Source organism: Canis lupus, chromosome 9 (genome assembly GCF_048164855.1).
Source record: "Canis lupus baileyi chromosome 9, mCanLup2.hap1, whole genome shotgun sequence".
NCBI lineage: Eukaryota > Metazoa > Chordata > Mammalia > Carnivora > Canidae > Canis > Canis lupus.
The window spans coordinates 42,002,638-43,048,181 of record NC_132846.1 but is presented as its reverse complement, the minus strand read 5'-3'; the positions used below and the strand labels follow the sequence as shown (position 1 = coordinate 43,048,181).

General features: G+C 37.7%; 11 protein-coding genes, 3 long non-coding RNA genes and 5 pseudogenes across 88 annotated transcripts; 12 read left to right on the top strand and 7 right to left on the bottom strand.

The window, feature by feature from the left end:
* The first annotated feature begins 14,722 nt into the window (after positions 1-14,722).
* Positions 14,723-22,260, top strand: PIGH (phosphatidylinositol glycan anchor biosynthesis class H). 3 transcript variants are annotated; one of them, XM_072839027.1, is made up of 4 exons: positions 14,723-15,004; positions 19,277-19,486; positions 20,222-20,269; positions 21,611-22,260. In XM_072839027.1, the coding sequence occupies exons 1-4, from the start codon at positions 14,825-14,827 to the stop codon at positions 21,701-21,703; spliced, it is 531 nt and encodes a 176-aa protein (XP_072695128.1). In that variant the 5' UTR covers positions 14,723-14,824; the 3' UTR covers positions 21,704-22,260. The 3 variants fall into 3 exon arrangements, with proteins under 3 accessions (XP_072695128.1, XP_072695127.1, XP_072695126.1); XM_072839026.1 differs by having other exon boundaries at positions 14,724-15,004; positions 20,189-20,269; XM_072839025.1 differs by having other exon boundaries at positions 14,726-15,004; positions 20,186-20,269.
* Positions 19,981-71,451, bottom strand: PLEKHH1 (pleckstrin homology, MyTH4 and FERM domain containing H1). Of its 4 annotated transcripts, none has more exons than XM_072839022.1 (29): positions 71,041-71,169; positions 63,700-63,859; positions 51,994-52,056; positions 50,973-51,122; positions 48,803-48,886; positions 47,031-47,112; positions 46,168-46,922; positions 42,241-42,319; positions 41,520-41,611; positions 39,463-39,613; positions 39,118-39,260; positions 38,046-38,156; positions 37,026-37,112; positions 36,530-36,691; positions 35,527-35,607; positions 34,980-35,162; positions 34,487-34,595; positions 33,608-33,720; positions 32,826-33,002; positions 32,397-32,494; positions 31,729-31,906; positions 31,040-31,195; positions 29,855-29,955; positions 28,973-29,114; positions 27,718-27,860; positions 27,458-27,587; positions 25,864-25,950; positions 25,421-25,567; positions 19,981-20,119 (listed from the first exon to the last, which is right to left on the bottom strand). In XM_072839022.1, exons 2-29 carry the CDS (start codon positions 63,823-63,825, stop codon positions 20,099-20,101), a joined length of 3,951 nt encoding a protein of 1,316 aa, XP_072695123.1. In that variant the 5' UTR covers positions 63,826-63,859; positions 71,041-71,169; the 3' UTR covers positions 19,981-20,098. The 4 variants fall into 4 exon arrangements, with proteins under 4 accessions (XP_072695123.1, XP_072695122.1, XP_072695125.1 ...); XM_072839021.1 differs by lacking the exons at positions 19,981-20,119; positions 71,041-71,169 and adding exons at positions 23,092-24,456; positions 71,382-71,451; XM_072839024.1 differs by lacking the exon at positions 19,981-20,119 and adding an exon at positions 23,092-24,456 and having other exon boundaries at positions 71,041-71,188.
* Positions 71,452-94,478: 23,027 nt separating this feature from the next.
* Positions 94,479-130,865, top strand: TMEM229B (transmembrane protein 229B). Of its 5 annotated transcripts, XM_072839020.1 has the most exons (5): positions 94,479-95,124; positions 96,198-96,277; positions 106,504-106,677; positions 116,340-116,521; positions 127,185-130,865. In XM_072839020.1, the coding sequence occupies exons 4-5, from the start codon at positions 116,395-116,397 to the stop codon at positions 127,703-127,705; spliced, it is 648 nt and encodes a 215-aa protein (XP_072695121.1). In that variant the 5' UTR covers positions 94,479-95,124; positions 96,198-96,277; positions 106,504-106,677; positions 116,340-116,394; the 3' UTR covers positions 127,706-130,865. The 5 variants fall into 5 exon arrangements, with proteins under 5 accessions (XP_072695121.1, XP_072695120.1, XP_072695118.1 ...); XM_072839016.1 differs by lacking the exons at positions 94,479-95,124; positions 96,198-96,277; positions 106,504-106,677; positions 116,340-116,521 and adding exons at positions 121,039-121,092; positions 121,367-121,454 and having other exon boundaries at positions 127,181-130,865; XM_072839018.1 differs by lacking the exons at positions 94,479-95,124; positions 96,198-96,277; positions 106,504-106,677; positions 116,340-116,521 and adding exons at positions 121,039-121,092; positions 121,367-121,454 and having other exon boundaries at positions 127,178-130,865.
* Positions 130,866-187,627: 56,762 nt separating this feature from the next.
* PLEK2 (pleckstrin 2) lies at positions 187,628-207,688 on the top strand. Its single transcript, XM_072839004.1, has 9 exons — positions 187,628-187,767; positions 197,352-197,516; positions 201,283-201,464; positions 202,417-202,508; positions 202,785-202,972; positions 203,205-203,306; positions 204,748-204,831; positions 205,769-205,847; positions 207,148-207,688. The coding sequence occupies exons 1-9, from the start codon at positions 187,726-187,728 to the stop codon at positions 207,273-207,275; spliced, it is 1,062 nt and encodes a 353-aa protein (XP_072695105.1). The 5' UTR covers positions 187,628-187,725; the 3' UTR covers positions 207,276-207,688.
* A 2,719-nt stretch (positions 207,689-210,407) lies between these two features.
* On the bottom strand, positions 210,408-227,405 carry EIF2S1 (eukaryotic translation initiation factor 2 subunit alpha). Of its 2 annotated transcripts, none has more exons than XM_072839005.1 (8): positions 226,903-227,405; positions 222,496-222,737; positions 220,128-220,207; positions 218,024-218,175; positions 214,260-214,366; positions 212,634-212,731; positions 211,804-211,947; positions 210,408-210,954 (listed from the first exon to the last, which is right to left on the bottom strand). In XM_072839005.1, exons 2-8 carry the CDS (start codon positions 222,734-222,736, stop codon positions 210,829-210,831), a joined length of 948 nt encoding a protein of 315 aa, XP_072695106.1. In that variant the 5' UTR covers position 222,737; positions 226,903-227,405; the 3' UTR covers positions 210,408-210,828. The 2 variants fall into 2 exon arrangements, with proteins under 2 accessions (XP_072695106.1, XP_072695107.1); XM_072839006.1 differs by lacking the exon at positions 226,903-227,405 and adding an exon at positions 226,658-226,682.
* On the top strand, positions 227,394-248,973 carry ATP6V1D (ATPase H+ transporting V1 subunit D). The gene is made up of 9 exons (XM_072839015.1): positions 227,394-227,720; positions 232,040-232,157; positions 241,760-241,839; positions 243,171-243,238; positions 243,921-243,965; positions 245,586-245,689; positions 246,279-246,345; positions 247,645-247,723; positions 248,298-248,973. The coding sequence occupies exons 1-9, from the start codon at positions 227,680-227,682 to the stop codon at positions 248,437-248,439; spliced, it is 744 nt and encodes a 247-aa protein (XP_072695116.1). The 5' UTR covers positions 227,394-227,679; the 3' UTR covers positions 248,440-248,973.
* Positions 248,974-251,534: 2,561 nt separating this feature from the next.
* Positions 251,535-326,789, bottom strand: PALS1 (protein associated with LIN7 1, MAGUK p55 family member). Of its 8 annotated transcripts, none has more exons than XM_072838982.1 (15): positions 326,590-326,789; positions 305,474-305,559; positions 298,833-299,359; positions 287,614-287,822; positions 279,596-279,673; positions 278,859-279,005; positions 277,196-277,357; positions 275,713-275,790; positions 268,573-268,756; positions 266,685-266,756; positions 266,018-266,089; positions 263,175-263,342; positions 262,116-262,318; positions 260,989-261,099; positions 251,535-254,425 (listed from the first exon to the last, which is right to left on the bottom strand). In XM_072838982.1, the coding sequence occupies exons 3-15, from the start codon at positions 299,197-299,199 to the stop codon at positions 254,249-254,251; spliced, it is 2,028 nt and encodes a 675-aa protein (XP_072695083.1). In that variant the 5' UTR covers positions 299,200-299,359; positions 305,474-305,559; positions 326,590-326,789; the 3' UTR covers positions 251,535-254,248. The 8 variants fall into 8 exon arrangements, with proteins under 8 accessions (XP_072695083.1, XP_072695089.1, XP_072695086.1 ...); XM_072838988.1 differs by having other exon boundaries at positions 298,833-299,120; positions 326,590-326,772; XM_072838985.1 differs by lacking the exon at positions 326,590-326,789 and adding an exon at positions 326,029-326,191.
* Positions 326,790-337,542: 10,753 nt separating this feature from the next.
* GARIN2 (golgi associated RAB2 interactor family member 2) lies at positions 337,543-369,660 on the bottom strand. Of its 15 annotated transcripts, none has more exons than XM_072838999.1 (11): positions 369,294-369,645; positions 368,818-369,160; positions 364,644-364,756; positions 363,716-363,844; positions 361,758-361,845; positions 358,272-358,434; positions 355,575-355,774; positions 354,332-354,863; positions 351,136-351,383; positions 341,524-341,552; positions 337,543-338,714 (listed from the first exon to the last, which is right to left on the bottom strand). In XM_072838999.1, the coding sequence occupies exons 6-11, from the start codon at positions 358,428-358,430 to the stop codon at positions 338,650-338,652; spliced, it is 1,233 nt and encodes a 410-aa protein (XP_072695100.1). In that variant the 5' UTR covers positions 358,431-358,434; positions 361,758-361,845; positions 363,716-363,844; positions 364,644-364,756; positions 368,818-369,160; positions 369,294-369,645; the 3' UTR covers positions 337,543-338,649. The 15 variants fall into 15 exon arrangements, 12 of the variants coding, with proteins under 12 accessions (XP_072695100.1, XP_072695097.1, XP_072695095.1 ...); XM_072838996.1 differs by having other exon boundaries at positions 363,716-363,791; XR_012036781.1 differs by lacking the exons at positions 363,716-363,844; positions 368,818-369,160 and adding an exon at positions 343,830-343,999 and having other exon boundaries at positions 337,543-337,618; positions 369,294-369,644.
* On the top strand, positions 369,506-512,489 carry LOC140640129 (uncharacterized). Of its 22 annotated transcripts, none has more exons than XR_012036788.1 (9): positions 369,506-369,630; positions 378,231-378,563; positions 380,843-381,011; positions 404,283-404,380; positions 404,668-404,761; positions 405,454-405,544; positions 405,643-405,672; positions 477,511-477,663; positions 512,292-512,489. It is a non-coding gene; the product is annotated as an uncharacterized lncRNA (long non-coding RNA). The 22 variants fall into 22 exon arrangements; XR_012036786.1 differs by lacking the exon at positions 512,292-512,489 and adding an exon at positions 478,360-478,411; XR_012036784.1 differs by lacking the exons at positions 477,511-477,663; positions 512,292-512,489 and adding exons at positions 406,506-406,613; positions 433,570-433,715.
* On the bottom strand, positions 377,423-1,003,051 carry GPHN (gephyrin). Of its 16 annotated transcripts, none has more exons than XM_072838965.1 (25): positions 1,002,772-1,003,051; positions 842,215-842,293; positions 728,034-728,091; positions 698,952-699,044; positions 685,984-686,022; positions 659,213-659,307; positions 612,992-613,058; positions 606,793-607,065; positions 605,170-605,277; positions 584,463-584,597; positions 567,705-567,761; positions 527,618-527,660; positions 491,465-491,602; positions 472,316-472,408; positions 462,201-462,256; positions 456,984-457,118; positions 455,350-455,408; positions 454,100-454,253; positions 430,951-431,072; positions 412,337-412,424; positions 399,523-399,596; positions 393,714-393,778; positions 389,560-389,663; positions 379,698-379,794; positions 377,423-378,418 (listed from the first exon to the last, which is right to left on the bottom strand). In XM_072838965.1, the coding sequence occupies exons 1-25, from the start codon at positions 1,002,833-1,002,835 to the stop codon at positions 378,285-378,287; spliced, it is 2,430 nt and encodes an 809-aa protein (XP_072695066.1). In that variant the 5' UTR covers positions 1,002,836-1,003,051; the 3' UTR covers positions 377,423-378,284. The 16 variants fall into 16 exon arrangements, with proteins under 16 accessions (XP_072695066.1, XP_072695067.1, XP_072695070.1 ...); XM_072838966.1 differs by having other exon boundaries at positions 456,999-457,118; XM_072838969.1 differs by lacking the exon at positions 567,705-567,761.
* Positions 449,113-449,883, top strand: LOC140639427 (calmodulin-like; annotated as a pseudogene).
* Positions 632,353-674,695, top strand: LOC140640130 (uncharacterized). Its single transcript, XR_012036804.1, has 3 exons — positions 632,353-632,523; positions 657,540-657,709; positions 674,511-674,695. It is a non-coding gene; the product is annotated as an uncharacterized lncRNA (long non-coding RNA).
* Positions 635,082-639,139, bottom strand: LOC140640128 (nascent polypeptide-associated complex subunit alpha pseudogene; annotated as a pseudogene).
* LOC140640131 (uncharacterized) lies at positions 637,439-638,342 on the top strand. Its single transcript, XR_012036805.1, has 3 exons — positions 637,439-637,614; positions 637,845-637,908; positions 638,017-638,342. It is a non-coding gene; the product is annotated as an uncharacterized lncRNA (long non-coding RNA).
* LOC140640126 (proteasome subunit alpha type-1 pseudogene) lies at positions 788,225-818,007 on the top strand (annotated as a pseudogene).
* On the top strand, positions 861,091-861,219 carry LOC140640811 (U4 spliceosomal RNA; annotated as a pseudogene).
* Positions 880,668-881,047, top strand: LOC140639425 (small ribosomal subunit protein eS24 pseudogene; annotated as a pseudogene).
* LOC140640116 (small ribosomal subunit protein uS2-like) lies at positions 948,073-958,008 on the top strand. Its single transcript, XM_072838964.1, has one exon. The coding sequence runs from the start codon at positions 957,038-957,040 to the stop codon at positions 957,974-957,976; it is 939 nt and encodes a 312-aa protein (XP_072695065.1). The 5' UTR covers positions 948,073-957,037; the 3' UTR covers positions 957,977-958,008.
* Positions 1,003,052-1,012,949: 9,898 nt separating the features above from the next.
* CCDC196 (coiled-coil domain containing 196) lies at positions 1,012,950-1,028,606 on the bottom strand. 8 transcript variants are annotated; one of them, XM_072839008.1, is made up of 11 exons: positions 1,028,513-1,028,606; positions 1,026,554-1,026,758; positions 1,026,302-1,026,472; positions 1,024,694-1,024,790; positions 1,023,772-1,023,822; positions 1,022,059-1,022,136; positions 1,021,779-1,021,859; positions 1,021,185-1,021,244; positions 1,020,464-1,020,605; positions 1,014,688-1,014,753; positions 1,012,950-1,013,323 (listed from the first exon to the last, which is right to left on the bottom strand). In XM_072839008.1, the coding sequence occupies exons 2-11, from the start codon at positions 1,026,601-1,026,603 to the stop codon at positions 1,013,313-1,013,315; spliced, it is 807 nt and encodes a 268-aa protein (XP_072695109.1). In that variant the 5' UTR covers positions 1,026,604-1,026,758; positions 1,028,513-1,028,606; the 3' UTR covers positions 1,012,950-1,013,312. The 8 variants fall into 8 exon arrangements, with proteins under 8 accessions (XP_072695109.1, XP_072695114.1, XP_072695108.1 ...); XM_072839013.1 differs by having other exon boundaries at positions 1,020,464-1,020,512; XM_072839007.1 differs by lacking the exon at positions 1,012,950-1,013,323 and adding an exon at positions 1,013,867-1,014,067.
* Positions 1,028,607-1,045,544: the final 16,938 nt, after the last annotated feature.

The following is a 1,045,544-nucleotide window of genomic DNA, read 5'->3' as shown; positions in this document are numbered from 1 at the left end:
AACCACTGAGCCACTCAGGTTCCCCCCCAAGTAACCAAGTTCTTAAGAACTCTTCAGATGTTCCTAAGAGGTCAGGGTAGAGAATCCAGTATTAAGTGTTATATCTTTCAAATTTTCAGTGTGTCTCAAGTTTTAATGTACAAGCAAATCACCTGAAGTTTTTGTTAAAACTCAGATTCTGATGCTGTAGGTCTGGGGTGAGACCCAAGAATCCGCATTTCGAATGAGCTCCTAGGTGATGCCAATGCTGCTGGTCTTCCTACCACACTTTGAATAGCAAGGTTTTTTTCAACCAAGGTCTGTTCACCTTTCAAGTTTTCAGAAACATTTTTACCTAAGGGTAACTTATTACCAAGGCCTCACAGTTGTGGCTTAATCAAAATCACTTAAGTTGTGGCTATTGGCCACATGAAATTGAGCTGAGTGTAATGATCTAATTGAACCTGTTTGTCAAACCTACGTCCAATAAGCTAGATCACTGTTTTAATTTATTTTAAACAAGTTTGGTTTATTCCACTTAAAAAACTTTTAGTGTACAATGGCATAAGGTATCTTGATATTACAAGGGGAGAGAAACCTTCTATATAAAAGCCAGGTGTGTTCCTTGACTTAAATTGAAAGTATTAAGCTTTGGGACACCTGGGTGGCTCAGTGGTTGAGCATCTGCCTTTGGCCCAGGGCATGATTCTGGGATCCATGATCGAGTCCCACATCCAGCTCCTTGCAGGGAGCCTGCTTCTCCCTCTGCCTATGTCTCTGCCTCTCTCTCTCTCTGTGTCTCTCATGAGTAAATAAATAAAATCTTTTAAAAAAAGAGAAAATATTAAGCTTTACATCCTAGAATGCTACAAGATGGGGATATGACTCTATGAAAAATAAAACAAATTCTACTTTCTGCTGTGACTGTTTTAATAGGTTTCTTTCTATTTCTATGTGTCTATTTTCCTTTCTTTCCTACTTGTCTATTTTTTCCACTGAAATAATTCTTCCTTATTTGAAATAATTACTAGCCATTTTCACCAGAAAGGAAAACAACAGCATAATACTAAATAAGTAATAGTAGGTTAACATGATGGAATACTATGTAACTATTTTAAATGGTATTTATTTTAAAAATCTGTAGAAATATGGAAAATGTTTGGCGCACCCGGGTGTCCTAGTCACTTAAAGCACTAGACTCTAGGTTTCTTTTTTTTTCTTTTTTTTTTTTTTGACTCTAGGTTTCTGCTCAGGTCATGATCTCAGGGTCATAGAACCCTTGTTGGGTTCTCCATTCAGCGTGGAGTTTGCTTGTCCCTCTCCCTCTGTCCTCCTCCTACTCGCTCTCTCTCTCAAATAAATAATTAATAATAAAAATCCTTAAAAAAACGAAATATGGAAAATGTTTGCCAAACATTAATTTTTAATTACTGTTGAATTACTTAAACAAGGAGGCCATTAGAGTATTTCTAATAGTTTAGCTGCCCACATAAGCAAACCAAAACCTAAGCCTGTAAATGTCACAAGATTAAGAAATCTAAATCTAAGCACAGCCAATCATAGTCAACAAAGCTTTCCCAAATCAGGCAATCTTAAATTGTAGGCAATCACATAATTTCCTTGTTTTGCTTCCACCTCTTCTCTATAAAAGTCTTTCCCGGGATCTCTGGGTGGCGCAGCGGTTTAGCGCCTGCCTTTGGCCCAGGGAGCGATCCTGGAGACCCAGGATCAAATCCCACGTCAGGCTCCCGGTGCATGGAGCCTGCTTCTCCCTCTGCCTGTGTCTCTGCCTCTCTCTCTCACTGTGTGCCTATCATAAATAAATAAAAAATTAAAAAAAAAAAAAAAAAAAAAAAAGTCTTTCCCCTACCTCCCATCAGGGGGAGAGTTCTTAACTACTTCTGGTTTGGCATTGCCCTATTCAAATAGATTTTTGCTCAAACTTAAAAAAAAAAAATTTTTTTTTAACATGGGTCTTAAACTCACAACCCTGAGATTAAGACCTGAGCTAAGACTCATGCTTCACTAACAAAGCTACCCAAGGGCTCCAACCTTAACATGCTTAATATATCTTAGTTTAGATTTTATTTTTATTTTTTAAATTTTTTTTAAGATTTATTTTTATTTATTTATGATAGACACACACACAGAGAGAGAGAGGCAGAGACACAGGCAGAGGGATAAGCAGGCTCCATGCCGGGAGCCCGACGCGGGTATCGATCCCGGGACTCCAGGATCGCGCCCTGGGCCAAAGGCAGGCGTGAAACCGCTGAGCCACCCAGGGATCCCCTTAGTTTAGATTTTTAAAAAAATTTTTTTTAGTTTTGATTTTAATTTTACAAAATGGTGCATACACTATGACTGCAATAATTTTTAAAAGTGTAATAACCAAAAGATGGGATGAGAGAGTGACATGTAACACTGAAAGGTTTTTAGGATTGTCTGTAATATTTTTCTCTCATTCAAAAGTTTTCTTTATTACATCATCTTCAATAAAAACATTAAAACAAGAGGACTTAAATGCTTGGGAAGTGAAGATTTATTTGTTTAAGTGGCAGGATTATGGATGTATTTTCTTTTATATAATTTCAGTTTGATTTTGGGAAAATAAAGAACATATTGAAAATGGACAGATAATAAAATTTTAAAAATACATGTTACTTACAAGAGTATCAAAAATATTAAACACATAAGTGTACAAATAAGTGTAATGGAAGATGTATAAGACAACCACAATAATTGCTGAGAAAAATTAGAGAAGAACTAAATAAATGGAGAAACATACCAGGTCTATGCGCTGGAAGACTCAACATAGTTAAGATGTCAATTCTCCCTAAATTGATTGATAGATTCAATGCAACCCAAGGAGAATTTTTGGTGAAAATACAAAGAACCTAGACCAGCCAACACAATATTGAAGGAAAAGATCGAAATTAAAAGACAACATTATGAGAAATCAGAATCTACTATAAAGCTATAGTAATTGAGACAGGTTGATGTTGACACAAAGAAAGACAAAATAGAAAAACAGACCATGATAGAATTTGGAAACAGATTGACACAAATGCAGTCACTTGATTTACAACAAAGGTACCATTGCCATCAGTGGGGAAAGATGGTCTTTTCGACAAATCTATTGGGGAAGAAAAAAGAACCTTGACCCTTACCTCCTATCAAACAAAAATTAATTCAAAATGGATCAGAAGCCTAAGTGTGAAAGGTAAAACAATAAATCTTTTAGGAAAAAAAGGAATAGAATATTTTCATAACTCAAGGCAGGCAAACTGTCTTTTTTTTTTTTTTTTTTTTTTTTTTAGGCAAACTGTCTTGAACAGGATCTAAAACAGCATTACCCATAAAAGATTGAAAATTAGACTTCATTAAAATTAAAACCTCTCCTCACCAAAGACACCATTAAGAGTATGAAAAAATATGGCATAGAGTGCATTTTACTGCACAGATGATAACACCTCAATAAAAAATTGTTTTAAATGGACAGATAAGGAAAATTCCACTTCTAGAAGACAGGTTAGACATATCTTTCCCAACCCTTCCAACTGAGAACAGCTAATCCATGAACATTTTATAAGAAACAAACAAAAGAAGACTATGAAAGGTGGAAAGAAGGAGGCAGACTGACTAGAGATCTCTCTATGACACAGCAGTGTGTTCCTTGGGTTTTCTTTTTGCCTCATATATCACATACTGGGTGCTGGAGAAAATGGCAACCAGGAAATGCTTTATGGAAACCTGCCTTCTCTAGCCAAAGAACTAAGTAAGGAACAAACTAGTGAGACAAGAAACTTTTAGAGATTAACTAGTCTACTCCAGCCAAACACTACCCCCCCCCAAAAAAAAGTGCTCCCTCCCACTCCTGCCAGTTGAGGAACCTAGACTTACATCTTGCCAAGCTATAAAGGGGAGCTCCACCCAGCCACTGGGATGGTATCAGAGAAGGCTGAGTAAGAAGTGGGGACTTTATCCCTTTTGAGTGGTAACAGCTGCCCTCAGTGTCATCCCCCATGGTGTGAATGGAGTACATGAAGGGGAGCTTGGACTTCTTATCCAGAAATTATCCACTCTTATCTAAATATTACAAGGAATACCTCCCCATTAGGAGTCAGTGAAGGCCAAGTGGAGAACTTGGACTTCCACCTCTGCCTAGCAGTAATGTGTTAGTGTCCCTCTTCCTCCACTGGAAAAGTGTCAGTGGAGGCCTGTTATAAGAGAAGATTAAATAAAATCCAAAATCCCACAATATTCAAAATGCCCAGGTTTCAGTTGAAAATCACTCATCATGGGACACCTGGGTGGCTCAGCAGTTGAGCATCTCCCTTTGGCTCAGGGCCCAATCCCGGATTCCTGGGATCAAGTCCCACATCAGGCTCCTTGCATGGAGCCTGCTTCTTCTCTCTCTGCCTGTGTCTCTGCCTCTCTTTCTGTGTCTCTCATGAATAAATAAATAAAATCTTAAAAAAAAAAGAAAAAAATCACTCATCATATTACGAACCAGAAAAACCTCAACTTTAATGACAATAAACAATCAACAGATGCCAATAGTGAGATGACATAGATGTTAGAATTTTCTTTTTTTTTTAATATTTTATTTATTTATTTATTCATGAGAGACACAGAGAGAGAGACAGAGACATAGGCAGAGGGATAAGCAGGCTCCCTGTGGAGAGCCCAATGCGGGACTTGATCCCAGGACCCTGAGCCACTGAGCCACCCAGGCATCCTGATGTTAGAATTTTCTAATAAGGATTTTAAAGCAGCCATCATAAAAATGTTTCTACAAACAGATACAAACACACTACAAACAAATGATGAAGTTGAAAGTCTCAGTAAGGAATAAAAAAATATCAAGAAGAACCAAAATGGAAATTCTAGAACTGAAATATATAACTAAAATAAAAAAACCTCAGGGTATGGGCTTAACAACAGAATGGTGAAAACACAAGAAATTATCAGTGAACTATAAGACAGAATAACAGAAATTACCCATTCTGACCAACAGTGAGAAAACAGACTGAAAGGAAAAAAAAAAAAAAAAGAACTGAGTGTTAGGGACTCAGACTATAACAAAAAATATAACAATCATATCATCTGAGTCTTACAAGGAGAGAAGAGAGAGGGTGAAGCTGAATAAGATACATGAAAAAATAATGGCTGAAAATTTCCCAAATTTGGCAAGACATAAAACTTACAGATTCAGAAAGCTGAGCAAATCCAAATAGGATAAACCCAAAGAAATGCATGCCATTATATATCATAGTCAAATTTCTGAAAGATAAAGACAAAGAAAAATCTTGAAAGCAGAATGGAGAAACACCTTACGTATAGGAGAAAAATAATTCAAATGACAGAGATTTACCATCTGAAACCATGGAGACCAGAAGAAAGTGGAACAATATTTTCCAAGTGCTGAAAAAAACCTGTCAACCAATAATTCTATATCCAGGCAAGATGTCTTCCACAAATGAAGGGGGAAATCAAGACAACCTCAGATGAGAGAAAACTAAGAGAATTTGTCACCAGCAGACCTACCTTGAAAAGAATGGATAAAGGAAGCAAGTTCTCTGAGCAGAAAGCAAATGACAAAAGAAGGAATCTTGGAATATTAAAAAGGAAGAAAAAAAAAAACAATGAAAAGAGCAAAAATATGAGTAAATACAATAGGTTTTCTTTCTCTTTTGAGTTTTCTAAATTATGTTGGTGGTTGAAATGAAAATTAGGCCACTGTCTGATGGGGTTCTCGATGAGTCTGAGGAAATATTAGGTAATTATAAACAGGGAAGGGAAAGCAGAAGTAAGGTTTCTACACTTCACCTGAACTGGTAAATCACTGATTTCAGTAGACTGTGGTAAGTAGTGAGATCATAGAAAATAGGTATATTGGTCTTTGCTCCCAGTTCCTGGCACAGAGCTCCTCAAACCCTTGTAATATCCTAAGTGATAAGAGCACTAGGAGCATCTTTTGTTTTAATGTTTAGTTTTTGGTTCTTGACACAGAGTTCCTAAATCCCTTGGAATTTTCTGGATGACAGCAAGATCTTTTGCTCTAATGAGGTGACTCTTGGTGGTCTCCTGGGTGGGGGCTCCTTACCAGAAAGACCAAGCCATGATTAGGAGCTTGGGATTTTCAGCCGCATCCCCTATTCTCTAGAGGGGAGAAAGGGATTAGAAAGGGGGTTAATAATCCATCGTGCCTACATGGTGAAACCTCCATGAAAATTCCCCTTGCATGAATTCTGGAGAGCTTCCAGGTTGGCGAACACTTCCACATACCAGGAGGATGATATACCCCAAATAGAAGGATGAAATATTTTTTAATGCAAAGGAAAGAAATAAATTTTATTTATTAATTCGAGAGAGAGAGAGAGAGAGAGAGAGAGAGAGGCAGAGACACAGGCAGAGGGAGAAGTAGGCTCCATGCAGGGAGTCGTTTGTGGGACTCGATCCCGGGTCTCCAGGATTACGCCCTGGGTGGGAGGTGCCGCTAAACCACTGAACCACCCGGGCTGCCCTTATTTATTTATTTTAGAGAGAAAGAGAGCATGAGCATGACAGGCAGAAGCAGAGGGAAAGGGAGAGAGAATCTCAAGCAGACTCTATTGAGCGTGGAATCCAATGTGGGTCTTGATCCCAGAACCCCACAATCATGACCTGAATTGAAATCAAGAGTTGGCCACTTAACTGAGCCCCCAGGTGCTCTGATCAGATTTATTTCTTAAAATTCATGTTCATAGATACTCAGATTCCAAGAAGAACTTCACTAATAGAAATAACTACCCATCTTATTAAGTCAGGTTAGTTCTGTGAACGGCCACCACAATGGTCAAGTCACTCAAGTATATTTTGTTTCTTGTAGCAGTACTCTTTGGAAAGTGTAGCAAAGACTGGCTAGTTGTTCTTATCAAATTGTTTCTCTCTCCCCTCTGGGCATACTGATAAACCATGCTTCCCAGCATCCTTTGAAGTTAGTTATAGACAAGTTAATAAATTCTGGCCAGTGGAATGTAGGTGGAAGACCATAAAACCCTCCCATGCATGATACTCCATTCTTGCGCCTCCTCTGTTGGCCATACAGAAGATCCAATGGCGAAACGCATGAGAAGGTCCCAAGGGATCACGAAGCCACTAGCTAGAAGAAGCCCGAGTCTCCAAATTACCACTTGGCAGAAATTCTAAGTCATCTGACCACAAGCATCCAAGTGGAACAGAGTGGTAATAAACATTTGTGTTCACCCTCCGAAATTGTGTTTTTGTTTTGTTTTTAAAATAACAGCCTATCTTGGGCAGCCCAGGTGGCTCAGCGGTTTAGCGCCACCTGCAGCCCAGGGTGTGATCCTGGAGTCCCGGGATCGAGTCCCATATCGGGCTCCCTCCATGGAGCCTGCTTCTCCCTCTGCCTGTGTTTCTGCCTCTCTCTCTCTCTCTCTCTCTCTCTCTCTCTCTGTGGGTCTCATGAATAAATAAATAAGATCTTTATTAAAAAAATAACAGCCTATCTTGACTATACGTTTCTCAAGCTTCCTTTCTCTGCTTCTCCACAACGGAATTCATCAAGGTATTAGTTGTGACCCCACAAAAAACATAGTAAACTTATTTGGAGAAACTTGCTAACTCTTAAGTTCTTTTCATCAGCTTCCCTTCCTTGCTGATAGATTCCACTGAGCTTTTTTTTTTTTTTTAAGATTTTATTTATTCATGAGAGAGAAAGAGAGAGAGAGGGGCAGAGACACAGGCAGAGGGAGAAGCAGGCTCCATGCAGGAAGCCCAACGACGACGTGGGACTCCAAGATCACTCCCTGGGCCAAAGGCAGGCGCTAAACTGCTGAGCCACCCAGGGATCCCCTCCACTGGACTTCTGAGGCTTATCAATACTTTGAACTCCAACATTTAGAGCTAAAACAACCACTCTTGCTGTTCTCATTTTGAAGCTTATTTATTTATAATCTCTACACTTAATATGGGGGTTAAACTCACAACCCTGAGATCAAGAGGCACATGGCTCTTCCAACTGAGCCAGCCCAGCACCCCTCCCTCCTTGCTCTTTTTATTCAGTCATGTCATGGGAACTTATCACTTCATGTCCCAGCTGGCATCTAGATAAATGGCAAACACATAAGTTCCAATTTCTACTGAGGTGTCAAACACCAAACAGAGCTAGGATGACACTGTATCTGACAAAGCAATGGAGTTATAAGGATTTTGGAATTACATTACCATACTATCCCTAATCATTTAATATTAAAAAAAATTAAGTACATTAGGTGCTTTTTTTCCCTATCACCTATAGATGTGAATCTTATGAACCTGCACAGGTTCTTAACCTTTTTTTGTGCCATATACCCTTTGTAAGTCTAGCAAGTCTGGTAAACTTAACCTTTTTTTTTAACCTTTTTTGTGCCATATACCCTTTGTAAGTCTAGCAAGTCTGGTAAACTTAATGGGCCCTTTACCACAATAATTTTTTTAAAAAGATTTTATGTATTTATTATTTATTTATTTATTCATTCATTCATGAGAGACACAGAGAGAGAGAGAGGCAGAGACACAGGCAGAAGGAGAAGCAGGCTCCGTACAAGGATCCTGATGCAGGACTTGATCCTTGATCCTGGGATCAGGCCCTCAAGCAGACAGACGCTCAACCAGTGAGCCACCCAGGCGTCCCACCACAATAATGTTTTAGAATGAATACAATACATAGGATTTAAAAATCGACTGAATTAAAATACAGTTACCAAAATATTTTTAATATGTGTTTGTGTCTCTATTGACAGATTAAATAATAAGATATAGAAGAAGGTCTAGTAATTACTGCAATTTTGAAGTAGTGATGAGTGGAAATGACATTTTGAGATGACAACTGTTGTGAAATGAAAATATTCAAGGTTTCTATCAGAGTGACAAAGAGCACAAATATTGCTGATACTAATTGGTTTGTTGCCTGCATTCATAGCACCCCTCCAAAAAAGTTAAATTTTAATTAGAAGTTAATGAAACTAAAGATGAGCTTCTGATTTTATCCATGGAGTTCAGGTTAAGAACTCCAGGACTGAAGGCTTCCTCCGAACCATCGACAGTGTTTCTCTGAGTGCTGGAAATATAAGTGGCGTAAAATGTTCTTCTTTTGTATATTTTTCAAATTTTCCACAATAAGAGACATCACATGATATTTACAGTATTGCTTGGTAAGATTCAGGGTATAGAAATAAAACTGCAGAAACAAAGCAACACTTGAAGAATATCATTTGTGTTGTGCCCAAGATTGCGAATCCGAGAAACCACCAAGGAGCCGACACCGATGCAAGCGCACAAGGGTTTATTAGCAAGCTCGAGCTTGGGTCCAAGTATACCCAACTCAGCAGAGCAGGGACTTGGACCCAAGCTCGAGCTTGCTAATAAACCCTTGTGCGCTTGCATCGGTGTTGGCTCCTTGGTGGTTTCTCGGATTCGTAATCTTGGGCACAACATTCGGGGGCTCATCCGGGATCCGAGAGACCCCCAGGACCCTATCCGGAGGGTTTCACGCGTGGTGAGTGCACTCAACTTTTTCCACCTTTTGTGCGCATATTCTCTGAGAGCTCTAACCTGTAGGAATTCCAATCTGTATTAGGTCGGCATTGGCTTAGGCGGACGCGCTGGCGGGCCGCCAACCGAGGGGTCTTGAGGAGACGTCCCTTGCCCCTGCCTGGAGGACGGGGTCCTCATCTGTATGGAGGACGGGCGGTCCTCATCTGTAAGGAGGACAGGAGTCCTCGTCTGTAAGGAGGGCCGGCTGCCAGCCCTTCGGATTACTTTCTGTCTTGTCTCTGCGGCCGCACTGGAACGTTTGTCTGTTACTGTGTTCTTGTTACCTGTTTGCGCGCTGGTCTGTGTTACCGTGTTCTTGTTAACTGTGCGCTTGACTGTGTTATTTGTTAACTGTCATAACTGTCTGTGCCTTGGTGTGGATGGGGGACATAATGGGGCAGATGACACCCTTGTCTCTTCTGCTCTCCCATTTCTAGGATGTTAGGGAAAGAGCTCGTATTCTGAGCATAGACATACAGAGAGAGAGATTCCAAATTTATTGCATATCAGAATGGCCAACCTTTGGCGTGTGATGGCCCCGAGAAGGAACTCTTTCACCTACCTATTATCTCACAGGTTAAGGCCATGATCTTCAGGGACAAACTGGACGGCCACCCTGACCAGGTGCCCTACATCCTGGTCTGGCAGGACATGAACAAGAATTCCCCTCCTTGGCTAAAACCATTTTTACTCCCCAAAGCACACAACTCGGCTGAAGGTAAGGAGAGACTCTGGGTCCACTGCCAGACTCTAGGGGCAGGTCTCCAGGCTGCCAAGCACAAGCCGACCAATCTGGCCGAGGTATGGTTATGTAAGACAGGGTAAGGACGAGAGTCCTGCAGCCTTCTTAGAGAGAATACTAGGAGAGAAGAGCTTGCAGGACTTATAGTAGCAGAAAGAGTCTATAATAATAAAGTCCAGAAGAACAACAAACCAAACTAAGTGACCGGCAGACCTGAAACCTAGCCAGGATCCTGCTGGCCACAACTATGGACGACCCACAGGAAAGACAGAGGTACCTCAAGAAGCTGGCTTCAGGCACAGGTAAGGAGGATGGACCTGGTCATTGGGAGTGCCCTAAACTGAACAAAAACCAATGTGCTTACTACAAAGAAGAGGGCCACTGGGTGAAAGACTGTCTTAACAAAAGACCTAAGGTCCCTGCCAAGATCTTGGAGATGGAGGACCTGGACGACTAGGGTAGCTGGGGTTCAGCACCCCTCCCCGAGCCCAGGGTAACCCTCAGAGTGGAGGGGCAACCTATTGAATTCCTAGTGGACACTGGGGCACATTTTGTTTTATTACAACCCCAAGGGAAATTGGCAAACAAGACTTCATGGGTGCAAGGGGCCACGGGCACCAAACGGACTACCCGAAGAACTGTGGATCTCAGCATGGGCTGGGTATCCCATTCCTTCATAGTCAGGTCGGGATTTGCTCACCAAGATGGAGGCACAAATTTGTTTCCACCCCAAAGAGACAAAAATCCTAAACAAGGAGGGGCACCCTATTCAGGTGCTTCTCCTGAGTTTAGAAGAGGGATATTGTCTCCACCAAATGCCCTCAGCCCCAATGACTGACATTGACCGTTGGCTGCGGGAATTTCCCCAAGCGTGGGCAGAAACTGGGGGAATTGGGCTGGCCTGGCACCGACCGCCATATACATTGAACTAAAGCTGGGGGCAGACCCCAGGGTCCGCCGATACCCCATGCCTCTCATAGCGTGTAGGGGAATCACACCCCACATATGGTGACTACTGGACTCGGGCATATTGAGGCCTTGCCAATCGGCATGGAACACTCCCTTGCTGTCGGTTCGGAAACTGCACTCTAACGATTACTTGGGTGAGTTCTGTTCCGAGCACCCTCATTTGATATCCTGTTGGAGGCGGAGGAACAGGACAGACACATGCCTGCGAAGCACCAGGGACTTACTACAAACCATAGCGGCTCTAGGATACCAGGCCTCAGCTAAAAAAGCCCAGATCTGCAGAGCAGAGGACAGCACAGACCGTGACCAAGAAACTGCTGGAAGACATCTCACCGAAGTATGGTTTTCTTGTTAAGATTGGATCAGACAATGGCCCAGGATTCGTCTCTAAGGTAACACGGGGAGTGGCACTTGTACTTGGGGCAGATTGGAAATTACATTGTGCACATAGGCCCCAGAGCTCAGGACAGGTAGAGACGATGAACAGAACATTAAAGGAGACCTTAACTAAATTAGCCCTGGAGACCTGCGGGGACTGGGTGACTCTCCTCCCCTTCGCCCTATATAGGGTGAGGAACTCCCCATATAAGATGGGACTGACTCCCTACGAGGCCATGTTCGGTATTCCTCCACCTATTATCCCCAATTTAGCAGCAGGTCTCCAAGGTGAAGAGCCTCTGGCATGTTGGAACGTGGAGAAGGGTTCCATGTGAACAGCAGTTGAACATGGGTCAGTCGGTCCTGAGAGATGGGCGAGCGCCGTTCCGAAGGGACGGGCGTTGGCCTCCTTGCCCTCAGCTGACCGGAAGGGAGTCCGGTTCAGATCCCCGAATCTGGAGGGCAGAGATGGGCGCCGAGGCGTCCAGTGCGGTAAGGCAACCGATCCCGGAGAAGCCAGCGGGAGCCCCGGGGAGAGTTCTCTTTCCTTTGTGAAGGGCAGGGCGCCCTTGAATGGGCTTGCCCCGAGAGAGGGGCCTGTGCCTTGGAAAGCATCGCGGTTCCGGCGGCGTCCGGTGAGCTCTCGCTGGCCCTTGAAAATCTGGGGGAGAGGGTGTAAATCTCCCGCCGGGCGGTACAAACCTGAGGTGCTTGCTGAGTTTGATCACCAACTCCTTTTCTCCCTCCAAATGTTACAACGAACCCACGAGCAGCTGTGGCCTAAGCTGAGGGCCCTCTACGAGACTGGGCCACCCCTGGGCCCCCATCGATACCGGCCAGGTGACTGGGTGTATGTGCGGAGATACCAACACCAGAGACTTCAACCTCGCTGGAAGGGACCCTACATCGTGATCCTGACCACTCCCACCGCTCTCAAGGTCGCGGGATTACTCCCTGGGTCCACTACACCCACGTGGGGCCAGCTGCAAGGACTTTGTTAAGACTGCGCAGTTCTCACTTACCCCACTAATGTTGCTTCCCTGTTAGCCATTTAAAAATGTGCATGCAATTCAGCCTTGTTTTTAAAGTTTTTTAAGAGTTAAAAAGATGGGAGCATCTTAACTGTAGAGAGGCTTTTGCAAGCAAGGGGGGTGGTTTATGTGCTGCCCCAAATGAGGAGTGTTACTTCTTTACTGACCACTCAGGAATAGTCCGGGAATCTATGGCAAAAGTCAGAAAAGGTTTGGCTAGACGTAAACGGGAACAAAAACAGCAACAAGGTTGGTTTCAATCCTGGTTTAATCATTCCCCCTGGCTCACTCTTGGAGAGCAACCTGGACCCATGATTGAGTCCTTCCTTAGGTTCCTCTGAGAGGGGGAAATGTGGAGGCCGAGAAAAATCAAGGCCATTCCACCTAAAGTTTAGCATTAGCACAAATACAGCCATCTTAGGTCCCTGTGAATAAGAGCTGAACTTTAAGGGGAAAAACTGCAGAATGTCCTCAATGTCCTCGGCAGGTAATCCCATATCAGAAAGACAACAGAGCCCACGCCCATGGTAGAAAGTCCCATCTTAGAATTCTTCCATCCCTTCTGGAAATCCCCTAGACCAGCCTATAAAAAACCAGCTGTAACCCACTTCGGGGTCAAGTCCCTGCTCCGCTGTGTCGGGTACACTTGGACCCAAGCTCGAGCTTGCTAATAAACCCTCGTGCACTTGCATCGGTGTCGGCTCCTTGGTGGTTTCTCGGATTCGCAATCTTGGGCACAACAGTTTAGGGGAAAAAAGGAAACAAAATCTTGGATGAAGATGGAAAGACGGAACCTAACTTTCATCAGAGAGACTCAAAGCTGGTGAGACTGTTAATGCCATTTGTCTTTATAGACAAAGGGATCAATTCTTTAATTCATGATGCTGCCTCAGGGCTGAAGCACCATAACTCCAACAGGCCACAAGCCACTCTTGAGCCAAAAGTAAAAAAAAAAAAAAAAAAAAAAAAAAAAAAAAGACAAAAACAAACAAAACAAAACAAAACCCACAGGCGCTATTACTCATGGGTTTAGTGATTTTTATTATCCACACCTTCTGCATCTTCCTCTCTTGCTAACTTCCCAGCCAGGACTCCTTTGTCTACTCAATGTTCCACGCAGTGGTTGGGAAGAGACAACTCCCAAGCCAGTGAAAGCCAAACTTCTTACCAGGCCCTATAAGACCCTCTTGGATCTGAGGTCTGCACCTCTCTCCCCAACTTCATTGATTTTAATTTTATTTATTTATTCATGAGAGACAGAGGCAGAGGCATAGGCATAGGCAGAAGCAGGCTCCCTGCGGGGAGAGCCTGATGTGGGACTCGATCCCAGGACCTCGGGATCATGGCCTGAGCCCAAAGCAGATGCTCAACCACTGAGCCACCCAGGCGCCCCTACCTTCCCAACTTCCAAATGCCTCCTCCTTGTGTCAGTCTCTTGATTCCTCCAATACATCAACCTTGTTCCAGCCTCGGGGACTTTGCCTTTCCTGGTCCTCCAAACTGTCATATTCCTCCTCCAGAGCTCTCCCGGACCAGTCTGGCTCCCCACGCGCGCAGCTCCAGGGTCCTCAGAGATTTTCCTGATTGCCCTGTGGCAAGTGTCCCCAAGCCACTCCTGCGGTCATGTTATTGCCAGCAGCACTCCCTGAAATCGTTTTGACACCCTTCCATATTGCAGTTGCTCTTACTGGAGCGGACGCTCCTTGAAGGCACGAATCTCCAGCACGGGCGGGCCAGCCCTGGATCTTCAGCAACTACCTGGCGCGGGAATGAAATGAATGAGTAAGTGACTGTAACGAGTGTGTATCTGCGGACTGTCTCCTGGCCTGGACCTAGAAATCGTCTGCCAAGCGAGAGCGCGTGAACAGGCCAGCTGCGTCGGCCTCCCGCGAGTCTCCGGAGTAGCCACGCCGCCCGCAGAAGCCCTGCGGGGCCGGGAAGCGCGAAACCCGAGCCGGCGGAGCCTCGCCGCAGCTCTGGGCGCCGACTGCGGCTGCGCGGAGCGTGAGGCGGGGGCGGGGCGGGGCGGGGCGGGGCGGGGCCTGCGCCGCTCTCCGGAAGTGGGTTGGAGCTGCTGAGAGGGCGCCGGCGGGCGAGAGGGCGCGACGGGGCGCGAGAGGGCGCCGGCGGGAGGGGCCCGCCGACCATGGAGGACGAGCGGAGCTTCTCGGATATCTGCGGCGGCCGCCTGGCCCTGCAGCGCCGCTACTACTCCCCGTCCTGCCGGGAGTTCTGCCTCAGCTGCCCCCGGCTCTCGCTGCGCTCGCTCACCGCGGTCACCTGCGCCGTGTGGCTCGCGGCCTACGGACTCTTCACCCTCTGCGAGGTAAAGGCCGCTCGGCCCCTCCCCGCAGTCGGAGTCGGGGGCGGCGTTCCCGGGTCGAGGCCGGGTCTCTCGTCGGGCCTTCCCGTCGGTGTAGGGTCGGAGGGCGGGAACTGGCTGGCTCTGCTGCCGGGACAGCTGTTTTCTTGACGTTTAGTGACGTTTTGACACCTGTGCTCTGTGCCTCCTGTGGGCGTCCACTTAGACCTTGCGCGATAGCCTCAGACTCTAACTTCCAGGTGACCTACGTAGCACGTGCTCACAGGAATTCAGTTCCAGGGGTTCGGAGAACTGTTAAGTGGATCGACCTCATCCGTCGCTCCGAATCTTCAGAGGAGTCGCTGCCAACAGAACCTTTATAGAGTCTTAAGGAGAAACCGTCTTTGCCTCCACAACATGAGCTTCATGAGTTCTAACCTGTTTTTCAAGGCAGTCTACCCCCCCACCCCCACCCCTTCCCCAACCTCAAGTGATTTCTAATGAATTAGGAAGTTTTGGTGATGCGTTGTTTCTGGGCTCACCATTCGGACTCATTCCTATTTTCTGAGCCTCAGCTTTAACATGTTTAAAAGGGAATTGCTGCCTGCCATGCCAGCTTCACAGTATTGAGGGTCACATGTAGTGGCTTTGTGGCAGCCCTCAAATAAAACGAGTCACCCTAAATGCTTTTCAAGATGAATTTTTTTTAAGACTTTATTTATTCATGAGAGACACAGAGAGAGAGAGAGAGAGAGGCAGAGACACAGGCAGAGGGAGAAGGAGGCTCCATGCAGGGAGATGGACGTGGGAATCGATCCCGGGTCTCCAGGATCACGCCCTGGGCTGAAGGCAGGGCTAAACCGCCGAGCCACCCGGGCTGCCCCAAGATGAATTTAGTTTCAGATGTAGTGTCCTGAACTGAATATATTATTCTAGGAGTGATCTGACCAGGTCGAGGGCTTTTTCTATATTTTGGGTCTTGTTTCCATTAATGCATTCATTGGCTCTTTTACCATCAATGTATGGTAATTTGGCATAGATATGTGCAGAATTAAGACTGCCCTAAGTTATGCCAAACTGTATCTAGAAGTTTGTTCAAAAGCCAGTTAATATGGTTAAACTGCCAGGACAGTCCTTCTCCCCCCTCGAAAAAGATTTAATTTATAATGTAGTTGAATTTTAATACTAGCCTGAGTTCTGGCCGTGTTGTCATGTGAGGAGGAGGAGCGAACAGATTATTATATGTCCACTAACTGCCAGCTGCTTTCCTGAATGTCTCATTTTAACCTTAGAAGAAAGCCAAGGCTTAGAGTAATAATTTACCCAAGGTCACAAAGCTAGTAAATGGCATACTTGGGCTTCAAACTCAGGACTGACTCTGAAACCCTTTCTTTTCCACTATACTGTCTCCTCCTTGGGGAGGGCTTACTTAGGTAAAATTTTTAAATAGAAGTTTGTTTTTATGCCAGCTCCTTTTTGTACCCTCTTATCCTGGTATGTCCCACCTGCCTCCATGAAGGGCCCACAACTCAGTAACCTTATCTTCCTTCAAACTCCACTGCAGGGGATCCTGGCTCAGCGGTTTAGCGCCGCCTTCAGTCCAGGGCGTAATCCTGGAGACCCGGATGGAGTCCCACATCCGGCTGGCTCCCTGCATGGAGCCTGCTTCTCCCTCGGCCTGTGTGTCTTTGCTTCTCTCTCTGTGTGTGTCTCTCATGAATAAATAAATAAAATCTTAAGAAAAAAAAACCTCCACTATATTTCTTAAGGGGTCTGTGTATCAGAGTTTATCTTTGGGTTCAAAACTATTTGTCAGAGTAATGACTCTCAGGAGGGAGAAGAAATGAAGGAATTCACAGAAACATGTGGCTTAATTTCAGCCCAAATAAATATTGAATTGTTAGAATTTCAGACAGAAAAATGAAGTATAGGGATCCCTGGGTGGCGCAGCGGTTTAGCGCCTGCCTTTGGCCCAGGGCACGATCCTGGAGACCCTGGATCGAATCCCATGTCGGGCTCCCGGTGCATGGAGCCTGCTTCTCCCTCTGCCTATGTCTCTGCCCTTCTCTCTCTCTCTCTGTGTGACTATCATAAATAAATAAAAATTAAAAAAAAAAAGAAAAATGAAGTATAAAGAATGTAGGTAGTAATGAAGTTTTGGGCAAGGATTACCTTATTAAAAAGCTGATAGGGATTAAATCCCCTTACATTTTTTGTACTTCATCCCTTCTTTCCTGCTGGTTTTGAATTCACAATTCTATTAAAAGTGTAGGTTATTACCTGATTTATTGCAATCTGGAATGCTTTACCCCCTTCCTTTTCTCAACTAAGCATATCTATCAATAACCACCAGCTCTTATATACCAGTGAAATTCTTCTTCCTTGGAAGTCTTCATGGGGTATCCTGTGTGCTTTGAGGTCTCTTTCTTGCTTTCTCTCATTCTGTTTTAATACTTAGGCACTAATAGTTCCATAGTAGTCTCCAAAAATTTTAATTTTTGTATTAATTTTGCCTCTAATACACCTGTAAGGGCTGGGGCCGAATTTTCTATTCTTCCATGTTTATTCAGTTCAGACTATGAACCAGACACTGTACTAGATACTAGGCATTTAATTAACTTAAAGTAGACATTTTTGGATCATCAGAGACCTAGCACATAGATTTTTCCATTCTCCATTCATTAATCAGTAAGTAATTACCAAGTACAGAGGTCAGCAAACTTTAAAAGGCCAAATAGTAAATATTTTGGGCTTTACAGGTCTCTCACAGTCCTGTTTCTTTTTCTTTCTTTTACAACTCTTTTAAAAGTGTAAAAACGGATGCCTGGGTGGCTCAGTCAGTTGGGCATTTGCTTTTGGCTCAGGTCATGATCCTGGAGTCCCAGGATCAAGCCTTGTGTCAGGCTCCCTGCTCATTTGGGAGTCTGCTTCTCCTCCCTCTGCACCCCTTCCCCTGCTTGTGTTCTCTCTCTCTTGCTCTCTTTCTTTCTCTCAAATAAATAAAATCTTTTTTTTTTTTTTTTTTTTTTAAGTGTAAAAACCATTCTTAGCTCAGGGTCGACCAGACAAAAACAGATCACAGGCCCAAATAGAGTCCTGATCCAACACTTACTGTATGTTACATAGAATGAAGTAGAAAAGTATTTTCAAAGAAAACCAGAGGCAGTTGGTAGTTTAAAACAGTAAAAACAGATTAAAAAAAAAGATTTTACTTATTTATTTATTCATGAGAGACACATAGAGGCAGAGACATAGGCGGAGGGAGAAGTAGGCTCCTTGTGGTGAGCCTGATGTGGGACTTGATCCCAGGACCCCAGGATCATGCCCTGAGTCGAAGGCAGATGCTCAATCACTAAGCCACCCAGATGTCCCAGTAAAAACAGATTTTATTCAGCAACTACTGCAGTAGGAAAAAAGAGACCTCACTGCAGAATTGGGCTCAATTCTGAATATAGCACGGACAAGTTGGAATTCATAGCCAAGGAGCACAGTGGGGATCAGTGGATGGAAAATGACTAAAAGAAAACATCAGTAGTAGTTCCAGGCATCAAAACCTCAAGAGGATCTAGGATCTCTTTCTTCCTAGATCTCTTTTTAAATTTTTTTTTCTTTTTTTTTTTTTTTTTTCAGGCAGAGGGAGAAGCAGGCTCCATGCACCGGGAGCCCGATGTGGGATTCGATCTTGGGTCTCCAGGATCATGCCCTGGGCCAAAGGCAGGCACTAAACCGCTGCACCACCCAGGGATCCCCCTAGATCTCTTTTTAAGATGCACTTCATTTTCCAGAAGCCCCTCCAGGAGACCCTCACACTCATTGACCAGAGTTGTATCATGTAATCATTTCTAAACCAGTCATTGGCAGGAGTGGGAACCAATCATGATTCATTCCGAGTTTTATTAGCAAGAGTGGCTGTTGAGTACCGTCTGCTACATTGTGCTAAGCATTTTATTATTGTACTGTCTGATTTTGCACTGTATATTCTGCTGGTGGAGCAGGAGAGGAAAAGGTCTGAGTCGTTATGAAAGACCTCTGAGAGTGGTGTGATGATAGATACTGTTTTGGTGATTAAAGTTCTCCTGTCCATTTGTTGTCTGGATGCTTTCATTATGCTTTCATAGCACTACAGAGTTGAAATAAAAGTGATTTCCTCTTCCATGCATGTTCTTCCCATCTTGTCAACTCATAGTAGAACACAAGCTTTTTTCTGCATTGCCTAGAGTAGACTGGTTAAACAGCGGACATCTGTGCGGAGGACCACCTGGTAATCTTACTGCCTATGTCTGGCTCTCTCTTCAGAACAGCATGATCCTCTCTGCTGCCATCTTCATCACCCTCTTAGGCCTGCTTGGTTATCTCCATTTTGTCAAGATTGATCAGGAGACATTATTAATCATTGATTCCCTTGGCATCCAGATGACTTCATCCTATGCCTCAGGCAAAGAAAGCACTACCTTCATAGAGATGAGCAAGGTGAAGGATGTGGTTATCAATGAGGCTATTTACATGGTAAGTAGTTAAGTAGTAAGTATTACAGGTTTCTCGAGAAGACGAAGCCCAGTGGCCTTTGCCTGGATCTAAACTGAGTCTTAATAACTTGATGTCTGTTCACAGAATTAAACTTGAAGACTCTGTTCCAGTATTGTAATGTTTCCTTTTTGGCTAGCATGTCTATAGACCATGAAAATGAAACTTGTATTGGAAAAATAGATTCCTGTATTTTTATAGAGATATAGCAGGATTTCACAGATACTAAGTCAGCATTTCAACTTTATTTTTTAGCTCAGCTTCAAAATCATCTCGTGGTGGTGGTTGTTGCTGCTGACATTTTGTCGTTTTTTGCATTTAAAGAATTCTCACTTCAAAAGCAATCAGGTGTTCTACTACTTGATAGTTAGAGATAACCATTTACTTTTTTTTTTTTTTTTTAAGATTTTATTTACTTATTCATAGAGACACACACAGAGAGAGAGGCAGAGGCAGAGACACAGGCAGAGGGAGAAGCAGGCTCCACGCAGGGAACCCGACGTGGGACTCGATCCCAGGTCTCCAGGATCACACCCCGGGCTGCAGGTGGTGCCAAACTGCTGTGCCACTGGGGCTGCCCGAGATAACCATTTATTAAAAGGTCTTTAGCCTTCCCTTGAAGAAAAAGAAAACAAAACAAGTCTCACTTAGATCTCTGCTATTTGGTTTATTTTCTTACAGCAGAAGGTGATTTACTACCTCTGCATTTTATTGAAGGATCCAGTGGAACCACATGGGATATCCCAAGTAGTACCCGTCTTCCAGGTGAGCATAGAACACTTGTCTAGAGCTTCTTCTCCAGAAAACCCGGTACCTTTCTCCATTCTCTGCATATCTACTGCTACTTATATTCAATAGGAATGTAAACTCCTGTTGTTAAGCGTATTTGAGGACACCTGACAGCTATTTTTATTGAGAGTTTTGGATTTTAGTTATTTCAAGTTTCTTTCTAAAGCAAATACAGGCTTTCAGAAATATTATAAATTTATACAGATTTTAAAGAAAAAATAAATAGCAGTTTCTGCCTAGAAGTTACCATTCATCTGCTTTGTTAGTCTGCCAATACAGGGTTTTACATAAATGTCACTGATCTACACATGCAGTTATACCTAATTTATGTCTTGCTTTTTAAATCTAATATACATATTTTCATGCATCTTCAGAGGCCATTATACTATTTTAAATAGTTCTATTATCATGTTGAGTTTATTTAGCCACTCTACTGCTAGCTTTTGAAATCATCTCCAGGTTAGTTTTTGTCTCGCTCTTACAAAAAATACACAAACACAACTATAAGTATATATTTATGTACATAGTTAACTCTGCCTTACTGCCCTTCCTTTTTTCACAAAGGATTTAAGGCCGCTAAGCTAAAATTCCTTTGCATTATAGTTCAAAGTTATTTTAGTAAAGCTTATGAACAGTGTAATAGATTTTTACAGTTTGAGATTTGGCTCCAGAGATTAGACAACTTTACTGTACTTTTGGGAATTTGTACTTGTTTTTTCTACAGTCTTGGCTAGCTGTGGGTTTAGTTCTTTGTTTCCTTTAGTATGTAGGTAAAGGAATCTAAAGTTATTGAATTGCTCTTTAAATGACAAAGATTTTTCATGTTTCTTTGAATTATCTATCCCTGTTTCCTCTTGTTCTAAACTATCCATCTCCTTTATTAGTCAAGTAGAATCTAGATATTAATTATGCATTTATAACAACTTACATATTTTGGGTAACAAACTTTTATTAAATATGTTTTCCACATATTTTTTCCCCATTCGGTGACTTTTCTTTTAATTTTGGTTGTATCACATTTCATTGTACAAAATACCTTTCAATATTTACATATTAAATTGCACTTCTCGTCCTTGAGGGCGGTTTCACAGCTTGTGACATTTACGAGGGAGTGTGTCCTTGTTATTCCTCTTGCTTTCTTAGCCAGTAAGGTGCTGTTTGGCCTGAACTTCTGCCTCTTCGAGCTCACACCTGAGCCATTTAGACCCCCTGATGTGGTGAGATTGAGGTTACCCATAGAGGCAGCACCATTAAGTGCTCTCTTATGTTCTCTTCTGCTCTCTTATCCTGACTGCATTTCTTGCCTTTGGAATTCAGAGTGCCAAGCCCCGCCTGGACTGCTTGATTGAAGTGTACAGGAGCTGCCAGGAGATCCTGGCGCACCAGAAAGCCACACCAGCAAGTCCTTGAGTCCCAGCATTTCAGAGGCCAGTATTATCTTCCATGGGAGATGACTCCTAAGCCATAGTGGCTGGTTTATTTTCTGTATTCTAAACCATCAGGCAGACACAGTCCTAGGAACCAGTATGGATGCAGTGGATCTCAGAGCCATACAGCAGGTGCCTGGAAACCTAACTCATTGTGTGATGTTGAGCAAAGTATTTATGTATATTTTAGCGATCTCTTTGTAAGGTTTCGCCTACTTTATCAATTGAGGGAAGATCTTAAGAAACGATATGTCAAAAGTAATGTTGACGAAGAGCACTTTGTGAAATTCCTCAGCATGTTCAGGTTTACTTTTTTGTAGAGATTTGTGGAGCAAGACAATGGGAAACTGACATCAGATCTCTTACAAAACATGATTTCCAACTGCACGGACCCCTGTATAAAAGTCAACCCCTTCACGTACCAGTGAGTAGGAAGACATGTCCTACAAAAGACTAGCCTCTGTCCACCTAGCTCCTGTGTTCTGTAGAGGGTGAATTTATGACAACTCTCGTAATAAACCGATCTCTTTCCAAAACACACAGTAATTGCCTGGTTCACACACAGCTGCTTTTTATTGACAACATGAACATGGCATTTCAGTCATGGGTGTCAGGCACATTAATACTCTACTGTTACTCAGCATTGTCTGTGATTTCAAAACCTTATTTTGCCAAGAGGGGTGACACCAAAGGCCAGACAGATATTCAGCTTTGGTTTCCAGACATGTTAGAGGAGAATAAACACACAAACAGTAGAAGCTTTTGATTATAAGGCAGTTTTCTTCTGTGTAAAACTAATAAACTGTGGGAGGACCCCTGAGGGGCCAGGAGGGAGCGAGGCAGGGTGGGGGAAGTAGCCTGAGCTCAAGTTCATTGTGAACACAGCTCCGTTCTTGCTTGTTTTGGCCGTGGGATCCTAATTTTTTTTAACTCCCAAGTCGATATTATTCTCATGGCCATAGAGACACTCAGGACATTAGAAAACTAGAGTTGTAATTGCTGCCTTTTCCATCATCCCAGGAGTAGTTATTTGGAGCCTAATGGTACATGTGATGTTTGACTTGTTTGAGGTAGAAATGTCTCTGCTAGATCCCAAGGGCCTGGGCAGCAATAGAAATGGGAGATGGCTGTAAAATTTCCAGCCTCGCAAAGCCAAGGTCATTTAAAAGAGGCATTCTCATGTGCTGCTTTTTTTTTTTTTTTTAAATCATGCTTGTCAGTTTAAAGAGTGAGGGAGGGGAAGCCTATAGCAGCTGAGGTGTTCAGATAAACTAGTTCCAGCCTTGAAGTTTTTGCAGTGTGCAACACACATACATACACACATTGTTGAAGTCAGAGGCTTGGTTCTTGGATGCTACTGCTAAACCCATACAGTTTTCAGCACTTTATTGAATGCTAAGACTGCCTTAGAACTTTGAAATAAAACTCGGTTTCTCCAATGCCAGAAAATCAGAGTATGAATGAACTCTTTCGTCTTTTTGTTTTCTGTTAGAGGAGGGTAGAGACAAAGTTCATCCCCTCTGCATTCAATACAAGGTCTCAGTTGGGGATGGGGGGTTATAGTTGTATCACCTGGATATTCTTAGAGTGGGACAGAGATCTCCTATGTGCCTTCTCCCCTCTGACTAATTCCCAGCAGAAGTTTGCCAGAAGTCTTGAGGAACAAATCCAGGCCCTGGATTCTGTTTCTGACTCATCTTTGGTGGCCTCACAAAGCAGCAAAAAAACAGTGCATTTGCTTGGTCTTTCAAAGAGCAAGGAAACAAGTGACGACCACCCCATCCTACAGTAGGAAGCACAGCCTTCACTGAGCCCTGTCCAGTCACTAAAATGAGACAGGGAGAAGTCAGGTTGGACTTACCCCCTGCCCTTGCTTGTACCCAGTTGGGCTGACAGTCCAGTGTGAGGGAGAACAGCTTCAGTCTCAGCAGGAATAGTGCCTTTTCCTTGTCCTGCAAAGATAGGAGCTGCTGCTCCAGAGGGGGACTGCAAATGCCTACTCATTTGCAGTGGGGAAGGAAAACATGAGTCTCTTCCTTTTTCTCCAGCCCTACCGATACCTTTCCCACCTGGGAATGGAAGTCCAGTTTTAGTGAGTTCTAGGCTTTTGTCACAGTTCAGATGAATTGGAAATTTTAGTCCTATCTTGTTCAGGGATGTTGGGAAAACTTCAAGTATAAATCCCCACGTAAGGACCATATACAGTATAAAAGATACCAGCCTTCCCAAGAGTATCAGTGCAGAAAGCCTTGACTTACAGCACTGATGCCCTCAGTAACCAGTAACAGTGGACATTCCCAGTCTGTGTCTAGAATCGGGCAGCATCCAGAACTCAGCATTCTTGTGAAAAAAAGTGGTTTCTATACCAGGTCTGGATTTTTGAAAGTTGGGCCCTGAAACATAAGGCACCTAGAGAGTAAAGGCTTCGTGGACACTGAAATACACATTTCATAGAACAAACAGGGCTGGGTTGGGGGAGGGCTGTCAGGCCCATCACAGTAGTATCATACCCCAGGATACAGATCGCTAACCCCAGAGGTACCAGGTGGTTGGCAGGGAAAGGGGTAGAAGTTTTCACAGCAGCGTTGGCCCTCTGGCAGCACATGGGACAGAAGCAAAGAACTGCTGTCCGTCCAGTTCCCATAGCTGGTGGGCGGCAGGTGGGTTAGGGGGGGTGTTCACAGTTGTTGAGCAATGGTTCATGTAGCTGGCCATGATGAAGGTAGCCTCTGCAATCTTAAGACAACAGAAACAAAGGAACTGAACTGGCCTTGGCTTGAATCCTGGCTTTCTCACATACTAGCTGCTATACGGGGTACATAACCTTCCTGGGCTTCAGTTTCTTAAAGTATCTGGGAGAAAATGTCCAAAGGGAACCATTCTATGAGGCTCAAAGGCCCAGTGAAATGGATGCCTGTTGGTCTGCAGCACCACTGTCACACAGTACCCTCCTGAGAACAGGAGGGGTGATACTCGGCTCTGCTGGTCTCCAAGTCAGGGAAGTGGATGTCCCTGGAAGAAGTGTCTGTATAGCCTCTCCTTTAGCAGGAGCAGTATTAAAAGGAAGAGGTTGGGGAAACTCCAATTTTAGGATTAAAACAAAAGGGTTTCTACTTACTCTCAGAATGGAGTCAGGAACTATAAATCAGAATTTAAGCTTTGGAGTCTACTTTGTAACTGTTATTTTTGCTAGTCCGTATTTCCCGCACTGAGCATGATACAAAGCTTTTAAAGTAGAAGAGGTCTCTGGATGGACTTTAAGACCATAGAAAAGGGGGAGCATGTGCAGACGTCTTACTTTGGGACTGGCAGAAGCCAGGAGAAGGTGAGAGCACACTGAGGAGAAAGCTGGCTGCCCTGGCTCTGGGTCTGCTGCAAGAAGAGCAAGTAGACACCTGCCTCCAGCCTATGTGATGCTGGGCTGCAAGGGCTGAAAGCACTATGTGGACCAGAGTGCATGCCCTCCTGGCCAGCCCCTCATCCACCAGCTCAGCAGTGACTCCTGAGCTGCAACCCTACCTGAACCCTTTGGAGGATTGATTGTAGACAAGGCCAAAGTTTCACCTGGGGAAGGCCCTTCTAGAGGATGGTCATAACCCAGCTTCCGTTTTTTTCCCCCCAGCTTCCGTTCTTAACTTCAAGCCCACCTCCTCATACTAGATAAATCCAAGTAACATGTTTTAGCAGCTTTCAGACCCACCTTGGGAGCAGCCATCTGGAAGAGCAACTTCTCAATGTGACCTTTCCCAGAGCCCTGGTCTGGAATGGATCTAATTACAAGCATGAAGTCATCCCGGCAGCCACCGAAGGTCATTACTGAAGAGTAGGGGTATGTGACGTGCACTTGCTGTGAGAAGAAGCCAGTTAGTTCTGGGGAAACTTCCCACCTGCCTCCTGAGCTGCACCCCGTTTCTTCCAGGCACAATTAGGCTTAACCAGAAAGGGAGAACTTGGAAGTGGTCCTAATTTGGAGGTCTACATCTTGAATGTCTACAAACTGTGTCTAGACTAGAGGACAGCAAGGCTTGGGGAGGGCGGGTAGGGAAACTGTGGTCACTTAGCTCGGGACTTTCAGTCCAGAGAGTAAGAGAAAAAGGCACTATTCAGAAGGAGGGGTCAGAGCCAGCCCTCGTTGTTTTGTACCATAGTATTGTGGTCCAGGATGCTGACACCATCCTCATTCACAGCAATCCACACCAGAGTGCTCTCTTTGGAAGACAGCTGTGCAGGCTAGGGAAACAGGAAATCCCATCAGACACAACCACAGCTAGGGATGCTCAACCATAAGAGCTTTCTGAGGAAGAAGGCACATTCAGGGATCTGCTAAGCAGTGGTTTGTGACCTTTTCTCATTGTGGAAAACTTGAAAGATGGTATTTGTACAGCATGCCGAAGTAAACACACAGAGACATCTGGCCTTGGAGCTCTGGCCACCTAATTACCATCTCAAGGGTGGAGGGGTACCTATAGCCCATCCTGCCACAGTACACTGTAGGGGCTCTGTGCTGCAGAACAAAGGCCAGCCCTGACTGCTCTGTCATGGGCATGGAGAATGGGCTGTTTTCTCCTAGTGCTGGCAAACTGACAGCATTCCACCCACAGCCTCTCCTGGCTGAAGTGCATCTTGCTTCAGCCAATTTCCTAGGAGCTGCAAAAGAAACAGGAAAGAATGCAATCTTATGGGCTTTATGCTCCACTACTGAGAAAAGGGACTATCTGGTGGACAATTCCTGGAATGACTGATTTTCACTGTCATAGCTACAGTAGAGCAATCCAGATTTCCTAGCTCTCCTACCCAAAAGGCTGAGGAGAAGGATGGACATGTCCTCATTTTCAGAAGCTTCTCCCAAACTCCCAAGACTAAGAGGTTCCCAGGATCCCTCTGTCATATGCCCTTATAACATCCCTATACTTCTCCTTCCATATTGTAACAGTTTGTAAAATAACTTACATGTATATTTAGATAGAGAATATATATAATTATTTGATTAATGTATGTCTCCCCCACTAGATGGGAAGCTCCATGAAGGCCAGGACAGTATCTGATTCACTCATCTCTTGCAATCTCATACAGTGCCTGAGTCCTAGTAGGAGCTCAGCAATTCTTTATTGAATAAATGAATGTTCACTGGTCTAATCTCTACCATCAGTGAATAGGATCATGATCCAGCTTTGAGGACATGATTGATTATGAATAAAGTTTATGCACATCAGACACCTGGCCAAGAAAAGTTCCAGCTAAAATTACTACTGGCCACCTGGGCTTCACTCAGGTGAAATTAACTGTTGCCTGAGTAGTTAAGAGTCCCCTGTGGCCATGCTAAGTCAGCAGAGATGCATTCGTTTAGATTACATAGTTACATATTGTTCTTTTGCACCTTTTAAAAAATGAAAGCATTTTTGAGATGGTAATGTCAAGTTTGAATCCTTGTGTGTGAATTAGTTGGCCGTATATTTTTTCTTTAGGGGTAGCACTGAGAAGTCTGAAAGGAAACATGAATGTTACCCAGAAATAATCCTGGCTGGAAGTCAGTGATCACAACTGTGCTCTGGACCAGAAATGGTGGAGAAACGGCGCCCTCTGGTGGTTGCCAGCGTGCAGGCGGGCCCTGCAGACTGGACTGGCTCCAATTGGACCAGATGTGGACAGCAGCTTGAGGAGAAATCTAGGGCATGTTCCTGAGGGGGGTGTGGGGGGTGGTAATCACTCCTTCCCCCTGGAAACCACCAGCACTTACCCGAGCAGCAAAGAGCTTAGCACCAAAGAAAGGCCATTTCCGGGCCACTGTCAGGTAGATGCGGATGCACTCGGGAGGGGAACAGCCTTGCAGTGCTGCCCACTTTGTGGTCAGCAGATCTGCCAGGTGCCTAGTTTGAATGAATGGAGACAAGTGGGCCACTGAAGTGCCAACATGTTTTCACTGCAGCTCTGAGGCCTTCCCCAGCCCGACAGCCCCTGCCTCCCCACTGCAACTCCCTCCAAGACCTTGCAGCCTACCTCAACTGTTCAGAGGGTGCCCCGTGTCTGTAGCGCCTTGGGTAGAACCTGTCTAAGACGTGCTGGAGGTGATGTTGAACCTTGGCAGGGAGTGGGCTCCCAGGGCCTGGTGGGCTGGGCCTCTCTAAGTCCCCATATTCTACCTGTGTTGGAAGCACATGAAGGGGGCAGTCAAGAGTCTGGAGGTGGGTGAGGTGGGGCTGGGGCTGCTGGAGAGGTGAAATAAACCATTACACTTCACTGCGTCATTGATGGGGTGAGGGTGGATGCGAAAACACTTCTTTGAATGACCCTTTATCTCAAATTTCATAGACCCTAGAGAGATCACCTTATAGTCCTAGATGGTTATTTACATCAACCTCCCTGTTGCAGTGGAGGTTAGTGCCTTATCCAAAGACAGTTAATCAGTGGCAGACAAGGGCAAACTGGATATTCTGGCTTCCAATCCAAAAATATGAGATACAGTACTGAAGATGCTATAGATCCTAGAGTATTTCAGTGTTCCAGAGGTGGCCTTTGGAATCAGACACTGGGCTCAGATAGATACCAGCTCTGCCATCTGCTGGCTCTGTAACCCTGAGCAAGTTACTTAAACTCTCTGGGCTTCAATTTCCTCATCAATTAAGTGAGGATAAGAACTAACTGGGATAAAACAAAATGTTTTAGCAGAGGCTTCTTTATAGGGTATTCGGTAAATGTTTACTACTAAAAAGTCCAACTATTATTTCCCCTCCCCCCCAGCATGTACATTCAGATGCTTTCTCATGGGAACCACAAGGGCATCCCAGATACTTCCAGCAAGACAGCCTCGTAAAGGTAACGGAGAAGAGTCGAAGTCTGAGTGCATTCAGATTCTAAATGTTATACAGTTGTAAGTACAAATTTTAGTACATCCATTCTGTGATACACATTCTTTTGGTAGCATACTTAGTACAACCCCGTGGGGGCGGGCAGGGAGGCATTTTTGTTTTCTGTATACAGAGAAGGAAACTAAAGCACAGACCACTGCAGTGACCTGGCCACGATCTTGCAGCAGGAAGGTCGCTGGCACTCAAAGGCAGGACTCTGGCTTCCACCACCAGAGTTCTGCCCATAATCTGTATCTGCAGAGAAGGGCTCTGCTGGTAAGGAGCCAGCTTCCCTCCACAGCAGGGCCACCCTCCTCTCGGGCACCACAGGGTCTGTGGTCTCCTGTTTCAGGCTGCATGCTATGTGCTCCCTGTGAGTCTGATCCAACTCCTGAACAGAACCTTACCTGAGCCATCAGGGCAGCCATCTCAAGAGCCAGCTCCTTGTTGACAGGAAACCTCCCTGCCACTATCTCCCCACTAGTCTGGGAGGCGAGCAGCAGCCGCTCCCGCTCCGTCTCCCCTTTGACTTGACTCCGAAAGTACAGCCTACAGGGAAGACAGAAGAAGCCAAGACTCAGCTGGGATCCTAAATGGATGAGGTCATCCTGGCATCTGTTCATCTTCATTTCCAAAGAAAGAAACTACTCTTTTTATACCATCTGTGAGCCTATTTTTTATTGCCTCCAGAAAAATTTAACTAAGCACAACACAGGGCAGATAGAGTGCCATCATATCTCAAGCAACAGCGGCACAAGGTACACCTGAATATACTACTACCTTACTGGATTTGGTGAGGGGAATCTGCTCCCTGGAATCATAGCTTATTAGGGAGCTGGATGAATTAAAGATTCCAAGAGACTAATGGAAGTTATTTGCCTGGAGACAGATCTAGGATGGGATTTTCTTATTTGAATGGACAAAAAATCATGGTATCTACTTCTATATTTGCTGGAATTGTTACAGGAGCTATTTATTCTTTGGCCTTAAATATCTAGTGCTCATACAAAATTTCACTTTCCTAATGTAACGTGCAGCCATCGCACACCAGGTTGTTCTGATTTTTTTTGGCAGGGTAGGGGTGTGTGTGTGTGTGTGCAGTTCAGGAACCAAGAGCCTGAGCTACCCAGGGCCAGCCTGGGCCACCAACTACTGTCCACAACACAGTGTTGTCTGTGGATCCACTGTCTGTCCAGCACAGGCCAGCCTGTTGGAGTGATGAGTGCCCCCCCCCCGCCCCCGGTGGCAAGCTCTCATGCTTGGCCCCACCCTAGGGCGGCACTCAGGACCTGTTCTTGTACATCAGCTTCACAACACGCGTGCCACCCTCAGCCTTGCCAGAGTGCAGCTCCTTCAGGGCTTGTTCCCACTTGGAGATGGCATCACAGATCTTAAAGAGGCAAGAGAGGAAAGTCAGGAAAGGCCCTGGGGCAGGACTCAGGAAGAGCAGCAAGGCAGGGTTGAGTGACTGTCCTCCATCAGGAGGCTGACTTGCAGGCCTCATGCGCCTGGGACCTAGAGGTGCCTTACAACCATCTCACAGACAGGAAGAGCCCTGGGCAGGGCATGAGCAGCAAAGCATGGAATGCTGCTCCCATTGGCCTTAACACCTGAGAAGTCTCCCAGAGGCTAGGCAGGCCTCAATCAAAAACTGTGGCCCCGTATTACCAGCTCCATTTCCATTCCACTGACCACTATTCTCTTCCAACAAGTGTACTCAGAGGCCTACTGTGTAACCAAGCCTTACAGACACGCAGACATTTACAAAGAGAATATATAGTGCAGTATTTCAAGGCAACTTTGGTAAAAGACTATAGAAGCCTTTGCCCCGTTGCCATAAAAAGAGCAGACATGACCAGCACTCAAACTCATCAATGCAACAGCGCATTCCCATAAACACTTAACATCCCCCATGGGGGCTAATCACAAACCACAAGACAAGATAGGTCTTAAATCCCATTCAAGGGCCTTTGACTTGATATATATATATATACATATATACACACACACACACATATATATATATATACAATTTGAGATCCTTTCTACTGGCGCTAACTGCTTAAAATGTGCTTGAACCTGTAAGCACAGCATGGGCCCTGGCAGACAGGGAGAGAATGAGGTGCCAGGATACAACGCCACAGGTGTATAGCTGCCATCCTCTGCATGTGTACAAGGACAAATGCCTCCCTGTCCTTCCCCCACCAAGAGGAGAAGCAGCTTTTCCCCTGGATACTGCATAGCCCTTCAAGGGTAGGGGAAATATGTAGGGAAAAACAACTTTTCTCTGCCTGTATGGGTATGTTTTAGGATGCCACAGAATGCTGGCCCACAGGAGCACCTTGGGTTCCAAAGCCAACAGGCTGTGAAATAGTAAGACACCAGCCAGAGGGGCTCTTTCCCCACCACCCAAACCCCAAAGCCTTGGGAGTGTCCCAGGAGGCACTCAGTGGGATTTGTGGGCAGGCCATCACCTTGACACCCCCTGGCAGGCAGTGTTCCAGGTCCCTGCCGGAAGGATCGTCTGTGAAGAGGGCAAAGCCAGAGTGGGAGGACTTTCTCATGCCTGTCTCTTGGTTCAGACGCTGGAGGAACTCATCAACTGTGGAGGAGCCATCAAAACCGACCACCTACATGGGAGAAGTGTTAGTCCCAGAGGAAACTTCCTGAGAGGAGCTCAATAGGGCTAGTGGAGCAGTGTGGGTCTGGAAGGAGGAAAGCTCGGCTGAAAGGAGCAAGGGCACATGGCAAATGCTGAAGGAAGCTGGCTTCCGTGGTCACATGCAGAGGGGGAGTGCTTCAGGGATAAGCCTGCCTGCTGTAAGCTGGAGTCAGAAGCTCTGCTGCTCCTTTCTGGCCACTCTTTTGGAGGCCTTTGTCATGCCACTTGTTTGGTCAATGTGTCAGCTTCCCCATTCAGGCAGTGGCTTCAAAAGATCTACTTCCCAGGTGCCAAACAGCAAGGCACTTTTGCAATTCGAGATCCTTTCTACTGGCACTAATCTCCCCACCCCTACCTGCAAATTGCAGGCTCTTCCTTCTGCTTGTTTGCCTATTAAGAATCTGCCAAGCCTGAGGAGGTTTAGTACCCACCTGGCCTAAGGTGTTCTCTGGGGTCGGGATATGAGAGGGCTCAGGAGAGGGAGCCGCGCTGCCTCCTCACCTGGTAAGTCCCATTGGTGAAGTGCACAGGGATGCTGAAGGGCAAGGAGTGGTGGAAGGGGTTGCGTAGCAAGATGGACACCACTTCCATGCGTGATGGCCTGGCCTCCCGCTCCCCGGCCTGCAGGGTCCGCTCCACCGCACGCTGGCAGTAGGTGGCATACTGGCCGGTTTCATTTCTAGAGACAGGTGACAGGTGAAAAAAGAAAAGAATTCCAGGGGATCCACTCATCCCTGCTACCCTGGCACCATGGCTGCCACCCTGACCCAGCCAAGATCAAATCTGCAGTGGGGCCGGTGGTGAGTAAAGCCCTGAACACTCTGGTGTGTGGTGTTACTCTGTCATTCAGGGTCTATCAGCAGCAGGTGGCTGGCACAGATATTTTCTCCAGAAGAACAGGGCAACAGATAATGAAAATGTGGGAATGATCTGGGGACACTGTAGCTTCACGTCAGCACAGCCACTAAGCATGCATATGGACACAGACTGGTGTGCAGAGTAGCCCTGGCAAGCCCAGACCTCCACATGCCCATCTGTGGACATGGCAATGAGGGACGTCTCTGTGACCGATGTGCAAACCTCCAGGGGCAGGGTGATCTGATCCATCCTGGTCCCCCATGGCCCACTTCACCACACCACAGTCAGCAGTGCTGGAGTGGCTCACTCACCTGGGATCTGCATGGCGCTGGAACTGCTGTTTCACGTACCAGAGGAAGTGGTGCTGGGGCAGGAAAAGTGGGGTGCACAGAGCCAGGAGCTGCCAGCACTGCCGGGAGAACAAGCAGCATGGGGTGGGTGCCAGCTGTGCAGTACCACCAGCCCTCACGGCCCTGAGCGACCGGGCCTTCAGCACTCTCCAAACCAGGGCCCCCAGCCTTCTGTGGCCTCCAGATTGGCCATCTGGTCAGGCTTTGTCCAGAACAGCAATCACACAACCTGATTATGCACAGACACCTAGGAGAGGCACAGCCGTACGGAGGCAGCCACTGGTACCACATGTAGAGGGGACCTGCCCAGAACCCTCCTTCCACCTTCCAGCCTCCTGGGCAGCCCCGGCCAATGGCTGCTGTCAGCAGCTTCGCCCTGGGGATGCCCACCTGTACGAGCGAGTATTTCTGAGGTGGGCGGCAGCTGGTCTGCTTCATGAGTTGGCAGTAGATCTCGCTCTGCAGCTCGGGGTGAACGAGGCAGACCTGCAGGGCCGTCTGGGCCAGAGACACGTGGTAGTCCACGGAGGCAGCCTCCACAGGCACGTTGATGAAGAGCTGGCAGGACTGGCAGGAAAAGGACAGGGGCCCAGGCAGACCAACGGCCCCTTGATTAGTACCCGTAGTGGCAGTGGGCAGACTGGGCGGCCCCCCATGGCTCCCGGGAGGTCCGGGTTGCCACAGGCAGCCCTTTCTAAGAGGGAGCGCGCCATTCACTGCCTGAGAGCAGCTCTGCCTGCTGAGAAGGCTGCTTTGGGATAGGATCTTTCTTCCTTTAAATGTGTCCATTACATAAGCAAGACATTTTTAAAGAGAATATTCAGATGGACACAGAGAACATTCTAAAATAGGTCAGAATCTCTCAGGTTGAGAAGCAACCTAAACCTGGCCTTTCCTGCTGCTTGCTACATGAGGAGGGGAGTTCCTCAAGGGGGAGTTTTACTGGCACCTTCCAAGGGAGCCGCGAATGTCTCCCCGCCATAATGGACAGTGGTGAGGACCCTCTGGGACTCCTTCCTTTCCATTCACAGCCCTCTATGAGTTCCCCCTAACTACAAGGTTCCATGGGTTCCACCTGACTATCACCACAGTGGGCAAACTGCTCTGGGGTAAGCCTGGCCTCATGGGGAGGGGGCCACTTGTGGGTGGGCTGGGCTTCCTCCCTATTTTACCTTGAAGAGCTTGAGAGCCTCGGTCTGCAGAGCCTCTGAGGGCAGGGTGGTGAGGGAGGTGTACAGCCCATCTTTGCTGTAACACAGCATGGGGTGTCTCCAGAGAGGGGAATCTGCCCAAAGCAAGCACCGAGAGCCACGCAGTTAGCACCAGTGAGGGACCTGGCCTCCCACCACCTCTTTGATTTGTGGGGAAAACAAGGATTGACCATCTGAGCACATGCGATGTACTGTGTTTATACCCACGGAGTGTGAGGTATGCAGCCGTGCACCGCATCTAGCGCACAAGGACGGCTTACAGAAAGGGAGCTACTGCTCTGCTCTTGGGGCTGAAGTAAGTGAGGTTGGGGTATCTGAGCACAAGCATGTGTGTGCAGGGGAGGCCGCTCCCTGCAGCATCAGGTCTCGATGGGGAACCCACATCAGCCTGAAATAAGCCTCGGAGGAGCAGTGAAGGGGTGTGTGGTATGTGTCATTTGCTTCTTGGGGTCCTGAGAATCACTAGCAAAATAAAGATCCAGTAACGCCCCAGGCTTAGGTTAGTCCAATCCCAATTTAGGCTTCATTAATTAACAAACTCTAACTCTTAATCAGCTACCTTTTTTCCTCAACCCTCTGCCCAGCCAGCAAAGCTGCAGTGAACAAAGTAAAACATTGACTGAGGTCACTGGAAAATCGGCTTCCCAAAGAAACTCCCCCAGATACAGAGTGGTCATCTTCATTGAAACAGGGCTCTGGAGCTTGGATGAGAAAGGCCCTCTGTGGCTTAGATGCTTTTAAAACAGCTTCAGGTACAGAAATGCTTTCTTTGGGTTTCTGACCAACCACTACCCAGACACCACCCCCCCACCCAAGCAGTGATGGCCACCCTTGCTTTACCTGGGTCTCCCTCCCCATCCATCAGTTTTCCAATGAGCTGCTCATAGGCAGTGCCAACCCTGGCACTGCTGCCGCCTGCAGCCACTGTGAGGTGGTAAAGCCACGTGTCCTAGAAGGGGATGGAAGCCATCTGGTGAGACTGGAGTAGGAAGAATGGAGGTAAGCGCTCCAGAGAAGCTTCCTTGAAGGGGCCAAGCCCAGGGTGATATGAGGCTAGTCTGGTTGGCACAAGTCAAGGCCATCAGTCTCTAGGAGGAAAGACCTGGGATCAGTGAACATGAACCCAAGTTTCTAAGCTTGAGGTGCTATCTCATAGTCCCAGTGGAGAGAAGCTGGTCACTGGGAGGGAATTCACTATAAGAAATCATCCCAGAGAATATGAGCCACCAAAATGTCCAGAAGGGACTTGAATCTGGGGAGGCTGGGAAAGAAAGATGGAAGATGAGAATCACAGGACTGAGCATGGCCATGGGGGCCCAGCCCCCTCCCTTACCTTTTCATGCTTAGTGCCAATGAGGAGGTAGGTGGGGCTATGCTCTGGGGGGTGGATCACCAGGGTGCAGTGGGAGGACAGCAACCGCCTGCTCCCTCCAGCCTCATAGTCCTCGTCCGAGTCACAGGATCGATCTACTTCCTCTATGCGCGCGTCCCGCACAGGCAGATGGCCCAGGGGTCGCTGCGGACAGGAGGAGCCTTCCATGAATGGGAGAGCCAGCAGAGTACAAGGCAGTCTCCTCTCTCTGAACCCTTGGGCCCTGTTGGGCTAGGAATCATGGGCATGGCCAGGTCACAGATTGAGGGGGTTAACTACAGCTCCCCGGCTGAGGCTTGCCTTGAGAAGCACAGTTAGACCACACAGGTGGAATCTGTGGGCCACGCACATTGGCCCTTTAGGCTAGTGGGATCCAGCCAGCTTTGTACTTGTGGTGGCATTGGGTGCGGTAGGGGGGAAAGCTGGGGCCTGCCATCAGGACATGGAGAAACAGGAATGTGGTCTGGGGAGAGCAGAGAGTAGGTGCTGTCAGGAAGCCATGAAGTACCTTGTCCTCATGACTTCGATAGTAGTAGAAGGTTTTCCCAACAAGAGCACACCAGACCAGCTTGGAATGGCCATGTTTTACCTATAAAACAGAAATTAAGACCACATTATTAGAACCAGGTAATCCCACAAGTAAATCCAGGACTGCCAAAGAGAGGCCACAGAAAGGCAGATCTCCAAAGACCTGGTCAAACTCAGGTCCTTAAGTGGAGATGTCACCCAGACTCCCTACTAACAGAACCAGCCCTTTCACATCGAGGGTCTGTGGTGTGTACCCTGTGATACCTCATCCATTCTTGTGCCACATGCCATTAAAAGATTAACCAGGCCAATCAGGGGTCCTGTCCCAGGACTGTGTTCATCAGCTATAAGGATGCTGAGAGGGAGGCAGGGCCATCCACGGTAGCCTGAAGCCCCCAGGCCGACATAAATCACAAGGGCATTGCAAGTGCACAGAGGGCAGAGGAGGCCAGCACGAGCCACAGCCTGAATGGGGAAGCAGAGGCAGAGAGAGCCAAGAGTACGGAGCTTGCTCACACAAGTAGCTCTGCTTCCTGCTGGCCTGCTGGCCTAGTTCATGTGCTTCCTTGTTAACTTCCGTCTTCTTGAGGTTAACAAGCACTTCTCTGCTCCTTAGGCCACAAGAGTCCTAACTCAAACACCTTTAGGGCAGGTCTGGGATCCCATGTCTTGGAGTGGGCACACCTGCCTCGCCTATGTCATGGCTTCCCACTCCTCACAGAGGCAGGTGCAGGTGGGGTGGGTGGCAACTCCCAATAACCTCAGAACAGGTACAAAACATTCCTTTCCTTCCTGTCCTGGTGACAGCTTGGTGCTAACAACCCTCATCTCTGTTTTCATTCTCTGACACTAGGAGTGGTCAGGCTGTGTTTGAGGCTAATCTCCAAGAGCCAATTCCTGCAGACAGGGGCTGTAAGGGGGTCGGCACTCAAGAGGCCCATATTCAGGAGGTCCACATTCCTCCCCACCGGCCCCTCCAATACCTTGGTCAGCCAGCCCTTCACAGTGGGCTTGGTGCCGCCCCGAGGCAGGGCTGGAGGCCCCACGGCCTGGACCCTCAGCAGGCTCTGCAGCACCCGGATCCACTCCTCCAGCAGGCCAGGTGAGTCTGCTGTCAGGTAATAGGTTTTCTTCTCAGAGATAAGCTGTAGAGGAGGGATTGGGGGCCAGGGGAGATGGCATGATGGAATGCCAGGGACCTGGCTCTGAGGCGGTGCAAATCCCTGAATCCACCGGGACTTCTTTCTTGCCACCTGGGACTCAATCCCTTCTTTCCTTTGTTCTTTTCCCCATCTCTGCTGCCTTCACTCTGGCTCACCCATTCAGTCTCTTCTTCCTCCCCAGTACTAGAGGCACATCCAGACGGGGATGTGAGGTTTCTCCCACACACTCATTCTTCCCCAGCTTTGTTTCAATCAGAATCCTATCCAAACCCAATAGCTCCTCATCTAAACCCCTGGCTGCTAGGAGCACACCCACCTGGAATGTCTGTGCACCCTCCCCACGAACAATCTGGCAATGGGAATTCAGTTCCACTACTCCCTGAGGTTTCCGGATGACATCACTCTGTAAAGACAGGAATGGGGAGGAAAACAGTCAGAGCCTTCCCAGAACACATCGTTCTCCCTCAAATGTGACTCTAGGCCTCAGACAAAGGAGAAAGCGATCCCCAAGCTTTCCTGCACTGTGATATGAAGGGTAACTTGTTCTGGATCCTGGTTCTAGCTAAATGGGGCAATAATTAGAAACAGGTTCATCTGACCCAGGCCTTGAAAAGTATAGATTGAACCTTTAAAACTGGGTCAGAAGCCAGCAGGTTATTACTGAGCTATAAAGCCTTTACAGTCTTTCTACATCTTTATACCAAGTATGGCAAATAAGTGTCATACATACATATCACCATTCCCCTCTCCGGTGTGCCCGCACACCTTACTAACCACTCAGAGCATGCCTACTTGCTGAGTGATACAGGCCCAGAATCCTCAACAGCCACTGACAATCGGCTGGAGTTGCATGAGCGACACAGCCTTTTCACTTTCTTTAAAACATTAATGTTGGTTCCCCAAGGAGGTCCTGTCAAACTAGATCTCAACATCCAAGGCTCCCTAGTTCCAAACTACAGGAAGGAGGTGGAGGAGGTCATGGGCTCTCTGTTAGAACAACCCAGATGACGTGAGGGCAGCCAGGGAAAAATTCTTTTATAGGACCAGGCATTAAAAGAAATCAGCTTCTGAAGTATGAAGGAATCACCAAGCCAACTCATCTAGAACGGCCTCTGACGCCTCTGTACCTGATTTCACTCCAAGAACCAGTGACCAGCCTCGTGGTTCCATGTGAGGCTCAGAGCCTCGGGTATCCAGACAGGCCACCTCTCCCCACCTGCCAGACCTCTGGCCTCTGGCCGTGGGCCATACCAGCCCTTCCTCTAGCCTCTGTCGCACAATTCTGAGTTTGGACTGGGGCCCTTGTGACTACTGTCCTTGGGGAGGAGGGTCTCACCGGAGACTTGTAGTACATAATCTGTCCCTGTCTCAGGACAAACCAGCGCCTCTTCCACGTCTTCACCCGGCTCCCCATTTTTAGCAGGTAGCCTGACTTCTCCAGTGACTCCTGCAGGGGTGAGAGGGCACAGAGGGGAAGAGGAGTGGACAGAAAGAGGGAGTCACTTGGGGTTTGTAGATGTCACCCAGGCCAAAACGTCCCAGTTGAGTTACTGCTTTGCCCTCAATTACAAAGTCTTGAGTACCTACTCTGTATTTTCAGGGCACCAGGCCCTACTAAAGGTTCAGAGAGAACTAGCATAAAGCAAGGTGATCCCGCCATGGAAGGGTCCTGCTGGCTAGGGAAGATAACACCCACCCCATGAGAAGGCAGCAGGCCAGGGGCTGCACAAGGGAGCAGCTAGCCAGGGAGGGCTTCACAAAGACCCAGATCTGAACTGGCCTGGGAAAGAAAAGTCAGCTTCCCTTCAAAGACGCACCAAGGGGAGGAAAAGGCCCTCGTGGGCAGCAGGAAAGGAGAGTGAGATTTGGGAAACAAGGGGCACATCAGCCAGGCTGGGGCAGGGGGCTGATGGAGGCGGGGAGACAAGGCCCATCGGCACAGTGGTGTGGCCCAAGGACCGGGGGATGAGGGATGTGAGTTTGCAGCACGGCTCTGAGCCTCAGGCTTCTTATCCATAAAATGGGGCCCTAGTCCTGAGAAGATGGTGAGGACACATGAACCAAGGACTGAGGACAGTGTGTGGCACAGTGTAAGAACCCCGTAAAGGTCAGCTCTCGGCATTCCGGGGTCAAAACACATGTAATCTCCTGGGGCCGCCGGGGGAAAGCCCACTGGCTACTCCTAGCTCCATGAGGAGCTCACTAGGTCCCCTCTCCTTCCTTGCAGGGTCTGTGTATACCTGCCTGCCCCCCAGCACACTCCTTGGCACTTCACACCTATCACTACCCCCTGCCACTGCCTTCACTGTTCCCCAGGATGCCTATCTCCAGGCAGGCAGCATCTGCTGGAGGCCTGCTCCCATCCTGCCTGCCTCAACCCGGCTGAGGGCGCTGTGCTCCCAGCTCACCCCGCCCAGGCCTGGCCCCTCAATGGAGTAGGAGGAGGTGCGCTGGAGTTTGTGCTCCGGCTCCGAATAGTCGCTGTCCAGTGAGCAGGCATCTGGGGGGATGGCGTAGTCGCCCTCGGAGCTCAGCGAGGACATGGAGACACCTGCCAAGGGAGGAGGAGTCCAGGCCTGGGTCCCCATACCCCTCCCGGGGCTGCAGGGACTGCAGGGACCTTCCTCACCGACCCAGGATCTCTGAGTCTGGAGCTGAGGGTCACAGGCAGAGATGAAGCAGGGAGCCCTGGAGAAGCCCACCCGTAGGAAGAGGGCTTGCTGCCCCACACCCTGCTGCTCCCTCCTCTGTACCTCTCTTGATGGCCCTGGGGCTGCCCAGTCCACTGGTCTTCCTGGACTCTGAGCAGGGGACCGAAGATCGGAAACTCGCCTGAGAGCTGCAGTCATCATCGGACCCGGAGGACTCATCCATAAAAGGCATGCTGCTGATCTGCGTGGCTCTCTGCAAGACAGGTGCCCTCCCCCACTGCAGCTCACCTTGCCAAACAAGACCCTTCCCCTCGGCACTTGTGTTCCTGCCCACGTGCCCGGGGTGCAGCCAACACAGCCTCCCCAGGCACTCGACAGACAACTGTTGCATCTGTGTCCTCACCTCCAAGCTTCTCCTTTGGCCTCCCACCCCCACATGGAGTCCTCCATCCTCCGTGGTCCCCAAAGGAGCTGCCCCATCTGAGCTAACTGGCTGCTATGACCCTTGCTCCTGCCACTAGGGGGCCAGGATGCCACGTGGCGCAAGCAAGAGACAGGAGCTTTATTTATTTATTTTTAAGATTTTATTTATTTATGAGAGACACAGAGCGAGAGAGAGAAAGAGAGAGAGAGAGAGAGACAAAGAGAGAGAGAGGCAGAGAGAGAAGCAGGCTCCATGCAGGGAGCCCGACGTGGGACTCGATCCCCGGTCTCCAGGATCACACCCTGGGCTGAAGGTGGCGCTAAACTACTAAGCCACCAGGGCTGCCCGAGACAGGAGCTTTAAACCGTGTGTGGGGATAAGGAAACAAGAGGCCATCTCGGTGGGCAACATTTAGAAAGACAGTGTCAATGTTGGTGAAAGCGTGGGAAAAAAGATACTCTATAGTGTGATAAAGCCTTTTAGGAGGTAATTTGGCACTACCTGCCAAAATTTAAAATATGGATATCATTTGCCCATAAATTTCACCTCTGGAAATACATTATACTAAGTCCACAGAGATATATTTGCACAATGATATTCATTACAGCATTGATTTTAGAGAAAAACATAGATATGACCTAAATTGTTAATCAGTGTGGGCAGCCTGGGTGGTTCAGCGGTTTAGCGCCACCTTCAGTCCAGGGCATTATCCTGGAGACCCAGAATCGAGTCCCATGTCGGGCTCCCTGCATGGAGCCTGCTTCTCCCTCTGCCTGTGTGTCTGCCTCTCTCTCTCTCTGTATGTGTCTCTCATGAATAAATAAATAAAATCTTAAAAAAAAATTGTCAATCAGTGGAGGGCAGGTTAAGTAAGGTAGTTATGGGGGAATCTATACCAAGGGGTACTGGACAGCCCTAAGGGGAAGCAGAGCTGTGCACAGAGGTACGGCAGGAAGATGTGACACACGGTCACATAAACATACAAGGAGTAGAAGGATGTGTATAATGTGATCCTCGCTGCGTGCATGTGTGTGTTTGAGAGAGAGAAAGAGAGGGACAGACAGGGACACAGACAATATTTGTCGATATACCGGTAAATTTGTCAGAGAGCCTCACAGGATAAACACCAAACCATTAATGATAGTGGCCTCTGGGGTCAGAAATTAGGGAAAAGCAATGTGAAAGAAAATTTAACTTTTGGATTTTTGGTTCTTCTATAAAATGTTTTATAAAGCATTACTGTTTTGAGCTCAAAAACCACTAATAAAATGAAAAATGTGTATGACGTTATCTCAGTTGTATCTGACCTTTGTTAAAAAATATGTAGAGATATGAAACTAACATGACACTGCGTGCCAACTACATTAAAAAAAAACCACGCAGAGATATTATGAGAGTATACACAGGAATATTTGTTTGAGTATGTATGAAAAGTTCTGGAAGGAGTCTTCTTGGGAACAGACATGTGAAAAGATGGTGAGGACAGGTGAAGCAGGCATAGGTCTAACATTTAACTTTTCACTTTGCCCACAATTGTATTGATTCAAATTTTTGTAAACATACAATTTTTATAATAAAAATCTAATAAAAATAAAATGACACATACATGGGAGCTGAGCTCCCTGCCCAGACTCATGTGTGTGCTGAAGCCTGACCCTAGAGGCCCACTAGAGCCACTACATGGAGAAGGGGCCTCCTGGATGGAACACCCCCACCTCGGACAGCAGCTTCTTACCCCCTTCAGGGCTGTGTAGACAGGCACGGTGACATTCTTGTAGACAAGGCCAGAGAAAGGCCCAGGGGACGCAAGGGCAGGAGGGCTTGAAGCTGGAGGGGGTGGGGAAGAGGGATGAGATTAATTCAGGTGCCATAACTCACTCAGGGGCCTGTGGGAAGTAGAGACGTGGGCCAGCGGAAGATATCCAGGCAGAGAGTGTTCCCTGAACAAGCACTCCAGGAAGACAGGTGGGGTGGCAGTCCTTAGGATGGGGGCTGTGGACTTCAGCCCCACTTTTGCCACTATGGAGCTCACATCATGGGGGATTCAGTGGCTGGCCAACTGACTCAGGAGCCAGAGGGTTAGGGATGTGGTTCCTTCGTGGGGATGGGGGAGGCGGCATCTAAATTGGGGCACTGAGGAGCTCCCCCCACCCCCCAGTACTGGGCATTACTGAAGAGAAGCCAATGCAGATGGGGGAGGCTGGGCTGGAGGGTCTCACCTCTAAAGTCCCTTCCAGCTCTGTAATTGGCTACAATCCTGTTCAAGGCCCCGCCCACCCTATAAGTGAATAGTTGACCCCACACAGCTTCCTTTTCCCTCAAGGTGGCCCTGGCTGTGTGATTTCAGTGAACCTCACCGGCTGGGGGAGGGAACGGGGTGACAGGTGACACTGGCCCTGGGTGTTGCTAAGAGTCTTCTCCCTGCATGCCCACCCTGTCCACCACGTGGGACTCACCACAGCAGGTGACATTAGTTCTGGAAGATGCATCTGAGAGCCGCATGCCAGCCATGGCCACAGCATAGATCCGGCTCTCCTGTAATGGAAGGCCCCATCGGGTCAGAGCCCAGTGTGGAGCCCCGCCCAGCCCCTCCTGAGTGTGGAGAGAAAAGGACGCTGTGGACACAGGCCTCCATGGAGGCTTGGCCAACTACCGGTGGGGGAATCCTAGGCAAGTTACATCTGAGCCTCCTCCTCCTCAGCTCTGAAGTGGGGTAATGCTCACCTGTCAGGCTGTTATGAACATCATTAATGTAAACATTTGATAGCATCCAACAGATATTCACTTCTTCTCTTGCCTCCACCCTTCCCTTGGGGCAAGGAAGTTCAAGAGGAGGAGGTCAGTGACCCGACCCATTTTAGAGGATCTTACCCATTTTAGAGGCCCTGGGTCCCAGGCTCTCACCCCTCAAAGCTGGGGTGTTGATAAGGAAGTGGGTGGCCCGTGGCAAGGGCATGCCCTTTTGCAAGCCTGTTGTTTGGAAGCTGGGACACAGTTTTTTCCTACAGTAACAACGTTATGTTCACAGTTAGGCCCAACCTGCAAAGCCTGCCTGAGCTCCCCCAGGACCCTGAACTCTGCTGTAGATGACACAGGGATGGGAACCTCCACCCTTAACTCCTCTTTTACTCCTCAGGATTCCTGTGTCTGAAGCAGGGCCCTGGGCCTAGGGAGCTTTACTAATAGTTTTGATGAACAACCCAGAGGCCCTACTGCTGCTCTTTCTTAACTCTTCTCCATTCAAGGGAAAGGGAAACAAAGGCCCCGTCAGGGGGCAGGGGAGTCACAAGGACTAGGGGAGGTGGGCCCGGCCTGGGGCTGGAAGGGCCATGGGGTGCTACTGGGTGTCCCCCAGAGGGGAGCAGCGGCTCTGGAGGGCTGGGTGAGACCCCCTCCCTGAGCTGGGTGGAGGGATAGGAAGGTAAGAGACAGAGAGGCAGGGGGAGGGGGTCCCAGGAGGGGATTATTCCTGCTAGTAGTGATCATGGAGCTCAACCAGGACAGGCCTCTAACATTATAGAGGAAATGCAAAAGAAGCTTGAGGGATTTGGGTAAAACAGACAAGAGAGCGTTTTTACAAAAGTTACCCACTGTCCAACTCATGAGGCTGCTCTGGGGATCAACCAAAACAGGGCTTGGCATGCTCTCAACTGGCAGATCAGTCTACCTCCTCCCTCCGACTGAGGAATGTCCTCCTCTCAGTTCCCAGTCTAGATTTCCCCTCAGGTGGCCGCTGCCCAGTTGGTCCCATCTAAGAAGAGAGGGTGGGCACCTGTCTGGTTTTTTTTTAAGATTTTTAAAAATATATTTTATTTATTTATTCATGAGAGACACACAGAGAGAGGCAGAGACACAGGCAGAGGGAGAAGCAGGCTCCATGCAGGGAGCCCGACGTGGGACTCGATCCTGGGTCTCCAGGATCACGCCCTGAGCCAAAGGCAGACGCTCATCTACTGAGCCACCCAGATGCCCCTATAATCTTTAGGAGCAAGATACAACAAGGATCATGAACAGGAGACAACTCCTCCTTAGCTGGTAAGGCCACTGCGGGGTCCCGGGGCTTGCCAAGAGCAGGGAGGGCCTGTGGGAAGACCCAGATCCCACCATCACCCCCAGAGCTTAGCTAATGTCACATGGGGAAAGTGTTGTCCGAAGCACCTTCTATATTTATTCACTCCCTTCTTCTCTGGCTGTCCCTCTCCTTCCCCTTAACACACACTCATCACGTACAGGCAGAGCACAGGAACTCCTCTGTCCATACAGGTGGACAGCTCTATTTTGGCAAAATGGCAAAAGTGAGCAGCGCTTTCCTCTGGTAACACCTGCTGAGGTCTCTTGTCACACCCCTTGCCAGAATGCTCCCTCACTGCCTGCCTCTGCTTTCAGATTCTAGATCGTTTGTAGTTACAAGACAGCAATGAAAAAAAGGAGGGATGGTTCTGACGGAGATCCAGCCTGGCCGGGCCCTTGCCTCCTTTCCGACATCCTCTCCCTGTGCCCCGCCTGCCCCTTTGCTCCTTCTCTGCCCCCTGTCCCTCCACCTCACCCTTCCAACCTGGGAGGCAGCGCCCTGTGCGGTGCTCCCACGACCTCAGAGCTTCAGGGACAGGGCAGCATCACAAGGCCTGGAGACTGGCCCTGGGTAGACCTCCCAGAGCTCCCGCCAGGCCTCGCTCCCAGGCGTGGCTGTGTCTCCGGCCATCAGGCCCCCTCACAGTGATCAGTGTTGGTCAGCAAGCACTGCTAAGGACCTGGCCTGTGTGCCTGCAGCACTGAGGCTCCCAGACCGCCAGGATTTCCAAAGGAACCCCTGGAGGGGCATCTGGGTGGCTCAGTCAGTTAAGCCTCTGCCTTTGGCTCAGGTTATGATCCCAAGGTCCTGGGATCAAGCCCCACATGGGGCTCCCTACTCAGCTGAGAGCCTGCTTCTCCCTCTCCCTCTGCCCCTCCCTCCTGCTCATGCATGCACTCCCTCTCTCAAATAAAGAAATAAAACCTTAAAAAAAAAAGAGCCCCTGGAAGGTGCTACTGAAAAGGCAGGTCTCCTGGGCAGTGGTGAAAGGTGGTGTCTCCCTGAAGTACGCCTCTCAGTACCCTATTCCTTATGCTGCCAGGAGCCTGACACTCAAGACGTCTCCTACCTCGGACCCTCATACCACAGCAGCATCCAGGGGTCTGAGCTCAAGTAAGAGGCTGACATCTGCTCTCTGATGTCCCCTAAGAAGCAGCGTAGCTGGAAGGCTAGAGCTGAGCTCTGGAGGCAGCAGGGCCACATTTAAAGCCTGGCTCCTGGGCAGCCCAGGTGGCTCAGTGATTTAGCGCTGCCTTCAGCCCAGGGCCTGATCCTGGGGTCCTGGGATCGAGTCCCGAGTCCCATGTTGGGCTCCCTGCATGGAGCCTGCTTCTCCCTCTGCCTGTGTCTCTGTCTCTGTCTCTCTCTCTCTCTCTGTCTCTCATGAATAAATCAATAAAATCTTAAAAAAAAAAAAAAAAGCCTGGCTCCTCACTAACTACTGCATGACCTTGAGTAAGTAACCACGTCTGTGGGGACAGCAGTTTCCCATCTGTGACACAGGACAGTACTAAGTTGTTCACACTTCCGCCGGGCCGTGAGCTACATGCTCTCATGTAGCTCTCATGAGAGCTCTCATCCCACCTTCCACACTGACCTGCTCAACCTCATCCATGTCCATCCACCCCGTTTTCATTTTAACTGTTTATCATGGAAAATGCCAAACAGGCAGAAAGGTGAAATAAAGAGACTAAAGAATGACCTCACGTAGCCACCTCCCAGTTCTCCGAAGACTGACACATGGCTGGTCTTGTTTCACTGGTGCTCCCAACCCCAGATCACTGATTCTGAGGCAGTGCCACCAGACATCACGTCCTTTATCCAATATTACAATATGGGAGCTAAGGCTCACAGACAACAGTAGCCAGCTGTGAACCACTACCATGGGTACTTACTGCCAGCTAGTAGACTATCAATCCTCACAAACAACCCAATAAAGGAAGTACTATTATCCCCATGTTACAGATGGGAAACCGAGGCATGCAGGTTTAGTAACTTGCTCAGGGCGCACAGTTAGCAGTTGACCCCTAGTGGTTTGATCCGGGGATCTGTGCTCTTTACCACCACACTGCACCACCCCGAAGAGTCAAGAAGATTAAATGAGAACGTTGTGCACAAAGCTCCCAGCTTGGCGTGTGGCACATGCTCATGAAACAAGAGCCAACCACCATCTGCTCACCCAAATCCTGGCTCTACCCCTTGCTAACTGGTCATGAGGACGAGAGCCTCATCTCAGGCTCCACGTGAGGCTGTGTTCGGTGAGCCACTCTGCCCCCCTGCCCCTCTGCCCTGCAAACCAACTGCCTCTTACCCAGGATGGAAACCGGTGCAGTGGGGGTGTGGGGGGTTTGTTGCCCAAATCCACTTCCTCCAGCTCAGCTCTGGGGGCCTTCGGGCTTTCTCTTTCCTTTTCCTTCGCCATTGGGGGTTGCTCCTCCATCTCCACATTCTCTGGTTCCTCCCGGAGCTCAGCTCGGGCCTCCACCTCAGGAAGGCTGGAGGGGTGGAGGGCTGAGAGGGTCCCAATCTCAATGCTCACCACGTGGTTGAAGTGCCCAGGGCCCACCTGGGGCTGGCTGTGGTGCCGCTTGGCCAGCTGGATGCTGTCCCGCGGGGTGCTGGGGACCCGCACCTTTGGTAGGGTCAGGCTGCAGCCCGGGCTGCCTTCCCTGGCAGAATTCTTTGTCCCAGGGAGTGTCCCTCCCTGAGCAATGACCAGGCCCTCACCCCAGGAGGCCGAACCATGTCTGTGGGTGCGAGGCTTCATGCACAGCCGGTGGGGAGAGCCCTCTCCCAGATGCAAGGGAAGGGCCTTGGAGTCTGATATTTCCCCAGGATGGACCACGATGGGACTAGAATCCTCCAGGGAAATTCCTGGAGAAACAGAGTCCTTGCTCTGCAGGGCATCTGGGGAAGGTGCAGCCATAGTTGCCTTCAGGGCACCCTGGGCCTGAGGACCACTGTCCTGCCCTATCGGCTGGGTTCCTGGACCTGAAGGACCAGAATCCTGCTCTGGTATTTCCTGGGTGGCCACCAGCAGCTTCCCTGAAGGTGCCATCTGAAGAGCTGTGGTTGGGGTGAAAAACAGGCATATTAAGAGCTTCCTCAATTCAATGTATGCCCTGGCACACGCGCGTGCGCACACACACACACACAAAGGCCTGTCCTGCTTACCTTCTAGAGCATCTTGGAGGACTCCCACCTGCTCCGCCAGGTGCTGATTACTGCTCTTCAGGTGCTGGTTCTCCATCTCAAGCTGGGCAAAAAGAAAAATAAAGATTTAGAATATTTAGCCTACAGGTTCAGGCATATAATTCAAAATAAGATTAAAATCCTTTTTAAAGATCAAATCTTTGAAAAAGAACAGTTGGTGCCCCAGCAATCCAGGGCTGGCCCTCCCAGGAGCTCTGACCTACCCCTTTCCTTTGTGCTAACCAGTTTTGGTTGGGATAGAATTCCATTTAGCAGCCCCTGCACCTTTTCTAGGTATTTTAACTTTTTAAAAAAATTGTGAACTATAATACATACACAGGAAATTGCATAGCATATCAACGAAGAGCTGAACAAATGACTCTGAAGTGAACACTCATATGACTTCTGCCAAGGTCAAGAAATAGGAATTTGCCAGCATTGTTAACAAACCGGGATGTACCCCCTGCCATTCACACGCTTCTCTCTCCCCATGAAGGCAACCACTCTTCTAAGTGTACAAGACTCACCCCCTTGCTTTCTGGGTTTTATCATCTAAGTATGCACCCCGACACACATTGGCCCAGTTGTGCCCATTCTGGTATAAATGGAATTATATGGTGTGTGCTTCTAGGTCAGGCTTCTTTTACTCAACACACTATCTGTAAGACTCATGTTTGTGGTTGCCCCATTTTCTTTGGAATGAAATCCAACCTACTTTTTCGAGCACCTTTTAGCAAATATGGAGGCATCCTAGGTATCAGCTCTGCACTCCAAGAATTTATAGTCTAGCAGGTGACATGAGATATGCACCCACAGCAGGAGAGGAGAGGCAAAAAGAGCTGGTCCCCCCTGCAGGTATGAACTATGGTGCCAGGGTGGAGGAAGAAAAGTTGGCATTTGTCCTTTTCCAAAATTCGATTCCTTTCCTTTCTTTTTTTAACATTTTACTTATTTATTTATGTGAGACAGAGAGAGAGAGAGGCAAAGACACAGGCAGAGGGAGAAGCAGGCTCCATGCAGGCAGCCCGACGTGGGACTGGATCCTGGGACCCCAGGAGCACATCCTGAGCCAAAGGCAGACACTTAACCTCTGAGCCACCCAGGTGACCCTCGATTCCTTTTCCTCTTGTTTCGAGAAAGAGGTTGCAGTTTGTTTTTCATTGCTAGTAGCACTGCAGCTTCTAGCCTCAAGTCTTCCTAAATCAAGCTGTAGCAACCCATGAGCTACGGAAATGAATGGCTAGAGGTGGAAAGCTGGGGGGATAGGGGGTTTGGGGGGCAAGAGGTCAGGGACTTGGTGTCTACTAGGTACAGAGCTGCTGTTTGGGGTGATGCAGTTTTGGAAACAGACAGTGGTGGTGGTCTTACAACATTTTGAGCGTACTTAATGCCACTGAACTGGGGCAAATGGGAAATGGCATGTATATTTTGCCAATACCACAAAGAAGAAAGGAGAGGACAGAGGGGAAGTGGGGAGGGCAGCAGTAGGGTGTATGTTCTCACACCTCAGATGGGAGATTCACTCCTCCCCAAACGCATGCAAAGCTGATCAGGAGCCCTAGGGAGACCCAACGGTGACAGGAGGAAGGGAAACGTGAAGTGATGAGTCTGAGTGTTCAAGCTGAATGAAGGACAAATGGTTAACACAATGAAGGTCTGTCAAGGCCCCACAAACAGGAGACTTTGTGCTGGAGGATGGAGGGACCCCTGCCATATGGCCACTCCAGGTTTCTGGAGAGGAGTTTTTAGCTCACCTCTGCTAACTTCAGGGTCACCCATTCTTTGATCTTTGCAGCTTTCTCTTGGACAACTTTTGCTTCTTCAGCTCTCATCTGCTTCTGCAAGAAATCGAAGGTCTTTAGTTAATCATAGCAGCCTCCAGTAGAGTGAATGACAGGGGTAGGAGGGGGTGGGGGGCCCAGAAGCTCTGAGAAGGAATATCAAGCAACTGGGGTGGGGGGGAGTGGCCCAGTGGAAAAAAATTCATTTATGAATTTAAAAAATATTCTTAAGGTGGGTGGGAAAAGCCTTCCTAAGCATGATACCTATCCTAAAGCCATGAAAGAAAAGACTAATGAATCTATACTGTCATTATAAATTACTATCTGACAAACAAAAGTTCCCTTAAAATCAAAAGCAAACTGGGGGGATGATTTACAACACAAATGACTTACATAAAGAGGGCCAATTTGAAATAAACAAACCAATAAATACATGCACAAAGAATATGAACAGGAAATCAACAGAAAGAAATAAAGGGAAAGAAACTCATGAAAAGTTGTTCAACCCAACCATAACTTTAAAAATGCCCATAAAAGTCAGACCTCGTTTTTCTTCCATCAGACTAACACAATTTAAAAGTCTGATATCATCCCAAATTGTCAAGGATGTTGGGAAACAATCCCTCTTATGGAAACTGGCAAAGCCTTTTTGGGCAGCAATTTGATAATATCTGCCCGTGTTTTAAATGGCTGACCTAGCAAACTCACTGCTTAGGGATCATGAGTTGCAATATTATTTGATAAAGCAAAAAACCCCAAACCGGACATAACTAAGTGTCCACAAATCGGGGCTTGGCTAAATAAACAAAATGAAAATGGAATGCTGTCCTTTGATACACAAGAAACGTTCACAATGAACCCTGGAATGATCTTAAGGTTATCCAGTTTAAGGGGTTTGCACACTGGCCACAATCCAGCCTTCCACCTGGTTCCCAACCCTCCCTCCGCCCCACCTATTTTTATAAATAAAGTTGTCCTGGAACACAGCCATGCCTATTCATTTATGGTATTGTCTAGGGCTACTTTCACGACACCATGGCACAGCCGAAGAGTTGCAACAGAGACCACGTGGCCCACAAAGCCAAAAGTATTTACTATCTGGCCCTTGAGAGAACAAGCTGGCCAACCCCTTGCCTAGTCCGATACCCTCCTTATGTGGCTGCAGAAACTGAGGCCCAGAGGGTGAAGTGATTTGCTTCTATCAGTTTGGGCAGCACAGCTGGAACTAAAGCCAGGTGTACCTACTTGTAGAACAGCATTCTTTCTTTTCTGACCTTTCATTATTGTAAAATGTTTCTTTTTTCTAAGTTTTAGCAGGAATCATTGTGCCCACTCATCCCCAGTTGCTGCCACTTCTATGAACCACACAAAAAAGCGGTAAGGTATCTCTGGCCACACCGTGAGGTTGCTTGTTGGAAATGATGGTGTCCTGGCACCAGGGGATAACTGGGTAGGTGAGGCCGAGGGCAGAGGGAAGGCACACCATTCGGAAGGAGTTAATGGGACTATAGAGGGCAGGAGGCCGGGAACTGGCAGAGGGATGTTCCAGATACCCTCTCTGGAGCAAAGGGGCTAGCTGAAGCTGGAAGGTTGGGCGGTGGCCTCTCAGCCTCCCGTGTCTCTGCCCCCTCAGGTTCACTGAGAAACTTTGGCCTACCAGCTGATCGAGGCTCACTGTCCAGCTCTGTGCTGCTCTGCCACTAAAGGTGTCGTGTCCCACATGTCAACAGGACACAAGGCCAGGGTGGAGGAGGACAAGCTCTCCTTGCCATGTCTGATATTACACAGGGATTACCTGAATTTACTCTCTGGAGAGCCCTAGGGTATATTATGACCCCTACCTTACAGATGCGTAAAATGCGAATCGGTGACTTATTTGCCTACAGAGAGCAGCGGGTGCTGGGGATGGGGTGGGGAATCAGACCAGAAGAAGTCTTGCCTCCAAGGTCCTTTCCCCACTATATCCCCTGCCTAGCTCCTCCTAATGGACCTAACAGTTAAATCTCCATGTGAAAGAATAGTCTCATGAGGGAAGGGAGTGAGCTCCCCTCCACAAGCAGAGGGGCTCCATTCAAGAAGCCTGTGGCCAACAGGTGTGGAGGCTGCAGAGGGCAATGGTGCTGCGCTGCACATCAGACCTTACCTGCTTCTCCAGCTGTGCTTCCAGCTGGCTGATGAGCTCATCTTTGCTCTGCATGGCTTTCAGCAATTCTTGGTACTTCTGGTGCAGGCTGCCTCCTAAGTCCACATTCTTCAGATTGGACAGTTTCACCTTCTCCTCCATCACACCCACCTTAAAAGTACCATCATTACATAGGGTTGGCATAGGTGTGTGACATGGCCACTAACCTGCCCTGGGACACTTCCCAATGCCCCAGCCCACGATCCCCAGGCAGAGCTCTCACCCAGAACAGTTGGAGCCAGTTAACTCAATAATCATTTATTAAGCCTCATCTGGGCAAAATAAGGATGTGACAAGGAAGAAACGGTTAGGTACTGGGCCATCTAGCTCGGGGGGGCCCCAACAGGGTCGAGTTGGGCAGGACAAACAGCCCAGAGAGAAACTGCTTCGGCCTCATGGTGGCAGAGACATCTGCTGCTCACTGAAGGTTCCCTGTGCTTCTCACTCTTCCCCAGCCTCTTGTAGTTAGATGGCCATGGTATTCACTCCAGCCCATGAGTCTGAGTGGAGTGACTCATCATTTCTGGACTGACATATTTAAGAGCTCTCTCCTTTCCATGGCAACCAAGGAGGCTGCATGTTCTAGAATGTCCAGGTAGAAGATGAAGAATTCCATCAGCCTCGATTCCCAAGTCCCTGTAGGAAGTAGAACCCCAGCTAAGCCTCGATGGAGAGATACCAGGACAGAGAACTGAACGGGATAACCTGTTGAGACCTGTTACCTCAGCGTAACTTGGCCTATTTGAACTAATCCAGCCATCTGCTCATGTACTAACCCTTACCCAAAGACTCGTTCATGCTCAAAGAGAGCTCCATACACCTGAATTAATTTGTTCAGAAGAATGAGACATGACTGCTGGTTTTTCTTGTCCCCATGAGGAGTTGGTGAGGGTGATGAGTATGTCTGGGCGTGTTCCTCGGAAGGATCAGGGAAGGCCAATGGCCGTTTCTGCACAGTCCTGCCCATCCGCTGGCCCGTTACCTGGGTCTCTGCGTTCTCTGCTCTCTGCTCTGCCTCCAGCAGCCTCTGCTCCAGCTCCTGCATCTGCTCAACCAGAGAGGAAGGACAAATGTAGGTGGGGTGTCCCTACCACAACCATGGTTCCAGAGCAACATGAGCAAATTGTGCAGACACTCCACACAGCCAGACTTAAACTGCTCATCTCCAGTGGCTCAAGGGTGTCAGGGCAAAGATTTTCATGGCAACCCTCTGCTCCCTTATCCTGAGTTTATGCGGCAGGTGAAGAGCCTAGAGCTGCTGTCCTCTCTGCTGAGTGAGTAAAAGCCTAGTTCTTTCCCCTATGTGTGGGGTGCCTCGGCAGGCAGCAGAAACATTCTTCATGAGGCAGTGCTGCCCTGAGCCCTCAGTCTCCTCGGCACCAGGTCCCAGGCAGTGCTTGCCACTGCTCACCACATGCCTGCCATGGAACATGCTCCCACGTGAGCCCCCACCACGTCAGCAGCAAGAGAATGTTCCTTTCCACCCAGGAACAGCTCACTGGCTGGGGACAAATATTTATCCCTTATCAAGGACATCTCTGACTATAAAGGGCATTAACAGGCATCACCTTATTTGATTTATTTAATCTTCAACAGAGAGGCTCAAGACACATTCTTAAAAATTCTATCTTGCTACCAGTAGAGATGTGTCATTTAAGTCTGAGGAGCTGCATAATTCTGGAATCTTATGCCAACTGGCCCAAGCAAAGGGACCAACGTTCTTACACACGGAGACTCATCGGGGACCAGCTCTAAGCTAAAAGCTAAAGAGATGCTCACGAGCCCACACGGCAGCTTCGCAAGCTCATGGTGAGAGTGCGGGCTGGATTGCAGTTCCCATCCTCCCCTGGTGGGCGCTGGGCTGCCTGCACGGTGTACGTCATCACACAGAGGCTCTGTGGAAGCCAATCTCTCCTGCCAGGAGCCCCTTGCTTCCATGTGCCATGTGCCATGTGCCATGTGCCACAGCCCAGTCAGTTACCTGCTTCCCTCCCTACCCTGCCTTACACCAAGGCAACATGTATGCATTAAACATACACTAGAGGCAGAACAGCCCAGCCTCGTCCTCCATGAGGCTGGACAGGCCTCACCTTCTCAGTTCCAGTCCAGCCTCACCCACTTCATCTCTGCACGTCTGGCCTTTGCTCCAGCTACTCAACCTTCTCTCTTTGGCCTGGACCTGGTTTGATATTTATCAGCGAACCAAGCAATCAATCCCTCCTCTTTTTTCCCAATCTATCATCGGCTCAACTGAAATTTTGCCTTCCCTTCTCGATTAAAGGATGCAGGAGAAGGAGCTCCCCAGTCCGGTGCTGGGCAGTGTGAAAGGAGAGTTCTCTGGAAGGAGTTCATGTTTGAGGACCTGGGGCATGTCTTTGCCTCAGGCCAGCCTTTTCTCATCTACTTTTTCTCTTCTCCTTGGGGCTGGGGAGATACAGATGCTTTCAGCACACATTCCCTATGAAAGGATCTGAGGATCTCAAGTAAAACTCATGATTTACAACTCATGCGACAAAAACGCCTCCTGGGCTCCCAGTGGACAGGACCACGGCTGATGGGCATTCATGCCCTCAGGCCAAGGGTGCCTACAGCTCTTCTTTCCTTCCTTTCCCGGGTTTCATAATCATGATCAAACCTCTCGACTCAAGTCTGAGAGGGTGGGTTGGTGCTGGCCAGACAGAGGCATCAGTTAGAGCCAGATGGCCTTTCCAAAATCAAATAGTTCTGGAGTCTGGGTTACAGGAATCCCCTGACCTTCAAACAGCTACAGGTAAGGTAAGAGCATAGCATAAGCTGATATTATGATTAAAGAGGTGGCTGCCCAGAGCAACAAGAATTCTACTTAGTTGGAGGGAGGTGTAGGTTGACACACAGCAGTGGCTCCCAACGACCAAGTTAGTACTATATAACCTGTCCTCCTTTGGCACTGGACCTGACTGGGCCAATCAAGTTCTCTGTCCCCAGGAATCTGACATCTGGGATCAAGAGACCAGAGACAAGAATCAGGGGGCTGCATGGGAGATTGTGCACAAACTTCATCAAGTCATGTTAGGTAATTCTTTCATTTCTGTGAGCTGTCCCAGGATCCTCCAAATTAATTCCATTTGCTTAAGCTAGCCAGATTTGTAGTTTTAGCTCCCCTTAGAAATAACTCTAATACAGTTGCTGGGAGCATCTAAATTTTTTTAATAAGATTTATTTATTTATTTGAAAGAGAGAGCATGTGCACACGCAGGAGGGATAGACCAAGAGGGAGAGAGAGAAGCTCAAGCAGACTCTGGGCTCAGCGCAGAACCGAATGTGGGCTCCATTTCCCAACCTGTAGATCATGACCACAGACCCAAAACAAAGAGTTGTATGCCTAACCGACTGTGCCACCCAGGTGCCCTGGAAGCATTTAATTTTTTAAGGAAATACAGCACACAATGAAATGAAATGAAATGAAATGAATACAACGAAATACTGAATAAGAAGGCTTTGAATTCCTGACAAGTTTCCTAGATTAACCTTCAGCTGGACCATTCAGATCTAACATCTGTTCTATAGCTCAGAAGACATAGGATTTCCATAGGAAATGATCATTCATATTCAAAACCTTCTGTAACAACTGTCTGGTATTTTCAAACTTCTGATAGAAAAACTTGTCTTCTAGTTTATGGATGGAGAAACCAAGGTCGAGTGAAGAATAGAATTGTATTTGAGTCCTACTGCTCAGCTGGGCATACCCACTGGGTGAACAGTGGTCAAGGCTGGAAATCACTCTGTTATTGACAACACAGTGAGCATTTTTTTTCCCTCAAGAATTTTGCTACTAGACATCCCTTTAAAGTATGCTGTCACTGAAGCAAATGGAAAGGAACGTACTTTCCATCGCCTGGGGTCTCCACCCAGTCTGGGCTGGCTGCCACAGGGTCCCCATACTCCTGCCAATCCTCCAGCTGTACTTATCTTCCCAGCAGGGACACTCAAAACTCAAAGCATTTTGTATTCGCCTTTATTCTGGAGTATTTTTTCCCCTCTAAAACTAATTTTGAGCACTAAAAACATTCTGGACATCTGGGACGTTTTTAAGAGAAGAGTGTAATGACCATCCATGTATCCATCACTATTCTCCAAAAATTACCAGCATCCTGTCATCCTTGTTTGAAAAGAATTATTTTTAATATTAGTTTTCCCTTTCTTTTTATAAAAACACATTTTCTCCACTGCCCTGGGAGTACTCCAGGTATGTCTATGCTGGAATGTCATTTTTAGAGTTTTCAGACTTCATTTAATGCCACCTTTTCAAGATGGCAGACTGTTCTTTACACTTGTATATGGGGCCACCCCTTCTTTGGGTTCTATTTCTCCTCTGAGTGGGTTCCCTAGTACCATGTCCTCAGCTGTCCTTTGAGTCTGTGGGCCTTGGGTGATGCACTAGCCAAGGAGGTGTCAGGTTCGGGCAGATGGCTTTGAGGAGGATCCACTCTCACCAGCTGTGATCGGCACAGGAGACTCATAAATAAGCGGCCCTGGCACTGGCCGCAGCGACCTGATGACATGCGCTTGGTGCCAACCTGGTGTTTAATCTCCGTGTCCACAGCTCCTCGTTACACTCACAATGCTGTGAAATGGCAGCACCATGGCAGCAACTGTGGTGGACACTCTCTTGCACTCCCAGCACAGTCCCGTGTGTTGAGCTGTGGCCTGAACCAAGCACCACACTTGCTGGGGCTCAGCTGTCCTTTGAAAAAGGGATTCAACATTCTTACTACTGCTTTGCACTCACCCCAGAGACCGGTACAGGGAAGCACTAAGTGTTCAACCTGACTGGCTCTGCCACAGTGTGGCTTTAGGGTAAGTTCCTTAACTGCTCTGTGCCTCAGTTTCCTCACCAGGAGAAAAAAGAGTAATGAGTCTTCACCTCTGACGGTTGCTGGGAACATTACATGAAGTGGCTCATGTTGTTTTGTTTTGTTTTAAGATTTTATTTATTTATTCATGATAGACAGAGAGACAGAGAGAGGCAGAGACACAGGCAGAGGGAGAAGCAGGCTCCATGCCGGGGGCCCGATGTGGGACTCGATCCCGGGACTCCAGGATCGTGCCCTGGGCCAAAGGCAGGCGCCAAACCGCTGAGCCACCCAGGGATCCCCCCATGAAGTGGCTCATGTAAAGCTCACGTGTACTGTGTGGCCCTTACTGAGCCATTTACAGTAAGCTACTTGTTGGTTTCTCATATACAGAGATGATGCTTTTGCCTGGGACAGTCTGGTGTTCACCTGTTGTCCCACAATAATTACTAACAGAGCTTTCTTTTCTCCCTCTAGAGTGTCTTGGGTTAGATGGGAAATCATATGGTTATCTGACTTATGATCCACCTACAGCAAGAATGGCTTCAAGCCAGAGGCTGCCAACTATCGTCTATAGGGTGTCTTGTAGGATAGGCAGCCTTAGGGGTATTTAGGTGACAGATAGAACAAGGCCACTCACTGCATGTCTGGCACTGGCTTAAACACTTACACGTATTGACTCATTTAATCTTCATCCCAATAGGAGGGAGCAAGTACTACCATTAGCCCTGTTGTGTATATAAGGAAATTGATGCAGAGGGGTTGGGTAACTTAGCTAACAAGTCACATGGCTGAGAGGCAGAACTCAGGAGGGCTGGCTACAGAGTCTAACTATACTGGTAGCCACTGCGCCTCTCATACGCAAATCTCAGTAAAAACTGAGATTCCACACACAATCCTTGGCTCCTAGCTTCCCTTGAAAATTCAGACCTGGACATGCTAGGGTTACATTTTCTTATGGCTATAAGTGGACTTCTTGTCTAGCTCTAGCACATTCCCAAAACCCACCTGTCTCACCTCTGTAAGTTAACCTGCAAGCATCTGAGTAGCAGCCTCCAGTTTCAGCTATTAAATGGTTATCTCTGTTATAAAGACAGTGGCTTTCAAACTTATTTTTTTTTTACTAGATCTTTTGTTTAATTAAAATCCTATGTTTAGTCCCAAATATATAAAATACAGCACCATGAGGTGCCCTAGTGTCTGACTACAGATAATACAGGAGAGAAAGGGCTCTGAGTCTTATCTGTGAGTTACCCTGCTCCTCTGGCGCACATGGGGCTCAAGATGTCCACTAGAAAGACAGCTGAATGAGGCTGAGGCAAGGCCATGGCAAGAGCTTGTGGCTATAGATCTCACTGTCAGGGGTGTAATGACCCATGCAGAGCTTACTCAAGGCTGATTCTTGGGTCTTACCCACAGAGGGTTTTAATTAGCAAGCCTGAAGCTGAGACCCAGGAACGAGCTTGGGAAGAAAATCTCAGGTGATCCTGAGGCAGGTGACCCACAGACCATACTCTGAAAAACACTAAACTGGCCCCAGAATGCTAAGCATAGCCAACTTCTGGGATACATTCTAGGGCCAAGCCCACATCATCACAGGGCTTCTCAAATGGCTTTAGTGATACAGAGCTCTATCAATACTATGGTTCCAGAAAAACACTATAGTGGACCCTATTAAAAATAGGTAGGAGAATAAAAAGCCTCTCTCTCTCTCTCTCTCTCTCCACACACACACACACACATGCCCATACACAGTGAATAAAGTTCTAGAAGGTATCTGCTCCCAAAGCAAATTGGATCTGTCAGCTAAGGTCAATTCTGTGATGACTTTATGCAGACTTCAACATAGTTCCAGCTAGTCCTGACAGCCCTAGTACTCTCCTTTCATAGTACCTGGCCTTTTCATAAATTGAGGTATTTAAATATATGTTTTTCTGGCCTCTGTGTTCTATCCATACATTGAGAAACTGATGCCTACAGAGAATCACTGCCTCTGTATAATCTATAGACTGAGAGGGGAGGAGTGACAGTAATTGTTCCTTTGTTTAAGGGGACTGAACTGAACCATTCATTGTTCAAGAAATAAAAGTCTTAAACTACAAATTTTTGGTTTATAAATGTAAAACTGAGTTATTGCATTTTAAAATCTTGGTGGAGCGAGTAAGAAATTCTAGAAAAGAGGAAGTGTACACCTTCCTATTGGAATGGGTCTGGGAAAAGTTGCTTCGGTTAAAAATATTCAAGCTTGGGACTCCTGGGTGGCTCAGCGGCTGAGTGTCTGCCTTTGGCTCAGGGCATGATCCCGGAGTCCTGGGATCGAATCCTGCATCGGGCTTCCTGCATGGAGCCTGCTTCTCCCTCTGCCTATGTTTCTGCCTCTGTGTCTGTGTCTTTCATGAATAAATAAATAACATCTTTTTAAAAAATTAAATAAATAAAAATATTCAAGCTAAAAAATGAGGGATGTTTTATTATATTACTACTTCCTCCTATAAGTCCACTCAAATCTCTTTTGGAAATAGGGAGTAAATAAATAAAAAATTTAAAACTTGTGTTAGTTCTAATTATTGATGCCATGTGTTCATCATTGTAATTTCTACTGTGGATAGCCCATCTGTGGATAGTTACTACACTCCCACTTTTCGGATGGCATAACTAAAGCACAAGTTTAGCAAGAATGAAAAAAAATCCAAGGGACTTTCAGATCCATCTATACAGCCTCCAAGAACAGTATCAAGTTTCAAATTGATCTGAACAGCCTTTGTGACTTCTTCAGTACACGAAGGAAGAGAGCCAGCGGTGGGGGAGTGGAGGTAGCAGGGACGGGACTGGTGCCAGGGAGCAGAGCAAGATGTGAACTCCAAGACGTCAGCCATTCCCTCGACTCCTGTACTGGATAGGAAGTGAACCCACAATTCACCTGGCTACAGAATTACGTGGTCCTGGCAGTCTGCATGTCCATGGCAACGGCACACCAGGCCTGGCAAGGTATAACAGCAGAAATAAGGTCTAATACTGTTTCCCCTCACCCTTAGGTGAGGGATTATGTGGTAACCTTGACATCTTTTCTTTAAAAAAATGTTTGCTTTTTAGCACAGATCATTCCATGTCCAGAATGGCAATTCTGCAAAGAGGGAGGCGAGTATGAGTAGGCTGTGGGATGGGGATGAAGGCAGGTTTCTAAGCCTTAGCAGCCAGTGGGCAGTATCTGATCCCAGGAAGGGCTGGTCCCCTGGGAAGCACCCAGGCTTGGCCTGCCCTGCACAACAGCCAGCAATGAGTGAGCACAGTCATCCAGGCAGTGCAATCCCCACCGGCTGGCGGGTGAGAGGGCTGGTCAGAGGGACCCAGCTGACCTGGCTCACCGGGTGTAGGTGGGTACTGGTGATAATTAACTAGTAAGTTCTAGGAGCAGCTACAAAGACAGGACCCGGGCTTGGCCCCAGCACGAGCTCTCCTGAGAAACCTGGGTCATCTCTTCCTATTGACGTATTGGGGAAAATCTCAAAGTGAACTGTTGAACCTGTCCTGTTGGTTTGGGGATGATTGCAGGTGATAGGCACAGGCATGACATTGAGCAACATGGTATTTATGGCTTTAAGGTTTCCTGCCAAGAGGTCTGGTGTTGGGCTAATGTCTTGGTACTCTTCCTTAATTCTTCCAGCCTGTGATTCCTAGTCAAGATTTCTTTCTCCTTTATCCCACACCCCAGTCTCTTCTGCCCCATGTCCACATGCTTCCCCTTTCTTTACCCAAGTCATATTCTGAGCCCCCAACTTTTAATGGCATTCCAGCTATATGACAATCAAAGGCAGCCTGGAAGAGAAGATAGGGCCAATCTTCTAAAAGTTCAAACTATTTAGACCCAAGGGGCTGCAAAGAAAGAAGGTGCTTATTGATGTGTTTAAGGACCCTAGGGTATAGGGGAGGAAGGCACTTTAAGATAGTTTTTATTATGAAATATTTCAGGAAACACAGAGAATAATATTTTTTTTTATAACATTCTTTTTTTTTATAATTTTTTTTAAAAGATTTTATTTATTTATTCATGATAGTCACACAGAGAGAGAGAGAGAGGCAGAGACATAGGCAGAGGGAGAAGCAGGCTCCATGCAGGGAGCCCGATGTGGGATTCGATCCCGGGTCTCCAGGATCGCGCCCTGGGCCAAAGGCAGGCGCCAAACCGCTGCGCCACCCAGGGATCCCGAGAATAATATTTTAAAACACGTATCCACTACTCAGCTTTATCAAATCTTAATTTCTGCATATCTGCTTCTAGACATCTTTAAGAAATTGGCCACTACAAAATAAATAAATAAATAAATAAAATAAAAAAAAAGAAATTGGCCACTACAGAGAAGCGAAATCCCCAGGATACTCTTAAATTTCACTTCTAGCATCTACCCCACACTTCATTGTGTTTACATTTTACCTCATTTGCATATATCCCTAAACAACAGCTAGACCATCTTGTAGGTTTTAAAACTTTATATAAACCATATTGTTCTCTATGAGTCCTCCCATCTTTTTTGTTCAGTGGTGGTGTTTGAGTTTTATACATTTAGCTCACCTGCTTCGTTTTTACCTGCAAGGTAGTATTACATTGTACAAATACACTCAGTATGTTTACCCACTTCCCTGTTGATTGACATGTAGGCTATTTCCAATTTTTCATACAGCAATGCTACATCCTTGTATGTGACAAGACATTCTTTTTTTAAATATTTTATTTATTTATTCATGAGACACAGAGAAAGAGAGGCAGAGACACAGGCAGAGGGAGAAGCAGGCTCTATGCAGGGAGGCTGATGTGGGACTCGATCCGGGGTCTCCAGGATCAGGGCCTGGGCTGAAGGCGGCGCTAAACCGCTGAGCCACCCAGGCTGCCCGAGGCTTTTATTTGTATGAGAGAGAAGGGGAGAACAGATACTGGGGAACAAGTAGCAGTCTTTAAGCCTGGAATTTAAGTCTAGAATAATGTTAATAAATGGAGTGTAGAACTTTCAAAGCAGTAGAGTTGAGAATGGAATAAAGTCTATTAAGTCTAGACCAGAAAGAAAAAGAGTATTTAAAAAAAAAAAAAAAAGGAGTAAATAGAAGACACAGAATGCAATGGTAGAAATAAATCCAAATATATCAGTCAAAAGAGACATATATAAGAATGTCTTGTCAGGACAGATTATTCTCTCAAGCATTCAGTTGTTCTGGATCATATATTTATCTTTACTATAGGTTCTGTTTTCCTGGGAGAATCCTGTGTGATCTGCTGAGGTCTTGTTTCTCTAGAGAGGTTCTGTATCTATTCCTACGAGGTCTCCTAGGGTCATCACTGGCCTAGGATTTAGCATTCCTAATCCACACAAATAGTATAAATTCTAATGCTAAGCCAGTACGATCATCAGGTTCTCAAGGAGGACTTTTATTTTGCTTTCTTTTGTTTTTTTTTGTGTGTCCAGAGCCTTGGCTAAGCATGAAATGCTGTTCTGTTATCTCCCTGTATTGGTAGATGATTTTTTTCCTTGTCTACCTTTTTATTTATGGTAAAGTACTTTGATAGTCCTGACTTTACATGAAAGTTTCAGTTTCAGCTCCAGCTTCCAACGGGCCAGACCTCATCTCTGTCTCCACAGATTAAACCTCACACTGCTCACTGCTACAGGAAGGCCAGTCACACAGCCTGTCCTACTGAGCTGCCAGAGTTGAGTACCACTTGGGTTTTCCTCTTCATTTTGCCCACTATTTTCTTCAGTTCGTGGCTCTAAATAATATTAATTTAAATATTTAATCCAATATTTCTAGGTGTTTCACAGCAGTCTTTTTTTAAAGGTTATTTTGAGGTCCACATTACTAGGAACAGAAGTCTCTTTCCTCTGACATCTTTCAAACCAGCCGGGAGACCCTTACTTATCCTCCACTCACATATCCTAAGGCAAAGTTCTCAAACTCTACAGTGTACAAATTTAATTTCTGGGAGCTCCTTAAACATGCAGACTATGAGCGGCACCCCCAGGAGCCCTGGATCAGAAGGACTGGGGTGGGGCCCAGGAATGTACGTGCTTAGTAAGTTCTCCAGGTTTCTGGCATGGGTGACAAGGACCATCCTTTGAGAACCACTATCTAAGGCCTGCTTCCCTCTTGCTGAGGTGGCTGAATTTCACCCTTTCTTAGTACCTGAATCACAGCCACAGGAACCCTGCTGGTTTCTGTTTTGCAAAGCCTGAACTAGGAGACAGCAATGACAACAGACCCAAAGTTCACAAGTTCTACTTCAGGCTAGTCCAGGGCCACTATACCTCAGCAGTGGAAATGCAGAATAATGCCAATAACTTGTCTTCCTAGACTTCAGGGAGGGGGGGTTATCAATAAAACAGGCTATTTCCTCAGGCTTTACAAACCAGACTTTGACATTACTTAGAGAGGACTGGACTGAATTTCACTTTTGTACTACGAAAGAAAGGTTGGCTAAGCAGATGGATAATGTAAACAAAATTAGAAAGAAGATAGTTGATTCGGTTAATATATATACATATATACGTGTGTGTGTGTGTGTGTGTGAGACTGTGTGTATGTATTACTGCAGGTCTCTACTCCCCATATAGGTTATGCTCCAAAATGCTTCTGAAAGTTAGCTGTTTAGAATGCACTTTCCTAGAGAAACATTACAAATGATGGTCAGTGTCCCAGACCAGCCCACCTTAGCCTAGAAAGCCAATAATTGTTCCCATTTAAGGCCTATTGCATGCCCAAACCTTTATATGTGACCTGACATAATTCTCAAAATAACTGAAAGACAGACATTTGTGTCCCTCCCTTACCAGTGAAGGGACTTGCCAGGGTCACACAGCTAGTAAGTGGCAGAGCCAGGTGGGTCTGGCTTCAAAACCTGTGTCCTTATCACCAGGAAACCAGGCTGCCTTCCATAGCTCTTAGGCTTAATAGAAGGTAACAGTAGGATGAGGATTTCCATTTTTCTCCCCTAAAACATTTTCTTTCCTCACACTGAAAAAGAAATAAAGGAATAATAGAACCTCCACTGCAGCCACAGTTGACGCAAGAGGTAATAGAGGACCAAGAAGATTTCTATCATTTCTCTGAAGCGGGAAAGAATGCAAGATGCAGCTTAGTAACCTGCTTTGATTTTTGACTTAAAAAAAAACAAAACAAAACAAAAAAACCCCTGGATTCCATTTTGCATGTGTGGAAAGTATCTTATTACAAGTTCACCTTCTGGGCAGCCCCGGTGGCTCAGCGGTTTACCACCGCCTTCAGCCCAGGGCGTGATCCTGGAGATCCGGGATCGAGTCCCACATCAGGCTCCCTGCATGGAGCCTGCTTCTCCCTCTGCCTGTGTCTCTGCCTCTCTCTCTCTCTCTCTCTCTCTGTGTATGTGTGTCTCTCATGAATAAATAAATAAAATCTTTAAATAAAGAAATAAATAAAAAGCTCACCTTCCTGCAATGAGTAGTAAACAAGCTTAGGGATCTAATGCACACTATAGTGAATATAGACAATAGTGCTGCATTATAATCATCAAACTTGCTAGGAAACTGAAACTTAATTATTCCAACCACTGAAAAGAAATGACAATTATGTAATGGGATAGAAGTGCCAATTAACACTACAAAGGCAACCATATTATAATATATAAATGTATCAGATTAACATGTAGTGTACCTTAAATTATATAATGTTATATGCCAAATATACTTCAATTAAAAATTGGGTAATAACTCAAAAAGAAGAAGGAGAAGTGGAAGAAGGAGAAAGTTCACCTTTTCCAACTCCAACTCTGTCTCTCTGTCTCTGGCTCTGGTAGAGACCTGTGTGGCGACACCAGTTAGCTCTCCAGGACTCACCTTGTCCGCCAGCAACTCCCGGATCTTGCTGGCCTGCAGGCGGAACCGGAAGAGCTGGGTTTCCAGGGCCAGGCAGCGCTTCTGCCAGTCCACGCTGGCCCGGGTCTCCACCTTGAGTTCTGCCATGACGGGAGCAACTTCCAGCTTGTTCCAGGGAGCCCTGGGAGCCAGCACACAGCGAGGGGAGAGGATCAGTAAGGATGTGAAGAGGAGGGCTGAGAAAACAGGGCTAGGGGATGCCAGTCACTACTCTCCCTCTGTTCCACCTCCCTTAGCTCAGTGTGTCCCGTTCAGTCATAAGTTAGCTGAGCAAACTCAGGAACTCATTGTGACAGCCATAAAAAAAAAAAAAAAAAAGGGGCCTCGTTTGTTTTTCATTTGATTACCTATTTAACAAATATGTATCCATTCAACAAACATTTATATGCTAGACACTGTTCTAGGCACTGGAAATGCAAAGGTAAATAAAAGAGGTCCCCTTATCTTTGAGTTTTCCAAGGAACTCTTAGGAAAGTAATAGCAAAATTACCATGTACTCAAATTGCTTCAATACGCAGATAAATGGGAGCAGGGAAATGGGGTAGACTGTGGGGGAAGGAATGATGAGGGGGACGATGTTTAGGGGAGACTTAAAGTGAGGGACAGATTCATTTGAGATCACATAGTTAACTGGAGGAAGAACCCTGGTTTCCAGTTTAGTAATGATTCTACTACACCTATATAGATTTATCTATTTAACAATTAGTCTTTCTCTCTTTCTTTCTTTCCTCTTCTCTCCCTCCCTTCTTTCTTTCCTTCAAGTAGGCTCCATGCCCAATGTGGGACTTGAACTCACGACCCTGAGATCAAGAGTCCTATGCTCCACCAACTAAGCCAGCCAGGTGCTCCCATCTATATAGATTTTTATTTTTTTTATTTTTATTTTAAAGAGTTTATTCATTTATTCATGAGAGACACATGGGGGTGGAGGGGCACAGACACAGGCAGAGGGAAAAGCAGGCTCCATGCAGGGAGCCTGATGTGGGACTCAATCCCGAGCCTCCAGGATCACACTCTGGGCTGAAGGCGGCGCTAAACCGCTGAGCCACCGGGGCTGCCCCTATATAGATTTTTAGAGAAAAAGGTGTTCTCTTTTGGAACAGATTCTCACCCTAAGTTCGAAAATGCAAACCAAAAGATTGGTAGACATTTTGCTGTAGACTGTAGGTAGACTACAGAGGTAGACTCCGGGGAATGCCACAAGTCTTTGCATCAATTATACAAATTCAGAGCAAATCAAGTAGACACCTATAATATTCCCAGTTGGGGGAATATACTCAGATGTCTCCTGGACAAATTTTAGAGAAGATAAATTAGGTTGGGGATGAGAAAATACAGAAGCAGAGACAGAGGACACAGAAGACTGAACACAAAGGAGCAATGAGCTGGAAGACACATCTGTCATCAGGACTTTAAAATGCCCCTCCCCCCCAGTAATAATGATGCTTGGCAACAAGCATAAATTTGGTCTGCCCCAAACCATGACATATGATTACTCGAGCATCAGGTGATTGTTAAGGAATGACTTTTAGTTTTTTAGGTTGATAATATTTTTACAATGTGATCAGTCAGAGATACATATGACTTACAAGAGAAATGATATAATCTGGGATATATGCCTTAAAACACTTTATGGTAGGAATGCTGGATGGCTTTGTCCTTTAGGCGTCTGCCCTTGCAGGACATGGGATCAAGCGGAGTCCAGCTCCCTGTTCACTAGGGAGTCTGCATCTTCCTCTCCCCTACCCCTGCATGTGCTCTCTCTCTGTCAGATAAATAAATAAAATCTTTTAAAAATAAAACAAAATAAAAAATAAAATACTTCATGGTTAGGGGGTTAGCAGTAGTGTGGGGAGGAGATATATGAAATAAGATTTATCAAATTGCTGATATTTTGAAGCTAGTTGATGGGCACCTGGGAGTTCTTTATATTTGTTTCTCTATTTGAATACATGCCTAGAGAGTTCTGTACTAAAAATTTGTTTTTTAAATCCCTTTTCACTTCTTCAGGAGCCACATGGCCTCAGAAAACCCAGAACCTGCTGTACTGTTGCCGGATACTACCTTGGTAACCAATGAGCTTATCTTCAATGGGTTAATCACCTCACATTTGACTTTTACAAGTATCTGTCTCCCATACCACAAATAGCTATGATTTATTGTGTTCTTATTGTATGCCAGGCCTGTGTGGCCTCTTTAATCCTCATGAAGATACGTAAGGCAAGACACTCTCACAATGAGGACAGGGAGGAACTGAGAGGCTATACAGAGTTCTAGAGCCAGTAAGTAGTGGGAATGGTATACTTGTTCCAAAATTCCTACTCTTAGCAACTGTGCTCTTTACCTATCCAGAAACTGAAAAGAATTCTGATTTCACAAAGAGTGAGCTGGATTGTTAAGAATGAGAGAACTATTTTATGGGATCTTTCAGGATCCTTGGCACTAAGGTGAACCCATATTCAAGATTTTCCAGGGCATCCTGGTCTCAAACATTCTGACACCACAACCTCTATAAGCACAGACATTTATCATGAGTCTCGACTTTCCATTTAGAACGCAGGGTCAGTAGACCTGTAGAGAAAGGCCCAACAATTAAACACTGATGGGTCTAGTATCTAAGTCTTTGGGTTCTGGGCAGCTCAGAACACTGGACATGTGACCTCAGCCCTGCTCTCCCGGGACTGTCATACTGAACAATCCCAACATTGTGACCTCCCAGCAATCCCCACCTCAAAAGACTGGGACCGACTGGAACGGCGCAGGAAGACAAAAGACAAAAACAAAACATGACCTTCTCTGAGCTAAGATCACAGCTGAAAAGACAAAACAGAACCTTGTGGAGCCTCTGGAGAAGAGAAGGCTGGGAGGCTTCATCGTGTTTGATTTGCTTTGTCCTTTAAAGGGATTTTGCTTTTTCTCATATGAATAAAAAAAGCGGCAGATCTGAAAGTAGGACCTGGGAGTCTTGCAATCTAGCTGAGGGCTAAGAATTAGCAGTAAAAACACCCAAATAACACCAAGGGGCAAGAGAAACTTAATCCTTTCGTGGCATTGAAAGAGTTTGGTGTATTTTAATTCCCTGTTATTGACTGTCAAAGCTGCAGCTCAGATTTCATGAGGACAGTGGAAAACCAAATCATCAAAATCTCCAGGAGCTTTGGAAGTAAAACACATCACTGGCCTCTGCCTAGCCCTGATATCTGAAATTATACCTAGACTGCAGGGAGTCCTTTCCCAATCAAGCATCTTATGACATCACATTTTTGAACAGATCAAGTGCTCTGCTGAAGCCTCTCCCTGCCCTGGAAATGCTAGTGTGGGGGCTGGACTTGTGCTAGGCTTGTCTCAGCATGTGAGGAGAGCTATAAGCTTTCAAAAGGGAACTGGAGCAAGGTGCCTACTGCCAAGCACATGGCCCAGAGGCTCTTCCGACAGAAGCAGGTGGTTGCCGCAGCAGCTATAAAACATGAGATGTTAAGGCAAACTACCAGCAAATTGAACTTCATCTGCTAAATCACCTCGCACTTGTCTCTCCCATAAAGATGTGCAAAGATGAGCAGAAGAGAATTTACAGAATGGTTTTTAACTTTCCAAAGTATTGTGACAGGTGTGATTTCTCTCCTGCTCCTCTCAATATCCCTGAGATGTAGGACAAGAGATATTATTCACAATGAACAGATAAGAAAACCCATCACATCCATGACTTGAGATACAGACCTAAGTAGTATCAGAACTGGGCCAAAAATCCCAATCTCCCAACATACAGAACATCCTCTTTCTGTGCAGATGCTTCAATAATGGTGGCGGAGTCTCATGCTATCTGACTAGCCTAACACAGAACATTAATGGCAAAACAGATGGGGAGATGAGAGAAGGGACAAAACCTAGTACAACTGTTCATTTTTTATTCTGGAAAGCTTAAAATATATACAAGTAGGGAGAATAGTACAGTAAGTCCCCATATACCCTCCCCCCAGCTACAAAAATCAACTCATGGCCGCTCTTGTGAAACCCACTTCTCTTGATTCCTACTAGCGCCCAGCATGCTAAACTGCTCAGTCAGTCTAACCTACTCAGACAGTCAAATGACTGCACCACCTGGAGCCCTGCTTTGGAACTCCCTCAGTACCCCGGCATCCTGGACTGACACAGCCCAGAGGTTGGTGGAGTATACCTCTGAGGCAGGGGCTGGGGCTGCGTGCAGGGTGGGTGATGAAAAGAGCCCACAGGGATCATCAGGTAACCTCAGACTCTAGGCCTATTATCAGAGAAAACACAGACTTGACCTGGGATGGCTTTGGCAAGTTTAGGGATTTGACCAGAAATTGACAAGATGCTGAGATTAAATTTAATTCAACCAAAAAATAAAAAAATAAAAAATAAATAAATAAATAAATTTAATTCAACCAACTTTTGTGAAGTGATTCCTATGTACAAGGTTGGGGACATAAAGATGAGTAAAGATCCCATGGCTTGCGAGCCTCAGGTCTATAGTCTGCATATCCTGGAACTTCCCTGCAAAGAGGACCAGCCAATACAAGACCCTAAAAGAAAGAGGTCAGAGGTCACCGCAGGTGGCTTCACAAGGTATCAGCGACTCTGTTCTGGGTACAGTTTCCACTGGGTTCTCCCATGTCACCTCACTATGGTTCACTCCCTGAGTGTGAGCACCTTTTGTCATTTCCGCTTGCTAGTGATGGGCTACCACTATCTTCTAAAAGTGCTCGACTTTGTTGGCCACCCGTCCAACTGTGGGAAAGAAGAGCTTTGTGCCCTCTTTCTGGGGATAGAGCTGCGGGAGGATGAGTAGACACAAGTGCATAACTCCTTCTGCCCGCACCTTGTCATCTGATCAAGCCAACAATATGCATTTTACTCTTGGGTGCTAAGCAGCACATTTCACAATGTTGGAAGAGACAGGAAAAGGCGAGCATGTTCCAGCCTCCCGGGATTTAAATACCAAAAGGGACAATCAGAAGTAGCATCGTTTGAGAACATAACCAGTAAAGAGAAACAGCAGAGTGTAGTACTTACGGTCCTCCCCTCCCTTCTGGCATCAAATAAGCCTGGGTTTGAGTCCTGGCTCTGGCACTAATTAATCTTGTGACCTTAAACCATTTGCTTAACCTCTTGAGCCTCAGCGCCATTTTGAAATTGAAAGTAATAATATTTCAAAAGGAGGGCAATAATATTAGGCTGAATCGTATGAAATTATCAGCATTTAATGATTTTTTGACCTTCAAAAATGGCAACTTCAGGGATGCCTGGGTGGCTTAGTCCGCTAGGTGTCTGACTCTTGGTTTCAGCTCAGATCATGATCTCATGGATCGTGAGATTGAGCCCTGCACCTGTGCGGGCTCTGCTCTTACCTGAGAGTTCTCTTGAAGATTCTCTTCCTCTGTCCCTCCCCCCACTTGTCCTGTCTGTCAAATAAATAAATAAATCTTTTTTAAAAATGACAATTTTATAGACCACACTATGTCATTTCTTTTGAGAATTAAAGGTGATATTACAGAAGCCTGGCATACAGTAAGCACTCAATAATGACAGCTACAATCGACAGTGAAAAGGCAAACCACCAGTGCCTGGGTATACTAGGGGATGGGGTCCATAGATGTGTTCACTACCAGATCCATTTCAGCAAGAACGGGATTTTTAAAAATTATTTTATCTCATTATTTTTGAATACTGAACAAAGGAGTATATGGTATAAAGTAAGGCTTCTTCCCACCCCTCTACATCAGCCACAGTTCTCCCCAGAGGCAGCTGTGCTATGGGGCTTTATGTCTTTCAGAGATATCCAGTGCAGACACAAGCATTCACATATATGTTGCATGCACAACACAAACACAAATGGTGACACACAATACACACTGTACTTAACCTATAACTGAGAGTTCTTCCTATATCAACATACACACCTGACCTGTCCTCCCTCCATGCTTTTTAACAGCTGTATTGTATAAGGGTCCCTTATTGACAGACATTTGGGCTGTTTGAAACCTTTAGCTAAAACAAAGCTGCAACAAATATATGTCATTCCATAGGCATCAGAGTATATCTGAAGGATAAAGTTCAGAAATGGAATATCTGAAGGATAAAGTCCCAGAAATGGAAATGCAGGATATACATTTTTAAATGGCCAAATAGTCCAAATTGCCTTCCCCAAGACTATTCGAATTCATATTCCAGCCAGCAATAAGTGCCTGCTTCCCGACGGAGGAGATCAGTTTTGAATTCATTCTTGACAGAATGGAGAGAAGGCTCAGCTGGGCTATCCAGAGAATGCAGGATGGTGGCTCAAGAGCCAGCCTGCTGTGAACTCGCCCAGATCAGGAGTGAGGGAATCCTCACACCTTAACATCAGCATGTATCAAGCACTCTGCAAACCACAAGGAGCACAGAGTTCCCTATATGGTTACACAGCCTCATAGAGAAAAGGGACTAGTGAAGACGAGGGCAGGATGAGGGAGCAGAGTAGGAGGTACATGCTTCTTCCCTAGAGCTGGTGACTTCTGAAAAGGGCAGAGCGGCACCACATTTTCTCAACTCAGTTGTTAGTCTCAATGAGTTGAGACCACAGGGTATCCCCACCCCCACCACCATAACTAGCTCTAAGCAGGTCCTCTCAGCAGCCTACTGGAGGAAAGTGGGCAACGGTGAACCACATCCCACATGTGGAATACAGGAGGCTCGGGTCTGAGTTTTGCCTCTTCCGCTTTTTTAGCTATATGACCTTGGGCAAATCACAATTTCTCTGAGTCTGCTTTCTCCTTTGCAAAATGGGGATAATAACACGCAGAAACTCTATCAAGTGTTAGATGACATTACCATACAGAAGTGTTCGGTGTTCGGTGACATTACCATACAGAAAGTCTGGCAGGTAGAAGACAGTCCAAAAAGCCTGGCGAAAGAACTCACGACTTTTCCAATGCCATTGTTATTAAGATGATCTTTCAAAGTAGAAAAAGTTTTACCTGGAACTGAGGCTCTGCACAAAAGAGTTTTATGAGATGGGCTCACAGTAAAAGTTCTAGAGATGACCTGGAAGGGACAGATCCAACAGGGAGCGGATTCTACTTCCAAGTGAGGGTCTTCACTGCCTCTGCCCCCCTGCACCCCCGCCCCAGGAGGGTTCCCAGGTGACAGGGTCCTCTCTAAGGCTCCCGGGACACAAAGCTCCTGCCTGTCACTCAGTGCCCAACTTGTTTTCTTTTCTGCTTGGCTGACCTGCTTGTAGGAGTCGAGCCTGACCCAACAGAGTCCATAAAGGGGCCGCCGAGAAATCACAGAAGAGATTACCTGAGACGAGGCCGAGGCCGGCAGGAGAGCCGAGGGGGGACGCGAGCGGGAGGCCGGGCGGCGCGGCGCCAAGCCTGCAGCGCGCCCGAGGCCCTTCCCGGGGCGGCGGGCCCCAGCCGGTCCCGCAGTCCCGCTCCTCCCGAGGGGGCGGCTCCTCCCGAGGGGCGTCCGCAAGCCCAGCCGCGCTGCCAGCGCCGCGAGCGCCGGGTGGGGAGGCACCTGCTCCGAGTCGCCGCACGGCCGGGGGCGGCCGGTCCTCCGCGCCCCGCCGGTGCCCCCGGGCCGCGCACGCCCCGCGCCGCGCCTCCCGCCCACCCGGGACCCGGGCGCCCTCCGCTGACCTCGCGTCCTTCTGGGCCGGCTCGGCGGCGGCCGCCCGGCCTCGGCTCGGCGGCGGCAGGGGGCGCGGGGCGGGGCGCGGGCGGGCGCGCGGCGGGGCGGCGGGGCGGGGGCGCGGCGGGGCGGGGGTGCCGGCGGGCGGGCCGCACAAAGCCGAGCCGGGCCTCGCGGCGCCCCATGCAGCGCGGCGCCGCGCCCCCTCCTTCAAGGCCGAGGCCGCCGCGGCTCCTCGGGCGGCTCGCGGGCAGGCACAGGAAATGACCTCAGCGGGCTCCAGCCTCCCCGCTCTCCGCGCCGCCGGGCCGTCCCCGGGGCGGCGGGGTCTCCGGGCGCCCAGCTCCCCGCGGCGGGGGGCGGCCGGGAGCCCCGAGACCCGCTCAGCGCCCGGCCAGCGCGGGAGCCCCGCAGGCTGGGGCGCGAGACCAGACCGTGCCCCCCCCCACCACCACCACCACCAAGGAGGTTCCAGCATGTGCTGGCGACCTGTGAAAACTGTGCCGCCCGGATACTTGCAGCAGAAGTCCTGTTTCCAACAGTCTGTCCCAATCCCACACCCATGTTCTGGTTTGTAATTTGGGGGGGGGGGGGGAAGTCCTCACAACCCTGAAAGTAACTTGCTTATGTATGTATGTATGTATGTATGTATGTGCATTATTTATGTTGAAGGAGCCGGCCAAGAAGCCAGAAGGCCAACAGGACGCTGCTTGCTGGGCAGCTTGCAGAGAAGTCTTCATACTCTCGTTCTTCAAGGCCTTGCAGTCCCTTGGCTCACCAGTACAAGCCTGCACCCACAGGGGATTGGAACCCCCAACTTTTGGTAAAGAAGATGAATATGGAGAACACTGCAAGGAAGGATCCACATTTCAAAGCCGCTTTCTTCCCCAACCCTGTAGGCTCTGTCTAGGCCTGAACAGAGACGACCACCACCAGGGCCATTTCACCAAAGGGGCTTTGGAAGACTATCTCCAGGCCGTGATGAGGGATCCCTCTGGCTCCACCTCTAGTTTGAATTAGAATCTCTGGAGGTGAAACTGCTAGATTACCCAGCTAACAAGCTCCCCAGGCAATTCTCATGCACAACTTTGAGAGCCCAGATGATATAGAAAGCTGGTCCCAATTGTTCAGGAGGCCAAGGCAAAAGTTCAGCTGGGCCAATGGGACTCCAGGGGCTAAACTTGCAAATGGACTAGAGCTCCTGGGGATAGAGATAGATCAACCCCAGACTGTGGGACAACTGGCCTCTGCTATCCCTTCAACACTCAGGAAGATGCCTAAGGTAGCCCAAAAGCAAGTCTTATGGGATTTATTAAGAGTCATTCATTCATTCATTCATGCCTTCATTCACCTTTTTTTTTTTTTTAAGATTTTATTTATTTATTCATGATAGACGTAGAGAGAAAGAGAGAGACACAGGCAGAGGGAGAAGCAGGCTCCATGCCAGGAGCCCGACGCAGGGCTCGATCCCAGGACTCCAGGATCACACCCTGGGCCAAAGGCAGGCGCTAAACTGCTGAGCCACCCAAGGATCCCCCTTCATTCACCTTGAATAGCTAATCATGCACATACATTTCAAATAATATGGAAGAGCTAATGCTGAAAAATGTCTACCTCCCTTATGCTCCAGATCACTCCTCCCCAAACACAAAATTTCCTTTCAACATATTTTATGCATAAAGTATTCATAAATCCATATTCATTTATACACACACACACACACATATTTGACCCTTGAACAGCATGCATTTGAACTGTGCAGATTCACTTATACATGGATCTTTTCCTTTTCCTTTTTTTAAAAGATTTATTTATTTATTCATGAGAGACACAGAGAGAGACAGGCAAAGACAGAGGCAGAGGGAGAAGCAGGCTCCTTGCAGGGAGCTTGATGTGGGACTGGATCCCGGGACCACGGGATCATGCCCTGAGCCGAAGGCAGCCGCTCAACCACTGAGCCACCCAGGCGTCCCTCTGTTCCTTTTTTTAAAAAAAGATTTATTTATTTACTTTAGAGGCGGGGGTGGGGGTGAGGGTGGGTGGGGAGGGACAGAGGGAGAGAGAGAGGATCTCAAGCAGACTCCCAACTGAGCAGAGTCCAATGTGGAGCTCTATCTCATGACCCTGAGATCATGACCAAAATCAAGAATCAGAGGCTTGGGTGGCCCCGATGGCCCAGTGGTTTAGCGCCTCCTTCAGCCCAGGGTGTGGTCCTGGAGACCCGGGATCGAGTCCCACGTCCGGCTCCCTGCATGGAGCCTGCTTCTCCTTCTGCCTGTGTCTCTGCCTCTCTCTCTCTCTGTCTGTCATGAGTAAATAAATAAAATCTTAAAAAAAGAAAAAAAAAGGATCAGAGGCTTGACTGACTGAGCTCCTACATGGATCTTTTTCAATAAAAAATGTATTGGAATATTTTTTGGAGACTTGTGACAATTTAAAAAAACTTGCCCATGAACCACATACCTAGAAATACAAAAAAAAATTTAAGAAAAATTCAGTATTATTGTAAGAATACAGTATTTAATATATAACATACAAACTATGTACTAATCAACTGTGTTATCAGTAAGGTTTCTGGTCAACAGTAGACTACTAGTTACATTTCTGGGGAGTCATAAGTTATACTCAGATTTTTGACTACATGGAAGTTGGTGCCCCTAACCCCTGGCATTGTTCAAGGGTCAACTAGATAGAGAGATAGAGTAATAGATAGATTCATGTATATCTATTTATAGCCCCTTTTCAGCACTAAGAAAGCATCTCTTGCCTTTTTTTCCCTTAACATTACCATTTGTTGACTCTGTGTGACATATCAGCACACTTAGAGATGCCTTACGTTTTTTAGGGGTTCCCTAGTGTTCCTAATGATGGATATTTAGGATATTTCCAATCTTTGGCTATTACGTACCTTGCTACAGTGAATATCTCTGTACATACTTCTTGGCCCACATTAATGACTATCTTTATGGTTTAATATTTAGAAGTGGAATTTCTGGCTCTAAACACATTATGAATTTTCAATTTCAATAGATGCAACCGAATCACCCTCAGAGGAGACTGCACCAATCTACACTTCTATCAGTGTATTGAGTGCCTCTTCAGTCCCTCCCACCACACCAATTAAGTGATTTATCACAAAGTTCAAAGCTTTTAGAAAGGGAGGATTAAGTGAGTTCATATGCATGGATGATTTTCAAACACTGCTAGCAGGCAGAAAGGCTCAGGGAAACATTAGCCTTTAGTCTCCCAACTGCACTCCTCCCTATGACTCTCCCTTCCTTTGGGCTCTGTCTCAATACCAGCTCTGGAAACTCCAGCAAGCTCCTTGGCCTCTCTGGGACTCTGTTTCCTTTTCTCTAATGTGCAAATCATAATGTCTCTCTCTGGAGTTGGTTTGAGGAATCAGATAATAGAGTCACATAAATTTTGGGATCCAATCATTGTTTAATAAGTGATAGCTATTCTTCCCTCAAACTTCCCCTCTAGCTTTAATTTTGAAAATTTCAAACTGACAGAAGTTGCAAAAATAGTGCTTTAACCACCCATATACTCTTTGCCTAGATTTACCACATTTGCTCTCTCTCTAGGTCTTTACACATATATATTATATTACATTATACTATATATTTATGTCACCTATTTATATTATGTATTTTATATATTTTGATATATCACATATAATATGATATAATATATAATTTTTGTCCTCGGCCATTTGAGAGTTGTACATATCATGACCTTTTACCCCTGAATACTTCAATATGTACCTTCCTAAAACAAGAGTATTCTTCTAACACTATCATACTTAGGAAACTTATCATTTTTTTTAAGGATTTTATTCATTTATTCATGAGAGACACGGAGAAAAAGACAGAAACACAGACAGAGGGAGAAGCAGGCTCTTTGCAGGAAGCCCGATGTGGGGACTCAATGTGGGACTCGATCCCCCACCCCAGACGCCCAACCACTGAGCCACCCAGGCGTCCCAAGGAAACTTATCATTGATATTACTATCGTTTACCATACAAATCATATTAAAATTTCTCCAATTGTCCCAATAATGTCCTTTATAGCTGAATTTTATAGCTCTTTGATTTTTATTATTAGTTTCTACCTAATACTCACCAGTGTGAATGGATGCCTAGAGGAGAATGGGCTCATCCCCTCCTCTGCTCCAGGGAGAAGAGTGCCTCCCACAACTCTAGAGCCTAGTATTCCTCAGGGCTGCAGGTAATCAATAACCAGGCTAGCAGGGAAGATCACAGGCAGGGCAGAGTGTTCCATCTAATGCTAGGGATTGTCCCACCAGCCCTCTTTGCTGATGTTGCCTCCTCTGTCTGACCCCAGCCACCCCATGCTGGCTGCCTGGATAGGTTCTGCCCCCCTACGCAACTCTGGTTGGGTTTCTGGTATCTCCTGTCCCCATGGTCCTAGTCAGCAGAGGCAGCTGTGTGGGCTTCAGTGAGGGAAGCTTGGCCCCTCTGTCACCCTCAACCACACCCTCCCCATGCCACCTCGTCCCAGGGATGAATTGCTATGGCCCCCCTACACACACTACTTAACCCTGGAATTAAGGGTTGAGCTGTCGAGACACTTCTTTTTCTCCACAATCTTTCTATCTTAAGCAGCCTTCTCTGTAGCCTTCCATGGCTCTGAGCCTGCGAGTCAAACTGGCTACTGACTGTATTCAGACAGTAACATCAGCTGATACTCTTATGCTTCTCTTCTCCCCTCTGATTCTTCTTCCCATTCATTTGTTCATTCATTCATTTATGATAGCTGACTTTTAAGTTGTTCTAGGTACTCCATTAGACGCCCAGTGATAAACTCGGATAAACCATCTCCTTGCTTCCAGCCTCAGTTTGTCCTGGTAAAGCAGGGAAATTATTACCTCAGCACAGCTACCTTTCAGGCCAGAATACTTGAGAGTTGGAGGGAAAGGCAGGATTATGAGAGAATTGCTGTAGCAGAGGGCGAAACTGAAGTAAGGAAATGGCCATCTTGGGCACCATCTTTGACGGTGCTGTAGTGGGAGAGAGAGGAGAGAGCAGGAAGGCTGGAGGTAGCCTGCTGGAAAGGCTCTAAGCCCCCAGACTCCTCTATTGGTCCATGCAGAAATGGTACTCATCACACTTAAAATTCATTCCTGTTTCATGTTAACTTATTATTACAGTGGCCTGACAACCACTGTAGAGGGAAAAAGCCATTGTGTGCTCTGAGTTGAAATCTCAGTTGGGTCACTGAAGCTGAGAGTCCGCTTTTGCTTTTCTGAGAGGGCTTTGTGGCCATTCACTGTGACCAGGTCTGAACCAATTTGGTCCTTTGGTGATAATCAAGTTCTTACTCTCATAGCCGGTGAAGATAAAAATGGAGACCATTCATCTTCTCCATATAACCTGCTACAGGTGGGATAGTAAAAATGGCCAAAATTCTGCGGATTACACAGACATTTATTAGCAAGCAGGCACAAAAATTCCTACAACCTGCTTCAAAGGCGTCAGGAAGTTGGACTGGTCTGATTCCTACACATTATTTGTGTGAGGACCCAGATCGTCTTTCTGGCTAACTCCTTATTTTGAAAACCTCGAGCATACCTCAAGCATGTTCAGCCTGCTGGTGTACGCTTTGATGCCATTTGAAGTGCTTATGTAACCACCCTCTAGAGTGTGGATTCCTGATTAGAATACTTCAGATGCTAACTAACCCCTCCAGGGGTTAGAGGAGAGTCAGTTTACACATACACACACCACGTGTTTTAGACTGAAGTAATTTAAAAAATAAATTCCTACAGAGTAAATATAACAGCATCCTACTCTGTGCTTAGTTTCCTGGGCAATACCGTGGAAAGAATGGGAGCCATGGAACTGGCCAAACATCAGATCAAGTCCCATATTTACCATATCTATGCTGATGTAACCTTGGAGCAAGTGCTTAATTAATTCCTCATTTGTCAAATGATGATAATAACAATTCTTGCCTCTTAGTGTTGTTGAAAGGATTAAATGAGACAGAATTGTGTCTGGCATGTAACAAGTGCTGTATAAATGGTAGTTTTTGTTATTCATTCTTTGAACAAATATTTGCTGGAGGTCTAATGTTTATCAGATACTCTTCCAGGTCCCTAGTATCTACTCTACTAGGTCAAGAGATGGTGGTACCTCAAGGAGCTGGCTTTGTGGCAAGATTGCAATAGATAAGAAAGATGTCTTGAGAGTCAGGAATAACTCTAGGAGAACTGGTGAAATGTTTGATAATTCATCTTACCATAAGTCCTGGGCTTTCCAGAAACCCCATTTCCCAACACCATTTGTTTTCTCTGAGCGGGGCTCCGGGTTCCAGAGAAACCTCTCTTGCTTCACTGAAACCCTCCCAAATTAAGCACCCCTTCTTCTGCCCCCAGGGCCTTGTTCTCAGTTGTCGTTGGATGGAAACTAAAGGGAAAAGGGAGGGAGAGGAGATGGAGGAGGGGCCTCAGAATCCCAGGAGTCCGGGGGTTGGGGGTGGGGCAGTCCTGGTCCAGCCTTCTATCTCAGGAGTCAGGGTCAGAACTTGGCAGCTCTTGGGTTACAGAGAATTCAGGACACTATTTCTACTTCTGAATCTCTGGGAGCAGCTAGGGCAACCATGGACTGAGGTAGAGAGGCTCAGAGTCATTGCCCAATTCAGGTGGGAAGGCAATGATTAGACATGTAGAGAGATGCAGGGTGGGAAGGAAATGAAATGGTACAGAGCAGAATTCTGTGTGTGTGTGTGTGTGTGCGTGCATGTGCATGTGCATGTGTGTGTGTGTGTGTGTTGGGCAGGGGTGGGGGTGTCTTAACTTTGGGCATGGACTCTTCTTACATTTATTTATTCAGTTATTCAGGAACAAGTATTTATGGAGTAGTTACCATTTGCCAGGTACTGTGTGAGGAAACAAAGTGTGGCAAGTGTGATGATGACCTCAGGACACAGACTTCAAAACCAGGCATACCTGCCATTGAATCCTGGGTCTTCCCAGTGGGGAGCATGGCTAATGATCTATCCAGTCCAGCTCTGGGATCTGGAGCCAGACAGAGCCAGACAGAGCCAGGCAGAGAGCAGGGAAGGGAGAGATTTGTTTGTAAAACAGGGATCTGTACTTTTTCCTTAGAGGGTAGTTGTAAAGATGGAGATAAAGGGTCTGCCCCCATGTCTGGCATATCATATGCACCTAGTAAGTGTTTCTAAATGGGGGTATAAAAGACTAGCAAGGTGCCCAAAGGCTAGAGACTTGGAAGCTAACAAAGAGCAATGGGTGGAAGGAAGGGGCTGGTCAAGAAGGATCCTAATGAGAAGGAAAGCAGTGATTTCCCCATCTAACCTTATATCATGAAGCCCTGGGGCCACTGACTAAAAATATGGATTGAGGCCCTGCACATTGAGATCAGCAGGCCCAGGGGTCTATATTTTCATGATCCTTAGACCAATAGGAAGCCTGGTATTGACTGGTTTGTCATACATAATATTCCAACATTTCCAGTGATCTTCTCAGGGAGGAACAATAGCCCCAGAGGGCAACACAGGGTAGAACTGATGTAATTACAACATATATCAATGCAAAATGATCTGTTCAGTGCAGCTGCAAGCTCCCCAGGCAAGAAAGAGCCAGGCAGAGGGGGTGGGGGGAAACAAGAAGAAGAGGTGGTAGGGAGAGCTCAGGGAATGAGAATGGGGTAAATCCAGCCATCTGAGTGGGGTTCTTGTTCATTTAGAACTTACAACATTAAGCCAGCTGTCTTATTTTTCCAACAGCTTTCATCACAGATGAAAACAATGGTGATTCGCATTAAGGGACAGGAGGGGCTGGGAAGGGACCAGCTTCAAGTCAGAGGCAGGTTCTCCAGGAGTCTATAGCGCCCATGTGGGAACAGACTTTGGGGTTCTAAGAAGCCAAAGGAACTCAGGCCAGTCAGGGAGCTGATCATGGCACCTTGGCCTCCTTTTTGCAGCTTCAGACACTTGAAGTGTCTCAGCGCAACAGTGAGTTGCCTCTGGGATTCTATTTCCAGAGTTCAGATTCCAGTTCTGGCACTTAGCTCAGTACTGGCATATAGCAAGTGCTGAGTAGATGCTGGCCTTTATTATTACTTTTTCAGCTGATGACAGACCATGGGAGAGGTCTGGTGGGCTAGGGTTCTAATTTCATAGGTTCAGTACATGCTTGGTGAGTGTCTACTATGGACTGGAAGGAGGAGAGGGAGAACAGTGAGGAACATGTGGCTCAGTCCTGGGCAAACTGGACTGTGGAGGGCCTCCTTGTGCCCCTAAGCCTCCCTTCCTCTGAGAGGCTGCTTCACCTGATTGGTGGAGATCTACATGCAAGGGTGTGAGTAGGAGTCCCTCTGTTTCAGGGACACAGGCATTCCCCTGCAGGGGACCTTGCAGGCTGAGTGATTGCTATAAGAGCGCACCAAAGGGCGCCCCAGAATTCACAGGGATGACAAGACATGAAATACCTGGACAGAATGAGAGGACCTAACCATTGAGGCTCTTCCTCTCTCCTTTCCCCAATGGTTTATCATGGAACCAATCGCTCTGTTATCAGTTTTGATGAACGAAGCCTTCATCTGGCATGCTTATGATCGTTGTGCTCAGACTCAGGGGCTTTACGAGTGTCAGGTCTCATGCCCTATTGGAAGCCCTCTTTGCCAGCTCCTTTTTATAAAAGGGGTTTAGTCCAGGTTCACATAATCTTCTTCCCCTCTCAAAGTCCCCAAGGTGACCAGCAATTAGGACAGGGGAGGCTATCTCTTAGCGCCATCTAGTGGTCAGGATGGCTTGTTTTCTTTTCTTTTTTTTTCTTTTTAAGATTTATTTATTTAGGTGAGAGAGAGCAAGCAGGGCCTGGAGGGGCAGAGGGAGAAGGAGAGAGAACCTCAAGTAGACTCCTAGCTTAGTGCGGAGCCCGACATGGGGCTGGATCCTACAACCTTGAGATCACGACCTGAGTAGGAACCAAGAGTGAAACCAAGAGTCCACTGGTCGCTCTACTGACTGCCACCCAGGTGCCCCAGGATGGCTTATTTTCTTAAAGAACCCTGAGCTCCAGCATTCCTACTCTCAGCCATACCTAGGGCCAGCTCTCTTCCCTTTGATCTGATCAGTGCATACTTTGGTCCCCTGGGAGGAGGTGGTTAATGGGGCTCTAACGCCTGTCTAAAGTGGAGACTTTAAACCTTAAATTCTGCATTCTTTGTTCCTGTTCAACGTTGCATAGTTTCCGGGAAGGGGACTGGAAAACTTAGTGGTACTAAAAGATGAAGGTAAAGTAGAGATTGATGGAAAGAACATTCTCCCATTCTCCCCTTCCCAGCTTTGAACACTCGGCTGCAGCAGTGCACAGACCATCACCTTGGCACTTATTCCAGGTGTCTCTCACCTAGTCATGTCACAAGAGCAGGGAACAGGAAGAGTCTCTTCTGCAAAAGTCCAAGCTGCAGGTTAAGGATCATCTTTGCTCTGTCACAGATAAAGTGATAAGAGATGGAACCAGAGTGTTCAACTCAGAGCACGAAGGAATCCACATATTGGGAGATTTGCTCAAGTAAAAGTGAGCTTTGGAAATTTCAGAGAGTTGGTACAGACAGCCCACCTTTCCAAAATGCAATTTCCTCATTTTTTGGTTCTGAACTTCTGGTTAAAATCCAGAAGAGGGGGCAGCCCCAGTGGTGCAGCAGTTTAGCACCGCCTGCGGCCCAGGGCATGATCCTGGAGACCCGGGATCAAGTCCCACTTCGGGCTCCCAGCATGGAGCCTGCTTCTCCCTCTGCCTGTGTGTGTCTGTGCCTCTCTCTCTGTGTCTCTATGAATAAATAAATAAAAATCTTTTAAAAAATAAATAAAATAAAATCCAGAAGAGGGAATACTGGTCTTTTTCCAATTACAGCGTGGAGATTATCCACAGGAATGAGGTAGAGCCAACAGGTCTCATGCATAAGAAGGGAGGTTGGTGATGGAGCAGAACACACAGATTCCTAGGATCAGAAGCAACAAGCATTGCTCTAGGGGTAACACATGACTGTTGCTCCTTCCAAACACTACATGTTGTTCCACTGGTCACTGGAGAAACTCTCAGATGGCTTTGGAATGGTCTGATCCTGGAAGCAGGAATTTCCCTACAGGGCATAGGGGACTGTTCTTATGTGGACTTAGGATCTTTCAGGAAAAAATGCTTTTGAGAAGACCACGGCTTTTTGGGAAGCAAAAAAAATTTTTTTTTAGATTTTTTTTTTTAATTCATGACAGACACAAAGAGAGAGAGAGAGGGAGAGAGAGAGAGAGAGAGAGAGAGAGGCAGAGACACAGGCAGAGGGAGAAGCAGGCTCCCTGCAGTGAGCCTGACGTGGGACTCAATCCCCGGTCCCCAGGATCACACCCTGGGCTGAAGGTGGCGCTAAACCGCTGAGCCACCAGGGCTGCCCGGGAAGCAAAATTTTAATGTTGAAATAAATCCATTGGAATATTCAGAATAAGAAATTTCCTTAAATATCTTCGTCATTCAAGGTAATGTCAGTGGAAGGTAATGTACATATATATAGTAACGACATAGGATTAGGAGCTATTTATAGAAGTAAAGATCACTAAAATTTTTCCAGAATCATGTCTTCCACTCAAAATCCCTGCTTTTCCTGACATAGTTTTATGATTTTTTTTTGTTTTTTTTTTTAGAGAAGGAGAGAGAAGGAGATGGGGAGAGGGAGAGAGAATCTTGAGCAAGCTCCACATCCAGCACAGACCCTATGTGTGCTCAATCTCACTCACAACCCTGAGATCATGCATGACCTGAGAAGAAATCAAAAGTCCAACTGAGCCACTCAGGTGCCCCAAAAGGCATTCATTTCTTAATGTCAAATGAAAAAAATTCTAGAAAAGTGTATATAATACAAATTATTTTATGTAAAACTGTATGTATACATTTTTCCCCCAAACGTTAACAGTGATTATTTTGGGGTGTAGAAGTTTGGTGTAATGTTTTTAGTTTCTGCTTTGTTCTTTTCTATATTATGTGGATGTTTTACAAGGAGTATGAATCATTTTTCTAATACAGCTATTAAAATGTTTTTAAAGTATTGATCTCATCAGTAATGTAGAAAGCTGAGATTCAGGGAAGTTGACAACAAACTCAATATAGCCACAGTCTGCCAGTCAAAGAGCCAGATTTGCCCTCATCACTTCCCATCCCTCAAGTTTAATGCCAAGCCCTTGGAGTCATTGCCTCGAATTGGTGAAGGTTCCGGGGAAGGATATAGCAAGTGGACACCTGGGAGAATTGGGGGTCCATGTTCAGATCAGAGGGGATTCACGTGCTGGATCCCTGTTACCTCTTCAGAGCAATTGAGCTACACAACAAGAGCATTACTGGATTCCTGTTATACACTATGGTCCTGTGGTCTGGCAGTTGTCCAGGTGTTGAAGGAGTAGACACGAGTCTGGGGACAGAGTTAACTTGGGCCTAGTTCTGACCCAAGCCCATTTATACCCCGCAAGGGAAATGATGTATTCAGCTATGTTCTCTACTTGAGGAAAGAAGGAACATGTGGCTAGTTGGATGTAGTCCAAAGGACCGACTTCATGGGGCTCTAGTAGGGAGCAATATGGTGAATGATTTCAAGGAGAAACTCCAGAGTCCCTCTTCCTTTCCTCCACCACTTCTCACTCTTCCACACTCACCCATGTTCATCCACACTCCTTAACTGTAGTACTAGAGACCCACAGATCCTTTCCTTGACATTCTTGGATTTCTGAGACATCATTCAACTCAGCCTGCTTGTCAAGTGACAGGACAGGGAGTGGGACCCACTGAGCACAGGGTCTTCCTAGAATAAGAACTTGGATTTAAATAGTAAAAGCACAGGGATGCTCGGGTGACTCAAGGGTTGAGCATCTACCTTTGGCTCAGGTCGTGATTCCAGGGTCCTGGGATCAAGTCCCGCATCAGGCTCCCCACAGGGAGCCTGCTTCTCCCTCTGCCTATGTCCCTGCCTGTCTGTCTGTCTCTCATGAATAAAAAAATTTTTTTTTAAATAGTAAAAGCTCAGAGAAAGACTATAGTATTAATTTCCCATTATACTAACACCAAAAAGGGTGCTTACTGGGTCAAGATGAGGTCTCTGAGCAACCAGTTCCATCTCAGCCTATGCATTCTGAACATAGACATGCAGTTCCAGACAAAGCACTCACCAGTGCCGTGTTCTTTTTTTGTGTCATTGGAAATCTCATTCTTCTTCCCTCCCTTCCTTCCCTCCCCAGACCCCTCTACTCTATTCTCTGGGGGAGGTCACAGTCCTATATACCTGGGGGAGGTCACAGTCCTATATACATGACATAACTACCCACAGATAGGAAAGAAAATCCACCAAAGTTGGCAGTGCTTCCTTCCCAGGTAGGTATCTTGCTGAGGACATAAGAGAAAGCAAACCTTGACCTAAGCTGTGGGTAAGAAAGAAAGGCAAACAGTCTTATGACAGCAAAAGTGTGTAAATTTGCATATACTAGTCAATTGTGAGCCAAAGTGGAGAGGTTTTTTTTGCAGAATGTGGTGGAGATAAAGCCAGGCCATGGAAACAGCTTCATCATAGAACACAAATAATCACAGACCTTGCACAGCATGGGGGTACAGAACTTAAAGCCAGGAACATGGGGAAATTCTTTCTCATTATTGACTGTTATGGATTGGTGTCATATTCAGGTGCATAGGTCTCAATCTTTTTACCTGTGTGACCCCAATCCTTAGCACAGTGCATGGTACATTAATGGTTGTTGAATTGAGTAACAAGTACTTTGAAGTCAGATTCAGTCCTCATAATAGCACAGTGCTTGGGAAGAGAAACACTAAATACATGCTCATTAATTAATTAGCATCTGAAACTAATAGGATGCCTGACTGAACTAATTCCCTAGACAACTTAGAGTCCCAGGGATCAGCAACCTCTCAGGCTTATGCTGCCTTTCCTGAAGATGGTAGAGTTCTCCTTGAAGGGCCACCACAAGGAGGGGAAAATAATTGAAACAGGTTTTCTCCTACCCTCGGTGATGCCATCTGCACACCCCACCCCCACCCCACCTCCAAGCTGGGCTGCCTTACAGCCAGCTCCCTAGGCAGAGACTGTTTGCTTCAGATCTACAAAAAGGAAGATTTTCCCACTGTAACCCATCCCAGGACCTGGTGGGGCCCAGAATTGGGACTTGGATGAGATGCTGTGATAGAAATTCTTAGCCTATTAGTGTTGCCAAGTCCCAAGATATCCTTCTGCAATCACTGTGTCTGGCTGAAGTTTCTCTTTGAACTGATACAGTGAAGTCGGGACAGGCACACAGTGTCCCCCCAGGCAGAATGGCTTAGATAGCAGCATAAAAGCTTTTAGTTGCAAAGCCTTCTCATAAGCAGGCTCGCCTTAACAATATCCCTTTGTCCCATCTCAGACGACTAAGCTCCTTGTATCCTGGCAAAGGGAGGCACGGAGGGGAGGTCACCAGCTTGGAGTTTGGTTTCTAATCTCCAGGGCAGAAATTCTTTCCAATTTGCCCAGCACCTGGGCTAACTGCTGAGTCGGAAATGAGAGCAGCTGGGCAGTGGGGGTGGCTCTCTCCATGATTCCGAAGCCTTATAATGAACTCTATCTCACACCCCACCACCACCAAATTTACAACCTTCACAGTTAAACTCGACACTTAGAAATATGAAGTAGTGTAGTTTCAATGTATGTTTTCATATTTTCACTTCGATTTCTTTTAGCATTAGCCTTTCCCCTCTAATTTACTGCTAATCTCATGAAACTGCACTAATTTCCAGGGCTGTCTTAATGCACACACATTAATGTCTTAATGCTTTATGGATGAATCTACACTCACACAGAATGGTAAATTCTTCATTTTCAAGCTTGAGATGTTCATGAATATTGCATAGTCCTTATCTGTTGCATTTTCTTTCTGATGACTGAAAAAAAAGAGGGAGGACGTGACTTTTAAATATCCCCTGAGTAGGAACACACAGATTATTTTGAGAGCTCCATGACAGTTAATACCCCTTTCCCACATAGACATACAGTTAGCAAAACTTCTAATAAACGTGCAGTCAACTGACCACTTCCCTGGGTTTAATGCCTCTTCCTCCTCTACTGGTACCCCTTTCTGTCCTTCAAAGAGGCATTTTGTAAACATTCGAGGACATTGGTAACAACCTTTTGCACTCTCTTCCCCTTATCATAATTCACCATTCCTGAGCACAGCTCAGAGTTGGAAGAGTCCATAAAACATCTGCCTTTTTCCACCTCTATACCAACCCCAGCACAAGCAGGGATTTTATTCAGCAAACTATGTCTTCCTGCCCTGGCACGTTTCAGAGCTTCCTGCTACTTTCTTGAGGCTTATGTATTCCTCCCTTCATCTTTGTAGCTAAGAACTCAACAGGGGCACTGAGTCAGGTGTGAAGTCCCTGCACTGCCTGCTTTCCCTGTGGCATGGGTATTTGCTGTATGGGGTTGCACGGCTGCCTCTGTCCTCCTTTGGAAAACAGCTCTTTGATGTCTCTTTCAATGCTTACCTCTCAATCATGATGTGGGGTGCCAGTAGAGCCAGTGTCAGAGTATCCTGCTGATCCTCCCTTGTCCAAAAGGTGGATGTATGACTGAACATAGGTGAGTTTGACTCTAACACAAACAGAAATGATAAAAAGATTGAAGTCTAGTTGTTCAGCAGCAGAGCCCTGACAAGACTCTCAATCACTTCCCATTACCCTGGCTCCCAAAGTGGTTCTGGTTCTAGCCTCTGTTTTGCCAGCATTCCCTTCAAATCTGTCAGTCATCTGATCATACGCTTCCAAGAAATTCCTTTTAGACATAGATAGCTAAAGTCAGTTTCTGTTACTTGCAACCAAAGAATCCTAAATGATGCAGGTTCACACTCTAGTCTCTTTATGATCCTTTCCTTCCTATTTCCAGAAGGGACTGTTACAAAGAGACTCCCCCATTTTCAAACTCTGGATGATTGCCCTGACCTCCTCTCAAACTGCCAAGACTATGCCCATGTTTTCTGAAAGGCAAGAGTTTTTCTGCCCTTCTACTAAGTGAACCATCCATAAAGGGGTTGCTCTTGTCCGCCACGAGCAATTTTCTTGCTGGCTTACAAGAGAAACAGAAAGACTTCTGTATGCTTGCTAGAGAGGGTCGGTGGCCCGAGGTTTCTCCAGTTGTCTCTCTCCTAGCTGGTTTTCCGGTAAAGCTGGTCCACTTAGTTCCAAACTTGGGATTGCCTTTGGCTTCAATGCTTCCTCTGCTCCCACCTCACTTATTGCTTTCTTGTCCCAGCGTCTGGGACAGACTGTGCAAATACACGTACAATACAAGAGACAGGTCTCTCCTGGCCTCCAATTTCCATGCTTGTGCTCTTTCCCAGGTCCTTCCTGATCTGGCTGTGGGCCCAGTCCCCCCACTGAAATCACCCTCTTGAGCCACATCTCTCCTGACTTGTGGTCAGAGGGCAATCCCCAGGGAACTGATCCTCTCTAACAAGCATACAGAAGTCTTTCTGTTTCTCTTGAAAGTCATCAGGAAAATGACTTATGGCAGACAAGAGCAATCCCTTTATGGATGGTTTGCTTAGTAAAAGGGCAGAAAAGTTCCTGTCTTTCAGAAAATATGACTGAGAACCTAACTTATTTGAGGCACTTTAGGGAGTACAAAGACACTTGAACAACTCTCATTTTCCTAACCTGATGGTAGAAGAGAGATGTGGCGAGAATTACCATTAACTGCCTACTATGGCAGGGACTTTTAACTACGTATATGTGTCTGACAAAATGCTAGCTATCTAAAATTATCTCATTTATGCTTATGATAGCCATGGGATGGGGGATTATTGCCATTCTATTTGTAGATAAGGATAATAGCCTCAGAAAAGTTAAATAAATAGCCTTAAGACATCTGGCTAGGATGTGGACTCTGGACTCAAATCCAGGTTGCTTTGATAAGACAGGAAGGCAAAGGAGGGGTTGGCATCCTCTGGGGGGTGTTGGCGTAGCAGGGCTTGCTCTGTCCCATGCCCTCCACCTTGAATCTGTACTTGAATCATTAGCAATTACTATTACGGTGCCTACCTTCCCTCAGGGTTACCCTCTCCACCCATTCCGACAACTCTGTACCTTTGCCTCAGCATTCTTAGGGTAAAAAGCCAGGGACCCACCACTGCCACAGATGCTATTTTTAGGTCTGCTTCTGGAGTTGACTGCTCTGCCCTGTACATATCTAATCTTATTTGAAATTTTCTAGGTGCAGGCAGACAGAAAAGACCTTGGATGGAGGGTCAGAAGACCTGAATTTCACCTGCATTCTGCCTTTACTAGCAGTATAACCTTGATCAAACCATGCAATCTCTCTGAGCCTTGATTTCCTCATTTACATAACGGGGGTTAAAATAGCTGCCTTACCCAAAGAGAAAAAGATACGTTACTTGTAAGGCATTGTATGAGTTTTTGTTAGGGAGCAGTGATTCTTAATTTAGGAATAAGGAAAACCCAGATCAAGCAGTGAAGTCCGTGGGAGAGACTGGCGGATGCCAAGCCTTGCACCTTGGTTCCTTACCTTTCCTTCTTGATTCTATTACTGGCACCTTGGCTTCTATACTAAAGATGAAAATATTAGTATTATATATGAAAGCATTTTCTTTGATCTCAAAGTTTATTTTTTGTCCCTGATTTTAAAAGAAAGTTAAATATTTTTGGGGCCCTAAAATATCATGGGCAGTGGGCACTGCACATATTGTCCATTTGGAGAAATCACCCGGAATTCAGATCTGCCTTAATAGTCCGTTTTGCTTTCTTCTGTGCAATGCTGCCTCCCAGAGCCTGTACTGGGCACAGATAGAGAAGCAGAGTGGGAGCTCTGGGCCTAGGAGACAAGAGGGCATGGAGGGTAAGAGAAAAGAGGGCACAAAGGAGGTCTCTCTTCAGCTGGGCTTTGCTGCCATGGAAGCCACTTCTTGCCAAGGTGTTCCCAACAAGGGACTGTCTCCTGCCTCTCTGATAGTGTTCTTGGGACAGCCTGCCAGCCTCACTGGAGCCCTGATCCCTTCTCCTCACTCCCTGCCTTATCTTCAGCAGAAAACACTCCCCCACTCCTTTTTTAAAGATTTTATGTATTTATTTGAGAGAGGGAGAGAGAGAGAGAGAGAGAGAGAGAGAGAGAGAGAGAGAGAGGAAGAGAGCATAGAGGGAGAGGGAGAAGCAGACTCCCCGCTGAGCAGAGAGCCTGACTTGGGGCTCCATCCCAGGACTCTGGGATCTGGTCTCAGTTGAAGGTAGATGCTTAACTGACTGAGCCCCCCAGGCCTCCCCAGAAAACACTTTTCTGTTATCAGAGGCCCACCCCATAATGAGGACTGTATATGCATTATGTTGTTAGGTATACTTATGAAGGAAGATACTAACTCAGGAAAGCCAAGAGCTCTTACCACTGGTAGCACATAGCTGTGTATCCCTATACTGGTTTGAGAAATCCAACATAACTCCTGCCTTCATCAAACCCTAGCGCTTTCCTTCTGGAAAGAACAACTCAGCCAGCCTAAGAACTAGGTGTAGATGGGATGGCTGTAGAACTCCTTGTCCACACTGCCCATCCCTAGTTGGATACACCTTTGTTGGTCTTTGAATATCCTGGCTGGGGACAGAAGGCTGATGGAGGACTCATGGCTCCATTAAGCAATTAGAAGACATAGGATCAGATTAGGTTCAGATAGTTGGAAAGCAGCCCAGCTTCTCATCCAGACTGGGGCAAGACCAGCTGGATCTTTGGGTTTCCTTTCTTTGAAGACTCAGTGCTGCCCTGGACCTGTGAGAACTCTTTGTTACTGTGGCATGTGGGAAAAGTCAGCTAGAGGGCTAGGAGACATCAGGCCTAGGCACACCTAAGGTCTGTGTGAGAATTAGAAAAGGATGCCTGCCCCCTCAGGATGGACTGTTTACCAAAGGGCAACTTTAGGGGTCATTACCTGTAAATTAAATAAACAAAAAAGTGCTTTCTTCTTGGCTGCCATGCCCAGTGCCAGAACTGAGCCTTGGAGTGGGAATAGGAGTTGGATCACATTTCCACTCCCTGCTCAGTGGTTCTGCAGGACCTTAGACCTGTCTGACCGGCCTGACATCGATGAGGGTCCTCTCACCCATTTCCCAAGATCCATATTCCAGAATATCCAAGCTTTCTAGATGGCATCCATTATCTTCCTTCTAATAGAAGAATCTAGACCAACCTCAGAAAAAACATCCTGTGTTTAATCTTTTCAGTATAAACCAAATTGTGCACCTCGTAGCTTCAGGCCTCGCCTTAGTTTCCACAGGCCTCAGTTTCTCCGTCTTGACAACAGGGACAATAAAAATGACCTTGCGGGACTGACTCAGTGAATGGCCACAATGCTGGCACATAGTGGGTCCTCAGCACCACGTGGTCCGTGGCCCTCGGAGGCGCGAGACCTGCAGGATGCCGCCTGTCCCCACAACCCCTCAGATGCAGGCGGGCAGGCCGGGTGGGGAGGGCCGAGCAGCTCTGCACCGCAGCCACCTGCGCCACGGCCCGGGCGGAGGGCGCGCGCTCCCGGGCGCGGGGGGAGCGGCCGGCTGCCGGCGGCGGGAGGCGGCGGGGTCGGCGGGGCACGCACCCAGCGGGCGAGCGGGCGAGCAAGGAGTTAAGCCGGGCCGGAGGCAGCGCGCCTGTCAGACGCGAGCATGTGCAGTTTGCACCGCATCCGTACTATGGGTGAGTGCCGCCGCCGCCGCCGCCGCCGGGGGCTCGGTTCGGCCCGGGCTGCGGCGGCTGCAGCCCCCGGGCCCGCGCCGCGGCGGGGGCGCCCACACCGGCTGCGGGACTAGGCGCGGCGCGGGGGCGCGGGCGGCGGGGGAGGCACGGCCGGCAACTCGACGCGGGGGGAGCCGGAGCCCCGGGCGTGGGGGCGGGGAGCAGGCGGCGCAGGAGGGCGCCCCGAGTCCTGGCGCGGGAGGAGGAGCGGCAGCGAGCCCGGGAGACGGCGCTCCCGGCCGCACCTGCACCCGGCGGCCGGCCGGCCCTGCCCGGCCCTGCCCTGCCCTTGCCCGCAGCCTCGGCCCCGCACCGGTAGGTGCCCCCGAGGCCGGCGGAGAGGCCTTTTCGCCGCCCGTGGAGGTGGCCGCGCGGGGCGGGCAGCCGAGTGCGGCGGGGCCCGAGGATGGTGCGGTGATGGGGACCGCCGGGCTGCCGGGCTGGGGGTGCTGCTGGGTCCCTCTTCCTCTTTGCTTTCGGTTTCGAAGCGGCTGCCCCGGCTGGAGAGCGAGCCGCAGATTAGAAGGTGCGCCCGGGCTTGGATTCCCTGCGGGGGATGGGCGCACAAGGGGGCGTGTTGGGGAAGGGGTGCACATTGGCAACTTTCCCCGCCTGAAACAAAGGGGAGTCGGGGAGATGCGGGGTCGGGGGGAAGGGGCCAGCGGGGATCTCCCATCCGGAAGGTTGATGTCCCCCTTCCTCCGGGTGGAGAGCACCTCTGAGGCCGCCTTGGGAGCGCCGAGGGGGGCGCCAGTTTAAGTGGGAGCTAGGGAGCCAGGACCTGGGAGTGAGAAACACAGACCGACCCTCCTGAGTTTGAGGCCCAGGACTTTTCCTGAAGGGGATGGAACCATGCCAAGATGACCCTGCCACCTTGCATGGAAAAACTGGGTGATGGTAGACTGCACATCTGGGGTGTGTACTCTCTTCTCCAGCTCAGTGCCGTGGGGCCCGGCGGAGCCCCCCCCCCCCCTCCCGCCGCCACCAGCTCTCCATTTGCCCTCTCCCGTTCACCATCCTCGGTGGGAGATGCAGGGTTGAGATGGGCACCATTATAGCCCTGTTCATGGCAAGGGCAGGGAGACATTGGCCTCTTTCCCGGTGTCTTCTTTTCCCTCTTTCAATGCCTGGTCAGAAGCTGACCCCCTTTCCTTTCTTCCTGGGACTTTCTCCAAGGTTTCCTCGTGGATATGTTTGGTTGCCTCAGGTACAGAGCTTCCGGTAGTAGGTTGTACTGATGCCACTTCAGATTGTCTCTGGAGAAAGATCAGGACCCCAGGGAGCTTTGCCAGTGTAACCTTGGGGGCTCTGCTCGCAGATTCTCATGTGTTCTCAGCACCTGGTAACAAATGACCTGTTACTCTGACCTTTAGACTGGTTTAGACCACCTGGGTTTCTATCTCTGCTGTAACAGGAAGAAGGGTAAAGGTTAGGGCTGAAGGGCTTGCCCTGAGGGTAGTATACTGTTTTTCTTTATAGAGAACAAATGGGCCAGGATGCAGGTCGCTGGTGTCTCCAACCCCCAGCTGGCTTGCATGTGACCTCTGGCTTCCATTCTGTGGCAGGACTTCCCATTGCCGTCCTTCCTCTTAAAAAGGACAGCCCTTTGAGAGTTAGGTTTTCCCCTGGTTGCAAGGCAGAACTTCATCTGCTTGCCTGTGGAGACAGAAGGCGCTGAAGGTAGGGGGGAGCTGGACTGTTGGGTGACTCGCCTGCCTGCTCCTATGAATGGGCTGCTGATACAGCGGTCGGGCCATGTTGCTCTGGAGACATGAAGGGGTGGGCTGGGAGGCCGTTTGGCCTTCTACCCCAAGGCTTTTACTTGGGGGTCAGAGATGGGTAACTGGGAGACAACAGGTCCTTGGAGGCCAGATAACAAGCTGATGTAATATTCACTTTGGCTACTCAAAGGCATCGGAGTTAAGGGAGGTTCCAGGACCAGTAAGGGGTAACAGGAGAAAATGAAGTCCCCTGAGCCCTAGATCTGTGACCCTGGAACTTGTGGCTGAAGTCAGGTGCAGGTGCTAGACCAGAGAACACCACCAGCTCACTCGTAGAGTACCTTTCCCCCTCTAAATGGGTAGAGTTGATGATTGCTCAGCAGCCACACTGGGTTTATCCCAAGCTATTTACCCAGAGCTGAGAGTAAGGGTCTGGAGGCCTGAGCTCTCCACCCCCAGTGGTGAGAGAAGGGCTTTTCTGTGGACTGTTCCTCAGATGTACTGAGAGTAAGATGGGAAAAGGATACTCTCCCAACTCCCTCTCTTAAAGCAATGAGGCATGAAGTTTTACATTTGTAAAGTGATTTAAGAGCCTTGGGTCCTTGAAGGATGTTAAATGAGTTAGGGAAACTTATACTATGTGTATTTCACTTGTATCAGATTTATATATTGTTTCTAAAGGGAAAGGTGTCATTTTGCAGGAAAGGGCTAGATTACAGCTTTTGTGATAGGGAAAGCTCAGTGTTGGTTTTTAAAAGTGTAGTGTTTAATCAGAAGGCACTTGCTGCGGCACACAGGCTGCAAGTGTTTTTCTGTCTGCCTCAGCTCTACAGATATCTTAGAGCTCCTTCCAAGTAGGGTTTTTTCCCGGTAGACAGTTTGCAGCCTGGACATCAGTGACAGTCACCTTCCAAGCTCTGAGAAGGGTCTCTGATGATGCTGGGGACTCTGATGTTACGAGACCTGGGTACAGGCAGTAAAGCGAAGCCGTTTGGTCTTATCAGAGGCCCTATCAGATCTGGCTGTCCTTGAGGGAAGGGAAATCTAACCCCACCCCTCCCCTCACAGCCTGGTCATTTTCAAATTTGTATCCCTTTACTTTCCTCCTACCTCTTCCCCTCACCCCCAATTTATAGACAAGAAGACTTAGGTTTTCTTTTTCTTTTCTCTCTCTCCTCTCTCTCTCCCTTTTTTTCTTTTATTGCAGGAACATTCCTTTTAAGGTGTGGATGATGTCTGACTTGGCAAACTCTCAGCTCCCTTTGTGGCAACACCTGGCTAAGGAGGGAATGTCAGAAGGGATGTCAGGAAGAAATACAGCCTTTCTGGCCAGGTCTTCCGCTTGCTATACCACCACCTCGCAGAAATCAGAGGCTTTTTATTTGAAAAGTAAAATGTAAAAAAAAAAAAGAAAAAGAAAAGTAAAATGTAAGCGGATTGCTGGGGAAAGGCTAGGAGGCAGCATTTTTGGTTATGGTTTCCCTTGAGGTAAACCGAGCCACAGTGAGAGTTATAACAGTGGATGTAGCATGTGTGAATGTCTGCATGCAGCAGGTGTTCCTTTCCTGAGATTTAACAGTGATTGAGACTCAAATACTAGAGAGTCCCTAATAAAATGAAGATGCACCCATGGAGTTCAGCTACCCCCGTGTTTGGTTTCAGATGCATATGTGCCTCAGGCTTTGCACTGTGGGATGCTCCATGCTGTGGTGATTTAAGGAAAAGGAAGTGGCTTTCACCGCTGCAACTCACATCCCTGGATAGAGTGAAAGCTAAATATGTCTGGTCTTGTTCCCAGATAAAAAGAAGGGCTTGAAAAAAAAATTAAATTAAAAAAAAAAAAAGAAGGGCTTGCTCCCTTCCCTGTGCTCACACCCATCCTGCAGGTGCAGGCGCCCATTCTCCTCCTCCTAAGGGTCCTCAATATTCACTTTAACATCAATTCTCCTATGTATAAGTTTAGTGGGGTTGAAGCAGAGTCGTATTGGTCCTCTGCTCTTTGAAAGGATGGTTCTGCAAGGTAACTTTCTACCCTCCTCTGATGTTGGTGCTTCTGTCTTTGGGGTTGGTCACAGTCCTGTCTGGCAGTGTGAGGAGTAACAAAAGTCATTGCCAGTTTCTGTTTCTGAAGAGCCAGCTGCCCATTATCCTTCACTCTGCTGACTCCCCAACAGAGAGCTTGATATCCTTTCAGGGCTCTTGGCTCTAATGTGACTGGTATTGTAGAAGGGACAGCATCCTTGAAATTAGGGCCAACAGTATACAGACAGGACTTGGGTCTCACATTGCTCCTTCTTGCTGCTCCATCCTTAAGAAGCATACGGTTAAAAAAAAAAAAAAAGGGACTAGCATTGTCAAATCCCAAACTCATGTAGGGAGATCTAATAGATTGGTGTGTGTGAGGGGGAGCATAATCTGAGAGCATTTTCTGCCATTCCTTTCTATTTCGGAAGCCCCACGTTCAGAATACACTGGATTAGCCATTTCTGACCGCTTCCGCAGTTGGGCTTGAATGATAAATGCTTTCTAGCTGGTTCATTCATTTACTGTTTCCTTTCAGTTTTTAAGAGGCACCCCATCACATGAGTTTCTGGAATGGTCCGTTTCCATCAGAAAGGTCACTCACCCTGAGTTTTCGTTAAGGCCTCGATACCAGCCCTGAGGATCTAGGGATGCCAGCCAAGAAGGAGATTGAAGAGCCACAAAGAGAGGATTCTTTTCTGGACCTCTGAGGGGTGATTCATGCTTCGAGATAAAATGTGCTTCCTGGGCTCCATGGTTTCAGTGCTGGCATGGTCGGTGGAAGGGCAGGCCCTGGTGCAGCCAGAAGCCCACCTTATAGACAATAATCACTGTACTTTGGAGCAATGGTAGGGACCTATTTTTAGCCTACTGCCGAACCCTACGTTGTTTTTTTTTTTTTTTTATAGCCATCCTTGGCCAGATCCCATTGTAGTCTGTAGGTTCCCCCTCCTTCTCATTCCCAGTCCAAGAAGCCTTTGGAAAGCCATGAATAAGGCAGCCAGGGCACTGGTCTTACTTTCAGCTTCTTCTTAAAACAAAAGTGGATGAGAAATATTGTCAGCACTGGGTGACACAAGGAGCAGCTCCAGATTTTTGTTTCATGACTGTGTTTTTGCCTGCGATGAACAAGGGGATGACTTTCTTACACTGACTTATTGGGTGCCTTAGAGCTTTCATACAGCCTGCACAGTTTCTAGCACATGGTGAGTACTCGTTAAATCATCAGCTGTGGTACTTGGATGTGATCAGATACTCAGATTTCTAGGTCATTGGGCATCATTTCTGCAGGAGCCGATGGTTGGCAAAGGCCTCCAGAATCAGGAAATCTTGGATCCTCCCTGATTCACTTGTGTGACCTTGGACAGCTGATTTCAGCCCTCGGAGCCTTAATTCCACAAATGGAGCTTTGGCTGGCTTCAGTGATCATAACAATGATAACAGTGACAGCCATCATTTATTAAAGACTTCCTGTATGCCAGGCATTGGGCTAAGCACTTGACATATGTTCTCTTTCTCTCCCAGCAATGAGATAGCTGCTATTAATTATCCCCATTTTAAAGCTGGAAAAACTGAGGTTCTGAAAGATAAGGTGATTGCATATGTCGCATGGCTAGCAAGTGTCCAACCTGAGATTTGAACTGAGATCTGTCTGATTCGGCTGTGTTCTATAACCTTGGGCCAGGGGATGGAACAGATGTTGAGGAGAAGGTAAACGTGGAGAGAGTGTTAGTAAGATATAAGAAAGAGAAAGAGAGCTGATGTGGATGAAACACAGCTAGTTAAGAGGAGATGGAAGTACAGATTCTTATTTGGAAAACAACATCCCAATGAAGAGAGAGAGGTTGGTACCCTGCACTGAGGAAGTAGACCAGATGGCCTGGGAGTTACTATAAGGGGAACAGACTTTCTGCTTGGCATAGGAATGTATCTCATAAACCCCATTTCATTTTGACGCCAAAATTTTTCTCTCACTGAACAGACTCTCTGGGCAGCACTTTTCTTTCTGTCACTCTACTGCCACTAGTCATAATGGCTTATCTTTGCAGATTCTTGACTCTACACCTTATCCTCCAACCTAGTTTCTGCTCATTATTATAGTCCAGGTGTAGAGACCTGATTCTGACTCTGGGGTCCCAGGAACGCTCTGCAAAGGGTACCAAGCATTGGACTATCCTTTTCTTCTGAGAAAGTATTTGTGGCCACTGAATACTGCCTTCAAAGTGACCAGCTAGTTCATTGAGATGATTCTCATAATTTTCATCCTTATTTTTTCCAGGCAAGTTAACTCTAAGGCACTTCTGCCATTTTGAGGTGTTTGTGGAAGATGAATGAAGGTTGAGGTGGTGGCCTGGGGAGGTAAGCCGACCCTGCTTTGAGAGTTAGTGTGATGGGTATAATGGAGCATCATTCTAGGGGAGCAGCAAGATTTGGGTTCCCTCAGCTCAGTGACTCTGGCCATGTGACATGAGTGCTTTGGCCTTTCATTTCCTTATATGTAAGATGAGAACATTGAAAGAGAGGTTCTGTAATATCTCCTCCAGCAATAATGCTGGCTGACCTAGCAGAGTCTGGATGATTTTGTCCTTTCTCAGGGAATAATTGAGCTGGTCTAGAATTATAGGAAGTCACAGCTGGGAGGACAGAGGTGGGGTTGAAGGGGAAAGAAGCCAAACTGGGAATTAAGGACAAAGTCAGAGTGGCAGTAAGTCCCTTCTTGTGAAGGGGAACGGGATCAGGCCATTCCTCCTTTGTTTAAGTGAGGCAGCTGAGAGGTGGCATCTGTTTACCTTGTAAGCACCATCTCCTAACTGGCGAGGAGCATCCCTTGTACCTTGTCTTAAAACTTAAACTTCACTTCCTTCATCCTCCAGCTGTCCCCAACTGAAGGCAGCAGGGAAGTTGTTTATTGGTTTATGTTTTACATTCTGCACTTGGATTTAGCAGACTCCAGGGCTTGGTTTAACCCAGTTTTCAGCCCCACCCCCCACCCCGCCCACCCAGGGCTCCAGGACCTGGGGACTTTGGCGGATACTTTCCTGGAGACCAGTGTTAATGAGAACATGCCTCCTCTTGCTGCCCTCACTCTCCCGGGGAGGCTCAGCCTAGGAACTCAGGGAGGTACAGCTTTTCTGTTCATGGGATTGGGTCATCTCAGTTTCTCTTCAAACAAAGCGATTTGCCCAAGGACCCTTGGATTCTGCTGTCTGTCGGTACATCATTGATTTTCATTCCATTGTATTCAAGGTTGAGGAGCAAGTGAATTCCCACTGAATCCACCAAACCAATCTTTTCTGGCGCTGCCTGCCTTACTTTTCCTTTTAGTCCTTCTTGCCCTTAAACCAGTGATTTCCAGGGGTGGTTACCAAACCACTGGGAGTATGAGAGATGATTTTAGTTAGCATGGGGACAAAACATTTCATTGTAGTAGCTACATTTCTAATAAGTATAAAGAAACAAGACTCATTGGGTTGCACTCATAAAGTGATTTAATTTTGTCTTCCACTATCTCCTTATACTTATTCAGTGGATGAAAAGCAGGCCCCATAACTGTTTGGGTGATTCTTAGGTAGTAGAAGGTCCTGTAGTCTCTTTAAGTCACAAAACATAGTCTCAATTCAGTACTTAATCTGTCCTTTGTCACTGGACTGGGAGGGACAGGAAACGGCTTCCTTGGCCAGCGCTGTTGTCTGCAGGTTTCCAGCTTCCTGGGCCTAGCAGGTATTTGATGCTGATTCTCTCTTGTGGCCATGTTCATGGCTTTCTCAGAGACTCCTCCCCTACCAGTTGCTTGGGATCATTCACTTCCAATTGTCTTGAGAAGAGCAAATTATCCTCTACTTTAGATCATTGTTCTTTCATCAGCCCCTAAAACCCAGTGATTTACCTCCAGTCTCTTCCAGCTAAGGCCCTGCAGTCTGTCTGAGTGGCCCTCTTGGACAAGACCTGTTCTGGTCTCCTGCCAGCCTTCTCTTGCATGTGGCTCCATTAGCCAGAGGAAACAATCATGCGTCCTTTGGTGCAGTGAACCTGGGAACGCAGGCTGACCAAGGCAACTCAGCCGTCTGCCTTGGCTCCTTTGATAGCAGATGGCCAGTCTGTGTCTCCCACCTTGGGTGCCTCAGGTGGGGGGCAGATGCTGGTCCTGTGCCAGTCAGATGCCAGTCAGATGTCCTCCCAGCTGCAGGGTCAGACATCAAGTTTCCAGAGCCATTCCGTTGAAGCCCCTCTCACCGGCTTGGCAGTGTCAGACCTGTTATCCTCAGTGCCTTAGTTAGGACTTTTGATTTAACCTCCAGATAAATGTTTATCAAAACCATAACTGTCACAAGAAGCTCCTGATGTCATGAATACTATTGCTCAGGATAAAGCTACAGTATATATTTAACTAAAAACTTCAGTGTAAAGGTTAACAATGGCTAACACTTAGCTGAGTACTCATAATGCCAGGTACTGTTTTCAATCCCATAAACATGCTCTTCCATTTAACCCTCATGGAGGAGATACTTTTATGACTTCCATCCTACAAAGGAGTAAACTGAGCAAAAAGAGTTTGAGCAGCTTGTTCAAGGTCATACAGTTGGCATCAGAGCCCGGATTCTGATGGAAAGAATCTGAGCCCAGAGCATGCTCTTTTAACCCACTCCACATTGTCTCTGTCCACAAGGGTGGTGGGTGGCTGTAAGTCATCAGGTGGAAAGTAGGTGGTTGGCAAATGCTGCCTTAAGGACGTAACTGTAGGATCTTCAGGCTGGCGTTCAAGCTCTCCATGCATTGGCTTTCTGTGGTTCCTTCTGTGCCCTTTACAGGAGCCTCACCCCATTGTCTGATGATCCTGCAAGGCACACGCCCTGCCCCATATATTGTTTCTCTTCCCAGAGGGCCCTCCTCTGCTTTTCTGCCTCCCCAGTTCAAAGTCCTTTTTCAATGTCAGACCTCATCTTTGCTGTAAAGGTGTTTTTGACCAAAACCTCTTGGGCTGGGATCTCCTACTCCTCCTAGAATTTCGTTACTATGTTCGTGATTATTATGTGCTTTTCTGCAGAGAGCAGTGAAGGGCGGTTAGCAAACCCAGATTTTGATCTATGCGATTAACTGCCTGTTTGCTAATTTACGCAAGATCGCAGACCCCTCCAAACCTTAGTTTCAATATTTTTTTTCTCCAAGTTTTTACTTAAATGCCCATTAGTGAACATACAGTGTAATATTAGTTTCAGGTGTAGAATTTAGTGACTTATCACTTACATGCGACACCCAGCACTCATCACCCATTTACCCTTCCCCCTGCCTCTCCTCCAGTAACGATTTCAACATTTATTTCAATGATTTCAACATTTATTTCAATGTTTAGAAAGCGTGAGTGAGGATTAGCTCCCTTCAGTTTTCAGTATACCAGGATTTATGTTTATCTTCTTGTCTCCACTAATGTCTAAGCTCTTGAGGGCTGGAACTTGTGTCTTGCCTATCTTCTGCCTCCCAGGACTCTGCACAAGGTTTTTACAAACAAGATGGATTGACTGTTAGTTGGTTGACTGTTCGGAAATGCCGCTGTAAGTCTGCCCTGAACTTGACTAACTTTTACAAATCACTTTTTTCTGGGTGATCACTAGTGAGGGCTTTGCAGTTTTCCTTTCCACATAAGTTTTTTTTTTAAGATTATATTTATTTATTCATGAGACACACACACACACACACACAGAGAGAGAGAGAGAGAGAGAGAGGGAGAGAGAGAGAGAGAGGAGGCAGGTACGTAGTTCAGAGGGAAAGCAGGAGCCTCACAGGGAGCCCGATGTGGGACTCCATCCCCAGACACTAGGATCATGCCCTGAGCTGCCGAAGGCAGAGGCTCAACTGCTGAGCCACCCAGGTGTCCCAAGTTTTAACAAAAGTTTAGGTCCAATCTGCTAGCCTTATTATCTTTGAGAGATCTAATGTAATGCTGTTAAGGCCCACACACCTTTATCTGCAATTTCAAAATCCAAAACATTCTACAACCGAAAACTTTTCTTTAACTCACGTAATGACAAAACCTAATCCAGACTTAGCTGCTATGCAGAGTGTGACTATTCATAGGTCTGACTACAGAAATGTTAATGTGTTAAATTGAGTGTGCTGCCTCAGACCCTGCTGGGGGGGGGGATTATGTAATCTACGGGATGTGTTCTGCATCACCTCTTAAAAAAATCTAAGAAATTCTGAATTTGGGAAAGGGATTTTGGTGTTGGGTGGTATTTGTCTACAGAGGTGCCATTGGCATTGCGAGTGGGACTAGCCTTTGTTAAGCAGGATGCATCTAATATCAGAGAACCTCACATTGCCCTTGCCTCATTGGCCTTGCCCTAATCCCAGCTCTGATTGCAACATGACAGCTCATGCCTTCGTGTACCAATTTGATTTTTTAGAAATATTGCATTACGAGATTGTTTATCTTGATTTGTGGCGCCTCCTTAAAGTTTGTGCCGCTCCTGCCTCACCTTCCTTACCTAGCCCCAGCCTTGCATGACTCCTGAACCAATAAGGCTTTCTTCTTCCCACTTCCCTGTTTCTGGGATGAACTGGTGTGTCCTCAGAGTGGGAGCTACCTGCTGGATATTCTGCAGTTCAGTTCAACGTGTGGGGCCCTGTTGGCTCCTTGGCTGAATCAGTTCTGCATCTTGTAAATAATGCCTGGAGGCATTTCCTACATCTGGGTGTTTCTTTGGAGCCCAAGGGAGCCTGGTTCGTTTACTTCCTTCTAGGAAGTGATGTAGCTACTCATGTGAGAGTCAATCTGCTTGATAACCCCACAGCTGCTTTGATCTGACATTTTATTTTATTTAAGATTTTTTCTTTTTTTTATTTAAGATTTTATTTATATATTCATGAGAGACAGAGAGAGAGAGAGACAGAGACAGAGACAGAGACACAGGCAGAGGGAGAAGCAGGCTCCATGCAGGGACATGGGACTTGATCCCTGGACCCCAGGATCACACCCTGAGTTGAAGGAGGCGCTAAACTGCTGAGCCACCTGGGCTGCCCTGCCTGACATTTTAAAATTAAAAAAATATATATGTATGTACAGATGCTCCTGGGGAAACATGAAAACAATAGAAAAATGTATGATAATGGAATCTAAAGTGTTCTATTGTGTGTTTTTTAAAAAAGTAATCTCTATGCCCAATGTGGAACTTGAACTCATGACCCTGAGATCAAGAGTTGTGTGCTTTACCAACTGAGCCAGCCAGGCACCCCTCCATTGTGTTTTATTCATCCTTTGATGAGGAAACAGAGGTTGCAAGTGTTTGTAGAAGAACCAGGCTCCGAAGTCTTGTTCTGAACCTTCCACTGGCACTCCAAGCTGGCAGGCTTCTCTCTTCCTTTCTTTCCAGGCCCTTCCCTCCCAGACTGAAGAGAACTCATGAATCAGTTGGCTATCCTGTCTTGACTGAAAGATACCTTTAAAAAAATGTTTTTTTTCAGCCCTTTGTCCTTATTTGGCAGTAATGGGCATGCTCATGGAAATTCAGGGCACCTTTCTCCCGCCATTAAGTAACTATCCTCTCAGAATCTGAGCCCTAAGTATTCTGGCCTGCCTTTTAACCTAGTGGAGGTCCTCTGAGATCATTTCTCTATCCCTATTCCTGTCTGTGATTCCTCACGATATAGCATTTTCCATAAATATCCGTAAGCATCCTCTTACATACTGTTTACTCATCTTCTCATCCACTAAGAAGATATTCCCCAGACCTAGCTTGGCACCTATTTCTTTGACTTCTTCTAAACACATCTTTGCCTCCAGACATTGGACCGTTTATCATTTCCCTGATCCCTATGGATGACATGAGGTCTTCTACCTATCATCATTATGCTGGAAAACGCTGAGATATAGTATAATTTAAATTAATCTTGGAGATGAAATTTCCCAAAGGTGTCCAATTTAATAGTTTTCTTACACCTCATAGGTTGAACCACATTGTCTGTACACCCATCATTCAGGAGCCTCATGCTGATATCCATAACAGACCACTGAATTTCTTCCGTGGGATTGATCTTTGGAAGCCCTCCTAATCCTGTTCACCCCTTGATTCCCCTTGACACTGCAATTTCTCTTGATTCTAGGGGCACATGATCTGGAATGGTGCCCCCTTTTTACCTAACTATTTGTAATGCCTCCTGATTATGCTACATAAAATTCCTAAGTAATATGACCTACATATGTACATGTTTCAAAAAATCAATATAATGCCCTAACTGTAACATAAAATAGAAAGGAAAGGTTACTTATAATACAATATCGTGTGTTCTAGTATGTAATTGCTTGGGCATGACTACACAGAAAACAGAAGGAAGAAGTCAGATGCTTGAACCTGTACATAGAATCACTGAGAACATGAAAGTCACAAATACCCACAGGATACAGGTGTGTGTGTGGGTGACTCTGATACCAGAGAGCACTGCTGAGGTTGACGTGATTATCCCAGATGATCAACCACTCTTGGTAAAGTTCCAAAGGATATGAAATATAGTATCCCCTCGAATTACACTATGAAGGTATTCCCAGACAATTCACTATATGTTAAAACCATGCAAAATGTTCTGTGATTATTTCAGAAAGGGAGTTTGGTTCTAGATGTAGATGATTATAAATGGGCTTTTCACTTCTGTGAATATCCAGTGGGATGTTCTAACATCATGTGGGAGAATTTGTTTGTGGACCATGGTGGGAATTCCAGGTCCTCACCTCTGAGTACCTATAAGCACTCCCATCCACCATGGTGCCGACAGAGGGTCCCTCCAACCCTAGGGTGGCCCCATTGAGAACTACTAGTCTGGAATCCTGGAAGTAGGACCAGCACCAGGACCAGGAACCGGAGACCTATCTGTGTTCCAGGTCTGGGCTATAGTACCTCACTACTTGCATGACCTTAACTTCAGATGCCTGGCTCTCTGTGAAGGGGGTTATGATGCTGCATGTGTCCTGCTGGCATTTGGGATTGTGGCTCACTGTGCTCTCCACCACAGCCAGAGCATCCATGTGTACCCCACAACATATTTCCTATCTATAAGTGTTCCCTTGCTGTGGCTTTTTTCTTAGCATTTAAACCTCCTTAGGTCTCTATCTAGGAAAGAGGGAAGATGGCAGGGAGAAAGGACACCCCCTCATTGCTGCTTCTCCAGCAGCTTTTCTATCTCCATCCCTTCACAGGCAAACTTCTCAAAAGAGTTATCCTCAAGGGTCATCAGGACACACTGTCTCAGTCACCTCTTGTGGGGGCTCCTCCTTACTGAATGGCCCCCAGTGACCTCTGTGCTGCTAAGTCTCTCCAGCCCCTATCTTTTTTTTTTTTTTTAAAGATTTTATTTATTTTAGAGAGAGAGAACAGAGAGCACAAGCAGGGAGTTGGAGGGAAGAGAGGCAGAGGGAGAAGCAGACTCCCCACCAAGTGGGGAGCCCGATGCAGGACTAGATCCCAGGACCCTAAGATCGTGACCTGAGCCGAGGGCAGATGCTTAACTGATTGAGCCACCCAGGTGCCCCCTCCAGCCCCTATTTGACTTGCCTCTGCAGTTGACCATGACCCCTGACACTCCCTAGCCCCCTCCTTGCTGGGGGTCCTCCTGCCTTTTTGGCCCTTTCTCAATGCCCTGTCCTCAGCCAGCCCCGATACCACCCCCCTCCCCTTCTCCCCAGCAGGTTCCCCTCTTTATTGCTTTATCCACCTGGTGGCCCAGACCTCCCTCCGGCCAGAGTCTGTGAGCAGCTCAGACTTGGAGCATCTGAAAGGCAGCTTGTAGTGGGTTGTCTCTTCCCCTGTCCCTGTATCCTCTTCTCTCAGAGAATGACATGCTGTTGCCCAAGTCAGAAGTCTGGGTGTCACCCTTGAATCCTCCCTCCCTCTGACCCCCTCCCCAGAAAGCCCTGCCAAGTCCCGTCAGTCCTGCTTGCTTTATTTATTTTTGTGAGAGACAGAATGCAAGGTGGGCGAGGAGTGGGAGAGGGAGAAAGAAGCTTAAGTAGGCTGGTTGCATGCTCAGTGAGGAGCCCGATGCAGGGCTCTATCTCATCACCCTGAGGTCATGACCTGAGCCAAAGAAATCAAAAGTTGGACGTTTAACCACCTGAACCACCCAGGAGCCCCTAGTCCTGCTTTCTTAATAGCTCTTGAGTCTTAATTTGAGTTGCCTGCTTGACTCTTGTCAGCATTCAGGACTGCAACCTATACTTACTGTTTGGGCTGGTTTAAGATCTTTAGAGGCCGTCAGAACTGATGGGTTTATGGTCCTATAAATAATTAAACATAAATTAATGTAATTCTAAGTTACAAGATAGAGTCATGTTTTCAGAAACAGCAAAATTTATTGGTTCCCTGAAGCCACAAGAGCTTCTTTCTGACTCTAATTTTCTCTCCTTTTAAATAATTTTCTTTGGTGCCCCATCATGGCCAGAACCCTAAGCATCTATGTACAGGCTGGTTGGGCAATCCAGGGCCACAGAGAATGGCAGCTTCCTGTGGTCCAGGTGGAGCCTTTGCCTCAATGGGCTTTGCATGTTCCTGGTGGCACAACACAGATTATGAGTAATTGGCTATTGAAGATGGGAATGAATTCATGAATAATGAGATGAACTTAAAAAGGCTCATTTGAGTGAAAAGCACTGTGAGAGGGTACGTTACTATTGCTACTCATTTTCTGGTGTTTGATGTTACAGTAGAATTTTCAAAATTTTATATTTCCAGTGTTTTAAAAACAACCGCCCCACTCTTGTGCTTAAGCTTTCATACTCTAGCCTCCTTAGCACTGAGTAGTCTGCACATAAAAGATGCATATGAGGACTTCTGAATTAATAAATGAATTTGTACAATGTGATGGTTTGCTTGATTCCCTTTAGCCCACAGGGAGGCTGCTTAAAGAGATTGTGTCAACTGTGTGTTGTGACCACACCCAATGGCAACAGGCAGGGCACCTGGGGAGGGAGGCTGTACCCAGGGTGTTTGTGGTAGGAGTGAAGTTTACTTCATAGTCAGGTGGTGGTGAGGGAAGTGGGGGGTGGGAAATGGGGTGCACACCCTAGGAAGTCTGCATATCTCCAAAGGGAGGAATAGGGCCTAAAGGCCTGAAGTCAAGCTGTATGAATAGGACTAGCTACAAAATTTGGCGGGGGGGGGGGGGGGGGGCGGGGGGATATATCATATAACACCTAGGAGACTTGGCTTAACAAATATAACCGACTAGTTCTGATGGCCTTGTGGACAAAAGAGATCTCAAAATATCTCCAGAAAATATTAACTACATATAATAAGAATACACCCAAAAGGTTAATCAGTCTTATTCTCTGGTATTAATAGGGAGGCCTCCTAGAAGATTGCTGATCATGGGGAGAGGAAAGAGTAACCTGATGGAGACCTAAGAACAGGGGAAGTCAAAACTGGGAAAGGAAATATGTCCACGTGTATTATTTTGGCAAAGCTAGAATTTTTTGTGCTCAATACAGATGTGTGATGACCAGTGTCCTCCCTGGATTCACCCTCTATGTCTGCTGCACCCCTGCCCCACACCCTGCCTGGTGGAAGGGGCCCCTCTGGTTGTTGTTTTTTCCTCCAAACTTTTTATTTGGAAGTCATTTCAAACTTACAGAAAAGCTGCAGAATACTATTACAGAATAGTACAAAACACCCATATACTCTATCCAGATTCAGTCTTTTTGACATTTGGTCCCATTTATGTTCCCTCTCTCTCTCTCAAGTTTTTTCTGGACTGTTTAAGAGAAAGTTGCCTACATCATGGCCCTTTATTTGTAAACCCTTCAGTGAGGATTTTCTAAGGATAAGAATGTCGTTTTATATAACTTTCAGCAAATTGAACGTTGAGACGATACTTTAACCTGCTAGCAGTATTCCAGTTTTGTTAACTGACTTAATAATGTCCTTTATGGCTCCACCCTCTGACCTCCCCATGATCCCTGCCAGTACACCATCTGGTCTGGAATCCCATACTGCATTTAGTTGTCGTGTCCCTTTCGTCCCCTTGCCATCTAGAATGATTCCTGAGCCTGCCTGTCTTTGTCTTTTAGGACATTGACATTTTTGAAGAATATAGCCTTCTCCTCCCCCTTTAAAAAAAAAGGAATATTTTTCCCTTTGGATTTGGTCTGACGTTGCCTCATGTTCAGACTCTGGGTTACATGATCCTGACTGGGATTTCCGTGAGTGGTGTTGTGTCCTTTTCAGCATATTACAACCTGAGGCGCTGGGTGGCCATTCGCCCCTTACATGTGATGTTACATTTGAGCTGTTGGCCAAGGTGTTATCCAATTCCTTCACTGTGTGTTTATTCGTTTTTCCTTGCTACTAGTAAGCACTCTGTGGGGAGACATCCTAAGACCTCATGAATATCCTGCTCATCAACATTTTGCTTCTAGATTTACCAGCCAGACCCTCTGGGTTTTCAGGTATTTCTGGATCCTATGCAAGTAGTAGGAGTTTAAAGGTGTCTGGGACCAGACCAAGTGACCCAATTACGGCCTCGCCCAGGTGTCCAGGTGCCTGGGGTCCAGCCCGGTGAGTAACTGCATTTCCATAATAATCTGCCTCTTTTACTCCCACCAGGAGGAGCAGCTCCTTCCTCATTCACTTAACTGATACATAAGCAAGCGGATTCTTGCAAAAACTTCTCTGCTTTACTTGGACACAGTGGGGCATAAAAAAGAAGGCTCGTGCCCTCTTGGTATCGTTAAGGAGCCTACGATAGAGTCGGGATACCAAACTTGGACCCACTGAAAGGTAAAGGGCAGATAAGTTGTCAACGCTGTGACCCCACTGGGCAGTTCAACCAGAGCTGTTCCATGTCCCTGGAGAATCAGGTGCCCTTAGAAGTTTGGAGAAGAGGGATGAGTGAGTTAAGGGGAATGCAGCGACCTTTCTTTGATGAAGGTCGTCTTTGGGCACCCAAGAACAGGCAAATATGGGTAAACGGAGGAGGGATGAGGGCACTCCAGGAGGGGAGCTGTGTGCACAGAAGTGGGGGGATGGGGTGTGGGTGGTGTGATTCTGGTGTGATGAATTACCAGCCGGCCTGGGTAGGGCTAAGAGTTGACGCAGTAGGCAGGACCTACTCTGTAACCAAATCTTACTGAGCTCCTACCTCATGCCAGGCATTTTAAAAGGGAGCTTTTCCAGCTCTCAAAATAATACATATTCAGTATAGGAAGTTTAGAAAAACAGACATATAAAAAGAAAAATTCTAATGAGATTATTCTTTCATCCAGAGATAACTGGTTCACTGTGGTGTATTTCCTTCACTTGTTAGGTCTTTAACATTCCTCTGATATCAGACTTGTTTTGGTTCATGGATCCAGTAGCCCTTCTGATCCTTCAGAGGATAGTAATTGTACTTTTAAAAATGTTTCATTCTGTCGACTTTATTTTGTTTTCTACCTATATAACTTCTGTTCTCAAATTTAGTGCTGCTTTGGTGGTTTTGGTTTTTGTCAAATATTTAGTGAGTCTTGGTCATGTGTTCCTCTCTTTGTATTGTGAGGTTTTTTTCTTTTAAAGATTTTATTTATTTATTCATGAGAGAGGCAGAGACACAGGCAGAGGGGGAGCCTGATGTAGGACTCGATCCCGGGTCTCCAGGACCAGGCCCTGGGCTGAAGGCAGCGCTAAACCGCTGAACCACCCAGGCTGCCCTGTATTGTGAGGTTTTTCAATCACGGCTCTGTGAACTCCAATTCTGTGCCAATCTCCGGTTGTGGACAGGGAAGTGGGATGTGCCTACTAGGGACTGCTGTCTAGATGTCACCTTTGCCTCCCTGCCCCAGTGTCCAGGGTACAGCATGGGTGGGAGGGTGAGTAGGGGCCCACTTGCCCGGCTGCTCCAGATCCAATCACTAACCACTCCAGGCTTCTTGTGGCTGCACCCCCACCCCAGCCCAACATCCTGGCATAGAACCCTCAGCCACACTTGCTTGGGTTCAGATGCTAACCCGGCACTTATTAGTACTATGACTTTGGGAAAGCTGTGTAACTCTGGGTCTTATAAAGTGAGGCTAATAGTCTGTATGTCAAGGATTTTTGTGAAGGTTACATGAAATCATACATGTAAAGTTCTTAGACTAGTGTCTGTCATGGATATGTGCTGTATGAGTGCCAGTTACTGTTATTATTGTTATTACTTATTTTCATGGTTTTACTTTGGGCGGGTTGTGATTTCTCTATCAGTTTCTTCCCTTTTACTTTCCATCTGCAGGGATCCCATATCATTCCTTCTTGTTTTCTGGTGCTGTAATGGATTTATTCTTCCTAGAAAATGTCTCTTTCATCATGTTCTTGGGCCTTGGGGGAGACAGGCACATGCCCCGGCCTTGCTGTCTTGATACAGTCATGCATTTACTTCAAGTGCTTTTTCTCTGAGGATATGCGATTGTGTTATTGTTACCCATAATACATACTTCGGGGCATCCGGGCCAGGGCAGGACTCGCCACCAGGTCTGGGTTACCGGATGCTGACTCTGGCCTGTGCAGGACCAGGAGGGGATGACTTCTCAGCCTTCCTCAAGCTAGTTTGAGGCTGTTCTAATGAACGTAATGGTTCCTCTGTTTCCTTTGTCAAAAGGAATGTTAATTATTTTCAGCAGTCTAATTACGTGGCTAATGAGAGACTGACTGCGATAACATCCCTTTAATTACTCTTGCCTAACTGCTGTTTGGAGCCATTATTTTGAAAGTGTTGCAAGAGTTGGTGCTTTCACAGTAGATGGAGCTGTCCAGCGAGAGCCTGAGTGAGGGGCTGGGGCTGCTGAGCTCAAGCTCAAGGTGGAAGTGCCTGGCTGCCTTCAGTGCCCAGCCCGGTGGTTGAGGGCCTTCCCTCTGGGCCATTATTTAAGTGAAAGGGGCATTCGGATTGGGTCCTATGTTGAGCAGACCAGATGGAGACCGTCACAGCTCCTTCAGAGCACCTCATTCCCTCACCTTTCAGGCTCTGCTTGGCCAGGCCGCCTCACTCAGGGAGGACCTGCACCTTGCCGCTTCGCCTGTTCAGCACTTGGATATTGAGTCCCTACTGTATGTTTTATCCAGGACATGGGGATGCGAAGATAAGGAACTCATGGTTTGTATAGCCTTCTAGAACAAAATTTTATCATGCCCTTCCCTTCTTTGCCCAGGAGAAATGCCTTATGTCTGTGTTCTGACCCCTACCACCTTCTCAGATTTGTCTTCTGTATTTGGCTTTCCTGTGGTTTTGCTGTGATGTCTTTCAGTAATGGTGCCTTCATGGGCAGACCCTTGGAGGCAGCTCTTCCAAGCCCCTGGGTGGACTTGAGTAGGCTGGGAGGGGAGGCTCACATAAGACTTCCACCATGAGAACCCATTGCCAACTGTAGGTGGCTCATTGCCCTGGGTAAATGAAGGTCCCTACATCTCCATCTCTCATGACTGGTGTAAGAGAAAAAAGTGCTGGTGAAAACTCTTGGCCCTCCCATTTTCTAGTTGTCATTTAACTTCTTTTGAGCTTTGCTTGCCTCCTGAGGAAATCCAAGTTAATGTCTGCCTCACTGACTTGTGGAGGGGGATCGAGGTGATGGCCTGTGTGGAAGCTGCCTGGCTTACAAGAGGTATCTAATAAATGGTCTGGACTTTTTAAACAACTCCAGGCAGCACCCCTAAACTGAGTTATGGCCAAAGACCCAGTGCTGACCTCATTCACCATGAGCCCTATCTTGGCTCTTGGATAAAAGTCACTGTTCAGGCACTGGACAGAGACTTTCATGGAACAAGGGTTCATGGTTCCCCTGGGCTCCATCTCACCATGGTTAACTAGGCCTGAGCCTGAGGAAGAGAGGAAGGGCAGGGGGTGTCCATTCAGAAGAAAAGGATTTTCAAGAGCAAGAAAATGTAGCTGAATTTTAGGTCTGTGTATTTGGCAGCCTTCTGGTTACCCTGGGTAAGCTCTAAAGTAGTGCAATTCAATAGAATTTTATTTGATGATGGAAATGCTTTATATCTGCACTGTCCAGTATGGTAGACACTAGCCACATGTCGCTACTGAACACTTGAAATGTGGCTAGTATACAATGAGGGATGGAATTTTTTGAATTTTAGTTTTATTTAAATTTAGCATGGAGCACAGCATGACCCAACACAGGGTCCAGCATGGAGCCCAACACATGGCCAAAACTCATGACCCTGAGATCAAGACCTGAGCTGAGATCAAGTTGGATGCTTAGCTAAGTCACCAGGCACCCCTAAAATTGAAATTTAAATAGCCACATGTAGCTAGTGTCTATCAAACTGGACAGTGCTGTTCTGTAATTTGTAGAAAAACAAGGTAGGTGTGTACTAGTTCTTGGCTTAGACTTTTCCTCCAGGGTTTTCTAGTTTTCACATGTCCTCTTCCTAGAAGATTGTCAAGGTTGTTAGGTTGCTGGCAAGGGTCACATGAATCAAGGAGAAATAACAAAGTCTGAACAGTGTCCGGAAGGGAGACTTGGAGCCTCCAAAGACTTGGAGCCTCCAAAGTGTCCTGCTGAGGTGGACACACCTTGCAAGGCATCCGACTTCTCTTATTCTCAGCTCTGACCCTCACTGTCTGCAAGAGCAGAGCCACTGGTGTGCATGGCAACAGTGGTGGGCAGGTGGTGCTCAGGTATGTGATTCTTATGCCAAAGAGGTATGGTCCAAATGGGGGGCAATCACATGTGTTAGGATTTTCTTGATTCCAAATGACAGAAGCCTTAACAAGCTAGCTGGAGTTAAAAAGGAATAGTGACTTCCTTGTTAAAGTGAAGCACTCAGGCCAGAGAAGGCCTAGTAAAGTTACTTAAATTCTTTGGATGAGAAGCAGATGGAAATGTCAGGCCATCAGTCAAAAGATTTCACTTTCCCTTTATTTGTAGATAAGTGCATTGCCAAATGACTGACTAGGACCTGCCATTTCCAAGCCCTTCCCACAGGGGGAGCCTTCAGTTGTGCTGGGCATGTTTCCCTGGGAATCGGGAATTGGGGCTTTGTTCTGGCCCAGCTGACATCGTAGGGACCACCAAGTGACTTTGCAATCAGGGGCAGGCAATGTTTGACCCCCTCATTACACTAACTTTAGATGCTCTGGCCAGGCTATTTCTCAAACTTGTTTTTTTTTTAATATTTTATTTATTTATTCATGAGTGACAGAGAGAGAGAGAGAGAGAGAGGCAGAGACACAGGCAGAGGGAGAAGCAGGCTCCATGCAGGGAGCCTGATGTGGGACTCAATCTCTGGTCTCCAAGATTAGACCCTGGGCTGAAGGCGGCTCTAAACCACTGAGCCATCCGGGCTGCCCTGTTTGTTTTTAAGTAAGCTCCATACCCAGCATGGAGCCCAATGTGGGGCTTGAACTAGAGCCCGAGATTAAGGCCTGAGCTGAGATCAAGAGTTGGGCACCTAACTGAATGAGCCACTCAGGCGCCCCTCAAACTTGCTTTTTTAGCTTGTTCCTCCCTCAGGGTCTTTTCAGTTACAGTTCTCTCTTCCTGGAATGCTTTTCCCAAAGCTCTTTGAAAGGCTTCTTTGCATCATCCTGATCTATTCCCAAGTGCCACTGTTAGGTTTTCTTTTAATGATTGGCGGAGAAAATTAAAGACAGCAGAGCCAGGGGGTAGGTTCGAGAGTGCTTTAATGGGGAGTACTCCCGGGCAAGGTTCAGTGACTTGGAGAGGAGGCCCAAGTCAGGGAAGTCGCCCCCAGGCAAACCGCAGGGGCAGGATGGGGGCAGGGCGGCATTCCGATTAGGGCCAGGGTTACAGGTCTTTGTAAACTGAGTTAGGTAGGGCGGCAAGGCGGCGTTATTGGGAGGCTGCTGGCCTCCGATGGGCCATTCTGAGGTCCCCAGTCTCACCAGCCCAACAGCCACCTCCTTAGAGAAGCTTAAGGCTTGCCCTCCAGCATCCAGTTTCTCTGTCCTCACCAGGCCTTTCTCCTTCTTTGTGGCCAACTGTCAGACATTACAGTGTGTCAACTAGCTTCTTTATTTTCTGTCTCCCCACAGAGCTGCAGGCTCCAAGGGGGCAGGAACACTGTCTGGTTCACACTCAGTTCAGCGTGTGGCCTTCAGCAGGTGCTCCATAAATATTTGTTGACCACTGGAATGGAACACCTTGAATAAACAAATTAGCCTCAACAGGACTTCTTGGACTAGGTCTCTGGTTGTTTAGAAATCTCTGGGGTGGCTTGGCTGTAGAAAGCTGTGAAAAGCAGGGCACTGGTTGTCATTTGGGGGGCCCAGGCTTATCCTCCAAAAGTCCCAGTGGACTTCTTTCTGCTTCCACTGGTGAGGCTACAAAGAGGCAGGGGTTCCCGGGGCTCCAAAGGTGTGGGGTGGTGAGGGAACCTGTGAGACATCCTAAGGACATGGGCAGTAATAGGGAGAGCCTGGATAAATACATTTCTGGTCACTTAGTCCGTGAGGCTGCAAGGCTGCTGTCTGTCCCTTTCTAGCTAGCTGACAGGAGGAGCCTTGCTGGTCTCATGTGACCAGGATTCCAGGGCCCCTCAGCTGCTGCCTGATGGGATCTGCATAAGGGATTATTGATGAAGGGGAGGTGAGGCGGCTCTTTACTGTAACACATGCCTTGCTCTGGGACGGCAGCCAGGCAGCTAATTAGAGAGCCCAGCAGCTGTCCAGCCTTTCAGGCAGCGAGCAGCAGCTACCCTGTGCCAGGGGGTGGGATGGGGGGGTAAGGGAAGGGGTTGGGGTCAGAGACCACCCTCCAAGGTGTAGGGGACGGGTGGTATGGGTTTGTTAAGAAGAGGACATTGAGAAAAGCACATAAAGTAAGAGGGGCTGGATGGGGAGAAGGAAGGAAGGAGAGGAAGGTGACAGGACAGAGAGTGGTCTGCAGGTGAGACAGAAAACAGAGTGCTGAGATGTCTGGCTGGCAGAGAAACCCAGATTCCAAGGAACCCAGATCCCCAAATGAGGGGACATGGTGTGGAAGGACAGGGTCAAATGGAGTGTGTGGACACTCTGTCTCCTGTCTCCAGCAACCTTACCTCTGCCAGTCAGGCCCGAGGCCCTGGGTCTCCTTGCTTCCCAAGGGAGCTGAGCAGACACAGCCTTTCCCCTGGGGCATTTGGAATTCCTGTTGCATGTGTACTTTAGCATGGGAAGTTACTGAACCCACTTGCATTTCAGGACTGGTCTTACTACAGGACAAGTGAAAGCCGTGGTTCATGGTTCGGGGGCATGTGGGAAGAACCAGGGCCCTTTGAGCTCCCCCAGTGGGTTTTTGGGGCATTTTCTCTTTACTCTGTGGGCACCTGGGGTGGGGAAGGTTTGGGGAAGAGGAGAGAGGGAGAGGGAAGAAGGGATGGTGTTTTCCTGCCTTTTCCTGCCTCCAGTCTCATAGATTCTGAGCCATGGAGACAGAGACGGAGACCAGACAGACAGGACGGACAGGGTGGAGAGGGGGTAGGTTTGGTTGTTAGGTCCTGGCCAGAGAAGTAGAGATTGAATCCCGCAAGCCCAGCTTACCCTAAATAGTTATAGGGGAGGGGAGAGAATGATGCAGGAGCTGCTGGTTAAACCTCTTTGGATATGAATGCTATGCACATGAAAACTGGATGTGCCTTTGGAGAGTGCCAGCACATTGTAAAAATAACAGAATAGGCATTGTTATTCTCTGACCTGAGCCTGAACTTGGCCCCTTGCCCACGTAGGAGCCTGCACTTTCTCCCAGGATGCGTGGGACGCTTGGTTCCTGCCCCCAGCCTTCTTCGTGTGACATGTCTTCTGTATTGCCCAGACCCAAGGCACCCACTCGTCTGTCCTCACCTCTTGGTCTAGGTGATAGCTCTTGGAGGTGGGAGAAAGAGAGTGAGCATCCTCCTTTCTTCCCTCATTTGCAGAGACAGCCCTGCCACTGTAAACCAACATTTATGGTGCTTTGTGGGAGACTGGCCTTTCATGACAGTGGCCTTGAAATTAGAGAAGAATACGAGATGTCGCTGTTTAGTTAATAACACTGGATAGTGCAATCACCCAAGAATTAAGCTGGGCCCTTCTGGAGCTTGCTTGTCCATCCATCCAAAAGAAATTCCTTGGTCTTGAGGAATTCACCATGTGAAGGGGGAAACAGAGAATAATAACTTTTTTTTTTTTGACAATAATAACTTTGAGATGGGACATTATGTTTCAGGATAAGGATGTTCAAAGTCCTGTGGCCACATTAGTGATGCAATAGCTGAGGGCTTAGGAGGATGGCATCACAAAGGAATGAGGAGGGAGCTGGGTCTCACAGGAGCACCTGGGCATGTTGATGAAGCTGGATGGACAGACTCAGGGCTGTATGTTTACAAATAAGCAGCTTACAGAAAGGACTAAGTAGATTATAGTGAATGAAAAGTGCATGCAGAGGCACGGGAAGCAGCTCGAAGGCACGCTGTATGGAGAGAGGGCTGACTCTGGAGCCCAAGGACCAGGGTTTGAGTCAAATATGTAGATTTGGCCTAATCTCTTAATGTCCCAAGATTCAGAGTTTTCATCTCTAAAATGGGGCTGGGGGGTGGGGTGGGCGGTGATGATTCCTGCCCTCCCTGCAGGAGTCTTGAGAGAATCGTGAGAGATGATATACTCAAAAAAGTCTTAAGTTCTGCCCACGTTAGTTGCTATAAGGGCTCTTCACACATTCACGTTCTCCAGAAACTTAGAGCTCAGGCCCTGCACTCCACAAAGGAGCCTCATGCCATCTACACCAGGGACTTCCTCTAGGGGACCAGGGAGTGTCAGAGGGGGTTGGGGACAGCTCGTGCACATAGAGACAGAGGTGGGACTCCTGCTAGACTATCGCCTCCTCATCCAGCCCCCACCAGCTCCCTGGCGGAAAGAGCCTGCAGACCAGGAAGCAGGACGCGTCCTGTGCCAGGCCCATCTCGGAAGGGAGCCTGTTCGGACCGCAGCGGCTTCATCTGCCAGGGGGGCACTTCAGCCAGCAGCAGGCTCCTGGGCTGACTGCAGCAACCAGCAGGCTGTGCTATGAGGATGTGGACGTTGGTTTCTCTTTCTCTTTTGTCTTGTGCTTGCTGATGCAGCCTGCTTAGGGCTCAGGGAAGGGGAAGTGCCGTGGGTGGGATTGAACTCCCCAGGCACAGGTCATGGTGGTGCTGGGGGTAGAGGGGATGTCGGACATGCCCCATCAAAGCCCTTTCCTCCAGGTAATGGGTATATGCCAGGCAGGCTGGGAGAAGGGGGAGGATGGACAGGTGGGGCAGGTGGAGGCTCCTGTGTGCGGAGGAGCCTGAGAGGGCTGAGCCGAGCAGGGCAGCCTACTGCACTCTGCTCTTGTCCTTGTCTCAGTGCGTCCTTGTCTCAGTGCGGAGGCCTCTGGAGCGGGGGTGGCGGGTGTGGGTGCACACCCTCCCGGGCCACAAGCATATATGGATACAGTGAATTTTGGTCCCAACTCCTACCCTTTCACTTCTCCTCCAACTCCCCTGCTGCCTCCAAAGGGCAGAGGCAGAGTCACCCCAGCTCAGAGAGCCTGGGAGGTAAGGTGAGGGGGGAAGCCGGCTGTGGGCACCAGCTCAGGTGGCACCTCCACGGATGACCCTGCTTGGCCATCCACATAGCAGGGGGCGGGGGGATGGTGCCAGCTTCCACCTCATCCTGCTGTAGGGGTGCACTGGACCTGAGCTCTGTCCTCAGGCTCATGCAGATGGGGCTGCATCCAAGGGGTTTTCAGAGAAGCTGCAGGACCTTCACATTAAAATCAGGATCTTTATCAAATGGTCGACTCTTAGGGATATATTAAAAATGTGTATGTGGCCAGGGGCATCCTAACATCAGGTTTGTATCAGCTTGTAGCCGGTTATTGATGCTCATAGGAAGGGCCTTAACAAGAAGAGTGGTAAAATAAAGTGGGATATAAGGGTGGTGGGATTGTGGGGAGGGGGTCTTGCATACATTTTGTTGGGGTGCTCGTTTTCCTGTGTATGGTTGTGCTGGACTCCCCAAATGCTACAACAAATGTCCTGTGCTGTCTGCATTCTATGAGGTTCTTGACCGCCCTTGAGAACAGATGTAGGCACTGCAGGGCGAAGGTGCAAGTGTAATTTGAAGCTAAATGAGAAAGGCACTGGAGTCTAAAATTATACCCCCTCTCAGATTTACAAATGTGTACACATTTACTCACAGGGCAAGAAGCCCTAAGTCCTAGCCCCATGTGTGAATCGCCTGGGACCCATCCCAGGCTGTCATTGCTGGATTAACCAGACCTGAGCAAACAGGACAGCATAAAGGAGGTAGTAGGTTCCAAGAGAGGAGCCCAGTGGGCACGGTGGGATGACTGCCCGGTGCTGAGCCCGGAGCCTAGGCAATTGTAGTGTTTGCCTTGATGCTGCCTCTCCCACTGGCCTGGTGGCTCAGAGCTGGGGCAGTATAAAGTAATGAACACCTCCTCTTTTATTCCCAGGGACACATGGAAGCCTCCAGCCTACCAGCCAAGGATCAGCTGAGCCCTGGGGCTGATGCTTGCCTACACTGCTGAGAATGGCACCAAGGCCCAGCCAGGCACCAGGACAAAGGTTAACCCGGGACACTCCTGGACAGTGATCCTGATGTCTGTTCTGAGCCGTGCACTTAAAGGTCTGACAAGTGAGTATGTTATAGGCCTTTGTCTATGCTGGTGAGACAGGGAAGGCCGGTGATCCCTGGGGTTTCCAGTTCTGAGCCTGTGTTCTGTCCGAGGGCCTGTCACAGGGCTGTAGTTCTGGATAGGAACAGAGTGCCCAGCAGTGTCAGGTCATGCCACATGCTGGAGCCATCTTATAGCCACATGGCCTCTAAAATATGGGCCAGACCCAGATTGGCTGACGTGAGTGATGTCAGACACCCAGCACATGGGAGAAGACGTCTTCCTAAATTCTCTTTCTTATCTGTAGGCTCATGGATGCTTTGGGCCTCAGGCTTTACCCTTGTGTAGTGAGAACTACCTCATCTGGGATTCCAGAACCATTGAGTGGCTCACATTGGCCTTGGGTAGAGCATCCAGGGCACTGGGAGGCACAGGATTTGTGGTGCTTTAGCCTCTATGAAAGTGGCCACCAAGAAAGAGGACAAAGTCTTCCGCTGCTTTTGGCCTGTTGAGGGTCTCCTCCTAAGTCCAGACAAGCTGTGTGTAGAGCGAGAACCCCCTGACCTTTCTTTCTGGTCTTGACCTCTGGCTTTTCCTTGATGGTGCTTTAAAAAATGATGATTGGCCACTTTCCCAAGCTCCAGAGGCCTGTCTAGTCTAAAGGCTGTTGTCGGTCTCATGCAAACAGTCCCACTGTGGGTCAGGGAGAGAACTCCCCTGAAACACAGGGCAGGGAGAGCTGGTGCTCTTGCAGTCCTGACAGGACAGGCTGTTCGGGAGCTGCTGGGCTGGTCCATGGGAGCCCGGAGCCTTAGATTCCATGCAGGAGCTTGCAGGGAAAGAAAAGGGGAACTAGGAATTTCTCAGCTTTAGGTAGATCTTGCCATTTGACAGATTTTTGTTTTGTCTTGTTTAAGATTTTATTTATTTACTTAACACAGAGAGAGAGAGAGAGAAAGCACACAAGCAGAGGGAGAAGCAGGCTCCCCGCTGAACAGAGAGCTCAATGTGGGGCTTCATCCCAGGACCTGAGCTGAAGGCTGAGACATTCACCCAACTGAGCTCCCCAGGGGACCCAGTCAGTTGACAATTAAAAACTCAGGGCTGGCATGTATTTCTTCTCTCAGCCTAGGCTTGCAAAATCAGTTTGTGGTTGGAGGGCCTTGCAGGAAGCATGTGTTTGAGTTGGTTTGTAGCCAGGGTGGTGTGTACCTGAACTGCGGGAGTCAGGGGGAGGAACAGAGATGACCACAGAGGCCACGGCAGCAACACGGTGACTCAGACCAGAGACTACTCTCCACATAATGCAGAATTCCCCAGGGCAGCCAACAATATCAGTCTTAAGACTGCTGTACCCTTTGGCCCAGTGATCCCACTTCTAGAGATACTCGTTAAGAAATCTTTCTTTAAGAAATAGTCCTCCCCCCCCAAAAAAAAAAAAAAGAAATAGTCCCAGAAATCCCTGGGTGGCGCAGCGGTTTGGCGCCTGCCTTTGGCCCAGGGCGCAATCCTGGAGACCCGGGATCGAATCCCATGTCGGGCTCCTGATGCATGGAGCCTGCTTCTCCCTCTGCCTATGTCTCTGCCTCTCTCTCTCTCTCTCTCTGACTATCATAAATAAATAAAAATTAAAAAAAAAAAGAAAGAAATAGTCCCAGAGAAGAAAAGGACTGAATACTTTTGTTACAGGCATAAAAAAGATATTTCTTGTGGTGTCATGGTAATATTGGGAATGGGAAACAATTGCCCTCTCTCTACTGAATACCTGGTTAAGGAAATTATAGTTTTCCACCTGGTGGAATATCACAGCACCATTGTAATAGTGAGAATATAGGCAATATAGCAACTTGGAAAAATTATTATGATATACTAAGTGAAAATGTCAGGTTAGAGAATAAGTACATAAAGGTAACTTGTAAAATAAGCACATGAGAGAGATTGCCAGGGAAAAATGATAGTGGTGGCTAGCCTGGTGGGATTATGAATTCCTTTTCTATGATACATGGATTTGCTTCCTGTAAAACTGAATGTAATCTGAATGAATACACAACATACCATTAATAGTGACTTTCTCTAAGACGTAGGGTGATGCGGGACTTTTGCTCTCTAGGCCATTCCTTTCTGTGATATTTAAATTTTAGGTATGAACACATGTGACTTTTACAATTGGGGAAAAAATAATAAGGATGTTTAAAAATGTTAGAACTGAAATTTTAAAAAGACTGTATTTCCCAAGAAAGAGAAGAGAGGAAGGCTGAGGCAGCTAGTTGTTTATCCCTGCCCTCATCAGTGTTTATACTTGCCCTGTGTGGGCCCATCCATGCATTCATTTGTTCATTCATTCATGACACAGATAATAGTTAAGTTTTATTGCCAGGCACTGTTGTAGGCACTGGGCATCCAGTACTGAACGAGACAGAGCCTGGTGGAGCATTTGTTCTAACTGGGGGAGGTAGACAACAAAGGAGTAGGAAAATAGCAGAAAGTGAAAGCGGTATGAGAACTGAAACAGGATGATGTCAGTGCTGGGGAGGCTATTTTGGATTGGAGACTAGAGAAGGTTTCAGGGGTGACAGTTGAGCTGAAATCTGAATAACAAGAGAGAGGCAGCTGCATGAGGTCTGGGAAGAGCCTTGTGGACAACACACAGGATGCCCAGCCTGAGGCCCCCATCCACCACAGGGTGCCCATCCCTGCCTGAGCCCTCGTGAACTTCTGTGCCAAGCTGACTCTGTTCTCCAAGTCCGATTGCCCCATCATGCCTGCCAGCTAGGATTTGCTTAGCATCTGAGGCCTTCTAAAATCCTCCCCAGGCTGCTGCCTTGTGTGGAGTGGTCTGCTGCTGCTCCAGGCACTGGGTTTTTCTGGGCTGTGTGATGCTGGTCACTGCTCTTGGCTGGTATTTGCATGGCTGGGTTGGGCCATCTGAGATGTCCAGCCACACGGGGGTGGGCTGGCAGTCAGGGAAACTTTGTGTCCTCGTAAAAGGTCTTTGAATGGCACGTGCCTTGAGGCCCTCAGAGGTGGCTGCCACTGTGGTCCTCTGAGGGTCAGCTATGACTCTGGAGGATCGTCAGTTGGATCTTACCAGAACTTGGCCTTAGACCAGAACTTGGCCTCTCAGAATGTGCTGGAAGCCTTCAATTGCTCTGACACCAGTTCTGAGCTTCACTAATGATCTATCTAGATGCTCACATCCTTCTTGCTTCCTATTGCCTCTCCATATACCATTCTAGCCTTCCAGAAGTAGAAACTCAGAAAATGGTGTCACCCACCGAGGAGCCTGTAGTCAGCTTCAAGGGCAATGCAGTGTGCTGAGAAGGATCTGGAGCCAGACTTGCTGGCTTTGAATCTGAGTTCTGCCTTTTATAGCTGTAATTATTTAGCTTTCTCTTTCTCAATTGCCCTATCTATAAAATAGGCTTGAGTATTATGTGAGTTAATACATGGTAAGTGTAGAGAAGAGTGCCTGATTATTCCTGTGACATGGGAGGTGGAGGGAGGACCATCCCAGGGGAATTTCCTGGGGGATGCCCATAGCAAGGAGGGGTGGAACTCTATGGCATCTGGGTTAGCCAGTGACCACAGGTATTTAGCTCCACTTGCTTCCCTTTTGGCCCTAGAGCAAGCCCATGTGTTCTTCCCACCCCACCCCACCCTCAACTTGATAACCACAGAGGATGCTCAGGATGGTTTCAGACCTTGCATCTTTCACCCAGATGTTAGGGCAGCTGCCCACTCCTCTTTGATTCCACTCACTCTGAGCACAGAGCCTGCCAGGGAACTGGACTCAGCGTCCCCCACTGCCTTGTTCTCAGGGGCCCCCCAGGGGAGCTATGTAGCTCCCCAGTACACAGAACTGTAGCAATGGTGGCACCTGGGAATGAAGAAGTAAATGAGATGAAAGAGGAAGTCCTGCCTAGTCTAATTGCATGGAAGAGGAATCCCAATTTTCTAGCAAGATCCTCCTCTGGACAGAAATTCCCAGAGTCATTGTGTTGTGGCACCTTAGCTCCCTGGAATAAGATGGGAGTTTGGGGTAAAACCAAAGGCAGTCATCTCCTTTGGTTTTGCCTCCAGCCTATCTTGGACTTTTATGGCATTCTCTTTGTCCCTCTCAACTTGCTCTGCTCTCTTTCTCAGGAATAGCTCAGCAGGTTCCAGGAGCTGGGGAGATACTCTTAGGGAGTAAGACTCTGAACTCCTCCCCTGCAAAGCACCTATAAGCTGTCCCCTTAGTGGGGCAGTGCCCTGCTCTGTCAAGTTACCTTGAGTTCTGGCCCTTTACTGGTTCACAGGCCCTTTTATCAACAAGTAGACTCTTATACTTGGGTGCTGTTTGTTCCCCAGTATCCTGCTTGCAAAACCATCCTCAGCTCTCCAAATTCTTTTCTCCTGTTTCTATCCTTGCCCATGCTCTCCCCTTTACTTCACTTTGAGTTTTGTTTCCCCGGCTGTCCTGTCTCTGTGCCACGGTCCTCAGGATGGTTGTGTCTGTCACCAGGAGAAAGAGAGGCCAACGTCCAGTGAGCTGCTGGTTCTTCCTGATGCAGGCCTTCGCAGGGCTTTGGTCCCAGTGCTGAGCCAGGAGGTACTGGGAGAGTCTGGGGCAAAGGAGTTTAGGTGGGGGGAGGATGGGGGTCTGTTGGGCCAGCACAGGGTGGGGGATCTTGTCCTAACTCAACGTTTAAGCACTCTTGCAAGTATTAACAATGGGTTCAGGGAGTGGAGTTTTGAAAATCCAGTCAAACCAACGCTGCCCCGAATGTTAGTGCCTGTGCCACCACAGTGTGAGTGGCCATCCCAGCTGATGACACTGTCTCATATCCCTTTTCTCTGTCTTCACCCCCATCTCCTGGCCCCAGTCAGGACTTCCAGCTTCCCTGTTTGTCTCGTGTGGAGTAGGCGTGTTCTTCTGGCACAATCCCTCGGACGTGGCCTGACCTTGCCTAGGTATGCTTCCCCTCCGCCTACCCCTGTTCTTCGAAGTATGGAAGATTCCAGAAATGGAATCTCGTCCTCGGGCTCACCCTGTTCTTTTGCCCCCATCTTCTCTTCTGTTCAACGGCTTGCCCTCTTTCACCCTTTAACAGCTGCTCCTTCCATCTTACTTCTGCTCGAAGGGTTTGGAAGTCCACCTCTTCCAAATCATCTGCTCTGGGGGACGGGGGAGAGGGAGGCGTGACCGGAGCCCCTGAGTTGTTACTGGCTGGGACATCCTTGACCATGTCTAAAGATGAGTTCATGAGGCAAGGAGAGCAGGGTTTTAAAGTCAGCATTAAGGTGGGGGCAGACCTGAGAAATCCACTAGTTTTGTTAGGCTGCTGCGTCTGATGAACAGGGAGCCCTTTCCCCTGGCTGCTGTGGGCCAGAGGAGTCAGAGCTGGGCGGCAGGTAGAGTGGTCTCCAGGCCACCACAGCCCCACCTACCTCCAGTCATGGTTCTTCTTCATTCTCAGTGAGTTTCCCTGGAGCCTGGGTCTGTTCTCTCCCACTCTGGAAGGCTAACAACCTATTGGAGTTGCAGGATAAAATGATGGTGTGAGAAGGTGTGCAAGGAACACTAGCCCTTTCATTTCACCCTTCTTGTCAAGCCTGGACCTCAGAGAGTTAGTTCTGAGACCCCTTCCCACCCCCTCAGTAAAACTCCTGAGCTGCACAGAAGCTGGAAGCTCACCTTGCCTCTCCTCAGCTCAGTCTTTGTTCTCCCATGGGCTGTGTAGGCGATTATTGGTTTCACAAGGTTGCTTGGCTGCTGGGTTGTGCTCTGGGTGGAGGTGAAGACCTGACCTGCTTGGCAAGGAAGGTTGCCCAACAGCTACTAAAAGCAGGGGCAGAATGACCCTGCCTCAGGTAGGAAGTGGCACTCAGAGCTGGAGAAGCTGACCAGGAAGCCTAGCTCTGTGGCAGAAGTGACAGCCACCTTTTCCTGAGCATTTGCTGTAATCTTAGTAGTGTCTATCTATTAGCTCATTCATCCTTACAATACCCCCAAAAGTAGTTACTCCTATTATTCTCTCTTTCCCTGTAAGAAAACCGAGGCACAGAAATGTCAGGGAACATGCCCTACATCCCACAGGTGAAGGGTACCAGGAAATTGGAAAGGAAAGGGCAAGAGGGAGACCAGGAAGTTAGGATCTGGGACCCCCAGGCTTAACCACTTCATGCTATTTAAACCATGAATCATGGTTTATTGTTGGTGATGGCTCAGGAGGGAGGAACCCACATGAACTTTATAGGACATCAAGTTTCCTGAGGTTCATTTGCTTGGCAAATTTGTTGAACATCTTCTATATACAAGGCACAAAGACAATTAATACGTGGTCATACAACAAATGTTTCTAAGATAAAATTTTATTTTTATAAAAATGCATACCTATTTGTTAGACATTTTAGATTACACAGAGAGAAGCTTAAAGAAGGAAATAAAAATCACTTATGATGTCACCATTCAGAGATGATTATGATTAGTTTTTTTGTACATTTACATGAATGTATGCTTTTGGAAAATCAAAATCATGTTAGTTATTCAGTTTTGAATGCTGCTTTTTTTTCCTCTTAACATTATATTAGATATCCATCAAGCAGCCATTAGTGCAAAGCGCAGTGCTAACTGTTGTCACAGAAGTGAACTGGGTCCAGAGGTAGACGAATGAGGCAGTGGAGGAGGAGCTGAGCCTTGAAGGAAGATTATGGGTCATGGGCCAAGGGTTGGGGGGTGGTGGTGGCAGTAGCAGCTCAGAAGGGCACCTCAGGTAGCAAAAGCAGTAAGATCTGAGGCCGAAGTGTCTCACAAAGGGCTTTGCCAGCCATCCCTAGGGGCTCAAGCCTCACTGTGTAGGTGGATAAAGATACACTAATGGGCCTTACTTGGGGAGAAGCATCAGATTTGTGTTTTAGAAAGACAGCTATTTCCATATATTCTTTCTTAGTGATAGCTGAATTGGAAAGGAAAAGGCAAGAGGGGAGACCAGCTGGCAGATGATTGGGGGCATCCAGGTGAGTGATGGTGACAGCTTGAAGCAGAGCAGCAGCAGTGAGAAAGGGGAGTCAAGAAGAAAAGATGATTTCAAAGATATTTAAGTGGTAGTAAGGACAGGAGGTAATGGCTGACTTGGCAGCTTTGCCATGTGACTTGCTTTGACAAATAAGATGTGGGCATAACTTAACCAGAGTTATGAAAAGTGTGGTGCAGTAGGGCTTGCTTGTCCCTGTGCCTCTGTGCTTGCCATGAGAAAGCATGCCAGGGATGAGAGACAAGTGAATCAGAGCCACCCCAGGTAAGGATAGGACACAGGCCCCAGATGACCAGCAGTCTCATGATTGAGGCCAGCCAAGATCTACCAACCCAGAGACGTGCAAGCTGTAATAATAAATGAGAGTTGATTTAAGAGTTGAGTTTTGAAATGCTTTGCTATGTAGCAATTACGAACTGATTGAGAAAGGTCTTTTTTAGTTGAATGCTGTGTGCCAGGCACTGTTCTAGGCACTGGGGATGTGGTGCTGAACCAGACAAAGTCCTTATTCTCAGGGAGCTCATGTTCGGGTAAGGATGTAGCAGAGAAAGCTGGAATGACCCCAGGGCCTCTGGCTGCTAGCTAAGTACAGAGTGGGGTCGCAGGAGGAAGACAAGTTTTGGGGGAAAGATGAGTTTGATTTAGGAAAGGAGTTGGAAATGTCTATAGGATGCTTAGGGGGAGGTGTTCAGGAAGGAGTGGGATACATAGGTGCAGAACATGGGAAAGATGTCTGGATGGGGACTGGAAGTTACCAACATAATAAAAAATAAGGAAATCATCTGGACCGGAAAGAGACAGAGTAAGTGCTGTGGCTATTCAGGGGAGGAAGAGAGGCCTGTGGCAGTGGGGATGAAGACAATTTTATTCTGAAGGTCACCTGGAAGTTGGGTTTGTACTTGTGGATGGTGAGAGGAGAAAGGCATAGGAAACACTCAGATAGGATCTGCAGAGGCAGGAGGGAAGCCCAGGAGAGCCAACCTGTGAGAATAAGGCTGAAAAAGGAAGCTGGAGTGAGATCCTAGAGAGTCTTGGGTCCCAGGCCAAGGGTACTGTGGTGTTTCATTGGGAAATGGGGGGGTCCACTAAATGTTCCGGGGGAGGGGAGTGACACTAGGCACACATGTTTAGGAGATGATCAGTAGTGTGTAGTGGGATGAGTACTAAAGTAGAAATCAGGAGATGTGGATTCTCATCCCAGCCTTTCCATTCACTGGCCCTGGGATATGGGACAAACGACCTCTCTGAGCCCCAACTGTCTCTCTTTAAAAAATGGGAGTTAAACTACTTGCCCTTCTCATGATCTTAATTTTGTAAGAAACAACAACAAAAATGTGAATGAAAGTGCTTGGAAGAACACAAAGCAATGCCCAGGGCAGGGCTGGGGTGCGCTAGGTATTACTGTGACTAGGTCTGCTTTAGCTGAAAAATGAGGCTGGGATTCCCAGACAACCAGGCAGATTGCAGATGTGTCTTGTTAACCTCTGTCCCCTCTCCCACCTTGGCAGAGGTGTCAAGCCTGGGGTCCACTGGCAGCTGGCAGAGCTGGGATTCCCGTTTTCATGCTCTGCCTTCCTATTCCTGATGCAGCCCTGAATTCTCCCCCCATTGCCCCCTCCCTGCCCCCACATAAGCCTGCATTATTTAGACAGTGCCTGCCCCCAAGAGGCCTGTGCCAAGGCCTGTGCACAAGAGCCATTGCCCTCGGGGAGTATGCAGGCTAGCGAGTTGGATCAAGACAGCAAATGCCTTCTAACAGGAAGCAGGGTAGCATGAGATAAAGGGCCAAGTGAGTCACCCAGACAGTCATTGATGGAGGGCAAGGGAAAGCAGAGAGGTCTGTGGGCCAGGCCAATCTTCATGGAAACAGGATGGGGCCTTAAAGCCTGATGGGGCTTATTAAAAGAGAGGAGGGGAAGGGAATAAGAAGTAGAGAGGAGGACTCTCTCCTGTCAGCCCACTGGTTTCCTCTCAACATGGAAACTAAACACCAAAACCCACTTAATGGAGCAGTTAAAGACAAATGTGACCACAAGGAGCTGCTGCTTTACACCCATCAGGATGGTCATCATCAAAAATACAGAAAATAATAAGCGCTGGCAAGGATGTGGAGAAATTGGAAGCCTTGTGCATTGCTGGTGGGAATGTAAAATGGTACGGCTGCTGTGGAAAACAGCAAGCCGTTCCTTAGAAAATAAACATAGATCCAGTAATTCTACTCCTGGATATAAATCCAAAAGACTTGAAAGCAGAGACTAGAACAGGTATTTGTATACCCATGTTCATAGCAGCAGTGTTCACAATAGCCAAAAGGTGGAAGCAAACCATTAATGCATGGACAGACGGATAGTACAATGTGATGTATCTAGATAGATAGATCACAAAGGAATGAATATTATTCAGCCTTTAAAAGTGAAGGATATTCTGACACATGCTACAGCATGGATGAGCCTTGCAGACACTATGCTAAGTGAAATAAGCCAGTCACAAACAGACAAATGGTGTATGGTCCCACTTAAAAGAAGTAACTAGAGTAATCAAATTCACAGAGCTAGAAAGTAGAATGGTGGTTGCCATGGGCTGGGGAGGGGTTGGGGAGTTAGGGTTTAATGGGTATGGAATTTCAGTTTGGGATGATGAAGTTTTAGAGATGGATGGTGGTGACAGTTGCACAATAGTGTGAATGTACTTAATGCCACTGGAACTATCTACTTTAAAAATGGCTGACATGGTAAGTGTTGTGTACATGTTAACACACACACATACACAAAAGACATGTGATAGGTTGCTTAGAAAGATCTCAGAAAGGGATGCCTGGGTGGTTCAGTGGTTGAGCCTTTGGCTCAGGGCATGATCCTGGAGTCCCAGGATCGAGTGCCTCATTGCACTTCCCACAGGGAGCCTGCTTCTCCTTTTTTTTTTTTTTTTTAATTTTATTAATTCATTCATGAGAGACACACACAAAAAGAGAGAGAGAGGCAGAGACACAGGCAGAGGGAGAAGCAGGCTCCATGCAGGGAGCCTGATGTGGGACTTGATCCCAGGTGTCCAGGATCAGGCCCTGGGCTGAAGGCAGCGCTAAACCGCTGAGCCACCTGGGCTGCCCCCCTGCTTCTCCTTCTGCCTATGTCTCTGCCTCTCTCTGTGTGTCTCTTATGAATAAATAAGTAAAATCTTAAAAAAAAAAAAACTCAGAAATATGAGTGATGTGGAGTTGTTTGAGAAGAAGTGGAGGAAGAAATGGTGATCTCAGTGGATGGGCCTGATGAGAAATCAGCTAGCAGTGGAGGTAACTGGTGGGCCTGGACAGCCAGGTCTTCCACTGACCACAGATAATCCAAGAAAAAAAAAAAGCCTAGGGAGTGTAGCAGACACCTCCTTCCGAGTATCATTTGAATAGAGTTGGTCAGAGGAAACCAGTGGGACTTTTAAGTGTCTTCCCTTCCTTTCTCATGCCCACCTGGCCAAGGTAAGGAATGGGGAACGAAGTAAGGGACATGAAATAGGGCCAAGAATCTGGTAACCAAAGAGAAAGTAGAGGCAGGTTTGGAATCCCTTCCAGCCTGGTCATGCCAAGACTTGGGCTGGGCATGGGAGGGCGGGAGGAGGGGTTTCCTCCTTCCCTCCCTGCCCCCCTCACCTGTCACCTCTGTGTCCCAGCAGCCAGCCCCCCTCGGCAGCATGGCATCCTCGGCCGAGCCTCTGACGGCGCTGTCCCGCTGGTACCTGTATGCCATCCACGGCTACTTCTGTGAGGTGATGTTCACGGCGGCCTGGGAGTTCGTGGTGAACTTTAACTGGAAGTTCCCGGGGGTCACGAGCGTGTGGGCGCTCTTCATCTACGGCACCTCCATCCTCATCGTGGAGCGCATGTACCTGCGCCTGCGCGGCCGCTGCCCGCTGCTGCTGCGCTGCCTCATCTACACGCTCTGGACCTACCTGTGGGAGTTCACCACCGGCTTCATCCTGCGCCAGTTCAACGCCTGCCCCTGGGACTATTCCCAGTTCGACTTTGACTTCATGGGCCTCATCACCCTGGAGTACGCCGTGCCCTGGTTCTGCGGGGCCCTCATCGTGGAGCAGTTCATCATCCGCAACACCCTCCGCCTCCGCTTTGACAAGGACGCCGAGCCCGGGGAGCCCGGGGGCGCCCTGGCCCTGGCCAACGGCCACGTCAAGACAGACTGAATGGGGCTGGTGTTGGGGGGCGGGGGGCGCTCACGGACCGGGTGGACGGAGGTTCCCAGCCGGCGGGGTTACATCTCCCGAGCAGCACAAGCCCTGGCCCGGGCCCGGCCCCAGCCCCGCGGCGCCCTCCGCTGGGGGCGGGGCCAGCGGCGGGGGCGGGGCCAGGGGCGGGGCGGAGGTAGAGCGACTCTGGGAGGCCCCGCCCAGCTCAGAGGCTGGCGGCCTCAGGCCTGTGGCTGAGCAGCGACTGGACGCCCCCGCCACCCCCCCCCCCCCGGGTGACTTTGGAAGCAGCAGGCCCTGTCCTGGCTAAGAGGCTCTGAGAACTGGGCAGAAGGTGGGAGGCAAGGCCCGAGGAGGCTTTGGGCTGCTGCGTGGCCTCCTCCCTCTCACCTGGTTTCGTTGGGCTTTGGCTGGTTCCATTAGGCAATATTCAGGTGCTTGCTTGCAACCAATACCTCCCCCGGGGGCCTGCTGAGCTGCAGCCTAAGGAGAGACTGGGCAGCCAGGAGGCTGCTTGGCAGCAGTGCTGGTGTGCAAGGGCTGGAGGCCTTCCCTTGGCTCCCCTCCCCTCCCCCAGGGCGCCGCTGCTCCCTTGGCCTTCTGGGGGCCCCCCCTGGTGCTGGATTCCCACCAACCTTGGGCTTTTGGAGGTCTCAATCCCTGTGTGTTCGGTGGCGTTTCCCCCTTTCCTCTCTTATTCTCAAGGCCTTTACCACTAGCAGCCCTTTTTCCGTGTCAGTCACCACGCCGGCTCTGTTCCCCAGCTCCCTGGCCAACACAGCAGCTGCCAGAGATAGATCCCTGAGAGGGACCCTGCCCACCCTCTTGCCGTCTTCCCTCCAATGACTGGGAAGTTCGCTTTTACACCTCCCCACCTGTCTGGTGGGCTGTGGCAGCGCCCCCTGCTCCCTGCACCCCCTTCCGGCAGTGGCCCAGCTAAAACTGAAGAATACCCTTCCCAACACACAGGCCAAGATGGGCCTCCCCAGACCCACAGTGGGACCTAGAGACAAATCAGTTTAGGGGAGCTGGGGGGTGGGAGGGAAGAAAGCATATGGTTTCTTTTCAAGCCAGTTGGAGTCAACAGAGCTTTCTAGAGGAGGAAGAAGCGGGTATCCAGTGTTGGAGACCCATGGAGAATAAGGGAAGGAGAAAAGAAGACAGCCTTTGAGCTTTGGGAAGGTCTTTGGAGCATCGTTAGTGGGAAGGAGTCAACTAGTTGTGCCGTAGTCCCAGCCCTGCAGCAAAACCTCTTCAGGGCGACCCCTGTCCCACCCCTCCCAGCAAGGCTGACCCTTTGAGCTTACTCCTTAAACAGTATTGACCCTGCCATGCTCATGGGCATTGTAACCTTGGTTGCCCCCACCTGTCCTCTGGGACAGGTCCATTGCTGGCAGTGGACAGGTGAAATCCTCACTCCAGCCCACTTCTGGCTCTGTCCCCACTCCCTGAGGGAGAGGTCCATCAGAATGCAACCTATGCCATGGTACATGGTCTCTTCTTGACCACACTAGGACTCTTAGAATTAGCCTTTCCCTTTTTATAGATCATTAAAAAAATGATAATACCACCTGTGGAGAGAATCTCCTCTTCCTTGCTCTCCTGCTTCGCCTAGACTGTGTACATAGCACCAGCCAGGGTGTGAGCCAGGGCTGGTGGGCTGGGGATGGGCAGGAGTGGTATCCTGGGATTGGGAGAGAGGCTGGGAGACTCTGCCTTTGACATGGTTGTGTTGTGCAGCTGGCCTGTCTGGGACAGGGTGAAGGGCATTTCCCAGCCTCTGTTTCCTGGCCAGGCTCTTTAAATCCAGGCATGAACTACATTCTGCAGGGCCCAGACCTACCTTCGAATTTACTGTGGTCCCAATTCCAGGGCTTTGGGGCATCCAGGGATTCAGGTTTCCATCTACAGGTGGAAGGGATTCCAGAGGAAAAAATATTGTCTGGATTCCCTGTCCCCTCTAGGAAATTATTTCCTTGGATTTGTCCCCTAACTCTGTGGTATCTCAGTCATCTGGACTCCCAACACCCTTCCAGGCCCCTCATGGGGACCCCCAGACCACACTACCCACCTTTGCCCTCCTCTACCATGACCGAATCTGTGGTCAGCTTGTTTGATGTCTGCCAGCACAGGGCCTCCGTGATCTCAGACAGAGCAAGCCCTCATATGGCCCATCAGGTCTGGCTACTCCAGATGTTGCCCAGTGGGCATTACCTGGCACCATCTTTTCTCTGGGCCCTACAAACTCTCAAGTACAGGAGGTTCCAAAGTAAACCTGACTGCCTGATAGGTGCAGAGCATTGTCTATCTGCTTCATCCACGTACCCCATGGCTCTTGCTGTCCCTCATAGGGCACAGAGTCCCTAGCAGAGGGAGGCAACCATCCAGGTCTTGAGCTCAGGGTCTGCAAGCTCATAATCCACCAGAGGTAGCCCAGACTTCAACTCTAGCTTTTCGGGGTATCTTCAGGGCCCTCATCCCCTAGTGCTCAGGCACCCCAGCTCTGCCAAGCGGTGGGGGTGCTGGCGGGAAGAGTCTGCTTACTGTTTGTGAACTTCCAGTGTCCTGGGTCTCTCTCCACTGGACATGGCAGCATTTCTGAGTGACAGATTGCCACGTGCTGCCCTGCATGGTTGAAATGCTTCTGATGTCTGCTAGGCATCCTGTACCTTGTGCCCTGTCCCCTCTGTTGCCAGTAAGTCACAATGGCCTATGCTTATCTACAGCAATAATACATAGAGAGTGCCCATGAAATCCCCTTGTCTTAGTCCCTCACTCTCTGCATGGGTCTCCTTGGGGAGGTAGTGTCGAGTGGGTCAGTTCCTGAGAACCTGCATATATGAAGCTCTGGGCTGTGTAGACTTCATCAGGGGCGGCGGGGATGCAGAAAGCAGAGAGGCCTGGCCCACCAGCTATGGCTAAGGCGGGGATAGTACCTTCCACCTTGAGGCTACCACAGACCCAGAGCTGCTGCAAGTCCCGGCTCTCCCACTTTAAAGTGGTGGTGGGGGGCGGGGGGGACTGTCTCCCAACTTCAGCAGCTCTTCAGGACACAGGACTGGTTTGTGCCCATTGCCTGCTCTGTCTCCATTGGTCTCTTTGTCTCTTCCTTTTCGCCTTCATGCACATCAAATATACTGGTGTTTGTGTTCCAGGACTGGCTCTGATCCATCTCTATTTTTTTCTATTTTGGAGTCCCTTTTCTAGGGGCTGCTGGAGGCCAAGCCCCTTACACCGAGTCATGCTGCTGTCCTAAACCAAGAGGGCTGCTGGGGAGGGCAAGTGGCACTTCCTGACTGTCTTTTTCCCTATCTCTGCTCTGATCCTCCTGGTAACCAGAATTCTCCACCTAACCCCCCTACTCCTCACCAGTAGCATAAACCTGGCCCATAATCTTACTTTGGTCCTAGGCTGCCCAGGGAGGCCTAGGCAGATATCCAGGTTGGCTGCATCGGCTCTGGAGATGAGCTCCTCTTGAAACATTCCAGCCATGACCTGGGGTATCTCACAAGCCAAGAGGGGCCAAGGGAGGAGGCTGAGGGTACTCCAAAGGGCTAAGCCACCTTAGCCCCCTACTTTTCATTACATCAGAAGTGATGCTTTGAAGTAACAGAGCTCTGCATTCCTCCCTGGCAACTCTTCATTCCCTGAGAGGTGCATTTAGAGGGAGCAATCCCTTCCTACTCTGGGTACTTCTGCTCTGTCTAGTGTCCCTCGTCCTCCTTTCCTCCCACCATGCTCCTGCCTACTTTCCTACTTCCAGATAGAACGTTGGGTTCAGAAATTGTTCAGTCAATTCAACTAAACCCAAATGGTTTGTCTCTCCCTAGCCCCCCCACCCCCCCGCCACCCCACCACAGCCACTGATTTTCTGGATAGAACAGGCAAGTGTGCTCTCTGAGTCATTGTGAAGGCCCTCTGCCTCCCCCCACTCACTTGAAAGTATTCATTTCTTCGACTGAAACCTTCTTCCCTTACACAAACAAGCAAGCAGGACACCTGGGTGGCTCAGTGCTTGAGCATCTGCCTTTGGCATGATCTAGGGGTCCTGAAATCGAGTCCTATATCGGGCTTCCCACAGGGAGCCTGCTTCTCCCTCTGCCTATGTCTCTGCCTCTCTCTCTCTGTGTCTCTCATGAATAAATAAATAAAATCTTAAGAAAAAAAACAAGGAAGCATAAAGCCCCAATAGCCATTTACATGTTAGTATAAACAAATATATAAGGCTTTGCCTTAGAGCAGGTCTTTAGAGAAAGAGTCAAGTGTCATGAAACAGGGCATACTTTATGGAGCTTCAGAGAAAAAGCAAGAGGTAGGGCTCAGAACAAGAAGTCTGAGGAGACCCAAGGCCCTTCTTAATTGGCCAGTTCCTTCTGTACTCTACTCAGTGGATGCCTTCCTTTATTGATACTTTCCTTTTTCATCTCCTCTGCCCCACCTCATTCAATCAAAGGGACCATCTGATGATGCTACATTGAGAGAAATGCCCCGGAAAAGCAAATGCCAAGGACATTGGCTGATCTTCTGACATCTGCCCACCCTTCACAAGAGCCTAATCTTTCATTAATAACAAGGAATGAATGTCCATAACCTTGCCTTTCCTTCTGAGGTGCCCATCTCAGTAGGGTAGCTTGGTCCACACCCCTGCTGCAGCTGGGGATGGCTGGGCTGTCTGTGTTTGATGAGGGAAACAGGTACGGAAAAAGGTAGCAACTGACTGATCACACCACAAGTTAGAGGGACTGGTCGTAATAATTTTAATAACAGCCGCGGTTCTTACCACTGTTAACATCAAGACTTGTACTGACCATGGGGACTGCAACTGGGCACAGTGCTGAGTGTGCATGCATGATCTCAAGTGTTCTCCCACTCAAGATGGGTACTGTTCTCTTGATCGTTAATAGAGGAAATCTGGTGGCAACCAGTCTGCAACACGGATTTACCACATTTCTCTGCAAGTCCCTTTTTGTTTCAGTGTAAGCAGAAGACTCTTTCAGGAGAATTTGTGATGAGATTACTTTGATGAGATTCTGGATGTCATTAGAGTCCAGCCCATCTGAATTCTATTCACAAAGAGAAATTAATCTTTAGGAGGGGAAGAGTTGGGAGTGGGGGGTTTGGGTTATAAGGAAGAAGGTATAGGATGCCATCTTAGCCAAGACCTAAAAAAATGGGCACAAGGATCACAAGGATCCCTCCTGTGGAGAGAGGGCTGTAAAATTTTTGGCTTCTGGCAGCCCTGGGTTTGGGACTGAAATCTTCTTACCCTCCCACATGTGGCTTTATTTTTGCCCTTGGCCTTTCCCTTTGCTTCTCCATCTCTTAAGATTAAGCCTGAGCCCCTAGCTTTTGGCACTCTCTGAGGGTTTGAAACAACTGGATGAAATCTTTCTCGAGTGTACATGAGAATTGGCCTGTTTTGTTCAATTTCTCATGGGACACCTACAGTGAGCCAGGGGGAGTCATGGGGGCGCTTACAGCTAGCCAGGGAGAAAGACGCTGGATGGATACTCACATAGATAAGTTACATCACTGCAATGTTGACTAGTCCTCCAAAAGAGAAACTTCTAACAGAGGAAGCTGACTCATCTACAGGAGTAGTTGAGGATTCCCCAGGGAAGGAGGGAGGAGACAAACACACAAACAAACTCACACACACTCACACACGCAGGGCAGACCCTCAGGTTGAATACTGGTGTTTCCACTGGTGGGCTCTCTGCTCACTGCAAATGCAGACATTGACTGTGCTGTGGGAGGTGCCTAGATGGGTACAGTGGAGAAGAAAGCCAGTACACAGTGGATATTTTAAGGAACCTTTGATGAATGAAGTCTGACAGTGTGTTGGCCCTAATAAGCCCACCCTGAAGACCAGGCTGAACATTCCAGGGCCCCACAGTCCCTTTTGGGAACTTGAAGCTATGTATCCTCTTTGAACAATGACCATTCCTACCATATCTGTGCCTACCACCATTGAGCAACCCGCTGTTCTACCCTCTTTTTCCAAACCATTAGTCCCCACAGAGCCCTGCCAGTTTCACTCTCAGAGTCTTTGGAGCTTGGCCCAAGACCCAGCTCCACTAATTTGCCCATTGCTTCATTCTGCGGATACATTTCTTGATGTGGGCAGAGATGTCTTTCAGTGCCAAGAGCTACAGAGGAGGGTCCATTGAAAGGCTGGACTGGCTCCATGCTTCTGTCACAATCATATCTTCCAAACAGAAAAGAAGCTTCCTGATTTATAAGAGTCCACCAGTGGTGAAGGGTTCTGAGGCTGAATCTTCTTAGTTTGAGTACAGAACTGTGTTAGTTTCCTAGGGCTGCCATAACAGATTGTCATAAACTAGGTGTGTTGTTTAAAACAGCACAGATTTACTCTCTCATAGTTCAGAAGTCAGAAATCTAAAATTAAGGTATTAACTGGGCTTTCCCTCTGGAGACTCTAGGGGAGACTCTTTCTTTGCCTCTTCTAGCTTCTGGTGGCTTTTGGCATGTCTTGGCTTCCTCAGCTTGTGGCGGCAGCACTCCACTTTCTGGCCTCACGGCCTGCTCCTCTTCTGTCTGGGTCTTCTCCTTTTCTGCCTCTTTCAAGGTCACTTTTCAATGGGTTTAGAGCCCATCACACCGATCCAGGATCTCATCTCAAGGCCCTTAGTTACATTTGCAAAGACCCTTTTTCCAAATAAAGTCACGTTCACATGGTTCCAAAATGTGACTAAACCTTTTTGAGGTGGGGGGTTGGGGGCACTGTTCAACCTACTATAGGGATTGAGGGGAGATTTCTACTGAAGCCCTTGCCTCCTATACCGATTAAGAGCGAGTGCTAGAAGTATCGTGTGGAGTAATCTGTGAGAGAATTCAAGGATTTAGGTTGGGGATGGAGCTCCCCCTCCCAAAACACATCCACCTGCTGTGGTTTTTCTGTTTAGATGCAGATCTGACCATTTCACTACCTACTCCAGACTCTTTAATGATCTCCCATTATCTTTAGTATCAAGCTCTCTGCCTCCTCCAGGTTTATACAGCTCTCTTGTGGTTTGGCCTCATCCCTCATCTCCTCATCAGTCCCATGCAATCTGGAGAGAACAGCATGTAACTTCCCCGCAGCCCCTGCCCCCTGCCCCTGCCTCTCACTGGATCACTCTTACTCCTCTGGCAGCAGGCAGCATGGTCTCCATCTACCGCAGCTCAGGGTGGGAGCTGTCTCCCTGGAAACGCTCCGTATGACAGCCTGCCAGTGGCAGTGGATTTCATTCGTCCACCCACCCTGCTGCGCACCAGGTCCTGTGCTTGGCCCACGGCACAGCAGTGAGCAAGGCGGACTCATCTCTCCCCGCCCTGCGTGATGGCTTCACCTGAATTATAGGGTGCTGAGAACCCTGATGGGTTGATGGAGGGGAAAAGGAATGAACTCGATGTAGGGGTTGGCAACTATTTCTATGTCTGATATAACCAGGGGAGGGGGTGAAGTGGGAGGTGGAGTGAAGAGCAGGCTCCAGGTAGAAAGGAAGCCATGCGCAGAGGCTGGGAACTCAGAGAGAGCAGGGTCTCTGATGGTCTGCATTAGCTCCCAGGGGTGAACAGTGGCATTTGCAGGAAGCCGGGCCTAGATCATGAAATGGTCTTATAAACCAAGGCAGGGAGAGATGGATGATAAACAAGAAAATTACAGGTTGTAATACATTAAAACAGAGGGGTAGGCCAATGAACAAGCAGCTCCTTTAGACTGGGCAGCCCTGAGAGGTCTTTGGGGAGAGATGATACCTAGCCTGAATTCTGGATAATGAGGAGGGTCAGCCTGTGAAGATGGGGAAGATATTGTGCAGAGGAGACAGCTAGTATGAAGGCCCGAAGCTGGGAATGAGTTCAGATAGTCCGTGAAACGGATAAAAGGCCCCTGTGGCTGGTGCTGGAGAGGATGGGGGTAAGGAGGAGTGCAGGACAGGTATGGAGGTCAGAGTGTGGAGGCCCTCGGAGGCCTTGTCAGGGGGAGGGGATGGGAAAGAGAGAAGGAATTTTTAAGGATGGAGAATTGTGAGACCTGGCCCAGTCCCCCAGGGAGCCCCTCCTGAAGAGGAGGACAGCAGGCAGAGGCTGGGGTCCCTCATACCCTCAGCATGTGTTCTGTCCTCCTAGAGGCTGGGTCATGGGTTGAGTTAGCATAACTGAAAGGGGGGTCTGTTTGGTTTCTGCAAACCCTTCTCTCTACCTGTTACATAAACATTCTTGCCCTGGGGAAGATTGCACCAGGCTGGGTCCTGCAGGGCTCTACAAACTAAAGCTGTCTCTGTCTCTGTCTCTCTCTGTCTCCCTCTCTCTCACACACTCACCTCACCTCACCTCACCTCACCTCACCTCACCTCACCTCACATGCTCTAACCTTTGTGAGATGGGCCTGCAGAGGCCCTCCTGAAGCTACCTGGAAGCTCAAGTCCCCATCCTACCCACAGACCTGGGAGTCTCTAGGGTCTGGCAGTATTAGGACACCCTGGAGTAGGACAATGGTGGGGAAACAACACAGCTATTGAATCAGACAGACTAAAGTCTAACCTTGGCTCTGCCACTTTTTATCTGTACAGCTTTTGACGAGACACTGAGCCCCTCTGAGATTTAGCTCAGTGGATGCAGTTCAAATATAGTCAGTTTAGTTTAACTCACTGGGAGCACATTCTAGCTTCCTCTTTAAGACTGAGTGTAAAAGCAACTTTGGGGGTGCCTGGTGGCTCAGTTGGCTAAGTATCTGTCTGCCTTCAGCTCAGGTCACTATCCTGGGGTCCAGGGATCTGGGATCCAGCCCTGCATCAGGCTCCCTGCTCATCGGGAAGTCTGTTTCTCCTTCTCCCTCTGCCTGCTGCTACCCCCCCCCCCACCCCCCCGGCTTATGCTCTCTCTCTCTCATTCTATCAAATGAATAAATAAAAATTTAAAATATAAAATAAAAGCAACTGCATTGAAGGCTTAGAACAACCAGAGGGGGCATTAGATTCCAGTGCAGCGCAGCAAACATTTTTTTGTTGTTGTTGTGGCAAATATTTTTAAATGGAATATTAGACATTCCTGTTTTTAAGTTTTTTTGGGGGGGATGGGGGTGTACCTGGGTGGCTCAGTGGGTTAAGCACTTGACTCTTGATTTCAGCTCAGGTCATGATCTCAGGGTCCTGAGATTGAGCCCCAAGTTGTCGGGCTCAGCAGGGAGTCAGCTTTGGATTCTCCCTCTGCCCCTCCCCCTGCTTGCTCACGCTCTCTCTCTCCCTAAAATTAATAAATATATATTTAAAAATTAAAAAAAATTAAAATAAATGTTTTGGGGCATTGCCCCTAGGGGATTTTTCACTGGTCAACTCTGGCCCACCACCCTGCTGGTCGTAGGGTGACCACCCATCCTGATTTGTCTGGGACTACAGGGTTTCCTAGGATATGGGGCTTTCTGTACCAAAACTGGGAAAGTCTCATGCAACCAGGGCAAATTGGTAACCCTAGCTGGTAGGATTTTAAAACATCCTACCATTTAGGTTTCTTTTGTTTTCTTAGCATGTTCTTTGGCCTTTGCTTTAACTCCTTGGGGTGCTCCTCACAGTTCTCCAATTAATTCCTTTTTGGTTTATTTAGTTGGTTGATTCTGTTGCTTATAACCAACCCCTCCCCTACTCTCTGCACAGTAGTGAGAATCTTGTGCAGGTTGACAATACAGATCCCTGCTATACACTTGACTTCTTTTAAACATTTGTCACCTGTGATCAGATCTTTAGCCCTCACACTCCCTCTCCCTAACCTTCACAAGATGCCGCTCATGCCTTGAACTAACACCTCCTGTCTCATTCCCACTCCACCTCCAGGAGATCTTGCCTGTTACAGTCTAGGCTTGACACTCCTGCACTTGTCATTGAGTCTTAGGTTGACTGCTGAAACCTGGAGGAAGTTCTGACATGGGAGCACCCCAACCCAAGCTCTTCTCTCATAAATGGTAAAGCACCCAGAAGTGCAGATCATGACCTTTCAAGTTTTGTATATACCCCAGGATTCAGTTCTAATCCAGTTGAGATTAATCTGATTTAGGAGCTGCCCTTCTCTGCAGTAGGGTCCTTAGGAGTCCTTCAGAGGTAGGTAGCCTGCCAACCACCTCTGGGTGGACAGTCAAGATCATCTAGTGCTCACTTCTTCCTTGGTTTGCTCACAGACCCTCCTTTTTGCTGAACAAAAGCTGAGGGTCAAGACGGGGCAGAATCTTGTCTGGACCTCTTCAATACCAAAAAAAGCCAAGACTCCTCCTTGGATTGCTTTAGAAATGAACTCGAAATGACATTAGGTGTTATTTTGCTGACTTTCACTCAATCTGTTCCCCCAGGGTTTAGGCCTGCTGACCAGCAGGACCAGATGGCGCCTTTTGCAGGACTATCTCATCATTTCCACCTTTGTATAGGCCCTGAACATCCTAAGAAACAACTCGTTTCCTTCTTTGGATTGACGTATCTGTATATCAGATATATTTTTCATATATTTTTCCTTTTTATAACCTGGCCAAAGACACTTGGCACTCAATCCTAACTTACACTTCAAGTCCTTGAGATGATGGCTGACCTTATTGCACAGAAGGATAAGGGCAAGGGGAAGGGAGAGGAAGGAAAGGGGAAGGACCAGGAAATGGAAGGAGCCAGATTGCTCTCCATTCATGATTCTCTTTTGCCACCAGCCCCTTTCTCAGTCTTTCTGGAACATGGCCTTCTACACTCTGAGTTGCCCTGAGAACTTCCTGATTGCCTAATGAAAAATGCAACATCCCAGGCCTTGAAATCGTTATACCTGAGATTGGATCCCAGGTCCCTGACTTTCTTGGGAGTTATGTAACCTAAGCCTCAGTTTCTTCATCTAAAAATGGGGCTAATACTAGTCCAAACCCCTCAGAGTTGGAAATCAGATGAGACAATGTTCAATAAGTACTTGGCATGCACTCAGTGTCAGATATTAGGAGAAATATTCTCCTTCGTTAGTCTCACAAGTCAAATACAAGCAGCTGTCACTCCAGTAAGCATTTCTGGACTCCTCTGGATGTGGTCATGGTGGCCAAAATCACTGGCTTTGAATGCTTCTGATCTGAACTGGTCTACTTGTTTTTAATAGGGAAACAAATTACTTCATCTCCAGACCACAAGTTTTCTCATCTGTAAAATGGGAATGAGAAAGCTTATTCTGTGGGATTATTGTGAAGGTTAAGTTAAATAAAATAATATGTCTAACATGCTCAGTACAGGTCCACAATTCCTTATTGAAAACCTATGGGATTTTGACCCTGAATAGCCAAGGGAATATTGAAAAAGAAAACCAATGCCGGGGGCATCACAATGCCAGATTTCATGCTGTATTACAAAGCTGTGATCATCAAGACAGTGTGGTACTAGCACAAAAACAGACACATAGGTCAATGGGACAGAATAGAGAACCCAGAAATGTGCCCTCAACTAATATTCAGCAAAGCAGGAAAGAACATCCACTGGAAAAAGGACAGTCTCTTCAATAAATGGTGTTGGGAAAATTGGACAGCCACATGCAGAAGAGTGAAACTAGACCATTCTCTTACACCATAAGATAAACTCAAAATGGATGAAAGATCTAAATGTGAGACAAGAATCCATCAAAATCCTAGAGCAGAACACAGGCAACACCTTTTTTGAACTTGGCCACAGTAACTTCTTACAAGATACATCCATGAAGGCAAAGGAAACAAAAGCAAAAATGAACTATTGGGACTTAAACAGGATAAAAAGCTTCTGCACAGCAAAAGAAACAGTCAACAAAACTAAAAGATGATGTACAGAATGGGAGAAGATATTTGCAAATGACATATCAGATAAAGGGCTAATATCCAAGATCTATAAAGAACTTATTAAACTTAACACCCGAGAAACAAAAAACCCAATCATGAAATGGGCAGAAGACATGAAGAGAAATTTCACCAAAGAAGACACGCATAGCCAACAAGTGTATGAAAAAATGCTCCGCATCACTGGCCATCAGGGAAATACAAATCAAAACCACAATGAGATACCACCTCACACCAGTGAGAATGGTGAAAATGAACAAGATAGGAAACAACAAATGTCGGAGAGGATGTGGAGAAAGGGGAATCCTCTTGCACTGTTGGTGGGAATGTGAACTGGTACAGCCATTCTGGAAAATTGTGTGGAGGTTCCTCAAAGAGTTTTTTTTTTTTTTTTAAGATTTTATTTATTTATTCATGAGAGACAGAGAGAGAGAGGCAGAGACACAGGCAGAGGGAGAAGCAGGCTCCACGCAGGAAGCCCGACGTGGGACTCAATCCTGGGTCTCCAGGATCACACCCTGGGCTGCAGGCGGCGCTAAACCACTGCACCACTGAGGCTGCCCTCCTCAAAGAGTTAAAAATAGAGCTACCCTACAACCCAACAATTGCACTGCTGGGGATTTACCCCAAATATACAGATGTAGTGAAACCCCGGGACACCTGCACCCCGATGTTTATAGCAGCAATATCCACAATAGCCAAACTGTGGAAGGAGCCTCAGTGTCCATAGAAAGATGAACGGATGAAGAAGATGTGGTCTATACATACAATGGAATATTACTCAGCCATCAGAAAGGACGAAGACCCACCATTTGCTTTGACGTGGATGGAACTGGAGGGTATTATGCTGAGTAAAGTAAGTCAGTCAGAGAAGGACAATCATCATATGGCTTCACTCATATGGGGAATATACGAAATAGTGAAAGGGATTATAAGGGAAAGGAGGGAAACTGAGTGGGAAGAATTAGAGAGGGAGACAAACCAACTAACTCTGGGAAACGAACAAAGGGTTGCAGGAGGGGAGGTGGGCGGGGGTTTGGGGTAACTGGGTGACGGGCACCAAGGAGGGGACTTGATGGAATGAGCACTGGATGTTATACTATATGTTGGCAAATCGAACTTCAATTTAAAAAAATAATAAAATTTTGGGCAGCCTGGGTGGCCCAGCAGTTTAGCACCACCTTGGGCCCAGGGCCTGATCCTGAAGACCCAGGATCGAGTCCCGAGTCGGGCTCCCTGCATGGAGCCTGCTTCTCCCTCTGATGTTCTTTTTCTCTGTGTGTCTCTCATTAATAAATAAATAAGATATTAAACAATAATAATAAAAATAAAAAATTTAAAAACCCATGGGATTTTGCAAAGCTTTTTGGATTTCATAAAAATAATATATTTATATGCTGTATATTTTGTAGCTTCTGGGCCAGGTGTGAGTCAGTACCTCATAGTCCAACACATTACTTCCACATGGAAATCTAGAATAAAAAAAAAAAAAGGAAATCTAGAATATCATATCAAGTGGGGGTAAATAGAAAACTCTAAATGGCCATACAATCCTTACCTTGTGAAACAGACAGGGCGAGTATAAAATGACAGATAACAAACTAAAGATCACAATAGTGGACTGTTCAAGATCACACGGTCCAGAATTGACAGCATGAGGATCCTTGGGTCATCTGAGTCCCAGGGACTCTCTCCATTACACCACACAGTGTGACAGACTCGACCCTACAACCATTCTCTTTGCTTAATGAACTTAATCCATACACATAAACACACAAAGGGCCTACTAAGTTTTCTTCTCATCTTTCTACATGTATGTATATATATTTCAACACTCTTTTCATATTCTGCTTTTTTTCACTTTGGTACCTGGTACATATTTCTCTGTGTGGCATCATATTGTCACTTTTAAAAACTATAGAGTCTTCCAGAATATTAATATAACCCAGATAGTTTAGCTATTCCCCTATCATTGAGAATTTGCATGTTTCCAGTTTTACGCTGTTCTAAAATAATGCACACTCACTTTAAACTTTGCCTTGGGGATGAACAAACACGTGGATCTGAAAACACCTATCTCCCGAGCCCCTGGCTGACTGGCAGCCTTTGGGAGATTGTATTTCCAGACACTTCAGCTATATATTTGTTGTTCCCAATCAACTAATCAATTAGGGTTTATTGAGTGCCTGTGTGGGGAACAGGGTGCTCTCTGGTGCTGGAGGAAGCGAAGAAGCATAAGCATAGAAGCACGATATTCTCTGAATCTTAGGAAGTGTACATGTAACCAAGCAGGCATTACAACTTCAAACCAAGTTGGGTTTGAGTTCAGCCAGTAAGGTCTTCTAAGCAGAACTGGTCGAGATGGGACCAGAATGTGACGGTAGTGGTGAATAGCAAGAACTTTAAATAGATCTCTGATTTATTCTTTTGCCTGTCAAGGGTGTTAGTTCTATTCAGGAAGAAGATGCTAAAAATGATAGAGTGAGTAGGAAAAACAAGGTCAGGGTTCCATGAAGCCTTCCCTAATTTGTCACATTTTACTTTCAGACTCTAATGGTGAGGGTCAACATTAAAAATCAATATAAAGTACCACTTCCCTGACTCCCCTTGGTGGGGCTCGGCAAAAGGATAAACAGGACCTGGTTGCTAGGTTTATTTTACTTCCCCTTAAACAAATTACTTAACCTCTCTCTGCCTCTCTTGCCCATCTTATCAAATGGGAACAACAGTAATAGTCTCATGGGACTCACAAGACTATAACAAGGATTGCTTGAGATCCTGACAAGTGCTTTAGAAAGAACAAAATGTTGCGTAGATGGTCTGAAGGAGGGAGGCTGGGACCACATCTCATTCAAGCACCCAGGACAGCGCGGGTCTGGCACACGGTAGGAGCTCAATAAATATTTGCTGAGTGTACAAGGGAAATGGCACATATTACCATGAGTCCTTAAAGGGCAGAGAACCCCACATCATTCCATCAACTCAGAGCCTTGAGGGGGTGGCTCCCTCCACTCCAGCTGCACCTCCATATCCATCCTCCCTAGTGCAGTCCCCAACCTATCACCCCTGTATCTACTACAAGAAGTTCTACATTCAGGGCAGCAGAGATTCAAAGCCTAAAGTTTATCCCCAGTGGAGGAGCAGAGGCAAGCACCGACCACAGGCCAATCTCCTCAGGTTTCAAGGGCTGCAGGACTCACTGCCACAAGGGACTGGCCAGCTCAGCCCTCATTTCCCGCTCCTGGCTGCTGAAGCAGGGGAATGCGAGGCCATTGTGTCAGCAGCCAACAGCAGCCCTTGGGCCAGTGGAGGACACCTGGTACCAGACAACAGCTGTGCCCTGATCTACCTCCAGCTGGGACCTCAGGTGCTCTATCATCTCCTAGACCAGCCAGGCTGCTGCTCCTGAGCATTCGGTACCAACAGCAGAGACCATCCCCCTGGCTGGCCTGAACTAGGGAGCCAGTTCAAAGTGACTCAAACCTGGCCCACTGGCTGGACTTTCCCAAGGAGCTTTCCTGCATTTCTTGAGTCAATGCCATCTTTCTCATTGTGATATCTGAGAGGACAGGATGAGCTGTGAAGATCTACAGCTGTGGGATTGTGACAACTAGTCACTTTCCAAAGCCTGATTTCTTTCCTCATGCCTTTGTCTCTGTATTTGCTCTCCACCCAAAACAAGATCCAGAGGGCAAGGCACATGGCTAACTCTCTCACGGCTTTCTCATTCCAGGGCTAGGAACTGTGTCTGCCCCAAAGCAGGTGCTTCATTAATATTTGTGAGTGAACAAATGGACTTTTTGCAATGTTTATTATAATAAATGATAGTTATTATAAATATGTGATTATTATAAATAACTTTAAAAAAGAAGCGGTAATTTACATAGTCTTTCAGGATTAACATATACACTGTCCTGCCTTACTCATTGATTATGTAGTCATTCAGCTATTCATATAACCTTGTGTTTGATCTGTAGGAGCTAAGAATTAAATAGTCGTATAATGTAGTCAGGGCTATCAGACAGGGGCATAAACTTCTATGAGTGTCTCTGCTGGGGAGATTTGACCTAATCAGGGAGGTCAGCAGAAGCTACTTGGAGGAAGTTCATTTGAGCCAAGATCCAAACAAAGAAAGTCATTAACTGGGAGCCACAGAATACTGGAGAAAGAGGAGATGCCATGTGAAAGGCCCAGTGGCAGAAGGGAATGTGCAAGGAGGAGAAACTGAGGGTCAGCTGGGGAGTAAGGAGTAAGGGAATAAGACTGAGTCAGCCACCTTGGAGGGGACAGAGAAGCAGCAGATATTCAGTAGCATCCAGATGTGCTCGATAGGTGCCGTGGGCCAGGGCAGGGTGCCCTTTAGGAGGTATCATCTGCTCCAGGAGACTGTTTCCAACCCCCCAGTCTACGTTAGGGCCCTCCTTTGTATTCCAGTGGGATTGAGGGCTTCCCATAATTATTTAACTTATCAAAGTTTACTTCAATGATCTGTTTTCTTACTTTTTGGCTTCCTCATCTCTTGGCTATTCATCTTATGCATGCATACCTGACACAATGCCAAGGACATGATGGTGTCTCCATTAGCGTTTGACGAATGAATGCATGGAGAGCCCTCAGATCACAGAGCACATTGGATATGTCTTTGAATCTCTGCCTTCTCAGGAAGCCCCCCGCTGAGTCCTGTGCTGCAAACAGGAAAGAGGGGATAGTGGTCTATGCTGATTTTTGGAGGAGAATGGAACCAGAAGGCTGGAACAGGGAAAGGTTGGGGGATGCTATGCAGTTAGTGTTACATGAAGGAAAGAAGGATTTATAAAACGATCCTTAATAGAAAGGAGGGCAGACAGTATCAAGGAGGATTTGTTTACCAGATGCTGAAAAGAAATTTCAACAGGTAAAGTTGCATGAGATTATAAGGATGAAAGAGAATATCAACTGATATTTAACAGATTCTCACGTATTATGTGCCGAGCACTGTTCTAAGTGTTTTTGTAAGTTATTATGCCATTTAAATCCTCATAATGATTGCATGGAGCAAGTAACTGACTCTATTTTATTTTTTATTTTTTTAAAGTTTTTATTTATTTATTCATGAGACACACACACACACACACACACAGGCAGAGACACAGGCAGAAGGAGAAGCAGGCTCCATGCAGGGTGCCTGACATAGGACTCGATCCTGGGTTTCCACCTTCACCCTGGGCGTGAAGGTGGCACTAAACCGCTGAGCCACCCAAGGATCCCCTATGACTCTATTTTATAGGTGGAACAAAGAGTACTCCTCCTTACCCTCCACCCTACCTCTGGAGCCAAGCAACCAGGAAGTGATAGAGCCAAGCTCTGAACCCAAGCACTTTGACCTGGAAGCCAGGCTCTTAACTCCCATCCCATGCTGCTCTGAAGCCAGCCCTCGCTCTGCTGCTGGTATACCTGATGATTTGGTATCTTTTCAGAGATCCTCCTGAGAAGGAGGTATCCTTCCCCATTTTGCAGATAAGAAAACTGAGGCTCAAAGACATTAATTTGCCAAAAATCAGCCAGCTGGTAAGTGACAGAGCCAGGATCTATGATGACGTCCTCACTGCCTCTCTTATTTCCTCAGTGCTCTCGGCTGAGCTCTACACCTGAGTCATCTCCGGTGCTACTCTCTTGGCAACTTGGGAACCTCAGCCAAAGCCCGGCAGGTGGCCGTACCCCATGCACATTGCTGACTCGGCAGCCCCTTCTCTACTCCCTGGCTGCTCACCCTAACTCCGAGCCTCTAACCTGCCACAACAGAGATGCCAACCTGGCACGGGATTAGGAACAGCTAAATCCATCAGCAACTTTTTGGGGAAAAAATAAGTGCAGATGAAATCTAACTCTGATGGGAAGACAACAGCCTAGGGAAGTTGGTTAAGGATTCAGCAAGTCAGCATCGAAGGGACCTGCAAAGCTGATATGAAACATTCCAGGCAGGGCTTGGAGCCCCAAGGAGACTTGCTGTCTTACCAGTTGGCTGCCAGAGTGCTTGTCCTAGGCTGCCCTACCCCTGCTTTCCTGCTCCATCCCTCAGGGGCTCCCTTTGCAGGCAGGCTCATGGTGTACCTGAATCGGGGCAAAAGGACAGGTGGACCCAATCCAGGCTCTTTGATACAGTCCTGGGGCCAAGTTGATAGCTCAGGCCTATTATTCTGCATGGTGTGGTTGCTTTTCACCTCAATAATCTGATTCAAAAAACATCTGATGCAGGCTTCACTATTCAGTTCACCTTCCTAAGGTGACATGTTGCTGTGACAGTCTGTGCCTTGGTTTCCCCATGTATGAGAACAGAAACTTCTCAAGCTTCTAGCACATACAAGCTTGACCAAGGGAGCCCTCCCTGAGACCAGAACTGAAAAGACTTCCTTTTGTGGGCCAAGGGAGGCAGCCTGGTGAGGGTAGGGGTCAGGAGACACTTGGTTTTCAGGACCAGGTAGATCTGGGTTCAAATCCTGGATCTGCCTCTTCCTGTCTATGTGTTCTCCGAGCCTTGGAAATCATAACCAATCCAATCCTCAAGAAAATCCTCTGAGGTAAGTGCTATCTCTAGTTACACCTTTTTTTTTTTTTTTTTTTTTAAGTAGGCTCCACACCCAGAATGGGGCTCAGTGTGGGGCTTGAACTCATGACCCTGAGATCAGCACCTGAGCTGTGATCAGGAGTCAGATGTTTAACCAACTGAACCACCCAGGCACCCTTCTAGTATTATCTTATAATTGAGAAACGGGGCTACGAAGAGGTAAGTTAACTTGCCCAAAGTCACAGAGCTGGTAGGTCAGAGTCAGGTGACCTACCTCTGGTCTGTGCTCCTAACCACCACCTGATACTGCCCTGCTTCCGGTAAGACCTAAAGAGTAGAATTTTGATCCTGGCCCTACCAGTAACTTAAGTCACATGTCACTTGGGCCTCATCTGTAAAATGAGGGGAGAAGACCTCTGATTCTACACAGTGTAGCCTCTAAATTGTTTCTGAGAGTGTGTTGTCTCTGCTCATCAGAGACACCCACAAGGTGCTGGGATGGTTGTCCGGAGATCTCTCCTCACTGCCCCCTACGTTGCCATACCCTGCCTCTTAGCCTTGGCTTCAGGGATCAGCAACCAGGGCAGTGAAATAGCATCTTCCCCAGGGTCTCCTGGGTGTCCATAGCAGCCCTCTTACAGAGCTCCCGGGTGCTGCGAGGAAAGAGGTGGGCTTCTGGACAGTGTGGACCATGCCCATAAGTTGCATCTCCCCCCTACACACACATCAAAGTTTGCTGGGCTCCTTAGTCACACTGCATGACCAATTTAATGTAATTCTGAGAATCTCAGTATTGGAGGGGAATGGGCAGCTAGGTCAGGAATGCAGGAGTGTCATCTTCAGCAGCTCTAACCCCACTGACTGGCATGCCCTTGTAATGGCCAGCTCAGCCTAACATGGGCCTCAAGCTAGGGCTAGGGGAGTCTCCTAGTTGGCCCAAACAGAAGTTCTTCCTGAAGTTGGGCTACAGTGTGACTTTTCTGTCATGCCCATCTTCTGGAGCTAGTGTGGCCCTTTGGAAGATTGCAGGGTCTCTCTCATGGGACAGTCCTCCATCAACTTAAAGAGAGTCCTTGTGTCCTTGCCAACTCTTCTATTTTCTAGATTAAACATCCCCATTTCCTTTCATTCTACCTCTTAGGTCAGAGTTCTTTGAGGCTTTTTCCTCACCACACTATTCCCTCTCTTCCCGATCTGTCCTAATGGGTTTTCCAGGAATCCCAATTCAAGATCCCTTTCAAAATACTATTCTCAGAGCACAACACTCCAGTGCTTGGTAGGCTGAGACTATGTCTATTGTCTCTCTTTGCCATGTCTTCTCTCCACCCCCTCCAACTCTCCAGCCTTTCTTCTGGAAACTGCACACCACAAAACTCCATGCATGTGGTCCTAATAGGAGATGTCATGTTCAGCTATGATTCTGCCCCTAAGGCCAGTTGATTGGCCAAGAGGTTGGCACTATATCTAAGCTGCTCCAATCAATTAATTTCTTGGGATCTGGGGATGAGTGCTTCTCTGGTGGCTAAAACTGTGAGATATAAAACTCAGCAGCTATTGGCAGCTATATTGATTGGACAGAGTAGGCTATGCTATGGAAAAGAATCAATCCTGAGATATTTAGTGCCTTAATCCAATGAAAATATATTTCCTTTCCATGCAAAGTTTGATGGGGGTTGGATACTTCTCCTGAGACGCTCTTCTCCAAGTGATGATTCAGGGATCCAAAATCCTTCTATCTTGAAATTCTATCCTCTTAAAAGTCTTTCACTTCCAGCTGCAAAGATGGGTGGGGGTGAAGGGAATAGAAGTGTAGGGGGAGGACATCTTCCACCCACATTACCCAGTGAGGTTTCAGTCTAAAGTCTCACTTAACTAACCTCAGAGGAGACTGGGAGATATCATTTTTCTATGCACTGAGGGAGAAGAGAAAAAACAAAGATTGGTGAAAACTATCAAACTTGTGATAGGAAACTTGCTGTTGCCATGCTTCTTTGCCATGTGCAGAAAGCTGGTCTGTACTGAGAGAAGCAATCACAGGCAGGAGGGGGAGAGATGGGGAAAGTTCCAGATTAAACTGCTCCTGATACTCATCACCTTCTCTAGGGCTTGTTTTCTGCTCAATACCACAACCACAGTGTCCCTCCAGGACGTTTCTCCTGTGCTGAGCTAATTCTGTATTACTTTTGGTCACATACATCTAAAGGAGACTAATTATCTAATACATTCCTTGTCTTCACATTTAATGCTATTAATGCAGACTAAATGATCACACACTCTTTTTTTTTTTAACCTTTTCCCTTGAGCTGTCATAAATTCAAATCTCTCCAACTGGACTTCCTTATCTAATTCCAGTAACCTCTGATAGCAAATATTTTAGACATTGTAGACCATACGATCCCTGTACAACTACTCAACTCTGCTGCTGTAGCGTGAAAGCAGCCACAGATAGTATATAAACAAATGAACGTGGCTGTGTTCCAATAAATCTAATTTTACAAAAACGGCTGCAGGCTGGATTTGGCATGCAGGCCATGGTTTGCCAACCCCTGATCTAGCTGTTTTTTTTTAGATCTGAGCTTGGGATTCTCATTTCTCCCTATTAAACATAATCTTGTTAGCTTCAACCCATCTTTCACTCAGCAGACATATTTTTGGATCCTAACTCTACCATCAGCATAGAAGCTCTCCCTCCCTCCTTTGTGTCATGTGCATATCAAATGGGTTTTCAATGTCTTAATGGTTCATCAGACTAGCAGGCCTTTGAAAATGTAATGAATGGTGATCTTGGTGCCCCTCCTGAGAAAGGTCACACTGGGAAGCCAAGATCCAAAGGATAAGATGCTTGATGGCACCCCCTTCTAATCACTCAGTGCACAGCTTCTGCTGACCTGGGGGCAGAACCCTATCTGTTTCTCTTTATTTCATGGAAGGCATATGGCTCAGGACAGGGGTGGGAATAATTTGGGGTTGTGTTCTTCTCTGAAGAATTCTTTTATTCAACACTCATTGCAATTCAATGTGATAAATCCCATGTCCTTTCCTTCCCGGTGTCCTCCAGCAATCTCTGGGTATCCTCCATAGGTTAGAGCCATGGATCCCAATCTTAGTGCTGGGGGGAATTTAGCAAATCATCAAGTCCAGTACTCTTCATTTTACAGATGAGAAAACACGAAGGCCAAGATGGAAACAACTTGCTCAAAGGCAAGGAGGGCATCTGTGGAAAAGAAGTCTGGAGCCTGGGGTCCTTCATCCTCCTTCCACATCTTTCCACAAGGAACTGCCTTCAGTGAGCTTCCAGGCCATGAAGCCCTAGGAGCCCTCCTCTGATACCAGCCCAGTGGACAAAGAGGATAGGAATTGGGGGACATTGTGTACTGCAGTGCCTCTATCTGAGCCTCCCAGCTTGCCATAAAATGAAGAGAAGATAGAGTTTTTCCTGGGATGCCCAGGTTTTGTGGACTGTTTGTCTCATAGGTTGGGTCTAAAGCCAAAAAGTCTTTGCATTAGTCATAAGCAAAGTGAAGTTCATGAACTGCTTTATAAATTGTCTTCTTTAAACCAAGCTGATGATGTTTCCTTATGAATCGCAATTTCTATATGCATGTTTCTTTTCCTGACTCCCATGTGTTTTTTTCCAACACCAATATGTGTTGTTTTTCCACATTAATTCTCCAATTCTCTATCACCACCTACATGTCCAACAATTCAATTCAATTCAGTTCTAACACTATCTACCTGGAGTTAACATCAGATCTCATAAGCTAAAGGACTTGGTCCCATATACTGTCCCTACTTTAAATACCAGTGTTGTGGGCAGCCCCAGTGGCACAGCGGTTTGGCGCCGCCTGCAGCCCAGGGCGTGATCCTGGAGACCCTGGATCGAGTCCCATGTCGGGCTCTCTGCATGGAGCCTGCTTCTCCCTCTGCCTGTGTCTCTGCCTCTCTCTTTCTCTGTCTCTATGAATAAATAAATAAAATCTTAAAAAAAAAAAATACCAGTGTTGTGCCCAAGATTGTGAATCCAAGAAACCACCGAGGAGCTGACACCGATGCAAACACACGAGGGTTTATTTACAAGCTCCAGCTTGGGTCCAAGTGTACCCGACACAGCGGAGCAGGGACTTGGACCCCAAGGTGGGTTTCAGCTTAGTTTTAAGGGCTGGTCTAGGGGCAGCCCCGGTAGCGCAGCGGTTTAGCGCCGCCTGCAGCCCAGGGTGTGATCCTGGAGACCCAGGATCCTGGAGATTGAGTCCCACATCGGGGTCCTTGCATGGAGCCTGCTTCTCCCTCTGCCTGTGTCTCTGCCTCTCTGTGTGTGTGTCTCTCATGAATAAATAAATAAAATATTTTAAAAAAAAAGGGCTGGTCTAGGGGACCTCCAGAAGGAGTGGAGCAATTCCTCAAGTTCTGTTTATTTTGATATGGGGCCTTCAAGGGCATTGAGCTCTGTTCTTATTCTAATATGGGGCTTCCTGGCCTTGGCTTGGGCTCTGTTTTTATTCTAATATGGGGCTTTCTAGGACATTAAGCTGTAAACTGTTTTCTTTCTGTAACTGAAGTAAGGTAAAGTTCAGCTCTTATTCACAGGGGCCTGGGATGGCTGTACTTGTGCTAACCCTGAACTTAAAGTGGAATGGCCTTAATTTTCTCAGCCTCCACATTTCCCCTTCTCAGAGGAACCTAAGGAAGGACCCAATCATGGGTCCAGGGTGCTCTCAGAGTGAGCCAGGGGGAATGATTAAACCAAGATTCTAACCAACCTTGTTGCTGTTCTCGCTCCCATTTACATTCCAGTGAAGAAGCAACATCCTACGTTTAAGGCAGCACATAACCCCCAACACACACCTTTTGTTGTAAGAAGACTAAGTCTAATCCCCTTTTATTTTGAAGGACAACCTCAGACTAGGGAGTCTTGGAGGTGGGAAGTAAGTGAGAACGGCCCAGTCTTAGCTTTAGGGGATTGTCCTTGTCTGGTTGGCTTTTCCATTCTGGAACAAAGTCCTTGAGAACGGCGTGTGGGTCAGCTGGCCGGACGTGGGTGTAGTGGACCCAGGGAGTAATCCCATCGACCTTGAGAGCGGTGGGAGTGGTCAGGATCACGATGTAAGGTCCCTTCCAACGAGGTTGAAGTGTCTGGTGTTGGTATCTCCGCACGTACACCCAGTCACCTGGTCGATATCGATGGGGGTCCGGGGGTGGCCCAGTCTCATAAAGGGCCCTCAGCTTAGGCCACACCTGCTCATGGGTTCGTTGTAACATTTGGAGGGAGAAAAGGAGTTAGTGATCATCAAATTCAGCAAGTACCTCAGGTTTTAAATTGGGGATAATAGGTAGAGGACGATCGAACATGATCTTGTACGGAGTCAGTCCCCTCTTATATGGGGAGTTCCTCACCCTATATAGGGCGAAGGGGAAGAGTCACCCAGTCCCCGCCAGTCTCCAGGGCTAATTTAGTTAAGGTCTAATGTTCTGTTCATCGTCTCTACCTGTCCTGAGCTCTGGGGCCTATGTGCACAATGTAATTTCCAATCTGCCCCAAGTACTAGTGCCACTCCCCGTGTTACCTTAGAGACGAATCCTGGGCCGTTGTCTGATCCAATTTTAACAGGAAAACCATACCTCGGCAAGAGGTCTTCTAGCAGTTTCTTGGTCACGGTCTGTGCTGTTTCATGTTTGGTGGGAAATGCCTCTGTCCATCCTGAAAAAGTATCTACAAACACTAGTAAATACCTGTATCCGTATTTTCCAGGTTTTACCTCAGTGAAGTCCACTTCCCAGTAGGCTCCTGGGCGGTCACCTCGGAGCAGGGTTAGATCCATGGGTGGTGGCATTAGTTAACTGGCATGGGTGGCAGCTCGCCACAATCTGCTCCATCTTTGCTCCAGAGTCTTTAATAGTGATCTTTGCATGTCGTATGAGGTCTTTCATCTTCCTTGTTCCCATGTGAGTACTTCAATGCATTCTGGATAGGACTCGCCATCCTACTTCCTCTGGCAGGATGATGCTGGAGTCTGCGGCCCTCCACCAGCCACGCAAGCACTGGGTCATGGGCAAGCATTTGATCCAGTGTAAATCAGCATCAGTATAGTTGGGGGTGTCCGGCAGGGTCGGTGCCCCCCGATCGGGTCTCCGTTTCCATGGTTACAGCCCCCGCATCCGATTCCTTCTCAGATGGAACGCTGCCTTCTGTGTACCAGGTGGTGTCCGCATTCTACAGTGGCTGGTCCTGGAGATCAGCTCTGATTCCATGCACCTGTGCCAAAATTTCTTGACAGTCATGCAGAGGGGGGTCCCAGTCTGGGTTAGGGAGATGAGAGGCATGGGGTATTGGCGCACCCTGACATGGTCGGCCCCCGGCTTTAGTTATGGCCGGTGGGTGCCGGGCCAGCCCAATTCCCTCAGGTTCTGCCCACGCTTCGGGAAATTCCCGCAGCCAACAGTCCATGTCAGTCATTGGGACTGAGGGCGTTTAGAGGAGACAATATTTGTCTTCTGAACTCAGGAAAAGCACCTGAATCGGGTGTCCCTCCTTGTTTAGGATTTTTGCCCCTTCGGGGTGGAAACAAATTTGTGCCCCCATCTTGGTGAGCAAATCCCGACCTAACAACGGGTAGGGACACTCAGCGATGACCATGAAGGAGTGGGATACCTGGCCCATGCCGAGATTCCCAGTTCTTCGGGTAGTCCATGAGTACTGTTTGGTGCCCGTGGCCCCTTGCACCCATGAAGTCTTGTTTGCCAATTTCCCTTGGGGTTGTAATAAAACCGAATGTTGTGCCCCAGTGTCCACTAGGAATTCAACAGGCTGCCCCTCCACTTTAAGAGTTACCCTGGGCTCGGGGAGGGGTGCCGAACCCCAACTGACTCCCCTAGTCGTCCAGGTCCTCCATTTTCAAGATCTTGGCAGGGGCCTTAGATCTTTTGTTAGGGCAGCTTTTTACCCAGTGGCCCTCTTTGCAATAAGCACATTGGTTTTTGTTCAGCTTAGGGCGCTCCTGAGGGGGACCAGGGCCATCCTCCTTACCTGTCCCTGAAGTCAGCTTCTTGAGGTGCCACGGTCTTTCCCGTGGGTTGTCCATGGTTGTGGCCAGCAGGACCATGGCCAGGTTTCGGGTCTGCCGGTCACTTAGTTTGGTTTGTTGTTCTTCCGGACTTTCTTTATTATATTATTATAGACTCGTTCTGCTACTATCACTACGTCCTGCAAGCTCTTCTCTCCCAGTGTCTCTATTCTTTGCAATTTCTTTTTAATGTCCGGAGCAGCCTGGTTAACAAAAGCCATGATAATTGCGGTCTTTGTTTCCGGGGCTTCTGGGTTCATAGGGGTGTACTGCCTAAAAGCCCCTATGACTCTCTCTAAGAAGGCTGCTGAACTCTCGTCCTTACCCTGTCTCACATCATATACCTCGGCCAGATTGGTCGGCTGCGCGCGGCAGCCTGGAGACCTGCCCTAGAGTCCGGCGGTGGACCCAGGGTCTCTCCTTACCTTCAGCCGAGTTGTGCGCTTTCGGGGGTAAAAAAGAGTTTTAGCCAAGGAGGGGAATTTCCGGTCATGTCCTGCCAGACCAGGATGTTGGGCACCTGGTCAGGGTGGCCGTCTGGTTTGTCCCTGAAGATCACGGCCTTAACCTGTAAGATAGTAGGTAGATGGAAAAGTTCCTTCTCGGGGCCATCCCACGCCAAAGGTTGGCCATTCTGATATGCAATAAATTTGAAATCTCCATCTCCTTATGTAAACAGTTATGACAGTTAACCAAGACACAGTAACACAGACAAATGCACAAACAGTTAACAAGGACATAGTAACACAGACCAGCACGCAAAACGGGTAACAAGAACACGGTAACAAACGTTCCAATAAGGCGGCAGAGACAAAACAGAAAGCAACCCGAAGGGCTGGCAGCCGGCCCTCCTTACAGGTGAGGACCCCGTCCTCCCGGTGGGGGCAAGGGACGTCTCCTCAAGATCCCGGGTCGACAGCCCGCCAGCGCGTCCGCCTAAGCCAATGCCGACCTAATACAGATTGGAATTCCTACGGGTTAGAGCTCTCAGAGAATATGCGCGCAAAAGGTGGAAAAAGTTGAGTGCACTCACCACGCGTGAAACCCTCCGGATAGGGTCCTGGGGTCTCTCGGATCCCGGACGAGCCCCCAAATGTTGTGCCCAAGATTGCGAATCCGAGAAACCACCAAGGAGCCGACACCGATGCAAACACACAAGGGTTTATTTACAAGCTCCAGCTTGGGTCCAAGTGTACCTGACACAGCGGAGGAGGGACTTGGACCCCAAGGTGGGTTTCAGCTTAGTTTTAAGGGCTGGTCTAGGGGACCTCCAGAAGGGGTGGAGCAATTCCTCAAGTTCTGTTTATTTTGATATGGGGCCTTCAAGGGCATTGAACTCTGTTCTTATTCTAATAGGGGGTTCCTGCCCTTGGCTTAGGCTCTGTTTTTATTCTAATATGGGGCTTCCTAGGACATTAAGCTGTAAGCTGTTTTCTTCCTGTAACTGAAGTAAGGTAAAGTTCAGCTCTTATTCACAGGGGCCTGGGATGGCTGTACTTGTGCTAACGCTGAACTTAAAGTGGAATGGCCTTAATTTTTTCAGCCTCCACAACCAGCTGCAAGTGGAGTCCCCAATTGACCCTTATTTCTGCCTGACCAATTATAAATTCAGAGGTTTCCATGACTCCCCCCAAGTTTGATAATTCACTGAAATGACTCACAGAACTAAAGACAGTGCTTTACTTATGACTACCACTTTTTATTATAAAGGATACATCTCAGGAACAGCCAAATGTAGAGGTACATAGAGTAAAGGATGAGGGGAGAGAGGAGGATGGAGCTTTCAGGCCCTTTCAGGGCACATCACTCACTGAACACATTGATGTGTTCACCAACCTGGAAGTTCTCAGAATTTCATTGTTCCAGAGTTTTTATTACTCAATCTCCAGCCCCTCTTCTATCCTTAAGAGTTTGGGAGGTGGGGAAAAATTCCCACCCTATAATCATGTGTTTGGTCTTCCTGGCAATCCGCCCCCATCCTAAAGCTAGCTGGAGACTCTGCCCTGAGTCACCTCATTAGCATAAACTCCAGCGTGTTCAAAGGGCTCATTATGAATAGCAAAAGACATTCCTATCAGGGAATTACAAGGGTTTTAGGAGCTTTGTGCCAGGAACCCAGAAGAAAGACCAAAAAAAATTTTTTTTTATTATACTATATTATACCATATAGTTCATAAATCAGCTAGGATGTTTATAGCTACAGCCCTAGAAACATCTGTATACACAGTTTATCACACTTAATCACTAAGAGGCCACCCTCCTCCCACAAAAGGCAAGGATACTCCTTGTCTTAGCACCTGTTTCCTTATTTGGGATAAGAGGCTTGACTGGGGCCATGTAATTGTTATGCTCCCATTTCTGACTTGACAGGACTACCTGCCATTCCCAGAACCTGGCCTTCTGCCCCTTTGCTGGCACCGAGCCATCTGCTTAGAATGCTCTTCTTTCCCTTCTTTTCCTGTCAAGTTGCAGGTGAGCTAAAAGGTCTCAGGGCACAGAATATTTTGTGGTGATGGTAGGTCTTCTATGACAGGGTGCTCCTAATTTACATTTATTTCAGGGGTTTTTGTTTGTTTTTTGCTTTTTGGCTAGAAGAAATCATTTTACACTGTCACAGAACAAACAGTTGTACTTTTTGGCTCACAACTTACAGAGCTCATTTAATGCAACTTTTGTTGGCTCTACACATTTCTGACCATCCCAAACAAATTCATTCCTACAGAAGGATACATGCCCATACCCTCCCCTTTTCCCTGAGGCTACATCTGTGGTCAAAATCATATTTATCCTTCCAAGCTCTGCTCAAGAGCTTCCCCCTCTGTGAAGCCTTCATGGTTCAACCAAGTAGAATTAAAATAGACCTTTGCATAGCACTCTGTACTCTGTGCTCTCACAGCTTGTTTATGAGGCTTTTTGCCTGCAAAGGCTGTAAGCATCTAGTCGTTTATCTTCGCCCTGAGGAGTATCTGACACACAATGTGGGCTTACTAAATATTTAGTTCTGATCTATAGGAGAGAGTAGTCAACCTAATTAGATGGGAACCGGGACAGGACACAGAGGAAAACTGGTGGTGGGGGTAGGGAAGGTGCTCCTTGATAGTCATCGTCTTTTCAAAGGAGAATCTATTACTATCCTCCGCCTCATTCTGGTTTACTCAGCTTTCTGGCCTGGTAGGCCCACCTCCCACTAGAAACACACATAGTTCTATTAATAGATACAACTCAAAGACACCAGCTCCAAAAATAACCTTTTCTTCAGGATCCGTGCAAGGTCACAGAAACACCATCCTGGTCAATCTACTGAACCAATGGTAGATGTTGTGTCCCAGGTAAAAAGACAGTGCCCCATTCATCCAATCCTCATAGATGGGGCACTGTGGAGTGTTAGCAGAGTCATATTATGGTTTTCATGGGACTTAGGCACTTGTGCCTTTGTGGGTTCATTCCTTCATAAAAATACACTTAAAATTATATTTTACAACTACATTGGCATGAAGGCAAATATAATCCAGCCTTGACTCATATTTACATATTCATTATTATTATATTCATCTCCTGATTTAAAAAGAAATTAAAACATTTTCATGGGTCCCTAAAAGTATTGTGGGACTACATTAGTCTGGGTTCTTCAGAGAAACAGAACCAGTAGTATACAGATATTTAAAGAGATTTATTGGGGGCATCTGGGTGGCTCAGTCAGTTATGCATCTGCCTTCGGCTCAGGTCATGGTCCCAGGGTCCTGGGATCAAGCACTGGCATCAGAGTCCTGCTCAGAAAAAAAAAGTCCCTGCTCAGCAAGGAGACTGCTCCTCCCTTTCCCTCTGCCCCTCCCCACAACTTGTGTTCTCCTATGCTCTGCTCTCTCTGTCTCAAATACATAAGTAATCTTTAAAAAAATAAAATAGAGATGTATTATAAGGAGTTGACTCATGTGGTATTGGAGGCTGAGGAGTCCCACAGTCTGCAGTCAGCAAGCTAAAGACCCAGGAGAGCCAATGGATAAGTTCCAGTCCAAGTCTACAATTAAAGGCAGGAGAAAATCAATGTGCCAACTCAAAGGCAATCAGGCAGGGAGAGTGAATTCTCCCTTACTCTGACTTTTTTGTTTTATTCAGGCTTCCAATAGATTGGATATGGCCTACCGACATTGGGGAGGACAATCTTCTTTACCCAGATCTATGGATTCCAATGTTAACCTCATCCAGAAGCACCCTCACAGACGTTCCCAGAATAATGTTTAGGCAAATACCTGGGCACTCAGTAGCCCAGTCATGTTGACCCATAAAATTAACCATCAAAAGTCCACCCCTCATCAACTTGGCATCCATGTGCATCTCCTCAAACCATACTTGTTCTCCAAAATAAAGACAATAAAAAGGCTATAATTCTGCCTAACATGATACAAGAATCTTACATACTACCAAAAATGCACTAACTCCTTCCCCAGAAGAGGAGGTAAACTCCTTTAAAGATGTTTCTTCTTGATATAACATGATTACTAGGATATAAAACTAACAAATATTAAAAACTACTATACAAAGACAACAGATGTGTCCTCATTTCTGTAACTGGTCATGTGGTCATAGCTGGTACTTATAACGATTTTTTTCCACTAGCCATTCTGTATTCCTTTTACCTTCAGCAAGTACCTCAGTTAGGTTCTTTACCTGGTGGGGTGATCCAAACCTTCATTCCTGTAGGGTCTGGGCCATTGAAAGTCCTACATGGATTGAGCTGTTGTAGTTTTATGCTAGCCTTACTCACGGGGCACGGTAATAGCAAGGGACACCCTTAGAGATCTCCTAAATTCCAGACATACTCTTCTTTACCTCCATTGTGCATTCGCAGCCCAATTTCTCCTTGTTAGCAAAGACCAATCACCCAGTAGGCACAGTAACTCTCTTCTTTGTTGATTTGGGGACAGAAGGGGTCTAAAGTGGGGGCGGGGCTGTAATCTTAACTTCCAGTTCAATGGAATCATTGTCATGTGTCCTGGTGAAAACATTCCTTCCTTTGGAACTAAGACTTCTAGGCCAGTAGAGCATAAGGTCATGGGAACAGGAAGCAAAAATTTTTCTAGTGAGTAACTAGGGGTGATAGTGAGAGACACCCCTCCCATTTCCATCTCTTGATTCCTGGACCTATGAATCCTGGCTATGGAGGGAAAGAGCTCCATATATTGACCCTAATTCAGAGTTGATATAGCTTTCTGGAGAACTTCACCCCAGCCCTGCAGATTATTGCCACCTCACTGGCATTATAACTGAGTGTTCAAAAGATCATTCTACCATTCTATCATACCATATGCTTCAGAATGGTGGGGAACATGGTAAGACTAGTGAATTCCACGATCACAGACCTACTGTGGCACTTCTTTTGCTGTGAAGTGAATTCCTTGATCAGAAGCAATGCTGGGTGGAATACCATGATGGCATATCAGGCATTCTGTAAGTCCATGGGTGGCAGTTTTAGCAGAAGCATTATTATACAGGCACATTTGTATTCAGAGTGTCTATTCTAGTAAGAACAAAGTGCTGCCTCTTCCATGATGGAAGAGGTTCAGTGTGATCAACCTACCTGCAGGTAAGTGGGAAGATCACCCTGGAAAGTGGTGCCATATCAGGGGCTCGGTATGTGTGTCTGTTGTCAGCAGTTTAGGCACTCGTCAGTGGCCATAGCTGGACTGGCCTCGGTGAGTAGAAGTCTATGCTGCTGATCCCTAGATAACCACCATCCCTGCCACCATGGCCATTTTGTTCATGGGCCAGATGAGTGACAATGGGGTGGCTGAGGAAAGAGGCTGACTGGTATCCACAGGACAGGTCATTCTATTCATTTGAATATTAAATTTCTCCTCTGCTGAGGTCACCCTTTGATGAGAATTCACACAGGAAACAAATATCTTCATGTCCCCCCCAACTCCCACAATTCAAAGAAGTTAATCCACATAATTCTGCCTCACATTTCTTTGTCACTAATTTTCTAATCATGTCTGTCCCAAATCCCTGACCATCCAGCCGAACCATCGGCCACAGCCCATGAATTGTGTAGTGTGGTATGGGTGTCTGGTATTTCTCCTTTCAAACAAAATGAAAAATCAGATGCACTGCCCAAAGTTCTCCCCCTGGTAGGATTTCCCCTCACTGTTGCCTTCAAGGATGTCCCAGAGAGGGGCTGCAGTGCTACAGCTGACCACATCCAGGTGTGCCTGCATATCATGCAGAGTCATCTGTAAACCAGGCCTGAGACTTCTCTTCCCCTGTCAACTAATCACAGGGAACTCCCTGTGAGGCTACGTGTGTAGACTGGAAGAGAGAAAGCAGTGAGGCAGGAGTGGGGACCATAAGCATTTGGGTCACTTGTCTGTGTAACTTATTCTGTCTTCAGGTCAGAGTCTGCTTAAGTGGCTCATGTATATATGATTTCTGTTTGATGATGGAGTACATGCTGAGTTTCCCCGTTTGGTGGGTCAGATAGCCGTCTGGTTCATGATGGGGAGCTCGGGTCGCCTGGTAACTTGGTGCCCCGTGGTTAAGTGTTCTGTCTTTGCTGAGGTCCAGGAGCAGACAAAGAGCTGTTTCTCAAAAGGAGAATAGTTAACTTTGGAGGATGGCAGGGCTTTGCTGCAAAATCCTAAGGGCCTAGTGCTGTGATTCACCACTAATGGCCTGCCAAGGACTCCAAACAGCATATTTGCTGCTGACACTTCAAGCACCATTGGATCTCCTGGATCATAAGGCCCTTTGTTGCAGAACAGCTTGGACAGCAGCCTAGACCTTCTCCTTTGCTGAGCCCACTGAAAACTGGCAGTTTTTTGGGTCCCTTAGTAAATGGGTTGGAGTAACACACCCAATGAGGAGTATATTGACTCCAAAATCTAGAGGCCCACAAAACACTGTGTCTCTTTCTTGGTTGTTGGAGGAACCAGATGCAACTTATCCTTCATCTTACCAGGGATATCTTGACATGTTTCACACCACTGAACATCTAGAAATTTTACTGAGGTAAAAGGCCCCTGGATTTTTATGGGATTTGTTCTGTACCCTCTGACATGCAAATGTCTGACCAATAACTCTAGAGTCTGCTACTTCTTATTCACTAGGTCAGCTAATGTCATCAACGTAATGGACCAGTGTGACATCTTGTGGAAGAAAAAAATGATCAAGGTCCCTGTGAACTAACACCTATATATTCAAATCATAAACTACAGTTTATGCATCTAAGGCCCATATCATATAGCTTTCCATCCACATCAAGGAAGTTCAATCTTTGAGAAAATAAACATTGACCAAGCTTCAAACAAGTCAGACCTCCTGTTCATTTTTAGTTCTGTGGATGTGTGCAGATCATCACTGATGCAATGAAGAAAATGCAGATGCTTCCCATAATTACCCAGCTAATAAATCAGGGCTGAAAGGCTGCTGGGGATGGTGTGTTCTGTTGACCTTGGCTGAGGAGGTAGCTTGGTCTCTGAGGAATATGTGAGATGAGTGGGATGGGGGATGGATTAGACACTCCTGGCTGGTGCATCCTGACAGAAGACTTGAGTGAGGATATAATGTGTCAAAAAATGGATCTTAAGAGGCCTACATAGAAAGAGGAGTGTGGTATATGCGTGCGCGCATGTGTGTGTGTGTAGTATGTATGGTATGTGTGATGTAGTGTGTGTGTGTGTGTGGTGTGTGTATATGCATGTGGTGTGTGTATGTATGGTGTGGTATGTATTTGGGGTGTGTGTGTGTGTGGTATGGTGTGTATGTGTGTGTGTGTGTGTGTGATGTATATGGTGTGGTATCTATATGGCGTATGTTTGTATGTGGGGTGTGGGTATATGTGTGGTGTGGGTGGGTATGTGGTGTATGTGTGGTGTGTATGTGTGTGTGTAGTGTATGTGGTGTGTGTGCATGTGTAGTGTGTGCTTATGTGGTATGTATGTATGGTGTCATGTGTGGTGTGGTGTGTGTATAGTGTATAGTTTGTATGATTTTGTATATATGTATAATATTGTGATATGTGCATATTGTGTGGAATGTGTATTCTGTGGTGTGTGGTGTGCATATGTGGGGTGTGTGTGTGTGGTGTGTGCGGTATGTGGTGTCATATGTGTGCTATGGTGTGTGCATTTGTGTTGTGTGTGTGGTATGTATGGTATGATGTGGGCATGTGTGTTGTGTGTGTATATAGTGTGATGTATATGTATGTGTGTGGTATATATATGTGATGTGTGGTGTGTGTGGTGTGGTGTGTGTGGTGTATGTTTATGTGGTATGTGTATTGTATGTATATGTGTGTTGTGTGTGTGTGTGTTGTATGTAAGGTATGTGTGGTATGGTATGTGTGTGTATGTATGATGTGTGTTTGGTATGACATGTATATCTGTGTAGTATTGTAGTATGTATGTATGTGTGATGTGTATGTTTGTGGTATGTGTAGTATACATTTGTATGTTGAATGTCTATTATGTGTATGTGTGTATGTGTGGTATATGTGTATATAAGTGTGGTATGGCATGTGTATATGTTGATGTGTGTGCACATGTGTGGCATGTGTGGTGTGTTTGTGGTATGGTGTGTATGTATAGTATGTATGGTGTTATGTCTGTGATGTGTGTGGCGTATGTTTGTATGTGATATGTGTGTGCATGAGTGGTGTATTTGTGGTATATATGTGGTGTGTGTGGCATGGAGTGCATGTGCATGTAGTGTGTGTATGGTGTGTGTGGTGTGGTATGTATGTGCATGTAGTATGTGTGCAGTATGTACATGCATATCGGGTGTGTGTGGTGTGCTGTGTATGAGTGTGATGGGTGTGTGGTATATATGAACATGTGTTGTATATGTGGTATGAATGTGATGTCTGGGTGGTGTGGCACATGTATGTGCACGCAGTGTGTGTTTGTGTGGTGTGTGTTTATGTGTGTGATTTTAAGGGATAAGGATGGGAAATGAGGAAAAGACTGGGGGAGCCTGCTCATGGGTTTTGAACCACAGAGGGGGACTGATGGTGATGGCATCTATTCCCAGGTGTTTCATGAGCATCCAATGTTTTTTCCTGCCAAGATTCTATTTCTCTTTTTTCCTGTTTGAAATTCTTCTCCAATTCTTCCCTTTTGTCAAAGACAGTTTGAGTTTAGTTTCTGTCGCTGGCAAGCAAAGGAGCCTAAACAGGCCATGGAAGAGTCCTGTGAAAGCTAAAAGGAAGACTAAAAGTCAGCAGCAGGGACTGTCACAAACTGGGCTTGTGACCTAGGCAAGTCACTCCTCATCTGGGGACTTAGTTTCTCCATTTGTAAAAAAAATGTGTGGTTTTCAGATTTTGAATTTCATGGACCAGTTAAAATCATCACAAATAACCATGTTGCCCACAACTATCACTAACATGTTATAAAGAAAGAATATATTTTTTTAAAGATTTCATTTATTTATTTATTCATGACAGACACACAGAGAGAGGCAGAGACACAAGCAGAGGGAGAAACAGGCTCCCTGCAGGGAACCCAATGTGAGACTCGATCCCCAGACACTGGGATCACGCCCTGAGTGGAAGGCAGACACTCAACCACTGAGCCACCCAAGCATCCCAAAGAAAGAATTTTTTTTTAAAGATTTAATTTATTTATTCATGAGAGACACAGAGAGAGAGAGAGAGAAGCAGAGACACAGGCAGAGGGAGAAGCAGCCCCCCCACCCCCCACAAGGAGCCCGATGTCAGACTCGATCCAGGATCCTGGATCATGCCCTGAGCCAAAGGCAGACACCCAACCACTGAGCCACCCGGCTGTCCCAAAGAAAGAATATTTTAATATCAAAAGTGTAAAGGATAAAATCTCAAAATTGAAAAACAGAATCCAGTTAGACTTCAGAAAAATCCACGACATCACTTATATTTTTTTCCCCATATTGCCTGAGATTGAAGAAAACATCATTGCAGACAGGTTCTGCTCCCGTGTCTGGGGTCTGGGGACTATGAGATATCAGGAATTCTTGGGTCCTCCTTCAAGCTCGAATATAGCAGGCTCAATCTTTAACCTCTGCCCCTGCTTTCAGAAGGCCAGTCTGTGACCTGTCAGTAGCCTAGTCCTTAGCTATTCTTTCCTCCTCCGGTGTCTACTCTAATAAGGAGACATTTCCCTCTAGAGCACACATGCTGATGAAAACCTCCTCCTCCTGCTGCTGCTGCTGCTGCTGCTGCTGCTGCTAAAATATGACCAAGAGTCTATCCTTGACACTGTGCTAAACGCTTTCCTTGTTTAGTGTTTACAAAGCTAACTCACTTAAGTTTCACAACAACATGACTATTCTCTCCATTTTGCAGATAAGGACACCAGCACAGTGACCCCAGGACAGTCCTGGAAAAGGCTGAGAAAAGGAGGAAGGCTCGAGGGGGGATGGGGGACAGGACAAGATATCTTAGGGCCAGAGCAGCCAGTCCTGGGTACTTGGCCAAGATGGCTCAAAGTGGCCTTGGTAAGATATCTGGGAGGGGGTTTCAGACCTGGGCTGGGAAAGAAGGTGCTAGACTGGATGCAGAAGAGCCCACATGGCAAACGGACTCTTTGGTATTATCTCTCAGCTCTGACCCTTGACTTCAGCAGCTCAACGTGGTTTTCTCAGTCTGTAAAGTTGGGTTACCAAGCCTTACTTGTGAGGCTGGGAAAGAACGTGAGATAATAACTTCCTTGACTTTGGAGTCAGGACAAGACCTTGTCCTATTCCCACTTGCCACCCCCACCGCCATGTCTTCCTGGCTCCCACCAGGCCTCCTCATGTTAGCAATTGGCACCTTCCAGCACTGGGGCTGCTCCAGCTGGAAGTCTGACACTCAGCCTGACTTCTCCCCACTCCCCATCCCAGCTCATCAGGAAGTTGTCCGGGTCCAACCTTCCACTGAGCCACTCAGGTGCTCCCCCCCACCCCCACCCGATGCCTTTTTAAAGATTTTATTTATGTATTCATGAGAGACACACAGAAATAGGCAGAGACACAGGCAGAGGGAGAAGCAGGCTCCCTTGCAGGAGAGCCTGATGGGAGCTTCGACCCCAGGACCCCGGGGTCATGACCTGATAGGGTCCAACCTTCCAAATATGTCTCCAAATCCCTACCTCTCTCTCAACTCCCCCAGCAACTCCAAGCCCCGTCCCTTCACCTGGACATGGCAGGGGTTCCTAAATGCCCTTCTTTCTCCCATTCCTGCCCCTAAAGCCTGTTCCCAGACCTGCAGCCACAGTGATGCTTGAAAATGTAAGCCACATAGTGTCATTGGCTTAAGCCCTTCAACAATTTGCCATTCTATTCGGACAAAAATCAAAATACCTGAACTTGGCTTGACTGGTCTTGTCCCTGCCTACCCCTCCAACCATCTCAGGCCACAGGCCTTAGCCTTCACTCATCGTACCCCAACCCCAATGAACCTGCAGTTCCTAGAATACACCAAGCTCTTTTCCATGGTAGGGCCTTTGCACCTGCTGGGCCCTCAGCCTGGAGCTATTTCCTATCTACTGCTCCCTGTCACCCAGACTCAGAGGGGCCTTCCCTGACCATTGTAACCAAAGCAGAATTCCATTTTATTTTCTTTCCTTTTTTTTTTCTATTTTATTTTCTATCATGGTATCTGTTTATTTCCTCTGAGCATTCATTACAATATGAATAGATCATCGTATGATTTTGCTGGCTTATTTTTTGCTTGTTCACTGGACTGTAATGTCTGCGAGGGCAGGGTTGTGTCCGTCTATTCATGGCTATAGCTTCATAGCAGAGCGTTTGACACATAGTGGGCACTCAAGAAAAACTTTTGGGGGATCCCTGGGTGGCGCAGCGGTTTGGCGCCTGCCTTTGGCCCAGGGCGCGATCCTGGAGACCCGGGATCGAATCCCACATCGGGCTCCCGGTGCATGGAGCCTGCTTCTCCCTCTGCCTGTGTCTCTGCCTCTCTCTCTTTCTCTCTGTGTGACTATCATAAAAAAAAAAAAAAAAAAAAAAAAAAAAAAAAAAAAAGAAAAACTTTTGGGTAAAAGAGGAAGGGTCTATTCTGCAAGTCACAACAGGATCGCAGCCCACTATGTCTCCTTGCCCCCCTCCCTGGGCCCACCCACTCCGCCCCTGCTTCTGCTCCTCTACCCTCTTCCTCCAGAGGCTGGGAAAGTGCCGCATCTGTTCTTGGATGGTTTCTGAGCACCCCACCCCGGCTGTTTCTGTGGGAAGGGCTCCCACAAAGTCTGAAGGGGGCAGTGAGATAATGGGGTGGCAGGTGGAGGCTGGTTCTGAGAGAACTCTTTCCCCAGCCTGGTCTCCCTTAAGGAAAAGGGATCCCCTCTGCTGGACCTTTAGCGAGGCTGCTAAAGACTCTTACAAGGCAGAGGGGGAACTGTGAGATAGCCAAGAAGAGGTGAAATTTGGTATTTTAGGACCAGGGAGCTGATGCGCTAGTTTAAGAGTTTAGACTCTCTCTCAGGGCTGCCAAGCATCAAGAATGAAATCTTGGGCATGTTGTTGCCTGGCTACCCCACTTTTCCCCAGCTACTCTGTGGTACAGGGTGGACTCTTCCCTTCCTACACAGATGCACACTGGCCTGGCATCCTGGGCATTTGCCCAGCCTTCGTGGGGGAGGCTGGCCAACCCTGACTGGAAAGTAGTATCCTGTGACATCCACAGATCCTGGCAAGAGGCCCCAAGGCTTCGGGCAAGAATGCATCTGTAGGTTCCAGGAAAGACGCCTCTGTGGGAAGCAGAGCCACAGTGGCATTTCTGCACCTCGGGGATCAGACCACAGGAAAGTAAGCCCTCTGGGAGCCAGAGAAATTCAGAATCAACATTAGCAGCACACCCTATCAGACCGACCTCCTCTCTTCATCCTGAAAATGAAATACTTAACAGTCTCCGGCATGCTGCCTGCTAAATTCTCCCGCTGCTCTCAATTTGCTGCAAAAATGTCTTGATGGGCTCATCCCCCACAGCAGCTCCAATGCTAGACATTATCGGGGATATAGTGGGGGTGACGCCTAGGGGATACCAGGCCTTGGATCAAATAACAGGCGATCTCCTGTTATCACCAGAGATCTGGGGGGTCCAAGGGAGGAAATGGGCAGGGAGTGACATCCAGGCAAGAACGGCTGGAGGCGGGAATCCTAAAGATCTGGTGATCTGGTTAACTCTTCAAGTGACCCTCCTAGGAGTTTGATAAGAAAAGAATCTTCCTACGACCAAAGGGGATTCTAATTACAGAGTCCTGAGAACCCCCTTTAAAAATACTGATGTAGAAGTCACTGTGCAAGTGGTTGGTTTCTGATGTTTTTCTATTTAAATAAAGCTTTTCTATTTCAATCCAATGAAGAAATTGTAGGAAAAAAAAGATTTTTTCTTTTATATTATTTTCTTTAGATGTTTTCTTGTAAGTAGGATTATGGAATCAAAGGACAGGAATTGTTTTGTAGTTTTTGCCAAATTAGTCTCAAAGGGAATTTGAATAATTAAACATTAAGTTTTAGCATTTAAATTGATTTTTGTAACAATATACAAGTTGCTCAAATTGCAAGTTCAAGATTTATAGTGGGGCTAATCCTTTTTCTATGCGAAGCTTTGTGTGTAAACTATCTGCTCACTTCCTTTGGCTGTTTATCAAAAAAAGGAACAGGATACTGGCCTTTTATAGTGATATCAATTTCTTAGCTATTTTGGATAGAAAGCTTTATTTGCCACATATATTTCTCCCCCTTCTGTCGCTTTTGTTTTTGCTTTATTACATTTGGTGGCACAAAAGGCTTTTAGAAACACATTTGGACCCATCCATCCTGTCCCTGGTATCTCTTTCATCAATAGTCAAAATGGTTTCTCCTCCTCACGGTTGAGACACATTTGCTTTACCATTTCCTCCTCTGGCTATTTATGACCATTTGAAATGTATTGGAGTGTATGGGGTGAAAAATATGGATATAAGCTAATTCTGATTCATGCTTATGTCTTGCCATTTAGATGATATTTGTTCAATAGTGACTCTTTCTTATAGCATTATGTTGATGCTTATTCATTTTACTTCAAGTCCTTAAATAACTTCAATCTGTTTTTTGCAGTCTATTTCCCTGGTCAATTTTTCTTGTCTTTACCCTGACAAATTATACTGATGGCTGTCTGGTTATTTTAACTTCCACAAGACTTTTTTTTTTTAATTTTTATTTATTTATGATAGTCACAGAGAGAGAGAGAGAGGCCAGAGACACAGGCAGAGGGAGAAGCAGGCTCCATGCACCGGGAGCCCGATGTGGGATTCGATCCCGGGTCTCCAGGATCGTGCCCTGGGCCAAAGGCAGGCGCCAAACCGCTGCGCCACCCAGGGATCCCTCCACAAGACTTTTTTTTTTGGTATTTTGCCCATCCATACTCCAGATGAGTTTTACTACTTATACGTAAAACACTGCAATGCATCTCACTGTGTCTTTAATTTATCTTCTATTGTAATCTTTATTTAGATTTCACATTCAAGATCAAGGTATAGATAGCTCTTCATTTGTTCATATTTTCCTTTATTCTTCCCACTTTAAAATTTTCTGATTTTTTAAAAAGATTTTATTTATTTATTCATGAGAGACACAGAGAGGCAGAGACACAGGCAGAGGGAGAAGCAGGCTCCCCGCAGGGAGCATCCCAACCACTTTAAAATTTTCTTTGAGGGGCACCTGGGTGGCTCAGCTGATGAACGTCTGCCTTCAGCTCAGGGCATGATCCTGGGGTCCTAGGATCCAGTCCCGCATCAGGTTCCCCGCAGGGAACTCCACCTTCCTGTGTTAGGATATAGCTGGTTAAGGAGCACTCTGCGTATTCTAGTTGTACCATCTCTATTTATTGAATAAAACAGGAAGATACAGGAACACCTGATGGTCGCGGGATCAAGTCCCGCATCGGGCTCCCTGCATGGAGCCTGCTGCTCCTTCTGCCTATGTCTGCCTCTCTCTGTGTCTCTCATGAATAAATAAATAAATAAATTTAAAAGCCAGGAAGATACAGTGCACTAAGTTGAATAAGCATCCTCTCAAAACTCATGCCCACCTAGGACCTCAGAATGTGAATTTGCTTGGAAATATGGTTTTTATGGATACTGTTAGTTAAGATGAGGTCATGCCTGGATTGGAGAGGGCCTTAAATCCAATGACTGGTGTCTTTATAAAAGGGAGAACAGAGACACAGGCAAAGACACACACACACACACACACACGCGCGTGCGCGCGCGCGCACGCACGCACACAGATGGGAGAAGGCCATACCATAAGATTATAGGGTCAGAGATTGGAGTGATACATCAATGAATTGATGAATGCCAAGGACAGTTGACAACCACCAGAAACCAGGAGAGACCTGAAACAGACTCTCCTTCTGGGCCTCCAGAAAGAACCAACACAATCAATACCTCGATTTCAGACTTCTGGCCTTCAGAATTGAGAGAATAAGTTTCTGTTGACTTAAGCCACCCAGTTTGTGGGACTTTGTTATGGCAGCCCTAGGAAACCAATCCACATAGGATCCTTGCTCTCACCTGAAAGCTGTTCCCAATGCTTTTAATTGTAGGATTATTTAAAACACAGAGAAGTGTCTTTGTAAACCTGCCCCAAAGCAGAGAATGAACAGTCCACTCTGGAATGTAAATACTTAAGAAATGATGGGGTTTTTCCTGTTTCCTAACCAACTACAAGTCTCTCTGTAGAAAGTAAACTATTTATGGCATATTCCAAGTTCTAAAAACCCAGGACCTTTTTGCCAAGGGAGGAAGCATGGTGTGATTCAGAGCGTTCAGAAGGTGGGCTCAGACCACCAGGGTCTTAATGTTGGCTCTGCCAACATTACTCTGAGCAAGTCATAAGCTCTTTGAGCTGGATTCCCAATCTGTAAAAGGAGACAAGAAACACTTATGTCTAACATATTTTAGGAAGCTGTTCCTGGGATCTGATGAGATAATTTCTGGGAAATTATTGTTTAAATGGTAAAGCGTTGGGCGGATGTTACCAATCAATAGTGGCTGCCTGTGAGGTGGGAGGAATAGGCTGAGAGGGTGGGAGGGAAACTTACTCCTCACTCTATCTCCTTTTGTTCCATGTAGTATTGAAAATAACATATTAAAGAAAAATTAATGTGCAAGGATGGTGAAGAAGTAAATAAAGCTGCGTGCTTGGGTCCCACCTCACCCAAAGAGGACATCTAGAGTGTGGGCACTGATGACCTGTGAGGGAGAATCTGTCTCTCCTGAGCTTCTAGTGTGGGAACTTCTGGGACATGATCCAGCTCATACCTCCTGAACTATTTTTGCCTTGTTCCTGTTAACTCAGAGTTTGCAAACTATAGTTGGGTGTTCAGCCCTGCCATGGGTTTCACATTGTCTGATTTATCTTTCTGAAATCTAGAGAGAATAAGGAACCCTACTGCTAAGTGGTTAGGGCAACCCATAGGCTTGTATGTAAAGCAAAGGCATATTTGGAGAGACATTTTCCCAAAGCTTTTTGAGGTCTTATGCTCATCAAGAGGCACAGCAAGAAGTAACAGCTTGGATTGGAGTCCCCAGGGGATTGAAATGGGAAGCTAAGCCTTATGACCTACTCAATGAACCTCTCTGCCTCACCTCCTACAAGTGATGATCAGGCCTTCCAAGGTCCTGAGGTCTTATCTGGGTCCTTCTCCTTGCCATGTCTGATACTTGCACCAGCCACTCACAGCCAAAACTCCATTCTGCCAATTGTCACCACTGGGCTCCAGATTTCTACCCCCTTAACACTATCAACACTAACTGGTCAACAAGATATCCTACTTGGGTCTCCTCTTTGTCAACACCACTTCTGTGAGGGTGGAAGGCATATAGAAAAGTCACCTGAGCCCCTCAATGGGAAGGCTCTCTCAATTTTGCCATGCAGCTCTCTCCTTCAGAGTATTAAAACATTCCAGGGCTGGCCACCAGGCATGGGCACAGTGTAGGCTTTGACCAGAACCAGGGCCACCTGGCCAGGATCCTTCCTCACATATAGTCATTTTCCTCTCCCTGTGTCCTGATTTATTCTCCATTACCTACCTTTCTTCAGCCCCAACTTTCATATAGATGAATCCAAATAGTACACAGGATTTATGTTCTGTCCCAGGCAGCCCTGGGTTTGGTCCCTGTCATCCAACATATGTGGTTTTGTGGAGCACAGGAGGGGATTGAAATGTAGGATTGTAGCCTGCCTCCATGTGCCATTGTATCTGAGCCTGGGCTCCAAGCAAGACATAACCAGGTTTGCTCTCCTCTTGCAAGAGTTTAATAAGGATGCTTGTGATTCCCTGACAGACGGTGATAGTTCAGAGCAGCAACTTAAGTGTCAAAGACAGACCTGTGTTCAATCCCAGCCCTATAGCTTATGAACCATGTGATTTTGAGCAAGTTACTTAGTCTCTTGGAATCAGTTTCTCATTTGTAAAATATGGAACAGAGATAGGTTATAAGAACATTGAGTTAAATGAAATAATGCATATAAAGGTTCGGTACCTGATATGTTGTAAGTAGTTAATAAATGTTAGATGCTGTTGTTATTAACAGAATAATCTGGTTTCTAGTCATGGCTTCAGCCCACTTAAGCTTTGTGAATTTGAGTGAGGTATTTCACATCTGCAGGCTCTTATTTTATATAAAATGAGAGGCTGGATCTCGAGCTTTAATATTCCTTCTGATTCTAAGATTCTATGATCCCTTTGGCCCTGAAAGAGTAATTCGACTTGCCATGAGAACCAACATTAGGATAATCAGATGAGGTGGCTACCCATAGGGCAAGATAAGAGAAGCTGCTAAAAATTCACCTGGCTTCTGCAGACCAAAGCCTGTCTCTCTCTCTTGGCCTAGATCCTAGAGCAGCAGTAGGGAGGAGCTGTGGGGAGCTCATCTGTGGAGCAGCCTGGTAGATAACTAATACTGAAGGAAGGAAGGAATGCCAGGCCCTTCAGCCTACCTGAAAAACAGAATCAGAGGTCCGAAGGAAGGGGAAGCACTGAGCAGGGCAAGAGTCTATCACAGATTGAGTCCCAGTGAGAAAGGAGGCTATGAAGAGGCTATGTGAATACGCAGTTTCTGGAGCTCTTTGGAGAGGCGTGGGCACTGGTTAAAAACCTAGCTGCAGAGCCAGATTGCCTGGGATTGAATCTTGGCTCTTTCACTTACCATCTAGCTGTGTGATCTTGGTCAAAGTACTTAACCTTTCTGGGCCTCAAATTCCCCATTTGTGAGGCAGGGTAAGAATAACAGTTCCCTCCTACTGGGTTCTTGTGGAGAATAAATGTATATATGTAAGGACTTAGGAAAGTGACAGGCACATGATAAGTGCTATGCAAGTGCTGACTATGAGTATTTTTATTTTATTTTAATTTTTTTATTTCATTTTTAATTTTTTTATGAGTATTTTTATGATATTGGGGAAAAAAGATATCAGTTGGGCCTTGGTACACTGGGGGCAACTTCGCGTGTAGGTGGGTGGTGGTTGTGGGGAAGCATCCCCATGCTGACTGTGGAGGTCTGGGGCATGAGTGGAACTTCTATAAGATACCCTCTGGAGACTCCTAGAAATATGGGATCATTCAAAAAGTCTCTTGCACACGACAGTGGCAGGATATGCCAGAAATATATAGAGCCTTACAGTTACTATAGCTCCTCCACGCAGGCACTTGAGGAAATGAAGTTTACACCATCATTGTTAAGGTTCAAATCCCCTCAAGTAGGAGTAGCCTTGGAAGGGCTAAATAATAAATTGTGTTCAGCCATGCAGTGCAAATGCGTTTCTCAGAGGAGCCAGTATTTTAATAGAATTTGCAGGAATAAGAACTGAAGTTGGATGGGGCAGGTCAGTCCTACCACGAGCTGTGTGGAGGCTGGTAGAAGGTGGGTGGGGCCCTGGGTGGCAGACATGAAGTTCTCAGTGTGCTTTGGGTGTCATCTGAGGATTACAGAGAGGAAAGAGGCGCTCGACAAAGGGGCCTGCTTCAGTGGGTCCGTGGGTTGGTAAAATTTGCGAGGCCACAGCCTGGGAAGGCTGCCCCTCCCACCCTCCACCCTCCTCCCCGACGGGCCTTACCTGCCAGGGATCTCTCAACTGCATGGGACTTGGCTGCCTCCTAGTGGCCACGAGGCAGAAGTTCTCTTAAAATGGGCAGAGACAACAGGAAGATTTTACAAAAGCATTTGGAAAGCGCTTTACAGTTATAAGGCACTGCTACAAATAAGAGGGTGTAGCTTTTCTCCTGGAGTATGTCCCCCACCACCCCCAGAGTCTTCAGCCACCTCAAGCGTATATGCCCAAGCCCTCCCCAGCCACCTCCAACACCGCATCTTTCAGTTTCCCTCGACTCATCTAGTTTCTCCCTTTAGAAAGGATCCTGGAGCCTAAAGTAAGGGGGAAACGGGTGAACTCTGACTCCTCCAGGGCCTTGGGTCCTTTCTCTGGCCAGAGGACTAGAGCATGAAGCTGGAAAAATGAGGGCCCCTTGCACCTGGCTTATGCACACTCTCCCCTCTTCACCTGGTGGTCCTGGCTCCCTTGACATGCCTCAGGCCTGGGTTGCCTTTGCTTCCGAGCTACAAGCCCAAGATCTTTAGGCTTTCAGTTCCTCTTAAAACCAGACTACTGACCACCACTCCCTTCCCCAAACCAGCCCAGTCTGTCCTTTCTCTGCACAGAAACTAGTCACACTTGGCCATTTGAGCGGTTTAGCAATTGTTCCTATAGCAAAGGGGGGCAGTGGGTAATGAAACCTCAAATGGAGCAAGTTACAAAGGATCCCACACTTTCAAAGGTCTCACAGTCACGGTCCCCAGTCTTTGTTCCTAACTCTGCTGAGATCGTCGCAAACCCTAAGGATGAGGCTGACATCCTCTTCCCTCCTCCATAGTTTGGCCCAGATGCTATAGACCCAATAATATTCTCCCTTGTGTGCAGAATATCCTAGCGACTGTTGTTCTGATTATCTTTCCACAGGAAAAGGTAATCTGAGAGTCATACTGAATATTTTAAATGTTTGATGTGGAGTGTGTTTTGGTTTTTGATGCATTATTTTGAGAAACCACTTAGAGATGGTTTATTTAGGGCAGCATGAGCCAGCCATTAAAATGGTTTCGTTTTCAGTATTAAACTTTGTTTCCCCCGGCAAGAAAAAGTAGTTGAGCCTGCTGGGATGTCCTTCCTTTCCAAATGGGGCTTGGGAAGAATTAAGGATGCAGTGGAGGGGGGTGGCCTTTCTCTGATGGACAAGAGCTGAGCCAGGACCATGGGAAATCGACTTCCAGGAACAAAGTGGAATCACAGCAGAGCACACCTCCTTTCTGATCCCATGGTACCCCAAGAACAAACCCAACCTTGTCAGCTTTACCCCTCATGGAAGCCTCAGCAGGGACCCTGCTCCAGCAGGTTCTGACCCAAGAAAGAGAATCCCAGATACTGAAGGGACATGAGGGGAAGTGGGGAATTGGTTCTACTTCCTTCTCTCTTAACTACCCCCAAAATTTTAGCTTCTCTCCCCTGCCTGCTATCAGTTTTCAATTCCATAGGGCCATAATAGGTAAGAATAGAGAGGAGGATTTAAAAGCCTTTAATTCCTCTAACTACTGCAGGAGTCATCAGAAATGCCCACTAAGGATTCATCTGCACTTGGTTGCTTCTGAGGGGAGTGACAGCCATACACTTGCCCTCTCTGGAAGGAAACAACACCCCTAGATGGAAGAAAACTTTGGGACCTACAGGAAGCTGTGTTGGCCAAACCTCTGGGTTTACACCCTTCCCTTTTTAACAGCTCCTTACCAACTGTGCCAATATTTGCCACAACTCTCTCCCTTCTCTTCTCAGACTTCCCACTTCCTGTTTCCTGTGCTCTGAGCACTGTGATATCCACTTTCCCTCTGAGTTCCCCAGTTCTGGCAATGGACACAGCCACCTTGGCCTTTCCCTTCCTCTCACTCTTGGCCACCTTAAGGGCTGCCCCTTCAGCAAGCACCGTGGGTGCCTGGACAGTGCTAGGGGCTGGTGGAGGATATTCCCAGAATAACCTCTGTTAGGAAAAAGCCAGTTGGGGAAGCTACTGGGGAGGGGTAATCCCAGATGAAGAGTCAACTGCAAGACCGTGTTGTAAGTACCACCCTAGAGGCTGGTACAGATGGCCACTTTATTGTTTAAATTCAATCTTGCAAACAAATACCCTCACAATCCCTTTCCTTCCTGCTTGGGACACTGTTTTGAGAGAATGTGATGTTCGTTGCGGTAGCAACAAATGCACAGATGATGACAGGGCAGAAAGATGGGGGAAGCCTGGTTTTGGACAGCAGCATTGAACCATTGAGTGAACTCTAGAATTGCCTACCTCCAGACTTCTTGTTAAATAGATTAAAATATCTCCCTAGAGTTTAAGCCACTATTAGTTGACTTTTGGGTTACTTCCAGCCCAACGCATCGTAACTGATCTTCTTCCATATATGAGAGAAGGAGTTAAGGATGACATAGAGATGGATTCATCATGTCCTGGTGAAAAGACTCGACTTCTTTATGGAAAGGGGCAAGAAAGCGGCACCTGGGTGGTTCAGTGGTTAAGCGTCTGCCTTTGGCTCAGGTTGTGATCCCAGGATCCTGGGACCAAATCCCAAATCGGACTCCCAGCGAGGAGCCTGCTTCTCCCTCTGCCTATGTCTCTGCCTCTCTCTGTGTGTCTCTCATGAATAAATAAATAAAATCTTAAAAAAAAAAAAAAAGGAGGAGGCAAGAAAGCCCCATTGTGGATGGACCCACTTTACCTTCATTCATTGACCTGATTCAACCCATATTTATGGAGTGGCATCTATGTGTCAGGCATTATAGTGAGTTGCTGTGGCTAAAATCAAAAGCAAAACCACACATAGTCCCAGTTCTCCTGAAGCTTAGAATCCAGTAAGGGAGTAAGACATTAATCAAATAGTAATCCTAACAAATAAATAATCAGAAGCTGAGCAAAGCACATGGAGGAGAGGAGAAGATGTAGTGAGAACACGCAACACAATATACACAATATAAAGCCTAGGAGGCAGAAAGACATTCTTGAGAAGGTGATCTTTAAACTGAGAGCTGAAGGAGGAAGAGGAGGGATGAATGAGGCAGAAGCTAGTGAGGGTTGGTGTACAGGGAACTGTGTGTGCAAAGGCCCTGGAACATGAGGCAACCAGGCTGGCTTGAGAGCCCTGAGAGAACAGACAGAGTTTAAGTGGGTTGAAAGTGTGCCTCAGTGCCTCCCCAAAGTCTGGCCTACTAACGGTTCTTGCCCTGTCCCCTGCTTCTTCACTCATCCCACACTGCCCCCCTGGAACCCTGTGTCTTCAAGGCTCTTTGACTAGCATTTGTCCACCCAGTTCTGCCTTTCCCTCTACTGTACCTTGCAAAGGACTCTCCCCTCTATCAAAACCTCCTTTTCCTCCCCATTAAACCAAACTATTAAAGAACCTCTCCCATATTTTGTTCAGAAATAGAGAGAATCTTTGGTGGAATTCAGATGGCAAGCAAAAAATTTCAGGCAGAAGGAAGGCCCTGGACATCATATGTCCCACCCAGCAGTCTCCTGGCCTCCTCCATAAGACACCTGTGAGCTGGAGTGCAGGTGGGGCTCTGTGTGTAGTCCGGCCCCTCCTCTGCTTTCCTGGATACACCAGTAGCTTCACCTCACCAGCTGAACTCAGAAGTCTGCCTAGCCCAGTTTCTCACGGTGGTGCAGCACAGCAGTGCCCAGGGCTTGGTGAGAGGGCTGGGCCACCTTCTGGTGAATGGGATGCCAAGGCCCTAAAGAAAGGTGGTGGGCCAAGCCTGGCTTTGGAGCCAGACAGCTCTATAGGAGAGGCTGAGCCCCAGCGTGCCACATGACCTCCGGCTATCACTTAGCTCTCTGGGCCTCAGTTGCCTCATCTGTAAAAATTGAGTAAGATGATCTTTACAAAGTTGCTGTTATGGGACACCAGAGATGGGATGCCTGGGTGGCTCAGCTGTTGAGCATCTATCTGCCTTTGGCTCAGGGTGTGATCTTAGGGTCCTGGGATCGAATCCCACATTGGGCTCCTTGTGGGGAGCCTGATTCTCCCTCTGCCTATGTCTCTGTCTCTCTGTGTGTGTCTCTCATGAATAAATAAATACAATCTTTAAAAAAAGTTGCTGAGGCTTATAAATAAAAATGTATAAAAAGGGGACAGAGATGAGGTTTTAAATCTAAGCTCAAGTACAGATGTAACATAGGGATTAACAGTCCAGATCCAATTCCAAATAGTTTGCCCTACATATCCACTCCCACCTACCAGGCCCTGGTAGCTGAGATTTTATTGGTCCTGTACGTCTAGATCTATGTTGTCCAATTTGCTAGCCACTGGTCACATGTGGCTATATAAATTCTAATTAAAATGAAATAAAATTTAAACTTCAGTTCCTCACACTAGCCACATTTTAAGCATTCAATAGCCTTTCATGGTATTGGACAGAGCAAATACAGAACATTTCCATCAGAGCTGCCTGGGTGGCTCAGTTGGTTAAGCGTCTGCTTTCAGCTTGGTTCATAATCCCAGGGTCCTGGGACTGAGCCCCTCACTGGGCTCAGAGAGTCTGCTTCTCCCTCTCCTTCTGTGTGCTTGCTCTATCTTTCTCTCTCAAATAATTTTTTTTAAAGGAACATTTCCATCAGCAAAGAAAGTTCCATTGGATAATGCTGGCTTAGAGAAAGGAGCCACATGTAATTAGGAGGTCTGTTTATTTTACTTGTCATCTCACTCCTGGACCAAGACACCAATTGGAACAAACCGGCAGTTAGAGAGTCAATGGAGGGTTGGCACACACGAGTGTGTGTATGTGTTGCATGTATGTGTGTGGGTAGTGGATAGACCACGGCTCCAGCTTTTAGGCTTTCTAGATGATCTCAACACTCACCACTTGTAGGGCTGGATGTGGTAGGGAAAGTCACAGAATGAAAGCCCACAGTAGAGGACTTGACCTTGCCCTACCTCTGAGACACAAGGCTGGGGGCAAGGAGGAAACCCACTAGCCTGGAATCCAGTCCTGACCCAGGACCCCAGGAGATTGCTGGTGTTGCTTCTAAAGCAGGAGGGGAAGAAGACATAGAGCTACAAGGCACAAGGGTGCAGCCCATGGGGCAGAGGGATGTGCAACTCTGATTGCTACCTCAGTTCAAGGACAAAGACAAGGACATGGTAGGTAAAACAAATGGGCTCCTCAGGGAGTTTGCTGTACAAAAGATACATAAGAAGAGGATTGGGTCTTTCCAGAGCCTGGGCCAGGGCTGCCTCATACCAGTCACTACACTAGGTCTGCCCTCCCCTGAGTGCCTCCAGGTTTCTCACTCACAAGTGTGGCATTCTCTTAGGTTATTCCTGGTCAGGAGAGACACACGCATGGTTTTCCACCAGCCCTACTTCCCAGAGACCTTGGCATCAGAGATGACAGACTGCCTAGCCGACTCCACTTCCAGGAGCCAGAAATGTCCTGAGCAGGCCATAGCCACAGAGGAACACCCAGGGCACTGTCAACCATTTCAACTCTGGAAACGAGCTGCAGAGATGCCTGCCCTCATTCATTCATTCACTCATTCATTTCATTCAGAAGTTACCGAGCCCCGAGCCTCTGGTCAACTTCTTGGAGGATCATCTCCATAGTATATGATACACTATTCAGTAAACCTCTGAAGTTAAGAGCCCCAAATGTGGAGTCAGCCTGTACAATTTTGGCATGTTACTTCTATTTCATCACTTGCAAATGCAAATAACAGCACCTACCTTGAAAGGCCTTTGGGATTAATGGATGACTTAGCGCAGCGCCCCAAATATGGCAACTATTACTACTATTACTTCTATTAAGCTGTGGTAACACACAGGGCTGAGCCCCAGCTCCAGGGGTAGCTGAAGGGAGCTTCAGAAGAGGGGCCACAGAGGTGGGTTTGAGAGATAAGCAGGATCCTGCTGGAGAGAGAAGTGGGGAGGACTATTCTGGGAGGACAGTGGTCTTGCTCAGTCCTTGGGCCTCCCTGAATGGGTAGACACCCTGAGGCCTCCTCCATTGCTTCCTTCCTAAGCCAATCATGAGACACCTGGGGTGGTAAGAAGGGAGAAGGAAAGAAGAGGTAGCCATGATCTGTGCCCCGGTTTGGGGTAATCACAAATCTTCTCACTACCCCACCTTCACATCTCTGGCCACAGTGCACCCCAGTGTCTGGAAGTGCTGTTCTCAATATAAACTGCCTGACAGTGGCCTCTAGAAAGAGAAGGCACAACTGTTACCGTGGCATGGCTTACCCTGGCATAATAGGAAGTGAAGAGCTGGTCTGGTTCTCAGAACAGCCTCAGAAATTCATTGTCAATCTTCTTGTCCTAATAGTGTCAAATAAAATAGTAATAATTGCAATAATTCTTAAAACCTGCAATCTTTCTTTTATCAATTTCCTTATTGTTACAGTGATAACTCGTTCATCCAGCATTCAGTATCTGGCAACCTCACTCATGCAAAACAAAACACAGAATCAGAAACCAGGTGAAAAAGCAAAAGCCTGGAGAAGCTTTGGAGAAGCACAGGTCATGTGACAAGAGTACTCAGACACCATTTATCCTTATTTTAAGCACAGTTGTGATATCTTGGGTTATTATTATTATTTTTTAAGTAGGAGTTGAACATGGGGCTTGAACTCAAGACCCTGGAATCAAGACTGAGATCAAGACTGAGACACTTAACCAACTGAGCCACCTGCGCACCCCACCCTGGGTTATTTTGTTAAGTATAATCAGATTGTAAGCAATTTATAGAGTAGCTGCTGGAGACAGGCACCCTGACAGCAATAAGTGGCAATAAGGGAGGAGATAGAGAAACTGGAGGGCAGACCAAGAACCACAAAGCACAGCAACCGGATCTGTTTCAGAGGCAGTGGCTGAGTGCACCTGTACTCCTTCCACATAATTCTAGGCTCCTACAAATGGGCTCAGAACACACATCCCGGAACATGTGAGTGATCCAATGGTCTGGACTGTGTTCATGCAGAGCCAACCTGCACCCAACCAGTCTCGACCTCCTCTCCGCATCTCTGAGATGCAATGTTACCTCCCTGCCATCTACTCCTCCACCCTATCATACACACACTGAGTACACAGCCCTGAAGGAAAAGCCCTGGCCTAGATATCTGGAGGCCTGAGTGTGATCTCAGTAAATTGTCCCACTGGGCCATCATTTATCCTTTGAGCTCTTCCTATGAAGCTCAATCTCCTCCCCATAAAATGAAGGTTGGACTACATAAGGTCTGACAGTCCATGTGTTCAGCGAGAGGCTGTCTGGGGCTGAGCAATAGGGATCACTAACGTTATCAAGGATTTACCACCTGGGTGATAGCTAAGTGATTTACAAACTGACCTTTAATCCTCTCTAAAGCCTGGCGGGCGAGGCTCAGGCAGTGGCACAGGGCCCCACAATTGTTCTTACGGTGTGCTGTTGATGCCTTGGAATTCTTCATTTTTGAAGCAGAAGCCTACCTTTTCATTTTGTATTGGACCCTGCAAGCTGTGTAGCCAGTCTTGAGTTCAAGGTCTCCCCTTTACGGGAGTAACTCCTGTGGTTCCTAACCAAGGGCACCTGAGAGCTGTGGGGAAAGCAGAGTCAGAGTTGTCCCCGCACAGCCCTCCAGAGTCAGAGTTGTCCTTTAACAAGGTCAGGTGCAGAGTCTGCAACCTCCCTCATGTCTGCTGTTTTCTTCCCTGTCTGCACTCGCTGCAAACCCAGCCTTCACTGAACAGGAAAGCTCCCCACTTCGGATCTCCAAGTGCGAGGAGAGTCACCGTGCTCGGGGAACGCGGGCTTCTGAGGGCCCCTGACTCTTTGAACGGCGTGGGCGAGCAACCCCACGACTGTCAGGACAGCCAGCTGATCCAGAAGCAGCGCGGCCCGGGCGGGACCGGCAGGAGGCGGCCCCACAGAAGGTAAGGAAGCACGCGCCTTCAGGCGTGCACCCTACTCCTCCAGGACTCCGAGAGCCTCCTTCAACCCTGCACGCGGGGCCCCTCCGCGCGCCCGCCCTCGCCTTCCGCGCCGGGAGTTCGCGGCTCAGGCTGGAGCGCGCCCCGGGCCGGGACCGCCCACGGGGGCGAGCGTGGTTGCGCGGACCCGGAGCTCCGCCCTAACACCCGCTGCCTGCTAACCCCAGGGGGCCCGCAGCAGCCCCCCACTCCTGTTGCCCCTAAGCTCACAGCTCTGCGTTGGGGGGTGTTGGGGCAGGTTTCGCGCTCTTTCAATCTCCGCAGCGGAAGGCTGCACCTAAGCGGCCGGGAGCCTCTCCCATGCGCGGAGCTGGGTGCGTGAGGGCTGCGGACGCTGTTATGCCAGCCAGCCTGAGGGCAGGTGGAGACCCGGCTGGAGATAGACTTGCTCACCTGAACTCTGCTCAAGCCATCCCATCACCTGGGAGAGGCACAGGATTTCCGCCCACCCCCACCCCCCTCGTCCCCCGCCGCTCTCTTCCTCAACAGCCACGGAGCTGATCTTCAGCGGGCACCCACAATTGGGTTCAGAGGGCCCTTCCCCCAGGAGGGCTGAGACGCTCAGAGGTTTTCCAGGACTAAGGTTCCCAGAGCTGAACCACCTTCAGAGAGTCACTCCTTACCAGGGCAGATTTCTAAAATGAGGCTTCTCCCACCCACAAATCAGAATCTTCTGGGGGGCGGGGGGGGCATGGCCCCTGATACTTTTTTTTTTTAAAGATTTTATTTATTTATTCATGAGAGACACAGGCAGAGGGAGAAGCAGGCTCCATGCAGGGAGCCCGATGTGGGACTGGACCCTGAGATTATGCCCTGAGCCAAAGGCAGAAGTTCAACCGCTGAGCCACCCAGACGTCCCACCCCTGATATTTTTGTATGAAATAGAAGAAGGTGCCTGCTGTGGGCAGAGGCAGCCTTGCTGGGATGTGGCCTCGGCAAGTGGACAGAGGCTTTAGGTGAAGAAAAATCCACCTCCCTTTGGGGGAATGCAGCAGGGAGTTGGGAGCATGTGTGGACTGTGGAGCATGGCCTGCATTTTGGCTCCCATTTGCCCTTTTTATGCAATACACAACCTGCCTTGTTAGGTAGGAGTGGAGGCCCTGAGTGGGGCTGGTAAAAGCACTGCAGGTGATTCTGATGATTGGGCAGGTGGGTGCCTCTGAGGCCTGAGCAAACATAACCAGATGTGACACACAGTGGCCAGCACATGGCACCATGGCCACCCCCTTCCTGCTGGGGTTCCTCAGACTTTCACAGGCTGAGGTTCTACAGCTCCCTACCTTCCCTCCTTTTTTTGCACAAAATAAGCAAAAAGAAAGCCTAACCTCCAGGCATAACATTTAGAGAAGGGAGGGAAGGGGGAAGAGAAGGGGAGGGGGTCCTTATCTATATGGAACAGGTCCACTTCTACCTACACAGACAGCTGAGTCATGAGATGCATCCTGCTCCACCCCCTGCCCCTCCTGTCCACGAGACAGCTGCCACGAGACAGCTTCAGAAATGAAGGCATTTCTCCTTCAAGGCTGGGTTCTGGGCGGCTAGGCTGGGTTGATGGCACTGATGGGGAAGCAGGGGGTCTGGGCTGTCCCAGGACCACAGGCTGGCTGAGCATCCTGGACAGAGTGACAGCCCTCTCAGGGTGTTGCAGCTCTGTCAGTGGAACAGGGAGGTGGGTTGCTTGGGTGTTCGTGAGAGGGCACTCTACCTGCCCATGTCAGGGAGGTGCTCCAGGCGGTGCAGTCCCGATATTGCCCTGCAGCATCCTTCACCATCGGAAAGGCAGCTGAAATGGAGAGGTGGACATATCAATGAGTTTTACTGGTTACACTGTGGTAGCAAACAACCCTCCCACAACCTCAGTATCTACAACAAAGCCTTCCTTCTCACTCACTTTGGCTGTAGTTATCCTCCCAAGTTGTCTACATTCCTGGACTCAACTTGTAGAAGCAGTCCCTATTTGGACCAGGCCAGGTTTGTGGAAAGAGCAAAGGTGGAACCAGGTGATGGTGCTTAAATCTTCCACTGGGTTATGTAGCAGATGTTCTATTGGTAAAAGAAATTCACATGGCCCATCCTGAGTCAAAGGGTCAGGGACATATGTTTCTACTGCAGAGAGAGGGCAGTGAATAATTGGGAACAAGAATGCAATCTACCACAGTAAGGTAGGCCAAGGGGATTCCTTCTAGGGAAGAGAGAATATCCTTTGGCCAAAGGAAACAGTGTGAAGTCACGGCAAGAACAAGACTTACAATCAGACGGGTCTAGATTTTAAGCTGGGCTGAGCCATGTACTAGCTGTGTGATGTCGGCCAAGTTATTTAGCTTCTCTGAATCTTCATTTCCATCTACAGAATGGGTGTAATACTTAATTCACAGGGAATTTTTGAGGATTAGATGAGATAATATACACTAAGTCTTTGGCACATTACAAGAACACAGTAAATATATACTCTCCACTCTGCTACCTGCTGCCCAGCTTTTGTATTTTATCTAAAAGTAACTTGCCAAAATTCAGGCAGTGGCTGAAATAAGACTTGAAGATTCAGAACTCACACTTGAAAGCAATGCTTTTCAAGAGTGATCTGTCTGGTACAGCTCTATGACAAGAGCAGTTTTGTTTTTGTTTTGTTGTGGTTAGTAGAATCTTTTTTATTCAGAAAAAAAAAAAAAACCAAACCCAAAACCAAAACAGTTGGGCAGCCTGGGTGGCTCAGCGGTTTAGCGCCCTTCAGCCCGGGATGTGATCCTGGGGACCCAGGATGGAGTCCCATGTCGGGCTCCTTGTAGGGAGCCTGCTTCTCCCTCTGTCTGTGTCTCTGCCTCTCTCTCTCTGTGTCTTCCATGAATAAATAAATAAAAATCTTAAAAAAAAAAAAAGTTTTCTAACCACACACAGGAGGAGTTTGAGTAGGGGGGAGGTGTCTGTCCATCCAGCCCCAGCCCCCAGCCCATGTGGTTTTGGCAGTAATAAGGGGTGTGGGGTTATGACCCCCAAAATAAAAATGGTGTACGTGTGTGTATGGGGGTATGGAGAGGAGAGGGGTGCAAAAGCGGTTGGGAGTGGTGGGGGGCGGGGACGGAAATTGAGAGTGTTAAGAAACTTTTATGATGGCTGACATTGCCACGACATTCAAGTGCATGATCGATGGTCTCATTTCACTGAACGGAGTATAGACGAGTTTGGTTGATGCAGAAATCTCTGGTAAGCCTGTGGTGGAGGCTACCTTCCAGTCATGCAGAGTAGAACCATGCAATAGTCCATGACTCATGGGAAATCATAAACACTGGTCTTCACTACAGATGGGTGTGAGCAGCGCTGCTCCGAAACACGGCATTTTGTGTTGGTGGGTGTGCCCTGTCTGCCATGAAGGGGGGGGGAGGATATCCATGGTTAATTAAAATGGTACTTTGTTTCCACTGATGTGTAAGACCTGGTGGCAGGTCTGTGTATTGCTCATGGCACCTGGCTTGTGCTTTGTACACAGGGCATACTCAATATGAGTCTCCAGCTGGGTGAATGAATGAATGAATGAATGAAATGATGTATGAGCGAATACGTTTCTGGTTGTAAGTGGGCAACTTGATGGCTGGTTTTGGGCAAAGCCAGGAATTGAGTAAAATTTCTCTTCCAGCTTTTTCTGTTGCCTGCACTTCTAGCTCCCCTCTCCTTCCTCTTGTCTCTGTCCATGCTTTTAAGCATCTTCAAGGTGCTTTCTTGGCTGCCCAAGACCCCACATGCCCTCCTTTTCCTGTGAGTGGTTCCCTACTCTGAGCCTTTCACTGTTATCCTTTCTGGCCTCTTCCCAGGTCTGAGTCCGTTCCAGGGGGGAACTCCTCCAGCATGCTGTCCTCAGATGAAGATAACACAGAGCCCACACATCTGGGAACGGCTCTGCTTCTTCTGATAAAATCAGCAAAGTTTTCTAAAAATACTTCAGGAAATGCTGGTGTAGACCCCTGAGACTGTCATTATCATATGCTGCTGGTGAAGGCATCTTGTAGTACACTTCTAGAAAGTTTGGTGATGTATATCAAGAATTTTTTTTTAAGACTTATTGATTTATTTGAGAGAAAATTTGCAAGGGTGGGGGGAAGGAGAGGCAGAGGAAGAAGGAGAGAGAGAATCCTCAAGCAGACTCCCCAAATGAGCACAGACCCCAGGCATCAGTCAGTCCCAGGACCCTGAGATCATGACCTGAGCCAAAATCAAGAATTGGACATTTAGCCAATTAAGCCACTCAGGTGCCCCTGGATAAATGTTTAAAGCATGCTTTTAGGTTAAAGGGTATAAAGTTTAAAAATTCTTGATACAATGAACACCTGGGTGGCTCAGCAGTTGAGCATCTGCCTTCAGCTCAGGGTGTGATCCTGGGTCCTGGGATGGAGTCCTGCATTGGGTTCCTTGCAAGGAACCCACTTCTCCCTCTGTCTGTATCTCTGCCTCTGTCTGTGTGTCTCTCATGAATAAATAAAATCTTAAAAAAAAAAGTTCTTGAAACATATGGGGGCCTGGGTGGCTTAGTCGGTTAAGCAGCCAGCTCTTGATTTCAGCTCAGGTCATGATCTCAGGGTCATGGGATGGAGCCCAGAGGTATTGGACTCCTCCCTCCGCGGGCAGTCTCCTGGAGATTCTCTCCCTCTCCCTTTGCCCCTCCCCCTGCTCGAGCTCTCGCGCTCTCTCTCTTAAAATAAATAAATAAAATCTTTTTTTAAAAACCCCATTTATCCAAAGTAATAAGGAATGTGGTAGAATGTTTATGTGTTAAGATATTTATCATAGCATCATTTACCCAGGAACAGAAAATTCAACCTAAATGGAAATGATGAAATACATTATGATACAGGTATGATGAAATGCTATTCAACCATTAAAATTACGTTTTTGAACTATTTTTAATGATCTGCTAAGATGCTTATTAGCTATTATAAATGATAAATGAAAAAAGACAAAGTTCAAGAATTTTTAAGTAAAAATATATATGTATGTAAAAATACTTATCTGCCTGGATAATGGGATTTGGGTGGTCTTATTCTTTTTTAGTATTTTCTAAATTTTCTATAATGAGCACAAAAATTATCTATGGTCAGAAAGAAAACATAGAAAACATTGCTTAAAGTCTTTTCTGGCTTCACAGATAGAACTCTTTCAGCCTGTGTAGTTACTAGCTCATGGCAATGCTGCTCTGGTGCAGGATACTGCTGAAGGAAGTGCCCCTGCATTTGCCTTGAAGTATTCACACTGTTAGCCTGTTTTCTGGTCCTAGCATTGCCATGAAATGGCTGTGGGACCTCGGACAAGTCATTTTATTTTTCTGGACTTCAGGAGTTTTCATTTGTAAAATGAAGTGTCTAGATGGGATGATTTAAGGATTAGACTCTGATTCTATGATTTTGATACACTCATTAAGTCAATGTATTCATTGTAAGACTCCATGATTCACCTTTCTCCAAGTATCTTAAACAGTGGATTCTTATCCATAGCTAAATAAATGACTCTCTAATGGTGGAATTTCACATTGGGCTTTATGAATCACCTACACCCAAACACTGATCATATAGCTCTCTACAACCCACACATTCTAGATATTATCTGACCTTCTGAGAGAGTCAGGGATCCTTCCACATCAGCCTAACTCTTGAGAGGGAAGAGAGGGGTGTCTGCTTGGAAAGCAAGATAAACTCTTGTGTTCTGAGCTTCTTTCCTTTTCCTTCTCCCTTCCCTAAGACTCAGTTGTTCACCACTATCTGCTTCCTCTGTCTTCATCCTCTTCCCTATGGTTGAATCAGGCTTATGTCAGTGTGGTTCCCGGGTGGGCTGGTAGCTCATCTGGGTGAGGAAGGAGTGTGACTCATGCCCTGAGTCCAGTGAGTCCGACTGAGGGTGGGCTGGACCACGGGCCTCTCCAGGATAGGAACCAGGTTCTATGTATGCCGAGACCTTAGCTTCCTCCTCCTGGTAAGGGCACTGCTAGGTAAGTGCCAGGTAAGTAACTTCCACCTCCTGGTAAGTGCCACTGCACTCTTCCTCCTCTTCCATTTTTGTAAACTCACTTAAAAGCCCCTCTCATAAAATGTAATGCCACCTCTCTAAGCCTTAGAAAGTTGTGTCAATCTGTGACAATGCCTGCTTTCCTGGCATTTGGGAAGAAGAAGCAGATCAACAGACTATACTTGGAGCCAAAGAGGATAAGAATCTCCCATTCTATCCTCTCATGTCCTAGGTTTGAGCCCAGCAAGATTTCAGAGTTCATATTCTTTCCTCCTCTTTCCAGCCCAAGCACTGAGCATCACACTGCCCTGGAGTTGATGAAAATCCTACTTTGTGTGACCTTGGGCAAGTTATTTAACTGCTTTGAGTTTCAGTTTCCTTTGCTGGGGAAGAAAAAAAGGGATAATAAACTAACCTAATGGAGTTGCTGTGCGTTAAATAAAACCTAGCATGCACTACAGACCTGGCTTCAGAAGGTGAGTCTCTGTTTATTCTGAAATGGAGTGGTTGCCCCATTGCTTTTGGACTCACTGGGAGATCTGAAGTCAGTCAGTGAGAAGGCTGAAGGGGGGCCATTTCCCAGTGGGAGTATCCATCGTGGTTTGGGAATTCGCCCCAGGTTGCCTCTGAAAAGCAGCCTGGAGTACTTTGTTCCAACAGAAACTATTCTCCCCTCCTGGGCATCTGGGGCCTTTCCCCTTCCCGGTGAACGATCCGAAGGGGGCAGGCCTTTCACACTCAGTACAAACAACGAACAAGCTGATTGTGTCCTAAGGGTTACTGGACAGAATCAGTATCACTTTTGTTTCCTTTTGTTTCAGGCTCCAATTGGTTGTCCTCATTTACAATTTTGATTACTTTGTTCATCCTGGATTTTCTGCATTATTGGTGATTTTCAAAAATATTGTGTTAAAATAGAATGTATCTAGATAGAGTTGCTTGCATTTCCTTCAAGTTTGCCCCTAATGATGTAATCTCCAGCTCTAGCTTTTTTTTGGGGGGGGGGGATGTGGGAGGGGTGAGAGGGTGTATTTTGGAGGCAGAGGGCTCCGGCAATCCGTGCCTGCTTCTTTAAACCTGTGACTTTTTTTTTTTTTTTGCGAATGGGAACTTTGCTCTGTCCCCACCAGAGGCCCGGGATAAAGTTCCTAGCCTGGTTCCAGTCCATGCAGTCTGCCCACTCGCATTTCCCCTGAGCTCGGGGATGACTCCGGATTCTTGGCGATCCTGCGCTCCCTTTAGCTCCGTATCGCTCGGGGGGCCACGCGGTAAGTGCCGGGCAGGCGGCTGGTTGAGGCCGGGGGCCCGGGGGCCCGGGGGGCCGGGATGGGGCGCCCTGCGGGGCGGGGAGCGCGGGCAGCTGGCGACTGGGCCCCGGGCGGCCGCCGCAGACCCCCGGGCACCTCCGCGGGGCGAGCGCGCCGGCGGCCCCGAGCGGGCGTGACTTCCTGCCCGGGAGGCCCCGCGGCCGCGGGCCCTGGACGCGGGCCAGGAGGCGTCGCCCGGGCGGGCTCGGGGCGCTCCCTGGGCGCAGCGGGCGCGGGAGCAGCGGGCGCGGGGGCCGCGCACCTGGAGGCCGGCGGGCGCGCGCGGACATGGAGGACGGCGTGCTCAAGGAGGGCTTCCTGGTCAAGAGGGTGAGCGCGCCGGGGCCCCTGGGCACCCCCGGGACCCTCGGGACCCCCGGGCCCGGCTCCCCCGCCGCGCGGCCGGGCGGGGTGGCTGTCGGAGGGGCGCCCTGCTCGGGTGCAACAGAGCGGCCGGGGCGCCGGCGAGGGCAGCCCGTAGGCCGGTGATGTGGGGTGCGGGGCGCTCCCGAGGCGGGCGCCGGGGCTGCGGCAGCTAATTCGGGGGACGCCGCGTTGAAATACGCGCTGTTAACGCACCGGCAGCGCGCTCTGTGGCTCGCAGCGCCCGTCTGGGGAGCGTCGCCCGCGGTCCCCCTGCCCACCCCGGCAAGGGGGCAGCCCGGCTGCTGCACCCGCCCCGCGCCCGGCCGGCCCCTGTGCTCTCCCGCGCGCCCGCAGCGCGCACGTGGGCACCGCGTTCTTCCCTCTCCCCCAAGGAGAAGCAGTTCAGGACGCTGGTGGGTGCTGGAGCAGGCGCAGACCCACCAAGGTTGAGCCCACACCTTGTTCTGTCCGCCGCAGGGTGGGTGTCGTTATCACTGAATTCCAGGTGAGGAGACGGAGGGGGCAGAAGGATGAGACTTGCCCCAGAGCCCCAGGACTCTCTGGGACTGCACCCTCGGTCCTCGGTCCCTGCCCACGCCCGCAAGGCCTTCCCCTCAGCTAGCAAGAGCCCAGACAGACGCAGGACTCACAGAGCAAGGTGGAACATGAGCCAAAGAGTAGCAACAAGAGGAAGTTCGAGATTTTAGAGTTCTTTGAACATAGTTGTTCACACTAAGGGTTTATACGGGCATAGAGGCAGAGCCTAGAATCTGGGGATGATCCTTTTGGCTCTTCTACTGAGATTATAGCTTTGGGAGGGAGATGGATGAAGAGGGATGGATGAAGAGGCTCCCCCTTGCTTTGCCTCCTCTGGTGGCCAGAGCGCCCCGAAGTCTCAAATGGCTTTCAGGTCAGTGGGTGATATAGCCATGTAATGTCACACATTATTTGATATAGGAGGGCGGGTGTGTTGTTTGCTCAAAACTGTAAGCAGGAGCAGTAGTAGGCTAATGCCTACTTGATCAAGGGTCAAGCTGGACACAGCAGGTACCAAATTCCAAGCCACTGTAATTAGAGCGATAGGCTGGTCCCTCTGGGTTTGTGGAGGCAGCTGCACCCAGAGAGACAACCTGTGGCAGGGCTTCTGCAGTCTCCCACTTTCCTGCAGCTCATGAGGTGAGAGGAAGAGCGTGACTTGGGCAAGGGTCTTGGAGGGTGTTGTTGACTGTCCAGATAGCTCGCCCCGGTAGGGGCGTAGGGGCCTCCCTCTGTTCCTGGGGTTACCTCCCACCGTTCCCTACCACCACCACCATACAGACTCAGGAAAGCTAAAGAGGGAAGGAAGGACGTGAGTTCTCTTCGGGATGGCCGCCCAGACCTGGGTGGCTGGCTCAGGGAGTCCAAGGTGCAGGAAGATGAGGACAGTCAACAGATTTAGCCCCAAAAGCCCACGGAAGGGGGTTGGCTGAAATGCGGGAAGCTTATTCCAGCCAAACCCAAACACAGGAGTGTGGAGGCTGGCCCTGAGGCAAACGAAAGCCACACCCTTTCCTGAAAGGTGAGGGACCTGGCCTAGGGGGCGGAGGCACAGCTCACAGTTCCCGCCCACCCACGGATCTATCTCAGCTTTTCCTCTTCCCCCTTAATGTCTTTTCCTCCTGGTGGCAACAGCAGCTTCTGTGCCTGCTGGAGAATTTGCAGAGCTATGGCCTCGGGATTCCAGAGATTTAGGAGGGTTTACAATGGGAGACATGGCCTGAGCTGGAAGCCCAGAGTACTGAACAGTCCTCACTGGTGAGGGTGAAGCCGGAGACGGGCAGGGGCATGATGGATTTGGCTCTTACTCCCGCCCAGACACGAAAGAAGCAAAGCTCCAGGCAAAATGCAGGGCACTCACTTGGCCTAGCTTTAAAGGAGGGCCAGGGGGAAGGAAGTGGGATCAGCACGGGCAAGATTGCTTTTCCTTTACAAAGACGCTGAGGCACTTCAGGCCTTGCTGCCCGGCATGACACTCTTAGAAAAAGACATGGCAATGTTAACACGCTTTGGCCTAAAAATTTCCTTTGTGGGATTTTATCTCAAGGAAATACCATTAAAACTTGATGAACAAAGTTATTTTTGTAGTGAAAAACCTGGAAGCTACCTGTATATCCCCACATACACAAATGACTAGGTATATTATAGTTTTGCAAAAAATGCTTATAATATTATAACCCAAAGAGTAAGAATATACAAGGTATTAATAAGGAAAAAATAGGCATAGAATATAAAAGTCTAGAAGGAGTTCGGCTTCAGGCTAGAGGTCTGAAATCAAAGTGTTGGCAGGGCCATACTTCCTCTGAAACCCGTAGGGGACAGTCCTCCCTTGCCTCTTTTGCTTTGGTATTTGGAGGCTGTAAAAGAAAAACCCAGGTTTTTCTATCCGATGTAGGGAAAAACCTTGTTCTTCCCTATTTATGCCTTTATATTTTGAATCTGCTTTCTTTTATACAGAATACTTCCTTTCTGACAGGGCTGGTCACCAAATGTATGGAGGTTTCCCCCACACCAAACAATTCTCTGTGACACCAGCTCATTGCCTGCCGTTTAACTCAATTCTGACACTACGTGGAGACAGTATCATATCCCACAAGTTAAGGGCTCAGTCCTACAAGATTGCCCTCCACCACCTCCACCCTACTCTACCCATACTTTAGACAGTGGTCACAAGCCCGGGTTATCACTTGTGTTTCTGACCAGTGGGGTGTCCTGTGCATGTTCCAATGACTTCCTTTTCCATTTCAATTAATTTGCTACAGTGGCTCATAGAACTTAGGGAAACGCTTACATTTGCCAGTTTATTAAAGGATATGATAATTGCCACAGATGAACAGCCAGTTGGAAAAACTGTGTAGGGCAAGGTATGTGGGAAGGGGCTTGGAGCTTCTATGTCCTCTCCGGGCATGCCAGTAGTCTCAGTACCTCCATGTATTCACTAACCCAGAAGCTCTCTGAACCCCATACTTTGGTATTTTATGGTGACTTCATCACATAGGCATGATTGATCATTAACTTCATATTCAGCCCTTCTCCCTTCTCAAGAGAATGAGGGTGGCACTGAAAATTCCAAGCTACTAAATGTGGCTTTTTCTTAAGGATGACCAGCCTTCATCCAGAAGGCCACCGGAGTCAGTTCATGAGAATAGAGAGTGCTCCTATCACCAGGGCAATTACAAGAGTTTCAGGATCTCTGTGCCAGGAATGAGAGGCGGATATATATGTATGTATATAATACATATATATATATATATATATATATATATATATATATATATATGTTAACCATCACCTTGCACAGGAAATCCTTAGCATTCCTTGGCTTGTGGATACATTACTCCAATCTCTGCCTTCATCATCACATGGCCATCTTCTCCCTGTGTACCTCAGTATCCAAATTCTCTTTGTATAAGGACACCACTTAATATTAGGGCCACCCTAATCCAGTATGATGTCATCTTATCCTGATTACATCTGCAAAGACCCTATTTCCAAATAAGATCACATTCATAGGTGCCAGGGCTTAAGAATTCAACATATCTTTTAGGGGGACATAATTCAGTCCATAGCAAGTACCATCTCTGCTTCTTTGGGGATTAGGGTCTTGGGCAAGAACTTTCTGGGCCTTAATTTCCTCACCATTAAAGTTAGGGAGTTGTATGGACTTTTACAAAGAGTCCCTCCTGCTGTAACATTCTATGCCTCTTAAGCCCAGCTGTGGATTGCTATCCCAGTTTATGGACTCCCCTCCTTCCTCCACAGGGGTCCTAGGGACCCTAAATCACTTGTGGTCTAGCAGGCCTCTGGCCTCAGCCAGTTACTTGCAGATAAGGAGCCCAGAGAGGGAGGAAACTGCCTGGGTAGAGTGAGGCCTAGGATATTTTTTCAGCTATACTACTGTGGTTTTGGCCTCTGACTCCCTTTACCTGGTGGCTTTGAACCAGTTCCTTGTTTCCTCTGAGCATGGCGTGTTTATCTGTAGACCAGGGATAATGGTGTTCTCCTTCCATTCTGTGGATTATTACCGCAGCCTCCAAGTGAGCTGCCTGCTGTAGTCTGGCCTGCTTCATTCAGCTGTTCTGGCACAGTGTGGTCAGGGTGATATTTTAAACATGAGAAGCTAAGCTTTTTGTCATCTTTCTAGTTAAAAGTCTTCAAGGACTCCTCTCTGGCCGCAGTATAAAGATCAACTTTACAACATGGAACCTGTTGGTTAACTGGACCGGCATCACTTCCTCTGGGCTTTGCCCACAGGCCTCTGAGCCTAATCCATATAGAACCACTTGGAGTTTCTCAAAAGTGGAAGTGACTCAAGCTCTCCCTTCCCTGCCTTCCTGACATAGCTAACTCCACATAACTTCCCAGATTCAGCCCTAGCATCAGCCCTTCGGAGAGCCTATGTCACCCCACTCATGCTCTTTTGAGTTTCCTCCTCCATTGAGCTGCTTCTTGGGGTTTGCATTGTGATATATATTATTTATCTGTTCTGTAATCATCATCCCAAAGTTTAACATCTTAAAACAACAAACATTTATCTCACACAGTTTCCAAGGGGCAGGTTGTTCAGGAACATCTTAGCTGCAAGATTCAAATCTCCCATGAGGTTCTAGCCAAAATGTTGCCCAGTGTGGCAGTCTTCTGAGGGCTTGACTGGCTATAGAATCCAATTGCAACTCGTCTGGCTGCTGTCTGGAAGCCTTGGGTTCCTTACCTCTGTGTAGGGGCTGGTCATGATGTGGCAGCTAGCTTTCCCGGAATACATGGGGGAGAGAGAGAGAAAGAGAGAGAGAGAGAGAGAGAGAGAGAGAGAGAGAGAGAGAGAGAGAGAATATGACCCCAAGACTGAAGCTACAGGGTCTTTTTTAACCTAAGGTCAGAACCAACAAATAATCACTCTGCCATAGTCTCTTGGTCACATGGACCAACCTTTATACCATGTGGGAAGAAGCTATATAAGGGTGTGAATATCAGAAGGTGGGGTCCCGGAGAACCCCACCAATCATCTGTCCTAGAACTTATCACACTAGCTGGCACCATTGTCTGTCTCCTCCACTGTCTTAGGTCAGAATCTTACTCATCCTTGTCTCCCTGCTGCCAGCACAGTGCTTGGTGCAGTAGTCGTTAGTCATTGATTGTTGAATGAATAGATAAATGAATGAACGATTTCCCTAGTCGTCTCATCAGGATTTTAGTTTATTTGACTTTCAATTCATTTTCCATTGTAAAAATAGTAATGCTTATGAATTTTTTTAAAAGCTAGAAAAGTATTCAAGGCTGTAAATTGAAAAATAAGTTTTTATTCTTTTTTTCTAAGGTTTTATTTATTCATTAGAGAGAGAGTGCGTGTATACAGAGTGAGAGGCAGAAGCAGGCTCGCTCAGCAGGGAGCCTGACACAGGGCTCAGTCCCCGGACGCTGGGATCCTGACCAGAGCTGAAGGCAGACACTTAACTGACTGATCCAGGTGCCCCATATGTTTTCATTCCTGTTGCCCTGTATCCAGTCTTAGTCCTTAGAGATGATAATTATTAACTCTCTTGAGGTATCCCTTCAGGAATTTTCCAAAATAACTACTAGAGTTATATTTAGGTATCACATGAAAAAACATAAGTAAAAGTGCTTTGCCTGGGTCAAAGACTATGGGCGCTCTGCTTCTTGGTGGCTCAGAGTGCTGGGTTTGACTTTGAGGGCTCCACCAGTGACCTTTCCTGCCATCTGTTGGGATTGGAATCCCTCTGCTGCAGCCACAGTGGGCATGGTATTGTTACACAGAGTATTTTGTATTATTTTATTATAAGCAATGATCCAAAGTGTCTCAATACATAAAACCTTTTCCATATCCTGGATGATTTACTCAGCACACATCCCTGGAAGTGGAATTATTGGGTCAAAGAATTTGAACATTTTTTATGAGGGTCACCAGCTTCTTCAGGGTTTCTACCTACACAGTAAATCCTTGCTTATTAGCCTTTCTCCTCAGACCTCTCTCCTTCGCTGGCAGGATTCGTAGTTGCTCTTAAACACATTCCACTGTAGTGAGTTTGAACAGAAAGGGATTTCATGGAGGAATATTAATTACTAAGTACCTCAGGAATACTTGGGAGGGCCAGAGAACCTAGCTAGGATGCTATACAGCCAGGGACAATGTAGCCAGGCAAAAATACCCAACAGCACCACCAGCCATTTCTAGTGGAAACATCACTGCTGACATTATTTGCCATTTGTCCCTGATAGCTCTGGGGACTGGGTGTCAAAAGAATCTGTTCTACCAACACTGTTCTTGCCAGAAATCCCCATTTCCCTCTGTTTGGTGACTGCCAAATACGCATCAGTTCCCCATGCCTGGAAGTGGCAGCAACTTAGTCACCTACCTGTTACCTTTGTGGCAGGGATTCTGGAAAATGTAGTGTTTTGTCCAGAAAAGAACAGATTCTCCATATTGGTTTGTTCTGTTCAACATCTGTTTGTGACACTTTTCTCTCTAACATCTCCAAGCCCCCGTTTCTCCTCTCCTTGTTGTTTTAGTTTGCTAGAGCTACTGGAACAAAAGTACTGCAGACAAGATGGCTTAAACAGAGATTTATTTTCTTGCAGTTCTGGAGGTAGGGTACAAGGTCAAGTTGTCAGCAGATTTGGTTTCTCCTGAGGCCTCTCTTCACAGCTTGCAGATGGGCACCTTCTTGCTGTGTGCTCAGGTGGTCTTTCCTCTGTGCATATGCCTCCCCGATGTCTCTCTGTATGTCTGAGTGTCCTTTCTTTTTATTTCTTTTTTTTTTTTTAAGATTTTATTTATTTATTCATGAGAGACACACAGAGAGAAAGAGAGGCAGAGGGAGGGATCCCTGGGTGGTGCAGCGGTTTGGCGCCTGCCTTTGGCCCAGGGCGCGATCCTGGAGACCCGGGATCGAATCCCACGTCGGGCTCCCGGTGCATGGAGCCTGCTTCTCCCTCTGCCTGTGTGTCTGCCTCTCTCTCTCTCTCTGTGACTATCATAAATAAATAAAAATTAAAAAAAAAAAAAAAAAAGAGAGGCAGAGGGACTAGATCCCTGGTCTCCAGGATCATGCCCTGGGCCAAAGGCAGCACTAAACCGCTGAGCCACCCAGGCTGCCCTGAGTGTCCTTTTCTTTTAAGGACCCCTGTCAGATTAGGTTAGGGCCCACTTCATGACCTCATTTTAACCTAAACACTTCTTTAAAGCCCTAACTTCACATACAGCCAACATTAGGAGTTAGGGCTTTATTTTTTTTTCAAAATATTTTATTTAAATTCAGTTTGCCAACATATAACACCCAGAGTTCATCCCATCAAGTGGGAGTTAGGGCTTTAATATATGAATGTGTGTGTGCCAAGGGGGACATAATTTAGTCCATAACACTTGTGTCCTAAGGTTTAAGATTATTTTGCCCTCATCAGCCAGGATTGCATTCTTCCTGTACACAATCTTTTTTTTTTTTTAAGATTTTATTTATTTATTCATGAGAGACACACAGAGAGAGAGAGAGAGAGGCAGAGACACAGACAGGAGAAGCAGGCTCCATGTAGGAAGCCTCATGTGGGACTCGATCCCAGGTCCCCAGCATCACAACCTGGGCCGAAGGCAGGCACCAAACCGCTGAGCCACCCAGGAATCCCCTGTACACAATCTTTTGAGCCAGCAATTGACTGCTAATGCTGGTCCAGGAGCCCCTCAGTACAAGGTCATCGAGAAAGAGGACCTGAGCTTGGGCCACGTGGAGAGCAGTAGAGAACCCCTGTTGCTGAGGAGTCAGAGACCAATCTTTTTTGTTTCTTTAAATACATCTGCCCACGTCAAGAAAACCTATCAACCGTCGTGTTACACGCCGATCCTAAGTATGGGACAGAGTGGAAAGAGCAAAAAATGTAAAATTCAACTTGACTACGAAAGTCATCTCACATGAACAGCTTGATCACCAGGCAGTGTGATAGCACTTAGACATGTTAATAAACTCTTGTCAGATTAACGTGGTTAGAAGTTCTATTTAGCTGCCGTAGTAAATTCTGTTTGGGCACAGCCCAGTGCTTGCTCAGTCAACTCCTACAACTTTTGGTTCCCTAACAGCACTTAGAATCACTGAGCAATCACAATACCACAGATAGGTGAATTCAAGGAGCCTTTGAAATTAATAAATGCTAGGAAATGTAAGGAAATGAGGGAATTGGGGGAATGGTCTCTGATTCAGATAAAGCGCATCTCTCTTAGTTAGAATCTAATCCTTATTGGGCTTTGCTCTGAGAAATATGCCAGGAAAGTTGTTTTAATAAGTGTATACTAACCCCGTTCTTTTCTGATTCCTCAGTAGACATTCCCTTATCTGTTGATCTATCTCTTTGCCTTTACCTGACTATCCTGTCCATTGGCTCTGTGGCTCACCCGAGAACACCCCCCAAAATACCCTGCCTTTTAGGCTTGCCCCTTAGCAAGATTATTAGGGTCCTTAGCACTGTTAGACTGTGGCTTCAACTTTATAAATTGTTCACGTCCTTTGACTAGTAATATTCTTTCTAGGAATATATCCTAAGGGAAAAAAAATCTGAGATGCAGATAAGAATTTATGTGCAAGGATATTTACTGCAGAATTGTTTATAACAGTGAAAAAAACAACCTCAGTTACAAACAGCAGATTGACAACTAAATGTTGCATCTACCTTGTGCTTATTAAAAAACATATTTCAAAGAAATATATTGGCGTGAGAAGATGCTCTGCAAAGCTCAACGAAACAAAAACTAGATAATAAAACTATATGTAACATGGTCTTGATTTTTTTAAAAACCAGAAAATAAAAACTAAGAGGAAAAAAAGACTTTAGGAAAATACAGTGTTAGCAATGGCTGTCTCCCAGTGATAGGACTTTCTTTTCTGCGTTACTTTGCAGTTTCTTTCAAGGTTTATAATCACAGAAAAGGTCAACTGGGAACTGGAAGGTCAATGCCAAGGATGTTTGTTACATACTCAAAAGAGTTGATAAGGAGATCCAGACAAATAATGCTTTTTTCATGAAAATGAAAATAAAAGGTATGATTTTGAACTGGATCCTTTGGCTATTAAGGACACTATTGGGCCAGTTGGCGAGACTTGGATGGGGGTTGTGGAATCGATGAAAATAACATTATTGGAAATTTCCTGATGTTTATGGTTGCGTGGTGGTTATGTTGGAAATATTCCCCTCAACCCTTTTTTTGTAGCAGACACACATGAAATACTCAGAAGTGATGGAACATCATGTTAAAAATTTACTCTTACACGATTCTGTAAAAAAAAAAAAAGTTCTTTATTACTATTCTTCAGCTTTACTCTGAATTGAAATTATTTTAAAATTAAAAAAAAAAATAAAATGAGGTTTTTAAAAAAGATAATGCTGTCTCCCTTTTTGAACAGTAGATGGCATGGCACAGTCTGGATACCTGTGCCGTAGGACAGACACCTCTCCCCGAACTCAGTGTTGTCCCCTCAGCTGCCTCACTGCAGGGCTCTCCTGTCCGTCCTCAGGGTCACATTGTCCACAACTGGAAGGCGCGATGGTTCATCCTTCGGCAAAACACACTGCTGTACTACAAGCTTGATGGGGGTCGGAAGGTGACCCCTCCCAAGGGCCGGATCCTTCTGGATGGCTGCACCATCACCTGCCCCTGCCTGGAGTATGAAAACCGACCGGTAAGTGAAGGCCCTTGTTCCCCTGCCTTGGACTCTCCCACCTCTGGCCTCTTTGGTGAGGGTGGTGTGGGTGAAGAGCTGAGTTATCATTGAGAAACCTAAATTGAAGTCCCGCTGCATTACGTACCAGATGTGTGATGTTGGGCAAGTAATTGAACCTCTCTGAGCCTTAGTTCCTCATCTATAAAATGGGGTAAGTTCATGACACCTTGATAGCTCCCATGATTGTGCCGAGGATCATGAGAGGCTAATGGTCTGTCAAAGCACTTTGTGGGCTAGGAGCACTACACAAATGGGAGCAATTAGTGCTTCCTTGGAATTTAATATGGTGGCTTTCATCCCCTTGAGGGGGGTATGTGTTCCTAAAGTCAGGTGCAGTTTCAACCCTATCGTCAAAAAAATATCTGAATTAGTCATTTTTGGAGGGCCCATCAGGTGCCGAGAAATCTGCTAGGCTTGCAGGAGTCAAGGGAGAAAGTGGTAAGAGCGTTTTTCCTTGAGTTATTAATCTTATTATGAAAGCAAGTGGTTAACTAAAAAACATTCCGAATTCCAAATGTTGGCACAAACATAATTAGCTGTAGAGAACACTGTATTCCCGAAGAGGAGGAAGATGTAATTATGGGCTCTGAGTCAGGTACAGCATTGGAAGGAATAGAGATTTGGCAAAGATCTGAAAGAGGAGAGAGGCAGACGTTCTGGGCAGGTGGAAAGTCTTGAGTAAATGTGAGGGGAGACAGGGATAGATTTGGAGATAACAATGGCCCCTGTGGCCAAAGGGGAATGTTCACAGAGGGAGCAATGGGAGGTTGGCTGGCGCCAGACGGAGGAAATGCGGAGTTGTTGAAGGTCCTGAGTGAGAGAATGGATGGGTGAAAACGCTCTTAGAAGGACTAAAATGAGGAACTACGCTCTGTTCCTAATAAGTTATTAGATCCATAAAGAAGGGTCTTACACGTTCTTCTTTCCTTTTTTTCTTTTTTTAAGTATTCTTTGTATGGGGCTCGAATTCACAACCCTGAGATCAAGAGTCACACGCTCTATTGACTGAGCCAGCCAGGCGACCCACCTTTTTCTTCTTTCTTTTTTCTTTTTCTTCTTTCTTATCATGTTTTTCTTCTTTGACTCTTCTAGACCAATTGACAAGCCTGATTACAAGAAAATATTCACACAGTCTACTCTGGGTGGTGGGTTTCCCGGTATTTGTTTTGTTAACCTCTGTACTCTTCTGTAGTTTTGAATCTTTCTCAAGAAAACAAAAGGAGCTATTAAAATAACGAGGCATGAAATAGGGCAAGAAGTAGGGGGAGCACAAGAAAACATTATGATATGTCCACAGGACATGACTGGAATTTGAGGACAAAGGAGAGGTAGATATTGAGTGTCATTCCAGCCTAGGAGGCTGCAAATATGAAATGTCCGTCTACAATTTCCACTGCCAACCTATAGGTGCTGCTGATTAAGAGGGAAAAGTCAGGCCGGGTAGTGTTCTGTTGGGTACCGGCAAGGCTGCTGGAGAATGCCCAGGCTGGGCAGACTGGGGCTACATCTTCCTCTTTGTAGCATCACAAGACCAAACACTATGGACACATGGCAGACGATTAGCAAATGTTTGCTGGATTCATGTTTAAGAAGGAAGACAAATTTACAGATAAGTGAGATGATTTTAAGAGGAAAAACACCTACTTTTCTAAGTGAATTTAAGACTCTAGTTCTCAACAACACCCCAGAATTTATAGGTTAACTTCTTGACCCGATGCCCCTTAATAATTATTAAGGAACAGTAGACAGGGGAAGTGCTGGTAGAATGGGCTGGAGATACAAAAACTTTCAAAAAAGGAAACAAGTTGGGGATCCCTGGGTGGCTCAGCGGTTTAGCACCACCTTTGGCCCAGGCCGTGATCCTGGGGACCTGGGATCAAGTCCCATATCAGGCTCCCTGCATGGAGCCTGCTTCTCCCTCTGCTTGTGTCTCTGCCTCTCTCTCTGTCTCTGTGTCTGTCATGAATAAATAAATAAAATCTTAAAAAAAGGAAACAAGTTAAATTTGCTAATTGGAGTTGTGAGCTTCCTGTTAATTCTCAGATTGTCTGTCATCTGCCTGGTTCACGAGTCCTTGAGCTGGAAGAGGTCATGAGGAGCCCATAGGTTCACTAAGAACAAGTTATAAAGTATATGTGTGTGTATATATTTAAATTAAGGAAGCTATATAAGAGTATGTGTGGATTTCACATGGAATTTTATAGTCTTTCCTAAAATTCTTTCATTAAAATATTGACTGCCAACAGAAAGTTGATTTTGTTCTCCCACAATGCTAATGAGTGAGTCAGTGTTAACTTGGAGGAACAGCCTCATGGTATTCTTTGAGACTGTGAGCCTGCCTTGTCTTTATCACTATTTAAAAAAAAGTTTATTTATTTGACAGAGAGAGAGAGAGAGAGCGCACAAGCAGGAGGAACAGCAGGCAGAGGGAGAGGGAGAAGGGTTTAGCAGGGAGCCTGACATGGGGCTCAATCCCAGGACCCTGGGATCATGACCTGAGCCAAAGACAGACACTTAACTGACTAAGCCACCCAGGTGCCCTGTCTTATCATCATTTTTGTTGTTAGTTGAGAGGAGGGATGTTAAGTTTACAAGCAAAGGAAGTTGGGAACTAATATATTAGAAAACAGAACGGTAATGAAACAATGCACCTGTTTTCCAACAGAAGCGGCAGGTCCAGTTTACTTGGATGAAATTTAATAGGGTCAACATCCAAATCCTACAAAGGTAAAAAAAAAAAAAAAAAAACCCTCTGTGCACATTTAAAGAATGGAGGAGATGCAGCCTATATCAAAAAGACTCTCAGCTGGGCACCTGGGTGGCTCAGTGGTTGAGTGTCTGCCTTTGGCTCAGGTTGTGATCCTGGGATCCCAGGATCGAGTCCTACATCGGGCTCCCTGCATGGAGCCTGCTTCTCCCTCTCCCTCTGTCTCTGCCTCTTTCTCTCTGTGTCTCTAATGAATAAATAAATAAAATCTTTTTTAAAAAAGACTCTCAGCTGACTGCACAGAGTGTGAGTCTACTGAGTCAGATCCTGCCACCCTGTATCCCTCAAAGCTTTCCTGGGGCAGCAGGTTCCATTCCCGGGGTCCTAGCTTATGAGAATGTCGACCAACTGCAGAACATGTAGCAGAGCATGAACCAGTTAAGAGATGAAACCATATCCTATGAGAAGTGTGTGAGATACTGGAGATGCTGAGACTAAAGAAAAGAGCGCTGAAGGGAGCTTAGCGAACAGTGCCTCTGAGGTAGCTATTCGTACCCCCACATGACAGATGAAGAAAGTAAGGCCCGACGGCGTTGCTTCCTGTGCCCAAGCGTCTGTAGCTAAGTGGCAGAGCTGGGACTTGCATTCCCATCAGCCTGACTTGAAAGCCAGTGCATCTCCCACTTCAGCACAGCCGCCGTCATGGGAGGTCAGGTTAGTCTCTGTGGTTCTAGAAGGCGAATTGGAAGCAGGGAGGCAGAGTGCCCAGAAGCAGTCCCTGTGCTCAATAGTCTGTGCCAGAGGGAAAGCTTACCTTTTGAGGCGGAGGGAGAGCTCCCTGCTGCTTGAGGTATGCCAGGGGAATCTTTGAAGACCACTCCCTGGGACGCGGTGGAGGGATTGAGCTTTTGGCAGCCGCTGGGCCTCGGTGTCCCGGGTTTGCTGTGGCCCTGTCATCTTTGCTGCCTTGCCTGCGGGTCTCTCTGTGCTGGTGTGACCGGCCATCTCTTCCTGCAGCTCCTCATTAAGCTGAAGACTCAAACATCCACTGAGTACTTCCTGGAGGCCTGTTCTCGAGAAGAGAGGGACGCCTGGGCCTTTGAGATCACGGGGGCTATCCACGCAGGGCAACCGGGGAAAGTCCAGCAACTCCACGTTTTGAGAAACTCCTTCAAGTTGCCCCCTCACATCAGCCTACAGTGAGTGCCCAGCCCCGCCACCCCTCATCCTGCCTGGCTTTGCTGCGACCTCTTCTGTCTGTGGGACGCAGGGAGTAGGGCTCTGATGTTGCTCCACGGGCCTGTCCGGTACACCATTGTGCTGCAGGGCCTTCCGGCCTGCCTGGCTGCCCCGCTCCCAGTAACCTCTCAGGGCCTCTGCTGCTTTTGCCCACTTCGGTGTCCTGAAACCCTCCCTCCAGTTTCAGCCAAGGTGCCCCAGGCTATGTCATAGCCCCCCAGGAATCTCCACTTGCCAAATCATTGGTCTGATTTGCAGCCTGGGTGGCAAGAAGGATGTGTTTAGGCAGCAGCTGCATTCTTGCTTGGTGAGGTTCCTCATCCATCCATTCGGACAGCAGTTACTGAGTGCCTACTGCATTCCCTATATGCCCTGGCTGTTCAGGAGACACAAATGTGAATAAAGAAGATCTCATCTCAAGTGCTTTCCAACTCAAGAACATAGATAGAAAATGAGAAAAGATTTTCCACTGGTGGCCAGAATCATCTCACAGAACAGAAAACAGGTCATTGGTAGAGGCAGTACACTAAAGTAGGGATGAAGGAGTTCATCTGCAGGAAACCCCCCCTAACCTCCAAGATAGCAGAACTGTCAAAGACACAGGACGAGTCCACTTCTGGGCTCCCAGAGAGCTCCGTGCCAGGCCCTGAAGTCTTTTATTGTACATTCATTTGCTTTAAAATGAAAAGTCACACAGCTCTTTAATTGTACTACAAAAGGAATACCTGTCTCACATAGAAACGAAATCCTACCTCTCAAATTCTGATGCATCCCCAAATACTCCTCTTGCTTTGTAACATATATCACACCGGTTGCCCCTTGCTTTATACCTTTATACCTTGCTCCTTGGCCCCTCCCTCATATGCATTGGTGAGATGAGGGTTCCCTCTCCTTTGCCTTCCTTTTGTGTAGTCGCATTGTGGACAAGATGCATGACAGCAGCAGTGGAATCCGGCCAAGCCCCAACATGGAGCAGGGAAGCACCTACAAAAAGACCTTCATAGGTGAACCTCCCCTCTTGGGGGCTGGGGCGGGCAGTGGAAACCAAAGCATGGTGACCTGGGACTCGGCCATGTTTGACCTCCTATGTTGAGGCCAGAGCTGCCTCCGGCCAACTGGTTGGTCTGAGATGGCCACATGTGGGTGGGCCTTCAGTTGGCTTTTGAGTCCAGCCCAAGGCTGCCCAGGAGGTTAAAGTCAATGAGGTCACAGTCAAGCACCCCCAGGGAGGCTAATCTGTAGCCTGTCATCTGACTTGTGCTGCCCTTGCCCCAATGCAGGCTCCTCTCTGGTAGACTGGCTCATCTCCAACAACTTTTCTGCCAACCGTCTGGAGGCCGTGACCCTGGCCTCCATGCTCATGGAAGAGAACTTTCTTAGGCCGGTAGGTGTCCGAAGCATGGGAGCCATTCGCTCTGGAGATCTGGCCGAGCAGTTCCTGGATGACTCCACAGCCCTGTACACCTTTGTAAGTTAGGGAGGGAGTTCCTCTTGTCATTGGGTCAGGGAAGGAGGATGCAACAGAGTGAGGGCTGGGAGTCCACATTTTTGGGCGAAGGTCTAGGGCTTGGGCACCCCTTCACCTCCAGGTGGAGTGAGCTTTCTGTATTGAGAATTTTCGTTTTCCCCTGCGGTCGCCCCCAGAGTCTAGAACTGGGACTTTTTGGTAACAAAGTCCCTGTTTTTTCCTTTCTCACTAGGCTGAGAGTTATAAGAAGAAGATAAGCTCCAAGGAAGAAATGAGTCTCAGCACCATGGAGTTAAGTGGCACAGTGGTCAAACAAGGCTATCTGGCCAAGCAGGTATGCCTGCCTTGGAGAGGCAGGAGATGGACAGGATGTCCCCAAAGGGTGGGAAGGGCGAGAGGGCAGACGCTACTTACCAGCAGAATCTGCTACAGCAGGAGCTGGTGGCAGCTGCAGGGAGCAAATCAGGAGGCATGAGCATGCTGGTTCTCTCTCTCTCTCTATCTCTTTCTCTCTCTCACACACACACACCCAGACACAGAGACATTCAGAATAAAAGTACACACAAGTTGTTATCACAATACTAGGAAACGTCTGCAGCCCTGCCCAGGGCATGCACTCTTCTGGAAGGGCATTGCTTACGGGTTGGTGTTTTGCATTTGCTGGCCTTCAGCTCCCTGACGCTTCCTGGGGTCTCTGCCTTCCTCTGTGGGATGCTGTACACCTTCCTGATGCACTTTTTGAACAAAAAAAATAATACTTTTCTCCACCTACTTCAGTAGATTGAAGATGAAATCCTGTAGTGTGAAGTCAGTGTTTAAAAATGGACTGTGGCCCCTACTCCTAACCGTGTCTGGGGGAGTATCCCTGTTCCAGGCACATCTGACACACAGGCTGTTCTGTGAACAAAGTACCACGTCCAAGCCCATGAAGTGTGAGCAGACCTTCTGCACATGCCTCGTGTTTGTGCGTATCCTACACACCGTGTGAATGTGCACGACTGTACAATGGACACATGGTGCTCAGTGCCATTCCCATTGTTACTTGTGGCACGCATTGCTCTTGTCACCTGGTTCTTGCGTATTGGGATCCCCATCTACTCTTAGATTATTTACCATGCGTGTGGCTGCCTATCTGCCCCAAAGGGCCCGCCTCCGAGGCCTGATGCGAGCCTAGTGAGGGGAAGTAGCAAGTACCTGGAAGGCCACCATCAGGGTTCGGGAGGGACTCTGGATGTTCCAGGCTGGAGGGCTAAGGAAGCTTTGGGATCTTGGGGGCGAATCCAGAGAGTCATACACATCAATATCTTATACATTTGGACTTTAACATGTAATTGATCATTTCTTACTTTTTCTGGTGCAGAATTTCTATGTGTGCGCATAAATACATGCAACTGGGTCTGATTTTGTCACTTGAAAGTTGGTGCCCTTGGGTTTAGGTTTGCCTGTGAGTTCTTAGTCCAGTTGACACCTGCTGCCTCCCATCCTCCCTACACCCTGACTGCCGGTCTGGGTAATGCTCCCCTTTTCCTTCCATGCTGACCCTCTTTGCTTCTGTCAATTCAACGAACGGTGACAGTATTTTTGCTAAAATGTCTCTGAGCAGGGACATTCACGGCAACGGACATTGCCATTGCAGTGGCAATCCTTGGGTCTCTGGCGGACTCGTTCCAGAAAGTAGTCCCCTGTAGCAAGCTGTCTGGGGCATTAGATGCAGGGACATGGGAGGAAACAGCAGAGCTGTCACAGGTGAACCTTGAACCCTTTCTTTGCCTCAGGGGCACAAGAGGAAAAACTGGAAGGTGCGGCGCTTTGTGCTGAGGAAGGATCCGGCTTTCCTGCATTACTATGACCCTTCCAAAGTGAGTGCCACATGTTCACTTGGTGGCTGGGTGTAAGGCTTCAGTCCCTTCTCTCCCGAGCTCAACCAGCAGCTGGTTGTACTTCCTGCCTCTCTCCTGGCATCCGTCCCCTCGCTTCCACAATACAAGCTCTACTCAATGGTCTGGTCGTTTCTCTCTTTCAGCACGTTGTTGCCCGCCCAGAGGGTTATCATTATTTTGAGAGCAAAGCATTTTTTAGTTTCTGCAAAGCTTTCTGTGTGGCTGGAAGGGTGGGGTGGGCTGATAAGGAGACTCCTAACTGGTGCTCCCCAGCCGCTTTGCCCCTTTCTGTGCGGAAATCCCATGAATTCTGCCCCCAACATTTATTTTTTTTTGTCCCCACCGATGTTGTGGAAAGTTTCTTTTACCATGTACTGTTTAAGCCATAATTTACGGATTTTCTTGTTTTCCAATCAATCGAAGAATTGCTACTCTGAGTTTTGGATAATAAGTATGTATTATTGTATGAGGAGTTGATCTAATAACAGTCAAAAGCAAAGATAAAGGGCCTTTTAGCTGGCCTGTTCGGCCTTGTCTTGGTAGATGTATGATTTTCATTCAGTTTTTTTTTTTTTTTTTTTCATTCCAAGTTTCAGTCAGGAATCCCAGCCCTAGGGGAGAGCACTGCAAGGAGTGAGAAGGAGCCCTCGGGGACCTTGCTGGCCAACAGAGGCCAGTGGGCCAGGGCGGGGTGTGGCCTTGCCCTGCCGCTGCTAGCAGTGAGACAGAGCCCAGACTTGTTACTGGTGCATGTAACACAACCACATGATGTCCTAATTCAGCTTCATCTTCTATTACAGAGGACTCTCACTGACTTCTTTAGCGGGCCCAAGGGTGGTTACAGGGCAAGAGTGCAACTCCTTTTTCCTTTTTGTGCATTCACACTTTGCCTAATCAGGAATTCTTTCTGCTGCAGGAGGAGAACCGGCCAGTGGGTGGATTTTCTCTTCGTGGTTCACTTGTGTCTGCTCTGGAGGATAATGGAGTTCCCACTGGTAAGGTGCAACTGGCCTTGGGCTCCTCCCAGCCTCACTCTCAGCGATCTGCTGGTGGACTGAGCTGTGGGGGCTGAGTAGATCTCAGGAGACGATGAATAGTGTGGGTTTTGGAGCCAATTTCAGAATTAGGGAAAAGGGCATATGGGGTGTTCTTAGTGGTTTTTTTTTTTTTTTTTTTAAGATTTTATTTATTTATTCATGAGAGGCAGATAGAGGGAGGCAGAGACACAGGCAGAGGGAGAAGCAGGCTCCATGCAGAGAGCTTGACACGGAACTCGATTCCGGGTCCCCAGGATCAGGCCCCGGGCCGAAGGCTGCACCAAACCGTCGAGCCACCTGGGCTGCCCTGTTCTTAATGTTTTAACAACACAACTAAATAAATCCTTGTCTCTCTTATGCTTTCCCGTTTCTGTGCTTACTGGCAAATAAACATTCACCTTAGAATAGTAGCCTACACAGTGTTTAAAGGTTAGCAACACACTTTAGTATCTATTAGCACACTAACCTCACAACAGGCAGCTAAGAAAAACAGTGTATTATTCCCATTTTATGGATGTGGAAATTGAGGTTCAAAAAGTTAAAGTCAGGGATCCCTGGGTGGCGCAGCGGTTTGGCGCCTGCCTTTGGCCCAGGGCGCGATCCTGGAGATCCGGGATCGAATCCCACATCGGGCTCCCGGTGCATGGAGCCTGCTTCTTTCTCTGCCTCTCTCTCTCTCTCTGTGACTATCATAAATGAATAAAAAAAAAATTAAAAAAAAAAAAAAAAAAAAAAAAAAACAAACAAAAAGTTAAAGTCAAATCCCAAATCTGTCTACTTTTAACATAAACGTGTTGGATTATTTTTTTAAAGATTTTTTATTTACTTATTCATGAGAGACAGGAGAGAGAGAGAGAGAGAGAGGAAGAGAGAGGGGCACAGACACAGGCAGAGGGAGAAGCACACTCCACTCAGGGAGCCTAATGCGGGACTCGATCCCAGGTCTCCAGGATCACGCCCTGGGCCGAGGGCAGTGCTAAACTGCTTGAGCCACTGGGGCTGCCCCACGTATCAGATTCTTGGATGTGAATGGGACTGTAGATCTGTGGTTAGTGCAGGGAGCAGGCCAGGAGGGCACAGGTGAGGGATGGGGAATGAAAAGGACGAAATGAGGAAAGTGGGCATCTGGTGGGATTTCCTAACCACATGCATTGGTATTTAAGAAATACTTCATTATGTGTATTTTTGTTTGTGGTTCAGATGACTTCTAGCTGAAAGCAGACATGGATATCTACTCACTGATTTTTCTTCTGCCTAGGGGTTAAAGGAAATGTCCAGGGGAATCTCTTCAAAGTGATTACCAAGGATGACACACACTATTACATCCAGGCCAGCAGCAAGGCTGAGCGAGCTGAGTGGATTGAAGCTATCAAAAAGTTAACGTGACGAGGGAACATGTTCCGGAAGGAACAGAACCAGGATTCCTCCCTCCTACTGGATGGTACAGACAAGACTTCCTGGAGAATGGGATTGTGTTAAGACTTTTAGCTTCTTTGTAATATTTTGTATGGCTTTCTCTGAGACTGGAGTTCCTTAGATCACAATTGGCAGTGGTGCTATTTCCTTCCTCACCTTCAACAGCCTGGAAACGCTAGAACAGCTGTAAGACGTCAGTGTCTTGACTTTCATCCATTTTCACAGCTAGCCATCCCTTTGGCACCAAAGTAGGTTTTCCTGTCGTAACACTAACTAGCCAATATTGTAATACTAAATAAAACACTAGTCTCATGTTGGCTCTGAAATGCTGTCAAAAACTAACTTCTCTGGAATTAATAAAAACTGACATGTTTCTATTAAAATTGCTGTATAGTTTTATAGTTTTCATAGGTTTTTCATGCTTGAGGCTATACAAATTATTATGCAAGATTATGAAAACATCCCAAGTGATCTGTCACTAATGCTTCATCCTAAAATGGGGATGATGGCAAAATTTTGAACGTTGTTTTGCTTTGAAAAATAAGCCTATATAAGCATATTCACTGCAGAAATCATGGACTCAGTTGAGATAAGTCACCTATACAACAGAGTAAAATTACAGCATTTCTATGAAAAACAGCAACTCAGAAAAGAGGTGCAGAGCAGAAGCTGCTAAAGGACAGAGAAAGATGTAAACGGTGAAAGAATTAAGGAATGAAATGTTGGTTTAAAAGTGAACATTGAGACATAGATACGAAGAAGCTTCACCAGTTTGGGAGGTTAATCTGAAGTAGTGAAAAGTCTGTATCATACAGTATCTTTAAAAACATTTTTATTACTTTCAAGTTTATACAGTAATCTGGCACAAGCTACTGTCAGCATTCTTGCCAAGTACAAGTGCTTAGACTTCCTTTAATGAATAGATATGTAACTTACATTTAAGGGGAGTAGGTACTTCCAAAGTGCTTAAGGAAAAAATTTTCCTTTTAAATAGTTTGAACTGCCTCCTCTTAGTCTTGTCTAGAATACCCAACCTGAATGATCAGGAATTCCAAGCTAATGAGGTTTTATTTTATTCCTTACATTGTAAGAGACTGCCTTTTAAAGCACCATTTTCCGTTTGGCATTTCACCAAGGTCTAATGTCCCTGGAATGTTTTATTGCTCTTTGAATATCAACAGGTGTTTATCTAAATTAAACTGCATTTGGTTTGATGGCTTGACTCCAAATTGGCACAACTGCACCCTGTTCTGTATAGGGGTATCAGAATCTTCAGGTTGGAAAAGTAGATGGCCATCACCTTGAGGCGAATGAGGGGAAATTCTTGCCGAGGTACTATAGTACTTGAATTTTTAAAAATCCCAAACCATTTTAATATAATGATTCTTCACATAAAAGTAGCTAGGTCAAAGGGTTTGAAAGGATGGCCGCTGAATAACCGTGATGCCTACCATGTCTCTGTAGGTTCCCACTAAATGAGCATTAACCACATACATACTGGTTTGTCTTGTTTTGCTCTAAAATACAGAAAATGAAATGTTCCCATTTTTTCTCAGCTACTTTTCAATTTCACTTATTAAATGAGACCCAAACTATTGCTAATTTTCAGTTGTAGGAGTTGATAACCGCTTTACCTCACAAGCAGAATGGGAGATGACATTTTAAGGAAAAGGCTTGGCTTTGTGTGGAGATCCAAGATTTGGATAAACTGAGCAATTGTTTTTGTTGATCTGTTCCTCAGGTCATTTAGAGCTGGGTATGTAGCTTTTCCTCATATTTGAAAGTGATATTGTTAGGTCAGCAGGGTATATGTTTAATTAGTTCTCTCCTTCATGGTATCAGTGAGGTATTAATTAATCTTTTCTCTGGGAAAGATCGTAAATTTTGCAAAATTCTTGTGGAACTAAGCCAAAGGCTTGCATGGGATAAAATCACTCACCATGGAAGTCACCAGTATTTCTGAGTGGTTCTGCCTTTGAAGTGTAAAAATTCAGTAAACAAAGTGGAAATTCAATTCCCCTGCCTACAACAAACATTTAATGAGTACCTCATATATTCCGAGGACATTCTTCACGCCACAAGCTTTATCGACTTGTTTTTTAACACCTCAAAAAGACCAAAGTGAAAATCATGTGCCAATTTTGAGTACACCTAGATCCTCCTCTAAATATTCCCAATATGGCATATACTAGTGATCATACTTTTGGATTTAAAAAGCTAGTAGAGGCTGCTAAATTAAACTGGGACAAACCTTCAAAAATGGCATAAACTCTTTATCAACACACTCTATGTTCTAGTCCCTTTAATATTGAATTAAGTCTAGTATTCAATCAATTAAGGTGAGTTAGGTTTAATCTTTGAAGTATTTAAATAGCTATTCTTAGGAATAATTAATAAATCTAGTACCGCCAGTATCCTAAGAGATTAAATCTATGAAACAGAAACAGACTTGTTACACCTTGGCTACTGTAACTTCAAACCATGTGTTATCTATGAAGTTTATTTACCTTTATTATTTATTTACCTTTAGATTCATATACCTTTTAAACAATTAGCTCTCAAACATAAAAATGATGGAAATGTAGAAAGATCACTGTAACTGTGTTCAATCAGATCCCTACTCATTATAAAGAGTTGAAGCTCTAGGTGGCACCTAGTGAATATGTTAATGGGGAAAAAAAATCAAAAGTTGGGCAATGATACTCAAAATAACTAAAGCAGCATCATCTTTAAAACAAAACAAGAAACTTTACTACCCTGATTTACAAACTTAGGGCAAGCAGCTTAGTACACCAACAAGGACCAGTGTGATAAATTCCCCCTCATACCATATATTGTCCTCAGTTTCAAATTGGTAAAAGGCACACATCCTATGTAATCTTTAAATTGCATTTAAGGCTTTTTTCCCCTAACAGTCAACTTTAACTGTGGTTAAAATCAAAATTATTTTCTCTAAACCCTCCTTTTGAAAGGATCTGTTATATAGATCCTTTGGTCACCTGCCCTTATAGTTCTACATCTAGACTAAAATGAAAGTAATAGAATTAGGGTCTTAGTAATCATTAAGCTTTTAACTGGTGACAAGAAGGAAGAAGCCTATAGTTAAATATCCCAGAAATTTATTTAATGTTTGCTTGATACATTTTATATAGAAAGATTGAGGCTATTTGCTTTGGGTGCCCCTGGTAAATCTCATAGAGGCACTGAACTACAAAGGGGTGCCAATCTGGAGACATCAGAAATGGAAACCACAAGCCCAATTTTATGACTGTTCTTAAAGATTTGTCTCTAGTGAAATTAGGCCCACTCCCTTAAAAACTGCTGAATGTTGGAGCTCTTGTGAGAAAACAGCTGACTTTTAGGAAGGCATATCACGTTTTGGTCTGTTGGAACATTTAAATACTTGGAAATAAAAAATATTCAGCTTTGAAGTTTTCAATACTGGAAAACTTTCAAGTCTAGGGTTTACAGCCAGGAAGGGCTGCTCTGTGTTCCTTAAACTGGACTCTTGTTTCCCACAAAGTTAATCTTCGGCTTTGGCTTCCATTTCTTCTGCATCATCATCTCCATCCACTTCTGCATTCTCTCTCTCAAGCCTCTCAAGCTGCCTTGCAAGTTCGGTCTCATCTGTATCTGTGACCACTTTAGGCTGTGGAAGCAGAGGTATAATTTCAAAGTGAGGTAGTTCAACAGTATACAAATTCCATTTCAACACCATGACTGCCTAGTATTTTAACTCTTAAACACTTGTCTAACAACTCTGCCATATCTGTTCATTTTTGAGTGTTACTGTATCATTAATAAATTCCATTAGAAAAAAAAAAAAAAAAAAAATAAATTCCATTAGATAAATGATGGAAGAAATACATAAGAGTAAGACAATATAGGAAAAAGAAATATGTTCGTAGTAAAACAAAATATTCCCTTTGGTCATTTCTATAAGCCAAAACTGGCTGTATCTTTCAAACCCACAAGATATCTTATAAAAATGCATCTTCTGGATTCAAAATAAATTCTAATTAGGTTTCATTTTTGCTGAGATGAGGAAAATACAGACTAATGTTTCTAATCCTGAGATCAAATTTTAAGCCTTCCACATTAAATTCTGATAACAAGCACTCATTTTTGTTGCCTAATTTTTTCCTGTTGCAGGGGAATAAACCTAACCCCATCAGTGACCTTAGTCTTGAGTGTCATCATATGACACTTCTTGTTTACTTATAAAAAGCCCTTTTAGGACCCTCTGAGTCTATGATTATTTTAGGGTTAGCAGAGTTATAATCCTAAATGTATCTCATATTTTAAAAAGCAATGATTAAGTATTTTAGATGATTTAAATTTTCTATCTAATCTGATCCCTAACCCCAAAATGGGGTTTGAACTCAAGACCCTGAGATCAAGAGTCTCATGCTCTACCAGATGAACGAAGTCAGAGCCCCTAATTTTTTTCTAATTTCTTATATAATTTAAGAAAAAGCAGAAACACTACAGAGCTTACCTCCATTTGAACATTGAAGACACCCCTCTTTTCCTCAATCTTTTCTTTTATAACAGCCATAGCTTGATTGAGAACAGAGAGGCCTTCTGTTCTCTCCAGGGTTGTTGTAGTCATCACATACCGAGGAGGAGCTATTAGATTAATCTAAGGAAGAAGACAAAAATTCAATTATGAACACATCTGTCCAATACCAAACTATTAGGATGTTTAAGAACTCTTTTGCTAATCTGCTACCTTAACAAAAATCACTCCAAATTTTATTTCCAATCCTGTAAATCAGCAATTTGGGGGTGGTTTGTTAATGTAGCAAAAGCTAGTTGATTCAGTGATATAATACAGCATAAACAGTCCATTGTAATATCAATTATGTAGAATTATGACTTCTGGATGTCTGGTGGCTAAAATAACTACAGTCATTATCAGTATAATGGATAATTTGTCTCCAAAACAAAAATTCTTATTTGGTTTTAAATTAAACTGACAGAAGAAAATCTAAGAGATTCTGAATAACCATCTGGATAACTGTATTGATTAAAAGATTCAGACCAAAAGTCCTAAAGATATGCATGAATACAAGAGAATACATTACCCATTTCAAGGTCTTAGGAGCATCATGGACACACCAACTCTATATTATAAAGAAAGTTTAGCACAGCTGGCCCTCTGGCACTAAATACCATAGAAATCTTTATCCACTGTGATAGTAGCAGTAGCATCCCTTAGACAACATCACTGAGAACCACTTTTCCTAACTCTTGTTATGAAACATGATCATAAAAAGAATCTTGACTTGGTTTAGGTTGGTATTTTAGAGAGAGAAAACTGCTCACCTTGATGGGCATGGTTTCTGTAGAACAATTCAAACCCGCTCTCAGGGCTTCTTTTACGGCATCAATGCCTTCATAACCGTAACAAGCCACTTCGATATCTAAAATTATAGAAATTCAAGAACTTATACCAAAAAATGCAAAGAAGTATTTAAAGGCTTAAAAGAAATCAGACGTGTGGCAGATATACTAGCATTCATATACTTATAAAAGCTTCCCTACCCTTTCAATTATAAATCAACCCCAACTATTAACTTTCTTTTAAGATTTCATTTTTTATTTTTTCATTTTTATTTTTTTTAAAGATTTATTTATTTATTTATGATAGACATAGAGAGAGAGAGAGAGAGGCAGAGACACAGGAGGAGGGAGAAGCAGGCTCTATGCCGGGAGCCCGACGCGGGACTTAATCCCGGGACTCCAGGATTGCGCCCTGGGCCCAAGGCAGGCGCTAAACCGCTGAGCCACCCAGGAATCCCCAGATTTCATTTTTTATTTGAGAGAGCGAAGGAGGGCACGTGAGCATCAGCGGAGGAGAAGCAGAGGGAGGAGACTCCCCGCTGAGCAGGGGGCCCAATGTGGGACTCATTCCTAGGACCCCAGGATCATGACCTGAACTAAAGGAAGATGCTTAACTGACTGAGCCACCCAGGAGCCCTTTAACTTTCATAATTATAAATATCTGAGTAAACAGTGAGGGGCTTTCCATACAAGCCCCTAAATGACAAAAACTATAAAAGACAGAAATTCAACAAACACCTTGATTTCTGGCTATGCCTTGATTAAAACTATGATTCCAACCTCTCCGTGCCTCAGTTCCTTATTTGCACAGTGGAGAGGAGTGTGATAAAGACTGAGTGAAACAATCACTGCAAATTGTTTAGAACAGTTTAGAAATTACACAGTCTCTGCGCCAGTGGTTCCACTTTTAGGAGCCTCCCTGACAGAGCACTAATACAACTGGGTAAGTGTCTGTGATAAGGCTGCTAATTTGTAGTGTTTTTGTAGTAGTGAAAAATTGGTAGAACCTAAATGTTCACCAAGAGAAGACTGGTTTATTGTTCTATGAAATATTACACCTTGCCATTAAAAAGAATGAGAAAAAGTCCCATGTTCTGTATGGAAGGGCCACCATGATACAAGTGGAAAAAGCTAGCTGAGGATAATTTTGCATAGTTTGATCCCATTTTTGTAAAAACAAAACAATTTACGTCTCAATGTAAACCGTATATATTCCTATATAGTGTATGTACCTAAGAAAAATGGTTGAAAGACTATACTCCGAACTATGTAACAGTGGTTAATCCAGAGGCAGAGAAGGACATTTCTGTACTTTTAAAATATTTTAAAAGTATTTACTAAAACAAAACCACCCCCCTCAAAAGAAAAAGGGCTAACTTAAGGTTAGCTGAATGCATACATGACAGTTTTGACTTACATCAATATACACATTTTATGATGGTTCAATAGAAGCAAAATAATTTCTTAAACTTTTCTTGTTATAAGAAATAGACATTTAGAAAAATTTACGGATTATGATGTAGCAATATATTCTTTGGTAAGGCTCATTATTTAACAGCTTTCTGGTTCATGCAAAATATTTTAAACATCATTTAAAAAATCACTTACCTGCTCGAATTTTGACAGCTTGTGGTGTCAAACGCCTATTAATATTGTTAATAAGTACTTCCCGTTCATCTTCATTCAGATCTAAACTATCCAAAATAGATGGGTCTCTAATTAAAGCAAAACAAAACAAAACACACACATATAAACACAAAAGGCCAAGGTTACTTTATAGATAACTGACACCAAATGCAATACCACAGAATAATCTTCAAGAGAACAGGCTTTAGTGTCAGAATGGAGTTCAAATCCTAGCTTTACGCTTTATGAACTCTGTGTTTTGGGGCCTTTCCAGGCCTCAGTTTCTAACCTTGTAAAATGAGGATGAAAACAGTATGCCTCACTGGCTGTGGTATTAAATTAGATAATGCAAGTAAAGCACTTAGCACTACTATGACAGATAGAAAACACCTAGCTATTATTTTAAGAAAAATTTTAGAGATCTGGCTAACGTAAGGAATTTAAAAGTGTCTAATATAACAGATATCCCGCTATAATTAAACATTTCCACGTAATTAGCAGTCCTGCTTCAAGGAGCTTGAAAAGAACAAAAACATACAAGCAAATTTAAAAATAAAAGTGTATCCTTTGAAGTTAGAGGAGGAAAAGTATTACTTTCGGTTAGTGGGCTCAGGAAGGGCTGCATGGACTGAAGTGGCATTTTATCTGACCCCTGAGTGCCACAAGAGAGGGATCAGGGTTAGTTGCTGGCATGTTTGTGGAACATGAACAGATGAAAAAACTGAAATACTGACTAAAAGGATGGTAGAACTTTAAAAAGCAAAAGTAGAACTGTTTTAATAAAGTTATAAAATATTAAATTAGAAATGGCCTAAGCAAGCATCAAACCTAAAAAGCAGGGATTAAGGAATGAAAGGCAAAAGAATTTGGGTACAGGGAAGTTTCACTCAGCTAATATTGCTTACAAAATGTATCAAGAAGACAAACCACCAGACAATGAACAAATGAGGTGAACAGATGTTTCAAAGAAGAAATAGTAAGTATATGAAAAGCTGTTAACTTCACCAACCAATAAAATGCAAACCAAAGAAGATATTATTATATACCCATCAGTTTGGCAAAAGGGAAAATAATCTGAGATATAGACCAAATGTTGGTAAAGATGAAGAGAAACAGGAATGCTCATACAACTGCTCAAGGAAATATAAATTGTAGAACCAATATGAAGAGTATTTTTGCAAAACTGAGTAAATTTAAAGATATATATAAATGAATCCTGTGACCCAACAACTCTATTGCTACGTATATACCTTAGAAACTCTCAAATGCACACAGAGACAATGTACATGGATATTAATAGCACGGTTTAAAAAAAATGAGGGGAAGAAGGGGGGGTAACCTAATTTCTCTTAATAGAGAAATAAATAAAGCATATATTCTTAAAATGAAACCCTACACAGAAATTAGTATGAAGTGGGTACACATCTATCAATTTGGAGAATCTTGCTATTCCATAACAGCCTTGTAAGTAAAACTGTAAGATACAGAAAGCTATGACAAAATTTCTTTTTAGTTTAAATAATAAAAAACTTTTAAAATACAAAAATGATTCTACATATGTAAAAATACATGTGTATCTATTCACAGATACATATGTGTAATAAAACCATAAATATGTAGATAATGATACATACTAATTATAGAACGGTAGTTACCACTGATGTCAGAGGGGAGTGGGTTGGGGGGTGCAAAACATTATTTCCAACTATTTCAGAAATTTTATTTAATTAAAAGAAAAAAATATGAAATACATATGGCAAAGAATTATCATTAAACATGGACAGTTCACTACATGGCTGATAGAGCAAAAGAATGTCAAGGAAAAGGGAAAAAAACGTATGCCAATGTTGAGCAGTTATAGAGGGGGAGTTGGAAGTGAGAGAGCTAAGCCAGGGCTGGAGGAGGACAGCACATCAAGGTATGAAAGACATGTAGGACTGCAGTCAGAGCAGACAGAAATATAAAGCAATGCTTAATGGTTGAGAGCACAAACTCCAGACGGGAGCCAATGACTAGGTTTGCATCGGGGCTCTTCTGTTTGGTAACTCTGTGCACATGGACAAATTCTTTAATCTCTGCCTCAATTTCCTCAACTGTAAGACAAGGATAATAACAGCGGGTAGTTGTGAGAAATCTATAAATGTTAGCTATTAGAATTATTGTTAAGGTCTTACCTTCCCCACAATTGCTATGAAAAAAAAGTCACATGGTGGTGGTGGTGGTGGGGACTGCAAGGGATTTGGAGTCTCAGATGAGCCAGTTTGCCAGAGGCTCTATCAGTCCTAGGTCCACTTGGCCATTCTGAGAGCCAAGACGACCAGTATCCTTTGGCAGCACCAAGTAACCTCCATGTAGTGATGAGGCTGCTTGTGGAGCATTAATACTTGGGAAAGAGTATGATGTGCAGAAGGAGAGACAGTAAATACAAAGAACTGAGGAGTCTGGCTATTAAAGAGAGGATATAGTGCTTGCAACAGGACAAAGTAGAGGGAAGGTAAAGAAGTTTGCTTTTAGTATAAATTATAAAATCATTAGAGAAATTAGAGAAAAAATAGAGAAATTCGAGTGTTATTTTTATGCCAATGGAGCAAAACCAACAAAGAGAAAGGCTGAAGACACAAAAGAGGGAATAACGGATAAAAAGATCCTTGAGCAATAGCTGCACACAGGAAGATTAGTCTGAGAACAGGGAAGATACGGATTCCAGCATGACTGGAGTGCAGGAGGTAATAAGGTTGATTATTGAAGAGAAGAGATGGGAGAGAAGGTTGCTGGGGCAGTGGAAAGAGGGGATCCTGTGCCATGGCTTCTATTCTCTTTACAAAACAGGAAGTGAGCACACTGGTTGAGAGTAAGGGGGGCATGGGTATCCGACGGGAGTGTGTAAAAGCTCTAAAATAGCCACTCTAAGAATGGGAGGCAGTGACAAAGAGCAGAGAAAATGGGAGGCAGTAGTGAAGGTGCAGCTGAGGTTGGAGACCGTGAATATGCAGTGGCACCAACCTGCAAGATTGTGGTTTTTCCTAGCCGCACCCAGCATTCTACAAGTGCAGAGAAGGCAGGAACATCGCTCCAAGGCTGGATGTAACAGAAGGAAAAACAGGGCAAAGGCTCATGATATTGGCAAGAAAGTTATTGAAATGATGGATCATGGTATGTCTATGCTGAATAAGAAAGAAGGCAGGAGAGGGTGAAAAGACAGGGAGAAGAAAAAGGTTTGGAATCATAGTCTAGAGTAAGAATTAAGATGACAGAGAGTAGAACTAACTATGGGGGAGCTGGAAGGACAGGAAGCTGTCTGTGGTAAGAGAAGAGAACGTATGAATTAAAGGTTTTGGATGCACACTAAATTGTGGTGATAAGACCCAGGGTGAAGCTGTATGGAAACTGGCTAAAGCAGCATGGGCTGAAGGTCTAAGGAACTGAAGTAAAGCAAACAAGGTTGCAGTTGTACATGAGACATCTACACTGACCCTATAGGTAGCTATAATACAAAATAATAACAAAACCAGGAGGGGAAAATGTGAGATGAAACCATACGGCTTATGGAAACTATGGTATATACCCAATTATATATGCTTGGCTACACAGAATTGGCCCGTATTATAGGCCTCTTACACGGAACTATTTTTGTCTAAATTTGGCAAAGACTGTGCTTTTTAATTACACGTCAGGCTCTCAACCTGTGTGCTAGACCCAGTAACTGTGATATCAGGGTAGAATCAGAGCCAAGAAGGTGTTCTTACGAGACTGCATGCTTAAATGCATCATAGGCACCGTATCCAGGTCTCTTGTATTTGTCATCAAAGACCCAGGCAGTCCTCTGGAACAGGCTCTCCAGCTGCTCATCCTTGGTGTACTCTAACACCTCAGCAACATGACGAAGAATGCTGTAAACCTAGAAACAAAATGAAGGGTTCAAGAATTCAAAGATAAGAAATCTATAGAAAAAAATGTATTTTTAACATTTCAGTAGACAGCATATAAAACAAATCTTTGATTAGACTACAATAATTCCTCAGCAACAAACAATTAACATACAAGTTCTTTTTTCAGAGAGTAATACTTGCTTTCCTAGAACAGTTAACTCAAATGGGTATAACAGTATAAACAATACAGAATTTAGTGTAATAAGACCCAGATTAACTTGACTTTGGGACCATTTAACCTCTTTAAACTTGTTTTCTCTTCTGTAAAAGGGCAATACTGGTATCTCTCCTTTTTACTGCAGATAGATCAAATCTATCCAAATGCAGCACACTATAACTGGAAAACATGACACAAATATATAAAATTTGTAAATTACACAAAGCTTATTATACAACAATAAACTATCACTACTACTACTCTATATGACAGCATGCAATCAGGATTGAGATTTTATTTTTATTTATTTATTTTTAAAGATTTTATGTATTCATGAGAAACAGAGAGAGAGAGAGAGAGGCAAGCAGAGACACAGGCAGAGGGAGAAGCAGGCTTCACGCAGGGAGCCACAGGGAGCTCGACGCAGGACTCAATCCTGGGTCTCCAGGATCACCCCCTGGGCCAAAGGCAAGTGCCAAACCGCTGAGCCACCCAGGTTTTCACATTACATGTAAAAGTTGAGTAAGGTAAGGTACTAACATTGGCTATTTCATTCTACCATATTATCATCCAGATAAGATCTAATATACTCATTTTACAATTATCCTAAGGGGACAAAACAAAGTGAGTTTCCTAGAGTGGAGCTTCTCAAACTTGGTAGGACTTGAGATCCTGTATTAAGCAGTCAAGTGGTGCCAATGCTATTGGTCCAGAGACTATGTTGAGTGGCAAGGTCCTCAGTTCACTAAGAAGGGATTTCACTGATAGTGTTTTCTAATGTTTTATATATATATATATAAAATGTTCATATATATATATATATACATATATATATATAGTAGTAAACACACCAGTTTACCAGAGATATACACACACACACACACACACACACACTACTATATATATATAGTAGTAAACACACTAGTAAAACAAAGGGAAAGATTTGGGTAATGGTCTTTTTGCTTTTAGATTTTTATTCTCTTATTTACTGGGGTTAATTAAGCAAAATTTCAAAAATCTCTTCATTTAAACACTGTTTTCTTGGCATTTTATCTTGAGGACAGAAACATACATGAGAACAAAAGACAAAAAACAGAAACAATGGAAACATTGCCATTAAAAACCAAGGACCTAGAGAATGAAGGATAATCTAAATAGGACCAAAGAAAAAACTATAGATGGAAAATGGAAGAATGAAGAAGCAGGTGTTCTTGCTTCATTAATACCTACTGTACGTAAGTAAAAGATTACAGCAAAAATAAGAAAATGAAACAGAAAGAACCCTAACAAACTGGGGGAGGAAGGAGGTGGAGACTAATAATAGGCCTCTGCTTTGCTTTCCTGTATTCACATTTTACAAACCCTTGCTTATTCTTAACATACAATGGCTGGTTGCCTCTGTTATCCCAGAATGGGGTATAAAGTCAAGAACTACGTACTACAAGAAGTCGAATCAAGTGAAATCACCCATAGTTAATTTAACCTAAAATAACTTAAAAAACACTAATGTCCAGTTAATCATTTTAGAATATTAGGTGATAAGCAATGCCTTAAGGTAGTACCACCATGAGGCAAAAATACTGAACTCATAACTTTTGAAATTAAGTTCTCAAATTACTCTTCTATGTAACTCATAATTGTAAATGGAAATACAGTTATAGAAAATCCAGATTTTCTTTTAAATTTTATGCCAAGAATAGCACATGCTGATTATTCATTAAATTACTAAATGGTAGACTAATCTCACTCAAAACTCATACTTACAGTTTTGGATTTGGTGAATTTATCTTCACATTTGATTGCTTCCTCTGGAGAAACCCTTCTTTTTGACAAATCAATATATCCTGTATGAGAAATTTTTGGGAAAAAAAAATATCATCTCTGCCCAGGTACTACTAGCTTACCACTGCGATAAATTTTTACACCAGATTGTTTGGTGGCATACTTAGACTTATTCCTCACTAAAATCATATCAATTAAACACTGTATAAGATGAGAGATTTTTGTTTTCAGAAACTCACTTGTATTATGTAATTGTAGATTCTTTAACACTTCAGTGAAGGGAACTAGGGCTCTCAATTACTCAAATGAAAGCTAGTCAAAAGATTCTATACTTGTCTTTTTGGTATCCATTCATCAAAGGCTCAATTGTGTTATATTTTCTGTATTCTTTTTTTTTTTTTTTTTTTAATATTTTACTTATTTATTCATGAGAGACACAGAGAGAGGCAGAGACACAGGCAGAGGGAGAAGCAGGCTCCATGCAGGGAGCCTGACGTGGGACTCGATCCTGGGTCTCCAGGATCACACCCAGGGCCAAAGGAGGCGCTAAACCACTGAGCCACTCCGGCTGCCCCATTTTCTGTATTCTTTTTTTTTTTTTCTGTATTCTTGATGCTCCTTCTGCCTCCTGACCGAAACTGGTGCTTCCTCCTCATGGTGGCCCTGTGTGGGCATGGTGAGGCCATTGCATTCATTGCCATGGCCTTACTATGTTGTCAGTCACTTCCATAAATTAAAATCCCATGAGTACAAAATGAGACAAGCACTTACATGTATTTTAAAGAATTTAAGAGGGAAAAATGGTCTTTTATACATTTAACCTATATATTTCCCATGTCAGGTATCACACCTCATGGGCTCGCATAACATCCTTTAACCATTTCCTCTAACAGAAATCAAGTAATAAATCCTCTTAGTTTCTATTCACCTGAAAAAGTCATTTTGGATTTTCATCATTGAATATTTTAAATATCCTAGAATCCTGGGCTGACAATTTTTCTCTTTTAGTGCTTTAAAGATGTCATTCAATGCTCAGTGTCAGTCAGCCATTATTTTCAGTAAGAGTACCATACTAATTTGTATTACTGTTTCCCTGTAAATCATGAATCATTTTCCTTTGATTACTTTCAAGATTTTCTCGATCTGTTTTCCAATAGTGTAATGTGCCTAGATGTGGTCTTACTAGTATTTATCCTGCTTGAAGTTTGTTAATAAGCTTCTTGTTTATAAATCTGTTTTTTTTCGGCAAATCCTGGGAACTCTGGTCAGGATTTCCTCAAATATGTTTTCTGCCCTTTCTCTTCCTTTGGAATACAGCTTTTAATATTTGACAGGTTGTTTTTCCTCTGCTTTGTTCTTCAGATTGGTTCTTTAAACGAACTATGTGCAAGTCTGACTTGGGCCTTCTGCCATCTTTACCCTGCTCTTAGCCCATTTGGTGAGTTTTTTAGAGATTATACTTTAAATTTTAAAATTTATATTTAGTTCTGAGAGTTTCTAATTTCTCTTTTTTTTAATTTATTTATTTATTTATTTTTTTGAGTTTCTAATTTCTCTACTGAGATTTCATTTTGTTCATTCATTACAAGTTTATTTTCCTAAAATCCTTGAGCAGTTATAACATCTGTTCTAAAATCCTTATCTGCTAACTCCAATATTGTCACCTCTAGGTCAGTCTCCATTTGCTTTTTCTCTTGTTTGGGTAATACTTTCCCATTTCCTCAACTGTTTAGCAATTTTGGACATTATGAATGAATATTCATAGAACACCCACTAATAATCAAAGATATACAGAATACTGTGTTTTGGGTGTTTGTGGTATATTCCTTTTCCAGAATTTATATAAGATATTCTTAAAATCCATTTACCTTTACTCTATTTCCATGTTCCTCCAATAATCTGATTACAAATTTAGCTTCAATTGAATTCACAACCTTAAGACCAAGACCTGAGCTGAGATCAAGGGTCAGATGCTTACCCCACTGAGCCACCCAGGCATCTCAATAAAAAGGAATCTTACAAATATATGAAAACTCTGATTTATGGATCTGTCCCTTCTGAGTTTAGCCACAATGAGTCAACTATCAATATCCTGGTAACCTCTGGGAATAAAAGTCAAGTTATTTGACTCACAAACATTAGCCACGGGAACGTGCTAATTAAACCACCACTAACTTAAGAGGTCTTGCTTAGATGGGTAATTGGCATCTTTCTCTAACAACTTTGTATGTAAAAAAATTTAAGTATAAAAGATTTTTTTTTGGTTTTTACAGCATCAGCAATTTACAAAAAAATTAAAATAAATCATGTTAAATCTGAAATTTATATTTTGCATATTTTTATCACTTACCTTTTTCTTTGTCCACTCTAATGACAACCACACATTCATTCCTGCCAATTCTGATGAGTTTGTTTATAGAACGGATACGCCTTCTGGACAACTCACTAAGAAGAATCATGCCTTCAATATTGTTGTATTCCAGCAAGCTGACATAAGCCCCCATTTCAGCAATGGACCTTACATTCACCATCACTACATCTTCCACTTCAGGAAATTTGTGTTGATAAAATCTACAACTTAGACCCGGCATTCTGCATTTTAAACAAAAGAATCAAGTGAGTGTTCAGTTAACATCAAAATAAAGAAATGTCAATTTTCCATATCTTGCCACTGGAAGAACTATTTGTCTTTTCACCTCTTTAAACTTCTTAAATGGACCAGAAAACGGATGTTCAGGAATCAAACTTTAATTTTTACTTTGCTCCACATTTTTTAAGGCTTGAGTGATTCTCTGCCATCAGTTTTAGAGGAATCATAAAAAATAATGACCACCTATAAAGTACTTTGAGACCTAAGGATTAAAGGTATATCTCAAGAGTAAATTACTATTTTAATATCATCACTTTAAGAAATAACAAATGATGGGAAGCATCACTACTACTATAAACCTATCAGCCAAACTAAAGCTACTCGTTCTCCAAGTCAGCTAAGTCGTTGTATACTACCACCAATATATAAAGGGAAGACTCTTCCAACTACTAAAACCATGGTCCTAATCATATATCAAATAATATACCCTATCATTTTAGCCAAAATTACAGTATGTGTTAAGATACAACCTAAAAATTTACTAATCACAAAATATTAAATATAACTAAACACAACTAAATTCTTTTATTGAACAAGTATACCTACTCTCGTATAACTACTCTTGAGAATAGCTTTACAGAACTCCATTACTATAAAGTTCAAGTGTCTCTTAAACTCTATTTCCTTTGATCTATCCAACCTACTTTCAGCACCACTCCTTTTATGACCTACAAGACTTAAATTATACCATGCACAGAGGTGTATTTTTAAAAGAGGACTATAAAACTAATCATAGCTGATGATTTTCATGTTTTTCTACTAATCTTAACCAATTTACTATTCTCAAAGTTCACAAAATAGGCAGTGATAGGACCTAAAAGCCTAAGAAAAGTATGTGAGAATTTGTTTACTTCTTTTATTTTTTTTAGAGAAAGATAGAGAGCAAGTAGGGCAGAGGGCAAGGGAGAGAGAATCTTAAATAGGCTCCACGTCCAGCGTAAGCCTGACGTGGGGCTTGATCTTACGATCCTGATCTTGGCCAAAAATCAAGAGCCAGACGCTTAACTAAGCCACCCAGGCATGCCAATTTTTTCCCTATAATTGGAAAATAAGGCTGCCATTACTTGATCTTAAAGACAAAACATCCAGATCATAGAACACCAGACTTCTGGGGCAGTACAGTTTGAGATGCCAACTGCACCCACACGTATCTTCACAGTGGCCTCCCACTGACTTTTACATCTTTACACTACCTACAGGATCCTCTATGATCTGGCCACTGCCTCTCTCCCATGTTCTCTCCATTTTACAGTTGAAGAAATGGAAACACAGATTAAGTAACTAGTTCTGTTATATACTGTGAACAAGTGATAGAATATGAACCTATGAAGTTTGGATCCATAGTCTGTGCTATTATGCATCAGGCTGTATTTTCACTGTTTTGATAAATATATAAGTTACAAACAGCTTTTAAAAAAGGTAACATTAATATACATACTCAGTGCTAAAATATGTACTTTAGCAAGATTAATGCAAGCTTTTATTTCCTTTTAAAAAGATTTTATTTATTTATTCATGAGAAAGGGGGGGGGGGCAGAGACACAAGCAGAGGGAGAAGCAGGCCCCATGCAGGGAGCCCGATGCAGGACTCTATCCTGGGACCCTAGGATCACACACTGAGCCAAAGGCAGAAGCCCAACCGTTGAGCAACCTAGGCACCACAATGCAAGCTTTTAATACTAATCTATCCTGTTTAATAAAAATAAAGCAAAATTTAATAATAGCAGCAGAAATGCATTTCTTTTATACCTTGACAAAATAGGGATTTAGCAAATAAAGGGCAGTAGACATTTCAATGGCCAGAATTACCCACCAAGAAACAGCTGAGCTGGTTGTTTCATTCTTAAACAGGGCTTTTTTCCCCCCTCTCTCTTTTGGAGAACTGTTGTCAAATATCTGTATGTAAAGCACTAAAGTTCGAGAGCTAAAAGTTTTAAACTGAATATCAAAGTAAATGATGTCACAGAAATGTGTTTAACAGTTTTAAAAGATTTAACAGGGACTAACTAACCACATTTACTTACCAGGTTTATTCAAACAGTAAAGCTGATTAATTTTGGGGAAGTAAGACTTAATTTGATGATTAAAGAACACAGGCACTTTTGTAAAGGAATCCTGATGAGAGATATGAATGTTACTGCTTTAAGAGGTACCAATCTCTTTACAATACATAGCGTACAAAAAGAACACAAGTGATGGTATGTTATTTGACATAGAAAGTAGCTAAGAATTACAAAACACTCTAGACATGGATTCCAAGCCTTGCTCTCCTACTTACTAGCTGTAGTTGCTCGGGAAACGCATTCCCATTAAACTGTAATTTCTAGTCTGTGTCATGGACCTCTCAGACCTCTCCTCTCTTTGGAGAGTAACAAATGAGATTAAGAAATATGGAAAAAATTTGAAAAGTGTAATGTGCTATACACATATGACATTAAAAAGCAAAGTGGGTATCATTGCCATTTTGTAGCTTCATTGGTTAAACAATTATTTTTGCAGTATTTATGTACTAAGCACTACTGACACTTAAAGAGTCTTACTTAAGAAAGTATAGAGCGGGAAACAAACTAGTAAGCAAATACAAGCAATATAAAGTACTCTGAAAGGAGTAAGTGAAGCAATCAATTAAAAGGGAACCAAGGAACAGAAATATTAAATGACTTTCTCAAGGATAAATACTTAGTAAGTACCAGAACAGGAACTAAAACCAAGTCTTCTGATATTAATTGCAGAATACCTTTAACCCAGAAGGCGTCCGTATGTGAGAGTACTAAAATACAGTATGTGTTCTTCCACACAAAATATCTATATTTCAATAATATATTAACTGAACTCCAAGCTAATTTCAAATACCCTGCATTGTCAGTAATTTTGCCTGGTCAAAGGGTAGGTTGGACTTCTTTCTTAAACCAGTGCATGGTCAAGTAACCCCAACAGATCCGGGGAGTCCCCATCACTTTACAAAGTTAAGTGTGTTATGTGATAGAGGTAACTCGTGAGAATTCCCACTTGGCTCAAATGTTTCTGGGGAACGTTCTCTGCATGCTAGTTTTTAGTAGAGCAGTGCTACGCAAATAGGCTCTCAAACTGTTTCACCGTAGTTGAAATAGAAAGCACCCATCTACAAATATCACTCTTCTTGAGATCTTAGGAGAATAATTAACTGTCACTTGGCATCAGACCAACTCAGAAGAGGCAGTAAAGCTCTATATAATTCACGAACTGCTGAAAAGACACAGAATCACAAATTTTTTTCCTTGATAACTTCAACTGGGAGAAAAACCAACACTGCCTTGTTACAGCTTTGCTCCAAGAAAACAATGTTTCTTGTTTAATGAAACAGCCTAAGTTCGACGAGTAATAAAAAAGGCCTCAGGCTGAATACGTATTTAACCCCCAAATTCCCTTATCTTTTTAGTTATGCTTAACCGTTGGGGCCACAGCTTGTCTTTTCTCATTGGTGCTGAGATACGGCAAATTGACACTAAGAATAGTAAACTCTTCAACGGTATGTTTTAGTTTCGATGCAAGGGATGACTCGTTCTATAAAAATGCACAAGTCAAGCGACACGGTAGTAAGCATCAATTTAAAAAAAAAATCAATTATCGGACAGATAAACTATTCTTGGATCCTTTTAACCCAGATCTCACCAACACTGCGGCCCACCCCAAATGGCCCTTCAAGCGCCTGGTCTGGTTTCCACTGAGAAGCAGTAGTTGCTTGGGCGGAGAAGGGGAAAAAAAGAAAAAAAAAAAAAGGCGAGCGGTGGTATTCTGAGGCCCCGAGCAAAGCGCTGAGCGTCCCGGGGCGGGGGTGTCACAGCGTTTCCCCGAAGCCGCCCCCCTCTCCAAGCAGCCTCACTTTGAGCATATCGCAGAGGCTGCAGCGTCTCTTGGCTCACTTGGCTTCACCAGACTCCTCGGCTGGTGCACGGACACCCTGAACACCGCGGACCCAGCCGGCGCCGGCGGGGGGGGGTCGGACACTTCCCGCGCAGGAACGGGAAAGGGAGGGGTGTGAGCCCGGGGCCTACCCTCCCCCGCACACCCGTCACTGCACACAACCAAAGCGAGTTCTTAAAGAATCTGATCTGGGGAACCAGTCACCTGAGGTATGTGTGTGAATCCTGCGCCGGGATCCCGCGCCGTGCTCTTTAATCGCAGAGATCGGACAGTCCACCCGCAGCAGCGGCCGATCCTCAGCGTGCGCTCGGCTCTACCCCACCGCGCATGCGGAACCGCCTCACATCACGCAAGCGCCCACAGCATAGAGGTCCCTCTTCCTCACTGACCATAGAGTCTAGGTCCTCCGGAAAAAAAAAAAAAGGAAGGATGACGATCATAGGAGGACCTGAAAAGTACGCTTTGTCGAACTCTGTCGTTTTCACTAAGTAACTTTCAAGGCGCAGGAGGAGTAGGACTGATCCCTTGTCCTTGAAGAATTAACCCTCGCTCGAAGCTTCAGGCAACCATGAGGTGGCGCTGTGACCAAGATGAAAAGGGGAGGAAGAGAAGGCGTGTACTCTCCTCTCCTGTTCTTTCACCTCGCGCGTGCAGAGTCCTGCGCAGCCTCCTGGGAGCTGAAGGGGCGGGGCTTGGGGGAGAACCGGAAGTGAGGGGAAGTTCAGTGCGGGGTGCGAGCGAGGCCTCAACATCCGGGCATCGCCTCATTCTTGTCCTTCCCCCCCCGCTCCCCGCCCTCCCCACGTGCCAACAGGAAGCGGAAGTGAAGGATGCGTATATACGTATCCCAGCTGCCACTTAGCAACGCGGAGAGGTCAGGTGGCACAATCAGCTGACTCCCGTGGAGGAAGACCCTGTGGCTGGGGCTGTTGCAGCCACAATTGCCCGGCTAGGGATCCGAACCGAACTATCACCGTCAGAATGTCGGGCAAAGACCGAATTGAAATCTTTCCCTCGCGCATGTAAGTAAAAGAACGGGTCGAGCAGCATCCGTAGGTTCACGAACGCCTGTCCCGAGCTGCGATCCCTGCATACCCCGGACCGGCAGCGAGGTTCCTTATTTGCTGGGCGGATCCTGAATTTCGTGAGTTTGGGGCGATGCACCCTTACGGCCCCCTCACACGTCCCTCTGAGGAAACCATACGGAACAGAGCGATTCCAATCCGTAGGGACAGGCTGCCCGGCCTGCTTGTTTTTATGGAGGTGCGCTGACTTGGTAATGAAGCCATTCATCCCATATTCCCTTATGTAGCTGGGCAGTGGATTTATAGAACTATGAATCGTCGCCAGTTTTGCCTAAGGGAGTTCGCAGTTTAACGGAGAGATGGACCAGCCAGCGAGGTTTGATAAATACTCTGAGAAGGGAAGTTTACAATGGTGAGAAGCACATAAGAGAGGCGTCCAGGCCAAATTGGGGGTTGAGTCGAATTGCCCTAGCGTGGACATCAGATTCAATCTTGGATCCTTTTCCTCATTTTCCCAGATCCCACGAAATGTCACCTGCAGTGGGAAGATATCCCTGAGTTTCTGAGGCATTCCGTTTGCTCCATCACCATTGCACCTCGTTCAGACCTCTGTTATACCACCCATCAGATTATATAAAGTGAATATTTGTTTACACACCTTTCCCCCTGATTGTGAGCTGTCTCCAGGAGGAGAGAGCGTCTTGATAATTAACCCATAGAAAATCTACAAAAAAATTTCTTTGGATGAACCCATGTCTTCTTGGGATCTGCTCACTTGTGGCCTGCCCTTCTCTTGGGCCTGAATTCTTTCGCGGGAGAAAAAGCATTAGAGCCCCAAGTGGCCAGTTTTTAAAGACAGTTTTGCAGTTTTCTCAGATGTGCCTAACAATGCGTAGAAAGTAAAGATTATTATTTGCCTTCTCTTCTACTACTTTTTTTTTTTTCTTCTTCAGTGAGAAGTAGAAAATCAGTTAGGCTTTGATATTTAGATCTTTTGATTGTGGTCCTATTTCTTTGGGAGTGTTCTGGGTTTTTTTTCTTCATCTTGATTTTTTTTTTTTTCTCAGAGAATCTGGGAATGCTTAAAGTAAAAGAGTTACATTCAAATCCCAGACTTAGATTTGTTTCTGCCAGGGTAGCTCTAGCTGTTAATGAAATGAAAGAGTTCTTGGATTTTGTTTGCTTATTTTTTACTTTCACCTACTGGTTTTCTAATAGGTGTTTGTACTAGGTAGGAAGCAAGTCAGTTGTGGAGAAAAGTAGTGCCTGTAAAATAGATAAGGACCAAGGCTACCCTGGGATGGTAAGATCTGCAGAACTCCCAGTACTTGACTGACTAAAAGTCTTCCCTGAGACACCACCAAACTAGCATGGCCTAAGGCTCTGTTCTTAGAATGACTCAAGCAACCATTAAAATGCCTGCCTGAGAAAGCCCAGTGCTACCAGGAGAATTTTTTTTGTTTGTCCTGTCCAATACCTAGGATAGCCCTTGACCTCCCTTTCTTAAGGCATTTATTAAAAATAAGCTTATAATTAGGAGTCTTTTCTTTTCCATTTGAGATATGTATGTCTCTCCTACAACTCAGAAGTGTCGTTCTCAACGATCTGAAAGCCATTTCTTTGAAATGTAGTCATTGGGAAGGATGAGGCCTCTGTCTCCCAGTCTCATGGGAAGATAGAATCCTAACTTCCATGACTACCAGCTAGCAGGCACAACTAGCCAAGTGTCATTTTCAGTGATCAACCCTTTGTAATTTTTCACTTCTGTGACTCTTCTTGAGTCCACTCTAGCTCCTTTCCCTTATTCTTCCTTTAAAATGCCTAACCACTTCTGTACAAGTCAGAATGTAGTTCACCTCTTTCTCCTACTTTCAGTGATTACTAAACAAAATTTCTTTTCACCACTTTAATGTCTGGCTGTGTTTATTTTTGATGGTACTCAGAATGTTAACATATTTTTGTTTGTACTTTGAGTCTAAGAAGTGAAAATGGCCTTCTTTGGGTTCAGACAAGAAGACTAATAGGTTTATAAAAGTGAAAATTGCTACTTGAGAGCACTCAGCTTGGTGATTGAGAGGAAAATAAGGTGCAGGAAGTTACTGCTTCTCTAAATATTTTCCTCAAGACTTAACAGCAGGTATTTTGTCATGCAGTCAGATGTCTTTGATTCAGCTGAAAACAAAGTCATCATTCTAGCTGAAGGTCGAACATTTTTCCTAGAGCTGAGCAGCTCTGTTTTTTTAAAGAGCTAGGATAGAAAATACTATAGTGACCTCTGTGTCAGACAGTTCCACCATACAGTGTTACCCTGTGAAGTGGGGCTATCTCCCACTTAGGCACCAGAAAGAGCAAAACAAGGTTAGAGTGAAAGCGAAAGAGGCATGAAGGATTTGCAGTCAACAGAGGTCCCTCAGATCCAGATTCTACAACATACTAGCTGTAAACTCTTGGGCAAATCACTCTTCAAGACTCAAGAAATTTGTCTATTTCACAGAGGTGCCATTAGCTAGGAGTAAATTAAAATTAGCATGATTAATTTTATCAATTGGCTTACCTTTTTTACTGTATTGAATCTGCAGCTAGGATTTGACTTAAATTTGATCCTCCAACTCTTTGAGCCCAAATTCTGGTCATTAGTGTCAACAACATAATATGTTAAATGTACACATTGGGCTGGATAGTTCCAGCTCAGGCTAGAAGCTGAACCGGCTTCACTTAGACCTCCAGTGAGGCCAGTCAGTGCAAATTCAGCTACTGACAGTAGTTTTCAAAGAGGGAACTGTTCATCTGATGCTATTTATAAATAGGCAGTGTGGCATGTGGTTGGGATACAGTGGGCCTGGGTTTGAGCTTTAGTTTGAGTCTTGGGCAAGAAACTGGAGTCGGAAATCTGTTTCAGTCTAGTCATCATCATTGTCCCCATCCCGTGCCCCCTGTGACGGAAGAAAGTGTTTCATTTTTCTAAGCCTCATTTTCAAGATAATATTTGAAGCTTCTTTCAGCTATAGAATTGTCTGTGTAACCTTTTCCCTATGGAAAAAGATTTCAGTAAAATCTAGGAATTTACCCAAAGGTCCATTAATAAAATCTAGGAATTTACCCAAAGGTCCATTAATACATTAATACATGCTGTTTTGCGACAGATTATGGTACCAGTCATATGAAATTATATCCCCTTATACAAATACCTTAAGTATCTACATTATACAATTGATCGTTAAATCATCTTACCTACTTTTTTTTATTACTATGTTTTATCTGGCATATGGTAGTAAGAACAGAAATGTCAATTTCTGCTGTTACTTTCTTGACTTTGGTATTGGGGTTTCTGATGGGAAAAGTTTGGAATAAGGAGGTAAGGAGATTTCTGTAGTTTGTCACTACTCAAATATGTGTCATTGGTTCCTAGAGTCATTTACAAAGTAATAAAATTATTGGTGATAGGATATTGACTGGTGAGATGAAAACACTTTAAATGCCATACTTTTAATAGAAAAAGTAATTAATGGTTGTGGTATCTAATACAAAAGGTTCAAAAGATAATAAATATAGTAAAAAGTAAATAACATATTTTCACTCAATCCCATTTCTTAAAGGCAGCTGTTACCAGTTTCTGTGAATCTTTTCTAGAACTGTTCTTCGTATTTGTATAAGCATATTCATCCCTTTCTTTGCATAAGAGAATATAATATAGATTATATTGCTCTTTTAGCTTTCTCTTTTTTTTATGACTGCATATTATTTCATTGTATGATGAACCATGATTTATGGAACATTTAGCTTGTTGCCACCTTTTTGCAATTACAAGGGTGGAGTACTCATTCTTAACATTGTATATATTTTTGTGTACATATGAGAGTAGATCTGTAGGATAAATTTCGCATAGTGGAATTGTTAGTCCCGAAGGTAAGAGCATTTCAATTTTTGATATTAGTGGACAGATTTAAAAAAAAATGCTTAATACAGCTGCAATGGAAATACAGATATAAAAAAAAAAGGAAATACAGATATAATTTGAACTTGCAAATCAAATATTTTAGCTATGGTGGTATAAAATAGGACCCCTAAGAAATTGTATTATGATTTAATGTTTTTCCAGATATTGATTAAAGAATTATTTCTGTTTTAAGTAAATGAACTTATTTATGGAGCACTGAAGATGGAAATTTGCAGTGAGAAACTAATTTTGTCAGCACAAATGCTATATATTCTTATTTTCATGACATCAAAAAGTAAAGCATAACTTTAATACTTTATTGGGGAAGTATTTTTATGTTTTCTAAACAGTGGGAATAAATATTTTTAACTTTGTATAGGGCACAGACCATCATGAAGGCTCGATTAAAAGGAGCGCAAACGGGTCGAAACCTCCTGAAGAAAAAATCTGATGCCTTAACTCTTCGATTTCGACAGATCCTAAAGAAGATAATAGAGGTAGAATAAACTGTGTTTACAACAGTTGCTTATTTTAAAGATACCTAAGGAAAATCCAGCATGGCTTTTGGCATTTTAATTTTTCTTTAAGTTATTTTAATTAAAATTTTTTCCTCCAAAAGTAAAAATACCATTATGACTAACAAGCTTCAGATCATTTAATAAAATATGGACTCATTACCCTTGCCTGCAAAGCCCTACTTGATCAGATCTGGCCCCTGCCTGCCACTCTGATCTCATTTGGAGCGTTCTCCCTACCATTTTCTTTCCGAACCTTTTCATTAGTTATTTCTCCTGCCTGAAATGTTCTTTTCCAGGACTTCTTTTGACTTGCTCCTCTTGTCATTCTGGTCTCTTCAGAGAGGCCATTCCTGATCGCCCAACCTGAAGTGACCACTGTATTTACTTCTGTCACATATCTTTCTTTTTTTTTTTGTCACCTTTCTTTCTTTCTTTCTTTCTTTCTTTCTTTCTTTCTTTCTTTCTTTCTTTCTTTCTTTCTTTCTTTCTTCCTTCCTTCCTTCCTTCCTTCCTTCCTTCCTTCCTTCCTTCCTTCCTTCCTTCCTTCTTTTTCTTTTTCTTTTTCTTTTGATTTATTTATTTGTGAATGAGCGAGAAAGAGCAGGAGCATGCGCGGGGGTGGGGGTGGGGTCAGAGGCAGAAAGAGTCTTAAGCAGATTGCACTCAGCCCAGAGCTGGATGCAGGGTTCAGTCTCATGACCCTAGGTGAAACCAGTAGTCCAGTAGTCAGACACTTAACCAGTTGTGCCACCCAGGCTTCCCACATTTCCTTAGTTTTGTCATAGCACATACTACTGCATGTTTTCTTGTTTGATTGGTTGCCTCCACTAGAAAGTGTTAGTTCCATGAGAGCAGGGACTTAATCCTTTCAGCACTTAGTTCCTGTTCCCAGAACAGTGTTGGCACATAGTATGTTTCAACTCAGTACTTTTTTTTTTTTTTAAGATTTTTTATTTATTTATTCATGAGAGACACAGAGAGAGAGAGAGAGAGAGGCAGAGACACAGGCAGAAGCAGGCTCCATGCAAGGAGCCTCATGTGGGACTCAATCCCGGGTCTCCAGGATCACACCCTGGGCTGCAGGTGGCACCAAACCGCTGCGCCACCGGGCTGCCCTCAACTCAGTACTTTTTAAATAAATGATCGGTGAATACAGAAATACATTTAAAAAGTGAAGATCCCTTCTCACCCCCTACCCTTCTCTCATTTCCTAGAGATGTTCTCTGGAACACTTACAGTCTTTTTTTCATCATGGATGTTTTCAGTAACACACAGCTGTTATACATTATATAGTTCAGTTCTGCCTCTTCCCCCTGGCAGAGTATGGGTAGCTTTCTGCATCAGTACGTAGATCTGCCTCTTTCTTTATGATAGCTGCATGGAACACCATTGAATGGATAATGGGATTTAACCATTTTTCTGTTGATGGATGTTTGGTTTTACTATTTAGTGGGTGAGGGTACTTTTAATCTTCATGTATAGGTGAGTACTGACGACACGGACTCCATCTTTGGCCCTCCATCTTGTTCATGGCTGCGCTGTGACCTTCCTCAGGGCTCTGTGTTATAGGCTCCATGGAGGTTTAATGTGTGCCCTGACCAGAATGTAGGGAGGCATTGTTCTGATCCTCTCTAGAGTGGTGCGCAAGTAACTCAGGTGGGTGGCTGGCTCGCAGGAGGCCCCACTTGAGGTAACTAGGGGGGGTGGCTGGCCTGCAGGAGGTGCCACTGGAGGTAACTGATCAGAGTGGCTGGCCTGCAGGAGGCACCACTTGAGGTAGCTTTACTGTGACAGTCACACTATGCCCCTCCCTCTATAAAAGCAGGGGATTATGGGCCAGGTTTGGTGGAAGAGTAGTCTCTTGGGTGATTAGCTGGTCCAGTGCCTCCTGTGGGTAGGTTATCCTGAGTAAAATGGTGTAAATGGTTCTGGAAGACTCGTGATGTTTTTTATTCTCAGGGTGCCTTCTGAGTCTGGGGGATACTTGGCTGGCCCTTCTCCACCTTCTAAGAGGCAGCAAGCCAACCTGGAGATGAAATGAAGCCATCCAGGCCAGGCAAGGGAAGCCCAAGCTGGTGGCCACCACAGTGTGGGGAGAGGTGGCCTGGCCTACGAGTGTGGAGTTTTGGGGGAAATGCCCCAGGGGTAGTTAAGTGGCCTGCCTGAGAGGGGAAGGGAGAGGAGACTAGTGGTAGCTGGGCCCTCAGTCTGTAGGTGGTGGAGCGCCTTGAAGGAGTCGGGAGTCAGAGAAGACTGGAGAAGCGTTGGTTCTGTTAATCCGTGAACCACCTGTATCTCCCCTCAGGATGTTGTGTCTGGAGGAATCCCACAGCAGGAGGGACACTTGGGAATTCGGGCCGGCTGTGGGAGAGCGGAGAGCTTGGTTACCCACCATTGGCTGCACACTGAAGGGAGAGCTGTGATGTCTTAAAGTGGGGTCCCTAGGGTAGTGGCTCTGATGAGGCTGACTGTGTCCTACAGGAGGAAGATGATTTACAGGTGCCCTCTCTGATTGCAGCAGAGCTCCAGGCCACTTTGCCTGAGGATGAGGGAGAAGAGATTCCCACTAGTCAGGAAAGGACGGTGAGGGACTATTCTGTCTCGGACTCTCTGGATCAGGTCAACTGTGTTAGGCAGGGCTGCCACCAAGGGGTGGCAGCTTGGCTGTTACCACGGTGGGTACTGGGGAAGATGGTATCCTCTTGGAGGTCTGGGATGTCAGAAATGGCCCCAGTCACTGCTCAACCTGCCTTGCGACAAAAATTCTATGCCACAGTCCTGGGTGAGAATCTCATGCGCCTAGTTAGTTTGACTGGATAAATGTTAGAATTAAGATAACTTGGCCTAAAAGGGGGATGTTCTTTGATCTCCATGGAAGAACTACAAGTGAGTCTATGTGGACTGGTAATGAAACCTGTCATTTACACCTAGCAGTTAGAGACCTAGATAAAGAATACTCTCCTTTGGTATGGAAGGCCTTCTATTACAGTCAGCCACCAGGGCATGGTATGGGACTTAGTATCTGTCCTCGCCCCTGTGGTTAATTGGCCCATTGCGATGGTAGCTACTATGATGGCTGGCTTAAGTAAAACCAGAAGAATCTGTCATAAGGGAAATAGGTTGAAAAACGGGAAAACAAATCCTCTGGATGATAAAATGGAAGAAAGGGGGCCCATCAAGTTCTCTTAATTATGGCAAGATCTAATTTTATATAGGACCCTGAGAGAAAATAGAGACAACCCGATTTGGTTTTGCTAAGTCTATGGAAAGTGTTGCTTAAGGGAAAGCAGTTTATTCCTTTGGAAAGAAGGCTCAAAAAAACCAGGTGTGTCCCCGGGAGTTCTGCTAACAGAGGAATTTCAGGGGTGCATGCCTCTTACACCTAAAGACTAGGGGTTAGGCAGACATTGTGCTCTAGTGCATATAGTAGGGGTGACCAGAGGCTTCATGTTGAATTAACCATTTATTGGTCTCACAGTAACACACTGTATTAGCTTTAAGAGACAATGGAACTGAACGTACACTTATAGAAACCCCTTGAAATTTTGGGGAGAAATAAGGGCTGTTGATGTTTATGTGGGATAAATTATCAAGGTCCTAGAAATTAGTCTCTACCTACAGATTGGCAGGCTTCCTCCCCATTTTTTTCTAGTGCGTATTTCCTTCACTTGAATATTTTGGGCATAGATGTTCTACAGGATCTGGCTCTAATGGCAACAACAGGTTGTTTCAGGTTGCGTATCTGAGTAGTGAAACCTGTTTGGGTCATGCAAAATGGAAACCTGTACAGCTGCCTGTTTCTGGAGAGTAATAAACATAAAACAACATGAGCTACTAGAGGGGCATGTTGAAATTACTGTTATCGTTCAAGAATTAGAAAAGGCACAGGTAGGGGAATCCCTGGGTGGCTCAGCGGTTTAGCGCCTGCCTTCAGCCCAGGGTGTGATCCTGGAGTCCCGGGATCGAGTCCCACATCAGGCTCCCTGCATGGAGCCTGCTTCTCCCCCTGGCTGTGTCTCTGCCTCTCTCTCTCTCTGTCTCTCATGAATAAATAAATAGAAAATCTTTAAAAAAAAAAAAAAGAAAAGGCACAGGTAATCAGGCATACTCAGTGCTCATTCAGTAGTCAGTTTGGCCTATAATGAAATCTAACAGGGCCTGCCAAATGACGGTAGATGATGGGCAACTCAGTAAAATTACTCTGCCCATCCATGTTCATTGTGCCTATTATAACCTTATTGTTAGGGAAAAATCATGGCATCTATTAAGACTTATCATTATGTACTAGACTTATCTAATGCCTTTTCCAGAATTTATTAGGACATGAATTGCAAGATTAATTTTCCTTCATATGGAATGGGAGACAGTGGACCTTCCAGGTGTTGCCCCAAGTGTATCTTCTATCTCCATAGTCCCACAGTTTGTCACAGGTTGGTGGCCAGAGATTTGGAAAAATGGATATTGTCAGAGACAACAGTGCTTTATCATTATATAGGTGTAATGTTAACTTGTGGTGATTTTATCCTCCCTGTCTTAGTCTGGGTTAATCGGTAAAGTTCCTGGGCATCACCTGATCAAGTAAGACAAGTGTCAAGTAAGACACTCCCCAAGACTGCCAGAGACAGTCGTTAGTAAAATGCAAGCCTTCTCAATCCCTAAAATGGTAAAGGAATTACAGGCTTTTTTGATTTATTGGGTTGCTGGAGACTTTTTGTTCCGTATCTAGTGATAGAGCAGCTATTAAGACCTTTTAAATGTTTTGGTTAGGAGAGTAAGCTGATGGGATTGGGGTGCAAACCAACAAGAGGCTGTCCTTTTTTGTTTTTGTCTTTTTTTAAAAAGGTTTTACATTTTTATTAGAGCATGAGCGGTGATAGAGGAAGCAGCAGAGGGAGAGGGAAAACCAGACTCTCTATTGAGCAGGAAGCCTGATGCCAGGCTCGATCCAGGACCCTGAGATCAAACCTTAGCTGAAGGCAGATGCTTAACTGACATGCCCCAATAGGAGGCCATCTTAAAGGCAAAAATGGCAGTAAATCAATTACAGACCTTGAGAGTAGTAATGCCAGATGTGAATTGTGAATTAGTTGTAAATTCATATCTAGAGGGTTTGGCTGGGGCTTGTGGTATTGATGAAATGGAAAATGGATTCTGTTAGGATTCTAGTCTCAATTGTGGAAAGGAACAGAGCCGGGGTAGTCCCATGGAAGAACAACTATTAGCTATATATCTTGTCACTAAAACAGATGGAAGGACCAGGAGTGCTGATTTGCCTCTGATGGTATGCACCTCTTTGTGAGTAGGAGGATGAATTAAGGACTCCTTCAGCAGACCTAAGTGTGCCTCTGTCTGGGTAAGCACATAGAAATGGCATGCTTACCTACAGCGGAGGAGCTCTTGCAATACCATCTCGCTATCTCATGAGCAATACTCATTACTAGGGCCAGTCACCTCAGTCAACCCAACACAACTTCCAGAAGTCATTGACACTTTGCCTCCCTTCCCCCAAGTAAAGGGGAAGGCTCACCTCTTGCGGATACATAGTATACTGATGGCAGTTGCCAGGGAAACTTGCCTATTTGGCATTCCTCTGCTATCTGTCTGGATTCTGATGTACTTTGGTTTGAAGAAGGAACTAAACAAAGTAGTCTGTGGGCAGACTTGAGGGTGGTATGGGTTGTGTTGACATATGAGGCAGTGCCCATGGATTTGGCTTCTGACAGCTGGGCAATGTTGTAAGGGTTGACAGCATGGATGCTGTGATGGCACAAAGAAGGTTGGGGTATATTAAATAGATCTCTGTGGGGAGTAGAATTGTAGGAGTATATTTGGGAAGTATGCCCTAAGCCTGATGCAGCTGTCCAAGTATGGCATGTGTCCCTGCTCACTCCCCATCCCCAGTACCAGGCCATTATGAGGCAAATGCTCTAGCCCAGAAACCAGTCCTGCTAGAGGAAATGCTGACCCTGTGTGATGTAGAGAATGGGTCTTTCATAAATCGGGACACCAACCAAGGTCCCAGAACTACTCAGCAAATAGTAAAAAGATTAAAAAGATTATATTTGCCTTTAAAATATTCCAGTCTGTAAACTGCTGACAAGGATTGCTCTCAGTGGCACCTCAGGTAATGGCCATTGTGCCATACCCTAGGGTATATTGGGTGGCCTATGAGCCCTGTTTCTTGCTGGCTGATAAGATTACATAGGCCCTTTGGCAGTATTGGAAGGGCACAAACATAAACTGACCTGTGTGGACACTTGCACAGGACTTATCCAAGCCTTTGCCTGTAAAAGAGCTAATTAGGCTGAAGCTATAACAGATTAACAGAACTGGAGAGCATGTACAAACTCCGACTCCGATTGTGATCAAGGGATATGTTTTACTGGCCATGACATCCAAGAACGGGCAGAGGCGTGGGCTATCTTGTGGACTTCCCACCTGCCTTACAGTCTGACTGCTGCAGGTCTAACAAAGGATGAATGGACTAATAAACACATTAAAGACTGTCACTAGGCGGCTCTCTCAAAGGATGATCTCCAAGACTAACTGGTAATTCAACTTTTTAAAGCTGTGCATGCATAGCAGGACAGACATCTACGTATATGAATGCCTAACCAGCAGCACCCATGCAGCTTACAGCTCTTGGGTGCGGGTATTGTTGGGAGGTCTGAGGGCCCTTGGGGGTGGAGGAACTCCTTTTGTGGTTGTTATAAGATTTCCATCTGGTAAGGCTCTATCTAGTTCATTGGAAATTGACTTGGAATGCCTCCTCCCTGTGGCTTGGTGTCCTAATCCCTTGGGCCCAAGGCCTCACATCTAGTATTCCTAATACATTGGTCAGGGCCCAACACATGCAAATAATTGCTTCAGAATCTCTGATGCTTGGTATTAAGGTAGGGTTGTTAGTATGGATGTCTACATACAATGTAGACACATCGTCTGATGATACTAAGGGGCAAAATAAAAATGGTTTCATCTTCTAGGGAAAATACCAAAGCCAGGGATGATATTAGTTCATGGGAACTAAACCACAATTCTGTTGTTGCTGACTGAAGATTTGCCGTATCTGTTACCTATAAAACATTTCTTACCGCCCATAACCTTGCATTGTTAATGTTTCTGTTGTGTCTGGAAACATCTTGTTATAGGCCTTACATAACTGAAATTTACAGTTGCTCCAGCTGCTGGGTGTGGAAAGGACTTCTTCACTGGGTGGCTGGGGAACCATTGTTCTAAGTATTTTCTTTGGTGTTATAAGTATATTGCTGCTGTGGCATAGGGATGTCACCTGAACCACAGCACGTCACCTCCCAATACGGTGGCTGTGTGGCTGTTGTGGAAGAATGGCATGTAAAGATTATGCAGGCCGTAAAGATGTTGAGGGTAGAGTAGCAGAGTGCTGACAACACTGACTGCCTGGTTTTTCTCCTTTATCTTGTTCATGCTGCACAATGACTTCCCTTGGGGCTGCATGTTCCAGGGCCCATGGAGGTTAATGTTAGACCTGACTGGAATGTGGGAAGTGTTGTTCTCACCTTTCCTAAGTGATGCACAAGGGTGCCACTTCAGGCAACTAGTAGAGATGGCTGGCATGCAGAGAGTACCGCTTTAAGTAATACCCTTTGACCTCCCTGCCATGCCCTTTCACTCTATAAAAGTGGTTATGGTCCAGACTTGGTAGAGAACAGCGGTGGAGAGTAGCTGCATAGCTACCTGGATTGTCTTCTTTATCTCTCCCTGTTGGTAAGTTACCTAGAATAACTGTGTAAATAATATGGAGTGGTTTGTGTTGCTTTTCCGTCTCAGAGTGCCTTCTCCCTCTGGAGGACACTTTACTGTCCCTCCTCCATCTTCTAACAGTATGTGTGCTAGCATTTCTCCAGAAAGTTCTAGAATCTCAAGGATTTACTTTTTTTTTTTTTTTTTGAGAGTGAGAGAGCATGAGGGGAGGCAGGGGGGAGCAGCAGACTCCCTACTGAGCCCAAACCTGGGCTCCATCCCAGGACCCTAAGATTATGACCTGAGCCAAAGACAGACACTTAACAGACTGAGCCACCCAGGTGTCCCTATTCATTTAAATTTTTGGTGGATAACTATTCTCCAAGTTATACTAATTTATATTCTTACCAAATGATCGATGGGAAGACCTGTTCTCTCAAATTCTTCCTAACTGGTTATTAATCTTTATTTGTTGCCAGTTCGTTGGGCTAAAATTGGTATCTTTTTACTTTTTAAAAGGTGATTTATTTCAGAGAGAGCCATGGAAGGGGCAAAGGGAGAGGAGAATCTCAAGCAGATTCCATGCTCAGCATGAAGTCTGATGTGTAGGGCTTGATCTCATAATCCTGAGATTATGACCTGAGCCAAAATCACTAATAGTCGGATGCTCAACTGACTGAGCCACCCAGAGGCCCCTAAAATTAGTATCTTTTAATTTGTACTACTTTTGATTATGAGGTTGAACATCTTTTCATGTTTATGGGTTATTTGATTTTTTTGGTGACTTTTATCTTTTTGTAGAAGTTCTACAAATATTCTAGTTTATAAAATGCTAAAATATTTCCTCCTGGCTTTTAACTTCTTCAAAATGCATTTTTTATAAAGCTGACTTTTTTTTTTTTTTAGATTCTAATTTTTGTGAGAGAGAGAAAAAGAGAACGCTTGTGAGTGCGAGTATGAGTGGGGAGAGGGATAGGGAGAAGCAGACTCCCTGCTGAGCAGGGAGCCCAATGTGGTGCTCATGTGGGGCTCTATCCCAGGACCATCTGTGCCAAAGGCAGACACCTAACCAACTAAGCCACCCAGGTGCCCTAAAAAATATTTTTTATTTGGTCAATCTGTTAGTCTTTTTTTTTTAACAAGGCTTTTGGGTTATATACAATGCTTAGAAAGACTTAAAGAGATTAAGAAAATATTTTGTGTTTTATAGTTATTTTAAAAACTTTAATAACTTCTGGAGTGTGTGATGTGAGGAGGTGGGGACAAGCTCATTTTGTTATTGGCTGGCCAGTTGAATGGTCTCTTACTAAATTTCTATATAGACCTGTGACTGTTTCTGAACTCTTACATTTCATTGACTTAATTGTCCCTGTAATTGATGTATTTCCTTATTGTAACTATGTGTTCCTTTTTGGAACTATATGTTTTACATATAGTTACAACTCTGCCCACCTGCCCCAGCTCTTTTCCTTTCAGAAAGATTGGATTTTCTCAAACATTAAATATTTGGATTTATATTAAAATCACTATGCCATTAAGGTTTTGACTGCAGTGCAGTGAATTTAAGAGATTAATTTGAGCACATTAGTATGCACCCATTCAGGAATAAGATGGATCCTTCAATAAAGATTGTTTTCTGTTTCTTAATGTCTCTATTCAGATGTTTTAATTGTAAAACATGTGGTTTTGCAACACTGTTAGAGACCATAACCAAAACTGTCCAAGCAAAATTGGATGTTTTTGTTATCAAGTCAATATTTTAGACCTGGCATAAAATACTGGCTACTAAAGGAAAATGATTTTCATGTTTTTTTCCTTGTAAAAACTTTGGTTGAATAAGTTGTTGGTTTATGCTTTTCCAGACTAAAATGTTAATGGGTGAAGTGATGAGAGAAGCTGCCTTTTCACTTGCTGAGGCCAAGTTCACAGCAGGGGACTTTAGGTAAGAAGACTTAATGGGCTATTTTGAAAAAGTGCTTTTATGTTCATAATTTCACTTAAAAGCTATGCTTAATGAAAAAGCATCTAAGCATTAAAGACAAATGATGGGGTTAAAAGTATTATTATTATTACTCAATTATCACCCTAACACCAGTGTCTTTATTGTCACCCACATGTGTCTGGTTCAGAGTTGTAGGCATAGGTTACTTAACATTCTGTAGTCTGTTTTCATTTAACATTGTATCCTAAATGTCTTATTTTCATATAGTTGTATAACTTTTCTCTAGGTGTACATAATTTATTAACTGTTTCTCCTAATGGTGAACATTTGGGGTGGTTTTAGATTTTTGGATTGTTAGAAAAGATGAACATTTTCATATTTTTGTTTCTGTAGAATTACTTCTTTAGGCAAAGTTGGAGAATAGAATTGCTTTAAAGGATGTGAATTCTGCGGTTTTTGTTTACATCAATGTATGCTTTACATACAAAGCATGTAAAATGGTTTAATTTTGGCTTTACAGGGGTTTTGCCAGTTTTGTTGTATCATTTTCCCCAAATAAGCTTGTGTGGTAAACCCAGCAAGCATTGTTCATCTCCTTTTAAATTCAGTGCCTTTAAGAGGTCAAATGGCTGTTTGGGGACAGAGATGGAAATTGTTTTCAGGGCTTTTTTAAAATTTTAATCGTCTTTACCCAATGACACAATGTCTCCATTCCTAGAGTGTGTCATTCAGAAGTATTACCTAATGGGCAGGTTTTACAACCTCAGGGGGATAAGGCCTCTTGAAGAGATGGACTTTAATTTTTGCTAGTGTTGGTAGAATGGCAACTTGCATTGACTTTTCTAGCAGAGGGAGGGAATCAATAATAGTATGTAAGTGGTATGTGAATGTGTTTTAGGGTGGTTTGGTGAAAACACTTTATGATAAGAACAGGTTGGGTTGCGTACTCAGACAAAACCAGATGGAAGTTAGGTTCCAGGGTAAGGGAATTGAACCTCCTACTTAGCCAAGCTAGAAGGTTTGGACAGCAAACCTAGAAGGAAGGAGTTTTCTCTAAATTACATTAGCTGAATAAAAATCCTTAAAGTCACATCTTTGGCACCATATGCCTGACCAAAAACTCAAGCAATCCGTGTACTTTAAAATCACTTTGTTGTTTTCTTACCATTAGAGCTTTGAATATTGTTCATTGCTCTCTGAGGCCCTCCTCTGGCAGCAGTGATTTTTCTTTTTCTGGAAAGAATTCTCAAAACAGACTTGTACTACCTCACTCTTGCTGAAAATGTCGCTCTAAAATCTCAATTAAATGAAAGCCTTTTCTTTTTCTGCAGCACCACAGTTATCCAAAATGTAAATAAAGCCCAGGTGAAGATCCGAGCTAAGAAAGATAATGTAGCAGGTAACTTTTCAACTCTTTAGAATCCTTAGGAAGAAGACATTTAAAAATTAATCTGTTTATAGGCAAGATCTTCATATCCTAATTAATCTCTTCTAATTAGAACAAGTTGATTTGCTTTACATGTTAAAATCTTTGTAACTGGTTGTTTCCAGAGGAAGGGGTGGGGGGGATAAAGTTAGTTATACACGATGAATATATTCTAGAGATTGGCTGTACAGTGTAGTGCCTATAGGTAACAATGCAGTGTTGTGTATATAAAAACTCAGGATAGCTCTTGTGTTGAGTATTAATACACACACAAACAAGAAAAGGGACACAAGAAATCTTTTGGAGGTGATAGATACGTTTGATTGTGGTGATGGTATCATGGGTGTATGCAGGTATCTAAATTTATCAAAAATGCATAATTAAATATGCATTTAAAAAAATTTTACGTATGCCTCAAAGCTGAAAGGAGAAAACTGTAACAGCTAGATGTCTTATTACTCAGGGTAAGTTGATTATTAAATAGGAATGAACACTTAAGATACCAGGTTCCTTAAATTGATTCATTGAAATCAGTAAAGTTCTAGATAGTCTCTTGTCTTTTGAGTATTTGCTAAAAAAGAAACATAAGGAACAATGGTAATTAAGAAACTACTTCAGAGACATGTTTGTGAATCCACATGTTTGTTTTTAACAGGTGTTACTTTGCCAGTGTTTGAACATTACCATGAAGGGACTGACAGTAAGTGTGAAACTTTGGTAGTGCTGTCTCTGGGTTCTCTAGATTCCTCTTTATTTTTAATTTTTATATTTTTTTAAAGATTTTTATTTGAGAAGGATGTAGAGCACAAGGAGGCTCTACAGGGGGCATGGAGAGGGGCAGAGGGAGAAGAAGCAGACTCCCTGCTGAGGAGGGAGCCGGATATGGGGTACTCTCCCGGGACCCCTGAATCATGACCTGAGCCAAAGGCAGACAGACGCTTAACCAACTAAGCCACCCAGGTGCCCTCCAGATTCCTCTTTAAATGAACCTTTTTCTGGAAAATGGGTGCTAGATAGGCTTTCTTAGAGTTCAGTGGTTCCAGTGTTAGCATCCTTCTTGTACAGTTGGGAGGAATCAGTTAATAAAAGTGTTATGGCAGGAAGTCATAAAACATTGTAATGTCTTAAAATAATTTATTTCAACCTATAAATACATAAACATAGTCATTTGCCATTAAAAAAATTTAAGGCTGTGGCCTTTGAGTAGGAATCCACTAATTAGACTTCTGTGTTGTCTTTCTACATAAACTATGCCCATAATGCATTGTTCATAATTTCAGTTTGTTTCTTTAAGGTCTTAGATTCTGTGATGCAATCTGAATGCTAAATATTCCTAGATTTTATAGCTCTCAATTTTTTACAATTGTCTTAGCATTTCCTAATTTGATAGCATTTTTTGGGTAATGACATGTCTTTATTGAATCTTTCCAAAATAATTGACTTTTTTTCATAGGACCAACAATTTTTGGGACTCATTTTCCATTGGTTCACATAGAACATTTAGTGTAGCTCAAATAAAGAAATGGAGCATCCTAGAGAGTCACCTGTTAATGGAATATCATTGTACTATGGGCACCAGGCCATATGATGCCCAAGGGAATGGGGCATAGGGTGGTAAAGTGAAGGTTGGTTAAAAGCTTCACCTATAGTTATATTTAGAATAGTTTCCTTGGGAAGAAAAATATGTTCACTGTTACTCTTAACTATAGAGAACAAATGTTACCAGAGGGTAGGTGTGTGTGCGGGGGAGGGGATGGGTGAAATAGTTGATAGGGATTAAGGAGTGCACTTTGTTTTTTAATAATTTTTTTTTAGATTTTTATTTATTTATTCATGATAGACACAGATGGGGAGAGAGAGAGAGAGGCAGAGACACAGGCAGAGGGAGAAGCAGGCTTCATGGTGGGAGCCCGATGTGGGACTCGATCCTAGGACTCCAGGACTGTGCCCTGGGCCGAAGGCAGGCGCTAAACTGCTGAGCCACCCAGGCATCCCCAAGGAGTGCACTTGTAATGAGCACCAAGTATTGCATGGAGGTGTTGAATCACTATATTGAACACCTGGAACTGTTACACTGTACGTTAATTGGAATTTAAATAAAAACAAAACAAATGCTTAAAACCGCATATGAGAAAAACCAGGTATATTCATTTATCAGCATGTCCTGGGGGAGTGGGATGGGTGCTTCATGTTTGCATCTTAACAGGGTTTAGTGAATTTGTTTCTCCTTATTTGGAGAACTTCTGACTTGTTCTGGGGAAACTTATGGGGAAGATTATTTACTCTGTAATTACAAATGTTGTCTGACTGGTTCTTTCAGGTTATGAACTGACTGGTTTAGCCAGAGGTGGGGAACAATTGGCTAAATTAAAGAGGAATTATGCCAAAGCAGTGGAATTACTGGTGGAACTAGCTTCACTTCAGGTAAGTAGCAGAAGAGCCAGAGAATTCCTGCTACAGTTTGATATTTAAGAGCTATTTGGAGAAGATTCGCATCTTGAATCAGAGCATCCTTCACTTAGTGCTTTAAGCTATTTCTGATTTTATATGAAATAAGCCAGAGGGGTTTTGATTTCTGAAATGGTGACTTCGGCACCATTGTCCCCACTTACTACTAACAAAATATGTGTGTAGTAGAAGAGTTTCACTCTTTGGTAGGTGAGAATAGCAACAGCCAATACTAGATTTAATTGTAAATATAACATGGTTTATGCATGAAAGCTACTCTTTTTCCCCTTTGTGGCCAGTTAATAGAGATATATATGTAATATTATCTGATTCTCTCCCCTTGCCATTTTTATGACTTTAGGGTGAATCTGAAGTAAACAAATTATAATGGCAAGGAAATAGTGTTAGCTGTATGGAAACCTCATAAGAATTTTTTTGCTTTTTAAGCATGTCGAAAGTAGTTTTGGTTTCCAAATGTTCTCTACAAGTGCAGTCTGCGTGAAGCCAAGTGAACAGGACATGATTAGGAAGACTTCATGCTTACAGTATTGTCCTCTTATTTTAGACTTCCTTTGTTACTTTGGATGAAGCCATTAAGATAACCAACAGGCGTGTAAATGCCATTGAACACGGTGAGTGTAAGCTGTGAGGTTCTTTGTCCACTTGTCCATACCTCCACATTTGTATGGGAATCAGGCCCTGATCACGAGGTGAATAAGACCTTACCCTCTCCACAGTGGGAAGGGCAGTGTGGGTTAGTAGGAAGGGCACAGGAAGGTGTTAGTAAGTACTTAGAGTTATGTATGTGGATTTGGGGGGAGTTACACTCATAAGTTAAAAATTCTGAAGTGTTATATTTCTGGTTATGAACAAAGGACGAAACTATTTTTCAAGAGCCCTGGTGTTTTCTTTAGTTCTTTCCAATGATTCAGTAATCTTTTTGAACCAATTAAATATTTAACTTGAAATCCCTTTCCTATAGGCCTTATATCCTGCTCTTCTCCTTGATTCCTAAAAATTTTCCTATTGGATGCATTTATTTTCCATCTCTTATTTCATTATTCTGTAACTGTGTGTAGCGTTGCCACAATACTTTCTGTTCATGAAGCTCCATTTTCACTAAAGAAATATTCAATTTTATTTTATTTATTTATTTTTTTTTAAATTTTTTATTTATTTATGATAGTCATACACAGAGAGAGAGAGGCAGAGACACAGGCAGAGGGAGAAGCAGGCTCCATGCACCGGGAGCCCGATGTGGGATTCGATCCCGGGTCTCCAGGATCGCGCCCTGGGCCAAAGCAGGCGCCAAACCGCTGCGCCACCCAGGGATCCCGAAATATTCAATTTTAAAGTAAAGGAACAAATTTTGAACAGTAGAGACGTTATTTTGCTGTTAAGGAGGAAATTATCTCATTTTTAAAAACTCAATACACCTTTCCTGACCAGCTGCTAATGCCAGGCCTTGTAAATGGAATTCCAAGCCAAACAAAGTGGATAAAGTAATGGTTCCAACTCTTAGCAAGTTTACATTTTAGAAGCAGATAGGCAAATTCTGTGTAAAGTAGCACCTTATGATTAACCTAAAACTCAACTTAGTCCCACTGCCTGATCTACCTTTTCACAGTGGATTGAATTTATGTTTAAAGTAACATCTGTGTGGTTCAGTGTTACATATTCATATAAATTCAGTATATTCACTGTTGTATATATTGTGGTCCAAAGTTATCTGTCCATAGAAAGGATGCTAAGGGCATATACCGAAATAGTTATTTTAGGGTGGATGGATACTTTATTTTTTCTTTTTGTTTTCTACGTTTTTGCATTGTAAATGTATATTAATTTTACAATTAGAAAAAATCTACAGATGAACATTGGCAATTTGAAAAAAACGGTTGAAGTTCTCACATACATATTTTTTTAAACCCTAGTCATCATTCCCCGGATCGAACGTACCCTTGCTTATATCATCACAGAGCTGGATGAGAGAGAGCGAGAAGAATTCTATAGGTTTGTTGAAATTGGCAGTTACTGATCATTTTTTGTTTTTCATATCCCAAAGGCTTAATTTGTTGAGACTGTTGGCTTATGTTCTTTAGAATTAGCACAGCCTGTATTTTATTCTGATAAATGAAAGCAAGACATAATATTGGCAAAGGCTGTGGAGACTATGCCATGTTTTGCACATATTTAAAACAGGACATCTCCAAAAAGGCCCTTAGGAGAAACTATTCATAGACTTGGTTAATCTTTGAAATAGTAATTTGGATCGGGTAAACTGGAATTTGTCAATCAATGAATATGTATTGCATGATGAACATGTTCTAGGAGAAAGTATAAAGTACTTGGGGGGCATTACATAATAATATAAATCATACCATTAGAGAATTAGCCAGTACTCCGAGAAATGATGCATGTATATGAATTGGTTATGAACAGGGCTGGTAGGGGCAACAGATACTAAATAGGTAGTATATGGAGGTTAGCATTTGTAGGTGTTTATTACCCTCTTTATAAAACTAGCAGAAATCAAATCTACTTAGAACTGGAAGTGTTCAGAAAATTCCCTCCTTTTGTTTTACAGGTTAAAGAAAATACAGGAGAAGAAAAAGATTCTCAAGGAAAAATCGGAGAAGGACTTGGAACAACGGAGGGCAGCTGGAGAAGTGATGGAGCCTGCTAATCTTTTGGCTGAAGAGAAGGATGAGGATCTTCTGTTTGAATAATCTTTCCTGCTCTGGTTCTTTCATAAGCTCTAACATGGCACCATTGTAATTCACGGTGTGTAGGTTTGGTATGTGTGGCTATTTATTTTTTGGCCTAAGAATTTCACTGGTAAAATTTCCTTGGATATTGGTTATGGGACTACATTTGCAAACTCATAATTCAGCAAACATTTATCTCATGAGATTTGTAGAGCCTGCCCAGGAACCTGTAGAATTTATTCTGCAGAAGCAGTACCCTACTCCATTTATATCTGTTAAAGTGCTCTGCTTCCCAAGCATATTAGGAAATTCCCGTTAGGAAGCCACAGTGGCCTCAGGCCAGCTGTCACTGTAGCACTGGTTGTTCCTACCCTGCTCCAGCACCTTGGCACTGTCCTCAGATTGCTGCAGCTGCCCTGTGTAACCCTGGTGCTTCTCTCAAGCTTTATGAAACCCTATTTTTCCTTGCATGACAGGTCTCTGTCCTGTCTGTCATGGGAGTTCTGCCAATTTTAATGTGATTATGGTATAAACAGTAAAATGATTTAAAAATGAGTTGTTCCTTTTTTTAAAAAAAAATTATGCTAAGAATATCAGTCACATTCTTATGCTCAGATTGGCACATGGGACAGTCTCCTAAAAAGAGCTTTCTCTGCAGACATAAAGGATGTGTGGATAGTTTCCCTTTTTCCCCCTTCATAGTATGTGTTTTACTGATAAGTTTATTGGGATGATTGTTGAATTTTGGGGTGCTCCTGAATATGCCAGTGAGTTAAGAGGTGTGGTTATTCTTTCCTAATTGAAGAAAAAATAATTCTCAAAAAAAATAATTTTCTGAGAGTAAGAAAGAAAACTTTTATAAGCAGTTAACTAACACTTGCTGTCTTCCATTAAATAGGAAGATGAAGTATTTGGCCATATCAGGAGCTGAGGTTTCTTTTTTTTTTTTTTTTAAAGATTTTATTCATGAGAAACAGAGAGAGAGGCAGAGACACAGGCAGAGCAAGAAGCAGGCTCCATGCAGGAAGCCCGACGTGGGACTCAATCCCGCACGCCCTGAGCCAAAGGCAGATGCCCAACTGCTGAGCCACTCAGGCATCCCCTGAGGTTTTTAGTGCTGTTTTGTTTGGTGGTGAGCCATCTGTTTACTCAGGTTTTTTTTTTTTTTTTTTTTTTTAAGATTTTATTTATTTGACAGTGTGTGTATACAAGCAAGGGAAGTGGCAGGCAGAGGGAGAGGGAGCTTCCCCAACTGAGCAAGGATCCCAGTGTCGTGCTTTATCACTCAATCCAGGACCCTGGGATCATGAACCGAGCTGAAGGCAGACATTTAACCATCTGAGCCACCCAAGCGCCCCCTACCCAGGCTTTCTTGTACCTAGTCCCAGGCATTTCTGAGGTGATTGGCTATGAGACAGTTTTTAGTGAAACTGTGATACTAGGCCTTTGAGTATTTAAGTCAATTGATACTACACGCCTAGCCTTTTTAAAGTATTAAGTACTTTTGTAAAGATTTAGTATCTGTTACAAAGTAATCTTAGTTATGTGCGAGGCCCTGTTTTAAGTGTTTATATTATCACACCAGAAGAGGTACATATTATTTTAATCCCACATTTCACCAAGAAAATTTGCTGGAGTAATTGGTCAGGTAGGTGGTATATTCAGAATTTAAATCCAGGCAGTTCTACCTTCAGTGAAGTTTTTGTACCCTTCTAACCTTTCTTGCCTCCCCTATATTTAAAACTTTTGGGTAAAGGTGTAAGATATAAGGCCTGTCCTGGAGGAGCCTAGTTTTAGCCTGTTATACTGATTTGGGGGTTTTATTCTGCTAAGTAACTTCAGTAGTGACTAGAAAGCCAACAAGTGAGTTTCTAAGCGATTCAGTGTTACCTATTTTTAAGGCTTAACATTTAATCCTCCCAATACCGGAGTGGAATGTAAATACTATTCTCTCCGTTTTACAGATGATGAAACCGAAGCTTTGTCAGGTCAGGTGTCAGAGCTAGAAGGCAGGCTTTGGTTCTTTTTTTTTTTTTTTTTCTTTAAAGATTTTATTTATTAATGAGAGACCTAGGCAGCGGGAGAAGCAGGCTACCCCTGAGGAGCCTGATGCAGAACTTGATCCCAGGACTCTGGGATCACAACTCGAGCCAAAGGCAGACGCTCAACCACTGAGGCACCCAGGAGCTCCTAGGCCTTGGTTCTTAAGCTGTATGTATTGTCCCTCTTGGAGGCAAATAGCTTGAAGGGTATGAGAGTCTTCTCATACTTCATGGTTTTTCATTTAGGTAAATTCAGTGTTCACCATAACCTGCTGAGGCCAGAGACCAACCAAGATTTCACTTGTGGCTTCCTAAGGCTTTTTTATTGGCCTTGGCTAAACCCCCTACAAAACTACAGATTTGGATCCCTGGGTGGCGCAGCGGTTTGGCGCCTGCCTTTGGCCCAGGGCGCGGTCCTGGAGACCCGGGATCGAATCCCACGCCGGGCTCCCGGTGCATGGAGCCTGCTTCTCCCTCTGCCTGTGTCTCTGCCTCTCTCTCTCTATCATAAATAAATAAAAATTTAAAAAAACTACAGATTTTATGGTTTTAGCATATTAACTAGAAATCAGAAGAAAACAGTGAACAGAATTTGTTGTGCAGGGTGATACTATCCATAGGTGAAGGAAAGAATCAGGAATAGAAAGCCAGATGGGTAGCACGTGTGTGTGTATGTGTGACACTTTCTGTTGGTATGATTGTCTTCTTTCAGAAATCTGGAGTGGTACAGTAGAAAAGTTAATGTTCTAGATTTGTCAACTCAATATAGAACAATCCTAGCCTCTGTCCCTCAATCCTTGGCGGCTGCATATAAGTAGAATTTGCCCGAGTATTACATACCTTTTCCCCTAGAAAATGCTTAAGTTCACAGTGTTAAGCTATCTTAAAACAAGGAAATTGAACCTACATCCGTGCCAATAGGGGGCACTCCCCCACCATGAAGATTATTATGAAGGTATGAAGGTATCATGAAGGTATTTTATGATTCATGCAGAGGTTCCAATGGACTTATTTCTGGCCAAAACTTGAAGACGGGGTGGTTAGGTGAGTTGAAACATTGAATAGCAAAGGATGTAAACACCGAACATACTCAAGTGATTTTATTTGAAATATACTTTTACTTCGTTTTTACAATACAGTGTGCAGTATGACAACTCAAAATAAGAGTGCAGATACAAGATAGGAGTACAAAGGAGGATTAACAATAGATGTCAAAAAGGTTACCTTTTTTTAAGGCTAAATCCCTGGTTTATATTTTCCATACACATTCACAAAATTACATTCAAATTATTCCTTATCAATACTTATTCCTTAGGCCATGAGAAAAGGAAAAAATCCAGACATACTCTCCATATAAAGCAAATCTGGATTAGCCTAAATATTTTTCATTTGTTCTGACTTATGAAAATTTAGCAAAGGTATTTCCTTATTTGAACTAACGTGCATTTTATTAGCTATTGATCTCATTCCTGTAAGTGGGTAAGACCTCCCCCACACTGGGGTCTCCAATCAGAACCACAAAGGACATAGAATGGAACTGGCCAGAGCAGTTGGACAACTGAGTGTATAGCAAGACTTTTTTTTTTTTTTAAAGGAAGTCAGCAACAACTAAGTTTTCACTTTGTTTAGGGACTGTGTTGCGTATCAACACATTCATGTCACTAGGACTGAGGAAATTTTGGAACATAAACATTTTTATCCCTATTCCATTGCTGATAAGGAGAGAACCGCAGGACTTCACTGACCTCTAAAATCACTTGTCAGCTTAGATTACTTAAAAGTGTACGATAACTTGCACACGTGCCTTGGTAGGGGATTTGCTTGTGAAAGCACAGGGCCCTAGTGTGGCTCTACGGTCTGTATGCTAACTCAGGAACTGGCACAACAGCTAAACTGCCAACCTTTTAGATCTTGGGATTGAAACAGTTTTCAGTTATGAAAAGCAGCTCATAAAACTCCACTGTCTACCATAGACTACCCATCATTCCTTAGGAGAAAGCAAACTGGAAAACTGAGAAGATTAAGTGCTAATAATTCCTTGGTTTTCTCTGTCCTAAGCTGGAGTGTTTCAGATCTGAAAAGATAGGATGTATGGCATTCCTTCCCTTGACCCAGGAACATTAGTTACTTTCTTCCTAAGGAACGGTTAGCTTGAAAGTATTTCCGTGTAAGACACACATTGCAGCCAACTTCAAGGCCATGCAAATTTGAACAAAGAAAACATAAACTATCTACATTTGTTCAAGTAAAATTACATAGAAATCAAATATATACACAACACCAGGACAAACTACTCATTAAAAACAACTGCTTATGTTAAATTAAGTGACAACTCTATGTTGTTATTCCAGTGTTTAGCTTTGGGAACAGGAAATGCTATAGCTAAAGTCCTAAAAATAAAATCAAGACATTCACATTTGAGGTCGTTTGACACACATCATACCATCCCTAAAGGCTTGAAAAGACTACAAATGAACTTTCCATGCCAGTTACAGAAGTTGAATTTTAAAGCTATAGCTATAGAGACAGTGAAAAGAAAATCCCATTAGCTTAAACAGCAAGCCACTGCATTCTGGTTCTAAGAGGCAGAACTTGATAGAATAAAAACCTGCTTCTGTATGCTCAACCACCCCTCACCCCTGACCCTCCCCATGTTCTTTTCCTATAATGTTCAAATGACTTTCAGGTCATCCTTTCCTTGTGATCTCAAAGTCAATTGTTAGAGTATTTCCCCTTGGCTATAATTTTATTCCAATGCTGAACAAGTGTTATCAATGACCATTTGTCAACTTATTAAATATTAGTATACAGTAGCAGCTATATTCATCCAGAATTCCAGTTTATTACCTATATATGGTATAGTCATCAAATTATACTATGTTCATATATAAAAATGCAAAACTGTCAAAGGTGCTATGTCCTCTCATATATATGAAAAACTATTTGCATCATGAGAAAGAAATTAACCATCAAGTTTATATGACCATCTGCCATTCATAAAAGTGTAACTTCTACATTCTCTTGTACTATGCATATCACAGAAAGGAAACAAGGTTATAGAATCACTTGTGACAATTTGAGCAAAAAATTCAGAAAATCATTAAAAAGATCAGCATATGCTATAGTTTAGCTAGATCACAATCTGTTGTGTGCAGTGAAATCTGATCCACAAAGTCTGAGCTAAAAAACTGGTAATTCTAATGGAATGTTTTAGACTTAAAAGACATATAAATGAATTCAAGCCTAACAGAGTAGGTTGAGACCAAAATGGCACTTTTTTTTTTTTTGTTTAACTTTTTAGGAAAATATTTTTGGTAACAAAACCAGCTTTCTAACCAAATACTGTCCTGCCCAGTGCACAGAAGCACAGTCCCCCCTCCCATTCCCATGAAGTTCTTAAGTTAACTGTTAAATAGCATCAATATTTTTAACTACGTGAGACATGGACTGCTGTGTATATACACACAAGTTTTTCAAGGAAAAACCAGACAAAAGACTTAGGTGAAAATAGAATTAAAAGGTTTTTACATAGATGAAATGGAACTGGTCTGCTGAAAGCTTCCATTTAGAATCCCCAGAGGAGGCAAGAACCTCTAAAGCCACGTACAGTGAATAAAGACTGCTATGCACAAATTGCCTAAGGGGATTTTCTCACCAGTTTGAGATCAAAGAACAGGTCTACAGCTTATTCGGCCTGCCACCTCAGGGTCTTGCTCAAGTATCAGGGCTCTCTTCCTAGTGGCAGTTGCCAGATCAAGTCCAATTATACCACAGAATGGATGTTTCCCTCACCTCAGCCAACTGGACGGCACCCACTGAGGTTCAGTATCAAGTTTGTTAATTAACCTAAGCAATTCCTGATAGGCTTTATCAAGATCTGAATTCACAATTGCTGTGTCAAAGTAGTGGCCATTGTTCTGCTCCATCTCTCTAGTCTTTTCAATGATTTCTCTCAACTCTTCAGGCTGTAAAGAGAAGACAAAAACTGAGGTAATTCCATTCCTTATCAAAACACAATGAGTCAGAGATGATTCAAAAACAAAAAATAATCTTATATTGCTTGCTGTCTCAAAATATGTCCCCCTTCAGGAGCTCCTCTTCAACCCTTTCATGGGCTCAGTGATTTCCTTTGCTCTGGTGTCTTCAGGATTCATACTGAATCATTTGGGACTCAATATAACTTGTTTATACTGCTACTCAGGTTTTCATGTAGCTGTTTTACCCACTAGACTAGAGGCTTCAAAAGCCAAGACTATTACTTAGGATTCCCTACAGACATTTGTTTTCAAGCATTTTGGGGCATCATAACCTTTCCCTAAAAAATAACATCTTTTCTAATACAGAGTGAAGCTTTCTGGTTGAAACAAGGTTGGTAGAACCCAAAATGCCATCTACTCTTGGCTTTATAAAGATGCACTGTCCTTTATATCTGTTGCAGAGTTCGGCAGGATGAACATGGGAAAAGGAAAGATCAATAGAATGAAATGGGTATCCTATGAAAACACTGCTGGTCAACCCAAGATTTAATCTCATGTTTTGGGGGAATTACTTGGCTTTAAACTGCTTCTCTGTTTTCAGTACACAAAGGTGGTCTTTAAAGATGCAAAAAAGTATCTGAAGATGAGTTTGGGAAATGATACAAAACAGACTACTACACTGGTAAAGGAAGTAGCTGTTTCATATAGATGAGTAGGTGGTAAGGCAGGGTGTGGAACTTATTCAGAACACTCTGATTACCATGCACATGTGTTCAAGAAAGTAAAACTACCCCAAAATCACCTGTCAATGAAGAGAACTAATTTAACTCAAGTCCAAACATCTCAGATATGAAAGTCACACACCAGTATTACATTGGACCCACAATACAGAACTTATTCAACTTGTTGAGCTTCTGTAACAGTAGGAAACATTAAAAATATGACATCTCTGGCTTGTCCTGAGGCAGTTTCTTGTGTGGCTCTCTAATTTTCATTCTGGAATGTTGTGCATCTGGCTGCGGTACACAGAAGAACCCTTTGTTTCCTAGGGGACTCTACTACATCATTCTAACTAAACACACTGTAACAGTCTTGCTAAAACTTGGGCTTACTCAAATCTCAAGATTATTGGAAGAACATTCCAGAAGTCAAAACAGAATCTAAACTTTGTGGTGCTAGAGTTGAAATGTAAAGCCCTACATCTCACACAGATTCACATAAATAGCCAATCCACCTAGTTTTTATCAAATTTAAAGCATTATTTTGTCTTTTGCCAAAATGGTTTATACCATTTGTTTCTATTTTAAAGTTTTTATTTATTTGAGAGAGTAACAAGAGAGAGCACAAGCAGGGGGAGGGCCAGAGAGAGAAGGAGAAGCAGACTCCTCGTTGGGCAGGGAGCCCAACACAGGGCTCAGTCCCAGGACCCTGAGGATCATGACCCAAGCAGAAGGCCGAGGCCGACACTTAACCAACTGAGCCACCCAGGCTCCCCCATTTATTTTGTTTTAATTTAGGTTTTAATTTCCAACTATTTTTCAAATCACAATTCATGACTAAGATGAAACAAAATTATTTTTGCTCAAAAAGTTTTGGACTGAAAAAATTCGCCTATAGGCAAAATAGACTATAACAGTTCGATACTATCAGTTTACCACTCTCGGGCCCCCATTCTAGTAGAGAGATTCTGCAATCAGATTAACTGATTATTTACATTCTGCATCCAGTGAGGAACACAGCTCCTTCCTGATTAGCACCATTTCATAGAGTTAAAACTGAGGACTTATTTTTGTTCAACACTTTTACTGTATGACTGATAAAAAAGCAGTACCGGAAATACCAAAGGAAATTAAACACAGGTGGAAAAAAATGGCAGTAAGATACACCATCCTTTATACATTCTCAGCATTGTGCATGGAACATGCGCCCAGATAGAACTGATGTTGGGTCACAAAATAAAGTACAAACATTTCTGAAAGATTCACATCTTTACAGACTATGTTCTCTCACCACAATGAAATTATAAATCAGTAAATTTTTTTTTAATCTCCAAATATGTGGAAATTACATACTTCTAAATAACCTATGTGTTCAAGAAGAAAATGACAGGGAATGAGAAAATATTTCTAACAAAGTGATAATGAAAGACAACCTCAAAATTTGTACAATGCAATTAAGCAACTGTTTAGAGGGAAATTTATACCTTCATATTAGAAAAGACGACTTAAAAATCTAAGTTTTCTTCAGAAACTAGAGCAAGTGCAAATTAAAGCCAAAATAAGTATAGGTCAATTAACTAGAAAAGAGACAAATAAGAATATTAACAAAGACCAAAGGCCTCTGACTTAGTTTTTTCCTTTAAGATTTATTTGAAAGTGAAGAGAGCACTGTGGTGGGGGGGGGGGGGGTAGAAAAAGAATCTCAAGTAGACTCCCCACTGAGTGAAAAGCCCAGCACAATGCTTGCTCCATCTCATGACCCTGAGATCATGACCTGAACCAAAACCAAAAGTTAGACACTTAAATGACTGAGCCACCCAGGTACCAATGCCCCCCACTGGCTTAGTTATTTTTCTAGTTTCTAGTTTCTGGTTATTTCTTTTAATTTCCATATAAATTTTAAAATCATCTTTTCAATTTCTATAGAAACCCTTGCTAAGACTTTTCTTCCTCGGTAATGATTTACTTGAGATAAAATTCATTTATAATTTACCCATTTTAAATGAACAATTTTAATTGTTTTTAATATAGTCACAGAGTTGTGCAATCAACACCACAATTTCAGAGTATTTTCATCACCCACCCCCTCTCCCCAGCCAAAAACCTCATATCCATAGGCAGTCACACCCCATTTTCTACCAATTCCCAGCTGTAGGCAACCACTAATCTACTTTAGGTCCTTATAGATTTGCCTATTCTGGACATTCCACAAAATGGTCTTTTGTGACTGGCTTCTTTCACTTATAATGCTTTCAAGGTTCATCCATGTTGTACAATGTATGAGTACTTCATTCCTTTTTATGACTTTTTTTGAGACTTAAAATAAAGCTGCAGTAATCAAGACTGTGATATTAGCATAAACAAAGGAAAGAGTCCAGAAATAATCCCCACCCTGTCTGCTACATATTTGACCACGTCATTTTTTAAAAAGGTGCCAATATAATTCAGCAGAAAAAAGGATAGTCTTTTCCAGATAATGCTACAGCAATTGAATATCCATGTGTGTTAAAAAACAAAACAAAAATAAACACCAAACCAACCACCACCCTAAACAAATTCAGGCCTAAAAGTAAAAGCGAATACAAGAAAGGTTTTACAAGAAAACAGGATAAAATCTTTATAATCATGGAGCAGGCAAATTTTTTAAGACTGTAAACAAAAATCATTTTAAGAAAAATGAAAAAGTACACAGCTTAGACACTTGTGATCTTCAAAAGATATCATTAAAAATTTTTCTGGGCAGCCCCGGTGGCGCAGCGGTTTAGCGCCGCCTGCAGCCTGGGGTATGATCCTGGAGATCCAGGATCGAGTCCCACATCGGGCTCCTTGCATGGAGCCTGCTTCTCCCTCTGCCTGTGTCTCTGTCTCTGTCTCTCTCTCTCTCTCTGTGTCTCTCATGAGTAAATAAAAAATCTGAAAAAAAAATTTTTTTTTTCTGAGAAAATATATTAGAATTTTTACAACTCAGAAAATAACCCAATTTATTTTTAAAAAGACATTTCACAAAAGAATATGCTTAAATAACTACATGGAAAGACACTATCCTTACTCATCAGGAAAATACAAATGAAAACCTTAATGGTAACACATCACACCTATCAGAATGGCAAAAAACGTTAACAAAAAGCAAAATCTGGAAAGGATGTGGAACAAATGGCACCAAACTGATTTAAAATAGTTTTGCAGCTTTATACAGTTAAAACATACACTTACCATTTGATCCAGCAATTCAAGAGAAACAACATAGATGTCCATTAAAAGATTATGAATGCTTAGAGCTGCTTTAATCATACTAGCTCAGAATTGGAAAGAACCCAAATAATTTTTAACTGATGAATACATTGTGATATATTAAGCTCATGGTATACCACTCAGCAATATGAAGGTATGAACTACTGTTTGATGCAACAGTGATGAATCTCAAAAACATTATGTTGATCAAAAGTCAGACGTAAACTTAAATATACTCTATGGTTCCATTTATATGAATTTCTAGGAGAGACAAAATAAATCTACAGTGACAAAGCACTAGTGATTGCCTAGGGAAGAATGGAAGGGTATTAACTTCAAAGAAACATGAGACAATTTTCTAGAGTGATGAAGATGTTCTAAATCTCTACTGGCATGGTAGTGACACAGGTATACACTTTGCCAGACTCACATTACACAAATAAAATGTACGTATTTAATTGAACATAAAATAATTTCAATGAAGTTAATTTTTAAAAATCAGAGAATTCTCATTAGAAAATCAAACATACTGTAAAGTGTTAAAACATTTTGGTACTGATTAAGTTCTTCCTTTAAAAATATGTATAATTAGGGGCACATGGGTGGCTCAGTGGTTGAGTGTCTGCCTTTGGTTCAGGTCATGATCCTGGGGTCCTGGGATCGAGTGCTGCATTGGGCTCCCTGCAGTTATAATTGGTAATTGGTATCTTTTCTACACCTTACTCAATATGGGATAGCTAATTCAAAATAAATAATAGTATAAATAATCCCATGAGAACATTACCTGGCACCACCAACCCAAAGAAAGTTGCCTAACATATTTTGGAATCTTATATAGCCCTTGCAGGATACTGAATCCTTGGAGAAGAAAAACATAACAAAAAGTGTGCATATTAGAAAATAGAAAAATTAGGCTGAATAAGTAGGAGGAAGCTCACTCTGGTCCACCCTTTTCCTTCAATGACCATGGTATTTCTGGTCTACCAAAGTAGTTACTGGGCACTAAGTTTCATAGTTTTAGTTTTATTTTCTTTATTGTGATCCCACTCAAGAACAGCCAGTGGCCATGTCCCATTTTTTTCTGTATCATCCCAAATGCTAAGAACAGCAGGTACTCTGATTCCATTAATTTATGAACTCACAATTGTGTTGCAAACATAAAAAAGGGTGAACACTACTTTAGCCAGCTGATCATTTAGCCTAAACAGATCAACCAGAGTTGTGTGTATCATGTAGGATGGAAAAATCCTTATTTGTCTATAGCCTAAGACCCTGAAAAATACAATCTTCACATATAGATTGAATAATAAACATGAGGGATGCATGGGTGGCTCAGCAGTTGAGCGTCTGCATTTGGCTCAGGGCATGATCCCGGAGTCCCAGGATTGAGTCCCACATCAGGCTCCATGCAGGGAGCCTGCTTCTCCCTCTGCCTGTGTCTCTGCCTCTCTCTTGTGTGTCTCTCATGAATAAATAAATTTTAAAAATCTTAAAAAAAAAAAAAAAAGAAATATGAATAGACCAAGAATGAAAAAAGACCTATCTTGGGGAGGAAGAAAGAGGGTTGGTGGTTATGCTGTATAGCCAAGAATCATAAGAAAGGAGTAATAGTATGCTTTTAATGACCTCTTTTTAAAAAATATTTTATTTATCTGAGAGAGCAGGGGCAGGGGTAGAGGGACAGGGAGAAGCAGATTCCTCGCTGAGCTGGGAGCCTGATGCAGGGCTCGATCCCAGGACCCCAGGATCATGGTCTGAGCCAAAGGCAGATGCTTAACTGAGTCACCCAGGCACCCCACTTTTAATGACTTTTAAGGATTTTATAAAGAAGAGTGTTATGTGTATTTATGGCTTTAAGGAGATTTAGAGAGCAAATGAAATAAGGAAAACTGATTCCTCTGTAAAAAAAAAAAAAATTTAAGAAATCAGCAAAACCAAGGAAAAGTCTGTTATTTTGATACAGTAAGTCACTTGACAGTTTTCATTTCACACATTTAAATAAAGTCAGTGCTTTCCGATCAATACATTAGTATATAATAATTTTATTATTAATGTTTAGTAAAATGTGAACTAACCTCAACCATGTCCAGTTTCTAAAATAATTTTTTTACCTTTCAGATCATATGAGAAGACTGAGAAGACAAATAGAACATAAATTTCAATGAGAAAAAAGAAGAGAAAAGTGAGAGCACCCAATTCTGGCTCCCCACATATGCAGAATATCTGCAAAGAAAAGTGGGTAATTCCTAAGAATCTGCAGAGAAGTTTTCTTGGGGGAAGAGGGCAGGGGGTTACATAATCCCTACTGGAAATAACCGATGTAAAGAAGATTAAGGGTGTTTTAAGGAGTGCCAAAGGTATTATACATTTGGGGTAGCAATAGGGAATGTGTGGAGAACAGTAAGAGAAGCCCCCTACTTTATAGAGCTGCCACAATCCAGCCAGAGGCAACAAGAGCAATTTTGGGAAAAGTGATATGGCAGAAAGAATAACCAGTTTGAAAGCTCAAGCTAATGTAGCTTTTAAGCAGTGTGACATATTAGGTGATGCCTGTTTCATGTTTTCTTTCAATGGAATGGTACAACACTATAATAACTCTACCTTTGGATTCTTGCCCTCCTTGGCCAATAATGCCCGAAGTCTTTCTTGTGAAGGTGGTGCGATGAAGATAATATATGGTTTCAAGTCTGAATTCCGGAGAGTCTTCAAGGACTAAAAAAAAAAGATATTTTGGATCTTTACAGTCATTTTCATCATTTAACTACTTCCCAATAATATACTTGGAATAATAATGTCATTAAAAAAACAAACATTGCCTATGAGTGTTTCCAAGCATCTCTGTAACAAACAATTCAAAATATTTTCCGATCCTACCATTCACTGTAAGAATATATTGTGTAGCTGTAACACACACACACACACACACACACACACACACAAATTAGCTTGCCCTGTTTATATAATAAAATAAAAAAGAATGACACTGAAGGTCTACAACTGTGATGCTAAAATATCCTCTAAGAAGCTCACCTAAAGATTATAAATAACCATATTCAAAATCCTTTCCGGAGGAAGTAGAAATAAGCAGTAATGTTACCATGTGCTGGGGTCTAAATGCAATCAGAATAGGAAGAACTCCACATACATACACAAAAGAAGTTCTGGAAAAGTATACCTGAGAAAAAGCAGACTATTTGAATCAGGAGACTGGTTTTCACCCTGCCTTAGCCATTGCATGACTATGTGTTCCTAAACTGAAGCACTCTACCAAAACGGGGATTATAGGAACATGACCTTTTCTATCTGAAACATCATTAATTAAGACAACATGCTTAACAACTCTAAGTTCTTTGATAAATATGTTAGCCCGAGTAATATGAGGAATCCTGAAGGTATTTAGTAAAAATATTCTTTTCTTACGGTCAAATGTTTATAATTGAAACAATAGAGGGATCCCTGGGTGGCGCAGCGGTTTAGCGCCTGCCTTTGGCCCAGGGCGCGATCCTGGAGACCTGGGATCGAATCCCACGTCGGGCTCCAGGTGCATGGAGCCTGCTTCTCCCTCTGCCTGTGTCTCTGCCTCTCTCTCTCTCTCTGTGTGGCTATCATAAATAAATAAAAAATTAAAAAAAAAAAAAAAAAAAAGAAACAATAGAGACTAAGCTCTTTGGTCCACTAAAAAAAACACAGGATCAGTGGGGGGAAAAATGTATGAGAAATTTATTTACCTGTGTACGAAGACTTAAAAGACAGATTTTGCCAGAGTTGATCACTTGCCGTACTGAATCTATGCTGGTTCCATACAAATTTTTCTCAAATTCACCATGTTCAATGAACTTTCCAGCTGCTATGTCTGCCTCAAATGCTTGCCGTGAAACAAAGTGGTAATCTCTACCAGCTACTTCGTGGTCTCGCCTACTCCGAGTTGTATCTAGGCAAACAAAATCAGGTAAAAATAGCGGCATGGGTCAGAGTAAGCAGGGGGATAATTCTGCTAGTCAGGAAAAATTTCAGTTTTATAAGATAGATTAAATGTAAAAAGGTGAATTGAGGAAATCTTAAAAACCCATGGTTTAACAATGATTTGTTTTATTTCTAGACTAAGAAACGAACAAAAAAACGTGGTTTTAGTATCTTAAACACTGCTACTCATCCTTTCCTAAAGTTTATTTCCTAAGATTAAGCACTGCATAATCTTTTTTTTTTTTTTTCAACTCTCCCACCCCCTAAGTACTATATAATCTAAACAGAATTTCTGTGTTCAGGGATTAGGTCTAAATTTCTATCTTCTGGGCAGCCCTGGTGGCGCAGCGGTTTGGCGCTGCCTGCAGCCTGGGGTGTGATCCTGGAGACCCAGGATCAAGTCCCACGTCGGGCTCCCTGTGTGGAGCCTGCTTCTCCCTCTGCCTCTCTCTCTGTTTCTATGAATAAATAAATAAAATCTATAAATAAATAAATAAATAAATAAATAAATAAATAAATAAATAAATAAATTTCTATCTCTGCATAAGTTTAAAAGCCAGGAGCTGATTCCATATTGAACAGGGAATTTTAGGATAACCAAATTAAAATTCATTTAGAGAATAATTAGTACCATAGAAAAAACCCCAAAATTTCTCAATAACGACTACCTTGAGTTACAAATTCCCGAAAGATTTTCTTAAAACAAAGTTCCTTTTTCCTGGGTAAAACTATTTTTGATAAATTGGATGAAAAATTTCCCTCCAGTTAGGTTCTAAGATAGTACACTGAAAAGTACAGGAAAATGGGAATGCATCCAAACTTACGAGGAACTGCAGATGCAAAACGGTCTTTTTCTTTGTTCATGAGCCTCTGACGCAATTCATTCTGGCCACAGTTCTGTGGACCAATCAAAATGATAGGTCTTTTCCTATTTGCCGGCTGATGATAAAGTGACATTTCCTCATAAGTTAAGATCTCTTCATTGTCATAATCTTTGAAAAAGATAAAAATTAAACACTTCAGATAGAATTATTACCATGTAATAAAGATAAACTCATAGATATTCCAAAACAATTAGAAAGAAACAAAATTTATTATTAAAAACATTTAACCCTTTGGATCAAGATAAGTAATAATCAGGTAGGATTATATAAATATTTTCCTTCCCAGATACTATGAAAACAAAACAGACAATATATTAATCCTTCTAGAAGTATTTATTCCTTCTCTTTTTTTAAGTTGAATGTTTTAATACAATAAAAATACACTGCTTGTGCTGTAAAATAGTTTACAGCCAATACTTTGACAGAGGGTGGGGTAACCACTGGAGGAACTAATGAGCAAATGGTCTGTCATTTTTGTTAAACAGGGATACTAATACAGCACTCAGAGGGTTGGCTTAAGGATCAGACACACTATATATGCTGAGTACAATACCTGGCATAGATATACATTTAAAATAGCAGCTACAAACTAATGTAATCAGAGAAAGTAGGAACACTTTTTTGTGACTATAGAACGTGAAAACAAGTCGTAACTGTGCTATCCAAACTTGGAATACTAATATTAACCTGAGTTCATGATTTAAGAAGACGTATAAACTGTGATATGTAGGATAACATCCCTAAAGCCCACAATCCAGATGAATTCAGAGCTGTCAAGTTGTAAGAAACAAACGCAGACAACAAGCAGCCTGCCATCTTCTCACTCATTATTACTTTCCCTGACCAGGAGAGAGCATAAGATGTGTAGTCACATTCAACTGTAAGTTCCATGGGGGCAGGCAGGCATCTTGGTTTTGCCAGTGCTTAGTACAGAATGCTGAGCAGGAACTCAAACTATCGAAATTCTAGCTCAACTATATAGTAGCTTTAAGAACTTAAGCGGATCTTTAATATCTGAACTTCAATATATTCATTATAATCTCAAGGAATTTGTTAGACCTAAATGGATGAAGGTTTCTAAAGCATATAGTTACTGCCCCTGGAAGAGAACGGTTATTATAAATGATAGTTATTATTTATAAAAATATGTTACAATGACGCCATTATGAAATGTATTTCCTGCCCTTCCCAAAATGCCAAAATGCCTTGCCCTCTGAAAAATCAGAGTTCTTTCTTTTTTTTTATTTAAAGATTTTATTTATTTAGTCAGAGAGAGAGAGAGAGAGAGAGATAGGCAGAGACACAGGCAGAGGGAAAAGCAGGTTCCATGCTGGGAGCCTGACACGGGACTCAATCCGGGTCTCCAGGATCACGCCCTGGGCCGGTGCGAAACTGCTGGGCCACTGGGGCTGCCCCAGAGTTCTTTCTTTTAACATGTACAGACTGTGGCAGTATTTTTATTTATAAAGAGTTATATATCTGCATGCTTTAGATTTGCAGGTTTTCTATAGTATAATAGCTATTAGAGCAGAACCAATTTAGTGTGTTTCAAAGGATAAAGAAACAGGTATTAATCACTTACCTAAATATAGAGGAAAGGATTAAAAATTCAATAAATCTGAGTTATACAATGTTTCAATTAGTATTAAAGATGCTTATTTTAGAAAAAAAGTAGATTGAATCTCAGATTTAGTTTTATTTTATTTATTTTTTTTTTCAGATTTAGTTTTAAATGGGATTTTTCAATAACCTGTAAAATTTTATTTTCATGTTTATGCTAAAAAAATTTCTCAAGGTATTAAGAGAATAAGCCTTATAAATTGTATAGGAAGTTAAACAGTGCCTTTGCTTTATTGATTTGGTTTCTTTCTGACCAGAACCAAAGGAGGGGTAGCAAATTCTAATGCACTTAAGGACCAATCAAGAAGGCAATGAAAAGCAGTAAAATCAGTCTGGGTTTATAAAAACTGGATGTGGTGGAAACTGTTGAACTCAGATAGGAGGTGCCTAATAGACAATTAGTCATCACTCAAGTCCAGCAGACTGCTGTCACTAGGGACTACAAGCCCTGTGTTATTAAAGCCTTTGATTTGAAGAGAAGCTATAATAAAAACTTTTTTAATCCTAGTAACAACGACAACAACAAAAACAAACAAAAAACAACTCTCCTATGTGCCTGACTCAGTCAGCAGGCAGCAGGCTCTGTAGAATGGGTTGCCTTGGTGACATGAATTATTACAGACAAAATACTCATTTTTACTTAAAATACAACTATGTTTTTGTAATTTGTTAGAGGTATATATTAATTTCACAAATAAAGTAGGAAAAACAGGAAACTAGCAATATAACACTATATAATGCTAAACTATAGTTTTTATGCTAGTTTTTCTCTAAATTCAAAATGCTACATTATTCATAAGATTTCAAAAGAAAATAATTTCTGCTGAAGACTTTCTTAAGCATATATGTAACATTAAGCAGTAAAACAGGACTAGAAATATAACTCCCTGAAAACAGTTTAATTTCTTTCATGTGTGGGATATGGACCTCTTCCAGATATAAATCCAGCTATATCTAAGAGTAGAGCTCACCATTATTTTTGGGGTGAGGGGGAGAGGGGCAAAGGGGCAGAGAGAGAGAGAAGAGAGACAATCTTAAGCAAGCTTCACGCCCAGCATGGAGCCCAACTCAGAGCTTGATCTCATGACCCCGAGATCATGACCTGAGCCAAAATCAAGAGTCAGATGCTTACCCGATTAAACCACCCAGGTGCCCAAACTCACCATCATTTTTATTGGCATTATATAAAACCTTTTTCCTCTTCTTTTTATTCTTCTTTGCACACCACAGCTTTCCTGTTGAACAATCAAAAACGTAACTGTAAACGTAGGACTTATTTCCTTGAATAAAGCTATGTATTTCAAATTGAAGAATTCAAATAGTTTTCCATTTAAATTTATAAACACATATTGTTGTATAGAACTATTTTTCAGGGAAATAGCTGTAATTTTCCATTAGTCTCAAATTACAGATGATCTTTAATACTTAAATCCTCTTTCTTTAGTTATAATATAATTAGTTTTGCCTCTCATATCACTCTTCCCATGAATACATATTTGACTTTTCTGATATGTACAATTTTTTTTAATTTATTTGAGAGAGAGTGCACAAGTAAGCTAGCATGAGCAGGGGAGGAGTAGAGGAAGAGAAAGAGAATCCTCAAGCAGACTCCTCTCTGAGCAGGAAGCCAAATGTAGGGCTTGATCCCAGGACCCTGAGATCATGACTTGAGTTGAAATCAAGTCAGCTGCCTAACCAACTGAGCCACCCAGGCACCCCGATACTCCTAGGATTTTAAAAGAAAATAATTTCTGATTATAAATCAGATATGTACATTTAAACACAGTTCCAGATGGAGACCCAAGAAACCAAGAAATATAAATGTCCAACCTGATTTTTCTGGCTCCTTGTCTTCTTCTATGGTTTGCTTCATGGCTTCTCTTTGCTGCTGAAAGCTTTTCCCTTAATAGCAGAAAGAAAAGAGTAAAATTTAAGACAAAAGAATATGTTTTTTTGTTTTTTAGTCAAGGGGAATATAACTCTTCTTCACTTATATCCCCTTAAATCTTTCTGCCATGGAGGAAAATAACTCTTCTTCTTCACTTATATCCCCTTTTAAATCTTTCTGCTACCATATGGGCCTATGTCAGCTATGATTATAAGCCCCCAAATGTTTAAAGTATTAAGTTTCAACTTTACTATCAGCCAGTCCTAGGATATGTAGTAGTAAAATATATATACATCATCTATTAGAAAAGATAAGTAATAAACCAGTATTAGAAAATGTTAACAGCTCAATTTTTCAAAGCTTTCTTTGAGCATTTACTATGTGGAAAGTACTATGCTGGATCCTGATTCTGGATCATTTAGAATTCTCTCAAATCAAATCAATTAATTCCAGGAGTTAACTTTACAAAATAATAAGTGAACACTCATCACTTTTTGATTTTAAGATATACCTCAATATATTCCCTTGCATTTTTATTATTTCTAATCTCCTTTTCTTTGTATGTATGTATATGTTTTAGTAATTTTTTTATTTCCACCTTTAAGCTACCAGTGATATAAATAATGAAAAACATACAATGGTTTCCCTCTCAGAATTAAGATTTTAATTTAGGAGGCTTTCAAGGTTTTTGATTTTTATTTTCTTTTCAGTTATCTACCTTAAAGTCAAATGTATTTTTTCTGAAGGATAAAAGTGGTTTTACTTAAAAATTTTGGATTAGAGTTCTACTTTTTAAATTTTTATATCCAGTTCTTTTTTGTTTCAAGCCAAGGATTCTTAGAAATCAATAAGCAAATTCTATCTATGTTGGGATAATCAGAACTTTGTGCATTTTCATAAGAGCACAAGCAAAAATATTAATACTGAGTTTGACACACATAAGAAGTATTATAGATAACCACATTATCTTTAGGAGCTATACAGATTGTATTCCAAGTAAAAACAAGTAATTATGAGGAGAGGGGGAAATTTTAAGAGCATTAAAATTTAAAAATAAGTAAAAAAAAAAAAAAAAGGTTTTTAAAGTAAGTATCTGATTTTGACAGATTCAGAAAAAAAAGGAACAAAATAATTTTGGTCAGTTACATATTAAAATGTTTAAGAACATTATAGTCATGTACTTCTACGGCACATTTTTATAGTACATACATATGTAGACTGCTATTGTAATGGCAATCTGGACAATATGACCTCTTAAGAAGTCTTCTAATTCTAACACTTAAAACCATCATCAAACTCAAACTAAGGTGGGTCCATTTATTTGTCCTATAACAAGATTTACAAATGATATCACGGAAATCTCCTTTATGCACTTCTATACTTTCAGAAACTCAATGTAAGCAGTCAATATACTCTAGTTCTAAATATTTATGGGCTAGGTCTGTCATGATGAGAAGATACCAAATTGATATCTAGCACAAACACGAAGTAGAACAAGATGGATATTCAGTATTCCAAGATTTCTAGAGTACTGTCTTGTGTGTTACTGTGAAGAATCATCAAAGGTGCAGCATTATCCTCTGAAGTTAGTATAAGAAGCTCATTCCTCATTCTCTGAAATATGACTGAGGATACACAAAAATTTAGTTTTAGCTTTTGTGTTTTAAAACAGAGGATTTATGGCTTTCTGTCACCTTATTAATACACATAAAGACCCAACTGCATGAAAAAGTAATCATTTTTTAAAAGACATGAAAAAGTGAATTTTTCTCTGTGAAGGCTTGTATTTTAAATGTTCTTTTAAGTATGTTCTACTATATTGTCTTTTACCTGGAACAAGCCCAGCTAGAGGTTGATTATCTTCATCCCCTTCCCTGTAGGCTTGCCACCAATTTGGATCTTCTTGACTAATGATATGAAGTATATCCCCTTTTTGAAAAGATAGCCCTAATTCTCGACATGGAACATAAGGGTCATCTGAGGGATCATAATCAAAATGAGCTTTCACGTGGATCTAAAAGATAAAAAGGATTTGATTTTTATCAAAACAACACAGTAATGATGAAATGACAACACAAAATATTCAGCATAAGTATAATTAAAATGTTACAATTTTTCATTAGTGCAAAGCAAGTATGAGTTGAAAGAAGGGAGGTTTAGTTAAGTAGCAGCAGTATTTTCTCAGGCTTCTCTATTTTCTTTGATTAATTTCATCTCTCTGTTAACTGCAAACTCATACAAAAGTAAAAAACAAACACAAACACTGTACAAGCCATTGCACTGTTAGCCACTAACAACCCTGAAGCGCTAAGGGACCTCAAAGACTTGAGAGAAGCAGAAGGAATATAACTGAGACCCCTTTCCCCTCCATTCCTGACCTTTGAAAACAATGACTCTCTAATAAGGTATGTAATTTCTAAACCACAATCACTTGGAAAGGTAGACTGTACTTCATTGCATCTGTCACCTACTTAGAGTGTCAGTTTCCCAAATACCCTCTTCCTTTCTTGGATACATTGTGTGACTTTGCCTTCAACTTCTGTTTTTCTTTCAAAAGGATGTGTTTAGGTTCATCAACAATCACACCCCAAACAGCTAAAATTATCTAAATCATATTTATAATAAATTCCTATTGGGTTCTATTTGTAGGCTTTGAAATTTAACTAGTGGTACAAGTTATAATTTTTGTTAACAATGTACTTCTGCTATCAAAAAATATATATATTACACTTACAGCATGAATCTTCTTGAAAGCTATTTCCTACTCTTTCTTCCAGTATACCTCCATAAGATACAACAAAGTTACATCTTAATTCTAAGGCATTTATAAAGGAATTAATATTCTTTTTTAACTTCTCCATCTGTAATTTTTATCCCACTTGGTTAAGTGGCATGTGTCATTTCCAAAATCTGTAAGATGTCCATTTTAGTTTAATGAAATTGAACACTTGTACACAATGAGTGCTTCTGCCCGGTGTAGGTTAAATCTGGTTTCAGCTAAATAAGCCAAGCATTTGATTGACATCCTAGGAATTCTATAATTCAGAGTCCTTTTCTATCCAATTGTTATCTGTCTTCCTTAACTAAGACTTTTGCCTTCACCATAATTGAAGCTACCTATCATAAAGATAATACTGGCTTGCCTCAAAAACTGTTTTATGAGAAGACAATATCTTTCAGTTCCTTAAGCACAATATTTGACTATTCTCAATCAATAACGATGGACTGTATGAAATTTGATAAAATACTTTCTAAATGATAAAGATACGTGTGTGTGTGTGTGTGTGTGTATATATAGCATAACCAAGAATTCTCATGAAAGCAGCAGCCTCTTTCAGAAATTATGCTTGAGGATGTCATTAAACAATATTTTTATAATTTCAAAAAAATGTATTACTAACTACTGTAAAGAAGAAATGAGGAGATCTAAGTCCTAATATATAAAGAATAACATTGAGGTAAAGCAATAAAATGGTCCAGTTAAAAAAATGTAGAATTTACATGTTAGTCTGCTTTTTGGGGGGGTAGTTTTTCACAGATGAACTTCATAAATTCAAATAGTACACAAAATCATAAGTGTATGGCTCAATGAATTTTCACAAATGAAACATACCTGTATAACAAGCACACAAATCAAGAAGCAGAGTATCACTAGCACCCCAGAAACCCTGTCTTATGCCCTTTCAGTTACTAACCACCCTATGTCCTCCAAGGGTAAACATCATTCTGATTTCTAGAAGTATAGATTACTTTCCCCAGTATTTTACTTCATACAATTTAATCACATAATATTCACTATTGGGTTAAATATGGTTCAGAGACTTCATTCATTTTGACAGTGTTCTGCTGCATTCCAACTACAGAGTGCCCTAATAATGAACCTTGTTCTTGATGTGAAAATAGAGACCAAAAGTGAATTTTATAAAGTTATACAAAGGTAGCAGAGAATCAGAACGCAGTTCAGACGCTGGTTAAAGAGATTATACATACAATTTTGTGATCCTGGTATGAGAGGTAGGATAATCTAGAAGTACCTAATATGTAGGATTATAAAAAAAAAACCTTCTGCTTGACTATCATCTCTGTCAATCAGTGCTTCCAAAATCTGCTCAGATTGTTGTTTTTTAGCCAAAAGTCTTGGAAATCTAAATATGGGATTATAGGGGTTACTTAAGGTGGTGAAGAGATCATTTTTGTTATCAGCCTTTTAGAGATCTATGAAACCATACTTGGTCACCTGATTGATGATTTTGTCAAATAACTTTCTGTAAGCAATACTCAGCACATTTTCAAAGTGTTCTGCTCAGATCACCTGCCTGGAATATTTATCAAAATACTAAATTCTTATGCCACATCTCAGACTTCAGGTTCTGCATTTTAACTAGGTTCCTTTGATAACTTATATATATGCTGTTTAAAACGTACCCTATGGCACTGGGTGGCTCAGTCAGTTAAACTGTCTACCTTTGTCTCAGGTCATGATTTCCTGGGATCGAGTCTTGCATCAGGCTCTTTGCTCCACGGGGAGTCTGCTTACCCTCTGCCCCATTTTCTCTCTCACATAAATAAAAATCTTAAAAAAAATAACACACCCTAAAATCTTTGGGAACTACCCTGAGGCAAACTAATTAGACCATTGTGGAGGCTGTATCTAGGTCTGTAACTGTTGCAAAGGATAACAAAATCAGCCAGAGATGCTTTTCTCTCTCCTCTTGCCTAGGCGTCAACCTTGACTATTCAGATTTAGCCGGTTTGGAATGAGGCCTCTCTCTGTGTAGACTGAAGAAGAGTACAGAGGGCAAATGTTTTGCTTATATTAACAAGTTTATCTAGTGCTATTTAAAACATACCCACTAAAATTAAGAGCAAAATTTTTCACATTGAGATTAACCATCTAGTTGAGTTAAAGTCTGAGCATTGCCTTGACATGTGTGATTTCTGTCCATATATTCTGATCCATTCTTATCAGTGCTAAAAGTTATCTTCATCCATCTTTCCTCTCTAGTTCTGTTAGTGGCTAATTTATTGTGTACCATACAAAGGAAAACAGTGCACCCCCTCCTCTTTTTAAGAGAGAGACGGGGGAGAGGGGCAGAGTAAGGAGGAGAGAGAGAATCTTCAACAGGCTCTATGTCCACACAGGGCTCCATTACACAACCCTAAGATCACGACCTGAGCCAAACTGAAGAGTCAGGGCCACCCAGGTGCCCCAAACAGAGCTCTTTTTAAAATGGAGAGATGTTGACCCTTATAGAAGACTCCAGAGTTTAACAATGCTGTAGTATCAGTACAATGTATCTGATCAAAACAGTGTTTGGTTTCTAAACAAAATCTTCCATCTAAATTTCAAATTATAGGATTATAGGATTGTTTAAATACAATTATGTTCCAGCCTCACATTTTTCTCTTTGCCTTTTTTTTTTTTTTTTAGTACCTGTAAGCTCATAAGCTTGAAGCCCTACCAAAGGGGATACGGTAAAGAGATAATGATTCATCAATTTATTTACATCTTTCCTAAGGGACTCAATGCTCCAAAATAATTTTTCTTTGCAATTTTTATTTCTGTATTTATTACAGATTTATTTTGAAGTTTTAAAATTAGTGGTGGAAAAGAAAATGAAAGTATATCATCTTTTAGCTTGGCTTAAACTTTACCCCTCACTCACACTGTAGAATTAAGGCCAGCATCAAGAAAAGCTTTTCTAGGGTCAAGCAACAGTTTTCAAAATCCTCTCCCAACCCACTCAAGAAAAATTATCTTTATTGTTTGCTTCCATTTTTTACAGGAGAAGTTTAAGGTATCTGTGGGACATCCAAAAGATACTTTAATAGAAGACAGACAGAAATACAAACCTTAAGGTAAGAGCAAACTTAATACAGTAACTGCCCTAACTTGAAAAGGGATGCCCATCTAATATACACTGAAATTTTCTATATTTTTTGTATCTCTGATAAAATATGTATTCATAAAAATCTTACTGCATTATAAAATTCCAGATCCTCTTCCAAATGAGAAAAAAATTAAGATGTAAATTAGATAATACATTTTATACCCCTACTGGAAAAGTAAATACATTTGACAGCAGTAATTCTCAACTTTTCCTTCCAATCCAGTTATCTTTATCTACTGTGAACATCCTTAAACAATTGTTTTTAAATTTTGCAAACACATGTTTAAACAGGCTGGTCCTCTGACCTTCTCTCACCACAGTAAATACAACTATAGCCCAGATCTCTCCTTAGAATTCCAGACTGATACATTCTTTTTTTTAAAAAAAGATTTATTTATTGGCGGGGGGGGTGGTGGTGGCGGGGGGACAGAGGGAGAGAGAGAATCTCAAGCGGACTCCTCTCAAGCACAGGGCCCTACTTGGGGCTCAATCTCATGACCCTGAGATCATGACCTGAACCAAAACTATGAGGCGGATGCCCAAATGACTGAGCCACCCAGGCACCCTGATATATTCAATTCTATGTACTCAGTATATCCACCTGAATGCCTCTCAAACCTAGAAAACGGACCTCTTCATTTTTCTCCCCCAATCTGTTTTTCCTCCAGAGTTCCTTCTAGTAATAATCAGCACCACTATCCGCCTAGTTCCTCAAACATTCTTAACTTCCTCTTTCCTTTACCCTCCATGTTCATTACAAGATCCTGCCATCTCTACTTCTAGCATATAGCCTGAACCATTTTCTCCACTGTCACTGCTATCATCCTAGTTTAGGCCATCAACATACTTTATGATGACTTCAGTTTCCTAAATCTCCTTGCTTCCATTACTGGCTCTACTAATCTAATTTCTACACAGCATCCAAAAGTGTTTTTTTAAAATACAAACCAGATCATTATTCTATACTAAATATCCAAACTCTTGTTCACAGGAGAGACATGGGAAAAGGCACAGAGAATGAGGCTGCTGGAATTCAGAGACAAACTATTTCCTCATTTTTCTTCTTATAAAGAACTTTACACAGAAGGAAGGTTGTGGATGCAACATCAACTTCAAAATGTCTCATAAAGAATAAAAGGAAAATGTGAAATGATAGACAAAATATAAAGCATAATTGTGATAAAATATTGAGAAAAAAATGAAACTGTGTCTTCTTTCAAAGTGTTATGATTTTATAAAATAACAGATGCAATATATCAGCCTTCCATGTTAACTTGGCATTTTGAAATCTGTAATTTTTAACAGCTTTACTGAGAAATAATTCGTTATAAAAGTCACTACTGTATAAAATCATATGGTTTTTAGTAAATTCAGAGTTGTGCAATCATAAGCAATTTTACAACATTTTTATCATCCCAAAAGGAAATCCCATACTCATTAGGAATCACTCCCATACTCTCCTAACTCCCCTTCCCTACACCTAAGGAACTATTGATCTACTGTCACTCTCTATGGGTTTACTTCTTCTGGACATTTCACATAAATTATCCAATACATGGCCTTTTGTGACTGCCTTCTTTCACTTAGCCTAATTTTTTCAAGGTTCATCTATGTTGTAGCATATAGCAGCAGTACTTTATTCTTTTTTATGGTCAAATAATATTCCTCCTATGGATATATCATATTTCACTTTCCACTCATCAACCAGCCAACATCTGGGCTGTTTCTACTCTCTGGTTAATAAAATAATGCTGCTATGCGCATTCATGTACAAGTTTTTGTGAGGATGTATGTTTTCAGTTCTCTTGGATATACACCTAGGAGTAGGACTGTTAAGTCATATAGTAATTAAGTGTGTTAGCTAGCTAGCTGAATGTTTAACATAAGAAGCAAAACATACTCTAAAATTAAAGTTGTGCATACTTTGTAAAAGCACTTCCCCCTATGCTAAGTATGTTTAAGCTAAATAAACGACCTATAATGACAGAAAAAGACAAAAGCTAGAAGTCAAAAATTCTGGAAGAAAAGTATGCTCTATATTTTACTTTGTAAAGTTTTAATAAATTTGAAACATTAAGACTTATATCTCTTTAAATAAAAACTGCTGAATTTACCTTTTACTTGAGTGCAAGAAATAATTAAAATGACATTTCTAGGGGCACCTGGGTGGCTTAGTAGGTTAAGTATCTGCCTTCAGCTCAGGTCATGATCCCAGAGTACTGGGATCAAGACCCACATCAGGCTGCCTGCTCAGTGGGGAGTCTGCTTTCCCCTGTCCCCATCCCCCTGCTTGTGCTTTCTCTCTAATAAATAAAAAATCTAAAAATATAAAGTGACATTTCTAATACTTAAAAGTAAACATTCATGTGCAAGTTTTTGTGTGGATATAAGTTTTTGATTCCTTGGTATTTACTCAAATGAGATGAAAACATGTCCACACACAAAAAAACCTGCACAGGGATGTTTATAGGAGCTTAACTGGTAACTACCAAAACTTGGAAGCAACCAAGATATTCTTCAGTAGGTAATAAGATGAACTATTATATACCCAGACAACAGAATGTTATTTGGTGCTTAAAAAAATGTGCGACCAAGAGCTAAGAAAAGTCATGGAGGAAACTTAAATGCTTATCACTCATGGAAAAAAAAGCCAATCTGAAAAGGCTATATACTGTTACCATTCCAGCTATACTGATATAATGTAAAAGGCAAAACTACAGAGATCAGTGGTTGTCATGGGTTGGGGGAGGGGAGGAATTAAAGAATAGGTAGAGCACATAGGATTTTTAGGGCAAACTATTCTCTATGGTAGAATGGTGGATACATATTATAAATTATACATTTGTCAAAACCCATAGGATGTATACCACCAAAAGTTATTGATGTAACAAATGGTACAAGGATGCTGACAGTGGAAGCAATTATGGGCATAATTATCAGGACAGGAGATACGTGAGAACCTTCTGTTCAGTTTTGCTGTGAACCTAAAACTACTCTAAAAAAAAATGTTTATTAATTAAATAAAAAAGTAAACAGTAGACAACAGACAATAAATAAGGAACATAAAAAAATCACTTACTACTGTTTCCTTGGCAGGAGGAGGCTTGATCTGTTGACTGGGAATCAGAACAAATGTCAGCGTACCATGCATATCAGACTGTAAAAGAAAGATTAGGTTATGAAAATCATTCTATGATGTTATGGTGAATATTCCCTAAACTGGACTATTCTGGATCCCCTACAAGACTTTTTAAAAAGTTGGTAAAGATGAATGACTTTCATCAGGAATCATAAATTAGACCTTTCATGGATTCCGTTATAGTAGAGCTATCCAGGAACATGGCATTCTGTAATTCTGTTCCACTTGAGAAAGCCACTTAGCCCATAAGTCTTTGGTTTTTGTCTCCCATTCATTGTAAGCTTAGGAAGATTCCACAGTGAAGGGTTGGAAGATACCACAGCTAGAACAGTTCTGGGTTATCTACTCTGGCAAACACAGTTTTAATATAGTAGAATTTGAAATAGTAATTGTGACCAGGATTAGAAAAGTGATGCAAAGAAATATATTTTCCCTTCCCAGATACCTTGTCTCTGTTACTCATTCTATTTTTAACTGTATAGTGTTATTGTAGCTAACTATTACTTCCCATTACACCACTGACTGCCTTGTTCAGAGACCTTCACCTTAAACAGTAATCAAAACTTCTAGTCTTGACATAGCAGGGAGCAGTGCTCAACAAACACAACAGCCAATAAAACATAGCCTAAAAATGACAACCACTGACTCTGCTCTACCAAAGCAATGAATGATATTAGGTGAAAATAAGTATGTTTTCTAGATTCTTCAACAAACATCAGCAGATAGAGGAGATTCTATTGTAACAACTGAAGCTACGTAAATAATACAAATCTGGCTTGTGGATATATACAAAGTGATCATAAACTGCTCTCAAAGAGTAACTATAAACTAGTTTCCTGATTATAATGGCACTGTCCAATAGAATTTTCTATGATGATGGAAATACTCTATATCTACATCTTAATATGGAAACCATTAGCTATATACTGCTCTTGAACACCTGAAATGCAGCCAGTATGAATGGGGAACATAATTTTAAATTTTATTTAATTTAAATCTAAATAACTAGCACATGTAGCTAGTGGCTATTATGTTGGACAGTGTACTGAAATCAGCTGAAGAGAATAAAAAAAAAGTGAACTTAAAAAATGATGAGGTGACTTTGTTTTGTCACCATTTTCCTAGTGGCTAGTACATAGTAGGCACTCAATTAATACATGTTGAAGAATTAGTTATACTAGTGATTTCAGAGGCAAATAAAACATACCGAGTAGTAATAAAGCTTAAAATAAAAAAATATCAGTGGTAACAACCCCAAAATAAAACGCTACTAATAAATATTGTGAAAATAATTATATCATGTGAAAATTAGGCTAGAAATTGTCTAGTGTACTTAATATTTTTAAAATACTGTACTTTTAGGTCTAATAACTAAGAAAATAGCTTTTAAGAACCTATCAGTTATTCTTCTGTATCAACTTACCAATAAGTCAAAAACCTCATTGACATCTTTCCCTCGAATTTCAATACCATTAATTTCCAGAACCTCATCTCCTTCATGTAACAGACCACTTTTCTCTGCAGCACCTCCTTTTACTATCCGACTAATGATGACAGAATCCATTTCATTACGAACTGTAGCACCCTAAAAAAAGGCAGTATCTAATTATAAAACAAAAATGTACTTTTTTGTTAAACATTTCTTCATTAAATTTTTTTTCCCCTGTTCAACAATACAAGTCTTCAGTTATCTTGGGAAAAAAACTAACTTACAGAACTAGAGTAGGTGTGGTAATTAGCTTTGAAAGTTGACCATTTTCCTTACAACATTTTCTGTTTCAGACATGTTGTATTCATTTGAATTCTAAAACCAAGCAGACTTTTGAACAACAGATAAATGCACTTACTTAAAAACAATGTGAAGACCTATAATCAAATTTATTCTCTATATGCTGGATGCTATTAAAATGGTTTTATACTATTTAGATATAATTAGTGAACAGAACTTATAACTATAAAAAGTCCTTTCTTAAAATTCAAAATATGATTAAAGGATGAGTAATAATCTGGTTTATTATTCAAATATTAAATATTATAGCTGTAACCATTTCACATTAAAATGTATTAAGCATTTAGATTTATTACATAAATTGGAAGCACAACTGAAAAATATACATTCAAAAAATGGAAATATGAAATAGCGAATAAAGCTTAAAAGTAGACAAGAGTATGTAACATTTTTTCTCCTAAACTTTTATTTTAAAATTTTGTTGTAACTTTCCCAACTTGTTTTTTCTGGGGGGGGCGGGGGGGTGAGGGGTATGGGATGGGACCTAGTTACATAAGCTGCCCATAAAATACAGTCCCTATTTTATGTACCATAGTATTCAAGACATTTTTGAGACATGAAGATTAAAGACTAGTTCTCTGGGCAGCCCTAGTGGCTCAGCAATTTAGCGCCGCCTGCAGCCCAGGGTGTGATCCTGGAGACCAAGGATCAAGTCCCACATCAGGCTCCCTGCATGGAGCCTGCTTCTCCTTCTGCCTGTGTCTCTGCCTCTCTCTCTCTCTCTCTCTGTCGCTCATGAATAAATAATTAAAATCTTAAAAAAAAAAAAAAAAGACTAGTTCTCTGAAAATAAAAGAAAATTAAGGCAAGTACAGGAAACTTAGAAAAGAGATTGAAAAAAGTTTTACATATAAAAATATTAAATGACAAAAAATTTAAAAATATTAACATTAAGGCATACATACTTCTAAGTACATGTGAACTATATAAATAATTGTATTTCAACAGTATTAATGGAATGAAAAGATCAGAATTTCTTTCTTTTTTTTTTTAGATCAGAATTTCTAATTACTGTTGTTTTTTTTTTAAAGCTGGGAGAATAATGAAGCAGATAACTCGCCCCTTCTTTGTTCCTCAACAATTATTTTACAAGCTATTATTTTCATCAAATTATAGGTAAGAAAAGAACAAACTTTTCTCAACTGAATAAGGAATATTAGCAAGAACATAAAAGAACTCCAGCAAATCAACCTCAAAAAGGAAAAACTACTAGAAATATAAAGAGGTCTTCAACTATTTGCCATACACAAAAGCCCTGTGTAGAAAGGATTTCAGATCAGAGATGTGGAGCACTTACCAGTGGAATATCTCGAGCCTTTTCAATACGAACTATTTTTACAGTTTCTCCTCCATACTGGCCAATGCTTTCATAAACTCTCTCATCTGTAAAGGGTTCTAGCTGCATTTCCTGCTCAGCAACCTTATCATGGGCCAGTAAAAGTGCCTGTTTCAAAGAAATCCACAGCATTTAAAGTAGCAGCATGATTTATTTCTGTAAGAGAGATTTTTAACCTAATCATGTAGATTAATATTCTAGTCATTAAACTTATACAGGAAGTTCTATAATTATTTATATATTCAGATCTGTTTCCAAATTTTCTAATTGAAGTTTAGCTGCAACTCTGTATCTTCTATAACTAATAAAAAAGATGTGTAAAGTACAACAGGCTAACAACTCTGAGATGGTTATGAAAGTCTAAAATGTTTATTAATCTTCATAAAAGCAAAATCAATTTAATGGCTCAACATCAGAGATAATTAAAATTTACAGAGAATATACCAAAAAAGGGAAGAATTTTTGTACAGAATACAAAGTTGTTTCAAAACTACTAATGAGGTTAATTTTAAATATAAAAAGATATAATCCAAAATTTAAATAATATATATTCCAACATAGTAATTATTTTACAGTGCAAGTTATAAGTCAAACAAGCTACACAGATAATGTATGAGGTCTCTTCTAGCCCTCAGAGACTTATCAGAGACTTTGAATGCTATATAAATCACTTATAGATCATTCTGTTCATTTTCTACCTGAACATGTGGGGCACTCAGCAAAGCAGTTAGTTCTTGTCCTTCCTTATGGTGGACTGGCTTCAAAACAGTTTGTACCTAAGAAACATTAAGATTATTTTTCCTAGGTTACAGGAAATATCACCAACATCTATACAAGTATTTTTTTAAAAGATACAATTTAAAATTTTTATATTAAAAAATACACTAGATAAGATTTTGCTATTTACGACTATGAATGATCTATTTGCTTCTTCAAAGTTTCTCCCAATATACTATAAAATAGACTAGTAATGATTACATAAAGGAAGAAAAACTATTCTAACAGTAACTAGTTACAGTTTTAAAAATCATGTTTATGTAACTGCATTTTAAATCAGGTTACAGACTAAGAAGAAAAACTTATATGAGAGTAATGAACACCTACCATTATCACAGGCAAAGGTAATTACATTAAAAAAATCTCCTGAGGTTGAGCAATCCTGGTATTCCTAGGATAAACTCCACTTGATTATGATGAATTTTTTAGGTTTTATTTCCTTATCTGTAGAATGGCACCTACCATTTGAGGTTCTTAAAAGACTGAGATAATTCATATAAATTGCTTAGCACACCACTGAGGCACATAATAAATTCCTACTTTAAGACTTCTACATTAATGTTCCTAAATTGGACTGGCCTCTACTTGTTTAAAGTGCAGTCATGTATACCAGTTTACAAAACTACTGTCTGGTTTTAGTATCTAGGTTATACTATCCTAGTACACGGAGGTGGGACACAGTCTATATTTATGTGTTAAAACAGTTTATTTAACACAAGAATTCTATGTTCCTTAATGTTTTGATAGAGCTTGTACATAAAATAATCTGGGCATGGTAGATTTTTTTGTAAAGGTGGATTGCCTAATGTTATTGGTATTTTCTTCCTTTATGTAACTTGTCAAAGATTTCTCTATTTCCTTATACTTTTCAAAAACCTAGCTTCTAAGTTTAAATTATTCTTGCCATTTAAATAATCCAATTCCTTTCTTCTGCTTTAGTTAATTTTAATTCCCCTTTGCAATTTCTAAAACCCAATTTCATTTGGGTTAATTTAAAAAAATCTTTTATTTATTTATTCATGAGAGACACAGAGAGGCCGAGACATAGGCAGAGAGAGAAGCAGGCTCCCTGTGGGGAGCCCAATGTGGGACTCGATCCTAGGACCCCAAGATCACACCCTGAGTGAAGGCAGATGCTCAACCACTGAGCCACCCAGGCGTCCCTCTTTCTAAAAAAAACCCAAAAAACAAAAAACAAAAAATTTACTTATTTAGAAATACTGTTGGTGGGGGGAGGGGCAGAAGGAGAGGGAGAGAGAGAATCTCAAGCAGACACCTCACTGAGCTTGGAGCCCAATACAAAACTCCATCCCATCACCTTGACATCATGACCTGAGCTGAAATCAAGAATTGGATGCTTAACTGACTGAGCCACCCAGGGGCCCCCAGTTCATTATATTCAATCTTCTTTCTTCTACCACAAGTTTTTAAAGGTACAAATTTTGCTTTGTGGACTGTTTTTCCCCCAAAGATGATTCTATGTATGTTCTCAGTGTCAATATCTCTGATTTTCTTCCCTTTTCTTATTTTCAAACTCAATTACCCACCAAAAAGACTGTTTTTGCAATAATGCAGATAAAACCAAAATTAGCACCCTTAACAAAAACATAAATTCATACATAGAATTTTTTATAAAAATAACTCATGATTAAAACAGTAATTCTCTAATACTTCTTATGGCTATTTTAAATCATTTTATTAGTAATTCCCCTATCAAACCTAAGAGATGATTATTTGGGGGTTAATTAATTTGACCACAACAAGTGGATCAAAGCAATGATAGTTCCCAAATCAGCCTGTTCTCTTGTTTTGGTACCTAGACAAACATGTTTCTAATTGTAGAGTTAGTTGTATATATATATATACAGGATAGCATAGCAATTATTATCTACTTTAAGAATTCTATTAAAGTCTTACTAATGGGAAAATGCAGTTACCCAGTTAAATGTTAAATGTTAAAATGTTAAAAGTTAAATGTTAACTTTTAAAATAAGGTTTTTTTGTTTTTAAAATGTATCAAATCTAGGCTTATTTATTTTTTAAATCTAGGCTAATTTAAAATGAAATGTAGTCCCTGATCCTGACCTTTTGATAGCTGGAGAAAGTAATTCTGAGGAGAAAAGAAAATTTTGGATTAAAAATGTACTAAAAGTATACAGTGTGTACCAAATCAACTCATTAATAATTTTGTGTATTTTTTAAATATTTTATTTATTTATTCATGAGAGACACAGAAAGGGAGTAGATAGGCAGAGACACATACAGAGGGAGAAGCAGGCTCCACGCAGGGAGCCCGATGTGGGACTTGATCCCGGGTCTCCAGGATCACACCCAGGCTGAAGACGGTGCTAAACCACTAAGCCACTGGGACTGCCCCTATTTTTACTTTTAAATCAGTTCCTAAACATCTCTGAGATCTTTCAACCTACAGAAATGTAGAGCTCCTCTTAAGGTTTATTTCCTTTCCTTATTAGTCCAGATGTTGTTACCTATTTAGTGTACCCACACATCAATAGCTATTTCTACCAAGAACCAAGGAATTAAAAGGCTATTCTTACACTGTACTGTTTCCTTTCCACTGGCCTATAAAAATGCTCTAATCTCTTATCTTTAAAAAGAACTACTCTCTTCTGATCTAGGACTCTTTTCTAGCTACACTGTTTTTCTCTATTTCAGAGCTAAAATCCTTTTTCTTTCTTTTAAAATTTAATTTTATTTAAATTTAATTAATTAACATACAGTGTATTATTATAGTTTCAGGGGTAGAGTTCATTGATTCATCAGTTGTACATAACACCCAATGCTCATTACATCACATATCCTCCTTAATGTCCATCACCCAATTGCACAAACCCCCCAATCCTCCTTTTTCATTTTTAAACTAGTGTTTTAAATTATAGAATAGTTTTAAATCATCCTGATGTTCCCTTTCTCATTTAACATAGAGAAAGATTGGAAAACAGTTAACCAAAAAGAAGGAAATAAAAGTCATTATAACCCTCAGACCTAGGGATACTCATTTAGTACATATCCTCCTGTATTCTTATCTTTGTTTTTACCAAAATTCACCATGAGATATATATCTGAGAAAAGGACCTGAGAAAAGGAGAAAAGGATTTTTTTTTTAAGATTTTATTTATTCATGAGAGACGCAGAGAGAGAGAGAGAGAGAGAGGCAGAGACACAAGCAGAGGGAGAAGTAGGCTCCATGCAGAGAGCCTGATGTGGAACTTGATTGCGGGACTCCAGGATAACGCCCTGGGCCGAAGGCAGGTGCTAAACCACTGAGCCACCCAAGGATCCCTGTAACTAGAATATACTAAGAACTCTCAACTCAGTAAGACCAACAATCTGATTTTTAAAGTGGGGAAAAAAATTCTGACAAGCTATTTTACAAAAGAACATAGGGAAATAGCCCATGAAAAATGCTCAATATATATAAATACAAACTCAAATGAGATACCATTACACATCTACTAGAATAATAAATAGGAAACAACTCGAATATCAATCAATAGGTGAGTGGTGAAACAAATTGTGGGATATTTCTACAATGGAATGCCACTTACTCAGCAAGAAGTTACAAATACAGATACATGCAACACATGGATGAATTTGAAAAAGACAACACAAAAGACTACATATTATCTTATTCTGTTTATATGAAATGCCCAGAAAAAGCAAATTTATAAAAGCACAAAACAGATCAGCGAAGGCCTAGGGCCTGGGGAGTGGGAAAGAGGTGGTTATTGTCTGCAAAAGGCCATGAGGGAGCTTAGTGGATACTTCTATAACCTGACTGTGGTGGTAGATTACACAGGTGTATAATTGTGTATACTGAACTATACAATAAATGTACCCATTGTAAGCACATGTAAATTATATCTCAAAAAAGTTTGCTACCAAAAAAAAATATGCCCATAACCCGAAAACTATGGGAAAATCTGTGTTTATCCATTATATTTATTTTTCTCGAAATGAGATCATGCTATTTATACAATTCTGTAACTGCTTTGATTTGACAATTTAAAAAATATTTTAATAACCTTTTAAATTCTAGAAAATATAAACATTTTAGTTCTTGTTGACTGTCACTTACAGGATCAAGTCCAAGCTTCTTAGCATAATCTGACTTCTGCTTCTTTTCCAACCCTATCACTTAACATTCCTCCTGTCTTAACCTTTTTGGTCCAGCCCTAAACTGCTTGTTCTCTGCATGCTGTCTCCCTATGATGACTATGAATACTCCTATGATGCTCACTCCCCCAGCTACCTGAACTGTCTTATTCTATTTGCTTAGATAACATGTACTCATAAGTCTGAACACATTTGATTTAAAATTGTTGATGGACTTGATTGAGCTCACTGAAGATGGAACTTATCTTGTTCAGCTTTGTTATTTGGCTGAATGCCTGGCAAAGGGCAATGCAATGTTTGACAAATTCAATCACAGAGAGGGCAGGAAATCATCCTGATGTTCCCTTTACCTCTGTTCTCCATTTAGGGGCAATATGTCCTATTAATTTTCTATTTAAATATTTCCTCACTTCATGTTCAATTGCTATTAAAATCTTACAATTACAACAGCCTCCATACTTTATGCCTTCATTCTTGACCTCATACAACTTATAAATATCTTACTTTAAGCTTTTCTTTACAGTGACTTTTTCATATTAAATTTGGGAAACACATAAACATCAAAATAAGAAAATTACCTATCTACCCACCACCTAGAGATAGGCTTCTCAATGATTTATTTCTTCCAATATTTCTCACATGCATGTTTGGATATGTTTGTGTGTATACAAATTATATCCATATTTCAACAGGCACCATGTTGAATAACAAACCAAGGTTTTTGTTCCTCAGAGTAATTCAACCTATTCAAATTAGAAATAATTTCATAGTTTTGCTGTTCTCTCACAATTTTATATTTCATCACTTCTTCCTATTTCATTTCACTAGCTAGTACCTCCAGAAAAATACTGAATACTAGAGGTGAGAGTCTACAGATTGTCCTATTCCAGGCTTAAAAAGCAATGTGTTGGGTATTTCACCATTACACAGGATGCTCCTTATTGATATTTGATATTTTTTTTATTAAGTTAACAAAATGTGCCAGGTTTTCTAAGAATTTTCATCAAGGGAAAGGTATTAAATTTTTTTCAGGTTATCTTTTCTGCATCAAGTTGATCATATGGTTTTCTCCTTTCATCTATTCAGGTGAGTTAATTATTTTAAAATATTTACCAACAAATCCATCGTAAGTTAAATTTAAACTTACTAATATGGCTTATCTGGCCTTTGGAATCTGGACTCTAACTTTTAAGATTATATCCTACCCTTTACTCATTGTTGAAGAAATATGCCAGACTTCCTTAAGTCACTATAGTCTGTACTCTTTCCCAGTGGAATGGCTTTTCTTCTTTCTTGGACTTCCTGGCAAAATCCCAATCATCCCTCAAGGCTCAGCAAATTAAAAATTTTCTTCTATTTCTTCCTTTCTCCTATCACCTCCCCTTGAATCAGGCACATCTAAGTTGTGCTTTTGGTATCTTACTCATACTGCCATCAGAGTACTTCTCATCACACCATAATTGTTTATTCATGGTACTTCCTCAGTGGTAGGCTAACTCAACTTTCACTGGTCACTGGACACCTGTGTTGAGTCCAGTTATTATCTAAATGCTATAAACAGTATTTGTACTTACACCCTTGTATGGATATGTTTTCATTTCTCTCAGGCATACACCCAGAAATGGAACTGCTAGGTCATCTAAATAGGTACATCAAGCTTTAGTTTGCCAAACATTTCCCAAAGTGGTAGTACCAATTTATACTCCACCAGTTATGTATGTGAGTTTCAATTGCTCCATAAGTTCACCAACATTTTATATTGTCTTTTTTTTTTTTTTCTTAATTTTATTCATTCTGTTGCCTATGTAGTGGTATGCCATTTTGTTTTAATTTGCATTTCTCGGGCAGCCTTCAGCCCAGGGTGTGATCTTGGAGACCCGGGATCAAGTCCCACGACAGGCTCCCTGCAAGGAGCCTGCTTCTCCCTCGGCCTATGTCTCTGCCCCTCTCTTGTGTCTCTCATGAATAAATAAATAAAATCTTAAAATAAATAAACAAATAAATAACATTTCTGTTAGCTAATGATCTGAATATTTTGCCAAACTTATTGGCCATTTGGATTTTCTTTTTGTGAGTGTCTCTTCAAGTTCTTTGTCTATTCTAAAAAAAACCTGAATTGTCTTTTTCTTATTAATATGTGAGAGTTCTTTGGGATTCCAGTTTTTATATGCACATGTATATATCTCTCAATATCTCAAAAATCAAATAATAAAATAAAATATATTTCCTAGTCTGCTGGCTTGCATTTTTTCTGGATAAGCAAAAGTTCATTAAATGAAACCCAGGTGGTTCAAACTTTTCTTGACAAAAGCACTTTAATGACAAAAAAATTTGATTTGTGGTTATTAATAAATACCCTAGATTGTCAAAGATGTAATCTGGATCTCAATATATGAAGTTTTCATAGGCTTTATTATCTATTATATAATACCTAATTGTTTAACAAAAAAACTATAAAAGTACTATTTTAAAAAGCTATGAAAACAAAGAACACTTCCTAATTAATGTTTTAAGACATCTTTGGCTAAATTCCTTGGGGTTTTTAACTTAAATTTTCATTTAAAAATGATACAATTGAAGCATGAGGTGATTTCTTCTTTTAAATACTCCATATTTAAAAAGCTGGAATTTTGAATACTAAAAAGCAAAACAGCAGGCACTGGGCAGATGAGCAGCCTAATTAGTCCTATAAGCTATTCACAAAACCTCACCTGACCTCACTATCAATATTCAGAAATATAAAACAGAAGACTTGAATTAGGTGATTACTAACATTTTTCCAGCATTTCAACTTTTAAAATTTTGTCATCAAACACTTTGCTATGATGAGGTCTGAATATATACTTTCCTTAAGTGTTATGCATTGTAAGTTAGGGCTGCTACATACTTGTGTAGACACAGCTACAGGGGAAGTTAACTCACACAGCAGCACAACCACACACACTATGGCCCTGACTAGGTCCATCACTTTGTACTCATTTAAGACCAGTCTTGGGATCCCTGGGTGGCGCAGCGGTTTAGCGCCTGCCTTTGGCCCAGGGCGCGATCCTGGAGACCCAGGATCGAATCCCACGTCGGGCTACCAGTGCATGGAGCCTGCTTCTCCCTCTGCCTGTGTCTCTGCCTCTCTCTCTCTCTGTGTGTGACTATCATAAATAAATAAAAATTAAAAAAAAAAAAAGACCAGTCTCAGTCAAGGAGACTATCAGTCATATATCATACCCACCACCAAAACAACATAATTCTTGAGTATTATTGAAGATATTGTAAGGATGTAAAAGCAAATGTTCACAGAGTCTCTTTGCTATGGTACTTTTAAAATTAGACAGTGAGTATCAACATCAACAAGCAGCAGAAACCAGAACTTCAAAGTTGGCATGTTAATGAGACAAACTCACTGTATATTAAAGAAGATATATATTTATGATACCTGATTATCAGATACAATTTTATCTCATCTGTACCCATTTCAGTTTATAACATATAATGCTTAAAATAAAACTATACATTTATAAAAGCACTAAAAATCTTCCCTTTAGTAAGTTAGACAAATGTTTCTCTCACTGTGCAAGTATATAATATTATATATAAATTAAATAATTCTTTTCATGAAACAGCTGATTCTGGAGTATATATTTTTCAGGATAAAATGCACGCAGCAAATTTTTCCTAACACAATAAATTATTAACGTGTGATCAATAGTAACAAACCTTATATTCACATCGGCATTTTCCAACAATACTGCCTTACTAGCACTACCAATTAGCTTATATACATCAAGCAGATGTTTAGAATACATACCTCTTGTGCAAGATCTTGTGCATTGGAGATAAGAGGAAAAGGAGGACTGGCCTTGTTCATATGTACTGTGACAGCATTGTGTATCTTAAATGCATTCTGGAAATCTTTATTTTGTACAAGTTGTAAAAGCAGTGAGATATCCTCCTGGCTCTGAGAATCTACCAAAGTATGTTGGATATGTTTAAGTGAAGAAAACAAGTCTTCCACTTCTAGTAGGAGAAGGAAAAGGTATCCAAAAATTAATTGTTTGTTGTAATTCAACATATGTTTTAAGATAAACTTTCTTACACCAATAACAAGTTTTCCAATATATTTGAGAGTTAAATCACTATCATTTTACCCATTTTCAAGTAAAATTCTAAAAAATATACAATAAAATAGAGTAACATTCTTTTCAACATTTGAAGTATAAAACACAGGGATCCCCAGGTGGATTAGCAGTTTAGTGCCTGCCTTCGGCCCGGGGTGTAATCCTGGAGTCCCAGGATCGAGTCCCACATTAGGCTCCCTAAATGGAGCCTGCATCTCCCTCTGACTGTGTCTCTGCCTCTCTCTCTGTCTCTCATGAATAAGTAAATAAAATCTTTAAAAAAAGTATAAAACACATACTCACTATAAAAATAAATGAATACATTTACACAAAAAATGAATAAATTTAAATAGTCCCATCACCTAGACATAACTTTTTTAATATCTTAGAGCATTTGTTTTCATTTAACAGTACATTTTAATTATTTTCCCACATCACCAAATAGTCTTTTATTTTATTATTTTATTTTTTTCCAAATAGTCTTTTAAAAACATTATATATAATGGCTCTATGATACTGTTACTTAGCTAAACCATAATTTAAATTACCATTAAAGTTGAGCATTGAGGTTGAGCTCTATGATACTGTTACTTGGCTAAACCATAATTTAAATTACCATTGAAGTTGAAGTTGAGGTTGCTTCCCTCCAATTTTTTGCTACTATACGTAATAAGCATTTCAATACATAATGATCATTGCTGAATAAAAATTTGTCAGAAAGTGATGTTTTCTTAAAATAACTCTTAGAAATAGAATTTTTAAGTAAAACTCTGACACTGAAAAAACCAAACAGCTTTTCAGGGAAGTTTTACTAATTTAATTTACATCAATAGTTTCACCAATATTCAACATTACAGTTTTATAAAATCAATTTACTTAATGGCAAGGGTGAGGTTTAGTCATATTTACCAGGCACTTCTTTGTGGTCTATAAAACTCTTGTGAACACGTGAGTCTCCTAAAATTATACTGAAAGTTGTGGGCATGTGGATTTGTGTGTACATGCCTGTTGATGTGCATACGAGGCATATGCATTTTTCTGGGAAAAGGTTATATCCCAAAATGGTTTAAAGTCACAGGTTGTCTCTTCCTTGCCCCTCAACAACTAGATGTGTACGTGTGTGTACACTTTGTTACATTTGTTGGAAACAGTGTCAATTTCTTCATTTGTCTGTTAACTGTGTTTATCACAGCTTTTATTATAGAAGTTTTCAATTCTATGTTAAGAATTATCTACTTTTCTCTATGTGATTTCCATGCTTATAAACTCCTTCTGCTAGGTCATTATATATTTACCTACATTTCTTTTGGTTTCTTACAGCTTCTACTTCATAAATAACTTTAATTCACCTAAAATTTACTTTGATATAGATTTGAGGGGAAATTTTAACTTCACTTCTTTTCTTCCAAGTGGTCAACAATTATTCTAACACCATTTATTAAATAATCCTTACTGTTACACTGATTTATGCTACTACCAAATTCTTACATAGAACATTATCTTTTTCTAGTCCAGTGGCCTATCAGAACCACAATGTCTTATTATATAGTAGCATTACAGTCTTTCCTCATATTGATATGACAAGTACTTGTTCATTACTTTTTCAAAAACATCTTGACCATTCTAAATGAGTTAGAATTTTTTCAAGGTACTACCCACTCTCTCCCATTCCTCCAAAAATAAGTCTATTGAGATACTGACTAAAATTAAACCTGTACAAGTTTGGGAAAAACTTTTTTTTTTTTTTTTAAGTTTGGGAAAAACTTATAGTGGATACCACTTCTTATACAAATCACATGGAAAAAAAAACCTCTCAGCTTAAGTCCTTTTGTTAGTTTTCTTCATATACGGTCTGCAGAAAAGCTGATTCTTATACATGTATCTTATAACCTACTACTTTACAGCAGTTAAATTCTTTCATAGACTCGAATAGTTCTTCAGTAGATCCTTGAGGTTTTTTATCTCCTCCTCACAAATCAAAACAGATTTACTCCGTATAAAATACACAAATATACTGCTCTTCAGTATTAAAATGAATATTAACTAGGAGCAAAAACTGGAAAGTCAAAACTGTCAATTGAATGACCTAAGAAACTGTGACGCAGAGCTATTAAAACTTTAGATATATACAATTTTACTTGTCAAATATACTTTAGTAGAGCTGGGGGCAGGGAGAATATGGAATGTCAGATTCCATCAAATTCAAAGAGGTTACCACAGAATTACTGAGTGTAAAGAATTCAATAGGCTTAAAGTATCTTTAGAGCAAAACAGGAAAACATTTAAATATCTTAAAAGGAAAAAGAATTATAAAAGTAACAAAGTATTTTGTCTACAATCTTAGGACTATCTTTGACTTCACTGGGTGGATAATGAGATTACTGTTTAAAATTTTAGTAATTATTTAAAAGAGTTCAGACTGGGGTATCAGGGCAATTAGAAAAATCAAGGGCTTCAGATCTTACTACTGACTGAAATCAGTAAGCAATTTTCGTCAGCCCAAAAGATACACATTTCTCTAATGTCTCTTCAACCCTAAGGATATCTCTCTGGTATACCAAAGCCACCCATAAGGATGCTGCAATACTGACATTAAAAAAAAAAAAAAAAATTGTTGTTACCTTCCAGCTATAATTACTAGTATTAATTTGGTATACTATACAGGCCTTTCACACTTTAAAAAAAAATGCTGATTTAACCATATAGGTCACATTGTAAATGTTGCTTTGCAATCTGATTTTTTACTTTGGAATAAATACCTAAAACTACTGATTAGATAATAAAAACATTTAAAACTTTGATATATATATTGACAAAGTAACTCATACTCCTACCAGTAATTAACGTGAGTGCCTATTTCTACAAACAGGCCGAAATAAGGATTATTAATTTTTCCATTGTTGGTGATCTGGTTAGGAAAAAATATATTTCTTTGCCTAGTAGTGAGGTTGAATCTATTTCCACAAAGTTAACAGTCATTTGTATTTCTCCTTTCATTTATTTTCTACTTATCTTTGCCTGTTTTTCTATTAGTTTTCTTTTTTTCCTTAATGACTAGTATTGATTATATAAATACCTCTGAAGTTTTATGCAAAACATACTGAATGTAATTACCTTTTCTTGCTTTATCAGAACAATGATTTTTAATCGAAGATATTTATGAGAATTACTTTTTTTTAAAAGATTTTATTCATTTATTCATGAGACAGAGACAGAGACAGAGAGAGAGAGAGAGGCAGAGACACAGGCAGAGGGAGAAGCAGGCTCCATGTAGGGAGCCTGACGTGGGACTTGATCCTTGGTCTCCAGGATCACACCCTTGGCTGAAGGCGGCGCTAAACCGCTGAGCCACCGGGGCTGCCCTATGAGTACTACTAAGGGAACTTGCAAAGGTATGAGCTGAGTTCTACCTCAAACAATCAGAATCTCCTGTGTTGTCTTACTTATGTCATTAAATATAAACATAAATACATATACATTGATTTTAAGTTTATGATAATGTACCCTTCTGGTTAAGAACCACTGACTTAAAGGCTTTATTAACACAGTCACTACAATATTTTAAGACATGATATACTTGAGACTAAGGTAGTCAAACCTATTTCTTTCTATACTAAATAACCTTGACTGCTATACTGAGTTTTGTGTCTGTTTTTTAGTTACTCTATTTCCTTGTTGGTAAATAATTTTTGTTGCCCTCTTTCTGCTTTTGTGGTAAGCACAGCAATACTTCTCATATTTAGAATATTGTAAGTATAAATTAAGATAATGTAGTCCTATGTCATAGAGAAGAATTAGGGAAAGTAAGGTAGAGTATCTCAAACTAGGAATGGCTTAGTGAGACAAGTTGAAATCAATGATCTTATTTCAGGAGATCAGTTCATAGCTGAGATACTTCTCAGATAGGAAATTTTGTGCTTAATCCAAAATGGATAGCGTAAGGAATGCAGATTCCAGAGAGAGATGAAATCTGGCCAATTTGTACATATTGAGTTCTAAAATCACAAAGACCATCTAGGACAGTTTAAAATCCAAGAGGAAAAAAAAAGCTTTCTGGACAAACTGGAAATGTTTTTCATTCAGGTCTACAGGAATAGGAAAAATGTAAAGTATAATAATACAACAGAGTCCCAAAGAGGCTAAAGACCTAGTACCTCCTACAAAAATAATGGGTTGTGGGAGAACCTAAGAACCTCGTCAATGCTAGAAAGAGAAAAACATTTAACTGGGCTTAAGGTTCAAGATTGTTAGGTTAGCATCGAGACCAACTTAAACTTGTTCATTATCATTCTTTACTTCACTCACCTCTTTGAAATTCTAGTCACGTTTTTGTTTAGTTAGTAAAAACTGTTTTCAATGAAATTATCTTACTACATTAATCCATATTGTCAGACTGAATTGAGATGACTTAAATTAAGCTCAGCTTTTAAAATTAAACATTGTCAACTATTTTTGAAAAACTACAAGTATGTATTTGGCACAAATTATATATTAGTCATTCCCATCACTGAATAGTAAGATACGGAATATCCTATTATGTGCATATATACAGGATTTTATTGACTCCTCCTAAAAACCCTAAGAAACATTTCCCAATTTAAAAAACAACCCCAGGGCAGCCCTGGTGGCTCAGCGGTTTAGCGCCGCCTTCAGCCCAGCGCGTGATTCTGGAGACCTGAGATAGAGTCCAGTGTTGGGCTCCCTGCAAGGAGCCTGCTTCTCCCTCTGCCTGTGTCTCTGCCTCTCTCTCTCTCTGTGTGTGTGTGTGTCTCATGAATAAATAAATAAATATAAATAAATAAAACCCCAAACCCTCCAAACTAGAGAAACCCATAACTCAGATCAAATCTCAAGAAAATAAAGCCATACACAAAAAACAGCACCCAGATGAAGAATTCATTTCTTCAAACTTCTAAGACAGTGCTTTTCTGCCAACCACGGGAATAAAAAAAGATAAAATTTTCTTTCTTTTCTTTTCTTTCTTATTCTAGGGCTTGATTATGCTGTTTATTTGTTCTGGAAAAGCTGTCCCTGAGAAGTCTTTCTGCCTAATACAGCAGCATGTAATATACACAGGCCAGTATTTAGAGGAGCTTATACATTCTTACCATGTATCCTTAAAAGGAATTTTCTCTAGTTAACTGTTTGCACCTTCATACATATAATGCATGTGTTTTATTCACCCTCCAAATGCTACTTTCATAATATCATGCAGGAAAGCTTCTCAAAATACTCTCATCCTTCACATCTACATGTTTCCATTAAGAATGTTTAGTGAATTAGAAAAGATTAAATTAGCAGATATTCAGTGAATTTTTACAACTTCATTAAATATATGTAGACTGTCTAGAAGACATGGACTAAACTATATGTAGTTGAAACAAATGAGTATTTAAAAGAGAATACAAAATACTGATACAAACCCTATGATGAAATTAGTGTTTTTAAATAGGCTTATCAACTTAAAAGACATTAAAAATGATGCTGCCTCTGTCCATAAGTTTTAAAATCACATAGAAAGCAATAGACACCTACAGCATTAGTCTTAAGATTCTGATCATAATAAATGAAATTAATTCAGTGTTTACTCAGTTCTTTACTAGAAAATTCTCAATGTAATTTTGACAAAGGGTGTTTTCTTTGATATTAAGATTGATGTCTAATTAAAAATTATTGTGGGTAACATCAGCTTAGCGACTCACTGTGACACGCATTCTCACTCACATTTTAGTTTCATATAAAAATTCTTAATTTCAAAGGTCAGAATATTTAGTTGTAAGTTAAAAAACCCTTTGATCACTTATTATACATCTTTTTAATTTTTTTAAGGATTTTATTTATTCATGAGACACACACACACACACACACACACACACACACACACACACACACAGGTAGAAACAGGTAGAAGGAGAAGCAGGCTCCATGCAGGGAGCCTGACATGGGACTCGATCCTGGGTCTCCAAGATCACGCCCTGGACTGAAGGTGGCACTGAACCACTGAGCCACCCGGGCTACCCTCTTTTTAAATTTTTTAAAGATTTTATTTATTTATTTGAGAGACAGAGAGCACCAATGGGGGAGGGGCAGAGGGAGAGGAGCAAGCAGCTTCTCCATGGAGTGGGGAGCCTGATGCAGGGCTCAATCCCAGAACCCTGAGATCATGACCTGAGTCGAAGTCAGATCTTTAACCGACTGAGCCACCCAGGCACCCCTGTACTGTACATCTTTAAAACACTTTAACAAATACTTCTTATCCAAGAACAATTAATTTTGTGTAACTTAAAGCTACTTAAGTTCTTCTGTACAATTCCAGAAGGAATTTTAAAAATCCAATCAGATGCAACTAAATCAGTCCTGTCAAATATGAACCCTCTTCTGTAGTTATCAATGAAGATACACAATAAAGAGAGGATAGAATTCAGAGAATAGAAATTCCCTTCCCCTCTCATAAAAAGACACAACAGAAAACACAAGGAGAAAGAACCACATGGACAGAAAAATAGATATATGGAGAATCACAGGACTAGAAAGAAAACATGAACACAGTGCAGACAGGGGAGTGGACAAAGAGAGTACTGCAGCAGAGATGTAAACACAATAAGGCAGGACAAAGGGAGGGCAGAAAAGGGACACTGTAGAGAAGGCAAAGGCAAACATAGCAAATCTGATAAATTCCAGTCTGCTATAGCTTTCCTACAAGAAAGTCTTTATATCCAGTTTTTTTTTTTTTGTCGCAGTTGGATCTATTTTTCTTGCTTGATATTCAGTAGAAATTGTTTTAAGTTCCCATCATTTTCCCTAACATTTCTTATAACATATATTATTTATGGTTAAGAGGACACATTATCTAAAAGAAAAATTACTTACATTTGGCATTAGAATACAATTATAATCAGATAAATACAAATAAATACAAATACACATAAATCCACAAATCTACCCTTTGAACCCTCTTCTTTCCCCTTGGCCCCCTCCTGGTAGCCTAAAATGTAAAAGAATGAAGATTTAAATTAGGCAACAGAAAGCAATAACCAAGAGTTGCTCTATCTGAAATTTTATCTTCAAATACCCAAGACACTAGACAGCCATATGGGAGAATTTTTTTGGCTTTAAGGGTAAACAATAAGATTACTCAAGGAAGCTAAGGAATCTCCATCTCTGGAGAGCTTTCAAAGTAATGGTGATAATCATCTACCCAGGATTAGCTTTGCTTATTTTACTTGTGCTATCATTTACCCTACATAAAGAGATATGTAGCATTAAAATTTTTCTAGCATTAAAGATTTTCCATTTCATTGCTTAAATAATACATATTTCTTTAATCTATCCTCAGAAATTTCTAGATTTCAACCAACTTTATGACTTTTTCTTCTTTTCTCCTAAACTGGACAAACTGAATGTTCAGATAAGGACCTTAATTAATATTTCTGAGTATGTGGAAATTATATCAGTTTCCAGTATACCTATCTGCTGAATCAAAATGAGAACACTCATTCAGGAAATCTTTGCTTAAACAGAGGTAGACTTTTTCTTTTTTTCTTCCAAATTTAAGAACATAAAATTCAGACCTTTGAATTTTGGTTGGCAGCGGACAAAATCAAAATAAAACTTTTAAAAAAGACTTAATTTATTTATTCATGACAGAGGCAGAGACACAGGCAGAGGGAGAAGCAGGTTCCCTGTGGGGAACCCAATGTGGGACTTGATCCCAGGACCCCGGGATCACAACCTGAGCCAAAGGTAAAGTTTATCACAATCTAGTAAAATTCCAGGATATCCCACAGTCAGTTGGAAGTCAAATAATAACAGAAATGTAGAAGATATATTTTACTTTGTAACATTGCTGACTTTATAGCTGAATATTCAGAGACGTAGCAAAAATATGTAGACATTAATCAAGGCTGAAACATGCTAATCTAATGAATTATTTTATTCATCCTAGTTTTATGCCCCTTGGCATACCTTTTATCTTCACACTAACAGCAGCTGGTGTGAATCAGAAAGTCGCTAATCACAAATTTCAAGCGTCTCCTTATTATCCACAGAACAAAGAGCTCACCCTGGGTAGGTGGGTGTGCCTTTCCTAAGGTCTCTTCATATATGATGACAGTGTTTCCTACTTTATTCCCTTTGAATATTCTACTATATTTACTTGTCTGGCCCAAAATTACTTCTATATGAATACAAAATAAAAACCAGTGGCACCTGTAATCTAGAGGTATCTGAACATGATTCCATTCTACCTTCACTGTACTTTTATCTGCTACCTTATTTTCTCAGAATTTCCCTCACAAAGTAGTTTGGTTTGCTTATGAAAGAGAACAAGACAATGAGATTTTATTTGAAGCAAAGCAAGTTTTAATAACTCATGCCAATTTTAAGGAATGCTTCTCTAATATATCAAAATTCTTATAATTTATAATACTACTATTATTTATTTGAAATTAAATTCCCACATCACTATTTTCTAATTTTTCATAAGATTCTGACTGCTTTAAACAAGGAAGTTCAGTTCTTCCTTTCAGAATATTTTCTATCATTCCATCCCTGAACTTCTATTATTAAATAGTGCGTAATTTATAAACCCTTTATTAAAAACCACTACTCAAAATATCCAACCTTCCCATCATATTTTCAATTCTTAAAATAGATTTTCTCTACTCACAGATAAATGATGATGTATCATTGGAAACTGATGGCTCCCTCTCAAAGAAATAAATTAGTTGTTGCATCCTTCCCTCATTTAAAATAAGGTGGCTGTTTCTGGCTGTGAAAAAGGCTGAGAAGTTGCCTCTGGCATGATTTTATTAATCAAAATACTGGCAGGGAGACACAACTTTAAGGGAGTACTTCTGTTGTAATTTGATGTGTTAGCAAATTATGTGCAGGAAAAAAAAATGTTTGGTACAAAGCTATTACACTTCATTTTAAAATAAAAACTTAAAACTCAGTGTATCCAAAAATGAAGCTTTGACTGGCAATAACAACTTTATGACTTACGCTAACTTTTCATGTTTCCTATAATTAAACATATTTGAGGTTGAGTCTATCAACATTAAATCATTACTTGTTTCTCAAAATACTAAATATTCTCCTATTCAAAAATTGAATTAGATACGTTATATTTTTTTTTTTAAGATTTATTTGAGAGAGAGAAAGAGCACGCAAGTGGGAGGGGCAGAGTAAAAGGGAGAGAGAATCTCAAGCAGACTCTGTGCTAAGTGTGGAGTTGGATGCAGGGCTCTATCTCAAGACTCTGGGATTACAACCCGAGCCAAAACTGAGAGTTGGACCCGTAACCAACTGTGCCACGGGGGTGCTCCTGGTACTATATTTTGAATTACTTTAAAACAAAATATGTAAAACACCCTTAAATTCAAGGATTGCACAAGGGTATTTTTGAAAACCACAGTGGATTGCAAGCTGGAAGAAAATATAGCTGTCCTTTAACCTACATTTGTAGAAAAGTTAGGCAAGCAACACATAAACAGAAATAGGAAAGAGCAAAAATTTGAGAGAAATGGTCTCCAACCTTCCATACTTAGGCAAAAAAAAAAAAAAAAAAAAAAAAAAAATATATATATATATATATATATATATATGTTTCACTAAAGTGAATCTGGCTTAAGCTGTATTTATTTATTTACTGAGATTACATGAATATTATCTATTAGATGGGCATTTATGCCTGATCTAAGTAAAGCAAATGGGAAAATACACTCATTTTAAAGAAATTTAATTTAAAAAAATAAATAAATAAAAGGAAAAATCAATCCAGGCTTGGGCTGGATATATTACAATGTAATCATTCTCCAAGTCAGAGAGAATGTTTACAAGAATATTTTAATAAAAAACAATGGAGTGGTGGGAGATGAGGGCCAGTAAGAGGCAAATGGGAATTAAATATTTTTACTCTAACAAAACTGTTTGGGGGGCCTCTGCTGGTTAAGCATATGCCTTTGGCTCAGGTCATGATCCCAGGGTCCTGGGATTGAGCCCATATTGGGCTCTCTGCTCAACTGGAGTCTGTTTTTCCTCTCCTTCTGCCATTCCCCCTGCTTGTGCTCTCTCATTCTCTCTTTCTAATAAATAAATAAAACCCTAAAAAAAAAAAAAAAAAAAAAAACCTCTTTGGAAAAAAGATTAAAAAAAAGAACTAGAGCTGTTCATATGACATCATATACATAAAACATGGTCAAAATTTCCAAATTCTATTCTGTGAAAAAAAAAAAAAAAACTAGCGCCATGAGAGTTTTTTTTTAAGATTTTATTTATTTATTCATGACAGAGAGAGACAGAGAGACAGAGAGAGAGAGAGAGAGGCAGAGACACAGGCAGAGGTAGGAGCAGGCTCCCAGCAAGGAGCCAGACGTGGGACTCAATATAGGGACTCCAGGACCATGCCCTGAGCTGAAGGCAGACACTCAACCGCTGAGGCACCCAGGTGTCCCGGCTCCAGTTCTTCATATTGACAGTCATTAATGAAAGAAAATCAAATAGATTACCAAAGCTACAGATATTAATTTCATTATAATTTTATAAACTTCAAGGAAATCGGAAATTCAAATCTGAAAACTGCTTTTCAGTAATTTTGGTATAAGAGTTTGAAATAAAAGGTGAATTTCAAGGCAATAAATGTTATCATACATGTAGAAATTTTTAATTCAAAGATTGTATCTAAAAATCATGTTGTAGTGACTGAATAAACTATATGCTTTAGCTCTACGTGACTAAAAGTAAACAATGATGGTTGGTTATGTGGCCTTTGCAAGAAAAGAACTTATCTTGGTCTGAAATCAAACTGCTATTACTTACATTCTCTTATACTCCTCTTCCTTCCTGTATACATTTATGTTAAGGCAAGAGAAACAAAAGTATTTTCTATTATACTGCTGTATATACTTACCTAATATTTTCACAGCATAATGAGGACTTTCTAAGACAATTCCTTCCTCTGTATCAAATATAGGGTTATCTATTCCAGTCTTTGGAGGAATTTGGGCTAGTTTCTTAAGTCTCATGGAAGAATTAAGGTCAAGTTCTTGTTTTTTCCCTTCTTCCTCTCGCCTACGCCTCATGTCTTCCTGTTGTTGCCGAATACGCTCCAACTGTGCACTTCGACGTACTGGCATCATCCTGGTGCCCAAATCTCCGGGGCAGTCAACAGCCATCTCTCGATGCTTCTGATGTTCCTCTGGTGATGCAAGATCAACATTTTTTACTTCGTTGTCTGATTCCTCAGTAACATGCCCATTCATATGGGATGTTGTCATGGTTATCTATAAAAACCTGTACCACTTTTTATAAATCAATTTCTCCTATAAAGCCAATATCTTGATTCTGTAGTATAAAATCCATGTTACTTCAAAAAACAAAAACAAAAAACTTCTCACATCACATAATAATGCTATGAAATGTATCCATGAAGGAAATCTAAGGGGGAAAGATGGGGAAAAAAAATATAAGAATTACAATATAAAAGTAGATTTTACACAGCCCACTTCTAATCTACACACAATATACCATCTCTTAAGTGTACAACATTATTTGGCTACATAGATTAAGTACTTTTGTTTTATTTTACAAATAATGCTGAGGAAATCAAGTTATTAAAAAAAAATCCCCTCCCAAGAATTTGAAGCATACTGTTTAATCCTATAGCTGAGAAAAACCATGTATTGGAAAGTTTAGCAAAGAGGGAAAGTAAGAAAATTTTAGGTACCACTCTAGTAGAGAATAGGTTGCTTAAGGTATAAAGATGTTTTGATAATCTTTGTATAGTTGTGTCAACACAGTACTTTACACTCAATACATGAAATTGAAATAGCTTCCTAGTTAACTGCTAAAGAAACTGGCATATAGCAAGCCATGTTGGTGGCTCACCTGAGATTAAGGTAGTATTGTGGGGGACAATTAACTTTTAGGAGTTTATGAGATGCAGGAGATACCTAATGAAAAAGAAATTTTAATTAGCAGCTAAGGCATCTATAGGATAAAACCACATTAAGTGAGAAAAAGACTGTGGGTTATTAGTCTTTATAACCAGTCACCTTAAAAAAAGAATTAAGGGTGCCTAGGTGGCTCAAATGGTTCAGTGTCTGCCTTAGGCTAAGGTCATGACCTTGGGATCCTGGGATATTGAGTCCAGCATCTTCAGACTCCCTGCTGAGTAGGGAGTTGACATCTCCTTCTGGTCCTCCCTGCTGCTCGTGCTCTTTCAAACAAATAAAATCTTTGAAAAAATTTTTTAAAAAGAATTAAGATTAATTCCTAATGAAGATTCATTCAGAAAATAGTAGTATCTGTTACCACTCAAAAAAATCTTTATTAAAGTTACACTCCACAGCAAATAATATATTGGACTTAGAGACCAGAAACTGAATTTTAATTCTGGTTCTGCGACTTCTTCTGGTTTTATGATTTAAGACTAGTCAGGTTCTCTCTCTGAATGTCAGATTCCTTTGGAAAATTTATTCATAGGCTTGTTCTGAGTTTTTTGTTGTTGTTGTTGTTCTGAGTTTTAACCGAGATGCTGTATGCAAGTTTTAAAACTAAAAAATACATGTATGTATATTAGTTGTTAGTATTAATTTGATTCTATTTTAAAAACTCAGTATTAACCTGATTCTCCTATTTTAAAAATCCTTCAAAATATTTTTATGTCATTTTTATTTTTTTATTTTTTTTAAATTTTTTATTTATTTATGATAGTCACAGAGAGAGAGAGAGAGAGAGAGAGAGAGAGGCAGAGACATAGGCAGAGGGAGAAGCAGGCTCCATGCACTGGGAGCCCGATGTGGGATTCGATCCTGGATCTCCAGGATCGCGCCCTGGGCCAAAGGCAGGTGCCAAACCGCTGTGCCACCCAGGGATCCCTATGTCATTTTTAAAAAAGATTTATTTATTTTATTTATTTTTTTTTTAATTTTTAAAATTTATTTATGATAGTCACACAGAGAGAGAGAGAGAGAGAGAGAGAGAGAGGCAGAGGGAGAAGCAGGCTCCATGCAGGGAGCCTGACGTGGGACTCGATCCTGGGTCTCCAGGATCGCGCCCTGGGCCAAAGGCAGGCGCCAAACCGCTGCGCCACCCAGGGATCCCAGATTTATTTATTTTAGAGAGAAAGTAGCATCCGTTGAGGGGAGGATCAGAGAGAAAGAAGTGGACTTCAGGCTGAGTGCACAGCCCCACTCAGAGCCAATCCCACGACCACAAGACCATGACCCAAGCCAAAATGAGGAGTGGGGCACCCAACTGACTGAGCCACCTAGGTTCCCCACATCAACATATTTTAGATAAGAAAAATATTTTACTGGATGACAAAGGCTTTTCATCAAGCCATTTCTTAGGTGTAAGTAAGCAGATTGTTTATTTATGTGTAAACCCACACAGTAAATCTAATTAGTCTTCTCTGTTCAAGACTTTAAAAATATTTACAATAATAAACCCACTATCTCCTTGAGTTGAGCATCACTTCAGTAAATTGGCTAGAGCATATGCCAACTCAGCAAAAGCTGAGTTTTCAGATAATATTCCTAAATGCCAACCAATCTTCACTCAAACAAATATCTTGTCACATACTTCTTTAACCCACCTAGATTGAGAGGAAAACCATTAGACCAACAGGCAGGAAGACAGGTGCCAGCTACATAAGCCACTAACATTACATTCTCACAAGAATTTTGGTAGATTTTTCTGTCTTGTATCCAAATTTTAACTTCTCTATTTATAACTATGTGAGCTACATGTAAATAACTTATTTATAATTGGATTGCTTTATTTTTCAGTAAACTGAGAACTATCAGTATTATATTAGGCTGTTAAGTTTTATATATTGATTATACATAATGCAAATTCAGCTTATTTAATGTTCTCACTATAAGTAAGCAGAAATGTATGTGGAAATTACTGTAGTGCTATGCTTAATTTTGATTTGAAAAATCTAGGAGTATATATTCCCAGAAAATTGAAACTCTCACCTTTCTCCAATTACAATATTTACTGGGTATTAAAAATCATATTTAATGAATAGTAATGTACTTTTTACCTTATATGCTAGTCTACAAAATTATGATCTGAAATTAAAACTCCCAGCTTAAAAACTAAGGCTATGTCCATAGTCACTATAATAGATCATGGGAGGGGGAAATTACAGCTCGTGCAAAAGAGACCGAGCCAGCTGATCTGGGTCAGAATTTTTATGCTTGGACTATTATCATGCTTGTCTTTCTGGATCTAGTCTTTTACTCTCAGAAAAATTTCTGCAACCTGATATTAATCCGCTTAAAATTCCATTTTGGTCATTTTCCTTGGAGTGTTCACAGTGTACTGGGAAAGACAGCAAAGAAAATGAATGATTATTCTTCCCCAGCTGGTTTCTTCTCATTAGATTCTAAACTCATGCCCAGTGAGTATTTGTTCAACTAAGAATGTCAGAATTTCATAGAAGATTGCGTAGACTCTGAAACTTAGTATGCAGTAAGGAGTCACAGCAAACACTCAAAACATGAGGATACATTTCTTTGAGCAATATTTCAAAGAACTAAAAATTAGTCAGATAGAAAAGTCTATTCCAGGCAGAGGGATCACATGATCAGTAAGAATGAAGAGTATGAAAATATAGCATTTTCAGAAAACAGAACAGAATGCAATAAGGCTGGACAGGACAATGGGAGCATTTCATACATAAATAATAATGAAACTGAAAAGGCAAATGGGGGGCCAGACTGAGTTAGTTTAAGAACTAAGGACTTAGCCTGAAAGTAGTAATAATTATTGTAGGATTTAAAGCAGAATTGACCTGATCACATTAACTTTAAGAGGACTATCACTCTGGCAGAAGTGTATATGATTGACTTAAGGGTGGAATGAGACCAGTTTGAAGGCAACTGTAAGAAATAGGGTCTTGATCTAAGACAGTGAAGATGAAAAAAAAGTTATACTAAAAAATATATATGTTATAGAAGTACTAGAACTTGGTGTCTGCCTTTCATATAGCAAAAAAAGAAGAGCTGAGAAAGAGGAAGAGGAGAAGGAAGTAGTAGTAGCAGTACTTAGAACTTTAACAATTACTGAGCACTTACGTGTTGGAGAATATTACAAACACTTTACACAGTATTCACTCATTTAATCCTCATTACTACTCTAAAAGTAGTTCCAAATATGCCTGTTTGGTAGATGAGGTATAAGGGCTGAAGTAGACTTTGAAGACAGAATGGTAAAACAAGCAAGAGGCCATATATGAACAAAAGGGAGGAAGATAAAAGGTATGGGAAAAGAACAAATAAGGCTAGTTGAACTAAAGCAGTCAGCTTGTACAAGAGAATAGTGGCTAAAAAGTTTGTTTGGGTCCAACTTACAAAAGGTCTTAAATTAAGTTCTTAATTCTCAAGACAGTAAGAAAGTCATCAAAGATTTAGAAAAGAAGAGTGATCTGTACATAAATATAACTGAGCATTTACTCTTGACTAGGTACTAGGGTTATAGAGACAGGATCCCTGCCCATTAGGCTATCTACCAAAATGTCCTAGGGATCTAGAAATTAATGTGTCCAGAGCTAAACTCATTATTTCCCTTTAATCCCCTCATATTCTCCTTAATCCTCTTCCTCCACTCTCAGTTCTAATTAATGCCATTATACCTCCCCAGTTACCCAAGACAGCATAATGTTTAAGAGAACAAGGCTCCAGAATCAGACTGCCTAGGATCTAATCCTTGCCTACTCTCCTTTTAAAAGTCTCAGTTGAAATACATCCTACTCCAGATTGCCATGACTCCTCAAACTGGTTATGTGCTTGCTCTGGAACTCCCAATCCCTGTCACATCTCTGATCAAACTAGACTACAGCTATTTGTATCTTTGTCTGCCCCATCAGACTAGATGCCTTTATAGATCAGGAACCATACTGACTCATATCTGGATCCATGAAATCACCCAGCACAGGGGCCAAGCAAACAGGGAGGCTTCAGAATAGGAACCACAGCAGTGTGACTCCAGGACCACTAACTTTGAGTTACTGGGTGGATGGCAAATATTAATGTGGAGAATACAGGAGAAGAAGAATTAGAAAAGGACAGAAATTGAAGGGCAATAGTTTTGGACACATTAATTGCAAGGTGACTGCAGGTCATGTGTGTAAATGATCTACCTATTAAGCATCTATCTTATTCATCTATATAGTCCTGATACATATATAGTAAGGGACAAATGCTTAATTAAGTATATGACTAACTAAATCACTTCTATGTTCAAGATCTCTAATGGCTTTCATACTGCCTAGAGAACAGTGTCCCAACTCACAAGGTAAATCCAAACTTTCTAACTGTATCTTTAATACTTTCCTATACAAACTTTCTAAGTTTGCTTCCTCATTTGTGCCTATCCTGTATCTTTTTTCTTCCTAAGTGCCTAATAAGGTTAAGAAATATGAACTGCTTCTCCTTTCATCTTTTGTCTACTACAGCCCCCATTTCCTTCAAGAAATTTTTTCAGATCACCTTGGTTAAATAATGATCTCACCAAACAACACTCCAAGACACATTATAATGATCACAAATTAATTCAGGAGGGCCCTAAAAGATTCAAAAGTTCTTCCAGAATCAGAGAAACATTATGCTACGTCCTATAGGTCTGGCATCAAGATAATTGTAATTCTTAAACACACAAACCATGAATACTCTAGCTCATATATGTAGTCAACACATATCATTAAAATGTAGCAGTCCAAAGGAATTGTACTCTCCCTTTCCAAAACACATACACAAACAAGCAAAAGAAAAAGAGAAAAAGAAAGGGAAAAAAGTCTTTTGTCTGACAATTCAGAAGCTGATAAATAACTAAACTAGAGAATTATCTCCTTATATGTAAATAAAAGGCTGTCTTACGCAAATAATAAAGCTACAGGTTCCTGGCCCTAAGAGTACTCTATTCCTCTCTTCTCAACCTTCTAATTATAAATTGTTTTTAAAATGCCTCAAAAGCCCACATTTCACATCCTCATCAGAGTCCCAGCTTGCACCCCCACCCAAAGATTAAAAAAAAGAAAAAAGAAGTCAAAACTCTTTACATAGTCCAAAAGACAAGAAAACAAATTTTCAGGTTGGCATCCCAAAGCTGTTTCAATGCTAACTTCAAACCAACTGGGGAGAAAGAGCTTGCTTATCTGAATTGGCTATAAGAGAAGGAGGTACAAGAAAGCTAATAAGCTTCAAATAATTAAAAATGATTGAGATTGGGGGACCTGAAATAGTCTGAAGTATATAGGCCCACTAAAACTCTACACCAAGAAATAGAATCGTTTATGTGACAGCTGGGGAATGAAGATGGTCGTCTACACTACAGCCCAGAACTCTAGATTTTTTTTTTTTCAATTCATCCTTTTTCCCCTTCTTCTCCCACAAGCAATGCCTTTTGACTAGCAGCTGGGAAGTCTCATTTTCAGTGATCAGCATTCCTCTGACATTCTAAGAAGTTGGACTATTTGTTTCCATAGAAACAGCTTTGTCAGCTAACAGAAAATTCAGGCCAAGAATAGTGAAAAGAACTTACGTTATGCAAATTGGAAAGAACTTGTCTACTATCCTCTTAGTTTTTCTTCTCTGGTCTTTCACAGAACTCAGGCTAACTTTCTTACTCTGTAAAATAGAGGAGAGACAATCAAGTGTAAAGGTCTGCAGTATTTTTTAGGGGGAAAGAGTGAGACAGAAAGGTTAATTCAATACGATATCTAATTCTGTTTGTAGATGGGCTAGGATTTCTTGGTATGAAGCAGTAAAGCTGTAAATCCTCCCCAATATTTAATGAACATCAATTAAAATCATTGTAAATTACCTGAAATTATTGAGGAGAAAGAGGCAAGCATAACTGGTAAGACCTTTTGCAGATTATTTTTAATGATCCCTTTTGACCTCTAATTTAAGGCTCAAACAAAAATGCAGTTCATATTTTTTCTTTGTTTTAACTACAACTTCTGGACCAATTTTAAATATTTTTACTAGCTTACAATGCTGAGAAAATGAGAAGTTAAGGATCCAAAAAGATCCACAAGAATTTGACAGGAGCTGTAGTTAATTCAGAGAGGGAGATTTTGATGCTACACCAGACCAAGAGGAGAGGATCTTGCTGTCCCAATGATGCTTACATTCTGGCAGAGTAACAGATAATAAAGAGCAAACATGTAAGATACTTCAGATAAAGAACTAGAGAGAAAGTGTAACTAATATAATAAATAGTGATGTTTAGAAATGGATAACATTAGATAAGAAGGCCAGGGAAGGACTATTTTAGGAGGTGATATTTGCACTGAGACCTAAATGACAAAAAAAAAAAATGAGTCAGCTGTGGGATGATCCAGAAATAAAGGGTTCTAGGTTGAGGAAACAAAAAGTACATTTCTATATGGATATTACCAGGATCTCAATTTTAATATATCTCAAACTGACCTCAACTTCTTCCCTACTTTTGTTAATAATACCACCATCTCCAAGATTTGATCTTTTTCAAACTCTATTATCTAGTCTGTTGCTAAGATCTGTGGATTGTACAGTTTTTAGAATCCACTGAAGGGTGGCAAAATACTCCAAAATACCCCACTAGAAGATCATGTTCACAAAATGAAAAGGCATGCTAAAAAAAGGGAGAAATGTGTCTGCAAAATATTTATATTCACTATAAACACTCCTACATCTCATTAAGTCAAAAATCCCAATTTAAAAAAATTGGGCAAGTGATTTGACCACTTCACCAAAGAAGATACACAAGAGGCAAAAATGAACATTTGGAAAGATACTCAAAATCATTTTTTAAAAAAAGACTTTATTTACTTTGAGAGAGAGGGAGAACACAAAGGGGGGGGGGTTACAGACTCCCCACTGAGCAGGAAACTTGACAAAGGGCTAGATCCCAGGACCCAGGGATCATGACCTGATGCTAAGGCAGATGCTTAACCGACTGAGCTACATACACCATCGCCCCTCAAAATAATTAAGTTTTGAAAAAGACTAATGTATATTTATATACACTGTGTATTCAAAACAATTCATATATTCATATCATATTTTAAAAAAACCTGTGAAATGAATGAATGGCCCATATACCATCTTTACAAAAAAGAAACTTTATGTATATCTAAAATTAAGTAAATACGAGTTAAAACTCAAATATATTTGGGCTAGTCATGCAAAGTATTTAACTCAGAAATTCTTACTGACAACTTAAAAAATTCAGTGAGAAAGTGCTCCATTTGCTTATATCAAATACAAAGTTGAAGGTCTTTGGAGATACTCAGGACCACAAATTCACAGGAGGAACTGGTTAAAAGCCAAACAGTATCAAAGATATCAAATGGTTGGTTACTTGAACTCCCCATTATCACCTTCAACAACTTGGTAATAAAAGATTAAATGAGTCCAAAAGGTTAGTCAAGTTTTTGAAAAGGTATAGGACAAAAGGTAATTTATAACATTTTCAAACTGACCAGAAATGGATTTTTAAACATGTGGGATAAAGTTACTTTTAATATGGCTTTCTAGTATATTGCTACCAATCAAGAATATATATGGCCTAGTTAGAGAACAAGAACAGTCTTGATAAGGAATAGAGCCAGAGTAAAAGATAGAAGATAACGGCAGAGTTGACTCTGAATGCTAAGCTAAATTGTTTGAATTTTCTCCTGTAAGCAAGGAGAAAAGGAAAACTATGGGTTTCTGAGTTAAAAAAACAAAAACAAAAACAAAAAAACAACAGAAAATTGGCTTTTTACAAAGTTAAATCTATACTGTAACCGGAGTTGGCCAAGGGAAATGTAAGTAGAGCAACCAATTGAGATAATGTTTTAATACTTTATGCATGGGAGGATAAAGGAAGTAGCAGAAGGAATGAAAAAGGGATAACTTCAAACAATGGTTATTACAAATGATGACTTGACAGGATTTAGAGACCAGGAGCCAAATATAATTCCAAAATACTGAGCATGACAATTGAACCTGGGAGAAATTATGGGACATTAAAACAGAAGAATTCAGAGAATAAGATTTTTCTCCTTGGGAAGGAGAGGAGGAGGATGTGGAGAATTGGAAAGAGGATAAATTCCATTTTAAAGGGTAACTTTGGCAGGCTGTTAACTGCTAGACAGGGAAACCTAAGAGGACAGGCTAGAAATGAAAATTTGTAAGTAATTTACACATTTATACCTTACATTTGTAAAGCTTTTCAGTTTCCCTAATAAATTCAAGCACATTATCTCATCTGATCTCCAGTTTCCCTGAAAGGTAAGCAGGCTAGATATCTCCATTTTCCAGAAGATATGTAGACATTGCAAGTTAAGTCACAGAGCTACAAATAACAGAACAGGAACTAAAATCCAGATCAGTGAACCCTTATGTGGATCCACAGTGGAATGTTAGTTATACCTCTGTAAGATGATACTACCCTGACTACATACTTCTTTCAAAAATCACATAATTACATCATCCTTTTACTTTTAAAATATGATTAGAGAGAATTCATCTTTCAACTGCTTCATAAAATGACACAATAATTAATTTCACTTATATGTTAACAGACTACAAGTTTACTGTAACACCAAGCTATGATAGCATGCCATCTATTGCTCAGAGTTTCTAAATATTCAGCAAAGGAGAGGTAGTCAAGTGGAGAAATGGCAGAAATGCATATAAACTTCTCCTCATTTGAAGACTAACACTAAGCTACAAATATTTCAGTTTCCTAGTGACATTTTTAAAATGTTATACTCTATTCTATATTGCTCCAATATCAGTATGTGCTGCCAAACTAAGCCACATGTCCTACCTTGACAAACTGTTAACAATAAAATGCTACTTTATACCATGAAAAATGAATACCGTAAAAATTTAGACAGACTAATCCTGTCAGATAAATTAGTTGTCCCTCAGGGTCATATTAAGTATTGCAAATCATAATTGTAATATCCCTAAATATGTTAATAATTAATTACACTAACTCCCATCAACTCTCCCTCCATAATATCTCACATATAACCCTAGCTTCTCATACCACTACCTTAAATCATATTTATATTATCCCTCTCACAGGTTTTTCTATGAACTTCAAGAGTCACCCCAATCTTGGTCTTTCTAGTTGCCACATACTTTGCACAGATGACCCTTGCATAACATGGGAGTTAAGAGTTACTAACTACTCACAGTCTACTGTTGACAGGAGCCTTACTGATAATATAAACAGTTGATTAACACATATTTTGTATATGTATCATATACTCTATCCTTACAATAAAGCTAGAGAAAAGAAAATGTTACTAAGATAATCATAAGAAGAAAATACATTTATAGGACTGTACTGTATTTATCGAAAACAAAAACAAAAACAAAAACAACTGGCACACAAGTGGACCCAGGCAGTTCTAAACTGTGTTGTCCAAGGGTCAACTCTACTGCTGAATAAATTTTCCTGAAGCATGCCTATTATCATGGGTGTCCCTTTTCAAAAGTTTTTGTTGCCTTTCCCTTTTCTTAAGCTACTGTTTACCACAGTTTACTATATACCATTCATTCACTGTGCTAAGTACCTAGTTTGCATTATTATCTCATTTAACCCTCACGACCATCTCTTGGCTGAATTTTCTAACTTAGTAAAGACAGTAACTTGTCCAATGTCAAAAGCTAAATGGTGCAGCTGGGCCTCAAACTGAATTCTTTTTGACTCCAGGTACTTTAACAATTTCTGGAGAACCCATTTCAAATTCTTTAGCCTGTCATTCAAATGGCTCCTCTTGAATTAGTCCTAGAATACTTTGCCCCCACTGTTTCTCCCTTTCTTATCTTCCAAATGGAACTACTTGCTATTTCCAGTACAAGCCCTACAATTTTCCACCTCCACAGCTTTGACATATTGTTTCTTATACTCAGGGAAAAAAAATCCTTCCTGTTCATTTCTTTATCTGTTAAAATTTCCCTCTACCATTAAGTCTTATGAAATCTTCCTTATTCCTGCCCGCTCCCACCCACAACCTACACTTCTAGGATACTTAATCTATGTCCCTGCTGTAGCATTTATTTACACATTTCCTTCTCCTCATTAAGTTATATTTCCCTTTTTTGTTAAATCACTAATGTATCCCCCTACATTCTGATAGAAGAATCAAAATACTCTTTAATGTACATATTCAAATCAGGTAACCTACCAGTTTCTGTTTTTTTAAGTTATATCCTTATATCCTTTCTGGAGTCCACCATTCTCTAGCTCTAAGCTGGATATTTTCTGTGTCCAGATTCACTTGTCCTCTCCATTGGCTCCAGGTGTGAGAAGGCTGACCTCCACAGACTGCATTATTCATGTTTTCTTATCTTCTGGCTTCCAGTAGGGCTTAGCTATAGAGAAATACCCACTGGGAGGGAGGAGAGAAGGTTGGGTTCTTTATCCCCCTAGCTTCCTCCTGTGATTTGGCAGAGGTCATATTCCTCTAAGGCCACAGTTCCCACTAGGTGGCTCCTCTCCTAAGGTAGTAACTCTGGTAAATTCCAGTAACTACTCCCTCCCTTGCCCATTCAAGCCTAGGCTTAGTAATAAGCATCCTGCTGTTGCTCACATTGAGATGCTTCTTAGTTCCCTAACCTCAACCTACATCTCTGTAAACAGTCCCTTCATTAAACTCTCTTCCATTACACAGGTTGATTTTGCCATCTGTTTTCTACATGGGATCTGACAAAAACATACTCCAGTCTAAATTTATTCTCTAAGTCATCTTCATTCATTCATCTTTATCCTAACAAATTCTCCTCACCTCTTTCCTCTTCATCTATTCCCTTCTCCTTGAGAAACCTCCAAAAGTTTCCTAAGAAAGGGTACATGAGGGTAAATTTCTTAAGACCTTGATTTACATGGTACCAGAGCAGATTACACCTTCTTTGAGTTACTTTCATTTTGAATCCTTGTCCCCAACCTTAATTCTTCACAGCTTCTCTTGACTTCTGGGTCTGCCTTTTTGTTGTTCTTTCCATGGAAATATTTATAGTGAGAGTGACCCTTTTCTTCCAATTTGGAGCAGGAAGAAAAACAGGTAGCATAAATATGTAAAAATATTTATCTTGGTATAAGGTTTCTGTGTGTCTGTGTGAGTGATGAATCATGTCCACGTTGGAAACAACAAAAGAAAATAGACATTATGTACTGTTGACTCTATAAACCAGTACCATGTTATGAAGAACAATTCTGCAAAGTCTACTAAAAACTTTAAATAAACCTTTGATCAGTTCTTTCTCTAGAAATGTGTCCTCTAAAGTATGTTTAGAACAATGTAGATATGTTAATCATGTTTTTAACTATAAATTTAATAAAATCTAAACACAGATCAAGTATTTTCAATGAAAACTTATCATTGTAACTGAGATGTGCCATCAGTATAAAATACACACTGGATTTCAAAGACTCTGTGTGGAAAAAAAATACGCAAAATATCTCATTAATTATTTTTAATATATGTGGAAATGGTAATATTTTATACATGTTAAAATAAAATATACTATTAAAATAAATTTCAACTGTTTCTTTTAAAATTTCTTAATGTGGCTGCTAGTGTTGAAGCTCTATGAGCTGACATGGAACAAAATCAAGTGAATAAAGACAGCTTCAGAATGGTGTTTATGTATCATATCACTTTTACAAATGCATATAAAAGATGTTTATAAAGTCATTAACAAAATATCTAGGGACGCCTGGGTGGCTCAGTGGTTGAGCATCTGCCTTCAGCTTAGGGCATGATCCTGGAGTCCTGGGATCCAGTGCCGCATCGGGCTCCCTATTTGGAGCCTGCTTCTCCCTCTGCCTATGTCTCTGCCTCTCTCTCAGTCTCTCATGGATAAATAACAAAAATTTTTTTAATCTAGAAAAATAAGCATAATACCATTTTCACTTAATATCTATGAAAAGCAAAGATAACAGACCTCTCAGGTTTTACTTTTTTATTTGCAGTTATGTACTGAGTATCTTACAAAATGTTGACCAAAATAATAAATGTGTTACTTTTATAATTTGGAGGAAAACCACAGATAATACCTTTTTGAAAGGAAAAAAAAAAACCATAGAAACTTTAAATTACAACTCCCTTCTTAAAGTCTATAAAAATTAGCAGCAGTAACAAAGCCCTTTCAAGAGTTCTGGTTTCAGGCAGCCCGAGTGGCTCAGCGGTTTAGTGCCGCCTTTGGCCCAGGGCGTGATCCTGGAGACCTGGGAGTCTGCTTCTCTCTCTGCCTGTGTCTTTGCCTCTCTCTCTCTCTGTCTCTCATGAATAAATAAATAAAATCTTAAAAAAAAAAGAGTTCTGGTATCTTTTCACAAAAATAAGTAATCAAAATATTATGCCTACAGGCATAAACATTAATTTCATAAACAGTACAAAAATAAAATAATTCCTAAGAAAAGAAAAAAAAGAATTCTTTTTTTTTTTAATTTTTATTTATTTATGATAGTCACAGAGAGAGAGAGAGAGGCAGAGACACAGGCAGAGGGAGAAGCAGGCTCCATGCACCGGGAGCCCGACGTGGGATTCGATCCCGGGTCTCCAGGATCGCGCCGTGGGCCAAAGGCAGGCGCCAAACTGCTGCGCCACCCAGGGATCCCGAAAAAAAAGAATTCTTAAAGCACTTAAACAATCATTAAGAGCATGACTCTTTCATACTCAGGGCTTCCTCTAACACACAATAATGAATATGCTACATCTTTAAAAATGAGAGGCAATCAGTTTACCATAAGAATAAGAGCAATAATTATAAGAATAAAGAGCAAAGGGGACCACCTATACTTTAAAATATAAAAGTCAGGTTCATAATTTTGATAGTATTGATCGTTTCATCATGTTAATAATGCACAGTGACAAACTCTCAAAAATTCCCAACTAACCAAACTCCTATGACTATTGGTTTGCTTTCTTGATACCTATTTCTATACCTATTCCATAGATTTTCTCCATCCCCTTTAATCTTGGGTATCAATCCTTCAGATAATTACTTTCCCTCAAACACATATACCATGGGTTTCAGGTCTGTAAAAACACACTGTAAGAGATTCCAACTTTTGACCTCAAGTGATTTACAGCTTACTAGAGAAAAAATATGCTCTAAAGGTCAGCATTTCAGTAGATGATTACCTCTACCTAGATGGCTTATGAGTATGCAATTCAACAAGTGGCCATAAAAATGAGAGAAGTTTGCCTTGCCATTAAGAAAGTACCTAATAACCATTTCTGATATCAGAACAAGAATATTAAGCAAAATTAATAGTAAATATTCATATCTATTGCTATATACAAATTAGACTAAAGAAGGAACAATGGAGAGTACTTTCAGGGCCAGAATTAGGATTGTAATCATCAGAACAGGAATGAAGAATCTAAGAAAGAAGACTGACAATACAAACATGACTAAGTTTAGAATCCACTGAACTTTCAGTACTGTTGTACTGCTGATGGAGGGCATGAATAATGTTCTGATTTTGACCAGATAGTATTAGAAGGAAAGAAAACATAAGGGGAATATTATGCAACAAGAGAAATAAGAACAAAAGGTCAATTTTAAAGGTTACTGTACTGCAAATCCTATAGAGCTAAAAAGGATTACTAAAGCATACTTTCATTCAATAATACAAGTACTCACTTGGTACAAAATCGTGGATAGTTGCCGACAAGAAAAAGATTGCTAAGGCAGTCTTCATCCTTAAGAAACTTAAAATTAGTATGAAAATCAGATAAGCAAATAAACAAAACCCCTATATAATTGCAATGCTATTCGATAAGTGCTATACTAACAATGCAGAAAATGCTACAAAAATTACGTGCAGTACTAGTAAGAGCATCCTAATATAAATGAGAAAGAATGTAGAAGATACAAAACCCATTCATCACACAAAAGGGGAAAAAAGTAAAATATTAAGACAAACACATTGATATTTGAAAAATTAGACAAATGCTTTATTTAAATGTAAGACTTTAAATTATGGTAATGAAACTCAATTCTGTGAATGCCTATTTTAAAATGTGTAGTAAAAATTACCTAGTGAAAAACACTCTAATGATTGAGTCAATACAAGAAACTGATAAAACCAAGTAACAAAGTAACACTTGATCTCACAATGCATGTAAGCTGTTTATAAATAAGGCAACAAATTATTTCCCCCACTGACTTTCACTGTTATTTCAAAGATGAACTTTATTTCAACACACAATACAATTCTTCATCACTGAATCAGTTTATGACACCTGATTCACACAATTCCTATAAAACTGCTTAATCAGGGGATCCCTGGGTGGCACAGCGGTTTCGCGCCTGCCTTTGGTCCAGGGCGCCATCCTGGAGACCCGGGATCGAATCCCACGTCGGGCTCCCAGTGCATGGAGCCTGCTTCTCCCTCTGCCTGTGTCTCTGTGACTCTCTCTCTCTCTCTCTGTGACTATCATAAATTAAAAAAATAAAAATAAAAAAAACTGCTTAATCAAGTTATTGATAATCACACAATCTACTCAAAATATATTTATTAAAATTTATGAAAATGCAGTTCAGGGATCCCTGGGTGGCTCAGCGGTTTAGCGCTTGCCTTCAGCCCAGGGTGTGATCCTGGAGTCCCGGGATCAAGTCCAGCATGGACTCCCTACATGGAGCCTGCTTCTCCCTCTGCCTATGTCTCTGCCTCTCTCTCTCTCTCTCTCTCTCTCTGTGTCTCTCATGAATGAATAAATAAAATTTTTTTTAATAAAATTTTTTAAAAAGACATTCTTTAAAAATAAATAAAAATAAAATAAAATGCAGTTCACTGCTTATCGCATGTGAATGTCACAAACTAGGTTTGTATTCTACCTTCCCCTTATCTAATATTTACGGAGTGCTTAATACACACCAAGGCACTACGCTTTTTTTTTTTTAAAGTAGGCTCCATACTCAGCATGGAGCCCAATGCAGGGCTTGAACTCAAGACCCTGGGATCAAGAGTCATATGCTTAACAGTCATCCAAGTGCCCCTATGTTAACCCTTCTTCTTTTTTTTTTTTTAATTTTTATTTATTTATGATAGTCACACACACAGAGAGAGAGAGAGGCAGAGACATAGGCAGAGGGAGAAGCAGGCTCCACGCACCGGGAGCCCGATGTGGGATTCGATCCCGGGTCTCCAGGATCGCGCCCTAAGCCAAAGGCAGGCGCCAAACCGCTGTGCCACCCAGGGATCCCTAACCCTTCTTGATATAGCATCTCAGTTAATCCTCAAATTAAGGCTCCGAAGGGGATGAAAATATGCCACCCCCAAATGTGATGCCTTGACATAAGGATTTTTTTAAGCTAAAGGCAATTAAGGAAAAAAAAAAAAAAAAACTCTTCGGCTCTCCCTTTATCTGGCTAAAAAAAAGCAGGGCATAAATTTCCTTTTGTAATGGTACCAGGAAAAGCTTAATCCTGGGAGAGGATTATCAATGGAGAAAGCTCCAAGTTAAATCTGTATATCAAACCTTACTAAAATAAACTTTATCTTCCTTTATTGCCCCCACAGATTTACCTTTCCACATTTTTTTTAGCCCTTAAAGGCCTAAACCTGTTTTCCTTTGTCTTGCTACTTCTCCACAACTTATTGGTTAGCCTCACTGCTTTTTTGGGTCTTCATTCTTTTCTATTAAGGTCTCCATATCCACAGTCAGTAATAAGTCCTTTTTCCTGTTATTCTGCCTTTCATCACAGTGAACCTAGAAGGTTTTTCCTCCCCTACATCCCTCTGAATCAGGCACTAATATAATCCCTATTCTGCAAATAAGGAGTCAGACTTTGATAAGCTAATGTGCCCAGAGTCACACACAAGACAAGAAGGTATTACAGCATAAATCTGACTCTACAGCCTGGGTACTTAATCCATGCAAGGACTGTAACCACACCATTATGCCTGTCAGTAAAGACCCTAGGAAAAGCAAGAACAAGCCACTACAAATTTATCTGTTTGCATGTATATCTTTGTAGAGAAAGTTAATCAAGAATATGTGAAAGTTAGACATCCCCGTTACACACATTTATGGCCAACACAGGATAAATGGAATTGTGTTTTGAATCTCAAATTCTATCACATTATAGGGGGTGACTAGGTTAGAACAGTCTCTGGTATTAAGCTCACAAGCAAAGCTAAAGTTTAAACAAGTAAATGATAAACGTGCAAACTGGGAACAAGCATCTATTCTGTGCCATATTAAGCAGTGAGATACTAAGATAATGACAATAGCTCCTACCCCTTCAGGAGCATGCAATTTACAGGTTCAAGACTCTTCATTTTAATTCAAGTACATCTTAAACACTAAATCATAAATGGCCTTCCCCAAAAAGATTTTCATTTTACCAAAAAGACACTATTAAAATAAATCTCAAAATAGTCTAAAATATAGGCAAAGTAGAAAAATCCAAGGACTTTGAAGTCAAACTGAATTCAAATCCTTGCTATCACTTGCAATAAGACTTTGGATAAAACAGTTAATCTCTTGGAGCCTCTGTTTCCTCATTTGTAACAGGGAGACTAGGGATCCCTGGGTGGCACAGCGGTTTGGCGCCTGCCTTTGGCCCAGGGCGTGATCCTGGAGACCCGGGATCGAGTCCCACGTCGGGCTCCCGGTGCATGGAGCCTGCTTCTCCCTCTGCCTGTGTCTCTGCCTCTCTCTCTCTCTGTGACTATCATGAATGAATAAATAAAATCTTTAAAAAAAAAAAAAAAAACAGGGAGACTACTGATAAAACATTACAATGTAGCAGTTAATATTTAAAATATATACAAAAGATATACATACTGCATAACACATTAAGAGGGGCAAGGGATACTGTTCTAGTAAGAGAGAAAAGCAAAAAGTACCGTGATTTAGCCAAATGATTTACTACTCTTACTATAAAGTGTAAAAAGATAAGTTATAATGTATAAATGGGTAAGGTATACAAGGAACACTGTCCCTTCAAGATGCCTACAAAGAATTATCAAATTTCCTTTCATAAACTCTTAAGTATCTATTGATTACTTTTAAAGTGAATCATTATTTTGAAAACATCTGCAGGTCACTCATATAGCCCTTAGATGAATCACCTGGATTAGAGGTTTAAATCTAATTTCCATGAATCCCGATACTATATACACAACATTTATGTGTTTCAGGAGAAGGGTCCAAAGAACCATCTGATTCGCAAAACATTAGCAGTAGTTATGTGCATGATCAGTATTAATAAAATGTAATTTACATAATTTTCAGAGAGTGTACTCATAGGAGGCAATTATTTTAAATGAATGCAGTCTTTTTTTTTTTTTTTAAAGATTTTATTTATTTATTCATGACAGTCACACAGAGAGAGAGAGAGGAAGAGACACAGGCAGAGGGAGAAGCAGGCTCCATGCAGGGAGCCCGACGTGGGATTCGATCCCGGGTCTCCAGGATCGCGCCCTGGGCCAAAGGCAGGCGCCAAACCGCTGCGCCACCCAGGGATCCCTGTGAATGCAGTCTTAAATGAACTTCTGGAGCATACAAGCAAAATATAGAAAGCCTACTTCTTAGGTCAAATCAAAGTAATGCATTTTAAAAATGATTTTGGTTATTTAAAGAGAGAGTGTATGTATGTGCATGTTGAGAGTAGGGGGAGGTTCAGAGGGGGAGGAAGAGGGACAAGCAGACCTGCTGCTGGGCATGGAGCCCCACTCAGGCTGGATCCTACCACCCCTGAGATCATGACCTGAGCCAAAATCAAGAGTCTGACACTAACCCACTGACCCATCCATGTAGGCGTCCTCAAAGTCATGATTTTAAAGTGATATTATCATTTCCTGTGACAGTGTAAAACCTTCAAAATATGAAATTATATTTCAACACAAATTCTAATTTTTTTAAAAGATTTTATTTATTTATTCATGAGACACACAGAGAGAGAGAGGGAGAGGCAGAGACACAGGCAGAGGGAGAAGCAGGCTCCATACTGGGAGCCCGAAATGGGACTTGATCCCAGGTCTCCCAGCCGAAGGCAGCCCTAAACTGCTGGGCTACCCGGGCTGGCCCAAATTCTAATTTTTTTGATGTGAAGCCAAGCAATTATAACTTATATCAAAAAAAGCTCTAATTTAGGGGCAGCCCCGGTGGCGCAGCGGTTTGGCGCCGCCTGCAGCCCGGGGTTTGATCCTGGGGACCCTGGATCGAGTCCCACATGGGGCTCCCTGCGTGGAGCCTGCTTCTCCGTCTGCCTGTGCCTCTGCCCCTCTCTCTCTCTGTGTCTCTATGAATAAATAAAATCTTAAAAAACAAAACATTAAAAAAGCTCTAATTTAAAATAATTTGGCTATAAATATAAACACAATTATTTCTAATTCTTTTAAAATATATATATGTTTAAAGGTTTTATTTATTTGAGTGAGAGGGAGAGAAACCATGAGCTGGGGAGTGAGCTGAGGGAGAGGGAAAAGCAGACTCTCCACTGAGCAGGGAGCTCCACATGGGGCTCGAATGCAGGACCCTGGGATCATGACCTGAGTGGAAGGCAGACACTTAATTAAATGAGCCACTCAGGTGACCCTCTGTTATTCTAATAATTTCTAATATCTGGAATAACTATTTAGACATACTACAGACTTATAAAACCTGAATTTCCCTAATTATTTCATATCTGTCGATTTGTTACAAAGCACCGTGCAGCAATAAAACTCAGGGAGAAGAAGTACATACTTATTAAGTATCTACTATGTGCCAGAAAATTTTGCTCTGTGCCTTGTATACCTTATTTTAACCTTTTCAATCATTTTCTGAGGTGGCAACATGTTACAGATGAGGAAACTGAGAGCTTGGGAATTACAGCATGTACTAACTTCCCAACTCAGTACATGACTACAATTATTTTCATTTCTTCTGCTTTTTGTCTAAAACAAAAATAGGCAAACTAAGCCCATGGGTCAAATCAGGCACACTCTGTTTTTATAAAGTTTTATTGAAATAATCATTCACTTCTTTGGTTGCCTTTGCACTGTCACAGCAGAGTTGGATAATTGCAATAGAAATTATATGGCCCCCGGGACGCCTGGGGTGGCTTGGTGGTTGAGCGTCTGCATTTAGCTCAGGGCATGATCTCGGAGTTCTGGGATCGAGTCCCACATCGGGCTCCCTGCATGGAGTCTGCTTCTCCCTCTGCCTCTTTCTCTGTGTCTCTCATGAATAAATAAAGAAAATCTTAAAAAAGAAAGGAAAGGGGAGAGGGGAGAGGGGAGAAGGAAAGAAAGGAAAGAAAGGGAAGGAAGGGAAGGAAGGGAAGGAAGGGAAGGAAGAAAGGAAGAAAGGAAGAAAGAAATTATATGGCCCCCAAAGCATAAATATTTAGTATCTGGCCCTTTACAGAAAGTTGTTAACCCCTGCCTAAAAGGATCAAAAATGCCAAGAACCTCAGAGGACTCAAAACTTCAATGTTTAGGGTTTTGGGAACAACTATTAACCTAATAAAGGAACTTTAAAATTATATGAGACAAAAAGCCAAACTGCTTGAATTTAATAATGATTCAATCACACAATGAGCACAAATTTACAAAAATGATAAAATTAAGCAGCTTGATTATGAGATTTCTGAAAACTTATTTTCATAATTAAACTGTCTTCTGTAGTTTGAATTGATGGAGGAAAACTTCACAATTCAAAATGTTAAAATATATCTAATGAGCATGCATCTTTTTTTACCACATACCTAAATTTTTCATGAACATCTTCAGTATAGCAAAAGAGAGACTTTTTCTAACAATTTAAATTTCACTTCATACTTTTTGATTTAATACATTTATTAAATTCATTCTACTCTAAGACAAACATATATATAATTTCTCAAGTCTACAGGTGATTTTCTCGGGTGAGAAAGGAGCCTGGGTTTTTGCTATTGTTGTTGTTGTTGTTGTTTTTTTTTAATTACCATTGCTTTTATTCCAAGTAAAAATCCAATTAAATAATTTTATCTTCATTCAAAATATACTTCAGTATTCAAATACTAATGTATTGTTTAAATAAATAACTTTCCTAAATTAACTCAGCATGAGGAATGCTTGACTACAATGATACAAATAACATTTTCTTTCTTCATTTAGTAATTTTAAACAGGAATCCTTCAGTGGTAAACTACAGTCTACAAACTCCAGTATAGATCAAGAAAATTTAAAGTGTGCCCCACATTGGGCTCCCTGCTCCATGGGGCACCTGCTTCTCCCTCTGCCCCTCCTCCTTCTTGTGCTTTCTCTCCCTCACCCTCTCTCAAATAAATAAATAAAATTAAATTTAAAAAAAAGAAAACTTGGGATCCCTGGGTGGCACAGCGGTTTCGCGCCTGCCTTTGGCCCAGGGCGCGATCCTGGAGACCCGGGATCAAATCCCACATTGGGCTCCCAGTGCATGGAGCCTGCTTCTCCCTCTGCCTGTGTCTCTGCCTCTCTCTCTGTGACTATCATAAAAAAATAAAAAATAAAGGATTTAAAAATAAATAAATAAATAAGAAAACTTAAGTCTTATCAATATGTAAAATTTACATAACTGTTAAGGAACATATTGACCCCTTTGACTTCATAAACATTTTAGTTCATAAAATCTCCTTCATTTTTAAGAATAAATGTTAATGTATATAAATCAAAGAAGAATAATCCAAAATTATTGTTTGAAACTACAGAGCTTTCCTAGAAACATGTAAGGCTAGTTCAATATTTGAAAATTAATCAGCATGAGTCACCATATTAACAGATTAAACATAAGAAATCCATATGATTACCTCAAGAGATGTAGAAAACACATTTCACAAAATTCAACATCTAGTCATGATAAAAATCCTAGGCAACATCTTGAAGAAAACTTCCTTAACCTAATCTAGAAAATCTACAAAATTACCTCCAGCTAACATCGTATTTATAATTTCTAAAAAAGATTTATTAATTTTAGAGAAAGGGAGGAAGTGAGCACAGGGGTGGGAGAGAGGGAGATAGAGAATTTCAAGCAGACTTCCCACTCAGCAGGGAGCCCTGATGCAGGGGCTCACTCTCAGGATGCTGAGATCATGACCCAAGCCAAAATCAAGAGTTGGATGCTTAACTGACTGAGCCACCCAGCTAACATCATTTTTAAAGGTGAAAGACTGAATGTTTTTCCCTTTAAGATTGCAATGAAGGCAAAGATATTCCCTTTCATCACTCCTATTCAAACATTTCACTAGAATGTAAGATGTGCAGTAAGTGCAATAAATGAAGAAAAGGCATATAGATTAGAAAGAAAGTTCTTTATTCACAAAGGACACAACTATCTGCTTAGAAAAACCCTAAGAAATCTATCCTCAAAAAACCCTAGAACTAATGAATGAGTTTGGTAAAAACTGAGGATACAAAGTCAATATAAAAGAAATCAACTGTATTTCTATATACTAGCAATGATCAATTAGAAACCCATGTTGGGTTTTTTTTTTTTTTTTTTTTAAGATTCTATTTATTTATTTGCTAGAGAGCAAGCACGTACGCACAAGCAGGGAGAACAGCAGACAGAGGGGAAGGGAGAAGGAGGCTCCCTGCTCTGCAGAGAACCAGATGTGGGCTTGATCCCAGGACCCTGGGATCATGACCTGAACCGAAGGCAGATGCGTAACCACCTGAGCCACCCAGGTATGCCCCCTGCAACAAATTTGCTTTTGCTTTTGTTTTACAATTTTATTTATGGGGGGGGGGGGGAGGGAAGGAGAGAGAGGGAAAGGGAGAAGCAGGTTCCCCACAAAACAGGGAGCTTGACGCAGGGCTCAATCCCAGGACCCCAGGATCATGGGGCAGGCAGACACTTAACTGACTGAACCACCCAGGTGCCCTAAAACTTACCTTTCTTTTTTTAAAAGACCATTTATAATAGGACCAAAAAACTGAAATACTTAGGTATAGACTTAAATAAAATATTAGCAGGACCCATATGCTGAAAACTAAAAAACATTCATGAAAGGAAGCAAAGATCTGAGTAAACGGGAGAAAAATACTATGCTCATAGATTGGAAAACTCAATTTTGTTAAAACGTCATTATCCTAAAGTCGATCTGTAGATTAAACACAACCCCAATCAAAAGCCCAGCCTATTTTTTTTTTTTTTGTGGATATCAACAAGCTAATCCTAAAATTTATATGGAAAGGTGAAAGAACTAAAATAGCTAAAACTATTTTTTAAAAATAATAAAGTTGGGGAATTCACATTATCTGATTTCAAGACTTATTTTAAAACTACAGTAATCAAGACACTGTTACTGGCAAAGGATAAACATATCAATAAAACACAAGGGTCTAGAAATAGACCCACAAAAATGTAGTCAAATGGTTTTTGAACAGGAGACAAATGCACTTCCATGGAGAAAGGACAGTCTTTTCAACAAATGGTCTGAAACAGACCTGAACAAATAAATGAAACTCAACCTAAAATTCTCTTTATATAAAAACTAACTCAAAATGGAACACAGATTTAAATGTAAAATATAAAACTATAGTACTTATAGAAGAAAACAGAAGAGAAACCTTTGTGACCTTGTTTTAGACAGTGTGCTTATATATAATGTCAAAAGATCCATAAAAAAAAAATGATACTTTGGACTTCATCAAATATAAAACCTTGGGATGCCTGGGTGACTCAGCAGTTGAGCGCCTGCCTTCAGCATAGGGTGTAATCCTGGAGTCCCAGGATCAAATCCCACATCGGGCTTCCTGCATGGAGCCTGTTTCCTCCTCTGCCTATGTCTCTGTCTCTCATGAATAAATAAAATAAAATAAAATAAATAAAATAAAATAAAACCTCTGTACTTCAAAAACCACTGTCAAGAGGATGGAAAAGGCAAGCAACAGACTGGGAGAAAATCTCTGTAAATCACCTGGACTATAAAAAACTCTCAAAACTCAACACTTAGAAAATCCAATATTATTAAAATGGGCAAAAGATTTCACTTAACCAAAGAAGATACACAGATCAGTATATGAAACAATATTCAACATCATTAGTCAAAACAAAATGCAAATTTAAAAAAAGTGAGAAACTGCTACAAACCTATCAGAATGTAAAACTAAATAAACTGACCATACAAAGCTATGAGGACGTAAAGTAACTGGAATGAACATTCTTTATACATTGCTGGTAGGAATACCAGGCAGTTCAGCCAATTTGGAAAAGGTCTGCTATTTTAACAAATTACCACAAACTTAATGTTTTAAAATAACACAAATTTATTATTTTACAGTTCTGTGCTTTAAAAACTCTGACCTAGGTCTCCCTGCTCTAAAATCAGGACATTGGCAGAGCTGTGTTCTTTTCTGGAGGCTCCAAATGTTAATCCATTTCCTAGCCTTTTTGAGCTTCTAGAGACCACCACATTCCTTAGCTTATGGCTCTTCCCATGCTCAAAACAAAGAACTCTTCATCTCTCTGAAGCTGCCTCTGTTGTTAGATCTCTTTTTCTTATTCTACTGCTTCTTTCCCTTTTAAGAGCATTTGTGATACACTGGACCCACCTGGGTAAACTAGCATAATCTCCCTATTTTAAAGTCAACTGATTAGCAACCTTAATTCCACAGCAACTTTAATTTGCCTTTGCTATGTAACCTAATTTATTAACAGGTTCCAGGGATTTGGATAGCTTTGTGGGCCCTTATTCTGCCTACCACAGACCGGTTTTAAAGTAAAGTTAAACATATATTTACTATATAACCCAGAAATGAAGACTTATGTTCACACAAAAACCTGTTCCCAGAGACTTATAACAACTTTTTCAGAGTTAATTTTTCTTTTTAATTTAAAAACTAACTCAAAAGTTCTCCAACTACTGGATAAACTGTGGTGCATCCCACAAACGAATACTATAATCAGCACTCAATCAGAAGGAAATGCTGATACACTCACAACATGGATGCCTACTCAACTGTAATATGTTAAATGAAAAAAAACCAGACTCAAAAGGCTAAATTCCAAATGATTCTGTTTATATAATAGTCTAGAAAAGAGACTATAGGGAAAGGCAGTAGATCATTAATTGCCAAGGGCTACAGGCAAGGGGCAGGTTGATTATAGAGGTGTAACTTAAGGGAATTTTATAAGTGCTGGACCTATACCTGATTTTGGTAGTTACACAACTCCATGCATTTGTCAAAACAACTGTACAACAAAAAGCATTAATTTCATTTCCTGCAAATTAGAAATAAAGTTAAAATCCTTTTTTTTTTTTTTTTAAGATTTTATTTTTTTTTTTTTTGAGAGGGAGCACACAGAGGGAGAGGGAGTAGACTCCCTGCTGAGCAGGGAGCTCAACGTGGGGCTTGATCCCAGAACCCTGGGATCATGACCTGAGCCAAAGGCAGAAACTTTAACCAACTGAGTCACCCAGGCACCCCAGTTAATATCTTTTTAAAACAAAAAAAACGAAACATCATTTACCAGGCAGGCAGAAATTTTAAAACATGACCATGCTAATCTGACAATTCCAAGCATGGGCAAGGATGATTTATATACTGTTAGCAGGGATGTAAAATGTTAAATTTTAGAGGAAAATTTGGCTGCAGTTAGTAAAGCTGAAAATGCACATCAACCTATGGCCCAACAACTCCACTTACAGGTAGGTATACATTCTGGGGAAACCCTCACACCTGTGCTGGAGGAGACATGTACAAAGATATTCACTAAACATTGTTTGAAAAACTGAAAACAACACTTTAGTAGGGGAATAAATTAATAATGGTGGTCAGTGGTTATTAAGAAAAAGAAAGAAATGCATAAGGAAAAGGATCAACCCTGCTAGCTAACATTTTATGATTTTGAGAATAATTTATTGGTTTGTTAATCTAACAACAGTATATAGTGAAAAGAGCGCTGTACTTGGAATCTGGAGACAAGTATTTTAGCATTTAGTTCCAACTCTGCCACTAACAAGCAAACTGTGGACTACTTAACTATATAAACCTCACTTCCCTTTCCTGGAAAAGAAAGAGGTTAAGCTATACAACACTAAGAACTATTTCCAATTCAAGAATTCTATGTTTCAGTAAATATAGAGAAAAAATTATATTCCAAAGAATCTATGTTGAGAAACTATTTTTTCCCAGGCACCCTGAAATCAGAAACTATCAGAGAAATAGAACATCTTCGTATACTGATACATAAAATGGATCAAATTTCTTGGTATTTTTGTGATGAACTTTTTAACCAAGGTCATAAGTCAGAGAAAGAGCATATAAAGAGTTAAGCCCACCATACTGACTCAGGTCACTGTCATGTAAAACTCTCCGTTGTAATATTCTAAAGCAAGTTAATATAATTAATGAGTTCATTTTTACTTGCCAAGTTCAGGTCTGTCCAGCCAAAAGTCATTTAGATACATAGTAAAATTGACTTAGTTCTCTTTAGCTAAGATAAAATAATGAATTCCTTTTCCGATTTTTGCCTGTTTCATCTATGAAGAGCTGACGTTATAATTTAATAGCTTCAGCCTACTACAATAGTTTAAAGAGCCTTTTAAAACTTCATATGCCATGTCCACAGGGAACTAGTAAAAACAAAACAAAACAAAAAAAACCCCCAGTAGTTCATAATCCAAAAAAGCTTACTTAACAATTTCATTACCACCAATACTTAAACTTCAAAGACACCAATAACCACATGTCATTTGTTCCTATTGCAGAATTTAATAGGTTATTAAGTTCTGGTATAATCCAAAGGCATAATTAGGAGACTGTCATTAAAGCATGAAATTGCTTTTTTAAAAATCAGAAATATTAACACCTTTTACCTTGTGGGGAAAATCAAAATTTCTCAGGTCCTGTTCTACGGGATTTCCAAATCCTCACAATCCTAAAGGAGTACGGAGACAAAGCGCACACGCTAAGCTACTTCCAAAGACCTCTTAGCTATCAGATTTTAATTTTAGCGCCAAGTGCCAAGAAAAACCTTCCGACCGAAAACCTAAATTCCGTACACATTACTGTAAGCCAACCAACTGAACAGAAGGTGAGTTATTACTCTTAGCAAGTTACATAATTTGCGTCAAAGAGTGTTTAAAGCGTCTCTCATTAAACGAAGGTCACAATAATTTACAGGCTTCAAAGTTCACCTTGCAAACTTCGGGTGAATTATCGGAGACCATTAACGAGGTGAGACTTTAAAAGTGGACACAAGGAAGCAGGAACTGTTTGTTTCAAGAACGCAATAAGCAGCCGAATACCAGGGGCTGAGTCAGGCAGAGGAAAGCTGACTGCGTTCCGCCTCCTAAAGGAAAGTGGTCGCTCCGCCGGTTTCCCCCGCCCGGCCGCGGTCTCGGGGGCCGCGAACCCCAGGCGGGGGGCGCAGAGGGCAAGGGAACTCCCGGCCGGGCCCCCTGCAGCGCGGGCGGGGAGGGCCGCGGCCCCCGGCAAGGTGGTCCCACGCCGAGGCAGAGCGAGCGGGCAGGGCCGGCGGCGTCCTCCTGAGGGACAAAGGTTGGGCTCACGCCCTCCGCGGCCGGCCGCGGCTCCCGCCGCCTGGGGCAGCCAGCCCTGCAGCCCCGGGTGCCGCCCGGGCCCGGGGGAGCGGCGTGTGGGGGAGGGGACGAGCCCCGCCGCCCCTCCCCCGCCGCGCTCCCCGGGACCTGTTGATTAAGATCTCCACAGAGTGCCGCGGCTGCTCCGCCTCTTACCTCTGCGCCACCGCGGCCGCCGATCCTCCCGCCCCGGCCGCTCCCACACACTGCACAAACGACAGCTCCCCGGCGGCACTTAAAACACCGGATAAAGAATCCAGAAACTCCCGGTTCTCCACCTCACAAGCCTTAGACCCCGCCTCCGCCCCGCCGCCAGTCGCCGCCGTCCCCGCCGCCGCCGCCAGCGACTCCGCGTCGAGACCGCGCGAGACCAGCCCCCGCGGCCGCCGCGGGACCGCGCACGCGCCCCCGGGACGCTGGCGCAGCGGGCGCGCCTATCCCAGTTCCTCCTCGGCGCGCCCCGCCCCGCCCGCCGCTGGGCCGGGAGGCTGGCGCGGTTCGCCCAACCCCGCGCCGGCGTGGAGAGCGGGCCCGCTCATTGGCCCTCCGCAGTCCCGAGCGGCGGGGCGCGCGCCCTCGCGCGCCTCTAAGGTACCGAGGGCTTCGTGCTCGCCCGCGGGAGGGCTGTTGCGGGGACGGGAGGTTTTCCTTCAGCCGTGGTCGGCCGCGGGCTGTTGTCCGGACAGCCCCTGACCTTCCTCTCCGCGGAGGTCCGTCAGTTCCTGAAGAAAATCTGATTCCCTTGAGGCGACCCCTGTGTCCTGTGAGGCACGTCACGCAATCTAACTTTTTTTTTTTTTTTTTTTTTGCAATTTAACATTTGTTTAAAGAAAGAACCACGACGTAAACACCTGGATGTGTGACGTCTCCACAGAATTCTCCGCTACCGCAAAAGACCCGAAAGCTAGCAGTTAGGACCGAGTTCTGAAAACCAGAAAGGAAGGATGCCGAGGGCCACAGCTGTTGGCACAAAACTCCAGTGAATGCACTTAGTTAGCTGGGCCAACCCATATGCAGTGCAAGGAAATCCAGATAATCCTAGACACTGTTATCCACATCCAAAAAGAAAAAAAAAAAATGTGTGTATGTGACATTTTCTCGTAAATGTGTAAAATAAGTAACAATTCCAGAAGCTTCCTCTAGTTCCACCACAGAGGTTTTCTTCCTTCAGCACAGTTTCTCAAGTCAGGGCTGTTGACATCTGGGCCGGTTAATAAGTTGTGGCGACTGTTCTCTGCCTTGTAGGACTTTTAGCAGCATCCCTGGTCTCTGCTTGCCGAGTGCCAGTGGCACCACTACTTTCATTGGTGACCATCAATATGTCTCTAGATGATGGCAAAGGTTCCCCGGGTGGCAAAATCACCTCCAGTTAAGAACTACTAGCCTACCTGTTCAAAGAAACAGCCTCTATAGAGAGACAGTCACTCTTTACCCATATCTCCCAACTGCCTGGCCTGGCCCCAAGCAGTTTTGCAAAAACACCTTCACCCAAATGAACCCTCTAGCTACCTAGACTTGCTTCTCCAGCTACTTGGACTCTTGTCACAGGACTCCACCCTAATAAAATGATGATAACTATTTATATGAGATACCAGCTGCTGATCTCAAAATATGTGGAAATGCCTTTGTAAAGTGCTATAAAATATCATTTTTAATTCCTAAAGGTATTTTCATTTTAAAAGAGGTTAGACCCAATGACAGATTAAAATTTTACTCTCTGCTAAATAGAGACATTCCCAGAATCCCCAAATCATTCAAATTATTGGCCTTGTGTGAAAAAAAAAAAAAAAAAAAAGGATAGCTGGAAGAGTGGAAGGTATGGAAACTGGAGGCAAGGTGATAAGAGTTATAGTTTTGATGATTACTAGTTCTGTGATTGATGACAACTACTTGGATGCGTGACAGGTTTCCTGGGCCTAAATTTTCTCATCTGCAATATAATGAGTTAACTACTGTTTTGTTTTGTTTTTCTTGTTTATTTTCTAATTTTAAGACTCTGGTAGCCTCTGCATATGGAATCTAACATGAGTAGCTTAGAGGGCTAAGAAAATGTAATATTCATCCTCAAGTAGAATGAAATGGTAATCTGTGGTTTAAAACTTCTGAAGTGGGCAGCCCGGGTGGCTCAGTGGTTTAGCACTGCCTTCAGCCCAGGGCATGATCCTGGAGACCCAGGATCGAGTCCCATGTTGGGCTCCCTGCATGGAGCCTGCTTCTCCCTCTGCCTGTGTCTCTTCCTCTATTTCTCTCTGTGTGTCTCTTGTGAATAAATAAATAAGTATTTTTTTAAAATCAGAAATAAAACCTCTGAAGAATTATTCAATCTTGGCACAAGGCAGTTCACCACTGAGTCACTTTGGCAAATTTGTAACAGTATTTTGGGTGAGTAGTAAAAGCCAAACTGTAAGTCAAGTGTACAGTGGAGAGTAACCATAGTAAACACCCTTCTGCTTAACCCATCATCTGCCAACGGCCTCTATTATATGTTTATATAATGTTATACTATTTTATCTCATTCAAGGCTTGGGGAAATAGATTAACATTTCATTTCAGCCGTTTGCAACAGGTCTGACTGAAATCTCAGTTTTCAAGATTCTACCACTCACTATTATATGTGAAATCCTTAACGGAAGCCATTGATTATATCCCTTTGGTTTTATCACTTCTATATACTAGTGAAGGCCGAGTTTCCATAACTGAATAAGCAGCCTAATCTCCTACAATTGTGTGAACCAGATGATCAGAAATAATGTAAATTAGAAAAGCCTGGCTGGCTCAGTCAGAAGACCATGTGACTCTTGATCTCAGGATTCTGAGCCCCAAATGGAGTATAGAGATTACTTAAAAATAAAATTAAAAAATCTAAAAAAAGAAAAGAAAGAACGTAAATTAAAAGAATACTCACTGATTCATATATAAGAGAAATTATGAAATACGCCATTAGGTACATTATTAACTACATATCTAAAAAAGTGTTAAATATATTTTTAAAAAGCAAACAAACCATGACCTTTTTGAATTTCGTTTGGTTTAGTTATTATTTTGATATGTTATAGTATTTCTTAGCCTTTCCTAAATCTAGCTTTAAAAATTATGTCTTTAGATTAAGGACGTTATGCAGCTGTTACTGTGTAGAATGGAAGGTCCCACTGTCTAAGGTTAGCAGCAGTATCATTTAGTACAGGTCAGTATCATTCAACTCAAATAACTTTAATATTCACCCATTAATTAAAAAATATATATTGAGTACTTCTTATGTGCTAAGCACTGTGTTGTAAGGAATTAAAACATGTGACAGTTCCCATCTTGGAGGAATTTAGAGTAAGCCGGAGAAAGGGACAAGTCCATGTAGGTAAAATACCAGGAAAAGTATGGTAAATGAAAATAAGGTGACTGGTGGGCTCAAAGGCAAAGTCTTATACTAGAAGAAGCTTTTCCCTTTAATGATGGGGGACAGAGAAAGGGACAGAATAAATTATTATGAAAATACCCACAATAATAGGAAAACCAAGATCTTGTACATGGCTTTAAAAAGATGGGCATAAAACTTTTCCTCAATTTGAATAACTGAGTGAAGTACGCAAGGAAAAGCATGGGTTTATTATGGGAACAACAAGTAGTCAACAATAACTTCAGGGTAGGATAGTCAACATTTAGGATGTTAAGCATTTATCACACTTTCTTTGGTACATTTTCTGGTCAGTCCTGTGCTAGGCTGGGGGTGAGTAGACAAATAAAACATGGTCCTGGAGAAATTTTATTTTAAAGAGAGGAGATAGGAAAATTTGGAGATTAGAAATTTTTAATGAAGGAAAGACCAAGACTAGATGCCAACAGAAAGGATATCAAGTTTGTTCTCCTTGAAAATGGCTATAAAATTACCCGTAGCTTTTCCTCACCAAGCTCCCAATCAAATGTTTTGTTTGTACAGCAAATCTCAGCTGCTGCTTTAATTCACACCAATATGTGAATACCTGTGACTGGGTGTAGGGTGGTATCTCTGATGAACTCCAGAGCTGAAACTTAAATGCCTCTTTTATCCTCTCTTGGACTGATTCTGAGTTTTAACTCCACTACTGCTTCAGAACAGCCTTTGTCAAGGTCACTGATTAGAGCCACTTTATTAAATGCAAAGGTCATTTAATAGAGTTCTCATCTTCCTTATCTCTGGCAGCATTTGATGGCATTGTGCATTTTCTCCATTTTGTCCTCTAGGCTCTGGAAACATTACTCTAGCTTCTCTTCCTACCCATTAGAACCTCCTTCTCATCTCCTTGCTGATTCTTTATCTCCCTGAATGCTAAAAGTTGGAGTGTCCCAGGATTCTAACAGTCAATATTTTACTCCACCTGGCTTTGAATCCCAGCTCTACCATTTGCTGGCCATTTATCAGAAGGAAATCACTTAATTTCTCTGAGATTCAGTTTCCTCGTTTATAAATTGAGGATAATAAAAGTTGCTACATCCCATGGTGGTTGTGAAGACTAAATGAATTATATGTATAAAGTGTTTAAAACAGTGCACTGAACTGTATGTATTAACAACTTATTGCATATTCTTATCATGTCCTTATACTTATCATGTTCTTTATCATTCGCTCCCTACATGACTTCATCTGATCTCATGGCTTTAAATTCCATCTATACACGTCAACTTTAAACTGATCTCTAGCCTGAACTTCTGCCTCAAACTCCAGAATCGTATATTTAACTGCTGACCCAACATCTCCATTAGGATTTCTAATGAGCATTACAAATTTAACATGTCAGAACTTTGTATTTGTGTCCAGTTTTCTTCATTTCAGTATATGGTAATGCTACCTATTTCAGTTGTTCAGGCTTTCTTTCACACACAACACATCCAATCCATCAGGAAATCCTTTTATTTCCTACCTTTTAAACATATCTAGAATCTAACCATTTCTCACCACCTCCACTGCTATCATCTTCCTCAAAGACATTATCATCTTTTGCCTTGATTACTGCAATAGACTCTTCCCACCCATATTTTCTTTTAATACTGGAGCCTAGTGATCCTATTAAAATAAAAGTGAAATCAAATCACTGTTCTGCTTAATAGCGTATAGTCCAATGTGATCTCCCTCATCTCTACTCTTACTACCCTTTCCCTTTCTCATTTCATACCAGCTATACTGGCACTTTTGCTGCTCTTTACATGTTCTGCAGCTTCTGCCTCGAAGCCTCTGCATTCACTATTTCTTATACCTGAAATATCCAATATCCACATGCCTACTCTCCCTCACTTCCTTTGGGTCTAATTTCAAATGTTACCTTATCAGTGAGCCCCATTTTAGATAAAAGAGTAACATCTTCATGCCCTACTTCCCAGCACTCCGTATTCCCTTTCCCCAACTTTATTTTTCATTGTTTTTATTCACCATCTGACATATTGTATATTTATTATCTATCTCCCCAAAGTAGAATGTAAGCTCCATGAGGCAAGGACTTTGTCTATTTTACTCATCACTACTTATTTTTATGATTTCCCAGCATCTGTAACAGTACCTGACATACAGATGGTACTCAATAAATATTTGTTGAATGAATGACTTAATGAAAGAAATAGACATGACTAAGTGGAATAGGGATGATGAAAAAGTCACAGAAAAACTTCAGCTTTGTCAAATGTTTGGCCTATGACTAGCCTATCTTAGGAATAACTTCTGCCGGGTGGTTCAGTGGTTTAGTGCCACCTTTGGCCCAGGGTGTGATCCTGGAGACCTGGGATCAAGTCCCGTGTCGGGCTCCGTGCGTGGAGCCTGCTTCTCCCTCTGCTTCTCTCTCTCTCTCTCCCTGTCTCTCATGAATAAATAAGTAAAATTAAAAATATATATATAAAGAAAAAAAGGAATAACTTCTGCCAAAAATTGATTGTTTTTGTTCTTAAATGGTGATCTGTATGGTGAAGGAGGAAGAAAGCATAGCAAATGCAAAGAGAAAAAGGAAAAGAAAACTATTTGCTTTTTACCACCTTCTTCCTATGCTTCATGGTTCATTGCAGCTACTATAATAATCCCTCATTTAATTAATACAGCTGAGAATTAGAAAACAGAAAGCTTCTTCAAAAGTCAAAATCAGGGAAGCCCCAGTGGCACAGCGGTTTAGCTCTGCCTGCAGCCCAGGGTGTGATCCTGGAGACCTGGGATCAAGTCCCACGTCAGGCTCCCTGCTTGGAGCCTGCTTCTCCCTCTGCCTGTGTCTTTGCCTCTCTCTCTCTCTCTTTGTGTCTCTCATAAATAAATAAAATCTTAAAAAAAAATCAAAATCAGTTGCACTTAAATTTTATTTCTGAACTTCCATGAATCTCTGACAAGCTTAGATATTTTGTTTCTAACATCTAACAGATTACAAGGGCCTATTATATGTGTGACCCTTTAATGGATGTGTCAATTCAAAGCATATATATTCCTGCCATGAGACAGGGTCAGGGAAGTCAATCAGGAACAGAGTTTCCGATGGAAATTACAGATCAGATAAAGGAGGCAATTCTAATGAGGAATTTGCAAAAAGCTCAGTAGAAACAGATATCTGGGACTTACACACTTTTTTCTTGTGGAAAAGTCCTAATCTTTAAAAGGTAAAATCAGGGATCCCTGGGTGGCTCAGCAGTTGAGCATCTACCTTCGACTCAGGGTATGATCCTGCCGGATCAAGTCCCATACTGGGCTCTCTGCATGGAGCCTGCTTTCCCTCCCCTTCCTGTGTCTCTGCCTCTCTCAGTGTGTCTCTCATGAATAAATAAATAAAATCTTTTTAAACAATAAATAAATAAATAAATAAATAGTAAAATCAATTTATAAAGACAGATCAATGGTTGTATGGGGGTGAGGGTGGGCTGGAGGGAATTAATTGCAAAGTAGTACAAGGAAAGTGAGTTGTGTAAATGAAATCATGTAGGATGTATTTACATCCTGTGTAGGGCTTGAACTCATGACCCAGAGATCAAGAGTCACATGCTCTACTGACTGAGCCACCCAGGCAACCCTGTATGGTTTCTTTTTATATCAGACTTCTTTCATTCAACATTATTTTCTTTTTTTTTTTTTTCAACATTATTTTCTAAGATTCACTCATGTTGCTGCACTATTTGTTTTTTGTTGTTAAGTAGTATGAATATACTGTATATATACGAATATACCACATTTTGTTGAAATATTCACCTGTTGGTGGGCATTGAGGACGTTTCCAGATTTTGGCTATTATGAACAAAACTCCTATGACCATTTGTGTACAAGTCTTGTTTTGAACATATGTCTTATGAACATGTTTTAATTTTTCTTGAGTAAATACCTAGAGTAGAATTGTTTGGTCAAATGATACGATGTCTTAACTTTATAGAAACTTCCTGTTTGCCAAAATAGTTGTACAGGGACCATGATGTATAAAAAATCTAGTTGTTCCACATAATTACCTACAGTTGCTGTGGTCTGGTACTGCCTTTCAAAAGACTCTATTACGAGGTAATAATAGTCTTAGTTGTGACTTTCTTCATTACAGAATCTATTAGTTCCAGATAATCTCTCTCAAGGAAATATTTTCCGTTCTGGGACAGCCATCTCCAAATTAGAAACTGTTGGTTTCTAATACAATCTAATATAATCATAACTTGAAAATGGCCCTAATGGTGATCCCATCGTGGTTGCACGGAAAATTTCTATTTCCCTCTTGACTGTGGAAATGAGAAAGAAATAAATCCTTTTCATCTTTGGAGCAAAGAAAGGAGGAGGAGGAATTCCCTGGGACTGTGGGCCAATGAGAATGGGTAGACGATTTTCCTGTCTAATAGAAATATAATGTGAGTTACATATGTAATTTTGTGAGATATTATTTTGTGCTAATTAAGAAAGTAAAAGGAAACAGATGAAATTAATCTGTACATTTTAACCTGATACATCCCAAATATTGTAATTTAGACATGGAATTCATATAATTATTGAGATATTTTGTTATTTTTTTCATACCAACTTTTCAAAATCTGGTATTTTATGCTGAAAGTATATCTCAATTAGATGCTAAATTTTCAACATTGAAGTGAAAAAATATAGCCTTACCAAAACAATACATTTATGTTTAATGCAAAAAAAAGCCTACAGTTTTTACATTTAAATATTTATTTATTTATTTTTTTTTACATTTAAATATTTAAAGTAATTAAGATTAAAATAAATTTAAAATTCAGTTTCTCAGTTGCACTAGCCACATTTCACGTGCTCAGTGGCTACATGTACCCAGTTGCTACTGTATTGGACTATATAGTTCTAGAGCTTTGTGGGACAGGAAGGAGAAGATGGAGATGAGACGCATTCCTTGTTGCAACTAAGGTCACAGCAGAAATACTAGTACCATTTGCTATTTTTGTGAAATTTAAGATATATATATATCTTATTTCCAAGCTGCATGATTTTGACAAGTAATTTAACCTCTGTAAGCTCCACTTTCACCATCTGTCTGTCAAACAGGAAAGTAATAATACCCCTCAGATTGTTGTGAAGATTGAGAAAGCATGCAAAGCACACTGTAGAATGACTGGCAGCTTTTTGAAACGGAGTAAGTGGTGACTTTTAAAAATACAAATTATTCTTTGAATGGGGACCGGCTATAGTTCTTTTTCTATATTTAAAAGTATAGAAGTTTTTAAAAACTCGTTTGGAAACAGCATTCATTGATTCAGCAAATACTATTCTCTGGCCAGGTGCTCAACATTTAAAACACAAAGACAGAAAGAACATGGTCCCTGCTTTCAAGGACCTCACAGTGCTTAATGTTAGAAAAAACACAGTATTGGGCTAATGTCCAAGTGAAAAGTGAAACCAAAGAGAATAACAAATTTATACAACAACCCCAAAGAAAAGAAGCTCTACAGATAAAAATTGAATGTATGAATTGTGAACCTTAATAGCTCTATTTTGCTACCTTCCTTTAAAACTGATACCCACAATTATAATAATCAAAGTTTAAGAAGTTAAATTGGCATGAATTTAAATGCTCAGATATTGATTAGTAGTAACCTTTATTACTGCCACATGGAAGACGCTGCTTTGTTTTTCCCTTGTGTTGGTTGTTATTTCTTGAGCCATGCTTGTGTTTTAGTTTAGTAGTTTGTATTTATCTGACAAAAAAAAAAAAAAAAGATGGAAAAGTCAGTTCAATTCAAAGATCTAAAATACAGAATATTTTAAAAGTTATTACTGTCAAGTAGAAAACATTAAAAAAAACTAAATATGAGTAAAATAAGTGAGCAAAGTAAGTAAAATTGAATTTTAATATAGCTTCTCTTCTTAATCTAACAATAAAGATCCTCTGGACAGATATGGTCTCATTTTTTTTTAAATCTAGAGGTTGAAGTGATATTAAAGGGACCTCTTTAATTTAAAAAAATTTTTGTTTTTAAAAGCTATTTCTGGGGTTCCTGGGTGGCTCAGTCAGTTGGGCATCTGCCGGGTTCTGGTCATAGTCCTGTAGTCTATGGGTTCTGGGATCTGGCCCTGCATCAGGCTCTGCACTCAGCAGGGAGCCTGATTTTCCCTCTCCCTCTGCTCCTCCCCCTGCTCATGCTCTCTCTCTCTCTCTCTCTCTCAAATTAATAAATAAAATCTTAAAAAATAATAAATTTAAATAAATAAATAAATAAATAAATAAATAAATAAATAAAAATAATTCTACCCATATAAGAATCTAATAAATCAAGATGCCAAGATTAAAATTATGGGCTTTTTTGTCTTTAAACTTATAGATGTGTCACTCAATTATTTTCAAGTCTTTGATCTCTCCTAAACTGTGTCCTAAAATAATCCATATGTATATATTTACATACACATAATATATGCTCATTGTAAATAAAGGGCCAAGTGATTTTCACATTTCAGTCCTGATAATATGAAGTCTTTATTAGTAACAAAACTTTTTCACCATTAAAAAAAAAATCACCTACTTTTTCTTATATATTGGCAATTCACAGTTTAAATATTTAGGAGCCACTTTTTAATTTTTAAAGATTTTACTTATTTATTCATGAATTCATGAGAGACACAGAGAGAGAGAGGCAGAGACATAGGCAGAGGGAGAAGCAGGCTCCATGCAGGGAGCCTGATGTGGGACTTGATCCCGGGTCTCCAGGATTGTAGCCTGGGCTGAAGGTGGCGCTAAGGCACTGAACCACCAGGGCAGCCCTAGGAGCCACTTTTTAAACTTTAGAAGCCAAGATTTAAATATGGTGTGTATATTGTTATTTCTGCTCTTCTTTGCATTTGCAGATCTCTCTTAATAAGACCCTGATATTTGAAATTTCATTGTTATAGGATATATCCATCAAAGGATGAAATCATTGTAGAATTCTGAGTCAACTTTCAATGAATTTCTCTTTCTAAATTCTGGAGAGAAATGACAGGGCTTGGGACTCTCCCTAAGTGGATGGAGGTGCCAGCATGCATTACTCTGAGTGCAACACCTTCACAGTCTATCGCCACCATAGGACAATATTAAGAACATACTTATGGGGGGAAAAGAAATGACAAAAGGGCAGGCACAGACTAAGGAGTGTGTGGAGAGACCAGGGGATTATTGTGCATGGACTTTTGTTATATTTTGGCCTCACTGTTTTCCTCTAGTGCATTATGTCTGGCCCATGTTGTGCATCTGGGTGAGTTCTGTTAATAAAATTAGTGCCCAAGTGCTAAGCTGACTTTGTTGGCAGAGTAGCACAGAAGGGTGGGCACCTCAATTCCAACAAGGAGAGCCCTGCTGAGATATGCTATGTGGTTCCTGCCAAGGTTGGAAAAGAGTATGAGGAGGGAGCAAAGAGGGAGAGTAGGAATGAGAATGATGGAATCACTTGTAAAAGCAGCAGCAAGTAATTCACTTCCAGTGCTTCACCTGAGGCTCCCTCTAATCCCTGTGCTAACATTATATTTTGACCTTTGAAGGATTCTAGGGCAGAAACCACAACAAACCCTCAATATCCCATTCCACCTTTATTGTTACTACAATAGAAGTAATAAGATTCAATATCAAAAGATTCAATTTATTGACAACTTTTTGTGAAAGTGTCACATCTGTCCTTTATAGCTACTTATAATCATAAAAAAATTACCTTTAGGTTGTCTTATATGTTTTTTCCATTGGCCTCTTCTTTTTCTGTTTACTTTGCTTTCCTCACAGCCATTCCCCTGAGAAAAGGGGAGAACAGATGAGGCAGGAGATTGAGGGAAGTAGATTTGACAAGAGGGGAGGGAGCCAGAGGGCAAAAGAAAAATAGTAGGGAAAGTGGAAGAGATCATGGGCAGGGGGGGGAGGTGAGGAAGAAAGAAAAAAGCCAGAAGCAGGAGAGAAAAAAGGCACAGAAGGAGAGAGAACTTAATTTGGTCTAAAGTTTTTTAAAATGTCTTTATTCTTTCCAATGGAGCCCATTGTTAAATTTCACGAACAGGTTCCCTTTTGGGGTCCCCCCACCCTTTCTCTTTTTAGTCCGGGTTCCATAAACAGAGACTGAACCTGGCTGCTTAGGATTGCAAGGAATTTAATTTGCAATAGTTAAGAGGAAAGAGGAAAGGAAAGATGGGTTTAGATGGAGAGGACACTCCCAGCATTTCATAAGCAATTTTCCCTCTCTTCTTTCTTGGTTCTCTATCCTTTGTCTAATTGTCTACCATCTTGGGAAAATACCATAGAACCATAGGTAAGCCTAAGTTTGGGTTCACTGTAAAGAGATCAGCAAAGCTAAGGAGAGTAAAACCTAAATAGGTAAGAAATTACAAGTTAAGAAAAGGGAGAGATGGACCCAGATCGAGAGAGACAGTGTCAGCCTGGGCTCTGCCTTGTCATAAAAACAGTACATGTGAAGTGCCACTTTACCCACAACCTTATTCAGAAAGGAGAAGAGTGTCCTTCTGCCAAACTGCTGAGACGTTTGAGACATAAATAAGAGACCATGGTCCCCAGCCAACATTGCCCCGCAGCTGGGTGAACATGAACCTGACCGGGTTAATAGTACCAGAATTTCATTTAATTGCAGTGGGGAACGGTTACTATTCTGGTTGCTGCCTAGAATAGAAATCAGATTCACAGACTCATTTTTCGTCTATATTCAGTCTAAATTTACTGGGACAAGGGAGTAAGAAGAGCAAGTAACCGTTGCTCTTCTTGGGGTAAGAAGTGTGAAGTGTGAATTAGAAAGTATGAAAGGGGAAAAGAAAGTGATTCATAGGAATGTGGTAAGGGGGACAGAAATGCTAATCAGAGGGAAAATGAAAAAAGGATGTAAGCCTAAATCAGGAAACATGGGAGATAGAGAAGTGAGAAGAATGAGAAAGTATGTGAAAGAAAACAAACGGGGAAAATAATTAATACTTTGTGAAAACTGCAAGCCAGATGTGTATATTGTACCACCCTTGTGATTTAACAAGCTGTGGAACTTTGCTGCATGTTCGCTATATCTTTGCTTAGTTCCTGATTTCCAGAGCCCCATTTCATGCTGCCTGCTGAATTTACAAAGACAGACGACCAAGACCACACACGTATGAGCTTATAACATCGTAGCAGCTGAAGGAGCCTGGAGACAACTAAACATGCCTGCTTCAATCCTTGACCCATATGCACGTGCTTGATAGTTGAAGAAGCTTGAAGTCCAGAAACTTTAAGTGACACACCCGTGGAACAGAGGAAGTGCATTCAGAACTCAAACGTAGGACTTCTCATTCTAGGCAGTATTTCATAGCTGGTCTCATCATTGTTTCCTTCCAGATTTCCTCGAATTCATTTTCCCAGCTTCTTTCATGGACTCATTACCTCCTAGTTATGTTGTCTCCTTTGTCATCCTCAGTTTTCGTTTTTTGTTTTTTGGAGCATTTTATCTCTTGTCCCCAAGGTAGTCAGTCAACATATTCACATTCTTGTTGCCATCTGTTTTACACAGTTCAAGACTTTAGCTAGCACCTTTCACCCTGGACTATTCTAATGACTTCCTACCTCTGGCCTCCTCCAGCTCTCTTAGAGATTGCAGTCAGAGTAATCATTCTAAAACATAATACAAGGGATCCCTGGGTGGCGCAGCGGTTTGGCGCCTGCCTTTGGCCCAGGGCGCGATCCTGGAGACCCAGGATTGAATCCCACGTCGGGCTCCCGGTGCGTGGAGCCTGCTTCTCCTTCTGCCTATGTCTCTGCCTCTCTCTCTCTCTGTGACTATCATAAAAAAAAAAAAAAAAAAAAAAAAAAACATAATACAAATTTTACTAGGTCTATTTTTTGGTGGCTTCTCCTTACCTACCAGACCATACTATCTTAACTCCCTAGCATGGTCCAAGACTTCCATAACCTGGCTCCTGCTTTGCTGTCCAGCTCTATCTCTCACTGTTCCTAAATGGAATATGCCCAGTACTGTCCCATTCTTCGACTTTGCACACATTATACCCTATCTCCATGATATTCTTATTTCCCCTTTCCTGACTCAAAGACTGCCTCCTTCCTTCATAAATCTTTTATGATTTTTCTCTCTTGAACTAAAACTACGTTCACCACTTTTCTCTTAGGGCACCTATAATATTCCATATATGTTATTTGTGCCCATGTCTTGAGGCCAGGCAGTGTCCTGTTATCTATTTTTTATCTCTCTGCAGTGCTTCAAATAGAATAGATAGGCATCAAATATTTGTTCATTTGAACAAAACTGAGTCTGTGCCAGAAGGCGGGTGAAAGAATCAGTCACATATAGAATGAAAAATATATCAACGTCCTACATTAATTTTAAATTCCCAAGGATTAAATAACTAGTGCTTCCGAATGTATATTATATGCTATTGTACTACTTATATGTTGATGTACTAATTATCTATTAATGTTAAGGCTGCTGCACGATTTATGCTTTCTTTTAGAAAGTAAGAGGAAAATATTTGCCTGTTGGACATCTCCTGAATTTCTATCAATCTACTGTGATTTCTTTTTGAAATCGAATTTGGAGTAGAAATTGATAGGTGAAAATTCTATATACTGCAAAGAAGATTTTGCATTTTTCTTGTAAACTACAATGGCATTTCCCTTCAGCATTCTCTGGTTTAGTACTGAAGACTGGAATATAGGTAAAACCACCTCTCAGTGAAGTGCATCTGGTACTTTTAGACACTAAAGCCTGGTGGGAAGGCCTACAGACAAAAGCCCTATTTATATACAGCTATCCTCTAATTGTTTGCTTTTTTTGGTAGGACTCTTGCAAATGTAACTAAGAATGCCTTGGTCTTGGGTTTTAAAGTAGAAGTATTTTTTTTTCTTTCCATTTAAGTCAATTGCAATGTACTTCTCTCTCTGTTCTTTCCATGATGTTCTTTTATATGCATGACTGGAGCTGAGAGCCATTCACACCCCAACTTAGACAGTAGCTAGAGGTGGTTCACTAGCAAGCAAGGTGATACATATCCACTGGTGTCTATATGACAACTTCTGTGTCAAAAACTTGTTAAAAAGTTAAAAGATCCTGGGGTTTCCTGGGGGGGGGGGGGCTCAGTTGGTTAAGCATCTGTCTTCTACTCAGGTCTTGATCTCAGGGTCCTGAGCGGGGAGCCTGCTTCTTCCTCTGCCCCTCCCCCCTCCCTCTATCTCTCTCGTAAATAAATAAAATATTAAAAAAAGAAAAAGAAATTATAAGATCCTGAGTCATGGGAATATGTAAAGAAGCAAAGGCTGAAGATGCAAATAAGAGGAAAGGAGGGGCTACATGATTTTAGAGTTGCCAGGAAATTTAGTTGTAGATCACTGCCCTTCCAAATCAGCAAGGAGAAAAGGTCCTATTGTTTGGGTTCTGCTTGCAGAGCTGGCCTTGGAGTGGTTCAAATCCAGAGAGTTGGATTCAGTACTCTACCAGCACAGAGAAAAGTGCAGTGATGCCTACTACTTGAAAGATAATATGAGGATAGGCTTTGAACAAGAGTTCCTGCACTGTGGGGACTCTCAGAACGGAGCAAAGGGAATGCATCAAAACACCTAGCAAAGGATTCCTTTGCTCTTAACTACTCTGTTCCAGGCCCCAGATGTGACTACTGGATACCAGAGATCACAAAGAAATGTAGTGGGATTCATTCCATACCTGAAGTGACTGAATCAGTTCTCATGCTCCTGGAAAAACAAACAACACAGTTGAAAATTTTGCCAGTGTAACCACAAATATTTCGAAAAGAATGACCAGGTATGAGATAGCTGGCCATTCTCTAAATGCTTTGTAGGTAATAATGAAACATATTTAGCAAGCCTAGGGTATTATATAATAACACATATTAGAGCAAAATTACCTAAATTTCTGTCAGCATGTAAGCTATCCAACCTGTAAGAGCCATAAAAGTGAATCATAACATGTAGTCTATTTTTATTTTATCCATCGCCTGTCACTCAGGCTGTGGGCAGTGCTATCCTACTGCCTCTCCAGTGTATGAAAACTCATTTGGAGCTGAGACTGAGCTAATTGCTGTTGCTCAGGGGTTAATAGAGTCTCTTGTGTTGGAAATATAGGCTCTCATAGAGACATGGGAGAAATTCTGGGTGCTTGAAGGTGCCCATCTCTGCTGGCTTCTGCATCACACTCTTTATGGCCCTGAGGGGGCAAGAGTGCTAGGGAATCTTGCAGGCATACAACATGCCCAAGTATTTGCCCAATTAAGTACATTTCTTATAGTTTACTGGATAAAATTGGAGACAAACTGTCAGTTTTTTAGGTCATTTCACTTTTAGAAATGCCTTTGGATAAAGAAGTTTCCTGCATTACTGATTTTTAAAATTAATAACAATAATTAAAACACCTATTTTATTAACCTCATTAGCATGCTAAAACAAACTTCAGTCACTTAATTTTCATCAGATTTTTGTTTCTTGGCTACATTTTCATAATTTTGGGGGTAAGCATTGCAGTTTGAAAAAGAAAGCACTTGGAAAGAATAATTACCCTCAGACAATAAATTCCCAGATAAATGTACAAAGACATAATTATGATTCATTTTAAGGGGTCTGGCAAAAAGAATCCTGGTTGATGTCTACTTCAGGATCTTTCTGCAATAGAGGTTTAAATTAGCAATTTTCTAAGGCGTTTGCAAATAAATGCTAATGTAGCCCTCACTAAATAGATCTGGTGATTTACATGAAAGTTGAGCTTAAAGATAAAAGGTTTTGAAAGACTGAGAAATAGTAAGTAAATCTACTTTAAAAAAATAGGTGCAAATTAAAATGAAGCCTGATGTTATTCTCTTTAAAACAAAGGGAAGAGTTGGAGTAGCACTATTGTCAGGGCATGAGAAGGAATATAAATGCTTCATAAAGTAAATCCTTCACTTTTAAAGGACCTAAAGTGACATTATTGATGTCTCCATAGTCTTTCACTCATCTAGACTGAAATTGCTCGATTTACATTTATAAATCTGAGGGCAAAATATTCAACAAGGTCATCCTTTAATTTTTTTCATTGTCCCAAAGTACACAGTTATAAAATGCCACTGAAATCCATGGTCGTGGACAAGAAAAACAATTAGAACTTACTTATTACTTTCACAGGGTACTGACTTAATCCAGCAAACATCCCAGGAATAAACTGAATTCCATTCTGTTCTTAGATATTAACACCTTTCATTCATAATGAACATTCTCAAATTAGGCTCTAGCTAGTAATTATGTTCCAAATGTAAATATGCAATAAAGAAGAATCCATCCTTGATTAAGGTGAGTTTAAGAGGATTGCTTGGAGCCAAAATTTGTTTTTTTCTTTTTCTTTCTCCCCAGTAGAGCCAATGGATGAATGATACAGGACACTGACAGACCGAAGGGTAGGGCCTTGAAGGTTTTGGGATTTGCTAACCTTCAAGATCCTTTTTATCTTTAAAATTCTGTGATATTTACCATATCCCATCTATAGGTATTGATTTTCTCATTGTTTCTAATAATGATCATAATAGTTAGACTAACAAAACTTTGTACCTATAGAGCAATTTACATCCCAAAAATATAAGTTAGCCTTACAATTTTTAATATTTGAAAAGCTATTACAAGTTAATCTAATGCTCAGAGGATATTTAGAGTACTGAAATGGTGGGTGCACATTACTATGCATAAGTCAAAACCCAAAGAACTGTGCAACATAGTGAACCTTAAACTAGCAACTAAAGTTAATGATAATGTATCAATCTTGTTTATTAATCACAACAAATGTACTACACTAATAATGCAAGGTGTTAATAATAGGGAAAACTGGATGTGGGGGGAGAGTGAGGAGGTGGCAGAGGGGTGGCTATATAGAGCTCTATGTATTATCTGCTCAATTTTCTACAAATTGTACTTTTTTAAAAAGTAAAGTCTATTACTTTATTTATTATTTATTTATTTATTTATTTAGGCACTTCTAAAAGACGGCACCTGGGTGGCTCAGTCGGTTAAGTGTCTGCCTTTGGCTCAGGGTCCTGGGATCACCCCCACATTGGGCTCCCTGCTCGGTGGAGAGTCTGCTTCTCCCTCTCCCTCTGCTGCTCCTCCCCGCTCATGTTCTCTCTTTCTTGCTCATTCTATCTCAAATAGATGGATGAAATCTTAAAAATAAATAAAAGCTGTAAAGGCTAATCTCATGCTTCAAAACATCTATTATATACAAAAGGACAAGGAAAGAAGAAGGTGAAATGACATTAACAGTTCACTTCATGAGATTTTTAATTGTGGTATTTCTGAAGCCTTAGATAAGGGCAGGTCATAAGATTGGAAACATGAATGAAACAAAACAGAAGGAAGACATCAGAGTGATCAGATCTAATTAGTTATTTAGAATAAATTGCTCAATTGAATGGATTCATTTTTTTATCTTGTTTTTTAGGAAACCTTAGGCTTTTTTGTGAAAGCCAACTCATGCGTAGTAGTGAAATACATTTATTTCCTACTGAGTGGCACCTGTTTCTATCCCTCTCCTTATATTCCTTCTCTGGTCTCTCATTACTTGGACTGATGGTTGATAGTTCTATCTCCCTTCCTTACTCTGTCACCTGTTTTTTTTTCTTTGTACTTCTTTCTCCTCTAACACATCAGACGTACTAATAACCCTCTGGGTCATTGTTTAGTTCCACAAAAGAATTCAATGGTTGTCACCATCAAGAAATAATAGATCAGTGTTCTGGGGGAAATTATTTCAGCTCCTTCTCCACTGTCTATCAGAAGCAAGAAAATTTCTTGAACACTGAACCAATTTTTTAATATTTTTTTCTTTTCTGAATCCAAATTTCTGGGTTCCTGGTCATATAGGAAAAATTCCTGAAGGAGGCTCCCTTGAGTTTGAGCCGGCTATAAAGAGGAATACTTATTTTGGCTCTGGGACCTCAGGAGAAGCCTTCATGAGAGAGCAATGCTTAATAAACTCTCCTTGGTGTCTAGGACTGGCTTATCAAAAGGCATTGGTTCTCAGATTTGAATATACATTAGAACCACTTGGAGGGGGGCAGCCTGCGTGGCCCCGCGGTTTAGCGCCGCCTTCAGCCAGGGGTGTGATCCTGGAGACTGGGGTCGAGTCCTGCCTCGGGCTCCCTGCATGGAACCTGCTTCTCCCTCTGCCTCTGTGTGTGTGTGTGTGTGTGTGTGTGTGTGTGTGTGTGTGTCTTATGAATAAATAAAATCTTAAAAAAAAAACCACTTGGAGGTCTATTATAAGCAGAATGCTGGAGTTCAGGATTCATAGGATGGGATGGGGCCCAAGAATTTACATTTCTAACAAGTTCCCAGGTGTTGCTGCTAACCAACCACACACTGGCAAAATCACTGGCATAGAAACCCTACATATTAAACAATGCTTTGTTTGGGCAGACAACCAAAAGTAGTGAAATCATTATCCAGATCTACCAACACCTGGAGCGTGTTGGTACTTGGATCTAGAGGCTCTAGAATTTCCAGAAATGTGGCAGTCCAGAAGCTAAAGCTAAGGCAAACATTGTTCTGATTTCAAGGTCTAGTTCTCCTAACGATCACCCATATTCCTTTGCTTTCTTTGATCCTCCCCTTAGCCAGGAAAAAAAGTTAAAAAGAAAGCCAGCTTTGGGTAATTATTTCTCAGTTGCTTAAGATATTTTTGAGTAAGGGTTGGGGGGGGGGGGTTTCTATGAGATAGAATAGCCAACTTTCCTGTATCTACACAGTTGGTATTGAATGACTAGTGACAACAATAATAATTTTCTGGCCATCTAATATGTCTATTTCTCAGAACCCTACAACACACTCAGTTTGTTTACTGTTTCCATTTCATTCTACTCCTTTAAGGGATCCCCAGAACATAGTTATTATTTGACTTCATCATGCATTCCGTCATTTATTTTAGCAGTAGATTAAAATTACATACAAAACATAGATGGGCCTTGACCCCCGGCAGTAAAATGTTTGAGGTCTATCCAGGACAAATGGCCTGCTGCAATGTTTTTGAGAAGTCTCCAGGAAGAAAGATTCTACAACCTCCAGAAATTAGTTCTATTGTTTATTAATATCTAATCAATGATATTCCCTAGTTGTTTTTATTGATTGGTTGATTGTCTACTATATTGTTTTACTATATAATAAAATTTTCTTTGTATTTAGTTACAATAATTTTCACTTTAAATTCACTTTTTAAATTTAGCCCTTAGATCTGTACTTCCTTGTACACTGAAGATGGTAATTGTCACCTATTACAGTTTTCCTCTTCAGTTGGAATAACTTCAATTTCTTTACTGCATTAAATATATTTAATAAATTTTGTGCTTTCTTCCGCGAGTTCTTTGGGTTCAGTTTTTGGGTAGTATAGTAGAAAGATTACTTCAGAGGTATAGAATCATTTTTCTATAGTATTCATTTTAAAAAAATATTTTATTTATTTATTCATGAGAGACACAGAGAGAGAGAGAGGCAGAGACACAGGCAGAGTGAGAAGCAGGCTCTATGCAGGGAGCCTGACGTGGGACTCAATCCCGGGTCTCCAGGATCAGGCCCTGGGCTGAAGGCAGCGCTAAACCACTGAGTCACCTGGGCTGCCCTTTCTACAATATTCAATGTAAGTCAAAACTATGTTAGGTTTGTGTTCAATCTAATTGAGAAACTAAACCCCCCTCAATCTCTCCTTTTCTTTCATCCCTCCTCCTTCTCTATTTTAATACTTTTTTTTTTTTTTTTTAGTAATACCAAGTGCCTGACATTGTGAGCTTTCCAATATCAGCTTATTAAATCCCTGCAACAACTCTACATGGTCAGTGTTATTTCCATTTTACAAATGGGGAAACCGAGGCCTAAAAAATTAATTTAACTTGCCCAAGAATGGAGGAAGCAGGATTTGAACCCAGGTTGTCAGACTGCAAAGCTCATTCTCTAGCTGCTATATCTTCTAATTAATGCATGCAACTGATGCCTTCTAGCATCAGTTTTGATTTTAAATTATGCATGTAATCATAATGATTATGAACAATAAAAGTTTAATGGAAACATCTATCAATAGCTACAACAAATATTATTTCCTTTAATCACCAGCTATGCCCAAACACTGGTTTCTTATCATCTTTTTGTAGAAATAAAATACCACTGTATATACATTTTTCGGAATTTTACTTTTCTAGCTTGCAGTTCCTTATTAGTCATATGGGTCTTTTTTTTTAATTTTTATTTATTTATGATAGTCACAGAGAGAGAGGCAGAGACATAGGCAGAGGGAGAAGCAGGCTCCATGCACCGGGAGCCCGATGTGGGATTCGATCCCGGGTCTCCAGGATCGCGCCCTGGGCCAAAGGCAGGCGCCAAACCGCTGCGCCACCCAGGGATCCCTCATATGGGTCTTTTTACTGAAATTCTCTATTCTTTTTTTCTAATGGGGATCTGCTGTTGCACTAAACATACTATTTTCTGGTTAGCTATTCTTCTACTAGTGGTCGTTTGGATTGCTTTCAGGTTTTAACTACAAAACATGTGTTCAATTAAGTTATCTCCCCTTTTGAATTACTTCTTTGACACATGTTTCTGTAAATTAAGTGGTATAATCATTTGTAGTGTGGATTGCCAAATCACTCTGTAGAAAGTTCCCACCATTTATAGTGAGCTCATCAGTGTTACAGTTAACATCTAATTGAAAGCCAACTAGTAATTGCTTAACTTGTATTTCTTTAATTATTAGTGAGAGTGATTCCTCGTTAAGTGTTTGTCTTCTGGCGTAAATTTTCTATTCATAACTTTAAACCATTTGCTAATTGGATCCTTTACAAATTCCCATCAGCTATCTAAATATATGGCAGGTAAAACCACTATAGATTATCTAGTTATTACTCTTTTCCCATTGTGCTGTTACGTATTTATTTACTTAAAATGATTTGGGGGACAGATATTTATAATTGTTACGCAATCAGTGGGCCTGGAACTGTTTCCCAAGAGCTCCACCCTTCCTTTAGATATCTGCCCTTCCCCAGAGAATCAATCCCTGACCATCATAAGATATCCTTCCTCCTCCGCAAATCACTGTCTATTCTTTTACTCTATTTTTGCTTTTATCTTCTTACATTCCAGCTGGCATAATGTATTTTTATTTGTGTATTATCTATGTCCTCCACTAGAATGAAACACCCTATAACGTACAGGGAAACAGCTGTCATCTCTGGTGCCTAGCACATAGTTAGTGCTCAGTAAATATTATTGAATGAATGAATCAACTTTTGCCATTGAAAATTTCTTCTGTTGCTTCAAAGGAGAAATGATCTTTCTTATGCAATTGAGGCAATTCAACTATTCCATTTTATTCCAGTTTATTTGTTTTTGACTTTTCCCATCTGAAATTTTTTTATAGTACAGCATATATGATCAACATATTCTAGAATTTTGCGTTTCTTCATGTTTCTTTTGAACCTCTCAGTTTGAATCTATTTTACTATCTTAATTTCTTTTTTTTTTTAAGATTTTATTTATTTATTCATGAGAGACACAGAGAGAGAGGCAGAGACACAGGCAGAGGGAGACACAGGCTCCAGGATCACGCCCTGGCCCGAAGGCAGGGGCTAAACCGCTAAGCCACCCAGGGATCCCCACTATCTTAATTTCTATATCCTAAAATTTTCATTGATGTTTCTGATGGTTATTTAATTATAATATGACTTGAGATTTTATACAAGTGAGTCCCTCTAGACATTTTCCAGTCACAATGATTTCCTTGAGATTCTTATCCCTATTTTTTTCCACATACTTTCTATAATTGTTTAATTTCTATGATATATATACCGTTGAGATAATTGGTACTATATTAAATTTATAAGTTAATTTAGGCCTTGTCATTTCTGTTGTCTTAAATATACCTGTCCAGATAGAGAGCTTAGCTTTCCTTAATCAGATTGTCTTGTTTTTCTGTCATTAGGGTTTTGTAATTCCATATACACAGATTTCTTATCACTCTCATTAAATATTTGATTTTTATTGCTGCTTTTGAATACATTCTTTTTTCAGAGTATTTTGGTTTGTTAATAAAAATCATGGAACAAATGATATTTTGTGAGTTTATTTTATAACCTGTGACTTCCGAAAATTGTTTACAAACTAATATGCTTGATGATTCTCAAATTTTCTAAATATTAATTTCCATTTGCAAAGTGATTTTTAAAAATCTCATATTTATCCATTGTATTTCTTTATTATAATTACTAGACTCCCTTAAATTATATCATGTAGGAATGTTAATAGGAATATCCTTAATTTGTTCTAAGTTTTAAGTAGCACACTTCTATAATTTCTTCATTAAAAATAATGTTGGCTTTGGTTTGGAGTAAATATTTTTTACTGTGCTAAAGGAAAACTCTTCTACATTTTGTGGATCTTTATCAAGAATATCAGTCTCTCAAATGTATTTAAGGTATCTATGATTTTTTTCTGCTCTTTTAAATAATGACTTCTATTGAAAGTTTCCTTAATTTTATATTAAACTTGCTACATTTTGCCTGCCAAGATTCTATGAATTTAACATTTATTGTCTTAAGTAGGATTAATCTAGAATTTCCTCTCTTGTGTTGTCTTTCAGGTTTTATATTTCAGACAAATTATTTGCTTCAAAAAATTAGGAGAACATAACATAATTTTTCTATATTTAAAAGAAAACTTTACATTAAATAGAGATAATTCTTGGAGTACTAAACCACACTGTCCAGTAAAAGTTACAGCTATGTTTTCTTTCTCTTATGGGAACTATTGGGTAAGTTATTTCTATGTTCTCAAGTGCCAGTTTTGCCTCTTTGTATTTTTGTTAAAGTCATTTATTTAATTTAGGATTACAAAGTTTATTAAAGAAAAGATGTATACAATCTTTCTCAATAACATATTACTTTTGTTTTTATTTTTTATTTTTTTTAAAGATTTTATTTATTTATTCACGAGACACACAGAGAGAGAAGTAGAGGCAGAAACACAGGCAGAGGGAGAAGCAGGCTCCATGCAGGGAGCCCGACAGGGGACTCGATCCTGGGTCTCCAGGATCACATCCTGGGCTGAAGGTGGCGCTAAACCAGTGCTGCCCTACTTTTGTTTTTATTAGTTGATGATGACCTTTTAAATTTCTAATTTTATCATTTAAAAAAATAAGTTGTTGGGCCACCTGGGTGGCTCAGTGGTTGAGTGTCTGCCTTTGGCTCAGGTCGTGATCCCCAGGTCCTGGGATCGAGTCCCACATCAGGGTCTCCCCACAGGCAGCCTGCTTCTTCCTCTGCCTATGTCTCTGCCTCTCTCTGTGTGTTTCTCATGAATAAATTACCAAAAAAAGAAGTTGTCCAGTAGTTTGCCTGTTTTGTCATTCTTTTTGAATAATCAACCAAACTCTGTAGCACTTCAAGTTACTTATAATCATTCTCATTTATTTCTTTTTTTGGTTTGTTTTTGTTTTCCCTTGTTCCTTTTTTATATTCAAAAAGAATTTAGACATAATTCATTACATTCTCTATTTCATTCTTGCTCATGTAAGCATTTAAACTTCTATATGTTTCTCTGGTTTCTTTTTTAGGTGTTGAAATGATTGGATTAATTTTTATCTTTGTAGTACAACAGTGCTCTCTCATATTCAGCTTGCACTTGACTATTAAAATTATGAAAATAGAGGCACCTGGTGGCTCAGTCAGTTGGGTGACCAACTCTTGATTTTGGTTCAAGTCATGATCTCAGGGTGGTGAGATTGCGCCCTGAGTCAGGCTCTGCACTCAGCAGGGAGCCTGCTCCAGGATTATCTCTCTTTAAAATAATAAACAAGTATATCTTTAAAAAGAATAAACAGAATTATGAAAATATTTTTTTCAGATTAAGTTATTAGTCGGAAATGTAGAAAAATCATATGAAATATGTAGAGAAGAAAGTGGAGAGAAGTATAAAGATAAAGGCAAGAGTGGCCATAGTCACTCTGGGAGATCAGTGCCTTAACTCCAAAACGTAGATACTCTGACTCTATCCTATCTCTATTCCTCAGGACACACAATTGACACCAGATAGCCTAGAATGTGAACTGAAAGGGATGAGAAATTGAGAGGAAAATAAAAATTAGACAAAGTTAAACCAAATGCCAATAATCAAGAGTTGACTATGGCATCATTCAATTACATTGTTTCTATAACTGAGAATCTTTAGTAACAAATGCTAGAGCTGCAGGGACTTTAACGCCTATATTTATTTTACATTACTTCATGTCTTAGCATCCCCGGCTTTTCCCTGCCTCACATACCTGGATTCTTCAAACTTGAGAGCTGTGTTTTTAAAATCAGTTATCTTTATTTCAGAGGTTCTAGCACTCAACCCTTTGGATGAACTTGTCTCACTTTCTTCTTCTGTCAAGGTAGTACGAAAACATCGTTCACCTTGGAAAGTCAGTGTTACATTTGAGATGGTGACATGTTTTGAGGATTCTTTGAACTCATTCTTACTTTTTGTATCTCGTAGACACCCAGGCTTCAGAATATTTTCCATTTTTTCCTTTGAAAATAATAAACAGCAGCAAATTAGGTAACAGAAAAGCACCACCCAGATATAGATGATTTATGCAGCAAAATATTTATTTTTTCGAAATATTTAATATAGTAATCGTTTCATTTATATCTTCTGAGTGCCACACTGAGTGTGCACAGGCACACTATTGAGGGAATGAGGTTTGGTGAGTGGCCACTGAGGCCACCAGGCAGACGTTGGAGGCTGATAGTCTGGGACCTGACACAGCACATCCAGAAGCTCACCACTGTCAGCTTACACAAGAAAATTAGTACTTAATTATAGCATTTCCTATTTCTGAATTCTTGGGGAAAGAAAGGTTGTCTAGAAATACCTTGGTACTTACTCCCCGATCTGATGTTGCTCTTAATTTAAGAGTATCTAATAGGTAAGGGGTACCTGGGTGGCTCAGTCAGTTAAGTATCCGATTCTTGCTTTCAGCTCAGGTCATGATTTCAGGGTCATGGGATCAAGCCCCGAGTCAGGCTCTGCACTGGGTGGGGAGTCTGCTTGAAATTCCCTCCCTCTCTCTCCTTTGCTCTCTGCCCTTCCTGCTGCTTACTTATGTATGTACACACACACTCTCTCTCTCAAATAAATAATAAATCTTAAAAGAGTGTCTAATAGGTGACACAAGTTGGGATTTTCACAATAAGACAAAAGAGTTCATTTTTTTCATCAAAAGACTTAGAACCTATACCTAAAACTAATACCACAAAATCTTTCCTGTTCTCTTAACTTCCTGGGTTCTGTTAACAAACCACCTCTCTTAGAAACTCACTGGCTTCCTCAGAATCTGTCTCAGGCCTCTGAGCAATTGATCAGCTGGTCCTAAAGACTTTGTTTCTCTAATATCCCCTCTCACTTGTACATTCCTCCTCCCATTGCCACCTCCTAGTCCACCACCTAGTCCACCACCTCCTCCCATTGCCACCACATAGTCCATCACCTAGTCTACCACCTCCATCATGTTTTCACTTGAAAATAATACAGTATTCTTCTTCCTTAAAGAAAAAACTTTTTTTCTGTCAATGGAAGTAACACATTTAATATGGAATATTTAGAAGATCCTATAAAGATATAAAGTGAAGGGAGAAAATTATTGCTTGCTTGGGGCCACTAGCCAGAAATAACTACTTCTTTTTTTTTTTTTTTTCAGAAATAACTACTTCTATGGCACATTTCATTCAGTCTTTTTGTCTATTTGTTTATGTGATATGTGTCTGCTTTGTGATAACATTTTAGTTCTATATCCTACATTGTTCACTTAACAATTTATTAATAGCATTTTTCTCATGTTATTAAGAATTGTGTAAGACTGCTTGAATTTGAAATTATGTTTATTGTAGAAAATAGAAAATGTAGAAAAGTGTAAAGAGGAAAACATTAATTTCCTGTAATCTCACAATCTAGAAATAAATGGCTGTTCAAATATGACTTTTCACCCTCCTACGGCTTGTGAGCATAAAAATGTATTTTTATGTCATAGGGATCATATTCTTCATTTTTCACTCAACTTTTTTCAAACATGAAAGTTTCTCCAAGTAAAGAAAAATTTTCCCAATAATTTTAATACCCATATAGTAGTGTTTCATTTTAACAGATGTTTACTGACTGCCTATGATCTTGCCAGATACTGTGATTGCTCCTGAAAAACATTAATACAGCACCTGCCCTTCATGATTTATGTCAGTTTAGCAATTCCCCTGAAGTGAATATTTAGGTTCCTTCCAAATTTTCATTATTTCATTTTGACAAACATGATATAGATATGGTATAATTAGCATCATTACCACTAAATCCTCATTCTTACTTCTGATTAATTCCTTAAGGAAGATTCCTAGAAATGGAATCACTGAATCGAAAGTGTATAAACATTTTTAGGCTCTTGATTCATAATGATTTCAAGAAAGTTTGGGCCAATTCTTATGCCTGCCATGAATCTATATAAATTCCAAGTTGACCACACCTTGACTATTTTTATTATTCTAATTAACAGTGTTATAGGTTATTTTTTTCTTAGTTTGCATTCCTTTGATTACTAGTGAGGTCAAACTTTCTCCAGTGTATTTATTGGCAGTTTTCTTCTTCTGTAAAATGTCTAACCTTGCCCTTTATGATTTTTCTATTATGGGACCAATGGAGGTTTTCTAGCAGTAGGTCCTCAAACTTAGCTCTTTATCTACAATCCATGTTACCATCAGATTCATCTTTCTAAAAACACAGTTCTTTCATTCCCTTACACAGAGGGCTTTTATGGTTACAGTTTGCCCAAAGAGCAGAGTCCACACTTCTTAATTTGGCATTCAAGGTTTGCAAACAACTTTCCAATCCTATATTTTCCACGTATATTATGCTCCAGCCGAACTGAACTAACCATTCTTGAATATGGCTGTGTTTTTCCACTTTCTAGCCTTTTCTAAAGCTGCTCACTTCTTTTGGCACTTTATTTTTCTATTTCCACCCTCAGTTTTACCCATTGAAATTTCACCCCATCCTATAATATAGTGCATACTTTTATATACATTTAAACACTTAAAATAGTCCTTAAGTGACATTAATAGCCTTGTTTTAGAGATGAGGAGACTCATGTAACTCAAGTAACTTCAGTGGCTTAGCCAAACAGCTATGTGGGAGGGCAAGAGTCCAACTTGAGTCCAGCTGTGCTGGTCCCAAAGTTCTTTCCATCCCACCATACCTTTTTGATGCTGAGTTAAATTTGACAGGAAGGATGGTCACTGCTTCTTTCAGGATACATCCTACAACTTCTTTATACCAGGGCTTGGGGCTAATATTCCATTATTTTAATTAGGTTACTCAGAGCGCATTCCATAGCATTTTGATAAACAATATCAACGGGCTAACCAAAAAGCATGATCTTGGTTATCATTCTCATTCTTGATTATTAAGGAATAAAATTGTGCCTTGTCACTTACCTTTTCTTCTTGCTTGGCCCTCAGTATATCATCATTTTCAAACACCACTATGACCTCTGAGTTTGGGACATCACAGAGGTCTGTGACTTCTGTAACTTCAGTGACAATATTTATATCTGGGGCCTCTGTGACCTCATTTTCTGGAACATCTGTGACGTCGGTGACATCAGTGACATCGGAGAAATCTGAGAAATCAATGCTTTCTACCGCATGTACAGGGTCTGAGCATGTGTACTCATGTGGGGTCTCTACAGCTGTGAACGCTGCAATATCCATGATGTCCATTGAACCTGTGATGTCTGTGCTATTCGTGATTTCTGAGAGACTTGAGATTTCTGACAGTTTGGAAGCTTTGGCTTTCTCCTCATTCAAGAGAGAGATGAGTTCCACCCATTGACAAAATAGGGTGTCCTGTTTACATGCAGGGGCGCAGAGCTGTAGGTAGTAGGCTCTACCACTCACCAGCTTTACTTTGATGCGCATATTCTCAGCATCATGCACCGAAAGAGTCACAAACTGCAGAGGTAGAAACCTGCAAACACACACGATTGTCATCTGGGGCCTGACTGAAGACCCATCAAAAGGCCTTTCCTTTTACATTGTATAGCAATTTGGAGAGTGAGATTCAGGACAAGGGGCTTGTCTCCCAGACAGGCCTGGGTTGGGGCAGGTTTGGGGTTGGGCAGTACCTTCTGTGGTTACTATGTTCCTGGGTCTGGTCCTTAGCTTTTGAGTATCAAAACTGTGATTTTTAGTATATGTAACCAGCCTCCTGAGGGCCATCTCACTCAAATCATACTCTTCAGACTCTGATGAACTAAAAAAATCAAAGTACCAACTATTTATCATGAGAAGTTGTCCCACTTAGTTCATCCTGCAAAGTTGAGAGAAGTTGAGAGATTGCTCTAGGTCACATTGAAAGTTAGTGGCTTGAGACAAGACCACAGCAAAATCTGATGGAAGCTGAGATGCTGGGGAAGAAAGGGCATGTTCTAGAGAGGCAGTTTATTATGAATCTTCAGTTACTGTTACTTAGGTTTGATTTTTAAAATTTAACTACCTGTTTGACTGCTAGCATGTCATAAGCAAATTTCCCAGACTTTAAGGACACGATTGCCATTTATAGCAGGATACAAGTGAAATGCTCCCTTGGAGCAAATGTCATTGGTGTTTTTATTTTCAGCTTCTCAGGGGTAAAGCATATTTTCTGAGAGATTCTTAACTTCTTCCCTTTGTAACTCACCTGGTGAGCACCAGGTTCTCTGGTGAAGGCGATATCAGGAGACTTTGAAACAGGGGTTCTTTATCTTTCTGGGCTTCAGGTGTCAGATGTGCTAGAAGCATCACATTGGGGGTCTTCTGGGTTTTACTGGAAGAGCAGATGCCTACAGTCACCCAGTTGGCTCGGTTATGAAGGTAAATGGATTCACCTCTCCTGTTAACCTAAGGCAGAGAACAGGAAGAGGAGTTTTCTGCTGAAGTGCATGGCCCCAACAACCTTGCTTACCTGAGCAGTGTAGGAAATAAAGGAGAAATGAAACATGATGGTACATTTGCTCAATCACTTGTTGAGAATTCCTGAAGTTATCACAGTGAATGGACAGACCCCCTGGGCCATGGGGGTTCTATCAGGGATAGTGAACATTAAAAAGTATGTCACTAATTATTACTGCAACAAGTATTACCAGGCATGAATTTAGGGTGCTGTGCTATGAGGCATATGATAGGAGACTTGATTTAAGAGGAGATACAGGCAGTGGTGTATTGGTAAATGTGTAACAACTATTTCTGATATGCATATATTTATTATATATCTTACTGATATAGAAGATGAGTAGCACACAATTTACAAATAACGATATATGCAACTTTCTTTATTTTAAATTCAGTACAGTCAATTGATTCTCACAGAAGTCTTCATTGACCTTTGTCAAACTCTTATATCCATAACCTTAAAAGCATAAATTGTAAAATGTAGTAAAATAATAGGAACAATGAGGTTTGAGTATGTGAGTTTATCGATTTAATTTTCTGTATTCAAAGCTAGACGTGCAAATTTCCTGAACACTTACCAGTCAGCCAGCTCCAGCATACTCCAGACATAGGGTCAGAGAAATCTCCCCCGAGGAAGAGACCTCTAGCTGAGACCTGAATGTGAGACTCCGACAATGTGGGAGTTAAACTGACTGGGTGGACAGGAGAGCTTTTCAGACAGAGGAACAGCATGTGCAAAAATCCCTAAGTCCAAGAATCTTGGCCAGTAAGATCTCTGCCAGTTGGAAGAAAAGAAAACTGGAAAGTGGCTAGACAGGGATGCGAAGGAAGCCAGAGAAGGGCCACATTTGGTTTCTCAGCTAGACATTAACTAAAAAACACAAAAATCACTTAAAAACAAATATACTCGGAAAGAGGTTGTAGCTCACACTATGGACCTACCCAAAGCCATGCCTGATTAACAGAATTCAGCATCCAACCAGTATCTACCCCTTAGGGATGGTGCTCTGGCTCAGGGGTGAAATACTGATGAACCTGGCGATTTCATTCCCTAGCCAGTGCTTGCTTTCAGCAGGGCCATGTGGCCTAGGTCTGGCCAATGAGACACAGCGGGGGCCTCCTGGTGGCTCTGGGAAAGGTTTCCAGTCCTCACAAAAAGTTGCTATGATAAGGGCATCTCTTGTGTTTCTGGCAGCTGTTACTGTCCTGTTGGTATGTCCTATCCTGAGGGGAGCTAACTCGAGGGAGATAGAGCAAAAGAGAGGAACTGGGTCCCTGATGACTCCTTGCAAGTGAGCTGATGTCCTGTGGCTCTTTTACTTTGAGATGCCTATTTGTTTTCGTTTGAACTTGAGTCAGAGACCTGTGGCAACTTGCTGACAAAGGCATACTAACCATGAGAGGTTGTGTATGTTGAAGGGAATAACTTACCCAATTATGATACGGGGCATGCCTGGTCTATAGAGTGCTACCTACCTCCCTTAGTGTTTATTAGAACATGCACTAAAGGTTATTTGAGAAGGATGTAGGAAGAAGTATAAAAAATAAAATAAGATTATTAGTAGGAAAGAAGCACATAGAAGGCAAAGTCATCAAATCATGACTTATCACATGCGTTCTGGGCATTACTAAAACATTAGTTTTCTTTGAGGAGTCACCTCCTGCCTATGGTGTTCTGGAGGTGAGGACGTCTCCCTAGAACCAAGGCATCAGGGCAGAGAACATATTTATGGAAGGCGAAGCATCTATTGTCTTCTCTATCTCTCCTCTGTGGAATCAGCTGAGGAGCTGCTTGAATGGGTGTGTTTTGTGTTAGACTTGGTCGTGGCATTACTGTGGACTTTAGGGGTATGGCCTACAACAGTGAACTCATTTTCCCGTTCCTTGTCTGAATATTTTAATGTTTAATGTTCAGAAGAAAGCAAGAACTGCTATCAAATGCCTTGAAATGTAGTTTCATTCATAATGTAGGGACATTTTTATGAGAAGAAAACTCTCCTCCCTGACAATTTAACAATTATCTTTTACTTTCAGAACTAAGAGCCAAAATTGACTTTAATACCAAGTTGTGTTATTCTTTAAAATGTCTTCTCAATCCAAGAAAGGAGCTATCTGAATGCTTTCCTGTGGCAGGATGTTCTGAATTCACTGTAATCTCTTCATGTCATTTTGGGAAGATTATGATAGAATGACAAACATGGTGGAGTTAGAAAGATTTAGGAGTTAGAACAAACTCTAAGTGAGAGTTTGCTGGGAAAATTTGGAATGAATTTTCCTTTAACATTATCATTATTTTAGGTTGGTTAAAGTTCCAAAATTTTTCCCTTTAATCGTCTCACTCATTCCTTTATCACTTTTAAAATACTCCTCCTCCTAATCTTTTCAATTTGAGAAAATTAATTACTGAAGTTATTGGAACTTAATTCAGGGCTCGCATCTTATTTACCTGGATAAAATTGCTCTCTAAAATGGGAGGAGATACAAAAGGGGCATACTCTCCTCCATCCAACATGTTTTGAAGATCTCCTGGATCTTGGGAGGGTGGCACAGAGATGGCATCTTGCTCATTGTTCCTTGTGGTGGGTTTCCTTTTGTTCCTCTTCATGGTGCTTACAGACAAACATCACAAAGTCAAAGGAATAGGAGCACAATGAACAGATACAGAGAAAATTCATCATCACTTTGCCTCACTTACTCATTAAGTCAACACATTTTATCAACACCTATGATATGCCAGGCACTGCCTGGAACATTGGTGATACATCCGTACAGGATTGGTAGGATCCTTGCCTCCATGCAGCTTATACTCTATAGGAAGGATAATCAACAACAACAACAACAACAACAAAAAGAATACTGGATGATTAGGGCTGCAAAGACTCTAGAAAAGATCCATGTAACAAAAAAATGCCTGGGATGTGGAGCTAGCAATGCTAATTAATTAGGACAAATAGGAAAGGCCTCTCTAGGAGACCATGAAACACATGTACCATATCCCCCAAAAGCAGATCCCTTTTTTTTTTTTTTGTAAGTAGGGTTTAAAAACTATACTAAATTGAGAACATCTTTTCCTGACCATTCACCCTTGCCTAATGCTTAGCTCTTGGCTGAGAGGTAAGTAGTGGATTTCTATCTAACCAATAACTATTGTCTATGTCTTCTACTCTTTTGCTCTGACTCTCTTAGAAACTGCTTCAACAAAGAACAGTGCCTCTGCATCATTGGATTTTACCTTTTATCTACCAGAAAGGACAGAATTCCAAGAAGGGAACAAGGTCTCAGAATGTAATTCTGTTCATATTTTCAAAAGATCACCTCCTTCCCTCTTTACAAATCCCATGCCAGTTAGAGGAGGGGTCCTTAACTGGCAAGCAGCTGCTCCTGTGTTCCACTGCAGGTGTACAGTTCCACCTCAGTTCTTTCTCAGAGGCTCTTTTTTCCCCTTTTGCTCAAGCTAAGGGGTAAGTTATGGACGTGTCTTGTTGCTGTCCCAGTCAGGGTCACAGGATGCAGAGACCACAGCTACCTGACATCCTATGGGCATATGACTCTGGGCACGGGAATTCCCCATCAGACCTTCTGCTGGTGGCAGCTCAATTCCTCCCTTCACCACATCCATGCACGAACACAGGGAAAGTGAAAAGAGTCAGGAAAAGCAAGAAAGTAAAAATAGTCCAGTGAAGCTAAAATGTAAAAAAAAAAAAAAAAAGAGAGAGAGAGAGAGAGAGACAAAAACAAAGAGCATTCAGGAAAAGAGAGAGAGATAAAACCACCACCACCATCCAAAACATAGCGGATGGGAAGTAAGAATAAAATTTGTTTAGTGCTTGATACGAGGCAGGCAGTAAAGACTTTACATGCACTATCTCGTTTAATTCTGAAAATACTGTGAAGTAGCACTACTACGATGCTTATTTTATGCACCATGCAGCTGAGGCTTGGAGAGGGGAAGTAACTTACCCGAGTCCCCACGCCAGGATTCAAACCCTCATAGTCTGACTAGTCTGACTGATTATGCCATTGCCCATGGTTCAATACTGCCTTGAGTGCTCAGAAAGATGGATGTAAGAGTTGGCAAGAGTGAAAGGGGTCAGAACGGGTCAGGACAGTTGGAAAGGAGGAATAGGAGGGAGCACCAAAGAATACAGATGTCCTTCTTCTTCCTATTCCCTTTTATTCCTGAACAGCTTTGTCCTAGATCCAGTAGCTGGAACAAAGAGAGGCAGGAATCTGTACTGGGAAGGGTGAGAAGCTTTAGCTCAGAACCCAAAGGAAGCAAGAAGGTCTGCTGTCAGGTGAAGGGGGATGCAGTATAAGAAATCAGAGTCCAGGAGGCTAAGGAGAGTGTCTAAGCAGGAGAGAAGATGGCAGAAAAGGAAGGTAATTGATTACATATAGGGGAATTGGTCAAATAAAATAGGAAACGATGAGAATATATACTGACATAAATAAATGAATAAATTAAAAGTTTGGTGAAGAACATAGAAATCACATCATTCAAAGTAACTTCTACGAAGATACTTATTAATTTCAAAGGAGGAAAAAGTAATTTTATAGTGAGGAAGTCAGACACCATCACAGTAGAGTGATGAATGAACACTATCAATAATGGGGCAAATCAAAGTGGTGCATCACCTGATAGGATCGAATGAGAAGCACGGAGCATTCTCCTGTGATATCTCTCCCAAAGATGCATGACCCAAATCCAACTATTAGGAAATATCAGACAGATCTAATTTAAGGGATAAATGACAATATATCTGGCCTTTGATCTTAAAAAATGTCAACATAATGAAAGTCAAAGAAATACTAAAAAAACCATTCCAGACTAAAGAAGACTAAAGAGATGTGATAACAACTTCAATCCTGCTTCTGAACTGGATCTGTTAGCTACGAAGCCCATTACTGGGACAACTGGTAAAATTTGAATGAGGTCTCAGGATTAGGCGATGGTATTATGCAATATTCATGTTCTGATTTTGATGGTTAAATTTTGCCTATGTAGGAGAATGTCCTTGATTGTAGGAAACATGAACTAAAGTATTTGGGGGTTATGAGGGATTAGATTGGCAAATTCCTCTTAATAGATTTTGGGGGAAAACTTCTTCTGTACCTGCTATATTTCTGTATGTTTGTGATTATTTTGAAGAAATTAGTGGAAATAACAATAATATAAAGAAAAAGGAAGTAAAAGTTATAGAGGAGAGGAAGACAGATGTGTAAAAGAAGATATAGAGGAGATAGACAGGATCTGAGGGTTAGTGTGCTAAAAGGCTTTAGTCATCTCAGGTTTCCAAGAAAAGAACTTTGCAACAGCAATGGAAGAATCCTCATAGTGGTTGGATGTAGGAGAAGAACACATAAAGCCTCGTTGTCATTTACAGTTTCTCTTCTTCATGACTTATAGCACAAGGCACTTATTTCATCATCACTTTGTTGAAAGACAGTGAAGCAGCCTTAGAGAACCAGAGGACATAGCAAGTGATCAAAGCATCAGTTGGATTCTTTGGGGCCTAAATATATGGAGAATCTCCTGGAACACGACAAGAAATCATTAGAAAAGAGCATTTTTTTAATGAAAGCAAAGTATGATGGTAGAAGAACAAAGTTAGCAAACTTTTGGGTTAGGATGACAAGCAAAATCACAGCAATTGTTCACCCTTCATTTTCCAGAACTGCTGTGATTTCTTACACTTGTGTCTTCAGTTCAGACTTTCTCATTTTGGTTCATGTGCCCCCTCTGGAGATCTAGAAAAGTTGATCACTGTAAGCAGCCTCTTTGGTACACTGAGTTCCCAGATGAGGGGAAGAGGCACAGAAAGCTTGGAAAGTAAGTCAAGAAGGAATGGAGAGAGAATGGAGAAAGGGAAGGAGAAGGTGTGATGAGGTAGAGCTTAATCTGGTCTCATCAGTACACACCAACATATCTTACCTCAACTCAGGGCCAAGCCACAGTCTTCTCTCGGACACAAAGTTCTTAACTCATTTCAGTTTGGGCTTCCTCCTTTTCATGATGAAGTCTTTTGTGAAGGGAACAGAAAGAGAAAACAAAGTGCATGAAGAACGGTACAAATCCTTACTTTTATTTCATTCCCAAGATGTCTGTGCCTTGGAGTTTTTCTAACCAAGCAAGGTGGGTGAAGAGCTCAAAGAGCTGCTGTCTATATTTGAGCTAAGCTGTTGTCAATAATTCTAATCATGGTTTTTTGGGGGGTGGAACCAGACAGTCATGAGATCATAGCTCAGGCTCGGTCTGAAACTGTTAATGGGTAAAATCCAGGGCTCTTAGAGCCAAGAAATATATTTGATAAGGTGACAAATGAAGTAATACAGACTAAAATAACTATTGTAAAACTGGGGGGGGGGATTCATAAGAAGCCTGAGATATTTTCTTCCTGTAAAAAGCCAGAGTAGTCTATATTATTAACTTTCCAGCTGGTGGTAGTTTGTATGAATGTATATACTTACATATGCTTACACTCACTATTTTATCACTTGTGTATAATTCTCCATAATATGGTTGCAGTTATTACAGACAATACTTTTTCCTCTCCATAAAATTCAGATTTGATTTAATCCCCTCAGGAATACCTGGGCCAGGTGAACTACAGCCATAATCACTATCAGAACTCAAGTGTCATAAGGCCAGTATGGAAACTGGTATAGTGGGAATATAAAGGATTCTAGAGTCAGACACATAATATTTGGGCTCTGTCACCTCCTTTTGTGACCTTGGGCACGTTAACATCTTTGAGCTCAATTTCCTCATCTATAAAATGAAGATAAAACTACCCAACTCAATGCAGTGATGTATAGGAAACAGTGAACACCATGGCCATCACATAGTGAAAACATGAACACGAATGTTGGTCTACCGACACCTACCCCTCTGTCAAAAAGGTATACTTTACTCAGCCATTTGCTAGGCTGGGTTCCCTTTTGCTCACTTAACAGTTTCATATTTCCTGAGTTTCATTCATTCTATGAAACATTTTTTTCCTCAGCTTAACAAATCTGAAATGGAATATTCCTTGTGATCACTCTCTGTTGGTGGGGGCAATTGCATGGTGGTTGTTATTTGGTTCCACATGCATGAACTCAATCATGGTTATTCATATTAAATTATGTACATTGATTGTACTATATGAGTTGCATTTAATTGCCACTTAAAATCAAAAAATACACGGGGACAAATGAAAATGAAGACAACAGTCCAAAATCTTTGAAATGCTATAAAAGCTGATCTAAGAGGAAGATTTTAGCAATATAAGCCTACCTCAAGTCTATGGCCATACCACCCTGAACGCGCCCAATCTCGTCTAAGCCTACCTCAAGAAGAAATAAAAATCTGTAATAAAAAACCTAACCTTACACTTAGAGGAGCCAGAGAAAAACAACAGTAACAAACAAAGCCCAAATCCAGTAGAAGGAAGGAAATAACAAAGATTAGAGCAGAAATAAATGAAATAGAAGCTAAAAAACCAAAAGAAAAGATCTATGAAGCTGGGAGTTAGTTCTTTGAAAAGATCAGCAAAATTGATAAAACTTTAGCTGATTCACCAAAGGAAAAAAAAAAAAATAAAAGAAGACTCAAATAAATAAAATCAGAAATGGAGGAAAAAGAAAATGGACTCCACAGAAATGCAGAAAACTGTAGGAGAATATCATGAAAAATTGTATGCCAACAAGTTGGAAAACCTAGAAGACATGCTTAAGTTCATAGAAACACATCATCTTCCAGAACTGAATTGAGAGAAATAGAGAATTTAAACAGATCAATTACTAGCAATGAAATTAAATCAGTAATCAAAAAACTCCCACCAAACAAAAGCCTAGGACCAGATGGCTTCATGGGTAAATTCTACCAAACATTTAAAGGAGAGTTAATACCTGTTCTTCTCAAACTTTTTCAAAAAATAGAAGAGGAAGGAAAATTTCGAATTCATTTTATGAGGCCAGCATCACCCTGAAAAAGGAACCCACATGAAGTGTTGGTTGGAATGCAAATTGGTGTAGGCACTAGGAAAAACAGTATGGAGATTTGTCAAAAACATTAAAAATAGAAGTACCCAGTAATTCCACTACTGAGAATTTACCCAAAGAAAACAAAAACACTCATTCAAAAAGATATATGCACCACTATATTTATTGCAGCATTATTTATAAAAGCCACGATGTGGAAGCAACCTAAATGCCCATCAATAGATGAATAAATAAAAATGTGGCACATAGGGACACCTGTGTGGTTCAGTCAGTTAAGTGGCTGGCTTTGATTTCAGCTCAGGTCATGATCCCTAGTTGTGGGGTCAAGCCCCGTGGTGGGCACTGCACTCAGTGGGGAGTTTGCTTGAGGAGGCTGTATCTCCTCCCACCATCCTTTCCCTCACTTGCTGGCCCTCTCTCTCTAAAATAAATAAATAAAATTAAAAGAAAAGATGAATATGATTCAGCCATAAAAAAGAATGAGATCTTGCCATTTGAAACAACATGGATGGACCTATACTGAGTGAAATAAGTCACATAGGAAAAGACAAATACCACATACTCACACGTGGAATTTAAGAAACAAAACAAAGAAAACAAAATGACAAACCAAAAAGCAGACTCTTAAATATGGAGAACAAATTGGTGGTTGCCAGAGAGGAAGTGGGTGGGGGGATGGCTAAAATAGGTAAAGGCAATTAGGAGTATACTTATTTTGATGAGCATTGAGAAGTGTATAGAATTGTTGTATCATTATATAGAACAACTGAAACTAATACAACACTGTATGTTAATTCATAACTGAATAAAAATAAAATGTGTTTCTAATGGTTACCTGAAAACCTTTTGTTGACACTTTCCAGCCTGGTTAAGAAAGTTCCAGTAGAAAACGTGCAGAAAGCATGTCAGAGGCTTGGAAGAAGGTCCCAGAGACTGGAGTGGAACACTCTTTTAAGAAATACACAGAGGATGACAGAAAAAAGTATGACAGACATTGTGTGGAAAACTTCTAAGAATAAGAAAGCATTTAGTTATGTAATTAGCAGCATTTTTTTTTCTTTCTCAGTGATCCAGAACATAATGGATATAATAATTGGTGGATCTTAGATTTGATGAAATGCATTAGTCAACTCTTGTTTATCCAGAAATGGGCAATAACGTGCACATTTTTGAAAACAATCTAAGAAAGTGACAACATGCAGTATGTTTACTGTTTACAAATTCATGCTATTCTGTGGATGCTCCATGGTCACCAGGACTAGAGAATGGCCCTTCCCAGTACAGTCATTAATGTGGTCCCCAGGATCCCTTCCAATGTGAGAACAGTCCTTCCAGAGAGGAATCAGTGATGATCTCCTGAGGGAGCAAGTATAATTGTGAGTTTAGGGCCACAGAGAAGGAAGGGGAAATGAGTGGGTGGGAAGAGCTTCAGTGGATTTGCAGACATTCTGGGCCTTCCCCTTCTCAGCCCTTTTGAACTCTGGAACAAAGGGGAGGTCAGCTAAAGAGCTAAAAATGTAACAGAATCTTTTATCTTCACTAGTGTGCTAGTTCTTTGTTTCTAAACATCTGTTCTGGAATTATTTTGACACTTTTGGATTATGTGTATAGATGGTAAATATGTGCTGAATTTTAACTAGTTTTGTTTAAACTGTCATTTGAGATTACCAATCTGCACACCACAACCTCTGCCCCCCACCTCCAATTATTCTGGTAATAAGCCAAGATTGCACTGTCCTTGAGATATATGAATTGTTCTGTGAAGCCAGTTTTGGCTAAACACACACACCACCACAGACTGTCAAAGGTCCAAAAGCATAATTATCAACTGTTGAATTAACTATTTACTAGGTTTATGCTCAGTATCTGGAAATAGTATTAAAGTTTTGATAGGGATCCCTGGGTGGCGCAGCGGTTTGGCGCCTGCCTTTGGCCCAGGGCGTGATCTTGGAGACCCGGGATCGAGTCCCACGCCGGGCTCCCGGTGCATGGAGCCTGCTTCTCTCTCTGCCTCTCTCTCTCTCTCTGTGACTATCATAAATAAATAAATAAAGTTTTGGTATGTATGTGTCTTTCTAGTTTTATAAATTTATATATATTATACTTATATAATATATAAAATATATAATATTGTATGTTAGCTATATATATAGTACATTACATATTTTCCTATAACATTAAATACCTTTAAAAGCAGAAATTACCAATTATGGTGTGGACCTATTTGGAACATCACAGTCTCTTGTTAAGATGGACCAAAGTTAATCGTGCTCAGTGGCTACACTGATGCTTGAGAAATTATTTTCTCTTAAAAAACAGTAGAAAATCGGGATCCCTGGGTGGCGCAGCGGTTTGGCGCCTGCCTTTGGCCCAGGGCGTGATCTTGGAGACCCGGGATCGAATCCCACGTCGGGCTCCCGGTGCATGGAGCCTGCTTCTCCCTCTGTCTGTGTCTCTGCCTCTCTCTCTCTCTGTGTGACTATCAAAAAAAAAAAAAAAAAAAAAAGAACAGTAGAAAATCCATGGTCCTCAACTGTGGTAAGTTCCTTGTGCTCTGCTGTGCTTTCCTGTGAGAAGACCATGGAGCAGCAGCCTGACAGCTCACACCTTCCGGTCCTCTTATCTAATCAGCAACCTTGACTGAGATATTGTTATTAATTTTGATGATTCAAAATAATTCTAATTTGTATAGGCAGGACTTTTATAGATAGTTTTGTTTTCCCAGTAATTTTATCTCTGGATCAGTTTTTAATATAGTTTTATTGAGGTATAATTTGCATATTATCAACCTCACTCATTTAAAGGCTATAACTGAATAATTTCATTGTATTTACAGAGTTGCACAACTGCCACCTTAATCTAATTTAGAACATTTTCATCACTTCTGTGGATACATTTTTATTTTTATTTATTTATTTATTTTAAAATATTTTATTCATTTATTCATGAGAGACACACAGAGAGAGAGGCAGAGACACAGGCAGAGGGAGAAGCAGGCTCCATGCAGGGAGCCTGACGCGGGACCGATCTTGGGACCCCAGGATCACTCCCCGGGCGAAGGCAGGCGCCAAACCACTGAGCCACCCAGGGATCCCCTATTTTCTTTTTTAAAAAATAAAGCAAGGCTTGTTTATGCAAATTCTTTGTGAAAGTTTATACTTTCTTGCTTTATTAACATTACATGTACAATAGAGGTCTACAATATAAAACTCACAAATAAAAAGTAAATTTTATTTTATTTAATTAATTTATTTGAAAATATTTATTTGTTTATTCATGAAAGACACACAGAGAGAGGCAGAGATATAGGCAGGCTCCCCCCAGGGAGCCCAATGCAGGACCAATCCCGAATCCCAGGATCACACCCTGAGCTGAAGGCAGAAGCTCAACCACTGATCCACCCAGGTGTTCCAAAAAGTAAATTTTAGTATTAAAAATAGACTAAGCACATTAAAGGGTTAATGAATGTGTTATGTTATGGAATTACAATAAATATGTTTTGAATGAATGTGTGAATTAGAGCAAAGAAGCAAAGCAGGGTTGCCATAGGCCATAGTGGGAACTTAGCTTCATTTCACAGATACACAAAATCTTTAGTTATACTTTGTTCTACCAGGACTGTGTATTCATTGTCACAATCACAGTCTATATTTTTCCAATGATTTATGCCTTTCACTAGGCTCATTAAATGTTTTATACATCTAGTTAAGCAAGCAACGTATAGGAGAGAGTGTGTTTTTAACTGTGTTACAGAAAACAGAGGAATCTATTTGAGATGGATCCCAACTTATCTGGTCACTAGCAGATTCTTTATGTTCTTTGTTATTTATTTTATTTATTATATTTTTTAAATATTTTATTTATTTATTCATGAGAGAGAGAGAGGAGAGGCAAAGGCACAGGCAGAGGGAAAAGCATGCTCCATGCAGAGGCACAAGCAGGCTCCATGCAGGAGCCCGACATGGGACTCGATGTGGGGCCTCCAGGATCAGGCCCAGGGCTGAAGGCGGCGCTAAACCGCTGAGCTACCCGGGCTGCCCTGTTATTTCTTTTAAATTGTGCCCTCCTTCCCCATCCTCTTTTCTCTTTTTCAGTTTTAACTGAATGGAGATTAATTCAGCAGATAGAAAAGTTTGCATTATCCTGCAGAATTACACATAATCGTCATTCAAAAAAGCATTGTGGCTACTTTTAGCAAAGGAAAGGAGAGATTCCATATTAAATCTGATTACAGACCAGAAACCAATGCCAGTAGTTTAATGGGGAAACCAGGCAGAGAGAAGCAATGGGTTGTCTACATTTCAGGGGTGAAACTTCTCCAGCTTTGCTCCAGACTTTCTGTGACCTCACCAGACTTCCCTATCTGGGTAATGTTTCAAGATTACCAAGGCCCCATTAGGGCTAAGAATAGTGTAGATATGAAATACATTCACTCGTGGGTGGTGGTGGGATGTCTTGATTTTCCCAGGAATGAATGTATCACCAGGAATTTTTAAAATTGATGACAGCTTGAGTTTAACGGAAATTGGGATGGGAGGGTGGGGAGCAGAAATCTGGTCGCCAACATGGAAATGTTTTTAGGGGCTTTTCTGACTGCTTAATTTAGAGGGATGTCCATAAATGCCCCTAAAATGTCCTTTATAATTGTTTGCTATTTACCATTCCCATTTGATCTTTTCCCACTTATACTTTATTATAGAAAAATTTTCAAACCTATAGCAAAGTTGAGAGAATTCTAGTGAATACCTTTATATTGACCACCTAGATTCTCTTGTCTTTTTCTTCTCTGTGTTATTTCTTGCCTATAATTACATAAAATGTCTTACATGGTGGTGTTTACCCATTACTCATTAAAAACTCTTCTCTGTAGAACTTGGGCTTCGAGGTTGGTTGTGCATAGCACTTCAAAGCATAGCATTTCCTTAGTGTTTTCTAAGATTCTTAGCATACTAATAAACATATTTTTAGGATTGGTCCAGCACAATTCCAAGTTGCAGTTCTGGTTGTACCTTTGAGAAGATTTGACTGTTGTTGTAAACCCTTCTCTCCCCATCGGGCCCCCAGCTAATCTTTCAGCTTTGAACAGGATCTTCAATTTCTGGATCAATATTCTGGATCTTCTCTCCCATTTGAATGATTAAAAAATGACTGGCTTTCCATAAGTTCATTCAGTTCTCACTCATGAAAGAAAATTGGGCTAATGGTTTGAAAAACCAAAATTTAAAAACAATTGGAAAACTTGTTTTCATTTTAACTTGAATTCTCAATAAAATCATTTTTAAGAAAAATTCAGTAACCAGATTTAAGTCTCTGAGCTTTCCTACTCGTACTGTTGGAGTATAAGATGTGAAACTAAAAGGAAAAGAGAATGGTCAAAAGAAAATAGACATTTTTGCCCTTGAATTATTAGAATTCATTCAACTATTATCCATTTCCTTCTTCCTGAGGTTCACACCAAAATCGTAGTAATCACACCATCACTTACATAGACGTGAGGCTGAAATAGATCTCTGGAGATCTCCTGGATGTCTACTAGGAGAATAATCTCCAAAGAGCAGGTTTCCAACTCTTTTCACATTTCTTTGGCAGAAGGTGTTTATGTCTACCAGGCAGGCAACTAACCACTTAGTAAAAGAAGTGCAGGATGGCAGGCTGCTCTGGGCATTGTTCTATTGGTCCTGCATCACAATGTGCTGACATAGTCTCTGAAGTAAGAGAAGAGCACTGGGATGGAGCAGCCCTGAGGTCAGCCACGGAGATCAAGTGCTGCCACCATTCTTGTGGAGACTAGACAGCTTGGGAGTTGAAGTTCTGGTCGTGGTGTGAGTTTACAGATGCTTCCTTGGAGAGAAAAGTTAACTTAGCAGTAGAATCACCATGGCAAAGATACCATACTGAGAGAGTTGAAGACACTTTATATTGTTTACCATTCAATTGATAATTTATCAATTTCCTTATATCCCAATTTTCATAGAATGAAACATATTTAAGTCACTTTGAGCTTCTGTAAAGAAAAGCTTCAAAAGAATGTAGTATTCTTAGAGAACAGAAGCATCGTCATGCTTACAGCATCGTCATGCTTGTATTCTGGACACATACAGTAGACAGTAATTATTTGTTCGATGAATGAATGAATATGAATAAATACATGGTATTCTCTCACTTCGAACATCTCCTCTCTCTCAAGGATACAGTAGTCCCCCCCCCCCCCCCTTCGCTTTCTGTGGTTTCAGTTACCAGTGGTCTGGTCTAGAAGCAGATGATCCTTCCTCTGACAATTTGTCAAAAGGCCAATAGTAGAGCCTAACACTATGTCACAATGCCTATATCATTCACCTTACTTCATCTCATTATGTAGACATTTTATTATCTCACATTATCACAAGAAAGCTGAGAACAGTAAATTAAGATATTTTGAGAGAGACCACATTCACATAGCTTTTATTACAGTATATTGCTATAGTCCTATTTTGTTATTGATTGTTGTTAATCTCTTACCATGCCTAATTTGTAAATTAAACTTTATCATAGGTATGTATGTATAGGGAAAAAAAAACAGACTTAATACAGAGTTTGGTACTATTTGTGTTTTCAGGCATCTGCTGGAAGTCTTGTTGGAGTGTAACCCCCATGGATAAGAAGGGACTACTGTATCTGATTTGGTTGTCTTTGCTTTTCTGTATGGTTAGAAGAGTCTCTTCTTCCCTATGAGATCATTCTTCTTCATCCTTGTGTTTTAGCCAAATGCTGCAGATCCCTGCTTATCTAGCCACCTCCTTGCCTGCTCACAGGATGGAGGGGCACAAGAGGACACTAACTGACCACTCAGGCCTGGGAGCACATTACCTTAGTAAATTCACTTCATTTGTGCCACTATAGACATCTGCTTTTGACAAGGCCCAGAGATTGTTCAGTTTCTCAGAATAAACATGAACCAAGTTTTTGAGAGGATGATTGTATTCCTATTTCCTCAAGAACTTAATTTGGGACCAGGTATTGGTGTCACAGATACTACAGCATCCATATCCAAAGGATATATAACAGGAAGAATTGAGGGCTGGATGTGTAACTTAAATATTTAAAGGCATCAGGCTCTGGTCATAGCCCTCTACATATAACTGGTTCAGTCTGTAGGTAAGAGCAGCCGTTTCATGTGCAGGCTCAAGGGTTTCCTATTATCTTTGAATTAGACACTCCTTTTCCTGTCTTTTATCCTGAGAGACAGAGAGAGAGAGAGAGAGAGAGAGAGAGAGGCAGAGACATAGGCAGAGGGAGAAGCAGACTCTGCAGGAACCTGATGTGGGACTTGATCCTGGGACCCCGGAATCACACCCTGAGCCAAAGGCAGACGGCCAATTGCTGAGCCACCCAAGCATCCCATTCCTGTCTTTCACCCTAACTGTCCTCTGTCAAATGGATAATTCTTTCTTTCATCATATGAGTACCATTGGCTAGATTTCTAATCACCCATTTCTTCATTCAGCACATTTATTATATGATCACCACTTGCCATGTTCCTGTTCGTCCTGCCTCAGGGCCAGGAAACATTTTTGCATAAACCTGAGCTCATCTTTTCCATGTTGATATTAATTCTGATGCACCTTGATGAAACTCTTCAGTATTATGTCACTTCCAGTTTTTTAGACTATTAGTATATTAAAGTGAAGAAACAGCAAAAGAGGGAAATAAAAATCATGGTATATTTTAAATATTTACCTTTAAACTATTCTTTTGAAACATGCACAGAATATAAAACCATCTGTATAACTTCATTTGGAGATGATGGCACAAGTCCAAATTTGAGGTGCTCTGTCAAAGTGAGGTCTATGACCTCTGTCCTTGTCCCTCATGAGATATGCTCACTTGCTGATGCCTCATGGGCTCCTCTCTGCTGCATGTTCTAAGCTTTCCTCACGTTTTCCTGTCAGGTTCTATCTTTGGCTCCCTGGTGAGTGGTACATGAGGTAATTCTGTTGATCAGTTCAGTAATTAGTACCTACTATTTGCAGGCACCATGCCATGCTGAGGCTAAAAAGATGAATGTCTTTGCCCTCAAGGAACTTACCATCAACTGGGGGAAGGGCCATATAAACAGACTATTCCAAAACGATACAGTGATAAGTGGGAGCATCGATGAGGGGCACCTAGTCCAGTTTGGAGATTTGGGAAGGGTTCCTGGAGGAGTTAATGCCCAAGCTATCCTGAAAGGTTAGCCATCCTGGGTAAAGGCGCCGAGGATTAAAATGACATGGTTTGAACGGGTAACCGCAAACGGTCTGATGTTACATGAAGTTGGAGGGGTAATAGTGGAGTCAGAGTAGGGAGGGGTAGGTTCCAGAGGGCTTTGAATACCCTCACTGGGCACTTGGACCTCATCTGCTGCAGTAGTTTTTTAAGAGTCTTAGCCTGAGTAGATTTGCATTCTGGATTGGTCTCTCTAGCAGCAGTGTGAAGGATGGATTTGGGGAGAGCAGTTCTTGAGGGTAGGGGAGAGATCAAGGTAGTGACAGTGAGAATAGAAAGGAGAGGATTATTTAGTATCTATTGGTAGAGTTGACAGCAGTTAGTGACTAATTGGATGTGGGGAGGGAGAAGAAAGAATGACTCAGAGGTTTCTGGTTTGGGAAACGGGGTAGACCAGAAAATGAAATGCAGATAGAAAACCAGGTGTAGAAGGCAGAGAGAATGAGTTCCTTGTTTGTAAGAATCCTTGTCTAGCATGGTGCCTTGTATTCAATGGGTATTTAGCAAATAGACCCCCCGCCCACCACCGCCCTTAAACCTTTAGTGCTTCCCAATGCTCTTAGCAGATTCGGCATAAATCACGAGGTATGCATGCATTTAGTGTTACACCCAAGACCAGCACATTTGTGACCATGATCTGGCTCCATCCTGGTTTCAGTTCTCTCAGACCACACCCCCATCTCTCATCATACTCCTTTCTGATGTTGTATTCTTTAAGGCTTTACCTCTATCTGAAATGCTCTTCTCTCAATTATTAACATGTGGGGCTTATTTTCATTCTTTAGATCTGAACTCAAATGTCATCTGTTTAGAGACCCCTTCTCCATTACTTGAGCAGTGATAGTCTCTCAGCTCCAAATCCACCATTGCATTCTGCATTGTGGTGCTGGGGCTGGAACTCTGCAAATGGTGTTTCTCACCAGCTGGCTTCCTGTTAGGTTTCAACAACAGGTTTGCATTAGACTACAGGGAGCATCAGGGAGGGAAGAAGGGACTTGTGCTCCCTGTTCTCTTGTTTCTGTCAGTGTTGCCCTGGCAACTGCAATTTGTTCTAGCCTCCATTCCCCCCCACCCCCTCAGAATTAGCAGCTGGGCAGTGCCCTCTCCTTAAAAGGCTGAGTCCTAGCTCCAAAGGGTCTGACCTCTGAGCTTCTAGATTCTGATTAACCTCTTCCTCCTGCGTCCCAGACCCAGTGTGATAGTTACTTCCTATAGTTATTTCTCTAATATCTCAATGTTTCCTTTGTGCTTTTCCAGGCTTCTAACACTTATTTAACTTATTCCTACAGTTAAGCCTCATAGTGTGATTTCTGTCTTTTATTATTAATGGCTGCACCCTGACACAACAACCAAATATGATTTAGGCCTCTACCCAGTTATTCTTTAACATATCACTGGATTTTCTTCATAGATTTTTAATAATCTGGATTTCAAATAATTTTTTTTCTTTCTCAAAATCTATGTCCTCCACTTGGATATCAGAGTCTTTATCTTGTTCATCACTGCAACCTCAGTGCCCAGCATGGAGCCTGAATATTGTAGGTACTTAATAAATGCTTTTTAAATAAATTATTGAGTTATTACAAAAATACTGCAGGAGACATATTGGCAACTAACCATACAAAAAGGCCAAAATTGAGCAATTCTTTAACCTTTTGGCTCTAAGCCAAGTTATTGATGAACATGGTAACAATATAATTCTGCTATAGAGTCCAGCTTGATACTTTTTATAAGCACGTTAGAATGCAATCATTACTGAACTTAGAACCATCATCACTGGAATAATAAGATACATAGTTTATTTGCTTTTGAATTCTGTCCTTACACAAATACCCACTTTCTGTATTTGAAAATAATAAAGACTTACCTTGTTATACATGGTTTCATGAAGATCAAGAGTTGGTTTGGGTTAAGTCCACAAAGTTTTGTTCATTAGCAAATAATTTTAAAAATGAAAGCCATCCAAAGAATCCACTTGTAACATACAACATCACTTAATAGCATTTACTTGGCACACTTAATCTGTTCACATTCTTTTTCTCATTGTGTGATACGATTTGAAACAACTAAAACATAGAACCAAAAAAGTTAAAAAGGAACTGTGTGACTGCCACATAGTTATAAGCAAGAATCTGAAGACATCATCTATATAGTCTTTTATTTAAGTATCAACCAACACAGAAAAATTGTAATACATCATACTTTTAGAATTCTAAAATAACTTGTCAAATAAATGCAAAAAAGATTAAATGGCATTGACTTCCACTGTGCCAAGTAGAATTATTTGATTGAAAAATTTAATTAAGTTTCTCTTGTATCCACTTCAAATGTATTCATATATATTTTTTGTATTCATATATTTTTTTAAATCTCTTTTTTACTCAGAAGGAAAAATGTTCCATTTCTTCTCCAGATTAATGAGGCCCCCAGCATCCTTAAATCCAGCCCTTCCCTCATCGTCTTTTCCATCTGGCACCTTACTCTTGCATTTTTAATATACCCACTACTGTTTTCCTTCTTTCTCAAAACTCGAACAAAAGTCTTTCTTCCACCCTGTTATCAGTTTAAGCTACCATCCTGTATCTATCTTTTCTCATGTACAATTTCCAAATAATTTATAATCACAGTCTATTTTGCAACCTAGAGTTTGCCCTCAACCCACCATTGAAATTGCACTCTTGCAGCTTACAAATGATTGCCTAATCATTTTGAGCCTTCATGCTTCATGTTTGACCTTCCTTCCTTCCTTCCTTCCTTCCTTCCTTCCTTCCTTCCTTCCTTCCTTCTTTCTTTCTTTCTTTCTTTCTTTCTTTCTTTCTTTCTTTCTTTCTTTCTTTCTTTCTTTCTCTCTCTCTCTCTCTCTTTTTTTTGACAGTTGATTATCCTTCATTCTTGAAACTCTCCTTGGTTTTGGAACATTGAACTCTTTGGTTTCTTCTCTTCTACAAACTTTTTTCTTTCATTCCATTTATTGTCTTTTTCCTCCAACACTTCAAAATAAGGTGCTCCCTAAGGTCCTGTCTTCTTCTCCTGTTGATCTTTCCCATCCACCCTTAATATTTCAAATACCATTGCCATGTGAATGATCCCCAAGATTATGTTCAGCCAGTATTTCTTTTGTGAACTCCTAACTTGTATTTTTAAATGCCAACAGGACATTTATACCTTAGAATTCCTCGGCATTCAAACACATATCCAAATTCATCACCTCCTCCACAAAATTAATTTTTTGCTAATGGTTTAACATTTTCTCTGTCAGCTAAGACTGAAGAGTTCAATTCATCTCTTATTCCAATACCTTCCTTTCCAAAATTTGAAATCAGTCATGAAGTTCTTTCCATTCTTTATGCCTGGAGGCACATTCATCTGTCATGATCTTTCCATCACCATCACTTGTGCCACTAAAGTTAAGGTTCATTACCCCTAGCTGCACCACCAGATCACTTCTTAGCTGGGTCTCACTCCAGTTCCCGCCAGGCCAATCCATCCTTCTCAGTGCTGCCAGACAATTTTCCCTAAAAAGACAGTTCTGATCCTAACACTTCTCTGATCGGGAGACTCTTAACAGTTTGCTACCTTTAATAAATCTAGACTCTACACTGGTATTTAAGAACTTCTCAGTTTGGGCCTCAAACATGTAATATACTTTTTTGGTCTTACAAATAATAAATCTGTTTTCTGTTTCTGTAGTTTGGTGTTTAAGAGTATGGACTTTGAAGCCGGATTGCTAAATTTGAATCCTGGCTCCTTCTCTAACTAGCTGTGTGACCACGGACAGATATCTTAATTTCTCTGTGCTTCAGTTTCATCTGTAATATAGAAATAATAGTCCTATTGTTGTGGTTAAAATTAAACATGAAAGTCCTTAGAAAGTGCCTGGCATAGAGGTGCCTGGGTGACTCAGTTGGTTAAGCATGCAACTCCTGATATTTGCTTAGGTCATGATCCTGCAATTGTGAGATTGAGCCTTGCATTGGACTCCATGCTCAGAGTGGAGCCTGCTTGGGATTCTCTCTCTCTCTCTCAATCTCACTTAAAAAAAAAGTGCCTGGTATATAGTAAGTTCTGTACTATGTGTTTCACTGAACAAGTATTTACTGATGTCTGCACATGTGTATATATGTCAGGAACTCTTCTAAGGACCTGGGGGTAATATCAGTGAACAAAATAAAAATCTTTGCTGTGTGGAGCTTACATTCTATAATAGAAATAATAATTATTAATTGTCTATAATTCTCTGTTTCTGGAATACCCTTCTTCCTGTATCATCACCATTAAAATCTACCGTTCCTTCAAGATCTACCAAAATACCATCTTGCCCCTTGAAACCTTATCTGTAGGAAGTTCTCACTTGAACTCCTCTGACTCTTTAAATCTGAATTATAGCACTTATCACATTCTACACACTCTACCATGTACTAGCAAATATCAAGCATATTAAATATTATGGTTACTTGTACATTTTTGTCATTTCTCTTAATGGGAGTATAATGTCAGCTGTTATGCTTTGTAAACAATAGCATGATATACCTTGTATCCAAGCACATAGATGCTTAATAAATGTTTCTTCAAAGAATGTAGACACTTTGCATGGTCTTTCATTTAACTTCTATTAATTAACCTTATGTTCTTTAACTGAAAATATAAAAGATTTAAAATATAGATCGTGTTATTTTCAACTCTGGAAATATCAAATATCACTATCAAATTTTTCTTGTTTACTACTTGGCTTTATCCAACACCATCATTTGACACCTTGTTCACTAGTAGTCCAATTTTTGTTGTTTGCTTTGCTAAGTATACCCTACAGAATATTTAATTAATGTCCTTTGTTACTAGTACTTAGAAAGTGCCTCTAAGTTTTTATTATTGGAGCCACATGGATAGAGTTTATTTTGTTTGTATATTTTCTATGGGTAGTACAGATTTTTCCCATTTCTTTCTTCCTTCCTAACATATACAAAAATTTCCAATTACTCATCAGCAATTCCCTGCTTCATTACTTATTCTTTTTCCTCATTCCAAAGAACTGTAGATTTTTGAAATTTGTTTTTATTCATTTATAAGAAGAAATTAGTTTTTTCCTCCATATCAAGTTTCTTCTCTCTAAATTTGCTTGCTATTCTTTTGCTATGACTGGAAAGACCAGACCAACTCTAGGTTCTCTAGTATTTTCTAATTTGTATTTTCACAATGCTGTAGACTATAACACTATAGTAAAATACAGAGATATATTATGCCACGGTTTCAATCACCTTTATACCACTTACCCTTGCCACATCATCTTTACTATTCCTTTTATCCAAGCAGAACCCCATCAGAATGGCATGACAATCTTCTCTTTTTTAATAACAAGACCAATACAATAGATTTTTAAATAATGATCAAGGATTTTTTTTTATTCATTAAGTTTCAGTATCATTACAGAAAATGTTATGGTACAGAGTTGTTTAACATTATTTTTTCTTTGCTCTTGATTTCCACGTGAATGCTGGTAACACTAATATCTGTACAAGATCAGTCTTTGATTTTATTTTTTGTTCTGTACAATTTTAAATGTGTTGGTTAAAAAGGCTGTCAGCACTTAAGGAAGCATTTTTCCCCCAGTTTGTTTATTCAAATAAAAGGTATCCAGTTACTGCCCAAGAGTACTGTGCCTTGAGGCTACTGGGGTGAGGTGCCTGACACTCTGCAGGGGAGGGTTCTCCCTGAGGCAAGGCAGGGTCTCCACCCAGTCACTCTTCAATTGGCACTGTGCACATAAACACGAGATACAGGATAAAGAACAAGCAAAAGCTCTCTGAAAAGCGGTTATGAAGCATACTAAGAAGGGAAATTTAAGTGTTGCCTACGCTAGTATAAATAAGCAGACAGCCTTGATTAAGAGCATAATTAGTTGTATTTTAAAGATGAGAAAAACACAAGTTCTGCAGGCACCTACTGCTGTCTACTAAAAGCTATCGCTATCAGACCTAGCATTGAACACACAAAGCAATTTGCAAGAAAGGAAAAATTTGCTTTGATATAATCAGAATAGAGTTGTCTGTTAAGATTTATTTTTAGATGTTTTTTCTTTAAAAGGTATTTAAATTCTTTTGAAATATAGTTCAAGATGTTGACTATACAGATCAACTTTTATCCAAATCAGAAAAACTAGCTGTGCCGTTGCATATTACAGGATACAGTCAATGATATGTGGACATGCATCGAAGCTTTCTCTCTCTGGTGACCATCATAGCCGTCCAATGACCATGACATCCACCACCTCGCCCTTATGGAGCTCCACATACTGCTCTGTCTTTGGAGGTAGCATCAACAATCCGTTGGCACTGCGCATGCTCATCAGACGGCTGCTCATCTGGTTACCTAGGAAGAAATACCTCATTACAGCAGCAACATCACAGGGCATACATCTGGAGCCCTTGCAGTTTTTTTCAAAATAAACACCAATGAACAGAAACAGAGGCTTCAAGGGGAAGAGAGAAGATCAAGCTTCCCAGTCCTTTTCCAGGTAGCCTTGCTACTGTATCCTATTTTAAATATCCTTTATTTATTTATTGTTTTTGTTTTGTTTTATTCTGTTTTCTCAGCAGGGGAAAAAATAGGGGACAAACATAAATATCATCTGTAAGAAGTTAAACTGCTTTAAAAATATTAATATATATAAGCTGTGACAACAGAGTGATGCATATTAAGCTAATAATAAAAATAAACATTAGGAATTATTGCTTAAAGAATAAAATATGATTTTATAGCATCATGCAAAATGCCACAGAATTTCTCAGTTCAGGCTAAAATGTTATGTATGTCTGAAAAGAGAGGATTGTCAAACTTATTTTTAAAAAGACAACAATCATTTCTTTAGTGTTTACTAAGTGCCAGACAGCACAGCAAGTAGTTTCCTTAACTATCTTATTTGATTTGTATAAGATTCAAAAGAGGTTAAGAAACTTGCCTACAGTCCTATTAACTAGTTGGAGGCCAATTTGAATGCAAGTCTAGAGGAATCATTGCCTATGTCCTTAGTCACTATGCTAACTGATGTTTGTACTTGATAGGACCTTTGTTTGAAAACTGATACAGGTTTTCTGGAGCTAAATCAAAAAGTAGGTAAATATGGCTAAGATACTTGGGGATAAAAGTTTACAGTTTGGAAGAGGTAACTAGACTTCACCTAGTTTAAAGTCAAAGAACTCTTAAGTTATCAATATTGATTTCTTAGTCCTTAAACTTTACTAATATCTAAGGTATGGTGGAGGCTACAGAGAATCACATTATAATTGAGCTTTAATGTCACATTTCAGGGTGGCAGAACATAGTACCCTCCTTTTTCTACAACCAAAACTATACTCAGGATTTCGAGGTTGAACAAATAAATAAAAATCTTCCATGATTCTAGAATTGTATTTCAAAAATTTATCTAGAAAATATGGTTCCATGGTATAAATAAACCTTTATTAAAAATTTTGTTTTTACTCTTATTTTCTTCTTATGCTGTACTGTTTGGGAATAATTGAACTCATCTAATCTTTCAAAAAGGACAATGTACAACAATTACAAAACTAGGAAGGAGGTTATACATGAGTTTTGTGCTTTACCAGAATACATGTATAGAAATACCCACAGGTATGAATGACTGACTAACCTGTACTCTGTGCCCAAGGCAGTGGTTCTTGGTGATGCCAAGTCAATATACACCGATGGTATTCTGGGCGAGGATCCAGTTTTACGTCACATGATAACTATAGAATATAGAGTAAATGAAAACAAAGTTGATCACCTGATCATCTGTTAAAACTATAGGGGTGAAAGTTGTGCAAAGAATAAAGTGGATGTGGAAAATATCCTGGCATTCTGCTGTTTCCACCACTGCCATCTTATGTTTCTAATACAGGAAGTACAGAGGTTGGGTTACTCTGGTGAAAAGAGAAAAGAAGGCTAAAAAGTTGGTATTCGTAGTCATGAAAAGGGCAGATGAAAACAATAAGGTCTATTTTTGAAGTGTAATTTTATGAGTTGATAGTACAGATACCTCTGACCTATGAATTGAGAAATCAAAGTAGGTATTTTAACACTGAAAATAAAAGAAATAGACCTAAACAAACAAATAAGCTCAATATCCATTTATATGTGTGTCAATCTGTCTGTCCATCCAACATTTACTGAGACACTCTTCTGCTACCCATTCATAAGCCTACCTTTAATACAAAAGAGTTACTTACTTTCTTTTCTCTTGAATATTCCCCTAGTGTCCCAATACTGATATACAATCTTGATTAAGGCAAATAAAAGTAGTCTCTACTAAAAGTATTACCATTTTTGGTTAGCCACATCACTGGTACTAAAGAATTCCTCTGAATGAGTCTTTACTGGCATATTTCATATCTTTCCAATAAGTATAAAATCCTTTCTAATATAGCAAATTCAGTTTACATACACAATATAGAATGATTAATCAACCTTTAACCTATAGTCGTTAACAAAAATCTATTTCATTAAATTCATCCTGAAATCTGAAAAATTAGAGTGATAATGTGTTGGTATTCCACAACAACTGAACAACTTTATATTGCATATAATTATGTACTATAGCCCATCAAAGATTAGTTCAATGTTATTGAGTAAGACCTGTTCATTTTACATAGCACAATAATCATTTGAGTTACTCTACCTTAAAATGGTCCAAAACTCTTTATCCAACTAAAACAGGATTATTTATGCTAATACAATTACAACTTGAAGATCCTAGAAATTTTTTAAAAATATTTTATTTATTTATTTATTCATGAGAGACGCACAGAGAGAGGCAGAGACCTAGGCAGAGGGAGACGCAGGTTCCCTGTGGGGAGTCTGATGCAGGACTCCATACCAGCACCCGAGGATCACGCCCTGAGCCAAAGGCAGACGCTCAACCACTGAGCCACCCAGGAGTCCCAAGATCCTAGACCTTTTGATTCAAGTAAGTCTATCTCCAATCCATTCTAGTCACTCTGTTCTTAAACATTCTAATTTTTCACTCTGACACCCCTGCTTTTCCTCTGGAATCCAGAATAAAATTCAATTCTTTTTTTCTTGATTAAATCATACCTCTTTCACTTGATATTGTTTATGTTTATACTCTATTTCATATCTACTGAGGGGGTAACTTCCCATTATTCCTAAATTATTATGTGCTTACTTGATGGCAAAACTGTCTCTCTTTCAATCCCTCTGTGTATGGGTGTTCTCCAAAATGAGACTACAAGGCCATTCCTATGCTGTGTTATTTGCTAAGTGTTTAAGCAGGTTTTTTTTTTCCCTGACAATGGCACTGAATTGGCTCTTAGTAGAATGGCAGAACAAATTAGAATAGGATGATCTGACATCCAGGTTCTACTCCCAATTGTGCTGCTAATGGGTGTGCTGGATTAACAAGATATTTTGCTTTCCTAAACCTGTTTGTTCATCTACAAAATAGTGTTGTTTTAAAGGAAGATATTTATGGTAATTTAAGAAACAATAATCAATTGCAGCAAGAGATGAAACTGACTAGATTTTTATGGCATTTTACTAAAATGCAGAATAGTTTATTATTTAGTTGTACTGACATTATAATTCTGGCATACTATATCACTTAGCTTAAGAAATCACTTATTTACTATGAATGTTGATGCTTATAAGAATGATGTATGATGAGTAAACACAGACCTTTTTTTTTGGTGAAAAAGTTGGTTTTTCACTTCAAGGACTTTTTCTATTCATTCAAAATTGAAGTGGGCTGTGGACTCGGACTGTTTCCTCTGTTTCCTTTTGAATATTTTTCTGACATGCTGTAGTCACTCAAGAGATAAAACTGTATTATGTTGTATAGTGTTATATTGTATGTTCTATATGTAAATGTCTAAGGGAGAAAACTGAAAAAAAAGTCAACAGAGGGATGCCTGGATGGCTCAGCGGTTGAGTACCTGCCTTTGGCTCAGGGCGTGATCCTGTGATCCCGGGACTGAATCCCACATCGGGCTTCCTGCAGGGAGCCTGCTCCTCCCTCTGCCTATGTCTCTGTCTCTCTGTCACTCATGAATAAATAAAGAAAATCTTAAAAAAAAAAAAAGTCAACAGAATGAGAAGATAAGTCACAAACTGGGAGAAAATATTTGTAAAAGACATCTAATGGAGGCCTGTTACCCAAAAGGGGGATGCCTGGGTGGCTCAGTGGTTGAGCATCTGCCTTTGGCACAGGACGTGACCCTCAAGTCCCAGGATCGAGTCCCACATCGGGCTCCCTGCATGGAGCCTGCTTTTCCCTCTATGTCTCTGCCCTTCTCTCTGTATCTCTCATGAATAAATAAATAAAATCTTAAAGAAACAACAACAAATAAAATATACAAAAAGTTCTTAAAACTCAATAAGAAACAACTGGATTAAAAAATGGGCAAGGGGCGCCTCGGAGGCTCAGTTGGTTAAGCAACTAACTTTGAATTTCAGCTCAGGTTCTGATCTCAGGATTGTAAGGTCAAGCCCTGCATTGGGCTCTGTGCTCAGTTAGGAGTCTGCTTGAGATTCTCTTTCTCTCTCACTCTGCCCCTCCTGTTCATGCTCTCTCAAATAAATAAATCTGTTTTAAGAAATGGGCAAAAGACCTAAACAGATAATTCATTAAAGAAGATATACAGATGGTGAGGAAGCATATTAAAAGATATTAAATATTATATGTCATTAGGGAATTGTAAACAAAAACAATGAGATTATCATTGCACACACCCCTACCAAAGACTACAATGCAGAACTCTGGCCACATCAAATCCTGGTAAGAATATGGAGGAATGAGAACTCTTATTCATCCCTGGTGGGAATGCAAAATGGTACAGCCACTTTGGAAGACTGTTTGGCAGTTTCTCACCAAATTAAAATACTTTTCCCATACAATTTAGCAGTCATGCTCCTTGCTATTTACTAAACTAAACAGAAAATTTATGTTCACATAAAAACCTGCACATCAGTTTGTAGCAGCTTTATCCATAATTGTCAAAACTCGGAAGTGATCAAGATGTCCCTCAATAGGTGGATGGATATTATTTAGCACTAGAAAAAATAAGCTATGAATATATTAAAAGATATGGAGGAAACTTAAATGCATATTGCTAAGTGAAAGGAGTCAATCTGAAAAGGCCACATTACTCTGGAAAAGACAAAACTATGGAGACAATAAAAAGGATTCAGGGTTAGCAGGAAGGAGGGATGAATAGGCAGGGTACAGAAAGTTTTTAGGGCAATGAAACTACTCTGTATGACATGACAATGGTAGATATATGTAATTATACATTTGTCAAGACCCTCAGAATATACAACACCAAGAGGGAACCCTTGGTAACCCTGGGTGGTAATGATGTGTCAGTGTAGGTTCATCAGTTGAAACAAATGTACCACTTTGGTACAGACTTCAATAGTGGGAGAGGCTGTGCATGTGTGAAGACAGGGGGTATATGGGAACTCTCTGTACCTTCCATTTAATTTTCCAGTGAATCTAAAAAATAAAATTTCTTAATTAAAAAAGGAAAGACTATTTTGTTCTTTTTTGTTCTCCCCATCTTATAGAGAAGTGATCTTAAAGAATTCTCAGAGTAAAAAATTAATTGCAAATACAATGCAGTTGTGTTATCCCTCAGCTGTTAATATGACACTAAAAGAGTATAAAGAAGTTAAGTAATCAACTCTTCTTAGGGACATTGAGAAAAGTTTCATACGAGATGCAATATCTGAGTCTTATGACTAAGGAATCTTGAAAGTTGAGAAAGGAGATGGTGGAAAGGATTTTTTCCCACCTTCTAGGAAGGGGGAAAAATTCACAGTCAGAGGCAGGAGATCTCATATCCATTCTAAAAGCAGTAAATAGTTTAAAATGGTGAGAGTACAGGATGAGACACAGATGAAGCTAGAGTGGAAAAAAAGCCTTGGGATGAAGGGCTTCCTACGTTCACGTGAGAAGTTTGGATTTAACCCTGGGGTCATGGGAAGATGGAAGCATTTTAGTTGGAGATGCTTACATGATTAGAGCTAGACAGAATAGGGGTTTAAGAAGAGGCAAGATTAGAAGTAGGTAAAGTGTTAAATATGTCAAGGGCTATAATCAAGTAAATGTTGGAGCCATCATTCAAACCAGACTTATTTGGTTATAAAAGTCAGAGGATATGGATGATGGAGGCAGTTTTAGGAGAATGGTGAAGATTTGGAAGGCTGTAGTAAGGAATGGAAGACGCTGATCCATGGGATATAGGGGGATTACAAGGGGAATCTAAGCCCCTGCTGAGGTTTATAAATTGGAAGTGATAACATAAACACCTGTAGACTCTTTTTTAGTTGTAGCTAGGAATAAAAGTGAAGGATAAAGAAGGGAGGACTGATCCAAGTTTGTGGATTTTTTAGAGTGGGCTATTGTGGAAGGAAGAGGAAAAAAAAAAAAAAGTGACATGCTACACCACAGGATTTAGGTTGGATGAAGAAAGTGAAAAGGCCAGAGGGGCTTAAGGACTGAGGGAAAGGAGAGGGGTAAAAAGAGTGCCTACACCCTTTAATATCTATGGATAGGTAACTTGCCATTGTTCCTAAACTGAATACCAGAGTTGGTGATTTTGAGACAGAGTACTTCAGGGTATTGAAAAAGGATGTACATGTTGAATTGCTTAAGTAGAAATAAAGGTATTGAGAATTGTGGAAATAAAGCAACTGACAGTAAGAGGTGAGGCAGAAGGTAGACTATGAGACACCTGCCAAAGACCTGAATGTCTTTGGAAGGTTTGATGGTGGTAATGTGAAAAAAGTGAAAGCTCCAGAAGATTCAGGGGAATAGGCTGGGACTCAGGACTGTATAGACTGGAGAAGAGTTGAGAAAACAGATGACCAAAGGGAATTCTATTTGGGTGGCAGCCCAGGAAAACATGCTCAAGGCCCTGGTTGGTCTTGGGGGCCTTGACTTTGCTCCCGTCTGGTCAAAGCTTCCAAGGAGTGGTTACTGCACTTTTACACTAACTTATTTGATAAGTTCTATGAAGTTATGAGGCACTGATTTCGTTAGTCTACCAGAGAGATCCTTGAGTTTATTTATTTTGTAAGTCATGTGTCTAAAATTTATCATGTAACTTTAAAATCTTTGCACATGGTGGTATATGGATCAATTTCAAATTAACTTTTCCAAAAATTTTATAATTTAGTCATATTTTTCATTTCCTAATGAGTTAAAACTGATTCACATTTTTTATAAATCATGGACAGTTCTATAATTTTCAGTATCTGTTTTTTAATCCACAGGCCATGATATTCTCATATAATAGGCATCCAATAATATCTTTTGATAATCAATGACTGATCTTGTCACAATAAAAAAATCATATTTCTCTTTACAGTAGTAAATACCTTAGCAGTTTTTGCACAAAATAAGCATTTTATTAACATGCTTTGTATTTTACTGTTTATGACATCAGACAGAAAGCATTCACCAACTTCTCGTAGCATAAAGACAGTAATGCTCAAGAGAAGAGGTAAGATGGACAAATTAGAATAGTCCAGTAGAGATCAACATGCCCATATTCTCCCAGGACTCGGTCCCATGGGAGATGAAAATATTTTCCCTTTCCCTTCTCTTAATCACTGCCTGAGGTGAGCGGTTAATACTAAAATAAGTTATCTCAGGTACGTTTCTAGAGAAAAAAGTTGGTAACAAAGGCAGTATAGGGCACTTTGATGGGATATCAAGGAAACAGATTACAGAAACACAAAAGGATATTCTTTGGTAGAAACATTAGGTTAATAAGTCGATAAATTAAGATTATGTTTCTGATTGTCTACTGGAAATCAGGAGTATTTACTCTTCAACCATAACTGATCAAGGACATAGGGCAAGTGTTTATTCTAAACTGATGTTTGTCAGAACACATTGATATAAGAGGATGACATTTTTTGTGCTGACCTTTTAAAATAATGCAGCATTGCCCTGACCATAGGACAGCTGTATTGGATCCAGCACTGTGAGTTACTGACACCAGTATTTAACAACTACCTCACTTCCTGAAAGCAGTAATGATTCGAAGAGGCTGTGATTATAGCAACCATTTGGAGAACAGTAATAAGTGGTGTCTGTAAGCTGCATATTGGCTCGTCAAAAAATAGAGACAATAAGCTTACCATGTTTCAAAGAAAGTAAATAAAGTTATGTTCTAAAAGTTGTCAGTATGCCTGGGTGGCTCAGTGGTTGAGCACCTGCCTTTGGCCCAGGGCGTGATCCTGGAGTCCCAGGATCGAGTCCCACACTGGGCTCCCTACATGGAGCCTGCTTCTCTCTCTGCCTGTGTCTCTGTGTCTCTCATGAAAAGTGGTGGTTATATCAGGAAAGGTGTGGAGAGGATTTTAGGAGCTAAAAACAGAAGAGAACAGCCAAGTACACCGATGACCCATTCTAACGGTCCCAGGGACACTGCTCTGTGGGAGAAAGGATTCTTGGACCAATTCTCAAGTCCATGAGTTGAGAAGAATGAACAACAGTGTGAACAATGTACCAAGGACCTCTGTAATCATTGTTGTCAGTAAGGATAGCTACCACAATGTCAGTTTTAAAAAAGAGATGGTGAATGTTAAAATGAGAAATAAATGAAAAGATTCATAAGAACTTTGCAAAGTCAAAGAGAAATCCTCTTTTTCTCTTATAACAATGTGGATTTTTCTTATTTCCTAAATTTAGCAAATGTGAAAATAGCGAGCAAATTCATATTACTGATTTAGATGTCTAAGCTTTATAACTTTGACCTTCTGATTTGATGAGAATACTTTTTGTTCATTAATAGCTTTTTTCTTCTTTTTCCATTAAATTTAAAATAAGACCACTGCTGTGATTATTGGAGAAAAAACTCAAATAATTTGTTTTCAGAAATATCTAGTTGAACTTTTGTTAACCTTTAAAGAAAAGGAGGATATCTCTTCATATACTTGTCTACAAAATCTCAGTATTTAAAAGGTCAATGTTAAAAGTATTTGAAGCCTAGATTTTCTTAACATTTTATCCTATATTTCACAATATTTTATTAATATTTCTTCTTCTTCTTCTTCTTCTTCTTCTTCTCTATGCTTTGTGTTCTTGTCAATTAATCATAGCATTCTGTCATATCTGAATTTATTTCAAAGCTCTTGAAAAGTCAGTTTAGGTATTTGAAAAAACTGGATACATACATGCAAAAGATTAAATTGGGATTCCTTTCTTTACACTATATACAAAAATCAATTCAAAATGGTTTAAGGACTTACATGTAAAACCTGAAAAGTAAAACTAGAAGAAAATATATGGAAAATTTTTTTGGTAATGGTCTTGGCAATGATTTCTTAGATTTGACACCAAAAGCATAAGCAACAAAATAAAAAACAGACAAGTGGTACTATATCAAGCTAAAAAGCTTCTGCATAGCAATGGAAACAACAGTGTGAAAGGGAAACTACGGAATAGAAGAAAATATGTCAAACCATCTATCTGATAAGTGGTTAATGTGCAAAATACATAAGAATTTCTTCAATGCAACAGCAAAAAGACAACCTGATTTAAAAATGGGCAAAGGAGTTGAATAGACATTTCTCTAAAGAAGATAAATGAATGGCCACTAGGTATATGAAAGAGCTCAACATCACTAATCTTAGAGAGATGCAGATCAAAACCACAATGAGATACCATCTCACAACTGTTAGGATGGCTATTACCAAAAAACAAACAAACAAACAAACAAACAAAATACCACAACACAAAAGATAAGTATTGTGAGGAAGTAGAGAATCTGAAATACTTATATAAGGTTGGTAGGAATTTATAACAGTTCAGCCACTAATGCTTAGCGGAAACAGTATGAGGTTTCCCCTCAAATTAAAAAGAAAACATATGGTTGAGCAATTCTACTTCTGGGTATATAGCCTAGAAGAACTGAAATCAGGATCTGAAAGAGATATCTGTACCCCATGTTTAGTGTAGCATTATTCATGATAGCCAAGATATGTAAACAACTCAAATGTTCATTGACAGATGGGGGAGAATGTGCTATATTCATACAAAGGAATATTATTCAGCTTGATTCATTTATTTATTTATTTATTTATTTATTTATTTATTATTTATTATTTATTTACTTTTTTAAAGATTTCATTTATTCGTGAGAGACACACACAGAGAGAGAGGCAGAGACACAGGCAGAGGGAGAAGCAGGCTCCATGCAGGGAGTCTGATGTGGGACTCAATCCCAGGGCTCCAGGATTTTGCCCTGGGCCTAAGGCAGGAGCTAAACCGCTGAGCCACCCAGGGATCCCTATTCAGCTTTAAAAAAGAAAGATATCCTACCCTTTGTGGCAACATGGATAAACCTAGAGTACATTATGCTAAGTGAAATAAACCAGTCACAGAAGGATAAATACAGCATGATTCTACTTACATGAGGTATCTAAAATAGTCACAGAAACACAGAATATAGAATGGTGACTGTCAGAGGCTGAGGGGAGAGGGCAATGAGGAGTCGTTGTCAATGGGTATACATTTTCTCTTATGGAAGGTGAATTAGTTTTAGAGATCCATTCTGCAACATAGTACCTATAATTGACAACATAGTGCTCCACATTTAAAATACTTTTAAGAAGACAGTTCCCAGGTTAAATGTTTGTACTGCAAATCAAATACATAAAAAACAAACAAAACCATGAAAGAACACAGGGAAATTTATGGAGGTATTGGATATATTTAGTACTTTGACTGTGATGATGATGTGGGCATATGCATATATCCAATTTCATCAGAATGTTCACATTAAATAAGTGCAAATTTTTATGTATCAGTTGTATCTCAAACTTTTTTTTTAAAAGAAGCAATGGTTTGATACTGTAGGTTATATTGCCAAGAAAACTGTTGATTAGTTATACAGAAAGTGTGTTACATAATCGATTGAATAGTAGCAAATCAAACTAAAGTTAGTGTTGGTGGAGAAGGGAATTCTCATTTCTAAGTGACTTTTACTATAAGCCAAATTCCTTAGCTCTATTTGTCTTTTTCCACAGAATGTGGTCACCCTTTCCTTCTGATTCCCTAGTCTTCTCATCCTTTGTCTTTTTCTGAACTGTTTAAAATTTATCAGTGAGGTCCCAGAAAAAGTGAGCAGATATATTGCTGTCTTGTGTGAGTTTGCACAAAACAAAGGAATTCTTGTCTTTCCTTCCATATAGGTTAAATTTTAGGGTAGTCCCACCCTCTATTTACCATTTTATCATTACATATCTACTTTCATATGGGTTCTAGCCAGAGAAAATGATTTACTTTAGAAGTCATGGAATAATGTGGGTTGGGAATAAAAGGGACCCTTTTCCCTCCATTTTCTATCATGAAGGGGAGAATAAAACCACATTTTCCCTCAAAACTAATATACAAGTTTAGATGTTTGTTTTGGGCAGTTGGGAAATCATATCCTTAATTGTTATTAGGCTTCAGTTTTGGTTCCTGGTCATTTAGATAACATTACCCTGGCTTTGATGATGGTTGGCCGAGGATCCAAGATGCCCTGCATCTTTCTCAGTGCAGGCACAACAAAGAGATTGCAGGTAACCACGGCTGACACAGGATTCCCTGAAAGTCAACCAAGCAGTTATTTATAGTATACATGTAAAAATTTGCCAAATAATTATGACTGTCTATACCTTCAGGCATCATAAAGAGTGAAGTGACTAACCACTAGTCTTCCTCTTCTAAATCCCAAAGGATTCCAGAATAGAGCTACAATCAACCAATGCCACAGAGTTATGGTGTAAACACTGGGTCTACCAGAAATACAGAAACTTCTGATTCCCAGAGCTGTTCACACCATTTATTTCCACTTTCCTGAGAACTATACATTGAATGCCATTACCAATCTTGATAAATTTTAAAGCAGATTCTACTTGCTATTTTTAAGATGTTTAAAATGCCACAGTAATACATGCTCAGTACAAAAACATTTAGAAAATGGCTAAACATAAAGAAATGTATCCATAATCCCCCTTCTACCCAGAAATTTCTTTACATTAAAAAAAAAAAATACAGGAGCCTGGGTGGCTTAGTTGGTTAAGTGTCTGCCTTTGGCTCAGGTCATGATCCTGGGATCCTGTTAAGGAGCCCCATGTCTGGCTCCCTGCTCAGCGGGAAGTCTCCTTCTTTCTCTCCCTCTGCCCCTCCCCACCAGTCTTGCTCTCTCTCTGTCTCAAATAAATAAATAAATAAAATCTTAAAAACAACAACAACAAAACCTAAATGATTTAAGGTGTAAAGAACTATGGACTGAATTGTGTCCCTTACAAATTCATTATGTTGAAGTCTTAGCACCCAATATGACTGTATTTGTAGATACTAGGGCCTCTAAAGAGGTAATCAAAGTTAATTGAGGTCATAGGGTGAGGTCCCAGTCCAATGAGACTAGTGTCTATATAAAAAGAGGGAGAAACACTCAGAGTGCATGTACACAGAAAAAAAAAAAAAGCCATGTGAAGACACAGTGAGAAGGTGGCCATCTGCAAGCCAGGAAGAAAGACTCAACAGAAGCCAACCTTGCTGGCATCTTAGTCTTAGACTTCTGGTCTCCAGAACTGTGTAAAAATAAATTTCTGTTGTTTAAGCCATTCAGTCTGTGATATCCTATGATGGCAGTCTGAGCAGACTTACAGAAATACGAAGGTCTCTTAAAGTTCTAAGAAAAGTTGGGGTGCCTAGGTGGCACAGCTGGTTAAGTGCCTAACTCTTCCTTTTGGCTCAGGTCATGATTTTGGGGTTATGGGACTGAGCCTCATGCTTGGCTACATGCTCAGCTTGGAGTCTGCTTCAGACTCTTTCTCCCTCACCCCTTCCTTGTTCCTCCCCACCCCCCACTCTTTCTCTCTCTCAAATAAATAAGTAAACTTAGAAAAATAAAGTTATAAGAAAAGTTTAAGGAATTCAGTTGTACTTTTCAAGAAGAAATCTTGGTGTATCATGCACTTTGAAGGAAGGAAAGGTGGGCTATGAAAAAAAAATGAGTGCTCTAAGAATCACAGATTTAGTTTCTTGTGTGGTATTGTTAACTAAACAAACTGAACAACCCTGTTGTTCAGGGTAAGTTCCAATCTTTTTTGAGACACACACACACACACACAGAGAGAGAGAGAGAGAGAGAGAGAGGCAAAGACACAGGCAGAGGGAGAAGCAGGCTCCATGCAGGGAGCCCGATGTGGGACTGGATCCTCTCCAGGATCATGCCCTGGGCCAAAGGCAGGCGCTAAACCGCTGAGCCACCCAGGGATCCCCTAAACCTTTTTGAATCTAATTTTACTCTTCCACAAAATGAAAGGTTTAGACTATATGATTCTCAATATCCCTCCTGGGTCTAAAAGTCCAATTTTATTAATACTAATACTTTAAACAATTATTTGTTTATGAGAAACACACAGAGAGAGAGGCAGAGACACAGGCAGAAGGAGAAGCAGGCTCCATGCAGGGAGCCCGACGTGGGACTCGATCCCAGGTCTCCAGGATCATGCCCTGGGTCAAAGGTGGCGCTAAACCACTGAGCCACCAGGGCTGCCCAATAGTAATACTTTTATACAGTGCTATTGAGCATGTATGTATACACTGGGGGTGGGGGATGAACCAGTAAGTTTTTAGGTTCCCTTGGCTTTGCTATGTGCTGCCAGTTGCATCATCAATGCAAAAGGCAGTAGCTAGTTTAGCTTATTATTAGCTAAAACCATACCTTTATAATTTTCTTCTACAAAAGTAGTTCAGAATAGATTTTCTTAAGTTGTAAAAAGTGATGAGTAATACTAATGATTTCAATAGAAAAATAAGTTGTCCAACAGCACAGCAGACTCTTAATGAGAATTAACTGCTTTTCACTTGTCTCAAAATACATAGATGACAATTTTTCTGGAAAAGCAAAAATAATAATAATAAGCAGCTATTGTTCAGCAATGATTATACTATTCCTGCAATGCTACTGCCTTATAAAATTACTCTATTAAAAATGGATTGCAAACAATTGCAAATAGTGGTTATTTTGTGTGGGGGGAAGGGAATATGGATGACATTTCCTAATGTTTACCTGTATTTTCTGTTTTTAGAGTAAACGTGTTATTTTAGTAATTTTAAAAGTTAAAAAAATTGCAAGTAGGTACATAGATCTTTTAAACTGCTTTAAAAGTTATCAAGATTAGCAATAGCTTTAAATATATGCCCTTCAGGAAAGCAGAAATACAATCATGAATTTTAAAATCCTTCTAAAAGGAAACGACTTTACTGGTTCCACAATCTGAACATCTGGGTTGTTGCTGCCCTCTTTTGGTTCATTCAGGCTGGGGAGAGAAAATTTCAAGTGAAAAGTAGCAATTTGAAAATAGTTATTTATGGGCTCCCACTATAACATTCTTTGTCTATAGGTCAAATCATACCTTCTGAAGACAAAGCAAACAGTCTTTTCTAGGCAAATGAAGCCAGGAAGAGGATCACATTTTTTTTTCAGAGTATATAAGTGTGTGTGTGTGTGTGTGTGTGTGTGTGTGTGTATAAAAGACCCTAAAAAAGGCCCTAAGGAGTTCTATACTAAAGATATATTTTGAGGACTGCTTTACTGACATGTCTTCTCTCTTAAAATTTCCTACAGGACTGAAATCTAATCTCTTTTATGCTTATAGATAGGAACTTTAAAAATGCTTTTGAAAAATTTCTGCCTGTCTTCCTTTCCTTATACTCTATTTTGAGATTTATTTAATATAAAAAGCAGATAAATATCCTAAAGCCACCCAATTTATGGATCTGAAAGGAATAAGCAGGTTATTTTCTGAAGGAATCTGTGCCAAGAAATAGAGTATGGGACACTGCTAAAGATAGAGGATAATTTTAAAAGCTAAAAAAAGAGCAAGTAGATACACAAAATTTTTAAACTGCTTTAAAATTTATCAAGATTGGTAATGACTTTAAAAGTATGGCTTTAACTGCAAGCCAAAAATCAATTTTAAAAAATTGAAATTGAAAGTCTTTATAAATGGAACCACTTTGCTTTTTCTACTATCTGAACATATGGGTTTCTGCTCACATGGGAACAAGGGTAGGGACAGTGATGTGGTCAGACTGATGATGCTGGGATTTGACTGAGAAGCACCAGCACTAGTAGTCCCTCCATCTGTGTTGCTTCCTACCCCCTGATCTCAGTTCAAATTTGGCAAGACCAAAGGCAGCTTTGTATTTTTTTGTTCTAGCATTTTCTTGCATGGTTTATTTAAGGCCCTTTGGACCTTTGAACACAATACTTCTAGTATGGGAGATGATTAGACTGCTAACTTGGACCAATTTTCTATAAGGAAATGTAGGTACCCCAGAAAGATCTAGTGACAGCTAACACTCAATTATTATCTTAGCATTTGGAATATGCTTTGAAAGATACTATCTAATTTGACATTTACACCAATCCTACAAAGCAGATTTTAGCCTCATTTTACAGATGAAGAAATGGCTTCAAAGAAGTTAAATGAATTGTCCAAGGTCATTTGGTAAGTAAAGTTGGGTCTTGAGCCCACATCTTTCATATTCCAAGTCAAGAGCTTTGATAGGGATTCAAAAAATTTTTGATCACATTTTTCCAGAAAAAGCAGAAGAAACTATTTCAATTATTCTTACCTGGTAGTGCAAAGATTATTTTTCTTACACCGTCAATATCCAAAGTTGCAAATGTTGTTGGCAGGCTAGAGAACAAAAAAGGGTATTTGTTAGTGATTGCTAAGTCATATGAGTAGATTAAGTACTCCAGTTTTCTTGCTATGTAGCTCTTCACATAGAATATTTATCATATACAAATATTTTTTTGTTGACTTTTTTAAGCCTTTATACCATGAAGTGTTTCAAGAACACTTAAATTAATTGGTTTTTAATATTTTCTGTTTTCAAGTAACCAAGCTTCCTGGTTGTCTGCAGCTTACTTTCCCCCCCTTCTTGCTAGCACCAGAGAAGTATACCTCAAATCTTGGAGTTTCTCCACCTCTGTATTATTTTTGCTGGAGATTTACAACAATCATTCTTACTATCAGAAGACTACCTGGTATTACATGTCTATCAGATAAATGCCTGTTGTTTAAGATGAGTATTCCTCAACTCTTTAAAACTATACTCAGCAACAAACATAAAAACTGGCCTCCTATGAAGGCAATTTTTTTGAAATGTCAAAATAAATAAAATACCATGACTAGAACAAAATTAAAGCAACAGTAATTAAAAATACTTTCAGGGATCCCTGGGTGGCGCAGCGGTTTGGTGCCTGCCTTTGGCCCAGGGCGCGATCCTGGAGACCCGGGATCGAATCCCATGTCGGGCTCCCGGTGCATGGAGCCTGCTTCTCCCTCTGCCTGTGTCTCTGCCTCTCTCTCTCTCTCTGTGTGACTATCATAAAAAATATATATATTTTTTCAAATAATACTTCCTCAAGAGTCTAACATGAATCCTTACCATGGGGGAGGGGTGTAGGAAGGGCTGACTGAGTGGCATGGAGTCGGCAGGCTGTTAAGAATAGTGATTTTTTTTTGATTGACTTCATTTTATATGAACTTCCAGCTAAAAACTTCATTATGTTAATGAAACTTGAGCATTACAGAATCTTTAGGGAATGCTAAAATTTCCACGTAGTTGAAAAATTTTCAAGTACCTATATTGTTTTTATTTTATTATTTTTGCAGCTTGGTCTTTCAAAAATGGACTACTCATTACCTTTTGCAATAGTATGATGAATGTTAACATTTTTTGATGATTCAAAACCATCATTAAGTGTTTTCTTTTTGTTTTTTTTTTGGGGGGGGGCAGGGGAGGGATAAAGGGAGAGGGAGAGAGAGACTCTTAAGTAGGCTCTACACCTAGCACATAAGCCTGAAGTGGGGTGTGATCTCATAACCCTGAGATCATGACCTGAGCCAAAATCAAGAGTCAGATACTTATGTAACTGAGCCACCCAGGCACCCCCATTGTTATTAACTTATTCTACTCTGCCATACTACAATGATGTTGGGTCACAGGGTATATTATGTATTGTTTTAATCCATAACTCCATACCACACACTGCAGTTCCTGTTTCTTCCCCCCCCCCTAGTTTTTTTTTCTGTGTCTCCTCTTAATCGTAGGCCCCACCATCTGGCTAAAAAGAAATTAAATTTTTTACCCTACCATCAACCAGTTGGCTTTACAGGGCACCTGGGTGGCTCAGTCAGTTAAGCAGCTGACTCTTGATTGCAGCTCAGGTCATAATCTCTAGGTTGTGAGGTTGAGCCCCTTATTGGGCTCTGTGCTGGCCATGGAGCCTGCTTAAGATTCTCTCCTTCTCCCTCTGTCCCTCCACTGCCCTCTCTCTCTCTCCCTGTCTGCCCCTTCCCCTACTCCCTCTCTTAAAAAATATAAAAAAGCTGGCTTTAGGTTTGGGAACTACAGAGTAATAGCAATAGTTATATTGTCAGAATGATAATAATAATAGAAGTTACTATTTTTAAAGAAACATCTATGCATTATATCCATTATTTCATTTAACTCTCACAACAACCCCATAAAGTGACAATTATCATCTTATTTTATAGATGAAGAAACTGAGGCTCAGATTAAGAGATTTCATCCAAATCTCTTAGCTACTAAGTGGAGAAACAAAGATTTGAACCAAGATTTCTCTAACTTCATGACTCATAATTTGATAAGGCTCTTTGTGGGTCTGCTGTGAAGTGTTGTATCTCTACTTTGTAACATCTATTTTTGGCTACTCTAAGGCTCTTTTTGCTTACTTCTTGACTCTTTGATGAATTTTAGAAAAACTAGATTAGATTATCATATCAATTTATGAGTTGGTTATTTGGCAATGACTGTTACTACGTGATGAAAATCATTTTCAAGATACACTCTCGATGACATCTATGTTCACTGTAGATGACCCATAAAAATTGTGATTGGTAGTAGTCTTGACTATCAAACTCCAAATGTCTTTTTTATTTTTAGTACCTCTGTTTAAAATCAAAGAGGTTAATTATATTCTTAATGCACTGTATGTGGGAAGAGCAAAGCTAAATTGTTCTTGAGCTTTTTATACTTCTTTTTGTTCTACTATTAAGGAGCAATTACTTTAAATTCTTCTTATCTTTAGACACGTATAAATTCTGGCCAAGTAAAGGAAGCCCATTTAAACTTCTAAACCGTTTTACGAAAGCAAACTAACACACATAATAAGAATGAGGAGGGAATGCATAATACTTTCCTTCTACTATATATAAAGCCAATTTTAAATAATCTTTTGCCTCTTGCAGATAGGTTCTGTGATTTCTCTAAAGGTACTCATTTAAAAAAGACTCCATCACAACAACACATTTTATCATGCATTATTATCATGAATGTCTTATTGCTAGACTATGAAGCTTTTGTTTAAGTTCTGGAAAGCCATTTCCTTGGATCAACACTTATTGTTCAGTTCTCCTCTTGAAATTAGAATGTAATAGCATTTATACAATGACTGAGGTCACACAGTGTTATGACTTTAAGGGAGGAGAATGAACATTAGGAACTGATGAGAGTCTTAAGAAGAGGTAAAAAATAAACTGAAAATAAAAATAGACCAAAATTATATATCACAGGTGCTGAGTAATTTAAATAATAGATATTATAAATAATTCTCCTCTAATTCTGTCTTTCCCTCTGCTCCTCCTGCCCCTCTCTAAAATAAATAAATTAATCTTAAAAAAAAAACCCACACCATTATTCTCCTCTAGAGGTGAGGGCAACTAGTATTAGCTTCTTTTTCACTGCAAAAAGAATAGTTGATTGAATTTTTGAGGTTAGTGAGAAGCACACTGACATGCTTTTGGGATGTCCTCTGTATTCTAATCAAATTAGTACTGCCCATAGGGACAGAAAAAAAGCCTGTGCACTCATAGCATAATAATATTTGCTTAAAACAAAATACTCTCTTTTTAGAAAAAGATTTATTTGAGAGAGAGAGAGAGAGAAAGAGAGAGAGAGAGAGAAAAAGAGAGCAGTAGTAGGGACAGAGAGAGAATTTCAAGCAGACTCCCCTAATGGGGCCTAATGTGGGGCTTGATCCCAAGACCCTGTGATCACTACCTGAGCTAAAATAAAGAGTCAAATGCTTAACTGACTGAGCTACCCAGGTGCTTTATGACAAAATATTTCTTAATGAGAATGATCCAAATCCAACAGTTTCAATAATAAAAGGGCTTGGAAGCAGTAGCAATATTGGGGTGACTACAGAAATATAATGTAAAGAATTCTAAATTCCTTTATTTAAAAAAATATTTTATTTATTTATTTATTCATGAGAGACAGAGAGAGAGAGAGAGAGAGAGAGAGAGGCAGAGACAAAGGCAGAGGGAGAAGCAGGCTCCATGCAGAGAGCCTGATGTGGGACTCAATCCTGGGACTCCAGGATCACGCCCTGGGCCGAAGGCAGGCACTAAACTGCTGAGCCACACAGGGACCCCAAGAATTCTAAATTCTAAGAGTGCCTGGGTGGTTCAGTCATTTAAGTATTCAAGTCTTGATTTGGCTCAGGTCATGATCCCAGGGTGCTGGGATTGAACCTGACTCGGGCTCCTTGCTCAGTGGGTACTCTGCTTCTCCTTCTCTCTCTGCCCATTTCCCTGCTTGTGCTCTCTTAATTAATTAATTAATTAATATTTTAAGTGATTATTTAATTAAAAATAAGAATTCTAAATTCTATCAAATTGTGGAGAAGACTAGGGTTAATCTTCCCTTCATATTTAAATGGCAAAATCATGGCAGTGAAGCCTGATCTTTGCCTTAGACCTGATGAGAGGTACCCAATAAATTTGAGAGATTAGGAAGACTGGCTTGACATTTAAAAAAGGTTTCTGGAATTTACTGATGGTTCCCATAGCTCATTCATATCAACTGGTAAAGTCCCATCTCTCCTCTCTCTCAGGGTTCACGTGAGCACTCATCAGAGTATAGTTCTGAACTAAGGCATTATTTACTAAATTGTCCCTGATGGCATGGAGGTGTGTCAGAATTAGAATGCTCACCTATACACTAAGTCCTTTGAGTAGTGAATGAAAGGTTTACATAGTACCAGGGGTTTGAACAGGCAAACTATCAGTTAAAGACATGGCTACACATATTTCAACACCAATGTTTGGCATGCTTTGAGCATTTACAACTGATTATAGAAGCTCCATCAGCCTTTGAAAGAGATATGCCAGATCTCAGAATGTAGTTATTTTTCTTTTTCCTGGGACATAATAAGAAATATTATGAAACACTACTTATGAAGTATTTTTGAAAAGGAAAAAAGAATTGAATCTGAATGTAATCAAGCTTTTATTTTTTATATTTTTTAAATTTTTATGTATTTATGATAGTCAGAGAGAGAGAGAGAAAGAGAGAGAGAGAGGCAGAGACATAGGCAGAGGGAGAAGCAGGCTCCATGCACCGGGAGCCTGACATGGGATTCGATCCCGGGTCTCCAGGATTGCGCCCTGGGCCAAAGGCAGGTGCTAAACCGCTGTGCCACCCAGGGATCCCTGTAATCAAGCTTTTAGATCTAACTTCCAGTCTGTAGAATATACTGGAAAAGAAAGGAACAAGTTAACCACCACCACAAGGAAGCGATCAGCTAAATCTATTCATTAGGACAAATGATTCAGTGTCTTCAGCAGGTCAATGGCATGATAAAAAAAGGAGGATGGAGGTAAATGTTATTATTTAATAAAGATTTTAAAACAAATACAGTGAGTAGGCCTGACTTGAATTATAATTTAAATAAAACATGTAAGAAGGCATTCTTTCTCTTGATATTTGGGAGAATTTTAAATATGATTAGGGTATCAGATGATATTAAGATATTCTTATTTGTTAGGTGAGAAATACCATTGTGATTACACAAGAGAATGCTGCTGTTATTTTAGTATTATTTGAGATGTATATAAAAATAACATTGTAGAATTTGCTTTGAAACAATCCAAAACCAAAAAACCAATCTATCCCCCTATCTCTTCAAAAAGATGAAGGAGGGGATTGATAAAACAGTTATGGAAAAATGGTGATAATTCCTGAAGCCAGGTGATAGGTACAAGAAGGTTTCATTGTACACCTTACTTTTGTGTATTTTGAGAATTTTGATACTAAAATGTTTTTAAAAGGAGAGAAAGAAGCAGTATAGAAAGAGAAAAAAGAGAAAGAAGGAACCAGACATGGAACTAAAGAAAAGGTCTAGAAAGTTGCTTTGCTTTGTTTATAACAAAGCCAGAGATTCATAAGGAAGATGAATTCCCATTTCAGGTAGGAGGTACATTTGTGCAAGGAATTCTATTATTATAATATTTCTTTTATTAGAGTAAATAATTCATACCAGAAAATGGAAAAAGAAAGCATTTAAAACTTATTAGTCAAAGTAAGCCAAACCAACCCCATATATAAAATAATGTTATTTTCATACCCTGGTTTCATAAAAACCCTGCCAAAATGGATCTGAGCATGAAGATCAATGTCCAGCACCTGCTTGAGATAGTCCTGCAAATATGAAAAACAATCACTTTATTTTCAAACATTCTAATATTAGACTTTCAAAACTTTATATGAAAATAAAATGAATTTGTAAGATTGAAATGAAAAGAAACATCTTATTTTAGTGAAGTTGATTTACTTAAGACAAATTCCTTCATTTCTTCATTCTGGTCATTCACTTATTCTTTAATAAATTATTTATTGAGTACCTAATATATGTTGAACACTAATCTTTGTACAGGAGGATATAGGCTTGAACAAAACACATAATGTCCCTTTTTTCATAAAAGATACATTCTAATAGAAGTAGTTAAATAATAAACCAAATCATATAAATAATTACTTGATGGTTATTGTTTCTCTTTTAATACAGAATTTTGTGTTTGAGAAAGGATGTTAACAAACAAGAAGCTTAAGAAGTTGGACTAGGTCAGGAAAGCCACATGTATGTGTACTACGTTTTTCTCCTTAATTGACTCAAAATAATGTACCATTCTCAGAGAAAAGACTTGGACATTTTCCCACACTGCCAAATCTAAATAAGTCAACTAAAATAAAAAATAGGGAGGGAGTTCTAAAACAGATAGTCAAGAGACTTTAATTGTTCCAATTTTATATGCTGCCAACAAAAACAACCAACCTAAAGTTATAACCAATCCACAGTGATTTGACAAAACTTGACTTTTGGAAAAGAAAGACAACATTGTCATGCAGTTGGTTTTGTAGACATAAAGAAAAAAAACTAGTCCTAAAAATTTCTTAACTCCTAGGTCTATTGTTGAGTTTCTTGTTTTAATCTAAGAGTAAGTCTAGTAACCCACTAAAATTTCAAATATTTTACAAGCATAGGATACTTTATTTTAAACATCTGTTCCCTTCTATTTCTACAGCCTCAATGAACATCATCTCATCTGGATTACTGAAATAGGTCTCTGCCAGTAGTCCTGTCCTCCTCGAATTCATTCCTCCCATAGTAGTAAGAAACATCTCTTGAAAAACAAATCTAATCAAGTCACATATAATACTTCAAAACTTCCCGTTTTCCAGGAAAAAGCCTCATCTTTTTAAGATTGTATCTATGATTCTTGTATTTTCTAACCCCCTTTTAACCAGTCATTACTCTTATCCGGCAATTCTCTTTCCATCCAACCCCATTCCTCTTTTTCAATTTCAATCTCTCTCTCTTTCTCCATTCTCATCCCTCTTTCTCTTTTTCTCTCTCCATTCCAGCAAGATTATATCACTTAGTTTCTAAGACTTTCTTGCTCCCAGTCTCTGAAAATGTTCTTCCTTCTGTCTGGAATACTCTTTCTTTCTACCTTCTCTCCACCCCTTATTTCAATCTCAGTCATTTCCTCAGCCTCCCCTTAATTCCCAAGGCTGGATGATAGATTTCTTATCTTTATTTTGAGGCTATATTATTACATGCAAATTTAGAGTTGCTGTATTTTTCTGATGAACCAATCCATTGAAATATATGAAATGTCCCTCCTAATATCTTGTAATCCTTTTTTACCTTAATTTTCTCTGACGCAATATAGCCACACCAGCTGGCTTTCATCATAACTTTTTTTCTACTCTTTTATTTTCAATTTGTTGTGTCTTTCTATATAAAGTGGGTCTTTTATTACCATGATACAATTTATAATTTTTTTACAATCCAGAGTGACAATTGTTAATTGGAGGCCTTAGTCCATTTACATTTATATAAATTCTGCCATATTTGGGTTTAAAGCTATCACCCTACTATTTGTTTTCTATTGTTACTTCTGTTTTTATTTCATTTTTTCTTCTTTTGTGCTTTCTTTTGAATTCATCACTTTTTTGTTATTTTAATTTCTTTCCCTTCTATTAGCTTGTTAGTTACGCATTCTTTTATTATTTTAGTGGTTATTTCAAAGGTTAAAATATGCATTCTTGACTTATTATAGTTCACTATAATTTGATATTTTTATTACTTCCCTGGCAATGCATGAACCTTGAAACATGTTAACTCCATTTATTCCTCTCTGCTTTTTGTGCTATAAAGTACCAAATATTCTATATACATTTTAAGTATGTATGTATATGTGTGTATATACGTATTCAACTATTATATATATTTCTTTATATACTATACAATGTATACTGTATAATTTAATATACAATGTTTATATATAAACATATTTTAACTTCATATAAGACACTATTATTTTATACAATCAACATTCATTTACATTTAACCACATAGAACTTTCTTTTGCTCCTTAGTCCTTTCTGCATTTCCATACCTCCACAATCTTTCTGACTAAAAAATTCCCTTTAGTACACAACTGTGCTTCGTTTTTATTTGGCTGAAAATGTCTTTATTTTATCTTCATTTCTGAAGGAATTTTTTGCTGTATATACAGTTTTACACCAGCTGTTTTCTTTCAACACTTTACAAATGCTATTCCATTGTTTTCTGACTTCCATCATTTCTGTTTACATCATTTGTTAGTTTTATTTGTTGGTCCTTTGAAGGTAATGTATCCTTCTGGCAAGACTTTCTCTTTGCCTTGGTTTTCTAGTAGTTTTGCTATGGTTACCTAGGTATGAGCTTTTTGTTTTTTGTATTTATCTTGACATTAACAGACCTCCTTGAATTTCTGGCTTGATGTCTTTCATTGGTTTTGGAAAACTCTACCAATATCTCTTAAATATTGCTTCTGGTCACACTCTTTCCTTTCTTCTGGACTCCAATTACATGCATGTTAGACCTTTTACCATATTCCATATGTCTTTTATGTTCTTTTCCATATTTTCCATCCCTTTTCTAAAATTTTGAATATAATGAATAGACTCTAGCTTTCCAGTGAAATTCTTCATTTTGTCCTTTATTTTTCTTAAAAATATTAATTATAGTTTTAAAAATTTCACATGAGACAAAATAAACATCAGTATCACTTTTAGAGTTGTTTCATTTTGTTTCTCTTTCTTAATTTTAGTGATTTTGTCCTATCTTTGGCATGTCTGGTGACTTTAAAACCTGAAGCCCAAACATTAAATGTGAAAAAAATTAAAGAGGTGCTAGATGATGATATATTTCTCCAGAAAGGATTTAATTTCCATTGGCAGTTACCTAAAGTAAATTAAAGATTGCCTGACCTAATCAGAGATTGACATAATTTGATGCTCAATTTCAGTCTTTGTGAAGGCTGGTATATTTCCAGTTTGTCTTTATTCCTCGAGAACTTCAAGGGTTTAAACCAAGAGCCTGAGATACTTGCCAGGCATCTTTCTCCACTGCAGGCTCCAAACTCCAAAGACTGCTAAAAATTGTTTATTTTCTTAGCCTCTTAGCTACTCTACTATGGTTGGCTTTTTGGTCTCTTGAATCATTACACATCCTCCCATTCCCTTGGCTTAGGAATTAATAAATGTGTTGAGGAAAAATATGGTGAAGAATTCTAGTGTTACTTCTCTGTGGTTCATTTTTCTCTGAGATCTTGGGTGCCTTGAATCCTGGTTGTCTAGGTTTTTCTCTTCAGACACCTGCTTTTTCTTTTTTCTTCCTTAAAATATTTTTTAAAAATTTATATAGCTTTTTTTTAGAGATTTTATTTATTTATTCATGAGAGACATGGGGGGCAGGGGCGGAAACATAGGCAGAGGGAGACGCAGGTTCCATGCAGGGAGCCCAATATGGGACTCAATCCCAGAACTCCAGGATCATGCCCTGGGCCAAAGGCAGGCACCAAACCACTGAGCCACCCAGGGAGCCCTTATATAGCTTTTATAGTTGTTCTTGGTGGAAGGGTTGGTCCAAATAAGCTACTATATCATAGTAGAAGCAGAACTCTCCAGACCTTATGTGCCCTTATAATACTATGTCCTTCTGATATCACACACCTAGGCTATACTGCAATTCCCTGATAACTGCTATGTTTTCTTTACTGAACTACACAAACCTTGTGTGTGTGTGTGTGTGTGTGTGTATGACAAATCCCTAGTGAATAGCATATACCATTCATTCATTTCTTAGTTCAACAAATATTTTTGAACCTATTATATATCACAAATTCCATATGTGCTAGAGATATTTTAATGGTGAGCAAGAATAGACATGGTCCCTGATACAAAGATGTTCTGTTGAATTTTACCAATGAAGACAGCCTAAAGTAAGTAAACCAACAAATAAAATAATTATAAAGTGTGTTATATGCTATGAAGGAAATAAGCAGGTGCTAGAATAGAGAATAACGGGTGGGTGGAGAATAAGGAAAGGTCATTTTAAAAGAGGTGGTGAGGGTGAGAAGAATTCAGGCATATGATGTGTGAGGAGATGAGAATTCCAGGCAGAGGCATGTACATACTGAAGCTTCTAAAGCAGTAAAGAATGCATGAAAAAAATGAAAGGTAGTGAATGAGTGGAAAAGGCATAACATGAGGTTGGAGAGACAGGCAGAGGCCACACTTGCTGGGCCTTAAAGGTTATGACACAGAGTTTGGAAAGCAGATTTTCTTTACAAATCTGCTTTGTAACATTTGCTAAATGAATGAAAGTATTTTATTTTTCTTGAAAAAAAAAACCCTCTCTGTTGTTAAAAATGTTCACTTTTATTCTTTTTGAACATTAATGCTCATGTTTTTTTGTGACAGGTGGAAAGCTTGTACCAGACACAGCCATGAAGGCTGAGAATTACCACTGTTCTTGTTTTTGTTTACCTATAGAGGCAGCAAAGATCTCTGTCTGATATTCTGAAAGCTAGAGTCAGATAGAAAGAAGAAAAATCAATGGGTTAAGAAACAAGAGTTTTTCCTCAACTCAGGTAAGAACAAACAACATTAGACAAATTGTGAAAAACTTTAAAGTTGTTAACAAAGATTACTGGATGTCCAGTGTAGCACAACCTTCTGGTTTATTTGTGTGTTTCATCATTTTTGAGCTATTTTACAAAAATTAAGGTGTATAAATGGAATATTATTCAGCTACTAAAAAGAATGAAATCTTGCCATTTGTAACAACATGGACGGAGCTAGAGTGTATATGATAAATAAAATAAGTCCATCAGAAAAAGACAAATACCATATGATTTTACTTATTTTGGAATTTAAGGAATAAAACAAACAAAGGGAAAAAGAGAGAGAGAGAGACATCAAGAAACAGACTCTTACCTCTAGAGAACAAACTGATGGTTACCAGAGGGGAGGTGAGTGGGAGGATGAGTGAAACAGGAGATGGGGGTTAAGGAGTATGCTTGTGGTGATGAGTACTGAGTGATGTATGGAAGTGTTGAATCATTATACTATATATCTGAAACTAATATAATCCTGTACATTAACTAACTGGAATTAAACTAAAAACTTTAAAAAAATAAGCTGTAGAAAACTGATGGTAAGTAAGATTAGTATTCAAAGAAATGCAAATTAATTCTGTCTGTGGAGATATAATTGATTATTTGCCTGTGGATTTAAAGCAGTTTTGCATCTATTAGCAAATTTACCTCAGTATTCCTGATTTTCTGTGTGTGTTCTTTGAATTCTTCTTTGAACCAGTTATAATATCTTATTGGTTACTTCATTAACTAATGAATTAAATAAAATCTCTGACATGTGTTTATTTTATATGTATATGAAATTCATGATTTTATCTATAAAAAATTATACGTTCCTAGTTCTGGACGCTCCACTGAGATGCCCCATTGATCTATCTTATGGAGCCACGTAAACGTGATTGCTAGAAAAGTGCACTTTATAGGTAGTTTACACCTGGGCAGACTTCTCCTAGGTTCTTGGAGTGAATACCAAGCAGCAATAAAATGGGAACTCTGCTAACTTTTGGTTTCTGTAATTTTGTTCCCTTTATTGATTTTGATTCTATTTTTCTTCTGTGCATGGCCAGTAAGATATTCCCCATTGTGGCAGCCATTGTTGGGAATTTGGTTTTAAAGTCTGATGATTTCTATAAGTGGATGATTGCGGTCTATTCTCAGGTAAGAGAAGACAGAGAATATGGCTTATTAATCTTTCTCGTTTATTTGTCTTACTGTCATTTTGAGCCTAAACCAATCAAGAACTTTGTGACCTCTAGGAAGGAAAACAGCTCTTTATTTGTAGACTGGTAAGTTATTTTTGTTTCTGTGTTTATTTGTGACCTGTGGTTGAAGTATCTATGTGTCTGTGATCCAGAAAGACATTTATCTCATTTCGTGAGTGTGAAATGTTTTCCTACTTCTGGAAGGTATTCATAAATCGTATGCCTATGAGACCACGAAGCAGAATGGACCTTCCTCAGGGTGTACTTTGGATTCAGGGTGCCTCCCTCCTATCATAATCCTCCTACTCAAACCCTCTTCATCTGAGTCTGAATGTGATGGAGGTGTTGGCAGAGAGCAATCCAAAAACCCCAAAACCCCAACTCTCCATTTTCAGATCTGGAGAGAAGAGCCCCCATTTTAGGGCCACAATAAAATTTGCTTGCCAGGGGAAAGAAGAAAAACACATCAAAGTAATTGTCTTTTAAATTAAAGGTGCTCTGTTCTCATAGACTTAAATAAATGCTTATATAAAAATAATCTTCTTAAAAGATTTTATAAACAGATTATATAAGAAGAATCTTCCTAAAATTACCAGATAATAAGGAAATTTAACTTATATTTTCAATGAGCTACATTAAAAGGTATTCTTATAATTTTAAGAATCAAAGATCACAAAGTTAAGGTAAATCTTTGGCAAATTACACTAGTTTTAGTTATTAAGAAAGCCCAGCATGTTCTTTTTATTTATCAGTGTGAAGTATAATTAGGCAAATACTTTTTATTTTGCTGGGGTTTTTTTTTTCCTACACTTATATAGGCGTATTCATTAAATAAGCTTGTGCTTTTCCTATACAATATTTTAAGAATGTAGAGATGCCTGGGTGGCTCAGCGGTTGAGCGTCTGCCTTTGGCCTAGGGCGTGAACCTGGAGACCCGGGATCGAGTCCTGCGTCGGGCTCCCTGCATGGAACCTGCTTCTCCCTCTGCCTGTGTCTCTGCCTCTCTCTCTGTCCTTTATGAATGAGTAAGTTAAAAAATCTTTTAAAAAATATTTTAAGAATGTTAAAAATGTAAAATTGGGTACAATATAATTGAATCGTTTCTGACGATTCAAACTTTAAATTTCAATCGTAATTATGTTTGTGGTATGCCAGCTTGAAAATAGTTTTCAGGATCTTTAAGTAACAAAATCTTATTGAACTGATATTTAATTAATGAATAATTATCAGACACCTAGATGATTTCTATGTAAGAGTACTGGGTCATTGATAACTAAGCATAATTTTAAGTTAATATATAGATCTTTCTTCACTTATGATGGAGTTACCTCCTGAACCCATTGTGAACTGAAAATATCCGAAGTTGAAAATGTGTGACCTAACTCACCCAACATCATAGCTTAGCCTAGCCTACCTTAGTCATGTTCAAAACATTTACATTACAAAACACTTCTGCAAAGCCTATTTTATAACAAAGTGCTGAATATATGATGTAATTTATTGAATACTATACTGAAAGTGAATAACAGGTATGGGTATAGAAGGTTGTAAGTTTATCAGCTGTTTACCCTTGTGATTGTAGCTGACGGGGAGCTGCAGCTCACTGTGGCTGCTCCACATCATGAGAGAGTGTTGCCCTACATATTGCTAGCCTGGGAAAATATCAAAATTCAAAATCTGAAGTATGGTTTCTACCAATGCATATCACTTTTGCACCATTGTAAAGTTGAAAATTCATTAAGTTGAACCATTGTAAATTGAGGACCATCCATACTTTTGTTCTAAAGTTAATATACTTTGCTTCTTATTTTTATATGCTAGAGAGAAGCTATATCTTTTAGGTCATGTTAATTAATATGTTTGTTCCTCTTTACTATATTAAGAAAGTACAAAAGGGATGTATGTGGCTGTTCAAAGTTATATTCATGTGTTTATGAACTTTGGTAATCTGCTCAAATGCTTACATATAATTTTTCAATTATCTATAGTTTTCACCGTGAAATAAAAATTATTTTCTCAAACATTATAATGAAATATGGGTGTTACAATTACTCTAGGAATAATAATGATAGAGAAGTGTAACTTTGTTCTTTTTTTCAAGGAAAAGGAGTATTTTTGTTTTTAAGTCTAGCCCTCAAAATATTTGGTCTTTACGTGCTCTTAAAATAAAATTTATACGGATCCCCAGGGCTTTTGTTTATGTGGGTTATGTCTAATAGATATTTACTCTATTACAAACTAAAAACTAAAAAAATTTTTAAAATTTTTGTTTCATTTGGAAATAGCAATGACAAGGCAATTTTATGTTAATATAAGTAACTATTTTTTATACATTGTTTTTATAATTTTGAAAATTTCTTTAATGTTTGGCTTAACAGAGGTCAGTTGGATCCTCTTATTTGTTTCTGCATTGAGTCTGATGAGATATCATACAATATGTATCCACTAGAAAAAATCATGGTATGTTCATGAAAGGAGGAGAATAAAAAAAATGTCAAATAAAGTCTTTGTTCTATTATGAAAGTAGTTTTGACATTGTAGACCTTCTTACAGGGTCTTAGGGGCCCTTGTGGTCTGGGGCCCACTCTTTGTGCTAAAGTAAAGTGGCAGTTTGTTTCAAAATATAAAATAACAAGGATGCCTGGGTGGCTCAGGGTTGGGCATCTGCCTTTGGCCCAGGGCGTGATCCTGGAGTCCTGGGATCAAGTTTCGCATCAGGCTTCCCGCATGGAGCCTGCTTCTCCCTCTTCCTGTGTCTCTGCCTCTCTGTGTGTCTCTCATTAATAAATAAATAAAATCTTTTTAAAAACCCCAAAAAACCCAAAATATAAAATAACATAATAAAGAACAAAACTTTGAAAGAGATTTTCATTTGCCTTGGTTTATAATATCTGTGTGTAAAAGTAAGCTGATGATGAATACTCACCATTTGCTTCAATGTGGATAGAACTGGAGGGTATTATGCGAGTGAAGTAAGTCAATCGGAGGACAAACATTATATGGTTTCATTCATATGGGGAATATAAAAAATAGTGAAAGGGATTATAGGAGAAAAGAGAGAAAATGAGTGGGAAATATCAGAGAGGGTGACAGAACATGAGAGACTCCTAACTCTGGGAAATGAACAAGGGGTAATGGAAGGGGAGGTGGGTGGGGGGACAGGGTGACTGGGTGATGGGCACTGAGGGGGGCACTTGACGGGATGAGTACTGGGTGCTATACTATATGTTGGCAAATCGAACTCCAATAAAAAGAATAAAAAAAATGAAGTTGAGAACCATATTAAAATTTTAGTAAGTTCACTCAAATTTGGTCAACTTATTTCTTTATTAACTAATACTTTTCCCATGAAACTCAAATTGTTCTTTTTGTGTAATCTCCCTTTTGTGCTTTCTGTTTATTTTGTCTTTATTTAAGGAAAAAATAAAGACCAAAGTTTCATCATTTACAAATGAGCTAAGATTATTTACAATCATGTTACTTTCTGTGCCTATTTCCAAATATTTTATTGTTGTTTTGAAAAATTAGGTAAGCAGTACTGTTTCTCAGGTACCCATGATCCTATCTTAATTGAGAACTCAATTCTTTTTTGACAACTCTTTTGATTTTGCCTTCTAAAGATCAGACCTAAATTTAGTAAAAAGTAAAAATTTCAGAATATCTTTTACACCTAAAACTATCTTTGAAATCTCTTAGAGGCTCTCTAGAAAATCACAAAGATTTTTTCTTTCATCTTACAAAAGGAGATGTTAGAAATAATTAGGTTTGTTTGATATGTTACTATTATAAGAGTTTCATGTGAGGGGAATTGCCATCATATCTGAGAAGAGATGTGCTCAGCATGCCCTGGGTTAAATCTATATATGTCACATGTCACTATAAATATTTCATAAATTGTGTGCTTTATGGGATGTGTTTGGAGATTTGACAATGCCAATGCCAATGCCATTATGGACAATGCTGTCCATAATATGTTTGCATCCTCAGGGGAAACACATCAAAACTTTTATGATATAGTTATATATTGTATCTGAATAGAGAATTTTACTTATCTTCTCTTCTGATATTATTGGTTACAGTATGAATTAAGTACAGCCATTAAGTATCTGTCATCTTTGTAAAGTTTCTGTTTTACTCTAATGGTTGCTTGAGGGCTCTCCTAAAAGCTACAGTAAATAGTTTGTGCCTGCCACAAAGATTCAGAATACTGGGGAAAAGGACTATCATAAGTACTCTGAACTATTGATATTTCAAAGAATAGTCTCTTGGATACAGGCACCTGAGGTGATATAGCTTAGATAACTTTTATGTAGTACCAGTAGACTCTGTCAGGAATCCCAGAGTCCTTTAGAATAGAAGCAGATGGCTTCATGAAAGTGGAATGCTAACCCAGGATCTAGCAGAACAAGAATGACATAAAACTGAATGAAATAATAAGAATATTTTATTGTATTTATTTGGAATATTGTTGATTAATTTTAATATTCTATTGCTTTATGGCTCTAGATTTGTAAAACAAACTGATGGAGGCCTTTGTAGTTAATTGACACTTTTGCTGTTAAATAATCAGGGGAAGCCTATGAGAACAGCCTTTTTTTGTGATCAATAATGATCTCTTTGATTATTTTGATCATATGAGGTGGAAGGGGGACATTGTCAGGAAAAATTAAGAGACTTTCAAGTAGGCAAAAAAAAAAAAAAAGAAATCACTGGCTGTCCAATCTAGTGTATCCTTCTCAGTTATCTGCACCTTTCATTGTCTTTGAGGTATTTTACAATTCTGTCGGTTGTAGAAAACTTATAGTAATGCATATAATTCTTTAGTTTTCAGAGCAAAAATTTTTGCTTGTTTACTTGAAACTGTCAGTGTTTTATAAAAAATAAACACTTTGTGGCAGAGGGAGGTGGAGATAGGAAAAGATTTTGAGAGAGACAACTGTAGAAGGGCCATTAGTGCAGTAATAAAGAAGTCTAACATTGAGAAGTATTCTATCTTTACCATAGTTGAGCCACAATTGCCAAACCTATGTATGTTAGAAGCTTGTTGCCTTTTCAGAAGTATTGGAAGAGATAACTTTCAGGTTTGCCAAATAGGTACTGTCCCATAATTAAGCTCATTATCAACTAAGATAAATTATACATGAAATACTCCCTGGAAGCAACAAATTTAACATTTAAGTATTCTTAACTTCAGGGTTTGCTCTTGTGTTATTCAGAGCACCACAGGCAGTTTGATGGTAATGAAAACAGACAGGCTGAAAATGACTTCTCGTAGCTCTACTATAAAGCAGATCTCAGCTCTGGGCTTTGTGATCTCAGAAGACGTCTGCAGCAATTTGCTCTACATAGGGCTAAGGACTTCTATGAGACTTTGAGGGAAGACTAGCCTAGCAATCTGTCTGCTATAAGGAGAATACTACCCACACTTCAACACCTTCACTCCTGGATGTAATATGAAATGGACATTTTGGACTGAGATTCTCTATTTTTCTTCTATGGTTTTTGCCCGCTGAAGGGTTATTTTTAACACTCTAAACCTAGTTGTGAATGAAAGGTAGGCATTCGCTGTTCATACTACTAAATTCTGACAAATAGGTTATAAATTTAGGCAGTTTAATAGCTATATAGTGCAGAGATCAAGAATAATCATATATGTGTATAAGATCTAGCTATTAATCTATTTTAATAGCTATATAGGGCAGAGATCAAGAATAATCATATATGTGTATAAGATGCTCTTGGAAAAATCTGAATTTTGGTAAAAACTGCTATTATGACAATATTTTTGTAACTTTTCAATTAGTCATTAATATGAAAAAAAGAAGAAATGGAAAGGGATTAAAGGCTGGAAAAATGGGATCCCTGGGTGGTGCAGCGGTTTGGCGCCTGCCTTTGGCCCAGGGTGCGACCCTGGAGACCCGGGATCGAATCCCACGTCGGGCTCCCGATGCATGGAGCCTGCTTCTCCCTCTGCCTGTGTCTCTGCCTCTCTCTCTCTCTCTCTGTGTGGCTATCATAAATAAATAAAAATAAAAAAAAATAAAAAAATAAAGGCTGAAAAAATATTTTATGTTCTGAAATATTTTTGAACTAAAACATCAGGTTGGTTATTGTAGTAAAGTATATTTTGCTTTTATAATATTATTCAATGTACCCAATAATCATCATGAACCAACACATTTCATTAAGATACAAACTTAATGATACTGAGACACTGAAATTGTGATTTTTAAAGGACTAAGCATAAACTTTATGCAAATATATTTAGTCTTATAAAATCCTTTATACACTTATATATATGTTTGTATTATATTGTCATCATTATTATGATTATGATCATTATTATTTGTCAAAAAGGGCAATGAAATGCCTAATCCTGTCTTTCTTCCCTGTAAGGGGCTAAGGGTTCTTTATTAGGTTCAGAATATGTGGTGGGGGAGGACAGGATCTTGGGTAAATATCATGTATAAAGGACACCCTAATGTTTTCGTAGAGTAAGCAAAGAAACAGAAATCTTCAAGGGAACATGAAAATCATTTTGCAAGTTGCAGGATTCTCTAAGCTATTCCTGAGGTCAGCCCTCTGATCTACTCACACTGCAACCCTTTTAGAATGCCCAGAAATATCTGAAGCCCTACGGATTTTCAGATTTGTGCAGGTCTGGTTATAGATAACAGATATCTACCAGACTACAGTTAATCAAAGACATTACTGTGGATAAATTTTCATGAGCCCCATTTTTTCATACCTTTTCCCCCATGGATACACCCCCTGATGTGATGATGACATCAGCACGACTGATACCCTCATTCAGGGCATTGAGTAAGTCATCTGGGCTGGAAAAAAATAAAGACAAATTAATTATCCACTAGAAAAAAATTTTAGATATTTAAATGCCAACTTAAAACTAGACCATTTTATTCACTGAGTAGGCATTAACATGGGGTATAGCACTATATTCTGTATGAAGTGAGAATCAAAAATGGTCTCTGCCCAATGGAAGCATAACTGTTATTGCAGAGAAAGAACCTTATAAATATGGAAGTAGTGGCTACTGGTATTTTCATGGGGCTTACCGCTCTAACAAGGCAGCATAATGAGGGAAGACATTGAGGTGCTGGTAGGTGTCTAACCAGCCCAGTTTGCCTTGGATAATCCCAAATTTAGTATTGAAAGTCACATGTCCTAGGAAATCTCAGGCAAATGGAGATGGTTGGTGACCCTAGGTGTTGGGACAGGTCATTTAAGACTCTTTATAGGTATAGGGAATAGGACTTAAGTTAGGCCTTGAGAAATAGGCAAGACTTTTTCAGGGGGAAAGACTGAGAAAAAGCCTTGTAAACAAGAGGATCAGCCTGTGATGTAGCTTCAGTGTCTAGAGTGAAGAGAGAGGCTAAAAGGATAGGATGAATATTAGGGATTGAAACTAGGCAGATTCCTGATAATGAACTGAAAAGACCAGTTTATAGGCCCTTTGATTGCACAGGTCAAAGGCCGGGAAGAAGAGATGGAGCAAAATCAAGAGTCAATCTTGTGGATGTTAGAAGGGTTACAAAGGCATAACTTGAGATTGATGAATTGAAGAAAAAACCAAAGTGTGAGGCATGAGGGCTTATAGGGGGATAGAAGGCAAAGGTTAGCTAAAAAGGACTTTGTAGTTACTATTTGAATTTCGTACAAAGGTACTGGTAATGTACACTGCACTTGCACTCCCCTTCAGATGACAGAAAGGGAGCCTTTTAAGGAATACCTATCTAGCCTACACCCTTGTTTTCTGAGAACTTCCTATGTGTGGGGAGGGGTGGTTGTGGTTCTCTTTCTCCTCCGTGGACTTCTAACATGTACATCTAAAAAGGGAGTAATCCTAGCTTCTGTTTTTCTAGTTCTTGTGTTTAGTCCCTCTAGAGGACTGTTTGGCTCTTGGGTTCCATGAAATAACCCTATATCTTCCCATAAACCCCTCCTTTGCTTAAGCTAGCCTCAATGTTTTTTTGTAACTTGAAATCAAAGGATATCTCAATGAGATAGCATACATTCCCCCAAATCACTCTTAGTGGTGAAGTTTTTTTCATGTCCCTTTATCTTAATGTACTATTTAATGGGGGAGGGAGGGAGAGAGGAGAAGGGAAAGTGGGTGGAGGAGAAAAGATCTGTAACTAGGACATCATTTCCCTTTTTAACCAGGGATGACAGAGGTAAGGAGAGGACCTTGAGGGACGCCTGGGTGGCTCAGTGGTTGAGCGTCTGCCTTTGGCTCAGGGTGTGATCCTGGAGTCCTGGGATCGAGTCCCACATCAGGCTCCTTGCATGGAATCTGCTTCTCCTCCCTCTGCCTGTGTCTCTGCCTTTCTCTCTGTGTCTCTTGTGAATAAGTAAATAAAATATTTTAAAAAAAGAAAAAAGAGGGAACCCTGGGGTGGCGCAGCGGTTTAGCGCCTGCCTTTGGCCCAGGGCGCGATCCTGGAGACCCGGGATCGAATCCCACGTCGGGCTCCCGGTGCATGGAGCCTGCTTCTCCCTCTGCCTATGTCTCTGCCTCTCTCTCTCTCTGTGTGACTATCATAAATAAATAAAAATTAAAAAAAAAAAAAAAAAAAAGAAAAAAGAAAAAAGAACCTTGAGATTCATGTGAAAGGCTACCTTTGGCTCTGTAAGGCTCTAGAAGAGATAAGCTAGTTGGGAGATGACATAGTACAGAGATCGAGAGTACAAATTCTGAAGTCAGACTACCTGAAGTTAAATCCTGGTGCTACTATTTGCTAGATGTAGAACCCTGGACAAGTTGCTTAACTTCTCTTTGCCTAAGCTTTCCATCAATAGAGTAGAGATAATATAGGGTTGTTCTGAGCATTAAGTGACATAATACATATAAAACAGTTTGTGGAATAGTATATAGCACAAATTAAGTTTTAAAGAAAGGTTAGTTGTTATTACTGCTGTACAGAAGCTTATATAAACATACTTAACAACTTGGCAAACTTCATCTTTAACATGCTTAGTAGTTTTTATTTAGGAGAATATTCATGAGTAACACAGAAGAAAATCATAGATTGGGCCTTAGATACATTCAGAACTGTATGTGAAAGTCCAAATGGCTCAATAGCAAGCTAAACCTGGTTCCAGACTAATAGTTTCATTTACTAGTTGGTTATCTCACTGGATCTGGATAAAATTCTCCTTTTCAAGTACTGGCCTGTCTGTAAGTATACCGGGGGTTGTTCGGCTCTGAGGAGCAAGCTTCCAAGGAGAAGACCCACACGTAGAAGTCTGAAAACTGGCTCACATGGCCTTCAAACTACAAACATAGGAACTCTTTAAAATCATCCACTTTATTGCTTATGCAGCTAAAAAGGAACCCAGGTATTTAATAAAGATAGGATCTATGTGTAAAACATAAAACAAAACAAAACAAAACAAAACAACTTAAAAAATCCCTTTCAAAGTTAAACTGGTTGAGCAAACATTTTAGAAGAATTATATTCAGTAATGGGTGTTTTTAAAGTATTTTGAATTAAGTATTTTGTATAGATTCTTCATTAATCTTTTTCATTTTGCATTAGTGAAAAAGATAGCAACTTATTCCGTTGTGTTGAAATACTGTAAGATATGCATAATCACTGCATGTTGAGAGCTCAGGGCCTCTTGCCTTGCTGGATATTATTATTAATCAGTCTGAGCCAAATAGCTGGCCAATGGAATAAATGGAAAAATACAAATGTAGGATAATGTGGAACGTAGTTTGGGTGAATGGACAGTGAATATTATTAACAAAATATAATTTTGTATTAGTACAAAGAGACATTAGCTAATTTCACCAATTTCACAATATGTAACTTATATCATGTCAACTCTAGAGGATTATGGTAAAGTGACAGCAGTAGTGACATACACATCTTCATGTTATTAATCTTTGTAGGTGGATAAAGGTCCTGGGACACGCCAGCTGATGATGCAAATAAACATACATTTCAGTGATACTTTTTCCTATTCATTGTTTCTACATTATCTTGGAAGATGTTTTTTCCCTATTTTATAAAACTGCAGAGACATAAGCTCTCCATATGAACTTTTATAACTTACAGAAATAAACTAAAAGGGATTTTTTATGCCTTTTTGTATTCAAATAATATTTTCAATGTTGCTTTTACTCTGTGTCTGGTGTATTCACTGAATCACTGAATCTCAAAGTTGGAAAGGCTTTTTTTGGGGGGGGTCATTGTGTTGGGTATCACAGCTGGGTGCATTGTTTGGTCCTCCTCTTCTCTATCTCCTTCTGCCTCTCTCCTTGACTTTACTTTCTGTTGCATATTTCTGGTCTCTGGGATCTAGTTAGAAATCATGGCTTAGTAGAGGGTCAGGTACAAATGTATGACAACAGTGAAAGGATCTATAACTTCATTTATATTGCATAGTATAACTACTGCTTCACAATAAGTCTGTGAGGTAGATTGAACAGGTAATATGCTTGTTTTATAGAAAAAAGGTATTAGAGTAAAGGAATATTTTTTTTTTAAATGGGCTCCATGCCCAGCAACCAGAGATCAAGACCTGAGCTGAGATCAAGAGTCAGATGCTTAACCAGCTGAGTGACCCAGGCATCCCCAAAGTTGTGTTTTAAAGGTGAGGTAGAGCAGTAAGTGGCAGAGCTAGAACCAGAGCCTCTGATTCTCATTAAGTGTTTATTCCATCCAACTGACTAAGCAGCCTGATTGTCTAGTTTTTTCAGGAGTATGACATGTCATATAAGGAAAAGTCTCATGAGAATGGGCCCTTGTGCAAAAATATCAAATAGAGGATGTTAAGGCAAAAAGTGAGAATCTATTTATGTTGACTAGAAAAGTGTATGTATGGACATGTTAGTATAATTCTGGGGAATGAAACAAATGTGATTCTGAAACCTATATTCAGATGGAAACTAAATAAGATTTTGATTAAACATAACTTTAGGGCTTATAAATTTGCTCTTTTTTATGATTTGCTCTTTTTTATGACTTATAAAGTCATAAATTTGCTCTTTTTTATGATTCATATTATATTTCAAATGACAAAAATATTTCCAACATAACAGAATAGTATAACAGCCATGTATACATCTTTCAGATTTGATGAACACTAATATTTTCCCATATTTACTTCATATTCCCTCTCCCCTCATTTGTTTACTTTAAAGAAATAAAACAAGTTTGCTTTATAAAACAAAGCAATTACTCTGAATAATGATAAAGGAATAGATAGCAAGGATTATAATTGTGGATATTACAGAATTCATGATTTTCTCAGTTTTGTTAAATAGAGCATGGTATACTAATCTTCTCAAAGATGGGAGAGTAAAACTAAAACATTATGATCTGATCTTTTATTATATATGACCTTATGTATATTACATATCTTTTTACATTACTTTGTATATATTAGATCATTAGATATTTAAGAAATAAAAGTAATGACATTTTACTTTTATTTTAAAAAGTAAATTTTAAAAGAACAATACACTTTAAAAGAATACATTTTAAAAGAACAATACACTTTCACCGGTATGTGTTAATTTCACAACTCTATGGGGTAGGCAGGGCAAGAAAGGGCACTGAGGTTCACAGAGGTAGTGAAAGGTTCAAGGTTACCTCCTGTTCACTTTACTATTCTTTGAAACTACTGTAATATTCACATAGTGAAAGATACTTTGTTATACACAGGATGCTTTCAGATAAAAGCTGTTTATCATTTTTTATCTAAATATATAAATCTGTTTGGTGGCTGCTAAATAGGAATCATAAAAACTTGACATTTTGTACTTTTCAAGTTTGAACTATCTTCTCACCATTGCCTCTGAGGGGATGCTGGATTAGATGCCAGTAGCTTCCCTTTTCTCAAAGAGCAGCACATCTTAAAGAGATAATTCTTCCTTCATTAACAATTACAGTTTTAATTAGATTTGAATGATTAACCATTTCTTTAAAGATAACTGAATACTAGCATTAGTCTTAATTTACTAGCACTTTTATCCCTTTTCACTTAAATTATTAAGTACCTACCCATCATTCTCTTAGAGTACCAATATTATATAAAACCATTTTACAAGAGAGCTGATTTAGTACAAAATGTTAAAAATTTAAGGACTAGGTGACAGAAAATAGAACTGTTACTTGAAGCCCCGAATGTCACAAAGTCTAGAACCCGTTTTGTCTCTACTGCTAACTGAGAGGACTCTGAAAAGCAAACATCACTTTTTGGGGTCTCATTATCCTTATCTGTATAATAAGAACATTTGGACAAATGTTTTTTCTAGCTCTAACATTCACTGATTTGAACCACTTGAAGTGAGTGGAATCCACTTTAAGCACAAAGGTATCATTCTTTCCTTCCTTTCTCTCTCTCTTTCTTTCTCTTTTGTATTTTAATGGAACACTGGCAGCTTGCTGCTGGTGTGTTCCAGTTCATGAGTTGTGATTTCTGTGCCTTTTACCATTTGTGATCCTTTTTTCCACTACAACTATGTTAACATCAGGGCCACAGTACCCTAGCAGCTTCCTGAGGGCTGAGAATAAATAGAACTCTCAGCAGGCAAAGAAAAATACCAGCAATCTAAGAAGCCAGCAGGTGGAGGGTGGAAGAAGAAGCACAATTTAAGATAGCTTCGACTGAAACTGCTGGGGGAAATAAATAATTTCAGCAACAATAACAACAAACAGTTAAAGCACTAATGGAGACAGGCTTATACCATTAAAAGGATGTTCTATGAAAAACATGATTTTCAAGTTTAAAAATTTAGCAGATGAAGGTGAATATAGTGCCTAATACAAACCCAATTAGTGGCCTGAAAGACTAAGTGGTAGAAATATCTCAAAGGAGTGCCGCGGAGCCTCGGTTGGCCTCGGATAGCCGGTCCCCCGCCGTCCCCGCCGCGCGTCGGGACGGGGTCCGGTGCGGAGAGCCCCTCGTCCCGGGAAACGGGGCGCGGCCGGAAAGGGGGCCGCCCCCTCGCCCGTCACGCAAAGCACGTTCGTGGGGAACCTGGTGCTAAACCATTCGTAGACGACCTGCTTCTGGGTCGGGGTTTCGTACGTAGCAGAGCAGCTCCCTCGCTGCGATCTATTGAAAGTCAGCCCTCGACACAAGGGTTTGTTAAAAAAAATTTTTAAGAAATATCTCAAAGGAATGGGGGCACCTGGATACTTCAGTCAATTAAACATCCAACCCTATTTTGGCTCAGGTCATGATCTCAGAGTCATGAAATTGAGCCCCTAGTCCGGCTCTGTGCCCCTCAGGGAATCTGCTGGAGATAGGGGAAGATGGAAAGGAGAGGAAGCACTTTTGAAATACATTTACAAACACATGTATAAAACTATACAGCTAAATCTAAATGAACAATGATCAGATAAACTGGGAAATTACAATGTATGTACTAAAAATGGATTTCCCCAAAGTTGTAGAAACACACTGTAAAAGAGAACTTAATAGTAGTTTAGAATTCAAAGCATTTTCTCAGCAATATCTAGAAGCTTAGGGATTGGAGGAGATGGAGAAAGTGAAAGTTCACTGGTATAGGGACACATAGAGGAAATAGGAATGCCTTGGAGGAGGGATATAGTTAACATCTTTTAAAAAATATAATGGTGGAAAGAATAGTGGAGAAGTGTATATTTGATTATGAATATATGAAATTAGAAGGAAAGTATAAGGAGAATGGTAAAGTATAGCAATTCTTCCAAAATAGTAAGGGGGCAAAAGGAAACAAATAGTACCTGGATCAAACCAACAAGAGGAAAAAGGACAAGGAGGAAATAACAAAATTGAATACATTGCAAAAATAAGATGGAAGAAAAAACATTAAGGGAATAATTTATAGCAAACTTCATGGTACAGCAAAATAAACTTTATATCAGGATCAGTGTTATAGTAATTTAAGGCTGGTGCAAAATTGAGGCTTTTTTTTTTAAAAAAAGCTCAAATTTCATTTGAATGTCATTCACAAAGGATACACTAAAAAATGAAAGACTGAAAAACACTGATAGGGCAAAAAGACACCAGCCAAGTGTAAATAAGCAAAAAAAATCAGGACTGGAATATTAATGTCAAAGTGGAATTTAAGTTAAAAGAACTAAAAAGGATAATGAGAGGCAACAAATTGTGATAAAAGTCAAATTTGTAAATTTGATATAATGTATGGCTCTCTCAGAAGACAAGGTATCATTTTATCTAGGCTTCTTGATTGCCCTGCCAAATCCCTGCACATCGTAGGCACTCAATAAATAAACTGAATTAACCCTGGCCTCAACTCAATCTATAGTACCTTTGGGAATAGAGAGTGTACCACTATTACAACTATAATGTAATATAATAATACTGTCTGTAGATGGAAGAGAAGATACTACTTAGCATTTATATAATCATAAATAGTACTTTCTTTGAAAGGTTGTCATATAGAAGAGGGAGTAAATTTACTTGGTATTGGTCCAGAGGGCAGAATTAGGGCTAATGGATGGAAGAAACAGGGATAAAGACTTTGGCTCAGTGTAATGCAAAAACATCCTCACCACAACAGCCATTCAACAATAGAATGAGCTGCCTCATAATGCAAATAAGATCTTTCTCACTAAAAGCATCAAACAAAAACCTGATGGCTAGCTGTTAGAAATTTCTCTAATTCCTCCACTGTGTGAAAGACTGGATTTAGCTAACATCAGAAGTTCCTTTCAATTTTAAGATACTGCAGTCCTATGGAAATAACTGAAATTAATGTTATTTTCTTTTCACATATAGACTGAAGCAGAGAGGGAGAAACTGACTACAAGCACTGAAATATAATACTCATCTTGCAGATCAGACTTTTCTTTCTCTCACTTTCTGAACATTAGGAGCATTTGACTATTTGACTTGAGTAAAAAAACCAAAACCTAATCAAACCAAACCAAACCAAACCAAACCAAACCAAACCAAACCAAAAACAGGCACTTTTCCTCCCAAAGCTATGACATTCACTTTCAGCTTGGGAAATGGCTACCAATAATAATAACTATACTTTCCCTGGAATTCTAACTTAACTGTAATTTAATTGGACATCAAAGAAGCCTAAACTCAACAGAAAGTAGATAAAAGAGCAAGGTAAAGCATATCTCAAAATAAATCTCAGAGAATGCAAGAGAAGTATTCATGAGAAGCTTTCTCAATACTTTATATACTTCAATTTCCATGAAAGTAGAATAATTCTAGAAGGTATGATATCTTTTGACTATAACATCTTTTCAGATTTCAGAGGGCTTTGGGAGCCCACCTTCAGTTCAGACTTTTTTGTTTTTTAAAGTTTGTGTTGGCCTTAAATTATTATAATCTTGACTCTGACATAATTTTTTTTCCCTTTATCAGGCAGTCTACTATAAAATTCAAAACCAAGACAGAGCCTTTACCCAAGTTTAGATTTTATGGATTTCAGACACAGCATTCAGAATGCAAATGCAGTTTTATTTTAAAATATTTAATATAAACACACAGATGGACAACAGCTGCTAATTAGTTTCCTGTTTCATCTGTTACACCAACTGTGAGCTGTATCATTTTAAGATGAGTGAAGATGACAGTGGGAAAGTGAGAAAAATTCTAGGATTTGGAGATTAAGAAATAATGCCAGTTGATCATACCAAGAGCACAACGACAACAACAACAACAACAACAAACAACAAAAACCCCAGTTCTGGACATACACCAGTCATATACTAATTTCATCAGAGGTCAAGGATACATTCCGCAACTACATGTGTTTTCTGCGCATCTATTTCATGTACTGAATTAAACTCCATACTACATTTAAGCCATCACATAGTCCTTTGGTTCCACTGGGTGTTCAGGCACTATAAAGTCATGGAAAGACAGAGGAAAGCATGGTCCCTGTCTTTAAGTTTATAAGCTAGTACAGAAAATATATGACAAAAATATAGGAAAATGAATGAAATAAGCAATGAAATTAGTATTACTGGTTGAATTCAAATACATTAATTAAAATGAAAATATATATAAAGGTAAAATGTATAAATGTTGAGTGGGGCAGAATGATCAGAATTGGCATGGGAAAATCAGGAAAGGCTTTCTGGAGGAGATTACTTCCTAAGTAGGAAAATAATTTCTAAAAGTACAGTAATACCTAGAGGTCATTTTAAGAAGAATGAGTAACATTAACTGTAATAACTCTTAAGGGTGAGAAAGGCAAGCCACCAAGAATGTCTGTTCCTGAGAGTGGGAAGAATCTCTTGTCAAACACATTTGGGAAGTAGAATATTTTTGCTTGGCCAATAGAAAACGAGAGACTTCTCTTAATATATACATCTATTTAGAAATCTATCAGAAAATAAATCTATTAGTTGACTCAAAAATTAAAACTTTACATTTTGAGCCAAAGTATTTATTTCATAAGAGAAGAAAGGCAGTTTATAAAGATGACAAGAACTAAATAAATTTGGATCTAAATTTAGATCCCTGACAGTTAGAAATCTCTGCTTTTAGAACATTAGGTAAATACTAAGATGTTAGGATATGTTTAGTGCACATACTAGAAGATGTAAAACACTGGGCTTTGCCCGAATAATCACTAGACTGTGAAGTGATTGATAAACCCCTTTTAAATGTGCCAGTCTTATAGAATTCAGTTTGCTATCTCAGTGCTTACTCCCTTTCTGTTTCATGCTTTAATGTGAAGAGGCAGCCTCACAAATTGGCAGCAACAGAAGTAGGCAATTCAAATCCAAAACACCAATCTGTGACACAGCCAAGCAAGCCCAGCATGATTTGAGTGGGGCAGGCTCTGTGATGGCAATTTTCCAGAAGGGGGAACTCTTTCCATAATTATGGGAATTTCTCAGCCCTTCAGGCCTTGCAAGGCTAGAAGGTCTAAGTCAGCAGTTGGAAGCTACATTACCAAGCTGTTTTAAAACTGATGTAAAAATATAAACAGCTCGATAGTTAAAATCAGTTTTAGACATGATATAAATTCAATTAATGCGCAGATTTTAAGAAATCTTCCCTAAGTGGATTCTGTGTATTTGGATCATGATTACTGCCTATTATACTTAAGAGGTAAATATATAACATCATTTATTTAAGCCTGAGGGAGCAGCTCCCCAACTTTTTAAATTAGAGGCTTCATAAATCCATTTGGAATGCTACTCCCTCTACCATTTTATGTTTTTCTTCAGAAATATAAAACGAATTATCTCAGCCATAAAGCTTTAGTTGTGCCCTTTTGGGGGATGTGTCTCAGTCACTAATGCAATTCTGTTGTTAGTGCCATACTTTCTGGTCTGTTCCTATGGCTAAGGTTTTTGGACTCACTGTGAAGGGACCCTATAAGATTCTTCTGGACAGTTGTATATTTTCTAGGTTCCATGGAAAGAGGGTGGTATAGAAAAAAATGGCAAGGCTATCTAATCTAGGAGATATATCCCTATTAAGTACCATGCATAAAAGGTTACCAAGACACACCTTCAACATCCTAGCCTTCAATGAGCTTATGGGCTGGTAGGAAAGAAAACAACCTTGACTTAATAGAAACAAATCCTTTTTCCTCCCTGTTTAAATAACAAAAATAGCAATTTCTCTAAGAAATTTTATCAGGAAAGAGAGGAAAGGGCAAAGGAAAAAAAAAAGAGAAAAATAGAGAAGAAGCTATGTGCTCAAATCATGACTATTTTAACCAAGTCTGGCCATGATTATCTTGGCTGGAACTTAGAGTATACTCTACTCATTTACCTATTCAAACTTCCTCATTTACTATAGACTCTTCCCCATATTACGGAAACAGTAGTAGCTCATGTTGCCTAGGAAGACAAAAGGAGACTTACAGGTTATTTAACCAGCCATGGAGAAAGGAATACTAGGGCATCTACTATTCCATATTCAAGGTAGAAATAGGATGGTGCTTAGAAGGAGTGTATCCCTATAAACTCACACCAATTTGTGCCAATTAGAAATCTCTAGATTTGACCAGTTTCATATTCAGGTCAGACTCCGTTCTCTCTCTTTTTCTGTTACCACCTGACATTTATTAAATAGCTACCATGTGCTGACACTCACTGTTCTAATTGCTGAGGATACGACTTGTTTGAAAACTTGTTTTACATGCCTACCAACAGTTGAGGACAGCAGTTGTTTTATTTACCACTTCATCTCTGCTATCAACATAGCTTTGTATATGTCAGACACTCAACAAATGGTCATAAAATGGATAAAATAAAAATTTAAAGATACGTCAAATAATTATGGGTATATGCCAAGATTTAGTTATACAGGTGTTCACTGTATAATTAAGAAAGGTTAGGTACAACCTAATATCTGACATCAAAGGACTGTATAAATAAATAACATTAAACTTTATACTGAGAATAATATATAGGCATTTAAATGATATTGCAGAGGACTATGTAATAATATAGACAGATATCTATGACACACTGAGTGAAAAAGAAAAGTTAAAATAAGACTATGATTCCTCTGTTTTCATATACTCCCACACATATGAACTGTACACACAGAGAATTGAAGAATGGAAGAAGAGTAATACTGGGTAATGGGATCAGGTATTAATTTCCTTTCTTTGCCTTTTTTGGTGAACGTATATTCTCTAAATTTTCTTCGTTAAACATTCATTTGTTCTAAGATTAAAAAGTTAAATTAAAAATGTACACTAGAACATTTAGAACAATGGCCCAAGTGCATAACAGAACTGGGCCAGGAATAGAAGATGATTATGTTTTCTCCAATCTAAAATCTTTCAAAGTCTTACCATGAATTACTCTGTAAACAGTATTAAAAGATACCACGTAGTCAGTACAAAGCTGACAACTTCAGGTAAGTCTTTTTTGCACAGCTGATTTGTAACTCACAGGTTATGTTCCCAGAGTCTCTACATAAAATTGGTTGTATGGAACTTAGAACAAATTTCTAAATAAACATCTATAAGTACTATAGATGGTGGGTATGATTCGAGGGTAAACAAACCAACCTTAATTTAGCTCATAATGTTATTAGTATATTGCTGAATTACTCTTTAGTACTAGCCTAAATTATGGAAGCAAGATGGAAGACTGAAGAAAGAATACTGTAAAGCATTTTCTTATGAAATCTTCCTACCTACCTTTCTTTAGTCTTTTCCTGCTGTCAAATGTACTTCTTGCTAGACCCCCAGTATCTTGCTATGCTAAGAATCTGATGTGGTCATGCTTAGTTAAGAGTTTGCCCTCTGCCAAAGAACTTCAAGTTCTAAGTGATTCGCTTCTGTTCATTCAGGACAGTGGATTTACCCAGATGTTGGATGTCTGGTTTAAACTCATGTACATTAATATGCAAACAACTCCTTCTCAGGTAAAATGCTCTTTAACACAGTTGGATCTTTAAATATTAGATTATTGGAAAATACAGCAAAGTGAATAGAACACATTTAGCTAGTGTATGGGTTATCTGGGCTTAATAAAACATGTCTCCTCAATAGGCTGTATCTTTAGGGTTGGGGAACAAGGAGATTAATTGTACCACTAAACTATTCTCGTGCTTCCATGCCTTTCACCCTTTCACTTCTCAAAATGCTTTTTTCCCCTTCCCTTCTCTTAAGGTAGTGACGGAGGAGCTTTATATGGTGAGTAGGAAAAGGTAATAATAGGGGTGACCATTTGTGAATCTAAGTCATTCATAAGTTGAGTAATATAGGCCTGACTACCAAATTGTCATATATTCACATTGTGTGCAGGCTCTCTTCCCATATTTTCCTCTCTCCTTCATCCTCCCACTCCTGTAGAAGATATGGTGAACTTGGTATAACTAATTACCCAAAAGTAATAAATGCTGCAAAAGCAGCCCCAGCAGCTGTGGGAAGAAAGGTAAAGGAAAAGATTATAAAAGGAAGACCATAATAAATCCTCCTGCCATTTTTCCCATGTCTAAAATCTATGTATCACCTAAAGATTTGGATTTTGTCATTCAAGTCCTTATAGCTCATTTATAATTACAGAGTCAATATGTAATTCACAATTTAAACTAAATTTTCCTCTCTGGCTTTTGAAATGTTCATAGCTACTATTTACTAAGGGGTTTTATTTATTATAAATGGAGGCAGCGTATTTAGTTTAACCTTAATATTAATGAAATGTGGATGATAACTCCAGTTAAAAGGGTAATAGGATGGTAGAGCAAAAGAAGGGACCTTGAAGTTAAGACAGGCCTGGGTTGAACTTACTCTGCCTTTACTAGCTGTATGACTTTGAATGGGTTGATTTTTTTAAGCTTCAGTATTATTATCTCCAAAATGGGGATAGCCAGCTCTGTATTTCAAGAGACTTAAATAGGATACATACATGAAAGAATGTACTTAGTGATATATATACACACACACACACATATATGTAATGGGTAATATGTATGTATGTAATATATAATACATATATGTATATATGTGTATATATTACAAATATAATAAATATGTAATACATATATTGGTTAATATATATAGGATAATATGTAATATATATATCTATATATGTAATGGGTAATATGTAATACGTATATACGTGTATATATGTATATATATACACATATGTAATGGGTACTCAGTAAAGACTGACATGTTTGCGGTAAGGAGACTAGAGATTGGCTAGGGAGGATGGAGAAGGAGTGGATCAGAATTGAAAACTTTCCTCGTACTCATAACTGTCTTTTTAATCTCTGTAGTATCAAAGACTGGTACAATGCCTGACAGAGCATAATTCCTTGTAAAACTTTGTTGAATTATTAGAGTCTGATTATCCATATATAATATAATCTCAATTCTCCCACAGGTACAGAATATGCACTTTAGAAAGGTAGCGGAATAGAGGGTGAGTTAGAGGGGAATAAGACTTGCGGCATGGATACCAGTTAAGATACTAGTGTCATATGTCTAGGCAAAAGTAAATGGAACCCTGAAATAAACCAGGATGGTAGGAATGAAGATATGGGAATGTAGAGGAGAAACACTAAGGAGGGAACGTCTATATGACTCAAGTATAGGGTGAGTGAAAGAGAGGGGCTGTGATGACTCTTGTTCAGGTTTCTTCTGGATTGGGTGACTGGCTTGTGGCAGTCACTGAGACAAAAGAATGAAAGGAAACGGAACAGGGAGGTAGTGGGGAGGGGTAGTGAGAGAGATGGGGCGTGGTGAACTTAGTTTTGGACAAGTTGAGTTTGCAGCATCTATTGAACTTAAAAGAAAATGCACTTAGTACGGAGGTTGATCTAGGCACGAGCTCAAAACAGAGATAAGATTTGGGAGTCATTAGCATAAGGAATTAGAAGGACACAAAGCCAAGAGTGAGCCACAGGGACCCCAAATTTAGGGAAGGAGCACAGGAAGAAGAGTACAAAAACCAAGAAAGGATAGACTACAAATGGAGCTTGAAGAAATGGAAATCATGTATTGCTAGAGAGGGATGTAAAATTGTAGTAGAGAGACCTAATAGTGGATTTTGTAGGTATTTTATTTGTGTTTATAGTCACATATCCTTTTGATGAGGTTTTGTGATCCAGATGAAGAGAAATCAACATTGACACTCTTCTGTTCTGTGTAATAGCCTTTACAATGTCTTTTGACTTAATCTCTTTTTAAAAAACTCTACTCCCACATGTGAGTTTAAACTCTGGAACTTTCCAAAACATTTTTATTACTAGTCTATAATTTCTGGTACATTTTAGCACATATAATTGCAAAGGCATGATCTAATGTCTGCTTCTGCTTTGTATCTTCAATAGCCTTCGTGTTAAAATCCATAGTAGATGAATGATTAGATTGACAAAATCCTTATTATTTTCTGTGATCCATGGACTAGCAGCTTGGTATCCTTGGGAGTTTGTTAGAAATGCAAAATCTTGGCCCACCTCACTTTTGTTAAATCAGACTCAGCATTTTAAATAAGATCTTCAGGTGATTCTCATAGGTACATAACACATACTTCCCAACTAAACAATTAATAAACAAATTATATTTTTCTTATTTCTAGTCCATCTTCAACTTTAGCCCATGTGATATACCTTGTTTAAATTATCTTTCTAAAATACTGGTTATGTCAATTCTGCTTTTAAAAAAAGTTTAAAATTAAGTGAGTTGGGTCTGCTTGGATTACAAAGCCTTTCAAAATCTGGCCTTAAATTTCTACCAAATTGACCTCTATTATCCTTCTTCCTGAACCTCCTGCTCTAATCAGTCTGGCCTGACCCGAGTAGCTGTTTATTTCTACTTCTCTACTCCATTTTATTCCTCTAGTTTTTGTTCATTCCTCATTTCCTATTCAATTAACACACTTTCTTTTTCTAACTATACAAATTCTATTCATTCTTCATGTTTTAGCTAACATTGTACCTAACCACTAAACCTAATCACTCTAGCACATAGTGATGATTCTCTTCTGACATATTTATAGTTATTATCTTGTCCTCATAATGATAGCTAAGAATTGTAGATTGTTAATTTCAAGAGTTAATTCCATTTCACCTCTGCCACTAACTTGTATAATGCTAGGCAAGTTATTTAATATCTCTGAGTTTCAAAATTTGTCTTTTTTAAAAAAAACTACCAGGAACCCCAACAGTATTGTGTTCCACATGTTGTGAGAAACTATGTCTTATGAAATATATCTTAATATACATAAAATATTTATACATGAATACTTTTAAAATACAGTTGTTAATTCTCAGGTATTTGAACACCCTATCTATAATCTTCACTATACTCTAGTTTTAAATAAAATGTACAATAAGCAAAGGCAAAATTTAGCCCAATTTAATCCAAGTAAGTTATAGAGTCTTAATCTTCAATTTTAACATTTATTATTAAAGTTATGGTTGGTGATAAGAATAAGAGTGGAGAAGTAGAATCATAGAATTGAAAACTTGACACCAGCCTTTTTTTAAATATAAGAATAGAGCTCTTACTTCCTACTTTTATCTGTCATAGCTGAGCAGGGGTTCTGGGCTTGCTGACATTCTTGAGCTATTTCTCTTCCTGCTTTACACAAAGTGTAGTTTCTCCCATGACCCTCTTGTTTCCCTGGAGAGCTTCACAGAGAGGCTTCTGTATAACATTTGCTTTCATTAGCAAAAGGCTACATAGGAATGAGAAGAATGAAGAGGGAGGCAACCTTCACAGAGTATCAACAGGCTGAGATTAAACCTTGTACCTACCTTGTTCTCTTTGCTAAACTCCCAGCATAGATTTCCATTAGAACAGTTATAAAATCTTTCCACCCACATTCCACCTCTGCATTCTAAACCATTTACTCGGGCCTCTTCAATATAGCACTCTAAGACTGAGAAAGTCTAGATTTGCACTGTTGTATTTTTAAAAATTGTTCAGTTTTATGGACGATATTTCCATCGGAGAAAAGGATATACACTAGAGATTTGCATATTCTCACAATTGCCTATATCTTGCTTATTATTTTACTGTTCTTTATATGCTGTTTTCAAAGTACATTTTGGAGTTATATGTAATATCGATATTAATTATTAGTAAATGTCTCTCATAAATTAACAGTTTGGGCCCCAGACAACTAAAATTATTAGCATATCAACATGAGGCTTTCAATGGTGTACTGATAGCATATAGAGTATATCAATAAGCATTTTTTTAAATACAAAAGTACAAAAATTGGAGGAGTGGACAGAATTATAGTCCAGAACAGCTTAAGGCAAAAGATGAAAAAAAAACAAAAAAAAACCCCAAACAAACAAGCTTCTTTTACCTTATAATATTTCTTAGAGTTCATTAATGCACTTGAAGGCAGGGCCAGAGGCAGTTGTGGATGGGAAACAAATCCTAAACGATCTGGTGAGTTGTCCTCTAGAATTTCAGGACCTGCTCTGTGCTTTTGGAACTCTTGGGTTCCTCTTATCTCTTTTGGGAAGTCAATTTTTGTCCTCTTTAAAGGTGTATCTACATCAGGATAACTTTTAGGTTTATATGAAAGGACAGGTTATTGGTCAGGCCCAAATTCAAATAACCACTCCACCGCCCCCCCCCTCCCTTTTTTTTTCCCAGTGGGTTTTTTCTATTCCCTTCTAAGGACTAGGGAACCTGGGTCAGGGTGATACTAAGTAACCTGTGACACTGTCTTCACCAGCATGGGTTCTAAGTTGGCTGGCTACTTAGCTATGACCTTCTCTAGAACTAAGCATCCAAGTAAATACAAATGGTGAAGATTTAAAAAGTAATGACATTTGAAAATATGTCTAAATAGCCTCTATTTCAATATCCTCGAGAAAGAAAAAAAAAAAACAGGAGGAAAGAAGAGAACTTTAAAAAGTGAAAGAACATAAAAGCTACTCCTTTTCATGTTATTGGTAGGATGCTGTGTCCAAGGTTTGCATTAGGTTTGTGTCTAGGTTGAGCTTAAGCTGGGGTATAGGTGTCAGAGCAGATCTTGTGAAATGGTAAGTAAGGCAGAGCCCCTTCAAAAGCACATTTGCTGGAAAATTCCTACCTTTCTCTGGGGAAGAAGGATTCAGACAGACTGAGCTTTACTTAGTTACAAAGTAACTAAGTGATACAAAGTGATAAAGGAAAGGGGCAATTATGGGCAGCAGATACATCATGCTTCACTCAGATTTGTCTCCTAGCTCTGTCTCCACCAGGCTGACCTTTGAGGATTACTAAAAGCAGGCATGCCTCTTGTGAACTGGAAATCCTGGTGAGAGAGGGCTGAGTAGTGCCACATGGTAGTGGGATGCTCTGAAAGAGAAGACTTGCTTTTGATCACATGTAAAAACCCTGCTGGACGTTCATAGAAATCCTTGGGGAATTTAGCAGAGGGCTGAATTAATTTAGAATATAGAGTAACATGCTCTTAGATATGGGCAATTCTAGGCAATGTGCCTCCCTTTGTACTTATAAGTGGGTGAAGCCTAGAGTAACTTGGGTTACATAAGATACCAAAAAATCAATATAAAAGTCTTAGGAAACAATTGTACTTAAATTGCAAAGGAGCAGTTAGTGTTAATTTTAACATTCTTTATCTTCTTATTCATATCTTTCCTGCCTTTCTTGAGATAAGTGAGTGTAAACAGGAATAATACCATCACCATTAATTCCATTAGAATAAAGCCAATGCAAACAAAAAAGATCCTTGTAAACTTAACATACTCATAGGAGAGCAAAAATATTTCTCCTATTGTAATAGACAATATCTATCCCGAAAGGACATAGACGTGTTCATTAATTCTTTGGCTTCTGGAGAATGAGATGAGTGAAAATTATGGTATTAATTTTTTGTCTCTTTAGCAACAGTTCTACCTAGTTAGTACTCCCAAAATTCATATGTGTACAATAACAACTTCCAAATAAAATCCAATACTTACTTGTCTCCCACAATTCCCAAGTTGATTGTGGGGTAACCATGTTCCTGAATTGTTGCTAAGAGGGTTGAACGATTGCTGTCTCGAATCTTTCCTGGTAAGAGGTCATCTTCAGGATTTAGCAGCTACAAAGCCAAAAAAACCACCACAAATTATTCTCTCAGGATAATATTGACTATGGTTAATGGAAAAGAAATAGATCTAGTAAGCAGAGTTTACCTTATCTAACACCTACAACAATATCTGGAACATAAAAGATACATGCCCAAGAGATCTCTGAATAAATATTGAGAGTACAGGAGATTGATAAAAATGTTCTTCCAGAATTAAAAAGCATGCAGAAATTTAAATGGTGACTAAACAGCAGGCCAAATATCATACCTGCTTTGGATACAATTTGACAATAATGCTCTGTAGATTGGCCTTCCCAGTGGTTGTTCACCACGATAAACTAAATAAAATAACTTCCTTTTTCCCTTCCAATAATATTTTCCAGTTTGTCTTTCAGTGAGAACATCTGAGGTAGAGATTATGTGACATGATATTCTCAAGAATGAAGAGAAGGATTGTTTATATTTTGTCTCAAGCTTTTTTTATCTCTTTTCTGAAGTGAGATCAACAGTACCAAAGAAGTCAAACTTATTTGAAGAAGAGGGAGACAGGCGTCTTGTCTCTTTATTAGCAAATTTAAACAAGTAATACTTAACTAGATATATGCACAATTATTCCATGACTCTGAATTGAGTCACTCTTTAGAGATTTAATATCTATCATTATGTGTCTATGAAAAAAATTATTAGAAGCTTATTCTATGTTAGGATGCTCCAGTGAGGCAGTGTGGTATATAGTAGGAACAGCTTGGGATTCAGACAAGATTCAAATTCAAGTTACCCAAACACATTACCCCTAATGTTCTCATTTATAACATATAGTAATAGTAACTACCTTGAAAAGTAGTTGTTAGGATTGACTGAGGTAATGAACACTTAGTTAATATGGGTAAATATATAATAAATATGATTCTCTTCCTAAAAAGCACTTGTTTTACCAATTGCTCTCATATTTTACTCCTAGATGCTATAATAGATGGAATTATAGTCTATGGTGTGAATGCAGATTTAGATTAGATTATAAAATACTTAAGAGGTAGGGGTCCTTAACACATGCAGATACACCAACATACAACTTTAATTTATACATCAATTTCAAGATGGATTTCAGAAATATAAAATGATTTCAGAAATATAAAATGAAAAAAAAAGTACATATTGGAAGTGAGGAAATCTGGAAAATTATCTTAGGATGTTGAAGGCAAGCCTGCACCTTTCAAATACTTAGACTGTTAATATGACTAATACCCAAGGCTTCATATCTCAGTTCTCCCAAACAATAACTGCTAGCCCCTTCAATCTTCCTTCCGATTCATTGGTGATACCAATGAGTGGCAGGCCCTTTGGCTTTACATTGGAAAAATAGTAGTTTTGCAACCAACTGTCCCCTTAAAATAATCTTAATCAGTGTCACTGAGAGTCTTCCTTTCAAATATTGCATTAATTTAACTTAATCAGATGCCATGTGACATTGCAACTCACTTTCATCCTTAGTCACTGGCAGAGCTTAGAAAATTGCTATTGCAGTGGTGATATAGATTAATTTTCTGATCTTAATTAACACACAGTTATTGAAGTCACTATAATTTTATAAAGGCCAAGGCTTACAGCTCTTGAACTCCATTAATTAGACAAGTTGCTTCAGAAAGAAAACTGTGTGGTTATATAATTTTTTTTCACAAAAGGGTACCACCAACTAAATAATAGTCCCTGTTACTAAGGTGTTTTCTTTGCCATTCACAAGTTCCTTTCTGTTATTTTGCTGCAAACAGTTCTAGAATTAACAGAACAGTTAAAGATCATTGGACAACTGGTTATTTATCTGTAAAATTGACATAACTAAATAATATCTGGTTAAATGAAGGTGTGGGATTTACAATGCATTTTAAATATTTTCAAAGCAAATAAACAATTGAATGGGAGTATAAGTCCGAATATAGGATAGATTCACAATATTTCCTTTTAAAACTTAATTGTATTTTCTGGTATCATATACTTCTGGTCATCTTTGAAATGATGCCTGAAACTTGTCACAGTTAAAATACAAAAGAAAGAAAAATACAAAATAAAATAACACATAACTCATTATCTCCATACCTTGTTACTTTCCTGTGTATCATGTATTAAATTTCAATTTCTTGTTTCTGTTCTTATCAATGGTGCCACTGTCTTTCCAGCTTTCACAAATTTAACTTTTGATTCTTTTAATTTCCCTTTCTAGTCCACTATCTTCCCAAAGATCACAATCCTTAAGAACATCCTAATGTATCTCTTCCTTGACCCTATGTTTTCAATCACTATCTTACCACAGCCTCTCCTCCATTGCAGACATTCAGCATGTCTCAATGTTTGCAAATCCTTGTAATTGGCTATCACACCTACAAACTCTTTCCTTCTGAGAAATAAAACAGAAACATCAATTTGCAAAACTACTACTTGCATAATAGATAAACTATGAAATCATGACATGTAACTCAAACAACTATCTTAAAGTCAAATTGCCTTAATACAGGGCAGCCTGCGTGGCTCAGCGGTTTAGCACTGCCTTCAACCCAGGGCCTGATCCTGGAGACCCCAGAACAAGTCCCATGTCGAGCTCCCTGCATGGAGCCAGCTTCTCCCTCTGCCTGTGTCTCTGCCCTTCTCTCTCTTTGTGTCTCTTGTGAATAAATAAATAAAATCATTAAAAAAGTTTTGCCTTAATACAAACTTGTTTAGACTTATATGCTCCAATGCCATGGACAAATTGAGACCATGATAACTCCACATGGACTCATGTGCTCCAAAGATAAGAGTGTTTCAGCAACTCATCTATTTTGTAAATCTGATTAGTCTCTGCCTAGACCTTACTTATTAACTGCTACCTTAAAATCACTCCCAGTTCTCATGACCAACCTCAGTTCTCAGAATCCTGTAACTATCCTTCTGTAATTTCTTCCTTTTGGGACACTACTGGGAATGTGCCACAGTGATGCTCTCTCTTGCTCAGAAACTTTAATATATACTGCTTTGCATGATCAATAGGTTTCCCTGGTGGTCATTGTATTAAGACTTTTCATAGTCATGGGGTCTCACCAAAACTTAGGCAAGACCTCTTGCTAACAGTATTCTCATGTTGGTTACATTGCACTTCATGAAGGTCTCTTAAGCCTCTTTGCTCTGGAGATTCTTTGCCTGTAAATCCAGCGCTTACTTAAGGTCTAATTCTTTTTTTGTTGAGCTCCCAAAACTAGCTGATATTTATTTTGTTTTTTGTAAGAATAAGGTTCCAATGACTATTTGGTTATCTGATCAAATTTGTTTCAATTGTTTTCCTTGTGAAGGTGCTAAAACATTCATTTGATGCTAATCATTTTATTTGTCAGCAAAAAAGATGTAGCTTTTTTGGCTACATTGTTGTGTGTCTGTAAGAATTTTTCTTTATGTGTGAGAAATTGGCTTTGGAAGAGATCTCTACCCATTCCTGCTAATCTTTAGGGTTAGCTATTAGGGATTCAACCTTAGTGCTAAGGACTTTAAACATAACATATAAGCAGTATTTTCCCATTTGGCTGATTTTAGCTAATGAATTCCTGGGTTCATCCAATAATAAACTTGTGCCACCTCTTGGCATAACTCTGGCTTGTTTTATTTTTCTTGCATTTATCTTTCTAAAAAGCATAAATTCAAGGTGCTTTGGTGGCTCAGTCAATTCAGTGTTCAGTGTCTGACTCTTGCTTTTGGATGTCTTGATCTTACCATCACGAATGTGAGCCCTCCACTGGGTGTGGAGTCTACTTAAAAATAAATAAATAAATAAAAAGCATAATTCATCAAGAACAATCTGGAATTCCAGTGGTCATTTTGGAGTACATAAGACATGACCACATTTATCTACTTAAAAGCACATTGAGAACAAAGGGGAATACAATTATGTATATTCAATGATTAGTATTTTTATTGTTATGCCAAGCTTCAAAATGAAGCTTAAATAAAAATGTAAAAAATTTAAAATTGTTTTGTTCAACCCTTACTAGGTTGTCTCTCTCCTTTCTAAAAGAGAAATCACTTACCTTATTTTAAGAAACATCCTTCTTCGTTTCTATTCTTCAGAGATTTAATCCTATTTTTTTTTTAAGATTTTATTTATTTATTCATGGGAGACACACAGAGAGAGGCAGAGACATAGGCAGAGGGAGAAGCAGGCTCCCTCTGGGGAGCCTGATGTGGGACTCAATCCCAGGATGCCTGGATCATGACCTGAGCCAAAGGCAGATGCTTAATCACTGAGCCACCCAGGTGCCCCATTCCTATGGTCTTGATTGAATTATGAAAGGTCCTAAGATTAGTTATAACAACTGTCCTTTTTTATCTTTTGAAATGGGTTTGAAATGCTTAGTCTGCATCTAAGACTTTTTCCCTCTTTGTAAAGGGAAAATAATCAGACTTTTATAGTGGTCACTAACTCTTTTCATATACCTTGCAAGCAGCTCCCTCATACATTCCTACTTTTCTTTCTCCCTTTTCTAAAAAACATAATTAAATAATTGATCAAAAACCAATTCTAGTCATTATGAACACAATTTAGGAATACTCAGATTAAAAAAACAAAACAAAAGAACACTCAAAGTCCAGATAAACAGATCTAACACAAAGAGAGGGGAGAAAAGTCAGATTATAAACTCTAATGGAGCATGTTCTTTATTCTATATAGCTTTTGATTAAAGTCTGGGAAAAAGGTTTTCTTTTCTTTTTTCTTTCTTTTTTTTTTTTTTACAATTTTATTTATTCATTCATGAAAGAATGAAAGACACATAGAGAGGCAGAGACATAGGCAGAGGGAGAAGCAGGCTCCACGTAGGAAGCCTGATGTGGGACTTGATCCTGGGACTCCAGGATCATGCCCTGAGCCAAAGGCAGACACTCAACCACTGAGCCACCCTGGCATCCTGCAGAAAAAAAGTTTTAATTGAGAGTTAAACTAATTGTCTTGGTTACTGGATTATAAGAAAGATAAAAGAACATTCAGAACTTTCAAACACTATTTAAGAATTTGGTTTATTGTAAGTACAGAAGTTTACAAATTGTATTTGAAAAAAGTCCACATTCTATGTTTATTATGATGACTTTTTGTACAAATTAGACTGATTTGATAATCTTGGTTTAAAAACTGTCCTGTATTTTCTTTCTGACTTTAACAGCATGTAAGAAATTATGCTAGAAAAAAAAAAAAAAGAAATTATGCTAGAATGATATTCTAGTTTAATTTTAATCTTTTAAATTTCCTTTACTGGTTTTGCTACAAGATAGAAAAATTTATATTAATCTAATATGAGAATGATAATATGGAAAGTGTGAAAAGGTGAAAAGAGGCCGATTAGGTCCAAGTCATGCTACCCCAAAATATGGCAATTAGTACCCTGGATGTTTCAAGTTGAAGGAATTTGAGAAATGGCATATATAGGAAGGACTTTCTGATCTTCCCCTAAGCAAGTCATAAAACCCTTATGTGAGAGGTACCTTCCCTATGCCTGGAGGAAAGGAGCATTCTTTCTCTGAAGATAAAGGGACTTGGAGGAATCTGAATGAATAAGCCTTGCTAAGTTTCCCTCAGTTTACTACACTTTCCTCATACCCTTTATCCTATCATCTTTTCCCATGACTTTCCAATCCTCAATCCTCCTAATATAAAAATGTTCATATATATTTAACATTTCTTTAGGTCTTTGTTTTCTTTTTTTTTTTTAATTGGTGTTCAATTTACCAACATACAGAATAACCCCCAGTGCCCATCACCCAATCACTCCCACCCCCCGCCCTCCTCCCCTTCTACCACCCCTAGTTCGTTTCCCAGAGTTAGCAGTCTTTACGTTATGTCTCCCTTTTTGATATTTCCCACACATTTCTTCTCCCTTCCCTTATATTCCCTTTCACTATTATTTATATTCCCCACATGAATGAGAACATATAATGTTTGTCCTTCTCCGACTGACTTACTTCACTCAGTATAATACCCTCCAGTTCCATACATGTTGAAGCAAATGGTGGGTATTTGTCATTTCTAATAGCTGAGTAATATTCCATTGTATACATAAACCACATCTTCTTTATCCATTCATCTTTCGATGGACACCGAGGCTTCTTCCACAGTTTGGCTATTGTGGCCATTGCCGCTATAAACATCGGGGTGCAGGTGTCCCGGCGTTTCATTGCATCTGTATCTTTGGGGTAAATCCCCAACAGTGCAATTGCTGGGTCATAGGGCAGGTATATTTTTAACTCTTTGAGGAACCTCCACACAGTTTTCCAGAGTGGCTGCACCAGTTCACATTCCCACCAACAGTGTAAGAGGGTTCCCTTTTCTCCGCATCCTCTCCAACATTTGTTGTTTCCTGCCTTGTTAATTTGCCCCATTCTCACTGGTGTGAGGTGGTATCTCATTGTGGTTTTGATTTGTATTTCCCTGATGGCAAGTGATGCAGAGCATTTTCTCATATGCATGTTGGCCACGTCTATGTCTTCCTCTGTGAGATTTCTGTTCATGTCTTTTGCCCATTTCATGATTGGATTGTTTGTTTCTTTGGTGTTGAGTTTAATAAGTTCTTTATAGATCTTGGAAACTAGCTCTTTATCTGATACGTCATTTGCAAATATCTTCTCCCATTCTGTAGGTTGTCTTTTAGTTTTGTTGACTGTATCCTTTGCTGTGCAAAAGCTTCTTATCTTGATGAAGTCCCAATAGTTCATTTTTGCTTTTGTTTCTTTTGCCTTCGTGGATGTATCTTGCAAGAAGTTACTGTGGCCGAGTTCAAAAAGGGTGTTGCCTGTGTTCTTCTCTAGGATTTTGATGGAATCTTGTCTCACATTTAGATCTTTCATCCATTTTGAGTTTATCTTTGTGTATGGTGAAAGAGAGTGGTCTAGTTTCATTCTTCTGCATGTGGATGTCCAATTTTCCCAGCACCATTTATTGAAGAGACTTTCTTCCAATGGATAGTCTTTCCTCCTTTATCGAATATTAGTTGACCATAAAGCTCAGGGTCCACTTCTGGGTTCTCTATTCTGTTCCATTGATCTATGTGTCTGTTTTTGTGCCAGTACCACACTGTCTTGATGACCACAGCTTTGTAATACAACCTGAAATCTGGCATTGTGATGCCCCCAGATATGGTTTTCTTTTTTAAAATTCCCCTGGCTATTCGGGATCTTTTCTGATTCCACACAAATCTTAAAATAATTTGTTCTAACTCTCTGAAGAAAGTCCGTGGTATTTTGATAGGGATTGCATTAAACGTGTATATTGCCCTGGGTAACATTGACATTTTCACAATATTAATTCTGCCAATCCATGAGCATGGAATATTTTTCCATCTCTTTGTGTCTTCCTCAATTTCTTTCAGAAGTGTTCTATAGTTTTTAGGGTACAGATCCTTTACATCTTTGGTTATGTTTATTCCTAGGTATCTTATGCTTTTGGGTGCAATTATAAATGGGATTGACTCCTTAATTTCTCTTTCTTCAGTCTCATTGTTAGTGTATAGAAATGCCACTGATTTCTGGGCATTGATTTTGTATCCTGCCATGCTACCGAATTGCTGTATGAGTTTTAGCAATCTTGGGGTGGAGACTTTTGGGTTTTCTAGGTAGAGTATCATGTCATCAGCGAAGAGGGAGAGTTTGACTTCTTCTTTGCCAATTTGAATGCCTTTAATGTCTTTTTGTTGTCTGATTGCTGAGGCTAGGACTTCTAGTACTATGTTGAATAGCAGTGGTGAGAGTGGACATCCCTGTCTTGTTCCTGATCTTAGGGGAAAGGCTCCCAGTGCTTCCCCACTGAGAATGATATTTGCTGTGGGCTTTTCATAGATGGCTTTTAAGATGTTGAGGAATGTTCCCTCTATCCCTACACTCTGAAGAGTTTTGATCAGAAATGGATGCTGTATTTTGTCAAATGCTTTCTCTGCATCCAATGAGAGGATCATATGGTTCTTGGCTTTTCTCTTGCTGATATGATGAATCACATTGATTGTTTTACGGATGTTGAACCAGCCTTGTGTCCCGGGGATAAATCCTACTTGGTCATGGTGAATAATTTTCTTAATGTACTGTTGGATCCTATTGGCCAGTATCTTGTTGAGAATTTTTGCATCCATGTTCATCAGGGATATTGGTCTGTAATTCTCCTTTTTTTTGGTGGGGTCTTTGTCTGGTTTTGGAATTAAGGTGATGCTGGCCTCATAGAACGAATTTGGAAGTACTCCATCTCTTTCGATCTTTCCAAACAGCTTTAGGAGAATAGGTATGGTTTCTTCTTTAAACGTTAGATAAAATTCCCCTGGGAAGCCATCTGACCCTGGACTCTTGTGTCTTGGGAGGTTTTTGATGACTGCTTCAATTTCCTCCCTGGTTATTGGCCTGTTAAGGTTTTCTATTTCTTCCTGTTCCAGTTTTGGTAGTTTGTGGCTTTCCAGGAATGCGTCCATTTCTTCTAGATTGCCTAATTTGTTGGCGTATAGCTGTTCATAATATGTTTTTAAAATCGTTTGTATTTCCTTGGTGTTGGTAGTGATCTCTCCTTTCTCATTCATGATTTTATTAATTTGAGTCTTCTCTCTCTTCTTTTTAATAAGGCTGGCTAATGGTTTATCTATCTTATTAATTCTTTCAAAGAACCAACTCCTGGTTCTGTTGATCTGTTCCACAGTTCTTCTGGTCTCGATTTCGTTGAGTTCTGCTCGAATCTTTATTAGCTCCCTTCTTCTCTTGGGTGTAGGATCTATTTGCTGTTTTTTCTCTAGCTCCTTTATGTGTAAGGTTAGCTTTTGTATTTGAGTTCTTTCCAGTTTTTGAATGGATGCTTGTATTGCGATGTATTTCCTCCTTAGGACTGCTTTTGCTGCATCCCAAAGATTTTGAACGGTTGTATCTTCGTTCTCATTAGTTTCCATGAATCTTTTTAATTCTTCCTTAATTTCCTGGTTGACCCTTTCATCTTTTAACAGGATGGTCCTTAACCTCCACGTGTTTGAGGTCCTTCCAAACTTCTTGTGATTTAGTTCTAATTTCAAGGCATTATGGTCTGAGAATATGCAGGGGACGATCCCAATCTTTTGGTATCGGTTCAGACCCGATTTGTGACCCAGTATGTGGTCTATTCTGGAGAAAGTTCCATGTGCACTTGAGAAGAATGTGTATTCAGTTGAGTTTGGATGTAAAGTTCCGTAGATATCTGTGAAATCCATCTGGCCCAGTGTATCATTTAAAGCTCTCGTTTCTTTGGAGATGTTGTGCTTAGAAGACCTATCAAGTATAGAAAGAGCTAGATTGAAGTCACCAAGTATAAGTGTATTATTATCTAAGTATTTCTTCACTTTGGTTAATAATTGATTTATATATTTGGCAGCTCCCACATTCGGGGCATATATATTGAGGATTGTTAAGTCCTCTTGTTGGATATATCCTTTAAGTATGATATAGTGTCCCTCTTCATCTCTCACTACAGTCTTCGGGGTAAATTTTAGTTTATCCTATATAAGGATGGCTACCCCTGCTTTCTTTTGAGGACCATTCGAATGGTAAATGGTTCTCCAACCTTTTATTTTCAGGCTGTAGGTGTCCTTCTGTCTAAAATGAGTCTCTTGTAGACAGCAAATAGATGGGTCCTGCTTTTTTATCCAGTCTGAAACCCTGCGCCTTTTCATGGGGTCATTAAGCCCGTTCACATTCAGAGTTACTATTGAGAGATATGAGTTTAGTGTCATCATGATATCTATTCAGTCCTTGTTTTTGTGGATTGTTCCACTGAACTTCTTCTTAAAGGGGAATTTTAAGAGTCCCCCTTAAAATTTCTTGCAGAGCTGGTTTGGAGGTCACATATTCTTTCAGTTGCTGCCTGTCTTGGAAGCTCTTTATCTCTCATTCCATTTTGAATGAGAGCCTTGCTGGATAAAGTATTCTTGGTTGCATGTTCTTCTCATTTAGGACCCTGAATATATCCTGCCAGCCCTTTCTGGCCTGCCAGGTCTCTGTGGAGAGGTCTAATACTCCTCCCCCTAAAAGTCAGGGATTTCTTGTCTCTTGCTGCTTTAAGGATCTTCTCCTTATCTTTGGAATTTGCAAGCTTCACTATTAAATGGCGAGGTGTTGAACGGTTTTTATTGATTTTAGGGGGGATCTCTCTATTTCCTGGATCTGAATGCCTGTTTCCCTTCCCAGATTAGGAAAGTTTACAGCTAGAATTTGTTCAAATACATATTCTGGCACTCTGTCCCTTTCGGCGCCCTCGGGAACACCAATTAAACGTAAGTTTTTCTTCCTCAGGCTGTCGTTTATTTCCCTTAATCTATCTTCATGGTCTTTTAATTGTTTGTCTCTTTTTTCCTCAGTTTCCCTCTTTGCTATCAACTTGTCTTCTATGTCACTCACTCGTTCTTCCACCTCATTAACCCTCCTCATTAGGACTTCTAGTTTGGATTGCATCTCATTCAATTGATTTTTAATTTCTGCCTGATTAGCTCTAAATTCTGCAGTCATGAAGTCTCTTGAGTCCTTTATGCTTTTTTCTAGAGCCACCAGTAGCTGTATAATAGTGCTTCTGAATTGGCTTTCTGACATTGAATTGTAATCCAGGTTTTGTAACTCTGTGGGAGGGAGGACTGTTTCTGATTCTTTCTTTTAAGGTGAGGTTTTCCTTCTAGTCATTTTGCTCAGTGCAGAGTGGCCAAAAGCAAGTTGTATTGGGAAAAGGAGAAAAAGAGAGGAGAGAAAGAAGGAAAGAAAAGAGAAAGAGGAAAAAAAAAGGAAGAAAAAAACGAAAAAAAAAAAAGAAAAAGAGAAAGAAAAAGAAAGGAAAAAAAAGGGGTGGGGGAAGGAAACAAATCAAAAAGCAAAACAAAACAAAACAAAACAAAAAGAACCACGGGGGAGTATCTTCTGATTCTGTGTACTTTAAGTCCCTTGACTTCCCCTGGAACTTGTCCGTCTAGCTGGTCTTCTGGGGGAGGGGCCTGTTGTGCTGATTCTCAGGTGTTAGCCGTTGGGGGAGCTGCTGTGCCCCTGCCTGGTGCAGGGCTCAGTGCGGGTTGTTTACCCCGTGAAGCCCCAGGAGCAACAGCCCCAGTGGCGGGGCCGCTCTGGAAACCTGGATTCAGCCCCCGCAGGAACTCCGGAGCTCTCCGTCTGCAGGGCCTGGAGGCTCCAGGGCGGGGCCGCTGATCCGCTCAGCTGGGGCAGGAGCGTCCTCGCTGTCCTGGGCCCTCCCGGCCTCTGCCTGTCCCGGGGAGGCCGGATCCTGGGCTGTGTCCCGGCGCCCTGTGCTCCGGGGCCTGCGCTGTTGGATTCGCGCTCCCGGGCCGCGCAACCCCCTCCGCGGAGCCGCCCCCCGAGCCCCCCCGAGCTGCTCCTGGAACCGTGCAGCCCCCTCGGCACGGAGCCTCTTCCTCTGCCCGAACCCCCCGAGCTGCTCCGGGTCCCGCCGTGCGCGCTGCAGCCCTTAGGGAGCTCGGGGCACTCTCCTGGGAGCGCAGTTGCTCTGTTACTGTCCCAGGGAACCCGAGGGCATCCCCGCCCTCCTGGGTCCTGCTCCAACTCCCCGCGAGCCCCTTTCCGCCCGGGAAGGTCGGTGCAGCTCCTGCTCCTCCGGGACGGGGCTCTCCTGTCCTGGGGACACTCGCCCCGGCCTCAGCCCGGCTCCTCGCGGGGCCCCTCCCCCTTGGAGGCCTTTGTTTCTTTATTTCTTTTTTCCCCGTCTTCCTACCTTGATAGAAGCGCGAACTCTTCTCACTGTAGCATTCCAGGTGTTCTCTCTTTAATTCTCAGGCCGAATTAATAGATTTTCAGGATAATTTGAAGGTTTTCTAGGTAATTTGGTGGAGACAGGTGATTTGGAGACCCTGCTCTCCCGCCATCTTGCCCCTCCTCCAGGTCTTCCATTTTCTTATGAAAGTTCTTATGTCACATAAAACTTGTATTAGATAAATGTGCATGCTTTTTTATGGCTAATCTCTTTTGTTACAGGGGTAACAAAATTGAGAACTTGAGACACTTAGAAGATGAATTCTTTTTTTCAAAAAGATTTATTTATTTATTTGAGAGAGAGAGGGAGAACTGAGCAAGCTAGCATTAGTAGGGGGCAAGGGAGGGAGAGAGAGAATCCAGGCAGACTCCCTGTTGGAATGGAGCCCAACGTGGGTTCAATCTCATGACCCTGAGATCATGGCCTGAGATAAAATCAAGAGTCAGATGCTTAACCGATTAAGCCACCCAGGCATCCCAATGAATAAATCTTTAAAGAAATCTTGTTTTAACTCCAGCTCATTCAGAACTGTAAGAATATATTCACAGAAAGTTACATAGCTAATACAGAGAGGTTCCAGTACTCTTTATCCAGTTTCCCCAATGGTAACATTTTATATATCTATAGACTAATATTAAAACCAGGAAACTGACATTGGCCTAAGGTATTTGTATACTTCTTTGCCACTTTGCCACATTAATAGATTTGTGTAACCTGCCATCTAAAATCAAGACACAGAACTCAAAGATATCCCTCATGCTATGTCTAATAGTCACATTCTTCCTCCTCTCCACTCCTAACCTATGGGAACCACTAATACATGTTCCATCTTTATAATATGTAATAATCTTTTACATATTACATATTTCCCCCCATTCAGTATAATACCATTGAGATCCATCCAGGTTGCTGCATGTAGCAACAATTCATGCCTTTTTATTGCTGTTTCCAGTTATGGGAATTACAAATAAAGTAGACCACTCATATTTAATATAATTATTGCTATGTTAGGGCTTACATCTGCCATTTTATATTTTGTTTCCTGTTTGGGTTTTTTGTTTGTTTCCTTTTCTTTACTTTTTGCCTTCCCCTGGATTACTTAAATTTTTTTAGAGTTCCACTTTGATTCAACTGTATTATTATTATTATTTTAAAAGATTTATTTTAAAGAGACAGAAAGAGAGAGAGAGCACATGCATGGAGGGGAGGGGCAGAGGAGGAGGGAATCCTAAAGCATGCTCCCTGCTGAGTGTGAACCTAGCATAGCTCAATACCAGGACCCTGAGATCATGACCCAAGCTGAAATCAAGAGCCGGTTGCTTATTGACTGATCCACCCAGGCACGCCTCACCTGTATTATTTTTGAGTGTATCTCTTTTGCAGATTTTTTTAGTAGTTGCAAATAAATATGAATGTTCATCACAGCACTGTCTATTTCAATTGTGAGAAACTGTAAACAAATTATGTATCTAATAATAGTTTAGAGCAGGATTTGGAGATTAGGAGTTACTAATGTACTCGGAAAGCAGTTTCTTGGGTAACGAGCACTAATCAGATTTGGGAGTTTTAAAAGAAAGTGGATAGTTATGAAGGAAAGGCAATGAATGCAGGTCTCTCTTTCAACAAATCTAGTAGTCTGTAGGAGGGAAATAGTGGAGTAGCTCAAGGAGGCAACAGGATGTTTAAATATAGGTTTTCTTATAATAGTGGTAATCTCTGTATATTTGAATGTAGAAGGGGGATGAACCACTAGAGAGAAAACAATCAAACACACACACACACAAATAATTAGAAACTAAAGAACAATCTGCTTGTACCTTTAACTTAGAAAGAAGTACCATTTCCTTTTAGACTGGAAGAAAGGAAGACAGCTAAAGGCATGGGGAAAATTTTGGGTTAAAGAGAAGATGAGGGATCCCTCATCTAGCTCAGTATGACAAATATCTCTTAGCTTCATTTTTTTCCCCTAAAGGTGTTGAAGTCATCTACCAAAACTGAGAGAGAATGGTTGTTACTGAGGTTTAAAGAAGATACAGATATGCAGCTGATTTCTGTGTATTGATTTTATATTCTGCCATGCTGCTGAATTCCTCTATGAGTTCTAGCAATTTTGGGGTGGACTCTTTTGGGTTTTCCACATAAAGTATCATGTCATTGGAGAAAAGTGAGAGTTTGACTTCTTTGCCAATTTGAATGCCTTTTATTTCTTTTTATTGTCTGATTGCTGAGGCTAGGACTTCTAGTACTAAGTTGAACAACAGTGGTGAGAGTGGACATCCCTGTTGTGTTCCTGACCTTAGGGAAAAAGCTCTCCGCTGCATTTCTAAACACTAATAATGAGACAGAAGAAAGAGAAATTAAGGAATTGATCTGATTTATAATTGCACCAAAACCCAGAAGATATCTAGGAATAAACTTAACCAAAGAGGTAAAGGATCTGTATTCTGAAAACCACAAAAACACTCAGGAAAGAAATTGAGGAAGAAATAAAGAAATGGAAAAACATTCTATGCTCATAGATTGGAAGAATAAATATTGTTAAAATGTCTATGTTACTGAGAGCAATCTGCACATTCAATGCAATTCCTATCAAAATGCCAATGATATTTTTCATAGAGCTGGAACAAATAATCCTAAAATTTGTATGGAACCAGAAAAGACCCTGAATAGCCAGAGGAATGCTGAAAAAGAAAACCAAAGCTGATGGCATCACAATGCTGGACTTCAAGCTGTATTATACAGCTGTAATCATCAAGATAGTATGGTACTGGCACAAAACAGACACATAGGGGATCCCTGGATGGCTCAGCGGTTTAGTGCCTGCCTTTGGCCATGGTGTGGCCCTAGCGTCTAGGGATCAATTCCCACATCGGGATCCCTGCATGGAGCCTGCTTCTCCCTCTGTGTCTCTGCCTCTCTCTCTGTGTCTCTCATGAATAAATAAATAAAATCTTAAAAAAAAAAAAACAGACACGTAGATCAATGGAACAGAATAAAGAACCCAGAAATGGACCCTCAACTCTAAGGTCAACTCATCTTTGACAAAGCAGGAAAGAAAGCCAATGGAAAAAGGATAGTCTCTTCAACAAATGGTGTTGGGAAAGTCACAATGTAAAAGAATGAAACTGGGCCATTTCCTTACACCATACTCAAAGGTAAACTCAAAATATGTGAAAGACCTAAATGTGAGACAGGAATCTACCAAAATCGTAGAAGAGAATATAGGCAGAAACCTCTTTGACCTTGGCCACAGCAACTTCTTGCTAGACACGTCTCCAGAGGTAAGGGAAACAAAAGCAAAAATGAACTATTGGGACTTCATCAGGATAAAAAGCTTTTGCACAGTAAACAGTTGACAAAACCTAAAGACAACCTATAGAATCAGAGAATATAATTGCAAATGTCTTATCAGATAAAAGTTTAGTATCCAAAATTCTATAAAGAACTTATCAAACTCAATATCCCAAAACCAAATAATCCAGTTAAGAAATGAGCAGAAAGTAGACATGAACAGACATTTCTCCAAAGAAGACCTACAAATGGCCAATAGACACAGGAAAAAATGCTCCATATCGCCTGGCATCAGGGAAATACAAAAAAAAACCACAATGAGATACCACCTCACAGTAGTCAGAATGGCTAAAATTAACAAGTCAGGAAACATACATTGGTGAGGATGGGGAGAAAGGGGAACCTTCTTGCACTGTTGGTGGGAATGCAAGCTGGTGCAGCCACTCTGGAAAACAGTATGGAGGTTCCTCAGGAGGTTAAAAATAGAGCTACCCTAATTATATTACTAGTTATTGACTGCAAAGATACAAATGCAGTGATCTGAAGGAGCATCTGCACCCCAATGTTTATATCAGCAATGTCCACATTAGTCAAACTGTGGAAAGAGCCGAGATGTCCACTGACAGATGAATGGATATACACACACACACACACACACACACATACACACAATGGAATATTACTCAGCCATCAGAAAGTATGAATACTTACCGTTTATATTGATGTGGATGGAACTGGAGAGTATTATGCCGAGTGAAATAAGTCAATCAGAGAAAGACAATTATCAAATGGTTTCACTCACATATGGAATATAAGAAACAAAACAGAGGATCATAAGGGAAGGGAAGGAAAATAGAATGGAAAGAAATCAGAGAGGGAGACAACCCATAAGAGACTAAAATATAGGAAATAAACTGAGGGCTGTTGGAGGGGAGGTAGGTGGGGGGAAGGGGTATTGGGTGATGGGCATTTAGGAGAGCATGTGATGTGATGAGCACTGGGTATTATATACAATTGATGAATTATTGAACTCTACATCTGAAACTAATGATGTATTATATATTGGCTAATTAAGTTTAAATTTAAAAAATAAAAAATAAATTTAAAAAATGAGACATAGAAAAAATTAGGATATACAATGTATAAATTGACAAGACAGTGACATCAGAATTATTGAAGAATTTTAAGTACCACGTTGACATTAAATGGCAGAAATTTGTTGTGGGCCAGGTAATCACAGTTCTCTGAATTTTTTTTGGTAATGTTTTGTCTGCTTGGGAGCAAAAATGGAGAAAGTAGAGGATGAATTCAATCAGTTTAGGTATTAGCATACTAAGCAAAGGTATAGATTAAAGGAGTCAGGCTATCTGAAGTGTTATTGAGAGCAACATTAAAGTGGTAGGTCATGGTCTTTAATCTGGACAAGAAGTACAGTATAGCTAGAAGAAAGTAATGAAAGTAAAAATGACCTAACCTGATAGGTTTTAGGGACTGCCACTGTAAGCTGGAGAAATGAAATGTAAGGAATCTCCGATGGGAAGCATTGTGGCACAGTGGGAAAAAAGTCATTACAGCCAGAAGACTTAGTTGTGAAATGAGGCTCCATTATTTACAAAAAAATAGATGATTTTATGCAAATAGAAAATTGTTTTGTTTTTGAGCTTCAATTTTCTCATACTTAAAATGAAGGATAATTATACTGTCCTCATAGTGTTGCTTTTAATCATAAAGCACATAGTGATACTGGTCACAGTAGGCACTCATCTTTCTGTTCCCTCTCTTATTAGTAAAGTTAAATATTATAGTTCTGTAATAGCAGCTGCTTGTAGAAGACGCAAAGAATATTATATGGAGATTTTAGGGAAATTTTATATATCTAAAGTTCAAACTTGTTTGTACAGGCCTTTGTTTTTGACGATGGCCAAGAAAATGATAGAAAATGTAACAGAGTAAGCAAACACATAGTGGAGATGAATACATTTAATTCTGCGTGTGTGTGTGTGTGTGTGTGTGTGCATGAGCATATGTGATAGAAAGGGAGTAAGATGGAGAGACAGAGAGAATATTAAATGAATAAATATGTTATAAAATATGGCTGAAAGTCAAACAGTACCCTCAAAACTAGAAGACCCAGCACCTACTAAAGAAATATTGCTTGTACTTTGAGTAACTAGAAAATATGCATAAAGTCTTACTTCCTGAACTAATGGCAGCTGGCTGACTGATGTCCAGTTTAAAGGCCTTTAGGTCACCATCTAAAATTTCAAGGATTGGGAAATAGATGATATCATCAAGAGTCAAAATTAGAAAATAAAACTGAGAAATGTAAAGTAAAACAAAACAAAAAACTGGGAAATATAAAGGTCAGGGAAAAAGGAGGAAGATACAGTTGCCTCCTAAGTGTAAAATTTTTATCTTCTATGTATATTCATTTCCTAGGTGACATTATCTAGTCTCATGATTTAAAATACTGTATATATGCTGATAACTTCCAAAAGTATATCTTTAGCTCTAATCTTTCTCCTAAGCTCCAGACAATATGTTCAATTGCCTACTCAATATTTCTACTATAATTTCTAATAAGTATCTCAAACTTAAATGTGTCTAAAACAGAAGCCCTGATTTCTGCTTCCTAATCTTTCTCACCGGGTAAGTGATAACAATCCTTAGAATTGCTCAGGTCAAAACCTTGGAATTCATCTTGACTCCCCACTTTCTCTTATATTCTACTTTGAATTCACCAGCAAAACCTGTTGGGTTTACTTTCAGAATACATTCTGGATCTAATTATTTCTCACCATCTCCACTACTACCACACTGGTCCAAATCTCTTGCTGAATATTACATATCTTTCTAACCAGTCTCCCTGCTTTTTTCCTTTTCTCTCCTATATGCCATGCTACTTTGAAACCAGAGTAAACATTAATAACTTAAGACATGTTATATTTCATGTTATGTTTCCCTTCCTCAAAACTGACTCTTTAAATTAGTCTGAGTGGGGCGAGGGAGCTGAGTGCTTGTGTGGTCGCTTCTTGGAGACCGGTAGCGCTTGCAGCATGGCTGACCAACTGACTGAGGAGCAGATTGCAGAATTCAAAGAAGCTTTTTCACTATTTGACAAGGATGGTGATGGAACTATAACAACAAAGGAATTGGGAACTGTAATGAGGTCTCTTGTGCAGAATCCCACAGAAGCAGAGTAACAGGACATGATTAATGAAGTAGATGCTGATGGTAATGGTACAATTGACTTCCCGGAATTTCTGACAATGATGGCAAGAAAAATGAAAGACACAGACAGTGAAGAAGAAATCAGAGAAGCATTCCGTGTGTTTGATAAGGATGGCAATGGCTATATTGGTGCAGCAGAGCTTTGCCATGTGATGACAAACCTGGGAGAGAAGTTAACAGATGAAGAGGTTGATGAAATGATCAGGGAAGCAGATATTGATGGTGATGGTCAAGTAAACTATGAAGATTTTGTACAAATGATGACAGCAAAGTGAAGACATTGTGCAGAATGTGTTAAATTTCTTGTACAAAATTGTTTATTTGCCTTTTCTTTGTAACTTATTTGTAAAAGGTTTCCCCCTGCTGTCAAAAAATATGCATGTATAGTGATTAGGACTTCATTCCTCCATGTTTTCTTCCCTTATCTTACTGTCATTGTCCTGAAATCTTATTTTAGAAAATTGATCAAGTGTCATGTTGCATGTGGCTTACTCTGGATATATCTAAGCTCTTCTGCACATCTAAACTTAGATGGAAATGAGGGAACATCTGGGTTATGCCTTTTTTTAAGTAGTTTTCTTTAGGAACTGTCAACATGTTGTTGTTGAAGTGTGGAGTTGTAACTCTGCATGGACTCTGGACAGTCAACAATATATACTTAAAACCTGCACTATTGCAGAACAGGTTTATTATCCAGGTACTTTTACACTATTTTTTTGTACTGCTGGTCCTGTACCAGAAACATTTTCTTTTATTGTTACTTGCTTTTTAAACTTTGTTTTAGCCACTTAAAGAAAATCTGCTTATGGCACAATTTGCCTCAAATCCATTCCAAGTTGTATATTTGTTTAAAAAAAAAATTACAATTTACCCCCCTAAAAAAAAACAAAAACAAAAACAAAAAACCCACAAAAAAACTGACTCTTTCGAATAAAATGGTCTTGTTTCTGTTATCTCCCCAACCTCACTTCCTTTTACTTTGCTCCTTTCCCTCTATACTTCAGCCACAAACATGACAAACACACAGCCTACCTCAGGGATTTTTCATTCTCTGTTGTTCCTTTGCTTGGAACTCAATTCCCCTCATATGGCACACACCCTCAATACCTTCAGATTTCCACTCTAATTTTGCCTTATCAGTGAGGCCTGATTATACTATGCAAAATAGAAAGCTCAATCAGTCAGGTCTGGAAAGGAAAACCAAATTGTCTAGGTATTTCAAATGGAGGGGAGTGGGAGAAAAAAGGATTTAATGTAGGAAATTGGTTACAAATATGTTGGGAGGTTTGGAGAAACAAAAGGAGAAAAGTCACCACTGTCCCTAGGGCTGCTTGAGGAAAGTGATGTTAATGAGAATTGAGGATATTATACTTCTGCTAACTTTTTTCCAACTTCTAATATTGTGTTAATGCATCGTAATGACAATACCTAACAGGACCACAGCTGTGGTTTTCAGCTTTCCAGTCTTATTGTATAGGTGAGAATATGAAAGGGCTGATGTAGGGTAGGTTTCAGCAGGTAATATCTGGCATGTACCGCTTCTACTACTAGTCTTTATCATCTTATCCTTTATTTTTCTTCATACCACTTGCTGCTATTTGTTCATTGACTATCTCTCTACCCTGCCTCCCTCAGAATATAAATTCTGTAAGAACAGGGAATTTGTCTTGTTTGCTGCTATATCCTAAACAGTCAGAACAGTGCCTGGTATCAGTACGGTAGTATACTAAATGGGGAGGGGTGGTGAAAATGGTTTGCCTTAATGGAGAAGAATATTTTATCACTGACATTGTTTAGAGTTGTCAGTTCATGGTAATAATAAAAAGCAGAATGACTTATAGTCAGTTTTATTATTATTTTCTAATTTTCTTACGTGAGGGTAACGAGTTAATAAAACTCTTTTCCATCCCTAAGGACAAATTTGAGCTTGGGTTAACTTTCTAGTTCTATTCCCCCGGAAATTTGATAAAGATGAGTCAGCTTGTTACTAGGCAGCATTTCTTATGGGAAAAGTCATCTCTGATCGAAAACTTACACAGGGACTAGAAGGAACTATAAATGAACAATAAATACCTAGTGGGAAGCCATAGCTTCGGGCTTTTGTGAATGTAGTGGCATTTGTATCTGGACATTTCCCTTTTTGGATCCTGGGAGCTGCCTAAGACTGTTATAAGAAATGTTGATTCCTATGTAGGACATGCTTCTAAGTTGGTGGCTCCCATACTCTCCTAGTATAATTCTTGTTCCCTTGTATCTGAATGTCACTTGGAGAAAAAAAAGAATAGTTCTTGGATGGCTGTGTAGATGATTAAGAGGACTAGTTCAACTGAAGATGAAAGTCTGATGCAGCCTTGCTGGACACTGAGTTTCCTGTTCAAAATCTTTCTAAATAAACTGGTTCACAGTACAGTGTATTCACATCTTATAAGTCTGATTTTAGTTAAGATAAACCCTGATGGGCATTCTAGCATGTAATAGATGCTTAAAAAATATTTATTGAACAAATGCATGAGTTTGTAAGTGTATGCCACAATTATGTACCTCCTGGATGATATTGCCTAAATGTTAACATACACAGTTTGTTGAAACCAACAAATATCTACACCAACTGTTTGATATTATAGTCTACAACTGTATCTCCCCGATTTTGAAATAATTCCTTCATCCCAAACAAACACATGTAGTCACAAAATACTGGGCAGGTTTTAAAGATAATATATACAGACATCTTATATAGCATTATTTGGATTGCCTCAGGCCATTGTTCTGTTAGCCAATATACCACACTGGATTGAAAAATGGACATATGTGAAGCCACACATATCATGGGAAATCAGTTAGTACTTAAGGGGAGCTTGTGCTGTGACTACCTAAATTATAGACTTGCCACACTAATAGACAAGTGTAATTTCTTTGGTCTCACTGAAAATAAATACTTTTTTCCATTATTTTCTGTCTATCAAAGATCTCAAGCCTTCAGAAGAGATACTGTATTTTATTCATCTTTTTTATCCCCAGTTTCCAGTATAATGCCTGGCATAGAGGTACCCAATAAACATTTGTTGAACTAAACTATACAATCATAAAGAGTCATAATAACAGCTAAACTTGGATAGAAATAGGGAAGGAATGCCGAGCTATATGGAACCAGAGATTATGTATTTAGAAATATTATTTTAGATTGTGGATTTAGAGATTTGGAAACATTATTCCCTTGGAAAACCACAATAAATACAGAAGGCCACAGAAAGTAGCATCTATCAAAGTGTCTCCAAGGATAATCAAGCCTGGGGAGGCAGAGAACTAGGACTAAAAATTCTTCCTTAGACTCCATGATATAAGTATCATTTCTAGTCTTACCCCATCACTTTTCTTTACCACTAGTAAATAGTTGTAATACAGAATGTATGATAGCTTTAAAATATTACTACCAATGTACTCTGGAGGATAAGTGAGACTATAGTCCAGCCCTACAAAAACAATAGGAAGAATACAAGAAATATAGCTTAAACAAAATTGCCTAATAACTAGCTACTTATGAATTTGCTCATTTTCTTTAGCTTTCCCAAACCCCATGAACTCACCTAGATGCACAGAGCATATAAATAAATCACAAATAAGAGTTGTTCATTAAGTCAACCAGTTTATCAGAAATTTCTTTTTTGATGCTAAACATGGTGTCAATTGGTCCTAAGGATATTAAAATATTCACTATGTAGATCAATTGAAAAGAATGTTTTGGGTCAGTCAATAGTTTTAGGGAATGACCAGTGTACCTATACTGGGTCTAGAATGCTCATTCATCTCTCCAGTAGCAAAACAAATATTCTATTCTTTTCTTTTGCCCTTTCTAAAAGAGCTATAGAGGTAATGGAGAGACCTTTGAGAATGTTCATTTCCAAGACTTTAAGAAATTAAAAATAATGATATATTAATTGCTTATTTTCAAAATAAAAAATTAGAGATTAAAAGAGGAAAAAAAAGAAATCCTGTTAATCTTCTTAAAAATAGTAAGGTCTAAAGGGCTAAAAAACACAGTATCTGATTCTTTCTTAGGCTTTGAATTACCAGCAGATCCTTTTTCCATATTCCCAGATTGATTAGAACTTCTGACTTTTTATATAACCTAAGCAAAACATGGAACAGGAAAATTTTCAAGAGTTTTCAGAAAAGATTGACTAAATCTCCCTTCTAAATCAGGGCTGAAATGACATTTGGCATACTGAGAAACACGCCACTTACAGATGCTATCTTTGGAGAAAAAGAAAAGATTATCAAATCCTTCCTAATGATTAAGGATCATATGGAACTTCTAGCAAGATGAAGGGCTAACCATTGTGTCCCAATTCATTGATTTATTTCCCACACAGAGGTGGCCCATCATCTCAGCAGCAAGGTGGGTAGAATTAATTATCCTAATAGATTGAGCACTAAATTTGCATAGTTGAACATCAATAGCTAGCAGTAATCATTCTTGGTTTATATGTACTGAGTGTGTAGAAAGGCCATTGGTTATAATATTTTATTCTAATAAATGGAAGGAAAGATTTCTCAATATGTAATTTCAAGTTTTCCTTCTTCTTATCTTTTGTACTTGAACTATCCTGAAGCCAACTTATTATTTCCCTGTTATAGGTATGTGGTAAAATCTATAATCCACAATGTTCTATTTACAACACAGAACAGTGGTCAAAAAGACTTTTACCTGGAAGTCCAATTACCCATCCCCAACCCCCCTTTTTTTTACCTCATTCCCTGTTGACATGACTGCAACAACTGGAAACTTATTAACTTCAACCTCTGTGACACCTACAGTTGCCAGAAGACCAATCTCTGAGGGGCCCATATGGGTTCCTTTGGCCAAAACGCATTCCCCTCTTTTAATGTCATGGCCGATGGGTCTGAAAGTCAAAGCAGAACCATAAGGAGTATGACTAAGAATAATATTTTCTCAACTGACTTTAGTGTCGAAGGAAGACACTCGAGGAGAAAAAAGTCAAGAGATGAGGCAGGAACAGAATGATAAAATAAAAAGCTTCTAATCACACAGTAGAAGAGAGAAAATAGGATTTCTATTACTGCTAAACAGGAGTATGTTACTTCACATTTGAAAACTATTTTACAAATTGCTTTGTATTACATTACAGTCAAAAACACCAATTGCAAAGTTTCTTTGATATAAGGCAAGAATGTATGTGAAAATATCTAGTGGCATTAGGGATAAGAGGTCCACAGCATATTAGCTTTGAGGTGAGAAGAATAACACTGATGAGGTTACATACAGTCACAGGGATAATTTCTCTTCAGATAACTTACACTGGCCCAAGTCTGTGGCCACAGAAGTCCACTCAGAGTGGCTTCTTGCCTTAGGGATGTGAGAACTGTAGCTTTGTTATAAGGACATTTGAGCATATCAGTATTGATGGGACCAGGGTAAATATATTCCAATGTAAGAAAAATAATTTAAAATTATTTAATTAATAATTAAATAATTATTTAATTTATTTAATTAATAATTAAAAATAATTTAAAGTTTATGTACTACTTATGGTAAGACAGTATCTTTGTATATAAAGAATAGCAGATTATTCCATTATTATTGGTAGTCAGTAGAGGAGGGGCTATTAGTTAACTGCAGAAAAACTCAACTCTAGGATTATCTGTGTTATACCAAATTCTGGATTATCTAGGCGTAGGGTTGGGTAATTCTGGATTATCTAGAAGTAGTAGGATTATTTGTGGATTAAGTAGGCTTATGACTTTACTTCTTTCTCAAGTTGCTTTGGACTATTTCATTTGCCTTTACTACATTTATGAAAAAGTAGGCTGAGTAGACAGGAGATGTAGAATTAAGAAAATTCATTTTGCTATTTGTTAAAAGTCTTGAACACTAATGGGTAATTGACTGAGCTGTGGATTTACAATAGCCATACTCTCCTGAGTTCATGATCATGTAGAAACAAAAGTCGGCCATACATTTTATACATTATACATTACCTGATATCTTGGCCTGGTCGAGCTTGCACTAGAATTCGTACTTCAAGTTCCTCAGTGCCCTATAATAAGAGCAAGTCATGTAATTTTGAACAGAATAATCTAAGGGAATTTCTGATCAATACAATTTAGCTACTCAGATGCTTTTATCATCAGATAGGTCCAGAACATATACAAATATAGAAAAACAGAAACATTTGCTACACATTTTGAACCACAGGTTCCTGAAAAACTAAGTTTGATACCAATAAATTTATTTATAAATAAACAAAACATTTTTTTCATAATTTTCATGCTTTTTAAAAATGTACCAATTCAAATACTGGATCTTAGATTGTAAGTAGCATTCTCAAGGGAAAACAAAAAATATATCTATATGGCTACCCTAATAGATAACAGTGAACGTAGATGGAGATAACCTGTCTCTTCTGTTCCCATGAATTGTGCTCAATTTTATAATGCTCAATGCTATAATTGGGTACATAATTGGGTACATAATATGGGTACTATGCCAAGTTTTCCAAATACCTGCAGAAATTTCAGTGAGGACTTACAGTTTTCCTGGTAGTAGATTTCTGTAAATTAATGGCGATCATTAATTTTACATTTATGGGCTGTGAATAATATTTTGACACTGGAACTGTGTCTTGTCACCTGGCAGAGTCTGTGGATGCCTGTGTGCTGGATTTCAATGTTCTGCTGGCTTCCCTGAAGCCAATAAATCTGTTGGACAGTTTTAACAGCAGGCAATGTGATCTGTATGCCAAGTGTTGAATTTTATAAGCCTTAAATGTGGGAAAGTGATTAAAAAGAAAATCCTAGATCAAGAAAAGTGGCTGTCTCTCAGCATGTCCAAATTTTACTATGTAGCCAGCCCAGAAGAATATTTATTTTAGCTCTAGCTTTTAAGATATAAAATATCTTAAACTACTTCAAAAAACAATTTATGGTAGCCAACCATTAAAATGTCAGTTGAAACTATTCTTTTATTAGTGGCTGATACTCTGGTTCCAATAATTGCCACTAGTTTCAGTAAGATGAAGGCCTGTTTAGACCAAGGAAAATTCTGAATCCTTTAATTGTAAGCTATAGAGGGGGCACTGACACAAATTTAATTTTTCCAGGCTATCATTTGATGGCAAAGATTTTTCTGAATTATAGAAAACCAGAGTTGAAGGGTTATTTGGTTCAAATGCTTGGCTTAGTGTAACATTCAAGAACTTGCCCAAGTGTTCTTTGTTAAATTCTTCTGTAAATTCTCCTTCACATTTTATCAGAAGCTAGTCTTGAACAAATTTCTCAGCTGTAAAGTATGTCAACAGTTAATGTCTCTGCTGTTCTATCTTGAGATACTTTCCTTCTTGGAAAGAAAGAAAGAGTGAAATTTCATGGATCAAATGCAGTTTAAATTCTGTTATAATTACAGTAATGATCATAAAAATATTTCCTGTATCAAAAGATGTTCAAATATAAGGCAATTCCTATTTACTGGAGACACACTCTACAATGTAAAATCTTTAGTTACCAAAAAGACCCTATAAAAAAACACACAAAAACCCACAACTGGATTAATCTTATAAACAGTGCAGAAAATGGGCATGATTTATAACATTGCCATAGGAACAGAGTGCTAAGACCTGGTGATGACGTACATCATCGGATTCCCTGATTAGCTCAGTATCTTCTACTTGTACTACTGCATCAGCACCGCAGGGGATTGGAGCACCTGTTGTAACCCGCATGACTTGTCCTGGCATTACTGTCTGAGTTGGCTGAAAATACAAACATGTAAGAAAGAAATGATTTACTTTTCTGTTGCAAAGGAAAAGTCTACAGGAGAGGTAATATTTTAAGAAACAAACCATAAAAGGAAAATCTTATACTCTTACTAATTTTGGTCCAATGTAATATAAAAACTATCCACAAACAGGTGCATTTATACCAAAGGGACTTGAACTTGATTTAAGGTAATGACCATTAGATAGATGTCTTTCTTGGTGCACTGTTTTCCTTTTGAAGAACTGTCACTTAACGTTTGTCACTATTGTATCCCACTCAAATATGAATTTTCTCAATACCTATATGTAAAGTGATTTGAGTGTCTTTAAGGAAGAAGAAATGTCATGCGATGTGATTTTATAAAAGACAATTATGAAAAACTAGAACGTTGGTCATTTAAGTTCTGATGTTTAAGAAATGTAGTACTTTATTAACTAAACTTTTGACTTAATAAAGGCAAATCAGAAAAATCATTTTAATTATTTCCCTTGAAAAATCTTTCTAAAACATATTAGTTCATTTTTCAATAATGAAAGTCTAGAACATAAAATCAAGTAATTCAAAAATGATCCCAGTGTTTATGATTTGGGTTAAACATTATATCCAAGATTTTCATTATCTGAGCTCTCAAATCGATGTTACAGGAGATTGGACCCGCCTTGCAACCTTCTCTCAGCATAGAGGAAAGCATACTTCTGTAAGATCCATTTGATAGGTTTGATTTGGCCTCAGAGGCCAATGATTCAGGTCAGAGTTGGGAACAGGAATGCTTCAAATTTCCTCTAAAAGAAGATTCTGAGATAATATTTATTTCCTGATAAAGAGAGATCTTTCTAAAGATATATGTTTTTAAGTATTTAAAATCTTAAGTCACAACAATGCAGATAGACTTAACATTACTGAAATGTACGCTTAAAAATGGTTATGATGGTACATTTTATGTTATAGATTTCTACCACATTAAAAAAATTTAGGGAATGATTAAGGAAAAATACCTTAATCCAATCCAAAAATATTGGATGTGCAAAGTAAAACAAGAAATTTATTTATCTTAACAGCCTTAAAAATCTTCTTTCAATAATATTGCAGCGGGACGCCTGGGTGGCTCAGTGGTTGAGCCCCTGCCTTTGCCCTGGATCCTGGAGACCTGGGATCGAGTCCCACATCAGGCTCTCTGCATGGAGCCTGCTTCTCCCTCTGCCTGCATCTCTGCCTCTCTCTCTGTCTCTCTGTCTCTCATGAATGAATAAATAAAATCTTTAAAAAAAAGAAAACTTAAAAAAAAATAATATTGCTGCAAACAATTGGTGGTGACCAATAGCTAAAATTATCAAATCCTTCAATTTATGCTAGGTACAGTGTTTAATGCATTGTTATATTCTAGAATATAAGCCTTACAAAGACAGGTATTTATTTTTTGTTTGCCCCTCAAGATCACATCTTCATTTTCTATCCTGTTCTGTGGGCCACAAGGCTGACCTCTATACACCATTTCAACCAGGTTCCCATCACTCTGGCTTCTGATTAGGTTCAGCCAATGGAAGTGGTCAAGAGATTACAGGATAGGAGGAAGGGAAACTGCTGGGCTGCAGTTTGGGGATGGCTCTATCATCTTTACTATTGAGGGCCACGGCTCCTATTGGGTAGTCCTATCCCATAGCTATGAACCTTCCCCAGGTCCAGGTACCACTCTTTCTCTTTGCCCTGTCAGACCCAGAGGTGGTTGGTAATGGAGTGTCACTGTTGTTAGCACCTGGGTGCTTAACATTCCTTTGTTAGTTTCCCTCAAAACTCTATTTCTTGGATATAGTCTGTTTAATCACCCCTTTACCAGAAATATTCATTGCTCTATCATACCAAAGCCTAGAAAGTGTCTAGCACAAAGGTGGTGATGAGTAAATATTTCTAGAATGAATGAATGAACATTAATGATCTCAGTAGCTGACAACTACATGCATGGAGTATTCCATACTTCTTGGCTTGAAACGCCAATGTTCTCCCTGCTCTTCTCCCACAGCTAATCTCCCACAGAGATTCTTGGGATTAGGTCTGGCCTTGAGCTATATATCTTATAGTCCCTTCTTCTGCTATTTGAATAAAAGACATTCCAGGCTTTTTGGAATGGTTACATTTTTATGTGATTTTCTACCACCATGCTGCCTAGGATTTCATATGAAAAGTTTAGGGCCCAAGCATTAAAATTAAAAAAAAGTTCAATCTAGGTATTATTCATTATCTGGGACATCTTACCATACATGACCATTTTGCAGTGCAGTGATTTTTGATGAAAAGTATTAAAGTTTTTATATATGTATTTTTTAGCAGAAGTACTAACACTAAAACTATCTTCAGAGCCTATGGAACAAACATATTTAATTTAGGCCTAAACAGGTTCTTCTTTTGTTGAAAGTGCCTTTTGGCTCAGGCAGGAAGTGAATCTTAAAGTGAATTTCAGGGCAGTTGCTTCTTAGGCTGAAGTGTGTGAGCCTGGAGCCCTGCCTCAATTTAGTGAGGTTTAATGTACCATACTCTGTAAATTTACTTTAAGTTTTATCGTGGTTGTACCTGTAATCTTCTCTACTTCTTGGCTTAAACCAACTCTTGAGAAGTGTTTATGTGTGATTATTAAATATAAAATTTGACTAAGATTAGTAAATCTGTATGACAGGTGAAGACTTCCTACCAGCTCACTTATATGAGATCCAATGTAAAAGATATCATTGGATTTATATTTATATATCCACTTAGAGTAAACACATAAACCTCAATTGAATGGAATCGTTGAAAAACTCTAGGAATACATGAGGTATTTCCTTTAGATTGTTAAGAGTAACAACTCTTTAAGAGTAACTCCTTATTTTTTATTTTTATTGACATACCTTATATGTTTTAATGTAAAGTAAAAATGGTTAAAATATTGATTTTTTTCCGTAATAGAAATTGTTTTGGGTTTTTTTGAGATTTGCCCAATGACAGCACTTTATAATCATGTAATTATTTTCTTTGACAGTGTCCAGTGCTAATCAATAGGATCAGTAAGTGATTTAAAGTCAAGTTTTTTGGTACACCAAAAAATTATTTTGAAATCAACTTGTAAGAAACTTAAAGTCTCAGTGAATACAATGGCACCTAATTCTCAAGTGTATGTACTTTCAAGAAGTGAGCATTTTGGCTCTTGTAAGATCTCTGAAATTGCTATAAAGTCTGTATAATACCTTAGTTATACATAAAGGATATCATAGATAACTTAAAGAGAAACCCCATTTTTAAAAATAGTTTTCATCTTTTTTCCCCATTGAACTTACAAGAAGTTAGCAACTTTTATGGTTCATGAATTTTTTGTGTTCCTAGTTTTCTAGTACAGTTGGAAGTCTTAACTAGTAAGTAAAGTTTAAGACCATAAGGTACTTATTAATCTGTTACCTATCTACTATTTGTACTAGGCTTTGACTACCACAAACTATTTGCTGTTCCCTAAACATTCCATGCAATTTTTAAAAACACCTCTGTGTCTTGATTTATACTGTTCTCTTGGCCTGAAATGTCCTTTTCTCATTTCTGTTTTTGTAAAATCCTCTCCTGGTCCAGTTCCAATGTTATTTTCTTAATCCTTCTAGGATGAAATGCTCAACCTCCCTATTGTGCTCCACAGTACATGACGGATAGCATTAGTTTAACACTTATTATATTTAGTTGTTTATATTGTCTCCTCCACTAGATGTAAATTCCTTAAGAGTAGAAATCATATCTTAATCTGTTTTATCTTTCCTAGAACCCAACACAGTGCCTGGCACACACAGTAGATATGTTTGATAATAAGACTCAATTGAAGATCAGAGACCTAGAATAATTGGTACTCTGTGGCTTTGTTATACAAATGGATGCTTCAGACATCCAACACTGATTGAAATACATATCAAGAAGTCAAATAAATTATGAGATCATAATACAAGTCATTTATAAAAATGGCCTAGCTGATTCTTTTTGTCAGGAAAACAGTCATGGAGACTAAACCAGCCTGTGTACAGCATCTAATTACTATAGTGCCAGGCTTGGCTTCAGAGATCTATACACAGTTCTCTTCAATGCTTGGATGTAGGGATGAGGTAGCTGGAGTCACCACCGCAAGCACCATTCTTCTATATACTTCCTCAAATTCTCCATATTTTCAGTACATATGGGAGTACATACTAAGCCAAGGAAGAAAAGGCATGGGACATAGCTTTTGCTCAAACCTCCACATTCATTCACTCATTCACTCATTCATTCATTCATTCATTCATTCATTCATATCCTCCTTTATTTTTATATAATGCTTATGAATGCTTGGTGGTAGCAAAAGAAAAAAGTATCTTGGTCTTCTTCTAGTTCTATTTAATAAGGTAGGCGCTCTTTTAACCAAGCTTCAAAATTCACTGGATTAACGCATGTTTTATATTTCCTCTTAAACATAATGATGCTTCAACACTGCTTAAGTTTGAGGCTGTTAGACTCTTGTATAATAATTTTCCACTTGTTTCCAATTAAATGGCCAATTACTAGTGTCAAAAGCATTAAATAAGAGGACTTCTACTGTACTTCCATTATGGCCCATTAATGCTTCATTTCTTAATAGAAATATATGTACACCTGTTCACTGGCTAGCTTCCCAGTGAGAAAACCTTATCTAAGTGATTAGCTAGAGAGGTTAAAAAATTTGCTTCTTCTAATTTTCCCTGTTTGTAACACAAGTTGGAGAAAAGTCTGAGATCACCTAGAAACTATAGTTCTACTGAGAATATTAATGTTTATACAGGAAGAAAGAATCATCTAATCACAGGACTGGAAAATTCTTGTGGGGCATGTCTGTGAGCTATACCAAAAATACAATGTTATATATTAATAAACACAGATTTCTTTCAGTTAAAAAATAATTCTGTTGGTTCTTTCTCATAAGAACCATCCTTTAATCTCTTTGATAACCTGTCTAATCCATCTCTAAGATTTTCATTGCAATGATGGTAGAAGCTTAGAATTCGATGCTAGAAGTCCATGACGCTGAAATCTTCAGGGCCTTTCAGGCCTATGAATCTCACCTGTTCACCAGCTTGGGATTCCCCAATGATGAAACGATCTCCTGGGCCATCGGCAGCTGTGAGGTGAACAGAATCAAGAACAAACATCAAAATGGACCTATAGCAAGGAATAAGGATCTAGTGTTGGAATTCTAAAATTTGACTCAAATCATCAGATAAGGCTTCAGGAAAGTGCAATATTTTTCTAATCTTCTAGACCAGACAATGGTATTGTTACTACTAGTTTGATCTTTGTACCCATCATTCACATGTACCAGTAAAAGTGGTCCTAATCGTGCCCTTTCTTGGTGTCGCAGGAGATTGTCTTCCTGTTGCTCTATAATTTCCATACTTGTAATTTTAATTTTTTTAAAGATTTATTTATTTTAGAGAGAGAGAGAGTGAAAGAGAGAAAGCATGTGTGAGTCAGGGGAGAGGCAGAGGGAGAAAATTTTCAAGCAGACTTGCTGCTGAGCAGGGAGGCCAATGTGGGCTGATCCCACAATCCATGAGATTACAATTCATAAGATCATAACCTGAACTGAAACCAAGAGTTGGAAGCTCAACTGACTGATCCACCTGGGAACCACATATACTTGTACTTTTTAAATAAAATTATTTCTTCTAGCCTCCTCCTAAATAAATATACCACCTTTTCTATGGGTATGTATGGGTGATGCATGTATACACTATTGTGGATATATCTTATCTATACAGATAAAGTACTGTTGATATTCATATTTTTCCATTTTTCTATAAATTTCAAACTATTCATACTATTCTTATTTATCACCCAGTCTGATTTTCAGAATAACCCAGTTGAGTAGAAAAAAAACATATCTTCTTTTTTTCATTTCACATTTGAAGAAAATGAGTTACAGAATGAAGGAACTTAGGTTGACAAGTTCTTGTTAGTGGCAGAGCTAGGACTAAAATACAGTCCCTTAATTCCCAATACAGTATTTAAAAAAAAAGGGTCAAAATGCTATTTCTAAATCATAATAACGCAGTTCTGCATTACAATTTCCACTATTTATTTTTATTTTTAGAGATTTTATTTATTCATGAGAGACACAGGAAGAGAGAGAGAGAGAGAGAGAGAGAGGCAGAGACACAGGCAGAGGGAGAAGCAGGCTCCATGTAGGGAGCCTGATGTGGGACTCGATCCCAGGTCTCCAGGATCAGGCCCTGGGCTGAAGGTGGCGCTAAACTGCTGAGCCACCTGGGCTGCCCGCCACGATTTATTTTTAAATCAAAAGAAACACTTTCAGAATTGAGATGGAAAAACATCCATTTTTTTTTCTATATATAGTATAGTAAAATTATATTATTGGATGAAAAAATATTCCTGGAGAGAAATGTATTCAAAAGCTTTTTTCAACTATGATATGGATTTAGATCTATGCTATTGGCAAGGCAGTGCCTATCTAATGTGTTTTATGATCATGACCATTACTTCCATGTCATCTGCATACAGCAAGGATTTGTGGATTCATACACTGAAAAATTAACATTTTCTATATGAATATTTAAATTATATTTGCAATCATGCTGATAAATAATAAAAAAGTATTTCTCTCTTTTAAAAAAGACATATGAGGGACGCCTGGGTGGCTCAGCGGTTGGACACCTGCCTTCGGCTCAGGGTGTGACTTGAGCTGAAAGCAGACACTTAATGAACTGAGCCACCAGGTGCCCCCCATTTTGTGTTTAAAAAATTTTCTTTTAAAGTGAACAATTTAAAATAGACATAAAACATAGAATCATTGCTTCCACAATTATCAACTTTACCAATCTTATTTCATCTATCCTCTCATTTATTTTTAGAGTATCTTAAAGTGAATTTTGATTTTCTAACTGTATAAAGTTAAAAAGTCAATTATCTTTCAGAATTCCACACTATGTCTTAAGTATGAATAAAGTTATGTTAAATGATTTTTTCTACTAGAGGCATTACCAACTTGCCATCTCTTATAAGTAACCTAGACATTTCTCTTTTACCTCTTGCATAAGAGGAAATTAGCAGGATTTTAAAGTAAAACAAAGCTGAATCTGAACCCTGGTTCTGCCTATTAATAGCCTCAGGACTTACAGCAAATTTTTTTCATTTTTAAAAAATTTAAAATTAAATTAGTCATACATCATTAGTTTAAGATATAGAGTTCAGTAATTCATCAATTGCATGTAACATCCAGTGCTCATCACATCACATGCTCTCCTTAATGCTCATCACCAATTACTCCATACCCCTACCTACCTCCCTTCCAGCATCCCTCAGTTTGTTTCCTATAGTTAAGAGTCTCTTATGGTTTGCCTCCCTCTCTCTTTTCATCTTATTTTTCCCTTTCCCCTACGTTCATCTATTTTGTTTCTTAAATTCCACACATGAATGAAAACATATGGTATTTGTCTTTTCCTGACTGATTTATTTCACTTAGCTTTATACTCTCTAGCTCCATCCATGTTGTTGAAAATGACAAGATTTCATTCTTCTTGATGGCTGAATAATATTTGAGTGTGTGTGTGTGTGTGTATAACTTTTTGAGGAACCTCCATACTGTTTTCCAGAGTGGGCTGTACCAACTGCATTCCCACTAACAGTGTAAGAGGGTTCCCTTTTCTCCCCATCCTCACCAATATTTGTTGTTTCCTGACTTGTTAATTTTAGCCATTCTGACTGGTGTGAGGAGGTATCTCATTGTGGTTATAACCTGTATTTCTCTGATGCCAGGTGATATGGAGCATTTTTTCATATGTTTATTGGCCATTTGTGTGTCTTCTTTGGAGAAATGTCTGTTCACGTCTTCTGCCCATTTCTTCACTGGATTATTCGGTTTTGGGTGTTGAGTTTGAAGAGTTCCTTATAGACTTTGGATACTAACCCTTTATCTGATGAGGTATTTGCAAATATCTCCCATTCTGCAGGCTGCCTTTTAGTTTTGTTTCCTTTGCTGTGTAAGCTTTTTACCCTGATGAAGTCCCAATAGTTCATTTTTGCTTTTGTTTCTCTTGTCTCAGCAAATTATTAAGCCTTTCTCTGAACTTCTGTTTTCTTGTTGATAAAATTCGGGATAATAATTCTTTAAAACCAGCATCTTTTAAAGCTTTTTGTTCCTTTCATTCACTCACTAAATTTCTATCCAGTCTATGTCCTAAGTGTCATATTAGGTGCTGGGACAGAGTGGAGTAAAACCAGACATGGTTTCTATTCTAATGCAGTGCCAATTTGCTGCAATGTTTTTCAAACACTGGACCAAATATGGTGGTGGGCTATAAAGTAAACTTGTAAACAATTTTTTAAAAAGGTTTTATTTATTTATTCATGAGAGACACAGAGAGAGAGCGAGGTAGAGACACAGGCAGAGTGAGAAGCAGGCTCCATGCAGAGAGCCCGATGTGGGACTCGATTCCAGGTCTCCAGGATCACGCCCTGGGCTGAAGGCGGCACTAAACTGCTGAGCCACTCGGGATGCCGGTAAACAAATTTTAAAATGAGAACGAATAGAAATACATTTCAGCATACATGGTAAGGATGAATATTGTTTCATTATTTTTGTTTCTATATGTGTGCAAATGTACATTTATATATTGTATATGTTACTTATATGTGTGTATAATGTATTTAATATGTCTCTTCTTATGGGTGCAGTTAAAGCCATTGATGTAGTGGAGGAGATATTAATCAAATAATCACATTAATAAATACATAAATGCAGATTAAGGAAACCATTCTAAAAGAAAGGAATATAGTTTTATGAAAGCATATAATGAAAGTGCCTGAACTATACTGGAGGGTCAGGGAAATCCACCGGGATAAAAATATTTCTGGTTTGAATATGAAGGATGAATAAAAGGTAAGTAGGCAGAAGGGGTATGTGAGTGCGAGAGAGATGCGAGAGGGAGGGACAGGGGGAGAAGGAGAACTATGAAGTGGAAATGCTCCATCTAAAGATCTTCACCTATGTGCAAAGGCCTCTGGTTCATATCCTCCTTGTATCTTATGCCCTAGCCACTCTCAATTTCTAGAACTGTAGCTCCTTGAGAGTACCAAGATGACTAATATTCCAGCTCCATAATATACACTACTTCTAGTGCTTGGAGTATCCTTTTCTTATCTGTGCCTTCTGATTAAAGACTTCTTAGCTTTTAAGACTCAGCTCAAGTGTCATCTTTTTTATGAAGTCATATCTGACTCCTCTTCCCCCAAGAGTCAGCTACTTTCTCTTTTGTTTCCCCAGTGTATTCCCAAAATAATTCTAATTATGGCTTCCTAATTATTTGCAATTATTTGCTTATTTGTCTCACAGGAATCTGTAGCATTTGCTGCATAATAGGTAGTCAATTAAATTTCAATATGTGAAGTATTAAAAATGTTCAATAAATGAATGAGCATGGCTCCTAAGAATCTACTTAGAAGGATGTATGCATAAATGAAAAATAAATAATGTTTTTAAACACAAAATGCTGTATTTCTAATGGCTTCCATCCATTTCTTGCTGGTCCATGCAAATAGTTTTCAAATATGAGTCAACATTGACCATCTTTAGAATGTTTAGAAAGACTGCTTTGGTTAATTTTATATAATAACTTAGATTATGTTGCCATTCTGTCTAGCATAGTTCCTAGCTCATCACTGATTTTCAATAAATATTTGTTAAAAGAATAAAGAAATGAATTTGGCACTTCCATACTTAGGTGGGAAGTTTGTAGACTGATTTGTACATATTAGTACTGTGCTTTCTAAATTTTCTTGAATAATTTCAAAAATGTGTATGCTTAATTTCTACAGCTAGATTATGAACTCCTTAAAGATAGAGAACACTTTCCTTTATTTCTTTTTTTGAAACCCTCTGCTCTTCAACCTTCTGGTCTCCTGTTTCCCCACACATGCAAATACACCTACACTCAAAATGCCTTATATTAATATTCTGCACAAATGTTCCAAATAAATGTCTCTGAATAATGAGTGGCTGGAGATCATTTGGAGGCAAGTCTGCTATGGAGTGTCAAGAAGGCCAATATCTGTAAGAGTCCTTAAATGATTCTAAGGAGCAGAGAAGGTGCACTGACTGGAGAGAGAATATGTGTTCACTTACATTAATGTTCTTCACCTTGCCCTGAAAATTTCTATCTGGGAAACATGTCTCTATATTGCTAGCTAAAGAAGGCTCAATCAAACCACATTATAGAAGGTTCTTGGTAGCAAGAGAGAAGTTTCTTTTTTATTATTATTATTTCCTTTGTAACAGTACTTCTCAACCCTTAATGTGTGTACAAATTACCTAGGGATCTTGTTAAAATACAGATTCTGATTCAGTAGGTCTGGGATAGGGCTTGAGGTTCTATATTTATTTCCAACAAGCTGATGCTAATGGTGTTGGTTCATGAATTACCCTTTTTGAGGAGTAGAGTGCTCTAAGATTGAATTGAATATAGACAAATTCGAGCTTAAAGAAAGAGTAAGGAGTAAAAAAAATTAGTGAACTACAACAGAAATCCTGATTTTATGTTATCACCAAGGCTCACTATTGAGAAGAAGCAGAAGCAGAGGTACGTTGGAATATGAATCTAATGCTTGGAAAAGAAATAAACTAAGTAAGCCACAGTATGCAATTGGAAAAGATGGATGGATTCAAGGATTACTGTAGAGGCTTAGAACCCCCACTCTCCATATTTAGAAATTTCTCTTAATAAGTGTTGTTTTTCTTTTTTGTAACTGTAGAATTTAATTTGAAGGAAGTGATAAAGCTAAAATGAACCAAATTATATAATGCAGCAAATGCATTATTTAACTTATTCATAATGCTTAATGCTAGACCCTGAAGGTGCTCCCACTTCTACCTTCTTTTTTTTTTTTAATGTCCAGAAAACACTTTAGTCATCTTCACCTGTTTAGTTAAAGATTATATCATTTTTAAATGGATACCATTAGATAACTATTCATTGTGGCAGTGTGTAGAAAATGATCTTTCCTGAGCCCTTTGCCATAGAATTATCCTTCATTTTCTAGTCATATGGGAAACTCTCTGTAAGCCTCCTGAAACAAACACTTTATAGCTTCATTTATTTTCAATAATAAAGACTTTCAACATTTCCATGGTAAGACTGAATAAACTGAGGCTATAGAGATAGCATAACTTTCAGAGGCCCTAAGAAGTATTTTTGACAGAAGAAACAGGAAGAGGAATTAAGAATTGATTATGGAACGAAACTGTCTAAGGATGGATGATAGGCAACAGAATAATAGTATTTGTGTGTATACTAAAATTAAGATTATAGAAAGTGTTGGATGGGGGCAAGAGAAGGTGATAAGACTAGTGCAACAAGATTAATACTTGCTGCAATTATATTGAGGATAAAATCAGGAGAGTTGTTTGGAATTTTAAATCTGTGGCTTTTTCTTATGGAAAGCAGGAAATTAAGAGTAGGACAGATGAGTATTTTATATTCTTTACCATCATCTTCCAGTAAAAAAAATGCCCATTTATTGTTAGTATTGGGAAAAGAGGTACTATTTCCTTAAATACAGTATTTTAAGCTTTCTGGAATTGATCAAGATTAATTAATCCAAATATCTCTCTGTTCACTTGAGTAATATTCCCAAATCATAAGGCCCTCTTCTTCATCCAGAGTGACCTATAGTGGAAGGCAATAGTTTATCAAATGGAAAACTAGCCGTTACCAGGGATTTAGATGGAAGAAATAGAAACCCTAGAACATGGCTTTTGTGAAAGAACAAAAGCTCTAAATCAGAGATTATACTGAATTTTAGTATGTACTTTAACCCACTGGAAGGGAAGTACAACAAAATGTTAATAGTGGTTGGGAGTGAAATAATGGGTAATTTTAAAATGTTCTTTTTAATTTTCTGTATTTTCATAAGTATGTATTTCAATCAGAATGTAAAAAAGAAAAATTTAAAATTTACCCAAGTGGCAAGGATTTGTCTTACATCCTTCTAGAATTGCTTGTTATATATGGTTCTCAAAATAATTAGTGGTATTTTCAGATGTTTCCCTCTTTCTAAATCATCCCTGTAAAATAAATTCTGAAAGGATAAGCCTTTTGAATTGAAAAGTTTCAAGAAAGCTGAACTTGGGATGTGAAGTACTTTTGCCTTTATTAACATCTCCAAAGAAACTCCAAAGAAACTGTGAGACAAAAGCTCTACAGCAAGGTGGAAATGCATCAGTGCATTTCTTAATCAGTGTGAAGGGAGAAATAACTCTTCAAAAATATTAATAAAAATAACTCTTCAAAAATATTAATAAAAATATAGTATTGATCTTAATTGGTAACATGCTACTTTCATTTTCTTTTACCTTTCAAATTCATTCTGGGAGAGGTTGATTTTTAAGACTTTAGCCTGTCACTTTGCCCAGCTGCCAGTACCAAAAATAAATCTCTACCTTCCTCTTTTACAAAACAAAACAAACAAAAAAGCCACACACTCCATCCTGAATGCAGCTTTAGGTTTATTAGGTTATAGGTCTTCCTATTATATCATCATTGCTTGATTCCTGCCTTCTTTAAACTCTATTCTTTCTTGCCTTCTTTTTTTTTTTTAAGCTGTTCCTATTTCTTATTTGCTTAGTTACTTTTTACTGTCTTGATTTTTTTCAACCCACATACCTTAAAGCAAGTGATCCTCCAACTGGTTTGGAGTTTTATGCCACATGTTTCTGAAGGATACTGGCTAATGCTTAGTGATCCCAGAGCAAGTTAGCAACCTCTTTACACCTACAGGGTTAGCAATGTTCACAGGTGCCACTGGTTATTACTGGAAGGCCTACGGCAAAGGCAGAGGAGAAGAAAAAAGGGACAATAACGGGAGTGGGGGAAAGGAATGGGAGTAAAGGAAGACGGGGTGGAGAGAAGAAGGTACACAAAGTAGAGTGGTAGAGAGCCACAACAGCACAAGGATATTCTTTACCAAACACTGCCTGTGGGCGGTGTTCTAACACTGACGAGACTAGGATCATGCCTCTGCTCACAGATGGCTTTTGCTACCTTAATTATGATGTTGGTATATATACAAAGGCATAGCAAACATTCCCACTTTTGAGATATAACCATATCAAAATGGTTATCTGTTATGCATTATGTCTCTGTTATATATTCTGTATCTTAAGAGATAGCAACACTAGCAACACTTCACAGGAAAAAAATAATATGAAAGAGCTACATAATAGTCTGTTGAATGTCTCATATTGTGAGATGTTAGATGTTTTTTATTTGTGTGTGTGAAATAACTAAAAATACCACCATTTCAAAACAAAAGAATAAATAAGATTCCAGATGGTAATTTTATATAAAATTTCTTTGGTAGATTCTACATTACCAGAAAAGGCTCTTTTAAGGCTCATGTAGGCTAATTACTCTTTTGGCAACTAGAAAAACTAAGAGCAATAGTTTCTTTTTATTGAGCTGCTGCTATCTCATGCAACAACACAACACAGAACAACATTCTGTTTGAGAATATTATTCTTTGTATTAACAAGAATGTAAAAAAATAGACTTTCTTATCCCTTTCGTATTTCATTTGCTAACATTGTTTATTCTACTCTGGAAGTAAGAATTCTTTTACATTTTACAGTAATCTTATATGGCTACCAATTATAAGTTCAAAACAGAACTAACATTTCAATTGGAGAACAAGAAACAAGAAGAGCCAATGAGGTTATTAGAAGACTGAAATAATTTTCTTTCTGGACAATATTCATTATAATGAGCACTGTAGAAGGAACAAATTTGGAAGAAAAAAATCCTAAAAGCCACGAGGGATTTGTTATTCATGTTTTCAGGAATACTCTAAATTTAGTGAGATCAAGCTGAATGACGTGCATCCAAGATAGTATCCCTGAGAAAGAATATACTAGTAGGAATTAACCTCTCCACCACTATATTTATGTAGAATAGGAGAGTAACAATTCAGATAAATGTTAACCTTTTTTTCAGAGATGGTCTAAGAAAATGTTTTTTATAAAAATGATAGTGATAACAATAGTTACCATTATCAAGCATTTTATAAAATAATTATTGAGTGCTTGTTTTTGGTGCCAGATATTTTACTAAGGCTTTCTATGGTCTCATTTAATCCACACAACTTGTTGGGGTAAGTATGACTATAGTTATCATCATTTTACAGATGAGACAACTGAAGCTCAAAAACTTTGAGTAATTTGCTCAAAGTTACATAGATGGAACAAGTACTGGGACCCAGATCACTCCTACTTTGCTTTTCAAAGCCCATAACCACAACCATTTGCTATATTGCCTCCAACACAAAAAGACATTGCTAAGAGAAAGTGATGGAACATGGAGGAGATTAGTGAGTATATTTAATTATAAAAATGAAATAATTTAATGACTAGATAGAGTAAAAAGAACAACAAGTAAGAGATTCCATAAAGAACCATTAAAAAGGAACTGGCCTTCTTATCAGCTCTGATAAGCTGGGAAATGTTTTTAGACATTTCTTCAGTGATATTAGCCTTGAGCTAATAACCAATAATAGTTTCTAAGTAATTCCATTGCATTTTCAGTTTGGGTTCTGAGATTAGACTTTAAGCAGGCAATTGCTGTTCAGTATTTGCTTTCAACCTTTATGCATTCTGAGGCAACTCCAAAGGTATGAGTTGCGTGTACCACCTAAGGTTTCAAAGCTTTTGAAATCTAGCTCTTAAAGGGAATTAGAGGTTTCCCTTATACTTGCTTTTTATGCTTTTATTGATGTTTGAGTTTAAAGCAGAAGAAAAGCCCACCCTACATGATCCTTTGTTCTGGGAATCTGCTCTTCTTTCTTGGACCACATAGATGTTTTCAACTGGAAAACACAGAGAAAACTTCCAGACCAAGACTGTGCTACCTGACATATATGTAAAGGTCAAAAGAATGAATTATGGTACAATATTTCTATCAGTTTCTTCATATTTATTTGTCAACAAGCATTTTAAAGTAACAATAGTACTTTCACTGGAAACTTTTAATCCAGATTGTTATCTGTGAATAAAATTATTTTAATAACCAAGTAGGAAACAAATATAAAACTCATTAGGTGCCTAGGCTGAGCCAAAAATCGGAAGAAAAAAAATACAGTGTGAGTATGATGATACTCAAAAATCAAAAACATTTACCTCGGACAGCATAGCCATCTTTTACAGATGCTGGAAAGGGGGGTAGGTTGTCTTTTGCATATACATCTTGAGCAAGGACTCGCCCCATTCCATCTGAAAAAAGAGAAAATAAGAATAATATCAATGTGGAGAGCAATGGCAGGCAGTCATAAACAAGGTGGGTAAGTATGTCTGTCTGGCGAGGCCTATATATGGGCTCAGTCAGACCCCCTGATTTCTATCTCAAGGAGTTGGAGACAGAAGGAAGACACGTATCCTTGTGTTTGAAATGAAAGATTAGATTCAATTAATAGCTATGCTTACAGAGATTATTTGAATATGAGCAGCTACACAGTCATCAAAGATGTGTTCAATTTGTTGTGTCGTTAATCCTTTAACTACCCAAAGATGACTTTCTTTAAAAAGCCAATTTTTGAACATTTTCATATTTGTTGATCCAGTAATTTCACTTCTAGAAATCTATCCTAAGAAAACAGATAAATCTCTATGCACATGTTTATTTTTAGTGGCTTACATTAGCGAGGATAGTAAAGAAATAAAAAGATCAATAATATAGAAATTACATAGACAATGATCTATCCTTATGATAAAATACTATCATATTAATGCAGGTTAATGTAATATTCATGAAGAATATTCATTGACCAGGAAAATTCTTAAGACACATATTTAAAATACATGCAGAACTGTATATGTAGTATATAATGTGTACATGCCAATAGAAAAAGATGAGAAGGGCATGCATATATGAAAATATAAAGCATTTGTTATGTTAGTATGTTAAAATTATGTATGATTTTTATTTCCTTTGTTATACTTTCTGAAAATTTCCAAATTTTTTATAATGATCAAATGCCATTTTTAAATTAAGAAAGTTTTCCTTAAGAGGAGAAACGTAAACAAAAGGAATTTTAGCCTTTGCTTTTGGCTTTTAATAAAATTCTAACAAAATTTACCCTAAAAAAATTAGTGATTATAAATAAGCAGAAGACCAGTAACCTGTCTTGTGAAAGGACTATTCAAACTACTCTGGATGTTTTACCATTTTCAGCTAAAGCCTAGGAATTTGAGCTAGAATAAAAGTTTCAAGAGTCATGATCAATTTCTTAAGTCTTCTAATCAGAATCTGTCTTAATTATTATTACTATTTCAAAGAGGCAAAATAATAATAAATAGAAGGTGGAGAAGAAAGAAGAGGGGAAGGAAAAAAAAATCAAGCTTGTCTCCAAAGACTATAAGTAATACAGGATTTGATTTACATGAGATGTTCATATAATTTAGAACACTCCATTATTTCCAGAGTTGGATGGGTGTCTTTGTGTGTTTTTTGTTTTTGACTTTGTCCTTCTTGCCACCTAAGGCCTCTGATTTCCAGATCCCAGAACCTAGAAGAAGTAAGTACAGAGAAATTTTTAATTTAACTCTGATCAATACTGATAGTGTTATTAACTCTTTCCTTTTAGGGAGGTGATAGCTGAATTGGAAGGGTGAATTTCTTAGCAGATTCTAGCTTCAGATATTCCTAGAGGGTTGTAGCTATTCTGGAGCTATCCTGGAGCTATGGACTTGTATTTAGTAAGACCAGGGAAGTGGTAAAACCAGAGAGTCTAGTTTGGATTCACTTATACAATATTAACTCCCAAACAAACCTGAAACTATAAAGTAATCCCTGATGGGGTTAGCCCCATAGCATTTGCCCAGGAACACAATAAACTCCCTGGGGCTTCCTGCCTGGAACTAATCTGGCCTGGGGTAGTTCATGAAAATGTAAACTACCCTAGCTCAGCTCCTAAAACAATGACTTTGCTGGAGTTTTGAATAGCTTAGTAGTAGTAGCAGTTAATCAAAGATAGCACAAGGAAATTAAGCATAAATTTCCAGTTATAAAATAACTGGTTTTCCTGGGTCTTCGGCTCACAGGTGGCATATCATGAGACTTTTCAGCATCCATAATCATGTGAGTCAATTCCTCACAATAAATATCATAATATAGATATATATCCTATGGGTTCTGTTTCTCTGAGAACCCTAACTAATACAAATGGAATAGAATAGTCCAGAAATAAACTTTTGTTCATACAGTCAAGTGATCTTCAATAAGGGTCAAATGGTCTTCAATGGGGAAAGGACAGTCTTTTCAACAAATGGTGGTGTTGGGAAAACTGGATATCCACATACAAAGAATGAAGTTGGACTCTTACACCATGTATAAAAATTACTCAAAATGGAGTAAAGAACTAAATATAAAACCTAAAACTATAACATTCTTAAAAGAAAAGATAGAAAAAAAAAGAAAAGATAGAGGACAACTTTATGATATTGGATTTGGCAGTGATTTTTTTTATAATGGTGATGAACAGATAAAATGTTTTATTTTTTCAAATATTTTCTGATTTTATAATGAAACATTTCTCCTAACAATGTAAGTAGGCCTCAGTTTTTTTTTTAAGTTTTTATTTAAATTCCAGTTAGTTACACAGTTATATTACACAATGTAATATTAGTTTCAAGTGTATAATATAGTGATTCAATATTCCCATACATCACCTGATGCTCATCATCACAAATGCACTCCTTCATTTCCTTCACCTATTTAACCCACTCCCCTACCCACCTCTCTTCTGGTAGCCATCTAGTTTGTTTTCTATGTTAAGAGTCTATTTCTTGGTTTTGGCAATGATTTCTTGAGTATGACACTGAAGGCACAGGCAACTAAAGGAAACAGACAAATGGAGCTACATCACACTTAAAAACTTTTGTGCATCACTGCTGGGTATTTATCCCCAAAATACAAAAACACTAGTTCAAAGGGATACATGTACCTCTATGTTTATTGCAGCATTATTTATAATAGCCAAATTATGCAAGCAGTCCAAGTGTCTACCAACAGATGAATGGATAAAGATGTGGTGTATATTACAATGTATACAATGGAATATTATTCAGTCATAAAAAGAATGAAATCTTGCCATTTTCAACAACATGGATGGAGCTAGAGAGTATAATGCTAAGCGAAGTAAGTCAGCTAGAAAAAGACAAATACCATATGATTTCATTCATACGTGGAATTTAAGAAACAAAACAAATGAACAATGGAAAAAAAAAAGAGAGACACACACCAAGAAAGACTCTTAACTATACAGAACAAACTGAAGGTTACCAGAGGGGAGGTGGGTAGAAGGATGGGTAAGATAGGTGATGGTGATGGGGATTAAAGAGTACACTTATCATGATGAGCACTGAGTAATGTATAGAATTAATGAATCATTATGTTGTACACCTGAAACTAATATAACACTATGTGTTAACTGTACTGGAATTAAAACCAAAAAAAACTAAAAGAAAAGATTATATAGGAAAAAAAAGTTTTGTGCATTAAAAGACACAATCAACAGAGTGAAAAGGCAATCTATGGAATGGGAGAATATAGTCGCAAATCATATATCTGATAGGTAATGTCTTGAATATATAAAGAACTCCTATAGGGCAGCCCGGGTGGCTCAGCAGTTTAGCGCCGCCATCAGCTCAGGGTTTGATCCTGGAGAACGGGATCGAGTCCCATGTCGGGCTCTCTGCATGGGGCCTGCTTCTCCCTCTGCCTGTGTCTCTGCCTCTCTCTCTCTCCGTGTCTCTCATGAATAAACAAATAAAGTCTTAAAAAAATAAAAAAATAAAGAACTTCTATAACTCAATAACAAAAAGATCAAATAACACAATTAAAAGTGGGCAAAATATCTGAACAGACGTTTCTCCAAAAAATGATATACAAATAGTCGACAACATTTGAGAAGATGCTCAACATCATTAATCATTAGAAAAATGAAAATAAAAACCCAATGAGCTATCACCTCACTCCCATTAGGATGGCTATTATAAAAACAAAACAAAACAAAGCAGAAACTAACAAGTTTTGAGGAGAATGTGGAGAAACTGGAACCCTGTACACTCTTGGTAGAATTGTAAAATAGTGCAACCACCACTGAAAATCAGAAGGTTCCTGAAAAAATTAAAAATAGAAATAGCATATGGTCCATCAATTCTACTTCTGGATATGTAACCAAAAGAGTTGAAAGCAGCATCTCAAAGAAACATTTTCACACTCATGTTCATAGTAGCACTATTCATAATAGTAAAGAGGTGGAAGCAGCCCAAATGTTCATCAATGGATGAACGGATAAACAAAGTGTGGTGTACATATTTATGAACTGTCACATGATACAACATGCATAGACCTTGAGGACATTATGCTAAGTAAAATAAATCAGCCACAAAAAGATAAATAGTGCATAATTCCACTTATATGAGATATATAAAGTAGTCAAATTCTTAGCAACAGAAAGTAGAATGGTGGTTACTAGGGGCTGGGATGAGAGGAAAAAGGGAGTTGTCTAATGGGTATAGAGTTTCAGATATCCAGTATGAAAAAGTTCTGGAGATATGTTTCACAACAGTGTGAATGTACTTAATGCCACAGAATTATACAATTAATAATGGTTAAGATGATAAGTTTTATGTTAATGTGGTTTTTATTGCAATAAAAAAATGAATGAGGTACTGATACATATTACAACATGGATGGATCCTGAAAATACTATGCTAGGTAGAAGAATATAGTCCAAAAGACCACATGTTGTATGATCCCACTCTATGAAATGTTCAGAATAGGTAAATTTACAGTAGAAAGTACACTGGTAGTTACCAAGGGCTGAATGGGGGTGATGAAGGGTTAGGAGGAGGATGAGAGCTAGCAAGGTTTAGGATTCTTGTGAGGTGATGAAAACATTCTAAAATTGACTGTGGTGGTGGCTGTACATATCTGTGAATATACTAAAAGCCCTGAACTATATACTTTAAGTGGGTGAATAGCATATGAGTTATATCTCAAAGGGCAATGGTAATAGCTTTTATAAAAGAATAAGAATATTTATCTCATTTTAGCATATAACTATATTTAGAAAACCCAAGAAAAGTCATTATTTGTAGCACACATATACCATCTGGTCTTTATGGACTTCCAAATATCATGGAAAGAAAAATAACATTTTTCATCTGGAAAGAAATGCTTCACATTTAATTAAGGTTACTAATATAAATTTAATAATAAATAGAATTAAGCCAGCTTTTTATTTTGGACTCATGTTAAATACAAGAGTTGTTATTTTTTTTTAAAGATTTTATTTATTTATTCATGACAGACACAGAGAGAGATTGGCAGAGACACAAGCAGAGGGAGAAGCAGGCTCCACGCAGGGAGTCCAACGTGGGACTCGATCTCGGTCCCAGGTCTCTAGGATCACACTCTGGGCTGAAGGCAGCGCCAAACCGCTGGGCCACAGGGCTGTCCAAGGGTATGTATTTATTTATTTATTTATAAGATTTTATTTTTACTTACTCATGAGAGAGAGAGAGAAAGAGAGAGAGAGAGAGAGAGAGAGAGAGAGGCAGAGAGAGAGGCAGAGACACAGGGAGAAACAGGCAGAGGGAGAAGCATGCTCCATGCAGGAAGCCCGAGGCGGGACTCGTCTCCGGGATCACGCCTTGCACTGAAGGCGGCGCTAAACCGCGGAGCCGCCTGGGCTGCCCAGGGTTATTATTTTTAAGATAAATTTGATCCCTACTGGATTAATTCTGATTTTGAATGTGGTATCAAGTTAAGATCAGAGATTAAGTTTCTTCAAAGACAAAAAAACATGCATTACCTCAAGTTTTGGTCTAAAAGCCTAGGGCAAGGAAAGGATTGGGAGAAAAATATGCAAATGATTGAAAAATGGTCCGGGCTACAGTTGGCAGAAATATAAGAAAAAAGAAGGAATATATGTCAGATATACCTCTCAGCTACACAAGCAACTATATCCATATCTTGTAGTAGGGTTAAGGACTAAACAAACAATGGATAGCTCTTTCAAAGAGTAAATATTAGACTTATTCATTGTCTGACCGAATGATTTGGTAACTTAAAGAGTACATAGCAGTGCTGCAAACGACGTGGGACATTCCTACATACACTTATCTACAGTTAAACCACCCCTTCTCTTTGCCTATAGGTGGATCCTCAGTATCGGTGTTGAATAAACTTTGAGCATGTGATTTTAGAGAGCCTCAGCCTTCAAGCTTGGATGGAACCAGGCAGCACTAACTTCTCAATTAGATAGTATGACTGTTTTAAGTTTATAATTTGCTAGAGAAAGCTAAAGCTGTGAGAGCTAAAGGTCTTACTAAAAGATAAAATTTCAGGAAAATATGAGCAAAATTCCTTTTTCCCAGTCTCCAAACCAATGAGAGCCCCACTTATATTAAGTAAAAGACAGCTTCCACAATATATAATTAATATGCTTTCTTAGGAATATTTGATAGTGTGAGTTTATAGCTCTTCATAGTCTCCACTGAGAATTTCAGTTATAGAAAGTTAGACAGTATGCCAAGAAGCTATTGTTCTGCTATGAGAATCTGAGAATGTTATGTCCATTCTGTTCTATATTTTCCCACACACAATATTCTCTAAGTTCTGTGTAATACAGAATTAAATTTGATGAAGATAACAATAAATGCATATTTCTAGATTCTGTGGAGATAAAAAATCTTAAATGTAGGGCTATGTATCTTTGGGGACCCTTGTCTATATATATACAATTAAGTGATCTCAAGAGATTGATAAAAAGAAAGGACTGGAAAAGAGTGGCTGATGATCTATACTGTTTTGTGTAGTATGCTCACTTGTGCTACAAGAAGACAGTGATGGCGTGCTTGGTTAAAAGGTGATAGAATCCTTATGTTGTTAGCAAGATACTCATATATATATAAGTTAGCTCCCCACATGATGACAGTCATTAACAAACTCTCTACCCTTTGGGGTGCTAGCTTTTTTACACTGGGATGACTGGCCTAAAAAATATCTTCAGAAAGAGTTTACAGATTCAGACAGTTGACACTGGACATATATAGAAAGAAATAAAAAGAGTTATTTATAAAGTTGAGTATGATTTGTAAGAACTGAATCCAAACGTAGTCTCTAAATGGTAAAAGTAAAATATTTAATTTATTTGGTTGGGGATTTATTCTGGTTCAGATAATGCTTTTTTTCTTACTGTCTAAAGTAGGATGTTAGGATACCCGAGTGGCTTTTGGATATAGGAGTTCTAAGAAGGCTTTGGAAGAAGTCAAGGGGAAACTCTTGACTTCAGTGGTCCAAGAAATGGACTTCTTATCCTCATTTTAGGTAACTAAGACACTATCAGTTTTTCGAATCAAGAGTTTAGGACGAATGTGGTAGGTAACAGAAAGCTGAAAAGAAAAGATACTACCTAAGACTTCCCCATACAAAACAAGGATATAAGTCAGTTTGCTGATGATTATACATTCTTCAAAAGTTTAACTTCATTGTGACAGCATTGATACTGCAACATTTAAAAACTACCATCTCTTCCAATCTATATGAGAAGCTACAAAGACTACTTTGACTTAATAGCTATCCATTGTGTTCACCAAAACACTTGAGAAGGCAGTCTTGGTACATATACTTCCTCAGGCCAAATGACTATTGGTAGGAACAATGTTAGGGGTAGGGATTAAGAGGAAAGGTGAATGTAACATATGCAGATTTGGGTTGTTACCACATTAAAAAAAAAAAAAACAACTTAAAATGAATATAGCATATTCAGAATACTTCATGATTATTTAACAGACACTAAATATTTAACCCTCAAGCCTATTCTAATAAAATTTTTTCTCCACATCTGCATTGTACATGAAAGACTAGACATTATAGATCTCATTTATGCATTACAGCTTTCATTTGTGAAAGTTTCATATGTATAAACTGAAAGGGGTGAATGATTGAGAAGTGAATATCCCTTTATTTGTTTATTTTTAAGATTTTATTTATTTATTCATGAGAGACAGAGAGAGACACAGGCAGAGGGAGAAGCAGGCTCCACGCAGGGAGCCCGCCGCGGAACTCGATCCCGGATCCCCAGGATCATGCCCTGGGCTGAAGGCGGCACTAAACCACTGAGCCACCCGGGCTGCCCTGAATATCCCTTTAATGAAAACAAGTAAATTAATTATTCTCTAGTTACTCTAGAATAAAGAATAAACCATAGAATAAAGAAAACCCATAACTCATGGTTATGGAATAGTATAATAAAAATTTCTATGCTTTTAAAATACATAGCTTGTTCAAAGTGGCATTATGTTGTATATTTGTATTTTTCCATCTAGGGATGACTCATTACCTGCCAGTGTGATGAGTAAAGAATTACATTATGGTTCTTATGTCATAAAATAAAAAAGAAGCTTTGTGCCAAGTTATAGAGTTTGGAATAACTGCAAATGTTATGATTACCAGAAATGATTGTCATGGTATAGCAACACAAAAAGATGCAATGCAATTGGTAATAAATCAATTTTTAAGTTGTGTTATGGTTTCATTATGTCTATTTTATTATTGAGTACCATAAACTGTATCTTTGTTACGTATATTATTTTCTACATATAAAATATTAAGTTTTAAAAATAGCAACTGTGTAACTGTAAAAAGTATTTTTTTTTTTTTTTGTAAAAAGTATTTAACTTGTCTAGAATAAGAAATTTTTTAGGGAAGTACTTTTAAAAAAAATGTTCTTAAGGTTACAGAAAATGTTTCAATTAAGAGTAAGTGCTTACTTCTTTTAGTATTTAATGACAGAAACCTTGCCAAACCCAGGTCAAATAAATAGAGTGTCACTGATAAACGGGTAGCATTTACGTCCAAAGGGTCACGGTTTGGTACAAACAAATAAACAAAATTTTCTTTCTATAGTTTGAACAATTTAAACTTTTCTTTATTACTAATTACTTAATCACTGTCTCATAAATTGTCAAATGCTCCACAGAAAATAAAGCTTTTAATCTAATTTCCATAATTTTGAATTACATATCCTAGTATCCTAAAAATAATTCCAAGCTTTTTCAACATTGGTTCTATATTAGGATATTATAGTGGTTATTAAAAGAAAGGGAAAAGGTAACATGCAAGAAGTATTTTATAAAAAGAAAAAAAAGCATGATAAAATAAAGCTCTTACATGTAATGCAAGAAGACATAAATAACAAAAGTGCCAAGTATGATACTGACTTGGAAAACTACTGGTGGCTTATTTCAATATGGCTAAAATCAAAGTAAGGAAATTAGTAAGGCATTATAGTTTCAAGACTCAATAGTATCACTGAATCAATGCTGCTTCCAAATGATAAACAAAATGTTAATTTATTATTATTATTCTTTTTTAAAGATTCTATTCATTTATTCATGAGAGACACAGAGAGAGGCAGAGACACATGCAGGAGGAGGAGAAGCAGGCTCCCCCTGCAGGGAGCCTGATGCAGGATTCAATCCCAGGACTCCAGGATCATGCCCTGAGCTGAAGTCACATGCCCAACCACTGAGCCACCCAAGGCATCCCCTAGATGATTATTTTTCATTTAGCAAGTTAACGAAGGACATCAGGATTCTGTAGAAAAGGAGTTTCTAGAAACAGAGATATAAGATTTTTAACCATTTAAATAAATTATATTTTCAGAAAAAACAATTAAAAATTGCAAATCTGTTTCATTCTTATACACATTCAGATACATTACAAAAAGCACTGTTGATTTTAAGAAAATCCTTGTGTCTCAGATTTTCTTCCTATGCTTTTATCTCACAATTAAATTAAAGATTATTTTGTTTTTTTCTGATGCAAAGCCCATGCTGCTTGGGGTCAGTTGAACACCTGCCAGGAAAAGTCTTTACCTGACCAAACAGTCAAAAAGGTGCTCTGAGCATAAGTTAATCAATCCAAACTTAAAACACAAAGCTATTGTCAAGTTTTTATTCCTGGCTATTCTCTTGCTGGTACTGGCAAATCTTTTCTGGCCACTTAAGTTTTAAGTTTGTCTCTTTTCATTTGTACTAATTTTCTTTCCCTTAGTTTGGAAAAATCTTGTATATTTACAAGAATTTTTATAATTCTACTAATATATTAATTACGAATAGAAATGAGTTCTCACTTCTAAAAGTGATAGCTTTCTTTCAAATTTTGATCACTGTAGGAATAAAATATTTTGATGCTTCCTTCTTAAAAATTTTCTAACAAAAAATTTTCTGCTTTTGTTCCATTTTAACGGAAACATATTCTGAATCCTAACTTAATGGTATTAATATATATTATGGCACTTTAAAGTAGATACTGAAAAAAAGAATGCTAAATAAATTATGCAAATAAAGTATGTATATTTAAAATGTGAAAAGATAATGAGATATCCAAAAAGAATGGGAAACTAAGAATAATATTTAAAGACCGTATCTTGTTTTAACCTTAGATATATTCAATAAAAGCTGAGTAAATCAATTTAAAAATCATATTAAAATTTCTTCTAAGGTTTTTTTTGATTAAATTATTATTGAATTATTTTCTATCGAAATTGCTTAAAGTGAGATATATTTATAATATACCTTACGTAAGAAAAGAGGATACTTATATGGAAATATATGATGGTATGCATAGAAGGAAGTATGAAATAGGAAGATTAGTCCGTCTGCTTGCAACATTGGGTTAATTAGGCCGATGTTATACGTCTGATTCCTATGTGAATTAATTTTACTCAATTATATAACTATAAAAATAACACCCCCACGCAAAGAGGCATTGTGAATATCGTGATAAGAGCACACATATGGTATATCCACAATACTGGGGGGCAAAAAAAGCACCTGAGAGCACACAGATAATAGACTGGCAATATAATTATAATCTTTGGATATGAAAAACAGCATAATTTTCTAGACATTATGATTACACACACATACACGCACATACATACATCACAAATATATAGATAGGGATATTCATATTTGAGGAATGCAGGGAGAAATATAAAGGGAATGATGTAATCAGAACCATAAATTTAATGATATGTACATATTTTATTTTATTTTATTTTATTTTATTTTATTTTATTTTATTTTATATGTACACATTTTAAAGGTGTAATGAAATTTATGGACTAAAGAACCTAAAGAGATGAGACTATCTGAAGGGAATTATAAATGAATTCAAATGGCCACACTGATGGAAAAACCTACAGCAAATGCCACTATAGATCAATCCCCAGGAGATATCTTCAGGTAAATAGGATTATCCCAGGTGAAGACCTTACTGGAGGCAGTAATTGGATAATGAAAATACATGCTTTCACTTGAAATATTTGAACTATCTCAATTCTCTGCTTTAATTTTATAAAACTCAACCAGAGATAAGCAGAAAAACAGTGAAAATTGTTTAGGTTAATTTTCTAATGAGATAGGAAGCACAGGTCTGAATGACCTGGATGGATGGAATGTAAATCTGATTACAACAAACCACACAGGGATCCAGAGATTGTTAATGTGGATCAACAAATGCAGCTGAGCCATGGAATTCTAGCTTTGATTTTGTAATTTACAAATGCTAAGGCCATGATCTTAGAATTCCAACATGGAGATGGAAGGGAAGGGAATCAGTTACTAAATTCCAAATATGACAGCTTAGAAAAACTAGATGATTTATATATACTATTATCTCAATAGAACTTCACAATGACTTTACGTACACATGATTTCTATTTTTAATGTATGAGGGAAATGATCCTCGTAGCTTGCTCAACATCTCTTAGACACTTAAAAAGTAAAGCAAGGTAAATATTAAGTATGTTTAATGGCAAAGCTCCTTTCAGTACACCTTACTTTCTTTTTCCTTATATTCTCAGAGCCTCTGAACTGTCAGGAGGAGTTAATGAATTCCTAGCATGACTTGTGACCACTTTGGTTAGAATCATGTATAGCTTGGAATCAGGAGCTTCTGCATTTCTTCTAGAGGGCAGTGAATTTCTGCTTTAGATTACCACCTGAATTAGGCAGTTATTTAACTATTAAGTTAGAGACAGGGAGAAAGTCCCTTTGGTGTGGTCAGCAATCTAAAAGAGATATTTCCCTGTCTCAAACTTCTTCCAATAGGAAAGCTTTAAGGTTCCTTGACTAGAAAAAAACAAAGAACCCAAGTCGGAAATGCTGAAATCTTTGGTCACGTAATTTCTTTCCTCTCCTCTCCTCTCCTCCCCTCCCCTCCCCTCCCGTCCTCTTCTTTTCTTTCTTTCTTTCTTTTCTTTCTTTCTTTCTTTTCTTTCTTTCTTTCTTTCTTTCTTTCTTTCTTTCTTTCTTTCTTTCTTTCTTTCTTTCTTTCTTTTTCTTTTTCTTTCCTTCCTTCCTTCCTTCTTCTTTTTTTTTTTTTTAAGATTTCACCTATCCATTCATGAGAGACAGAGAGAGAGAGAGAGAGGCAAAGACCTAGGCAGAGGGAGAAGCAGGCTCCCTGTGGGGAGCCCGATGCAGGACTCAATCCCAGGACCCTGAGACCGTGACTCGAGTCAAAGGCAGCTGTTCAACCACTGAGCTACCCATGTGCCCCTGGTCATGTAATCTTAAATAAGAAAGCCTAGAGCTTGTAATCTAAAATAATACTACTAAAAAAGCAGAATTATTTCTATTGAAAGCTCAAGTTTTTCCAGTGTTAACTGAAAGGGACTGGGAATAACAGGGAATGGGTCTGAATATTTTAATCTGCCTTACTCAAAGTAGCTGCTGCCATACCAAGTATAAAGTTGTAATTTATTCATGTCATGCATTTTACAAGCAAAGAGGGTGAATCACATATGGTAGTCTTACAAATGCTACCATCTATTGTTATGCCAGGTATGCCTCTCCCAAGAAACAAAAGAAAAGCATTTATGGTGGAGCATAAGGCCTGAAAGGCCTTACTTGCAGATAGGAGCTGAAAATAGTACATATGCTAAAGAATAGATCAGAGGCAACAGAAAATCCATCTGCAGCCCAAACAGATTAAAACAAACAGTACACATACATGCACATCTAGGCACTTGTTTTAGAAGAATAATTTTCATATTGATTTGAGATGTAGTATAGGGTAGTGGAATGAGGAACAGACTAGAAGTCAAGAATCCTAGGTTATAGCATAGGTTTCAATCATAATCCTGTGTCCAATAATAAGAACATTATTACACTTCTTTGGTTTTCAATTCCCTCATCTTTAGAATAAGAGAGACTACATGATCTCTAAAATACCTACTTTCTGTAATAGTCTAAGTATTTCATGTTTTATACTCTAAAAAAATCCTTCATAGAGTTTACCCCATGTCTCTAATTTTGACAGCAATCACTTCTAGCATTTCTGTACATGTTTATCCTTAGTTTTCTGGAACTATTGTTGATTCTTCTCAGACAAAAAAAAATTTTTTTAGAGATGTTACAGTTACTAACTGCTTCACAGATTCAGTGGTTCTGGACATTTCTTAGAAAACATGGGGTCTCCTCTTAGGTTTCTCTAACTGTAGGTGTCAGAATTTGCATAGGCAAAATATTTAGAATTTCAGAGAACAGTAAAGGCTGATCAGTCCCCACTCCCCATACTTTTTTTACTCAGTGATTGAAAGATGAAATTCAGTAAGTTAGAGGTGCATCTAGTAGAAATAAAAATGACCTATGTAGGTTCTGGATTAAAGATCAAATCAGCCACAGCATTCCCTTTAAGCCAAAGCAATCCAGAGCAAGGCTCAAATTCTCTTCAATTCTGTGAAGGCTGAGACAGGTGAGGAGGCTGCAGAAGAAAAGTCTAAAAACTAATACAGGCTGGTTCATGACGTTTAAGGAAAGAAGCCGTCTCCATAACATCAAAGTGCAAGGTGAAGCAGCAAGTGCTGATGGAAAAGCTGCAACAAGTTATCCAGAAGATCCAGCTAAGATAATTAAGGAAGGTGGCTGCACTAAACAAGAGGTTTTCAGTGTAGACTAAACAGCTTTCTATTGGAAGGAGATGCCATCTAGAACCTTCATAGCTAGAGAGGAGAAGTCAATGCCTGGCTTCAAAGCTTCAAAGGACAGCCTGACTCTCTTGTTAGGGGCTAACATTGCTGGAAACTTTCAGTGGATGTCAGGGCTCAGGGGCCATTCTAAAAATCCTAGGTCTCTTAAGAATTATAGGTAATAATTACCTATGCTCTATGATTGGGACAACAAAGCTTGGAAGACAGCACCTTGGATTATTACCTGGAATAATATGAATATTTTAAGCCCACTGTTACAAGCTACTGCTCGGAAGAAAAGATTTCTTTCAAATATTACTGCTTACGATAAGGCACCTGGTCACCCAAGAACTCTGATGGAGATGTACAATGGGATTAATGTTGTTTTAATGCCTGTTAGCACATCCATTCTGCAGCCCATAGATCAAGGAGTAATTTGACTTTCAAGTCTTATTATTTAAGAAATACATTTCATAAGGCTATAGTTGCCATAGATAGAATTCCTCTAATGGATCTGGGCAAAGTAAATTGAAAACCTTTTGGGAAGGATTCATTATTCTCAATGTCACTAAAAACATTTGTGATTTGTAGGAAGAGGTAAAAATATTGACATTAACAGGAGCTTGGAAGAAGTTGATTCCAACCCTCTTAGATGACTTTGACGGGTTTGAAACTTCAGTGGAGGACATAACTACAGATATGGTGGAGATAGCAAGCGAACTAGAATTCGAAGTAGAACTTGAAGATGTGACTAAACTGCTGCAATCTAATATAAGACTTTACGAGGGATTGCTTCTTATGGATGAGCAAAGGAAGTGCTTTTTTAAAAAAATTTAGATTTTATTTATTTATTCATGAGAGACACAGAGACAGAGGCAGAGACAGAGGTTCCATGCAGGAAGCCCAGTGTGGGACTCGATCCCAGGACCGTGGTATCATGCCCTGAGACCAAGGCAGATGCTCAACCGCTGAGCCACTCAGGCACCCCAAGAAAGTGGTTTCTTGTGATGGAATCTACTCCTGGTAAAGATACTATGAAGGTTGTTGAGATGACAACAAATGATTTAGATTATTACATAAACTTAGTTGATAAAGAAATGCAGGTATGAGAGGATTGACTCCAGTTTTGAAAGAAGTTTTGCTGTAGGTAAAATGCCATCAAACAGCATCACTTGCTAAGAGAAATTGTTCATGAAATGAAGAGTCGTTGATGCAGCAAACTTAATTGCTGTCTTATTTTAAGAAATTATCACAGCCATCCCGACCTTCATCAACCACCACTCTGATCAGTAGGCAGCCATCAACACTGAAGCAAGACCCTCCAACAGCAAAAAGATTATGACTTGCTTAAAGCTCAAATGATGGTTAGCATTTTTTTCAGCAGTATTTTTTAAAGTTTTTATTTAAATTCTAATAACATATAGTGTAATATTAGTTTCAGGAGAGCAGTAAAGGTTTTTAAAATATTTTATTTATTTATTTGAGATACAGAGAGAGCAAGAGCACGCTGGCAAGACAGCTTAAGTAGGTGAGGGGTAGAGAGAGAAGCCGATTCTTTGCTGAGCAGGGAGTCTCCATGCAGGGCTCAATCCCATGGCCTCAGGACCACAACCTGAGCGAAAGGCAGATACCCAACTGACTGAGCCACCCAAGTGCTCTAGTAAAGTATTTTTTAAAATTAAGATATGTACTTTCTTTTATAGACATAATGTTATTGCACATTTAACAGAGTTTGTATAGCATAAACACATTTTTTATATGTAGTGGAAAAGTGAAAATTCATTTTACTTGCTTTATTGCAATATTTACTTATATGTAGTGCTCTGGAATACCTGCAATATCTCTGAGGTATGTCTGTACTTTCACATATATTGGTGAATGGATTGGATCTTTATGAATCTAATAATCCGGGAAGTTAATAATAAAGATCTGAACTAAATCAATAGCAGTGGGGATGGAGAACAAGGGATGGATTTCAGAGGATGTAGAGGTAAAGAAAATAAGTTTAGTATTGGTCATGTTACATTTCTTAGCAGCAGGTATACCTTTGGTGTAGGAGTCTGGAGCTCAGGTAAGGTCTGGGAAGTGATACAGAACTAGAAATTGCATAGTATTTGAAATGCATGAGGTTATCTGAAGTAAATGTAGAAGATCTGAAAAGGACCAAAGACAAAAACTCTAAAGAAAGTTTACATTCAAGGAATTGAAGAAGGAAAGCAAGCCTACAAGAGCCAATAAAGGAGACAAGTACTTTATTATCTACCTGTCTCTGTCCTATGCGATAGTGAAATCCATGAGGCAGGCATTTCATTTTATTCATCTTTTATATCCAGGACCTAATATAGTACCTGACATTTAACAGATGTTTAGTAAATATTTGTTGAACAAACTGAGTATGTTTCTATATATAGTATTATTTCTTAAATACCTAACTAAAGTGCTTGGAAGGTTTAATTATAATACCCTTTTGCATTAAAAATTGATCCAACTCGAAGGTTGAATGCAAAGCTCACTATTATTTTTCATCATCATGGGTGGAAACATCCATGAAGAGTTTGCTTACTTATGAGTGACAACTGATTTAAAGAATAAACGAAGGGGAAACAAGCACATAAAGGGAAAAGAGAATCCATCTGACAGCATTTTTTTTCCTAAAAGAAAAATAAAAATGGTCATTTTCAATTCTGTTTTTTTCCTTAGAACGACTGAAATTCCTATTTAAATGTGACTTTGGTATACACAGTGCACCCAAAGGACTGATGTTAAGGGAAACTACCTTGAAATTATCACAAGCCAGGGATGGTTAACTTATTTTCATAATAAGTAAAGTATTTATTCATATTTTCTGAAAATATCTTGGTGTTGATATAAAAAATAACTGAATATTTTGCTTTCAATAGTACAAAGAAACATATTTCATTATAATTGCTTTCTGAAATCACATAGTTAATTGCTGACTAATTCCCCACTCCAATTTCTAAATCTTTATTTTCTTTAATGAGAAGTACAACAAAAATGAAAGAAAAGGTTTCAGCCTAATGATATATACATACCTAAAAGAATATAACTCAAAGATGTGTAACTATATAAAAACAACTTTTGTCTAAGTAGGGCAAGGACTAAAGAGCCTGAATTGGGCATTTAATGTTTCACTAGTGTTAGACCTTTTAAAAAAAGTTTTATTTATTTAATCTCTACATCCCACATGGGGAATGAACTCACAATCCCAAGATCAAGAGTTGCATCCCCTGAATGAGCCAGTCAGGTGCCCCATAGGTCTTTTATCATAAGTTGTTATGTTTTCTATGATTATTTTTTATATTTTAATACTGAGAGAAGAGCACTATCATGTAGTAAAAAGAAGAATGTAAATCTTGAGCTTTAATCCTATTCCTTTTCTGTAGCTCTGAGTGTGAGTTTCTTTGCAGAAAAATTATGGTGTTTGTATAGATGCTCTCTAATGTTCATTGAAGTTTGAATATTTTATACTTCATGAATGAAGTCTTTTATTTGTAAAATCAATCCTTTTGTGTTTATCTACATAACAAAAAAATTAAGAAACTACATTTTATTTAAATTGCACTAAAACTTCTATGCTGAATTTTTAGAAAGGAAAATGGTTGATTAAAAACTGAAAACACTGAGGAATACTACCTTTCCACAGGCTGCCTTCATGTGCTATTAATCTAAGAGTTTATATCTTCTCATTGGAAATGAGAAGATGGATGAAGTAGAAAAACTAGGTTAGACTGATTGCTCAGCTAGGTCAGACTGGTTGCTCAGTAAACAATGGATGAATTAATACAGTTTTTACATTTTACATTTAAAAATATGTTTTTCACAAAGGAAAACATGGTTAGAAGACGCATTTATTATCTCCCATTTCTGACAAAACAGACATCAGGCAGACTCAGAGTTAACTATTTTTCTCACTTAGTGCTGATAATCCTTTCTATTTTTTTAAGATTTATTTTAAGTCTTTTAAAAAAGATGTAATTATTTATTTGAGAGACAGAGAGTGAGTGAATGGCAGAGGGAGAGATAATTCTCAAGTAGACTCCCTGCTGATCACAGAACTTGATGTAGGGCTCAATCCCAGGATCCTGAGATTATGACCTGAGCCAAAATCAAAAGTTGGACACTTAACTGACCAAGTTACCCTGGTGCTCCTATTTTATTTATTTGAGAGAGAGAGAAAGAGCAAGAGTGAGAGAGAGCGAGCATGAGCAGGAGGGGCAGAGGGAGAAGGAGAGAGAATCTCAAAGAGACTCCATGCTGAGCATAGAGCCTGAGGCAGGACTTGATCTGAAACCCTTAGATCATGACCTGAGCTGAAACCAAGGGTTGAACACCCAACCAACTTGCCACCCAGGTGCCCTTGATAATCCTTTTTTTTTTTTTTTTAAGATTTTTTATTTATTTATCCGAGAGAGATTGAGAGAGAGAGAGAGGCAGAGACACAGGCAGAGGGAGAAGCAGACTCCATGCAGGGAGCCCGACATGAGACTCAATCCCAGGTCTCCAGGATCGTGCTGCTGGCTGAAGGCGGCACTAAACCTCTGAGCCACTTGGGCTGCCCGATAATCCTTTCTTTAGTTTAGAGTATTGGTATTTTTTTTTTTTTTTTTTTTTTTTTTTTTTTAGAGTATTGGTATTTTGATGGACAGGGTAAACACAGTTGATTATTTTCCTTCTTTTTTTATTTTTATTTATTTTATTTTATTTTATTTTTTTAATTTTTATTTATTTATGATAGTCACACACAGAGAGAGAGAGAGAGGCGCAGAGACATAGGCAGAGGGAGAAGCAGGCTCCATGCACCGGGAGCCTGATGTGGGATTCGATCCCAGGTCTCCAGGATCGCGCCCTGGGCCAAAGGCAGGCGCTAAACCGCTGCACCACCCAGGGATCCCATCCTTCTTTATTTTTAATGAAAAAAAAAATTTCATCTGGAAAGAAAGAACTGCTTCACATTTAATTAAGATTATTAATATAAATTTAATATTATAAATAATTCATCAGCTTTTTATTTTGGACCCATGGGGTCCAAATACAGGAGTTGCAATTTTTAAGGTAAATTTGATCCCGACTGGATTAGCTCCATTAAGACTGATCTTAGAGTTGAGTAGAAATAAGCAAAAGAAGGAAAAAGAATGATGATAATAATTGTGATAATGGTTAATAACCTTTCTCCTTCAGGAAAACCATGTATTAATATTATATGAATCTTACTTGGAAAAAAATGTAAAGAAAAGGCAATGGGCAAATATAACCATACCTCGGTAGTTGATGATTTCTGTCCCAAGCACCGGAGTCATCTCCAGAACTGTGATGAAGGCTTTGTCCATAGATGTTAGAGGAAACGGAGACATGCGGTGTCTTCTAGCCACCTTGGTGATATCAACAGCACTGTGACCTAAACAGGAAGATAATTAACTAAGACTATGATGCTGAAACAGTGACAAAAAAGTGGGAATGTCTTATAAATATCATAAATTCTCATTTTCATATGTCTGTAAATGAACATTGCAAGGTGAGAAATTTTCTCTTGCTTCCAAAATTTAGCCTGCTTTGGTGGAACATTAAATCAAGTCAGCAATGTTACATCATGTGTCAAAACTTGGTGAAATTTTTTTATTTTTATTAAAGATTTATTTATTTATTCATGATAGACAGAGAGAGAGAGAGGCAGAGACACAGGCAGAGGGAGAAGCAGGCTCCATGCCGGGAGCCTGAGGCGGGACTCGATCCAGCGGGACTCCAGGATCCCCTCGCAGGCGCCCCTCTGAGCCACCCAGGGATCCCCAAAACTTAGTGAAATTTAATGATGTTATTGGATAATCCTTTTAAGTGCCTACTGTGCATTGTGGCACTGTTTTAATTAATCTTCACAACAACCTTATGGGGAGGCATTATTATTATCTTTATTTACAGAGGAGGTTTATATATCTTGGCCTAAATCACAGAGCTATTAATAGCAGAGACTCAAACTGGGGTAGTATGGCTTCAGAGTCTATGTCCTTAACCACAAACTAAACATTGAACACTTAGTGCGCTAGTCAGTAAAATGAAATACCCAAACTTGAATTTATTTAGGATTTCAAAGGAAATTTTCTTTTTTTAGAAAAGTCACAGGAAAAGATTATTTAGCTACTCACTCCTTACTCACTCCCCTTCAGGGCATTAATGTTACCCATACACTAAATTTATTTTATCTCCAATTCCCTACTTTCAACTCTAGATTTACATGTCATCCAAACAGCTGGTGGATAAGAATATGCATCTCCAAACTTATAAATTATCCAACATGTTCAAAATCAAACTCTTAATTCTCCTATCCTTCTGTCTTACCCTTATGATGTTTTGTTCTCTTGTAATTTCCATCTCAGAAAACAGCATTGCCATCATGAAAGATTTAATTACTAATGGCAATGTCTGTGATGTACAAGGCCTTCAAAGGGACACAGAAAGAACAAATGGAGTCCTTTCTACTAAGTAGAGTAACTAAGGATCTTTGTCATATAGCAGTAACCCTTTTCTTATGGCATGACCATGTGAAATGAGCTATTTATACCAATGAAATTATCTTTCCCAATTCAAATGCATCTTTTTCAATCTGACAATTCCTTTTTTTTTTCAATATGACAATTCTTAATATACAATGTTTAATCTTGGCCTGAAAATCCATTCTTTAAATTAGAAGTAAATGAAAAGATGCTTTCAAATGATAGAACAAAATATAATAGAAACAAGATATTCGGACAGGCTCTTCTTGATTAAATTAAAATTCTCAAGAAGTAACTTTACACCTCAAAACAACCAAACTGCCTAAAGTGTAAATCATTATTCATTCCTTGGATATAAAGAAAATCTCAAGGAAGGGGCTTGTTCTGCCCTATTAAGAACACTGCCGTTATTTATCATTGTATTTGAGACTTGAATTCCTTCTATTTCTACTTTCTGGATATTTGAGAGGAAAAAACCACCTAAAATAATGAATAGTTTTCCTAGGAAACCTAAGAGTGAAAATGTTGGTTTGTTCAGGTTAAATGGTGAGGACCTTTGGTGATTCAAAGGATGTGTGGTTCATATACATAAGCACTGACTTTTTCATATGTCTCTCAAATTAAGAGAAATCAAGTTCAAAGCCTAAGGAAACATTAGCAATGGTGGAGTTCGTAGGCTTAGGATGACGTATCTGACAGTTTATGTAACTGAAAATACTTTTTCATATTGTTTTCTACTTAATACTCTTGTTTTCTACTTATTTATCTAAGATAATGAGCCCCACAGCATTTCTGACAAAACCTAGAAAACATGGTTGAAAGGATTGTGTTATTTTTTACGGCAGTATAAGAAATATTAAAGGAAAATACTCTTGAGATTTTGTGCATCAAGATTATAAAACAGCATTGTTATGAAATGTTTGCTCTATAATTTATATGCACAATCACCCATGGGATAAAATAAAATTCCTTAGATTAACATATAAAATGCTTCCTTTTCAGCCTCATCACTCACTACTCCATTAGAAAACTGACAATTTGTAGATATTAGAATATACCATACTATTTCATATTTTTCTGTCTTAGAAAAATGACACTTAGATGTTCACTTTGCCCAGAATGAAATTTCTCTTATCTTCTTAAGAAATTATTATTCTTCCTTCACAACTTTCTCCTGTAAGGAAGTAATCAAATAATGATGGAATATGCTCAAAAGGGACTGGACAAACCTGGGACAATTTAAGCATCATAGTAAATTAGGATAGTAATAGATAATATAATCCATTTAATAAAAGTAAGAATCTATTAATATATAAATTCTTCCTTACAGCAGAATGCCAACTGATGAATGAAGAAATGTTTGAATTAGAAAGTCATCACTTGGCAACTATCATAGTAAGGACTGGTTCAGGCAAAAATCATTAATGGATAAATAAAACTAAAAGGTAAAAATCTGAAGACAATGTATTTGTGTATTTCACTATATAGCCTCATAAAATTTGTATTGACTACAAAGCAAAATAGTAATTTTAGAATGGAGAAACCTGGCAAATAGCATCTTAACCAAGTGACCAAAGTTAGTATCACCAGTAATAGGACAAAATGACATCACAAACCTCTTGATATTATACATGGAGAAGGATACAACATCATATATGAGGTGTCTCTAACAAAAATGCATAACCTGAAACAAACCATCAGGAAATATCAGAAAAGTCTAAATTTGAGGAACATTCTATAAAGTAACTGACCAATGCTAAGGTCATGAAAAACACCCCTCACCCCCTACACACACATTAAGGAATTGCTCCAGATAAAGGAGCCTAAAGGCACATAGTTGCTAAAAGTAATGCATGACTCTGGATTGGATCCCAGATCAGAAGAAGAAAGTTTTTTCCTTTTACTATCAAGAATATTATTAGAAAAAGTGGCAAAATGTAATTTGAATAAGTATATAATAGTATTATGGCAAGGTTCATTTCCTGGTTTTGGTAATTGTATCATGGTTATGTAAGGGACTATTTTTTCTTTCTTTTCTCCTTTTTTAAAATAAAGGAAATATATATTTGAAGTATTTATAGGTAAAGAAGCATCATGCCTACAATTTACTCACAAGCAATTCCAGAAAATAACTCTATTAATATATAGAAATGACCAAGCAATTGTGGCAAGATGCTAACATTTGGGAGAATTTGGGTGAAAGGTATATAAGAATTCTTTGTTGCAACCTTTCTGAAGTTTGAAATTATTTCAAAATAAAAAAAACAAAAAAACCCTTCTTTTGGTAGTTTGTCCTTTATGAAGCAATATATAACCATTCCCTTTTTCCCTCCTGCACTGAGGCACTATGAACTATATTCTACCTTAGGATTCTCATTACATACTGTATTAACAACATATCTTACAGTAATTATACACACACACACACACACACACACACACACACACACATGCATACTTTCTTAGCTAGATTTTCAGCTCTTTGAGAAAGGAAAAAGTATCTTAATGTCAAAGACCAAGAATGCTATGCACACAGTGGTCACAAAGAAAATTTTTGTTGGATAAGGTCTTAAATGCTTGATTTTAATCACTCTAGAATATATAACTTGATAAAGAAGATGAACTGAGAGATAAACACTACATATAATTTCAAACATTATTCTGGTCAATGATTTCAATTTTCCTTTTACTTGAATTGTCCATTTTAAAAAATAATTGCAAACATTCATTAATAATAAGTTGAAACTATGTTTTTCCTCTTTACTTTTTTGTTTAAAAGTGTTAAAAGAGTCAGTGCACTAGGGAAATGAAAAAAGAAAAATAAAAAATACTTTAGCTGTGGTCAAGTAGTCAGGGAAATGGAAAATTAGCTTTAGGTTCAGTGTACATACTGCCTAAATAATTAACACTGTAAGTAACAATGTAAGTAAATCCTTATAGGTTATCTTTAGGTCAGGAGGTTTATCTATAGAAAAATTATAAGGCCAAAAGGAGGAAAAAGTCATTTATTTTCCAAGGTCAGGTGTGGACTGTTTTTATAGCTGTCTTCCTTCAGCTTTTATTTTCAATTTGTCATGTACAAGTAAGCTAAATATATAATATTAAAAGTAAAGAGGTAAAATTAGCTGAGAGTACAGGATAAAAAGGGATGAAGTGAAAAATCTGATATTTGAAGATATAATGATAAAATAGATTAGCTAAAACAACACCAAAAAAGATAAAATTATTAAAAAAAAACTGTAAGTGGGAGTCAAGTGCTAACATACCCAACAAAGGCAAGCAAAGTCTTTTGAGTTGAGGTGGCTGCAGATATAAACAGTAATTTTTCATGACTGTTTTTATGAGGCTGGACTTCACTACAGGTGTTCCTAAGGACTGAGGACTCTTGAGGAGGGTCTCAAATCATAATCCTTAGGTTCTTGCTCTTATTACCATCACTAACACTATATAAAGACTTAAAAAATTGTGGGTACTGGTTATAGCTACTATAGCAAAAGACCAGCTTTCAGACACAATTTTCCCCTTTCAGATACAATCTTTCTTTCCCTTTTCCTTTTCACAAACTTTCTTTCATCAGATCTTTCTCCTCTTTGCTTACACTATTGGTGGTTACCCTTTGCTTTGCCATCATTCTGGTTCAGGAATACAAACAGATATATTATTTGATCTGAAATCCTTTGGTTCATTCTTCTCCTGCTGTTTGATTTGTGGTTTTGTGCCCTTTTTGGGTCTCTGAACTTCAGCTTGCTTTTGTTAGGCTGCTAGGACCTTATTTTTAAACTTAAATAGCCAAAAGGCTGAGAATTCTCTTATTCCCCAAAGAAGTTGTCAGGATATAATTTCAGAGGCATTAATATAAATGTATGTATGTATAGATATGTGCATGTGTATAATATATATGTACCCACATATATGTAAACTTATATATTTGTTAGCTTCTATTTGGAATGTTTTCGTGTCACTATTAGAATTGTTTTCCTTAGTAGGCCTTTGTTCTAAACATTCTTTAGACAATGGTAGAGAAAAGGTAATTTTTCTGTAGAAATCATAAGCTATTATATCTCTAAAAGTGGAATCTAAGAATCTTCTAAAGCCCTTTCTAAGTATTATAATTAACTAGTCTCTATAATGCCCTGGGGAAACAACCAAGAGAAGTTCAAAGTCATTTTTGTAGTTAGAGGAGTTTTACCAGCTCCTAAGAGCTGCCATTTCCCTTAGTTAATCTTCTTTAATGGTGCTGTTTTTCATATTATTAGGTATAAGCACATAAGGCTTCAACTCCAGAATGTCTATTCTAGTTATTAATTTCAGTGACAGACTAATAAAAGAGTAAATTTTGACTAGTATCTTTTTTAAGATGTACACACTGTTAAATATGATCACTAAGCATGTGGGAGAGGTCAATTTATGTAGTTGAGAAAGAAAATCTTAGAACAGGTGATGATACAGGCAAATATGAAGAATGAGTCAGTGTCCTTGGTGAAAACAGAAATCTAGTTTTTAAGGTATTTTGCAAAGAAGCAGAAACTATAGTTTATCTATATTTATTGGGTACTTGATATGATTCTTGTCTTTCTATAGGCCTAAAAAGTGGGGTTAATTCACAACTAATTCTGCTCATGCAAGGGCTGTAATTTTTAATTAAAAGTATAAATCACAGTATGACTATAACTGTAGAATTAAAATTAATTATAAAAATATAATCTAATACTGGAATAAAAAATTATGTGTTAGTAGTAGTTATTTTTAAGTATAGGATGAAACTGATTTTTCTTCCTATTCTGTATTATTTAGATTCTTGACAATAATCCTGCATCACTTAAAAATATTTAGTAAATGTTTTAAAATTTGAAGTAATTATTTTCTTAGCCAACTCTAGGCAATTCTTCCAAATTCATGATCCAAATTCTGGGGTTCTAAGGAAATTTCTCAACAGCATCTGCTTTAATTGTTTTTAACCATCAAAAAAGCTTCTTACATGTACACCTGAAACTAATATAATACTATATGTTAAATATACTGGAATTAAAATAAAAACTTAAAAAAAGAAAAAGTTTTGTACTGCCTTAGGGATATAGTTCAGTGACCTAGAGTAATGTGTTAGGCTTTTCATGATCTGTTCTTCCTCTTCGACTTATCCCTCTTTGCTCTTACATATATCCTTATTCCAGCTATAACAAGCTTAATAATTTCTAGTACATAGCATGATTTTTTCTCAGACATCTGTCTTAACTGCTCTTCTACTTCCAGTACAACTAGCAAACACCTGCTTATTTTTAAGACTATGAAGATAAAGTATGGGTCATATCAACATAAGATCTTGTAATTCATATGTTGCCCAAGTTAGAATTTGGGGTCATTCTTGACTTCCTTACCTTCCACATCTAGTTACCAATCCTGTCAATTGTGATTCCTTAATATTTCATAAAATCCTGTATTGTTTATCTATTTCTGTTTAATTCAAGCTTTCATCAGATTCCTGCTTCTGATCTCACCCAGAATCAATCCATTCTTCACATAGTAGTAAATGCTCTTTCAAAATTTCAAATTTGATCTTGTCATTCCACATTCAAATTCCTTTATTGACCTTTACAGTAAAGTCCAAACCCATTACCATGGCAATTAAGAGGTTCATTTGCTATATGGCCAAGTGGAGGTCATAATTTGGTAACTTCTCCAGCCTCTAATTTCCCTCTCTTCCTCTTCCTCAAACTGCACTCCCTCCTCCATCTGTGTGTTACAATGCTTGGTGCATAATAAAGCTCTTCATAAAAGTTAGATTATTTGCATTAGGGGTGCGTGGGTGGCTCAGTGAGTTAAGCAACCTACTCTTGATTTTGGCTCAGGTCATGATCTCAGGGTTGTGGGATTGAGCCCTACATCATCAGGCTCCATTCTGGGAATGGAACCTGCTTAAGATTTCCCTTCTCTCTCTTCCTCTCCATTCCCCACATCTAAAACATGTTAGATATTTGAATTAATATTATTTTAAATAGAGCTTTCGTTTGAGATAGATTTAACTTCATGTGGAAAGAACAGTTTGAATAAAGCAGCTGCTTTTGCTCTCCCACATTCCTCTCCAATTTTTTCTATCCTGCTCTGTGCTCCAAAAGGCTAACATTTATGGATAGAACCAATGGACTTCTTATACCTATGGCTTCTATTGAGTTCAACCAATGGAAGCTACTGGCAGGAGAATGGAGAGCAGAAGAATACAGACAAGGTATTTATTCCTTTGGCCTCGTCTGCTGGTTGGCAGTGGTTACGTTCCTTTAATACAAACGTTTAGTTCTGTGAGACAGGCCTCCCTAACAGACTTATTTTAGACAATTATTCCCTTCCCTGGCTCCTTAAGGCTTAAGGGTAGCAACCATTTCCTGCTGTTGCTAATCCCAAAACTTCTTCAACTTATCTTGCTTTCCCTGAATCCTGGCTACTCTGTTATAACTAGTTCCTTTATTAAATTCTCTATTATCTTGTTTGAGTGTATCATTTGACTCCTGCCTGGATTAAGGCAAGGTAAGGTGAGACTGTACACAGTATGATTAGGAAATAATGTAGAGATTGATATTGGTAGAGCACTGGGCTTGTAATGGGGAACAGAGGGAGTTGAGGCTAAAGAAGTAACTAAGACCAGATAATAAAAGCTTTGAATTGCTAGATTTGGAAATTGAACTTTATCATTTAAGCCAATTGGAAACCATTTACATAATTTTATCATGTAAGCTAACATTTTGAAGTTTTTAAGCATAAGAGTGACACCTATAAAGATTTCTTGTAGACAAGTTCTAACATAGAAAGGTTGAAAAAATTAATTCGACATCACATGTCTAAATAGATAATAGGTCAAAATGAAAAGACCAGATGTCCAGATTTTCTTTGGTGTGCTTTCTCCTATATCACATTAGAGGGGCTTTCTTCCCTTCAACTTCATTCACTAAATATACACTGAATATACTCTCTCTATGCAAGGCACTTTATTAAACACTAGGGAGTAATGGTGAGGTAAATAAGATGAAATTCCCATTTCTCAGTCTCATGGAACACAGAAATCAGACAGTGTTCTAAGGAAAAAGTAAAACAAATGGTAAATGCTTATGTTTTAATATTAAAACAAAAACTATGGGGTAGCCCGGGTGGCGCAGCGGTTTAGCGCCGCCTGCAGCCCAGGGCGTGATCCTGGAGACCCTGGATGGAGTCCCGCGGCGGGCTCTCTGCATGGGGCCTGCTTCTCCCTCTGCCTGTGTCTCTGCCTCTCTCTCTCTGTCTCTATGAATAAATAAATAAAATCTTAAAAAAAACAACAACTATGTATGATAATGCAGAAAAGAGAATAACTAGTTTTGATGGCACAAATGGTAAAGTTCCATGAAGGAGGTGACAATTGAGCTTTAAACGATAGGAAAAAGGAAAGAATATTTGAAATAGAATGAACAAAATAATAGAGATTTGAAAGTACTTTTAGAGAATGAGGAATCATCTAATGAGGCTGGAGGTGGAGAGTATGAAATATAAGGCATAAGGGTGGTCATTTCAGTTAAGGATAGGATTTAGTGGCTTCATACTGTAGAAAATGGAAAACTACTCAAGATTTTTTTAAAAAGATTTTATTTATTTATTCATCAGAGCCACAGAGAAAGGCAGAGACATATGCAGAGGGAGAAGCAGGCTCCCTATGGGGAGCCTGATGCAGTACTCCATTCCAGGACCCTGGGATCACCACCTGAGCCAAAGGCAGATGCTCAACCACTGAGCCACTCAGGTGCTCCACTAGTCAAGATTTTTCATACAAAAGTGACACATACTTAATGCAATACTTGCTTGCAAGGAAGAGAGACTGCAGACAGGCAAAACAGTATGCTACTACAATCTTAAAGGTTAGAAACAAAGAATGCCTGAGCTAACATAACAGGTACTGGAAAAAGAATTTTTAGAAGAGCCATAACAAATGGTTCTATGATTGGCTGTACTTTGGGAGGGAGAGATAAATATGATGAGACGTCAAGTTTGGTTATGAGAGTAAGTGGGAATGACATTAACTAAGATAGCAATAAAGGGACCATTTGGAGGGAAGAGTATTAAGTTTAGTTCTGATGAGGGAAATGTGAGATGCAAGCAGAATATCAAGGGGTGATTCTAGTTATGTAACAAGAGGAGCTTGGAGTTTGGGAGAGAAGGGTTTTTTTTCTTGTGTGACTGAAACTCTATACCTATGGAACAGCAATGCTCCATTTCCTTCTCCTTCCAGTCCCTGGCAATCACAATTCTGTTTTCTGTTTCTATGAGTTTGATTATTTTAGATACCTCAGTTGAGTTATGCAGTGTTTGCCTTTTGTCCCAGGCTTATTTCATTTAGTATAATGTCTCAAGATTCATTCATGTTCTAGCATATGATGGGACTTCCTTCTTTTTTAAAGGCTGAGTAATATTTCATTGTATGTATACACTCATTCATCTGATGATGGGACATTTAGGCTGCAGAAGCTATTGTGAAAATTGCTGCAATAGACATGGATATGCAAATATCTCTTTGAGATCTTGTTCTCAATTCTTTTGGATATATACTCAGAAGTTGGATTGCTGGATTATATGGTAGTTTTACTGTTATTTTTTTTAGGCACTTCCACAGAGTTTTCCATTGTAGTTGCACCATTTTACAATCTCATCACAGTACAGTAGGGTTCCAATTTGTCCACAACCTAGTCACACTTGTTATTTTTATTTTTTGGTAGTGGCAGTTTTGATTTGCATTTCCCTTATGATGAGTGATGTTGACCATCCTTTCAAATTCTCAGTGGCATTTGTATATCTTTGGAAAAGTGTATACTCAAATGGGCAAAAGACATGAACAGAAATCTCACAGAGGAAGACATAGACATGGCCAACAAGCACATGAGAAACTGCTCTGCATCACTTGCCATCAGGGAAATACAAATCAAAACCACAATGAGATACCACCTCACACCAGTGAGAATGGGGAAAATTAACAAGGCAGGAAACCACAAATGTTGGAGAGGATGTGGAGAAAAGGGAACCAGAAATGGATCCTCAACTCTAAGGTCAACTCATCTCTGACAAAGCAGGAAAGAAAGCCAATGGAAAAAGGACAGTCTCTTCAACAAATGGTGTTGGGAAAGTCACAATGTAGAAGAATGAAACTGGACCATTTCCTTACACCATACTCAAAGGTAAACTCAAAATGTGTGAAAGACCTAAATGTGAGACAGGAATATACCAAAATCCTAGAGGAGAATACAGGCAGTAACCTCTTTGACCTTGGCCACAGCAACTTCTTGCTAGACACATCTCCAGAGGTAAGGGAAACAAAAGCAAAAATGGTCTATTGGGACTTCATCAGGATAAAAAGCTTTTGCACAGTAAAGGAACAGTTGACAAAACCTAAAGACAACCTATAGAATCAGAGAAGATAATTGCAAATGTCTTATCAGATAAAAGTTTAGTATCCAAAATTCTATAAAGAACTTATCAAACTCAATACCCCAAAACCAAATAATCCAGTTAAGAAATGAGCAGAAGACATGAACAGACATTTCTCCAAAGAAGACCTACAAATAGGCAACAGACACATGAAAAAATGCTCCATATTGCCTGGCATCAGGGAACTACAAATCAAAACCACAATGAGGGACACCTGGGTGGCTCAGCAGTTAAGCGTCTGCCTTTGGCTCAGGGTGTGATCCTGGAGTCCTGAGATCAAGTCCCACATTGGGCTCCCTGCATTTTGTGAAATGCCTTTTCTGTATCTATAAGATGATCATGTAGTTTTTGCTCTTTTTTCTATTAATGTGATGCATCCTCCTTCTCTCTCTGCCTATGTCTCTGCCTCTCTCTCCATGTGTCTCTCATGAATAAACAAAATCTTAAAAACACACAAACAAACAAAAAAACAAAACCACAATGAGATACCACCTCACACCAGTCAGAATGGCTAAAATTAACAAGTCAGGGAACAACAAATGGTGGTGAGAATGGGGAGAAAGGGGAATCTTCTTGCACTGTTGGTGGGAATGCAAGCTGGTACAGCCACTCTGGAAAACAGTATGGAGTTTCCTCAAGAGGTTAAAAATAGAGCTACTGTATGACCCAGCAATTGCACTACTAGGTATTTACCCCAAAGATACAAATGATCTGAAGGGGCATCTTCACCCCAATGTTTATAGTAGCAATGTCCACAATAGTCAAACTGTGGAAATAGCTGAGATGTCCACTGATTGATGAATAGATAAAGAAGATGTGGTATATATACAAAACAGAATATTACTCAGCCATCAAAAAGAATGAAATCTTGCCATTTTCAACAACATGGATGGAGCTACAGAGTATAGTGCTAAGTGAAATAAATCAGTCAGGAAAAGACAAATACCATATGTTTTCATTCATGGGTGGAGTTTAAGAAACAAAACAGATGAACATAGGGGAAAGGAGGGAAAAAGAAGATGAAAACAGAGAGGGAGGCAAACCATAAGAGACTCTTAAAACCATAGGAAACAAACTGAGGGATGCTGGAGGGGAGGTAGGTAGGGGGATGGAGTAATTGGTGATGGGCATTAAGGAGAGCATGTGATGTGATGAGCACTGGGTGTTATATGCAACTGATGGATTACTGAGCTCTGCATCTAAAACTAATGATGTACTATATATTGGCTAAGTGTTCTAGCTAGAACTTCCAGTACCATATTGAATAGAAGTGGTGAAAGTCGGTATTCCTGCTGTTTGTGATTATAAAGGAAAATCTTTCAGTTTTTTACTGTTGTGTATAATTTACTTATGCGCTTTTCATATATAACTTATATTATGTTGAGGTAATTTCCTTCTATTCCTATTTGGTGAGTGTTTTTATGAAGGGTGTTAAATTTTGTGAAATGCCTTTTCTGTATCTATGAGATGATCATGTAGTTTTTGCTTTTTTTTTGTTACTGTGGTGCATTCTGCTTATTGACTTTTGTATGTTGAAACATCCCTGCATCCCAGGGATAAATCTCACTTGTTCACAGTATATAATATCTTTAATGCGCTGTTGAATTTGGTTTTCTAGTATTTTGCTGAGGATTTTTGTATCTACAATTTTCTTTAAAAGATTTTATTTATTTATTCCTGAGAGTCATATACAGAGAGGCAGAGACATAGGCAGAGGGAAAAGCAGGTTCCCTGCTGGGCCAGACAGATGCTCAATCACTGAGCCACCCAGATGTCCCTGCATCTATATTCTTAAGAGATATTGGTCTGTAGTTTTCTCACAATATCTTTGTCTGGCTCAGGGTAATGATGGCCTCAGAAAATGAGTTAATAAGTGTTCCCTCTTCTTCAATATTTTGGAGGAGTCTGAGAAGAATTGGCATTAATTCTTTAATTGTTTGGTAAAATTCTACAGTGAAGTCATCTGGTTCTGGGCTTGGTGGTGGGAAGCTTTTAGTTACTGACTCAATCTCCTTACTAGTTATTAAGTCTGTTTGGATTTTCTATTTCTGCATGATTCAGTCCTGGTAGACTGTATATTTCAAGAAGTTTTCCATTTCTTCTAGGCTATCCAACTTGTTGGAATATAATTATTCAAAGTAGTCTCATAACCTTTTAAAATTTTTGTGACATCAGTTGTAATGTCTTCTTTTTCATTTCTAATTTTAGTTATTGAGTCTTCTCATTCTTAGTCTAGCTAAGGGTTTGTCAAATTAGCTAATGTTTTAAAAAAGCAACTCTTCATTTTGTTGATTTCTTCTATTGTTTTTCTACTTTCTATTTCATTTATTTCTGCTCTAATATTTATTATTTTCTTCCTTCTGCTAACCTGAAGTTAGGCTTTAGCTCTTTCTTTTCCTAGTTTTTGAAATGTATAGTTAGGTTGCTGATTGCAGATCTTTCTTCTCTTTAATGTAGATTTATTGTTATAAACTTCTCTGTATTACTGCTTTTGCTGTATCCCAAAAGTTTTAGTGTTTTGTTTTGGTTTTCATTAGTCTCAAGTTATTTTCTAATTTCTTTGTGTTTCTTCTTTGACTCATTGGTTGTTCAGGAGTGTGTAATTTCCACATATTTGTGATTTTTCTAATTTTCCTTTGTTATTGGTTTCTAGTTTCACTGTCTTGTTGAAAAAGATACTTGGTAGATTCAACCTTCTTAAATTTGTTAAGGCTTTTTAAATGTGGTCTAACATTTTGTCTCATGATATGTGAATACATATGCGAAGAATATGTATTCTGCTGCTGATGAGTGCAGTGTTCTGTGTATGTCTGTTAGGTCCAATTGTTTTATAATGTTGTTCAAGTCCTCTGTTCCTTACTGATTTTGTTTGGTTATTCTATGATTAAAAGTAGTATATTGAATTACACTATTACTGTGTTACTATCTATTTCTTCTTTCAATTCTGTTCATGTTTGTGTTATATTTTTGGGTACTCTGATGTTAGTTGCTTAAATATTTATTTATGTTTTAAAAAAGATTTTATTTATTTATTCATGAGAGACACAGAGAGAGAGAGGCAGAGGGAGAAGCAGGCTCCATGCAGGGACCCTGATGTAGGACTCGATCCCAAGACCGCAGGATCATGCCCTGAGCTGAAGATAGATGCTCAACCGCTGAGCCACCCAGGTGTCCCGATGCTTATATATTTATAATTGTTATACCTTTCATTGTTAGGAATTGATCCTTATATCATTATATAACATCCTTCTTTGTTTCTTGTAATAGTTGTTTTTGACTTAAAGTCTATTTTGTCTGATATGAGTATAGCCACTCCTGCTCTCTTTTAGTTACTATTTACATGGAACAACTTTTTCCATCCTTACACTTTCAGCCTACATGAGTCTTTGTATCTAAGGTGAGTCTCTTATAGACAATATATAGTTGCATTTTATTTTTAAAAATCCATCTAGCCACTCTATGTCTTTTGATGGAGGAGTTTAATTACATTTAATGTTAGTATTGATAGGGAAGGACATACTATCACCCTTTAAAGAATTGTTTTCTGTTTGTCTTATATTTTGTCCCTCTTTTTTACTCTTGGTGCTTTCCTTTGTGTTTCATTGAGTTTTTGTATTGACCTTTCATTTCTTTCTCATTTCTTTCCATGTATATTCTGTAGGTATTTTGTGTTGTGTGATTTCCATGGAACTTACATAAAACATCTTCTAGTTATAATAATCTATTTCATGCTGATAATAACTTCAATCACATACAAAAACTCTACTCTTTTACATATTCCCACTCCCACTTTATGCTAATTGATGTCACAAACCACTCTTTACATATACTGTGTATTCATTAACATAGTCTTATAGCTATATTTTTTATTTTATCTTTAAAATTCTATACCAAAGTTAAAAGTGCTTTATATACCCCATTAAAATATTATGGAATTCTGTATTTGCCTATATATTTACCTTTGTTGGTGAGTTTCATATTTTAATAGGTTTTGTGTTGCTTTCGGATGTCCTTTTGTTTCCTTTGCAAGACTACCTTTAGCATTTCTTGTAAAGTGGGTCTATGGTGATAAACTCCTCAGTTTTTGCTTATCTGTAAATGTCCTTATTTTTCTTTCATTTCTGAAGAACAGCTTTGTGGAAATAGTATTCTTGGTTAACTGTTTTTTCCTTCCAGGACTTTGAATATATCATCCTACTCCCTCCTGGCCCATAAAATTTCTGCTGAGAAAGCCACTGATAACCTTATGAAACCTTTAAACAGGAGTTGCTCTTGGTGCTTTCAAGTTTTTAAATTTATGCTTGACTTTTGACAGTTTGTCATGTGTCTTGGTGTGGGCCTCTTTGGATTCATCCTGTTTTGACTATTTTGAGCTTCCTGTATTTTTCTTTTTTAAATGTTTTATTTATTTTTCATGAGAGACAGAGAAAGGCCAAGACATAGGCAGAGGGAGAAGCAGACTCCCTGTGGGGAGCCTGATGCAGGACTCGATCCCAGGACTCTGGAATCATGACCTGAGCCAAAGGCATATGCTCAACCACTGAGCAACCTAGGCATCCTGAGCTTCCTGAATTTTGATGTCCATTTATTTCCTCAGATTTGGGTAGTTTTTAGTCATTATTTCTTCATATAAGCTCTCCCTTTCTCTCTTCTCCTCTGGAACTCTCATCATGCATACATTAGTTTACTTAATGTTGTCCTATAAATTCCTTAGGCTTTCTTCACTTGTCTTAATTTTTTTTTTCACTTTGTTCCTGTGACTTGATAATTTCAAATCATCTTTCTTCAAGTTCTTTCTTTTGCTTGATTAAATCTGCTGTGCTTCTGGTGAATTTTTCTAATTTAGTAATACTTCTAGTGAACTTTTCAAGTCAGTTATTTTTCAGTTCTGTAATTCCTGTGTTTTTTAAACAGTTTAAAAAAGTTACTATATCTTTGTTGATATTCTCATTTTGTTCATGCATTTTTCTCCTGATTTTGCATAGCTGTCCATCTGTATTTTCCTGTAGATCATTTAGCTTCAAGAAAATTAATCTGAATTCCTTGTTAGAAAATTCATAGATTTCTGTTTCTTTGGGGTTGGTTTCTGGAGATTCATTTTGTTCATCTGACCGAGCCATGTTTCTCTGTTTCTTCATGTATCTTGTGATTTTTTTCTTTTGCTGAGTTTTACACATTTGGGAAAACAGCCACATCTCCTAGTCTTTATAGACTGACTTTATGCAGAGGAAGACTTTCAAAAAATAGCCCAGCTAGAGATTCTGAGAGTGTCATGACTTCTCTTAGTTGTGCATGTAATTTCCCAATCATAGGTTTGTTCGTTTCTTTTTCAGGAGCCCATGGTCTCTTATTTCCTCTGGTATCTGCCTGCAGCACTGCAATATCTCTAGTCCTGCATCAGCAAGTCATCTCTTCTTTAATCTCAGTGGACCCTTGGCATCCAAGTATGCCAACTCAAGCATCCTAGGTCAAGTGAGACAGAAACCAGTCCTTTGGATAGTATCCCTGTCCCACCATCAAACTGGAGTGCTGCATACATGCCGTACCCTTTTCTACCTAAGGGATGAGCTGGGAGTTGGGTGCCTTCTTTCCATCACAGTAAGCCATGTCAACCTCTTCACTATTTCAGGCTCTCTATTGTCCCTGCAAGCTGCCAAGGCTCTCACTTGCTTTCAGTTGCCCCTGGGCATGCAAACTATGCTGGTTTCAAACAGAAGGAGCCATTAAGAAAAAATAGTATTGGTAATGAAAAGATTAATGCTTTTGCTCATCTTTATTGTTTTCCTCCTCTGTTCCCATTCTCTTTCCTTAATCTGAATTTTTCTGCCATCACTTCCTTGCTCTGCTTGCCTTGAAAAGGTTTTCCTTTCATTTATTTACTCATCCATTTATCCAATTTATTGAGAGACAGTCACTGTGACAGATCCTGGGAATAGTATGAATGAACAAGACAGATGAGTTACTGCAAGGAGCTTAGTGTGGAGTGGAAGAAATAAGTGGAGAAGGTATAAAAGCATTATACTGTAAATGGGTTTACAATAATATAAGAAAACTACAGAGTACTAGAGGAGAACACAGGAGGGACACTTTGCTCAGATTTGAAGGGAGACAGAAAGCCTTTTTCTTTTTCTTTTTTAATAAATTTATTTTTATTGGTGTTCAATTTGTCAACATACAGAATAACACCCAGTGCTCATCCCATCAAGTGCCCCCCTCAGTGCCCACCACCCAGTCACCCCCACCCACCGCCCACCTCCCCTTCCACCACCCCTAGTTTGTTTCCCAGTTAGGAATCTTTCATGTTCTGTCTCCCTTTCTGATATTTCCCACTTATTTTTTCTCCTTTCCCCTTTATTCCCTTTCATTATTTTTTATATTCCCCAAATGAATGAGAACATACAATGTTTGTCTTTCTCCGATTGACTTACTTCACTCAGCATAATACCTTCCAGTTCCATCCACGTCGAAGCAAATGGTGGGTATTTGTCATTTCTAATGGCTAAGTAATATTCCATTGTATACATAAACCACATCTTCTTTATCCATTCATCTTTCGATGGACACCGAGGCTCCTTCCACAGTTTGGCTATTGGGGACATTGCTGCTATAAACATCGGGGTGCAGGTGTCCCGGTGTTTCATTGCAGCTGTATCTTTGGGGTAAATCCCCAGCAGTGCAATTGCTGAGTCGTAGGGCAGATCTATTTTTAACTCTTTGAGGAACCTCCACACAGTTTTCCAGAGTGGCTGCACCAGTTCACATTCCCACCAACAGTGCAAGAGGGTTCCCTTTTCTCCACATCCTCTCCAACATTTGTGGTTTCCTGCCTTGTTAATTTTCCCCATTCTCACTGGTGTGAAGTGGTATCTCATTGTGGTTTTGATTTTCCCTGATGGCAAGTGATGCAGAGCAGTTTCTCATGTGCTTGTTGGCCATGTCTATGTCTTCCTCTGTGAGATTTCTGTTCATGTCTTTTGCCCATTTCATGATTGGATTGTTTGTTTCTTTGGTGTTGAGTTTAATAAGTTCTTTATAGATCTTGGAAACTAGCCCTTTATCTGATACATCATTTGCAAATATCTTCTCCCATCCTGTAGGTTGTCAGAAAGCCTTTTTCTTAACTGCTTCTTCTAAGTTTTCTTATTTTTATTGGGTTTATTTATTTATTTAGAAAGGGGGGGTAGAGAGAGAGAGAGAGAGAGAGAGAGCAAGCAGATGGAGAAGGAGAGAAGAGAAAGAATCTCAAGCAGGCTCCATGCCCAGTGCAGAATCTGACATGGGGCTCGATCTCACTGCCTGGAGATTATGACCTGATTTGAAATCAAGAGATGGATGCTTAACTGACTGAGCCACCAGGGGCTCCTTACTGTTTTTTTTAGGGATGCCTCTCTTTCTTTAAAATATATGAATGAATGAATGAATGAACAAACCTAATAAAGATATTAAGGACATATTAAGGAAAAATTATGAAAATTAAGGAAAAATAAAAAATATAAAAGAAAAAATACAAAAGGGGAGAACTATATCAAGGAAGATAGTTGTTTCAAGGAAGGAGCAGTTAAAAGTAGTACCCACAGGGGCATCTGGGTGGCTCAGTCAGTTAAGCACCTGACTCTTGATTTTGGCTCAGGTTATGATCTGAGAGTCATGAGAACTAGCCCCATTGTGGGCTCTGTGCTGAGCATGGAGCCTGCTTAAGATTTTCTCATTCTCTCTGCCCCTCACCACTCCCACTCATGTAATACGGGTATTCTCCCTTACTCTAAAAAAAAAAAAAAAGTAGCACACGATCTTGATCTTCCCTCCTCTATGCTTTCCCTTTCTCTTATACTCTAAACTTCTGTATGCAGTATTTTCTTAAAACTAGGCTCTCAGCAGTGGCAGTCAAATGATCTGATAAATGTATATAAAATTGATGGATTCTAACGGCTTAATGTGTTACTCCAACCAGTTACCAGATTTTCACTAGTAGGTTTTTTTATTTTTGTGACAATGCCTTCACTCCAAAGAACAATTATTATAATAATAACACTGATACTAGCAGTACTACTAGTAATAACAATAGCAGCTAATATTTATTAAGTGATTACTGTATACCAAGTATTTAACTGTTTAATCCTTACAACAACCCATAAGGTAGATACTCTTAGCATCCTCATTTTACAGATGAAGAAACAAGCATAGAAATACTGAGCACTTGCACAAGTTCACACAACTAGTAAGTAGAGAAACTAATACTTGAACATAGTAAGTTTAACTCTAGAGAATGTCTTCTTTTACAAGATAAGCCAGTGGAAATGTGTTTGAGACCTGCAGATTTTTCACCATATCTTAAAATATTTTCAAAAAGTGACCACTTGCTCTGCTTTATGTATAAGCTTGAATTTGAATAGCACATCAGTTTAGAGAGTATAAGCTTATTACATCACAAATCTTACTTGGTGAAAATTGTCTTAGTGCTTCCTTAAATTAGAATTAACATTTGAGACCTATAATATTTTAAAAACTAAGGTTTTTTTTTGACATATCTATTATTACAAGTAATATTTAGCAAACTTGATGGTGAGTGGAGTGATGGACAGATTTCTTAGAGATATTTAAGATCATTATGATTAAATGATGATGGCAAAAATGGAATATCTGAAATTTATGTATGGATATTAAAAGTATGTGATAAGTGGATTAATAGAAAATCATTCATTATATAATAATTTTAAATTAAATTTAACTTCCGAAACCATTGCTTGAGTATTAAGAGCAGCAGGAGGAACCATAAAAATCATGAAGTTCAGTCAATTAGAGTAAGACTAGAAAACTTTTACACATGAAGTAGAAAAAAACCAAGTCTCATAGAAAGTTAGGAGCTGCAGATAAACTAAATACCTAAAAATTTTCACTTAATCGTTCTGGTAAAAATTTTAGTGAATGATATTTATCTCATTTGCATCCATCGAACCCTGTTCTATTATGTAACAAGTGTCTCCAATAAAATAGTAATGTCTTCAAGTAAACATATCCATAAGATAAAATTTTAAAATTAAAAATCCATTAGAGACCCAGGATAAATGTTATAGTCTTTGAGAAGTGGCAAAACAATCTGGAAAAGAGTTGTTTGGAAAGGAAAGCAATGTTGAATCAGTTTTGTCAGCCATGGGAAATTCCTTACTTGAATAGTGTCTCATCTGAATCATTCCAGTTTATTGCTGTTAAAGTAGTAAAATCTCTTAATTCATTCAAAGAAAGTCAATTCTGCTTTTATATATCCCAAACCCTGAAGCCTCTATTTTACTTATTTTATAGCTTGTTCAAATAAGAATCTCCAGAAATTAGCATATAATTTTACACATAGTTAAATAAAGAAGGATGCCTTCTTTTAGGCACCAAATTAAGTTGCAGATAAATTATTTTCATTCTAGCGATATTTCTGACTAGATAACTACTGTTTGCTATTACATTATAGTCAGAATTGAAACGACTTTACTATTCTATTTCTTCAACAACACAACTTCATTAATCCAGAAAACCCTTCCCTGGGAAGATAAAACTTGAAAATACTTTTATTATTCATTCTAAAAACTTCCTGAAAGACCTATTAGCTTTTAAATGGCATCAAAGATAGGCTACATACCAAGACCTTTTTAAGCCCTCACCCTAAAATCTTTGCATCATTAAAGGTGGCTTGAGTCCTGCTGGAGTACAGAGAGGCCTTTCCCAGAGAGTGAGGCATGCTGGCCTCCGTACTTCTGGCTGTGGGGGACTGGCCTACTGCAGGACTGGCAAGTGGCCTGGCCTGCCTGGTCCTGGGGCTTGGGTGGAGAAGTAGGAGAAGGGGCAGCGGTGACGTGAGGGTATGCAGGTTTCACTTCTGCAGCAAGAAAATGCAAAAGATATCTGTGTAATAAAATTCCTCCAGAGATGAAGGATACAGATTACTTTGTGATTGGGAGTGGAATCTCTACCACATACTTACATGTCATAGCCTACTTCATTGTGAAAGTGTGCAAATACCTGAAATATAAATGTGAGCCTCACATTAACATCTAAAGGAAGACAATATTGTTAAGATGACAATACTACCCAAAGAAATCAATAGATTCATGGTTATACCTATCAAAATCCTGATGGCTTTTTTCTTTTCCGTTTTTTTTTTTTTTTTTTCAGAAATGAAAAAGCCAATCCTCAGATTCATGTGGAAAAGCCTCAAGAGTTAAAATACTATTGAAAAAGAACAAAGTTGGAGGACCCTCACTTCCCAATTTCAAAAGTTGCTACAAAACTACAGTAATCAAACCATGTAGTACTAGTGTAAGGATAAAAATATAGATCAATGGAATAGAATTTATATATAAATCAATATATTTATAGTAAATTGATTTTTGACATGAGTGTCAATACCATTCATTGGGGAAGGAACAGTCTTTTCAATATATGGCACTGGGACAACTGGATATCTACAAGAAAAAGAATGAAGTTGGCTCTTTACCTCACACACTACATACAAAATAATTAACTCAAAATGAATTAATGACCTAAATATAATAGCTAAAATCATATAACTCTTAAAAGAAAACATAGGAGTAAAGCATCATGACCTTGGATTTGGCAATGATTTCTTAGATAGGAAACCAAGAGCATAAGCAACAAAAGAAAACTTACATAAGTTGAATTTCACTAAAACTAAAAACTGTGCAAAGGACATTATCAAGAAAGTAAAAAGACAACCTAGAGAATGGGAGAAAATATTTGCAAATAATATATATGATGAGGGTCTAGTACCCAGAATATAGGAAGAACTTTTACAATTAACAGCAAAAAGACAAACCAACCAACTAGAAATTGGGCAAAGAACTTGAATAGGCATTTCTCCAAGGAAGATATACAAATGCCAAAAAGTGTATTAAAAGATGCTCCACCTCATTACTCATTAGGGAAATGCAAATCAAAATCACAATGAGATAGCACTTCCCCTCTACTAGAATGGTTGTAAGAAAAAAAAAATCCAGTTTTGGCGAGAATGTAGAAAAATTGGGATCCTTGGATACTGCTTTAGAGAATATAGAATGGCTTAGCCACTGGGGAAAATAGTTTGGCAGTTTTTCAGAAAGTTGAACATAGAATAATCATATGACAAGCAATTCTACCTCCTATAAATACTCAGTAGAACTGAAAACAGGTACTCAAATACATGTACAGGTATGTTCAAAGCAGCACTATTCACAATAGCCAAAAGATAAAACATCCAAACGTTCATCCACTGACCAATACATAAACAAAATATGGTATATATACATACAGGAATATTATGCGGCCATAAGAAGGAATTAAATATTGATACATACTACCATATGGAGCTAAGTAAAAGCAGCTAGACAAAATCATCATATATTATATATACATGGAATTGTATGATTCCATTTATAAAACACATCCCAAATAGACAAATCTTTGGAGAAAGAAAGCAGATTGGTAGTTGCCAGGAGCTGGGGGCAGTGGGCAGTAATTGCTTAAAGGGTATGTGATTTTCTTTTTTTTTTTTTTTTTTTTGGTATGTGATTTTCTTTAGGGGTGATGAAAATGTTTTGGAACTACATAGAGGTGGTGGTTACACAACATTATAAATGTACTAAATACCACCAAATTATTTACTTTAAAATGCTTTATGTGAATTTCACCTCAATTTAAAAAGATTGACTGGCTCTGCGTGGACTTTGGCAGCCACAATAATTCATTTTATGTTCCAGAAACCAGAGAAACTTATTAGAGAAATTGTATACCGGGTATTCCTAGGACGGTTAGTTTAGATAGTATCTGAAACACTACCTGGAGACTTCATTCTTAGAATAGAAGATGATATTTCATATCTGACTCCAGTGAAATTTGAATAAGAATGAAATGAAATGAACTGCTTCAGTCATTTGATTTGGAATGACTTGTTTCTCTGAAAAATATAGCTCCTTATCTCTGCCTAGTTGTTGCTAACATAATCCTTCTCTACTTTCTGGGTATGCATGCTAATGCCTGAAGATTGTAGCTAAATGAGCAAATACCCCAAAAATCAATGTGTTCAAATCACAATTCTAACATGTCTTTATTCCTGGGGATCCCTGCAGGAGTTCCTGTAGTTAGCCCTGGCCCTTGGTTTAACTTGAGCTTTGCTCAGGTTTTAATTTTGCTTATATGCAAATATTATTCATAGAATAAGGCCAACACACACACACACACACACACACACACACACACACCCTCGGTTTGCTTTGTGCACCAATCCTAAACTATTTTATCATGATTTTACCCAATTCTCATCACACTACCACAATGAAAAACTAAACTTAAACCTAGCTTCAAAGTATAAATACCCCAATGTTGAACTCACATTGAAATGCTACCAAGACTCTGTTAAGGCAGAGCTCTCCTCTACAATGAAAACTTCTATTTGTGGGGAGCCAGCGTTCAACAATCACAAAGGCCATAGGGAGATCTAAAGTCAAGACTGACGTCTTCTCAGCAAAGCCCAAGACCCTTGATTTGATAACAGCAAGCTTCTCTGAGGCCCTCTGAGACTCCTGCTTTGGGGAATAGGAGTGTCTCTAATTACTATAATGAAACAAGTAAGTCTAACATTAGCTTGAACTCTTGATTTTTCTTTGAGCTCTCCAATTGCTAAGTTTGTCTTCTAAGAATAATAAAGCTTTTTTAGGACCTTTTTGATAATTGGATCAGATATGAAAAAGCTTTAGGGCAGCCCTGGTGGCTTAGCGGTTTAGCGCCACCTTCAGCCCAGGGCGTGATCCTGGAGACCTGGGATCGAGTCCCACGTTGGGCTCTCTGCATGGAGCCTGCTTCTCCCTCTGTGTCTCTGCACCCCCCCTCCCTCTCTTTGTGTCCCTAAGAAATAAATAAAATCTTTTTTTTTTTTTTTTTTTTTTTAAAGAAAAAGCTTTTATCCTTGGTGGAAATGTATCTTATTCCCAACAGCATTACTGTCTTGTCTATATTTGTCTTTTCTTTTCTTTCTTTCTTTTTTTTTTTTTTTGGTTATATCTCTGTAAAGGGACAATTCATATGGAAAAGGATAGACATAGGCCCCAATAAATATATTTGGCAAAGTGGCCTTAGGAACAATCCCATGCAGACTCTGCTCAGTGCAGAACCTTGTGAGGGGCCAGATCCCATGACCTCAAAATAATAAACTCTTGGTTTTGACCTGAGCCAAAACCAAGAGTTGGACACCCAACTGACTGGGCCACCCAAGTGCCCATGTTGTATTTATGCTTATACCATTTCTATTCTTCACATCAAAAAGCCCAGTGGGTAGAGATATGGATTTGTTCAGTACATCAGGCCTTTAATCAAACAGTCATATCCCACTTTCATATAGTACCAATCCCCAAACCTTCTTTATCTTCACTGCCTCCTGAGGCTATATAATATTTAATGGTGTAGATTTATGTTGTGTTTTCTTTAATAACCTTTTAGGTCAAAATAGTCAATATTTGCCTTCTCCTAAGAAAATCAACAATATACCTGGACTGTTAAGTTCCAGGGGTTTTCTGAAACACTCCCCTATTGTTCACAAGTCCTCAACTGGGACCTAAAGGACTAGATTTCCTTGGGATTCTACTCTTATTCAATATGTGGATAACTTTTTGTTAAAGGTGGAGTGAACTCTAAGACTGATTCCATCTGTCTACTTAAACTGTTTTAACTCAAAGAGAATGAAGTTCCCAAAGAGAAGTTACAATTTTGTCTATTAGGTCATTACCTAGAATATGCTTTATCTCAAGGAAGTAAATTTCCTACTCCTGACATAGTATGGACTTTTAAAAAACTTTCCCATGACAGTATCTAAGAGATAATTAAAAAGATTCCTTAGTCTCACTGACTTATTGCAGGCAGTAAATTCTCAACTTTTCTAAAATTGCCATGCCAAGATAAGACTTAAACAAGTTCTTGGAAACTGAAACTCTTCCTTGGGTACTAAACATGAACAGGGCTTTTGTGAGTTAAAATTAGCTCTTCAATAACTTCCCACCTTATTTATTATCATAAAACTTCATCCCTAGAATATGATCTGCCCAGGTGGCAGAACTCTTATGAGCACAATATAGGTTTTAGTTTTAGTTAGCTATAGATAAGAGGGTTAAAATATGCACTAATAGTAGATACGCTTTTGGGTTAGTCCATGATTTTGAAATGCTTTGGAAACAAGATGGCGTTTTTGACCTCAGCAAGAATCCCAATTAAGAACGGTTAGCAATGTATAGATCTTTTAAGTGCTCTAATGCTTCTTGAAGAAGTGGCTACTATAAAATAGGAGCTCAAGCAAAAGGAGATAATATTGAGGCTAAAGGAAATGCTTTGTTAATCATGCCAGACCAATAGCCTTTACTAAAATTATAGCCCTTAGAATACCCCAAGGGACCAAGTCTTTGGTTTAAAAGCAAATAGAGTTCAAAATCTCTATTACAGAATGCCAACAATCAGCCTCAGAGCCAGAAAAGAGATGCTGGGAGAATTCTGAATGTAAACTGACTGTTGACTATTTAGTAACACTGAAAGGCCTCAAATGGGATCTTGTACAAATTTTATTTTATTATTTTTAAATATTTTATTTATTTATTCATGAGAGAGAGAGAGAGAGAGAGAGAGAGAGAGATACGCAGAGGCAGAAGCAGGCTCCATGCAGGGAGCCCGATGTGGGACTGGATCCCCGGTCTCCAAGATCACGCCCTGTGCTGAAGGCAGCGCTAAACCGCTGAGCCACCCGGGCTGCCCAGATCTTGTAAAAATTTTATATGAAATTACCCACCAGGAAAGAACAAATTTGCCAATGTACATAATTAATATTGATGGGAAAGTTTTACTATATTTCATCTGTCGCCAACATAATTCTGATAAAAACTAAGGGTAGAACATGGACAAAGTCCAAACCTCAGGGCCCCCTTAAACATCTTCAAATGGATCATATAACATTACTCTCTATAGGGGGTTTTGTATTATGTCTTGGTCATTTTATGCTTGTTCTTGAGATTTGAAGCCTTTTCTTGACAAAGAGCTACAACTCTAACAGTAGCAAAATTTTCTTGGTTTTGTGTTCCCAGCCTGGGGAATACTGACCTCTGTAGTAATGGAGGCATCCATTATTCTGGGCCTCTTACTAAAAGAGTTTTGTAAAGCTCCACCACTTAATAAACAATTTTGTTAGTCTTACCCCCACTCTTAAGGAAAGGTAGAGAGAACAAATATAATTTGAAAATTAAATTAAACTCTTAAGAAACTCTTGAACTTCCATGGTCTCAGGTATTATCCTTAACGCCAATGAGATCAAGTCTTTCTGAGGTTTGTCAGCTCTCCCCCATAAATTAATAACAGGCCAGACCATACATCTAGGAATATCACTTTGATTCTAAATTCTACACTTGCAAGCAGATAGAGTTAAATATTGCTGGAATTATTCTTGCTATCCACCAAGTCTCATAAATAAGTATGAGCTGCTTTTCCTCAATACCCTACTAAACAACACTTGCATGACTTAAAACCCAGGGACATGGTCTTTTTTATAAGAGACATCAGAGAAAGACAGCTCTGGGACCCCACTGGAAAGGACCTTATAAGGTATTGTTAGCAATGAGCAAAGGGAATAGAACTCCAAAGGTTTGATCCTTCTATTCATGTTTTGAAGAGGAATAATCCATTCTTGAATTTATGGAAGATCTTAAGCTGGAGTGTTTTTAGGAACCCCCTAGAAGCAGTCCTCTCAAAGAGATATCTTTCACCCAAAAGACCTCTGACCACATGAAATGCAGAGACCTTCTACCTAAGATCCATAGAACAAGACAACTGATTACCATGTTTTAATGTGTGTTCTTTGGTTATTTTTGTTGTTATTCCTACCCTCCCCAAACTCCCCTTCCCCAGTTTAAGGGTACTTTTAACTGTGTTATCTATATTGCCCTATTCTTAATATTGCTCTTTGCTTCCTTCATTATTCATTGGTATGTGTCTAGTAACCAGCTACTATTTACTTGTGCACTAGCTAAAGCGTACAAACTAGTTTTATATACATTTTTCTTAGGGTAGACACCCCAATTTTTTTTTTTTTGTTCCATGTCCTTATAAATGAATCTGTTGCTTTCCTGGGTAACTGGACTCAACTATTAGGTGACTTCTTCAGATGAAAAACTATATACTAGGTTAGATAGATGGAAATCCAAAACTCCCTGTAGATCATACCTAGAAGAGAAGGTTCTCAGGAATTTTTGGGTGGGAACTAGCTTTCGTAACCAAATTTTAACAGAAATAGAACTTGCAAAAGAACTAGGATGTATTATTTGGAGGATGCCTCACTTTTATACATCCTAGAAGTAAGGCACTATATATATCTCTTTTGTTTTAGATCTACAAATAATCTCAGTACTTTACGTTTTATTGTTGGCACCAATTTACATTTGGCAAGTAGCTCCAAAATGTTATAACATATTTGCTAAGACACAGGGGCATTTTGGTGCCCTTCAATGACTGGTACTGCATTTGTGGTACAAAAGCTTGCCGGCTACCTGCAAACTAGACAGGAACTTGTTATCTTAGTAGACTGATGTCTGCCTTCAGTAAACTCCCCATCATCACCCACAGTCCATTTTAGCCCATCTGTTTCATTCTCAGAAAAAAGACTGTTGGTTAACTGAATTTTTTAAAAAGTAGGAAGAGTGGGTTTTGATTTAAGAGTCAAAATCCTCCATACTGTTTGATAGTGGTTGTACCCATTTACAATCCTACCAACATTATACAAGAGTTCCCTTTCCTCCATATCCTCTCCAGCATTTGTTATGTCTTATCTTTTTGATGATAACCATTCTAACAGGCATGAGCAATCCTGAATGTTTTTCCTTGAGATTACTAAATGTTGAGTGCCTTTTCATGTACCTGTTGGCGATTTGTGTTTATTCAGGTCTTCTGCCCATTTTTTTTTTAATTTTTATTTATTTATGATAGTCACAGAGAGAGAGAGAGAGAGAGAGAGAGAGAGAGAGAGGCAGAGACACAGGCAGAGGGAGAAGCAGGCTCCATGCACCGGGAGCCCGACGTGGGATTCGATCCAGGGTCTCCAGGATCACGCCCTGGGCCAAAGGCAGGCGCCAAACCGCTGCGCCACCCAGGGATCCCATCTTCTGCCCATTTTAAAAACTGTATTATTATTTTGCATTGAGTTGCATATTCTTTATATATTTTGAATGTTAACTCCTTATCAGATATACAGCTTGCAATTTTTTTCTGATTCCATATGTTGTCTTTTCATTTTATTGATAGTTTCTTTTGCTGTGTTTATAATGTAGTTTATAAACTACATTTATAGTTTGATGTCCCATTTAAAAATTTATTTTTCCTTAAGTGGCATATCCAAAAAAATTATTGCCAAGACCATTTAAAGGAGCTTTTCTCCTATGTTTTCTTCTTGGAGTTTCATGGTTTCAGGTCTTAAATATTAAGTCTTTAATCCATTTGGAATTAGTTTTTATAAGTGCTATAAGACAGGTGTCAAGTTTCATTCTTTTCACATGTGAATATTCAATTTCACAGCACCATTCCTCTCAAAAGACTTTTCTCCATTTGAGTATTCTTGACCCCATTGTCAAATAGTAATGGACTATATATGCATGGGTTTATTTCTGGACTCTTGTTTCTGTTTCACTGGTCTATGTGTCTGTTTTAATGGCAGTTAGTACTACACTGGATTACAATAGCGTTCTAATACAGCTTGAAATCAGGAAGTGATACCTCCTTCTTTGTTCTTCTTTCTCAGGATAGCTTTGGTTATTTGGGGTCTTTTGTGGTTCCATATACATTTTAGGATTTTATTTTTTACTCTGTAAAAAATTACCCTGGAATCTTGATAAGGATTGCACTGAATCTATAGATCACTATGGGTAATATATTTTATTAATATTAGTTCTCCCAATCTAAGACCATGGGATATGTTTCCATTTATTTATATCTTCTTCAATTTGAACAATATATTATAATTTCAGTATAGAGATCTTTCACCTCCTTGGTGAAGATTTATTTTGACTAAATTTATTCCTAAGTATTTTTTTTGTTTTTGATGCTAGTATAAATGGGATTATTTTTTCTTTTCAGGTAATTTTTTTTTTTTTTAATTTAGGAAGGCTACTGAGTTAATTTTGTATCTTAACAATTTTACTAAGTTCATTGATTAGTTCTAACAATTTTTTTTACAGTTATTTATTTATTCATGATAGACACACACACACACAGAGGCAGAGACATAGGCAAAGGGAGAAGCAGGCTCCATGCAGGGAGCCCAATGCAGGACTTGATCCTGGGACTCAGGATCCTGGAGTCCCAGGATCATGCCCTGGGCCAAAGGTAGGCGCTAAACTGCTGAGCCACCCAGGTGTCCCAGTTCTAACAGGTTTTGGTGGAGTCTAGGATTTTCTAAATGAAAATCTTGTCATCTGCAAATAAAGACAATTTTATTTCTTCTTTTCTAATTCTGATGCTTTTTATTTCTTTTTCTTGCCTGACTGTTCTGGTTAGGACTTCCAGTACTATGTTGAATAAGAGTGGTGAGAGTGGGCACTCTTGTCTTATTTTGATTTTAGAGGAAAAATTTTCAATCTTTTACCACTGAGTATGATTTAGCTGTGGGCCTGTCACATATGACCTTTATTATGTTGAGGTAAGTTCCTTCTATACCTAATTTATTCAGAGATTTTGTGTTAAATCATGAATGGATGTTGAATTTTGTCAAATGCTTTTTCTGTGTCTATTGAGATTATGGTTCTTTTTTTCTATTAAAACATATTTTATTTATGTGTATTGAACTATCCTTGCATTCCAGGGATAGATCCCACTTGATTATAGTGAATGCTTCTTTTAATGTGCTGCCAAATTCAATATGCTAGTATGTTATTGAGAATTTATTTTTTTTTTTTTGGTTAAGATTTTATTTATTTATTCATGAGAGATACACAGAGAGAGGCAGAGACATACACAGAGGGAAAAGCAGGCTCCCTGTAGGGAGCCTAATGCGGGACCTGATCCCAGGACTTGGGATCATGCCCTAAGCCAAAGGCAGATGCTCAACCACTAAGCCACCCAAGCATCCCTTTTACTGAGAATTTCTGCATTTATATTCATCAGGGATACTGGCCTATAGTTTTCTTTTCTTCTAGCATCTTTTCCTGTCTTTGGTATTAGAGTAATGCTGGACATGTAAAATGAGTTTGGGAGTGTCTCCTTTTCTTCAAATTTCTGGAAGGTTTTGAGAAGGATTGGCATTAATTTTTCTTTAAAGGTTTGGTAAAATTAACCAGTGACACCATCTGTTCCTGGCTTTTCTTTGATGGGAGATTTTTGATTACTGATTCAGTCTCTTCACTAGTAATCAGTGTGGTCAGATCTTCTATTTCTTGATTCAGTCTTGGTAGGTGGTTTGTTCCTAAGATTTTTTTTCATATCTCCTAAGGTTGTCTACTTTGCCGGGTGTACAGTTGGTTTTGGCTTAATTTTTACCTCCTGGCTGAGAAAAAGGACTACAAACTTTGATCATAATTCTTACATTTATATAGCATGGTTCAAATATATGATCGCCTAAGTCCTACTATATAGTTGCTGTCTCATGATATGGCTCAATAAATGATCATCCAACAACAACAAATACAGGAAAACTTGACACTTATGAAGACTGAAACAATTTCTTTAGATAACTGATTTACTATTGTGATTCCTTAATGAAGGTCTGTGTTGACTGAATGATTACACTTTCAGATGTCAGGCTGAAGACTGACCCCAAGGAGAACCTTGATGCCTGAAATTATCTATAACCATACAACCTACTGTCTTTACTAGCATAACATTACTATTGTACAGTCTTTATTAACATAACTTTTACTATTCCAGAAAACCCTCCCCTACAAGACTTTTATTACTTATTCTTAGAAACTTTTTAAAGTATCTAAAGACAATTTACACATCAAGACTCTCAGAATTCCTTGCCTTGTGTGCCGATGATTATATAATGATCCCTATTAAATTTTAATCAAGCTCTATGTTAAAAGATCTGCTCTAAATCAAACTTCAAAATCTCATGAATATCCTGAGTTTGTCTTTCCCTTTCTGAGAAAGTTTTTTTTTTTTTTTTTTTTTTTTTCCTTTCTGAGAAAGTTTTAGTTGAAACTTTGACTTTACTGAAGTGGTATTCTCCCATACCATATGTGATAAAAAAATTTCTAAGAAATATATATTTGATCATTCAAATAAAATATATTTCTCAGATATATTTGGTTTTTATCCACAGTTCCTAAAAAATACCTCAGAGCCTTTAGATGAAATGAGTATCTTATTATTAATGGTGGTGATTCGTGGACCCCACCTACAGGCACAGGATTGGTTGCCAGAAGGACCAACCATGTAATTACATGGTTGGAACTTTCAGTCCCATCCCCCAACCTCTGGGGAGGGGAGAGGGATTGCAGATTGAATCAGCAAGTTGCCAATGACTTAGTCAATCATAACTATGTAATGAAGTCTCCATTAAAGAACCAAGAAGAGCTTTTTGGCCCTTCTTTTATGGAGAGCTTCCATGCTTAGGGAACCAGACAGCTTCCACATGCCACCGCACCAGGCCCCAAGCTCCCCAAGGGCAGAAGCTCCTCTGTTTGGGCTCTGCCCTATGTTTCTCTTCATCTGGCTGTTAATTTGTATCTGTTATCATATCTTTTAAGAAACTGCTAAACAAAAGTGTTTCCCTGAATTCTGTAAGCCACTCTAGAAGATTAATGGAACCTAAGGTGGAGGTTGCTGGAACCTCCAACCTGTAGCTGGTTGGTCAGAAGCACAAGTAGCAGCCTGGGGCTTGTGACTGGTATCTGAAGTGGAATATGGATGGAATATCTAGTATATTCCATTTGTAGGACTGAATAGGACAAAAAGTCAGTCCTACAAAACAGTAGGACTGAATCTTTAAACTCTGGACTCTGATGCTATTTCTGGGTAGATAGTGTCAGAATTGAGTTGAATTCTTGGACATTCTGCTGGTATCTGAGAATTGCTTGGTGTAGTGTGTGTGGGGACACCCCTATCAAGTCTGAATTGGGCTGGCTACCTAAAAGATGACAGGAAGAATAAACTCAGGCTTATTATCACAGGTTGTTTTGATCATTTTTTTGAGGAGCAAAAGGAAAGTTATCTTTTACTTAGAAAACATTACCAAAGTTAACTCCTCCTTGGACAATTCTAGACAAACTTCAAGTTCTTTTTTTTTTTTTTAAAGATTTTATTTTTTTAAAGATTTTATTTATTTGTTCGAGAGAGAGAGAGAGAGTGAGAGAGAGAGGCAGAGACACAGGCAGAGGGAGAAGCAGGCTCCATGCAGGGAGCCCGATGTGGGACTTGATCCCAGGTCTCCAGGATCATGGCCCAGGCTGAAGGCGGCGCTAAACCGCTGAGCCACCTGGGCTGCCCCAAACTTCAAGTTCTAAATCTTAGAGGTTATAACTCTTTTCCCTTCTCTAGGATCTATCGATGTTTTGTTTAACATATTTCTATTTATGCTAAAAAAGGAGTTAATTACAGGCATACCTCATTTTACTGCATTTACCTTTATTGTGCTTTGCAGATACTGTTTTTTTTTCTTTAACACAAATTGAGGGTATATAGCAACCCTGTATTGACCGAGTCTATTGGCACCATCTTTCCAATAGCATTTGCTTATGTCATGTCTCTGTATTACATTTTGGTAATTATTTCAATATTTCAAACTTTTTCATCCTTACTATATTTGTTACAGTGATCTGTGATCAGTGACTCACTGAAAGCTCAGAGGATAGTTAGCATTTTTTAGCAATCAAGTATCTTTAAATTAAGGTTTATACATTGTTTTTTAAACATAAAGCTATTGTACATTTACTAGACTACAGTATAGTATAAACATAACTTTTATATGCACTGGAAAACAACAAAAAATACATTTTGACTCACTTTATTGTGATCATCTGGGACCAAATCTGCATATCTTTGAGGTATGCTTGTACAATTTTCTTTACCTTGGCTACATTTTGGAAATGTTTTCCTTGAGAATAGGTAATTCAGTAAATAAATGAAAAAAGGTAGAAGTGACAGAATGGGTATACATGAAGAATTAGTTATAGTGACATTGCCTAGGGAGAATTCTGAGAACATGTCACAGAGGAGCTCACACTTGAACTGAGTCTTGAAGGATATCTAAGAGTTTCCTAGCTCAACATTACTCATCATCAGGGAAATACAAATAAAAACTGCCATCACTTCATACCTGTCTGAATGGCTAGAATGAACAACACAAGAAGCAAGAGATGTTATCAAGAATGTGGAAAAAGGAGAACCGTCTTTCACTGTTGATGGGAATACAAACTGGTACAGCCACTCTGGAAAACAGTTGGGGGTTCCTCAAAAAGTTAAAAATAGAATTATACTACAACCCAGAGATTGCATTACTAGGTATTTAATCAAAGGATACAAAAATACTGATTCAAAGGGACACGTGCACCCCAATGTTTATAGCAGCATTATCTATAATAGCCAAATTATGGAAAGAGACCAAATGTCCATTGACTGATGAATGGATAAAGAAGATGTGGTATACACACACACACACACAGAATATATATATTATATATATATATATATATATATATATATATATATATAATATAATATAATGCAATACACACAATGGGATATTACTCAGCCATCAAAAAGAATGAACTCTTGCCTTTGCAATGACGTAGACTGAGCTAGAGTATATTATGCTAAATGAAACAAGTCAGTCAGTGAGGGACAAATTAACATATGATTTCACTTGTGGGATTTAAGAAATAAAACAGAGAAACACAGGGGAAGGCAGGGAAGAGAGGGAGACAAATCAGAAGAAACTCTTAAGTAGAAAGTATATACTGAAGGTTGATGGAGGGGAGATGGGTGGGGTTCAGGTTAAATGGATGATGAGTATTAAGGAGGACACTACTTGTGATGAGCACTGAGTGTTACAAGTAACTGAAGAATTGCTAAATTCTACTCCTGAAACCAATGTTACTCTATATGTTAACTAACTAGAATTTAAATAAGAATTTGAGACAAACAAAAATGGTATATATACATATATATATACATATATATATGTATGTATATTTTAGAGATGCATGCGAAAAAAGGTCCGTGGCAGCACAGACTAAACTGAAAATAATGGTTGCATATAGTAGGAAGAGTGATAATGTGAGATGGGCAGATAAAGAGGAAATTTATACTTAGTCTCTGTATTTCTGTATTATTTGACTCTTTTTTTAATTTTATTTATTTATTCATGAGAGACAGAGAGAGAGAGAGAGAGAGAGAGAGAGAGAGACAGGCAGAGGGAGAAGCAGGCTCCATGCAGGGAGCTTGATGTGGGGCTCGAATCCGGGGACCCCAGGATCAGGCCCTGGGCTGAAGGCAGCGCTAAGCCGCTGAGCCACCCGGGCTGCCCTTATTTGACTCTTCTTTAAGAATTTGGTTATGTATCATTATAAAATAAAACATGTTTGAAAAGAAAAAAAAGACTTTTTTAGGAAAATAAGGGAAATGGATAATTTATACAGTGGGGGGACAGGGTCCAAAAGAATAGGGGCAGAACATATAGCACTGAGAGAGGGAGGAACTGCTAATAGGGTCTATATGACTGCAGTATTAATAGTCATGGCAAAGGAAGAAACTAAGGGCAATTAAAGTAGACTAACTAGGTAAAGAGATATTGAAGTTAAGAAGTTCAGAGGTAGAATAGCTAGCTCATGGTGAGGAAAGAGTCCTGGGTGTAGCTATGGGCATGAATATGAGTTACTAAAGTGGTGTTGAAAGGAACAACCTTAATCTTATCTTATGGAGAGGCTACAATGTTGGATGGGCTCTCTACAAAGATCTAAATGGCTATATGGACCATGTACATGACTATTTTATCCTAAGAAAACATGATCAGGAAAACCTGGACTATGGTGATATCCAAAGTGATTAATAGTCTACAAGCCAGCAGGAACATAACTGAAATAACAGTTCTAAAAACATAAAGATCCATGATAAAGATGTAAGAGGATTCAAAGAAATCTCTTGTCAGTAAGAAATTATTTTTGTTTCTGATTATCATAATCACTATCAATGACCCATCATCATCTCAGGATCAACAATAAATGGAAATCATACAATAATAACCATAAAATGTCATTTTTAAAGTTCATTTATCTGTATTGTTTTATTTTAGTGAATATTCTATCAACACTTCCCTCAGGTTTCTCAACCTTAAGTCTTAGTAGGGATTATAGCACGCTGCAGCTCTTATATTAAAGAGCCTCTCTCAGATTCACATATCTGTTAAATATTGTGGAAACTGACAGTGGTATAGTTAAACACATCTGAATTTATTTTTAAACAACTCTAATACAAAGGTGCTGGGCAAAAATTGCAGTGTGCTTGCCTACCAACTCAAGGGTTTCAACTAACATGCAGATTCAAAACACAGAAATAGAAAAAATTTACAGTAAATAAAATAAAACACAAATTTTTATCTATTTGAAGTTCTATTACTTTTGTGATTATTAAATAATAGACATTTTACTGGAAATATAAATCATTCTATTTACTAAAATTCTCAGTAGTATAAGTATCAGATATACCCATTTAGTTATGGTCCACCTATAGTTCTTCTCTTGATAAAGATCACAGAGAAGACAGGATGATGTCACTAATTTTAAGTGACAGAGAACAATACTAAATTATTAGCATTTATATAGTGCTTTTTCTCTTAGGATCCTAAAACTTTTAGGGCACAATCTTCAATGTTATATCATTTCAAGGATACAGGTAAGGAAAGCTATTTACAGTTCCTTTTTATAGGATATAAAAATGAATAATATACAAAGTTAGATGACTTTGAGTTAATGGTATTAGTGATCAAACAAAAAAATTAAGGTTTCTTTATGAACCAAGGGGTTCATGGCTCTATGTTCTAAAACATGCTGCTTATGAAGGTAGGATTTTTCAGGAATTTGAATTTACAAAATGATTATGACTCCTCTTAGGAGTCATTTACTTTTTTTTAAGTTAGATTCTTAAAGTGGATTTATATTATTATTTTCAGTTAAGTCTGTTTTCAAATAATTTTTGGCAGTGCGGCAATTAAAGAGGGTTGTCACCATAGAATTATCAAGGAACTTATTACTATCCTAACCGGAAGTGATATCAAAATTCTGTTATCAGCTTCTAGAAACAACTGTAATGACGGAAACATTCACTAATATATTGATACTAATATTTTTAGGAGATGAAAGTCCTAACATTTATATACTTTATATAAACTGTCCCCAATTGCTTTTTGTTTCTTCACCGAAATATTTTTAGCTCTCCTTCCTGTTGAACTACAAACTCTTAATTCAGTAGTCCATCTGAAATGATGACATACTTACTGGCTCTGAGAATGTTCTCCTTGCTGCTGCACCTGGACTGGACCTGCAGAGAGAGCATAAACTCAGTAATTTAGGGCTCATAACATAGATAGCCAGATACGTATGCATACTTAATGGGCAAGCTCCTGAGGTTTAGGAGCAAAGGCTTAATATATTGCAGATGTAATATTAGTAAAATTATGTTACATTTGTTCTATATTTTAAAAATATTTTTCTTACTGTAAAGAAAGAGCAGACTTCTAGAAAAAAGTTGGGGGTAAAATATTATAAATGGGACAGAGGCAAAACCAAAGGCAATTTTTTATGGATGTGTATCGAAATTAGTATATGGAAAGAAATGTTACCACATATACAGCTATGAATACAGACCCCTAATCCTAAGGCACTGTGATAGCTCTTGACTACACTAATAATGAAATTCAAGTAATAAAGTTGTAATAAAATACTTTGTTTTGGTAATTTTTTATACATGTTGGTAAGGGCAAAACAAATCTTCATGTACAATATTTATGTGATTCCAATGACTTTTGTTTACTGATTAAAATAATGGGTTATAAATATAATATGGACTATGAAAGATGCCTTTGTTAGAAATCAATAAAATTGAATTCATTTATTTACTAGTTCTTAGGTGTTTATAGAGTTTATCAGTCAGAAACCCTTACGCTTTTATTCAAATAGTTCAGGTCAAAGTGAACATTATTTTAAATATTACAAAAGTGTTTAAGTCAAGAGCAGTGAGATGGCACTAACATTTGTTAATATCAGAGGAAATTGTGCTTAAACTGCATACCTCTTCTTCCCACTCCACAGCAGCTTGCCCCAAATGGATATATATATATATATGTATATATATATATATATACATATATATATATACAACAAATTAATTTCTATTGCTTAACACAATCTACTATTGTAATGAAACAACTTATGAAAGGAATGTTGCAACTTAAGGTGGGTTATGGTTGTCCTTCCCTGAAAAGAACAATTGTTAATGTTTAAAGAAACAACAATAAAAAAAAATCACAAACATACACACAAGAAACACACACACACACACACACACACACACCAAAAAAAGGGAAAAAAGGGAAAAATAATTCCAGATGTTAAAGTTATTCTCTTTTGGCCCAGATTAATTAGTTTTAAATATACTAGAATGAAGAAGCTAATCTGGAAAATAATATTCTTATATTCTTTTACTCAGAAGTTTTATTAAAAAACAATTCTGGGCCAAATGGGAAAGGAAATTAATGACTACTTGAAACAAAAATACAGGAGGAATATAGGAGAGTGAGGAAAAGAAAAAGAAGAAAGAGAAGTTTGGGGAAGTAAGTCTAGACAATAGGAAAGAAAGTATAAGCTTATAGAAGGGGACATTATGTAAATGCAAAATGTTCTGCTATTTCTTATTGAAAATTCATACCAAGAGGGTAAGAATCACTAATGAACTTGCTGCAAAATAAACAAGCAAGTTTGCATACCATGGAATGAAGATAGGTGTAACCATACCACTACAGCCTTAAAGGAGAAAAGAAACAAACACTAAAAGACAAATTAATAGATAAGGTTAATAAAGAGATAAACTACATTTTAAAAAGCCGTTCAAGAAACACAAGAGAAAGCTAATAGAGTGAGAAAAATCTGGGAGAGAGAAGGAAAAAAAAGGGGAAGATGTTGAAAGACAAAAACAGAGTTCAAAGAAGTCAAATGGAAGTCAAGAAATTCTTCAACAAGATGCAGAAACAGAAGGAGCCCAAACCCATAGCGCAAAGCAATGTTTGCGAATGGAAAGCAGCTCCTTTGATCAGTAATAGTTACTCTTAAGTCGTAGCCTCTATTCCTCCAGAGTTCATCTTTAAGCCCTTCCAATCTAGAGTGGAGCTAGTGTGTGGATAGAAACAAGAGATTTATAATGAACAAAGCAGTTCAGATGAGTAGTTCAAATTGTTCTCATCAAATGTTTCAACAGATTTTTATAACATCTAAATGGAAATGGTGGTGAAGAACTAGCTAGTTTTACCAAAAAAAGTCAAACCAAACCAAAACAGCAATTAAAAAACAAAACAAAACAAAAAACAACCCTCTCCTGCCTTAGGTGGCTTAAAAATTAAAAAATTTGTTCATAGCATGAATTTAATAATGAAACCCAAAGTCTTGCTTTGTGGAGCCTGAGTTTAGAACTATACATTTCATGGTTTTGGAAGAGAAATTTGAGTAGTAAAAAAACAATTCAGCTTCCTGAATTTGAATATTCATCTAGGTTCACAAATTGCCAACAGTAGTATAACCAATGTTTTCCCAATTACATTACATTGGCAATTTGACCCAGATTTGAGGGAAATTACTTTAAATCAATGATTTCATGAAATTCTTTACTTTAGTGATCTTGAGTATATATGAAAAAACTTAGGAAAATAATTTTAAGACATTTAAAATATTTATGCACAAGTGGATGCCCCTCTCTTTTGCATCATGAAACTGGTCATCTTAATAATATTTACCTAATTTTATAAAATCCCAATATGAAGATTTTACCTAACTCACAGTGTAATGGGATTTACTTGAAAAAATAAAGTAAAGGAACAATTACTGTTCTTGTTTTCATGCTTATGGATTAGAAAGAAGGCAACACAGGTCTGTCCCAAATTTTACAGTTTATTATTTTTTGTTTTTAAAAATATTACGCTGGCTTTTTCGTCAGTGGGGAAAAAAACTAAGGGAAGTTTGAAAAACAAAATGAAACTGAAATTTTGGCCTAATAGCAAATTTGTTGGGGATTAAAAATGAAAGATATGGTATTGAATTATCTATTACTTTATTTTATTGGATTATGTTATTTTACAATAATTAACATCTAACTTTATGGTGTTAACAATTGCCCTTTCAGTTGGAATTAAGCTAAAATAATGTGTAGAAACAGCATTATTATATTACAGTCAAGGAGGAAATGAAAAACACAAGAGACTTACTGAAAACATAGGTATTCATTTACTAATCAAGACTGCTTTCAGACATCAAATAATTCATTTAATTCATTTCAACATGTATTTACATGTGTAATATAATTTTTGCTGAAGATCACATTCTTAAGCCATGAAACAGAAAACAAATGGGGGAGATCATGTAATAAATGGTAAGGAAAAAAGTGAAAATGCTTTAAACAAAGCTGAGAAAATTTTAACAAACAACCACAATCTTTAGATACAGTTAGAGAAGTGACTTACCTTATGCTTAGGTCATAATAGAATAGCACAGTGTTTAAAGTCAGCTCTTCATTATGGGAGGTACAATTGAAAGCCATAGGTTATAATAACATGAATTGCTACACAGAAATGACTTTTTCAGCCCAACATGAAAAGCTAACTCTTATGGGAGAACATTTCTACTTATGTTTAATGCAGCATGAAGAACAACTGAGGGTGTAAACATCAAAACACATGAGTCTCACATCAATAAGAGAGATAGTCCAATCTCTCAGGAGCACAGAAGTTTTAATCTGTGACCATAATCTGTGACACATAAGGAAAGGCACATCACTCTAACATTGAAAGATGCATGCATAATGTATAACCATCCACTGATAACTCTACCCACCCCCTCCCACTTGTACACACACAAGCCCATTAAGATACAGGGACAAAATGTAGTGCCAAGCTGTTATGAAGAAAGCAGGACACACGGAAGCACAGCAATGATTATGTAATTTGAGAGGTGTTCTTCCCTTAAACCATCCCATCACCATGCTTTTTTAAAGAAGCCAGGAAAAGACCCCTTCCAATGCTGCAGTAGCTACGAGCCCCCAGCTTGAAGCTAGTGTGTGGAATTTTGATCACCGTTCCCTGCGATGTCAGGGGCTCTCCAGTGGAAGCCAGATGTATAACACCAGTTAGTGGGGTACAATGTGTGACTAACAAACATCTTTTCCCTTCTGCCTTTTGCAGAAGTGAGGGAGGAAAGAAACAAATAAAATAAAGCCCATGTTAAGAATAAGTTCATAACAATATAAAGATGTATAAATATTAAAATGGAGATTACATTTGATTGCAGGTAAACACAACTCAGGTTTCATAAAAACTGCCTCTGCCTTTGCTGCTCACCAGGCTAATTTGTATTCTTTCTCCTTGTAAATATTAGGAATAAATCTTCACAGTATGGTTCATATTGAAAAATTCTGAGCAGTTGGGTCAGATAGGGTCAAACAAATCTTCCCACATTTTAAGAAACAAATAACAAAAAAGGCCACCTATTTAGATAGAAATTGTTGCTAAGTTTCCTATGTATTCTTCTCTACTGCTAATAAAACTCATTTTAACATGAGTTGTTCCTGTCAACAATAGGGTCATATCAGCGCATTAGAAAAAAATTTCATCTTTGCTTTCCTATTATTGATGATAGTAGTTAACTTCATCTATTTTATCTTTGGTTTACGTGTGGCAAGCAATTTAGTTACATTTTTAATATTTAAAGATTATTATATTATCATATTCTCGCTCTCATCCTATTCTTAGTAGGCCAGAATATCTTGACCTTCCCCTTAGCATGTCTTTATTATTTTAGACTCTAGGCCTTCCTCTAATCTCAGCTCCTCATGAGGAAAATAAAGATTGTTAAAGGGCTCAAAGGAGATAAGACATGTTATCAGGGATTTTAAGCTATAAAGGAAGAAACAAATGTCAGTTATGATCATGTTATGATGAGTGGTGGCACTGACAGTTGTTAAATAACTAATTACACACTGTCTTGATTGTAACTTCCACATCAACTCAAAATGGAGGCAAATTCTTTTTTTTGACCCAAAGAAAAAAATAAAATTCAAGTACAGTTAAATGGTTTTCAAGAGAGACTGACCAAAACTTTTTGGAAATGTTATAGCCATATGGTCATATGTACTGATAGGAATACAGATCACATAATCTAAGGCATGCAGGAAAGTCTGAACTAGCTCCTCTAGAATATTCCTTGTACTCTTGAGCTTTAGACCTTAGACAAGTTGTTTCATCTGTCTGGAATATACCCTTTATTTTCTGACGCCATACTACTTGTCCTTTAAGATTGAGCTTAAACTGTACCAGCTGCAAAAACTATTCCCAAAGTTCTTGAATCAGAAATTAATTTCTTCTTTCCCTAAACTTTTAATATTTTTATTGAAATACAATTTATCTACCATAAAATTCACCTACCTTAAGTATATAGTTTGATGATTTTTAAAAAATTCACATGGCTGCAAAACCATCACCACAATCTAGTTTTAGGTTTATCTAAATTCTTAAAGCCTCTTATCTGAACTTCTATTATTAGAGTTATCGTAGTTACTTATATTCCAATTATTGATGTAGGTCCTGAAATATACTATAGGTTCTTGGAGGGAAAAGATCTGACCTTAATTGTCTTTATATTTCCTATCATGTTAAATATAATTCTTTACATAGAGTAAATATTTGCTAATTTTGAATGTGTATTTTGTAGTAAACATAGTTTTTTCATCTTAGATTAAAATTTATTTTTTATAGTATAAATATGATTATAGTCACTCCTCTACTGTTGTAAAATGATTTTTACTTTTTTGGGAAAAAAAAGTTTTACTTTTTTTAGCCTACCCAGAAACAGAAGAAAAGGTTTGATTTAAACAACATTAAGCCAACACTCTACAATCTTAGACTTTTAAATTTTACTTTATCTTCTCCATTCTTATATCAAAAATTGGAGAATTGGTTTAGAAAAGCTCTTTTCCATAGTTCCATTCATTCATCACCTTATCTGGTAAACTAGGGAGCAAGTATTTGGCTCATCTGAGCCTAATGACATTTCATTTGTGTTTAATCAGATTTATGTTATCATAAGACATATTCAACTGAGGAACTCAGAATTTTGGTTTATTTATGACATGAAAGGCAGCATGATAAAAACAACATCCTTTGGAGTCCAGCAGTATAGTTTCTGATACTGGTTTTTCCTCTTCTTAGCTGTGTGACCTTAGACATGACATTTAACATCTTGGAGTTTTAATTTCCTTAATAAAATGGGGAAATTACGCAGGATATTGTATGTAAAAGTGAAAACTATTATAAATGAAAAAGAGCAATACAAATTTAAATCATTATTATTATCCTTACATTTTTAGTTACCTACACTTACTTAGGTAGAATCAGAGATACAATGAGAATATAGAATTTGCTTCAGATCATGCCATGAATCAGTGACAGTGACAGTGAGAGACTATGACTGCCAATTTCTAGACTAAAACATCAGGAAAAGGCTGAGTTAAGGTCTGAAGTTACCTCTGCAAGGATTAATCTAATGCTGTTTGTATGATTTTATTCAAGCTATCTCAATTCTATGGGACTTGATTCCCTCATCTGTAAAATGAGAATATTTACAGGGGTTTTTACTGAGGATGATGGAGTCCTTGAGAGAACTTGTGGATAAAAGTCAGGGATCCATTCACTGGGATGGAGAAAAAAAATAAAATTTTTATATTCATCAACCTAATTAAATTTTGTTAATTTCTTTCATTATGAGCTTAGGTGATGAACTACACTAAAATAATCGATTCTATTGTCTCAAATTATTATGGATATCTTAAAATACTCTTCATATTCACCAAGATTTTAAATTTTTGTACTCTATTGATTTGCTGCTAGATTTAGTTATTTAATGCATTTTTAAAAGAGCCATTATTATCACACAATTTTTTATAGATATTTTGATAGTGATTTTAATTTAGTTTTCTTTATAATCCCACATATTTTTTATTTTATATATTTAAAAATAATTTCCTAAAAAAAAAGTCTTTATGTAGGCTATGCTAGATTCCCAAATGGCTTCATAGGAGAAAAAGGTTAAACAACTCTGAAATAGACAATTTCCAATCTTTCTTTTATTTCCAGGATTTTGTTGCTCTGAGAAATCTTTCCTACCTCCATCTGCTGCCCTTTATCGAGTCACATACAAAAGAAGTTCTTTTTTTGATAGTTATATAAAATTGGTCATGAAATTAATGAATTGCCCACGTAATAGACCATTTAAGAAACAAAAAAGAAATATGATTATCAAAAAGTTATTAGAGCTCAGGCTTTTAAAAAAATTCTGCTTCACTTGCTCTTTTCCCATCAGTCTAGATACTTAATTAAATGGAATAATCATTAAAAGTCATCACATTTAAAACTCTCTAACGAAAGGTGAACTTCCAAACATACACACACATACACACACATATCCATAACTAATTCTTCTTTGAACTTAGTCATGTGTTGATCACAGATAACAGCAAAAATGCTATTATCTATGTATAACATAAGCCTTTTCAGGCACACAGACAATATCTGTAAGCAATACAGTTTTACAATCTTTTCCAGAGGACTATTCTTGAATGTTTCTCCACTAACCCATGAATTACTATTGTCTTAAATTCCACTGAGCTTTCTTAACTCCCAGGCAAATGTGAAGAATTCTTCTCTTTCAGTACTGACTTCTAAAGAAACTGGAACTATGTAGGACATAACTAAGAACAGAATTGGTTAAAAAAAAAAAAAAGAACTGGTTATCACCATGACCCAAAGGTATACAAATTTGAATATCAATGGTGAATATTCTTAATGTATTATCCATAAAGCTTAAGTTTTAAGTTGAGTCATTCTCAATGATTTCTAGATTTGTAAATCCCAGCGGGTCTCCCTTTGGTCCCAACAATATTTTTGAGTTGGTGTTTGTTCTGAGAATTCTGATGTTGATCATGATAAATACGAGGAATATATATTACCTCATCATATATATAACTAAGCTGAATAAAATAGTTTTTGACTGGTAGATATTTCAGATTATTCTTGACATCATTTCCCAATCTTTAGATGAATATTTAATTACTTTACAGAGTAATTTATCTTCATTCTTGAGATGAGAAAGCAGGAGTTGTTATGGGCTTTAGATCACACAGTAAAGTAGTAATGAAACAGCCCTTCCGACTTCCAAATTCATTTCTCGGTACACCAGTAAATGCCCCTATTTTTCTAACCTACCAGTGAAAATCACTGCATTCCTAATCTGTCCTTGATTTTTCATTGCCTTTTTGCTCTCGACTATTTTTCTTAGCAATAGGAACCACTCAGAATAGGCATGTGGAGATAAAAGTAATGGAAAGCTGGTAAGAAAGGCAGTTTGGGGAGTAGCACTTCAGAACCAGACTGCTAACACTGGGTAAGTTATAATGTCTTTTAGTTCTTTGTTGTCTCATGAATAAAATGAGAATGACAGAAATACCTATCTCATAGAGTTGTTATGAAGAAAGTGAGATAATATGTGTGAAGTGTTTGATTTAGAAGAGTATCTGGCCTAGTGTGAATGGTATATGAGCATTAGCTATTACTATGTTTGTTGTTGTTATTCTTGTTTGGATGATACATTGGATCTGTAATATAGAATGTTGACTAATTTCTCCTGTAATTTTGACAGCTCTCATAAGTAAGATCAAGTAAGATTAGATTAAGTATTTGAATAGAAAGTTAAAAAAATCCTGTAAGTTTTATGAACTAGAGCCTAAAAGATGGATAGAGTCAATAAGATAAAACCCTGAATTATTGAGCATTTGCAATTATTTTCATTTCCTGGCACTTCTGGAAGAAAGTCACACTGGCTTTCATTAAACATAGAGTTTTAAGAAACTGAGTTTTTTTTAAGAAACTGAGTTTTTAACTAGATTTAATATTCCCCTTGGTTTTCATTTAAGGGTAGCAGAATATGCTGTAGGCAAGGAAAACTCTTCCCTTCTTCTCTTCTAGGTTCTTTGGCTGGTCTGATAATTAAATTGGCATAAGACAGATTAACAGGAGAAAAACAAATTTAATTTTGTATGTACAGAAGCCCCAGAGATATGAGGCTCAAAGAAGTGACCAAAGCATTCAGCTTTTATATCTTTTAGACAAAGAAAAAATAAATCTGTGAAGAATTGACAAGACAAAGGAGTTTGGACTAAAGGGAGTAAATTAGTGAAGAAATAAGGTTTGTTTATGTAGTCTTCTTGGAGCTAAATTTCCTATCTCTTCTCCCCTTCTGGTTATAGGGAGGGTACCTTTCACATGGGAGATTTATTTCCTGCTTTCTGGGGAGTGTCCTTCTTGAACTGATTCTTAAGTAACTTTAACTGAAAATAATCAATATACCATATTTTGGGGGTGGCACATAAGAGGAGTAGAAGATGCTATCCCAAAATATGTCTTTTTGGCATAAAGATTATTTCAGTTGATTATTTTGAGAAACAGCAGACACAGAAGTTCTGAAAACAGAGTGGAAGTTAACCTTTGATAAAGGAAATTTATACAAGAAATCACCATTTATAAGGGTGTCTCCCTCTCTGTACCTAAAAAAGAATGATCTAAATCGAAAGAGAATGTTATCAATGGAAAAGGCATGGATTTAAAACTGTATCACAAACCCTACTCTTGTTTACTGTGCTTTTTCTGGTAACCTCACCATGACTGGCATCTCTGTCTCTGCTTTATTTTGTCTTTAGCTAAAGGTGGTATTTGAGCTGGTGGTTCAGGCTATCTTAGGAATTTATTCCCAAATACACATGAGGCATACACGTTAATAAACATGATTGTTTTTCTCTTGTTCATCTGTCTTTTGTTACAGAAGGTCTCAGCCAAAAACTCAGAAAGGTAGATGGAAAATTATTTTCTGTTCCTACACATTTTTCCCCCTACACATTCTTAAATGCCATGTCATATCACTTATTTATCCATTATAAACAACAACAAACTACTGCTTCTACTGAGCATAATATACCATATAAGTGTGTGGCTACCTAGTTTTCCTTTCTAAATCAAAGCATGCTATATTGCAGTTTTTATTTTTCTAAATGCTTCATAAGGCACATGGAAGATGTACAAAGGCAAAGATATTTCTATACTGTATTAGTAAAGTAGTAATAATTTAGAAAATGTTTAGGATAATTCTTTGAGGACTGGAAATAAGAGCTAAATTTTCTAAAGCCTTATATTGCAACCTTGTGTAGTATATATTATGTAAACCAAGCCTCTTTGATCTAATCAAGGAAACAGTCTACAGATATAGTTTGATATTATTAGCCTCTTGTTTATGTATAGGTCCTTTCCATTTTCTCTGAATTCTCAAGTTTTGCATGTCTGGGCTAAATCAAATGGAAAATAGCAAATCCACTGCCATTGAAATTGAACTTTTAGCTTATAAAGAAGGGATAACTGTGTTAAAAGTTTATTTTTTTAAAAGGTAAATTCATGACTCATATAAAATGATTATATGTCAAAGATTTTATCTAAGTGTTAATAAGAGGATCAGAAAAAGTGTTCCAGTTCTTTTAAAAAAGAATAAATAAACCCATATACATGGGCCATCAGGAAAGTTGAAATGAACTTTCAGATTAATTAAACAAAAATCAGTTATATCTCCAAAAAGACACAATGTGCATTTCTATGGATTAGGATTATTTGCATTACTATTCATGAACTACAATTTAGTGTTATGTAATAGCTCAGACAATGAAAGAGGAGATGATCCAGACAGGTGGCCTAGAGAAGATAGCCAAAAATAATTGTCTATTTCAGTCTTTCACAATTTTACCTGAGAACTTTGTGTCCTGGGAATACCTATTTATAGAATTTGTCTGTTAACTGACTTCTGGTTTATTTTTGAGAGTTTGTCCCCTATTGCATACCTTCGGTTTCTAAGATCGTATGAAATACTGACTATAGTCACTTTTAAATGGACTGAAGTTGGTGTTTTGGCTATGATATTAAAATAGTAGTTTATCATAAAAAACGGAATATATTTATATAAAATATACATTACATCTTTAAAAAATTTGACAAAATATAATTTCCAAGGTTTAATACACAAAAATTTTTGTAGTTTTTTACCCAAATCCAATGAAAACTCAGTTTGAATATAAACTTTATTTTGTCAAGATACAGTCATGAAAAATTGCTAAGGGAATGAGAACAACCTATTAAAATCAAAGAAATGTAATATAATCTGAAAATTATATAATATAAATATACTGACCTTAAGCATTATATTTTTTGAATAAAGTTTCCTTTTTGATTTTTTTTAAATAGAAAAAGCTAAATAATCATGTGTAAGAAAAAGCCTGAAGAAGGGATATTCTTTTTTAGAACATTGTTAAATTTAGGTTTATTGGTAGCTTGAGTTGTTTTAGCCCACTTTAATTACCCTGCAAAATCTGTATTTGCTCTATATACATTACTAGTTTTATTCCCTCAAACTAGTGGAATCTCATTTATATAACTCAATTCTCAGGATGAAGAGCATAGGGAAGATTATTTTAAATGTGTGCAAATTTTTATTTCAACATAAGCCTGATAGCTATAGGTCCAAGAACTTGTGCTAATTTCATATGATAAAGTTAGAGACTTGTACATACAATAAATCCTTCTTTAAGCAAAAAGCAGCTACATGATCTACGCTAAATTACTTTAACTTTTTAACTTTTTAAGCATTAGTTTCCACACGTACAAGAATCAGGATAATGATAACACTCATTTACTGAAAAAATACTTCTTGAGCATCTACCCAATGCCAGGCTTGGATCTAGGTGCAGGTTAAAACCTAAATAAGATTGACAGGGACCTTGCTACCATGGAACTTACATTCTAATAGGAGTAGACAGATAATAAGCACTTAAACTAAGACAAAGATAAGATAGTTTCAGCTAGTAATAAATGCTTATAAAGAAAATAAAATATAGTAATGAGATAAAAAGTGATTAGCAATAGAGTCTAACTATTTTAGATTGAGTGGACAAGGAGGACTTTTCTGAACAGGTATCATTTGAGTTAAAATCTGAGATACCCAAAGGAAGACCAATGAGAACTTTCCAGACTGAGGGAATAGCTAGTAGTATACAAAAGCTCATGCTTTGTTGAGTTTCCACTTCATTTATTTCAAAAATTATTTTAAACTAATGGAGGTAGAACAATTGGTTTATATCTGACATTCAATAAAGGATAAATGTTACCTCTGATGATAATAATAGAGATAAGAATGATAATGGCTATGATGATTATGATTATGATACCAACTATCAAAAGTCAAGTACTGCAACTACTCTCCTCAATCCTTCTTAGTCTGGAAACTGTTTGCAACCTCTTTCAGATCAAAGAAGAGTGTTGTAATTTTTCAGAAGGGCCAACGATTGGTAATAAAAAGAGACATTGTAGGTGTTTAGGCTTAGGTTTCCAGCTAAGTAGGACATAAAAACATGTGTTTTGAAAATAATTTGATATTTCATAAAAATCAATGAAGGTATCTCTGATAAAAGAGAATACTTTTCTGTTTATTGAAGTTTTACAGTAAATTTCTGCATAAAAACTCTTGTGATATCATATTGTTATTTATTTGCGACAGCTACTATACTTGTTAGTTTTCTCCAGACATTGGATTCATACTTAATTAGAAGTGTTGAGGCATTTTCAAAGTTTATTAAAAAAAATGTATCACATAGGGAAACTAGTGAAAGCTGAGTTATAAAGGATATCTATGCTGTTAGTCATCAATATCAATACCCATGTCCAAACCACATTAAACTTCATTTGGAACAGAATAACATTATTAATGATGTCAACAGTGTTTTGGTTCACTGTTAGCGCTTTTGTTCCTTTTGATTTCCTATATATTTCTAGTATAGATCTATGGTATTATGGCTTGGTTGGGGTCAGTAAGAGCAGTTTTTGAGATATATTGCCTACTTCTGGCCAGTTTATTTTATTACTGTCTCAGTACAGCACGTAGGAAAATGATCATATACAAATGTATATATACATTTGTGTGTATATATAAATATGATTTGTATATATGGACATATACATACAACACACACATATACATACCTATATACATAAACACATAGTATATAAACAGCATATTGAAGGAGTTCAACAAATATCCTCAAAATGTGCCACTCAGGCATGTGAGCTATTTTGAGCTGAAGGCAATCGGGACCCAGTGGGCTCAAGAGAAACTCCTGCCCCTCCCTTAACTACCTAGAAGAATTTAAATTGGGGGTCTTTTAGGAAGCCTGGGTGGCTCAGGTCATAATCTCAGGGTCCTAGAATCAAGCCTGCATCTGAATCTACTCAGCTAGGAGTCTGTTTCTCCCTCTCACTCTCCCTCTGTGCTCTCTCTCTCTTTCTCAAGTAAGTAAGTAAGTAAGTAAGTAAATAAATAAATAAATAAATAAATAAAATCTTTGAAAGTAAAGAGAAAAAAAATTGGGGGCCTTTCCCAGAATGAGAGTTTTTACCATACAAATATTTAAGTGACCTATCTACACAATAGGGCAAACACCTAAATACCAAACACCTGCTCTTTTTATTGCCCTGTGAATTGTCCTTCCTTTTTGAAGTTCAAGCTCCAATCTCATACCTTAGCTCAGAATGGCAAAATACCTCATTTTACCTTTCTGTCTTTGAACCTCTCATATATGTGAGATTCTCTGATATACAAAATTAAGTTTTCTTCTGTTATTCTGTCTCATGTCAATTTAATTCTTAGACCACTCAAAAGAACTTTTGAGGGTAGAGGAAAAATTTTCCTTCCTAACAATATATATGCATATAGTATTGCATGTGTGTATTTTTCTCCTCTAGCACATACCAAAACTCACTGATATCATGCTAATAAACCAGTGTTATTTTAAAAACAAATATAAGCAGGAACAGATCAGGTTGTCACAGGAGCAAAAGGGATCCTGAGAAATATAGTAGCATTCAAATGCAGGGTTAGTATATGCCTTATATGTGCAAAGAATATATTTCTAAATTTCTACCATATAATGTATTGTTATGGTAATTTTGTTATGTATAGTTATGGTAATTTTCTATGTATAGAAATATATAACTATGTATAGTTATGGTAATTTTCTACCATATAATGTATTGTTCTTATATAATAAATATTCTATGCAAAGGGAACTTGAGCTTTGTAATAATTCCTTAATTATTAAAAAACATGTTAAAAGATCTAAAGAAATTACAATAAAACATGAACATTTGTTAAATCTAGGTGGGTCAGTGCACGGGTGTTTGTTATTTATTCTTTACTGTATTATTTCATTAAAAAATAAGAACTGTAAAAGAAAAAAGGGAACTGATTCACCAAAGGACATTTACATGAAGCTGCCAATACCTATAAACCTTTTAGATTTCTCAAATTTGGAATTTGGGACCATCTGGATATTCTTTTACCCTCTTGTCTAAAAACAAATACAATGCCAATGTTTACAAGTCACATTTTCATTGTTTTTTTTTTTTCTCCTTCACTAAGTATATATTAACTGAGAATGTTGTTAAATTGTAACCACTGCCTTTGACAGTTTCATCATTAGCCAATTTACTCCCTCTACCCTTCTCAGGGTTGCCTCAGGTAGCTTTGCTGTTCCCTGCATTGCTCAATTGTTAAATGAGGAATACAATGAAGTAAAATTCCGCAGAAACTAATTCCCCAGAGTTTTCCAACTCTTAAATTTCTTATACACTAGTTATTCTCAAAATTTTTCCAGATAGGGAATCTTTTGTTGATAATTATTCTTTCTATATATGCTTTTTTATTCTTTATTCTATATCTTCTAAGGAAACGCCTACATTCCCTTCTCTTTTTTTCAATTCACTTTCCTTATTATTTCTGTTAAGTTTTAACAATTAACATGGGGTAGTTTCTCTTTGCTTATCTATATTCTTCACTAAATGTGAAAAACAAGACAAAAGTTATTGAAAATGAAAGAAAAATAAAAGCTGCTGTTGAAAATGATAGACATTTTATTTTAGAAAAAACTTTCAGTGTAACATAGACTGATCATTATATTTTTTGTTAAAATCAGTCTCATTCAATTTTTGATGGATTTATTTTGAAGCAGCAGTACATCCTTCCTCAGTCCTTCCCCTGCATACATATCTGAAATAAGATATTTAGGATTAGTTTACAGTCTATAATGATAGAATAGCTGAGAAGTTAACTGCTTTTACAAATCTGTAACCCTGAACTCATTAATATTCTGTTTTAACCCAATTAAGGTGAAATAGGCACATATATTTTTTATAAATAGTCTTTTCACAGGGTCACCATATGACTTACAAATTTTATAGGTAGAAATATACCTAATTCACTTATGCTAGTTTCATCTAGATTATCTCTCCCATATTCCTGTGAGTTAGCTGGCTTAGAATTTACGCACAGTATATGGTTGGGTCACCATAGTCAAACACTAAAGCAGCTGTGCTCATCTCATTTTGTTCCTTTACAGCAAACTGAGATACACATATTCATTTTAACAGCAATTATTAAGGTTAATACTCTTTCCTCAGTGGCTGAGATGGGTTGGGTTATTTATTCACTGAAAAGTGAAAGGAAAACGAGAAACAACTAGAGATAAAAAGATAGGTAGTTTCTGTTAAAGCACACATGTACACAGTCACATACACACACACATAAGAAAGGGCAAAGAAGCACAGAAAAAAAGTTAAGTGTAGAGAAATGCAGTAAGAAAGTGGGTGAATGTAAATGAGGTAATGAATAACAGAATGGGGATTCTTATAGATTATTCTCTTCATACTTATTATTTTAATTTTCAAAACACACTGCAGACCTTAAAAACATCAACATTATTCCTGATCTGAAATTATCTTTTAAAGTCAATAGGCCATAGTCAAAATGCATACTTATATAATTGTAAAAGATGTCCATGTATGTAAAGAGAAAAGACAGAATCACACATCATAATCTTAGCAGCAGCAAAATTTCCCTTTGTGGATGGGTTGTTTAAAAGGAAGCCAAAGTGATTTCAAACATAAAGCAATGACAGTATGACTACATCTATCAGAATAAATGACTTAGTAAAGCAAAGTCCAAGTAGGTAATTCTAGCTGGAGGATGTTTCAGACCAAAGCCTTTGAAGTAGAGTTATGTATGAAAGTCAGTAATTAACTGTAAGTTAACTGTTAATTAATTGCAAGTGAAAGAGTAATGATATAGATGGACTGAAAGATTGGTACTTACATGCCCAAGAACGTTTTAGAAATGCTACTATCACTGACATATAATAGTGAGAATGGCTACAGAGACCCTTGCCATATGGTGGCAGCTGAGGTTGAATGAATGACCCAAGACTATTTTGACTTGTCCTTTAACTCTTGAACTGTGTTACATGGCTGTAAAATAGATGATTTGGGAGATTACAGATAAACTTGTTATGTATAAAGGGAAATGAGTTAAAGGAGGCCATTTAGATGCTTCTGAGCTTCTGCTCATATAACACTTTTTGTTTAAACTTCATTAACCTACATATCAAAGGTTGGAATAATTGACAGATATCTGGTTCAATTATTACTAACAATTTTCATTGGGAACATCCTGCTATAAATTAAGCAAAATTTAATATAACTTATGCCCACAAAAATTATTTAGGAATATAAAGATTAAAAAAAAAGGAATATAAAGATTAAATGTCCAATTTCAGGACCATTTGCTTGTTTCCAACCTTTTCAGCATAAAACTATAATGTGAAAGTAAAAAAAAAAAAATCCCATTTGGAAAAACAGCATCTAATTTATTTTCTAGTAAGTAAAATATGTATATATGAAACAAGATAATGCTTAATGGAACTAATGAAGGGTGCTGATCACTTGTTCATTAAACCAATGCTCCCATTTAAAATATTGAAGGCGATTATAATGTCTGTTTAAAAAAGTTTGGAATTGTCATAGATATGAAGAAGTTAAATCACATTTGATATACTTAAGGCTGGATGATCAGGCTGTGAAATCTGATGGTAAGATAATCAAAATCAGTCTTATTTGGACCCAACTACTTCAGACTCAGCCAAATATTTGAGATTGAAGATTGACTCAATAATTCCTTATAACAACCTCTTGCAGGTTCCAATAGCATCTTTTCCCCCCATTTTCCTACTCTTCCATTCATGTGTATTCTTTAAAGGGATGGTTATCTCCACAACTGAGAAGTATCTGTGACTAATTTAGCAGCATCTGACTGCTGAAGACCATTTTCTTCCTCAGTTCCCACTTTTATTCCTGAGGAACTCCCTTCTCTGTCAAGTGCTGCACAGAAGTTCATCATTAATTACTGCAGCTTCAATACTGAATTCAAAAGGCTAGACTGCTATAAGAACTTTTCTTTTAGTGCAGATACACACAGCAGCCTTCTCGAAGAGCCATGCATTAGTTCATGCCATGCTTAACAAGAACTCTTAGGCATGATAGCCCAAACAAATTAGATTTAATTGCTGTGTGTTGGCCTAATAGCAAGTTGGCACAGAGGCGGTGGGGGGGGGGAAGCAAGAGCAAGTTGATTTTTATGATTCTAGGCAATACTGAGTGCAAAATGGCATTGATAAAATTTCAAAAATAGACCCTTCATTTCTGATCCTAAGACTTAGAAAAGGAAAATTGCTAATACAATTGAAAACTATAGCTATAAAAGTCCATATGAATCTAAATTCCTTTCAGGGTTTCACGGAGCATGAATCCAAAAATATCTCTAAAGTCTTTCTGAATTCACCCTTGTTCTAACAAGTTGCTGCTTATGCACCAAACTATTTAACATGGGAAGGTCAAAATAAATTAACCATTCTTTAAATACTGAAGCAGAAAAGGGAATGAAAAACCAGGGCTTGTTTTCTTTCTCCATGCCTCCCTTCCTTTTTCCCCCCTCCTTCCTCTCATTTTCATTTTTTTTCCCTTAAAATGCAAAACATCTGAATACCAACATATTTACTTTTTCTGCCCTCTCAATTCCAAACGATATATGCAGTATTAGTTTTCCTATGCATAATACACATCCAGCTCTGTTTTATTATAAAATAATATTTTGTATAATAACCTTACTATTTTTCATAATTTTTTACTTTATGTAGTAACAAAAGTCACATGAAAATTAAGTCCAAAACATTTTAAAAGGTAGATTCATAAATAATACAAACACATATATTTCAAAGGCTGAATGTAGTTTCAGTTTATCACCCAATGCATTGATACTTACTCCTGGATATAAAATACCTCACTGAACATGAGACTGGGATCTCAAAATATTCAAGCTGAAGAGAAGTTAAATAACTATGATAAAATGAGCATACCTATCAAATACTGATATACATATATATATACATATATATATGTAACTATACAAGTTGAACCTTTTAAAACCAGTGGAAAGAATGATAGCACACATTCTCCATTTTTATTTCTAGCTTAGCATACTGATGATGATGGGGTACATCTTGTGTAAAAGCCCTCAATACTACTCTGTAATTCTTAACTGTAATTTTTGTTAAAAATGAGAATAAAACAAAAATTCTTAGATGCCGTGAAAAGATAAAAGGATATTAAAAAACCTCTTGAATAATAAGCATAGTACACATAGGATTATTAAGACTGTAAATATTTTAGATTAATCTAGTTCGGAAAATGATATCTGCAATTGTTAAAATAGGGTAGGAAGCATTTATTAGATAAACACAAGTGGCTAAAAATACATGGGAAAGACTATTAGTATGATTGAAATGGATTTAAAAGGATTTAAAATATGCCCTTAGATTCAATTGAATGGACTCAGAAAAATATATCAAATTACTTTACATAAACAGTATCTCCTTTGCTATATGCTATTTAGTCTGACCTATAATGCATGCTTACTGGAGTACTTTTAGGGTCTGCTACACCACTCAAATATGCTACATAACTTAGCAAAGGAGAGCATTTAAAAGGTGAAAATTTGCATTTTCCTCCAATAAGTAATGTTAATAAAGAGTAATAACATGCTTTGCCTTTATCTCTCTTTTCCAAAGAGGTCTGTAGTTGGTAAATAAATTAAATCAGCCTACCACCAACTTAGACTAACTGATGCAATTTCTATACACAAAAACTTGGCCTAAAGAAATATTATGGCACTATTAAAGTTATATAATAAGGCCCCAAGAACTCAAATATATTCTAGGAAAATCTGTCGTAAGCAAGTTCTTTTGTGGGACTTAAGAATAATTTGATGAACTTTAAAATAACTCCCCTGTGACTATTTTGTGAACATAGGACTAAAGAATGATGATTTTCCTATACACTTTTTTAACGCTAACATTGAATAGTTTTAATTTTCAGAGCCAAAGGCACTGCTTCTAGTAATATTCCTGAATACCAGTCTGAATACATAAATAGGATTTTAAAAAATAGACAATCTAATTTGTAAAATTCTTAAGTGAGCCCTTACATTTAATTTTTGCTACAATCTCTGTATACCTAATATGGCAAAGAAATGTAAATGCTCAATAGATACTTGATGACTAATCATGACTTACTGGTAGTATTAGCAAAACTGAAAGTATAAACAACCAAATAAGAATAACAACCATATCAACTTCAATTCTTTGGACATTAAAATCAATTACAGACTTTCAAGCTCAAAGCATGTTTTTTAAACCTTCATTTGGCACTCTGAGCTTTCAAGTAGAAAACAAAATACACACAGCATAATCAAGACCCAAGTCCTTTAAAACTGTACCACTAATATTTTTAACAGGATTAAGAATCTTGTTTTTACATTCATGATGAATTAGCTTTCTCATGAATAGACCAGGCAATAGAAGTCACTTCTTTTAATACATAATCATATATTTTACTTTGCTTATGTGTTCAAAGATGTATATCTTATTTGCAAGTTAATAAGGCAAAGGCATTTAATAAGCCAGAAATATCAGTATTCACTGGAGATAGTAGAAATAATACCACACAATAGAAAGCTTATTGAAATTTAACTATATAGTCATAAACCTCTGATATCAACATCCAACTTTAAATTCATTCAATAGTGACTGATGATACTGTAAAGGACTTGTTCCAAACTGCCAGTTTCCCTCTCCCTTTACTTTCCCCTACTAAATGGATATTCTAAGGAAGATGTTCCATTTGGGCTGTTGGAGGAAAGAAACAGAATGAAAGATTCTGCCATTCAGAATTTGTCAGAATAAAAATGCCTTTCAGTAGGCTGGATTCTGTTAGAGGTTAAGATATATTTTCCCAAGAAATAACCTTATAAATAGTACACAGATTCCTACATTAATCCACATGTCTATTTGACTCTCAATTCAGTTAAACCATAGTGTTATTTCAATTTTGAACATTAGTCTAGAAATCTGGTCACCGTTTTTAAAGTTATTATCATGGAAACTGCTTTGCCCCATCTATAAGTTAGTGAGTGCTTATAGAGTGACATATAATAGAATTTAAGGGCAATATGATGATGGGATTCACCACAAGCTACCCCAAAATATGGCATCTTAGCATGTTGAATAATTTAAACTGAATAATTTTGAGAAAATGGCAGAATCAAGATGGTTTCTTTGTCGTTTCCCCACTCTTCACCCCTAATATAGTTCATAAGAGTTGTCCTCCTTGTACCCCAAAGAAAGAAGCATCCTTATCTCCAAGACGGAAGGATATTGAGAAGAATCAGGACAAATAGCTCCTTTAAGTTTCCCTCAGTTTACTACTCTTAGCTCATAATCTTTGCTCTATCATATTTCTTCATGACTGTCCTCCCTTCATCAAACCTAGTATAAAAACATTCAAGTTTAACGATTTATTTGGATTTTTATTTCCTTAAGAAGGCTCTGTAAAACTTACATTATATAAATTGGTATGCTTCTCTCCTATTAATCTGTCTTTGTTAGTTTAATTTTCAGACACAATCAGGGACCCTAAGAGGATTGAGGAAAACTTTTTCTTATTCTAAAATAACAATTACCATAAAAGAGCACTATTCTTATGATTCTGGAGAAGAGGAGAAAACTGGAGAAGTCAGTCAACTGGTTGAATGAAAAGAAAGACATCTCAAAAACAGATATTCATATATACAATAGTCAATATACTTTGACAATGGTTAGGAAGAAGCAGCAAGGCATGAATGTACAAATGTTGATGTTAACTTAGGTCTAGTTGATAGTGTGCTAATACTTGATTTTTCAGTCAAGTTGTGACTAATAACCATAATGCAAAACATATTTTACTGTGTGACAAGTGTTGTAGATGATATGCCTCACTGTTAGTTCAAATTAAAAATAATTTTATCTTTGGACCTTTGGTATAACAATCAGTTTTGATAATAATTATAATTCTCATTGAGTACTTATTCATATCTGGCACTACACCAAGCAGTATTAAATGATTCAATAGTTAAGGTCCCCCTAAAATGGTGGGATCATTCCATTTTATAGTAACATGACATGCAGGCAAGTTAACTTGTCTAAGATTACAAAGCTAGTAAGAGGCAGGACTGGGTTTCAAATCTAGGGCTGGGATTCAAGTGTAGCCCAATCTGAAACTTTTAAGTACTATGCTGAATTGATCTTTAGTAAGTTTACTTCAGTATTGTGAGAAAACCAGCAAAACATTAGTAATAGCCAAAGCATGAACATTTTTAGAATATGGTGAGAACCTGGTTAAACTTCTAATTCTTTCAGAAAAACTAGGAGTTTATTAAAAAAATAAAATAAAAACAACCTTTACATTCTCAACTTCGAAAATCACGTGGTACACATGAGGCTATTTAGAGATTTTAATATCAAAGAAAAAGGCAATAAGGAGAATTCTCAAATGGCTTAAAAGTACTGAACTATGTAAAAGCAAAGACAGAATTATCTCTCCCAGAGATACAGTATCTAGTTGTATATGTAGTTGATATAGTTGTACCTAGGAGATATAACTCTAGGAGAGAATTAAGCCCTAATACATTATACATCCACTGTATGTAATGAATTAACTTTTATGAATCTAGAATGGCAACATTTCACTGGAGCTTGAGAAAACAGTCACACAAATCACTTCTTATTCTGTGGTTTGGATCATGAATGCTAGTTGAGAAAGAAAGTGCTTTTTTTTTTTGTAGTAGAGGGCTGTAATTGAATATTTTTTGTTTTTAAAATTTTATTTAAATTCAGTTAGTTAACATACAGTGTAATAGTTTCAGGTGTACAATATGCTGATCCAATATGCTGTACATCCCTACAACACCCAGTGCTCATCACAAGTGCACATACTCCTTAATCCCAATTGCTTTTTTTTCCCCCTTCGCTCATTTGTTTTGTTTCTTAAATTCATGTATCAGTGAAATCATCTGGTATTTGTCTCTCTTTGACTTATTTCACTTAGCATAATACTCTCTAGCACCATCCATGTCATTGCACACGGCAAATTTTATTCTTTTTATGAGGCTGAGAAATATTCTAGTGTGTGTGTGTGTGTGTGTGTGTGTGTGTATAATTTGGCTATTGCATATAATGCTGCTATAAACATTGAGGTGCATGAATGCCTTTGAATTAGTATTTTTGTATTCTTTGGGTAAATACCTGTAGTGCTTTTGAGAGGAGAAAAAAAGGGAACCAGAGAAAACTGGTAACTCCATTTGCTGAAATCTAGGTTAAGCATTTCATTGTACCCAAATCCATGTTTGTGTGAACAAGCAAAGAAAGTTTACATTGCTGGTAGTCAAGAAGATATCTTAATGTTTAAAAATTAGAGCAGGACTGGTGGTAAACCAAACCTGTCTGTAAATCTGTGAGTATGAACCAAAACAGGATATGACCATGAGCTATTTAGAATTCATTAAACCTATGTAATTTATTGGAAGTTGTGTAAGTCTGCATTTGTATTATCCGCCATAGAGAAGAGACAATTGGGTTAAGAAAGAAGAAGAGAAATGAGACAAAATGCTGGTCTTTGGTACATAAGGGCACATGAAGAAAAAGAAGGATAAGCATCAGCCCAGTAAATTCACTTTGATTTAAATTTCCCTCACTACTGGATTTAGGAACAATAAAAACAAAAAAGACCACTGGATATTTATTTATTTAAATAATTTATTTACTCATGAAAGACACAGAGAAAGAAAGAGAGAGAGAGAGAGGCAGAGGGAGAAGCAGGCTCCATGCAGTGAGCCCGATGTGGGACTCGATCCCAGGTCCCCAGGATCACACCCTGGGCTGCAGGTGGCGCTAAACTGCTGCGCCACCAAGGCTGCTCACCATTGGATATTTATATGTTGATCCTTTTTTGACTTTGTGTTTCCATAACAGATGAAGAAGCTTTAATCAGAGGCCTATGTACAACTTATTTGTCAACAATAACACTAGATTCTGACTTCAATTTTGTTTAAAGCTAACTAAGGATACTTCCTACTGGCTTAACAATAAAGCTCAGCTTTCTATATTTTTTTGTGTATCAATCCTGATTCCCATCTGAATTCCCATCTGAATTTATGAGAATATGATTTTTTATAGACGTTAGTTCCCAGTGTTTTTCAAACGGGATATCAAGGAGACTCTTTGGGGTCACAGAGAATAAAGCTGTCCTACTCTAGGTAAACTTCAGGTGTCAACAATAGAGAGAAGGAAGAGTCAATTCTACAGTTTGAGATTCTCTTCTCTCCTGTAACACCCAAGGTCAATAAGGATTTAGAGTTGTAGAGATGGAGTAACTGATATTATTTGAGTCTATATTCAAGAAAAATTAGGCTGCTCTCCTGTTATTTGTTTATAAATGGAATATCAGAGTATACCGTAGGAACAGTCAGGCAGAGTAGAATTAAAATATTTTAGAAGTACTGACCTAGATTACTATATACTTTTAGAAATCAGAAAAATGCATGCAAATCTTAGGGACGTATTTGAAACTAGGTTCTAACTCATGATCTAGTTAATATATGTTCATTAAATGCTCACTCTAGGGAAGCCCAGGTGGCTCAGCGGTTTAGTACCGCCTTCAGTCCAGGGCCGGCCTGATCCTAGAGATCTGGGATTGAGTCCCATGTTGGGCTCCCCGCATGGAGCCTGCTTCTCCCTCTGCCTGTGTCTCTGCCTCTCTCTCTCTGTCTCATGAATAAATAAATAAAATAAAAAAAAAATGCTCACTCTATGCTAGATAGGGGAAAGAAGTAAAAACCCAAAAGGAGATAAGTCAATGTCTTTACCCAACCAAGTTTCATAATCTAATGACAGTGAATGCTATTATAAATATACCCATTAGGTGATAGTTAAATATCACTCATTCAATCACTCACTCAATCTATACTTACTGAATACCTACTGTTTGCCCAAATTGATCTAGCTTCTGATTTCTGATTTACAGGTAAAAAAAAAAAAAAAAAAAAAAAAAAAAAAAAAAGCAGCCTCCGGTCTCCAGGAGCTCACGATACATTAAAGACAATTAGGTAAACATATAATTATAACACATCATGATAAATGCAGTGATAGAAGTTAGTATAAACTGCTATGAGGATATGCATGGGATGCTCCTAATTTAGGTGAGGGTAGGAGCTGGGTGGAGATTATCAGGAAAGACTTCCTGGAGCTGGGATGTATGAGTAGAATTTTAAGGGACAATTTCAATTTAGGTAGTTGAAGAAAAAGGGGAAAATCAGAGAAAAAGGCAAGTGTAATTCACAGATATGAGGGACCCTGGCAACTGGGAAATGGCAAAAAGGGTGGCTGAAGCTAATTTTGACCACGATAGGGGGTGGTAAGAGGAATACTTGATGAGGTAAGTAAGGGCCAATTCCTTAGGGTTATGGAGAGCTACTGAAAGACTTTAAGAAGAGGAATAGCAAGATTACATTAATATTCTAACAAGTTCATTCTGGTGAGCAATGTAAAGCTACATTAGAGATAGTCACAGAGTAAACGATAAGAGTAGAGAAACTAGTTTGGAGATTAATGTAGTAATCCAGATGAGAAATCCAACTAAATCACTGGAAGTAGTTCTGGAGAGAAGGGCATAGGTTATAGAGATACAAAAGGGCAGAATCTAGGGAAGAGGACTTAGTTTATGATTGGTCATAAGGGATAATAAAATAACATCCAGGTTTCCAGTCTGAGTCATTGCATAGTGTTATATATTGAAATAGTGAATGAAGGAACAGATTTGGGAGCTGGATTATGTTCAAGGTGCTTATAACTTTGGAGATAAGGTCTATAGATAGTAGATGCCAAGGTAGTTACTGTATTGTAACAGTAATATATATGAAGCTCCTAGAATTACCCTTGACCAAAGTAAATGCTGTATAAATAAAAGCAATAATGATCATAAATGGTGATGATCATTTTTAAAAAATATTTTATTTATTTATTCATGAAAGAGAGAGAGAGAGAGAGAGAGAGAGAGAGAGAGAAAGGCAGAGAGAGATACAGGCAGAGGGAGAAGCAGGCTCCGCTCAGGGACTCAATTCAGGATCCAGGGATCATGTCCTGAGCCAAGGCAGACTGCTCAACCACTGAGCCACCCAGGCATCTCAGGTGATCATTATTATAACAATGGTTGATTATGAGATTATTTGTGGTGATAAAACCGTTGTGGATCTATGCTTTCTAATACAGTAGCCACTAGCCACATTGACTACTAAGCACTTGATGTGTGGCTGCTGCATAAAGAAACTAAATTTTAATGGAATTAATTTTAATGAATTTAATTTTAAAAGTACATGTGACTACTGGCTACAGTGCTGGACAATGCAGATATATAGTGAGAAATGAAATGAGAATCTGAGAGTGAATCAAATTGATCATCAACATGTAAGGAACAGTAGTAAAATAGTCAAATAGGCAGGAGGAAAAGCAGTATAGAGTAGTACTGTCTATAAGCACAGTTGAAATTCTCTTCAGAGGATGATTAGACGTAAGGAGGAGTTGGTAGAAGTGGTTTTCTGGAGGAAGGTAGAATGGAGCTATGAAGTGTAGGAGGGCATTTCAGAATGACAAAATAGCTCAGATAATGGCTAACAAGACAGAAGGAGTATAACAAGAAGGTTTCCCTTGACTGGAGTGGTAGGGAATAAATGGCCAATTGCCCTTGTTTGCGAGGGACAGAGAGGGTTCCTGGAATACAGAACTTTCAGTTTTAAACCAATAATGCTAGGATGTGGTACCGTTAGTACTAAAATCAGGAAAGTCCTGGGCAAACTGGGAGGTGTTGGTCATTAGAAAATAATATTAGATAAATAGCAGCTGGCCAAAGTATAAAGGATGTTGGGAGAGAGTCATAGAGGCATTTACTCTTGATACAACAGCTCAGCTGTAGGCCAGTATAGATTTTTTGATTAGAGAACTGATGGAAATTAAAGTAGTGCTTAGGAAGATTAGTCTGATTTAAGAAGAAAGAAGGACTAACAAAGAGAATCCAATTGTTTAGCTACTGTAATAATCCAAGTCTGAGATGATTAGAGCTTACTTATCCAACGAGAAGAAATATAAATTAATTCTATGTCCCAGGGACTCTATTAGATTTTATATAAATTACAATTCTCCCTGCAACCCAGATGTAGAAACTTTGTAACTTTAGAAAAGTTGATTGATTTGTTTAGGTATTCACTCACCATTTCCTAAGTATTTTTTGAATGCCTCCTATAGGATTTGTCAAGCTCATTGTTTTATGAAAGCCAGGATTTGAAAGTAGATCTGGCTACAAGGTTCATTGTATGTATTAGAAGAATTAAAAGGAGACAGTTCTTTGTCAAATATATGCATAGCCTATATCTTATTTTTAAGACACTTAAATCAACAACTTAATAAACTTGTTATCTATGCTTTAATATTTCCTCATCTTAAACTTCAAAATTCTCATGCCTTTTCATTGACGACCTTTTTGTATTTCAAATGATCAGAGTAGATGTGGCAGTATAAGAGGACAAGCAGAAAATTCACTAGTGTCAACTACAATAGTTTGTTTAAAAAACCTTTTTATTACGGAAATTTAAAAATGTATGCCCAAGTAGAGAGAAGTACCTATAATCTTTATTTTTTTAAATGGCAATCAATTTTTTTTCCAAGAATGTTTTGATTAGATAGATTTATTAAATTTTCCTGTCAAATGTGCTTTTCCATTACCTTCATAGCTGGTCACTTATTTGGATGTAAAAGAAAAGTATGTACTTAATTTTCTTATTTATTTATTTTTGTTTAGAGCCAGAGGGAGAGGTGAGGGGAGGGGCAGAGGGTGAGGGATAGAAAGAATCTTAAACAGGGTCCACACCCAGTGGGACTCCATCTCCCAACCCTGAGATCTTGACCTGAGCCAAAATCAAGAGTCTGACACTGAAGGGGAGGTGGGCAGGGGGTGGGGGTGACTGGGTGGCAGGCACTGAGGTGGGCACTTGACAGGATGAACACTGGGTGTTATTCTGTATGTTGGCAAATTGAACACCAATAAAAAATAAATTTATTATTAAAAAAAAAGTCTGGACAATCCACTGACATACCCAGATGCCCTCTTAATTTTCTTATTTTGATCTGAACAATTTATATACTCTAATTACTTTTTAAAAATTCAAAGGTGAAGTAGGAGTCAGGAAAAATTGGTAAGCAGCAGTTGTAATGTTTTTAAAAGATTCCATTTCTAACAGATTTCTTCACATCTCAAATTTCAACTATTATGTACAAACAGAATGAAAACAGTAAACATAAGAGTGACAGGAAAGAGTGGAACACCACAGAAAACTTACTAAAATAAATAACAGATTATTTAAAGATTTTCTAAGTAAGATTTTGTAAAGCAGAAAATCTTCATGGTCAGTTCACAGTGTAAATCTTTATTTTATTAGTTTCTTCCAATGTAAATAGTTTGTAGTTCTGCTGGTGGTTCAAAAATAACCCTATTTTTTCTTTCCTAAGAGGAAATGTTGCAGTATTTAAAATCTAGTTTTTTTCCTTCTCTTCCATTTTTCCCTCCTCTCTGGAATATGTAGATGTACTATCTGCAATTCAACTGAAGTTGCCATTTGCAGAAGCTCTAAACTATCTTGGTTAGCCAAGGTTTGTTTAGATCAGAACTGGTGTTCTAAAAGTGTGTTGGGTTCAAAGGGCAACTGTTTTGCATACTCCAACTTAAAAATGCCACTGTTTCTTTAGGTAGCTAACAATTCTTAGGCATTAAAATGAAAATAAAATTAAATTTTGGTCTCTGTCAACATTAAAAATCAATTTAACTTCAAAATTTCAAATTATCTAAATCAATCTTGCTACTGGGAAATCTAAGTCATTAAAGATAAGGGTGTAAAGGCTTCAATTATTATTATTATTTTTAAATTTACTGTTACATATCATAAAAGACATATCTAGTATATATTTCAGCTTTTCAAATAAATCAGAAAGAGTACTATTTCTACAAGGAGATAGTACTAATTCTGGTTTTTGTCTAAGCTAAGTGAATTCTGACGTAATTTTATCAAAGGATTTTAAATAATTAACACTGCTGGAACAATGCTGAGCAAAGCTGAAATTAGCTGGGAATTTGGAAGGTGAGTTCTTTCTTTTTTACCTTGGCTTGAGTATGAACAACCTGTGACATTGATCTCATTTACATTCATGATATCCTATGCATTCTAAATGTGAAACCAACTCCAAACGTTAAGACATAGCTAGCAGATTATAATTACATTTAAAGAAGAAATAGTAGGTGTTTATAAATATTTATTGAATGACTAAATATAAGAAAAATAAGAATAATAAATTATAAGAGGGAAGTCTTTCGAATATTTCCTTGAATTAATGCTTTTTATCTTATAGATACAGCTATATCCTCTCATAAAACCAAAAACTATATGATCAACCTGAACCATGTAAATATATACTATGAAAATATAAGACTATTGCATGCTATGAGAGCAGATGACTTTTAATAACTCCTGAACAGCAGAAAGCATGGTATTTAAGAAAAAATAATTTTTTACACTCATTTGGAAGCTTTATGACTTAAGGCAAGATAGCTAACCTCTTTGAGCTCAGTTTTCTGGTTTGTAAAATCAGGATTATGATAATATCTTCTCTAAATAACTGTAGTGAAGACTAATTGAAATAAGATAAGTGAGATGTCAAACACAGAACTGGTCATATAGTAAGTGAATTTTAATTTTTACAAAGAGGCTATCACTACATGGAGTATAATATTTGCTACCCAGTATCAGTCAGGTAAGGTTAGAAATTATCGTGTTCTTCAAAAACTTACAGATAGACTCATTTTTGAATATGGCTTATTTTTTGTTCTTATGAATGTCACAGAAGATAGTGACATGAAATTGATAAAATCAATATGCTACATTAGGTACTGAAGAATTTATTCCTTTAGTAGTAAGGTCAGTGAAGATGGTATAAACATGAGAGGAAAAAGAGATTGAGCTATGGAAGGTCTGGCTACCTCCACTGACGCTATAAAATAAAAAATACACTTAACCAACAGTCCCATCAAGAGGTTTGCATATGAAAAACTGAATCATTAGGAGATTTCTTGAAATTCTAATTATTAAGACTCATAGTCTAAAATTTTATTAAACAAGTGTTTACCAATTTAAGATGCAATAGAAAAAATTATGGAAGGTTATTCTGTCCAGAGGGTTATCAAGAATATTAGATTCTCAAAGGACTTCTACATGGTATTATTGGTCTTCAGAGTATCATAAATTAAACATAAACACCACCTATGGAGTCCACAGAGATGTGGCATTGGGAATATAAAAACCCTACCACAAATGACAAAAAGAGAAACACATTTCATGACAAATAAATAAAGCTAATGTGTCACAATGAAAGTAACAAATCCAGATAAAGCCAGGGTTCATTGAAGAGCTGAGAGAGCTATGGAGCAAATGCTATAGCATACACAATCCCATCCCTCCCAGGAGCCAGTTCCACATTCCAACCTGAGAACCCTCCTATACACATGCTGTTACAGAGAAAGTAATACCCTGATGGATGCTGTAGGCTGTGATTGAAGATGATGCCAATGGTAGACTTCTTATACACTCTCATGGGAAATGGAGAATTGCCTGGATGAAGTGTCAGAAAGAAATGGGTTATATATTTTTACACTGGGAATAATAATCCTGGGGAATTAAGAAAAGACCTATGGAAAATGTGATGAGATGAAATTAATCTTGTCTCTCAAAAGTCTGCTGATACCACAAGTAATTGATTTGCCTTTCATTATTTTCCTTTCCCTACAGATATACATTCCAAGAAGAAACTAATTCTCTACAAAATCTGTTTTAAGAGAGAAAAAAAGCTAAAATAGCTATAATTTGCAAAGGAAAAAATTAAAGAAGTTGGCTGTAATACTGTTGATTCAATAAATTCAACCTTGTGAGACTACTAGTTTAGTCATGCTATTTCTTTTAAAGTCAAAAGATGCTATCCTGCCTGTGGTTCTGCATACACTACCTGGAAAGATAGTGCTATCTTTCTGTGTTTTGCATGACATTTTTGAGATAATATTTCTGCTCTCAGAATTAAGCTAACAGTACTGGCCTGTTCATGGTAATGACAGTGGCCTGCACAAACTAAATATGTGTAGAATATGTGTTTTGTCTATAAAAAAAATAAGATCTAAAAATTCATAGGATATTACAGTCCTTTTTTTTACTAGCCATATTTTGAGGCACAAATACTCTTTTCTCTTAGTTACTTGAAAGTGCCCCTGCTTTGGAAAGTAGACTTAAGGAGATTCAAAATATGTTACTATTTCAATGAATCTGTTTCACAAAAACATGTGCTATGGTTTTATATGGTAAGAATAAGAAATTAGACCCTTAAAAAAAGCAAAAATCATAGCTTAAATGTCATGTAAAATATTTTGTTAAAAGAACATGAATCTCATCAGTGATTATAAAATTAATCTTCCAGTTTATAAGAACCTTATAAAAATACAAGTATCAAGGAAACTATTTTCCTGAGTAACCTAATGAGTTTTTTAAAAAGGAATGAATCTTCCATTTTTTACAAAAATAGGGAAATCATATTAACTTTTCATTTAATAGCTATTTTGGGATGCTGTGTCTATGGTAATGGGACTAGATTGTCACTAATTTAATGTATATCTTCAGCTATCAGAGAGACCAACACAGGCCTATAAACCAGAATCTTTGTCTTTAGTCAATATTAGTTTAATAGCAAATTACCTGGCTCAAAGGAATGTTTATGGAATTAAGGTGGTGGTAACAATCAAGCTGGCTGTTCAGACTTAAATCATTTATTTCTACATGATATAGTGACTGCCAAAAAAAAGTTACTCAGAAAACAGTATGGTATAAAAATATAGACATTTCCTCCTGAAACAGCTAACTTTTTCCCTTCAGTACCCTCATCCCTTTCAGCCAAGTGCAAAGTGCAAGGCAAAATAAATTAAGGCAAAAGGAAAATAAAATAAAAATGGTGAGGGCGAGCATGTTGTTGACCATGTAAGATAATACGTGCAAAGTATACCTCAGATACACTATAGGTAGATGAGCACGAGGGAAGCCGAGCCTGGTTTTGCAGTGAGGAAAAGAAAACACTGTTAAAGAGGAAATGATAGCATAGTAAGGGTCTCAGAAGATTAGATGGCTCCATCACCAACACATTTGCCAGATAACAAAACAGCCTTATTAGCAGATCCTTAAGTTTGAAATTTCAAGGTTCAAGCTGTTTCAGGAGAAAGAACCTTGGGATACAAAAATACCTAGCTTAAAAAAAAATCCATTATGGAGACTCCCTCTGATCAGATCTGGTGTGATCTTGCTGAGAAGATGCTCATTAAGGTTAATTAGAAAGGAGAACATTGGTCATTTTTCTCCTGTGGTACTACACTGATCTTCGCTGGTTTAGTAACACCAGCAAACTATATGTGAGATTTATAGGATGAGGGCTCTACTGTACATCTTCATATATTTTTAAAGAGGGCACCAGAGTTGGCTCAGTATTTCGATTCTGATGTCCTGTTCCTATTATTCCATTTGGAGTACTACTAAATCTTCATTAATATAGTCATATATTAATATATGTCAATAAAAACACCATTGGAGACATAAAAACTGAAACACAAAACTCTTGTCCAAACCTATTTTTTATCAAAATATTTCAATAATTTTTTAAAAGTTATTTTATACTCAAAAACATGTTTAATCTTCATGCTTTGAACTGATAATTTTCTGGCTTGTCTTACTTTCTAGATTATCACACTGCCACATTCAATTCTTGTTAAATTTTTAAGTATGCATTCTCTAGTTACAAATTCTTCATGAAGTTATAAAATACAAAGTTAGGGTGGGGAAATGAAGGTACAGAAGATGGCACAGTGAAGGAATCAGAAATGCTCTTATTATCTGATTTGTTCTTTGATTGTATTTCTAGCACCCAGCACAGCAGAATATAGTAGGTGCTCAATAAGTGTTTAATGAATAAGTGAATATAAAACTCTTTTTCTTCTATCTTTAAAAAACTGAACTGTGTGAAATAATGTTAAGAAAATTTTCTATTTACCAACACAAATATCTGTGATAAAATTTTATCACTGCCCTTAATAGGTTTCTTTGAAGTATTTTCTAAAATATGGTCAATTCTATACATATTAAGAAATCAAATATTTTTTCCAACCATATACATATCTAATTTTCTTCAGCAAGGTGTTAGTTCTAAGAAAACTTTGCTCTGCATGCATGTTTGTTCTGTCTCTATATATCCATAAAACTGAAAACTTTATCTTTCAAAACAGTTTGAGTCTTATCTTTTCCCTCCCCTCACTTCTCCATTTTTTATTACTAGGGAAATTTACTGTTACTAAAGGAGATCTTTTATTAGTGCCTTATTTTTGCATAAAAGTCAATTCTGAGAATGGCAATTCCGCAATAAGCATTAAATACCTCACAGTGTGTGTCATTTCCACTTCCATGATGTCTTAGGTACTGTAGGCAATTTTATAAGTATTAGATGAGAATTTTTTGTTCTAAACACAGATAGGTTTTTGTTATTCAGTAGAAGTGAAGCCTCAGAATTGTATTAACTATAAATGTTAAGCAAATTCCAATAAAGTGAAGGGTAGCAAAATTAGCCTGTTTTCCAAACAGATAATACTAAAGTTGATTTACTGTCATTTTCATCATTACTGTAGACTGGTCATATTTATAAGACATCATCTACCAAGATACTCAGGATGTTACATAATTATTATAAATTAAAGAGTAAATAAATGCATATTATTAATATGAGTTAGTGCCAAAACATCAAACAAGGAGTACTTATTAGGAGGCTCAAATAATATTCTATAAAAGACTCTAAAATTTGTCTGAGAAAGTAGAGTATACAAACTGATGTTTACCTATTTAAAAGCTACTGGATGTTTATGTAAGGACTAGTGTTCCAGCTATTCTTCCTTACTTCAATCAAAGTTGGCTAATTCAATGTAGATGCCTTTTAGATATGGTGTATTTCATCATGTCAGGGTGTCTTTACCAGTTGTACAAAATTTCCTATAGATGGTATGATTTTTCAGTGCAATTAAATATGAGAAATCAAAAGGTGGTCTTATTTTTATAAGACCTAATGAAGCAATAAACAAAAATGTGGTGTATAGGAAAAATACTCCAAAAACATATTTTTAAAAAGTTTAAGAGAGCAAGATTGGAACTTATCTTTTTACTCTAAATATATGTGGGAGGCTCCTCAAAGAATTATTATTTATAATCTATACTTTATCCACAGGACAGTTCTATATTTGAATGTTTTATGTTTAATGTTTAATTCCATGGTACGTTTACTCTGTGTGTGTGTGTGTGTGTGTGTGTGTGTCTGTATGATGTGAAAAAAAGAGTAGCTAGAAAAAAAATGGCAAACAGATGAATAAAAATGTAAAGGTAGACGATTTTAGGGTATTAACTCTTTTAGATATATGATTCCAGGCAGAATAATCTGAAACCACCACCCCCCAAATTGAGCAGCTCTTCTTTCCTCAAGCTCTAAAATGAAGATAATTTTACAAGGCCTCTATTATAATAACTTCTCTGTCATTGTCATTTTGACACACTAGCAGGTTGTAGCAGGTCTCAATAAACTTTTTCTGTAAATAGATAGTAAACATTTCTGGCTTTGTGTGCCATATGGTCTTTGCTATAACTGTTCACCTCTGCTTTGTAGTGCAAAAGCAGCCACAGATTATATGAAAATGAATGAATGTGGCTGTGTTTCAATAAAACTTTATTTTTGGACACTGAAATTTGAGTTTCATATGCTTTTAACATGTCATGTAAAATGATTTAAAAATGCAAAAATCATTCCTAGCTTGCAGGCCCACAAAGAGAAACAGGATTTGGCCAAGGGGCTATAGTTGGCTGACCCCTAAGTAACACCATTAATTTGATGAATATAAAAATGCAAAAAAAGCTCCAAAACACTTTATGTGCCAATAGTCTGTTTTCCTAAGTCATTTTCCCTTTTATTGTTTGTCAAGTCTTTAAAAATTAACATATTTGGTTACCCAAAACCTATCTATATATTTGTAGCTGAATAGAAATTTACTATCACATTACATGACTGAATGAAAACATAAAATTTGTGGCTTTGTGGTATTTTATTCTTCCTTTCTTGTCTTTCTACTTGTCTTTATTTTATGAGCATTTATCTTCTTTTTCTCTGAATATTTTAACACTCAAGCTTTTCAGGGCCCCATCACTCTTTAACTAATTACCTTCAACTCTGCAAACTTACATTGACTTTTATTATCTAAATAAAGTATTAGAGTTTGTATTATCTTATGTTTTCCAATTCTCAACACTGTTTACACTGTTTTTCAACCTTAAGCCTAACTTTTAACATTCTTCTGACTAGATTAATGTATTTGCTTATTTTTTTCCTTTAATTTAAATTCAATTAGCCAACACAGTACATCATTAGTTTCAGATGTAGAGTTCCATAATTAACTCATCAGTTGCATATAATACCCAGTGCATATTACACCATGTGCCCTCCTTAATGCCCATCACCCAAATACTCCATCCCCTCATCTTCCTCCCTTCCAGCAACCCTGTTTGGTTTCTTATAGTTAAGAGTTTTTCATGGTTTGTCTTGCTCTCTGATTCTTTTCCATTCAGTTTTCCTTCCCCTATTATCCTCTGTGCTATTTCTTATATTCCACATGAGTGAAACCATATGATAATTGTCTTTCTGATTGATTTATTTCATTCAGCATAATACCCTCTTGTTCCATCCACATCGACGTGAATGGTAAGATTTCATCCTTTTTGATGGCTGAGTAATATTCCATTTGTGTGTGTGTGCGTATGTGTGTGTGTACCACATCTTCCAAAATATAATTTTTTTCTTTATGTGGGATTATTTTCCCACCATTCTCAACAAATTAGTCTAAGGATCTGTAGTAACTTTTCAGCCATTAAATTAGGCAAACTCTGCTTACCAGATGATAATTTGTAAAGGTACAAGATGATAGCTTTATTATTATTAAAATTGTTAAAAACTCTTTTGGGGCTCGGAATACTTCTGCTTTGTATCATTATAGAAAATGATGATACATTATTAATTTATAATTCAAGAATCTGACATATCCTACTTTTTGCTATAGAGTTGCCAGTGTAGGATAAAGTATATTTTCATTTGAGAAATAAAATTTAATATTATTCCAAAAGCTATATCTTAGAATATTCTACCTTATCATTGTCTGTAATAAGTAAGGATGCAGGATTCTTTTCTCTCTTAAAAATAATGTGTCATATAGATGATACCAATTGAAGCTTTAATGATTTAATTAAATACTTATCCCAAACATTTGAATGATGTCTCATTTTTCCAACTATTAAATAAAATATTTAAGTGCACACTCGGTTCTGAATCTTTCAACCTACTGAATTATTTAGAAATGTTTCAATGAATTAAAAGGCACTGGCATACTTGCTTTTGTGTTTAGATGCTTACAATAAATTTTCACAAAATGGAATGGTCATTCCATGCTGATTTATCTCATTTTAGAAACAAAATATGTTTAAATAAATAGCTTATGGAACTGAGAATAGCTTTATTCTGCTTCTAAGCAACAATTTTTAACATGCAAGGCTTATTTTAAGGCATTCTGGGGTAATGAAAATTAGAAGGGGAGAAACTGAACATTCAGCTAAGTATTTGATATGCGTCTTCTCTAAGCTGAACTCTCTAAAGACACAATTTGACTTTTGATAGTTTTCTTCTCCAAAATTTTCTAGTTAATGAAAATCTTAGAATGATATACCTCATATTCAGTCTTTTTTAGAAAAAAAGATAATCAGAACAAAATGTGACCCAGTGAAATGAAACAAAAGATGAACACATTGGAGTTAGTCATTAATATATTGTACCATGCAGTACAGGTGTTGACAAAAAGAAATTGAAAAGTGGCATGATATAACTCAATTTTTGAAGCATAAAACTTTTAATTTAATTCTAATCTAACACTAACTCCTTTCCATATAGACTTTAACAAGTCTCAACTTTCTAGTCTTGGTTTGACAGGAAAAAAAATCACTTCTCATGATTGGTTACAAAGAATTTGACACTAAAGACATTTATTAATATTGTCAGAATCTTTTTAGGGCTTTCTAGAATAATATTCAGGTATGTTTAGACTGAATCAATCATAAAATTCATACTAATCTTTTTTTAAAGATAGTGGAATAAATTCTGGGAGTGGTTATGGATGACCTTTCAAATTCTGTAAGAATATGCATAGAAAGGAACGACTGGCTCACAAGAAAGTAGAAAATGAGACACTTGCATTAATTGTTAAATCACTTAATTTAGAAATGAGAAATGAGTGATTAATACTATAAAAACAACTTTAGACTGTAGTAATCAGAAATTTAGTATAGAAATATATATAACTATGTATGGTACATAAATTAAAAACATGCTGAGAAGCCAGAGAATTATCATATCACTATAATTGTTTATTCTACTCTTTGTAACAAAACTATTATAGCAATATGAATTAAATGTATGGCAATAATCTTGGGAGAAGTAAATCTAGGCTGGGATTGATAGAAACTTTTTAAAAAGCTGCAGGAATGGAATATCAGAGTTAAATAGAGCTAGGAATTATTTACTGTAATAATTTACCTTTTCTTCTGCCATTTTTACACCATCTACCGTTTTAGAGATTTTATTTCCATTTCTCTTGAAAAGACATATTCAGGAGAAGGACTAAGCATTCAGAGTCTGAGCTATGGGTCACAAAAAATACCATTGTTAGTACTGCCTATCTGACACAGATGTGGCTTTACATATGTACAGTATGGAGTGGCTTTAAGTTATCGTTCTCTTTCAAAGTGTTGCCTTAGGTATATTAGCCTTTATCTCAAGTTTTTATAAGATGCTATATGACATTGAAGATGTTTACTGCCTAAATTTTTTAAACAAAAAAATCTTATAGCTATTCCCAAAGAGTTTGAATTAAGAGAAGTCTATTAACTTAGAAAAATGTGTCTACTTGCCAGATTACCTATGATGATACTTTAACATTAATCACTTTCCTTGACAAATGGAATCGAATCATCAAAACTCTGTCACTTGGATCTAGCCAATAATTTATAATCCTGCTGACAAATCCCACAAGGGGCAGATGACATGGTCAATGGAAAAGCTCCAAGTGAAGTCTCATGAAAAGATTCTCAGAAAATTATACAATTGTGTAAGAAACAGATTTTGAAAAGAAAATTTTTATTTTGCACTGGAGCCATAAGTTTATTAAATCAATTACAGTGTTATGTGGCTTAAGTGTCTTCTGCCCTGCCAATTTAATCTTTAGTTCATACATGTGAGCATGAAGCTGCAGCTAGTAAAGAAAGAAAGAGGGAGAAAAGAGACAGAAAGTAAAAAAGATGGAATGAGAGGACAAACCAATCAGCTTTGGCATTACCAGTCACCAGAAGTTTAGGGAAAAAAAAATCACCAAGTGAAATCGTACATTTACTCTGAGAGAGTATCCTTTCACATTGCCTTCTAGGTGATCTCTGAGCTCCTCCAGCTTTCGATGGAGCTACATGTAAACATCAGAAAATGAATTGAAAAAGCAACTTGTTCTCTTTTCAGTTTTCCTTTTTCCTTTTAAAAATAAGATCATAGCGTTATACATTTCTCACTGCCTTTGGAAAACCATTCAAAACATCAATGATCTTTGTATAACACAAGAATACATGCTCAATAAACCCGTGACTAGGAAGCCAACATCTTATTTTAATTGTAGCATCTTTTCTCACCAAAGTGTTGGAGAAAACAAATACTGTAACTATCCTTATAATCCACTAGAGAGGCACATTAAAATTTTCTATTTGGTAGAAATATGGAGTAACAATATTTATAAATTATGAAATTTGCCTTTCTTTATCAAAGAAAGCAGTTTTTGATTTAAGGCTGAAACCATATTAAAGTAAACATATTGAACTCGAACATGTATCTTTGATCTTATATATATACATGTGTATATACATAATCATACTGTATATACACTTAAAAATAATAATCACACAATTATAAGTTGAAGCTCTATACAGCCAAAAGCTGAACTTGAAGATAATTAAACACACGCGCACTTGCACACTCAATCCAGTTTATTGCAGATGGTGCTGCACTTATGGATGCCAGTTTATCTTTATTTCACTATCAATAATTTCTAAGAAGTTATGTCACACTTCACTTTTTCACTTGAATCTGACTCATAATCCATAGTCTAAACAACAATGGACTATCTTCCTTTAAAGACAAAGGTAAAATATGACAGATACCTCACAAATAGACAGTGAGGAATGCTACTGGTATATCATTGGGACACATAGCTTGTATTTTTCTGACTGAATAATTTTAACTTGCCTTGATTTTGAAACAGGCATATAATCAACACTTCCCATCCCCTCTCATTATTCTTAGTGAAAAAACATTAAAAACAAAACAAAACAAAAACACTACCCAAAATACAGCAGTGTTAGAGAACAGAGAAGATGGCTTGTCTGGAATAAAGGACACAAACATACTACACATCCTCATCCATGTGCACCTATGTGCGTGCACACACACAAATAAATAAACAACAACAAAAAAGTAAAAATAAGAAGGCAGAAGAGGCAAGGAGAGGAAGGAGTGCAGAAGTTAGTGCTTCATAAATTGTTACATGGAAATAAATAGGAGGTGTATAAAATTTTGAATTGACTTAATATTAGGCCTCAAGGTAGTTATTGAATTTTGAGACATCCCAATGTAGTGAACTGTCTGTCAGTTTGATTAACAGTTACTATTGCTGTTAGGACAAATGGGATTGAGATATAAGTAGTAGTTAATTTGGGGGGAAATTCATCTACACATTTTAAAAGTCCAGCAAATTTTCTAACTTATATTTATGGTGGCAGCATTTAAAGTGATCAATGGCTAAGTCTCTTGTTTCTAAAGGGTGATAACTGGCTTACCTTTTCATTGTGATTGAATGTTAGAGTATCGAGTACCCAAATGTATTGATCAAATAGATATTTAACAACTAGCAAATGGGACCATTGGATCAGAAATTTTTAAATTGTGTATTAGAAGATCATATACACAAATGGGCAAACATTTAGATATATGGTTTCTATTGATTGTTATGTCAGTTTTTTTACTTAAAAAATCAAAGGGGATTAAAAGTATTTAAACACTATTAAGTTATATGTGAGCCCATTATACCAACATCATATAAATTTTTTTCTAATTCTTAAGATTTTATATATATATATATATATATATATATATATATATAATATGTAATACATGAACTAACTCATAATAATTATTTTTTCTGGAATGAACTACAAATGGTAATGACACTAAAATAACATTTAGTTACTTTTTATAAAAAAAAGCAAAAAAGGGAGATAATATTCTGAAAACAAATATTAGTTCTCTGTGTAACAGGAACTTAACACATAGTGACATCAGTCAGAGGAACGGTTTACTCTAGAACCCCAAATTATAGGCACCTGTAATAAGACAGTTGCCCTTTCTCTTGTTTGTGGTGCCATTCAAAGCTAGTTATTTGGCAGCTTGCCTTCAGCTGGTTGCTCTATGTGTAGCTGAAACAAACAAACAAAAAATGACCCAACAGCCAATAAAAATATTAAAATAAAAAAAAATGGGATGGTGAAAAATGGAAAAAGCCCCCTTCCTCCCACCACCCTCCAAAAAGGAAGAAGTGTAGGCTATAGACGAAATCTTGCCAAAAAATGTTAGAAACATATTTACTTTGAGGGATCCAACTCTACTAGCAACTCCTTTGCTTTCATCCGGCCGTCTAATTTGCTACAATGAGGGAAGATGGGTAAAAAAGACAGAATAAAGAAAAAGTGAACTTAAAAAATTTTCTACACATTAATAAGTAAAACATGCAAAAACATCATTTGACTCTTTGAGGTATCTCTTAGGAAGCCAAGGAGTTAACTAACCCAGAGGCTATACGACATGCTCTGCAAATAGGCTGGTCACTAGAATTGTCTTTATTATAGCACTATTCCTGAGATTAGGAAATGGGCACTTACTTTTGGTTATCTTGGGGACTTCTGATGTAGCAGTATCTGGAGGAGTGTTACATTTGCATTTGGTTTATGAAAAACAAAGAATTACAAATATACCTATGCAGAGAACTTTGTCTCTTTAAGTGTTATAGTGTCTATTTCATTGTAATATCAGAAAACATCAATGGTATGACTAAAACATGAGTGTTCCCTAAGTGGAAAGATCAGTTCTAACAAGCATCATTCTTGATAGGTGACAGAGTGAAGCTCCTCTGCTTGCTGACCCAAGCACTGAGGTTTTACAGCTGTCACTGAGATTCCCAATTAAACAATTGTGCTGCCCAACCAGAAAATTTTAATGCCAGACCAATGTTAAATAGATTCACTCCCTCAAAACTTTAATTTCAGTTGAATTTTCCTTTTGGGTAAGACAGGGAAAACTAAAACTATTTACAAAACTGGTTTCACATCACTATATACATGAAATAAGGAAGATTCTTAACACAAAGTGTTTCATTAGATGAAGTTACCAATTAGATTTTTTTCTTTTTCACAGAGCTGTAATAAGAACTAATATTTGGTTAGCGAGGAAGACAAACCAAAAAAGTAGGGGAAAAGGGTGAGGAAGCTTCAGACCAAGTGCTTTTATGCTATGGGTCCTACCTGTGCAGAATGATGGTCTCCATTCAGACCAGCATAGGTTAAGTTAGTTGTGATGCTCCTGGTTTTGTTTTTGTTTTTGTTTTTAGGACACAGAAGAGGAAGCATCAATGTGATGTGATACTAGGTTCCCAGTGTCAAAGTCCTCAGGAAAAATAAGAAACCTGACCATACTAGAAAATTATATTTCCTGGAGGCAGGCTATAGATCATCTTATCCCTTTCAGGATCTCTCTGGTAGTGTATGGAGATTGCTTAGGAATAATACTGAGAAAAGTGAATTTTTCTTTTAAAAAAAAGCATCTTGGTACATAAGAATTATGTCAATTATGTTTTACTTGATAAAGTTCTTACTAATTCTTCAGCATTACCTACATGTTATATACCCAAAAGATAATCACCAATTCTCATTATTCTTAGTCTAACCTAATTCTTAAAATTAGAAACAATGGATACTAATTAGAATGGTAACACCATAAGATAGGGCTTCTGAATGGGCAGTGAATTTATAATTTCTAGTCTTTCTCTAGTGCTATTTTCTTTGATCTCAGAGAACATCTTTATAACAAAAACTATTTCCCATTTTAAGTGGAGACTCACTATATCGTGATTATAAATAGGTAATTCCTACTAAAAAATACAGTCAAATGCCTCATGCTGCTTTCTGAAAACTTTCAGAAACTGAAGATTTTCAGAATTGTTATCTAGTAACAAGTGATCACCATTTTCTACATTGTCTTTTATTTCTAGAAGGCTTAAAATTCATTAATTTTGGCAACATGAGATACCTTCCTCAAGGTTGTTAATGACAAATCTAGGAACAACACCCACAGTTCCTGACTTCTAGTTTAAAGTTGTATTCCCTTTATAGGCCTGGAAATAAATAGGTTGGAAAAAATTGATGCTTATAAGAAGATGTATATGAATACATCTCTATCTTGTGTGTTTATATGTCTCTCTTTCCACTGATAGAATAAATTTAATGTATTTATTTATGGAAGAAGTTTTCCTAAACCATTTCAGATCCAAATGCAAGTGCAAGTACAGAAACTTAATGAGTTATAAGAAAAGTCACCCATGATCTCTAAATGTGAAACATAAACTATAACCAATTTATTTTTTATTTATTTTTTATAATACCAATTTAAATAAAGATTTGGGAACAGAAAGCTCAAGCTCACCTGTCAATACTTGACATCAATTTTCTGTATATAAATCTGACTTAATAAATTTGAAACTGTCATAAAAAAGAAGACTTAGAAAACCAATGTGGTTATTATCAAAGCCAGAAGTGGTTCAAGTGTTATGTGATTTTTTTTGTGTGTGTGTGGCTCTCAAACCAGGTATGCAAGCAGATACTGAAAAACTTGAAAAAGAATTTGAAAAAGATTTGTCTTATAAACTAATATTTGATAAACTAGAGAAAAGCAACATCAATAGATTTTAGTTTAATACTCTCATTTATTCTAGTCAAACCTTAATCATCAATTATGATGGGGTAGTGTAAATAAAAGAAATTCATAGCTAATCCAAATGCCTGATTATTACTTTTCTTTGATAAGAAGTTAATCACAAAAGATTAGCATTTGGATGACATAAATTACTCTTCATGATAATTATAAAAGCCTTATATCATTAGCTAATTTTATGCACATTTGTCTATGAGGCTAAACATTCTGCATCAGTAACTAAAAGATGTTAAATTGCAAATGTTTTTATTACATATAGGATCGTTGCAATATAAATGAAGTTGAGAATTGGATGTAAAGAATTGTGGGGCTTATGTTTGGCTAAGATTATTAGTTCATATATTTGAAAATTAAAATGTTGCAAAACAAAAAAATGTTATCACTAATAATTTTTCTACCCTGAAGAAAACATTTTATAAGTATTTCATTGAGATCTCAAAAAATATAATCAGAGGGTCAAAAACATTTTAACTTTCTATTCAGCCTGTCAGCTAGAATATATATAACAAAATATCTATTAAAAATAGTCTGAAAATAGTGCAATGTATCACCTCTTTTGCAACCTTCCAGGAATCTTTTGTCACAGATTAATTATGGAGGAATCTATCCTCAAGGATTAATTACCAAGATGTGGCCTATAAAGCAGTGAAGATGACTCTGCAATACGTATTTACCGTTTTTATAAGAACTTGAATTCTAGAAATATGCAACAAAAGAAACTGCTTGGATGCTAATACAATACAGGTTGTTGATTACCTTTGATTTAGCCCAATTCTCTACACCTGAGCTTACTGTAAAATCATTTCCACTGTTAACAAGGTAGAAAATTATCCTATCCCATCCTCACCTCTCTTGCCAATAAGTAGTTGTAAATGTTTTATTTGTTTTTTTATTTTTATTATTATTATTATTATTATTATTTTTATGATAGTCACAGAGAGAGAGAGAGAGAGAGAGAGAGAGAGAGGCAGAAACATAGGCAGAGGGAGAAGCAGGCTCCATACACCGGGAGCCCGACGTGGGATTCAATCCCGGGTCTCCAGGATCGCGCCCTGGGCCAAAGGCAGGCGCCAAACCGCTGCGCCACCCAGGGATCCCTAAATGTTTTTTTTTTTTTTTTTTAATTTTTATTTATTTATTTATGATAGTCACAGAGAGAGAGAGAGGCAGAGACACAGGCAGAGGGAGAAGCAGGCTCCATGCACCGGGAGCCCGACGTGGGGATTCGATCCCGGATCTCCAGGATCGCGCCCTGGGCCAAAGGCAGGCGCCATACCGCTGCACCACCCAGGGATCCCGATCCCTAAATGTTTTATTTGTATTAAGCAAACATGCAGATTTTGGAATAGAAACTCAACTTTTTATTAATTTTTTAAATAAACTATAAAATGAAATAAATGTTAGGCTTGTAAAAGCCACACTAATTTAGGTGCCCATATCATTGGGTGTATGTATTTATCCTTCTCTTCAGTTACTATAGATTTGTGAAAAAATTTGACAAAAGATTGTACATATTCTGTGTTTGAACTCAGGTCTAGAATAGTTCAGGGGTATTCTGGAGACATATCAATAGAAAAATGCTCTGCTACTATTAAATTCTCTTTCAGGTCTTTTTATTAAAATTAGGCTCTCATTTATGGAATGTCTTCTTTCTCTCATGATATTTTTTTTTTATTAATTTGAATTAAAATGACACAGATTAAACAAATATTTTTCCTTTTTTTTCACCCTAGGAATTGAATTACTTTATTTTTAGAATTACCTAATTTACATTCAGAACTACCTTGAGAGAAAAATATTTCTAACCCTATTTTATTATGCTTTTTTTTTTTTTTAAGTATGGCTATCATTGAGAGGAATTAAAACTTTTTTCTTAGAAATTGTTTATCTTCTAATCATTACCACTCAGGATATATTGGTAAGCTATATTGTTTCTGGTAGTTATGATTTGGAGGAGATTTTTAAAAATATTTTACTTGAGAGTAGATTTTTAAAAAAGATTTTATTTATTTATTCATGAGAGACACAGAGAGAGAGGCAGAGACATAGGCAGAGGGAGAAGCAGGCTCCATGCAGGGAGCCCGATGTGGGACTTGATCCCGGCACTCTGGGATCACAACCTGAGCCAATGGCAGATGCTCAATTGCTGACCCACTCAGGTGTCCAGATTTTTTTTTTTAAGATCTTATTTATTTATTCATGAGAGACACAGAGAGAGGCAGAGACATAGGCAGAGGGAGAAGCAGGCTTCCCACAAGGAGCCTAAGGCGGCACTCGATCCCAGACCCTGGGATCACACTCTGAGCCAAAGGCAGATGCTCAACCTCTGAGCCACCTAGGCATCCCAAAAATATTTTACTTTGAGAGCTCAAAATTTAATACATTTGTAAATAAATACTTTTTGGGATCTGGTTAATAATACTTCATTTCACTATGCTTTAGCTCTTTCAATAAAACTATTGCTTCATCATAAAACAATTCAGTTTCATTTGTGATTTATTAAGGCAAAGTAAAAAAGAGGGAAGGAAGAAATGAAAGGAAGATAAGTGATAATTATATGTCAAGGAAAAAGAAACACTTTAATGGATTTCTGGAGAAAAGCAATATGATAATAAACTAAACTAACAAAAGGATTAAGAAGATCAAGGAAAGAGTTGCAAGGTTAAGGAAATGAGAAGTCAAAAACCAGAATCTTGGTAGCAAGTCATACATAGACCCACCAACCTATTTCATCCTTAAAAAATTTTTTTATCCTTAGGAAATCCTTCATTTTTAAGGATCTGATTTCTCATGGTATATTAACATTTGAAATTATTTATTTATAGTTTATTATGGATTTAATTTTGATCTTTAAGTTTCTATAATAGCTTTGATTCTAAAACAATCTATACAAAATTAGACTTTAAAGCAAGTTATTTCCTGCCAGAGCTTATTAATGTAATCCATGTTCTTTTTTTCCAAATTTCTTAACTCTCTAAAAAGAAATTATGAAGTCCATAAATGGTGTGATATAAAAGAGTTATTAGGCACTTTGAAATAACTTTTAAGTAGTATAGTGTATGTTATTAAGAATTATTTATTATTTGTGTATGAAACAGAAGAAAATTTATTTTCAAACTTCCACTGAAATATGATATAATTTTCTACCCAGCAAGATTAAGAATAGAATGGCTTAGCCTAGATATAAATTGCTTGGGTATAAACACAGTTATAAAAAATAAATAGTTGGCTTTATGAAGATTTGTTATAAATCTGAAAAGCAGGCAAAAGACATCTCTGTCATTACCAGACCCTATTTAAATAATGAAAAATTTTCTTTTTCTGGTTTAAAAAATAATATAGATTATAAAATAACTTGCAATTATATCCTTATGTGGTACTGTTTTCTATTTTTCTAACCACATTATTTTATTTTGAGCATCTTCCCATGTCATTAAATTTTGCAAAATATGTGATTTTTTGGGTTATATAAAAAACTCATATATGTATGTATAAGTTATTTAACCATAGATATTAAGGTTGGTTCTAATTTTTTATAAATATTAATAATGCTATGATAAATAATCCTGTACATAAGTCTTTGATAGCTTCTTTTATAATTTACAAAAATAAATTTCTGGAAACTATGATTGATTAAAATGTAAGAAGAATCTTAAGAATATACATGTATATATATCCTTATACATAATGTTCACTTGAAAGGTCACACAGATTTATATTCCTACTAGTGTCAATAGGAATACTCATCTCACTGCTTATTATAGCATAGAGATTATAATTTAAAAATGGTTATCAATTAGATTGCACAATTTGCATTGTTTTAAATATTAAATAGATTTCTAGTGAGAGGGTACATGTTTTCTGACATTTCTTTGCCAAATTTATTTCTTTTCATAAAATGGCTGTTCTGCTCTTTAGTTATTTTATTTTATTTTTTCCTGAGATTAGAAGAGCTCCTCTGGGCTCTTTATCTGATCTTTTTTGTTGTATAATTTTTTTTTTTTTCACATCAGCTCTTCTATAAGGTCCTTGAGAGCAAGGCTAATATGTCTATCTACTGCTGTATTCCCAACACCTAGCATAGTATTTGACATATATTGCACTAAAAAAGATTCACTGAATAAATTTCTGAACTAATGTATTGTTTTGTTTTTAATGTAAGTAAAATGAGTAGGGAGAGCAGGTAATCATGAATTTTTGGGCAAGAAAACATATGACCAATTTTAGATTATATATCATTTTACAATATAAAAACTAGAGATTATTTTAGTTTGGGATATGCTCTGTATTGAAGTCCTAAATGAGACACAGCAGTTAATTACATGGATTTGAATCCTGGATCTATGTAATCAATTCCAAAATCAGCTACGAAAATAATGATGACACAGGTTATCTCCGTTCAGCTGCTTTTTGCACAAAACATGCCTAAAACAATTAAAAGTAAGTTTAAAGAGAGCAAAGCAATTAAATGGAACTGAAAGGTAGTATCCTTAATTTCACTATTCTTTGTATTTCTACAGTTCTTACTTTCCTATCTTCTTATAACTTGAACAGAACTCCAGTGGTTACCAAGAGAAACCAATATTCCATTTAAAAGACATAAGCTTGATCTGAATGAGAAAGACCTTAAATGAGGTTAGAACATTTCCTGTTGATAATCTCTAACTTTATGTAGCAGCATGGAATGCAAAAGCTGTGATTAATAAATGTAAATTACTTTATATTAACTAGATATTAATATAACATCAGAGAAAAGGGCTAACAAGAATGATCATATTTGTTCAGTCAGTGGAGAAATTTATTTCAAAGGAATGGGATTATAGGCCTACAGGGGACTTTAGAAGCTAATTAATTTAATACCAGGGCATTACAGAAATAGAAACTGAGGTCCATTTGTTCTCAAAAAGTTATAAGGTGGCAGACTAGGGCTGATACTCAATATTTAGTGCCTCACAGTGCAATTACATACTCAATGTCATGAAATTTTCAAACAATTTCAGATCCATAATTTTTATTTTTTATTTTTTTAAAGATTTATTTATGAATTCATGAGAGACAAGATACTGAGAGAGAGAGGCAGAGACACACACAGGCTCCTCACAGGGAGGAGACAAGATACTGAGAGAGAGAGGCAGAGACACAGGCTCCTCGCAGGGAGCCTGATGCGGGACTCGATCCCAGGATCAATGATCTGAGCTGAAGGCAGGCACCCAACCACTGAGTCACCCAGGCATCCCAAAGGATTCATAATTTTTAAATGTCTGCCAGTAAATCAGTCAAATGCAAATGCTAAACTTGCTTCTTCCATAATATCATTAAACTGAATTCATGAATATGCAAAAATAATCTGGTTTTGATATCCATATAAATTATAGGAATCAAAAGCCTAAAAGTTCTGCATACACTTTCAGAGGTAGAAAATACAAGCTACTAAGTTTAATTAAGAAAAGACTAAAATATTTAACTTCTGGAAGATTATTACACCATTGTTTTTAACTGGGAAGTAGGAAACACCTAAAATATCCAAGTAGAGGTTGGCAAAAAAAAAAAAAAAATGAGGCTTACATCTACAAAGTAGAATGCTAAACAATAAATAATAATGTTGCAAAAGATAATTTTTAAAAATGTAAAGTTCATGACATAGGAAGATGTTCATATTACTAAATGATTAAAATAGGTTAAAGTATTATATAGTTTATTAATAATAGCTAAACTTTATTGAGTACTTTCTATGTTTCACAGACTATGATAAGCTATTTGCATTTTAAAATTTAAATCTTAAAAACTCTATGAGGTAAATAGTATTATCTTTCATTTAAAGATAAGTAAATTATAAACGTAAGTAACTTTCTGAGAGCCACACATTTAATAAGTGATAAAGCTGATATTCCTCACCAGGTCTGTCAGACTCCAGTATCTGAGCCCTTAATCATTGCCTTCCCATTATTATCCATTTATATAAAATATTTGAATTTATAGAAAAAAATAACAGAATAATACATAGCAAAATTTAGATGTTGCTATTTATTAAGGGTAGTCATACAGGAACTCTTTTCTTTTTTTTTGCTGTAAAATGAGCATATATATTGCTTTTTAAAAAATGAAATAAATTAAAAAAGACCATGCCACTTTCAGACTATCTAAGCTGTAAAACTGTTAACTCCATAGCTAATCATTTCTGGTTACCTAAATCTTCTCAAACTAATCAATATTCATTTGCAAGCTCAGATTTCAGGATGGCAATTATACACTTGACAGTTAAGTTATACTCAGCTTCAATGATGAACATAATTCTGTGAACACTGAATAATTAGAAAAGGATCAGGGGAATTCCATTTTCAATTTTCATGACATATAAATGCAGAGGGGACACTTAATTAGATGAATGAAGAAACAGAAATTAATGTATAATCCTGCATACTTAGCAGAATGTCACAGAATAACCATTTAAAATAATTTGTAAATTCAAAATTAATAGCTAAAACATATTGTAATTATCGAATTCCAGTTTTATCAAAATACGAAATACTTTACCATAGTATGTAGTACCTTTCTCACTAAAAGAGTATGAGAACCTTCCTTTATTTGAAGCCTTGAAAATCTGTTTTGCTATAAAGCCAGATTAAATAGCAAAACATACCTGTTACAGAGGAGAAAGTAGGCAATAATGAATGAGAATTATGTTTACAGGAGTTAGGCATTTAATGAAAAATAAAAGAGCTTGGTGAGTATACAGAATGCCAGGTGAGTATTTATATATGTCAGTATTAGCCCAATATTGTCAATCTGATTTTTTAAGGAAAAGCTGAAAATTTCTATTTTTATTTAAAGTCTCACTAAGATTAAGTGTTCTAAGCTAATTTAAAAAAAAAGAGAGCCATTTCCAATTATATTCCTAATATAAGAGCCATTCAGGCACCTCCCACACCACCTTTGTTAAAAGCTGCCCAAACCCTCTTACAAAGGAGGTGGCTGGTGCCAGCGAGTGTGGCCCACCATGGGGTACAGGCTAGACCTGGCAACCAGAGGGAGCCAGGCCTGTTCTGCTGCAAAGGCTCATTCCCAGGCTGAGTGAGGGATTGGCTCTGTGTGGCTGAGGGACATCACAGTCCCCGGACCCCCGGCAGCCAGAGAAGAGGGGTCTGGGATGCCTTTCACAGCAGTGGCTTAGAAGTGCAACTTTAAGGGTGAAAGTCTTCTCTCATTTTTAATCTGGGAGGAGAAACTCTGTTTCTTGCCCTAGAATTAATCTGGATCACAGAGTCAGGTGAATCATTTGTAAGTTTAAGCATAGTACTGGTGGTCATTTACATAAAGGATACAATCTTGGACTGAGAATACCACCATAACATTGTCTCAATGGAAGATACTATTCAGCATATGTAATTTTGACCTAGGATATTTTCAAGAAACAAGCCAGTTTACTCATTTTATTGTACTAGTGACCCTTTAAGTATGGCCCATGGACCTATGAAGGATCCTCTTCAGGGATCCACAAGGCCAAATTATTTTAACAATAGTACTAAGACATTATTTTCCTTTTTCACTGTACTGACATTTGCACTGATGGTACAAAAGCAATGGTGGGTTGGCATCTTAGTGCAAATCAAGATAGTGGATCCAAACAGTATGAATAATCATTGTATTTTTCACTACTATGTACTAATAGTTAAAAAAAAAACAAAAACTAACAGTTTCAAAAAAGAAAAGCTAGTTTCATTTGACATTGTCTTCAATGAAACAGTAAATGCTAGTTTAAACATGTTCCTTGAGTATGACAAAATGGAAAGTATGAATAAAATATTTCCACTGCATACCAGAGGATGATGGTTGCCTCAAGGAAAAGTACTTCTGCAATGGAGATGTAAGCTGAACTAGCCAGGTTTTGCACAGAACACTATTTTTATTTACTTGAAGGAATGAAAGAATGACAAACTATGATTATCCAGACTTAGATGTTTGGTAGAAATTTTCTCAAAACTGAATGAAATGAGCCTGCCAACTGAAGGAAAACAGATAGGATTTGTTGCCTTTCTTCCCCCACAAGGATAAAATTCTAGCTTTTAAGCAAAAATTAGAATTGTGGGAAACATACATCACCATGAGTTTGAGAGCTTCCAATGCTTCCAATGCTTTTTTTTGATCAGTGTGGTGGTTAAAAAACAAAGACAAGTTTTTGGTATAATATAATGAAAAATGTCAACATTTGGAAGAACTTATATTTTCTCAGTGACCAACAGATACATTCCAAAACCATGTCCAGGTATAAGATCTATTCAATGTTCAAAATGGACCAACAAATTTTAACATATCAGAGCATAGTATAGTCTTTGAGGGGGTTTTATATTTCATACTTTTAACTAGTTAGTTAAAATTAACTTTTAACAAACTATCAATTGTAAATTTTTGGTGTAGTGTCAAAAGAATATCCATGATTATGTGAAAACACTAGTCCTTTCTTTTCTGACTACATAATTGTGTGAAACTGAATTTTTTAAATATTCTTCAAGCAAAACATATCACAACAGATTAAAGTACAGAAGCAGATGTGAGAATTCAGCTGTCTTCTATTAAAGTAGACATCAAAATATATTTGAAAGATATAAAACAATGCCATCCTTTTCCACCTTTTTTTTTTGTTTTGGAAAATATTATTTTCTTTTTTTTTTAAGATTTTTAAAAAATTTTTATTTATTTATGATAGTCACACAGAGAGAGAGAAAGAGAGAGAGAGAGAGAGAGAGAGGCAGAGACATAGGCAGAGGGAGAAGCAGGCCCCATGCACCGGGAGCCCGACGTGGGACTCGATCCGGGGTCTCCAGGATCGCGCCCTGGGCCAAAGGCAGGCGCTAAACCGCTGCGCCACCCAGGGATCCCAGAAAATATTATTTTCATTACAATGTTGTTTATGTTAACATATAAAGGCTTTATTATTCTTATTTTGAAGCAAATAAAAATATTTAAAAATTCTCAGTTTAAAAAAAAATTCTCAGTTTTAATTTCTAGTACAGGAAATATTGCTAGACATAACCCACAAAAACAGAAACTATTTGGATTCCTAATTTTTAAGTGCTCTTGAGACTGTTAAGTGTGAGAATTTTGGATTTGACCCATATTATTGAGAATATTATTGCCCACATGGGGCAATTAACCTTGCACAAAAGAAAACTTTTATTTTTATGTCCAGAGAATGTACTATTGATGTCACTAATTCTGTGCTTTCTAAACATTTTGATACTTGTTGACTCTACATATAAAACCCATAAATTTCTATAATGTCATTAACAGTTGAACAGATGTTGGTATACCAATGATGATATAATTTCAGACAAAAGCAAAAGTAACTTAATATTTAAAGTAGTATGCAAAAAGTAGATTTTGTCTAGGCTTTTCAAAATAGGGGAAAGCAATCTGCAAGCTTCACCTAGTATTTTGATTTAGGCTAGAATTTTAACAACTTCATAAGATTCTCCAGAGACTTGGGACCCTCAGATTTAGAACCAATGAACTAACCATATCATATAATCACTGTGGTGTTCACAAAGGAAAATGATGACAGTGTGGAATAGTTTGTACAAACTAACATGACTGAGAAAAAAAATCAAATGATTATGTAAAGGAAATCACACTGCTTTTCAGACATAAGACATTAAAAAAAACTTTGAAAATCATTTCTTCTTTACCCAGAGTAATCTAAACTCATTTGCTCAAAGGAAAATAATAGAAAACATAGAGTGAAGTCTTAACTCTGCATTTTGTTTTAATTAAGATTATACATTAGTATATTAAGATATTTCAATACATATAGTTTTTAATCATTTCATAACCTTTAGTTTTAGATGGATAGTATTTATATTTTCTTCCTAAGAAGAAAACTTGCTAGTTTGTTTGGCTACAAAATTCTATTCTAATCTTTAAGATACATAAATATGTGACAAGAGAGTACATTTATTTTTTAAGCCAAACAGGATGCTTAATTAATAAAAAGATAATTAAAGTCTTTAGAAATTATTTCCTATTTTAACAACATCTATTGAGAATGATGAATTGACTGAAAGTTTGATTTTTTTTTTTTTTTTTTGCTCTGGTCATTCTCTACCCCATGCCTCTTAATTTCAAATAGAGACGCTGATGCCTTTCATAATTGAAAAATTAGCATTCATTTAAGTTGTGAATCATGCTCACTTTTCAAGAGAATTGATCTGTTAAAGAATTATTCTTTTAGCAAATCATTTTTGGGAGATTATCACTGTGTTAGAATTTGAGTCTTCTAGATATTGCCCACTATTATTTAAATGGAATCTATATAACTATTTGTCTTTTTTGCTTAAGCCATTCTTTTACTTAGGGCAATGAAAGACTAAAATTTCAAGTTTGTTCTTAAAAGATACTTAACAGTGTCATATAGCAAGTGAAGTAAAATTCATTTGTCATTTCAGTCAGATTTCATTAAAAGAACTGGTATAAAAAAGAAATGACTTTTCCACATCCAATAAAATATTATGTCATTTCAGTACAACAAATAAATATCATTGGTGACAATGTCATTTAATAAAGAATTGTTTAGAAAAATTGGTTGTCTTCACTAGATTGTGTATTAAAAAGGAAATCCAAATGGTAAATTTTATAGATCTTGTTCTCACTATAGCTGGTAATCTTAAAGAGTAAAAGGACAATCTAGAATATTATATTGTAGTAAAGATATAAAATGTGAAACCAAAATAGTATTTACTATTACACTTGATGACTTAAAAAAATAGATGCATGGCAGTAAATGAACAGGAAGTCTTTTAGCTTAAATACTGCCTCAATGACAAAAAGCTATAGAGGGAAAGTGGTTCTTTTTTTTTTTTTTTTTAAAGATTTTATTTATTTATTCATGAGAGACAGAGAGAGAGAAGAGAGAGAGGCAGAGACACAGGCAGAGGGAGAAGCAGGCTCCATGCAGGGAGCCTGATATGGGACTCGATCCTGGGTCTCCAGGATCAGGCCCTGAGCCAAAGACGGCGCTAAAACGCTGAGCTACCTGGGCTGCCCGGGAAAGTGGTTCTTGATGGTTATTCCCAGAGAATTCTGTACTCCTGGTGATAAATCATGGCACTTATACTTTATTATAATTTGTAGTTGCCTATTTTGTCTGTTTGTAATGGTACGAACAATGTGTGCTGCTCACCACTGCTTTCCCAGCATTAGGCAAACTATTTAATAAATTAATAACTCTGTTGGGAAGGTAAGGACTGCATTTCTTTAAAGACACAAAGCTCAGAAAAGTGTAGTTATTAAGCAGAGACACCAGCATTTGAATCCATGTCTTCTATTATCAAGTTAAGTATTCTTTTACTGCTGATCTTTCAAGACCATATTGTATTTCTGATGTAAAGAAAATATATTTGCACAGATATTTCTGCACATAACAGACTGCATGTCTAATATGAAACATGAAGAGGGATTTCTATGGAGTTTAGCTAACACTATTAGGTACTAAATTATAAATATCAGAACCAAGATGAAGTAAAAGTAAAAATGTCAAACTCACTAGTACTATAATTTTATGCTGGATATCATTCCTGCAATGTCTCATATATTTATCTCAGATTGAATACATTCAAAATCAAAATGAATTGACTCCTTTACTTTACTGTCAAAATGAGTTTCTTCCCTTATTATTCTTTAATATAGTTAACAATATCACCCTTTACCTGTATCTTAAATTAGAAGCCTAACATTCAGACTTTTCTTCCCTAGATTTTTATACTGAAAATTAAAATAAACAATTCACCTAGAATAGACAGATTTAAATCCTGGCCTTGCAATTTTATTCGGTAGGCAATGGCAAAAAATTTTTTTATAAATAAAAAGAAGCTGACATCTGAAGTTGGATTTTGAAGTCACTGAATTAGACTTTTCATGTAGTAATGAAGTTTTAGTCTGAGAGTTCTTGACTGGTGATAACTGGCTGGTGACAACTGTGTTTAAAGTGGTCATTATTGTTGAATATAATTCTCAAAACCTCTACGCAACACAAAAGCTTTTGTTTTTATTCATCCTTCATTCCCTGGTGAAATGTTCTCCTCAGAGAGGACTTCTCTGATAATCCTACCTCTGTAAGGTTTCCCTTTTATTTTCTACCAGTACTACTTTTTCTTTTGCTTAGCATGAATTTCAATTTATAATTATTAAGTTTGGTAAAATTATAATTATTAGAATAATTTATGTTTATCTACCTACTTATTTTAAGATACCATCAACTAAACTGTAAACTCCATAAGGGCAGATATTATATCTGTCATTGATATAAAAGCATAAATAATATCTAGTTTAGTTTTAATTAAGCAGTCTTATAATTTGAGATCTTCAATACATAAATTTGACTTTCTTCACTACCTTTTAAAAAAATCAATATTCAAACTAGTTTTTTATTATGTTAGTGTTCTGATTCAGCCGTTGGAAGTTTAATTTTAAAATTACACTGAAGTACTAATTTTATTTTTGAGGTATATATTCTGGTACAGGTAAAAATTACCTAAAAGGACAAGCAAGAATCTTATTCCTAGATAAACATACAGAAAAAAAAATCCTAGAAAAAAGAGATATTCAAATACACGATTTTATTTAATTCATTGTTATTTCATCTAAGTGTTAACTAAGGAAAAAATATTAAGACAAGCTATATGTTCTCCTAAAGTTTTGTAATGAGCAAATTAACTTAATAGATGTTAATGTTTTTATTTTTAGGATTTCACTTTAGTAAATTTGGAATGCCAAGTTTTAGAATTGCATTTAATATTCCTTTTGTAATTAAGATGTTCACGAAGTTTTAAAAAGGCTCAAAAACTACTATGTTTAATTAAATTTAGCTTAGATATTTATATTCACAGTATATTATCAAGGAAAAGAATATTGCATCTTGAATAGCTCCATTTTCCCAATATTTTTGGTCTAAATATTTGGTGAATGACTAAACATTTATAGCAGACTTAACTTCCAGCTTTATTACCAGGCTTTAGAAATGTGCGTACCTCGGACAGTTGGGATTTAATGAAAACAACAAATTCTTTTGCTTTGAAAATTTAAAAGACATGAATGAGATTCTTCTAATCAATTCAAGTCCAAGAACTCCATGTTTTCAATCAGTTGAAGATGTATGTAGCTGACAGGCACCTGACTAGCATTAACATATATTTTATGTCTAGAATGTTCCAATAGTTTTCCTTCATTGAAGATTTAGAGCCATATATTTTTTAAACTATAAAATTAATATTGGTTATATTGACACAAATCTAAAAGGAATGATATGTAGCAGTAACACTGGGAGGACTTTGCTGAGAAGGTTGTACCATTGTAAAAGCAACTGCACTACACATATGAAGAATTGCTTGAGATCATGTCTAGTTAAGTCCAGTTATAACATTCTTAAAACTCATGTAAAAGTTGGAATTGAGGAAGACAGTATATAAGTTCTAAATCTGATGACAAAGAAAAAGCCACACTTTGAAAAATTACCTGCAGATCTCTTGAATAAATTTAGTGTACAGCTAATAACTAACACCATATCTTATTAAATAAGAAGGAATGTTACCATTAATTTTTTGATGCCAATATTGGATCCATCATATAGAAAACTTAAAAGCACAAATGACTAACTTAACCAGGAAAGGGACATTCCAGAAGAAAGTAGTTACAACCACTATTAAGTCTGCTACTTAATTTATCATATACATGAAGATGTGAGGCAACAAATAAATGTCTAATCCTTTTTTCCTCCCACATATGATTCAATACTTGGGAAAATCATAAGAAATAAATACTAAAAAACTTCCTTCCTTCCCCAAAGGTTGGCATTAAAACTTTCTTTCTAATCAATTTAGATTTGTTTCCAAACATTAGGCAGCAACATTCCAAGTTGAATGTGTTTGAAAAAATTTGGCATGATACTAGAGCAGGGAGCTACCCCAACCTAGAGAAGTTAAAAAAAAAAAAAATCCCTTAGGTGACATTTTTAGATTCTGTTAATATTACTGTTTATTGGGCAGAAATGCATTCATCCTTTGCATAAACAAATAACTTCACATTTATACTGATGAGTATGCTAAAAAAATAAGTCTAAAACAAAAAAACAGGAGCTACAGAAAGTGATACCTATAGCTGTGAGGTAGGAGTAAACATTTTGTATGAAATTTCCATTATCCTATTGTTGGCCTAATATGACTGTGAAACAATAGTAATTATCTTATAGTCCATTCATTTTTCATTGCATTATCTTGCATGCAATCCAACCTTGACAAGCAGAGGGAAATATTGGTTACTTTTTCCAGATTTGTATAGTAGAACAGGTTTAAGGTGCCAAGGAACTGTACTTACTTTTGGTGTTGGGCAGGAAGCTGTAGAAAGACGAGATGTAGCCTGAGCACGAGGCGATTCTGAAGGAGTAGTGCTGAGGGAAGCTGTGTCTCGTGGGAGCACCTGAACACCACGAGAAATGATGGAGTCTGGAATCTGAACAAGAAAAACAAGGATGGTTTAATATTCTGAAAATAGCAACACCATTGAAATCAATACCTACACTATTTTTTTGGGCATTCTTGCTGCCTAGCTGTCATATATTTAGTCTCACTTACTGTTAGATATAAATATATTCAACAATTTGGGATAGGATAGAAACCTTTAGATTTAAAATATTTTCCCTGGTCAAATAATATTTCACGAAAGTTCTCTTTTTAGGAGAGGCAATCTAGCATTGTAGTTAAGGAGCAAAGTGTTTGCCATTCACATTACTGGCTCTGCCACTTAATAATATTTAATTCGTATATATTTTCCATTTTCCTGTCAGATTCTCCACCCTTCTTCATCCTCACTGCTCTAAGCTGACCTGTATAGATAGAATCAACAAGTTATTCTGTGCTTTCTAGTTTCTAGTTGGGTTCAGCCAACTGGGAAGACACTACCAGGAAACTGAAAGGTTAGAGGAGAGTAAGGTCTGGTTTATACCTGTGGTTCCTTTTCTACTAGGTTACCACAGGTTGGCTAGGTCATAGCCACTGTCAGATGATACTTGTTTATGGCTCTTCTCTGGATTCCAGTAGCACTTTCCTCCATTTACCCCATTATGACTAGGAGTATTAATGATCCCAGTATTACTAATCCCAGGGCACCGCATTGTGTCTTGTTGCTTGCCCTAAAATCTGCCCAAACCTTTGTAAACACTATTGTTGCTTATTAAACTCTTCTCAATTATCCATTTAACTATGCTATGACTTCTGTGGGGGCACTGATGGCTCTGCTTTTTAAATCACCATTTCCTTTAACTAGAAAAATGAAGATAATGATAGCATCTACCTTACCAGATTACTGTTGAGGATTAAATAAGATAATGCATATAAATTATCTAGCACTACAAAGTAGTAAATACTTAATAAATGTTAGCTATTATTATTAGATGTTACACTTATCAACATGTTAAAAACTTATGTAACTGAGTATCACTATTCTAAAAATATACAAACATAAGAACAAATAATGTGGATTATTCATTTAAAAATTATTATGTTGATTATAAAATTATTATTGTGAACTATGCATAATTTGCATAGTTCTGGGTAATACTAATGGGTTTAGGTTTTCTGATTTTGAACTGAGAACTTGACCACTTTCAAGTTTTGAGCACAGAGGTAATATACATATGATAAAAGAATAAGCAATTAACATCAGTCACTCAATATCTCTTACTTTGTGAAAACAAGGAAGCAGTAGCCAGACTTTATGACTAGAAAGGTGCTCCTAATCTTATGCATCATCTGTTCCTCATAAATTTTCATAGAAGCTCTTTTATTTAGTTCCCATACCAATATCCTCATTGCCAAGCTACCATCTTAGGGCCTAACAATTTATAAGTAATATTCCCATACTAGGGTGAAAAGCAATGGGAATTCTGAGAAGAAAAACTGCTCTATCGGCTAGTATATTTGAGTACTTAATTGTGATAAATAATTTAAAGAAATGGAGGTAGTCGATTTATTTTTTAAAGATATTTTACTTAAATTCAAGCTAACATATAGTAAAACACTCAGTGCTCATCTCATCTTGTGCCTTCCTTAATGCCAACATATAGTTCATCATTAGTTTCATATGTAGAGTTCAGTAATTCATCAGTTGCATATAACACCCAGTGCTCATTACATCTTGTGTCTCCTTAATGCCCATCACCTGGTTACCCCATCCCCCCACCCACCTTCCCTTCTGCAACACTTTGTTTCCCAGGGTTAGGAGTCTCATGGTTTGTCTTCCTCTAATTTTTCCCCACTCAAGTTTCCCTCCTTTAGATATTCTGATTTAAAAGAGTTAGATGTTGCCATTAATAACTAGTAAAAAGAAATAAAGTCAAAGAAGGCTCCTATTATACTTAACATGACACCATGTTCCTTTACTTCATAGCAATTTCCAGTTATTCTACATTTATATGTATGATGGTTTGATCAATGTCTATCTCCCATACTAGAACGCTTTGTCACAATGAAATCATGCTTTTGCTACTATTTTATGTCCAGTACCTAAGAAGGTACATGCACAAAGTAGTAAGTATGCAGGATATATAGATTTCTAGACTCACAAACACATGTTTACATATACTACACATTCTGTGTGTGTGTGTGTGTGTGTGTGTGTGTGTGTGAATGTAAACAGGACAGCTGGATTTTTCAGGGAAAAGATAAGTTTAAATTTAAAATACATATTTTGGGGTTAATAGTCTGAGATACCCAATGAGCTATTTGAAATATGGCACTGGAGCTCAGAAAAGTTAGGAGTTGGTATACACTTTGGGAATTATCAATGGAAGTGACAGTTTAAGTCATGCATATGTTTCAGGTCATCAAAGGACAGTACATAAAAGAACAAAAGATGATGGTTGATAATTCTAGGAGAGATCTATATTACAGGTTTAACAGAAGAAAAAAATTAAGGGGGAAAATAATCTGTAAATGAAATAACAGTATATCCTAATTTTCCTTGAACAATCAAGATTTATATCTATCATACCAGCTCAATTATTAAATAGCACATCTTTTCACTTTCATAAGTATTTCAGTTTGGAAGATAAATTATCTTACTGGACCACTTTCTTACACCATACACACAAAAAATTTTTTAATGGATTAAAGACCTAAGTGTGAGATTTGAAGTCATAAAAATCCTAGAAGAGAACACAGGGAGTAACCTCTTTGACATCAACCGTAGCAACTTCTTTCTAAATGTCTCCTGAGGTAAGGGAAACAAAAGCAAAAATGAACTATTGGACTTCCATTAAAATAAAAAGCTTCTGAACAGCAAAGGAAACAATCAACAAAACTAAAAGGCAACCTACAGAATGGCAGAAGATATATGCAAATGACATATCTGATAAAGTGTTAGTATCCAAAATCTATAACGAACTTATAAAACTCAGTACCCCAAAGACAAATTGTGCAATTAAAAATGGGCAGCAGACATAGACATTTTCCAAAGAAGATATACAGATGGATAACAGACATTGAAGAGATGCTCAACATCACTGATCATCAGGGAAATGTAAATCAAAACTACAATGAGATATCACCTCACACCTGTCAGAATGGCTAAAATCAGCAAAAAGAAACAAGTGTTGGCGAGGATGTAGAGAAAGGGAATTATCTTACACTTTTGGTGGGAATGCAAATTAGTGCAGTTATTCTGCGAAACAGTATGTATGGCGATTCCTCAGAAAACTAAAAATATAACTACCTTATGATACAATAATTGCAGTACTAGGTATTTACTCAAAGAATACAAAAATACTAACTGAAAGGCATACATGCACCCTGATGTTTATAGCAGCATTATCTATAATAGCCAAGTTATGGCCACAGTCCAATGTCCATCGACTTATACATGGATAAAAAAGATGTTACACACACACACACACACAGGAATATTACTCAGTCATAAAAAGAAAGAAATCTTGCCATTTGCAATGACGTGGATGGAGCTAGAGAGTATTATGCTAAGTGAAATAAGTTGGTCAGAGAGATAACAAATATATGATTTCACTCGTGTAGAATTTTTTTTTTTTTTTTAACTCGTGTAGAATTTAAGAAACAAAACAAATGAGGAAAGGAGGGGAAAAAAGAGAGGAAGCTCACCAAGGAACAGATTCTTAACTATAGACAGCAAAGTGATGGTTAACAGAGGGGAGGTGTGTGGGAGGATCGTAAAATAGGTAATGGGGATTAAGGAGTGCATTTTTGTGATAAGCACTGGATGTTGTATGGAACTGTTGAATCACTAAATTGTATATCTCAAACTAACTTACACTGTATGTTACCTAACTGGAATCTAAATAAAAACTTTAAAAAAGCCATTAGATCCTTCAATTAAAGAAGTTATCAGGACAGTAAAAAAGGTAGAAGTGAGTCAAGGAAGCAAGTGGGATGATAAAGTAGGGTAATTATAAGAAAAGAAGAGGGGATCCCTGGGTGACTCAGCGGTTTAGGGCCTGCCTTCGGCCCAGGGTGTGATCCTGGAGTCCCAGGATCGAGTCCCACGTCTGGCTCTCTGCATGGAACCTGCTTCTCCCTCTGTCTGTGTCTCTGCCTCTCTCTCTCTCTCTCTCTCTCTGTCTCTCATGAATAAATAAATAAAATCTTTAAAAAAATTATTAGTGAGAGATATTCACTATTATTCTTTCTTTTGGTGCCTGAAGTGAAGATCTATTAATGAGAAAAATGGGGAAATATATGTTAAAGATAACTTTAGGAGAGTTATCCATATATTGGATATATGCATTGATGAAAGATCAGGGAGGGTAACTAAAGATTTGGGAAAGGAATTATCAACAATGTGGATCCAGTTAATATTGGCAACCATAAATTTGCAATTTCATTAAGTAGCCTGGAAATAAACTTTCCACCTATCTCAAAAAATGAACTTACACAAAAGATAAATACTTAAAAATCATTTGTAGAGAGATGGTTGTGAAAGCTACACAAATAGATGAGATTTTAAAGACACACATAGACTGAATTTAACAGGCATTAGAACAAGATGGGAGTAGTTATTAGTTGTCTGAGAGACAGCTATTTTATTATTTGATAGATACCTGATTAGAAGAGGTAAAAAGAAAAATTTGAGATAAGGAAAAGGAGGCATTGAATAATGATTACTCAGTTGATGGACATTTGCACTGTTTCCATTTTGGAGACCTATGAACAATGCTACTATGAATATTCTAGTATGTATCATAATTCCTACATGCATTAATTTTTGAATGTATATACTTAGGAATTGAATTGCTAGTTGTCATGTAGGCATATCCTCTTTTACAAATTTCTAAATTGGTTAAGCCAATTTATATGTCTATCAAAAAATGGTGATAGTTCCTACTCCACAACATATCTCTATCTAGAACTGTCAATATCAGCATTTTTTTTTCAAGTCTAGTAGTAGTAATAATATGCTATCATGGTTTTAATGTTCCTTTCCCTGATTAATGAGAAAAAACATTATCTTATAAGATAATGCCTGTTTATCAGGCATTTATATGTTCTTTTTTGTAAAGTCCCTGTTTAAGTCTTTTGCCCACATTTTCCCTTACTGGGTTGTCTGTTTTACTCAATTGTTAGATTTCAGTATCTATTCTGGATAACTAGTCCTTTGTCAGTTTTATATGGTAAAAATATCTGTAGCTTGTTGTCTTACTTAATCATGTCTTATGATGAACAGAATATTATAATTTAACCAAATCTATCAGTATTTTTCTTTATAGTAAGGACTCCATTGGAAAATGCAGAGTAGGAAATGCCAAAGTCCATCACTCCATGAAAGAGGTGACTAAGCTAGCAAAAATGATCAGAATCAACTTTGCCAGATATTTACAAACCAAAAGTTTATAGGAAACAAGTGAATGCTTAATCAAGAAAAGGAAAAAAAAAAACCCTATTCCTCCACTAATATATACTTGAAGACACAGCTACATTCCTGGTAAGCATTCTGAGTACTACAGAGAGAACAAACTTTATTCTTAAGAATTGCAGTTCATTGTTTCAGTATGTCCAGTGGCTCAATGAAGGATATATAGGGCTTGCTTTTATTTCCCCTAACCTGGAACTTTTCCTGGGCTTCTGCAGCTAACCAGGATTTGTTGTATTGTTCAAAAATATAAAGGAAAATATATTAGCTACTGCTCTCTGGGAAAGGGATGGCAGTTGGGACAATGAGTAGATTAACTGAGACACTTGAAAAGAAAGGCTATGTTATGAAATGCTTTCAGGTATATGCACTTTGAAAAGCATATTCTCGGGAATCCAAGTTCATGTTTATGCCCAGGGTTAGCCAAATCCTCCAAAGACTTTACTTAATCTTACACTTCTTGCTGAACTCTGACTCTACACAGCAGGAAGTGATAGCTAAGAGTTGTAAACTGGCTGAGTGTTAGAGGCATGCCCTGATATATACAGAGTCTAAATGCAAAGAATAAGAGATTTTCTGTTTTTGTATACATTCTCCCCAGGCACTTAAGGAAATCTCTGTTTGACTACACAGCTAATGCAATAGAGACCTTAGTAACCAATAAATAATAATAGACTTGTCAAGAAAAGTTAATCATCAAACCAAAACCAATAATTATGACAAAGAGCATTATTATACCTTGGGGAGGGGGAAGAATCTGACTTCCAGAGATTCTACTTATAATATTCAAAATGTTCAGTTTGCAACAAAAATTATAAGCTATGCAAAGAAACAAGAAAGTGTGGCCCATAATAGGAAAACAACAACAAAAAAGAATAAATAGAAACTGTTCCTGAATGAGCTCAGACACTAGGCTGACTAGAATTTAAATCAACTATTTACTTTTTCACTATTAAAAAAATCCACATAAAAGTGGATACACACAGTTCAAACTCATGTTGTTCAAGGGTCAACCATCTAACTAAAATAAAAAATTCACTGGATGAGTTCAGTGTAGATTTGAGCAAGCAAAGAATTAGTGACTTGAAGATAAATCAATTGAGAATACTCAATTTGAGCAAAAGAAAAAAAGAATGAAGATAAATGAGCAGAATTTCAGAAAACTATGGGAGTACACTAATAAATGCACCAAGATATGTATAATGGGAGCATTATAGTGCAAAGAATATAAGGAGAGGAGAGAGAGAAAATATTTGAAGAAATAATGACTAAAAACTTTCCAAATCTAATGAAAGATATACATCTACATGTCCAAGAAGTTCAACAATTCCAAGTTAGATAAAGAGAGCTACACCAAGACACATTGTAACAAACTGTTAAAAGTGAAAGACAAAGAATTCTGAAAGCAGCAAGAGAGAAGCAACCTATATGAGAGATCCTCAATAAAGTTAACAGCCAATTTTTCAACAGAAACTGTAGGGGTCAATAGATAGCAAAATAACTTACTCAAAATGCTGGAAGAAAACGATCTGTCACTCAGAAATTTTATATCTGGCAAAACTATAATCCAAAAATGAAAAGGAAATCAAAATATTCTCAGATAAACAAAAGATGAGAGTTCAATACTAGTAGAGCTTCCCTACAAAAAATGCTAAAAGTCCTACAGGCTGAAATGAAAGGACAATGAACAGTAATCTGGTATTCACATGGAGAAATAAATAACACTGGTACTCTACACAGGTAGATATAAAAGTATTAATATATATTTTGGGTTGTAAATCAATAATTTAAAAAGAAAAATATATAAAACAATAATTATAAATCTGTGTTGATGGGCAAAAAAGGTACAAATATGTGTTTTGTGAAAATAACAACATAAGTGAGGAAGACTGGGCAAATATTTTGCTTAATATTTAAACTAATTTGGAATTAATTCAAACTAGACTGTTACGAAGTAAGATGTTAATTTTAACCCCTTGGGCAACCACTACAAAAATAACTAAAAAAAAATATTTGACACAAGAAATAAGAGAAAAATGAAAATGACACACTAGAAAAATATATTAATCAAAAATGAAGGAAGTAATGGAGAAAATGAGGAACAAAAAAGATAAAAGACATATAGAAATAACAAACTATAAAAAAACCTTACTTTATCAGTAATTACAATAATTGTAGCTGGATTACACTACCCAATTAAAAGGCAGAGACTAACAAAATGGATTAAAAAACATGATCTAAGTATACACCTTAGACCCAAAGACATAAATAGGTTGAAAGTGAAAGAATGGAAAGATTTTTTTTCTATGCAAACAGTAATCAAGAGAGATAGAATGGCTACAATAATATCAGACAAAATAGATATTAAGACAAAAACTGTTACAAGAGACAGACATAAAATATTGATAAAAAGGTCAATCCATCAGAAGATATATGAATCATAAACATATGCACACCTAATAAGAGCCCCAAAATATACAAAGCAAAAACTAACAGTACTGGAGAAAAATATCCATCAACAACAGTGAAGGAGACTTCAGTGTTCCACTTTCAATAACGGTTAGAGCAATTAGGCAGAAGATCAACAAGAAGAACAGAAGATTTGAACAACAGTGTAACCCAATAACCATATAGAGAAAAATCTACCTGGTAACAGTAAAATACACATTTTTCTCAAGTGAACAAGGAACATTTTACACTAAAATACTGAAATCAAACAATGTATCTTCTCTGACTATAATGAAAGGAAAGTGGAAAACAAGATAGAAAGAAACTGGGAAATTTACAAATACAGGGAAATTAAACACATTCTTAACTGATGAGTCAAGGAAGAAATTACAAAGGAAATTATAACATTTTGACATGAATGAAATGGAAACACAATATACCGAAACTTACAGGTGCAGCAACAGTAGTTCAGAGGGGAAATTTGTAACTGCAAAATCTACTTTAAAAAAGAAGAAAGATTTCAAATCAGTACTCTAATCTACTAAGAACTAAAAAAATAAGAGCAAACTAAACCCAAATCAGAGAGAAAGAAAGAACTAATAAAAAGTATAACAAAGATAAATAAAATAGAGAACAAAAAGACACTGAATCAACAAAACCAAAGTTGGTTCTTTGGAAAGTGCAACAGAATGGATAAACCTTTACCTAGGGAAAAAGAAAGAAAATTCATATTACTAAAATTAGGACTAAAAGTGAAGACATTACTATTGATTTCACAGAAATAAAAATTATACTATAAACAATTGTATGCCAAAAATCAAATAACCCAGATAAATCCAGAAATTATGAAAATTGATACAAGAAATCAAAAATCTGGAGGAGACATTGAATAATACGAAACAGTAATCAAAAAAAGTCTCAACAAGGAAAAACTCAAGGCCAGATGGTCTCACTAAAATATTCTATCAAATGTTTAAAAAAGAGTTAACACAAATCCTTTAAAAACTCTTCTACAAAACTGAAGAGGTGGGAATACTTAACTCATTTTATGGTACTAGTGTTACCCTGATACCAAAAACAAATGCAGACATCATAGGAAAAGAATACTATAGACCAGTATTCTTTATGAATACAGAAGCAAAGATCTTAAATAAAATACTAGAAATTAAATCCAACAGCATATTAAAATGATTACATACCACGAACAAGTGGGATTTATTCCATGAGTGTGTGTTTCAGCATAAGGTATATAATCAGTATAATCAGAAATATAATCAATACATTAACAGAATGAAAAAAAATCCACATGATCATCTCAATTGATGTAGAAAAAGCATTTGACATAATTGAACACCCTTTCATGATAAAAACACAAAAAAACCCACAAACAAATAGAAGGCAACTTCCCCAGTTTGATAAAGGGCATCTATGAAAAATCCAGAGTTAACATCCCATTTTTAATGATAAAAGACAAAAAACTCCCTCCTAAGATCAGGATCAAGGATTTCTTCTTTCACCATTTCTTTTCAACATTGTACTAGACGTAATGGAAGTTCTAGCCAGGGAAATTAAATAAGAAAAATAAATAAAAGGCATTATCTTGCATTTGGTAATAGATTCTTAGACATTATACCAAATGTAAAAGGAACAAAGAAAATTTACACAAATAAGACCATCAAAATTAAAAACTTGAGGTGCCTGGGTGGCTCAGTTGGGTAAGCACCTGACTCTTGATTCAGGCTCAGGTCATGTTCTCAGGGTCCTAAGATTAAGCACTGCAGCAGGCTTTGCTCAGCATGGAGTCTTTTGAGATTCTTTTTTCCCCTTCCCTCTATCCCCTTCCCCCATCTGCACACTCTTTCTTTCTGTTTCAATAATTAAGTAAATAAAACCTAAAAAAATTAAAACTTTTGTGCATCAAAGGACATGATCTAGAAAAGCATAAAAGACAACCTACAGAATGGGGGAAAATATTTGCAAATCACTTATCTCATAGTGGTCCAGTACCCAGAATATATAAAGAACATTTAACAACGAAAGATAAATAATCAATTTTTTAAAAACCTCATTTTTTAAAAGAGGCAAAAGATTTGGATAGACATTTTTTCTAAAAAGATATACAAATGGCCAATAAGCAGCAATAAACGATGCTCAGCATAATTAGCATTAGAGAAATACAAATCAAAACCACAATGAGATATCACTTTACACCCAATGACTACAGTTTCATTTTTTTAAATAAGGAAAAAAACAAATGTTGAGCATGTAGAGAAACTAGAAATCTCATAAATTGCTATTGGGTATGTAAAATAATATATCTTGACAGAAAACAGTTTTGTGGTTCCTCAAAAAGTTAAACAGAATTATATGATTCAACAATTTTACTCCTAGGTGTATATCCAAGAGAATGAAAAAAATGGTGTTTAAACCAAAATTTTCTTTCTTTTTTTTTTTTTAAGATTGTATTTATTTATTCATGAGAGACACACACAGAGAGAGAGGGGGGCAGGTAGAGACACAGGCAGAGGGAGAACCAGGCTCCATGCAGGGAGCCCGACGTGGGACTCAATCCCGGGTCTCCAGGATCAGGCCCTGGGCTGAAGGCGGTGCTAAACCGCTGAGCCACCCGGGATGCCCTAAACCAAAATTTGAACACAGATGTTCATACCAGTATTATTTTAATAACCAAAGAGTGGAACCATCCCAAGTGTCCATCAATTGACCAATGACAAAACAACATGTGGCATACCTACACAATGGAGTATTGTGCAGCCATACAAGGAGTACTGATACATGCGACAATACAGATGAACCTTGGAAACATGTTGTTAAGCAAAAGCAGCTAGATATAAAAAGCCACATATTGTATGATTCCATTTTTCTGTAATGTCCAGAGGGGTCAAAAGCATAGAGACAGAAAGTAAATTAGCAGTTGCCAGAAGGTAGGGAAAGGGATTATGCTTAATTGATATGGTGTTTTTTGGTGGGTAAGAAAATATTCTGGAATGAGATAGAGGTGATGTTGCACAACACTGTGAATGTACTAAAAGCCACTGAACTGTATTTTGAATGGTTAAATGGTGAATTTTATGTTACATGAATTTTACTTCAATTAAGTTTTAAAAGGAATCCTTCCCTACCCCAGTATAATGAAAATGTTGTCCTATATCATTCTATAGAAGCTTTACATTTTGCCTTTCATATTTAGGTCTCCATTAAACTTAGAATTGATTTTTATATACTCTATGAGATAGACGAATCAACTTCATTTTTTAAATTTTATATGGACAAACTATGGTCCCAGCATCATTTATTGAAAAAAGACTTTTTCCATGAGTATGTGGTAAAACTCTATCATATACCAACTGTCCACATGTACATTGGTGGTTTTTGGGCTTATATTCTGTTCCACTGGTCTGTTAATTCTTGCATCAATAATGTAATGTTTTAATTATATCATTTTAAGTCTTGATATTTATAGAACAGGTCTTTCCACTTGGTTCTTTTCCTTATTCAAGAATATCTTGGTTATTATTGGCCTTTGCATATCCATTCTATATAAATTTTAGAAGCAGCTTATCAAATTTATTTCTTCCTTTTTATTTTTATTTTTTTATTTTTATTTTTTTTAAGATTTATTTTTATTTATTTATTTATGATAGACACAGAGAGAGAGAGAGGCAGAGACACAGGCAGAGGGAGAGGGAGAAGCAGGCTCCATGCAGGGAGCCCGATGTGGGACTCGATCCTGGGACTCCAGGATCGTGCCCTGGGCCAAAGGCAGGCACGAAACCACTGAGCCACCCAGGGATCCCTATTTCTTCCTTTTTAATTAAACACACACACTCACCACTTAGGAACTGGTAGGATTGTGTTTACTATGTTTGTATAGAAAAGTATAAAAAAGTTTTAAAAGATAATCCTCTAATTAAAGTGTTTATTTCTAGGGCACTGTGAAATCAAATGAGAAAAAATGAGAGGGTAACTCAAATAGGTGTTAATCTTTTTGATTCATTTTAATTTTATTTCTTTTTCATTTTTATTTTTCAATAAGGAGAACATATTCAGGTATTACTTGTACAATTATAAACATTTTGTAAAATATTTATTTATTTGAGAGCGAGCAAGAGAGAGAAAGAGAGAGGGAATATGTGAATGGGGCGAGGGGCAGAGGGAAAAGAATCTCAACCAGATGCCCCACTGAGCCTGGAGCCCAATGGGGAGCTTGATCCTATGACCCATAAGATCATGACCCGAGATGGTATTACGAGTTGGATGCTTAACTAACTGAACCACTCAGGTGCCCCAATACAAACATTTTTAGTAATAAAAATCATGAGAGTGATTGTTTCAAAATTAAGAAGTGGTATCTGTACTCAACAATTAGGGAGAAGTAAAAGAATGAACACAATGTCTTGTACACAGTTGATACTTAATAATTATTTTCTTTATAATAAAGAAGCAGAAGCAAAAGCTAACTTTTAAGAACTATAAGTTCTGTTTGAGATAGAAGGAATGGAAGAAAGAATTAACTCAGAAAAATAGTTTAAGCAGAAAGGACAGATGTTTACCCTTGATGGTCTTTATTTTAATACATTAAAAAGCAAGATAAGAGAATAGGGAAAAGGAAGAGGTGAGAAAGGTAAAGATCTGAAAATTGCAATTTGTCAACATGTATAAAGGATTCAATAAGAAATGAACCCAAGGCTTGTCAAGGAGTAGTGAGGATCCACCTAAATAAGCAGAATTTGTAGTGGGTAACATAAGCACCAATGAGAAGAAGAAATCCCAAATCACTTACAAGCAACATTCCTACTTTAAGAGAACTAATCTGTATTTTTATTGTCTTATGTAACTGATAGCATAGAAACTGAGAAAACAATTTGTCTCAGTTGATCTCAAAACATTCTGTAGATATGCAATGTAATTTCAACTGTGAATTATTAAACAACAGAATTTTACCCATCAAGGGAAATTGTAATGAGAATGCATACTTTTTTAAAGGAACTGTGCTAATTCTTTCATCTATGTTGCTTTTTGTTCCTAAAGCTAACTTGACTCATTGGGTGAATACTTCTAAAAGAAGAAACAGAGTTATAATATCAAAATCAGAATACATAACCAAATTATCACATCTCTTTTAGAACTCCATGGTCTTTTGAAATGCCAGTAAGAATACCAATAAAATAAACACATAAGTTTGTGTTTTGATGCCAAGAAAATTCATAAATGAACATACAATTCTCCTTTGAATCATTATTTTTACCACTTACTATATTTGCTTTGAAAAAATGTTTAAATTTACAGAAAAGTTGGAAGACTAATACAATAGAAGAGTTCTATGATATTTGGATTTAATTTTGGGTAGGCAGTGACCAAGTGTATAATAATTGGAACTAGTATCCGAAAGCAGACATGTGTAGAGCTTCCATAGCAACAGTTTTCAGTCTCAATGATAATGCTTTTAGAGTCATTGTCCAGGTTGGTGTTTAGTTCCATCATATGTGCCCTTTTGTAGTAACTTCTCTGTTTAAAGACCTAAAAGGTAGGCTGTATTTTCTGAAAATCTAACTAGATACCCAAGTATGCAATACAAGATCTGAACTAGATAATAGAAATAGATTAAAAATATGAATACCTAAAAGGATTAAAAAAATATGTATCATATATCTTTTCCAGAGCTTCTAATATTGATCCTTTAGAGGGTATGATTGTCACAAAATTTTGCTTAATAACAGAACTGTCAAGTGTATCCTGAGTTTAGTAAGGTATTTGACAAGTCATTCATAAAACTCCTGTGGACAAGACAGACAAAGAAAGTTTGTTTTGATTGGCTAGAAGAGAAATACCTGTTAGCTGGTTAAGCAATCATAACCAGTAGGGTTTCTGGTAGCATGTGAAATGGCCTGTCCTAAAAAAAGGTTCTACCAGTGACTTCAATAAAAGAGTGATTAACATATATACAGGTAACAGAGCTACAAATGACAGGTAATATACTAAATAGCAGATACCAATTTAAAAAAAAAATCTCCTTAGGCTAGACTGATCAGATAAATGCAGCAAAACAAAAATAAATGTGAACAGTTAGTGGTAATGCAAAGTGGTGCAGCCACTCTAGAAAACGGTATAGAGGTTCCTCAAAAAGTTAAAAACAGAACTTACCCTATGACCCAGTAATTGCACTACTAGGTATTTTCCCAAGGTACAAAAATACTGATTCGAATTGACACATGCTTCCCAATGTTTATAGCAGCATTATCAATGACAGCCAAATTATGCAAAGAGTCTATGTGTCCATTAACTGATGAATGGATAAAGAGGATGTGGAATATATATACAATGGAATATTACTCAGCCATCCGAAAAAATGAATCTTGCCATTTGCAATGATGTGGATGGAGCTAGAGTATATTAGGCTAAATGAAACAAGTCAAAGACAAATACCATATGATTTTACTCACGTGGAATTTAAGAAACAAAACAGATGAATACAGAAGAAGGGAGAACAAAAAAGAGATGGAGGCAAACCATAAGGACTCTTAACTAGAGAGAATACACTTAGAATTACTGGAGGGAAGGTGGGCAAGGGATGGGTTAAATGGGTGATACTATTAAGGAGGGCACTTGTGATGAGCAATGGTGTTATATGCAAGTAATGAATCACTAAATTCTACTCCTGAAACCAATATTATACTATATATTAACTAAAATTTAAATAAAAACTTGAAACAAAAAATAAAATAAAAAGTAGACATTATTAATACAAAAAAGGAACAGATATGTAAAGACCTGAATTTAGATTAAAATTAATGATAAAAAATCCATAAGAATTTGATTCATACATATATATAAAGAAAAGTCACACTTTATGATTTTGTCTAGACAGTGAACAATGAGGTATAACAAATGTTCCTTAAAATGTAAAACTTCACATATTCATGAGTTTGTTTCTTTACAAGGACTATTTATACTTATTAAAATTATTCTCCTATTGTTTAAAATTATTCAGAATTTTTGTTGTTCTCAATGGTATTAATCAGAATCCTTATTAAAATTTGTTTTGCCATATATACTTGCCTTCCAGGAAAATAGAAGGTATAATCTTGCCTATACCTGCATTTTGGTATCAATTTCTGATGGTTTATATAAACCACTTAGAATAGTATCTGCTGTCTAGTTGGCTTTCAAAAATTATCTCATCATTATTACTATGGTCACTTAATATATTGGTTTATTATAGGGAAAGAGTATGATTATTGTCTTTCATAGAAGAGTCCCTATACATCATGGGCATTACTAAATATATCTTCATTTTTTCATCTATCTTATAAACGTAGTTAATGGACATCTATTCTTTAGAGATAGATGATATATCATAATTTTTCATGGAACATATTTAACAAATATTTACACAGTGTATAATATGTGCCAAATGTTGGGTATATCGATCATATAAACTAAGAGATGTGATCCTTGTTCTTCATGGACCTTGCAGTCTACATATATAAATTTCAAACCCATGAATAAGTATATAATTTTAAATTGTAATAAGTGCTATAAAGAAAAAGAACAAGATGCTATAGGAGAATAACTGCAAACAATTTAGACTGGAGGAGACAGATCAAGGTCTTTCTATGAGAGACAAATACTTATACTGGGACAGAAAGAATAAATAGAAGTCAATCAGGCAAAGAATGGGGTTAAGAGGTCCCCATTTAGGGGACATTTTAGGTCCCCTTTTAGGGGACAGCATATTGCCTAATGCAAGAAAAAGCTTGATGAAGGTTAGTGAGCAATGAAGAAAGGGAGAGGAATGGTAAGAAAAGGCCTAGAAGGGATCCCTGGGTGGTGCAGCGGTTTAGCGCCTGCCTTTGGCCCAGGGCGCGATCCTGGAGACCCGGGATCGAATCCCACGTCGGGCTCCGGGTGCATGGAGCCTGCTTCTCCCTCTGCCTATGTCTCTGCCTCTCTCTCTCTCTTTCTCTCTCTGACTACCATAAATAAATAAAAATTTAAAAAAAAAAAAAAAGAAAAGGCCTAGAAAAGCTGGGGATGGGAGCCAGATCATGTAGAATCTAGCAGAACATGTAGAAGAATCCATTGAAGGTTTCAAGTAGAAAAGTGACATGAAAAAAAAAGTGACATGATTTACTTTGTGTTGTAAAAAACAGACTCTGGCTTTGAGAGGAAGAGCAAACTGAAGAGAGGCTAAAGTGGAACTGATAAGACTAGTCACTGAAATAACTGAGATGAAAGATGATGGTGGATTAGACCAGATTGTTTCCTGGGAATTTATCATGCCAAGTAACTTCAAAATAGCCATTGATAAGTCTCATAGGATTTCGTAGAATAAAATCTGGAATAATAAGACAAGTTTTGCATCTCACAAGAATACTGTTATGATAAACTTATAAAATTAGTTCATTTTAGAATATATTTTCTGTATTACACTGTAAGTTCCTCAAGGGGAGGGTTCAAATCATATATAATCATTTAAAAACTCACGGCATCGAGCAAAGTGATATTTATATACATATTAGTGTCAAAAGAAATATTTGGTGAATGAATATAATACAAAATGAAAGGAAAGATAAATAGAGATTGGATTTATGAAAGGCTTTAGGGAGGAGACTGGACTTTACCTAGCACAATACATTTAAAAAATTTTTTTTAATTTTTAATTTTTATTTAAATTCTGGTTAGCTAATATACAGTGTAACATTCATTTCAGATGTACAAGACAGTGATTCAACACTTCCATATAGCACTCAATGTTCCTCATAAGTGCACTTCTTAATCCCACCCCCTATTTCCTCCATCCCCCCACTTACCTCCCCTTTGTTAACCATCAGTTTGTTCTTTATAGTTAAGAATCTGTTCTTGGTTTGCCTCTCTCTTTTTTTCTCCCCTTTGCTCATTTGTTTTGTTTCTTAAACTCCACATATGAGTGAAATCATATGGGTATTTGTCTTTCTCTGACTTATTTAGTTTAGCATTATACTCTCTAGCTCCATCCATGTCATTGAAAATGGCAAGATTTCATTCTTTTTTTTTATGGGTTATAGTCCATTATATGTGTGTGTGTGTATGTATATTTCTTGATCCATTCATTAGCCAATGGAAACTTGGGCTGTTTCCGTAGTTTGGCTATTGTAGATAATTGCTGCTTTAAAGACTGGGGTGCAAGTATAACTTTAAATCAATATTGCTAAATTCTTTGGATAAATACCTAGTAAAGCATTTGCTGGATTGTACAGCAGTTCTATTTTTAACTTTTTGAGGAACCTCCATACTGTTTTCCAGAGTGGCTGAACCAGTTTGAATTCCCATCATTAGTGCAGGAAGGTTCCCTTTTCTCCATATCCTTGCCAACATCTGTTGTTTCTTGTGGCACAAGAATACTTAAACTAAGGGATAGGCCTTGCAACTAAACTCAACAATTGTGTGTATGAGCCTTTAGAGAGGGGCAGTGGCATTAACTACATTTCCAAAGGAGGTAACAACTTATAAAAATGTAATAACCACAGAGTTAGGCCTTATAGGATGCCTAAACGTTGAATAAGGAGAAAGAAAGGATTGTTCAATCGGGCAAAGAAAGAGGAAGTATGAATGGAGAATTGTATAAGTATTATCTGAAAGTTGAGTTAGAATCAGTGAGGTGATCAACCTCCTAAAATAACAAATATTTACTTTTATACAGATACTGTGTTAAGTGCTTTTATATCCATTTTCCTATGTGAATATCCATAACTTAGCCATTAAGTAGTAACAAAGTTGGTATTATTATTTCTATTTTAGAGAAGACTGCAGCTTAGAAATAAAAAAGTACTACCCCAATGTCATAGAGCTGACAGAACTAAAAATATCTGATGCCAAAGTTAATGCTGTTTTGTAAGGTACAATGCATATTGCTTCCCATATTTGAAAAAGGTCTTTGTAGCTTATTTTAATAAGGCTTCTTACTTATTTTACTGATAATAATAGTTAGTTAGCTTCATGAAAAACTTGTAAGAACATCTATTTATTAGGTCAAATAATTACTACTATTTCTCAATACATACACACATAATCGGGCTACAATATTACTCAAAGGTCAATGCTAGGAAAAAACAATTGGCATCCTACCAAGTCATCCTTTAACTAACAACTACAGTAGTGTTACAGAAACTTCTTGACTTTTTAAATTCACATTTTGAGAAAATCAACATTTTTTTTTTAAAAGCACATGGACATTTTGAGCAAAAATTTTACTTGTGTTTTGAAAACATCCATGCACTTTGTATTCCTTTCATATGACCGGAAAAATTTTATCAAGACAAAAAGTATCAGGTGTCCTGTGTAGGGGACCATTCTGGATTATCTTCACTGTCTATTGTCTTTCAGATATTTTACAACTCCAACTTGCAAAAAACTGATAGTAATGTACAAATGGTTTGTATCCAAATGATTCTTTTGTCCAATAGAAGTGCAATGGGCTGCTTTGCATTATCTGCTTTGCAGATAATGACTAAATGTTGCATCTTTTTTTGAAAGATTTAAAAAAATTTATTTATGAGACAGAGAGAGACAGAGAGAGAGAGAGAGAAGCAGAAGGAGAGGCAGGCTCCCTGAAGAGCAGGGAGCCTGATGTAAGGGTCGAATTCAGAACCCTGGGATCATGACCTGAGCTGAAGGCAGATGCTCAACCAACTAAGCCACCCACCCAGGCGCCTCCTAAATGTTGCATCTATTTGTAAATTCATTTTCATGTTCTTAGTGCTTATATATTTGTGTTTGAACTTTCCTGTGAAGCAGTTGTAATAACTTTCTGGTTCCCTCAATAATTAATGTATGAAATAACACCTTGGATATGTATTCATTTAGTATTGGTAATAAAGTTATGATTTTACCTTCAAAAATTATTAACAGTTTCAGAGACCATCTACCAAGACACCAAATGAATTCAACTGATAGGACCAGGTAAACCACATTGCTGAAGGAGCTTATTTGTAAGCACTTGCTAAGCCCACAGGTATCTTATTGTTGCAATCATAGGTAAATCCCAAAAGCCAATTGAACTCTTTTTTTTCCTTTGCTCATTTGTTTTGTTTCCAATTCCACATGTGAATGAAATTATATGGTATTTATCTAACTTATTTCGCTTAACATTATATTCTCTAGCTCCATCCATATCATTGCAAATGGCAAGATGTCATTCTTTATCATGACTAAATAATATTCCGTGTGTGTGTGTGTGTGTGTGTGTGTGTGTGTATACATACCACATCGTCTTTATACATTCATCAATTGATGGACATCTGGGCTGCTTCCATTATTTGGCTATTGTAAATAATGCTGCTATAAATATAAACATAGCGGTGCATGTCTCCCTTTGAATTAGTATTTTTGTAGTTTGGGGGTAAATACTCAGTAGCACAATCCTGGATTGTAGGGTAATTCTATTTTTAGCTTTTTGAGAAACCTCCATATTGCCTTACAGAGTGGCTGTACCAGTTTACATTCCCACCAATAGTGTATGAGGGTTCCTATTTCTCCACATCCTTGTCAAGACTTCTTGTTTCTTGTGTTATTGATTTTAACCATACTGATAGGTGTGAGGTGATATCTCATTGTAGTTTTGACTTGGATTCCCCTAATGATGAATGATGTTGATCATCTTTTCACGTGTCTGTTGGCCATCTGGATGTCTTTAGAGAAATGTCTACTCATATCTTTTGTACATTTTTAAATTGGATCTCTCTAAGGATTTTAAGCCAAATTTCACTTGTTTCTTTTTCTTCTTTTTGCCTCTCACTTTATTTTATTTTAAAGATTTTATTTTTTTATAAGAGAGAGTAGATGAGAGAGAGTCAGAGACAGAGAGAGCAGGAGCAGGGGCAGAGGAAGAGGGAAAAGCAGACTCTTTTGAGCAGAGAGTCTGATGTGGGGCTTGATCTCAGGAGTCTGGGAATCATGACCTGAGCTGAAAGCAGAAGCTTAATCAACTGAGCCACGCAGGCACCCCATTGCCTCTCATTTTATATCCATATTAAGGACTGAGATTTTTTGGCATCCATTGTCTAAATTATTACTGTTTAGTCAGTTATACTTATCAGTTTAATCTTTTCTAACCTGGAACTTTTTACAAACTATCATTCAGCCAGTGACTAAAACAAGTGATATGTATCCTTACAAGTTTTTATCTAAAGATTCATAATCTCAGAAACTATATCAAGACTCAACTCTCTAAATGGTTTCACTGAGACTATATTGAAGGAAAAGAGAAGATGATGAAAACTCATGAGGCAAAATGAAAAGTTAATAGAAATTAAATGAGTCTGACCAATTTGTTTATATTTTAAAGCTTAAAGTGATCCTTTTACCAGCTTATCTTAATTAAGCTAGGTAATTAATCTAAAGGTATATGATAAAATTGTGGAAAGAAAAAAATACCTTCCAAGCAATGAATTTCTTGAAGTCCTGTGATAAAAGCTCACTGTCACATATGACAGAATCTTGATGATATTAGAGTATTTCAGGCACAGGAGAAACTCTATTAATTAAGTTCCTTGGTTATGCTCAATGGCACTCACACTGAAAAAAAGCATGCTGAAGATCCTTCAGAATAAAGCATATCTTCCATAATATGTTATAGCCTATCTCCAAGGATAGGAGGTAGACGGTATGCTTGCAAAACCATCAAAGCAAAAGCCTATTGTCTTACCCGTTCATCTGCACTGCCTGTTGCATGATGGGAATAATTGATGAGACCAGGAATGGGCTGCTCACCGTGTGCCATGATAACAGCTGGACTGGTGTAGAATGGATGCTTCTAATGCACAACACATAACAACTATGAATATAGTGACAGGAAAACATGAAACTATACAAGCAAAATGACTGGAAAGGAAAAGGGTGATGAATGAAATGAAACGATGAAATGTCCAAAATTTTCAAATGTAGAATGACAATATCCAGTTAGACCTCAAACGTCGTAAGCTTTTTCTTAAGATTGAAATTGATGGTAAATTTTACTCTTTTAATTAATAATAAAAGAGTAAGAAGATTTAATGATTTAAAAAGTACCTATTTAACCAATCAGTTCCATAAAAACAAAATAAAACAAAACAAGACAAAAATCACATACAACTTAAATACTTATTAGCCTTCAAATGTTGTAAGCTTTTTCTTAAGGTTGAAATTGATGGTACTTTTTACTCTTTTAATTAATAATAAAAGAGTAAGAAGATATAATGATTTAAAAATATGCCTATTTAACCAATCAGTTCCATAAAAACAAAACAAAACAAAACAAGGCAAAAAATCACATACAACTTAAATACTTACTAGCCTTAAGTAAGGACTTAATGGATAACAGAACAGATCTGGAGACAAAATCATTTGGTCTTCGGTGAAAGAACTACCTACTGGTTGTCTAAATGGACACCTTAAAAAGATCTCTATGATCCTTTCTAATCTATGTGTTGTCAAAAACTGCCTCAAGCTATGCTCATAGTCAATATATCAAGATGATAACTCTAGGAATCCCTTTATAGAATAAGTTTAGGTTTTCAATATTGTACTTTTGATCAATGAACAATCATTATTCCCAGAAGTGATACGTTATTTTCTGAAGATTTTAAAGCATACTGGGTGGATTATACTAGGTATGCATAATAATGTAAATGATGTTCTATGACTAAGATGACTAAATTTATGCAATTACCTTGTGGTACTCTATTTACTGCCAAAATTGTCCAAAGAGAATCTATAATACTTTGGTAATATTCTAATAATATTTATTACTTTATTGAATAAAAGATGCAAATACATTATATCTATTTCCTCTCTATACCACTAGGATAATTTAGGTCAAGAAACATTTAAATAAGTGTTAATTGCTGAAAAATCTTGTCTTTAAAAAAAATACTAATCTTTCTGAACTAATTTTTTGAATCAATGTAAGTTCTCTTACCTTTAGTTTGCTGTTCCTTTATGAATGTGAATATTTTGTGTTTTAAATATAAACATTGTATATTTAATATGACAACAAAAATGACATTTCCAAAGAACTCTTAAATCTCATATTTTATCTATTTGCCTATTACTTCAATAGGTAATAGCAGTATCTTTAATGTCTCAGAACTGAGAATAAAGTTTAATGCTTTCAAGGACTCTATATTATGAAGGGAACATAGCTGTGGAGCATCATGAATATCCTGGTTCTTTTTAAAGGATGCCCTGAAGAGGTACTGAGTTTATGAAAAAATGGGATGGAAAGAGGGATGAAGTCAGTACATTTACCTATGGTTCCTTTGGATCTTTGGGTCTCAGTCAGCAAGCTTACCTTGGCAGCAATGGCTGCTGCAGTTATATGTGATGAAGAACTGTCTTCTGTTGAAGCAACACCACTGTCTTTCTTCTCTTCTTCCTCTTCCTCACATTGAACCCCTTTGTCTTCTGTCTGTTTATGGGGGCTAGTTGTGGGAGGAGGGGAAAGAGGTGGTGGTGGGGAAGGTAAATCTTCAAGTTCATCATGCACTTCCTTTACTTTTACAATGGCATCACGTAAAAGGTCAATGGCATGAGGTAGAGCTGGCAGTATAAACTGAAAGCATTCCTGTATGCAAGAGGAAGAAAAAGAAATGAAGATAAAGTACTTTTATAGGCATATAAAATGGTAACAATCAAGCTTATTTGTGATTTTGTATCTATCTCTCCATCTATCTCTGCTATTCATTCTATAAGAATGAATCATATTGAAAATATTATCTTTGCAGTGTGAAATATGAAGTAAATACAGTACATAGTATTCCCTGTAAACTGGAAAACTACATACTTTTACAATATTTTTTTTATGGTAAAATTTCTATACAACTTTGGGTTTCAAAGATGCATTATGGAAAAGGCAGGAAACAGTTTTTATCTTCCTAGTTAGAGCAGAACACTAGAATTAACAAACATATTGAGGACTGATTTATTTTATTCATAGAGCTAAAGTTCTGATTATTATCATAAAGTACAGCTAGGTAACATTGTGCAATATGTAAAAATAGATATGTTTGTACAGAGCACTGCCTAAAAATCAATATAGTTTCCTGCTCAAGTGCCCATCATTACCTATAATGTGTTAGCAAAAGAGAATAGGTGAGAACTTTAAATTCAGAACACAGGCCAGATGTTTGGGGAATGTGTTTGGGAAAAGGCCTTTTTCTTTTACATTTATAGTAACTTACCTTAAAATTTAAGATGTAGAGAAGTATCTTAAAATTTACAGAGGATTATGGGAATTAGTAAGGGTACCTAATCTTTTGACTTCTCTTTGTATGGCTCAATCATTTTAGTGATAAAGATTATATAGCAAAGAATTTAATCTCGACCTAGAGCTCTGCCTTTACTTTCAGCTTTTGGGAAGTGAACTCTAGTTTCTGGTCTTGCCTAAGAGGAGTGTCTTTGTTTGCCTGGGAGATTTGGCCACTGGACAATCTAACAATAAGGATTATTATGAGGACTTTGGGAAACATGATATTAGTTTTGCCTCTGGAAGGAATGGAGACTAAAGGCATAAATTTCCCCTCTGGGATGGTTAGACTAAAGGTCAACCATGTGGGTAATATGTGATCAGTCCTAATAAGAACTCTGGACATCAAAGGCAAAGGTGAGTGTGCCTAGTTAGTGATACTCTGTGTGTATTGTCTCCTTTATGGCCAAGAAGAGGTAATGTGGTCCGTGGCTCCATGGGAGAGGATGACCGAAGTTCCTTGTTTGGTATCTCTTAGGATTTGCCCTATGTACTACTTCTCTTGATTGATTTCAGTCTGTATTCTTTCCCTGCAATACACCATAACTGTGAGTATAGCAGCTTTCAGTGAGTTTTGTGAGTCCTTCTAGTTAATTATTAAAATTGAGGGTGATTTTAGAAACCCACTGAATTGTAAATTGGTATCAGAAATGAGGGAAGTCTTGTGGAGTGCTCCAAGTTTATAGTTGGCTAACTTTTGCAGTTGGCTAACTTTTGCAGTTAGCCCGAACTCCTTACAGTTGGTGTTAGAAGTGCGACTCACTAGAAAGATCCTGACTCATGTGATCATGAAACATGATCTGGGCAAAGAAATGAAGAGGGTGGGGATGATGAATCTGTAGAGCCTGGATAAACACAGGATCACTTACAGTATGGAATTATAGCTGTGCTGTGATTAGTTACTGGAGATAAAAGTTAGCATTAGAATTTTGAAATGAAAGATCTAATTTTTAAGGAGTTGTGTCATTGGATGCATAAAAAAATAAGGTAAATTTACAATCTTTTGGTGATTGCTATTTGCACTAGCTAAACAAAAGGAAGAATGCTGGGGTATATCCTGAGGCTACACCAAGCTTAGATTTTGGCTGATTTAACATATAGCTGCTAGCTCCTGAGCTGCTTCCAAAGAAAAGTGTTATGCTGAAGCAATACAAAGTAAATAAAGTTAGACTTATTCATAAAACAGTGGGGAAAGAGAAATGAGAGATTCAAGGGACTTGTCCTATCAGGGCAGAAGTATTTAAATGATTACTAAGAAGTGGATGAATAAAGTGAGCACTGTTGTGGGCAAAAGAAAGGTGTTAATGTAGCAACATTATGGGAGCAATGGTCTCCCAACCATTAAGGGTCCTAAAGAATCTATTTATCCTAGTTTGAAGGAATTTTAAAAGCTAGGAGGCAAAGATAACTAAAAGAAACCACCTTGAATCACCTTAAGTGATGGTCCCATAATCTAATCAAGAGAAGGCCTGACAAAGGAGTCTGAAAATTCCTTGGTCCAACCCAGGTTTAGAAATCCAAGGCCATACATATACACATAAATGGACAGAATGGTCATGGGATGGAGAAGATACTTTTCTGGGATTCCTCAACATGGGACCCACCATGTACTATCATTCTAATACCTCTTGAAGTTCTTTCTTTCTTTCTTTTTTTTTTTTTCTTTTACCTCTTGAAGTTCTAATGAGAGGTACAGTTAGATTGGAAGCATACAGGGATATAACAGTTGATAGAATTACAGTTGGGGTGACAATTAGAATGTCTGGACAGTGAACTTTATATGAAGTGGTCAGTCTCCTTTACACCTGAATGTATTATGGGGATGGATATTGTGTTTGACTGGATAATTCTTCCTCTACCTAGTATTGTAAAACAGAAAGCATATAAATCTGCTCTTCCACCAATATATAATGTACATACTAAGGGGGAACAAATAAGATTGCCTGAGTCTACACATAGGTCATTAATATGCTGTACAACAGCCCTGTGTGAAGGGCAAATTGGGTTTCTGGAAAAAATCTGTGAGTGCCACATAGCAACAACTGCTGGGACTTTGGGCCAGAAATTTCCCATTTGAGAGACAATTACTAGCTTGCTATTGGACTTTAATTGAGACTGCCCTTATGACTGAAGAACATAAAATAATCTTGAAACCTGAAATATCCATAATGTTTTGGGCAATATCAGAGAAATGCTCTAATGGAGAAGGCAATGCCCAGGAGAGTTCCATAATAAAATGGAAATGGTGCATATAGGATCATGCTACCAGGAGAATGCAAGGAGGTACTCACGAGCAGGTAGCCTCTTTTCACCTAGGGCCGACTTCGGAACCACCTGAGGAGCTGCTGGATCCTATGGCCACTTGGGCCACTTGGGCGGTGCCCTATAAACAGCTTTCTATTGATCAACAAAGAGCTGCTTGATTTATGGATGGCAATTCCAAGGTGAAGGGACAGCATCCTGATTGGAAGGCCGCCACTCTGATTGAAGAAGGTAAAAACAAATCAGCTCGATAGGCTGAACTGCATGATGTTTGCCCTTATGTTTGGGTTTTAACCAACTCATAGGAAGTGTCCAGTGACCTGGCAATATGGTCAGGCAGAAGGACAAAGGAAAATTTGACTATTAAATGGATGCTTGTATGGGGCATGGCCTATGGAAATCACTCTGGGAATATAAGGGGTATATTAAAATAAGATACATCAATGCCTGTCAGAAGAACCCCCGTTCAGAATTGGAAGCTAATTGGAACTGGTGAGCAGATATCCCAGTATGCATGCTTGACATGGCACGTGGGTCCATGAGATGAGTTGGCAATGGGGGACTGTAACAATGCAGATATGGGTTGAATCGATAAGTCTTCTTGCAGCCTCTGAGGCACAAAATGCCCATGAGAACTGTTCTGTCTGCTAACAAAAAAGACAGACAGCAGAAAGTTAGGCAGCAGATTCCATAGGGGAAAGTCCTGCACATAGCTAGCAAGTTGGACTGGTGCTGCTAGTCCCTTGAGGCTACAAATGAATCCTAACAGGAATATACATTTACTCCGGACTGGGCTTTGCTTACCCAATGGCAGATGCAAATACTCAGTGTACTATAAAAGGACTAGAACAGAAAATATTGTACCAATGACTGCAATCACATTTTTTTAGACCAAGGTACACACTTTCATATACAGAGCAATGATTTGATAGAAAATTGGAATGGGCTATGGAAACATTTGTTGTCTAAAAAAGGAGAACATGGCTTATATGCTCTCATCAGTGTGTGGTCACATTCAACATGAGGGAGGCGAAAACAGGGTCCCTACTAAATAAATACATATAGTCCTCAACTCTTCTAGGGAAGAGTTGACTGGGGCAGATGCTGGTCTGACTACACTTTTTTCTTAGGACTATACTTTTTCTTTCATCACATCACATCAAAGTCTTTTTTTTTTTTTTTTTTTTTTTTTTACCTGATGCTGTTGCACTAGGATCAGGGCTGCAACTGTGCATGCCAGAAGCAGGATGATTCTTAAGCAGAAACTATTAACTGTACCTTTAAACCTTTATGTCAGAGTTCCTAAGGGCCTGATGGGGTAGATTATGCCTGACTCCATCTGGCCAAATTGGGATTGATACTGAATGCAGTTATATTGACTGGTGTTTGAGATTGCTCACTAGTTCTGTACTTATGAAACCCTATCTTGTATGATTGGAAAAGGAAAAGTTGGTGGCACTTGTTAAATGAGTATTACTGGTGGAAATCTGGACCAGCACAGTGGCCAAATCAACAGTCACATTAAGAGATTTTAAGAGGAAAAGTCTGAGTATAAATGAAGAGAAGGAGGAATGGTAGCTGGAGGTAAAGGAATGAATAAATGGGTTATGCAATGAAGGAGAACCAATATATAGGTAACTTAAAATCCTTAGAACAAGAGAGGATATTGTTTCTTAGCTCAGTTATAACATATGCCAGAAAGGTTAAAGCTGTATGTTGCTGAGACTACTGCTTTGGGAACCTGACAAGCCTGTAAACCTAAGTAGCATAGCTCTGGGAGACATTTTGATCATATGATATGATAATAGGCTAGGCTAACTGTTAATGTCTGTATAGAACTCCAGTAGTGTGCCAGTTATCTTTTAACTCCTATTTCAAGTTATATCTACAACTTCACTGTGAAATGTTATAATACTGGCATTGCTAATAAGATTATAAATACTGACATTGATAGTCATATGTATTGGGAAATTGAGTTAAATCCCCCTCAAAATGTAATACCAATAGAAAATGACTGGCCTGAACAGGACAGCTAATGTCTGTGGTAAACAGTTCTGAGCAAGTGTATCAGAGGATACAAACAGTAGCAGATCAAGGTAAAAAATTAATATATTAGCAAAAAATATGAAATGTGTGTAAAGGTTTTAGAGGATAAATTAGCTATTTCTTAAATTTATCCCTATCCCACACTGGCTCCTCCAAATCTCAGACATATTCACACTGATAATGTTGCTATATCTGTAATATAAATGCTATAGTACATAATAGATGCCCAGCCAGAAAAATACAATCATTTTTCTGTAAGAGAGCCTTGGCCAAAAGCCAGGAAGTAGCTTGTGTAATGAATTAACTTTACCCCACGAGAGTCTGGCTTTTGCGCTCAGTTACTGGGATGTGACAGGAGTGTCTTTGTTACCTGGGAACTTTGGCCACCAGACATTGTAACAGTGTGATTTATGAAAAGGGCTTTGGGCATTTTTTATCAATTTTGCCTCTGGAAGATGCTGGAGACTAAAGGAAATAGTCTAACCTTTGGAAAGGGCTAGAGACTAAAGGTCAGCATTATGGGTAGTACATGATGAGCCCCAGTAAAACTCTAAACACCAAAGGCTTGGAGCTTTCCTGATTGGCAATACTTCCTGTGCTGTTATACACTGATGCCAAGAGAGTAATGCATTCATGATTCTACAGGGAGAGGATAACAGAAGGTCTGCATTCGGTACCTGTCTTCTACTCTTGGTTACTTTTAATGTGTATCTTTTCTGTGTCATAAACCATAACCGTCAGTATATCTATCACCATATCTTTTGGTGAGTCTTTTTAGTGAATTATTGCAACTGAGGGAGGTTTTGGGAATGCACTGAATTGCAACTGGTGTCAGAAGTGAGGGCAGTCTCATGGAGTGCTCCAAGTTTTTTGTGGGCTAACTTTTGAAGTTGGCTAAAACTTGACACTAAATCATATAAATTTCAAGGTTGCTTACCTGAGATCCTTTCTTGCTACCTGGCAGGTTAATTATGAGAGTTTTCCCTCTGATTCCACATACAGGCCTGAAAAGGAAAGAGAAAATGGATGAATACTAAATTGCAGGGAATGATTGGTTTAAATACATTTAAGAACAAGTTCAATCATTGTGAACAACTGTTTTAGAAAAAATTATCACAACTAGAGATTCACCAATTGCTATACAAATTGGGCCCTTTGGCTGAAGTTTTTACAATAATAGTGTGATAGATTGGAAAAATGTACTGAACATAAAATCAGAATAAATTAGCCAATTTAAAGAAATAATGGCCAAAATATCTTCTTTCTCTAACATTCTTTATATCTCACACAATTCTAAGATTTCAATAAGAGAAATGTGTTAAAAATGTTTAGCACAGAAATATTTATGTTCAAAAGTCTAACACAAAAAGCACTCAAGAAGTGAGACTCACATTGGTGCTCTTGTTTCTTAGAAAAGGGTGTAAGTCTTAAAGTAAAATAAAGTTTCTCACAAATGAATGGCAGTTGGGAACTCAGCTGCTGATGGATCAATTGAAAAACATGGGCAAGTTAAAGTAGAAAGGACTTTCAGAGATCACTGTAAATTTCCAAGCCACTTTTAAGCTAAGTAACTAGATAAGAAACATAAACAATGGAAAAGCACTGGAAGTTAGGATTCAAGAGTTGAAGGCCTGGATTTCATATAAGAGTTGGAATCATGCTCTGCCAATAATTGGCTGGGTTACTTTACCTGGTAACATCTCATTTTCATCATCTGAAAACAATAGATTAGTTTATTTCTAAAATTTTACAACAGATTTTAAAAGTCATGTAAGAATCTTTCCCCAAAACAGAAGTTTGAGGGGAAAATGAATTTACTCTTTAACTACATTCACTGTGAAATAATCTAAAATTGTCTTACATTTTATTGTTTTTTCTTGTGTCCTATTCACAAAGAGTCAATAGCTATTTATTTTAAAATTTCCATATTCTTTTAAATTGAGATATAATTGACAAATAACATTGCATTAATTTTAGATGTAAAAAATGATGTGATACACACATATGTATATTTAAAGATTTTATTTATTTATTCATGAGAGACACACAAAGGCAGACACATAAGCAGAGGAAGAAGCAGGCTCCCTGTGGTGAGCCCCATGTGGGATTTGATCCCAGAACCCTGGGATCATGCCCTGAGCCAAAGGCAGATGCTCAACCACTGAGCCACCCAGGTGTCCCTTGTGTATATATTGTGAAAAGATTACCACAGTAAGTTTCGTTAATATCCATCACTACACAGCTACTAAGTATTTTTTCTTGTAAAGAGAGCTCTCATAATCTACTTTCTTAGAAACTTTCAAATATACAATACAGCAGTATTAACTATAGTAACCATACCGACATTACATCCTCAAGATTTATTTATCTCATATATGTGAGATTATAAAGTGTTTATCTTTCTCTAACTTATTTTACTTCACATAATGCACTCAGGTCCATCTATGTTGGTGCAAGTGGCAGAATAACCTTTATTTTTATGGTTCAGTAATACTCCATTGTACATGCATACCACAATTTCTTTATCCATTCATCTGTCAGTAAATATAGGTTGTTCCATGTCTTGGCTATTACAAATAATTCTACAATGAACATGGGGGTGCAGACACCTTTCCAAGATAGTGATTTCATTTCTTTTGGTAGGTACCAGATGGAAATGCTGGATCATGTAGTGGTTCTATTTTTAAATTTTTGAGCAACTTTCAAAATCTTTTGAAATAGTGGCGTTTCATAGTGGCTGAACCAATTTACATTCCCACTAACTTTACGTCTTATCTCATCTTTTTGTAATAGCCATTCTAACAAATGTAAAGTGGTATCCCGTTGTGATTTTGATTTCCATTTCCCTGATGATTAGTGATATTAAGCATCTTTTCATGTACCTGTTTGCCATTTAGATGTCTTATTATTTGGAAAAATGTCTATTTAGATTCTTTGCTCATTTTTTTTATTGGATTTTTTTCTACTGAGTTTTATGAGTTCTTTATATGTTTTGGATAATAACTTCTTATCAGATATATAATTTGTGAATATTTTCTTCCATTCCATAGGTTGCCTTTTCATTTTGTTGATGACTTCCTTGGTTGCACAGGTTTTTAGAATGACATAGTCCCATTTATTTTTGCTTTTGTTGCCCTTGCTTTTGGAGTCAAATCCAGAAAAACACTGCCAAGAATTATGTCTAGAAGCTTATTCTCTATGTTTTATTCCAGGAGCTCTATGGTTTTAAGTAGTCTTACATTCAAGTCTTTATATTGAGTTTTTTCTATAGTTTAAGACAGTGGTCCTATTTCATTCTTGTTCATGTAACTGTCCAGTTTTCCCTCTATTTATTGAAGACAAATATCCTTTCCCCATTGTATATTCTTTGTTTCCTTGTTGTAAGTTCGATTGACCATATATGCGTGGGTTTATTTATGGCTACTCTATTTTGTTCCACTGATCTTCTGTTTTTATGCCAGTACCATATTGCTTTGATTACTACAGCTTTGTAATAAATTTGATCAGGAAGTGTGATGTCTTCAGTTCTGTTCACTTTTCTCAAGATGCTCTGAACATTTGGGGTCCTCTGTGTTTTCATTAGGAATGAATGTTCTATTTCTGTAAAAAATGCCATTGGAATTTTGATAGGAATTGTACTGGATCTGTAGATTGCTTTAGGCAAAATGGACATTATAACAATATTAATTATTTTAATCCATGACCATGAAATATCTATTTATTTGTGTCTTCCTTTTTTTTTTCAATGTCTTGCAGTTTTCAGTGTGTAAGATTTTCACATCCTTGGTTAATTTTATTCCTAGGTATTATATTCTTTTTGATGCAATTATTAATGGGATTTTCTTAATTTCTCTCAATATTAGTGCATAGAAATGCAACTGATTTTTATATATTGGTTTTGTATCCTGCAACTTTACTAATTGGTTTATTAGTTTTAATAGTTTATTTTGGTGGAATCCTTAGGTTTTTTTTTTTTTACATATAGAAGCATGCAATCTGCAAATAGATAGTTTTATTTCTTTTCTGATTTGGATGACTTTATTTTTTTTCTTGCCAAATTGCTCTGGCTAGGACTTCCGGTGCTATGGTTGAATAAAAATGGTGAGAGTAGGCATCCTTGTTTTGTTCCGATCTTAGAGAGAAAGCTTTCAGTTTTTCAGCATTGAGTATGATGTTAGCTGTGGACTTGCCATGTATATTATTGTATTCAGGTACCTTTCTTCTATATCCATATTGTTGAGAGTTTTCATCATGAATGGATGTTAAATTTTTCAAATGCTTTTTCTGCATCTGTTGAGAGGATTATGTGATTTTCTTTTTATGCTTTATTTTGTTATTGTGGTCTATCACATCAATTGATCTGTGGTTGATAAATCATTGTAACCCTGGGGGAAAAATCCTACTTCATCATGGTTCTTTTAATGTACTGTTGTACTCAGTTCACTAATTTTTGTTGAGGAATTTTACATTTATTCATTAGGGATATTGACCTGTATTTTTCTTTTCCTGTAGTTTTCTTCTCTGGTTTTGCTATCAGGGTAATGCTGATCTTATAAAATGAGTTTGGAAGTGTTCCCTCCTCTTCTATATTTTGGAAGAGTCTGAGAAAGATTAGTATTAATTCTACTTTAATGGTTTCATAAAATTCACTAGTGAAGCCATATGGTCATTGAATTGGGTCAGTGAACCCCAGCTTTCTTTGGTTTTCCATTTGAAAATTTTTTTTTTCCACGGGGAAAAAGAAATAAAGGAACAAAAGGCCTCCAAGGGGGAGGGGCCCCGCGAGGAGCCGGGCTGAGGCCGGGGCGAGTGTCCCCAGGACGGGAGAGCCCCGTCCCGGAGGAGCAGGAGCTGCACCGACCTTCCCGGGGGAAAGGGGCTCGCGGGGAGTTGGAGCAGGACCCAGGAGGGCGAGGATGCCCTCGGGCTCCCGGGGACAGTAACAGCAACTGCGCGCCCAGGAGAGTGCGCCGAGCTCCCTAAGGGCTGCAGCGCGCACGGCGGGACCCGGCGGGACCCGGAGCAGCTGAAGGGGCTCGGGCGGCGGCTCCGCGGAGGGGGCTGCGGGGCCCCGGGAGCAGCTCGGAGGGGCTCGGGCAGAAGAAGAGGCTCCGTGCGGTGGGGGCTGCGCGGTTCCAGGAGCAGCTCGGAGGGGCTCGGGCGGCAGCTCCGCGGAGGGGGTTGCGCGGCCCGGGAGCGCGAATCCACCAGCGCAGGCTCCGGAGCACAGGGCGCCGGGACACAGCCCAGGATCCCGCCTCCCCCGGGACAGGCAGAGGCCGGGAGGGCCCAGGACAGCAAGGACGCTCCTGCCCCAGCTGAGCAGATCAGCGGCCCCGCCCCGGAGCCTCCAGGCCCTGCAGACGGAGTTCCTGCCGGAGCTGACTCCAGGTTTCCAGAGCTGCCCCGCCACTGGGGCTGTTCCTCCTGCGGCCTCACGGGGTAAACAACCCCCACCGAGCCCTGCACCAGGCAGGGGCACAGCAGCTCCCCCAACTGCTAACACCTGAAAATCAGCACAACAGGCCCCTCCCCCAGAACACCAGCTGGACGGACAACTTCCAGGAGAAGCCAAGGGACTTAAAGAACACAGAATCAGAAGATACTCCCCGGTGGTTCTTTTGTTTGTTTGTTTGTTTTTGTTTTTGTTTTTGTTTTTGTTTTGTTTTGCTTTTTGATTTGTTTCCTTCCCCCACCCCCTTTTTTTCTCCTTTCTTTTTCTTTCTCTTTTTCTTCTTTTTTTTTTTCGTTTTTTTTTCTTTTTCTTCCCTTTTTTTTTCTCTTTCTCTTTTCTTTCCTTCTTTCTCTCCTCTCTTTTTCTCTTTTTCCCAATACAACTTGCTTTTGGCCACTCTGCACTGAGCAAAATGACTAGAAGGAAAACCTCACCTCAAAAGAAAGAATCAGAAACAGTCCTCTCTCCCACAGAGTTACAAAATCTGGATTACAATTCAATGTCAGAAAGCCAATTCAGAAGCACTATTATACAGCTACTGGTGGCTCTAGAAAAAAGTATAAAGGACTCAAGAGACTTCATGACTGCAGAATTTAGAGCTAATCAGGCAGAAATTAAAAACCAATTGAATGAGATGCAATCCAAACTAGAAGTCCTAACGACGAGGGTTAACGAGGTGGAAGAACGAGTGAGTGACCTAGAAGACAAGTTGACAGCAAAGAGGGAAACTGAGGAAAAAAGAGACAAACAATTAAAAGACCATGAAGATAGATTAAGGGAAATAAACGACAGCCTGAGGAAGAAAAACCTACGTTTAATTGGGGTTCCCGAGGGCGCCGAAAGGGACAGAGGGCCAGAATATGTATTTGAACAAATTCTAGCTGAAAACTTTCCTAATCTGGGAAGGGAAACAGGCATTCAGATCCAGGAAATAGAGAGATCCCCCCCTAAAATCAATAAAAACCGTTCAACACCTCGACATTTAATTGTGAAGCTTGCAAATTCCAAAGATAAGGAGAAGATCCTTAAAGCAGCAAGAGACAAGAAATCCCTGACTTTTATGGGGAGGAGTATTAGGGTAACAGCAGACCTCTCCACAGAGACCTGGCAGGCCAGAAAGGGCTGGCAGGATATATTCAGGGTCCTAAATGAAAAGAACATGCAACCAAGAATACTTTATCCAGCAAGGCTCTCATTCAAAATGGAAGGAGAGATAAAGAGCTTCCAAGACAGGCAGCAACTAAAAGAATATGTGACCTCCAAACCAGCTCTGCAAGAAATTTTAAGGGGGACTCTTAAAATTCCCCTTTAAGAAGAAGTTCAGTGGAACAGTCCACAAAAACAAAGACTGAATAGATATCATGATGACACTAAACTCATATCTCTCAATAGTAACTCTGAATGTGAACGGGCTTAATGACCCCATCAAAAGGCGCAGGGTTTCAGACTGGATAAAAAAGCAGGACCCATCTATTTGCTGTCTACAAGAGACTCATTTTAGACAGAAGGACACCTACAGCCTGAAAATAAAAGGTTGGAGAACCATTTACCATTCGAATGGTCCTCAAAAGAAAGCAGGGGTAGCCATCCTTATATCAGATAAACTAAAATTTACCCCAAAGACTGTAGTGAGAGATGAAGAGGGACACTATATCATACTTAAAGGATCTATTCAACAAGAGGACTTAACAATCCTCAATATATATGCTCCGAATGTGGGAGCTGCCAAATATATAAATCAATTATTAACCAAAGTGAAGAAATACTTAGATAATAATACACTTATACTTGGTGACTTCAATCTAGCTCTTTCTATACTTGATAGGTCTTCTAAGCAAAACATCTCCAAAGAAACGAGAGCTTTAAATGATACACTGGACCAGATGGATTTCACAGATATCTACAGAACTTTACATCCAAACTCAACTGAATACACATTCTTCTCAAGCGCACATGGAACTTTCTCCAGAATAGACCACATATTGGGTCACAAATCGGGTCTGAACCGATACCAAAAGATTGGGATTGTCCCCTGCATATTCTCGGACCATAATGCCTTGAAATTAGAACTAAATCACAACAAGAAGTTTGGAAGGACCTCAAACACATGGAGGTTAAGGACCATCCTGCTAAAAGATAAAAGGGTCAACCAGGAAATTAAGGAAGAATTAAAAAGATTCATGGAAACTAATGAGAATGAAGATACAACCGTTCAAAATCTTTGGGATGCAGCAAAAGCAGTCCTAAGGGGGAAATACATCGCAATACAAGCATCCATTCAAAAACTGGAAAGAACTCAAATACAAAAGCTAACCTTACACATAAAGGAGCTAGAGAAAAAACAGCAAATAGATCCTACACCCAAGAGAAGAAGGGAGCTAATAAAGATTCGAGCAGAACTCAACGAAATCGAGACCAGAAGAACTGTGGAACAGATCAACAGAACCAGGAGTTGGTTCTTTGAAAGAATTAATAAGATAGATAAACCATTAGCCAGCCTTATTAAAAAGAAGAGAGAGAAGACTCAAATTAATAAAATCATGAATGAGAAAGGAGAGATCACTACCAACACCAAGGAAATACAAACGATTTTAAAAACATATTATGAACAGCTATACGCCAATAAATTAGGCAAACTAGAAGAAATGGACGCATTCCTGGAAAGCCACAAACTACCAAAACTGGAACAGGAAGAAATAGAAAACCTGAACAGGCCAATAACCAGGGAGGAAATTGAAGCAGTCATCAAAAACCTCCCAAGACACAAGAGTCCAGGGCCAGATGGCTTCCCAGGAGAATTTTATCAAACGTTTAAAGAAGAAATCATACCTATTCTCCTAAAGCTGTTTGGAAAGATAGAAAGAGATGGAGTACTTCCAAATTCGTTCTATGAAGCCAGCATCACCTTAATTCCAAAGCCAGACAAAGACCCCGCCAAAAAGGAGAATTACAGACCAATATCCCTGATGAACATGGATGCAAAAATTCTCAACAAGATACTGGCCAATAGGATCCAACAGTACATTAAGAAAATTATTCACCATGACCAAGTAGGATTTATCCCTGGGACACAAGGCTGGTTCAACACCCGTAAAACAATCAATGTGATTCATCATATCAGCAAGAGAAAAACCAAGAACCATATGATCCTCTCATTGGATGCAGAGAAAGCATTTGACAAAATACAGCATCCATTCCTGATCAAAACTCTTCAGAGTGTAGGGATAGAGGGAACATTCCTCGACATCTTAAAAGCCATCTATGAAAAGCCCACAGCAAATATCATTCTCAATGGGGAAGCACTGGGAGCCTTTCCCCTAAGATCAGGAACAAGACAGGGATGTCCACTCTCACCACTGCTATTCAACATAGTACTGGAAGTCCTAGCCTCAGCAATCAGACAACAAAAAGACATTAAAGGCATTCAAATTGGCAAAGAAGAAGTCAAACTCTCCCTCTTCGCCGATGACATGATACTCTACATAGAAAACCCAAAAGTCTCCACCCCAAGATTGCTAGAACTCATACAGCAATTCGGTAGCGTGGCAGGATACAAAATCAATGCCCAGAAGTCAGTGGCATTTCTATACACTAACAATGAGACTGAAGAAAGAGAAATTAAGGAGTCAATCCCATTTACAATTGCACCCAAAAGCATAAGATACCTAGGAATAAACCTCACCAAAGATGTAAAGGATCTATACCCTCAAAACTATAGAACACTTCTGAAAGAAATTGAGGAAGACACAAAGAGATGGAAAAATATTCCATGCTCATGGATTGGCAGAATTAATATTGTGAAAATGTCAATGTTACCCAGGGCAATATACACGTTTAATGCAATCCCTATCAAAATACCATGGACTTTCTTCAGAGAGTTAGAACAAATTATTTTAAGATTTGTGTGGAATCAGAAAAGACCCCGAATAGCCAGGGGAATTTTAAAAAAGAAAACCATATCTGGGGGCATCACAATGCCAGATTTCAGGTTGTACTACAAAGCTGTGGTCATCAAGACAGTGTGGTACTGGCACAAAAACAGACGCATAGATCAGTGGAACAGAATAGAGAATCCAGAAGTGGACCCTGAACTTTATGGGCAACTAATATTCGATAAAGGAGGAAAGACTATCCATTGGAAGAAAGACAGTCTCTTCAATAAATGGTGCTGGGAAAATTGGACATCCACATGCAGAAGAATGAAACTAGACCACTCTCTTTCACCATACACCAAGATAAACTCAAAATGGATGAAAGATCTAAATGTGAGACAAGAGTCCATCAAAATCCTAGAGAAGAACACAGGCAACACCCTTTTTGAACTCGGCCATAGTAACTTCTTGCAAGATACATCCACGAAGGCAAAAGAAACAAAAGCAAAAATGAACTATTGGGACTTCATCAAGATAAGAAGCTTTTGCACAGCAAAGGATACAGTCAACAAAACTCAAAGACAACCTACAGAATGGGAGAAGATATTTGCAAATGACATATCAGATAAAGGGCTAGTTTCCAAGATCTATAAAGAACTTATTAAACTCAACACCAAAGAAACAAACAATCCAATCATGAAATGGGCAAAAGACATGAACAGAAATCTCACAGAAGAAGACATAGACATGGCCAACATGCACATGAGAAAATGCTCTGCATCACTTGCCATCAGGGAAATACAAATCAAAACCACAATGAGATACCACCTCACACCAGTGAGAATGGGAAAAATTAACAAGGCAGGAAACAACAAATGTTGGAGAGGATGTGGAGAAAAGGGAACCCTCTTACACTGTTGGTGGGAATGTGAACTGGTGCAGCCACTGTTGAAAACTGTGTGGAGGTTCCTCAAAGAGTTAAAAATAGACCTGCCCTACGACCCAGCAATTGCACTGTTGGGGATTTACCCCAAAGATACAAATGCAATGAAACGCTGGGACACCTGCACCCCGATGTTTCTAGCAGCAATGGCCACGATAGCCAAACTGTGGAAGGAGCCTCGGTGTCCAACGAAAGATGAATGGATAAAGAAGATGTGGTTTATGTATACAATGGAATATTACTCAGCTATTAGAAATGACAAATACCCACCATTTGCTTCAACGTGGATGGAACTGGAGGGTATTATGCTGAGTGAAGTAAGTCAGTCGGAGAAGGACAAACATTATATGTTCTCATTCATTTGGGGAATATAAATAATAGTGAAAGGGAAAATAAGGGAAGGGAGAAGAAATGTGTGGGAAATATCAGAAAGGGAGACAGAACATAAAGACTGCTAACTCTGGGAAACGAACTAGGGGTGGTAGAAGGGGAGGAGGGCGGGGGGTGGGAGTGAATGGGTGACGGGCACTGGGTGTTATTCTGTATGTTAGTAAATTGAACACCAATAAAAAAAAAAAAAGAAAAAAAAAAAAAAAAAAAAAAAAAAGAAAATTTTTTTTTCCTCCTTTCATTTTCAATATACATGTGTCCTTATATCTGAAGGTTTCAAATGACTGATTCAATTTTCCTACTGGTAATTGGTCTGCTCAGATTTTCTATTTCATGACTAAGTCATGGAAAATTGTATGTTTCTAGGAATTTATCCATGTCTTATAGAATTGATCACAGTAGTGTCTTATGACCTCTGTATTTCTGTAGCATCAATTCTAATGTTTCCTCTTTTATAAATGATTTTATTTAGTTGAGTCCTCTTTTATTATTTTTTTGTGAATCCATTTTTTAATCTTTTCAAAGTATCAGCTCTTTATGTCATTGATATTTTCTGTTGTTTTTTAAGTCTCTACTACCTTTGTTTCTGCTCTGTTCTTTATCTCCTTCCTTCTAATAACCATGGGCTTTAGTAACTTGAGCTATAAAGTTTAGTTATGGCCTAAAGTTGTTGGTATTTATTGCTATGAACTTCCCTCTTAGATTGCTTTTGCTTCATCTCTTAGGTTTTAAGTATGCTATATTGCCATTTTCATTTTTCCCAAGATGTTTCTTGATTTTGCTTTTGTTTTTTCACCCATTGGTTGAATCTCCATATATTTGTGATTTTTCCAGTTTTCTTCTTGTAACTGATTTCTAGTTTCATTTCTAGAAACGATAGTTGATATGATTTAAATCTAATTAAATTTATTAAAAATTGCATTGTGGACTAATATATGATCTATTATATACCATGATGTCATGATACATATCATGGAGAATGGACCAGTGTGTTTGAGAAGAATGTATACTCTGCCACTTTTGGAAGAAAAGTTCTAGAAGTGTCTGTTAAGTCTATTTGATGTAAAGTGTCATTTAAGTTCAATGTTTTCTTATTGATTTTTTGTTTGGATGATCTATTCATTGATGAAAGTGGGGTACTGAAATCTCCTACTATTATTGCATTGATATTTTTCCCTTTAGGTCTGTTAATATTTGCTTTACATATTTAGGTTGCTCTTATGTTTAGTGCTTAAGTATTAACAAATGTTATATCCTCTTTCTTTTTCTTTTTAAAGATTTTATTTATTTATTCATAGGCACAGAGAGAGGGGCAGAGACACAGACAGAGGGAGAAGCAGGCTCTATGCAGGGAGCCCGATGTGGGACTCGATCCCGGGTCTCCAGGATCACACTCCAGGCTGCAGGCAGCGCCAAACTGTTGCACCACCGGGGCTGCCCTGTTATATCCTCTTGTTGGAATGACCCCTTTATTATTATACAATGACTTCCTTTTGTATCTTATTTCAGCCTTTTTCTTGAAGTCTATTTTGTTTGATATAAGCATAGTACCCCAGCTTTCTTTGGTTTTCCATTTGAAAATTTTTTTTCCCTCCTTTCATTTTCAATATACATGTGTCCTTATATCTGAAGTGAATCTCCTGTAGGCACCATATAGTGGAGCCTTGTTTTTATTATCCCTTAAACACTCTGTTTTGGAGACCTTAGTCCATTTACATTTAAAGAAATTATTAATAGGTGTGGACTTGGTATAATTTTGTAAATTGTTTTCTGGTTGTCTTGTAATACCTTTGATTCTTCTCTTGCTCCCTTCTTTTGTAATTTGATGGCTTTCTGTAATGGTGTGTTTGGATTCCTTTCTGTTTATCTTTTGTGTGTCTCCTATCAATTTTTGCTTTATGGTTACCATGAGGCTTACATAACACATATCTATAACGGCTGATTTAAGTTAATAACGACCTAAGTTTGAACACATTCCAAAATTCTGTATTTTTACTCCCTCCACCATGTTTTGTTTTTTGATGTCACAATTTACATCTTTTTAACTTGTATGTTCTTTTATTTTTTAAAAAGATTTTATTTATTTATTCATGAGAGACACAGAGAGAGACAGAGACACAGGCAGAGGGAGAAGCAGGCTCCATGCAGAGAGCCCGATGTGGGACTCAATCCCGGGACTCCAGATCATGCCCTGAGCCGAAGGCAGAAGTTCAACTGCTGAACCACCCAGGCATCCCTAACTTGTATATTCATTAACAAGTTACTATAGTTAGAATTATTTTTAATATTTCTATCTTTTTAAAAAGATTTTGCTTATTTACTTGAGAGAGAGAAGAGAGGGAGGGAGCGAGTGAGCACAAGCAGGGGGAGTGGTGTGGAAGGCAGAGGGAGAAGGAGAAGCAGGCTCCCTCCTCAGCAGGGCTCAATTCCAGGACCCTGGGATCATGACCTGAGCCGAAGGCAGATGCTTAACTGACTGAGCCCCCCAAGTGCTCCAATACTTTTGTCTTTTAATTTTCACATTAGATATAAAAGGGATCAACCCACCACAATTACATTAGACTATGCTAAATTCAACTACATATTTGCTTTTATGAATGAGATTTATATTTTCATTTATTTTCCTGTTATGAATTATTGCCCTTTTGTTTCAGCTGAAAGAAGCCCCTTTGACAATTCTTGTAAGGCCAGTCTAGCAGTGCTGAACTCTTTAGCTTTTGCTTGTATGGAAAACTCTTTCTCTCTCCTTCAATTCTGAAGGACAACTTTGTTGGATAAAGGATTCTTGTTTGGCAGGGTTCTTTCTTTCCTTCTTTCTTTCTTTTCTCTCTCTCTCTCTGTCTCTCTCTCTTTCCTTGCATATTTTGTGTCACTCTCTCTGGCCTGCAAAATTTCTGCTAAAAAATCTACTGGTATCTTATAAAGTTCCCTGTATATAAAAAGTATTTTTTTCTATTGTTATTTTTAATTTTTGACAGTTTAATTATAATGTGTCTTTGAGTGTCTCTTGGGATTCATCTAAGCAGTAATTTCCAAAGTGTAGTTTCTGGACCAGCAACATATGCATCATCATTTGGTGATTTGTTAGACATGCAAAATCTCTCATACTGCCCCTCTCCTCTCCTCACTGCTTTTGATCTACTGAATCACAAACTATGGGGGTGAGGTCCCACACTCATCATCTTATGAAGCTCTTTAGGATTCTAATAGTTTTGAGTTTTCAGTGTAGTTGTTCAGTTTTTCCAATACCATTTGTTAAAGAGAATATGCTTTTACCCATTGTATATTATTGCCTCCTTTGTTGTAGACAAATTGACACAAAAGCATGGCTTTATTTCTGGGCCCTCTAATTCTGTTCCATTGATCTAGGTGTCTGTTTTTGTCTCAGTACCACATTTGTTTTGATTGCTATAATCTGTAGTATATTCTGAAGTCCAGGATTGTGAAACCTCCTGTTTTATTCTTCTTTTTAAAGAAGGTTTTGGCTATTCAGGGGCTTTTGTGATTTCATATAAATTACAAGATTACTTGTTCCAGTTTTGTTGAAAAAATGTTGTTAGTACTTTGATGGGATTGCATTAATCTTTTTTTTTTTTTTAAAGATTTTATTTATTTATTCATGAGAGACACAGAGGCAGAGAGGCAGAGACAAAGGCAGAGGGAGAAGCAGGATCCATGCAGGGAGCCTGATGTGGGACTCAATCTCAGGTCTCCAGGATCACGCCCTGAATTGCATTAAATCTAAGACTACTTTGGGTAATATGGACATTTTAACACTATTGGTTCTCCCAACCCATAAGTATGGAACATCTTTATATTTGTTTGTGTCATCTGCAATTTCTTTCATGAATGTATAAAGTTTTGAGTTTAAGGTTTTTCAACTCTTTGGTTAGGTTTATTTCTAGGTATCCTATTGTTTTTTGGTGCAATTGTAAATGGAACTGTTTTCTTTCTGCCACTTCATTATTAGTGTATAGGAAGATTTTTGTATCTAAATCTTGTATCCAGTGTTTTTACTGAATTCGTTAATCGGTTCCAGCAATTTTTTAAAAAAAAAATTTATTTATTCATGAGGGACAGGGACAGAAAGGCAATGACATAGGCAGAGGGAGAAGCAGGTTCCTGCAGGGAGCCCAATGTGGGACTTGATCCCCAGACCCGGGATCACACCCTGAGCTGAAGGCAGATGCTCAACCACTGAGCCACCCAGGTATCCCTCCAGCAGTTTTTTGGTGGAGTCTTTAGGGTTTTCTTTCTTTCTTTCTTTCTTTCTTTCTTTCTTTCTTTCTTTCTTTCTTTCTTTCTTTCTTTCAAGATTTATTTATTTATTTATTTATTTATTTATTTATTTATTAATTATTTTTCGAGAGAGAGAGGAGAAGCAGAGACACAGGCAGAGGGAGAAGCAGGCTCCATGCATGGAGCCCGACGTGGGACTCGATCCCGTGTTTCCAGGATCACGCCCTGGGCCAAAGGTGGTGCTAAACTGTTGAGCCACCCAGGCTGCCCCTCTTTAGGGTTTTCTATATGTAGCATCATGACACCTGCTAATAGTGAAAGTTTTATTTTTTCCTTACTAATTTGGATGTCTTTCATATCTTTTTCTTGTGTAATTGCTGTGGCTAGGACTTCCAATACTAGGTTGATTAAAAGTGACAAGAGTGGACATCTTTGTCTTGTTCTTGATCTTAGAAGAAACGCTCTGTTTTTCACTATTAACTACGATTTTAGCTGTGGGGTTTCATATATCATCTTTGTTATGTTCCCTATAAATATGAATGGATGTTGTACTTTATCAAATGCTTTTTATACATCTATTGAGATGATTAAATGGTTTTTATCCTTTCTCTTCCTAATGAAATGTATCATGTTGACTGATTTGAGAATATCGAATCACTCTTGTATACCTGGGAAAAAACCCCACTTGATTATAGTGAATGATTTTAAATTACAGGGTTTGGTTTGCTAATATTTTGTTGAGGATTTTTTCCTCTTTGTTCATCAGAGATCCTGACCTGTAGTTTTCTTTTTTTTGTGATGTCTTTATTTGGTTTTGGTATTAGGGTGAAATTTGCCTCATCGAATGAATTTGGAAGCTTCCATTCCTCTAATTTTTGGAATAGTTTGAGAAGAAAAGATACTAACTTTTCTTTAATCAAATGGTATTTGTCTTTCTCTGTCTTATTTTGCTTAGTACAATACAACATATTATAATATATATAATATACAATACAGTATAATACATCCTTGTCATTGCAAATGGTAAGATTACATTTTTTTAAGATTTCATTTTTTTGATGGTTGAGTAATATTTCTATGTGTGTACCAGACACACACAACATACACACATACATACCACACATTTTTCCTTTTTTAAAAAAGATTTACTAAAGAGAGCGAGAGAGAGAGCACATGTGTGTGCATGGAGTGTGGGTGAAAGCAGAGGGAAAGGGAGAAAGAGTCATAAGCAGACTCCACCCTCAGTGTAGAGCCCAATACAGGGCTTGATTTTATAATACTGAGATCACGACCTAAGCAGAAACCAAGAGTTGGATGCTTAACTGACTGTGCCACCCAGGTGCCTCTATACTACATCTTTATTCATTCATCAATCGATAGACATCTGGGCTGTTTCCATATTTTGGCTGCTACAAATACTGGAGGTCCATGTGCACCTTCAAATCACTGTTTTCCTATCCTTTGGATAAATACCTAGTAGTGCTATCGCTGAGTCGTATGGTAGCTCTATTTTTAACTTTTTGAGGAACCTCTATACTGTTTTCCAGAGTGGCTGCACCAGGTTGAATTTACCAACAATGTAAAAGGGTTCCTCTTTCTCCACATCCTCAACATCTGTTGTTTCCTGAGTTAATTTTAGCCATTATGACAGGTGTGAGGTGTTATCTCATTGTGGTTTTAATTTGTATTTCCCTAATGATGAGTGATACTGAGCATTTTTGTTATATCTTGTTGGATTGTTCCCTTTGTTATTAAGTAGTGTCCTTTGACTCTTCTTACAGTCTTTTTTTTAAAGGTCTATTTTGTATGAGATGAGTATTGCTAGCTCAGCTTTTTCTCACTCCCGTTTGCATGATAAATAGTTTTTCCATCCCTTCCCTTTCAATCTGCATATGGCTTTAGGTCTGAAATGAGTCTCTAATAGGCAGTATATAAATGGGTCTACCTTTTTATCCACTCAGTCACCCTATGTCTTTTGATTGGATCATTTAGTCCATTTGCATTCCTGTAATTATAGTACATATTGCCATTTTGTCACTTGTATTATGGTTGTTTTGTAGTTTCAGTTATTATTTTTTCAAATAAATTTTATGCTCCCTTTTCTCCTTCTTCTCCTCCCTGACATCCTTATAATGCAGATTTTATTAACACTGGATGGTGTCACTGAGTTCCTTTAACATATTCTCATTTTTATTATTTCTTTTATTTGCTGTTTAGCTTGGTTGCTTTCTATTACTTTGTCTTCTAAGTCACTGATCCATTCTTCCGCTTCTGCTAGTCTACTATTTATTCCTTCTTGTGTATTTTTTATTTTACTTATTGAATTCTTTATCTCTGGTTCTTTTTATATTTTCTTTTTCTTGAAAGTCTCACTGAGATCTCCCACTGTTTTCTAAAATCTACTAAGTTTCTTGTAACTATTATTTTGAATATTCTATAAGGCATGTTGCTTATATCCATTTCACTTAGCTCTTTTGCTGTGATTTTGTGTTCAATTTGGGACATATTCGTCTGTCTCTTCATTTTGTCTGTGTTTTTTTTTCCCCTACATATTAAGTAAAGTCAACATTTTCTGATCAAGAGGAGGTCCTATAGTGCCCTGTAGTACAATGTCCCCTGTTCACCAGAATCTGGTGCTTCAGGGGTGCCCCTATGTGTGTTGCATGTACTCTACTGCTGTGGTTGAGCCATGTTTGCCTTCAGTCCAGTTGGCTGTCATGGCCCTGTGAGCTTGTTGGGAGCAGAATTTGGTCTCTATGCAGTAAAGGGGTTAACCTGGGGGCTGCCTTGGGCTTGCAGTTTGGTTAGATCAGATGCCTGCCTCAGTCTGCTTGCCAGAAATGAGATTGCACTCAATTGCAGGGCACTCCCCTTGTGCCGTTCTCCAAGAGGTTTCTTTGGTGGGTGCAGCTGGTAGTTAGATCAGATGTCTGCCCACAGCCCACTCTTGGAGCTGCAGCTGAACTGGTATGTGTGGCTATCTTCCCTACTGTCCTAGGCAAGAATCACTTAGTCACTTTGGAGTGGTGTTGGCCACTGTGGGGGCTGCTCACTGAATGTTAGGTACCACTTCAGAGAGATTCCTGCTGAGTACCGCATGTTGGAAGGGGCAGTCCACAGGAGCTTTGCAAAGTCTCAGATGCTTTTCTAACTGCTGCTTTTACACTGTATCTTAGTGGGGTTGTTTGTCATGCTGTCTCTTTAAGGGTAAGAATTCAGTTTCCTATCAGGCATCAGCCTCTGGCTCTCTCAGAGCCAAGTCATTGGTTATTTAATTTTATTAATAATTTATTTAAGATTTTATTTATTCAAAAGAGACACACAGAGAGAGGCCGAGACATAGGCATAGGGCGAAGCAGGCCTGATGTAATACTCAGGATCAAGCCCTGAGCCAAAAGCAGACATTCAACCACTGAGCCATTCAGGGGTCCCACGTCACTGTTTTTTAACATTCCTAGTGATAAGCCCCACTGACTATAAAAACTCATGAAGTTAAGACTCTGGTTTTCGAAGTCAAATATTATGGGGATTCATCTTCCCAGTGTAGGTCCCCTATATCTGGGCTGCCTGGTGTAGAGTCTGTTCTACATTCTCTTGCTTGTGGTTCGTCTTTCAAGTTAGTTTGGCTCCTGGTCATAGTTAACCAGGACTCCACTCTCCCTACTGTTGTTTGTTTTTTAATATGGCGTCTTCTCTACAATTAACTGTGGAGAGTCTGTTCTGCCAGTGTCATTTTCTGGGTTTGTTACACTGTTGGGACTGTTATCTAGGTATATCTATGGGATAAGGTGAGCTTAGGATTCTCCTTCCCAGGATCACGCCCTGGGCCGAAGACAGGCGCTACACCACTGAGCCACCCAGGGGATCCCCTCTAGAATGTATTCTTAAGACACTGAGGATGATTGAATATTATCAAGTACCATATCCAAAATATTAGTCTAAGAAAACTGAAAGGGGATGATATAAGAGGTAAAGAAAAAAAAGGCTGAAAATAGAAAAAACTAAACACAAGTTCAATGATTTTTGCTTGTTCTCTGATGCATCTGTTTCAGTACCTTATACAGTGCCTTGTTTTTTTCTAGAGATATCTTACTTCCTTTACTACTGTTTTTTTCATCTTTTCCTTTGGGGAAAAGATGAGGGAGAGAATTGACTTTTTCTTTTGCCATTATTGATGTGATAAAGAGATCAAGATGACTTGTAAGTAACTTAACATCTAATATTTAACTAGTGCTTGTTATCTGTCATATACTTTACATAATATTACACTCAGAATACCCATGAGGTAATCATTATAATTATCTTCCAGTTTTTTATATGTAAACATAAATTTCTGACATCTTCAACAGATACTACTTACCCTTTATTTCTAATTTTTAAATATTTCTACATCTGATACAGAAGATAAAATTATTACTTTTTTTGTCAGCACTAGAGTGAGATAGCAACACATTATTCAACAAAAGGTTGAGATATGTCTGAATTTATACTTATAAAATAAACCTCAGAAAAAAGAAATAGAAATAAGATTTTATGTTTCTTTCCTTTGAAAGATTATTCTGGTTTTATCTTCTTCTTCAAACATATCAAATTAGGAAACCCATAAACAGCCAGATATGTTCAATATTAAATGATAATACAAAAGCGTTTTTAAAAATAAAGATTATATTTTAAAATCAGGTCAACTCAGCTAGTGCACTAGCCTCATTAACAGATTGAATTGTCATTAATTTCAATATAGATTCATCTAGTGGAGAGTTATCAGGCAAAAACCAAAAATAACAAAGAAGAATAAAAATCCTGAACCTATTTTCAAATTAATTGTGGTATAATTTGTTATTTTTATTACTTAAAATACCTTCTAAATATATAAAGTATGGTTATCAGAATGAATTCATTTATTCATTCAGCAAGTATTGATTACCTACCATAGGCAAGTCAGTGTTAGGCAATGGGGCTATAAGAGTGAGTAAATAGTCTTGCCCTAGGGGAGTTTACAGATTTACAGAAAAATATCAGTAAGTGTTAAGATAAATAAGTGCTACAGGTAAATGAAAAGCTATGTGAATGACAGGAAGAGTGGTTTGGTCTTATGTGAAGGAGAATAATGGCAATTAGGGAAGAAAGAAAGAAAAATCCAACCTGCTACCTGAAAAATAGGTGTTACAGAGGCACACTGGAAAAAATATTCCAGGCAAAGGAAATGGTATGTAAAAAGGACTCAGAAGCTGGAAAGAAAACCTGATGTGTGTGGTAACAATGAGGATGGATGGGTGGAATGGTGTAAATATTTGTGTCTCCCCAGAAAATTCATATGTTGGAATCCTTACCCCAATGTGATGGTATAAGGAGATGGAGCCTTTGAAACGTGCTTAGGTCATAAGGGTGAAGCCCTCAAATGGAATTAGTGCCTTTATAAAAGGGACTCCACAGAGCTCTCTCACTCTTGAACCATCATCACATAAGGCTACAAAAGTTAAGTGAGAAGTCTACATCCTGGAAGAGGCTCTCACCAGAACCTAAACACACTGGCACTCTACTCTCAGACTTCAAGCATCTAGAACTCAGAAGTAAGTTTCTGTTTGTTTAGAAGCCACTCAGTCAATGGTAATTTGTTTCAGCAGCCCAAGTTAAAACAGTAGGAAATGCTGTTACAAAGGCAGTTAGCAGAAATAATTTACATAGGCCCTGGAAAATAAACTTAAAGAATTGTCTGTATTCATAGGAAAACATTTCACTGAAGTTTTGAGAAGAGGAATAATATGCTGATATTTTTATTTTCAAAAGTTCTCTGGACTGTGATTTGAAAAATTGATTGAGTAGGTGGAAAACAGGAAGCAAAGAAATCAGTTAAGAGGATGTTGGAATAATAGGAGACATGAATTAGATGATTGCAATAGTAATAGAGAAAGATGTACAGGTTATAGTTCTTTAAGTATACTGACTTACAGTAAATATATTCTATTTTATATTCTAAACTATATTTTTTGAAACTTAAAGAATAATTTTTTTAAAACGGGCTGTTTCAGTGAAAATTGAAAATATATTAATTTTATATTCTAAAATATTTTTTTGAAACTTAAATAAAGAATAATTTTTTAAAATGGACTATTTCAGTGAAAATTGGTCCTAATCAAGATTTATACTGAAATTTTGATATATTGTGTTAAACTTATAAGCAGGGATATATAAAGAATATTTAAAAATAATTTTGCCTCCCTTAAAAATAAATTTTATTAAGTATTAAATACATAAAAATTATATTGCACCTATATAATGTAGACACTAGTAAGAACCCACCTGTGTATCTATAAAATAGGTTAAGAAAGTGACTATTACTTATGTATTCGAAGACTACTGTGTGCCTTAGCATGATATCAAGTCCCTTTTTTCTAAAAAACTTTTTTCCTAAGTCTTAAAACCATTTCCTTTCTGATTTTTATAACTTTATTGAAAAAGAGTCTACATACTATACAACTTACCCATCTAAAGTATACAATTAAAGATTTTTTAAAGTATATTTACAGATTTGTGCAACCATAATCAAGATACATTTTGCAACATTTTTATCAGTATGACCAAAAAAATCCCCTACCCATTAGCAATGCACATTTTTTTTTAAAGATTTTATTTATTTATTCGAGAGAGAGAGAGAGAGGCAGAGACACAGGCAGAGGGAGAAGCAGGCTCCATGCAGGGAGCCCGACGCGGGACTCGATCCTGGGTCTCCAGGATCACGCCCTGGGCTGAAGGCTGCGCTAAACCGTTGAGCCACCCGGGCTGCCCCAGTCCACATTTTCTTCCAATCCCTAGCCCTATGCAACCAGTAATCTACTTTCTGTCTTTATAAGTTTACATATTCTGAACATTTTATGTAAGTGAAATCGGATAACGTGGACTTTTGTGACTGGCTTCTTTTACTTAGCATAATGTTTTCAGGGTTCATCCAAGTTGGAGCATACATTAATCATTCATGTACTTAAAAAATACTTTTGCACATACGTTTATCTAAATATATTGTTCTTTTCATTTTAGCATGTTTTTGAAATTTATACAAATGGAATTATACTGTATATATTATGTAACTTGGTTTTCTCTCTCAACATCGTGTTTTTGATATTCCTCCATGCTAATGTACATAGCTATGGTTCATCAGCTATGGCTCACTGATGCACAATATTCTATTGTATAAATATACCACAATTTATTTATCTGTTCTTCTGTTTATGGGCATCTTTTGCTCCCATTTGTTGCTTTTACAAAAAATTCAGCTATTAAAAAACATTCCCTTACATTTCTCTTTGTACATATGTATAGGCTTTCTAAAAGGCAATGTTCTTTAACTTGTAGGTCAAAGCCAATTAATAGGGCAGTAAACTGACTTAAATACATATAAGTAGCATGCCAAAAAACTAAAAAAGAACAGAAAGTATCAGAATGTCTTCCTTTAGTTAGAATTATTGTTTCCCAAACCTTTTGTAATATATATATATATATATATATATATATATATATATATAGGATTACAATGTAATTGTATTTCTTACTGCGGCTCATGGTCAAAAAGTCAATATACCTTTCTAGGGTATATTACTAGATGTGGTTTATGAGTCATAGGAATAAGCAGATGTGCACCATTACCATATAAAAACAAACCATTTTTGATACTCCTACCAGCAGTATTGCTGCCTATTTTGACAAGGCCTGATGTTGATAGGTTTCTTTTTAATGTTGGTTGAATGACTAGATGATAGACAAGTCAAGTAAAAAAGCAACCATGGTAAAATATTAATGGTAGAATTTAGGTAGAATTTATAAAGGTATTTACTGCACAATTCTTTTAATGTGGTAAATAAAAGGTCAGGGTAAAGCTGCCTTAACTTCTTAAAGTTTTTTTACAAAGCAATACCATACTGGAATATCCCTTCATTCTAACCAACATTCAGCTGATCTTATCCTATAAACAGCTCCGATAATACCACTTCCCCTAATAAGTGTCCAACAGAGTTACTAGAAAAGAATTACATATTTCATCTTGACCAGTTTGGATCAGGGTATCCTCTTGGTATTCTTCATATTTTCTATTCACTATCTTTATCCTGTTTTCCCACTTTTACAAATGTACTGGAACACTGTATAAGCACCTTATTGTTCATTTATATACTGGACTGTTATTTTTTTTTTTTTTCTGTAACTAAAGTATCTTTATCTGTTTGTGCCGGGTGTTCAAGACTCATAAACTTCTGGAGGGCAGGTATGGACTAATACAATGTTATCGTTTATACACTTAATAAATCCATTTTTATATAACAAGGGAAGTTCAGAAAATTGAGCTAAAGTTATCATCTCCACATCATAAAATAAAAAAAAAAAACACAAAATAAACCTTTTGAAAGGCTCTATTTGAAAAAATACATTTTGGATTTATAGAATAGCAATTGATGTATATACCTTGATCTTTTACTAGGTGAACTTTTCCATTGGTTCTAAAAGACTACTGATTTTTTGTGTCTATACAGGTAATCATTAAGTTCTATTTCAACCTTTTCAGTGCTTATACTATTTCTTTCTCTCTTTCACTTTGTGCAATGTTGAACAGAAGTAGCTACAGTAGGACTCTTATTCTTAACTTTAAAGCATCTATTAACTGTATTTGCTTGATCAGGTTAAGGAAGTCCCCTTCTAATCCTAGCTTGCTAAGAACTGTTATTCATAAAATGGGTGTTGAATTTTATTAAATGCTTTTTATAAATCAGTTAAGAAGACTATATGGTACATCTCCTTTAATTTATTAATGTGGTGATTCACGTTAAGCAGTTATCTAATGTTGAACCATCTTCATATCCTTGACATATCCTTGATGTATTTTTTTTTATATATTGCTGGAGTTGGTGTGTTAATATTTTATTTTTGAAGTTTTTTTTTTCATCTATGTTCACCATGATATTACTACACTTCTCATTTGTTTCTACTATTCTTTTCTGGTTTTGGTAGCAAAACTTATTGTAGTCTTATAACATGAATTAGGAAATGTTTACATTTCCACTATTCTCAGGAAGAGTTTATGTAAGATTGGAATTATTTGTTCCTTGAAAAGAATATGGTTCTAAAATGAGTTTAACTGTTTTTTTAAAAATAGAAATTTTTTGAACAACTTTAGACTTACTGAAAAATTGAGAATATTAAAAATATAGAGTACAGGGGATCCCTGGGTGGCTCAGCAGTTTAGCGTCTCCTTTTGGCCCAGGGTGTGATCCTGGAGTCCCGGGATTGAGTCCCGTGTTGGGCTCCCTGCATGGAGCCTGCTTCTCCCTCTGCCTGTGTCTCTGCCTCTCTCTCTCTCTCTGTGTCTATCATGAATAAATAAAATCTTAAAAAAAAAGAATATAGAGAACACATATATCCTGCACCCAGTTTACCCTATATTTAACATCTTAAATCAGTATGGTATATTTTGTTAGAATTAATGAACCAATATTGGCACATTATCATTAGCTAAAGTCCATAGATTATTTAAATTTCCTAATGTCTTTTCTCTGTTGAAGGATCTCATCTAGATTGCCATATTATAATACTTAATTTTCTTTTTTTTTATCCAACAAGCCAAAACTTTATTAATGATAGAAACAGTACAGGGATCCCTGGGTGGCGCAGTGGTTTAGCGCCTGCCTTTGGCCCGGGGCGCGATCCTGGAGACCCGGGATCGAATCCCACGACGGGCTCCCGGTGCATGGAGCCTGCTTCTCCCTCTGCCTGTGTCTCTGCCTCTCTCTCTCTCTCTGTGTGACTATCATAAATAAAAAAAAAAAAAAAAAAGAAAAAAGAAACAGTACAAATTTCAAAAACCAAGCTCCAGTTATTCTTTTGAAACACCAAAAAAAGTCCTCGTTTTATTACGGTTACATTGTTAGTTCCATAATGGTATTTACAATATCATTACTGTTGTTCTTCAGGGCTCAGACTGCCTTTGCTCTTGACACATTTGCTTGTGACATGACCAATTCTGTGTCCTTAATGTCTACACCCATCTCATCAACCTCTTCCTCTTCACTCTCCTCTTGTATAGTTGGAGTCTGTGTGTTTTCTTAGATGTTTGAGACAGCTTCACCTTGAACTTTGAATTTCTCAGCAGCTGCTAGTTGTGCTTGCTGAGATAAGTCCTCGATCTTGGCTTCCCCCAAAACTATGTAGGTATCTGAAGCTGGACTCTTGTAGACATCTGGTTTTGTGATGATAAACAGGATATTATTAGATTTCTGGGCAGTGACTCTTGTAAGCCCTGTAACCTGTTGAAGACCCAGTCTGGACATATAGCCTTTCGTGCCTTTTCACTCTGGCTCTGTTTGGCTTTGCTTTACTGACTGTTTTTTCATCGATTTTAGCTGCTGTTGCCAGCTGGGCTTGTTGTGTGGTTGCTTGTGTGGAATCCTGTTCCTCGAGTTCTAGTACTGATTCATCACTGTCAGATTCTGTTCCAGACCTTGTCTCAGTCTGGGGCTGTGGCAACTCCTGCTCTGCAGCCGGGACAGTTTCTGTGGCTTCACCAGGCATTTTGTGCGGGGAGATTAATTTTCAAGTCTTGTTATGCTCCTCATGGCTTTGACAGTTTCCCAGACTTTCCTTGGACTTAATGGCCTTGAGTTTTGAGGAGTACTGGTCAGGTTATTTTGTAGGGTGCCCATTATTCAAGTTTCTCTAATATTTTTCTCATAAAACTAGAGTTGTGGGATTATAGGAGGAAGACCATAGAATTAAAGTGCTCTTTCATCACATCATAATCAAAGATACAAAAATCAGATCATGATACATGAATGTTACTGACTTTGATTACCAGAGGTGTTTGTCAGATTTCTCCACATTAATTCATTCCCTTTCTATACTGTACTCTTAGGAAGGAGATCATTGTGTGCAGCCCACACCAAGGAGTGGGAAGTTAATATGCCCCCACCTTCAGGGTAAAGTATCTACATAAATAATTTGGAAGTTTTCTACATGAAAGATTTGTCTCTTTTCTCTTAATATTTTTTTAAGATTTATTTTTATTTTTATTTATTTATTCATAGAGATGCAGAGAGAGAGAGAGGCAGAGACACAGGCAGAAGGAGAAGCAGGCTCCGTGCAGAGAGCCCGATGTGGGACTTGATCCAGGGTCTCCAGGATCAGGCCCCGGGCTGCAGGCAGCGCCAAACTGCTGCGCCACCGGGGCTGCCCTCTTTTCTCTTAATATTAACTTATTTAACCATTTATTTTTATTTGTATTTATATATATTTATATGTATATATAAATATTCATGGATATATTGATGGATATTTATACCTTAGGTTATAATAAAGTACCATGACATTTTGTTGTTCGAACTGTTTCAACTTTTGCCATTGGGAGCTTTGTCAGTTGGTTCCTATGTGTCTTTGATATACATTCATCAGTGTGGTTTTCTGTTTTCTTTTTTGAGGACTTCCTTACTTTTGAACACTTGAAGAAACTCCAGGCTTATCTTGTATATTTCTTGCTCCAGTACTGGAATTAGCTATTTGTCTAAGGAAAAATTCCCTTTATTGGTCAATATAATTAAAAACCAAGATAAGGGCATTAGGTAAGCTTGTTGTTACTGAGGTACTATTTCCTTCAGACCCTTTCCAGCAAGAGAGGAAAGGAATATGTGTGCCTGCTAAACTGTGTGTGTGTGTGTGTGTGTGTGTATATATATTTCTATCTATAACCATTTATATGGTTAATATTAATTAACATTAACCTAATGTTAACCTAAACATAATTAAAATTAAATATAATATTAAACTAAACATGAATCCCTAATGAGGTCTCCAACTCTCAACACATAGATCATTCTAGGCTCCTCCTACTGCAAATATGTGCTTTCTCTACTAATGAGAAATGTGGTTCCCGCTATACATCATCTATTTACTTCATTGCTTAAACAAACATAGCAAACATATAGAGTAATATCAGGATTGTTAACCCATACTCCCAACGGATAGAACACCCAGAATAAAGTGCTTATATGTAGTTCCTTTTTCTTTAGTCTTACAAACACCACCTATATCCAAAGTTACAGTAGTCTCCTGCCCCTTATCCATGGTTTCACTTTCTACAGTTTGTTACCCATGATCAACTGCAGTCTGGAAGGAGATGATCCTCTTTGTAACATATCATTGGAAGGTCAATAAGAGCCTAACACTCTGTCACAATGCCTATGTAATTCACCTCACTTCATCACATTACATAGGCATATTATCTCACATCATCATTATCATAAGAGGGGTGAATAGAGTATAATAAGATACTTTAAAAAAAAAAAAAGAGAGACCTGGGGGTGAGACCATATTTACATAACTTTTACTACAGTGTATTATTATAATGGTTCTAACTTATTATTAGTTATCATTGTTTAACTCTTACTGTGCCTAATTTATACACTGAATTTTATCATAGTTTGTATATATAAGAACCCCCCCCGCCCCCAGCATATATAGGGTCTGGCACTTTCTGTGGTTTTAGGCATCCACTGGGGGGGTCATGGAATGAATGTATCCCTTGTGGATAAAGGGAAACTATTGTTTTTAGGTCAGTATCTTTTGCGTCGAGCTCTTTCCGTGAAATTGTTTCCTGTATTTGTGATATACTTAGATTTTCTTTTCAGAGTGTGTATTATTTTTTGGGATCTACCAACTGCTTAAATGCGGTTTTAAAAATATTTTGGCATATGTTAAGCATTCTTTGTGATATAAAGGTTCTGTGAGTTTTGACAAATGCATAATGTCATGTTTCCATATTTCCCCCCATACTATCACATAGTGTTACTGCCCTAAAAATCTGCTCCGATTCATCCATTCATCCATGTCCTTCTTCCCACAAATCCGTGGCAGTCACTGATCATTTTACTGTCTACACTGTTTTACTTTTTCCAAAATGTCACAAAATGGGAATCATATGGTATGCATGGTTTTCAAATTGGCTTATTTTACTTAGCAATATACATTTAAGGATCCTCCATGTCTTTTTGTGGCTTGATAACTCATTTCCTTTTATCACTGAATAATATTCCACTGTATGCATGTACCACTTTTTACTTATCCATTTACCTACTGAAGTACATCTTGGTTGAATCTAGCTTTTGGTAATTATCTTATAAACATTCACATGTGGATTTTTACATGAGCATACGGTTTTGATTCAACTGGGTAAATATCTAGGAGTTCTTTGCTTATTTTGGATACAAGTTCTTTTTTAGATGTGATAGAAGAACTAGATGAAAAAAATTGATAAGGATATAGAAAAAAATCAAAGACACCATCAGTTATCAGGATCTAATTTACATAGAACATTCTACCTGACAGAACAATCTACACTCTTCTCCATTGCTCATGGAACATTCACCAAGAGAGATCATATCTGAGACCATAAAAATAAACCTCAAAATTTTAAAATAATTGAAATCACACAGTGTATTTTCTGACCACAACAGAATCAAATTAAAAAACAATAACAGAACGTTAAGAAGAAAATTCCCATACACTGTGGACCTAAACCAAGTTTATAAATTTCTAGATAACCAATGAAACGAAGAGGTCTCAAAATAAGTGAAAAAAAAAATGCAGTCATTGCAAACGAAAAGAAACATATCAGATTTGTGGGATGCACCTAAGACAGTGCTTCTAATAATACATCAAAAAAGTCGTAAAATCTCAAATCAACAATATAAGCTCCCAGCTTAAGGACAGTATAGAGCAAAATAAACCCAAAATAAGACAAAGAATGAAATCATAAAGGCAAAGACCAATGAAATTTGTGAATGGAAAATAAAGCCAATGAAACAAAAGCCTGATATGGGACCCGATCCCAGATCCCGGGATCACACCTTGAGCTGAAGGCAGACGCTCAGCCACTGAGCCACCCAGGCATCCCAGATGTAAACATTTTTACCAAAATATTAGCAAACAGATTTGAACAATATATAAAAAAGAATGAAAAAAAAGAATGATACAACTAAATGGAATTTATTCTAAGAATGCAAGACTGGTTCTATATGTAAAAAAGTCAATTAACAATCTATCTCACTGACAGGCTAGAAAAAAATAGTTCACATAATTCTCTTAATTTATACAAAATGCATATCAGTATCCATTCTTTGGATACTGTATCCAATACAGTATCCAATGATCATTATCATTCATTCAGAAAAACTTGGAATAGAAACAAGCAGACACTTTCCCAAACTTAAAAGCTTTTACAAAAAGTCTACAAATGGGGCAGCCCGGGTGGCTCATCGGTTGAGCACCTGCCTCCAGCCCAGGGCGTGACCCTGGAGACCCCAGGTAGTCCCACCTCGGACTCCCTGCAGGGAGCCTGCTTCTCCCTCTGCCTGTGTCTCTGCAGCTTTCTGTGTCTCTCATGAATAAATAAATAAAATCTTAAAAAAAAAGTCTACAAATGACATTATGCAAATTGATGAAAGACTGAACACTTTTCCCATAAGATAAAAAAAAAGGCAAGGATGTCCATTCTCATCATGGCTACTGAACATAATGGTGGAAGTTCTAGTTAGTACAACTGGCAAGAAAAAAAAAATCATGCAGATCAGGAAGGAAGAAATAAAACTGCCCCTATTTGTAAATAACATGATTGTACTGAAAATAAGAAAGAATCTTAAAAAAGCAGAGCAACAGAAAATACCCTCCCAAAACTAATTGTACCCTACCCAAACTAATTGTATTTAAGCAAGGTTGCAGTAATAAGATCAATATATAAATTGTATTACTACAAAGAACACACTAGTTCTTGCCAGATGGGAGGGGAGTAGGGTGATGGGTGAATTGGATGAAGGGGATTTGGGAGGTGTATGTTTCAAACTATGGAATGAGGAAGTCCCAGGGATGAAAGGTACAGCATGGAGAATACATAATGTTGAATGGTAACAGATGATAATGACATTTCTGGTCAGCACAGCATAATGTATAAAGTTGTCAAACCTGAAAGTGATATACTACTGTATGTTGAATATATTTCAATAAAAAAATTAAAAATAAAATAACATTTGCAGACTTCTAAGTCCAGTATTGCATGTTAGAAGCCTGGAAGTTGCCACTTCATCCTAATGACAAATAAAAGGCTGAAAGGACTGAAATATCAACTTTTTTGGATTTTTTTTTCTCTTTTTGGATCTTTAAAAATGGGAGATTCAGGGCAAACTACTGTCTACACGACTAGAGAGACCAATAGGCAAAACAGAAAGTTCTGGCTTACTAGAACAGAGACTCACAAGGAAAACAGCTACAGGAAACAATGCTGAGGTGGAAATATCTGAATTGTAATTGATGGATTGCTGGATGCTTGGTATGGACAAGTGGAAGTTAAAAATTCCAGGACAACCCAGTCATAGGGTAGCCTCTAAAATATTGTGAGATTTACTTCACAGAGCATAAAGAGGTTCCTACAGAAGAAAATGAAGAAATATCCTTGTGCTTCCAGCAAGGGGAGAGGAAAGGAACTATTCTGAAATATTGTTAGCATTGTGTTCTTAACAAAGCCTGACTTCAGGGGTAACTAGTTAGCCAGAGCATATTCTGCTGGGATATTATCAGAGCCTAATTGACTTGGAAGAAGCAATATACCCCATCCCTGCTCACTCTAGCCATGCTGTCCCTCTTAAAGTTGGGAGTGATGGTGAGAAAAAAATGAGAAACACTTGTAAGGTGCAAAGTCTACAGGTATAGGCTTACTAAAGGACTGAGACCTAATTGTAGGACTACAGAACACTTCTCCTCCCCAAATCTCATCAGCATATTACTAAAGGACTATTTAAAATAGTTCCTTTCTGTGGAGAAAAAGGAACCTCTTGCACTGCTGATGGGAATGCAAACTGGTGCAGCGACTCTGGAAAACATGATGGAGGTTCCTCAAAAAGATAAACAGAACTACCTTATGATTCAGCAATTGCACTACTAGGAATTTACCCAAAGAATACAGAAATACTAATTTAAAGGGATACATACACCCTGATGTTTATAGCATCATTATCTACAATAGCCAAATTATGGAAACAGCCCAAATGTCCATTGGCTGATAAATGGATTAAGATGGATTCTTCCAAAAGAGAATGAAATCTTGGCATTTGCAATGATGTGGATAAAACTAGACAGTATTATGCTAAATGAAAAAGTGAAATAAGTTAGAGGAAGATAAATACCATAGGATATCACTCATATGTGGAATTTAGGAAACAAATGAGCATAGCGGGGAAAAAGAGAGACGCAAACCAAGAAACAGATTCTTAACTTTGGAGAACAAATTGATGGCTACCAGAGGGGAGATGGGTGGTGGGATGGGTTAAATAGGTGATGGGGATTAAGGAGGGCACTTGTAATGAGTACCAGGTGTTATATCCAACTGCTGAATCACTAAATTGTTTACCTGAAACAAATAATACACTATATATTAATGAATTGGAATTTAAATAAAAACTTAAAAAAATGACCCCAAAAGAAATCCAGTTTCTTTTATCTAGTACACAAAGTACGGCTATCAAGAAAACAAATTACAAGGCATTCTAAAAGGCAAAAAATACAATTTAAAAAGACAGAGTAAACATCAGAACCAGACATGGTGGGGATTATGGAATTATCAGACCAGGACTTTAAAATGAAGATTAATTAATATGCTAAGGACTATAATGGATAAAGATGAACAGATGGGTACTGTAATCAGAAAGTATAATTAAATGAAAGAACTAAAGAGGGAGGCCTGGGTGGCTCAGTGGTTGAGTATCTGCCTTCAGCTCAGGGCATAATCCCGAGGTCCAGCATCAAGTCCCACATCGGGCTCCCTGCATGGAGCCTGCTTCTCCCTCTGCCTATTGCTGCCTCCCTCTCTCTGTGTGTATCACATGAATAAATAAATAAATAAATCTTAAAAAAAAAAGAAATGCTACGCATAAAAAGAATTGAACAGTAATGAAGAATGCCTTTGATGGGCTCATTAGTAGACTAGATACAGCTGAGAAAGAATTTCTGAACTAGAGGATATATCAATAGAACCCCGAAAACTGCAAAGCAAAAAGAATAAAGACTGAAAACAAAATAATAAAATACCCAGGGACTGTGGGACAACTACAGAAGGTATAACATATGTGTACTGGGAATATTAGAAGAAGAGAGAAAAGAACAGAAGAGGCACTTGAAATAATAATGCTTGAGAATTCCCCCAAATTAATGCCAGAGGCCAAATCACAAATTCAGGAAGCTCAGATAACTTCAAACAGGATAAACAGAAAAACAAAAAACAAACCCCAAACTATACCTACACATATAATTTCAAACTGCAGAAAATCAAAGAAAAAAAATCCTGAAAGAAGTCAGAGAAAAAGAAAAATAAAATCCTTCCCTAAAGAGGAACAAAGATAAGAATTACACCTAACTTTTCCTCAGAAGCCATGCAAGCAGGAAGAAAGTACTGAGAAATATTTAAAGTGTTGCAAGAGAACAATCAATTTAGAATTCTGTATACTGTGAAGTTATCCCTTTAAAAGTGCAGGAGCAATAAAAGCTTCTCAAATAAAAATTGAGGGTATTTGTTGCCAGTAGATCTGCCTTGCAAGAAATGCTAAAAGAAGTTTTTTTTTTTAAGGGTTTATTTATTTATTCATGAGAGACACACACAGAGAGGCAGAGACTAGGCAGAAGGAGAAGCAGGCTTCATGCAGAGAGGCCAATGTGGGACTCGATCCCAGAACCCCGGGATCATGCCCTGAGCCAAAGTAGATGCTCAACCGCTGAGCCCACCCAGGCGTCCCAAAATAAGTTCTTTTAGAAAAGGGAAATAATGAAATAGGTCTTTAAATAGAGCATAAAAGAGGAATAAATGAAAGTAAAATAAAAACTTATTTTTCTGGGGATCCCTGGGTAGCGCAGTGGTTTAGCGCCTGCCTTTGGCCCAGGGCGCGATCCTGGAGACCCGGGATCGAATCCCACGTCGGGCTCCCGGTGCATGGAGCCTGCTTCTTCCTCTGCCTATGTCTCTGCCTCTCTCTCTCTCTGTGTGACTATCATAAATAAATAAAAATTAAAAAAAAACTTATTTTTCTTAATCTTAATTAACAGAATAGTTTATTCAAAATTACAATGCCAATAATATATTCAGTTATGTATACTTAAGTATATATTTTATGTATATATATATATGCTCATATATATAAGTGAAATGAGTGACAGCAATAATACAAAGGATGGGAAGAAGGAACTATGATAACTTTATTATAAGGTATCATGCTATTTGTGAAATAGTATGGTGTCATTTGAAAGTGGACTTGGATTCATTGTAAATGTATATTGTCAACTCTAGGGCAACCACAAAAAAAGTAAAACAAGAATTATAATCAATATGTTAAGAAAGGAGAAAAAAATTGAATCATAATAAGGCTCAGTTTAAACAAACTAAAGGCAGAAGAAAAAGAGAAAAATAAAAATAGAAAAAGAGAATAGCAACACATAGGGAACAGTATTAAATATGGTAGGCACTAATCCAACTACATTAGTAATCATTACAGATGTCAACAGTCTAAATGCACCAATTAAAAGACAGAGATTAAATAAAATAATAAAGAGATTGTTAGACTCCCAACTATATGTTGTTTAGAAGAGATCACGCTAAACATAAAGATACATATAAATTAAATGTAAGTGGATATAGAAAAACATATGCTAACATTGATCAAAAAAAGAAGGAGTAACTATATTAGTTTCAGACAGAGCAGACTTCAAAGCCAGGACAGATATCCATGCTAAAGAAGGACATTCATAATGATAAAGAATACAGAATGATTCTCAAAGAATACAGAATGATCTCAACTTGCATGCACCTAACAATACAGTCTCCAACTTTGTGAGGTAAAATAAAAAACTGCAAAGAGAAATAAGTCCACTATCATACTTATAGACTGTAACACCTCTCTGTCAGAAATGGACAGATACATGAGTATCTGAGTAGAAAATGAATAAGGACAAACTTGACTCAACAACTCCATCAAACAACCGGGTATAACTGACATCTATAGACTACTTTATCCAAAGAGTATACATTCTTCTCAAGCTCATGTGAAACATTTACCAAGGCAGACCACTTTCTGGGCTGTAATGCACACCTCAACAAATTTAAAAGAATAGAAAATTTAAAAGAAATTTAAATTTAAATTTAAAAGAAATTCTACATATTTTCTTTCAGACCACAATGGAATGAAACTAAAAATCAGTAACAGAGAAATGATCAGAAAATCTCCATATACTTAGAGAATAAACAGCACACTTTTAAACAATACTTGGGTCAAAGAAGAAATATCAAGAGAAATTTTGAAATATTTTGAACTAAATAAAAATGAAAGGGGCTGGGGGAATTGGCAAAATATGTGAAGGAGTTTAAGAAGTACAAATTTCTAGTTATAAAATAAATAAGACACAGAAATGAAAATTAAGAAAAATCATAGGGAGAAAGAGATGAAGGAGGAAAGGAAGAGGTAGAGGGAGAGAGAAACTTCAAACTTTGAAATGCAGAGAAAGCAGTGCTTAGAGGGAAATTTATAGAACTGAAAACAAATATTATTAAAAATAAAGATATTAAATCAATCAACTGAATTTCCACCTGAAGAAATTAGAAAAATAAAATAAAATTAATTCAAAGTAAGAATAGGAATAAAATTAGAAATCAATGAAACAGAAAATTGGCAATCAATAGAGAAAAACCTACAAAACCAAAACTAGGTCTTTGAAGTGATAAATAAAGCCCCTAGCCAGGCTAATTAAAAAGAGAATACACAAATTACTAATATTAGAAATAAAAGAAGACATCACTACATTTCCTATGCACATTAAAAAGACAAGAATACTTTGAACAGCTCCATACCCATACATTTGATAACTTAGATAAAAGGGATCATTCTTTCAAAGATGCAATCTGCCAAAACTCACATAAGAAAAGACAATCTAGATAGTCCTATTAACTTCTATTAAAGAAACTGAATCAATAATTAATAATCTTCCAAACAGAAGTACCAGGCTTGAATGTATTCAATAGTGAATTCTACCAAACATTTAAGGAAGAAATTACCCCAATTCTCCAAAATCTCTTAAAGAAGATGTAGAGGGAATACTTTCAAACTCATTCTACGAGATTGGTATTACCCTAATACTGAACCAAGCAAAGACATCGTTAGAAAGAAAAACTACATACCAATATCCTCAACAAAATATTAGCAAATTGACTACAATACACCACAACTAAGTAGGATTAATCATCAGCATGCAAGGCAGGTTCAACATTTCAAAATCAATTAATGTAATTCATCACATTAACAGGCTAAAAAAGAAGTCACATGATCATACCAATAGGTGCAGAAGAGACATCTGACAAAATCCTACACCCGTTTGTGATCAAAATTCAGTAAACTAGAAATAGAGTGTGGACAGGAGTGAAATGTCCTCAATTTGATAAAAAATATCTATAAAAACCTATAGCTAATATATTAATGGTGAGAAATTCAAAGCTTTCTTTGTAAGATCAAGTATAATATTCCCTCTCACCACCCCTTTTCGACACTCTACTGGAAATTTTAGCTACTGCAATAAGATAAGAAAAGTATACAAACTGGGAAGGAAGAAACAAAAACGGCTTTGCTTATATATGACATGGCCATTTATGTAAAAAATCCAAAAGAGCCAATAAAAAAACCTTCTTGAACTAATAAGTGATTATAGCAAGGTGGCAAAATACAAAGTTAATATACAAAAGCCTATCATTTTCCTATATACCAGCAATAAACAATGGAAACATGAAAATAAAACAAGATATCAGCTACATTAGCACTCCCAAGTGAAAGACATAAATCTAAAAATATATATATAATATCTATGAGGAAAGCTATCAAACTCTCAGTGAAATCAACAAAGAACTAAGTTCCTATTCCATGTTCAAGATAAGAACACTGAATATTATCAGAATGTTGGTTCTTCCCAGGTTGATCTATAGATTCAATGGTAATCTGAATCAAAATTCCAGCAAGTTATTTAATGGATATCTACAGGCTGATTATAAAATTTCTATGGAGAGGCAAAGGATTCAAAATAGTCAACACAACACTGAAGCAGAATGTAGTTAGAGGATTTATAGTAACAGACTGTGATTCTTCCTATAAAGTTATAGTAATTAAGATAGTGTGGTATTGATGAAAGAACAGCAATTAAATGAATAGAACAAAATAGAGAGCCTAGAAATGTAGACACACATAAATTTAGTAAATTAGTCTTTGACAAAGGAGCAGAAGCAATACAACGGAGCATAATCTTTCCAACAAATGGTACTGGCACAACTGGACATCTAAATTTTTTCATCTGCAAAAAAATGAATCTAGATACAGACTTTACATCCTTCTCAAAAATTAACTCAAAATGGGTCATAGAACAAAATGGAAAATACAAAACTATGAAACTCCTAGAAGATAACATAGGAGAAAACCTAGGTGAATTGGGTGTGATTACTTTTTAGATACAAAAAACAAGGCACAATCCATGAAACTGGACTTAACTAAAATTAAAAATTCTGCACTGTGAAAAACTGTTCACAGAATAAAAAGACAAGCCACAGAATGGAAAAAATATATTCGCAAAGGTATATCTGATGAAGAAATATTAACCAAACATACAAAGAATCCTTAAAACTCAACAATAAGAAAACAAACAACCCAATTATAAAATGGGTCAAAGAATTTAACAGATAACTCCTCATAGAAGATAACAGATGGCATATATGCATATGAGAAGATGTTCAACATCATATATCATCAGAGAAATGCAAATTAAAGCAATAATTAATACTACACATCTATTAGAATGGCCAAAACTCTGAACTCTAACAACATCAAATGCTGGTAAGGACACAAAGCAACAGGAAATCTCATTCTTTGCAAGATGGTACAGCCATTTTGGAAGACAGTATCACAGTTTCTCAGACGACTAAACCTACTCTCACCATACAATCCAGCAATAGTGCTCCTTGATATTTACCCAAAGTAGTTGAAAACTTACATTCACACAAAATCTGTACATTCATAACTGCCAAAATTTGGAAGCAACCAAGATGACTGTGGATAAAAGGTGGTACATCTGGACAATGGAATACTATTCAGTGCTAAAAAGAAATGAGTTATCAAGTTATGAAAAGCTATGAAAGAACTTAAATGTGTATTGCTAAACAAAAGAAGTTAATCTTGAGAGGCTCCATACTGTATGGTTCCAACTACATTACAAACTGGAAAGGTGAGAATTATGGAGACAGGAAAAAAAGTTCAGTGTTTTCCAGGTGTTGAAAAGGAAGAAGGGATGAATAGGCAGAGCACAAAAGATTTTTAGGACAGTGAAATATTCTGTATGATACCATAAAGATGGATATATGTTATTACACATTTGCCAAACTCGTAAAATGTACACCACCTAAAATAAATCTATGTAAATGTAACAAATCTTTCATACATCGTTGGTAGTAATGTAAAATGATACAGTTATTCTGGATAATAATTTGACAGTTTTTTTAAAAAAAAAACAGTTGTCATATGACTCAGCAAATGTACCCTGAGTATTTATTGCAGAAAAACAGAAACTTTTATTAACAAAACTTGTTTAAAAACACTCATAGTAACTTTTTTCATAAAAGCCAAACCTGGAAAAGATCCAGATGTCCTTCAATGGAAAAATGGTGGAACAAACTATGGTACATCCATTCCAAGGAATAAGATTCAGCAATGAAAAGGGATGAGGTATTGATTCATGTAACAATCTCTAGGGAATTATGCTGAGTGGAAAAAACCAATCCAAAAAGGTTACTTACTGAATGATTCTACTTACATAAAATTCTCAAAATGGCAAAATACAAAATGGAGAACAGATTAGTGATTGTCAAAGGTTTAGAAAGGAAGGCTGGGTGGGAAATAGGTGGGCATGGCAATAAAAAGACAACAGGAGGAATCCTTGTGGTGATGGAATTGTTCTGTATCATGACTGCATCAATGTTAATGTCGTGAGGGTAATTTTGTGCTAGTTTTATAAGTTGTTATCACGAAGAAAATTGATAAGGGTACATGGGATTTCTAAGCACTTACTTAGAAATTTCTTAAACTTTCATGTCAACTTTCAATTATCTTAAACAAAACGTTTTAATAACAAACTTCTAAAAGATGTACTAAATTTTTCATTTATGTAAATATAAAATTTTAATATGTAGATACTAGCCAAAGGTATGCATGTTTATAAAGTAAGAAGTATGCTGCATGTTTATAAAATTTGAATGTAGGAAACCAAGTCATGTTCTACTGAGAAAATATAAACTGGGGAGAAGTTTTGAGGGTTTGCCTATATTTTAATTGCTTTATTTAAAAACATCATATATGCTTTCCACTGCTTTGTTTCCTTTTATTTTTCTCCCTCCTTTTTTGCCCTATTTTGAATGTTATCTTCATTAAATTTCATCCCTTTGCTCATTCTTTTAGTGATTACCCTAACAGTTTTTGTACACTTAACTTTAAAAAAATTAAAGTTCATCAGTATCTTTAATCGGTTAGAAAACACAGGGCTTTAAGAATATTTATCATCATCCCAGATTACATGCCGTTGTTTTCAAGAATGAGTTCCAACACATTTTTTTCTTTTATAAATCAGTCATTATTTTTGTTTTATATGGTCATTTATTTTATATTTACTTAGATATTTACCATTATTTTTGTTCTCTTTCCCTTTCTGAATCTTGAACTCTTCACCTGAGGTAATTTTTCTTCTGACAGAAGGATATCCTTCAGTTTCTTAAAGTGAGGTTCTTTGGGTGATTAAAATCTTCCCATATATAATAGCAGGAAAATGACATTCTATATGCCCCCCTCCCCCATTCTTGAATAAATGACAACTTTGCTGGATATAAAATTCTTGTTTAACAGTTTTTTTCTTTCAGCACATTGGAGCTATTATTCTCATAACTTCTGTTTCAATTCTGTTATTTATTGACAGGTTAGCAACCAGTCAAATTGCTGTTTAATTTTATACATTCTGCGTTTTCTGCAATTTTTTTTAAAAATTATCTTCTGAAACTGAAGTTTACATTTGACAAAATATTAAAAATAAAAGGGTGCATATGAGTATTTAGAAAAAACACTGCAAGTGAAGATTATAATCTTAAGATCTAAAAAAAAACTGTAAAATCAACAGGGAAGCATCCTAGTATAAAAATTGATAAATAATGTGGGTCTTCAACTTACAAATGAGGAACTACAAATAATCAATACACACATGTAAAATGTGTTATTAATATGTTATAATACTGTTATCAAGCAAAAAAGTACATTTTAATAATAATGTATCATTTATTGCCCATCAAACTGGGAAAGAATCAAAATTAAAAAATCAAGATAAAGGGATTGTGCGTTTTCTATAACTTTATTGAAGTATAATTTATACACCATATAATTCATATTTTGTCAATTTATAAGATCTCTCTCTCTCTCTCTATTTTAATTTGTGGCATTTTACAGTTCTAGTATGATATATCTAGTGTATTCCTTTTTACTCATCCTGGTAAGAATTTGTTTGGATTCCTGAATCTGAAGATTTGTCTTTCAAGATTTTTAGATTACTTTGGTATTTCAAGCATTTTCTTTCCTTCTCTATTGTCTCCTGATCCATTTATTTATTTTCTCACTCTATCCTTAATACTTTCTAACTTCTTCATTTTTATGTCTGTCAACCTGAACAGCATTCTGGATAATTTTTTCAAATAGTTTCATCTATTTTCCCAATTTTCTCTTCAACTGTATATAATCTGCAGTTTAATAAATTAAGTTTTAATTTTTCATATTTCACATATCAAAACGTAAAGTTATTTTTCAAACTATTTGTTTCTTACATAGAATTTACTTTATTTTTATTTTTTTAAATTGGAGTTCAATTTGCCAACATATAGCATAACACCCAGTGCTCATTCTATCAAGTGCCCCCCTCAGTGCCTGTCACCCAGTCACCCCCACCCCCCACTCACATAGAATTTTTTTTTTAAAGATTTTATTTATTTATTCATGAGAGACACAGAGAGAGAGGCAGAGACATAGGCAGAGGGAGAAGCAGGTTCCCTGCAGGGAGCCCGATGTGGGACTCCATCCCAGGACCCCAGGATCAGGCCCTGAGCCGAAGGTAGATGCTCAACCACTGAGCCACCCAGGCGTCCCCTTACATAGAATTTTTAAGTTTCCTTTTAGTAACTCTAAAACATTAGTTTTATTTCTTTTTATTGTCTGATAACATTAGGATTTTAAGTCTTTCATAGTCCATCTGTAGTTTCGTTTCTTATGATGTCTCAATTTTTGTATGTTTTGTCACTCTTTTTTGGTATATGTATGACCTTCTAAACTTCCTTAGAATTTTATCTGTGTGACAAATCTGTGAGGTCTAGGTTGAAGTAGAAGCCTTTGAGAAATGATTTACTTCTGTCAACTGATTAGGACATTTTCAACCCAAAGCCACTTTAGATTTTCCTTTGTTTGATGTTTTTCATACTGCACAGGTAGTCCCAATGTGAACCATCATGAGGTTATGATACAGAGGGGAGAAAAGCTGGATTCAACTCCCTTCCAAAGCTAAGGAGATATCTGAAGGATTATTCTTAAAAAATACACTGAATTGGTCCTGTGCTCTAGATGCTCTGATCTATATAGTGAACTAAAACTGCCATAGAATTGCTATGCTCTGTGCAAGGATCAGAAGATACTATAAGGAACCTGAAACGTGTTATTCAGATTGTGTATTATATGACTCATGATGCATGGGTATCAGCTATGATAAAACTCTTATATTAGATAATTTAGCTTATAATTTATAGCTAACTATACATGCTGGGTGGGAGGAGGGGAAAGGTGCCAGCTTCCCTGAGTGGAGGTGGTCATTCAACCAAGTCTGTCTCACTTATCTTTTGCAATGTGGTGCACTTCCTCTGAGGTTGAATCTGGATGTGCCTGAAGTACTATAGAACTGTCCTAAGAAAATGTTTATGCTATGTATGTTTTATTTCCTATCCTAAAACGATTTTAAAAAATTGTGGTAAAATACACACACCATAAAATCTATCATTTAAATTAATTTTAAGTGCATAGTTCATTGGCATTACTTACACTCAAATTATTGTGCAACCATCATCACTGTTCATCTCTAGAACTTTTTCATCATCCTATACTGATACTCTGGCCCATTAAACAATGATTTTCTATTCTACCCTTCCAGCCTCTGGTCCAATATTTTCTATTTGACTATTCTAGATACCTCATATAAGTGCAATCAGAATTTGTCCTTTTTGTGTCTGGCTTATTTCATGTCTCCAAGATTAATCCATGTTGTGTCATGTATCAGCAGTGCATTCATTTTTAAGGCCAATATTCCACTGTATGTATATAACACATTTTGTTTATCCATTCATCCGTCAATGGACTTTAAGTTGCTTCCACTTTTTGGCTATTGTGAATAATGCTGTTATGAACACAGGTGTACAAGTCTCTGTTCAAGTTTCTGCTTTCAGTTACTTTGGGTTTATACTCAAAAGTGGAACTGCTGCATCATATGGTAATTCTATGTTTAATTTTTTTGAGAAACTGCCACACTGCTTTGAACAATGGCAGCACCATTTTATACTCCCAACAAAGGTTCCAGTTTTTCCACATCCTTACCTACCTTTTTTGTTTGTTCGTTTATAATAGCTATACTAGTAGGTGGGAGGTAGTATCTCACTGTGGTTTTAACATTTCTCCAAAGATTAGTGATATTGATTACCTTTCATGTGCTTATTGGCAATTTGTGTATATTCTCTGGAGAAATATCTATTCATTTTTAAATTGGGTTGTTTTTGTGTTGGAGTTCTTTATATATTCTATTCTAGGTATTCAATCCTTACCAAATATGTGATTCTCAAATGTTTTCTCCCATTCTGCCATTTTGCTTTGTTGATAGTGTCCTTTGAGGCACAAAGGTTTTAATGATGATAAAGCCCAATTAAGCCTCCTTTTTATTGTTGTTGCCTGTAATTCTGGTATCATATTTAAGAAAACCACTCTAAATTTAACGTCATGAAGCCTTTCCTGATGTTTTCTTCCATGAGTTTGATAATTTTAGTTCTGGCATTTAGGTCTTTGATATGTTTTGAGTTAATTTTAGTATGTGGTAACATCATTCTTTTGCCTGTGGATATCCAGTTCTCCCAGAGCCATTTGTTGAAGACAGTACTTTCTTCATTGAATTGTCTTAGTACCCTTCTCAAAATCATTTGAAGTTAAATACACAAGTTTATTTCAGGCCTCTCTATTCTATTCCATTGGACTAAAAATCTGATTTAATTCTAGTACAACTTCTTAGATTATTGTAACTTTGCAGTCAGTTTGACATCAGGGAGTGGGAATCCTCCTACTCTGTTGTTCTTTTTCAAGGTTGTTTTGTTTCTTTGGGCCCCCTGGAGATTCCATATAAATTTTAGAATGGATTTTCTATTTCTGCAAGTTACACTGCTGTTTTTCGATAGGGATTGAATTAAGTCTGCAAATTGCTTTGGGTAGTATTGACATATTAACAATATTAAGTCTTCCAAACCATAAATATGGAGTTTATTTCCAGTCATTTAAATCTTCTTTAATTTTTGTCAGCAAAGTTTTATAGTTTTCAGTTACAAGTTTCTCATCTCCTTAAATTTTAATTACTAAGAATTTTATTATTTTTAATGTGATTTTAAGTGGAACTGTTTTCAAAATTTCCTTTTTGTATTTTTTGTTGTTAATGTATGGGAACACAACTGATTTTTGGATGTTGATTGTGTATCTTCAACTCTGTGAATGTGTATATTAGTTCTAATAGTGTGTGTGTATGTGTGTGTGTGTGTGTGTGTAATTGTTAGGGTTTTCTACAAATAAGATCATGTCAGAGAGAAAACAAATTTACGTCTCCCTTCCCATATTAGATACCTTTTATTTCTTTTTTCCTGCTTAATGTTTTGGCTATAACTTCTAATAGTATGTTTAATGAAAGTGGCAAAAGTGTGAATCCTGGTCTTAATCTTGCTTTGGAGCAAAAGCTTTGTCTCTCACCATTATGATGTTAGCTGTATGTTTTTAAATATAAGCCTTTATTATGTTAAAGTAATTTCCCTCCACTCTCAGTTTGTTGAATGCCATTAATATGAAAACATACTGAATTTTGCCACATGCTTTTTCTGGATGTGGTATATCACACATGTGTGTGTGATATATTACATTGGTTGCTTTTCAAATGTTAAACCACCCTTGGATTCTAGGGATATATTCCACTTGGTCATGGTGTATAATCCTTTTAATATACTGCTGAATTTGTTTTTGCTAGCATTTTGTTGAAACTTTTTACATCAATGTTCATAAGGGATACCAATCTGTAGTTTTCTTGTAGTTCTTTGTTGGGCTTTGGTATCAAGACAATGCTTTCCTCAGAGAATTAGTTAGGAAGTGTTCCCCTTTCTTCCATTTTTCAGAAGAGTTTGAGAAGGACTGGTGTCTGTTTTTCTTCAAATGTATGGTAGAATTCTGCAGTGAAGCTATCTGGTATAGCCATTTTATTTAAAGGTAGGTTTTTGATTACTAATTCAATCTCCTTACTAATTACAGATCTATATGATTTTCTTTTTTTTTTTTCCTGATTCAATCTGAATAGGTTTTGTGTTTGTAGGAATCTGTCCATTTCATCTAGGTTATCCAATTTATTGGCATACAGTTGTTCACAGTACTCTCTTATAGTCCTTTTTATTTCTATAGAATTGGCAGTAATGTCCCCATTTTTGTTTCTGAGTTTAGTAATGTGAGTCATGTCTCTTTTTTCTTAGTCAATAGAGCTAAAAATTTTTCAGTTTTTGTTGATCTTTACAGGGAGTCAATATTTGGTTTAATTGATTTTTCTATATTATCATTCCATTTTCTATTTTATTTATCTCTGCTTTAATCTTTATTATTTTCTTCCTTCTGCTAGATTTGGATTTCTTTTTCTTTTTCTAGTTCCTTAAATTATAATGCTATGTAGTTGTTTTTGATATCTTTCTTTTTTTTAATGTAAACATTTACAGCTATAACTTTTCCTGTTAGCATTGCTTTCTGTGTATCATTTAAGTTTTGGTAAGAAACATAGAGCCAGAAGACAGCTGAATGATATTTTTTCAAGTGCTGAAAGAAAATAACTGCCAATCCAGGATTCTATATCTAGTGAAATTATCTTTCAGGAATGAAGGTAGAATGAAGATATTTCCAGATGAAGGAAAGTTACTAGAAGGCATTGTCAGCAGACTTGCTGTCAACCAATAACAACACCACAACAGTGACCAACACTTAAATAAGACTTATTATGAATCAGTTGTTGTTTCTAAGCATTTTATATGAACTCATGTAATCCAAAAAAAGGTTGTTACTATTAACATCCTTATATGCAGAGGAGAAAACAAAAACAAAAAAATGTTAAGTAGCTAGCGAGTAGTAGAGCTAGAATGCGATCCAAGCAGTCTGGCTTCAGAGATGATGGTCTTAACTATTATTTGATACTATCTTGTAACTGACTTACACATAATAACTGGAGGATATTCCATCACATAGATGAAAACCATTTTAAACAGAATTAGTAATTTAAAAATTATTTTTATTTAATGCTGCTCTCTAGAGATAAAAATAGGAAGGAGAGGCAACAACTTTCATATACTACTTAGAAAAAAATTCTAGGGAACCCTGGGTGGCGCAGCGGTTTGGCGCCTGCCTTTGGCCCAGGGCGTGATCCTGGAGACCCGGGATCGAATCCCACGTCGGGCTCCCGGTGCATGGAGCCTACTTCTCCCTCTGCCTGTGTCTCTGCCTCTCTCTCTCTCTCTCCCTCTCCCTCTCTCTCTCTCTGTGTGACTATCATAAAATAAATTAAAAAAAAATTCTATAGAATTAGGATGAAAAACTGATTTATCAACAGTAATTATAACTAAACATTTTTTGAGTACTTACTATGTGTCAGAAGTTATTTTAGGGTCTGAGGATGTAAAAATGAATATGATAAAGTCCTGGTTCTTAAGGATTTTATATAAATTAGGTAATACAAATAAGTACATAATTACAATATAGCATTTGCTATAACAGAAGCATGTACAAAGCCTAAGGTACATACAAGGTAAAAATGGTATAGAAATGAAACATCAATCTAATCATGGCTGTTTCAAAATATTAATTTTTAAAAGGCCTTGAAAATGTTCCCAAAAATGAACATTTAGGAAAATATTCCATAATTTCTTATGCATTACTCACATATACTACTATTTCTGTTTTAAATTTGAAAACAAATTCTCAGTTAAATCAGCAATAAACAGAAAGAAAAGACAAAAGAATATGTTACTTTTGTAAATACAAAAAATAAATACTGTGTATTTATTTTAATTTTCAAAGCCTTCAGTATAAAGATGATGGACTTATTCCAAAGTATTTAGGATCAACTCCTGCTGATTAATTTTCCATTTACTCAACAGTCCAGTCCTCAGCAATTGTGTGGATTTGGAAGGTAAAAGAGGAATTAATCCAGAAAAATCTTTCAATAAGACAAAAAGTGATTCTACTATGCTGGATCAAGAAAGCTATAAAGAGTTACCTTAACAGTTGCAAAGAATAAGTTCTCCAGCTAAACTGTGGGATCCTTAAGGTGAGGACCATGCCTTATTTTTCTTTCTATCCATAGTATCCCTGATGGTTAATATGGGACCTAGCAAATAGAGTATTATGTTTGCTGAACAAGATTTTTTTACAAAAGAATTGATAAAAGTTTACTTTTTCTTGACTATAGTATTGTATGCCAAGAAAGAGTTCTTTTATGTTCAAAGGTCACTACTCAATTCCATAGAGTAAAGGGATCAAATGTGACCCTTGACCTCAGAAGTGTAGGCAATGTAAGAATGGTTTAAAAAAGAGCAGCCTGGGTAGAGCAGTCAACTGGGCATCTGATTCTCACTTTTGGCTCATGTCTGATCTGAGGGTCATGAGATCAAGTCCCACATTGGGCTCTGCGCTCTGCATGAAGTCAGTTTGAGTTTCTTTCTCCCTCTTACTTTGCTCCCCCCCGCCCCGTACTCTCTCTCTGAAATAAATGAATCTAAAAAAAAAAAAAAAAAAAAAGAACAGCATATAAGGATCAATATAAGCTCCTTAAAAGATCAGCACAGACTTTTAAATGTATAATTTCTACATGCTTTTGTAATTCATTTTTGCTCTTACTAAAATTAAATGTTCTAATATAGGACATGTGACAGCAAAAATAATACAGTAACTAATGACCAATTCACATTTCCCCGTAGCTGTGCTTCAAGTGGCTACCATTAACGGGATATAAAACCTGTCTAAGTAACAGAAAGGGCATCATGATTCATATTCCATGTGTTATATAGATATATTTCGTTTTATATTCATATTACACATAGGATGAATAAGCAGCTATATATAACAATTATGAAACTGTGCAACTATAAAGTTGCTATGTATTTTTAGATTGCTCTGAGATCAACTGCCTATTAATCAATGCTCATTAAATCAACAGATCCTAAGTCGATACTTCTGTTTAACTTAAATGATGTATGTTGTCCTCATTAAAGGTTTTATTCTAAGAGTTACTAAAACAATTACAAAAAAATAACTGTCACACAGAGAATGGATGTCAACATCTGTGTCAACAAAGGCATAATTTTAAATATACTAACTTAATATACTACTAATATATTAATTCAGCTTTTTATGGTCACACATGAATATACCTACTTACAAATTCTTAATATATGAGAATAACTTTAGGAAAAAAGTCTACTGTTTCATTTTATTAAACTAGCATTTGATGACAATTAATGAATATTTATCAATGATTACAAATAATCATACACAAAAATAATTTTACATCTTAATAAACTGGACTCTTCTCTGGGTTAGGATTGACAGCTTTCAGCAAAGTATAGTATCTTCTAAAAGTTTAACATACATGTAAAAAAAAAACTTGAAGGAAAATGGTCAAGATTTAATAAGGATACTAAGAGTCAACTCTGGGGGAAAAAAGGGAGCATATTTAAGTGTTATTGACTTAAATTTCTTATATTTATTAGTCTATTGTAGTGATTAGTGGTATGGAATTAATTTTCTTTGCAACATGTTAGTGCTTTCTTACCTAGAGAGCATGCCCAGAGGTGTAACATTAAGTGATCCCATCAGCATTGCCAGGGCCATCCCTGGCGCTTCCCGTTCTATTACTTCTTTTGTAGCCTGTAATTAAAGATTAAATAGCAGACTGAGTGAAATTAACCAAAATGAAGGAAGGCAGAGTAGTAAACTTAATTTAAAAAGTAATTATAAATATTGCTTTCTATAGACCATACTTTATAGTTCCTAAACATTGTATTTAAGGTATCAAGACCCGGTTCTTTGAGACCTTTGAATAAAAGCTGAGAACCAGGACCTCCAGAGAAATAGGATGTATTAGTAGACCTCTTTATCTCTTGTAAATCTCATCTAAGAACCTAAATTTACGACATAGCCTTAGATTGCTGTAATAGCTCAATAGATTTTCACAGGGCAAGAAATCTGGGTATTTTTCAACTATTGCACATGAAATAATCCCTAAAACCTGAGATAATTTTGTATCTCTCCCAGATCTATTATTTTATGATATAATTAAAATGAACTCAGGAAGTCACCACATCAACTTTCTCATGTATTGGGTAGAAGAAAAACTCAATTTACCATCTTCATATTTTCAATATAAATTAACTATCTTATTATTGTAAAAAAGAATCAATGAGGTGGTAGGCTTTAACTATATAATAGAAGTTTTAAGATAGAGTATTCTTAAGACAAGGGTAGTCATTCTATTTCTTCTTGAAATAGAAGAAATAGAATAAAGAAGACAGCAAAGTTTCATTTTCTAAAGGTCAAATAGATACATTTATAATACTGTGATGGTAAAGATATGTTTTAGGAATACAGGACTGACTCCATTCCTAATCTTCTATTTCTACAGATGTAACAGGTTACAATAATTGGGCGCAATATAGGAATAAAGATTGCAAAAAAAAAAAAACAAAAAAACAAAACAACAAAAAAAACAAACCCAAAACCTATTCCAGTAAATAAGAAGAAAGGCAAATGAAATAAAAGGCAAATTATGGAGGAATATAAAGAAAGGTTAATTTTTAAAAGTATTTTATTAGAAGTTGAGGGATATTATTAAATAAGATTGTAGCTCTGGGCAAAAATTAGTTAGGGCCTTGACAAAGTAAATAAAATCCATCAAGTACATGTTAGATGCTGGTTGATGTTATAAATAAACTTTTAAGACACATATAAATTAGTTGTTTAATACCTTATAATTATATAGAGTAAACGATTACCAGAATTGATGTGATCTACTGGTCTGCCGAATTCTAGCATAATGCAATATTTAACAATAGCAGAAATTTTAAAGAAATATTAACACTATCATAATGCTTTTCAATAAACCTGCCTTAAAAATACAGAATTTTTTAATTCTCTAAGAAACTCCTAAATTCCTAAGTGTGAGAATTGATTACTTTCATTTAAATATATAGCTGAAAAATGTCAAGCTAGCATTATCTAGAATCTATCAGTTGTTTTCCAAATTCAAATATCTGGTATGATTCTGAGATCTCCTGAGAACAAACATTATTTCTGCATTATGAACTGCTTTATTGATGTTTACAACCTTTTCTTAGAGACTGTAAAACCGTAGAGAACTATCTTAAGAGAATTCTTTGGGTAGGACTAATAATTATTTCATTATCTGTTTGAAAAAGTCACAAGAGCAGTATTCAGCATTTAATCAACTTGGGATCCACGTAAAGATGATGTACTCCAAGTAAATTAACACACTTTATTCAAGGACAAATGAAGAAAATGTAAAAGTCGCTGAGAAGTCTTTTCACTTAAACAGATACTTCAAGTAATAACATTTATCCATACAACAAATATTTATTAAACATCTAATGGGAATCCCTGGGTGGCTCAGCGGTTTAGTGCCTGCCCTCAGCCCAGGGCGTGATCCTGGAGTCTCGGGATTGAGTCCCACATCTGGCTCCCTGCATGGGGCCTGCTTCTCCCTCTGCCTGTGTCTCTGCCTCTCTCTCTGTGTGTGTCTCTCATGAATAAATAATAAAATAAAATCTTAAAAAAAAATCTAGTATTTACTAGGTATTATTCCAGGCATTGATGTTACAGTAGTGAACAAAACAAACTTTTAAGAGTGTGCAAACTCAGTGTTTGTATAACCCTGATTAATGAATTACATACGACAATTACCTGTAAGAGATGCAATTCACTAATTTCTATAGATTCTCTAAAATATACCACTGGGTTTGGTTGGGCCACAGTGGTCTACCTAGAATGCTTCTTCTCACTTTTCAAAGAATTGTTTCACTGTATGTAAGTAGATCCAATGAAATGGCTCAGTAAAACTCGTATTTATATTAGCAAGTATTTGAGGCCATTGTATGTCACATTGCACTGTGATCCTCTTTAGGGGGAGAAGAAACTTTCTCTGAAGTGTCATGTCCAGGAATGGGTACTCCTCTGTGTCACCAGTTTTGTTTTGTCTTTTAAAAAATTAATGGTTGTGAATCAAGTTACCCTTGAAAACAGAGACAGACTTATGGATACTTTTTAGTACAGAACACAACTTAATTTCATCTTACTTTTCCTTGCTTAATTTCCCCACATTTATGTTATTAAAAGTTCTGTTTTTACATATTTGGGCAAACCATCCTAAATACTTTTCAGAGTATTAATACATATATAGATGATGGATAGATGGATGAATAAATGTATTCTTCATACAGAAATCTTCATTTTTTTCTAAACGTAATTTAGGGAGGGCAATTGATGGTGAAGCCCTCTAGATAATCTGGGCCTATAAACACATAGTTTCTTTATTTTAGACCATAATAGGAAAATATATACTGTGGTGATGCCACTAAAAGGCACTAATGTCTACAGTGGTGAGTGCTGAAGTTGTCAAACTCTTTCTAGGACTAGACACGAATCAACCTTTTTGATAAGGTCTTTCTAAATATTGGAAAAATAATCTTTTTTTTAAAAATCTATAGCCAATATATCTTTTCAATAAAATATCAGAACCCTTCTATTTACTTTTTATTTATTTTCTCTCCTACTAAGGCTGGTAGAGCAGAAAGACTACATCTGTGACATCAGACAATTCCACCACACAGTTAAGCTTCATGAGAGTAAGAGCTGGATAGATTGCAGCACCTAGTACAGTGCCCCACTATAGTATGTGTACTCAATAAATACTTGTTGATTAAATATAGGATGAATAAATGAACCAATATAGGTTTGAAACCCAGCTGTATCACTCAGTTGCTCTGCGAATGAGTACTAAACCTCTTGGAGCTTCAGTGTAACTTATGAATAAAATAGAGATAATAACAAAACCTACCTACATGTTATGAGAATTAAATCACCTAGCATAGAATAGGCATTCAATACATGTCAATTCTCTTTATGCCTCTTCTTTCCAATTCTCCTTACATCCTTGCAGTTTTGATTATACCAGTTAGAGGCCAGGAACAATACAAACATCCAGAAACCAAACCTAGAAAACAGTGGTTGAGAAGCAGAGATGAGGGGAAAGAGAATGGAGAGCAAAAACCTAAATGTAAGAACACTGGCAAATGGGGGACAGGAAGCAGATAACTGAAATCTTGGATAAGGGAACAAGCAACCAAATGAAGCATTGGAATCAGAAGATGGACAGGACAGCAAGAGCTGACTAAAAACATCTATAAACCATAAATGAAAAAGTACAACTAGAAGGCAAAGAGCAAGGGAATAAGATTTACTTTAGAATCAAATAAGAAAGTACTATCTATCTAAATTATTAGAAAATGGAAACAGAAGAATGGTTTTAATAGTTTAGCTTTATCTGTGCCTGTTAATGAGTATATAATAAGCATTCATTATCAACAGGCTGTTAATAATCAATGGAAAAAAAGAATGCCATTAAAAGTTTGAATTTTTTCTTAATCAGCTTAAAATTGTTTCCAACTTTCTTATACATTATTAAGTATTAAATTCTTTTTTTTCCTCAAGTAATGGCAGAGTTTATATTCTTACTTCAGATATAACCTTTTCTGAACTACTAGAGTCCAAAATAATAAAGTTCAAATGGATTTAGCCATTCTCTTTAAATAAAACATTTCATCTTTAACTTAATACTTTCTCAACTATGAAACTTGTTAAATACTTTCTAAACTACGAAACCTCCTATGGAAAATCACTTATCTTTTTTAATTTTATTAGTAACAGTTTCAAGAAAACATTAGTCAGGAAGTGCTTGAAAGACTGTTCAAATTGCAAAAAAGGGTGTCATAAACAATGATTTTATAGCCCAGAGAACTTGTCAATGAAATTCAGATCCATTTTAATTTCACAGGAAAAATAATCTTTAAAAATGTTATTGCTAAGAGGCAATGATGTTTAAATATGCACAAGACACATTAGCTAAATATAAATGTGAAGAAATTCCTCAAACTCATGGTGACTGTGAAAAACTACTTAGTGTAGATAGCGTTTTTAAAATTTTTCTAGACATATTTTTGTCAACAACATATAATTGATATATTAATATTTATATGTTTGTTGCTTGACTATATAGATTTAAGAAAATTTCCTCCTAACAATTATTGCAGTACTCTCTGATTAAATAATCTTGAATAACAAAGATTATCTTTGAAATGCCATCTAATAATGTTACTAATAATGTTATTAATAAAGCTAATCTATCAAGGTCGATATAGTTAGAGCAGTTGTTCTCAACCTTGAGTGTGCATCATAATGTCCTAAACACCTTGTTAAACACTGACTGCTGGGTCTCACTCACAGATTTTGATCAGAAAGTCTGGGTGGGGCCTCAAAATATACATTTTTTTCTTTTTTTTTTAATTTTTATTTATTTATGATAGTCACAGAGAGAGAGAGAGGCGCAGAGACACAGGCAGAGGGAGAAGCAGGCTCCATGCACCGGGAGCCCGACGTGGGATTCGATCCCGGGTCAACCAGGATCGTGTCCTGGGCCAAAGGCAGGCGCCAAACCGCTGCGCCACCCAGGGATCCCAAAATATACATTTTTAATATGTTTCCATGTTATGCTCATAATGCTGTCAAAGAACCACAATTTGAAAAAAACACTGCAGATGGAATGAGGCAGATTAATGATTACGTGTATCACTTGATCTAATCTTCATGATTACCTTATATTCAACTTTAAAGTAGATTGAGATAAATGTGGAGTATTTATCAGAGTAAATATAGACTTAGAGAGGAGATAAATTAGGTAAAAAAATAGGCAGTTTGATGACACCCAATTAAATTTTCCTTTATTGTTTAAAGGGCAAACACATTAATTTTATTTTGTGCTTTAAAAAAGGGTTATAATAAACCATTCAGAGCCTACCTCTATAATTATCCTATGGTACAAAGAAGCTATCTTAATATATTCCTTTTTTCAGGACTACACATTATGGATAATACGTGTACATGACTAATTCCTGGGGATATTCAAGGAGCACTAGCTATAAATCTATTCCTTTCCTCTCTCATTTAAGGAAGAGAGTAGAATGAAAGAGTCACATTATTCTAAGGGAAGCCTTGAATTTATTCTAATTAATTACAATACTCATTTGCATATTTTGTTAATTTTATATTAGCTGCAAACACCTTTCAACCAATCATAACACATCAGTGTATCATAACATGTGATTAAGTGGTTGAAGGCTACTGTTACAAAGGAGAAGCTGCAACCAGGGAATGAAGGTAGTTATCTCAGTTTTACTTGGAAGATATGATCTTATTTATGTATTTCTTTTCCTCAGAGTTTTTAGCCTTCTTAAATATTTACATCTTCTTCCACTCCTAGAAGTAGAAAACTTCTCAAAAAGGAGACACTCTCAAACTGTTTGTCAGTTAAAGTTGTACAGTGTTTAAATAAGATTTTCATATGATGAAAGATAAAGGAGACAGTTTAATTGTACAAAACACACAAAAAAGAGTAAAAATTTAAGTACTGCAGCAATGCCATCTTCCATTTCATTCAGTGAATATATACTTTGCAGTGAGCATGAGATGCCAAGAGTCCCACAGTTCAACTCAGTTTACTGAGTTAACATACCACCATGCTAAGTAAGATTCTAATGTTTAAAGATAAATATTTCTTCTATGCCATGGGGTCTTTTTAAAGCAAGCCAACCAATATATCTAGCTCAACAAAAAGATCTATTTATTTATTTAAATTATTTTTAAAGAGACTTTATTTATTAGAGAAAGAGTGTATGTGCAAAAGAGAAAGAGAGAGAAAACAAGCAGGGGTAGAGGAAGAAGCAGACTCCCTGCTTTAGCAGTAAGCCTGATGTGGGGCTCCATCCCAGGACCCTGGGATCATGACCAGAGCTGAAGGCAGACACTTACCCAAATGAGCCACCCAAGTGCCCACAAAAGGATTTATTTTAATGCTGGAATAAAAACCGGGTTTTGGACTACTGAGAATATGGCTTTTCATGGGTGATTACAAGATTTCTAAGTGTTACTTTAACAATGTATAAATCTCACCTTGTTTTCTAACATTTAGATCCCAAACCTGTTAACCAACTTGAGAGTATATAGCAAATACTTCTTAACTTTACAACTTTTCTCTTTACACAGTTATTTTTCACATTATTTTCCTCCTTTATCTAAACATTAACTTGATAATCAAATTATCCAATAAAAAAATCAGGGAACTCAGATGAGAAAATTATTTTTATAAGAGATTTTTATGAGAATACTTATCTTCATATTTCACTTACATAAATAGCACTACTTTACATCTCATTGCAGGGAAAGGTGAAAGAATAGTGATCTATGGATTATTAGCATTTTCATATCTGCAATATACATTTATTCACTTTTGGCATTATGTGAAAAATAATATAGTTTTCCTTTAAGGTACTGTGTTGGTAGCATATGTCTTTTAATCCATATAGAAAAAATGCTCCTCAAAAGCTGATATGTAGATATGAGAAAATATACTGTTTCTCAAATCTGAAGAAAGATGAAGTTGAAAGACGATATAATTTGAAATTGTACTAAATGGGGCTGTCTGGTTAGTTAACTAGTGAGAACATAACCCAGTCTCTATTCCAGCTACTCTGAAGTTTGTTTTTTTTTAACGTAGTAAGTAGTGTATAATATAAACAGAAACATAACAGTTGCCTTAAAAAACTATACACTGAATCCTGACTTTAATAATGACACATAATTACTTGATATATCTAAAGCAAGTTTTAATATTCATATATATAACAATATAACTACATGTGCTTAAACATCTTAATTGAGAAAAAAAGAAACAATCTCCTACTTTAGGCCTATATGTACTATTTGGAGATGGCTCACTGCCAACTGATTTTAGAAAGCCTAAAACTCTGCTCTTTTGCCCTAAGATGTAATAATTCTCACTGTGGCCTAAGGACATGTAATTACCATGTTTAAAGTTCTCATTCTGCAAAACTGGATTTTCACCAGAATAGGCACATGTGATAAAGTGAGAGGAACAAGAAATAGATGAAGTAAAGGAAGCGGGATGAGTGGAAGAACTGTTGAAAGAAAAAAGCAAAAACAGCTCTTATTTTAATTATCATTATAAAGTGTTGTATTTTTGTCATCTCATATCACCCTCAGTTTTAAAATTAGAAGTCAATTGGAAAGAAGAAAATAAGTCCTTCCTAAAAAGAAAGAAATCCAATATTTCTGTTTTGAAATAAACTTAACTAAGTAGAAGTTCCATTAGTAAAGATGAGAAAAAAATGTATACACTTAAGTATTTGGAGCCTATGGTATGCTGTAACCTGAGTTAAACAAGTTGCTCTACAGTTGCTCATCTAAAGATTGATTATAACCTCTCATTTAATGATTAAGCTTTTTATTTGTCCTCTATAACCTAACAGTCCTTCATTGTTCACATATTAAATGAGTATCAGCTTAGGCTTTTATGCCTCTGGAAATTTATTCTCTGTTTTCCATTTGTAAAAAGTGGTAATGATATTTATTACATTTCTTATAAAACTAAAGCATTTTTAGCTAACTGAAAGAATACAGAATATAATGTTAGTATGGGAACATACACTACATTAAATTTATAATGCTCTGAAAAAGACTTATTTCTCATGTTTACTACACTGGAGAACTAAACATGACTAATATTATTTAACTGTGTACTTCAATAATAGAAATATTCATATTAGAAGTTTTAATTTAAGGTGCTTTTCTTACAAAACACCTACCAATATTTTGTTTAAATAGTTAACATATTCCTGTATTACATAAATACAGAGGAGATTTATTGATTCGCTTTTTGTAAATTTTATGACTAATCCAATGTCAGAGGGTAAATATATAGAAAACTCCAGAAAGGAACTCAGACCTATAAATTTCAATTCTGAATTAATCCATTAATCTATTATTGTATGCTTTCAATTTATAAGGCACTGAACCCTTTTCAGACACAGGAATGATTTTTTTTCCTCTGCTTAAATGCAATAAAACATATAAAATACTAAGTATCATTCCTAATACATATCAAGTACTTAGCAAATTTTGGGTACTATTATACTGAAACACAAATCTAAAGCCACGTATGTTGTAGAAGTTATTATAGCGAAAGCAATTATGAAAACTGAATAGTTCTATCAGAAAGAGAATAGAAGCTATGAGAGGAGCATGTCTGTTTTTGAATGTGTATGAATTACCAGAAGATGTCTGAAGAATGCAACATACTAGTGACAATCTTGAAAACTTAATGAAGAATTACCAAAGCAGCAGTTTTGAAGACCTCAATTACCAGGAAGATAGCCTTGGACATTACCATACCTTTCAAGGAGATTGGGAAAAGAATGTGAGAAAATTGAATATATCTCTTGAAGGAAAAAGAACTAATAGCACCTCTTGATTTATGCTTTTGCTGGGAGGAGCAAGATGGCGGAAGAGCAGGGTCTCCAAATCACCTGTCTCCACCAAATTACCTAGAAAACCTTCCAATCATCCTGAAAATCTATGAATTCGGCCTGAGAATTAAAGAGAGAACACCTGGAATGCAACAGTGAGGAGAGTTCGCGCTTCTATCCAGGTAGGAAGACGGGGGAAAAAGAAATAAAGAAACAAAGGCCTCCAAGGGGGAGGGGCCCCGCGAGGAGCCGGGCTGAGGCCGGGGCGAGTGTCCCCAGGACAGGAGAGCCCCGTCCCGGAGGAGCAGGAGCTGCACCAACCTTCCCGGGCGGAAAGGGGCTCGCGGGGAGTTGGAGCAGGACCCAGGAGGGCGGGGATGCCCTCGGGTTCCCTGGGACAGTAACAGAGCAACTGCGCGCCCAGGAGAGTGCGCCGAGCTCCCTAAGGGCTGCAGCGCGCACGGCGGGACCGCGCACGGCGGGACCGGCGGGACCGGCGGGACCCGGAGCAACTCGGAGAGGTTCGGGGGCGGCTCCGCGGAGGGGGCTGCGCGGCCCCGGGAGCAGTTCGGAGGGGCTTGGGCAGAGGAAGAGGCTCTGTGCGGAGGGAGCTGCGCTGTTCCAGGAGCAGCTCGGAGGGGGCTCGGGGGCGGCTCCGCGGAGGGGGCTGCGCGGCCCGGGAGCGCGAATCCAACAGCGCAGGCCCCGGAGCACAGGGCGCCGGGACACAGCCCAGGATCCCACCTCCCCCGGGACAGGCAGAGGCCGGGAGGGCCCAGGACAGCAAGGACGCTCCTGCCCCAGCTGAGCAGATCAGCGGCCCCGCCCCAGAGCCTCCAGGCCCTGCAGACGGAGTTCCTGCCGGAGCTGAATCCAGGTTTCCAGAGCTGGCCCCACCACTGGGGCTGTTCCTCCTGCGGCCTCACGGGGTAAACAACCCCCACTGAGCCCTGCACCAGGCAGGGGGCACAGCAGCTCCCCCAACTGCTAACACCTGAAAATCAGCACAACAGGCCCCTCCCCCAGAACACCAGCTAGACTGACAACTTCCAGGAGAAGCCAAGGGACTTAAAGTACACAGAATCAGAAGATACTCCCCGGTGGTTCTGTTTTTTTGTTTTGTTTTGTTTTGTTTTGTTTTGTTTTGCTTTTTGATTTGTTTCCTTCCCCCACCCCCTTTTTTTCTCCTTTCTTTTTCTTTCTTTTTCTTTTTTTCCGTTTTTTTTTCTTCCCTTTTTTTTCTCTTTCTCTTTTCTTTCCTTCTTTCTCTCCTCTCTTTTTCTCTTTTTCCCAATACAACTTGCTTTTGGCCACTCTGCACTGAGCAAAATGACTAGAAGGAAAACCTCACCTCAAAAGAAAGAATCAGAAACAGTCCTCTCTCCCACAGAGTTACAAAATCTGGATTACAATTCAATGTCAGAAAGCCAATTCAGAAGCACTATTATACAGCTACTGGTGGTTCTAGAAAAAAGTATAAAGGACTCAAGAGACTTCATGACTGCAGAATTTAGAGCTAATCAGGCAGAAATTAAAAATCAATTGAATGAGATGCAATCCAAACTAGAAGTCCTAACGACGAGGGTTAACGAGGTGGAAGAACGAGTGAGTGACATAGAAGACAAGTTGATAGCAAAGAGGGAAACTGAGGAAAAAAGAGACAAACAATTAAAAGACCATGAAGATAAAGGGAAATAAACGACAGCCTGAGAAAGAACAACCTACGTTTAATTGGGGTTCCCGAGGGCGCCGAAAGGGACAGAGGGCCAGAATATGTATTTGAACAAATTCTAGCTGAAAACTTTCCGAATCTGGGAAGGGAAACAGGCATTCAGATCCAGGAAATAGAGAGACCCCCCCCTAAAATCAATAAAAACCGTTCAACACCTCGACATTTAATAGTGAAGCTTGCAAATTCCAAAGATAAAGAGAAGATCCTTAAAGCAGCAAGAGACAAGAAATCCCTGACTTTTAGGGGGAGGAGTATTAGGGTAACAGCAGACCTGTCCACAGAGACCTGGCAGGCCAGAAAGGGCTGGCAGGATATATTCAGGGTCCTAAAGGAGAAGAACATGCAACCAAGAATACTTTATCCAGCAAGGCTCTCATTCAAAATGGAAGGAGAGATAAAGAGCTTCCAAGACAGGCAGCAACTAAAAGAATATGTGACCTTCAAACCAGCTCTGCAAGAAATTTTAAGGGGGACTCTTAAAATTCCCTTTTAAGAAGAAGTTCAGTGGAACAGTCCACAAAAACAAGGACTGAATAGATATCATGATGACACTAAACTCATATCTCTCAATAGTAACTCTGAATGTGAACGGGCTTAATGACCCCATCAAAAGGCGCAGGGTTTCAGACTGGATAAAAAAGCAGGACCCATCTATTTGCTGTCTACAAGAGACTCATTTTAGACAGAAGGACACCTACAGCCTGAAAATAAAAGGTTGGAGAACCATTTACCATTCAAATGGTCCTCAAAAGAAAGCAGGGGTAGCCATCCTTATATCAGATAAACTAAAATTTACCCCAAAGACTGTAGTGAGAGATGAAGAGGGACACTATATCATACTTAAAGGATCTATTCAACAAGAGGACTTAACAATCCTCAATATATATGCCCCGAATGTGGGAGCTGCCAAATATATCAATCAATTATTAACCAAAGTGAAGAAATACTTAGATAATAATACACTTATACTTGGTGACTTCAATCTAGCTCTTTCTATACTCGATAGGTCTTCTAAGCACAACATCTCCAAAGAAACGAGAGCTTTAAATGATACACTGGACCAGATGGATTTCACAGATATCTACAGAACTTTACATCCAAACTCAACTGAATACACATTCTTCTCAAGCGCACATGGAACTTTCTCCAGAATAGACCACATATTGGGTCACAAATCGGGTCTGAACCGATACCAAAAGATTGGGATTGTCCCCTGCATATTCTCAGACCATAATGCCTTGAAATTAGAACTAAATCACAACAAGAAGTTTGGAAGGACCTCAAACACGTGGAGGTTAAGGACCATCCTGCTAAAAGATAAAAGGGTCAACCAGGAAATTAAGGAAGAATTAAAAAGATTCATGGAAACTAATGAGAATGAAGATACAACTGTTCAAAATCTTTGGGATGCTGCAAAAGCAGTCCTAAGGGGGAAATACATTGCAATACAAGCATCCATTCAAAAACTGGAAAGAACTCAAATACAGAAGCTAACCTTACACATAAAGGAGCTAGAGAAAAAACAGCAAATAGATCCTACACCCAAGAGAAGAAGGGAGTTAATAAAGATTCGAGCAGAACTCAACGAAATCGAGACCAGAAGAACTGTGGAACAGATCAACAAAACCAGGAGTTGGTTCTTTGAAAGAATTAATAAGATAGATAAACCATTAGCCAGCCTTATTAAAAAGAAGAGAGAGAAGACTCAAATTATGCTTTTGCTTAAGTTTAATAGAAAACAGTAATGTAGGGGAGCCTAGGTGTCTCAGTTAAGTGTCCAGCTCTTGATTTTGGCTCAGGTAATGATCTCAGAGCCATGGGATCAAACCCCACGTCAGGCTCTGTGCTTAGTCTGTGGCCTGCTTGTCCTTCTCCCTCTGCTCCTCCCCACTCTATCTTGCTTAAATAAAATCTTAAAAAAAAAAAAAAAAAAAAAAAAAGAAAGAAAACAGCAGTGTAACTATGCACCTAGCAAACGTGAAAAAATGTGTCCATAACTTTATATTAATTTTTAAATTTCCCTAACAATCATACACTAAAAATTAAAACTTTAAAAACAACAGTTGTCAGCATGGGAATAAGACTCAGGATGGTGAATAAAAGGGTAACATAAAGGATCAATGTTCCACTCAATTCAAGTTAATGCTCTGCTGCTTGTAACACAGGGGTCTTAATATACTCATTTTCAATCAACCATTATTATACTTCATAATAGAAAAATTTACTTTTTAAGAATCTCCACATATACAAGAGTAGATTAAAAATGTCAGTGAGTTACAACCTGGAAGAAATATAAAAGGAAGAACATATTATTTATTAAATAAAATTGACATAAGTTAGATGAAAGAAAATCCTTACCTTTATTATATTGGAAGAAAAATCTCTTAACACGAAACTTTAAAATAATTGGAGGCCTAATTCTTAAAAACTGTTCTAAAAAGAGGTGCAGCTATCCTTGCCACTGTATATTTGCATAATTACAGGAATGCAAGAAAGATTATAAATATAAAAAGTTCTTAGAAAATGAAATAACAGTTCTTATATATACTCTGATTTGAAATACATGTGTATAAAATAAGATTTTAGTCTATGAGGTTCTTCCAAGGAAACAATTTTTTATAGACTCGTGCAACACACATATTCTTTTGATGTGGAATTTGGGGTTAATATTTCCAAATCAGGATCTGTACTTCAAGTTCTCAGGATTGGAGACTCTTTAGGAACATTCATACTATAGTATTTAGAATAGTTTGCTACCCAAATGAAGCCTATGTTGCCTTAAAGACCAAGATTTAAGAAAAGTTAAAATAGAGTATAACATTGAAAAAATATTACTTCATAAAACTGAGGATAATGCACACATGTTGTAGGACTGGGATTGAATTCTTCAAGTTAGGGCTATAGGAAACTGAACAGATGACTCTACTAGGGTGGCTGGTAGGAGTGGGGAGGAAGTTGGTTGTATCCACAAATCTCATCATCTAGTCAGAATGGGTAGAAATGATTATCCTTATTAATATACAAACAACACATATACCAACATACACACAAAACCATAGGCTGTTTATTTATAATCTTTCCTCTTTCAATGCTATCTTGATGCCCATTTTAGCTCTATGATATGCTCTAGAAATTATACTCCTATGTTTGACTCAGGCTATACAAAAGCCAAACCAAATTCACAAGAATCAACAAAGGATATTTTAAAAATTCAGATTTTTTTTTTTAAAATTCAGGTTTTTAAAACAAACCTGAAAGATTTGGTAACCAAGCAATATTATTTTATATTAGGATAATTATGAACAGGCTAACTCAGATCCTCTCTTCACATAAAAAATTAAGTATCTAAGAGCAAAGGATACCCAACGCAGAAATATTAAGTAGGGCATATGGAAACTGGCATTTTGCTCAAAACTACAATAGGAAGGATAGACTTCTATACTTAACAGAATTTGCCTCTAGGGAAAAGACAGAAAACAAAGAAATAAATGGGGATGTGGGGAATGGTAAGACTAGATTCTGTCATGCTTTGGTTTCCCAGGTTTCTTCTTTCCTTAATGCAAGTTGCCCAGAAGCTATGAGACATTTTGTAATTTTCTCTGAATAATTTTCAGATACCACAACAAATTCTCTATTTTTAAAGCTTCTTATATTACAAAATGATGGGTCTATGTAAGCAATATTTTCCTTAAATCTTCCTGACCTGTCTCTGATCAGCAACAATAACAAGAAGATATCAAATAGAAACATTAGTTTTTACACTTGGAAGAAATCAGAGAAAAAATAAAATTATGACAGTACTCATTTCCAGCATCTCAAAATAAATCTGACCTAAATCAATCAGGGCAAATGTAGGTCTACTCTTAAAGTTAGTTATAAAAATGGAGATTAAATCTGAGTTGTTCTTGTGTCATTGAGAGAGGTAGGTAGTATTGCATAATAGTGTAGTATTAATTTTAGGGATAGAATTTTGTGATTCATCAGTTGCATATAACACCCGGTGTTCATCATATCAAGTGTCCTCCTTAATGCCATTACCTAATTGCCCCATCTACCCATCCACCTCCCCTCCAGCATCCCTCAATTTACTTATATTTAAGAGTCTCTTATGCTTTGCCTCCTTCCCTCTCTGTCCTTAATTTATCTTTCCTTCTCTTCGCCTATGTTCATCTGTTTTGTTTCTTAAATTCTGCATATGAGTGAAATCATACAGTATTTGTCTTTCTAGGTCTTATTTCACTTAGCATAATACACTCTAGTTCCATCCACATCATTGCAAATGGCATGATTTCTTGCTTTTTGATGGCTGAGTAATATTCTATGGCTGAGTAATATTCTATAATAGTAATATTCTATTCTATTTTGATGGCTGAGTAATATTCTATTGTGTGTGTATATATATACATATATACACACACATATATACACACACATATACCATATACATATATATATATTTAGCAATTCATAGTTAATGGATATTTGAGCCCTTTCCATGTTTTGGTAATTGTTTTCAATCCTGGCATATTAAGATCATTTTATAGGTTGGTTTCAAGATTTTTCAGAGTTTTTCAATTAAGTGAAAAATAATTATAAGTCAGAGGTAAAATTAGTATGAGGGAGAAGCAAAACTTTTAATATTATATTAAAATATACTATTTTTATTATGTGATAAAATATTCTATTTACTCATTTTATTTAGTTTTTATTTATTTATTTTATTTAAGTAGGCTCCAAGCCCAGTGTGGAGCCGAATAGGGGACCCAAACTCACAACCTCGAGATGGAGACATGAGCTGAGATCAAGAGTCAGTCAGATGCTGACCCGACTGAGCCATCGAGGTGCCCCTGTATTAATAGATTTTAAAAAGTTGTTGCCCAAAACATCAAAGTGAAAAGGCAAGTAACAGTAGAAAAATTGACAATACTGCGTACATTAGGAAGAGAAAATAATACATTGCTTATTTAATTCGATTTTGAAATATACTATCTTCATCAAGAAAACCCTTTAGAACTTTTATCATAAATCACAAATTTAATAGGTACATGGAATCCTAGTATTTGATATATTGTTTTCCTAATAAGTATGGTTTATTTTCTATCCAAAATTTTAGAATAAGTTTCTATATATTATGAGCCTTAAACTATAAAGCTTTATTAAATAACTATATAAACCTTTACATATTTACGACACAAAATGAAAACCTGTATAAAAAATTCATGGTATAACTTTTTCCATTCTTTAAATATATTATTTTTCCGTCTGTTTTATTACAGTGTTGTTTAAAAGCATCCTGTCATTCCTTTGTAAGTGATCTGTCCTTTCACTCTGGCTATTTTTAAGATCTTCCCTTTTATTTTGGTTTTGAAGTTTCACTTTAATGTATTCAGGCATCAATTAACTTTATTTACCCTTCTCAATTTATATTATACTTCCAGGACATGCGGTTTCATGTTTTTTCAATAGTTTGATAAATTTACAAACTGTTGCCTCTTTAATCATTGCCTTTCCTCCACTCTCTTTTCTGGGGGCTTTGATGTAATGTAGTTTCTTGTTTCTTCTTATTTCTTTCTTCATATTTTATTTCTCTCTCAAATTTATAAACATCATCTCTCCACGTAATTATTCCAATATGAAGTATTTTTCTCAGAAATATATTTCAGTATGCTAATTCTTCTGGTCTAATCTGCTGTTTCATCTGTTCACAAATTAAAATTTTTTTAATTTATATTTTCTCATTTCTAGGAGTCTTATTTTCTCCCAAATTGCTCATTCAAAAATAATGGTCGCTTGCAATGTCTTTACCTTTGTGTGTCTTTGTTCTTTTGAAGATTTCATCATAGGTAGACTAATCATGCATCCTGGATTATGAGGGACACTTTGATATACTTTTGTTGTGCCTGCATCCTGTCTGGGTTAGCATTAGTCCTAAACAAAAGTTCCCTAGTATGAGAAATGAATGATATGGTCACCAAAATCCTGGTTGTGCTATATTTTGTGTTTGACAGTTCTAGTCGTAGTCACAATTTTCAGTCCGCTGATTGATTAATAGTTTTGCTGATACTCATTACTTGATCTTATTAATCTGTTGGAGTATGGTTGACCTAAAACAGGGAAGATTTCCCTCAGTGAAAATTCTGCTTCTATGTTTAACTAGACGGTACCTCTAACCACTGACTGAGTCCACTTCAGCTTCCCACAGTGGTCTTACAGTCTTAAGGAATCCCAGCTTGAATTTCATATATAACTCTTTGTCCAATACTAAATATCTCATCAAAAGTGCAACCATAGCCATTTGTCCTTAGGGTGTCTCCTCTGTCTCCACAAAGTCCTGATTTCCTACAATTCTGGATCCAGTTGCCCGCTGCTTTGACCTCCAACTCATGGTATTTTGGGGGGGAAGAGTGAATCTAAAGACAATGTATATGTCCTTTTACATGGTAAGCTTGACAGGTTATTTCCTTTTAAACTGGGTCAAGTTTTTTTTACATTGGGAAGGTTTTTTCAAAGTACTAAAACAACAATTATTCCAGGCTGTACCCTCTTTGTAAACTGCTTTATTCCCTATAAAATATCTTTTATAACATTATAATGAAATTTTTGATACATTGCAGACTGCCTACAGAAAAATGGTACCAATTTATACTCTGAACAATAGTCTTTTCACCCAAACTTTGCTACTTCTAGGCAATCTCTTTTAAATAGCTACTTAACTGATGTGTACAAAGCAACAGAATATTTTTGAATTTTATATTTCTTTTCAATTATAATGAGTGCATATTTAAAAGCAATTTGTGTCTTTCCCATTGCAAACTGACTATATCTTTTGCCTGCTATTCCATATTGGTGGCTGTGTTCTTTCTGTTGAATTATTAAGAAATTTCTACATATTGAAAATATTAAAACTTTGGCAAGTTAAATTTCTTGCAAATTTTAATTTTTAACATTTAACATTTATAACAATTTTGCTTAGTTGGCATTTCCATTAAGAGGTTTCTAGTGCTTAATGATAGGGAGTACTATCAAAACTTTTATTATATTTTCTGTGTTTTATGTCTTATTTAGAAAGTTTTCTCTTAAAGATCATAAAAATAACTTCTTAGTTTTTAAATCATTAACATAGTTTTTAATGTTTAAATATATAATCATCTGTAGTTTAATTTTAGGTTGCATGGTCTCCACCAAAATGGACAGCCAATTTTCACAACATCTTTTATTGACTGATCCTTCTCTCTTTGAACGTTGAAGGTTGGCTCAGGAAACTACCCTCTCCAAATCTGACACCCAGTTATCCAAAAGTGCTATTAGTCTTATCCTCAGAAAGTCATCTATTTCTTTCTACCCTTGTCTGCCTTTCATTTGAATATTTTAATAACCTCCTGATTAATGGTATAGCTAACTTTATTCCCATTCATTGCTGTTTAACATCTTTTAAAAAACTCTTCATTTTCTACTAGAAAAAATCCAAATGCCTTTTATATGATACAGAGAATGTCCATCATTTGGCCTTACCTACTTCCAGGCTCTCTCTTTCCAATTTCCCTTCAATACCCATTCTGCAGCCAGACTGACCTATTGAAAGACTTAGGATTTCAGCAATTGTTTCTTTACAGTAGATTAATATATTGGCATATTCATACAGTGGATTACAGTATGGTAGTGATAATGAACAACTACATGCAACAAATCAATTTTACAAACATAGTGTTGAGCAAAAGAATCCATACACAGTAGATTACACAGTATAAGACTTCATTTGTATGAAGTTTACTAAAAAACAAAAATAGCCAATGATGCTAAAAGTCAAAACTATAATTACTCTTGAGGGTTAGGCTGTTACTGAAAGGAACACAAAAGGAGGCACAACATGGGAGGCTGATGATCTGGTTTTTTGATCTGCATGCTGGTCACACAGGTATGTTCACTTTTTGAAAATCCATTAAGTTATAACTATGCTATTTGTGTGCTTTTGTAAACTTATAGGTAAACAATAATAAAAACAAGAACAATAACAACAGTTCCAATATCACTTCTTTGAAAATTTCCCTAATTCCTTCAGATGAACTTTATCCTGCTCCTAATATATCACACCATTACTATATTGATGATCACATCATAGTTTATTTATCCAATTCTTCCATTTCCTAACCATAATGTAACTTCCCTGAGTGCTAAGATCATAACTTTCTATCCATGTGTCCCCAACCCCAAGCACAGTGCCTGGAAGTTACTGAGTACTCAATAATATTATGTAAATAAGGATTTCTCAATTTCTGCAATATTACATTTTGGGCCAGAAAATTCTCTGAACGGCAAGGGCTGTTCAGTGCATTGTAGGATGTTTACCAGTCCCCTGGCCTCTATTCATCTAATGTCAGTAGCATCCCTTGAGTTATGAGAACCAAAAGTGTCACTAGGCATTGCCAAATGTTCCTCAAAGATAAAAAGATCCCTAGGTTGAGAATCACTTATATAAATAAAAGTTTCTGTGGAAAAATTCAAGCCAAGTGTTAAACAATTCATTTACCAAAAAAGTTTGGGCATTAAGTGATTTGCATGTTAAGAGCAACTAAAAAAAAAAAAAAAAAAAAAAAAAAAGGCTCTTTTGAGCACTGGAGGGGAATTAAGCCCCACCTATCTGAAAAAGTCTATAAAATGCCTTGAATGTCTAGATAATCAAATGGTAATTCACATTCACTGAATGCTAGAATATTGTTTTTCTTGGAATTCCTACGCGGAAAAATGAGTTTGCTAAGCACAAAAATTGTATGACTAGTAAGGACTGTGTTATTTGGTATTTTAAAAAAAATACATATATACACATATAGTAGCTATGTGTATTCAATATCCTTGCAATAGTATATCTTGCAAGGTATTGCAATTTTGCTAAGCACAAAAATTGTATGAATAGTAAGGACTGTGTTATTTGGTATTTTTAAAAAAATACATATATACACATATAGTAGCTATGTGTATTCAATATCCTTGCAATAGTATATCTTGCAAGGTTTATACCTATGAATGGACAATTAATTCTAGGTTATTAAGGTTCATTAATTTTCTATCCATAACGTATTTAACATGAACATTCCACAATAAAAGAACAGTCAGAAAATAAACTATTGTGCATCAGCTATAGGAAAAAAGAAAAACCTCACAAAGAATATTACTAGCTTGTTAGAAAATGTTTGTATTTTATTAACTGCATGCCTTTCATTTAGGATGTGTTTTGAGCTTGATCTCTGCTGTAAGAGGGTAGTAATGAAATCATTGAGTACTATCATGTTAATGGAGTTTGAGGAAAGAGAAAATAAAGTGGTTTATATTTATATGTCAAAATGATATAATTAAATATAAATCTCATTCTGCCAAAATTATTTCCTGACAAGCAATTTCTTAAGCTTCCCATTGTAATTAGAATTAGTTTTTAAGAATAGGCTACTAAGCCAAAAGAAAACAAAGAAAATGGGCAATTTATAAAAGAAAAAAAAAAACTAGACAAATACAAGTGTTTAATCTCATTATTAGTCTACAATATGCCAAAAATCCATATAATTTTTATCTATCGATTTGTTAAGATTAAAAATGATAATGAATGTTCAGCTCCATACTGAGAATATGGATATATAAATATGTACATATTTTCTAAAGGGCAATTTGGCAGTCTATATTATGAGACTTAATTTTTAATCAGTTATTCTATTTAATGAAATATTTCTAAAGCAATAATCAGAGATGTTTTGACAATTTATATAAGAATGCTTATAACTGAAAATCAGAGCCTAAATAGTTAATAACAAGGGAGCTTAAATTAATCATAGCTTGTTTATACTCTGTACTGATTGACAAATCTTCCCCCCCTCTTTTTTGGTAGAACAGTTATTAAATGGGGATAAAAAGCTTAATTTATATAAACAAGAGAGTGGTTAAAAAGCAAGGGCTGTGGAATCAAGACTACCTAGTTGAGATTCTATTACCTTCTATAGCTCTGTGATCTGTTTTAAGTTATTTCATGATTTAATTTTTCTAAAACTAATTTTCTTTCCTGTGAAGTGGTACTTGTGTTGTGTTAATTGTTGTTATTAAATTTTTGTACATATGTTAACAGTTGGGATGATGTTATTAAGAAACCCAAGATATAAACCGGTATATATGGTAGGTAGCCAATGTGAAGACTAATCAATTAGTCCTAGGGCAATAATCAGGTGTCAAGATTATTTATGGTTTTTATTTACTTCATTTTGCTTTCCTGTATCTTCCAAATTATTTTTTGGAAAAAACTGTATAATCAGAAATATAATCAGAAATCTATATTCAGAAAAAAATAGGTGTTGTTTCTTTTAAAGCTATTAATAAAGGCAAGATAAATATTTAAAAATCTCCAGCTTCTTTCTCCTAAATGACCATTCACTTTTCTCATCTTTCATGTTTTAAAATCTCATCTTTAATACTGTGTCACAGCAGATGTTACCATTTTATGCTCTTATTGAATACATATCACATGCAAAATACTAACACTAACTGGGATGTATGGAAATTTGAAGACAAATTTTCTAGTTAATAAAATAGGAGCTCTCTGCAGATGGTCTTAAGTTTTATTTTTTAGTAACTAATCATAAAGAGAAGATACCTGAAAAGGTTTTTTACCTTTATCTCCTCACAAGACTGATCTTAATTTTGACCAGAGGCATTGGGTTGAGAATAAGAATATATCAATGTAACCTGTAAGAGATATTTTTTTTCAGAATATTTGCTTAAGATGTCTATACTGGGATTATTACCTCTAACTGCAAAGTAAATACATATTTACTACTATAGTATGGCTAGGAACAAACCAAAGAAAAGTTGATTTCTGAACATCTGAGATGTTTTTATACTGCTGTTATGAATAGAATATAATCTCTATTTATTCATAAAGATGAAAAATTATAAGAAATCTAAAGAGTGTTCAGAGAAAATTAAAAATGGGGTGGTTTGTATTTAGTAAACATTCAAATATCTAGTGAATTTTTCAAGCACTAATTTCTATATTCATGAAATACTATTAAATATACATAAAGGATCTTTGTAACAAATAATTGCCATAGTTGAGGCAATTAACTTCTTCCAGTTATCTCTCTCACTCCACTGGGCATCTTGTGCCACAAGTATAATGCATAATTTTTCCAGGTAGCATTGAAATATTTGATGATGAGATAGGAAAGAGCAGAGAGAGATTAGGGGATGTAGAGATTAGCTATGAGTGCCTACTCTTGTCACTATCTATATCCGAAACCAAAGGAGTAAAACTACTTCCATAAAATGTTTATGTAAGGAAGCTGTATCTTCCTTTGCAAGGTCCTGAATTATGTCCCACTGTCTTCAGGAAAGAATAACAACGTGTTTGTTAGGGGTAGTTGCCTACAAAGAATCTCCTAATAGCAAGGAAATTTAGGGGATTTTCTTGATATTAAATGTAAAAAAGACTTTATAGTCCTAATAAGGGTGTGATATGGATATTGCCTTTTCAAGTTAACTTTCACATTAAAAAAACACATTATATAACTTTATTTTCAGTTTAACTTTCCTCAAAATAAAAATAGGATATCAGAGATCACAAGAAAAGGAAAAGTATATTTATTACTAATAAAATGATTTTAATGTTACTTATATTTTCCTTTATCCCAGATCTAAACCTTAAAATTTCTGCATAATCTTTATTTTGCACTAAAAATGTTTTCTAGAATAAATACAAGTGAAGCAAAGTCTTTTAAAATTATTCACTTCTTAAGAAAACAAGTTAAATCTGGATGTAATTTCTATTTTGGTGCTTCTCTCCTGACATGAGACTTTGATCTTCAGTTGTGCTTATAAAATAAATAACTTTAGTAGGACATCAGGAGATGGGAGGAAAAATAGGTTACTAAAACTTATCTTAGGTATAGCACTTTAAAGAGATTCCTTTAAAGCAATCACTGTGATTTAGTGAGCAGTGGAAATGAAGCTTACTGCTCTCAAGTTTGAAGGCACTCATTAATATAGTGAGGACAAATAAATTCCTAATTCAAATGGCTAATTAATCAAATTCATAATAATAGCTAGTAAATATGACTGAAACTTCTGACATCAGGAATTCAAGTGAGTTTTAGTTACCAGTGAGAATAAATTAAATTCCCAAACATTTTCAATATTGTATACAGCTATACGCCCAAGAGAATACCTCATTGTGCTTGCAATAACATTCAAGAATGACATCCTGAACCTTAGTTATCAATTTTTCTATAACCATTCTCTACTCTTCCTTTAAAAAATTAATGAATTACATTGGGTTTAGATAATGCTGTTTATTACGAGCTACCAATGAAACCACTAATTGTCACTGAATGCTCCAGGTTTTAAAATTAGAAAGACCCTTTCACGCATTTAAACTATTAGCAGAATCTTCCAGTTGTGATAAGGCATTAATTTATAGAAGACATTCTTATTCCTGAATCACTGATGCTTAAAAAGAGGTGAAACAACTTCCTTATACACAATTACTCCAACTTTGAACATTTTCCTTGAAGAAATAGAAGAAAACAAGAAAATTTTGAAATGATATTAGAAATGTATTTTTTTGTTAAATGTCTTTTTCTCTCTTTTGGAGTGTAAGCTCTTAGGAGAACAAGACCTTATCTTTGTGTGACATACTCCTAACAGACTACATAGCACAGAACAAGCCTTTTAAAAATAGATTCTGAGAGAATTATTGGAAATAATGAATTAACTTCTCTCCTTTGCATACGGAATAGTTCTAGTTTATGTTCCACTCTTGAGAGAATTGAGAAGTCTCTCAGGTCATTTTCTGTGTTTGATAATTTAGATGAGAAATCCTGGCTGAGAAAAGTTAGAAAATGTAAAATCATCAAAAAATTGTTGAGTTAACAAGTCAAAACATTATTATTTATCTAATGGATTGAAAGTCTTCTTTCCTAAATCCATTTTTATTGTTTTATACTCCAGTTTTAAACCCCTTGAAGACAAGGACCAATTTTTCCCAACTTTTTGTAACACTTATGTAAGGTCTAGGACACTATGGTATAGAGCACAATTTTTTCACATTATGTTTTACCAGTGGATTAAAACACACACACACATGCATATACACATTGCCTAAATCATATCTCCAACCTACTGAATAAGAATCTTTGGGGGTTGGGTCAAAGGAATCTTCTTAGAAAAATCTCTATAGGTAGAAAACTGAGTATCCAGAATTAAGTACCAGTGAATTTAAAATGAATTCCTGTTCCTATTGCTGGTTTCTCTAAACATAATTTAGCTGCCTCATCTCAATCCCATTATCTTCATTTAAACTTTGCCTTTCAAGTGCTTACTTCTTTAAAAGTCTTCATTAGTCCATTTCAAAGATATGCCATTATCTGTCCTAAAGTTGGCATATTTTTATATTCAATGTCCTTAGAATCATTTTTGCTATTCTTCAAATATCAAACATCTGTCCAATTTCATTCTGCCTTTCATTCTTAGAATGTAAGGTCTTCTAATCTCACTTGGTCTTCTGTGCCTTTCTTAATGTTTTTAATTTTTTCCTAATACAGTATCTTGAACTTAACCATCTTCCATGTTACTTCTATAGTTCCCCTGAGGTTTTTAATTTCTTTTTAGACAAGAACATTAAAAGCTATGGAGTTCATTTCTAGGTAAATATCCAAAGAATGGAAAGAAAAACTTGCAGACCAATGCTGATGGCAGTATTATTCATAACAGCCAAAAGATGGAAACAACTCAAGTGTTGTCTATCAACAGACGAATGGATAAACAAATTGTGGCATATACATAAATGGAATATTAGTCTTAAAAAGGGAGGAAATTCTGATACATGTTACCACATGGATGAACCTTGAAGATACTATGTTAGTGAAATAAGCCAAACAGAGAAGGACAAAAATTATATGATTCTACTTATATGGGGCAAATCCTAAAATAGGCAAATTCTAAGACAGATACTAAAATAGAGGCTATTTTGGGGTGGGGGAAAGAGGAATGAGGAGTTACTGTTTAATGGGTACAGAGTTTGTTTTGCAGAATGAATAAGTTCTGGATACAATGGTAATGGTTGTACAAAATGTATTAATGCCACTGAATTGTACACTTAAAAATGGTTAAAACAGTACATTTTATGTTATGTGCATTTTGTCTCAATAAAAAAATAAAAACTACTGAAATTATTTTCTTGACTTTCTTGCAACAGCCTTTTTCTTCATAGTAATTATCTCTAATGTTAAAGGAAAAGAAAAAAATGTCCATATTTTATATTCCCTAAATTTATGACTCTTAGCTTTTCCTTTTCTATTTCATTTTTCATAAAAATAAAATACAATTTAATATGGATACTCAGGATTTTCCACACTTCAAGCACAATGATGTTGTGGGCACATACACAAAGAACACTTCAAATCTATACAAATACACACAAACAGACTTGCATACACACATATACACTCCACTTTCAATCTCCTTAGACTCTTAAAATTGTTTGCAAATTTCACCAAAATTCTTCTCCACTTCTTGTTTGATCTTGTTTTTGATTTAAATATAAGTAGATAAGACATTAATCTTTACAGTGCAAATAATTTTGTATTCTAAGTTCTTTTCAGATGTCAAGTAGTCAGCAAATAATGGGAAAATGTCAACTTAAAGTTTACCCCACACAAGAAAATATAGTCTAAAAGGAGGGAAAGATAAGTACATCAAAAGGATCTCTAAAGAACTGAGATTACATAAATTATGGGGTGGCTGAGAAATGATATTCTCAAGGGAAAAATGGAGCAGAGTAGAAAGCTCCTTTAATCTAACCACAGAGGACTATAACTAAATTTGTTATTTTTTGAGATGATACTTTAAGTTTCAAAAAATTATTCCAGTCTTACTAAAAAGGACAAATAAATAGGAGTAACTTATCTTCATGAAGCCCTGGAAAAGTCATGGAAAATAAATTAGGAAATAAATTTAATATATGGAAAATCATCAAAAGATCCCATATATAAGAAACAAAAGTACATAACATATGATGTGAAGGGTCAACTGAAGTAAAGATGATAATTATTTGAAAAAATCTATTGCTAAATAAAGGGAGGACTGTGGAGTTTATAAAAAAAGCAGAAGGGATGGGTGATAGTGAGTTCAAAAGTCAGTTTAGGAGTAAACTGGATTGGACTGTCAAATAGTGAAGCATTTTCCTATTTCTACAATATGTTTGGACAATATATAGGCAACACTTTTCTTGGAAATAAAATCTGATCAGGGTTACAAGACAACAGAGGAACAACGCCAGTGATTTACCAGATGCAGAAAACTACCAAGGAGGCAATATAAGCGAATCAGCAAGTTGCAAGGCTGAGTACATAGGAGATAAATGCAGTGTCTCAAGTTATTTAATGGAGCAGCCATGTGCAGCAAATAGGTAAAGGAGACAGCAGTCAAGCAAACTCAGCAGTCCAACTTAGTGGCACAAGACATGTGGAGATAGGTAGCAGAAGTGTTAAACAATCTGAACCTACTTATAATATTACAGGCATAGATTGGGCAGGACAAGATCAAGCAGGCAGATGGCATAGCACTTGGAAGGCCATGATATAGAATGGTAGGAGACCAGATAAACAGTGCTGGGGCAGTCTAAAATGCTAAAATAGCAGATGGGTATGGCTATTTGCTGATAGACAAAGTACCAGTAAGTGAAGAATGCAAATCATTCGGCAGATGCATAAAGTGGGGCAAAAAGTAGAGGCAAAAATCAAAGGCAGTTAAAGCAGTAAGACAGAACAGCAAGAAGCAATGACAGATCATCAGAAGCAGTTGTGTAGGATAAGAAAAGCTGTCATTAGCAGGGAAACAAATCACCATTCAGGAAAAGATGAAATCGAGAGTAAAGCAATCTCCTGAATTGGGTTTCTTTCATCTAGGAAACAGTCATCAATAAACTGCATATGAGAATCCACAAGAGAATAGCACACAAATGGAAACAGCAGATGAATCTGAACTCTACTGCCCAGGGATACAGAATGATCCTAGAACATTGATACATAACAATCCACAAGGAAATTAAATGGATGGGAAAAATGGGTCCAAGCATTCTTTATGATGATAAAAAAAAAAAAACAAACAAAACCAAAACACTAAAAATTATTAATCTGGAAATGATTGGCTGGGATTGAAGTCTTCGCTTACCCCTTTCTGGAGCCCACAAAATGGGAATGTTGGGAATTTCTGCAGCAGAAAAACAGAAGAGAAAAGGGATTTCTGACTCCCAGTTTGAGGAAAGCAGGTCAAATTTAGGGCTGTATGAACTGGTTCAGGGAAATAAGAACCAGCCTGAACCTTCTCCATTCCTCAGAACCAAGCAATTTCTGAGGTTTGGGAAAGGTTTAGGAAGCCCTCACCCCATCATTCCCCACAACCTCCCCTTTCACACTTACCTCCAGTGCAAACAGTTTCCAGCAAGGAGGTACTTGGGAAAACTCACTCCCATGTTTATACCATGGCAAAATTTGAGGATGGCCAACTAATGATACCTCCTGTGTAGGTCAGGTTTCTGATTCAGTGGGATCCCTGCTATTTGTGAGTGAGCAGAGGGGATAGGTTACTAGAAACTACCTACCTCTTTGAAAGTGGATGAGAAAAAAAAAGCAAGGACAGTAATACCAATAAATAAATAGTATTACTAGTAAAAACTTTGGTGATCTCATCAATTGTCATGGACAATTCCATTAAAATGCTGATAACTTAAAAAAAGTATCTCCAGCCTAGACTTCTCTTCTGAACTCCAGATGCATATGTCTAATTGCCAACTTAACACCTCCACTTGGATATCTAAAAGTAGTTCCTTCCCATGACCAAACTAAAACTGATCTTCCTCATCAAACCTACCCTTCCCACAGTCTTCTCCATTTCAGTATACGGCAACTCCATCTTTCCAACTGCCCAAGTCAAAATCCTGAGTCTTCTACTTGACAGCTTTCTTTCTCTTATTTCATCTGTTACTTCTATCTTCAAAATATATAAATAATGTGTTTCTCACTATCTTCACCTCTATCATTGGTCTAAGTCACTATCATTTTTCACCTGGATTATTTCAATAGCCTTATAAATTATTTCCCTACCAAAATATAAGTCAAATCATGTAGTGCTTCTGTTCAAACTCTCCTACACTAAATGTGGCATACAGGTTCAATATGATCCATGGCTTGCTTTCTCTCCTCGTTTACATCTTTGCTCAAATGTCACCTTATCAATAAAGCCTTCCTTAATAGCTTTTTAAAAATTACAACTCTCCTTCCTGCCTACCTATTCACCTCCCCTTCCTGCTTACCTATTCACCTCCCCTGGTTCATTTTTATCCACATCTCTAATACTATACATTTTACTTGTTTACTTACAATTGTGTAACCCACTAAAATGTATATTTCAAAAAGACAGGGACTTTTGACTTCTTTATTTATTGCTATATCCACAGCATCTTGTACAATGCCTGGCATATATACAGCAGGTGCTCAAGATATATTTGAATCTATGAAGTGTTAATTTCCTGTGGTGCATCTTGAATCTATGAAGTGTCAATTTCTTGTGGTGCATCTCCTTCCTCTGTCTTAAATTCTCAGAGCAATCTTCTGAAAGCTCACATGCTATGAGCCTTTGATTAACAAAGGAGATACTTGTATACTATAGGGTAGAAATATTCTAAAATAGGGGTTGGCAAATCATAGCCAAGGGGACAAAACCTGCTTGCTACCTGTTTTTTGCATCGCCTTCAATCTAAGAGTGATCTTTAAATTTTTTAATGATTGAAATAAAACCAAAAGAAGAATAATATCTCATGACGTGAAAATTATACGAAATCTAATTTCAGTATCCATAAATAAATTTTTATTGAGGCACAGTAAGGCTCATTCATTCATTTATATCATCTTACAGTGACTTTTGTGCCACAGGGCTGGCAGAGTAGAATAGTTATGATAGAGAGCACAGAACCCACAAGGCCTAAAGTATTTATTGTCTAGATCTCTAAAGAATAAGATTGCTGACCCCTGTCCAAAGGTATTTAATAGTTAGAAGGCCAAGAGTAATGACTAAATTTTGAGCAATGATAAACTAGAGCATTTTTGTTAATACTGTTGCTGCTGTTCCCCAAGATACACCTAGGAGGGAAGATGCATTTATATTAGGATTTGCTTTCAGTATATATAAAAGTAGCCTTCTCATTCCTCTAAATACTATTTAATACTGGTGGTGATAGTCATTTTTCTATCAACCCCACAAAAGCAGCCTCATCTTAAGGGATAGGGTACAGTATAGGTAAAGGTAAGTCTTAAAAATGGCAAAAAGGAAGGGAATGAGAAAGTAAACAGGGCCCCAAATAAAGTTCATATCAAAATATCACATAATTAACCAATACCCTATTTAATATATACCCTGTTTAACAGTTGAGGGAAATTGGCATGATGTGAATCTCTTTTGAATCTCATCAATGGTGTTATACTAAACTGATCTCCTTATAATGGGGTCTCCTAAACAACTGTAGTCTTGAATCACCACAAGCAAGAGATACATTTTAGTAAGAGTCCACTACATTTATACACTATTCTTTATACACTATACACTATTTATACACTATTCTGTATACACATTTATACACTTTACACTGTTAGAAAAAAAACCTAGCAGTTGTTTTCTCATTGGTCCAAATGCCTATATTTTATAGAGAAGTATCTTAAAAATTTGTGAAATTCTACTCGAAATCACCTCACAATCACTTGTTATCTTTCCTTACTTAAAGTTTCACCCTGAGGATTAAGACATACAAGTACATCAAATGCTACAATCAAACTTATGGAAAGGGGTGAAGAAGGTAAAGGGGGAAACACTTAAATTATCTCAATGACACCCAGCACCTTAGTGCTGTCTTTAATCTTCATAAAGAAATATAATTTATATCCTCTTACATCAATTGGTCTTTGCGGCACAATCAACTGCTGCTTTTACATTGTTATCTTTGACCTTTGTATCTTTGTGAAACTGACAACAGTTCATTTTCAAACTCTATACTTCCAACAACTTTACTCTTCTTCTCAGCACTTTTTAAAGGAAGTTGGAATCTTCCTATAAACTGTCACCTATGTGTCAGTTATTAATGACTGTCTAAAATGGTTACTCCCTTCACTGGGCATTTGTCCTCTACTCTTTTATACCAGCCATGCTCTTTTCAAGTTCCAATATGAGAAAATAATATTGGTAAACTTATTAGAATCATTCCAAATAGTTTATTTTGTTATCTGAATCCACTTCTTGACTCCCTGTCAGCTTCTTTTTGTGGTAGGCAATAATATAAAGTCACAAATATTCTACTCTTCTACAATGGTATCATTCTAAGAAGCTCAGAGGACTTGACAGGTATAAATACATTTGCTGTCATCTTTTTACATTTGTGTGAAAAGCAACAGTAAGTTCATTTTATAGATAGAGGTCTAATATAGAGAGATGAATTCACATTCTTGATTCTAGGCAATAAAGTAAGAAATATTCTTAAAACTTCATTTTTACATCTATGTCTCTAGATAAATATGTTTTGACATTTTATATTTATAAAATATTTAATGATACTGTGTTGTCATTGTCTTAATACATACTTTGTAAAACAAGTATTCTGACATGCCAGCTTTTGCCCATTTTATGAGAGTAGGCTTTTAAGGGTGAGCTGGAAAGAGGATTTCAAGATTTTATCACTGACAAATTCAAGGTAAAAATCAACATTTTGCATGCCATCTCTATTTCTTTGTCCTTTCCCACAGCTATACCATTTAGGTTCTATCCTACTTGATTTTTTTCCCTACAGGAAATTCTTTCAATATTTATTTAACCATTATTTACTTATTTTTTAAGCTAAAGCCCTACTTATAGGTAATAATAGCAAATATTATATAGCAAATACATATTTTTTAGTGTTTTACTTATGTTAATTCACATAATAAATCTAACCTATAAGGTAAGTACTCTTTTTCTATTTTACACATAAGAAAACTGAGGAAGTTAAGGAAATTGTATAAGGTCACATACTAGTAAAAAGTGGATCTAGGATTCAAACCCAAGTAGTCTGTCTTCTTAAACACTACGTTATGCTGCCTCACAAATGGTTAAGTGGGCAACAGTACTTTTCTAGTAAGAGTTCTAATTAAATATAGAATTTACCAAATTTGTAATTATTTGTATGTTTACTGATGTCATCAATCTTCATAAGATCACCCGAAAGTTGAGTACATATTCTGATACAGAGTAGGCATGCAATTAAGGAATATACTTAAGGGAATGAAGACAGTATTTTATTTTATTTTTTTAAGATTTTATTTATTTATTCATGAGAGACACAGAGAGAGAGAGAGAGAGAGAGAGGCAGAAACACAGGCAGAGGGAGACACAGGCTCCATGCAGGGAGCCCGATGTGGGACTTGATCCTGGGACTCCAGGATCACGCCCTTGGGCCAAAGGCAGGCACTAAACTGCTGAGCCACCCAAGGATCCCCAAAGACAGTATTTTACATACGGGTTCTTTGTATATGAATTTTTTTGGTTTTGCCTTATGCTCAAAATTCTAAAATTCAGATCTTGAGGAACAATGTACTTTTTCTCCTCTTTATTGTTACTATATGGAATGGAAACTTTTCAACATAATAGGTTTTTTTTGTTGTTGTTTTTGTTTTTGTCTTTTTTTCAACATGATAGTTTTAAATTCAATGTCACTTATTGCCCTAATTACTTTATCTAAATGATTGATTTTTTTTTTAATCTTTACCTTTCCCATAGTACAATTATACCAAGGAGCTTTTCTTTTTAATACATAAATAAAATAGAAGTTGAATGTCTTGGGAAAGTCTGTGTCTGGCAGAAAAAAATGAATGCAAAAAAAATACAAAAGTAAGTGGATGCAAGGGTAAAATGTAGTATTTATCCTCAAATATTAGAAGAACTATCATGTAAAAAAAGAAATTTACATTCTTTTGTACAGTGTAAAGAAGAATTAAAACCATTGGGTATAAATGATAAGGCACCACGTTTTAGTTTGTTATATTTGGATGTTCAAATAGAATTGCAAAAGCAACAAACTCTCAGGTGAAGAAGTAGTGATTGAGATGTTCAGACAAATGTTGGGAATGAGGAAAAGGGTATGCTAAGATTTTGAACATAATGGCCTTAGAATTCTCTTTAAATTCTGTAATACTGTGATTTCTCTATTTCTCATATAGTATGTAATGTCATAAAAAACACTAGGCTAACCTGAGATACACCACTGACAAATCTATGATAAGAAAATGTTTCCAAACAACAAATATAAAAACTGGAACTTGGTGTGTCACAGCAGTCTCATACCATGGTATGAGTATCTACAGCAATAATCGTGTGAATAGTCACTAGGTTTGTAGATGAAATAAAGACTTAAAAACAAAACATGTAATTAAAAAAATTCTCAAAAAGAATAGAGTTAGTCCTACTGAGGAATGTGTTGATGTGCACTGAATAAAACTGTACTTTTAGAGAGCCTTTACTGTGCGTATTGGCTGATAGTAGACAAAAATTCTGGCTTCTAAGGAATCTCAGAATAAGGACAGTTGCTGTTTTTCATCTCTACAGATGGTGCTACTCTAGATGTTCTAAGAAAGAGATTAAAATAACAGGTCTGGTTTATCCATCCTTCTATATAAAATGAATCCTCTGCTCTAGCCAGGAAGATTTTCTTATTTTTATGTTTTTCTGTATCTTAATCATATATTTCCCCTTCTTCCTTGCTTCCATTAGTAATGTCCTTCCTCCTCTTCGCTACTAATCTGAATCCTCTCTCCTTCAATTTTAGTTTTAATTCTATTTGTACAAAATTTTTGCGGATTAATTTTTAAATTAATGTTTAAATACTGGTTAGTTGTAATTAAAATTCATTTTGGCTTTCTCTCAATCTTTCTCTTTAAAGAAATCTTTTGGCTGAACGTTTCTGATACTAGGTTTATACTGTCTTCATTTGTCAAGTGACTATTTTAGGAGTACATATATTTTAGCACTCATTCAATGAAGCTCAAGGTGTCTGACAAATACTTGTTAAACTGAACAAAAACTATAAATGCTATTTTAGCAATCTGGTAGCCCATAAATATGCCTATGCTCTAAGACATACACTGCTTTTTAATGGATAATGCAAAACAATTAAAAATCCCAGCTATAAAGTGGGCTATAGAAAAGCTACCCTGAATATCATATATCTCAGCTGTTTCACATGTATCCAAAGAACTTTAAACTACAGAGGAATTACAGACTTAAAATAAACAGGTTCAGGTTGGATATCAAAAGATACTTAGTGCACCTGCACTAATAATCCATATTCCTTATATCAAAAACACTACAGAATTTCTTAATCTTGTTCCTTTGCCCCATGCCTGAAAGTAGTAGTGGGGAAATGTTGACTTACATCTTTATTTTTCAGACTATTCACAAGGTATGTTAGTAGCTAACAACAGATACCAGAAGTACAAGGGTTAGTTGCAGAAATATTTGGGGCTGCCACATCTAATTCAAAGTCATAGGTAATATCAGTTAAATGAGGTAGAAAAAGGTAAAGAAAAAAAAAGAACATTTATAAACATCTACAAAGGTGCCAGGTATTATACTAGATCGTTTACATGCATCATTGTTGCTTACTAGTTTGGATAACCTTGGCCAAATCAATTAATTGATCTGTGTCTCAGTTTCTCTATCTTTAAAGTAGATATGAAATAGTACCTGCCTTATATGGTTGTTTTGAAGACTAAATGAATCAACATATGTTTAAAAAAGCTGCCGCCACATAGTAAAGTGCTATATATAAATGTTATTTATTATAACTGGCTACACCTTTATATTCTCAATCACTGGCAACCACAACCCTAAATTAGGCATTAGATAATTTAGCAAATGAGAAATATGAAGTTGGAACAGGTTAGTTTGCCTTAATTTCATAGTTAGTGGTAGAGCTGAGATTCAAATTCAGGACTGACTCTATATTGTTCGTGTTTCCACTATGTCATATTGCATCTCAACATGTTTAAACAAAGATATGACATGGAAACATATTTCTTAAGTCCAGGCCTATTTCATAAAAATTAAAGGAAGAGCTTAAAATGGCATAAAATGTAACCTTATCTGACCATAGAAGAGTGATGTGTTTTATTCAATCCAGTTTAAAATTTTCAAGTACAAGGATTTCTAATATCCTGCTATATCAATTTCATTTTGTTGAGTTATCCTATTTATACAGATGATTTTTTAAAAATATTATTTATTTATTTATTTATGATAGTCACACACAGAGAGAGAGAGAGGCAGAGACACAGGCAGAGGGAGAAGCAGGCTCCATGCACCGGGAGCCCGACGTGGGATTCGATCCCGGGTCTCCAGGATCGTGCCCTGGGCCAAAGGCAGGCGCCAAACCGCTGCGCCACCCAGGGATCCCTATACAGATGATTTTAAGATACTCAAAATCCTAGTTCAATATAGGCTTTACCTACGTATTTTGGCTTTACCATGTGTAACAGGTATTAGGAAAAAAAATCCTAATACTATAAAATAAATATTTATAGAATTCTACAATATTAGTATATGAAAATTTTCCAAGGAAATAAACAATGTTTTCTGGAGAATATTCTATATACTTGAAAACAACTACATAATTTAAATGACCTATGCAAGTGATTAAATTTTCTTTCAAAATCAGAAATTGTTACATGTGATGTTTTTTCTATGGTTCTGCTATAATACAGTTTTTCTGATTGTCAAAATGCCCAACGTTAACTTTTAGGTAAAGCTGTTCATTGTCAGTATTTACTGATTTTCATGCATCACGAATTGAGAATCATTATAGTCAGTAACTCAGGTTAAGGAGGCCTCCTATTTCACTTATACAGTATTTTTGTTTTTGAAGCATTATAATTACGAAAGAAAAAGGGTTAATGACTGTATAAAATGACCCCTGGCATATAGTACACTCACACCTAAAATGATGAAATTTATAGATTGTGAGAAATTGATTATAAAACACATTTTACAAAATAATTTTTCTTGATTTGTTATTTCTGTGAAAAAATTTCTAATAACTTAAGTGGAACATATTTATAAAAAGGCTTAAGTAGTAATCTGTTCCTAAGAAATGTAAATATTATAGGATATAAACAGAGTATGTCTTCTAGAATTTGTAATCTTTTCCTAGAAATTCATCCTTTGTAACAAATTTTGAGTATTCTATCCCTTTCAGCAATGATCATTTTGTTAGATGTCTCTTCACTTCCATAATGAACCATAAGAATCCTTTTATTTTTTTTATTTTTTTTTCATAAGAATCCTTTTAAATAAATAATCCTTCTATCAAAATTTATAGTTTCCTAAATTTTTGCTATTCCTCCTTTTGCTTGATTATTTTGTCATGACCAATTATATCAGGATACTTTTGTTAGAAGGTATTGCTAAGAAAAATTGTTTAAAAAATTTTTAAGAGTGACATTTTGATAACAAATCAATTAGTTTGATCAATTTTGAAAGTTCAAAATTTTACACGTTATTTAAAATGAAGGATCTTTTACTTTTTTATGCTATAAGCTTATTGAGATAACATGGCAGTACACTTCATTATGGCAGAAAAATGTTTTCTCTCTGCTCCTTCTAAAATTGAGCTTTTAAGAAATGAAATCCAACGTCATTTCAGATTACTAAAGAAAAAAGGGTAAAAATAAATTTTTAAAAATTCAATAAAAATGTGAGTAACGACATTGTCAGTCAACAAACTTTTTCTGCGAAAGGTCAGATGGTAAACACTTTAGGCTTTGCAGGCTATACAATTTTGGGTTCGTCTATCTAACTGTTCTTGTAGCCACAGGTAATACATAAATGAATGACTGTAGCTGTGTTCCAATAAAACTTCATTTATGGACACTGTAATTTAAACTTCAAATAATTTTATGTGCCGCAAATATTATTTTTAATTTTTTTCATCCATTAAAAAAATACAAATCCATTCTTAGCTCACAAGACACACCACACCACTACCAAAAAGACAGGGTGGATCTGGCTAATTGGCGTTGTTTGCCGACTCCTATAACAGATTAATAATTTCTTGAGATAGGGACTGTGCCTTATTAATTTTTTAACTCCAGTACCCAGCATGTCATGGAATACATATTAAGGATTAAAGGAGTACATATATTTTAGCACTCATTCAATGAAGCTCAAGGTGTCTGACAAATACCTGACAATGTTGGGCTTCTATTTAATTTATGATAAAAATAAAATATTAGTATATAACCCTTTATTCTGGTATAGTCTAGTAATCTAAAAGTGCTAAAAATTATTTTTACCTTATAAATATCAAAGAGTTTGATGTTTTCAAATTTACCATAATGTATTATAAAACATTTCTTTGTAATTATATATACATTTTTTAATGCTTCTTGATCTTTTAGTTTCTTCTAGAATTTACATCTGAAGAGTTTTTACTTCACGTCACTTATATGTTCCTAATTTACTATTACTTTTTAGGAATAATAAGATTCTTTATGTAACAATACCTATTTTGGATGTATATTATCTTTAACTGATAATAAGACATGAAGAAATAATACTTTGTATAGCAATGAATTCATTCTTATGTTCTATAGAATTTTATAATTACTAGCATTTCATCAATGCCAACAGATTATTTAACCTTTGTCAGATCAGAGAAAATAAAATCTATTCTCTTTTAAAAATTATTTATTTTAAGTAAACTCTATGCCCAACGTGGGGCTTGAACGTGCGACCCCCAGATCAAGAGTCAAAGAAAAGCTCCTCTGAGCCAGCCAGGAACTCTGTAAAAAAATTCTGTTAAAAAAATGAAGCTTTTTACATAAAAATAAAACTCTAAAAAGTTGAAGGAAGTGGATTATTATGCTATTATATGTAAACCTTGATGGTCTTTCATATTTTGAGGCAAGGAACAGGCCAGCAGGCATGCAAATATCAGATGAGCCATATTCTAAGACTCCAAAACAGAAACAATTTCATAATTTAGGAAAATTGATTCTGATTGCCTAATTTCTATTAAAAAGAAAGAAGGAAACAGGATATACTTTACTGAATTTGCTATTCCATTGTTCTTTTTAATGGACCTGGGAAGAAACCTAAGTTTATTAAACTTTTCACTTTCTCTAGGGTTCATACCCACTGACTCTAAGTTTAGACTGCTTTATTCCATTCAATTTATCATTTCCTCCTTTTCTAACAATACACATTCCACAAATAATTATCCTTTCGTGTTTGTAGGTTAGACTAATTATTGTCGATTACTGACTGTAAAATATTAGTACCTTTATGGAGAAGTTTATTATTATTTTACCTTAATAATTAGTATTTGTATTTTCTGTAACTTGACTATTTAAAAATTTTTGCAACTCTAAATTATATGCATAGTTAAATGTAGTCTAGAAATACTTTCTCCTCTTTTTCGGTACAACTATCTAAGACAAACAGTTAAAGACAAATAACTGTATTATAACATAACCTAAATTATATTTCTGGATTCCTAGCAGACATTCAGTGTTGTATTTTGGATATTAGAAGAATGATAAGTATTTAAGTGTGTAGAATATAGGAAATCAGTAGAACTATTTTTGGTTGGCCTTATATTGCTTTTACGTTGTTTATTTTTCAAAGGCTTAACAGTCCTATGGACTTTTGCTGTAGATAATCATACCATATGTATTTATATATAAGATACAAAGTAAAGCAAACCAATTAAAAATCAAGATATTTATAATCGATAAGTCTCCTCATTCTCAAAAAAGGAGAAGATATTTAAAAAGACCTATTTATGTATATTTTTAACTCATTTAAAGAAAATACCCAAGTACAACTCTACCCAGGTAAATGCTATAGGCATATTTAAATGTAAGAATTTAAGAGCACCTCTAAGATTTTAAGGTAACTGAAAGACTTCATTTAAGAATAAAAGGCGTAATTTCTGATATAATGAAACATACAAGGTCAGGGAAAGAGACTCTTATCAACTAATGGTACTAAAAAAAGTAGATGTGATAAATAGATATTAGCATGGTAGAAATTTAAGACCTCTAACTTACATGAAGATGAGAAAGATAAAGTATGAAACTTACTACATCAAAATTTAAAAATAACAAGATTGCAAGGATTTCATGGATATACTTTAAATCTAGTATAAGACTCTTTTTGTCCGTTTGGAAGTTACATACAAAAAAAAAATATTACCAAATGTGTTCACTTAGTATTTATGTAGCAACTAATAAAAACAATTTTTAACCCTTTTTAAGTTAACTCTTGCATACAGCACTTACTAAAATGTCAGAAATAGTTCTCATTGAATCCCACAGCTACCATTATCAACAGGTCCTTTTGTTTACCTCATTTCATAGGAAACTGAGGCACAAAGGCGTTCAATCATTAGTCTGTGGTCATCTTGTTAATAAGTAGCAGAGCCAAAATTCAAAGGTTTAAATTTTGATTCTAGCATCTTGGTATTAACTTGACACATTACAGAATGCAAAAATACTTAACTTGGTGTGCTAATTATTCCCCCCAATTAAAAATTATGTTATCTGGCTATAAATGAATTCCATACTAACTTAAATTCTGGTATGAAAATAAATAACATGATAATATTAAACCATCACAGAAAAAATAGGGACATATAAAGCAAGGTCATTTACTTCAAATGCTTAACACAACGACCAAACTCCAAAAATCAATGTCTTCATGTATATAAGCAATTTTCTTACAAACAAAACACAAACACACCTCTACAGGAGATAGTTTCCCTCCAATTGTACTTTTAATAATTAGTCTCACAGTCTAAAAGAATTTAAAAATAAGCCAAAGGACCGTTTCTCCTTAAGATCCAGAAGCTAATTATGTAAGAATGACTTCATTTTTAAGCAGTTGAAGTTAACACTTTCCCAATACAACTCTATTCCGATTCTTTTAAAAGCAAACCACTTTATTTATAAATCTAATTACAAGAACATCCAAAAAAATTCTGTCACAATCTTTACATAGAAGACCAGAAAACATTTTACAATTTATTAAAAAAACTTCCCATTTTCATATACTAGAACTGTGGTGGTTTTCAAAGTTTCAAAGTATGGACTATAGGCCAGCAAGATCTGCATCACCTGGGGCCTTGTTTGACATACAAATTCTTAGGACCCACTGCAGATTTACTTAATCAGAAACTCTGTGGGTGGGGTCCAAAAATCTGTTTTAACAAGTCCTCAGTTTGTGGTGCAGCTAAAGTTTGAAGACTACTATGATAGAGTAAGAAGGACAATAAATATTTAACAAATACAGAGCAGAAATGTTTTATGTTAATTAAACAGTAGATAGAATTATGTACTGGTTTGAAAATAGAAGGGCGTATTTAACATTAAGTTGAAATTTAGCCAGCAAACACTTTTTTTGGGAGGTAAAGGAAACAATATCACAAGTGGTAAATATAAGTTTACATAGGACTCTGAGGTTTATGGCTTTCTTCAAAAAAAAAAAAAAAAAAGACTCTTTAACCTGTAGCACTGATCAGTGCCTACTCTTCATTCTCTTCCTAATTTTTCTCCTTATGCAAAGGATTAGGTGATTCTTGGTGGCTTAAGCCCAGATATTGATTCTGATGTTTTGGCTTGTTAAATTCCACATTAAAATTCACATTAGAATTATGGACTATGTAACCCTTTCTCTTCAAAAACACTGAAATCAGAAACATTTTTTTTTTTCAGAAACATTTTGAATTACATTAACAAAGTACATCAGACCAGATGCCATCTGCTATCACCTCCTTTGGCAATATGCCTGAGTTCAGCATCTATCACAGACCACTGAACAAATGCAAAATTACCTTCTGGATCAGTTCAATCTTCCTCATTTTATATATTTGTGTAAGTCCAAAGAAAAGAAGTCAAGAACATTTTTTATATAACAGCTCTTCCACAGCAAAGTTTTTACATTCTTAGAACCACAAGTCTTTTGTCCTGCCTAGCAAAATTGTAAAAATAATATAAAATACAGTAAAAAATATTAAAAATAATATGAATAGCCTACTTCTTGAATATGAGAAAGGCATATAACTATCTCACCTCTGGAGTGACATCTCGTGGTGCAAACCCTGTTCCTCCAGTTGTTAATATCAAATTAAGTTCCTTCTCATCACACCAATCTATCAGGGTTTCCTGAAAGAAAACAATGATATTGTCACATGCAGAAGAACTTACCTGCCTGTTCAATACATCCACATACCCAAAAACCTCATATACAGTGAGGAAATGAAGATTCATTTCAGCAATAAAAAAGAAAATTTTGAAGTACAATTTATGGAACAGATTTGTTATTGATCAAAACACACTGCAGTTTGGGTTATTTATTTTATGCAGTATAGAAAATGAGGAAGAGAGCATCAAATTCTGAAAAATAAATGAAATGCAGGAAATATCATAAGTTAAGAGCTTATAAAAGAGTCCAATATTGGATATTTAATAAAAACTCAGAGGGAAAAGCAGAGCATTTCAACAAAGATTATAAATTGTCTCTGGCTTTTTAATTTCTCTATTTTTCTCTGTTTAACTCTGTCCCGATCTGATACAGTCTGAGCTAACTTTTTCTTTCTACATCTCTGTAATGGATATGGTTCAATTAGGGTTTTGTTTTTATAATTACATAATAACCAGACATTTGAAGGTATTAAGAGGATAAGTTACATAGTAGTGCTAATATCCTTATCCTTCAGAGCAGAGGTTTGACCAACTCTAAGATTGAAAAAGATAGTAAAAAATATGACTGTAACTCATTAATAATTTTCCTTATTTTTAAACTTCAGAGAGATCTTTGTTTAGCACATATAACGTGCTGACATTCACTTTCTTTTTTTTCGATTTAAATGAAATAAAATGCTTCTGTATTAGCTTGAGAGTATCACCTTGGTTTTGTATAGCTATTTCTTTCACTCACTTAAGCATCCATCCATTCTTTTATCTATAACATACGCATAGAAGGATGAAATGTTTTATAACTTATAATGGTTATTTTTGGATTATTATGTAGTACACTTTAATTCCTTTTTGTTTTCTTTCACATTTTTCAAATTCTTTAAAATCTGCATGTATTTAAAAATAAAGGGATTTTACAAGTTGAGTTTTCTGGTATTTGTTCTTTGTTTTGATAATCTTAATGTCTCATTTTCAGCCAGCTCAGAAACAAATTTTATACTGAATAACTATGCATATTCTACTGTAGCAGGTTAAATATAGCCACATATTCTTTATAAATCCTCCTGTCAAAAGGTGGAGTCTATTTTCGCCAACCATGCATCTGGGCCAGACTTGTGACTCTGATGAAGGCAGAAATCATGGTGTATGAGTTCTCAAAAGGCCTCACATCTTCTACCTTCACCCTTTTGGTAAACTTCTATCACTATGAAAAGTAGTCCTGTCTAAATAACAGAATGAAGAGAGAACATGTGGGGAGAAAGCTTAGCAGAACAGAGAACACCAAGGTCCCAGACATCTGAATCCCATTTTAGATTTTCCAGCCTCACTGAGTCGACAAATTATTTCAGCCACAGTAATGACACCATGTAAAACCAAAAGAAAATACACCCAGCTAAGCCCAGCAAACCCACAGATTTGTGAAAAATAATAAATCATTATTTTTTTAAAGATTTTATTTATTCACAAAGAGACACACAGAGTGAGACAGGGACACAGGCAGAGGGAGAAGCAGGCTCCCCACAGGGAACCCCATTTGGGATTTGATACTCAGACCCAGGATTATGACCTGAGCCAAAGGCAGATGTTCAACCACTGAGCCACCCAGGCACCCCAATCATTGTTTTAAGACACTAAGTCTATGGTGGTTTTAATGCAACAATACAGTACAAATACAACTACTTTGCTAGTTAGCATCTTTGCATCCTCCTCTTTTTCAGGCTATTTTCAATTTATATTTTATTGTATTTTATTAGTCATAAGTCTACACATCCTTCACAATAATCTTCAAAATAGCTTCAAAAGTAAACTTGGTGTGAACTGGGTTTAATCAAATTTAAATTTTAGTAATTCAGTTTAAGGAACATATCAATGCCTAAAACAGTGCAGAGCTTCCTCAAAAAGTTGAAAAAAAAAAAGCTATCCTATGACCCAGAAATTGCACGACTAGATATTTACCCCAAAGATACAACTGTAGTGATCTGAAGGGGCACCAGCATCCCAGTGTTTATAGCAGCAATGTCCACTGCAACAACATCCATATGCAACTGCTGATATATGAAAAAAGCCCAGATGGAATAAAAATGGAGTATTACTCAGTCATCAAAAGGAATGAAATCTTGCCATTTGCAACAACTTAGATGGAACTAGAGGGTACCATGCTAAGTGAAATAAGTCAGAAAAAGACAATGATTCCATTCATGTGTGAAATTTAAGAAACAAAACATAGGGGAAGGAAGGAAAGATAAAACAAGATGAAATCAAAGAAGGAGACAAACCATAGGAGACTCTTAATTATAGGAAACAAGCTGAGTGTTGCTGGAGGGGAGTTGGGGGGATAGGTAACTGGATGGACATTAAGAAGGTCACATGATGTAATGAGCACTGAGTAATATATAAGAATGATGGATCCATGAACTCTACCTCTGAAACTAATATACCATAATTATACACAATATATAATATACAATAATGTTAATTATTGTGTAATATATAATACACAATGTTAATTAATTGAATTTAGATTAAAAAAAATAAAAAGAAACATACCAATCAATGCCTAGTGTGTGCCAGGAAAATGCAGGTATGAAAAAAAAATGTATGACAAATGCCCTTAATGTCAATGAGCTCAGAAGTATGAACAAATTAATATGGTACCTTAATATATCATTAATGTTATTTAAGAGGCATGACCTCCTTCAGAAAACTGTTTTACATATATATTATTTATGAATATATGACATTTTTCACACTGACCAGAATGAAAACTATCACTAAAGAGATTTTTAGCAATATTTTTCTCTGGCCCAAGACTAAAGATCCAAATAAAGAGAAAAATGGGACAGTAATAGAACTAAAAGGAAATAAGTTTAGATAAGCCATCATTCTATACATCTATTTAGTTTCATACTCATCTATTACAATAGATTTTTTCTTTTTTCTACATTTATTGATGTAAATATGAATCACTGAATTAAGCAGACTTCACCAATATATAATCATTGAGAAATATCACATTTTTCTTTGGTTTATTAAATAGTCTGATATAACAACCTAACAAATTCCTATATCTACTTAATGAGACACAGCATTAGGATAGCTTGGTAAAGTATTCTCTGACTCTTCCAGGCAATTTGTTTGTTCCCTGTGTGTATTACTCATCATTCCTGAAAAGACAGCATTTTTCATATTTTACTGAAATTTACTTGTTTATATGTCTCTTTATCTATAAGAGTGATCTCCATATTTCTGATTACACATCTGTATCAGTAAAACAATTTCTGAATGTTATCAGACATTTCTATCAGTAAAGCAGATTCTGAATGTTATGCTAAAAAACATACAGCATGTTACACAAAAAGAAATTTTAAAAGATGAGATAAAGACAATATAATACTTAAAATAGCTTTTATTTTGTTTTAGTAATTGGGAAAAGTATTTTTCTCCTTAATATTTTATATACACAATATGACTGAGTATGCATCTTAGAAAACCTTAGTTTGATATTTTGTGATACAATAATTACAAAGTAAAAGATAGTTTAAAAAAACACACTGAAATGAAAGAAGTACTTAGGCACACTTACAAAATCACATAACATTCATTTTTCAATCTCATCCATGAAATATGCAAATGACTTTTTGAAATGAGGTTAGTAAACTTCCATCTTTCATGATACTAATTAGTTGTTCTTATAAAATAATCAGTGGTGGGGTAGGAAGATGGACAAAATGGGTAAAGGGGAGTGGGGGAATATAGGTTTTTAGTTATGAAATGAATAAGTCATGGGGATAAAAGGTACAGCATAGGGAATATGGTCAACAGTATTATAAAGGCATTGTATGCTGACAGATGATGGCTACACTTGTGAGCATAGCAGAAGGTAAAGAGTTGTTGAATCACTATGTTGTACACCTGAAACTAATGTAACATTGTGTCAATTACACTTTAATGAAAAATATAAAAATAATTGGAAGATGCTATTTCAAAAATATTTTTAACAAATGAGTTCAAAATCCAGTAACACTCTTCAAAGGGAACATTTTTAAATGGATAAGTATCTTGTTTCCTAGGTTTGGGTTTTTTTTAAAAGCTTTTATCATTTCTTCATGAGAGACACAGAGAGAGAGGCAAAGGCATAGGCAGAGGGAGAAGCATGGGGAGCCCCATGTGGGACTCAATCCTAGGACCCTAGGATCATGCCCCAAGCAGAAGGCAGACACTCAACCACTGAGCCACCCAGGCGCTCCTCGTTTCCTAGTTTTTTAAGTGTGTGGTTATTAGTTTTTATAAATGACACAAATAATTTCCACTAACAAAATACCATAATGCAAGCAATTTTAAATATCTAAGTATCTTAACTTAAGCATGTTTTGATAGTTTACAAAAGTTTTCCCAGATCTTCTTTCATGTCTTTCCCCCCAAAGTTGTCTACTGAATTAACTTCTCATTTATTTTTCTAGGCAGATTCTCCCATTCCTTATTCATTACCTCATCTTTATTCGTGCTATCTGAACTAGAAATCTCCCTCTCTGGTCCTTTTTGGCTTTGACAATGTACTCCAAATCACTTTAAAATTAGCATTCTAAAAATACTTTTCTTTAAAGCCTTCCCAAAAAACCTAGTTTTCTTCACTGGAGAAAGTATCAATACATTTCCTAAATATTTGTTAATGTAGCTGAAGCTTTCACCAAGTCCTTCAAAAAACAAATACAAACAACAGTTATCCTCTGCTAAAGCATACAGCAAGTGATTACTTAAATGAGAAGTACAGGGTTCCTAGGATATTTGGGGGTTGTAGAGACACAAGGTAAGTAGGTGTCTTTATCCAAGGAGTATCCATGCATTGTTTTCATACATTCATATTTCCATTTGCATGTATATAAACATCATATGTATTTATAATATATATTCTTAAAATATATGTGTTTATACAATTTTTAGGATACTTCCTGCCCAGGGAGGATCCCCAAACAGATTTAGTTGCATTTCAAGTTATCATTTGTTATTCTCACACTCCCACCATAAATGTCAACCCAGAGTTCCATTTCAGTCTAATTGTACCTTTTGTCTTCTGAGGGAGGAAGTGAGGGCTCTTCTTTTACTCAAGTGGTCTGATGATTAATCTTTAGATCAATTTCAATTTAATTCTATTCATTTAAATATCAGGTACTATAATATTCAAATAGTGTATGGATTGCTTATAAAGATATTTTAAAGAATGTGAATGATTAATTCTATTTATTGTTTACCTTAATCAATGCAGAGATACTCAAATGATTGTGTCAAATGGTTCTGAATAGATTACTATTATTTATGATAGTAGTACTTTATAAATTCTTTTTGGGAATAACAATTTTCTCAGTTTCTCTAAATAATAATATATATAACAATATACAACAATATTGTTATAACAATAACAATATATATTTCTCACAGCTGAAATAAACAGAAATAAGTAGATGCAACTACATCATATGCCTACTTACCCGCCCCCCCCAAATTAATTTGTGCTTGGGTATCTCTAGTGTATTGTTCTGAATGAAGGTGACCTGGGTCCACATTCTGCACTCATCACAATAATATGGGGACACCAGATTGTGAGGAGTCAGTAAACCCCATTCCTTCACAGAATACCAAGGATTTGCTCCTATTGATGTAATCTCACTGATGCAAGTTAAGTACTTGGAAGAGTACTCAGCACATAGTAAGTGCTAAATAAATGGTTTTTGTTATTATTATTATTATTTTTTTACCTTTATTTATGTCAGGGTTACATTGTCTAAGTGTGAAGCTTCTCCATAAACTTAATCACCTTAGAAGATCTAAGTAGAGTCAGGATTCATGGTAATCTTTTTATCACTAACTCTGAAAGGCCAAAAATTGAAATGTCATTTTTAAAGGGAAGATAAACAGCAAAACAGAATAATCATGTGATTTATAGAGCTACATGGGTCTAAGAGATATTCCTTTGACCTTTTAATTCTATCTTCCGTAAGGCCTTCTTTGAACTTAAGAGCCAAATTTAATGCATATTGGTGTTCTTCAGTGATCTTAATGTAATAGATGATCTGAATAGATGGTGATGATTCTACTGACATAAAGCTTGTTCTAAGATTTACTGGACCTCTGAAGAGGACTTTAGAATAAGTAATTAAAACCATATAATAGTAAATCAAGCACATTTTCCAAAATGACTCTAACAGGAATCCTCGAGAATCTACCCAATGTAAGACATGCAGTATTAGGCTTTTTTCCAATCAGGCAAGTATTTGCTACCTAGGAGAAGAGAATGGGTAAAATATGGAAAACAAAGAGCCCTCTCAACAAAATTCCTCTTAGAATTTTAGGGTTAGTTTACTCTGTATCAAAACACAAGAAAAGAGAGATTTAACACCAACAGTTTGAGAGTAGGGCAGTATCGAGTATTTGATGTATTTGAATCAAAACTCAAGAGAATTTTTAACACAGGAAGAGAGGGAATCATTTACCTCTTTAGTATACTAAATTTAGAATTCAAAGTTGTTAAATGCAACTGAGAAATAACATTCTTATGTAGAATACGCTGCTATGGTCTTCAGGTTTTGCTCAACTATGTGTGTGTGTGTGTGTGTGTGTGTGTGTGTGACCTGCAACATCATTCCTTTTCTACTATAGATAAAATGTGGATTCCTTGTGTTTCAAAATGTAGGTTTGTTATATTGTGGCTCACTACTAAAAAAGCCAGTAGGGTAAGGACAAATTTGTTTATCCCATGAGATAACCGTAAGAATATTAATTTTAATTTACAGAGATATTGCACTAAATAGAAACATATGTGACCAGCCTGATAATGACCAACTTATGATCAAGAAGTTTGGTACGCATTTTCTGATTTCCATGATCAATTTAGCCAATAGGAAAATTATTAAAATACATTGCTTCCAAGCATGTATTAAAATAACTCCTAATACACTATGTGTTGATTTGTTGAGATATTAAAGATATTACAAGATCTAAGAGAAGAGATGCCTGGGGGGCTCTGTGAGTTAAGTGTCTGCTTTTAGCTCAGGTACTGATCCTAGGGTTCTGGGCTCCCTGCCCAGCAGGGAGTCTACTTCTCTCTTCCTTTCCTCCAGCCCCTCTCTCTCCCTGCTTATAGTCTCTCTCTCACTCAACTAAACAAATAAAATCTTAAAAAAAAAAAAAAAAAGATCAAAGAGAAAAAATGATGGTGAAGTCTTCTTTGAACTTTTGCCTTAAGATTCTCAAATCTCAATGGAAAACAATATGAACTCTTGCTTTAAGGAATCATAACTTTGGAAGTTAATCTTTTTCATGATTAATTAAAATGATTACAGGGTTTTAAAATTATATTTGTTCTATGCTTCCCAACACCCCTGGCTGCCCCAAGAGTATACTTCTCATGCCTCTCTATAAGATAATGGAAAATATATTAGAATGAACAGTTGGGATACTAAGAAGGTTGACACAGATGTTTATCACAATATGATTACATTTTTACTATCACTATCGGTACTCTAACCACTCATTATCCTCTATTCATCTGCTTTACCAACAAATTTTGTTCTATAGACAGAGATTTGTTCAATCAGTAGTGGCAGATAGCATTAATAAAACGCTGGTCTCTGGATTCTCAGCTGTTTACCCATTTTTAACCATAGTTCCAGAGTGCTATTTTCTTGTTTCTCTTGCGGTGCCTATTTTATATTAATGTCCTCACTCAAAAACTCATTCTTTTATCCAATTCAGGCTACTTCCTTAGACCAAGGGTCTATGTTCTTATCATGGTCCATGGCTTGTGTTTTTTATAAAATCATATCTAAAAGTAAATATGTATGATGATTTGCCTGAGGGACAGGAATAAAAATATCTATAACCTCCAAAAAATTAGGTATAACTGCTCTAGCAGGCCATATGATATAAGCATACACATTCAGGCAGTATTGACGTATCTCCTAATAAACAGTGTAAAGGTAAATATGTACTAGTATTTCTTGGCTATCTTCTTGTTTTCTGACACCAGTATATCCTGATCTGCCCCAAATATATTAAGACCATAAATTATAGAACTAATTATACACATTTAAGACCTGTATTAAATTATTGCTTAACAATTCTTCAGCCTTTTCCATTTTCTCATATTTAGCTCATCCCATGAATTAGGCTTACTTAAAACAAAAAAATACAACTTTGCATATTTGTATGAGACCATAATTTTTTTAAAATAAGTATTTTGGGATATATTCCATATATCATAAAGGCATCCATTAACAGTATACAGTTCAATGGTCTTTAGTACATTCATAGGGTTGTGTAACCATCACTACAATCCAATTTTGGAACATTTCAACACTCCAAAAAGAAACATGGTAAATATTAGCAGTCATTCCTTCTCTGACTGAGAAGGTTCAGGTAACCACAAATTTACTTTCTGCTCTATGGATTTGCCTATTCTACACATATTCAAAACTGAATTCCCACAATATGTGGTTTTTGTGGCTGGTTTCTTTTACTTAGCATAATGTTTTCATTTCACACGTTTCAATTCACACATGTTGCAGCATTTATTAGTATGTTATTCTTTTTTTAAAAATTTTTTTTAATTTTTTTTTTTTTTTTTTTTTTTTTTTTTACTTATGATAGTCACACAGAGAGAGAGAGAGAGAGGCAGAGACACAGGCAGAGGGAGAAGCAGGCTCCATGCACCGGGAGCCCGATGTGGGATTCAATCCCGGGTCTCCAGGATCGCGCCCTGGGCCAAAGGCAGGCGCTAAACCAGTGCGCCACCCAGGGATCCTGTATATTATTCTTTTTATTTTAAAAACTTTTTGTGGTAAAAAAATTTATATGACAAAACTTACCACCTTAACTGTTTTTAAGTGACATTACATTCACAATATAGTACATCCATCACCACTATTTTCAAAACCTTTTTATCACCCCAACCAGCTAAATGTTCTTAATTCAGTGTTTACTTGGTTCTTATAAAATTTTGTTTTCTGAAATAAAGTGCTGAAAAAATTGATTTTAACAATTTCTGCTTGTTTTATAGTGTTTAGGTAGAGGGATGGCAGCTTTGAGTTCCAAAACTAGCTATTCTGCTGCCCATTATTAATTCTACATCAAAAGATAATCTTTCATAAAAAAATCTGCCAAGGTAAAACAATACATTATTGTTAGTGTGGATGCTATCTTACACTTGAAGATTATCTTTTTAAATAAGAATTGTAAATATTTTCCAATTTTCCCCTTATTCTACTTATAATTCCTACAGCACAGTTCCATTAAAAAATACCAAAACCTTTAAACAGAAATAACTAGCCACAAATCTTACTGGTCTGAAAGCTAATCCAACATGCTTTAAAGTTTTATTTAATAACTATATACTTATTACAGGGTAGCATTACCATTAATCTTAAACTGGCCCATGTGGAACCCTGAGATAAAGATAAAAAGATACTTTCAAAACACTTTTCAGCAATTTATTTTTCAGTTCCACAATTTTCTTTGGCTTTTTAATATTTTCTATTATTTTCTGCTGAGATTTCATATCTCTTCATTCATTACAAGCATATTTTCCTTTACTCCTTGAGCTTGGTTATAGAATTGCTTTAAAAGTCTTTGTTAGGGAACCCTGGGTAGCTCAGCGGTTGAGCGTCAGCCTTTGGCTCAGGGCGTGATCCCGGAGTCCTAGGATGGAGTCCCACATTGGGCTCTTTGCGTGGAGCCTGTTTCTCCCTCTGCCTCTCTCTCTGTCTGTCATGAATAAATAAATAAGATCTTTTAAAAAAAAGTCTTTGTTAATTAAAAAAAATCTTTGTTAATTCAAATGGGTCATCTTTGGGTTAGTGACAACTGATTTTCTTTTTCCTTGAGAACGGGTCATATTTTCTTGTTTCTTAATATGTTAAATAATTCTAGATTGTATTCTAGGCATGGTGAATGATATGCTGAAGAGATACTAAGTTTTGTTACATTGCTTTGAAGAATGTTGCTTTGTTTCTATTTTAGTAATTAGATGACTTGGGTAGACCAATTGTAAACTGTCTGTTCTGCAGTGGATGGCAATTCAAAATTCAATTAAATTCCTTTAGTCCTAATTGTGGTGCTTCTAGTTTACCCAGCACATCCTTGCTTTAGAGGTCAGCCAGACACAGGCTTATTTATGGAATTTGAGGCTTCTCTCTTTGGTCCTCTCCTTTTCAAGATTTCTGTCCCCTCACTTTTTAGCAACTGTGGTTGCCCCAAACTCTGTTCTAGCCAGTAAGCTTTTAAGGTTTTAGCTGCCAGGTAGGCCAGACTGGGATCTACTCTCAGGTTAAAAGTTATAAAAATGGGATATTCAACGAGGGTCATCTTCTAAATGATAGACTCTTCTTGCTTTTGATTACTATCCAGTGCTTTCAGATGGTTGTTTTTGTTTAATCTAGAGTTTATAATTGCTATTATGATAACAGATAGGAGCTTCTGATAGGAGCTATTTGAGCTATATTAACACTTATTATTTATCAATAAAATTTAATACCACTTCTATGAGTTTGGCATTTCAAGCCATTCTACGCACTTTTGTAGGATATGCAATATGAAAACAAAATGAGTGGTTATGTGAAAGAAATCTGGTTAAGTGTATCATCTCTTTTATAATTGTATGGTTCAGCAGTTTAGTGCCTGCCTTTGGTCCCAAGGCGTGATCTTGGGGTCCCGGAATCGAGTCCCACGTCGGGCTGCCTGCATGTAGCCTGCTTCTCCTTCTGCCTGTGTCTCTGCCTCTCTCTCTCCTTCTCTTTCTCTCTGTCTCTCATGAATGAATAAATTAAAAAAAAATCTTTAATTGTAAAGTAGGTTCTAGAAAGGATAGTTGGTGAAAGAAATAAATTATTTGGTTAGGAGAATGAATAAATTTTCAGATGCTTTAAAGATCACATTCCCCACAAATAGGATTCTTCTTTTGAATTTCTTAGCTCAGAGATTGGCATTATCTTCCATGAGGTTGTCTAAGCTAAAAACCTGAATTAATCTCCATTACTATTCCTCATTACTCAAGTCTACTTGGATTATACCACATAGCTGTCACTGTGTGTTTACTATGTACTAGGTACTGTGCATATTATTATTTTATATTTACTTCTCACAACAACAGTAGGTAGATCTTGTAATTCAACAAATGTAAGCTTTTGTTATCTGTATTTTTAACAAAAGAGAATTGTTAAAATACATACAAGGTCACATTCCAATTAAGATGCAGGGCCTGTTTTATTAATCATTGTGATATATCTTCCATACTTTCCATTACTGTTGCCACTGACATGAACCTTGTCTTTATCATTGTTCATCCAGATTAGTATACGTTATCCTAAGTGTACTGCCTCTGCCTCTATACCTCCTTCAAACTCATTTTGACAAGGACAATAAATAAATCCTCTGAAATAAATCTGGAAATGTCTTTGCTTCAAAATTTTTACAAGCTTCCTTCCCTAAGATATTCAAATCATTTACAATGTGACTCCAACCTAAATTTCCAGCCTCATCCCCTAAAATTATTAATAATCCTTCGACTTAAGCCAACTTCCACTTTCCAAAAACATTGTTTTTTAATCTTCAGTGTCATTTTTCACTTTTTTTTTTTCTTTAACAGTCCTTTCCATCACATTCTCCGTGAAGAATTCCTTGACCCTCTAGCTAGATTTAGTCACGGTCTTCTCTGTACTCTTAAAAAGCTGTACATATATTTAATATAGAAATTACACTTTATAACAAAATTGTCTCCTTTACTAGACAATTAACATTTTTTTAATTGGGGGTCATTCATTTAATTAACAAATACTTATTCACTAACTATACTTAAAGATTGACAAGCTGACCTACATTAAAATTAAGTTATTTCTATTCATCAAAAACACTTTTAAGAAAGGAAACAGGGAAGCAACAGAATGGGAGAATAAATGATGATACATATATTAAACAAAGGATGCATATCCATAATATTTAAAGAATATCTATTAATAGATAAGAAAAATATAGATAACCTCATCTTTTAAAAGTAAGAAACAGGTACAGTCACTTCACAAAGAGGATATTCAAATGACCAATACATCTGTAAAAAGATGCTCAATATTATTAGTCATTGGGAAAACAGAGATTAAAAACAAACTTGAATATCACTAATTTGAAATGATTAAAATGAAAAAAGACTGAGAGTACTAATGTTAGTGAGAATATGAAGCAAACTGGAGTTCTTATAAAATGATGATGAGACTATAAATATATATATCTACCTGGGAAAACTGCAGAATCTAATAAAATTATTCATCTCCATACTCTATAAATGAATATTTCTAGGTCATATCTAGCCTGTTAGGCAAATATCTTTTTTTTTTTAAGATTTTATTTATTTATTCATGAGAGACGAGAGAGAGAGAGAGAGAGAGAGAGAGAGAGAGAGGCAGAGACACAGGCGGAGGGAGAAGCAGTCTCCATACAGGGAGCCCGATGTGGGACTCGATCCCAGGACTCCAGGACCACATCCTGGGCCAAAGGCAGGCACCAAACCGCTGAGCCACCCAGGGATCCCCTGTTAGGCAAATATCTAATGTCTATGTATACATATATGCACCAAAAGACATGCTCAAGATCATATATTGCAGCATTATTCATAATAGCCCCAAACGTATTTTAACAAAATAACTATACTCTATGATAATTTATCAAGTTTATATCTATAATTTGTATACCTTTCTTAATTTGTAGCTCATATAGAATATATACTTCAACATAAAGTTTAATTTATGAAAAAGAACACAAATGAAAGCTATGAAACTGGATGACATTACCAAGAGAGTTTAAATATACAGAGAGAACAAATATTAAATACATTATTATTATTATTATTACTGAATAAATAAATGAGTGAATGAGAGATTTAAGGAAATTTAGGAACAGGATTCCAATTAAGAGAGAGAGTATCACAGATGGCCAACAGACACATGAAAAGATGCTCGACATCACTCATCATCAGAGAAATACAAATCAAAACTACACTGAGGTATCAGTTCACATCTGTCAGAATGGCTAAATTAACACAGGAAATAATAGGTGTTAGCGAGGATGTGGAGAGAGGGAAACCCTCTTAATCTGCTGGTGGGAATGTACACTGGTGTAGTCACTCTGGAAAACAGTATGGATGTTCCTCAAAAAATTAAAAATAGAACTACCCTATGATCCAGCAATTGCGCTATTAGGTATTTACCCATAGGATACAAAAATACGAATATGAAGGAATACACGCACCCTGATGTTTATAGCAGCATCATTAACAATAGCCACATTATGGAAATACCTCAAATGTCCACTTACTGATAAATGGATAAAGAACATGTGGAGTGTATGTGTGTGTGTGTATCTCTCTCTATATATAGATATATATATGTATGTGCATATATACACATATATGTGTATATAGATATATATATACATGATAGAATATTACCCAGCCATTTGACACAACATGGTTTGAGCTAGAGATTATTGTGCTAAGTGAAATAAGTCAGTTGGAGACAAATACCATATGATTTCACTCATATGTAGAATTTAAGAAACAAAACAGATGAATATAGTGGGGAGGAAAAGAGAGGAAAACTAAGAAAAAGACTCTTAACCACAGAGAACAAACTGATGGTTATCAGAAGGGAGGATGGTGGGGGGAGGAGTTAAATAGGTGATTAGGATTGAGAAGGGAAATTGTGATGAGCACCAGATGCTGTATTTAAGTGTTGAATCACTAAATTCCACCCTTAAAATGAATACTACACTGTATGTTAACAAACTGGAATTTAAATAAAAACTTGGAGAGAAAAAGAGAGATGGGGTACCAGAAAGTAATATATTGAAGTAAACTGTTCTTAAGTGGGTTTTCAGTATTCATGTAGAAAGACTAGTGAATAAAGCTTTTTATGTGTTCTACTACAACTCATGAACACAAAAGAATCCAGATTCTGAGTATGAATATGGTTCCACCACTAGCTGTGTGATTTGGGCAATTCACTTAAACTCTGTCTGCCCCATTTTTCTCACTTATGAACAGGGACAATAATAATATCTACACCTCATTATTTTTTTGAAAATTAAAACAAGTTAGCCTTTTTAAAGCACTTACAACAGTGTCTGATAGATAAATATTAAACGAACAAACCAGAATTCTGGCAAAAGGATTTTACTTTATAATTTCACTTTACTAAAGCTTAATTAACTGATAAACTACTAGGTATAAAAAAACTGTTTCAAAAATAAAGGATTTATACACAAAACAAATAGCTTTTCTATATCCTAGCAATAATTAAACAAATGTAATAAAGCAATTCTGATTTTGAGCAGGATGCAGTAGGTCCAGCAGGTCAATACCATACAGTAAGTAAACAAAATCAGATAATTACAAAAATCGTACTTTTAAAGCCATAGGAGAACTACAAAGTAAAATTACAGAAATGGGAAAGCATTTCTGAGTTAAACTAACATTTCTAGTTTTTCCCATCTACCCATCAACCCATTCCTACTGGGAGTATTTGCTGATTTGGATCAAAGGGCTGACTATCAGCTTTTCTATGTTCAGAGTCTCTACTGGGAAAAAAATAAACCAGAAAGCTTTGAGGCATTTAAAAATTAGATACTTAATACATTCAAAGACATGGCTGTTTTTTCTCCTTAAAACAATGAGATTGCAGTGCTATAAAACAAGACAGCAAACTTACTAAAGACAGAGTAAAATCTTTGCACTCTCTTAGTAAACCGAAGACCCTCTAGGGAAGTAAGCCTGACCACAGAACAATGCCAGTTTCCCCTTCAAGATATTTGCCAGTTTTTGAGGCTTATATTGGTTAGGCTGCAGGCAAGAAAGCTAGGCTGGGACCTAAGACTATCAGAGCTAAATCTCCTACTGTCATTCAGCGATAAAAGGATGTAAACCCACTATTCTCAACCCAGCTCTAACCCAAATCAGTTTCTGATTGTCAGAGTGAACTGATCAGTTTCTCATACTTTCTGCCTCTCATTAGGAAGGGAAACATTCTATGATGAGTGATAAATCATCTATAAACAATATGGTTTCTTAATGTATAAAATAAATTTATAATAATTATTTGGCATGCAAGAAAACAACTCAGTATTAAGACAAAACAAAACAAAACAAAACAAAACAAAAACCAAGATGAAAAATCCCACAACAGATGCACAGGGAGTATGCTGCCAAGAACTTTAAACCATAATTAATATATTCAAGAAAATAGAAGAAAGTTTAAAAAAATAGATGAAATGATGGGAAATTTCAACAGAAAATTAGAATCTATAAAAAAATTACATGGACACATTATTAGCACATAAAATTACAATGACCTGGAACTCAGATCTAAATGGTAGGTTTATCAGGATTAAAGACTGTAAACACAGGTCAAAAGGAAAAATGGTGTAGAATACAAGAATATTAAAGACAAACAAAAAAAGTTACAAACCGATGTAGAGAAAGTAGAAAGAATGAACAAACAGAACAGGACAAACCATTTATGTGAGACATATGTTCAAAAGGTCTAGTATCTGTATAATCAAAACCCAAAAAGAGAAGACAGAATGGGAAGAAGCAATAGTCAAAAACAATGTTTAAAAATCTCCTCCAATTACTATGAGAAATGGTAAAAGGGAATGATTAGTATTAAAAAACATAACAGGTGCATGTTGTAATCACCAGAAAAACCCAGCCAGAAATCCAAGAAACTCCCACAACAAACCACACTCAAACTATATATAAATAACAAATTGATAAAAGGAAAAAGAATAATACAAGCCACTCTATTAATCTAAAGGAAAACAAAAAAAGGAGAGGAGACAGAAACTAATGAGCCAAATAAGAAACAATAAAAACTGTATTAATAATTATGATAAATGTAAATGGCCTAAATGCTATGTGAAAAACTAGTGTTTCAGAAAAAAGGTTCAAAAATGTTTATGAGACATTTGTATTTTAAGTATAATAACAAGAAAGGACAAAAACATATGATAAAAAAAGAAATGTCATGCAAACATCAACCAAAGTATAGTGGTTGTAGCAATATTATATCAAACCAAGTAGACGATAAGGCAACAAATGTTAGATGAAGAATATTTTGTATTGATAAGATAATCAATTCAATAAGCAAATATAAAAATATTTTATAAACAACCAGTAACATAGCTATAAAAATATAAGGCAGAATTTGATAGAATTAAAAGGAGAAATAGACAAGTCTCTATCATAGTTATTTATATACAGCACTAAATCCAACCCTGCAGAAGGCACAGACTTTTTCAAGTGCAAATGTAACAATTACCAAAATAGGCAATCCATGGACCATAAAGCTGCTGCCTGAGAGTCTTGCTTCCACTCAGCCTGAAAGAGGTGGTAAATAAGATTCTTCTTCTTGGAACAATGAGAGGCCTTTAGTGACCTTCAAAAACGAGGACTTATCAAAAATAAATCAGCCTATTTAGACAATCACAAAGGTTCAACAGATAACTAAAAACAAGTGCAAGGGTGAATGAAACATTCATATTCTACATTCTAAGGAGTTTTAAGACAACTCCTTCAAGATTGAGGGGAGGTAGCTGTTTTGCCCAATACATAGAAGCAAACAGAGAGTTAAGCAAAATGAAGAGACAGAGAAACATTTTCCAATTGTGAAAACAGGATAATACCTCAAAAAAGGCCTTAATGTTATAGAGGTGAATTATCTGATAAATCAAAATAATAGTCATAAATGTGCTCACTGAACTCTCAGGAGAAGAATGGAAGAACACAGTGAAAACTTTATAGAAAATTTAAGAAAGTATCAAACAGAGGACACAGAACTAAAGAATATAATAACTGAATTGAAAAATACACTAGAAGACTTCAACAGTTGACTTGATGAAATGAAGACTGGATCAGTGAGCTGGAAAACAAAGCATTAGCACTCATCCAGACAAAGAAGCAAATAGAAAAGAGAATTTTATAAAATGAAGATAACTTAAGAGACTGATACAACAATATTAAGTGGAGTAACATTTGTGAAGGAGAAGAGGTGGGGGGGGGAGTGTAGAAAATTGATTTTAGGAAATAGTTGCCATAATCTTCTCTAATGTAGAGAGGGAAACAGACATCCATGTCCAGGAAGCCCAGAGAGTTTTAAAAAAAATATATGGACCCAAAGAGATCCACATCAAGACACATTATAGTTAAAATATAAAAGTTAAAAATAAAGAGAAAATCTTAAAAACAGCAAGAGAAAAGCAACTTGTTAAATACAGGGGAAACCCAAAAAAGCTATCAGCAGATTTCTCTGGCAAAACTTTGAGGTCAGAAGAAAGTGGCATGACATATTTGAAGTCTTAAAAAGAGAAATTCAACTAAGGAAACCCTACCTGACAATATTATTATTCAGAATTGAAGGAGAGCTAAAGAATTTTTCAGATAAGCAAAAGCTAAAGATGTTCATCACCAATAAACTGGCCTTATATGAAATGTTAAAAGGAATTTTTTAAACAGAAAAAAATGGCATTAAATAATAACAAAAAAACTAATGCAAGTAAAAATGTCACCAGAAAAGATAACTAGATAGTAAAGATAGCAGATAAGTCACTTATGAAGCTACTATGAAAGGTAAAAAACAAAAGTAACAAAATTAAACTAAAATAATTAGTTAAGGGTTACATAAAAATAAAACAGATAAAGTGTCACATCCAAAACATAAAACTTTGGGAGAAGTTGTAAAAATGTAGTTTTGGAATGTGTTCAAATTTAACTTGCTATCAAACTAAATAGATAGTTCTGTACATAGAATGTTATATGTGAACTCCACAGTAACCACAAACCACAGTAACCACAGTAACCTCACAAACCACAAAGGAAAAATTTATAGTAAATATACAAAAGATAATATAAAAGAAATCTAAACATTACACTAAAGAAAGACAACATCCCATAAAAGAGAAGAAACAGAGAGGAATTACAAAAACAGCCAGAAAACAATGAATAAAATGGCAGTAAGTATATATCTATCAATAATTACTTTAAATGTAAATGGACTAAATGCTTCGATCAAAAGATATAGTGACTAAATGGACAAAAAAACAAAAACAAAAACAAAAAACAAGACTCATCTACATACTTCCTATAAGAGACTCATTTTGGCAGTAAAGACATATACTGACTGAAAGTGAAGGGATGGAAAAAGATATTCCATGAAATACAAATGCAAATAGCATAGCTATACTCATATCAAACAAAACAGATTTTAAAGCAAAGACAGTAATAAAAGACAAGGAAGGGCATTACATAATGATAATGCAGAAGGAAGATATAACATTATAAATATTAAACACCCAACATTGGAGCACCAAAATAATACAGCTATTATTAGCAGGCCTAAAGGGGGAAATTGACAGCAATACAATAATATTAGGGGACTTTTAATACCCTACTTACATGAAAAGATAAACCATCCAGACAGAAAATCATAAGGAAGAATCAGCCTTTAACAAAATATTAGAGCAGATGGACTTAATAGTTATATACAGAACTTGCCTTCCAAAAGTAGCAAATACACATTCTTCTCAAGTGCACATAGAACATTCTATTCTCCAGGATAGTCCATATGTTAGGCCATAAGACAAGTCTCAGTAAGTTCAAGAAGACTGAAAACATATAAAGCATCTTTTCCTACCACAATTATGTGAAACTAGAAATCAATTACAAGAAGGAAATTAGAAAAAAATCACCAATACATAAGTAACATACTACTGAACAACCACTGGGTCATCAAAGAAATATAAGGAAGTAAACACACACACACACACACAGACACACAAGCAAACCTTGAGAAAAATGAAAACAAAACAAAACGAAATCTAAAACAAAAGAAATCTAAAATCAAAATTTGTTGCATACAGCAAAAGCAGTTGAGACATTCATAGCAATCCAAGCCTACTTGAGGAAACAAGAAAAATATCAAACAATCTAAATTTAACACATAAAAGAATTAGGAAAAAAACAAACCAAGCTTAATGGTAGTATAAGAAAGGATATAATAAATAACAGAATGAAATAAAGACTAAAAAGACAAAAGAAAAGATCAAAGAAAAGTTGTTCTTTGAAAAAATAAAACTGATAAAACTTTCAACTAGATTTATCCAGAAAAAAAGAGAGTAGGCTCAAGTAAACCAGAAATGAAGAGAAGTTATAACTTATACCAGAGTCATAAGAGATAACTATGAACAATTACATGCCAACAAATTGAACCTAGAAAAAAAAAGATAAATTCCTAGATATATACTATCATATAAGACTGAATCAGGAATAGAAAATATAAATAAAGTAATCACAAGTAAGGAGACTGAATCAGTAATCAAAAACATCCCCTAAGGTAAAAGTTAAAGACCCAAAGGCTTCACTGGTAAACTCTATCAAACATTCAAAAATGATTTAATAGCTATCGTTCTTAAAACTCCTCCAAAAAGCTGAACAGGAAGATATGCTTTCATACTCATTTTACAAAGCCAGTATAACTCTGACACCAAAACAAGGGCACTGCAAAAATATAAAAACTATAATCCAATATCCTTGGTAGAGATGTAAAAATCTTGAACAAAATATTAGTAAACTGAATTCAGAAATACATTAAAAAGATCATATATCACGATCAAAGTGATATAATTCCAGGGATGCAAAAATGATTCAACATTCACAAATTAATCAACATTATATCCATTAACAAAATGGAAGAAAAAAATCATAAAATCATTTCAATAGATGCACAAAAAGTATTTGACAAAATACAATCTCCACTTATGATAAAAACCATCAACAAAGTGGGCATAGAGGGAATGTATCTCAACATAATAAAGGCTATATATGTCACATCCATAGCAAATGTCATACTCAATAGTGAAAAGCTGCAAGTTTTTTTTATCTAAGATCAAGAATAAGACAAGGATGTCAACTCTCCCTGGTTTTATTCAACATATTAAAAGTTGTAGCCACAGCAATTAGGTAAGAAAAGAAATAAAAGGTAGAAATTGAAAAGGAAGAAGCAGAACTATCACTACTTGCAGATGACATACTACATACAGAAACCCTAAATACTGCGCCAAAAATTATTATGCAAAAATATGACAAATTTATACACACTAATAAAGAATTATTCTGAAAAAGAAATCAAGAAACAATCCACTTTGGGCACCTGAGTGGCTCAGTGATTGAATGTCTGCCTTTGGCTCAGGGCATGATCCCAGGGGTCTTGGGATCAAGTCCTGCATCAGGCTCCCCACAGGGAACCTGCTTCTCCCTCTGCTTGTGTCTCTGCCTCTCTCCATCTCTCATGAATAAATAAAATCTTAAAAAAAAGAGAAACAATCACCTTTACAATTTCATTTAAAAGAATAAAATAGCTAGGAAAAAATTTAACCAAAGAGGTAAAAGACCTTTAAGCTAAAAAATATCAGAAACTGGTGAAAAAAATTGAAGAAGGCACAAAAATGGAAAAAAAAAAAAAACCATTCCATATGCATGGACTGAACAAATATTGTTAAAATGTCAGTACTAACCAAAGCAATTTACATTTAATGCAATCCCTATAAAATAACATCAGCATTTTTCACAGAACTAGAACAAATAATCCTAAAATTTGTATGGAACCACAAAAGACCTCTAATAGCCAAAGCAATCTTGAAAAAGAAAAGAAAAGCTAGAAGCATCACAATTCAAGGCTTTGAGTTATATTATAAAGCTGTGGTGATCAAGACAGTATGGTATTGGCATAAAAACAGACACACAGATCAATGGGAACAGAAGACCTAGAAATGGACTAATAACTGTATGGTCAACCAATCTTCAACAAAGCAGGAAAGAATATCCAATGGAGAAAAGGCAATCTCTTCAACAAATGCTGTTGGAAAAACTGGACAGCAACATGCAAAAGAATGAAACTGGACCACTTTCTTACACCATATATAAAAATAAATTCAAAATGGATGAAAGACCTAAATGTGAGACAGGAATCTATCAAAATCCAGAGGAGAACACAGAAATAAACTCTTTGATACCAACTGTAGCAACTTCTTACTAGATGTGTCTCCTGAAGCAAAGGAAACAAAAGCAAAAATGAACTACTGGGACTTCATCAAGACCAAAACCTTCTGCACAGTGAAGGAAACAATCAATAAAACTTAAAGGCTACCTATGGAGTGGCAGAAGATATTTGCAAATGAATATCTGATAAAGGGTTAGTGTCTAAAATCTATAAAGAACTTATCAAACTCAACATCCAAAAACCAAACAATCTAGGTAAGAAGTGGGCAGAAGACATGAAGAGACATTTTTCTAAAGAAGACATCCAGGTGGCTAACAGACATATGAAAAGATCTCAACATTGCTCATCATCAGGGAAATAAATACAAATCAAAACTACACTATCACTTCACACCACTCAGAATGGCTAAAATTGAGTTAATTTTTCTATCAGGTATGAGATTTAGGTTGAGGTTCCCTTTTTTTGGTTATGGATATCCAATTGTTCCAACATCATCTGTTGAAAAGGTTCACTGAATTGCTTTTATAGCTTCATTAAAAATCTATTGAACATATCTAAATCTACTTATGGGTTGTCTACTTTGTTTCATGTGTCTGTCTTTCTGCCAATACTACACTGTCTTTACTGTAAACCTTATCATTGGATAGAGATCATTGGATTGTCTTTCCACTTTTTCTTTTTAAAAATTGCATTAACTGTTCTAGAACCTAGATTTTTTCATATAATTTTAGAAAAAAATTATATAATTGTATGTCTACAAAAAACTGGTTAGGTTTTTGACTGGAATTGCATAAACCTATATATCAATATGAGAAGAATGGACATCTTTGGTGTTCATGAACATAGCATATCTGTCCATTTCTTTAGCATTTTGTAGTTGTTAGCATACAGATTACCTCGTGTGTTCTTAAGTGTACATTGATTTCTTCAGCATTTTGTAGTTGTCAGCATACAGATTACCACATGTGTGTTCTTAAGTGTACACCTAAGTTTTTAACTTTCTTTGGAGTGATGGTAAATAATATTGTTTTAAATTTCAGTTTCCAACTAGTGTGAGCATATAAAAATGCAATTAGAGTTTCTGTGTGTGCATGTGATCTTATATTCCCCAAATTAACTCACTTAACTTAGTAGTTGTAGGAATTTTTCTGTAGATATTTTTTTCCATGTAGACAATCACATAATCTGCAAATAGGGAGTTTTGTTTCTTACTTGCCAAATTTTGTGCCTATATATATGTATAAATATATATATTTGCCTTATTTGCTACTTAGAACTTCTAGTAATAAGTTGAAAATGAGTAGTGAAAGCAGATAACCTTGTTTGGCTTCTGTTCTTTGGAGGAGAGTATTAATTTTTTTTTCTCACCATTAAGTATGTTGTTAGCAATAAGTTTTTTGTAGATGCTCTTTATTAAGTTCAGGAAGTTTCCCTTTATTCCTAGTTTGCTGGAAGTTTTTACCATGAATGCATTTTAATTTTGTCAAACATGTTTACTGCAGTTGATATAATCATATACTCTTTCTTTAGCTTGTTGATATGGTGGATTAGACTGATTGCTTTCCCATGTTGGATACGTTTTGCATACCTCAAATAAATCCCATTTGGTAGTGGTGTATAATTTTTTTTAAGCCTTGTTGGATTTAATTTGGTAATATTTGTAGATTTTAAGTTCATGGTAAATAGAGGTCTGTAGTTTTTTTTTTTTTTTTGTACTATGTTTTCCTGATTTTGTTATCAGAGTAATACTAGCCTCATAAAATAAGGTGGGTAGTATTTCTTCCCTTTCTATTTTCTGGGAAAGACTGCCTAAAATTGATGTCAATTCTTCTTTAATGTTGGCAGAGCTCTCCAGTGAAACCATCTGGGGCTGCAGATTTGTTTATTAAGAGGTTTTTCATTATAAATTTAGTTTCTGTAATGTTTATAAGACTATGCACATTGTCTATTTGATCTTGATTAATTTTGGTAGTTTGGGGGTTTCGAGCAAGTGGTCCATTTCTGGTAAGTTGTTCAACTTATGAGTATAAAGTTTTTATAGTATTTTCTAATTATCTACTTAATTGATGGAAGATTTGTAGTTGTAGTCTTTGTTCAATCCTGGTTGGTATCAGTGATTTTATCTTTTCTCCTTTATCTTTGTTAGTCTAGTGTGTATCAATTTTATTGGGTCTTTAAGAGTCAGCTTTTTTTCCATCATTTTTCCCCATTGTTTTACTCTTTTCAATTCCATTGATACTAATTCTTGAGAATTACTGTCTTCTTGCTTTGACAATATTTGGCTCATCTTTTTCTAGTTTCTTGAGACAGCAGCATGGATTACTGACTAGAACTTCCCTCTTCTCAAGAAATTAATGTTTTCACACTATATCTCTTTTTCTAACTTTTTACTTTCAAACTACCTATGTCATTATTTTTGAAATGAGTTTCTTGAAAATAACATATATTGAATCATTTCTAAAAATCCATTATGTCAATCTGTCTTTTTCACTGGTATATTTGAATTATTTATATATTTAAGGGAATTACTGACATTTTAGGGTTTAAATGTGTCATTTTATTATTTGTCTCAGTGTCTTGTTTCTCATTGCTTATTGGGGATTACTTGAACAAATCTTAGGATTCCATCTTAATTTACAGTGTTTTTGAGTATATCGTTTTTTTTTTTTTTTTAAGATTTTATTTATTTATTCATGAGAGACACACACAGAGAGAGAGGCAGAGACACAGGCAGAGGGAGAAGCAGACTCCATGCAGGGGGCCCGATGTGGAACTCAATCCCGGCACTCCAGGATCACACCCTGAGCCAGAGGCAGATGCTCAACTGCTGAGCCACCCAGGCGTCCCTCTTTTTAAATCTTAATTAAGTTTTCTCATTTCCTTTCCAATTCTTTTTAGAGAATTTATTTATTCTTACAGGGTAGGTTTTCTCGTGGCAAATTCTTTAAGTTTTCTTTTGTCTGAATGTGTCCTTATTTCTTTTTCATTTCTGAAGAATAATTTCGCTGGATTTGGGCTTCATGATTGACAGTTCTTTATTTCAGCACTTGAAAAACTTGTTCCACTTCCTTCTGGCACAACTGTTTTCCACCACCGTCCCCTAATCAGTCATTTATATTGGTGATTGTACTTTTTAGTTCTGTAATTAACATTTTGTTCCTTTTTGTAATTTCTATTTTCTTAATTTGTTTCAAGAAAATTAGTAATTGCTTGTTGAAGCATTTTTATGATAACTGCTTTGGAATCTTTGTCAGATAATTCTAACATCTGATTCATCTTTGTGTTGGTGTCTGTTGCCTTTTTTGTTTTGTTTTGTTTTTCACTGAAGTTGTGGTTTTCTCTGTTCTTGGTATGATGATTTTTTACTGTACCCAGGGCATTTTGGACATTATGAAATTCTAGATCATATTTAATCATCTTTTTTTTTTTTTTTTAGCAGCTGTCCCTTTGTTGTGGTATAGTATGAGGGCCATATAAATATCTATATTCAGTTTCTTGCTGGGTCCCACTGACACCACTCTGGCAAAATTGAGGCATGGATTCATACTACTTCATTAAAGACAATAGGGAAGAAGTTTAGGTCCTCTCTCGGCCCTGCTGAAACGTTTCTGGCAAAAGTGGGGCATCACCTTGCTCCACATTATTGATAGTATGGGGTAGATGTTCAGCTGCCTGCTGCGCCCTGCTGACACCAAGAGGGGAAGCACTAGGTTAACTTTTACTGAGGATGAAAAATCAATTATCCCCATCTCATTCAGTCTTATTGATACAGACCGGGATGGAGTCACATCTCCCTTACAGGCCTCAGAGACACATGAAATGGAAGGTAAAGGAGAGTGGTGAGTAGCTCCACCTTGCACTGTCTCTTTAGTGTAACTGCTGCTTGGAGGGGGTGGAGACTCAGCTCATTACTGGACTCTATTAAGAATATCCTGCTATAGGAAGCAAAACACAGCCTATTTCCCCTGGGCTGTAGAAGATCAACTACTCACTTTGCCCCATCTACAATATCCTAGCAGGGAAATCAGAGCCCTGTCTACTCTATGGGAGTGTGGGAGACCAACAGCTCCTGGCTCAGCCCTGCCAATGAACACTATCAGGGGAAGGATTCAAAGCTTTGCCATCTGCTTCTGGGGATAGCAGGGGTGAGGTGGAAGATCAGCTTTCTGCGTGGCTCTGCTAAAACTCTGGGGAAGCTAAGTAGCCCATTGGTGTCTGGCTAGAGTAAGGTGTGTTTTGCCAAAGGCTTTTGTCCTGTTAGTCCTGGGTCCTTTGAATTTAAGGGACAGGCTCTCCTAGGTGTTTGTGTTTTGTTTTGTCTGTACTTGTTGGTGTTTCCAAGTTAGAGGCTTCATCAGTGTCCTGTTCAGATTAAACAGGAGGCAAAAAGGAAACCCAGCTAACTCTGCTGTGTCATTCCTCAAGTCCTGAAGTCCTTAGAAAGTCTGATTTCTTCTTCCTACCCTCAAGAGTCTTTCTATGCTTGTTTATTTTGTAATATCCAGGGATTTTTAGTTATAAAAGAAAAGATTTGGGAAGAATAGAGCTACTGTATTTTAGCTAGAACCAAGTCTCCTCAGTAGGAATACTTTTGAAACTTGATAAACTTACTGTAATACTATCTGGAGTAATTAATACACAAGCCAACAGTATAAAAAAAAAACCCACAAACATTTCCTATTATGTTAAAGAAGCACTATAACTAAAGCAATATGGTGCTGGCAGTGGAATAAATGGATTGATAAAACAAAAGTTCAGGAAAAGACAGGCTTATGTATGTGTAAATGTGTGTCAAAACATGAAAATTTAGAATATGATAAATGAGGCAATTGAAACCAGTGGAGGACAAGATTTTTTTTTTCAATAAATTGGGCTGGGAAAATAAAGGTACATTTGAAAAATATTTTGTAGGTTTAGTCATCCCATATATAAAAATAAACTTATACCAATATAAATTGCGGATAAAGAATTAATATTTAAATATTTCTACTTAAAATAAACATACCCAACGTAATAGTATACCTGGCTAACTATCTTGGAAAACAGTTTGATTTCATACAGAAAAGTTGAAAATACACATTACTGAAAACTCAGGGATTCCATTCCTCAGTATATACCTCAAAGAAACTCTCACACAAGATACTTTTATAAGAATTTTATAACATCATTTTTCATAATAGCTCTAAATGGAAACAAGGTGAATGTCCATCATGTGTATGATGTCTAAGTAATTTGAGGCACAATGGAGTATTTTACAGCAAAAACAAACAAAAAAACAAAAAAAGAACAAAAACAACCTCCTCAAAAAACCTTAGCTATAGACAACAATATGAATAAATTTCAGTGTCAAACCAAAGTAAGGCATAAGAGAATGCATACACTGTGATTCAATTCATATTAAATTCAAATTTTTTTTAAAAATTTATTTATGATAGTCACAGAGAGAGAGAGAGAGAGGCAGAGACACAGGCAGAGGGAGAAGCAGGCTCCATGCACCGGGAGCCCGATGTGGGATTCGATCCCGGGTCTCCAGGATCGCGCCCTGGGCCAAAGGCAGGCGCCAAACCGCTGCGCCACCCAGGGATCCCAATTCATATTAAATTCAAAGAGAAACACAAATAAATGTTAATATTTAGGGATGTGTATAAAAGTAAAACTAAATAAAAGTAATGGAAATTAATAAAAACTCAGGCAATAGTCATGACTGGGCCAGGAATGTATTTGCATTTATCCCTTAAGCTTTTGGCCAAGCATCCACTATGTGGTGATTTATTGTAATCAATCAATAAATGCTTAGTTCCAACTATGTATGAACTAAATAATAATTTCTAGTGCTAGAAATATTGTGAAGATTATCATACTTTGTTAAAACTGAATTATGTTTTATTAATCAATCATATTTTAATAATAAAAATAAACATGAATATTTACATGTGGTATATTGTGGATGTATTTCAAATTTGAACTCAATTGTATTACTTAGATAATTTAAAATTACTGTTATTTATCAAGTAAAATGAACAGTACAACCATATGTTTCACATTTCCTCCAATCAAAACAAGATACCTGATTTTAGTTGAAAATGCTAATGGTGCCATCAAATAAATGTTGATAAAGTATTTTATAACAAGTTTTCTTCCAACACATTTGAAACAAGAATCAATTTCATATTTTTTATGCCTCTAGCTTCAAACTCTCTGAAGCTATTTTAGATATACCACCAGAAATCCATTTTAAAAATCAAAGTAATGTCACCCTGTCATCCATGAATCATTTTTTTTGAAGGAATCTCCTGAGGGATAAATATTCTAACTCTAGAATTTCAAAAAACACAATGAAAAAATTACTTCTTTAGAGAAAAGACACTATAAAAAAATAGGCAGTGTTTCTGATAATTAAACTAATAAAAAATATATGAATCCTTTGGTTCTTGAATGGGTCAACAATTTTGGTTCACTGTCATTACCTTATATAGATTTTTAAGGTGATTTCATTAACAGGATGGCCTCAAGTAATTCTTTTTTTTTTTTAAATTTATTTATGATAGTCACACAGAGAGAGAGAGAGGCAGAGACACAGGCAGAGGGAGAAGCAGGCTCCATGCACCGGGAGCCCGACATGGGATTCGATCCCAGGTCTCCAGGATTGTGCCCTGGGCCAAAGGCAGGCGCTAAACCGCTGTGCCACCCAGGGATCCCTCAAGTAATTCTTAGATAAGGACAAATCTCAATATCAATTGAAAGATAAAATTATCTGTCTTCTGAGGTTCAGGCTGATTTCACCAATGACTTAATGGGTATTTAGTTATCTGAGAGGGATCTCAAATTTAGTAAGTACAAAACTTACCCTCTTTCTTCTCAAACTTATTCTTTCTACTTCCTCTTTAAGTTAATAGCAACACAACCTGCTTTGGACCTAAGGTTTCTCCCAAAGTATTTTATGAATTTATATCAAGTTGGAATGAGTCTTTTGATAATCCTGCTTTTTTTTTTTAATGCTAGAATGTAATTATTGGATTAATTACTGATATTGGCTATATACATGTGACATATTGGCACTAATAGTACATTACATGATAGACTAATGATATTAACTGATTTTAAAATACTGTGAGAAAATGAACAATTACTGATGAAGATTTGAACTTCTTGAACTTGATTTTAGAAAGTTTGATTAAATCAAGCTTAATGATTTGTTCAGATCTTTACATGTCACGGTTAACAAGTTAATAACTCAATATTGTTATCCTTGACTATTGCTATCCATTTGTTAAATTTTATTTATATAATATATGGTAAGTTTAGTTTTTATTGGATTGTAAATTGCTCTTAGAGGAGGGCCACATGATATACCAGAAGAAAGTCCATAGGATTAAGTAAAATGTTAAAAACAGAAGAATGCAGATGATTTAATTTTTCAAGAATAAGGTCAAGTTTTCATTTAATGTACTATAAATTTTAACTTGCAATTAGCTACTGTGTTTTCAGTGGAATCAAGAAATATTCTCTGGAAACTGGTATTATTTATAATTATTGAAAACTTACAGGGAAAATAAAACAACTTAGAAAGATAATCCATTTTGCATAGTAAATGATAATGTACAGTGTTTCTTAAGTAGAGTTTCAATGAATTTCACATAAAAGAGTTCCTTTTAGATCCTCCAAATATTTTTCATACATATGCATTGATAATAGTAATTGAAATCTGATGAGGGTTATCTTATATTTTTAAATTCAAATAAGATAACTGTGAATTAAATGATGTCCCAACACATCCAAAGATTCAATAGTATAAAGAAAAAGCAATCCTTTCCCCACCTACCCGGCATGATACTAAGTCTTCTTAGAGATGAAAAATGGCATACTATACCTTGATTTCTTCTATTTCATCTGGTACTATCTTGTATGCTGATATAGTCCCACCCAACCTGAAATTAGGAAAAGAAAATATTCTCAAAACTGGCAATAGTGTATAAAAATATATGGACTATTTCTACCCTTAGGCATCAGACTGCCACCATTAATTGTCCATTGCCCACCCCAAGAACCGGGAATAAAAATGAACTTTTCATGCTTAAATTTTCCATATATTACTTAAAAAGAGTTTTTTGATGACTACTAAAAGAGGAAACATAAAATTATATTTTTAGCTGTAAACTTCTCTTATTGATACTTTTTTAATAATGCTACTACTTTTGCTGATGGACTCTGTCACAACTAAGATGTAGCAAGAACTAATAGCAGACATGTTATTTCCTTTTTTGGTTTGTTTTTAATTAACAGAATTTACTTTTTAGAGCAGTTGTGACTTTATGAAAATTGAGTAGAAAATAAAGAGATTTACTTCCCAGATGCCCCACCAAGTTTCCTTGTTATTAACATCTCATCTTAGTGTTATACACGAGTCACAATTGATGAATCGATAATCATTTTGTTTCTTTTTAAAATTAATTTAAACAAGGAGTCAGAGAAATGTGTGTGTATGTCCATATTTGTCCAAGGAAAACAGCTGAATGTTTAAGGGTTACAATTTAGTCCCTAAAATACGATCTTTGCCTTAAAGCAGTGAGGTTACTGCCATGTTCACCTGTTTGAAATTGTGTTGTATTTGTTTTTTTTTGTTTTTTTTAAAGAAAGTCACTAAGATTTATATGTAACACTTATCATCTGCCAGGTATGTCATACATTATCTAATTTAATTCTTATAACTCTTGCCATTGTAAAGATGAGGATAATGAGACACAGAATGATTCAGTAATTTTCACAACGAAGGAAGTAATTGAGATGAACATTAAGTGTAAAATATATACCAAATTTAAAGTATTTAGTATAAAAAAGGTTAATTTAAGAATACTGAATACATCCTAATAATATAGTGGATATATTGAGTTAAATTATATTTTTAAAATTAAAAAAAATTTTTTTAATAACTTAATCCAGACAAATGAATTTTATTAAAAACTCTACATTTAAACCCTTTAATATTACAATTATCCTTGCTAATGGAAAAAGTATTCAAACCTTGATTTGAGAAGTACTTCCTAGATTTAAAGTGCCATGTTTAAATGCTGAAACATTAATGACATTTAACTTAATTCATATTATACAACATATATAAATGATATACTAAATAAGAACATAGTAAGATAAATAACAAGACAAGATGTTATCAAAATGAAAAATTATGTAACTACCCATAAAAGGTTTGAAGCATGCACTTAAAAAGTGTTTGCACTAGTCAATTATTAAAGTTTTAAGTTAAAAGTTGAGATTGTTGGAATATCAATAAAGAAATTAGAGAAAGAGCTATTGAAAACTCAAGGACAACTTACAGTCTTACAAATAATGAGTTATACATTTTATTCTCTGAGTTTATGTTATGTAATAGATACAGCCCAGAAAATGAGAATGCAAAGAAATCATAGTCTTACATAGAAAGAAGCAAACTGAGTAAACAAATGTAATATGATGCACTTAGGTGTCACAATAGAACTAGCCAGAAGTTGAAAGTTTGAAATTATTTCAAAATAAAGTTTTTAAGAAGTATCTATCATTATCAAGTAGACTGGTAATAGTATAAGCAGTCTACAACAACTATTAAGTAAATGCCATAGATTACAGAAATAGTTTAGATTTGTTAGTACAATAATGATTCAAAGATGCAATGGTGATAATGGTTGACTCGTGGAAGAAAAAATAAAAACAAAGTTGCTATTATAAACTTCAATTTTATTTCAATAAAAAAAATCATTTTCTCTGGAATAATGTAGACTACCAGTGCTACATGTATTGCTTTTGCTGAAATCCCAACATAGGGAAGGTAGGCTTCTAGATTAGTATCCCTACATTAACTTCAGATCAATCACAATGATTTTAACTATTAAAAAGGCATGTAAATGGAGGAGGAGTTAAGATGACAGAGGAGGGGCCCCTCGGTGACTCAGCTGGTTATAGTATAGGGTCTCTCTCAGCTCAGGTCGTGATATCAGCGGGAGCCCCCCAATGCACAGAGCTCCCTGCTTCTGGCGAGCTTGATTCTCCCTCTCCCTTTGCCCTTTCCTGCCACCTGTGCTCACTTTTGCAGCGCTCTCTCACCCTCTCTCTCTCTCTCATATGTGTGTGCTGTCTCTCCCTCTCAATAAATAAAATCTTGAAAAAAAAAAAAGGACCCTAAAGTTGACTTGTTCCTAGAAAGCAACCACATAATTATCAAATTATTCTGAACACCTGAGAAATCAATAGGTGGAGTAGGGCAGTAGGGAACCCTAAAGTTGACTTGTTCCTAGAAAACCACAGTTATCAAATCATTCTGAACACCTGAGAAATCAATAGGTATGAGAAAACAAGTGCTGCAAGTCTACGAGTAGATACGTACTACCATTTGGAAGGTAGGAAATGAGACTTGGATCAGGTATGATATAGCTGAGGAGAAAGCAGCAGGGAGGGAACCTACTTAAGGAGGCTACTGCAAAGTATTACAAGCAGCAGAGTGCAGAATCAGAACTTTTTTTTTTTTAATTTTATTTATTTATGATAGTCACACAGAGAGAGAGAGAGAGGCAGAGACATAGGCAGAGGGAGAAGCAGGCTCCATGCACCGGGAGCCCGACGTGGGATTCGATCCTGGGTCTCCAGGATCGCGCCCTGGGCCAAAGGCAGGCGCTAAACCGCTGTGCCACCCAGGGATCCCCAGAATCAGAACTTTTAGAAGGCTTCTACGATACCATACAAAGGGGCCTGGCTTAAAGGTGCTCAAGTGGTGAAATCCCAGGTATGAGGGCATGGTCTCATGGGTTAAAAGAATGGGTGGTGCCTAAGTGTGGCACTGTTCCCAGGCACAAGACCATGGAAGCAGGCTGAGGACAGGGAGTACAGGTGCCAGTCTGGCTAGTGTGGCCATAAACTGTCAACCACTGTGTGGTTGTGCAAACACTTTCCTGGGACTAGTGGGGCAAACGGCAGAGGCCTGGCAAGACATTCCTTGGGAGGAACGTGCGGGTTCTCACCACAGGAGTCCCTAAAATTTGGTTGGAGTTTTGGAACTCAGTTGCATGCCTGAGATAAGAACACTCATGCACAGGCAGGGTGAACACAGAATTCTGAAGGAAACCAAGAAGACAGGAGTGATTGACTGGTCTCTGTGAGGAAGCACTGAAGGGTGGGTGATGGGAATTTTCATCTTCAGGGCTAAAGAGCAGAGCAGGAGCCATATTCATCCTGCCCATCAGCGCTGAGAGCCTTCAGGGAGCAAAACAGCACAACCTACTGGAGTCCAGAGCTGCTTACATGAACCCATGCCTCCCTGCACCATTATGGCACATTTCCATGAGGGCATGTCCACCTGAGAATCAGCACAACACACCCTTCCTCCAGATAACCAGCACAAACAACTCACTCACAGCAAGTTTACTGATCACAGAGGGCCACAAAGCTTTAGCTTGAGGGAAAAATAGTATCTAGCATTCACTGTTTTTTTATTGTTTAGTCTTTATTATTATTTTCAGTTTTTTTTCAATATTTCTAATTTTTTATAATTCATAAGTATGTTTATTCTTTGTTTCCTTGCATATATATACATATATATATATATGTATATATGTCTAAACTGAATTTAAAACGATTATAAAGATATCAGCTGGGCTTAAAAAAACCATAGAAGACACTAGAGAACCCCATACCATAAGAAAGAACTAAAATTTAGGCAAGCTGAAATAAAAAATGCTATCATTAAAATGCAGTGCCAAGTGGAGACCATAAAAACAAGGACAAATGATTCAGAAGAGTGAGTCCGTGATATGTAAGTTAAACTTTTAAAGAAAGATGAAGCTGAAAAAGAAAGAAAAATATGTATTACATATATAACAATAAGCAATGTATCTGAAAAAAAATTAAGATCAGCAGTCATAAGACTACTACCTGGACCTGAAAAAAAGGTTAAACGACCCCAGAGAAACCCTTGCTGGAGAGATAAAAGACCTAAAACCTAGTCAGACTAAAAATAAAAAGAATAAAAAAATAAAAAAGGTATAACTGACAAGCAAAACAAACAGGATATAATCACTATGAGGATTGAAGAAGCAGAGGAGAGGATAGGTGATATAGAAGGTAAAATTATGGAAAACAATAAAGCTGAGAAGAAGAGGGAACGAAAACTATTAGAAACTATTAGTTGAAGAAGGTAGATTCAGGGAACTCCGTGAAGCCATAAAGCAAAATAACATCCATATCATAGAAGTTCCAGAAGAGAAGAAAAGTAGGAAAAAGGAGCAGAAGGTATATCTGAACAAACTGTAGCTGAGAACTTCTCTAATCTGGGGAAGGAAAAGGCATTCAAGTGCAAGAGACACAGAGAACTCCCCTCAAAATCAACCAAAATAGGTCAACACCATGACACAGCATAGTGAAATTTGCAAAATACAAAGATAAAGAGAGAATTCTAAAAGCAGCTCGGGAGAAAAGGTTCTTAACCTACAACAGTAGACACATAAGGCTGGCAGCAGACCTGTCCACAGAGACCTGGCAGCCAGAAGGGACTGGCATGATATATTCAATGTGCTAAGCAGGAAAAATATGCAGCCAAGAATACCTTACCCAGCACGGCTGTCATTCACAATAGAAGGAGAGATAAAGAGTTTCCAAGACAAACAAAAACTGAAGGGCTTCGTAAATACTAAACCAGCCCTGCAAGAAATATTAAAGGGGACCTGTTGAGTGGAAAGAGAGACCTAAAGTAACAAAGACCAGAAAGGAACAGAGACAATCTACAGGAACAGCAACTCCACAGGTAATACAATGGCACTAAATTCATGTCTTTCAACAATTACTCTGAATGTAAATGGACTAAGAGCTCCGATCAAAAGACACAGGGTATCACAATGGATACAAAAACAAGACCCACTGATATGCTGCTCACAAGAGACTCATTTTATACCCAAAGACACCTCCAGATTGAAAGTGAGGGGGTAGAAAACCATTCATCATGCTGATGGACATCAAAAGAAAGCTGGAGTGGCCATCTTTCTATGAGACAAAGTCGATTTTAAACAGACTGCAATAAGAGCTGAAGACAGACACTGTATCATAATAAAGGGGTCTATCCCAACAGGAAGATGTAACAGTTGCAACTATTTATGTCCCTAACTTGGGAACAGCCAAATCTACAAATCAATTAATAACTAAGTAAACTTAAAAAACTCATTGACAATAATACAATAATAGTAGGGGACTTTTAATACCCCACTCAGAGCAGTGAACAGATCATCTAAGCAGCAGATCAACAAGGAAACAAGAGCTTTGAATGACACACTAAATCACACTAAATCACATGGAATTCACAGATACATACAGAGCATCTTATCCGACGGCAGCAGAATACACATCATCTTCGAGTGCACATGGAACATCCTCCAGAATAGATCACATACTGGGTCACAAATCAGGCCTCAACAAGCACAGGAAGATTGAGATCATACCATGCATATTTTCAGACCACAATGCTATGAAACTTGAAGTCAACCACAAGAAAAAATTTGGAAGGACCACAAATACATGGAGGTTAAGGAACATCCTATTAAAGAATGAATGGGTCAACCGGGAAATTAAAGAGGATTTTAAAAAATACATGGAAGCAAATGGAAATGAAAACACAACAGTCTAAAACATTTGGGATGCAGCCAAGGTGGTCCTAAGAGGGAAGTATTTAGCATTACAGGCCTTCCTCAAGAAACAAGTCTCAAATACACAACCTAACCTTACACCTAAAGGAGCTAGAAAAAAAAAAAAAAAAACAGCAAATAAAGCCTAAATCCAGCAAGAGAAGAAATAAAGATTAGAGTAGAAATCAATGATATAGAAATAAAAAGAAAGATAGTAGAACAGATCAATGAAACTAGGAGCTGGTTCTCTGAAAAAATTAATAAGATCGATAAACCCCCAGTCAGACTTATCAAAAAGAAAAGAAGAGAAAAGAAAAGAAAAGAAAGAAAAGAAAAAAAAAAGAAAAGAAAAGAAAAGAAAAGAAAAGAAAAGAAAAGAAAAGAAAGGAAAAGAAAAGGGACTCAAATAAATAAAACCATAAATGGAAGAGGAGAGATCACAATGAACACCGAAGAAATAGAAATGATTTTAAGAGACTATTATGAGCAATTATATGCCAACAAATTAGGCAATCTGGAAGAAATGGGTATGTTCTTAGAAATATATAAACTACCAAAACTGAAACAGGAAGAAATAGGAAATCTGAATAGGCCCACAAACAGCAAAGAAATTGAAGCAGTAATCAAGAACCTCCCAACAAGAGTCTGGGTCAGAAGGCCTCCCAGCAGAATTCTACCACACATCTAAAGAAGAATTAATACCTATTCCTCTGAAGCAGTTTCAAAAAGTAGAAATGGAAGGAAAGCTTCCAAACTCATTCTCAGTCCCCAAACCAAAGACTCCACCAAAAAAGGAGAATTACAGACCAATATCCCTGATGAAGGAACATGGATGCAAAAATTCTCACCAGGTTACTAACTAACAGGATCCAACAGTACATTAAAAGGATCATTCACTATGACCAGCAGGGATTTATTCCTGGGCTGCAGGGATGGTTCAATATCTGCAAATCAATCAACCTGATATACCAACATTAATAAAAGAAAGGATAAGAACCATATGATCCTCTCAATAGATGGAAAAAAAGCATTTGACAAAATATAACATCCTTTCTTGATAACAACCTTCTATAGACTAGGGATAGAAGGAACATGCCTCTACATGATAAAGGCCATATATGAAAGACCACGACTAACATCCTCTTCAACGGAGAAAAACTAGAGCTTTCCCGTAGGGTCAGTCAGGAACACGACAGGGTTGTCCACTCTCACCACTGTTGTTCAACATAGCACTGGGAGTCCTAGCCTCAGCAGTCAGACAACAAAAAGAAATAAAAGGCATTTAAATCAGCAAAGAAGTTGTCAAGCTTTCACTCTTTGCAGATGACATGATCCTGTACGTAAAAACCCAACGACTCCACCAAGAATTGTTAGAACTGATCAGGAATTCAGCGTAGTCGCAGGATACAAAATCAATGCACAGAAGTCTGTTGCATCTCTGTACACCAACACTGAAGCAGCAGAAAGAGAAATATAGGAATCGATCCCATTTACAGTTGCACCAGAAGCCATGACTCCTAAGGAATAAACCTAACCAAAGAGGTAAAAGATCAGTACTCTGAAAACTATAGAACACTTATGAAAGAAACTGAGGGAAACACAAAGAAATGGAAAAACATTCCATGCTATTGGATTGGAAGGACAAATATTGTTAAAATGTCTGTACTACCAAAGGCAATCTACACATTCAGTGCAATGTCTATCAAAATAACACCAGCATTTTTCACAGAGCTGGAGGAAATGATTCCAAACTTTGTATGGAACCAGAAAAGACCCCAAATAGCCAAAAGAATGTTGAAAAAGAAAACCAAAGCTGGAGGCATCACAATTCCGGACTTCAAGCTGTATTACAAAGCCATAGCTATCAAGACATTATGGTACTGGCACAAAAACAGACACATAGGTCAGTGGGACAGAATAGAGAACCCAGAAACGGACCCCCAACTCTATGGTCAATTAATCTTCAACAAAATAGGAAAGAATATCCAATGGAAAAACAGTCTCTTCAACAAATGGTGTTTGGAAAACTGGACAGCCAATGCAGAAGAATGAAACTGGACCACTTTCTTACACCATATACAAAAATAAATTCAAAATGGATGAAAGACCTAAATGTGAGACAAGGAATCCATCAAAATCCTAGAGAACACGGGCGGTAATGTCTTCGACTTCGGCCGCAGCAACTTCTTGCTAAACATGTCTCCACAGGCAAGGGAAACAAAAGCATATTGAACTACTGGGACTTCATCAGGGTAAAAAGCTTTTTCACAGCAAAGGAAGCAATCAGCACAACGAATAGACAACTTATGGAGTGGCAGAAGGTATTTACAAATGTCAAATCAGACAAAAGGCTCACAAAAGAGCAGTCACTATTGTCTCCCTAGTTTCCTTCCAATCTCTTGTGTTCACCCAGCTTGAGATTGAGTGTTTTTATATAAGGCCCTCTACCCTGATTGAAGTCTCCAAATTCTACAGACTCCTGTGGCATGAACTCCTGTTGTTCCTCTGGTGGACAGACAGAAAAGGGTCTTTCTCCATTTCTGCCTTTGGTAGGCCCCTGCCTGGATATCGGTTGTGGGATCATGCAACGGTTTGCAGTATGGAAACACTGAGCAGGTTACCGGCATCTAGACTCACTATGTTCAGCAAGCTTCCCCACTCCAATGCCTGGGAATTCTGCCCCTTTCAGGCACCCTTTTTCTTCTTCTGACCCTGGGGATCTTGAGACCACACTGTGCCACCTGGGCCCCATTAAGCTCGGGAAGTGCAGAAGACTTCTAATAGTTCTGATTTTGTACTCTGCTGCTTATAATACTTTGCAGTAGGTTCCTTAAGTAGTCTCCCACTCTACTCAGTATCTTCTGATATATTACCCCAGATTTTCCTCCAATCTCCAAGTTATTTCACAGGTATTCAGAATGATTTGATAACTAGCTGAATTCCAGGGACTAGACTAATTTAGGGTGCCCTACTCCTGTGCCGTCTTAACTCCCTTCTCTGGTACCATATTTTAACCATTTTAAAATACATGATTCAGTTACAGTCCAGTGATGTGCAACTGTCACTACCATTTCCAAAATTTATCCATCACAGAAAGAAAATGTAATTAAGCAATTAACACCCCATTTTCCCATTCCCTCAGACCTAGTAACTACTAATTGATTTTTTCTTTATGAACTTGATTATTTTAAGAACCTCATATAAGTGGAATCATATGATATTTTGTCCTTTTGTGTCTATCTAATTTCTCTCAGCATAGTGTTTTTAAATTCCATCCATATCATAGCATGTATCTTGTATCTCTTCATTCCTTTTAATGACTGAATAAACCCTGTGTGTGTGTGTGTGTATATATATATATATATATACACACACACACACATTTTGTTTATCCATTCATCTGTTAATGAATACTTAAAATTGTTTACATTTTTTGCTATTATGAATAATGCCATAATAAACATTGGCATAAGATATGAGTCTCTCTTTTTAATTCTTTTGGGTATATACCTGAGAGGTGGCATTGGTGGCATTGCTCAGTTATATGGTAATTTCAACTATAGCACCTCAAGCCCTGGCAAACAATTTTCCACAGTGGCTGTACAATTTTATATTATCCCAATCAAAGTGTTAGGATTCCAGTGTATCCACATCCTTAACAACAGTTGTTATTTTTGTGTGTGTTTTTAATGACCACTGAAATGGGTGTAAATTGGTAGCTCTTTTTGGTTTTGACCTGTATTTCCCTAATAACTAGTGACATGGGAATATTTTCATGTGTTTATTGGCTGTTTGTTTCATGTTTCAAAAGGATACATGCACCTGTGCATACTGCAGCATTATTTACAATAGCCAAAATATAGAAACAGCCCAAGTGTCCATGAATAAATGAATGGATAGAGAAGATGTGGCATACATATACAATGGGATATTATTCAGCCATAAAAAGAAATGAAATCTTGCCATTCACAACAATGTGAATAGAGCTAGAGTGCATTATACTAAATGAAACAAGTGAGTCAGATAAAGACAAACACCATATGATCTCACTTATATGTGTAAGTTAAGAAACAAAGTAAATGAGCAAAGGAGAAAAAACAGAGAGAGACTGAGACAAACCAAGAAACAGACTTAACTATAGGCAACAAACTGATGGTTACTAGAGGGGAGGTCAAGGAGGGAGATGGATTAAATATGTGATGGGGATTAAAAAGTACACCTTCCATGATGAAAAACAAAAATCTAAGATCATAAAAATTCATCCCTATGGTTTCTTATAAGCGTTTCATACTTTTCGCTTTTATATTCAGGACTTTGGTCCATTTTGAGTTAATTTTTGTATATGATATGAAATAGTTCTAATTAATTCTTTTGCACATAGAAATCCAATTGTTCTAGCAGCATTTGTTAAAGAGACTTTTCTTTCCCAAAGCTGTTGTTACAACCTTAATAGCACCCTTGTCTAAAATCAATTTCCCTTGAATATGCAAATTTATATCTGGATCCTTGATTCTATTCTACTGGCCTATATAGATCTGTTTTTATAACAGTGCCACACTAGGATTCTTGATTCTATTCTACTGGCCTATATAGATCTGTTTTTATAACAGTGCCACACTGTTTTAATTAGTGTAAGCTTTGTAGTAAGTTTTGAAATGGGGAAATGTGAGTCCTACAATTTTGTTCTTTTTTTACAAAATTGTTTTGGCCATTTGTGGACCCTTGTAATTTCATATGAATTTCAGGTATAGTTTTTATCGTGTATATTTTTAAAATACTGTTTGAATTCTGATAGGGATTACACTGAATTTGTAGATCACATTGAATAGCATTGATACCTTAACAGTATGAAGTCTTCCAGTCCATGATCATGGGATGACTTTCCATCTTTTAGCTATTCTTCAATTTTTTCCAGCAGTTTTGTAGTTTTCATTGTACAAGTCGTTTACCTCCTTGGTTAAATTTATTCTTAGGCATTTTATTTTTCAGATGGCATTTTAAATGGAGTTGTTTTTAATTTCCTTTTCAGATTATTTATTGCTGGTATATAGAATCAAGTGGTTTTTATGTTGTTCTTGTACTCTGCAACTTTACTGAACTCATTTATTGGATCTAATATTCTTTGTGGATTCTATACAATATTGTATATATAGGATCAGAGTTTAACTGTGGATAGAAATAGATTTACATTTTCCTGAACACTCTGAATGTCTTTTATTTCTTTTCCATGTCTAATCGTTTTGCTGGAACTTCAAATGCAATGTTCAATATCAGTAGTGAAAATAAATATCCTGTGTCTTGTTCCTGGATTTAAAAGAAAAATGTTCAGTTTTTCATCACTGAGCATGATGTTATTACCTGTGTGTTCTCCATAAATGCCTCTTATCATGTTAAGGAAGTGCCCTGTTTACTCTTAGTTTTCTCAGTATTTTTATCATGGAGGGGTTTTGATTTTTGTTAAATGTATTTTGTGTCAAATGAGATGATAATGTGGTTTTTTTTTTCCGTTCTTTAATGTGTTATAGTACAGTGATTTTCTCATGTTGAACTAACCTTGAATTCCTGGGATAATCTTTTTTTTCTTTTTTAACAATAATTCTTTTTCTTTTTAATTTTTTTTAATTTTTATTTATTTATGATAGTCACAGAGAGAGAGAGAGAGAGAGGCAGAGACACAGGCAGAGGGAGAAGCAGGCTCCATGCACCAGGAGCCCGACGTGGGATTCGATCCCGGGTCTCCAGGATCGCGCCCTGGGCCAAAGGCAGGCGCCAAACCGCTGCGCCACCCAGGGATCCCCCGAATTCCTGGGATAATCTTATTTGGTCATTACGTATAATCCTTTTGATATGTTGGTGACTTCAGTTCCCTATTATTTTGCAGAATATTTTTGCATATATATAAATATGTGTATATTTACATATATATTCATAATGGATGTTGGTCTGTAACTTACTTTTGAGACCTAGCAAGGTCATGCTGGCCTCATTATAGAATAAGTTAGGACATGGTCTATCCTCTTCAGCTTTTTAGAAGATTTTGAGAAGCAGTGTGGTTAATTCTTTAGATGTTTGGTATAATTCACCAATGAAGTCATCTGGTCCTAGATGGTTCTTTGTTGGTAGTTTTTTGTATTACAATTGAATTTCTTTACTTGCTATAGGTCTGTTGAGATTTTCTGTTCCTTCTTGTATCAATTGAGGTAATTCACATGTTTCTAGAAATGTCTATTTATTGAGGCTATCTCCTTTGTGAGCATACAACTGTTCACAGTATTCTTTATAATTCTTTAATTTCTGTAAGGTTGGTAGTAATTTTCCCACCTTCATATTTCACTAGTTTTTGTGCCTTCTCTTTTTTCTTAAGTCAATTTGGCTAAAAGTTTGTCAGTCATTTTAAAGAACAAAGTTTTGGTTTTACTTTCATTACTGTTTTTCTATTCTTTTGTATTTCATTGGCCTCTATCCCAATCCTTATTATTTTCTTCCTCTTTTTCCTTTTCCCCTCCTTCTTTGTTTTATTGCCTTCTCTTTTGTTTAGCTGTTATATTCTTTGTAATGAATCCTTTTCATTTCTTTGTCATTTTCTGTTGTATATCTTCTAGATTTTTCTTTCTGACTTTCATGAGAAATACATTTAACTTCCCAAATTTACAACAATCTGGTTGAATTGATCATTTAACTTCAATAGCATACAAAAACTCTGCTGCTCTATGCCTCTATTCTCCTCCCACTTTTCTGTTGTTGTCACAGCTGTGTTTGCTAGGTTGGGGTTTAGTTTTCACTTCTTTTCCAATTCTTCAAGGTATAACATTAGCTCATTGATTGGAGATGTATCTACCTTTCTAATTTTAGTATTTATAAATATATCACTCTGAGCAGTGCTTTCACTTCATCTCATAAGTTTGGTATGTTGTGTTTTTGCTTTATTCATCTAAAAATATTTTTCTAAGTACACTTATGACTTCTTTTTGAACCACTGGTTAACAATGAATTAATTTCCATGTATTGTGAATTTTCTAGTTTCCCCCTTTATTGATGTCTAGCTTTTTTCCATAGTGATCACAAAAGAGACTTTATATGATTTCAATCTTTATAAATCTACTAAGATACTTTTTGGTGGCCTAACATTTGGTTTATTATATAAAATGTTCCATATCTTCTTTTGTATATTATCAACAATTCTCTATTGAAGCATGACTATGCTTTGTTCCCCTAACTACTGTAAGTATTAAATGTGATAATATACTTATTTCCTTAAGATAGTTTCCTTTAATAAATTTCTTATTACATGGCTTTTCTGAATAAATTAATCTACCTATGTAGAAAAAAATAAATTTGTATATAGTAGTTATTTCCATTAGTGGAAATATTCCAGAAAAAAAAAAACTGGTCCATATGTATTAGTAATAGTGTTTAAAGATAATTCAGAGCTGCTCAGAAATATTTAATTTTATCTCCTAACTCAAAATTGCTTCTCCTCCAGTTTTATCCAATTTTTATTGTAGTAAATATTCATTAATCCAGTAATCCGTCAGATATGTGGAAATATTCTTGGATGTCTTCCTCTTTTTTAGTTCCTACAACAATTAGTAACTGAGTCATATTTCTACTTGCCTTAATTTATCTCAATAATACCTATTCCTCTGCTTCTACTTTCTAATGTTAACAGTTTATAATTTCTAATCACAATTTCAATATTATCCTTATCATAGATGCACAAGTCTTACCTTTCTAATATGTAATTTTTGTCATGTCATATTACTTTAATTTATATATAATATCTTCTGAAATTTGATAAAACAACACCTTTTGTAACCCAATTTCTGATTCCATGTTTTTTCTCATTTCCTGTTACCCTTTCACAACATTTTTGTTCTGTTTTCATAAATGTATCAGGCAATCCCTTGCCCTATGTATTTATTGCTCCTATCCTAAATGCCCATCTCCATCCCTCAAACTCCTAATCATCCTTCGAGAATCAAATTCACTTTCAGAAGACTTACTCAGACTCTAGAATCAAATATAAGCACTTTTTCTATTATAAGTATTGCTTTATTCTTAACTGCATTCTAGGATTGGTTATTATTGATTGATTGACTACTTACTTAGAGATCTGTATCCTCCATTAGATTATGAAAGTACAGATTACATTTTGAGCTGCTTTTGTAATGGACACATAGTCATCACTTAAAGCTTGGTAAATGAGAACACGTTCAGTGAATTAGTGAACGATGTGAGAGCTAGACATGAAAATTTTAAACAAGCTCTTCAGTGAATCCTTTGTTAAAAGCAATGTCTCCATTTTAATACCTTTTATTACATATTTTTATATACAGAATGTGGCATAAGTTGACTTCTATAAAATAAATCTTAGATGTCTTAGTTTGGGCAGTATTCTACTCAGAGCTTTCAACTTGACTGAAGAAGCAAGCACGAAATGTTAAGTGATTCTATAAGAAGTCCAACTATTGCCTCATACATTAATTTTAATGGATTAGCTTTGCTTAGACAGTATTCTAAAAATATTTTTATATTTTTATAAATATAAAGCATATGGCTTGGTCCGTGCTATTTTAGAAGTTATCAGATGTCACTTTAACATTAAGAAACATTAATTCCAAAAAAACCACATTAATTCCCCACCACCACCAGAAGATCATGTTGTCTAAATGATGCTAAAAATTATAATCCCATTAGAAAGTTTTTTCTCTCAAATATAAAAATGAGATTACTAGACTTATTTAACATATACATATATCCAATAAATTCCACAAGTGATTATTTTAGTCTATTTTATTCTATGCTTACTAAAATTCAAATCTAGAATTGCCTGGGTGGTTCAGTTTGTTAAGTGTCAGCCTTCAGCTCAGGTCATGATCCCAGGATCCTGGGATGGAGCCCAGCAGGAAGACTGCTTCTCCCTCTCCCACTTCCCCTGCTTGTACTCAGTCAAATGCATAAATAAAATCTTTAAAATAAATTCCAAGCTAGAATTGTTGCAATAAAGTATATCTCCTGGTAACATGGTTTAGCAAAGGTTTATTTTAAGATGTACAATATTAAGAAAACAAATGGTAAATTATCAAATCAAGAAACCAAGAGTCTTCTTTATTCGATTTATATTTCTGCCACTGATTTGTCCTAAATGTTTCATTCAATAATTATTTCTTTCTCATAGAACTTTTTGATTCATTAAAAATTTGTTAAATGCTACTAAATCACCAGGTGACTCAAATAAATGACAATTTTGTAATTAAAATGACCCTAAACTCATCTAAAATGGGAAGTATTAAACACTGTTTAGGTCCAACCATAATCAGTTGCACAAAATATAAAATGCTAATATATAGATCAATATTTCAAAATATGGTTTTTTAGGAGAAGTCTATGAATCAGCAGTTCTCTAAATTTTATTTCCTCAGGGGATGTTAAGAATTTTTAGGTTTTAATATCGCAATTTCAGAGTGAAATTGTGACATTCAGAGAAAAGACATGCTTTAAGAAAAAAAGTATATCTGAGCACAGCTGGAAATACAATATCATAAAAGCAAACCATCTATGAAATTTTCATAGATTCTAAAGAAGTATGCTTTTATTCCATTTTGAAACAGCTAAATTTCTAACTGTACTGCGTAATAGAGAAAAACATAAACCAACCTTGAAGGTGGATGCATGCGGAAGGACCTTTAGTCTGCTCTTATTTGAACAATAACATAAGTATGGAAATCAGATATTAAATCAAAAAAGATGGTAAAAAAAGTTGGGTTAAGAGAAAACTGTGTTTAAAAAGTTTGAAAATTCCCATGTGAGTATCAAACAATTGACTAAACATCTCATTATGCAGTACTAGCAGAATACAAGATCTTTTAAAAGAAAAAATATATAGGTACAAAAAAAACCAAAATAAATTTATATTATAACATGTCTAACCTAAGAGAGAAATGTTTTGAGTATCACTTTGAGTTTGGTGAATAAGGAAAAGTATATGAATTATCGCTAGCTATAAAATACTAATGCTATTTTAAAAAGTTACATTTTTTTTCCTTCTAATTGCATTAAAATTATTTTCTTCTTTGTGGACCAGCATTATTAGGTAATGACCAACAAAAATGGTTAAGGAAGTTAATCCAAATAATGTCAGTATGAAAACCTTGTATGTACAATGATCAGTTTCCTTATATAAGTGGTCAAAATTGCAAAAATGTAAAGATACCTCTGGCACCGTGACAATAAAATGCTCTTTAGTCGTATTTAGAACTCTAACTTAAGTGATTTGTCATTTCCATAGAGGAAGAGGATCATGACCTAGAAAATATACTATCAAAGGGGCTCCCCAAATTAGATTTCCTAATATTTGTTAGAGAGCAAATCTAATACTAGCACTGATTTTTCTTATATCTGATATTTGTGGTACTCAATTATGCCCATGTATGTCTTCATGCAAAGAGATGGTGGAAGAAAGGGAAAAAATGCCTTTAATCACAAAATATATGACAATTTTTCTAATGTGGCCAGATAATAAGTCATATCTAGAAAAAACTACACAAATATAAGCCTCTTGAAAGGAGGATCCATATTTTACCCATTTTTTTTCATTCTATATAATATCTAGAATAATATCATGCAGTTACATATACAGATGAATGTAGGATACCACCATGCTTAATCTCGTTCTTGGAGACATTCTTCGTAACTCTAATTAGCTTATTAAAAGCAGTGGCAAGTTGTGTAATAAAATGTTGCAAAGGGCAGAAAGAGCTAACCAAGAATATAATACCTGGCAAAATTATCCTTCAGAAATGAAAGAAATATAGAGACTCCTAGACAAACAAAAGCTGAGGAGTTCATCTCTACTAGACCTGGCTTACAAGAAATGCTGAAGGGAATTTTTCAAGTTGAAACAAAATGATGCTAAATAGCAACATAAAAACATAATACGGTACACAACCAATTGATAAAAATAAGTATATAGACAAATACAGAATACTGCAATAGTGGAGTGTAAATCACTTCTAGTTTAAGAATTAAAGTTAAGACCTAGAAGTGTCAATGCTAACTTTAAATACAAGAATGTGATGGATATACAATATAAAAATGTACATAAAAATATAAATACAGATGATGTAAAAATGACCTCAAATAACAAAGTGTATGAGGGATGGAGAAGTAAAAGAGTAGAGTTTTTGCATACTACTGAAATTATGTCATTATCAGCTTAAAATAGACTATTATACGTATGTTTTATGTAAGCAACATGTAGCCACAAAGCAAAAACCTATAGTGGATAACATGAAAGGAATGAAAGCATATCACTACAAACATCATGAAATTATACAGGAAAACAAGAGAAGAAGAAAGGAAAAAGAACCTAAGAAAAAAATCAGAAAAAAATTAACAAAATGGCAGTTTCAAGTCCCTAACCATCAATAATTATGTTAAATGTGAATGGATTAAACTTCCCAATCAAGTAACATACAGTGATTCTATGGATTAAAAATGGATTAAAAAAAAAGATCAGACTACATGCTGTCCTCAAGAGACTCACTTAAAACCAGGGATACACATAGACTTGAAGTGAAGAAATGGAAAAAGATACTCTATGTTAGTGGTAACCAAGAAAGAACAGGGGTGACTAGTTATTCAGACAACATAGAATGTAAATTAAAAACTGTCTTAAGAGACAAAGAAGGACATTATATAATGATAAAGGATCAACTCATCTGGAAGATATAATAATAATAAATACATCTGTATTCAACATAAGAGTGCCTAAATATGTAAGGCAAACATAGATTTGAAGAAATAAACAGCCTATGATATAATATAACAGAGATTTCAATATTTTACTTTAAAAAATAGAACATCTAGACAGAAAGTTAATAAAGAAACATTGGACTTGAAAAACATTATAAGCCAATGGGACCTAACAGACATATAGAACATTCTACAATAGCAACAAACTACACTTTGTTCTCAGGTGTACACAGAACATTCTCCAAGACAGATCACACATTAGGTGATAAAACAAGGCTGAACAAATTTTAAAGTATTGTAATTATAGCAGGGATCTTTTCTTACCACAATGGAATGAAGCTAGAAATTGGTAAAAAGAAAAAATCTACAAATATTGGAAATTAAACAACACGCACTTGAACAAGCATTGGACCAAAGAATAAATCAAAAGGGAAACTATAAATTATCTTAAGAAAAATGAAAAGGAAACACATAGCAAACCAAAACTGAAGGGATACAGAAAAAGCAGTACCAAAAAGGAGTTTTGTAACAATAAATGGTACTTTTAAAAAGAAGAAAAATCTTAAACAATCTAATGTTATGCTTCAAGGAACTAGAAAAAGAACAGACTAAACCCAAAATTAATCTGAGGAAGAAAATATCAAATATTAATGCAGAAATAAACAAAGTAGAGAATAGGAAAGCAACAGAAACACTCAAGGAAACTAAGTTGGTCATTTGAAAAATATAGACAATTAGCTCGACTGAAAAGAAAAAGAAACAGAAGACTCAAAATTAGAAATTTAAGAGGAGACATTACAACTGATACCAAAGAAACAAAAAGAAGCTATTTTGAACATTTATATGCCAACAAATTGGGTAATATAGAAGAAACACATAAATTCCTAGAAAGGTACAATCTACCAAGTCTGAATCATGAAGATTAGGAAACTTGAATAGACCTATAACTAATAAATTGATTGAATCAGAAATGAAAAGTCTCTCAAGAAAGAAAAGCCCAGACTAGATGTCTTTACTGGTAAGTTCTACCAAACATTTAAGAAATAATTAACTAACCTTTCTTAAGCTCTTCAAAAAACAGAACAAAGCTAAAGGAAGGGGCACACTTCCAAACTTACTGTATGATGCCAGCACTACTCTGACATCAAAGCCAGAAAAGACACTACAAGAAAAGAAAACTACAGGTTAATAACCCTGATAAACAAAGATGTAAAAATCCTCAATAAAATACTAGCAAACCAAATTCAGCAGCACATTAAAAGGATAGACATCATGACCAAGTGCAGTTTATCCCTGGGATGCAAAAATGGTTCAATATGTCCAAGTCAATTAATGTGATACACCACAATTCCAGAAAAAAGGATAAAAATCATGTGATCATCTTAATAGATGCAGAAAAGGCACTTGTTAAAATCCAACATTCTTATGATAAAATTCTTCAACATACTGGGTATATATAGAAGGAATGAACCCGAGTAAAATAAAGGCCATACATGAAAAGTACACAGCTAACATGATACTTATAGTGAAAAACTGAAAACTTTTCCTCTAAGTTCAGGAATAAGACAATGATGCCAACTTTCACCACTTCTATTTGACATAGTATTGGAATTTCTAGCCAGAGCAATTTGGCAAGAAAAATAAATAAAAGGCATAGAAACTGGAAAGTAAAAAGTAACATGTCTCTACTTGCAGATGACATGATCTTGTGCATAGAAAACCTTCAATATAACAACAACAAAAAAAGTTATAAACTAATGAAGGAATCCAGAAAAGTTGCAGGATATCAGATCAACATTAAAACGTCAATTGCATTCTATACACTAGCAACAAATTACCCAAAAATAAAATTAAGAAATCAATCCCATTTACACATCAAAAAAAATAAAATAAAATACTTAGAGGTAAACTTAATCAAGGAGGTAAAAGACCTGTATACCAAAAACTATAAAGCATCTCTAACAGATACTTAAAAGATGCAAATAATTGGAAAAGACATCTTGAATTCATAGACTGGAAGACTTATTATTGTTAAAATGTCCATACTACCCTCAAAACATCTTCTGAAAAAACAAAAACAAAAACATCTTCTGAGAAAGAAATCTAGAGGACAAAGTGAAAGAAGAAGAAACGGCCAGTTCTAAGGGACTGCTGACATTCAGGGGTAACGGCCACAGAATTCTTTCAGGAGGAGTGCGGATGCCTAAATTGCGTTCAGCAGGAATTATACAGGGATGTGATATTAGATAACTACAGAAATCTCCTCTTGAGTCTCCTTGTGTCAAAGCCAGACCTGGTCATCTTTTTGGGGGAAAGGAAGTAGCTCTGGGATGTGAAGAGAAAGGAGATCGTAGCCTTACATTCAGTTATATCTTCTCATGACATCCTAGGATTGTTGTAAAGAAGATTTTATTTCATAAAGTGCTTTTGGGAATATATGGAAGCTGTGGCTCTGAGAATTCATAGTTAATTAAAGACTGAGAAGATGACAGAAGGAAGTGAAGGGCAGAAAGAATGTTATTACAGATATAACTAAATTGGGACAATTATCCTTAATGGAATCCTTAGTGCCAGAAGAAATAGGGAACCTAAGACATTTAAGGAAAGACCCCACTTTAAGACAGTTAATGTTTGCAGAACAATGTCTTTATGAGCACAAAGACCCAACTCCATTTTCTATTTTTATTTATTTTTTAAAAAGGTTATTTGCTTATTCATTTGAGAGAGGGGGGGAGTGAGAGCATGAGCAGGGGGGAGGGTCAGAGGGAGGAAGAGAAGCAGACTCCCTTCTGAGCAGAGAGCCCAGTGTGGGGCTCAATCCCAGGACACTGAGATCATGACCTGAGCCAAACACAGATGCTTGACCAACTGAGCCACTCAGATGCCCTAACCATTTTTTTAAACATACATATTCCCTGAAAAGAAATTTGGAAATTCTGGAAAGTCACCTATTCCATGCTGAAAGTAATGATTTGAACCATTTGAAATACAGGAAGGGTCATTAAAACATTTATGAAAATTAGAAATTTAAAAATGAATATAAAAATTCTAATTGTAATCACTGAGGGTTCATTATTCTGCTACCAACAAATAATACCTCCTTATTCCAAAGTCCCTAATTTTGATAAACATGGGAGAGTGTTTATCCAACTAACAGTGTTCAATTGTTATCACATACATAATTTGGAGCAGTATTTTATGTGTAATGAACTTAGTAAGGCCTTTTGTGAGGACTTGATCTTCAATAATTATTGGGGTGTTTATAATGGAGACAGAATTTATAAATGCAATGAATCTGGGAAAAACATTAACAAGGGTCAAATCCTAATAAACTTGAGAGAACTCAGTTTCCAGTATTATTATAAAAGATTAACTGTTGGAAAGTTTTTTTATTAAAAAAAATCCTTAAAAAATAATAAAATAAAATAAAATAAATATCCATACTATCCAAAGCAATTGACAGATTAATAAGCATGATCCTTATCAAAATCACAGAGGCATTTTTTTATGGAAATAAACAAAAAATCCTAAAGTTAATATGAAACCATAAAAGATCTCAAATACTCAATCTTGAGAAAGAACAAAGCTGTATGCATCACATTTTCTGATTTCAAAATATATTACAAAGATACAGAAAGTAAAACAATATAGTACTGGCATAAAGACAGACATATATACCAATGGAAAAGAATAGAGCCTAGAAATAAACCTACATATATACTGTCAACTGTTCTTGACAAAGGTGCCAAGAATACACAATGGATAAAGGATAGGCGCTTCAACAAGTAGTGTTGGAAAAATTGCATTTTTTAATAAATAATTTGAATGAGGGAAAAAAAGTAAAAAAGAGAGAACTTACGGATTTGAAAATATTTAAGAAATACATCAAGTCAAAATTTTGTTTGGATACTATTCTAACAAATCAAAAGTAAAAATAAAAAAAAATATAAGACAAATCAGGAACACTTGAACATACACTGGGTCTTTGACATTAATATTGGTTATTTTTAGGTATAGTATTAATATTGTTTTTTTTAGGTAATGGTATTATGCTCATTTAAAAAAACTAAAGTACTTTGGTCTTTGAAAGACACATACTGATATATTTGTGGATATAATTATTTGATGACAGGAATTACCTTGGAAATAGTCCAGTGGTATATGTGGAGAGTGGGGGTAGAGATGAAACAGATTTGGCCAAGAATTATTAAATGTTGGAGAGGTGTAATGGGTACATGGGGATTTCTTATACTACTCTCTTTTTGAATTTTTACATGATAAGGTTTAAGAATGAGAAAAAAAAGAATGAGAGGAGAGGAACTGTATATAGAGAGTAGAGAAATATTTTATACTATAAAGGGAAGCTTTATCATATATATGTTTAAAGATTTATTTATTTATTTATTTATTTATTTATTTATTTATTTATTTATTCATTCATTCATTCATAAGAGACACAGAGAGAGAAGCAGCAGGCAGAGGGAGAAGCAGGGAGTCCGATGTGGGACTTGATCCCGGGACTCCGGAATCACGCCCTGTGCCTAAGAAAAACGCTCAACTGCTGAGCCACCCAGGCGTCCTGGAAGCTTTATTATAAAGAGAAAAAGATAAATAGGTCAGTAACTGGAAATTAAAAAGGCACCAAAAGATATCTTTTTATGGGAAAATACCAGCATGTTTGTATGTTAATAAGAAAAATCAAGTGAGGGATATCTGGGTAGCTCAGTGGTTGAGCGTCTGTCTTCACCTCACGTAGTGATCCCAGGCCTGGGGATCAAGTCCCATATCAGGCTCCGTGTGAAGAGCCTGCTTCTCTCTCTGTCTGTGTATCTGCCTCTCTCTGTGTGTCTCTCATGAATAAATAATTAAAATCTTTAAAAAACAAAAGTGAAAAGAGAAAAGTATAAATTCAGGAGACTGGAAAATTGTGGGAGCTATATCTTTGGGTGGGTGAAGGATAGAATTTGGTACACAAATGGATGGCTTGACCTTGCTGAGAAATTTGCATGATTCTTTCATGTATATTCATCAGTAATAATACATGAGAAGATAGATTGCTTGAATTCAGATGCAGGGAAGGTAAGTGTGATGAAAACATAGGGAAATTCTCTTTTGTTTTTTTCTTTTCCATGACACAAGATGCAAAGTCAGAAAATAAGAGAGAGAGGACTGAGGAGGAGGTGTTGGGAGATTTGAAGAGGTAGAGGAATATGGTGGAAGAGAGAATGTATTAGTACAAGGTTTGGCAAAATCTGACCTGCTGTCTGTTTTGTAAATAAAGTTTTATGGAACAGAGTCACATTCATTTGTTTATATATTATGCCTATGGCTGCTTTTGTACTTGTATAGCCAAGTTGAATGGTTATATATGACAGAAACCATATGGGCCACAGTCTAAAAATTTTATTACCTAGTACTTTACAGAATAAGTTTCCAACTCCTAGACTAGAGAAATAAATCATTAGGGTGCATGAAATAGCCCAATATGAAGTTGATGATCATGGAATGTAAGGACAGAGGTATATATCTTCAGTTATATTTTGCTACATGGAAGCAATCCGAAATAGACGGAGAGTGAGATTTAATTAGCTTTATGGATCAGCCAAGTGTATTAGTTTCTTGTAGCTACTTTAACAAATCACTACAAACTTGGTAGCTTAAATCAATAATAATTTATTCTCTCATAGATCTGTAGACCAGAAATCTGAAATCACTATCACTGATTCAGAATACTCAATCACTGAAGCCAGGGTGTCAATAGGGCCACATTCTCTACGGAGGTTCTAGGGCACAATCTGCTCTTTGTCTTTTGGGCTTCTGGGCCTCGGTTTGTGGCCACATAACTCCAATTTCTGCCTCCTATTCACATTGCCTTCTCTTCTGTTTTCTTCTCCTTTAGTCTGTATGAAATCTTTCTCTGCCTCACTGATAAGGACACTTGTGATTGGACTTAGAGCTCACCCTGATAATCCAAAATAATTTCCCATCTCAAAATCCTTAATTTAATCAACTGCAAATACATGTTTTCATTATAAGGTAACATTTAGAGTTCTGGGGATTAGTAACATTGGGTGACTATTATTCAGCTAAGCAAATACAATGAAACAAGAGAGGGTCATGAAAATTAAAGATGTGTTGAAGGGAGTAATTATAAAGATTGACAATAGAATGTAAGTTGGGTAAGGAGGGAAATGAAAGGGATAAAGATTTAATCAAAGGTCAATGAATTAGAAGCCCCAGTGAAATCAACCGCAGTTGAGTTTTAAGAGGGAGTTAGAAAAAGAGAGGGTGACTGCAAAGAGGGATGATTTAAGTAAATATTATAGAATGGTTATAGTTATTAGCAATGTAACAGCCTAGGGTATGACCTCTAGATTGAGTGATTCAGGAGGGACGAATAACAACACTGGATGAAAGGGGGGCAAAGGAGCTGGGAATCCTGAGAATCCTTTTATTTCTCCCACTAATTTTTTAAAAGATTTTCATTTATATATTTGAGAGAGAGAGTGAGTGAGTGGAAGAGAGAACACAAGCAGGGGGAGGAGCAGAGGGAGAGAGAGAAACAGAATCCCTGCTGAGTAGGGAGCCCAGCACAGGGCTCGATCCAGACTCTGGGATTATGACCTGAACCGAAGACAGACACTTAACTGACTGAGCCACCCAGCTGCCCCCCACTTTAAACTTCTATTAATATTTTGGAATACCAGTGTTTCATCAATACAGAATGACAAATGCAGAATTAATAAATATATACATCTTAGTTACTATTGACAGTAGAAAGTTGTGATAACTGCATATGACATATTACACAGTAGAAGAAAGGCTGGAATAGATTTTTGTTCTAATTCTTTCCAGAATAACTTTCAGGGTTTACCAGTTTCATCAATACTAAAGGTAATGCATAACTAAAGGAGATCTTACGTTGCATCAAATATTTAAAATTATTTTTTCAAAATATATAAGGGATAAAATCATAAATCGTAAGCATATTCTTCAGGAAGGAAAGGAATAAGAATTAAAATTTGGTGTCTTAACTCAATTTCTTTAATTTCATAGATGCTCAGTATTTTTTTAAAAATAATGTCAATAAATACCTATACATTATCTATATTCTTCAGTCTTAGGACAGCATAATACCTCTTCAGCCTCATCTCCCTGTATTATTGCTTCCTGTACTCTAACACAATGCACTTAGTAAATCTCAAACAATTCAAAATCACATATAGTTGCCCGAAGCTCCAAGCCTTCTCACATATCCACATCTCAGTGTACAATGTTCTCTGATTGGTCCGCTTGGCAGACAGCTATATGTCTTTTAAAACCTAAAGGAAAAGTCCGTTTTTCTGGGAAATTATTTTGCACATGCCTCTCTCATCCCTTCAATATTCCTTCCCTCTTGTATGGTTAAACATGAACTCTTCTATTCTGTATATAATGTGTACCTATTTCTATTGTTTATTTTACAAATCTATACTATAATGTGTTGTTCTACCCATTACTGAAAGAGGGGTATTGAACTCTCTAGCTGTTATTGTTGAATTGTCTATTTGTCCCTTCAATTCCTTCAGTTTTTGCTTCTTTTACGATGTGATTCTGTTAGATACATGTATGTTCATAATTGTTAATTCTCCTTGATTAATTTTTCCTTTTATCAATGTAAAATGTCCCTCTTTATAACTTACTGCTTATATAACTCTTTCCCCTTAGAGAACTGTGAAAGTCAGAGATAGTTTCTATATTATAAAACTTGGCCTACTGTGTAGAATAAATAGGTGTAAAACAAATGTTTTTAAAATAACACCTATTTTAACTTTTAATAACCTACAAGATAACACAATTTTCAATATTAATCTATTCCAATGCCCCCCAAAATTGTGTACTTTTTTCTTTATTATTTTTTAAAGATTTTATTTATTTATTCATGAGAGACACAAAGAGAGAGGCAGAGACATAGGCAGAGGGAGACGCAGGCTCCCCGCAGACAGCCCGACATGGGAATCCATCCCAGAACTCCGAAATCACGCCCTGAGCGAAGGCAGATGCTCAACCACTAAACCACCTATGCGTTCCTTTTTTTCCTTTATAATAAATAATAAAAGTACTCATTTTGCAATTATACTATTTTTGTTGTATTTGGTCTATATACCAAACAAATGATCACACTTCAATATATAGCAAGTCTATGCACTACCTGGCTAAGTCATTATTCAGCTTTCTCTTTAGTAAAGTAAAAATTTGTAGTAAAAAAAATTATTATAAATTTGATTTTCTAAATCTTTGCATAATCTTGTGCTCTTCTCTGAATTATCTTTATTTTTTTATTTTTTTCTTCTGAATTATCTTTAAATTCCTCAAATAGATCCATATTCTAAATTAATGAATAATTTTCAGTTAAATATCTTTATTTATATCATTTTTAAACTTTATTATCAATTTATAATGCCTTATTCAGCATAGCTATTAAATATTTTCCTGATATATGCAAGTATCCCTTCTTTAGTCAATCTCAAATATATTACTGACAAGTATTTTTATTCTGTAATCCTCTGAGCAACTACCATGTACAAATATTGTTATATGCTACTGGGAAACACAAAAAAAACTGGTAGAATTTATTATAAATTTATGCTATTTAAATGCAGCTTAGATATGACTGCTGCTCAATGGCCATTTGGATGATAACATAATAAGCTCACACATTACTTGTATATATAATAGCAATTATTCTAAATTTCCATTTTTGCCCAAGCTTTTAACCCATGCCTATCTCTCTTCCTTTTATAAGTTTTCCTTCTTTCTTACTAAAAAGACAGAAGTTACTTATAAATTCTATTTCTCTATGTTCAATCCCAGAATTAATCTGTATTTTCATTTTTCTCTTTTATTCTTTCTGTAGTTAAAGAAAAAATCAGTGAGTCTACAATGGAACAAATCTATAGGATGATCATCTCTCCAGTATTCCTTTACAGTCTAGAAATTCAGAATACCAGGGAAAATAGCCTAGCTAGTAAGCAGAAATATGAAAATGAAAAAATCACAGGGAAGGAGACCCCACTGTGGCACTGAATGTACTGTTGAAATGGCTGATCCTGGTGTTTGGGCTTATAACAAAGTCAATATAAAAACTGAAGGAATTAAGACTCAAGGAACTGGAAGTAATAATAAGGCAGAACATGTTTCTGAGAATAACAAAACTGGAGGAGGATCCAAATAGATGTGGTCAGAAAAAAATTCTGAAAGTTAATATCCTAAGGGTATACAGATTTGAACTGTGTAAATCATACATTACTTGAAATCAGTATGTAAGACAAAAATGGGTCTAAATTGCCCTTAAAAATCCCCTACAAAGACTCAACTTTGGAAATTTACATTCTGTCTTCCTCAATATTCTAACTCTTAACAGACATGGTTTTCCTTTCAGAATCAGAACAGACCATTGTGTCTTTTCTGTGCCAACAATGAAGAGGCTGGTTTGAGTTATAGGCTATCTTGTACCAATAATATATGTTTTTGAATAACAGAATTTTAGTCAGTTTGACCAGATGCTCAATTATAAGAGGAATTTAATGACTTATAATCAGCTAAAAGGATTATCAATTCAAGTCTCTCGTCTCATACTCCAAGGGATAAACAAATTGAGTAGAATGCCAACTGAATATCCAAAATATTTTAAATAATACATTTCTTTTTGAACGTTTGATTTGATATACCTAAGTTAAGAGTTTGTATGCTGTAACTCTATTATAAAGACAATAATGGAACTAGAGAAGGACAGGATTAGAAACAAGGAGAGAGACTAAGAAGCTATGTTGGAAGCTATCAATACGTTTGCTGAATTTCCCTAAAATGGCAGAAAAGATTGGAGTTAAATAGGAAAAATACAATTTCTAAAGTCATAAATCATTCTGGACTGGATAAGCAGAAAGGAAAATTAATGAAATTTTTCTCTTTGTCTTATTGCTTTTCAATAAAAGCAATATTTTATGTACACACATATAAAATTTATCTTGGTTCTTGAATTTGTGGACTGATGCCTTGCCTTCACTTTTTATAAAATTCTCAAACAGCAATTTTTAAAAATTGCTTCTATATCATTCTCTCTCTAAATTTCAAAAATTTTTGCCATGTGTTATATGTGTCTTAGGATCCATCTTGATTTGGGCTTTTATTCTTTGTTTTTCAATGTGCCTATTGCCTAATGAACTTTCCTTGTTCATTTATTTCTTTTTCTCTGACAAATCTTCAATTAAATATACCTAATGAATTTTTCATTTCATGTAAAGCACCTTTCACTTCTATACTTTCCATGTGACTTTTTAAGAATAATGGATCGTAGATTTCTGGTAAAATTCTCCATCTTTATTTTTATGAAGATATTAATTGTAGTTATTTTTAAATCTCTATCTGATAATTCCAATATCAGAATCATCTGTACATCTGTTTTTTCCTCTTGGTTTCAATTACTTGGAAGTGTTTGTTTGCATGTCTTTAAATTTCTAATGAGATAACTCACACTAAGGTTGAGAAATTTTGTAGGCCCTAGATGCTGTTAACTTCCTACAAAAAGTTAAAACCATTTTCTTCTGTTCAGCAGACAGGGTACCAGTGGTGTTTCAGTCTTTGTTAGGGTTGACATGCTTTAATATCTTGCCTTCATGAATAAAGTGTGTCCCTCTGGGGCCTCAGCTAAGTCTATATTGTTTCCCAAGGCCTTTCCATGTTGGCAGGGCTTTAATTCAACCTTTCCCTCAGTCCCATGCAGCTGCTAAAATTTCTCCTAACCTCTTCAGGCTTATAGATAGTTTTTTGATGAATTTCCTGGAATTAAAATCTGCACATATAGATCCTAAGAGTTGGTTAAAATTGGCTAATGACAGTTAAGACTCACTTTCCACTTGGGCTCTAGCCCTCCATACCAGGAACTAAAAAACACCCTCAGGGAATAAAGTAGGATGAATGTGGAGTTCACTAGTGCTTCTGTTCTCTCAAATACCATAATCTCTCAAGTTGTACTTAAATTGATTGTTCTCCACTTCCTTCAAACCATTTTTTTGGTAATGTTACTCAGTTTTCATAGTTGTTTTCAGTGAAAGAGCTATCTATACAAGTTACTCCATTACTGTTGGAATATGAGTCTCATCATTTCTTGAATGAGAAAGATTAATGTGAAGAACTATTGCATATAAACTGAAATTAATTATTGAGATACGTATTTCATTGTAAAAAGATAACTGGTGGATGTACATAGGTAATAAATTTTATTGCTTTTTCATTACAGTGTGGTTCAGTCATTCTCAAAATTCCAAGTTAAAGAATCATTTCCCAGAAATGCTGCATATAGATACTTGAACTGTGTGGACTATGTCTAAATAGTAGAATCAAGATATATATTATAACATTAACAATTGCTCTTACCTCACTGACTTTTAATTATCTTATTTTTCTCGTCTAGCTGGGGTCTTAAAATAGGGACTAAAATAGGCAGTTTATTTAACATGATTTTGGTATTCTCAATGTAATTACAAAGGTCCTTAAAATGGAAGAGAGAATCAGAGAGACAGTACTGTTAAGATGACGCAAGCATCTTAAGCAGCCCCGCCTGCAAGTTATTCTTAGCCTAAATGAGATCTTGAATGGGATTTCTGAAATGAAGAATTGTACGGTAACAAATTTGTGTTATTTTAAGCTATTAATTTTGTGATAATTTGTTATGGTAGCCATAAAAAAACTAATACAGAAGTCAACATATAATGTCTTAAATTGATACAAAGGACATATCAGAGAACATAGTATGATATGTCCGTACATATGGATGTAAATATCAGAACTAAAGGAAAGTGGTTGTTCTGGAAGCAGCAGGGGGAATAGAAACAGATTATTGGTTTTTATTGTTGTTATGAGCTATTTTAGCATCATTTGGTTTTTTTAAACATGAATAATTACTTCAATGAAAAGTAAGAATTAAGTTTTTAAAAAAAACTCAACAGACTAAGGAGATTGTTTATATGGTAGCAAAATCTGTTTGCTTTTCTAGAAGAGATGATTTAGTTAAGTTGAGCTGTAGCTGATCTTTTCATTGTTTTTACTTTTACCTCTAACCAGCAATTATCTTTCAAACTTTCTTGTTCTCCTCACCTCAAAAACATATTTATTCTTCCTTCTCATACTCTAACACTATATAATAAACAAGACCAAGAGGGAAAAAAGGTTTGTTTATCATGACTTTCAGCAGTAAAACAATTTATTTTCACTTGCAAGTTAATTGCAGAGAGGTTAGCAGACCTCAGAGCATCACATTATTCCATATGATTGACAGGAAACTTGAAGGTAGAGGGAAGTGTGACTGGAGAATATCTCAACTTTAGGTCTAGGAAACACATTGTGGTAAAAATTTGAAAAAGGAGCATAACGATATAGAGATAGTATGATTTTTAGAGAAAGTACAAATGCAAGATGCTTCCAGTGAAAACTGATTAAAAATGACCATTCTAACACAAAATGATCTCCTTTCTCTACAGGCTATTAATATGCATTGATCATTCCAATTCATTGTCATGTAATCACATATACTGTCTTGTTCTTGTTATTGTTTCTGGTGTATGTGCATGTGTGTGTTATTTTCACAATGCATTATAAATTACTACAAAGTAGGAACAGTTCTTTCTGTTTTATTAAATATATACTACTCAATGTTTAGCATTGTTATATGCATACATAAGGTACTCAAATGTAACTGTTGAATAAATAATAAGAGGATGTCTGACATTGGGAAAGATGAATAATTAAACATATACCTTGTTCATTCTCTTCTTTTTTATACTTCTATTACTAAGTTTTCCCCGTTCCCTACTAAGTGGTTCATCCAGGCTTCCTGCCAAAGCGAATTCAACTTTTGACAATTTACTTTAGACATTATAAGCTACTGAAGTTATAAATTTGAATAGCACTGAAGGAGCATATCCCTATAGCATTTTTGTAATCTAACAACCTGCATTTGTAATAGCATGGGAATTCAATAAAACACTAAAATATAACCAAATTTTCAATAAAATTATAATTTTATTGCTTTATCTACATACATATGGTCTGTTGAAAAAAAAATCTAAAACCACCAGAGTAGTTTGTAATCGGCAGCAGTTTTGCCCCAGACGACTTTTGGGAATGTCTGGATATATTTTTATTCATTACAACATGGATGGTGCTACTGGTATATGGTGGATAGAGGCCAGAGATGCTGCTTAACATCCTTCAATGCATAGGAAGGCTTCCACACAATTATTTGTCCCAAAAGGTCAAAAGTGCTGAGAATAAGAAACCCTGCATTAAAGGAATGAAGAAGCAAAATAGAAAATGAGAAAACAATTTTTTACAGGTACCACAATATAATTATCATGGATTCTAACCTTTGCAACATAATTATTTAACAATAATAATAAATACAGTTGTCTTTATTTAATTAAGATAATTTAATGAGTGCCTATAATGTGTAAAGCATGCTGTGTTCTGATAAAAATACAAAGAAAAAAATTTAGAGCACAAAGAAGTATAAGTCATCATCCTTGTCTATCAAAAACTGACAGTGCATTAGGGAAATGTGATATTTAAGTATAGCAACATGTAATTAAACTTAAAATGAATGATATAGATAATGACGATTATCAAATAGTACAGTACGTACAGTACAGAATATAGAAAAGAATCAGGGTGGACTAGAATGTGTCCTCAAGACCTGACAAAGAAAATGAAATTTATTTATCTCCTAAAATGGATAAAATTTAGATAGGTAAAGATAAAGAAAAAAAGTACTTCATATGAGAAGCACTGTGTGAGTTAAGGTGAAGTAAGAGTTAAGATGACACTACACAAATTACATGGAGCAAAAGTTGGGTGTGCAAATGAAGTTGCCTATAGAGTAAGGAAGATAAAGGGCAGGACCAAGGAAGTCATAAGTGTTAGGCTGAGTAATGCTGTTATTATGAAGTCACCGAGCAACAACTCACATTTCTTTGTTGAGGGAAATAACATATGAAAGTATATTTCAGAAGTATATTAGAGTTCCCTGGAGAAACAGACTAATAAGATGGAGATTAATGCTAATATAAATATAGATATGAATATATGTACATATAAATATATGGAAATATATATAGATGAAGATATGATTAGAAGAACTGAGTCACACTGTCATGGAGGAAACGAAGTTCAAAGTCAGCCACCTGCAAGCTAGAAAACCAAGACAGCAGATGATATAATTCAGTTCATGTCTGAAGGGGATCTAGTGGTTAAGGCTAGGAGTCCTAAACTAAAGAACCAGAAGCCCTGATATCCAAAGGCAGAAGATGAATGTTCCAGACTGTACATATATATTGTAAAGATCAAAAAGAGAGAATTAACTTGGCCTTCCTTGGCCTTCATGTTCTATTCTGGCACCCAGTGGATTAGATAAAATCTGCCTCAACTGGGGAAGAGATATTTTTACTTAGTGTACTGAATCAAATGCTACGCTCTGCCCCAAAGTCCTTCAAAGACACACCAGAAATAATTATTTTTTAACATTTAAATTACTGTAAATTAACATATAGGATATTAATGGAAACATGTATAGCAAAAGTTGCTGCGGCAGAGGTCGAAGAGATTACCACCCATGTTCTCCTCTAGGATTTTGATGGATTCCTTGTCTCACATTTAGGTCTTTCATCCATTTTGAATTTATTTTTGTATATGGTGTAAGAAAGTGGTCCAGTTTCATTCTTCTGCATTGGCTGTCCAGTTTTCCAAACACCATTTGTTGAAGAGACTGTTTTTCCATTGGATATTCTTTCCTATTTTGTTGAAGATTAATTGACCATAGAGTTGGGGGTCCGTTTCTGGGTTCTCTATTCTGTCCCACTGACCTATGTGTCTGTTTTTGTGCCAGTACCATAATGTCTTGATAGCTATGGCTTTGTAATACAGCTTGAAGTCCGGAATTGTGATGCCTCCAGCTTTGGTTTTCTTTTTCAACATTCTTTTGGCTATTTGGGGTCTTTTCTGGTTCCATACAAAGTTTGGAATCATTTCCTCCAGCTCTGTGAAAAATGCTGGTGTTATTTTGATAGACATTGCACTGAATGTGTAGATTGCCTTTGGTAGTACAGACATTTTAACAATATTTGTCCTTCCAATCCAATAGCATGGAATGTTTTTCCATTTCTTTGTGTTTCCCTCAGTTTCTTTCATAAGTGTTCTATAGTTTTCAGAGTACTGATCTTTTACCTCTTTGGTTAGGTTTATTCCTTAGGAGTCATGGCTTCTGGTGCAACTGTAAATGGGATCGATTCCTATATTTCTCTTTCTGCTGCTTCAGTGTTGGTGTACAGAGATGCAACAGACTTCTGTGCATTGATTTTGTATCCTGCGACTACGCTGAATTCCTGATCAGTTCTAACAATTCTTGGTGGAGTCGTTGGGTTTTTACGTACAGGATCATGTCATCTGCAAAGAGTGAAAGCTTGACAACTTCTTTGCTGATTTAAATGCCTTTTATTTCTTTTTGTTGTCTGACTGCTGAGGCTAGGACTCCCAGTGCTATGTTGAACAACAGTGGTGAGAGTGGACAACCCTGTCGTGTTCCTGACTGACCCTACGGGAAAGCTCTAGTTTTTCTCCGTTGAAGAGGATGTTAGTCGTGGTCTTTCATATATGGCCTTTATCATGTAGAGGCATGTTCCTTCTATCCCTAGTCTATAGAAGGTTGTTATCAAGAAAGGATGTTATATTTTGTCAAATGCTTTTTTTCCATCTATTGAGAGGATCATATGGTTCTTATCCTTTCTTTTATTAATGTTGGTATATCAGGTTGATTGATTTGCAGATATTGAACCATCCCTGCAGCCCAGGAATAAATCCCTGCTGGTCATAGTGAATGATCCTTTTAATGTACTGTTGGATCCTGTTAGTTAGTAACCTGGTGAGAATTTTTGCATCCATGTTCCTTCATCAGGGATATTGGTCTGTAATTCTCCTTTTTTGGTGGAGTCTTTGGTTTGGGGACTGAGAATGAGTTTGGAAGCTTTCCTTCCATTTCTACTTTTTGAAACTGCTTCAGAGGAATAGGTATTAATTCTTCTTTAGATGTGTGGTAGAATTCTGCTGGGAGGCCTTCTGACCCAGACTCTTGTTGGGAGGTTCTTGATTACTGCTTCAATTTCTTTGCTGTTTGTGGGCCTATTCAGATTTCCTATTTCTTCCTGTTTCAGTTTTGGTAGTTTATATATTTCTAAGAACATACCCATTTCTTCCAGATTGCCTAATTTGTTGGCATATAATTGCTCATAATAGTCTCTTAAAATCATTTCTATTTCTTCGGTGTTCATTGTGATCTCTCCTCTTCCATTTATGGTTTTATTTATTTGAGTCCCTTTTCTTTTCCTTTCTTTTCTTTTCTTTTCTTTTCTTTTCTTTTCTTTTCTTTTCTCTTCTTTTCTTTTTGATAAGTCTGACTGGGGGTTTATCGATCTTATTAATTTTTTCAGAGAACCAGCTCCTAGTTTCATTGATCTGTTCTACTATCTTTCTTTTTATTTCTATATCATTGATTTCTACTCTAATCTTTATTTCTTCTCTTGCTGGATTTAGGCTTTATTTGCTGTTTTTTTTTTTTTCTAGCTCCTTTAGGTGTAAGGTTAGGTTGTGTATTTGAGACTTGTTTCTTGAGGAAGGCCTGTAATGCTAAATACTTCCCTCTTAGGACCACCTTGGCTGCATCCCAAATGTTTTAGACTGTTGTGTTTTCATTTCCATTTGCTTCCATGTATTTTTTAAAATCCTCTTTAATTTCCCGGTTGACCCATTCATTCTTTAATAGGATGTTCCTTAACCTCCATGTATTTGTGGTCCTTCCAAATTTTTTCTTGTGGTTGACTTCAAGTTTCATAGCATTGTGGTCTGAAATATGCATGGTATGATCTCAATCTTCCTGTGCTTGTTGAGGCCTGATTTGTGACCCAGTATGTGATCTATTCTGGAGGATGTTCCATGTGCACTTGAAGATGATGTGTATTCTGCTGCCGTCGGATAAGATGCTCTGTATGTATCTGTGAATTCCATGTGATTTAGTGTGATTTAGTGTGTCATTCAAAGCTCTTGTTTCCTTGTTGATCTGCTGCTTAGATGATCTGTTCACTGCTCTGAGTGGGGTATTAAAAGTCCCCTACTATTATTGTATTATTGTCAATGAGTTTTTTAAGTTTACTTAGTTATTAATTGATTTGTAGATTTGGCTGTTCCCAAGTTAGGGACATAAATAGTTGCAACTGTTACATCTTCCTGTTGGGATAGACCCCTTTATTATGATACAGTGTCTGTCTTCAGCTCTTATTGCAGTCTGTTTAAAATCGACTTTGTCTCATAGAAAGATGGCCACTCCAGCTTTCTTTTGATGTCCATCAGCATGATGAATGGTTTTCTACCCCCTCACTTTCAATCTGGAGGTGTCTTTGGGTATAAAATGAGTCTCTTGTGAGCAGCATATCAGTGGGTCTTGTTTTTGTATCCATTGTGATACCCTGTGTCTTTTGATCGGAGCTCTTAGTCCATTTACATTCAGAGTAATTGTTGAAAGACATGAATTTAGTGCCATTGTATTACCTGTGGAGTTGCTGTTCCTGTAGATTGTCTCTGTTCCTTTCTGGTCTTTGTTACTTTAGGTCTCTCTTTCCACTCAACAGGTCCCCTTTAATATTTCTTGCAGGGCTGGTTTAGTATTTACGAAGCCCTTCAGTTTTTGTTTGTCTTGGAAACTCTTTATCTCTCCTTCTATTGTGAATGACAGCCGTGCTGGGTAAGGTATTCTTGGCTGCATATTTTTCCTGCTTAGCACATTGAATATATCATGCCAGTCCCTTCTGGCTGCCAGGTCTCTGTGGACAGGTCTGCTGCCAGCCTTATGTGTCTACTGTTGTAGGTTAAGAACCTTTTCTCCCGAGCTGCTTTTAGAATTCTCTCTTTATCTTTGTATTTTGCAAATTTCACTATGCTGTGTCATGGTGTTGACCTATTTTGGTTGATTTTGAGGGGAGTTCTCTGTGTCTCTTGCACTTGAATGCCTGTTTCCTTCCCCAGATTAGAGAAGTTCTCAGCTACAGTTTGTTCAGATATACCTTCTGCTCCTTTTTCCTACTTTTCTTCTCTTCTGGAACTTCTATGATATGGATGTTATTTTGCTTTATGGCTTCACGGAGTTCCCTGAATCTACCTTCTTCAACTAATAGTTTCTAATAGTTTTCGTTCCCTCTTCTTCTCAGCTTTATTGTTTTCCATAATTTTACCTTCTATATCACCTATCCTCTCCTCTGCTTCTTCAATCCTCATAGTGATTATATCCTGTTTGTTTTGCTTGTCAGTTATACCTTTTTTATTTTTTTATTTTTTTTATTTTTAGCCTGACTAGGTTTTAGGTCTTTTATCTCTCCAGCAAGGGTTTCTCTGGGGTCGTTTAACCTTTTTTTCAGGTCCAGGTAGTAGTCTTATGACTGCTGATCTTAATTTTTGTTGAGTCCTTTTAGACATCTAAAGATTGATCCTCAATATCAGATGTTGGTTGTAACTTATGGGCCATGCTAAATTCAATCTTTATTATTTTTTAAAGATTTTATTTATTTATTCATGAGAAACACAGAGAGAGAGAGAGAGGCAGAGACACAGGCAGAGGGAGAAGCAGGCTCCATGCATGGAGCCTGACGTGGGACTCAATCCCAGGTCTCCAGGATCACGCTCTGGGGTGAAGGCGGCGCTGAACCGCTGAGCCACCTGGGCTGCCCTAAATTCATCTTTTAAGGTAATTTCTTTGGATATCTGTATGTTTGTTTATGTGTATACTTATTTTTTTTAAGATTTTATTTATTTATTCATGAGAGACAGAGAGAGAGAGAGAGGCAGAGACATAGGCAGAGGGAGAAGCAGGCTCCATGCAGGGAGCCCGACGTGGGACTTGATCCTGAGTCTCTAGAATCAGGCCCTGGGCTGAAGGCAGCGCTAAACCACTGAGCCACCTGGGCTGCCCCTGTTTATGTGCATACTTCTAATCAGTGAATGAACTCTATATGTTAACAAAGGTCCTAATTCTCCCTGTTGTCTTATACGAAAACACTTGGCATGTTTATAATACCTGTGTTACAACTGCAGACATTTGATTTGTAACTCTAAATTTTACTATATGTCAACTTTAGTGTACAATTTCAGAGAATATAACACTATATATCTTTTATCTTCTGTAAAACCTAATACAAATCCTGTGAAATAAGTGCGCAATAAATATTTGTTGGTTTATTGATTTTTGAATGATTTTAGAAATATTTTAAAGCAAATCTGTGTTAGAACAATCATGCACATAATGACCAAAACAATTATATAGTTTACACACTTCAAGTACTAAACCCATTTGCTTCTAAATTCTATTTTGATTTGGCTTATTCCCATGTTGGCTAGAAGATAAATTCTAGGCATTTTGTTACAGGCTTACAATCCAATGATATGGTAAAGGAATGGTGTAGTTAGAATTCACTGTAGTAAGCATTAGTAAATGGATATGTTCTTTATTAAAATAAGACAATTTTCAAAGAATGCCAACAAATTATGCAAATGAACTTGGTACACAATGGGGAAGATAACTACTTATAGGAAGTCTCATAGTGAGAATACAGAAGTTAAGAAATATCTTTTCCTTCACTTATTTCCTTCCTCCCAATGGCCTACAAAACACCCCTTTTACTTCTTCACAAATGGTCTTGGAACAACTAGACATTCATATGCTATCAAATGAGCCCTGATCACACCTCACACCTTAAACAAAAATGAACTCATATTGATCTTAGATCTAAAAGTAAAATCATGAATTTTTTTGAAAAACATGGGAAAAAAATCTTTGTGGCCTAGAGTTAAAGAGTACATCAAAATTGAGAATTTTTGCTCTTTGAAAGACACTGGAAGAAAACGAAAAGACAAAATTGTAGATTGGAAAAAAATATTAGCAAATCACATATCCACAAAGGGCTTGTATATATCTCCACAAAGAATATATAAAGAACTCTCAAAACTCAACACTAAGAAAGCAAGCAACCTATTTAAAACTGGGCAAAGATTTGAATAAACACTTGACCAAGAATGATACACAGATGGCAAATAAGCAACAAAATGTTATATTTGACATCATTAGCCAATAGGAAATTGAAATGAAAACAATTAACTTATGATGAGCACTGGGTATTGTTTTTTTTTTAATTTTTTTAAGATTATTTATTTATTTATTCATAGAGATGCAGAGAGAGAGAGAGAGGCAGAGACACAGGCAGAGGAAGAAGCAGGCTCCATGCAGAGAGCCTGACGTGGGACTCGATCCAGGGTCTCCAGGATCACGCCCTGGGGTGCAGGCGGTGCTAAACCGCTGCGCCACCAGGGCTGCCCAAGCACTAGGTATTGTGTGGAAGTGCTGAATCACTATACTATACACCTGAAACTAATATTATACTATATATTAACTAACTGTAATTTAAATAAAAATTTTAAAAAAGAGAAAACAAGAAATAAGTATGAAATAGCCAGACATACCTATGAAAATGGCTAAATAAAAAATACTGACAATACAAAGTATTGAATGTGGAACAACTGGAACTCTCATATCTTGTTGGTGGGAATATAAGATGTTACAGAAATTCAGCAAAACAATTTGACAATTTCTTGAAAATTAAACATAATACTTGTTCACAGAAAAATTTTTACATCAATGTTGGTAGAAGTTTTATTCAAATTTTTTTAAATGAGAGATACTTCACATAAAAACATGGAATTCAGATTTTCATTTTAAAAACCCCTATGCCCCCAAACCCTAAAAGATCTATCAACACAGGTCCCACCTTAAAACAGGACAACGCTGGCTGATAATGAATAGTAACTTCTCTTATGATTAGGGCGTGCTGTAACTCTGCCCCTGCCTCTTACAATTAATGCATTATGCATTGACATCTGGCCCATTTTTGTATGTTACTTGCCTGGTCTTTTATGGCAGAACTATCAAAAATCTGTGTGTCTCCTACCTTAATGTCAAATATATTTATGGCTGCCTCATCAAGGACTACATTTTCCAGTTACCTGGATCAAGATACAGCCACATGATTAGTTCTCTGTATGTCAGCAAAGTGATCTCTCTGATTTTCAGCTAGAGTTTTTAGGAAGTGGATGTTTCTCTCCTTTTGACATTTGGAAACAAAGGTCTCCAAGGTCTTAAGGGATAATGAAATCACAAGATGAAGAAAAAAGATCTGCCCTAGGCATATGGAAATATTCACATTGGACATAAAAAGTAAATAAGACTTCTCTTGGGTTAAATGAAATTTTGGGTTTGTTTGTACAGTATCTAGTTTACTAGCTAAATGTGGTATTCAAATTTATTAAAATATTTTTTTTGCTCCTCAGTTACATTTGTACATTTTAAGTGCTCAACAGCCACATAAAGGTAGTGGTTACAGTACTAGACAATAAAGATAAAACACTCCCAGCTTCACAGAAAGTTATATTGCACAGAGCCATTCTAATATATTCCTATAGGCACCTGAGTTTCTGACTACTGATTTAGTACCTGAAGCAAAAAAAACATTTACTTTCAATTTAATGTAAAATTATTCAGGAGGTTTAATGAAAGTGCTATTACCATTTATATGATAGTTATAGATTAAGAAATACTTATACATCATCTAATTTGGATCTTCTAAACCAACTTTTTTAGGTTGAAGCATAAATTTCACCTCTTTCATTCACTGCAGCATTTTCCATCAACAGATCTCAGGTAAAATTTAATATAATAGATACCGAACATAAAATTATCAAAGAAAATATTACCGAGGCAAACTTAAAATATTCAGAACAAATAAGTAAGGGTAGGAAAGACAGTGTCTGTGACTATTCTTATTCCCATTTTAACAAGTATTAATGATTTTAATAATTTCTATCTAAAAAAAATTCAGAGTCGAAATAAAATTTTAAAATTCCCTTTTAGATCAATTTTGGTATCTTTAGAATCAAGACATACTGTGGTTTTGAAGGGAAAAAATGCATTTTTATCTGCAATCTTTTTCAATGGGTAAATGGGTGTTGACTTTATAGTAAAAGATAAACTATTTGATCCCCAGATAATTAAAAACACAAATTTATTAGGTTTTAAAATTCTCAAATAATGTCGTTGTTTGGCCTTTCATGGTCAAAAGCATCTTGGAGTTCTAATGCTTTTCTGAATGTTTGCTTCTGTTTGAAGCTGCCTCAGCCCCTCCAGCCTAAGAAGTCTTTAAGCTTTAGTAAGTTTAGCACCTGTAATTAACTAAACCTTTCTCAGTTTACCTATATACATCATGTATTCTTTCCTAGAAAGAACAGAGCACTTCTGCATGTCAGAGGCTCTCTGGCACCACCCAGAGCACCAAAAAACCAGACCCTCTTGTACAATCCCCCACCCCCCGCCCGACCTCCTACTCCCCACTCCCTGGGCACCAAGGAACCAGACTCCCTTGCTGAAATTAAGCACCACAATAACATCTGTATCCTGACCAGTCTGCACATAATCAAGAAACATTACAGACCACTACACTACCTTAACTGATTAACTGACTGAAACTGCCTTAAAAATCCAGGCCAAGCAGAAACCTCCTAGTTGACTTTAATACAAGAGTCTGCCTTCTTCTCAGGTGGCCAGCCTCCTGAATAGAACACAAATTCCTTTCCAATCAAAACTAGTCTCTTGGGTACTGGCCTTTAGTATTGGCAGCTGAACTTGGGTTTTGGTAGGTTCACAATCTGACTAAAAGAAACTGCACCCATTTATTCTTGTTCTCTCTTCCCTCACTATCATGATTAACTAAATGGCTGGTCACTATCAATATACGTAAACACTGTTCAGGCATTTATTATTATAACACTTGAATACTTAGAATCATCAGGAATACAGCAATGAAGTGAGGCAAAATTTTTCCCCTACAGAGAATCTTACCTGAGGTTAAACGATAAAGGTAGTAAATACCTTACAAGGGGAATCCTTATGTGTCACTGACTCGTAATAAAATTGATAAAGGTTTGTGACTTTGCCTTCATAATTAGTTATTTTTTTGAAACTGTAAATACTTGTATTTTTCTAAACTATCTATGAAACTACATTTTTCTTTCCATAGTCCAGCACGAAATTTAATGCTGACTGACAAGATGGTAATTTTGAATGTAGGATAAGAATCTGATGGTATTCTATTTTTATTCTACTAATAATTTAATATGTTACTGGGGAAAAAAGTTTTTCTTTTCATGTACATTCAGTAGTTCTATACTTTCAAATATGGCACTACTGGCTTATCTTCTATAACTTCTTGCTTTAAAAAAATTACACAATATGATTAAGATTCAATGACATGAGCCACCAAGAAGCTGGTGACTTCTAACAGAGTTAGTACTTACAGGCTTAGTAAGAAAAAGATGACAAATAGCCACACAGAAATCAATGCATTAAAAAATATGTTATCCTATGCTGTTCAGAGAACTTATAGAGCTTACTTTAACCATAGGTTCTTTCTATATTTTACTTTAGTATTAGATTTTCTGCTGGTAACTCAGTATCATTTTCCTTCTGGGTGTTGTCCTACAAATTACTCATTTGGAATTGGAGACAGCCATAATCATCTCCATACAATTCTTTAAGTTGCTTCATCTTCCCAAATATCAAAATGTTAGCAGTAAAACTAAGGTCTAGCAAAGGTATTACCTGACCTCCTGTAGCTTTTCCACACGTTTTATAAACTGCTACTTCCCTGCAGTAAATCCCCCCCTTTTTTTTAAGATTTTTATTTATTTATTTGAGAGTGAGAGAGCATGAAAAGGGGGAAGGGGTAAAAGGAGGAGAAGTAGACTCCCTACTGAGCAGAAAGTCAGGATGCTGGGCTCAATCCTCGGACTCCAGGACCAGAGCCAGAGGCAGCCACTTAACCAACTGAGTCATCCAGGTGCCCCAGTAAATCCCTTTTAAATACCTTTAAAAAGCTAGACTGACTCCTATTTTCCTGATTGAATCCTGATTGATACAGTGAACTAATCAAAAGCTAGAAAAACTAACACCACGCTAAACTTCTCCAAAGTACAAAAGGGAGAGAAAAAGACATAGAAAAGAAAATTTTACAAAGTAAAAAACAGAAATTTAAAGTGGAAAATTAAAAATGAATTTCTATAGTTAAAACTAAGAAAGCTCAGATAGTTATCAAGATTATTTCAAAAACACTATTTAAAAAAGGATAGTGTTTAAGTATCTGGCCCCAAACATTTAAATTATATAAGATAGCAGATAAACTTTCACAATAGCAATGTATCTTTTCCCCCAATTAATAGAAAATCTTATGTTTTCACCAGTCTTCAACAAAACAAAATCTATGAGGAAATAATTCAATTATATTACCTCTCATGTCTAATCTTTTCTGTCACTCTTTTAAGGAAGAATAAAGGTAATCATTTGCTACAATTACAAAAACAAACCTTCAACAACTCCACTATGTAGAACTGTTCTTTAGAAAGGAAAAAGTAGATGTTTCAACTGACAGCATTCCCGCAATATAAAAATTCTCCTCTTAACTATTCTAGTCGTTAAGAATCTTTATTTCCTAATAATAGATACAAAAACAGACATTCAAAACTTACCAGCTTTTAGGTGTGATTTATATAGGTAGGCATTTTCCTGCTATTAAAACTAAAACTCAACCAAAGAATTGTAATAAAGTTCTGCTTCAAGATGCTCATATATAATTCATTTCTGAAGGCTTGGTTTTAAAGTAATTTTCTGTGCACATGGTGTTGTATTTATTTAATTGCCTAGCAAGTGAAACTGTTGAATGATCATTTGCTAATGAAAGAAATAAGCAATAGGCATTTATTTAATATTTATTTATTTGTTTGTTTGTTTGTTTGTTTATTTATTTATTTATTTATTTATGATAGACATAGAGAGAGAGACAGAGACACAGGAGGAGGGAGAAGCAGGCTCCATGCCAGGAGCCCAACATGGGACTCGATCCCGGGACTTCAGGATTGCGCCCTGGGCCAAAGGCAGGTGCTAAACCGCTGAGCCAGGGATCCCCAAGCAATAGGTTTTTAATTGAGAAATATACAATGGGCATAATACAAATATTAAAAAGAGTAAGAAATGGAAACTCACTTTAGCAATATTCAGGGTAATCTGTGGGATACAAATTGATGGATTTTGGCTCCAAGAAGTGTATAATCTTGATGAAAAAGCAAAACATATATAAACATTAATAGATATATGTATAACATGTATATATATATGTGAATACTGTATGTATAGTATATACGTCATATAATATAGATATGTATTACATATTTATGTAAATATATAAAATATGTTCACAATATAGTATACATTTTATATATCATTCCTCATATTCTATCATATATATCTTACATGATATATATAAATATATGCAACTTATATGATATGTATGTGGGAAAATATGAGGAAAAACCATTTTAACTATAAAATATGTGAAAAGGAAAATTACACACATATTCCCGCGCATAGTCAAATTTCACAAAAGTTTTTTTTTTTAATTTCTCATACAAGGGTCTTCTATCTTAACATTTAATTGCAATCTCTCTTACTTTTTCTCTAGAACTCCCTTCTTTGATTAACCTTTCTTTTCCCTTTCAATTCCTTCTTCTCTGGCCACTTCTTTATGATGTAAAGCAATCTGTTACATACACTTTGGCTTCTCCAACTTGCTTTTCTAAAACTCATCCAGAAAGAGAGTTGAAAGATATGAAGGGTATAACATGTGTCAGAATATAATACGTATATATGTCCCTATCACAGATGAGTAGACAAAGTGGAAGATATGTATGAGAGAAGCATGAACGAAAGCGAAGAAGGTAAAAATTAGAATTATACATCTAGAGGACAGAAGGCAGCAAAATAAGGAAAACTGTGCAGAAATATATAGTAAAAAATAAATATATGTAAATAAGGAGGGGATAAATTATGGAAACACTGGAACACGTTATGGACTTCTGACTAAGATGAAAATAGTTTTTACAAGAACAGAATGCAAAATGATTTAATGAGTGAGAAAGAAAAGTCAGAAAGATAATGAAATATTTAAATAGGTGATAAAGGACTGTACAAAGGTAATAGAAGCCAATAGAAAGAAAAAAAAGGTCCTAAAAATACAGATGCAAAACATTTTCAACAAAATTCTGGCAAACTGAACTCATTGGTATATTTTTTTTATTTTTTTAAAAGATTTTATTTATTTATTCACGATAGACATAGAGAGAGAGAGAGGGGAGCAGAGACACAGGCAGAGGGAGAAGCAGGCTCCATGACAGGAGCCTAACACAGGGACTCGATCTTGGGACTCCAGAATCGCGCCGTGGGCCAAAGGCAGGCGCCAAACCACTGAGCCACCCAGGGATCCCTTCATTGGCATATTAAAAAGATCGTACATTATGACTACGTGGGATATATCCCTGGGATGCAAGAATGATACAACATATCAAAATCAATTAATGTGATACACATTAACAAAATGAAGGATAAAAATTACATGATCATATCAACAGATGTAGAAAAAAATATTTGATCAAATCCAACAACTTCTCATGATAAAAACCCTCAATAACTTAGGTATAAAAAATGTACTGCAATATAATAAAGGCCATATATGAAAAGTCCACAAATAACATCATACTCAAGAGTGAAAACCTGAAAGCTTTTCTTTCAAGATCAACAAATTTGTCCATTCTTGCTACTTCTAATTCAACACAGTACTGAAAGCTTTAGCTAGAGCAATTAGGCAAGAAAAAGAAATAAAAGGCATTCAAACTGGAAGGAAGATGTAATACACTCTGTAGATGACATGATCTTATACATGAAAAACCCTAAGGGACACACACACACACACACACACACACACACACAGTTAGAACTAATTAAGGAATTCAGCAAAGTTGCAGAATATAAAATCAATAAACAAAAAATACATTTCTATATACTAGCAACAAACTATCATTAAAATTTTTTTTAAAAGTCCATTTACAGAAGTATCAAACTTAATTGAGAAGGCAACTGACTTGTGCACTGAACCTACAAAACACTATTGAAAGAAAATTTAAAAGATACAAATAAATGGAAAATTACCATGTGTTTAAAGATTGGAAAAATTAATATTGTTAAAATGTCTGTACTACACCAAGAGATCCACAGATTCAATAAAATCCCTATCAAAATCCCAAAGGCATTTTTTACAAAAATAGAAAAAACAAACCTAAAATTCATGTGAAACCATGAATAACCTTTCTTTTTTTTTTAATTATTTATTTATTTATGATAGTCACAGAGAGAGAGAGAGAGAGGCAGAGACACAGGCAGAGGGAGAAGCAGGCTCCATGCAGGGAGCCCAACGTGGGATTCGATCCCGGGTCTCCAGGATCGCGCCCTGGGCCAAAGGCAGGCGCCAAACCGCTGCGCCACCCAGGGATCCCCCATGAATAACCTTTCTTGAATAATCAAAGCAATCTTAGGAAAGAACAAAGATTAAGTATCAGACTTCCTAATTTTAAAATATATTACAAAGCTACAGTAATTAAAACAGTGTAGTACTGGCATAAAATATACATATAAACTAATGGAAGAGGATAAAGACTCCAGAAATTTAAAAATGTATGTACAATCAGTAATCTTTGACAAGGGTGCCACAAATACAAAACAGGTAAAGGACAGACTCTTCAACAAATGATGCTGGGAAAACTGGATATCCACATGCAAAAAAATGAAATTGAACCCCTGTCTTATGCCATATATAAATGACAGCTCAAAATGAATTAAAGAGTTAAATGTAAGCCCTGAAGCTATAAAACTCCTAGAAAAAAAATCAGGAGAAACTGGCTTCTTGACGTTCATCTTGGCAGTGATTTCTTAGATTTGACACAAAAGGATAGGCAATAAAACAAAAAACAGACAAGTGTGACTACATCAAACTGAAAAGATTTGCAGAGCAAAAGAAACAACAGAGTGAAAAGGCATCGTATAGAATGGAAGAGGATATTTGCAAATGTCTGATAAGAGGTTAATATTAAAAATATTTAAGGATCTCTTACTCAATAGCAAAATAATGATGATGATGATCTGATTTTAAAATAGTCAAATAACTGCATATTCCCTAAAAAGACATTACAATTGGTCACTGGATATATGAAACATCACTCATCATCACTAGTAACATCACTCGTCAACATCACCTAATCAACAGAAAATTAGATGATATGTCACATTTGTTAAGAGGACTATGGTCAAAAACAGAAAAAACAAAAAACAAGAGATAGCAAAGTTGCCTCCAATGTGGAGAAAAAAGAGCCCTCATACACTGTTGGTGGAAATATAGAACAATGCAGCCACTCTGGAAAACAGTATGGAGATTTCCTAAAATAATAAAAATAAAACTATAATGATCCAGCAATCCCATTTATGGGTATGTATCCTAAAAAACTGAAATCAGGATCTTGAAGAGATATCTGTAACATTTTCATTTCAAAATTATTCACAATATGGAAATACCCAAATGTCCATTGACACATGAATGAAGATAATGTGGTACATACATACAATGGAATATTACCTAGACTTAAAAATGAAGGAATTCTATAAAATAAGCAAACAGAAAGCAGGAATTGACTCATAAATACAGAGAACAAACTGATGGTTGCTGGATGGGCCAAATGAGTAAAGGGGAATAAGAGATCCAGACTTCTAGTTATACAGTGTATAGGTCAGGAGGATAAAATAAATATATAGCATAAGGAATATAGTTAATAATCATAACAGTGTTGTGTGGTGACATGATAGCTACACGTCATGAGCATAACAATATATAGACTTGTTGAATCACTATGTTGTACACCTGAAAATAATGTAACATTGTGTCGATTATACTTCAATAAAATTTTTTTAAAAAGGAATTCCTACTATCTGCAACACCATGTCCTAGAGGATATTATACCAAGAGAAATAACTAGTGCAAAAGGACAAATACTGCATAATTCCACTTACATGACATACACAAAAGTTAATGTCATAGAAGCAGATAACAGAATGATGGTTGCCGGGGTCTATGGCAAAGGGGAAATGAGAAATTGGTTTTCAATGGCTATAAAGTTTCTGTCCTGAAGGATGAATAAGTTCTAGAAAGCCACCATACAATAGTATAGCAACAGTTAACAACATGGAAAATAGATTTCATGTTAAATATTTTTACCACGCAACGACAACAACACACAAGGAAAATTTTAAATGTGGTGGATATATTCAGTACCTTGAGTACAGTGATGGTATCATAAGTGTATGCAAAATCCCAGATTCATCAAGACATACATATTAAATGTGTGCATTTTCTATGTACTGATTATACTTCAAGAAAGCTAAAAAAGATATTCTGCAACTTAGTTCATTTATAATATATGATAAAATACAATTAATAATTACTGATAGGCTTTGTGCATTTAAAGGAATCACATACTTAAAGAATTTAGTTTACAAATAGAACAGACTAAAATAATAGAAATCTTAAAAAAAAACAAACAAAAAAAAAAACGTGATATTACCAGCAGAGTGACATAGGTCGTTCCTGAGTTTGCTCCTCCTCACGCAAAAAACTAACATCTATTAAAGAACAAGACACCAAAGAGAGAATCCAGAATATGGGGGTAAGGATGAGGCACTCCTTCACCTCAAAGACCAAGACAGACTGCATCAGAGAGTAAGAGAAGCAGCTATACTTGTCAACACTTCCCTCCTGCAGGTCAGCAAACCAACACATGGAGACCTGAGTGTCCAGTTCCTTCAGTGAGAAAAGAGAAGCTTGAGGTGGACGTGAACAACTAGCTTCCCCAGTATTGTGTTGCTCTGTGGGAGCCCCTACTCTGATAATGTCCCATGGGGATTTCAAGGGAATCTGTAGGGTCAAGCCACTGGGAATCTGACTGTGACAGAGAAGCAGGGAAGAGCAACAACCACATATGGATCTTGGCAGACTGAATTCATACCTGCAGTACCCAAGTAGTAATACCAAAGCAGTTTTGCTCATTTGCAAAACCAAGCTGGAGGTACACTATAACCAGGGAACTTGGCGGGATATAGAGTGGCCTGACTCAGACCCTCAAATGAGGAGTTTGGCTGGTCTTAGAGCCAGTTTGCTCATGCCTACACATGATGCTGCATCAGCCCTATCCATTATGCAGAATGTCTTCCAGCCCCATATGACCAGAAGAGTGGTGACTACTATTAGAAGTTATGCAGACTAGCACTACTTGAGTTGAGAGTTGAGTGGGCAGAGCAGACTGCCCACAGACTAAAACCAATATTGCAAAAGGATGCCTCCCATGTTACTCACAAGCAAATTTATTCATAGCAGGGCTGAGGATAGATCCCAACCCCTTCCAACCAGAGAGTCTGTTTCAGAAATTGCAATTAGCCTGAAGCAACTCCTCCCAATCCTGATCAGGAAAGAGGGCTTAAACATAGCTCCAATGTTGAAGATGTCTTCCAGTGCCACCTGACCAGAAGACAACAAACAGAATTTTACTTGTATTAAACCTTACTTCTCCCATTGGGCCCAGACAAAAAATCTAATTCCCAGTCTGCCTCATTGCAGAGTATAACCTTCAGCCTGTCTGACCAAGGAATCTAAGCAGAGCACATGGAAAGCTGTGTAACCCATTTAAAGGCTCTGTAACTTGAACAGAGAGCAAAAACCATGGCTTCCCACATCTGGAGAGCAAAACTGGTAGCCCCACTGGACCTAGGAAATTCCAGTGCACACTCAGGCCTGATTTGGGCCCCCAAACAATGAGTTGTTTAGGGCATAGGCACTAGCCTGCTCATCTGCCAGAGCATGGCATCTAATTTATAGTTTGATATACTAATGAATATAGTACACTGTTGCTATAATCTAGAAAACCTTTTAGAGAATTCAGGCAATGGTGAAGTACATCCTACATACTCATTTGGGTAAGAAGCCAAGCCAGTAGTTCTAACCTACTGTTCTTAGACAATGGCAGAGCCTCAGACCCATCCACATCCTTGGGCTCAAATAGTCATCTTTTCATTTTTTTAAAGATTTTATTTATTTATTCATGAGAGACTGACAGAGAGGCAGAGATATAGGCAGAAAGAGAAGCAGGCTCCTTGCAGGGAGCCTGACACAGGACTTGATCCCAGACAGGGATCACGCCTTGAGCCAAAGACAGACACTCAACAATTGAACCACCCAGACACCCCTCAAATAGTCATCTCATCCCAAATAAACCAAAATAGCAGGCCTAACTGCCCAAAGATATTAGCAGTACACATACTCAGTATGCGTTTCTGCCAAAGCAAAATATGTAAAGTCTAGAAGAGCAGCCCCATGAGTCAAACGTGCAGGCACCAATGTATAGAAATAAGGATCATGAAAAACCAAGATATCACCAAAGGAAACTAATAAAGCTCCCATACCTGACCTTAAGAAATGGAGATCTCTGAACTGTGACACAAAGGATTCAGAATAATCCTTTCACAAAACTTTAGTTAACTAAAAGAAAAAGACAATTAATTCAAGAACACAATACAGGAAGAAAATGAGAAGTTTGACAAAAATTAAGAAACAAACAAATACTAAAGTCGAAAAATATACTAACTGAACTGAAGAATTCAATAGAGAAGTTCAAAAATAGATGAGATCATGACAAAGAAAGAATAAGTAATGTGGAGGACAGGACATGGAAAATTACCAAGTTAGACGAGTAAAAAGAAAAAAAATGATAAAGAATAAAGAAAACCTATAGGACTTATGGGATACAATGAAAAAAAAATTACATTATGGGAATTTCAGAAGAAGAAAATAAAGACAAAGGGACAGAAAGCACATTTAAAGAAATAATGTTGGAAAACATCCAGAACCTAGGACAGAAATGCACACCCAGATCCAGGAGATCAGAGGATCTGAAATGGATTGAATTCAAATAGGGCTACAATGAGACACATTGTAATTAAATTGTAAAATGTCGAAGACCAAAAAAAGATTTTTAAGAGCAGCAAGAAAAAAAGAGAAGTTACATACAATGGAACTGTAGGAAACTATTAGTGAATTTCTCAATAGAAACTTTTCAGGCCAGAATAGAATGAAATGACATATTCAAAATATTGAAAGAAAATAACTGTTAACCAAGAATTATAGACTCAGCAAAGCTGTCCTTCAGAAATAAAAGAGGAATAAAGACCCTTCCAAGCAAACAGGAGCTGAGAGAGTTCATTAAACTTGCCTCACCAGACTTGACTCAAAAGAAATGTTAATGGAAGCTCTTTGAGTGGAAGCTAAAGAACAATAATCAATATTATAATAACAAAAAGGTAATATAAATCTCAAGTAATGGTAAATATATAGTCATGAACTCTACAAAATGATAAGTGTTGAATAACTCATATAGAACTCTAATTTTAAAGTTAAAAAAGCAGCAAAAATGACCATTAATATAATAATCTGTTGTTAGTTACAAAACATACATATACACACAAAGTAATTGTAATAGCAATAATTTAAAACATGAGAGGGAAAAGAAGTAAAAAGTGTAGTATATAAATTCTGTTGAAGTTAAGTAGTTATAAGTTTAAAATAAAATGTTATTTTATTTAGGCTTTATGGTCCCAAGGTACAATACTGTAGTAATTACACAAAAGATCATAACAAAGCAGTAAAAAATACTGATATCAAAAGACATGAAAACACAGAAACAGACAGCAAGAGAAGAAATAAGGAACAAATATATCTACAAAACAACCAGAATACAATTTTTTAAATGACAATAGTAATTCATTGCCAGTCAGTATTTTCTAAATTTTTAATTAAAGTTTACATACAGTATTATATTAGTTTCAGGTGTACAACATAGTAATTTCATAATTACATACTCTACAATATGCTCACCACAAGCATATAAATCATCTGAAAGCCATACAAAGTTATTAAAAATATAAATGACTACATTTGCTATGCTGTAAATTTCATCTCCATGACTTATTTTTTTTTAAAGATTTTATTTATTGATTCATAGAGACAGAGAGAGAGAGAGAGGCAGAGACACAGGCAGAGGGAGAAGCAGGCATCAATCATACAGAGAGCCTGAGGTGGGACTCGATCCAGGGTCTCCAGGATCACGCCCTGGGCTGCAGGCGGCGCTAAACTGCTGCGCCACCGGGGCTGCCTGACTTATTTATTTTATAGTTGGCATTTTCACTAAATCTAGACTTGTCCTCTGGATCAAAGCTGGCCAGTGAAATCTCAAGGTATTCTTCTTACTGGAATATTAACCCAATTTTCTGGCTATTACTTAAACCATGTATCTCCTTATCTGTTATTTCATATTAAGTAGATGATGGCAGAAGAAAAAAGTACTACTTCTAAAACTGAGTCTAGAAACCAATTTCTTCAACAGTAAGATTTCAAATAGAAAAGATGACATATTATGTGATTCATTCTTTAATGATTCAGTTAATTCATTAAACAGATGTTAAATGCCTTTTAGGTATCAAGCATTAATAGTTGGTGAGAATATAAAACAAGACTCCACAAATTTCACAGAATCAGAATGATACAAACCAAGTTTTCAAAACAAAATATTACCACATAAAAGTCAATAATAATATGATAAACACAATAGTCCCATATATTTGGAAATTCAGAAAAACTCTTCTAAAAAATCTCATGAGTCAACAAAAACAAAAAGTAAATAATAAAAAGACAGAATATCAAATTTTGTAAGCTGAAATTTATAATTATAAGTCTATGTATTAGAAAAGAGAATGGATGAATATTAAGGACCTTAATGTGCAATTTAAGACATAAAGAACAGAGTAAAAAAAAAAAAAAAGTAAAAAAAAAAAAAAGAACAGAGTAAGTTGAAAGTAAAAAAGATGGTAAACTATAAAAGCAAAATTTAATAAATTTAAAAATATAATAGAGAAAGGTCAGTAAAGTCAAGAAGTTTGATCTTCCAAAGACTAATAGACAAATTCTGAGATACCCCCTCCACACACACACACACACACACACACAAACCTTTGAAAAGACACAAGTAAATAATATTAATAATAAAAAAGAAATAGAACTACCAATCCAGCCAGGTTTCAAAAGATAAAGGATTAGTATGAGCAATTTTTGCATAATAAATTTAAACACTGATCAAGTGAGCACATTCTAATAACAATATAACCTTTTAAAATAGACTCAACATGAGAGTCTGAATAGTACTTACACTATTAAAAATTAAATCAGTAGTTAAAAATCTTCCCAAAACATTAGGCCCAACTTTCATGGAATAAGAACTTGTAATCTTATACAAATCTACAATAACAAGAATAATAAGGAAAGAAATAAAACAGTCCCAAATTCACTCAACTATACCAGTAAAACCTTGATATAAAAACAAAAACCAGGTTAACAAAGAACACAAAGATGAATCACTGGCCAATATCACTCCTAAAGAGATGGAACCATTCAAAACAGTAAAAGCAAGCCAGCAACTATAGAATCATAGAAAAGATAATCTGTTGACTTAGAGTTCTAGAAAGAGAAGAGACATATATAGTAAGTGAAAACAACCCAACAAAAGAAGAAAATTTCCAAAAGCTGAAAGCAACAACCCTTTTGATAGAAATGGTTTATTAAATACCAAGCAGAATGATTGAAAAAGAGCCATATCTAGACATATTATTACATGTAATCCTATAAAATTTCATATAAAAAAAGATCTCTCAAGGGCACCTGGATGGCTCAGTCCATTAAGCATCTCTTGATCTCAGGTAATCAGTTTAAGCTCCATGTTGGGCTCCAACTGGGCGTGGAGCCTACTTAAAAATCAATCAATAAATAAAGAGCTCTCAGAGTTAGAAAAATAAATGTTTAAAAGAATGAAAATAAGAAATCCAGAGACACTAGATCACCATGGAGAACTGCTTTAAAATTCTGAGGGCAATTGATTTTGAATCTGGAATTCTACAACCAACCATAGTATCACTAAGAATAGGGAAAATAAAATATTTTTCAATGATACAGGAACTCAGATACTTTACCTTCTACATACATTAATTCATTAAGTAAGTACTACCTTGCGGATATAATTCACCAAAACTAAAAATGAATTTAAGAATAACTGTCTCAGGAATGCAATGAAAATAAAGCACACAGCAATAGCTGTGTAAACCTAGAGAGCAAATGCTCTCTGGACAAAATGAGAGTACTCCAGGGAGGAAAAATTCAAAGATGAAAATATGCAGCAGAGTAACACATGAGAAAATGGAGAAATTTAATGACAGAGTAACAGCATATGCTATGAGGGGGAAAAAAGGCAATTAGAAATCTCTGAAAAAACAAAATGCTATAAAAAAGTCATAATCCAAATATAAAGAAAATACAAATGAGTCATTCTGAACTCATGGAATGTAGGTAGAGAGAATGCATTTGATCTTGATATTCTTCTTTGAGGAGCAGAGGGCTAGGGGAGATAGTATTGCAATTCCTTCCTTATTAGCTTTGTCAAATCATCTGGTTCTACAGTGAAGAATATGTACAAATTATAAGAATTTATATACAATTTATTAGATTTCAATTTTTAGAATCAGTGCTTGCACAAAGCATGGAAGACTAAACCATCAGTCCCATGAAGACAGATACTATACAGTTAAATGTTCATCATTATGTCCATAGCACCTAATAAGATATCTGGCATTTCAAAAGCAATCAGCTAAAATTCATGGAATGAATGATTTAATAAGATTATAAAAAGTAATGTAAATCTTAGAAATGTTCACAATATGAAGTAATGGTATAGCTGACAGAATATGGGAAGCAAAAAAGGGAAAATTTTAAAAATTGGTATATTGATTTCCTCAACATCTAGAAAGCAAAGAGAGAATGTCTAAATTTTATGTTAAAAGAAATGGATGCATATTACGTGAAGTAAAAAGACTAATCCCATCAAAGAACTAAATCAATATAACTACCAAAAGGCAGGGGAGGGAAAAATGTGATGGTGTAAGTCAATTCCTCACCTTTTATAGCAGGAAGTCCATAAATATTCTTTACATGTGAAGACTTTAAGAATAGGATTGTAATTTTTAGCATTGAAGTATGAGAATAACAAAAATAAGAAATAGTTAAAAGTGACTCCAGGGAATTGGTATAGGACTAAATGTGGAAAGAGTAATATCTTCCTTTTATATTTTTTCTATATATATTATTTTACTACTTTGAGAAGAAAAAAAATTAGATTTCTTAGTTGCATAAATTTTATAAATCTGTCACTAGGTGGCAGTCTCAGCAGAAATCTAGACATGCAAGTAACACCATCACATCTCACACTTGAACATTTGAATTCTGATGGGGTAGATCTGGTATGGGACCTGAAATGCTGTATTACTTAAAGATCTTCAGTGATGTCAAAGCCACTGGACCAAGGACTACGTCTTGCATAGACAAGAGAAATCAACTTTGTTTTTTATAAACTCATTCATGATTACTCTTTGAAATTTTACAATTTGAGATTCAACATGAAATTAAGACAAACTCACTCCTTTTCTTTTTAAAGTATATCTCTACTGAGAATACATGAAAATATAAAGTATACAGTAGGTAAAAACAAAATCACTTTTTAAAAATTTAAGTTGCATCTATATCTAAGTAAAAAGCAACCCTTATACATGAATTCATCTAAATTTGTGACAAATCAGTAAACCCCAATAGTCGCACACTATATTAAATTTAGACAAATATTATTTTTTAAAACTCCACAGAACTGTTGAACCATAAACATTTTTAAAAAACAATTATTTATACATGTTATTACAATCAGAAGAATTATTCAAGTGTTAAGTAATCCTCTAAGCTTAATTTGACAATATCACAAATGTTCGGTAAAACTCTAAGGCAAATTTGTTTATATTGATTTGGCAGTTAAAGAAACATGATAAAAAACGTATTTAAGTTCAGTAGTTCTTAAGGATTTCTTAGCAGGCTCCTAAAATTGACACCAATCTTTCCATTAATCTCATTAATATATGTTAACCTCTCCCAATGACATAAAAACTGTCAGTTTGGACTTTAGTTATAAACTAATTATAAATAAAATATGTGTTGTCTTGATTACTCAGATGAATAAAGGAATAAAGAATAAGAACTGTGTAAGAAATTGAGAGCCTCTAATTCCCAGGGCAATGTTTGTAAGCTGTAGAACTGTGCAGTCCAATAGAAATTTACGCTAGCCAAACTGTAATTTTAAGCTTTCTAGTAACCACATTGAAAAAAAAAAAGTAAGAAGAAATGGGTAAAATAAATTTTAGTATATTTTACTGGATTCCATATAACAAAATATTATCATATTAACAAGTGATCAATTAAATAATTATTACTAAGATATTTTATATCCATTATAAGTCTTCAAAATCTGATGTGTATTTTACACTTACATCCCAGGCTGACTAGCCACCTTCCAAGTGTTCAATAGCAACAATTACCATACTGAATGGTGTAGATCTAGATCAATGTTCTGATTTTTTTGATAGAGCATCCCATCTGTAAAAATTTTTAGCACACACTCCCAGTTTTCTTATGTGTGTTTATATATAGATTAGAGCTGACCCTTCAACAACTCAGGGGTTAGGGGTCCTAACATGCCCTCCCCCACAGTCAAAATTCCATGTATAACTTCTGATTCCCCAAACACTTAACTATTGATAGTCTACTGTTGACCAGAAGCTTTACTGATAACATAAACAGTCAACTAACACATACTTTGTATATGTATTATATACTGCATTCTTACAATAAAGAAACCTAAATAAAATGTTATTAAGAAAATAAGGGAGAGAAAATACATTTATAATATTATACTGTATTTATCAATACTGTGAGTTTATATCTGTTTGCAAGATGAATTATCTGTCAGTACCTACAGCAATATTGTATGATACAAAACACTGTAGATATTGTCTGTGTATTACATTAATACCAAAAATGAAAAGATAATGTGAAAAAGAAACTCGTATTTATTTATAGGTATAATAATTCATGCATAGAAAACAAAAAAGCAGCAATATGATTGCTTTATGGTAGCCTAGTGTAATTGATATGAATGGTTATAAAACTTTTATGACATACAGTATTAGTCATATTCCTAATACAATACTGGAAACATTGTTACTTTAAAAAAAAACCACTTACCTATGATTGATAGACTGATACAGTTTTCTCCAATTAACATGAGAGGGCGTACTGTATAGTAATATAATTCTTGGAAAGTAAAGTTATAAAAAAGAGAATTAAACATTACAATTTTATACTGTATTAAAAATCACTAATTTCATGCCCATCTAAGGATAGGATATCCACTTCCATACAAGATTTACATACAATGTTCTACATGATGAATACTTAAGACAATGATGATGACACAAAAGTATCTCATACAATTCTTGTTGTACAGTTATCAGATTTTCAAATGAAGATACTTGCATATACAACAGGTAAGTTTATTAACTGTACAACATGATGATTATTTACTATTCATTAAGTGGAATTGGTTCATTATAAAGGTCTTCACCCTTGTGTTCATGTTGAGCAGGATGAGGAAAGGGAGGAAGATGAGGGGTTGGCCATGTTTCACAAATGGCAGAGGTGGAAGAAACAGAGGGGGTGGAAGAGGCAGACACACTTAGTGTAACTAACACTGTAATTTCTGTCTGACTCTTGCTTTTACCTCTCTAAAAATGTTACTATATAATACCAATCCTTCTGATCTTCCTTCACCATTTGCTTTAGTTTTAGTGCTCATACCAAGGTACATGTCAAAAGGAGTCAAAAGTAGTCTTGAATAACTGGAACCCTTCTGCCAGACTGTCTCATGTCAATTTGTTTTCTCGCATTTCCACATCTTGTTCCTCACTATCTGGCACTAGTTTGGAAGCACTCATCTCCACCAAGTCATCTGTTAATTCCTCTGGTGTGGTGTTTACCACCTCTTGGGTTTCTCTAAGATCTACATCTTAAAACTCTTCACCTCCAGCCTTCCCTCCCACTCCCATATCCATAGTCTCTTTCATGATTTCTTTGATTACTTCAAGTGTAGATCCTGTGAAGTTATGCACAACATCTGGACAATTTTCTTCAGGAGGAATTTATGGTTTCAGGCTCAATAGCTTTCATGGCTTTCTCTAGCCCAATGATGGCATCTTCAATGGTATACTTCCAGACTTTCAAGATGTTTCATCAGGGTTCTCTTCCAGAGTGCTGACAATCCTTTACATAGAGTACTGTGTGTAATGAGCTTTGAAGGTCATTATAACCTCCTGATCTTGAAGCTAAACTAGAGACATCCTGTTCAGGGCAAATAAACCACTTCAACACCTTCAGTAGATGAATTCATGAGGTTCTGGGTGGCTGGGGCATTGCCCAATACTGTAAGTACTTTAAAAGGCAGTCCCTTACTGGCAAGGTACTTCCTGACTTTAGGGACAAAGCACTGATGGAACCAATCCAGAATAAGAGTTCTTGTTATCCAGACCTTCTTGGTGTGCAACCAAAAGACTGGCAGCTGGTGTTTATCTTTTCCCTCACAGCTTAGGGGTTGGCAGCTTTATAGATAAGGGCAGTCCTGATCATAAACTGAATTGCATTTGCACAGAACAGTAGAATTAGTCTGTCTCTTCCTGACTTAAATCCTGGTGCTCACTTCTCATCCTTACTAATAAATGTCCTTTGTGACATCTTTTTCTAGAATAGCACACTTTTGTCTTCATTAAAAGCCTGTTCAGGCAGATATCCTTTCTCCTCAAATGATTTTCTTAATGGTGTCTGGGAACTTGTCTGATGCCTCTTAGTCGGAAAAAGCCGCTTCTCCAGTTATCTTGACATTTTTAAAGCCCAACGCCTTTCTAAAATTATCAAACCATCCTTTGCTGACATTAAATTCTCTAGCTTTAGATCCATCACCTTCCTTTTACTTTAAGTTGTCATTAATGACTTCGCTTTTTCTCAAATCATATTGGAGCCTATAAATATGTCTTTATTATAGCAATCCTGCACCCACATAAAAGCTGCATTTTCAATATGAAATAAAAAGGTATATTACAAAAAGCACAAGATTTTCATGCCTGCTGGCACAGATACATTGGCAGCTTCACTAATCTTTCCCTTTTTAAAATAATGGTCCTTATGCTGGATTATCTTGAAATGGCAGGCAACCACAGCTACAGACCTCAATCTACAGTACATTTCAAGCAATTCAACCTTGTCTTTTTATTTTTTAAGATTTTTATTTATTTATTCATAAGAGACACAGAGACAGAGAGGCAGAGACATGGGCAGAGGGAGAAGCAGGCTCCATGCAGGTAGCCCGATGGGGGGACTCGACCCTGGGACTCCAAGATCATGCCCTGAGCCAAAGGCAGACGCTCAACCGCTGAGCCACCCAGGCATCCCTCAATTTTGTCTTGTAATGTCATGACTTTTCTGTTTCTTGGGAACACCTGTAGAATCACTAGTGGCATTTTGTATGAATCCTACGGGTTATTCAAAGTTTTTGATATTGCACTAAACACAATTAAAAATATGTTTGGACCAAAAGACCACTTTTTAGTGTGATAAGCAATTTATTGGAGCTGAACCGCTCTCCAGATGATTAGCAAGACATTGTGTTTTACCAATACAATACCTGAGGTCACTATATTAGCAGTGAGATGATGATGAAATTATTACAATAGTACAACATGTACTACAGTTATTTGCAGTTATGATTTAATACTGCAACTTTATATTTGTCTATATTTCTCTCAATTGCAAAAGCTGTCCTGTATAGTCTATAAGTGTTTGTAAATGTAAGTTTTGTAAGTTTTAACTTTTTATAATGGATTTGTGTGTATTTTATGGTAGTATATGATAAACTAGTGTTTATGAATATATTTTATGCACTCATGAAACACCTGTTTCTTAAAATTTTTCAATATTTCTAGGGCACACAGTTTGTCTGTAACTTTTTCCAAACTGTCAATTATCTCCAAAAAAATTTCCAATATATTCATTGAAAAAAAGTTGTGAACATGCACAGTTCAAACTCCTATTGTTCAAGGGTCAATTATATATGCACATACTATTATCACTAGATAATATTCCAAGATATGAAATATACTTAAGGTAGGATATTCTACATTAAGTGGGCATATGAATCACATGAAAACCTCTTAAAATCTAGATTTTAAGATACTGATTCAATAGGATTTAGATAAAGACCAGAAATAAGCATTTTAAGCAAGCTTTCTAGGTGATTCTGATGTAGGTGGTACAAGATCATACTTGCAAAAACACTGCTATAGACCCCTAGTTCTCAAATTGTGATTCATAAACACCCACAAACTTGCAAAAGAAGGAAGGTGCCCTAATCTTTGCTCTAGCCAAAGTTCATTTCTAGCATGAGGGGGAAAAAAAAGAGAAAAAGGAAACAAGGATAGGTATTATAAGACAAATCTACTATAGAATAATGCTTCTTTTAGTAGCCTTCAGAAGTACATGACCAAAATGTGAGTGCCACAAAGTTTTCACTACCATTTTTGCTATTGTTTAAATTTACAACTTCTAGAAAGAAATATTAATACAAATCTGCCATTGATATCAAAGTAACACATAATTAATTCTGATCCAAATCCAACTAAGTTAGAAAATCAGCCAAATGATATCCCAGAAGCATAAACACTTATTTTTAGGACAATTGTTCCAGCTTTCCTGGCTTGCTGGAATCTAAGCCAAAGCTACCTTGCACAATTAGGAGTAATAGTAAGATGGAGAACATAAGTCAAAAGGATCAAAATGATGAAGCCTTAGAACATGTTCAGTCCATCTCAAATTCATTTAGTTGTGGTATTCATCATCAGATTTCTACATAGATAAAATACAAAAAGATAAAATTTAGAATTTTAGAGACATGCTAAGCTTTATTTTGTTCTAGCTATCAAAAAAAGTATACAATGACATTATTATAAATCAGTGTGTTATCTGTTAAAAAAAAAAAAAAAGCACTGAAACCATCTTCTCCACTCCTCCCAAATTAATACATTTTCCTTCATTTTGGACTGAAAAGACCATGGTTACCACTTCTGTGCTAGTCCTTTTTATACTTGCAGATGCAGAAATTAAGCTACTATGTCTATTTGGTACAGTTTCACTTGGTGGCATTTTCTAAGATTCTTCTTTTCTTAGGCTGGACTTCCACAGCAGGTGGTCATTGTCTCCATTCACACAGATATTGCACATATCAAAGTCTGATGTTATACCCAGCAGCAAATTCATGGTCTCTGCAGTACTCTCTGGTTTTTGCCCCCCTGAACTTGCAAGGAAGGCCAGGATCTGTAAATATGACTTAGAATACTGGGCATGCAGGTCAACCAGCTGAGTATAGTTTACATCATGCTACCTCATTGTGAGGCCACACTGGTGATGATATACATGAAGCCCCAGTGCTTGTTCAGGTTAATTATGTTGCCCTTTATGTTCCTGGCTGACAACTCATGCATGAAATGAGCATAGTGCCAGACTTCCCAGGATGTGCACGTGATACTGGCCAGGCTGGTGATGGGTAGGGTCCGACATAGCAGTATGGGCTTCCTTTATTATGATTTTCTCAATAATAATTTTTTTGTACCTTACTTTGTGGCAAGAATACAGTATATATAACACATATAACATATAAAATATGTGTTAACTATGTATGTTATCATTAAGGCTTCTGGTCAACAGCAGGCTATTAGTAAATTGGGGTCGATGCTCCTAACTCATATGTTGTTCAAGGATCTACTTACTGAATTATGGACACATATCAGTATGTTTTACAGAAGGAATTGAGAAGAAAGGTTAAGATAGTGAATTGGTTAAGTTAATTAAATATGAATGAATTATATCTTGTATTCTTTAAATTTTGGCATTTATCTTATTTCATTCATTTTATTATCATGATTTTCTAGCCTTTCCATATAAAGTTTTTATGATTAGGAATGATTTTTTCCTTACTCCAGAGCCTAGAAAGAATGTCTGGCTACAAAACCTTTAGAAACTTCATATATAAATGCATTAATGTACACTTACTATTAATAGTCTCAAATTCTTAAGAGTTCTATCTTTAAAGAATAAATTAAAAATATGAAAAGAAACCAAGTATGGGCTCCCTTTGTACATCTGAGCATAGTATTTTTTATAATGTACTGTATATGCATGTCTCATATATGTCATCCCTTTCTCGAGAAGAAGCCCTGCCTTATTTATTATCATATCTCTAGTCCCAGGCCAAGAGTGAGTACCCATTAAATATTTGTAGAATGAATACATTAATGAATTATATTTCATTTGGTATCAATTTCTTATGATGTTCTAATTAAACCTCCCATAAACCTCATTTCATGCCAAAGGTACAAATAACAATGACCAAAATACTCCTTTATATTTAAATGTGCATTTTCCATACTTTAGAATAGTTATTTACTGATGGTTGAACAATCACATCCTCAATATTGTTTAAAAATTTAATTAGTGATTCTGGTTACAGTGGGATGGAATAAAGACCTGTTTCAGACAGTGGTTTCAAGATGTCAGTGTTAGGAAAATCCTGAATTTATTTCCTTCCACTAGACACATCAAATGTATAGTTACATATAGATCAATTCTCTCCCAAAATGTCCTAAAAACTAGCTGAAGATCTCCTCCACAATCTAGGATAAAAGGCCAAACTGAGATCCTTAACAGGGGCAGAGATATGGTCTTGCCCCCCTCATACCCTCCCAATCACAAGCAGTGACCCACAATTAGGAGAGATCTCAACACTATAGAATTCCACCCTCATTAAAAATAGATTTGTATCCCACATTAGGAACTCCAATCCTCAGGGTCTACTCCAGAGATGAGCCCCCAAAACATTCGCCTCTAAAAACCAACAAGGCTTATACCCAGAAGACCTGAAAGACTGTGGAGAATGTAAAGTCCATTCTTGAAGGATTTATGCACAGACTCACTCACCTTTGGACCCAACACAAAAGCAGCAGTCTGAAAAGCACCTAGATCATATGCGAAGGAGATTCAAAAATAAATCCTCAAACATCTGCAGAAGATACAGGAGTCTAGTAGGACTTCCTCTGAGGAAGACGGCATTGACAAGTGCCATTTTCGGATGCTTACTCTGCCTTGCTAAGCACTGATGCTGGTGGGTGCCATTTTTACTCTTGTTCTACCTTGCTACTACAATCAGGCTTGCCTCACACCCATGTTCTCCTGCAGCCCCACTGAAACTAGTGGCAGTGTTCAGTCCACATAGGAGATGCCTCTTGAACACATTTGGCTATGATGGCCCTGGAGGTCTGTGCTGCTGGGCCCCAGAGAAATGAAATAATTGGAAAGACAGTTTTTGGTAGGCTACCAATCCGAAGCCATATCAAAGGCAGCATCCTCAGCCTTTCTGTGAAAAAGGCCTAATTATTCTACAGCTTTAGCCTGAGGGGTGGCTTCAGGCTTACGACACATCTAGAGGTTCTAGAGGAGTTCTCAGGGAACATAGGCTGGATGTCAAATTTTGTACTCTCCCATGGCATCATTATAGCTTACCACATCTCCCCCCAAAAAATCTACACACTTATCCTGAGCCCAATTTTTTTGGGACTGTCATCAAGAGGACAACTCCAAATCACCTTGTCTAGAAACCAGTAGGGGTTATGAGTGCAGTCTCACATGACTACAGATATTTCCTTCTTTAAAAGCTACTGCCTTCAAATCAGCCTGAACCGGGACTGACTGAGATCCTTCCCTTTGGAATACTGACAGGACTTGGCACAATCTCAAAACCTAGGACCCATCAAGAATAAATCAGACAGCTTACACAATCACAAAGGTTCAAGACACAACAAGAACTAGGGCAAGGTTGAACTATAAAGTTCATCACTTACACAAGGAGACTCCTTCAAAACTGAGAAAAATAGCTATTTTGCCTAATACATAGAAATTAGTGCAAAATGAAAATCAAAATGAGGAAAAAGGAATATTTCCAACTGAAAGAACAAGATTAACCACTTCCTGAAAAGTAAATCTTCATGAATCAGAGATAAGTAACTTACATGATATTCAAAGTAATAGTCATAAAGACTTTAAGTGAGCTTGGGAGAAAAATGAATGAACACAGTGAAAACAGCAACAAAGAGATAGGAAACATAGGAAAATACCAAATAGAAGTCACAGAACAAAAGAATAAAATAACTGAACTGAAAAATAACTACAGACGTTCAAAAATAGATGATGAAAGGCACAAAACTCTTAACCAAAAAAAATAATTGTTGAAAAGTTCCCTAGCCTGACAAAGGAATGAGACAACTAGATCCAGGAAGCACAGAGAGTTCCAAATAGAATGAAGTGAAAGAGATCCACACCAAGACACATTATAATTAAAATGTCAAAAACTAAAGATAAAGTCCACTGTTAGTGTCGTTATTAACATAGTAGTAGAGGTCCTAGCCACAGCAGACAACAAAAAGAAGTAAAAAGCTCCAAACTAGCAAGGAAGAAGACAAACCATCACTATGTGCAGATGACATGATAGTATATATAGAAAACCCAAAAGAATCCACCAAAAAACTGTTAGAATTGATAAATGAATTTACTAAAGTCACAAGATACAAAATCAACATACAGAAATCTGGTGCATTTCTATACACCAATAATGCAGCAGTACAAAGAGAAATGAAGGAATCAATTTCATTTACAATTGCTCTAAGACAAAAAGATATCTAGGAATAAACTAACCAAAGAGGTGAAAGACCTGTACATTGAAACTTTATGTAAAACACTGATGAAAGAAATTGAGGAAGATGCAAAGAAATGGAAAATATTCCATGCTCATGGATTGGAAGAATGAATATTGTTAAAATGTCTGTATTAACCAAAGCAATCTACACATTCAATGCACTCTCTATAGAATAACACCAGCATTTTTCACAGAGCTGGAGCAAATAATTCCAAAATTTGTATAGACCCCAAATAGCCAAATAGAAAAAAATCCAAACAGCCAAAGGAATGTTGAAAAAGAAAACCAGGCAGCAACTTCTCTAATCTTGGCTACAACAACTTCTTGCTAGACATGTCTCCACAGGCAAGGGAAACAAAAGCAAAAATGAACTATTGGGACTTCATCAGGAAAAAGCTTTTGCACATCAAAGAAATAATCAACACAACTAAAGGCAACCTATGGAATAGCAGAAGATATTTGCAGATGATATATCAGATAAAGGGCTAGTATCCGAAATTATCTATAAAGAACTTACCAAATTCAACACCAAAAAAAAAATCCAGTCAAAAAATGGGCAGAAGACAGGAACAGACATTTGACCTAAGGCTTTTGAACAGTTACAGGGATGAAGCTCCTTTACCTAAGAAGATTTTATGCAAATGTCAAATATGACTTGGTATCAAAATCTCTCCTAAGGAAGTCTTTTTAAAAAATTGTTCACTGCTATATTAAATCTCCAGCCAGAACTGCAACTAAGACACAGCTCAAATATGTGATTGCTTTTCTAGACGGAACCAATCTACAGAGTCTAATCTAGAGGGCCAGAGTTTTTGTGAATTTGTCTAAAACAGCATTTTAAAATATTCTGTCAACTATAATTTCTATTCTTAGTATTCTGAAATTTTAGTCAATCAATATATAAGAACTGACTATATGTCTGGCATTAGTCCATATTTCCTTATAAGAAAATTTATGAACATTCTTTCAAGGTATAAAAAAAATTACAAAGTATATTAGATAATTGCTTAAGCACTAAATTTAAAAGTAGATAGTTGCATGCATAGTGTGATTTAATGGCTACTAGGAAGATCTTACAAGCTTGTGTATGTCCATGCACACACACACACACACACAAAACAGAAGGGCTTCATTTCTTGTTTAATCTACAGATAGAAAAACATGTTTCATATCACGAGTCACTTAAATTTTTAATGAACTAATTGATTTCTTTGTCTGAGAAAAGTTTTTTATTAAAATAGGGAGAGATCATGAAGGCAGTGAGGATAGGAGAGAATAGATACCGAAAAGAAAGTAGAAATAATAAAAGTAAACATTGTGTAGTATATAGCTCAGAGCAGGCCTTCTTTAGATTCTTACTTTACTCAAAGCAACTTTACAATCAAGTTACACACAGAAGGCTACAAAACAGATATAGTTGTTCTAATACCATCAACCCATTATGTATCATTGTTCCAATTAAAATTGTAAATTATGTTTTAATTGACATGACTGAAAGATGAACAAGAAGAAAGCTTAGAACCTTTTGGAAGAAAGGAGGAAAATAGTGTAAATAACAGGCAGAATTCCAAGGGTAAAAATAAAATATAACTGTTTTATTTATAGTAACAATATGGTTAAGTTTATTCTTAACTAATAACAATTTATTGACTTAGCAAACATTAAATTCTAAATTTTTCACTTTTGACAAGACAAGGTAATACAAGAAAATACAAGAAGAAAAAAGAGTCAAGACTTTGTTATCTATTTTTAATTAAAGAGCTTTCACACAGAAGGGTGAATAACCTCTCCTGGATGCCCTAGTGAAGGTAATTAGAACCAGCAATGAGACAAATTTGGGCTCAATATAAGAGATGTTACTGAATACATTAGAGCCCTTTAAAAAAAAAAATGGAATATGTTATCTTGAAAAGCAATGAATTTTGTCTTTCTAAGTGTTTGATTAGGAAATAGAACACTGTCCAGGTTTAAATTGATAGTGGGCTCACTAAAACTTTGAAGGGAAATAGAGATTAAAAATCAACCAGAAGTATAAACTAGAACATTAAAATAAACAAAAACAAAAATAAAAAATACCTTCTCTACTTAGGGGGACCTTGTTCATAACCCCACACAGATCAAGAGACAGAGACAAGTTCTCCTGGTGTGTGCTCACAAGAAGCAAACAATTGAAGCAATGCATAGGGTCCCTTTATCAATTAGAATAGTTCACTGTAAACACAAACTAATTCCAGCTTTATTAAGCCAAAAAGGGAATAAACTAAAAAAATAGAAGCTTAGAAAAACAAAGGCCAGATAATCAAGCTTAGAAAATACATGGAAACAAAATCAACTCCAAAAAGAGCAGGAAAAATAACTGTGTTTTAGGGGAACAGCATGGCTTTGGACACTATCACATATTTCTCCATCCTCAGGCCATGACTGTTGTATCTTGTTACCACTGCTTTCAAAAATGAATTGGAACAATAAAAAGTATAACACACACTAAATTTCTACAATAAGTATTATAGAGACTCAAGGGCATATATTCAATCTTGTCCAAATGAAACAATGCGCAATACAGTGCCCTTCAAGATAAACTGCGCAAACTATTGAGTGTTTCTGCTAATTCTCATTCATGGTACTACTTCATTTCCTTGTGCCTTTTCTTATTCACTGGGAAATAATTTGTGGTATTTAGTACATTCATCGGAGAATTTACATTTTTCTGTCAGGTGCTCAGAAGCACTTTTAGTCATGTTCCACTTTCAAAAAATCCACACATTTAAGGTTTTTTTGTATAAGTCATATTTTAATTCAAATTATAAATTAATTCTAAAATCAGTGTATAGTTAATTCTCAGGAGTTTTCTTCAACCTCTGTTTTGTCCAGGTCTACTGCTTCCTTCTTCCCAGGTTCTAATCCTCTGGGAATGGGAATGAGTAAGTGTGTTTGTGTGAGCAATAGGTGGAGGGAGTAGAACGGTCACTAGGCTCTTTCTACATTTTTAACAGTTTTTTTTTTTTAAGATTTTATTTATTTATTCATGAGAAACACACACACAGAGAGAGAGAGAGGGAGAGAGAGAGAGAGAGAGGCAGAGACACAAGCAGAGGGAGAAGCAGGCTCCATGCAGGGAGCCCGATGTGGGACTCAATCCCAGGTCTCCAGGACCACACCCTGGGCTGAAGGCAGCACTAAACCGCTGAACCACCAAGGCTGTCCTGTTTAACAGTTTAATAGAATGCCATCCAAAAAGGAAATATAAAATAAGTATTTAATAAAACATGTATGTACTCACAAAATTGGCTAATTGAAGACAATTAATTTCCTAGAGTTACAAAGATGGTATTAAAATAATTTCATTAGGGCACCTGGGTGGCTCAGTTAGTTAACTGTCTGCCTTTGGCTCAGGTCATGATCCCAGGGTCCTGGGATGGAGTCAAGCATCAATCACATGCTGAGTAGGGAGCCTGCTTCTCCCTCTCCCTCTGTGGGCCATTCCCCTTGCTTGTACTCTCTGTCAAAATAAATAAATATTTTTTAAAAATTAAAAAAAAAATTTTAATGATTTCATTTAGAGAATGTAGGGAGCAAACTTTCCTCAATGTTTATATCAGAAAATTAATATTTAATCAAGATAATGATTTTAAACATAAATCTATCTAACTCTAAATATTAGAGGTCAAATATATTTATTGTGGTAATAAATATATTAAGTGGAGTTTTTATTTATGTTTTTTTAGTTACATTAAGAATTATTTTTAATAAAATAATTCATCCAGATATAGAGGGTTCTTTCTATAAGAGGGTTTAAAACTGTTCCGTTTTTTCTTTTTTATTAGTGAGGACAGTGTTATGTTTTGCAAGTAAACTTTCTATATCAATCTTTTTCTACTCAAAGTAAGACATGCAGTACAAAATTCAAGAGCCAACAAAGCAAAGGTTTTCAAGTATTCCATTTTTCAGATTTTAGTCTAAAATACTTATGGGTATTTAGCAGAGCAGATGGCTCAAAAGGCTAAATATTTGTAGCTTAGCACTTTAAATAGAAACTATACTCTTTATAATAGAATAACTATAATAGAATGATTTCTGTGACAACAGACTGTTCTTATGTAACTATTTTGGGGTAGGAAGAAAATCTTTAATTTTAACAGTTTAAAATAAAAGAGAAAGTGTTTCAAATTAACAGTGCTGCAATTTCTAACTTGAATTTTATATTACTGTTTTGGGATAAAATTCAAAAATGAATATAAAATAGCTAACAATTGGTTTCCTATCACCACTATCATGTCAGTATACCATTTCAGACAAATTTCACCATTTTAAATGCTCTTTGGAAAATCAGGAATTACTTGGGTATAGCCAGGGCAGAGTTTCAATTCCACTTCTTCATAAAGTAACAACAAATCCACATAAAAGAGTTCTAAAGTTTGTAACTAAAGTTTCTGACTCCCATGAGCAAAGATTCTAGAAAATCTAATGAGTTGTCTTTGTACAAGGACAGATTTAGTAAACGCCCCTCTAAATAAATTTATTTAGTAAATAAAATATACGTTTTTAAAAATTTATTCGAACATATGGCTAGGATAGCTGGAAACTAATGAATTTGTAAAAGAATACAAGAAAAATAGAGGCAGCAATCCAGACAGTTAAACATTCTGTGGTTAGTATTTGCTGAACCCTAAAGGCACCTGCTGCCGTGTGTGTGGCCTACAGTTTGGGCATTAATTGTCCCATTTTCTTTTTAAGATTTTATATATATATTCGAGAGAAAGAGCAAGAGAGCACAAGCAGGGGGAGCAGCAGAGGAAGAGGAAGAAGACTTCCTTCTAAGCAGGGAGCCTGACTCAGGGCTCAATCCCAGGACCCTGGAATCATGACCTGAGTAGAAAGTAGATGCTTAACTGACTGGGCCATCCAGGCACCTCAAGAGTCCCATTTTTAAAGGCTCAGAATTTAGAATTCAATCTGGATGCAAAGTCATATTATTTAAATTCTACATACAAGAATTCCCAAATCGTAAACTATAAAAAACAAAGAAAAAGCCAAACAGAGAGATCACAGAACTGCAGGTCTGTCTGCCTGAGATCAGTGTAGAATAGAAAGATATAAAAAGAGAAAAAAAGACTCAACTGAGAATTAATAACTACAAACCAAGACTAATGCAGGTTTATGGCCTAAATTCATACCACTCAAAAATCTGGTGGTTCCAAATTGGTACTACCTCCACATGCATTGGCGAATCACATTTCTCGCAAATGAATGAATTCCACACATTCAAAAGTCACCAAAACAAAAAACTACCAAAAGAAGTATATGTAGAAAAATCAAACTACAGAATCTGACCTGAAAATACAATAAGTATTAGAATTATTAGCTAATAATAGGCCTAGAGAAAGTACTAAATATAACAAAGCTGTCTAGGTACCTAAAGGAGCAAGAAAAAGAACAGCAAATAAAGCCTAAGGCCAGCAGAAGAAGGGAAGTAATAAAAATTAGAGCTTAAATAAACAGTACTGAAATTTAAAAAACCTGTAGAACAGATCAACGAAACTAAGAGCTGGTTCTTTGAAAGAATTAACAAAACTGATAAACCTATAGCCAGACTAATCAAAAAGAAAACAGAAAGGACCTTAAATAAATAAAATCAAGAATAAAAGAGGAGAGATCACAGCCAACACCACAGAAATACAAACAATTATAAGAGAATATTATGAAATATTATATGTCAATAAACTGGGCAATCAGGAAGAAATGGGCAAATTCCTAGAAACATACAAACTACTAAAGATGAAACAGGAAGAAATAGAGTTTAAACAGACCACGGCTAACAAAACATCCAAATCAGTAATGAAAAATCTCCCAACAGGGCAGCCCCAGTGGCCCAGCGGTTTAGCACCACCTTTGCCTTCAACCTGGGTGTGATCCTGGAGACTCTGGATCGAGTCCCACATCGGGCTTCCTGCATGGAGCCTGCTTAGCCTGCTTCCTCCTCTGCCTGTGTCTCTGCCTCTCTCTCTCTGTGAGTCTGTCATGAATAAATAAAATCTTAAAAAAAAAAAATCTCCCAACAAAAAAAAGTCCAGGATCACAAGGCTTCCCAGGGGAATTCTACCAAACATTTAAGAAGAGTTAATACCTATTATTCTCAAATTGTTGCAAAAAATAGAAATAGAAAACTCTCAAACTCCTTCTACAAGGTCATCATTAAAACCATTAAACATTAAACATTCTGTGGTTAGTATTTGCTGAACCCTAAAGGCACCTGCTGCCGTGATTCTAAAACCAAAGATCCCACTAAAAAAGAGAATTACATGCAAATATCCCTGATGAGTATGGGATGCCAAAATTCTAAACAAGATACTTGCAAATCAAATCCAACAATACATTAAAAAAAGAATTATTACCAAGATCAAGTGGGATTTATTCCTGGGGCACAGGGGTAGTAATTCAATATTTGCAAATCAATCAACGTGATAAGAACTATATATGATCCTCTTAATAGATGCAGAAAAAGCATATGACAAAATACAACATTTATTCTTGATAAAAACCTTCAACAAAGCAGGTATGGAATGAACATACCTCAACATCATAAAAGCTATATACAAAAGACCCACAGCTAATATCATTCTCAATCGGGAAAAACTGAGAGCTTTCCCTCTACAGTCAGGAACAAGCCAAGAATGTCCACTCTTACCATTACTATTTGACATAGTACTGGAAGTTTTGGCCCTAGCAATCAGACAACAAAAAGAAATAAAAGGCATCTGTGTCAGCAAGGAAGAACTACTAACTTTCACTATATGCAGACAACATGATATTCTATGTAAAAAACCTGAAAGAATCTAAGAAGTGCTAGAACTAGAACATGAATTCAGTAAAGTTACAGGATATATATCTATGAAGAGAAAATCTGTTGCATTCCTATACACTAATAGTGAAACAACAGAAGCAGAAATCAAGGAATAGATACCATTTATTTTATTTTATTTTATTTTATTTTTATTCATGATAGTCACACACACAGAGAGAGAGAGAGGCAGAGACACAGGCAGAGGGAGAAGCAGGCTCCGTGCACCGGGAGCCCGATGTGAGATTCGATCCCAAGTCTCCAGGATCGCGCCCTGGGCCAAAGGCAGGCGCTAAACCGCTGCACCACCCAGGGATCCCTAGATACCATTTAAATGGCAATTGCATCAAAAACCGTAAGGTACCTAGGAATAAACCTAACCAAAGGGGTAAAAGATCTATACTCTGAAAACCATAGAACACTCATGAAATAAATTAAAGAGGACAAAAAGAAATGAAAAAGCATTCCATGCTCATTGTTTGGAAGAACACTGTTAAAATGTCTATACTACCCAGAGCAATTTACACATTCAATGCAATCCCTTTCAAAAACCATCTTTCACAGAGTTAGAACAAATAATCATAAAATTTATATAGAACCACAAAAGATCCTGAATAGCCAAAGCAATCCTGAAAAAGAAAAGCTGGAAGCATCATGATTTTGGTCTTCAAGCTGTATCACAAACCTGTAGATATCAAGACAGAATGATACTGGCACAAAAACAAACACGATCAATGGAACAGAATAAGAAACCTGGAAATTAGACCCACAACTATATGGGCAATTAATTTTTGACAAAGCAGTAAAGAGTAACCAGTGGATAAAAGATAGTCTCTTCAACAAATGATATTGGGAAAACTGGACAGCCACATGCAGAATGAAACTGGACCATTTTCTTACACCATACACAAAAATAAATTCAAAATGGATGAAATACCTAGATGCAAGACAGGACTTTGGCCACAGCAATTTCTTACTAGACACATCACCAGGGGCAAGAGAAACAAAAGCAAAAATGAACTACTGGACTTCATCAAGACTTCTTTGCTTTGAACAGTGAAGGAAACAATCAACAAAACTAAAAAGGCAGCCTATGAAATGAGAGAAGATATCTGCACGTGACATATCTGATAAAAGGTTAGTATCCAAAATCTATAAAGAACTTATGAAACTCAACACCCTAAAAACAAATAACCCAGTAAAGAAATAGGCAGAAGACACAAATAGACATTTTTCCAAAGAGACATCCTGATGGCTAACAGGTACATGAAAAGGTCAATATCACCACCTCACATGGGTCAGAATGGTTAAAATAAACAGTACAAGAAACAGCAAGTGTCGGTGAGGATGCAGAGAAAGGACAATACTCTTACACTGTTGGTGGGAATGCAAACTGGTACAGCCACTCTAGAGAATAATATGGGGATTCCTCAAAAAACTAAAACTCAAACTCCCCCATGATCCAGCAATTGCACTACTAGGTATGTACCCAAAGGATACAGGAATACACATTCAAGGGAGTACATGCACCCCCATGTTTATAGCATAATTATAAACAATAGTCGAACTACAGAAAGAACCCAAATTCCCATCAACTGATTAAAGGATAAAGAAGATATGGTATATATATAGATATAGATATAGATAGATATAGATATAGATATAACTGAATAGTACTCAGCCATTAAAAAAAAAAGAAATCTTGCCAATGCAATGATGTAGATGGAGTTACAGTATATTAGCTAAGCAAAATAAGTCACTCAGAGAAAGACAATTACTATATGATTTTATTCGTATGTGGAATTTAAAATGGATGAACATTCAGAATGGGGGAAAGAGAGAGAAAGGGAAACAAATCATGAGAGACTCTTAACTATACAGAACAAAGAGGGTTGATGGAAGGGAAGTGGCTAGGGGGAGGGATAGATAGGTATTAAGGAGAGCACTTGTGATGAGCACTGGGTGTTATATGTAAATAATGAACCACTGAATTCTACTCCTGAAACAAATATTGAGCTATATGTCAACTAATGAGAATTTAAAACACAAAAAAATATCTAAATAGATAAATTAATATATTTTACTAGATTTAAAAAAGAAAGAAAGAAAGCAGGGCAGATTTTAAAATAACCATCCAGGATACCCATGAATAAAACATGTAAAAATATTTTAGGATTGGGCAAAAAATGAAGGAGAAGGAAGGAAATCAGACATAGTTGAAAAAATAATCTATAAAATGGAAAACAGGTCTTAAGAAATGACACAGAATGCAGCAAAAAGAGTTAAAAATTCAAAAGAAAGGCAAAGAGATATGGAGAACGGTTGAGCTAATTCTGAATACTATAAAAGTCCCAGAAGGGATAATAAAGAACAAACAGTAAAAGGTCTTTTATGGGATCCTGAAATGTTTTTATGCTCTGGAAGCATAAAGGCAGGAACATTCAAAACAAAAAATTCACAATGAAAAGCTAACTCTGTAGTACAGGACTTCCATGGACTATTAAATTGTAGATGCCCAAACTTAACTATGTGTACACTAAGGCAATCTTCACTGATTGTCTACTATGAAAATAAGGTTACCAAATACACTAACAAATCTAATAATTCATCAAATGGTGCAAAAAAAAAAAAAAGCCAGCATGTATAATAGGGACTAAGAATTAAGATAAAAATGTAAACATTAGTGTTTACTTCTAATCCCCAAATCTACAACATAGTGATCATTATTCCTTTGATCCTCCATCCATTTGCATTCCATAAGTTGAAAATAATACCTTAAATATCACTTCAAGGAGCCTTCAGTATAGGGTTCCCATAAATAGGAAATCACTTGTCTTTTATAATGAAAACTATGCGAGCTCTGGAACTGGATTTAAATGCTAGTTTCACCCACTGAGATGTATAGCCTTGAGCAAAATACTTAGTTTATTTGACCTTTGGTTCCTTGTCTCTTAAATGGGAAGATCACTCAACTCAGGACTGCTGTATTATTATGCATGTATTAAATGAGATTTAAAAATAATGCTTATAACCTAGTAAGCGCCCAGAAAATATTACCTCTCATTCTCTATTCTTCCATTGTACTCTATACACCAGTTACAAAAAGAAATGTTAACTAGAGTGACTAAGACAAGATCTCCAGGAAAAGGTCATCAAAAATGATTAAAATCATACTTGAAGCAATTAAAAAAAAATCCAATATTGGCTACATGAGAGAATCCCAAACTTTCTCATTTCAAAGTGCCTTTAGTGTCTCAGTAATTTTTCATGGCATTCCCAAGTCAAAAGAACTACAGTTCTGTAGCTTACTTTTAGCTACTTTTTAAAAACCACAAAAATTTTTTAAGAATTTATTTCACTATTAAGTTAAGAACTGCTTCCTAATGGATAGGTGTATCTGTTGAGCCCTATACATATTCTAAAGACTTGGAATCTTTTTTTTTTTTTTTTTTTAAAGATTTTATTTACCTATGTGAGAGAGAGTGAGAGAAGGCACAAGCTAGGGAAAGGGCAGAGGGAGAGGGACAAGCAGACTCCTGCTGATCAAGAAGCTTGACTTGGGGCTTGATCCCAGGATCCTGAGATATGACCCGAGCCGAAGTCAAGATTGATTAATTGACTGAGCAACTCATACACTCAAACCTTGGAATTATTATTTAGTGCATGTTAACCAATGCTATTAAGAACAAATTAGCTAAAATGCAACTATTTCCAGAGATCAAAAACTATTCCTGAAACTAGTTTTTAAAAAACTACTTACGACTATTTTATTATTACTTTTCTTTTGTCATTTAAGCTTTGTGGCCTTTCATATCTTCTAAATAAGCCTTGGCACACTAACTTTTTTGTCTGCCCACACATCATCCTCCCCCAATATTTTCTTTTAAAAACAATACCATAATTTCTTACTTCTGACTAAGACAGAATTACAAAGACTGGATTTTCCCTACTGACTAAAACAACTAAAAAAGTCAGGCAAAATATGTAAAGCTATGGTTATTTAGATAATGAAACTCAAGCAGTGATGGACAATGATCCTAGAGAGATGGGAAACAGATTAGACTTATGATTATCCTGATTTTAAAGCCTTGAGAGAATTTCCAGTTCCTGGAAAGGAGAAGAAACCAAGGTGCAGCCCAGCAGACTCTGCATTGAGGAGACTGAGAACAAAGGAATCACATTTAGGCCACAAGCCCAAATCCTATGATAAATCCCTATTAAGTCCTTATCACAGCACCCCAGTTCGTCTGGTATACATCCTTCCTTGCTGCAGCAATCAATATGCTTATCAATATTACATAAAGTTGGGATTTTTAAAATTAACTTAACCAAGAGTGATATAGTACATGATATTCATTGTGACTGCTAGCTAGTGGGCTTTCATAAATTAATGTTCTGGCAAAAAATTCAAAAGGTTTTCATTGCTTTTATAATCTTGATGGGAGATCAGACCAGAATTGCAATGTATATTTTTTTTAAAAGCCCGTAAGAATCTCTTGTTCCATACCAAAAGAAATAGTCACTTTTCTTTCTGAGAAACCACTATCAGTGCCCATAAGACATAAGCTTTATTTTCCATATATTTCATCTTCTTCACCATTGCTAAATTGATCTTATATGCAAATTAAATCATATTACATCCCTACTTAAAATCTCATATGAGTTTAACATACAATAAAAGCAAAGATTGTAGGTGTTGTGTTTGATAAGTACTGACAATTATACATACTTGTGAAATGGCACCCCAACAAAATATATGATATTCCCATCACCCCAGAAAGTTTCAACATGACCCTTTTCAGTATACTTCCTCTTCCCCAGATAGTTATTTTCAGATTTTTTTAAAAAGATTTTATTTAGGGGATCCCTGGGTGGCTCAGCGGTTTAGCGCCTGCCTTTGACTGCCTCTCTCTCCTCTCTCTGTGACTATCATGAATGAATGAATGAATGAATGAATGAATAAATAAATAAATATTTTATTTATTTATTCATGGAGAGACACACACACACAGAGAAAGAGAGAGAGAGGCAGAGACACAAGGTAGAGGGAGAAGCAGGTTCCAAGCCGGGAGCCTGACGTGGTACTCGATCCTGGGTCTCCAAGATCAGACCCTGGGCAGAAGGTGGCACTAAACTGCTGAACCACGGGGGCTCCCCAGTTATTTTCAGATTTATAGCACCATAAATTAGATGACATAATCTTTTTTTTTTTCATAACCTTCGTATTTTTCATTTGTTTGTTTTGGTTTTTAAGATGAGATTGCAACTTTCTACACATAAATCAGATATTTGTACATATTTTTTCACAGATGGAGCAGTAAATTGCTTAAAGTGATTTGTGAGCAAGTCTAGATTTTTCTCTAGGCTGTCTGTGTAGCTGATCCATATTTTCTAATAATAACCACTAACTTTTATGAACTATCTGACTTCATAAGAGGAAACATGCTATATAAATGCAAACTAGTACTAACATAAAATCATATCATCAACCAGCACTTTGAGTATTCATTGTCCAGTCAATAATAATTATGATATTCTGTATTATCTTTGGAAAAAGATTGCACAGCAAGTGTCAGTAGGTATAGAATAACATAAAAAAGATTCATTACTAGGTTGATTCGCTCATCACTAATAGTAAAAAATGTACTAGATCTTCATGAGAAATCTCTAACACCATTATCTTCTAATTAGGATTTATTGTGAATTTAATTAAGCTTTGCCTTTTATGAATTTCAAAATTTTTCTACTTCTGCTGTTATGCTGCTACTGACAGACAACCTCCCGAGAGCTGGGAGTGTTAATTATTCCAAACTTTTCTGGCATAAATCTAAAAAGAAAGCACTGTAGTACACGTTTAAGAATAACGTATTTTTATTAATTTAACAGTTACAAGGCATATTTGATTTGTCTTCCAAAGAAGTGTTTACTTTGTGGTGCTGATAATTTATATTCTCTAATTTTAAAAAGGTTTAGCAGTAGCTGTTACTTGTATGTCTTTCATTTGAAATAGCTAATTTAGAGCTGATGATGATACTAATAATTACAATACTAAGGACCAAGTTTAGCAACATGGTATATACTGTAAATGTTAATGTAAGGTAAAAAATTTGATAGTAAGTTGTCAGAAGAACTTTACTGACCTGTTTAAGTGCCAGGTATGAATTACATGACCATCCTGTGATTCTGTGATGAACATTTAAAATTGAAATATTTTCTCCTAAAAAACCTACAGCAAAATTTTAGTCTAACATAAAAAAAAAACTGGATTCAATATTCTGTATTTACATAATGTATTTACAAAAATATGTAAGAATGGGATAATTAAAACAATCTGTCCTTTACACTTAAAATTATTTACAAGACTCAACTACCACAATATTGTTTTCTAATGAATGCAAAGAATGAGAGGAAAAGATAAGAATTAAAGATCCAATTAAATCAAGACCTAAGAAAGTAACTACATACACCTTAAGCTTGATAGTTGTACAACATTTAAGCTTACTAAGTGTCTTAGTTTATACTGCCATAATAAAATACCATATATTAGATGGCTGAAACAACAGAAACGGATTTTCTCACAGTTCTGGAGAATCCAAGTCTAAGATCAGAGTACCAGCACAGCTGGGTTCTGGTGAGAGTTTTCTCGTATTGTCTCACCACCTTCTTGCTGTGTCTTCACTTGGTTGCATTCTGATCTCAGTCTTCCAGCTTTAATGCTAAAGTATACACTAGGCAAAACCAATCAGTACATTCCAACCCCTTGCCAAAGTGAGATCATTTCAGTCATGTTACTTAAGCCAGCCAATACAATCAGAGTGAATTTATGATCTTTCATGGGGAATTCAGAGATAAAAAGTTTTTTCTTGATCTCAATAACTTGAAATTGCTGTCCACTCTGTCAGCCTGAAAGAGGGCAGAGTTGAGAGAAGTATGAAAAGTAAACAAAGTCAATCAATAACTAATCAATCAAAACAAAAAACATATGGAACTTCGATTAAACTATATTAAAGCCTATCTAGAGAAGTGTTAAATTTTGTAAACCAATGTATTCATTTTATTGTTTAAGCTAATTTGAGTTGCATTTTGTTGTTTTCTAGATGGTAAAACCATAGTAGATTAACTTTCTCTTAGAATGATAATCTAGAAAAATCTAAAGATTCAAACTGTCACACAGAAGCTAAACAAAAGCAACTTGACTAACAGAAAACAAAACCATTCTTTTATCATGCCATACACAGTTTTCAGATTTACCATTTACCACAAAAACTGTCATATAATTAATTGATTATTCATCTACTAAGCAATACCAAGCAAGGGATGGAAGTACCAAATTTGTAGTATTTGTACTACGAATACACCCTTAGCCATAGGGTGTAAATATATAAAATGTCATATCCTTACTTAATGCCTGTCAGTTTTTTCACATGCCAGCAGACAAATAGAAAGCAATTATTAACCCTTACTGCAACATTCTGGAATTGTGCTGATAATTAATTCACTTTCCTATCTTTGACAGTTAGAAGGGTCCCTGATATCAGGGCTCTACTCAACAAATAGACTAAAGAGAACCCAACACCTCTGAATTTGCAGGAAAGTAGTTTACAATAAAATTTATGAAGTTCTGTTTTACATTTCATTTTATCTTAGGAGTTGCTACACAATACAAAGAAGGCTGAGACAAAAAGTAGAATTCATTGAATTTTTAACCCATATGTTGTGCAAATATTTGGCAATGGATTCATATGTATACTTCCCCCCTTTTGATTGATCCTATTTTAAATTTGAACATATTCTGTCCATTGTTCACTTGCCTACTTACATTTTTACAGAATTGCAAATGTAGTATGCGCATAATATAATTGTGCTTTTTTTTTTCATTTTTTTACGTATTTCTTCCTATGATACTGCAGTATTCAGAATTATAAATTTTAATGGTTATGTGATGATCCACTAAACAAATCATGAGTAATTTAGATGGTGATCTATATTTACATATTGTCATATTTCATATCAAAATTTTGGAAATAAAAGATAAACTGGTAGAAATTTTTAGATTATTTCTTTAGGATAAATAATCAAAAATAAATTACTTTTTAAGATGTATTCATTTATTTGAGAGAGAAAGAGACAGAGAAAGAGCATGAGCTAGAGAGGTAGAGGGAAAGGGAGAGAAAATCTCAAGACTCTGCCCTCAGCACAGAGCCAGACACAGGGCTCCATCTCACAACCCTGAGATCATGATCTCAGCTGAAACCAGGAGTGAGAGGCTTAACTGACTGCACCACCCAGGTGCCCTAAAATTAAATACTGAATCAAATCATAAAATAGTTTTATAACTCTTTATAGAAATGCTAAATTTCTTTATAAAGTTGTACGATTTACATGGCAATCAGTAATATCCAATACATCAATTTTTACCATAGTAGTGCAACTGTAAACATTTTCTGAAACTCAAGGAAAATTTCTGAAAATATATACTGTAAGAGGATTACCAGAATGCTTCTTAAAAATGCAAATTTAGGGGTTTTACCCCAGTCTAATAAATCAGAATCTCCCAGCTATGACCTAGGAATATATAATTTAATAAATTCTTAACATTGTACAATAAAATTTTCTCAAAAAGTCTGAGAACTATTCTAGTAAAGAATGTATATTGCTTTCCCAGAATATCTAAATAACTCAAGTTATAAAAAGTAATGATTGATAGCATTGATTGAATGCTCTCCACTTAGAATCTAGTCTAAGAGCTTATACTTGTATTATCTTACTTAGGCCTGAAAATAATCCTATGTAGTAGGTAAGATTATTATCCCAATTTTACATATACAAAAACTAAACCTCAGTGGCTAAGAAGCACTACTAAATGAAAAACATAGTATTTCAATCCAGGTTGTCAAGCTTTTAACTATTATGCTATATTGCCTCTCCTATGTCAATTATTTTCCCAATTACTACTCCATCCTAAATCATTTATTTCCTTAACAGATGTTCTACTGGTAGGCAAGGGATGAGATCTGATTAAACTGGCTACAGAAAATATAAAGCTGTGTATAAAATAAGGAGAGAAAATAAAATGTAGGGAGTATAAAATACAAAGAGAAATAATTTGCCAAAAAAACCCAAAATTTTTATGCATATACTGCTACTTTTATATTCACATATGTGTAAAAAAAGATGTATTATGACCTAGTTAATGAGCAGCTGCTGAGAGGTGATGATGCACAGACTAAAATTAGATCCACTATAACATACCTCATATAACACAAAAAGTGCTTTGGAAAATAGACTTCTAAGATTCCAAATCATGAAGACATTCTGAGATTTATAAACAAAGAGGAGCAACTTACTGTATGATTGATGACTAGAATCTACATGGTATTTATTTGTATTTATAGAAGCAATCCTAGTATTTCAACAACTTACTACAAAGGTATCAATGAACTTTTGCAATAAGAATAACTTAGAAGCAATGGTGACTTATGTGAGTAATATGTAAAGTATATACAACAGAATTAATACTCTCCATGCTTTTCTGGATCCATTCCATTTCATCTACGCTACTGTCAGTTAATCATCCTTAGAATGACAACTGTAAACATGCATTACCTGCTCAAAACTTATCCTCTCTGTCATTTAAGTCCCTTCCTCCAAGTTTGCCATTCCTTTCCTAATGCTCTGAACATTCATTACTCTCCAAACAATTCTTATTCTTTTTTATAATCACAATTGTGCACCTGTAATCCAGCTTATCTCTGGATACTGATGACTCAAATACACTCTGCTAAATGAAATATCTGGCATAAAGGAGACTCCTCTCTTTAAAATACTCTATACTTTGGGTGCCTGGGTGGCTCAGTCGGTTAAGTGTCTGCCTTCCGCTCAGGTCACGATCTCAGGGTCTTGGGATAGCCTACGTAGGGCTTAGCAAGGGATCTGCTTTTCCTTCTCCCTCTGCTCCTCTCCCTTGCTCATGCTCTCTCTGTGTCTCTCTCATGAATGAATAAATAAAATCTGATACAATGAGGCATTATATATTATCTTCCTATATAAATTAGTTGAGAAGTAAGCATACTAAATGACATGGAGAACAAAGGCAAAAGGAAATGTAATAAAATTAAATTTTCTTATTACTTAAAGCCCATTGATTAATACTTGAGAAAGGCACAGTATGACATTCCTCCAGGAACTCCCAAGTGTCTTAATGTTAATGCCTTGCTAGAGGGACAAACAACCTTAGACTGACCATAGCTAGGTGTCCAGGATCTTGCAAGTCTTCTTTACCATATAAAAATCCTTTTGGAAACTTCCTTTGTCTCTACACCTCCAAACTTAAAAGTATATAATCAATTGCTCCTCACAAAATCAGTGCAGGTCTTCTTACCCACAGAGCCTGTCCCCATGCTTTACTATAATCACCTCTTTGGCACCAAAAATATCTCAAGAATTATTTCTTGACTGTTCTTGACTGTCACTCCTGGAACCATCAGATGACATCATTTTGGTGTGCAAAATGGAGCCTCAAGTCTTCTCATCTCCACTCTGACCCTCAGTGCAAACTTGGGTGAGTTCTTCCTTTTCCTTAACTTTCATTTCAGGAGCTTTTCAAGGAGTCTTACTGGAACTTTCAGGTTAATTGCTCAGGCTGCAATCCTCTAGTGTATGGCTTCTCTATCGGGAGGAATTAATAGCCTGCCTTTTGCCTGGAAGCTATTACTCTGGCTGGAATGGCAAAAAGACTCAGAAACTTGATGCCCTCTCCTTATTCTTTTTTTTTTTTCTTCAAAAGATTTTATTTGTTTGAGAGAGAGAGTGAGCAAGAGAGAATGAGCACAAGTGGAGGGGAGGAACAGAGGGGGAGGGAAAAGCAGACTTTCCACTAAGCAGGGAGCCCAACCTTGGGCTCGATCCAAGGACTGAGATGAAGGTAGACACTTAACTGACTAAGCCACCCAGGCACCTCTTTATTCCAGTGATTATACAAAGTTGTCATTCTTGGGCCAGCCACCTACGTCATTAGGACTGCTGTTCAATCTTTAGAGTCCCTTGTAAGGTTTCCTCCTCATTGGTCTAATGTGATCCCCTTTGCATCTCTGGAAGAGCCACTTCTGACCACAAGAACTCCACTGGAAGCCAGCAGAATCCAGTACCCAAATGAATTAAAATCCAACTGGGGACTGCTTCCGAGGGGTATCAGTTGTAAGGAGTACATGTGTTGGGATGTCACTTTGCGCATGATGGAGTTTTATCTTTACTGTTTTACATCAATGTCCTCTACCAACAACTTAAATTAAAAATTGGATAATTTTCTCTTGTAAAACTATTCTAGTGTTTTCCATGGGTTAAAAAATGGTGAGTTCTTCACAGAATGGCAAGGTTAGGCAAAGCAAAGCACAGTGTTTCAGTACATTCAATGGCACTGACTTTTAGTCTAGGATTCAATGCGAAAGCAGGGGAGGGAGCGAAGACAGATGCCAACATCCCTCCTATAAGGCAGGGTGATCATTACAGTGATTTCATTCGAGGGACACCCCAAGTTATTTTGATATAAGGAACTTCTAACATATCCTGCATGGGATGCCACCTGAGTAGGAGGGGATTTTTGTGGTAGCAGACCATCTCTAGGCTTCATTTCATGTTCCCAAGGACTCTCCTTTGGGATGCCTTTTAACCCAGTAGAAACAACTTGGATTATAAAATTTAAGGGAAAAAGAAAACTGATCTTTTGTAACACTCCATGTCCTCAGTATTCCTTAGGAGAGGAGGAAAAACAGCCCAATAATGGGACATGGAACTTTAATATGATCTATCAGATCTCTTCTGCAGGAAGCAGAGCAAATGGACAGATACCCCTTATGTCCAGGCCTTCATGGCTCTAGATCACAACCTTGACCTAAGGGCCTCATGCAGGATTTTGGCCACTCACCAATCTAAAAAACTTCCTGCTGATATATTGGATGATTGTCTAAAACAGGCCTCCTCCAAATAAACCCAGGTTGCTGTAGAAAACACAGGCCATTCCTGATGAAGGGACTCCTAACTCTCTCACTGTTCCTCCTAATACACACAGGTTACTCTAGCTGCATATACAGGCTTGTCCTTCATTTATTTCCCCAGTTAATGGCATTGACATTTGTAGCCAATTATCTCTGGCTAGTCTAACTCAAAAAGGGGGCGTTAAGGAATAGTCCCCAAGTAACTGTTCAGAAACCCTTCTTCCCTGGCTCGACTCGGACTGCCTATTTCTGTATTCTGCTTGTTGGTGGAAAGAAAATCTGTCTTTTTATCTGCCCAGGTTGATGAGCTTTAGGACCAGGAGTCCTCTTTGCCTGCCCTCTGGATTTTTGTCAGCCTCCAGCCTTCCTTTGGGCACCTCCCCTTTTCTGCCTTCTTCTCCCCCTCCTGTTTCTGCAGCCTGGCTCCTATACCATCCTCAGTGCCACTGGCACTGGTGGCTCCTTCTCTCCTCACTGTCAAGGAGTGAAGAGCACCCCCTTGGACTTATACACCCACTTGAGATTTCCCCACCAATAATACTCCAGGGAAAAACTGACAATGGAAAACAAACTGACTTTTAAGTAGACCCACATGGAATATATATAATTCAGTATTTAAACTAATTTAAGTTTGTTGGATTAAGATATCTTTAAAATTATCAACATTAAATATGAAACTTTTATTCTACCTAGGTTTGCTAAAAGTTATAAGCTCACGATCTCTATTGCAGTTTGTCAGCAAAAAAGTGACTTAAAATGATGGTTAATTTTGTCTGTCCCAAAGTTTTCAATGGTAATTATTAAAATAGCTTTCAAAGTATGGTAACCTAAAATGTTAAAGTTTTGCTTCAATGATAAATTGGATTGAGTTCATTGGACATCTAAGACTTTTCCAAATGAGATAAAATACTAAAAGCACTGATTACTGAATGTAGGTTTGTGCTTTTAGCTTCTTATTGCAGAGAATCTGAAGATACTTGGGTCTGCTGGTAAACACGCTTTGTGCTTTATTAAAAGATTGTATACTACAGAAAATACTACAGAAAAACATGTTTTAAAATTAGGAAATGTATTCATAAATTTGCCATCTAAAGAATTCTGGTATAACAGTTCAAATTGGTTACTACTTAGTTTTCACTGGAGATGAAGGTTTCTAAGAGTTAAAAGTCTTCTGATAATTCTAATTAAGATTGGTAGAAATAAGGAAAGCAATTCCGTATGTAGAAACATTATAAAACGTTTATTAAGGGAAATCTCTGGAAAGGAATTTTATATGTGGTCAGGACTAAAGTTGAAATGAATGCATTTTAAAAGTAAACTGGTGGGCAGCCCAGGTGGCTCAGCGGTTTAGCGCCACCTTCAGCCCAGGGTGTGATCCTGGAGACCCAGGGTCGAGTCCCACATCGGGCTCCCTGCATGGAGCTTCTCCCTCTCTGTATCTCTGCCCCTCTCTCTCTCTCTGTCTCTCATGAATAAATAAATAAAATCTTTAAAAAATAAATAAATAAAAGTAAACTGGTATAAGACTGAAATTCTGCTCTTCTGTTAAAAACACAAAGTTTTAAATCGAACTCCAATTAAAAAATATGTAAAAAATAATAATAATAAAGTACTATTTGGAAAAAAAAACACAAAGTTTTCTCGGATTGTTGGTCTCATCTAGACAAGAAAACTGTAAACAAAGGTTTTTCTCTCTCTTATCTGTCTGGAAAACCAAAGTTTCTATGTTTTTGTCTTTATAAGGTCTTTGATTACTTAAGATAGTTACAACTTCTCAATATTAAAGGCGCGAAGTTTGCTAACAACTATATGACCCTACATATTTGCCTTTGGACTCTTATTGCCAACTGGGTTAAATAAATAAGTTTTAAATTTTGTAATAATCTATAATACTATTTAGGCATGTGCTTTAAACTTTCCAGCATTTTTAACAAACTTCCCTGGAGTTTGAATTGTAAATAAAGTCTTTTCGAGTAATAAGGCCTTTTTATTTGGTATGTACTCTGGAAGCACTGTTAAACAAATAATAAGCCTTCTGTTATATTTGGGTAAATACTATAACTATTCTAGAAATTACATGCAATTCATAAAATTTTAATATATTTTGGTTTGAGGCAATCACTTGATATTCTGTTTATTGAAGTATTATGTATCACAGGAATAACTGGATTTCCTTGCCAGCTATATTATGACCTCTTATCAGATCTTTAACCGTGTCCATTTTTTAGTCTTTTGGCATTTATAGTTATTGTTCTTATTCTCTTGCAAAACATGTTTCATCTTCAAGGAGATTCATAAAAAGGGCTTTTGACAAAAACAGGTTTTTAATATCTTTCTATCATAAAACCAAAATTGGTAAAAATCCAGAACTAATTAAAAGCTGTATTCAAACTGAACAAGAATTAGTAACATGGAACTAAATGAACCGAGGAAGATGAACATAGTTTTTGTGACTTGCTTGAAACACTGGTGGTTCTTTAATGTTTTCTCTTCCAGATTAAGGAAACTTCCTCGTAAGATATCCATGACTTACAGAAATATGATAAAATATCCCTTTGTGAACAGTTTGAAGCATTTAATTTTTCTCTCCATCATAACCCTCTGAAACCAGAAATTCTCAGTAAATATTCTAACTTTCATGGCAATCATAGTTATCTGCATTAGTTCAGTAAGAATGGGTTCTTGTAATAAACCACACTGGAAATACTGGTTACTTTACCAAGGCTTTGACTGTAATGTCATATTTGAGAGACATGCATAGAGTCAGATATGGCCATACAGCATTAAGAAATCAAGGTTGACTTAATGAAGCATGTAGGCAGTAGAGCCCCTGGAAATGCTGGCCTGACACCTTGCTTACAGAGTTCCCAGCAGCCTTACCAGGTAAGTAAGGAATGTCACTTCCTGGCAGGTGCAGGAACCTCAGGATATTTGGGGAACATCCAGAAGAGGAATTCACCCAAATCTACAGGTACTACAGGCATGTCTGATGGCAACTATTTTGGCTTGGCTTCTGGCCTTGAGAGACTACTAAAAGTTCAATTGAGATTCCTTATAAAAGTTCCATCAAAGCAGATTTTAAAAGATCTATATGGGGATCCCTGGGTGGCGCAGCGGTTTGGCGCCTGCCTTTGGCCCAGGGCGCGATCCTGGAGACCTGGGATCGAATCCCACGTCGGGCTACCGGTGCATGGAGCCTGCTTCTCCCTCTGACTGTGTCTCTGCCTCTCTCTCTCTCTCTGTGACTATCATGAATAAATAAAAAATTAAAAAAAAAAGATCTATATGATCAATATCTATTCTTGGCACTCACCAAGATGTAAATAATGAGTCCAAGTTTATTAAAATTGGACTTGTTTTTCAAATGAACTAGTCTTGATTCAGCTATGATAAAAATGTGATTATATAGAGAAAATATGTTTCAGTAACCCATCTTTTGTAGATACTAGATTTTAAGTACTCATTAAGCACACATTTTAAGCACACATTAAGTTTGTAATGTGCTCCAACCATTAACTTATATTTTTCTTTTGTTTCCATAAAGGTGCCCCTTATTAATTACCTCATTGCTTGCTGAGCAAAACAGAGTATCCGATGGCTAACACCACTTGCTTTAATGTGACTGTCAAAATGGCATTAGATATTTTTAACTGCTGTACAAGATGGAACATGTGCTATCATAACAACATAATGTTGTGTATATATTCTAGCTATCACAAAAATGTAACAGGACTAGCCGCACTTCTGCAGGAGAACGAAGCCGGACCCACGCCAGAACCATGTTTCGCAACCAGTATGACAATGACGTCATTGTTTGGAGCCCTCAGGATCCATCAAATTGAATATGCAGTGGAAGCTGTCAAACAAGGTTCAGCCACAGTTGGTCTGATATTAAAAACCCATGCAGTGTTGGTTGCATTGAAGAGAGCACAGTCAGAGCTTGAAGCTCATCAGAAGAAAATTCTCCATGTTGATAACTATATTGGTATCTCAACTGTGGGACTTATTGCTGATGCTAGACTGTTATGTAATTTTATGCACCAGAGTGCTTGGACTCCAGATTTGTATTTGACAGACCTCTTCCTGTGTCTCATCTTAGACCCAGATACCAACACAACGGTATGGCCGAAGACCGTATGGTGTTGGACTGCTTATTGCTGGTTATGATGATATGGCCCTCACATTTTCCAAACCTGCCCATCTACCAACTATTTTGACTGTAGAGCCAGGTCCATTGGAGCCCATTCTCAATCAGCTCATACTTACTTGGAGAGACATATGTCTGGGTTTATGGAGTGCAATTTGAATGAACTGGTTAAACATAGTCTGCGTGCCTTATGAGAGACACTTCCTGTAGAACAGGACCTAACTACAATGTTTCCATTGGAATTGTTGGTAAAGACTTGGAGTTTCCGATTTATGATGATGATGATGTATCTCCGTTCCTGGAAGGTCTTGAAGAAGGACCACAGAAAGGCACAGCCTGCTCAACCTGCTGATGAACCTGCAGAAAAGGCTGATGAACCAATGGAACATGAAGTCACAAACCAGTCTATATGTGTATTATCAAATATGTAAGAATGCAGGAGCCCTTACTGATGACAGTAATCTATACTTTGAACCAAAAGATGCAGTGTGGTCTTCTGGTATGTTTTAAGGATCAGTCCAGATGTGTTTTTCCCAAGTAACTTGTCTGAACCATTATATTAATGGTGTGCATTTTTCTTTGAGAGGGTCTATATAATCATTTTCTAGAAAGTATAGTTATCAGTACTAATGTTTTTATATGAAGAACATAGTGTCTTTGTGGTTTTAAAGACTACTGTGAAATAAAAAAAAAAAAAGACTACTGTGAAATAAAATTGTTTCACCTGCCAAAAAAAAAAAAAAAAAAAAAAGTAACAGGACTGCTAAAAGATATAAATATTCAAATGAACTCTCTCTCTTTCTCTTAGTGATTGGCTAAACTCCTGTACTGGAGGAAGATTTTGGTCAGCTATCAATGGCCTTTTTGACTGGGCTTCTTTTTCTCATAATAATAACCTTATTTTGTTGTTATTCTGGTGTCTCCCTGCCTGGTGCCAAGACTCCTTCACTGTCAACAGATGATCCCTTCTACTTAAGAAAGATCATTTACATTGTCTACCTTGGGTTCAGCTGTCTGTGGTAATGTTAAGTCCTCGCTAGAGGAAAAATCAACCTTAGATAGGCAACTGCCAGGCTTCCAGGATCCAGCAAGTCTTCTCTTACATATAAAAATCCTTTTGGAACTTTCTTTTCCTGTGCCCCTCCCAATTTAAAAGTATATAATCCATTGCTCCTCACAATCCCACTGCAGCTCTTTCTACCCAGGAGTCCTATCCCAATGTTTTAATATAACTACCTATTTTGCACCAGAAAAGTCTCAAGAATTTTTTCTTGACAGTTTGTTCCTGGACCCCACATCAAGTGACATTATTAAAGTAATAATCTCATAATTAATCTCACTGTAATTCTGTAATCTATTCCTTTTAATATGTTTCGATCCATCTTATAAATTACTTCATGTTTGGATCTCTGTGTCTAAGGAATTATTAAAAGTCCTTCACATGTTCAGCTTTCACTAACTTAAAATCATTAGAAAGGTGACACCTGGGCGGCTCAGCAGTTGAGCATCTGCCTCCAGCTCAGGGCATGGTCCCGGAGTCCTGGGATAGAATCCCACATCAGGCTCCCTGAGAGGAGCCTGCTTCTCCCTCTGCCTGTCTCTGTGTTTCTCATAATTAATTAATAAATAAATAAATAAATAAATAAATAAATAAATAAATAAATAAATATTTTTTTAAGGAAATCACTGGAAAGGCTTTCTCAATATAAAGTATTAGTGATAGGGACCTTCCTACTAAATTCTACTAGAAGAAATACAGGTATTACATGTATGTAATTTGTAGTAGTACTCATGTAGGCCTACTTATTTAACATTTAAAAATATAAAATGACAACACGTTGACTTCCTCTAATAAAGAAGAGCAGTCAAATCCAAGAAAATGTGGCCCTCTCTTAGACCCAGTTGAAAGGATCCATAATATGACACTGTGACACAAAAATTACTTTGAGCTAAAGCTATTTGAGTTCCTGAAATTATTTCTCTATCTTAACGCGTTGTCTTCCAAAAGAACTCAATTGTCATAAATCTGCTCCCAGGAAATAACTCTAATTTTCTCAGAGGAAAAGCAAACTGCACACCAACACAGACATTGTCATAAAACTATCATTATCTCCAGTATGTTCTCATAAGGGTTCATTTATCTTTCTAAAGTCATTTGTCATCCTATAAGTAACCTTTCTCCTCCCTTTTTAAAAAAGTGATTTGTTTCCCCAAAGTGTTCTTCTCCTCACTATCCCCTATTAAGATGTATATAAGGCCCAAATCCTAACACCTATTTGAGTCACATTTCCGTGTGAACTCAAATATATATCTGTCTTTCTCAGTTTAATTTGCAGACAACCAAGAATTAAATTAAGAGGATAAGGAAAAATTTTTTCCTCCCCAAGACAATAAATTATAGCTATATATTTAAACCTCTATATTTTCTTATCATGTTTTATTGCATATTAATGATGTTAAACATACAAAATATTGATTTATTTTAAAGCGAACTGTTTTATCTTGTAAATAAATGCCCAAGAACAGGTTGAGCGCTCTGTCTTAATATGGCTCAATTTTTATGAACTCCAGGCAGGAAGTATTATACTGTTACCAGAATTTTCAGATATATAATGAAGTAACATTTTACTTACTGTATGCCCTCTCAAAATATTTCCAAAACTTCAACCAAGAGATTGAACAACATTGCAGGCTTTTCTTTCCTTTTTCTCTCTAATTCTATTATCCTCATTATTGGAAGGCAAAAGGAAGGTGAAAAGACAGGTAAAAATGACACACAGTCTGGTTGGGCTGTTTTCTAAAGAAAGCTATAAAGCTTTGAGAGGACTCTAAAAAAACTAAGAAAGAACAAAAATCTTATGCCTTTCAAGAACCATTTTACAAATCAACTTAAGTGCCTTACAATGTTATTAAGCACTTTTATAAGTAAATCATCTAAATTTGAGTGCATGTTTTTCAAAATCAGTTGAAAATCTTTAATCAAAGTACTCAATAAATAGAGCACCAAAACTTCAGTTTTGAAACTTGTTAATGAATTGCAATCACTGAAAACAAAGACTGTAGAGGAAGATGTTGAAATTCATCCTTTCAAAAGCAAAGGAGGAACTGGATAACTTAAGGAATAAAAGCTCACACAGGATACAAAATTTAATTTTGAAATGGTATCCCTGTGCTCCACAATACCTTAAGTTGTAAGAAGAGTCTTTTCGGTGAAGCTACCATTTTCAAATGAAACTGCTATATTTATATTTAGCAGAGGATTGAATAAAATTGAAAAGGCCTACAATTTTGCAATATCTTACATGATGAAACATTCTGAAGAATCATAGACACAAGTTATCTTTAAAAATTTTACACCTAAAAATTTGTCAAAGCAACAAATGCTGAATGGAACAAAAAAAAATCACCTAGAGGAAGATAACAGGTGATTTATTTTTAAAGGAAGACAATTTTAAAATTGCACTTTGATAATATGATAATATGATAATAAAATATCATGATACAATATTATAAATTGATATGGTAAAAAAAATGCTGGAAACATGCAAAATTATTATTCTGCTTTTATTGCTTTTTACAATGTTATGATAATATAAATAAAAATTATAACTGCAACATTGAAGTATATGCATATTTGGGTTTTTTTGTTATTTCTATGACAGGTTTTCGAAAATAGTTTCAAGTAAACTGGTTTTACAAGTAAACCAATATAAATCCAATTTGTTGGTCAATAAATATTTCAAAACAGATGTCCCTTTTCTCTCTCAAACATAATGCTGTTAGAAATGACAAGTTATCTGTTTAGTCTACTTATAAACTACCTGACACTTATCTGACTGCAATTTACTAACCATTGGACAGAGAGAGAGACACCAAAATTACACTGCAGGAGATTGTGTAAACAAACCAAAAGTACCTTAAAACTCAGTGAAATGTTCTATTTCAAAAATCAACATTATGACTCTTCTAAGACAAACTGCAGGAAACGTTAAAATTCTGGCAAAGAATTCAACTGTGATCTTATTATTAACAGTTCAAAATACATTTTGAGTACACATTCTCTAAAGTCACAAACTACTTTCAAGAATACCTTTTCTAGGGGCACATGGGTGGCTCAGTTAAGGATTAGCCTTTGGCTCACATCATGATCCCAGGGTTCTGGGCTCAATTTAAACCCTGTGTAGGTCTCCCTGCTTGACAGGGAGCCTGCATCTCTCCTCTTTCTGTACCGTGCCACTACTTGCGCTCTGTCTCTCTCTCTCCTCCCTGTCTCTCAAATAAATAAATAAAATCTTTAAAAAAACAAAAAAAAAAAAGAGTACTTCCTATAGTCACATATTATCACATGTAAAAAAAAAAGACATTAACATAAGTATTTTTATTACATAAATATTTGAATAGCAAAAGACTGAACATATCCAACTAGCCACGAATACAGGATGGCTTTCATGAATTATGGCACAACCATAGTACAACATGCAAATCAGCTATTAAAAAGAGATAGGTCTATTTATGCTAATATTGAAAGATCTCTGACATATAATGTTAAATAAAAAGAACAACATGCAGAAGACGATACATTTATAAGTGTTTGTGTTTATTTTTCCTGAAATATATATACACATATACAGACATAAGTACAAATATATGTGTAAAGGTGTGTATGTATCCATACACTCACATTTATGTGTATGTGTGCATGCCTGTGTGTTGGCTGGGCAGAGGTCTTGTATGTGAGGGTACTCTTTAGTAGCATCGTAAGTACATATGACATACTATCAAAAACTTAAATAAAAATATCTAACAATAAAAATCTTTCAGTGAACATTTGTTCTACTCTAGAACAAATCATTAAATGCAAGGGCAATAGGAGAATTGCAAAAAGTTTTTTTAAAGATAAAAAAATATATAAATCAGATTATAATGGAAAAATGCAAATCAAAACAAGATAGAGCATACCTATAATATTACTGTCAGATTTTTTCCCCCTAAATCTAAATTACAAGTATACTTCTTTCATTGAATTGTAGTTGTAAAATTATTTTACTCCTCACTCTGGAAAGACTAGTATTTGATGGCAAAAATGAAAATATTAAATTTACATTTGTTAAATGTCTCTTTGAAAGTTTACAGTTGCATTCAACTAAACCAAATCATTACCTCCTCCCCTCCAAAAGACAAACAGGATATTGTGCAATTTTCCATTTCAGTGATAGCAAGAATTATTAGAATTCTTTCAGAGGGAACTGCTCTATATACAGCTATAAATTCAGTGTGTATAAGAGGAGGTAAGATACGGAGGTTCCGAAGTCATCATCTTGAACTGAACTTCAGAGACTTTAAAGATTTTATTTATTTATTTGAGAGAGAGAGTACACAAGCAGAAGGCAGAGGCAGAGGCAGAGGGAGAGGGAGAAGGAGAAGCAGGCTTCCCCGTGAGCAGGGAGGCTGATGCAGGGCTCAATCCATTGATCTGAGCTGAAGGCAGATGCTTAACGAACTAGCCATCCAAGTGCCCCTGAACTTCAGAAATGTAAGGGACATATTTTATCCAGACTCAGATGTTATGGTGCTAAATCCCAATACATTTGTCCAAGATAGAAACATAGGAGCCTCCTGATCTCATCATATCCAAAGGACACACTTAATCTACAAGTACAAACACAACAACCCTCTCTTGAAAGAAATCCAGAAGCTAGCTAAGTAAATAGTACATACCAGGCAAACAAGAAAATAACCACGTCACCCATATCAAAATGGGTCTCAGCATACCCCAACTGCTAAAAGCCAATAAAAAAAAGAATGGCAGCAAAAAAAAAAAAAAAAAAAAAAGAATGGCAGCTTGGACAATCACAAAGGTTTGAGAGAAAAGAAAGAGTGTGAGTTTGGCTGATTAATAAGGTACATTTTCTACAGAGGGCCACTTGTCAAATTGAAAGAGGTGGCTATTTATTCCAATGAATTGAAACCAGAGTCAAGGAAAATGAAGAAACAGAAAAATATGTTCCAAACAAAAGAACAATATAAAACTCTACAGATAATAAAATGAAGGTAAGTGATGTATCTAACAAAGATTTCAAAATAATGTCATAAAAATGTTCTCCAAGGTTAAAAGAACAATACATGACCAAAATGAGAATTTCAACAAAGAGAAAATAATTAGAAAATACCAAACCAAGAACTGGACTAAAAAACTCAATTAAAAAATTCAACAACAGGCTAGATTAAGTGAAAGAGAAAGAATGAAATTTGAAGTCAGGGCAGTGCAATTCATTCAAACAAAGAAGAAAAAGAATGGAGAATGCAAAAGAGTGAAGATAACTTAAGGGACTTATGGGACACAAGAGCTGACTAATACATTCATGACAGAGGTCTCAGAAGGAGAAAAAAGAGAGAAAAGGGCTGAATGCTTATTCAAAGAAATAATGGCTTAAATCTTCCCAACCTGGGCAAAGAAAAGGACATTCAGATCCAAGAAGCCTAAAGAAGTCCATATTAAGATGATTCCAAAAAGACCAACACAGAGACACATTATAATTATTAACAGTTAAAGAAAAGGAGATCAATGAAGCCCAAAGTTAGGTAGAATGAAGGAAATAATGAAAATTAGAAAAGAAATAAATCAGAGACTAAAAAACAAAATAACAATAAAGATCAATGAAACTAAGAACTGAGTGTTTGAAAAGATAAACAAAATTGACAAATCTTTAGTTAGACTCATCAAAAAAAGGGGGAGGACTTAATTAAAACATTAAAAATGAAAAGATTTTAAAACCAACACCAGAGAAAAACAAAGGATCATAAGAGACTTCTATGAATGATTACATGGCAACAAACTGGACAAACTAGAAAAAATGAATTCCTAGAAACACAAACTAACAAGACTAAATCTTGATGAAACAGAAATCTGAACAGACCGATTAATAGTAATGAGATTCAATCAATAATCAAAATCATCCCCAAAAACAAAAGTCCAGGACAAGATGGCTTCATTGACAAATTCTACTAAAAATTCCAAGAACTGACACCATGCCTTCCAAATTCTTCCAAAACACAGAGAGGAGGAAACACTTCTAAACTCATTTTATGAGGCCAACATTACCCTGATACCAAAACTAGACAAGAATGTCACAAGAACAGGCCAATATCTCTGATCAGTATAGATGCAAAATTCTTTCAATATTAGTAAATTAAATACAATAATACATTTAAAAGATCCTAAACCATGATCAAATGGGGACTGATTCCAGAAATACAAAGTTCAACATCTACAAATTAGTCAGTATGATACAACACATTAACAAAATGAAGGATAAAAATCATATGATCATCTCATGAATAAAGATGTGGTGTATATATACATACAATGGAGTATTACTTAGCCATCAAAAAGAATGAAGTCTCACTATTTGCAATGACATGCATGGAACTACAGTATATTATGCTAAGCAAAATAAGTCAGTCTGAGAAAGACAAATACCATATGATTTCACTCATTTGTTGAATTTAAGAAACAAAGTGGATGAATATAGAAGGGAAGGAAGAATAAGATAAAGACAGAGAGGGATGCCTGGGTGGCTCAGTGGTTGAGTGTCTGCCTTTGACCCAAGGTGTGATCCTGGTATCCAGGATCAAGTCTCACAACAGGCTCCCTGCCAGGAGCCTCCCTCAACCTGTGTCTCTGCCTCTCTCTCTCTCTCTCTCTCTCTCTGTCTCTCATGAATAAATAAATAAAATCTTAAAAAAAAAAAAGAAGAAGAAGATAAAGACGAGAAAGAAATGAGTCACAAGAAACTCTTAACTATAAGGAACAGAGTTGTTGGAGGGGAGGTGGGGAGGGAGATACAGTAAATAGGTGATAGGTATTTCTGTTTCACTTGTAATGAGCATTGGACATATTATGCAAGTGATGAATCACTAAATTCTATCCCTGAAACTAATATTATATTATATGTTGTTAACAAACTTGAGTTTAAATAAAAGCTTGAAAGAAAAAAAATCGTATGATCATCTCAAAGATGCAGAAAAAGCATGTGACAAAATTCAACCTCCAATTATGATAAAAACTGCAAACAAAATAGACATAGAGGGAATGTACCACAACATAATAAAGGCCATATATAACAAATCCATACTTAGTGTGGAACTCAATAGTGATAAGCTAACAGCTTTTCCTCTAGGATTAGAAACAAGACAAATATACCCACACTCACCATTTTTAATCAACATAGGATTGGAAATCCTAGCCAGACAATTAGACAAGGAAAAGAAATAAAAGCATTCAAATTGGAAAGGAAGAAGTAAAACTGTCACTACTCACAGGTGACAGGATATTCAATATAGAAAGCCAAAGGCAAAAAAAGAAAGAAAGAAAGAAAGAAAGAAAGAAAGAAAGAAAGAAAGAAAGAAAGAAAGAGAGAGCCAAAGGCTCTACCAAAAAAACTGTTAGAATTAAAACAAACTCAGGAAAGTTGTAGTATAAAAAAATCAATACACAACATCTGTTGCCTCTCTATACAATAATTACAAGCTATCAGAAAGAGGAATTAAGAAAGCAAGCCTATTTACAAATACATCACAAAGAATAAAATACCTAGGAAAAAATTTAATCCAAGGAGGCAAAGGACATTGATACTAAAAAACCATGATATTAATGAAAGAAACTGAAGACCAAAAAAATAAATGGAAAGATATGCCATGCTCATAGTTTGGAAGAATAAATTGTTTCAATGACCATATTAAGCAAAATCATTTACAGATACAATGCAATCTCTATCAAAATTCTAATGGCATTTTTCACAGAAATAGAAGAAACAACCCTAAAATCTGTATGGGACCACAAAAGATGTTGAAGAGCCAACACAATTTGAAAAAGAAGAACATTGGGGGCGTTACAGTCCCTCATTTCAAACTATACTAAAAAGCTAGAGTAATTATAGTATAAAATCAATACATAAATCAGGGGCAGCCCCAGTGGTGCAGCGGTTTGGCGCGGCCTGCAGCCTGGGGTGTGATCCTGGAGACCCGGGATTGAGTCCCACATCGGGCTCCCAGCATGGAGCCCCTCTGCCTGTGTCGCTGCCTCTCTCTCTGTGTCTATGAATAAATAAATAAAATCTTTAAAAATAAATAAATAAATAACTGTTTAAAAAAATACATAAATCAATAAGACAGAACAGACAACCCAGAAATAAATGCATATATATATGATCAATTAATTTACAACAGAAGGCCCAAGAATATACAATGGGGAAAGCTCAGTTTCTTTAATAAATGGTATTGAGAAAACTGGACAGCGACATTCATAAGAATGAAACTGGATCACTAACTTATATATACACAAAAACTTATATATACACAAAGATTAACTCAGAATGGATTGAAGACTTGAACATAAGACCTGAAATCATACAACTTTTTTTAGATTTGATACCAAAAGCACAGGCAACAAAAGCAAAAATAAACAAGTGGGACTATATCAAGTTGAAAAGCTTCTGCAGGGGATCCCTGGGTGGCTCAGGGGTTTGGCGCCTGCCTTTGGCCCAGGGCGCCATCCTGGAGTCCCGGGATCGAGTCCCGCGTCAGGCTCCCTGCATGGGGCCTGCTTCTCTCTCTGCCTTTCTCTCTCTCTTTCTCTCTCTCTCTCTATATATATATATGTATATACATATATGAAAGGGAAACAGAACATGAAAGACTCCAAACTCTGGGAAACGAACTAGGGGTGGTGGAAGGGGAGGTGGGCGGGGGGTGGGGGTGACTGGGTGATGGGCACTGAGATGGGCACTTGACGGGATGAGCACTGGGTGTTATACTATATGTTGGCAAATTGAACACCATAAAAAAATAAATTTATAAAATTTAAAAATAATAATAAAATAAAATAAAAAAGAAAAGCTTCTGCATAACAAATGTAACTGAACAAAATGAAAAGGCAACTTATGAGATGGGAAAAAATATTTGCAAACCATATATCTGATAAGAGGTTAATATCCAAAATATGAAAAAAAAAAACATCATATACCTCAAAAGAAAAAAAATCCAATTAATATACAGGCAAGGGAACTGAAGAGACACTTTTCCAAAGACTTGCAAATGGCCAATAAGCACATGAAAATGTGCTCAACATCACAAAATATTAGGAAATACAAATCACAACCACAATGTGATATCATCTCATACTTGTTAGAATGTCTGCCGTCAAAAAGATAACAGATAACAAGTATTGGCAATGTTCTGGAGAAAAGGAAACCCATGTGCACTTTTGATAGGAATGTAAATTAGTGCAGCCACTATGGAAAGCAGTATGGAGGTCGCTCAAAAATATTAAAAATAGGACTACAATGTTGTCCAACAAACCTACTTCTGGGTATGTATGCAAAGGAAATAAAATCACTATGTTGAAGAAATACCTGCACCCTCAATTTAGTGCAAAACTATTTACAACAGCCAACACATAGAAACAACCTGCATATTTATCAGTGGATTAAAGGATAGTGAAAAGTTTGTATGTACACACACACACAAAAACAAATATATTGCCCTGATTGTTGACACAGGCTCTGATCAGCAGTCCTCCCAGTACTTATCTTCCTTCTCCTTGGACCTGCTGTCATCCTGAATCTCCTCCACCACTTCCCCAAACAATTCTGAATGTTCCCAGGAGTTGAGTGGCAGAAGGGGGCTCAGGAGGGGCTTCCTGGATCCTGTGCCCCAGAAGACAGGATGCTGAGACAGCCTTGCCCAGTGTCTCTTTCTGTCCTCAGGTACCAGTCAATGATTCCTCTTTCTCTCTCAAGTAAATTCAACAACCCATCAGGCAAGCCCATTACATCCAATGTCATAGATGGAGAAACTGAGGTTCACAAGAGAGCCTGGGGTCACTAGAAAGTTGAGCTAGGTCCGGGGCATATGATGGAATATTATACAGCTAGAAAAAAAGAACGATATTCTTGTCATTTGCAACAACATCCCTTGAGGGAATTATGGTAAGTGAAGTAAGTCAGACAGAAAAAGATAAATACTGTATGATCCCACCTAAGTGTGGAATTTTAAAAAACTGAACTCACAGAAACAAAACACCTATGAGTTGCCAGAGCTACATAGGGGCTGGGGAAATGGGGGAAATAAGTGAAGGTAGTTAAAAGGAAGAAACTTACACTAAGGGGTGCCTGGGTGGCTCAGTTGGTTAGGCATCTGCCTTTGGCTCAGGTTGTGATCCCAGTGTACTGGGACAGAGTCCCAAGTCAAGCTCCCTGCTCAGTAGGGAGCCCGCTTCTCCCTCTCCCTCTGCCCCTCACTCATGCTTGCTCTCTTTCTAGTGCTCTCTAAGTAAATAAAATCTTTAAAAAAGTAAGAAACTTAGGGCCACCTGGGTGGCTCAGTGGTTGAGCAACTGCCTTCGGCTCAGGGTGTGATCCTGGGGTCCTGAGACCGAGTCCCACATCAGGCTCCCTGCAGAGGGTCTGCTTCTCCCTCTGCCTCTCTCTGTGTCTCTCATTAAAAAAATAAATAAAATCTTTTAAATAAATAAGTAAATAAATAAAAGTAATAAGAAACTTATACCATAAGAGAAATAAACACTTAGGATATAATGTATAGCATGGTACTTATAGTTAACAATACTGTTCTGTATATTTAAATGCTGCTAAGAAAGAATAGATTTTGAATTCTTTTCACAAGAAAACTGTAACTATATGAGGTGATGGCTATTAACTAAACTTACTGTAGTAATCATTTGGCAATATATACCTATATCAAATCATTATACTGTACACCTTAAACTAATACATTTTTATATGTTGATTGTATATCAATAAAACTGGGAAAAAATAAAAGTTAAGGGAGGTGTGATGATACTGTCTCATCAAATAAAGAATAAAGAGAAAGTAATTATAATATATGAACCAAATTAAAGTTCTGGATCTGAAAGGCATAAAACTGACATGAAATTTCACTAGAGGAATACAACATTAAATATCAACTGCCAAAAGAAAGAATTGATGAATGTGGAGATAGAGCAATGGACATTATGTAAACCAAAGAACAGAGAAGAAAAAATGAAGAAAAAAATGAACAGGGGCTCAGGGAAATATGGGACACAACTGAAAAGCACCAACGTGTGTAATGGGAATGAATATCAGAAAGAGGAAAAATGAAAGGAGCAGAAAAATATTACAAGAAAAAAATGGTTAAAACTTTCAAAATTTGATGTAAAACATTAGTCTACACATCTAAAAACCTCAACCAAACTTACTTAAGATAAACATAAAAAAATCCACACTTGGACACATCACACTAATGTGAAATCTCTAATTGAAAGCAATTAGAGAAAACGGAGTCATCACATACAATGGAACTCCAGGAAGATAAACATTGGCTTCTCATCAGAAATAATGAAGGCTAGGACACAGTAAAGATGGATCATATATTCAGACTACAGAAAGAAAAAACAACCTGTCAACAAAACCTCGGCCCAGTGAAATAATTTTTTTTTAATGAAGGGAAAATAAAAACATTCACAAATAAGGAAAAATGCCAGAATTTATTTCCAGCTGAATCCCCTCAGAAGAAATACTAAAAATCTTTCAGAGCTGAAAGCAAATGACATCACGTAGTAACCAAAATACACACACACACACACACACAACATATGAACAGCAAAGGTTATTAAAGTAGACAATTATAAAACAACGTAACTGCATATTTTTCCTTTTTTTTAATTGACTTAAAAAACAATTGCATAAAAAAGTATACATAGAACTATACTGTTGCACATTAACATGTAGAAACAAAATATAATTGACAAAACAGCACAAAAGGCTTGGGAAGGAGAAAGCTGTACTGAGGTAGAAAATGACACTAGATGGTAAATAAGAATATTAATATAATAAGTACTATAATACCCCACACATACTTTCTTCTCTTATTTTCTTGAAAAGACATAAAATTATATAACCTAATAAAATAACAATATATGTTTGAACCACAGGTCCACTTGTAAGCACTTGTATACTATAGTACTGTAAATGTATTTTCTCTTATTAAAAAAAAGATTTTGTTTATTTATTCATAAGAGTCACAGAGAGAGAGAGGCAGAGACACAGGCAGAGGGAGAGACAGGCTCCATGCAGGGAGCCTGATGCAGGACACGATTCCAGGACTTCAGGATCATGCCCTAGGCCAAAGGCAGGTGCTAAACTGCTGAGCCACCCAGGAATCCCCATATTTTCTCTTCTTTACAACTTTCTTAACATTTATTTCCTTTTCCCTAGCTTACTTTATTGTAAGAATATGATATGTAATACATATAGCATACAAAATACATATTTAGACTATCAGTAAGGCTTCTGGTCAACTGTAGGCTATTAGTAAAGTTTTGGGGGAGTCTAAGTAAAGTTTTGACTGCACAGGGTTTTGGTACCACTAACCCTCATGTTGTTCAAAGGACACCTATATTGTTGGTATGGTAAAACAAATATAGAGGAAATATGTGTAATAAATGTAGAAGGGATGAAATAGAACTACATGGGAATATTTTCCTATCTCATTGAAACTGTTATCATAAATATGAAGTGGAATCTAATAAGCTATTTTATGTAAACTCTAGATAACCACTAAGAAAATATTTTTTTAAATAGTTAAAATTGTTAAAGGAATTAAAATGTTATACTATTGGAAAACTGAATGTCCACATGCAAAATAATGAGCTGGGTCCTTACCTTACATCTTACACAAATATTAGTAAGAAATGGATCAAAGGCCTAAATGGTAAGACCTAAAACTATAAAATTCTTATAAGGATACATAAGGCAAAAGCTTCATGACATTGGATTTGTCAATGATTGCCCCAACGATATAGGCAACAAAAGAAAAAAAGGACAAATCGGACTTCATTAAAATTTTTTAGAAATCTGCATCAAAAGATGATGTCAATGGAGCTTAAAGGCAACCCACAGAATGGAAGAAAATACTTGCAAAATCATATATCTAATAAGGGATTAATATCCAGAATATAGAGAAAACACTTAAAAACTCAACAACAAAGAAACAAACAACCCAATTTAAAAATGGGCAAAGAACTTGAACAGACCTTTCTCCAAAGAAGATATACAAATGACCAAGAAGCACGAGAAAAGGTGTTCAACATTATGAATCATTAGGGTAATGCAAATCACATCTCACATCCATTAAGATGGCAACAATTTTAAAAAAGGAAAACAAGCGTGGAGAGAATGTGGAGAAATTGGAACCCTCATACACTATTTGTGTAAATTTTAAATGATACAGCCATTCTGGCAAACGGTATAGCAATTCCTCAAAAAATTAGAAGCAGAAGTACCAAATCATCTATTTTCAATTCTGGTTATATAGCCAAAAGAATTAAAAGCAGAATCTTGAAGAGATATTTGCACACCAAAGTTCATAGTGATGACGGAGCAGAGATTAGCTGAGGACAAAGCACAAGATGACCCTACAAATGACCCTACCCCCTCCCTCCAATGTCAATGTGTGACATTGCTCAGGCACCTGGCTGCCCTAAAGCTAAGGGGAAGGAAAAATAAATAGTTAACTTATAGAGATTAGAGTCCTATATATATGATTCTCCCTCAGTTTACAAAAAAGTCTTAGTGATTTACAAGAAAGAAAAAGTATTCTTATCAATAACTTAGCTTCCAGAAGGAAATGTAGATAAAATTAAATGTCCTTAGAACCTGCAGCCATTGACAGATACTTGAAGCAGGCAAAGTATGTAATGTTCCTACAGGAAACTCCCAAATATCTTAATGTTAATGCTTTACTAGAGGGAAAAACAACCTTAACTTGACAATGGCAAGGCCTCCAATTATCTTGTAGGTCCACTTTATCATACAAAAAATTCTTTTGAAAAACTCCTACCTTCCCCAGCTCCCAAGTATATAATCAGCCACCCCTCACAACCCTGGGGCAGCAGTTCTTTCTGCCCACAGGTCCTGTTCCACTGCTCTAATAAAACCACCGTTTTCTTGAGACTCCAGACCTCACCCCACCAAACTTCACCTATATTCCAAAACTACATCAATAGTAGCATTATTCATAATAATTAAAATGTGGAAGTACCTCAAGTGTCCATTAACAGGTGAATCAATAAATATGGATATGCATTCAAAGGAATATAATTCAAGCTAAAAAGAAAGAAAATTTTGGCATGAATGAACTCTGAAGACATTATGCTAAGTGAAACAGGCCAGTCACAAAAGAACAAATACTGTATGATTCTACTTATATGAGGTTTCTGCAGTAGTCAAATTCATTAAGACAGAAAGTAGAATACTGGCTCCCAACAGCAATTCCCAAGAATTGGAGGGAGGCACAGCATGGGAGTTAGTGTTAATAAGTACAGTTTCATTTGGAAAAGATGAAAATATTCTGCAAACAGACGATATATTAACTATACAGCAACATGAATGTGCTTAATTAGTATTTTTGAATTATATACCTACAAATTATTAAGATGGAAAATTTTATGAGTATTTTGCCACTTTAAAAAAATTAGAGAATAAAGGGGAATCAACTACCTCAGAAAATATTTTGGTATTTCCTTAAGATGTTTAACATGAAGTTACCATATGAACTAGCAATTTCATTCCTTGCTAAATATCAAAGAAAACATAATTCCATACAAAACTTTTCATGAATGTTTATAACAGTATTATTTATAACAACAAAAAGTGGGAAAAATCCCAAAGCATATTAACTGATAAATGGATAAATAAAATATGATATATTCATCAAAGGAATATTCTCAGCAATAAAAATAATGAAGTACTGATACATGTTTTAAGATGAGTGAACTTTAAAAATACTATGCTTGGTGAAAGAAATCAGTCACAAAAGGACATATTTGTTCATTCATGCAAAATATCCAAAAGAGACAACTATACAGAGACAATGAGTAGATTAATGTTTGTCTAGGAAAAGGAGGGAGTGTTTTTTGAGGAGAAGAAAATATTCTAAAAATTTGATAGTGATAGTGATTGTACAACTCTGAGAATACACTAAAAACCACTTAAGTTATCATTTAAATGGGTGAATTTTATGGTATGTGATTCGCATCTTTAGTAAAGGAAAAGCTGTTTACAATAGAAAAAGGTCCCAGGGAAGGGAAGTCACGTATCTAATTAGGCTCCCTACCTACCCTGCCCCCCCCAAAAAAAGTGAAAGTATATTCACAAAGAATTAGAGGAATTAAAACAAACATGATTTCACCCAGTCTCAATGTCCTCAGTGACAGCCTGGTCAAATCTAAAACACTGTGTCCAGTTCTTGCCATCACATCCAAACTACAGCTTATTCTGGGTGGCTTTCTCAAATACAATTATCTTGACTAAGTCACTGATCTAAATAAACCAATGAAATAACTAAATTAAAAAGTTATAAATAATATATATAAATAAATTATCTAATTTTAGACTTTTGAAAATATAATATGCCAGGATGCACAACTGAGTTTTGGGCTACATCTTTTTAGCAATATCTGATACTTTCCCAAGCTTTTACAGTTATCCTGGCAGCAAAAAGAGAAAGTGGAATTCCATTAAGCTGTTCTTAGTTATTTATAGAAAAAGAGGAGAAAAAATAGAACTTTATGAGGAGAAAATAAAACTAGCACCTTCTTAGCTTACTTTTTAAATTAATGTCTTTTAAGAAATATGTTAATGTAGGACTGGATTACTCAAAATATTTTTTCCTCTACCAAAATTATGCTGTGAAAGTTTTTGTCAAACTAAACTGTTCAGAAATACATTCAATTTGAAAACAATTCCAGGGATCTTCCTTACTCTCATCAGAAAAAAAAAAAACATGGAATTGTTTCTTGGCTATATCTGCTCTCAGTATTCTGAGCATCAAGTGCTGAAAACCAAAACCATGGGGATTAGTGAGGTCATCACTTCCTTTTGCTCCTGGAGTTAGGTCTCATTATCTCATATGCACTGACAAAGATGCTGAGGCTTAGAGGGAACCAGTGTTGATCAAAATTTAAATATAGGGATCCCTGGGTGGCGCAGTGGTTTAGTGCCTGCCTTTGGCCTGGGGAGCGATCCTGGAGACCCCACGTCGGGCTCCCGGTGCATGGAGCCTGCTTCTCCCTCTGCCTGTGTCTCTGCCTCTCTGCCTCTCTCTCTCTCTCTCTCTCTGTGACTATCATAAATAAATAAAAATTTTAAAAAAACTCAAAATTTAAATATAGCCATCAGGTCACTAGAGAGTAAATTTTTGTACTGAATATTAACAAAGGCCTGAATGTCAGAATCAGAACTGCCTGAAGAGTGGGAAAAATGCAGGTGTTGCCAATGTAAATTTCCTATACACTGAATCTATTACTCTTAATTATTGCTCAGTCCTTCATTCAGTCACTAAATCACTCACATATTATTTCCTTCATTCGTCTACTTAAAGAAGATTTCTGGTGGGCCTACTCTTTATTAAAACTCTATGGTGGAAAAAAAAAAAAACTCTATGGTGGATAGTATTGATATAACATTAAATAGGAACAGAGTGTCTGCCCTTGAAAGGTTATAGTCCTTTGAAAAATATAGACAACACACAGACAATGGTAATATAGTGTAAAAGCTACAATATCAGTGTTTGGATAACACATAGGAGGAACACACAGGAGGAGCACATAGGAGATCATAAAGAGTAACATGAAGAATAAAACACCAGCTCAATCAACCTTCCCTCTCTAAATGCATTTCCTACACTAAATTCATTTCTATAAATTAAATAAAACTTAACTTTCATTTAATTTCTCTCAGAGGGCAAAACAATATTAGAGTAATTACAATTTACTATGCTGTTTAGGTAGTAACAGAAAGAAATAGCAGCAAGGGCTGGTCTCCTTGAAATTGCTGCCCAAAAGTCTAGTATTAGGGAGATTTTCCCAGTGTAGGGGTAATTTCATTCTCTGTAATTTCTCAAAGAATAGTATTTTATAATTTTTTTTAACTCTCAAAATGTCTCTAAAAGAAACAACTAGTATCTCCTACCTTTCCTTTTGCCATTTTCTTCCTCATTTGGGCTGATTCACAAGCAGGTGTTTCTTAGGAAGCTTATTAGGAAAGCATACTTATGCAGACTTTTTAATAGCAAACTTGTTTACCTGCTTACTTGATTGTCTTGCCATTCCACAGCCAGAAATCTTCCATTGAGAAACCCACAGAAGAGTTCATACATATAGTGGATTCAAAAGCCATTATTCCATTGAGACCATTTCTTTATAAGTGTTAAATCTCATTCTCAGTCTCATTTTTTAGTCTCTATAGTCTCACTCTTCAGATACTAACATAAACCAAAACCAAGTGAAACAAAAATCCTGTTCCTTCTCCTCCAAACAAAAATTGAGAAGAAAAAGAGACAGACAGATATTAGATAAAACGTTACTGTGGCAGAACAATTAAATGATCAAAAATCATACACCCACAGACCATACAGAAAAAAATATTTCCAGATATTTTAATGTCAGTGCCAAGATGTAGTCGTCCTATTTTTGACAAATTTAGGACATAAATTAAAATCAAATGTCAAGACAAGGCATTGTGCTATATAACCTTAAAATTACACAATGCTATATGTCATCTAAATCTCAATAAAACAGAGAAAAAATAAAATTAAAAAAGTGATAACAAAATTAAAGTCAAGACTAAGACTGGAAGTGTAAAGAGCACATGTTTAGTTGTCAGGTGGCCCATCACTTATACAGTTTTATGAGCTGAGATAAATCACAACTCAGATGAGCTTTAATTTTCACATGTCTACACTGACAGAAGTATGACTCCATGTAGGAAAGAAAATTCTAAAAGCAGTGTAGCAAACAGACCCTAAGGTGATCTCCAATGGTCCTATCTCCTGGTGTTCACACTTTTTTTGTAATCCCTTCCCCTTGAGTGTGAGTGGAACCTGTGACTTGCTTCTAACCAAAAGAATATAGCAAAGGTGAAAGTATATCACTCCCAAGATTAGACAACATTATATGGCAAAGATGATGGGAACTATGGATGGAAAATAGCCAATATCCAGCAAAAAGCAGAGCATTCAATCATACACACAAGGATATGAATTCTGCCAACAACCTGAATTAGTTTGGAGCAATTCTGCCTCAGTCAAGCTTCCAAATGAAAATGCAACCCAATCAACACCTAGATTGCAATCCCGGGAAACACTGAGAAGAGGATCCAGTTAAACTATGCTCAAAATCCCAACTCATGGTAATTTGAGATAATAAATGTGTATTTTCTTTAAGTAAGTAAGTAAGTAGGTTTGTGGTAATTCTGTTACACCGTAATATAAAACTAATACAAGTAGAAAATGACATTATCCAGTTAAACTATGCTCAAAATCCCAACTCATGGTAATTTGAGATAATAAATGTATATTTTCTTTAAGTAAGTAAGTAAGTAAGTTTGTGGTAATTCTGTTACACCGTAATATAAAACTAATACAAGTAGAAAATGACATTATCCATTTGTTCACTCTGACCATTAATATCAGATATGTGATATGCTCTGGATAAATTAAATACATGGTTATCTAAACTTTGTTTTAATCATCAGTTTTAAGCTTCTAGACTCTCAATCATTTCAGCCAAACTGCATTTCTAAAAAGCATTAACACACTCATGGAGTTTCCATTCTTTCTCATAATCAAACTTTCCCCTTTCTCTCTCTCTCTCTGCCCCCCTTCTTCCAACATTCCTTGCTCCCCGCCTCAGTCCTTTAGTCCCTTCCTGCCTCCTTACCTCCCTTCCTTCTTTCTTTTTTTTTTTTTTTTTTAAAGATTTTATTGACTCATTTGACAGAGAACGAAAGATAGTGAGCACAGGAGGCAGAGCAGCCGGCAGAGGGAGAGGGAGAAGCAGACTTCCCACTGTGCAGAGAGCCAGGCTGGGATCATGACCTGTGCCAAAGCCAAAGGAAGACATTTAACTGACTGAGCTACCCAGGCAGCCCCCTACCTTTTTTCTTTTTAAACAAAAGCTTCATTTCAAAAATCACCTATCCTTGAAATACTTCATCAGTGTTACCATTAAACTTTTATATGCCCCCATAATGATTATAATGATATTCCACAGTTAAGGTATTATAATAGAATGCTAAATGAGAATGTTTGACTCTTTCCATTTGATTTATAGTGGTGAAATTCTTCTTTTTAAGAAAGAAGTATGGAAAAACAGAAACAACCTGTTACTATTCCACCTGCTGTCTAGCTAGTTGTAACTAAAGTAACAAATTCATCTGAGTCATTTCACATTTAGGCATGTATATTATTACATAAACAGTTAATAATATCAGCAATTAGGCAATAACTATTATCAATTAAGTGAACTATGCACTTTAAAATTAATACAGATATACTACCAAGATCTAATAGAGCTATTTTGTGAAGGCAAGCAAAATGATCTATTTTAAAGAATTAACATTTTTTGACAATGTATATATTCTTCTTTAAATTAACAACTAAAGGGCAGCCCGGGTGGCTTAGCAGTTTAGCACCCGTCTTTGGCCCAGGGTGTGATCCTGAAGACCCAGGATGGAGTCCTGCTTAGGCTCCTTGCATGGGGCCTGCTTCTCCCTCTGTCTGTGACTCTGCCTCTCTCTCTCTCTGTCTCTCATGAATAAGTAAATAAAATCTTTTAAAAAAATTAACAATTAAAAATCAATACAGTAGACCTTAGTTTAACCACTCTTTTTCTGAGGCTACCTTCTCTCTCATTTAAATAGAGTATCCTACCATTCTGGCCACAGGTATCTCCAAAGAGTGGTCAACCAAAATAAACTGCCACAGTGACTGGCTAATGTCATATGACCAAATTAACCAGATTAACAAAATTAGAACTCCTCCATGGGATTTTACATTTCAGAACTAGAAGTGAAGAGAGATCATGAAGCTGGAAAAAAGGAAATTAAAGTAAGTTAGCATCTATCTTCCTGGTTTCATGGAGAAAGTCTAACTGCCATAAGTGAGATTAAAGACAAGAAAAACCAAAAGAGATAATGGCAAAGGGTGAGAAACAAACTCAGTTGCATAAACTCCCTAAATCTATTCTTTGAGGCTTTTAAGCCTTCCTGATTCTATGAGAAGTATACCAGTCAAATCCAATTTTACTTTTATTTTATTATTTTTTTTCAATTTTGCTTTTTAAGCTAGTTTGACTTAGGTTTGTGTACAGTGGGAAAAAAAAGAATCCACTAAATAAAATGGTACATTTATTTCATTTAAAAATTCTAATACTGGGGGCACCAGAGTGGCTCAGTTTGTTCAGTATCTGACCCTTGATTCTGGCTCAAGTCATGATCTCAGGGTTGTAAGACAGAGAACCATATTGGGCTCCATGCTCAGTGCAGAGTCTGCTTGAGATTTTCCCCCTCTCCTTCTGCCCCTCCTTCTGCAGACTCTCTCACTCTCTAAAAATAAGTGAATAAATAAATATATGAAATCTTAAAAGAAAATTCGAATACTGTACCGGTCATCTATATATCTATATGCATCAGGTGACCAACTCAGATATTGTCCATCTTCAATCACATGGCCTTTGACTACAAGAATAATGTCTATTAAACCTAATTCTGAAGAACTTAATACAAACACCTAGTATTGCTTTTTGATTAATAAATTCTAAACTGAATTAACCCACAGAAAATTAAACATGCATCTCAGAAAGCTATGGAATGACAGAAATGAGGATAAGTCTTCTAAAAGCAATAAAATCCAGTCTTTGGATTTACAGTTCTGACATAGAACATAGTACTATAATATTATACTATAAGCCTAGATTAAGCTATATTGTCCCAATATATAATTTACAGACTAATAAACATATAATCCAAAAAATAACCTGATTAAAAATGATAATAACTTATACTGAAAGACAATATTACAAAGAAATTTTTGGTAGCTGTCTTAGATATAGCAAAACTAGTGGAAGTAGAGCAAAATGAATGATCAATAATGTTTAAATAGCTGCCGTTAAAAATGCATTTTCACATCAAATGAATTTATTTTCAGAGAAACAAAAGATAACAAGATAAAAATCCTTGTATTTTGTTTAATAACATTAAGGGTCTCAAAGATACTCTAAAACTGAAATTTAATAAATAGACCATAAAAAACATTAACTAAATTCATTTACCTGAACATGCAGTATGAGAATGTACAGCTCCATGGAAAATAACCACTTCAAAATCCACTGTTTATCCTCTGCTGACTGGCATTTTTAAGAAATTCAATTCACCATAGCAACCTGTCTTAACACCAGCAGATAAGTACAGGCTATATTTAGATATGATTGCTTTCCAGACGGCAATCCTGCCTTCCCTTCACATTTAATGCCATGATCCAAAGAACCAAAATAGCACTCAATCAGATTGTAGTGGAAAGTCAAGTATATTCAAGGGGATATGGCTATGTTTTGGAACCATGAAAAGAAGTTTCCACCAAAAGTGGTAAGATTTGTAAAGAAGTGCATTCAGGTAAATGAAATTTTCATCTCTAAGGAATTTACAATCAGATACAACTATTTTCAGTTTTATCTATGAAATGCTCTTATTAAGCACCAATCATCTGTAATATCAAAATACATTTCAACTAGCACATTGCTCTTTTTTAAATTACTATGCTGCATTTCCAATGTAGCATTATCTAACTAGAAAAGTAATTCTTTACAGATAAGGTATAACAAGAACTGTAGTAATACAGGCAAGTAATACAGGGAAACAAATTGATTAAAATCCTATTATTACAAAATTACTATGAACATATTTACAATTCATAATCTTCATAATGATAATGAAAGGAAATTAGAAACAGTTTTATACAGTTTACTGCACAATATACCAAAGTTCACAATAATCAGACATTTTTCATATTCTCTAGATGAGTTGTATTGACTTCACTAAAAAGACAAAATAAATGTAAAGAACTGAATGAAGTTCACTGAAAAATACCAAGAACAAATCACCTTACCATTAGAATGGTACTATCAACAACAATAACAAAAACCACAAATAGAAAATAATGAGTATTGGTAAGAAAGTAGAGAAGATGGAACCCTTGTGCACTGTTAGTGGGAATATAAAATGGTGCAGTCACTATGGAAAAAACAATATGGCAGTTCTTCAAAATAAAAAACAGAATTATCATATGATACAGCAATTCTGCTCCTGGGTATACAACAAAAAGAATTGAAAGCAGGGTCTCAAAGAGATATTTGCACAACCATGTTTATAGCAGTATTATTCATAATAGACAAAAGTTGGAAGCAATTCCGTGTCCACTGATGGATGAAGAGATAAAATGTGGTGTACACATATCCAGTGGAATATTATTCAGCTTCAAAAAGCAAATTCTTACAGACACTACAAATGGGAGAATTCCCTTCGGACTATTATGCTAAGTGAAACAAACTAGTCACAAAAGACAAATACTGTAAAATTCTACTTATGTGAGATTTCTACATTAGTCGAAATCATAGAAACAGAAAGTACACAGTAGTTGCCAAAGGCTGGAGAAGGGATGGGGAGTTACTGTTTAATGGGTATAGAGTTGCAGTTCTGTAAGATGAAAAATTTTAAGGAACTGATTGTATAACAGTGTGTATATACTTAACATTACTGAACTATACACTTAAAATCGGTTGAGATGGTAAATTTTATGCTATTTTTATTTTATGACAATTAAAAGAAATACCAAGAACACTGACAAGAAAACATATTTCTTGATCCATAATATAATTTACCCAGGATTCAGAATTAAGGTCTATTTCACTGAATCATCCTTTTTTATAAATCACAAGATTATAAATTGTTAATATCTTTTCAAAACCTTGATGTCACTGAAATAATTTGAAAATATACTCTGAATAGCATAAAGGAGAAAAAAAGACTGACATTGTCATGTTGTCCAAAATTTTCAAAGAATATAAACTTTCCTTATTTGATGATAAGGAAAATTACTAGTATCCTGCATTATAAATTATATTTATAGTGTCAAGAGATGTCCAATTCTAGTATGAATGAAACAATTCTTTCTATAACTTGATTTATGTAGCACATATCTATGATGATCCTAAATTTTTAAGCGCTTTTGCAAATTAAACAAGACACATCTGCCGATACCACAATGATAAGCATCAACACAATGAACAAACAGGTGTTCGATTCTGTTAGCTTTTTCACTCTTAAGTTATTTTTCTTCTTTTGATTCTTAAACAGCTTTAATAATGTCTATAAATGTTTCTGAGTTCAATAATTGTGTTAAATAGTTTATATGTAATAGGAAATCTAAAGAATAAATATGGTAATATGTTTTATCTTTCATCTTCAGCAAACAGTCAATAGGGATTTAAAAGTATTTTTGAGAATTACCTCCATAAAGAATTACTTCTATAAAGAACACAACTAAATATAACTTAAAGAATTTTATATACAGTATTTAATTTGCATATAATAAGTCATCTCTCTAGCAGAGATAACAAGAAGCATAAATGATTTTTTATAACTTAAATAGTATGCATCTCTTAAAGAGAACAAAAATTAATTATATCATACTAAGAAAAACTACCTGTATGTATGAAAAGTATATATCACATTGGATATGTTTCTAATATAGTGAAACATAAAGTTAAAATTGACAATGCTTTTCAATGTGCCATTGAGAGACCACAAGTAAAACAAAAGGTCTTACAACACAACAGAACAGATTATACACACAGTAGAGGAAATCAATCTTAAAATACTTATAATCATAAATATAAGATGAGCTATTAGAACAGATAAAATTGTTCACTTTAAAATGCAACATACATGCAAATTACTAATTCAAACAAAACCAGCAAGAAATGAACGTCAAGGTCCTCTACTTGGTCTTAACACTTAACACTTGCAGAACTGTGATAGAAAAAATTATTCTCAGAATAATTACCAAAGAAGAGAGCTTCTCAAGTATCCCTTTTACTTCAATTTTCCCACAAGTCACATTCTGCTCTCATTATTAAAACAGATCAAAATTAGTAGTAAGGCCAGAAAGTCTTTCTTAGGGATTCACAACTTTCTTATCTTTTTCTCTCATGGCATCCCTTCATCATGTTCTTGTAACATAGGTCATGCAGTTCCATCAAGCCCAATAATTAGTTTTACTACACAATGGAAGTAAAGTCTTGGGGAGTACGGTATACACAGTCTAGATAAATGACAAAGGGCCCATCATATTATTCTTAGCTTGACACAGATTTAAAAGAATTAATTAGTCCCTTTTTGTTCTTCCTGTTCATTCTCCTGAGGCAATAATCCCTTAAAACTTCATTCATTCATTTATAGATACATGCATACACACACACATGCACATACTACAATTGATTTAGTTTTATTTTATTATTTTGCCCACAGAAATTCCATACATCCTGATTTATCCAACTATGACATACTATCTATTGCTCCCAGTGTCAATATTGAACAGATAGCCTGGCTTCTCTTCAGCTTATTTTTTTCTTTTCTCTTTACTGTCTCCCTTTTGAACAGCCTTAGTGATTGTAATATTTAATTTTCTTTACACATCAACTCCTTTTAGCATCAGCAGCTCAGGAGTCTGGAGTATTCATCAAATGCCAGTGATTTTTTTTTAAGTAGGATATTTTTTACTGAAAAACATTATTTCTGACATATTTTCAACTCATTGTTCCAATATAAAAAATTCAACTCCATATAGAACCATGTAGTATACATGAATCAATGAACAAATAGTAAAGATTTTTTGTTAGGAGTTTGGGACAGAAGAGAGACAAATGGCTTCAGGAAAAAAAAAAAATCCATACCCATGAGGTATATACTAAGTGAATATCGCTATAGAATAATAAGTTAGAATAAACTATTTTTCACAATAACAACTGAAAAAATACATTATTTTTCCACACTAGGCATTTCCTTCCTTAAAGAATTTTGTTAAGGAAGAAATATATCACTAAAATATGAATTAGAGTCATTAATAGTACATTTTGTACAATTCTTAATTAAGAAAAGCTCTTTCCAAGTAGCAAAGCAAAAATGAATTCTCACTAAATTCTTACAGTCAAGACCAATGCCAAGAGAATAATGCTAAATTAAGATATCTGCTATTTTAAAACAGAGACTCAGAATTATTTTGTCTAACCAATGCAGTAGTGATCTCACAAAAATTTCTCTTAGAATACTAAGATTAAATTTAAAATTAAATGCTAGGTTGCAAGATGAGTATTATTCTACATTCTGGGAAGACATACCAAATTCTCTGAAAACACTATAACTGATTGTTATAATCAATATTCAAGTATACTTCTCCATAGCTTTTATATCATTAAAATCTATACGAGCACATTTTTTCCACCAAGGCCACATTACACACATAAATAATACTATTGTGACCAAAAATATACCTTACAAATAATACAATAATGGAATAACTTTTGTTATCATCCAAATAGATGAGATCTTTCAAAAACAATTATAAAGCTTCCTCTCATATCTATAAGGAAAATAGAATTCTTCATGCAAATAAATGTTATTTAACTATAATTTACTGGGAATATTTATAACAACAAAGAATAGTTATATTCTTAATTAAATATTTATAGGACTGAAAGGACAACTTTAATTTTCAGTGAGATAAAGATCATGGAGAAGGAATATTGACGTTCCTTTTGAGTGAGGAAAAGAGAACTAGATTAACAAAAAAACTGAGAGTTGAGTTTTGAAGTTCATTTCTAAATTCAAATTCTAAATTCATTATAAACTTTTAAGATTTGGTCATTTTCAAGATTCTGTATCTTGTGACTATTTTTTTAAATGACTAGAAAATCATTAAAGAATCAATATCCCTCAGATTCAACACATGCTTGTGTTTTATTCCTCACAAAATACTCAATAAATTACTAGTAAAACCAGTTGTAGTGTAGATTACATATGATGTGAAAGGTGGATTTCCTTTTATATTTTACTGAATGCATTATATATATCATTAAAGAAAGCACCTGCCAGAACTCAATTTTCTTTTCTCTGCTGCCCAAGGCTTAACTTGTTTTGTTCTGTTTTTTTTTTTTTTTAAATAAAAAGTGTTCTTACCAGGAGGGTATGTTCATATAGAATATAGGATGCATAATTTACAGCAAATATAAAATTATAAAACATTAACTCATAAAATATAAATAGAAAGCTACATTAGTAAGAAAATTAAAACGTGAAACCTAAAAAACTCTTCAAAAAATCTTCTTTATAGTGCTTTCTAATGTAAAATATTATAAATATATTAAAAATATTCTAATATGTTATAAATAATTATTTTATATTTGTAATTATACTTATAAATAAGTATTATCAAAAATGCTTAAAATTTATGTGAGCAAATTCAATCACACCTTTCCCAGCAAATGAATAACTCATCTTTCCTACCAGTATCTATTGCCACGTTGGCAAGGTACCATCAACCATTAGTAAAAACTCCTTGCAAGTCGATCATTAATCAGTGTTCTCTCTTCTTCTAATTATCTCTTCTTTTTCTAAAAAGGAACTATTCTATACCTTCACTTCTACTGAAACTGTTGGATGTGTTTACTGTATGTAACAAATTGTTAGAAAAGAAAAACTCAACATTAAAGTAGTTCTCAATTATAACTCTTTTGAAAAAAGTCAAACTAACAATAAAGTTTTAAATTAACTTAGTACTGAAAACCAAATACTCACAAAGAAGGATCTTGTACGAGATCTTTGAGATTTATCCCACTGCGATCTTCTGCAAGATTCCTGAAGCAACTATCACTCACTAAACAGGAAAGGTGGAGAGGAAAAGAGAATTAATTTTTGTTTACATTTTATTTCAATTACTACTGACAAATGTAATTTTAAATTAAAACCAGTTCTCTGGATATGATTTTTCCAAACATCAATGCTAATCAATTTCTGGGCATAGTTTAAGCAACAAATATTAATATTCGGTAACAAGCCAATAATCCAAGCATACAAACTTTAGGTAAATACAACATATAAAAGACTAAACACTTGGATCTAAATTTTGTTCTTACTTTTATAAGACTAAATTACGAACACATAGTGGCAAGTCACTGCTTCCACGACTAGGGGAAAAAAAAGGTAAACTGTCACACCAATTATATTTTTAAAGATTTTAGACAACAATGTGAGATAATAAGGATAAACTAGGAGAAAAATAATACCCCTTAGGTAAGCTGAGCTTCCTATAGTTTTCATTTCCAGGAGGACTTGCCACTTATGAGCTAAGAGTCAGAAAGAGGGACACTACTAGGGAAAAGAGAAACCAGCATAGTTCTTGATGGTCAATAGACTGGCATGACAGACTGAAATTCTATGGAACCCTAAGAAATCCTATGAAAACCCATTTTCTGCTGGAAGATTTGCTGAGGGCTGGGAAGCAAAAGAAAATTTGGAATGAGTAAGAAAAAAATGGGCCAGAGGGCAAATAGGAGGGTGATTAGGAATCAAAGTCACCCAATAATAGGTGGAGCCTGCCACTTTCAGTGTAGAATTTAAGCAGATCTCCCCTAAAAAAAAAAAAAAAAAAAAAAAAAAAAAGGATTTACTCTCAACCAAAAGCAAGGAAGGAGTGAAAGGGGGCAGAACTCGAAAGATATAGTAAAAATGCCCACAATTTCAGAGTATGTAAGTACAAAGTCACATCAGAAATATCTGCAACACAACAGTTTTATCCTTAAAGACATTTCTGACCAGAAATAGACTAAATATAACTAAAGCTTTCACTCTAACTACCCAGTTCAATTTGAAGTTCAGTTAAAGTGACTGGCACTTAACAATAACCTCTATATCAATTTCTTTTTTTTTCTCTATATCAATTTCTATGATCCTATAATAAATAGTATTTGGTGTACAACAAAAATCACAAAGTATGGAGAAGGACCTCAAATATGACCAATTATCAAGAGAAAAAATTTTCTATTTTACAAATAGATAGATTAGATAGATAGATAGATAGATAGATAGATAGATAGATAGATGCTGACGCACAGATGATACAGAAATAGAAGACAAGGAGTTTAAGAAAACTTAAACTTTCAAAAAACTTATTTAATATAAGTTGAAGGTACAGAAAAATGTTCACAGTAGACAAAAGAAGGAAAATTTCAGCAAAGAATTAAAATCTATGAAAAAGAATCAAATAGTAACTTTAGAATTGAAAAATACAGTATCTGAAATTGAGATACCAGTGGGTTAGTTTTATAGCGGACTCAATATAAAAAAAGACACAGGATTTGTGAAGAGATCAGCAGAAAATATCCAAACTGAAGTAAAGAGGTGAAAAAAAGTATGTGAAAAGAACAGAGCAAAAGAAACATATAGGAATCAAACAACCCAATGTAACTGTAGTTGAGAAGAGAATGGGGCAAAAGCAGTATTTTCAGAAAAACAGGTGAGAATATTCCAAAATTGATTCAATACACTACACTTCCCTGACTCAGGAGTATAACCAACAACACACCGGAAAAAGTAAAATAAAATGATCCCACCAGCCAAACTGCTGAAAATAAAAGATGATAAGAATATCTTAAAAGCAGCCAACAAGAGAAAAAGGACACATCATCTTCAAAGGAAAATCAGTAAAACTTACAGCTAAGTATTCAACATAAACTATGGAATCCAGAATACAATGGAAAACTTTGATCAATATGCTGAGGGAAACTGGAAATTTAAAAGTCTAACCTTGATAAAATATCCATCCCAAAATTAAAGGCAAAATAAAACTCTACTTATATAGTACTTTGTATTTGTTAGTATAAATATTAAGTGATTATTTTCTATTTCAATTTAACAATTTTTTTAAAAGATATTATTTATTTATTCATGAGAGACACAGAGAGAGAGGCAGAGTACACAGGCAGAGGCAGAAACAGGCTCCATGCAGGGAGCCCAATGTGGGACTCAATCCCAGGACCCCAGGATCACACCTGGGGCAGAAACCCAACCACTGAGCCACCTAGGTGTCCTCAATTTAACAATTTTATTCTATGTATCTTAAAGAGTCATTTATAACCTACATATGGAGCAAGAAGAATATGACATTCACCTTATTCCTTCCAAAGATCCATTACCTAATATTTTATTTAGATTTTATATTCCTTTTTATAGAGTCCCTCAAAATTACAAATGTGGATCTCTCTATGAAATAAATGATAATTCATATAAACAATGATGCTTTAAAAACACTGAAGTTGAAAAAAGTTGGGATTCATTTTTATTAATTTCCAAAAGATATTCCTCACTTTTTATTTCTTTGCAATGAGTGGAATAATTTTGATTACATAATATATAGTTTTCATTCCATATTTAGCAGACACATCTCAACCTGTTGATTTAAAACTAACTTCCTGCTTTTCATAATTTTAATACAAATGCTCTTTATTACAGCATCTCCTGAGTAGGACTAAAAGGAAAAAAAAATGTTGGCACACTGTAAGGGAAGTTAGTTTCCTGCTCTGCTGAACTAAAATTGAAGGTATAATATATCATAAAATTTGTTCTCAAAAGTTTCTCACCCAATTTGGCAAATATGAGAGCTTAGTTACAAACTTCAAGAGTCTGAAAGTTTTGCAGGCTTAATTAAAATAGAATAAACCTTTGCTCCTTTAAAGGCTTGCTAGTCAGCTATCTGTGAAATGAGTTCTGCTAAAGAGGCACTTTTTAAAATTCATGTCCCATCCAAATATTAAGTTAAAAACAAAGCAAGAAATCAAGAAGTTTCCTAATAAAAATTCTAAAATTTTAGCTGCCTAACAATATTTATTATATTTAAAGTTTTCTTCCACCAAAACAACAAATTTTGTTTTTTAATTATAAATAAGAATATGGTACTTTTTAGGAAGGAAGTAAACATAATTTTTTGTGTGTAAACGCATTAAAATTAATCAGTTTGGGTCACCATATTTTACTGTTTTTTACCCTCCAGTATATGATGACTACAGGAACCACTATGCTCTTCATTCTACTGACTAATGAAAAGTCATCAATATGTCATCACAAAAATCAGATAAAATGGGAGAAATTACAATAGAAACCTGTAGTCAAACTTTATGGTATTAACATGAACATTATACACTTTACTTCAGTCTGTTTTATATTGATATAATTAACTTGGAAGGATACAAAGAAATATTAGAAATATTTGTAAACAGACTTTTTACCAAAGTTCCTATTCAATTACATGCATTTTTTCCGGTAAATGTTCATCGTTTGGATCTATAATCAAGATAATAATTGAAATTCATTATATCTTAAGCATTTCATATTTATTAACTCAATCTTCTTTATCATGCTGTGATAAGCCTATCTGTGTCACCATTTTACAGGTGAAGATTCTGAAGCATGGGGAGATTAAGCATCTTGTGATGGATCCTACAGCTAATAAATTGAAGCTGGGAAAATCTAGATGCTGTAACTCCAGAGGTGATACTTTTAACCACTATACTATACAGACCATAGTCCTCATCAATCACTCATATATTCTGAATTCTGTATTTCTGTAACTTCAAAACACATAAAAGTTTTACAACTAAAATTCACTATGAGACAGTTAATTCCAACTCAAAGCATCATTAAAGAATCACAGTTTTTAAAGTAGAATGAAACATTATGGATCTTCTAGTTTAGAAGTTAGTTAACTGTGCTTCATATCTCATGGATTCTATGGAGGTGTCTCAGAGCAATGATATTCCTTTTCCCCTTTCAGCTAAAGAGCTCCGTTTTTATTTGTTTATATATTAGACTGCTTTAAAATTATGTTTGCAAAAATCTTACTAAAGAAATTTTTATAGAAGCTGAAACACACATACATATATACACACCTCAAAACAGTATTAGTTCCACTCATCATTATTTTATAAATGAGATCACATTTTGCCTATGGTCTGCAAGAGTCAGCACCATTTGAAAATTGCTAGGGTAACAGTAAAAACAGATCCAATCTAAAACTCATTCATTCTGTAGTTTCAAAATACCTAGCGAAATAAAGTCTCAAAGAAATGGTCCTGTGAAAACAACTGGTAATTAAAATAAAATGTATATTTATACAATCTAGAAATTCCAAATAATTTATTCAAAGTTAAAGTGGACAAATAAAACAATAGTTCACAATAATAGAAAAAGATAAAGATACTGATATAAGTGTTTTCAAAAAATACATATTTGAATATCAAAAGTTAAGACCTTGTTCTTAGAAACATTACATATTTTCCTAAAAAAGTCCCCTTCTATGATCACAGTGTGAAAGTTAAACGTTTAATTGAAAAAGTTCAATATGATAGGATTTTAAAATATCACCAAAAAAAATTGAACACATTACTGGTTTTATTCTAAATATACACACACACACACACACACACACACACACACACACAATAGCTGACATAAGAAAAATTAGACTGATTCCATAATTTTAGTCATATTTTTCAAGATAAATCTATATTTTTTTGTTTTTAAATGAAATTCACATAATATAAAGTTCATCTTATTATTTTTTAAATTTTTTTATATTTATCAGAATTAGCCATTTTAAAGTAAAGTTAAGTGACATTTAGTACATTCACAATGTTGTGTGACCACTACCATTATTTCCAAAACATTTTCATCATCCCAAGAGAAAACCTGCTACCCATTAAGCTGCAAGTCCCCATTCCTCCCTTCCCCTAATCCCTGGCAACAATCAATCTGCTTTCTATCTCTGTGGATTAGTCTGGATATTTCATTCAAAGGCAAGCATACAACATGTAATTTTTGTGTCTGAATTCTTTCTCTTAGCATAATGTTGTCAAGATTCATCCGTGTTCTAGCATCTATCAGTACTTCATTCCTCGTATGGCTAAATAATACTCCATTGCATGTATGTCTGATTTTTGTCTATTCATGCATCCTTGGTTGGCCATTGGGGCTGTTTCTACCTTTTGGTTATTGTGAATAGTGCAATGAGCATGTGTGTACAAGTATTTGTTGAGTCCCTGTTTTCAATTCTTTGGAGTAGACACCAAGAAAGATAATTGGTGGATCATATGGTAATTCCGAGTTTAATTTTTTGAGGAACTGCAAAATTGTTTTTCAAAGCAGTTACACTATTTAACATTCTACCAGCAATGTAAGAGGGCTCCATTTCCCAAAATCCATAGTGGTTATTTTCTTGTTAATTTAGTCATAACAGTGGGGTGTGAAGTATTATCCCATTGCGGTTTTGATTACATTTTCCTAACGACCAATGATATTGAGTATCTTTCCATGTCCTGTTGACCATTTATCTTCTTTGGAAGTCCTTTGCACACTTTTTAATTGGGTTGTTGATATTCCTGTTGCCAAGCTGTAAGACACATTTATATATTCTGGATACTAGGCCCTTCGCAGACATATGATTTACAAGTATTTTGTCTAATTCTGTGGTTGTCATTGTGTCCTCTTGATAGCATCCTCTAATGTACAGAAGTTTTTAATTTTGATAAATTTTGTCTATTTTTTCTTTTGGTGTCACATCTAAGAAACCATTATCAAATCCAAGGTCATGAGAAATTTCCCCATGCCCTCTTGTAAGAATTTTATAGTTTTAACTCTGTATATGTCTTTTATCCATTTTGAGCTAATATTTGTACATGACGTGAGGGTAAAAGTCTGACTTCATTATTTTACATGTGTTATTAAATTGTCCCAGCATCATTTGTTGAAGAGGCAGTTCAAAATTTCCCCACTGAATGATCTTGACACTCTTCTAAAAAACCAATTACCTATTTACATATGGGCTTATTCAATTTTTATTCTATAGATCTATATGTGTACTCTTATGCTACTATCACAGTTTTGATTACTGTAGCTTTGTAGCAAGCTATTAAATGGGGAACTGTGAGTCCCCCAATTTTGTTTTTCTTTTTCAAGGTATTTTTGGCTACTCAGCATTTCTTGCAATTCTATATGAATATTAAGATTCTGGTCCATATTTTATAACACCAAATTCTAGTTGTCATTTTAAACAGATTCACTTTTTCCATGTTTTATTCTTTTATTTTATTGATGTGAATCTGAAGCATAAGTTATTCCAAGTGCAGACATTCTTACTGTTAGATTTATATGTGCCAATAAAGTAAAAGGCATATATAATCACCCTGTTTGGTAATATCATCTATATACTCAAAGATTTGCTTTAAACTAGAGCTCCTAACACCCAATATTTATATGTGGAAATGTGTTAATTATCTGATTTTAATTATGTAATATTTTTCATGCAGACAATATAGGATGATTATGGCCATATTTTTTCTTATAAAACTTGAAATCCTACCACCACACTGTTTCAAACAAATAAACCCAAAAGAGTAGTGAGAACATCCTTTTGCTTCTGTTGATGTGATCCACTTATGTTGCCTTTTATGTTGCCTCAACCTACCCCTGATAAGCAATGAGAATAGTGTCTGCTCACTTTGACCTCTGCAGCCAAACTATTACCAACCACTATTTCTCTCTATTGGATCTCTGACTGAGACAGTTTCTTGTGACTTAAGAGGAATGCCTATTTCTATTCTGCTCTCTGCCTAGTCTTGATAGCATCTCTGTGATCCCACAGATCAAATACCTCCACATCTGGCTCCGTATCTCGCCATAGACGACACTACTTTACAGTGTTCACCTGATTCATGCATAAACAGATTCATTTTAAAACACGTTTTACTATAACCAACTATCTGTCCTCAGATACTACTTTGTATTTCCTTCCATGTCTAATTTCTACAATTTTCTACCTGCTAAAAGCAAAGTTCTTGAATTCTTCTAGGAAAAATTGTAAACTAAGCACAAAGAGCTACTACTGAGCAAACTGAATGAGGTAAATGAACAACAAATGAAAGTAAACAGTAGTGTCTGAAATTTGGCAATTTTCTTAATGTATTCCACTCAAAATTACAAGCCAAAACAATGCATTTTTGCAAAACCTATACTATGATGGTCATTTCACAACTATCTATGTTGCTTTAATTTTAATTTCAAACTGTTTTGTGAACTTTGTGTGTGTCAAAATAACACATTCCCATCCTGAAAAAATTAAAGAAGCAAACTCTTTTCCCAAACTTTACAACACATGTATGTTCTGAGTTCAAGCTACAGTTTTAACAGCATTTTTCAAATCTGATGCAAGTGAAAAGACAAATTTTATATTTCAAAATCCACTTAACTCTGCAACTGATGAGCTTCCACCCTATCTTTAATTCTAAATGATTACTCTGCAACGTAATAACATGCTAAAAAGCAAAAAAAAAAAAAAAAAAAAAAAAAAATCCCAACAGAATTCTAAAAACACATTACAAATAATTACTGTGCTCAATTAGAATAATATATTCATGAATTCATTATTTATCAATAACTACCTGTGGTAAGAGACATTTGCAAAGATAAAATACTCATGCAAATCAACACGAACAGATGAACATTTGCCATAGTTATTAATGAAAGGAAATAGTAACTATAAGCTCCAATTATCCCATTTCATTCTTCAGATAGACAAATATATATGACAATATTGCACTCAGTTATAATTATAATATTTGGATTTCATAAATTTACAAATTGTGTAAATCTATTTTGTTATACCAGTTTATATATAATATCCTCAATTTTGCACTTGGCCTGCAAAACAGAATATTTACTATCTTGTATTTTATCAAAAAATTTAAAAGTTTATTGACCCTTGGTTTACAGTAGAATTACCACACAATACAGAGAGCTAGTAAATGTGTAATTCCTGGTATGTGCATTTGTGTCACATATGCACATGCCCTTGCACAGAAGGTGCTAACTGATTTATGCTCTTCTCTATTCCTTCATATCTCTGGCCAAAGTCCATATCAAAACTCAACTTATTGGGAAAACTTACAAATACCTCCATCCTTGCCTCTACAGATTCTCCTACTAATCCCAGACAATGAGAAATCAGTGAAAATTCAACGGGAAGCCAGAACTACTATGCCCCCTACCCCAGCACACCACTGAGGTCCCACTTCAAGTATCAAAAAGTCCTAATTGAGAACTTGGGCTTCTATGCCAAGCAAGCAGTAAAGAGGCCACGCTCACCTACATTTACGTACCTAGCAGTGTCTGAATGAATCAATTAAAACAGAAGGATTACATAAGATTCACAGTTCATCCTATAATCAATAATAAATCAAATATAACAAAAACCAGGAAGATTCCAAACTAAGTGAAAAAAAGACAATTGACAGGTGCCAAGACTAAAATAGTAGAGATGTCAGAATTATCTGGAAAAATTTAAAACCAGAGAAAAATAGACTGAAATAATAAACAAAGCCTCAAGAATCCACTAGACAATAACAAAAAAACCTAACTTTACCATCGTCTGAGTCTCAAAGGAAAAGAAAGAGTGCAGACCAGAAAAGATAGTTGAAAAAATGATGGTTTGAAAACTTTCCAAATTTGGCAAAAGAATACAAACCTACAGATTCAAGAAACTGAAAAAAACTCATAAGGATAAACTTAATGAAATCTGTAGCAAGAAAAATCATACACAAACTTCTGAAAACTAAAGAAAAAGAAAAATATTCTGTGAACAGTGAGAGATAAACTATAACAATAGGGGGAAAACAATTCAAATGACAGCAGATTTCTCATCAGAAACCAGGTAGGACAGAAAGATCACTTTTTCTAGTGATCAAATAAAAGCACTGTGAACTCACATGTTATATCCAGGGAAAATATCCTCCAGAGATGAAGGAGATATTAAGACACTGTCAAGTAAAAGAATATTAAGAAAATATGTCACCAGCACATCTACCTTAAAAAAGCTAGGTCTGAGAAAACAAGTCACAAATATCTAACAAGACTGTCAAAGAAAAATGAGAGAAGACACAAATTGTCATCAGAAATGAAACAGTAGGTATACATATATCACTACATACTACAGATATCAAAACAGTAATAAAGGAATATTACCAAAAACTCTGTAAAGGATTAAGTTCAGAACCATAAAGGCAATGAATCAACTCCTCAAAAAAACAAAGATTACCACAACTCATCCAAGATGAAATAGATAATCTGAATAGCCCTGTAGCTTGTAAGGAAATTGAATTTGTAATTTTACAATTCCCCAAAAAAAAGAAATCTGCAGGCTTGGATGGCTTCACTGGAAAATCCCACCAAAATTTTAAAGAATTAATACCAATTCCACAGCATATTATCTAAAAATAAGAGAAAGGAATACTTCCAAATTGATTATATGAAGCTACTACTACCCTGATGCAGAAACCAGACAAAGGTACCAAAAAATAAAATAAAAAATTTTTAAAAAACAACATTTATTTCACATGTGAATACAGACTTCAAAATCCTTAACAATATGTTAGCAAATCGAATTCAGCAATAGAAAAATATAATTCTACACCATGACTGAATGGGGTTCATTCAAGGGATGTAAGGCTGATTCAATATTTGAAGAACTACCAATGTAATCCAATATAAAAACAGACTAAAAAAGTGCAATCACATGACTATATAATTGAAGCAGAAAAAAACTGTACAACATTCAACACCCCTCTGATAAAAATTATCAAAAATGAAAATGAATAAAGGGAAATCCCTTAACTCTATAAACTGCATTTATAATAATCTTCATCTAACTTTTTTTTAAAAGATTTTATTTTTTTAAGTAATCTCTACACCCAACATGGAGCTCAAAATCCAAGATTAAGAGTTGCATGTTCTATCGATTAAGCCAGCCATGCACCCCCAGCTAACATCATTCTTAATGGTAAAAAGACTGAATGCTTTCCCTTAAAGTTCAGGGACAAAACAAAGATGTTGGCTCTCATCACTCTTATTCAGTGAAATAATGGAATATTTAGCCAGTGCAAGAAGGCAATAAAGTAAAACGTATATAGAATTGGAAAGAAGGAAGTAAACTGTCCTTTATTGCATGCAGGTGTCAGGATTATTAACATAGAAAGTTTACACAAATATCAAAGATACTTGATCTGATTAATGACTTCATTAATATTTACACAAATATCAAAGATATTTGAACTGATAAATGAGTTCATTAATATCTTGGGATATAAGATCAACATATAAAAATCCATTGATATTCTATATACTAGCCATGGAAAACATGAGAGACTCCTAACTCTGTGAGGCAAACAGAAGGTAGTGGAAGGGAAGACGGGCAGGGGGATGGGATAACTGGGTGACAGGCACTGAGGACGGCACTTGATGGGATGAACACTGTATGTTATACTACATGTTGGCAAATCGAACTTCAATAAAAAAAAAACAAACATGAATCTTGAAATTTAAAAAATACCATTCACAACTGTACAAAAGAAAACAAATTCACACACATATATATCTACAAATCCTGTATATAAGACTTCTATACTGAAAATTACAAATTTCTGGTGAAAGAAATCTAAGACCTAATAAATGGAAAAACACACATTGTTCACGGACTAAAAGACTAAACACAGTAAAGACACGAATTCTCCCCAAATTGATACATAGATTTAGCAGGCTTCCTATCCCAATCTCAGTGAGTTTTGTGTACACACAGACAATATTATTCAAAAATTCATATGGAAAGGCAAAGGAATTAGAATAGCCAAAAATATTTTTTAAAAGAACTAAATGGGAAAAATCATTCCTCTAAATTTCAAAACTTATATACAGTAATAACTGTTTGGTATTAACAAAAGGATAAACACATCTATCAATGAATCAGAATAGAGGACCCAGAAACAGACTAACACAAATATGCTCAAGTCGGATTTGACAAAAATGCAAAAGCAATTCAATGAAGGAAAGACAGACCTGTACGAATGGTGCTGGAGCAGGTGGACATCCATAGGCAAAAAGTAACTCAAAATGGATCATGGATTTAATTGTGAAATGTAAAACTATACAAACTTTAGAAAGAAAAAATAATGAGAAAATCTTAGGGTCAGGCTAGAAATTCTTAAGGTTTAACACAAAAAGTACCATCCATAAAGGAAAATATAAACTATATTCCATCAAAATTAAGAACTTCTTCTATGTTGGGGTATCTGGTGACTTAATTGAGTAAGTGTCTGACTCTTGATTTCAGCTCAAGTCATGAGCTTAGGATTATGGGACCAAACCATGTGTTGGGCTCCACACCAGGCATGGAGTCTGCTTAAGATTCTCTCTTTCTGGGGATCCCTGGGTGGCTCAGGAGTTTAGCGCCTGCCTTTGGCCCAGGGCGTGGTCCTGGAGTCCCAGGATCGAGTCCCACATCGGGCTCCCTGCATGGAGCCTGCTTCTCCCTCTGCCTGTCTCTGTGTGTGTGTGTGTGTGTGTGTCTCTCTCATGAATAAATAAATAAAATCTTAAAAAAAAAAAAAAAGATTCTTTCTCTCTCTCCCTATGCCCCTCTTTTTTTTTCTCCCCCTCCCAAAACAAAACAAACAAAAACAAAAACAAAAAACAAGAAAACTACTGTATGAAAAATCCTATTAGGAAGGAGAAAACAAAAATTATAAAAAGAAAGAAAATATTTGCAAACAACATATCCAGCAAAAGACTGGTATCTGAAATACATAAAGAACTCTCAAACTTCAACAGGAAAAAATGAAATATTTTAACAGTAAAATGGACACAAAACATGAAAAGACATTTCACACAAGAGGATACACATATGGAAAATGTGTTCAACATCATTACATTTCCTAATGGCTAAAGATGAAAAGATGGTATTACACAATTATTAGAAAACTAGAATAAAAAATAACGACAAAAATGCTTGTGAGGTTGTAAAGGAACTGAGTCACTCCTACTTAGCTAATGGGAACATACAACTGTATAGCATTCAGTAATATGGTCTGGCAGTTACTTTAAGAACTAAGTATATAACATTCATATGCAACCTAGAAACTGCACTCCTGACCATTTATACCAGAGAAATAAAGACTGCTCACATCAAAACTTTTTTTTTTTAAGATTTTATTTATTCATTCATGAGAGACACAGAAAGAGAGACAGAGAGAGAGAGAGAGAGACAGAGGCAGAGGGAGAAGCAGGCTCCATGCAAGGAGCCCGACGTGGGACTCGATCCCAGGACTCCAGGATCATGCCCTGGGCCGAAGGCAGGCGCCAAACTGCTGAGTCACACAGGGTTCCCCCTCACATCAAAATTTGTACTCAGAAGTTCACAGCAGCTTTGTTTCTATTTGGCCCAAACTGGAAAAAACTCAGAATTAGAAAAGCATCCCCTCAGTCATGGGCAATGCTGGGCCAGAGAGGCCTTACCATAGGGCTACAGACTTCTGGAATAGAGAAGGGGAGAATATAAATTCTCTAGGGCCACCTTGATCCCACGAGGAAGTGGCATCATCATTGGGTATACCACCATGTTTCTCCTCCTCCTTTCTGAATCACTAGTAAGCAATTTCTTTTCCTACTGATAAGCAAAAGGTAAGGATGCCGACAGGAATACAGACATACAGATAAATAGAATTAAAGTACAGAAATAAACCCTGACAGTTAATGTCAATCTTAAATAAAGGTGCCAAGACAATTCAATAGAGAAAAGAATATTTTCAACAGATGTTAATATGACAACTGGATGTCCACAAGCAAAAAGGCAGATTACTACCTTACACTACACACAAAAATTAACTCAAAATGGTTAAAAAAAAACTTAACATGGGAAGCTAAAACTAAAAAACTCTTGAAAAATAACACGAAAGTAAATCTTTGCGACTTTGGATTAGGTAATGGTTTCTTAGACATATCCAAAAGCAACAAAAGAATAGATAAATTAGTTATCTCAAAAATCTTAAAAATTTCATGCTTTGTATAACACCAAGAAAGTGAAAGTACAAATTCAGAGAATGTGAGACAATATCTGGAAATCATATATCTGATGAAGTAATATCCAGAAAATATAATCTTACAATTCAACAATAAAAAGACAACCCAAATGATGTATGGAATTGCTGAATCTCTCTACTGTACAACTGAAACTAATAGAACACTGTATGTTAACTAAACTAGAATTCAAAACAAAAAGTTTAAAAAGACAACACAATTAAACAATGACTAAAGGATGATGAGCCAGTTATACATGAAAACATGCCCATCATCATCAAGAAAATGAAAATCACAACTACAATAAAATAAAATTGTAGAGCAATTAGAATGACTACAATTAAAAAATCAGATAAGTGTCAGTGAGAATGTGGAGAATTTAGAATCCTCATACATTGCTGGTGGAAATCTCAAAACATGCAGCCATTTTGGAAAACAAATTAGTAGTGCCTCAGAAAGTTAGTATCACCATATAACCCAGTAATTACACACCCAGGTATACACTCAACAGAAATGAAAATATATTTGCATATGTATATGCAAAAACATCTATGTAATATTCATAGCAGTATTATTCAAAATGACCAAAAAATAGAAATAATTTCATTCATCAACTGATGAATGAATAAACAAAGTATGATATATGACATAAAATATATAAATTATTATTTAGCAATAAAATAAATGATACATGATAAATGATAAATGATACAACATGGATGAACCTTGAAAAGATTACATAAGTGAAAGAAGTCAACGCAGAAAGGCCACATATTATATTGATTCCATTATATGCAAAGTCCGGCGTAGGCAAATATACAAAGACAGAATGTAGATGAAGAATTGACTATGGCTTAAGAAGAGGAGGGGAAATAGGGGCTACTGTTAATGAGTACAAAGTTTTTCTTCTGAGTGTGAAAATAATCTAAAAATGATAGTGGTAATGGTACAGTAACTTTGTTATCTACTCAACACTGAATATACTAAAGACTACTGTATGTACTAAAATGCACTCTAAATGAATTTTATGATGTGTAAATTATACATCAACAAAGCTGTTAAAATACAAAGATGAATTCCTTTATACCCCGGGAATCAGAAGTTCTATAAAGATATTTCAAAATCCAGAGGCAGGGATCCCTGGGTGGCGCAGCGGTTTAGCGCTTGCCTTTGGCCCAGGGCGCGATCCTGGAGACCCGGGATCGAATCCCACGTCAGGCTCCTGGTGCATGGAGCCCGCTTCTCCCTCTGCCTATGTCTCTGCCTCTCTCTCTCTCTCTCTCTCTCTGTGTGACTATCATAAATTAAAAAAAAAAAAAAATCCAGAGGCAATAAAAGATCAATATATTCAACTAGTTTTAAAAAGAAACAAAAAGACAGAGATCCTTGGGTGGCTCAGCATTTGGCGCCTGCCTTAGGCCCAGGACGTGGGTCCTGGGGTCCCGGGATCGAGTCCCACGTTGGGCTCCCCACAGGGAGCCTGCTTCTCCCTCTGCCTCTCTGCCTCTCTCTCTCTCTCTCTCTCTCTCTCTGTGTGTGTTTCTCATGAATAAATAAGTAAAATCTTAAAAATAAAAAAAAAAAGAAACTTTTGTGAAGCTAAAGTATTCCAGGAACTGATACAAAAAGAAAAAAAAATAACAAATCAGAAAAAATTATTTTAAATAGATTCTAGATTAAGTGCTAATATCCGTTTCAATTACCCTTAAAAATCAAAAAGAAAAAAAATAAAACATGACCAGGTGTTTTTTTTTTAAGATTTTTATTTATTTATTCATGAGACACAGAGAGAGGCAGAGACATAGGCAGAGGGTGAAGCAGGCTCTATGCAGGGACCCCGATATGGGACTCAATCCCTGCACTCCAGGATCATGCCCCAAACCGAAGGCAGACCCCGCTCAGGCGTCCTGACCAGAGTGTTTAGAATAAGATATTCAATACCACCTTAATATATGAAATAATGTTTAACTTCACTTAAAAAAGATGATGCAAATTAAAGCTAAATTGGGATACTGCCATTCATCTAACAAACTGGTTATGCTTGGCAATGTTACTTTGCTCCATAGGCTGTAAGAATGAATTTACTCTCCTACACTGCAGGTGAGAATACAGAATGTTACAATTCTTATGATGGAGGATTTAACCATATATAACAAGAGTTTATGAGGATCTGTCATTTGATTCAATAATCCTGCTCTGGGAAAGCACAAAAAAGATATACTTCCAACAATAGAAAAGCATATATATGTATATATATGTTTTAAATAAGTGAATATATATATTCACTTATTTAAAAATGCAAAATACTGGGAGTACAAAACACTAAATGCTTATATTCACATATAAAACACTGGTTAAATTAATTGTGATACTTCCACACAACAGAATATTATGCAGCTGTAAAATACATGAAAGTTCTCCATAAAGTGATCAGAGTGATTTCCAGGAAATAGGAATATGTGAAATAAGCAAGCTGCAAAAGGTTATTGATGTTACTTTCAAATAAAAAGAAAGATAAGTATAGATAATCCCTAAGAATCTGTTTACTCCTGAGAAAAAGAAACATATGAAAGATTAACCAAAAAATGAAATTGGATCCTTACACAGAATGTAAAATAACAGGGTAGAATTGATAGGGAAAAGATTGAGAGGTCTCTAAGTGTAATTTTAGATATAGTCTTAATATTTGAACCATTTTAATGTTGTATATTCAAAACATTATATCAAATGATGATGAAAAGATAAGAATACAGACACTAAGCTAGCCATAACTCAAATTAATAGCCTACCAGTACAAAACAAAAGAAAAAAGTGAGAGCCAGGAGTCTCTGTGAAGAATGGAGATGCAAATATAGAAGAAGTAACAAAAGAAAAACCATGTGACTCTGAACTGTATTTTAGGTTTCAGTATGAATTCATGATTTTCATAATTTTTAATTTTCTTTTTACTGTGTCTACTGAAAATGCCAAGGGCTCTATGCTCAGTAAAAATGACATCTACTACCCTGAAGAAATGTCTAATTCCAGGCCTATAGCAGAAAAACAAGTGAAACCAAAATATCACCTTGTGAGATAAAGATTAAAAATGCTCAAACACAACAAAGAACATATCAAAATGATATAGAAGTCAACCTGAAGGACTGCTGTGCACTAATTTTGAATAATTTAGAAATCAGAAAATAAACAATGATATAACAGATTATGAAACCTGTAATTTTAAAAAAGAAACACTCATGACTAAACACAGATAAAGGAGAAATGGGGCAAAACAAAAATTTCTTCCTTATAGAGGAATGTTAACAATAACTGTAGAAACAATAATAGAATTAGAAAATTATCAGTTACCAACCTTCAAAGTAAAAACTGATACAGGAAGTAATTGTAAATGGATGATAAAACACTGGATGAAAGGTTGTAAAGGAACTGACATTAAAACATTACCCCAGAAATAATTCATGAATAATTTGAAATGGAATGAGATAAGATATCTGCAAATGACAACATGATAAAGGTTTAGTATCTAAAATCTATGGAGAATTCATCAAACTCAACAACCAAAAAACAAATAATTCCGTTAAGAAATGGGCAGAAGACATGAATAGTAATTTTTCCAAAGACACACAGATGGCTAATAGACCAGAAAAGACGTTCAACATCACTTATCACCAGGAAAATACAAATCAAAACTACAATGAGATATCACCACACACCTGTCAGAATGGTTAAAACTATCAATATAAGAAACAACAGATGTTGGCAAGGATTCAGGGAGAGGAGAACCCTCTTACACTACTGGTGGGAATGTAAACTGGTACAGCCATTCTAGAACACAGTATGTAGATCCCTCAAGTTAAATATAGAACTAATCTAAGATCAGGCAATTGCACTACAAGGTATTTACCCAAAGGATATAAAAATACTAACTTGAAAAGACACATGTACCTCAATGTTTAGCACAGCATATGGGAACAGCCCAAATGTCCATCAGCTTATAAATGAATAAAGATGTGGTATATAAACACAATAGAATATTACTTAGCCATCAAAACGAATGAAACCTTGCCATTTGCAACAACAGGAAGGGAGCTAGAGTATACTATGCTGAACGAAGTCAGTCAGTCAGTCAAAGAAATACAAATATCATATGATTTAATTCACATGTGGAATTCAAGAAACCAAACAGATGAACATTGGGGAAAATGATAGAGAAAGAGGAAAACCATAAAACAGATTCTTAACAATAGAGAAAAAACAGAGGGTTGCTGGAGAAGAGGCAGGCAGTGGGTGGATTAAATGGGTGATTAAATGGGTATTAAGGAGGGCATTTGTGATGAGTACTGAGTGTTATATGTAAGTGAGGAACCACTAAATTCAACTCCTGAAATTAATATTATACTATATGTTAAATAGCTGAAATTTATTTTTTTTAAAGATTTTATTTATTCATGAGAGACACACAGAGAGAGAGAGAGAGAGAGAGAGAGAGAGAGGCAGAGATACAGGCAGAGGGAGAAGCAGGCTCCATGCAGGGAGCCCGATGTGGGACTCGATCCCGGGACTCCAGGATCACGCCCTGAGCTGAAGGCAGGCGCCAAACCGCTGAGCCATCCAGGGATCCCTGAAATTTAAATAAAAACTTGGAAAAAAGGGGAAAAAAGAAGTCAGAGAAAGCCAAAGGCTATCTAATTTCATTATACATGGAATTTAAAAAAAACAAAACAAAGAGACAAAACAGACCCTTAAACACAGAGAACAAACTGGTGGTTGCCAGAGGGAAGTTGGGTGGGGAATAGATGAACTAGATAAAGGGGATTAAGAGGTACAAACTTCCAGTTATAAAATAAATAAATCACAGAGTTGAACAGTACAGCATAGGGAATATAGTCAATAATACTGCAATAATGTTGCATAGTGGCAGATGAACTACACTTATTGCGGTGATCACTTGGGTTATGTACTAAACAGTCAAATTAATGTTTTATTCCTAAAACTAAGGTAACATTGTATGCAAATTTTACCTCAATAATAAAAAAAAGAGGAGGAACTGTTCTATTTTAAAGGAGACTAAAGAATTTGACAACTAAAAGAATATATGGCCTTTCATTAAATCTTGGATTAAAAATAATAATGGTAATAATGAGTCATAGGTCTAAATAGAAAGGCCTGTGATGTTATGAGCACTGGGTGTTATACTATATGCTGGCAAACTGAATTTAAGTAAAGAAAGAAAACCATAAACCATTTTAATCATTTTAAACCATTTTAACCATGTTAAAATGTCTTTGCAACTTTTAGGTAACAATTGTAGAAGGGACACAAAAAAGTACAGTTGTAAAAGAAAAAAGTTCATAAAACAGACAACCAAAATTTAACACTGAGCTTCAAAAGAATACAATGAAGGCAAATCACAAATCGGGAGAAAATATTTGCAAATCATATATCTGATAAAGGACGTAGAATATAGAAGGAACTCTTATAAATAAAAGAACTAAGTAAAAAATATGAACATATACTTCACAAATGAAGCTACACAAACAACCAATAAATCCATGGGGAGGAGGGGAAGAGACACATGATGGGTCAACATCATTAATCATCAGAGAAATACAAATTAAAACTACAATTCAATACTACCACAAACCAAACAGAATGGCTAAAATAAAGAAGACTGGTAAAACCAAATGCTGACCAGTTTGCAAAACAACTAGAACACGCATACCTTGTTGCTTTGCGCAATGGCAGTATCATAGCCAATGAGGTTTATCTGAGGCGCAATTATTGCTATTGAAAATTTCTCCCAATGGTAAAGCCATTTTGCAAAAGGATTATTATAAAACTGAACATGAGTACAGTAATTCTACTTGTAAGTATTAACCCAAAAGAAATCAAAGTATATGCCCAAGAAAGCATGTATAAAAATTACTATAATACTTTTATTCATAATAAACCAAACTAAAGTCCAGGCGGTCCATCAATAAGAGAATGGGTTAGGGGTGCCTGGGTGGCTCAGTCGGTTAAGCAACCAACTCTTGATTTCAGCTCAGGTCATGATCTCAGAGTTCTGATATCGAGCCCCACGTTGGGCTCCATGCTAGGTGTGGAGACTGCTTAGAATTCTTTCCCTCTCCTTTTCCCTCTGTACTACCTGCTCACTCTTGCTCACTATCTCTAAAAGAAAAAATTTTTAAAGAAGATAATTGATTAAAAACTGTGCTATAGTCTATAATGGAAACACCATTCAACAATAAAAGAAAGGATACATGGAACATTAATGAATTTTAAAGACATTAAGCTGAGTGAGAAAAGTCTTGCCCAAAAGAGTACATATGGTCTGAGTCCATTTATATGAAGTTATACTTTCATAAAACCAGTAAAAGGTGAAAAAAATCATAATAATGGTTGACTTCAAGGGGTAAGAGCAGGGACTAACTGAGAAAAAGGAATGAAGGAAGCTTTCAGGGGTGATAATAATGTTTCTTAAAAGGAAAGGAGTTAGATTACATAGATGAATGCATTTCTCAAAACTCATCAAATGATATGTTTCAATTTTTGTACTTCACTATTTGTAAAATTTATCTCCGAAAATACCAAAACTTGAAACAAATCTTAAAATTATAATTAAAGATATACATGCCTAAGGTATTAGGTCTAAGTCAACTGATATCTGCAAATTCAAAATATGTAAGTAAGATGAATTGACAGATACAGAAAAGGACAGATGGACAAATTGAAAAGTACATAAAAATAAGGGACTTTTGGCACTATTAGTAAAGTAAATACAAGCTGACCAACTTAAACAAATTGTGGTATATTCACACAATGGAATACTAAAACATGAAGAATATGAATGAACCTGGCAAAAGAAAGTTGAGTGAAAGCAGCCAGACACAATAACACCGTATAAGTCTATTTATATAAAATTCAAAAACAAACAACAAACAATAAAATTTCCTGTTAGAAGTCAGAATAGCAATATGTCTTAGAGTAGGGGAGAAACTGGATGGGACACAAGAGGATATATGAATTTAATTTTCTATTTCATAATCTAAATACTGGTTACAGGGACACCTAGGTGGCTCAGCAGTTTAGTGCCTAATTTCCGCCCTGGGAGTGATCCTGGAGTCCCAGGATCCAGTCCCGCATCGGGCTCCCTGCATGGAGCCTGCTTCTCCCTCTGCCTGTGTCTCTGCCTCTCAATCTCTATGTCTCTCATGAATGAATAAATAAAATCTTATAAATAAATAAATAAATAAATAAATAAATAAATAAATAAATAAATACTGGTTACAACAGTGTCCTTCTCTGTGAAAATTCACTGGACAATATTCATAAACTGTATATACATTGCCATATTTTATAATACTTCAAAAAACAAGTTTACTCTTTCTTAGGCAAAACTGTCTCTTTTCAGGTCAAATATGTCTGCATGTATTTAGAAATATTCAAGGGGCACTTGGTTGGCTCAGTTGATTAAGCGCCCGATTCTTGGTTTCGGCTCAGGTCATGATCTTAGGGTCTTGGGATCGAGCACCACATCAGGCTCCATGCACAGTGGGGAGTCTATGGAGACTCTCTCTTCCTTGTCAACTCCTTCTACCCTTCTGCCTGCTCTGTCTCTCTCTCAAATAAATATTTTTTAAAATTTAAAAAAATTCAAATCTTTCTCAAGAAAAACCTCTGCTGCTCATCTTACAAAAGCATAGTAGTAAAAGTGATAAAAAAATTTACATATTTTTTATAAATCCATAATTAGGGGGTCTGCTTGGCTCAGCAGCTGAGCGTCTGCCTTCGGCTTGGGGGGGTGGGGAGATGTCAGGATCCAGGATCGAGTCCCACATCAGGTTCCCTGCAAGAAGCCTGCTTCTCCCTCTGCCAATGTCTCTGCCCCTCTCTCTGTGTATCTCTCATGAATAAATAAATAAATCTTTTTAAAAAATCCATACTTAATATAAAAAATAGTGAAAGGGAATAAAGGGGAAAGGAGAGAAAATGAGTGGGAAATAACAGAGAGGGTGACAGAACATGAGAGACTCCTAACTCTGGGAAATGAACAAGAGGTGGTGGAAATGGAGGTGGGTGGGGGTTGGGGTGACTGGGTGATAGGCACTGAGGGGGGCACTTGATGGGATGCGCACTGGGTGTTATGCTATATGTTGGCAAATTGAACTCCAATAAAAAGAAATTTAAAAAAATGCATACCTAAATTTACTTTTTATTAGGCTTTATAAAATGTTTCATATTAGGGATCCCTGGGTGGCGCAGCGGTTTGGCACCTGCCTTTGGCCCAGGGCGCGATCTGGAGACCCGGGATCGAATCCCACGTCAGGCTCCGGGTGCATGGAGCCTGCTTCTCCCTCTGCCTGTGTCTCTGCCTCTCTCTCTCTCTCTGTGTGACTATCATAAATAAATTTAAAAAAAAATTTTTAAATAAAAAAAAATAAATAAAATAAAATGTTTCATATTAAATATTACTCATGAACTTTTTTTGAGACGTTTGACTCTCCTAAAAAACTGATGTGATTCTTTTGATCAGATAATGAGATCTACAGAACATATTTTTTGTCCCCACTTTGTCTTGATTTCCAGAGATAAGTCTAGAACTCACTTGCACTAAAGTTTACTGGGTGCCTGTCATAATAACTATCCTGTGTGTATGTGTGTGTGTTAATCTGCTTATAATTTGCAGAACTTAATAGATTATAATTTATAATAAATAAATAAAAAGCTCCACCTACTGTCAGTTCACATAGAAAAGAAACCAGTCCAAAGACTTCTGAATACAAACAAAACAAAACAAAACCTAACTTGCAAAACATTTTAAGCAGTTAGGAGCTTTCTTAAATAGGTACTGAAGGCTCAGCAAGAATTCACCTCCATCTCTTCTTAAAGACAAATCTCACAGATATCAAGCAATAGAGTAAAATGATCAATCACAAGAAGATCCTCTGGGAAAATGTCCCAGTGATACACTATATTCTAAAAACTTAAGAGTCATATTTGCTGTAATCAACTTAATAGTGTAGCAAGCTACAATGTTCTCTAAATCATAATGTACATCACTATACTCTAAAAACTTAAGAGTCATATTTACTGTAATCAACTTAATAGTGTAGCAAGGTACAATGTTCTCTAAATCATAATGTGCATCAGAAACATGTAGGGAGTTTTATTTTTTTTTAAATACTAGAACTTCCACAAAGTTTCTTTGAATATCATGCATATCATTATTGCATATTTTCAAGAATATTATAATTCTGCTTTTCAAAATTTTGTGAATATCTGGCTTTTCTTAAATATCTCTCCCCCCAAAAGGACAATGATCATCAGTATGGATTCCTTTAAGATAAAAGTCACTGAAACATGCAAATCCCAAATCATCTTCGAAGGAGCGTTTCTCCAATTCATTTTGTACTGAATAATGTAAATTTCAACCCACTCCAAAAGAATCTCTGAAGGCCCAGAGTTAAAAACCCTCCTCTCTTCATTATTTGGTCATTTCCAACTATTTGCAATCATGAATTCTTCTCCAAGACCAAATAACATTTGGGTTATCTCCCTCCAAGGACAACTGATTGATACACAGAACATTAAATCATGATTCTTAACCTTCTTTTTTTTTTTAATTTTTATTTATTTATGATAGTCACAGAGAGAGAGAGAGAGGGAGAGAGAGAGAGAGAGAGAGAGGCAGAGACATAGGCAGAGGGAGAAGCAAGATCCATGCACCGGGAGCCCGACGTGGGATTCGATCCCAGGTCTTCAGGATCGCACCCTGGGCCAAAGTCAGGCGCTAAACCGCTGCACCACCCAGGGATGCCAATTCTTAACCTTCTGGTATCACATTATCAACAGTTCCAATGTGACAGAACTGAGAAAATACAAGTAACAGCAAATTCATTCAGATTTACAAGTTGACTACCATTCCAAATTATCTTAAATCAAGCTACCAATCTCTTAAAGGTATTTAGATAGCTTTTCTTTTTAATTCATTTATTGATAGCGTGGGTGGCTCAGCAGGTTAAACATCTGTCTTCAACCCAGGTAATGATCTCAGCGTCCTGAGATCAAGCCTGACATTGGGCTCCCTGCTCAGTGGAGGGAGTCTGCTTCTCCTTCTGCCCCTCCCCCCGCTCATGCATTCTCGCTCGCACTCTCTCAAATACCTAAAAAAATCTTCACGTATTCTTCATTTAATATACAAATAAATATTTCATAACATATTTTGACTCCACTATACATCCACCAATATTTGGTTTCTTGTAAAAATTTAAAGATCCTTTATAGAACGGAAGAAGCACATCTGTCAGAACCAGGTGTACATTTACTGCACAGTTTATAATCTTTCAAAAAATACTTAAATCTTATTTTAATAACATTTTAATAATACTGTGAGGCTTTGGAGGGTTAACATTTATTCATTTTCTTAATTCTTAAATTTTTATTTAAAAATGTGAATATGTGTTTTTATTACAAAGTATGTATTTACACTGCTGTACAACGAATGACAGAAAACTTATCATTTTGCAAAACTGAATCTCTATGTCCATTAAGCAACAATTCCTCATTTTTCTCTGCCCTTATCCTCGGGCATCCACCATTTTCTACCTTTCTATGAGATTTTGACTACTCTACGAATCTCATATAAGTGGATTAATACTGGAATTTTTGACTCACTTGTTTATTTAGCATAATAATGTCCTAAAGGTTCATCTATGCTATAATATGTATCAGAATTTCCTTCCTTTTCAAACAGAGTAAAAAGCCCATTGTATGTATATAACATATTTTGTTTATTTTGTTTATTTTGTTTGCTGGTCAACAGTAAATCTATTTTTAATATTTTGAGGAATTGACGTATCATATTCCACAGAGGCTACACAATTTAGCATTACCAACAGCACTGCATTAGGATTCCAATTTCTCCACCTCCTCACCAAACCTGTCATTATCTGGGGTTTGGGGTTTTTGTAAAACAACCATCGCAGTGAGTGGGAGGGATTATGTCACCATGATTTGATTCCCATTTTACAAATGGGAATATTAAGAATCTTTTCAAATGTTTGTTGGCCAATTGTATTTCTTTTTTGAAGAAATGTCTATTCAAGTTCTTTACTTATTTTATCATCGAATTACTAGATCTTTCGTGCTGGAGTTTTAGTCATTCATAACTAAATAATAACTCTTTTCATAATTTGATTTTAATTATATGTAAGCATTGGATTTTTTTCCTGAACCATATGAAAAGTAACCTGGAGCAATGGAAACAAACTGCATCTTAAAGCAGGTGGTCTCTTTTCAAATCACAGTTATAGGCAAATTTCTAGATTGATATTGTACAAGCATCCTAACTACTTAGACATGAGGGTTATCATCTATACAATGGGGACAATTATATATCTCCTATCAGAACTCATAGGCTTGCCCTGAATATCAAACAAAATATGTTCATTATAAAAAGATAAAATAAAGTTGTATAAATAAGTGCTGCACAAAAATCAGTTTAAAAAGCTTCAAAAATTGTTAAATGAAGATATACCATCCTGGGACTTCCAGGGAAGATGAAAGAATAGAGGGACCCTAACTCACCTTGTCACACAGATAAAACTAGGTAATATTTATACCATGGCAAAATATCCAGAAAAGGACCCAAAGACTACTAAATAAACTCCACAACTAAATATAAAGAAGAGATCACACTAAGAGCAATAACTTGCAGGGAAGCTAAACCCCACAGATCTGTCAACAGATGGAGGGAATCATGGATATGAAGAAAAAAACAGAAAGCACACTAAACAGCCTACAAAGATAAATGAAATCTCACCATCTTTTGGCTTGAAATGCAGAGGGTCCAAATTTCATGAGTGCTTACTACAAAGCAGGACTTAAAGCCGGGAACTTTAAAAATAAGCTGGCTCCACTCTAAGAGTGCATGAAGACCCTTAGGAAAAGAGTAGAGTGTGTCAGTGAGGTCCTTAACAAATGTAAAAAAAGAACAAATCAGATGAAGAACACAATAAAGGACATTTAGAATACACAAAATGGAATAAATGGCAGGCTGGAAGAAGCAGAGGAATGAATTAATGAACTAGAAGACAGAGTAATGGAAAGTAATTAATAGGTGAGGGGGGAAAATAAGCAAAACTGAATAGACTTAGGGAACTCAGTGACTCCATCAGATGTAATACGTGTCACTTTATAGGGATCCCAGAAGAAGGAGAGAGAGAGGAGGCAGAAAACTTATTTGAAGAAATAATAGCTGAACTTTCCTAATCTGGAGAAGGAAATAGATATCCTAATGCAGGAGGCACATAGGTTCCCCCAACAAAATCAACCCAAGAAGGTCCACACCAAGACACATGGTAATCAAAATGGCAAAAAAGTAGTTCTAAAGAAAAAAAATTAAATCAGCAAGAGAAGACCATTACGTATAAGGGAAACTCTATAAAGCTATCAGTGGATTTTTAAGCTGACTTTTCAGGCCAGAAGAGGATGGCATGATATATTCAAACCGCTGAAAGGGAAAAATCAACCACCAAGGATACTCTATCCAGCAAGGCAGTCATTCAGAATAAAAGGAGCAATAAAGAGTTTCTCAGACAAACAAAACCTAAAGGAGTTCATGACCACCAAGACAGCCCTACAAGAAAAGTTAAAAGGGAGTCTTTGAGTGGAAAGGAAAGACCGTTAGTGAGAGTAAGAAAATGAACAAAGACAAAAGCAGTCAAAATACGTATTTCTGTAAGAGACTGGTCAAGGGATTCCTCCCCAATCTTTCTCCCCCAAAAGGATGTAAAATAGGAGACCCATACACCTAAAAAGTTGAGGGGAGAGGAGTAAAGAAAGGGTTTGATTTTAAGCGACCATCAACTTAATGCGGACTGCTATATGCAAAAGATGTTATATACAAACCTGATGGTGACTACAAATCAAACAGCACTAGTGGATATGAAAAGAATACAGAGAAAGGAATCCAAGTATATCGTCATGAAGGAGAGAAAGAGAGGAAAAGATAGGGAAAAAAACTACAAAACCCACCAAGAAACAAGCAACAAATGGCAAGAAATACATACTTGTCAATAATTACTTTAAAATGTAAAATGGACTAAACACTCCAATTAAAAGACACAGGGTGATGGAATGGACAAAAAAAAAAAAAAAAAAAAAAACAAAAACACAAGATCCATCTGGATGCTGCCTACAAGGGACTCATTTCAGGCCTAAAGACACCCGCAGGTTGAAAGTGAGGGGACAGAGAAACATTTATCATGTAAATGGATGTGAAAAAAAAGCTTGGGTGATGCCCGTGTGGCTCAGCAGTTGAGCATCTGGGCCCAGGGCGTGATCCTGGAGTCCCGGGATCGAGTCCCACATCGGGCTCTCTGCATGGAGCCTGTTTCTCTTTCTGCCTATGTCTCTGCCTCTCTTTCTGTGTCTCTCATGAATGAATAAATAAAATCTTAATTAAAAAAAAAAGAAAGAAAGCTGGGGTAGCAGTGCTTATATCAGACAAAACAGACTTTAAAACAAACACTGGAACAAAAGACAAAGAAGGACCCGATATAATAATAAGGGGGACAATCCAACAAGAAGATATAACAATTGTTAACACTTCTGCACCCAAAATGGGAGCACCCAAATACATAAAACAGTTAATAACAAAACAAGGAACTAATTGATAGTAACATGATAGTAGTAGGGGACTTTAACATCTCACTTACATCCATGGACAGATCATCCAAACAGAAATCCAACAAGGAAACAGTGGCTTTGAATGACACACAGGACCAGATGGATTTAACAGATAGATTCGGAAAATTCCATCCTATAACAGCAGAATACACATTCTTTTCAAGTGCACATGAAACAGTCTCCAGAACAGATCACATATTAGGCCACGAAACAAGCTTCAACAAATTTGAAATGACTGAAGACGACTGAAGTCATACCTAGCATCTTTTCTGACCACAATTCCATGAAACTAGAAACCAACCACAAGAAAAACTCTAGAAAGAGCACAAATATATGGAGGTTAAATAACATGCTACTAAACAACGAACAGATCAACCAAGAAATCAAAGAAGAAATCAAAAAGTACACGGAAACAAACAAAAGTGAAAACACAATGGTCCAAAACCTCTGAGATGCAAGCCATTAGAAACGACAAATACCCACCATTTGCTTCGATGTGGATGGAACTGGAGGGTATTATGCTGAGTGAAATAAGTCAATCGGAGAAGGACAAACATTATATGGTCTCATTCATTTGGGGAATATAAAAAATGGTGAAAGGGAATAAAGGGGAAAGGGGAAAAAAAGGAGGGAAAGGGGAAAAAATGAGTGGAAATATCAGAAAGGGAGACAGAACATGAAAGACTCCTAACTCAGAATCGAATTAGGGGTGGTGGAAGGGGAGGTGGGCGGGGGGTGGGGGTGACTGGGTGACAGGCACTGAGGTGGGCACTTGATGGGATGAGCACTGGGTGTTATTCTATATGTTGGCAAATTGAACACCAATAAAAAATACTTTATATTACAAAAAAAAAAAAAAAACCTCTGAGTTGCAGCCAAAGCTGTTCTAAGAGGGAAGTTTCTAGCAATATAGGCCTACTTCAGGAAACAAGGAAAATCTCAAATAAACAACCTAACCTTAGACTTACAGAAGCTAGAAAAAGAACAAAACCCAAAACCAGTTAGAAGGAAGGAAATAATAAAAATTAATGCAGTAATAAATGATACCAAAGCTAAAACAGCAAAAGAACAGATCATGAAACGGGGAGCTAGTTCTTTGAAAAGATCAACAAAATTGATAAACCTCTGGCCAGACTCATCAAGAAAAAAAAAGAGAGAGAAAGATGGGGGCGGCGGGTGGTGGGGCGGGGAAGGACTCAAACACACAAAATTACAAATGAAAGAGGAGCAATAAAAACTGATGCTACGGATATACAAAAGACTGTAAGAGAATATTATGAAAAATTATGTATTAACTAATTGGACAACCTAGAAGAAATGGATAAATTCCTAGAAATGTATAGCCTACCAAAACTGGACTAGGAAGAAACAGGAAATTTGAACAGGCCGATTACCAGTAATGACTTGAATCAGTAGTCAAAAAGCTCCCAACAGCCCAAAGTCCAGGACCAGATGGCTTCACAAATTCTACAAAAACACTTAAAGAGGAGTTAATACCTATTCTTTTCAACCCTCTCCAGAAAAACAAACAGAAGAGGAAGGAAAACTTCCAAATTCATTCTATGAGGTCAGCATTACTGATACCAAAACCAGAGAAAGACATTACAAACCAAAAGAGAACTACATGCTAATATCTCTGGTGAACATAGGTGCAGAAATCCTCAACAAAATATTGGCAAACTGAATCCAGCAATCCGTCAAAGAGAGAGAGAGAGAGAAAGAGAGAGAAAGAAGAGAGGAGAGGAGAGGAGAGGAGAGGAGAGGAGAGGAGAGGAGAGGAGAGGAGAGGAGAGGGAAGAAAGAAGAGAAGAGAAAGAAGAGAAGAGAAGAAAAGAGAAGAGAAGAGAAGAAAAAAGAAAAGAAAAGAAAAATCATTCACCACAATCAAGTGGGATTTATTCCTGGGATGCAAGAAGGGTGGTTCAATATCACAAATCAATTGATGTGCTACATCACTTCAGTAAGAGAAAGGATAAAGATCATATGATCATTTCAATAGATGTAGAGAAAGCTTTTGACAAAGTACAATACCCAAGCATGATAAAAACCCTCAACAAAGTAGGTTTAGAGGGAACATACTTCAACATAATAAAGGCCTAATATGAAAACCCCACAGCTAACATCATACTCAATGGTGAAGAAACTGAGGCCTTCTTCCCTAAGGTGAGGAACAAGACAAGGATGTCTGTTCTCACCACTTTTATTCAACTTGGCATGGAAGTTCTAGCCACAGCTGTCAGGCAATACCACAAAATAAAAGGCATCCAAATTGGTAAGGAAGGAGGATTATTTTTCACTATTTGCAGATTACATGATACTGCATATAGAAAACCCTAAGGACTTCACCAAAAATCTACTAAACTGATAAATGCATTCAGTAAAGTCCCAGTATACAAAATCAACATAAAGAAATCTGTTGCATTTCTATACAATGAAGCCAGAGAAAGAGAAATTAAGCCATCAAGCTCACTTACAGTTGCACCAAAGATAATAAGATACCTAAGAATAAACCTAAACCAAGACGTGAAAGACTTGTACTCTGAAAAGTGTAATAAACCATTGAAGAAAGCAATTGAAGGCGACACAAAGAAATGGAAAGACATTCCATCAGCATGGGTTGGAAACATAATATTGTTACAATATCTATACCACCGAAAGTAATCTACACATTTAATGCAATCCCTATCAAAATACTAATAGCATTTTTCACAGAACTAGAGCAATTCTAGTATTTGTTTGGAACCACAGAAGACCCTTAATAACCATAATAATCTTGTAAACAAAATAAAATTGGAGCTATCAAGGTTCTAGACTTCAAGTTATACTGTGAAGCTGTAGTAATCAAAATAGTATGGTACTGGCACAAAATTAGACACACAGTTGAATGGAACAGAACTGAACGCCTATAAATATAGGTACAGTTATATGCCCAATTAATCTTTGATAAAGGTAGTGAGAATACACAGTGGGAAAAAGACAGTCTTTTCAGCAAATGGTTTGGGGTGACTGGACCACTTTTCTGCCATACACCTTGAGACCATGACCTGAACAATTAATTTGACATCTGCCTTTATAGAGAGCTCTCACAATGAATTAAGAAAACTCAGTGTCACTAAAAAGCAAATACGAAAATTAGGCTGGCTACTTAATATCTGTAGTTCTTAATGTTCATATCTTTAAATGAGTATGTTAAAGTAATAAGTGGTCATGATTCTTTCACCTCTAAGAATGCAACTATTCTAAATAAATTGCCTGATTTAATGACATTTTTCAGTTCACTTAAACATGTTATAAAGTGTCTGCCCACTCTGTACTGGTTACAGGACCCAGTGCTCTAGAGAATTAAATAGAAGATTCATTTCCCATTGATAGAATCTTAAGCTATTGTGGAGATTATCTGAAGAGAGGTATCTGTTAAGAAACAACACGGTGGGGCACCTGACTGGCTCAGTTGGTGGGAGTGTGGGACTTTTGATACTGGGGTTTTGAGTCTGAGCTCCATGTTGGGTGTAGAGATTACATACATACATAGTATAAGTCAAAAAAAATAAAACCAACATGGTGTGGTGTGGTGTTTTTCAAAGTGTGTCACAGGGCAGCCCAGGTGGCTCAGCGGTTTGGCGCCACCTTTGGCCCCAGGCATGATCCTGGAGTCCCAGGCTCCCTACGTGGAGCCTGCTTCTCCCTCTGCCTGTGTCTCTCCCTCTCACTCTCTCTGTGTCTCTCATGAATAAATAAATTAAACATTTAAGAAAAAAAAACAAAGTGTGTCACATTCAGAAACTTGGTATGGTGTTAAGGATATTATAGACAAAGCATTAAGTAACATCAAATTTCTTGTAGAAAGTTTTTCTTTTTTTAATTCTCTACCAATCCTTTTCTGTGTATCTATAAACATAAGCCATTAACATCTTGAACACTTAGTATTCTTGCTTTTCAACAGAGAGGCTCAGGCTGAGAACATTCTGTGGGCAACATTCTCTAGTAGAATTTAATGAAATATGTATGTGCTGTTATTCTTTTTTTTTAAAAGATTTTATTTATTTATTCATGAGAGAGACAGATGAAGAAGCAGGCTCCATGCAAAGGAGCCCGACGTGGGACTCGATCCCGGGTCTCCAGGATCACGCCCTGAGCTGAAGGCAGTGCTAAACCGCTGATCCACCCAGGATTCTTTCTTTATAGCTAGTCATACTTTTTATCACTGTGCAATAACACAAAGGTTTATTTGGAAGTTTTTAAAAAGTGAGTTTAAAAATGCTAACACTGGAAAGAGGATACACTGTTCTAAGTATTGCCAAAATTAGTGATGTCATCCTTTTCTTGCCTGGATAGTTTTAATTTATATTTAATCACAACACAAGAGAAATTTTAGGAGAGATGGATCAAAGATACTATTCAGTCTTTATTCATTATTAAGCAATGTCCTAACAACATGTATATGCTATACTTTCAGTCCTCAATCTGAAAATGGGACTGTTCACTTGTCCAAAATATGCTGGTTTCTAGGCATGATATTATTCTTTCTACAATTAGGGGCAAAAAAGTACAGAAGTGTCCCTTTACTGGGACAGACACTGTGCATCCAATGATGAAATTTCGTCAGTCACACTTCTGTATACAGTGAAATCTCACGAGACCTGTGGAGACAGGCAAAATCCCAGTTTTTTCTCTTGCTTTATTCAGTAATCGTATGTACAAGTCTGTCAAATATCTTAGAATGAGATTGGTCAAAAAACACAGAGCAGAATTTAATACCAGAAGGAAGATTTGCATGTATTATTCATTTCTCCTTGGTGTAGATGTATAGATACTGTTTAGAATTTGATTGGCAAATCTTACCATAATTTAATAATACTCTGGGTTACTTTGTGGTGCGGCTGGGTGGCTCAGATGGTTCAGTGTCTGACTCTTGATTTCAGGTTGCGTCATGAACCTTGGGATCAAGCCCTGTGTGGTGTTCTGCACTTAATGGGGAGTCTGTTTGAGAGTCTTTTTCTCCCTCTCCTTGTGCTCCTACCCCAGGTGATGTGCATGTGTTTGCTCTCTCTCTCTCACTCTCCTTATAAAATAAATAAATATTTTTAAAAGGGGAATATACTAGTCTTAATTACATGGATTCTGTTGACAACACTAAGGGATTGACATGAGGTTATTTCAGCTCTTCCTGTTACTTCCACCAATAATTTCCACTCCCACCAATCCCCCAAATAAAGTTGGGTTATATACAGTATGCTTGCCATGGAAATTTAAGATAAATCTTTTAGACTTCTACTCTTTCAGGCATATTGCTATCCTGAAACCCCTCTTATATACATATCACTGGTATCATTATATACATTTTCAAGATAGGAAAAAAAAAGTAGCAAGAAGTTTAGTAAATTGACTAAGGTCTCTCAATAAATGACTGAACTATGATTGATTTCTTAGGATGACTGAGTTTAGTTCTCATTCTATTATACCACATTGTTTCTTTCTTGAGAAAAAGAAATTCACATTTATTACAAAATATGTAAAAGCTGAACATTTCCTATATAAAAGAATTATGCTTCCCTGAACAGTTCCTATACAAAATAATTACGCCTCCCTGAAAAACCTTTAGAAGAGTTTCATAGAAGCAATGCACCTTGACATAATAAAGGCTATAGATGGCAAACCCACAGCTAACATCATACTCAACCATGAAAGATGGAAAGCAATTCCTCTAAGATCAGGAACAAGACCTGGGTGCCTCTCACCACCTGTTATTCAGAGAAGTACTGTGTTCTACCTAAAGCATTTTGACAAAAACATATCCAAATCAGAAATAAAGAAGTAGTTATTTGCAAGTAACATGATCATATATATATAAAATCCTAAAGACTTAACCAAAAAGTTGTTGAAAATAATCAATGAATTCAGTAAAGTTTCGGTATATAAAATCAACATAAAGAAATCAGTGGCATTTCTACACACAAACAACAAGACATCTGAAAAACAAATAAAGACAATCTCATTCATGAGAGCATCAAAACCAATAAAATACTTAGGTGTGAATTTAACCAAGAAAGTGAAAGATTTATACAATGAAAACTACAAGACTTTGATGAAAGAAAATGAAGAAACAAATGGAAAGATATCCTATGTTCACAGACTGGAATAATATATGTATTTAAAATGTCCACACTACACAAAGACCCCTATAGATTCAATGTATTCCCTACCAAAATTCCAATAGCATTTTTCACAGAAATAGAAAAAAAAAATCCTAAAATTTGTATTGAACCACAAAAGACCCTAGATGGCTAAGCAAAAGGCATTATATTTTCTGATTTGAAACTCTACTACAAAGATATAGCAATTAAAACAGTGTGGTACTGACATTAAATAGATAAATAAACTAATGGGACAAAAATAGGGAACCCAGAACCAACCACTCATATATTTAGTCTACTAATATTTCACAAGGGAGCTAAGAACACTCAATGAAAAAAGGATAATTTCTTCAACAAATGATGTTGGGAAAACTGATAACCACATACAGAGAAATGAAATTGGACCCCTGTCTTAGACCACTCAAAAAAAAAAATAACTCATAAGGAATTAAAGACTTAAACATAAGACCTGACACTATAAAACTTATAGAAAAAAGGTATAGAGAGGAAGCTCTTTGGCATTGATTTTGGCAATGACTTTTTGGAGAAGATACCAAAAATACAAGCTTTAACAAAACCAGAAATAAACAAGAGACACTACATCATACTCAAAGGCTTCTGCAGAGCAAAATAATCAACAAAATGAGAAGATCAAACTACAGAATGGGATAAAGTATTTGCAAACCATTTATCAGATAAGCAGTTAATATCCAAAATTATTAAGAACCCAGAATTTAATAACAAAAATAGAATCTAATTTGAAAAATGAGCCTGGGTGGCTCAGCGGTTCAGTGTCTGCCTTCAGCTTGAGGGCATGATTCCAGGATCCAGGATCAAGTGCCACATTGGGCTCCTTGCGAGGAGCCCGCTTCTCCCTCTGCCTATGTGTCTGCCTCCATCTCTGTTTCTCATGAATAAATAAAATCTTTTTTAAAAAATGGGCAGAAAAACTGAATAGACATTTCTCCAAAGAAGATATCCAAATGACTGACAAGTATATGAAAAGGTGGTCACTAATCATCAAGGAAAAGCAAATCAAACCAGTAAGAGAGAATACCTCATACCTGATAGAATAGCAGTCATCAGGAATATAAGAGATGACTGTTGGCCAGGATGTGAAGAAAAGGGCACTGCTGGTGAGGAAGGTAACTGGTTCAGCCACTTTGAATAACAGTATGGAGCTTGCTCCAAAAATTAAAAATAGAACTGCTATATGATCCCATACTCTCACTTCTGTGTATATATCCAAAATATATATACATATACATGAAAATAGGATGTTGAAGAGACATCTGTACTCCTATGTTTACTGCAGTATTATTAATGATAGCTAAGATATGGAAACAACCTAAGTGTTCATCAGCAGATAAAGAGATAAAAAAGATGTCTCTCTCTTACTGTGTGCGTGGGTGTGTGTGTGTCTCTCACACACACATACAACATACACACACATACACACACACATGCTGGAATATTATTCAACCATGAGAAAAAAGGAAATGCTGCCATTTGTGATAACATGGATGGACTTAGAGGGCATTATGCCAAGTGTAATAAGCCAGACACAGACAAATATGGCATGGCATAACTTATATATGGAAACTTAAAAAGCTGAACTCATAAAAACAGAAAGCAGAATGATGATTAGGAGAGGCTGAGGAAAAGGATAATTGGGGAGATGTTGTTTAAGGGTAAAAACTTCCAATAAGGGTAAAAACTTCCAACGAGAGATAAACAGGTGCTGCAATTTAATGCACAGCATAGTGATTATAGTCAACAGTACCGTATCATAAATTTCAAAGTTGCTAAGAAACTAAATAATTATTCTCATCATAAAAAAAGAAGAACTATGTGATGGGATGGAGGTGTTAGACAACACTAAGGTGGAAACCATATTGTAATATTTGGATGTATCAAAACAACACATTGAATACCTTAACCTTCCACAATATTATGTTAATTATATCAATAAATATTTTAAAAATATCTTTAATGAAATGCATAAATATCTGGCCATTTAAGCAAAACTGGTTGTTCATATTTGAATTGTAGGAGTTCTGTGTATATCCTAGGATATAAATTCTTTAACACAGTTTGCAAATATTTTCTCATAGTCTCTGGCATGCTAATTCATTTTCATAATGGTATCTTTTGATAAACTGAAGTTTTTAATTTTGATGAAATCTAACTAATCAATTTTTTTTGCTTATTGCTTTTTATGACCTGTCCAAGAAACATTTCTCCATCAGTAAGATACAAATAAAAGTTTTCTTGTAAAAGCTTTATAGTTTTTAGGCCTATTTGTCTCAAATTACTTTCTGTGTTTGATGTGAGGTAGAAGAAATCCCTATGCTTTTGTTGAATGGAACATAACATACTTTTCCAATGAATGGAAATCACTGTGTATTATATTTTACCCAAATATACCAGGTTTTATTTTCCCAAATGTGAAAACAGGGGTACTGGAGATGTTATTTGTTCAGTGTACTTCTAGACTTAAAAAGATTTGAGAGTGTAAGTAATCACAAATAACATGACCGTGTCTTTATAGCAGTCTTTTAGGTGACAAATCAGAAAATCTGAACCACCCTGGAAACAGAAATCTGTATGTGGTAAGTAATATTGTCGGAGAAAGGCACTGATTATGGTAAATGACCTAATGCAGTTCTGGTATAAAAATATCAGTTGAAGAGCTCCATTCTAATCTGGTGTCCAATCCAGATGGAATGCCTGAATATTAAAGTGACCAATTATAATGTAAGTGTTGAGATGTACTTTCTCATATACTTTAATCTTCATCACAAAGAAAGCAAACACGAACTTTGAAAAACTGAAAGTTTTATCTGCTACTGTAATACTGACTAGGTGATTCAGTTTGTTACCTTTGTTGGTGAGTTTCATAGCCAGCAGCAGTATCAATACAGAATTACAAAAAAGAAGATGCTCTATTATTGAAAAATTTGTGTAAAGTGTGGATGTTTCTTAATCTGACTCCGATGTGTACTTTATATTTCTTATACCAAACACAAAAATATTAATTTTATCAATCTTAGAACATCCTATTACTCACTTAAGAGAGACAGGAAAGTAGAGTAAATATAAATGAATGAAAATAGCAAAACTACTTATTTTAGTAGAGTATCTTATTTTTCCAGCGTTTGAGTCATAGAAGACATCAAATTTTTATATATGTAAAACTTGTTATATGAGTAAAATACAAATAAAGAATACAATACAGAATACAATAAAGAATTCTTAGGCATATAGTAGTAACCATAACTCTCATACTAGCAAAATAGCCATTTTACAAATGTCCTTTTCTGGAACACAAATAATTTCTGTGATTTTTTTTTTCTGCCAGTTGAACAATCATGTCAGTTCTTTTTTTTGTTGATAGGATACATGACATTGACTTTTGAATACTGAACAGCCTTGGATACCAAGAACACATGTCATTTGGTCTTGGTGTATACTTTCTTTTTATACATTGTTATTTAATTTATTAATATTTACTGAAGACTTTTTGCATCTGTATTCATGAGAGATGTTGGTGTGTATTTTCTTTGTATTGTCTTTGTGTGGTGTTGGTTCTGGGTAATACTGGCTTCATAAAATGAGTTAGGAACACTACCTGTTGTCTTCTTTTCTATGTCCTAGGAGAGACTTTGTAAAATTTTTCTTTGAATATTTGGTAGAATTCTCCAATAAAAACCTCTGGACTTAAGAGATTTGGCGGGGGGGAGGTCTGCACTTTAAAAATTATGAATTTAGTTTCTTTAATAGGACTATTCAGATATTCAGAATTACCTTATCTTGATTGAGTTTGATAGCTTTTTTAAATTTTTATTTATTTATGATAGTCACACAGAGAGAGAGAGAGAGAGGGGCAGAGACACAGGCAGAGGGAGAAGCAGGCTCCATGTACCGGGAGCCCGACGTGGGATTCCATCCCGGGTCTCCAGGATCGCGCCCTGGGCCAAAGACAGGCGACAAACTGCTGCGCCACCCAGGGATCCCGATAGTTTTTGGTTTTAGAGGAATTGATCCATTTATTCTAATTCATTAAATTTATGAAGGTAAAGTTCTTTGTAGTATTCCTTTATTACCCTTTTTACTGCCTACATGATCTACCAAGTAATTTCCTCTGTCACTTCTGATTTTAATAACTTGCATTTTCTCTGTTTCATTGTTACTTTTACTACAGGTTTGTTAATTTTATTAACCTTTCCAAAGAACCAGCTCATTGCTTCACTGATTTTTCTCTATTGTTTTCCAAGGTTTAATTTTATTAATTTTTTATTTTATAATTTTCTTCCTTTTGTTTACTTTGGGTACATTTTGCTTTTTTTTAGTTTTTAATAGTAGGAACTTGGATTATTGAATTTGAGGCCTATCATTTTTCTGATATAAGCATTTTGTGTTATCAGGTTTTTTGGCTCTGCTATAACTCCATCCATAACTTCATATATTGTATTTTCATTTTCACTTAGTTCTGTGTTTTGTTTTGTTTTGTTTTTTAGTTCCTTTGAGACTTCTTTGACCCTTGGGCTGTTTAGCAGTACATTATTTAATTTCCAAAAATTGGAGATTTTTTTTGTTCTTACATTACTGATTTCTAGTTTGACTCAATTATAGTCAGAGAACATACTCTGTATTGTTTCAGTTCTTTTAACTTGTGGGGTTTGGTTTATAGTCCAGAATATGGTCTAACTTGATTGTTTCTAGGGAACCTGAAAAAATGTTTATTCCGCTGTTTTCAATGGAGTCTATAAACGTCATTTATATCCTACTGCTTGGTCATATAGTTGAGTTCCTTTGTATCTCTGCTCATTTTCTGTTTAATAGTTCTAGCATATGATGCAAGTGGGATGCTGAAGGGACTGACTGTAAATTTTGGCTGTGTCCATCTCTCTTTTCAGTTCTTAGTTTTTATGTATTTTGAAGCTCTGGTCTTTGGTTCAGTACACATTTAGGATTCCGTGTCTTCTTGGTGGGTTGACCCTGTTATCATTATGTGAGATTCCATTTTGTTCCTAATAATTCTCATTGATCTGAAGTCTACTTTACCTAATAATGGTATATCTATCTTCGATTTTTCAATTAATGTTTTTAGATCCTTTTAACCTACTTATGTTCTTATATTTGACATGAGTTTCTTATAGACAGCATGTAGTTGGGTTGTGCTTTTATCCATTTGGTTAAGTTCTTTTTTTTTTTTCTATTTTTAGGGGGGTACATTAAAGTAATTCTTGATATGTAAGGGCTCAAATCTACCATTTTTGATCCCCTGTTTCTCAGGGTTCTATTTCTGTTTTCTTGGTTTACTTATGGATTACCTGAATATTTTTTAGAATTTTGTTTTAATTAGAATGTTCTTTACTGTATCTCTTTTTTAACTTTTCTTAGTGGTCGTTATAGGTGTTAAAATGAACATACAGTCTCTTTTCCTCCCTGGCTGCTTGAAGCTCAGCCGCCATCATGAACGACACAGTAACTATCCAGACCAGGAAGCTCATGACCAACTGACCACTTCAGTGGAAACAGATGGTCATTGATGTTCTTCACCCTGGGAAGGCAATAGTACCTAAGACAGAAATTCGGGAAAAACTAGCCAAAATGTACAAGATCACACCAGATGTCATATTTGTATTTGGATTCAGAACCCAATTTGGTAGTGGCAAGACAATTGGCTTTGGCATGATTTATGATTCCTTGGATTACGCAAAGAAAAATGAACCCAAACACAGACTTGGAAGACATGGCCTGTATGAGAAAAACAGCACAAAGAATGCAAAAACAGAATGAAGAAAGTCAGGGGAACTGCAAAGGCCGATGTTGGTGCTGGCAAAAAGAAGTGAGCTGAATATTGGACAACAGGAGTAAAGATTCTGCAGTGGCTTTATCTGTAGTGATTCTGTAGATTTTTCATGAGAAGCTTAATAAACTAAAAACATTAATGTGAAAAAAATAAATAAAATGAACATACATATGTCATCAGAGTCTACTGGTTGGTGTCACCATTTATCACTTCAAGTAAAGTATAGAAAACTCCCTTTCATTTAGGCCATCTTGTTTTTATATTTATATTTAAAATATAATTGTTACAAGTATTTACTCGTACTAAGCACATCAGATGAGATTATAATTTTTGCTTCCATCATCAAATATGATTTTAAAAAATCATAAGGATAGTCTATCATATTTACTCTTTTTTATGGTCTATTCTATTGGCCTTTTTCTAAATGTCTGAGACTTCTTTTATTATTTTCTACTTAGAGAACATAGGTCAGCTGATCTTTAAAGGTAAGTGTATAACAGGGGAAGTTGGGGAGGATGCATGAGGTAGGTGATAGGGATTAAGAAGTGCACTTGTGAAGAGCACTGGGTGATGTATGGAATTGTTGAATCACTATATTTTACACCTGAAACTAATATAATACTGTATATTAACTATACTGGAATTAAACTAAAATGAAATTTAAAATTTTAAAGAAAGGTATGTGTACTACTTTTAAATTTGTCTGAAATTTTTTTATTTCCTATTCATTTCTGAAGGATATTTGCTAAATACAGAATTTGTGGTTAATGGTTCTTTTCTTTCAGCATTTGGAAAATGTTATGTGGCCTCCTTCTGATTTCTATGATGTCAAGTGAGAAATTCACAGTCTCTGGTAGTACTTTCCTATAAGTAGTACATTGTTTCTCTCTGATTTAAGATATTTGGCCTTGACTTTTATTTTTTAAAGTTTAATTATGATATGATTTGGCATGGAATTTTGGGGGGTCTGCTCTATAGGTTCATCTCTTTTATTAAATAGATATAATTGTTACCCATTTGTCACCCTTTTTTTTTCTGTAAATTATTTTCAGCTCTATTCTCTTTCTCTTCTTCTTTCAGTTCTCCAGTAATAGAAGTTTAGATCTTTTGATATTGTTTTATAGGCTCTTAAGTCCATTTTTGTGAGTGTCTGTGTGTGTGCGTGTTTTAAAATCTGTTGCTGTTGTTCAGAGAGCTTATTTTCTAAAGTTCACTTTCTACTCTCATGTTCATTTGTTATCCAGCCTATCCAATGAGTTTTAAACTTTTGTGTTTGTATATTTGAATTCTATAATTTCCATTTAGAAATTCCCATGTCTTGTATTTGGTGAGATTTTTAAAGTGTATTTGTAATTGTTTATTGAAGCATTTTTATGATGGCTACTTTTTTTTTTTTTTTAGTTTTTTAAATATTTATTTATTTGAGAGAGAGAGAGAGCAAGCATGGGAAGGGGTGGAAGGAAAGCAAGAGGGAAACTTTAGCAGACTTCTTGCTGGGCTCAGAGTCCAATCTGGGGCTTGATCTTATGATCCTGAGACCATGCATGACCTGAGCTAAAACCAAGAGTTGGATACTTAACCAAATGTGACACCCAGGGGCCCTATAATGGCAACTTTAAAATCCTTGTCAGATAATTGTAACATCGGATCCCTCTGTTTGTGACTTTGTTTTTTCATTAGTTTTGATTTTCCTTCATCCTAGTATAAGCAGTGTCTTTTTAGTTGTAATCTGCAAATGGTATATTGTTATTCATTTTATTTAAAGCTTACACCTTAGCAAGTAATCATATTGTGTCAGTTCAGTGTATAAGTCTTGGCCCACTTATGGAGGCTGCAGTTCCAATGATAATTTAGTGCTGAGTTTTTGTAGTGCTATTACGAACTTGTTTCACCTTATGCTGCTGGGAATCCTGTTTGGTCCTTAATGGTGACATCCTTGGGTGTGGAAAGAATGTCCCTGGTCTGATTCTGCTAAGTAAGGGATAGGAGATTTCATTCCTGTGGGACAGAAGGCTTTTCCCTTGGTCCTCTCCCACCCTAGTTGGTGCTATTAGTATAGAATGGAAGGAGTTCCTCAATTACCTGAGCTGCAATTTTTGCCCTTGAGTGTGGACTCAGGTCAAGTCTGGGTGCCTTTTCATTAGTTGAGTGGTTGAATTGGGCAATGCAGAGCTGTTGTGTTGTTATTCAAATTATGGGGTCCCTCATCAATTGCCTTCCTTTTCTTCATCTTTTATTAGAGTTCTCCTTTGACAATCTGGTGTATTATTTCCAGATTTTTTTAGTTGTTCTTTGTATAGAGGAGCATGGAGAGATGAATCTAGGTCATTGTTCCCCAAACTGGAAATTCTGTTTTGTTTTAAGATTTTATTTACTTATTCATGAGAGACACAGAGAAAGAGGCAGAGGCAGAGGGAGAAGCAGGCCCTCTAAGGGACTTGATCAGCAGCCTGATGTGGGATCCTGGGACTCTGGGACCATGCCCTGCATCCAAGGCAGATGCTCAACCACTGAGCTGCCCAGGCATCCAGGTTGTTTGTTTGTTTGTTTGTTTGTTTGTTTGTTTTAATAAAGAAATGATCAAAGTACTATAATGAGGATTTGAGAGTTATTTTACTTTGGTACTAATATTCCATTGTTTGGATGTATCACAGTTTATTTGTCCTTTTACCTACTAAAGGATCTCTGTTGCATTTCAGTTTTGACAATTATGAATAAAGCTACTATAAACATTTTCAAGTAGGTATTTGTGTGGATATAAATTTTCAGTTCATTTGGAGAAATATCAAGGAGCACAACTGCTGGATTATATGGTAAGAGAATTTATCATAAGAAACTACTAAATTGATTTCTTTTTTAATATTTTATTTATTTATTCATGAGAAACACGGATTGAGAGAGGCAGAGACACAGGCAGAGGGAGAAACATGCTCCATGCAGGGAGCTCGATGTGGGACTAGATCCCGGGTCTCCAGGGTCACACCCTGGGCCGAAGGTGGTGCTAAGTTTACTCTGAGCCACCCGGGCTGCCCTAAATTGATTTCCAAAGTGACTGCACCATTTTGCATTCCCACTATAATGAATGAGTTCCTGTTGCTCCATATCCTTGCCAGCATTTGGGAGTATCATTTTTTTAGATTTTGGTTATTCTAATGGGTATGTAGTAGTCTCTGTTGTTTCATCTTGCAATTCCCTAATGACATGATTTTGAGCATCTTTTCACATGCTTATTTGCCACTTGTATATATCTTTTTTGGTGGGATATCCACAGAGATATTTGCCCATATTTTAACCATTTTGTCTTTTTTGTTTTTGAGTTTTAAAAGTTCTTTACATATTTTGGATAAAAGTCCTTAAGTGTCTTTTGCAGATATTTCCTCCCAGGCTGTGGCCTGTCTTCACATAAAAGCACTTGACAGTGCTTTTTTGCAGAACAGAAGTTCTTACTTTTAATGAAGTCCAGCTTATTTTTAATTTCATGGTTCATGCCTCTGGTGTTGTATGTTAAAAGTCATTGCTATACCCTGGCTCACTTAGATTTACTTTTCTATTATGAGAATTTTATATTTTTGTACTTTACATTTAGATCTAAAATCTATTTTGAGTTAATCCTCTGTCCATTTTTAAATTGGGTTGCCTTTTTTGTTGCTGAATTGAAAGAGTTCATATCCCTCATCACATGACTTGCAAAATTTTCTTTCGGTCTGTAGGTTCTATTTTCTTGATGTCTTTGAAACATAATTTTAAAAAATTCTGATGATGTCCTATTTATCTTTTTTTTATAGCTTATACTTATGATGTTCTATTTAAGTAACCATTTCCTGACCCAAGGTCACAAAGATTTATTCCTAACAGCTTTAGAACTTTATCTCCTACAATTTGATCTATGATCCATTTACAATTAATTTTTGTTTATAATGTGAGGTAGGGGACCAACTTCATTCTTTTGCAGATGGATATCCAGTTGTCACTTGGATCACTAATCACTTGTCACTAATCAAGTTTTTTTTTTTAAGATTTTTATTTATTTATTCATGACAGACACACACACACACTCACACAGAGTGAGAGAGAGAGAGAGAGAGAGGCTCCATGCAGGGAGCCTGACGTGGGACTCGATCCCAGGTCTACAGGATCACGCCCTGGACTGAAGGCAAGCGCTAAACTGCTGAGCCACCCGGGCTGCCCACTAATCAAGTTTTTTGATCACCATTTTCACTCACTTCTTACAGCTTTTGAGGAAACATTCCCTCTTTTTTGCTATACTTCAGAAATTCTTTTTGAGGGATGCCTGGATGGCTCAGCGATTGAGTGTCTGCCTTTGGCTCAGGGCATGATCCTGGAGTCCCAGGAGTAAGTCTCACATCCAGACTCCCTGCATGGAGCCTGCTGCTCCCTCTGCCTACATCTCTCTGTCTCTGTCTCTGTCTCTCTCTCATGAATAAACACATAAAATCTTTAAAAAAAAAAAAAGAAATTCTTTTTCAAAGATTGACAAACTCATTTCTTATTTATCTGAAAATAGCTTTGTTTTGACTTCCTCTTAGGGAGTACTTTCCCCCTTCACTCAAGGCATACCATTACCATTTAGGTTAGTAGTTATTTTCTCTTAGCATTTTGAAGTTATTATTATATCATCTTGCAGCTTCATTTGAGCTATTAAGCCATCCATCAAGCTAATTGCCATTTCTTTGTAATTGATCTTTTTACTTGGGTTGTTTTGAACACCTCTTTGTCTTTATGTACCACAATTTCAGTATAATATACCTGTATTATACTATGTATAGTATGGATTTCTGTTTATTTTCATTTGAGTGTTATCTCTTTTTCATTCTTTGTAGTCTTTCATTATTGTGCCAAGCCATAAGCGGAGTAATTTTTTTTTTTTAATTGTCTCAATCCTCACAACTGCCCTTTTTACACATAAGGATACTGAGACTCAGGGACGCCTGGGTGGCTCAGCAGTTGAGCGTTTGCCTTCAGCTCAGGTTGTGATCCTGGAGTTTGGGGATTGAGTCCCACATGGGGCTCCCTGCATGGAGCCTGCTGCTCCCTCTGCCTACATCTCTACCTCACTCTCTCTCTGTGTCTCTCATGAATAAATAAATCTTTTTTTTTTAATTTTTATTTATTCATGATAGGCACACAGTGAGAGAGAGAGAGGCAGAGACACAGGCAGAGGGAGAAGCAGGCTCCATGCACCGGGAGCCCGACGTGGGATTCGATCCCGGATCTCCAGGATCGCGCCCTGGGCCAAAGGCAGGCGCCAAACCGCTGCGCCACCCAGGGATCCCTGAATAAATAAATCTTTAAAAAATTATCAAATTATATCTTTAAAAAAATATTTATCTGGGTCATATATAGTCAACAAATATTTGATAAATTAGTCTACTTGTCTAAAGTAAAATACTGTTTATTTTTATTGTTATTCTATTTCCACATAAGTCAGTTATAGGTGTAATGAAGTACTCTTGTATTTCCTCAAATCAGAAAGCTTTGAATTTAAAGAAGGAAGTTTGTATTTCTTATCTAACAATTTGATTACATATTTTATCATTAATGTTAATATTCCCTGAGGAGAATATTTCAGTCCTTTATATGCAGTCAGCTCTACATTGTCTACTGTGGTAAAATATGCCTTTGTGCTACCTCCTAAATGTATTAGTTGCCATGGCATTGGGGTATAAATGTTCAGGTTTATTTTTTTTTTAATTTTTATTTATTTATTTATGATAGAGAGAGAGAGGCAGAGACACAGGCAGAGGGAGAAGCAGGCTCCATGCACCGGGAGCCCAATGTGGGATTCGATCCCGGGTCTCCAAGATCACGCCCTGGGCCAAAGGCAGGCACCAAACCACTGCACCACCCAGGGATCCCAACGTTCAGGTTTAATATCAGCCTATGTGTCAGCCTAAGTCCAGTCCAATTCAGTCTTAATTGGATTATCTCGCTTACTTCTCACAATGTTGAGAATAAACTATAGGTTGTATTTTCTTTTATAGATGAGGAATTCTGATTCTTTGAAATTTTGCCAGAGTTTATACAAAGTATAAGTGGCAGAACGACTATTAGAATGTAGGAACTCTGGCTCTAGTATCTGCATTTGTAAACATTTACTGTGGGAATGTATGTAGCTTAACACTACTTTCTACTTTACTTGCATTTAAGTCTATTTTCTGAAGTTTAATCTCCTTTTGTAGATCATCTCCATTAGCAAAAGTTGATAAATTTACTATATATATGTGCATATATTTGTGTGTATATGTGTATGTATGTATCAGATGTGAATGAATATACACACACAAGCACAACTTAATATTAAACATTTGATATTAAAATATTAAGATAGTAGTAGGCTATAGAATAAGATCTATTAAATGAAATCTTGTTTCTAGCTATCATTGCAGTATAATTAAAATAGAAATTTAGATGTCTTTCTAAAAAGTATCTTAAAAAACAGATTTTGCTATTTTCTTCAGAAGATGATTTTAGTATGTAACCATATTTATATCAGAAGTGCTTATGTGTAATCTAAAATTTAAACTAAGAAAATATTTTTGACGTCATTAAGATGGACAATTGTTTGTCCTTTTAAAGCCCTTTAAAGAATAAAAGCAACTTTAATAATTGTGAATTAACCTTGACTAGATATTTTCCAGGTAAGAAACTAATATAGTTCAGGGTTATATGTAGGGTAGTTTTTACTAGTAATTTAGTAATGTGTTTCTTTTTGTCCTTCCTTAGAATTTACATGAGGGGCAATAGTGTCTTCTCTTAACTAAGGTTTATTACCTTGAATATAAGGCAGTTTTCAGGGCCACAGCCAGTGGCGGTAGTGGTGGTGGTGGTGGGCTATAACAAAGAAATGTGCTAGATAAGATGCCCGTAACACCAATGCAAACCCATTTTGTCTTAATAGCATTTATTTAAGGGCAACCAAGCATAGAAATTATACTCACTGCTATGTGGAATACTTTGTGGCAAATCTGGAATCTTTGCTTATGCTTTTATGTAGTTCCATAACAAGGTTATTTTTAAAACAACATACAAAACTGGAATTCCAACATTATTGGATTGACATTTCTAGTTGTAAATTAACACTTCCAGTTGTAAATCTTGAGGAAATTGGCATCAGACTTCAACATATTCTGTTTTCAGTAGGTTAGTGATCTATCATGCTATGGAAAAGAATATTAGTGCTTAAACTTCTTCAAAGCTACATAATTTGATCACTGCTCTCTTGAAAATCTTAACCATCAATTACCAATTAAAATGCCTGTGTCTTTGATTCGTTTATCTCCATCTATTGTTGTGTTAAAGCATTATTATCTTTTACTTGGACACTGTAATGCTTCCATTCTATCCTTCACATTACTGTTAAAGTTTCTACAGTTTAGCTCTAACTCTGTCATGGCCAAATAGAAATGTGTAGAATGATTCCCTGTTGCCCATTGTGTTTCTTTGACCTAACATTTCAGGCTGGTTTTGGTGATTTCATTATCCATCTACTTTTTCAGGTTTATCTCCCATTCTTTTTCTCTTTAAAATTCCCATCATTCATTTCTGGACCTCATAGGTAAGCCAAAATGTTCCCTAAGTAGCTCAACATCAATAGTACTTTTATGATTTTCTTTACACTGCTTTCTTCTTCTGTAGTGGCATTTCCTTGCCTCATGTTCAAAATCTATCAAATATTCTTAGTTCTAATCACTACTCCATGAAGACTTTTTTTTTTAAGATTTTATTTATTTATTCATGAGAGACACACAGAGAGAGAGGCAGAGACATAGGCACAAGGAGAAGCAGGCCCCATCCAGGAAGCCCGATATGGGACTCGATCACGGGACTCCAGGATCACACCGTGAGCCAAAGGCAGGCCTTCAACTGCAGAATCACCCAGGAATCCCTCCATGAAGACTTTCAAACCAAGTTTTACTTTAACTGTTTCTTTTTATAAAACTCATTTTCACTCTTGTAATTCCTTACATATTTGCTATCCCTCTTATTTTTTAAGTTTTTATTTTGGAAAATTTAAGGAATATATAAACAGTATGATATACCCTCATGTACCTATCAGGCAGATATAGAAGTTATCACTGAGTGAAGTAAGTCAATCGGAGAAGGACAAACATTATATGTTCTCATTCATTTGGGGAATATAAATAATAGTGAAAGGGAATATAAGGGAAGGGAAAAGAAATGTGTGGGAAATATCAGAAAGGGAGACAGAACGTAAAGACTGCTAACTCTGGGAAACGAACTAGGGGTGGTAGGAGGGGAGGAGGGCGGGGGGTGGGAGTGAATGGGTGACGGGCACTGGGGGTTATTCTGTATGTTAGTAAATTGAACACCAATAAAAAATAAATTTAAAAAAAAGATATAGAGGTTATCATTATGACATTTTTCTTTTATTCAAATCTTTCTCCAGGTCCAATTTCTAACCAGTTACTGTTAACTCTTTAAGGTAAAATTGGCATACATTAAAATTCATAAATGTTGGCTGTATAGTGTTTGACAATTAAGTGCACACATGAAACTATCTCCACTTTCATAATAATGTTTTTGTCTCTAGAACGTGTCTTTTTTTTTTTTTTTTTTTTTAAGAACGTGTCTTATGAGAGCCTTGCCAGTCTTCCTATCCTAAGGCAAGCACTGTTTAATTTTTTCACCATATATTTCTTATAAAAAATTTTTATTCTTCCTATGTAAATGGAATTATGCTTTCTATAACACTACATTTGATTAGCATAATGTTTCTGATCCTTAGCCTTAGTTATTGCTTGTTATTCACATTTTATTTCTAAGTACTGTTGCATTGTATATTTCTATCATTTATTCAGTTAATGAACATTTGGAGTTATTTTCAGTTTTTGCCTATTGTCAGTACAACTGCCATGGATATTTGCATATGTCTTTTTGTGGATACAGTTGATTCTCATTATTTGCAGTATATATGTTCTATAAAGTCACTGTGAATATTGAATAAACTAATACTGAACAATTTCTTCTAAAGGAAATATAAGATTAGGTTCCTGTAAGCCTCTGGTCACCATATTTTTGTCAACTGATTAATAAATAATCTTATTTCATATGTATTTCTGTTTAAGACACCTCATTAAATAAATGTTGATTCATTAACCTATGAATACATGTCCAAAAGCAACATGACTCATGTATAAATGAAGCTTATCTAAAACTCATGTTTTTCCTTAAGGCCTATAGATGTCTTGTACTCATAATACTTGATAGTACTTCAATACTACACTAGGGGGCCATTCTAAAGAGCAGTATTCCCAATAAAAAGTACAACACAAAACAGATGGCACTTAAAGAAACTACAAAAAGGATACTCATTTACAGAACGGAAGTTAAAGCAAGGCAAAATGTTACCTTATGAAACTTCAGATGAGGATGTCAGGCAACTCAAATTTTTCTTTATTCTATGCATGTCCACAAATTATTGTGAAAGCATTGTCAATATTGATTATTGCATTACAGAAGAATTTTAGTGAGTAAGCAAATTCAAAAACATCGATTCTTTTAATAATGAAAATTGTATGTTTTCATTAGTCTTGGATAAATATAAGCATAATTATTGGGTCAAATAGTATCTTGAACTTTTCCCAAAGTATCTGTATGATTTTTAATTCCCAACAGCAATGCATAAAAGTTCCAATTGTTTCATATACTCATAAATATCTGGTATTATCACCACTTAATTTTAACCATTGTGCTGCTTAATATTTACTTGCAAGTAATTTATTAATTATTTGTGTCTTATCTTTCCTCCTTCTCCCAACTGAGAGCTTTTTGATAATAGTATATAATTCTTCTTTGTTTTTGTCGGTCTGATATTTTTGAGCGATACTATAGCCTTACTGTTAAGTGACAAATGTTGTAACCAGTTTGCCTAGAATGAAAGCTCAGCTCTTCCACATGGAAGTTTTGAGACCTTGACAATAAAAATAACATACTAGTAAATGAACTCTTCATAATTAATTGGGTTTCCCAAAAAAACTATTAAGTTTGGAAATCAAGCTTCTTTGGGGTTAAGTAACTTCTCCCAGATCAAATGAGACCTAATAGAACAAGATTTCAAACCCAGGCCTAACTGACTCCAAAGCCTTAATGCTCTTTACTACTATGCAGAATAGTACATTGCCACTGGAATCCCACTCTAAAACCTACTTCATATTATTAAATTTATCATTCTCAATTAAGATGTAAATGAATGGGGGGAGGGGCAAGATGGCGGAAGAGTAGGGTCCCCAAATCACCTGTCCCCACCAAATTACCTAGATAACCTTCAAATCATCCTGAAAATCTACGAATTCGGCCTGAGATTTAAAGAGAGAACAACTGGAATGCTACAGTGGGAAGAGTTCGCGCTTCTATCAAGGTAGGAAGACAGGAAAGAAAAGAATTAAAGAAACAAAAGGCATCCAAGGGAGAGGGGCCCTGCGAGGAGCCGGCTAAGGCCGGGGCAAGTGCCCCCAGGACAGGAAAGCTCCGTCCCAGTAAAGCAGGAGCTGCACCAATCTTCCCGGGCGGAAAAGCACTGGCAGGGAGTTAGAGCAGGACCCCAGGAAGGGCGGGGATGCCCTCAGGCTCCCAGGGACACTAACAGACACCTGCCCCCCCGGGGAGAGTGCGCTGAGCTCCCTAAAGGGCTGCAGCCCGCGCACCCATTGACCCGGGAGCAGCTCAGAGGGGCATGGGCGGAGGCTACGCGGACGGGGCTGCACGGCTCCAGGAGCACCTCGGGGGCGGGGCTCGGGCCGCAGCTCCGCAGAGAGGGGGCTGCACCACCGGGAGCACAGGGCGCGAGGGACACAGCCCAGGATCCGGCCTTCCCCCGGGAAAGGCAGAGGCCAGGAGGGCCCAGGACAGCAAGAACGCTCCTGCCCCGAGCTGAGCAGATAGGCGGCCCCGCCCCCGGAGCATCCAGGCCCCTGCAGACGGAGAGCTCCGTAGTTACGGCGGGAGCTGAATCCAGGGCTCCAGAGCTGGCCGCCGCCACTGTGGTTGTTCCTCCTGGGGCCTCACGGGGTAAACAACCCCCACTGAGCTCGGCACCAGGCAGGGGCAGAGCAGCTCCCCCAAGTGCTAACACCTGAAAATCAGCACAACAGGCTCTTCCCCCAGAAGACCAGCTAGACGGACAAGTTCCAGGGGAAGTATACAGAATCAGAAGATACTCCCCCTGTGTGGTTTTTTGTTTTTTTGTTTTGTTTTGTTTTGTTTTTGCTTTTTGATTTCGGTTTGCTTCCCCCACCCTTTTTTTCCTATCTTTCTTTTTCTTTCTCTTTATCTTTTTTTTTCTTTTTTTCTTCCTTTTTTCTTTTTTCTTTTTCTCTTTTCTTTCCTTCTTTCTCTCCTCTCTTTTTCTCTTTTTCCCAATACAACTTGATTTTGGCCACTCTGCACTGAGCAAAACGACTAGAAGGAAAACCTCACCTCAAAAGAAAGAATCAGAAACAGTCCTCTCTCCCACAGAGTTACAAAATCTGGATTACAATTCAATGTCAGAAAGCCAATTCAGAAGCACTATTATACAGCTACTGGTGGCTCTAGAAAAAAGCATAAAGGACTCAAGAGACTTCATGACTGCAGAAGTTAGATCCAATCAGGCAGAAATTAAAAATCAATTGAATGAGATGCAATCCAAACTAGAAGTCCTAACGACGAGGGTTAACGAGGTGGAAGAACGAGTGAGTGACATAGAAGACAAGTTGATGGCAAAGAGGGAAACTGAGGAAAAAAGAGACAATTAAAAGAACATGAAGATAGATTAAGGGAAATAAACAACAGCCTGAGGAAGAAAAACCTACGTTTAATTGGGGTTACCGAGGGCACCAAAAGGGACAGAGGTCCAGAATATGTATTTGAACAAATCATAGCAGGAAATAGATCCCCCCCAAAAATCAATAAAAACTGTTCAACACCTCGACATTTAATAGTTAAGCTTGCAAATTCCAAAGATAAAGAGAAGATACTTAAAGCAGCAAGAGACAAGAAATCCCTAATTTTATAGGGAGGAGTATTAGGGTAACAGCAGACCTCTCCACAGAGACCTGGCAGGCCAGAAAGGGCTGTCAGGATATACTCAGGGTCCTAAATGAGAAAAACATGCAACCAAGAATACTTTATCCAGCAAGGCTCTCATTCAGAATGGAAGGAGAGATAAAGAGCTTCCAAGACAGACAGGAACTGAAAGAATATGTGACCTCCAAACCAGCTCTGCAAGAAATTTTAAGGGGGACTCTTAAAATTCCCCTTTAAGAAGAAGTCCAGTCGAACAATCCAGAAAAACAAGGACTGAATAGATATCATGATGACACTAAACTCATATCTCTCAATAGTAACTCTGAACGTGAATGGGCTTAATGACCCCATCAAAAGGCGCAGGGTTTCAGACTGGATAAAAAAGCAGGACCCATCTATTTGCTGTCTACAAGAGACTCATTTTAGACAGAAGGACACCTACAGCCTGAAAATAAAAGGTTGGAGAACCATTTACCATTCAAATGGTCCTCAAAAGAAAGCAGGGGTAGCCATCCTTATATCAGATAAACTAAAATTTACCCCAAAGACTGTAGTGAGAGATGAAGAGGGACACTATATCATACTTAAAGGATCTATCCAACAAGAGGACTTAACAATCCTCAATATATATGCCCCGAATGTGGGAGCTGCCAAATATATCAATCAATTAATAACCAAAGTTAAGATATACTCAGATAATAATACACTTATACTTGGTGACTTCAATCTAGCGCTTTCTACACTCAATAGGTCTTCTAAACACAACATCTCCAAATAAACGAGAGTTTTAAATGATACACTGGACCAGATGGATTTCACAGATATCTACAGAACTTTACATCCAAACTCAACTGAATACACATTCTTCTCAAGTGCACATGGAACTTTCTCCAGAATAGACCACATACTGGGTCATAAATCGGGTCTGAACCGATACCAAAAAATTGGGATCGTCTCCTGCATATTCTCAGACCACAATGCCTTGAAATTAGAACTAAATCACAAGAAGTTTTGAAGGACTTCAAACACGTGGAGTTTAAGGACCAGACTGCTAAAAGATGAAAGGGTCAACCAGGAAATTAAGGAAGAATTAAAAAGATTCATGGAAACTAATGAGAACGAAGATACAACCGTTCAAAATCTTTGGGATGCAGCAAAAGCAGTCCTGAGGGGGAAATACATTGCAATACAAGCATCGTTTCAAAAACTGGAAAGAACTCAAATACAAAAGCTAACCTTACACCTAAAGGAGCTAGAGAAAAAACAGCAAATAGATCCTACACCCAGCAGAAGAAGAGAGTTAATAAAGATTCGAGCAGAACTCAACGAAATCGAGACCAGAAGAACTGTGGAACAGATCAACAGAACCAGGAGTTGGTTCTTTGAAAGAATTAATAAGATAGATAAACCATTAGCCAGCCTTATTAAAAAGAAGAGAGAGAAGACTCAAATTAATAAAATCATGAATGAGAAAGGAGAGATCACTACCAACACCAAGGAAATACAAACGATTTTAAAAACATATTATGAACAGCTATACGCCAATAAATTAGGCAATCTAGAAGAAATGGACGCATTTCTGGAAAGCCACAAACTACCAAAACTGGAACAGGAAGAAATAGAAAACCTGAACAGGCCAATAACCAGGGAAGAAATTGAAGCAGTCAACAAAAACCTCCCAAGACACAAGAGTCCAGGGTCAGATGGCTTCCCAGGGGAATTCTATCAAATGTTTAAATAAGAAACCATACTTATTCTACTAAAGCTGTTTGGAAAGAGAGAAAGAGATGGAGTACTTCCAAATTCGTTCTATGAGGCCAGCATCACCTTAATTCCAAAACCAGACAAAGACCCCACCAAAAAGGAGAATTATAGACCAATATCCCTGATGAACATGGATGCAAAAATTCTCAACAAGATACTAGCCAATAGGATCCAACAATACATTAAGAAAATTACTCACCATGACCAAGTAGGATTTATTCCCGGAACACAAGGCTGGTTCAACACTCGTAAAACAATCAATGTGATTCATCATATCAGCAAGAGAAAAACCAGAACCATATGATCGTCTATTTAGATGCAGAGAAAGCATTTGACAAAATACAGCATCCACTCCTGATCAAAACTCTTCAGAGTCTAGGGATAGAGGGAACATTCCTCAACATCTTAAAAGCCATCTACGAAAAGCCCACAGCAAATATCATTCTCAGTGGGGAAGCACTGGGAGCCTTTCCCCTAAGATCAGGAACAAGACAGGGATGTCCACTCTCACCACTGCTATTCAACATAGTACTGGAAGTCCTCGCCTCAGCAATCAGACAACAAAAAGACATTAAAGGCATTCAAATTGGCAAAGAAAAAAAAAAAAAAAAAACAAATTGGCAAAGAAGAAGTCAAACTCTCCCTCTTAGCCAATGACATGATACTCTACATAGAAAACCCAAAAGCCTCAACCCCAAGATTGCTAGAACTCCTACAGCAATTTGGTAGCGTGGCAGGATACAAAAATCAATGCCCAGAAATCAGTGGCATTTCTATACACTAACAATGAGACTGAAGAAAGAAATTAAGGAGTCAATCCCATTTACAATTGCACCCAAAAGCATAAGATACCTAGGAATAAACCTAACCAAAGAGGTAAAGGATCTATACCCTAAAAACTACAGAACACTTCTGAAAGAAATTGAGGAAGACACAAAGAGATGGAAAAATATTCCATGCTCATGGATTGGCAGAATTAATATTGTGAAAATGTCAATGTTACCCAGGGCAATTTACACGTTTAATGCAATCCCTATCAAAATACCATGGACTTTCTTCAGAGAGTTAGAACAAATTATTTTAAGATTTGTGTGGAATCAGAAAAGACCCCGAATAGCCAGGGGAATTTTAAAAAAGAAAACCATATCTGAGGGCATCACAATGCCAGATTTCAAGTTGTACTACAAAGCTGTGGTCATCAAGACAGTGTGGTAGTGGCACAAAAACAGACATATAGATCAATGGAACAGAATAGAGAACCCAGAAGTGGACCCTGAAATTTATGGTCAACTAATATTCGATAAAGGAGGAAAGACTATCCATTGGAAGAAAGACAGTCTCTTCAATAAATGGTGCTGGGAAAATTGGACATCCACATGCAGAAGAATGAAACTAGACCACTCTCTTTCACCATACACAAAGATAAACTCAAAATGGATGAAAGATCTAAATGTGAGACAAGATTCCATCAAAATCCTAGAGGAGAACACAGGCAACACCCTTTTTGAACTCAGCCACAGTAACTTCTTGCAAGATACATCCACGAAGGCAAACGAAACAAAAGCAAAAATGAACTATTGGGACTTCATCAAGATAAGAAGCTTTTGCACAGCAAAGGATACAGTCAACAAAACTAAAAGACAACCTACAGAATGGGAGAAGATATTTGCAAATGACGTATCAGATAAAGGGCTAGTTTCCAAGATCTATAAAGAACTTATTAAACTCAACACCAAAGAAACAAACAATCCAATCATGAAATGGGCAAAAGACATGAACAGAAATCTCACAGAGGAAGACATAGACATGGCCAACATGCACATGAGAAAATGCTCTGCATCACTTGCCATCAGAGAAATACAAATCAAAACCACAATGAGATACCACCTCACACCAGTGAGAATGGGGCAAATTAACAAGGCAGGAAACCACAAATGTTGGAGAGGATGCGGAGAAAAGGGAACCCTCTTACACTGTTGGTGGGAATGTGAACTGGTGCAGCCACTCTGGAAAACTGTGTGGAGGTTCCTCAAAGAGTTAAAAATAAACCTGCCCTACGACCCAGCAATTGCACTGTTGGGGATTTACCCCAAAGATTCAGATGCAATGAAATGCCGAGACACCTGCACCCCGATGTTTATAGCAGCAATGTCCACAATAGCCAAACTGTGGAAGGAGCCTTGGTGTCCATCGAAAGATGAATGGATAAAGTAGATGTGGTTTATGTATACAATGGAATATTACTCAGCCATTAGAAACGACAAATACCCACCATTTGCTTCAAAGTGAATGGAACTGGAGGGTATTATGCTGAGTGAAGTAAGTCAATTGGAGAAGGACAAACATTGTATGTTCTCATTCATTTGGGGAATATAAATAATAGTGAAAGGGAATATAAGGGAAGGGAGAAGAAATGTGTGGGAAATATCAGAAAGGGAGACAGAACATGAAGACTCCTAACTCTAGGAAACGAACTAGGGGTGGTGGAAGGGGAGGGTTGGGGGTGAATGGGTGACGGGCATTGAGGGGGCCACTTGACGGGATGAGTACTGGGTGTTATTCTGTATGTTGGCAAATTGAACACCAATTAAAAATAAATTTATTATAAAAAAATGAAAAAAAAAGATGCAAATGAATGAAGATACACCTTTAAATACTGAGCTTTCCAATTCATTGATTTGATGTTTCTTTCCATTTACTTAGGCATTTTAATTTTTCTCAATAAAAGTACATCATTTATAATGTGGAGATTTTGCATATCTTTCACTAGACATATTCCTGGTTATGTGCTATCTTTTGATGCTTTTCTAAGTGGTATTAATTTAAAATTCTTCATTTCTAATTGGTAATTGCTATTTTTTATAGAAGCCTTATACCCTTCAATTTTGCTAAATCCACCGCTTCTCATAGTTTATCCCTGCATTCTTTGCATTTTTTGCCTTATTGTACTGCCTAGCACCACAAGTTCATTTTTGTGGAGAAGTGATAATTGTGGACATTTTTGTGTCACTTGCAATTTGAAAGGATGATTTTAACATTTCACCATTAACTATAAGTTTGCTTTAGCATTTTTGTAGATACCTTTTGTAGACACCATGTAAGAAAGTTTCCTCTATTACTAGTTGATTCAGAGTAGTTAGATGTTGAATTTTATTTAAAAACATTTATGGGCAGCCCCGGTGGCTCAGCGGTTTAGCGCCACCTTCAGCCCAGGGTGTGCTCCTGGAGACCCAGAATCCAGTCTCCCATGTTGGGCCCCCTGCATGGAGCCTGCTTCTCCCTCTGCGTGTGTCTCTGCATCTCTCTCTCCTCTCTGTGTATTCTCATGAATAAATAAATAAAAACCCACACATTTTTTACAAATATGATGTAATCATCCTTTTCTCCTTTAAAAGAGATAATATTAATGAAGTAAATTACATCCACTGGCTTTTAAAATATTACACCACCATTTATTCCAATAAACTTGGCTGATATGTATTTTGTATCATTGGATTTAATGTGCTACTACTAATACTACATTTCGGATTTTTGTGTATATGATTAGGAGAGGTTGTTTTATAATTTTTCATTTTTGTTTGATGTTATCAAGGTTATATTGGAAGGGCTCACTCTTTTTTCTGGAAGACTTTAAGACTGGTGTTATTTCTTCCTTTCTGTTCTTTATTGCTCTTATTTTTCTTGTGCTGTTGCAGAGGCTACAATCTATAGTAGAATATAGAACAGAAGTAGAGTGAATATCTTTACCTTGTTGCCAGTTGCTAGAGGGAACGTCTTTAGTACTTCACTATTATAAGCATTTCAAGTATTTGGTTTTATTTACTGATTTTTACCAATTGCCCTATACTAGAGTGAGGAAATTTACTTGTATCCTTAGTTTAATGACAGATTTTTTTTTTAAATAAATGAATTCATGTTGAATTTTTTCAAATGCTTTGTAGTATCTATTGGGAAGGTTATATAGTTTTATTAATTGGTCTCTAGAAATTTTAAAATGCTAATCCAATTTTCCATTTGTGGGATAAACCCTACTTGGTCATGATGTATTAGCCTTTTTATATATTGCTATATTCCATTTTCTATTTTTTTCAAAGAATTTTTTCATTTATACTCATGACAGGTACTGGCCTGAGTTTGTAATTTTATTTTCTTGTAACATCCTTGATCATTTTAGTGTCAGAATTATACTGGCCTCAAAAAATGAATTAGGAAGTTAGATATCTGATAGAATTTATCAATAAAATCATCAGTGACAGGAATCTGGGATTGGAGGTTTCTTTCTTTTTTTTTTTTTTTTAAAGATTTTATTTATTTATTCATGATAGTCACAGAGGAGAGAGAGAGAGAGAGGCAGAGACACAGGCAGAGGGAGAAGCAGGCTCCATGCACCGGGAGCCCGACGTGGGATTCGATCCCGGGTCTCCAGGATCACGCCCTGGGCCAAAGGCAGGCGCCAAACCGCTATGCCACCCAGGGATCCCTGGAGGTTTCTTTTTTTTTTTTGGAGGTTTCTTAATTAGGGAGCATACCATATCAATTTTATGTTTCGTCTTGTGTGAATTTGGTAAGTTGCAGTTTTCAAGGAATTATCCATTTCATCAAACTCTTTAATTCCAAGCAACAGATCAAAATATCCCCATATACTTTCAATGTCTGTATAATCTTTTGTGATATATATCAGATATTTCAATCTTTTTTTTTTTAAGATCTTATTTATTTATTCAAGAGAGGCAGAGGGAGAAGCAGGCTCCCTGCAAGGAGCCTGATGTGGTACTCGATCCCAGGATCCCAGGATCACAATCTGAGCCAAAGGCAGACGCTCAACTGCTAAGCCACCCAAGCATCCCAGATCTTTTAATCTTGACATTGGTCATGTTTGTGTTGTTTTCTCAGTCTTGCCACAAGTTTATTAATTCTATTAAGTTTTCAAAGACCCAGTTAAGGATATGATTTTCTCTATTATTTATCTATGTTTTTTATTTCAATGATTTCTGTTCTTTTATGGTTTCCTTTCTCTTGATTTATTTTGGGATGACTTTGCTCCCCTTCCCCCCCCAGATTCTTAAGGTAGAAACTTAGATCTTTGATTTTAAACTTTCTTCAACTATAATACAGGCTTTTAAAACTGTAAGTTTATCTACAAAATTCTTTATCTGCCTCTTAAAATTTTTGATATTTTGTTTTTTATTTGAAGTATTTTTTGTTTTGTCCTGTGATTTCTTCTAAGGCATATAGTTATTTAGAATTACAGTACTAAATTTCCAATATTTTAGGAATTTTCTAGTTATTTTTATTCATTTTTTTAATGTGATATTCTCAAGGTCAGGTCTTAGGTATTGATTCTATCGTTTATTGATTGATTGATTGACTGATTGCACAAGCAGGGGAGTAGGAGAGAAAGAGACAGAATCTCAAGCAGCAGAGTCAGACTCAGGGCTCCTGAGATCATGACCTGAGCTAAAATCAAGAGTTGGACATTCAACTGACTGAGCCACGCAGGAATCTCTGCATTTATTTTTAAAACAGCTATACTGAGGCATAATTAACATACAGTAAACTGTACATTTGAAATGCATGATTCTATACATTTTGATACATATATTTATTGTGAAGCTGTCATCTCAATCAGGATGGTAAATCTATTCATTATAAAATATCTCCAACAACTTACAATAAGTCTCCATATGCTCCTCTGCAGTCCTTCTCCTCTGCTTCCCTTCTATCTCCATCTATCTCTGAGCTATTTTCTTTCCCAATGATTAGTATCCTTTTCCTAGAACTGAGATTATATAATATATAGTCAGGTTTCTTACAGGTTACTTTCATTCAGCACAATTGTTTTGAAGCCGATCACACCAATATTCCTTTTTAATTGCCTACTCATATTCCTTTGCATAGTTGTGCTACAATATGTTTATCTATTTACCTGCTCACAGACATTTGGTTGTTTCTAATTTTAGGCTATTACAAAAAAAGCTGCAATAAATATACACATATAAATCTTTGTTTCAACATTTGTTTTTTATTCATTCGGGTAAACTTATAGGATTAGAAGGGCTGGATCATTTGGTAGGTACATGTTTCACTTTTTAAGAAACTGCCAAATTGTTTCCCAGCATAGTTGTTCGCAGCAGCAGTGCATTAATCTCACCACGAGTTCCTTCACATTCTCACCTATCCTTATTATGATCAGTCTTTTTAATTATGGCTACTTTGACAGGTGTCTAGCTGAAACTGATTTTAATTTGTTTTCCATAGTAACTAATAATACTAATGTTGCGGATTTTTTAAGTGGGATTTTTTTGGCTTCATTATTTATTTTTACCATATATCTTCTCTTGTGAAATGTTTATTCAAATCTTTTGCTCATTATTTTATTATTTTAACAATTTTATTTATTTATTTGAGAGAGAGAGAGCCAGAGAGTACAAGCAGGGGGAACAGCAAAGGGAGATGTAGAAGCAGACTCGTCACTGAACAGGAAGTCTGATATGGAGCTTCATCTCATGACCCTGGGATCATGACCTGAGCTGAAGGCAGACACTTAACTGATTGAGTATGCAGGTGCCCCTTGTTCATGGTTTTACTTGAGTTTTTCCTTTTCATTGAGATTAGAGCATAGACTTGAAGACAAGTCAGGTATATACTTTGCAAATATTTGCTGCTGTGTTGTAAAAGACCCTGTTAAGAGGATGAAAATATAAGCTATAGACTGGAGAAAATATTTGCAAACCTCATATCTGACAAAGGTCTTACATCTACAATACATAAAGAACTCTCAAAACTCAACATTAAAAAGAAAAAATAAATAAATCTGTATGGGCTGAATTGTGTTCCCCTCTAAATTTATATGTTGAAGTCCTAACAGTATTTGGAGATAGGGCCTTTAAAGAGGTAATTAAGGTAACATGAGGTCATATGGGAGCACTCTATTCCAATATGACTGGTGTCTTTATAAAAAGCAGAGATTATTATAATGTCAGACACAGGTGGAGGGATGACCATGTGAGGGCACAGCAGGAAGGCAGCCATCTGCAAGCCAAAGGAAGAGGCCTCAAAAGAAACTATACCTGCTGACACACCTTGATCTTGGATATCTAACCCCAGAATAGTGAAAAAGTATAGTTCTATTGTTTAAGGCACCTAGTCTGTGGTATTTTGTTATGGCAGCCCTAGAAAACTAACACACAATCCAATTATAGAATGGACAAAACACATGAACAGATGTTCTACCAAAGAGAACTAGATAGCAATAAGCATGTAATAAAATGTTAAACATCATTAATTATTAGGGAAATGCAATTAAGATCCCAGTAGGATATCACTACAAACTTATTGAAATAAATAAAATTTTAAAAGTAGTGGTAATACCATACACTGGCAAGGATATGGAGAAACTTCTCTCCATACATTGCTAATAAGAATGTCAAATGGTACAGCCACTCTGGAAAATAATCTGTAAACTTCTTATAAAACTTAATATGTGGTTCCTATATGGCCTACCAATTAAAATCTTGGGCATGTATCCCAGAGAAATGATAACTTAGATTCACCCAAAAACCTATATATAAATATTCATAGGAACTGTATTCATAATAGCCTAACTCCAAGAAACAATCCAAATGTCTCCCATTGTTTGAATGGTTGAACAAACTCTGGTACTTCCAAATAATGGAATAAAAAGGAATGAACTGTTGTCACATGCAACAACCTGAATGGACCTAAGGATGTTAGACTTAATAAAGAAAGTCAATGTCAAAAGATTACATACTGTATGATTACACTTATGTAACATCCTAAAAAAAAAATCCCTACAAAGATGGAAGAACAGATTAGTTGTTGCCACAGAAGCAGGGACAGGCATCATGTAGAGATACGGGTTTTAATACAAAGATATAATGGAGTTGTTTTGTAGTTTATGGCTTTGTTCTGTATTTGCACTAGTGATTACAAAAATCTATTTGTGGTATAAAATTGCACAGAACTAACTATATACCAAACGAATACATGTAAAAAAATTACCAAAACTGAGAAAGGTTTGTAGACTGGTTACCAATAATATACAACTACTAATGCTCCTGGCTTTGATATTGTACTTAACATCACCACTGGAGGAGGCTAATTAAAGGGTACTTGGGACAACAATATTCTTGCAACTTGCTATACCTCTGTGATTATTTTTAAAATAAAGAGGGATATTATGATGAAATTCAGTTTATCAATTTGTTTTCTAAAAGATTGTGCTTTTGGTATTAATTCTAAGAAATTTTTGCTGAACACAGGATCACAGAATTTATATAATTTAGATTGTAGAATTTATATAATTTTAAGTTTTAGGTCTATGATCCATTTATTATTTTTTTAAAAGATTTTATTTATTTGTTCATAGACACAGAGAGAGAGACAGAGACACAGACAGAGGGAGAAGCAGGCTCCACGCAGGGAGCTCGATGTGGGACTCGATCCCGGGTCTCCAGGATCACACCCCAGGCTGCAAGCTGCGCCACCAGGGCTGCCCTCTATGATCCATTTAGAGTTAATTTTTATACATGGTATGGGGTTTGTATTGAAATTAATTTTTCCCATATTCCCATGCAGTTTTCCCAGCACCATTTGATGAAAAAACTAAAAAGGTTTTCAAAATGTTTTCACTTTTTGTCTAGAAAAACAACTTCCATGTATGTCAAGGTCTATTTAGGGGCTTTTTTTTTCCCTTTGTCCTATTTATCTATTTTTATACCAATACCACAGTTTTCATTTCTCTATCTACATGATAATTCTTGAACTCCAGTAGTGTTAACCTTCCAATTTTGCTCTTTGTTCAGTTGGCAGGGGGGTTCCTATTCTAGGTATTGTGCATTTCCATATTAATTTTAAAGGTAATTTATCAAATTCTACAATAAAGGGACACCTGGGTGGCTCAGCGGTTGAACATCTGCCTTTGGCTCAGGGCGTGATCCCACAGTCCCGGGTTAAAATTTCGCATTGGGCTCCCTGCATGAAGCCTGCTTCTCCCTTTGCCTACACCTCTGCCTCTGTGTGTGTGCATGTGTGTGTCTCTCGTGAATAAATAAAATCTTAAAAAAAAATTCTACAATAAAATTTGAATTTTTTATTGGAATTGTACTGAATTAATCAGAACAATTTTGAGACAACTGGCATGTTAACAATATTGAATCATTTTACCCACAAGATATATGTCCTTGGTTATTTAGATCATTTTTACTTTTTCTCAGTGATGTTTTAGAATTTCAGTGTATAAGTCTTTGGCATTTATTGTCAGATTTATCCCTGAGCATTTCCGTATTTTGGATATTATTGTAATTGATACCTTATAAAATTTTACTTAATTTTATTTTCCAGTTGTTTATTGCTAGTATATAGAAATACAACTGATTTTTGTATATTGACCTTGTATTTCATAATCTGATTAGTTCTAGTAGCTCTTATGAGTTTTGATAAGAGAATGAGATGCTGACAGACACATGGTTTTATGGAAGAAAAAGGAAAATGGCTCCCGTAGACCAGGTTAGGAAATGTGAGATTTCTTAAGACCTAATAGCCATTGCTTTCATCCAAGTGTTGAGCGTGAAGTGTAGGTGGGGAAGGAATTCCCCCACTGGTCTGCTGACTGATGAATGCTTACAGGTTAAGCAGTGTGTCTGAGGATTGAAACAAGCTGTCCAAATTATACTTTGATTGTTCACTCTACTTTATGAAGGAGAAAAAGGGAAGGTATCCTGACATGGCAGGAGCAAGTTCTTGGCCTTATTCAAAATACAGTGTTGAAAGACTCATTCTCCTTTCCTTTCTGAATCTCCAGGATGGTCTGTCCATATCTATACTCTCTGTGTTTTTAATAATCTCTGTTCTCATTTCTTCTCAGTCATGTTTGATTTCCATCCTGTGCGAAGCCAAGGTCCCTCTTGGCTGATCTTGAGGGACCCACTGTGGGTCCTCAGACCCAGTCAGCTGGCATCAGCTTTATGTGCTTGGATTCATTTAACTCTCACATCCATTTTAGGAGCAAAATACTATAACAACCAACACTTTACACATTTACAAAAGTCATTTGTATGAACTTAGAAAACTCGTAAGAGGGAAAAAGGAAAATTTAACCTTATGGTCTGACTTTAGAGGCCATATTCATCTGCAACTGGGGGAAGAGAAAAAATAGAAGGGAGTCATCCCAAAATGTTTGCCCCTTAGCCCCACAGCCCATATAGGTGTGGCCAAGGATGCCATGGTGCCCACATCCTAGAGCAAAACTCCTTTTCCTTCAGGTTGGCAGTAGTCTTCACATGAGGATCTGAGTGCTCTTAGGCATATGCAGAGGCTTCCCAAGACTTACATGGGTACAGTCAGTTTTTTTGGGGGGTACAGTCAGTTTTAAGGGGACCTATTCTAAGCCCTCACCTTAAAATACACCTCAAAAGTGTGTACTTTTCCTAAAATGGATCTTTTTGTGAACTTCCTAGTGATAGACTGGAGGCTCTCCTACCCACCTCACTTCCACACTAGTTCTTCTTCTAATTTACAACAGAGAAGTATACCTTTTTCTTCCCACCTTTCATAAGGTGCATTGCTCTAGGCTATAAACCTCTAGGGCACAAACAAAGGCTTAGTTGGAAATTTTGGAGCTGAGAAAGTAAAGAACTGCATAACATGTTCTTTTGGAAATCAAATGTTTCCAATTCTTTGCTTTCAACAAAACAAATACTAGTAGAGTTGATGGATCATCAAAAATAATTGTTGATGTTAGAGCACTACATGACTTTTGGCTTATAATTCGTAAGTTTGACAACTGAGTGACATTACTATAATAAAACTTCTGATATTTGAGTGAACAAGATTATTCAGTGCTTACATCCATTAAAATATAAATAGTGTGGAACTAAATAAAGGAAATTTCATTTAAAATGGAGTTGGGTGGGGTGCCTGGATGGCTCAATCAGTTAAGTGCTCAACACTTGATTTCAGCTCTGGTCATGATCTCAGGGTCATGAGATTAGATTAAGTCTTGTGCCCTGCATGAAGCCTGCTTAAGATTCTCTCCCTCTCCCTCTGCCCCTCCCCAATGTACACATGCTCTCTCTCTCTCTCTCTCTCCCCCTCTTAAATAAATACATACATAGAGTATTGCTTGGATCCTGAGTCAAAGGGTCCCCTAAGCTGAAATAAGTTGTGTCAGCAGTGAGGATAAAAACCTTTGGGTGAACCAACATTAGAAGCTGGTTTGGTTAAACTATGGGATTGGCTGCTCAATACTGAAAGTAAATGCAAAGCCATGTTAATTGGCATGTGCCACTTTCTCATTCTGTATCCTCTCATCCTTCCCCATGCACTTTGATCTTCGGTGCTTCAAGAGAAAAATTAAGTGCCTTTGGAATCTTTGAAGGGGAGGAAGAACTCAAACTTTCATGGCTCTGTTAGATACAGGTGCTTAATTCACCATCTTTCTTGGTCCATGTGAGGAAGGAAAGCAAGGTGCAGGAGTTGCCAAAAATGTCAAAGATTGCAGGGAAGAGCTGCAGTGCTATGTAGGTTCCCTGAACTGGGATGTTTTTCAAATATCAGAAGCTATGTGAGAGAGGAAGTAAGTAACACTGGGGTCTAACCCCAACCCTCAAGTGAAGAGCCAAAGGAAAGACGAAAAAGCCTACTGCCCCTAGCATCCTTACTGTCTGTTTCCTCTCATGTTGCTTTTTCCCCCTGTGATTCTACTGAGGTATATCATAATCATCTGTGGATGCTGCTGTAGGCAGTCATGTGTGCTAGTTAGACATCTTGGTCATGTTCTGTTGGGGCAAAAAGTACCTGAATTCAACTGACTTAAAATTTGCAGTGGGGAAATATTGTCAAATTGACCTTGTGTCAAAAGCCCTTGGACATGTACAGTTTACCTTAAATGTTTCGGCCTTATTTACTGATCGTTCAGCTAAGTGTCCACAGGGTGGCAGCCACCCTCCAGCTCCAAGGACAACTCTGGAGGACTAATTATGGTAAGGGCTGATTAACACAACACACTAAATTGAAAGCTGTTTTCATTGCCATAGTCCAAAGGTTGGCAAATATCAGGCTGTATGCCAAATCTAGTTGCAGCCTATGTCTGTACTACTTTTGAGCTGGAAATGGTTTCTACATTTTTTTTAAAGCAATAGGGATGCACAGTCAGTAGAGCATGCGACGATCTCAGGGTCATAAATTCAAGCCCATGTTCGATGTAAAGATTACTTAAAAAAAAAAAAAAAGAAAAGAAAGCACTGGGAATAAAAAGAATATTTGCTAAAGACTGTATGTGGCTTGCAAAGCTTAAAATATTTACTATTTGCCCTTTTCTAGAAAGGCCAACCCCTGCCTTACAATACTCCAAAGGATTAAGTATGTTATTTTCCTGAATGCTGAACTACTGTCAAAGACCTCACGTAGGTAAGATTATATAATAGTAGATTAAAGGCACATCCCTCATCTGGGCCACAAACTGAGGAAACAAATCATAGCTGCCAGCTGAAAGGTCCTGGTCATTTATGTTGATGCTTAGAGTAAGGGGCTGTTTTTTTTTTTAATTTTTTTTAAATTTTTATTTATTTATGATAGTCACACAGAGAGAGAGAGAGAGAGAGAGAGAGGCAGAGACATAGGCAGAGGGAGAAGCAGGCTCCCTGCACCGGGAGCCTGACGTGGGACTTGATCCCGGGTCTCCAGGATCGCACCCTGGGCCAAAGGCAGGCGCTAAACCGCTGCGCCATCCAGGGTTCCCAAGGAGCTGTTTTTTAATGAGATTGACTAGAATCAAACTTCTGATCAAGCTCATACTGCCCAGATCACCACCATGGCCACTTAGATCCATCACTGTACTGGGTGTGGCAGTATATCCACCATCATAGACTAAGCCAAAAATATAGTTCTATGTTTATAATGCAGATGCTATCACTGCTTGCCAAACTTATTACTCCTGACAGAAGTCATCCCCTTTATCTCATGCTGAAGGACCTTGGAGTCCATTTGGGTCTACTCTTGGTGCTTCCTATAACTTTTTCATTTAATGATAGTGGTGTCCAGTCAGATCATCACCGACTGGCCATACCATTGTGTCTCTTGAATCTAATGTGTCATGTATTTGGCCTTCTGAACTATTTACATCCTGACAATGGTGTTCTTTTTGTCATGAAGACCAAACTCAGTGCGCCAATAGTCAAATTATTTGATGGAAGTTCTATGTTTTATGCCATCCACAGGTAATTGAATCAGCCTTGAACACTGAATCACCTCCTCTAACATCAGCTCTGAAAGATACCTAACTCTGTCTTAACTGTTCCTGGTGCACATATGTTGGTTAGATAGTTTGACATTAAATTTGGTCATCCTCAGAAAGGGATCATCTCTTGACTGCTTCCTTGCTGATAATGATAAGGGCTAAAAGGATAGAAGATTATGCAGACCTATTTTGAAAATGAGATTTTAGGGACGCCTGGGTGGCTCAGCAGTTGAGTGTCTGCCTTCGGCTCAGGGCATGATCCCAGGATCCAGGATCAAGTCCCACATCAGGCTCCTTGCAGGGAGCCTACTTCAGGGAGCCTGCTTCTCCCTCTGCCTGTGTCTCTGCCTCTCTCTGTGTGTGTCTCTCATGAATAAATAAATAAAATCTTAAAAAAAAAAAAAAGAAAAAGAAAGAAAGAAAGAAAGAAAGAAAGAAAGAAAGAAAGAAAGAAAGAAAGAAAGAAAGAAAGAAAAGAAAGAAAATGAGATTTTACCCGGACCATTCCTAGGCATGATACTTTTCTTTACCTGCTTAGTATGGTTGTTTATACTCTCAGTGTGTCAGCTTAGTCAAAAAGAAAGAAAGGTGGCTGGCAAGTACAGACTCTCTTTGCGGCTAGGGGTCTACAGACTTTAATCATCATGCTAGCCCACCCTTTTCTGTAAACATTCATTAAAATTCATTCTCCTAACTCTCCATTTATGGTGACTTCCTCCTGCTACAGCTGCTCCACCAAGGATAAAAGCAGTACTTACCTTCTTTCATTTTCTAGACTTTAGTTCATTTAGGTTTGTCTCTTAGTTCAGTAATGGTTTTTTAAAAATAATGTTTTTATTACTAAAATTTGTTTAATATGAACTTGCTTTTCAGATGAGAGTGACATTCTCTTGTGACTATAATTTAGGCAGAAGCTGTTCCTAAAGAATGGCTTTTAAATGATAATGAAGTATGGAAAGCACTTTGGTGTGAGGTATATAGGAATTACTCAATAAATATTAGTTTTTATTTATGTTATTGCTATCGTTGTTCTGGATGTTATCCTTATTTCAAAGGAATGGATTAAGCAGTCAGATTTCTTTTATTATAATCTCTTCTGTGATCCAAATATTGTAGCTAGGCAGAATAAGGAAAGTAGATATGGAACAATAATTTTTTAAAATCAGAGGAAATGAATATTATTTGAAATATTTTTTCTTGTGTTTTCTCTTTGGAATCAAGGAGCAGAATTGATATTAAGTATTATATGGAAAAGATTTATCACAAAGACTGAAAAATAAGAGAAAATATACATTTTGTTACTTAAAAATGCATTGCAGCCACTGCTGGTAAGATGTGGCAACATTGTAGTAGAGTACCAGATAATATTATGGGATGCAAATCAGATTGCACATTACCAAGCTGTTTGCTACTACAGGAGAAAATTGAGAGATACAAAATTTGACTTTATGTTTATGTTATGGAATGTTAGCTTATTAAGAGTCAATTCCCTAGACAGTACATCTAATCAGAACTTTGATAATTATAATCATGCATAGTCTTTCTTGGAATATTTTTTAATTCAAGGTAACCTATTTAATTATTACCCACATGGACATCAAACATTATATGTAAAACCTTTTGGATTCTAAATTTATTAACATGAATAATTAATGACAAACTTGATCCTCTGCTTCCAGTTAGATTTACAGTGCAGCTTAATTATGGTGCTTATCTTCTGGAAAATTTTGCTATTTTTGATTAATGAAGGAGCTTCTCTCTGACCTGCTTGAAGTAAAGAAGAACAATATCTAATGATTCTACCTCAGGTAAAGTAAGATACCTAAGAAAACATCTGATAAACTTGGGCATGTGATAATTTTCCTTTTGGAATAACATTCTATCAAACTCAATGATTATTTCAAAACACACATTCTAGGATCATTAGTAAATTCTCACGAAGAAACTTTGACCCTCCTTTGGTTAAACATAAAAAGTACAGATTTTTAAAGGTAAGTAAGGCACATATTATTTAGTTATGTAAATTAAGCTTAGTTTTTATAGTTAATATTAGTTTCAACACCCTCTGAAATTGAATTGCATCCTAAACATTGTTGAAATAACTATTATAAAATAGTTAACATTGTGTATGTACAAATTTGGTAGTAGCTTTTAATATTCTCACTTCAGTTGAATTATGGGCATATTGGTACCACATATTTTCAGTTTAATTGCCATTTAAAATGTCTTTACGTGATTACCCACTGATTTCTACCTTAAGGTAATATGGATTAACTAACAATAGATTAGTGATTCTCTGAGAAACACGAGAAAAGCCAGATAAAATTCAAAAATCATCTACTAAAAAGCAGTCACACCACTAAAGCAAAGACCAGAAAAGCTATGATTCTAGAGAGAAGAGAACTTAAGAGAAGTGAGCTAACATCTGTAGGTATTTTTTCCTTTGAGCCTATTTTAGCTGCTGGGGAGTCAGAAAATCTAATTGGTGGGTCTCTTCCCAGGAACACAGAAACAAGATTATGAAAAAAGCCTTATGTACTGTTTTTGGGAATATAACTTGGTGCAGCCACCATAGAAGCAGCATGCAGGTTCCTCAAAAAACTAAAAACAGAAATACCATACAATCCAATAATTCTACTCCTACTTACCCAAGGAAAATAAAAACACTAATGGGGGGGGGGGGTATACATACACACACACACACACACACATCATCATCATCATCATCTTTATTGCAGTATTATATAATAGCCATGATATGGAAGCAACCTAAGTGTACTTTGGAATGGATAAGGAAGATGTGGTATATATGCAAAATGGAATATTACTCAGCCATAAGAAAGAAAGAAATCTTGCTATCTGTAGTAACATGGATGGGTCTAGAGAGTATTATGCTAAGTGAAGTAAATAAAAAACCAGTACCATGTGATTTCACTTTTTTTTTAAATTTTTTTATTTATTTATGATAGAGAGAGAGAGAGAGAGAGAGGCAGAGACACAGGCAGAGGGAGAAGCAGGCTCCATGCACCGGGAGCCCGACGTGGGATTCGATCCCGGGTCTCCAGGATCGCACCCTGGGCCAAAGGCAGGCGCCAAACCGCTGCGCCACCCAGGGATCCCTGATTTCACTTTTATGTGGAATTTTAAAAATGAACAAATAACAAAAGAAGAAAAATAGGCTCACTAAATATAGTGAACAACCTAGTAGTTGCCAGAGGGGAAAATGATTGGAGGCACAGCCAAAATACATGAAGATAGAGAAATACAAACCTCATTATAAAATAAACGTTATGGTATGAAAAGTACAGCCTAAGAAACTAGTCAATAATACTGTAATACCCTTGTGTGTTTACAGATGGTAACTACACTAAACATGATGAGAATTTTATAACGTATATAATCTGAATTGCTATACTACACCTGAAACTAATATACTATTATACTTCAATTAAAAAGGAGAAAGAAAGAAAGAAAGAAAGAAAGAAAGAAAGAAAGAAAGAAAGAAAGAAAGAAAGAAAGAAAGAAAGAAGAAAGAAAGGGTTTTAAAAATGGCCATCTTCTTGCTCCATAACTGCAAAACATTCATATTTAGATTTAGAACACCATTTAAAATTGACCAATGAATTATTTTCATTTCTATACCATCTACTTCCTTCCAATCACCTGTGTATATTTACTTTCAGTTTCTGTCGACTAATAAACCACATCAAATAAATTTTAGCACAAAATCATAAAAGATGCAAGGAAATATCCCATATGCTTTTAGCCTAGGTTTTTGTTGTAAAACATTCTGATAAAGTCCTCCCAGTTGAATGACTAATTGGGTGAGAATATTATTTGCCTTTTGTCCTCAGAAATACATTGTTATATCAATTATTCTGAGACTATTCATTTAGGACAGTGTGTGATCTGAAGATTATTAGAATTTGCTTGTGGGATCACTTTTAGCATTAACACTGGTCTAGAGTACTGCTGTTTCTATGTATTCATTTTCTAACTTGGCTAGTAATTATGGAAGTCTTACTTCATCCATTTTGTATCTTTGCAATTACTAGTAGAAAATAAAAAGTTCTGAATCCTCAACTGTGTTCAATGAAGCTAAAACCAGACCACAAATATGGGGTTTCTGGCCTTTCATATCTTTTTGAAAAATGATGCAATACTTTGAGCCACTTGATAAGAAAAGTAAAGGATGATGCAATAGTGACTTTTAACCACTGTATTACCTTTATCAGTCATTCCATTAATCTTTAGTTAATTACCTTAATTTTTAAGGGATAGTTGGAGATAACTCATGAGCAGTAATGAAATAATTCAAAGAATTATAAAATAGAAAAAAATAAGAATACCATGAAACCAATATATATCTTAGGTTTATAAAGGGGCCCAAGAGATGTATTTGATGATCACAAAATTAAAATGATTTTTTGTAAAAGCAACTTAGTCTTTTGCTTTTTGGAAGACTTCAAAGAAAGGGAAAAAATAGTATCCTTACAAATTATTAGACTTCTCAAAAGAAAAAACTCAAAACAAAAACACAGTGCAGTGGATCTTGGTATACTGATGGTTAAGGCCACTAATTTTCTATGATTTTCTCAGAAAAGCCATAAGCAAAATTAACTCCATACTTATCAGTGTTCTTATGTTTTATTTTATACATGCTTCTATTATTCTGCTCATTACAGTATATTGTATATATTTACATTTGCTTCAACAACTAAACTACATTTCTAGAACTTAGGAAAATGCCTTAAACACGATATCCCTTTGACTATTTGTTGAATTAAAACTTTCTCATTAACTGTACTACTGTCTTATAACAAAGAAACTAATTCAACTTTTTTAAATTTGAAGAACAATAAGAAAGTCTCTAGTAGACAATGGATTTAAGTAACAAAATTTAGTTATATTTTAGCCCATTGCTAATCTATATCTTAAAGATTGTTATTACCCTACACTTCTATTTCCAGATGAGATAAAATTGTAATCTGATTATCTTAAGAAAAATAATTAATTCACCAAATCTCTTAATGTTTAACGTTTGTTATGTTCAGGCAGAAAGATATTAACTTAGAATTTTAAAATCTGAGTTAAATAATGGCAAGGGTTTTGAACTTTATCCTAAATGCAATGGAATAACATTAGAGCATGGCCATGTATAACCTGTTAAACCAGATGACATTCTATTCTCTAAGAGCCAAAATCTTAATATAAATAACCAATGAATTAAAGAACCAAGCAAGATAAAGCAACAAAACTGATCTGGAGGAAACTTAAGCAATGTAAGAAACAGAAGAATAAAAAAATAAAATAAAAAAATAAAATTCACCACAACCAAGTGGCATTTCAGGGATGGAAGCGTGGTTCAATATATGCTAATCAATCAAAGTGATGCGTCACACTGACAAGAAGAAAGCTAAAAACCATATAATAATTTCAACAGATGCAGAAAAAGCATTTGACAAAATTTAACATCCATTCATAATAAAAACTCTCAACAAAGTGGGTTTAGAGGAAATATATCACAACATAATGAAGGCCACATATGACAAACCCACAGTTAACATGCTCAATGGTGAAAAGCTGTGAGGATTTTCTCTAAGATCAGTAACAAGACAAGACACTCTCACAACTATCAACACAGTTCTGGAATTTCTATCCATGGTAATCAGACAAGAAAAATAAGTAAAAAGCATCCAAACTGACAAAGAAGAAATAAAACAGTCACTCTGCAGATAACTATATACAGAAAACCCTGAAGATTCTGCCAAAAAACTATTAAACTAACATATAAATAAAGTAATGCTTCTGTGGAATATGAAATTCATATACAAAAACCTTTTGCATTTCCATACACGAATAACAAAATAGCATCGATTTATAGTTGGCATTAAAAAGAATAACGCACCTAAAATTTTTAACTAAAGAGGTAAAAGTCCTATACTGTGAAAGCTATCAGACATTGATGAAAGAAAACAAAGACAACACAAAGAGATGGAAAGATATAACATGCACATGGATTGGAAGAATTACTATTGTGAAAATATCCATACTACTAAAGCAATTTACAATGATCAAAATACCAATGCTGCTTTTCACAGAACTAGAGAAAATAATTCTAAAATTTATAGAAAATCAAGAACAAAACTAAAGATACCACAATCCCAGATTTCAAACTACACTACAAAGCTAAAATCACCAAACCAGTATGGTACTGACACAAGAACAGATACACAGATTAATGGAATAGAATTGAGAGTTCAGAAATGTACCCACACTTACATATGGTTGATTAATCTATGACAAAGGAGGAAAGAATATACAATGGGGAAGACAATCTTTCCAATAAATGGTGCTGGGAAAACTGGGCAGGTATGTGCAAAAGAATGAAACTGGACTGCTTTCTTACACTATACACAAAATAAACTCAAAACAGTAAAGATCTAAATGTGGGCAGCCCCGGTGGCCCTGCGGTTTAGCACTGCCTTCAGCCCGGGGTGTGATCCTGGAGACCCAGGATCGAGTCCCGTGTCGGGCTCCCTACACGGAGCCTGCTTCTTCTCCCTCTGCTTCTCTCTCTCTCTCTCTATCATGAATAAATAAATAAAATTTTTAAAAAATCTAAATGTATGTAAGACCTAAGACAATAAAAATCCTAAAAGAAAACGTAGGGAGTAATCTCTTGGACATTGGATGTGTCTCTGCAGGCCAGGAAACCAAAAGCAAAAGTAAATGATTGGGACTATATAATACCAAAATGCTTTTGTACCATAAAGTAAGCCATCAATAAAACAAAACGCAACCCAATGAATGGGAGAAGATATTTGCAAATGATATATCCAGTAAGGGTTAATATCCAAAATATACAAAGAAGTCATACAACTAAACACCAAAACAACAAAATATTGACTAAAAAATGGGTAGAGGTCTGAATAGACATCTTTCCAAAGACATACAAGCTGGCAAACAAAAAATTCCCATTATCACTAATCATCTGGGAAACGCAAATCAAAATCACAATGGGATACTACCCCATAGAAGTCAAAATGGCTAGCATCAAAAAGATGAGATAACAAGAGGATGTGAAGAAAAGGAAACTTTTGTGTATTCTTGGTGGGAATGTAAACTGATTCGGCCACTATGGAAAGGAATATAGCAGATGGTTCTGGCTATTTATCTATGTGTATGGCAGTTGGTATTGAGTTGATGGTCTCTTAAGTTTGAACACATTCTAAAAGCATCACATTTTACTTCTTCCTCCACATTTTAGGTACATGATGTCATATTTTATATCTTTTGTGTTTTCTGGAGTAATTTTTTATATATAATTAATTTATTATTCTTGTGATTTAACCTCACTAGGTATATAAATGATTAGACTACTACTTCTCCTACTCCTATATGTTTACTTTAGTAAAATTTTTTCCTTTCATAATTTTTACTTCTAGTTATGGTTTTTTCCTTTCCCTTTAATGAGTTCCCTGTAACAATTCTTAATGTCTGGTTTAATGGTGATGAGCTCCTTTAACTATTATTTCTCTGGGAAACCCTATACTCCTTTTAATTCTGAATGATAACTTTGTTGGGTAGAGTATTCTTTTTGTAAGCTTTGCCATTCCCTTCTGCCCTGCAAAGTTCCTGCTAAAAAAAAAATCAGCTGACAGCCATCTGGGGTTTCCCTTGTACATAACTACTTCTCTCTTGATACTTTTAAGATTGTCTCTTTCTCTTTAATTTTTGATATTTTAATTACTAACTGTCTCCATGTAGACCTCCTTGGGTTCATCTTGTTTGGGACTCTGTGCTTCTGGGACCTGGATGCTTGCTTCTTTCCTCCAGTTAGGGAAGTTTTCAATGATATATCTTCAAATAAATTTTCTGTCCCCTTTTGTATCTCTTCTTCTGGGACCCCTATAATGTGAAGTTTCACATGCCTAATGTTGTCTTGGAGGTCTCTTAATCTATTCTCTTAAAATTTTTTTCTTTTTGCTATTCAACTTGGGTGCTTTTCATTATCCTGTTTTCCTGATCATTAATCTGTTCTGCTACATTCCTGTAATCTACCATTGATTCCCTGTAGTGTATTTCTTTTCTTTTGTTTTTTTTAGCTATTGCTTTCTTCAGCTCTACATCGTTATTTCTTATAACTTCTCTTTGTTGAAGTTCTCACTGATCTTCATCTATTCTTCTCTCAAGTTCAGTAAGTGTATTTACGACCATTATTTTGAATTATTTATCATACATAATGCTTATCTTCATTTTATTTAGCTCTTTTGTGATTTTGGTCTTATAATTTTAAATTTGGGGTATATTTTTCGCTCTCCTCCTTTTGTCTAATCTCTGTTTGTTTCTATGTATTATAGGTCAGCTATAGGTCTTGAAAGTAGCGCCTTGTGTAGGGAGGGTTTTATGGCATCCTGTAACACAGTAATGCCAGGTCCTTAGAAGCAGATGATCCAGGGGTGTCTTGTGTGGGTTTCATGTGTACTCCTCTTGTGGCTAATCTGCAACTACTCTAGACACACTGGTAGGCAGGGTTTGCTCTGTATGTGGCTGTCTGTGAGATCTAGTAGCATTGACTATGGGCATGCTGAGCTGGTTCTCAGCCTGGTTGTCTGCAATGAGCTACTACAACTGGGTTTGTACCTCATGCTGCTGGTTTACTAGCCCAGCTGCAGCTTTAGGCTTCCTGGTGGCAGGACCAGCACTGAGACTGGCTATCTGCAATGAGCTACTGAGACTGGGTTTGCTCTGCACACTGTTAGCAAGAGGGTCAGCTATAGCCATCATGAGCTCACGGGTCAATGGGGCTGGCATTCAGTCTAGCTAGGTCATTTTCTCTTCATCAAAACTATGAACAATCTAAGGTTTTAAATAATTCTTCAAGTGTTGCATTTTGACAATGCCTTGCATTGCAAGAAGAACCAGAAATAACAAGTCAAATCAAATTTGCAATGTATTTGACATCTGGAATCAATACTTACCAAACAGTAATATTTCAAGTCCTATATTACAGTTGATGAGAAGTTGGTTGAATTTAGAGCAGGATACTGGAGACTAAAAAAACCCAAATTCTAATAAAATATCACAATCCCTTTATTTCTATTTCTATAATTTATTCATGAAATTACTTAAAATATTTTTAAAATTACATTGCTTATTTGGCCTAGTTGGTAAATGGTGATGATTATTTTTCTGGCATAATGAATTTGAAGGGAGACCTTGAAGAATATATGGAAGTTTAGAAATAGAAGGGAGAGATGAACAAATAAATAGAAGTATATATTCTCTCTGTATATATATTTACATATGTATCAATTTATTATTTCAATTTATATACTTAAATATAAACAAAATATTTTCTCAAGATGATGTTAAAAAGAAGGATGAAAACACATTATAAAAAGCTTTTGATGACATCAAAGGATTAGATTTTACCTAAAACCACTGTTACCACTAGGGCAATTTTATATATTTGTCTTTAGAAGGGTAACTCAAATTTTATTGGACATTAAGTAATGGCCTCTTAGAAGAAAAGATTAAATGCAGGGTTTTAATGGGTAGGAATAACATGGATAGGAATATGATATTGGTGATAAAAGGCTTAGGTGGAATGGATCTTACTATTTTGCTTAGTCCTAGTTAATATTTGTGATAATATTTTTTGTACAAGAAATTGCTTTGGAAAGTATCTACAGTAATTGCTTTCCTAGGTCATGTTAAAAACTAATATAAAATTAGTTGCTGTAGACTATTTTTGTCCTTTAGAATTTTTAAAGTATACCACTACCCTATTATTATACTGTCAAATGTCAGCAGTGCTGCTAGAACTTGTATATGGGGCAAAGATTATTCAGTGACTAAATTTGACTTTGCACAACACTGTGTATTTAATATAGGCTTTCAGGTATTATTTGATGATATAAGAAAGCTAAGTGTTGAGACTGCTTTCTGAGTGGAATGGAATAGCAGGAAGCAAATTAGCATTCTTTGCCTGTAACAACTAGAAAAACAGGGTAAAATATAGACATCACCATTCCGCAGCTTAGTTCATCTCAGGAGTATATTTCATTTCTCAGTTGTATCTGTGGAAAAGCTCATTCTACCTCTGTTTTGTTCTAATCACATTGGCAATTATATCAAATACAAATAGACTAACATTACAATTGAAACACTAACCTTGTCAGACTGTGTAAAAAAAGCAAAACCCAATTTTATGCTGCTTCAAGAATATCTTTAATATTAAGAGGAAAGGAGGCTGACATAAAAGGATAGAAAGAGATAAGTCATACTAATGTTAGACAAAGTAAACTTTATGATCAAGAGTAGATGGATGTTTAAAATGATAAAAGAGTCAGTATATCATCAGGAAGCTATCATATCCTAAATCTGTGTGTACATAGTAAGTTAGTTGTAGACTGTATAAAGCAAAAACTGATGGAAACAAAAGGAGAACTGGATAAATTCCCGGTTGTACTGTGAAAATTTATGATACTTCTATCAATAGCTGGTAGACTGTGGATGATCAAAAAATAAGGAGATAAAGGAATCATCTGACCTAGTTAACAATTCTGGGACTCGTCACTGGAAAATGAATACACATTCTTTTGAAATACATATAAAACATTAACCAAAATTGACCATATGGGTCATACAGATTTATAGCTATAAAGATTAGTGTAATTGCAGTTAAAATGTCAGGTTTTATGTGTTTTTGAAATTTGATGATCTAGTCTAAAATTTATTTGGAAATTCAAAGGACTAAGGATAGTCAAAGGACCCTTAAGGAGTAAGAAAATCAATGCAAGACTTTATTAGTACCAGAGATTAAGACTTTCTATAACACTAGAGTTAAGGAAGTAGTACTGATGAAAGGACAGCCCAATGGAACAGAATAGAGCACCCATTATATTATAAAGAATAATGGCCTCCAAACATGTCCAAACCTAATCCCTGGAACTGGTATCACATTACATAACAAAAGGAACTTTGCAAATGTAATTAAAGTTAGGGATGTTAAAATATAAGATCCTGCTTACCTGTGTGTTTCCAGTCTAATTGCATGAGCAGTCAAAAGCAGAGAATTTCATCTTGACCAGAAGCAGAAGAGACATGCAACAGGAGGAGGATTCAGAGAGATTTCAAGTGTCAGAAGCATTCCAGGCACTATTATTGATGGCACTTCTACTTAGATGTGTACAAGATCTGGAGAGCCATTTAGTTCCTAAGAGTAGTACCCAGCTGACAGCCAGCCACCAAGGAAAATAAAACATTGGTCTTGATCCTATTGGACTTATATTCTGTGAACTTGAGTGGGCTTGGAAATGGAGTCTTTCCAGAGCCTCCTAATGACAGCCTTGCTGACAGACCCTTTAATTATGGTTTTGTGAAACCAACTCATTTTGAGCTGTGAGATGGTAAATTTGTGCTGTTTTAAGCCACTAAGTTAAAATTGCATAATTTCTTATACCACAACAGAAAACCATTGTATTACAACCACAAAAAGATTTACACAAATACTGTCATCCAATTTAAAATAAAGATAACATTGCGATACAGTGGGGAAAAAGACTCTGCTTTTTAGGATATTCTTATGGGGAAGAGGATCACTGACCTCTTATTCACATCATACACAAAAATCCATTTCAGATACATCCAGAGATACAACTGTGAAAGAAAATAATAAAGCTTTTAGATAAAATCGTATGAGAATATCTTCATGATCTTGGTTTAGGCAAGGATTTATTAAACAGTATACAGGAAAATTGATAAATTAGATTATATTAAAAGCAAGAACTTTAGGAGAGGTACTATAAAAGATGTAGAATGAAAGACAATATTTGTAACATATATATCCAACAAAAGAGATCTCTAACAGCCCAATTTAAGAAATGATTAAAAGAACTAAAAATATATTTCACAAACAGTAGATGGACAATATGAACAAGTGCTCAATGTCACTAATTATTAGAAAAATGCAATTTAAAACCACCACAAAACATCTTCACACTTCATCAAAGTCTCTGATGAAAAGGATACATTTACAAGAGTTAGTGAGGAAGTTGTACTGTCAAATAAGTCATACACAAATTGGTACTACCACTTTGGTAAACTGAACAGTGCGTACTAAAACCTGAAAATACCTATTAACTATGACCCAGGAATTTCACTCATAAGTAATTGTGTAACAAATATTTGCTTAGGCTCACCAGAAGACATGTGCTGGAATGTTTATACCAGTACTACAGGTAATAATAGCCTATATCGAAACAATCCTAATGTTTACCTATAGTATAATAGGTAAGTAAAGGATTGTATTTTTACTTGTATTTTTTATACTTTTTATTTATTTAAATTAAATTAACATGTACTGTATTACTAGTTTCAGAAGCAGAGTTCAGTGATTCATCAGTTGAATGTAACACTCAAGGCTCGTTATATCAAATGCCCTCCTTAATGCCCACCATCCAGGTACCCCGTCTCCCCTCTGCCCTACCCTCCAGTAACGCTTGGTTTATTTCCTATAGTTAAGTATCTCTTATGGTTTGTTTCCTTCTCTGAATTAATCTTATTTTATTTGTCCCTACCTTCCTCTATGAGTCACTATTCTGTTTCTTAAATTCCACATACAAATAAAATCATATCATAGTTGTCTTTCTCAGACTTATTTCACTAAGCATAATACTTCTAGTTCCAACCACATCATTACAAATGGTAAGATTTCGGTTTTTGATGACTAAGTAATATACATAAGTGTGTGTGTGTGTGTGTGTATATATATATATATATATATATATATACACACACACATATATCGGCTAGCTTTCCAACCAGCAGTGTACAAGGGTTCCCCTCTCTCTGCATCCAACCAACATCTGTCATCTCCTGACTTGTTAATTTAGGCCATTCTGGCAGATATGATATGGTATCTCATTGTGGTTTTGATTTGTATTTCCCTGATGCTAAGTGATGTAGAGCATCTTTTCATGTTTCTCTTGGCGATTTATATGTCTTTGGAGAAATGTCTGTTCATGTCTTCTGCCCATTTCTTCACTGGATTATTTGGGGTTTGAGTGTTGAGTTTGTTAAGTTCTTTCTAGATATTAGATACAAGCCCTTTATCTGATAAGACATTTGCAAAAATATTCTCCCATTCTGTAGGTTACCTTTTGGTTTTATCAACTGTTTCTTTTCCGTGCAGAAGCTTTTTATCTTGATGAAGTTCCAATAGTACATTTTTGCATTTGTTTCCCTTGCCTTTGGAGACATACCTAGTAAGAATGCTGCATCCAGGGTCAAAGAGTTTGCTGCTGGTGTTCTCTTCCAGAATTGATGAATTCCTGTCTCACATTTCGTGTTTCATCCATTTTGAGTCTACTTTTGTGTATGGAGTGAGAAAGTGGCCTACTTTCATTCTTCTGCATGTGGCTGTCCAATTTTCCTAACAGCAATTGTTGAAGAGACTTTTTGTTTTCCACTGGATATTCTTTCCTACTTTGTTGAAGATTAGTTGATCATAGAGTTGAGGGTCCAATTCTCAGTTCTCTATTCTATTGATCTATGTGTCTGTTTTTGTGCCAATACCAAAATATTGTAATGATTATAGCTTTGTAATAGAGCTTGAGGTTCATAATTGTGATGCCACCAGCTTTGGTTATCTTTTACAACATTACTGTGGCTATTCAGAGCCTTTTCTGGTTCCATACAAATTTTAGGGTTATTTATTCCAGCTCTGTGAAAAATATTGGTGGTATTTTTATAAAGATTGCTGAATGTGTAAATTGTCTGCGTAGCACAGACATTTTAACAATATTTGTTCTTCCAATCCATGAGTATGAAATCTTTTTCCATCTCCTTCTGTCTTCCTCAATTTCTTTCATAAGTATTCTATAATCTTATGAAAGTATTCTAATCCTTTACCTCTTTGGTTAGCTTTGTTCCTGGGTATCTTATAGCTTTTGGTGCAATTGTAAATGAGATCAATTCCTTAATTTCTCTTTCTTTAGTCTCATTGTTAGCGTATTGAATTGCAACAGAATTCTGTTCACTGATTTTATATCCTGCCACTTGGCTGAATTCCTGTATGAGTCCTAGCAATTTTTGGGTGGAGTCTTCTGGGTTTTCAACATACAAAATCATATCATCTGCAGAGAGTGAGAGTTTGACTTCTCATTTTAAACCCAAAGATACCACCAGATTGAAAGTGAGGGAGTAAACGACAATTTATTATGCTACATCAAAAGAAATCTGAGGTAGCAATACTTATATTAGACAAATTAGATTTTAAGCCAAAGACTGTAATAAGACATGAAGAAGGACATTATATGATCATTAAAGGGTCCATTCAATAAGACATAACAACTGTAAATATCCATGTCACTAACTTAAAAGCAATTATATAAAACAATAACAAAATTAAAGAAATATTATAATATTTATATAATATTGATAGTAATACAGTAATAGTAGGGACTTTAACACCCCACTCAGAGCAATGGACAGATCATCTTAAGCAGAAGATCAACAAGGAAACAAGAACTTTGAATGACACAGTAAACCAGATAGACCTAACAGATATATTCAGAGCATTTCATCCTAAAGCAACAGGATTTTTTTTTTCAGCAGGTGGGGCTCCCTCCACCTGGGGCCATTCATGAGGTTGGGTCCCGGCGGGAGGCCCACGGGCCTGGGGTGCCCCCTGCAGCCCCAGTTCAGCCGGCAGGGTGCAGACAGTGCAGGCGCGGGTCTCCCAGGTTAAATTAGCCCAGGATCGGGAATCGAGCAGAACTGGAGGTTTTTCAACTGCCTTTCTAGGGAAGGACGAAGCCCCCTGGATGGGATTTCTTCCATTAGGAGACACCAGGGGGGCCTGGCTCCTAAAGAAGCTCAAGACCCCATCCAGAAGCTGAATGACACAGTAAACCAGATAGACCTAACAGATATATTCAGAGCATTTCATCCTAAAGCAACAGAATATGCATTCTTCTTGAGTGCATATGGAACATTCTCCAGAATAGATCACATACTGGCTCACAAATCAGGTCTCAACTGGTACTAAAAGACTGGGATTATTCCAATCTAAAATAGCATATTTTTAGACCACAATGCTTTAAAACTTGAACTTAATCACAAGAGAAAATACAGAAGGAAGACAAATACATAGAGGTTAAAGAGCATCCTATTAAAGAATGAATGGATCAACCAAAAAACTAGAGAATTTAAAAATTCATGGAAACAAAGGAAAACACAATAGCCCAAAACCTTTGGCGTGCAGCAAAGGTGGTCCTAAGAGGTAAGAATATAGCATTACAGGACTTCGTCAAGAAACAAGTAAAGTCTCAAATACACAACCTAAACTTATCCCCAAAGGAGCTGGAGAAGGAACAGCAAATACAGCTTAAGCCAAGGAGGAGAAGAGAATAAAGATTAGAGCAGATCAATGAAACAGAAACCAAAAGAACAGTAGAATAGATCAATGAAACTAGAAGGTGGTTCTTTGAAAGAATTAAAAAGATCAATAAACTCCTAGAGAGACTTATAAAAAAGAAAAAGGACCTAAATAATAAATCATAAATGAAAGAAGAGAGATCATAACTAACACCAAAGAAATACAATTATAAGAATATATTATGGCAACCATATGCCAAAAAATTAGGCAATCTGGAAGAAAGGGATGCATTCTTAAAAATATATAAAATATCAAAACTGAAACAGAAAGAAATAGAAAAACTGAACAGACCCATAACCAGCAAAAAATTGATTGAAGCAGTAATCAAAAATCTCCCAACAAGAGTCCAGGACCAGATGGCCTCACAGCAGAATTCTACTAAACGTTTAAAGAATTAATACCCATTCATCTGAAGCTGTTCCAAAAAATAGAAATGGAAGGAAAACATCTAAACTCATTCCTTGAGGCCAGCATTACCTTGATCCCAAAACCAGACAAAGACCCCACCAAAAAGTAGAATTGGAGACCAATACCCCTCATGAACAGGAATGGGAAAATTCTCACCAAGATATTAGCCAACAGGCTCCAATAGTACATTAACAACCAAATGGATATATTCCTGGGCTGCAAGGGTAGTTCAATATCCTCAAATCAATCAGTGTGATAACCACCACATTAACAACAGAAAGGACAAGGACCATATGGTGCTCTCAACAGATACAAAAAAGGCATTTGCCAAAATAAAGCATCCTTTCTTGATTAAAACTCTTCACAGTGTATGGATAGAGGGAAACATACCATAATATCATAAAAGCCATATAGAAAAAGGGCACAGCAAGTAATATTATAATGGGGGAAAAACAGCTTTTCCTTTAACATCTGGAACATGACAGGATTGTCCACTCTCACCACTGTTGTTCAACATAGTACTAAAAGTCCTTGCCTCAGCAATTAGACAACAAAAAGAAATAAAATCATTCAAATAGGTAAAGAAGTCAAATCATTATATTTTTTATCCCACGCAATACTATACAACAATAACAATATAAAATTCAACTGGAAAACGTAGCTGTATCTAATAAGCATGATCTTCAGCAAAAGTGCCAGATACAAAAATGCCTACAGTATGATTTATGTAATGTTCAAAAACAGGCAAATCTAATATATAGCTTCAGAAGTCAGATAGTAATTCTTACTATTATGAGTGGAGTAGTGACTGGAAGAAAATATGAAAGGAGTTTTGTTTTGGTGGTGTTTTTTTTGTTTGTTTGTTTTTTAAGAAAGGTAAAGATTTACATGCTACTTCCAAGCCCTATCTATGTTTATATTACAGGAAGTAGTCTTTGACACTTTTTTTCCTCTTTTCTTATGTATATAATAAACATAGTTTATCTCCTGTTTCATTTTTATCATTTAATGGTACTGCTTATTTACACATTTATATGGGCCTTATACCTGTGCACAGTCAATGATAACCAACTGAGGTTTATTCGTAAGTAATGCCCTAATCCTACTGGGATTTTAAATTAATTCTTTTAATTAATCAGTTTTTTATAGCTTCTAGTATATTCATTAGAGTTTATCTAACTCTAAAGCTGCCTATTAAGTTGTTGAAATTTGGATTTCTGTATTTAATTACTTAGATTTGTGTTTAGTTCTGTAAAATTCCAAGCAAACCTTGGGCTAAATTTCTGAGATTGGGAAGAAGTAATTACAAGCATGTATTTAAGGTTCTAAAAAAAAAATCTGTATAATGCAGGTACCATCCTCCTTAAATTTGTCTATCTAAATTACAGTGTAATTCAATGACGCAGTATACTTTAGATATTCATGATGATTTCTAAGACTAATTTTGTTCTCTGCCCACATTGGTATCTTTTCTGATTACTCTAATAATTAGATAAACCTTTAACTGTGCCACCCACCATCAAAAATGTTTCACTTTTTCTTTCATCCTTTTAAGGGAACTTATCACTAAGCCAAAGCAGAAATAATAGTAGTAATTATAGCAACAGAAATAACAGCAGCATCCATTTATAATGTGTCAGGCAATATTCTAATTACTTTATATGTATTGACTTATTTAATGCAACAGTTCTGAGAGAAATGCTATTATCAGCTTTTTAAACATTTTAAACATGAAAGTTCAAGGAAGTGAAAGGTTAACTTGCTGAAGTCACACATCATTAAATGGAAGCACTAGGATTGAATCCACTTTATTTAACCTCAGAATCTGTGTTCTTAGCCATACTAGACAAGTAAAAGACAGATAAAGGAATCATAAAAGTTGAAATTCAGTTACAAAATAAATAAGTCTGAGGTTTTTACAAGTTTTTCAAAGTTTTGAAAAAGCTAATGATCATCCTAAAATAAGTGATTAATTTTTAAGAGAACATTATTCTAATTGCATTAATTTCAAATACTAATTTAAAATTTTCAGTGAGGCTTATGAATGTCTACTTATTTCATATTTAGAAGCCTTATTCTGCTTTTCCTTTGTTGAAACAAAATAAATGTAATTCTATTTCTTTTTTCTTTAACTTTATGTACTATTAAATCTATACCTGAAATTGGTGGGGAATTCTTAACTTGTTCCCTAAAAATTCCTAAATATTTAGGAACCTCATAAAAATATTCTCAAAGCAAGCATTACATGGACAAGGTGATACTTAAAAACCTATAAAGCAAAAAAAAAAAAAAAAAAAAAAAAAAAAGAGGAAAGAAAAAGAAAAAAACACCTATAAAGCAAATGAAAACTAGAAAAGACAGTTGAAATGAATGTTAATAATGATACTAATCTAAAAGATATTTGTCTGGTGGGCAGGGGGTGGGGGTGACTGGGTGACGGGCACTGAGGTGGGCACTTGACGGGATAAGCACTGGGTGTTACTCTGTATGTTGACAAATTGAACACCAATAAAAAATAAATTTATTTAAAAAATAATAATAATAAAATAATAAAAGATATTTGTCTGACACCATTTATCTCAGTTATTCTGATTTGCTTATACTAAATTCTAATAACATCTCAATCTCTTTCCAGATTGGTACTTCTTTATTTTTGTTATTATTCCAATAGGGTTAATATACAGTGTTATATGAGTTTCAGCTGTACAAGATAGTAATTCAACAATTCCATACATACCCAGAACTAATCGAACTCCTCAATCAAAGACACTCCTCAATTTCCATCATCTATTTCACCTATCGGCCACCCACATCCCTTCTGGTAACCATCAGTTCGTTCTCTATAGCTAACAGTCTGTTTCTTGATTTGTTTCCCTCTCTCCTTTTGCTCATCTGTTTTGTTTATAAATTAAAACATCAATTAAGAGTGAAATCATATGGAATTTGTCTTTGGCCTCTTTCACTTATAGCATTATATTCTCTAGCTTCATGCATTTTGTTGTAAATGGCAGTATTTCACTCCTTTTTATTGGTGAATAATAATCCTCTGTGTGTGGGTGTGTGTCTGTGTGTGTGTCCCCAATATCTTCTTTATCCATTCATCTACTAATGGACACATGGGTTGCAAACATAACTTGTTTATTGTAAGTGATGCTACTATAAACACAGTGCTTGTATCCCTTTGAATTAGTGTTTTTGGGTTAAATACCTAGTAGTGTGATGATGACTGAATCATAGAGTACTTCTATTTTCAAATTTTTGAGGAACTCCCATACTAATTCCACTGTGGCAATACCAATTTACATTCCCACCAACAATGTAAGAGACTTCCTTTTTCTTTCACATCGTTACACTTAAGGTTTATTTTGTTTTTCATTTTAGCTATTGTGACAGGTGTCAGCTGATATTTCTTTGTAGATTTGATTAGCATTTTCCTGATAATAAGTGTTGTTCACCATTTTTTCATGTGTTTGTTGGCCATCTAGATGTCTTCTTTAGAGAAATGTCACATCATCTGCACATTTTAAAATGGCATCATTTCCTTCATACAGTTGAGGTTGATAACGTCATTATATATTTTGGATACTAAGTCTTTATTAGATTTGTCTTTTGAGGGACGCCTGGGTGGCTCAGCAGTTTAGCGCCTGCCATTGGCTAGGGGCATGATCCTGGGATCCTGGGATCAAATCCCACATTGGGCTCCCTGAATGGGGCCTCCTTCTCCCTCTGCCTGTGTCTCTGCCCCCCCCCCCTCTCTCTAGGTCTCTCACGAGTAGATAAATAAGGTCTTTAAAAAAAAAAAAAGATTTGTCTTTTGCAAATATCTACTCCTATTCAGTATGTTGCCATTTAGTCCAGTTTCTTTCTTTCCATGTAGCTGACCATGTAGGGAAACCATGTAGGTTTCCCAAAATGTTAAATGAAGAGATCATCTTTTTTGAATTCAATATTTGATCCTATTATATCAAAGAATAATTGATCATTATCATTGTAGGCTTCTTTCTGGGTTTTCTAGGTTACCTATTCTGTTGTGTTCATTTCTGTGTCTAAATTTGTGCCAGTACCATGCTATTTTGATTACTACAGCTTCAGATTATAACTTGAGTCTACAACCTTGATAGCTCCAGTTTTATTGTTTTTCTTCTTTAAAAAAAATTATTTAATTATTAAGAGAGAGAGAGAGAGACAAGAGAGAGGCAGAGACACAGGCAGAGAGAGAAGCAGGCTCCATGCAGTGACTCTGACCTGGGACTCGATCCCGGGTCTCCAGGAACACACCCCAGCTGCAGGCGGCGATTAAACAGCTGTGCCACAGGGGCTGCTCTATTTTGTTTTTCAAGATTATTATGGTTATTCAGGGTCTTCTATGGTTCCAAACAAATACTAGAATTGCTCTAGTTCTATGAAAAATGCTGTTAGTATTTTGATAGGGATTGCATTAAATGTGTAGATTACTTTCGTTGGCATAGACATTGTAACAATATTATGTTTCCAACCCATGCGGAGGGAATGTCTTTCCATTTCTTTGTGTGGCCTTCAATTGCTTTCTTCAATGGTTTATTACACTTTTCAGAGTACAAGTCTTTCACGTCTTGGTTTAGGTTTATTCTTAGGTATCTTATTATCTTTGGTGCAACTGTAAGTGAGCTTGATGGCTTAATTTCTCTTTCTCTGGCTTCATTGTATAGAAATGCAACAGATTTCTTTATGTTGATTTTGTATACTGGGACTTTACTGAATGCATTTATCAGTTTAGTAGATTTTTGGTGAAGTCCTTAGGGTTTTCTATATGCAGTATCATGTAATCTGCAAATAGTGAAAAATATTCCTCCTTCCTTACCAATTTGGATGCCTTTTATTTTTTGGTATTGCCTGACAGCTGTGGCTAGAACTTCCATGCCAAGTTGAATAAAAGTGGTGAGAACAGACATCCTTGTCTTGTTCCTCACCTTAGGGAAGAAGGCCTCAGTGTCTTCACCATTGAGTATGATGTTAGCTGTGGGGTTTTCATATTAGGCCTTCATTATGTTGAAGTATGTTCCCTCTAAACCTACTTTGTTAAAAATAAATAAATAAATGAATAAATAAATAAATAAACCTACTTTGTTGAGGGTTTTTATCATGCTTGGGTATTGTACTTTGTCAAATGCTTTCTCTACATCTACTGAAATGATCATATGATCTTTATCCTTTCTCTATCCATCTCTGAAGTGATGTAGCACATCAACTGATTTGTGATATTGAACCACCCTTCTTGCGTCCCAGGAATAAATCCCACTTGATTGTGGTGAATGATTTTTCTTTTCTTTTCTTTTTTCTTCTCTTCTCTTCTCTTCTCTTCTCTTCTCTTCTCTTCTCTCTCCTCTCCTCTCCTTTCTCTTCTCTCCTCTCCTTTCTCTTCTCTTCTTTCTCTTCTCTTCTCTTTCTCTCTCTCTCTCTCTCTTTGACAGATTGCTGGATTCAGTTTGCCAATATTTTGTTGAGGATTTCTGCACCTATGTTCACCAGAGATATTAGCATGTAGTTCTCTTTTGGTTTTGGTATCAGTAATGCTGGCCTCATAGAATGAATTTGGAAGTTTTCCTTCCTCTTCTGTTTGTTTTTCTGGAGAGGGTTGAAAAGAATAGGTATTAACTCCTCTTTAAGTGTTTTTGTAGAATTTGTGAAGCCATCTGGTCCTGGACTTTGGGCTGTTGGGAGCTTTTTGACTACTGATTCAAGTCATTACTGGTAATCGGCCTGTTCAAATTTCCTGTTTCTTCCTAGTCCAGTTTTGGTAGGCTATACATTTCTAGGAATTTATCCATTTCTTCTAGGTTGTCCAATTAGTTAATACATAATTTTTCATAATATTCTCTTACAGTCTTTTGTATATCCGTAGCATCAGTTTTTATTGCTCCTCTTTCATTTGTAATTTTGTGTGTTTGAGTCCTTCCCCGCCCCACCACCCGCCGCCCCCATCTTTCTCTCTCTTTTTTTTTCTTGATGAGTCTGGCCAGAGGTTTATCAATTTTGTTGATCTTTTCAAAGAACTAGCTCCCCGTTTCATGATCTGTTCTTTTGCTGTTTTAGCTTTGGTATCATTTATTACTGCATTAATTTTTATTATTTCCTTCCTTCTAACTGGTTTTGGGTTTTGTTCTTTTTCTAGCTTCTGTAAGTCTAAGGTTAGGTTGTTTATTTGAGATTTTCCTTGTTTCCTGAAGTAGGCCTATATTGCTAGAAACTTCCCTCTTAGAACAGCTTTGGCTGCAACTCAGAGGTTTTTTTTTTTTTTTTTGTAATATAAAGTATTTTTTATTGGTGTTCAATTTGCCAACATATAGAATAACACCCAGTGCTCATCCCATCAAGTGCCCACCTCAGTGCCTGTCACCCAGTCACCCCCACCCCCCGCCCACCTCCCCTTCCACCACCCCTAATTCGATTCTGAGTTAGGAGTCTTTCATGTTCTGTCTCCCTTTCTGATATTTCCACTCATTTTTTCCCCTTTCCCTCCTTTTTTTCCCCTTTCCCCTTTATTCCCTTTCACCATTTTTTATATTCCCCAAATGAATGAGACCATATAATGTTTGTCCTTCTCCGATTGACTTATTTCACTCAGCATAATACCCTCCAGTTCCATCCACATCGAAGCAAATGGTGGGTATTTGTCGTTTCTAATGGCTTGCATCTCAGAGGTTTTGGACCATTGTGTTTTCACTTTTGTTTGTTTCCGTGTACTTTTTGATTTCTTCTTTGATTTCTTGGTTGATCTGTTCGTTGTTTAGTAGCATGTTATTTAACCTCCATATATTTGTGCTCTTTCTAGAGTTTTTCTTGTGGTTGGTTTCTAGTTTCATGGAATTGTGGTCAGAAAAGATGCTAGGTATGACTTCAGTCGTCTTCAGTCATTTCAAATTTGTTGAAGCTTGTTTCGTGGCCTAATATGTGATCTGTTCTGGAGACTGTTTCATGTGCACTTGAAAAGAATGTGTATTCTGCTGTTATAGGATGGAATTTTCCGAATCTATCTGTTAAATCCATCTGGTCCTGTGTGTCATTCAAAGCCACTGTTTCCTTGTTGGATTTCTGTTTGGATGATCTGTCCATGGATGTAAGTGAGATGTTAAAGTCCCCTACTACTATCATGTTACTATCAATTAGTTCCTTGTTTTGTTATTAACTATTTTATGTATTTGGGTGCTCCCATTTTGGGTGCAGAAGTGTTAACAATTGTTATATCTTCTTGTTGGATTGTCCCCCTTATTATTATATCGGGTCCTTCTTTGTCTTTTGTTCCAGTGTTTGTTTTAAAGTCTGTTTTGTCTGATATAAGCACTGCTACCCCAGCTTTCTTTCTTTTTTTTTTAATTAAGATTTTATTTATTCATTCATGAGAGACACAGAAAGAGAGGCAGAGACATAGGCAGAAAGAGAAACAGGCTCCATGCAGAGAGCCCGATGTGGGACTCGATCCCGGGACTCCAGGATCACGCCCTGGGCCCAGATGCTCAACTGCTGAGCCACACGGGCATCACCCAAGCTTTTTTTTCACATCCATTTACATGATAAATGTTTCTCTGTCCCCTCACTTTCAACCTGCGGGTGTCTTTAGGCCTGAAATGAGTCCCTTGTAGGCAGCATCCAGATGGATCTTGTGTTTTTGTTTTTGTTTTTGTTTTTTTTGTCCATTCCATCACCCTGTGTCTTTTAATTGGAGTGTTTAGTCCATTTTACATTTTAAAGTAATTATTGACAAGTATGTATTTCTTGCCATTTGTTGCTTGTTTCTTGGTGGGTTTTGTAGTTTTTTTCCCTATCTTTTCCTCTCTTTCTCTCCTTCATGACGATATACTTGGATTCCTTTCTCTGTATTCTTTTCATATCCACTAGTGCTGTTTGATTTGTAGTCACCATCAGGTTTGTATATAACATCTTTTGCATATAGCAGTCCGCATTAAGTTGATGGTCGCTTAAAATCAAACCCTTTCTTTACTCCTCTCCCCTCAACATTTTAGGTGTATGGGTCTCCTATTTTACATCCTTTTGGGGGAGAAAGATTGGGGAGGAATCCCTTGACCAGTCTCTTACAGAAATACGTATTTTGACTGCTTTTGTCTTTGTTCATTTTCTTACTCTCACTAAGGGTCTTTCCTTTCCAAAGACTCCCTTTTAACTTTTCTTGTAGGGCTGTCTTGGTGGTCAAGAACTCCTTTAGGTTTTGTTTGTCTGAGAAACTCTTTATTGCTCCTTTTATTCTGAATGACTGCCTTGCTGGATAGAGTATCCTTGGTGGTTGATTTTTCCCTTTCAGCGGTTTGAATATATCATGCCATCCTCTTCTGCCTGAAAAGTCAGCTTAAAAATCCACTGATAGCTTTATAGAGTTTCCCTTATACGTAATGGTCTTCTCTTGCTGATTTAATTTTTTTTCTTTAGAACTACTTTTTTGCCATTTTGATTACCATGTGTCTTGGTGTGGACCTTCTTGGGTTGATTTTGTTGGGGGAACCTATGTGCCTCCTGCATTAGAATATCTATTTCCTTCTCCAGATTAGGAAAGTTCAGCTATTATTTCTTCATATAAGTTTTCTGCCTCCTCTCTCTCTCCTTCTTCTGGGATCCCTATAAAGTGACACGTATTACATCTGATGGAGTCACTGAGTTCCCTAAGTCTATTCAGTTTTGCTTATTTTCCCCCCTCACCTATTAATTACTTTCCATTACTCTGTCTTCTAGTTCATTAATTCATTCCTCTGCTTCTTCCAGCCTGCCATTTATTCCATTTTGTGTATTCTAAATGTCCTTTATTGTGTTCTTCATCTGATTGGTTCTTTTTTTATACTTGTTAAGGACTTCACCGACACACTCTGCTCTTTTCTCAAGTCCAGTGAGTATCTTTATGATCATTACTTTAAATTCTCTATCAGACATATCCTTATATCTGTTTATTTTACATCCCTTGCTGGGACTTGGTCCCGTTTATTCATTTGGGATACACTCCTCTCTCATTTTGTCTAACTCTGTGTCTTTTTCTATGTGTTTGGGAGGTCAGCTATGTCTCCTAGTCTTGAAAGTAATGGCCTTATGAATAGGTCCTATAGTGCCCTGCAGTATCCTCTGTTAATCAGAACCTACTGCTTCAGGTGTGCCCTATGTGTTGCATGCACCCAGCTCCTGTCCTGTCACATTTTCCTTCAATCTGGTCATCTGCCAAGGCTTTCTTTGTCTGTTATGGGCAGTTTTTAGTCCTGGCCAGAGTGAGGTGCCATTTAACAAGGTGCATGCTGGTCTGCTTGCAAAATGAGACCTATTGCCACTACCATTGGCGATAGGGGCTGCATGAGTGGGGCAGGCAATTTTAAGGGGGTGTTCCTCAGGCTTTCACAGGGTCCAACACCACCACTGATGCCTCCATAACTGAGGCCCCACAAAATATAAGGTTTGGGAGATGCAGTATTGGCAAAATTCGCATTACTCTTCTTGGAGAGGGGATCCACGGCACCAGAACTGATGCAAACTTGACTAGGAAGGGTGAATACCCCAAAGAGCTACACGGAACAGGGTAGGGCACTTTGTGTCAGCAAGTTAGGTAGTGAATGCCAGTGTCGTGTTGGCTCCTACAGGTGAACATGTGTTATACTGAGGGCCGGGCAAAGGAGATGGTGCCTGCCAGCAACTTTGTTCCTGGAGGAGTCTCTCTGTGGGATGCACACTGTGATCTCTACATTACTCTCCCTCCCATGTGCCTCAAGTGTTTTTCAAACTGCTGCTTATATAGGGCAGCCCGGTGGATTAGCGGTTTAGCTCTGCCTTCAGCCTGGGGAGTGATCCTGGAGACCCGGGATCGAGTCCCACATCGGGCTCCCTGCCTGGAGCCTGCTTCTCCCTCTGCCTGTGTCTCTGTTTCTCTCTCTCTCTCTCTCTCTCTCTCAGTCTCTCATGAATAAATAAATAAAATCTTAAAAAAAAAAAAAACTGCTGCTTATATGCTGTATCACTACATGTTGTTCACTGTGCTGTCTCTTTAATGGCAGGGACTCAGTTTCCTAATCCCTCCAAACTCTCCCAGAGCTGAGCCCTCTGATTTTTAAAATTCCAAGCTTTACATCTCTCAGACTGTAAGAACTCAGAAAATTCAGCACCTCTATAGTTTTCAAAGCCAAAATTTATGGGGATTCATCTTTCCCATTCAGGCTCCCGTTGTGATAGTCTGTTTCTCACTACTCTGTGTGCCCATGGCTTTGTTCCCCACCTTGCCTCTGCCCTACCTACCCTCTTTGATGTGGACTTTTCCTTAGTTTTAGTTGTGGAATTTGTTCTGCCAGTATTTGGGTCATTTTTCGGGTTGTATATGCTGATATGAATATTATCTGGTTTTATTCATGGGACAATGTGAGCTTAGGGTCCTCTTATTCTGCCATCTTGGCCCCACTCTCCTTGTTACTTAAGTGTTTAAAAAGAGTGGAACAGGATATTTATATGTAGTGATCTCAGAGTGTATAAAAAACAAGCCAGATTCAGAGCCATTTCCACAGACATGGGGAACTAGAACCTAGGAATAAACCATGCCATTAGGCTTATCTTTGCCTCTCCAGCTCTCTGGTTTCTACTGCTATCTGAATGGACCTCATTCTTTCCAGCTAAACACAGGCTATCTGACTACATGGTATGGAAGATGGAAGGGGGACATGACCTTTGGCAAGTTGGAACTATCCACCTCTGGGTATATTATACTACAGCCAGTGGGATGGGGCATAATGGTTGCTACATGCAGGTTAAGTCTCTACCCAGTAACCAAAGGTAGAATATTATGTTTGGTAATCCCATCAAAAGCATAGTGGTTTATGTGTTAGGGTCTGTTAACAGAAATGGGAAAAATATGCTGGAGAAAGGAAAATAATATGTATAATTACATATTTTAATTCAATTTAAAAATGATTGTGACAGTTTTGTCCCTCTGTTGTGTATAACCAGGTCCCCCAGGATATCAACAGATTTATTGGTGCATAGGAATAAGTTCAGTTAGTTCTTGAAGGAGAACACCTTTTTTCATCACTCATGGTATATGACCATCAGCAGAGGTTTTAAACACAGGCCATCACTCAGTATTAATAAGGAATAACAAATGCAAGTATATATATTATATACTATTTCATGTGCTCAAAATGATTTTAATTTAGCTACAATATGCAGCACAACGTATTTTCTTCAACATGTTTTTATGTTCTTGAAAACAGATATTTCCTAGAATATCTTTTCAAGGCTTTCAAACAAGCATATTTTTATAAACATGCTATATTATTGATGGAAAATCAAAATAATTTTCAAATTCGCTAAATCATATCCCATTGAGTTGAAAAGACAGGAATTCAATCCATTATTAAAAACAGTTTTACTTAGGAAGTAGGAAAGATATGCTTGTAAAATGGGGAATATTGGATAATAAATAAAGTCACATATTCCGTAAGTACTTGAAGTAGGCTTTTGATAGTATTCAATTTGTTACATGTACTTGAATGAGAAGGTATTTAAAGTTCAAATTCAATTGCTTTTCCAGCCAAGGAAATTTTTAGAATCAAAGCACCTGTTTATTCATAATCTTTTGTTAAAATTTCTTTAGAGACTAAATAATCAATTTGATTTTAAAATAAAATAAATAAAAACAACTTTATAAATACATATTTCTCCCTCTTTTTCCCCTGGAAACAATAATAAATGTTACAGTACCAGGTTAGTGACTCAGTAGATAGCATTGTTCCCCTTAAATCAAAATGAAACTAAAAATCTGGCTTGAAATTTCATTGCAAGCAGCAGAGAAAATATGCTTAACCAAGAACTCTAATGAGCTTTTACCAGAAATATAAAACAATATCCTGAATATTTCTATTAATTAATGCTATTAATTAATGCATTGAATCAATCAAATCTTAAATATCATCAGTAATTATTAACAGAACATGTCTTTCTTTCCCACTGCAGCTTACCTAGAATTCTATAAATTTTCTATTGGAAATATTAATGAATTATCCAGTAATACTTCTTTTGAAAAAAAATTGGTCCTCTTCCACCTAATAAAAATGTGAAATAATAGTACTTTCTTTTAGCAGTACCATAATACAAATAAGAGAATATTAAAGAATATGGTTTCAAAATACTAATTAAGCTGTCATTATCCAGTTTTGAATGTACAGTTATAAATATTTTCTTCTCAAACATCACTCATTGTACTCTTCATTTACTGACGTGGCATAGTTGCCTACCTACCTTCAGAATTAGCTACCCTCACTTAAACTCTTTATTGGCAGGGAGGACATCTTAACACTTTTTTACAGCTCTCTTGGTACTTAGTAAATATATGAACATACCCATAGTGGCCCTTGAAAAACACCTATGTAAAAAAAGTACAAAATAAAGTTAATCATTAAACATAATACTCAGCAATAAAAGGTATTCAATAATTATTTACTGATTGGGGTATATAGTGAACAAAAGTGACACCAATATAACCTATTAGCCACACTGATAATTTAACCTGGAAATTTTATACTTGAGTTCTAAAGTAATGAGATTATTATTCCCATATTCACATAAAGGAAATAATCCACATACTTAAAACTAGGCTGTATTAATGGCCCTAGGATATCTGAGTGACCACCTTCATTTAGTCATTCAACAAGTATCTTCTGAGTACCTGCAATGTACCATATGACTTCACAATTCCAAGATACAAACAAACCCCTGGAGATTTTAAAAGGAATCAAGGTAACTCTCCTAGATCTGTTAGATCTATTAGATCAGCATCCCACACCTCTCTCATTTCCTTGCTCCGTATCTGGACAAAATAAGCCCCTGGAAGATTCCAGGTGAAAGGAATTCAGTATTAGACTTACCTATTTATCTGTTAGGACTTAGCATGAGTCACCCTTCCAGACTAAGTACTAACATAGACACACTGTTGCCAAAACTATACTACCATCCCAAGTACCTTAGGCTGCTAAACAAAATCTAAAGATCAGATACCACACCATCTTTAGGCTTTAATGTAGTTCTGGAGTCTTAGCCTTGCCCTAGTGTGTTCAAGATTCCAGGGCTGGATTTTGCTTCTGTTTTCTAACCAGTTCTTTATCTCAGGGTCTAAAGCCATGTTTCAGACCCCTGCTGGATAGCAAAATTTGGCTCCAAGATACATATCCCTTCATGATGATTATTCTCTATTCTGAATTTCCTGATATGCCCTGCCCAATTTGTGCTAAAACTTAGTAACAACACTGTAAAGACAACCAGAGCCACACCTTTTGATTACTTTCTTACCTACTCAGTTTAATTTACAAAGTCAGCATCTACAGTCAAATCTATACTACAAGGCTCCAAAGAGACCAAGTCTCTATTAAGTCCCAGACTTAACAACGGTCAACAGCTGTGTGTTGCCACGAGAAACCTTGCCATTTGCCCCGAAATGTGATGTCCTCTGCTTTATCCTACAAAATATTTAGAAGTCTATAGCACTCTTATGCCTCTAAAACCCAAAATATCTTTAGTTTAGAAGATAAACTAACAAATAAAAAATAACTAATTATCTGCCACTGCTAGGACTGATTATTAAAAGACCTTACACTTGGAGGGATGAGCACTGAGTGTTATGCTATATGTTGGCAAACTGAACTCCAATTTTAAAAATTTAAAAAATAATAAAATAATAAAATAATAAATAAAAGACCTTACAGATGATAAAGAAAAGTTCCTTCCCTCAAGGAGCTCAGTCCAGTGGGGTTAAAAGGCTTAATAGTAAAAACAGTTTAGGAACACATACAACGTAAACTAGGGAAAAAAAAGTAGAACAAAAAAATATTTACCAGTTGCCAGTATACAACATATCAAAGATACAGTTAATACAATTCCTTAGTATCTTTATTCCTTCATAAAACACCCTAAATTCTTTCAAGACTTTTCCAAAACTGACCTACCTTTCAAGTTCATTTTCTCGGTTTTCCTTACCTACTTTAAATCTCAGATTACTTCTGTAGCAGTGTGGTAAATGTGAAAGATAAAATTAAAAATACAAAAATATAAGTTAATATATGTTAGTTTACACACAAAGGCAGGAGTTTAGAGTCATTTTCTCAGTTCAAGGGTCACTTACATTTTGTATTTTTATATACATCTTTTTTTACTGCTTTTGATTTTTAAAAATTAGACTAGTAGCAAGTTTGATTACAATAGTAAGGATTATTAACATTTTACAGTATCTTTTTAAATTAATTAGCATAATCCTGACAATCACATATGTTTCAACAAGTCTGTTGTCAAATCATATGAAAGTAAACTAAGCCTCAAAATGGTTTATCTATCCAAAGACCAGAATTTGAAAGAGGAGTTAAAATAAATAACCTCTAAAGCCCTTCTGCATCCTAACACTTTATGTCTATACTATTTGCTTTAGGCCCTTGCTTAGCTTTTGCCACTTAGTACTAAAAATGGCATATCAGAGTTAACTATATGCTATTTTTCTTGCATTGGAAATACCTTATGGCATTTAGCTTAAATAAATTTGTATCTGGGCTAAGAGAGTGAACTTTTGGCAATTAATGAAACAGATAAAAAAAAGAGTATTATTATTGTCTCATTGTATCTTCTATTAAAAAAGAAACAAGTCTTTGATTCTTATGTCCAATGGTCATATACTTCAAAGGAACAAAGCCTCGTTCTCTACAGTTAAACACCAATAAATTATAGGTAAGAACATAGCAGTGCTGCAATAGCAAAACAAACTTTAATTTATGCTTTGAAACATAAGACACACTTTCAAGACTGTTAAACCTATTACTCATAAGATTATTTAACAACTCATCTTAGTGTTCTGTCCCTCTCTTTGGGACCTATACACTATTTGAGACCAAGTCTTAACTTAATCAGAAATTACATAATATAACTGTAAAAATTAAAAGAAACATTTCTTCATTCCTAATCATTTTTTCTTTTATCAAGTGAATGAAAGAAAATAAATTGTTAGGTCCTCTTATTTATATCTCAAGAATTTAGACAAAATCATTCTCTATTTTTATTTTTTTTAAGATTTTATTTATTTATTCATGAGAAACACAGAGAGAGAGAGAGGCAGAGACACAGGCAGAGGGAGAAGCAGGCTCCCTGCAAGGAGCTGGATGTGGGACTTGATCCCAGGTCCCCCGGATCACAACCTGAGCCAAAGGCAGACATTCAACTGCTGAGCCACTCAGGTGTCCCTCATTCTCTATTTTTAAAATATGTTAGCTCTGTAATTTTACATTAAGAAATAATACTTCTACTTTATTCTTGGTCAGGTGATATTTAACCATTTCCTATGAATTATCATAAATTTTTTGTTGACTTTGAAGCTTCAATAAGTTTAACTACAAGTTTAAAAAGAATATACATTTACATTTGTACAGCTCTATATCATCAGCAATTTTTTTCTGTATAAGCTATTAAATTAATCTTCATAATAATTCTGGAAATGTTCAAGAAAATTCTTAATTTTCTTGATAAGGAAACTGAGGCTAAAAGAAGATGCCTCATATCTGAAGGCATTTGAATCCTAAAGTTAAATCCAGGTATCTCACCCCAATTTCAGTGCTTTTCCCACCATACCATAGCAATCAGATAATTATGACATTATTATAAGAAATAAACTCCCAAAGGAATCTAAGACTCCTTGTGCCATCATGTAACAATTTGTCCTTGTGAAAACAAGTGAGACTAACAAATCAATCCTTACTCCTAGATAAGGCATAAAAAGTCACTGTACCCTTTTCCTACAAGACGGATTATATTTTTTTCCCAGAGAGAAAATGAATAACTTATGCAAATTGTGTGTTTAAAGATCTACTGCCATTTTTCATGTTTGAGATGTTTGTCTCCATAAATAGAGTTAAGGGCAAATCTGTCCTCTAGTTTTCCAAGCAAGGAAAAAGAACCTGTCACTGAACCTAACAATTTCTGCTACCAGGAAAGTAACAAGGATATGAAGAGTCAGAACACTTCTACTTTTTGTTGGAACAGTCATTGGCTGGTATCTATAGATGCTTGAACACAGGAGGCAAAACTTCTATTGCCCAACCTACAATTTTTGAACTAAGCTAATTCTGAGTATGAGGACTTTTTAAACAATTTAAGATTCCCACCTTCAAGTGTAGGTATAAAAAAGTACAGTTAGTGTTTGTATTCCAATGGACAAAAAGCAAAGGTTGGGAAAAATTCTCTTGATAGGTTTCTGTTTCCTAGTATACTGGAATTTTCATCTCATTGTGATCAAAAGAATCAGAGTATAGCTAGTCCAGAGAAAGATAGTTCCAGCATCCCTAAAACTGTCAGTCCCTAGAACAAATATGATTCAACATTAACCCACAGAATAAAGAGTTAATAACCCCCCAAAATAATTCAGCAGTCCAAATACAACTTGGAATAAAATTACTAATAAAAGTGGTTTAGGGATGCCTGGGTGGCTCAGTGGTTGAGCGTCTTGACTTTGGCTAAGGGCGTGATCCCGATCCCCACATCGGACTCCCTGCATGGGGCCTGCTTCTCCCTCTGTGTATGTCTCTGCCTCTCTCTGTTTCTCTCATGAATAAATAAATAAAATCTTATTTTTAATTAATTAATTAACTAAGGTGTTTTTTTTTTAATAAAAGTGGTTTAAATAAAGCATTCAAAACAAGTCCTTTAGAGGTCTTTACAAGTTGAAGCTGATGGATTTTGAACAAAGAAGACCGAAATTTTATTTTAGATTAGTAAAGAAAGACACTTAAAAGTATAAGCTTCTGGACTTATATCCTAATTCATCATTTCTTCTAGTTCTTTTATTAGCATTAAGATATTTATCTATTCTCCAAAGTCATCTAAGAAACTGAGTTCACTTTCATCTCTTGTTTCACCTCTGTCAAACATTTTAGAACTAAACAACTATTATTCTTCAGTTTTCTAAGCAATCAATTTCAGTTACTTTTGTGTAGACTAGTAATGAATGACTTCACAGATTTCTTAGGATTAGGTTTCTAATCATCTCAGAATACCCTATGAGAACTTCTACTCCAGGCATACTTTTTATATTATTTGGTTTCTGTCAGTTTTTATGCTTTGTTTTGTTTCCTCCACACAGGAACTACTCCGTCCTTCTGAACTCTGACCCCAATACAGTCCCCTTAATCTCCTCTAACAAATCTGACCATTCATTTCACTTTCTTTTTCTTTTTTTCTTTTTTTTTTTTTTTTTTGGCTTTCCTCAAGTTCTCTATATGTGGATATATTCTAAGTTGTCATAACTGCTTTTCTCTCCATAAACCCCTTATAACAATGGACTGTATATGTCAGAAAGTATCCTACTTCTATAAAGAAATAAACCATCTTCATTTAAGTTGTTTTGCCTAACAGTTTGGATGGTTTGTAATTAATTTGTAATTTAATGTTTAATTAAAATGCTAAAATACTAGATTATCCAAATTATACAACTTTTTTCCTTACTGACATTCTCTACAATAAAATAGGAGAACACTTTTTTTGTTACCATGCTAATAAGCACTAAGGATATAACAACTGAGAAAACAGCCTGCTGCCTATAATTTAACTGCTACCAATGAATCCATGTATTTAAAGTTAGAAGTTCAACTCTCAGAAAAACATACATCCTATTTCAGAGATGAAAACAGGAATAAGGACTTTGCTATAAAGATGAAGCAATTTATCACTTGCACACTTTCTTGCTTTTTATTTTAAAACAAGCTCAGAGATTATCTTTATCACTACAAAAATGCCAAGTTTTCTCAACAGTAACATAAAAAAAGACAATAAAGAAAAAAGAAAGCATATGGAAATACTAAATAAAACCACAGGAACTCTCAATCTAATTCACAAACTGGTCATCTGTTTTAATAAAGTTTTATGAAAACATGGCCACACCAACTTGTTAATGTATTTTCTATGCTTACTTTTGAGCTATCATGGCAGAGTTGAGTATTAGCAACAGAGTCTGTATGGTCCACAAATCTAAAATATTTACTATGTGGCCCTATAAGAAAAAATTTGCCAAGCCCTACTGTAACTGATTGGGTATCTACTCTCAAAATTCAATAATAAATTTTAAAAATAGCTAAATTTTTAATACACTTAAAAATTCATTAATTTTACATAACAGGTTAAGACACAAATGCTTATACGGTGTAATTACTATAGCTCTATACAACATAATTCGAAGGATTTACTCCCACTAGGAAACTGCTAACCCTCTCTAGATTTTTCATCTGTAAAATGGTGATAATAATTAGTTATTATAAATTATTGCAATAAAATGTGCTTTTCATAAAAATTAAACAAGAATTAAATAAGATGTAAAGAGTTAAAGATGTAAGAGCTTATGATGACTGGCACATAAAATTTACTCGACAGAAAAAAAATAAATAACAGAACTTCCACTTCTAGCCATGGCAGAATAACTGGTATCTGATTACATCTTTCACCATATACAGCTATAAAACTGAAGCAAGAGATAAAACAGTATCTGTTTTCAGACACTGAACCAAAGAGCAGCCCAGGATTGAGATTCATAAAAAAAGAAACATACACAGTAAGCCCCACAACAGTCAGGGCTTTCTGCCCAGAAGCATGTTCCAAACTACTCTGCAGGGAAGATAGAGCCCAAGCAGAGCCCAGTGGCCTCAATGAGCTAAAGATGCAGATATAGAGTTTAGGGACATTAATGCGGATGGAATTTACAGGGTTGTTTATCAAAAAGTAGGTAGTTTTACATAAAATGAATTCCAGAATCTGCAATAAGGTCTACAGCTTTGGCAAATTCCACACTTGCATGCACAGGGTGAGATTCTATGAGATCCGCACACTACAGTACTAGGAAACTTGGGTTAAACTGTTAATTCAAAAATCACAGTACTGTACTAGTTAAAAGTCCTGACCATTCAGAGTAGAGCAAACTCACTCAACACTCCAGGCATTCAAATAAGATCCCAGAAAGGCTACTATTTAGTACATTTACTCTGGACTTGTGTAACAAAACTACCAAAAAGATCAAACTGACAAAAAGTCATCCATTATACACATAATATACAATAAAAATTATACAGTATGTAATTGTATAATAAAATTACTTGGAAATTCAAAGGCATAGGAAAACGTAAGAATAAAAAAGAATAAGAATAAAAAATAAGAATAAAAAACTGAATATAGGGCAGCCCCGGTGGCGCAGCGGTTTGGTGCCACCTGCAGCCTGGGGAGTGATCCCAGAGTCCCGGGATCAAGTCCCACGTCAGGTTCCCTGCATGGAGCCTGCTTCTCCCTCTCCCTATGTCTCTCTCTCTCTCTCTCTCTCTCTCTCTCTGTCTATGAATAAATAAATAAAATCTTTAAAAATAATAATAATAAAATCTAAAAAAAGAAAAAACTGAATATATAAGGGAGCATACAAAAACTTTAAATCAGCTATTATAAAGCTTAAGACTTAAAGGAAGAAAAATACAATGAGTTAACAGAGAATAGCAACATAAAAATATTTTTAAAAAAGCAAAAGAATTTCCAGTTTAAGATGGAAAATGTAAACATCTGGAAAGAGTGTCATTCCCACTAATTCAAGAAGGAAAAAAAAAAAAAACTGTTAAACATTAAATTATCAACTTCTCCTGAGCCCATCAGAGAACTAAGGCCATAGGCCAAACAAGAAGAAGAAAGGCACCTAGGGAGAGAAACAGGACGTGAGCTTTTATCAACCTGGAACAGATACCACTGAACACTGTATAAACCACCAAGATTACACCAGAAATTATAAATCAACTACTAAAGGCTGGGGAGCTATCAAGAATATAAAATCCGGGGCAGCCCCAGTGGCACAGCGGTTTGGTGCCGCCTGCAGCCTGGGGTGTTATCCTGGAGACCCCGGATCGAGTCCCACATCCAGCTTCCTGTAGGGAGCCTGCTTCTCCCTTTGCCTGTGTCTCTGCCTCTCTCTCTCTGTGTGTGTCTCTATGAATAAACAAAATCTTAAAAATAAAATAAAATAAAATAAAATAAAATAAAATAAAATAAAATAAAATAATAAAATCATGAGGGGGCTGTAGTAGTGGGAGGGTTGTATACTGTGACACTGTGATTTATAATAAGAAATATATATTTGTTCTTCCCCTTTCCTGGCAGAGCTCCTAAAACTCTTGCAATTTCTGAAGTGATAAGGATAAAGATGTCTTCTATTATTCATAGCAAGTGCCTTTCAACCACACCTAAGTTTATGTTAATGGAGGTGACTTTTGGAAAGCCTCAGAACCTAAGGATAGGGACTGCTTGCCAGGAAAACCAACCAAGAGATAACATGTTTGGAATTTTCAGCCCCAAAACCCTCACTTACAGGTTGATGAACATGTGGCAATGCTGAGGGTAGCACCTGGAGAGAGCATGGAAACCCCATGGCTCTTCCCACCTAACTTAGTCTATGTAACTTTTCCATCTGAATTATATTATTTTATAATAAACCAGTAATCTAGTATGTAAACTATTCTCCTGAGTTCTCTGAACTGCTCTAGCAAACTGATTGAACTCAAAGAGGAAGACTTGGGAATCTCTGATTTCTGGGACTTTGGTCAGAAGCATAGATAACAACCTGGACTTGTAAATGTCACCTAAAATGAGAAAGGACCAGTGTTAAAGGACTAAACCTCTAACTGGCGGAATCTGAGGCTGACTCCAGGTCGACAATGTCAGAATTGAGTTAAACTGCGGGACACCCTGCTGATGGCACAGAACTGTTTGGTGTGTAGAAGATCCACACATACATTGTCAGAAGTGTTCTGAAGTAAAGTGCTCTGATTGCAAGTAGAGTGTTAAAAGTAGAAGATGGGAACACCTGAGTGGCTCAGTGGTTGAGCATCTGCTTTGGCTCAGGTCGTGATCCTGGGGTCCTGGGATCAAGTCCCACCCATATCGGGCTCCCCACAAAGAGCCTGCTTCTCCCTCTGCCTATGTCTCTACCTCTCTGTGTCTGTTTCTCATGAATAAATAAATAAAATCTTAAAAAAAAAAAAAAAGGAAAGAGAAAGAAGACACATATAGGACTGTTTTTCTTTTATATACACCGTTTTGGACACTCTTCTTCCTGGAACCCCACCAGGAACACAGAAAAGCTGAGGGAGAATTCTGAATAAGTTCTCCATTGCTGGCTAAGGGAAAACAGTACACAAGCTGAAACTCTACCCAGAATCATCCAGCTTACCTCCCTTACAAAATAAAACCTTAATCTGCAAGTCTGTACTAGAAGGCACTGTAAAATTCCCTTCAACCTAGGTGGGAAACTGACCAGAATCATTTGGTTATCTCCCTGATTTTGTCCTGAGGCAAAACTTTAATAAGTAGGAAGAGGTACACCAAAACCATACTTTCATGGAAACTCACTGCACCTGAGAAGGAAACATGGGGGGAAGGGGTTGCCCCAACTTTGGGAGAGGAAAAGTAGGAATACATGCTGGTCCCAACATTACAATTGAAAGGACAGGTATACTCGTGAAGTCCATAATCCCAATATCCAGGTTCAAAACGCCTTTCTAAAATAGAGACTAGGGATCCCTGGGTGGCTCAGCGGTTTCACGCCTGCCTTTGGCCCAGGGCGCGATCCTGGAGTCCCGGGATCGAGTCCCGGGATCGAGTCCCGCGTCGAGCTCCCGGCATGGAGCCTGCTTCTCCCTCTGCCTGTGTCTCTGCCTCTCTCTCTCTGTCAATCATAAATAAATAAATAAATAAATATCTTTTAAAGAAGATTAAAAGGATGCTTTAAAAAATAAATAATAAATAAATAAATAAATAAATAAATAAATAAATAGAGACTAAATAATAGCAGTATTTGAAAGTAGGATGGTGTATGCATAGTTACACGAACACACATATACATGCATTTAAATATATATACACATACAACCACACATACACAAAATCTTATTATTCCCACCTCACATTAGTAGTCTAAAATCCCTGCTCCCTTAATTTCATTGTTTCACAGTGCAGTCAGCAAAGAGGATTTTTTTTAATTTTTCATTATTGTAGTTGAAATACAATGCTGTATTAGTTTCCAGTACACAAAATAGTGATTACACATTTCTATTTTCTATTTCTATTATACATTTCTATTTCTACATTATACAATACTCAACACAATAAATGTAGTTACCATCTATCACTATATGACATCATTACAATATTACTGACTCTATTTCCTATGCTGCAATTTTTTTAAAGATTTATCTATTTATTTATTTATGATAGACACAGAGAGAGAGAGAGAAAGAGAGAGAGGCAGAGACACAGGCAGAGGGAGAAGCAGGCTCCATGCCGGGAGCCCAACACGGGACTCAATCCCGGGACTCCAGGACCATGCCCTGGGCCAAAGGCAGGCGCCAAACTGCCGAGCCACCCAGGGATCCACCCTATGCTGCAATTTTCATCTCTGCAACTTATTAATTTCATAACTGGAAATTTGTACCCCATAATCCTTTTCACCTATTTTCCCATCCCTCCATCCCACTCACCTCTGGCAACTTGTTTGTTGCCAGAGGTGGCAACAAATACAACTCTGTATTTGTTGGCAAATACAGAGAACCAATTTGTTCTCTGTATTTGCCAGTCTATTTCTGTTTTTTGTTTGTTTCTTTCTTAGTTTGTTTTTCAGATTCCACAAATAAGTGAAACTGTATAATTTGTCTTTCTCTGACTTATTTCACTTAGCCTAATACCCATGAGGTCCATCGATGTTGTCACAAATGGCAAGATCTCATTCTTTTTTATGGCTGAGTAACATTCCACTGTGTGAGTGACACATCTTCCTTATCCATTCATCTATTAGTGGGACACTTTAGCTGCTTCCATATCCAAGCTATTATAAATAATGCTGCAATGAATATAGGGGTGTATATGTCTTTTTTAATCTTTTATTTTCAGAAATAGCCAGAACAGGAATCACTGGACCATATGGTATTTCTATTTTTAATTTCTGGAGGAATCTCCATATTGTTTTCTATATTGGCTGCACCAATTTACATTCCTAATGGTGCACAAGAATTCCCTTCCCTCCACACTCTCACCAACACTTGTTATTTCCTGTCTTTCTGCTATCGGCCATTCTGACTGGTGTGAGGTGGTACTTCATTGTGGTTTTCATCTGCATTTTCCTGATTACTGATGTTGAATATCTTTTCATGTCTTCACTGGCCATTTATATGTTTTCTTTGGAAAAATGTCTACTCAGGTCTTCTGTCCATTTTTTAATTGCATTGTTGTGTTTTGGGGCTGTTGGGTTTTTTTTTTTTTTTTTGGTGTTGAATTGTAGGACTTCTTTATATATACTACATATTAACATCTTATTGGATATATTATCTGCAAACTCCTCTCTCATTGTGTAAGTTGCCTTTAAAAAAAAAGATTTATTTTTTTTTTATTTTTTATTTTTTTATTTATTCTTGAGAGACACAGAAAGAGAGAGGCAGAGACATAGGCAGAGGGAGAAGCAGGCTCCCTGCTGGGAGCCCGATGCGGGACTCAATCCCACGACCCCAGGATCATGACCTGAGCCAACGACAGATGCTTAACCACTGAGCCACCCAGGTGCCCATGTAAGTTGTCTTTTTATTTTGCTATTGGTTTTCATTGCTGCACAAAAGCTTTTCATTTTGGTGTAGTCCCAAAAGTTTGTTTTTGCTTGTTTCCCTTGCCTGAAAATACCTATCCATAGATATGTTGCTAAGGCCAATGTCTAAGAGGTCATTGTCTATGTTTTCTTTTCTTTTTTTTTTTTTTATGTTTTCTTTTACAAGTTTGATGGCCTCAGGTCTTACATGCAGGTCTTTAATCCATTGAGTTTGTTTTTCTGTATGGTACAAGAAAGTCGTCTAGTTTCATTCTTTTGCACATAGCTGCCCAGTTTTCCCAGCACCATTTATTGAAAAGACTATCTATTTTTTTTTTAATTTTATTTATTTATGACAGTCACACAGAGAGAGAGAGAGAGAGAGAGGCAGAGACACAGGCAGAGGGAGAAGCAGGCTCCATGCACCAGGAGCCTGACGTGGGATTTGATCCCAGGTCTCCAGGATTGCGCCCTGGGCCAAAGGCAGGCGCCAAACCGCTGCGCCACCCAGGGATCCCCTGAAAAGACTATCTTTTCACCATTGTATATCCTTGCCTCCTCTATCATAAATTGTTCATATAAACATGGGTATATTTCTGGGCTCTCAATTCTATTTCATTGATCTAAGTATCTATTTTTGTGTCAATACCATTACTGTTTTGTTTACTATAACTTTGTAATATAGCTTGAAATCTGAGATTGTGATACCTCCAGCTATGTTCTTCTTCCTTAAGATTGCTTTGGCTGGGGATCCCTGGGTGGCTCAGCGGTTTAGCACCTGCCTTCGGCCCAGGGCATGATCCTGGAGACCTGGATCGAGTCCCACATCAGGCTCCCTGCATGGAGCCTGTTTCTCACTCTGCCTATGTCTCTGCCTCTCCGTGTCTCTCTCTCTCTCTCTGTGTGTCTCTCATGAATAAATAAACAAAATCTTAAAAAAAAAAAAAAAAAAAAAAACATTTCTTTGGCTATTCAAAGTCTTCCATGGTTCCGTAAAAATTTTATGATTATTTGTTCTAGTTCTATGAAAAATTCTGTTGGTATTTTGATAGGGATTGCATTGAATAGGTATATTGCTTTGGATACTTTGGACATTTTGACAATATTAATTCTTCCAATCCATGAGCATGGTATACGTTTCTATTTTTCTTTTCTTTTTTTTTTTAAGATTTTATTTATTTATTCTTGAGAGAAAGTCAGAGACACAGGCAGAGGCAGAAGCAGGCTCCATGCTGGGAGCCTGATGTGGGACTCGGTCCTGGGACTCCAGGATCACATCCCGGGCCAAAGGCAGGCACTAAACCACTGAGCCACCCAGGCTGCCCAGTTTCTATTTTTCTATGCCATCTTTAATTTATTTCATCAATGCCGTTTAGTTTTTACTCTATAGGTCTTTCACCTCCTTGGTTAAATTTATTCTTAAGTACTTTATTCTTTTTGGTGCAAATATAAATGGGATTATTTTAATTTCTATTTCTGCTACTTTGTTATTGGTGCATAGAGATGAAACAAAACTTCCTTAAAAAAAGGAAATGCAACAGATTTCTGTACATTCTGCAACTTTATTAAATTCAATTATTAGTTTTCATAGTTTTTTATGGTGGAGTCTTTTGGGTTTCATATATATATCTTGTCATTTGCAAATGTGGCAGTTTTACTTATTCCCTGCCAAATTGGAAACATTTACTTCTTTTTCTTGTCTGATTGCTATGGCTAGGATTGCCAGTACTATGTCACATAACAGTAACATGAGTGGACATCCTTATATTATTCCTGATTTAAAGGAAAAAGCTTTCAGCTTTTCACCATCGAGTATGATGCTAGCTGTAGGTTTGTCATATAAGGCCTTTTTATGTAGAGGTATATTCTCTCTAAACCCACTTCACTGAGAGTTATCATGAATGGATGTTGAATTTTGTCATATGTTTTTCCTGCAACTATTGAGATGATCATATAATTTTTACCTTCATTTTGTTAATGAGAAGTATCACATTGATTTGTGGATATTCTTTGCATTGCTGGAATAAATTCTACTTGATCAAGGTGAATGATTCTTTTAATGCATTGTTAAATTTGGCCTGCTAATATTTTAAGTTCTTTTGCAACTATGGTTCATCAAAAATATTGGCCTATAGTTTTCTAAGTGCCTTTGTCTGGTTTTGGCATGAGGACAATGCTGGCTTCACAGAGTGAACTTGGAAGGTTTCCTTTCCTCTATATTTTTTTGAAATAGTTTGAGAAGAGGGTATTAGCCCTTCTGTAAATGTTTTGGTAGAGTTCAACTGTGTAGCCATCTGGTCCTATGTTCATTGGGAGTTTTTTGATTACTGACTCAATTTTGTTACCAATAATAGGTCTTTTCAAATATTCTATTTCCTCCTCATTCAGTTTTAGAAGATTGCATGTTTCTAGTAATTTATCCACTTCTAGGTTGTCCAATTTGTTGGCATATTAATTTTTCATAGTAGTCTCTTAAATTCCTTTGTATATCTGTGGTGAGGGTTGTTACTTCTCTTTCATTTCTGGTTTCATTTGAGTCTGAGTCCTTTCCCTTTTCCTTAATGAATCTGGTTAAAGATTAAATTTGATAGATTAAAATCTATCAATTTTGTTTATTTTTTCAAAGAACCAGTTTCATTTATCTGTTCTATTGAGTTTTAGTCTCTATTCCATTTATTTCCACTCTGATCTTCATTATTCCCTTCCTTCTAATAACTTTTGGCTTTGTTCTCCTCTTTCTAGTTCCTTTAGGTCTAAGGTTAGATTGTTTCATATTTTTCTTGTTTCTTGAAACAAAGAAATTATTAATAAGATTCTATCTGATTTAGAACATGCACCCTCTCAATTTCTGAGTCCTAAACCATATTTATATATAGAAAGAGGTACATTTAAGTATAACTCAAAATTATTTTGGCCTGTGCATGGGAGAGGAGGGGGGATCATAAAATGTCACTGAATATTTTAGAAGCAGACTGGATTTCAGATATAAACTAAGATTTAATTCCACTATTTAAAAAGTTAAAAAAAACAAAAAAACAAAAACTAATGCCACAGGGATTTTCCCAAGGTCATACAACTAAATGATGACAGAGTCAGAACTGAAACCCAAGTCTACTCAGTTTTTAGTTGATGAATACAATAACCAAACTTGCTAGCTCATTATAAAAGTTTTTTCAAAAAGTTTAGGATCAAAAGGAAAAGCAAAAAAGCTAATATTATTTAAGTTCTAGTTCCTGACAATAAAATGACATTAGTTTCCCATACCCTACAAAGCAGAAATTTCTTCCTTTGAATATAGTAAACTTGAATTATGTGTCACTTTTAAACAATCGTCACTACCACAATCACAACATTGATTTTTGGTATGGAGACAAACCACAATTTCAGAAAATAAAAGACTCAGCAAGCGGTATTCAAACTAACCTTAGTTGGGATCCCTGGGTGGCGCAGCGGTTTGGCGCCTGCCTTTGGCCCAGGGCGCGTTCCTGGAGACCCAGGATCGAGTCCCACATCGGGCTCCCGGTGCATGGAGCCTGCTTCTCCCTCTGCCTGTGTCTCTGCCTCCCTCTCTCTCTCTCTCTCTCTGTGACTATCATAAATAAAATAAAAAAAAATCAAACTAACCTTAGCAAACATATTTATATCTGTGTATTTATGTTTATATATAAAGTACATTAAGCAAGGCCTAAGAGTTATATGTAAGTGATGAATCACTAAATTCTATGGCTGAAACCAATATTACCCTATATGTTAACTAACTAGAGTTTAAATAAGAACTTGAAACAAACAAAAAAAAAGCAAGGCCTAAAAATTAATTTTCCAAATTTTGAATCACGCCAACTCATTCAGATTTATCAGTTGTGTACTCACACAGAATTATGTGAATTCTGTAATCATTAGGTTTATCTGTTTGTGAATAGGAAAAGGTTTCACTCAGTTACTTAATTTAGAAAGGTCAAACAACCCAGTATTAAATCTCTTATTATTTGCTCCTAAGAAGTGACTTTTATTATATAAATGGCATATCTAAGTTAAACACAGTAAGAAACAACATGACAAAAAGCACATGTATCCTATATCACTTTAGCAGATTTCTTTTGTCAAGACACCAAATTCACTAAGAAACCTGTCAAGTCCAAGTAACCTACCTATGATGTTCAAAGTACCACTCTTTTCCAAAAGATATCCATTGTCATCAAAGGAAAGAACTTTCAGTCCACAGTTCAGTTATTTGCCCAAAACAGTTACACCTTTCAGTATAAATGAGAAGCGTAATCAAAGTACACAACACTTAGCTATAAAAGATCAGCAAATAGAGTAGACAATGTGTTTACCATAAAAAAAAAAAACTAAACCCTTTAAACTATGACTGCTGCAATAAATTGCATTTTTATGAATGGGCATGGTTGTTGGCATATAATAACCCTCTCCTTGTGGTAATTTACCCCCTTATCTTCCTCCCCATTTTACAGATGAATCATCCAACACAAAAACTAACTAGAAATAGTAAATTTTATTTACTACACAAAACTTTGCTATAAAATTTGAGGAATAGATTTAATATACATGCCAAGGAATAACATTTTCTAATGTCAATTGTTAAAAAAAAAAAAAAAAAAACTATTGGGTTTAAATTATAGTAGCATTTGTAAAAAAGTAATTTTTAATTATTAATCTAAATTTAATTGTAGTATGCTAAAAATATAACAAGGTACTATCTTTTTTTATATCCTTTCTTGGACCAGGAAGAATTTCAAATACAAGTTTACTTTTAAAATGTGATAGCATAAATCAAACATGAATTCTCAAATACAAAAAAAAACAATAGTAAGGCCAAAGTAGAACCTGAAATAAGGCTAAAAATGTTCCATTAGTGTAAAACCATTTGCATATGTTTTAGTAGATATATATATATTAGAAGATATATCTAAATAAAGCCAGCTACTGGTATATGTATAAAATGTTTTTTAAAAAGTTATACTAGGGATCCCTGGGTGGCGCAGCAGTTTAGCGCCTGCCTTTGGCCCAATGCGCGATCCTGGAGACCCAGGATCGAATCCCACGTCGGGCTCCCGGTGCATGGAGCCTGCTTCTCCCTCTGCCTGTGTCTCTGCCTCTCTCGCTCTCTCTGTGTGACTATCATAAATAAATAAAAATTTTAAAAAAAATTTTAAAAAAATAAAAATAAAAAAATAAGAAGTTATACTAGAAATTTATACTGATTACCTTTAAAGAAAAGGACAAGAGGTTGAGGTTGAGAAATATCTTTCAATTTAAACACTTCTACACTATACTGAATATATAGTGTGTTTATATTTTAATTCTTCAAATGCAAATAAATCATAAATGAAGTACTAAGTAGACCATGAGAAAATAAGTATTAGATTGCCAAAACAAAATTAAGAATCCAGGGTATGGAAAGTACAGAGGATTAGATAAGACTAAATACCCTTTAAGGTGTATTAAAGGGTGGCAGACTGTGATATTTTTGTAGGAAGTGGAATATAGCAATGGGCAAAAAAGATAAACTGCTATTTATCATACCAAAATCTTGGTTTTGTGATCAAAAGAAGTCACTCTAAGAAAAATACTACTTCTAGATTCCTCTTACTCCTTTTTCAACCCTTGGGCTAGCTTCAAGATTTAATAAAGCCATATATAGAGTCTTAATCCCCACCCAAACAAAATAAAAGGGGAAGACACATTAGTGGTACCCAAGATCAAGTTTTCTTAATGAATTTTAGTCATTCTCAGTAAATATAGACAAGTAAATGAATGTATTAATTTTTTTTATAAAACTAACTTTATTGAATGTAGGACTTCTTTATTCTATAATTTTGTCCTTCCTTTTTTTGATATTCAGTTTTTGTTGTTGTTTTTTTTTTTTTTTTAAGAGAAGGAGAAAGAGTAGGGGGGAGAGGCAGAGGGAAAGGGAGAGAATTTTAAGCAGGCTCCATGCCCACTATGGAGCCCCACATGGGGCTCAATCTAACAACATCATGATCTGAGCAGAAATCAAGAGCTGCACACTTAACCACCTGAGCCACCCAGGTGCCCCCAAATGTTCTTTTATCATCCAATGGTGATAGCTGATAACAGCTGGGGTTTTATTATGCTCTTGGAAAAATAAAGGGTTGGCACTACTTTTTCCATCCTCCATACTTTCTAATACATTTTACTAGTCCATGGAATCCAAAAATTTAGGAACTACTATGGTAGATACTAAGGATAGTTATTTATTTTTGAGCCCAAAGTAAAGTTTAAATCTTCTTGTAATTTAATAAGTAACCACATTTACATAGAAATAGCTATCTATTTCCCTGGAGGTATAAAGGTAAATAGGAACTTCAGAAATCATTAAGAATACATGTTCACGTGCTCTGAATGCTTCAAATGGAAGATGCAATTATTTTATTCATGAAGTACTTACTGTGTATCTACAATGACAGTAATGTAAAACATTAATAAAAATTTGCTATGGCCTCATTTAAACTCTAAATAGTAGAATCAATGGTTAGTCAGTAGGCAAGAAAAGCCAGACAAGAAATTATCAGAATTTGATATCAGGGGACACCTAGGTGGCTCAGCGGTGGAGCGCTTGCCTTCGGCCCAGGGAGTGACCCCGGGATCCCGGGATCGAGTCCCACATGGGGCTCCCTGCATGGAGCCTGCTTCTCCCTCTGCCTGTGTCTCTGCCTCTCTCTGTATCTCTCACGAATAAATAAATAGAATCTTTTAAAAAAAAAAAAAAGAATTTGATATCAGAAAGAGTCCTACCTGTGACCAACGAACAAAAAATGTAAGCAAACAGAATTACCAAGATGAGTTGGCAAAAGAAATAAAAAACTAACCACGAGGCCTAGGTTTCAGGAGCAAAAGTCCTTTCTCTACAAAGAGATAGTGATTAATTAGACAGGATACCTATTACTGCAACCAAAGTACTAAAAAAAAGTATTTGGTCATCAGAATCAGAAACAAATATATTCAAACTGAAAAAATAAGAATATAACTAGGTACATTTTTAGCTTAGGATTGTTGTACATTTCCTTTAAACCAGAAAGAAGTGAGTCCTATTCTAAGGTCTCGCTAAACTTTCAAATAAACATTAAAAAGTATCAGATAAAATTTAGAGCTAAAAGACAGAGGCAATGTCATTTAAATGAAATCTATTCAGAAATAATGCAGAAAGAACTCTGCTTTGGAACAAAAGTGAAACCAACAGCAAAGACTTAGGTACATGTATAATAAACCCACTATGCTGCAAACCCTATACATGTAGTATGAGGTTGAAATTACATCTTAATTTATTGTGTACATTAGCCATGCTAGATGTTATACCCTATATAATACTTTGCAATTATATTTCTAGCATTCAAGAAACTAAGTTCATGAGTCTTAAATGATCGTTATTCTTAAATCTAGAGCCTCACATACTGTTTAATAAGTTCTCTACAGGTTACATATTTAAACCAATAAAATTGGGCAGGCCCAGTGGCTCAGTGGTTTAGTGCCAGCTTTCGGCCCAGGGTGTGATCCTGGAGACCCGGGATCAAGTCCCACGTCAGGCTCCCTGCATGGAGCCTGCTTCTCCCTCTGCCTGTGTCTTTGCCTCTCTCTCTCTCTCTCTCTCTCTCTCTCTGTGTGTGATGAATAAATAAAATCTTTAAAAAAAAAAATAAACCAATAAAATCCCTGAAGAAAAACTTTTTTTGTCTGTGCCTCCTTACTAAAAGCTGTCAAAACCTCAGGACTTGTTATCTTACATGGCAAGTATAGTTAAGATTATGTGCCAGGAGGTAGATTCTCTTGGTTCATTTGGGTTGGCCCAATATAATCACTTGAATCCTTAAAAGAATCTTTCTCAGTTGTTTTCAAAGAAAAAGTACAGGACAGATGGCAGTGTAAGAAGGACTAGACCTAGGACTGTTGACCTTGAAGGTGAAAAGAGGCAGCCATGAGCCAAAGAAAGTAGGCAGCCACTAGAACCTGGAAAATGGCAAGGGATTATCAGATTCTCTCCAATAGCATCCAGAAAGCAATGCAGCCCTGCTAACACCTTGATTTTAACCCAGTGAGATCCATTTTGAACCTCTGACCTACAGAACTATAAGATAACATTTATATTGCTTAAGCCATCTTCATTGTGGTAATTTGTTACAGAAATAGAAAACTAATGCAGTATATAGTGTATAAAGTAACTTCAGGTTTATAAATTAAGATTAATTTCAATTTACTCAGCCAATTTTAGAAAAAATACACAAACCATACATATAGATGAAAACACTAGACTAAAAATAAGATAACCTGTATTCTAGCTATAGTCTGACAACTGAATATCTGGGGGACTTTGAGTAAGCTATTTCTTCACCATTTAGACACCAACTTCCCCAATCAGAAAATGTAATTTATAAAGCAATGGTTATGAAATAAATAAACACAGCAATTATATTCTATACTAGTATACTATACTCTATATACTACACTCTATATTCTGTACTATATACTATACTATATACTCTATACTACATACTATATTCTATACTCAAGAAATCTCAGGATTAAACAGAATACAGAAATAGCTACTAATTTAAGATTATATTAATGAGACTAGCATTACATGTTTAATTCCATTTATAATAATGAACTCTACACTAAATGATATGAGCAATTAAAAGAAAAATGACTTAAAATGTGTAACAAAGCCCTTAACAGAAGAACCACATTTTCAAGGCTGAAAAAACAATAAAGATTTCTTGAGGGCAGCCCAGGTTGCTCAGCGGTTTAGGGCCGCCTTCAGCTCAGGGCCTGATCCTGGAGACCCAGATCGTACATGGCAAGTGTAGTTAAGATTATGGGCCATGAGGGGATCCAGTCCCACGTCGGGCTCCCTGCATGGAGCCTGCATCTCCCTCTGCCTGTGTGTCTGCCGCGCTCTGTCATTCATAAATAAATAAACAAACAAACAAACAAACTTTTTTAAAAAAGATTTCTTGGAAGGAAGTCTATGATACAAAAAATATATGGGTCTGATGAGTATCATTATCTAAAGCACAGACAGTAAAATCAGATTATCTGACACCTTTTCTCTCATTGTTGCACAGAAAGAAATGTTTTTGATCTTCAGAAACTGAATGTTGTCCTCTTTGTGTTTTACTCACTGTTTCAATTATGTTTTGTACAATAACAAGGTATTTATGTCATTTCTTAAAATAAATTCTGAGTACATACTATCATAATGCTATAGTGTCAGTCTTATACAGGGATGCTTCCTAATACATCATGATAAAAATTACCAAAACTCAACTAGAAATCTATCCCACTTTGAGAGATTTAACACAATATAAACTGTCAGTCTTATACAGGGATGCTTCCTAATACATCATGATAAAAATTCCCAAAACTGCCTTTCCGCGCTACCCAGGGAAGGGTCCATACGGCATTGTTTTGCGTTCCCATCGTAACTTAAAGGGAAACTTTAACAATGTCCGGAGCCCTTGATGTTCTGCAAATGAAGGAGGAGGATGTCCTCAAATTCCTTGCAGCAGGAACCCACTTAGGTGGCACCAACCTTGACTTCCAAATGGAACAATACATCTACAAAAGGAAAAGTGATGGTATCTACATCATAAATCTGAAGAGAACCTGGGAGAAGCTTCTGTTGGCAGCTCGTGCCATTGTTGCCATTGAAAACCCAGCTGATGTCAGTGTTATATCATCTAGGAATACTGGCCAGCGAGCTGTGCTGAAATTTGCTGCTGCTACTGGAGCCACTCCTATTGCTGGCCGCTTCACTCCTGGAACCTTCACTAACCAGATCCAGGCAGCCTTCCGAGAGCCAAGGCTTCTGGTAGTTACTGATCCCAGGGCTGACCACCAGCCTCTCACAGAGGCATCTTACGTTAACCTGCCTACCATTGCTCTGTGTAACACAGACTCTCCTCTGTGCTACGTGGACATTGCCATCCCTTGCAACAACAAGGGAGTTCACTCAGTGGGTCTGATGTGGTGGATGCTAGCCCGGGAAGTCCTGCTCATGCGTGGCACCATTTCCTGTGAGCACCCATGGGAAGTCATGCCTGATCTCTACTTCTATAGAGATCCTGAAGAGATTGAAAAGGAAGAACAGGCCGCTGCTGAAAAGGCTGTAACTAAGGAGGAATTTCAGGGTGAATGGACGGCTCCAGCTCCTGAGTTCACTGCTACTCAGCCTGAAGTTGCAGACTGGTCTGAAGGCGTGCAGGTGCCCTCTGTGCCTATTCAGCAGTTCCCTACTGAAGACTGGAGTGCTCAGCCAGCCACTGAAGATTGGTCTGCAGCTCCCACTGCTCAGGCCACTGAATGGGTAGGAACAACCACTGAGTGCTCTGAAGCTGCTCTTCCACAGAAGGAACAGAATGGAAATAAGGTTGACGGAAAATAAACAGTTTCTTAAAAAAAAAAAAAAAAAAAAAATCCCAAAACTCAACTAGAAATCTATCCCACTTTGAGAGATTTCATTTAAGAAGGGAAAAAATGTCACCTTTTCAGGGTTGTAAAGAGAAAATATTTCTATTATGAAATTTTTAAATAATTTTCCAATGAATTACTAAACTACTCCTAAAATATTGAGTACCTACTAATGACCATCAACTGTCTCTGGTAAATAATAATTAGAGCCATTTGTTAAAATCCCAGCCAGATCAAAGAAACATTTTTAAACCAAAATGAGAATCAAGGGCAAGAGAAAATTCCAAATCAAAATTTGGAATTCCACAACTACTAGATATGTTAATAATTCAAATAACTGAAAAATAACTTTTAAGGGATTTAATCCATACATAATTCTGAAATTGCACATTCTTTTAAAAGTCAATTTTTGATGACAGCTTTCTTTAAACACTTAAGTTAGAAAATCCAGTAGATTCAGAAGAGAACATACATATAATCTGACACTGAGACCTCAACTACGTTACCGTTTTTTTTTTCCTTTTCAACTTTTTATTTAAATTCTATTTAGTTAACATACAGTACAATATTGGCTTCGGGAGGAGAATTCAGTGATTCATCACTTACAGTACTAAGTGCTCAACATGACAACTGCTCTCCTTGATACCCATCATCCACCAACCTTCCTCTATCAACACTGTTTATTCTCTAAGAGTCTCTTATACTTTGTTTCCCCACTCTGTTTTCCCCCTCCTTAAGTTCATTTATTTTGTTTCTTAAATTCCACATGAGTGAAATCATAGTATTTGTCTTTTTCTAACTCATTTCACTGAGCATAATATATTCTAGCTCCATCCATGTCATTGAGAATGGCAAGATCTCATTCTTTTTGATGGCTGTAATATTCCATTGTGTATATATTCCACATCTTTATCCATTCATCATTTGATGGACATTTGGGGTGTTTCCATAGTTTGGTTATTATTGATAATACTGCTCAACTACCTTTCTTGTAATTTAATACTTTGGTCTTATTCCTGACAAAACATGGAGGCTTTGAGAACAAAAATATACTACCTTCAAAAATTATGTAGTATGATTTAATGTAAAAAAAAAAATCTTCTTCCCTCTAGAAGATTTCCCTTAGAAGTGATCACAATTCTGCCAATACAACTGAAGACAAATTTCTAGAGATGTAATTTATATAAGCAGTCATTCTATTGATAAGTGCCAAGTATTCAAAGTATTGTTCATTTAAATCAGTGTTGACTTGCCCTAAAGTGGTAATTACAAGTCACTTTGTATTAAGCCATCATTTTATCATTATATTCTTGACAAAGCTTGGGAAAACATTTTAATATCTTAGTACTTATTAAACATTATTAATTTGTTTTTTTAATTAGAACATGCATCAGAGGCTGAAGCAGAAGTCTTTGTATATTCTAGCACCCAAACATGCTATGATAATTGCCCTGAAGGAACATCAATTTAAAACAGCAATGAAATAAAATGTATGTCTGTAAATCTTCAATGAATTGAGGTACGCCTGGGTGGCTGAGTGAGTTAGGCATCTGCCTTTAGCTCAGGTCATGATCTCAGAGTCCTGGGATTGAGTGCAATTTGGGCTCCCTGATCAAGGGAGAGTCTGCTTCTTCCATTCGCTCTGCTCCTCCCCACTCCCAGCTTGTGCTATCTCTCAAATAAATAAATAGAATCTTAAAAAAAATCTTCAATAAATTCAATATTAAATGTTCAATATATTTAATATGACTATATAAACAGATTTTTAAAACTAGTTTTTTTTTAAGATTATTTATTTATTCATGAGAAACAGAGAGAGAGAGAGAGAGAGAGGCAGAGACTCACAGGCAGAGGGAGAAGCAGACTTCATGCAGGGAACCCATGCGGAACTTGATCCCGGGTCTCCAGGATCAGCCCTGAGCTGAAGGCAGACGCTAAACTGCTGAGCCATCCAGGCTGCCGTAAAACTAGTTTTTAAATTGAGGAACTTCGGGCACCTGGGCAGCTCAGTCAGTTAAGCATATGCCTTCAGCTCAGGTCATGATCCCATAGTCCTGGAATCAAGCCCCACATCTGGCTCCCTGCTCAGCAGGGAATCTACTTCTCCTTCTTCCTCTACCTCTCCCCTTGCTTGTACCCTCTATCTCTCTCAACTCTCTCAAGTAAATAAATAAAATCTTTAAAAATAAATAAATAAATGGAGGAATTTATAATTTGGGGCCAAAAGTTAGGCTTACACTAATGTCTCAAAAATCAGTGGATCTGAATATAAACTAGTTTCCTTTCATTTTTCAAATCAGAATATATACCTAAGAAGGAATATCTAGTGGGATTATTTAGATATTTCTAATCATGTCCTTCCATCTCCACTGTTTTTTGTAATCCCTTCACATACTCTGACTTCAAAAAAATATTCTGCTTTGAACTTCCTATCAAGATGACATAGTAAGTTTATATTTAGACTCACCTCATCACAGCCCCAGACACATGGTAATGACAAAAGAGAAAAGAAGAAAACTGCTGGGGCCCGGCAGGGTGAGGGTTGGGGTAGATTTAGCTAGCCTTTAAAAAAAAGAGGGGACACTTGGGTGGCTCAGTGGTTTAGCGCCTGCCTTCAGCCCAGGGCATGATCCTAGAGTTCCGGGATCGAGTCCTGCATCAGGCTCCCTGTATGGAGCCTGCTTTTCCCTCTGCCTATGTCTCTGCCTCTCTCTCTCTGCGTCTCTCATGAATAAATAAATAAAATCTTAAAAAAAAAAAAATACGACAACTCAACTGAAAAATGGGCAAAAGACTTGAGCAGATATTTCACCAAACAGGATATATGGATAGAAAATAAGCACATGTAAATATGTTCAACATCATTAGCCAAGAGAGAAATGCAAATTGCAATAAGATATCAGTACACACCTATCAAAGACTAAAATAAAATATTGACAATAACAAGTGCTACTGAGGATGTAGAGCAATTAGAATTTCATACATTGTTGGGGGATGCAAAATGGCACCGCCACTCAGGAAAACAGTTCGGCAGTTTCTTCCAAGTTAAACATACACTTAGCATAGGACTTGGCAATCCCACTCCTAGGTATTTACCCTAGAGAAACAAAAACACATGTTCCACAAAAACTGTATATGAATGTTTATAGCAGCTTTGGTAAAAAAAAAAAAAACTCCAAAAAACAACAACAAAAAGCACCAAAATGTCCTTCAACTGGTGAATGGATGAACAAACTGTGGTACATCTATACAACAAAATACTACTCAGAAAAAGGAATGAACTATTCATAAATGCAACAATTTGGATGAATCTCAAAAACATTATGCAGAATGAAAGAAAACAGTCTCGCAAAAAGCTAAATAATGTATGATTCCACTAATATGACATTCTTGAAAAGATAAAACTACAGTGACAAAGAACAGAACAGTGGTTGCCAGAGTTTATAGATAGGGGAGCATATGACGAAATGAAACAGCACATAAAGGGATTTGGTCTGATGGGATTGTTCTATATCCTTACTATGGTCACCATGGTGACCATGGTGTGTTAAAATCCACACAACTATGCCAAAAAAAGGTGAGGGGGGGAAACAGGTAAAATGGGATTAAGCATACAGTTATCTTGATGAGCACTAAGTAATATATGGAATTGCTGAATCACTATATTTTACATGTGAAACTAATATAACACTATGTCAACTACACTGGAATTAATATTGAAAAAAAACAAAAAATTAAGGATTAAATATGCATTTACATAAATATTTTACTAATTACATAAAAAGCATTTAAGTGTTTATATATTTTAAGAATTACGTAAAAAGTATTTAAATATTTGTGTATATATATTCCCCACATTCTTATTCTGTAGTCCAGAAATAAGATGAACGGAGCTAAAGCTACAAACATATTGAGCTCCTTTGTACAGAAAAAGCAGTAGCAGAATATCAGTTCCTATAGGGTAATAGCAACTAAAGTTCACTAGCTCTAGCAAAGACCTGTACAGCTAGATTCACTATTTGAACTTACACCTTAAATCGCTACTACACCACTACAACCCTAGCCTCTGGAAAGAAGGCTGGGGGTAGAAAATAAAACTATTGTCAAACTACTACCGGGACTAACACTCTGGAGGAATCACAAGGAAAGAGCCTCAAAACCTGCAAAGATATTCCCTCAAGTTGCTGACTTCTCCTAAACTGCACATACACAAGGCAAAACTCTAAGAACGCTAGAAGAAAATTGCAGCTGAGAAGCTAAAGATCTGAGCCAAGATTTTAGTAGCCTCACAACTGAGAAGACTGTCATTTAAGGCCTGTTCATTTAAAAGGACCCTGGCCTTTAACCTGAGACTTAACAATGGCCTAGGTTTAGGACTACAGGCTCTAGTATGCAGTAAGATCAAAAGAGAAATTGATCAACCCTAACAATGCCTAAAACTAATCCTCAACAGATCACAGATGATTTACAAAACAGGCATAAAGTATCTGACATCAAAATATTACCCCTGTTTTCTTAAGAATAAACCTTCAAATTCTTCTGTTCCTACTACATGGATTAAAACAGCTAAATCAGTTGAAGCCAGTTTATGTCTCATAGTATTTCAGTATTCATATAGCTATTGCTCTGATCTCTACTAACAAACAACTTTACATTCTATCCTTTCTCTTTCCCACTCATGAATTTAGCTTCTACAAGCTAACTCAACCTAATGAAATTTTATTAGTTCAGCTGTTCTGCTAAATCATTTTCCTAATTCCAATCAGATTAGATGAAATAATTTTTATACACAAAAGATAAAAAGATTGCTAATCACTCTATTATTGGGATTCTCTTGAATCAGGGTCCTCTCCTAAGTCCAAATGGCTATGGTTGGAAAGAATGTATCAAGAGATACAAAATGCACATCTCCTGGGCATAATTCTTGTGCAAAGGCCAATAATACAAAAGTCATATCGCTTAAAAAGATATGTAGGTAGAAAAGTAATTAATCACTCTAGAGCCTAGGATTAAAGGCCACCAGAGTAGTCTTAAATATAATACTTGTGCTCTCAACCTCCTTTAAAATCATTCAATGCATACTATCAACTATATATGAATAATAATATGCCGAATGGCAAATATTTGTATAAAAAAAGGTCCCCATACTCAAGTAGTATGCAATCTAGTTGAATAATATTCATATACATGAAACATTTAAACAATAAAACAGGATAGAATGTGATTAAATGCTAAAATGAATAGAAGCCACTAAAAGTGAGAATTTTAAAAAGGTTTTATAATAATTTTAGATACTCATCACATAAAAATGCTTTAGTAGTTACTTGTTCATGAGCAAATAAGTTCATGTTCACTATAGCAGAGAAATCCCAAATGCTAAGACAAGCCCTATTTTTTAAGATATCTCTATTTCAGATGATTTTGTGTGAGCTTATTCTTACACTTATTTAGTAGTACAATCAGCATAAAAATGGAATCCATCTCTGTGTACTCTTTCAAAAGAATGATTCTTTTAAAAATAGGATGTATTTACTTGTTAAATAAATATTTATTAAGCATCTGCTGTATGCCAGACACTGTGATAGATGCTAGGGAGATAGAGTGATAAACAACATAGACATTTGTAAAATAGCCACTTCATTCCCCTACTGATAAACATTTATGAATATTATAGCAATTAGGGAAGAAGATGAAAATTATTACTTGGTAATATTATAGAACTTAAACAATTTAAACAAATGTGTGCATAAACGTGCATATGTATGTTTGATACAATATACCATATGTGTAATATACCATTCTATGTAATCTACCATATGTTCAGGATCTGCTACAGAGATATTATTTTGTGACATAATAACCTAACATTAGGTATTTATGCTACTACCATCTTCTGGTTTGTTTGTTTGTTTTCTGTTTTTAAACTAGTAACTTGTTTATCTTCACATTCTGAATTTCAGAATTCTGAATCCACTTTTGTTCCAAAATTTTAAATCTATACATTATCTGTCACAATGAATAGACATTTTTTCAAAGAAGACATACAGATGGTCAATAGACACATAAAACGATGCTCAATATCACTTATCAGGAAAATGCAAATCAAAACTATAATGAGATATTACCTCACATCTGTCAGAATGGCTCAAATCAACAACACAAGAAACAACAGGTGTTAGCAAGTGGAGAAAAGGGAACTCTCTTGCACTGTTGGTGGGAATGCAAAGTGGTGCAGCCACTCTGGAAAACAGTATGGAGGTTCCTCAAAGGTGTATTTTTTTTTTAAGATTTTATTTATTTATTCATGAGAGACAGAGAGAGAGAGGCAGAGACACAGGCGGAGAGGCAGGCTCCATGCAGGGAGCCCAATGTGGGACTCGATCCCAGGACTCTAGGATCATGCCCTGGCCTGAAGGCAAGTGCTCAACCACTGAGCCACCCAGGTGTCCCTCCTCAAAAGTTTAAAAACAGAACTACTCTATGCTCCAGCAATTGCACTACTAGATACTTACCCCAGGAATATAAAAATAATAACCCAAAGGGATACATGCATGTTTATAGCAGTATTCTCTACAATAGCCAAATTATAGAAACAGCCCAAGTATCCATCAACTGATGAATGAATTTTAAAAATGTAGTGTGTGTGTTCATGAGCAATAGGAAAGAATATTACTCAGCCATAAGAAAGAATAAAGTCTTGCCATTTGCAACCAGGTGGATGGAGCTAGGAAGTACCATGCTACATGAAGTCAGTCAGTCAGAGAAAGACAAATACCTATGATTTCTCTCATACGTGGAATTTAAGAAACAAAACAGATAAGCATAGGGGAAGGGGAAAAAAAGAGAAGGAAGCAAACATAAGATACTCTTTACTATAGAGAACAAAGTGATGAGGATTAAGGAGTGCACTTGCTGTGATAAGCACTGGTTGTGTATGCAAGTACTGAATCACTATATTGTATACCTGAAACTAATATTACATTATATTAACTAACTAGAATCTAAATAAAATTTAAAACCTTTAGAGAACAAACTGATGGTCGCCAGAAGGGAGGTGAGTGAGGGAACGGGGTACTAGGTGATGGGGATTAAGAAGTGTACTTATCATGATGAACACTGGGTGATGTATGAAAGTGTTAAATCACAATATTGTATACTTGAAACTAATATAACACTCTATGTTAATTATACTTAAGTAAAAACATTAAGAAAAATATATATTATCTGTCACATATTGGCTGAGAACTATCGATACCTTTATATTACACCATGTATGTACTATTCTACCTATTCTTGACATAAAAATCTTTACTGGAAGATTTATTCTATTTAGTATGAATGAAATCCTTAATAATCATTTTAACAGAATGAAAATGAGATTATTAAAATCATTTTAAAGGCTCTGAACAGGGGATCCCTGGGTGGCGCAGCAGTTTAGCGCCTGCCTTTGGCCCAGGGCACAATCCTGGAGACCCGGGATCGAATCCCACATCGGGCTCCCGGTACATGGAGCCTGCTTCTCCCTCTGCCTGTGTCTCTGCCTCTCTCTCTCTCTCTGTGTGACTATCATAAATAAATAAAAATTTAAAAACTAAAATTAAAAAAATAAAGGCTCTGAACATCTGATTCCCTGACTATATAACTGACATTATAAGAGCAAAGCACAGGTAAAATACAATAATCTTATAGATTCTGTACTTAATTTAAAATGTCATTAGTCCCGTTGTTGCATTGGCCATTCTACAGAACCTGACCTCCTGCTCATTTCTGCCAGCATTTCTGTCCTTGATTACACATCCTAGAATAAATAATAAATCCATGTGGTTTTCAAACATTAAAAACCCAGAATGTCCAGAAAAATATCCTAAATTGTAAGCTGTTAGATAAGTAGCCAAATATTTTTAATTTGTGCTTAATTATATCTATACCATTTCATAATCAAGATGAAATAAAATAAGACAACTTTTTGATAAAACTTTTAAAAAGGAAGATAAAGAAGCCAAGGAAATAAAATTCATATTAAAACCAATAATCTAAATTAACCAAAAATTTAAATGAAATCATAAAAAGAACCTAATGAGGGCAGCCCTGGTGGTGCAGCGGTTTGGCGCCGCCTGCAGCCTGGGGTGTGATCCTGGAGACCAGGGATCAAGTCCCACATCGGGCTTCCTGCATGGAGCCTGCTTCTCCCTCTCCCTGTGTCTCTGCCTCTCTCTCTGTGTGTCTATGAATAAATAAATAAAATATTTAAAAAAAAGAACCTAATGAGCATTCTAGAATTTAAAAGTACTCTATTTGAAATTTAAAGTTCAGTGGAGGGGTTTAGCAATAATATACTGGAGATGGCAGAAGAAAGTGAAGTTGAAAACCAATCAATTAAAATTATCCAGCCTTGCAGAGAGAAAAAGGACTGAAGAAAAATGAATAAAACTTCAAGGACCTATGGGCCAATATGAGATAACGTAAAATATGTACAATTGTGTCCCAGAGGAAAAAAGAGTGAGACTCGGGCCAAAGAAATATTTAAAAAATAATGGCCCAAAACTTCCCAAATATGATGAAAAACACCAACTTTCAAGGAGTATAGCCAATCCCAAACAGAATAAATATAGAGAGAATCACATCTGGGTATATCATAGCCAAACTGATAAAAACCAAAAATAAAGGGAAAAAATATTGAATGCAGTCAGAGAAGGGGGAAAAAAGGAGGAAGAAAAAGACATATATCACGCATAAGACAAACAAGGATGACCACTAACTTCTCATCGGAGATCAGAAAACAATACAATGATGTCTTCAGTGTACCAGGATTGGGGAGTGCCAAAGTGGAAGCAACCTAAAGTTTTACATTTAGCAAAAATACCCTTCAAAAGTAGGGTGAGATAAAGATACTTTCCGCTAAACAAAAACTGAGAGAATGCTTGCCAGCCTATCTACGCAATAAGAAATGCTAAAGAATGTCCTTCAGGCCAAAGAGAAAGGATACCAAATGAATAGACTTACAGGAAGGAACAAAGAGCATCAGAAACGGAAAATAAGTGAGTAAACATAAAGACTATGTTTTTGTCTCATAATTTGCTTATAAATCAAATAACTATTCAATACAAAACATAACAACAAGGTGAGGTATATAACATACACAGAAGTAAAATATATAATGAAAATTACCCCAAAAGAGGGCAAGAAAACGGAATTATACTGTTTTAAGGTCTTAAATTGGGAGTTGGAATGAGGAAGCAGGGTGGGTCAAGTGGAAAATGAGATATCAATAGAGAAATGTAGGAAAGGTGAAATGTGAGGTAACTTTCCAAGGAAATGGAAATATTATCTTGCTTGCCTTGGTGGTCATAAAGAAATAAGTAAATGAATTTTCAGACATACTAGGGAATCAGACAGTAATGAGTAAATAAACATTGAGAAGAATAAATGGAAGATGTCTAACATAACTTCAAGTTTTCTGGATTACAGAGCTGTCAATCCCCCTTAACCAAGTTAAGGGGGAGCTACAGTTAAAGGCTTCAAGGTTAAAGGTTATGAGTTCTGTTTTGGGCATGTGCCTAGAGGATATCCAAATGGAAAAGAGAACAAGGAATAGAATGTAAGCATTTGGAGAGAAAAACTTTCTAGCTCAGACTCAGACACAAGAAGCAAGAACATAAAAGTGGTAGTTAAGGTAATAAGTATGTGAAAGATTACCCAAAAATGATATCTAGGGTAAGATGGACTAAGGACCAGGGACAGTGCACTAGTAAATACAATTTTTTAACACATAGGAAGAAAAACACCTTAAAAATGAGAAGTAGTCATAAATACAGGTGATAAACAAGAAAACAGTGTCACTGAAAGAGGATAACAGAGTTTCAAGGAAAAACTGATCAGCAGATCAAATCCTATGGAAAAACTACATCAAGATAAACAGATGAATATGAAAGAACCAAAGGAAATTTCTAGGTGCAAGAAGCAAAAATGAAATGGAAACCAAGGGCAGCCCGGGTGGCTCAGCAGTTTAGCGCCGCCTTCAGCCCAGGGTGTGATCCTGGAAACCCGGGATCGAGTCCCACGTCAGGCTCCCTGCATGGAGCCTGCTTCTCCCTCTGCCTGTGTCTCTGATTCTCTCTCTTTCTCTCTGTGTCTCTCGTGAGTAAATTAATAAAATCTTTAAAAAAAAAAAAAAAAAAAAAAAAAGAAAGAAAGAAAAAAAGAAATGGAAACCAATAAGAGTAAATAGGACTCCTGGTAAGTAGCCCCTGTAGGTATAAATCCCATATATACATCTTAAGGACTACAGTTTTAATGCCTACTCCCAAAGTAATGGCAGTTGGAGCATTGTTGGCCCTAGGCTTCTTGCTCAAAGCCAAATGTCAGAAAGAAGCTATTACTCTCATGAAGAACTAGGAAAACATTGGTCACTGGCCCTCAGACAGAACATGGAAGCTGGTGATTCACCTGTGGGTAGAAAAAAAAGACAACTTTAAAATTAGAGATGGAATATGGAATCAGGGATCACTTTGACAAGACAGAAAAGACTTGAGTATGTGTATCAGTTATTTTTTGCTATATAACAAACTACTCAAACTTGGTGGCTTAAAATATAACTAATTTATAATTCCATAGATTGAATGGATAGTTGATATAAAACTTAAAGGACAAGTTAGCTCAGTTAAATTCTGTGGGGCTTGCTCACACATCAATTTATGTCAGCTGGTACCTAGATGATGGCCTCCCTGACATGTCTGTCAATGGATACCCTGTCAGTTGGGGCAACAGAGGTGACTGGATGATGTATGTACCTTAACATGCTGGGAGCTAATACAGGCTTCTATAGAGCAAGGAGTGGGAAAGCTCCAAAAAACAAGAAAAAGCTACAAGACCTCTTCAGTCCTTGGATCACGACTTGCAAGATAGTCCTTAGCCATATTCAACTGGTCAAAGCAAAAAACAAGGCAAGCTCAGACTCAAGGGATAAGACAAACAGCCTTACCTCACAAAGAGAGAAGAATCAAAAAATTGTGCCCATATTTGCAATTTACTACAGTGTTTAGTAAAGAAATTATACAAAAAAGAGGTAGCTTACTAACAACGAAATAAAAGAGTTGATGGTCCTTGAAAATGTGAAGCTGACCGGATGCAGAGAACTGTAAAATAGGTACCAAATAACCAACCACCAAAGAAACTTAGAAGGTGAGACTTGATGAGAATTTCTTTAAAAGATAAGAAGGGTTCATATTATGTAGCCTTACTACTGAAACAATCACCATGAAAAAGCCTAAATGGAGTTGCCAAAGATGTCATCAGGGGGAAAAAATTGACTTTTTTAAAGCTAAGCTAACATAACTCAAGGGCTTCACAAAATGTTAACCAAAGTTGACTGGATAACATATTAATATTAGCATACCGGGAAATATCTTACCTTAGCATTATTTTACATGAATAAATTTTTCAATGATATTTCTTTTCATTAATTCAAATTGATAATGCTTGGGTTTTTTTCCAAATTTTTATTTAACTTCTGGTTTTTTAAACATATAGCGTAATATTGGTGTCAGGAGTATAATTTAGTGATTTATCACTTACATGTAAACACCCAGAGCTCAACACAAGTGCCCTCCTTAATTCCTTAATACCCATCACCCATTTAGCCTGCTCACTTCCCCTCCAAAGAACCTCCAGTTCTCTATAGTTAACAGTCTCTTATGTTTGCTTCCCTCTTTTTTTTTTCTCCATCCTTTTATGTTCATCTATTTTGTTTCTTAAATTCCACACATGAGTAAAATCATAGGTATTTGTCTTTGTCTGACTGACTTATTTCACTGAGCATAATACCTTCTAGCACCATCTACATGGTTGCATATGGCAAGATTTCACTCTTTTTGATGGCTGAGTAATAGTCCACTGTATACATACCACATCTTTATCCATTCATCACCTATGGACATTTAAGCTTTTTCCATAATTTGATTACTGTTGATAATGCTGCTATAAGCATCAATAACACTTGTTTTAGAAAGGTTAGGAACTTCAACAGGTTCACTGGAAAAGAAGATATTTCAATGCCATCTTCCTATCAGTTAAACCAAAATATTTAAATTTGCTATCATTTCATCAGAAACAAGCCAAAAACCACAAACTCATAGGTTTATATTAACTGAATATAGTAACTTAAAAACTATCTTAGATACTTGAATAATTTCAGCATTCTTTCGAAAAGTTAAACAAAGTTTCACTTTACTAATTCTAGTAAGTAGGTAACATCGAATGTAAGATTTTGAAATATCTTTTTTAAATTCCTTCACTCGGGATCCCTGGGTGGTGCAGCGGTTTGGCGCCTGCCATTGGTCCAGGGCGTGATCCTGGAGACCGGGGATCGAATCCCACGTCGGGCTCCCGGTGCATGGAGCCTGCTTCTCCCTCTGCCTATGTCTCTGCCTCTCTCTCTCTCTCTGTGTGTTACTATCATAAACAAATAAAAAATTTTAAATAAATAAGTAAATAAATAAATTCCTTCACTCAAAAACACTAATTTCATTCAAATAGCTAATTAGGTATTAAGTCATTTATCTCATTGAAATAAAGTTGTATATGCTAATAATAATATTTTGTGGGATTAGTAACATGGATAAACCAGACTACTCAGGTTGAAATTCTAACTCTACAAGTAAGCTACATGATTTAGATATATCATTCTAATTCTCTGTGCCTTAGTTTCCTCACCTGTAACACTGGGATGATAGGCAGTACTAATCTCATCAAGTTATTAACTTCAACTGAGCTAATAAATGTAAAGTACTCAGTACCGAGCCTTTTATATAGTAAGCATGATATAAGTGTTAATGATGATTATTATTAGAGGTTTTCTCATGTTAGATAGAAAAGCCCTGGATTAAGGCTTACATTCTAATTCTGCCACTTACTACATCTCTGAGCAATTTACTTGATTTATCTTTCCTTACCCAAAAAAATGGTGGATCCCACGGTCTCTTTCAGTTTAAGAATCTCTGATTAATTTGTACATTAAGGAAAAAATTCACAGCTACTTCACAATTACTTCTCTCTTCTCATTAAATTAGGAGCTCATATCATCTCTTTTCCCCACTCATTCTAAAATTATTTATTTCTCCCTTTACTTCTCATTTCTTTTCATTCATTTTAATATTTGACTATTTTTCTTCAGATTCACTAGTCCATTTTCTTATTTGTCTCTGATGATATTTTCCTAGGGGCTTGATACAATTGCATTTTTACTTGTCTCTCCTCAGTCAGACCATTTCCTAAATTCCAGTCTAATCAAGGTCTCTGTCACACTGAGGTAATAAGAATTCCAATAGCACAACATTTTTACAGTATTTGTACATTCTTCCATTTGAGTCTCATAAGCATCACGCTGTAAAAAGTTATCATGCCAAGAGTAAGAATGTGATCTGATTTACAACATAAAAAGCCAGGACATAAACCTATGATAAATACCTTAGAATGCTATTTTTATATGTTATTTGTCATTGTCTTACTAAAATGAGCATGAAGTTAGTTATTAAGAAGACCTAATTTTGAGCACTAACTCTGATATTTACTGTTTGACCTTGCATAGGATATACTACCACTCTGAACCTGTTTCCACATATGTAATATTTAGATAACAAAGTTTTGTAAGAACAAAACAACAACAAAATATGCTTTGTAAAGTAAGGGACTATGATTTTTCAACACCTTGTTGCCAAAACCCGTCTATCTCTGATTTATCACATAAGTATATTTTCTCCCCTTGACCCATGTAGCATAAGACTATATCCATTTTTACTCACTGTTCTGAATTAACCTCCTGTTTCTCAAACTCTTTTTTCTTTTGATCTACAGAAGAGATCTTCCATTTAGAAAAACATATTCCACTGAACAGAGCTAATATGGTCACCCAAAAATTTGAGCCAGAAACTACAACTACACGCCAGAAACTGTGAACCAGAAAATAATAAATGGAGAAAAAGAAAAGAGACTTCCTAAAATGGGAGAAACATTATTAAAAGTAGCAGTCTGATAAACTTTTCACCCACCTACAAGAAACTAAGAGATTTTTTTTTTGCTCCTTTATTTTTTTTAAGATTTTATTTTATTTATTCATAGAGACAGAGAGAGAGAGAGAGAGAGAGAGAGAGAGGCAGAGACACAGGCAGAGGGAGAAGCAGGCACCACACAGAGAGCCTGACGTGGGACTCGATCCCAGGTCTCCAGGACCACGCCCCGGGCTGCAGGCGGCGCTAAACCGCTGCGCCACCGGGGCTGTCCTTTTTTGCTCCTTTAATACTAACTCCTCCCTCTCCTCTGTGAGGCAGAGAAAGACAACAGTAAGAATGAGGAAAAGCTGGGTTCAGTTGCAAAGGCTACAGCATGGAGAATGAAATAAACACAGCACTTCCTCATGTCCTACATAAAGCATCTTAGCATAACTAAGAAACAGAAGAAGAAAAAGAACAAAATTACTAAGCATGTACAACTTCCCCATTATTGTTTGAGGTTCAAGTATATTGTCACATTTAATATCTGCACAATCTTGAGAGGCAGACATTCTTATTTCACTCAGCAAATACTTCTTGGGCACCTATTACGCGCTAGGCACTGTTTCACTTACTAGGAATTTATCAGTACAGAACAAAAAGATGAAGATCCCTGCCCCGGTGAAGCTTATTCTAACAGAAGGGAAAGACAATAAACAATTAACTAAACATGTAAATTACAAAATATGTTAAATGGCAATAAATGGTACAGAAAAAAACTAGGGCAGATAAGGGGAATCAGGAATATATGTGAAAAAGAAAGGAAGTTGAAAAGGTGATATTTAAGAAAGTTGGTTGTGTGGTTCCCACTAGAGAATTCTGAGCAGGGAAGTGAAATATCCTACTTACTTTTTTAAGGGATCACTTGGCTACTGTGTTGAGAAAGACAGTAAGAGGGAATGGAAGAGGGCAACTGAAGACAAGTTACAAGGTTACTATAGCAACCCAGGTGAGAGATAGTAGTGGTTTGGATCAGGATAATAACAGAAGTAGTAAGAAACTGACATATTTCAAGTATATTTTCATATTTTGAGTGTAGGGCTTGATAAGCTTTTGATTACAAACTGGTTGTGGGACTAAGAAAGGGGAGAAACAAGGGTTGTTCCAACTAGAAAAATGTAGTAGACATTTACTCAGCTGGAAAATACTGTGGCAAGAGCAAGTTTTGAGTAGAAAATCAATAATTTGGGGACGCCTGGGTGGCTCAGCAGTTGACCTCTACCTTTGGCTCAGGGTGTGATCCTGGAGTCCTGGGATTGAGTCCCACATGGGACTCTCTGTGGGGAGCCTGCTTCTCCCTCTGCCTATGTCTCTGCCTCCCTCTCTCTCTGTGTCTCTCATGAATAAATAAATAAATTTTTACCAAAGAAAAGAAAATCAATAATTTAGAGACATATTAATTACACAGTGTTAGACATCCAAATGGCAATGGCAATATATATAAGTATGTGTTATTTATACATACATATATATGTGTGTGTATATATATGCATATATATATCCCTTATTTAACAGATATAGATAGATATGGGCATATGAGTGTGGAATTCAAGAGAAGGATCTTAAGTGGATATATAAATATAAATCTGGCAGCTGTCAGGATACAATTGGTGTTTAGAGCCATGGTCACAAGGGAGTGAGTACAGATAGAGAAGAGAAACAAAGACAAATACCCCAACTTTTAAGACACTGAGAAGAGAAGAAGGACAAGTGATACAGGAAGAAAAATCTTTTAAAGTATAATTTCCTAGAAGCAAAGTGAAGAAGAGATATGTAAGAGAGAATAATCAACTGTTACCAAATGTTGCTGCTAAATCAAGGGAGATGAGTATTAAGAAATTAATTTGAGATTTAACAATATGAAAGTCATCGGTAACCTTATTGAGATTAGTTTCAATGCGATGACAAAAGTGTAACTGTACTAGATTTAAAAGGAAATAAAAAAATGGAATTGGATAGAGTAAGCATAGACAACTCTTTCAAGTAGTCTGTTGTAAATGGAGAACAAATGAAGTGTTACCTGGTAAGGTAAGTAGGGTAAAATACAAAGATGTTTTAAAGATAGAAATAGCAATAGGTTTTGTCTTCTTACAGCAGTGATGCAGTGTTGAGAAAACTTTATGACATAGTAAGAGTGGAGAATTGACGGAGCAGCATTCTTTTTTTTAAAAAGATTTATTTATTTATTTTTATTTATGATAGACACAGAGAGAGAAAGAGGCACAGAGACACAGGAGGAGGGAGAAGCAAGCTCCATGCCGGGAACCCGACGTGGGACTCCATCCCGGGACTCCAGGACCGCGCCCTGGGCCAAAGGCAGGCGCCAAACCACTGAGCCACCCAGGGATCCCCTGGAGCAGCATTCTTACAGATGCGTAAAGAAACAAAATATAAGGCACAATAAAGTAACTGGCTTTAGAAAAGTTTAAATAGGTGACAATACACCTATTGGTAAGTGGGTAGAGGTGATAAAAGGAGTCTATGTAAGCCCTCTTCTGATGGCTTAAACTTTTTTCAGCGACATAAGCAAAATCATCAGCTGAGGGCAAAGATTAGAGATAAGATACCGTTGGGAGGTCTGATGAGAGAAAAGATGAAATAAGCCATATAAAACAAAAAAATTGGGATCCCTGGGTGGAGCAGCGGTTTAGCGCCTGCCTTTGGCCCAGGGCACGATCCTGGAGACCCAGGATCGAATCCCACATCAGGCTCCCGGTGCATGGAGCCTGCTTTCCCCTCTGCCTGTGTCTCTGCCTCTCTCTCTCTCTCTCTCTCTCTCTCTCTCTGTGAATATCATAAATAAATAAAAAATCAAAAAATCAATCAATCAATCAATCAATAAATAAAACAAAAAAATTAATGACCTAGGAAAATACAGTATGATTGTCAGGTAATATGAAGGACTCACTTGACATTTGTGACCATGAATTAAAGTAAAACTAATCAGCATGATTTTGCATTTTCCTTTAGACATACAGGTCCACAGGTACGGACTGGATTTAAAAGAAGATTGGATTTAACCTGGGTTGTACTTTTTCCACGTATGACCAAGTTAGAGTGAGACAAGAAACTTAAGAGTATATGCCAGGGAGCTGCAGATGTATGCTACAGACAATGAAAGACCATAAAATTCAAGTTGGATAAAAGAGGAAGTGAGGACTAAAGGAATTGAGGGACAATTAAAAGAAGGTAAGATCAATATATCAATTATTTGTTTTTATAAATACAACCTAAGTTGCCCAAATCACATAGCATATTAGTCACACACCTAGAACAGAATCTGAATCCAGATGTGCCTCATTCATTTTTTTTTTTTTTTATGATAGTCACAGAGAGAGAGAGAGGCAGAGACACAGGCAGAGGGAGAAGCAGGCTCCATGCACCGGGAGCCCGATGTGGGATTCGATCCCGGGTCTCCAGGATCGCGCCCTGGGCCAAAGGCAGGCGCCAAACCGCTGCGCCACCCAGGGATCCCGATGTGCCTCATTCAAATCACACTTTCCATGGTACCAACACCACCAAGCTGTCTTGTAAATTTAATTTTCTATTGGCATGTCAAATTCTACCAGGTTATACCTAGGCAAAATTACAAATTAGACCATTTTTCCCAGACCTCTTTTACTTCTTCCATGGCCCAAATGCTAAGAGCCTTTAGTGTCCAAACTCACAAATGAGTCTTACCCTCCCCAATTTGTACAAAATCACTTTCAATTTTCCCTACTGATGGATCCCCTTTATGAAAATCTGAAGCACTAAGAATTGCTCTTAATATAAAAATATCTATAGATGAATAAATAAACTCAACCTTCTTCATGGGTATTCTCATTCTAACAGGGTATCTGGTTAACTCACTTTAAACCCCACGGTGAAAAATATTAGAAATAGGTGAGCTGGATCAAGAACTTTTTTTTTTTAAGATTGTATTTATTTGAGAAGAGAGAGAAAGAGGCTGAGAGAGACATGAACAGGCAGAAGGGATAGAGTGAGAAGAGGAAGCAGAATCCCCACTGAGTAGGGAGCCCAATGTGGAACTTGACCCAAGGACACTGGGATCATGACCTGAGCCGAAGGCAGATGTTTAACCAACTGAGCCACTCGGGTGCCCTGGATCAAGAACTTTTTGTCAACTTTTATTTCTAGCACTCTCCCTTAAAAAAGATATCCTTTACAAAATCCTACAATTCTGATTTTTATCTCCTGTCAAAGAATGAGAAAGTGATTACACTCCATGCCATGGATGAGACCCAAACTTTTATGAAAGGTATCTTATATTTAGAAATTGAAATACTGAAAAAAAAAAAAGAAATTGAAATACTGTAAATTGAAAGTAATAAATAAGTAAATTGAAAATGAATTATAGTAAGTCTGGGACTACCTATCAAAGGAAGAACTAAATGTAACCAGTTTAAGGGCTCTTTTGTTATTGTGAACAAATGGTTAAAAAAATAAAATCTTATTTATAATTTATGTCAAGTCTATTATTTTCAAATAACCATCATGTTAGCATAATAAAAGGGTTTCAAATCCTTAACATACACAAAAGTATTATCACCGACGACCTTACAGGGCAGAAGGTAGGATTCTGTACTTATTTCCAGTTTACGTGTGTGGTAAATTTTATTACAATTTGTAATTATTCATTCCTTCAAAAAAGATAATCATCTCCACCTGTTCCTAAGTAAACTACAGTACTCCTATAGAGGTAAACATCTCTGCCCCATTTGACCTTAGCCATTGATTCGCATTGGCCAATGACATATAAACAAACATCCAAGCAGAAGTTTCAAGAGCCACTGTGTATTTCTGCCAAATCTCCTTTTTTCCCTGTTACAAGAACAGCATGTCCCAAATAGAAGTTGTTCACCAGCCTGGATCTCAGAATTAGAAGATACATGAAGCAAGTGCAAAGCCACTATCAACCTTCAGCTAACATGTAGCAAGAGCAAAAAAAAAAATTTGTTGTTGTTAAGTCAATGAAATACTGAGTAATCTATTATGTAGCATAACTCAGCAAAAGTTAACACAGCATATATTAATTTTATCATCAGAAAAAAATAGATTCCACTGCTTTCATCTTTAAGGACATCAGTTATTATTATGATAGCTCAACAAGAAAAAAATGAACTGCAACCATATTTTTAAGACGTCAGAGCTTATAAAGTAAGAAGTAGTAAATAAACAAATTCCAAAAAAAAAGAGGAGCCCTTCCTAGGTGAGTTGACAATCACCTGCTACTTCTTTCCTAGGAGTATTTAAACATTCTGGACATACATTGAAAACTGAGATTGGCCCAGGCAGAAGATTGGTAAAAACTGTAAGCAACAGAGGTTTTTAGTGTGGTGGACTAAAAGAAAGTGCCAAATGCAAGGCTAAAAAAGGACATTTGCTGAATTCTATGATGATGCAGGAGGCTAGGAGAATGAGCTAGAATGGCAGAGAGAAATATCCCTCAGTTTCATGGTACTTAGCAGAAAAGTTGCTAGAAAAGGGGAAATAACCACAAGCGATATATATGACAGGTTTCCAACATTTGCCTGAATTAAAGCAGTATGAAACAAGATATCAAAGAGCCAATATCAACAAAGAACACAGTCTCCTATAGTCTTTCAGGACTGAAAGAAAAACAACCTGACAGTCTCTCAGTCAAAAGCTAGTAGCTCAAGGTTGACAAATGAGAGATGACCAAATCTTACAAAAAATGCAATCCAGACTAACCCTGATGAAATTCAGTTCAATTCTTAATTAAATTGTGGTATCAGCACCTCACCCAATTGGTCCAACAGTCGAAAAGGAAAATCACCTCTGGAGGAAGATATCCTTTTCAGCCTCTACACAATTAAGTTACATAGTGTTTAGTATACAATTTTTTTAAATGAATGTCTATTAATATAATCACTCTACTTTTCATCAATATTTATGGTGTAATTTTACCTTTCTTAACACCATATGTGAGGAGACAAGAAAATATAACCTGTAATCATGACAAAAGAAGAAAATAAAAGCAGTCAGAGATGATGCAGATAGTGGTAAACAAAGACTTTAAAAAGCAGTTATTAATATGTTCATGAAAAAGAAAAAATCCTGGAGACCAGGGATCAAGTCCCACATCAGGCTCCCTGCATGAAGCCTGCTTCTCCCTCCGCCTGTGTCTTTGCCTCTGTGTGTGTGTGTATGTGTGTGTGTCTCATGAATAAATAAATAAAGTCTCTTAAAAAAAAAAAAAAGGAAAGAAAGAAATGGACAAAAAATATGTAAGTATGGACATAGTCAAGAAAAATGGAAATTTATTAAAAAAGAATCACACTGGGGGCTCCTGGAAGGCTCAGTTGGTTAAATGTCTGCCTTTGGCTAAGGTAATGAGTCTGAGGTCTTGGGACCGAGCCTGACATCAGGCTCCTTTGCTCGACAAGGAGTCTGCTTCTCCCTCTCTTTCTGCCCCTCCTCACTCCCACTTCTGCACTTGCATGCTCTCTCTCTCTCAAATAAATAAAATCTTGAGATGCATGGGTGGCTCAGTGGTTGAGTGTCTGCCTTTGGCTTAGGGCATGGTCCCAGGGTCCAGGGATCAAGTCCCGCATTGGGCTCCCTGCGGGGAGCCTGCTTTTCTCTCTGTGTCTCGCCTCTCTCTCTGTGGCTCTCATGAATAAATAAATAAAATCTTTAAATAAATAAATAAAATCTTTAAAAAAAAAGAATCACACAAGGACACTTGGGTGGCTCAGCTCGTTAAGCATCCAACTCTTTTTTTTTTTTTTAAGATTTTATTTATTTGAGAGAGAGAAAAAGAGAGCACAATTAGTAGGGAAGAGCAGAGAGACAGAAGCAAATTTCCTGCTGAACACCAGTCCAAAGTGGGACTCAATCCCAGAAACCTGGGATCATGACTTGAGCTAAAGGCAAACACTTAAATGACTGAGCCACCCAGGCACCCCTAAGGATCCAACACTTCAGCTCAGCTCAGGCCTTGATCTCAGGGTCATGGGTTCAAGGCACATGTCAGGCTCCACGCTGGGCATGGAACCTACTTTAGAAAAGGGCAGGGGGGATCAAGCCCTGTATCAGGCTCCACACTAAGAGAGAGTCTGCTTGTCCCTCTTCCTCCTCCTCTGCCTTCCCCTTGCTTGTGTTCTAATAAATAAATAAAATCTTTAAAAAAAAAAAAAAAGTCAATACAGATAGGTGACTCACAAAAGAGAAGAGAGAATAAGCACAAGAGACATTTGATATCTAATGAAGACAAAACATCTAATGAGACTGAGGAGACAGGAGAGAGATTAAGGTGGAAACAATAAATATTTCTTTAAAATTTTTCCTGAAAAAAAAAAAATAATAAAATAAAATAAAATAAAATTTTTCCTGAATTAGTGAAAAACATCAACCTAGTAAACTCAAAATGATATATAAAAGCAAACAAAATCATGCTTACACATCACACAAACTGTTATAAACTATAAACAAAAACAAAATCTTAAAACCAGTCAAGATATGCATATTACTTTTAAAGGAGCAAAAGACTGATGGCTAACTTAACAGAAATTACAGTAGCCAGAAAAGAAATATTTGTTGGGTTAAAAGAATAAAGATCCCAATCTAAAATTCTGTATGAGGAAAAATTTTCTTCAAAAAGAAGTCAAAATAGAGACAGTCACAGACAAAAGCTAAGAAACTATGCCCTTAGCAGATCAGCACTACTCAAAATATTAAAGGAATTTCCTCAAGCAAAAGGAAAATTATCCTAGATGGTAACAAAGAATTGCAAAAAAGAATGAAGGGCATTAGAAAGTGCTAAAAATAATGTCTATGCAGTTTATAACACATGTTGAAGTAAAATATATGAAAAACTAGCACTTAGAGTAGAGGGAGTAAATGAAATTAAACCATGTTAAGTTTTCTGTTGTTTGATAAGTGGTAAAAGTATTAAGATAAAACTAATTATCTATTAAAATAATACTAATTACTTAGTATTCAGTAATTATAATTACTTTTAATAAATCAAAAGTACTTATTAAAATCTCTATGATAACTAAAAAGGTATAAAGAAGATTTAACCAAGAAGTTAATTTGTAAAAATGAAATTTAGAAAGTTGACAAATCAAAAAATAGGAAAGGAAGAATTAAAAAAAAAAAAGAACATTTGAGATAGACAGAAAAGAACTAAAGAAATGACAGATTCCTCCTCAACCATATTAGTAATTACATTAAATGTAAACAATAAACACTCCAGGTACAACACAAAGATTATCAAACTGGATCAAACATGACCCAATAATAAGCTATTTCCAAAAGACATACCTCAAATATGAGAATACAGATAGGTTGAAATAAAATGAAGGAAAAAAATTAACCCCAGAAATACTGATGAAAAGAAAGAATGAATTATTATATTCAAGTTCAAAGTAGACTGCAAGGCAGGAAATATTACTAGAGATAAAGAAGGACATTTCATAACAACATAATGGTTTAACATCAATTGTAACAATCGTAAAGTTTTATATAACTAAATGATTCTAAAATACATAAAGGAAAAGTTAAAAGAATTGAAAAGAAAAAGGTACAAATCTACAGCCATAGTTGGTAATTTTGGGATTCCCTTCTGTCATAACTGATAAAAACAAGAAAAAAAAGTCATTAGAAGATTTGGACATGATTAACCAATTTGATCTTGATGACATATAACACTGATACCAACAAACTGCAGATAAACATTCTTTTCTACTACACATGAGATAGACCAATTTAACACAAACTTCTTCAGAGGATTAATAAGAGAGACAAAGAACACTTGCCAATTGTTTTTAATGATGTCAGTAAACCTTGATACCAAAGCTGTACAAAAATGTTACAAGAAAGGGAAATTATAGGCTCATATTTCTCATCTTTAGATGTAAAATCCTAAACAAAATATTAACAAATTGAGTCCAATGATACATTACATCATCACTAAGTTGCATTTATCCTAGGAGTGAAAGGATCATATAACAATGAAATTAATCAGTGTAATTCATCATATTACATAACTAAAAACACAAACCAGATTATCTCAATAAAAGAAAATCATCTGATAAAATTTAATAGCCATTAACTGATTCAGAAAACAAGAAACAGATGGAAACTTCTTTAATCCGATAAAGGTAGTTATAAAAACCTACAGCTAACATAATAATTGATGGTAAAATACTGAACATTTTCTTCCCTAAGTTCACAAATAAGACTACCACTATTTCTACTAACATTGTACTGGAAGTCTTGGCCACTGCTCTAAAGAAAAACAAAGAAAAAAGTATAAAGACTAGAAAGGAATAAATAATATTATCATTCATTCCAGATGATATGGCTGCACACACAGGAAATACAAAAAAAATCTACAAACCATGAAATATTAAAAATAAACTAATTTAACAAGGTTGCTGTTTATAGACCAAAATACAAAAATCAGTGATATTTCTATGTATTAATATGAAACAACAGGAAAATGAAATACAAATAAGCAGTACCATTTAAAACAGTACGTTTAAAACATCAGGGATCCCTGGGTGGCGCAGCGGTTTAGCGCCTGCCTTTGGCCCAGGGCGTGATCCTGGAGATCCGGGATCGAATCCCACGTCAGGCTCCCGGTGCATGGAGCCTGCTTCTCCCTCTGCCTATGTCTCTGCCTCTCTCTCTCTCTCACTGTGTGTCTATCATAAATAAATAAAAATTAAAAAAAAAAAAAAAAAAAAAGAAATTTTAAAACAGTACGTTTAAAACATCAAACATCGGGGATCCCTGGGTGGCGTAGCGGTTTGGCGCCTGCCTTTGGCCCAGGGCCCGATCCTGGAGACCCGGGATCGAATCCCACATCGGGCCCCCTGTGCATGGAGCCTGCTTCTCCCTCTGCCTATGTCTCTGCCTCTCTCTATTTCTCTCTCTGTGACTATCATAAATAAATAAAAATTAAAAAATAAATAAATAAATAAAAAATAAAACATCAAACATCTAACCATAAACCAAAGATGTATAAGACATCTACACTGGATATCATAAAACACTACGAAAGAACTTAAAGATCAAGTAAATAGATAGATATCCATGCTTATAGAATGGAAGACTTTATATCATTAAGATATCAATTCTTTCCAAATTGATATACAGCTTCAATGCAATCTCCATCATAATACCAACAGATTTTTGTATTGTAATCTGATTCCAAATGCATATGACAATACAAACAATGAAGTATAGCTCCCCTCCAAAAACAAACAAAAACATTTAAGAAGAAAAAATTCAAAAACCTGTTTTGCCAGATATCAAGACTCAGTTTAAATCTGTTGGAACTAAGACAGGGTAATATTCGTGTGAGGATAGACAAACAGGGCAACGCTAAAGAATATACATTCTAGAAACAGAGCCAGCTGATTTATATCAAAGGTACCATACAATCCAGTGGGATCAACTGGATACCCATATGTTTAAAAAACAAAACCTACTGATTTCTACCTTATCTGATTCATACAAATTAATCTGAAATGCACCAAAGAAGTTCAAGTAAAAGGGAAAATAAAGCTTCCAGAAGAAAATTTTGGAGAATATGTTCTGCAATATGTCCTCCAAAAGTGCAGTAGGCAAAGATTTCATATAGAGGCATACAAAAAACTCCACTAAAGGTAAAAAGGAATTCTAACAAATTAAACTTAATATTAGGAATTTTTATTTATTAAAAGACATATTAAGAGAGTATAATTACTAGTCACAGACTGGGAGTAGAGATTTGCCATACATATATCCAAAGTTCTTATATTCAAAATTATAAAAAATTCCTACAAACCTATGAGACAGCCTATTAAAGAATATATATTTAAAATAAATACATTAAAAGATGCTCAACATCATTACTTATCTGGAAAATGTAAATTAGAAACCACTACACATTGCCCAGGACGGCTAAAATTAAAAAGACTGACAACACCAAATTATGGCAAGAATGCAGAGCACTGCAACTCTCTTCCATAGCTGGGTGGGGATACAAAATGGCACAACCTTTTTGGAAAATGACAACCCAACAATTCTACACTTAGAAATGAGACAATTTACTCATCAAAAGACATATGAGAATATTCATAACAACTTTATTAACAATAGTTAAAACTAGTAATAATTCAAATGTCCACTAACAGAAGAACAGAAGAATAATGATCTGTTCATTCAATGCAATATCACATAGCAATAAAATTAACAACTGCTATACACAAAATGGATAAAACAGAGTAATAAGTGACAGAAGTCATTGTATTTATATAAATTCAAAATAGGCAAAAGTAATCCTTGAGGACAAAAATCAGAATCATGATTACTTGGGCATGGCAGGGGAAGTGGATATATTCTAGTAAAAGGCATGAAAGGAGACTCTAGAATGCTGGAAATGCTCTACATCTTAATCTGGGTGGTATTTAAAAGGGTCTATACAAGTGAAAAATTCATCACTATGTAATTAACATTTGTGCATTTTACTGTATGCATGTTCTATATCTCAAATTTTAAAACTGTTACTGCAGGGGATCCCTGGGTGGCTCACCAGTTTAGCGCCTGCCTTCAGCCCAGAGCGTGATCCTGGAGTCCCAGAATCAAGTCCCACATCGGGCTACCTACATGGAGCCTGCTTCTCCCTCTGCCTGTGTCTCTGCCTCTCCCTCTATGTGTCTCTCATGAATAAATAAAAAAAAAATCTTTAAAAAAATTAAAGAATAAAAAATAAAACTGTTACTGTAGGTAATTCAAATGGGTGTATACTAGGGCAAATCTTACTACAGAAGACATAGTGTACAATTTTTTTTTAATACCAAGACTAAGAGTAAAGTGCTCTGAGCTTTAGCCCCATACTCTATCATGTAACCCTAGATAAGTCATTTAACTGGGTCTTGGTTTCTTTACCTAGTAGAGTGGATTTGTACAAATAATCCTTAAATTTCTTTCTATGTATAAAAATCTGAGTCTTTGAGATAAATCGTTTAGTTAAAAAATCTATTCTTCAATTTCAAACTACCACATAGTCACCTAAAGCCTTAATGTAGCAAAACCAAGTTAGTTCTTGTAATTCTAATTGAAGAAGGCTAAAATCAGATAAATCATGCTGCTATTTAGCCTGAACTTTCTGTACCTATATTTAAGCTCATCTACTTTAGCCAAGACACTGGAGTGGCATCCCTTCAGCAGCCAAAAAGACCTAAGAGATTACCTTCCCTTGCTTTTCTTCTTCTAGGCCCAGCTCAAACACTATCTTCTTTAAAGTACCATCCTTCCTACAGCCATTCAATCTAAATTAATTGTTTCTTCCTCCATGCACCCATAATATGCTGCTTGTACTTCTATTATAGCTCATACCTCATTCTTACAGGTACTTGTGTTCATGTATGTAAGTGGATCCTTTCCAGAGGAAAAATAAACTCACTCAGCAAGCCAGATCAGCCTAGGGAATTCAGTAACAGCACAGTAAGATCACTTTCAGATTTTATTATATGTTAATAATGGCAAAGTGAAACAGTATATCCTAAATGCTGCTGTCCCCTACTCAAAGCATTAAGAGATTACTATGAATACTCAAGCTACTGAATTAATCCAAGTCCTTTTTTTTTTTTTTTTAAATTTATGATAGTCATACAGAGAGAGAGAGAGAGAGAGAGAGAGGCAGAGACATAGGCAGAGGGAGAAGTAGGCTCCATGCACCGGGAGCCTGATGTGGGATTCGATCCCGGGTGTCCAGGATCGCGCCCTGGGCCAAAGGCAGGCGCCAAACCACTGCGCCACCCAGGGATCCCAATCCAAGTCCTTATTTCAGACTACATTCCCACAATGAAACAGCTGAAGGCAGACAGATGAAGAAAGAAGTACATTTGGGCTATAATGAAGAAATAAATTATTTATGAAATTATTTTATCTCAATAAACAGATGGTTAGGGAGGAGTAGTTTACTTTGTAAACTACTTTGGGATTATATATTCAAAATCACTTTTCTGTTAACTGACCCTACTCCTGTCCATAAGGTTGGTACTGAATAACAACCTCTATCCTCTAATCATAAATGACTGGTCCAGGACAAAGTTCTTCCTCAAAAATTTTAGAAACACAACTGTCAAAATAAACTCAGTCCTTCTCTGGGTGGCTGAAATGGGAAGATATCAATAATATAGGAACTGCTGTCGGTATGTTTTTTCTATTGAGGAAAAGGCTGATGTGTGGTAAAAGAAAACAAAACTTACAGAATAAAGCAAAGATGAGAAACAGTCCTAAGGACCTTCAAACCCTAGATCCAATATTCCTAAGGCTTCATTCTGTATTTAGATTTTGTGAGATAGTTACCCTATTATTCTTACAATAAATTTCCCCTTTACTAAAGCTAGTTCAATTTGAATCGTCACTTGCAACCAAAACAATTCTGTGATAGACTGTTACTTTGATGACCTCCAACTAACCATGCTTCCTAGTATTCCTAAGTCTCTTTCCAAGATGATTCTGGGCTAGGCCTGTGACTATCTTGACCAATAAAATGATGGTGAAAATAAAAGCTAAGCCAGTTTCAGGCCTATCCCTATTTGGCCTGGCAGCTTCTGCTTCATCCCTCTCATAATACTTGCTCGTGGAATACTTCTTGGAACCCAGCCATCACACCATGAAGCTAATGAATCAGCCATGTGGATAAATCCACATGTAGGAGAACCAAGGCCCTGGAGAACAGTCCTATTTAAACCTACAGATGACTGCAGTTAAACAAGAACCCCAACTAATGCCACCTATAGCAGAACCACTGAGTTAATTCGTAAAAATGTGAGAGACATTAAGCCGTAGTTTTAAGCCACTAAGTTTTGTGGTGGTTTATAAATGCAAACTTTAACTTATATAAAAATTCAATTCACATACCAGTAACTTAGCCTATGTTAGTAAAGTGTAATTCTATGTGTTGGAGCATGGATTGTCAAACTATGCCAATTGGCCTAAGGGCTAACACTGGTCCACAATCCATTTTTATAAATATAGTTTTATTGGAATACAGTCTTGCTCATGCACTTATGTATTGTCTATGACTGCTTTCATGCTACAAGGGCAGACCTGAATAGCTGCGACAAAAATCATATAGCCCACAAAGCCCAAAATATTTACTATCTAGCCCTTTACAGAAAAAGTTTGGTAAACCTAGCATACAGTACTTGGCAAGTGTTTTTAATATATAAATGACTTAAAGTGTAAACCTATTTTACAACGAACTCCTCAAACTCAAAGGATGTATGACACTATAGTCATTTTAGTCTCACATCATGCAAAGCAAATCTCATACATGCTGAATATTTGTGTCCTCCCAAAATTCATTATGTTAAAACCTATTCCCCCAGTGGGATACGGTCTGGAGGTGTGGCCTTTGGGAAGTGATTAGGTCATGAGGATGGAATTAGTACCCTTAAAAAAGACCCAGAGACTTCCCCCCTCCCACTTCTGCCACATATGAAGACAGAAGATAGCGGTCTATCAACCAGGAAGGGGACCCTCACTGGACACCAGATCTGCTGGTAGCTTGAACTTGGACTGGCCTGCCTCCAGGACCACAAAAAAATAAATCTCGTTGCTTATAGGCTGCCCAGTCTATGGTACTTTGTTCTAACAACCCAAACGAACTAAGACAATACTGAACTGGGCTGTATTGTCTATTAACAAGTAAGGCTATCAGAATAATATATTAATCATAGTAAGGAAAATAACAGTAATAAAATCAGAGCCTTAATTATTATATGCTTATAAGTGTTCCTACTATAGAAGTATGGGGTGGGGGGGGGGGGCTTCATTTCAAGTTTCTTATATGTTAGATATGTAATCCACTTCTGAATTGCATTAAGAATCAGAAAGGAATGAATGTTTCCTTATGATGCATAGCTGACAGTTTTCTTTTTACCCAACAATATTTCACAGACTCATCTGCAGAAGAAGCCAAATCTAATATTAACCTAAGTCAATGATTCTCAAACTTTCCTGCCAAAAATTATCTTTGGCAATGCTCTAAATCCTATAGATTATCTTTTGGCATCTGATATTTCATAAGGTACTTCTACCTCTTTATATATAATATTCCTTTACCTTACACCCCAACTCATTGTTCCTTCAATCCAAGCATAATAAAGCCTAAGCCTTGGCTCTACCAATTAAAACTCTCCCTTCTACAAATCAACAATTATCCATGTAGTTTTATTTTGCTATTGCTTTACCACCCTGTATTAATGCACCATTTGTATAATATTTAAAATTTCTCCACTTTCTTTACTACAGAACTCTATAACACCACTACACAGATGCACATAGAGGCAGTTTTCTCCACAATTTTTTTTTTTTAAGATGTTATTTATTCATTCATGAGAGACACAGAGAGAGAGGCAGAGACACAGGCAGCGGGAGAAGCAGGCTCCATGCAGGGAGCCTGATGTGGGACTCCATCCCGGGTCTCCAGGATCACACCCTGGGCTGAAGGCGGCGCTGAAATGCTGAGCTGCCCCTCCACAGATCTTAACAAGCCTTAGAGAATATCAGAAACGGTTTCCCATATATACTTTACTTTCAACCTATACCTCAAAAATCTCAAATTTTTGTCATCAGTTACTATATTACAAATATCATCTTCTGACTCTAACAGCACAAAATTTAAGCTGGAAAATAAGAATTTAGATCAAGGAGAACCTCTGTACAATACTAATCTTAAGAGGGATCCCTGGGTGACTCAGCGGTTTAGCGCCTGCCTTCGGCCCAGGGCATGATCCTGGAGACCCAGGATAGAGCCCTACAGCGGGCTCCCTACATGGAGCCTGCTTCTCCCTCTGCCTGTGTCTCTGCCTCTCTCTCTTTCTGTGTCTTGCATGAATAAATAAATAAAATCTTTAAAAAAACAAAACAAAACAATACTAATCTTAAAAAAAGCTCAGAAAAGAAAAGAACAGAAAAACAGCATGAAGACAAACCATGACTAGATCAGATATCCAAAAGCTGTATTGGTGGGGTGGCTTGCTAGCTGGCTCAATCAGTAGAGCATGTGACTCTTAAACTCGGGATCATGAGTTCAAGCCCTATGTCACATGTAGAGCTTACTTTAAAAAAAAATTAACAAAATAAAAGCTGTACTAGCTGATTTCTGTTACCATGTGTATAAAGGTAATTATTTTCTAATTTATTACAGTACACAACAACATTTAACAAGTACTTATTATATGGGCACATTCATTATACATTTACAGTTATCTCATTTATCACAACAAACCTCTAAGGCAGGCATTGGTATTATTCCCCATTTTACAGATTAAAAAACTATAGCTTAGAGAAGTTAAGTAACTCTAAAAACTTAACTTCATTTAACTTAGGTATAAATCCAGGTAGTCTAAGACAGAGCCCACCCATTCCAAGTATCTGTGTAAACCTAAAACAATATTGCTCATTAAAGGTATGTGTCTGGGGGCACCTAAGTAGCTCAGGTGGCTAATAGTCTGACTCTAGATTTTGGCTCAGGTCACGATTTCAGGATTGTGAGATGGAGCCCAACAATGGCCTCTGTGGTGAGTTGACCTGAGATTCTTTCCTTCTCTGCCTTTCCTCCCCTCCTGCCCATCATCACACAACAGTGCTCTAAAATAAAAATAAATAATTTTTTTTAAAGTATACACCTTATTTTTACAATAGCTTTATTTTAAATATTTGTAAGCAAAATATTCACCACGTTTGGGGGAGTACTATAATCTTTGCTTTCCAGATGTCTGATATATCCCTATTAATTATAAAAGAAAAATATAAGCCTTCACTACCTCTAAATCACTAGTATTCTTCTAAGCTTGATTCTGTAAACCAGTTATTACACTTACATGCATGTAATTTTTATTCTAAATTTTAAGCATTTTGCAATTTGAATTCTGTAGCACATACTATTTTTTTTAATGATTTTATTTATTTATCCATGAGAGACACAGAGAGAGAGAGTCAGAGACCTAGGCAGAGGGAGAAGCAGGCTTCATGAAAGGAGCCAGATGCAAGACTCGATCCCAGAACTCCAGGATCATGCCCTGAGCTGAAGGCAGACGCTCAACCGCTGAGCCACCCAGGCATCCCTGTAGCACATACTATTGAAGGAAATAAAATTGCACATATTATGCAGTGGAACTAACAAACATTTATTTCCATTTTTACTTGGTATGAATGTCAGTGTCTTTTTCTAGTAATTTTTCCCATTTGAAGTAAAAAAGGCAATTTAGATCAATAACTGTGCTGTCAGGGATCCCTGGGTGGCGCAGCGGCTTGGCGCCTGCCTTTGGCCCAGGGCGCGATCCTGGAGACCCGGAATCAAATCCCACGTCGGGCTCCCTGCATGGAGCCTGCTTCTCCCTCTGCCTGTGTCTCTGCCTCTCTGTCTCTCTCTGTGTGACTATCATGAATAAATAAATAAAATCTTAAAAAAAAAAAATAACTGTGCTGTCAGTAACAGATTGTAGATAATATGAATACAAGCCATAAGAGAATGGTAAACATGAAGTATGTTCTGAGTTTGAAATTAGTAAGATTTTAGAGCTGAAGGAGATTTTAAAGCATCTCTTTGACTTTACATTTCACAGATAACAATACCAAACTCCCACTGGAAAAGTCCCAAGCAGAACTTGATCCATGTAGTAATAACAGAACCAAGACTGGACTGTCTAGTTTTTGCCATCATAGATTTTCTGAATAAGATAATATATTCAGGGGATCCCTGGGTGCTCAGCAGTTCAGCACCTGCCTTTGGCCCAGGGTGTGATCCTGGAGTCCCGGGATGGAGTTCTGCATAAAGCTCCCAGCATGGAGCTTGCTTCTCCCTCTGCCTGTGTCTCTGCCTCTCTCTCTCTCTCTCTCTCTCTTTCTCTATCATGAATAAATAAATAAAATCTTTAAAAAAATAATATATTCATCCAATATTTTAATGATGGGGGAAAATATGTCTGTATGTGCACATCCAAAATAAAAGAATTATTTTTCACAATAGAGATTATTATAGGTAACCACTACGTCTACGGCAAAAAGCTAAAAGAATAAATAGAAGGGTCTCACACAGACTTCCAGAAAATCAATTGGAGGGGAAAAAACACAATTTCCCAAAGAAGTAAATCTGGTGTGCCTTGAAAAAGTGTTTCTCAAAGAGTTTTAGAAATATTAGACTAACTAAAGTTTGACAGGATCCACAATTGTAATATTACTCACATCTGCTAATATGCTTTAATAAACTACGAATCTCCAAAAGAAGGGATATGTTATTTAGCACTTTCCAAATTTATTTGAAAATAAAAATCTCTTCATACCATACCTATTTTAACATCTCCCAGAAAAGTGTTGCTAGAACAAAATTTAGAAAACAGTGCGATTGTTTGTAGAAAAAAAGACTAAAGATCCATAACTGATCATAAGTTTAAAATAAAGCGACATAAAACAGCTGTTGCAAAAACTAGTAAAATCTAACTCTCTATTACATGTATACTACTGTTCTAAAATCTCCTTAGATAAGCATTCATATACACAGCATGAAAAAGTCAAAGTTAGTCATTGTTAATTAACATGTCAATTAGTCACTGTGTATATTAGGGAGGCCTGAATTTAATCCACCAATTCTTTTTTTTTAACTCACTAATTCTTACACCTTAACTTGTTCCAGTTCGAAATCATAACTATCTGCCAGAGAACCATTTTCATGGAGGAAGCAGGAGAATGAGGAAAAGGGGCAGATATAATAAATTATATTCTTAGGGAAAAAAAGAAAGCAAAAAGTCATCAAGACTAGAGGGAACTTCTAGCAAAAGAACTGTCTGCCCAAGTACATTTTTCCCTTTCTAGTAGCAGAAACTCCACTACTTTTAGAGGCTCACCTTTCCCTTTTCTATGTGATTCTGGTGAGGCTGCCTAATCAGAGTCCCACTCCCAAGATAGACATGTGATACGGACATGGCTCATCACAGTCCTCCCTCTCCTAGTCATAATGATTGACTCAAAGATGGACATGTGAGCCAAGCCAGGAAATGGAGCATCTACATGAAGGAAATCAGCTTGCACCATGCTCAGAAAAACAAAGCATATTTTGAAGTGGAGAATAAAGAAATGATTACCCCAGGGGTGCCTGGGGTAAGTGCCTGAGGCTTAGGTCTCGATCCCAGGGTTCTGTGATCAAGCCCCACATGGGCCTCCCTATTCAGCATGAGCCTGCTTCTCCCTCTCTCTCCTCCCCTCACCCCTATGCGCTCTCTCTAATAAATAAATAAATATTTTTTTAAAAAATGCATGATCACATTAACTCCCTGATCCTACTGCCTGAGACTCTATAGTCAATTCTTCCTCTATACTCTGTGACAATGTAAATTAATAACTTCCCATTTTAACTTAAGCTAATTTTGAGCTCAGTATCTGTCATCTGTAATAAAAAGGTCCTAATCCATACATGTAATTCAATAAAGAGATCTCAAAAGAACTTGTAAAGATTAAAAAGCAAAAAAAAAGTGGGGGGGGGGAGAATACTAATTACAATTAGTACATCCTTTTTGGAAGGCAGGTTTGTAATTTCTATCAAAATTTTAAAATTCATATATCTACCTAAAAATTATAATAATTAATCTCACATTTTAAAAAATTCACAAATATGCTATGATGAATGTATAAGGTTACTGTCTATAACATCTGTCACAGTGAAAAATTAGAAATTTTGAGGATTGATGATTAAATACTGCATAACCTTTGATGCAATATGAGAGACCCATTAAAAAGAAAAATGTGTATCTATATGAACTTATCTTTACATGCCAAGGAGTATAACATAATGGTTAAAACCTTACACTCTAGGAAGAGACTACATGGGTTCAATTTGCAGCTTGGCCTTTAAACTTTGCTTCTTACCATAGTAATTTGAGCAAATTACTTAATCTCTCTCTGCTACAATTTCTTCAACTGTAATAGTGATATTATTATGAGGATTAAATGAATTAATAGGCTCTATTAACAGGCTCAGAAAAGTATTTCATTTTTGGTAAGCTCTCAACAAAATTAACTATTATTATTTTCACTAAGATGAAAAGATGTCCAAGACGTGCTGAAAAGGGAGGGAGGTGCAAAATACTAGGTATAAGCAAAGATCACAAATTCAAATGACTACAGAGCTAGACAAAGAATATAAATATGTTAAATGGGAGTTGTGAGAAACTGGAGAATAAATGCCATTTCCAGGGGACAACCACTCTAGCCAACTATTGTCATGTCATATGAGAAAGAGCTTATTGTTGCTGAATTTTAAAAAATTCAGCAACAATTTTAAACAATTTTAAACAATTTTAAAAAGCTAAAAATTATGGTTAAATATGAAATATACCTTTTTTTAAATGCTGAATTTTAAAAAGCTAAAATTATGGTTAAATATGAAATATACCTTTTTTTAAATGTTAGAAACCTACTTTGTAAAGATTTATTATTTATTTGAGTGAGAGAGAGAGCTCGCATGCACATGAGTGGAGGAGGAACAGAGGGAAAGAATCTAAGCAGACTCCTTGCTGAGCATGAAGCCTGATGTGGGGCTCCATCTCACAACCCCTGAGATTATGACCAGAGCCCAAACCAAGAGTGGGATATTCAAATGACTGAGCCACCCAGAAAGACGCAAAGACACTTTCTTGTAAAAACACAGCAGGAGCCTAATGAAGCATATGTACTGGGTCAGTTATGGCCATTGGTCTGCCAATTTGCAAACTGTGATGTAATAAATATATGCTTGTATATGAGAATAAACACAAAAATAAAAATAAAAAAAAAACAAAAATAAAAATCTTAAAAATGATTAACACTAGAGAGAGAATAATAGGGCTTAATTTCACACTTCACTTTTCTGTAGTTTTACATATCTTACAACACAAATATACTCTGTAAATTTTTTAAACTCATTAAAAATATGGTAGGAATTTAGAAGCTGTCCCACTTCCAACTAAATTCAAATGTAACTACTATTGTGGGGATATTTTAATTTTATCAAAGCATAATTTTTAAAATTTGCATTAGAATCAAAATTCACAGGAAACCTCGGTGGTTCAGCGGTTGAGTTGTCTGTCTTTGGCTCAGGGCCTGATCCTGGATTCCTGGGATCGAGTCTCACATTGGGCTCCTTGCATGGAGCCTGCTTCTCCTCCCTCTTCCTGTGTCTCTGCCTTTCTGTGTCTCTCATGAATAAATAAAATCCATTTAAAAAAAGAATCAAAATTCACTATTGGCTCCTCTAAGTGGAGGCAGATTAGGTGATCACATTTTTAAAATGTTTCATCTTTTTTTTTTTAAGATTTTATTTATTTATTCATGAGAGACACACACACACACAGAGAGAGAGAGAGAGGCAGAGACATAGGCAGAGGGAAAAGCAGGCTCCATGCAGGGAGCCTGACGCGGGACTCGATCCCAGAGTATCCAGGATCACACCCTAGGATGAAGGTGGCGCTAAACCGCTGAGCCATCCGGGCTACCCATGTTTCATCCTTTTTGTCTGAAAATAGTATGTATCCTATTCAATTTCTTGTGTCTAAGATATCTAAAAGTTCTTAACCTGAATTAGACTTTAAAGATCATTAATTCCAATTTTACTTTTTTCTTACTGTTTATTTAAAAAAAAAAGAAGAACTTAACAATACATTTCTATTTAGAATTCAAAGGTCTCCTCCTTTCACAAGTTTCTACATTTCTATTAGCATTTTCAGCATCAGGCAGACACGATTAGCCATGATCCTAAAATCTCAAAGTACAAAGAAACAAGTAAATTTATTTTGGTCTTATAGTAATAACCATTCATCCTCTGATACCCTTAGCCCCAAAGTGAAAACAATTATTCTTTAGACCTGCAAGTCTAACTGGATATCCTATCATATATAATTCTTAGTAAGGCTGTGTTTCCCAAGGGTATAGTAGATTAGAAACTAGAAGGTGAAGGGCAATTTATAAAGGTTGTAAGGATTAAATAACATGTGCCAAATGCCTAGCACAAATAGAACATATTTAGGCTATGTATATAGGCCTAATAAATGTTAGCTATATTTATTTAAAACCTGATGGAACAAAAAGTAATTAAATTACGTTCAACCACTTCTATCTTAGAAAGCAGGAGTATATAATGGTTTAAAAATTTGAGTCAAAAACGGCTTACCATGAAAACAATTTTGGCATTTATACGTGTCATTTACATCAAAGATAAAATATAGAAGCACTTTTGCAACATAAATGAAGCATGAACTTGTCAATATCCAACTTGACTAAACGGCATCCTCCTGTTAATGCTAAAATATAAGCTCCAACAAGACAAGAACTGTATCTGTCTTATTCACTACTGAATCCCTCACTTTAGCACTGAGCCTGGCACACAGGTGTTGAATACTGAATACATTACATTATTTCCTTTGTTCTTCACATTAACCCTATTCAAAGCTAAGGAAACTGAAGTAAAATGTAATTAACAGTCTTGAAAGTGGTAGGGGGCACCTGAGTGGCTCAGTCGGTTAAGCGTCCAACTCTTGATCTCAGCTCAGGTCTTGATCTCACAGTCATGAGTTCAAGCCCTTGGATGGGCACTACACTGGAAGTGGAGCCTACTTTAAAAAGAAGAAGGGAGGGAGGAAAGGGCAGAAGAGGTAGAACTTTTGACTCCTATTTTATGCTATTTTGCTATTTTGACTATCAGAACTGACCTTCAAAATAACATTTTCAGAATTTCTTCAATCTACAAGCTTTTCCTTTTTTAAGATGACATTTTTTAATTACTCTAAAATAATCCTCATACAGACTTGCCCATCAACTAAGAAGCAATATATCAAATCTGATAGTATAAGAATGTATCAAATACACATTATTAATATCATCCTCTTACTGGTAATACATTAAAAAATACAAAACCCTAAACTGTTTTCTTAGTAACAGTGAAGTTCTCATTTACCTAAATGTTTCTGGGTATCTGCTTACTAAGCCACTAAGTGTCACATCACCCAATTTTTTATTAAACATCTATGCAATGACTTCATTAATTGGTGCTATGACAAAAGGGCACAAAAAAAGTAAAGCACACAATCATCCCTTTCAAGAACTTTGAAATCTACTTTGACTAAGATGTTTCTACATGAAGCTGTTAGCAAACTACATCAAAGCAAAATATGATGAGGAAAGGAAGTAAAGGTTATTGAATATTTACTCCAAGTTAGACATACATTGTAGGCATTTTCACATACATTATCTCAGATCTTACAACTCTGTGAAATAAGTATTGCCACCTTCATTTTGGAGAAGAAAACTGAAATTCAAAGAGATTTTAAATGACTTCCCAAAACAAAAAGCAAATCTGGGTCTAAAATCCAAGTCTGTCTGATTCCAAATAACTTTTTTTCTTTAGACTACACCTTGCAGCCTCCCACATATACATGATTATAGGGTATAGACAACATTTATAAATACTTTAGGAAAACAAAGACATCATTGTAGAGAATAGTTCCTAGGATTTTGTTGAGGAAGGGAGGCTTGAGCTGAGTCTGAAATTAAGTGTAGGACTGAAACTATTGATAACAAAAAGATTAATAATGCCACATAAATTTCTAAATAAAAAAAATCTAAATATTTTTCCTTCAGTTTATACTCACAGGTCTTAATCTCTGAAATTTTTTTTTAATATTTTAGTATTTTAACTTATTTGGAAAAGACTTTATTTATTTATTTATTTTTTAATTTTTATTTATTTATGATAGTCACACAGAGAGAGAGAGAGAGAGAGGCAGAGACACAGGCAGAGGGAGAAGCAGGTTCCATGCACCGGGAGCCCGACGTGGGATTCGATCCCGGGTCTCCAGGATCGCGCCCTGGGCCAAAGGCAGGCGCCAAACCGCTGCGCCACCCAGGGATCCCTAATCTCTGAAATTTTTATCTTTTCTTTCATTTCTTATTCTCTTGCATTTTTTCTGTATAATCTACCTCCTTCCATAATAATTCTTATTATTGAGACAAAAAATATTAACTAAGTTTGATATCCTGTATTTCTCCTTCTAACTATTCAAGGTAGAAGGATAAAAATATATTGCCAGGAGAGCTTAAGGTGATCCTAGAGAATGACTTCTGGTTAGTGGTAAGAAAAGCAAAGAGAGAATTAAGTTAATACTACAGAACTTTACTGGCCAAACTGGCATTAGAAAGCAAGTCTTCTAAGTGTTCTTCCCATGACCTAGTGCTCCCTAAATTTTTGGTGCCATAGTACTAATAACAGAGGAGATTGATGAGGCCTGCAGTTATATAATGGGTTCACTTGAAATTCCTTTGAAGTTTCTAATTTTATCTTAACAGCTCATATCAATTCTACATCCTGTTCCTAATTTACTCATACTTATCTTAACCTTAAAGTGACTTAAATTACATATTCTCAAAATTGACACTTTAAGTATTACGTTGGTTACCATAGTTTAGATTCTAAGGCTTAGAATCCATAAAGAATATCCCTTGACACAGTGTCATGGACACAATATGAGAAGCAGGAACAAACTGTGTAATATTCCTTTTTACTATATCTCATTTCCTTGCTCTTTATTTTTCAAATTAGGAAATTTTTTAAAAGCATAGTACGTTTCATTCCATTCTTTCAAAATGCATACTTACTGGCAAAACTATAATTCTTGGGGTGGAGCTATTTATTTTAATTACAAAACTTTCAAGAAATTTTACTTAATTAAAATTAATTAGTTAAATACAAATTAACTTATGAATTCATTAAACAACTTCTACATGAAGACACTTCATTAGACTTTGGCTTTTGGAGTCAGTGCTCAAAAATTAAGTAAGTTTCCATGCTATCCATATTAGCTACAGTCCCAATTACTTTTGAGCAGGTTAAATAATCTTTTCTTCTTCTTTGTTATTTATCTTTTCTGCCTAGATGTGAAGGAAAAAAAATCCCTTATGGTTTTATTACTTTCTTTTTTAAGGTCTCTTTTTTTTTTTTTTTTTTAAGAGCTCAAATTCCAAATATGTTTCCTCGTTCTTCAATCCTATTTACAGAAATGAAGTACAGGTTCTATCTATTTTATTTACTGTTTCAAAAAGCACCCTATTCACCTTAAATAGTAATCTATCACCAGTAATAAAAATAGACTCATTCTTATTTCTCCTCAGTAACAAACTGCTGATTCTCCACCGTATATAACTCAGTTAATGTCAAATTGTCATATGTGGTTTTAATATAGTTAAAACTCTTAATATGTAACAACATAGGTACTAATAGTTGGTAAAGTCTTTAGCCAGTGATGAAAGTAGTATATGCATTAGAAATTAACTTATGGGCGCCTGGGTGGCTCTGTCAGTTAAACATCTCCTTCGGCTCAGATCATGAACCCAGGGTTCTGAGATCAAACCGGCCTCTGGTTCCCTGCTCCACAAGGAGTTTGCTTCTCCCTCTCCCTTTAACCCTCCCCCCTGCTCATGGGCTCTCTCTCAAATAAATAAATGAAATCTTATTAAAAAATAATAAATTAACTTAATGATTTCCTACTTTAGCTAAACACTTAATTCTCTAATACATTGTTTCCAACCAAAAAATCATGAAGGAGGGCAGCCCCGGTGGCGCAGCGGTTTAGCGCTGCCTGCAGCCCAGGGTGTGATCCTGGAGACCCTGGATCAAGTCCCACGTCGGGCTCTCTGCATGGAGCCTGCTTCTCCCTCTGCCTGTGTCTCTGCCTCTCTCTCTTTGTCTCTCTATGAATAAATAAATAAAATCTTTATAAAAAAAAATCATGAAGGATGACCTAGTTTAAGAAACAGGATTCTTTCTAACAATAATCATACAGATCAATATTGGTACACACAATTCCTTTTGGTAAGATTCAGGTTTGGTTTGCAATACTAATTTGCCTACTTAATGACAACATCTATTCTCAAAACAAAGATATATAAATATATATATTTATCAATAGGCTTTTGAGAAAATAATATGAAAACTTATAATGTAAGAGGATAAACTTGAGGAATCAAAGTTAAGTCTAGAACAGTTCAAGCATTTGATTATAATCTCCTTGGCTTAAAATTTGTTTTTTAATATTTTGAATGACTTTATTTATGAATGCTTAAAATACTCCCTATATGTGCCTAATATTTTTAGTGTTCTATTTTACAATTAGTCTTTGATCTCTCTTACTCTCTTATCTAGTCTTATATTTGTTCTAATATCTTTCACTGATTACAGATCTACAGCTTAGTGCAATAAAAACGTATACTACTAGAGCAAAAAAGTGATTTTAAAATTCTCTTTCCTGGGCAGCCCCGGTGGGGTGTGATCCTGGAGACCCGGGATCGAGTCCCATGTCGGGCTCCCTGCATGGACCCTGCTTCTCCCTCTGCCTATGTCTCCGCCTCTCTCTCTCTCTCTCTCTCTCTGTGTCTGTCATGAATAAATAAATAAAATCTTAAAAAATAAAATAAGTAAAATAAAATTCTCTTTCCTAAAAATGTGTCATTTTCTCATCCATACTACTTTTAGTGAAAATTTAGGTAACGGATTTTCACCGTTAGCTAAGTGCTAAATGCTTTGGTACTGAACAATATTAGCAAAGGCTAGCTAATACAACATTAAATATGGAACATCACCTATCTCATTCTATATTATATAAATATATTCATTATTTTTCGAATGTTTCTGTGGAGCTCTTACAGTTGTAGAAATAGTGTGCTGCCTTGTTAAACCGTTTTCTTTAGAAAAAGTAGAATGTAGGTGAAAAGTGACACATTAAAATATAATCATTCTGCTATGCAATCGTTAAGAATGGCTGTAAGTATAATTACTATTAATGTTACGGGGGGGGGGGGGGAGCGGGGAATCCTACATCTCCCCTTATCTTGTTTCTGGCTTCAAAGCAGCAAATACCTGTTTATTTGCCTTTTATTATGTGTGCATCATCACATTACCTTTAGTGCCTGTTATAAATAGCAGTAGAAGTAGAAAGCATTAGAAACACATACATTAAAAACTGGATCTTATGTCACCAAAGATCATAAACCTTCGTTTCTAACAAATCAACATAAGATAGTTACTAACAAAGGTATTATTCTTACAGATGGGCAATAACTGTCAATCTAAAATGTTTCCACAATAGCCAATTTTTTATATACATAAATGCTCCCATTTTCCTGATCAAAAATAATTTGTATAACTAAAATAACCATGTTACACTAATTATTATTATCTAATTTCCAAATCTAAAATGATTCAAGATCATCAAGCAAAAAAGAAATGCCATTGCTAAATACTGTCCTACCACTGTTTCAAAATTCTATTTGATGAGAAGTTTCAATAGACTGCATACATTTATTTGCAAAATTCATAGCTGAGATAAAGACTAAAAAAATCTAAAGGATGGAAAATTTCAAAGCATAAATATTATCTTTCAACAGATAATAAAAAATGTCAAAAAGAAAGTCAATTAAAAACTTGGAGAAATGACCATACAATGTCACCAAAATACAAACACATTGTAAAATGTGTGCATGGGTAGACAATACTTTCAAACACCTTTGTAAAATAGATAAAATATTTAAAATCAATATTTATTATAAAGCATGCAGAAGATAGTTTATAAAATAAGCCCTCTGCCTTTAAGAGAGTCACAAATTATAACTCATAAAATCAGTTTTAAGTGTGGCTTCTTAATTCAATTTTCTTTTTTTTTAATATTTTATTTATTTATTCATGAGAGACACAGAGAGAGAGAGAGAGGCAGAGACACAGGCAGATGGAGAAGCAGGCCCCATGCAGGGAGCCAGATGTGGGATTCGATCCTGGGTCTCCAGGATCACGCTCTGGGCTGAAGGCGGCGCAAACCGCGGAGCCACCGGGGCTGCCCCTTAATTCAATTTTCTTAAGTATGAAATCAGTTCAATAGAGAAAACCTTTACATAGTGAAACTGAAAAACATGAAGTTCTACAAGACACAAATACACAATATAGCTTCATTTTTGTAGGCTTTTAGTTTTTTGGTTTTGGGGGTAGGTTTCTTTTGCACAAAATCACATGGAATATCAAGACCACAAACATTAAGCTGTCTGTAAAGAAATCCTCTAATTGCAGACAAAGGGCTGGCGCTCTTTCCTCTGATTCTTCTGTTTCCAGGCTCCATCAGAAAAAAAAAAAAAAAACTTTTCTAGTAAAGACATGTTATTTCTGACTTCAAATATCCATATTATCAGCACATCCTATTGTCTTCAATTACCACCTATCCCAAATCCATAACTTCCTTTTTGTTCCTTCAGCTACATCCTTATTCTTGACCCTAGACTTTTCCCTATAAAGTACCATACCTCATTCTCATGAGACAGCTTCTCCAGATTACCTTTAACTCCACTGCCAAAGTTATCTTCTCTCCTTGACATTTTGCCTGTGCCACCCACCTATTCCATCTAAGCTTTTCAAGGTCTTTGAGTTACACTTTTATTCTGCTCAAGAGCCTCATCCTCACAAACATTATTCATTTATAAGGGGGCCACTGACTTTCAACTTCTCTTTAAAATGCCAGTTTTTTCGCACCTTTGGTAAATGAACCAAATTCTCTCTTCAAGTAGTTAGTTATATTTGCTCCTAATCCATCCTGGAATGGAATTCTTTTTACATTTAGGCCTCAAACACACAGGTAATTTCTTTAAACAACTGTAGCACAATAATTACATACATTGTTTCTTTACTTATTTGCAAACCAATATTATCCCTATTGGTCTGTAGGGATAGAGATAAGGGCTATAGCTTTCAAAGCACTCTGTAAGTGTGTTACTTGACCCAGGTAAGATGATTCACAAAATAAAACTATTAGGGAAATAGTTCAAATGAACAAAAAGGTATACGGTGTTGTTGTTGTTGTTGTTGTTGTTGTTGTTGTTTTAATTGCTGTGGTTTAACATGAAAACAGTTTTGACCTTTCATTTCCATGGACAGCTGAAATACTTTGTGGTTTCTATAAAGCTTCATTATTACTACTCTAATAACCTTCAAAACCGTCTGGAATTCGAAGTGCAAGTTGAAGGCTGATATAGGCTATACATTTTTACACTCCGCGATTAGATTCTTTGAAAATCAGCAATGTCAACTCTAAGAATTCTGATACAACTGAAATCTTCACACAAGGCAACAGTGTCAGCACCAAAAGAAGAGAACAGCGCATCATTTGATTTTTGGGGGGTTCCCTTCCCTGCAACTGGTTTAGACTAGCTTCTCCATCCCAGGGGCTTTCGATTAGGAAAATTCAATAAATCACCATTAATAACTGGAAGGAATACTAGGGCAAGGCAACCCTTTTATTTAAAAGACAGGAAGGGGTGCCAACGGTTATCTCCTCAGCAGCCAAATTAAGCTTTAGCGCTCAGTATCTACCGACTGATTTTTTTTTTCTACCTAATAAAAGCAAGTCTCATCCAATTTAGTCCCTTCCCGAGCACCGTCTCAACCTGTCAGAATTTGACAAGATGAAAGAAAAAAAAAAAAAAATCAAGGAGTGAGGGGCGGGGGACGGGGGAGACACAAGGATTCCCGTCTACATCTCTTCTTTTTCCGAAATCTCAGCAGTGTGTCTCGGATTTCCTTCATTCCCAACTAAGCCCTCAGATTCCAAATATAGTTCTTTAACCCCCACCTCGCCACTGGATTACACATAAACCTTGCCAATTACAGAGCCACGGCAGAAACCCCTACAAATTGGCTTGCTCTTCATCTCGGAAGTCATGCCCTGCAGCAACTGCCTATCGCCGAACGGAGAGATATTACCCAAATACAACGCAACGGAATCAGACATGCAGAGCACACACACGGCTCCTGCGAGGGAGGGAAACGAGACCCAGGAAAAGTGCGCTCCTCGCAAGCCTCGGGACCATCCGGAGAGGGGGCGGCGGGGGGGGGGGATTACTAGAAGGGAGGGGGACACAGGAGCCCAAGTCGGGGAATCCTACTCTCTCAAGTAAAAAGCCCCAGCCGCAGGGTGCAGCCCGTCCCTCTAAGAAAACGAAGAGGTGGGCAGCGGGCCCTTTGGTCGGGGAGGCGGAATGCGGACACTTTCCGAGGTCTGAGAACAAGCGGTGTCCTACCTCTGGAGAGACCAGGAGTGTCCCATGGGTGGCTGAGGGGACGCCCCGCGGGCCAGGGGCAGCCTAAGGCAGAGCAGAGTTTCGCCTGACAGTCACCCGGGTCGTGTTCGGCCGGTGCCTCGGGCAGGCACGGCTAGAGCGGTGCGGGGCCGCCGGAGGAGGGGGAGGGGAAGGAGGGGGTGGACACGGGAATCCCCCCTCTCTGCGCTGAGCATTGGCGGAGGCAGCGCGCCGGCCAGTCAGTCAGAGCCGCGTGCTTCTGGCTGCGGGGCCGGGATCCCGCCGCCCGCACCGGCAGCAAGGAGCCCCGCAGCGCCCGCCGCACCGCACCGCGCCGGCCCCTCAGTCCCCCGGGGCCAGGGACGTGGGCTGCGAAGGCACCGGGGCCTGACGCCCCGCGGGCCGGCTCCAGCTCCCGGGGGAGCGGGGGCCGCAGGAACACCCCAACCTCCGTCAGCTCTCAGCGGTTGTAAAACGCCCGCCCCCCCCCGGCCCCCTCCTCAGCCTTCCCTCCTCCCGAGGCCGCAGAGAAGAAGTCACCACAGGCGAGAAGCCCGGGACCAGTCGGGGACAGCGGCCGCGGCGGTCCAGGACCTCCTTCCCCGGTTACCTGTGAGGACTCCGACACGGATCTGATGGTCGTGGTTAGTGAGGATCATTCCCTCGGTCGCCATGTTTCCCAGCGCAGTCACCGCACTGACAGGAGCCGGGAGAAGCCGGAGCCCGGAGCGCGCGGGCCGGGAGCGCGCTCGCCTCGGAGAGCGCGAGAGCGAGAGCGCCCGAGGAGCTCGCGGCGAGCGGAGAAGGACGGGAGGCGGCCAGGCTGTCCGCGGCCTGCGCGGGGTAGAGGCCGGGCCGGGAGCGCGCGAGTCCCCGGCGTGGGGGGCGGAGTCAGGGCGCGCGACCCCGAGTCCAGGTCGGAGGCGGCTCGCGGCGGGTGGGGGTCACGGCGGCCGCGGGGCCGGAGCGCGCGGAGGCGTCCGAGGGAGGCGGTGGAAACGCGGCCGGCTGGCTAGCAGGGGAGTGGAGGGAGAGGCGTGCACACGCTCGGCCGGCTGCGGGGGCGGACTCGGGGGCAGGGGCGGAGCTACACCGCGAGGCGTGGAACTCGTGGAGAGTGAGGGGAGGCGTGAGAGCCCGGCTGCGGAGTACCGGGAGCGGGAAGGAGGCGGCCCAGCCTGAAAAGGCCCGGGGAGCGCTCCTGGGCGCGCGAGTAGCGCCCGATTGGCTGGAGAACGCGGCGCGGGTGCGCGCGAGACGCGAACGCAGCCTCGGCTGAGGCCCAGACAGAAGCAATCCCCTGCCGAGCCCGCGCCTCGTCCGCCTCGTCGTCGGTGTGAGCGGCGGGGCAGCCCTCCCGAGGGGACGAGGGAAGGACTCCGCGCGCGGGGCCTCTCCTCGAAGCCCTCGGGCGCGGCCAGCCGACCCCTGAAAGCGCCAGGGCATCTGGAAGTGGCCTGGAAAGCTGCAGGGTGGCCGAACAGTGGCCCCGAGACCGGGAGACCGCCGTGGGGGAAGGAGGGGTTCTCCTGTCCCGCCTCACCTTCCCGCCTGCTTCCTCAGTCGGCTCGCCCGGCCCGGCCCGGCCGCAGGATGTCCGCTTCTCCGGGCCTTAGGATCCCGTCTCCGAGTCGCTCCCCACTGGACGAGCCTCACGAGCGAAGCAGAGCATCTTCAATGGGGATACCTGGCTTTTCTCCCTCCCGCCGCCCCCTGGTTTCCCGGCCTTATGCTGCATCACCACGGCCTCTGCCTTTCGATGAAAATCTTTGTGAATCAGAAAGAAGAACATGTTCCTCGCCCCTGAACCACGATCGCAATCCGTGACAGATCTCATTTCAGTATTTGTGGGATGTGAGAGTACCATGAAAATAGCTTTTGTCGCCACTTTTCATGTCCCTTTCAAAAATGTGTTATTAATCACCTGTGGCTATTTTCACATCGGTTCCTTAGTCCCTTTCTAGCCCTTTTCAACTTCTGAATTTGAAAAATTCACATATTTTTTTTTTCTCCTTCTGTTTTCAGCCCTGGTAAAAATCGAGGTAGCGTAAGAATGAAAAAGCAAAGTGTTAGAAATGCATAATCAACGTATGTACACAATTAAAATCTCAGTTTGATGGTTATGATATTTATTGTGCCCTTGGAACATGACTTATCCTCTAACTTAAAATTCGTATTGTTATGTATTTCATTTCAAATAATGGGAGTACAAAGGAGATGTTGGATGAAATTGAGGTGGCATTAGAAAAATAGTAAAATAGTATGTGTATTGCTAGCATTTTTGACAGATTAAAAATTAAAGCCAGGGGATCCCTGGGTGGCTCAGCGGTTTAGCGCCGCCTTCGGCTCAGGGCGTGATCCTGGAGACCCGGGAATCAAGTCCCACATCAGGCTCCATGCATGGTGCCCGCTTCTCCCTCTGCCTGTGTCTCTGCCTCTCTGTGTGTCTCATGAATAAATAAATAAAATCTTTAAAATCTAAAAAAAAAAAATTGAAGCCAGATCATAGAGCCACTTCCTTTAATAATCTATCTCCATAGAGCCTGGTAACCAACGGATTCTTAACTAGTTTCAAATGAGAGAGATCTATGTGAAAATATGTCCAAGAAAATGGTTTCCTTTATCTGAAACTAAAGATGAAGAGCAAATAGTTGGTTACATTGCTACCTTTCCAATCTATCTTTATTACCTATTGCACCCTCAAATTTGAAATGATTTTTAAAGGTCTTGAGTTTTTAGGGAATGAAATTCTAAACCTGACTACTAATAGATTCTATAACCTTGAACTAAGTTTGGGGTTTTGTAACATTGTAGACTAAATAAGCACCCTCTCAACTTAAGAGTATTCTATAATTTTTCATGGAAAGAAATTAGTATTTTTGTTTTCACAATAAATAAGAGAAAACAAGGGACTTAGACAAACCATGAGACTCTTAATTAAAGGAAACAAACTGAGGGTTGCTAGAAGGAAGGTCAGTGAGGAGACAGGGTAACTGGGTGATGGGCATTAGGAGGGTGTAATGAGCATGGGGTGTTCCATGCAACTGATGAATCACTAAATTACCTCTGAAACTAATAATACACAATATGTTAATTAAATTGAATTTAAATTTTTAATAAGGTAAAAAAATTTAAAAATAAAACAAAGGACTTTCTATATCTATAATGGTGAAATTTAATTGGGAAAGGTGAGAATTAACCCTGAAATATATGGAGGTTTGTTTGCTAAAACTACTAAAACTGCTGAAAAAGGTAGTATTAATAGAAATAAGCTGAACAACTATTAATATGTGCTTATTTTCCACTAATTTTCCCCAAGTGTATTCATCTCTGCCAAATTTAGCAAGCTGTAACAAAGTTTGCACAGGAAAAACAGTGATCTTACTGTCTAATGTGACTTTTACTGCTGATTATTGACTGAATATTGCAGTATGCACGTGCTTTTTTACTCCTGTTTTATAGTATGACACTTCTTCAAAATTCATCCTGGAATCAAGTGTTATAACAAAGAAAATTTTTCAAACCAAGGTAAGAAGAGAGTAGCGTTCCTGAATATTGCCAGATGTCTCAGGAATATACTGAAGGAAGTGTCAAAACCAAAAGTGAAAAAGAGTTTCTGGGGTCAGACTCTCCTCATTGACATTAGATGTGAACAAGAACAAATTTGGCAATAAATTATCCTCCCCTAAGGCTTATTCCATTCTTGCCTCTTTCCTGACAGGTTAACAGCCACAATTAAAACTGAGTCAATTAAAAACGAGTGCAACATTTTGAAAATATTTAATGCCATTGAATGTATATTTAACACAACAAGAAAAATGGGTGCAAGGTGAAACTCTGGTTGATTTTAACCTATTATTTTCCCCAAAGGAAGCTTATAGTCAAGATGAATTTTAGACTGGCCAAGTTGGACAGTCCCTAGGGCTACCATAACTAAGTATCACAATTTGGGTGCCTGAAAACAACAGAAATTTATTCTCAAAATTCTGGAACCCATAAATCTAAAATTAAGCTGTCAGCAAAGCCATACTCCCTCTGATGGATCCAGGGAAGAATTCTTTCCTGCCTCTTTCTAGCTTCTAGTGGTTGCCAGCAATCCTTAGCATTCTGTGGCTTGTAGCTGTATCACTCCAGTCTTTGCCTCCTTCATCACATGGCCTTCTTGTCTGTATGTATTTCTTGTAAGGATATCAGTCATTCGACTTAGGGCCCACTATAATCTAGTATGACCCCAGTTTAACTAATTACATCTACAAAGTCCCTATTTCCAAAAAGGTTACATTCCAAGATTCTGGATGGATGTGAAATTTGGAGGGACACTATTCAAGCCAGTACCAGCAATGACAGATTATACTACTATGTATATTCATGAAAACATATAAATTATAAATTCAGTCTGTCAAAAAAAAGATAAAACGATTTCTTTATAAGCTGAGATTTAGAAATTAGACACTTGCTTAGAGAAGACACAGCTCTATAGTAGAGAATACTGGAGAAATTTTTAATACTTGAACTAAATGCTCTAATGCTTTTCCCCACAAAAGCAGTTTTCTAAATTAAAATTTTTCAAAGTCTGAAAAATTTATACATGCCTACTTATGAAATTGACATTCTGCTATTAGTTTTGATGCCTTTGTTGTCTTTTAGTGAAGTGAAGCTGAGCCACCACAGTTGTCCATGGAATTTGATGGCACTTATTTGAAAATAATTAGGACAATGTTTTCCAATGTCTGCCATGTTTATAAAAATAAATTGGAACTTTTCCTTGCGCTTTTGATATTATATTTCTGCTGCCCAGATTTCTGCTTGAATAATTTTGTGCCCTGGTCTTTTGTATTTCTCTCACCCCTTTTTTTTTAAACGAGGTTCTTTTTTTTTTTTTTTTAAGATTTATTTATTTATTTATTCAGAGAGAGAGCGAGAGAGAGGCAGAGAGACAGGCAAAGGGAGAAGCAGGCTCCATGCAGGAAGCCCTACACGGGACTCGATCCCAGATCTCCAGGATCACACCCTGGGCTGCAGGCGGCGCTAAACCGCTGCACCACAGGGGCTGCCCTATTCCTCACACCCTTACTCTCTTCCTCTGAAGTACCTTGCTGGAAATCCAGATGTATGAGAACGTTCTGGTTACACGTGACTGATCCTAGCTTAAGCCAAATGGCTCATGCAGCTATGAATTCTAGACATGTAGTATAGTTTCAGGGTTGGCTACATTTAGGATCTGAAACCATGTCATCAAAATCTTTCAGCTTTGCTTTCTCCTTTGTTGACTTATTTCTCATATTGGTTCTCCCTACTTGGTGGCAAAGTTAGTATTGTCCTCTCTAAGCAGTAATTTAAATTAGTAGTTTTCAAATTTGTCTGGGGACACCTGGAGACCCCAAGACCCTTTCAGAAGGTCTTCAAGTAAAAAATATTTTCATACTATACCTAAGGCAGTATTTGTTTTTCCACTCTCATTTTCTCATTAGATACAGTGAAATTTTTCCAGAATTACATGATATGTAATAATATCATCACTCTAATATTTTTGTATTTAAAAAAGTTTTAAGGGTGTCTAGGTGACTCAGTATCCAACTCTTGATTTCAGCTCAGGTCATGAGATCGAGGCCTGTGTCACTGGGCATGGAGCCTACCTAAGATTCTCTCCCTCTCCTCTCATCCACTGCTCTTTCTATTAAAAAAAAAAAAAAAAAAAACTTTTAACATGACAAATATTGATAGATAAAACTTCTTTGGAGTCCTCAGTAATTTTTAAAGGTATTAAGGGGTCCTGAGACCAAAATGTTGACAATCATAGAACTAGGTCATGTCCCCACTTACTAAGGCAAGTTAACCTTATTGTTTAAAAACAAAACAAAACAAAACAAAACCTGATTGTTTAGGCTTCAGTCACCTACTTACCCAAAGCATGAGGATCATCTGACCCCTACCAAATGGCTAATACCAAGGGAGGAGGGATCTACGTACCATATGCAAGGCTAGTGGCCTTGAAAGGTTACCAGTTCTTTAACTTTTCCTACAGACTCCTCTATCTCTCTCCACCATTACTACAGATTTTATTCTTTTCTGAGGGCTCTAATTTATATCTTTAATATACTACCCATATTGTCTTCTGTTAATATTCAAAAGATAGAGAAGCTATTCCCAGTGTGTCATGACAACTTACACAAGATCACCACTTATTTATATGTCTGTTTATCTGATAAAAGAAGGAAGCAAGAAGGGAAAAAAATCTGATTTCTAAAGAAAGCACTGGTTTGCCTCCCTCCTTAATTCAAAGAAAGGGTAGATCACAGGGGCAGAGAACAGTATTCGTTAGATGAGGAAAGAATTATTAAGAGAAAGGAGAATGAAATTTGTTAAATGAGAAAGTAACATTAAGTGCCTAGGTGCTATTTGATTTCTTAAAAGGGCTCTGTCTACAAGGACTTCAGGTTTTAGGATTAAGTATATACAAGTCAAGAAAAGATAGTCCCAGAGTGCCTGAGGGCTTAGTAGGTTAAGCATCTGTCATGATCTCAGGGTCCTGGGATGGAGCCCACAGGGTTCTCTGCTCTGCAGGGTGTCTGCTTTTCCCTCTCTCTCTCTGCCCCACCCCCCACTTGTGTACACACACTCTCTTAAATAAATAAGTAAAATAAGAGATTTTCCCAAGTTTGAAAACTGAGATGGATTGAGTTTAAGTTTTGAACTTCTAAAAAAATTGAAAACATCATCCTTTTCCTAAATTATTATTATCAATTGGTTTCCATGTAATCAAATATAGCTTAAGGCCCAGCTACTCTAGGAAAATATATTTGTCTCTATAAAAGCAATATACAAAAAGAAAATTATTTTTAAAAAGGAAAGAAAATTATTGTTAGCCTAGTAACCTCATGTTGTCCTAGATTGACTAATAATTGGAGGAAACATGGTTTATATGAATATTTATACAGTGTGTTAGTCTAAAAGTAATCTTAAATAAAAGTTTGAAATGGATGCCTGGGTGGCTCAGTGGTTGAGTGCCTGCCTTCAGCCCAGGGCATGATCCTGGAGTTCCGGGATCGAGTCCCACATCAATCGGGCTCCCTGAATAGAGCCTGCTTCTCTCTCTACCTGTGTCTTTCCCCCTCTCTCTCTATGTCTCTCATGAATAAATAAATAAAATCTTTTTTAAAAAATAAAATAAAATGGGAAAAACCTAGCTCTCTAAAACTAAAGCATAGTATTATGTTTAAAAAAAAAGTTTGAGGGGGATCCCTGGGTGGCTCAGCGTTTTGAGCCTGCCTTTGGCCCAGGGCGTGATCCTGGAGTCCCGGGATGGAGTCCTGCATCGGGATCCCTGCATGGGGCCTGCTTCTCCCTCTGCCTGTGTCTCTGCCTCTCTCTCTCTGTGTCTCTTGTGAATAAATAAATAAAATATTTTTTTTAAAAGTTTGAAATGTCAGGAAGCATAAATGAATCTGTGAAGGAAGCAGAGATGATGGATTTTTCATGACCACTAATTTTACCATATAATAATTATATTTCATATTTATTTGCCTGTATATCTCCTGCTGTGGGATTGACTGGTTGCAGAACAAGTATCCCTTTCTAACATAGAACCTTATTCTCTTCGTATTTCCTAATATTTGACGATTAAATACAAAACATATAAAGCAATAGGGACTTTGAATTGTGAGTAATGCAGGCTCCTCCCAAAGTGCCAGAGAGGCTGTTAAAATTTTCCCTGGCATGTAACAGATTGCAGAATCCTCTGCCTATAAAGAAGACAGCGTCTAAAGTGGCCACAGTCCACACAAATAATACTGAAGCTGGATTTTCTACCTGGATCTAAAAGCATAAGGCAATATGCTTGCATATTGTCACTTGTCCCTTTGGTGATTGCAATTCCAGTCTAAAGATGAAAGTATCCATCAGGCTGTTGTTGGCCTTATTTCACTTAGGAAAGAAGTGTAATAGACATTACTAACCACTTTGTGGTCATGGCAAAGAGGTAACTTTTAGAGGTGAAATGTTAGCAAATATTACCTGAATAGCTCAAAAGTCAAGGTAAAAATAAATGAGTAGCTACAAAAATAGTACTACTCAACATTATGGCTTGTAAATGTATTGCTAATAGGACAAAGTTTTCCTCAGTTGAGGTTAAAACTGAAAAGTATCTCTCAAGTACAGTCAGGGATCAGAGGTTTTATTCTCACAGAAACATAATTGGAATATTATGAGTGTACATAAAACTGTAATAATGTTTCAATTCCACCAATACTTTCTGATTGCTAAATCAGCTTCCCTAATAATATGATTCTAAAATGGGAATAGCCTACATATAGATATTTTCCAACCACCTTGGAAGGTTGTGTAATCTAAATTAATTTAGTTTATCAGTGATTATCTTGGGCTTTTGAGTAGCTTGAATGAATCTCTGATCTATTGAGTAAGTTGACCAAATAAATTTGTACCCACAAAGCTGAGATCCATATCCTGGATTTATCAAAATGCAGACACCCACAAATAACCAGCTAGCCCAAATGATAATGTTGCACTGCCATGTAAGTGCAAGTCAGAGTCCAGTGTGAAGTCTTACAAAGTAAGATAAAGGACTACAATATTTCCTTTTTGTGTTTTGAAGAAACTGAAAGATTTGGAGCATTCAAGGGAAAGATGAAAAGTCTAATGGATAGTAAACAGACAATTTCAGTACTTTGGCAATAGCAAATGATTCATTTTTTAAGAAGTTACAAATCTCTCCTAGCAACTGGTTTATTTCATGCCTTACATAATGAAGAAAATACAGGAGAAAGGTCAGATACTCATCTAAACCTACTGAATGCCAAACAAAACAAACAAAAAACACACATACGATTTTGAAACATTTGAATGGTGCTCTTTGAATCCAATTTAAAAATTGGGAATCTAAAGCCTTGAAATGAAATGACTTATTTAAGTAGTCAGTGTGCAGTCAGATTTCATATTCTTGACTTTTCTTCTCATTGCTCTGTCTAATCCAATTGACTTGGCAAGTCTCTCAAGACTGCTGAAGCGTTTAAGTATATATAAGTACAGAGGTGGCTTTCTCGAAACAGAACATGGATTACATACTCAGCTAACTCAGTTGAGAGAACATGAAACTAATCATGTCGGTGCTGTCGAGCCTACTGTCCTTGTGGTCAAGAGAGGAAAGATATGAATTAGATTGGAATATATACTGGTATTAAGAATACCCAAGCTCTGGTAACCAGCCTAACTGTTAACATCCCCAATTAACTGTAGGACCTTGGACACACTTTCAACGTATCTGAACTTCAGTTACCTCTTCCATAAAAGTGAAAGAAATTCATACTTATTTAAAGTTCCTTCTAATACCCAAATTCTGTCATTTCAAGTCCAAAATTACATTTTTAAATACACCTTTACAGATTTAAATTAACCTTGGGGAAAAGAAAATTGTTAACTGGTTGGCTTACTTTGCTCATTACCAGAACATACAAGGGATTCCTACAGACTAGGAAATGTTTTATAACAAATCAACTTTCCCCGTATTGACATTATATAGGAAATTAACGACAAAGAAAAGATCTAAAGATCTCAAAGACTACAGTATGATCCAAACTGACAAGGTATCAGGAGACCTTGGGATTTTGCAATTAACTGTCTGAGGAATTATGCAATATCTGAGCCACTACCTAATCCCAGGTACTGTGTTAGGTGGTCAAAATGAAAAGACAAACAAGACATAGTCCTGGAAAAAAAAAAAAAAAAAAAGACATAGTCCTGGGCCTCAAAGAATCCACAATTTGATAAGGGAGATAGCTGGGTAAACAAGTAAGAAATTGCAATATATTTAATTAAGTGTTATGATAAAGGCAAGAGAGCCTGAACAGTGATTCTCAAACCTGGCTGTGCATAAGAATTCCTGGAGGAGCTTTTAAAAAATACAGATGCTCTTGCCCTATCCTTAAGAGATCATGATTTAAAGGATCTAAGGGAGGGGCCCAATGAATTAGTATTTTCAAAAGCTCCCAAGGAGATTCTAGTACAACAGATAGGATTGAGAATCATTGAAGGGGCAGGGGGGCCGGGTGGTTCAGTCAGTTAAGTGTCTGCCTTTGGCTCAGTCATGATCCCAGGATCCTGTGATAGAACCCCACATAGGACTCTGCTCAGCAGGCAGTCTGCTTCTCCTTCTCCCTCTGCCTCTTCCCGCCACAGCTTATGTTTTCTTTTGCTCACTCTCTCAAATAAAATCTTTTTAAAAAGAGAGAATCACTGGGATAGAAGGGCACCAAACTCAACCCTAAGGACAAATGATTATGGGCAAAAGACAAGGAGAGAAGAATCAACTTTGTGCAGAGACATGGAGATAATAGACCTCATGGTACATCAGGGGAATTGCAAAGAAGTTTGTTGAGCTCAATGTAGTATACATGAGCAAAGAGAGATACAGTGAAAGGAGACCAGGTACATAGGCAGGAGGCAGATCATTATATGGTCTCTGAAGGACTTTATACTAAAGTCAATGGAAAGCCAGGAGAAAAGAGATTTGATCTCATTTCTCTTTGAGAAAAACACCTCTTCAGTTGCTGTGGAAGATGGGTTAGAGGGACTAGAAGTGGGGAAACCAATTAAGAGGCTGTGGTAATCTAAGCAGGAAAGAGAGCCTGAACTAAAACAGTAGCAGGTAGAAGATAGGAAAGTAGAAAGTATTCAAAGACAAAGATAACTAGGAGGCAGAATCAACAGGGCAGGTGGACATGGTGTTGTGCCCAAGATTGCGAATCCGAGAAACCACCAAGGAGCCAACACCGATGCAAGCGCATGAGGGTTTATTAGCAAGCTCGAGCTTGGGTCCAAGTACACCCAACTCAGCAGAGCAGGGACTTGGACCCCGAAGTGGGTTACAGCTGGGTTTTTTATAGGCTGGTCTAGGGGATTTTTCAGAAGGGGTGGAGGAATTTCTCAAGTTCTGTTTACATTCTGATATGGGGCTTAAGGGCATTGAGCTCTGTTCTCATTCTAATAGGGGACTTTCGGGATCCCTGGATGGCGCAGCGGTTTAGCGCCTGCCTTTGGCCCAGGGCGTGATCCTGGAGACCGGGGATCGAATCCCACGTCGGGCTCCCAGTGCATGGAGCCTGCTTCTCCCTCTGCCTATGTCTCTGCCTCTCTCTCTCACTGTGTGCCTATCATAAATAAATAAAATAAAATAATTAAAAAAAAATAATAGGGGACTTTCTACCACAGGCGTGGGCTCTGTTGTCTTTCTGATATGGGATTCCCTGCCAAGGATATTGAGGACATTCTGCAGTTTTTCCAGTAAAGTTCAGCTCTTATTCACAGGGGCCTAAGATGGCTGTACTTGTGCTAATGCTAAACTTTAGGTGGGATGGCCTAAATTTTTCTCAGTCTCCACAATGGTAAGGGAGAGAGTAAGAGAACTGTACGGCATATAATTTTCCTTATTTTGTTCCTACTTTCGCTTATATGCTAGTGATAGATCTGCCTAGAATGAAACATTTCAGAGGTGGAGAGAATAGCTTCTTACGGACTTGTTAACAATATAAAATGTGGTTTGAATCTAGCTATTTCAAAATCAAAACCTATCAAAATAATCAGAGACTGTTTTAAAATCCCTAAATGACTAAATTCCTGACATACTTAAGGTCAAGCATCTAACTTGCATTTCCTCCCAGTTTGGTGGGGACAGAGTCAACAGCACTAAAACAAAGGTTTAAGAGATTTTAATTAACACAAATGGCTGTGCTTAAGACTTTAAATCTGTCCAAAGCAAATGGAGTGAAATCCTTCTAATCCTTCACAGCTTCATCTGGCAGTGACCTCAGAAAAAAGAGCCTCTTTCCTATATCATCAAACTGACTTCCTTTAGCTCCTTGTTGTTCTGTGTAGGTCTTTGATTCCAGAATTCTCTACAACAAAGAGGAGGAAAAAACCACACACACAAAAACAAAAAACAGCTAAAACATCAAGTGCCTTGGCATTCACTTTGTATCCCTAAAAATACTAAATTAGAATGTATAAAAAATAAATTCCAGGGACATCTAGGTGGCTCAGTTTGTTGAGCAGCTGACTCTTGATTTTCAGATCAGGTCAAGATCCTGGGTCGTGGGATCCAGCCCCATATAGGGCTCTGCATTCAGTGAGGAGTCTGTTTGGGATTCTCTTTCTCCCTCTCCTTCTGGCCCTCCCCTCCTCCCCCTTCTCTTTATCTGAAATAAATCAATAAATCTTTAAATAAATAAATAAATTCCAAAAATCTGCACCCATTATCTATGCTAGCCTTTAAAATCATTTTGAGGGCAGCCCGGGTGGCTCAGAGGTTTAGCGCCGCCTTTGGTCCAGGGCATGATCCTGGAGACCCAGAATCGAGTCCCACATCGGCTCCCTGCATGGGGCCTGCTTCTTCCTCTGCTTGCGTCTCTGCCTCTGTGTGTGTCTCCATGAATAAATAAATAAATAAATCTTAAAAAAAATATATATATATATATATATAAAATAAAATCATTTTGAAAATGAAAGTAATTCTTACCACATGAATTCTTCGATTCATTTTTACTGGTAGCTGCTCTGCCTGTAGTTGTATTGCTCATAGTACCTAGTGGAAACAGGAAAATGAGAGCTTTCTTTGAGGAAAACAAAACAAAACAAAACAAAATCTGGTTTTATTTTGAGTTGCAAGGGTACTAATATTCATCACACATTACACACCATATCATTGCATCACTGTGGGAATGACTCTGGTATTAGCATTAATGTGGATTTCCTAAGTTATTTTAGAATAACTTCAAACAGTATTTTTAATATTTGCCATTTGGAGTGCTAAACTTTTTCTGCTGAGGGTTCATGTCTCACAGGGGGAAGAAAATCATTTGAGGATTATGTGCAAGCAGAAACAATTTAATTTGAGAACCCACAAAATATACTTTTAATACAACTTTTAAATGAAGAGATGGGATGAAAATCATATTCATAGATATACACACCCTCAGATAACTCAGATATATATTCCATAAAAATGGCCAACTATGGATAGTGGAAAACAAACAAAAAGATAAAGTAGGCATAGGGATGAAAACGAGGTGGCAGGATGACAAGCATAGACTGAGATAGAGAAGGAGAAGGGAGTCAATAAAAAGGAGAAAAAGGAAGAATTAGAGGATGCTAAATAGGCTCAGTAGTGAATCTGTACTAGGTTAGTTATTAGGCTACCCAGTTACATTTGGATTTCAATTAACATCAAAATAATTTTTAGTATAAGTATGTCCCATGAAATGTTTGGGATATACTTATATTAAAAAGCTAACTACCTGCAATTCAAATTTAACCAAGCATTCTCTTTCTATTTGCTAAATATGACAATGCTACCCTAATAATCCTGCTGAATTTCCAAAGCGTGTGACATAAAAAAGTTTGGAAGCTATTGTCACTCATTGAAATAATCATAGTAGTAATAAAGGTACAGATGGGGTACTTGGGTGGCTCAGTGGTTGAGCATGTGCCTTTGACTCTGGTCATGATCCCAGAGTCCTGGGATTGAGTCCTGTAGCAGGCTCCCTGCTGGGAGCCTGCTTCTCCCTCTGCCTGTGTCTCTGCCTCTCTCTGTGTCTCTCATGAATAAATAAATAAAATATTTTTTTAATTAAAAAAAATAAAGATACAGTTTATTTTTTTCAACCTTCAAAGTTTATATTTAGGAAAGAAGAATTTTATTCTCCCTCTGGATTTCTGTGGGATTTTATAGAAAGTGAAAAAAAACTTATTTAGAAATTAATTTCATAACGTACTATTAGTTACTATAGTAACTACTACAAAGGACTACTATACTATACCATAAACCTAACTTGGACATTCAAAAGATTCAAAGTCGCCTCAAAGCTTTAAAAAGCCTGCATTTGGGAGCATTGCTGTTTATCAAGGACCCAGATTTGAGCATCCTGCCTTTCAGCATTTTAACTTAACACTACTATTTTCCTTTCGGCAGCACCTACTGGAGTATATTTCAGCCACTAGGAAGAGTCATACTAAAGTGAACTAAAGGTTAAAGCTAGGAAGAATGACTTGCTTTGAGAATGCAGGGAGTTCGAGAATAAATAAGGTCTCAAGAGTATTCATTTCCCACCTCACTGGGCTTTCATCTGAATTTATAAGTGTAGCAAAATATTCACATCCAACCTTCAGCTTCTTCTCAAAAGAGCTCAAGGAAATGCCAAGAGTATGAGTTTGGTGGGGGGGAGGGGAGGAGAGCAAAGAAGTCTTCTATCAGAATCAAATGTCTTATCGTCATTCATATTATTACTGAAGATAAACTTCTTAAACTACCTGAAGGCATGATGAGAATTCACCTGAATTTGAAGATTACTTCTTGCCTGTGCTCTCTAAGATAGGTGGCTGCCAAAGGCCACAAACTGTTCTCTTAACTCTACAGAAGCCAGGGAACGGCTGTTACACAGCCTGGGTCAAATTGTAATTTTACACTGGTGGGAAAGTAAATCCCTTCAAATGTGACCCGTTCCCAGAAGGCACTCACTTGGTGTAAAATGTTTTTCCCTTCTATAAGACTAAGTGAAGCGTATGCCAGATTAGACTGAATAGTGGTGATGCTGTAATCAGACCCTCAAGAGAATTTGAAAGTAGGGATTGATTAAAGTGTAACAAACTAATATTAACTTGGGATTGTATTTTGCCAACCAAATAGTTCACACCACTGCAACACAGCCAACCAGCACACAGGATAGTTGATGTGGGAGAAGGGATTCTTGGCCAAGAGCAGTGGGAGAAACATTTCCTCTACTTGGAAACATCTGGAACAAAAGAACCTGTACCCGGATTTGCTGGGAGGTTTGTCCAAAACTATATTTCATCCTTTAAGACAGGTTTGTGAAACCAAATTCATTTGAAATGAGAGGAAAATGAGCCATCTGTAGGAATATTTATTTACCACTTAAACTTCAAAAAATCACCGCCTTGTATAATTGCCCAACTCATTTTATAATTTAGTGTCCCAATTACCCGATTTCTCTGTGGTTGAAAGAAACAGTATTATATAGAGATTGTGGAGGAAGTGGACAGCGGATGTTTTTAGAATGGAGGGAACTACAGTTCAGGGAGTAGTATAGCAGGTAAGGATTGTACAGTAAAATTCTGAATTTAGTAAGGTCTAACCAAGGCTGCCAGTTTTACACCTCAGTGCAACAGAGCATGGCAGAAAACAGCAATGTTTTTTTTTTTTTTTCATTTGATATATATATGTAGCACATTTTGTCCTAAGAGTAGTAGAAGACCAATCTGTCCCACAGTATTTCAGGGTTCCTGAATCACCATTTGTGGACTAGAAGCCTGGATGTGATTGGTGCCACCTACTGGAGTAAATGCAGAATTACAAACTGTCAACCTATTTTGAACTGTTTTACTACAGAACAAATTACCCTCAGGGAGTATGTTCTCTTCATTGGGAGGATTATACATTAAACGGTGATAAGTGCGGATTTAAATCATAGCCTTTAGAGGTGGAAGAGGGATGAGATATCCCATACCTTAACACTGCCACTTTCTGCACATTCTAGGAGATGAGCTTTGGATACAGAAACCAGAAGCTTGGCTTCTCTAAACTAGTTTCTTGTTCAATCACACCTACCCCATAGAGTCATCGTGAGCATTACACAAAACCACATGCTTTCAACATGCTCTATAATATGTTTTGATTATTTTAGACAAAGAAAAAAACTGAAACTCAATGACTTGCCCAGGTTATTTAACTGTTTAGCTTCAGAATAAGGCCTGCAACTCATATATCTGATTCTAAATCCAGTGCTTTTTCCATTAAAATACTGTTTCTAAAAATTTGATGGCAAGATGACTTTTGAGTGGCAACTGAGATATATTTAGGAGGTGCTAGAACATATCATTAAATATTATGTAAATCACAGTGAGAAAATTACTCCCTTTTCAATTCTTCAAACTTGAGGCCTCAAGGAGAAAGTTTCAGTTTGTTTGCCGGTTTTCTTTAAAACTCTACATCTTGCTAATCTCACTTCCTAATAAAGATAAAACAGACCTCAGGCTTTAGCATCTGGTTAGAACACTAAAATTTGGTTTTCAGTATGCTTATCAAGTTTACTTTCGATTATGGAAATAATCTCTCTAGATGACCATCAGCTAATTGTAAACAAAGTAATACAAGGATTTGTTCTCATACCCTCATCTCCTCCATCTTTTTAATTTACACCTTGATGGCTTATTATTGCTTCTGACTATATTCTAGGTTCTTATTTGAGAAGAAAATCTTAAGCTTTCTGCTGTTCAATTCCTAGTAAAACAAAGTCAAGGGCACCCAGCTGGCTCAGTTCATACAGCATGTGACTCTTGATCTTGGGGTCATGAGTTTGAGCCCCACATTGAGTGTGGAGATTCATTGAAAATGAAATATTGTTTTTAAAAAAGAAAAAATATAAGTGGAACACTGACTAAAGGATGGGTAGTCGATCCAGCCTTCCAGATTTTGTAAATTATAAATATGGGTCAAGTCAGAATGCCAGTGCTATGTACCTGGACCAAATCATCTTGAATTGACCATTGCTTTTTTAAAAATTTCAAGTTAATATTTTTTATTAGATTCTGCCAACAAAAAGATAAGGAACAGCCTAGGAAATTTAGATTCTGAATTCATTTTAGAAATATCATTGAGGGGACACCTGGGTGGCTTGTAGTTCAGCATCTGCCTTTGGCTCAGGGCATGATCCTGGGGTCCTGGGATGGAGTCCCACATCAGGCTCCCCTCAGGAAGGAGCTTCTCCTTTGCCTCCTTCTGCTTATCTCTGCCTCTCTCTGTGTCTCTCATGAATAAATAAATAAAATATTTTAAAAATATATTATCGAGGATATTACCTACTATAACACATTCAGTGTCCTGTCTCCATGGAGGAGAAATTTCTCTGTTTTTAGTACTAGTAAAAGCAATATTTCTTGAGCAAATGGTTTATTATTATTTTGTGAACACCATAAATCTGTTTCTTTTTCTGAGAAATCCAGAACCAAGTTTGAAGCCAACTTCTACCAACTATTATATAGCACTTTCATTATACATTTTCATGTGTTTACCTGGTTTTAACTTATTTCCCCTTTGGCTTGATTTACTCATCTATTTATTTAATCTTATGTGCTGTGTGTGATTTTATCAGCTGTTCAAGCCCTCTGTGGAATAAGATTGAGAAGAACTCAGAGATATAGAGGGGCACCTGGGTGACTCAGTTGGTTAAGCATCTACCTTCAGCTCAGGTCCAGATCCCAGGGGTCCTGGGATGGAGCCCTGAGTCAGGCTCCCTACTCAGTGGGGAGCCTGCTTATCCCACTCCCCCTCCCACCTACTCATGCTCTCTCTTGCTGGAGCTCTCTCTCTCTCTCAAATAAATAAACTTTTAAAAATCAAAAAAAAAAAAAAACGGCAATGAGGGATACACATATTGACTCTGATATTGATAAAACATTGTCATCGCCTAACCATGATTTTTCACTGCATGTGCTTTCTTTAAAATACAGAGTTCAGATTCATAGATCTCTGAAAATTTAAGAACTCTTTGTCCTGCTCCTTAAAAGCCATCCCTTTATTTCTTTTTTTGTGGTAAACTATACAATTTCCTTTAATGATGCCATAAATTCTTTGTGGGGGAAACGTTGAAAATCTCGGAGGAATATCTGGATTGGTGAAACTCACAACCACTGTCAGATGACTATCTCATTGGGCTTCTGTTCTGAAATAGCAGAGCTATTCCAATAAGATTCATGAGACCAAACTACAATAATTCCTAGGAAAGGGGTGCAAGTGGGGAGGAAACTAATATTTTATCAGGCACCAATTTTATACGAAGTACTTATACTAAGTACATAATATGTGACTTAGTCTTTACAAAAGAAAATTTCATTTCCTCTGGAGGAATCCTTACTTTCCAAGAGCTTCTGAGTAATAATAACAATAGTGATAAAATTTAAATTTTTAACTTTTATTTATTTATGATAGTCACAGAGAGAGAGAGAGGCAGAGACACAGGCAGAGGGAGAAGCAGGCTCCATGCACCGGGAGCCCGACGTGGGACTCGATCCCGGGTCTCCAGGATCGTGCCCCGGGCCAAAGGCAGGCGCCAAACCGCTGCGCCACCCAGGGATCCCAATAGTGATAAAATTTATTATATCACTACTAACATTTAATTTACTGTGTGACAGGCATTGTGTTGATCACTATATAAGTAATGGAATTTTCACTGTAAAATAAAATAAAACCTCAAAGTATGTACCTATGATACTCCACCTACCTCGGGACCCAGGAAGATGAAAATATGCTTGCTTTGGTTCCAAATTCTGCTGTAAGTATAGTGATAATTTCAGGTCATTGGCCTTCTGGTAGTTCTTCAAGGCTTCAATTCTCAGCTCAATCGCTTTGCCATTAAAGTCATTCTACAATAGAACATTTTCGAAACTACTCATATAGTACTGCCTTCTCGAAAGCACCTGTTACCTGAATCCTTTTTGCTTAGAAGTTTAAAACGATCCCATCATATTCAGTCTTTAAAGTTGGGCAGAGGGGATCCCTGCGTGGCTCAGCGGTTTAGTGCCTGCCTTCACCCCAGGGCATGATCCTGGAGTCCTGGGATCAAATCCCACATCGGGCTCCCTGCATGGAGCCTGCTTCTTCCTCTGCCTGTGTCTCTGCCTCTCTCTCTCTCTCTCTGTCTCTCATGAATAAATAAATAAAATCTTTAAAAAAAATAAAGTTGGGCAGAAAGTATTTGTGATTTTCCCCCCATTTCAAATAGAACAAAATCAAGATTATAGGGAAAAAATGTATTTAAGTTATTCAAGGTGAAGTTAGTTATAGGTCTCTGCAGCTATCTCCTCATGAAACACTTATTTTAGCATGATAATTGGTAATTCAAAAGTGGGAATTGGGATGAATATGAATATGATGAAAATAAAAGACTTTATATTATGTGAATGAAATTGTATGCCATGTCCAGCCTTGGAAGATCTTAGTACCTGAAGGATGTTGGCTTGTTCCTGGTACCTGACCCATTCCATTTTCCTCTGTTGCTTTTCCTGGTGGAAGAAAGAGCCTCTGGGTGACAAAGTAAATTGAGATCAGAAATCAGTGTTCTCAATATACTTCAAAGACTTCATAGCAAAAGTACAGTGTCATAGATTCACTCATAAACTGGTTTCAACTGTTAAGTCCTTTCAGTAGGGCCTCACCTGTATAATCCGTGCTCCAAAAGCTAAAAGCTAAATGAATAGAATCATTTTTATGAATAAGTTTGCTGTAGGAAGATTAGATATAAGCATAATGCTTCTAAATAAATGTTCAAAAACAAATTAGCTATTATTTTGACATCACATAGTCATTATGGAGTTGTCATTGTTGATTTCGTTTCTCCTACTTTGCCCTCGCTAACATGATTTCCCAGAAACTTTCAGTGTCACTCTGATTCAAATATAATATCCCAAGGGAACTAGATCTCCTATAAAATTTCTATCAGTTCAGAAGCACACAGTAATTTAGACAGGCTACTGCTACATTAAAAATTTTAATCTATCAGCTCTAAAAGCTGCTACCATTCAGAAAGGTCACCCTACCTTTCTTTTCTCCTTCAGTTTCTCTGCACATATCTCCAGTTCATTTTTGGTCTTCTTAAGTAATGAGGGGGTTTTGAGAACCTAGAATAAAAGCAGAGAGCTAAAGGAATAGAATATCCCAGGAAAGAAGTATAATATCTCAGCAGACAATAAATCCAACGTAACCTAAATGCCCAAATTCTAACTATCTGGCCAAATTAGCCCTGATTGTCAATAGGCTGTTTCCAGCAGTGTGGCCTCAACAATTGATGAAATTCCAAGTACTATGTAGTCCACTTGCCTTCCCATCCTGCAAGTCTGCTTTGTTTTTTATCTGTGGTGCTTTTTGTTGATCACCAAGGTCTTCTGTATCGAATGTCTGTAAGAAACATTTTGGCAAAGCTTTAAATTAGTGGGAATTAATGAGGGAAGTGGAAAACCAATATAAGTCAAGGCTTTTGGTTTCTGCCAGTCAGCAATCTGTCAGGGTTTGACATGAAAAGTATACTACCAAATGGGGTTCAGAATGGAACAAGCCCTTCCATTTGGTCTCTTGAGTGTACCTTATAATAATAAAATCTATTAACTCTACCCTTATTAACTCTGCCATCACTACTGTAAGCTACTTACACATTACTTATTTACAATACTACATTATAAACTTTCTCATTTAATCCTCACAGGACTATTTTTATTTCCACTTTATAAATGAAAAAAAAAAAAAGATTTGGAGAGGCTAAGTCATTTATTTAGGGTCCTACAGCTAGAAGAGTACAGAGCTGGAATCTGAACCAGGTCTTGTGGACTCTGAAACCAATGTTCTTAACCACTGGGCATACTGTCCTCTCTCCATTTCTCACTGTCTAAAATTATGAGTAGGGAAAGCCAATCACAAGCTAAGGTATGTGGACATGTTTTATAAAAAATTTTTTGGGAGCTTTGGAGAAGCTAGATTTTGATAGAGGAATTGTGCTGGCACATTTCCTATTACAAGGACTCAAAAATCAAGAACTAAAATTGACAATTCATAGAACTGATTTGTAGCTGCCTCTGAGAAGTAGGAGCAGATCTCAGGTCAAGAGCAGGGCTTGATGGTATCCTGATTATTTGTGGGAAGGTCAGATGAAAAAAACAGAGATCACACCATATACTGTTTATATCGCAAGGCACAATCTGTTCTTCTATGAAAGAGCACATGGATCTCAAGGACTTAGTCCACAAAGGAACTTCCATCTCCCTACCTAGTTTCCCAGCAAAAGGTTCTACTCTTATATTTTAAACAATGCAGTGATTGTTGCAAAATCATAGGAGAATTAGAATTCATACATTCATTCATTCAACTTAACATTTATTGTCTACTATGTTCCAAGCATTGTGCTACATGTTAGAGAGTCAGAGATGAATAAAGCAGTCAAGAAACTGGAGGAGCTTGTATTCCAAAGGAGGTCAGGGAGACAAGAAACAAGTATAATAATAATAAAAAAGTGAAAATAATAAGCTTAATTATAAAGAGTGCTATAGAGGACATGAACAGAATTATATAATAGAAAGTAGGGGATGAGTGTCCTATTTTAGGTGGGTTAAACAAGGAGGGCCATTTAAGCAGAGACCTGAAGAATAAGAATGAGTTAACCAAAAGAAAATAGTATTAAAGGCCAGGGATAAAGCAAGAGCAAAAGCCTTGAGATAAGAAAGGTCTGGCATGTCTGAGAATGCACAAGGAGGCCAGTGTGGTGGTTGCATAGAAAGTAAGGAGAGAACTTCCTTGAGAGGAGGGAGGTAGGCAACAGCCATATTTTGTCACAATAAGGAGCAGCTACAAATGATTTCCATAAGGAAAGTGACATGATTTGATTGATTTCAAAAATATCACTTTGGTTGCTGTGCAAAGATTGGAATGAGGCATGGGTGAAAGCAGGGACATGACAAAATGAGAACAGGGACCAGAAGAAAGGGAAGTTCTTTGAATTAGGGTCTGTAAGACAATACTATCAAGAGATCCTTAGAAGCACACCTTGTTCCATAGCATCTCCATTTCCTTCCAAAGCATCTTGTTTTTCCTTTCCTGTTGGGGGGGGGGGGGGGACCAAATAGACACATGTTTGTCCAGTTATTAAAGAGAAGTTGGAAGAAATTATTAAATAATGAGGGGAAAGGGATGGGGATGTTGATATATAGCAAACTATACAGGATGGCAATAAATAGGTCTAGCCCAAAATCTAGGAATATGTGAGACGAGTTTGATGATGATGATAATACAAAAATAATAATAATTTTGAATAATAATTATAATTAAGGTTATTATAGTATCATATCAATAGAAATGAGTCCCTCACACAACACTTAAGATGTTCTGATCATACAGCAATTACTTTGGGGCTTAGACCACTAATTGCTAATTTTTAAGATCCTTTACCTTGTTGGTTTTTAAAAATCTTGAGTCTCCCAAAACAAACTATTTCTCTTATTTTACTTTGGTATTTTCTATTCTTTATGAAATGTGAAGCACTAATATGCTTGTATTTCTAATCTCTGGATGGAAAGGTTTTTTTAAAGATTTTATTTATTTATTCATAGAGACAGAGAGAGAGAGAGGCAGAGACACAGGCAGAGGGAGAAGCAGGCATCTTCTGCCTGACGTGGGATTCGATCCAGGGTCTCCGATCACGCCCTGGGCTGCAGGCGGCGCTAAACCGCTGCGCCACGGGGGCTGCCCTAGATGAAGTTTTTAAAAGTCAAAGAAACAGATTTTTTGCTAGCTAGTCCTGAGTCTGCCCAACATTTCATCTGACTCCTTTCTAGATCAAGGAGAATAAGTATTGGAGCCTCAGATGCTAGAGATGAGTTCTCCATCTTCCCTTCCACATCTGATGATAGCAATTGAATTAAGCCTCCTTCAGGAGGCCATTCCCTTGGAGTGCCCACCAACCTCTTACCAGATTCTGCTTCATCTCCTCTGCTTCCTTAATGAGCTCCACCACTGAGGATTCTTCACTCCCCTTCCCTGCCATGATCTGCCTCATGATCTGCAGGCTAGAAGGAAGAGAAATACATCACAAAACATAGTATTTCCAAAAATAAAAATAAATAAAAAAACATAGTATTTCCTAAAGAGTAATATTAATATTCTCAAGCAGTCAGAAAATACTCGACCATGGGAATGAATTGGGTGCTGAAATCACAGGAGTTATGGAATTCCTTCTGGACATAGAAGGTCTCTTTAGGATGAGTTCATCCCCAATCAACATTTGCCATAACTATGTGCTTTATAATGAATTCTGTGTTTAATAATGTTCAAAACTTAGGTGTCCAGCAGCCAGTGAGGGTCTTCTTCATCTATTCAGAAAAATGTTTGGTGTATGGCTTTTGAATTGGAAAGGATGATTTTGCCCTTGTAAAGGAGGAGGTCAAAGAATCTGTTGTCTTCAGCATAAATCCCAGAATTGTGCTCTACCCCATCTCTGTTTGTATTGTTTCTCCATATAAAAGATATTTGAGTTAGTTGGAAAAAGCACTTATGTCCTTATGGTAGCTCCTAACATACAATCCAAGCCATCAAGAAGTTTCTTTTTTTTTTTTTTTATTTTTATTTATTTATGATAGTCACAGAGAGAGAGAGAGAGGCAGAGACATAGGCAGAGGGAGAAGCAGGCTCCAAGCACCGGGAGCCTGACGTAGGATTCCATCCCTGGTCTCCAGGATCGCGCCCTGGGCCAAAGGCAGGCGCCAAACCGCTGCGCCACCCAGGGATCTCCATCAAGAAGTTTCTAACAAAATCTGAATCAATACCAAGTAAGTCAAAGACTATTCTTTAAAGACATTAATTTATGTTTCTGTTTATTATATGTTTTCCTCCTTCATTATAAGCAGAGAAGCAAAGCTTTGTGTTCTCTTGTCCCAAGAGATGTTTGTTTTCGCATTGTAAGCAGCTGGTGCTTGACCACAACTTTCTGCCTAACTTTTGTTCTCCAAAAGTCTGGGCTTCCTGAGATACTTTACAGTAAGTATAGAGAATGGAGGTAGAACCATTAAGGTGAGATTCTTTCAGACTAGAAAGGAAACAGAGTTGGTGGGTCCTAAGAACAATGAATGCCCTCATTAGAGTGGAGACTTTATTTGCCTAATGTATTTAGAGAGGCCAGACCCTAATCCAGAAGACTCCTAGGCCCAGAAGATTTTTCACTATTTCACTGTTTGGCATGGGAAGAACAGAGTCATCTATTTTAAAGTGATTCTACAGACATGAATAAGGAGCTATCAGTGTAATCATGCTAGACTGAAATACTAAGGCTCTTCTCTGTTTCTTGGGTGAGCATTCTAGGGTCAAAGAGTAATAACTACAGCCTCTTGAGATGAGGGCTGAGTCATATTTAATTTTACTAAAAAAAATTAAGGATTACTTGCCACTTTTTTGTGGTTACAAATTCTTTACTATAGCTAAATGTCTAAATCTTTTTAAAAATGTAAATGATCATTGTTAATCCTCTGGATTGAAGTTTTCCAGGCTTTTCTCCTTTAGGAAACCCTAAGTAGAGAACCCTTACCTTCTTTGTTTTTCCTCCAAGTTAGACATCAACTTCTGGAATAAGAGATTGTTCTTATCTTCAAGAGGTTTTAGCATCTCTAGAAGTTCCTGCTTCCTTAGCTTTAAGTCCTCATTCAATTCCTTCAAGTAGTTGTCATCTATTTTGGAACATCTGTGAGAAGAATAATATCTGCCTCTAGCCTAGGTTAATACTAGATTCCCTCCTTTTCCCTCTGGATATACCACTTGGCATCTTCTGTTCATGACTCACCTTGTTTTTGAGGGCAAGTAAGATCCTGAAGGGTTTGAACCACTTGCCATCTTGAAGGGAAATTTCTACTCTAAGGATAGAGAGGTCTTCTTGGAAATATGTGCCTTCTTGGTCCATTCAGTTAAGTCGTCATTTTTGTGCTGCTGTTCTTGAAATTCCTGTTGCATTGGACTGAATTTTAGTTACAGCTTGAGTCACAATGGCCCTAAGATCACAGAATCAACAGGTCTTTGTAAGTAACTCCAACATCAATGACAGCTTATTGAATGAAAATACTATTAGATATATCTGATCAATCTTGCCTTAACTTTAACCAATGCCCAATATTTTATTCTGAAGTCCTTTATTGAATGGGATAGAATCAGAACACATCTATATTATAGAATTCCTAAAAAATGGTGGCCAGTCAAAATTAGCTCATGAACACTATCTTCCATGGCAATTAACCTGCATGATGTGTCTATTACATGGAGGAAACAGTGCCAGATTCTGTGAGCAAGGAAAAGATAAATACAAAACATCTACCCTCCAAGTGTCTTAGGAGGAGAGAAAACCCCTAAGAGACACTTGAAAAATAGAGGCCAAACTGGCAACTGTAAGGTATGGGTATAATATTGAGTAATATATGAGCCAGTTGTCATTATTTTCCTATCTTTAAGACTTGATATATTTCAGTGGCAAGGAAGAATAATATTGGACACATAGCAAGAGAACATAATTTCTGAAAAATCCATATTGTCAAGTATGTCCTTACATAACTAGGCTTTTTCTTGAGAGGCTATAATTCTATTCTTACCTCCAGATTCCGATTCTGCCCCCATTTTTCTCTCCTTGCTAGAACCATTTCTCCTAGACCCTAAGATCTTCTGTCTTCATCTGTGTAACTTAGTGAGCAGAAAATAACCCAAAGAGTTACACATTTGTTTCTTCATGCCCTTTAAAAACACTTTTAGGGCACTATTTTTAAGGATGCTCTCAAGTGTGAATTAAGTCATGTCAATTTTATGTATTTCAAGTATTAGCTGAACATTTCTGTGCATCTTCTAAAGACATCCTCAAAGTAACTTAACCTCTTTGTGTTTTGGGATACCTTAAAGGCAGACTTTTGTAATGGAAATAACACAAGATTTAGTTTGTCAGATCTTGATTTGAATCTTGGCTTCAATGTGAGAAGTGAGCTATGAGCAAATAACCAAATTCTCTAAGCCTCTGGTCCCACTTTTGTAAGAATGAGAATGGTAAAAAGGTTTGAATGAGAATTAAATGTAATATTATGTGAAGATCCTGGCTCATGTCAAGTGTTCACTTTTTAGTGTGGTTTTGGTTGGTTTGGTTTGGGGGATTGTATAATGCCCTAAGTAATACAAAATGCAAAAAAGCTGATTTGTATGAGGCTGATGAAGCTTAAACTTCTGAGCCTTTACGGACCTCTCTCAAAGCCCCATACCTCATTTTATATCCATAACTTTCTATTCTTATTTAGAAAAGGAGAACTCCCCAAATTATATACACTTCAGGGCCCCAAAAAACCTGGATTTGCCCCTAGTTAGGTCTGATACATATCTAAACTTCTGTTTAGGCAATCTCCACAAATACTTTTTCTACAGCAAATATGTGTCACTTGTAAGTTATATATGATAGCTACTGTAATATAACATTAAATTAGAACAGCCATATCAGGTGGAGCAAAGTATAATTCACACCGGTTGTCTTAGGAGTTCCCATGAAAAGTTTGGGTTCAACGAGGGTGAACAAACTCCACACAGTTAAAAGAAGGAACTAAGTGGACTAATTATTATTAGTTTTTTAGACTGTAGATATAGGTAGTAGCAAATAGTAGAGAACAAAAATGGCATTGATACTAAAGCACGGCCTCTTTAAATTTTGTCTTGACATTTGGTTGGCAGAATAATGTTAGAATTTTAAAACACTTAATGGGCATGCAGCATCCCAACTCACCTTCCTTTGTGTCCTTGCTTGCAAATGATTCTTTGGGGAAGAACATTTGCTATTCTGATGTGCTCTTTTCTATAGCCAATCAGCACCTTTTATTCCCTAACATTCCAATGCCTGTTTCTTCAACTTGGAATATGACTTCCAAGAAGAATATGTGTCTTGTAATAATATATACAGGCTTTATAATAAAGAGCTTAAAATTAAAAACTAGTATTGCATGGGGATAATTGATAGACTACATTATTTCCGGGACAGAGGTAGAGAGTGTGAAGATATAGATGACCATTAGAAGTGGAAAGGAGGAAAACTGAACACTGATTTTTTTCTGCAATAGCAAGTTAGGTCATCTGTTGATTGAGAAAGGATAGTAGGAAACTTGGGAAGAGCAATGACTTGAGGATTAGAATAGCACCTGAGCCATGGAAAAGGAAGCCAACAAGGCAAGAGTGAAAGATTGCCAAGTAGTGCTAAAGGTCAAGGTGAGTTTGGGAGTTGTAGATTTGTCATGGCATGAATCAGCAGTTATACAATTTCTCCAGCAGTACTTGGCAAGCTAGAAGCAATAGTAGGGAGAACAGATGGTTGTTTGACTCTGAGCTGCGACTTGGCAGAATGGACTAGCAGAAGTTCAAGGAGTAAGGGGGCTGAGCATGCTGGTAAGAGTATCCATCAAGGAGAGGGTGGATCATGGTGTTCGGGCTATGCAGGGAGGGAAATGAAGTGTAGGTGGTTAGGAGGGGAAACCAGGAAAGGACTGAGTTTAAGGAGTCTAAGATAGAACAGGAGACTATGGTCAGTGAACATACTTCTTATGAAATAACTTGTGGAAATTCACCAATGTCTAGATAAATTGTAGTAGCAAATTGTATTTTTTTCCTGCAGTAAACATTGTTTCTTTGTCATTGTATAATATCCACTGAAATTCGCATGGTACCCCAAAATAGGCCTTATAACAAGCTATTCACGATGACCTCATCCAACATTATAACATTTGATTTTAGTATCTGTTAAGAAAAGGCGAGATTGCTCTATAATTAGAAAACTCAGAGCAAAAACATTTTAGTGTTAGTTTTACCAGTAAAAAATCAGATTAGCTTAATTAAGCCAGGTCTCCTAGAGTAGAGGCAATTATTTTCATATTAACGGGAAAAAAGTGAGAGAGAGAAAAAAGATTTCCGATTTCCCCTCCCTCAGTTTTGGTTGTGGCAACAAAATTAGAGAATTCCTCAGGGAGGAAACATGAGGACCTTCTGGTCCTTTCTGACCCAGAGCCACCTCAACTCTTGAAGACGTTATAAGAATTCCATGAACTAAAGTAAGTGAAGTAAAGTGGCGAGAAGTGTTGGCAAAATCATAAGCAAAACCTGTAGGGTCTTAAAGATCACCCACATCTCCCTGTGAGGGCTGTTAGGACCTCTTTGTTGTCTGCTTTATCTCCCTATAGCTGACCTAAGCTAGGCTGCATCTACATTTGGAGTGAATCCAAGTAGTTAGGAAGATTGAGGTACATTTCAGGACTCTTGAATTCCCTATGTTACTCTCAAAATCTTCTTGAAAGTGATGCATTCTCTCAGTGTATTCAGATACTTAATACAATAATTTTCAAACTGAGGTACGTGAACTTTCACAAAAGCATTTCAAGAAATGAGGAAACGAGGGTGGTTTCCAGTGGGTTTTTTGCTGGATCCTCAATTTCCACAAGTACTCTTAACTAAAATGGATCTGCTTGCAGATGCCCCTTGGCCACTTTCCCCATCTCCTTTTTCTTAATTACATTTTCTACTCTTGTTAAAATGGAATTAGCTTTCAACCATCTGAAATCTTACTTGGGCAACTTGTTTATCTTACTTCAGTGATTTGCTTTGGGGATGTGTTTTAAAAACCTCTAAGGCAGGGGGATCCCTGGGTGGCTCAGCGGTTTAGCGCCTGCCTTCAGCCTAGGGCATGATCCTAGGGTCCTGAGGTCAAGTCCCACATTGGGCTCCTGCATGGGGCGTGCTTCTCCCTCTGCCTGTGTTTCTGCCTCTCCCTCTCTCTCTTCCCCCTCTCTCTCTCTCATGAATAAATAAAATCTTTAAAAAAAAAAACCCTCAAGGGCATTAAACTCACCATGATTCAAAATGTTGGTGTTGGGGTTAAATAGAGGAAATGATTATTAATGACTGGTTTACAAATTATTGTACAGGTCAGGTGGTTTCCCATTCTTTGCTTTCAACAAAATTGAAGGACGACCTAATCAAATTGTCAGCTTTAATTAATTACAAATGAGATTTGATGATAAATTACTATATGGGTTTGGCTTATAATTCAGGAAGATAAAAAATAATAATAATAATTCAGGAAGAATTCAAAGATTTCAGTGACGCTGCTCTAAGAGAACACCTTCCAGTCCTAACTACTTTTTTGTGTAAACAAATTTTTTCAGTGAGTATCATATGTAAAGCAAATAATATAAATAAAATTGATGCTGAAGCCTATATTATTCTACTGGTAAGTGATATTCACCCATAAATATGTGAACTAAATGGGGGGAGGGGACAGTCTACCCATCAGTTAATATGAGCATTTCCAAAACAATTTGTTATACTAAAATTATTTATGAAAAAAATAATTTTTTCTTAGTTGTGTACTGCCAACAATTATGCTAATGTAATACTGAAAAAAACTAACAGTTGGAACCTTAAGGTCATAGGAAATAAGAAATAAAATTTCAATGTTGCACGCATATTTTGCAGAGAAGCATGATAAGGTGATAAAAAAAAAAGTCTTCCAAGCATAAAATACATTATATTTAAATAAAATTCTGTGGGGGAAGTGGGATGGAAACATGAGTTCAAGGAAAGAAAGGAGAAAAATATAAAAATTTTGCCTGCTAAAGAAAGGCTTATTCATGGTTTTAGATGTTATTGGATTATGAGTTTTCAGATTCATTGCATAAATTTATTTGAAGATGTCAACATTATAATATGCCAGAAATTATGTTTTCTTGTAACTACCTAATTTTACAATAATAAATTTTATTTTATTTTTATTTATTTATGATAGTCACACAGAGAGAGAGAGAGAGAGGCAGAGACACAGGCAGAGGGAGAAGCAGGCTCCATGCACCGGGAGCCTGACGTGGGATTCGATCCCGGGTCTCCAGGATCGCGCCCTGGGCCAAAGGCAGGCGCTAAACCGCTGCGCCACCCAGGGATCCCAATAATAAATTTTATATGTCAACCTAAAAACATATGAAATGATACAAAACATGCAAGAATTATTTTAGAATATACAACGAAAAAAAAAGGCTAAAGACCAGGGCTCTCAGGAAGTGGTTCTAAACTCTAATATATTTAAGAATCCCCTGAGAAACTTGTAAAATATGCAGATATCCAGGGTTATCCCCAGAGATTGCTACTCTGTAGATCTGTAGAACATGTGGCTTTAATAAGCATTCCCTGGTTATTCTGATGTGTGGTCCGTGTGGCCTCTGCGAAATACCACTTCAAGATTTCTTCTCTGATCACAGTGCATCAAGCAGAAAGCTGCTTACTTGAGTTATTTTATTTCTGGGCCATCTGTAGAACTGCCTCATTTGAGTCATATTTTGTGTCATACCTTTCGCTTGGGATACCCTGAGAAAATTTTATGAAGGGTTCCTGCGTTTGTAAAGAAAACTATCCAAGACATCGTTCCATCACCAACTCTCCCTGGCCACCACCACTGCCCACAGGTTACCACAAATCATAAATTTCTTTCAGAATTTGGTACTAAAGAAAGTGCTGCTTCTTCGGGAAAATATTGGCATGCATTTTTTCTTAGAGATATATTAATAGACTAGTTTTGTTTTTCTTCTAGTTCACTAGGAATCTCAGACAATTTTGTGACTTTGGACATTTTGGCCATAATCTTTGCTTATGATCTTCCAAACTAAATAATATTTTTCTTGATCCTGATTTTTTTAAGTTTTTTCTTTTTCATGATTTTAACAAACCACCTCCAATCCTTTCTAGAGAAGTATAAATAAGTAAAGAAATGAACAAAAATTATTCTGTTTGTATATATGTTTTAAATATACAGATAAAATAGATTAAAACCAAAAGTATTTTCTAGTTTTATTCATTTTTGTATGTGCATGTGTATATGCATGTGTGTGCATACATCTGTAAAGGACGTTTACAGATAGAATGGATTGATGGAATTTACTGTTATATTTTGGGTGTACTTAGTTGTAAGTCATTTTGGGATTTCAGGTGCATAACTGGGTAAATGGAAGATAGGACAGCTTGGATGGACTTAGAGGGCTAGTAGGATGCCCAGGCTTCAGTTCCATGAGGGGCTGTGGTACATTGCAAATAGGAAAAGTAGAATCTCTTAAAATGGAACAGTCTAACCAGTCATTAAGTTAATACAAGGTCCACAGAATTCACCTTAAAGGAGGTCCAGCCCCCAAGGGCTGGTGACTGTAAAGGTGCCAACAATCTTCTAAATATACCTTAATTTTGTGACTGTCCTTGGAAATAATGTTTAATAGATGGCAGAAACCAGAAATATGTATACAAGAATCATTTATTTGTCTTATATTTTAAAAACCCTGTTATATGTCCTAGACCTGCCCAGCCTCCTGGCTATAGAGTCAAAGGAGACAAGATAACATCCTTACTCTTTGGATTTTCCAGGTGTAGATCAGAATCCTGCAAGGGGTGCTATGGGTCTCCTATAACTGAGAAAAAAATCTCGGCTATAAGACAGGTCAGGTGTGAGCCTTGGCAGGGGAAGGGGATGAAAGCAGCCCCCATTTGCCTCTTATATGAGAGACACCTTATCAGGGCACACCTGTACAACGTAGATGCAGAATAGATGCCTTAAATGAAAGAAGCTGGCATGTACAGGTGCTAAGAGTAAATGTGGAGCTTACTGCATGGTAGGGACTATACAGGGATAGAGGGCTGCAGAGATCTGGTCTATAGTGAGATGTGGGGACGGGACCACTGCTCAGCTCCAGCTGAAAATTCAAACCCATTCCTGTCAATTCTTAATGACTTTCAAGAGAAAGCAGAAATCTGGGTTTTTCTGTGATCTCTTGGTTTTTATATGGTGTACAGACCAAATGACACATTCGTGGACTTCATTTGGCCGGCAGGCTACCATTTTGGAAACTGAATTCAAGATAAATCAATCCATTTTTTTTCTAGACTAAGATTTTTTTCCCAACATTTAAATGATCATTTTTAAAGAGATATTTAAATACAGTTTATTCAAGCAGTGCTTTGCCTAAATTATATGAAATGTCAATTTGACCTAATTTCTTAATTTGTAGATTTAGATTCAGTGTGTCAGAATGACAGAGGTAACACTTTTCAAAATAATATGAAAACCAAAACCCCCAAACAGCAGATACTTTTTGACATCTATTGTTTAGCATTATGGGGGATATAAAAAAAGCATTACATAGATAAAATGTAAAATTCATAAAGAGTTAGGAAGTATATAATGCATCTCAAATTACTCTAGTCATATTGCATAGCCAGAATCAGAAGGAGGCTTAGTAGTCTAACCTGAGCAGAGAATTCTCTAATCCTGGTTTAGCTGTTCCTATAGGCTCATTTGCTACCTCAGCTGAAAAGCCTGAACAACCTAAGGTATTCCTCTATTGTCTTATTTAAAATTTAATAATTATATATAATTTTAGGCACTAACAAAATAAAAATAAATACCAAATTATGTACTCTTGTCATCTATACTGCTTCTATGATCAAATGTTAAAAATAAGAGATGACATTTATCATATTATTAAGCCTTCTGCATAGCAGAAGAAAGCCTTCAGCTTTTTAAAAAATTTGCATTTGCAAATAAATAATGAGAGGAGTATAAATGATAATTAGGATAATATTAAAAAGCAAAGTTTGTGCAAGAATTCTATTTTTTAAAGGCTAGGTACTCCTGGGTGACAAAGTTTGAAATATTCTGGCTTTATAAGCTGCTCTTTTCCACACAAAAAAAATTTCTTTCAGATACTTGTTTAATATGCCACATCAGACTCTCTTTCCAATTACTTCAATACATGTATTATAAACTTAGTCTATAAACCAAGCAGCATTTTTAATAAATAAAAATGAAGCATGTTACATAGTAACATATCATGATAATAAAAGTCCTCAATTAGATGCTAACTCTAACTTTTTAATTCATTAAAGGCTGTTTACTGCTGTGACCAAATGGTCACAAAGCTTGATTTAAGAGGTTCAAATTAATTAAGTAAAATTTCCTAGAAAGTTAAATTATGATTTGGATTGACATTTAAAAATAATACTGTCCTAGGAACACAAATTTAAAAAGGGTAAGCATGTTAATGGACTTAAGTGTATAGAGGACTTTTGGGAAGTCATCTATAAAACCACTCTCGGTCACGTGATCATGGTGAAAGAGGGACAGATATGTTCTTCTCTCTTGCCCATTGTACAGATTCAATACTTATCAAATGGATTGAAATCGATAGTTGAAAGCATCAGCATTTTTCAGCTTGTAGCAAACCCTGTTGTAATTTGCCTATACCAGTACTACTTCCTCTTTCTGCATTATGTCCAGTCCTGGGGTTGGAATTACAATTGGTCTGAGCCAATTGTGACAATTCAGATCCTCTTTGCCAGTGAGAGGTCTTAGTATGGACATAAGACTCAGTCTTGGCTAGTGAAACATAAGGGGAAGACTGCTGGTGTTTCCAGGCAGAATGTTTCTTCTCTAATAAAAGGAGACACCCTCACCACCATCAAAGAAAGAAAGAAAGAGAGAGAGAGAGAAAGAAAGAAAGAAAGAAAGAAAGAAAGAAAGAAAGAAAGAAAGAAAAGAGAGAAAGAGAGAGAGAGAAAGAAAGTTTACACTCTACCTTTTCTTTCCAAGAAAGAAAGAAAGAAAGTTTACACTCTACCTTTTCTTTCCAAGAAAGCAAGAAAGCAAGAAAGAAAAGTTTACACTCTACCTTTGCTTTCCTACTTTGGACACTGGCTTTTTAAGATAGAAACCTTGGGAAAAAAAAGAAAAAAGAAAAAAAAAAGAAACCTTGGAGGTGCTACGGCCATTTTACAGTGAGGAGGAAGTCAAGATAATTACAAAGAAAGGAACTCAGCTCCCTGATGTGATGGAACTGCTGAAATGACTTTTGAACCACTTACCTCCTGTCACATGAAAAAATTAAATGCCTATTGTTTATACCACGGATAGCTAGATTTTTTGCTACGTGTAGCCTAAAGAATTCTACCTGGAATACCGTATAAATGCAGGGCCAGTGGTGTGCAAACAACTAGCTCACATGGCTCGTGAGAAAATTGTGCCTCTCTCTCCCCAGTTCTACTCCCAGTGAACTGGAGCTGGTAGTTTTAAGTTACCTATGGTGGGAGTATTTATACTATGGAAGTATTTATACTATGGAACTAGGCCAATGATATTTATCAGGGCTTTTTTCCCAAGAGAGCTGGGTGTTAAACATTTATCAGCAGCACACCACTGGGTGACTTACTTTATTCCTACAGGTAATATAATAACAACTACCATGCTATTTATCATCTTTTATTTTTGTATTTTTAAGCAATCTCTACACCCAAGGTGGGGTGTGACTTTACAACCCTGAGATCAAGAGTGATCTGCTCCACCCACTGAGCCAGCCAGGCACCCCTATTTATCATCTTTTAAAGTACATTTTTAATAGCAAATGGATAATAGATTTTATCAAGACATTTCTAAGTTGTGGAATTTTAGAACTTAGAAGGGATTTTAGCAATTTAAGAAGAGCAAAATTAAGTCTCGAGTGATTTTAAAACTAACCTAGCATTACATAACTAGTTAATAACAGAGTCAAGCCTACGCTTTGACTCTTTATTCCCATATTAGTAATCTTTCCAGTACACTGTAGAGCCATTATATTACTTATACAATAATAATAAATAATTCTTTGCTTATAACATCTAGCATCAAATAAAAATATTAAGCTAGTGAGATACTCAATTTCTCTATAAATAGACCAGCCTAGTTTTGATAATGCATATAAAAAGCCATGTTTAACTATATATTCTAAATTTTAGTCTATTCAGCAAAGATGCAGACCTTGAAGAAGGCTGACATATGGAAGCTGTTAGCATGAGATTAAAATTTGCCAACAACCCTCAATCATTGCTCACAGTAAGTCTCGACAAGTAATGGGATGTTTAGCTGGGCTTAGGCTGCCTGGGTACACCAAGTATACTGTCACAGAGAGGAAGCTGCTGCCACATCCACTCTCCAGAGGCCAAAGAGGACTGTCAGCTGAAGTCTGAGTTCCTTTGCTAGAATGAAGATAGGCAGACAATCTTGAAAGATAGAAACTACAATGTGGGATGAAATGAATTCACCGAGGATCTGGAATGGACAATGGGGTGATGAAATGATGATTCTGACAACGTATGTTTGAAATAGCTGACCAAATTAGCCAGTAGAAATTAGATATTGAGAATACTACTGTTTAGAGTACTTGTGGGAGCTTCATAGCACTGGTATGCATGAAAACTGGTACATTTTTGGAAAGCAATTAGGCAATATATTGCATATCAATAACTGCAAAAACAAAGATATTGCATAATTCTGGCAAATGTTGACTATGTAGTGATGTATATGGGGAGTTCATTATACTGCTCTCTCTATTTTGGGGTACAGTTGGAATTTTTCATAAAACCTTAGGAAATGTTTGTAGGATTTGGCTCAGAAATTCTAATTTTTAGTGATCCATTTTAAGGAAATGCCATAGATAAAAGATGAATGACCATTTATTATAAAGTAGTGAAAACTTGGAAACAATCTAAATTTCCAACAACAGGGGAATGGGTGAATAAATTATGATATATCCATAAAATAAAATGCAAAGGAGCCATTAAAATCATATTTTGAAAGATATTTAACAAAAGAGAAAATACTCAAATACAGTATCCAATAAAATAATAAAGAATAGTATAGTTTGTGTGTGTGTATATGTGTGTGTTTAGAGAAGACTGAAGAAGATGCACTAAAATCAAAGTGTTCTTAGTGATAATATTTTTCCTCTATTTTTATGGATTTTCTAAAATTTCTCTAATAAGTATGTAGAAACTTTTAAAAGTTAGAGTTTTTTTTTTTTTTATATTTTATTTATTCATTCATGAGAGACACAAGAGTGGTGGGGGCGGGGCGGGGGGTGAGGCAGAGACACAGGCAGAGAGAGAAGCAGCCTACATGCAGGAAGCCCCATGTGGGACTCGATCCTAGGTCTCCAGATCAGGCCCTGGGCCGAAGGTGGCACTAAACCACTGAGCCACCGGGGTTGCCCTGGTCTTTTTTCTTACTATAAAATCAATACATGCCAACTTGACAGAAAGCATGGCGTAAAGAAAATACTGAGACATCTGTTGTGCCCAAGATCTCGAATCTGAGAAACCACCAAGGAGCCAACACCGATACAAACACACGAGGCTTTATTTACAAGCTCGAGCCTGGGTCCAAGTATACCCGACACAGTGGAGCAGGGACTTGGACCCCGAGAGAAAGAGGCTTACCAACTTTATAGGGGCTAGTGGCCAATGGGATAGCAGAAAGTTGCACAGTCATGCTGGTCCACTCGCAGGTGGCCGTTTGAATTACATTTTACCTTAAAGTATCCATTTGAACTGGCCTATCACTGAGCCGATTTCCGATTAGGGTGTGCCCTGGCCTTTGACTAGGGCGGGGCAGTATCACTGAGCCGGCTTTCCGATTAGGGTGTGCCCTGGGCTTGACTAGGGTGGGGCAGTGCCCTAAGTAATAAGCAGGTCAGCACAAGGCAGGTGCAACACAAAATAGAGTCAGTCCTGCTCTGCTTGTCCAGGGGTAGGGGATTTTGTTAAATTTCCTGGGTCCCACAATCTATATTTAGAAAAAAAAATGTAAAAATAGAAAACAGAATAAAAATCCTTCAATTTACTTGGAGATAATTCTGACAACAAAGGGTGTCTGTCTTAATCAGCACTGAAGTCGAGAAGGGAAAACAGCACCCAAAGCATATATCTTCTGAGTAAGCACAATGACTGTTAATGCCATTGGGGAGAGGTGGAGCAAAGCAAGAGCTAAACCAACGGGCTGGATGTTTGAGATTTGGAGAAGTTGGTAATTGAGAGTGAATTTTTTCAGGAGCAGCTGCATCTGTGTAAGGCTGGGAGAGGCAGCAATAGGAAAAGGACTTAATCTTGCTCTGCATTCAGATTGCACTCTGTACTTTTGGGTGCATATTTCTCCACTCAAGAAGTGAAGAGTGAAGAGAGTATTGTCCTAATAATTACTTTGTGATTTCTCAACTGGGTGTCTCCTAATATGAGAACAAGTTGAGAATGAGCCGAATGAGGCCCAACACAAACTATTTCAGTTATACCATCACCCTCAAGTTTAAGACCTTGGTTGTCCCAGATATGCAACCACATGGCTCTAGAAATCTTACCTGGAAACGCTCGCTTAGACCAGCATTTGGCAACTTTTTTTCTTCCTGCAACACACAGGAAAGATGACATTCCCATATGGAGCATGTTCCTGTAGTGCACCAGAGTTAAGAGACAGGTCTCTAAACTCTAGTGAGTGTAATGTTATTATAAAGAAATCCTTGACTGTATTGTGATCTATATTTGAAAATAGTGATTAATTCACAAACAATGACTTTAACAGGCTAAAAATCCCCCAGGCAACCGGGGTAGCCACCCAGGCCTCATACTTGGAGACAGGGCTGTGTACCTATTGCACCTATTCCCATTTCCTGAATGTAATTAAAATCACTTTCAGAATTTCTGCTTTTAATGATATCCCAAGAGGCTTATAAAACTTGCTGACCTCAAAGCCTCCTTTCATGTGAGATTAGCTTAGGCAGGTGGCACAGGTTGAGTTGCCAAGGTCCCATACCCATCTGGGAGAAGCCTTGCTCTCTGACCTTTCCTAGAATCAAATTACAAATAATCTCACCTGAAAGAAGCCTACACTGTCTTTCATCTTAAATAGGCCCTTCCACATTAGAACTGAGGGTCAGAGGAAACTAAGAATGATGGCTGATATTTATTCATTAATTAACCAATTATTTATTTAAACATATACTGTATGCAGGCACTGTTCTAGGCTCTAGAGATTCAGCAGTGAATGAAGACAGACAACTTCTGTCCTACTTCAACTCCTACTTTCATGAGTCTCTCATTCTAGTGGGTGGAGATATCAGACAGGACACAAAATTGGAAGCATTGCTGGTTTATTTGGGCCCTCATTCAATCCATTTATTTAGCTAACATATACAAAAATACCTAACATGGGCTAGGCCTTCTAGATGGTTTAACATAAATCTCTCATTTAATTTTTGCATTAACTCTGTACAATAGTATATTATTATCTCCTTTTTTTCAGATGCATAAATAACATAGCTCATTGTAATAGTACAAGAGAGGAAGCAATCAATATGTGCAGTATAGGAAACTTGCTTAGTAAATTATAGCAATCTGTGCAGTGAAATGCTATATTATATAGCAGTTTTTTTTAATGCAGCTATTATAAAGATCTCCATGTGCTGATATGGAAAGCTGCCCAAAATAACTGTCAACCTAAAAAAAAAAAAAAAAAAAAAAAAAGGCAAATGCAGAACAGGATTTAAAATCAGCTCTTGTTTATGTTTCCTTTTAAAAAAAGATATTCATATCCCTATGTTTGTATATGAAAAGTATATGAGAGACTACATAAATAATTCAATAGTGATTCTAGGGAAGGGAACTGGTGATTTAAGATGAGAGGAATACTTACTTTTAATTATCTACCCATCCTTCTGAAAGTCTGAAATGCTAACCAGGTCATTAATTATTTTTTCAGTTAAAACTGTTAATGTTTCTCAGAAGAATGTTGATTGACCTTCTGAAAGCTTCAAGGATACGATTGGCTTGTTTAAGGTCATGGAAATTTAGTTTCTAGGTCTTTAATTTAGGGAAGAAGGTAGGTAAATGTCATGTAAAGGAAAAATATATTAACTTGTATGCTTTCAGGTAAACGTGTGTGTCTGTGCCTGTGCTTGTTGAAAGACTGGTGGGGTCTTCAACAGAAATGCAGAGGCCCAGGATAACACTTAGAAAAGATTTAAGAAAGAAAGAAAAGATGATTTAGAAAAGGTGCTAATGTTTCAGTCTTTGTATTCATAGTATGTGGTACAGTGCTTGGCACTAGGAGATAATGTGTTTTAAAACACGTGAGATTATCTGAGGATATTAGAAGTGAGAATACAATGCAGGTGATTTGAAGTTAAAGCAGTTTCTGGGGTTTATGATATGGTTTGATCATCTTGGCTAGATGAAGATGCAAGGGAAAATGTGGTTCAGAATATAAATTACACAGTTCCTTCTTATCCTCAGTAGAAGGCATATCCCCCTAGTTTGCTGATTTGGAAAATATTTATTTATTTATTTATTTATTTATTTATTTATGCAAGGACTGAATTCCCTTGCTTGTTATTTATCAACATTCTGCTGACAAGTCTTGTTCCTTCTCTGTCCTTAGCTCCTTTTTTGTTTTCTTGTTAAAAGATCTATTTAAAAAAAAAAAAAAGTTCAGTAGCCCAAGTGTTTCAAAATCTCATTTCATCTCATTCGTCATTTATTAATGGGCCTATTTTCTCTCCAGTGTTTCTTATCCCCTAGATATATTTGAGGAAATTCTTTTTTAAATCTCTGGGGCTATTATTACATCACTAGTTCTTTTTACTGCCTTTTTAAAAATCAGACTCAGACTTTAATCACTCTATATATTACTCTCCCCTCCCCACTTTTCTATTTCAAAGTACTTTTTTTTTCCTCTTCTAAATCTAGTACTCGGAAAAATCCCTAGTGAGTCCAAGCTGGATGTATTTTTGTTTTGAAAAATTTATCAGATGAATTATAATTTATTACCACTTGGCTCTAGGTTATTTAAGGATAGACTAGTCTTTTTTTAGCCAACAATTTCCTATAGGATACACAAAGATGCAGCCCATTTTGTGGCTATTCAATATTTTCCCCCTAATTTTGACTTGCTATTGGTTTATTAACTTTAAAAAATAGGTTTTAGAACCCATTTTTAATAAACCCTGCCTTTCTAAACATGTCTTTTGGCTGAATCCAATTCTAAGGGTCATTTAAATGTTCTTTTGCATTTCAGTATTCACTTGATGCCGTGAATAGCAGACTCAAGGAAAGGAATAACCCTTTGCTATCAGAAGGATGGTGGGAAGAACAAACATTAGGTTCAGAGTTTGGAATCCATTGTTAGGATTTTTCTTTCAATTCTTTCCTTTCTTTCTTTGATTCAGACTTTGCCTATCTCACTTTCCCCATCTAGAATCAATCATCTCCCCTTTCTTCTTATCTAATATTGAAAAAGATGCATAAGAAATTTTGCAAAACACTATAAATGCCTGTGAAAAATGGCATTATGTAAATGTCCAGTATTATGCTGGAATTTTGCCATTATGCTGTTTGCAAAAGAATAAGATTTAGAATAATATTATCTCTTTTCAACCTCTAATCCAAGGAGGTTCAGTTACCAAAATACCAGAAGAATGGTTCCTATATGGTAGGCTCACAGAAAAGATGCAAAGCACCAGGCTTATGCCTTTTTATTAATGATGATTACTAATATTATGTTCACCATCTTGGGAAAGTCATGGCAATGGAGGGAATTAGGGCGGTATGTGTTGGGTTTGCTTATTTTGCAACAAAGGAGTGGGCCCTGGCTATAGTCCAAATGATCCAAATAGCTCAGTTTACATATGAGAGGGGGAAAAGGAAAGATATTGCATAATGTGAATGAAATTTGTATAAATATTGACACCGTGTATATCGAATATACAGGGTATTAAGGGTAAGTACTGCCTTAAGAGCCACTAGAAGGTACAAGGCTGTACTAGACATTCCTATTCCTAGATGTAAAGGAGTTCATGTCCTACTCTGAGCAAAAAGGAAGGGTACACACACAAAAAGCTGTCAGCCTCAAAACAGCTTTTACTTCCTGGATGCCACATCTGAAATCTCTGCCATGAGACCCACTCCATTTGCAGTCCACTATTCTATTAGGAGCCCCTGTGTGTAAAACTAGGTGCTTGTTAGAGCAGTTAGCAACTAACTTTCCATATGTATGCAAAAGACTGATTTTTGAAATCTTCATAGGAAAGATGACTTTTGAAGGGAGGTCTTAAAGGATGAGTAGAGGCTCACAAACCCAAGTACTCTGGGCGGCTAACATAAATACATGAAGTAGGCTAGAGAAGTGCTAAGCCACTTGTGTTGGTGGCTAAGAATATGTACTTAGTATCTATTATAGGCCCGATGAAATAAACAAAGAATATCCAGGGCCCCAGAGAAATCCTAGGCCACCAGTTTGAGACCCTGATTTATATAGGTGGAGGAAGGGTAGTGTGGCATATAGAGTGAAAGAATAATATGAAAAAAAATCACCAAAACATGCATGTTATCTAAGAACTCTACTGGCTTTGATTAATTTATCTCAGAGATTGCTAATATCTCAGAAGCAAGCATTTAAGAAATGACATCTATTCTTCAGAAAAGATAAAACTAGTAGAGCAAGCTTTAGTAGCCTAGAGAGAGCAAAGGACATTTTAACAGTTCAACAGTTCAGAAACATTTTCCATAAATATTTCACTATTCATGCTTTCTTCTTTAAAATGCAGGTGTCAATCAGAAAATTTTAGATCAGATCACCTCATATAACCTAGCTTAGATTAACTCCCAAAACAGAATAGAAAATTTTATAGCAGGGGGTGGGGGGTGGAATTTAGAGTTTGAGGCTTGGGAAGAAGTGAAAATTGTAGGTGGGTGTGAGTGCTCTGGCAGGCTGAAGGCAGTTGAGGAACACTGCAGGTATGGGGGTGGGGGCTGCAGGAGAGGGAGGAGGAAAGCTTTGCCTACTGTGCAATTTTGCCTAGGGCAGCTAATTGCTTGTGCCCAGAAAATTGCCTCTGGAAGCCTTGGGCAATATGCAGTAGGTTTTCCCTGATGCCTAGTTTATCAGGTTAAGTTGAAATTTGGTAGAGAGGAGAGGAGGGGCATGATAAGCTGAAAGAAACCTCAAAGGTCACCAACTTTTTCTTTAAAAAGTTTCTATAATGATAAAAGAGGGAACTAGAACCTCCAGAAATAGTGCCTTGGCCTAAAGTAGCAAGTGGCAATAGCTCTGGGTACTAAAAGGGAAAGTGGGAAAGGGACTTCACTTTATAACGTTTTCTAGGATTGACTCCAGTGTGAAGAATACATAAAGTAAGGAAAGGGATCTTTAACATTTATTGAGTCTGTATTATGTGCCATGCTCTGTATTGGACACATTATATTTATTACCTCACTTAATTTTTTTTAAAGATTTTATTTATTTATTTATTCATGAGAGACACACAGAGAGAAGCAGAGACACAGTCAGAGGGAGAAGCAAGCTCTCTGCAGGGAGCCTCGGGACTCAATCCCAGAACCCCAGGATCACGACCTGAGCTGAATGCACTCAACCACTGAGCCACCAAGGCACCCCCTCCCACACACACAATTTTTGTAGCCAACTGTGGAACAAGTTATCACAATCATATAATATAGGATTAACAAATTCTGAGATTAACAAATTTTCCCATGGCTGCTTGGCTGGTAAGAGTTAGAGATAGAATTTGAATTCAGGTGTGTCTAACTAGGCCATATTATCTCTTTTCTGCAGACTTTCATTAAATATCTGCTACATGCCAGGTACCATGCTAGGTGCTTTAGGGATATAAATAAGGAGCAGATTAGGGATATATATACAAAAAGCTGCTCTTCTCCTTGTGTCTCAGAGTTGGTAATCTAAAGAAGGAACGCCTGCATTAATTAACTGGTCATGGGGATCCCTGGTGGCGCAGCGGTTTGGCGCCTGCCTTTGGCCCAGGGCGCGATCCTGGAGACCCGGGGTCGAATCCCACGTCGGGCTTGCTGCATGGAGCCTGCTTCTCCCTCTGCCTGTGTCTCTGCCTCTCTCTCTCTCTCTGGGTGACTATCATAAATAAACTAAAAAAAAAAAAAAAAAAAAAAAAGAAAATTAACTGGTCATTTTAGCTTTCTATTTGAGATCTCAATCTATATAAAAGTGGAGATCACTCACAGCCCATAGATTGGAAGATATTTTCAGTGTTTATAAGACTTAAAATAAGGTAAAGTGCCACAGGTGGCCCAAATGCTTTTTATTAATCTTTATAGCTTTGCATGGCATGTAGAACAATGTTCCCAAACTGTCCTAAGATATTAAGACATTCAGCAAAAACAAAATAAAACCCCCAAATTTGGTGTTAGCAATATTTCTTCAAAAATGCATTTCAGGGATCCCTGGGTGGCTCAGGGGTTTAGCGCCTGCCTTTGGCCCAGGGCACAATCCTGGAGTCCCGGGATCGAGTCCCATGTCGGGCTCCCAGCATGGAGCCTGCTTCTTCCTCTGCCTATGTCTCTGCCTCTCTCTCTCTCTCTCTCTATCATAAATAAATAAAATCTTTAAAAAAATGCATTTCAAAAATATATGTAAGAAAAATACTGAGCAGATTTCTGCTGTTCTTATTATGCAAAATTTGTCTGTAAGAAATGGTGGGCAAGGGGGACTTGGGTGGCTCAGTCAGTTAAGTGTCTGCCTTTGCACTGGGTCATGATCCTGAGGTGATGGGATCAGCCCGTGTCAGGTCCCCTGTTCAGTGGGAAGTCTGCTTTTCCCTCGCCCTCTGTCCCTCGCCTCCACTTGTGCACTCTCTCTCTCCCTCAGATAAATGAATAAATAAAATCTTGAAAAGAAGAAAGAAATGATGGGCAATCTTAAGAGCAAAGGAAGTTGCATATGTCACTTGAAGGGTAACTGACTGGTGTTCAATTTGTTGGTTAATCCAGAATCAGATTTGACCATTGTACCAATGTAATCTAAATATCAATGCATGTTGACTCTTTTTTGATCTTCAGTCTGTGTTATGCATATTTGTGATATGGTTAAAATTTTGCTTCTGTCTAACCAGCACTTACAT

What these genes read in the sequence shown, in the direction of transcription:
- PIGH (XM_072839025.1), top strand. Translation starts at nt 14,825, where the DNA reads ATGGAGGACGAGCGGAGCTTCTCGGATATCTGCGGCGGCCGCCTGGCC. An exon ending in TCAATGAGGCTATTTACATG is followed by an intron (nt 19,487 to 20,185) that starts GTAAGTAGTTAA and finishes ATTTTCTTACAG; the next exon opens with CAGAAGGTGATTTACTACCT. An exon ending in AAGTAGTACCCGTCTTCCAG is followed by an intron (nt 20,270 to 21,610) that starts GTGAGCATAGAA and finishes TTTGGAATTCAG; the next exon opens with AGTGCCAAGCCCCGCCTGGA.
- PLEKHH1 (XM_072839021.1), bottom strand. Translation starts at nt 63,825, where the DNA reads ATGGCAGAACTCAAGGTGGAGACCCGGGCCAGCGTGGACTGGCAGAAG. An exon ending in CAGAGAACGCAGAGACCCAG is followed by an intron (nt 51,123 to 51,993) that starts GTAACGGGCCAG and finishes GGTACTTTTAAG; the next exon opens with GTGGGTGTGATGGAGGAGAA. An exon ending in TTATGTACTACAAGTCTCCG is followed by an intron (nt 37,113 to 38,045) that starts GTGAGACCCTCC and finishes CTGTCTTTACAG; the next exon opens with AGTGATGTCATCCGGAAACC.
- TMEM229B (XM_072839020.1), top strand. Translation starts at nt 116,395, where the DNA reads ATGCTTGCCTACACTGCTGAGAATGGCACCAAGGCCCAGCCAGGCACC. An exon ending in TGCACTTAAAGGTCTGACAA is followed by an intron (nt 116,522 to 127,184) that starts GTGAGTATGTTA and finishes CCCAGCAGCCAG; the next exon opens with CCCCCCTCGGCAGCATGGCA.
- PLEK2 (XM_072839004.1), top strand. Translation starts at nt 187,726, where the DNA reads ATGGAGGACGGCGTGCTCAAGGAGGGCTTCCTGGTCAAGAGG. An exon ending in TGGAGTATGAAAACCGACCG is followed by an intron (nt 197,517 to 201,282) that starts GTAAGTGAAGGC and finishes CTCTTCCTGCAG; the next exon opens with CTCCTCATTAAGCTGAAGAC. An exon ending in CCACAGCCCTGTACACCTTT is followed by an intron (nt 202,973 to 203,204) that starts GTAAGTTAGGGA and finishes CTTTCTCACTAG; the next exon opens with GCTGAGAGTTATAAGAAGAA.
- EIF2S1 (XM_072839005.1), bottom strand. Translation starts at nt 222,736, where the DNA reads ATGCCGGGTCTAAGTTGTAGATTTTATCAACACAAATTTCCTGAAGTG. An exon ending in AATTCACCAAATCCAAAACT is followed by an intron (nt 218,176 to 220,127) that starts GTAAGTATGAGT and finishes TTTTGTTTCTAG; the next exon opens with GTTTACAGCATTCTTCGTCA. An exon ending in AGCTGTCAAAATTCGAGCAG is followed by an intron (nt 212,732 to 214,259) that starts GTAAGTGATTTT and finishes CTATAATTTTAG; the next exon opens with ATATCGAAGTGGCTTGTTAC.
- ATP6V1D (XM_072839015.1), top strand. Translation starts at nt 227,680, where the DNA reads ATGTCGGGCAAAGACCGAATTGAAATCTTTCCCTCGCGCAT. An exon ending in TTACCATGAAGGGACTGACA is followed by an intron (nt 243,966 to 245,585) that starts GTAAGTGTGAAA and finishes TGGTTCTTTCAG; the next exon opens with GTTATGAACTGACTGGTTTA. An exon ending in TGTAAATGCCATTGAACACG is followed by an intron (nt 246,346 to 247,644) that starts GTGAGTGTAAGC and finishes TTTAAACCCTAG; the next exon opens with TCATCATTCCCCGGATCGAA.
- PALS1 (XM_072838982.1), bottom strand. Translation starts at nt 299,199, where the DNA reads ATGACAACATCCCATATGAATGGGCATGTTACTGAGGAATCAGACAAC. An exon ending in TGAGTGCCCCACATGTTCAG is followed by an intron (nt 279,006 to 279,595) that starts GTAGAAAATGAA and finishes TCTTTGAAACAG; the next exon opens with GCACTTTTACTGGCCCATGA. An exon ending in CAAGGAGCCAGAAAAATCAG is followed by an intron (nt 266,090 to 266,684) that starts GTTGGACATTTA and finishes ATTGTTCAACAG; the next exon opens with GAAAGCTGTGGTGTGCAAAG.
- GARIN2 (XM_072838991.1), bottom strand. Translation starts at nt 358,430, where the DNA reads ATGAAGAGGAACAAAAGGAAACCCACCACAAGGAACAATGAGCAAGAT. An exon ending in TAGAGAGCAATTTTATCCAG is followed by an intron (nt 355,775 to 358,271) that starts GTAAATAAGATG and finishes TCTCTGCCTTAG; the next exon opens with GTTAACAGGAGAGGTGAATC. An exon ending in CTCAAGTTTGAAGAATCCAG is followed by an intron (nt 341,553 to 351,135) that starts GTATGTGAGGCA and finishes TTGTTTTTCCAG; the next exon opens with GAGCATGAGAACTGATTCAG.
- LOC140640116 (XM_072838964.1), top strand. Translation starts at nt 957,038, where the DNA reads ATGTCCGGAGCCCTTGATGTTCTGCAAATGAAGGAGGAGGATGTCCTC.
- GPHN (XM_072838965.1), bottom strand. Translation starts at nt 1,002,835, where the DNA reads ATGGCGACCGAGGGAATGATCCTCACTAACCACGACCATCAGATCCGT. An exon ending in CAGCAGCCATTGCTGCCAAG is followed by an intron (nt 605,278 to 606,792) that starts GTAAGCTTGCTG and finishes GTTGTGCATTAG; the next exon opens with AAGCATCCATTCTACACCAG. An exon ending in CGACCAGGCCAAGATATCAG is followed by an intron (nt 454,254 to 455,349) that starts GTAATGTATAAT and finishes TTTGACTTTCAG; the next exon opens with ACCCATCGGCCATGACATTA.
- CCDC196 (XM_072839014.1), bottom strand. Translation starts at nt 1,026,603, where the DNA reads ATGGCAAGTGGTTCAAACCCTTCAGGATCTTACTTGCCCTCAAAAACA. An exon ending in TTGGAGGAAAAACAAAGAAG is followed by an intron (nt 1,024,791 to 1,026,301) that starts GTAAGGGTTCTC and finishes TCTTCCTTCTAG; the next exon opens with CCTGCAGATCATGAGGCAGA. An exon ending in TGGAGATGCTATGGAACAAG is followed by an intron (nt 1,022,137 to 1,023,771) that starts GTGTGCTTCTAA and finishes TGTTTCTTACAG; the next exon opens with ACATTCGATACAGAAGACCT.